At 43.1% G+C, this 897,562-nt stretch overlaps 2 protein-coding genes, 1 non-coding gene and 1 pseudogene across 12 annotated transcripts; 2 read left to right on the forward strand and 2 right to left on the reverse strand.

Moving 5' to 3' along the window:
* Nucleotides 1-37,540: 37,540 nt before the first annotated feature.
* On the reverse strand, nt 37,541-562,321 carry PALM2AKAP2 (PALM2 and AKAP2 fusion). 7 transcript variants are annotated; one of them, XM_053566186.1, is made up of 12 exons: nt 562,282-562,321; nt 399,997-400,042; nt 323,214-323,294; nt 309,864-309,994; nt 268,893-269,007; nt 268,016-268,037; nt 249,190-249,885; nt 185,867-185,952; nt 69,601-72,019; nt 52,111-52,289; nt 46,787-46,825; nt 37,541-41,640 (listed from the first exon to the last, which is right to left on the reverse strand). In XM_053566186.1, the coding sequence occupies exons 2-12, from the start codon at nt 400,039-400,041 to the stop codon at nt 41,542-41,544; spliced, it is 3,912 nt and encodes a 1,303-aa protein (XP_053422161.1). In that variant the 5' UTR covers nt 400,042; nt 562,282-562,321; the 3' UTR covers nt 37,541-41,541. The 7 variants fall into 7 exon arrangements, with proteins under 7 accessions (XP_053422161.1, XP_053422168.1, XP_053422163.1 ...); XM_053566193.1 differs by lacking the exons at nt 249,190-249,885; nt 562,282-562,321 and having other exon boundaries at nt 399,997-400,250; XM_053566188.1 differs by lacking the exons at nt 46,787-46,825; nt 562,282-562,321 and having other exon boundaries at nt 399,997-400,250.
* LOC128579977 (U6 spliceosomal RNA) lies at nt 388,169-388,275 on the forward strand. Its single transcript, XR_008378343.1, has one exon. It is a non-coding gene; the product is annotated as a U6 spliceosomal RNA (small nuclear RNA).
* A 30,547-nt stretch (nt 562,322-592,868) lies between the features above and the next one.
* On the reverse strand, nt 592,869-594,389 carry LOC128596218 (60S ribosomal protein L12-like; annotated as a pseudogene).
* Nucleotides 594,390-719,011: 124,622 nt separating this feature from the next.
* Nucleotides 719,012-838,568, forward strand: PTPN3 (protein tyrosine phosphatase non-receptor type 3). 4 transcript variants are annotated; one of them, XM_053566216.1, is made up of 26 exons: nt 719,012-719,100; nt 753,248-753,402; nt 759,101-759,208; nt 759,285-759,327; nt 761,854-761,932; nt 766,545-766,589; nt 771,389-771,441; nt 777,383-777,503; nt 778,630-778,717; nt 781,957-782,045; nt 786,491-786,554; nt 788,051-788,223; nt 791,500-791,634; nt 794,309-794,485; nt 804,267-804,453; nt 804,614-804,691; nt 806,069-806,125; nt 807,291-807,447; nt 810,384-810,544; nt 821,940-822,030; nt 822,314-822,375; nt 825,620-825,766; nt 833,652-833,780; nt 834,846-834,991; nt 835,462-835,597; nt 837,192-838,568. In XM_053566216.1, the coding sequence occupies exons 2-26, from the start codon at nt 753,265-753,267 to the stop codon at nt 837,267-837,269; spliced, it is 2,742 nt and encodes a 913-aa protein (XP_053422191.1). In that variant the 5' UTR covers nt 719,012-719,100; nt 753,248-753,264; the 3' UTR covers nt 837,270-838,568. The 4 variants fall into 4 exon arrangements, with proteins under 4 accessions (XP_053422191.1, XP_053422193.1, XP_053422195.1 ...); XM_053566218.1 differs by lacking the exon at nt 791,500-791,634; XM_053566220.1 differs by lacking the exons at nt 719,012-719,100; nt 753,248-753,402; nt 759,101-759,208; nt 761,854-761,932 and having other exon boundaries at nt 759,311-759,327.
* Nucleotides 838,569-897,562: the final 58,994 nt, after the last annotated feature.

Raw genomic sequence — 897,562 nt, forward strand, 5'->3', positions numbered from 1 at the left:
TGCTCCTGTCCAGGGAACCATCTGCATCCACTGACACCAATTTAGGGTCCTAACTTGGAAAAGGGCATCTTCCAAGGTCTCTCCCAAACGGGGGCTTTGTTGGCACCTTTGCGTGCATGTGTGGGGGGAGGGAACTCCCCCAAGGTGGCCAATCAGGAAGCTGGTGCAGAAGAGCAGAGGAAAGAGAACTAGAAAGTGCAGCTCTTTCCCTCCATGGGGAGATAGAGTCAGACTCCCTCCAGATGTCTCAGCCACCCAAGACATGGCCCTATGGCTGTGGGAGAAGTGATGTCTCAGCGAGTCATTGGGCCATGGTACTGCTTAATACTTACCGTCTGGCCCCCTTTTTACCCTTTTATATTTATTGTAAAAATAATTTTAACTTTGTTTTCTTGAGTTTTCAGAGAAGCATCTGAAATTATTTTAGTCTACAAAAATTAACAGTCTTTTCCAGTGGCACCTCCAGCCTCAGGTTCTTCCTGAGGGAATCCCTTCTCTTATACACCTTATTTGTTTAAAATCTCTGCACTCCAACTCGTAAGTAGTGTAGCCCCTATTTATAATAGTTAATTATACCACGTATGTAACTTGATCAAGGTGGCACAGCTAGCAAATTGCAAAAAATATAGTCAAACCCATATTCTAGAGCCTAAACTCTTAACTGTGGGTGTGACATAGATCAAGATACACATTTCCAGTATTCTAGAAAGTTCCCGGCAGTGTCTGCCAATAATCAACACAATTACTTTTGCCATATGAATAAATCTACTAGTATTCTTTTTATACATCCTTTGGTGGACATTTGCTTTCATTTCTTTTTTTCTTTTCTTTTTTGGAGACAGGGTCTCACTTTATCACTCTGGGTAGAGTGCCCTGGCATTATAGCTCACAGCAACTTCAAACTCTTAGACTCAAGCGATCCTCTTGCCTCACCCTCCCTAGTAGCTTGGATTACAGGTGCCTTCCACAATGCTATTTTTTATAAACGAGGTCTTTCTCTTGCTCAGGCTGGTCTCAAACTTCTGAGTTCAAGCAATCTACCTGCCTTGACCTCCCAGAGTGCTAGGATTACAGGCATGAGCCACTGCGTCCAGCCCAGCTTTCATTTCTTTTTAAATCCCCTCTCCCACCTTTTCTTTACAAATGCCCATCTGGGTGGCTAGTCTTGAGCCTTGGTGCTTTTTGGAAAGCTCTCCATGCAGATTCAAAGGTCCTAATATATGGTCAGCATTGAAACTCGCTGCCTTAGGACCATACTGATGGCAAACTGAGGCACAGAGAAAAGTTGCTCAGTTGATAAAGGCTTCTGTGAGGCCAATCACTTGTCAGAAATTTCACATCCCCGTTCTTAGGAAGCCACTTGTTTTCCAGTTGACTTTCCCAGGTGGGGAGAAGGGGTGGGGAATATCCTTTGATTTTATTATACCAGTTCTGTGGGTAGAAAGATAAAGAGATTCAAATGTGGCTCCGTAACGGATGTCTGTGGGGAGAAAGATGGGGAAGGTTGGTTGGCTGCCTTCCTCACCCTGATTACTTAGAGACAATCCTGATTACTCTAGGGTTGGGAGCGGGTAATAGCTGGGAGGGAGGAGCTTACTCCATTAATACCATCATGACACAGACTTGAAAGGAATTAAATGCTGACACTTCTTCATGCCTGGTTTTGGAAATGCACCCTCTCCTGGTGGAGTCTTCACTGGATGTGGGAGGATGCCTGTCTACAGCTCCTTGGCTTGTAAACCTCCAGCTTCATTCTGGTCTTGTCTCCCACTCATCCTCCACCCATCATGCCCAGAAGCTTCTAGGACCAGGATCTAATAAAATATCACACCACCTCTCTTAAATGGAAGGTCTCTCTGTTCCATGGAATTAATCCATAGCTTGCTCTGTGCTCACAAATTCAAGAGCGTGCCAATCTCATGCAGCCATTAGGAAAGCACCAACTGCACTCTGGAGCCCTTTGGAGTTTTCATGTGTTTCACATACCAATTTGCCATAACACATAAGGCGCTGCTCCCCCAGCCTCTCTGAAGCCTCTTTCTCTCAGCTTGAAATGAGGTAAGCACCCTGTACTCCCTGCTCCTCATGGGTGCAGGATTCTGAGATTACTGACAATCCTCTCAACAACCTAAATGCCAACTCCTGATGTAGGTGAGCCTGAAATTTGTGTCTGAAGTTAACAGAGAATTATCAAATGACCCTGCAATTCCACTCCTAGGTATATGCCACCAAAGAATGGAAAACAGAGACTCAAACAAAGGCACGTACACACATGTCCATAGCCAAAAGATAGAAACAGCTCAAATGGTCATCAACTGATGAGTAGATAAACAAAACATCTTCTGCAATGGAATGTTATTTAACCATAAAAAGGAAGGAAATACTAATCCAGGCTAAAACATGGGTGAATCTTGAAAACGCTATACCAAGGGAAAGAAGCCTTGTCACAAAGGGCACATATCACGTAATTTCAATCATATGCAATGTCAAAAATAGGCAAGTTCGCAGAGACAGAAAGCAGCTTAGTGATTGCCAGGGGCTGGATAGAAAAGAAATGACTCTTTAAATATTTTGGAAATAGAGGTGATGGTTGTATAATGTTGTAGATGTACTGAATCACCGTGAATGTTCTGAATTTTGGAATGAAAACTGCTCATTTTGTCAGCTGCAGTAGCTCATGCCTATAATTCTAGCACTCTAGAAGGCCAAGGCAGGAGGATTGCTTGAGGCCAAGAGTTCACAACCAGCCTCAGCAAGAGTGATACCCCCCACCCTGAATTCAAATAGGTTGTTAAGAAAGAAAAAAAAGGGAGGCGCCTGTGGCTCAAAGGAGTAGGGCACTGGCCCCATATGCCAGAGGTGGCGGGTTCAAACCTAGTCTCGGCCAAAACATGAAAAAAAAAAAAAAAAAAAAGAAAGAAAGAAAAAAAAAAAAAGGTGAGACCTAGTCTCTACTAAAAATAGAAAGATTAGACATGGTGGCACACACCTGTAGGCCCAGTTACTTGGGAGACTAAGGTAGGAGGAACCTCAGAAGGTTTTAGCGAGCTATGATGATACCACTGCATTCTAGCTGGGATGACAGAGCAAGACCCTGTCTCAAAACAAAAATAAAACCCTGCTAATTTTATGTTATGTAAATTTCACCTAAGTTGTTATTTTTTTATAGCATGCATGCTTTCCCTTTCTCCTTGCCTCCCTTTGACCTCTGCCCACATCCCTTCATCTCAGCCACACAGCTATGTCCTGAGTGCTCACATCTTTTAACTTGGGCCTTCTTCCTTGGAGAGCGGCTCCCTGGAGTCCCCTGTAGGAGATCCTGCCCTGCTCCCTCTCCTGACACCGAGGGCCTGGTTTAACTGGGGCCCATGAATGGCATGCTTTAATCTGAACCCCTTGTACCAAATTCACCTCGACTTTCTTGTTCCCCCAACTTCATCTCCATTTCTTTTTCAATACAGAGTCTCACTTTGTAGCCCATTGGTAGAGTGCTGTGGCATAGCTCACAGCAACCTCAAACTCTAGGGCTCAAGTGATCATCTTGCCTCAGCCTTCTGAGTAGTTGGGGCTGTGGCGCCCAAGAGCAAGGTAGGGAAAGAGGCATCAACCCCTTTGCTCAAACTCCTGAGCTCAGCTAATCTACCTGCCTCAGCCTCCCAAAGCACTAGGATTACAGGCATGAGCCACCTCGGGGCTTTTCTCCACTTTTGATGTAGGCTCAGATGAACTGGGTTAGGTCTCTGATGCTAAAGCTTTAGAGGCGAGACCTGATTCCAGGTGATTACTCATACTTTCTTCCACTTGCTCCTTCCTCACTTTCCTCCTTCTGCCTGGCAGGAGCTTTGCGCTTTTACATCTCACAGGTAGGTTGAAAAGGGAATCTTCATTGTCTTTTGTAATGGTTCTGGAGTCCAAGACAGTTACAGTTGAGATCCTTTATCACTCTCCTTATAATGTGAGTGTTCTTCAGATCACCAGACTGATTTCCGAGGACCAAGTACATCACATAATGGTTTGGACAACGTTAAGATTATGAGTATCAAAAGTGTATCAAGAAGAGTAAGTGGGAGAGAAGGGGGCAGAGCATGATGGCAGACGGGATGGATGTTTAGCTCATCTCTCCCAAATCATCAGAACAAGGGGGAATGGAGGATAACAGCTGACTGGAGCCAGCTTTCAACAGAAGCTCCAGTCCAGAGGGAGAGATAACTGCCAGAAAGAACCCAACAAAGCTGAAGGAAGGGAGCCGAGCTGAGAGATGAGGTAAATAATTGCTCATCTTCCCTGCTCTGCGGGAAGCATCAATTCCAAAGAAACTAATTTCGGGTACAGATCTCATCCCAAAGAGGTTGTGTGGACATGCCCTCCCCTAAGAGAGTTGCTTGCTTGCTGTGTCATCTCTACTAATGAGCAGTGAACTGAGGCTCTCCTTCCTCACCCCACTGGAGGGAATTGCTAGAAGTTGGGACTCTTTCTCCAGTGAGCCCCTGCTGTGAGCCTAGGAATTCCCTTGTCTGGTAGGAAGTTTGAACAAATATTTTCCCTGCCACCTTGAACCTCCAGTCTACCCCTCCCCACTGGCCTGGCAGTCTAGAAGTCCAACCCCTGCAGAAAACAGAATATCTGCACTTTTTGGCCAGGATCAGGCATTGCATAGATGGAAGCAGTACAGCTATGCTGTATCTGTGAATCTAGTAACTGTACAGAAAGACATAGAGGGAAAGGTGACTGATCTGGCCCAGGTAAAGTGTATCTCAGCAGTGACAGAGGCTTGGGTTTCTGCACTGTGGGTGGAGGCTCAGAAACTCCTGAGGTGCATGAACCCAAGAGGAGACACCTCCCACCCAACATCAGCATTAATAGAGTGATCCTGCTGGGGTCTTATTTTGGAGAGTCATCTCCCCAACTCTGTGGCCTGCCAGAGGGAACCAGACTCACCCTGTAGGGATACTAGAGCTACAGAACAGCGGCAACAAAGGTGCAGTGGCTGAGGGAGAAATTCTTTTGCTGTCTGGATATCCTCATGTTTAGATTGAGCTCAGGTGGAACTTTCTTCAGCTTCCATTGAGCGCCTGAGGCAGGCAGACCTCAGCCTCCCCCTGCTGGGTGGTGGCAGACTGTGGTATCCACAAGGAGGAGGCAGTGTCCTTACTTTGACTCTGGCAGGCACATAGCCCTGGCACATTTGCTTTTTGGACAGAACTGTGCCACAGAGACTGGGTTAACAGAGACTGCCCGGGGGGCTGCCAGAGACTGGGGTGACCAGAGTCCAGTGCTGAAGGGTGAGCAAGGTAGGGAAAGAGGCATCAACCCCTTTGCTCCAACCCTCCTACTGGACGGACCTTTATGACTCCTCAGAGCACCAGAGGTGCTCAAATCACACTTGAGCTACGAGTAGTCTCCTAATATCTAGTTTCTGGAGACCTTTTGAACTCTCCACCTAGAGAGTGGGTGTTGTTTGGGACAATTGGTTTGGAACTCTTGAACTGGACAAATCACCTGAGCACCCTCGAAGGTGGTGCCCCGGTTTTGCTGTAGTGGGAAGGTTTGATTGTCCTCTTCCAGTTATTACCAGTGGGGGAAGGGATGTCCTAGTTACTTGTATTTCTCCAAAGCTGAGACTGCAACCCAGAGTCACTGATTCACTAGGACCAGACAGAGATCAGCTGAATACAAGACAGAGCCACCTACCCCCACTACACCAAGCAGGCCTCTAAAGTCACAGACTATAGAACTGTACAGGTCCTTTGCAATTGTGAGAGGAAAACCTGCAGTGACCAGTCCCAGTTTCTTGGTGAAGGGCTGGTCAACCACAACCCCAGAAGTCTCCAATCCAGTTTCACCTTACCTGCTCATCTAGCTAAACACTGAAGAACAATCATGGGGCAGAATCAGCGGAAAATCTCTGGCAACATGAATAACAAGAACAGTTCAACTCCCCCAAGGAATGACAAACCAGACAAACCAGAGGATCCCATTCACAAACAGATGGCTGAGATGTCCGAAATTGAATTTAGAATTTGGATTGCAAATAAGATCAATAAAATGGAAGTAAAGATGGACTTAGAAATTATAGTATTAATTCAGAAGATGTCTCAGGAATTCAATGAACTCAAAGACAAAATCACCAAAGATTTAGACACATTGACACAAAAAGTTGCAGCCCTCAAAGATCTGAGAAACACAAGAGAATCCCTCAGTAACAGAATGGAGCAAGCAGAAGAAAGGATTTCTGACATTGAAGACAAACATTTCGAATGCTCCCAAACTCTCAAAGAGGAAGAGAAATGGAGGGCAAAAACAGATCACTCTCTCAGAGAGCTCTGGGATAATTCAAAGAAAAATAATATTTGTCTTACAGGGATTCCCCGAAAAACAATATTTGTCTTATAGGGATTCCCCGAAAGTGGCTTCACAAGACACAGAGTCACTTCTCCATGAGATTATGAAGGAAAACTTTCCAGACATGCCAAGAGATTCTGAAATTCAGATAGCAGATAGTTTCAGAACTCCAGCACAACTCAACCCGAATAAGACATCCCCCAGACACATCATAATCAATTTCACTAAAGTTAATATGAAGGAGAAAATTCTGAAAGCAGCCAGATGAAAGAAAACCATCACCTACAAAGGCAAGAATATTAGAATAACTGCAGATATCTCTGCTGAAACCTTTCAAGCTAAAATTGGATGGTCATTGGCTTTTTATCTCCTAAAACAAAATAACTTTCAACCCAGGATCCTGTCCCCAGCTAAACTGAATTTCATTTATGATGGAGAAATTAAATACTTTAATGACATTCACATGTTGAAGAAATTTGCCATAACTAAACCAGCTCTCCAGGATATTCTCAGACCTATCCTCCATAAAGACCAGCATAATCCTCCACCACAAAAGAATACCCACCCAGAAAATTTTGATCAAATTCCAACTTTCACAGTCACAAAAGGATTAAAAATGTCCACCAGACACTTGAAAGGCTTATCAATATTCTCAATTAATGTGAATGGTTTAAATTGTCCTCTAAAGAGGCACAGGTTGGCTGACTGGATACAAAAACTCAAGCCAGATATCTGCTGCATACAAGAATCACATCTTACATTAAAAGACAAATATAGACTCAAAGTGAAGGGATGGTCATCTGTATTCCAGGCAAATGGAAAGCAGAAGAAAGCAGGCATTGCAATCGTATTTGCAGACGCAATAGGCTTTAAACCAACCGAAATAAGGAAGGATAAGGATGGACACTTCATGTTTGTTAAACGTAATACTCAATATGATGAGATTTCAATTATTAATATTTATGCACCCAACCAGAATGCACCTCAATTTATAAGAGAAACTCTAACAGACATGAGCAACTTGATTTCCTCCAATTCCATAGTAGTTGGAGATTTTAACACCCCTTTAGCAGTGCTGGATAGATCCTCCAAAAAAGAAGCTAAGCAAAGAAATTTTAGATTTAAACTTAACCATTCAACATCTGGACTTAACATCTACAGAACATTTCATCCCAACAGAACTGAATACACATTCTTCTCATCAGCCCATGGAATATACTCCAAACTTGACCACATCCTAGGCCACAAATCTAACCTCAGGAAATTAAAAAAAAAAAATAGAAATTATTCCTTGCATCTTCTCAGACCATCATGGAAGAAAAGTTGAACTCATAACAACAGCAACCTGCATACCCATACAAAAACATGGAAGCTAAACAACCTTATGCTGAAGGACAGATGGGTTATAGATGAGATTAAGGAGGAAATCACCAAATTTTTGGAACAAAACAACAATCAAGACATGAATTACCAGAACCTCTGGGATACTCCTATGTAGGAAATTTATAGCACTGCAAGCCTTCCTCAAGAAAACAGAAAGAGAGGAAGTTAATAACTTAATGGGACATCTCAAGCACCTGGAGAAGGAAGAACACTCCAACCCCAAACCCAGCAGAAGTAAAGAAATAACCAAAATCAGAGCATAATTAAATAAAATTGAAAACAAAAGAATTATACAACAGACCAATAAATCCAAAAGTTGGTTTTTTGAAAAGATCAATAAAATAGATAAACCTTTGGCCAACCTAAGCAGGAAAAAAAGAGTAAAATCTCTAATTTTACCAATCAGAAATGGTAACGATGAAATAACATCAGACCCCTCAGAAATTCAAAAAATCCTAACAAATACTACAAGAAACTCTACTCTCACAAATATGAAAATCTGAAAGAAATCGACCAATATCTGGAAGTACGCCACCTATCAAGTCTTAGCCCGAATGAAGTGGAAACGTTGAACAGGCCTATATCAAGTTCTGAAATAGCGTCACTAGATAAAATCTCCCTAAAGAGAAAAGCCCAGGACCAGATGGCTTTACATCAGAATACTACCAAACCTTTAAAGAAGAACTAGTACCTATATTACTAAACCTCTTCCAAAATGTAGAAAAAGAAGGAATATTACCCAACACATTTTATGAAGCAAACATCACCTGGATCCCCAAACCAGGGAAAGACCCAACAAGAAAAGAAAATTATAGACCAATACCACCAATGAATATTGATGCTAAAATACTCATTAAGATCCTAACAAACGAAATCCAACAACACATCAAAAAAATTATATACCACGACCAGGTGGGATTTATCCCAGGGTCTCAAGGCTGGTTCAATATACAGAAATCTATAAATGTAATTCAGCACATAAACAAACTAAAAAATAAGGACCATATGATTCTTTTAAATGATGAGAAAAAGCTTTTGTTAATATCCAGCATTCCTTCATAATCAGAACACTTAAGAAAATTGGTACAGAAGGGACATTTCTTAAACTAATGGAGGCCATCTACAGCAAACCCACAGCCAATATCATATTGAATGGAGTTAAATTGAAATCATTTCCATTTAGATCAGGAACCAGGCAAGGTTGCCCATTGTCTCCATTGCTCTTTAACATTGTAATGGAAGTTTAAGCCATTGCAATTAGGGAAGAAAAGGCGATCAAGGGTATCCACATAGGGTCAGAAGAGATCAAACTTTCACTCTTCGCAGATGATATGATAGTATATCTGAAAAACACTAGGGATTCTACTACAAAACTTTTAGAAGTGGTCAAGGAATACAGCAATGTCTCAGGCTACAAAATCAACACCCATAAATCTGTAGCCTTTATATATAACAACAATAGCCAAGCCGAAAAAACAGTCAAGGACTCTATTCCTTTCACAGTAGTGCCAAAGCAGATGAAATATTTGGGAGTATACCTAACAAAGGATGTGAAAGATCTCTACAAAGAGAAAAATGAAACTTAAGAAAAGAAATAGCTGAAGATGTTAACAAATGGAAAAACAGACCATGCTCATGGCTGGGAAGAATCAACATTGTTAAAATGTCTATACTATCCAAAGCAATATATAATTTTAATGCAATTCCTATTAATGCTCCATTGTCATATTTTTAAGATCTTGAAAAAATAATACTTCGTTTTATGTAGCATCAGCAAAAACCTCGAATAGCCAAAACATTACTCAGCAATAAAAACACAGCAGGAGGAATCACGCTACCAGACCTAAGAATGTACTATAAATTGATAGTGATGAAAACAGCATGGTATTGGCACAGAAACAGAGAAGTAGATGTCTGGAACAGAATAGAGAACCAAGAGATGAATCCAGCTACTTACCGTTATTTTATCTTTGACAAGCTAATTAAAAACATCCAATGGGGAAAAGATTCCCTAGTTAACAAATGGTGCTGGGTAAACTGGCTGGCAACCTGTAGAACATTGAAACTGGACCCATACGTGTCACCATTAATTACGATAGACACTCACTGGATAAAAGATTTAAACTTAAGACATGAAACTATAAAAATACTTGAAGGGAGTGCAGGGAAAACTCTTGAAGGAATCAGCCTGGGTGAATATTTTATGAGGAGGACTTCCCTGGCAAATGAAGCAGTATCAAAAATACACTACTGGGGACCTGATCAAACTAAAAAGCTTCTGCACAGCCAAGAACGTAGTAAGTAAAGCAAACAGCCTTCAGAATCGGAGAAAATATTTATAGGTCATACCTCCAAAAAAGGTCTAATAACCAGAATCCACAGAGAACTCAAACATATTAGCAAGAAAAGAACACGTAATCCCATCTCAGGGTGGGCAAGGGACTTGAAGAGAAACTTCTCTAAAGAAGACAGACGCACAATCTACAAACACATCAAAAAAAGCTCTTCATCCTTAATCATCAGAGAAATGCAAATCGAAACTACTTTGAGATATCACCTAACCCCAGTAAGAGTAGCCCACATAACAAAATCCCAAAACCAGAGATGTTGGTGTGAATGTGGAGAAAAGGGCATACTTCTACACTGCTGGTGGGAATGCACACTAATACATTCCTTCTGGAAGGATGTTTGGAGAATACTTAGAGACCTAAAAAATAGACCTGCCATTCGATCCTATAATTCCTTTACTAGGTTTATATCCAGAAGACCAAAAATCACAATATAACAAAGACATCAGTACCACAATGTTTATTGCAGCCCAATTCATAATTGCTAAGTCATGGAAGAAGCCCAAGTGCCCATCAACCCATGAATGGACTAGCAAATTGTGGTACATGTATACCATGGAATATTATGCAGCCTTAAAGAAAATGGAGACTTTACCTTTTTCATGTTTACATGGATGGAGCTGGAACATATTCTTCTTAGCAAAGTATCTCAGGAATGGAAGAAAAAGTATCCAATGTACTCAGCCCTACTATGAAACTAAATTATAGCTTTCACATGAAGGCTGTACCCCAACTATAGCACAAGACTATGAGGAAAAGGGCAAGGAAGGGGAAGGGAGGGGGGAGGTTACGGTGGAGGGAGGGTAATGGGTGGGGCCACACCTATGGTGCATCTTAGAATGGGTACAGGCGAAACTTACTAAAGGCAGAATACAAATGTCTACATACAATAACTAGGAAAATGCCATGAAGGCTATGTTGAACAGTTTGATGAGAATATTTCAGATTGTATATGAAACCAGCACATTGTACCCCTTGATTGCACTAATGTACACAGCTATGATTTAACAATAAAAAAAAAAGATAAAAGGAACAACAACAAGAAATCAATTCTAGACCAGGCATGGTAGCTTATGGCTATAATCCTAGCCCTTTGAGAGGCTGAGGCAGAGAAGGATCACTTGAAGCCAAAAGTTTGAGAGCACCCCAAATAGCATACCAGAACCCTTTCCCTACAAAAGTTTGGTTTTGTTCTTTCTTTATTTTTTGTTTTTTGTTTTTAGACATAGTCACCCTCCCTAGTAGCTGGGACTACAGGTGCACAGCCACAATTGCCTAGTTTTAGGGAAGGGATCTTGCTCTTGCTCAGGCTAGTATTGAACTCCTGAGCTGCAGCAGTAAACCTGCCTTCAGCCTCCCAGACTGCTAGGATTACAGGTATGAGCCACTGTGCAAGATTTTTTTATCGTTTTTTGTTTTGTTTTTTTGATACAGAATCTCACTCTTTTGCCCCAGGCCAAAGTACCATGTCCTCATAGCTCACAGCACCCTCAAATTCATGGGTTCAAGCAATCTTCTTGCCTCAGCCTCCCGAGTAGCTGGGACTAATGTACCATGACACCCAGCTAGTTTTTTGTGTTTTGGGTTTTTTTTTCCTATTTTTAGTAGAGATGGGGTCTCACTCTTGCTCAGGTTGTTCTTGAACTCCTAAGCTCAAACAGTCTACCTGCCTCAGCCTCCTAGAGTGCTAGCATTACAAGTGTGAGCAACTGTGCCTGGCCTCTACAAAAGATTAAAAAAAAAAATAGAGGCTTTACATTCTTCATATTAATCTGGATGGAAGTGGAAGACATTATTCTTAGTAAAGCATCACAAGAATGGAGAAGTATGAATCCTATGTACTCAATTTTGATATGAGGACAATTAATGACAATTAAGGTCATGGGGAGGGGAAGGAAAAGCAGAGAGAGGGAAAGAGCGAGAGGGGTGGGGCCTTAGTGTGTGCCACACCTTCTGGGGGCAAGACATGATTGCAAGAGGGACTTTATCTAACAAACGCAATCAGTGTAACCTGGCTTATTGTACCCTCAATGAATCCCCAACAATAAAAAAAAAAAAGAGAGAGAGAGAGAGAGACTTTATATTTTTTTGTATTAATCTGGATGGAAGTGGAAGACATTATTCTTAGTAAAGCATCACAAGAATGGAGAAGCATGAATCCCATGTACTCAATTTTGATGAGGACAATTAATGACAATTAAGGTCACGGTGGGGGTGGAGGAAGGGGAGAGCACAGAGAGAAAGAAGGAGGGAGGGGTAGAGGAAGGAAGAGCACAGAGAGGGAAGGAGGGAGGGGTGGGGCCTTGTTGTGTGCCACACCTTTTGGGGACAAGACAGGATTGCAAGAGGGACTCTACCTAACAAATGCAATCAGTGTAACCTGGCTTATTGTACCCTCAATGAATCCCCAACAATAAAAAAAAAAAAAGATAAATATAGACTCAGGGTGAAGAGATGGTCATCTATATTCCAGGCAAATGGAAAACAGAAAAAAGCAGGTGTTGCAATTGCAGATACAATAGTCTTTAAACCAACAATAGTAAGGAAGGATAAGGAGGGTCACTACATATTTGTTAAGGGTAATACTCAATATGTTGAGATTTCAATTATTAATATTTATGCACCCAACCAAAATGCACCTCAACTTGTAAGAGAAACTCTAATAGACATGAGCAACTTGATTTCCTCTAGTTCCATAGTAGGCGGAGATTTTAACACCCTTTTTGCGGTGTTGGATAGATCCTCCAAAAAGAACCTAAGCAAAGAAATTTTAGAACTAATCTTAATTATTCAACATTTGTATTTAACAGAACATTTCATCCTAACAAAACTGAATACACATTCTTCTCATCAGCCCATGGAACAGAATCCAAAATCGATCACATCTTTGGTCACAAATCTAACTTCAGCAAATTTAAAAGAATAGAAATTATTCCTTGCATCTTCTCGGACCATCATGGAATAAAAGTGGAACTCAGTAACAATAAGAATATTCATACTCATACAAAAACATGGAAACTAAATAAGCTCATGCTTAATGATACCTGGGTCATACATGAGATGAAGAATGAAATTAACAAATTTTTGAAACAAAACGACAATGAAGACACAAATTATGAGAACCTCTGGGATACTGCAAAGGCAGTCCTGAGAGGGAAATTTATAGCACTGCAAGCCTTCCTCCAGAGAACGAAAAGAGAAGAAGTTAACAACTTAATGGGACATCTCAAGCAACTGGAAAAGGAAGAACATTCTGATCCCAAACTCAACAGAAGAAAAGAAATAACCAAAATTAGAGCAGAATTAAATGAAATTGAAAACAAAAGAATTATACAACAGATCAATAAATCAAAAAGTTGGTTTTTTGAAAAGGTCAATAAAATAGATAAACCTTTGGCTAACCTAACCAGGAAAAATAAAGTAAAATCTCTAATTTCATCAATCAGAAATGGTCAAGACAAAATAACAACAGACTCCTCAGAAATTCAAAAAATCCTTAATGAATACTATAAGAAACTTTATTCTCAGAAATATGAAAATCTAAAGGAAATCGATGAATACTTGGAAGCACGTCACCTCCCAAGACTTTGACAGAATGAAGTGGAAATGTTGAACATGCCTATATCAAGTTCTGAAATAGCATCAATTATACAAAATCTCCCTAAGAAGAAGAGCCCGGGACCAGATGGCTTCACATCAGAATTCTAACAAACCTTTAAAGAAGAACTAGTACCTATATTACTCAAACTTTTCCAAAATACAGAAAAAGAAGGAATTCTACCCAACACATTCTATGAAGCAAACATCACCTTGATCCCCAAACCAGGAAAACACCCAACAAGAAAAGAAAATTACAGACCAATATCACTAATGAATATAGATGCAAAAATATTCAACAAGATCCTAGCAAACAGAATCCAGCTACACATCAAACAAATTATAAACCATGATCAAGTGGGTTTTATCCCCAGGTCTCAAGGCTGGTTCAATATATGTAAATCTATAAATATAATTCAGCACATAAACGAATTAAAAAACAAAGACCATATGATCCTCTCAATTGATGCAGAAAAGCTTTTGATAATATCCAGCATCCCTTCATGATCAGAACACTTAAGAAAATGGGTATAGAAGGGATATTTATTAAACTAATAGAGACCATCTACAACAAACCTACAGCCAATATCGTATTGAATAGAGTTAAATCGAAACCATTTCCACTCAGATCAGGAACCAGGCAAGGTTGCCCGTTGTCTCCACTGCTCTTTAACATTGTAACGGAAGTTTTAGCCATTGCAATTAGGGAAGAAAAAGTGATCAAGGGCATCCATATAGGGACAAAAGAGATCAAACTTTCACTCTTCACAGATAATATGATTGTATATCTGGAAAATACCAAGGATTCTACTACAAAAGTCTTAGAAGTGATTGAGGAATACAGCAATGTCTCAGATTACAAAATCAACATCCATAAATCTGTAGCCTTTATATGTACCAACAATAGCCAAGCTGAAAAAACAATCAAGGGCTCTATTCCATTTATAGTAGCACCAAAGAAGATGAAATATTTGGGAGTTTACCCCACAAAGGACGTGAAAGATTTCTATAAAGAGAACTATGAAACTCTAAGAAAAGAAATAGCTGAAGATGTTAACAAATGGAAAAACATACCATGCTCATGACTGGGAAGGATCAAAATGGTCAAAATGTCTATACTACCCAAAGCGATATACAATTTTAATGCAATCCCTTTAAAGCTCCGTTGTCATACTTTAAAGATCTCAAAAAAAAAAATACATTGTTTTACATGGAGTGAGAAAAAAACCTCGAATACCTAGGACATTACTCAGAAATAAAAACAAAGCAGGAGTAATTACACTACCAGACCTCAGACTATACTATAAATCGATAGTCATCAAAACAGCATGGTATTGGCACAAAAACAGAGAGGTAGATGTATGGAACAGAATGGAGAACCAAGAAATGAACCCAGCTACTTTCTGTTATCTGATCTTTGACAAGCCAATTAAAAACATTCAGTGGGGAAAAGATTCCCTATTTAACAAATGGTGCTGGGTGAACTGACTGGCAACCTGTAGGAGACTGAAACTGGACCCACACCTTTCATCTTTAACTAAGATAGACTCTCACTGAATTAAAGATTTAAACTTAAGACATGAAACTATAAAAATACTAGAAGAAAGTGCAGGGAAAACTCTTGAAGAAATCGGTCTGGGCGAATATTTTATGAGGAGGACCCCCCGGGCAATTGAAGTAGCTTCAAAAATACACTACTGGGACATGATCAAACTAAAAAGCTTCTGCACAGCCAAGAACACACTAACTAAAGCAAGCAAACAACCCTCAGAATGGGAGAAGATATTTGCAGGTTATGTCTCTGACAAAGGTTTAATAACCAGAATCCACAGAGAACTCAAATGTAGAAGCAAGAAAAGAACAAGTGATCCCATCTCAGGCTGGGCAAGGGACTTGAAGAAAAACTTCTCTGAAGAAGACAGGTGCACGGCCTACAGACACCTGAAAAAATGCTCATCATCCTTAATCATCAGAGAAATGCAAATCAAAACTACTTTGAGATATCATCTAACTCCAGTAAGATTAGCCTATATCACAAAATCCCAAGACCAGAGATGTTGGCATGGATGTGGAGAAAAGGGAACACTTCTACATTGCTGGTGGGAATGCAAACTAATATGTTCCTTTTGTAAAGAGGTTTGGAGAATACTTAGAGATCTAAAAATAGACCTGCCATTCAATCCTATAATTCCTCTACTAGGTATATATCCAGAAAACCAAAAATCACATTATAACAAAGGTATTTGTATCAGAATGTTTAATGCAGCCCAATTCATAATTGCTAAGTCATGGAAAAAGCCCAAGTGCCCATTGACTCACGAATGGATTAACAAATTGTAGTACATGTATACCAAGGAATATTACGCAGCCATAAAGAAAGATGGAGACTTTACCTCTTTTATGTTTACATGGATGGAGCTGGAACATATTCTTCTTAGCAAGGTATCTCAGGAATGGAAGTATCCAATGTACTCAGCCCTAATATAAAACTAATTTATAGCTTACATATGAAAGCTATAACCCAATCTCAGCACAAGAATATGGGGAAAGGGGTAAGGGAGGGGAGGGGAGAGGGGAGGATGGGTGATGAGAGGGTAGTTGGTGGGTCCACACCTACGGTGCATCTTGGAAGGATAAAGGTGAAATTTACTAAATGTAGAATATAAATGTCTGAACACAATATCTAAGAAAATGCCACAAAGGCTATGTTAACCAGTTTGATGAAAATATTTCAAAGTGTATATGGGATCAGCACATTGTACCTCATGATTGCCTTATTGTACACAGCTATGATTTAATAAAAAAAAGAATGCAAAAAAAAATCATAGTGAGAGGAAATTTCAGTCATAGTGAGAAGAAATCAAGAATTAATAGACAGCACACTGGATTACAGCTTATGTGCTAAAAATGATAGAAGTTCTTAAAAATATTGTTTATTCTGTTGTGTAGTTTTTATAATACATCACATAAATTTCTTTATTATTTTTCTATTATATTTACAAGTGAACTGAATCCCATAGAATTTAGTTTACTTGATAGGAACTAATATATAGCAACACCAGAATTAAAATTCAAATCTAAATGTTAAAAAAAAAAGAAGAAGAAGAGTAAGTGGACTCGGCGCCTGTAGCATGGTGGTTACAGGGCTAGCCACATGCACCGAGGCTGGCGGGTTCAAACCCAGCCCAGGCCAGCTAAACAACATCGACAACTGCAACAAAAAAAATAGCTGGATGTTGTGGTGGACACCTGTAGTCCCAGCTACTTGGGAAGCTGAGGCAAGATAATCGCTTAAGCCCAAGAGTTTGAGGTTGCTGTGAGCTGTGACACCACAGCACCCTACTGAGGGTGATATAGTGACACTCTGTCTCAAAAAAAAAAAAAAAAAAGAGTGCGTGCATTAATTACACATTAATTACCTTAAGTGTATATTGCTGGAAGGACCCACATTGCTCAGTTCATCCTCAGACAGCTTTATTACTGGTCAAGGGCACAGAACGGCCACCTCAGGAGATGCCCTAGAGACCTCAGGCATATGCTCCCTGGCCTTCCCATCGCTGAGTCACACAGGACAGGCTTTGTTTCCAGGTCTCAGATGCCACCAGAGTGAATGCAGAGTGCTTAAGCATGAGAAAAACCAGTCTACTTGTGCTGAGGGGCCACTTCCAGTGAGTTAGTCCTCTGTGCTATTCCTTAAGTGTCACAAGTCCCCAGATGCCACCAGAACTAGATGCATGTCATAAACCCAATTATTATTCAACATTACAGCTAGGTGGTACATCCCTTACTGAAACTATTCATGAACCCATGGTTAAAAGACAACATTTACCTTTAGTTAAGGCCTTCCACAGTACTAGCTGAGGGTCACTACCAGGCCCAGGCAGCTCTGGAGATAAGCATGCAGTCAATCCAGACTGGCTCATGTTAACCCAGACTAAACAGCATGGCAAATGTATTCTGCAGCCACATAAGTTTTTTCTAGGTCAGTCTGCAAGGCATGCAACTCAGAGAAAGCAATGCTTTGCAAATGCAAAGCAGCCGCATGGCCTTGAGAGGCTCTGAGAAGCCCTCTGCAGCTGTCCTGGAGTGAGATGCAGGGAATGTGGCCAAGGGACCTCCGAAAGTAGTCAACTTATTTGTGTGTGACTCTCCTGTGGCTTCACAGTGCCCCAGGAGCCCCCCTCCAGCACCCGCACACTGCTCCCACGGATGCGGGATTTGTGGGATGTGGGTAAGCAGGTGCAGCAGCCTTTGTGTTAACGTTTAGGACACAGCCTGATCCACATGGAGGCCTTTCCAGAACTGACGGGCAGTTTCTCTGTGTTCCCTCCATCTGTCCTGGGAGCTGTTCTTCTCCTCAGAGTTTGTGCTATTACTGGTTATTGGAAGGAATGAACCAGGTGTAGACCACAGTGAGGGAGGACGTGCAGCCTGAATCGACTTCCCACGGCTTCTTCCTTTGGGCTTGGTGTGTGATCCTCTTGCCAACTTTCACGGTAGCAGTAGAAACCCTGGACTTACTCTTTCCTAATCTTTAGAAACTAATTTTCTGTCCATCTTAATCAAAACAGAGAAGCCACAGCCACTGGAGATCCAGGGAATGGACCCAGCTATGTTTTCAGTCCATGGCCTTACTGCACCTTACACCTTCCAGTGTCTCCAGGCTGGACCACGCCCATGAAAGGTACTGGTGCTGATAGCAGCAGGATGGACTCAGCATGAGTCTCTAAATGACTGCTTTAAGCACATCTGCCTTCAGACCTCACATACTCCCTTGGGACTGTAACATGAGAGAGAAAATTCTGTCTTCTTTCAGCCCCTGAATTATTCATTGGGTCTCTTTGTTGACTCTATCTGGCTTTACTTTACTCAGTACAGAAATGGGTGCCTAGTTCTGGGGGTGATTCTGTAAAGTGTGGGGTTGCACATGTAAACAGCAAGAGGTAAGGAAAACAGACCCTGCAGGGTGGAAAGCTGGAGATTCTGTTTACGGAAGGCCAGAACATTTGCAAAACTCACTAGACATCTGTGATAACTTAGACGACATGCCTACGTGTTCCCGGGACAGCAGATGGAAAGAGCTAGAATTTTAACATGTGTTGGCTCTTAGAGGCAGTGGCTGCTTCTACCAGACACTGTCAGTGCCCCACCCACACCGCTAGGCCTTGGTCACATCAGGGACACGGCCCAATTTCCAAATGGCAGTTGTACGTGGCACCATCGACTCCTCCTCTCTAGTCTGTGCTGGAGACAAGCTCCATTGCTCCAAGCGACAGCAGAGCTGACCCAGGACAAGACTAGAGGTTTGTCTTGAGAGGGAAAGTGTGGGAGGTAAGAGCGCAGGCTTTGGCTCAGACTGACTCGGTTTGAATCCTTTCCTCATGGTTCTGTCACCTGGAGCAAGTTACTCAAACTCGCTAAGCGTTTCTTCGCTTGTAAAATGAAGATGAAACTAACATCAGGTGTGCGGAGAGCGGGGGAGAAATGAATGAAATAATCCGCGTGAAAGGCTCCGCCCACCACCTCCAGCCCGCTGTGCTGAGAGAAGTATGCGGTCCCCTGCCATCTGGCGACAGGGCCAGGTTTCCCCTGCAATCTAAGTACAGGTAAGTGCCTCGTTTGACTTACAGGTGGAACTGTACGCGTGGCGGTGTTCGTTGCAGTGTTTTGGGAATAGCTCTAAGTAGATGTCACATATTCCCCTCTGGTGCAGAGGGTGAGAAAAGTCACGGGCTCACCCCTCGCCCGTAAAAATGCTGCTTTTACGGTGGTGACCACTGCCACCTCGTGGCCATATTGCATACTTGCAGCAAAGGTGAGCATCCTGAAGTCAACTGAAAACAGCGTGAGAAACTCCACCCTTCCCATAATCAGGGAAGGGGCCTTTGCAGCCTTCACGCTCATTTTAGGAAGTTCCTTCCTGAATTGCTCCTTGAGAGCTCTTGGAACCTTATCATCTTCCACTAATAAGTTCTAAAATCTTTCTGATTTTTTTTGTAAGCATCTTATCACTTGGCTGCCTCCCTCACATCCAGAAGAACGCACTATTATCTGGGTCTCACAGTAAGAGGAAAAATTTAAAACATACTAAGACAGTGTGGGTTACCACCGGGTGGCCCTACTTAATAGTTAAGGAAAGGCAGGTGTGTAAACACGGCCTGACCTCTAAGCAGCTATGTGCTCAGACTCTCAATGCGATGAAAGAACTTCACATATTTCCCCAATTTCAGTTGAAATTATCCTAACCGTTTTTTTTTATTTGTTTTTGTGTGACCAGAACTTGACATGTGTAGGCGCTCCAATAATTATCTGTTGACTGAACACTGGGATTTAAGAGAGTGAGTGGTGAGAGCGTCTGGGTACTAATGGCTCACCAAGCTGTCTGCACATCTGGTTTCATTCTCACAGCAACTCTCTAGACAAGCCAGTTGTCAAAAGTACCTCAGAAAGGGTGGCGCCTGTGGCTCAAAGGAGTAGGGTGCTGGCCCCATATACTGGAGGTGGTGGGTTTGAACCCAGCCCCAGCCGAACACTGCAAAAGTACCTCAGAAAAAAGTGGGCCCCAAATTTGAGTTTCCTGCCTGATCCCAAAAGTTAGAAAAGAGATTAACAGGGCAGCACCTGTGGCTCAGTGGGTAGGGCACCAGCCCCATATACTGAGGGTGGCGGGTTCAAACCCAGCCCCAGCCAAACTGCAACAAAAAAATAGCTGGGTGTTGTGGCGGGCGGCTGTGGTCCCAGCTATTCGGGAGGCTAAGGCAAGAGAATTGCCTAAGCCCAAGAGCTGGAGGTTGCTGTGAGCTGTTATGCCACAGCACTCTACCAAGGATGACAAAGTAAGACTCTGTCTCTAAAAAAAAAAAAAGAAAGAAAGAAAGAAAAGATATTAACAGTATAACAGAAGCAGACAACTTAGAGTCTGAGGTCCTAATTTGGCCTGTTTGTGTACATCCTATAGGCTAAGAAGAGATTTTGTGCTTTGTAACGGCTAAGTAAAATGAAAAAAAAAAAATTTCATGACGTGAAAATTATACAGAATGAAAATTTTGAAATTTGTAAGTACCGCCACTCTCCTTCATTTCCTCATCACCTATGGCTGTTTTCAAGTGACAATGGCACACGTGAGTAGCTTTGTGGCCCACAAAGTCTAAAATATTTACTATCTGGCCATTTGTCAAAAAAAAAAAAGTTAACAAGATAGCCACATAAACACCGACTCTGCATTGTTTTCTAACCAGCGTTGGGTCAAACAAGGTAGAGATTCTCTGAAGATGCTTGGAATTAGGACAAATGGTTTTCCTACGTATTCTAACTCTGTTGTTCTTTTTAGAGAGATTGTGGGCTCCCAATGTCATAACTCAGGCCCTTCCCCAAACCTCACTTCTAGTAAAAAGACAAATTGTGTTGTTCTCAACACAATCCAGGAAAGACACAACTATAGTCTCTTGTTAGAGGTCTCACAAATGCAGTAGTTACTAATTTTGATTTTGGATTATCTATATAGGTGACTTTAGGGGAGTTGTTGTTCAAACTATTTGTACTTTAGTTTCCTTAACATTAAAAAAAGGAGAAATGGTACTCCTTACTTCCTAAGCATATAGTCTTGATAAATTATGGCCATATTATTAGTATGTTTCTTTAAATCGCAGATGCCATCGATTGGAATTTGAGTTTTTATACTTGACCATTAAGAAAAAGCACAGCCAGGCGGCACCTGCAGCAGAAGGAGCAGGGTGCCGGGCCCATATACTGGAGGTGCCAGGTCCAAACCCAGCCCCAGCCAAAACTGCAAAAAAAAGAAAGAAAGAAAAAGCACTGCCACGCTGACCACTATCAAATATCTTCTAATCACTGAGGATTTTTATTTTATACCCATTTAATAACTCCTTGGGCTTATTTAAACACAGATTTTTCTGGCTGGGTGCAGTGGTTCATGCCTTAATTCCTAGCACTCTGGGAGGTTGAGGTGGGAGGATCTCTTGAGCTCAGGAGTTCAAGACTAGCCTAAGCAGGAATGAGATCCCTCCTAAAGAGATTTTTAGATCTCTACTAAAAATAGAAAAATTATCGGGCATTATGGTGGGTGCCTGTGGTCCCAGCTACTCAAGAGGCTGAGGCAAGAAGATTGCTTAAGCCCAAGAGTGTGAGGTTGCTATGAGCTATGATACCACAGCACTGTAGCCTGGGGCAATAAAGTGAGACTCTCTTTCTCAAAAATAATTATCTATTAAAAAGGAATGCATAAAAAAAATAAATTGGCTAAGGTGTTCCTAAAACCTTCTTATTTGTTTATTTATTTTTGAGACAGAGTCTTACTTTGTCACCCTCTGAAGGCTGTGGCATCATAGCTCACAGCAAGCTTATAATTCACAGCAACCTCAAACTCTTGGGCTCAACTGATCCTCTTGCCTCCGCCTCCCTAGTAGCTGGGACTATAGGTGACCACCACAATGCCCTTAGAAGTGGGGTCTCGCTCTGGCTCGGGCTGTTCTCGAACTCTTGAGCTCAAGGGATCCACCGGCCTCAGCCTCCCAGAGTACTAGGATTACAGACATGAGCCTGGGCACCAGACCACACCTTCATATTTAAAGTCTGACTCTCCTGAGACTTTTGCCATACATTTATATACATTGTTATTCTCTGTGCTTTGGTGCAGTATTTCTTAAAGGAGTGTCCCATTATTGAATCAGAATTTTCCTCCAAGCCACCCACACTCGCTCTGTAAATTTGGTGGCTGGCACTTTTGTCTTGGACTCATATATTTTCTTTAAACTGGACCATGTGTTTTCTGAAAGTTAAGTACCTTCTGTTGAAAATCATCTGGCAGTTTGCACGAAATTCAGACCTACTGTGGCGGTGCCTGTAGCTTAGTGGGTAGGGCGCCAGCCACATACACTGAGGCTGGCAGGTTTGAACCCGGCCTGGGCCAGCTAAAACAACGACAACTACAACAACAACAAAAAAACAGCCAGGCGTTGTGGCAGCTACTTGGGAGGCTGAGGTAAAATAATCGCTTAAGCCCAAGAATTTGAGGTTGCTGTGAGCTGTGACAACACGGCACTTCTACCCAGGGCAACAGCTTGAGACTGTCTCAAAAAAAAAAAAAAAAAAATTCATGCCTACCATCTTAACAGTGTTCCACATGATAAACAAATCAATCACAATAGTCTCTCATTCCTTGAAAATAGATTCCCTAGAATCTATTCTAAGACTTATCTAATTCCTCTTACATGGGCCAGTATGTAAACAATACATGCAGGACCAGCGACGCTGAAAACTCTGCTATGATGACCCCAATAGCCAAGTTCCCACGCTGGGCTGTGGACCCTCAGGAAAACACCACCTTTCGTTTGAATTTGGGGGGTGGGATGAGGGTGGGCAGGCATTTGCAAAGGTAAAGTCACTTTGAGAGTCTTCTCCAGAGACTACTATGCAGGCACTAGTTGAGACTTCTTTTAAAAATGCATTTTTTTGGTGTTTACTTATATTATTTATTTAAATTTTTGTTTTATGGAGCTCTGTATGTATTAACGTTTCTCTAGTCTATTTTATGTGTTTGACGTATGCTGGTCAATTATTTCCCATATTTTATTCTGATCTCATTTCTACCTATTTTTCCTCATTTTCCAATTGCGTTGCTTTTTGTTGTTTTGTTTTGTTTGAGAGAGAGTCTCACTCTGTTGCCCCAGGCTTCATAGCTCACAGCAACCTCAAACTCTTGAGCTCAAGCAATCTTGTCTCAGCCTCCTGAGCAGCTGGGACAACACAACGCCCGGGTAATGTTTCTATTTTTAGTGGAGATGGGATCTCACTCCTGCTTAAGCTGGTCTTGAACTCCTGAGCTCAAGGGATCCACCCACCCTGGACTCCTAGCAGGGGTCCTCAAACTACAGCCTGCGGCCACACGCGGCAATGTGATTGTATTTGTTCCCATTTTGTTTTTTTGCTTCAAAATAAGATATGTGCGGTGTGCATAGGAATTTGTTCATAGTTTTTTTTTTAAACTATAGTCCGGCCCTCCAACAGTGTGAGGGACAGTGAACTGGCCCCCCATTTAAAAAGTTTGAGGATCCCTGTCCTAGAAGTGTTAGGATTACAAGCATAAGCCACCACCTTCTTTTCCTCCCTTCATTTTTACCTTTAATTTTAATTTTTTATCCTTCTTAGCCTTCTATTTAGCAGTTGCACGCCATTTTGACCTGGTTTTTCATTTGTTTTATATTTCATTTATATTAACCTGTCTCCTTTATTTCAGTAATAACAATCCTACCAGAAACTGACATACATAGAGTGTTTATGCTTACCATCATCTAGGAGCTCTATTATTCCAATTTTACAGATTGGGAAACTGAGGGAGAACTGGGAGAAATAACTTTCTCAGTGTACACCACTGTAGGGAGATCAAACCCACAACTGTTGGACCAATGAATGGGTTGAGACGTTTCGCAGCTCCTCCTCCACTTCCTGTTACAGACCCTGGAAACAGGCTGAGCAAATAGGCTATTTTGCTTTTTGTTCTGTCTAAGAGAAGATCATCAGAAGAGATGGCCAGAATCTTGAATCCCTGCTGGATACCTGCTGTGACAAGTTCATAAGAGCAATGCCAGGCAAATTAAACTCATTAATTAGGGCTTAGTGCCACAACTCTAGGTCATCCTGCTTGTCTTCTAATCATAATAGTCTTTATTCTTTAGCAATTATTATATATTCAGGAATTTTAAAAAGCCATTTGTTAAACTGTTGGTCTCTTGAAATCAGCCACTGTAGGAATACTTACCCCATGGAAATTGGCAGACACTTATAATAGAAAAAAATTACCCTAGCTTTATCTGCCAGAAAGGCAATTTTGGCTTTTGACTGTTTGAGCTCTTTAAAGCAGTGGTTCTCAAACTTTTTAAACAGGGGGCCAGTTCACTGTCCCTCAGACCATTGGAGGGCCAGACTATAGTTTAAAAAAAAAAAAAAACTATGAAAAAATTCCTATGCACACTGCACATATCTTTTTTTGAAGTAAAAAAAAACAAAACGGGAACAAATACAATCACACCGCCTCATGTGGCCCGCGGGCCGTAGTTTGAGGACCCCTGCATTAGAGGATGTTGATGGCGCTTGCTTATAGCTTGTTCATCCTCTGTTATCCCCAAAGGGTGAACAGCTGGGCCTGCACTCAGCCAGCAACATGGCAGCTTCCTAAAGGGAGGAGAAGAGGTAGCTGAGATAGGAGAGCCGAGAGTGGCAGAGAAATAACAGCTGAAGTTTGCAGAGCCCCTCCCTCAATTGCCAACACTGCCGTGTCTCCCAGGGCCATCGGGATGTGCTCAGAGACGGGCCAGTTCAGCTGAGTCCTCACTAATTTTGATTTGATGTTGCCCTTAAGAACTCTTTGAAGTAGGTTTCCATGAGGCGATCAGATGTCCGCAGCAGACCGGTGACTCTCAACCCTGGCTGCACATTAGAAACTCCTGGGGAATTGTTAAAACATATTCATGTTCATACCCACATGGGAGCTCCATTTAGAGGGAAAAAATGAGAATATCTGGGTGTGAGACTCAAGCACCAGTATTTAAAAAATACCACTGTAGGGCGGCACCTGTGGCTCAAAGGAGTAGGGCGTAAAAAATACCACTGCAGCTGATCCTAACGTACAGCACATCCAGGGTTAGAAACCACCGCCCTGGGGACAGTGATGATACTTGCTGCATATGACAGTTCCTTGGGATGCTTTTAAATATCTGAGCCCCAATCTACATCAGTTAAATCCAAATTTTAAAACTCTCCATGTGATTCTGAGATGGAGTCAGAATCGAGAAATGCTGCTGTAGCCCAAATAAGAATTACCTCGCATTGCATCTCAAATTATGTAACCATGTTATTCAAAAAAACTTGTTATTAAGTCCTTATGTAATTATAGTAAGTCCAAACTTATTGTGTATCATCCCACACAATAAAAACTTCCTCTGGTGGTCAAGTGAATCCTTGATCATATCCTGAAATTAAAATCTGAACTATCATCCTCGTTCCCAGTTTCTTCTCCATCTGCCTGTAGCCCCCATCAGAGGGGCTTCACCTGAGAATCTAAGTGGAGTCAAAGTTCTGTGAGAAGATAAGTTAAACTCAGCTTTCTCATCTGAAGCCCATGATGTGCCAGGCCTAAAGGCTATGAAGTACCCGATAGTTTTGAGTAACTATGATTAAGCCAGCAGGTGCCCTGTGGTCCTGAATAATCATCATCAGTGTTCACTTTGGAGCCGCTATTGTTCTGGCTACTGTATAAGGCAGGCCTCAGAGCTTTCCGTCTAGGGGTAAAAAGAAGCTTCCTATGCTGGCTCGCCCGCCCTCAAAGCTGAACAAAAGGCAATGTCCCCCAGGCTCACTCGCTGGCCGCCATGAGCTGAATAAAGGGCATGTCGCAGCTACCTTCAGCTCCTCAGTTCCTTTTCTGTTTGTCCAAATCCAGTGCGAATCTTTTCGGACTCAACCATTGGTACTATAGTTCTGCTTCACCAAGACCCACAAAATGATGGGTTGATGGACTGGGCCAACACACGAGTGCCCCCAACAAATACTCAAAACACCGCAGAACCACATGTGGCTGTATTTGCAGCTTGCCAGTCATATGAGCATATCCCTGCTTTCAAACATAAGAGATATGTTCGGAGCTACTCATTTCTTATGCTCTAGACCAGTGATTCTCAAAGAGAGGTCCCTAGAAGACCAGAAGTAGCAGCATCTCCAGGGAGCTAGTTAGAAAATTCTTGGGTTCTTTACCCACTGAATCAGAAACTCTGGAAATGATCCCAGATTTGTTATGAGCCTTTCAGGTGAGGCTGGATCTGCTTTAATTGAGGGCAGAGCTCTGCAGAGGTGCTTTGATGTTACCAGCTGAAGACCACTGCAGAGATAGAATGTTTTATAAATAGGTGGGCAGAGGAAAACCCAAGAAGGGGGAGAGAGGTTTGTGAGTTTGCTTCTCTTGGGTAGCAGCAGACCCACTGCAGTTGTTCAGAGTCTACCACTTGTAAACTAGAACAAAGGGATTGGATTCCTCGGGCATCAAGGTTAACTGACACTGACATCACTCTCTCTTGGCAGAATAAAACAACCTGCACCAGGCAAACAATCGCCTTTCTCCCAGAGAAAGCATCTGAATGCTCCAGCAATTAGAAATTGCTACTGTGGCATCGCCACGTAGTTCCTGAAATCCGTTCTTCCCTCTGATGTCATCTTCTGCAGTAAAAGCCTTCTGCATTCTCCTTCGGGTTTCTCAGTTGTTCTCTGAGTCCCCAGCTGCCCAACTCTGAATTTGGTATGGGTTCCACACAGCGAGAGACACAGTCATACAGTCATCACTCTCTTGTGGTCCAGGAATCCTGTAATTAAAAGGAGCAATGCTCCAAAGTAACTCCAAGGCTTTGTGTATCTTACAATGACTGTCTCTTTGCCACTGAAACAGAACAGAGGAGATGAACCTGGGGTAGTGAATGCAGGCCTCTGCCCCTTCCCATAGATGCTGAATCTCCAGCACAGAGCAAAAAGCCCGCTTGCCTGCCTTCGGCCCAGTAGGAGGCTAATGCCCCAGCCCTGGTGGCTTTGTGATTAGAACCTCCTAGTAAGAATCCTGAAAAGAGGCTCGGCACCTGTGGTTCAACTGGCTAAGGTGCCAGCCACATACACCTGAGCTGGTGGGTTCGAATCCAGCCCCAGGCACCAAACAACAATGACGACAGCAACCAAAAAATAGCTGGGTGTTGTGGTGGGCACTTGTAGTCCCAGCTACTTGGGAGGCTGAGGCAAGATAATCACCTAAGCCCAAGAGCTGGAGGTTGCTGTGAGCTGTGACAGCACAGCACTCTACTGAGGGCAACGTAGTAACATAGTGAGACTCTGTTTCTAAAAAAAAAAAATAATAGTAAATAGGCTCAGTGCCTGTAGCTCAAGCAGCTAAGGTGCCAGCCACATACACCTGAGCTAGTGCGTTTGAATCCAGCCTGGGCCCATCAAACAATGACAACTACAACCAAAAAATAGCCGGGCATTATGGTGGATGCCTATAGTCCCACCTACTTGGGAGGAAGAGGCAGGAGAATCACTTGAGCCCAGGAGTTGGATGTTGCTGGGAGCTGTGATGCCACAGCACTACATCCCGGGGTGACAGCTTGAGGCTCTGTCTCAAAAAAAAAAAAAAAAGAATCCTGAAAAGATAACTTATCTTCCAATGATCCCACTCTTCTCTACCCATTCAGGAGCCTTGCTTTTCACACACAGCCTGAGTTCCCAACACCTCTCAGGGATGTTGGGCACTTGTAGTCCCAGCTACTTGGGAGGCTGAGACAAGATAATCACCTAAGCCCAAGGTGGATGCCTATAGTCCCACTCTTACTCCTGGGTGCGTTGACTCTCCTAACTCTGAGAATAGAAAGAGGACCAGTTCCTAATGTGCAGCCAATCACGACTCCTGCCTGGTTCCTGGGCCCCCAAGAGAACCAGCTTTCTTCCTCATTAACAGGTGAGCTGGTGGCCACATGTGGATTTGAGATTCCTTTTATTTTTTTCATCATAAAGCTGTGTGGCCTCCTTGTTTTTTTCCCCAATTTTTTACTTACTCTGGTTCATTTTCCTCTCTCCCCAGGGCCTGGGGGAAGAGCAGACACTCCCCAATTTATTTTGTGCTAGAGTTTAATGATGGTATAATTTACATAAGAAAAATTACCCAGTAAGAAACATCCTGCTGTCCTGGCTGCCCAGGTAAACTAAATCAGAACTTTTCCAGCTGGGACTCAGGCTCCCATCCAGAAGGAGAGTTAAAGGACAGAAATTTAGCAAGTAACCTGGTGGATTAAAGTTGCACCAAGAGAGAAGTTGAAGAACTCACATCAACCCCACTAAGGTGAGCTGCAACCCCAAAGATACAAACAAAAGGTACAAAATCCATCACCAAGCGGACGGGAGTCCCCTCCCCCATGAGAACGGCTCAGAGTGCCACACAAACAAATGAGCAGAGTTCAAAGTTCTTCCCACTCCACTCCACGGGAGAGACCATCTAAAAACTAGACCTACCTCCCCTACTAGGGTGAATATATAAAACTGTATATATTCTCTACCTGCAACTCTGAGCTCTCAGCACTCCCCTCCACTCTCACTTTGAGGTCTGAAGGCCTGTCCCCCAAAAGTCCAGATTCTTGGGTGATTTCTTCAGGGGTGTGGACAGGGCCTAAACTGCAGCTGGTCAGTGCTGACTCTGCAGCACAGGAGTGAGGAGAGGATGGTCGGCTGAAAGAGAACCACATGGGAGCAGCGGTGCCCCGAGGTGCAGCACAGCAGCCGTCTTTTGCCAACAATAGTGCTCACTCCCGGATATTCCGAAGCCACACCCCCTGTCTCCCTGGGCAACCAGAGGAGGCTGGGGATCTACTCAGGTGGCAACCACCACTGAACAGATCTGGGACAGAAACGCAGGCCCCATGAGTAAAGGGTTTGCCTGAGGCGGTACCGGCCTGGGTGGAGTGCGGGGACTAGAAATGCATGCACAGAGCCGGGAAGTTCCCAGGGCAGGGCTGACCCAGAGGACTGCTTTACTGAGCCTAAGATGCACCTGGCCCTCAGGGGATTGTCAGCCTATAGACAAAGGAAGACAAGTGGCTAGAACTGACAGGTAACCGAATACAAACCTGCAGGAGCAAAGACAGGGCCTGAGGCACAGGCTCTGGGAACTCAAAACAGCTTCTCTTCTGCAGGGGAATTTAGCAGGGACAGAAACGAATTCCCACAGAGTTGTTCTGTTCTGTTCTGTCAGTAACATCAATCAGGGGCGGGACTGGAACTGAGTGAACACCCCCCCAGCCTCCATCAAGCACCTGAGGTTGTCAGGCTTCACCTCCCCCTGCTAGATAGAGGCAGAGCTCAGCAGCCTGGCTGAGCAGAAATAGAATTCCTTGTGATTCAGGCAGGTACAAACCCCTGGAGTATCTGTTCACTACAGGCAACTGGGTCACAGCCCTGCAGGGCTATCAGTGACTGGGTGTGACAGAGGTGCAAGGTGGGGAAGGAGGCATCAACCTTTCCAGACTGATCTATTTGCTGTGTGGGTATTCCTGACTCCACTGAGCACCAGAGCAAGCCATATCTGAGTCATCAGACCCCCAAGATCCAGTTGCCAGAGACCTTTTAAACTCTCCCACCTGAGACAGGTGTTGACTGAGACAATTGATTTGGACCTTTTGAACTGAGCCAATCGCCCAAGGACTATTCAGGTGGTGCCCTGGGTGTGTGGTTGTAGGAAGGTTTGATTTTCCTTTTCCAATTGTTGCCTGTGGGGGGGGGGTGACATAATTGCTGGTATTTCTTCACAGCTGAGACTTCCACCCACAGTACTGTTTCACTAGGGTCGAACAGAGACCAGCTGAAAACAAGACAGAACCACTTAGCCCCACCACACCAAACAGGTCCCCAGTTTCTCAGGCCATAGCACTGTACGGGTCCTTGACAAAGCTCCAGGGGAAAAATCAAACAGTGTAAAACAATCATGGGGCGTAATCAGTAGAAAAACTCTGGTAACATGAATAATCAGAATAGATCAAACCCCCCCACCCACCCAAGGAAAGATATAGCAGATGTAACTTGAAGATCCCATTCATAAACAGCTGGCCGAGATGTCAGAAATCAAATTCAGAATTTGGATTGCAAACAAGATTAATAGAATGGAGGAAAATTTGGAAGTACAAATTCGAGGAGCAATTCAAAAGTCGGAATTAGAAATTTGAGGAGAAATTCAAAAGTTGTCTCAAGAATTTAACAAATTTAAAGACAAAACCACCAAAGATTTTGATGCACGGAAGCAAGAATTTGCAGCCCTCAAAGATCTGAAAAATACAGCAGAATCCCTCAGTAACAGAGTGGAGCAAGCAGAAGAAAGGATTTAAGACATTGAAGACAAAGCCTTTGAACGCTCCCAAACTCTCAAAGAGGAAGAGCAAAAACAGATCATTCTCTCAGAGAGCTCTGTGATAATTCGAAGAAGGTTAATATCTGCCTCATTGGAATCCCTGAAAGTGAAGAAGTGGCCTCGCAAGGCACAGAGGCCCTTCTCCATGAAATAATGAAAGAGAATTTTCCAGACATACCAACAGATTCTGAAATTCAGATAGTAGACAGTTTCAGAACCCCACTGCGATTCAATCCCAACAAGACATTCCCCAGGCATATCATAATTGACTTCACTAAAGTTAATATGAAGGAGAAAATTCTCAAAGCAACCAGATGTAAGAAATTCATTACCTACAAAGGGAAGAATATTAGAATGACTGCAGATCTCTCTGCTGAAACTTTTCAAGCCAGAAGAGGGTGGTCACTGACTTTTAATCTCCTAAAGCAAAATAACTTTCAACCCCAGATCCTGTATCCAGCTAAACTGAGTTTCATTTATGATGGAGAAATTAAATACTTTAATGACGTTCATATGTTGAAGAAATTTGCCATAACCAAACCAGCTCTTCAGGATATTCTCAGACCTATCCTCCATAATGACCAGCCCAATCCTCTACCACAAAAGTAAACTCACTCAGAAACTTTTGATCAAACTCCAACTTCCACAGTGGCGAAAGGATTAAAAATGTCCACTGGACTTTCGAAAAACTTGATACCCAAAATTTTGCCAGACTTATCAATATTCTTCATTAATGTGAATGGCTTAAACTGTTCTCTAAAGAGGTACTGGTTGGCTGACTGGATACAAAAACTCAGGCCAGACATTTGCTGCATACCAGAATCACATCTTACCTTAAAAGATAAATATAGACTCAGGGTGAAAGCATGGTCATCCACATTTCAGGCAAATGGTAATCAGAAAAAAGCAGGTGTTGCAATTCTATTTTCAGATACAATAGGCTTTAAACCAACAAAAGTAAGGAAGGATAAGAATGATCACTTCATACTCAATATGATGAGATCTCAATTATTAGTATCTATGCACCCAACCAGAATGCACCTCAGTTTATAAGAGAAACTCTAACAGACATGAGCAACTTGATTTCCTCCAGCTCCATAATCGTTGGAGATTTCAACACTCCTTTGGCAGTGTTGGATCGATCCTCCAATAAGAATCTGAGCAAAGAAATTTTAGATTTAAACCTAATCATCCAAAATTTTGATTTAGCAGACATCTACAGAACATTTCATCCCAACAAAACTGAATACACATACTTCTCATCAGCACATGGAACATACTCCAAAATTGATAACATCCTAGGTCACAAGGCTAACCTCAGTAAATTTAAAGGAATAGAAATTATTGCTTGCATCTTCTCAGACCACATGGAATAAAAGTTGAACTCAATAACAACAGGAATCTGCATACTCATACAAAAACATGGAAGTTAAATAACCTTATGCTGAATGATAGCTGGGTCGTAGATGAGATTAAGAAGGAAATTGCCAAAATTTTGGAACAAAAGGACAATGAAGACATGAATTATCAGAACCTCTGGGATACCGCAAAGGCAGTCCTAAGAGGGAAATTTATAGCACTGCAAGCCTTCCTCAATTGAACAGAAAGAGAGGAAGTTAACAACTTAATGGGATATCTCAAACAACTGAAAAAGGAAGAACATTCCAAACCCAAACCCAGTAGAAGAAAAGAAATAACCAAAATTAGAGCAGAATTCAATGAAATTGAGAACAAAAGAATTATACAACATATCAATAAATCAAAAAGTTGGTTTTTTGAAAAGGTCAATAAAATAGATAAACCTTTGGCTAACCTAACCTGGAAAAATAAAGTAAAATCTCTAATCTCATCAATCAGAAACGACAAATACAAAATAACAACAGACTCCTCAGAAATTCAAAAAATCCTTAATGAATATTACAAGAAACTTTATTCTCAGAAATACGAAAATCTGAAGGAAATTGACCAATACTTGGAAGCACGTCACCTTCCAAGACTTAGGCAGAATCAAGTGGAAATGTTGAACAGGCCCATATCAAGTTCTGAAATAGCATCAACCATACAAAATCTCCCTAAAAAGAAAAGCCCGGGACCAGATGGCTTCACATCAGAATTCTACCAAACCTTTAAAGAGGAACTAGTACCTATATTACTCAACCTGTTCCAAAAGGTAGAAAAAGAAGGAAGACTACCCAACACGTTCTATGAAGCAAACGTCACCCTGATCCCCAAACCAGGAAAAGACCCAACAAGAAAAGAAAATTATAGACCAAGATCACTAATGAATATAGATGCAAAAATATTCAACAAGATCCTCACAAACAGAATCCAGCAACATATCAAACAAATTATACATCATGACCAAGTCGGTTTTATCCTAGGGTCTCAAGGCTGGTTCAATATACGTAAAGCTATAAGTATAATTCAGCACATAAACAAATTAAAAACCAAACCATATGATTCTCTCAATTGATGCAGAAAAAGCTTTTGATAATATCCAGCATCCCTTCATGATCAGAACACTTAAGAAAATTGGTATAGAAGGGACATTTCTTAAACTGATAGAGGCCATCTACAGCAAACCACAGCCAATATTGTATTGAATGAAGTTAAATTGAAATTATTTCCACTCAGATCAGGAACCAGACAAGGCTGCCCATTGTCTCCACTGCTCTTTAACATTGTAATGGAAGTTTTTGCCATCGCAATTAGGGAAGAAAAGGCGATCAAGGGTATCCATATAGGGTCAGAAGAGATCAAACTTTTGCTCTTCGCAGATGATATGATTGTATATCTGGAAAACACCAGGTGTTCTACTACAAAACTCTTAGAAGTGATCAAGGAATACAGCAGTGTCTCAGGTTACAAAACCAACGTTCATAAATCGGTAGCCTTTATATATACCAGCAATAGTCAAGTTGAAAAAACAGTTAAGGACTCTATTCCATTCACAGTAGTGCCAAAGAAGATGAAATATTTGGGAGTTTATCTAACAAAGGATGTGAAAGATCTCTATAAAGAGAACTATGAAACTCTAAGAAAAGAAATAGCTGAAAATGTTAACAAATGGAAAAACGTACCATGCTCATGGCTGGGAAGAATCAATATTGTTAAAATGTCTATACTACCCAAAGCAATATACAATTTCAATGCAATCCCTATTAAAGCTCCACTGTCATACTTTAAAGATCTTGAAAAAACAATACTTCGTTTTATATGGAATCAGAAAAAACCTCGAATAGCCAAGACATTACTCAGAAATAAAAACAAAGCAGGAGGGATTACGCTACCACACCTCAGACTATACTACAAATCGATAGTGATCAAAACAGCATGGTACTGGCACAAGAACAGAGAAGTAGATGTCTGGAACAGAATAGAGAACCAAGAGATGAATCCAGCTACTTACTGTTATTTGATCTTTGACAAGCCAATTAAAAACATTCAGTGGGGAAAAGATTCCCTATTTAACAAATGGTGCTGGGTGAACTGGCTGGCAACCTGTAGAAGACTGAAACTGGACCCACACCTTTCACCATTAGCTAAGATAGACTCTCACTGGATTCAAGATTTTAACTTAAGACATGAAACTATAAAAATACTAGAAGAGAGTGCAAGGAAAAAACCCTTGAAGACATTGGTCTGGGCGAGTATTTTATGAGGAGGACCCCCCGGGCAATTGAAGCAGCTTCAAAAATACACTACTGGGACCTAATCAAACTAACAAGCTTCTGCACAGCCAAGAACACAGTAAGTAAAGCAAGCAAACAGCCCTCAGAATGGGAGAAGATATTTGCAGTTTATGTCTCCGACAAAGGTTTAGTAACCAGAATCCACAGAGAACTCAAACGTATAAGCGAGAAAAGAACAAGGGATCCCATCCCAGGCTGGGCAAGGGACTTGAAGAGAAACTTCTCTGAAGAAGACAGGCGCACGGCCTACAGACACATGAAAAAATGCTCATCATCTTTAATCATCAGAGAAATGCAAATCAAAACTACTTTGAGATAACATCTAACTCCAGTAAGATTAGCCCATATCACAAAATCCCAAGACCAGAGATGTTGGCGTGGATGTGAAGAAAAGGGAACACTTCTACACTGCTGGTGGGAATGAAAATTAATACATTCCTTTTGGAAAGATGTTTGGAGAACACTTAGAGATCTAAAAATAGATCTGCCATTCAATCCTATAATTCCTCTACTAGGTATATACCCAGAAGACCAAAAATCACATTATAGCAAAGATATTTGTACCAGAATGTTTATTGTAGCCCAATTCATTATTGCTAAGTCATGGAAAAAACCCAAGTGCCCATCGATCCACGAATGGATTAATAAATTGTGGCATATGTACACCATGGAATATTATGCAGCCTTAAAGAAAGATGGACACTTTACCTCTTTCATGTTTACATGGATGGAGCTGGAACATATTCTTCTTAGTAAAGTATCTCAAGAATGGAAGAGAAAGTATCGAATGTACTCAGCCCTACTATGAAACTAATTTAAGCTATAACCCAGTTATAACCCAAGAATAGGGGGAAGGGAGAAAAGGAGGGGAGGGAGGGGGAAGGTGGGCAGAGGGAGGGTGATTGGTGGGATTACACCTGTGGTGCATCTTACAAGGGTACATGTGAAACTTAGTAAATGTAGAATATAAATGTCTTAACACAATAACTAAGAAAATGCCAGGAAAGAAAAAAAAAAGGCTGTGTATTAGACTGTATTTATACTTCCATGTCTGGCATTGATATAAAAGTTTTTATTGTGCAAGATGTAAAAAAGAAAAAAAGAAAAAGAAAAATTCCCCATTTCACAGGTACAATTCAGTGATTTTTAGTAAATTTAGAATTGCACAACCATCACCACCATTTCATGATAGCATGGTTTCATCACCCTATTTGCAGTCACCTCTTGTTCCTTTTTGGCAACTGGGATGTCTGAACCACCTCCTCTTACCCTCTCCTGGGAGAAATGATCTTAAAGAGAAGAGCCCAGATAATGTTCATTTGAAAGAAGGAAGTTCTTTTTTTTTTTTTTTTTTTTTTGGTAGGGACAGAGTTTCACTTTATTGCCCTGGGTAGAGTGCCATGGCCTCACACAGCTCACAGCAACCTCCAACTCCTGGGCTTAAAGCGATTCTCTTGCCTCAGCCTCCCAAGTAGCTGGGACTATAGGCACCCGCCACAACGCCCGGCTACTTTTTGGTTGCAGTTTGGCCGGGGCAGGGTTTGAACCCGTCACCCTCGGTATATGTGGCCGGCTCCTTACCAACTGAGTCACAGGCGCCGCCCGAAAGAAAGAAGTTCTTTCCTGCTCCCGCCAAGATCTCTCTCTTCCCCCAGACGTGTGCTCCCATCACAGCCTTGGCCTTGCTCCCCAAGAGCAGCTCTCCTGGAGTACAGTGGGGGTAGATGGTGTAAGCTCACAGACAACATGTCTTCTTGACCTTGTATGTGAAGTTGACCAGGTGTGGTTCTGCGGAAAGAGCGATTTAGAGCAACACCTTGAATTAGAAAGCTCTAGTTCAAATTCAAGCCCTGCCATGTATGGTATGCATTGAACAAACCAACCTTCCAGAGCCCTGGGGTCCTCATATGTAAGTGGCAAGAAAGCAACGTAAATGCACCCCGTTCACAGGAAGCCTGCAAAGAGCCTGTTGCATTCTCAGTGGCATTCACGACATGTCCACTATTCCTAGAGTTTGATCAAATTTTCAAAGGGGACTGTCATCTCTCCCCACCCCTGCTGTCACCACTTGGAGATCGAAAAATGCCATCCCATGACAGGGTGACACAGGGAAGCCTCCAGATGCTCAGTGAAGGAAAAAAGGGTTGGAAATTCTGGGGAGAAAAGATTGGACAAGTTGCAAAGAGGGAGAGTTAGCAAAAGAGGCAGGTAGAAAGAAAGTGCAGGGTAGAGGAGGGTCTGGGGGCAGAGCAGACACTGAGAGCTGGGGTTGGGGGCTCAGAGTTGGGTTATGGGATAGAACAGCCGAGGCTGAAGGCACAGGAAGTAGAAGGGAGGGCAGGAAATTTGGGGAGGAAGTTTCCCCTGACAAATGTGTGCTCTTATTTTATTCATATATTTATTTTATTATTTATTTATTGAGACAGGGTCTCAGTCTGTCACCCAGGCTTGGCTGCAGTGTTGCAATCTTAGCCCAATGCAGTCTCAAACTCCAGGTCTAGTGATCCTCCCTTCTCAGAAGTTGAGATTATAGATCCACACCACTAAACCCAACTATCTTTTCTTACTTTTTGTAGAGATGGGGCCTCACTATGTTTCCCAGGCTGGTCTCAAACTCCTGGGCTCAAGCAAGCCTCCTGCCTTGGCCTCCCAAAAGTGCTGGGATTACAGGCGTGAGGCACTATGCCCAGCTTGGTTTGCTTTTTAAAGTCTGCAGTTCTCCATTCTTTGCAGAGGAGGGCCCAACACAGATGCTTAGGCTGTATTTCATTTAGAGCTAAGGAGTCACACGTGAGGCTAGAGTGCAGGGCTAGGCCTGCTGTTTGCCCAGCTGAGTTTGGCTTTGGAGTCTCCCTGAGCCCTCCAGGAGTCTTGTATCGTTTCTGTGGGCCCTGTCTGAGGCTTCTGGCCAGGGCAGCTGGGGACATTGAAAAGGGGCCTTGAGGACAACCTGGTGCCATGTTGCTCCATCAGCTGATGGCTTTCTCTGTTGCAAATGTATGGAAGCAGGGCGGAGGATGGCGAGCACAGTGAACACCTCTTGGGAGCGGGACACAACCATAAGAGGGAATTTACCTGCCAAAGGCAATCGCTGTAACGTAATTCTTTGTACCCTCAATGACTCCCCTAAAAACAGGTAAGTGTATGGAAGCAGATGTTGTCACGCAGAGTCAAAGGACGCTGGCATGCCACTGTTCAGCCAGGCTTTCTCCTTCCCTGTCACATAAGCAGCATCATTTATAAAAACACAACACACACTGGGTTTTAATGAGAAAATAACTGTATACTTGCATTGAATGCCTCACAATCACTATAAAACCAAAGCAGGATAATAACATTGAAGCAGTTAACATACACAGGAAAGCCGGATACAGAGTCTAATTTCCAAACACAGTATTGCTGCTTTTTTCCCACCCTACCCCCCACCAAAAAAAAAGAGCAAAAGAAAGAAAAAAGTCATTTGGGTAAAGAGCAACACAAAATCAAAATTGGCAGCTCACTGAATGCTTAAAATTCCGGAAATTGGTTCTGTAACTAAAACTGGATATAGTCACCATCTCTAACACTTAGGCTATTTTTTTTTTCAATACATAGTTTAATGAAATTCATTCTTTAGCTGGAAAAAAAATGTGCATTTGTCTTCAGAGACAAAAGTCAACACTGTCTCAGTGTTCCTTGTTACAGTTTATATATATGTGTGTGTGTGTGTATGTGTATGTGTGTGTGTGTGTGTGTGTGTATGCGGACACTGATTTATATACTGCTTATATGACTTTGCCCCGGGTGGGCAGCATGCGAGGAAACAAAGAGGCTAGTAAACTGCATTGCGTCATCCCAGCACAACACAGCCCGGCCTCCTGCCACTGACAGACCCTGTTTCCATGATTTCTGGATAAGAAAGCCAAGGTATGTCAGTAATTGGCTCTGGAGGACAGTGAGCGTCTATCAACACGGCAGAACGGAATGCTTTCTGGGAGGCTTTTAACAGCCACAGAATTTAAACACGTGTGACCGCTGAGATTAAACAAGCTGGGCTATTTGGGGGGTGGAGCCGAGCATCAGAGGGCAAGTTTTTCAGAAGCCTCTTTCTCTCAGTGGATTAGACAGGAATGACTTTCCTCCAGGGCTTGGTTCCATCTTCAGAAAGTTAAAGGGGTTCATTTGGGATCCCAGAGCCTAGCACAGTGCTATGTACAAAGCAGGGGGCTGGTTCAATTGTTTCTTGAATGAATAAAAACTCAGGAGCACAGAGAAAAAAAATCTGGCTATCCCTGGGTGCAATTTACATTTTAATAGGATTACCAGTGAGTGGAGCAAGAAAACAGACAGCGGTCATCTGGAAGGCAGCACAGGGGAGCTAGCGCATGTTGGGGATGTAGGGTAGGGGCCACAGTGAAAGAAAACAGCTTTGTGACCACTGGAGTCACAGAAATGATGTTTGTTTCCTTATGTGCACAGACAGCGGAGGGGGTGGGGGGCAAAGGCTGTCAGTTCTGTAACTTTGTTATTCCTTAAGCAAGTAAATGCTTCCCTTTCAATCAACTGTGGTCAAAGACCTCTTTGCCTCTAAATTGCAAGGCCTCCTAAGCTTTCCTTTTAGCTGCAAATTCTCTTCTCAAATGTAAGTTTCATGTAGGGAAAGAGTTCCCTCCTTGAAAAATGGGGGGAGTTTGTCTATATCATGCCTATGATCTCTACTGGATCCATGAGTCAGTTCAGAAAACATAAAGCACTTTCTATTTTTTTGTGTGACCCATAGACTAGCCTACTCTCTAGCCATCCTAACTGTCATAGTGCCTGGGGTCACATGAGGCTGCTGCCTCCTCTTTTCCTGTCCCCGTGTCTGCTGCCTTGGGAACACCTGATTGCTGGGTCCTCAGCCCAGGCACGAGGGACCTCTGGCTGGAACTGCTCAGGCAGAGATGGTCCTCTCTCCTGGGTACTCCCATTTCACCTGTTGGGATGTCTTAACACAACTCACTCTCCTGGGAATGACTGTCTCCACGCCAGACTCCCCACCATAAAATGAATGCTTTGCAGCAGAGATCTTACTGGTTTTGTGTCCCCAAGGGCTAGCACATTTTGTTGAAAATTTATTCAGAATATTCAGGAGAACAAACTATTTTAAGTTGGTGCCGACTGCCCATGTGTTATTTCAGCTATCTGTAGAGTCTACCTTTAACTTAAGAGATTCCCTTGGCAGTTTTGAAGGATCCTTATTCTTAAACAATTCCATTTTTTACTTCATGCCCACTACCTGCCTGTGAATAAACTTCCCCCCAAAGTCAACACTAGTCTAATAAAAGAAGCAAAGGTAATGTGCGTAACGCCTACATACAAATTTTGTGGAGCAGCTTACTTGTTAGAGCTTATGACATGACAATATGAAAACAGAAATGAACTTTAGTGAGGTCTGACTCAATTATTGCTTTTTAAAAAAAACATAGTTTTAAAACAAAGGAGAAAAAAAAGAAGGCTGTTTTTTTTTTTCCTTCATGGCCAGAACTGAAAATTTTCTCATCCAGAAATTCAATAACCAGGCACCCGGTTATTGAATACCCTTATTATATTGCTTTGAATGACAGAAAGATTAAAGCTGGCATCCTCTATCATACACTAAGTATGAATACAAGGCATGAGAATAAATAGGGTACGTTCCTAAAACATCAGCTTACAAAACTTGCTCAAAACTTTGCAGTCAGGACTCATGCAAATACCATGTTAGATCAATTTAATATTACAAATACTGCATCAGCTCGGTGCCTTTATATCCCTTTTCATAAAAAAGAAATTTTCACTCACTCCCATAGCTGGCAAATAGCTTTGGAGGAATTAACTGTACACCCAAGTGCCATGATCACTCTGGAATTTTCACACACACACACACACACACACACCCTTACTCATGGTATACACACCTTACACAAACACACAAAGGCACACACACGCAAGCACACACACGCACACCCATCTGTATGTAGCTGATTCCAGCCTGCACTTACATTTCTAGTCTATATTTTTCTTTGTATCACCCTGAAAAAACATTGGTTGCTCAGCAAAAATAGTATCTCTTCCTTCCTTATTTTCTTCCCATTTCTTTCTCCCTCCCTCCCTTTTTCTCCCTCTACCTTCATGACTTTTCTTTCATGTTTCTGTTTTGATTGACCCCAAACAATCCATTGTTCTTCCTACCTCTAAGGCCAACTTTATAGTACAAAATAGTTATAAACACCTTTTTGATTTCATGTTGCCCACCTCTCGAAGGCAGAGTTCGCACTTTTTTTTTTTTTCAATTATTGCCACTCTAAAAATATCCCCTACCATCTTGAACCAAGCTGTTCAATGTGTACAGATTGTATACATGTATATATTCCCCCATCCCATCATAAAAATAGTTGTTGCCCGTTAAATATAATTATTTTCATATGAAGAAACATAACGGTGAAAATGTGTTCTTGTGAATGGCAGATCAGTCAATATAGTGAAAGCAGACATGATCCTAAAGCTAAAATCACCCGTTTGGTTTGCCTTCCTCCCCTTTCCTCAGCCTCCGGATGTACAAGAGATTGTGTTTGCAACATGAAGAAAGCTTGTCTTAAAAATAAGGATTTTTATCGATTGCAATCATGAATTGTACCCAATTGATTAAAAAGAAGTAAATGTAAGAGAAATGGAATCCTGACTGCCTCCTCTCACAAGTGTGGAGAAGAGACACTATTCGTTTTATGGCTGCTGGAGAAAGTGGAATTAATACGACACCTCTGATGCTGTGAGTGACAGGTGGGACACGGGTGCAGAGAGACATCCCAGGCCTCGTGGACTCATGAGCCCGGGCCCTAGAGCTCTCTAAATGGCCCTATCACCACTGTTCTTCCTCATCACCCAGCGAGGCTGGTCTCTGCCCTGCCTATAGCAGCTATGTTGGTTTGCTGGTCAAGTCTTTGTCCTTTTGGATCAATTGCGGATTGGTCCAAATCCCAGACATTGAGATTCTTTGAGTCACAAAAAGAAAAAAAAAAAAATCCTTTCTCTTTTGACTCCTGGGAGTCAGTGTCTGATGAGTGGACTTCCTTATCGTTTTATTTCTCATCATTGTGTATTGCTGCTTCTGGTCTACGTAAGGATTGCTGAGTTTGTCTGCACTTTAATAAATAGTCCATTAAAATGCTTTGAGTTGTTATGTTCTTGGTTTCTTGGTATCCCAAGCACCAAAGGAGCTTCCTGGGTTGGAGAGAGTTTACTCGTTGCCTTCTTCCTCCTGGTTGGCATAGATCCCTGCTTCCCAGCGCAAGGCCAGTGCGCTCTTCCTTCGATTAACCCGTGTGGCCTCAAGGACCTGAAGAAAGAAGAGAAAAAATTACGCAGAGTTCACGGATGTTAATTATGTACACAAGCCAACTCCTCTCTTTCTTTCCTCCTTTCTCTCAACATGAGAGGAGAAAGTTAAAAAGTACCTAGTAGTGCTGGGAGGGAAAGAGATACTGGGAAAGCGGGAGATGGGAAGTTCTGGCTGTGCATTCATCTTGCAGGTGAAATTTATTTGCTAGTTGACCCCTAGTTTTCAACATAGAGAGATTTGGTTTTCATGACATGTTCTGCTAGTTTCTTTGAACCAGGTGTGATCCTACATCACATTTTAGATAACGAAGCAGACTTCTCCGTGCTACTGATCAGCGATGCCCAATAGAATTTAATGCAATGATGAAAATGTTCTGTATTTGTGTCACTCAACCTGACAGCCACTAGCAACGTGTGGCCACTGAGCACTTGAAATAGAGATAGTGTAGCTGTGAAGCTAAGCATTTAATTTTAATGTAAAGAGCTCCATGTGGCTAGTGGCTACCACATTAGACAGCATAACTATAGATTATCTTAGTCTCTTCATAAACAGAAAAACCAGAAAACAATCCCCAACAATGGGACCAGTGTGGATTTAATCCATCAAGCTTATTTACATAAGCTATGATCACATTTATATCATGAAAATCGAATTTGGCATAACTAAACTCAAACAGCCATTAAGTGGGAAATAAAAACAAAAAGCTTCTCAGGCCAATAAAAAGCAATCTCAGCATTTTGATGCAACTTCAGGCCCCTATATGCTAGTAAAGGAAATTAAAGGTGACAATAGCCTTCGGGTAGTAGGCTCACCACCACCAAGGGAGGGCCTTCCCCACCCACCCCACCGTTCACTGGAACAGTCTGTGATTCCTGAGAGGAGACCTTAGCCAATCCGTTCCAGCCGCAGTTTGATCAAGATGAGATTCCAAATGAATGACATTTAGGTGGCCAACATATGAGACATGCTTTTATTTCATGACACTGATGTATGTCCACCAATTTCTCTGGCATCAGCTTAGGACATATAGTTCCCGATTTTAAAGAAAAGTCCAGTCAGTAGAGCTCATATCAGCTGGTCATCCAAACAGCCATGAAGGTTTTGCTTATTCTAAAAAATAATCACTTAGGCAAGGGACAGTGCTGTTGGCAGCTCCAGAGAAGCAAGCAGATGTAGGTTACAGGCAGAGGTGGGAGAAGAGGTATAAGCAGATTTCGGATAGATGAAAGGTCTAGGGACCCGCTTCGACCTGCTTCTTTGCACCCTTGTCAAATAAATGGATCACCCATTCAATGAGCTTTCTTCTGGGACTTCTTCCCCATTCCTCCCAGCAGGGAGAGCTGGCCCTGCCATGTAGGATGTCCTCGGTCATGTCACTGAATGAATGATACTGTGTCATTAAGTGTGTTGTGTGTAAGCACACCGTGGTCACTCAATATCTAAAACTATCTAACAATAACAAATTAGAAAGAAAGCATGCTTCCAGCTTGGTATAGTTCAACAGAGGAATTTTCTGGTCTAATGTATACAGTAGCATGGAACGGAGACGCAGCACTGGACTGCACTTGGAGTCCTGAGCTCTCTCTCCAGTTTTGTCCCTTACTGTTCATCTGTATCCCAATTTCTTTATAAAATGGAGAGTACAACTGCCCCGTTATATAGGATTTCTCAGGAGGCAGTGTGGACTATAAAGTCTACGCAGTCTAGGTTTGAACCCTAGTGACTGTGTGACCTTGGAAGAGTCGCTTAACCCCATACCTCAGTATCCCCATATAAAATGGAAATAATAATAACTACAGCATAGAACTGGCCGGAGGAAGGAATGAGGCAATCTATGCAAAGCATTTAGTATAATGGGTTCTTAAATAATTATTCCTTTCATCATGTGAAAGGGATTAATAAAATATGAAGTTGCATAAAAAAGGCATTTTATAGGGAAATCTGCATTGTATAAAATGGTTATGTGTTTACCTTTCAGATTGCAGATATAAATGAAAAGGGTCACATAAAAGCTAAAAACAAATCTAAGGCTTTGAAAAATATGATCCCCATCTTTTTGGAACACTGTCTTATTGTTTGAACCCTACTTGAATTCTCAAAACAACTGGAGCAAAGGGAGTTTGCTCTGTCCTTGAGGAAGCCATTTTATCCATATCCTATAAATACTTCCCTGGTTCCTACCAAGTGTCAGGCAAAGTGCTTCATATTAAGGATAGAATAATCCTTTTCCTCATGGAGCTTAGTCATAAAAAGTATAATGGGCAGAAAAATAATATAATTTTGTTAAGAGTTCAAATAATCCACTTATACCAACAATGAGCTCTTTTCTTAATTGATTTCCCCAATTTGTATCGCCAGGTAACATGATCCTGCATTTCTGATGAAATCTAAAGCTCCTAGGAATGGCATAGAGAAGAGCATTATGATTGAAATAGCCAGCAACCTTGATATAATGCTATCTGTGGCCGAGGACCTGTCTCCAGGTGAAGCTACTCTGCAACTGGTCTTTTGAAGATTCAAAAGCCAAGGCCTCAGGGAAGGTATATGAATAAGCATCAATTCCATAATTAACCCAGATGATTTTGTGTGCACGTATGCATATGCACACATATCTCTGTGAATCTGTAGCAAAACTAGAGCTCTTATCTTATTATCTTGTATTACTCTATATTAACTTTGCTTTTCCAAAGTTCACTCCTTTCCTTTCTGGATGAAAAAGCACATGTTTCTGGGGTGCTAATAATAGTACATGCTTACGTCATGATTACTATGAACCAGTTATCTATTCTAATCTTCACTACTGTTTTATGAGATTCATGCTATTATTACTTGCATTTCTCATAGGAGAGCACTGGGAGTGTAAGTAAATAACTTGCCTCAGTGTTACCCAAGTAGCAGAAGGAAAAACCAAGATTTGAACCCAGCATTCTAGGTGCAGAGTTGATGCCCAAGGCCACCAGGCTAGATGGCTGCTCAGTGACTGGAATCCAGAGAGGGAAGACCAATAAACACTGTCCATGGAAATGGAGCCTCATTTCAAGTTTCATTATTTGCACAAATTACTTCAAATTCAATCTTGTGGGGGGAAATCTCAATCCGTTTTGAACAACTCTCTAATATAAATTTTTCTCTCTAATGCTTAGTAAATTTGGGTGAGTGAATTGCTTAACAATGAACAGCAACCAACAGACAATTTTATCTTGAGGATGTGAAACAAAAGATAGGTATATTCAATAATATTGGGTTACCCTGTTAATATCAGTATCGATATTTTTAGCTCTCTATCTTCTCTTCCATTGAAGACAGAGTGGGCCCAATTCTATCGTGCTTGGATATATTTGACCAGATGTTCACTGTTTTAAACAATGTGGACTCAAAGGGCCTATGAGGTTAGGGCTAAATTCTCAAACTGCCATCCTCCAGATGATAAACCATAATTACATACCGCGGAAGGTACACGGAATGCTACTCCTAGTATCCACTTGATACCCGATGAAAGAAAATTGCTGATAATCAGCAGCTCATCACTATAATTAATATATCATGAAATATAATTCTTTTGCTAAATAGGGAGACTTTAAAAATATATTATGCTATCGGTTGCTACAGCGATTTGAAGAAGCATTGATAGTGTCTAGTAAATGTAAGGATGTGGTCAATGTCATAGCCAGTGAGTGCTCCTACTCCTAGATACACAGAGTACAGAAAGAGACATATATAATAACATTCATTAGAGCATTATTTATAAAGGTAAAAAAAAAACCTGAAAACAATCTACATTTCTATCAAATAGGAGATTGAATAAATAATGGTGTATTTATTCAATGGAATGTTATCAAGCAGTTACAAAGAGTGAGCTGGGAACCACAAATGTCACATGGACACATCTGAAAACAAGGCAGACAAAGGATACTGCACCATGATTTACCACTTAAAATGTTTTAAACATGCAAAATTAAGGTATTTTATTTATGTCTATATCCATACATGGTGCAGTCATAAAACCATGCATGGAAATGATGAATACCGAGCTCAAAAATTAGCCTCTGGGGATAAAGAGGGAACTGAGAGAGGTAATAAGTGGGCTTGAATTGTGTTTGCAAAATTTTCTGTTAAAAATGTTAAACAAATATTATGAAACGGTAAGAAGAGACAAAGCCAGAATGGTAGGTAGGTTACATCATTTCCTTATGCTCTATTATTGGAAACTGAATGCCGGCTCCATGGCACTGGGAATCTTGTTTTGTGGGCTGTGTATTCTTGGAACTAGCACAGTGCCTGACACACAGTAGAGCCTCAGTAAATTATTGAATGAATAAATGAATGGTTTTCCTCTACAATTCTGTATATTTGAAATAATTCTTTTAACATAAAAATAAAATGTAGTAATAAAAGTGCTTTCTCAGCCAAAAACAACAACAACAAAAAAACAACAAAAAAGGAAAAAATTGGGTGGTGCCTGTGGCTCAAAGGGATAGGGTGTCAGTCCCATATGCCAGAGGTGGTGGGTTCAAACCCAACCCCGGCCAAAAACTAAAAAAAAAAAAAAAAAAGGAAAAAATTTCAAAGAGAAAAATATTATGCTTTCTCATAGTACATGCATTTGCAAAAATTTGTATAAAAGGAAGTTAGGAAAAGGAGACTCTTAGAAGTTTAACTTAGGGGAACTGGGGTGGTTCACATTTGATAATCTATAGATTTAGGATGAACCATCCTAAGTATCTACAGAATGGAGCTCTCCAGATGTGTGTTAAAGGAAACAAGACTGGCCGAAACAAAGGCGCAATCTGTATGAGCTGCTCTGTTCTCTAACCAGAGTATACTTGCTATTAATGCCTCAAGATACTTTAAAAACCCAGTTGTGGCCTGCAGTCCAAACATCTTTGGGATCCATGATTGAGCAAGGTCTTCTCCAGCCCACCACACAGCACAGCAAAGCACAGCATTCAGTGTGTATCGTTGCTGCACGGACTCTAACACTATGAGGCAATCCCACAATTCAGAACAGGCAGGAGGAAATACGTATGGAGACAAGCCATGTTTCTTGCCATTCTCATTTAACCCACCAGGAAATGGCAAACCACAACAGCATGCACCTGGATCATGCACTCAGTAAAACCAACACAAACAAGTTGAAAAGTACCTCGGAAGTCACCTTGCAAGACAGTAACTTAGAGGTGTACTGGCAGAAAGGGAAAAGACCAGGGTTAGTACACAGCACAGACACGCTTACAGAACACCCCCCAGCCAGGAACCCGCACCACGCCAGGGTCGGACATGACAGGAAGTAACACCAGGAGACCATTCCACACCCATGCCAAGACTTGCTTCATCTGATATTAGTTTATTTAAAAGTCTGTATCTTTTGGAGCAACCAGATACCCTATTATTCATCAATAGAAATATCAGATAAGCCATACTTTGTTAATTCAAGATTTTCTCTGCTTTGAATTAACAAGATTCCTTCCCCACTGTAAACAACCAACTGCCCATCACCAAGGGCCTATGTGGCCATTTTGGATTTACTAAAATCTATAGCCAGACTTCTTTCTTCTTGTAGGCTTCTCTGGACCCCAAAGCAGTCTTATAGACTGTGGTCCAGTTGAAAGAACGCCTCAGTAAAGGATAGGAGTTCATTTGAATGCAAGGTTTGTGAAAGCAAGAGCTCTAAACTAACCTAAGGGTAGCTGTGCCTAGGGAGACCACATAGCTTCCCTTGTCAGAACCTTGGGGGCCTGGAACAGTTCTCGAGAGTGGGATGATCATTTAGGATGATTATTTAGGATTAATATGAGCACTTGGGAAGTAAAATGGTCCTTTAGTTCCTATAGGAGACTAAAAGTCTTCTTCAAGAAAAGCATGGAAAAAATAGCCCAACTATGAGAAATGAGATAGTAGGACCAACTTAGGACAGCCACCTCCAGAATTATGGTAATGACCTTAAGTTTATACTGGTTAGGACATGTGAGGTATTTACTGGTTTGGGGTAGTGGTAGCCATAGACTGGTTAGGTAGGATCACATGTCTGTGACTATTACCTGATTCTCATTTGCAGCACTCAAGAATCACAGTTCTGTAATGATCAGGCTGGTGGCTGGGGCTCTCATTTTCTTTGTACCTCTCCTAGGGTATGAGTGAGAACCCAAGAGAGGGCTTGGATAGCACAAGGCATTCTTGATTGTGGCTGAGCTTCCGGTAGAGCTGGGGAGGGGGGCACTGGAGGCAGACGAGCTTCTTCACTTTCTCAGGGAGAATAAGGCCATAAATCCCAACACTAATCCTGGTCTGGAAGGGAAAAGTGTGCCGGGAATTCTCAAAGAAACCAGGCCTCAGCTTTGACACAGCCCAGGAGAACTGATAAAGCTCCTCTTCTTCCAAGACAGGAGAGGGTGGTTGGAAGACCTCTCAGTAAGTAGGTCTCGGGGAGAGAGAATACAGGAAAAAGCAACTGAGATCAGATCCTGTGCTAGCAGTGAGGGTGGAGCTGGACACCCAGAAGACTGTGATCTGGACTCTGGCCAGCATCCCCTCAACTGAGAAAGGGAAAGCAAATCTACCAACACGTTACAGAGCATCACTGACTCAGGGACCCACCACTTTCACCTTCTGGGGCTCAGGTCAGCTTGGGGAAACAACTGGCCAGAAAAACACTATTTGCCTAAATATACTCATGCAACTCACAATGGACTGGTGAATCATAGCTTCCTGAAGGGACTCTTGGTGCCTAAAGAAAAAAAATCCAAACAGCCCATCATCTGTGCCCTGCAGTTCAAACGTCTTCCAGATCCATGAGTATGCAAGCCCACCTCTGAGGTGTCCCTTTGACAGGCACCAAGAAGCCCTTTAGGAAACTATGATTCTCTTAGTCCATTATGAGCTGCATGACTGACTAGAAACGGTGTCAGACCCAGATAAGGGTACATTTCCATACAAGATAATATTTCCAGATAAGGCAAACTCTTGCACGCACTGCACAAAAGTGCCAAGATAAATGGAAGAACGGTGCTGAAATCCAGTGGGGTTGCATCCTCACAGAGTGTGAAAAGGGGAGGCTTTTCCTAATTCATACGGAGGCCTTGTCTAGGTTGGTAAATAGCCCCAGTTAAGGAGGTGGGGTGGGATGGCAATTCACCTTCCTCAATAATTTGCCAAGGGGTTGTTATTAGTAAGTGGGGCCAGAGATACTCCTTGGTGACTGTGCCACGTGAGCACTCTGCTCAAGTTCCAGGCTAGTAACAAACCTGGCCAGGCGCGGTTAACTTTTTGAGAAAAGGGGCTTTTTCATATTCCTTGTCCTTGATCATTTTTACCAGCTGCCAAATGACCAGGATAGGATATCCACAGATGATCTTATCACAGAAACAGCGACTCCTGGGGAGAGGGTCCAAGACGGTGCAGGATTTAACTTTCCATCTTCTGTTGTTCTCTGAGCTCTCAGATCACCCCCCACCCCCTTTCCAGCAGGAAGGAGAGAATGACAGCTCAGGGGCATGAAAAAAAATTGGGGGTGGGGGGCTACCAAGGGCCATACAACTTTCCTCACACCACTCCCCTGCAAGAATTCCGTGAGCCAGGGGCCTCCCTGCCTGTCTTGCTTAGGAAAGTTTAGAAAATTGAAGTGAGGAGGGTTCCAGGCTAATAGGGTTCCAGAGCCCATCCCTTCTCTAACAGGGGCTGGAGGACACTGAACCTATTTTTGATGGCAAGGATCAGTTTTTCTCAGATCTGTTAGTAAAAGTCATGCTGCAAAACCACAGGGCATAGCTTCCTTTGTTCTCCTGTCCTTCACGCCCATTAATGTCATCATATCTAACGGGTCATACATGTTGTTATCAGCCTGTTTTGTTTTGGGCAGCACAGCAAATGCGAATTCTCTCCATTCAATTCAGAAAGAACTTGCTACTTTCTATGGTCCAGCACATGCTTGGGTTCTACTCATGTGTGAGTTACTCCTGGATTCTCAAGTGTGGGTTATCATCTCTGAAAGGGCACACCTGCATGCTTCCCAGCGGTTTACTTGAACACAATGATCTTTAGCGTCTAGAGATAGATAAGCCACTTACTCAACCACTGAGCCATGCCCTCCCTATTATTATCATCTTCTGGTATAATGGACAATTAAAGAAAAAATGAAAAAGGGGCCACAGATCAGCTAGGAAAAAAAATGATGGCTTGTAAGGAGGAAGGGGGTGGGGCCTTGGTGTGTGCCACACCTTTTGGGGGCAAGACACGATTGCAAGAGGGACTTTGCCTAACAAATGCAATGTAACCTGGTTTATTGTACCCTCAATGAATCCCCAACAATAAAAAAAAAATGATGGCTTGTCCCTTCAGGTAAACTTCAACATATTCACCAGTGAGTGACATAGAAATAGCAGAAAAGATCCTCTGAATTAGAAGGGCTAGGGGATGGGGCTCTCCTATTAAGACTGGCGGATGTCACATGTTTTTTTTTTTAGAAGCAATCTGAGTATGTTATTATAGAGTTGGGTCCCTTAAAAGAGGACACAATGAGTTGAGCAGATTTTTATCTTGCTCCTAAGAATTTTCAACAAATTTGATCTGATTGCAACATCAGTACTAGTGCAAAACAAATGGCCATGAATTCAAGACCATTCAGGGATATTCACAGCTTGGTTAGTTAACAAGTTTTTTTTCATTATTTGAAGTGTTTATTTACTTGGGAAATACAGAAACAGGAGGCTGCCTCTTCACTTTGCAAGTGAAGGGCAACTGGCATCTTAAAATGACAATTCCACATAGCCTCATGAAGGCCAAGGGGCATTTGTTAGGTGTTGAGTGTTGGGGTGTACACAATGGAGTCTTCTAGACCCCTGTCTGAAATGAGTGAGAACTGGCTCTTCTCTTCTGTATAGAGCATTTTTTTCTAACATCACACCACAAAAGACATAAGCAAGGGACAATCAGAGCGTGCTGAACAAGTGCACAGCAGAGGCTCACCTGGATCACACGCTAAGTGGTTCTCCAGCTTCCACGCCAGGGAATGGGGGGGTCCACCTGGCTAACTTCCACTAAAGCTGCTGACTTAAGGTGCAGAATTATAGGGAGAAAAGAAATCAGAAGCCTAGAGGACTAAGCTTCAAAATGGCCACAGGCCCTAGAAAATTCCTACAGGTGAACTCCATACTTTTATACATGGCTACAAAGAAGGGCTGGTTAAAGTGACTCAGCGGGCAGAAATGTCCTACAGACTCAGGAAAGAAGCTGTTGGCACCCCTGCAGTGAAGCCGACAGTGGAAATGTCCACAGCCACCAAGGGGCAGGTCCCATTCCACTGGGCAATATGGGGAACAGCCAGTATAGTAGCACTACCCTGGTAGTGTAGCTGAGCCAGTGATCCACATAGTTCAGGTGCAAACAAGGGAGGGCCTGGGAGCCGCCAAGTGAGTGGTGAGACTGCTACCTGTCTCACCACTTGCTTTCTTCCTTTCTTTACCACTGTGTATCTTGAAAGTAACTTCTAATATCTGGCTTCACCTCCAGAAATCCATAGTCAGGATAGAAAGGGTAGTTAAGTTGGCATAGAATTCCTAATGTGAATCCCACAGCATTCAAGTTTAACATGACTACCCAAACTGGAACACTTTTAAGAGTGAAAAGGAATGGCATTAATAAGGATGCCAGGATATCAGGCATAAACCAGTACTGGCCCAGGTAAACTAGGTAGCATCCTCAACCAACCCAAGTTATCTGTGACCTAAGCGCAGTTGGGGGGAGGAATGATCCCCTCAGTACATGCTAAGAGACTGATGCCAGAAGACTCTTAGGAGGTTGGCTGAAAACCTGAGGCTGGTCCCAGGGCTGTCTGGAACAACAGCAACTCATTCTCTTACTGGAGAAAGAAACCACAGAGCAGATGACTTCTGTCACAGTTGACGTGACTGTCATGTGCAAAGTTATAAAGCTTGGGCGGGTAGCAGCGTAGCCTTGTGGTTTTTAACTGTCACTCTACTCAGCTCTTTCCTGCCAGACTCTGCACGTAGGCTGGGTAACAGCTGCAAACACATGTAGTCTTTTGAGCACTAGGTAGCGTCTTCATAGCACTCTAGAGAAACAAAATCTCTGCAGAGCAGGCCAAGCAATAGTAGAAGTCCACTGCCTGGTGCTGGGGATGATTTCAGAGCGCTTACATCCTTTTTGCCCATGTTGCCCTTACGCGCTGTCTTTCTACACACCAAATACCTCATGGTCTAGCTTTGCCAGTGGGCTCCAGTGATACTTGGCAGCAAAAGGACCAGCTCCTTACAGGATCAACATTTTGGGGAAGCGAGGCCAAAACCCAAACCTGAGTCTAGGCATGTTAAATAAACACACATTGGCAAATTGATTTTGGAATCATGACGCCGGCCAGGCGACCACAAGCACATCTGTGCCTGAACTGAACACCCTACGCCACGCCGACGGCTGCCCTCGGAGACGCGGAAGAGGAAAGGAGGAAAAACTTACACTACTATCATCCATTCTCTCGCGCCTTTTAGATTTGTGTGTCTCATAGTCTTCCATGAGGGTCTGCATCAGATTCTTGGGCCGCTGGGTTCCGGCAGCCTCTTCGGGGGCTAAGTCAGGCTGCAGGCTGGGGCCTTCAGTGGTGGGGGATGGAGGAGGTTTGACTTTCTCTATTTTCCCTGAAACAACATGAAGAGAAGACCCTTTCTAAGCTTGTCTGCTCATGACTGCTTTCAGAAGAGAAAACTGGCAAAAAAAAAAAAAAAAAAAAAAAGCAATCTCTAACATAAGAGAGTGGTACCTGAATGGTGGTTAAATACAGGCTGTTTTATTACAGGGATCAAAGCACTGAAGGTTAAATGCACAAACCCATCTAACACAGACTTCAAAAACACCAGTTCTAAAAAGTCAGTTAGATCAAACTGGCCTCTACTTTGTCAGACAGACAGACAGACAAATAGACAGACACCTCTCAGTGTTTCTGAGACATGTATTCTATCACGGATCGTAGAATTAAGCCTGTCAGAGGTGGCACACCTCGGAGCCTTAGAGACCCTCTCATAGATCAGGACACCTGAGGCTTTGCAAAGGGAAGGTTGTTGAGGTCACTAGGAGCCAGTGATGGCGCCCAGGTCCCCTGCTGTCCTCACCATGTGCTATCCTCTGTATCAGAGGGAGCCAATTCTCTGCAGACACACCCAAGGCCTTTTGCGTGGATAGCACAGTGTCATCAAACCTGTGAAGGAGAACAAGGTTGTTCTTCCTGGGTCTTAGACTTGTCACCCAAGTCTTACATTGGCCAGCTTCATTCATTTACCTTACCTGCTGGGATCCCGAAAGCATTTGGGTCTGAGACCCCTTCTTGCCTAACTTAGAGGAACTAAGGCAGTAGGATAGGTGTGTGCCAGACTTGAAAATGGTGTGATTTGAGCTCCTGACATGCCCTCCAAAATTCTCAGGATGAGAAGATGAGGTCAAAGTAATCAGCGGTAACAGTCATTCCAGGCACTCTCACCAAAACCATCTGCATCCCTCCCTGTTGGGAAATGCCTGCCACTGCTTTCTGGCCCAGCAAGGGATGGGTTTTATTGCCACAGAGCAACAAATGCACTTTGGGAAGTATCTTCAGGTGTAGTAGTTATGATTTTTCCAACTATGCCCTTCGTGGGTGACACAGCTAGAATCTGTGAACAAGGTGTGTAGGGAAAACATAAATAAATGGGGACCTTGGCAGTTGCTAAACTTCTGGACTTGAATGGCCCCAGTGGGGAGGTTAAAGGCCCATTGACCTCTTTCAGTCCCCAGCTTACTTAACTTCACACCCCAGACTTCTAACTTGGAATAACAGAAGCCCAGAGTCAGTGTCTCTGCGTGGGTTGCTTCCGCATTGACCATAAGCTCCTTCTGATGGGAGCTGGAAAGGCCTAGGATTCAGGAAATCCAGGTTTTTAACTCCTGCTTTTCCAGTAGCTGGCTATGAGGTTGACTACAGATAATCATTTAATGTTCCCACTTTAATCTTGGGATGTTCACTTACATCCTCCAAGCTTTAACTCACAGCTGTAAAATGAGAACTTTGGAATTATTTGTCTTTGCTGTCTAACTGAAACATTTTATTCTATCAAGTACATTTGGCAAGATCTACCCCTATTGATTAAATAGCAAAAACAAAGACATCACATTTGGGGACTGGGTGGAAAGTAGGTTTTAATATTCAGAAGAGGGCGCTCCATTTTCCAGTCACCTTATATTTCACATTAGTGAAACTCATCACTTCAGTTGGTATTACCTAGATAATTTAAAAGGCTTTTAACACTAAGATAATACATATTTCAAAATGTCCAAACTATAAGAAACAGTTTCTAGTTTTCATTTAATTAGAGAATGCTATAATGACCCCTACAAGTATTATAAACATCACTCAAAGTAAACATTTATCAAGATTTTATCACCCTTGGCCCTTCCTTCCTTTCTTTCAATTTTTTTTTATTGTTTTAAAGTAATCCCAGACCTGAAGTAATTTCACCTCTACACATCTCCAACATCTATTCTCATGGAATACAACACTCTTTGCTGAACTGGATACATACTTTGTATTTATCTCTAAAAGTTCCACTTGACCTTATAACTGGAGCCTTGAGAAACAGCATAGCATAGTGCTGAGCATGCCAGCTCTGAAGCCAGCCAGGGAGGGTTTGACTCCACCACTTAGCAGCCAAATAACTTTGGGCAAGTTAGTTACTGTCTTCATATCTCAGTTTGCTTGTCTATAAAATGGGTATGATGATAGAAGTACCTACTTCATAGAGTTGTTGCAAGGACTAAGTTAATATTTTAAAAGTTAACATTTAGAACAGAAGCAGCTACTATTTAATTGGCATCTTAAAGTATGACTACGGGGTGATAAGGACTATTATGGGTGTTCTGCATTAAGGTTTTGCAACTCTTCTGGGATCAGAAATAGATACCAAGTTGCCAACCTGACCTTCACAATTTTCCCGTTGACCTCTCAAATGATCACCTCCCCTGAGCCATTCTTCCATCATTACACTTCTAGAAAGCACGGTTCACGACTTCTGGCTTCTCCCTTTCACACACAGCACAGCGGGGACCTCACAGTACTTGTTTACACTTCTGTGAAGGCCATTTTCACACACTGATGTGTGCCCTATCTAGTTACTGAAGCTTCCATCTTCTAAGTGAGCTACAAAGCCACCTGAGGACAGGGGTCATTTCACCCATCTAGGAATGCCCTTCATTCACTCAGATGTAAAGAGTCTGAGCCTTGCCTGTCTTGGTCTTCGCTGTATGGCAGCACTAACTGTGGTGTACGGCACAAGGTAGGAGCTCGTGCTTGTTGAGTAAATCCTTGAGCACATCTGAAGTACATGGACCAGCCATGTATTAAACCCTTGTGGATTGGAACAGAATACTCCAGGCAGAATCCCAGGAAAGAGTTAAATGTCACCAAAGCATCTGAAATATAACACTCTAGGTTTATAGAATCACAGACCCAATGGCTTTGAAGTAATAAGGAGAAAATTTATACAGGATTCCATGTGCAGTCTTGTCATCTGATCCTTACCAAAACCCTGCCACGTTGCTAGGGTGGATATCATGACGTCTGGAAATGGCTTAGACCCTGGAAGCTCAGGTGCTAACTCCAGCCCAGGTTACATTAGATAGCAACAATCAGAGCTAGACCGAAACCCAAGCCCAGCACTGATTATGGATAAATTATATGATGGGATGTATGTTGAAAGAGAGTTATAAAGAGAGTGAAGGGTTACTATAGAATTTTACAAATTAAGGACATTTCCTGCCTCTTTCTTTTTTTAAATTTTTTAATTTTTTAAATTATTTTTAAATCATAGCTGTGTACATTAGTGCAATCAAGGGGTACCATGTACTGGTTTCATATACAATCTGAAATATTCTCATCAAACTGTTCAATGTAGCCTTCATGGCATTGGTGAGGTTTTACTGGTTATAGCCACTAGAGGTCACATAAGTAACAGGAAAGAAAGGCAGTACCCTGACCATCCTCCCCTGGAGGAGGAGGGTTCAAACCATGCTCTAGAATTCTGTGTACCATTGTGAGAGTCACAGAGGCTGTCACAAGCTGGAAAGGCACCCGTTCCACACCTGACATGGTCTTCAGAGGTCCTGAGGATGCAGCCAATGGTCCTCTCAATTAGGATAGGGAAAAACCTTCTGATTCTCTACCCCCAGTAAAAGACCCCACCAGTTTGGAGCTTTAGAGATCACTACGTGAATGGGATGCCAGTGGTCTGAACCCCAGGCCTGGGAGGTCGAGCACACCTTTGTCTAAGGCCCCATATGGCCCCTTGAGGCTCAGAGGTCATACTGTGTTAGAGCCCCAAACACGGTCGGCTACCGGGGCTTGCTTTTCACTGCTCGGATGTATATCTCACCCACACTTCCCCAGTTACCCCAGGTTCCACCCCTGCTGACCCCATCAGACCTTGCGGTGACTGATTCCATTGCCAATAATCCCCGAAAACAGCCTCCATTCTCAACGATTCTGTCCTGCCATCCCGTTTCTCATCTGGACTGAACACGACAGAACAGCTAGGGGAAGTGTGTACAGACGGCACCATGCAGACCGCGGGCACCCGTGCTGGGCTTGGCTGAAGGCTGGTCCTGACATTTACAGAGCAGGGGACCGGTGCAACGTGCCCTCTACAGCGGACATAAGGAACCAGAGAACAACGTGACAATGGAATTCTGAGCCGAGGGTAGGAAACATTTTCAAGTTTATTTCATAGACATGATTTTGCTCTAACTATTCCATCTAGAGTAACTTTAGACTTAAGCTTAGAGGGTGTTGATAAATATAATACATCACATTAAAAAAAAAAAAAGCTTAGAAGGTATTGGCGGGTAAGCAGCTCCACCTGGCTGGGGTGATTCCAAAGCTGTGTTTCTAAAATTGTGTCCTATTAATTAACTCAGTTTTGTGAGATGGTTTTCAAGGCTGCACCACCCCCAAAATCATTGGTCAAATAAGCTTGGGAAACATTAGATAACCGAGTGACAGAGAGAGACAGAGAGAGAGAGACAAAGAGGGAGAGAGTTTTCTTTACCAGGACACTTTGGATTTTACAGCTGATATGACTGAATCTCCAATGCAGGAATGGGAGGACAATTATTTCCCAAATTCATTTAGCAACAACAACTACAAAAAACCCACCTCACTTTGTAGAATCCCTATTCCTGTCTCAAGGAAAATAGTTTGGCAAATAGCATTCTAGAATATATACTAGTTAACCAGCTCCCAAGCTACTTTCACAAGTTCAGCTAATAGCTAAAGTATGAGCACAAGCTTACATACATGAACTTTCACTATCATCTTGTATATTTTTAAAATTATACCAACGATTAAATTGGTCGTGGCTCATTCAGATGATGGAGTGTTATTTAGCCATTACAAGCCATGTTTCAGATTCTCAAATTTGGAGGAATGGGTTAAGGTCAGGAAAAAATAGCCAAAATACACTAAGAGAAAAAGCAGGTAATACTGCAAGCTTGAGAGCCAGACTCCCTGGGTTCAAATTCTGGTTCACCACCTAGTCACTGTGTGAAAGAAATCAAAAGTGTATGGCAAGTGGTGAAAACTCAAGCAGGAGAAGGAGAGCAGTGCTGTGGTAGGTAGAATAATGGCCTCCTCCAAAGACATCTGAGTCCTAACATGTGAGTATGTTGCCTTTGGTGGCAAAAAGGATGTTGCAAGAGTGATGGAGTTTAGTTTCTCGAGATGGGAAGACTACCCTGGATTATCCAGTTAGGCCTGATATATCCCATAAGGGAAGCAGAGGAGAGAGAGGGTTGGGGGGAGAGAGAAGGAAGGAGGGTGAAGGGGAGAGGGAGGGAGGCAGAGAGAGAGAGAGATCAAGATTCTACATTGCTAGTTTTGAAAATGGAGGATGAGTCCATAAGCCAAGGAATGCACGCAGCATATAAAATTTTAAAAAGCAGAGAAGTAAACTTCTTTAGAGCCTGCAGAAGGAACACAGCCTTACCAACACCTTCATTTTAGACCAGCTTTAGTGTGCTTTAGGTGTCATAACAAAATCCTCCAGACTGGGTGGCTTGAATACCAGACACTTACTTCTCACAGTCCCGGAGTCTGGAAGTCCAAGATCAAGGTGCCAGCATAGTGGGGTTCCAGTGCAGGCTCTTTCTGCCTTGCTACGCCCTCATGTGGTGGGCAGAGAGAGAAAGCTCTCTGATGTCCCCTTTTACAAGGGCACTAATCTGGAAAAGAGGGCCCCACTCTACTGACCTCATGTAACTACCTTTAACTACCTCCCAGAGGCCATATCACTGGGGGTTAAGGGCTTCAACACATGAATTGGGGGTGGTGGGGGGAGGGAATACAATTCAGTCCACAGAAGAGGCATTTTAGACTTCTGACCTCTGGAACTGTAGGATAAGTGGGGTGGGGTTCATGATAATATTTGTAATTTTATAGTCATACAATATATTTAACTGTATTGTTTTAAGCTACTATATTTGTGGTAACTTGTCACAGCACCAATTAATACTACTACAAGTATAAACCCAGTGTTACCTTCCACGTACCTATGTGCCTAGAGAAAAAAAGAAAGGCAGTGGCCATCCCTGGGGCAGTAGGATTATGAGTCACTTTTATTTTTATTCTTTATTTTCTGATTATTTCTACAATAAGCACAAATTAATTTTAAAATAGAACACAAACCAGAATTTTTTTCTTTTAAATATTATTGGCTTGTGCTGAGAAGAGTAGATAAAAGCTGCTTGTTTTAACCTTCATGGACCACGCAGATCCATAAGCTTTTCCATTATCCCAGGCAGCACAAGCAGCTCAGGATGAGAGAAAACACAAATTGCTCCTCTCTGGAGCAGTGGCGCTCACAAGGCCTTAGCACTGCAAAGAAGGCAGCTGATTTCACTTCCAACTTGCCAGTGCTGTCTCCCATCACGAGTGGAAAAGAAAACTGGGCAGCATGAATTGGGTTTCCTGTTTATTTATCACAAGTAGTTAAACCACTTTCTGGCCCAGAGAAGCAAGCCAGGCTTTAGCCTTGCTTCCAGATTTTCCAAGCAAGACACATTTCCCCTGGGCATCTGTGGCAGGCTGTGCTGACAAAGGGCAGAGAAAAGAATCTGCGATTCCTCCCACCCCAGGGAACCAGAGAGAGGACTGTATTTACTCAGGACACAGCTGTTGACATCCCTGACAGCCCAAATCTTCCTTCTGCGGGAACAAATCTAACTTCTAAAAAGCCAAGAATATGATTCCAAAAGTTTGGAGAATTCTTTTGATTAAATATTATGATTTGGGTGATTATTATACCCCATACACAGGGAGTCGGAGGTCTTAAATCAAAGGTCCTTTGTTTCTATATTTCTCAAAAGAAAAGAAAAAAAAGCCATCACCCACTCTTATTTAAAAACCAAACTGGACTGAACAAAAACACCCACCAGATGGCATGCCTCGGCCGGGCCTCCTTCAATGGCCGCCTTTCTTCACATGGCATCAGGGTGAGGCCGCAAACATCTAAAGCGACCCACAAGTCGCCAGAAAGAAATGAGCTCAGACTTGCATTTTCAATTTCATTTCCTCTCAGTTAAAGGGACTGTCCCAGTTGTCAGACCCAGAGTGCAGGGACTCACGCAGTTCCAGCTCGGACCCTCATGCCAAGAACAGCTCCCTTCTTTCATCTCCTCCTTTGAAGGCCCCGGGGGCAGGAGAATGTGATGCTATGAATCTTCAGGTTACAAATTTAACTCAGAAATGAGAAATACCCCTGCCTGGTGAGCAAGTCAGAAACTGTCAAGTATTATTGCTGAAAGGTAAGTTGGGGTGTTTGGTGAGTAGCTGGTATTGGGTCTATCCCTATGAACACTGGAAGATGGTGAAAACTCTAGAATGAAAGAGCTCTGCTTCTCAAGGGGAAGCAAAGTTTAAGACTAAAAAAGAAATCCTAGCACTCTGGAAGGCTGAGGCAGGTGGATTGCCCTGAGCTCAGAGGTTCAAGACCAGCCTGAGCCAGAGTGAGACCCCATCTCTACAAAAAAAAAAAGCCGGACATTGTGGCAGGTACCTGTAGTGCCAGTTACTTGGGAGGCTAAGGCAAGAGAATCGCTTAAGCCCAAGAGTTGGAGGTTGCTGTGAGCTATGACGTCCTGGCACTCTACCAAGGGCCACAAAGTGAGACTCTGTCTCAATAAAAAATAAATAAATAGAAAAGCAAGAATAAAAATCACAGTAATTCCTCACCAAGATCATTTCATTAAACACATTTTTACCAACATGATGGGCTTGGCTGTGTGTAACACAAGTGGGGCTGGGGTGGGGTTCATGATAATATTTATAATTTTATAGTCATACAATACATTTAATGATTTAATGATGGACTTTGCCATCCTTCAGTTTTTGAAATAGTAGCAGGCTACTGAAAAGTTTTTCCTGACCTCAGGTTTTGCAAGAGAAACTTTAATTCTAAGGAAGTAACTAAAGATATTCCAACTAGGATTAGAAAGCAATTTTATAACATCTATTCTGTTATTTATTTCAGGTTCACAGATGCTGCAAGAGAGCAGCTCATAAGTAACTCTGCTGAGGTTTTCTAGGACTTTCCTCAAAAAATAATGGAAACTGGTAAGAACAATTAGTTATTCCTAGTGAGAGCATTTTATGTACCAGGCACTGTCTTAAACTTTTTTAAGAGGTTGGTACTATTTTATTCTCATTTTACTGGAAAGAAAACTGAGGTGTACAGAGGTTCAGTAAGTTGCTCACACAGCTAGCAAGCATTGAGTCCAGAAATTGAACTTTAGATACAGATCCAGAGATGTGACTGTCCCATTTAAACATGGATTGGCTGTTTTACATATAAAAATATGTATAAATTTGTATTTGAGGAATGGGAAAGAAAGGGCAGACTGGTGACACTTACGATGTCAGATACATGCATGTTTTGGGAAACCTTTAAGTTTACCCACAAGCTCAGAAAAAAGAAAATATCATATGAGCTATACATATATTCTTTGGTGCTTTGTCCTGCACACTCTTCTCCCACCCGCAGCTCACCCCCAAGTCTCCCACCTCCTGAACGTGTGGTCACGTATTCACAAAGATCAAATGGATCTGAAGGTCCATCTCCTTAGGGGAGCACATAGCAAGTAACTATGACTAGTAAGAGACACGGTCATATCCTGCGCTGAGCTGCAGCACACACAGGGGACATCCTGCTCCCAAACTTGGCTTGGATTAGCTCACATTGCAAGAATTAGGCCCTTTGATGCATCTCTTCTTTGTCAGGTCAAGACTATGCATCTTTCATTGTATGTAGCTGAGTGTGATTCCTTGGAAGGCACTGCCCTTACTTGGAGCATGGAGGAGTCACGTGGGAGTTGGCAACAAGACCACCACACGGGGCTCCCCAGCAAGGCATAAGCATCAGCAAAAGCCAATCCAGGTGCCCTGAATATATCAGAAGACCCAGCGCAATCAGCAGTCACTGCAGTATTTGCTTACAGAAGGGAATTAAACTGGAATGTTCTGTTTTTTCCAAAGTCCTGCTGCTCAGAAGCCATAACCAAGAAAAACTTCTGTGTCCATACACTCCCAGGAGTGAGGCTGATAGGTTTAAATTAACCACAGCAGTTGCCCTTTTCAAACCTTTGAGGATAATATCCAAAAGGACCTTGGAATTCTATAATGTAAGAAATCCTGATTTCATTACATCTTCACCTCGTGCCCAACACTGTTTCAGTGTAGCGTTTCTTACCAACCCCTTTCAAATGCATTTTTCAAATAAACATTATTTTCTGGGTTTAGATTAATGAAATTCAGAGAAGTTCTGGTCTAAGGAAGCAAGATTGATCTTAAAGAGGAAAAGATAACAGTGAGAAACAGTCACAGTGCTGAATGACCCCCAGTCAGCAAATTTCGTTGACATTGGCCCCACTCGGCCAAAAGTGTCCATGCTCAGTTAACGGAGCGATGCTCACTCATCCCTGCCTGTCCTCAAATTGATTCCTTGCTTGAGTACCCAGTCCTTTCAAGGTCTTCAGGGAATGAGCCTGCATTTGGAGTGAACAGCTGAGCTTTTAGAAAGAATTCACAGGAGCAGCTAGGCTAGACAGTTGACGTGGACGATGCTAGTCCTTCTGCTGGGTTAGCTGCTCAGGCCTTTGGATGGCACCCCCAATTTTGCCTGCTGTAATGTGGGGCCTTGGAATTAACTTCTGAAAGCACAAAGGAACCAACTCAGGTCACTGGCATCATAGCACTGTTTCATGGGCTCTGAGAGTCAAACTCACACACCCAGGCCACAGCAAACAAAGATTTCCAGAGCTACAGTGGCTTCAAAAAGGAAAGATAAGCAGAACCCAAGAAAATGCAAGGGCCAGGCCTGAAATGAGGAGAGAAGAGAAGAAGGCTGAGCTCCATCACTATAGGCTGAAGGGGGAACTGTCACCATGTACCTCCTAGGGCAGGCTCAACAGAGAAGTGGGGAAGGAAGGATAAGGCCTGGATATGGATTTGGGGGCCAGGCATAGTGGCTCACACCTGTAATCAATCCTAGCACTCTGGGAGGCCAAGGCAGGTGGATTGCTTAAGCTCAGAAGTTCAATACCAGCCTGAGCAAGAGTGAGATCCCATCTCTACTAAAGATAGAACAAATAGCCAGGCATTGTGGCAGGTGCCTATAGTCCCAGCTACTCAGGAGGCTGAGGCAAGAGGATCTCTTGAGCCCAAGAGCTTGTGGTTGCTGTGAACTGTGACACCACGGCACTCTACCCAAGGGGACAAAGTAACACTCTGTCTCAAAACGACAACAACGAAAGAAAACGACGACGACAACAACAAAAGAATATATATTTTGGAGAGAAGTGAGCCTGAACTTAAAATCAGGTTTTACCACTTCTAAGTTGAATGACCTTGGGCAACTTACTTTACCTGTCCACTCAAGTATTAACTCTTTGAAAGAAAATAATATGCCACAACTCTTCGCACATAATCCCCAAATCCATACAGCCCTGAAAACCAAGTTTTTTTCACAACTTATTTGGCACCAAACCCCACGGGAGTTGACAGGAGGCTCCCCTTAATCCTCCTTTACCACTTCACGTAACTAACTCTTAAGTATTACAGCAGAAATGTAATTTGATTGACAGGGTGATGCCCTACGGCCTAGCAGTTGTGTCAAATAATAGTATATGCATTGCATGATTTTTCTAAGGAAGAGTACACACTTTCTAACTTCTCTAAAATCAGGAAAAAAGTCTGAATCCAGAAATATATATCTGGCCTCAGGGACTTAGATAATTTGTATTACACCTGAGTGGGCTGTTGAGAGGATTCGATGAGAAAATGTATGTGAAATAACTAGTATTGTACACAGCCTCAAGGTCTTGATAAATTGTCATAATCATAATTAGATTTGTGTTACCAGAGAATGTTCCAGAAATATGGTAGTGGACAATAACCATCTATGGACACTCCACATTTAGCCACCTTCACAGAGCCCGCGGGGTTCTTCCAGGCTGCACGATCAGTGCCTGCCTTAGAGAAAACGGAGGTGTGGACACTCCTGGTGGGGAGCCCTCTACTTCCTGGGCCTGTGAAGGATCAGTCCTGCCACCAGCTGCTGACACAGAGTCTTCCTCTGGGCCTGTGAAGGATCAGTCCTGCCACCAGCTGCTGACACAGAGTCTTCCTCTGTGGAGCAAAGAGGGGACCTCAAGTGAAACTCGGCTTCATTTGGCTCTGATTTAGCATAGAACAAGCCAGCGAGCTCTATTTCATGAAAGCTGTTTATTGCGCAGACACTAGCAAAAATTTTTTTTCCTTCCTTGTAATTGAAGATAATAAAAGGGAAAGAAAAAAAGACCCAGTTAATAATCTTATAACAATGTAATAATCACCTCTTGTGGAATCTTAATCCAAACTGACAATAAGGCTCGACACTTCCTGTAAATCTTATTTTCATAAGATGTATAATTATCCCATCTTTCTGCATATTAGAAGACATAAACAGACACTCCAAGTTCGGGAACTCAATATGCACACCTTCGCTTTTACTATTCTCCATAATGGGGGCTACATTGGTACATCTATCCAAAATCCGCCATGAAAACAAAAACTATTTCAAAAACCAAAACTAATCATCACATAGCTAACTGGGTTTCTCTGGCATGCTGAGAACTTGAAGCGAAACCAGAATATCTAATAATAGACATAGGCACTAAAGTGAGAACTGTCTATTGGCACTCCCGATATGAAAAGACTTGAAAAGGTCTTAAATTGCAATGTTAATAAAATGTTTTATTTTATTAACCACCCCACCTCTAAATTCTCTCCTTGAGGGCATTTTCCAGCAGTGTGAGTTACCCCTTCAAATCAGTTTCGTGCACCCAAGGTGCTTCTCTTCTTCTCTACCTGAGTACCTCAGGCAGAGGGCGCACATGTGCACGCCCTCGGAGTGTGGCGGTACTACAACATCCGTGTGGAGCACGCCTTCAGAAGCGCTGGTACACAGGGAGAGTGCAACCCAAGCCTGGGAAATAGACTCATTAAAACAGCAAGAGTTTTAGTCCACCAATTCACCATGAAACCAGGACAGCTTGGAAATGTATGGAGACAATGACCACGCTGAAAACACATTGGCTTCTCATTGACCACAGGATAAAATCAAAAGTTTAGGGCAGCGCCCATAGTGCAGTGGGTAGGGTGCCGGCCACATACACCGAGGCTGGTGGGTTCAAACCCGGCCCAGGCCAGCTAAAACAACAACGACAACTGCAACAACAAAAAAATAGCTGAGTGTTATGGTGGGTGCCTATAGTCCCACCTACTTAGGAGGCTGAGGCCAAAGAATTGCTTAAGCCCAAGAGTTTGAGTTTGCTGTGAGCTGTGACACCACAGCACTCTACCAAGGACAACATAGTGAGACTCTGTCTCAAGAAAAAAAAATTTAATGTTTAAAATCCTTGACATGATTGATTCAAGATATAAATGCTTTTTGTCTGACTCCAAATCAACTTTTGTTTTGTTTTAAATCTCTTCCTTTTTTTTTCCTTGAGAGGTAGAAGTCTCACTCTGTCACCCAGGATGAATTGCAATTGCATCATCATAGCTCATGGTAGCCTCAAATTCCTGGGCTCAAGTAGTCCTCCTGCCTCAGTCTCCCAAGTAGTGGGACTACAGGTGTTTTTTAAGAAAAATTTTGTTGAAAAAGGGTCTCATTATGTTCCCCTGATTACTCTGGGAACTCCGGGCCTCATATGATCCTTCCGCCTTGGCCTCCCAAAGTGCTGGCATTTTACGAGGAGTGAGCCATTGCAACTGGCTCTTCATTCTCTTCTTTTAACCTGTTTTAAACACTGCAAATATGTCAAATTTTCTACTCCTTTTGAACCCCTTTAAGTGCCCTTCCTTCTCACGACATAATCCCAGATACTTAGTCTTTGAAAATGACTATGTCCTTTACAAAACAGAACCCCTATCATTCATTCTCCATCTTTTAATGCAATGAACAAAAACCAAAACAAATATCTTTTTAATGCCTGGGAGATAGGGCTTTATGACTAGATAAACGTGAAGGACTTACTAGATTTCTCCTTCCTTATCATATATTGGCTCTTCATAGATTTCACTTGCCTTAAGATTTTAGGGTTCCAGCATGTCACCAGCATGATTTCTACCCGAGAAGATGAAAGTTATATTCCTCATCACCTAATATCAAATCATCAAGCTGAGTCCCAAGACAAACCAGCTGAATCACTTTTTCTGGCATGAAATGAAAAGTCGTACAGTAGGAGTTTAGTAATATCTCCATTCACAAAACCAGCACTGGAGCTGGCAGTTCTGACCCTGGACGTGATTCTCCAGTTTGGCTGCTCAGAGTAACGTGTCAGTCTTTTTCCTGATCAGGAATCTGGAGGCCAGCTAGTCAAGCAATACTCCAAAGGTTTCCAGGCATTTTGTATCAGTTGCTTTCAGTCTGTGTTGTCATTGTGAGACGCCTGGCCATCTACTTTAAACATTCTAGAGATAAACATGAAGGAATGGGGTCCATGTCATTATCATGATTGTGCAATATGACAAGACAGAGTATAGACTTGCATGGATGAACTGCCATCTCTCCAAAGGGGCAGAAGTCAACCCTATGGGGCTGGGGCACAGGAGAGATGTGCTGGAGAAGCTGGTGCTAGGCTGCTGGGAGGCCAGGGGCAAGCAGCAGCACCTTGACTCGTTTTAAAACAACATCAATCGTGTGGAAGCCTGATGAACAATAGCAGGCAGGAGATCTGGGAGAAAGTGTTAAAATGTCTTCATATTCAACAACTGTTTACATGCTAGAAATAAGGTTGGGGGCAATATGGTGAGGGGCTTCGATTGAGACGGAGCAAGGAAGACTGAAAATACCCACCACTACAGTCTGAATGTTTGTGCTCCACCCCCATTTACATGTTGAAACTTAATCATCAATGTGATGATATTAGGAGGTGAGGAGCCTTTGGGAGGTGATTAGATCATGAGGGCTAAATGCGATCATTTCCCTTACCAAAGAGACCATAGAGAGTGGCTTTCTTCCCTTTCACCATGTTAGGACACTGTGAGAAGGTACAGGCCCTCACCAGTCAAATCCGCCAGCACCTTGGTCTTGAACCTCCCAGCCTCTAGAACTGTGACAAATAAGTTTCTGTTGTACATAAGCTACCCCATCCATGCTATTTTGATATAGCAGCCTAAAGAAACTAAAATACCAGGCAGCGCCTGTGGCTCAAAAGGATAGGGCGCTGGCCCCACATGCCAGAGGTGGCGGGTTCAAACCCAGCCTCTGCCAAAAACTGCAAAAAAAAAAAAAAAAGAAACTAAAATACTCATTAAGCAAATGTACTTTAGAGAATGAAATGATGTGAGGGGAGGGCCAGATAAGTGGAAGGAATAATAGACTCCCAGTATTTGCTGTCCATGTGAACAGAGGGCCTGAGATGCCTGCAGAACCTTCCTCCACCCATGAGTCAGTGGGCCCTTATCTGAGCCCTTTAGCATCATTCATGTGTGATATGGGCTCCCAACATGGGCCAAAATCAAGTGGCAGAAAGACTTCTCCAGGATGGGATACTCACCTGGGACCTCTGTGCCAAGCCAGCCCACAATAAAAAATTTAAAGTGACCCTGATAACTCAGGATCTTTGGGAAAAGCCAACTGGCCATTGGTAAGCATGGACAAAATCCTTTCCCTAAAATTTTCCTCTGCCTCAAGCACTCAGCTGGTTCCGTGTTCCATGACCTGAAGGAATTAAAACCTTGTTAAGAAAGTCATCATGCTTCCTCCCCTTCATTTCTTCCATGAACAATTTGGTCCAAAAGTCATGAGCTGGGGCTAAACAAGATGGTATTTGTGGTGGGGCTCGGAGAAGCCTTGGTGGCCTAGCAGGGTGTGCTGGAGCCACAGCAGGGTGGGCAGGGAACAGCAGTGACCGGAGTTCAAGCAGGGTGGGAGGATGTTGGAGGGGGTTGCAATGGGCACCCAGAAAATTATGCTGGACCCCAAATTTGGTAAGGAAAACAGAAGATTGGTTACATGAGGGGGGTTAATTAAATAATAAATATATTGAGATAATAAGACCTAAGTATCTTATTGTCAAGAAGGAAGGTACAGACCAGGAGCAGTGGCTCACACTTGTAATCCTAGTACTCTGGGAGACTGAGGCAGGTGCACTGCTTGAGCTTAGGAGTTCAAGACCAGCCTGAGTAATAGCAAGACTTTGTCTCTACTAAAATTAGAAAAAAATAAGCCAGGCATTTTGGTAGGAGTCTATAGTCCAAGCTACTCAAGAGGGTGAGGCAGGAAGATTGCTTGAGCCCAAGAGTTTGAGGTTGCTGTGAGCTATGACGCCATGGCACTCTATCCAGAGCAAGAGTGAGACTCTGTCTCTGACAAAAAATAAAAAAATAAAAAAAAAGTAGTATCAGTTGATACTTTTCCCCATAACAGGACAAACTTTTGGATACCATGAGAACACAACATCAGCTCTGTGGTATTCCTTCCAAGGATGAGCAATCTGAATGTAAGCATGTGAAAGGATCAGGCAGACCCATATGAGGGACGGTCTACAAATTTGGGAGTGACAAGGCATGGTTTAGAAAAAACAAATATTTGTACTGTACTTGGAAACTTTTTATTTATGCTTAGGAGTCTTTCAAAATTTAAAAATTAATGAGAAGAGTGACCTTGCGGCATCCATGGAAGCCAAGTGTCAAGATAAGATTAAAATCTGTTGGCTGAGCACTGTGGCTCATGTCTGTAATCGTAGCACTCTGGGAGGCCAAAGCGGGTGGATTGCCTGAGCTCACAAGTTCAAGACCAGCCTGAGCCAGAGCGAGACCTCATCTCTAAAAATAGTCGGGCATTGTGGTGGGTGCCTAAAGTGTCAGTTACTTGGGAGGCTGAGGCAAGAGGATCATTTCAGCCCAAGAATTTTAGGTTGCTGTGAGCTATGATGCCACGCACTCTACTGAGGGCTACAAAGTGAGACTCTGTCTCAAAAAAAAAAAAAAAAAGAAAAGAAAAGAAAAAAAAAATTAGGATCTAAGTTAATGCCAATAATTACTACTTTAAGACAATAATTCCTTAAATTATCTCTGGTGAAAGTGTCTCAATGGAAAAGCAAGCATCCCATCCACGTACTCAGTACTAATCTGAAAACAGCAGACCAACAACTACAGACCCACACAAAAACACAATTAAATTCAAGATGCGGGGAGAAGGGGAGGGGGCTCCATTAGTTCTCACCTATCCGGTACAATATAGGGGTATATGGCACACTACCTGGGTGAAGGAGTCAACTACAACTCAGACTTTAGATTTTACCTTACAAACCCAAATAATGTAACCTAATCATATACACCCTCGTATTAACACATAATAAAAATATCTCTGGTGAAAGATCAGTCCCTTCCTCCTCCCCAACCTCCCAAAGTTCACCGTGGACCAATACTCTTATGAAATACAAAATCCCACACTTGGATTTCAGAACAATAACAAATTGCCGTAAGAGTTTTCAAATGCTTTCAAAGTCTGAACTTATCTCAACATGGACCAGTAATAGTTCCTGGACTAGCTTGGACCACATTTTAACAGTGCTTCTCTACAGTTAAGAGGGGGGATCCCTGGTTGCTGTCACATCCACATGGGAAATAAAAACTACTGGTCACACTGCTATCCACAGTGGCAGGAAGGAACAATAATTACCACTCTAATTAACATCAGCCATCTATACAAAGCATTCAAGAAAGCTACTGCCCAGGAAAAGCCAGGGAATGAAAGACCTGCCTTTGCTTGTAGCAATTCAACCTCTCTATGTGGGTCATGTGACAAGAATGGATGAGACCAACCCTGATACATAGTAATTGCTTTGAGGTGACTTAAAGGAAGACAAATCCAATCTCACAGAAGATGAACAAGGACATCTTCCATGGATCTATCTGTGATGCCGAGCCAGGACCATCATTGCTGGGAAGGGACCGAGCATTCAGAAAGGGTTAGAAGAGCACATCTCCCAAATCGGATGGGCTGGATTGAACCACAGATACTGATGGTCACACTGCAACTCAGACACGGTCCCCACACAGGCCCGATTCTGACTGGTCCTGTGCCACCAACAGCCCCACAGCCAAGAGGCAAGCCTCCAAATAAAAAAGAATAATTCTCTGTCACAAACTAAGACCAAGGCTATGGCATCCACAGGGAAATGGCAAACTCCATCCGGCCTCAGGGTTCCTTCAGTGGACACTCTGACACTGCTGTTACATGTCCCCAAACACTGAAATCCTCGTGTCGGAGCCCCCCACACACACATACTTATCCCAGACACACAGAGGAGGCACCACGCAGAAACCCGTGAGCTGGACTCAACAGCGGCAGAGTCCACAGCGTCTGCCTCTGGTCCTCCGCACCTCACCTGGGGTGGTTTTGTAGCACGGTGTCCTGGAAGGCAGCGAGGGGGCATTCTTGGTCCTGGGGCTCGGGGTGCTCTGCAGGACTTGCCTCTGCCTCTTCAGCTCTTCTTCCCTTTCCTGAGCTGCCCGGATCTCTTCCTCAATCATGGACAAAGTCCGCTGCTTCCTTGACCTCAGTTTGAAGGGCCCAACCATCACATCAGATTCTTGAGTGGCCAGGAGGGAGGCTGTGCTTCTCAGCTCAGCTGCCTCCGAGTACTTGCTGAAATAGCCCCCTTCAGGCCTGGTTTCCTCCATGTTGATTGGGCCGCTGGGCTGCACAGTGGGCAGCGGCTGGGAGGGCCCCCTTTCCCTGAGCGCCCTGTCTTCGGCAGGCAGAATCTTTGGTATTACGTCCCTTTTCTCTTGAACGGGAGAGGACACCTGGGGTGGCTCGAACATGTTCTGAGGCTTCTCTGAGCCGGAAGCCCCAATTTCAGCTTCCTCCACGGTTGTCTCAGCGCCCTGCTGTTCTCCTCCATCCTTGCTGGATTTGGGCACAGCTTTATCCACCTGCTCGGCTATGGCTTGTTGAATGGCATTCTGCACCAGGAGACCAGCCTGATACTCCAAGGGGTCATCGACTGACAGAGAGTCTCCCAGCATGGATGAAGGAGAATAGAAACCATGGTCACTGAATGACTTGGAGACACCTTCTCCTCGGCCCTCTGAGGGATTGTCAGTTTGTGGAGTCTGGGGTAGAGAAAAGTCAGCCAATGAGTTTTCCTGGAGGGCGTTGGCTGTCTCATTAGAGGCCCCACTGTCACTGATGTTATCCATGCTGAAATCATTGGACAGAGTCTCCAGGACCGTGGTGTCCTGGGACCTCACCGACAATTCATCCAAACCAGAGTCGAGCTCCTCTTGGGTCAGGGAGACATTGACTGATCTTGAAAACTGATCCAAAATCCCATGGTCGTCGTCCTTGACCACGGTGAGGACCGCCCGGGCGCTCGTGAACTCTCCATCCTCTGCCCACAGTTTGGATAAGGGCCCTCGCTTAGATGGCTCACTGTAGGGCCCTTCCTTACCCTGAGGGGCTGTGCTGCCCTGGCCTCCTCCCCCGGACTGGCTCTCCAGGACACAGGGGGCTTTCTGCCCCTTAGCGGTGGAGGTGCCACTGTCTTCTGGAGGTCCCCCGACAGAAGCTGGTCTCGAGACAGTCAGTGGCTTGTCAGAGTTAATTGATCCCAGGGGCCTGTAGAAAGGCTTGATGGAGAACAGCCTGGGTGTGCTCTGGCCCTTGGCCGCTGCTTGCCTGGAATTCTCCATCTGCTGGAATTGTTTGCGAGCAGTGGAGAAGTCGATCTGCTCTGTGACAATGTCCTGCTTTGCTTTGTCAATCGCGTTTGGACCACAGGCAGATGCAGGGGCTGGGCAGGGCTGCAGTGGGGGCTGCTGCTGCTGCTGCTGCTGCTGCTGTAACTGTTGCTGCAATAGCAGCTGCTCCTGCTGTGCCCTGCGCTCCTTACGCTCCTTGTACTTTTTGTGTGACTCCAGATGTTCCTCGTCCAGCTGCTCCTCGATGGTTTTCTCCTGGGGGGGATTCCACCACTTGGCCGCAATGCCAGGGTTCTTCTTCACTGCCTGGCTGCGAATGAGCTCTCTCCTCTCCTTCTCCAGTTCCAGCATCTCTTCGGAAGGCCTTACCTTTCGGACACAGTATTGTTCTTTCTCATACTCGTCATCCTCAAAGAGCTTTGAGGGCTTCTTGTCCTCGTGGAAGGCGCGCAGCTCGAACTTGGCCTCCTTCTTCAGTGTGGTGAGTGTGAACTCCCCGTCTCGGGAAGGACAGCGTGAGCTGGCTGAGGAGCTGGGGCTCGTGGGTGTCTGCGGGCCACTCCCTGGTGTGTCTCTGGGCTGGCCTGGAGCATGGCCGTTTGCTCCTTCCCTGTCTGCCATGGGGTCTGAGTTGCTTTGAGGGAGCTCTGTGTGACAAGGTGCCTTCCTGCCAGCCACCGCCTCGGCAGGCTCTGGCTGGAGGGCCACGTGGGCAGGGGGCCTCAGGCAGCCCACCGGGATGGCTGCACCAGGCTCTGGGGAGGATGTTCCGTTGTAAGTTCCATCCGCGGCAGAATCACAGCAGTTGGCCTCCAGCACCTCGTCTAGATATCGGATCTCTCTGGCCACATCGTTATCCAGGGACTCGTGATGATCAGTGAGGCCATTCTGGGGGGCTGAATAGAAAGGGGAGGAGTGGTCCACAGAATGCGGGGTGGAGGTGATTCCAGGAACACTTTTACGTTCTGCAACGGACACCTCAATTTCCATGTTTTTGTGATCCGGGGAAAAAGAGCTGGGAGCAGGCTCCAGGAGGTTGGCACAACAGGTGTCACTCTCGTTCTTTAGCTGGATATCATCCTCAGAAAGCTGGGAAGGCTTCTGGAATAAAGAGAAAACAAAAGTCAGAGTTAAGGGCTACCTCTTTTATGGACGTGAATGTGAGAAACTCACTAGTAACTAGCAGGAAGGGAAATGGAAGCCACACTGGACAACTGCTTTAAGGAGAGATGTCTCTTCTTCAAATCCTTTACATGTTCATTTTACTGTGATAAGGAGTGCCCAACTCTCTCCAATTTACAGATTCCATTTTCTTTACTGGGTGTTCAACACATGCTAGTTCCATTTTTAAATTTTACCTTCTAAAGTAGAAGAGATTAGATGATTATTGTATCAGAGTCTTACAAAATAATTCATAGCTGACTGCTGCAGGCTCTGTAACAGAACTATTGCTGCGTCCCCAACTATACAAAGAAGGTCCTTTGGCAGGAACAAATCTTCTTAAAAACAGATGATTCTCTGCCCGATGGAATGCAGTTATGCTAGAGACAAGAAACTCTTGGGAAATCTTTCTAAAATAAAATACTAGAAAACAGTAGATCCCTTCGATGGCCTCTCATAGGATACAGTGCTCACTGCCATGGCTGTAACTGACCAGGCCCATTCTGAACACCACGACCAAAGACACGGCCTGCCTACCTCTGTTCTCTGGGGCTGAGACTGCCTCAGAACAATACTCCGCAGTCAAGGATTGAGAGTTGCTTTGAAAACCAGTGGCCAGAAGCACTTCACCTCCAGTTTCTAAAATGTTTTTTATGCGATATTTCTTATTTATGGTTAATAAGAAAACCATATCTTCCTAATGTTTCTAAATGCATCATCTTTTCTCACCAGTTATCTAGCCCATGTAATTTTATTATTTAGCATTAATAAGATTAATTTTCAAATTCCAGGATGATTTTTTTTTTCCATATCAAACAACTCTGGTTTACCCCCAAAGAACTCTGGCAGTCACTGGGGAACTTGATTTGAGTTCTGTTCACAGATTTCACTGACACTTTGGCCAGCTCTGTTTCCCTGGGTCAGGTTTATTGTGCATCTGGTGTTATTGACACAGTAGGATGCCATCGTTAGAAGATGGTACACTTTTCATTGATTTAAGTTTTCAACAATTGTGAAGACTTAGAACTGGTATGTCATGAGAGGAATGCCGCGAAATTTTTTTTTTTTTTTATTTTGTAGAGATAGAGTCTCACTGTACCGCCCTTGGTAGAGTGCCGTGGCGTCACACGGCTCACAGCAACCCCTAACTCTTGGGCTTACGCGATTCTCTTGCCTCAGCCTCTCGAGCAGCTGGGACTATAGGCGCCCGCCATAACGCCCGGCTATTTTTTGGTTGCAGTTTGGCTGGGGCTAGGTTTGAACCCACCACCCTCGGCATATGGGGCTGGCTCCCTACTCACTGAGCCACAGGCGCCACCCCGCAGCGAAATTTTTTAAATATCATTAATTAAATGATTCGGGGAGAAGTTCAAAGCACAGTAAGTATATTCTTTTTTTTACTTTTTCATCAACATAATTTAAGTGTGCCATGGAAGTTTAACTAGAGGCTCAAAGTGTGCTGTGAGATAAAAAAGGTCTGAAACACTGACATAGACTGTAATGTCAAAACACCATCTTAGGATCATCTCAGGGATTAACTCTGAGATCCTTAGAAAGCAAAATAGATGATCATGGATTTGTTCATGACACCCAGAAAAACATGGTGTCCGTCCAGTGTGCTCCACTTTTGCTACCAGAATGGTGAAAAACCCTCAAGGCTATCCATGAACTAGGGGATTTTCTTCCATCTTGGTTTTCCACATTCCACAATATATATTTCTTTCTTCTCTAGTAACAGGCAAGAAAAAGAAGTATTCCTTTGGTCTTAACTCGATCAAGTAATATATATTTTTTCCTTCTCTATAATGGACAAGAATAAGGAGTGTTCCCTTTTGGTCAACACCTTCTGGTCTCCGGTGTTCTTCTGGTCTAGGTCTGGTCTTTATCAAAGTCTGATTCTTAAAACAATATCTATAATTGCTTTTTGACCATCATTCACTTGTAGTTCTTTTACCTCTAGAATGAACTAACTCTTTAGTTAACAACAATAGTTTTTGTAGCCCTTTTAAAACCATTATCTAAACTTTTGGGGGTGGGTGGGAGGCAGCAGTTGTCAGTAATTTCTACTCATACCTCATTAAGAATTACAGAAAATTTAATAGCCGGGCGTTGTGGCGGGCGCCTGTAGTCCCAGCTACTCGGGAGGCTGAGGCAAGAGAATCGCTTAACCCCAAGAGTTGGAGGTTGCTGTGAGCTGTGTGAGGCCACGGCACTCTACCGAGGGTGGTACAGTGAGACTCTGTCTCCACAAAAAAAAAAAAAAAAAGAATTACAGAAAATTTGAATGTCTGAAACTTATTGGCTGCCATTCAATTTCAAGTAAACCTAGGCCAAAATGAACCCCCTCCATGGAAAATTATTACTAGAATAAAAAAAAAAACAGAGATACACAGTACTTCTGTGCTGAGAATTGGATTACCATGGTACCTCCGCCCCCAGCTGCATTTGGCCAATACTTTTCTGCTAATATTCCTCACAGGAATATCAGATCTTTCTTTCTATCTCTTGTGGCTTTGTGGGGGAGAAAAAGTTGGAAATAGTAAGAAGCCACTGGTACTGAAATATGGTTCAAAATCATTGCACTACTGAAACATAAACTACTTTAGAATAGTTGAGAAGAGAAGAAAAGAGGGCAATGTAAAATTAAACGAAGCTAAAAGGTAACTACTGTAATTCTATAGTTTGTTTATCCATTAGTCCATTCATTAAACACACAGGAAACGTATTCTGCAGGGCCATAATGAAATCAGCAGCAGGGATAAGTTCCCAGAGACAATACCCTTTCTTTAACAAAAATTGGATTCCCCAAGCTTCCCAGGGAGCCTGAGTCTATTTTAGAGTTTCCTTAGTCAGGCAAGTGAAGAACTCATCTATCTCTGTGCCTCTTGTTGCTAATCACAGAGATAGGAGTGACCGGCTTATCTCCACCGCATTTCCCAAGAACGCCCCATGACTTCTCACACCAGCAATGTCCCTTTCTCCAGACCGTTTGACACTTATGTATTTAGTGACCTGGGAGCAGATGTCCTGTCAGCATTTTTCTTTTTATTTTATTTTATTTTATTTTTTTATTAAATCATAGCTGTGTACATTAATGCGATCATGGGGCACCATACATTGGTTTTATAGACCGTTTGACACCTTTTCATCACACTGGTTAACATAGCCTTCCTGGCATTTTCTTAGCTATTGGGTGTTAAGACATTTATATTCTACATTTACTAAGTTTCACATGTACCCTTGTAAGATGCACCACAGGTGTAATCCCACCAATCTCCCTCCCTCTGCCCGTCCTTCCCCCCACCCCATATTCTTAGGTTATAACTGGGTTATAGCTTTCATATGAAAGCCATGTTAAATCACCTCTTTCCAAGGTATACTTTTTGAACAACAAACGAAACTGTTCGGATATGAAATTTTAAAAATCCGAGGAGCATTTGACAGTATACTTCTGCAGTATCCAAAAACAACTGCCTTTATCTTTGAAGTCCAAAATGATAATACGTAGTTATATCTTCTGTGACATGTCAAAGTGAGATTTTAAAAAAATGCTATTGACTTATTAAAAGTCAAAGTTTTGGGGTGCCACTGTAATTTGGGGTGATCCCTTTACTACATTTTTTTGAAAGTAGACACTGGAGGCTGTAAACAGGAAAGAGACTCTCCTTCCTGTGAGTACATAAGGCAAAGCCCCCTTTTTCCATAAATTCAGAAAATTCTTTCTGACACTCAATTTTATCTACTTCAGAGAGTGGCAGCTCTGAACGCTAATCTTGGCAGAAATACTTAAAGCAGTGATTTTCAACCACTGTGCCGTGACAGGATCTTAGGTGTGCTGCAGAAATTTTTAAAAATCATGAATTAAGACGTTTAAAGCACAGTAAGTATATTCTTTATTTTTACTCTTTCTTTTTTTTTGACCAACATATTTAAGTGTACGGTGGAAGTTTAACTATAGGTTCAAGTGTGCCATGAGATTAAAAAGGTTGAAAAACACTGACTTAAAGAGATAAACAACTTTACGTTACTGATTTACTATCATGCATCAGACAGAAGTCCCAAGCTTTTGTAAATTTGGACAATTATAACAAAAGGATAAATTCCTGAGTTCTACTATCAGCAGTAAGGATTCGCCCTCATGCATGATGGCCTGGTAACTATGCCAGGTGAATGGAAATGGGCTGGAAATCCCACCAAATCTCCGATTTGGCAAGAGTCAGGGCTTGGGATCCTTAAATGATGTCCTGGTTAAACGAATAAATGCTAGCTGCTCCCTTTGAAGATAAGGAGGAGCAGAATTTTCTCCATGCTTCAGATAAGGTGAACCCGATTTCAGATTCAGATAAGATGCATATTCATTAAATCAACCGGAAAGTCCTTTCTGAAATAAACTAGGCCCCAGTGCAAAAAAAACAGGAAGCTATGAAAGAACCATCAAACTGGGTTTTCAAAGGTCAGAGAAAAACTAGGGTGCTAAGGGGTCTGCGGGAGATCCTTTGGCTGGCCCACCTAAACCTCAGAGATGAGTCCTAACACCAGGGCACATAAACTTGCCCTTGGTGGTCTTCCCAGAATGAGTAGCGGTGGTCAGGATGTCTGCAGTTAACTTTAAAATGCTGGGGCAGAGCCAACATAATGCAGCTGTGTGTCTCCGAAATTAACTTAAATTACATTCCAAGGGCAGACCATGCTGCTAATCAGAAATACACCCTCTAGGAGCGGCCAAGTAGAATCTAATCAGAAGCCCCCACTCCACAGGTGGCTTCCTCCAGGCCTTCAGCTCCCTTTGTCTCCCACAACCCCAGAAGCCTTGCTAATTGGCATAATTAAGGTGAGAAATGGGTTTCCATTAGTGGAATCAGTGGCTTGTCAATGAGTATAAGGAATGTTAGAAATCTGTGCAATTAGTGGCTTTCAAATTTGTGGATTAGAGGTAGTTCTCACCCCCTCCCTTCAGTAAGATATCCAAACAGAGCCAGCCCTCTGGTTTATATACCCTGTTTGAGATCTGAGAACTAAACAGTCTGTTTCCAGCCTTCGCTTGGGGGCCTTCATTTAACATCCTCTGCATGGAATCTGACTTTGTAAAATTGACACATCTGTTTGTGCAAGGTGGGGCTGGAGCATCTAAGCTTAGCTGAGACTTCTTTATATATTTTTTTCAAATATGTATTTAGTAAGTGCTTGTCTGAGTGCTGGAATTTGGTCCAAGATCTGCTTTTAATATAACCTGGTAGGAAGGTTGCATCTAAAGCTGCCATTATTTACCCACAAAGTGTTCAATAGTTATGCAAAGCAGATCAACATAGCTTAATTTACAACATTGGTACCTGGGTCTCCTTTCTCCATCTAAATGATGCAGAAATACTTGAGCTTTCCCAAGGTGAAAAACATATTTTTTAATAAAAAAATAAATAAATACAAATAAATATATAAAAATGATGCAGAAAATGTGGTAACTCAGTTTGGAATCCAGAGACTAGAGTCTGGGGGTCATTTCTTGGCTCTATCTATAAAAGTTCAGCTAAACCTCAATCAATACAATTATGGAACGCCACTGAAAAGATAACTCATTTGTAAGCAAGGCCAATAATACCTGCCGAATCTATTTTGAAAATTAAATTAAAAAATATATTTAAAAGTACTACATAAGTTGTAAAATAGTCAATGCAAATGTTCATTATTATTAAGCCACTTTACACCAAGGTGTAAATGACCAATATTAAATTCTTTTGGGGAGCTGACTGACTCTTCTTTTGGGGAAAGAATAGGAGGTAATGGTGAGATTCTTCTGGCTTTTAGAAGAAAAGAAATCACCATGAAGAGATTAAAGGAAAAAGGCTCAGAAGAGACTAAAAAGTCCAGCCCCAAGGAGCCTCTCATGTCTAACCTTTCCCCATCCCAGAGATCCTGAAGTGTTAATTTTAGTTGAAGCTAAGCAAAATTAGGAGGATGCATTTGTTGCTGTGACAAACAGAATAACTTCATACACGACTGGTCAAACTCTGGAGATGTAGTAAGTACAATGAAGAATCAAGAACCCTCCAGATCTGGGGCTCTGGTCACATGGGAAGCAGAGAAGTCCCACACTGGGTAGAACAGAAGCTGGTCCATCTTCAATACTCGGCAAACTGAGTTAGGTAGCTAACGAGCCTGTCCTGTAGGCACACAGTGTCAAGTCCCCACTTTACTGTTGACACAGGTCTAATGGCTTCTCATTCACAGTGTGTGCACACGCACGATCTCAGCTGACACCTGAAACTTGGCCTTCTGTGAAGCAGAAAAGGCAGGGATTTTATTTCCATTTTAAAACTTCAGAATGAAAGGTTTCGAGAAATAGAGGAACTTTTCCTAAGATCAAATGAGGTTCTCTACTTCCTCTGACAACTTCCCAGAGATAAAATATTAAAATCTTTAAGGTCCATGTTGCACCGGACACCGTAAGGAAAGGCTACAACTCCCCACAGGTGAGATGCTAGAAGCCTGTTTAAATTTGCACAGAAAACAAAACATCAAGGCCCTGTTTCCTGCCCCAGTGGGCAGTGGACACCAGTGTGCTCTCTCTGCTCAGGGTCCCCAGGCCTGTAGCGAGGCATACCGTGAACAGAAAGAGCCCGAAGGCACTGAACTTCCCTTAGCAAGTCTGCCTGAGCCCAGGCAGTCACCAAAAAAGTCTCTTCCGCTGTAAGGACAAGCAAGAAGCTGAAGCTCTGACTCACTGGAAATGCATCCTGCGCTCACAGCATCCCCTCCTGTCCCCTCCTCTCCACCCCACAGGCTGTGAAAGCTGGACAGTGTCCTCACCCACCCTGACCTCCCAGGCTCCCAGCCGAAATGCACGATGTGACCCAAATCACTCAAATGTCAGGCACCCGCTGCACAACCAGGTTTCTCTGCTCCCAATAACCCAGATTACTCCCTACAATATTTAAATTAGAAATGTTTTTCTCCAGATAATAGGTGTCTCGATCCCTTAATTCAGTTACTTTTAAATTCTACAAAAAAAATACAAACTCACTCTTGGCTTAGGAACAGAGACATGGCTATGAAATAAAACTTGCCCATAGCCCTGAAACCAGAGAGCATCTCCGTTTTCCCCTCTCATCTTCCCTCTCTGCTAAGTCATGTCTGTAGCACACAAGGCACAATTACTACTACACTGTGAAGAACTGGGTCCGTGGGCCGTGCGTGGCTGTCTCGGGGAAGGTTCTTCTGGATTCTGGACTTTCTGGCTGAGACAGGATGTTTCTCTAGCACGGAGGCAGACGGGAGGAGGGGGTGGCTGGTGGGTGATCCTCGAGACCTGAATGACGCCTGCATCAGCAGAACCTCCTTTGCTTTGAAAGACCCAGTGGAGCCACAATCAGGAGATAGGGAAGTGGGGGCTGACTCCCCAATCCAAGGGAACTGGACACATCTGGGAGGTGAAGACAGAGGCTGAAGGGGTGGAAGCACTTTCCTGCAACACTGCCTTCTCAAGAGTGAGGTACCCTGTGCCTTGGCCATGGGAGGTCCGGGAACACTGAGGAGATCCCCCATTCCCAGCAAGGAGCTCACGGCCCTGGAGAGAGAGAGTATCAGGTCATGTAAAGAGAACAAGTAGCACAAGGGAAAGGACGTGGTATGGCAGGAACTAGAAAGAAAATTCCAGCCTCAATTCAACAGTGCAAGTAGTGCAGGCCAAAAAGTTCATGAAGAAAGCTGAGTGCACCAAGGCTCCTACCCGGCCGGCCTGCGGCTCCTCTGGCAGCCTGCTGAAGAGGGCGGGAAGGAGATGGGCTGGCACTAGGAGGGGCCCTGCCCCCTCCCCTGAAGGCACAGAGAGCAGGGACATCTGAGAACGGCTTGCTGCTCTGGTCAGGCTTCAGACCTCCGGGTGATAATCTGGGCCACATCCCAGTCTTCCAGGGCCTTTCCTCTTCCACCCCCCAGCAGCGCTTCTTCCGGTCTGCAGAAGTAGGGCTGTGTGTTGACTGTGGGAAACCAGCACCAAACCAGTCTCTAAGGAGGTCAGAGACCCCCTTCTGGCTGACAGGAGGCAGCTGGCCAGACTTTAGACCCCACACGCTCCTGGGACCAAGGCAGGCTAATTGTAGCCCAGGCAGGTGTCAGTGCTGTGACCCCTACAAGGGGCTCACACTAACAATACCTCTTGGGTTTCCCTCCAGCAGTCTCTTTCCATGAAGCCAATCACAGCTAAATGTGACTAGGGCAGTTCTAAAGAAAATGCCACCCTTTAGTGACCAGAAGAGTCCCATTCCCATGCCTAGAGGCCTAGCCTTTTTTTTTTTTTTTTTTTTTTTTTTACTTCTGAGATCTTCTAAAGTATTGGTCAAAACAGTTATCACCATCTGCTCTTTTATCTGGCTTATGCCTCGGGTACAGGCTGGAAGACAGGGTGAAAACACTTCTGGAACCCCCCACACACACACACAACATACAGACGCCTTCATTGGGAACAAGGGTCACCTGTGTCTCAGTTCACATTCCTGGGCAAGGAAAGTGGTCAATTTTTCATGTAACGGAGTCTCCCCAGCACAACCGCCTGCCCTATTAATAACATGTCCTTAGCCCTGCTGAAAAGTCACTGGCTCAGATGTCAGGCTGCACATCTGGAAAATGTTAAGGTGTTATGTGATGAATACATTTACAGCTTGGGCTTTCTGTGAAAGAAACTGGGGATGGTGTGCATGGTGGGGTAGGGGTGGGGCGAGGGGTGCAGAGGGAAGAGGAAGGAAGCTGTTCTTTTTCTGCAGCAGCTGATGAAAGGGTTGTTTCTTTCCGTTACTTAGAGACCCACTCCTTACAGGAGTGACTGAGACCCTCTGGGAGGTTTCTGGGCTTCCCCTGAAGGAAAGATACGAGTCTCATGTTTTCATCAATGTGAGACACTCTGGGTCCATCAAGAAGGGTGCTTTTCTCACCAAGGGCCCTTTTCACATCTAGCTGTAATTGGCTTCATGGAAATAGAGTGACAAGTTTGCAGGGAAGTCTCCAGCCCAGAATAAACCAAGATCAAGGCCACAGAACAATTGGCTCCTACAGCCTGAAATTTCTAGGGTGACCAATTCTGTGGAAGAGAAAAGCAAACCTAGCTTTAAGTTCTTTTAGGACATAGCCATGTCCCTCGGTTTGAAAATAGTTAGGGATCTCGGGTTCATTCCTGGACAACTGGTCATGGCAGCGAGCAAGACAGGGCACCACATGGACCTGGCAGAATCCAGGAGGTCGCAGCGAAGCCTTGGGAAATGAGAAAACAGTGGCCAGAAGTATTTGAGGTTAACCCTCCATCCTCAGAGGATTTTGTACCTATGAACAAAGCTCGTGAGGTTTGCCTTCCATCCCATGGGACCTCCAAGAGACGGGCAGCACACATTCCCCCCAAAGGCCCAAGCCAGCCTGTGAATGTGGTGAATTCCACAGCATGGAGACAGAAGTCTAGCTGTAGACTAGTGCAGTCAGTCTCTCGAACACACACACAACGATGGCTAGAAAACCAGCCACCAGAAGCCCTGGGTCACTCGGTTCTGATCTGCCAAAGGACACACACATGGCCTCTGCCAGACACACTCACGCACCATCTTCAAAGCGTGACCTGCCGCAGACGACTTGTGCAGCTTTGTGCTGTAAGCAGAGGACAGAGCTTCCTCTCTGCCTCTTAGCACAAAAGCCAAAAATTTTCTAAGATTTGCGAAAACAAAGTAACTAAATAAATAAAAATAGGAGCAAGATACCAGCCCGAGCTCAGCTGCTCATTCTTTCTCTAGCAGGAAGGGACTCCCCAGCACGGCATTCCAGACTCTGAATCCCTCTTCTGCAAAGATGCTGGTCTCGAAAACAATCCCTCTCCTTTCAGATTAGGAAGAACAGGACAGTAAGATAGTTCAGCAGACTCAGCTTACCCTGCCCAGAGCTTGCGCCTCAAACGTCCTCAGTGAGAACTGCCTCTTTTTCCAGACGGATTCCTGCACACACACTGGCTCAGGGTGGATGAATTCCTTCCAAGTCTCCTGACCAAAGACTGTGATGTCACCACAGGCCCTCCCTCTGCTCCCTAAAAGGCCATTCAACACAAAGAAGGACTTTAACCCCCTTCAGAGAGGCCTGGCCCCTCCTCCTAGCCCGGGCAGCCCTGGCCTGGTCTGCTTCGGTTACACTCCAGGCTAAGCAGGAGGCAGGAGCTGGCTAACGGTCCTGTTGTGAACCAGTTCCCACTGTCTTCTTGGAAATTCAGAGATAGGCCTGGGGACAAACAGGGAATTAATATCCCAGTGATACTGAGGCAGCAAAAAAAAAAAAGTTAAATAGACTTTTCAGAACAGCTTATATGTGTGTGGGAGGTGTGTGTGGGGTGTTTGTGCGTGTGGGGTGTGTGTGTGTGTAAAAGAACTGATGCACACTGTAGAAAACGTGGAAAATAAAAAGTATTCCTCATCCGGCCACTCAGAGGAAAACAGTTAATATTTCATTTCATTCCACTGTTGTCTTCACAGAAATACATCTATATATTTAATATAGTTGAGATCAGAGAGTATATATGCAATTTTGTGGTCAACTTTTTTTAACCCCACATTATCTCACAAACACTTTTAATATTACTCACTGGCTATTGCAAGATGTACTTTTTTTTTTTTGGAGACAGAATCTCACTTGTTGCCCTTGGTAGAGTGCCATGACATCACAGCTCACAGCAACCTCAAACTCTTGGGGCTCAATTGATTCTCTGGTCTCAGCCTCCCGAGTAGCTGGGACTACAGGTGCCTGTGACAACACCCAGCTATTTTTAGAAACAGGGTCTTGCTCTTGCTTAGACTGATCTCGAACCTGTGAGCTCAGGCAATCCACCCACCTTGGTCTCCCAGAGTGCTGGGATTATGGCTGTGAGTTACCATGCCCTGCCTGAAAGATGTACTTTAAATGGCTACCTTAAATCCCATGCTGAAAAGTGAATGGATGAATCTGAAGTCAGAGAAGAGAGCTCTAATTTCAAGAAACGTATGGAGGAAGCGGGTCCTTCATGCCAAAGCTAACCAATAGTCTTCCGCCATGAAGAAAACAGATGCTCATTGCCTGACATAGAGACCAAGTGTCACCACAGAATCAGACTCAGTCTAATGGGGTTTTGACTAGAACATTTCTCATGCCCTGGGGACACCCTTCAGCTCCCCACCCGGCCTCCAGGTTGCACCCACCTTGTTCTCTGGAACTCTAGGTTTACTTTGAAAATTTGGGGTATAACATAGGATCTGCCTGACTAGAAAGTCAGTCAGAATTCCAGGTTGATTCAGGGTCATGAAGCATTCATTTTCTTCAGTCAGATTTTAGGAAACACAGAGAACTGTGAGATTTACAGAGAACTGGAGAAAGAACAAATGCCATGCTCAGTCTTGCTTATCTGGGATCAGTTTGGGAGCAGGTTGTCCTGGCGAAATGGAGTAAGTGGCCCAAAGATGGCTCAGGGCTCGCCTGTGGCCTGTAGACTGGTCAGCACCGCAGGCCTCCTGGGACCCTCCCAAGCAAAATAATCAGAGTAGATGGAACCCAGGCAAGGCTCTTTTAGAAAGGAAGCTAAAAGATACAACTACTTACAACATCTAAATGACATTTTTCGTATGCTGAAATTTATTTAAAAATATCGGGGAGTTTCCCAATGTCTGACCTGATTGTACCAGGTCACCAGGGAGCTCCATGGGAACTCTGAATTTATGCTGCCCTTTGGAATAACTGGAATGTTTTGTGGAGCTAAAGGCATTTCAAGATGCTACTTGGCAGTTCAAAGTAAACCGGGTTAAGGAAATCACACGCCAAGAGATGACACTGCTCTACAGAAGGATGAACAGGACAGGACAGGACCTTCCCGTAAGAGGCCCTCTGAGCCTGCGAGGCAGGAGCTGTACCGGGAGCTGATCCCTCATCAGCTGTGAGATATGCAGAAAAAAGAATGAATCGTTTTGAATCTGTCCTAGTCACAAAAGAAAAAAACTGAAAAGTAGTGCAGTTATTTCCCAAGTGCACATGGCTGGGCGTCTCAGAGATGCCGTGGCTCACTGAATACTCACACACACTCTTGCTTATGCACGTAGACATGCACGCACATGTGTACACTGTAATGAGCTGAATTCGGTCATCCCCACAGACTCATATGTCAAAGTCCTAACACCCTGTGTCTCAGAAGCTGACCTCATTTGGAGATAACAGTCTTTACGGAGGTAACTGAGTTTAAGTGAGGTCATTAGGGTGGGCCCTAATCCAACAGGGCTAGTGTCCTTTATAACAAGAGAGGAGGAGAGACAACGTGAGGAGACGCTGAAACAAGACACCCAGGTATGAGGCAGCAAAAAAAAGGGAGGGGGAAGGGCCTCCAGCAGATCCTTTGCTCACAGCCCTCAGAAGGCACCAACTCTGCTGATGCCCCCACCACTCTGAGACTGTAAATCTCTGCTGTTTAAGCCATGAGATTTGTGGTACTCTGTCAAACCATCCCCAGCAAACTATACACATACTCCCGCTTACACACTCATGCACTCATATTTGTGCATGGACACACGTGAACACGCACACAATCTCCTGACCACCCACTGAGAAAACAGAGTGGAGTTTAGAAAAGCCACCGTCAGGTACTCCAGAAAAGTGAATTATACTCAGAGGCACAGGGAGAAATTAAACCCACAAGCTGGCCGTGGGCTGCAAAAGCATAAACGGAGACGTCCCTCATTTGATGACAGCGGAGCCCCAGACAGAAACGATCTGAGCACAGCTCACAGCGGCTGGCACATTTGCCACCCTCCAGGCACAGACTGAGCTCGGGTGGGTTTTCTGAAAATAAATTTGCCAGTTTAATTCTCCTGCTCCTATAATCCAATCTTCTGTTTAGTCTCTTAGGGTCCCTTGCACAGAGAGCGATGAAGCTGTTTGGAAATTTGGTCTTGGTTTATTGGGACACAAAAGTGAGGTTTCGGGGGAACCTAGAAACCCTAGCAGTTGGGGTCTGAAGGCCATTGATGCCACTGCGACCGTCCTTTAGCAAATAGCTACAGCGTACCAACCGCATGCCAGGTCTGTGCTACGTATCCTTGCACACCTCCTAGTTAACCCCCGAGTAACAGCAAGGTGGGGATCCCCACCTACCTTGCGGAGGGGCAGACCCCACCCCATGGTGGCCAACCCTGCCCCAAGGTCACCCCTCTAGCTAGGAACAGCTCTCTCTAGAAGGCACAGGGCAGGCTTTGCTCCTGGAAGCACCTCTGAGCAGTTTAGGAGAGAGATGACTCAGGAAGTGTGCTGGGCTAAAACAAAGGAGTTAAGAAAAGGAAAACTTCAGAAGCATTTGTGAGATAAGGCAGCAAGAGGCGGCTTTGAAACCAAAGGCTCAATGGGGCTGAGAGAGACCACGGGCTCAGGGAAGGCCATGTTTCCTTTCTGGTTCTTGGTTTTTTAATCTATAAAATGAGAGATTCCATCTAGGTAAACCCTCAAAATTCCCTTCTCCTAATCTCTGTAATTCTGTGATTTTAGCACAAACTTTAGGCAAAAGTGAAGTGGTTCTGAGGGGGCAGCATGGAGAGAAGGCCGGTCAGCGGCCGGAACAGCGGCCTTGGGAACCTGCGGGCACTTTTGCCAAAAGAGAGTTCAAAAGTTCCCGGAAGGAAGCTTGCCTCATAGACATTCTGCTTGTCTGAACTTTATCTTTAATGGAAGGATTTTATTCTGGTAAATGTGACCACCTCATTTATCAAGTTATCAGACACTAGTACGTGATGGTGACAGAATGTTCCAAACCCAGATTCTATGGGGCCAGAAGTCTGGAGATGCTGGCTTTAAAGGCTGTCCACAGCTAGCACTTTGCTGAAACTTTTCCTGAAGTCAGGAAAGGGGGGAGAGGCAGTCATGGGAAGGTTCCTTCTCCCTGGTTCCTGGGCCACAGGGAAAGTGAAGGCTTGCAACTTTTCCCAAAGTCAGGAGGGGGGGAGGGAGGTGGCTATGGGGAGGTTACTGCTTCCCAGGCTATAGGGAAAGTGGAGGCTTGCAACTTTTCCCAAAGTCAGGAGGGGGCCAGGGAGGTGGCCATGGGGAGGTTCCTGCTTCCCAGGCTGTAGGGAAAGTGGAAGCTTGTAACTTTTCAGGAACACAGTGGAAGGAAGCCTGGGCCTCTGCACCGCTGGACACCCATTCAAGGTGACCACAGCTGCCTCCTGTCCCCAGACACCCAGACTTGTCCTCCTGCCTTACATTTTGGGTAGGTTCCTCCTCCAAGTCCCATCACCAAAAAAACCAGATATCAGCATGGAGCCAGGTCTTCAAAGCAATTTACACAGAGATGTAAATTCGAGGGGAATATTTACAACTTAAGACAGGAGCTTGTTTGCCAAAGGAATCTGTAATTGGAGGAAAGCGAGGGAAATTAAACACACTCCTGGACACTTAATTCATTAAGGGGAAATGGATGAGAGAAGGCAAACTGGAAAAGGGACTTCCCTAAGAAAGGTCAGATCTGGCAACATCTTTCCAGGCTCAGAGCCCTGAAACGCTACAGAGCGACATAGTGGAGACTCTGAAGGGAAATATAAACACAATGGACCACTCAGCTATGTCACACACCAAGGTCTCCTTCGTTCCTTCCTGTAAGAAATGTTATTGTACCAATTAAAATAGTTGCCAATGCCCAGACCCTGGCTCTCCCCACTGCATCTTGCCTCTCCCAGTGTGACCCCTGCCTCCAGAGTTGCTGCTCAGAAACGCGGCTTCAGGAAGATTAGAGGGTCTGTAGCCCTAATGTGGACTGCGCTTCATTCTAAAATCAGTTGGAAGCCAGTGGTGACAGTTAAGGGAAAGGGATAAGAAACAGGCCAATAAAGCACCCATCCCCTGTGGCCATCTCATTTCCACCCTGAGTCTTTCTCTTTCAAGGATCTTAAGACTAAACATCCCTAGTGTTGACTACCCCAGACACTGTGGTCTTATCTCCTACAAGAGCACTGGGGCCATCACAGTGCACGTGCGGGACAGAGCTTTAGAAGAAATACATTGCAATCTTATCTATAATTGGGAAAACCCGTAAGTGATGAAAATGTATAGGATAAGTATCAGCATCTGAAAATTATGATTTGCATAACTGATAGAATGCTATACAATCTGGAGAAAGGATATTTATCATAAGTGCATGGCAATCTGGAATGACAGTATATAAATATGTGAAAAGGGGTGTGGAATGGACTTTGGTATCCAATAGACCTGGCATCTTCTTCCTCTGTAAAATGGGTTGACATCATTACTAGTATAGGGAGCAGTTGTAAAACATTAGATACTTCTTGCAGGGTTTGCCGTTCAGTGAAAGGACTCAAGGCATGGCATGGTGGTTCAAATAGAAAAAAACTGAGACAATATTTGAAACTCATCATGAAGGTCTAATGTTCATAATATATAAAGAAATCTTGCAAATCAACAAGAAAAAGACCAACAATGCAACCTTAAAAATAGACAAAAGATATGGATAGTTCACAAGAAGAAATATAAATTAGGCTCGGCACCTGTAGCACAATGGTTATGGAGCCAGCCACATACACCAAAAGTGGCATGTTAGAACCCAGCCCAGGTCAGCTAAAAACAATGACAACTGCAACAAAAAATAGCCAGGTGTTGTGATGGGTGCCTATAATCCCAGCTACTTGGGAGGCTGAGGCAAGAGAATCACTTCAGCCCAAGAGTTTGAGGTTGCTGTGAGCTGTGACACCACGGCCCTCTAAGGAGGGTGACATAGTGAGACTCTGTCTCAAAAAGAAAAGAAAGAAAGAAAGAAAGAAATAGAAATTAGTCTTAGACATACAAAAAGATTTTCAATCCCTCTTATTTTAAAAGAAATACAAAATAAAGTTATAAGTTCTCCACCTATAAAGTTAGTTACTAGCATGTGAGGAAAAATGTACCCTCATCTAAATTCATGAAGTTGGATGGCAATTTGGCAATAGGTATCTGACTTTGAAATACACAAAGGCTTCGGCCCAGTACTTCTAGTTCCAAGAATTTATACTATAGATAGAGTAGCAAGTGTATAAAATGATCTATATCCAAAGATCTCCAATGCCATACTGCTTGCTAATAATAGAGTACTACAAATAACCTAAATTAACAGGGCTTTTGATACAGTCATGAAACAGAACATGACGCAACTTTCAAAGACTAGCACAGCTTCCAGCTCTGTGGGAACTGATACACAATAATCTTTAAAATCTACCACTAGTAATATGGGATATGGAACATTATATAGAGCATGTTAACAGAAACCAATAGGAGTATATAGTATTTTACATACACATTTTTATTCATATACATGCACATATGTATGCATGCACACCTGTGTTTGCATAGGCACAGTTTATTCCTGGAAGATACATAAAAAAATTGATAACAAAGACCTTCTCTGGAACGGAAGAGAAAGTGTTCAATGGATAGTAGGGACAGGTTAAGCTTCTTTCTACTGTGTCCTTTTCTGTACACTGTGAGTATTTGCACATGTACACAGATTAACAGGAAAAAAATCAAACATATAAAAATATAAACAGGAGCAGGAACTAACAGGAAATATGGCCCCTATGATATGGACAATTAGGCACCGAGAGGAGATTAATTCACTCTCTAAGAGTGTATTGTTTGGAAGAATCACATCAAAATATTAACTTTAGTTGCTATCGTTTGAAGGTACCCTCCAAAGTTCATGTGTTGGAAACGTAATCCCCAATACAACAGTGTCAAGAGGTGGGACCTTTAAGAGGTGAGCTGGTCACCAGGGCTCTGCCCTCTCTTTCTCACCAGCGTGCTCTTTGCCCCTGGCCTTCCGCTGGGGGATGACACAGCAAGAAGGCCCTCACCAGATGTGAGGCCCCTTGACCTTGGACTTCCCAGCCTCCAGAACCATAAGAAACAAATCTCTGCTCTTCTAAAATTTCCCAGTCTCAGCTATTCTGTTATAGCAGCAGAAAACAGACTCAGATAGCAGTTAACCCTGAAGAAGAGGGAAGGGGGAAACCCACCCTTGAAGAAGGGATCAAAAGCAAAAGTGGATTTCATAATTTTTGTATCGTAAGATTCGTATTATTGCACATGCGCTCTAGTGTAATTAGAAAAACAATGGTTGGAAATATCATGCGTATACTAAAAGTTACAAATTTGAGCTCTGTATGTACTTAAGCCAGGGCTCCTTTACTTGTTGCATCTTGTGACACCTCTTGGTCTCCACTTTCTATATTGAACAGTGAGTCGTTTACCCAGCTATGATGAACAAACGTGTATCAGCTTGGTCTTCTAGTTGTGCTTTTTTGCTATAACATATTACACATTTAGGAGCAGACCCTCACTCTCCACAACTCTATGGCAGTATAATCTTTATTATAAGTAATAATGAAGGTTTTTATTAAAGGTAAGTAATTGGCTCCCTGGTATACATGGACATTTTCTTTCCATGGGCTTCCTATTTCCAGAAAAGTCATAAAACACAAGGAGCAACCAAACTCTTCCTTGGGAGTCAAATGTCACAGAATTTCATAGACCATGTCACAGATAGAATATGTCATAAGAAAATCCTAATGAAGAGTTTCCCAAGGACTGAGCAGTCAAATAGTGAACAAAAATTAGAGACTGATTTTATTATTCTAAACAATAGTCATTTTTTGTTTTTGCTCCATACAACTTAAATGTACAGCTGAGTCAATCTAGTAATCACTTGACTCACCTACAAGTCATCCACTCAGTTTGAATGATCTTGAGTCAATTTTTTGTTTTAGTTAAAGTATTTCAAAGATATGAGTAAAATCTTAAATATAGTATTTTGGGCTTGCTATATCTAGCCTTCCATAAGCAAAATAACTATATCTCTTATTAACGTTAAAGTGAATGCTGGGGGTTGGGTTGGGACAGATAGTAACTCTGCACTTAAGCAACCCCAAAATCTAGGCCCGCATACTAATCCTGTCTGGGGAGGCTGAGAGTCTAAGATCAGTAGGACTGGAGTCCAGGGAAGAGAACAGGCTTCTCTCATAGTTACCCATAGTGCTCTTTCCCTGATCAAAGGCAGGTGTTAGATGGGAAGCCTTCACTTCCCCAGGATGGTACTCACAATTCCAGAAGAGAAAGGAAAACCCTCAAAGATGCTTTTTAAATGACATACCTGATGACTTCTAAAGACACTTAACAAAAGGACTTACCACTTTCCACCAGGAAAAAGGTTTGATCCGATTGAATCAGCTACCTATTGATTGCAAGGAAACTGGTGGATAGCCATAAAAGGTTTAGACCCTGTGCACAGAACAGCCCCATCATCACAGATACTGTTAGCGTCTCTATGAACTGCTACCCACTCTGGGAACTCATGAACAGCCTTTTCTCAAGTTTCTTCAAAAGCACAAAGCTACGTACAAAGCCAGACTGTGCAGCAAACAGACCTCTGATCCAATTCACTCCGACACACTCTGGCAGGAAAAGAGAACTCCAGGAAAGTCCAGATGGTCAGTCTAAGCGTCCTGCTCCACCAGCACTAAGTGGGGATTCTGGATCAGGACAGGCACCAGGGACACTGGGATGACGAAAGAGGACACAGCAGCAGCCAAGGAGCACTGAAGACTCAAGCCAGGCCCACTCAAATTTTCTGACTCCCATCTCCTGCAGCAACGGGATGCCATAGTCTACATGGGATTCTGACCCTGGTACCAGAGGTGCACTTACGGTTTAAACCAAAAGGTATTTGCCCTTGACACTGGGGTTTTGACCCTAGTTCTGATCATGATTCTGCCCCCACTCAGAGGTACAGTAGCCAGAAACAGGTGAACCACGAGAGCTCACACCTCTCTTGCCCACAGCTCTGCTCTCCCAAGGCTGCCCTGGGCCAGCTCTGCTATACCACACTCTGGGAAAAGTTTGAGCAGCCAGACTCTGGGCAGCTGAGCCCGATCACCTGCTTCCGTCCACTGCTTTTGTGGCTCTGAATGCCAGGAAGGAACCTCTGCAGAAGGAAAGCATGGAATTGCTCCAGCCACCCTGGGGTGCATGATAAGCATAAGCTGGTAGGGGAGGGGTGCAGGGAGTCATGGGAGGGTATTTTGGCTTTGTGCAAAGAAATGCGCTGCTTTCTTCACTCACTGCCAATGAAACCTCACTACTCATTTAATTCCCCATTTGTGAGGAATGTCTACCCAGCCAGGAGCAGAGCACTGCAGAGGAAGGCCAATAAGTAATACTGAATATGGAAACAGGATATAGTCTGAGACCCATCGACAGGGAAGCGGGTCAACATTCACTTGCACAAAGCCTCTGCTTCATCCTGTTTACCGTCCAGAGACGCCCTTTGATGCAGGGGCTGCCTGCTGCTGGCCATCTTGCGGCCATGGTTTTTATTTTCTTCTCCATTTACTGATGTGTGGTATAGCGAGCCAGTGGGAAGAACACAAGTCTAGAGAAGAGAATGTCAGGGTTTTTGAATACTTCAGAATCACAAACTGCGTGATGCTTTTGCAAGGGATTTTCTCCTCTCCGAGACTCAGGTTCCTCATCTGTTAAATGGGTATAATAACTACTGGAATGAGTTGAGCAATGCCCCTTTCAAAATTTCACGTCCACATGGAATCTCAGAATGTGACCTTATTTGGAAGGCGCATCCTGACAGATGTAAAGTGTTAAGATGAGGTCATAACGAGAAAGAGAGCCCTAAATCCAATGACCGACGGCTTTATAAGAAAAGAAGGACATAGATACAAACACAGAGAAGAACTCCACATGAGGATGGAAGCAGAAATTAGAGCAATTCATTCATAAGCCAAGGAATGCCAAGGATTGCTAACAACTACCAAAGCTACAAAAAAGGCACGGAACAAGTTCTCCCTCAAAGCCTCCGGAAAGAACTTGCCAGCCATAATTTTGGATTTCAGACCTTCTGGACTGGGAGAGAATAAACTGTTACTGCTCTAAGCTACTCAGTTTGTGGCTATATGTTACAGCAGTAATAAGAAACACATCTACCTTACAAGGCCGTTATAAAGATTCCCAAAGGGACAGCATGTGAGGGCCACTGGCCCCAGGACAGGGCAGGGCCTCAACACGAGGTGGTTCACCCTTATTCTCCTCTGCAGCAGCAGGCCAACAGTAGCATTTTTCAAGCATTATCAGAGGCAGGTTGCCGCACAGTATTTGTGCTTTGTAAGATTTGTGTCTAAAACAGGTAGAGCAAAGGAACATCTACAGAATAAGGGCTGCAGGCTGACCGACGGCCTGACTAGAGCTAAGGCACACACAGCTATGTCACATGCAGAGGCCAGGTTACATAATGGAGGTGACAGTGGTTATGTACCCTGTCAAAGTGGAAAAGGAACACAGGTGCCCAGGGTCCTCAAAGGTGTTGGCTGAAGTTGGTGAACAGGTGATTTAATGCTTATTGAGTATTTATGATATGCCAGGCATTAGACTAAGCAATTTTTATGCACAATCACATTTATTCCTCAAAATAAGCCTATGAGGCCAGTAGTCTTGACATTTCTATTTTAGAGCTCAGGAAACCAAGTAACTTGCCCAGAGACTCCAGTCCATGTGGTGAACCTGGAACCGGAAGAAGGCAGCCTGTCTCCAGGGACTTTAACCACTATCTTACCTCCTGTAGATGCAAAAGTAGAAAACGGAACAATCTGAGGCTGGGCACAGTGGCTCACGCCTATGATCCTAGCACTCTGAGTGGCCAAGGAAGATAGATTGCCTGAGCTCGGGAATTTGAGACCAACCTCAACAAAAGCAAGACCCTGCCTCTAAAATAGCTGGGCATTGTGGTGGGTGCCTGCAGTCCCAGCTACTTGGGAGACTACTCGCTTGAGCCCAAGAGTTTGAGTTGATTGCAAGCTATGACATGGCACTCTACGGGGAGCGACAAAATGACACTCAGTTCAAAAAAAAAAAAAAAAGACTGGGTGGCGCCTGTGGCTCAGTGAGTAGGGCGCCGGCCCCATATACCGAGGGTGGTGGGTTCAAACCCAGCCCCAGCCAAACTGCAACAAAAAAATAGCCGGGTGTTGTGGCGGGCGCCTGTAGTCCCAGCTACTCGGGAGGCTGAGGCAGGAGAATCGCCTAAGCCCAGGAGTTGGAGGTTGCTGTGAGCTGTGTGACGCCACGGCACTCTACCGAGGGCAATAAAGTGAAACTCTGTCTCTCCAAAAAAAAAAAAGACTCCTTTCCTACTTTGCCATCTACTCTACATAGGTCTAAGAACTCTCCCCATATGCTTGTTGGCTTGGCTGGCATTCCAGTCTCCTTTATGAGAAATATGAATGATAAGGGTGGCAATGGTGACAAGTATCAATGGAACCCCCACAAGGAGCAGGCACTTTTCTATGCCTTTTATATACATTGTCACAGCAGACCCTCCCAGCAACTCTGTGAAGAAGGGATAATGCCTATTTTGCAGAGGAAGCTATTGTAGCTCAGTGTTTTATTTTCCCAAAGACACAGGCAGAGTGGAGATTCAAGCCCTGACCTTTTCTGCCCTCCACAGCCCACCAGAAAGAAGCAGTCTTGACATCCTTTTCATTTTCCCAAGACACAGATGTGCCACAGCTCACTGAATCTACAAATTCACTTTGAGTTCCCGACTGCATCTTGGATGGCAGTTTTAAAAAGCTGTGTCTGCCATCTGCCCCTACTTAAGATACCTGGAGTTCTCCTCTACACACTTGAGGTGAGTGACTTTCTCTTCAGCTGAGTGGTTGGAATTCTCTGGATACTAGCTGGCCACTCCCAAGAATGTTTGTCTGTCTTGTACACAGCTTCAAGCACAGTAATAGGGATCTCTATAATGGCAGAAAAGGCGAGTCCATTCTGGACAGGAACCTCTCCTTCAAACAAGCAGGGCAGAAGGTGGAAATCTAAAAACAGGAACTAAGAGGGGTGGGCATGGGTGAGGTGGGGGCTTCAGTGTAGCAGGAGCACAAGGAACAAACAGCTCAAGCTGTGCAATGCTTTAAGGGAGGCTGAAGCCAAGATGCTTCTTCGTTAAATGCCCTAAGTGTTCAGTCCCGTTTCTTCCCTTTGGTTTTCCTGAGCATACTACATGCAAAATTAAAAGTATACAGCCCCAAACCATGCTCCCTACTTTGGAGATTTCTTGCTAAAACTCAGAATTGGTGCAGGTGGTTTGAAATCTTATAAATTCCTTTGTCCATTAAAGAATGGGCAACCCAGGGCAAGGCTTTACCTGCAAAGGCTATGATGGTAGGAACGGGGTTGCCAGCTCCAAACTGGGTCAAGTTCCCTCAATTTCACTGCGCAACGCTGACATGCACCATTTTGCTTATGTCTTCCTTTCAATAAAGCGGATGAAAAACATGCTTAAAGTCTTATGAAAAACATGCTTTAAAATTGCTTCTTGGTTTCACCCTTAAATTCATGTTTAACAAATTACATATTAGGCCAACTAATTTCAGAGTTGGGATATGAACACTAAAAACAATAACCTGCAAAAAAGATAAGATATTTAAAACAAATTCATCTCAGGTTTTCAGCAATTAAACTTGCTTTCCCTTGAAGTTTCCTGGTGACTGCCCACAACCCAGCACATAAAACTGTGCAGGTGCCCCTGGCACTGGTTCTAGGACTTGCCACGCTATGGTGGGAGTTCCCAGGGGCTGGGTTTGCATTAGGAAACTACTTATCAGTCTAGGGCTATCATTACTGCCCTCTTCCCTAGAGGCTAAAGACTTCAGCAGGAGACTTTGATGTTTCCTGAAGGGTTCTAAATACTTCAGTCTGAAATATGACCTCTGAGCCCTGAAAGGTTTAAATAATACACAACACTGCCCCTGAAAGTTTTCCTTCAAATTATAGGCTTAGTACTGCAAATACTAAATAGTATTAAGAAGTTTGGGGCTTTGAGCCCCATGAAAAATAAATGCCCCACTAAAATTTCCTCCTAGCGCTACAAACTCTGAAATACGCCAATGTTTTACTTCTTGGTAAATTAAAAAAAAACAATTTGGAGGTGTAATTTTTTATATTCTTCTTTTTATTGTGGTAAAATATACACAAAATTTGCCATTTTAACTGTTTTACATGTACAGTGCAGTGGCATTAGTTACAGGCACAATGTTGTGTAACCACACTGCCATTCCTAAAATGTTTTCATCAACTCGGACAGAAACTCTGTACTCTTTAGGCAATGTGGGTCATTATTTTTGAAACACTCCAAGGCTAATTAAGAAACAGAATCTAGGAAAATGGATTGTAGCAGACAGAGAAAAAAAGACTAAAATAAAATAAAATAATTATTGATTATATTAGGGCAGTAAAACAACTGCCCTGCTCCACTTTCTAAATTTTTGGTAATAAATTTTATTACATCTTCTTTTTGGTCTCATAAGCATATTAGAAAAATGGAAAGCACACTAGGAAAAATAACAGAAAAATAGCCTAATTTATGAAATTGATATTTTCCTGAGGAGTTATATGTAAATAACATCATTTATCACTATTTAGAAGGCATCTGAAAATTTAAAAAAAAAATCAACTTATATGCTTTGCAGATCAAGCTCACAATTACAAATCTGCCTCATCTGCATTGGGCTTAAATGTACAATATTATCAATGTCAATTTATCATAAGAATAGGTGATTCTCCTCATTTTTTATTTTTAAAATTAGCAATATAATAGTAGTATCATCAATAATTCTTGAAGCAATTAAAATGTTGACTTATTTGGAAAGAAAAGTAATAGTCATCTCCATCCCCACCTCAAATGTTCTAAGAAAGAAACTATTTCTACACTCATATTTTTCTTTCATTTTTAATCAACATATAATAATTATACATACTCATGGAATACATAGTAATATTTCAATCCATATAATGCACTGCACTCAGACCAGAGTAACTGCCAATCCACCATCTCAACATTTATCAAATCTTTAGGGAACATTCAGTATCCTCTTTCTAGCTATTTGAAACTATATAATATCTTATTATTAACTACAGTCATCCTACTGTGCTATAGAACACTAAAACATGGGCAGTGCCTGTGGCTCAGTGAGCAGGGCGCCGGCCCCATATACCGAGGGTGGCGGGTTCAAACCCGGCCCTGGCCAAACTGCAACAAAAAAATAGCCGGGCGTTGTGGCGGGCGCCTGTAGTCCCAGCTACTGGGGAGGCTGAGGCAGGAGAATTGCCTAAGCCCAGGATTTGAAGGTTGCTGTGAGCTGTGTGACGTCACGGCACTCTACGGAGGGCAATAAAGTGAAACTCTGTCTCTACAAAAAAAAAAAAAAAGAACACTAAAACACACTTTTAAAACAAACCAAATAACTAGAATACTTTTGCATCTTTCTTACCCACTGCCTGACTAGAGATTAAGTTTCATAAGAATATATCCCAGACAGATAACCTCAATCTCTGGTTAACAGCCCAGCCATAATCCCTTCCTTGAAAAGTCTGTTTTCAGCTGAACCTTCCAGTTGGGTTAATTGATGACTTATCTTGCATTAGGAACGCCTGGACATCAAAGCATTGTTTGGGAACAGAGCAAAACAGACCAGAGCTGAGGGAGGCTCTTTTTAACCCTGGGGCTAATTGCTGCAATTGAATATTTCCTAACAGAGATAGCAGCTTTTAGTTTAATAAACAAACCACTTGTCTGAGAACTGAAATGGCAATCCGATTTCTGGACTGTTGGTGGATGTATAAGCACACATGTGCTGGTGCACGCACACCAAGTGACACAGCTTTTGTCCTCCAAACCTCTCAAATCCACTCTGGGCTGACATTTTCTGCTTTCCCTAGCCTCCTACCTTGCTGCATGCGGGCCTTGCACAAGGGTCCTTAACACTCTCAAATCTGGAATCTTGGAGCTGTGCTGGGGGGGACAGTAAAAGCACTGAGCAGCCATCACCTGCCTTTTCTCAGTACCATTCTCCCTTGAGCACACCCTTGAGGGAGTGTTCTCCCCACCTAAAAAGGAAAGTTGCAGCCTTACACAGCCTGCCCCTCACCCCAGCAATAAAGACTAGAGCAGCCTTGAGGGACTTAGGCGTATGGCCCCTCCCCTATGGGCCAGCACACTCTCCCAGTCATTTCCCACTCCCAGAAGCTGCTCTTCTGAGGTTAGAATCTTCTTCCTGCCAGACACCTTTGGAGCCTGCTCTGCGGATTTGAGATCTCCTTTGTGATCAGCTCTGTCAACAGACACAAGACATGACCATGCTGAGACGCTGAGTGTTCCTACCAGGGTCTGTACCTCAGAAAAGGCTAACCTGATGGACCTGAGGTTCTCCTCTTCAAAAATACTATATTTGACAAAGAAGCCATCACTCATCAATGCAAAAATACACAGAGGTAGCGACCTATAAATTTCTAAAACAACGAAGGCTATTGGTGATGAGTGATAATTTATGTATTTATACTGTGCAAAACAGAGAGTAGGGACTTCGGCTCCAACAGCTCTAACAGAAATAATCAGAAGGAGGAGGGAAGAGAAGAAAAAACGTCCCAGACTAGAGAGGGTGTAAGGCATATGTGTACAGGGCTGCCAAAAAGACACAGACGCATTTTAAGCAGGTTACCTCTGTTTTACTTTTTGAAGCTGAACTGAAATGTGGTAGCAATGTGTAGTATGACATTCACTCAGAAGATGGCATTAGTCAAATGTCACCAGGCAGCAGTGAGAATGGTCAAAGAAAATGGCAGAAGCACGGTTGTTATTTGAGGAGTGCAAGACCATTCTGCAGGGATATTTGAAATTCAAGAATGTTGAGGAAGTACGAGGACCATGGGGGTGTGAGTATGGGGGACCTTAAAGGAGGTGGTTACAGGAGAAGACCTGCTGCATTCGGGGTACTTCGTAAGAAACCAAAATGGCATGTGCAGCGATACCAGGGGACGCTTTGGTCACAGTTGCTCAGGCAGTAGTTCTTGGTGATCAGAAGCGTCTGGACGCTGCCGAGCACCGCTCGGAACTGCAGAAGTCAAATGTGACTTCTACATCCATCTTTTGTTATCAGTACATTTTGAGCATTACTACTTTAATAGTGTTTTTCCTTTCTTAAAATGTGCACACATGTTTTGGCACCCTCTGTATATGCACATATATATATTTTAAAAACAGCCCAGACGTCCTTGCTTTATTGGACAGATGCTTCTTGCAGCATTTCACTTCAAAAAGTGTGGGAACAAAACGCACATAGACTATTGTGTAAAATGGACGAGGTGAAAGGGCACGCAGGCCTGAAACTTAGTTCTCTGTGGACATGCCTGCTGATGAATTCTATGTCCGCCCACATCATAAAAAAGAGAAAGAGGGCAGCGTCTGTGGTTCAAAGGAGTAGGGTGCTGGCCCCATATGCTGGAGGTGGTGGGTTCAAGCCCAGCCCCGGCCAAAAACTGCAAAAAAAAAAAAAAAAAGAGAGAGAGAGACCTACTCTCCTATAGTGAAACACGGCAGTACTTAAGCATCTTGTTAGCTCTGTGGGTTTTAGCACCAGTGAACAACAGGGTATGAAAAATAGGGTTAAATATCAGGGGCTTTAAACATATTGACTCGTAGCCACCAAATGGACCTTATTGAAAATTAACTCCTAATTATTTCTAATGACATATATTCAGGATGTGTGCACATGTGGATAAGCAATGAGCATCCTTTTTTTTTTTTTTTTCCCCACAGAGAGAGTCTCATTCTGTTGCCTTGGGTAGAGTGCCAGGGTGTCATAACATCAGAGCAACCTCAAACTCTTGGGCTCAAGCCACCTCTTGCCTCAGCCTCCTGAGTAGCTGGGACTACAGGAGCCTGCCACAACGCCCAACTAGTTGTTCTGTTTTTAGTAGAGACGGTGTCTGGCTCTTGCTCAGGCTGGTCTCGAACTCCTGAACTCAGGAGATCCATTGACTCAGCCTCCCAGAGCATTAGGATTACAGCTGTGAGCCACCACCCTATGAGAGTCCTTTAAAACAACACCACTTGATGTCAATGCAAAACCTGCCCAAAACTTTAGAGAAAGATGCAGCTTTGGTCAAGGGCATTGAAGTTAATTCAGTTTCCGCAGAGGATCTGCAAAGCACCCAAATCTTAAGTCACAATCCTGTAAACATGTAGATGCCATCATTGGAACCCCCAGCATAGACCATGGCTACTGCGCTGGAGGTACAATGCATACGGATATGACAAGTTCATTCTGAGTACTCTTTTCTGCTATAATAAACCCAAAAGCTTTCCAATAAGCCAGTCTCAAAAGACACAAGACACATGAGTACTAAAGCTTCTGACTGATTAATCCTCTCAATACTATAGAAAGACAGAGCCCTGCCTGAACTTACAGTCTAGAAGAGGCTTTCTGCCACTTTATTTCTCCTCCTGTAAAATGGGGGTATAGCGTAGGATGACACAGAATATAGTCTGAGAAATAACATCACCAACCTGAGCACATTTATCAATGTCAACTAATATCTCACTCAGGGATTTGCGGTCTCCAGAGAAAGACCCAGATGTCTACTACATTTTGCAATTCTATAGCACTAGGAAGATAGAATCAAGGCTTGGAAAACTAACAACCACCTTATGAGATAGCCCGTAGCTATCATCATGATGGTTCACAAATAAAGAAGCAGAATCCCAGGTTCAAAACATTCTTACCAGGTGCAAAAATCTCAAGTGAGTCCAGGTTTTAAGCACACTCCAACTAAGCCAAAGAATCAGGTTTTTGAAATTGGTTTCATTCCGCAACTGTGAGCTTTGGCAGCTCTCTATCTTGATTCTGCCTTCTTGGAATTCCTAAGCTGGGTCCATTCTGCTCATCCCAGATATTCAGGTCTAAAGGTTTCCAGGCCATTGGAGCTGATAACCAAAGGCTTATACCAACTAAAAAAACACCATCCTTCAGAACTTGTTAAGATGATGTCTCCATGGTGTTAACGCTTATTTTTCAATTCACTGGAAGGAAAGGGGATTAATCGTTAACCGTTTTTACGAGGAGTGTTTACTGGGAATGCAGAAACTTGAGAATTGCGCTCAGGGTGGCTTCACGTAAGGTATGACTTGGGCTGTGGGAGAAATCTTAAGCATTACCTAATCTGGACCAGTTTCAACTTAAAGCTCAATGTGTTTGGGGCTAAACATCTGAAACCCTAACAAAAATCTGGTCAGAATCCAGTTTGAGCCTGGAATGAACTTGAAAGATAACATCTTGCTTTTAAAGAAAAAAAAAAAACCAGCAGAATTCTTGTCAGGTTCCAAGGGTGTGTTGAGATACACAGATGGGAGGACAGAGCAGGCCAGGGAGGCAAACCCATCATTACAGGGACGCTCCCTTTGGTAAACTCAATCAGTAGGCTCCACTTTCCAGGACGGAAACACTTGAGCAGGCCTCAGGGTGATGTGATTGGCACCCAGACTTGCAGGGTTCAAGGGATCACAGCATAGACCAGAAAGGAGAGGGAGGCAGACAGATTCAAGTTCATGTGGCCAACAGAGAAGCCTGAGCAAGCAAAACAGACATATAGATACATAAGAAGGATCTTTTGCCAACATAGCAAATAATCTCTCTCTATTCAAAAGGGCCCTGGGGAAAAGGAGCCATCAAGTTCTGGAGGTCTGGATTCAGCACATCTACTGACAGCAGCTCAAAGCTCAAACCATAAAGGCAAGTAAACCTGTTAGGATAACTTACCTATACCAAGTAGATTCGTAAGGGGACATTTCCCCTTAAGATAAAAAATTTGAGAAAAAGTAGGAAAATCAACCAGAGGAAAAACTGAAAAGATTTTCAGTCTAAGTGCGATGGCTCATGCCTATAATCCTAGCACTCTGGGAGGCCGAGGCAGGTGGATTGTTTTGTGCCCAAGAGATTGAGGGGGAAAAAAAAAGCCGGGCGTGGTGGCTCATGCCTGTAATCCTAGCACTCTGGAAGGCCAGGGTGGGTGGATTGCCTGAGTTCACGGATTTGAGACCAGCCTGAGCAAGAGCAAGACCTGTCTCTAAAAATAGCCAGGCGTTGTAGCAGGCACCTTTAGTCCCAGCTACCTTGGGAGGCTGAGGCAAGAAAATCACTTGAACCCAAGAGTTGGAGGTTGCTGTGAACTATGACGCCACAGCACTCTACCAAAGGTAACAAAGTGAAACCCTGTCTCAAAAAAAAAAAAAAAAAAAGACTTTTAGTAGCATACTCCAAGCTTTTGTTCCTAAGCAGAATATACATGAGATTATAGATGGAGGCTTTATCAAAGCTAAATCCTTGGAATTCCCTCCCTATCCCCTCCTCCTCAAAGAGGTCCCCATACTCTATTAACACTAAGAAATAGCCTAAAAGTCTGGAAACTTGATGTGAGAAATGACAGGTTTTCCTTTTAAATTTAACACCACCACTAAGAAATGTGAGCTGTGTTTCCCTTTATGACAATGAGACAAGACCGGTCCTTAGAGCACCACTGTGTTAAAGAAGGTCATGTACATAACATGCAAGGCGCGGTCCCTGTCAGCAGGCACTGTATGGTGGGGGATGCATTGGTGGTAGTGGGGGTAAGCTGAGAGGACACCCACAGCTCTTTGGGGACCAATGATCCAACAGGCTGCCCAGCCAGGGGTCATATATTACATGGAAAAGGAAAGCGGGCAATGAAAAGGAAAACGTTTCATTCAGACGATTTCCGAGATGATCCCCTCTGCCTTACACTGGAAAAGCATGCAGACTGGAAAAGCAAGCAGCTGCAGACAATTCCAGGCAGGCCCCCAGAAGTCAGCTGCGGTCTCCCTCCCAGGAGGCCAGTGGGAAATAGCTGTAACAGCTGCCCCAGGATTTCAAGGGAAGAAAGGCGGCAGCAGTCTGCACCCGAAAGCTGCAGCTGACTGTCTGCCCGGCCCTGGCCCGGCCCTAGAGAAGCACTGACGTATTTTCCTCACCTCTGTTTGTCTTCAAGCAGATCCAGAAAGTGACAAGGAGGGGGGATTAGCTCCCAGCAATGGTTCTGGATATAGTGGTGGAAGTCAGTGGCTCACTCAGCAGAGGTCTTTGGTCTCATGTTGAATCTGCTGCGAGTATCAGCTGTGAGAATCCACCCCTTTTCCGGGCTGAGGGGAATTTGGGGCAGCCTCAGGTGAAGGTCATGTCACTCTAAAACTTTCGGTAGGATTTCTACAAAGATCTCATGACGCAAATCCTAAACCCAATCCCTTCCTCCAAATTGTATATAAAATCACATTGTACCCCATAAAAGCATTAATGTACACAGTTATGATTTAATTAAAAAAAAGAAAGAAAGAAAAGAAAAAGAAACCAAAGAAGCTCTCGTGGTTTGACATTTAAAAAAAAAGAAAAGACAAAAATCATGCTAAGGAGATTGTTATTTTCAAATCAATGATGAAAGGGAGGGAGGGTATAAAACATCTTTGGGCCAGGAAAAATATTATAACCTAAAAAGATTTTTAAAATGATCAGTAATATCAGCTCATCATATACTCATACCTTATAATGAAACTTGAAAGACACACTACTTTGTTTTTTCACTTATTACTGAAACAATATCAGTGTACTTTTCAAAGCTATATGACACACTGCATTAATTTATTAGTGCAAAATAGTCACTCATCAAAAAATTGAAACAGTTTTTACACTGTACTATGTAACCTATATACACATAATGTATATCCTGTATCCTATATACACATAATGAATTAATTTGGCTGTAATGTTGTTTGAATGAATGACAGGAATAAACACTTTGGTTTCACCAAAATAATAAATGACCACTATATTAAACATCATAGAAATTTTATAATAAAATTAAAGTATTACATAAAAAACCAATCCCTTCCTTTTCTTGGCCTTCACGAAGTCAGGGAACAACTGGGGTTGTTACATATCAGATGCTACATATCAGAAGTGAGGTGACAGTTTCCTGCCTTTCTCTGGCACAGGAGCGTTTTAGAGGGATGGCAATTAAGCCTTCCATTTGCACAACCTTTCCCAGATGCCCTGTCCCAAACAGTGTAAACAAAGGCCTTGGTGAGGTGTGGTAGGAGTGGGGGGAATTACCCTATTACCTGCACCAAAACCCAGTCCATTTTTTATTAAAGGCTTCTGCAATGTTTTGGTAAACTACCTCAGTTTCCCCTATGTGACTAAGAAAAGATGAGGTCGGTCCAGACACAAACACTGAAACAAGCAGACAGGTACTGGCTTCCTTCCTGAAGGGAGGAAGCTTCTGCATGGGTCTTCCCTGCCGTCTCCACCTTCCAGGACAGCAGCAAGGCCTTCTTCTAGGCCCAGTGGTACTGGCCCTGCCTTTTCAAACCTCAGCTGGAATTAAGGTCGAATTTCTCATTTGGGGCAAGTTGGATTTCTAAAAGGCCTGAGGTGGTTTGCTGAAAGAAATCTATTAGCCAGATCCTGGCTTGATTCAACGTTTATGTTTAAATGTGTATGGGGGAGGGAGACTGAGCCATTTTCCTCTGACCACCTTGACTTTCAGAGCTAAATTCAATGCCCCAAATGCTACAATCCTAGAAAAAGGGACAAAAGGAGGCAAAGCTAAAAGGTGTTTGCAACTGGTTTCACTCCAGCTTATAAGAAATGGAAATCAATGAAAAGCCATCTCCATCACACAAGAGCAAAACTGCTGTGATTATCACCTGCCAAGTCAGAGCCCTTTCAGGGCAAGCTGGATGCAGATGAGTAGGCCTAAGTTACAATCCTATTTGACCACTTTTCACTTTCCCTGAACTGATTCATGCAAAGCAAATGAGATTTCATAATAGACTCTGCCACAATTCCACCCCCTGGGGGCGACCTATTCATTCAGTGCCGGTGAGCTCATGTGTCCCATCTGCTAGAAAAAGCCTGGGCTCTCTGGGCCACTGACAGAGAACTGCTTCCAGTTCATCTTAGGGAAATGGATGGGCTGATAGCTTGTACCTTCTCGTGTTTCCTTCCGAAAGATAGTTGCTTAGGTCCTTAAGAAAAACATCTCATTCACAGCTGCCTGGAAACTTGAGCCATTTTTTCCTGATAATAATCTTACCAGTTCAGGGGAAGCCGCTTCCCCTTATCCTAAGTACCAGATGTCAGTAGAAGGAAGAAATCCCAGAAGAAAGCATATGGCAGAGAAAATGCACCAAGCTAATGGGAGCGAACAACTCAGGATCCAACCTATGTTGCTTCTATTACTATAGACACGTATTCCGTAGGAAAAACAGGGTATTTCTAAGACAAGCCTCTCTTTTTATATACTCTTGATCTTCTTGGCTGTGAAATCTCAAGAATGAGTTAGATTTTTTTCTCCATCTAACAAAATTTGTTACTAGTTTTTAGTAGTGGTAGTGAGAGGGATAAATGTTGAAGACTGTCTCTGTCTTGCAATAGGAACCTTTAATTCTTAAATGCCAAAAACTGGGGAATTGAAAGCAATTGCTTAACTGAAAAATACTTATTTTATATTCAGAGCTCAGTAGGTGGGGAGAAGAGGTATGGGGTAGAAATGTTGGCCTATTTTTCATAGCATTATTGTATGGGTATTTATAATACGCTTGTCTGAAGTCTCCAAAGATGTGGAGGTGTGTGGCAGGTGAGGGTAACTCACAGGGAAGAGCTGGTGAAGGTATGATGCAAAGGTCCTTGAGTCACACCACTGTTCTTTCTTAAGGTTTGGTTCTGCACCAGGACAGAAGCCTTCAATCCGAATTATAATTTTCATTTAATTCCTGACAGTTTGCAAAGAGCTGGCCTTATGTACCAGGGAACTTGAGCTCTAGAACGATTCCTAACATTCATTCACCTTGAGCCACCTGTTTCAAGCCTCAGTTCAAACAGGCTGTGCCAGGCTGGGCACAGTGGCTTGTGCCTGTAATCCTAGCACTCTAGGAGGTAGAGGCAAGTGGATTGCCTGAGCTCACAGGTTCGAGACCAGCCTGAGCAAGAGTGAGAACATGTCTCTAAAAAATAGAAAATCTAGCCGGGTGTCATCGTGAGTGCCTGTAGTCCCAGCTACTTGGAAGGCTGAGGCAAATGGATTTCTTGAGCCCAATAGTTTGAGGTTGTTAATGACTTGTGAGTTGTGATGATACCACAGCACGCTACACAGGGCAGCAGAGTGAGACAGTATCTCAAAAAAAAAAAAAAAAGTAGTGCCCAACATACAATAGGTAATCAATTAGTTTTCCTTTCTTAACAGCTTCATAGAGATATAATTCACATACCATTAAGTTAACTGATTTTTAGTGTATTGACAAGCTTGTGCAACTATCGCCGCTATTTGATTTTTGTTGAGCAAATAAATGAAGTCTGGAGGTAACACATCTTAAAGTACCCAGCTGTATTGTGAACACTTCTTTTCTTTTTTAAAATTAAATCATAGCTGTGTACATTAATGTGATCATGGGCACCATACACTGGTTTTATAAACAGTTTGACACATTTTCATCACACTGGTTAACACTGCCTTCCTGGCATTTTCCTAGTTATTGTATTAAGACAATTATATTCTAAATTTACTAAATTTCACATGTACCCTTGTAAGATGCACTGCAGGTGTAATCCCACCAATTACCCTCCCTCTACCCATCCTTCCCCCTCCCTCTCCCTCTTCCCCATATTCTTAGGTTGTAACTCGGTTATAGCTGTCATATGAAAGCCATAAATTAGTTTCATAGTAGGGCTGACTACATTGGATACTTTTTCTTCCATTCTTGAGATACTTTACTAAGAAGAATATGTTCCAGCTCCATCCATGTAAACATGAAAGGGGTAAAGTCTCCATCTTTCTTTAAGGCTGCATAATATTCCTTGGTGTACATTACCACAATTTATTAATCCATTCGTGGATTGATGGGCACTCGGGCTTTTTCCATGACTTAGCAATTGTGAATTGGGCTGCAATAAACATTCTGGTGCAAATATTTTTACTATAATGTAATTTTTGGTCTTCTGGGTACATACCTAGTAGAGGAATTATAGGATTGAATGGCAGATCTATTTTTAGATCTCTAAGTGTTCTCCAAACATCTTTCCAAAAGGAATGTATTAATTTTCATTCCCACCAGCAGTGTAAAAGTGTTCCCTTTTCTCCACATCCATGCCAACATCTCTGGTCTTGGGATTTTGTGATATGGGCTAATCTTACTGGAGTTAGATGATATCTCAAGGTAGTTTTGATTTGCATTTCTCTGATGATTAAAGATGATGAGCATTTTTTCATATGTCTGTAGGCCATGCACCTGTCTTCTTCAGAGAAGTTTCTCTTCAAGTCCCTTGCCCAGCTTGCGATGGGATCACTTGTTCTTTTCTTGCTTATACGTTTGAGTTCTCTGTGGATTCTGGTTACAAAACCTTTGTCGGAGACATAACTTGCAAATATCTTCTCCCATTCTTAGGGCTGTCTGCTTGCTTTACTTACTGTACTCTTGGCTGTGCAGAAGCTTTTTAGTTTGATCAGGTCCCAGTAGTGTATTTTTGAAGCTGTTTCAATTGTGTGGGGGGTCCTCCTCATAAAATACTTGCCCAGGCCAATTTCTTCAAGGGTTTTCCCTGCACTCTTTTCCAGTATTTTTATAGTTTCATGTCTTAAGTTTAAATCTTTAATCCAGTGAGAGTCTATCTTAGTTAATGGTGAAAGGTGTGGGTCCAGTTTCAGTCTTCTACAGGTTGCCAGCCAGTTCACCCAGTACCATTTGTTAAATAGGGAATCTTTTCCCCACTGGATGTTTTTAATTGACTTGTCAAAGATCAAATAATGGTAAGTAGCTAGGTTCATCTCTTAGTTCTCTATTCTGTTCAAGACATCTAATTCTCTGTTTTTGTGCCAGTACCATGCTGTTTTGATCACTATCGATTTATAGTATAGTCTGAGGTCTGGTAGCGTAATTCCTTCTGCTTTGTCTTTATTTCTGAGTAATGTCCTGGCTATTGGAGGTTTTTTCTGATTCCATATAAAACGAAGTATTATTTTTTCAAAATCTTTAAAGTATGACAGTGGAGCTTTAATAGGGATTGCATTAAAATTGTATATTGCTTTGGGTAGTATGGACATTTTAACAATGTTGATTCTTTCCAGCCATGGGCATGGTATGTTTTTCCATTTGTTAACGTTCTCAGATATTTCTTTTCTTACAGTTTCATAGTTCTCTTTATAGACAGCTTTCACATCGTTTGTTAGATAAACTCCCAAATATTTCATCTTCTTTGGCACTGCTGTGAACGGAATAGAGTCCTTAACTGTTTTTTCAGCTTGACTATTGTTGGTATATATAAAGGCTACCAATTTATGAATGTTGATTTTGTAACCTGAGACACTGCTGTATTCCTTGATCACTTCTAAGAGTTTTGTAGTAGAATCCCTGGTGTTTTCCAGATATACAATCATATCATCTGCGAAGAGCGAAAGTTTGATCTCTTCTGACCCTGTATGGATACCCTTGACAGCCTTTTCTTCCCTAATTGCAATGGCTAAAACTTCCATTACAATGTTAAAGAGCAGTGGAGACAATGGGCAGCCTTGTCTGGTTCCTGATCTGAGTGGAAATGATTTCAATTTAACTCCATTCAATACAATATTGGCTGTGAGTCTGCTGTAGGTGGCCTCTATCGGTTTAAGAAATGTCCCCTCTATACCAATTTTCTTAAGTGTTCTGATCATGAAGGGATGCTGGATATTATCAAAAGCTTTTTCTGCATCAATTGAGAGAGTCATATGCTCTTTGGATTTTAATTTGTTTATGTGCTGAATTATACTTATAGATTTACGCATATTAAACCAGCCTTGAGACCTTGGGATAAAACTGACTTGGTCATGATGTATAATTTGTTTGATGGGTTGCTGGATTCTGTTTGATAGGCTCTTGTTGAATATTTTTGCATCTATATTCATTAGTGATATTGGTCTATAATTTTCTTTTCTTGTTGGGTCTTTTCCTGGTTTGGGGATCAGGGTGATGTTTGCTTCATAGAATGTGTTGGGTAGTCTTCCTTCTTTTTCTACATTTTGGAACAGGTTGAGTAATATAGGTACTAGTTCCTCTTTACAGGTTTGGTAGAATTCTGACGTGAAGCCATATCTGGTCCCGGGCTTTTCTTTTAAGGGAGATTTTGTATGGTTGATGCTATTTCAGAACTTGATATTGGTCTGTTCAACATTTCCACTTGATTCTGGCTAAGTCTTGGAAGGTGACGTGCTTCCATGTATTGCTCAATTTCCTTCAGATTTTCACATTTCTGAGAATAAAGTTTCTTGTAATATTCATTAAGGATTTTTTTAATTTCTGAGGAGTCTGTTGTTATTTCGTCTTTGTCGTTTCTGATTGATGAGATTAGAGATTTTACTGTTTTTTTCCTGGTTAGGTTAACCAAAGGTTTATTTATTTTATTGACGTTTTCAAAAAACCAACTTTTTGATTTATTGATCTGTTGTATAATTCTTTTGTTTTCAATTTCATTTAATTCTCTTCTAATTTTGGTTATTTCTTTTCTTCTATTGGGTTTGGGGTTGGAATGTTCTTCCTTTTACAATTGCTTCAGATGTCCCATTAAGTTGTTAACTTCCTCTCTTTCCGTTCTCTTGAGGAAGGCTTGCAGTGCAATAAATTTCCTTCTTAATACTGCCTTTGCGGTATCCCAGAGGATAATTCGTGTCTTCATTGTCGTTTTGTTCCAAAAGTTTGGCAATTTCCTTCTTGATCTCATCTCTGACAAAGCTATCATTCAGAATAAGTATTTAACTTCCATGTTTTTGCATGAGTATGCAGATTCCTTTTGTTACTGAGTTCAACTTTTATTCTATGGTGGTTCGAGAGGATGTAAGGAATAATTTCTATTCCTTTAAATTTACTGAGGTTAGACTGGTGACCTAAGATGTGATTGATTTTCGAGTATGTTCCGTGGGATGATGAGAAGTATGTGTGTTCAGTTTTGTTGGGATGAAATGTTCTGTAGATGTCTGCTAAATCCAAATGTTGGATGGTTAGGTTTAAATCTAAAATTTCTTTGCTCAGTTTCTTTTTTTTTGTAGAGACAGAGCCTCACTTTATGGCCCTTGGTAGAGTGCCGTGGCCTCACACAGCTCACAGCAACCTCCAACTCCTGGGCTTAAGTGATTCTCTTTTTTCACTGATTTAGCCTTATGATTCTTTTACACTGTTTGACTTTTCCCCTGGAGCTTTGTTGAGGACCCATACAGTGCTACAGCCTCAGAAACTGGGGACCTATTTGGTGTGGTGGGGCTAAGTGGTTCTGTCTTGTTTTCAGCTGGTCTCTGTTGTACCCTAATGAAACAGTTACTCTGGGTTGAAGTCTCAGCTGTGGAGAAATACCAGGAATTAGTCACCCCGCCCCCCACAGGCAACAATTGGAAAAGGAAAATCAAACCTTCCTACAACCACACACCAGGCACCACTTGAATAGTCCTCAGGCGATTGCCTCAGTTCAAAAGGTCCAAATCAATTGTCTCAGGCAGCACCTGTCTCAGGTGTGAGTGTTTCAAAGGCCTCTGGAACCCAGATCGCAGGGTCTGGTGACAACTGAAATATGACTTGCTCCGGTGCTCCGTGAAGTCCTGAGGACCCACCCAGAAAATAGAGTAGTCTCGGAAGGTTGATGCCTCCTTCCTCACCTTGCACCTTTGTCACACAGTCACACGGTCACTGATAGCCCCGCAGGGCTGTAACTCAGTTGCCTCCCGTGAGCAGATACTCCAGGGCTTTGCACCTGCCTGAATCACAAGGACATCTGTATCTGCTCAGCCAGGCCACTGCTCTCTGCCTCTATCCAGCAGGGGGTGGTGAGTCCTGACAACCTCGGGTGTTTGATGGAGGCTGGGGGGTGTTCACTCAGTTCCAGCCCCGCCTCTAATTGATGTTACTGACAGAACAGAACAACTTTGTGGGAATTTGTTTCTGTCCCTGCTAAATTCCTCTGCAGAAGAGAAGCTGTTTTGAGTTCCCAGAACCTGTGCCTCAGGCCCTGTCTTTGCTTCTGCAGGTTTGTATTCATAGCACAGTCAGCTCTAGCCTCTTGCCTTCCTTTGTCTATAGGCTGATGATCCCCTGAGGGCCGGGTGCGTCTTAGGCTCAGTAAAGCAGTCCTCTGGGTCAGCCCCACCCTGGGAATTTCCCGGCTCTGGGCGTGCATTTTCTAGTCCCCACACTCCACCCAGGCCGGTACCACCACAGGCAGACCCTTTACCCACGAGGCCTGTGTTTCAGTCCCAGATCTGTTCTGCAGTGGTTGCCTCCTGAGAAGATGCCCAGCCTCCTCTGGTTGCTCAGGGAGACAGGGGTTGTGGCTTTCGAATATCTGGGCCGTAGTGTTGTCAAAAACGGCTGCTGCTCTGCGCCTCAGGGCACTGCCACTCCATTGTGATTCCCTCTCAGCCAACTGTTGTCTCCTCACTCCCATGCCGCAGAATCAGCACTGACCAGCTGCCGTCCAGGCCCTGTCTACACCCCTCGAGAAATCACCCAAGAATCTGGACTCCTGGGGGGAAGGCCTCCAGACCTCAGAGTGAGAGTAGACGGGAGTGCTGGGACCTCAGAATTGCAGGTCAAATCACCAAACTCATTGAGACCAAATGAGCAAATAAACAGATAAAAAGGCTACCAGACACACAAGCCCACAGATGCATTAACAATCAGAAACACATAGATATACAGACAACAACAACAAAAGAAAAACTACAATAAAAATAATGATAATCATAAAATAATTGTGAAAAAGGGTAAAAAACATACAAACAAAATGAACAAACAAAAAACCCTCTAGAAATCTGATGTTAGCATTCTCAGAAACCACAGGAAGGGAAGAAGAGGAAGACAGAAGGGAGGGAAAAAAAGTGGTGTTCATAAAAAAGTTAGAAAAGAAGAAATAATTAAAAATAGAGAAAATAAAAATAAAAATATATATATAAATAATAAAAATTGACAATAGTTCCTCCAAGAAAATGATGAGAAAAATAAAAAAGTCACCAACCACAAAAACATTATTCTTGTATATATGTAGAAATATACATCTATATATATGACTTAGGGATCAACTTTTGTAGGAATATATTTATAATGCAATATACTTTCTGGACACCAGGTGGCGTTGTGAGTGGTTCCCAGCCTTATACCTGATTCACAGTTTATACTGTGACCAGGGTAACCACCCTACCTGGCCGATCACCATTTTGGAGTTTCTGTCAAAGTTTTTTTACCTAATTGTTGTGCAACCTCAGCTGCTCTGTTCCAGACAGCACTCCTATCTGACCTCCCAACTCAGTGCAGGAGTCCACGCTTCACAAATCTTTCCACTCTGTTCCCGCGTTCTCCTGCAAACTGGCTACCGCGGCTGTTGCCGGCTCCCGAGGCTGCTGCCGGGTCTCGCTGCTGCCACGGCTGTGGTGCGCAGAAACCTATACTCAGTTTTTGTGGCTCTGGAGTTTTGAGTCCAGCCACCCGCCAGTTCGCAGCACAGCCTGAACTGCCGGCCCACACCAATATTCCCCATCAGGAATGGTCCGGTCTATTTAATCACTCCTGTTGTTCTGGGGGAAGGTGCCCGCCATTTCAGACAATTCAAAATGTCTGTTTCCCAGGCAGGATCCCTTCTTTTCAATTTTCCATCGGGTTGCTTAGTACCTTGTGATTCTGAGTGGCTCCCCTTTGGGGGTGCCAAACTCTGCTCAGGAATAAATTTTTGTCAGTTGGGTTTTGTCAGGAATTGCAAACTGCTGTCCTCTGTGAGGGAGGGGTCTGCCAGCCAGCACGGCTAAACAGGGAAAATCTCTACAACAGAGTCCGTGGTTTTAAATTACACCTCATGTGCAGCAATCTGCCAATTCACTGTGCGTCTCTAGCTGTCTGTCCACACCAATAATCCACACGGGTTAAAGGTCCAGACCCCCCTTCCTCTCACCTGATGACTTGGGAGAGGTGGGCTACACATCCGTCCCATCCGCCATCATGCTCCGCCTCCTGTGAACACTTCTTATGCATTCATGTCACCTCCCATCCCCTATAAATCTATGAAATTAGTGCTATTATTATCCCATTTCACAGAAAAGTCAACTGAGATTTGGGCCCCAACAGTCTGGCTACAGAGCCAGCATGTTAAGGAAAAAAAGAAAGAAAGAAAGAAAATCCTGTGATTTTATTAAAAGAGGCTGACATAATCGTTCATGCTATGAATAAAAATAAATTATCAGCAGCCTTCCCATTCAAGTTTATGGTGAATTTGCCATCCTGGGCCCAAAACTGCCCTTTTCCCAAGAAGGAGCAGGAAGAACCCTAGACTGTACGCCCCAGGGGGCAGTGCACCTGACTTATTTCTGGGTCCCCAGCAACTGGTAACATCGGTGAATCTCAACAAACGCTGGACTAGTGTGAGAAGAACATTACCTGACATGCATCATACATGGACAACCACAAAGTCCCCAACAGGGTCGCTGCAGCCAGAAGAGAGAGCCAGGTGTCTAAGGCAGCTTTTAAAACAGAAGCCAGATTCAAATCCCATCAGCCATCATTAGAGCCAGAATGGTTTTTGCATTAAAGCTGCTGTTTTCTTTCTGAAGCAGTAAAAATAAATTGGTCGGGATAAATCAAGAAGAAATACCTCACCCTACATACACAGAGTAGGACAGAACTGCCCAACATACTTCACTCCAATCAGAAATCAGACACATGCAGTGCTTTAGACATCACAGGCTCTCTTACGTAGTGGCTACATTGAAAAGTCTTCTGGGAGGCCGAGGTGGGTGGACTGCCTGGGCTCACAGGTTCGAGACTAGACACAACCTGTCTCTAAAAATAGCCAGGTGTTGTGGTGGGCGCCTGTAGTCCCAGCTACTTGGGAGGCTAAGGAAGAGAATCACTTGTGCCCAAGAGTTGGGGGTTGCTGTGAGCTATGGTTCCATGGCACTCTACCGAGGGCAACAAAATGAGACTCTTTCCCTAAAAGAAAAAAAAAAAGTCTTGTACATTTAAGCTGGGGGAGCGGGGGGAGAAAGGGGGAAGACTTAGAGATGGGCTACTTCAACACCATGTCAGTCCCAGCCCTACCAGTCCCAGCCCCAGCCCCAACAGAGACATGAAGTAGCATGCCCCAGGGGGTCCCACTCCAGAGTCAATATGCCTTCCCTCTAAGACTCTTAAAAGCCATCACTTCGCCACTGCTATGGCCAAATGTGATTCTGCCTAGAAAAAAGTAAAAATCCTGGCACCCAGATAACAGCACAAGATGGGAAGGGGACAATGGAATGGAAGAATTACCATAATGTATTAATATTTTCATGCTTTAAAAAAAAATGTATTCTTCCTCCTCTCCCACTTGCTTTGGTCAACTCTTCAAGAACAAAAAGGCAATTCTCATGCTTGATAGCAGGCCATATGTGATCTCTGCTTTCACAGCTTAGGGTCCATATGAAATGCCAGAGTTAAAAGGAAAGCCAGCCGGAAGCCTGGGTGGCTGAAGGGAGAGCTGGCTCTCTTCCGTTCCTAAGGCATACCACCAACCAAAACACAAGCAGCTCAAATTCAAAGCAGGCCTCCCTCCAGCCCCCCCCCCCCCCAGGACTCTCCCACATGGAACTCACAAAGCCAGCAGGATTGTGCAAAGCAAGGCTTCCCGTATCCTCTTAGTCTGAAATATTTAATAATGCAATAGTTCTCCACCCCGCATCATATATTCAGTATGACCCACTTAGACGATGTCCCCTGTTTACATGGTTTTCACACACGTCTCTATGGGGAGTTGCTGAGATTTTCTGGCAGTCCCTTGCTCCTAAGCAAAAGTCTCAGGGCAAAAGGGAGATGCTGCCTTGCGCTGCCACTTGACATGAAAACAAAAATAGTCCAGCAGCCAAGGAGAAGACTTAAGAGTCATTATTTCTGCTCTCAGAATTGTTACTTTCTGATTTTTCTTTTCTTTCCCATCAAATTTTTCCAATCCAGACCCACACACATATAGTAGGGGAAAATATGTCAGAAGGTGAGGGCAGAAGTGGTTGTCAGGAGCCCCAAAAGAGTGTGGCCAGGCCACCCAGTTCACCACATAAAATGTAAAATTGGACAGTAACCTAGGTGTACCCCAGAAGAACTGAGATAAAGGACCCCAATACGTACGTGTATACCATTGTTCGCAACAGCACTATCCACAATGGCCAAAAAGTGGAAACATCCCAAGGGTCCTCAGATGAACAGATAAACAAAATGCAGTACATACACACGATGAAATGATCATTCAACCATAAAAAGAAATAAAATGCTAGGCTGGATGCGGCGGCTCACACCTGTAATCCTAGCACTCTGGGAGGCCGAGGCAGGTGGATCCCTTGAGCTCAGGAGTTTGAGAATAGCCTGAGCAAGAGTGAGACCCTGTCTCTACTAAAAATACAGAAAAACTTAGCCAGGTGTGGTGGCACACCCCTGTACTTCCAACTACCCAGGATGCTGAAGCAAGAGGATCGCTTGGGTTTGAGGTTGCTGTGAGCTATGAGGCCACGGCACTCTACCAAGGGTGACAAAGTGAGAGTTTGTCTCAAAAACAACCAAAAAATAATTAGTCAGAGGCTAATACCTGTCCGCACCATTTTTATATCTCTAGCAATAATACACTCCAGCTCATTAGGACCAACTACAGAAATGTCTGCCACACTGACCACCTAATGCGATGGGATGGTTGTGAAGTTAATGCTCACACTTTACAATGTGCCCGTAATCACCAAGTCACTGATGTCCCAAGATCCAACCACATCAGAGTTATCACTCCAAGAATTCACAACATGATCTCATCTGCAGAAGTAAAAATTCATCTAGCTCTACTGCTCCAGAAGCTTCTTGCCCATGAACCTTAGAAACGTTTTACATACATTTTATTTCTCTTGCTACAAAGGGGGGGCATTGACATAATAAACTAAGTTATTAACAGACATACTAAAATGGTCCCAGGTACACACGCAGGTATATTTGGCACAAAAAGACAGAGATAGCACTTGATGAGTCTTTAAAGTCACCATTATTTCACAGAATATGCACAGATTTCAATGGGGTCTTTTAAGTAATTTATTCCAAAGCCCTCAACTAAAGTATAGGGATTAGATTTATTCAACAAGTAATGTTGGAGCACCTACTATTGCTAGGAACCCACCATGCAGGAAAGCAGTGTTGAGTGGGATTTCCCAGATTCTGTATCTTTGAAAATCAATTCAATCTCAACAGCTTGTCCATTTTTAAATCATCCCCAGGCCAAACATATTTATTACCCTAATAATGACACAGTGATTTTTTTAAAGTACCATGCAAACACTTTTTAAATTTCTTCCACTATTTGCTACAGTAAACCTCAAAGCTCTTTTCTGCAGGAGAGTGAGAAGACAAAGGCATGACGAGATAAAGTGAGTCCCAGGATTAAGGCTGCTTAATGCAAAGATGAGAGGGAAGTGTGGATGCCGTGTCTACTGGTCGCTAACCTAGGAAATCATTTCATCTTCTCTAATGTCGATCATCTTTACTCTTCCCTCAGGACCTACCCTACACCAGGCATTGTGGCATCAGAGTCAGACACAGATCACACACAGAGCTAAACCTAGTGGAGAGGATTCAAACAGAAGCGTTCAACCACGTGGTAAGTGCAATGGTAACTGGGTTCTCAACTGTGGCTCTAGTGACAATTTGGCCAGATGGGTCTTTTGGAGCTGCCTGTCCATTGTAGGATATTAGCAGCATCCCTTGACTCTACCAGCTAGATGCCAGCAGCAGCCACCTGTCCTGACAATCAAATACGTCTCTCAATATTGCCAAAGGTCTCCTTGGGGACAAAACAGCCCCTGATTGAGACCACTGAGAAAGACACACAGGTTGTGAGGAGAGTGCAGAAGAGGCATCTTCAGCCAGAGAGGCACAAAGAATACTTCTCAGAGAACCTGCCTCCAGAGCTGCGCCTTAAACAACAGAGCTGGAGAGGTGGGAAGGATCCAGATCACAAATGCCAGGTTTGGAGGTCTGGACTTTATTTGAAGGCAATCACTCTTTACATTAGACCAACAATTCCAGTCTTTCACCTCCATGAATTCTCACCTAATATGCCTGATAGCATTTCTACCAAGACAGTATTTCTGCTCTTTTGCCAATGGTTATCAGGGCCAGATTTTTAGTTGATTGCCAGTCTGTGGCATTATCACCACAACACACACACCCCCACCCCTGTCCTGGCTCTTTACTCTCAGAAACCAAGTACCCTGCTCACTGATTCTCTTCACTCTCAGACACTAGTTTCCAGATCAATGATCCCTTCACAGGCACAGAACCAGGCCTCCTCAAGTCCCACCAACTCAGCTTAGCCAAGTCCCTCAGTCACTCAATTTCCACTATTCTTCAAAAATATTACATCTCACAGCTAGCAAATGGTTGTCATCTCATAAGCCAAAAACCAGTCAATCAATTCTAAAACTTTTGCTTGTTTGGAAGGTTAGCCTAGAGTAGACATTTATCAAAAATATTTAAAGACAAACAAACAAAAACAACAACTGGCTACAAGGCCTGAAGGCCCCTTAGAGAACATATGCTTTCTTGATCTGCCTGATGAACATGTTCCTTGATTTTCCTTAGAGAACTATTTCTTCTGAAGCACTGAAATTTCTGCCCTGTGGTCTAGGGGAGGGCTTCAGCTCCCCAAGCACACATGCTTGGGGTAAGCATGTGACCCAAGCCTAGCCAATCAGAACACTGCCATCTAGTCCCCACCCCATCCATGGGAGCCAGGAGGGGCAGCAGAACCAATCAGGGCCAGGCTTGGTTCTGAGACTTGGAACTATTAACCAACTGAAAAATGGATAAAAGCCTGGAGCTGCTGTCAGTCATCTTGATACCAGAAGCCAAAAGCCTGCCAGAGACCGGACTCAACACAAAGGGAACCAGCTGAGTGAGGGGAGAGAGACAATGTCATTTAAACTCCTGGATCCCGCCATGTCTGGGGTCTATCCCTGTACCTTTCAAGGATAGGAGCCATTAAATTCCCCTTCTTAAGTGAGTTGGAGTTATGCAGACTGCAGTCCTTGCTTCCAGCAGCATTCACTGCCCTTAAAACCACACTGAACTAAGCTTTAAAAATAAGAAAAAAAAAAAACTAGGCCAGGCTAAGTGGCTCATGCCTGTAATCCTAGCACTTTGGGAGGCCAAGGCAGGAGAACTGCTTGAGCTCAGGGGTTTGGGACTAGTACCCTATTTCCCCCAAAATAAGACATCCTCCAAAAATAAGACCTACTTACAGGAAAGATAAGACATCCCCTGAAAATAAGACCTAGCGCATCTTTGGGAGCACACCTTAAAATAAGACACTGTCTTATTTTTGGGGAAACAGGGTATGTATAAAAGCAAGACCCTGTCTCTACTTAAAACAGTAAAACTAGCCAAGCAATGTGTTGCACCTGTAGTCCCAAGCTATCTGGGAGGGTGAAGCAGGAGGATCACTTGAGCCTGGGAGTTTGAGGTTGCAGTGAGCTATGATGACACCACTGCACTCTACCCAGGGTGACAAAGCCTCTGTCTCCAAAAAAAGAAAACTGCAGAAAATGAAATCAAATTTCATTTTCAGTACATTATTTTTACTAATGACAGTGTTTATTACAAATTTCTTTCTTTTTAAATTGTGTAATACATTTTACCATCCTATAATCATTAATTAACATACAAAAACCCAACTAATCTGATCGCACAATTCTCCCATGTACAACTCCTTGTGAAAAGGACCCGCAAGTCAGATCTTGCTTCTGTCACCCCACTCAACCTTCCACATGAAGAGTCAGACCTAGCTGGGCTATTTGTTTCCAAATGGCTTGGCTCTGTCTTCAGGAGCCATAAACTTGATACCCAAACATGCCAATAGAAACTTAAAACAAAACGTATTAGAGAGGTAATGGAGCTGTTCTCAATCCTGATTATGTGATGTTTCTTCAACTATGTATTTGTACAAACTCATAGAAATGCATAGCAAAAAGACTAAATTTCACTGTGTGTAAATAAAAAAAATGAATAAATCTTAAACAATAAAAAAATCCATTACATACCCATGACGGCACTAATGTACACAGCTATGATTTAATAAAAAAAAAAAATCCATTACATAAACACACACACACCAACCACCTGAGATCAGAAAAGCAACAAGGTCACACACATTACAAACCAGCACATGTAAATGTCAAAGAGTTATAAAAATGAAGTCACCTCTGTTGAGTTTGGAGGCTGTTTTTTCAACAGTCCACACTGACCGTGGACAATACCTGACCTTTGTGGACTTGAAGTTCCTTCATGGAGCTCCGTGCTTCCTCTCACTCCTTCATGATCACTACACTGATAGAGACAGGACTGTAGTCGTTGTCCCCACTCTTTGACTCGAGCTTGGTGAGGCAGGCAAATATTAAAACTGCCGCAAACCCTTACGAGGCACAGAATGCCTGGCCAGAAGCAGGTCTGAAGGGCAACTCACGTACCTACTTGTCTTCAAACCCTCAGAAAGCCATCCCCAGCTTTACCCATGCCTACCTACCTCGCCAGCGCATTCAAGGTCAGTGGCAAACATTTTGACCAGATGTTAAAGCACAGCATGTATACATATCTTTCATGCATTCCACAGCTTATGAACTGTTTGCCTACTTTCCCAGCAATTCCTCTACAACAGTTATTACTAGCTGTTTTAGAAATCATTATACCATTAAAACATCAAGTTAAAAATCCCAGAAAATATTTCTACTGAAGCTTCACCTCCCTGAAAAGTAAACTGCTGTGTAAATTAAAGGTACTAAGGTATTACACAGTAATTACTAGAGAAAGTAATTACTATAGCCATAGAGTTATTCTGTTTGGGTTTTCTCTCTCTCTCTTTTTTTTGAGACACAGTCTCACTCTGTCACTCAGTGCTGTGGTATCATAGCTCACAGCATCCTGAAATTTCTGGGTTCGAACAATCCTCTTGCCTCAGCCTCCTGAGTAGCTGGGACTACAGGCACCCACCATAACACCTGGCTACTTTTTCTATTTTTAGTAGAGACAGGGTCTCACTCTTACTCAGGAGAGTCTTGAACTCCTGGGCTCCGACCTCAGCCTCCCAGAGTGGTAGGATTACAGGCATGACCCACCATGCCCGGCCTGCTTTACCTTTCTTAAAAGAAACACTGGCCACAGGAGAACACTGGTGGCCATTTAGAACTTCCAGAGCCTGCAGGGTCAGGGATGTGCTTTTTCTTTGTGGGCAACTCAATGCCTGGAGTTTATACATGCCCGAAAACCTAACAATAAAATCAGTTATTAAAAGAAAAAAAAAAAAAAGAATAACGAAGAAATATGCCTAAATGAGCCTGAGACACAAAAGGTGTTAAGTTCCCTTTGCAGCCGAGCCACAGCTAAAGCCCACAATAAAAGTAACCAAAGAGACCTACCGTGAAGAGAGAGAACAGCATCCAGGTGGCAATCATGACCTCACTTTCCCTCAGTTACACCTGATCTTGAGACCCAAGCTTCTGCTCTTACAGCTTCACGCGGTTTCCCTTTTCTCAGTTGGACATCCAATGTAAGGACACAGCCCTCTCAAGTCACAGCATTTCAGGTGAAGCAGGACTGAGCTCCATCCTGCAGCTGCACGCACGTACCTGGTAGACACTGCCCCAGGGGGCGCGCACACTGCAACGTGAACCTGCCCGACTTCTCCGACTCAAAGGTAAAGTTTGGAACCATGTTAGAGCCTTCAAGGGCAAATGAAACAGGAGTCGAGTGTATTTATTTTTACACAGCTACTAATGATCAAATTACATTTTATCAGATCAGTTATGATTCAACAAATGCTAGCTGTTAGTTGAATTCAGATGTAACGGGATAACAGGCCCTGTGTAAACAGTGGGCAGTTTTTTTTTTTAAGTCGTGATGACTAATTTTATAATATAAATACCAGAAAGTGACCTTCAAGACTTTTTTCCTCCTATAAAGCTGCTGGCTGTCCACAATCAGGAGGCGTCACTGGACACTGTGTTTACAGTAAAGACAAGTAACTATTGGCTCAAACAAAGGCACCTTTACAGAGAGGGAGAAAACCTGTTTAACAGCAAAGAGGCAGACACAAAAAAGGAACAAGCATCTCGTGAAAAGTGATATGAGAGGAAGCCAAGGCCCAGATGCTCTTGTTAGTGGGAAACGAATACAATTCTAGCCTCCTAAAATGCAAAAGTCAAAATACTGCTTTCCCTAAGAAATACATTAAGGATATATATTTTTTCACATTGTTCTGTTTTTAAGAATTGTGGGGTAAAGACCTGGGAAGTTATGCTCTTGGCTCCTTCCTTCTAACACCAGTGGCCAGAAGACACTGTGACCTTGTCTGCCGGCCACTGGAGTCAGTCAGTGCAAACCTCCGTCTCCGGGCTTGCTAGAGTCACACTATATTCTTCAATAAAGATCTTTTCTGCACTGGTTCTTATCGCTAGAGATGATTTTCATTCTACCTTTAAAAATTCCATCAGCCCTAGCTAGTCTTGGCTTCAGCCCTGATTTTAACAAGTGAAATTAAAGGAGGCAGTTCTTTGAAATGCATGCGTGCTCTGACAAGTCATCCAGGTTCCCCTTCACACCGTTCCTCCCATCAGTCTCCCTCCCAGCCCCCCTTTCCCAGTGCTCTGCATTGCCCTTGCGGGAGCCACTAGCCACAGACTGGCTATTATTGAAATGTGGCCAGTGTAACTGAGGGTCTGATTTTTCAGATTATATTTACTAATGTAAATAGAAACTTAAGTGGCGAGCTGTGGCCAGTGGCTACCTCACCGTGGAGAGCAGACAGTTTTGTCACCACGCAGTACAGTATAAATGCTGTCGTCCTCTCAGAGGGGTCCTCCCAGAGCAGCCTCAGCAGCCTCCTCACCCCACACTCTTGCTCCTTTCTTCTCCACTTGCTACCACCTGAAATGGCTTTGTCTCTGCTTCCCACCCCCAGGAGTTCAGGGACCTGAGGACAATTCTGCTCCGTCTTCCTCACTGCTGTCTCCCACATACCGGAACAGCGCCTGCCTGGCATATGGCAGACGTTTAGTAAACATCTGCCGAGTCCATGGCTGAACGAAGCAATTCAGCTGGCCAATGCGCTTCCTTGATGGGATGGAAACAGAAGTCCATGCAGCTTGGCTAGTACATTGCTTTCATCAGAACTCTGACTCACAGAACCACATTCTACAACTTGTTTCCAGTATCCAATTCTGCATTCAAATGGCCAGGTGAAGGCGCCTCCAACCAGGATCCTAAGTTTGGAAACTTGGAGGCCATGGCCTTGGGGGTGTCTGAGAATAGACATGAGGCTCCTTTCCTAGAAGAGAGGCCTCTGCACAAGTGGCCACAACCCAATAACCCATAAGATTAGCTCCAGCCCTAGTGGGAATGAGCTGTGTCAGGTACTGGGCAGAAGGCAGTAACCAAGACAAACATGCTCCTCCAGCCCTTCAGAAGGTCACCGCCTCCTGGACACATGGCTAGTGTTAAGATAATACATTAGTTCTGTGCCTCTGCTGATAGGGACTAGTATTGGTGCTATAAGAACGCAAAGAATGACTCCGCACTTGCCTGAGGTGGTCAAGGAAGGCTTCCTGGAGGAAGAGCTGATTAAGGGGTAGAGTGAGTCATGTTAGAAAGGACTGGCCTGGTAGTGGGCGTGTGACAGGTGGGGAGTGGCTGTTCTAACTAAGCAGGAAGAACAGCCAGAGCAAAGACCCCTGTGCATGAAACGGCACAGTGCTTAGGAGAAATGCAAGCACCCCAGTTTTACTGGCGTATAAAGAGCGAGTCTGGTGGCCAAAGCAATGGGTAGGGGGTTCAATCACAGACCACATGGGCCTTGAATGCCAAGGATTTGCGGTTTTATTCTTAGGGCAATGAGGGTGGGAGACTTTAAGAAAAGGGATGAAATGGCTACCTGCTTTTTAATAATCTTCATGACCCCAAATATGTATGGTGGTAAAGAAGCTGGAAAAGAATATAACACTTGAGACAAATACGCTGCGTGAAACGGGTGGAAAATGCTGCCTGTGTCCAGAAGCCTGATGGTGCCAATGGGGCCAAAAGGGATACGGCTGCCAAAGATGTGCTGATATTGTCACACCATTAACACTGACCTTATAAGCCCGGTGCGGTGACTCATGCCTATAATCCCAACGCTGTGGGAGGCCGAGGCAGGGGCATCCCTTGAGCTCAGGAATTCGAGATCAACCTGAGCAAGTGAGACCCCATCTCTACTAAAAATAGAAAAACTAGTCAGGTAGGTGCCTGTAGTCCCAGCTACTTGGGAGGCTGAGGCAGGAGGATCACTTGAAGCTAGGAGTGTGAGGTTGCTGGGAGCTAGGCTGACACCCTGGTACCCTACCCTGGGCAACAGAGTCAGACTCTGTTTCCAAGAAAAGAAAAAAGAGAGAGAAGAGACCTTACAACCTAATGTGTGTGAGGGAGGTTCTAGAACCAATTCCCTGTGGAAAGCAAGGGTATCCTCATTTCCTCTACCGCCTTTGGGAGATTTTTAGTAACAATTTCATATTGCTTCTTTGCAGTTTTTTGGTTGTTGTCATTATTTATGAACTTCTAAGGTGGAAAAGGAGACATTAATGATTTTTTCCTATCTAGGCCCTCACCATACGTTCCATAATTATATGGAAACTTAAAGATCAGGATTAAGATAATATAACGGCACTTCCAGCTGAGCCTTGGGTAGACTACGACCACTTTCCCTTTCCTGAACAGGCTTCTCCAGAGTTAATCACAGTATTCCTCCGACCTTTGCTTAGTACGCTCTAGGATTTGACAGTTCTTCCTATTAATAATTCAAGCCCAGACTTTTCATCCTATTTCTAAATCTCCTCTCAAGACATAGAGATGCTTCAAGTGCTTCATTACCACCTTACAAAGGAAGTCACCACCTCAGCCTCAGCCACACGCACTGAGGAAGCACAGGTGTCACCTGGGATTTCCCACCCTCAGCCTCTACAAATTCCCTCTGCCTCTCTCCTGCTGGGTCACCTATTTCCCGTATCACTTGCAGTTTTCTTTTCCGGTTCACTCTCACATCTCAGCAGACCACCTCCTCTAGTTGCTTCCTGAACATCTGTACGGCTGAAATGTCATCATTCTACTGTCACTTGATGAAGAGCTTGGCTGAATATAAAATTCTAGCTTTAAAATCATTTCCCACCATGCCATCCAAGGCACCATCACCCCCACCCCCACCCCATCTTCTAGCTGCCAGTGTTGCTGTTGAGAAGTCAGCCCGTTTTGATTCTTGATCTGTTGCATGTGATTGATTTTCTCCCCCGGGGAGCTCACAGAATCTTTTCTTTGCCACCAGTGAAATTTCTCAAGAAAACTTTGGAAGATAGAAAGCAGACTGATGGGCAGAAAAAATTGTTAAATTTTTTTTAAGTCTGTTAAAACTTGGCAGACTTAAAAAAAAAAAAAATAGTATCCTAAGCTGTCAATGGCCAACTGATTCATATAAAAAGCACAAAGGCTCAAGTATGTTTCAGCATTCTTAAAAAGACCAGGCCTCCTTATTTAGCTACATACACCCCGTTAGCCTGATGCCAAAAACTGTCACGCTGTTGTTCACTTTGCTGTTATCTTTTCTGCCTTTAAAAAGAAAATCCCCTAAGTGAAATAAACCAGTCACAAAGGGACAAATCCTGTCTGATCACACTTACACCAGGCACCTACAATGGCCAAACCATGCAGACAGAATAGAATGGTGGCTGCCAGGGGCTGGGGATGTGGGGATGTGAAGTCACTGCTTAGTGGATACAGAGTTTCAGTCTGGGAAGATGAAAAAGTTCTGGAACAAGGAAGCTGATGATGGTTTCACAGCAGCCTGAACATAGGAATACTACTGAACTGTATGTAAACTCAAAATAGTTACAAAGACAAATTTTATGTTACATATATTTTACCAAAATAACAAACAATAAAAACTCCCTTTATATCATTTTAATGGGGTTGTGTTTAGTAGGGGAGCAAAATTAGATGCTTGTGTGTTCCATTTACAATCTTTAGGCAGAAGTCTTTGGTCAATGAGATTTTTTTTTTTTCATTTCTTAATTTCCAGATTAGTAGTTTTAAATTTTTAAGTTAAAGTTTTAAAACTTTAAACGTAAAAACTTTAAAACATTAAAGTTTTAAATTCATGTCTTAATTTCCAGATTAGTAGTTTTAAACTTTAGAGTACATAGGAATTATTATAACGAGTTACAGGCACAAAACCATGGGGCTTTTTGTATACACTGTACTTCATACAGGTAATTTTTACCACGCCAGGTTTTATCTTATACACTGCTTTAGAACCTGATCTTCCCAAATCAAGATGCTGCTTCCTGCACTGCCTTGAGCTATATTAAAAGAAGTATAAACGTAAGAACCAGGGAGGTGATATTTTGGACCAAAACACAGGTTCCTCCCTTGATTCTGCCTATTAAGAAGGTTGAGGTTAGCAAAGGGCTTTCACTATCAAATCAAAACGAACACGGAGGAACACTGAATATACTTAGGCTAGTGAAGATGGTTTGGTGAGCTGGGAGGTCGGTTGTGAGCATGAGAACCCTGCCCCAAACCTCTGATATCAGAAGAAGAACTGCACGGATTCTGCGAAGGCCCAGCCAGACCTAAGCCCAGAAGAGAAGACACAAAAATTTCCTGTCTGTTGGCCTGCTGCCTCTAGAGAATGAGGCCTGGTGGTTGGCAGGAAGACCACTTGGAAAGGGGGTGATGGGGCCTGGACAGCTGACCTTTTAAGAGCCCTGACAGCCCTGGAATTCTCTTCACCATCACAGGGCACTGGCCCTGGCAGCAAGCAAAACGCGGTACCCTGCCAAGGCAGAGAGCAGATGTGGTATGCTCTGTTTTAAGAACATAATCCACTAAGAAAAACAGACTCCTAAACAAAGGAATTACAGGCAAGAAGCAAGCCACAATTCTAGTCCCACCCCGCCTCTCCAGAATTTCTCTAACAATGTAAATTCCAAAACATAAACAATGATAATTCTCAATGAAACGCACCAGTGCAAGTGCAAATTTCTTCTCTTCCTAAGAAAAATGTGTTTGTATCCAAAATACACATTTTCCTGAAAGCTTCAGAAAATGAAGCAAAGTATCATAAGAATTACCTTCCCCTATTTACTTGCATATCCCTTCTGCAAGACACCCAAAGCAGTAATTTCACAGCTTGTTTTTCTATTTTTAGTAGCTTAGGCTGGTCCTGAACTCCTGTGCTCAAGCAATCCACCCACCTCAGCCTCCCAGAGTGCTAGAATTATAGGCATGAGCTATAATCCTGGCTGTGCACGGCCAAACCATGGATTCTTGAACTTCTGTTCACTGGTTTTCCTCAGAGAAGCTTAGAACACTACATATTCAACTTATCAACTAAATTAACAGTGGGCACAGCCTTTATAGACAGAGGAATCAGAAAATCATTAGAATGACAGCAGCTTGTACTTTAGCCACAGCTCTCTCTGTACACACAGGCTCCCCAGTTCCCATCATAACCAGTAAAACCCCTGCCATGCAGATGTTTTATATTGCGCTTCCCACCGCCTACTGTATCCCGCAGCACACCTGTATGGCTTTGATGATCTGGAATGATCAACCTTATTGGCAACTCCTACTGAATTTTCTCCTAATAGCATAAAGATGAAAATCAATGGGAGGTGTATGGCTCTCTCTCCCCAAGGTTTTCTTTCTCTTAGGAAAACAGAAGACACTGAACATGTTAAATACATCCCTCTTGCCAATTTCCACCACTATCATTAGTCTTTCTTCTGGGATACAGTCTCCAAATTTTCAGCAGGTTGAAAGTGGCAATGAATGGCATGTTTTTATCCCCGGGGTACCAAGCACTGTGCCTGGTACCTAATAGCTACTGAACGTGTGTTCACAAAAATGAGTGATCAAGAGAAAGAGAACAAAGTCTAGGTCTATACCGTCTGTCAACAGGCAACAGTGCCAACCGAGAGACACACAGCATAATGCTCTGTGCCCTCAAGGAATGAGGGTGCAGCTCTGGTCATTGGCTGAATCACAATGACTTCGCTCCCCCACCCCACCCCTTCCCAAGTCTTTTCTATACTATTCCTTGTGGAAAACCCAGGGAGACTGAAGATTAACCTAATATCCCAGGGTGAAGGCTAAAATAAGCTACACGTGCTCAATGCTTGCTGTACATCAGAAAGGCATACTGACTTCCTATCAGATGAAATGTTGACCACAACCAGGAGATTGTGAGGCACTTCATCAAATTCTACAAATGGGAAATAATGTTTCTTGGCAGGCTATCATGGAATAACCTGTGAGGGCAAAGAAGTACAGATTTCTAAAAGAAAACATCTTTTCTTCAGCCATGATTAAACTGCCCAGGGCAGTATTTCAACTTAACTACACAAAGTTCCCCAAATTAGTTGTTCTGTGAGGTTGCTATTGTTGGACATCTCTGTAAACAAAGTACAGCTAAATGTATTTCAGCCCGAGGCTCAAGAGGCCACCACTGTCACTTTCCACGCCACGAGAAATGTCTTTGGAGCAAACACCCACTGTGTAGACACAAGCCGATTCTTTTCTAGATTATGAAGGGTGGTTATTTACTTTTGAAAGAACGTGTGTGTCCACAGCCATTATTTTTAATTACTTGAGTCAACAGTAGTACAAGAGTGCAAGTGAGTTGTCTTCCTAATTAAAACAAAAGCTGTCTAAATCCCCCAAAGCGTGTTTTTGTTGAAAATGACCCTCAGTGCAAAAAAATGAAAATAAAATAACAAACACTAAGAATATCTGAAAACAAGTTTTAATCTGCATTTGGAACTAAAAGTTCTTTTCCCAAGCTGCTTTTAATATCATTTCAGAACAACATGAAACAAAAGCAAAACAAAAATTTAAAAAATTCCTAGGCATTAAAAAAAAAAGCAATACATAACTTCAGAAAAATTAACCATAGGAAAACACAGACACAGAAGAAGCTCTCATGTCTTTAGCAAATGGTGACCAAATACCCATAATATGGCAGGCCTAAACTACTGGACTGTTTTCACTTCTGTCTGAGACCTCCAAAAAGGTCATTGTATGGCCCCTGCCAGAAATACACAGACTGTCTAAATCAGGAGTTGATAAAGACAGACCATGGGCTAAATGTAGTTGCCACTGGTTCTAGTAAATACAGTTTTATTATAACACAGCCACACCCATTCATTTACATTTTGTCTAAGACTGGTTTCAAGTTTTAACAGCAAAGTTGAGTACTGTAGTTTAACAGAAGCCATACAGCCTGTAAAGCCTATAAAATATTTACTGTCTGGCCCTCTGCAGAGAACATTTGCTCATGTCTGATCTAAATCAAGACATATGTGTAGGAGAACTGCGGGGTTTATTCAACATTTACACAACTAAGTTTGGACTTCCAGGTACAGAGTTATCAAATAGGTAGAGGACAGAATGTTGAGAGGCCTGACTCTTGAGTCAGAGACCTGAGATTAATGGCCAGCCTTACCTGGCATGCAGCTTTGGTAGTTCATATAATTTCTGTCTGGGGTGTCCCATAGTCTTAATGGGATCACTTACCTGCCTTGTGAGATCTGAGTGTTTTGGCCACTATAAAAGCACAACCTCTAATTATGAAAGCTATCACTGAATGTGTGTTTGCAATATGCCATGTACTTTACTAAGTACTTCCTTGTGTAGTTCATCCCCATCTAAGAGGGCACGGCTATATTAGAGGGGTAGCTTTAAAAAGAGGGTATCCTCCTTTTAAAGGAACCTGGACTCAGGTTAAGGGATTTATCTATTGTCACACAGTAAGTGGCTAAGCTGAGACTCACACTCAGGACTGTCAGCTCAGAGCTTTCGCTGTTAATTACTGATAGCACTGATCCCCAAAAATCTGACGGAGTGCGTGGAATCTACCAAATTTATCCACTTCATTGAATAAAAGACCTACTCGAATTTTTTTTTAAATGGACTTTTTTTTTTTTTGTAGAGACAGAGTCTCACTGTATCGCCCTTGGGTAGAGTGCCATGACATCACACGGCTCACAGCAACCTCCAACTCCTGGGCTTAGGCGATTCTCTTGCCTCAGCCTCCGGAGTAGCTGGGACTACAGGTGCCCGCCACAACACCCGGCTATTTTTTTGTTGCAGTTTGGCTGGGGCTGGGTTTGAACCCGCCACCCTCGGCATATGGGGCCGGCACCCTACTCAGTGAGCCACAGGCGAAGATGGGAGACTTTTTTTTTTTTTTTTTGGAGACAGAGTCTCACTTTTTTGCCTGGATAGAGCACCACAGCATCATAGCTCACAGCAGCGTTAAACTCTTGGGCTCAAAGTGAATCTCTTGCCTCAGACTCCCGAGTAGCTAATACGATGGGCACCTGCCACAACACCTGGTTACTTTTTCTATTTTTGGTAGAGACAGGGTCTCACTACTGTTCAGGCAGGTCTCAAACTCCTGAGCTCAAACAATGTACTCTCCTTGGCCTTCCAGAGTGCTAGGATTACAGGCCTGAGCCACTGCGCCCGGCCAGGCTTACTAGATTCGTTTCTGAAAAAAAGTGCCAGGCCTGGCCTGGCACTGGGATGGTACAGTCTAGTGTGACAGTCCCCTTCATATGCTAGAGGTTATGAATTGCCCACAAAAGAAACATTAGGGCTTTATCCATACAGGCAAGTGAAAGGAAGCCCCCAAACCGTGATACTGTAATCTTAATGCAACAGGTACCAGGATCAGTTTCCAATTAATAAGTAACCCATAAAAAGTGGCTCGACACACGTGCACAACTCAGAGGTGGCCTCAGCTATTGTGTCTTCTGTATGCTTCTAAACATTACATGTGCATAATTTGGGTGTCTACATTTTTGCTTATTAAAGCACCTCCAACTAAAACATCGTAGAAAAGGGAAAAAGTGGTAACCTAGGATATATTCCATAGGTTTTTACTCTATATTCCTGGGTTTCGAAAATGGAGTTTAATTTGGCAACTTTAAGATTTTTATCCTTGCCAGTTTCACCTTTCTTAAAAGCAATTTGGAAACACACACCTCAGGAGTCTGCATACCTATGCCAGCTTACCCAGTATTTTCATTTCCAGGATTCTATCAGAGGGAAATAACCAGGGATGCTTACAAACATGTAAGTGTAGGGATGTTCCCTGCAGCATTATTTATCAGGAAGGCAAACGCTGGAAGTCACAAATCACCCAACATAAACCAGGATCTAAACAGATCATTGGGATGTTTAGTACCCATGAAAGATCATATGGAGGAAACAGACTAACTCACATGGAGGGACACGTACTCGTCACAAACGCCAATCTCGTGCAAGGCAAACAAGAGGACTGAGGAGCTTTTCCAGATTAAAAGGGGCTAAAGAGACACCATAACTAAACTCAAAGTGTGATCCTGGATTGAACGCTGTTTGGAGGTTTTACAAAAAAAAAGATATAACAGGCATTTTGAAGAAAATTGGAAAAACTGGGAAACAAAGTCTACATTACATAACAGTACTTTGTGTGTGGCAGCTCTCACCTACAATCCCAATACTTTGGGAGGCCAAGGTAGGAGGATCTCTTGAGTCAAGACCAGCCTGGGCAATATAGCAAGACCCCATCTCTACAAAAAATTAAAAAAATTAGCCAGGCATGGTGGTGCACGCCTGTAGTCACAACTATTCCACTGAGGTGGAATAATCATTGGAGCCCAGCAGTTGGAGTTTGCAGTGGCTGTGATCATGCCACTATACCCCAGCCTGGATGACAGAGCCCAACACCTCTAAAAAAATAAAAAATGAAAATAGGCCAGGAGCTGTGGCTCACACCTGTAATCCTAGTACTCTGGGAGGCCAAGGTGGGTGGATTGCTTGAGCTCAGAAGTTCAAGACCAGCCTGAGCAAAAGCGACACCATGTCTCTAAAAAATAACCCAGCACTGTGGCGGGCGCCTCTAGTCCCGCCACTGGGGAGGCTGAGGCAAGAGGATTGCTTGAGCACATGCGTTTGAGGTTGCTGTGAGCTGAGATACCATGGTACTCTACCCGGGAAGACTCTGTCTCAAAAATGAAAGGGGAAGGGAAAGGAAAAGGAAGGTTTCAATGTCAAATTTCCTGAATTTTATGATACTATCATAGACACATGCAATAAAAGGGACATGATAATCTGTAACTTATTTTTAAATTGTTCGGAAAAATTATGTTAAAAATTATACATAATATGTACATTTTATATCTAGATTATATAATATGCATGTATATGAAGAAAGAAAGCAAATGGGAAATGTTAACAATTGGTGAAAGGAACCCAAAAAGTCATGTGCTTGCAACTCTTTTATAAGCTTAAAGTTATGTTAACATGACAAAGTATTTCCAGGTAATAAAAATACATATAAACCTGAAATTTTGTTACATGGGAAAATGCTTATACTAAAGTTAGCAAAAACATTAGGATACAGAAGGACATTTCAGCATTGATGTCTCAGGAATGTGGAGAGTCTAAAAAATATTTATAAGAAAGAATAAGAAATATTACCAGTGGAATGTCATTTCTGAGTAGTGAGATTCTGAGTTTGGTTTTTATTATTTTTATACTTTTGTATCTATATTTTCATAATTATTTTAAGAAAATAATCAAGAAAATAAAATAATAGATTAAAATTATACATCTTTGTGAATTATATAAAGACCTGATTCAGTCTTCAAACACTTTTAGGTACTAGTTTGATGTTTCATGTCAGTGGAATTTGAAGATAAGGTATATAAACCCTAAACAGATTAAACCCTGTTTACACCAGCAGAACCACAATGGTCAATGTCATAGCATATTTGAAATTGCTTTCCATTCCCACCTCAGAAGAGCAGGCCAAGGACACAGGATTGGTGCCTGAAAAAGCTGGCACTCCAAGATTCAGCCAGAATTTTCTCAAGATTGTCAATGGACAGCATAAATAATTGTGCCCATATTCTCTTATCATGTTTTTTTAACCTATTTGCATTCTAAAAACTAGAATATTACATTGTGTAATATTCTATATGTATAATTTTTTAACAAAGACATTTTCTACCTAATTACAGTCTAGCCTCAAAATCTTGCTATTACCATCATTGACAGAATTCTACCATCTAAACCATAGACCCCATGGAAATTTAAATGGTCGTCCCAATGAGGTTCTTATTGATGAAATGATACAATCCTGGGCGGCGCCTGTGGCTCAGTGGGTAGGGCGTCAGACCCACATACCGAGGGTGGTGGGTTTGAACCCAGCCCCTGCCAAATTGCCAAAAAAATAGTTGGGCATTGTGGCAGGCACCTGTAGTCCCAGCTACTCGGGAGGCTGAGGTAAGAGAATCACCTAAGCCCAAGAGCTAGAGGTTGCTGTGAGCTGTGATGCTACAGTACTCTACAGAGGGTGACAAAGTAAGACTCTGTCTCTAAAAAAAAAAAAAGAAGAAAGAAATGATCCTATCCTGTACAGCCTTTAGTTTTCATGTCTCTAGTCTCCTTCAATTTGGGGGACTTTCGTGGCCTTTCCTTGTCTTTCATGAGATGGCACTTAAAAAATCACAGACCAGTGATTTTAAGTGTCCCCCAATTTGAGGTTATCTGATATTTCCTCATGGTTAGATCCAAGTTACATATTTTTGCCAGAATATCATAGAGGTAATGTTGCATTTTTCTCTGTTTATCTTATTAAATGGTGCATAAGGCCCCTTTGGTTACTGGTGGTGTTAGCTTTGAATATTTGATTAGGGTGGTGTCTGCCAAATTTCTCCACTATAAAGTTACTATATTCCCTTTGCAATTAATATATGGGGAGATACGTTCCCTTTGCAATTAATATATGGGGAGATACGTAAAGCTGTACAAACATGCTAATGGAACAACATTATAGTTAAACATTTTATGCTAAGTACCAATCAATATTCAGCCCTCAGAGAAAAGAACAGATTTTCATAATGTATTTGTTAATTACAATGAAGAATTAAAGTACCACTAAAACAATTTTCAGAACTTGCACAAAGAAAAGACTTTTGGGGTAAATTCCCATACATGTAAACCCTGCAGTTTGCCTAAAGTAGATCTACTTTTATCTGTACAAGTTACAGAGGTGATGACATTTAGATTTAATTCCTGGGGAGACTTTGAAAAATAAATAATTTTGCCCTCTAGTTCTCTGGCTATAGAGCGAGCTGGCAGCTAAAATACATTCCTAACTCATCTGAACTCTCTCGTTTGTCCTTTTAATAAAAGACTTTTCACTGAGATAAAACAGCCACCTCGGCTAACCCTGGCCTCAGTCTGTGGATCATATACAAGGTGATCCAAAGAGTGTCCTGGGTCCATGTAGAACACCCTATAAAAGCCAAATCAGCAATGGCAATTCTCAGTTGGGTCATGAGGCTCACTTCAAGTGTCCCAGTTGAGAAGGCTTCCAGGAACTCCCCTGGGAGAACAATCTGTAGTCTTTTTACTTAAGCATCTTATTTCCCAAAAGCTTTGTGTTTGTCTGAAAACCCAAGACCAGCAGTGACGCAGTCTAGCTCAGAACAAAGACTGTCATTAAGATGGACTTGCAGATAGAGGCTTCAGGGCTTCCCACCAAAGACTCATTCTGTGCTTTGGAATTTATGATCAAGTTGTTACCAAAAAGAAAAAAAAAGCAAAATCAATTGTAATTTTCCTTTCTCGTACCTGGCAAGGAAATGGTAGAACTCTTTCCTGAGGCAGTATTTAGCAGTTGGGGTTTGGTGCTGTGCGAAGATTCTACAAATTAACAGAGATACATTTCTCTTCTTTCTCATTGCCTCAGATTTCCCATTTTCCAATTAAAGGATTCTCGTTAGAGAATCAAAACGGACACAGTAAGTTAAGCCAGGAAGGAGGGGGACAGCAAGCTGCGTAAGCCAGAGGAGCAGGGACATTTAGGGTACCAGATCAAGGTAGATCAGGGGCAAGAGACCAAGGGTGCAGACCCAAATGTGGTCTGCCCAGGCTGGTTGCATCTGAACGCCAGGCACCACGTGAACAGATTGTACCTCCAAGTGATCTGTGCCCCTCCAGAGTGTTTATGTCCTACCAGCACTGCTCCCCCAAACAAGACTTTACTCCAGAACCCAGGGAGCAGTGAGTCTAACTCCAAATTTCACTCAAAGCAATGGCTTCTCCAGCTCTACCTCCGGCCTTTCAACAAACCCTTAGTGCAGTTCTCAGAGATGCTAATTTCTCTCCCATCCACCTTCAGTTTTAATTCCTTCTCCATGAATGACACATTAGGCAAATGTTATCATGTCATGATTCTGGAAAGGCAGGCAGTTTTTGGAGACCTCAGATAAAGCAGGGATGACCCCTTCTGATAGGCCACTTGCCAGGCTGAGCCATAGCGCTGGTCCCTCTGAGCCCACCATCCCACGCAATGGGGGACAGCTTGTCTTCAGGATATTTGAGAGGTTTTGTCCTCCCGGCTTCGACTGCCCACTCATGCATCTTCCACACACCAGTGGAAAGTGCCATGTTACAATGAGCCCTACTCAGGCCTGGCCACCTGCCCCGCAGCTGGACATCTTGTCCTATTTTTCCTGTGTGCCACCCTGGCTAACAAGTTGCTGTTCACAAAAAGCAAGAATTTACTTGGTAAATTCCTAGAGCATAAAGTATTAATAAGCGCCAGATATTGAAAAGCTGCTATGGAATCCTTCCCACCCTCCGAGGAGAAAAACAAAAGGAGGAACTACAGGAACAAAGCCAGGGAGGGGTCCAATGAAAGGTCAGGGAAGGAAGAACTTGCCTCCACCTTGAGGTCTCTACTCCCAAGCCCGTCCACGAGGCCCTCTGTGGCCCACTGCATCTGCCTCCAAAGCCATCTTCTAGATTGCTGAAAAATCCAACTAAATGATAAACTTGTCAAAAAATGCTTTAATCGTTCCGCCTCGGATCTGGTTTTTTAATAGGCATCAAAATGCACAGTGCCTGTCCTTTCAGATGACAGTATCACTCCATAGGCACTGTCCTACGGCATAGAGGTAGAGGAATTCATTCTTCCAATTCCTCCATTTCTAATACTCTGGCTTCTCTTAAGATTGTATAAATCTTTTGCTTTTACCAATTTTTTCATTTCTTCAATTTCATGTTTTTATGGAGATTGCAAGACTGAGAAGAGGCCTAGTAATGAAATCATGCGACAAGTAAAACAGATGTCACACATCTGTGGTTTTCATGAAACAAGATAAATCCTAAGAATGTATTCAGAGAGATGAATATTACCATTCACATATGAAGTTGCTGCATGAGTCAGATTTCACATAACCGTTAACTTCCTTTTTCTTAGTCTTTCAAAACACAACAAACAACAACCAAAAAGGCTTAGCCTGTCACTTTTGGGAGAGGAAAATAGGATTGAGGAAAGTGATGAAAAATTGTCTCTTTCACTTCCTTTTCCCTCTCCTCTCCCCCACTTTTGTTCATGCCAACAGTTTGCTTTATGATAAGAAATGACCACAGGGCTTTAAGCAAGCTATTTTCCTTGGTATATAGGGCTATACTGGGTAAGAGAAACAGTTTAAGAAGGAAAAATGAAAAAGTCCAATAAAATGAATTAATAATAGGAACTACTAATAACTCACCTTTTACTGTTTCCTTTACACTATCTGCATTATTTATAAATATATAATGGTAAGAAAATCACAACCAAAACTTAGAATGATCTTACAGTCTTGTGCTTTTATAAACAAATCTTAAGAGTTAAGAGAACATGGGCAGCACCTGTGGCTCAAAGAGTAGGGCGCCGGCCCCATATACCGGAGGTGGTGGGTTCAAACCTAGCCCCGGCCAAAAACTGCAACCACAACAAAAAAATTAACAGAAAAGTGATTGTCAGAGAACAAGTATCCCCCAAATCACCCCAGGGCTCTCACCTCTTGATAACACCACTTCAGTCTAAGGGAATTTTGTAGACATAGTGTCAGCCAAAATTTACCCTCAAGAAACAATGGCAAAAGCTGGGTGTGGTGGCTCACACCTGTAATTCCAGCACTTGGGAGGCCAAAGCAGGTGGATCACCTGAGCTCACAAGTCTGAGACCAGCCTGAGCAAGGGCAAGCCTCCATCTCTAAAAAATAGCCAGGCACTGTGACGGGTGCCTGTAGTCTCAGCTACTTGGGAGGCTGAGGCAAAAAGATCACTTGAACCTAAGAGTTTGAAGTTGCTGTGAGCTATGACACCATGGCACTCTACCCAGGGTGACCAAGTGATACTGTCTCAAAAAATAAAAAAGAAACAATGGCAGTCCTAATGCAGTGTAATCTGAAAACATACCCATTTTCTATGCATCTGTGAGCAGGGCAGTTATTGTACAAAAAGATCCTTACACTAAAAATAAATGATTTTCATAATTAAAGACAACTGAAAGAAGGGGTTACAGAGGACTTGTTTCCACTCAGTGGGAGTCACAGAATGGAAGAAAGTGAACTGACCTATGAACCATCAAAGACATCAGAACAGTGGTTCTCAACCTTCCTAATGCTGGGACCCTTTACCTTTAATACAGTTCCTCATGTTGTTAAAGAGTGACCCCCACAACATGAGGAACTGTATTAAAGGGTCCCAGCATTAGGAAAGTTGAGAAGCACTGAGTCAGAAAGACAGAGAAAGCCCTGAAGGGCTGTGAGGAGAGGTGGCTCCAAATCAGAGGGCTTTCCAAACTCAGAAGCATCTGTACTGAAGGAAGAAAGAGGCCATATTTATGCTCCTCATTTCCTCGAGAGAAGAAAACATATATTTGAGACCTCACTAAAATATCAGTAAGAATCTTACTCTGGGGGCTTCCCATATGTTTCCCAAGGGGTTGTGTGCTAGGTCAGGACTCACAAACATGTTTCCCTCTATGGAGGTGGCCAGGATACCAAATGGGTAGGGGTGCCCACCAACCCTCTCCCTCTCCAGGGTCTCACCATTACTTAGCAAGCAGCCTCCCTCCATGAGTCAAGACAGTAAGGGTTGGGCATCCTTGAGCGAATCAAGTGACATTAGAAAATGGGAAATAGCCACCTGATTATGATTCAATGAAAGTTAAAAATTCTTATAAAACTATCTCTGAATCATGTTTGTATCACTCCTGATAAAGCAGACCAGTCGGAAACCGTTGAGTCTGAGTAACCACTGGGAATCACTCTGTTGAGAGTCCTACCTCCAGTTCATTTATCCTTGCAAAGACTCAAGTTCTATGACACAGATACAATGTTTGGAAGCTGAATGTCCTGGTTCTCCTTCCTAGTCCTCATCTCACAATTTCAGAGCTAAGGGGCCAATAAGCAAAGGCATACATCATTTTCTTGGAACTAACAAAGGCCCACAACACCATCTTATAATTTACACTCCATAACATAGTTGATGAGAACAGCTGAAGGATCTGCTCCAACAAGAAGATAGAAGGGTTTAAATTAACCACATCAATAAGCCACAAAAATGATATGCAAAGGCCTTAACATACTAAAAAGGCACCTATCTCATGACCAAAGGAGATTTCACTTCTGTTCCTAGGGCAAGCAAATGTTTTGAAATCAACTAATAGGCATACACAAATACTAACAAATATCTACAAGTTTTTAAAACTCTACTTCATATCAACTCATTTGATGCTGAATGGCTGGGGGAGAAGAATCTATATTGATTAAAAATGTAGCATGTGCCAGCCCCATTGGATTTGATACTGCACTTCATTCTTTTTTTTTTTTTTTGGGGGGGGGGGGCGCGCTAGGTTTGAACCCACCACCTCCAGTATATGGGGCCGGTGCCCTACTCCTTTGAGCCACAGGTGCCGCCCTACACTTAATTCTTAATAGCAACAGCCCATCATTGGTGTTACTGGCTCCATTTTGCAATTTGCAAAACCAAGGCTTTTGCATAGAGTAACACAGTTGGGTCATTCTGGCCTCACTGCCTCGGCTGAGCTATTTGCCTGCAACCTTTTCCTCTTAAAGACTGACACCTTTCTTTTTTTTGTGTGTGTGTGGTTTTGGGCCGGGGCTGGGTTTGAACCTGCCACCTCCAGCATATGGGACAGGCGCCCTACTCCTTGAGCCACAGGCGCCATCCAAGACTGACACCTTTCAATTTAGTGTGTCTATGGATTACTGTATGGCTTTAGAAAAGAAAACATTTTGTAAATTAAGTCAAGGTGACACTGAAACCTACACTATGGTCTCATTTCCACACTGTCAGATCCTTCCTACACTCTGCCAACTAAGGGCTAACTGCTTCTGTTACCTTGTTTACCTGGAGGTAAGACAAACCAATTTGGGACTGCTATCTTTTAAAAAAGTTTTGATCTTGCTTTCACTAGAGAAAACATCGGATGCACAACCAAAGTAGAGAGATCACCTCATTACTAGCATGATACTAGCATGATGGGTGCACAAACCCACTGCCAGCCCTCTCGGTAATTATCAAGAACAGAAAAACAAAATCAGCCAATGGAATCTGCTGGAGACCTGGTCTTACTTAACTAATCCATCATGAAAGTTTAAGTAAAATATAAAACCAAAAGGATTATACATTCCAGGTACTGTAATTCTATCTGCCACAATTTCTACTGATACCCAAAGTTATTTGCCTTACCAAAAAAAGAAAAAAAAAAAAATTCCTGCACATAAGCAAATATAAATCTAAACCCAATGTGGGAAATCCTAACTTGCTAAATCCTCTCTTGCCTAAAAGCCACACAAATGGTATTTCAACCGTTGCTGCCTTTTCATGCTCAAGAGATTTTGGCAGAAAGGGAAGCATCACAATTTAAACAGATGAAATTAACCTCCCAAGTTTCACTTTTGCTTTTAATGATAAGTACAAAAACAAATTTTAAGGCAGCACACAATATAACTCACCCACTTCAGCAGAGCCACTGTCAACATGAAAGGCATTTTCTTTTTTTTCCAATTTATTTTTTATTTTTTTTATTTTTATTGTTGGGGATTCATTGAAGAAAGGCATTTTCAATGAGACATGCTAATAGAAAGACAACACCAGATTAACATGAGAAGTGTAGAAAGAACCCCCAGGAGCTGCCTAAAATGCCCCAGCCACCTTGAGTTAATTCAGAAGACCACTAATTCAGGCACAAATCCTTCAGTTTTAACCAGCATTTGCAGGGAAATCTCCATTGATACCTGTTAACAAAAATACAAAGAAATATCCCAAGGAAAGCGGAGACCTTGAAATTTGTTCTCTCTCACAATATTAGTTTACAGCTTAGCAACAGCCAGGGTGGAGGAGGAAATTCCTCTGTTCACACCCACCCCCCTCAGATGCCTTTTTTTTAAGAGGACCATGTACAATGCATTAAAAAAAAATCTATTGTTAGAGCAAAGGAGACGCAGATGTTTTTTCTCCTAGCTAATAATGGATTCGATTGCCTTGAAGTCAATGAACTCCTAGGTGGGAAATACCAAGCAGACAAACAGGAACAGAGCAAGTAAAGCACCAGCCAGATGATGTCTCAATCCCACATTCTAGAATACCTTAGGGCACCCTTTACTAGCAAAATATTTCCGTCAGCAAAAACGTTCAGTTTTACTTTACTTGTAATTTCACAGTTTTCTTATTATTAGAAAAATGAGAGTCTTCCAGTTATTTTAAAATAAATAATGTAATTTTTATCTATTTTTCCATTCTTTTTGTTTTGGGGTTTTTTTTCCTTAATTTTTTTTCAATTTTAATTATCATGGTTACATAAGAATTGCATATATTTATGGAGTTTATGTGATATTTTGATACAGGCTTACAATGGGTAATAAGTCAGGATAATTGGGGTATCCATCACCCTGAGCATTTATCATTTCTTTATGTTAGAAACATTTCAATTCCACTTTTAGTTATTTTAAAAGACACAGTAACTGATTGTTGACTGTGTTATCAAATGTTAGATCTTTTTTTTTTGCAGTTTTTGGCCAGGGCTGGGTTTGAACCTGCCACCTCTGGCATATGGGGCCGGCACCCTAGTCCGTTGAGCCACAGGCACCGCCCCCTAAATGTTAGATCTTGTTCCTTCTACCTATCTGTGTTTTCCTACTTACTAACCATCCCCACCTGATCCCCTACTCCCTGCTACCTTTTGGTAGCCATCATTCTACTATCTCCATGAGATCAACTGTTTCAATTTGAGCTCCCACATTCAATATTGAGATTAAAATAATCTAACTATGAAGTCCTTAAAACTGAGAGCACAGCCATTATAGCACTGTTCGCCCAAAAGAGAGACTATTAAAAAGAGAGATTGGAACCTGACAGCCCACATCTCTCTGTAATCTGCCCAGGGTTGGGGAAAGCTAACTAACTTCTTGTCAGTAGGATGAAATAACCAACATTAAAATGACTCACGGTCGCTCTTCTTCCTCATTCTATATCTTCCCATTGATAAGAAAGCCAGGCTATATTTACTTTTATTATCAATGATCTGATAAAACCAATTAAAGAGCTATCTCTTTACTTGATAATGAGCCTCCAAAACTGAATATTGTCAGTGTTAAAACTACCATAATCTGGAAGGGAGAGACACAACAGAGGCCATGGATACTGGCAGACACTGTAGCAAACAGACACGAATGTTTATGATCACAGTAAGAGGACAAGAATAAAATACTAAAAATAATCCGGGTGCAGTGGTGCACCTGTCATCCCAGCTACTATGCCACTGCACTCCAGCCTGGGTGACAGAGCAAGACCCTGTCTCTTAAGAAAAATAAAAGGCCAAAGTGACTGACATTCAGGGGACATACGCTGTTTCCTGTATATTTCAGTACTAAGTGCTAACCATGTGCAGTGCTGTCTGTTTAACTCAGCTTTCCCATTTAATCCTCCTGACAACTCTATAAGCACCATTATCCTCAGTTTACACTTGAGGAAGCCTCAGCTTACAGAGGTTCAATAATTCATCCCAAGTAACAAAGTGACACAGCCTGGATTTAAGACTGAGCTACCTAACTCTGGAATCCATGCTTTAAATCCATACTCTGTATAAGCCATCCTCTTCCCAAAACTCCAATGCGGACATTTTGCAAATCCACACCTATGGCCTCGTGACCCACCTGAAACTGGTCTCTCCTATTATACAATGTTTGCCCCATGGTTTACTTTTTCATGTATTTGTACAATAGTCTGCAGCTTTTCTAGAGATCGTAAACTCCTTAAAAGTAGGGGCTGAGGATTTATTTTGATCTCCTGAGCACTTCATAGATGGATCATGTCTCTCAAAACCAAGGGCAAGAAGACAAAAGATGAAAGCAACTCAAGAGGCCACGGGTAGATGAACGGGGAAACAAAAGGCAGCGCACACATGCGATGGAGGATTATTCAGTTTTTACAAAGGACAGAAATTATACACATGCTACAATGTGGATAACCACATGCATAAACCTTGAGGTCATGTGCCAAGTGAAACAAGCCAGTTGCAAAGAGATGAACACTATGGGATTCCACCTAGTGAGGTTACTGGAGTAGGCAAATTCACAGAAACAAGCAGAAGGCTGGGGGCGGTGGCTCACGCCTATAATCCTAGCACTCTGGCAGGCGGAGATGGGTGGATGGCCTGAGCTCAGGAGTTCCACCGGATCAGCCTGAGCAAGAGCAAGACCCCGTCTCCACTAAAAACAGACAAACTAGTCAGGTGTGGCAGGCGCCTATAGTCCCAGCTACTAGAGAGGCTGAGGCAGGAGGATCACTTGAGCCCAAGAGTTTGAGGTTGCTGTGAGTTCTGATGCCGTGGCCCTCTACCAAGGGAGACAGAGTGAGACTCTATCTCAAAAAAAAAACAACAGAAAGTAGACAGTGGTTGCTAAAGGCTGGGGAAAGGGGAATAGGGAGGTATTATTTAATGGGTAAAGAGTTTCAGTTTTGCATGATCAAAGACTTCTGTGACAGTTGCACAACAGTGTGAACGGACTTAATATCACAGAACATACACTTATACATGGTTTAAAAGGCAAATTGTATGTTATGTGTATTTTACCAAAATTAAAATTAAAAACAAACAAGGGCAAAAGCTAGAAGAACAAGTGTCTAGCCCAGAAACACCTTATTTTTCTATACCGTGCCTCTGTGGGGCTGTCAGGCAGAAGTCACACTGCTGTCACAGCTGTCAGGGAGCCGACCTTCCACCAGAAAGCCACCCTGCAGGTACAACACCTAGGCCCACATTCAAAGCCTCCACTGCTGTTTATAGTCTTGCGACCCACAGGTCACTCTCAAAGTGTATCCTTGCTAAAAGCAAGAGGAAACATCAAACTCTAAGAAAGTGTGTGCTTTACGACCTCAGCACACATGTCTTCCTGTTCAACAGGCTGGTGTTGTGTAGGGTCCTAGCATCTGATGCTTTCAATGCCAGGAGACAAGTCCAGGCATCCATCATTCTCAAGACCATGAGGCCACTGTGGCAAAAACAAATGGGGAAGGGGTTGTTTCCACCTTGGAAATGTGCCCAGACAGCAGTCAACTTGCAAAGGAAATAATATTGAGAAGCCTGAGAGCTTGGGATGTTTCTGATGACAGGTGTGGTGATTAAGGAACTGTCCCAGTCCCAGGGCCAGAGGGCTGCCCTGCCATAGGAAGCAGTTCAACTACTACCCTTTTCTTCAAATTACACTCCTGCAGCCTCCACTAAGACACATCATTAACCACCCTGGTTTGTCCCGCCAGAGTGCTCGTCTGAATGGACCACTTGGATCCTCAAACACTGTCAGAGCCACACTGCTTAGAACCAACTGTGTTTGTGACCTAGGCTGAACCCAGAGGTCAGATGAGTCAGGTACTTCTCTTGAACACCATGCCCCCCCATTGGAGAATTCAAGTCAAAGGCTTTTCCTTGGCTTTCAAAAATTGTAGGCCACGGCTCGGCGACTGTAGCTCAAGTGGCTAAGGCACCAGCCACATATGCCAGAGTTGGCGGGTTCAAATCCAGCCCAGGCCTGCCAAACAACAATGACAACTATGACCCCCCCCACGCCCCCCCAAAAATAGCCGGGCATTGTGGCAGGACCTGTAGTCCCAGCTACTTGGGAGGCTGAGGCAAGAGAATCGCTTGAGCCTAGGAGTTGGCGTTTGCTGTGAGCTGTGAGCCTAGGAGTTGGTAGATGCCATAGCACTCTACCCAGGGTGACAGCTGAAGCTCTGTCTCAAAAAACAAACAAAAAAAAAATTGTAGGCCAGGCATAGTGGGTCATGCCTGTAATTCAGCATTCTTGGAGGCCAAAGATGGGTGGATAGCTTGAGCTTAGAAGTTTGAGACCAGCCTGAGCAAGAGCCAGACCCTGCCTCTAAAGATAGCTGGGCATTGTAGTGGGCGCCTGTAGTCCCAACTACTTAAGAAGGTGAAGCAAGAGGATCACTTGAGCCTAGGAGTTTGATGTTGCTGTGAGCTGATGTTGCTACAACTGCAACAAGAAAATATCTGGGTGTTGTGGCAGGTGCCTGTGGTCCCAGCTACTTGGGAAGCTGAGGCAAGAAAATTGCTTAAGCCCAAGAGTTTGAGGTTGCTGTGAGCTGTGATACCACAGCACTCTAGAGAGGGTAACATAGTAAGACTCTGTCTCAGAAAAAAAAAAAATAACTGAGATTAAATTGTCTGATAGCTGGACAGGGTAAAGGCTTACAGACAAAATTAATTGATATAAATTTTAAGATTTTTTTTTAAGCTTTAGTTTATGTGTTGAGATTCATACTCCCAACCACAGTAGGAGAGGGCAAGTTAGTTTACATTAAGCACAAAGAAGGCATAATAAAAATGGTAATGATTAGGAGACTGTATATAAAAACCAGACTATAGGGTTTGTCCTAAACCCCAGTGCCTCAGTTGCCTCATCTGTAACCCAAAAAATATTACAGTGATGATATCAGCCTCAAAAGTTATTATGAGGGTTAAATATGACAAACATATATTGCACTTACCATAGGGTCTGAATTTCGATAACTATTCCTTATCAGGAAGGAGCTTAAACTCACCTTGATCTCAGAGTATCTGCTTTTATGGAAGATTGAACTCACTGAAGAAACATAAAAATTCATACTTTTTTCAGTTACACCCTTCTGAAAAAATCCTGGTCACAATTTGCAGATAAAAATGGACCCGTGTTAAAGGTTCAAGGTTCTATTGAATTATACCTGTATTGTATTATTTTTCCTCTGTTTGTACAAATTCCGTCCTTGGTTTGGCTGCATTCTTCTTAAAGGCTGGGTAATTGTTACTTAGTATTTGCCCGTGTATTTGCAGCAGTCGGTTCTATAAAGAATTTTGCTATTAACAAGCTGTGGTATATGTATACCATGGAATACTATTCAGCCATTAAAAAAAATGGAGACTTTACATCCTTCGTATTAACCTGGATGGAAGTGGAAGACATTATTCTTAGTAAAGCATAACAAAAATGGAGAAGCATGAATCCTATGTACTCAATCTTGATATGAGGACAATTAATGACAATTAAGGTTATGGGGGGGGAAGCAGAAAGAGGGATGGAGGTAGGGGGGTGGGGCCTTAGTGTGTGTCACACTTTATGGGGGCAAGACATGATTGCAAGAGGGACTTTACCTAACAATTGCAATCAGTGTAACTGGCTTATTGTACCCTCAATGAATCCCCAACAATAAAAAAAAAAGAAAAAAAAAAAAAAAAGAATTTTGCTTCCATGTTTCCAAGCAGACTTTCAAAAGCATAATTTGTGGCAAAGAGGGTTTAATGGATCTCATAAGAGATGATGTACATTATCCAGCCCAAGAGGACCCTCGGGGGGTTCGTGAGATGCGACAATATACTAAGAAGGTGTGGGCTGGGAGAGGAGGTGGCACTGAGGGGGACAAAGGTCTCTTTGTCCTTGCTCTCTTTAAAGGCAAGCAGAGATGCCTTTAAAACCAAGAGACTAAACACCCAGGGCAATGGATGTTCAGGCAGCTTCAACAAGTGGCTTACACCTTCAAGGTAAGAACTCTTGGTCTAGTCTGTTCTCTTTCCTCATGAGAGTGGAACGGAGACGGCGTCTCCGCACTCATTCTCAACTAGCACAAAAACAAAGGGGAAGAAATACGGCTCACGGGCCCATCCTCTACCAACTGGTCTCTCCTCTCCAAGTTGCAATGTCTTTATCTTTAAAACAGGACTAAAACTACCCAAGCACTGCACAGGGGGTTTGTAAAGCCAGAATTAGATGTACCACAGCAGGCATTCCATGGTGGATTACAACAGGACAAAGTGTCATAAGCTACTCTCAGACACCCTGACCTCTGGTTTTCTTCCTTTCCTTTATATACCATTAAGACTACTATTAAAGAGGCTCGACACTGTAGCTCAGTGAATAGAGCGCCAGCCACATACACTGAGGGTGGCAGGTTCGAGCCTGGCTCAGGCCTGCTAAAACAACAATGACAACTGCAACCAAAAAATAGCCGAGTGTTGTGGCGGGCGCTTGTAGTCCTAGCTACTTGGGAGGCTGAGGCAAGAGAATCGCTTAAGCCCAAGAGTTGAAGGTTGCTGTGAGCTGTGATGCGACAGCACTCTACCAAGGGCAACAAAGTGAGACTCCGTCTCAAAAAAAAAAAAAAAAAGACTGCTATTAAAGAAAAAATTGTTCACCCAGAGTGATGGCTCATACCTGTAACCCTAGCACTCTGGGAGGCCAAGGTGGGTCACTTTCTTGAGCTCAGGAGTTTGAAACCAGCCTGAGCAAGAGCCAGACCCCCCAACTCTACTAAAAAATAGAAAAATTAGCCAGGTGTTGTGGTGGGCGCCTGTAATCTCAGCTACTCGGGAGGCTGAGGCAGGAGGATCGCTTGAGCCCAAGAGTTTGAGGTTGCTGTAAACGATGCTGCCATAGCACTCTAGCCTGGGGCAACAGAGTGAGACTGTCTCAAAAACAAAAACTGTTTCTAATACCAATTTCTAAATCATTTTATCAAGACAATGACTGTCTTAGGAATCAAGGACCAGGTGCCAAATGTTCCCTTTCCGTGACATAGTGAACAATCCTCTGTAGCAACTGCTGTCACATCTTCTCCTCACCCCCAACCCCTCCCCAGAGCTCCCCATTTTTCTAATTTAGAAAATCTGGAGCAGATCAGCTGGTCAGGTGGAAAAACACAGGCGTCCCAGCCCTAGGAAGAACATATTCCACTCTGGCCAGAAGCCCAGCACTGGGGCTTCCTCTGCGCTGGCCTCTGAGGGCAAAGGCCAGGCCAGGGTTGCATGTCCTACAGCCAGCCACCATTGCCACACCTCCTTTCATATCCACAGCACCCCATTTCATGTGCAAGGGAAAACAGAAATTATGAAAAGATGGCACACAGAAGCTGCAAAGAGGTTTTTGTTTTCCTTGGAATGCCTTGGGTAATAAATCCAGTTTGGTTCCAAAACTTATCTAGAATAACCTACTTCGTGGATAAAAGACATTAAAAAGGAGTCAAAAATGATTGCTATATTGTCAAGCATTAAAACAAGATAACACAATAGAACGAAAAACAAAACAACAACAAAGTCTCTGTTGTAGAATTCTGTACCTTGAGAAAAAGCAAGTTTCATCAGAGTAGAAACAAGAATGCAGGTGGAGATTTTGGTGGCAATTCTCAAGAGGACACTCATGAGAAGATTAACATGCAGATTCCTGGATATAGTTTCACTTGGAAGCACTTTCTTACATCAATATACAACAAGTTCACTGGTTTTACTTCCCACTCTTGATTTAGTTTGATTTTCAGTTCACAAGAAGAAAGAAAGGAAGAAAAGGAGGGAATGGCAGAGGTGATGGAGGCAGATAGTTCCAGATATTCTGGGTCAGAATCTACAGAAAAAGGGAGAGAGAAGGCAGAGAGGGCAGGTGGAAGTGTCCACAGTTTGGCAGGATTAAAGGAACAGGAAAGGGAGAGGGATCAGTCATTTATTCCCATTCCTCCCCCAGCCTCCAGGGGGCACAACTTCCCTGGGAACTGACAGGTAGGACAGAGGTCTGGGCAAGTCTTAGGAACTTACAACAAAGACACCAAGGACACTGTTGCCAGTGAGGGATGAGGGACGAGTGTCCCTATCAATGATGGGCACTGGGCACAAGCTTAGAAACATTTCCACTGCATCCTTGGTATTATCGTTTGAGAGCCTGACACTCTTAAAACTAATGGAAATCTTTCATGCTTTGATGTAAGCGCTTTTTCTTTTTTCAAGTCCTGATAAAAAGATTCACATTTGCATAGCACACTGCAGTTTGCATCACCTCATTTCAGATCCACTTCCTAGAGATTTGCATGCATCTTGAAGCAACAGAAACATATTTAGCGGAATGTGGATTCTAGACACAGACAACCAGAGGAGGGTTTCTTGACCTCAGCACTCCTGATGTTCTGTGCAGGGTAACTCTGTGGATGCGGTGGGAGAGGGTGCCCTGTGTGCTGTACGGTGCTTACCTGCATCCCTGTTCTCCGCCTACTACTTTCCAGCAGCACAGTGCCCCTCCTCCCTCACTGAGACAGAACAATCTCTCAGGTCCGTCTGCTGATTCTAGTCCTGAGGCTGGGCCAGGGTTCACTGGTGACTGCCAAACCCTCCCCCTCCAAGTCTGCAGCGCTTCCTCAAGCTACCACAGGCACAAGAATCAGTGGGGATTTTGATCAAAGTGCAGACTCTGATTCAGTAGGTCTGGGAAAGGGCTCAGAATCGTCTAGTTTCCACATGCTCCTGGGTGACAGGAATGGGACAAGTCCCCAGACCACACTTTTTGACTAGCAAGGTCCTATAGCACTGATTTAGTCAGAGAGGGAGCAGTACCGTGTAACTGTGGGACCCTGGGCTGGTTCTGTGACCTTCGAGTGCCTTACTATCCTCATCTGAAAAATGATGGCAGCTGGGCGTGCTGGTTCACACCTGTAATCCTAGCACTCTGGGAGGTGGAGGCAGGTGGATTGCTTAAGCTCAGGAGTTCAAGACCAGCTTGTGTAAGAGCGAGACCCCCGTCTCTATTAAAAAAAGAAAAACTAGCTGGGCATTGTAAGCACATTCCTGTAGTCCCAGCTACTCAGAAGGCTGAAGCAAGGGGATTGCTCAAGCCCAAGAGATTGAGGTTGCTGTGAGCTATCATGCTAATGGTGACAAAGTAAGACTGTCTCAAAAAAAAAGGATGGTGAAAATAAAGATGAAGGAAGATGATAGATGGAAATAAAGCAACCAGCTCAGCATCTGGCACTCAAAAAAATGGGAATTCCTTCCTCCTTCCCTCTTAGCTCCTCCTACCACCACCCACTGAAACCTCAAGATCCAGACATCCCCAGGGGATTACAGGGAATTCCAAAAAGAAAACTGAACTCCACTCTGAATGGTGTTTGGTGAGGGAAAGATTTCTTCTCTTTTCATTCCTCTATCTTAACACCCTCTGTGCTGGTCACACTATAACATCTGTCATCCTTTGAAGACTGCAAATTGTTTTGGTAATGAAGCACACCATGAAGAGAATATTTAAAAGCAATGTACACATTGTGCCTCCCGCCAAAGCGACGCCCCCCACTCCTGTGGCCCATCTCTACACTGCATCTAACATTGATCTGAACTGTTCTCTACGCGAACAAGGAGGGAAAACAGGAATCATCACAAGTGCTTTAGACATGATCTATGTTTCTGAATGCACATGTGTGAGAACAAGATGGAGTTGGTCAGGCTAAGGCCAACATGACCCAGCTGGTTCTGGTCAGTTCAGATCCTGAATGACCTTTACGTCCCGTCTCAATAAAAGCACATGTAGTTGAGAATAACAGGGTGTTAGTCAGGCCAGGGCCAACCCGACACAGCTGGACTGTTCCCTCTAGGTCCTGAGTGATCTTTACCTCCTGTCTCCTGTTCTTACTGTTTTGTAAATTTAGCTCCCACCCTAAAGATGCCTATCTTCAGTAGTTTAGGTGGATTGATTTAGGAGATTAACTTTTAAACTGAAATATTGTAGTAAGTCACTGAATTATACTGATTATTATTAAAGGTTAATGTGGTCTTTACTTTAAACTTTTATATACATAACTATAATTTAAAAAAATGGAAGAACAGAACAGTCTTAGAGTGGCTACTCTCACTATTCCCCAGAATCACGGATTTCTTTTTTTTTTTTTTTTTTTTTTGGCCGGGGCTGGGTTTGAACCCGCCACCTCCGGCATATGGGACCGGCGCCCTACCCGCTGAGCCACAGGAGCCGCCCAGAATCACGGATTTCTGACAAAGTTTGGTGGTCCTATCCCCGTCTCTACATAGTGACTGACAGTGACAAGTGGCTGGACCTTCTTCATCCTGTAACATTTCCAATACAGTTCCTTCACGGTTTTCCCCCCAAACAAATAAATCCTGCTCATCTTACTATAATAGTGTCAGGGAAGCATTCTCGCTTTCCTTTGCAAGGATAAAACGTTCTGACGCAAACTATTAATTTGCCAAGCTAATACACAGCTCTGTAATTACACGGCACACAGCACATGGACTCATGATTTTAATTCACATTAAGAGGGTGCTTGTGAATTCAGGGTTAGGAAGTCCTTGAATTTTCTAGAATATTAACTAAGATTTATTCCTTTAGGAAAATCATTCCCCAAACCTCCACATCAAAATGAATAAACAATGGTGTCTTTCTCTGTTCGTAGGCTGTATCACAAAACGTACATGAGGCACCACTCCAAAGTGAGTTGCTACATTATCCCACCTCGGAAATGATGTCATGATCATGTAAGCTGAGGCCCTCAGCCCACTGGGAGAGGGGCTGCAAGCAGTCAATTCACCACCACCAGGAAAATGTGGTTTGGTCTTCCTCACACCTTCTATACACACCTCCCCCAGGTGCTGGGACTCACCGGAGTCTGCATTAGAGAATGAAACCAGGGAACTGCTGGGTGGGGGAAGACCAGGTGAGTATCTTTCCCTCTGCCCTGCCTGGGGACCGTACTTTCCCTGGGTCTGCAGGCCCAGTCTCAGATACAGGAAGCTCCAGCTCCATCCAAAAGTTCCCCTGGAGAGAGGGGAAAGTTCCTCCAAACACCCTGGAGGGAGTCATGATGTACAGCCAGGAAAGCCACCTAAGAAACCTTCTCTCTCTTCCTGGAATTCTCTTCAGTTCCACATGTAGATTCTTTTCTGACCCACAAAATGACTAAAAACCGAAAAAAAAAAAATGCCATCCCTACTAAAATAGCAATTTAAAAAGATTAAAAGCTAAGCATTCTGACAAAATTCTCTTCTAAATCCTAAATGGGGAGACTTCCAGTTCAGTCCCCTGGGAAAACTGCCCTAGTATGGCTACTATCCATACTCTGTACCAAGAATCTTTCCAAGGTCTCTGCTATGATCTAGACATGCCTCCCTTCATATGTTGAAGCCTCCATTTCCCTATGATGGAATTAAGTGGTGGTGCCTTTGGAAGGGGATTAGGTCATAAGGATGGGGCTCTCATGAATTGGATTAGTGCCCTTACAAAAGAAGCCCCAGAGACATCCCTCACCCTTCCACCATCTGAGGACCCAGTAAAAAGGTCATCCACGAACCAGAAGGTGCCCCTCACCAGACACTGAATCTGCCAGGGCCTTGAACTTAGACTTCTCAGCCTTCAGAACTGTGAAACATGAGTTTCTATTGCTTGTAAGACACCCAGTCTGTGGTATTCTGTTTGAGCAGGCTACACAAACTAGGATAGTCCCTCACTAAGTCAGGTGGTAAGCAATAAAATGCATCTTTACATAGTTACAAGAGAAGTTAGTATTTCTGGTCCTGCATTTATCTATCTTCATACATTGGTTCAATTTCTTCCCAACCCCATGCAGCAGATAAGGAGTTAGGTGCTCCACAGGGCAAAAGCTCAAGCAGAATCTGCCACAGATCTGTTGAAGAAGCTCCAGGATAATCTCTGAGTTCTGATGGTAAAGTCACTCAAGACCTAAGGCAGGTAAGTTAGAATTTATCAGGTTACTTAAGAATTTCTCGGGGGACCTGGTGCAGTGCCTATTTCCTCCTGTCCTAAGTTAGAGATGGGACTACAGATATGGGTGGGTGGATGGGGCAATCTCTGTTGCCTACCCACTCAGCCTCTAAGGCAATGAGCTCTCAAGCTTTATTTGGCATCGCCAGCAGAGCTGGTTTGAAGGGCAGTGTCCATCCAGGCTCCTCTCAGATCAATGATCCTGACAGTTTGTGCCAGGGCCTAGGAATTCCTGCATACATCCTGGGAGCAACTGAATCACACATCCAGATATGCCGCCCATGCCGCCCAAGTGAACAAGGCAGAGTCCTAGGAAATCAGATCACCAGCGCAGGGCCTCTATTAAAGGTCTTTAATAGAGTACAGACACTGAAAGTCACTGGACCTGACTTAAGAAAGGAGAGTCCCCCCTCCACAGACCAACATGGGGGAATCTCCTTCCAGTAGACACTAACTGAAAAGAACACTCTTCACAGAGGCATCACAAACAGGGCCAGGTGCTGTGGTTTTCTGCTTTTTTGCCTAGCTGCTCTTGCTAATTGATTCATCCTTAAATGTACAGGTTCTCCTGTCTGGCAGCTCTGTCTGGCACCTCCCATTTGGTGGACAGGTTCAGACCAGTGGCAGAGAATACCCTATTTGTGTGTTTAAAAGAATTATTTTTAACTCTTAGGAATTAACTCAAAATAATGTTTCTGCTGCATCTACCTCACCATGGTGCTATGTAATGATCCAGCCAGCCAGCACCCTCTACTGCAAATCTATGAAAAGTTAAATGTTATGACAGAATGAACTGTGTTAAGTAGGTTTCTTGGGCTCTTCTGAAAATCCTTTTTTATTTTAACCTTCATTGTAAAGCTACACTTAATCTATTTAATCAATGATCCGCTTTAGGAATACAGTAAACTCAGAGTTTGCAAAGAACCTTACAATAGTCTGGGAAGGGAGTCCCGGTGACAACCAACATACTGTGGGTCACTGAGTGAGCTTTAGCCCAGGATGAAGGTCCTGAAAACTGGGGTCTATTTTCCCAACGAGGAGCAATTTCTGACTTATTCAAAGTTTAAAGAGAGAATGGGTAAAGAAAAATGGAGAAATTACCAATAGTGTAAGTGCTTCAGGGGCAAAGGGAGGAAAAATGTCAGCCAGACACCCCCCCCCCAATCAAAAGGAGGAGAAGGGGTAGGCACAGAGGTCAGCTTTGGAGAATCTTCAGGTTCAAAGCTTCTAGGTCAGTGTGAAGGATGAATATTGGATTTGCTGCACAATTGCTGGGATTTTAAAAATTAACTTTAAAACCTGTTTGCTCATCATTTGCATCTATCATAAAGATGAAAGAAAGAAGACTGATTAATTTTAGAATACAACCAATTTGCGGGGGAATACAACATGGACAATATGCTTCTATAAACATTTCATTGAATACACAAGTTTTAAAATAGGTAGGTTTTGATAGCCTTCCTTTTTATAGACGAGTAAACTCAGATTCCATTTACATGACATGCTCAAGATCTTACAGAGAACTTGGCTGAAATGTTAATATGCTTTGGCCACATCATGGTCCTGGACAACACGGGCATTGAAATATGTGCATATCTGGCTCTGCTTACCCAATCTACTTCAGTTGAACATCGACATCAACCACAAAGCCCTTTCCCTTTTTTTTTTTTTTAAGGAAAAAAAAAGGGTTCAAAGCAAAGCAACCTTCCCACCAAGTCCCACAGCTCCCATCTTTTACCCACACCACCATCTCCTCACCCAACAGATGCATCCTTCCCCAGACTCAGAAGATAAAACAAACACACGACCCCCCCCAAACCCACTTGAGGAAAGTCCCATCATGTCATCCTCACCCCTCACCCAGCCCTCTGGTCCTCTGCCTGGGGAAGGATGTCAGCAGCATCCTGCCTCCCCAGGGCACCTTCTCCAGATGCCTGGTACACTCAGTCACTCTGAGACTGCTGCCAAGATGAGAACAAATTTCCATTTACATGTCTCTTTATCCTACTCAAGTCTGTATCCCCAAGGCCTCGTAGCACTGGTGCACCTAGCAGAAGACAGGAATACTACCGGAAGGATGCGCAGTTCCTCCTCCCATGCTGTCCTCTCCTGCACCCCCTCAAGCTCAGAATCCACCTGGACAGAAAAAAAGAACCCACCACCAAACCCTGGAGAAAGCACAACCCATCTCATTACAGGAAGAAGGGAGAGATGTGATCTCTTAATTTTTCTGACACTCCACTTTCAAGAGACTAGGGAATCTGGACTAGAGATTTTAGTTTTCTAAAAAGCTAGCCTCCAGAGTTTGTCCTGGAGCAGGTCCACAATTACACTTCTACAATCCTATAAAACCACAATGTATAACCATGCTAATATCATGCTTAGACCACAAAACCTAAACTGTCCATGGAAAGACAACAATATATTCACCGCTGGCAAGGAGGCAAGGTAACCACATGTTACACCTTGGAAACACTTTCATCAACAACAGTAGAAACAAATTTTAAGTTTAAACTTCAGGTATTAAGTTACTTGGAACACTCCATTTAAGTACTCCAGTTAATCAAGTACTACTTAAAATCATGTAGACAAATTCTGTACCTTTCTCTCCAAGCAAAATGTTGGATTTTCCCTTTAGAGTAGAGATGGTTTCAACTTCCCTATAAATTTGAACAGTAGTCTTTCAGAGTGTTATTTTATAAAAAGTAATTTATATAATTTATGTGTGTGAATATATACATGTACGTCTATGTGTGTGCGTGTGTGTGTGTGTGTGTGTATGGATGTGTGTGTATAGAGAGAGAGCAAAAGAGAGAAAGAGAGAGATTATCTTATCTCACATCATCAGGGCCCTCAGAGGCCTCCCTCAAGCCCAAGCCACCAAAAGTGCTATGGTGTAACCCTGCCACCAGTGAGAGAACCTAAAAAATTTAAGCTATTTTTTAGCGTCACAGAAAATCTGCTTCTAGGTGTTGAGTTTATATAGTATAAAGAAAATGATGTCATTTTTCTTTTTTTTTGAGTTTTTTTAATTGTTAAATCATAGCTGTGTACATTAGTGCAATCTCCTGTACCCATTCTAAGATGCACCATAGATGTGGCCCCACCCATTACCCTCCCTCCACCAAAACCTCCCCCTTCCCATGATGTCATTTTTCTACCAAAAACTTACTAAAATTATTGAAGCTCATAAGCACATTAATCAGTTACTTCAAACTTCCAATAGCTGACCCTAGATCCTGATTAATAATCTAAGCAAATGTTGACTTCTATGTTTCTCAAGATCAAAGAACAGCCATTCTAGAACATAATTAAAGATAGGGCATCAATTCTACCAGGGTTGAGATATGTATAAAATTAAAGAATGTTACTAAACACCATACTCTCATTCTTCAGAAGTAAATTTTAGCATACTCCTGTTTCAATTAGTAAAATCCCTTAATGCGACCTCCATCCAAATTCAATTTCATCTTTAACTGAAACATTTCTCATTACCCTAATAAGCAGAGATTAGTAATAACAACTGCAATACAAATCTGGGACGCAGGTATTTGAAGAGCCCACCAAATCTATTATAGTATCTAGACAATAATTATAATAATAACTGGGAAGCCCAAAGTGTTAGCAATTTTTAAAAGTAACGTTTAAAGTGTTAGTTCTATAATAAAATATTTAAAGTTGTAGAAATAAAACCAGTGGATCATTTTCCCCTCACTTCCTAATGAAGTTAAGACAACCTACTTCACCTTATTAGCCAGAGATCTGGAGGGTACCTAGTAAGCCACTTACGAAAGTGAAATAACTCTGAACTCTGCAGGCAGGAAACTGTGCCAGCTGTCATGCCAGAACTGTGAGATAATGGGTTTTTCAAAATGTTTGTCCCATCTCAAAGCCCAGCTATCCCTCTCACCCTAGCGCCTACCTCAGTATCCGGAAGAAAACTGAAATGAACTCTGCTGTGGAGTCTGTTAGGTAAGGGATTGGGAGACCCAGGCAGTATCACTTTTGTTTTTCCTAGCTCAGGACTAATTTTGTTGGTGCTGTAGAAAATAATTGCAGGGCTCACATGACTGTTGGTGAGCGCCCACTCACAGGAGAAGATGCCCTTTAAGGAAAGGCCCAAGGCTCAGAACTGGAGAGAGCTGGCAGCAGATAGCTGTTTCCAACGTGCTTTTTAGAGCAAATCCTTATGTTTTAAAGAAACAGAATAAACTCCTTACTGCACACACTTCATTTTTAGACATGTTACTATAAAATTTTATTGATCAATGTTGGGAAGGCTGCCAGACTGGGAGAAAGAGGAGATGTTTAATTAAATTGGGAACGTTTCCAGAAAGAAAGTGTGATGCTTAAGTGAATGCTAATCAGGGCAAAGAGGAGGAAACCGACGCCCTGGGATCACAATGGCAAGGTGGGCCTGTTTATTCTCAGCCTCTGGGCTCCAGGGAAGGTGAGCTGAGACAGAATGGGATTTCCCGGGAGGTGTCAACTCCCTCGCAGATTCAAAGATACAATACAGAGAAAGCTGTATAGACTAGGTGAAGTCCCTTTTCAGAAATAGACACAATAGGAAGTCTGCCTAAATTATTGGCGCTGCACTTAAAACTGCTATGGGGAAGGGTGCTGATTGGTCAGTGTGACCACGCAGCCCATCGCAGCCAAAACGCTACTGCTACCCCACCCGGGAAACTGGCTGTACCAGAGCCTGGAGAGGGAATCCACCATCTCTCCAAACAAGGCACCTTCCTCCGGACGCCTCCTTTTCCTGGGTTGGAGGAAAGCTCCCCAGAGCTGGCCGAGCGCCCTACGTCAGTGCTGGGGAGCTCACAGCCCTGCCTTTTGCTTTCAGTTCCCACGCGGCCACCAGAGTCCCTGCTCCCGGGTGCGGGATCTCGACTCTCACGGGCTTGGTTTCAGGCCCCTCTCGTTCACTCCGCTTCTCTAGAATTTCTCAGGGCCACCGGCGTCTACTCGCTCTCATCCGTGCCGGCGCGCAGCCTCCATGTACATTACAGGCACCGCTCGCCCAGAGCTCTCCGCACCGCAGTCTGCTCCTGATGTTCCCCAAAGTGTTCTCAGGAAGGGCCAGGAGAGATGCACCTCTGGCTTTATCCAGAGATCCTAACTGCTAACTGAAACACGAGATCCTAACTGCTGAGGTCCCAGCCTCAGGCAAAACTTCCAGGCTCACCTCGGACCGGACCGCTCTCTCCCTCCCGGGGCACAAGGATTGCTCCCTTCCTCCCCCATCAGCTCCGGACTTCAGGTCCCTGGACCCCAATCCCATCTGGCTCTAGCCGCCCTGGGCCCTGGGGCTCCCCAGACTCAGTGTCCCTGCAAAGCTCAGGACTTCTGAAAATGCCCTTAGCGCTCCATACCAGGATGCCGGACTCGCAGCGTCCTCGGAGCGGGAGCCAGGGGCTACATCCCCGCTGCTCCCGAGTCTGGAGAAACAGCCACGGCCACGTTTGACTTCACGGCTTTTCCTTTACAACCCGGCTGTGTGTGTGTGTGTGTGTGTGTGCGCGCGCGCGTGTCCCGGGCTGGGGGGAGGGGTGGCTAAGTTTACTTTTTTTAAGCATCTACAAGTGAACAAGTATTGAACAAAGCAGCCGAAGGGTGACCCTCCCCCAAACCTAGGAATTCAAAGGCACATGGCCACAGCCCTCCAGCCGGGGCCGCCTCCCGGCACATGCTCGCCTAGACACCGATCTTAATAAAAGGCCCTTTAACGCTTGTGGTGCTTCTGAGCACTCTCAAATCTCCAGCCCCTACCCGGCTACCCTTTCTCCTCGCCCGAGGACACCCCAACACCAGAGTCCTCCCGGCCCCAGACACTCACCTCTGGGCGCCGGATCCCGGGGGCGCAGTCCTCTGGCTCGGCTCCAGCACTGCGCAGCCGCTGCCGCCGCCTCGGGCGTCCGGGAGACTCCGGGGAAGGCGCACGGCCGCCCGGAGCAGGGGCAAGCGCATCTGCAGGGAGTGGCGGCCGCGCGGGGGCGCTGGAGGGCGGGGAGCCCCGCCCGCCGCGCCCGGTGCCCGCCCCTTCCCCGCCCCCTCCGCCCCCGGCGCCCCAGAGTCCCACCCACACCTTCGGGCTGCAGCAGGGGCGGAGGGGAAGGGCTTCTCTGCCCACACCGAGAAAAGAAATGAAAGGAGAGACTGGAGCAACCGAGAAGTGAAGGGATACACCGGGCGACAGAAGCCGAGTTTCCTAACCGGGTGGAGCGCTCTATCTGGGTGTGCGGACTGGTCTCAGCGCACGGGTAGGCGTGTCGGCGTGTGCGCACGTGGACGTGTGCGCTGCTGTGTACATAAACGTGTGTATATATGTATAAGTGGAAGTGTCTGGGCGCCTGTTCGCGGTCAGATGCCAGCAGATGCCGAGTTCCTACCAAAGCGGGGAGCGAACCCCTCGTCCCTTCCCCAGGACCACAAATGTCCCCCGGCTAAGCGTGACAGCTGAAACTGGTTGGGAATTGTCTTTGCTGCAGTAACGGTGTCTCCGCGAGTTTGGGAGCCCCCCTTAGAGGTGGTCGGGAGGCTGAGGTGCGGACAGCGATCCTTGCAGCTGGCCAGAGCCTCCCCGCTGCCCTCGTGGCGTGGCAGCCGGTAGCCCGGAGTCAAAGCGCGCGTGTTAACAAAGCCAGCGGGGGGAAGGAGGCGGCTGATGCGCTGCTCCGGCCTCCATCAGGCGGTGCCAGCCACCCCTCACCCCCGATAGGTCTGAAATTTCAGTCCGTCGTCCCCTCCCCCACCATGAATATTTAAATAATGTTAATGACCCTTTGAAAATGGACCGTCTGGGAGGACACAGGGACAAACACACACACCACTAACCCCGCATAGAAAACAGCATCTCTAAAGAGCAAGCTGTTGTCTTACTCTGCCTTAGGAGGCGTTCCTGCCAGAGAAAATCAAGTCCCAATTTCGTGAATTCAACTTTCCACTAGGCAAGATTTTCCTTTTAATTCTCTCCAGCTCTGTCAATCAGAGCCGCTCCCTCAGCCCAGGACTAGGCCCTGGGGTCTTCTGAGAGTCGATTTTACATTTCAAACACAGCGGAGAAAGACAGCTGCCGGGGCCGGATTCTACTTTCCCAATCCTCAGAGGTCCCAGATTTCCAATACAAAGAAATGATACCACGGAGAGCTACCTAGACCCGGCCTGGCTTAGGGCACAGTGAAGAGCCCGCTCCGCAGAAAAGGCTTCTTCCCTCCCTTGAGCTCACTCACACCTTCACCCAGGGAAGAGGATAATAAAGTCTACAGTGGAGACAGCCCCGTTCTCAGGGTTCCTGGATGTCAATAGGCATTTAGCGATTGTCTCACCTTCCTTTTTTCTACGTTTGTCTCTTACACGATTGAATTTCAACAGAATTCACTGACCAGTGTGGAGCTTCAGTCCTGAATCAACTACTATCCTTCTTTCTCTTTTTTTCTTCCTCTCTTCCACTTCCTCTCTCTCTCCCTTTCCTTCCCTTCCCTTCCTCCCTGCCTTCTTTCTTTCCTTCCTTCCTCCATCCCTCCCTCTCCCCTCTTCCTTCCTCCCTCCCCTGTTCCTTCCTTCCTTCCCTCCTTTCTTTCTTCCTCTTGACTCCTCATGTCACTGATTAAGGAGTTAAATATTTGGGTGCCCCACATCTTGATCTATTTTTAATATTGTAATATCATGTGAAAAACTCATATTGAAATGAGCATACTTGGGTGTCACAGTTACGTATTTATAGGGACCATAGACTCTCCAAAGAAGGATTGTAAAATTACAGCAGAGGTGAGATTTTATAAATAGTATCATGGCAGGTAGTTCACCACTGTCTCCTTATATATTCCTAAATTGGAATAAGCGTAAATTTTACAAATAAAATTAGTTTCATTATTAGAGTGAAACAAGTTATACCACATTTATTCTGAATTATTTCTTTCCTAAAGCAATGTCAATATTTTGTTAATATTTTAAAGTTCTGAAATATTATTCTACAGAAAGCTATAAGAATATTAATTTAGGCTCAGAGCCTATGGCTCAAGCAGCTAAGGCTCTAGCCACGTACACCTGAGCTAGCGGTTCGAAACCAGCCCGGGCCCGCCAAACAATGACAGCTGCAACCAAAAAATAGTTGGGCGTTATGGTAGGCGCCTGTAGTCCCAGCTACTTGGGAGGAGGAGGCAGGAGAATCACTTGAGCCCAGGAGTTGGAGGTTGCTGTGAGCCGTGATACTACAGCACTCTAGCACTCTACCCAGGGTGACGGCTTGAGGCTCTGTCTCAAAAAAAAAAAAAAAAAGAATATTAATTTAAGGGGCAACGCCTATGGCTCAAGGAGTAGGGCACCGGCCCCATATACCGGAGATGGTGGGTTCAAACCTGGCCCCAGCCAGAAACTCCAAAAAAAAAAAAATTTAATTTAAGAAAAATGCATGTTCAGTAGATGTTAATTATAAGAACATTTCCTTGGCTTCCATCTTCTAAGATATTAAAGAGGTAGCCATGGCTTGGCACCTGTAGCTCAAGTGACTAACGTGCCAGCCACATATACCAGAGCTGGCGGGTTCTAATCGAGCCCTGGCCTGCCAAACAACAATGACAACTACAACCAAAAAATAGCTGGGCATTGTGGCGAGCACCTGTAGTCCCAGCTACTTGGGAGGCTGAGGCAAGAGAATCTCTTAGCCCAGGAGTTAGAGGTTGCTGTGAGCTGTGATACCACAGCACTTTACCGACAGCTTGAGGCTCTTTCTCAAAAAAATAAAGAGGTAGCCATGATTAAACATTTTTAATATAAAAGGCTTGGCACATTCCAGATGCTCAGAAATACTTAGTTTAATTTGTTCAATGAATCAATGCAATGGCTGCGTGTGAAAGTAAAAATAGTGTTATTTTATTACAAATTAATTAATTATTATTTTTTGTTTGAGACAGAGTCTCACTTTGTCATCCTTGATAGAGTGCCATAGTGTCACAGCTCACAGCAACCTCAAACTCTATTAATTTATTTTTATTCTTTTTTTTTTTTTTTTGAGGCAGAATCTCACTTTGTCACCCTTGATAGAGTCCTCTGGCATCATAGATCACAGCAAGCTCAAACTTTTGGGGTCAAACAATCCTCTTGTCTCAGCCTCCCAAGTAGCTGGGACTACAAGCACCCTCCACAACACCTAAGCTATTTTTAGAGATGGGGTCTCATTCTTGCCCAGGCTGGTCTCCTAAAAACTGTTTTTAAGGAACAATTTCTCATTAATTTTCTCCTAAGCCTATGGTTCTCAATCAGGGTAATCTAACTCCCCAGGGGACATTTTGGCAATGTCTGGAGTCATTTTCAATTGTCATTTTAATTTTAAATGTCACTCTCCAATTGGGGAGTGGAGTATTACTGGCATCCGCAAGACAGTGTCCAACAACAAGGAATTATTGAGTCCCAAATGTCAATAGTGCTGAAGTTGTCATGTCTTGCCCCAGAATTTCCCAAAGACCACAGATAGCAGAACTACCTCTGTGCTTGTTAAATATTCACATTCCTGGGCTCTGCCTCCACCTGCTAAATCAGAATCTCTGAGGGAAGGGGTAGGCTAATTGTGTTTTAACAACCCCCCCCCCCCAGTGATTCTCAAAAATATGAAAGTCTGAGAAACACCAGAGATGGAAAGGTTGGCTTTATCACTAAGTAAATCCTTATGGTTCATCACATCATGTTTCTTAGCACAGTAATGATTATTACAGCTGAGAGAATTTTTTGAAAGAGGCACATTCACTCTCCTAGATGGACATAAAGAGCACATTTGAATAAAATAAATGGCTACTAATAATGTGCAAGGACTGTAGCAGGAATGTGTAACTGTTACATGCTTCCAAAGGTCCAACATGAGCCCACAAAACTCTCTGTGCTAATTTCCTTGGGTAAAAAGAACATCAAGGCTCTTTCACTGCAGCCTAAGTGTATATTTTTGCTCATGTCACCGCTCCCATGGTGCTGGCCCACTTAAAACCATGCCCCTGAGCAAGAGTGGCCTCCTGGGTAACCAAGAAGTTCTTACAGGAGAAATAGAGAACACAAAGGCTAGGTTTCTAGGGAAGGGGTCAGCTTAGACACACGCAGACAGAACCTCTTCTCCGTCCCTTCTCAAACTGAGGAACATGAATTAAATCCATCAAATAATAATGGTGTAGGGCACTGGCCCCATATGCCGGAGGTGGCGGGTTCAAACCTAGCCGCAGCCAAAAGCCGCAAATGATAATGATAATAATAATAATAATGATGATGATGATGATGGTGTAGCAGGAGACACATGCCCACAAGTTTAGAGAAGAATAAAAGCTAGAAAACAGACTTGTGAGTGGCTCAGCTGATCTGAAAACTAAAAGAAGGGTTGATACCAGTCCATTGTAAAAGGGAACTTACTATTTCTTCCTTCTAGCAAGGAGAAAGACCAAAAAGCATCACTGGAAGTAATTCCCAAGTGGTAAATGTGTCCCACAGAAAATAAAGGTTTTGGGTGGCACCTGTGGCTCAAAGGAGTAGAGCACTGGCCCCATATACCAAAGGTGGTGGGTTCAAGCCCGGCCCCAGCCAAAAACTGCAAAAAAAAAAAAAAAAAGGTTTGCTACGAGGAAAAAAAAGTAAGAAAAAGAGGAAAAGTCCAAACGAAAACAACAAAAAGGCTGGTTTCCACCAAACCAATAGCTTTAGGTCTGTGGGGCTTTCCCACCAAGCAGCAGATGAGATCACTGGAAAGCTAGAAATAATCCCCAACCCAGGGGCATCTCCCGGGACCAGATGCACCGCTGGAAATCTCAGAGAAGAACAAACTGGAGGAAATATTTGCAACATAGATGACAATGAGTTACTATTGCTAGTATGTGAAGAGTTCTTACAAATCAATAAGAAAACTGAAGAACATTACCAACTCTTTAATAGAAAAAACAAACCTGTAGTTTACAGGTAAATAAATATGACTGACCACTGAGCTTGTAAAGAGATGCTCCAACAACTCTTCATAATTAAGGAAATGAAAGTAGAAATATTGGGGGAAAATTTTCACCTCCTAAATAGGTAAATACATAAAATATAAATATCTATTTTTGGCAAGGGAACAATGAAGACTTTACCTCGTTCATGTTTACATGGATGGAGCTGGAACATATTCTTCTTAGTAAAGTATCTCAAGAATGGAAGAAAAAGTATCCAATGTACTCAGCCCTACTATGAAACTAATCTATGGTTTTCACATGAAAGCTATAACCCAGTTACAACCCAAGAATAGGGGGAAGGGGGAAAGGGAGGGGAGGGAGGGGGGAGGTGGGCGGAGGAAGGGTGATTGGTGGGATTACACCTGCGGTGCATCTTACAAGGGTATATGTGAAACTTAGTAAATGTAGAATGTAAATGTCTTAACACAATAACTAAGAAAATGCCAGGAAGGCTATGTTAACCAGTGTGATGAAAATGTGTCAAACGGTCTATAAAACCAATGTATGGTGCCCCATGATCGCATTAATGTACACAGCTATGATTTAATAAAAAAAAAAAAATCAAGTCATTATATTCTGTTGATGGGAATATAAACTGATGATGTTAACTAAAAAGAAATTAAGGAGGTTTATACTTTGGAGAAGGGAGAGCTTTATTTCTCATAAAGGGGAGCAGCTTATTGGGCAGCCATTCCAACAGATTGGGAAGCAGAGTCCAGACCAGACAAGACAAAAGGCAACAGGATTTTTTTTTTTTTTTTTGTAGAGACAGAGTCTCACTTTATTGCCCTTGGTAGAGTGCTCTGGCATCACAGCAACCTCCAGCTCCTGGGCTTAGGTGATTCTCTTGCCTCAGCCTCCCCAGTAGCTGTGACTACAGGCGCCCACCACAACGCCCGGGTATTTTTTGTTGCAGTTTGGCTGGGGCCGGGTTTGAACCCACCATCATCGGTATATAGAGTCGGCGCGCTACTCACTGAGCCACAGGTGCCACCCAAGGCAACAGGATTTTATATTCAGCAAGGTGGTCAAATATACATATTTGGTAAGCTATAGGAGGAGTCATGAATATTTATGAAGAGAAATCATGGGCATGTAATTATGCTTCATCTCTGATGTCCAGTCATGACTAAGAAATTAGTTTTAAGGTGTTAGTTGGCCCAGTTAGCAGAGGACTTAGGATTTCATTTTTATTTCATAAAGATAATAAATTGGTAAACCAGTAAGACAGCTTGGTGATAATCTCTTAAAATAAAAAATGTTTATACACTTGAATCTGCAATTCATTTTTGGAATTCAAAAGCTTATAAAATCTCAGGAGTCAGGTTCATCGCCTGTAGCACAGTGGTTATGGCACCAGCCACATACACCAAGGCTGGTAGGTTCGAACTTGGCCCGGGCCAGCTAAACAATAATGACAACTGCAACAAAAAATAGCCGGGTGTTCTGGTGGGCACCTGTAAGTCCCAGCTACTTGGAAGGCTGAGGCAAGATAATTGCTTAAGCCCAAGTTTGAGTTTGCTGTGAGCTGTGCTGCCACAGCACTCTACCGAGGAAAACATAGTGAGACTCTGTCTCAAAAAAAAAAAAGCATCTCTGGAGTCAGATGAAAGACTAAGGTAGTGAGGAATCAGTGAATAAGGAATTCCAGATCACAGGAAGGACAAAAAAGAGGATATTTAAAAAAAATGGCTGCGCCTATACTCAATGGGTAGGGTGCCAGCCACATACACCGAAGCTGACAGGTGCAAACCCAGCCTGGGCCAGCTAAACAATGATGACAATTGCAACAAAAAAATAGCCAGGCAGGCGGCGCCTGTGGCTCAAGGAGTAGGGCACCGGCCCATATGCTGGAGGTGGTGGGTTCAAACCTAGACCCGGCTAAAAACCACAAAAAAAAAAAAAAAGAAAGACTCTAGAAAGCTTTTGCTAGGACAATACTTTTAAATACATCCATTTCAATTGCAAAAGCAGATTTCAGATAATTTTCTGCTTGGCAACAAAACACACCTCCCTAAAGGCCTTAAAAAAAAAAAAATAGCCAGGCATTGTGGCGGGCACCTGTAGTCCCAGCTACTAGGAAGGATGAGGCAAGAGAATCGCTTAAGCCCAAGAGTTTAAGGTTGCTATGAGCTGTGACGCCATAGTACTCTATCATGGGTGACAAAATGAGACTCTGCCTCAAAAATATATATATATATGTATATATATATATATACATGCCCACCATGCCCTACTCCGTTAAATGTATATATATATATATTTTGAGTATTATATATATTTATATATATTTGTAATTTTTGAGTATATATATAAATTTTTTAGTATATATATATATATTTTTTTTTTTGAGACAGAGTGTCATTCTGTAGAATGGTTAGAGTGCGATGGTGTCACATCTCACAGCAACTTCATACTCTCTCCTCAGCCTCCCGAGTAGTTGGGACTACAAGTGTGTGCCACTACACCTGGCTAGTTTTTCCATTTTGAGACAGGGTCTCGCTGTTGCTCAGACTGGTCTCAAACTCCTGAGCTCAAGCAATCCACCTGCCTTGGCTTGATATATATGTTTAATGTTGTTTGAGTGTTACGTTGTGATGTAAGCATTTCTGGCACACTCTCTTTCTCACTCTGTTTTTTTCTGTTGTTGTTGTTGTTTTTGAGACAGGGTCTCCCTCTGTTGCCCAGGCTATAGTGCATGGCATCATCATAGCTCACGTAGACTCTATACTCCTGGGCTCAAGCACTCCTCCCATCTTAGCCTCCCAAGTATCTGGGACTTTAGGTACATACCACACACAACTAATTTTTGTCCTTTTTATAGAGATGGGGGTCTCACCACGTTGCTCATCCATATCTAGTGGTCTTAAACTTCTGGCCCTCAGTGATCCTTCCATCTCAGCCTCCCAAAGTTTAAGGATTACAGGCCTGAGCAAATGGGCACTTCTGGTGATCTTTAAACCTCTGATAATAGTATTTGGAGAAAACCAAAGGGCCTTGCATGTGGCTTGATGCAGGGTGGAGATCAGACACAGGAGGCAAGATGGATGTGATAGCAAGAATTCAGAGGAAACAGGAAATCAGAACAAGAAGTGATGGTGGCGCCTGTGGCTCAAAGGAGTAGGGCACTGGCCCCATATGCTGGAGGTGGCAGGTTCAAACCCAGCCCTGGCCAAAAAAAAAAAAAAAAAAAAAAACAAGAAGTGATTAGAACTAACCCCAACCCACCATGCCCTACTCAGTTAAATATCCATAAAAGTAGTGTAGCGAGTACTGGCCAACTAATTCTTGGAATTCGCATAGATCATTTGCTTACTCTCTAACTCAAGTAGTGGTTTTATACTATTTACTTGGATATTTTGTATGCTTATGGATTTCCCAATTAAGACATTTCTCTATTGATCTCTGATTCTTAGTTAAAGGCAAAAAGGTCATGTCTAGATTAAGCATCATTGGCTTTTCCATAGTAGGTCTGATCCACCCATGGACTGTTTTGACCATCAACTTTCTGAATGCACAACCTGTAAAATGTACATAAGTCAGTCCACAGATTGTTTGTACTTACTTATAGTTGTGTTTTATATTCATGAATTAAAAACACCCTTGTAGAAGCTCTCTTCTCTAAGGTAAGGCCTAGTAGCTAAGAGGTGGTCAGCTCCTAAGATTTTACAAATTGGAGTTTCCCAGGCTGGCTTACATCTGGAGCAGCTGGAAACTGGGAAAACAATTTCCGGATTCCTTTCTCTACGTGATTCAGGGCCCAGTAATCTGTGCAGGGGAAAGGAGAGATCAGGCAAGCCCAGCAACAGGGACGGTATCATGTGAGAACGCTTGGCCCCTGGACTGTGTCTACTCCCTTCTTGGCCTAGTTTGTGGTGCCTGCCTTTCCTTCATTTCCGCTCCAGGGTCCCTGGGCTTCCTGTGTCCAAGTAAGTTTCTTTCCTGACTGTTCCCCATTTATTTCCTTTCCCTGCATCTTAACACTTGGCCTCTCCTCTGCCAAACCCTTTAACACAGGGAAATGGTGACCTGATTACATTCACCCTAAGCTGCTTGAGAATTTTTTAAAAGACCTTTAAAAACACCCAATGAAACATTCCAAAACCCAAGCAACATTTCTTTATCTCATTGTTTTCAATGGGTTCCTCGTGGTCGAACTGTGCCTTCTTCTCTACATCAACAATGGGCATTGTATCATCCACATTGCCCTTTGTAATACGCATTTAAATGGTATCAATAGAAAGAAGAAGTCAGACATTCAGACACTATTCCCCAAACTAACATCTTCAATGAAAAAGAACAGCATAGGAAACCCTGAGTTGGAAAGGGTAGTAAGAGCCAAAGACAGAGTAGGAAAGTGAGAAAAAGCCAGAGGACTGAACCCCTCTGTGAGGATAGCAGTATGCACAGTTGGCTATAAGATATAACTATGAATACCCCAGTTGGTAAGGCCTCAAAACTTGTGTGATACTGATAAGAATGGCGGTGCTCAAAGCTCAGTGGGTAAGGCGCTAGCCATATACACCAAGGCTGGTGAGTTCGAACCTGGCCTGGGCCAGCTAAAACAACAATGACAACTGCAACAACAACAATGAAAAAAAAAAAAAAACAGCCAGGCATTGTGGTGGGTGTCTATAGTCCCAGCTACTAGGGACGCTTAGACAAGAGGATCTCTTGAGCCCAAGAATTCAAGGTTGCTGTGAGGTGTGATGCAACGGCACTCTACTGGGGGCAATAGAGTGAGACTCTATCTCAAAAAAAACCAAACAGTTGGCTCAGCTCCCATAGCACAGTGGTTACGGCACCAGCCACATACACCAAGGGTAGAGGATTTGAACCCGGCCCAGGCCAGCTAAACAGCTGCAACAAAAAAATAGCCAGGCATTGTGGCAGGTACGTATAGTCTCAGCTACTCAGGAGGCTGAGGCAAGAGAATCGCTTAAGCCTGAAAACTTTAGGTTGCTGTGAGCTGTGATGCCATGGCACTCTACCAAGGGCGACATAATGAGACTCTGACTCAAAAAAAAAAAAAAAGAGTCAAGAATGGACTTGCACATTACTTTGGTAATTAACAAGAACAAAGTCCTATGAGGTCCAAGTTCTTTGGTTTTTGGCTAAGGACTTTATCTCATTTAACAACTGAAGCATTTGAAAAATCTAGTAAACGCTCCAGAGTTCACGGACTAATGGAGGGACAGCAAAGACAAGGTCTTTAGCATGGCCTTGAAAACACGTAATATGCCTAATATACTTGGAATGTACACAGCTTGTTCACAGATAGAATGCTGGAAACAGCCCCCACAGGGTGGGGGCCCAGAAGACAGTTTCCACTGAGTTGACCAAGTAATTTCTTCTCATGAATAACCTGTGTTGTAAATGCAAATCTACTTTTCTTGTCCAGTGCTACTTAACTCCTTTTCCATTTAACACAAAATGGAAAAGCATTCTTTAGGCTTGGTGCAGTGGTGCACATCTGTAATCCTAGCACTCTGGAAAGCCAAGACTGGTGGATCGCTTGAGCTCAGGAGTTCAACACTACTAACCTGAGCAAGAGTGAGACCTCATCTCTACCAAAAATAGAAAAACTAGCCAGGCATCATGGCAGGCACCTGTAGTCCCAGTTACTCGGGAGGCTTAGGCAAAAGGATCAATTGAACCCAAGAGATTGAGGTTGCTGAGTTTTCTCTGAGCTATGATGACACCAAGGTTCTCTACCCAGAACCTTTTGTTCATTGTAGTGAGATTTCATTCAGAGTGAGATTCTGTCTCAAAAAAAAAAAAAGGAAATCATTTTTTAGTTTTGTTCTTTTTTTTTTTTTTTAATGGGACCATAATATTTTCCTGGTAATTCCCAAATGTTTCCCTCAGAACTTTTATTTATTTTATTTTATATTTTTAGAGATGGAATCTTTTTCTTGTTCAGGCTAGTCTTGAACTCATGAGTTTAAGCAATGCATCAGCCTTGGTCTCCCAGAGTGCTGGGATTACAGGTGTTGAAGGACCCAGTGATGCCATTTTGGGCTTTTCATCATTTCAGGCTTTTGTTCTCCATTTTAAAAGAAACCTAAAAATCCTTTGTTTTGTTTCTTAGTAAATCATACCCCCCCATCTCCGGGAGTGTGTCAGGACCCTCCCCCCAGCTCCCTAAACACCCCCCGCCATTGAGATTGGCGGGACCCTATCAGCCTTAAATTCTAGTGTCAGCATAAGAGATAACCGACCCAAAGGCCATGCTTTGTTTCCCACGCCTCTCACCCCATAACCACTGCATAACAACCCCGTGGTGACAAGCACAGGGCTCTCGGCCCCAGTTGCGTCTGGGAACACCAGCAGCCCTGGCTCGAGCCTGAATAAATGCCCTCGTGTGATTTGCATTGGTGTCTGTCTCTCGTGTGGTCATTGGGGATTCCGATTCTCGGGTCTAACAGTATGAGTCACACCCAGCCCCCTCAGAGCTTTTAAACACAAGCTGTTAATTTAAGGAAAGAACCATAAGGATTTCAGTCCTATTAGGGGGAAGAAACCCAAATCTTGAAATTCTAAGAATCTTGATTATCCCAGAGATAGTCTTTGCAATAATCTCTGGTTTACTCATCAAATGTTTTAATATTGAGAACTATCCAATAAGAAAAAAGGCTTTTTCTTCTACTAGATTGAGCGTATTAAATGACTTATCCTAGCATTGATGTAAATTCACCAGAGACGATGGGGCTAGATGATGAAGGCATTTTACCTTTATACATACAGAAAAGTTAATTACTTTTTAAAGTAACCATTAAGATTATAAAGTGTTAAGATCATTTAAATATGGAGAATGTTAATAGCTTCTCCTAGAGCATATTAAAAGGTTCTGCTGGATTGGGATCATGGCCAACATAAATTCTCTCTAGAAACCACCACAATAACGTATCACAAAATCAACCAAAGTACACATGCCCCCCCTTGTCTTTGATGAGTCTCCAAAACATCAAGTGAACATCTTCTGTACAGCTCCTCTCCTTTCTCCCTCTCCTCTTCTCCTACTTTCCTTCCCACCTTTGTTCTTCCCTTCTTTTGTTCCCTCCTGTCTTCCTTCCTTCCCTCCCCCAGTCCTCGCTCTCTCCTTTCTTCACCTTTCCTTCTTTCTCTCTTCCTTCCCTCCCTCCCTCCTTCATTTCCTTCCCTCCTTCCTTCCCTTCTTCCTTCCTTCCAAGACCACTGCTTAATTAAATTCAGAATTAGACATTTCAGACTCAAATACCTTAGGAAACCAGGCAGATAACATAAATGAGCAAGCTGCAGATATCAGAAACATTTTGTGACTCCTATAAAGACATAGGCCCTGAGGAGCACAAGTGCCGGACTGCTCAGCAATTTACAGATTGGCTGAGATAAGGCAGGCAAGCCCCAGAACTGTGTGTTCAGGTCAGGGCTACTCTCCTGTGCTACACTTGGGCATTTTCTTTACTTGCTTGGAATGGGTGAATTCATACCAAAAAGGGACAGTGAGAATTAGACCTAGGAGGAGAGTTATATGTCACCCACACGGTTTTTCTCATTTCACAGCATAGCAAAAGGTCAGTAAAAAACCAGGTCTCTGGAGCCAGAAGGCCTCGGTTGGAATTTGTACCTGTCACTTACTGCTATGTGACCTTAGGAGAGCTGCTCAGCCTCTCTATCCCTCCAAATCCTCCCTTCCCATCTCCTCCAGGACATTGTCCTGCAGCATAAATTTTCTTTCACCTCATCAAATATGCTCATTTTTTCCACTCAATTTTTTTTTCATGTGTATATGGTTAACAATCCTGAGCCACACACATAAGACTTTGTTAAGAGTTATGTGTTTTCAGCCGGGTGCAGTGGCTTACTCTAATAAGCCTAGCACTCTGGGAGGCTGAAGCAGGTGGATTGCCTGAGCTCAGGAGTTCGAGACCAGCCTGAGCAAGAGTGAGACCCTGTCTCTACTAAAAATATAAGAAGTAGTTAGGCATCATGGTGGGCACCTGTAGTCCCAGCTACTTGGGAGGCTGAGGCAAGAGGATTGCTTAAACCCAGGAGTTTGAGGTTGCTGTGAGATGTCACGCACCCTACTCAAGGTGACAGTGAGACTCTGTCTCCAAAAAAAAAAAAGAGTTTTCTATCACAATCATTAAAAAAAAAAGAGGCCCGGTACCTGTAGCTCAGCAGCTAGGGAGCCAGCCACATACACCAGAGCTGGCAGGTTCGAATCCAGCCCAGGCCTGCCAAACAACTACAACCAAAACATAGCAGGGCATTGTGGTGCACACCTGTGGTCCAGCTACTTGGGAGGCTGAGGCAAGAGAATTGCTTAAGCTTAGGAGTTGGAGCTGTGATGCCACAGCACTCTACATAGGGCGACAGCTTGAGGTTCTGTCTCAAAAAAAAAAAAAAAAAGAAAAAGAAAACTTCTCTTAATATTGCATCCTTCTCCAGCTTACCTCCTCAATTCTCTGCTCCCCCTTGAAGCAAATCTTTTTTTCCTTTTTTATTTTCTTTCTTTCTTTTCTTTTTTTTTCTTTATTGCCTCCCAGAGTACTAGGATTACAGGTATGAGCCACTATGCCCAGCCAGGCTTAGGTATTTTACTTTATTTTATATTTTATTTAATTAATTAATTTATTTATTTATTTTTGCAGTTTTTGGCCAGGGCTGAATTTGAACCCACCACCTCCAGCATATGGGGCCAGCACCCTACTCCTTTGAGCCACAGGCTTCCTTTTTTTTTTTTAATTTTTTTTAATTTTTGAGACAGAGTCTCACTTGGTCACCCTTGGTAGAGTACTGTGGTGTCTTAGCTCACAGAAACCTCAAACTCTTGGATTCAAGTAATCTTCTTGCCTCAGCCTCCCAAGTAGCTGGGACTACAGGTGCCTGCCACAATGTCCAACTATTTTTTTTAAGAGAAGGGGTCTCGCTCTTGCTTAGGCTGGTATTGAACCTATGAGCTCAGGCAATCCACCCACCTCAGCCTCCCAAGTGCTAGGATTATAGGCATGAGCCACCGTGCCCAGTCTATTTTTTATTGAATTTTAATACAGAGTCTCACTCTGTCACCCTGGGTAGAGTGCTGTGGCATCATCATAGCTCACAGCAACCTCAGTCTCCTGGGCTCAAGAGATCCTCTTGTCTTAGCTACCCGAGTAGCTGGGACAACAGGAACCCACCACCATGTCCAACTAGTTTTTCTATTTTTAGTAGAGACAGGGTCTTACTCTTGTTCAGGCTGTTCTCGAAATGGTGAGTTCAAGTGATCCATTTGCTGTCGCCTCGCAGAATTCTGGAGTGATAGGCGTGAGCCATCATGCCCGGCCAAGTTTAGGCATTTAAAGATTATTATGCCGTGGGTATTACAAGGAGGGGAAAAAGTGGCCAAGACCATGTAGAAGCTATTGCAATACCTGGGCAAGAGATGATAATAACTTCAACCAAGATAGTGATAGTGCTACAGAGATAAGAACAGTGAAATCAGATTCCAGATGTTATTGGAAGGGCGCGGCTACAGCAAGCACATGGTACAAAGCATTGCCCTTGGAAGGCATTCGACATGTTATTAATTATCAGATGTACACCCAAATACTTCCGATTCTCATTACAATGAAATAGTTTTATTAACTAGTTCAAAAAAAAAAGAAATCCCCGTTTGATCAGGGTTTTTAGGAAGTTACCCATAGGCACAAGCGATCCTCTTGCCTCAACCTTCCCAGTAGCTACGACTACAGGCACCTGTCACAATGCCTGGCTATTTTTAGAGACAGGTTCTCACTCTTGCTCAGGCTGGTCTCGAATTTCTGAGCTCAGGCAATGCACCTGCCTCAGCCTCCCAGAGTACTAGGATTACAGGCATGAGCCACCACACCTGGCTTTAGGAAGTTACTTTTCAAAAACAAAGTACCAACTCATTAAAAAAATAGGTAATGTAGTTTTCTTTTGGATTGAAATGTATAGTTTATTTATTTATTTATTTGAGACAGAGTCTCATTCTGTCACCCTGGGTAGACTGCCCTGGCATTGCAGCATCCTCAATCTGTTGGGCTTGAGCAATTGCCTCAACCTCTTGCCTCTACCTCCCAAGTAGCTGGGACTACAGGTGCCCATCACAACATCCACTAGGTTTTCTGTTTTAGTAGAAACAGGGTCCTGCTCTTGCTCACGCTAGTCTCCTGAGCTCAAGCAATACACCTGTCTCAGCCTCCCAAAGTGCTACGATTATAGGCGTAAGCCATCACCCCCTAATACATTGGACTTTTAAAACACTAAGCAAACTAGATTTTCCCATAGGGCAATTCCAAAAAGGATTTAGTGAGTCACATGAAAGGATCACACTGACTCTTAAGTTTGTTTTTTTTGCAGTTTTTGGCCAGGGCTGGGTTTGAACCTGCCACCTCCGGCATATGGGGCCAGCGCCCTTTGAGCCACAGGCACCGCCCTAAGTTTCTAACATTTACCATGAGTGAATTCAATGGGCCTTTTATTTTTCTCTCCTATCGTCTGTGGCATTCTTTTTCCTTTAACTCCTTAATCACAAACACAGCTATTTTCAGACATGTCACTTACACAAGAAATGTATGCCTGGATAATTATTGATTCCCTCCATGGGAAACCTTGTGCTATAGCCTTTTCTTTGCTCTGGATCTGTGGAGTTAACTGGTTCCACATTCCCCAAGAAACATGTAGGCAGAAGTGCTCATGTGGACCCAGCCCACCAGGGGCTCTACTGCTGTGGTCAGGGGACATACTCTGCAGGTAGGACTTTCTGGGCAGGACTTTCCACAGGTTATCTTAACACCCTGTACCTCAGTTTGCTAGTGTTTAAAATGGGGACAATTACATAGTATACATATCACAGGTTTGTGTGAGCATTGGGTAAGTTATTGCTTATAAAAGCCACAGAACTTAATAGGAATGTTCTCCAAAGGGGTTAGCTATGTGTTATCATCATTGTTTTTATTTAGAGACAGAGTCTTGCTCTGTCTGTCAGGCTAGAATGCAGTGGGGCAATCATAACTCATTGCTTCCTTGAACTCCTGGCCTTCAGGGATCTTCCTGACTCAGCCTCCCAAAGTCTGGGATGACAGGGGGCCGTGCACCTGCCTCAGAACTATTCTTGATTGGTCTCTTCTCCTAGAGGATTGTAACTATTTTCCTAACATTACATTTTAATTCAACAGTTTCCCAATTATAAAAGAGATATTTTATTCATTGCATGGAAAGCAATAAACTTTGTGGGCTCTAGAATATTATAGACCCAACATTGAGTCCTGACTCCACCCTTCCAGAATTTGTGAGTTTGGTAAGTTCTTTACCTTCTTTTTTTTTTTTTTTTTTAGACAGTGTCATTACCTTGCCCTTGGTAGAGTACCGTGGCATCACAGCTCACAGCAACCTCAATCTCTTAGGCTCAAGCGATTCTCTGCCTCAGCCTCCCAAGTATCTGGGACTACAGGTGCCCACCACAACACCCGGCTATTTTTTGTTGCAGTTGTCGTTGTTGTTTAGCTGGCCTGGGCCTGGTTCAAACCCTCCACCCTTGGTGTAGGTGGCTGATGCTGTAACCACTGTGCTACGGGCACCGAGCCACTTCTTTACCTTCTTAAAGCATTGATTTCTTCCTCTGCACTATGTGAAAAATAAGAGTACCTATCTCATGGTGTGGTTATGAGGGTTAAATGGATGATGCAGGCGGAGCGTTTAGCACGTTTCCTTTTCTGGGAAAGAAAAAGGGGGAAGAGGAGGAAATAAATAAGGAAGGGAAAGAAGAAGCAAAGGAGAAAAGCAGGGAGAGAAGGAGGGAGGGAGGAAGGAAGAAAGCATGGAAGGAAGGGAGGGAGGGATGGAGGGAGGGAAACAGTGAAAGAAAATAGAAAGAAGAAAGGGAAGATCATTGACGGTAAACGGATAAAAACGTCTGATAAATGCCCCTGGAAGAGAAATATTTATTTTAATAAACTGTTAAATACTTTGAAAAATGCTTAGAAACAGGATGCCTATTTTTATTTAAAAGAGAAAAACTTTCTTTTTTTAATTTTTTTTTTTTTTTTTGCAGTGTTTGGCCGGGGCTGGGCTTGAACCCACCACCTCTAGCATATGGGACAGGTGCCCTACCCCTTTGAGCCACAGACGCCACCCAGCTTTTTTTTTTTTTTTTTTTTATCTCTTTTGCAATACTGTTTCTCTTCAGAGGGATTTTCCTATGTAATTCATGGGATAAACTTAATAACCAACTTGGAAATTTTTTCCTATTTGGGATTTGTTCATATTTTCCTTGTAAGAACCAACCTTAAGAATAGTAAAAATAATTCTTAGTGGATGAATGTTTGACTATTTCTCAACTTAAGGTTTTGTCTTCAAAATTTCAAAATGATTTATTCACATTCATTTAAAAAGATGGTTCCAGAATTTGAACCTGCTTAAATATGGTATGCCACAAATGAGAGCATATTGATACAATACTCCATACGTTGATTTTTTTTTTTACCTAAAAATTAACATAAAAGTGCAGACACCTTAGGAAAAACTAAAAGGAGAAACTGTTCCAAGCTCAAGTGTGGTAGTTTTAGTAGTCTCCTAAGAAAGGACATCTATATGCTGAATCTCTCCAGAGTCAAAGAAAGCTCTGTTTTTCCCACTGGAGGACCAGCTTCCCTTATTTACTGAAGAAGCCTCTGTTTTACTGTAATCATTAATCACTGCAGTAGAATGATAATAAAAAGTGTAATCAGAATACTTAAAGGATGAAGACCCAAGGAAAAGTCTGAAAAACAAGCCATTCTCTGGGATGCAAATCTAATCATATCCCACCAGGTAAACTCCAGCTTTTCGTTTTTTGTTTGTTTGTTTTTTGAGACAGAGTCTAACTCTATCATCCCAGGTAGAGTGCTGTGGCATCACAGCTCACAGCAGCCTCCAACTCTTGGGCACAAGCGATCCTCTTGCCTCAGCCTCCCAAGTAGCTGGGGTTACAGGCACCCACCACAACGCCCAGCTATTTTTTAGAGATCGGATCTGGCTCTTACTCAGGCTGGTCTGGAACACCTGAACTCAGGCAATCCATGCACCTTAGCCTATCTGAGTGCTAGGATTAGAGGCGTGAGCCACTGTGCCTGGCCTAATTCCAGCTTTTCATTTGAAGAACGAATGCAGACAGAGTTATGCAAAAGCTCCCTTATGGATCAGGATGGTGAGGTCTGCACATTGAGCACCATCATTTTGTTCTGGGGCAAAGCAGTATGACATTGTCAAGAAGAGCAAGGACTGCCTGGGTTAAGACCTAGGCTGTGGCACTCCTTGGCTGTGTGACCTTAGACAAATGACTTAATCTCTCTGCATTTCATGTTCTTCCTCTATAAACTGAAGATACTCCCTGTACCTGCCTCATGGGGTTGCTGTACGAAATAATAATATAATACCCTAACCACCCAGAGCAATGCCTGACCTGTGGACAGTTGAAAGTAAATGTAGCTATTATTATTTATTGGATCAAACTGAAGATCCCTGGCAAACACATTAGTGCTGGGGATGAAAACTCACAGTCTGTGAGCAGATGGAGAGTACGATGACGGCTCCACTCCCCTCCCCTCTAGCTGAGATCCCGGGAACTGTAGGTACTGGTGCCTCTTTCTTTCCAGAAATACACCTAAGCATGCTGAGCTAAAATAAATGGCACACCTTCTTTGTCTCATGTCTTTTTATTTATTTCTATTTATGTATTTATTTATTTTGAGACAGAGTCTCACTACGTCACCCTCGGTAGAGTGCCATGGCGTCACAGCTCACAGTAACCTCAAACTCTTGGGCTTGAGCAATTCTCTTGCCTCAGCCTCCTGAATAGCTAGGTGCCCACCACTACAGGTGCCCGCCACAATGGCTGGCTATTTTTTGGTTGTAGTTGTCATTGTTGTTTAGCAGGCCCGGCTGGGCTCAAATCCACCAGTCTCAGTATATGTGGCCGGCTCCCTACTCACTCAGCTATGGGCACCGAACCTATTTTATTTTTTTTATTGTTTGGGATTCATTGAGGGTACAAGTACTTAGGTTACACTGATTGCTTTTGTTAGGTAACATCCCTCTTATAATTGTGTCCTGCCCCCAAGAGATGTGACACCACCCCGCCTCCTTTGTCTCATTTCTAAGGAAGAAGCAACTGTTAGATGGTAGTAAGCCCAAATGACCCCAAACAGCCCAGCTCATAGCACGCAGACCTTTAGTCTTTTGTGGCCTGTTCTCCTAGCCAGTGAATCAGTCATCTCATCTGAGTTCGTGTCTTCTTTTTCCTTATGCAATTTACATGTGTGTCATGACTTTTACCACATGTGTTTTTAACTACTATATAAGTTTTCACTACAACAGAAAAAGGCAAGGGGAAGGCCCTTGGAGAATGGGTAGGCATTGACAGGGTATCAGCTAGGAGCCTAGACACTCGCTTGAGCAATCTGAAGCATTTATATAGATCATCCTTCTTATTGTCAGGGCTCCAAAACCAATATCCCCAAATACCGAGCTTTGACCTAATGAACTGAAGACGGCTTAAGGTCTCCCTGACACCCCTCCCACCATCCCTTGTTTCTCCCTAAGCACAAGATGAATTTGTTCTTTGAAGTTCCCTTACCCAATAAGGAAGAAAATAATCACCTCCAGTGCCTTCCCTGAGTTTTCAATAATTGAACTCCTATCACAGGAAGAAAGATTGAAGTCTGTCAATACACCTGGACAGACTTTTGTCACAAACCATTGTATGCTTGTGGGCCTAACAGACTTTATCTCAGGCCATTGTATGTCTCCAAGCCCACTGAATGCCCCCAATTAATTACTACATCCTTAAAATCACCCATGCCTCTCCATCTCTCTTTCCCCCAGATGAGGCTCATAGAACCATCTGTCCCCCACTGTATGGCAGTGCTAACAAACTTGGATGCCTTTTCTCCAATTAATCTGCCTTTTGTCAGTTGATTTTTCAGTGCATCTTCAAAGGGCAAAGGAACTTTTAACTTGGCCTCTACACTGGGAATCCAACAGCTGTTCCTGAGAATCACCCTCAAGATTTGTGAGACCTTTCTGACACCTGACTTGCTGCTGAGGATGGATAAGGCCTATTGTAAGTGACCACATGAGTTCTACCCAGGATTTCAGAGAGAGAATCTGGGATCACTCCAAACCTGCAGGGACATGAATGAGAATTTATTTACACATTAAGTAAATGAGCACTAGATTGGCTAGCTTCCAACAGCACTAATGACCAGTAGTCATTCTGTCAAAGGGTTCTGTGTTTGCTTTGGGAGGCTTAGTTCCTTCAGAAGTCACTGAGTTTGGTATTTGCAAATGAGCCCTGTTTTCAAAACTAGTTGGACTGGGGCAGGTTATTCTTAAGAAAATAGGTTTAAAGAAGAAACTAGTGTAGGGTGGCGCCTGTGGCTCAAGGAGTAGGGCGCCGGTCCCATATGCCGGAGGTGGCGGGTTCAAACCTAGCCCCGGCCAAAAAAAAAGAAGAAGAAGAAACTAGTGGTTAAAATGCACCGATTCGGTAATTTAATTACTTCATTCTCCAGGGTAACTTCTGTAGGATACCAGTTTATGCTTTTTTTTTTTTTTTCTGTAGAGACAAAGTCTCACTGTACCACCCTCGGGTAGAGTGCCGTGGTGTCACATGGCTCACAGCAACCTCTAACTCTTGGGCTTACGCGATTCTCTTGCCTCAGCCTCCCGAGCAGCTGGGACTACAGGCGCCCGCCACAACGCCCGGCTACTTTTTTTTTTTGTTGCAGTTTGGCCGGGGCTGGGTTTGAACCCGCCACCCTCGGCATATGGGGCCGGCGCCCTACTCACTGAGCCACAGGCGCCGCCCCAGTTTATGCTTTTGTGAAATTTGGTAGCGGACTTCAGATCTTACAAATAATTGAATCTATTAATAACTGGGAGAGCAGGAGGAGGGAAAAAGAGTAGAGAGAAAGGAAAAGGAAAACAAAAGGAAATAACTTTTCCCCCCATCTTTTAATATTTTGTTGTAAGTTCACACTATTAAACAGTTGTTTGTTTGTTTATGTTTTTTTTGAGGCAGACTCTCACTGTATTGCCCTGGGTAGAGTGTTGTGGTGTCATAGCTCACAGCAACCTCAAACTGTTGAGCTCAAGTGATCCTCTTGCCTCAGCCTCCGAAGTAGCTGGGACTAGAGGCACCCACCATACGTCTGGCTAGTTTTTAAAGACGGAGTCTTGCTCTTTCTCCGGCTAGTCTTGAATTCCATCAGTCCCACCTGCTTCAGCACTCTCAGAGTGCTAGTATTGCCAGCATGAGCCACTGGGCTCACTCTCTAAACAGTTATTTTTATTTTTTATTTTTATATATTTTTAGAGACAGAGCCTCACTTTGTCATCCTCGGTAGAGTGCTGTGGCATCATAGCTCGCAGCAACCTCCAGCCCTTGGGCTTAGGCGATTCTCTTGCCTCAGTCTCCCAAGTAGCTGGGACTACAGGCGCCCGCCACAATGCCTGGCTATCTCTTTGTTGCAGTTTGGCTGGGGCCAGGTTTGAACCTGCTACCCTCTGTATATGGGGCCAGCACCCTACTCAATGAGCCACAGGTGCTGCCCTAAACAGTTATTTTTAAATGCAGGTAACACTTCACTGACCCTTCACATCCCTTCTTTATTATACCCAAGAGCCTGGACATTACTGGTTACTACTATTAAAGCATCTTAAAGGGTAAAAAGTCATTAAAATTCTATAAAACATTCAATTAGTCTATTCTTAAAATGATTTGAGAGTAAGGTCAAAATTAAAACAACTAAATGGACCCATACAATTTACTATACTTAATAAAAAAAAGATAATATTTTAAAAAAAAAGGCTTATCTGCAACTGAGCTCTAAAATACTGACCAGCATCAAGGGTGAGTTTCTAGAGCTTTACCATCATTAATCGTTCCTGTTCTGGAATGCTCAAAGTGTGCATAGAAGGAAATACACTGATGTACTCAGGAAATATTTGTGAATGTGTCAGAACGTTGTTGGGAAAATCCAGGCCAGTGTCATCTATTTTAAGAGGTAGCCGTTTAGAGATAGGGGATTTTACCAAGTAATAGAACTGGTAAAAGCACCAGACTATTTCATCAGCATTTTAAAACTTGGGATGATGAAGTGATGGGCCAAAAATGAAACCAGGCTGATAGCCTGGCTAAAATGAAGTTTCAGAAAAGTCATGATATACCTAGATTGAGGTAAAGGGATTTTTTTAGTTCAAGAGGAAAAAACAAAACAAAACAGAGGGCAGAGTTCCCCAGAGTCTCACTTTGTAGAGAAAACAATGACGTGGAAATCTTGACATGGGTCAGGTTTGGAAGCCTTGATTCCTCGGGGAAAAATGTATCGGGAGACATCCATTGATAGGTAATCAGCACACTGTGTGTACTTAAATGACACATCTACCTAGTTTAAAGCTTGAAATAATACACCGTCATCCCTAAATGAAAAACAGCCACGGTTAAAAAAAAAAAATCCAAACCCAGAAATAATCCCAAACCACAATAATTAAAATGCATTAGGCTATTTCCTTAACCTCTTTCACAATGCTCTTCCTGCCTAGGTCTGCTTGACTTGGCAAATAAAAATATAGGACACTCAGTTAAATTTGAATTTTAGGTTACAACACTTAGTTAATATGAGTATATCCTATGCCATTTAATTGCAATTTAATGGGACTTCCCAGCATTTTATTCTGCTAAGCTACTCTTGCCCTATCCTTGGAGCTCCCCTGCTTTAGCTAATAAAAAAAATAAAATTTCAGCAGATTATGGTGGCTCACACCTATAATCTTAACACTCTGGAAGGCTGAGGTGGGTAGATTGCTTGAGCTCAGAAATTTGAGACCAGCCTGAGCAAGAGTGAGACCCTGACTCTACCAAAAATAGAAAAAGTACCCAGGCATCATCGTGGGTGCCTGTAGTCCTAGCTACTTGGGAGGCTGAGGCAAGAGGATCACTTGAGCCCAGGAGTTTGAGGTTCAGCTATGATGATGATGCCATTGCACTCTACCCAGGGTGACAGAGTGAGACTCTGTCTCAAAAAATAAATTAAAAAAATTTGCAGTCATTAATTCCCAAATGGAGAGGCTATCAAGTGTCTTTCTACTACCTGGGTTCAAAGCCTGGCTCCATCACATGATCACTTGGAGATCTTGGCCAAATTACTTTACTGTGGCACAGTCACCCATCAGGGATGAGTAGCAGTCACGGCACCTCCTCACCTTACTCCTTGGGGCGTAGATGAGATTGTGCATGTAAGGGTCTGGTACAGTATTCAGCTCATAGCAAATGTTCAATTGATATAGCTATTTATTATTGTTGGCAAGAGAACACGTGAAGAAATCAAATGGCAAAGAAGAAGGTACCTGAGATCTTTCACTTGCCAAGAATAGTCCTTACCTATACCTAGATAACTGGGAGCTGTCAGTGGTTATGACTTCATTCATTTGGCATTCATTTCATCTGACCAAGAAGGAGTGGCACATACGAATAATAAATAACAGATTTTAACAGGATACATTACAGTTGACAACAGAGACCTTCGTGTCTCTTTTAAAGAAAATGCATATATTTTTCTTTTTTTTTTTTGGCTGGGGCTGAACCCACCACCTCCAGCATATGGGACCAGCGCCCTACTCCTTGAGCCACAGGCGCCACCCAGAAAATGCATATTTTAAAGAAAATTTAAGACAGTGAGTCTTAAAGAGGGGTTACTGTGACAGTTGACCCATATAGCCCTGGTACACCTCGTCAACCCCCCTGAATTCCACCACCCTAAATAGTTTCAAGGATTAAAAAAGAAGAAGAAGAATCTGTGATAAAATATTTCCTTTGGAAAGGAAGCAAATTTAGAGTGATCTTTCTGTATGTGCACAATGTCATACCAGGATTTCTGGTCCCAAATGTGTCTTTTTGTCCAGAGATCCTGCACAAAACAATCCTCCTTGATGTCATCATCATCAGATACAAAGGGCACTGGCTTGACACCCCTGGGAACAATAGATCTTCAGCAGAATGGCTTTTTTAAAAGCAAAGGCCAAAGAAAGTTTAACCTGTGGCCTCTATTCACCACCGGAAGAGTCTAAATGCTTTCCCCCTTTTGTAATGGAAGAACATCTGCCCTTTGCCAAAAAATAAGCTCTCTCCAGACAAGAAGTTTTACGTACAGAGAAGCAACATTCTATTTTGTGTGTGGCTTTTTCAAGTCCTTGATTAGAAAATGTATCCTTTTCAAATGGTTTAACAACCAGAATTTCTAACTTGCCTAAAGGATACCTACCAAATTTTATTTCTGGCTCAGGGTCAATGAGAAACATTGCATATGTAAACAAGAACACTAGATTTCACTTTAAGGAAAATAAATTCTGGTGTGCTAGAATTTTCTGCCCCTTTATGCAAACACTTAGTGTTTAGTCTTATTGCACATACAGTAAGAGTGCAAGGTAAAGACGGCACTCAGGATTTAGTGGATTTGATTAAAGTGACAGCCACATCACAAAATTTCAATCCTAGAGGCACTTCTTTACCTGGGATTATCAGATGTAGTTTTGTAGGGCCACCAGATAAACAAAACTCAAAAAAAAAAACCAAAAACAATGGAGAGTCAAGCAGACATAAGTTGGGTCTTACAGAAGTAAAGCAGCTGAACAAAGCTAAGATGAGACAAAACAAAAACAAACAAACAAAAGAAAGCCAAGATATTTCCAGTGTGCTGGCTCTGGGCAGTTCACTCCCCAGAAGAAAGGAACTTCTGTGTCCAGGAATTTCTTCTGAAAATTTATAGTGTGTCCCAAAAGTTGCCCATAAAGTCACCATACATAGGAAGGAAAAATGGGAAATTGTAGCTAAATGCACCTTTATTTCCAAAATTTTCATTAAAAATTTTTTCAAAATGTTTATAAAATATTGTCTACACGTTGGTCATCTCTTTGAAAAAATTTCCCATATGGGAGTTTCCTACTCTTTATTTTGGAGCCCTAACCTTTTTTTTTTTTTTTTTTTTAAAGACAAAGTTTCACTCTGTTGCCTGGGCTAGAGTACCCTGGCATCAGCTTAACTCTTGTAGCAACCTCAAACTCCTGGCTTAAGCCACACACCTGCCTAAGTCTCCCCGGTAGCTGGGACTATAGGTGCCTGGCTAATTTTTCTGTTTTCAATAGAGACAGGGTCTCCCTCTTGCTCTTGTTCTTTTGCTCAGGCTGGCTTCCAACTCCTGAGCTCAAGGAATCCTCCTGCCTAGGCCTCCCAGAGTGCTAGGATTACAGGCTGAGCCACCACACCCAGGCTGGAGCACCACTCCTAAATCCACGTAAAATGATTGTCTTTCTAGTTTGCCTTGTCCAGACAATATTAAAATGTTAGTTGAGTTTTGGCCATCACACTGGCTTTTTACTATTAATATATGTATTCAAAATCTCTTTGAGAAGACAACTAGATAGCATTATGATGAAATGTGACATTGAAGTGGTGGTGGGGAACTGGGACAGGAGAGAATGGAGAGCTAGCATTTTATGGGTATAGGCTTTCAGATGGAGAAGATGAAAACATTCTGGAGAAGGCTAGATAGCGGTGATGGTTGCAGAATGGTATGAATGTACTAATTCCATAGAATTGTACACTTAAAAGTGGTTAAGATGGCAAATTGTATGGTACATGTATTTTACCACAATATAAAAATACCATTAATAGGCAAATAAAATGATTGGATTTTTTAAAAAAGCTAGATGGGAGGAGAAAATAGAAATGAGAGAAAGAAGGAAAAGAAATAGAAAGAAGAGAGATTGATGAGAAACCCTCACCCCACGCCCACCAGCCCCTCGGAGGGCGGGGGTGGAGGGTGGGGAGAGGGCAGTGATCTCAAAGGAGAAGGGCCAGCTGAGACACTCCTCCCACCACAGCCTTGAAGAGGGTCCCTCACTCAGAAAACATTCTCTGAGTATGGCAATGAGAGGGTACTCTGATCTAAAAAGTAAACAAAGCCTGGGGGCAGTGGCTCAGGCGTGTAGTCCTAGCATTCTGGGAGGCCCAGGCTGATAGATCGCTTGAGCTCAGGATTTTGAGACCACTCGAGCAAGAGCGAGACTCCATCTCTAAAAAATAGCTGGGCATTGTGGCGGGCACCTGTAGTCCCAGCTGCCCTGTTTCCCCAAAAATAAGACAGTGTCTTATTTTAAGGTGTGCTCCCAAAGATGCGCTAGGTCTTATTTTCGGAGGATGTCTTATTTTCGGGAAAACAGGGTAGTTGGGAGGCTGAGGCAAGAGGATTGCTTGAATCCAAGAGTTTGAGGTTGCTGTGAGCTATGACACCACTTTGGCACTCATCCTGGCAATAAAGTGAGACCCTGTCTCAAAAAAAAAAAAAAAAAAAAAAAACACCCAAAAGCGTAACTGCATACAAATGGCCAATAAGCACATGAAAAGACACTCAATGCCATCATTAGCCCTCAGGGAAATACAAATCAAAACCACAGAGAGATACTAGTTCACATCCACCAGGATGGTTGTAATGCAAAGACAGACAAGAGCATGTGATGGCTAAGATAGTGGAAAAACTGGGACCCTCGTCCATTCCTGGGGGCATGTAAAAGGTACAGCCTCTTTGGGTTTTCTTTTGTTGTTGTTGTTGATAAGACTGTTTATTTATTTATTTATTCTTTAATTATTGTTAAATCATAGCTGTGTACATTAGTGCAATCAAGGGGTACATGTGCTGGTTTCATATACAATCTGAAATATTCTCATCAAACTGTTCAACGTAGCCTTCATGGCATTTTCTTAGTTATTGTATGTAGACATTTGTATTCTGCCTTTAGTAAGTTTTGCCTGTACCCATTCTAAGATGCACCGTAGGTGTGGCCCCAGCCATCACCCTCCCTCCACTCCAACCTCCCCCCTCCCTTCCCCTCCCTTGGCCCTTTTCCCATGTTCTTGTGCCATAGTTGGGTTATAGCCTTCATGTGAAAGCTATAAATTAGCTTCATAGTAGGGCTGAGTACATTGGATACTTTTTCTTCCATTCTTGAGATACTTTGCTAAAGTACAGCCTCTTTGGAAAGGAAAGCTCTTCAAGAAACAAAATGCAGATTTACCATAAAACCCAGCAATTCCACTCCTAGGTACACTCCTAAGACAGATAAAAACACAAAGAGATTGTGAGACAAACTGATTTGTGATCAGTTTTGGGCAGTGTTACGAACAGTAACACTGCCATACAAAGACGTGCAATCAACTGTTCCTAACACTGCCCAAAACTGATCACAAAAGTTATGGAGGACTTATTAAAAATATTAATTCTCGGCTTGGTGCTTGTAGCTCAGCGGCTAGGGCACCAGCCACATACACTGGAGCTGGTGGGGTTCAAAGCCTGGGAAAACTACAACCAAAAAATAGCCAGGTGTTGTGGCAGGTGCGTGAAGTCTCAGCTACTTGGGAGGCTGAGGCAAGAGAATCACTTAAGCCCAAGAGTTTGAGGTTGCTGTGAGCTGTGATGCCACAGCACTCTACCGAGGGTGACAGAGTGAGACTGTCTCAAAAATATTAATTCTCAAACCCAAATCTTCTGAATCTGAATTCTGAAAAGACTCAGCCTGGGAAGCTGTGTTTTTGTTGTTGTCTTTTACACTGCTTCAGGTGATTGTTCGGGTCAGGCAAGTTTTAGGAAACTTGGATACTGATCCAAATCTTTTTTTTTTTTTTTTGAGACAGAGTCTCACTTTGTCGCCCTCAGTAGAGTGCTATGGTGTCATAGCTCACAGCAACCTCCAACTTTTGGGCTCAAGTGATTCTCTTGTCTCAGCCTCCCGTGAAGCTGGGACAATAGTCGCCCAGTACAACGCCCAGCTCTTTTTTTTTTTTTTTTTAAGAGACTGGGGTCTCACAATCCACCTGCCTGGGCCTCCCAGAGTGGTAGGATTATAGGCATGCACCACTATGCCTGGCCAGGTCTCAAATTCTTATACTCAAGTTATCTTCCTGCTTCTGCCTCTCAAATAGCTAGGACTACAGGCACACATCACCACACCCAGCTGTTTTTTTACTTTCTGTTTAAGATAAGGTCTTGCTCTGTCACACCAGACTAGAGTATAGTAGTATCCTCATAGTTCACTGCAACCTCAAACTCCTGGGCTCAAGCAGTCCTCCTGCCTCAGTCTCCGGAGTAGCTGGAACTATAGATATACGCCACTATGCTCAGCAAGTTTTCCTATTTTTTGTAGAGACAGGGTCTCCCTCTTGCTCGGGCTGGTCTCAAACTCCTGATTTCAACCAATCCTCCCCTGCCTCGACCTCCCAAAATGCTAGCATTATAGGTGTGAGCCATTATGCCTGTCTTAAGAGTTCCTGGGTTAAGGCCAGTCCCTTCTCCATAAAGAATGTGTAAAACCTGAAGCAGGAAGATTGCTTGAGCTCAGGAGTCTGAGGTTGCAGTGAGCTATGATGATGCTACTGCATTCTGGATGGGTTGACACAGTGATACTTTGTCCTTCCCATCTCCCACCCAGAAAAAAGGAAAAAAAAGAAAGAAAAAACAAAATGAGAGAGGACCTCTAGAATATCTGTAAAGATTTACTGGTATATTTAAAGATATATCTTTGCTAAATTGCTTCTGTCAGAACATGTCATTTGCTTTTATAAAAACAAATTCCAGTCTTTCTGATTATTTAAATATCTGTCTGTATCACCACATCTCCAACTATTCTGGTAACACATCTCAAAAACTTGTTCTCAAAATGATGACAGATTCCAAGACAGCAAATCTAAATCCATCAGATTTTACTACTACCATCTATTCCCCTGGCCCAATGTGGTCCTAGACTCAAACTTGCAATAACAGCCAACATAACACCAATACATTGTTGCAGTTTATAATTTTGCAAATTTTGATAAACATAACTATAGGCAAATGAACATTTAGCAGTGCACAGTTGTTGCCCAGATTAGGTACATGAGTACGTGACTTTTTGACCACTCAGGCTACTACCCTATCTGTCATTTAATCTCCCCATGGTAAGATCTGCTTGCTCTAACATTTGTAACAAAGATAACACAGATTCAAACTTCACACCACAAAAGATAGCTTGAATGCATTCCTCTCATCCCGTATATCCTTTTGTGCAATATTTATTAATAAATCCCAGAGTGAAATTCGCCAGTTATATCTCAGTATAAAAAGGGACATTACTTTTTGTTTTTCAAAGAAAAATTCAGAAATGGCATATATTTAAATTCTAATCATTCAGGGCGAATCATGAGAAAGCCTCCCTACCTCCCACCTTTGTTAATTAACATATGAGCAGATTTCCAAGAGAGGAGGGTCATTCCTTTAGGTCTAATCCAGTAATAGATAGAAAGTGGTCGAGTCATTGATACAGATTCCTTAAGCTAGGCAATAATTACAAATTCATGCATCTAATTTAAGCAATGATAATTAAAGCTATTTCCAGATGACTCAGCTTATAAACCTTTAGCCGTTAGCTTTCCAGCTGGAGTGGGCTATGTGCTGCCTTCCTGCTGATGTTAGTGAGAACCTGAGTCAAGTTCAAAGTTACTTCACACCACTCTGACCTTTCTTCCCAATGCACAGTTCAAAATTTTCAGATGGGCTTCCCTGTGCCTGTGGAGGTTACCTCTTGCAAACAGCTTATGCATAAATATTCACTGAAGACCCTACCACAGTCCCATTGGAAATCACATCTCAGAATCTGGCTTTCAAGCGGTTTCCTAATCCAGAATTCCTAAATCTCAGAAGATCTTATTGTCTGGGTGATTCCCCAAGACATCGGCGAATAGGGAGGGACCCAGCTGGGTGGAGTGGCAGTGCCCATTTTGCCACCGGAAATGCACCTTGGGAATCAGTCCAGGAGCCCTTACCTTGACAGTCATGTCTGGGGTGGACGTTCCTGTGGCATTCGAGGCTGACTCCTCTCCCTTTAACTCTGCAATCTTCCACCCGACTCCTGGGGAAAAAAAGTGCCATTTGAACCAAGTGATTCAGCTGACATAATAGACACATAGCTGTCATTTCTTTTTTTTTTTCTTGTAGAGACAGAATCTCACTTTACTGCCCTCGGTAGAGTGCCGTGGCATCACACGGCTCACAGCAACCTCCAGCTCTTGGGCTTATGTGATTCTCTTGCCTCAGCCTCCCGAGCAGCTGGGACTACAGGCACCTGCCACAACGCCCGGCTATTTTTTTGTTGCAGTTTGGCTGGGGCTGGGTTTGAACCCACCACCCTCGGTATGTGGGGCCGGCGCCCTACTCACTGAGCCACAGGTGCCGCCCACAGCTATCATTTCTTTGTTTTATTTTTCATAGTTTTTAAGAGATAGGGTCTCACTCTGTCAGCCAGGCTAAAGTGCAGTGGTGTGATCATAGTTCACAGGCCTGGACTCCTGGGCTCAAGTGATCCTCCTGCCTCAGTCTCTGGTGTAGCTGGGACCACAGGTGCATGCCACCACACCCAGAAAGCTGTTTGACTTTCATGTTTTGTGGAGACAAGTTCTTGCTATGCTGCCTAGCTGGTCTCAAATTCCCAGCCTCAGGCAATCCTTCTGCCTCAGCCTCTGAAAATGCTGGGATTACAGGTGCGAGCCACCTTGCCTGGCTACATAGCTGTCATTTCTCAGATTCCACTCACCTGTGACTAGTGAAGGGAAACTACTGAGAATGACCTACAGTCCCTTACCTCCTGGCAGTTACAGGGCCAGGAAAGCAGCCTTTGTGTGATCAGGTAGCACCTCTTTTATTTTTTTGCCTAATCTCCCACTTTAGAGTCCATTGTCTAACTCCCGGTGTCTTGCAGAGAATTCTATTTCTAACCCAGGGGGAGAGGAGTTGCAACAGAAACAGGCCTTGTGCCTGTAATCCTAGCACTCTGGGAGGCCGAGGTGGGTGGATGGTCTGAACTCATGAGTTCCAGACCAGCCTGAGCCAGGGCGAGACCTTATCTCTAAAAATAGCCGGGCGTTGTGGCAGGCGCCAGCAGTCCCAGCTACTGGGGAGGCTGAGGCAAAAGAATTGCTTAAGCCCAAGAGTTTGAGGTTGCTGTGAGCTGTGGTGCTACAGCACTCTACTAAGGCTGACAAAGTGAGACTCTGTCTCAAAAAAGAAAGAAAGAAAGAAACAGGCGTGACCTCAAAGCCTAAAATATTTATTACATAGCAAATAGCATTTGCCAATCCTGATTTAACATCACAGCAGGCAGTAGGAGTTTTAGAATTTGGGCCTCTTACTGATGTTTCATTTGGGACTTAAAGTCAATCCTGGAATGCAGAAATACACACAATACCTGCTAGAAATGACTCTGGATTATTCCCGGGTCTCAGGTGCATACACCACCTGTAAATAACTGAAAGTTTATTGCCACTATTAAAGGGACATGCCCTCTGTCCAAGTCTTGAGAAATTCAAGTGTCCCTTTCTTCCGAAGTTGCCATATTACGTCCAAGAGTGGACATCTGGCAAGATACACAATTTTGTTCTAGCTTCAAAGAGATCAGGAACTGGAGTTCTGAAATATCTTGAACATAATATAGTAAAACTACACGAATACAGATGCAATTATATGTATGAATGGAGTTGGAATTGTCGACATTAAGTGAAAAGTTTGAAATAACATCAAATATATTTTTTAAAACATAGGAGGTAGGTTTATTGCAAGGAAAATCATCTTAAAGGCTAATGAAGTATTAATAGTACTTGGTAGAGTTTCTTAGGGTCTACTTTGTAAAGCAAGTACACATTTTATAATTAGTATAATAACTTGCCAGTTTGGAAATGAGTGATCATAATCTAAAGTATTGAAAAGATTGTTTTCTTAAGTAGGTTAAAATTGACTGTATACTTTTTGCTTATATTATTGATTTCTTTAACAAATAATTAAAAAAAATTCAAAGACAATATTTATCCCACACCTGTGCAAATAATCCAAATTCCAAAATTCCCACTATCTAGCATTATGTTAAATCAGGATTAGCAAATGCTTTCTGTTTGCTACAAAGTGAATGTTTCAGGCTTTGGGGTCATGCCATTTCTCTTGTAACTCCTCTATCTGCCCTTGTAGAGTAACAACAGCCATCAATGGTATATAAACAAATGGGCATGGGTGGGTCCCAATAAAACTTTATTTACAAAAACAAGCAGTGGGCCAGATTAGTTCCAGGCTACTTTCCTAGCCTGTAGGCTAAATCAAGAAACCAGAGATGGGCTGGGTGTTGTGGCTCATGCCTGTAATTCTAGCACTCTGAGGGGCTGAGGCAGGTGGATGGCTTGAGCTCATGAGTTCAAGACTGAAACCAAGAGGATTGCTTGAGCCCGGGAGTTGGAGATTGCTGTGAACAATTATGCCACGGCACTCTACCCAGGATGACAGCTTGAGACTTTGTCTTAAAAAAAAAAAAAATAGACAGTGCAGATGTATAAGTTTGTTAGAAGACAACATTTCTAGTAAGAATCAACTGAAAAAGCAGGTGATGAATTACTAATAATTGTTTGAAATTACATGATACTTTAAGATAATATGAAATTATTTAAATTCTAATATACTAACATTGGTTACAGTTCCTTCTTTTTTTTTTTGCAGTTTTTGGCTGGGGCTGGGTTTGAACTCGCCACCTCCAGCATATGGGGCCAACGCCCTATCCCTTTGAGACATAGGCGCCAGCCCTACAGTTCCTTCTTTTGTTATGGATCCTTAAGAGCCTTATTTTATAAAATACATGCACAATGAATTACTCAAGACCTGTGAGCTGTAATTCACTGCAAGGTACAAATAGTTGCCAGCTCTGACTAGATTGCAAAAATTGGGTCAGAAGACTTTGGTGACTTGACCTACACTTTCTTCTCAAGAAACTGCAGGAAGGAGGCTGTCAGCCTTGCTTAAATGCATATTTCTGGAAGAAAAATCTCTGCTCCTATATGAATAGATTATTTCCTTGACATTCCTTGCATTTAACAGACTTATAAACCCTCGTGGTTTAAGTCACTGTTGGTGTCTGTTGGGTCTGGCTGGCAGAGACAGACACAGAAGCTGGGCATGATGGACAATTATATGAAATTTAGTTTGCATAATGGTTTGAATTACTGTTTTGGCAAATATTCATTCCCCTCCTCTCCCACCATGGGAGACATTTTCTTCCCTGTTCTGCTGACATTTGCTTAAGCTAATAATACAAGCAAAGGTTTGCAATGGGCTTGTGTGAGCCTTGCCCTCTTGCACTTCAGCTATAGCAGGAGAAGGACATGCCCAGTTAACCTGCAAGGGAGTGAGAATCACAGGGAGTAGACCAGGACCCAATCTTTACCTCAAAGCCAAGTCAAGTCTAGACTAACCAACCCACAGCCAACTGCATAAGCAAGACAACAAAATGAGTTTGGGGATAGATTGTCAAGCAGTTATTATTGTAATAATAGCTTGTAGGTATAATCTAAAACCAAGATTAAAATTATAAATGAAAATTATTTTGAATCATGCATTTTAATATTTTTAGTTAAGGAGATGAGGATCTTGCTACATTACCTAGACTGACCTCAAACTCCTGGGCTCAAGCTATCCTCTCACCTCAGCCTCCTGAGTAGGAGGGACCATGGGTACATGCCCACCATGCCTGGCTTAAGTACTTTTACCGTTAACAATACAAATATAACTCTCTTTGTTGGATAAAAATTTTACTTACAAGTATCAATTTTCATTTATATATGTTATTCCACTTTGCTAAGAATTTTTTCCTCTGCTACAATCATTCTTTTTGTAAGCAATACTATATTAGAGGTTACATGTCCATAAAAAAAAAAAAGATGTAGGACATAAATATCTATATAATCTCAACACTTTAGCTTGCTATCAAGAAAATGCTTCACCGGTGGCACCTGTAGCTCAGTGGGTAGGGCGCTGGCCACATACACTGGGGCTGGTGGGTTTGAACCCAGCCTGAGCCTGTTAAAATAACAATGACAACTGCAACAAAAAAATAGATGGGCGTTGTGGCAGGTGCCTGTAGTCCCAGCTACTTGGGAGGCTGAGGCAAGAGAATCGCTTAAGCCCAAGAGTTTGAGGTTGCTGTGAACTGTGATGTCACGGCACTCTACCAAGGGCAACATAGTGAGACTCGTCTAAAAATAAATAAATAAAAATAAATTATTTATTTTGCTGCGTCATGACGCAGTTCTTCCCTCACTCTTGTATCTACAGTGGGGATGTGCTCTACACCATTGTCTTGGGCTGGTATTTTCTAGTGGAAACAGAATGAGGGCCCACACTTGGACCTTGGGGTAGAGAGAAGAGAGCGGCCATATGCCCCTGGCAGTTCCTTACAAATGTGGAAACTGAGGACGTGATGCTAAGAACCTTGGAGAAGGTACTCAACCCACACACAACACACAGGAGGGCTCCAGGCTGATTTTATTCAAATACCAAAGGTCAGGAGACCCTGTCATCTTGAGGACTAAGAAATGAAAGAAGAGGAACACTTCTTTGTTGGAAGATGCTTATGCATATCAAAATACCTCTTCACTTTTTGCAGATGGTGATTTCCATTCCACCAACATGAAAATGCATTCTATCACCAGTGGGTAAGAGTGAGAAGGGACACTAAGAAAGGGGCTTCAAGGGGGTGGGAGGAAAACCTGGCCTGTTGAACCAAGAAGTCGGGAAGGCCCATAAGGATATAGGTGTGAAGTAACCTAGGTAACCAATGACCAATAGAAAGAGACAATCAATGACCAGTAGAAAAGGGCAATACTGCCTGGAGGTGCAGAGAGGCCAATGAAGACTTGCAGCCAATTTCCTGGAGAGAGTATTTATACCCCTCAGGCCTTTCATCTCTGTCTCTTTCACCTTCTCTTCTTCATGAGAAGGACCCACTTCCAACTCTGTTTGAAAGTGCTCTAAACTTTCTCTTTGTTCTTCCTAAATAAAATTTCTCTCTGTTCCACTGAAACTTCTGCAGGTTACTTTTGCTCTCTATTCGCACTGCCTGTGCTGCTCCAGTTTTATTTTCTATTTTCATTCATTTTTGTGTTCAATTACCGCTGTGCCTCGGTTGAACTTTCTAGCTCAGCTGAGTAATTGAACCAGGTCAACGGAATTCAGGGAACTATGACCCCCAACCCACAACAAGGAGGATAGCTGAGCATGCTGGTTTGCAACCCCTTCAGCTCTAGAATTTCATCGATGAATTTTTTTTTTTTTTTTGAGATAGTTTTACTTGATGCTGTTGGTAGAGTGCCATAGCTCAAAGCAACCTCAAACTCTTGGGCGCAAGTGATCCTCCTGCCTCAGCCTCCAAGGGGTTGGGACTACAGGCACCTGCCACAACGCCCAGTTATCATCAATGATTTTCAATATCTGTTTTTATGTTTGAATCCCTGAGAAGAATTTCCACTCAGTTAAAAACCATGGTTTATAACTACATGGCAAACCTTTAAACAGCTCAGATGTTTATATGTAAATGACAAACATTCCAGACCAATGTATTTCTATCATTAGTTATATAAACACAATTTTCCCTGATTTCAGGAAACACCTATATAACAAACTTTACCTAAGAACTTGAAGAAAAAAATAGCTGTTTTCACATATTTTACTCACATTCTTTTTTTTTTTTTTTTTTTTTTTTTGGCCGGGGCTGGGCTTGAACCCGCCACCTCCGGCATATGGGACCGGCGCCCTACACGTTGAGCCACAGGCACCGCCCATTTACTCACATTCTTATTTATAACGTATTTGGAGAAATCATATTTCTGAGGAGAAATCATATTTATGTTATTCCTATACCTCCTGGCAATAGTATTACAATTTTTACTTTGTCGTTAAAACACAGTATCAAATCTTGAGGAATAAAATAACATCTTTTGCCCAGAAGAAAATAAATTTGCGTTTCCCTGCAGAAGGAAAAATTGAACCTGTCTACGTGTAGCTGAGCTCATAAATGTTCCATAAGAGAGAGTTTTATAAAGATCTCTCCAGAATAAATAAAATTAACCACCATGATTTTTTTTTTTTTTAATTGCTTGCTATACATCTTCTCACCTAGCTGCAGAGTCAGACAAATAAGTCCATTAACCTAAAGTCCTGGTTCTCTAAAGCCAACACCTTTGCCTCTGTTCCCAGGACATGCTCGTCGACTTACACAGCTCCTCACTCTACCTTGTGTTTCTGTTGAGACTTGTGTGTGTGAGGGTCGACAGAGCAGTGCTACCAGAATGGGGGAGCTGAGCTCAAGTTCTGGCTGGAGCAGCAAGGGTTTGCAGGGAGAAGGATTTGGGCTGGCAGCAGGTAGCCATGAAGGCTTATAGACAAAATTGCTTTGAATGTTTGCAGAAAGGGAGACTGAAAGTGACACTGAACAATGAAGCAGGTGGGCAGCTAAAGAGGCCCGGTGGGGAGCAATGGACAGTGTTCCAGAGAAATCCACTAAGTGACTTCCTTAAATACAAGTGACCAAGCATTGTGACTCATACCTATAATCCCTGCAGGCTGGGAGGCCCAGGTGGGAGGATCCCTGGAGCCCAGGAGTTTGAGACCAGTCTGAGCAAGAGTGAGGCCCTGTCTCTACTAAAAGTAGAAAAATTAGCCAGGTGTTGTGGGGGGTGCCGTAGTGCCAGCTACTCAGGAGGCTGAGACAGGAGGATCGCCTGAATCCAGGCATTTGAGGTTGCTGTGAGGTAGGCTGATGCTATGACATTCTAGTGTGGGCAACAGAGTGTGACTCTGTTTCAAACAAAGAAAAAGAAGTGTCAATAGGCCCAGAGGGAGATGGCAGCACTGCATGCGAGGACTCTGGCTATCCCCAGACTTCTTGGCACTACCAGGCACCACTGGGGGAAGAAGACTAAGAAAGAGAAAGAGCCAAGTGCAAATGGACTGAATAGACCCGAACATGCAAGAGAGTGAATTTGGTTCTAGCTTGTCTGTCCACACAGATTTTAGATGGATGGTTGGACTGTGGTGGTCACTAGTGCTGTTCACCCAAATATTGCCAGTCCTTTCCTCTTCTGGACACATAACCTGATGCCTCTCCCCGGCCTCCTTAGAGTTAGTGGTGATTCTGTTAGTCCACACCCCAGTGGGAGGGCAACGTTGAGCAGGGACACAGGCCACGCAGTACGAGTGAGAACTAAACCTTTATTGTTTGAGGCCATGGGACTGGGTCTGTTTATTATAGCAGCAGAACCTGTCCTAGCCTTATGGAAGGAGGGGCCCCTTCTAGACTCACCTTCCCCATCAAGCTCAAGGTCCCATGATAGAGAGAGTTCTTGGATAAATTTGCTGCATCAGGGATGTCCAACATGTGGCCATGGCCACATGCTGATTTTGTGAGTATTTTTTCCCTTATCTGCTGTATCGGATATCACAAAAAATACGCACAGACCTTGTTTTTGATAATCACCTTTCATTAGTGTTTGTGTATTTGCTGTGTGGCCCAACATACTTTTATTCTTCCAATAGCTGGCAGAATAGAAAAAAGGCTGGACACCCCTCTGTCTAAATCAATCCTGCCATTTAAGTTTTATCTCCTCAACCAGGTTATAATGGCCTATACTTTCTACTCTTTCTTTGCCACTCTGTTCCCATTGTACCTAATACTTATTGCATAGTTTAGTTACATCTCAGGAAGGGTTTAGGTTCTAAAGATAAAAGGCAAAAGCCTGGTTAGTTGAAACTGTCCCTAAATATTTCTTAATTCTCTTTTAAAGTACAATATTTCGCTTCACTAAGCCCAGTAGAGTCACTTTCTGTTCTAGCCTTGGAACAGACCTCCGTTTCTTCTGGTAAGTACCAGATGAAGCTGTTGGCTTGCACTAAGGATCATGTTGTACAGAAAATGCATATCTTGAAACCCTAGAATTTCTCAGGGTTTGTTGATGTTCACATTGTAAGAAATTCAAGGAGCTGAGACCAACTGTGGGTCCCTCATGGCCCTCATGCTGGGTGTATCACTTAGGCTGCTACCTGCAGGCAGCAAAAAGGCTATTTAATAAAGGATTCAACAATGCAGGGTTGGCTGGCTCATGTAACAAGAAGTCCTAAGATAGTGTGGCACCAGAGGTGGCTGACTCAGTGGCTCTATGGCCTCATGTCCTCAGTGTGACCTCTCTGCAATTGTCTTGGCTTTCTTCTGTGGTCCTGAGATGAACACAGCAGTTCCATGTGTCATGAAAATACTCAGAGACAGGAAAAGGAGGATTCTCCTTACCTCACTTTTGAAGAGTTAAGAAGCCTTCCCCAAAGTATCCCCACCCTCTCACCCTCACTGAGGGTGACCCCCTAAGTCTCACCCGTCAAAATGCAGTACAAGCCTATTCCTCAACCAGTCGTGGAAAAAGGAGCAGCATTATCTAAATTGGGGTTTATTAATCAAGTTTTGCCCCCTGGGTGAGGGGTGGGTCTCAGCCTTCCCTGAGCACAGGGCCACCTGCAGGATAAACAAAGGAACAAAAGGATCTCAGCCAGTAAGAAGGAAGGCGACAGACCATCAGATAGGTAAACAGTAGGGCCTGACACAAGAGGATGTGCACAGACATTGGAACAGTGGGCACAGCACTTCCATTTTCTACATTTCCAATTTCTTCTCTCGTTCTCATTTAGGTAAAAACATACACTTGAGTGGGCGGCGCCTGTGGCTCAAAAGGGTGGGGCGCTGGCCCCATGTGCCGGAGGTAGCGGGTTCAAACTCAGCCCTGGCCAAAAACAAACAAACAAAAAACAAAACAAAACGAAAAAAACACATACACTTAAGTTCATATAAGTAAAGTACACAGGTGATATGGGACTCAGCCTTGCCTTCCAGTGCCAGCTTCTCCACGGTGGGTCTCAGCTCAGCCCCAGAGTGACCCCTCCACCTCCACCCTCCACTGATCCTTAGTCCCCCTTGATGGGACAGCCCTGAAGCGTGTCTGACAGCATTTGCTGGCCAATGCTGCCTCAGTGCACCCTTTTCAAGTGTCTCCTGAGCACCTGTGGCCAGACTGGGCCTGATGCACAGTCTCATCCAAGTGTCTGTAAAATGTAAAGGGAAGGAATTTAGAGGGTGCTCACGGGAGAAGTGGAATGTTAAGGGAGAGGGGGCAGAGGACGCAGTAAACAGATAGTCCCAGGTCTCAGTGGATCCCCTCAAGACAGAAGAAAAAAACAGCCTCTGGTTAATCCTGTCCTCCAGAGTCAGGCAAGGTACAGAGAGATAGGAGCTAGATGGAGATGTGGTCACCAGACCTGAATTGTCCGGGTGGGAAGACCCTGAGCACTCTGAAGACAGGGCTGTCCCACCCCAGGCAGCACAGTGGGGGCTCATTAAGTATTTCCCACGTAGAAGAGGAGTGGACAGGCCCAAGCTGCTTTCTCATCAGGGTAAAAGCCCCTCTACAATGTCGCCTGACAGATGCCTCTGTCTCTACATGGCCTCTTCCTGGTCATGTTCCCCATGCTCTCACACTGGGCAAATAAACTGGACTGTCTTTCCTTCTGTCCTCCTCCCCTTCCCTCCCTTCCTCTTTCCCTCCCCCCCCCTTCCTTCCCTCCTTCCTTTTTCCAACAGAGTCTTACTCTGTGGCCCTTGGTAGAGTGCCATGGCATCATCGTAACTCACAGCAACCTCCAACTCTTGGGCTCAAGTGATCCTCCTGCCTCAACCTCCCAAGTAGCTGGGACTACAGGCACCCACCATAATGCCTGGCTAGTTTTTCCATTTTTAGTACAGAAGGGTCTCACTCTTATTCAGGCTGGTCTCAAATTTCTGAGCTGAAGCAAACCACTCACCTTGGCCTCCCAGAGTATTAGGGTTACAGGTATGAGCCACCATACCCAGGCAGAATGAACTGTCTTAAGAAGAGCTGAGCCCCAACCAGTCTGGGGGCAAAGATCCCTGGTGATGACCTATGTAGTCCAGCTAACAGAGACTCTCGAGGACGTAGTCAGTGGAGAGCCCTTAGCAGCTATGAGTGTAGGTTTTTGTTTGCTAGGACTTTGGTGAAGCCTTCTCAGGCCTCCAGCCTCCTTATCTACCTTGACTATTCTCTTCCTCAGCACACCCCTGCCTCAGCCCTCAGCATCCCATTGGCCCAGACACAGCCGTGGAACGGCAGGAAGTCTAGAGCCCAGCCTTTCAGGTTCCAGCAAGAGAACAAGGATCTGAGATGGAAAAGAATTCATCATGGTCTCACAGATGGAGCTGCTAAGCTGGGACTGAAGGAGACGAGAATGCCTCATCTCTCTCTTAAACTGGTTTTCTCCTCCTGGGCATCAGTTACATCCACCTCATTTTATAGACAAGAGATCGACCCATTGTGAAATCATTTGTTTGATCACAGTGCAAAGAATGGGGTGAGCTCTCTTCCTCACCCAAATCTCTGCACGGATAGCCTTGGGATTGAGACTGGATTAGATATTTCTCTGCCTTTTCATGGCCTTTGGCTCCAAGTAACCCTGTGGGTTTTAAAAGTCTCACTTTGTTCTTGGGGGAGTTCTCAGCAGGGTGGTCATTAAAACATAGCGGAACTTCAGAACAATGAACTGCCTTTAAACACTTGGCTTTAGGAAACCCCGCCCCAGGATAAGCTGATGGGCCTGCTTCCTCTGCATGGGAAGCCCTGCCCAGGGGTCCAAAGGAGTGGGGCAGGATGTGGCCCCACCCCTGGTCATCCTACCACCTACTCCAGGAGGTGGCCTAATCTTGTTCCTGAGACTTGGCTCTGTCCCCCTTGGGACAGATGTGAGCACCAGGTGCCAGCCTCTAGAATCAGTGGTGGCATGGGGCACGTCCCTGTCCTGAGGAGAACTCACCTGCAAAGAGAAAGGCCTGCCTTTGGAATGACAAGGTATCTTTCTCAAATTCACCCCAAGGTCATTGAAAACCCCTTACCCGCTCTATGTCCCCGAGTGAGGGAACCTTCCCTGGGTGCCTCTGAGGAGCAGATGTTCAGGGATTTAACAAAATGCACAAAGAAAAACTTCATGCCTTGCCAAGTATGCCCCATGCCTTCCCGACATCACCGTTCTGTCTCTCTCCACCAGCATGGCTACCACAGAACCAGTAATGACAGTGAACTATGCTGAGGACAGACTATGGTTAAGGATTAAGGATTTGTGTACATTGTATCACTTAACTTCCATACAACCCAGTGAGGCAGGAACAACAGTATCCCCACTTTGCAGACGAGAAAACAGAGGCTTAAATAGTTGAAACACTGTAATCCTGGCACTCTGGGAGGCTGAGATGAGATGAGTAGATTGCTTGAGATCATGAATTCAAGACCAGCATGAGCAAGAGTGAGACTCTATCTCTAAAAAAGAAAAAAAATAGCCACCGGGCATTGTGGTGGGCATCTACAGTCTCACCCTCTTAGGAGGCTGAGGCAAGAGGATCTCTTGAGCCCAAGAATTTGAGGTTGCTGTGAGCTGTGATGCGACAGCACTCTACCAAGGGCAACAGAGTGAGAGTCGGTCTCAAAAAAAAAAACAAAGTTGAAACAACTAAGTTAATTGATGGAACCAATATTTAAACCTAAGCACTCTTGACTCACTGAGGCTCTTTACCTAACCAGTGCACTTCAGTACAATCCCAAAGATGAGCATTTTGTTTATTTTTAGCGATGAGGAACAGGAAACTTGAGGACATATTGAAAAACAGATCCAGAGAGGATAGGCTTTCTTCCCTCAGCTCTCCATGCAGGCTCATGTCAGCGCACAAACGCAGATTTGTGGTGGGGTCCCTAGAGACCTCACAGCCGGCTGGCACCGACCCAATCTATTGTGACTCTGTGAACATTCACTGAGGGCTCACGGGGCTTCTGTGTGGCAACTCAGATCAGGGCAGTTCTTGCTTTATGCAAAAAGAGCTCCAACCCATGGTCCTGAGCCATCCCGGGGAACTTGTTTCCGCAGAGGGCAGAAGCTTAAGAACATGAGAGCGGAGCTTCTGAGCTCCAGCTTGTGTTTAGATATCCCACAAAGAGCCAGGGGCCAACTTTCTTCTCAGAGGAGGAAAGATGGAACGTACAGCACCCAGGGTTAGAAAACAGTTTGCTGGCCAGGCACGGTGGCTCACACCTGTAATCCTAGCACTCTGGGAGGCTGAGGTGGGGTGCATTGCCTGAGCTTACAGGTTTGAGACCAGCCAAGCCAGGGTAAGATCTCATCTCTAAAAATAGCTGCTATTGTGGCAGATGTGTATAGTCCCAGCTACTTGGGAGGCTGAGGCAAGAGAATCCCTTAAGCCCAAGAGTTTGAGGTTGCTGTGAGCTATGAGGCCACGGCACTCTACTGAGGGTGATACAGTGAGACTCTGTCTCAAAAAAAAAAAAAGAAAACAGTTTGCTATTTCCACTGTTGGATGAGATAAGAAGGAATAATATCCCAATACTAACAGCTATCATTTCTTGAGTGCTTATTATGGGCATAACCCATGCATACACCCATGTGCACACACCTGTGTGCACACAGGCAAATCTAAGCACGGAGCCACAGTAATCTTCTAACTACCGCTGTACACTCAGTCACAGCATCAGAGACTAGGTCAGAAAACTGGATGACCCTCACTCAGTCACAGCATCAGAGACTAGGTCAGAAAACTGGATGCTTCGTCAGCTCTGCTCTCAAAGGTGCATTTGAAGCACCCTTCTGCATAGGAAGAGGGAGGCAGACTCCAACTGCATGGAAATGAGAGCAAAAAGAGATCAGAGTATGTTGTTTAAAAAGAGTATGAGACCTTGAGGCCCAAACCAATTTTGAAAATGGTTTGTTTGGGCTGGCCTGAGCCAGTCCTCAGAAATTAAAGCCTTTTTTAGGTGATCATACCACTTGCAGCAAATTCAAGAGATTGCTCAGAGGTTAGAGAACTAAAAGCTTAAAACTTGGCTGATTCTCAAATTGTTTTGCAGATATTAACCATTCAGTGGGGCTCTCGGGTCCAATAAAGGATTCTGTTATATTCTCTACACACTCTAAATATTAAGTTGGCATCCTTATTTTCTTCAGCTGGAAAGATGTTTGATACATAGTTCCTAAAAAATGCAATATAAAATTAAATAAAAACCCAAGCTGCTGTCTTAGATCTAGTTTCCCCCCAGGGGTAATGCATTGACCAATTAGTAATTAAAACAGCAGCGGGTGACAGGGTCATATTTAGTCTCTGGGCTCTTTGATGGGTCAACCACCCAGGTTGCCTTATAAAGGGTGCAAGGTGGGCTGCAGGCACAGAGGACAGCCTGGCCCTTAGAGGCAAGAGAAGCCTGAAGTTTCTTTCCCACCTCCTGCTTCCTCTCTGTCCTCACCTCCATCCAGTGCACCAGTTCTGGCCCTGGAGTCTCCCAGTGCAGATCTGTCTCAGTTACATCACTCCCCGCCTCAACAACATGCCTTGGGCGTCTGTTGCGTGCCAGGCACTATGCTTGGGCCAGGGAGACCCAGCTGGAAAGACCTCAGTCCCTGCCTCCAGAGAGCTGGCAGGCAGTCTGGGAGGTGGTTTTCTCTATGGACAATCTGATTTGCAGCGCTGCTCCTTCCTCTCTCCCTTCCTCACTGTACGAGGTCTCTGCTGAGCAGGCCAGGATGTTACATTTCCACCCTGAGTTCTGGGCGTCCTGCCAGAGCTTCCTCTCCTGCCCTGGGGGGTGAGCAGGGAGGCTACCACGGTGGTGTCTGGTGACCTGTGTGAGCTCACCCAGTCATTCAGAAAACCCACCTGAATCAAACAGAAGTCTAAAAAAGAGAATATTTTATTTTATTTTATTATTATTATTTTTTTGAGACAGAGTCTCACTTTGTTTCCTTTGGTAGAGTGCCGTGGCGTCACAGCTCACAGCAATCTCAAACTCTTGGGCTTAAGGGATTCTCTTGCCTCAGCCTCCCAAGTAGATGGGACTACAGGCACCTGGCTATTTTGTTGTTGCAGTTGTCATTGTTGTTTATCTGGCCCAGGCCCGGTTCAAACCCACCAGCCCTGATGTACGTGGCTGGTGCTCTAACCCCTGAGCTACGGTGCCAAGCCAAAGGGAATATTTTAAAAAGAAGGCTATTAGGGTAATCATCATCCCAGGGTTGTAAATGGCAGCCCTGGGAGCTTGTATACAGACTGTGGTATTTTGTCACGGCAGCTCTAGCAAATGGGCACACCTGGGTACCGCCAGGTCCAAGTATAAAATAGGAGCGCCCAGATCACAGCTGACGGGCATGGGCACAATCAGAGAGCTCCCTGCCCGGGGAGAGTCTGGGTGTGAGTATTGGGAGCCAATTTACAAAGTCTGGGGAGGTGGGGCAGCAAAGGGGAGACAGCCCAAAGGAGAAAATAGAAGGGAAAGGGGGAAGGACAGGAAAAATGAGAAAGAGGGAGAAAGAGACATGATCAGAGTAAGACCCGTGATGAAAGGTAAGCAGGAGGCGGTCAGGATGCATCAGAGACAGGGCCAGAGCCTTGGTTGGGGTGCTCAGGGTTCTCACAGTCTGTGCAGCCGCCATGGGATTGGTTTGATTAAAGGGCTTGAGTGAACCGCCAAGGGGCTGAATGTGCTGACGGTAGCGGATAAAGGGTATCAATTATGTAGTTTTTATATTATTTTATAACCCAGTGATGTTTTCAATTCAAGAGTGCTTGCATGATTGGAAACAAAAATGCCTGATGCTTCTCAAGTTTAAAACCCCCTCTGAGAGTTTGGTTTGAGCCACTACTGAAGTCTGGAGGTTACGTGCAGACACTGTTGACCAGATTTTTGGGATGTATCCATCCATAACTTAGTAACAGAGCATTTAAATCCCAAAGTCTTCCTTCACCGTCCTGTGCAAACTCATCTGTCATTTTCCTGGACACAGGCACAAACTTTTAAAGCACACACAGCTCAAAAATGACACAAGATCACTCGTGATTTGATATCGACAGCGACAAAAATCACTAATGTGAGTCCCAACCTTCTTCTCTCATCTCAGCTTTGGCTCCCTCCATTTCTCCCCAGTCCTTGCCCTTTTAGGGAAAGTTTAATATTTGCCAGCCCAGTAGCTCAGGATTTATGACACAGAAATGGGAAAATGAGGGAAGAGGCGAGCCAGGGAGGCAGGAGGAAAGGGAAGGGAGGGGAAAAGGACAGATGCTAAGTTGCCTAGATGTGGAGGGTGGGGAAAAGGACAGGGATAGAGAGAGGGAGAGAGACAAGGGGAGGAAGAGATGAAAATAGAGAAGAAAGAGAGAGAGAGAGGGAGAAAAATGGAGGAACAGAGAGAAAGAGAAGAAGAAAGAGAAAGAGGGAGAGAGGAGAGGAGGAGCGAGAGAGAGGAACAGAAGAGGGAGGAGGAAAGGGAGAAGGGTGGGAGAACAGCGGTGTGAGGGAAGGATCATGGTGCACCGGGACTGGTTTGGCCTCTGCCATGTAAATAGCCACCGTTTCCCTCTGGGGTGCTGACCTCCTCCATTCTCATCTGAGCCACACACCTGGGGTTTCCTAGTCAAGAGGTGGTCAGAGTTCCCCTGGCAAATTTAGGGAGGCGCATGTGAGGAAAGTAAGTGACAAAGTTGGTCCAAGGAGAGCCATCCCTGGATATCCCTTAGGATTTGGAAAAGGGAAACTTTGTTAAATTGGTAAGATTGAAGCCTTGGGGTTCCAGGGGTCCCCAAGGGGAAAAAGCTTTCTAGAACAGGAATCCAGAGGGTAAAACGAAGCTGGGAATGGATCCAAGCCAAAAGAATCGCTCCTGGACTTGCCAGTCTTTTTTTTTTTTTTTTTTGTAGAGACCATCTCACTTTATCGCCCTCTGTAGAGTGCCATGCTGTCACACGGCTCACAGCAACCTCCAACTCCTGGGCTTAGGGCGATTCTCCTGCCTCAGCCTCCCGAGTAGCTGGGACTACAGGTGCCCGCCACAACGCTCGGCTATTTTTTGGTTGCAGTTTGGCCAGGGCCAGGTTTAGAACCCACCATCCTCCTCATATGGGGCCGGCGCCCTACCCGCTGAACCACAGGCACCACCCGGACTTTCCAGTCTCAAGAGAAAATACACTGTTTCTTTTTTTAAAGCTCCTTTGAATTAGGAGTCTGGCGCTTGTGACCAAAAGAAGACTGACTGAAACGGAGGGATGCCAAGAGGCATAGCTCCAGGGGACAGAAAAAAAGACTGCCATCAGTGTCCTTCAGGAATTAAAAGGGGAGAGTGCATATTCAGGACAACAGGCATCTATGGCCCTGGGGTACAACTCTCAAACTCGGCCCATATAAATCTACATAGATTTATATATATATACTTTTTTTTTTTTTGAGACAGAATCTCACTCTGTTGCCTGGGCTAGAGTGCCCTGACATCAGCCTAGCTCACAGTAACCTCAAACTCCTGGGTTCAAGTAATCCTCCTATCTCAGCCTCCTGAGTAGCTGGGACTACAGGAACCTGCCACCACACCTGGCTAATTTTTATATTTTTATTTATTTATTTATTTTTGAGACAGAGTCTCACTTTATTGCCCTCATAGAGTGCTGTGACATCACAGCTCACAGCAACCTCAAATTCTTGGGTTTAAGTGATCCTCTTGCTGCAGCTTCCTGACTAGCTGGGACCATAGGCGTCCACTACAACACCCAGCTATTTTCAGAGACAGGGTCTCAGTCTTGCTCAGGCTGGTCTTGAAGTCCTGAGCTTAAGCGATCTACCTACCTAGGACTCCAAGAGTGCTATATGAACCACGATGCCTGGCCCTGATTTTTCTATTATAAAAATAGAAAAAAATGTATTTATTTATTTCTTGAGACAGAGCCCTAAGCTGTCACCCTGGGTAGAGTGCCAAGGCATTACAGCGCACAGCAACCTCCAACTTCTGGGCTCCTGCCTCCACCTCCCAAGTAGCTGGGACTACAGACACCTGCCACAACACCCAGCTATTTTTTGGTTGCAGCCGTCAATTGTTGCTTGGTGGGCCCGGGCTGGATTCGAACCCGCCAGCTCAGGGGTATGTGGCTGGGGCTTTAGCTGCTTGAACCACGGGCACCAAGCCTATTTTATTCATTTTATTTTATTTAATGAATTAATTTATTTTTTTGAGTGGGGCTGGGTTTGAACCCACCACCTCCAGTATATCGGGTTGGCGCCCTACTCCTTTGAGCCATAGGCGCTGCCCTATTTTATTTTACTTATTTATTTATTTATTTTATTTATTTCTTAGAGACAGAGTCTCTTTTTTTTTTGTAGAGACAGAGTCTCACTTTATGGCCCTCGGTAGAGTGCCGTGGCCTCACACAGCTCACAGCAACCTCTAACTCCTGGGCTTAAGCGATTCTCTTGCCTCAGCCTCCCGAGTAGCTGGGACTACAGGCGTCCACCACAACGCCCGGCTATTTTTTGGTTGCAGTTTGGCCGGGGCCGGGTTTGAACCCGCCACCCTCGGTATATGGGGCCAGCGCCTTACCGACTGAGCCACAGGCGCCGCCCGAGACAGAGTCTCTTTATCACCCTTGGTAGAGTGCTGTGGCATCACAGCTCACAGCAACCTCCAACTCCTGGGCTTAGGTGATTCTCTTGCCTCAGCCTCCCGAGTAGCTGGGACTATAGGTGCTCATCAGAATGCCCAGCTATTTTTGTTGTTGTTGTTGCAGTTTGGCTGGGGCCAGGCTCGAACACACCACCCTCGGTATATGGGGCTGGTGTACTACCCACTGAGCCACAGGCACCACCCAATTTTTCTATTTTTAGTAGAGAAGGGTTGTCACTCTTCCTCAGGCTGGTCTCAAACTCCTGAGCTCGTGTGATCCTCCCACCTTGGCCTCCTGCTTCTATTTATATTTAAAAAAAAGAATTGAAAAGAAAGTTTAGAACACCTTTGAATGTTTTTTGTAAGCCAGACTGTGCTTCAGGGCATGAGATATTTCACCAAAAATGGACAAAATATGGTCCCAGGATTTAGCACAGAGGTTTACAAAAGGACTCACAGAATTAGGAAAAACCATGGTCAGAAGAGATGCTGGAAGTCATCCAGCTGCATTCTTTATTTGTGCTTAGATCTCTATAAGCATTTTTAAAAAGCTCTGATTCTACTTGTACACGTCCGGTGATAAAAGAACTCACACTCACAGAGGCAGAGATACCTTGTATAGTCTGTTATGAGCTGAACTGCACCCCATGAAAGATATGTTGAAGTCCTAAACCCTAGTACCTCCAAATAGGACATTATTTGGAAATAAAATCTTTGCAGAGGTAACCAAGTTAAGATGAGGTCATTAAGGTGGTCCGTAAATCTATAGGATAGGTGAACTTACAAGAGAGAGACGGACACTCACAGAGGGCCACATGAAGACAGAGGCAGAGAGTTACACTGTAATGCTTCAGGGACCAGGAGCTGAGGGAGACCAGGAGAGATCTACGCCTCAAAACTTCAGAGCGAGCAGAGCCCTGACAACACTTTGATTTTGGACTTCTAGCCTCTAGAACTTGGATGGAATAAATTTCAAAACAGAAAAACGAGGATTGTTTTAAACCACCCGATGGGTGGTACTTTGTTATGGCAGCCCTCGGAAACAGACACACAGCCCGTTCTATTTTTAGCAAGTTTCAGGTCAGAATGTACTTCTTGACATTGAGCTAAAATTTAACTCTATGCAACTACCACTCCTAGCTTGGTCTTCCGAAGTCAAACACATGTCTGTCTCTTCTTGCTCTATGGAACAGCCTTGAAGCATTCCAGGAAAATGTTAGGTCCCACTGAGACATCTCCTCATTTATTTTCCTAGGCCACTCTTGGACTCAAGCGATTCTCTTGCCTCAGCTTCCCAAGTAGCTGGGACTACAGGCACCTGTCACAACATCTGGCTATTTTTAGACACGGCGACTTGCTCTGGCTCAGGCTGGTCTTAAACCTGTGAGCTCAGGCAATCCACCCACCTCAGCCTCCCAGAGTGCTGGGATTACAGGCATGAGCCACCACACCTGGCCTTGCTATTTCCGTAGTGGCCAACAGGGCTAGATTGTACAAGGTATCCTCAATATCTCTACATTCTTTATTTGTGCTTAGATCTAAGCACAAGAGAGATGTGAGCCAACAAGGCTTTGGGAAACGACAACCCAATATTAAGAAGAGAAGTTTTTCCCTCTCAGAAAAGTGGCACCATTTAATTCATAATCTCAAAGAAACATGATGGCTAAGACCATGCTAACAAGCTGTTACAGGAAGAATCAAAACTGTGAGATATGGAGAAAAGGCAGCATTTAAAACATAGCCTGGCTTCTTTCCCACTCACAGATGCTCCTGTCTGTGTCAATCCCACCCCCGGCTGGCTGCTGCCAGACTTCCCCCCATCCCCCAGTCAGAAGCAGAAATAAGGAGTGATTGCCCTCAGGGAGCCGCCTCCCTGGACCCTCACTCACAAGAAGTCCCCACTAGCCCAGTTCTACATTAGCAAGAAATAAATGACTCAGCACTGAGGGGAAATTTCGAAAATGCAAAGAAAGTCTCTCAACAATGTCTTCTTTTTTCTCCCAAAGTAAAAATACTAACGTAGAATTACAAGATTTTGGGCTCATGCTGATGTCGTAATGAACAAGAGGCAAAGTGTTCTGATGATTGTGCCAACTTCTGGAAATGTTGCTGACTCTAGCTTATTAGCCCCACACTCAAATGACTTGTAGCTTTGGTCTGTAGCCTATCGGAGTAATCAAAGCTACCTTTATTCTATTTATTTTTTTTTTTTTCCTTTATATTTATTTATTTATTTTTATTAAACCATAGCTGTGTACATTAGTATGATCGTGGGGCACCATACACTTGGTTCATAGATCATTTGACACATTTTCATCACATTAGTTAACATAGCTTTTGTAGCATTTTCTTAGTTATTTTGCTAAGACCTTTACATTCCACATTTACTAGGATTAATGGGATTACACCTTTATTCAATTTAGCCAGCATTCTTAATTTACACTTGGGTAAAAAGTAGAATTTTACTTATTTATTTATTTATTTAGACAGGGTCTCACTCTGTTGCCCAGGCTGAGTGCAGAGGTGCAATCACAGCTCACTGCAGTCTCCCACTCCTAGGCTCAAGCGATCCTTCTACCTCCACCTCCCAAAGGACCAGGATTATAGAAATGAGCCTCCAAGGCAGTTTTTGCAGCAAGGACTGACAATCTGGACAGCTGGTTCTAGACTCTACCTTGGGAGTAGGCTTTAGCCTGAGGTCAACTTAGGGAATCTTTACTTGGGGCCCCTTAGGGAAAGAAATTTGACAACAGCATATGGCCCGGCGCCCCCACGGTGTGCCCCCACTGTGTGCCCACACTGAAGAGCAGTCTGTTGCATCTTCATAGCGACTTCCAGCCGGTTCCCAGGAAGCAAGGAGTTAAACAGGGTGATAAACATAAGGGGTTTGTGTTTCCCTAGATTCTTTCCATCCTGGTGCAAGAATTTAGGAAAGAACCATATTTTCCCCCTTCTGTGGGTGTTTAGAGAAACAATTCTGAACGGATGTGAAAGTTCAGCATGTGGATTAGGACGGGATCTTTGGAGATACACGGATATAAGATCTATGTGCTCACATGGCGACTGGTGAAAGGGGCAAGATGCCTATGGCAACTTACAACTTTGCACGGCCCAAGAATGAGGGGCCCAAGTTTGGCCATGGGAGAAGCTGGCAGGGTTCCTTCCTCTGGGTGGATGTCCCACAGCCAGCTGGCACTGGGGCGTGACAGAGCTTTCTAGATCCTTCACTGTTTTATCCCCGATGGCAGTAAGTGTTCCTGAGAAGGGTCTCTTGCCAGACTGATGTATTGAAGATAACCTATTTGGAGTGACAATCAGTAGAGAAAAAAGCCTTTTGCTGTTGCTGTTTTTTGGTTAAGGTCCTTTACTCTGATGAATGTGAGTATTCCAGGCAAATGGAATTTGGGGGCACGAGTACAAAGGGGCAACAGCATGAAACAGGAGGTACTGGCTTGATCATAAGAGAGAAGAACTTTTTTTTTTTTTTGAGACAGAGTCTCACTTTGTCCCCTTGGGTAGAGTGCCATGGTGTCATAGCTCACAGCAACCTCAAACACATGGGCTTGAGCAATCCTCTTGCTCCTGAGTAGCTGGGACTACAGGCACCCGCCACAATGCTGGGCTAGTTTCTCTATCTTTAGTAGGGTCTCGTTCTTGCTCAGGCTGGTCTTGAACTCCTGAGATTAAGCAATCCTCCCGCCTCGGCCTCCCAGGATTACAGGTGTGAGCCATTGCACCTGACCACCAACACACTCCTCACCTCTTTGATTGCTTACTTTTCCTTCTTTCCCCTTCTTCCCTCCTTCCCTCCCTTCCTTCTTTCCTTCTTTTCCTTACTTTTTTATGTTAACATAAGAAAGACTTTGACACTATTGGCTTACGTAGCAGATACAGTCTGTGACTCCAAAATCTTGTAGGGATAATGAGTGGTGGCAAATACTCTCACACTCCAACTATATACGATTGCTTGAAACAAGCTTTTCAGATTCAACAGAGATGAAACACTAAAGGAAATGAGAATACACTCATCCTAAAAAGACCAAAAATACTTTGGTTGTCAAAAAACAAAATCAAACAATATTTGTATTACATAAGCACTCTTCAAATTTCTAATAATAAGGAAAACTTAAACTCAGTCATGTCAGGACACAGGCACACTTCAGGCTGCTGGGTGGCTCTCAGAAGTGGTTTCACTCTTGAGATAATGACGAAGGATACACGTGGAGGGAAGTGTGGCAGACACCTTCCTCGTTCTGTGGAACAGAACATGTTTGTTGGGTCCAGGTAAGCTACTTCTCCATAGGGCCTGTGTTTCACCAAATTAAGGACCTTTCCAGGGACTGGTTTAGGAAAGGTCAATGAAACATTCAATGAAAATGAAACAGAGGTGGATGAGGAACCATTGTATCATTCCTTAGGAATGAGCAACCATTCCTTGCTCATTAAAACACATAGATGAAGAAACTTCCTTCCCTTCTTCTGTAGAACTGTTGTCATATCTGTGAAGGCTGGTGATACCCATGCTGTGGCAGCCACTTTGTGACCATGAGGACAGCTAGTTGATGATAGAGATGCCCCCCTCAGACGTCCCACAGAACAGAAACATGGAAGCAAGCTGGGCCCTTGAGGACACTGCTTGTGTTGTGAAAATAAACAATTCCACAGCAGCCCCACAGCGTGAGTTCTTATTATGGGCAATTATATTGTTCCAAGAGACAGCATCAGGCCACAAATATGAACTGTTGCACAACGTAAATGGCAGAGAAACGTCTACCGAGGAGTAGCATGTGCATTAGGAACTGCTTCTAGAATTCGTCGTTCCACATCTGTGATTTGTAGCTTTCTCCTTAATGCAGTTACTCATTACAAGAACAAAAATATATGAATAACTTTGCAAAAAATGCCAAACACACAGACTTCAAAGAAGAGGAAGGGCAGAAATGTCAAGAAGTGAGGAAAGACTAAGGGAAAACAGCACAAGAGAACGTCAATGTTTCTTACACAATGAATTTCCAAAAATATGTCGTAAGCACAGCCTGAGTCTTATTTTAATTGGCACAAACACAAGGGAAATAGAAAATCTAAGTCAGAGAGGCCACAGCACCAAGAAGACTCTGCATCTGCTGAAATATCAGAGAAGATGTGGAGAAGGGGAGACCGGACATAAAGGAAACCCGTCAAATTCCTATCAGATGGGAATAGCTGCAGGAATCTCTTTGTAGGAATTGTGTGCAGCCCTCTTTATTTTCAAAATTCCTCTTTCAAGGGTCACCAATGAAACTGACTTCTGTTATCTACAGTAGTATTTGCAGCTAAATTAAGGTAGATCAGAAAATCAAGGCCAAGAAAATGACTGTAAAATTGCTGTGAACTGTAGCAAAATAATACGAGAAAATACATTTAATTATACATTTAATCAAATGCACTTTCCCCCACCCAGGTTTCCCACAGCTTTATGTCATTCAGTCTCTCCGATGTTGACTCAAGGAACTCATTATACCAAAGCTTTATTAAATACAAGCTTTCTTTGTATTTTGAACCACAGCCTAAGGTTGTTTTCAGACCTGGATTTTGGTAGGGGTTGCATTTCTTTTGAATTTGATGAAGTATTACCAGTGGGAGCCGGTTTAATGAGGTGAGAGAGATGTCAGATTAACTGGGAAGTGTATGGCAGAAGAAAAGAAAACTCGGACAGTTTTACAAGATGGTTAAGCATATTTCACATGGGAAGAAAAGCCTAAACACATTTTAGCTTCTTACAGATGGCAAATGTTTAGTGCAGGAATCTTACACAAATGTGTCCTGATTTCTAAAAAGTTCATATGCAAAAGTTCTAAAGTTATAAAATATAAATTCTTTAATACTAAAGGGAGACACCTTGTCTCATCTTTAAAAGGTCAGTTTTCTGTGGGAATACAGGCAGTCTCCAAGTTACAAACATCTATTTTTTACATACGACTGGCACTTACCAATGGAGGCTATTCTAGGTGATGGTAAATGTACCTGTTTCAACTTACATGCAAATCCATCTGAAGAGCAAACCTACAGAACCTGTTTTGTTTGTAACCTGCGGACTGCCTATAAACATTTGATTTGCAATAGTTACACATATAAAGAGATTTTCAGGAATATATTTGTTTCTTAGAGATTTTTTTAAGAGACTAGATATATACCTCCCTATACTAATTTATTTTTAGCTACCCCAGTAGTATTATTAAAAATACATAGGATTAGCTGGGTGTGGTGGCTCACCCCTGTAATCCTAGCACTCTGGGAGGCCAAGGCAAGTGGACTGCTTGAGTTCAAGAGTTCAAGAGCAACCTGTGCAAGAATGAGACCCCCGCTCTACTAAAAATAGAAAAACTAGCAGGGTGTTATGTCAGGTGCCTGTAGTCCCAGCTACTCATGAAGCTGAGGCAAGAGGATCACTTGTGCCCAAGAGTTTGAGCTTGCTGTGAGCTATGATGATGCCATGGCACTCTACCCAGGGCACAGAGTCTGTCTCAAAATATATATATATGTTTAAGAATCTCAAAGTCATTGGAGAAATTTGCTCCAAAAACTTGTCAAGTGTAAAAAAAGAAAAGATGAATTCATATGCACATTAGGTGAATTTTTAGCATCCCATCAGAATTATTTGTTCCTAAATAGTTTTTCACCTCTTGATATTGAAAAAAAACATTAATTATGGTGATTTATTCAATAAATTCATATCTCAATACTTGCTCCCCATATAGATGATCTCCCTGATGCCAATGGGCACCCGGACTCACAGTGTCACACAGAAACAGCTGGTGGAGGGTGCTCACCTCCAGAGAACCTATAGCATCTGGTCTCAGCCCAACTCCGGGGCCCCCAATAACAAGCAGTGTCTGTCTTCTAGGATTGGGGCCTCTGACTGTCACACCCCCGGGTTATGACTGCTCCCTACATGCATCGTACAGCCCAGTTGAACTGCAGGAGAATGTCAGAGACCACAGCACACTCTCCGCAAGATGGGCAGAGTTGGAAGCTGGAAGGAAGCACATTGCATGTGAGGTGATATCATGCAGTCTCTCACACACACACACACACGTAAAGTTCACAAGTACAGGTGTGGCAAAGCTCTCTAGAATATATTGTTAAATGAAAAAAACAAAAACAAAAATCAAAAAGAAGGAGCAGAGGCCAGGTGTGGCGGCTCACGCCTATAATCCTAGCACTCTGGGAGGCCAAGGCAGGAGGATTGCTTGAGTTCCAGAGTTGAAGACCAGCCTGAGGAAGAGCGAGACCCCAAATACTTTCTTCCAGTACAGTGTCACAAGAATGGAAAAGCAACTATCCAGTGTACTCAATACTAATATGAAGACAGAACTTCACAAGACAGAAAAACTCACGAGACAGAAAAACTCAATTCAGTTCAATTTGGAGGAAAGGGGAAGGATTCAGCTTTGATAAAGCCTCAATCTATGACCTCATGTGCATTCTTCTTACGAGGAAAAACTTGGAGTATGGCTTCTCCTGAAAATCTTTTTTTTTTTTTGAGACAGAGTCTCACTTTGTCCCTTTCTATAGAGTGCTGTGGCATCACAGCTCACAGCAACCTCAAACTCTTGGGCTTAAGTGAGTGATTCTCTTGCCTCAGCCTCCCAAGTAGCTCGGACTACAGGTGCCCACCACAACATCTGGTTATATTTTTGTTGTAGTTGTCATTGTTGTTTAGCAGGCCCGGGCTGGGTTTGAACCTGCCAGCCCCAGTGTATATGGCCGGCGCCCTAACCACCGAGCTACAGGCACTGAGCCAGTATCATACCTCTTGTATGAGAGAAGGGAAAGAAGAAGAATACATTTTAAAATTTGATTGTATTTGCATCAGAAACATTAATAAAAATCAACTAAAAGTGGTCACCTTTTGGGGATGGTGGAGGTAGGAATAAAGCTGTGCATTCAAAATGAGACATCTCAATGTGCACCATTTGGGGGGGATGGGGAGGAAAAGAGTCTCCCTATGTCACCCAGGGTAGAGTGCCATAGCATTACAGCTCACAGCAACTTTAAACTCTTGTACTTAAGTGATTCTCTTGCCTCAGCTTCCCAAACAGCTGGGACTACAGGCACCGCCACAATGTCCGGTTATATTTTTGTTGTAGTTGTCATTGTTGTTTAGCAAGTCCAGGCTGGGTTTGAACCCGCCAGCTCCAGTGTATGTGGCTGGCGCCCTAGCTGCTGAGCTACAGGCGCCGAGCCTCAACGTACACCTTTTTATATAATTTTGATTTTGAAACATGTGAACACATCATGTTGTAAAAAAAGTCATTAAATGCAAAAAAAAATTGGCAATGCTCTTTCCATATTGCAGTCTATAATGACAAATCATTAAAATATCCTAAGCCTGATTTTTCTAGTTTATAAGCTGTTTTTTTTTTTTTTTTTTGTAGAGACAGAGTCTCACTGTACCGCCCTCAGGTAGAGTACCGTGGCATCACACGGCTCACAGCAACCTCTAACTCTTGGGCTTACGCGATTCTCTTGCCTCAGCCTCCCGAGCAGCTGGGACTACAGGCGCCCGCCACAACGCCCGGCTATTTTTTTGGTTGCAGTTTGGCCGGGGCTGGGTTTGAACCCGCCACCCTCGGCATATGGGGCCGGCGCCCTACTCACTGAGCCACAGGCGCCACCCGTTTATAAGCTGTTTTATAAACTGGTTAGCTTGAGGCCACTGAATTCAGGCTCAGGAATGGGCCCCCAGAATCAATATGGCCATCCCCTACTCACACCGGCCTCAGCTATTCCAGCAGAGCCACTTGCTCACTTGCCTGTTCTAACTCACTCTTAGACTGCATGGACTCTTAACCAATGGGCAATCAAGTCAGTCAAAAGGATCTCACTGATGCGTGGTGATACAGCTGTGACTACAATGCCACCGAGCATATAAACACATCCAGGCAGCCCTGGAAGTGCATTCTACATCATTCCAATCTTATATGATTTTCAATTGTTTTACTATGTTAGTTTCCATTTCTGCAAACCATCCTAAATGCTTGATGAAATGTAGGGGGAGGGAGACAACCACAGCCAGATGGAGAGGGGAGAAACAGGGGAGGAGGAAGAGGAAGAATCAAAGGAGGGAGGCGAAGACAGCAGGAGAACAGAAAAGAACAGAGAATATAAATGGAGAGAATAGTGAGAGAGACGGAAAAAGCGAAGGGACGGTGGAAGAAAAGGAGAGGGGCAGCAGAGCTTAGTTTACATTATATACCAACAAAACGCAACTCCTTAGCCAGGTGTTCAGAACTATGATACATTTGTCACAGGAAGACATTCAGGTTTCCAGTCTAGCCCCAGGTTTCCCGCCTGGCCTAAGAGCCGGGGATTTTGTAAAGGAATCGCCATTCTCATCAAAAGGAGAAGACCCTTTTCTCACCCCTCCCTGCAGGCTGAAAGGACTTCAGCGGAGACTTCTGAAGTAGGTGGGGCCATTTCTAGCTCTGTATCTTTCTTGCTGACCTCTCCCCAAGACTAACGGGGTTTAGTCTTCGTGGGGAGACGGCTGGCTATTGCCAGCTTAAGATGGTCAAGAAATCCAGGGAACAGTTCAAGGAAATCAAAGAAGATGACATAAAGAGATGGAAAAAAGTATTTCTGCTTCAGGGTCCAGAATTCTAAAATAGAAGGCCACCGGGCAGACTAATAACTCTCAGTGAGATTACCTATGGGATGTAATAACTCTCTGGGAGATTATCCATGGGATGATATAAGCCTCAGACTATGAAAGTCCAAGTTAGTGCAGAAGGAGTCCTTACATGGCTACATATGGAGGTGGGGACAGTAACTACCTAAGATGCAGATGCTCCTTTTCAGGGAGCTTTAAATACACCTTTGGAGTGACTGACAGACTGGAGATGAGGTTTAATGCCACCTTAAGTCAGGCCATTATGCTAAGCTCCCTGAGCTTGGATACCTTATTTAACATACAGTAGTTCAAAGATTATTTGGTGGGTGAATAAATGAGTCCAGAGAAAATTTCTGTTTTTATTTGTTGTTGTTTGTTTATTTGTTTGTTTGTTTTGAGATAAAGTCACTCCGTCATCCTGGGTGGAGTGCCTTGCTGTCATAGCTCACAGAAAGCTCAAACTCTTGAGCTCAAGAGAGCCTCTTGCCTCAGCCTCCTGAGTAGCTGGGACTACAGGCGCCCACCATAATGCCTGCTAGTTTTTTATTTTTAGTAGAGACAGGGTCTCATTCTTGCTCAGGCTGGTGCTGAACTCCTGAGCTCAAGCAATCCACCTGTTTCAGCCTCCCAGAGTGCCAGGATTATGGGCGTGAGCCACCGCACCCAGACTAAGAACTCAGATTTTTTCAAAATATTTGAGATGACACCCTGCTTCACCTCCTGTTGTAATCCACAGAAATTTCTGCAAAGCCCCTCTGCCATGTGTGGCACGTCTTGGCCTGCTTTCCAGACTGTGAGCTCCAGGAAGGCAGGGTTTTCCTTCTCCCTTCTCTCCAGCCGCCAACTCAGTACCTGATACTGAGAAGGCTACCGTCCAGGATCTGCTCATCCACTCACCTCAGCAGTTTTATTTTCCTGACCCATATCTCTTCCTGTATTTTCTAGAAAATGCACCTTGACTCATTCCAATGTCATAGTTTGAGGGTGAGCTAATATCTTTAGCAAGCAAGGGCTCTGGTCCAGGGATGGGCACCCATCCAAGCTGGGCCACTGAAAGCCTTTCCCTAGAATCGAGGAACTGGGTCTGCTTATCCCTATTTCAAGGTGGGACTGAAAACAGAGAGCTTGGGAGCCAAAGGAAGCTGTGTCTCCATAGAGACAGCCTGCCTGAAAGGATGATGCTGACACCAGAGAGGGGCAGAGGGTAAGGAGCAGAGTCCTGGTGGCACCCAAAGCCCAGATGAGTCACACCTGGAGCCCAGTGGCTCCCTCACCCATCTTGTGATCAAGCTGTGTGAGTCAGTAAGTGTTGAATTTTTCTAGAACAGTTCAAACTGCATTTTGTCACCTGCAACCCAAAGATTGCTGACTAATACATGGAATGGATTCCTATTTGGTATCATTACTCCCGTGGAGCCCAGGGGACCACTAGGAAACACGTGACTGTCATACTCCTCCCCCCCCCCCATGTTGACAGGTGGAGCCTGTGTCACTCCAGGAGACACACCAGGCTCAGGGGCTCAGGACAGAAGCAGTGGGACGGGGCAGCCCAATTCTGTAAAAGCACCAGCATGTGGGGCAAATTGCTAAAGCCCACACAAACAGCAAGCAAATGCAGATATCAGAGAAAGCAATGCAGATATCAGAGAAAAGAAAGGTGAGTGGAATGGAAGGAAGAAGGTTTGAAGGCTCTTCGTAGGTTGATCCCAATCCATACAGCGAGAAGGGGAAGCATTTTCTTTCACCAGCCTCCTTCATTGTGTTTCCCAATGCAGCTGAGGAGCGCAGCACTGTACTAGGCTGAGAGTCAGCATAGCCCGACAGTTTCAATGTCTGGTCCCAAGCCCAGCAGCATCAGCATCCCCAGGGAGCTCCTTAGAAACGCAGATTATCAGCTCAACCTCAGACTGGCTAAATCAGAGTATCTGACTTTTGGGGGCCAAAAACCTGCTTTTTTCACAAGCCCTCCAGGTGATTTGGATGCATTCTGAAGTTTGAGAACCACGGGCACAGTGCTTTGGGTAAGCCTGCAGCTCTGGTGCCAGGTTTGGGGTTTTGCAGACTACAGGATGAACAGTGCCCACTGGGGGTGCTTGTTGTCCCATTCCCTGGGTTTACATCCTGGCTCAGCCACTTACTATCTGTATAGCGCTGGACAAGCTATTTAACTCCTTTGTGCCTCAGACTCCCCATTTGTAAAACTCACATCACAAGTTGATTTGAGGGTTTAATGAGATAACACACATACTTAGTTCAGTACCTACCACTCAAGGTAAACACCCAATAAATGTTGGTTATTTGTATTGTTTTGCTGCTGTTCAGATTCCAGGGCAGCACCTGGGCTTAGAGAAGTCAGGAAGACCTCCCCAGAGAGACTTGCTCTTCTGAAACAGCCACTACAGCAACTTGCTAGCAGACAGACTATTCTGTCTGCTAGCAATCTCCTCTTCTTCAATGCTCTGCTCAAAGGCACTTCCTCTGTTATAGCTTCCCAGAGTTGAATCAATCTTCCTTCCCCCAGATATCTTCATCAAAGCCCTTGGGCTGCCCGCATGTGAACACTGGCTCTGGCTCTTCACAGTTGTTGGTACTTAGGAAAGCCTCCCCTTTCTCTGCCTCAGTTTCCTCATCCATAAAATGGCAGGATTTTTGTGGGGATTAAATGAGGTGATACATGTAAACTGCTTTCAGTAGTACTTGGCATACAGTAAATGCTCAATAACTGTTCACTCTGTCTCCTGGTACCTGAGCTCTGCAGGTGTAGGAGGGGGAAGGGACCGATGGGTGATGGATGTAGGGCAGGACAAAGGTGAGGTGAGCAAGAACTTGTTTGGGGTGTACAATTTAAGGGGGCACTGTGAACTCAGTTCCAATGAAATTTGCAATAGTTCCAATAAAAAAATGGTTTCAATAAACTTTATTTATAAAGACAGGCAGATGGCCATGGCCATAGTTTGCTTATTTGATTTTTAAAAATACTGTATTAGGCTGGGCAAAGTGGCTCATGCCTGTAATCCTCTGGGAGGTCGAGGAGAGTGGATTGCCTTAGCTCAAGAGTTCAAGACCAGCCTGAGAAAGAAAAGTAAGACCCTGTCTCTAAAAATAGCTGGGCATTGTGGTGGGCACCTGTAGTCCCAGCTACTCAGGAGGCTGAGGCAAGAGAATCATTTAAGCCCAACAGTATGAGGTTGCTGTGAGCTGTAATGCCATAGCACTCCAGCAAGGGTGACCAAGTGAGACTCTGTCTCAAGAAACAAAAAATAAATAAAAAATAAAACAAATAAAAAATACTGCATTATTCAAATCTGATGTGTTTTGAGTACTGAGGTGTGGAGCATAGAGTACAATGGCTTAATCTGCTCTTTTCCACCCTGCCACCCAGCTGACCCTTAAAATACAGGCCCTGTGGTTCCCCAGCAACATGTCGCTCTTCCTTACTTCACCCTGTCTCCGGGCCAGCAAGGAATGTGTGATGGAGGCTCCAAACCACATTGGCAGGCACCCTGCCCATGGCCTGCAGTTGAGTCATGTGCTTGTCTCTCCAAGAAAGGGCTCCTTTCCAAGCTCCAGGACAGACTTTTTACGGGGAATATAAACTCAAAGCCTGTTGGTGCACCTGCTTGAAGTTTTCAGATAAAAGCAAGGGTAAAAAAAGCATTTTATATATACACATATACGTGAACATACTGTGATGATTAATTTCACGTGCCAACTTGACTGGGCCAACGAACAGCCAGATACTCAGAAAAACATTGTTTCTGGACATAGCGTAGTTCCAAAAGAGAGTGGCATTTGAATTAGTAGATGGAGTAAAAAGGATCAGGGATCGGCCCTCACCAATGTGGGTGTGCATCTCCCAACCTGCTGAGGACCAGAAGACAACAAGAGCATGAAGGGAGGAGGGACTTGCTCTCTGCTGGAGCTGGGATGTCCATCTTTTCCTGCATTCCTGGTTCTTGCCCCTTCAGACTTGAGCAGGGGCTCACACCACTGGCTCCCCTGGTTTCTGGCCTTCAGGCTTAGACCAGGCATACACCCTGGCTTCTCTGGGCCTCCAGCTTGCAGACAGCAGGACTTCTTAGTCTCCGTAATCAAGCAAGCCAATCCCTTATAATGTTCCTTTCTATTTATCTCTGTATATCCTATTGGTTATGTTTTTCTGAAGAATCCTGACTACTACACAGATATATCTCTACACACACACACAAATATATATATTTGGTTTTGTGATTTTCCCCCAAACTTTTAAGGATAGGTATTTCTGTAGCTAAGCCTACAGTAGACCCTCTCTTTCAAAGACTCTTCCTTGGAGGTGTGACATTTGGCCAGAGGCTCTGATGTGGGGTGGATGTGCTCCCGTTCCAGGTGCCTTTCATATCCCGAGAGGGACAGTCTGTGGCCGTGGCCATGCCTCCTTTCTGCTGGGCCTTCCCCTCATTTTGAAGTGGCCTATTTCCCAGCACACGTGCCACGTCTGTTTGAGGGGCAACTGCTTACAACGACTGGTTGTGTTTGTAGGGGCAGGCCTGATGCTGGGCCCTACGCTCTGATCTGATGCAACTGTGAGGGGACAATGTTATTTCTTCTTATTAATGGCACACTTTGTAAACCACGGCAGGGGGTTTCTTTTCTTCTTCTCTTTAATACCATGCCATTAAAAAGGAAACCATTTAGGGAAGTGAGTGTGGCGGCTCTGGCAGCCTAAGCAAGGTCTGTCACTGTGCTGGTTCAAAATCGGATCAAGTCTGGGTTTCTCTTTCTCTCTTTTTTTTTTTTTGCACATGCATCTCTGTGAGGGCATATGAGACACACACAGAGTCCCAGGAGAGCCTGGATAAGGGTTTTGAATCAGGTATGCTAGTAAGAAGAACATGGCAAGTAGGACCCTGCCCCACAACACAGGTTCATCAAGCCTTGACAGCAAAAGGCTGGACATGTGTGAGTGCCCTGTAGAGTTCTGAATCAGAAACCGTGCTCAACATTCAGCCTGCCTGGCAGGGCCTTGACAAGAGCCTTGAGCCACAGTCATGCAGCTCTCAGCTTCTGTGCAGTCACCAGAGACATGTCCACTTCCTGTGCCCTGGGCCTGGCTGCACGTTCCCACCATGGGCTCTCATTCCACCCTACACCTCCCTCAGAGAAGCACACACCACTCAGACCTCACACGCTTTCTTGTTGGCTTTTCTCTTCCACTAGACTCTAAACTCCACGAGGCAATGGACATCACCACATTTCCAAGGCCCAACACAGCACCAGGCACATAGTAGGTGCTGTATAAATATTTACTAAATGACAGTGTCTATATGAAAATGAGTCCTCAAGAAGCCCAAGGTTGGTTACTCACCTTAGGAACCAGCTTCAAGTGAGGCCCGTGTGCTTATTACCATCCAACTCCTGGGAAAATTAGCCTACCAAACCTCAAGGTTCCATTCTGCAAACTGGGGATAGTAATACCTAACAGGATCATTATGAGACTAAAACGTGATGGCGCGTGGCAGGCAGTATTATTATTAATCCCAATCATCTTCCTCCTTCCCTCTATGAGGATTATATGTCCTCATCCATTGCCAAGAGACTTTTAGTGCTGCCTATGGGAGGAATGTAATTCCTTATCCATTGATGCCAGAACCAAGCACGAACTTGAAGAGCCACATGGTTCTGCTAGTGCTCTTTTCCTTCTGTCATGAGACTGGCATGTTCCATGCAGGGGCTGATCCTGCAGCGTGGGCCCTGGGATGAAGACACCTAGAACAGAGCTGCAGTCGCCCTGTGTCCAATACCAAACACGAGCAAGAGAGAAGCCATTGCTGGGGCTGCTTGTAACAGCAGCATGGTCCAGGGGAAGCTAACCGAGACACGGTACCTGTCACAAAGCAGAGGGTTACTAAACCTCTACGGAATGAACAGACACATCCTGAGACCTCCACCAGGCCAACTGCTCCAGGGTTTCTGGTTCTTTTGGGTGTGACATTCAATCACCAGAATAACTCAGTGCGGCATGAAAGAGAAGTGGATATTTTTAACTAGGTGAAAGCTGATCTAACTATTAGGGTATAGCAGTGTCTGTGACCTAAAAGACCCCATTCAGAGTATCTTCTAAGGATCATTCATTCAAACTGATCGTTTCTATTTATTGAGTCTTTTTGCTTAGATTTAGTGAGCCATTACCGGAGAACAGTATGGTAAGTCCCTTATACATGTCACTTTGTTTAATCCTTACAACTGTGCGGGATATACAGTGAGATAGCAAGTCCCAAGGTGACATAATACTTGTGAAGTTTTTCTCCCCAAACACTGCGCCAGAATTTGCAAAGACTAGCATCTGTGTGACACTCCCCAAAGATTGGTAGTGGGGTCACATTCCCTCTCTGCTTCCCCCTTCCTATGGGTGGGAGGTAGACAAGGTCCCTACATCATCCATATTATACAGATGGGGAGTTCCATGCCCGAGGTCCTACAGCCAGTCAGCAGCAGAGCCTAGACAGGACGCCAGACGCACCTGACCTCAGAACACTAACCCCTATGCCATGGTGTCTCCTGTGTGTATCCACAAGCCTATTATCTCTGCTTTTGCTTTCAGATAGAGTAATACTCCCCTAAGCTGGCACTGTCCTTCTGATTGGGCCATTGTTCCTCCTCCCTCAGCAAGAGGAAGGATCCATAAGAGGAAAGTGGTATTGGGGAAGCTGGTGTGAGCTCTCACCTCCTTCTTCTGATTACACCTGTGTTAAGCAACTCATAGGGAAGCCTACGAGACTTATGCTTGCAGGTGGGAACCCACCAACAACTTCCACTCAGTGAACATTTAAGTATATGCAGTCCCTGCCTCAAGCACCAATGCTGCTCTGAGCTGCTGAAGACTTGGTCGTTGTCCTTAGGGAATCCACTTTAATAAAGGGACAAACGTGCAAACAATGAACTAAATTGCAAAGTCTTCTAGAGAAGTAGAGAAAACAGAATTATTAGATGCAGAAAAGAAATGAACTCTGGCTGAATATCAGAGACAGCTTCAGAAAGTAGGAAGCTTAAGCCTGGTTTGTTAGAATGAGCAACCTCCCAACAGGCAGGAGATGTCCTCCAAAGGGCATCTTGGAGGGACAGTGTGCTCCAGGCAGGGGAAAAGCTCCCTGCTGGGGCTGTGTTTTAGCAGTGGGTCACATGTCTGGAAACATAGGTTGAAGCTAGATATTACAGGGTCTAAATCCCAGCCCAGTAAGAAATATATTTCATACCCAGTAAAAATGTATATTGCGTCCTGTTTTAAACTCTCTGCACAAGAAACCCTTAGACCTGGCTCATACCTATAATCCTAGCACTCTGGGAGGCCAAGGCGGGTGGATTGCTTGAGCTCAGGAGTTCAACACCAGCATGAGCAAGAGTGAGACCTTATCTCTACTAAAAATAAAAAAAACTAGCCAGGCATGGTAGCACAGGCCTGAAGTCCTAGCTACTGGGGAGGCTGAGGCAAGAGGATTGCTGTGAGCTATGATGCCACGGCACTCTACCAAGGGTGACAGAGTAAGACTCTGTCTCAAAAAAATAAATCAATAAAAGAAAAAAAAGAAATCTTCAGACCTGAGGGGCAAGTGAAGTGTTTCTTGACTGTGTGGTGCTTTGGAGACTGTGTGGTGCTTTGGAGACTAAAACTCCAAGTGGCTTGGGACTTGGAAAAATGCTATGGACACTAAGTCGAGCATTCACACAGACAGCAAACAGACCTCCTTGTCTGTGTAAAGAAAGGTTAAGATTGGGAAAAACATGGAAGTCTGGAGCTCAGCATGGATAAGGAGGTGAAATCATTTGCTGAGCAGATATTTGTTGAGGACTTCTACATGCCAGGAATGGTTCCAGGCAGACCCGACTCTGCGATTATGCACTCACTAGCCTGGGTCTTTACCACAACCCTTGAGATAGTGCCACTATCCTAACTGGACAGATGGGTAAACTGAGGCTCAGAGCTGTTGACCCCCCCTGGGTAAGTGGCAGAGCTGGAGTACATCGCCAGGCTACCTTCCCCGCCCTGCTCTGTCTCTTTGTATTGTAAGCAGTTGTGGCGGGAGGCTGAATTGTAGTTTCTCAGCTCACCGAGGAATGGGGGTCCTACTTCTGGCTTCTACTCTAATACTTTGAAGAGTTTACCTTTCATTAACTTCCCATTTGTAGATGTGACAACACCCTTTCCTTCCTCCTGAGCGCTCTAAGGCAATGCCCCTCAAAGTGTGTGGTCCACCAATTTGTGCCCCTCCACGGTGCGTTTCCCATCTGTGACGAGGGGGGTACGGAAATGGAGAGAATATGTTTAGACTCTTTTACAGCAATCTGTTGACTCCAATAACAAAAAACAGGTACCTGTATTCTGTATGTCCTTTTTGAATTTCAGATTTCTGATCATTCATACTTTCATTGTACTTTACAAAAGTACTGTTTTCAGGTGAATTAGAAATTTAAAAAGAAGAAAACAAAATGTGATCTTTCACCACCGATAGCAACATTGTTCTCAGGGGGTTCAAGTTCCCTGGGCTGGACAGACTGCATCCCTGAGAACTGGGAGCCCCTCAAGGCAGGGTTTAGGAAACATCTGTGTGGGCACTTCCTCGCTTTCTCCTTCCTTTCCATTCCTGGCAGGTCAGTGGGTTTTGTTCTCCTTTGCTTGGGCAGAAGCTGCTTTTGTTCAGTGCGCCCTTCAGATCTTTTGCAAAAGCAAAAATTCTGAGTCTTGGATAAGGGTATTAAAAACAAAATTCACTAGAGAAATTGAGCTAGGCATCCAGGGGGCTGGATGTTCCTTCTCGCAGGAGCAGCAGCCGAGAAAGAGGAGAGGCTGACCGTGGGTGGGGATGAGAGAGCGCAGTACAGTGCTGTAGGCAGGGAGGCTGTGCGCAGAATGCAGGGGCTCCCAGCTTCTGCTGAGGCTCCTGTCCCCAAGCATGGCCCAGAAGCCACACGGACTTCATCCCTGAAGGGGCTGTGAGGGCCAGGACCATGGGCACCCCAGGACAAATCATGAGAAGCAGTGACAGTGGGCCTTCCCCAAGATGAGCACTGTGCCTTTGCATGACCATGGGTCCAGGGAGCCCCAAGAACGACTGAGTGTGACTACCAGTCAGACCAGTAGCACAAGGGTACTGAGTTCAATATAATTTGATTTAAAGAAAATAAAATGGTATTTCTAGTCTCACTTTATCGCCCTTGGTAGAGTGCCGTAGTGTCACACCTGACAGCAATCTCCAACTCCCGGGTTTAGGCAACTCTCTTGCCTCAGCCTCCCTAGTAGCTGGGACTATAGGAGCCCACCACAACACCCCAGCTACGTTTTTTGTTGCAGTTTGGCTGGTTCGAACCCAGCCACCCTTGGTATATGGGGCTGGCACCCTACCCACTGAGCCACAGGCACTGCCCAAAGTGGTATTTCTTCCACTGGTATGTGGAGCAAGGTTGAAACCCACTACCCTTTGTGAACAATATCTAGGAATGAGAAAGATGCTGTAAGGTCTAGGATAGAGTGGGCAGGTGTCCCAGGTGAGGGCAGGCTCACAGTCCCAGAGCGGAGACAGCCAAGGGTGTGGCGGGAGCCACAAACTGTGCCCTGGCCCAGGCTCTCAGCTGTGGCACTGCCTGGCCCTCGCCTTTGCTGCTCCTCATGCCTGGACTATTCTTGGCAGAGCTGCCTGCTCATCTTTCAGATGCTGCTGAGATGTCCCAGCTTCAACGAGTGCTTTCCGGGAGGTGTGTGCGTGCACGTGTGTGTCAGCGAGTGAGTAGTGTAAGTACTGTATGCATGTGCAATGTCTGTCAGAGTGTGAGTACATGTGTGCCCGTGTGACAGTGCGAGAGTATGTGTCAGTGTGAGTAAATGTGTGCCCACGTGACAGTGCGAGAGTATGTGTCAGTGTGAGTATGTGTGTGCCCGCGTGACAGTGCGAGAGTATGTGTCAGTGTGAGTAAATGTGTGCCCACGTGACAGTGCGAGAGTATGTGTCAGTGTGAGTACGTGTGTGCCCCCGTGACAGTGCGAGAGTATGTGTCAGTGTGAGTAAGTGTGTGCCCACGTGACAGTGCGAGAGTATGCGTCAGTGTGTGTGCCCGCGTGACAGTGCGAGAGTATGTGTCAGTGTGAGTAAATGTGTGCCCACGTGACAGTGTGAGAGTATGTGTCAGTGTGAGTACGTGTGTGCCCGCGTGACAGTGCGAAAGTATGTGTCAGTGTGAGTGTGTGCCCGTGTGACAGTGCGAGAGTATGCGTGTGTGTGCCCGCATGACAGTGCGAGAGTATGTGTCAGTGTGAGTAAATGTGTGCCCGCGTGACAGTGCGAGAGTATGTGTCAGTGTGAGTAAATGTGTGCCCGCGTGACAGTGCGAGAGTATGTGTCAGTGTGAGTACGTGTGTGCCCGCGTGACAGTGCGAGAGTATGTGTCAGTGTGAGTAAATGTGTGCCCGCGTGACAGTGCGAGAGTATGCGTCAGTGTGAGTAAGTGTGTACCCGCATGACAGTGCGAGAGTATGCGTCAGTGTGAGTGAGTAAGCGTGTGCCCATGCACACGTCTGTAGGAAGCACTGTCCGAGCAGAAGCCTTGCATTTTACAATCCTGCAGCTGCTCAGTTGCCTTCCTGTCACCAATTTCTCTCAGTCTCTAATTCCCCACATGTCCCTGTCTGTTTCCCAGTTCTGTGGCCAGGACAGGAATTGGGTCTGGGGACGTTCCCTCTGGGGATTGTGTTCTGTCACTGGAAGAAAAGACGGAGGCCTGACACGGCCAGCCTCTGCAGTGCCTCCTGACACTCACGGTGTTCGGGAGTGAAGGACAGCCAACTGCTCAGCCTGAAAGTCAGGCTGGACTCCCCGGCGCTTCCCTCCACAATTCCTTTGCACCGACTTCACATGGACTCCCCAGAAATGTGGTGGACAGGGAGCTGGGTACGAGTGGTAGATGCCAAAGTCCATACCCAGAACCGCAGCTCTCCCTTGTCGCCCTGGAGGGTAGGCCAGCCCACCAGAGTGGTGGAAAGACAAAGGCTTCCATCTAGGGACAATGCTCCCTGTTTCCTGTTGCTGCCACAGCTAGAAACCCCCAGAGAAAACCCTGCCCTGCGAGAGATTCGGCTGGCTGCTTCTGCTCTCACTTCAAGCTGTAAACAGGAAATGGAAAGAGCTGCTTTGAAGTAAGATCATTATAATCAAGACAGCTCTACTGCTTTTCATCCTCTCCCGAAATTCCAGTTTCAGTTTCCATTTAGTGGAGTCAAGAGCGAGGATCCCCAGCAGATCCAAGCCTCCCGAAGCCCAGTGGTCCTGCAAGGGCCCAGAGCTACAGAACAAGCCAGACCCCCAGGGCCCTGGTGGCCTCTGGGCAAAGGCAGGAGTCCATTCTAAGAGCCAGTTGCTGGGCGGTCCCAGAATTCTATTATTCTTTCCTCTTCAGATCCCAGAGCCTCCGTCCTAACTCCTTTCCCATTCATTCATTCATTCATCCATCCAACAGATACTACCGGGATGTGTGCCACGCCCTGTGCTAAACACTAGAACTACTACAGAGAAAAAGCCCAAGTCCCTGCATTCACAGAGCTTGTAATTTACTGGAGGAGGCAGATGCCCAGATATCACACATCACCCTGCCTATTGGAGAAGAGCCCCCCTAGGTCCTCCCGGTACCTCAAATCCACAAATTTAAATGTACCCATGTCAACTTTCCCTGGAGGACTCTTCTGCAGCTTTCTGCTCCTGCCAGAGCTTCCATAAACAAGCCCTCAGGGTGGCTTTAAGACATCTCTGAAAATTCTTTGACACTTCTCCCTTCATGACATGGGGTCCAATTGCCCCTCTTGTATATGGACTGCCCTGAGTGGCTGCTTCTAACACATGGAAGGTGGCAGAATGCTTTGAGACTTCAGAGGCTAGATAAGGTGACACAGCTTTGCCCTGGCTCACTCCTGAGACCCAGCTCCTGAGTTGTGAAGAGCCCCTGGCCACATGGAGGTGCCACGAGTTGTTGTTGTAGCTGACCGCCCCAGCTGAGGCCCCAGCAGACAGCCAGCTTCAACTACCAGACACCACAGCAAGGACAACTTCAAGTGAATCTAGCCCAGCTATATCTGATGACCAGTGCAGGTCCTGAGCCAGAACCGCAGAGCTGCAAGCAAGAGATAATAGTAATTCTAATAACAACAGGGGCAATAATTAATTGCATTTGTTTTAATTTAAGTCTTGAGGTTTGGGTGATTTTTTGTTTGTTTGTTTTGTTTTTTGAGATAGAGTCTCACTTTGTTGCCCTCAGTAGAGTACCGTGGCATCACAGCTCACAGCAACCTCAAACTCTTGGGCTTAAGCGATTCTCTTGCCTCAGCCTCCCAAATAGCTGGGACTACAAGCGCCCATGACAACACCCAGCTATTTTTACTTTTTGGTTGTAGTTGTCATTGTTGTTCAGCAGGCCTGGGCTGGATTTGAACCTGCCAGCTCTGTAAGTGGCTGGCGCCCTAGCCACTGAGCTATAGGCATTGAGCCGTGGTTTTTATTTTTATTTATTTTTGAGACAGAGTCTCACTTTGTCACTCTCAGTAGAATGCCGTGGCATCGCAGCTCACAGCAACCTCCAACTCTTGGGCACAAGTGATTCTCTTGACTCAGCCTCCCAAGTAGCTGGTACTACAGGCACCCACCACAATGCCCAGCTATTTTTAGTGACAGGGTGGGGGGGGGATGTCTCACCCTTACTCAGGCTGGTTTTGAACCTGTGAGTTCAGGGCAATCCACCCACCTCGGCCTCCCAGAGTGCTGGGATTACAGGTGTGAGCCACGGGGCTTGGCCTTGTTTGGGCTATTTTTAATGCAGCAGCAGATAACCAGAATAGCACCTAGCCCTGGCATCATCAGGAGAACTCCCTTCCTCAATGAGCTTGCTACTCAAGGAGTGAGCAGGGGCCCAGTAGCACCAGACCACTTGGGAGCTTGTTAGAAAGGCAGAGGCTTGGGCCCCGTCCCCAATAGTCCCAGCTACTTGGGAGGCTGAGGAAGGAGGTTTGCTTGAACCCAGAAGTTTGAGGTTGCTGTGAGCTAGGCTGACACCATAGCACTCTACCCTGGGCAACAGAGTGAGGCTCTGCCAAACAAAAACAAAAACACCTATGAATACTTAAACTATGACATGTTCGAAGCACACAAAACATTACAGAAATGAGCTGCCCCCGGTCCAAGGGCTCCACACTAGCACGAAGGTAATAACAGAAGTTCTTTGCTGAGGGCTGGGGTCTGTACCACCTGCTCTCGAGGGGGGCAGCCTCCTGCCTTTCATCCTCACACCTTCCCCTGCAGGTGGGTTTTCCGTTATCCTTCTCTGTAATTGAGACCGAGGCTCCAAGGGTAAGGTCACTGGTCCAAGGTCCCACAGTCATGAAGCAGTAAAAGTAGAGTGTGTTTTTAGGAAGGTGAGACCTTCTGAACTGGAACCTGCATTTTAACAAGACTGCCAAGGGTTTCACTCACATGGCAAAGTTTAAGAAGTGCGGCTCAGCAGTCTCTTTTCTGAAAGTACATTACTTTAACGTCATGCTTGAAAAAATTCAAAGACACAACGAAAAGTATAATAGAGCCCAACTAACCAACCACCCTGATTTAATAGGTAAAAATAGCAAACATATATTCTGTGCTGAATACTATTTGAAGGGCTTTACAAATATTCATTCATTTAACCTTCATGACACCCTTGTGAGAGAGTATCACTGCATCATCCATCCCCAGGTGACAAGAGGAAGAAACTGAGGACAGAAAGATTAAGTAATTTATCCAAGGTCATAAAGCTATAAACCTCAGCTCTGGTATCTGAACACAGGGGACCTGGCTCCAGGATTAAGCTATTCTGCTTCTAGACCTTTAACACTTTACTGTCTTTTTTCCCTCCTCCTGTATCTTAAGTCTATCAAGAAATTAGCCTCTACCCTCCCATTCTTTTGCAGAGCCACTATCCTCATCTAGCCAGGGACTCCTCTGTCAGCTCCCTGGATGCCCTTAGCCTCTGGCGTTCTACCACTCAATCCATTTCACGTCTCAGAATGATCTTCCTGCCAACCCTGCTCTTACTAATCTCCCTGCCCATACAGCTTCAGGGCTGCTACTCTGCAGCTCAACTTGGACTCCAAGGTCCTTAAAACCTGATTCCACTCTGGTCTCCAATAGAAAACAGAACACAACACAATGTCATCACCAGGGCTCCATCACAACACACACCATGTCACCATTTGCCTACACATATCCCACCTGCCAGGTCTGCCTCCTTCCTTGCCTGATCTCCTGGTCCTACAGATTCCATCTCAAATCCCACCTCCTTGGCAAATCCTTCCTTGAACTCAAGTAACACTTAGTAGTCTCTTCTTAGCTCCTTTTAGCTCTTTTCTCCCCACTGGGTATCTTCAATGGCCAGATAGTGCACGAGGCATTTATTTTTTATGCTGCTAAAACATATCTTAACAAAATTTATCATTTTAACCATTTTTGAAGTTTACAGTTCGCTAGCTTTAAGTACATTCACCTTACTGTGCAACCATCATCATTATTCATTTCCAGAACTTTTTCATCATCCCAAATTGAAATTCTGTACCCATTAAAGAATTAACTCCCCATGCCCCCCCACCCCACCCCGGGAACCTCAATTCTACTTTCTGTGTCTACGAATTTGACTAGTCTCAGAACGTCATGTAAGTGGAATGATATATTATTTGTCCTTTTCTGTCTGGCATTTTTAACTTTGCATAATGTTTCAAGGTCCATCTGTGGTGTAGCATATATCAAAATTTCATTTCATTTAGGGCTGAATAATATTGTTTATCTATTCATCTAGTATGGACACTTGTTTTTTTTTCTCCACCTTTTGGCTATTGAGACTAATGTTAGGAAGATTGGTATACAAATATCTGTTCAAGTCCTCACTTTTAATTCTTTTGTAGGTAAGGCATTTTAAATTTTATTCTCAAAACAAATCTATAGGCAGGGATTGTCAGTCTCACTGCATAAATGAAGAAAATGAGGCTCAGAGAATTTAAGTCACTTGTCCAAGGCCATGTTTTGGGGGCTTAAAGATTGTTTTCCTGAGAACTCTGATTTACTAATCAACAATTTTTCCCAGAACAGATGAGTATCTAACTTAATAAGATTCCATAGTTCAAGGGTCTATGTGTTATCTCTGTCAATGCTGGTGGTAATGACACTGGCCAGAAACAGACAGAGAAATGACATCCTGGTGTCTAGCAAAGGTGATCTGATAGGGACCTTCATTACTGCTTCCACCATGAAACTAGATTTTAAGCCTCTGGATGAGTTAATTAGTCAAAACCTTGCCTTGAAGAACTGGATCAGCAACACTGGAGGGAACCTTGGTGGCCGCAGAGTTATTTGCCTTATTCAGGAGGATTTTTTTGGATTTGGGGTTAAGGAACAGAAATAGCTGCACAGTTTGCTTCCAGAGCAAAGCTGTGCTCGGGTCTAAAGCCCTGGTTCCTGCTGAATTATCAGAATCTCTCAGTATGGTGGTGCCTGAGCACCACAGATGGAAAGACAAATCTCTCCAATGTGACCAGGGCTGAGGGGACTCCTGGGACAAAAGTTTTGAGAGCTAAACCTAAGAAAATCTCAGGCAAACTGGGATAAGTCTGCCACCTTAATCTAAAGATTGTTGTAGAAGGAAAATAAATAAATAACTTTGCATCTGTCCCTTCCTTTCTTGCTCTCACTGGGTCAAACCTGTGATCTCTCAGCTGGACTTGGGCAGTAGCTCCTTTGCTGGCCTTCCTGCCACTGTCTCTGCTTGGAGTGGCCTATTTGGCACACTCTCCCCTGATAAAAGTCCTTCAGACTTCTTCCCCATTGATCACTTGCAGCAAGGGCTACAAACTCCTATGCCTATACACATCAGATGGGTCATGTCAGTAAGGGACACAGCTCTCATCTAAGGCAATAGGAACTGGTAGAGCTGCACTCAGGCCCACCTGAAATATTTTGGGGGATTGGAGCAAATGCACAAATAGATGACCACGTACAGTATGTCACAGTATTCAAAAGCTGAAAGTCAGCCCCCAAATTATTAAACGACTTTCTCTTGTATTAAATATACTTCATACTGACTCAGAAGGCCAAGTCTAGGTCATGTTCTTAGATTCCTAGAGATGCCACATGGGGACCTGGTGGTGCAGAGCGGGATCTTCTGGCCTATTAAACATTTCCCTTCCCTTCTCTGTCCCAGCTCTGTCCTGCATCTCTAGGGGCCTTGCATGCCCATGGTGGACACCCAGCCTGCATTTCAGAGCTGCATCTGCACATACCCTATCCTCAGTGTGGCCCACCCTAGGGAAGAGAGACCCACCAAGGGGCCCACATAAGTCCTAACAGTGAGTGTGGGCTGTTGAGGAGGGAAACCTGAGTCCTGGTAGCAGAAGCACAGCAGAGAGGCAGGGAGTGAGCAAGTCTCTTTGGTCCAAAGATTCCTCACCCCATGGAAAGGGGTGTGACCAGAGGAAAACCTCATAAAACCTAAGGCCCAGGATGGGGGCTGCTCTTACTTAGGTCTATTATGGTACTGATCAAACCCATAGGAAAGCAAATACTCCATCTAAAGCAACGATTTTCAACTGGTGTGTCACAGCACACTGCTATGCCATGAGAGGCTCTTAGGTGTGCCACAAAAAATTGTAAAGACCATTAGTTAAATTATATTCAAAAGAATTTCAAAGCACAGGCTAGGCACAGTGGTTCACGCTTGTAATCCTAGCACTCTGGGAGTCTAAGGCAGCGTGTATTGCTTGAGCTCAGGAGTTGGAGAACAGCCTGAGTAAGAGTGAGACCCCTGTCTCTAAAAATGGACAGGTGTTGTGGCAGGTACCTGTAGTCCCACACCTTCAAGAGGCTGAGGCAAGAGGATTGCTGGAACCCAAGAATTTGAGGTTGCTGTGAGCTATAATGCCACAGTACTCTCCTGAGGGTGACAAAGTGAGACTCTGTCTCAAAAAAAAAAAAAAAAATAGACGTTGAAAACACATTAAGTATATTCTTTTTCTTACCTCTTTTTTTTTTTTTTTTTTGATAAACACCATTTAAATGTGCCATGGACGTTAAACCATAGGTTCAAGTGTGTAGGGGAGATAAAAAAAGGTTGAAAAACACTGATCTAAGGAAACAGCCCCACTCAACTCCAGCTTATTCCTGCCTCCTGGGAATGTGGGTCCTGCATGGCTAGATCTTTTGATTTTTCAAGAGAAGATGAAAATGTAGGATTTGTTGGTTAGAAATTCAAAAGGAAAATCTTTGTATGAATCAATACAATAAAAGTCAAGCATGATATGTCTACGGGCTTGACCTTGAACTTTCAGTTTGTAACTTCTTCCTTGAGGAACAACCTGTTTGTGTACATCTTGGCCTCAAGCCACTTCTTTCACCTCATCTCCCTCAGTCCCTTCAGGTTCCTTGTGTCCTACCAAGTCAGAAGACCAGAGATAGCCTGAACGTCCCACCTAAGCCCCTTTGGTCAATGAGCTCCTTCTGCCTAGAATGTCCTCTCCTGGGTCTTCCCTTTGCTTATTGACAGCCACACTCATCCTTCAATAGCAAGTGCAAACTCACTTCCTCCAAGATGCCTGCCCTCATAACTCCTGAAATTCTGGAGTTAGGATCACAAGACCACAGTATGAATCCCGACTCTGCAATTTTACATACTCATAAGTGCTCTGAAGATCTCATGTAAAATGAAGTGAAATCTATGAAGAGCTACTTCTGGGCAAAGTCAAATAAGATAATCTATGTTTAAACATTTATTATAGATCACGGCATTTAATCAGTGTTCAGTAAATGCTAGGAGAATAAAAATGCAAATTTCAGAATCTGACTTATGCTTTAACCTGGGGCCAGCCAACTTTCTTTTTTTTTTTTGAGATAGAGTCTCCCTATGTCACCCTGAATAGAGTGCCATGGCATCACAGCTCACAGAAACCTCAAACTTTTGGGCTTAAGTGATTCTCTTGCCTCAGCCTCCCAAGGAACTGGGATCACAGGCACCCACCACAATACCCGTCTATTTTCTTGTTGTAGTTGTCATTGTTGTTTAGCAGGCCTTGGCTGGACTCGAACCCACCAGCCTCAGTGCATTTGGCTGGCGCTGTATCCACTGTGCTACCGGCACCGAGCTGAGCCAACTTCCTTTATAAAGTACCAGACAATAAATATTTTAGGTTTTATGAGCCCTACGGTTTCTTTCCCAACTACTCACCAAGGCATAGACAATATGTAAATAAATGAGTATGGTTGTGTTCCAATAAAACTTTATTTACAAAAAATGGCAGAGGCCCAGATTTACTCCAAAGGCCATAGTTGCTGTTCCCTGCTTCAGACCATTCTTAGGGCTTGCATCCCAGCTCTCATTCCTACCGAGAGCTAACACTTAAACAATTCTGCCAGTATTTACCAGGCAGTGTACAAAATACTTTGCAAGAGATTTAACCTTCATTGTCACTCTACACAGGAAGAAACTGAGGCGCAAGCAAGTGGCCAGGGAACCAGAACTCTGAGCCACCGTGCAGCACATGTTCAGGCCTTGGGCAGCTCCTGCATAGTCTTGGGTGTGTTTCTTGGTTGTTGTTGAATGAATGTGCATTTGCAAAGGACTTTAAGCCACACCCCTCCCTCCTGCATCTTGTTGGTGGCAATTATAACTACTAAACACACCCAATAGTGAATCTCTCTCATTAATCATTGTGGGCAGAAGCAAATGACACAGGCCAGGAGCCAATGTCCTCTGATGAGTCTCTCTTTGCCAAGTAAGTACTGGTTTGGGAGTGGTTCTGGGGGTCCTCTTCACTGAGTCCCCACAGGAATATGAAATGATGAAAAGTAGCAAAGAAAAAAAAGAAATGATTTGATGTGATAGGGCTGACCGTCACATGACAGCCGTCTGCAGTCCATCAATGTTGGCGCCACTTCTATATCACCAGGAATTACCAAGGCATCGACAAATGAAAGGAAAGGTTGGTCTGAGGTGCAGGGTGGTTGGCAAAGCAGAGACTCCCATCTGTATTGCTGGAGGTGGCACGACCACACACTTCTTTCTCCTAACCGGAACACTACTGAAATCCAGACTGGGAAAATATACGCAAACTGGGACACGTGGTCACTCTAGTCAGAAAAACCTAAATGGTCACTGGTAAACTTTTTACTCTGGGAAATTCCGCTCTACCTTCAAGAGAAAAGCAAATGGCCCTGCCCTTTTCATTCCAGTCCACGACCCCAGCCACAGCACCCCGGAACATTTATCCTGTACCATATGTTCATACTGTACTTAAATTTAATTAAACTTAACTGGATTCTTCAAGGAAGAATATGCCTGCTCCCTCAGAGTATGTTTTGGTTACTGGTTCTTAGAAATTCAAGTCCTTAGTCCATAGGGTTAAAACTGGCTCCTGCAATTTGACATATAGCAAATTTAATACAGGCGCAATGCTATGATGATAATGTATGTTTCTGGTTGATTTTTGGCTACATGTTCCAAAGAACTGGTATGTTACTTTTGCCTGAACAGGTACAGTATGCTTGTGGTGCATTGCACAACTCTAAGGGCACCATTCACATCATACTCTGCGTGAATGGAGCTCTCTAGATTTGTGCAGTATGCAACCTGAACAATAATACCTAGTAGCCCTGCTGAGGAACGTCAGTCCCCTTCCCCACCAGCCATAACTGTGTACTCTAGCAGCCTAATACATAGCTGGCCACTCATAAAATAGCAAACATCCACCCATGCACATACTCTTTTCCTATGAGGTACAGGAAAACTATTTGTCTATATTTCTGCTGCTAAACTTGCCTGGAACCTGCTGATAGAAGTTCAGAGGACCCATGGCCGTCAGCATAACACCAATCCCTTCTTTGCTGACAAAGAACACTATACCTTCCTGGACATAAGAGGAAATTAAAACCATAATTTCCTTTTCTGGCAAAGATTCCTGTCCCATCCTTCCCCACTCACTCTTGGGAGCCAAGGTGGCATTAAATCTTGATGGTGGTTTTAAACTATAGTCTGCAAGTCTGTGTCTCTGAGTGAAGGTCAACTAATTTGGAGAGAAAAGATGCTGCTCCTGAGGGTGGCGCCTGTGGCTCAGTGGACAGGGGACCAGCCCCATATACCGAGAGTGGCAGGTTAGAACCTAGCCCTGGCCAAACCGCAAACAAACAACAACAAAATAGCCGGGCGTTGTGGCAGGCGCCTGTAGTCCAAGCTACTAGGGAGGCTGAGGCAAGAGAATCACCTAAGCACAGGAGTTGGAGGTTGCTGTGAGCTGTGATGCCACAGAGCTCTACGGAGGGTGATAAAGTAAGACTCTGTCCCTAAAAAAAAAAATGCTGCTCCTGAAACATTTCTGGAACTAAAAAAACTGAGTCTTTTATCAAATGAATTCAGAGCTCAGTTACATGTTAAAATAGTGGGAGAACGGAGTACAGAAGAGGGCTGAAAACAGTGGGGTGGGTAGGTACAGGGGCTGGTATGAGAAGAAAGTCCCCCAAGCTGAGTGGGATAAGACTTCTCCAAAGGCAGGGAGGGCGTGCTATTCCAGGTGTGTACGACAGGCTAAGTCAAGAGGAGGGAGGTGGTTGCAGCCAGTGAGGCGCAGGTGTAGGCTTCTTACTTACAAAGGAGAATTTATTTAAGGAGCCAGTGAGAACTAAGGTTTGATGGGGAAGGAAGATAGAAAATAAGGCGTTAAATTTTAGTAGATTTTTTTTATTTCAGGGAGAAGGTTTTGATTTTGATTCTGGAGGAAAAGAACAAAGCAGCAATTCTCTGCTCTTCCTAAGTAGGGGCATGCCTTGGTGATGACTCGATGGATCCCCGGACACTGGCAATGAAGGATTTCATTATCCAGCCGTAGCTTCAGGAAATGATCTAAAAATTCCCACATCTCATTCCAACATTCAGATGGAAAGACCTGAAACCAAACTATCTTCAGCTAGACCTCAGTCAACGAACCCCACTCAACTTGGAATTTCCATGACTAGCTTTCTATCCACTGCTCCTAAAACTCTTTCGATCAATATAAATACTTTCACGCTTAGGCAACTGCCCATGGCATACTATGGAGCTTAAAGGCCAAGTGTTTGGCCCAAAGACACAGAACTATTAAGGAGCAGAACTGGTTCATCAGTTTCAGATCCAGTTACATTTCAGATCCGGACATCCAGCTATGAGGCAGAGCGTCACAGGGAGAATGAGAGAAGGAGCCTGTATTTTGGCCAGAGTTACCCATTTGTCTTTGGAGAGAAGCACTGTCAGGCTGCTGCTCAAATACTCAAGGTTCCTTTAGAAAACCCTTCTAGAATAGGTGAGCAGTGGTGTGTGTGGCACTCACCCCCCGGGAGATTCTCAGTTGGCAGGTGTACGGAGTCTCCTAGGAGAGAGAGGGTGGGGCAAGAAGAGGTGTGCTGGGCAAGGGTTATTCTGCCTCTCTTTTTAAAAGGAGAATTCAGACTCTTTTTTTTTTTTTCCAGCCATAGCGAACTATAGATTTTGGCCAGGCACGTATTCCCCGCCCCCACTTCCCCCACACTGAGTTTCACATACGGGAAAAAGGACACTGGGTTTTGAGACCCTGGAGCAAGGCAGTGGTGGGATTCACCTGACTCTGCAGGCCAGGCCAGGCCAGGCCAGGCCAGCAAATGGTTTTCAAAGGCCAGGGACTCAGCACCTTTTAGGAAAAGCACCTTCCTCTTAATGTCTTCCTTTTCTCTTTCTTTCCCTCTGATTCTGTCTTTCCTCCATCCTTTTCCTTTCTTTTCTTTTTTTCTTAGACAAGAGTCTCACTCTGCTGCCCAGGCTAGAGTGCCCTGGTATCATATCAGCCTAGCTCATAGCAACCTCAAACTCTTGGGCTCAAGAGATCCTCCTGCATCAGCCTCCTGAGTAGCTGGGACTACAGGTCCCAGGTCCCATGCCTGCCTAGCTAACTTTTCTACTTTTAGTAGAGATGGGGATCTTGCTTTTGCTCAGGCTGGTCTCGAACTCCTGAGCTCAAGGGATCCTCCCACCTTGGCCTCCCAGGGTGCTATGATTAAAGGTGTGAGTCACCACGCCTGGCTCCTTTCCTTCCCTTTTAAATTAAGCAAAATACTCTTGAAGTTGATGTCTACCTAGAATGTCTCGCCCACATCGCCTTAGTTGTCATCCAGTAAAACTACTCGTTTTATAGATGAAAAAGTAAGGGCTAAGAGAGGAAAAATGACTTTCTGTAAAGTTATATAATAAATGGCATAATTGGAACAAAGCTCAGGTCATAGGTTCCTTCACACTCAAAATCTCATGTTTCTATAATCTCATGTTTTTGTTTTTTTTTCAAAACAGATCCACGATCTTAGAATTAAGTGGGTTGGTTAAGTATATAAATAAAAGTAGTGTTATGTCATACACTTTACAAACTAAATCAAACGTTCAGTAATGTGTTCTAGATTGGGTCCTCCAGCTTCCTCTCATTTTTCTATCTTTTTTTTTTTTTCTTTTTGAGCTAGAGTCTCACTTTGTTTCCCTAGGTAGAGTGCCGAGGCATCATAGCTCACAGCAACCTCAACTCTTGGGCTTAAGAGATCCTCCTGCACCAGCCTCCTCGGTAGTTGGGACTACAGGTGCCCACCACCATTCGTAGCTAACTTTTCTACTTTAGTAGAGATGGGGTCTTACTCTTGCTCAGGCTGGTCTCTAATTCCTAAGCTCAAGCAATCCACCTGCCTCAGCCTCCCAGACCACAAGGATTACAGGAATGAGTCACCAAGACTGGCCCTTATTTTTCTCTTGATTTTGTTTCTCTATCTGTTTTTTTCTTCTTGATTTTTTTCAATGAACTGCCTCAAATACTTTTGTAATGGAAAAGAAAGGAAAAAGGGAAAACATTCCTAATAGAAGCCTCATTCTACAGAAGAGATTTGGTGAAGTGAAATTAATTGTCCACAGGCGGTGCCTATGGCTCAAGGAGTAGGGTGCCGGTCCCATATGCCAGAGGTGGTGGGTTCAAACCCAGCCCCGGCCAAAAAAGAAAAGAAATTAATTGTCCACGATTACTCAGCTGGCCAATGACACACTCAGGATTTTACTTCATTCTTGAGCCCAAAGCCTACTTTTTTCCTTGGCTTTCAGAGTTGACACAAGGATTGTGGCCTGGGCCCACAGCTGCCTGCCCCCACACTCCTGTGCTGTTGTTTCCAGCACTTGCTAGCTCTCATTTAGCCCTGGGGCCATTTGATAAATATCCCTGGCCTCACCCGTACCAATTAAATCAGGATCTCTGGTGTGGGGTGACCTCATAGCATAATTTATATGTATCTACACACATATATGTATGTATATTTGAAAATGTCCTAGTTCTAATGTGCAGCAAGAAATGAGAACCAGATAGTTCTGACAAGGTACTTCCTGAAAGAATGAATGGACCTTTAAAAAAGTTCAACGCACCCTACAGGTAGGAATGCATCTCACTTGAAAAACACCGGGGCCCATTCAATAGAAAGAAGAGAAAAGTAAAGAGAGAACAATGAAGCTGAGCTATCCTTGAGGGATTCTTTCTCCACTCACGTCTGCTTATTCTCTAGTGTTGAGCCAGGTTCCAGCTTGTGTCGACTGAATCCCTGACTTTTCAAGAGTTAGCCAAGAAGTGCTCCGTGCAGGAGTCAGCTTGGTAGTGCTCAGGAGGCAGAGTGCAGCTACAGGCAAGAGTGTCCTATAGTGGAGCCAGCCCTTGGGCCCATCAATGGCCCTGCCTGCTTGTATATATCACATCATCTTCCTCTTCTATCTGAAAACTCACAGCTGACCACATCACTTTGCTTGAAAAACACAGCAGGAGCCCAATCAAATCTGGCCTCCATGGGCAAAAAACTGCTTATGCCAGAGACAGCTCTTCAGCTGGAACAGATGTTACTTTTGTTTGTTTAAATGATCAAGATCTTACCGGAGAGCTTAAGTTTGCTGCTGATGTATTCAATTCATTCCTTATAAAAGGACTAGTGTGACGAGCACCTTGTGTAACAGAATGGATTTGAAGTCACTCTGACCTGGGCTTGAATCCCAGCTCGGTCTCTGCTCTTCCTGTTGCTTTGAGTAAGTCGCTCTGCATTTCCTACCCTAATCTTCTAAATGAGGAATTGGGGTTTTAAAAGGGAATGGCAAGGCAGTGGTTCCCAAATTTTAGCAGTAAGTAGGCATGGTCATGCATAACACTGACTCGCACAGCAAAACGGTTATTACCATTTGATTCTCTTTCATGCTATTGATTATATTTAAGAGATGGAGGTATACATTTGCTGGTTCAAGTTCTCTCACAAAGTTGCATATGCAGTATATTTTTGACATCTGTCTAACCAGGCTATTCCCTCCTTTTAACATGAGAGAGTTGGTCTCAGGTAACTGTATGTATTATCCGCCATCTGTATGCAGCTGGAAATTAATTATGTTGATTTACATTTATTTTGAGTTAATTTTTTGGTATGTGATACTTATTTATGATAGTGGTATAAAGTTGTCTTTTATGTAAATTAAATCAAAGAAGTCAATCAAAATATTAAATCATGGTACATGGGTGGTATACAAGCAAGGCAAAAATAATTAAGGTGATACCCCAAAGTCTAAAGTTTAGGGAAAAACCGAGTTCAGATATATATCAGCACCTCATACTAAGTCTCTGAGGTATAGTTAGAATTCAAGCAGGGAAAATAGAAGCAACTGAACTTATCCTTGAACTTTATTTTGAAATAAACTCTTTAAGAAATGGAATTTGAGTTGGCGGACTCTGAGGGTATGGACAATTCACAGAGATCACAGAACTCATCCCACTTCCAGGCTGTCTCAGGCTGACCTAAGGACCCTGTCCTGAAAAGAATATGTCCATGGCTCATGTTTTTAAGGCTCCGTGACTTGGAAATTAAAAAAAAAAAAAAAAATTGGCAAGTACAATTATTGTCTTAAATTTGATTAGGTTTTAGTTAAAATTAAAACAAACAAATGATCACATTGGTTTTTGATGATAAGCTCTGGGAGGAAAGATTCCTGTTTTATCAGTCCTTTGGATTGTTGAGCTTCTGTGCTGATCACTATTCTTTGTAAGATAAAATCATGAACATTAGATAATATACTATTCTGTGACTACATGACCTCAGGAACATGACAAAAGACTAAGGATTAGTAGAGGAGGGAAGATTGCACTTAAAGTGAAATATGTATTGGTTTTGCCTCTTGTTATTTTTACTAAGAAGGAATACAAAGCCCCCAGAACTATTGACAGCAGGATTGAGACTGTTGACTACAAAGTTTTTGTTTATTTTTCTAGGAATAAAATGTCTTACCATGGAACACATGATACCATAAAGATCCTTAAAACATTACATTGTTCATTTAACCTCAGGAATAGAGGGAGGAGTGATCTATAGACTATACATTGTTGTAGGAAGTGGATTTTTTTCACTTGAATTGTAAGTGTAGCAGTTTTGGATTAATCGATCATTATATAAATCATATGGCTCCCTCGGCAGCAAAAAGTACCAGATTTTGGTATTAAACTGAAAAAGCCTCTAGCAGATTCGAATGCACACACAGTGCAAAGCCTTGTTCTTCCAAAGGGTACAGGGGACTTCATCTCCAGTTGTACTTCTGCTATTCTCTTCCTATTCCACCTATGACTTATTTGAGCCAGCCACAAAATGAGTGGATGATGGTAGATTAGGGGCCACACACTCAAAAGCCAACAGGGGCCAGGCAGGAAGGAAGCTGGCCAGGAGTAAGAATAACAGGAAGTAGGGCGGTGGTGAACAAGAAAGTATGGCTCCTCTAGAGTTAGCAGCTGCCATCAGTGTCATGCGATTATCAGCTAAGAAAGCACGCCTACTGTTGCTAGAGACTTTGAATTATCAAGAGAAGCTGGAACCATACTATTAAATAAGAACTCTCTTAATTTATTGTTAGTGGCAAGGAATTCAAAATGAGTTTTAAATACTATGCATGTAAACTAACATACCGGCAGGCCAGATTCAGCCCTGAATCTGGATAAACCAGTCTGTAACATCTGCCCTAGATAATGATCCCTTAGAGATCCTGTAGCCTTAACTTCTAAATAGAAAAACCTCTGCTTTTCTGTGTTATCGATAAACTGGAGGATTTGACACTGTTTGAAAAGAGCAGGGCTTAGGGACTGCTGGGAAGACAGTGTGGTCTACTAGTGGCTAGCAAAGGGTGATAGAGCTTAGATTAAAAGGACTTGCATAATGTTCCTCTTAGCTGTTACAACATGGGCAAAACAATAATAATAATAATAATACCATCATTGTCAACAACCACCACAAAGCCACCTTTGCTTATTTGATTGAAATGCCACTCTTAGACGTCACAGAGTTGTTCTGAGCAGTTTTGTGCATCCTTTGTATGAATGAGGAAAGAAAAACTGAAACAAAACAACAGGACTCCTGATGGACAGATAACAGAACAAGGTGACTTTGCCCTTTGTTTCTCCTTTGGTGAGGAAATGCTGCAGAGACACCTCCCAGCCTCCAGGGGGTGGTGTTATAATGGAGCGTTTGCTTGAGTAGGTACAGGTGCAAAATGAGAAATGGTGTCATTGTGTCTTTCTTGCATAAATGACTCCATTATCCAAATCCTTCTGTCTCCTGTCTCAGGGCAATCCCCTCACTACTTCTATGACATAGAGTCCTCTATGTGAGAAAAAATAGAGTTGAACTTGCAACTTGTTCCTCTTCACCCTCACACCAATTTTTAGCTCTTTTACATAGGGCAAGGTACTTACTATCTCTGCAATTCAGTTTCCTGATATATAAAAGAAGAGTAACAGCAATGTTTACTTTACAGTATTGATGTGGGATTAAAGGAAATCCTACCCTCCCAGAGAAAATACCTAGGTCTACTTGATAGTACTCAACTATGTTCCTTACAAAGGTCTAACTTTCTCATCTACATTCCTCCAGCTATAGTTAGAGTCCATCTGGTAATCTTTTTCCCTCTGTGATGGGAAATTATCCCGTAATAGAATCATTAGGTTGAACTATATGAAACTGTCAATAATCAAGATAACACTATTGATCTACCATAACCATTACCAAAATGGTAATTTCATATGATTCAATGCACTGCAAAAGCAGCTTCACCCTTCCAGGAGGGCAAAGCAAATTCTTTTTTTAATACCAGTTCTGAAACACACCTGAACAGCTTAGACTTCACATTTGGACAGAGGAACAGAAACTTTCTCATGACATGTAAATAAACATTTGTCATTGACTTCGAGCTTACATAGTGCTTTGCATAAATGTTATTTCCTTCAACTCCACAACAACACGGGGGATGGATATAAATACCTAGCTTTTCCTATGCTCCTAGATTTGTCCCTGTTGGTACGTCCTAGAGCTGTGAGATGTGTGATGTGCTGTCATAGTTACAGCCTGCATGTCTACCCGCTGAAGAGTATTTCAATGAACAAGGGAAATAACGTAAAGACAGCCCTGCTGCTCACTGTGTAGGATGAACCTGACAAAACATAGCTCCACAAACACTTGGACAAATGCTTAGGGACCTGCGGACCAGGTTCTGGTAGCCCCAGCACTTTTAATAAGGACAAGATGGTCTTGCATTTCCTCCACTTTCTATTGATTGAATTCTTGTCAATTTTAGCCTGTTTGACAGTCTACAAGGCACCACTCTTGTTTCCATCTTTGAAGTTACTTCCATGCATAAAGACATCAAAAAAACTACCATAGAACCCAACCAGATGAGAACTCCCCAGCTGATTGTTTACTCAATACCCTCAAAGAAAACAAGATTCTGTGACAGTTCTGCAGGTGGTAGGCATCACATCTGTTCTTTGCTCATTCTTTCCTGCCACAACATTTTTACCTTCTCCATTTTTGAGTACATGTTAGTTTCCAGGTCCTGTTAGAGCCAAGAGTTGGCGAACTACAAGCCCATGGGCTAAATCAGACAAGGTAAATAAAGTTGTTTTTGTAAATAAAGTGTGTCAGAACATAGCCACACTCATTCATTTACATATTGTGTATGGCTGCGTTTTGGCAGAGGTGAGTAGTCATGACAGAGATCATTTGGCCTACAAAGCCAAAAATATTTGCTAACTGGCCATTTATGGAAACCCTCTGCTTAAGAAAAGAACTGTGACCAAGAGAAACCATGTCCCTGTGTGTCTTGGGACAGTTCTGTTTAGAAGACTGCGTGGACCTTGTCACTTATTATCACTTAACCTAAGGGCAGCCCAAGTTTGACCCGTGCAATCACAGACTGGGCTGCTGCTCAGGGCTTGCAAGGAACAAGGTAAAGGATGGCAGTTGTGGAGAGAATGTGTGGAAAGGGGTTAGAGAGAGGAAACAGTGGGAGGTTGGATTAGTTAGTGTGGACACCAGCTGGAACGGGCAAGCCACGAGGGTTCCCACCAAGCAGCACCCAAACCCACAGTCTAGGTACCACCTGTATTGGAATCACCTGGAGACGTTCTTAAACATTCAGGTCACCAGGCCCCACCCAGGAATCTGACTCTGACTTCCAGAGGTGTAACTGAGCTTTCACATTGCTAACCCCTGGGTGATTCTGAAGCACGGTCAAGTGCGAGAGCTACTGGATTAGTGTTTAGTTTTAATGAGCAGTGGAAGGGGGCTCCCAGCGCAGTCTGAAGTTCGCTAATGGCAAGTGAAAAGGGGAAAGAATCAGAGCTCAGACACACAGAGGTAGATGCAGTGAAAAGGCAGTTTATTGTCTATTAATACTGTACAGAGGAACAGAGGGAAGCTACAAGAACAGCGTCAGCCGTCGCTGGCAGTGTCTTTTCTGAAGTCAGTTTTTGTTTTGTTTTTCGTTTGGAGGAAACAGAACAGTCAAAGTACACTTCAGGTTACAAAGTACAGCAGCTAGCCCAGCAAGCTAATTCAGAGTAAGCACGACAGGCTCCCCCCCCGCCCCCAACCAACCCCAAATGGAAGTATTTACAGAGACGTCACTCACCCCGAGTAAGATGCTAAAGCTGAAAAATTCCATCAACAACCTACATTCACTGGAAAGCTGCATCAGACACAACATTTTCTGGAACCCCTGTATGATTTTGACTCTCCTAAGTCAGGAGCTTTTGCGAGGAGGAAAGAATGTTCCAGAACCCTGTGAAGGCTAGAACTCTTCCCACCTGCCAGAATAGGATATCACAGAATTGGAGTTGGAGCTACACGCCGAAGTGTTCATATTGGCCATTGCCTGGTGGTGTCTTTGTGTATCAAGACCTGCCATTGTAAAACTGAGTGGCGGGCTGTCTCCTGGCCCACCTCATCACGACATTGAGAGGTTTTCTTAATAAGAAGAGACCAGAGTGAACTGCTTCTCCCTTAGCACCTTCAGGTGATTGCATAGTTCTGTCATTTTTGGAGGTGTCTACAGCAACGTTCCCAGTTGGGCTGGGGTTGGGCCTGCTGAAGAGATTCTGGTGACAAAGGAATGAAAGTGAGTGGCATGAGAACCAGAGGAATTATTTTTCTTGAAATGGCAAAAAAAGGCCCCCCTCTGGGGAAGGACGCTGCTTGGGACGAGAGTCTCACACCAGTGTTGAGCGGTCCCTGATACCTGACGACTCTGTCAACCAGACAGAGAAACAGGTGTGGGTGAAGAGCTTCGGGAACACAAGTATCACTGGGATGGGATCTTGAGAATTTGGCAGAAAACTGGAGGGAAAAATCAAGAACTCTAAACATTCAGAATCTCCTTTACGGATGGATGAAGACAATCCTTTCCTGTCTCTACGTCACTCTGAAAACGCAGCTCCCGTGATAGACAGGTGGAAGGCCAGTGATGCCTGGTAAGTTTTATACTGTTGGTTTATATATTTATGTAGAAACTGTAGGTGGTCATATGCTTCTGACTCACCATTTCACATATATTCTTCAAATGCACCATAGTGAAGTGGTCCCTTAACCTCAAATGTAGCAATTGCTCTTTAAGCATGTGAAAGATTTGGACTTTGATAGTGGCTGGGCTTGGCTTGCACTTAAAATAGCTATCCCTTGCAAAAGATCATTATGTACTATTCAAGGTATAGCCCAGAGACCTATCAAGCCCTATGTCACAGTTTCTCTAATGGCAGGTGTAAAAAGCTCAATCTTCCAAGCTCAGTCTATTTGGAAACATTGGATCCTATGCACAGGCAGTATGAGGCCAAGTCACAGGCCCTTTGTTCCTGCCCTCAAAGGTTGGCCAGGTGCTACAGAATTCACCAGAAAGTTACCTGAATGGAATGGAGAAATAACTCAGGCAATCAAAGATGTTTTCAAACTCAAGCTTCATAATGCATATAGATTTCATTATAAAAATATCATTCCTTAAAAAAATACATAAATGTAAAATATTCCATTTCTACAGCCACTCCTATCTCCTCCCGTATCATGCCACTCATCTGACACTCTACAGAGAATAAGCATGCTCAGTCACGGCTTTGAGTCCATCCCTCACACTTTTTCTAAGCTTTGCCAATTGTGCTTACAAATATGCTCCCAGACCCAGATGGGGGGGTCCTCAAGTTCACTTGTCTCACAGTGGGCAGGGCTGTGAGAAAATGAATACAGGAGTTCATGTGCTCCACGTGACCTCCACCCCCGGAAGATCAGAGTATGATTCTGTGGGCTCAGATGGGAACAGAGAATCATGTTTGGTCGGTAGAAAGGCAGAGGGAAGGCCCATGATATGCCCGCCTTAGCCCTCTAAAGTCACACCTGCAAGGTTCTGCCTCAAGCCTCCCGTGATGAAATTCACAGCTCTGAAGAAGGCTGGGTAGGAGCGGAGAAGAGAATGTTGTGTTAATACAGCTTTGGAATACAACCTTGATTTTTAAAAGGACAGAAAAGAAGAACATAAACAGCGATGCTAAGGCAAACTGTCAATGGCACATCAGAACTTGTTTTTTGTCATTCATTTTGTTAACATCACAAGGCAGATACATTCTGTAAACAGATATACCATACAGTACATTAACCATAGGGAACTAAAAAGAAAGCCACCCTGTAATTCTTTTCTTTCTGTATTTCTCTTCTTTCACTCCAGAAGGAGAATTTTATGGTTTGTGAAATATGATTTTCTTTTAACAAAAACTGCAGTGACTTGCAAAAAATAGGCCCAGGTGACTACTAAGAGGCAATGTGGGCACAAGAGGGCCATTTACACCTCAACCAGTAGAAACTTAGAAAACAGTCATGAAATATAAAAAAGCCATTAATTTCAGGAAACATTTTGTTAAAAGAGAACGCTGAAAAATTATTTTTTTTACAAAAGTTAAGGCTGTCTAGATCTTTGATGCAGAAAGTCTTCAGTCCCCGAAATTACATGTTCTATTTTCACATTGAAAGCAAGTTTTTTGTGTGGCAGTTTTGACCTTTTATGTTAGACTGAAGGGGAGGAGGGAGCACAGGCCTCGGTTACATAAAAATTACATTAGGGGAGCAGGTCTAAGGATCCCAGTGAAATTTCCCTTTGAAATGTTCAGGATGCAGTCTTTATTTTACATTCAAGCAATGAGCACTTGGGAGTTTGTTGAAACGGGGGTATTTTATCAAGAAGTTTGCTAAAGCTATGAAAATACAGACACACAACTGTATTGTGTGTTTTTTTCATTTTTCTCTAGAAAATGCAGGAGAGTTTTTCTGATAAGACCAGACAAAGGCCTTTGTGAAGGTGAACTGGTCATAGAGGGAATCAAAAATTCTTCCTCCTTACTTTGCCTATTTTATGATATATACCAGCAACTCTGTTCTCCTACTGTGTTGTCCTATTCAAAGGACAAAAGATACTTTTTTTGGTTCCATCCTAATCAATGGAATTTAATCATACACATATGCATGCCTTGATTAAGAAACTGGGGAGCATCCAAAAGAAGGCCAATTTATGAAGTTTCTAAAACCTGTGTCTTAAATACGCTGAGCAGTTGTGGTTTCAACAACAAAAGTGCACATTGCAAAACATACAACGTGAAACTGCTCATCTCAGAGTGGATTTTGTAGTAACCTCACATTACGAGAGATGAGAATAGTTCTACAAGGGAAGGGCCTATCAGTGAGTTAAACTCTCCAGTGGGTACGGTGATGCACAGAGCGCTTCTGGAGTTTAAGTCAACAAGCAAAAAAAAGTTCTCAGTGCACATTCCATGTTCATCTGTGCTCCAAATCGACAGGTTACTACTTAAAAAGGAGGACCTGGTACAATAGTTAGATTTTGCCTGTATCACCATATTCCCTCCCTCCTTTTTTGCTACCCATTGGTTCACTGGCATTTAATAAATGGTTATTTTCAAGGGCATCCTGTGAAATTCTGTAGGAAGTGAAGAGGAATAAGCTATTTTCACATGTGGCCTTGATGTTTTGCTCCAGAGATAATATTACATGTCTAGGGAACTATATCTGTGTTATATATAGATGCAGTTTATATATACACATATATGTATATATCTATATAAAACTTCCTCCTTTTTACAAAAGTTTGACCCTAACCAAAATAAAATATTCAACTTGTATATGTAGGAAAAAAACCACATTTATCACAAGGGAGTAACATGGAATAGGTGAAAATTTAAAGTAAATACATGTCTATTAACATTTCAGAAAGGAATCATACATTAATAGAATTAAAGTTTCCTAAAACTGTTTTAGTAATTTTAAGATTGTGCAGAAGCTTTAAGGAAACCATGTTTTGGGTTTGGCCAGAAGGGAATTCCTTAGTACCTCTTGTTCAATATTAAGTGACATTATTGAATATTGTCAAATCACTGTTTGAGGCAATTATTTTTTGTTTACATAAGGAAAATAATACAAATAATCAATATAATTAAAGAGTTATATGGCAAAAAGTTTTTTTCCTTTAATTTGTCTTATTGCACATAAAAAGAAAGAAAAAAAAGATTCAAAGATACACAAGTCATCAAGATTTTTCAGGATATGTAGGGTTAAATTTTGCCATTTTAGCCATGAAAGAATCTTCGACTCAAGGCCATTGAAAATAAAATATCCCTCCTTTCCCTTTTTTTTCTCCTTTTTCTATTTAAAGGGGAACTGAAGAAATGATTTTAAAGGAAAATCTAACTAATCGTTAGCTCAAAAAAGATCATGGTTTTGCAGCTTCATTGTTGATTCTTTAGTCTGGTTATGTAACCAAATACCCTGCATTCTGGAAGGGTGTGAGACAGTACATGATAAAGGTTTTACAGAGAGATGCCTACAGCAGCAGGGAAGGCAGACTGGTCACAATCACAACTCTGTTCCCATTTTCATCATATGGGGTAGTTACATGCTACTGTGGGTGGGATTACAGGTCTCGTCCCATAAAAGCATTGGCTGAGCCTGAATCCCACATCATGAAAGGAAAATGAGGGGAGATATGCAGATAGATATGCCATATCCAAACAAGCCTTCATTCACCGTGCCACACGACCTTAAGAAAGGCAATACATCTTACTTTAAAGACTATTAAGTGATAATCTTTAATAATAAACGTATATATAGTGAGAGTCCTAATTCATATCATTTGCTAATCACTATTCCCTATAATAGCAATAATAATTGGTGAATGAGAGTGTGGGATATCATCAATCTTCTAACTCTTATGTGTAGTGTTGTGGTGAGAGGTGCAGATCATTTTCTCCACGAGTTAATTGTTCACTGATGGAAGGGTAGGTCATTTCAGGGAATTATCCATCCTGGGAAGACTGATTCTGTTTACCAAACAACAAACTCAAGGGCCCTATCGTTTACCATTCCACTCCCTGACCATGCTGTGAAAAACTCAGATTGAACGGTTTTAATCGCCAAGTGAGTAAAAAAGGTACGCTATGGTAAACATTTAGATTGTTTCTCTCCTAAATAAATCATTAAAATAACAGATTGTCCAAAACATCAAAACTATTTTCTCCTTCTATGTAAATAGGTTTATCTGCATGCCATTTTATATGATGTTTAAATGATGCTTAGGTGACCATGTACTAAGGAAAAATGGAGCTGAAAGTAGTGAGATTTTTAGACTTTAAAACCAGATATTTGGACAATAGATTAGTTTTATTCATTTACAGCTGGTTTGGTAAACCTGAGATTTAGAGATAATTCCACTGAAAAACCAAGCCATGGATGGAATCATCTTAAATAGTAGAACTTAGTTCCTTAATTTTTCCCCTCTTTAACTTTTTTGGTTTACATATTGGCAATAAAACAACTCACTTTTTCCCCATTACAATGTACTTATTTAAGAAAAATTAACTTTAAAAAGTAAACAATGGTGTTTTTTTCTTTCCAATTAGGATAAATACAATTTCAAAAAATTAAAAAATAATAATAGCTATAGCACTGAGTTAGCTAAATAGGTCAAATTTAATAGATTCCATAATAAAATTCTCTCAAGACTACCTTATTTTTCTCATCTACTTTCCACAGGAGTTAGCCTTGCAGTAGTATATTTTATGTTTTTCTCAAAAATATATTCTACAGGAACATAGACAATTTTGTGAATGATTTGCAAAAATGCTATGGACATTTGGGCAAATAACTTAAAAGTTAAGATATCTCTTATTAAAATCAGTTAATGTGTTACATCTTTATTTCATTACTATATTATTCTTATTTTACTAGATAACTTCCCTTTGGTTTTACTATAAATGTAGTTGTCTGCTTTGCAGGGGAGGGCCAAGAATTTTATATCAAGAACTGTTCATTATGTTCTAGATAAAAAATATTCTTCAATGTTCTGGAATGTCCAGAAGCTTAAAAACAATGCTTTGAAAGGTGTAGCTCCATGCCACTCGATTCAGATTTGTTAATGTTGAGATGACAGGTCTTTCTTAATCTTTTAAACATTTTTTTACATTTGAAAGTTTTTCATTTGAAGAGTGAGCGGACAAACCTCCCTGTTGAAGTTACCCGAAATATTCTCTTTCTCATGGGGACAGAAAGAAAAGAGAACAGATGCAAGGCTCTATAATCAACCAGACGTGTGAGATGAACACTTAATGCATAACAGCACCATCTGTGATGAAGCGGGAGCATCGGAGCAACCACTGTAGGTCAGAAAGACTGTTTTAAAAATATCGTCACTGCAGAGATACTTCTCAAAAATGATCCCCTCATTGAAAACAGATTAACATGATCAGGAAAATATCCATGAAAAAGGAAACAATATAAAATTTTACATTTTTTGAAAGAATAGAAACAAGGCTCACAGATTCCCCTAAGTTTTGGAGATCAATCGCTACTGATGCTTAAACAATGTTTCATGTCCTTAGAAATTTCAGAATGGTGCTTCTCATATAAAGGGTTCATTGCATCAGGTAAGCCATAGAAAGAGAGAGAGGCTGATGAGCAGGTTATGGGATCAGTCCCTACATTTCAGCTGTGACAAGCTCTGGGTTCTTTCACATCAGTTTCATTTCAGTTTTAACAGAAGGAAAGCCACACAATTGCACAATACTGTAATCTGGAAGCGTTATGTAAGGCAGCAAAAAGCATCACCCTAGATCGGACAGTCTAAGTAAGATCCACTTGTGGCTACACTAGCAACTGGCTAGAGCCAACAGCATTTTGCCACACAAGATATAAAAACAAAACTCCCCAGCAAGGGAGGCAAGTGAGAAATCAGGGACGTGGTGGTGGGGTGCGACTACATTACAGGAACACGTTACAAAATGAAAGCCCCAGTGCCAATAGGTTCAACTGCAGTCAAGTGAATTAAGGCTACTATATCACTGGCGGATATGAAGAGTCCATTCCAATCGAGCAGTAAGGAATCAATTCACTCTTGAAGACACAAGGAAAGGCTTAGAGGAAAAGCAAGTTCTTGGAAAGAATGAAGCACACACATGCACGTTGTCTCTCAGGTGAGGAAAAGGAAAAAAAAATGAGAGAGATCAAAGCAATCCAACTGCAAGGCGAGGCAGGTGTTTGCTTCCAGTTCACAGTATTGCAGTTAGTGGTACAGTGAGGTCTACGTAAGTGGTGGAGAGTGCAGAGGCTGCCCAGGAGGAAAGGGAAGAAGGAAGTGGTCACATGACAACACAGCACTGACAGCGCTTTTTCTTTTGGGTACCTGGGGCTGGCTCTGTGGCCAGGCTCTCTTCCTTCCCTTCTGGGGATGAGGGCTCTGTGGTGTCTGAGATCGGCCTCCCGGACACAAGCTCAGCCGCGTTCCCATCAATCGTGGACACGTCCGTCACTGTCTTCTCCCTCAAGGACTTCTCATCGTCTTCGTCAATGAGGACCAATTCTGCCTTGATGGTTTCATCATAGCCTAGCACCTTTTTAGTCTCCTCTTCATCCTCGATATTTTGGTAGCCCATAAAGATCATGGTGACTGGCTGGTCCAAGGGTGCCTCTGGCCCTTCAGTGCTGGGGGCTTGGGCCTGCTGCCCCGGGTTCCCAGGAGAGTGCTCTTTCCTAGACTTATGGACCATTTCTAACTTGGCTTCTTTGCAGAGCATGTGTTCTTTAGGATGACTGAAGCTCCCGTCTGCGGTCACAGTCCTTTCCAACACGTGCCCTCCTCCTAAACATGATTGTCCAGCCTTCTGAATAAGCTCTTCTACATCCTTTGCGCTTAATTTGTGCACTCCATTCTCTACTATGGTGCCTCCCGAGTGCACCTCATACACTACTTTGGTACCATCATCATAGACTTTGACTCCTTTCGGATGGACCCCCTCTGGGCCAATGGGAGATGCAGAGAGAATCTTGGTCTCTCCTGTTTGTTTGTCTTTCTCCACATTAATTTCCATGGCGTACACAGCTTGAATGAAAACAAGAGAAAGGAAGTGCATGTTACAACAAAAAAAGCCAGTGAATGGTTAATTGCCAAACAGACAAAAAAAAAAAAAAAAAAAAGGTTCTGTGCCCTTTCTATTCTAACCGCCAAGCATCTTGAGTGTTAGAGTGAGGTGCACACCATGGACAGGGATGGTTCTATCCGTATTTCAACACAGCAGCTTAAGGCACCAGGGTGACAGATGCCCAGAGTCACTATATCTCAATGGCACTCAGACTTTTAAGGAAAATTGGCTAAAATAAGGCCACAAGAGACTTTCGATCTTGATGTAAACAATTTCAGGGAGGTTGGCAACATGCAAATTTACCTTGGTTGATGGCTTCCTAGACTAAGAGACAATTTTGAATTCCCTGGTTGAAATGTGCTACCAATTTGGAAATCTTGCATTTTTTTTTTAACTCTTTCATCAGTACTCTGTTTTTTCTACATTTCCTTTTACTGTTAATGGAGAACATGCAAAGGTTTTTTGTAGGTGGGACATGGCTATCCTCCCTTGCACAATAAGACAGGATATTTGCAAAAGTTGAAAAGGTGTGAGAGCATTCCTATCGTGCGCTCTGTGAGAACTTCCATCACTGAATTAGGTTTCTAGAATAAGAACCAAGAAAAGAACAAGATAGAAGTAGCATCATCTTAGGACCCCAGGATTCGAGGATGGTGACCACAGAAGGCCTTTCTTCCTCCATGCACACTGTGCCACATCCTTGTCCTTCCGCCCCACCATAGCTTTCCCACCTGTCATCTTACTTACTTCACTGCCACTACGCAACATGAGACACTCCCTTCCTCTTCCCTAGGTTTTTGGAAGAGCTTCCTACACCTGGTCTTCCTGCCCCAGCCTCATCTCTTCTAATTCATCCCAAATCCTGCTGCCAGTCTGGTATTCCTAAGCACCAGCTCTTTCCTGGCCTACAAGCTCCTGTGACACTTCGTACTTTCAAATCTTCCCCTCACAGACTCCTGTGAGGCACACATTTTGGATAGGAACAAACTATACACCAGGCCCAGAGAGCTGAGGGCTCCACGTACCTGGATGATCCACAAACGCATCAATCTCAGCAACTTCCAAACTGACTCCATCTTCTTCTCTCAAAACTCTTCACAAGCTTGGTGTTAAATAACACCAGCATCGCCACCTGCTCTCTCAAGCCAGAAGCCTCAGAATCATACCTGGTTTGTCCTTTTCTTCCTAATTTCTCACAGCCAGACCATCACTCTATCACCATGGCCTCATCCAGGCCCTCTTCTACTCTGCATGAGAGCCTTGCCTCCAAGTTTGCCTGACACCCTTCTTTCATCCTTCTAGTCCACAGGCCTGGACAAGGTGGCCAGAGGGCCAAAGGCAGCCTGCCACCTGTTCCTGTGTGACCCCGGCCAGACTCTGCTCACTCACAGACCCTCTGTTGGGGGTCTGGGAGGGGGTTTACTCATAGACCCTCTGTTGGTTCTTTGCACCTATACAGGATAAATCCCAAACTCCCTAGCTTGGCATATAAACCCTTCAGAACTTGTCACAACCTTCCTTTCTACCTTTGTCTCATGGCCTCTCTTGTCCTTCGTGCACTGAGGTCATAATAAGTTTCTCACTATTCCCAGGACACTCAACTTCTTCCCATGACTTCTCTCCTTCTGTCCAGACGCCCTTCGTCCCTTCTCCACTGGAAGACTCCTAGAGACCTAGCCCACATGTCTGCTTATCATTGCCTTGAGTCTCTAACTCTTCCTGAATAAATACAAGTCTCCTCATCTGTGTTAAGATGATCCAAACTACCTTGGCAATCATCATTCTATTGCTCCTTTTCCCTTTAGCACAACCAGATGTAGCAATATCCTAGAACTCAATATTTCCCACCTTTGTTAAATTCCCTTCTTCTGAAATGTCCTTCTTTTGAATTTCTACATATCCAAATATGACTTATTCATCAATGTCAAGGTCAACTGCCCCTTCATCCATAAGGTTTCTTTGATCCTCCCATCTCCAAGTCATCCTTCTCTTCTTATAATTCTCTGAACACTTTTCCTAAACTTTTCTGGAGACACTTAACTATTTCTACTCAGTGGTAGAATTCTTTGTAGGCATGTTTTATCAGCTTCATAGATTTTCAGGTTCCTTGCTGTTTAGCTTCTTGGCCAACATCTATCTATGATTTCCTCTCCCTACCAGCACCTACCTTAGAGCCTTTTGCCTATTAGGTACCCACATAAATATCTGTGAAACAAACGCTGATAATGAAGAGTCTGATTTGGCTGTCTTAATCTGGTCACAAATTATTTACAGAATATGACACCAATGAAAAAGTACATATAGTAATTAAAGTTTGACCTGGTTTGAACAAATAGCAATGATATCGTTCCATCTGCTTCTGTATTAAGATACAAACTGTTCATGGATAACACTTAACTAAAAAGATCATGAAGAAAAATCCAATGTTTGATTTTCATCACATTCATTTTGAAAATTTCACTTGTTCAGTATACAGATCTTGAGTTTCCTCAAATTACACAAAGGGAGGCCAACTAATATTTGTCATAGAGATACAGGGGCTCGCACATAATAACTGTGATAGCAAAAGAAATATTTATCTCAATCATTCCTGATTTCCCACAAAGAGTGCCATCAGAGAAACAGAATTGGCACTTAAAGTTTTGCATAGATTCCAAAAGACTACTCTTGAAATAGTACACTTATATTCAAAAGCACAGTTTTGGGTTTAAATATTATATCTTGTCCCTATTAACACATATTTATAAATAAGTAATTGATTGTCAGTTTGTAGGCACAATATCTAATTATCCCTCAAATATTCCCGTAATAGGTGAACAAGATGATACGTTGACCTGGAAATCAATACAGAGTAGAAAATGAAATATATCTATTTTTATATCCACATTTGATAAGATACAAATTATTAACATGAGAACGTTCAGAGATGTCCCTCTGCCTCTTCCCACCAACAAGAATGCCATCACTTTTGGTTCAGCTTTCCCTTTTCCATGATCCTAACCCCAGCCTTATTTTGCCTTTGCCTGTTCTAGAATCAAAACTGAACAGAAAGGAGGGATGATGTTAAGAACTTTGCTAGAAAAGTTAAGTAGATCCACACAATAAAGAGAACGAAGAGTAAACACCATGACACGTGGACAGAGAGGGAGCATTTTATGGAGGTAAATAATACTTTCAAGAGTGTAACATGGTGATGAAAGAAAAGGGAAAGTGAGAAGCCCTGAATGGAGAGATGATTTAGGTCCCTTTTAATATCCTTCTGATGGTGTTTGGTCTGTGACTTTAAGCTATGTTTCTTTAAACAAGACAGCTCTGAGAAGGACCACATGTGACATGGTTCCATTAGGGTTACATATTTATATTTACATTGACATGTTGTATATGCTATTCTTTCAATATTTCTAGAATATGAGCATAGAACATTTTAAGCACTACACGTTTATAATGAAATAAACTTAGATATGTTATGCCATAAAATGTAACATTCATTTGTTTGTTTGTTTGTTTGTTTTCAGATAAAACATAAGGATTCAAGGGAACCACTTGTTTCTGGTAGGTTTTTTGTGTTTTTTTTTTTTTTTCTGAGACAGAGTCTCACTCTGTTGCCCAGGCTAGAGGGCTGTGGTATCAGGCTAGATCACAGCAACCTCAAACTCCTGAGCTCAAGTGATCCTGTGGCGTCAGTGATCCTACAGGCGCCTGCCACAACACCTGGCTAAGTTTTCTACTTTTAGTAGAGGTGGGGTCTTATTTTGCTCAGGCTGGTCTCAGGCTCCTGAGTTCAAGGGATCCTCCCACCTTGGCCTCCCAGAGTGCTAGGATTACAGGTGTGAGCCACTGCGCCTGGCCTCCGGCAGGTTCCTTAAGGGTGTGATCCCACATTCCTTTCTGCATCCACTCTCTTCTCTAGTAAGTTGCACATAGGCGAGCACTGTGAGGAACTCTGGTTTAACCCAAAGGCAATATGTTGTCTTCATTGTGACACATATGAGAATGTTATTTGGGCATTTGGAAAATCATGCACCACGCACACCTTCGTGTTCTTTACCAGTAATTTCCATGAACTACTTTGCTTTATTTCTTAGCCAATAATATTCCAAGCTGTGAATTAGGGTGGATATGAACCAAGGGGGAAATGAGATTTACAGTTTCAATTCAACATTATTTTTTAATACATACCACTTTAAAAAAATTTCTCTGCTGTCCACTGCTTCCAGCAGTTCAGAGCAAGGCCTCCCACTCCTCTCATGCCCTCATCTCTAACCACAGACACTACCTCTAGCTTACCCTGCCTTCCCTCCAGCTTCCCACACCAGAGGTTCATTGCTGTGTGTATAGTGATGAGGTCAGGAGGGCTTGGTGCCTTTGCTCATCTTACGAAAAAAAATAATGAATGGGGAATGCTGTTGAGGGGAAGGGGCTTTCTGAGAAGCCCTGAAAGAGATCTTAAAAGACCCCTGTGGGGATAAGGAACAGTATTTGAAGAAAAGCTCTCTGAAATTTCCTGGAGGAAGGCTCTAGGAAAGGACGGCAGAGACAGAAGACAGTTTAATGGAAGTGTCACTGATAGGCTGCCTGAAATCTGAAAGCAGTTTCTATTAAATGACAATTTTTTTTTTTGAGACAGAGTTTCACCTTCTCACCCTCAGTAGAGTGCTATGCTATCACAGCTCACAGCAACCTCCAGCTCTTGGGCTTAGGTGATTCTCTTGCCTCAGCCTCCCGAGTAGCTGGGACTACAGGCACCTGCCACAACACCCGGCTATTTTTATTGTTGTTATTGGTGGTGGTGGTGGTGGTGGTGGTGCAGTTCGGCCAGGGCTGGGTTGGAACCCGGCACCCTACTCACTGAGGCACAGGCGCCGCCCTAAATGACACCTTTAACTATTGATTTCCAAACATCAGAGACTGATTGGCAATAAGATTAGATTATATAAAGCATTTTTGTTTTTCTGAATAATATGTACATTTTATTACTAAGGAACCGACATGGCTAGTTTCTTCAAAAGGATACAAATGAATGACCACAGGAGTGCTGGGATGTGGGGTCTTTGTGTTTGGTTTCCTTGTTTAGTCCCCGCACCCCCAACTTCCACAGTTCTTTCATCAGTTGGAAAACTCCTCCAAGGAGCAGAGATACTTCAGTGGGGACAGATAATTCTGGTCTCTAGGTTCGATGACACCCAAGTGCAGAGGGGAATGTGATGCCTCTGGGGAGGAAGTCTACCTAAAAGCCACGGTGAGGGGTTCAGGGAGAGGAGATGCTACAGCCTGGGGCTCTGCAGGGCCCAGAGAGATGGGTCTGGGCAGCAGAGAAGGTGTGGGTCCAGTCCAAACTCACTCCCTGGCCTAAACGCTCTTCTGCTGCCGTCCCCTTTGTCAGGGAGAAAGCAACTGTAAGCACTGTCAGGAGCCGAGAGAAGAGGGGAACACGGGCGCCTGATGCAGTAGGAGGTGGGCAATGGACACCATTCCATTTTAGAATCAATCCAAGAACCTATACAATAAGACTGTATTCCGGGGTGCCTCGCTCCCTTCCTTTGACTCATTGTGATCACGGCAGGAGGGACAAGGCTGAGGGACCACATGTCAAGTGTGAGGACCACACACACACCCACCTGCCATTAGTGGGTAAGACGGGAGGCATCAGGGAGGGAGAAAGACCGTGGATCCAAATGCCTATCCAGAGCACACCCCGTCTTTGGGCCTCATTTTCCTCATTCGTACAATAAAAGATGTCTGGCTTTGTATTTTCTGGTGCTGTGAACAGCCTGTGTGGGTCCTGAGTCCCCGATGTGTGAGGTACAATAGGAGGGTAGTGGACAGTCAGATCATGACTGTCACCCATTGGGGGAGGTTTCGAAGGGTCACTTCAGCAAATGGCCACCCAGTGGCTGACACTGCGCCTGGCATGTGACAGAGAAGCCGTGCCCATGCTTCACTGACTGAGTGAACATGCTAGTACATATGTGTGGTCTCGTCCCGTCCAGCAAATGATTACACACATACAGAAATGCTGCCGGCCAGGGGCAGTGGCTCACGCCTGTGATCCTAGCACTTGGGAGGCCGAGGCAGGTGGATGGCCTGAGCTCACAAGTTTGAGACCAGCCTGAGCAAGAGCAAGACCTCCGTCTCTAAAAAATAGCCAGGTATTGGGGGAGGGGCATGTAGTCCTAGCGACTCAGGAGGCTGAGGCAAGAGAATCACACCCGAGCCCAAGAGTTTGAGGTTGTTGTGAGCTGTGACAACCTGGCTCTCTACCGAGGGTGACAAAGTATGACTCTCTCTCTCAAAAAAAAGAAAATGTTCACACCTCCTCTTGAGGTTAAAGATGTAAAATTCATTATTGTGAAGTCAACAAGAAAAATGAAGAAATTAATTCAGAGTTGATTCTCCCTCTTATTCCAGAGAGCTAACTTTGAAAGTACAGTTAAATAGGCTCAGCGCCTATAGCTCAGCAGCTAGGGCGCCTACCACATACACCAGGGCTGGAGGGTTCAAATCCAGCCCAGGCCTGCCAAACAACAATGGCAACTACAACAAAAAAACAGTCGGGCATTGTGGTGGGTGCCCGTAGTGCCAGCTACTTGGGAGGCTGAGACCACAGAATCGCTTAAGCCCAAGAGTTTGAGGTTGCTGTGAGCTATGATGCCATATCACTCTACCAAGGGTGACATACTGAGACTCTGTCTCAAAAAAAAAAAAGGGACAGTTAAATAGAAGAAATAATTTCTAGGGTTCAACAGCACAAGAAGATAATATAGTTAATAATTCATCATATATTTCAAAAAGGTTAGAAGAACATTTGGAATGTTCCCAACCTAAAGAAATGATGAAAGTTTGAAGTAACAGAGATCTAAATTACCCTGTTTTGATCATGAACCATTGTATGCGTGTATCAAAATATCATATGTACCCCACAAATATGTACAATTATGTATTGATGAAATTACTTGAATCATTGTTATTAATAATTATTTACTTAAAAATTATTCAAAAATTCAAAATTTGAAAATTATTTAAGAATTTCTTTTCCCAAGACACCTTAGTATTCACAAAAATAAGTCAGAAGGACGAGATGTGGATGAATAATAGAGGCAAAAGCCTATTTCTAATATCTGATTTTGCTTCTATCTTTCTGATCAAGAAGAACAGTTTTCCATCTGAAAAGTGCCAGAAAAAATATTACTGAGGGAAAAGTGAAACCCAGAGAGTAGAGATTATTGGAAAATGGTAAAGGACCCAGGGAAGTAAATGCTCTTGGTGCTTTGGCCTCAGGGTCCCAGTTCCCTTATTTTATTTTATTTTTTTTTTAGAGACAGAGTCTCACTATGTTGCCCTCAGTAGAGTGCTGTGACGTCATAGCTCACAGCAACCTCCAGCTCTTAGGCCTAGGCGATTCTCTCGCCTCAGTCTCCCCAGTAGCTGGGACTACAGGCGCCTGCCACAACGACCGGCTGTTTTTTGTTGCAGTTTGGCCGGGGCTGGGTTCGAACCCGCCACCCTTGGTATATGGGGCCAGCACCCTACTCACAGGTACCACCCCTTATTTTTTTTTCTTTAATTTCAGATTAATGTGAGGGCACAAACAATTAGGTTACAATGTCTGTATTTGTTAGGTACAGTCCCTGTGTAGTCCTGTCCTGTACCCAAGAGGTGTGCCACCAGTTTCCTTATTGTCGAATGTGTCTCAAGAAGGTTGTACACCAGGGCCGAGTGTGGTGGATCATGCCTGTAATCTTAGCACTCTGGGGGGGGGGCAGGTGGATTGCTTAAGCTCAGGACTTCAAGACCAGCCCGAGCAAGAGTGAGACCCTGTCTCTACTAAAAATAGAAAAACTAGCAGGGCACTATGGCAGGTGTCCCAGCTACTCAGGAGGCCGAGGCAAAAAGATCACGTGAACCCAAGAGTTGGAGGTTCCTGTGAGCTATGATGATGCCATGCCACAGAATGAGACTCTGTCTCAAATTAAAAAAAAAAAAAGAAGAAGAACCTGGATGGAAGTGGAAGACATTATTCTTAGTAAAGCATCACAAGAATGGAGAAGCATGAATCCTATGTACTCAATTTTGATATGAGGACAATTAATGACAATTAAGGTTGGGGGGGAAGGAAAAGCAGAGAGAGGGACGGAGTGGGGGTGGGGCCTTGATGTGTGTAACAGCTTCTGGGGGCAAGACATGATTGCAAGAGGGACTTTACCTAACAAATGCAATCAGTGTAACCTGGCTTATTGTACCCTCAATGAATCCCCAACAATAAAAAAAAAAAAAAAATTTGAGATAACAAAAAAAAAAGAAGAAGAATATTGTACAAAAAAAGGTGCTGGACACAGACACTGGAAGTTCTGATTTTCAAAAATGAGAAGAAGGGGATCCTAAACTACACAGAAGGAGGTGGACATCATAGCTAGCTAAATTCTACAGTTTATTTTCAAAGAGCAGAAACCACTAAGAGCCCCCATGGATTGATCAGGTAGAAACTACATAGATTAGTCTCACTTTTCCTTTTCGTTCAAGGTTTCTAGAAAGATTAGGTAAATTGCAAGGAGCCAGCATATATCATATTCCTGTGCAAAAGACAGCAACACGTGCCTTAGTGTCAGGACAACTGCTGTAATTTGCAGGTGGCTGAATGATCATGCCCTGTAGGTGCCAATGTAGGCTGACTAAGGAGTGAGAGGTCCTTAAGGGCGTGCCACAGGGCTCTGATAGTGGCCCAACGTGCAAAGTTTTTATTAGTGAAATGATGAAAGATAATGAAAGACTGCTTTCCAGATTTGAGAAGAAAAGTGAGGCCATGCAGGACCACGGTCATGAGCCATAAAGACCCCAACAATAGAGAACAGCGTTTACTACTGTTCAACTCTGGATTTAAATGAGCTCTCAGGCCAAGGTATAACATGTGAACAGGAGGACGAAGGAGCTTCTGTGTCTGAGATGGGAGGGATATGGGAGCCCTGACCTTCAAATCCCACCATGTCATTTGCCTCCCCAGCCCTGCCATGGTTCCTCTGGTGACTCCATGAAACCCCCAGAGTTAATGAGAGATAACCTAACAGGAAGATATTTCATAGTCACATCAAATCCACAAAGGGAAGGAAGGCACAGAGCTCATTCTTATTTCCGTCTTTTGAGATTAAGAAGTAAAGGGATTGTCTTGGCACCTGTGGCTCAAGCGGCTAAGGCAACAGCCACATACATCAGAGCTGGCGGGTTCGAATCCAGCCCGGGCCTGCCAAACAATGACAACTACAACCAAAAAATAGCCAGGCGTTGTGGTGTGTGCCTGTAGTCCCAGCTACTTGGAAGGCTGAGGCAAGAGAATCGCTTAAGCCCAGGAGTTGGAGGTTGGTGTGAGCTGTGACACCATGGCACTCTACCCAGGGTGACAGCTTGAGGCTCTGTCTCAAAAAATAAAATAAAATAAAAAATAAAAAGAAGTAAAGAGACTCTATAAGTTCTTCCCTGTGTGAGCTGGTGACACAGTAAAAGTGCACAATTAGGAGGGGAAGACTATACATTTCAACTGGAATGATTCTGAAATAACCACTCTACTAGATACAGTGACACGTGTGAAATGACTTTGAGGCTTCACTTTAGAAGCTGAGAGGCCATGTTGCCTGGGAAGCCAGTCCCGTGGTCTGTGGCATCACACTCTATTTGAAGGGTGAACAGCCTATGTCAGCGTGCATGGAGAAGCTCTGAATACTTCATTTAAAGAAGACAAGAGACCAGGTGAGGAATGTTCAGAGCGGAGGGACAGGGCAGAGGGTGTCTCATCATCTCAGGACTAGCTGAAGAGATCGGGGCTGTGGGCATAAAAGGGATTCAGAGTGAGGATCCGGGAAAGTCCAGAAATGACAGTCATTTTCTAATGCTTAAAGGAAAATCAGAATGTAGATTTGTCCGGAGTAGCTCCGGGAAGCAGATAAGAACCAAGAGGTGGAAGATGAAGGCAAACAAACAATGGCTCCATCAGATGAAGAATTTCCCCACAGTCCAAACTGCCAGAGACAGAGCAGGCTGTCTAGAGGGACATTAAGCTCCAGTCACACAGGCATGTGACCGTGGTTTGAGGACCTCTTAACAGGGCTACTGGGGCCGGAATTCAATGCTTGGATAAGGGATCAGAACAGATGCCTCCTAACTCTGAAAAGCAATGATTCTAAATAAATTTTCATTTATACAAGAGTCCTTAACCTCCCTAATTAAAAAAAGAACAGAATATTTGTCATAATAATCAGCAATGACAGGTAACATTTGTAAAAACGACCCTAAAGTTAGGCAAATTTCTAAAGGGACATTCCCAAAGCAAGATGAATTGTATCTAGGAGAATTCTAGCAGCCTGTGCCACTGGGGGTTCATTACACATGCTCTATGTAGTCACTGTCAACAATAATTGATAATGAACCTGAACATCCCATTGAACAAAATAGCTTGGACAAAGAAGCTGACCACATCATATACGATTCCTTCCACAGCTCTGCTTATCTGTAGTCCTATACTAGAGGCATTTATGCAGATTAGTTCTTAACTTACAAACAAACATACATGTAAACTTGCTTTCAAGGATATTCTGATCGCATTCTACTTTAAATGCATTTGCTATTTGGATCGTCATGTTCTTGCAGTATCTGCAGATGTGAAGGACGCTAAGTTGTGGTAGCGTGAGTATTCCCACTGACACAGCTCCAGTCACATTCACACATTAGTCTTGAAATTGACACTTTTTGACTATCCACGCTGCTCAACTTCTTCTACTTCTTAAAGGCGTGCTCACCCTCTGCCCCTACCTGCTCCAGGAGCTGCTCCATTCCCTGGATCATATTCCACGTTCTTGGAGGTGCAGGAACTTGTGAAGGGGAGCTGAGAAGCTGTCTGCCCACGACTACTAGAAACCACCAACCTCCAACTCTCTGATAACAAGCAGGAAGGTTGATCTCAGAAGTATACCTCGGAGCACTTGGAAGAGGCCAAAGCTTAGGTGACGCCTGCCAGTGACTCTTTTGAAACATAACTATAGGCTGCAAGTTGCAGTTTGTCTGTCCTGTCGCTATCCAGAAATATGTAGAACTGGCCTGGTTCTGACCAGACGCCACCTACGGCCCACCCAGGCCCAGAACTCTGAGAGTCTGTATATCAAAGTAATATGCTAAGATGTTTTCAGAGATGGCCAGAGGATATTTCAATTAGTGGACATGACAACTATGTCAATACTTAACTTGCCTTTTGATTCTCCTTTTACATTAAAATAAGGAGGGATTATGTGTGTCCAAAAATACTCAGTTTGGCCTCTACAAAAGATTTTCTCTGGCTTAACATCCGTGATTGTTTTATTTTAAAAAATGTGTCATCATATGATTTTATATCATAAACTTACTTAAAATATGCAAAGCATAATCTGATGCTACTATTTGAATTCACAATCCATATTTGTCACTATCTTGGCAACATTGGGCAATTGATGTTTTCATTTAACCCTCAAGAGCTTAGCACATTTCCATGTTGGGGAAAACGGGTGGTACAGAGCCTTATTGTTCACATCCTTCTGGGTCTGATTTCTGAGGTCCATCACATGAAGCAGAGCAAAGCATGGCTCTTTGTATGATCCACACTCATAAATGTATTATTTTGTAAAACCCCCAACTGCGAGAAACATCTGCAAGAAACACATGTTCTTTAAATGGCTACTTTGCCCTCCAAATATACCAAAGGAATGTAGAGATGAGAAGACTTGGGAATATTTATTTATAAGATACAAACAGCTCAATTCCCAAAGGCTTCTGGATACTCAATAGGTTTTGAAAATACTTCCCATCCAGCTTCCAACATGGCTCTTTGCATTTGAGCAATTCCAAAAAGGATAATAAAAATCACCAGAGGGAAAGTATATATTAACTATGAGAATAAAGGCAGATATAAAGCCCATGAATACAAAAGAAAGACTCCCTCAAAGCTGAAAGTGAAACTCCCTCCCACTGGGTCCTCAGTTACCCATCAAGGGCCAGTGCCTGCCTTGTGTGGCCACTGTAAAGGCTGCAGCTGAGGCTGGGCTAAAGGCGGGGTCCTCTATGTGAGGACAGCAGGGTACCCGTCTCATTAATAAGGCTCAGAGAAATGCCAGCCCCTTGGACAGTCCCGGCATCCAAACCAAAGAGCTCCTAAGAGACTTACCAGCCGTGCTGCTGGTCCTGTCCTGCCCAGGTGATGCTTCTGCTGTTTGTGAGCAGAGGATTGGCAGGTCAGGGAGCTGGGAGGAAATGTAATTTCTGGTAGCACAGAACAGGGAATAGTGTTGGGAGGCCCAAAGGGTTGACTGCCGAGACAGCAGCTTGTCTGCCCTACATAATGGACCGCTGAGGCGGCCACTGAACAGGAGGATCAGAGTAAACAAAGACAAGCATTTGCCCAGTGACTGGCATTCAGCAGAGTAGCTGAGGTAGGAGGGATCCTGGCCAGAGAGCTCAAGCCCCAGAACTGAGCTCTGTAGTAGAAAGTCATCAGAAAGCTCTAGATTCTCAGAGGACAATGAGTCCTGGACGGGGTGAGGTGGAGGGAAGAATCAGAGATAGGCCCTGTGAGAGCCATTATCAACTTGGTGGGATGGACAAAATATGGATGTCAAACCAGAAGCGTGCACTGGATAATACCAAAAAATGGTTTTGTACTCTGCACTGGAAATAGAGCTTTATGTGCCTGATTCTTAGGAGGTTCATTCTCCTGAACTGGAGATATAACTTATGTGCCTGATTGATTTGGAAGACCTTTTTTTTTTTTTTTTGCAGTTTTTGGCCGGGGCTGGGTTTTGGAAGACCAATTTTATATGCATTAAGACAAATAGACGAACAACTCCAGAACTTATCCCAGGATTTTCAGTACTTCAGGCTGGTGTTTTAGCCAGAAAATCTTGTGATTCCAAATGATAGAGCCCGGTGAACTCACACTAGCTCAGCTGTGGGACATGTTGGTGTGCAAAAGAGGGAAGCCCTCAGCTCTGCTTGACAAGCCTCCCTAGGTGACGAGGTGACACCTTGGAGGGCATGTGCATTAGCAGGCACCCTGAAGTATCAGAGAAGAGGAGGAAACCGCTGGGGTGAAGCAAGAAGAATCTTCTCCCCCTCAGAGCAATGGGAAAGTGAAAGCAGGAAGATTCTAGAAACCTGGGCTCCATGAGATACAATTCCTCCCTGTGTCACCACCACGTTCACAGAATCCCAGAATGTCCGTCAGCCATTCCATGATTACATCTAACTGCTGGCTTGTGTACACTTCCACTGAATATCCCAGTCATCCCAAACGCAACGTGTCCAAGATGGAACTTGCTCACTGCTGATTCCTCTGTACTCAATCTTGGCTCGCTGGTGCTGAACTTCAACTGGCACTCTCAGCGGTGCCCTCCACCCCTCCCCTCCTGGTATCCAATCAGTCCTGGAGCCTCTCTATGCTCCAGTATTTCTTACATCCATCTCCTCTCTGCATCCCCATCGGCACTGCCTCAGTTCTGGCACATTTCTTTTTAATTTCTTGCTGCAGAGGACGGTGAACAGACACTGGACTAAAATTCGTTGAATTCTACATCAGCTAGACCCTCTGCTGACTCATGTGTGAGTCTAAACGATCCAGAATATACTGATATCGGACCATTATGTTCTTAGGGCAAAGGAGGAGTTTCTCTAAGAAAATAGACTGTCTGGGGAAAACGAAGGGGAAATGAGGATTAGGTAGGTAAGCTTTAGGCTGGAGTGAGGCTAATGTAAGTATCAGAGTAAACAAAGTTGCCTTCTCTCTCTGGGGCCTTGTATGTGGAGGACAGACGAGGTTGAAGACTCTCTCACTGCAAGGAAGGAAGTTGAGCCTTTGAGACTAGAGTGGGCTGGGAGATGGCCATGAAGCAACCTTTAGGATACCTCCCTCCCCACCCAGCCCAGAGAGCTAGGTCCAGGTTTGAGTCTGTGGCTCTGAGTATAGCCACATGTCTGAAGAAGCACATGGTTCTCTACATTGAACTGTGCTTCCATTATTCCTGAACTTAGGTCACAGACCTTTCTCTCCATGTCTGTTGTGGGGAGTCGTGGGAAGGGTCTGTTCTCTAAACCAGCACAAGGCGGGACCGGAAAGAGCAGCAGCTGGAGGTCAGCTGGTCCCGAGGGGGTATGGGCAGATTGGAAACAGTGGTCCCTGGAAAGCATGAAGCAGCAATCTGGGACGAGGGGGACAGTTTGGAAGAGAAGGGATAACCAGAACAGATTTGTAGAATGTCTGAGTTTCACTGAGGAAATATGTAATATGGGAGCTCAACAAATCTGACTTTCTGCATTCGAATGAGATGGAGGCTCAACCCATTAAGACCAAGTGAGACTTCATAGACTGGTCACGTGTATCCAGTAAATTTTGTGCAGTATGTAGAGTTTCTGGGGCATCCTTGCCATACTGAAAGTTCTAGCAACAGAAACAAAAGCCATGGGAAGACGGGATTCTGAATCTGAAAGAACATCTAATTCCTAGGGCGTATGTCTCACTGTCTTCCAGGAGAAGATAGCCCCCGAGTCGGGCGGGAGTGGGTAATGGAGTCACCTGTGCCCAGTGATCACCGGCTACAAGCTAAAGGCCACAGCTCTTGGAGGGGTGGGGCTACATGGCTGCTCATGGCTGCTTCATGCCCACACACACACTCCAGTGGGCATGAAGATAAGCTTCCTCAATGTAGCATGAGGTACTAAACCCTACGATCATGCAGCTGGGATCTGTCTGATAGACCCGCACAAGGTTTAATAAGCAGGGACCTCCAAAACTGCAATGGGAAAAATTTCTTCAGATGTTTCAATCAGTAAACTGCCCTCTTCCTGCCAACATCAGAATGATTTATCACTCTCTTTCCACCTCCAGAGAAGGTAAGAGAAGTCACTTACAGAGTAGAAATTAAAGATGCGTCTGCTGCTTCGCTCCAGCACTATTTACAGTAGCTATGAAGAACATAAATGATTAAAGCCAGAGAAACAAAATGTTCTTAAAACATGACTCATAGGCAACTGAAGATTTAGATACACCAATAGTTGATATGAAAGTTTTGTAGTGGGAAAGGCTCTAGGCCACCACAGGCTGGTATGGGATGAGAACCTAAGAAGAGCAGTGCTCTCAAGCAAGGACTGAGATAGGCCTAGGACATCGTCCTTTGCCTATTCTGGCCAAGGCTCTTACACCAGCTTCCTCCTCTGTGGGTAAAGAAGAAAGTTAGCACCAGACACATACTATATGCCATTTATAGTTGCACATGATATCACGTCTAGCTAAGACAGTAGAAACAACCCGTCCAGTGGGTGGGGGTTCTGTTCTATAAACTACAGTATGTTGCCAGAAGAGGAGAGAGGAGTATCAGAATGAATATGTCCAGGGGGTCAACCCAGTGGTGATCTAATGGTATAGCACCACTATTTCCTCTGATGTGCACTGAGGGACATGCATAAAATGCCTGAAATAGAGACATTACACACACATACACACACACACACACACACACACCTCACACACACTCTAGCAGCTATGTTTTGGCACCTCATAAATTTGGGGTGCTTTTGCTGATGATCTGTAGCATCTGCACAGTTACATTATCCTAGCTGGACTTGGATTCTGTTATCAGCGTGTCTCAGAAAAATTGAGTATGTTTCTTAAGGCATCATTGTTCTAGAATAATTTTTTATTTGTTCTTAGTTGGTTAATTCAGAGGGAGTATTGGCAATGTGGGGTCTTTGATATCAAAGAATGAGAAAATAAAGAGACATCCCAAAGTCCCTCACCTGGCACATGCTTGAGTTCTACCCTTAGCCTACCATGTGGTCTGTGCAGTGATTACACTCCGGGAAGCCTGGGCACCCTCCCTAGAAATGCTTTCTTATAGATGTGCTGTGATGGAGAGGTCCCCCCAGGGTTGGTTATAACTACAGAGGGCAAGAATCATAATCCAGGGTGACAGGTGATACTACAGAAACTCCTTCCTATGACTTCGGCATCCCCCTGAGCCGAAGGACATCCATCCTATCAAAAAAGGTGATGGAGGACACAGTCTAAGGGTGACTTTCTCTACAGCCAGTTCAATCATGATGAAGTTTCTTTTTTTCTGTTTTTTGTTGAGACACAGTTTCCCTCTGTTGCCCTGGCTACAGTGGCATCATCACCACTCACTGCAACCTCAAACTCCTGGGCTCAAGTGATCCTCCTGCTTCAGCCTCCCAAGTAGCTGGGCCTACAGGTGTGCACCACCATGCCCAGCTAATTTTTATATTTTTAGTAGAGATGGTGTCTGGCTCTTGCTCAGGCTGGTCTCAAACCCCTGAGTTCAAGCGATCCCCCTGCCTCAGCCTCCAAGAGTGCTAGGGTTATAGGTGTGAGCCACAGCTCCTGGCCCATGAACTGCATAGTGGGTACAAATAGCAGGAAGTAATAAAGGAGTAAATGAGAGAAGTTCAGGGTGAAAATGAAAGAGATGGTGGTGAGAATTTATAACCTGGCTTCATTTTTGCTTGTAAAGTTACAGACTATATAGGTCCCCACTCCCTGCACAGCTTTCTCAGAAACATGACATGCTGGCTCCTTCTCTTCCCTAATTATCAGAGAGAAGTCTACAGAAGTTCCTGATTTGAGAAAGGAAGGGGAAAAAGGAAGTGAGAGTATAAAAGGGCAACGTGCATTCATCAGGTTTGGGGGTGTCTATAGGTCAATTTCCCACACCCAGCCCCGCCTGACACTCAGTACGTTACTGTCGATTCTCTGGAGTCTCTCAGGTCTTCCCAAGCACCAGGCAGACCTGCTATCCTCTCCTTGCTGCGCTCTCCAACCCCACAAGGCCGCCTCCTCAGTCCATGCCCCACCTCCAAAGCACAGAACAATTGCCCCCGATTTGGTCACATCCTAGAGAACTTCTAGAACTATCGTAGGTCCTCTCCCCCGGGAAGTGCTGCAGGCTTGGCCCTGACTTCTCCCCGCCCACATGCACTCAGACCATGACGTTTAATGCAGCACCTTCCCAGAGATCACCCAGGGAGTCCAAATCCAGATCTCCTGCCCTTCTGTTGCTGGGAAAAGAAAAAAATCATAATACCTTTTTGTCTTTCATTGCCTAAGTCAAAACTATCTTTGGCCAATCCAGAAAGGCACATCACATATCTTTGTACTTTTAAACTTCTCTCACCTCCCCTATTTTTACAAATGACACTGGGAAAATACTCTGATGCCATCTCATTCTGGTTCCTAGTCATCCTCCCAGTCTAGAGGCTGACGTCGTAAGAACCAAGTGAGCAGATTGTTGGTAACTTCCGACAAGTTCCTGCACTGTAAGGCAGGTCTAGCTGAGGGCCAGGTGCTAGTAGAGGCATCATGGGTTTGCAGCTGAGGTCAGGGACCAAGATCAAGGGTGAGAAGAACACAATCCAAGTTTATCCCCCACACTCTTGGCAGGAAGAGGAGAGGACAAGGGCAAGGTAGGGGAAGAGAGGAGGACAAAGGCCCACTACTGCCAGGATGGTCAGGAAGCCAGGGCCCTGCTCAGGCCTGCATGTGCTCTCAGCCAACAGTCCCACACAGGGAATATCTGCCCAGCCCCCAGCCCCTGGAAGGATGGAGGACCTAGTTTTCTAATCTAAAAAACTAGAAAAAAGAAAGAAAAAGAAAAAATAAAAAACAGGGGCCTTAGAAAGATTTCCTAAGTACCAAATGGTGACCTCTGCCATGGTTTGACCTAACTGCCAGGACAAAAGGGCTCATTCGTGCAAGGACCTAATACTGATGTTAGCATTCTTCTTTGCTGATCACCTTTCAAGAAATGCCCCAAAGCCTTTGGAACCATAATGGGATGGAGAAGAGCCAGACTAATTTTGTCAGATGAAAATTAGTTAAGAAACAGGTCTTGAAGAAGAGAGGCAGGAAGGACTTGGAATGTGGGCCACCTCAGTGCCCCATAAATAGTGTCACTTCTTCTTCTGATGCTTTTACAAATCAGCACATCATGTCCCCTGGTGAGCCCGTGCAAATGAAACCCCCTAAACTGATCAGGATGAAAACATTCCTCTACAGTCAGGGCAAAGAGCACTTACCTCCATCCGTATTGGAGAAACCCTGTGGAAATAAAAGCAGGGCAGAGTGTTACTGCACATGTGAAGTGGAATCCCTCATTCACTTCACCCATCTTTCCCCCAGGTCTAGGCCAAGAATCTGACTGTGCTGGGCAAACCCAATATTCTCTTTTCTTCTGGCCCATTTGCTTGGGATTCCAAAATTTGAAGGAAGGGTTTACCATACTACCAGTAGAGATTTATTTTAATTATCTAGCAAATATCCTTCGGTTGTGTTGGAGAAGTGATATCAGAAAGTCTCATCTTAAAATTGATTTCATTAGATTGCTTTTCTGTTGCTGAGGAAATAGGAGGGAAGGTTATGAGAGCCAACTGGCTCTATGGACTCTCCACTCTTTGCCACATGGCACCATCTGCTTTTATACACAGTAAAATCTCATGTATGTACCATCTTTGTATTGGAATTCACAACCATTTCAAACGGTATTGCCTCTGCCCTTATTATGAAGGAAAGACTCAGAAAGCAAAGTATAATTAAAGCCACAGAGCGTATGCTTAATCTACTTAATAGAAATTGTTTTTAGAATTCTGGAGGCTAATAGGAGACGACTTTGCTGGCACTTGGCATATAAAGGCTTGGGCAGCAGGCAGATGGGGGCAATCTAATGACTTTTCTTTAGGCGTCCCAAGCAGGCCAGGTGCTGCCACACCTGAAGACCAGCTATGATCAGCTTCAGGACAGCACCTGGTCCTCACACACCTGTCCCTTATTTCACAGAGGTCATGGCCCAGCTGTCTCCTCATCAGTACAGCTGGCCTGTTCTCCAGCTGGTACCATTTTGCTAGGGCTGCCTTCCCCATGGACACAATTTAGAGAAATCACATTTGTTTTCTTCACCTTCTGAAAGTCCTTGAAGGATTTTTCTGTTTCCTTTAGTTTCTCTAGGATGATTTGCTCTTTGGCAGATATCTGGGACTCTTCGCTTTCTAGCATTTGAATTTCCTGCTCCAGCCTGGAAGACAGACAAACAGAAGACAAGTTACTTTATTGTCCTGCCATCCATGGGCAGGAGAGCAGCTCCTTCCTGCTGGGCCATTTGTACCCTCCTGGCAGCCTCCATTTTACATTGTGCTAGGAGCCAGGCCAAGGTTTTACATCACAGAGCACCCTGTGTTTCCAGCCCTGGACAGACACTGGTCAAGGGAACACAACCCGGAGCCGCCTCCACTAGTTCACAGCCACCACTCTGCCATATGCTGTGAGGTCTCCCCTCCAACCCTATTCATTTGGAGGTAGATTATTTTTACATAGCATGTGACTTAATATCTAAGGAAAAACAGCTTCCTGTTCTCCGTGCTGTCTCAGAATAAATGCTTTGCTGTCAGGTTGGCCGAAAGGTAAAAGGATCATTCTTGCTCAAAGGAAATATGTTGTCAAGAAATTGCTGGTGGCTAGGGCCCTTGGGAGCCTGCTGTCCTCTCCCTCAGTGGCCCAGCTTCTATTGCCAAACAGGAAACAAAGGACACAGATGCAACTGCCCCTTATCCTTCTGGAATGTTCCACAGTTTTTGACAGCCATCCTGTATATTTTCTGAAAGGGAAACTTCAACCCTACCAGGAGACTCTGCAAATCGTCCAGAATAGCAGCTATAGCAATGATTTGGGGGCAGTCTCCACAGGTGTATTCTCTCAGTGAAATGATATTGAGCTCTTAGTCTATGCCAGGAACTCCCTGAGTACAGGGATCCCCATTTTACAGATGTGATCACTAAGGTTGGCAAGGTTGAGTAACTAGTTTACTGTTGCAGAGCTGTGAAGCAAGGATTCATGCCAGAAGTCTAACTCCAGAGCCTGTGCCTGATTATTGGGCTAAAAGCTTAGCAGGTGGATTCTACAGTATTTCTCACACTCCCCACCTCCTTACACATTGCATAGCTGCATATCAGGGTGGCACTGTTATGCAGTGATGTCTTGGAGAAAGTAGATGGGTCCCTGTGAAGACTCCAAACTGCTGAGCCTCTTGAATTATTTGGTATGAATTTGTTCACTCATTCCATCACTTACTCATTCCATTTTTGCTTTGGGTCTCTTTCCTCCCTGTCATGCTGTTGAGTCTGTTCTTGCTATAGACTAATCCCCTTCCTTGCCCTCCTCCTTTTCCATCTTTTACTCTGTTCATGGGAACTGGTTAGCCAAGTCCATTAGCGTCTTAGATGCAAAATCAAGAGTTCAGAGTGAGATCTTCTGAAAGGAAGGAACACCAGGACACAGGCCCCTTGGAGGCCTTTTCTGCTCCCTTCCCGGGTGTCAGAAAAATTACCTCTGGAGAGGTGAGACTTTGCTGCAATTACTTGGGGCTATGAGGACAAACCCTGTATCCAAACCTACCCCATCCAAATGAACAGAGCTTCACATATATTTGCCATTTCACTCAGGGTAAAAGTGGAAGCCTCAACAACTTCTAAGGCCCTAAAGTCTCTGACCCTCCCTCTTACCAATATGCCTATTTCACTTTATGCTTCAGACCACAAAGAGCTGCTCTTATTTGCCAACACATACCTTGTAATCTTTAACCATTTTTGAGATCTCAGGTCAGATGCTACCGGCCATGAGGCTTTCATAGACTTCACTGCCAGGGAACAACACCATGCTTTTCCGAATATTTCTTAGCCCAAGATTTTGGTCTATCAGAGGTCATACCAAGTCTACTATATGTTACAGCAGTGGTTCTCAACAGAGGTGATTTTGCATCACACCTTCTCAGGGGATATATGACAAAATCTAGAGATATTTTGGTTACCCATAACTCAAGGTGGGGTGAGACTAGTGTTGCCGGCATCTGGAGAGTAGAGGCCAAGGACATTGCTGAACATCCCATAATGCACAAGATAGCCCCACAGTGAGAAATTATCTGGCCCCAAATACTAACATAAATTATTGATTTCCTCGATTAGATTACAAATTCCTCAAGGGGGGCACAAATGTTTTAGGCTGAATAAATAAAAAAAGCTGAACTAAGTTGTATGAAAGTTTGGCTCAGCTGTGATAAGACCTTCAGAATTTTGGGGACTGGGGTAAATTCTTCAGCAAGCTTTGACTTGCTGTGAAAGGCTGTGTGTGAGCTGAGCTGCAAACAGAATCTACAGAAGAGGGGGCAATGTAGAAATACGAACACAGAGATACAAAACTTCTTTGCTATTCCAAATGTTCATCAAAATCTTTTACCTATACCAGTATAAATTATTTTGGGGTGACTCAAGAAGAGATATGAGCACGAGATAGGAACGACACACATGAGGGGGTCAAAAGATCCATAAACTGAACTAATCCAGTGGGTGGAAGAGCCCTGGACGAGGGCTTGCCTGGGTAGACGGGATGATAGTACCAGCCAGGCGGGTTCTAAGCAGACTTATTGAAATTTCAAGGGACAGTGTACTGTACTTCAGCAGATATTCAGGATGCACACTACATTCTATTATTCTTAAAAACATTCCCTCTCTTCTTCCTTTAGCACCATGAGAAGGGTAGAGACTTCCCTGATCCAGTTATGTGGATCATGACCACAGGATCTGCTTTGATGTCATGGTACGTGGGATACACCTCCCTGTCCCTTGATGGTGGCCTCAGCCACATGATCTGCTTTGGTCAATGAGATGTCAGCAGATAATACACAAGCAGAATGGGCCCAGTCAAGCTTGTCCTCTTGTTTTTTTTGCCAGCACCAAGAGACGAGCTTCTGTGGGCAACTGCAGTGCCTTCAGCCTGGGCCTCAGAAACAATGCATGTACGTGTCCTGTTGGAGCTGCACCTAAAATCACAACCACTCAGCTGAGCCCATCCTCTATCAGTAAATACCCAGACTACTCGCAGAAGTGTGCGCAAGAACAGATGACTCTTGATTTAAGCCGCTGAGTTTGAGAGAGTGTGCTATATACCACTATTGTAGTAAAAATTAATTAATACAAGTCAAATATCTGTGTGTGTGCACCTTATAGTATATGTATCTATCTCCTAATGATATAGGTATATCCCAAGGATGTATAGTCTAATTATATTTGTATAGCCTAATAATAACTGAAGCTAAAAAGATTAGAAAGAACATAAGCTATGCTCTTCTCCGTCCCTCTAAACCTCAGAGAAATCTGGAGGAAAACAGGGCATGCCTTCATAACCGTGGTAGTGTCTCTGGATAATGAAACTATAGATGCATTTAATTTCATTTTTATAAATTTTAATGTTTTCCCGATGAAAAATTGTATTACTAATCTAACCAGAATGAAAACAATAAATTGCCTTTTCTGAATACTTCCCAAGGCCTAGCTCTGAGAAAGCAGCCGTCTCATAGGCCATCGCGTAAGATAGGGGCCAGGGCCTCAGCTTCTCGTGTCAAGTGAAGGGTTAAAATGGATACACTGGAACAGCTATTCAAATTCAAACCAACGTTTATTGAGCTTGTTTGGCTGAACTTAGAGCTAGGCACCACAGAAGATTCTGAAATAAACAATATCCAGTTAAAAAATGGTTGATTAAAAAAAAAAAATGCTACCTCTAAGTAACTGACTTCTTCTGGTGAGGCAGCCTGAAGTGGTTAAGAAGTCGCTATGACCTGATGCCCACCCGCTGGCCTGGCTGTCTCCATAGCCTGCCCAGGTCCTATGGCTTTCAGGGTTCTCAGCTATATAGTTCAGGTGCTAAAGATTTGGGTCATGATACTGTGTCACCGAGAAGGAACAGAGAGAGAGAAAAAAAAAAAGCAACGAAACTAAACCTTTGTGACAACAACTAAGTTTCACCCCAAAGGGAATGAATGAAGGAAATGGACAGTTTATGTAAGTTTCAGCAAGTCAGATCCAAGTACCCGATTTTTCTACAAATGCACACGTGGCCTTGGGCCAGGTTCTGAGGGTGCTGGGCAGCCCAGCCTCTATCTTTCTTAGGTAAACCTGAGTCCTGGAGCTTAAGAGCTTCCCAAGAAACAAGAGTGCCATGGGGTTAACAACAGTCACCCCAGCCAGGCTAGAAATACCACTGTTTTGTAGTTTCACAACTGAAATCTAATGCGGTCTTCTCTGGAGGAGCCAAATAGATATTGCTGTGCTAAAAATAAAGAATGGGCAGGAAGGGTAATTGATACACAAGGTTAATCGAGGCTCCACAGGCTGTGACAGGTGCACACAACAGCCTCTGACCCAGCTTGCTCAGTTCCTCCAGAGCAAAAAGCCAACTGTAATAAGCTATAAGGAAGGTGACACCCTGCAGCTGTGTGGGTTTAATTCGTGATGAAGTTGCAACCGTGGCCAAATGGTCTTGTAAAATTCCTTAACCCCAGCAGGCCATCCTCACTGTTAAATACAAAGGACCTCTGGCTCTATAGAGTGCATCAATCATTCTCTTACTTCAAAATTCATTTATGAATGCATCCATTTAGCTTTGTGCAAACTTACTCTCTGGACCAGGCACTGTGCTGAGCACTGTGGATGGAGAAATAAGTCAAACAGTGTCTGCTCCAAAGAGTTCTTGGTCAAGTAATGAGAACAGCCACGTGAACCTATAAATTACAATAAAATCCAAAAAGAGCGATCACAAAGAAAAGAAAGGTTTGAATGTTGTATAGTAGTTGGTGCTGCTGGGAATGTGTGGCAGGGGCTCTAAATTGTCTGCCCAATATCTCTGCTCCCACTCTTCCATACTAACAAAATCCTTAATTTGTTAGGGATGACAATGTGCCCAGCTGGAAAAGTATAAACTCAGCTTCCTCTAAAGATGAAGTTGGCCACAGGACAGCTCTGACCAATGAGTTGTAAGGAAAATTTGTTGGGAAGGATTTCCAGAAGGTTCCTTAAAAGGGAAGGAAGGGTAGACTTAAGGGGCATCTGCTCCATGCCCTTTCTCCTCTTCCTGCATGCTATCAGGACCTGGTGCTTGAGAGAGGTACTAGTTTCCAATTGTGGCTATAATAACTACCACAAACTCAGTGGCTTCCGACAATCTACATTTATTATCTTACACCCCTGCAGGTCAGAAGTCTAACATGGCGGTCACCAGGCTAAAATCAAGTGGCTGGCACAGTTGTGTTCCCTTCTCGAGGACCCGGGGAGAATCCATTTCCTTTCCTTTTCTAGCTCCCTGAAGTGACCCCCACTCCTTGCCTCATGGCCCCCTCCTCCATCATCAAGGCCAGAAACGTTACATCTCTCTGGCCATTCTTCCACAGTCACTCCTTGTAACGTCTGCCTTCTCTCCTCCACTGTTAAGGATCCTGCCATTATGCTGAGCCCACCCAGATAATCCAAAATACTATACTCCCTATTTTAAACTCAGCTATTTGGGAACATTCATTCCAGCTATAAACTTAATTCTCCTTTGCCACATAATCTGACATGTTCCCAAGTTCTGAAGCGTAGGATGTGCTATTTGTGGGTCCACCCTTCTGTCCACCATAAGGGATACAATGCCAGAGGAAGATAGTCATCTTTTTTCCAGAAGGGCAAGAGTAGGCTAAGGAGTGTGCAGAAAAGAGAGCAGCTGCCTGGGTCCAGGATGGCACGATGGAGAAACTACACCACCTCCATAATGTCCGGCTCCAGGCTGCTTGTTATAGGTTTAAGCTACCGTTATGCTTAAATTGTAGTGGAATGCAATTACTTGGTGAGAATAATCTTACCGAGAAGGCGATACATTAGCTGGGCCTTGAAGGATGCATTCACCAGATGGAAACGAGAAGAAAACAGGTCAGGTAGAGGAGGCACCACGGGCCAAGACCCAGACTATCAAATGTCTCTTCTGTGACCCAGAGCCTGTGGCCTTGCATGGCCTATTCAGTCACAGCCTGCTGTGCCCTCCAGCCGCACAGCCCAGAACTGAGCTTCAGATAGGCCTTTGACATTCCTGTCCCCTTCTCAGTGGCTCAGTTCCTTTCTTTCTACTGCCCTGCCTTGCCTGGTCTTCAAACACCTGCCCTTCAAGGCTTTGCTGAGAACCTATCTTCCTGCAAGGCCCAAACAAAGAGAGGGGTGGACAGGGCTACTGTGCCACTGATTCCCCAGTTCCAGCTTCCCAGATCCTCTGCTTCCCCTCTGTCCTTCTCCCTTCCAGGGCCAATACATTCCCCCTTTGCCTGGGTGTCAGCCTGTTGCACCCTGGTGAGTACACACTAACACAACTTGGTTTCCAGTTGGAGATGGTGTGCCTATAAACTCAGGCACACTTCATTTTTCTTTCTCCATCAATGATGATGATATAATACTAACAATTCTAACATTGTTTATGTTAAATATGTAGTTATGTATGTAACAACAATAATGATCAGGATTACTGAGTGCTCACTGCATGCTAGACACTGTTCTAAGTGTTTCACAAGCATCAGAATACTTAATCTTCACAATATCCTACGAAGTAAGAGAATTGTTAACTCCCATTATGTAGATGAAAGAACGGATACACAGAAAGGGCATTGACTTGCTCAGGGTCACAGAGATGATGTGGGGCCAGGATTTGAACCCTGGTGGTCTGAAACCAGTACCCTTTGCCACCATCTTGACTGCCTTTCAAGACCACTTTTTCTGGCTCAGAGCCCATAGCCCAGTGGTTAGGGCGCCAGCCAGATACACCGGGGTTGGCGGGTTCGAACCCGGCCTGGGCCTGCTAAACAACAATGGCAACAACAACAACAAAAAAAATAGCCGGGCATTGTGGCGGGCGCCTATAGTCCCAGCTACTTGGGAGGCTGAGGCAAGAGAATCGCTTAAGCCCAAGAGTTTGAGGTTGCTGTGAGCTGTGATGCCACAGAACTCTACCGAGGGCAACATAATGAGACTCTGTCTCAAAAAAAAAGACCAATTCTTCTTGTTCCCTCATTCTCTCAAGCATGCACAGTGTAATACTCACAGAACCACAGAAGCTGGGCGTGGAAGCTATTTAACCTCATCACTCTTCAGGCCCTGTACCCCAACCAACGGTTATGTCACCTCTGTTTGAAATCCTCCATGCACAGGGAGCTCTCCACCTTCAGGGCAGCCCATTCCCTCTCTGGACAGTGCTGCCCGTCAGAATGCTTATTGATAGATTTAGGCAAAGTTTCCTTCCCTATGGCTTTCACTAATTGTCTGAGTTCTATTTTTTTTTTAATGTTTTTATTTATTTATTATTATTATTATTTTTTTTTTTAGAGACAGTCTCATTTTTTCTTTTTTTTCTTTCTTTTTTTTTTTTTTGTGGGTTTTTGGCCGGGGCTGGGTTTGAACCCGCCACCTCCGGCATATGGGACTGGCACCTTACTCCCTGAGCCACAGGCGCCGCCCCCCTGAGTTCTATTCTATTTCTTGGAAATGCAGAGATCTCTAGTAAACACCATGATTTGTAAGAGATCCACTGTGGGCAATGGAAAGGTTCAGGGAGAACAAATTTCATGTCCACAGTGTGACATGGGTATGAATTGGGACCTGGTAGTGAGGTAGGGAGGGGTGGGAGGAGTGGAATGAACAAGGAGAAGGGGAACTCCCGGGATCCTTCATGGAGTGAACTCAGCACCAATTAAAAGCTGAGCCAAAGGGGCACTAAGAAGTGTTCACAACATCCTCAGGGCCTTAAGAATATTCCCAATCAGGGCCGGGGGCAGTGGCTCCCACCTGTAATCCTAGCACTCTGGGAGGCTGAGGAAAGAAGATTGCTTGAGCTTAGGAGTCTGAGACCAGCCTGAGCAAGAGCCAGACCCAGTTTCTACTAAAAATTGAAAAACTAGCCCAGTGTTGTGGTAGGCACCTGTAGTTCCAGCTACCTGGGAGGCTGAGGCAGGAGGATTGCTTGAGCCCAGGAGATTGAGGGTGCTGAGAGCTAGGCTGATAGATGCTATGGCACTCTAGCCTGAGGCAACTGAGTGAGACTCTGCCTCAAAGGAAAAAAAGGAATATTCCTAAACATGCTCTAAGCAAGACCAGCATATTCCTGACAGTGGACTGAGCCTCTCCGACTGTCCTCACTGCAGAGGGACGTAGGGTGGGACTTCACACCACCCTGAGCAAAATACCCTGCTGCTCAGCCAACGTAAATTGAAATCTCTGAAAATACTCCCCGAATAAAAGGCAGTGCTAACATATTGGCCGGAGGTGCTTAACTCAAACCTGTTCTCATCTCTTGAACTGCAATTTCATAGTCAAGCAGCCAAGTGGGGTGCCTGTCTGACCAAGCTGCCAAAACAAGAATCTCAGCAAAAGTGTTCCTCAGAGGAGAGGATAGCTACCCCCATCCTTATGCATTCAGCACAAGTAAAGATGGAAATGAGACCGCTCGTTGTTCAATCTCCATCCTCCTCGTCTCCCATAGCAATGCAATTCCCAGAGCTGAGCCGGCCAGATCGCCACCAAGAGGAAAGTCCATGTTCCTCAGCATCCTTTGTAGCTCCATGTAGCATACTCTGGACAGAGTGGTGGGAGTGAAAGTGTTCTGGTGCAGCTTCTCGAATCTTCTTTAGTCCTTTTTTCAGCAGCTTTTTCTTTATCCTTTGCCATACATGCACCTGTGTGCAGGTGGAGTTCTAACTGCCATCTTTGACACTAAGGACAAGGACCAATCCTTACAGATAGGACAGGGGTAAGCTAGAAGAAGCTCGGCTCCCTGAGGAACTCATAGGGCATAGCCACCAGGCCGCTTTTGACCTGTGGATGTTCACTGGAGGGAGAAATAATCGTACTGTATGAGCCACTCTTATGGTGGGACTCTGTTACTTGCATTCGCATCTAATTGTAATGAATATAACACACCACGCATCGTTGTTGTTTTTTTTCTGTAGAGACAGAGTCTCACTTTATCACCCTTAGTAGAGTGCCGTGGTGTCATACAGCTCACAGCAACCTCCAACTCCTGGGCTTAGGTGATTCTCTTGCCTCAGTCTCCCAAGTAGCTGGGACTACAGGTGCCCGCCAACAAGGCCCAGCTATTTTTTTGGTGCAGTTTGGCCGGGGCCAGGTTTGAATCTGCCACCCTCGCTATATGGGGCTGGCACCCTATCCACTGAGCCACAGGTGCCGCCCAGACACCGCCTATCGTTTGAATGGATGCCTTTAGAAATATGCTGAGGATTTGCGATCACTATTAATCACAGCTTACAGCCTTATCAATGACTCATCAGAAGGGGGAAAAAGAAGCAATTTACAATGCTAACCAACCCTCATAAATGAGGCTGTCCTCAAGTCCCTGCCATATCCAAAGTCTCAGCAGGGAGGTGTCCTACCCCTTGCACAATTATAATTATCCATGACTCAGCATCTCTTTGGTGCTGTTTGTCCCAGCCTAACTCTCAGGGGCTTGGGACGAGCCAACATGTAGCTATCTTCACATTTTAAACACCTTTCTAGCCTCGCAATGCAGTGAGCTAATCACATAGGCTATACATATGACATGCAGCTCACCCATGACCTTGAAGTTTCAATTACATGGTGAGGGCAGGCACCAGATTATGTCATTTGGAAGTGTGCGGTGACAGAGGCTAAGGCATGGGTAGCTGTGAATCCTGCCCAAGACCCCTCCTCCTTTTCCTTTTGGGAACCACATCTAACCCCTCCACTGGGAAACAAAATCTCTCTGGGGTTCCTTGTGGATTTGAAACTATTCACCAGAAAGCCCCTTGGCCAAGGAGTGGAAATATAACTAAGCTAAGCAAAGTGGACTCTTGCTCAGTGTCTCGAGAGGAGTGACCCCGGCATGGAAAATCACTCTCACGACAGGATTCTAAAGAGACTGCCCCATTAGCTCCTACTACCTGGATTCCCAGATCTGCTCCAGACCTCATTATCTGTCCCCCTCCCTCCATTTTAAGAATATTTAGCCTGGATACAAGGTCTGACAATAAAGTTCGCAAAGTCATTCTAGAAAAACCACTACATACAAGTGCTCATTGCTAAATATTGCTATGGCCGCCTTTGAAGTCCTCCCCTTCGTAAGCCAGGCACTGATGCCAGTGCCTAGTCCGCCCTTCAGAGCAATTTTGGAACTCTTTTTCTGGAATGACTATTAGAGCTGTTATTGTACGGCACACATAAACATGCAACAATAATGCAGGCCACTCAGAAAGACACCGCCACGTGTCAACACAGACACAGCTGTTAAGACTGATACACTAAGTTTATGAAACTCATCCAGGTGTTTGTTCAGTGTTGCCAACTTAAGTGTATGGTGGTAAGTTCAGGAACTTAATTGTCACATCTGTCTATCTCTATCGTCTCTCTATCTTTATTTTTTTGCAGGTTTTGGCCGGGTCTGGGTTTGAACCTGCCACCTCCAGCATATGGGGCCGGCACCCTACTCCTTTGAGCCACAGGCGCTGCCCTAACAAATAGTTCTTTTTTTTTTGGTTGCCCTCAGTAGAGTGCTGTATCGTCACAGCTCACAGCAACCTCCAGCTCTTGGGCTACGACAATTCTCTTGCCTGAGCCTCCCGAGTACCTGGGACTATGGGTGCCCACCACAACGCCTGGTTATTTTCATTGCAGTTTCCACTGTCGTTTTAGCTGGCCAGGGCCGGGTTAGAACTCATCACCCTCGGTATATGGGGCCTATGCCCTACCCACTGAGCCACAGGCGCCTCGTCTATCTTAATACTGCTTTCTAAAGTTTAGACAAAGCATTGAGAAGAAGATTGTTTTCACCCAGATACTATAAAATTCATTTTCCACACTTCAGGAAGACAATGCATTTGTTTCTATGGCACTCCCCAAATATTTTTCATTTGTGACTCAATTTGTAATGAAACAGCTTCCTTTTATTTAGATGAGTCTATCTGGAGTCACAGCAGATCGCTTGGCATTTTACTATGAAAAAAAAGTTAACAGCCCTTAAGTAAACAGAGGATTTCCACTTCTCCTTATGAAAGAACAGGGCTTTCCTTGACTATAAAGTATCAGTGGAAACTCAAACCTGGTTCGTTTGTTCTTCTTTTTTTTTCCTCACGTCATCCCTGAGACAGAACTATGGCAGAGAAAAGAATGGTCTCCTTCAGAATTCCTAAGGTCCAGCTCACATCCTCTCCCGTGCTGAAGAGCTCCTGGTGGCTCCCTGAGCTTCCAGCCTAGGAGCTCCTCAAAGCTTCCTGCTTCCCAAATCCAATCAAACCTCCTAGGCTGGAAGGTCACAGCCTCCACGCTCCACTCTAAGCCCTCCCTGACCTTACCAGCCCTACGCTGACATCTGTGTTCCAGCCAAAACTGATTGTCTGCTGCTCCATGAGAAATTCAGAAATGACTCCTCCCTCTCAACGTTATCCCCTGAAAACAGACATCATGGGAAAACCTCCAGCTGCATTCTGTCTTTTTAGTAACGTTTTCCTTAAGTCTCCAGCCTGGTGTGGCACCTCTGAATCCTCACAGCATCGTGAGCCCTTAGTACACCCTGCCTTGTCTTAGAGTGTTAAAAATATACAGGGCGTCCCTCCCAGTCACTCGTAAAGTCACCATACATCAGGAAAATGAGACATTGTAGGCAAATGTACCTTATTTACAAAATATTCATTACAAAATGTTACAAAACTTTTTCATGTTGGTCACCTCTTCGTAAATTTTGTAATGGATATTTTATAAATAAAGGTCCATTTAGCTACAACTTCTCATTTTTTCTATGTATGGCAATTTTATGGGTGACCTTTGGGACACCTTTATCCTTCACAACCCTTCCCACACCACTCTCCTCCCAAGCATAGTTTGATCTACCGAGAGATCAAACTATATGCTTTTTATTACCATATTTCATATCCTTCTCTGTACATACAGAAGCTCAGTATATATATATATATTTTTTTAATTTATTATTAAATCATAGCTGTGTACATTAATGCAATCAGGGGGCACCATACACTGGTTTTATATACAATTTGAAATATTTTCATTGAACTGATTAACATAGCCTTCCTGGCATTTTCTTAGTTATTGTGTTAAGACATTTATATTCTACGTTTAGTAAGTTTCACATGTACCCTTGTAAGATGCACCGTAGGTGTGGTCCCACCAATTACCCTCCCTCCGCCCATCCCTCCCTTTCCCCTTTCCCCATATTCTTAGGTTATAATTGGGTTATAGCTTTCATATGAAAGCTATAAATTAGTTTCATGGTAGGGCTGAGTACATTAAATACTTTTTCAGAAGCTCAGTATATATTTTTGAATGAATGAAAAGCAAAGCAACACTTTCAAGGGATTCTTTAATGAAACTAACTTAGAGATGTTGAAATTAAATATAATTTTTAAAATCTTGGCTTGGTTTAGCTACTTTCCCCCCAAATATATGAATTTAAATATTCAGCGAGAGAAAAGAACATCAATATTGGAGTGATTTATATCTTGATCTAAGATTATAGCTGAGACAGGGTAGCATTTTTTGTTACTGATTGTGGTACCATCAAATTCAATTCTCGATAAGTCTAAATGAAAATTTTTCTTCCAAAAGTTTTCTTGACCCCATGGAGACGGGCACGCCACCCCCTCCTTTGTTTGTGTGTTCATGCCATCTGGAATCACATGACTCATGAGAATCTACGCAAGGGGATTTCTGCTTAAGGAAATCGTTTCCAAGCTTGAGCTGAGCATTGATATCTTGGGTGTGATTCTTATCTGAGTCTGTTTCACCAGAAATGAAGAGTTCTGATGATAGGAAAGTGAGATAATCTTAAAGCAGTTCTTTTCTCAGTAGTTTAAATCCTGTTCTTCCCAGAAACATCTCTTCTTCTAGGAAGAGGAAAAGTCCCATTCGGCCTCACCTTCTGGCCTCCAGCCTGTGACTCTGACTCTTTCAGCGACAGCCAATGCCCCCACCTGTGCACATGAGCTTGGCAGCTCCCTCTGGGAGAACACACCATGACTTGTGCCCTGTCTCCACATCTTCACCTCTGTCCAAGACGCCTTCTTCCCGTTAGTCCGACAACAAGAGTCACTTCTGTGCATCCTAAAAATAAGTGAACTTTTCTCGACCCTGCATCCTGTCTTCATTGCTGTTGAATCTCTCTTCCAGATTTCTCCAAGGGCAGTCGCCTGTCGCTGCTGCCACATCCTTACATCCCAACACTCAGCAGCCTCGCTCCACTTTCCTTTTGCCCTCATGCTTTAATTCCTACCCACCATACTGAAATCTACCCAACCTGTATCTTTAGCATCTCTCCTCAACTCCAGCCTCTGTGTTCAACTGCATGTTCAGTGTGCCCACCGGAATGGTCCAGGGGTACCTCAAACCCAACACAGTCTCATCTTTCTCCACAGTGTTTCCCCCCTCTGCCATTCCTTTCTGGTACCACCACCAATCCTTTCTACCAGGATGGAAATCTGGATATTCTCTTAACCTCTGACATGACCCTCTCTTCTAATCACTGCACAGATGTTTCTTATCAGCCACTAAGTCAATTAAGTGGTTGATTAGCCACGCAGCCAACAAGCCCCACAAATCTCTTTCCTATCTCCTCCTTTTTAGCCCCAGTATGGGCGCTCTCTTCCTTTCTCCTAAATTCCTGCAACGACCTTCTCTCTCCTGCTCTCTCTGCCTCTACACAGCTTCATCACCCCCCAAATTAAGAAAGTGCCTGAACAAATACCCCAATGGCCCTCCCATGAAGAGGACCCTTCAGAGGCTCCCTGCTAAAGCTCCTTACTGTGGCATCCTCTCAGCCTTTCATTTATCTCCCGGAATAAGGATTTCTTTGTTTGCCCCAGTGCCTTGGCTCATACCATCCCCTCTGCCTAGATTGTGCTTGTTCCTTCCCTTCCCCTTTGCAAGGGTAATTTCTACTTCTTAAAAGATCTTCTCAGATATCATCTCTTTCTGGAAGTCTTCCCTGGTACCTTGCCCAGGAAGGTGCTCTTCTTCTTTCCACCATATCTCACGGACATATTTCTATTATCAACTTTATCTCACTGTACTTACAAACCTCTCGAGGATAATTACTATCTTTTAAAAGAACCTTTCTTTGACTATGGTTTCTAGCATCTACCTAGCTTGCATCTAACAAGCAACCTGCTTCACTGAAAGTTCTCAGTAAATGTTGGTTAAGTGAATGTTACAGTGGATGCATAAATTGTTTCTCAACTGGAAGAAATCTCAAAACAGACCCTTTGGCCCAATTCTTTTTTTTTAGAGACTGAGTCTCACTTTGTCACCCTTGGTAGAGTGCTGTGGCGTCACAGCTCACAGCAACCTCCACCTCTTGGGCTTAGGCGATTCTCTTGCCTCAGCCTCCTGAGTAGCTGGGACCATAGGCACCTGCCACAACGCCTGGCTATTTTTTGTTGCAGTTTGGCCGAGGCCAGGTTTGAACCTGCCACCCTCGCTATATGGGGCCAGTGCCCTACCCACTGAGCCACAGGCACCCTTTGGCTCAATTCTTCCAGTCAAAACCAAATTCAAATTAACATCAACCCAGTAAAAAGATACTTGTCTTTTTTGCTTTCTCCGAGACAGGATAATATAGAAGGTAATTGCTGTGTTTCCTAGTCTTTGATGTTTTTCCCTAAATACCTCAAATATATACTTCATTTGACCCCACATGAGTGTATAATATACTATTCTTATTCACTCTGGGGTATTCCTATTTACTCTCACATAAATCAAACCATAGGTAGAAGACACACAAATATGTGGGAATTGGGCCAGAATGACGGACAGTCTGAACATTTACTTCATTTCGCCCTGTGATTCTGAGTTCATCCCTTCCCGCAGGAAGCATCTGGACTTTCATTCCAGATTGTGAAAATTGTTTATGCTGCGCATTCCTCCCTTCCAAATCCCTGTTTATTCATTGTTTGTGCCTAAATCCAGCACTCTGCGAGAGGGTTCCTGCTGAGTTAGGTTTTCCCACTGACCCCTGTGTACATGTGTGTGGATGCAGCCGCACGGCCACAGTCACAGCTTCCATAAATGCCCAAAGTGGGGAGAATCCACGTATTATTGTCTGCTGTCCATACTGGAGGCTACTCTGGGGAGATTGGTAGTGCTTTCCAGATACTTAAGTTAGTGCCTTAATGAGTCATTCATTGAAGAAAAGTAGTTAATGTCCAACAATAGTAGTGGTAAAAATAGCTAACACTTATTGAGCATTTACCATGCCAGACAATGCCAAACAATGTGCTAAATGATTTGTAAGCATTATTCAATCCTCTGCACTTTGCAAAATAACTGTTACTCTAAGGCACCATTGCAGATGAATAACTTGAGTTTGGGAGGGGTTAGGTAACCTACGACCTTCCACCAGGACATGGCGGAGCTGGGATTCAAACCCAGGTCTACCTGCGCTAGAACCCTGGATATTAACTGCACCCTGAGCTGGCTCCTCCTAAAAGCAAATGAAACTGCTCCTTACTCCAAAGGTTTTCCATATTTCCTCTCTTTGGTGTAGACCTTGCAAACGTCTTGATCAAGCAGAGCTTCTGCGGTTAAGGAGCGAGCGGACCAGGAGCTTCTCCCGCCCCATCTCCCACTCATCTTGCCTTTCCACAGGATAGAACAGGGTCTGGAAACCCAGGATAGAACAGGGTCTGGAAACCACCGCTCCTTGAAAGTAGAAACAGCATTTATGTATTGCTACGGCCTCCACTGTGCTTGTCTACAGCCGGCGCTCAATCAATGGCTACTCCAGGATTATAGTTCTGAAAACAAGCATTCCCGCTTCTGGTCACCTATAGCACAGGCTTGCATGTGTTGCCCAACCGGACACCACAGGACAAACGGCACTCTGGCCTCTGAGTCATCGAGGGGAGAGTGGTGTCCATCTGGAAGGTCCAGAGGGCAGCTTAACTATACCTGAAACAGACTCAGAAGGGGCCAGGAGACCTGGCAAATCCAAACTGATCCTCCTTCCTAGAGGGAATTTCATCTTAGGTTTTTGGGTTTTTTCTAATCATGTTTTCCAAGCTTGACATTCCGAGGTGACAGTTCCTCCCCAGTGGAGAAATTTGCCATCCCACAGCAATAATTCCAAAGTTATTCTAAGAGTTCCTGCTCCAAACAGATCAAGCCGATCAGGAAGCTTCTCCATGCAGTAGGCCCAGAGGACTGCTTCCCACTCGATACTTCCTGCCATTGTTCTCTGTCAGGTCCTCAGAGGCGCAGCCACTGAGCCCTGCCCCTTCCTCCCAGGATCTGAGGGCTGCAACGTGGCTGCCGCTCAAGGAATACGAGGCTCAAAGATCGGGCACCTGGCAGAGAGAGAAGGGCCAAAGCACAAGCCACAGAGCTTCAAACACCCAGAAGCATGGGTGCCCATGGTCTTGGAAGAGAAGCTGGAAATGTAATGGGTTGATCATTTAAGTTTATCAAGCATTACCAAGGACATGTTGAGCTATGCACAGTGACATTTGCCCAGTCTCTGCTTTTGTGAAACTCATCATGGAATGGGGGAGTGAGCTATGTAAACAATTACATATCCCAGCAGAGTTCAAATTAGAAATCCAAAATGCTGGGGGACTTGCAAAGAAGAGAGTTTAGCTAAGCCTGCTTAGGGAGGAGGCAGGGAAGGATTTCAAGAGCTTGAAACATGTCAGTAGGATCTTGAAGGAGGAGAAAAATTATCAAGGTAGAGAGGTGTTTAGAAGGTGTTTTACGCCAAGTCAATAACATGGACAGTGGAGCTTTGATGCAGAACTGGTTAAGGAGGGTTAAAGTGAGGGAGTGAGGACCTCTGCAGATGGGACCATCTGAGTGCATTCATGATGGGACAAGAGTGAGCGGATGCTCAGGTCCAGGATGTGACAGCTTTTGAAGGTCGCAACAAGGAGTCTGATCCTGAAGGCAACAGAAAACCATTTCTTACCTGTCTGTTTATGTGTTTGTCTTAAGGGAGTTATAGGGTTCACAATGTTCTGGAAAGACCATGCCAGTAGTTATGAGAAGTACAGATTTGGATGTGTGGCAGAGGTGCAGAGTGGAAGCCTAAGGATCAAGTAGGGGTTGACCAGGCAGGAGATGGTGACGCCTACTGCCACAGACTGCAGTGGGAAGCAAGAAGGTGCCATTGACTGATTTTTACATTATAATGACATCAAGGACTTCCTAAGTCAACCCCCCACAGGATGGGCTGAAAAACATCAGCAACATTAAATCATAGAACTATAACCAAAAGTAGTTTGTGGTTGCCCAGAATGTATGAGGTCAGGGTGACCCCAGAATTTTCCTCCTCTCCTTGCCTGCTCACCTCGCAGCCACTTCCCTGAGGCTGTCTAGCCATGCCAGGCACTACAGGGCTCCTCTGTCGCCTGGCTAAAGTGCAGCCTTAAACTCTTAGGCACAAGTGATCTCCCTGCCTCAGCCTTCCGAGTAGCTGGGACTACAGGTGCCCGCCACCACACCTAATTTTTTCAGTTTTCAGTAGGGATGAGGTCTCGCTCTTGCTCAGGCTGGTCTCGAACTCCTGAGCTCAGGAGATCCACCTGTCTCAGCCTCCCAGAGTGCTAGGATTACAGGTGTGAGCCAGCCTCACCTGGCCAGGTTCCTCTTCTTGAGGAAAGGGAGGAAATTCAACTGAAGCTGACCGTTTCTTCTCCCTTTGATCATCTATAATAATACCTTGGATAGGGCATGAATTTGAACCTCAAGACCCCAACTTAAAATGTTCCAAGAATTGAAATCATCTCTAGTCCAAGGAAAAGAAGGTGCCCACCCCTGAAACTAATGAACTTTATCACTGCCCTCACCTTCCTATAGCAGGACAGGGATTGGAGAAGCTGACTAAGCTGAGTAGGATTATCATGGCATGGAGAAAATGCTGAGGCTTCTCTCCCATATAGCTAAGGGACCAAGGTAGCGCCTAACGCTGCATCCTGGATGGGTTACAGGTGTGGCGCAACCCTGCCCTGCTGGTTTCCCATCGGCACATTCACTGGAGCCTCTCTGGCACCTCCCCATTATTTTCTTATCTTATGGAGACAATAGAGACATTTTGTCTTAAAAATCCCAGCAAGAAGGCGCTCCATGCCCTTCTCCAGTGGCACAGATGGCTTTAAAGCAGAACACCTACATGGTGTTCATGCATGTCCCACTGTGGCCTGGGGTGGACAGGGACAGAGACTAATGGCCTTGACAGCTGAGTCCACCTGGCCTGAGCGCTGGGCACACTAAGCTGAAGGCAGTTGAGTGGGCAGGTCGCTGCCTCGCTGGGTCTATAATGGGGCTTTCAGACAAGAATTTTTGGAACTAAAAATTAAGTTAAAAATATTCTCTGCTGAACTTTATCCTTATTGACTTATCAACCCTGATTGTGTTGTACAACAGCTGTTATGTTGAGGGACACAGATGTCTCGCTTTTCAAGTCCAAAATGCTCTGTAAGGGTAGAATTTTCCTTAACACCAGAAGCCTGGCAATGGGAACCTCCAGATATAAAATGATTTCACATGTAGGGATCAAAGCCTGAATTATAAAGCAGTTCTTAAGCCAGATTAGAGAAGCGCTATTACCACAAAAAAGTGGTTCACATCAGGTCCAATGAAAAACACTGCCACTTCATGTTTACCCAGACTCACGCTTTTCATTGAAACCCTCTGTCAAAAAGGTGGTCTGCTAGGCCACTTCAAATATAAACTCTTGGATACAGAGATAGTTCATCACGTTCCAAAATAATAATTTTAAAAAATGACTTGTTTCTTCCTGCCTGGCTTATGCAAAATTAGCACTGGCCCCCTTTATATTCAGCACTCCTGAAGTGGTCCTACCATAAGCCATTATTTCTAGATCCTGCGCTTAAGGGACAAGTACCTGCTGAAAGCACAAGGAAACCTCGCTGCAACCTTCCAGAGAGTTCAGGGAAGACTAGATTTGTATGGGATATAGTATAGGCAGGTCTGTACCGAGGTCTCACGCAGAGGCAATGGTCTAGGACCTGGGATAAATGTTTTAATGCAAATGAATGAATGATGACAGCCTCCTGGTGTGTATGAGAGAAACCCTAACTATAATAATAAACTATAATAGTGATTGCAAACATTTTGTGCAGTGCTTTAGAGTTTACGACATCCTTTTCTCAGCTATTTCATTACTATACTATAGAGGAGAAAATTGGGAGTAAGAAAAGAGACATGGGGGCGGCGCCTGTGGCTCAGTGAGTAGGGCGCCGGCCCCATATGCCGAGAGTGGCGGGTTCAAACCCAGCCCCGGCCAAACTACAACAGAAAAATAGCCGGGCGTTGTGGCGGGCGCCTGTAGTCCCAGCTGCTCGGGAGGCTGAGGCAGGAGAATCGCGTAAGCCCAAGAATTAGAGGTTGCTGTGAGCCGTGTGACGCCATGGCACTCTACCCGAGGGCGGTACAGTGAGATTCTGTCTCTACAGAAAAAAAAAAATGAAAAGAAAAAAAGAAAAGAGACATGGGAATCTAAACACGCGTCATGCCTCAATGCAATTTTCTCCTCGTTTAGAACATGGCTATCATGATGCATATGGAAGAGCTATTCCAAAGTTATGATGTTTAAATGCGTTAATGTTTAAAATATCTCAGAACACTGCCTGCCTCCATGGAGGAAGCGCTAGCCAAATGTTTGCTCTTTCCTTCTCTTCCAGCACTTCTAAAAACTTAAAAGAGTGGTCTGTTAAACATTGCATTTACAAGGTAAACCAAACTGTCCTATTTACCTGAATAAATTCAAATTCATCTTCTTAATATGTGCTTTGTGTTCCAGAAAATTCAGGCACATCCATAGATTGTTCTGTTAACCCAGTTTTGCAGGGAACGTGAATAAATCCTATCATTTATGCTGAAAGGAAAATTAAAGAGCCAAACACTGGCTTCAAAGATGGAGAAAGTTAAGTTTGTGTATGTGTATGTGTGCCTACGTGTTAAAAAAAAAAAGAAAAGAAAAAACAACCAAGGAAGTAGGATTCAGGTCCCTGTGTGGGGAGGAAAATGTGCACGTGGAGGGCCATCTAGCGGTAGGTAAAGCCATGCTCCACCAACCAAAGTAGGATGTTTGAGACTGTAGGGAAAGCTTCTGGGAGAAGATTGCTGTCATTTTGCAGATTTGGTATTGCATACTTCAGAGGAGAAAGCGCATTACATGAACGTTAAAGTGTTCACAAAGGAACAGAGCACTTGTCCCTAGTGGTGTGTGCTAATCTCCAGCTGAGCCATGTGACCTGTGAACCTGTTACGTGCTCTGTAACAAGGACAGAAGCTGGTTGAGAAGGATCCGAGTCTTCAAGAAGTGGTAGTAATCATCATCACTGAGATCTTTGCTTTGTTGGGGGCCGTGTGCTAAATGGGATACAGTAGGTACCCCAAAAGGGCCATTACGAACAATCCAGCCAGAGAATCTGTGGTCCAGTATGGCCAAGGCCACCCAATAGAAAAGCCCTCCTTCCCACCAAAGGCCTGTCACAGTGCTGACATGGACCCCAAGGCTCATGGCTGGTCCCACTTCTGAAAAGCAGTGACCAGGCCCTGCACAGCTGGCCCCTCCTTCCCTGAGGCTGGCTCACAGTCTTTTGCAGCACATGTGTCCTTGGACCTTAACCTTAACTCTTTCATTTGTACATCTGGTGACCCAGTGACCCATGCCAGGAGGATAGTAGCCTCAAACTCAAGCATAGGAAGAGGCTAATGAAGTGTATGAGGCCCCAAGTGCAGAGACTGAGGTCCCTGTCATCTCAGCAACCCCAGCACCTGCCCAGGGACCTGCACAAAGCAGACCTGAGTATCTGGGGAACTGCGCATACTTGCTCCCTTGTGTTCCCCTCTCATCCGGACCTGGGAACATAGCTATGTTACCTTTGGGCAGGGAGTGTCTGCCAGAGTAGGAATCGGTTATGTGCATGTTTGGATCCCCAAAGTCCAGCCAAGGCCAAGGGCATAATAAATGTCTGGGAAGGAAACAGGCTCTGCTACAGGGCCATGGGGGTCTCTATTCTGAGGAATGTCTGAGGAACTAAATGAGTTCATAAATGTACTCCACCCTTCGAAGAATTGAACTCAACAGAATCAGCACTTCTAAAAGAAGGCAATGATGACACATCTCACCAGACAAAGGGCCACAAACAGGGCTTCCTGGGGTATCCAGCTACTTTGCTGCATTTAGATGATGGTTTACCGTGCAGTCTTTCAGGGACCCAGTGCAACATAAAGAGAGCGATGGCTGAATTGGCTTTACAATGAATGAATGCTACTGTTCTGATCATATCCCTCCCATGGAGGCTCTGCCTCTGTCCACAGAGAGACAGGAATCTACAGAGGACAAGCTCTAAGGACAGAGAGATGCAAGGACCCTATAGGAGCTAGGCACTGATTAGATACTTCATATATACGATAGAGCCTCCATAGTTGACGACCTCCCTTCACTGACCACCTCCTTAAGTTGACCTAATTTTCATAGACTGGACATGCATCACATGTTCGTATCAGTACAGTAGGCCTCATTCCTTATGTTGACCAGTTTGTTATATAGGTGGCCAACTTACAGAAGTTCTACTGTAGTCACAGAGTAATAGTAATTTTCTCCATTGATTAAAATCACTTCTCATTTTCAGCTTGCAGAGTCATATTTACATTTCTGCACTATTGTGCAAAGTGACAACTACAAGTATCCCCTATATCAAAGTCGTCGGCCCTTAGCCGGGCATTGTGGCGGGCGCCTGTGGTGCCAAGCTGCTTGGGAGGCTCAGGCAAGAGAATCGCTTGAGCCCAAGAATTTGAGGTTGGTGTGACTTGTGACACCATGGGACTCTACTGAGGGCGACACAGTGAGGCTCTGTCTCAAAAAAAAAAAAAAAAAAAGTCTTGGGTCCTGTAAAGACCCTCTACCGGACACATTCCCATATTGGGAAGCACATGGCCTATTCCTTCATACTCTGCTCAGAGAAGCATTTCTGTACATCATAACCCTCTTCCTCCCATCACTTTTTATTCCCTTTAAAGTTCCTTTGTCCTCATGCACCTATTATTTCTCTATGTCATTAGAAAGTCAGTTTAGTCAAACTAAGCTAAGCTTCACAGCAGCCAAATGATACACGTATCACCAATTCCTGCTTTGCAGACGGTTAAGTAACTTGCCCAAGGTCCCATGTAGTTACCTGTAATAAGATGTGGAGCTGAGAATCAGATGAGGTCAGTCTGATGCTGAAAAACATGCTCTGTTTACTGCATCTATAACAAGACCTGAATCAGCCTTTTGGAATCTTGAGGGAGAGGAACCCCCAATCCATAGTAGAACTCTACTCAGGTCCAAGATATTATTACAAAGACATAAAAAAAAAAAGATATAACTCATCAGGCCTAGAACTGGCTGTGAGGTTGGAACTTCCGCTTTGTGGTGCTGCAATACTTCTTGCCAGGAACTCTCCAGAGCCCTGGGCTGCCTCTCTGTCTGATGCTGATCATGCTGATCAGCCATGATGATCTGGGGATATTTGAGTGACCTGATCTATTTGCCTTCTGGTTTTCTAATCCATTCTCTGTTAGTAGACCATTTTCCTTGATCCTGCCAAGTCTTGCCAACCTAAACTTGCCACCTGTCCAGCTGGTTCTCAGTCTGCCCTTGACTTTGCTACCTCCCCCTTGCTCTAATCATAGCATTGATCCAGCATCCTAGTTTCAACACTACCTTTATGACAACTCTGAAACTTATTCTAGCGCTCCATAGCTGCTGGGATCAATTCTAAGTCCCTCCACTCAGCATTCAAAGTCCTTCATGATCTGGTTCCAACTTGCTATTCTGGTATTTTCTCCTGGAATGCTTCTGTGGTTAAGCCTGAGATTATCCCATCTTCAAAGAGACAGCAGATTCTCTGCAGAAGGACCACCCCTGTCTGGTCTATTTCCCCCAAAGGAGGGAATGACTCAGTGAAAGCAGGAATCACTTTCACTGTCCCCATTTCCAGGCTCCCCTCCCTTGCCAGGGACAGACAACATACCAGAGATAGTGACAACCTCTAAGTGGAGCTGGGCTCCTCAGCTGTTCACAACAGGTGGTTGAGCTGGGAAGAAGCACATGAGCTTGGTCTGTCCAGAGCATCCATGACAACCCACTGACATTAACCTTAATTTCAACTCCTACGCAACCACTGTTTCCCAATAATGTCATCATCCAGAAACTCAATCCCAGCTCTGGAGCTGGGATCCTGCTTGAGGCGGCAAGGAGCCAAAGCCTCATGGAGGTCAAGGAAGGGCCCCCATTTTCCATTCTAGTTCTACGTAATGATATGCATTTGCTCCATCTCAACAACAGCCATTCAGTTCACAGCCCCACAAAGCCTTAGTTCATTTCCTATGAGCCTGAAATTTCCTTCTAATTAACTGAGACCTACTGAAATTAGTATCTTTTATTTTTTAGAAATGGACCATCACTGCTTCAAAAGATTCAGGTATTAAAGGTTCTGAGGGGAGAATAATAATTTTACTATCTGAAGGCAAAATTACCTCCCTTTTATGGTAAGAAAAATTTTTTAAAAGGAAATCTTCTAACATCAAATGGTTGGATTTGGGTGCAATAGAAACTTAAGTCCAGAAGCTTTTGGACATCTGTGAAAACCCAAAATTAAGGGACATTGAAGAGTTCCCTCTCATTGGTTTGGGTTGATCATAGGTCTCTCAAAGATAATGATTATCATTTTCATCTTTATATCTCTAACCTTGCTTGGCCTCCTGCATAAGCATTTGATAAACACTTACTGAAATGAATGAATAAATCTTAGATTAATTTCAGCTAAACCCCATTGGGGTAAAAGAGCAAGTCTTAAGCTACACAATGAACTTCTTTCTTTCTCTGAACTTCTACTATCATGAGAACAGGCATCACATTGTTCAGTACCTGCAGCATGTGCAATCCATCTAGTTGGTACCTAGACTGTCGGAGCTGTAAGAACCAAGGAGAAGACCTTGACTTCCTTTCCATAACTCCAACACCTACCACTACTACCCATGACTGTCTGTGAATAGCTCTTTAGTAATCTTGATCCAAGTGAACATTGTATCACTAATTTCACAGCCACTGTAAGTTGACCGCAGGGACATATTTCTTCATGGCAGTAAGTGTCTAGGTAAACAAAAGCCATGTCAAGAAAACAATCACCCTCCTTTCATTCATGTCATAATTACATGTCCATGAGAGGAATGAAGACAAAGGCCCAACTTTCTATGAGAAATATTACAAGTATTTATATCCAGAGCGCTGGGCGGGGGTCAGGGGACTGTCATCTATACTTCCTTTATTCTTCTCTTCCTCTTTTCTGTAAGGATGTACGAGCCAGGCAATGTACGGGGATCTGGGAGAAAAAAGGTGAACACTCTGCTCTCTTTGCCCCCAGGCAACTAAAGCGGGAGGAGGACAGAGAGATGAATTAGCTTCAATTGTGCTATGATACTGTAAGTTCTAGGCTAAAAATGCTCATGAGGAATATTAACCCAGAGTCCAGGGCTCAGGGAAAGTGGTATCTCAGCTGAAGCCTGACAAATGGGTAGGAGTTAGCCACGTAAAGAGCAGCTGAGGAGTGTTCCTGGCAGAAAGGACAGTAGGTCCAAAGAACAGGACCCAGAGAGAGCACGGCACATCCAAGGAACTGCAGGTAATTCTGGGATGGCCGGTGATGAGAGGACACAATCACAGGAGACACGGCCAAAGAAGTGAGCAGAGTTCATATCATAAGAGTCTCCCTAAGCCGTAGTCTGAACCCTGTCTTACAGTCCCTGGGAACAGATGAAGAGTTTCCAGCTGGAGAGTGACATCATCAGATGTAAATTTTTAAAGATACTTCTGCTGGCTAGTAAAATAGTTTGAGTTAGAAGGACACCAGGCTAAAGGAAGGGAGACCAAGTTAGAGACTGTCGCCTCAATCCACATGAAAGATACCGGCGGCCTAGGCTAGTGTGGTGGCGGCGGGAAGGGGAAAGAGCGGAAGGATCCAGGAAATATTTGCAATATAAAATTACTGATTACATATAAAAATGGAAAGGAGGAAAACAGTCAAGGATGATGCCATAATTTCAGAGTTAGGCAACCAGGTACACTGCGTTAGGAGAAGAAACCGGTTGGAAAAAGTAATGAGTTCATGCTGAGTTTTAGGTGTTTGAGGGGGATCCAGATGGATCTGACTGGGGGTGGCTGGCCGTTATGGGTAGGTCTGGAGAAAAATGAGAAGAAAGAGTGTCTATTTCAGGAGCCATGGGAACAGATGCTATCACTCAGAGAGAATGTGAGAAGTGAGAGGAAAAGAGAACCAAGATAAGAACCTTAAAGAACCAACATTTCAGGGAAAGACAGAGGAAGAGACAGAAGATCAAGGACAATGTCATCGCAAGTAAACAAGGGGACAGCATGTTTCAGGAAAAAATAGGGAGCGTCCAGCAGTTTCAATTGCTTCTTAACAACAGCCAAGTAAGATGAGGATTAAAAAGTCTCCATGGCGAATACTATGCAGCTATTAAAAAAAATGGAGACTTTACATCCTTCGTATTAACCTGGATGGAAGTGGAAGACATTATTCTTAGTAAAGCATCACAAGAATGGAGAAGCATGAATCCTATGTACTCAATTTTGATATGAGGACAATTAATGACAATCAAGGTTATGTGGGGGGGAGGAAAAGCAGAAAGAGGGACGGAGGGAGGGGGTGGGGCCTTGGTGTGTGTCACACTTTATGGGGGCAAGACATGATTGCAAGAGGGACTTTACCTAACAATTGCAATCAGTGTAACCTGGCTTATTGTACCCTCAATGAATCCCCAACAATAAAAAAAAAGTCTCCATGGCATTTGGCAACCAAATGGTCACCAGTGACTTGGCAAGTGGAAGGTCGGTGGATGTGTAGGAGAGTGAAGTGGGGGTGGGAGGTGGAGACACTCAGCAGGGATGATGGCTCCACGCAGGGCGGGGTGGAAGGGAGGAGTGAGGGAAGAGTCAGAAAAGAGAAAGAAGGGAGTCAGAGGAGTTTGTCTCAGATAGGAAAGTACTTTATAGCAAATGGCCATTCCAATGTCAGATTATTTCTAAGATCTTCTCAAAGTATGGAGACCTGTTTTTATGATGCCTCCTAACTCTTAATCTTGAGACTGATTTTTAAAAAGTGCAATAATTGAAAAAGCAATGGTGAGTGTGTCCAAATAAAGGACATTTGGCTGCTAAGAATGTGAATGTGAACATCTCTAGTCCAGGCAAGAGATGTTTCTAACATGCATAAATACAGAACCATGAATTTGGCATCTGGAAGAATGTGTTTTCAAATACCTGAGAGAGGTCCTTTGAGATCTGTTTCCCCATCTCTAAACGGTCTGGAGAAAAACTGTGGGAGGATGACAGTGTGTGTGCACAGTTGAAGTTGTACTTGTATTTGAAAGGTTGGGAGCCTGACCTTGCTGCTATGACCTCGGGCAGGTGTGAAGGGCACAGCTGTGGCAAGACAAGTAAGGTAACTGCTTTTATGTGAGCTTTTTGTTCAAATTCTTTTTTTTTTTTTTTTTGTAGAGACAGAGTCTCACTGTACCGCCCTCGGGTAGAGTGCCGTGGTGTCACACGGCTCACAGCAACCTCCAACTCCTGGGCTGAAGCGATTCTCTTGCCTCAGCCTCCAGAGTAGCTGGGACTACAGGTGCCCACCACAACGCCCGGCTATTTTTTGGTTGCAGTTTGGCCGGGGCTGGGTTTGAACCCGCCACCCTCGGCATATGGGGCCAGCGCCCTACTCACTGTTTTAAATGTGTTTCTTAATTAATTCTCCTTAGAAAATAGACTTACCCACAAATAGATTTCATAGAGCACTTAAGTAAATTATTTTTTGCTCTATTAAATCCAAAGTCTTTTTGGTTTGTTGATGTGATTATAATTTAACGTAAATCCTCATATGCCAGTGATAAAACATTAAATCTAAATAACAAGCGGGCTCTTCCACACCTTCTGTCTTACTGAATGAGCGGGTATCAACTGCAGTGGGATCTTGGTGAGAGGAGTGAGCCCCAGGAAACACAAAAATCATTTCTAAAACTGACAAGGCATCAAGCCTCTGTATCCCAAACCAAACTGTATATCTATAATTTTTTTCATATAGTGCAAAGGGAATATGATTTGAATTAAAATTTGCTTTAATAAAATTTAGAATTTTATTAAAATAAAAACATTTAGTCTTGGAATCATTCCATTTGCTTGAAGCAAACATAGGCTTTGGGTCATGGTGTTAATAGCAGCTATCACCATTGCCAGACACATTAAGCAATGTACATGTATTAACTCACTTGCTCTCTGCAACAGTTCTCGAAGTATACTCTATTGTTATTTCCATTTTGCAGATGAGAACACCGAGGCACAAAATCTTAAGTAACCGGTTCAAGGCCGCAGAAACGATGAAGCAAAGAACACCTGCTCTTAGCCCTTAAAGCTAAGGCCAAGCTGGCCCCAGGGCTCTCTGCTAGAAGGTTGAGTGTTGAATATTTAAACTTTATGGGGAAAAATCTACCTTCTCCTATTGCTAAAATTCTGTACCTAGCATGGTATTCACATCTAAACAGAGGCCAAAAGAAGTTGGGGCTAGTTACTGAGTGAAGCCAAAGATCCTGGCTAGAGAAAACTTCAGTTGGGGTGTTTGAAAGCCAGATTTTGCCATCTGCATGGAAGCCTGAGGAGCATCTGAATCATAGTTCTGTATCAGAGCTGCATCTGACTCCACTAGCCACAGGACACACTTGGAACCTAAGCGCCACCATCCTTGAGACAGGAGCACCCCTGACTCACCACCAGTCGGAAGCCCTGCTTCCTCCCAGTCTGACTGCATTAACAGTGTAATGGCATGTGATCACACTGGCCGCAAGAAAAGCCAGTCATTTGTAGACTCTCCCTTCTCATCTTTAAAAGTAAGGGAAACACATATCATCCAGAGGGGGTGTAAGTGCGGTACCCCCTGAAGCAGAGGGCTGACTGAGCTCTCTGATGATGCTGTCACCAGAGGGACCTTGCGGAGCAAAGGGCCGAGTTTTACTTCTGCTTTCCCAGACCAAATAATCTCTCCAGGCCTTCTCTAGTAGCCTGAAAAAACTTCTTAGGATGTCTCCAGGGACAGCAAATCTTATTCTTGGTCTATTTACAGATTCAGCTGGGGCATTAACTTATTTTCTCAAGATTAAAAATCCAGACATTTGAGTGGCTAATATTAAAATGTCAGTGGTTAGGCGGTGCCTGTGGCTCAGTCGGTAGGGCGCTGGCCTCATATACCGAGGGTGGCGGGTTCAAACCCTGCCCCGGCCAAACTGCAACCAAAAAATAGCCGGGCGTTGTGGCAGGCGCCTGTAGTCCCAGCTGCTCGGGAGGCTGAGGCAAGAGAATCGCTTGAGCCCAGGAGTTGGAGGTTGCTGTGAGCTGTGTGAGGCCACGGCACTCTACCGAGGGCCATAAAGTGAGACTCTGTCTCTACAAAAAAACAAACAAACAAAAATAAATGTCAGTGGTTAGATTCCCATCCTTTGCTTAACAGAGCACCCCCAAGACCAGCAGATTCCCCTGTATTGAAGGCCTGAGGTGCTCCCCAAGTCATGTCTAGGAAAGAGCTGCTCCCAAGGAAACCCGTCATTCTGAGGGCACTGACCAGGAATTTGTATTCCTTGTTAGGGGCTGAGATATGCTCTTGCCTTAGCTGTAGGAAGACAGCAGTAGGTTTGAAAGAACGTGGAGGACCTGGATTTTGTTCCAGGAGATGCTTTTCTGAGAGTCCTGTGTGGTCTGTCCTGATCTATCTCATTTTCACCTGTTAAGATGAGAAGCCATGTGGGAAGGGTCTTCATGGAAAGATTCTCCGAGTTCTTTTCTAGATCTAGAAGTAGGGTTGCAAAACTGTGGCAATGGCAAGATTTAAACATCTAGACAAAAAAGGGTGGTCTTAGGGCACACAGTCACCTCTCTGCCATTTGGTTTACAGCAGTGTTTCTTGAACTTTCTATGATCACAGACTAGGGTTTCATCTCAACCCATTGTAGACCAAAATTAGCACTTGGCTCATGACACATGCAGCTTACCACACGGGTGCCACCACACCCAAACTTGTCCACCCTATTTGGTGAGATGGGTCCATTGGTCACTTGTGAGGACGTCATATTGTTATTAAGTTATCGGCAATTTCTGTCTGAATCTCGTCACTGACTGGTAATAAACAGCTGCCTGACCAAAAGCACTCCACAGACCGTACTTTCAAAACAGTGCCAGGTTTGGCCATTTTTTCTGTAATACAGCAAGTCCTCAGGGGACATGAGCAGGATGTCACTCACACAACTTGGATTTTTTTTTTTTCATAAGCAAGTGGAAAGCAGAAAGCTACATTTTTTCAATAACTCCAGCCTCACACTCTATCCAAACTGCTGTGCCCACAATTGCTCCAGATTCTTCTCAAATCCATCTGTCATATTGTCCTATTTCTTCTGCCTCTGGATTTGTTCTTTTCTCTCCCCACCTTAGCTGGCAGGCCCGAAACAGGCTCAGCTGCTCTGGAATTCCTGACAAGGTCTCGGGCAGCAGGCAAGAGCTGTTCCCTGAGCAGGAGGAAATCTGACAGCTGCCCTGCACAGGGAAGCTTCTCACCTGTGCAAGGCAGTGGCCCTGCCTCCCCCAGCACTGCACCCCTTGTTTCCCTTCCCTCCTCTGCCCCGGGCCACTGTGTGAGGGTGCATTCTGCCAAGGCACCCCGGGACCCGAATGCCCAGCCGCAGCTGAGTTCTGGAAGAGCATGCTATGCTTAGGGCATCGGCGGCCCTCTCAGCCGACTGCAAAAGTAGAGAGGGAATCTGGTCAAATCAAACAATTTAGAGTTATTTTTATATTGTACCTTGTCACATCACTCTTTTATTTTTATCGTAGAAGCTAAAACCTACGAGGCACAAGTCCTAGACAGCACTTTGCATAGACTGAATAGTCACCACGGTCCAATAAAGTTGATCTCATTATTATCATCTTTTTATAAAAGAAACTATAGCAGAGAGAGGCTAAAGGACTTGCCTAAGATGACACAGGCAGCAGATGGAGACCTGGACTTGAACCCCGCCGTTTGTGCCCTTACCCATAGTCCTACTCCATCTCTGGATGTAAATAATATTTTTTGAACCTCACGGAAATCCTACAGACCACCTAAGGCTACTACAGATGAATTGAACAGACAAATATTTACTGAGCAGCCTATGAGGTGCCAGGCAATACTCTAGGCACTCAGTTATAATAGGCTGAATGGTGGTCCCCAAAAGATACATCCACATCCTAACCCCTAGAATCCATGAATGTGACCTTGTGGGGCTAAAAGGATCTTTGCAGATATATTTACTTTAAAGACCTTGAGATGAGATTGTGCTGGGCTATCCAGGAGGGCCCTAAATTCAATGACAAAGGTCTTTTTAAGAGACAGCTGAGAAGAGAAGTCACGTGAAGCTGGAGGCAGAGACTGGAGTGATGCAGCCACAGCCAAGGTGGCTTGGGGCCTCCAGAAGCTGGGAGAGGCAAGCAAGTATCTTCCCTAGAGACTTGGGACAGTGCACAGCCCTGAGGGTAACCTGGACTTCTAGACCTCCAGAACTGGGAGAGAATAAATTTCTGTTGGTCTAAACCACCAAGTCTGTGGTCGTCTGTTACAGTAGCCAAGAAAATCTTTGCTCTCGTGGAATTTACCTCCTAGTCAGGGATGACAGAATGTCATATAATGCAACGGAAAAAGATAAAAACATTTGCCAACATTGTCCTCATACACCAGCTCTCCAGGTATACCGCTTCACCTGAATTCCCTCACCCAAGTGGTAAAGACCCCTCCCTTGCATATGTGCCCAGGGACCCAGGAGCCATCTACCACTTTCTAATTGATGGGTGACTTGTCTGTGTTCCCCAGCGGCCTGTAAAAATCTTCATCACCATCTTTTCAGACTTTATCAGAGAATATTTAAGAATAGGGGAGAAGTGAAGCTACCTTAAGGACCAAGAAGAGGCCAGTGGAGAGCAGGCAGCCAGCAGGGCCACTGTGCTTGGCTGTACAGATGGCCACTGCCCACGGATGCTGGCTAAGGCACCAAACAGTGCTGACGTACAGCCAGTGGTCTTTCCAAGTGGTGGAGCCCAGGGGAAGCTGCATCCTCTGACTTCACAAAGGAGCCATGTGAGCCAGCAATGAAAGCCACTGGTGTTTAGAGACGCCCTGTCCTTTCAGCCAGAATCTGGCCAATGGGGCAGCGCCGAGCCACATGGCACGGCAGTGGCAGCCCTCCTCCAGGCACCCAGACCAGGGAACATGCTTTGCTGGCTGAAAGTCTGTAATTTTACAGGTTCTCTCCACACACCAGCAGCATTCAGACATTCCTTGGCACTCTCCTTTGCCTTTCTACATGGGAGGAACTAACACGGGACTCTAGGATCCTTGGGGTGGGTTTCATTCCCTCAGAGATTCTGTTTCAAAAGGGATAAACAGGCTTGGCAGTGATGTGGCAGCTGCTGCCAGCCGGCAGGAGGCACAGCGCTCTCCTCACTCCACGTATGGCTTCGGGTAAGTCACACTTGGGCCTCATCACTTAATCCTTCCCTTTTCAGATGTCACTGAACCATGTGCACCAAGAGGGCTCAGTGTCACATGCAGGGGACGGGAACTAGGATGTAGGCCAAGCCCTCCTCATAAACCTACCCCATCTTTTACCGTGTATCCCTTTCCTCTCTCCTAGCCTGACTTTCCCACTGTTAAGATTTACACCTTTGGATCTAAAGGAATTCTTGATGTCCGAAGATGCCTTTAGGGTGGGACAAGGAAGAGCATTTTCTTTAGCATCCTTGTTATGCGTTTGCTAAGGAACTGGAATCCTACAACCAGAGAGGGTTGGAGCACCTTATCTTTGCCCTGGAGGGCTCCAGGCCTAGACCTGAGGGAAGGAGAAAGTAGGAAGGCTGGAAGAGACAGGTCTTGAAATGACAAGCATCAATCAAGTGGTCTCTGGTCCCCCAGGACTCTTCTCTGGGGCCTGAGCAGTGAAAGAGGGCAATGCAAAGTGGGGTGTGCTTCAGAGATCCACTTGGCTCTGGGTCCTTGTGAGACAGGTACCAAAACAGCTGCCTAAGTAGGTCTGCTCCCCTCAAAGCCTGCCTCGGCCTCGCTCAGGCCCAGGACCACAGGCACGACATGAGCTCCGTGTCGTTAGATCACTAGAAGGACCAAGAGAACATCTCATTCACAGCCTTCAAAATGCACAAGTTGTAGAACACGTGCTAGGGCATAGCTACAGGAGGCTGGAGGTCTTCAGTCCCCCCAGAACACAGAGGGCTGAGAAATGACCACAGTACAAGCTAGAAGGGCTGCGTACAGAGATTTTACCTGGAAAAGTACTATTTTCCAAGCTTTATGGAGAGGAGAAATTTGGGGCATGGCATTCATAGGCCAAAAGCCTGGGCCCAGCTGCCAAAAATGTTACCCCTGTACAATTCCTTCAACTGCGGTGATTGTTCTGAGGGCAGGAAAATGCCAGCATTCCCCACATGTGCCTCTTCCATGGTCTCAGCATAGGGAAGAAATTCTCCCTCTATCTTCATAGTTCTGGGCACTTTAAACCCAACTTACCAGACCAATAATGGGGTGATTATAATGGATCCTAAAAAGCCTGAGTGAGGCGTGACACTTGGGGCACATCCGGCAACCCTGCCACTGATGTTGCTAAGAAACACACACGCAGTCACTTAATATTTCCATGTAGCAACTGTCTGATTCCTTTTCTGAATGCATTTATGTTTGTTCATTCTTTATGAGGTTTTTGTTTCTAGTCCTTATCTTAGATATTGTTATTGTTATTAAATTTTAAGCCTTTTTAATTTTGTGAAGGCAAAACAATGGAAACCTAATAAACACATGTATACGTAATGATAAAAAAAAAAAAAAAAAGAAACACACACGCAAAGTTGACATGCCGGAGTGCAATTCAAGTGTTTGCTCCCTTACCTGCACCAGCTTCCAAAGCTGACTGCAAGCCATAAGCACCTCGATTTTCAAGTCTGTGAAGAGGGTTTTTTCTGTGTGGGCCCTAGAAGGTAGGGCAGGAATCAGAGAGGGTGGAAACTGCAAGGAACAAAACCTTCAGCCCAAAGGAGGATCCTTTGTAATAGTGACAGTCGCTCCAGTATGGACCTGGGTTTATTTCTGTAGTAAGTGAGTTTCCTGTCATTTTCAGCCTTGGGAAAAATTGTCTTTTGACTCCCACTCACTAGGTTCATTGCAAATTCCAGTACCAGATAGGCGCTGATCCAGATAACTTATCAGTTGTGTGTATCCTAACATTTTATGGTTTTATGAGCTGTCATGAAAGTACTGCCTTTGCAAAACTAGCATAGCATGGAATGTAAAAAAAAAAAAAAAAAAAAAAAGCAGCAGCGATTTCTTTTTAACTCAGAACTGACTTTCCCAGCTCAGGGCTTGAAAGAAGCCCTATATTTTCAAGCAACTGAAACACTTTCTCTTTCTGCACTGAGAATCAGTAATGATATCTTCACACATCTTTTCAGGGTACTGTATTCTGAAGCTACTTGATGGCCAGATTTTCATCTTAGTATCAACACACGTGACTCTAGGCTTTACAGAAGTGGTTCTCAACTGAGATTAATTTTATCCACCAGGGGACATTTCACAATGTCTGGAGACATCTTTTGTTATCAAGACTGAAGGAGGGGATGGTGCTAGTAGAGACCAGTGGGTAGAGGCCAGGAATGCTACTAAACATCTTGCAATGCTCAAGACAGCCTCCCACAATGAGTAATCATCCAGCCCAAGATGTCAGTATATAGCACTATATTGGGGCTCAGAAAACAATACGTCCCCCCACCAAAAAAAAAAGTCCCCAGAAGCAGTCTCAGAAGCAGAAGTTTTTCTCTGACATTCTCCTGCCTTCTGTGTCCAAGTCCCATTCCCCCCCAAGGTAGAAACTAGAATTCCTCCTCCCTATGGCGGGTCAAAGAAACCGGAACCCCTTACCACCAAAGCCAGCCATCAAACCTCAAATTATTACTCTAAGTTCCCTTCAAAGTTGTGTGTAAAAAACTGACTATAAAAAATTACCTGACCTATCTTGATTGACAGTAGGTCATAAGACCTCCCCCCATTCCAGAGATCCCCCCCCCCCATCCCCAGGAGGAAGGAATGCTGTTCAGAGAGGCCAAGAAGAATCTAGGCAGACAGGCCTTGCTGGGTTTCCCCACTCAGTCTATTAGCATTAGCTCACACCCGTTTTGTCCATACTTTACTGAACTTAAGCATAAAAATGGACAATTTCCCCTGTACTTCTGCATCTTCGTTTGAAGTTTCCCACACATATAAAGTTAAGAAAGCTTGTATGCCTTTTCTCCAGTTAATCTGACTTTTGCAAGTTGGTTTTTCAGTGAACCTTCAGGGGCCACAGGAGAACTTTCTCCTTGGCCCCTCCAGTGGCTGTGGAGTAACCCTGCTCTAGAGAGGTGGAGGGGAACACAACACCCCTTACTTACTCTTACTTACTGACAGCCCCTGGCACTTCTCAGGTGCACCTGATCCCTACATATCACAACAACCCTGCAAGGTGGGCACAGTCGTCCCCAATGTACATGTGAGGACACTTAAGTCCAGAGAGCTTATATGACTTGTTCAAGATCAAACAACTTGAAAACGTGGAACTAGGACTCCAAGCAAGTTTGCTGAAACTCTGAGGTTCAAGTTCCTAATCTGTTCGCTATGCTGCAAGCCCTTTCCATAAGCACACGCTGTTGCCAGAAGACATTTAAACTCTAGACAGCAAAAAAAGTGCAAAGGGCTTTGGGAAGACGGAAGGAAACCACGCCTAAAATGAGACCCGTACTTCCTGAAAGAACCTGAAGGGGGCAGTATCACTCGTCATGGCCACCAATCATTTGCAGGGGGAACCCAGAACCACACTGGGTCTTGGTGCACTTGCTACACCTGCTTACTGAAGAAGCATTTGCGGTGGCTGGGGAGGGAGGAACATGTTACCTGTCCACCCTCTAGTCCACACCATGAGATGAACTTTAGTGCAATTTCACTTAACATCATAGGCTTCAAACATCTTTAACTTAAAATAACAACTTTGTTGGGATTTTCAAGAATGCACTTTGGAACAGGGCAGAATTGAGTTCAAATATTTGCTCTTTCATTTAGGAATGGGGTCATCTTGGACAGCAAATTACTTCACCTTTTATGCCTCACTTCTCCTGTCATCATCATCATCATCAATGTGAGGCTTTAATGAGAAAATTAATTGATTAAGTGGAGGCAAAAAAGTTAGGTCAATACCTAGATGAGAGTAAGAGACTGATCAGTATTAGGCAATATAGTGAAAACACTATGCAGTTTATAGAATATGTAGTTTTATTTGGGAGAAAGAAAATAATGGGAATGATAACTGGGCTGGGTTGCCAAACTATGGCTGAATGTGGGCGGGGAACCGGGCCAGGAGTAGACAGATGTGGAATATCAGTGCACAGTGCTCTGTTCCTTGCTTTGGAAGAATAGTAAATCAGAGTCAAAAATAGCAAGTGTAAAGAACACAATGAATCCTGAGCAAATGTCATTTGTGATTTCAACGAACATTTCTGTGTTTGTCTTTTCTAGAACAGTTATAAGCGACTTCACCCTCCTGGTTGTCAAATCCCACAACATAACACACACATACTTGTGCTTCATGACTCCAGTCCTCTGCTTTGAGCCTCTTAAAAACGTGGAAAATTAGGTGAATTCTCGCATTTACCAGAGACCAAAAGAGGCATTCAGAGAATCTTAAATCAGAAGCAGAAATAGACCTGTCCACCTGTATTTTTATTTTTATTTTTTTCACTTGAATTAAATACAATTAATTTAGTTTTGGAGTCAGAGTCTTCGTCTGTCGCCCTGGGTAGAGTGCCGCAGCATCTTTATAGCTCAAAGCAATCTGAAACTCTTGGGCTCAAGAGATCCTCTTGCCTCAGCCTACCAAGTAGCAGGGACTGCAGGCACCAGCCACGATGCCCATCTAGTTTTTCTATTTTTAGTAAAGATGAGGGTCTTGCTCTTGTTCAGGCTGGTCTTGCCCCTGAGCTCAAGCAATCCACCTGCCTCAGCCTCCCAGAGTGCTAGGATTATGGGCATGAGCCACTGCACCCAGCCTGATTTTTTTAAAAAGCTGCATGGCTCTCTCTAGACTAGTGACTAGGACTTCAATATTTTATTCAATGAATATTTGATGGGACATATTTTCAAACTGACGGCTGTTCAGATGAATCAGTCATCTCAGTGATGAATCAGTTACTTATACGCAGGGTTTTTGTTTCCTGAGAACTTCTTTCCCCATTTGTGATCTGCCTGCAAAATCACTTCCTTCCATGACAGTGACATTTCTCTGCACAGGTAGGTGTATTTATTCAGAGACAAGATCTCTAGCCAACTTTTCCAATTAGAGGATCTCAGAATATCAGAGCTGGAAGATCCTGGGAGACCTCTTACTGATGAGATGAGCAAACTGAGGCCAGGGAGAGTGAGAGACTGACTCACTCAAGGTCATACAGCAAATTAACAGTAGCACTACAATTAACACCCTGGCTTTGTCATAGTTTATTCTGTTTTCATTTAAAACTCTCATCTTCATTCCAGTGTGTGTGGGGGGTATTTTCCCCATATTTCTCACAAAGCAAGGAAAGTTAAGAACCTTGCTGTTTCAAACACTTGAGTAAAACCTGATGAAATGAGAAAGCCAATAAGTGGGGCTATCACAAGGCAAATGACAAAACTTGCTGGCTAGGGCAGATGGGATAGACAGGGCTAGTGTAGATCTAATCACCTAAAATCTCCAAGAGCATCAATCTGAGGTCCCTGTGTGGCCCCTAAGGGACTCATCACACACAGTAATGGCATAAACAGTGGTTGACGATGGGCCAAGCCAGAGACACCCCCTGGTGGTGTTTTCTAATATGGTCCAGCAAGAGGAAATAAAGGACACAGAAGATACGGGCATTCGAAAATTGTTTAGAAAGACATGTGTACAGACTTTGCTTTCAACAACTCCAGTCGTACTTAGTTTATGTTAAGTCTGGTTTCTATCGAGCCAAAAGCATAATCTTGACATTGCCCAAGGAAAAGTAGTGCTAACAAATGACAATCTATCCATTGTAGTGACCAAGTTCTCTCTTTCCTTTCCAGCTGCTTTGATGTCATCGCTTCAAGGCCATATTGCTTTTAATTTCAGCCAAAAATCTTTGAAAAACGGTAGAATTTTCTGGCCTTTTGGCAAGTAGCCAGCTTTCCTGGCCCGCATCATTTTCAGCCTGGCCAACTAAGGCTGTTTCTAATCAAGTTCAAATGAAAGCTGGGCTCCACTGTGGGGCCTGTGGAGGAGAGAATTTAGTTCTAAGCCAGAGCTACGAGGGTCCCCAAGGCAGGTTTCAAATTTCCGTGAGTGAAGGCAGAGAGGCTCAGAATCAGTCTGAAATCAAGGGTCAGGGTTGTCCTTTATCCTTGTATGTAGAGTAAGTGTTCCTTCTCACTCCCACTTGGGGGTTTCTGGGTATTAAAATGGGATTTCATTTATGGCCTACTTTCCCCCCCATTTACGGCATTCTTGAACTTGACTACTGAATAGCATTATCTGAAGCACTCTTAAAAATAAAACACAGATGCTAGGGCTCCTTACTTGGGTCACTAAATCCAAATGTCCTAGAATGAGGCCTGGAAATGCTTATTTTAAAAAATCTTCCCAGGTAATTCTAACGACCAGGATTTAATAGTCTAGTTACACTTCTTCTTCTCTCCCTCCCTTCCTTCCTTCTTTCCTTTTTTTCCTTCCTGTGGGCTGCTCTCAAAATCTAAGCACCACATAAAATAGTTCTGAAAGAGAGACATTTTTCTCTATTCCAAACCACCACCAATTTATAAATAGCACGTAGCAGAAATGGAACTTCTTCTATAGCTATTGACACTATAAAAAAAAATCTTAGAATCAGAGAGGTGATTATGTCTCTCTTCTTGAAGCTATCTAGGGAAATAGACATACGTCTGCATGAAAATTTACATGTTTTATTTGAAGTTTTTATTATATTCAGAATGGCACAGACCTAAAGCATTAAGTTGTCCTAAATCCTTATACGCGCAAAATTCTGAATTAGGTTGCTATTATTTTTCTCTTTTCTAAATGAAGTGACCCAAATTTCCCATAATCTTTCTTTGTAGGAATTTTCCCTGCTCTTTGATTACTATTCTCCATTCCTCCTTTAGTATCTTCAAACTACTCTTGATTCAATAGCAAGAACCAAAATTCCTTCAGGACACAACCATACTAATATTCTTTATAGTTTGAAACCAGTTTGTGCATCTTTTTAGGAGAATCTAATTTATTGCTAGGGGGTGACATAGACTAGAGGGCACAAATCTAAAGATCTACAGATTGTTTTGCTCCATGCCAAGAAAGGTTCTTGTAGAATTCCTTTACTTAGTGGTTCTGCTGTGTTTGATCTGTAGACAGTTTCTATGTGCATAAAGATCTGGGTTTGATCTCGAAATCACTCATATTCTCTTCCTCCTTTCCCTCTGCATTCTTGCATTGTTTCTGCTTGTCTTTTTTCTTTTTATTTGGCTTTTGTGTAGTTTCTCATGCTGGTCCCTTCTCCTGACTACTTTTAATTTTCAATTCAACAATCACACTCTCAGAAGACTTAATTATTGGCCTCCATTCTTCACTCTTCCCTGCCCTGTGTCCACTCTACTAAAGATTGGCTGTCTGTCTCCCCCCGCTTGGTTTTAGGCCTTGCCACTGACTTGCTTTGGCTAAAGGCTTGTGGACAGTTCTGAGTCTAGGCCTTGTTTCTTCTCAGCCCTTTTCCACCTCTGCCATTGCCAGAAAGAGGAAATGTGATGGTCAGCCTGGTAGTGCAGGGAAATAAGAGCTGATCAGCAGAACCATGCCAGTCAATCCACATGGACTTTGCTTCACTCAGGATGCTTATGTTTACAATGAGCCTTTACAGTTTTCCAAATGGCACTCTCGAGGAAGCAGCTTAGATGACTGAGTATCCTTTGCAGGAAGGGGGAGAATAACTCCTTTCTTCCCTTGGGACTAGAGACTAAAGATGTTAATTGTTGTAATGGAAAAGATGCCAGTAAGATGAGGGGAAGCAGAAAGTGGTTTTCAAAGTAGGAAGAAAGTTTGCCCACAGGAGGCCCACAGCATCCTTGCTCCTACAGAAAGCAGCCCTGGGGAGTACAGCTCGTCCCAGCACAAATCCATTACCCATTTGGCCAATGTATAGCAAAGCCAGTACCAGGGCAGAAGAAATGTCCCCCGAATCCAGGCCTAACCACCCACCCCTTTAGGCTATTATCATTTCTTTCCTTCTGGCTTGGATACCTCTTACAAGGACTCAAAGAGACTGCATAGATGAAGTGAACTTTTTATTCTGTTGACTCAAAGGATAAAAAGAGATTTTCTTTATTTTTCTGAGTATATATCACACCCACCTGAACAACAAACCAGCATGTAAATCATATACTTCACTCTAATGGTTAATATAGCCGGAGCTCAGTCTCAACTCGAGACCTGAGCCTCCAAGTGTAATGGTTCATTCTATAGGTGAGAGTTACTACTATTGGACCATAATAACAACATATTTATATAATAACATATTTGTAGTTAAGCCAAGGTGAAACTGCCAATTCAGTTAGAAGAACAAATTTTCCATACCGTGTAAGAAAAATAGAAAAGGTCATGTAACTAATGTAATCCTATTTTCCAAATCCATTTTTGCCTTCTGTCTATAACACCTACTATCTATCAATATGATATAAAGGGCTGGTTTAGCCTTTATCCTTCATGTTCTAAGAAAATGCATGAGCGTGTACATATCTATGTATTTGTGTGTGTGTATGGGGGGGGATGTCTACGTGTACACACATTACATCCCACAGACTTTTTCACGGCCAGTTTTCCCTGCAAGCAAAGTTTCGCCATGCTGCTCTGAAAGTTCTTTCAAGTTCTTTGCTTATAAGACCTAAGCAAAGTAGGGATATAGGCTGACATATGCCCCTGGGGTTTACAGTCAACTGCTTTCCCTTTTAGTGACACTGCTGGAGTCCCCGAGGGCCCTCAGAGTCTTCGCTTACTTTGGGGAATAAAAGGCTAGTAGTAGTTTAGCTACTATCCTTTGTATTTTAAAAGAGCTTATAATCTCAGAAGAAAGAGATGAAGCTCTGGAGAGTGAGACTTCAGGCAGAATTTGGTGGGATGAATTGTAGGGACCAGGTTGGTTCTAAGGCATCTACACTCGCCACCTTCCACTCTGGCTATGTGTACTGGGGCCCAGGGTGGCTATAGTTCCCAAGTGAAAAGCTATGTTTTTGCTCCTGTATGACCCTGGCCAGCTACTGGCCACAGGCAGGTCACTTATCTCCCAGGCTGAAATGGTCAGATCCTGATTGAGAACCACATGACCCTCTGAGCAGTGAAAGGAGACGACACAAAGTTAATGTTTAGAGCGTAGGCATGTAACCTACAGAGGCGTTCTCACTGACCACTTCTGTACTCTCTAATTCCAAGATCCGTGGCTACAGTTCTCCCTTTCCAAATGGACCAAACGTAGCACATTTGAAAGCAGACCTACAATAGCAGTGATAATGGCTGACGGCCTGACCCAGACAAGGAAAAAGACCAAAGCTGATAGAACTCAGACAGGAGTACGCAGTGAAAGGGCAGGCTGACCACAACAGCTCAGTGGCCCATGAAGACATCACTGTGCTGTATTACAGCCCAATATACTAATTAGTGCTTTGGCAGTCACTCCAGATCAACTAGCAAAAGTTAAATAATATGAAAAGTGCTGCTCTGTTTAGGAAAATGATTCTAAAGCCCTGGACAAGGTGACAGCACTGGGAGACGCCCCCCAGAGGGCAATGATGGTTACTGCACTGCGGAGCTACAGCAGGGGACCAGGGCTGGAGCCACCCACCTCTGAATGTTATCTTCAAGCTGCTTGACTTTGAACTCGTCCTCCTCAGACTGTCGCCTCCTGGCCTCCTCCTCTTCGGCAGTTCCAGCGGGTATACCCTGCAGCAGCCATTTTTCCCGAAGTACTTTGGACTGTGGGAATGAGGAAGGACAACAGACAAGATGATACTTTTAAGTCCACATCCTTCTCTCCCTCCTCTATTTTAGCTCCGCCCCTCAGCCGAGTTCTGCCTGAATCGCTGCCTTCACCTCCTCCCTAACTTGGCTCCCTACTTCCCTGGGGCCCAACCCCCAGAGACCCGCCAGCGAAATTTCTTCCCACATCATTTTCTATTATTAAAAAAATTTAAAAACAGAGTGAACTGTACGATGAACACCCATGTAGCCTCATCTAGATGTAATAATCATAAACATTTTGCCATATTTTCCCTTTTTTTTACCAAAGTATTTTAAAGTAAATAGCAAACACCATGACATTTCAGGATGAGTCTCTAAAAAGTATGGACATTTTTCTATGCAATTATGATTCTATTATAAAATTTCCTAAGATCACCTAATATCTGGTCAATATTAAAGTGCTCTTTTGAAAGAGTAGTCTATCTCATGCCTCTGCCTAAAAACCCTTTAATAACTCCCAACTGTCCTCTCCAAACGTTACAAAAATCATATACCCCAGCTGTGCCAGTGTACTAACATATTGTACAGTGAAATAAAAAGTTTTCCTTTCAGGCAGCGCCTGTGGCTCAGTGAGTAGGGCGCCAGCCCCATATACCCAGGGTGGCAGGTTCAAACTTGGCCCCAGCCAAACTGCAACAAAAAATAGCCAGGCGTTGTGGTGGGCTCCTGTAGTCCCAGCTTCTTGGGAGTGTGAGGCAGGAGGATGGCCTGAGAGCTGAAGTTTACTGTGAGCTGTGATGCCACAGCACTCTACCAAGGGCAACAAAGTGAGACTCTGTCTCTAAAAAAAATAAAAAGTTTTCCTTCCAGGGCAACAGTTAAGAGGGATCAATTACAGGCAGTTCCCAGGTTATGAACAAGATAGCTTCTATAGGTTTGTTCTTAAGTTGAGTTTGTATGTAATTTAGAACAAGTACATTTACCTATCACCTGTAATAGCCCCCGTTCATAAGTGCAAGTCATGTATGTCAGTTGGTTGTTGGTAATTTAAGGACTTACTGTAATAACCTCCGTTCGTTAAGTTTTTAAGTTGCAGTTGGATATTTGTAACTTGAGGACTGTCTGTACTCTTTGAGAAAGGAAATGAGAATAGCTCAAGAGGAAGGCACTCTGTAGACAAACTAATACATGCCTACCCAAGAGAAAAACCCAATTCAATTCAAGTTAGGGAGAGGGGCAGGGGAACGGGGATTGGTGTGCTCCCAATGGGCACAACGTAAAGGTATATGGCACACCTCCTGGGTGTGGGACACAACCACACAGGGACTTTACCTAACAAATGCAAACACTGTTTTTTGTTTTTTTTTTTTGTTTTGAGACAGAGTCTCACTCTGTTGCCCTAGGCAGAGTGCCATAGCCTCATAGCTCCCAGTAACCTCAAACTTCTAGGCTCAAACAACCCTCTTACCTCAGTCCGCCCTGGGGCTACAGGCACCTGCCACAACACCTGGCTAATTTTTCTATTTTTAGTTAAGACAGGGTCTTATTTTTGCTCAGGGTGGTCTCGAACTCCTAAGCTCAAGCAGTCCACCTCAGCCTCCCAGAGTGCTAGGATTACAGGTGTGAGCCACCACAACTGGACACAAATGCAAACATTGTAACCTAATTGTTTGTACCCTCATAGTAATCTGAAATAATTAAAAAGGGGGGGAGGGGATAGGCACTTTGAAACTCCCCAAAAGAAACAGCAAGGAGAGGTAGGTGAGAGAGAATGCTGATGTGGGTTTCCACTTGTCTCCCAGAGGGCAGAAGCAGCTTCTGAATGTCTGCAGAGACCAGATCCAGAACAGCATGGCTGAGCACCAGTGAGATGACCTCAGGCAAGTCAGTGGCCAAAGGACAAGACCACTGTGAGGGTGCAGGGCACACGACCAATTAGGCCCCACAACAGAGGGTGAATGAAAAACAACAGGAACAACGGCTATGAAGGCAACTGGCATAGGGTAAGGACCGCTTCCGGGGTTCCCTGGTATCATCTCTATCCAAAATTTTCTTTGATCTCATCAGGTGGGGCAAGCAAAGTGAAAGGAAAGAGAGCCAGGACACTGGGGCTTGGAGCAGACCCTGTAGCTCTTATGAGCAAAACAAATCCATATACTCTCATTTGTATGTGGGATTAAGGGCTGCTGATTAAGAATCTATCAAATGAGTTTTTAAAAACTGCCAATGTTTAGTAATAGTGAGTTAGACTTCACTAGTGGTCCTGATTCACCACTCTATGGAGATGTCCAGGGGCCACTCAGCACTGTGAAGACCCTGCTGGAAACCCAGATGCAAGTTCAATCAGGCTTCTAGGACAGGCCCTGGGAGCACAATGCTCCCTCTGTGTGTTTTGGGGGGGGATGGGGGGGCAGCTGTGGTTTTTACAGGCATTATTCTTGCTTTTTAATTATAAAACATTCCATTATAAATTATTCTGGGTAGATCAGTTTGGTTACCTTACATAGAAAGGCAAATTCATAGCACTTAACCTGTAATTTTCTAATAATGAGACTTAAAGAAATGAGTTCATTCACATAGAAGCGATTCCTAACTGTACTGCTAAGTGACTGTGAATAGGAAACACCCCCACACTCCAATATGCTTAAATAATTACACATCATGGGTAACATGTGGCCTATAAATGTGTGCTATATAAATAGTCTGCATCTACCACCGAGGTAAGTATAAAAACGCACAGTTTTTACAGTATAGGGCACCATTTTATAATATAGAATCATGTGTAAATGCTCCCAGTACAATTTGTTTATGTTGGTTGCTCTCCAAAGTTTTATTAGAGATTTGTTTCTATCAGAAAGTGGGAATCAGTGGGGAACATTGGTTGCTCTTTCTAAGTGGGCTACGGAAGCAAAATAAATCAGAACCTCCGTTATCCACTTAAGCTTCTCAAAATTCCCCAGACAGATCCTGCTTGCATATTGCAAGAGGTCATTTTTAAAATCAATCATTGTTCTTACATTTTATTCAGATACCTAATTTGATATAGATGCAAAATAAACTTTTCATTTGTAGCAATTCTGAAGTAGAAGGATGCTTATTGTTTTTCTTCTCTTGACCTACAACTTGGCTTTAAAATTTACTCCCAGGAGAAGGTTGTGAGAGGCCATGTTGAACAGTGGTTAACATCCTGGATCCTGGAGCCAGCTGGTCATTTACTGGCTGAGTTACTCTGGACAGGCTCCTCCTCACTAAGCCTCAGTTTGCTCCTCTGTGAAATGGAGAATGGCAACAGTGCCCATCTCAGAGGGCTGTAATGAGGATTAAATTTGTTCATATGCTAAAAGTGTAGGGCACATACTGTGCACTACGGAAACGTTTATTACTGCTGGAGTTTGTCCTGTTCTCTTGACCTCTCCCCCATTCACCTGAGAAAGAGCAGAAAAAGGCCACCAGAGAAGTCTTCATCTCTGCTGGCAGGATCAGTGTCTCTCCGTCTCGTATAGCAGGGACAATACTGTATAGCACTTTCCTACCGCCCTCAAATTATTTCTTTTTACATCTGTTCCCCTTTTAGACCACCAGCTCCTCAAAGGTTGGGGCTGACTAAGTCTTATTCACCTTTGTGTTTATTACAGCACCTTGCCCAGTTTCAGTGAATGAATGAGTAAATGGATAAATTGGGAAAAGCTTGATTTTCATCCACTACCTACATGGGAAGAGTGCTTTCTGAGCTAAACTGTTTGGCACTAACCTGGTCCAAACCACAGACGGCAAAAACTTTCATAGGATTTCAGGAGACAGAAATCCTGGCATCCTTAGTGTCTGTGTGAGGACCCTTCTAGAGGGCAGTCATCCCCCAGCAGGGATGTTCTGAAGCCATGTCTTCTTGCAATTGAAGAAAGTGGCTGCTCTTAGGAATGCCCCCTCTGCCCTTCTTCGTACGGTGCCTCCTGCCACCAAGCGAAGCGTCTGGCCCCTCATTTCTGGACAAAGCAGCCTGGTGATCCTGGGCACCCAGAGGCACATGCCCCTCTGTGTATGTCTGCTCTTGGATCCAGCAATGACATCCTCAGACTCATCCCCAATTGGAGGAGCGCAGAAGAGAGGCTCTAACAGAAAATGGTAGCAGGCCTGATATCAGAGAGGTCTGTATCACAAAGGTGTTTTGACACTTAAAAAAATGCATAGTTGAGGGGTGGCACCTGTGACTCAGTGGAGCAGGTCGCCAGCCCCATATACGGGAGTTCAAACCGGGCCCTGGCCAAAACTACAAAAAAAAAAAAATGCATAGTTGATTTTTCACTTGGCTCCAAAGTCATGCTGTCAGAGGAAATCACCAATCCAAGTAAGTTTACCTCTACATCTTTTGTTGTCCCGGAGAACCAGAATATGACAGGAATATCTGGGTTTCCCCTGTACTGTTTTGGCTTGTACTTACTGCCTGAGTGTTTCAGAATTTTGTGATGAGTGTGGCTCAGCAGTAATGAAAACAAAAAATAAAAACATTTCTCTTTATTTGGCCTTTATTGTCCAAAGAACACACATCCTCTCAAATGTGTCATAGCTCACAGGTGCTAAGAACTGTCAAACTTCACGTGTCAAATGGGTGCAGCCATGAAGAGAAAGGACTTTGGTACGCGTAAGGATTGCCAGGAGAGCTCGCTAAGACACAGATTCCAGGGCCACACCCACGGCAATGTGGGTTCTCTAAGGCAGGTTGGGCCTGGGAATTTGAATTTTAATAAGCCTCCAGGCGATGCTGTTGTTGCTGCTGCTAGTCAATGAGCCACAATCTGAATAGTACTGTGTGAGAACCTGGGACCTACCAAATGCTTGGGAAATAAGTGAGCTTTCTTGCAGGCTGGCCATACTCTGTGATTTAAAGCAGAATTCTTCATCCTCTCCTTGGAATCCCCATCTCAGGAGCAGTGGCTCTCCCGATCCCTTCTCCACCTGCCAGGAACTCTATCTACCAGTCCCCAGAAAATAGGCAAGTGCCTAGTCTCACGGAGCCTCCATCCCTCACTGGGATGCAAGACAATCTCAGACTCTGAAGCTGCCCGGGAGCAGGAAGGCAGGACAGCATTACACAGAAGGACCGAGGGAGGACACTTGAGGTGGGAAAGGGCTTTCCCAGGACTTGAACATCTGAGCTGAAATCTTAGATCAGGAGGAGCATCCCGGGAGGAGGGACTGGCAAATGTACTAGTCCACAGTAGGGGACAGAGTTTGGGGTGTCTGTGGACCCAAACGAAGCCCGAGTGGCTGGACCATCATGAGCGGTGGTGGGAGAGGAGGCAGAACAAATGGAAGATGGACAGGAAGGCAGGGGCCAGGTCAGGGGGGTTCTGCAGCTTTACTAAGCACTTTGTAGTTTGTTTTCAGCGCAGTAGGTAGAACTGCTTGGCAGGGGCAGGATTACACAGTGCAATGATGGCAGTCTACTGGGTCCGTCAGATGATGGAGCATATTAGCTGGAAACAGAGGAGAAGCCTTAGAAAAGGAAGGTGTGGAGAGGGAGGTGTACCTTAGAGATAAAATCAATATGATTTGCCGATAGATTGGATGTGGGGGATGAGAAAAAGGGAGATTAAAGGGGGCATAGAGATATTTGGTTTGAGCAAAATGGTGAACGGTGGTGTCATTTTCTTGGAGACCAGAGGAAGAACACATGGTAGAAAAGCAGAAAATCAAAACTTCCATCTGGGGCATGTTACCCTTGGGAGGCTTCTAAATGAAAGAGACACCCATGTAAGTGGAAATGTCAGGAAAGCCGTTGAACAGAGAAGCCTGGAGTCCAGGGCCTTTGGGCTGGAGTCAACAATACATACATGATCTTTGAAGCCCCGGTACTAGGTAAGGATGGTGACGATGACGGTCATACAGAACTCTTACTGCTTTACATGACTTATATATAAATCCACTAAACTTTCCCAAAATCCTATGAGGTAGGAGCTAATATTAAGTAACTTGTCCATAGTCTCCAATCTAGTGAAGTGTGGATCTAAGATTTGAAGTCAAGAGATGCACTCTACTGTCCGGCCTCTGCATAAGATCACCCGAGAATCCTCAGATAGGATTCACAAAGTCTTAAGGCACCACTGATCTCCTCCTTAAAGTGGACAACTGCCCTCCAGCCCCTCTAACAGTGAGGCCCATTTAATGCTTTCTCTTCTGCACTCAGCCCCAAGTCCCTGGCAGTCCGGGGCTGTGTCTTTTATTCCTCTACAGAGATGGACATGGGAGGTTGTAGCTGGTGATAATTAGTACCCATTCAACGAATGAATGATTGAAAAACCATGCACACACACTGTTTTCAGGAAATATAAAATCTTAGACTATTACAGCTAAAAAAGACCTCAGAGATCATCTAGTCCAATCTACAAATTTTCACCTACAGATAAGGGGACTGAGAAAAAAAAAGCCACTTTTTGAGGAGACCCAGGTAAATAGTGACGAGTGTCTAGGGTCAGTGTGTGGGACTGACCATTTGAGGCATGTTAATCTTGGGAGGTTTCTAGAATGAAAGTGGGAAATGAATCAGCACTGGTAGTAAGTCTCCAATTTTTTTTTGACCAGACACTTGTTACTTTCACCAAGTCATACCTAGCAATCTTTTTCTTTTTTGATTTTTTTTTTATTAAATCATAGCTGTGGACATTAATGCAATTGTGGGGTACAATGTGCTGGTTTTATATACAATTTGAAATGTTTTCATCAAACAGGTTAACACAGCCTTCACGGCATTTTCTTAGTTATTGTATTAAGACATTTGTATTCTACATTTAGTAAATTTCACATGTACCCTTGCAAGATGTACCATAGGTGTAGTCCCGCCAATTACTCTCCCTCCACTCATCCTCCCCCCTCCCCTCCCCTCCCTTTCCCCATATTCTTGGGCTATAATTGGTTTATAGCTTGAAAGCTATAACTCTTTTTATTTTCTAATTCTGGCTTCGACGTCATACTTAGATATGACTTCACCACCCTCAGAAAAAAAATTTTCACCAGTGATTCCTTCTTGTACTTTCAGGATTTTTACTTTTGACTGTAGGTCTTTCATTCACCTGTAATCTGCCTGAAGCTAACACTGGCTCCATTAGCCAATGAGTGTAGGTAAACAGATGTGGGGGCAAGGGGTGTTTGTGTGTGTGTTTTCAGCCATTCACTTGCTCCCTTTCTCTCTTCCCCTTCCCCAGTCCCTCTCACACTTTCCTTCCTCCTCTTTGACTCCCAATAAGATCTTGGTCTGCTTTTGAGATTTTGTTACACAATTCAGATGGCACAGGCAGAAGCCAGCCCAAGGCTACTGATAGACGAGATCAAGTTTTAACTTCTACTCAAACTCTGTGTAGAGGGACAGGAAATATGGGATGGAAAAAAGGGATGCTCTATAAAGTTCCCTTACACTAGGTTCTGTACCTATCTGTTCAATATTTTAAAACTTGAAATCAAGTTGGTCTTTCACACGTACTAATAACCAAGAAAAGTCTAAAATTAGTACTAATGCTTCAAAATAGTGGAAGATACCATAATATCTTTGCAGCAAGACTCCTGATGCGTTTGGGCTCTCCAGCAAATGACTTTGGTGGGTTGATGATAAATATTTCACAGGGTCACAATTCAGTCTCTGATGGTATTTTATTCAGCCTTCCGGAAGGAAAAGGCTGTGGTCTTTAAAATATAATGACAATTTTCATAGCTTGGGTTAGAAGAAAACTAGAGTGAGGGTTCCCTGCTCATGAATAAGTAATTCAAAGGCAGTTTATGTATTGAAGATGTGGTATTAAGGATTTGATTCTGACAGTGCTGACTCTGTCAGACAAAGCTTTATAAATGTGACGTCCAAAATGAATTCATGTTGCAATAAGTACCTAGTGCCTGCTCTGAGCTGGGACTTCGCATAGACCAATAAAATAGACAAATCTCTGGCAATTCAACCGAGGGGCAAAAGAAAATATTAAATTCAGTCTGTTTTGGTATAATATAGTAGTTGATTTATTTTTTTAAATTCACGTTATCACAAGTCACATGACAAAAACAATAAAAGTAAATAATTGTTTCCATGAAATAAAAAGCCAAGACAATTTTTCAAAAGAATAATAATGGGAACTCCTGCTTTATAAAATATTGTAATATGTGAAAAAGCTATAGGGACTAAATGAGAATGGCACTGGCCCAGGAATAGGCAGGTTCGTGGAATAAAAAGAATCTACCGGCGGCAGACCCAAGTATAAGTGAGAAATACATACGTGACAAAGAAGACATTTAAATCAGGGAGGGGAAGGATGAATGAATCGATAAATCATCTGGAGACAAGTGGTTCAGCATTAATAAAAAGGAAAGTTATATTCCTCATCGCAGACCTTCACAAAAATAAATTCTAGTGGATTAATACTATTAAACTATAAGAAATATCACTGGTAAGTATTTGAGATGAGGATGTTCTTTCCAAGGATGACATTAAGTTCAGTAATTGCAAAGTAAAAGAATGCTAGATGTGATTTTATGAAAAATATACATTTTTGTCTGGGAATTTAAAAGAGCCTATATATAAAAACCAGCAAAGAGATAAAAGTTAATTCAGGCTCGGCACCCGTCGCTCAGTGCTTAGGGTGTCGGCCACATGCACCGGTGCTGATGGGTTTGAACCCACCCTGGGCCTGCTAAAACAACAATAACACAATGACAACAATAAAAAAAAACAGCCAGGCGTTGTGGCGGTGCCTGCAGTCCTAGCTACTGGGAGGTCGAGGCAAGAAAAATGCTTAAGCCCAAGAGTTTGAGGTTGCTGTGAGCTGTGACACCACGGCACCCTACCAAGAGTGACACAGTGAGACTCTGTCTCCAAAAAAAAAAAAAAGTTAATTCAGATATTAACATCAATATAATTTCATTTACCCACAGGTTGGTAAACCCTGTAAATAAGGAGTTACACAGCTTAAGCTATAAAAAGGAAGAAAAAGTACAGAAGCATACACCCCCATGTGAGTTCCATCTGGGTGCTAAGTATAGAGTTGATATGTTTTTTTTCCTTTACCTTTGCTTGTACTTTTACATTTAGTTTTTGTGATGCTCGTATATTCCTTCCTTGTACAATCAGCAAAATAATACTGCATCAAAATTGCTTACGGTTCTATTTATATTTCTAGGAAATTCTTACATTGCAAATGTTAGATACTAACTATGGCTAAGAATCTTGTAAAAAGCAATCTCAGTTTAATTTGGCTAAGACGTCAAAGTAACGCGAGCTCTCCTCATCACTGGGGTGTGGCAGCTGACCATTTTAATTTCATACTTCAGTCCCCCTCGCATTACGGAATCTGCTCACAGTCCATATATAAGATAATGATATGTCATTTGGTGGAGCAACTCCCAGTATACTCCTAAACACCACAGGGAGCGAGTAAACAACCATGCGAGTGCCAAGACCACTGTCTTACATTCTATTTACTTGCTTTGACCAGAGACCAGTGACTATGTCTCTATAATTCATATTATTGCATGAGAATGAGTGTCCAAGGCTATTGGATAAGAGAATTATATACTTCTCTTGTATGTAAGAATTACACCTAAGATATACCATATGAGAATTATATAAACAATACAAAAATCATATCTTAATAAATATGAAACCTAACTCCAATGCTTTTCCATTTACCTTTGCAATGAGAATATTTTTTTTTTCTTAGCAAGCATCTGGGATTTTGTAAATTAATGAAATAGATAATGATTATTGACATATTTCCTAATATTGAGAACTTCAAGGAACTTAAAATAATCACTGTGGCCTGTCTCCACATGACCTAAATCTTTTGGAGTCCATGAAAATACACTTAGAGTGAGAGAGACAGCAATGGTGGTAACTGGCATCTTAAATTGTTCAAAGGAAATATATCTTTCAAAGAGAACAGTGTCCTGGAAAGAGCATGGTCTTTGGAAGCAGACAGCCCAGAGATTCAACCCAGGGTCTCTCACACTGATAGTCTCTGTGTTCTTGAGCAAGTTCCTTGACCTCATGACTTTGTCTCCAAACCTGTAAGATGGGAAGAGTAACATCTATCTCGTGGTCATTACCATGGGTATGTTTGTAAAGTATTAGGCACATCTTAGCTACTCAAAAAAATGACAATTATTACTGAGGGTGGATGAGAGGATGACAAACCTCTCAAGCTACCAGGAGAAGACAGGCTGACTCTGCGATGAGAGGTTCACAGAGGAGGAAACAGAATCTCAGAGAACCTACCCTGTTTCCCTGAAAATAAGACAGTGTCTTATTTTAAGGTGTGCTTCCAAAGATACGCTAGGTCTTATTTTCCGGGGACGTTTTATCTTTCCTGTAAGTAGGTCTTATTTTTGGAGGATGTCTTATTTTCGGGGAAACAGGGTACTTCCATCCAGGCATGAGGCCACCTCGCTGCAAATGAATGAAGAGGACTCGCCCTCTATGGGGTCAGTCCATAGTAGCTGGTATAAAGTACAATGTACTCCTTTCTCATGCCTGAAGTGATCATTTCCCTCAATGAGGCACCCACTTCCTTCTATCAAAATGACTCAGATTATTTTAGGAAGGATAAACTCAGAAAAAGAGAGACAGAGTCATGAAGGAAGTTTCACCTGGGCTACAGGGAGGCCGAGGACCGATCACCTCAGCACTGACCCCACCTCACCAGCATGCAGAAACTCAGTGCCTCCCAAAGCTGGGGTATCTCTGCAGACGGTACCAGACAAACACTGTCACCTTTGGAAACTCTGAGCTTTCTTTTCTTTTTTCTTTCTTTCTTCTTTGAGACAAAGTCTCACTCTGTTGCCCAGGACCAGAGTGCAGTGGCATCATCAGAGCCCACTGCAACTACACTCCTGTGCTCCAGCAACCCTCTTGACTCAGCATCCCTTGTACCTGGGACTACAGGTGTGCACCACCACACTCGGTTAATTTTTCTAGTTTTTGTACATATGGGGTCTCACTTGTGCTTGACTGATCTCAAATTCCTGACCTCAAACAATCTTCCCGCCTCAGCCACCCAGAATGCTAGGATTACAGGTGCACGCCACCACACCCAGCTGATTTTGAGCTTTTCTTTCTCAATGTCCACGGCTGACAGTCCACCTCATTCTGTCCACACAAGCCTTCCCCCAGAGAAAGAAAAATACAGTGTACTGGCTTCCACTTATTAAGCTCCATTGCTCCCCAGCACCCCTACGTGCTCCACTACAATAATAAAATGACCTTGGTAAAAGTGTTGGGTGTTCTCTTAGATAGCCAATCTCATTACCTAGTGAGAATTTTACCAATATAACCACAAAGAACTGATGCCCTTATTTCCAAGGTCTTTGAAGGAAGCTCACTGCTCCCCTATGCAAAGCTAAATAATTTTTACTATTGTTTCTATTGATTAAGTTAATGAATGGGCGGACGATGGGTAGATGAATGGATGGATGGATAGATGAATGGATAACTACAACATGAACAGAATGTAGTCACACTGCGCTGGACATCAGCAGTAACTAAGATATGAGCCCTTAGTATCTTACTTGGCATCCAGAGTGATAAGGGGGACAAAAAAACCTAGACCTCCTGTCATATGTTCTTTGCTTCACTTAGGCTTCACGCCATGCTACGGCAAAGAATTACATCAAGCTGGAAAAGACAAGAGGCTGTCTAGTCTAAAGCAGCCTCTTACTCATTCAGTCTTCTTATTTTAAAGTTCACCTTTAACCACGAATTCACTGAGATTTTAGTACATTTTGGTCTCTTATGAGTACTGTACTGAATTGAATGTGCTCTGAGCCACAGACCCAGCTCTGTCCAGGTTGACCTTGAACAATTCACTCTGTTCTATCAAGTGTTTCTAAGCCCTCTCTGTGAAAGAAGAGGATACTAATTTTAGCCCTCCATCTTCCCGCAGGAATGTAGCAGGACAGAGCAACAGCATATGAGATACGGAGCCAGCTCTGACAAAGACAGCTCCGAAAATGGATTTATACAACAAACAGAAATCAGCAATATTCGCAGCATCACGCTGCTGGGCCTCCTTTTCAGCACATTTTTCTGCTTAAAGTTAATGGTAAGCTGACACACATGCTAAGCAGATAGGAGTCATGCTGCTACTTGAGATCAGTAACCAGCTTGCTGGTGATTCTCATTTGGGGGATTCATTTAGCACAAATCTATTTCCTAGTGAAGAACAGGGAATGCAACCAGAAAGGTCCACCCTGTTTAAAAACATCCAAGGAATCCAGGCCTAGAATCAACCCAAAAGCCAATGCCACCTTCCCATCAGCCCACTGAGCAATGCAGTTCTGTGTGACAATGTCACAGCAACATAGGGTGAGCAGCGGAAGGTTTCCTTAAAAAAAAAAAAAAAGCCCAGGAACAGTCAGAGGCAAGCAGCAACTCCTTGCTGGCCACTGGAACAGGTCACATTATTCTCTGCACATACAGAAAGCAACATTCTGCAACCAGTGGGGACCTTGTGACAGTGATAGAGCTTTCTGCTGGGCTGTAATCAATGACAAGGCTTAAGTGCATTATGTGCCCCCCCGCCACCCCGTCCTCCAGTAAACTATGAAGGTGCATTATGTTTTAAAGAAAAAAATAAACAGCGCTCATGCATGTGAGCGCTCTTCCTCTCTTTTTAACATGGTGCAATGGAGTCCCAACCAAATCAAATCATCTAAAAGCCATCTTTGACCAACTGCTTGTCCTCACCACTTTCAGAATTGTTAAAAGTGGAGAATAAAATAAATGAATAATCTGAAATACATAGTGTTGTTCTGAAATCATACTGTTTCATCTCCCTTTTCTCCACATCAGGAAAGAAAATATTAATATTTTTAATGAAAAAAGAAATAGCCCATTCAGTGACATGTACCTTTTGGAGCCTCTGAGCAAACACACCCAGCACCTGTGCGCGGGAGAGCAGCCCTGGAACGCGATCTCGCCCGCCCTGTGGAGTAGTCTCAGCCAGTTTCTATATATAGCCAGCACATTTCACATGGACACACCCTCTACCCCATCCACATGCACACTGCAGTCTCAGGCTGCCAGAAATAGGAATGCTGTAACAATGCCCTGAATTTGACAAATTTGCAAGAAAAGCCAAGAGATGTTTCCCGGTTGAATGAACAAGGCTGGTGGCAATACCTTGGCGGCAGGGCAGGCTCTGCCCAGCTCTCCCGAGTGTGAGCTGCATGTCTAATCATGGAGAGGGGTCCCGGGATCAGCGCTTACCTTGGAATGCTGAAGCAGGAGTATCTGCTCGTCAAGCTGTTGTCGCTTGCCTTCTATTTCAGTCTGCCGCTTTCTTTTTTCCTTGAAAATAAAGAGAGAGAGGCTGTAAGAGTGGGTGGGTGTTGGCTCCAGAAATGTTAAGCCAGGAAGCAGCAGCAGCAGCAGCAGCAGCAGCAGCACATCTGTATAGAGACTTCCAGAGACACCGGGCACACACACGGCGTCACCTGCTCCACCGTCCCTGGGTGTGTTGCTAGCAGCAGCATTCTCCTAACATGTCTGCTGTGGGCTCGAAGAGTGGGAGAAATTCTCCTCACTCAGCGAGGCTGCAAGAATTTAATCCAGAAGAACAGGCAGTTTCCACACACACACACACACACACACACTATAGTTTTAATTTGGAGACAAAGAATAAAAATGTCTCAATCCAAAACACAGAGCTTGTTACAAACTGCAAATAGGATAGATAGGATAGAATAACACAGTAGGAAATTCTAGTCTGATAATTCTTTTATCACAATCATATACACATGCTGGGCAGTGGCTCACACCTGTAAACCTAGCACCCTGGGAGGCAGAGGTGGGAGGATGGCTTGAGCTCAGGGGTTCGAGACCAGACTGAGCAAGAGCGAGACCTCGACGCTACTGAAAATAGAAAAATTAGATTGGCATTGTGGCAGGCACCTGTAGTCCTGGTTACCGGGGAGGCTGAGGCTACAGGATCACTTGAGGTTGCTGTGATCTATGAGGTTGCCATGGCACTGTAGCCCAGGCCACAGAGTGAGACTACCTCAAAAAAGCAAAAACAAAAAAATCATATACACAAATAATCTGATGAAATTTCGAATTTTGTAGGACAGATCATCCACTTGGACATACTAAAAAATATAAATGAACTGGGTAATCTTCGTTTCAACTCGCCTTTTTGGAGGGTGCATTTCATGTGGCTGGTGCTCACTGAGGTTATGGCAAATATGAAATCCAGATTCTGTCTGTGTGGATCCAACTCTCAGCCCTCTCACTTGCTACCAGTGAGACCTCTGGCAGGTTCTTTCACCCCCTAGGTCTCAATCCTCTCCCACTAAAAGGGGAAATAATAATAACAGTACCCCAACCATAGAGGGTGTGGATTAAGTACGATGATGCATGAAAAGGCCCCACGACAGTGCCTGACACAGTTAGCACTCAGTGTTCATTGCTTCTTTTCTTATTGCCACATGTTTCCTTCTAGGTAATGCCTAGACACTGGCTTTAATGGGATGTACTTCCTTTGCATTTACACCGTAACCGTTTCATGAGAATGAACCCTTCGTATTTCTCTTCTCCATACTTCTCCAAGGCAGGCTTTCAATAGCATCATATGAATGTGATGCATAAGAATAGAAAAGCCTGCTCTTAGGATAGCTTCCCTGGTAATGCTTTGTTTCCAAAGTGTACGGAGCCAGTTTACTGAGACATTTACTGCACTGAATCATCTTCCTTTACTCACATATGCAGGGAGGAACTTGTTAGACGAGACATAATGGCGTTTTACGATACAACAGCCAAATCCTGGAGAAGACAATAATGTAAAGCTTGGCTTCTGTGCTCTGTGTTCAGGGAAGCTTTTGTTTTATGTAGTTGCTATGTTTCTGGCGATGTGACTGCACCACTGCTATTCAAATCAATGTGATAATAATTTATGTTATAACCAGAGGTTTCTGTGCAAAGCCCGGACTTTAAGAAGTATCGGCTCACAATCTTGAGCCACTAGATCAGAACAGCCAAGTCAGGGATATAATCTCCTTGCCAAAATAAGGCCCACGAATATTTTAGGAATTTACCATTCACCAAAGAACTCTTAATCAATGATGCATAATTGATGCTACTTAGTCCCAGAATATGTCCAAGAACATATAATATGTGATGGTAGATGGGAAAAGACTATTCCATATTAGCACCCTTCACATGCCATACAACTCAATTGCTTACACTTCATTTCCATCTGGCTTACTGCAATGGTTCCCTTACTGGTCTCCCTGCCTCCCTTCCTCCAAGTCTTGGCTTTTCCAAGCCGCCCTCCACACTACTGCCCAAGTGATATTATAAAATGGAAATCTGGTCAATTATACCCCTTGCCTAAAACCCAGAATGTTTCCCCACTGTCTAGTGCAAAGAGCAAGTTGCTCAGCATGGCCAACGAGGCTCCCATCCATCTCCCAGCTTCATCAAAGCCATGACCCTCTGGCCATATGTTCCAAGTTCAATGACTACTTGCAGTCTCTCCATCTTCCAGGCTGGTTGATTCTTCTTAGGTTTGTTCTTACTGCTTCCTCTGACAATAATGGATTCCTGTTGCTGCTTCGTTTGGCAAGAGAGTGTTCATCTCTGACAGCAAAGTTTAAATATCAATGAAGCTATAGTGAAAGCCTGTCCATTTTAATCTGTCCAGTCTTCTTTCCTTTGGGAAACACATCTACCCTCACTGTAAATGGCTCTGTTGGAAGGACTACCTAGTCATGTACACGCCAGCATATACCAGATGCCAGGCCTCCCGTGTGAGCCAGATTGGGCCAGTCATACAACCCTGTCTCTTGGCAATAGCCATCAATCCGTGGGATGGCTAAGCAAACGGAACAAAACCAATAAGAGATCTTTCTAGAGACACATGAATTACCTACCACTAGGGTTAAAGCTGAGATGATGCACTTCTGAAAGGCCATTTCCCCAAGTTGCATGAAGAAATGCCTCTGTGTTGGAGAAAATGAAGTCTACCCACAAAGGACAGCAGAATGGAAAGAGAAAAAAGGATCATAATATACTGAGGCCCAGATCTAGTCATGCAAGAAGCCACAACCATCCCTGGGCTTCCTCACTTCTATGCACCAATAAATCTCCCTTTTGCTTAAGCTGGTTTGTGTGACCTTTCTACCCATTACAACTCCAAGAGTATGGATAAACACAGAAGCCTTTTCTGCTGCCTCTAAGTTGACCCATCCCTCCTTCCTTTCTCTTCCCTCTTCACAGGCTGTGGATTTTTCTACATTAGTACCTTGGGTACGTTAGCACTATCGACACTTACTATATACACATGTTATCCCTCCAACAAAGTATGGGATCTTCAAGGACAAGATTTTGGCTGCTGCCTCTCTAAAGCCTAGAAGACAGTGTGTTCTAATGTGATGAGCACAGTAACAGATGCCTAGCGAGTATCCTGAATGAACTAGGCGCTGTGTTCTCCTCCGATGGTACTTGTTTGTCCACATCCCTCATTCAAATGCATTATGAATTTGCACCCAAGACTTCAATGGCAGCAAATATATTATTGAAAACTCATTAGCCATCAGTCCATAAAACCAGAAGTGTCTGAATGCTGAAGACAATAACCCCTATGGAAGAGATCCCTGCTGCTATGCATATAAGAAAAAGAGTTGAAAAGGCAAATTCTGGGAAAGAACCATGGAAAGCTCATTCTGGAGGATAAAGGCTGGGGGAAGTAGAAATTCCAGGGACAAGTATAATGAGCTGACAGTAGCAAACCATTCAGGGGGGACGTGCCTCAAGAGACATCTGGAATGAAGTGATCTCAATCCATTAGGAAGATTTCCAAACTCTTCTACTATCCTCGAGGCCTAGCAAGCCACTTTCATTATCTTTCTGTAAATGATATATTTTATTGGCAAGTATTTTCTGGAAATATTGCAACAGTATGAATGCTGTAAACCTGTGGTCCCCGACCCCGGTCTGTGGCCTATTAGGGCATCACTGCCTGAGCTCTGCCTCCTGTCTCCATCCCTCCCTCCCCCCACTCCCAGCGTGTGGAAATACTGTCTTCTATGAAACCAGTTCCTGGTGCCAAAAATGTTTCTATCTGTGGTCTGTTAAGAACCAGCTGCAGAGCTGGAGGTGAGCAGCTGGTGAGGGAGCAAAGCTTCAGCTATATTCTCAGCCACTCCCCATTCCTTGCATCACTGCCTGAGCTCGCCTCCCATTGCTGCCCCACCCAGACAGGGAAAAATTGTCTTCCATGAAACTGGTCCCTGGTGCCAACAAGGCTAGGGACTCCTGCTGTAAACTGTCATTACTAGTATAGTAAGGGACACTCAACATTTTTGTTTAAAGATGGTTAATAAATATGATGAGAAAACAAGGCTTTGTTGTTTTTTTTTTGAGACAGAGCCCTCAAGCTGTCACCCTGGGTAGAGTGCTGTGGCATCACAGCTCACAGCAACCTCCAACTCCTAGGCTGAAGCAATTCTCCTGCCTCTGCCTCCCAAGTAGCTGGAACTACAGGCGCCCGCCACAACGCCCAGCTATTTTTTGGTTGTTGTTTGGCGAGCCTGGGCTGGATTCGAACCTGCCAGCTCAGGTGTATGTGGCTGGCGCCTTAGCCACTTGAGCCACAGGCACCCAGCTGGGAAGACAAGTTTTATAGGTACCCTTAGTTAGGGAAGCCCATTTCCACCTTGTACCACATAAGATGCATTTCCCCTTCTCCCTTGCCGCTGGGCTACCCCCTGGGCATGCAAGCTGATGGCTGGGGATAGTAGAGGTGCCCCAGTTGAGTTTGTGAAAAACAGGGGGAGGGCAAGAGGCTGAGCAGGCAGCATAGTCAGCAGCAGGGATGTGGCTGAAGCCTTATTCTGACTTGGGGTGACACTGAAGGCAACAGTGGGAAGCAGCCAGAAGACCTGCTCAAGGCACTATTGACATCAAGAGATCCCAGAATTCAAATCAGAGAGGAGAAAAGAAACCATATTAAACTGTAAATGCTGCGATCTTTATTTTATTCCTCCTACTGCTAGATAAAGACAATCCTGCTCTGACTCCTTCCATGGAGCTAAAGGGAATTTTGTGCCCCTCCCCCTCATCCACACCTTGTAATTGACTTTTTAACCCGCTGGTTCCTTGGCTTTTGCAATGAAGAATCAGAAAAACAGGTAAAGTCCTAAAGATCTGCAAGGAACAGACTGTTTTAAATAGCTTGCATTTGGAAAGGGCACGGCGGAGACGATAGACGGGGGGGGGGGGGAAACTGAAGATGGAGAAAAGAGAAAAAGGGATGAAGAGGTAAAGATCTGAAAGGGCTTGAGTGAGTTTGAGAGTTTAGAATGAAGAGGCTAAGATTTAATATCTTTTCTGATCAGAAAAATCAGGAAAAGAGAATCTTAAGGAAATTTATTGTGGTTTATGAGGTGAATCTCCTTTGATGTTCTGCAGAAGATTCCAGGAAAGACACTGAAATTGCTTTTGTCACCTAGACTACATTTCTTTGACTGCGACTTCATGCTTTAATTGGATCGCCAGAGTACCCAGGTTATATATAGGTTACACTAAGAAAGAGGTCACATTTTGAGAATTAAAATGATGGAAAATCAACTTGCAAGTGGTGACCCAACAAGCTTTTTCTATTGAGGGATCAGAATGCCATCTCAGGCACAGTTGGGTTATAAGTGCCTATTTAATGCTGCTGCAGAGTCAATGCTATTTATATCAATATATCTGAGGGGGGAGAAGGGGGATAGTCTCTCTGAAAACTGAGAACCTGGGTGATCAAGCATTAAAAAATCAAGGAGGTCCCACCAACCCAGGAATGGATTAACAAGCTGTGGTATATGTATACCATGGAATACTATTCAGCCATTAAAAACAATGGAGACTTTACATCCTTCGTATTAACCTGGATGGAAGTGGAAGACATTATTCTTAGTAAAGCATCACAAGAACGGAGAAGCATGAATCCTATGTACTCAATTTTGATATGAGGACAATTAATGACAATTAAGGTTATGGGCAGGGGGAGGAAAAGCAGAAAGAGGGACGGGGGGGTGGGGACTTGGTGTGTGTCACACTTTATGGGGGCAAGACATGATTGCAAGAGGGACTTTGCCTAACAATTGCAATCAATGTAACCTGGCTTATTGTACCCTCAATGAATCCCCAACAATAAAAAAAAAAAAAAAAAAATCAAGGAGGTGATTTTTTTTTTTTGTCCAGCTAACAATGAATGTTGAGTTTGCTCAGCAGACACATTCCCAAGTAGAGATCGGTTATCTCATCGCAATCCCATTAGATATTAAAGTCTCCTGGCTCCATCTTCAAGGCCAGCAATCATGATCCTGATTATATTCAGGCTTCCCAAGTAGCTAGCTGAATGGGGAGATGGCACCTTGTTAATCCCCCTGCAATGTCCATCCACTGAAAAATGAGTAAACAGGCACTTGGGTTTGTAGACAAGTGTACCAAAAACTAGGCTGGGATGCGATCTTCGGAGCCTACAAAACTAAGGAACAGAACCTAGAGCCAGTTTAAATGATGACCTTAAAAAGTGTAGTCAGAAGGACAAGAAAACTAGAACTAGACACTGTTCTGCCTAGGCGTGCACCCATTTAACCTACAATATCCCCATGTAAATATGGAGAATTCTATAGCTTTATTCATTCCTCACTGCTTAGTTTTGTCCAGCATTTCAAGTTACATAATTTCTTTTATTCAATTATTTGGTCTTGAGCTTGCCATCTATTGGCCAAAGAGGGAACTGCCTGCTTTGTTTGGTTTTATTTGTCTGTTGATACATAATATTTGTACCCATGACCTCATAGTCATGGGGTATGTGTAATGTATGTTATAAGCATAGGATGTGCAATGATCACATCATGGGATTTAGGGTTTCCATCACCTCATGTATTTATCAAGTCTATGTGTTAGGAACATTTTTAGTCCTCTCTTTTAGCTATTTTGAAACATAAAATAAATTATTGCCAATGATCATTATATTGCTCTGGTATTGAATATTAGTTCTTTTTTTTACTTGTACTTTAATGGCTGTAAATGAACATGAGCTGTTATTCCTTCTATCTACCTGCATGATTGTACCCATTAACCAATGTCTCTCATCCCCACCCTTCCCCACCTCTGATAACTATTCGAAACTGCTAGCCCCAGTGTATGTGGCTGGCACTCTAACCACTTAGCTATAGGCACCGAGCCAAGAATTTTAAATAGAAAAAGAAGACATTAATTAGTTCAAACTTTAACACAAGCTTTTGGACATTTCTTACACCTGAAACTGTAAGAAACATCACATGGAGTTTAGATGCAATATTATTTTGAATTTCCCTGAAGAGTTGATATAGCTGGTCTATCAGCGACAAAGCCAAAGCACAGCAGAGCTGAGTGTCAGTTTGAGGTCCCTCATTCATACTTCAGAGCCCATGCGGATCAAGTCTATTTTGTAAGTCCTGCCCACAGTATCACCCTTTAAATAATTATTTAACCATACAGCTGTACTTTCGCCTTGATGGTCATAACTTCACATTCTTACTAGAACTGAGTCCCTTTGGTCTCCTCCTTACTCTCTGGCTGAGAAAGTAAGATCTGCTTCATGACATCGTATTGGTAAGCCTATTGTCGTGAAAACTTTGACCGCTTTCTGTAAAGGTAAGTAAACTGGTTGGAGACTCTGAGAAAGTCCCCAAAGCCAGCAATAATGTCATTTCCCTATCCTCTCTCTTGACCTGTTGCATTATTCCCACTGTGAAGCCATCTGAGCACTAAACCAGGAGTCAGGAGCCCTGGCATTAGGTCAGAGCTCTGCTACTAACTTCCTGGGGGACTCAGATGAGGTCCCTCATTGTTTCAGGACTTGGGTCCCTCATCTGTGAAGGGAGTAGGTTGGACAAGCTTAGTTCAAAAAGCTTTCTCCCATCACTAACATCCCACAATACTAAGGAGAACAGTGACTTCACACGACAATCACAGGCGCCCTTCCTCAGCCGTAAAGTCATGCTAGAAGACATTTACATAGTGCTCACTGTGTTCCAGGGACCCTTCTGTGTGACTAATACTTTTCATCTTCACAGCAACCCAGTGGCTTAGGTGCTATCGTCCTCATTTTTCAGAGGAGAAAACTAAGGCTCTAAAACTAAGGGCGACAGGGTCACATGGCTAGTAAAATGTCAAACAAAATTGGAGCATAGTATGAAACACGGAAACGGAAATGTCTTTTTTTTAATTTTTTTTTAAATTTCAGATTAATATGTGGTTACAAATATTTAGGTTACAGTTCAAATTGTCATTGAGCCCTTCACACAGGGGGCAGGCTGAGCACCGTCCCATCATGCTCATTAGGTGAGATCCCGCCAATGTCCTCCTCTCCCTGCCAATCGTCCCTCCTCCCCTCTCCTCACTAGACTATACTTGTAGTTTTTCTTTCATGCAGTCGTGTAGTTGTTCATATATTGGTTTCAGGTTAGTACTGAGTACATGAAACAGAAATGTCTTAAGGTACTACTGAATGGTTGAAATGAGTAAAGATGGAACAATGCTCATCATTGGTTGAGGGCAGGGACTCAGTAAATAAAGCACCTAGCTTTATACCTACCACCAAGTTTTGGCTTTGGAGTCTGTCTACACAACTATAATTTACTCGTGGAACTAAAATTCTGTTCTGTCAAAAGATGGCGGCCAAGTAACAGCTTCCCTGCAACTGTGCATGGTGAGTCTGGGGAGATAAGACTCCAGACATCTCTGGCTAGTGGGATCTGCCTATAATCATCCCTTTGAGGATACAGGGAGTCAGCAAGGGACTTCTGGACCCCAAGAGGAGGACAAAAACAGTGGGAAACTGGCAAGTGGTCGTGTGTGTTCGATGGACCTAATCACGCCGGCAACTGTAAGTACAAGCAGCAGTGAGACTGCAAACCAGAAAGGCCTTACCCATGAACTTTTTTGGTGTTTTTGGACTTGGCACTCAGTTGAACTGCCTTGGGGAGAGCTTGAGCAGGAGTGCGGAGAACTTTGGGCATTGTCTGGGGCCCCAGACAGAGCTACTGAGCTGGGCTACAGGGAGCCATTATGTGAGAGAACTGTCCCAGCAAGCTCCGCCCTCAGGGTCCCAGAGCAAGGATCGGGTGGGAACTAGTAACCTAGCGACTAAGCAGCCTAAAGGCGGGGACTGAGCTGCCTTACACCCTTAACCCTTAGGGGCAGAGTGAGATGGTTTTGGCACACTGGAGGCTCGGGCTGTTGCCCTGGGTAGAGTGCCGTGGTGTCACAGCTCATAGCAACCTCAAATTCCTGGGCTTGGTGCTGCCCAGACCTCCATAAGATCTGTGCCGTGACCCCACACCAACCGAGCCTCTGCATGCCCTGACCAGGAACTGGGGGGGCTGTGCAACCCTACGTCCTCCCTCCTGTGTCCTCCCAGCCTCCACACTGGCCCGCTCATCTGGCCAGGAATACTGGTAGCCGCGTGCCCTCTGGAGCCCTCCCTGCCTCTACGCAGAGCCCATCTCCTGGCCAGAGACTGCTGGAGCCTTGGTCTCTCTGTGCCAAAGTCACTGGGTGCCAGGCACTCCCAGAACCATGCGCACCACCTCCTACCCTGTTGCTGGATCTGGGTGTGTCACACGCCGGAGCTGCTTTCACAACCAGAACTCCTTAGCTGGAGCAGCCCCAAAGGAACTACACAGGGTCACTCCCTACAAAAATCAAGCAACAAGAGAGTGATCCTGCTGGGATCTAATCTTGGAGAGACACCTCCCCAACTCTGAGGACGGCCAGAAGCAACGGTGAAAAACAATCATGAGGCGAAATCAACAGAAAAACTCACTCTGGCAATATGAATAATCAGAGTAGATCAACTCCCCCAAGGATCAATGGGGAAGACACAGCACAAGATCCCGTGCACAAACAAATAGCTGAGATGTTAGAAATCAAATTCAGAATCTGGATAGCAAATAAGATTGAACTAGAACTCCAAGCAGTAACCCAAAAGATATCTCAAGAATTCAACAAATTCAAAGACCAAATGACCAAAGGTTTTCACACATTGAGACAAGAAGTTGCATCCCTCAAAGATCTGAGAAACATAGTAGAATCCCTCAGTAACAGAATGGAGCAAGCAGAAGAAAGGATTTCTGACATTGAAGACAAAGTTTTCGAACACTCCCAAACTCTCAAAGAGGATGAGAAATGGAGGGCAAAAACAGATCACTCTCTCAGAGAGCTCTGGGATAATTCGAAGAAAACCAATACTCATCTTATAGGAATCCCCGAAAACAATGAAGTGGCTTCACAAGGCACAGAGTCTCTTCTCCATGAGATTATGAAGGATAACTTTCCAGACATGCCAAGATATTCTGAAATTCAGATAGCAGACAGTTTCAGAACTCTAGCATGACTCCATCCAAATAAGACATCCCCCAGACACATCATAATCACTTTCACTAAAGTTAATATGAAGGAGAAAATTCTGAAAGCTGACAGACAAAAGAAAACCATTACCTACAAGGGGAAGAATACTAGAATAAATGCAGATCTCTCTGCTGAAACCTTTCAACCTAGAAGAGGATGGTCATCGACTTTTAATCTCCTAAAACAAAATAACTTTCAACCCAGGATCCTATACCCAGCTAAACTGAGTTTCATTTATGACGGAGAAATTAAATACTTCAATGACATTCACATGTTGAAGAAATTTGCCATAACTAAACCAGCTCTCCAGGATATTATCAGACCTACCTTCCATAAAGACCAGTGTAATCCTCCACCACAAAAGTAAACTAACCCAGAAATTTTGATCAAATTCCAACTTCCACAGTCACAAAAGGATTAAAAATGTCCACTGGACTCCCAAAAGGCTTATCAATATTCTCAATTAATGTGAATGGTTTAAACTGTCCTCTAAAGAGGCACAGGTTGGCTGACTGGATACAAAACTCAAGCCAGATAACTGCTGCATACAAGAATCGCATCTTACATTAAAAGACAAATATAGACTCAATATGAAGGGATGGTCATCTATATTCCAGGTAAATGGAAAGCAGAAAAAAGCAGGCATTGCAATCCTGTTCACAGACGCAATAGGCTTTAAACCAACCAAAATAATTAAGGATAAGGATGGACACATCATATTTGTTAAAGGTAATACTCAATATGATGAGATCTCTATTATTAATATTTATGCACCCAACCAGAATGCACTCAATTTATAAGAGAAACTCTAACAGACATGAGCAACTCAATTTCCTCCACTTCCATAGTAGTTGGAGATTTTAACATCCCTTTAGCAGTGCTGCATAGATCCTCCAAAAAGAAGCTAAGCAAAGAAATTTTAGATTTAAAGTCAACCATTCAACATCTGGACTTAACAGACGCCTACAGAACATTTCATCCCAACAAAACTGAATACACATTCTTCTCATTAGCCCACAGAACATACTCCAAAACTGACCACATCCTAGGCCACAAATCTAACCTCAGAAAATTTAAAAAAATAAAAATTATTCCTTGCATCTTCTCAGACCATCATGGAATAAACGTTGAACTCAGTAACAACAGGAACCTGCATACCCATACAAAAACATGGAAGCGAAACAACCTTATGCTGAAGGATAGATGGGTTATAGATGAGATTAAGAAGGAAATTGACAAATTTTTGGAACAAAACAACAATTAAGGCACGAATTATCAGAGGCTCTAGGATACTGCAAATGTAGTCCTAAGAGGGAAATTTATAGCACTGCAAGCCTTCCTCAAGAAAATGGAAAGAGAGGAAGTTAATAACTTAATGGGACATATCAAGCAACTGGAGAAGGAAGAACACTCCAACCCCAAACCCAGCAGAAGAAAAGAAATAACCAAAATCAGAGCAGAACTAAATGAAATTGAAAACAAAAGAATTATACAACAGATCAGTAAGTCCAAAAGTTGGTTTTTTGAAAAGATCAATAAAATAGATAAACCTTTGGCCAACCTAACCAGGAAAAAAAAGAGTAAAATCTCTAATTTCATCAATCAGAAATGGTAAAGATGAAATAACAACAGACCCCTCAGAAATTCAAAAAATCCTTAACGAATACTACAAGAAACTCTACTCTCAGAAATAGGAAAATCTGAAAGAAATCGACCACTGCCTGGAAGTATGCCACCTACCAAGACTTAGCCAGAATGAAGTGAAAATGTTGAACAGGCCTATATCAAGTTCTGAAATACCATCAACTATACAAAATCTCCCTAAAAAGAAAAGCCCAGGACCAGATGGCTTTACATCAGCATTCTACCAAACCTTTAAAGAAGAACTAGTACCTATACTACTAAACCTTTTCCAAAATATAGAAAAAGAAGGAATATTACCCAACACATTCTACGAAGCAAACATCACCTTGATCCCCAAACCAGGGAAAGACCCAACAAGAAAAGAAAATTGTAGACGAATATCACTAATGAATACTGATGCTAAAATACTCAATAAGATCCTAACAAACAGAATCCAGCAACACTTCAAGAAAATTATACACCATGACCAAGTGAGATTTATCCCAGGGTCTCAAGGCTGGTTCAATATACGTAAATCTATAAATGTAATTCAACACATAAACAAACTAAAAAATAAGGACCGTATGATTCTTTCAATTGATGCAGAAAAAGCTTTTGATAATATCTAGCATCCCTTCATGATCAGAACACTTAAGAAAATTGGTATAGAAGAGACATTTCTTAAACTAACAGAGGCCATCTATAGCAAACCCACAGCCAATACCATATTGAATAGAGTTAAATTGGAATCATTTCCACTTAGATCAGGAACCAGGCAAGGTTTCCCATTGTCTCCATTGCTCTTTAACATTGTAATGGAAGTTTTAGCCATTGCAATTAGGGAAGAAAAGGCGATCAAGGGCATCCACATAGGGTCAGAAGAGATCAAACTTTCACTCTTCACAGATGATATGATCGTATACCTGGAAAACACTAGGGATTCTACTACAAAACTTTTAGAAGTAATCAAGGAATACAGCAATGTCTCAGGCTACAATCAACACCCATAAATAGCAGCAATGTCTCAGGCTACAAAATCAACACCCATAAATAACCAAGCTGAAAAAACAGTCATGGACTCTATTCCTTTCACAGTAGTGCCAAAGAAGATGAAATATTTGGGAGTATACCTAACATAGGATGTGGAAGTTCTCTACAAAGAGAACCATGAAACTTTAAGAAAAGAAATAGCTGAAGATGTTAACAGATGGAAAAACATACCATGCTCATGGCTGGGAAGAATCAACATTGTTAAAATGTCCATACTACCCAAAGCAATATATAATTTTAATGCAATTCCTATTAAAGCTCCATTGTCATATTTTAAAGATCTTGAAAAAATAATACTTCATTTTATATGGAATCAGGAAAAAACCTCGAATAGCCAAAACATTACTCAGCAATAAAAACAAAGCAGGAGGAATCACGCTACCAGATCTGAGTCTGAACTATAAATTGATAGTGATCAAAACAGCATGGTATTGGCACAGAAACAGAGAAGTAGATGTCTGGAACAGAATAGAGAACCAAGAGATGAATCCAGCTACTTGCCGTTATTTGATCTTTGACAAGCCAATTAAAAACATTCAGTGGGGAAAAGATTCCCTATTTAACAAATGGTGCTGGGTAAACTGGCTGGCAACCTGTAGAACATCGAAACTGGACCCACACCTTTCACCATTAACTAAGATAGACTCTCACTGGATAAAAGATTTAAACTTAAGACATGAAACTATAAAAATACTTGAAGAAAGTACAGGGAAAACCTTTGAAGGAATCGGCCTGGGTGAATATTTTATGAGAAGGACTCCCCAGGCAATTGAAGCAGTATCCAAAATACACTACTGGGACCTGATCAAACTAAAAAGCTTCTGCACAGCCAAGAACATAGTAAGTAAAACAAGCAGACAGCCCTCAGAATGGGAGAAAATATTTGCAGGTTATACCTCCGATAAAGGTCTAATAACCAAAATCCACAGAGAACTCAAACGTATTAGCAAGAAAAGAACACGTGACCCCATCTAAGGGTGGGAAAGGGACTTGAAGAGAAACTTCTCCAAAGAAGACAGACGCACAATCTACAAACACATGACAAAAAGCTCTGCATCCTTAATCATCAGAGAAATGCAAATCAAAACTACTTTGAGATATCACCTAACCCCAGTAAGAGTAGCCCACACAACAAAATCCCAAAACCAGAGATGTTGGCGTGGATGTGGAGGAAAGGGCACACTTCTACACTGCGGGTGGGAATGCACACTAATACGTTCCTTCTGGAAGGATGTTTGGAGAGTACTTAGAGACCTAAAAATAGACCTGCCATTCGATCCTATAATTCCTTTACTAGGTTTATACCCAGAAGACCAAAAATCACAATATAACAAAGACATCTGTACCAGAATGTTTATTGCAGCCCAATTCATAATCGCTAAGTCATGGAAGAAGCCCAAGTGTCCATCAACCCACAAATGGACTAGCAAATTGTTGTACATGCATACCATGGAATATTATGCAGCCCTAAATAAAGATGGAGACTTTACCTCTTTCATGTTTACATGGATGGAGCTGGAACATATTCTTCTTATCAAAGTATCTCAGGAGTGGAAGAAAAAGTATCTGATGTACTCAGCTCTACTATGAAGCTAAATTATAGCTTTCATATGAAGGCTATAACCCAACTATAGCACAAGACTATGGGGAAAGGGCCAAGGAAGGGGGAGGGAGGGGGGAGGTTTTGGTGGAGGGAGCATAATGGGTGGGGCCACATCTATGGTGCATCTTAGAATGGGTATAGGCGAAACTTACTAAATGCAGAATACAAATGCCTACATACAGTAACTAAGAAAATGCCATGAAGGTTACGTTGAACAGTTTGATGAGAATATTTCAGATTGTATATGAAACCCTCACATTGTACCCCTTGATTGCACTAATGTACACAGCTATGACTTAACAATAAAAATAAATAAATTAAAAAAATAAATAAATAAAATAAAATTCTGTTCTGTTGCGATGGAATCTATGAATAATAGTGACGATGGTGGTAATGACGTTTAAACAGTAATGATGACTAAGTTTACTGACTTAAAACTGAGTACAGACTTCCCTTCAGCTTTTCGGTTAATCCTCATAACACTTTCAGATTAGGTATCTTTAATGTCTTCCATTTGATGGATGAAAAAACCAAAGCTTAGCTAAGGTGAATAAAGTGTCCAAGGTCATGAGCTGAGAGGTGGCCAAACTCGGAGGTGAAACTTAGTCTGACTCCAGAGCATGTGACCATAAGTGGAGCTACGTTCAGAGCTTTGAATGTGTCTAACCTTTGTTTAGCCCTCAGAGTGAACTCAGCCACTCAGGACACTTGTGACATATTCATCACCTTCACATTTATATGCCAAAACCTCGCAGAGCCAATGAGCTGTTGAAAAGGCAAAACATTCTGTGGTCCAATCCCTCCACCTTCCAAAAAGGAGGCTTACAAAATCCATGAGCATTTCTCAATTCCAAACAAAACTAGGTCAAGCCTGGGTTGGAACCCGCTGCAACGCCTGGTGAATCAATATATTGGTTTACTTCAATCCCGGTAGGAGATGTTTCCAGGGGATTGAATGATTTAATAATTTAATAAATGCTTACAAATGTAAGCATTTCTCTCCCATTTGAACGTTTTTCTCTGAAAAGGACCAATGCAGATTCATTTTACCAAGAATGGAGGAGACTCTCTAAATCTGGAGCCTCTGGGTATCAGAATATATCTCCCTAATAGCAGAGGACAGGGAGAGTAAGGGGCAGAGAGACCCCCTAAGTTGACAGACAGGCCTGTCTTAGGAAGATGAGCCAAGCCCAGAGGCAGTGTCCCAGGGCAGGAAGCAGGAGTGGACTCTGCCCAGACCTCACAGTAAGCGCTGTCTTCACCGGCTTGTGGTTCTCAGAGCAGCCAGCCACAGAACAGGAGCAGGGCTGGGGAGCAACGCAACATAGCTATCGTGGTTAGAAATGCAAAACAAACTTGTGTGCACAAAAATAGAAAGAGAACGCGATGTGTGGCATTCTGATGACAACAAAGGAACACAGACTCCACGAAATTAACCTATTTCCCGGGAGACATACATGCTTGTTCTCACTTTAGCTAATTATGTTTTTGTTTGTTTCTAAGATGTGAATATCTGGTGGATATTTTTGAGATATATTCATTTTTCAATATAGAAAGGTATAAAGAAAGAAATATGAATAGCCCATATTATTCCTGCCCAGATAAATAGAATAAGCATTCAAAAACATAAATACAAGAAATAAAGGGGCAGGGTGAAAAAATTCACACAATACACAAAGGAATAAAATGAACAGTTGACTCTTAACCTCATCCAATGAGTTTGGTTCCGTGAGGCAACAATTCCTATTAGTTCTTTATATATCCCACCAGAAAGAGAAATGAACACACCAACATGTTATATGTTGGGGTCTTTTACTCTTAACATAAAACACCTGCTTGTCAGCTTGCTATGTCACTTAGGGATGTATCTTAGAGAGTTTTCTACTGTAGCACACGGGGTCCTATAACTACTGCATGGTAGTTCACAGATGGATCTTAATTTATTTTACTAGTCTGCTGCTAATGGATCCTTTACTGTTCTGTTAGCTGCAATGAATTCTTTGTGACTATCCCTAGAGTACGTTTCTAGCAGTTGAATTGCTAAGTCAAGGGTTTGAACATTTAAAACTCAAATAGGGGGCAGTGCCTATGGCTCAAGGAGCAGGGCACCAGCCCCATATACCAGAGGTGGCGGGTTCAAATCTGCCCCCCGCCAAAAACTGCAAACAACAACAACCAAAAAAACTCAAATAGGGACAAATGGCCCTCCCCAAACCATTGTCTCAGTGTTTCAAATGATATAATTCTGAGCAGAAAATAAAACTCAACCAACTAATAAGAGTTCTGACAGTTTCCCCCCTTTTTAGCTCTAATCTTTAGGGCCTATGGGGATTTTAAGTGAAAGGCAATATCTTTGTCAATAACTGCAATGTTTTAAAAACATACTTGGGTAATTCGTCCTTATCATAGACGATTACTCTGTATTTTCAGGTTAAAAAATGACAATATTCTCCCTTATGAGCAGAAATCTATTATGAATCCTTTGGTGTTCCAGGAGGAATGAAATCTGTACATCTCTTCTTTACCCTGCTAGAATTATCACCTGGCTAAGTGGAGCCCACCTGTCCACAATGAAAGAGGGCCCACTCCTTCTGTTGTTGTTGCTGTCCTCTGTGGTTTAAAAGTAGAAAAATTTCCATCCACCAGAATAATTTCTAGATGAATGCAGGCAATGTAAAAAGTAAGAACATGAGAAAATATAGTGACCGTCTGATGTTAGGATGGAAAAGGACTTTAAAACCATGAAGCCTAGAAAGAAAGCCCAAAGTACAAAACCGATAAACTTCATTACATGAAATTTGCAACTTTGGTTTCTATGGTACCAACAACACATAAAAACTTAAAGGCAAGTGCCAACCTGGGAAAAAAATATTGATTAAATAAAGAGTTCTTACAAATCAATATGATTTGTAAAGAAAATACAAACACTTCAATATAGGACAAAGACCAAAACACGGGGACTATATTCAACATTTTTAATAACCGAAGAAATGCGCATTAAGAGTAAAGGGCGGCGCCTGTGGCTCAAGGAGTAGGGCGCCGGTCCCATATGCCGGAGGTGGCGGGTTCAAACCCAGCCCTGGCCAAAAAATCACAAAAAAAAAAAAAAAAAAAGAGTAGAGGACCATTTTCCACTTATGAAACGTACACTCCCCCTCTCCCCCAAACGTATTTCAAAATATCATGTGTTCTATGCTGGGGAGGGTGTGGGGGAAAAAAGGTCCCTCTTTAATCTCGGCCAGAATTATGCATATAAGTAAGAACTATCTTTCTGGAAAGCTATTTCAAAAGTTTTATTGACTTTATCATAAAGAATTTGTCCAGAGAAAATTATCCTTGATGCACTCAACTACTTACACAAAAGAATATTCAACACAGACATTTGTGCAATACCCAAAATCCAACAGGAAATGATTGGTGAGATAAGGTGGCATCTTCTAAACCATCCAATGACTTCCTTTTTTGCTTGGAATAAAATCAAGCACAGTCTACCCGGGCTTGGTTGGCCACCTTCCTCTGTCTTTCTCTTTTCCTCCTTACTTCTCACTCCAGCAACACTGGCCTTCTTTTTATTCCTAAAACTGTACAAATCTGTCTCATTTCTAACTCAGGGTGTTGGTGCTACTATTTCTTCCACCTGGAACGCTCTGCCCCCAATTGTCACATAGCTGACTTCACCTCCCCAGGGAGGCTGTCTTGGGTTTCCAGTCACCTCCCACCCTCTACTGCCATACACTACTATTGTATTTTCCTCACAAGAACATACCACCAACATAACAGACCCCCGAAAGTATAGACTGATGAAAGAAATGATTAAGTGGAAGCTAGCCATCAGAAATCAATTCTTTAAGAAACTGGCTATAGAGTAGCATGCTCAGTATTACCTCATTTTTATAATAATTAAATGTGTGTACATCTATGCATATACATGAATGACCATGCTACAGCTCTATCTCTGGATGGATTCTAAATGTCAACAGAGGTTACGTGAAGACAGTGGCATTTGGAGTGCTTTCTACTTTGCTGTTTGTATTATTCTGTGTTTCCTAATATTTCTCCATGAATCTACCCTATGAGGTAGGTGAGCAAGGAACATGTAATATATCAAGCTCAGACTAAACCACAGCCACCTAAACCACTTCATATAAGCCTTGGTCCTCAAGATCTTCTGGGTGGGTAAATGAAAGCTAACAGAAAACATCGCCAGGGAGAGCTGTCTTTGGCCAGTGGGCTGTTCCCGAGAGGCTGATGGAAGAATCTCTTGCATGTGTTGTAGTTTAAACATCGATTTTGAAAATGTTTTCTAAATTCAGAATCCTGGTGATGGTGTATCCAGAGCTCTTTCTCAAGGCCACTTCTTCCTGCCTTTTTCCTTCATGTCTCCTCTTCAGTCACCACCACAATCTAAGACGATGTCTCCAGGAATAGGGAAGTCACTCTAAAGTCTGCTGAGGGTGACCCTGCTGGTCTAGTGGGGGATGAGGGGTAGTGCTGCTTCTCTTTCGTCTGGCCGGTGGAAAGGCTCTGATGGTAGCAAATTTCCAGCAAGGACATATTTTAGGATAAGGGGATTAAACAAGCAAGACTAAGATTGCTGCTGGTACAGGGACAGTTCCCGGGTGGGGTTCTGCTACCACTGTGAGCTTGCCTGAGCTCTACCTTAATCCTAGAAGACTAAGGAAGAGCCTCTCAGGGTTGTTTGAACCAGTGAGGGCCCACCTTGGACATTAGAGTAGGAAGCTCAAGTTAAAGTAAGAATTAGCACCAAGTTCAGAGACGCCCATTCCCAAACAGCCAAAGCTTTAGGTCAAGAACAAATACAAAATAAATTTTAGAAACTATAAGACCCCGGGCTTGGGTATGGTAAGGGGAAACTGGACTTTTATTCCTTGCTGGTGGTGGCACAAGCTTTCTGGAGGGTAATTTGGCAATAGTCTGGAATAGCAAACACTGTCAAGTTTGCCAGACATTTGAACCAGACATTTTATGTCTAGGAATTTATTCTAAGGGAGGAAATTATGTCTGTGAGCAATGCTTTCACTCAGCAGTATTTACTGTAGCATAGATTTCAAAATGACAATGAGTTACCCAAACATTGAACCAAACATATACATGTGCACTGTTGTACGGTTATGTAAAACGATGGCGCAGCAAGATATGTGAAATAGAAAGGTATTCTCAATGCGGTTGATTGAAAAAGTAAAGAGCATGCCCAGTATACTCTTACTTTCGTAAGAAAAAATGACAGGTATAGAAAAGAATGGATAGCTGTACATTAAAATGTCAAAGGTTTAGTCACCAGCAATGTAACTTGAGTTGGGAGGCGCTGACAATCACTGCTAAACAGCCTGACCCTAATAGTAACTGAAAAGGTACAGGGCAGGGAGCTTACAGGTGCCAGGCACCATTCTGAGTGCACTACACAAATAACCTCATCAACCCTCACGGCAACCCTAGGGGCCAGCTTCTATTATCCCCCCATTACAGAAGAGAACAGTAAGGTACAGAGATTAAGTAACTTGTCCCAAGGTCCCCCAGTTACTAAGTGGCAGGACCAGAATTCGAACCTGGCAGTCCTGCTTCAGAGTTTGAGCTCATGACCACATTGTTCTCCCACTAATGGGGAGCCAGGCGGGATTCTCTCTTGATTTCAGCGCTTTCCATGTTAACTCGCCATAGCTAGTTCTTTTGGTTGCCACCATTACAGCAGCATTTTTAGGCAGTGAGTGAAGACCATGCAGCTTTTTACCCACTAATAGAGGTGACCCAGTTAAAGTACCCAGTCCTTTAATTTCAGGACGCCAAAGTTAGCAAACTGGCAACAATTGGCTACTCTGGGGATTTACATTTCTTGATCTCTGGGGTCTAGGCCACTTAGAAGTGGGTCAGAAGACAATAGAGGATCTTCACGGACTGATGTGATTGTCCCCATCACCACTGCCACCCTGGTTTTGACCCTGGTCATGATGGTGCAGTTTAGGAGAAGGGCCCCACTGTCCTCAGGCAAGCAGGTTGGTCTTTACCAATGACCAAGGGTGAGGCAGTCATTCCCTGATCTTGTCCCTGTGGCACGTGGTCCACCCTGGCCAACTCAGGAGCTCCTGGGAAGTTTGTATCGGACTTTGCCCTCTTCCCCACTGCTGTGGGGTCTCTGAGACGACTTCCTTCCTGGCTCTGCCCTTCAGCACTGCCCTGCTCAGAGCAAGTGGGACACGTTCACTGTGCTGGGAGCTGCACCCCTACTCTCTGCCCTCACCTTAGGCCCTGCTGCTGAGTAGCCAGACATCCTCAATTTTCTGTCAGTCTTTTTCCACATTCCAGTTCCAAGTTTGGGTGAGCAGGAATTTTCCGGCAAGGGTCTCTCATAGAGACTTCAGGCATATTGATACTGGGTGGAAATCCCTTATAAAACTTAGCTTTACCACAGGGATCTAGGAGAGGGAGACTCTGTGTTTCTCTTTTTCCATCCTCCTCCTTGAATCCTCACTGCTCTTGAGAAGAGGAATTGCTAATTTGGTCAATCATATTGGAGAATCCCTTGCACCCAGAGCAGGATTGCTCCCTGCTTCAAATGGGGTCTTTTTCTTTAGGTCAAAAGATAATAGAAGCTGGCCCCTAGGGTTGCAGTAAGGGCTGATGAAGTCATTTATCTAATGCACTCGGAACTGTGCCTGGCACCTGGAAGCTCCCTGCTCAATACCTGTCACCACAGTGCCATGGCAGCAGTGAGCTGACCCAAGTGCTTCTCCCACTTGATCTGTCCCCCCATACAGCAGTGGTGGTCAGACTCACACTTGGGTTCGTGGCAGTTCAGGAAGGAAGACAGTCTTACCCAAGCCCAGATAACTAGATATCTGCCATGGGGGAGGCCTGGAGGGCAAGCGGGTAGGGGTGGTGCACGCTAAGTCTGGGTCAGAAGAATGCGGCACTTTGCTTTCCTCTGCTATTATGCCACATGTTTATGTCTCCCTAGGAACCTTCTGGAGTGTGGCCACAGTCTGGGGCAAGATTCAAGACCTCTGGCTAATACTACATAGGTGGTGCCCTGACTCTACTATTTCTAATGTCTGGTTTCCAGTCTCAACCAGTTCCTGGCATGCATGGGCCAGTTTGAGGCCTCCCGCCTTGACCTCAATTATCCCCACAGTACTCAAACAAGAAGACCATGAAGGTCACCTGAGAACACTAAAAGTCACCAAACTCAGGCCCCACCTGGAGAGATTTTGATCTCATGGGTTTGGGCACTTGAGGCTGTAAAACCTATTAGGCAGTTTTAATGTCAGCCAAGGGGGGAAATCATTGCTGGGCATGTGGCCATCTCGTGGACCCAGTTGATAGCATTTGCTTTCCTTTAAGCTTATTTCAACTCTTTCTTCCTCAGGCTGAAAGAAGCTATTGGGTACATCTTGTTAGAAGCCTCAGCCTGGCTCAGCCACTTTTCTACTTTTGCAGTTAACTCTTTGCTTTCTTTGCTCTTCAGAGTCTGGGCTTCAGCCCCAGACAGTTGGCATTTTTGACACAAGGGCACGCAGAGCCTGTCCCCAGCACACAGCTCTCCAGGGTCTATGCTGCTTCCTCATGCGGTATTTCTCATCCTCACAAGCTGACCTCGGATTTCTCCTCCTTTCCTGTGAAGCCCCCTTTTTAAGGATTAGATTACTATTTCCACCAAAAGACATGGGTGATAAACCCAATCCAAAGGGGAGGAGTGAGGGTTGGACCTAGGACCACAGAAACAACAAGCACAGGTCAAACTGAATCCGGCTTTGAACGTGGGTAAATGAGATTTGTGCTTCAAAACCTGTTTAAATGCCTCAATGGTACCCTAAACTTCAAATGCAAAAAGATAATATTTAAGACAATATTTAAGATAATATTTATCCCTGAGAACGGGTCTTTGCAGCCTCCATGAATATCACCTGGGAAGAGCTGAGAACAACAATAAACGTGACCTGGGCAGGCTTTGATCCTGCTCCAACGCCTCACCAGACTCCCTGCTCGGCCTCACTTGGTGGCTGATGACCACCTCAGACTAGTGGGAGGAAATCAATTCTACAGAGGGCTGGTGATACCCACGGGCCTCTCTAGACCGGCTCAGCCCATGCTAGAACTTCCCATGATCTTATCATTATTTATTACAGGCAAGTTCCTGAATAAAGACTAAAGAACCAATGCTGATATTTCACAAAGGCCTAATGTAATGACAAGTTTAAAAAAATAGTGCAAGAATGAAAAATCGCAAACATGGCACATGGCAGGTTCCCCCATCCCTATTATCAGGCGTTTCCACTCCCTCCTGCTCCCTCCCCTACTTTTGGTGATTTTTTTTTTTTGATGTGTGAAGCGGCCAACTTATAAAAGGAGAATGCAATCCACAAAACAAACAAAATTTTATTAATTGATGACAGCACCGGGAGAGGCATCCACATTCAAACCCCCAGCTGGATGCCCTATGTTCAGGCTCACTTTGAGATGTCTGCCTCCCTCCAAAGGTATTGACTAAATGCCAGTGCAGGGTCCTAGGGCTTCAGGGCCTGCATTTGATCTGTGGAAGATTCCCGCCTTCAAGCAGAGGGCTGACAGTGCCATAGGTAATAACTAGATCTCGGGGATTACAGTTTTTAGAAAATAAAGCACTTGCTCTCTCTCTCTCTCTCTCCCCCCTCCCCTTCTCTTCCCTCTCTCCCTCTGCCCTTTTCTCTCCCTCTTTCTCCCTTCTATGAAGAGTCCGTCCTCTTAACCTCTACCCTCTAGTGCAGGACTTGGCAAATGTGCCCTCTATCAAAGTTCACGCAGTAAAGTCTGTCACGACTACTAAAGTCTGTAGCTGAGTCAACTTGCTCTGTCCTCCTTCGTAGCACAGAAGCAGCTGCAGACAGTACACAGTTATCCATAGACAATACACGGAGGCCCAGGCCCAGTTTCCAGCCCTACCTTAGAGCACCCTGAATAGAATACCACCCCTCGGCTCTGCCCTGACGTATGCTCTACAGGCGGGGCCACGGGGGTGGGTGTGTGTTGGAGGTGCTGGTGGCACTGGGTGGGCGCACATGGATACATCACAGGGAAAGGACACATGAGGAAAACAGCAAGTTTCACAAGTCCTGAGTGACAACTACAAACTCCCTCCTTTGTCTCCTGCAGCACACAAAATGTCTTCTCAGAGCCACCACTGCTTTCCACAACTGAGAGCAGGAAGGCTGGGTTCAAGGCCTAGCCCTACCAGACTGCACTCGTGACTCTGTGCCTCAGTTTACACATCTGTAAAAGGGATTGCCTAAAAATCTGCACTGCCCTGGTCTCAGGGAAGAGGGGTTCCAGGGTACCAGGAAGGGTCATCAGTTGCGGGGGGGGCCTCTCAGAGTGCAGATCAGTGACACTCACAGGCACTGTGTGCTCGTTGTGTGCTCACCCAACATCGTTTATTCATTCAGATAGTTATAGGTGACTTGTTTTACAGCAGCTGTTCTCAACCTGTGGGTCACGACCCCTTTTTCACAATGAAAGTACATTGCGGCATTAGGAAGGTTGAGAACCACTGTTTTACAGGAACAAGTTTATAAACCGATGGAGGACAAAAAAGGGAATTAGAGGACAAGGGGAGAAGATTTTACAGTTTCTAAAGCCATAATCCTGTCAATATTTTTGTAAATTCTGGACATACAAAAAGAATATAGTCTATTGTTTATACACAAAAGAAAAGCTTTGGAAGCCACCTACATCCAGCTAGGACAAAGTGCTTGCAAGCTGTATTCATTTCTATGGTTGCTAAAATAAATTACCATCAACTGCGTGGCTTAAAACAACAAAAATTTATTTCCTCACGGTTTGGAGGTCAGAAGTCCAAAGCCAAGGTGTCAGCAGGGCTACCCTCCCTTTGGAGGCTCTAGGGGATAATTCATTCTTTGCATCCTCAAGCTTCTAGTGGCTGTTGGCATGCCTCAACTTGAGGCTCTGTCACTAATCTCTATCTAGTTACGGTCTCATCACCTCTTTCTTTTCTGTCAAATCTCCCTCGTGTGTCTCCCATAAGGATACTTGTCATTGCATTTAAAGCCCACCCAGATAATTCAGAATGTTCTCTGAATCTTAAGATTTTTAACTTAATTACATCTGCAAAAACCCTTCTTCCATATAAGGCCACATTCACAGTTTCCAGGGATTTTATGTGGACATATCTGCCAGAAGGCCATTTTTTGGCCTTCCACAAACAGGTGTTCCTAACACAGCCACCTCCCTATGGGCCACATCTCTGGTGGAACGGAATGCCACCTGCCTGGTTAGATCATCAACCATGGAGAGCTTGTGGAAGATGGAAATTGTTCAAATGATGAAATGTTTTCCTGGCCAACATTCAACAAGGACTATAAATCTGAAACAGAAAAAAGCATGTCTGATGCATATTGTGCTGTTGGGCTGGTAATGGAGCTGTTCAGAAGAAAAGCCAAGGACTATTCTTGAACTGATGCACTCCTTGTTCCTAGAGGAAAGGCAGGAGCAAGGGAGGAGGTAGTGAGGGGATTCTCGTGGAGTGTCATATGCACCTGGAATTGTCTGATGTTATTCTGAGTGTCACAACACCATGAAGAAGGCTGCATGGTCTATCTCTTCCAGATGAAGACACTAAGGCTCAGAAGGGCTGAACATTCAGCACACAGAGGAAGGAATGGATGATGGTGGTGTTTACACTCAGCTCTGAGCCATGTTGTGTTTTCCCCAAAGCAAATGCTTCAGTGACACAGGGTGGGAGGGCCTGTTGCCTGCTCCCTTCTAACTGCTGCATCTTAAATCACAAAGCTCAGGGACAGCCAGTCAAGAGGACTTAGGTGAGAACAACAGCCAGGGACTCCTTGTATGATGCCAGCCCCTTACCAGAGTGGCTGCCCTACCCTTGGAGGCCTTTTAGAATGATCCAAGTGGCAGCCATGACACCATTCACCACCTACTTCCTTACCCTAGAGCAGTGCTTTTCAACTTTCCTAATGCCGCAACCCTTTAATACAGTTTCTCATGTTGTGGCGATCCCCAAAATTTTATGGTTGGGGGTCACCACATGAGGAACTGAATTAAAGCAATTGTGAATTGAACTGCTATAAACATTCAAGGGCAAATGTCCTTATGGTAAAAAAAAAAAAATTATTATTTTTTTAATCCTAAGTGGACACCCAGTAATGAGATTGTTAGATCAAATGGAAGGTCTATTTTTAGCTCTTTGAGTATTCTCTATACTTGTATCCAAAACCTTTTTGGAAACAGAATAATTTTTAGCAAGTCAAGCCCTTTGGTGAACACCTCAGAGAAATCTGGGGGGGAAAACGGCTCTGTCCTGAACTGTGACGTGCCCTAAGTTGCTGCCCAGGAAGTAGCCATTAGCTAAATGACAATCAAAAGATTCCTGTGCTATTGACACAACATATAGTGAGAAACAAAATAAAGCTGCTGTGTGGCCAGCAGCTCCTGGGCTTGCCTTCAGATCAGGGACCCAAGAGGACCCCTTTCATCTTTTGGGGATGATGAAGGGAGGATGAGTAAGGGGCTCCTCATATGTGCTTGGAAGCAGGAGGCAGCCATAAAAGGCTTTCCTGAAGAGGACTATGTAAGGTGCAAACTCATTATTTCATTTTGGATGCTACCCTGAATCTTCACAGCTAACCTCCTGAAGCTCCCCTGCACTCACGCGTGTGTGTGCGCGTGCGTGCGCGCGCACACACACACACACACACACCCCTACCTTCCTAGCATTTAACGTGGGGGGATATGACGGCCATCTGTGAATCAGGGGTTCCACGGCACAGGCAAGGCATGATGAGCTCTGGCTGGCCTCGATGTGCATCCCAGGTGGGCACAGGAATGCCCTGATGCTTGAGTCAGAAGGGCACATGTAGGAATGGGCAGGGTGGGTTCCAAAGTCTTCCACATGCACGACTGCATATATACACATGTGCAAGCTCACTTGTGCGTACACATCCCCACATATGCTTGGAAATTCCAGTTTTTAAATGCACCTTTCATTTTGGAATAATTGTAGATTCACAAAAATGTTACAAAAGATAGTGTAGAGAGTCACCAGATAACATCCTACGTTACCATGGTGCATTTGTCAAAACTAAGAAGTTTGCATTCATACAGTACTGATAACTAAGCTAAAGACTGAATTTCACCATTTTTTTCCCCATAAATGTCCTTTCTCCATTCCAGGACCCAGTCTAGAGGTCCACATTGTCTCTGGGGCACTTCTATTTTGAAGATTTAGGAAGGTACCTCCCCTCAGCTCCTTACAAAGTGGGCTTTAGAAATAGAGAAAATGGTTCTTAGGCCAGTAAGACATTGAGATTTCTCACCTCCACCTTTAGTTTATCTTCCTTTAGTAAAATAACTTAACCTTTCTAAGTCTCAGTTGCCTATCTGTAAAATGGTGCTAACAGCAGAACTTACTTCCTGTGATTGTTGTGAAAATTACATACTTCTGGGAAGTACTTAGCTGAAGGCTTGGGCATACGCCACTGAATAAATGAATTAGCTGCTATAATCAGCTCTCATTCACAAGAGGAGCAACTGTATCCCACGTTTAGATTCACCAATAGGTGAAGGATCAAGACCCATTTTGAGGAGTTGACCCCAAATCTGAAAATATATAGTCTTTGTCTACAACCAACTAAAGAACTGGGCATGGCTGTCGGGGTCAGGAACTACAGATTTGAATTTTGGCTTCTCCTTCTTGGCTGTGCCTGGTGGTTGGATGCCAGAGCTCTGACAACTGTGTAGTGGTAACAGAAAAGGGCCACAGAGAGGCAGCCAGCTGGCCTTGTCCTGTCTCCTACCAAAGTCTGGAGCTCCAAGGCAACAGCTGGGATGTGGCCAGGCCCAGGCAATCCTGCCAGTTAGCTGCTCTTTGTTCAAGAAATCAAATCAGCCACTCTCCTTTCTTCAGCAAGGTCCACATATATACATGCCACCAACTCCACTCCAGGGGGAAAAGATGGCAGTGCACATTGATTGAGCCTGTCCCATGGGGTAGGCCCTGCAATTTGTTACATAGTGGTCTTCAAAGTTTTTCCACACTTCCTAATTTGCAAAATATTTTGAACAAAGATCATACACATATATATGTGATGGATAACTAAGTAATATATATGTACTACTGAACTAATGTGTAATATGCATCAAAGAGGCATTGAGAAGGGATAATTTATAGATGAAATAAACAGCATATTAAATCAATTAAAAACAACAGCACTATTAATGAGAGTAGATGCAAATCTTTAGTTCAAAAAGTCTTCTTGACAACTTTGAGCTTCTTGGGCCAACTTCTTGTCAGAAGTCTCTGTTTTTCCAACTTAGTGGAGCTGATAAAAAATTTCATCCTACAGCCCATAGCAGTGGCTCACATCTGTAATCCTTGCACTCCGAGAGGCTGAGGCGGGTGGGTTGCTTAAGCTCAGGAGCTCGAGACCAGCCTGAGCAAGAGCAAGACCCTCTCTACTAAAAACAATAGAAGAACTAGCTGGGCATCATGGTGGCCACCTCTAGTCCCAGCTACTTAGGAGACTGAAGCAAGGGAATCACTGAGCCCAGGAGTTTGAGGTTGCTGTGAGCTATGATGATGCCCCAGCACTCTCCCAGGGCAACTGGCTCAGACATGTCTCAAAACAAACAAACATACAAACAAAAACCTTCCTCCTGTAGGAGACATTGAGCTCTGTCATTTTTTGGTTTGTGTGGACACTATTCATTTAAGGTTTTAATCAGCTTTTAATTTATGGTTTCTGCTCAAAACCTCTTTAACCCCACTTCTTCAGCTTGGCAGGGTTTGTTCAGTTTTAACCGGATAGTGTGCTCTGCATACCTGTTTCACCTAATGAGGCAAATAGTAATAAAACATTGCACAGTGCTGGAGGGGAATGAATGAGGACAGAGCTGCCGACACCTTCCAGTTCCAGCAATCCTCCCCTCCCCTCATCCTTTCTTTTGAGGATGTGCCCAATACATGCAACATACTGTGGGTGACAGGGTCCAGCTATGTATTAAATATCTGTAGAACCTAATTCCTTATTAAGTAAAAAATAAATAGAAATGCTAAGGTCTCGAACTCCTGAGCTCCACACGCCAAAGGATGACCCTGTGCAGCCCACCCCAGGACATCCACCCCTCTTGGGTTCTTTTGTACCATCGTTCTGGATTATCACAACCACCCTATCAGGGAAGTGGTTAATGGCACCCCCACCTTACAGGGGAATGGGGAACTGAGGCCCAGGGAGTCTGAGCACATCATCCAGCAGGTAAGTTTTTGAGTGGGGTTTAAAGCCAGGTCTGGGAATTTCTTCATTACATGTAAACTCTTTTCTGAAAGGACTGTGAGCACCAAGACAAACCACGCCCAATTCACCTTACTTAGCAGACCCCAGGCCATGGTGGTGCTCACCACTCAGCAGGTGCTTATGAGTGGCTGGGAACTTGATTTTAAAAGATGAGTCTGAGTCTGTCTTCAGTGGAACGGGTTATACAGGCATGCATTGGTTCTGGCAGGAGAAAGTCAAGGGGGCACCAGTCCCAAAGACAGGGTTGCTGCAGGAATGAAAGGAGCCCAAAGGTCTTGGGCAGTACCACCAGCACCAGAGTTAGCCCAAGATGCATTCAACACAGTCAATGCACATTCCCAGGCCTCATCGGCCTCTGCAGGGGCCACATTCAGAAATCTGCATTTTGTGAAAGTCTTTTAAGGTATCTGGGTTTTCTGTTAGGTCAATGGCAATTAAACTAAATTAGAAATTCAATTTCTGGGTACATTTTTCTTAACTTTCAAAGAGCGATTGTTTGGACAGTGGCAATTGCCCTCGTATTATTTTTTGGCAGGAAAGAGGGGTTAATGTAGCCCCTCAAGACCAAAGTAAGAAAATCCCAAAGGGCTAAGAGCTGACATGAATTGATCACTGAATGTGAGCCCAGCACTGCACTGCATACTGACACAACGGCTTATTCACACCTCACAAGAGAGCATCTTTGTGAGATGAATATAGTTATCATCATCCCTATTTTATAGAGGGTGAAACTGAGGCTTAGAAACACGCTAGGTCCTGACTGTCTTCACGCGCTAGTAAGAGACTGAGCTGAGACTTGAACTCAGGCAGTGAGACTTGCTGAATTTCAAGGCTACAGCACTTCTAACACCTTCTGCGTAGCCAAAGCTTCCTGGCACAAGGACACCCTGCATTTGACCCCTCAGAAGGATCAGACATTACTTCTTATGCACTAAGTCCTTTCCATCTGTTCAGTCTCACCAATTAGTGAACTTTCTCTTGTCTATCCATCAGTGAGTGGAGGGGAGGCATTGAGATCAGAATGAAATAGAAGAATCTGTCAGTATCCCCCCAAAAGGAAATATTTACATTCTGGATAGCTGGCTACCAGTCTGTGACTGTAGAATTTGTAAGGCTCTACTGCTTCGAAATAATTGGCCTTTTAAATATAACTGATGGCTCAAGTCACCTGAAGTAAGAATCTTCTAGATATTTTTTTCTACTAAGAAGAAAAGAAAGGACTGATTCAGCAATCAAAAAGATGGAGTTCTATACCGACTTGAACAGTTGGCTCATCAAAGAAATGGATTGATCATTTTAAGCACTGTGAAGTTCAAAAATTTCCACTGACTATGGGGAAAAGCTGGACATGTCAATTATAAGTAACTAAGAGGGTCTGCACATTTCAGACCTCTTTATCCCCGCACTCGGCTACGTCTGTGCTAGCTCTGAAGCGGTCCAGGAAGGAGCCCACGTGTAGAGGCCTGTGAACATTCCCAGAAGATTCCATTACCTTTCTCAGGGAGTTGGCACTGCTGAGAATATATTTATTGTGATCTGCAAAAGTTGTCCGGCTTTGTTCAAAATGTATCCACACAATGGGACAGGCGGTGGCATAAGGGTGCCAAGTGGTTGCCTATTTAATTTGTCAAAAATCACCCCAAATCATCAGGCATCTTCATCACCTTTGTACTAGGAACTGTGGGAGGTTTACAGGTGAAGAGAGCTCACTTTCTGGACCCTGGGTGGAGAGTACTCACTAGTTAGTGCTCTACTACAAGGCCAAGTTGAGCCACACAAAGGCAGGAGGGAGAAGAGAAAGCAGCCCTTATGCAGGTGAATACACATCCCCGGCACGTACATGGTGGGGGTAGAGTGGTCTTAACAGCAAGTCTACGGGAAAGAAAAGACTGCATTGGAAACCTCCACTGAAAAACTCATCTCCAAGTAAACAGCTTCTAATGCCAGTGGCAGGTTTTCTCCTCAAGGACCTGAGGATCCAAAGACACACCCTCCATCCATTTTCCTGATGCATAACTCCTAAGCCTGATGTCCCGATCAAATCTGGGGCAGCACGCAGGTGGCTCCATCAACCTCTGCCCTTTGCTAATTGTAAGAGGTCATAGTGGGAAAAATATAGACATTAAGTTGAATCAGGTTTGGGTTCTCGCGTAGACTTTGTTGGGGCTCCCTTTGTGACTGTCAGTAGCACCTGAGTTTCAGCTGCATGACTAGTAAGATGGTGAGCTGTCCCTTCCACTTAGGATAGCCTGAGTCGGCACACAGCCATCACCAACAGCCAGGCATTACCCTTCTCCTCCCTCTCCTCCAGGCCATCTGTTATCCCAAGCCGGGTCTTGAGCTATTGGCCAGGATTTTCCAGTTAAAATTAAATATACACACTCAATTCTCCTTAGTGCATGGAGCCATTACTTGGGCTAATATTATTCTTTCCTTTTACCCAACAGCTTCCCCCCAACCCCCTAAATGAGGTAGGAAAGGCGGGCACAGAAAGGCTTTACTCAACCTAACTTGGCAGTTGGACCGAGATCAGAGTCCTAGGCCCAGATACGTTCTGTTGATCAAACACCAGCAGCAGAGCCTGGTTTGGTGAATGATCAGACCCTTCACTTACCCCTCCCCAGCCCCCATGCACCCACACAACATGTTTGTACAGCCAGCCAACACTATAGTCTACCCGGATGCTCAATCTTGTGTCTCAAAGAAAGTCACATTCAGTTTACAGTCGTGCATGAAGTAAAAATTATTTAATTATTTATAATCAAAATGACCCTGGAGAAGCCCTAAAATGTGCATAAAGTGTACAATAACACTGTCTCACAAGGAGTCCATCAGGTCAGAGTTTTCTCCTACCATGGACCAGGTCATCATTTCTTTGGCCATCACATAAAGAAAGCTGGCTTGTGTTCAGGGGCCGCGAAGTGTGAGAAACATATCTGCATCTTGAAACGCTAAAATCATAAACAGAGGCTGAAACAGATCTCAACCCATGCGTCTGCCGCCTCACATTCTCCTGGGGGATGTGCTCGAGGAGAATCGTGCACGCTGTTGAGGAAGGTAATTATTTTCCTCTTTTCAATCTTATCTTTCTTTGCTTTCATTCATTTACCTAACTGAACTCACTTAGGTTAAACGTCTACATCATCAAATTCTAAATCTAGGTTTGTTTTGTATTGATTCTTTTCATAAAAATTATTCAATTATTGACTGATTTTTTTTTTATAAGTGAACAGGATTACCAAGCAAAACTGGTTATCTTTGTCCTGAAACTTTAATCAAAGGTACTGAAAACCACATAAGCACACCCCAAATGATGCTCTGGCCAGGCTGAAGGATGGAGAGCCCTCATAAAGAAGACCGCAGACCGGATGGGTAATTGCAACATGGAAGACTTCTGCAGAACAGAATACATCACGCTTTTGCAGAGTTTTGTGGCAGTTGGAGAACTCAGAAACCCCAGTTTTTATTCACAGTAAGCAAGACAGTCTCAAGATTCCCTGAAATTACATTTGCCACAAGCACATGTTGTGTGCTGTGTTCTTTGCTCCAAGATGCTGGGGAAACCAAGATAAATAAGTCTCTCTCTCAAGCCTTCAGGCCTTCACATGCTAGTGGAAGAAAGCAGGAGAGGAAATATTTAATAAGAGGTGCACTAAATATGACGGATATAACACGACATGCGTGGATGGAATACACAGGATGAGTTCTTGGGAGAGGATGGCCGTGGGCCGTATAGCAGAAGTGGTACAGCAGGGTGAACCACAGAGGAAGGAGATGGGGATCTGAGGAGAGTCACCCCACACAAATAACCCAGTTCAATTTAACCAACCTTAGGGTTACTATCTTTAAAAAAATCCATAAATAAGTTAGCAATATTTCCTAGCATGTGTAGAACAAGAAATAAAGCAGAAAGCAAACTCCTGTGAAATCCATAACTAAGAGCCTTGTAATGCATATCGTATTACTCCTGCCTAACCTAATAATCTGTGATAAAACAGTCCATTCACAGAAAATGTCTATACTCCACGACATCATCACCCTGTGGCCAGGCCCTTTCAAGATCCATTTTACAACTACAACAAACTGAGTGTATTTTAGGTCTTTACTCCTCTTCTATATTAGATTCACATGTTGATAATATTCTCTCCCTTCCGTAGGATTAAAAAAATCTGTTCATTCATTTCAATGTCACAACACTTACCATCCCATATGAAAAGCCAAACAACGTCTCTGTGTGAACTCATCTTCTTTATGAACTAAACTCCCATTGCGTGAGATAATAGTAAAAGTCAAACAAAATCTCTGGGCAGTAGTACAGCCACCCTCCACTGTACAGAGTTACTTTCCATCTATCACTTCTACCTTCTGCAGCACATCTGAAGGGCAGAAGAAGCTGGGCAGGGAGCAAGCGCCGTCACCCACAAATCCTCAGGAACTCACATGCACAAGACACTTGTTTGCACTGTCAGTAAACCACTGACGAGCAAAACCGAACTGGGTTGGACAATACTGTGCTGATTCAAAAAGCTTCAGGCATACATTAGTCCCGAGAAGACACACATGCCCACTCCATATCCGGCATACAAACGCCAAAGAATGGGAACCAAATGCATTTTTGTCAAATCACGTTTGGAACAGTGAAATGAGGATGATATATCTCCTTATTGATTAGGAGAAAGCCTGGTAAGTGCTGTTAAAAAAAAAAAAAAGAAACTCTGCAGTCCACCTGTTTGTAACTTTTTAAATAAAATTAGACATCTGTATTAAAAATAATAAATAAATAAAAAGAAACAAACAAATATAGCAAACCTACATACTGAGAAAAAGGACACTAATTCTGGCTCGCCTCATTCTAGAGAGGCGATCCAATTCAAATCCCCCAAATTCCCTGAACTCTAGTCTTCAATCTGTTGAATGCTAGTGACACTACTGACCTCTGAATATGAAAGTGAGGATTAAAAGAGGTGACATGGATAAAGTCCTCAGCACACAGGAAGGCAGATACTCAATAAAGGTTGCTTCTGCTTCTCTGGCCCTTTATGGATTAGTTATCCAGTTATTTCTTCAGTTATCCAGTGTTCGGTCTTTCTAAGAGTAAACAGTAAGTGGTTTTTAAAGGCAGAGAACATTTGGCCTGTTTGTTTCTACACTGACGTTTTGGGCACCACGAAGCTGTGGATGCAGCCACAGTGGTTCTCTTCAGTCAGCAGCACTCCAGCACCAGGGCACGAACCCCATACACCTTGCTTATGACACGTCTGGGGTGGACACGTGAATGAGTTCTAGACAATGAGATGAAGGCAAAGTCTGCTAGGGAGAGAATGGATTCTCATTCATTCAATAGATCATTGTGGAGTCCAGCAACTCATCATTTTCAATAGCACTGTAGACAAGTCTGATACCCAAAGAGGATTGAGATCAACTTTCTAAACCATGATGCTCAACCTTCTTTGATCATTGCCCACTTTGGGCATTCTACGCCCTGACTACTCCTTTCTCCCTTTTGGAAATTCAGCTATCCCCATGCATGCCACATAATGGGCGCTTTGTTACTGAATAGCAGCCAGACTTTTTAGTAGAACTAATTAGAGTCCTCATCTAATTCGAGTCTACAGTAACAGGCCAACTTGAGTTCAGAAAGACCCTTAATAGCTCACTTAGTAAGTTACTCTCTAGAAACCCTTAGTCAAAAATAAAAACCAGTATTTTATGGGCTTGTTTACCATTCATCACAGCAAGGACTTGGATTTTCATCTCAGTTCATAATCGATTAGGAGAACTGTACCTTTGAGAAGACCATATTTTGAAAATTGGTACACTAGAATGCAATTACGCTGTGTTGGATCAATTATGCCCATTTACGAAAGATGTGACTGACTACTTGGTCTCAACTTCAATCACAGGAAGCCCAGGTATGTCAGATACATCCACTCTCTGTCCCCACCCCATTCATACCTTCAGGCAATTTTTCTCATAAATCTTCACATTTTCTTTAGTTTTCTCCTTATTCTGCTTTTTCTCCCAATTACTTCAGAGAAATTTCTTTCCCTATCTCTCCTTTTCAAAGCAAAACCTAGCCAAATCATAAACAGAAGTAATTATAACCATATCAATAAATGTATTGTTTAGTATAATTATACATAACAAAATACTAGCATCATTATCTTCTAAAACTCATGAGGGGTCCAAGAATCTTTTTTAGAATCTCTAGGGAAGACTGCGGCTGCCCCCTGTAGTGCCTGATTAAACATGCTTTTCCTCAAAGCACCCATTCATGATAAAAAACAAAACTGTATTTGAAATTCAATTTTAAAGTTGTGTTGTAGTCATTGGTAGATCTGCATCTTTTTTCTAAGCTCTCCAGAAATGTGCACTAATTCAGCTACATTATGTGTTAAACATATAATTGGGAATTGGCCTGGAGAGGTAAACACGTCTATATTCAACTCCTAAGCCATACATCATCTTGGAAGGCAAATCCTCTGTAGTCTGGCAACTCTTGTAGTAATATCAAAACCTTCTTTCCTTACTTAAACAAGACATCATTAACAGCAATAATAAGAAAGGAAATACACAAAATAATATGCCCCAAAGATCTGATCTTACATTTTTAATATATTTTTTGTACTCAGTATGTTTTATTTATTTATTATTCATTTATTTATTTTTTTATTAGACATACAGGTTTTATTTCTTTCTTTCTGTTTTTAATGCAAGGGTACTTGTTGGATTTATTAAGTATAGACTATAAATGTCTCAACACAATAATTAAGTAAACAAGATGAGGTTTCTATTAACCAGGGTGATATAAACGCTCCTAATTCTATATGAAATCAGCACACTATACCCCATACATGCATTAAGGTATACGTGATCTATGCGTTTATGATTTAATAAAAAAAAAAGAAAAAAATACATTTTATATTTTAAAGTCATTACCTGGTAGACATAGTTGTCAAATCTCTTAGCAGATGAAAACTATGTAAATATTTTTAGATCCACATTATGGCTCACCTATGTACATATGCCTACTTTTGAATGACCTAATGACTCCATTTAGTAGCTCTGAAAACCAATTAGAAATAATAAAACCTGAAGGCAACTTAAGGAGACTTAACAAAAGGGTCCAAAGATGGAAATGGCCCAATATGTCCATAAGGCACAGGGTATTTGGTTAATATGCCCTGTCAAAACAGAACTGTCCCCCGTCGCAGCTCCTCAAATCCTAGCCAAGACTTTGGGGAAAAGTGACAATATCAGAGGTTATGGTAACAGAGGCAGTGGTGACAAGACATCACTCCTGTCTCTGCCTCTGACAGTCTAGGAGGGAGAAGAAAAGATAAAGAAGTGAGGGTGAAAAGAATTCCAGAAACTGTCATGATGGGGCTAAGAGGAACAACTGACATTGTTTTTAGGAAGAGAGGGGTGTTCCACTTACATTCCCATCTTATCCTTGCCCACAGTAGTGACCCTGCAAACTCTTAATGACACAAGCATTAAAACATGTGTTTCAAAGGCTTTGAAAGAATGTAGAAAGTAGAGCCAAATATTTCTTTCTTTTTGCTAAGGTCAAAATGCAAAAAAAAAGAAAAAATTAATTTGTATGTAGTGGTAGAAATTCTTATTCCGCCTTCCCCCCAAACACAAGTAATCCTGTTAGGAGATGGGCCGTTTGTCTCCATTCTGCAGACCTCGTTTAAGACTGGATTTCTTATAGTGCGTCTCTGTGTGAAGATTCTGGTGTATTGGACATTAGGGCATGTCTGTCCTGCTCAGAATGTGTCCCTCTTCCCCAAAGGTTAACCCACCTCCAGAAGAGTGACCTCCAGGAACCACTTGGACTCATGTGACCTTGGCCTCTGGCCAGAGCTTATTTGAAGGGAGTCTCTGTGATGCAGCTGGGCTTGTGACATGTAAACTTAGAGATGGTGGGGCAGCCACATTTGGCTGCATGGACCAGAAAGCAGAGGAAGCCAGGGGAGAGAGAGAGATACAGAGAAGGGAGCAAAGGAGGAAGGGAATAGAAGGGAGGAAGGAATGGATAGCTGGTTGGCTGGCTGGATGAGGAAGTCAGGTAGAGAGGCAGAGACAAAGGTAGAAAGAATTCTAGTGACTTTTTGCTTTCCTCAGGCCCAGCCACATTTCTGGTTTTGATTCTGTTGAGGCACCTTATAAAAACCCCCTTCCGCCTTTTTCCTTGGGCTAGTTCAAGCTGGTCTCTATTTCTTAGGACCCCAGGCTCCTAACTAATACATTTCTCATGAAACATGCAACGATCCGTCTGGTATTATTGTATCCTTCACATCTGATTAGCTGCATGGGCAGACGATGAATAAGAAAAAGTTACCCAGGTCGCGAAGGGAAAATAGTAACTTATGAAAAACTATTTTTTCATTTTCTAAATAAAATAAAATAAAATGCCTTTGGTCCCAAAGAGCCTACAATAGAAGCAATGGAATCTGAGGCATGTTATGTTTTTGACACAAGATTATTTTACAAAGGTCCCTAAGCGAATGGGTTCCCCCTTAAGTGGGGTCATGTCAAGCGAGGAGATGGAAGGAAAGTAGGCCTAGAGCCCTGGGTGTGTGCAGGACAGCCCCAGTCCAATGGGGCCCGCTCCTTACTAGTCAGAGAACACAGAGGAAGGTCAACTTGCTGGGCTTGTATCATACTTTCTCTCTCTTCTAGAACATCTTTTCTTTCAAATTGTGAAGCCTGTGAGGGGAGGACCACACCCTTTTCACCACTCTATTCCCAACTCTAAGAAAAAAGAAAATATATATATATAGACATATATAGACACATAGATATAGATTTGATTTTTTTTTTTAGATAGTCTTACTCTGTCACCCTGGGTAGAGTGCCATGGCATCATAGCTCACAGTAAGCTCAGTCTCTTGGGCTCAAGTGATCCTCTTGCCTCATTCTCCCAAGTAGCTGGGACTACAGGTACCTGCCACAACATTTGGCTATTTTTTTTTAAGAGACGGAGTCTTGCTCTTACTCAGGCTAGTCTGAAACTCAAGAGCTCAGGCAATCCATCCGCCTCAGCCTTTTGGAGTGCTAGGATTAGAGGTGTGAGCACACAAGAATATCTTCTAACACACATGAGGCACTTAATAAATGCATGAACAAAAAGATATATAGGGTCCCCTGAGATATTCCTAAATGAGGTGGGCCCAGGAGCTCAGGTAGAAAGGGTCTGTGGGGTAAGGGAAGGAGGTCCATTTGTTTGACCAGAAAATCTGTAAGTTCATTCTTTCAGTCAAGGACAAAATGCACCCACTTTACAGATGGAGATGTAAGTTGGTCCTTGCTTTGGGCTATACATGGTCCCGCCTGCCAGTTCACAAGGCTGCCACCTCCACTGACAGTGACAGGGATTGGAAGTGGAACCCATGCCTGGTCTGGGAACGGGGAAGCCTTGTCAAAATGAGGAGACTAAAACAGAACTGCTGCTTAGACTGAAATTGGGCTGCTGTGTTCTATCTGGGAGTTCCCGGAGGTAGCTGGGATGGGAGTCAGGCCGCAAACTCCGCAGTCAGTGAATCCCGAGATACCGCACTGGTTGAAATATTCAAGTGGCTTCCATGGCTTCTCCAGGAAAGATTTATTTCAGAAAAGAAAGCCAGGTCTACAAAGCCATCAGTATACACTGTGCACTACTGTTCAAAGAAAAAGGACAGGTCCACTTTCTTGAGTCACTCCATCAGTTCCCCCTAGGATGACTACTGAAGGAGATTTGGGGTTTCCCGCGTACTGGGCTGTAAGACCTCCTCAGAGCCAGAATTCAAACCCAAAGGGAGCAGCGAACATTACCAGCATCTGTGGCAAGTCCCTTTCAGTGACTGTCTGGGACTGGCAGCATCTTGAATAAGACTCCGACAACAACTTCTTTTAAGTTTCAAAAGACTCTGAGATCTGTTAGTCTTTAATGATTTCGTCTCCTTTGCCCTGAGCCCTGAGCTAACAGTTGGCAGAAGAGGGGCTGAGACTGGGTCCTGAAACATCACAGTAAACACACTGGACATCGGTGACAGCATCCTGCCTATGGGGCATCCCAGACAGACACACACAAGGGGACTCGCCAGGCCATTTCCTTTCCATGGTCTCCTTTCAAAAAGTCTTCAGAGTAAATGTGCCAGGAGACCAAGGATTCAGATTACCACTTCAATCGCATTGGTATATTTACTCCTGGGTGTCATAACATAATTTTCAAAAAGTAGATTCCAAAGAGGATTACATTTGGCTAACTTAAATTTCTTAATTATGCAAGTAATATACAAATATAACTTTGATATTCAAAATCCTAATAATACAGAAGAAAACCAACATTCCCTTTCTCACCTTGGTACATGTATGGCAATTTTTGTTCGTGTCAGTATATAGTGATCTGCTTTAATATTTATAACTTCCCCTTAGTGTTCTCTAGTCCTGACATATCACAGTTTACCACTCTCCTATTTTCCTATTGAATTGCTCCCAGTTTTTTTATTATTACAAACAATTCTAAGCTAAACCTTCTAGTCCTCGCTCCTTTTGTGCACATGCTCTTACTTCAATTAACATTTGCAAAAGCTTATTTTGGGTGGTTGGTGTTCTCACAATGTCAAACAAATTGTGACAGTTTATTCCAACTCAGAGTGGCTGGTTTCTACATATGCAGTGCTACAGAGAAAGAAAAAAGGCAAAAAAAGAGTTTAATATATACAGCACCCACATATAATCCAGTCTTTATTTAAGTGTGTGTGTGTTCAAACCACTGGGAGGGTGGCAGAGTTGACTGATGGGTGTAAAAGGAGCCACCCCTGGAACGGGTGTTACTCTTACTTCTGAGGGGACAGATCTGCCTAGGATAAAGTAAAAGACATGAATGGAGATACAAGATCAGACCCACCAGCCCCAAATCTCCTTTCTTAACCTGAGAATAGAAAAGAGTCCTTGCTCTTTCCAAGCCACCCTTCTCTCTCCTCCCTCCCTAAACAACTAGCAAGACATTATGGAAACTTGGCAAGAACTTGTGCATTCATTTTGCATCTTTAGACTTCATTGTTGTTCCCCTTCATTCCTCATCTGTATTATATGAATGTGAAAGCCTTCTTGAGATTTCCTTTAAGGTAAAGTTTTAAATGCATTATAGGTCTTGAAGAAATTTAGTTACGACTAAATAACTTAGAATTAAACTATGTTGGATTTAATATCGCACATCAACATTGATTTGCCCTCCCCATCTATATTACGGTTAAATAATTTGTCCCATAAAGTACTCTGCAGGAATTTGCACCTTTGGGAGAGGCAGTCAGATATTGCAGCATTATTAATGCATCTGTTTGCCTCTCACTTCTAAAGTAAAATGGATTTTTTTTCTGAATTTGACTGCAAAGGATTTTTCTGGTGGAAGGATGCCTTCCTGTCATTCTTAATTTTGCTCTCAGACTGGTCACAAAAATGAACTTACAACCTAAATGGCCTTTTCCAGGGCAACCAAATGTGCCAGGTGAAATACTGAATTTGGAGTTTCTTTGAAGAACTGGAAAGGGGAAAGTGTGTGTGCACAGACAACATAAAAGCTCAAATTTGAATGATGTCACCAGGTCTGTCCATGTAGGTGTTCACTGGCACCTGTAAATTTAGGAGGTTGTATGGAGCTAAACATTAACTTTGTGGTGTTTTCTGTACATGTATTTAATAAGGTCAAAAAATATAAAAACTCTTGGTCAACCATAGCACATTTAGCTAAAAGAATTCTTATGAGGCAAACACCTTCGTAACCACCATCTAGTTTAAAATAAATAGAACTTTCCATCCATTTCCAGAAGGCTTTCCATGTGCTTCAGGCCAATTTCAATCTCTCTCCCTTCACTCAAAACTAACCACTATTTCAGTTTCCATATTAGTAATCCCTGGGGTTCCTGTGGTTCCACGATGCTTTGATCCAGAATTACTATTTTCACTATTGGAATTACATTTTTTGTAAGGCTTGTTTATACTATTTCTGTTTCACTACTGCCCACATTTATAATAAATATGTTCATTAGCGTATGGTATTTGTTAATGTCTCGCCTCATCCCCCCAAAATGTACCAGGTTGAACACCTGCTACGAAAGTCTCTCCACGAGGGGGCGCTACACCCTTTATGTCCACAGAGGGCTGGGACGACCCAGTTTCACGCAGCTCAGTTACCAATGCGTTTCTGTGAATGAAGTCACAGATGAACATGTGGGAAAGCTATTTAATGACTTCTTTACCTTTCCACATATCACAAAAAGGCTCCCTGGTTGCCAGAAGTCCTGCTGAGTGGCAGGTTCCAAGAGTGAGCCGATATTTCAACAACTACTTTTTCACTAACGACCCAAGTCCATGAAATTGAGGGAGGGGGCCAAGAACATTTGGCACAGACAAAGGGACCCTGTTTCCAAGCCTAAATGAAACCCAGCTGGTTTACAGCTGCACTATCTTCCTCCCTGTAAGTCAAGTCACTAAACAGAAGGAAACTTCCAATGGTCCCCGCTAGGATGCAAAGGAATTCTGAGCATCCTCATGGACATGGAGATGACCAAATATTTGCTTTCTGTATTCAATTTTTTGACCCATAGGTATGAACAGTCAAACTCATTAGAGAGGCACATTAACATAAGTTTGTATCATCTACTTCTACTCCATTGTTTTTTACTTTTATTTTTCAAATTAAAAAAAAACCCGACGAATAAAACTCCGAAGACATTTGAACTCTTTAATTATAGAAGTTTGAAATTTTTTTAGATGAAATGTGCCACTGTTGTGAGTCACAGCGACCTAATTTCTCTGGTGTGATAATTCTCAGGGTGATAGGCAGGCTCAGAGGCCAAGCACATTTTACAGATGGCAGGACTGAACCGTACATATGCGTGGGGTACGCCTTGGTCAAAACCAGCCCCTGATCAGGCCCAGAGGCCAGCAGCTGTGTCCACGTGCCAACTAAGCAGCCACTGACATGTCAACTGGACTGCTTTCACATTTTAAACACTCACTGCAATCTAAATGTTAGCCAATAGACTTAAAAGAACAGTGTGGATTGATCAAAGGAGCTTTTGAGTGCATGTCATCTTAAGTGCCAGAGATGTATTCCTTAAAATACTGAAACAGTGATTTAGAAAATTCAGTAGGGGGCGGCGCCTGTGACTCAGTTGGTAGGGAACCAGCCCCATATACCGAGGGTGGCGTGTTCAAACCCGGCCCCGGCCAAACTGCAACCAAAAAATAGCCGGGCGTTGTGGCAGGCGCCTGTAGTCCCAGCTGCTCGGGAGACTGAGGCAGGAGAATCGCTTAAGCCCAGGAGTTGGAGGTTGCTGTGAGCTGGGTGAGGCCACAGCACTCTACCTGAGGGCCATAAAGTGAGACTCTGTCTCTACAAAAAAAAAAAAAAAGTGAGACTCTGTCTCAAAAAAAAAAAAAGAAAATTCAGTAGGGGTAAATGAATCTGAATAAATAAAGCTGGAAAGACTACATCTTATAGTTGTTGTTGTTTTTAATTAGAAAAGTATTGGTCCCACCCCCAGGCAAATTGGTAGTTGACAGTTGAGTTTTGGACCCCATGAATGGTAGAAGATAGTTTTGAGAACATGGCCTTTGAGATATGGCCAAATGGCAACAGGATCAGAAAGTGCATTTGGCAATTTCCTTACTCTGCAATGTCACTTCCAGATCCAGACCATGACTCCTCGGCCCTCATGGGAAAAGTCCCATCTGTTCCCTTGCTCTCTCTTCTACTCTGTCACCCACTAGTCACTTCCTTACATCCACAGATGACCTCATTCCCTGACTCACAGTGTCTGTGTGAAATCCCACCACCATCCTGGGTGACTTCAGAGTTTGTGTACGTGACTCATCCGGCCCTTGTTGCCACAGTTCCCTGAAAACCTCGGCTCTACTGACCCAGATATCCACTCTTCTCAACGATCCATATTGAGGAATGGCCCATTGCTGAGTGTGACATACTCGGACACAATGACCCAGACTTTAACCACAGCCTCTCATCTCCCACTTCCTCTACTTTCTCCCAGTCCATCTTAGTTCTCCCATCTTCACCTTCATCACTTTTTAGCTAAGACCACAATTTCGATCACGTTCTTCCTTTATCCTCATCATCTGCCCATACCCAACTAGCAATATCCCAAACTAGGCCAAAGCATCCTCATTTCCCAAGATGAAACCTTTATGTGGGGTGCCATGCTGTACAGGAGAATGATGTTACCACTCTATAGTCTTCAACCTCAGCTGGGCTCTCAACACTGTCCAGGAATCTTTGGTGTGCTCCTTGTCAACTCTATGGCTTCAGGAGAAGATACTCCCCAGCACAGCCCATGCATAGCATGAATAGAAACACAATGTTTTTGTTTTTGTTGGTTTGTTTCTTTGCTCTTTTAAATTTGGGTTGTTTGGTTTTTTGTATGTAAAAGGTTAATCATCACTGCTAGGAATTCCATCATGCCATGACCTGTCGGGGACCCCATGCCATCATTTATCTGCCACTCATCTGAGCTTTCAACTCTTTCTCTATTCTCTCCTAACTCTGTCACCTAAGAATTTACACATCTTCTCCTTTAAAGAAATCCATATAAATCCCATGCCCTCTCTAGATGAGTATTACCTCTCTTCTTTCCTTTACAGCCACACCATTTGGGGAGACAAAGGCTCTGTTCAATACCCCCACTTCCTCTTAACTCCAGCTCAACTCCACACCCCACTCCCCTGCTCTTGGAACCTGCTTTCCCATCCTTATTAGGGCCACCAGTGACCACCCAGATGGTTCATTAAATGGACAACTTCTAGAATTTGGGCAGCATTCAGCATCACGTATCACTCCATCTCAGAAAGTTCTCTCTTCTGCCCTGATTCTCAACCTTCTTCTCTGGCTGCCTCATCCCTTAAATGTGAATCATCATATTGACTTGACATTCTACATTCTATCCCTGGATAGCTTCATCCACTTCTATGGCTACAGTTATTATTAAATGCGGTTTTTAAAGTCCCCACACCAGATCTCTTTCCTGAATTCTACCCCCTGAATGTCCATTTGCAGACCAGGCACGAGCACAGCTCACTGCAGTCTCAAACTCCTGGGCTCCAGCCATCCTCCTGCCTCAGCCTCCAAAGCAGCTGGGTCGGACTGTATTTTGATGTCTCTAGATTTCTTTGCTTGACCTCACTGGTATTTGTGAGATGTACACATGCATTTATACTTCCCGCACACACAGATGACAAAGTACAGCATTACCACAGAACCATGCAGACTTGTAGGTGATGGCACTAGTGAGCACCCCGTGTCTCCTTTTATGTGGCACCTACTGTGCCTCACTGTCAAACTGGGAGCTTTGTGATGTTGTCACCAGGGGCACTCCAGCCCCTCCCTGCACAGGGTGGTGGGAGCTGGGAATGAATCAAGTAAGTTAATAGCAACAGCCACAAAGATCCAAAGGACCAAAGGTAGAGTGGAAGTCGACTGCAGGGCCAGGAGTTCCGAATGTGAGAGTGATAAATTGGCAGGAGAGCAGGTTGGGAGCCCCTAAGGAGAATCTTGGGGAGCAGAGCAACATGAGAAATCTCATGGTGACCACAGCTGACTTTTATCAGGTAGCGTGTAGGATGTGGTGCGTAACATTGCTCTGTAGACCTGACACCGGATAGATGAGTAGAGTTTGGCTCCTAGTTCTCTTATTTATTTATTTAGAGATGGCCCTCTGTCACCCAGGCTGGAGTGACACTGCAGTGATGTCATCATAGCTCACTGCAGCCTCCAACTCCTGAGGCTCAAGCAATCCTCCTGCCTTAGCCTCTAAGAAGCCGGGATCACAAGCATGCACCACCACACTTACATATATGTGTGTGTGTGTGTGTGTGTGTGTGTATTTTTTTTTGTAGAGATGTGGTTTCCCTATGCTTCCATAGGGAGCTGGCCTTGAACTCCTAACCTCAAGCAATCCTCTTGCCTCAGCCTCCCAAAGTGCTGGGATTACAGGCATGAGTTACTGTACCTAGCCTTACTCCTGGTTCTCTCTAGAAGTTATAGGTGTCTTGAAAAGTCCAGGATGCCCTGGAACATTCCCATAACCCCGGGCCACACTGAATGGCCTCTAATCCACAGCACAGACAGAGAACAGCCATCTAGGTATCATCTCAGGACCAGAGCCCTAGGTCTGCCTGGTGAGGGTCCATAATTAGTGCTCTATTCATACCATTCCTCATCCCCACCTTCTTAAAGGGAGGGCAGAGAATGGGAGAAATCCTGACCTCGTGGTGTTAGGCATTAAAAAGCAGCAGCTTCAGCAAAGAGCCAAGCATTTTTTGAGATGAACAATGCAACCAGAGGCTGTTATGGATCGCTGGCAGCTGGAGTTGAAATCTAACCATTTATTCTATAGATGTGATTTACACATCTCACTGGCTTGTGAATTAAATGAGACTCACTTGACTCCAGCCAGCTGAGAGGAGGCTAATCTTTTAATGTTGTGTGGCTCTCTTGGCTCCTGGCAAATCAAACCTCAGCAGCCACACGGTGGTTTTTCTTTCCCTTCCTGTGGGAAAACTTCTGGGGAAATCTAGGTCGTTGATAGTCTGCCACTTGATTTACAGCAATGACCAATTTCTAAGTTGGCTTTATCTGATCCGCTCTGGAAAATGTTTTCAGCTGCTATGGGCAGTCCTGTTAAATTGTGCAGACCTGCAATCATTTTTAAAAATCACTCAACCATCAAAGATCTGATTTGGTCTGCCTAATCTGTGCTGACCTCACTTCATTTTGCAAGGCCAGCGCGTCTATATCCCCACCTACCCAGAAGCCTTCCCACTGGGGCTGAGCCCCGAGCACTTCCGTATCTCCTATTTCATGCCACTGAGAGAACAGGAATTGTCACTGTCGTAGCAAGGATGAGGAGACTCAAACATGGGGAGATCATGTAACAAGATGTTGCTGGATTAGAGTCAGGATTTATGGCCCGGTAGGGTCTCTCGCTACCGCACAGTACTAACGTGGCGTGTGCACCACCCTAGGGAAGGATAAAGCTGGCGAGGCCACCAGGAGGACCTATGGTTTCCCTTCACCCTGTCCTGATTTATGTTACGTCTGGACAAAGGGGCTAGGGATGAAATAAACACGGATTTTGCCAAGGATGAACTAAACGGTGTGCTGGCATTTAGGCCTTCCAGCTGCGGTGTGGGAAGAGAGCAGATGTTTCTCATCAGCCCTCCTCTCTTCCTCTGCCCCTGCCTTTCCCAGATCCTGCAGCTGGATCCATAAGTGCCCTAACCCTCAGGCTTAGTCCTACTCAGCGCCTGAGCCAGCTGAGACCGCAGTGGGAACAGTGTCCCCATCAGAGACCAACGTGGACTCTTCCTTTTCACCGGAAATACTTCTGCTGCCTGCCTCTTTGACCCCATAATCAACTGTGGCCCCAAATCCAGACCTGGCAAGTCAGGAGGAAAGACTGAGTTTCCCCGCTGTCCACTCTTCGTGGCTCTGTCTGGTGTATTGCCTACTGCTCCACTCCCCTCTCAGAAGGGCGTTTGCTTATTGTGAGATGTCCTCAACTTTTGCCAATTTTCCTTTCCTGGACAGGCGGATCCTGGCTCCTGATAGCCAGCTGCCCTCTCCCTACCTCCCCATTAGAAGTCTCTGCCCCCTGACATGAATAGAACTTTCTCTAAAGATGACAGACGAATGGCTAACAAACACATGAAAAAATGTTCATCATCTCTATATATTAGAGAAATGCAAATCAAAACAACCCTGAGATATCATCTAACCCCAGTGAGAATGGCCCACATCACAAAATCTCAAAACTGCAGATGCTGGCGTGGATGTGGAGAGAAGGGAACACTTTTACACTGCTGGTGGGACTGCAAACTAGTACAACCTTTCTGGAAGGAAGTATGGAGAAACCTCAAAGCACTCAAGCTAGACCTCCCACTTGATCCTGCAATCCCATTACTGGGCATCTACCCAGAAGGAAAAAAATCCTTTTATCATAAGGACACTTGTACTAGACTGTTTATTGCAGCTCAATTTACAATCGCCAAAATGTGGAAACAGCCTAAATGCCCACCAACCCAGGAATGGATTAACAAGCTGTGGTATATGTATACCATGGAATACTATTCAGCCATTAAATAAAATGGAGACTTTACATCCTTCGTATTAACCTGGATGGACGTGGAAGACATAATTCTTAGTAAAGCATCACAAGAATGGAGAAGCATGAATCCTATGTACTCAATTTTGATATGAGGACAATTAATGACAATTATGGTTATGGGGGGGGAACAGAAAGAGGGAAGGAGGGAGGTGGGTGGGGCCTCGGTGTGTGTCACACTTTATGGGGGCAAGACATGATTGCAAGAGGGACTTATACCTAACAATTGTAATCAGTGTAACTGGCTTATTGTACCCTCAATGAATCCCCAACAATAAAAAAAAAAAAAGAAAAAAAAAAAGAATGGAGAAGCATGAATCCTATGTACTCAGTTTTGATATGAGGACAATTAATGACAATTAAGGTTATGGGGGGGAGGAAAAGCAGAAAGAGGGATGGAGGGAGGGGGTGAGGCCTTGGTGTGTGTCACACTTTATGGGGGCAAGACATGATTGCAAGGGGGACTTTGCCTAACAATTGCAATCAGTGTAACCTGGCTTATTGTACCCTCAATGAATCCCCAACAATAAAAAAAAAAAAAGGAAAAAAAAAAAAAGTCTCTGCCCCCTGACCAGACACCAGATCTATGACTGTGACCAAGACAACTGCTCCCTTGGCCAGTGGGCACCCACTGCGACACCTTGTGCACATGGTGGTCTCCATGTCCAGTCTGCCAGCTGCACTGGGATTTATCCATACTGCCTTCCATTTATTTTCTTCTGGTACGCCATGACTTGCTTTAAGAAAAAGCAACATAAACAGCAGCACCAGTAGATAATGGTTATCTATTAAACATAGGATGTTTCATATGTGAAAATTTACTATAAATTTTTAACATAGTAACTTTCTATCATGCATTGGAAATGTGATTTAATTTCTAAGCAAGAATGCAGTTCATTAAAAGAAATAAAGCACAGTAATCTTACCTTCCCATCACTACCACTTACCCACCTCCTGCCCTCACTCACTGCCCCCTCTGATCAGCTTTTGATTCCATGATCGATAATCACAATCACTCCACTATAGATCCCCTCAATTCCCTGGCCCCTCTCTCCTCCCTATATGCTCATCTGGGAAAAGCCCAACTCAGATAAAATTCCATACTTAGCTTACTTGCGCCTGCACATTTTCAGTTGAAAACACTAGACAAATGCATGACTCGTGTTTTTACTGTTTGCTCTTACTTTAAATTCGAGATCTCCAACCAAGGAAAGCCATTGCAGGTGTCCAGAACTCTGACCATTGTTTCCCTTCACCAACTATGCTTGATCTGCCCAAGAGGATTAGGGCACACCTTACCCCCCCTCCTCAAATTTCCAGCACCTCTTCTCCTTCCTCACCACCAGCTGACGTCCTTGCCTCCCCTCTCTCTGAGAGCACGAAGCCATCAGGAAGGGCTCATCCACAGACCCTGTGACCTGAGGATCCAATCAACTTGCCGCAGACCCACAGGCTCCGCTGCGACTCCCGGACAAGAGCAGCCCCTGCATTTGTATACAGACGCCTTCCTCACTCCCCAAGTTGACGGTTCCTTCCAGCAATGTCTCCTCTCTCCACCACCTCACCAATGTTGCCCAGCTTCTACATTACTCCCAGCAGCACCCAAACATGCTATCATGTCTCTAATGGTACACTCTTTGGAGCATGGGCCCCCACACCTACAACTCCCTTTCTCTTTTCCCCTTTATAGCAAAACGCCTGGAAAGCATCCACAGTCCTGCTGTGTCCAGTTCCTCTCACCTAATTCTGATTCATGCTGTGCTCCCCGCCACCTCTCCATCAAAACAGCTCCAGTCCAGAGCACAGGTAACCTCCACGCTGTTACATCCAGGGGACAATCCTTAGGCCTCAGATTTCTTACACATCAGCAGCATTTCATAAAGATGGTCACTCCCCCTTTCTAGAAATACTTTCTGAATTCCTGCCCCTTCTAATTCACTGGTCACCCCCTCTTACTCTCATTTGTCGGTTCCTCAACCTCTCCTCCAATGGTCTAGAGCTCCACCCTCAGATCTCTTCTCTGTCTAAGGTCACCCCCTTGGTGATCACACCCAATCTTCTGGCTTGAAATATCAACTAAACGTTCATGATTCCCATCTTTCTCCAGCCAGCCCAGACCTCTCTTTTGAACTGTAGACTCACACATCCCAACATCTGCTGTGGTCTAAATGTTTATGTCTCCCCCCCATCAATTCATATGTTGAAAACCTATGTAATCACTAATGTGATGGTATTAGGTGGGGTCTTTGGGGGTAAGTAGAATATGAGGGCAGGTGGGGGGTGGCAGCTCATGCCTGTAATCCTAGCACTTTGGGAGGCCAAAGTGGGAGGATCACTTGAGGCCAGGAGTTCAAGGCCAGCCTGAGTAACAGAACGAGACCTCATTTCTACGGAAATAGAAAAATTAGCCAGGTGTGGTGGCATGTACTTGTAGTAGTCTCAGCTACTCAAAAGGTCAGGGAGCAGAGGAAGGAGGATTGCAATCTGAGGTTGCAGTGAACTACAATGATGCCACTGTACTCGAGCCCAGACAACAGAGTAAGACCTTGTCTTAAAAACAAAAATGAAACAAAAGAATAGGAGGACCAGAGGCTTCATAAATGGGATTGGTGTTCCTATAAGAGAGGTCCCAGTGGTACATGTTGATTTTCTCCTTCTGTTTCTGTTAGTGATTAAATCATCTATCCTTTTCCAAATAAACTAAACCACTACTCTTTTTTGTCTTTATTAAATTCTCGTAAATATTGGATCCTCTCAAAAAAAAAAAATAATAAAAGAGAGACCACAGAAAACTGCCTTGCCCATTCCACCATGTGAGGACACATCACAAAGGTCCCATCTGTGAATGAGGAAGCAGAATGAATGGCCCTCACCAGAACCAAGTCTGTCTGGCGCCTTGGTCTTGGACTCCACAACCTCCAGAACCACAAGAAATAAATTTCTGTTATTTACAAGCCACTCAGTCTATGGTGTTTTGTTATAGCAGCCTATACAGACTAATATATTGCCCACTCAACTTCTCCACTTGGGTTGCAAATAGGCATCTCCCAAAATTGAACTTAACATCTCCAAATTGAACTCCTATTTTCCCTCAAAAACAGCCCTTTCCATGGCAATCCCCATCTCATTCCAGTGAAACTCCCTCTGACTAGTTGCTTAAAACTGAAATCATTGGAGAATCCTTGACTTTTTTTTTTCTCTCACATTCCACTTCCACTCAGTGAGAAAATCCCCAGAACTGTACTATCAAAGCCCATCTAGGATTCCCCACCTCCTCTGCTACACTCTTGGCCCAAGTAGGTTCCTCCCCTCCTGAATTATCAGAATGCCCTCCCAACTGATCTCCCGGCTTCCACTCTGGCCCCTCCCCTTACTGATATCTCAACACGTCAGCAAGAGTAATCTTTTTAAAAAATAGGTCAGATTGTGCAATTCCTGTGCTCCAAACCTTCCACTGAATTGCAATCTCACTTAGAGTAAAAACCAAAGTTCTTATACCAGTATATAGAGCAGGCGTCCTCAAACTTTTTAAACAGGGGGCCAATTCACTGACCCTCAGACTGTTGGAGGGCCGGACTATAGTTTAAAAAATATATATATGAACAAATTCCTATGCACACTGCACATATCTTATTTTGAAGTAAAAAACAAAACGGGAACAAATACAATTCACACCGCTTCATGTGGCCCGCGGGCCGCAGTTTGAGGACACCTGATATAGAGTCTTTCATAATGCAGCCCCAGCTCCCACCTCCTTGATCACATCTCCTATCACACTTCCTCACCTGCCCCTCACCCTGCCACACCAGGCTTCACATTACCTATTGAACACACAAGGAATGTTCTCAACCCAGGGCTAGCACCGTTGCTGTGCATTCTGCCCGGAGCACACATCCCCCAGATATCCACGCAGCTCATGCCTTTGTTTTATATGACAGCTCAAACATCATCTTACTAGCAAAGTCTTTGCAGAACATCCTCCAAAGGTATCCCCCTCCCCAGCACAACCTAATCCACATACTACAGACTGACAGTGTCTATTCATTTGTGTCCTTGTAAAGTTTTCCTTCCTGATCCCCCCCTAGAATGTGGCTCCATGGGGGCAGAACCTGTGTTGTATTTACTGTGACATCCTCAGCACCCCAAATGTGTCTACATCATAGGAGATGTTCATAGAAACATTGACTAAATGACATAAACTTGGACACATATTTCTTGATCACACATGACTTCATAGCTTTAAGTTGGAGTTCAGATACAATGAGTTAGAGAAACTGTTTTAGAAGGACCACTTTTCTAAGTAAAAGGAGGATTGCCTTTATGCTTTTTCTTCTTTTATAATGGAGTAATGTCAAAGAAAGTGCCTAGAGGGTCCCTTACAGGAACAGATACACTTTGTTGGCATAAGAGGGGGAAACCCATGGCATCAGGAGAGATAAGAGAGTCACATGAAAATAGGCAGTGAGGAAAAATGATGCATAACTTTGGATGGGGCTCGTACACGGGTCTGACTCAGGTACTGGCTGGCCACAAGCCTGGGATAGAGCCCAGGAGGTGAATTCTACCTGTCTCAGGCAACTACTCTACCCAGCTATGTTTCAGGTAACTATATTTGATCTGAAGCAACACTGGAGCAGGTTCCACCGTACAAAGATATCATGGGTGCTTGGGGAAGTACGCTAGCAAATGTACCCTAATTTTTTTTTTTATTGTTCGGGATTCATTGAGGGTACAATAAGCCAGTTACACTGATTGCAATTGTTAGGTAAAGTCCCTCTTGCAATCATGTCTTGCCCCCATAGTGTGCACCCTAATTTTAAAATCATGGAGACACAGGTGGTCCATGTCAGCTGGTCCACTATAACACATGCGTAGACTCCCTCATCCACACATACGCCAAGCGTCCCTTTAGTCTCTGCATCTTGGGACAGGCTGTTCACCATTCCACCAAGAAGTTCATTCCAAATTGGGGCAGGTCAAAATGTTGAGGAGTTTTCCCTTAGTTTGTGCTGACAGCTGCCTCCCTAAAACTGCTAGCCACTGGTTTTGGTTTTGATCCTTCTCGCATGGCTAGTTGTACCTTTGTGTTTCCAGCACCAAATTAGATGGTAGTAAGTGGAGCACAGGCTTTTAAATCCTGCCACTTACCAGGTAAGCAAACATACTGAAATTTTTTTTGCAGGGGGAGAGGGAGGGAATCAATCACCTTTTAACATAGTAATTTGAATTCAGACCACTTTATTCTAAGAAACCTACATTCTTCCATAACAGAAGGCCAGAAAGTTATCAACTGACCGTTCCAGATTTTTTTGAGCAAGGGTGATCACGTCACTCAAAGAAAATCCCCCACATTTGTTTGGTGATGAGATTATGGGCATTTTTTTTCTTTTAAAATGTTAATATATTGATGGAGTGTGAGGCCCCATGCCAGGTACTTTTAAATTATTTCATCCTTTCTGTTTTTTGTATAGTTCATGGTTTTGTTTAGAATGAACAAAATATTATTAAAAATAAAAAATCCATTATCCTAGAACAGTGGTTCTCAACCTGTGGGTTGCAACCCCTTTGAACTGTATTAAAGGTTCATGGCATTAGGAAGGTTGAGGACCACTGTCCTAGAACATCTAAAGGAAAAGAAAAAATTAACCCACCATGATTTTGATAAGATCCTACAGAAGTAAACTTTGCTGGTCCTCTTGGCTCTGCCATCACAATTCTGATTTGTCAGTTAACTAGAAAAAATGTGTATGGAATGAGAGACTGGCAGGAAATTGACAAATTAACCTCAAACTACCAAAAAGCCAAACGACAACTGCCTGATTTCATGACTCCCGCAGAAACAATAATGATTTTCGAAAAAGGAGAGACAAGCAACCAAGTTCTATGATTTCTACATTAGAACAAAGGGCTGCTTATTGGCCATAGAAATATTATTTTGGGGGAAGAAGCTATTAAAATGCAGAACCATTCCAACCCAGACCTATATTATGGCTTGGAGGTAATTAAATGAACCCTGATTGCCTGCAAACTGAATTTTAAAGAGGTAATCAAAGGACGCAGACGATACTATTTCAGACCTGCTGCGATGCCACGCTGACTGTCTTATTTCCTTGATGCCACGCTCTGTAGAGTGAAAGAAACTGCAGGAGGTTTTGTTGTGTTTTCTCCAATGAATGAGGTGCCAAAGACACAACAATGTCCAGGCAGGTGATGACTTCTGCTTAACTCAGGGCAAAGCAGAAAACTTGGCAGCGTCCTGACCCCTCGGGGAAACAGTCCCGGCGGTTTTGACAACACTACCACACTTGGCAGTTTGATTCAGCTGTCAGAGACTGGCTGGGAGTTGTCTTTCTCAGGAGCTGCCTGAGAGAAGACAGGACTTCAAGGGTGGCCAGAAAAGCGGTTGCGTTACAGAGTCTTTCATTTTCTTTGGACGCTATGGGCCTAGCCTGGGACACAGCCAGGGGGCTCCCAAGCTCCGAGGAGTTTATTTATGGGCACTGCCTTCGCTTAGACAACAGTTATCATCACCAACATCCTTAACTTCCCAAGAGCACATGCCTATCAAATACAGACACTAGAAATTCCAAGCTTCTGTCTCCGTCTTGTCTTCCCACAGTTTGAACAAGGGTTGAGGAGGAGCAGGTGAAATTGGAGAATGAGGCGTGCGGCACCTGCTCCCTTGAGTTGATGCTAACTCGCTTTCCTGCCCTCTGCATCCTTCCCATGAGGCTTCCCTCAGGACCCACGCCAGGTTGTTGAGCTGATGAGAAGACCAACCAGGATGTATCTATTTCAGAGCTCTGTGGAGTCTTCCCGTCCTTTGATTACCGCTTGCCAAATCACCAGCCTCCTGGGGGGGAAGGTAAAGCCATTTCCAAGGTAGGCCTCTTTTTGGCTTGGACCCAGATGAGCTTGGGGGCTCCTGAGCTTGCATGACACACACCCAGAAAGAAAGTTCGATAGACAAATTTATTTCACCTTCATGGAGGGTGTTGTCCACTGAGGGGTGCCTAATCTCGGTAACAGCATTTTGACTCAGATAGTCACACAGAATCTACCAGATCCATGTACCAACATGTGGCCATCCTACGGTGAGCATTATCATGAAATTTCATGAAACTAGCAAAAGAATTTGTGAAAAATGACTAAAATAATAATCCACATTGACAATTATTACTATACATCCTTAATTCTACAATATGCTTTTGTATTTCCCCCCACATTATACTGTTATTGAAATAGCAATGCATCTTAACAGTTAATACATTTATATATATATATATATATATATTTTTTTTTTTTTTAAAGACAGAGTCTCACACTGTCACCCAGGCTAGAGTATTGTGGCATCAGCCTAGCTCACAGAGACCTCAAAGTCTTCGGCTCAAGCAATCCTCCTGCCCCCACTTCCCAAGTAGCTAGGACTACAGGTGCCCACCACAATGCCTGGCTAATTTTTCTTTTTTCAGTAGTGATGAGTTCTCACTCTTGCTCAGGCTGTTCTCCAACTCCTGAACTCAAGCAATCCTCTTGCCTTGGCCTCCCAGAATGCTACGATTATAGGCATGAGCCACTGTGCCTGGCCTGATATGTACATTTTATGAATATGGTAACATTTAATGTTGTATTCCTTGAAAATCTATTATTGGAAATAAATAAGCAAGCAAACAAATAAGCACAGACTGCTTTGACTATCGTTCCTCCCGATTCCAGAACTTGCAATTATCCCTAAAACCAATTCCTAACTGATGAGGATAACAGACAGGCCTTTGTGCTAAAAAGATTTGGGATCCTACCTTCCCTGAGCCACATACGCTGGTCTGCACTGACATGCCTGGTTTTGCACCATGAATCCCATCAGGAAGAATCTATGTGTCAGAGAAAGCTAATGATCCACCTAATTGTGTATTCTTCTTCCCAGATGACGGAGGTGTCGCTGAAAAGTAGCCACCAAGCCAGGCACCAAGTTTCACAGCTTCCTTTGCACCATCGTGTAGCCAGTTGACCAGTGCTCCAGACTGTGAGAGGAAGTGGTGTGAGTCACTTCCAGGCCAAGTCAGTTAAGGGGTGAGTGTCCCTTCTCCATCCTCTCTTTCTCCTTTGACGGGCTGGAGTCAAAGCATTCTAAAGCCCTGGGAGATGGCAGAGTCACAAATAGTAGGAACCTGAGCCACCACCTGCAAGAAAACCACCCACTACCAAGGAAGGCTTGTGTTAGACTGTTGGAATAGTGGAAAAGCCCTCAAGAGAGTTAAACCTCTGAAATTTGGGGCTTTATTTATATGCTCTAAATTACATTTTTATTTCCCCATATAATTCTGACCCAGCACAGGCCTGGTGTCTGGGCTACAGGGCGTGACAACCAAGGTCTGGTTACAAAATGTGTAGGGCCTATGGCAAAATGAAAACGCAGGGCCCCTTGTTCAAAAATTATTAAGACTTCAAGATGCCTATGGAGCATTTAACCTAGGAGGGGTCCTATGTGACTGCAGAGGTCACATGCTGATGCGGCCAGCCCTGCTCTCACCTGAATACCCCAAACCAGGTTAGTCACGTGGCTTTCCTTTAACAGTAGCAATTCCATTCCAAATGGCCAGAAGAGGCTAAAATGAAGATGAGGATCACTATGCAGTTTGGGAGAAACCCTTTTAGAGCTTTCTTGCTCCCTCCCATAGTGAGGATAATATAAAAAGTATATTTACATGCATGGACCCTCCACAGCAGCATTGTGACTGCCAATGTCTTTTTTTTTGGGGGGGGGGGTTGGCAGGAAGGTATTCATGAGCATGGTCATGCGCAGCTAGTCATTTAAAAATGATCCATTCATCAGGAACTTGATCCGGTTGTTTTGGGGAGTGTCATCTCTCCCTCTTCTGAGTCTAAGGGAAAGCTTTGTGAGACTAGAAGTTGCTTCTGGCCCAACTTCTTACCGCATGTCTATTTATCACCTTCGTGCAGGCCAAGGACCACTCCAGGTCACTTCCCTAACCTTAACATCACATAGGCAGTGTGTAAGTAGATCTAGTTCCTGGCCCTACACATTCACACACACACACACACACACATACACACACACACAGACAATTCTCAATAATACTTGGGTAGGTGGATCAGCTCTCGCCTCAACTCTCACTGATTTCAGAGTGACCGGGTGCCCTGGTCCTGAAGCCCAGGCCTGTGACTGAAGTCCTGCTCCATACCCACAGGCCTCCAGGAGGTCTCCTTTTTATTGAGTATGCTGTGCTGGTGATCCATATGTGCTGTTTCAACTGTCCCATCTCATTTCAGCTCCATAGTCTAGACTCATGAACAAGTCATGGCAGCCTCCACATTTCTAGGCAACACACTTCTGTTACTATTTCTCAGGTTCCAATTTTTTATATTGTCCATGGACTTCCTCCTGGACTGATGTCTATCTCATTCTGATGCATAGCTGAGTCCTGGGCTCTCCCTTCACCTCTTCCCTCCAGTTCCAAGGAACTCCTTTCTCTCTCCTGGAAGCCACAACCCCAAGTGGGGCTGCACTTACAGGATGAGAGCTTTGCCTGCTGAGCTGAAATGTTTCTGTGTATGTGACCCCCAGATTCTGCTCATCATCTTGCTTCTTCAGTCATCCCCCCACATCCCCAACCCTACCTCACCATCCCACTGGGTCACCAGAAAGCTCTACTGCAATGGACTTGAGTTTCTCAGGCTCATTCACCATTGCTCACTCATCACTAGACATGAGCATGTAAGCCACTTGTCCATATCAAGGCTTTGGGTCCTAAAATGGTATTTCTCCCTCCAAGGCAGTTAGGATCCCCTATTAAAATCAGAACGCAGAATCTCTACTGACTGTAAAAGGAAACTGTGCTGAATGCTCTATTTCTTACAAATGTTTAGGGAATTTATAATCTTTTAAGACTATAAACAGGTTTGTAGAAATCAACAACAAAACTCTGCAGATTTTTTAATGATTCTATTTTGAGCAAATATAGAGAAAAAAACACTAAATGACACATATTTTATTCCCAGTAGAACCATGGCTTCAGTGGCAATAGTGGTGACCTATAGCACTATAGCACTGTGTTGAGAAGGATCCTGAGGTCAAATAGGACCTGGGCAGGGAATAATTCCAAGCTCAGTTAGTCACACACAAGACAAAAGAATAGCACCCTGTGAGCCATTTATTGGCTTAGCCTAGAGGGTTCTGGAGCCAGACTCAGGCACCTGGCCTTGGGCTAGTGTTTAACCTCTTCAAGTTAACATTTTTGCATCTATTAAAATAGTGGTAATACTACTTCTAACCCGGCATTGCTGTTCCTGTTAAATGAGGTAAAATTTATTTATTTATTTATTTATTTATTTATATTATTTATTTATTTTTTTATTAAATCATAGCTGTGTACATTAGTATGATCATGGGGCACCATACACTTGGTTCATAGACCGTTTGACACATTTTCATCACACTAGTTAACATAGCTTTCGTGGCATTTTCTTAGCATGCAATACGCAGTTAAGCGCCCAATCACAGGAGCTCTTATGATATTAGTTCTTTGGCCCTAAAGTTAGTTCTCACAAATAAAAGCCTTGAAATATGCTCTTTTGATTTAAAAGTGTGTTTACATTGATCCCTACCCTCTTTTTAAATCAGTAAACCAGCACACAGGAGTTGCTGGAAAACATACAGTTGATGGTAAACACAGCATTTCTGCCCAGCAGTATCTCCACTGACAGGACACCCCTCTGGCAGGCCACGGGGGATCTGAGAGGCCCCTGAACTGAATTCTGAGCTTTCCCTAAAAATAAGCTCACAGACCTTCATTCCCAAGGTCCTCTGAAAGTTGAACAGGGTGTCACAATGGCCAGAAATAGCTCTAAAGCTTTTGGCTGAAGCTGGTGAAGAAGCTGCTTCCGGGTTTCAGTATACAAAGAGTGAGTTACACGAATGTAAAAGTTAAAGATAAACTCTGCATGGAAACATTGGACAGCCACCTCAGAGCCTTCAGGAATGTCCAGCACTGGTAGGGACAGGCACTCAGAGACACAAAGCTGCTCCCTGCCTCCTCCTGCCTCCACTCTGCCACCAGAGCAGCCTCTGATTAACCACAGCCACCCATGCGACTAGGCTTCTGCCCCACCAGGTACTCCTTGTTCTCTCCCAGGTAGTACCCCTGCGCACTAGCCTCACTGCTCAGCATGCTCCAGCCACCTGAGCCTCATGTCACTTCCTGACACTGCTCTGCTCCATCACAACTTGTCACTTTGCCCATGCTCCTTTCTCTTTTGGTCTAAATACTTGCTTGGAACAAAGAGTACTCTTGCCTGGCCACCCTCACCTACTTTTTGCCCTCTTGGGGAGGACAAGAGGGTCTGGGATGGGGCCGTGGAGCAGAGATTCTGGCCACGTGGACTGCACAATGGGGACCCAGAGGAGAAGCAGAGGCAGCAGGGCAGGTGGGCTGCAGCGGGGTAGAGGGGCTGCAGCAGGGCAGGTGAGCTGCACAGGGCAGGGGGGCTGCAGCAGGGCAGGGGGGCTGCACAGGGCAGGGGGGCTGCAGCGGGGCGGGGAGGACTGGCACAGAGGTGCAGTGATGTGGGCTCTAGCCATCAGCCTGGATGATCTTGGACCATTACTCAGCTGAGCTTCTACCTTCTCTGAAACCAAATGCAGAAAATAATACTTGTTCTGCTTATTGATGCTCAAACACGACAATGGAAGTGATAATAGAGAGAATTTTGTAAACTCCAAATAGCTGTGAACCCAGAGGAATGTTTTGTTTATTATTAATGGTGAGTAGCAGAACCACCCAGGGCCCTGAAACACAGACAGGACCCAAGGTGGCTGAATTAACATCCTGAGTCCCTGTGACGTAGTTTAACTGGCCTGGTATGGGGAGGGAATGTTTCGTATTCATTGCACCTCAGTGTGAAACGCTGTGCTATGCTTTTCCAGATGAAAGGCTTTGACTACAGACAGAGGGTTAGGAGATACCAGGGGTCCTGGGTGCCAAAAGGAAGTCATGAGTGTGAAGAAACAGCAGAGGCTTGAGGCATTTGTGACAAATGGCACCTGCTACTTACAGGCCCCTGGGCCTTTTCCCTTGGGATACAATTTCTACTGCCACAGCCAGAAGCAGAGTAGGGTACTCATGGCCAGCACTGTCAGAAGCAGAGTAGGGTACTCATGGCCACCACTGTCAGAAGCAGTGGCAGGGACCCTGCTAAGGGTAGAACTGTGTTACCCCCTAAAACAGGTATTTGAAGTTTTAAGCCCTAGTACCTCAAAATGTGTCTGAGGTAGGATCTTTACAGAGATAACGAAGTTTAAATTCTGTCATTAGGTTACACTATTCCAATATTATTGGTGTCCTTTTGTAAGGACAAAGGGGAAATTTGGACACAGAAGCAGGCAGACAGACATTAATGTGGAGAGTCACAGGGGGAAGACGGCCATCTGCAGGTGAAGGAGAGAGGCCTGGAACAGATCCTTCCCTCACGACTCAGGAACCAATCCTGAGTTCAGACTTCCAGCCTCCAGAAGTGTGAGACCATAAGCTTCCGTTTCATAACGGTGGCAGGTTGTGGCACTTTGTTAGAACATCCTTACGAAACCACTACAGACCCTTCATAACAATCTGGGGGGAAAAGAACTGGGAAAGCCATAAGAGTCCAAATTGGGGAGAAAACAGATCTGTTCCTGTGGGTGAAGACCACAGATGGTTAGCCCCACTCAGGACACTTTGGAACCTGGTGACCTTAACACCTCAAGGGGGCCTAGAGGTGGCCCTTTGTTTGTTTATTATGAAATTCACTTGTAGCAATGATGAATCTCTAGGCTGCCTGGTTCTCACGCATTTCCCTTCCCTAGTGGTTGAGATCCAAGATGTGCGATGGGGATGGCTTGCACAGAGCAGCTCACAGCAGGTGCATGGGGCAGGTCACAGCTGGTCAAAGGTGCTACCATTCCCACTACTCACTGCCACTTCTGAGGTCAAATGGGGAGAAGATTGCGCTCAGCTGGTCTCTAGGAACCGGGCAAACAAGACTGAAAGCTCAACAATCTAACAGGAAATTTGGACCCTCTCCATGCAGACAGGAGGCATTAAGAGCAGACTGATCTCAGACACAGGCTGAGCGTCCAATAGCAGCACATGATAGAAAAGGTGAGTCGGCAAAGCAAACATGTCTATTCCACAAGCATTCGGGGGGCACCCATGAGGTGCCAACTACTGTCTCTCCTCCTAAGCTCAGGGTAACCCCGAGCTGGGGCGAGGGGTTCCCTGCCCTTGCTGAGCTGTGTGAGAACTGAGAAGGGAGCCACCCAAGTGGAAGAGGTGGAAAAGGAATGTGGGAGTGAGAACCTGGAGAAATTGCTGAAGAAGAATCCCATGCAGGTGGCTGAGGTAGCGTCAGCCAAGGGAAAGAAGGGAGCCGCCAAAGTTGGGGGCCCAGGTACAAGAGAAAGAAACGAAAGAAAAAAGAAGGAAAGAATTCAGGGAATTGGAGGATGTGCCAGAATTCAGGGCACCCAGTTAAAGGTTATTTTCACCGGCCCCTGGCTAAAACTTAGCATTGCCTTTGGTTATGAATGTAAGCACACGCCCTAGGAATATCATCAGTGCCCGTGACTTTGTCATGAGTAGAAACTGCAGATATTTTTATATTTCATTATAGCTGTTGGAGAGAGCTCAGAATATCCTGACATTCATCAATAACTTGAAATTAGAGTATATATTAGAGCTGCCATGACGTTTAATTTAACATAATAATAAAAAGCACATGTTATCAGTTCTCTAATACTTTGCTGACTAGATGTGTTAATCTGTGTAACTGTTACTCCTATGTATTTTACTCTGTGCATTTTAAGCGTTATTGTGAGAAGGGACCACAGGTTCCACGAGATTATTAAGGGGTCCAAGACACAAAACGGGTTAAGAACTCCGCTAAACGTCACTGACCTGGCTTTGACACTGTGCAAAAGTGTGTTGTAGCAGGCAGAAATGGACAATGGTGACTAGGACACGGTCACGGTCCTCAAGAAGTTTGCAATGAGGTGGGGGAGAGACAGGAAGTTCTATTTTGTCTCTTTTTTTCCTGCTTCTTATTCCCATCCACAGACTACCCAGCACCTCTACTAGCCCGTGTAGTACTCTGTGATTTTACAAAGGGGCCCCTTTAGGGGAAGGGGAGAGGGTTCAGAAAGTTCCCACCAAAAGGTAGTAAGGCACAGGTATATACCACCTGGGTGAAGAAAACAATTACAACTCAGACTCTACCTTACAAATACAAACAGTGTAACCTAATCGTATGTCCTCGCATATCAATCTGAAATTTAAAAAAAAATATTTTTTTACAAGGCGCCCCTTCCTCAAGACATCTTTCTGGTACTGCTAGGAAATTGCCCTAACAAATACACAAGGCTCCAGGGGACCTCATGGAAATGGTGCCCTGGCAGCAGTTAGGCTACTTAACAGTGCCAGGCCAAGGTCTGACTCTAATGCACGGGTCCCCAGCCTTTTTAGCACCAGGGACTGGTTTCATGGAGGAAAATTTTTCCACGGATTGGGCGTGGGGGTGGAAAGGGATGGAACAGGACACAGAATTCAAGCAGTGATGCTGTGCGGCCCAGTTCCTGATATGACCTGTGACCCGGGGGTTGTGCACTAATGCAAGATGCTCTAACGCATCTCTGTAGAGACGTTAGGCAAGAAGAACCCTTAGGTACACACAGCAACTCCTTCATCTCCTGCCCATGGAAGACAGCTCTAATCTATCATGGCGAAGTGGCTTACACCTGTAATCTTAGCACTTTGGGAGGCTGAGATAGGAAGATCACTTGAGCCCAGGCGGTGGAGATTGCAGGGGGATATAATAATGCCACCTCACCACATCAGTGTGGGCAACAGAGTGAGACCCTACCTCAGAAATGAAATGAAATACAAAATAAAATAATCAAACAAAACAAAATATAAAATAAAAGATCTCAAGACAGCGCTGTAGGTAGCCACTATCCATCAGAGTTGACACAAGTGATGAAAACCGTTTGTCATCCAAGGTTTGAGGCTTTACACTTTTTGAGAAATTTATATTCTCATGGGGAGTTCCAAAAAGTAAAGCTTTTGAGATTGAAAGAAATGAATTCTTAATGACGAAAGCATGGGAAATACATTTGGTCAGGTAATCTTTGTGTTATGTTTGGTTTCCAGAAGGGATTATTTTGTCCTCCAAGGGACATTTGGCAATGTCCCTTTTGATGATGATGGTGGGGAGTGGGAGATGCGACTAGCATCTAAGGGCTAGAGACCAGGGAAGCTAATGTACAGGGTGCTAATTCCTCTCCCCACAGCAGGGAACTCTGTCAGAACTGTTAACAGTACCATGGTTGAGAAACATTATATGACATGCTTGGCTTTCCATTCTCCAAGCAGATGCTCAGAGGAGTAGCCCATCTAGAGAATTCAGGGTCCAGCGTATGCATGACCAGAAAACTAAGAGCCGTCCACCCGCAGTGAGCATCTGTGAGTGTCCCAACAGTGCTCCCTCCCGTGAACTCACTCCGGTTCACAGGGCCAGCCCGAGTACTATATTAATCATTTTTTAAACTGATTTCACAACTGTGGCTCAGCTATCTTCCCAAACCTTGGGCAATTTGAAAATATTAAGGCACCAAAGTCCCTTTGGAAATTTCCAGGCAGATCAGACTCAAAATTGCAGCTGGCCCTTTTGAATAAGAAAGGGAAGGGGACAGAAAGAAAGTTCTTCCTGATTCAGAGAAACCATGGTAGACCCTGTTACCACCGGCCATTGGCAGCTTTTACCTGGCAGCCACTTTTTTTGCAAATCAGAGCCTCCAGATTCTCGTTAGTGTCTAATAGCATGGATCCTGGTAGAAACCGCTTCTCACTGTTCCCTGCTTGGACTGGGGAGTATGGCTGATGCATTCTCTGACCTTTAATCTGACACTTCACCTTTAAAGTTCCCTGGAAGAGGAGAGTGAGAGTTCTGGCACAGCCTAAGGAATAAAAAGAATGCATCTGGAAAACGTGCAGTGCTTCCCCACTCTGCCCTCAGTCCCTGTCAATAGAAAAAAAAAGTTTTTGAAGGTAGGGACTTATTTTTAGATGGGCCAAACCAATACCTAGAAGAGATCAGATTTTCCGGTTTTCAAAAGAAAATAACATGCAGTTGGCAGAGAGGCAAGGATAGAATGAGAAAATTCCACAGTGGCAAAACTCACATGCCAACTCTTCAGGAAATACAAACTGCTCATCACAGTAGCCCAAAAAAACGGTGAAAAGGGTGTTGAGATGGTTTATCGTTCTCAACCGTCAGTGAGGAGGCAATAGTTATTTCTTCAGCTAAAAGATTCCTATAGCCTTACTCGCAAATACAACCACAGAAATGTGCTATTTAGAGAGCTAGGGTCGGCAAGGATTTCTGTAAACAGTCAGGAAATATTTTAGGCCACGTGGTCTCTGTTTTAATTACTTCATCCTGCTGTTATAGCACTAACTCAACCATGGCCAGGACATCCATAATGGGCATGGCTGTCTTCAGATAGTATTTTTTATGGACATTTGAATTTCATATCATTTTCATGTGTCATGAACTATTATTTCCTTGATTTTTTTCAAATATTTAAAAATGAGAAAATGTTTCAGGGCTCACAGGCCTTCTGAAAAAAGCCTGCAGGCCAGATTTGTGGCTTGTGGACTATTAGTATCCTCCGGCCTAAACCGAAAATTGCAATTTCGACTCATTCTTCATTCTGAAGATGCTATCTAAGATCGATTTTCCTTCTTGTCTTGTTGTGATTCTGAAATCACACTAGTAAAACGGGGGGACATGTAAAAAGAAACAAACAAGACAGATCAATCAACCGTAATGCTACTTTCCACCCAAGTATCCAGGCTGGGAAGGATCCGGTTATGACTGCCGTGTGACTCATTTGCTACCCGCCACAAGGCACCATCTTGCTCAATGCAGTAGAAGATATATGGCTTGCTGAAGGCTAGCATTCCAACAGTATTTTTAAACTCACTCAGTGCAAACAATCTCCTTGTTTAGTCTTTGCAAGTTCAGTATTATTCAAAGGTTGGGCCAGAGAAGAGGGGTGAACGGGAGCTGGGAAATAAACCAATTTCTGAACCAGCTGTCCTCCCTCTGAAAGCAAACACTAGACTACCCTTTCTTGTTCTCCGGTAAGGACAGGACTAGTTGATCATGAAACACTTCTTGAAACCCATTCCTGTGTGAAGGAGGTACTCTTATCCTTTCAACACATGCCCTATCTCCCTACAAATGCTGATATTTAAAATCAAAGAGTATCTTCACCCCCAAGACAATGGAAGAGTGAAACACAAACTTAGCAGAAAGAGGTTCTGAACTCAGTTGAGAAAGCGGCCTCTATGCAAAGGGTTTGCCAGATAAAATACAAAACGTCCCGTTCAATGTGAATTTTATATAAATAAAAAATCATTTTTTAGCATAAATATGTCCCTTGCAATCACTGGGCATCCCATATTTTAGTTGCTAAAAGTGATGACTAGGGTAGAAGTGAGTGAAAAGATGATCCCGGCAGAAGCAGAAGGTATTTATTGGGAAGAAACAAAACTTTGTGATATGTGGGTCATTACGAAAGTTTTGAGATACACAAAAATCAAGAAATGTAAAATCTGTGTGGAAATAAATGAAGCCCTCCCAGCAACACTGATAAGCAAAGCAAGGTGAAACGTACAAGGTGCATCGGAAAGGATGCCGACGACTATGTTTCTTAGAAGTGAATAATGGACCACAACACAGTCTGGCTCAAAACTTTCCTGGTGACTCATGTATAAAGAAAGGGGGACAATGCTGATTATGAACTGTCCTCCACCCATGGCTGGGAACCCCAGCTTCCTGTTCTGGTCAACCCTTCCACCCCTAACTGATTCTTAGAGTCCTCAAACTTGGGGTGTAAGGCGGGTCCACAAAGAGCTACATATAATACATTCAGGTGTCTGACCGCGTTTTAAAAACAGGCTTCCTGTGCTCACTTCAGCAGCACATATGCTAAAATTGGAACGATACAGAGAAGATTAGCATGGCCCCTGCGCAAGGAGGACACGCAAATTCGTGAAGCGTTGCATATTTTTTATGAAGGAGGGAGGAGGGGGGATGGGGGTGGGGGAAGGTCAGATAGAGGGAGGATGAATGATGGGATCACACCGATGGTGCATAATGCAAGGGTACATGTCGGATCTATTAAGTATAGAGTATAAGTGTCTTAACACAATAATTAAGTAAACGAGATGAGGTAGATATTAACCAGTGTGACGTAAACGCTCCTAATTCTGTATGAAATCAGCACATTGTACCCCATAAATGCATTAATGTATACCTGATCTATGTGTTTATGATTTAATAAAAAAATTTTTTTAAACAACAGTCTTCCTGAGGAAGTTTCTGGAACTGTTTTATATCATGACTGTGCTAGGGTTTATACAAATCTATGCAAGTGCTAAAATTCAGAGAAGAATACATTAAAAAGTCAATTTCACTCTATGTTAATTAATTTTTCTTAAAAGTGCTTGTAGTTTTTCTTCTTATAGAGAACTCATAGTTTACCCAGCACTCCTTGACTCTGACCTGAGACTATGTTTTTCTCATGGGGTCTAGATCCCAGAAGGTCCTCCTTTCTATCCCAAATGGGTTTCTGGCAAGCCCGCCCCACCCATTCACCCAACATACCTAAACGTATCTGCATCTCACTTAGCTTCAATCTGTACCTACCCCACCCCACACCCACACCTACATACCACTGTCTTTATAATTAAATTGAAATATATATATGCTGTGAGTGGTAGAAGTGAAACGGGTGGCCCAGGCTGGAGGGGGGAAGGGAAGGTGGTTGAGACAGGGAATGAATCCAGCCCACACTGTGTTAAAATCTGTGCCATGTTTGGTTTGGCCACACGGTATTTAAATTGTTGTGAGCATTTAGATATCAACAGACTTCCTTCAAAAGTTGCATTTCCATGTTCTCTTAAAAAAGGAGATTATTCTGGGCTCGTATTCCCACAAAGTACCAATGGGCTGGAGCTGGCTGCTGCCTGCCCCTCACGTGCCCCCCACCAGCACCCTCCCAGCCACTGCAGTCCCCAACGCTCAGCCATGTCAGCCTGGCACCTGTCCACATCTGGGGTCCACCCCTAATGAGAGGTATTCACAGGGTGTCTGCCACATGGACATTCTCAGGACCTGGGAGGCCTCCCTCCCTTCTTCCCCTGAAGAAAAGCTGCAGGATGAAGTTATCATCTTCTCCTCTGCTCTCTGAAGCCTTGGGTGCCCTGTCTCCCTACGGGAGTGGGGAGTGACCCACTTTTGCTGGGGGAAGCCTGGAAAAGGCCCCTCCTCTGGGAGGCCAGGCTGCTGACAGTCTTTCTCTGTGGCCCCAGGATGAAGGGCAATAGAGAGCTGGAACTGTCTAGAGGCAGTAGTAAGCTCAAGTCAAAACAGAGAGATGATGATGAGTGGAAAAGGGGGAGAAAGGCAAGTTTTCCCTTTGCCTCCTCTTCTCTGTGTTTTCAGAGCCAGTGCTGTCTGCTCATTCTCCCCATCACATCCAATGCTGACCTGCCATCTATCATTCTGTCCCTCTGTTGTGACTGAGGATGGGAGCCCTCAGGCTACACTATTAGAGTCTTATCTCCAGGAGTAGGGAGTATTAGAGAACACTCTATGGCTGCTCCTGGGATCTGCTCTGTCCTCTGACTTATACCCACCAGACTTACACCTTCTAATGTTAAATATGTTTTTGGCTTTGTTGTGAGTTTTATTTGGTTGACAGCACTGAAATTGAATGCAAATGCTCAGACACCAATGTTCATGGACAAGGCTGCCTGTGTATGACCTGTCGGTTACACAGGTGATGGCAGCATTACTATACCACAGTGCTTGTTTACCTGCAGAAGTAGGATTTATTATTTTTTAGGTCCATTCATGTTAGCCTTGAGCTTTTCAGACATGTCTCACAGTTCCAAGGGAACAAGGCGATTTTCAAAGCACTTCCCGCTCCATTTGAGGCATCAGGTATTATCAACCCAAGATGAAAGTCAGGCCACAAAAGCTTAGTGTTTAAAACCAACCAGAAGCATGGAGGGAAGCCATGGGATTGAGTTCATGCCACTCAGCCAAGAGGGACCTTCCTGATTTCTGGCCTCTCTGTCACATCACATGCGGGACAGGCATACTACCTCCTGCCCAAATCCTGAAGTCCTGTCTGGTGTACATTGGCCTCAGAGCTGTGGACAGACTCAGAGAAAGAAAATCCCCTGCCTACCAGCAAAGGGGTTAAGTTTTCAAGCATATGGTTTTCTCTTAAGAATAACATTTTTTGGTAACCCTCAAAGTTTTAAGTTTCAGCCCTGAATTTAAAAATAAAGTGAATACTTAGATGACTGGTTATAATTTAGCAAGAGGGGGGAAAAATCCCACCCACCTAGAAGAGTAAGTAAATTAGTTTAAGGGCTTCCTCCCCCTTCTCAGCAAAAAAGTAAGGGCAGTCTTTACAAATGTCTTCGAGGTATTTGGTAGAGCACAGACTGTCCAGAGCCGAAAAGCCTGCAGGGTAATGAAACAGGCTGCCCCAGGGGAAATGATGAACAGGAAGATGTATTCTGAGGTCTGGCCTGTGACCTTTTCATCTCCACTTGGGGCTTTTATCTTAGGGCCTCATATGGCTTTTCTTTCCCCTTCTCTCTTATACAAAGAAAGGTACCAGTTTCCCTATTCCTTCCCCCTGGATAAGCTCCGATGTGCCATAGAAACCCTGATACCCAGAAGATTTTTAATTATATTCAGGTATTATGTAAATAGCCTATAGTCTCATCTCTGTGTCTGTCTCTCTTTCTGTGTGTGGATATTTAACAATCTCCTTGTGAACATTCAACATGAGGCTAATGAAAACTACTGAGATGATAACTAACCAAGGACATATGTAGTTCCAACATATGCTTCCCCACACCACCCTCTGCTCCGGCCGGCATTTCCTGTCACAAATAGGTCTCAGCTGTGTGGTGTTCTCCCAAGCCCACGGCACTGCTGAGTGGCCTTTCCTCTGTAAAGTGCCCTGTGCTGTGTGGCCTATCACCCACACTCTGTCCGTGACCTTGGACGCTTCATCCAGGACAGTGCTGCCTCTGGGCTTTGTGTTTCAAGACAAAGAGACTAAGTAAGGCTGACTTCTTCCAAAGATGAAGAGTGGTTTCAAACAATGGATGGTACAAGTGAGGGTGAGGGGAGCCTGCACAACATCCTTGGGAGAATAAACTGCTCTTTGATATGCTCATGACAAGTCACAACTGTGCACACACAGACTGGCTTAGGAGGACTGCTCACCATCATCGAGTAAACGCACACCAGTTGCTGCTCATCCTGAGATCCCAGGAGAGCTGCTCGTGCAAGAAGCAGCCACACTGTGAATTAGCACCAGCAGGCTGGAGAAGGTGCCACCAGATTTCACTGGAGTGAATCTGGCTTCAGAAAGCAGAGGAGAAGTTCAGTGGGACTTCTGCATCTATGCCACCATCATAGGTATGACACACCTTCCTCAAAGGGGATTTCTTCTCCATCGCATGACTTCTTCTCTCTCTGAAGTATTTCCTAAGGTCTGCCCAGGGGAATTTTGTTGCCCATAATTGCAGTCAGCCCATTCCAACTAAATCCTCCCAACCTACCCAGCCAATCACAGGTGAACCCTCCAAACCTACTCAGCCAATCACAGGCAAACCCTCCAAACCTGCCCAGCCAATCACAGGCAAACCCTCCAAAACTTTTTAGCCAATAGCACATAAACCATCTCAGCCAAACCCAACCTGCCCAGACTATCCCTGGCAAATCCTTCAACCTGGTGTCATAAAATGACTAACAGACAGAAATGTCACTTTAATTAAATAGATCGAAGCAAGTTCCCAAGACAAAGACCTCTTGATCAGCCACCTGACATGATAACACAACAGCATCACTTTCAAACTGGGCTATGTTTAAGGCTCCCACTAATTTAGACCAACTTTCATTTCATCTCTTCAAAATATAAATACTTTGCAAAGTCCTGGCTAAATCGCAATGGGCATGTGATATTTATCAGTACCCAGGTCATAATCTTCCTTTACTTTATTGATCTCCAACCACTTCGCCCAGTGGCTCTGAAAGTGTATTCCCCAGAACAGAAGTTGCAACTGGGAATAGTGTCATCCAGGAACTCACCAGAAATGCAAATTCTCAGGCCCCACCTCAGACTTACTGAATCAGACCCTCTGGGAGTATGGCCCCCCAGGTGATCTCAATGCACTGAAGTTTGAGAGTCACTGTTCTACACCATAACTAACCAGAAAAAGTCTATGCCAAGCAGTAGGTCCTCCTATTATAAGTCTGGAGCTCAGCAAAATCTCTCTGCATTATTACTTGAGCCTGATAATAAATCAGGATCAATCTGGCTGATGTGAGATAGGCCTAGGTTTGCATATCAGATCGGCATACCTTGAGTACAGGTTCTCAGAGATTCTTCTGCAATAGCAGGAACTTACCACATCAAAGGTTGTCCTTTAGATTTTTCTGTTAATTTACAGATCTATCGGGCAGTGCCTGTGGCTCAGCAAGTAGGGCGCGGGCCCCATATACCGAGAGTGGCGGGTTCAAACCCAGCCCCGGGCAAAGTGCAACAACAACAACAAAAAAAAAAATAGCCGGGTGTTGTGGTGGGCGCCTGTAGTCCCAGCTGCTTGGGAGGCTGAGGCAAGAGAATCACGTAAGCCCAAGAGCTGGAGGTTACTGTGAGCTGTGTTATGCCACGGCACTCTACTGAGGGCAGTAAAAGTGAGACTCTGCCTTTACAAAAAAAAAAAATTTAGAGATCTATCACCTCCCTACACATGAGTATTCTGAGCCACACAATGTCAGTGATGGCAAGGGCTCACACTTACTGTCAAAAGATACAGCAAATAAGCACGATTTTCCCAGCAATCCAGACATTTGGACACCAAAATCACAAAGTCATGGTGAAAATACAACCTGATTCTACAACATTATAAAAGACCTAGGGGTGCTGTATCCTTATGAAATCTAAAGAAGTCAACACATAAGGAAAGCACTCTGTAAAGTTCAAAGCTCCACCAACATCTGAAGGTCACAAAACATCAACCTGTTGTGACCATACATCTTTCTAATTTTTTTTATTATAATATTCATTTTATTGTGGTGGTCTGGAACTAAATCCCAAAATATGTCCTGTATCATCTTTTTAAAATTTTTAAACTAGCTGATATTATTCCCTTTTAAATGGAAGATTTCCCATTTAATAAATCACTTTTCTGGTTTCCCCTAAAAACGAGTTGATTTGGCAACACAGGACCCACATTTTCCGAGGTAGCTTCTGTTGTCCAGGTTCTATGTCACTCACTCATGTTGCATGCTGGCCCCTAAAGCCTTTTGGGTTTGCAACTCCTGCTCACTATAAACAAACTTATATCTCATGACTATTACTATCCTTATGCTCTGAAAACTCTCAGTAGCTACTATATTGATCTGACTTCCTAATACTCATCAAATTGCTTAATTTAGGAAAAGTGTAGAAGTTAATAGAATCCATTTTCACTATTTGTGTCCACTTTCTGTTTAAAGATGCATCAGGTATGACTTGTTGATTTCTTATTATAAATAGGAAACTTTTGTGAGTGCTTCCTACATGCCTGCTCTGAGCATTTCCCACGAAATCTCTCAAATAACCTTCACGACAATTCTATGACATGAGTATGACCATTATCCCCATCTTACAGATGAAGAAACTGAGGTACAATGATATCCTACAGATACTAAAGGAAAAGCCAGGGCTTGAGCCAGGCCTTCTTGATACTGGAACCCATGTTCCTACCTACTCTGCCCGACTGTGAGGCACTGTGGCCCTTCAGACCCCTCTCCAGGTATATCAGTGCCCATTTGCTGTGTTGGCAAATTTCACACCACGTGATTACCAACTCTTACTGCCAGACAAGTGGATCAACATCTCCAAAAGGGATCAGTGATGAAACGTGTGGAGTTTAAAGAAGCAACAACAGTGGTCCCCAAAGTGTTAAGTAGCCCCTAGAGAAATGCAGAAGCATCTCTACTGAGCCCTGGTTGCTTTAAAAACAAACAAACAAAAACAAAAAAACAAAAATGACAAGCCATAATCCACAATCTCCGCTTAGTTATTCTTTATGATGACTTTTTAGAAATGGTAACCGCTCTATTTCTCACAGCACTTTAAAGTTTGCCAGAGCTGCTGCTCTTTGTCCCAATAGGCCTAACATACTCAGAGGTACAAATAAGTGGCCAGCGAGGTATATGACCCTTGTGCATGCTTGTGTAAGGCCTGCCTTGGCACTCCCAGACCCAGCAGTGACCTTGAACGGGCCCAAAGTGTCACCCAATCCCCTGGGAAGCTCTGCAGACTCAGCTGGGGTGAACCCTTCCTCAACACCAGTATCCCAAGTAAACAATTTTTTAGGCCTTAACATGTTATTTTAGAAGCAGGCTGCCATCTGTATTTCTGAGATAGAACAGATAACAGATGAACAGCCAGGATTCTGAGTTCTCCAGTGCTCTGCCAGCTGTGTACCAAAGACACAGGTCCACAAGGAAAACATGTGGGGATGGTCCTCACATGAATCAGAGTGTCACAGGATTTGGGTTTGGGTCTTTAACACCTATGAGGGATCCCCATCCTGGGAATCTGGGCTGGATAGTATGAAAATCCTAAGAACTTTTGCCTAGGCTAGCCAGGCCAATTTAGAAAGGCTGGATCAAAAGCAGGCTAATGGCTTTCTTAGACCCTGGCCAGACCCTCCAACCCTGGTTCTCAAAGCCTTAATGCTCCAGGGCAAAAAGAGGCATGCAAAAATGAATGCAAGGAAAAGCCAATAAATACAACTCCGTAAGCTCAGGGTGCAGCCAGCCTAAGCCAACAACTACCTATACCCAAGACTACAGGGGAGAGAACAGGATCAGCTGACAGCCATGGACCCACCAACTGCACCCTTTGCATGAAAGATTCCTGAAGGAGAGAGGTCTAACATGAGGTCTCACAAAGGGCAGAGTCCACAGAGGAACATGCAAGCCCACATACCTCCAAGCCCATCTCTCTCCTCCCAGCCAAAGAATTTTAGCTCTGTAGGACCCTTATGGCAGTTTCAGCCCACATCAGAGCATCCCTCCAAGGTTGGATGTGCCATCAGCACAAGGAATTGGGAGTCAGGAGAGACTGGGACTTAATATAGCTCTTCTGCCTCTCACAGTACAAGCTCACCCGAGACCCTCCCTGCACGCCTCAGAATTAGGGCAGCATGTGCAAGGTTTTCCTACATTGTAAAGCACTATACAAATGCAAAAGATCGTTGTTATTATTGAGCAGAGTGGGTTCTCATTAAAAGACAAAATTCTCTAAAGAACAAGCATGGGTTAAATTAGCATTTCATATTTTAGCACATATAATAAACACACCCCACTGCTGGCCTGAGGCCTTGCCCACATGGCTCTTAGGGCTTTTGCCCAAGATGATCTCCATAACATTTAGTTATTTTTACTCATGCCCAAGGAAGATTATCTTCCTCCTGGATGTGCAGACATAACACCCTCCCCCAAAGTTGGTTTCCACAGAGACACAACTTCTGCCCCATGGGAATGCTACTTTCTCGATTAAAGTTTATGTTGGGTGTTTCCATGTACTGAACCCAGGCCTGGAAGGCTCTTAAAAGGACAGGGGCCACCTGGTTTGTCTTGAGGTTTCCCACTGCTGTGGAATGAGTCTGCTGCTCCCTTATGGACTCTCACGTGGCTGCTGGAACCACCTGCACAGAGCTCTCGTAGCAAGTGTGAGATGCTGTCACCATCTGCGGTGGGAGTCCAGGGCAATAGTCAAAATTGGGGCTGACGTGAATGTGCAAATCTTGCCTTTGACAATATCTGTTTAATGTTGGGCCAGTTCTAATGTTCATCTATAAAATAAGAATAATATAATAGTGCCTACCCCATAAGCTTGTTATCCCAATTAAATGAGATAATACTTGTTAAAAAGCATTTCAGTCTCATTATTGACTTTGTGCCTTTAGCTACTGACTTAACTTCATGCTCTTGGCTTTCTCTTCCTCAGACTGTTCCAAATAAATGATGAACATATGACCAATAAATACCTTCTGATAGTTGGGAAGGCTATGATGCTATTTTACCTTTTATTTTACCCCATCTTCAGAACTTACTCAAATGTCTCCTCTTTGGGGAAGTGTTTTCACAACTCCTCGAGGTTGGTTTATTTCATGTGCTCCTCCTGGGTGCTCACTTTTATAGTACTTTCACTGGGCAGTAACAATAGTTTATAGTTTAGGTGGAAAACAAAAAGTACTTCGTTCAGCACATTGATGAATGTACAATGCTCAGTAAATAGCAAGTATTATTATTACTCCAGAGATTAGCATTCACATCCTTCTTTGCAGAGGCATTTTGCTATGTACTAAATTTACAGATTGGGGAATCTGTAAATTATGGATTCACTTATAGGTGAAAATAGCACGTGGTGGCAGCGATAGTGGTCAAAGATGAACCTGCTTGCCTTCTTTGGGCAAGAAACAGAATGAGAGCCATCCTCTCTCACTGATTAGTCTCTAGACTCACCTGGAAGATTCAAAAGCATCGTAGTTTCTAAGTATGTACTTCCCCTTAGGGGAAAAGCCCACAGATGATCATGTGACAAATGTCTTAGATCACAGGACGTCTGTCCTTTCAAAAATTAAGTGTGCCAAAGGTGAAAGCGTGCCTCTGGTGATGGAAACTTGGGGACTGACTTTTCAGTTTTGCCAGGACTTTCTCCAAGGAAGAACTCCGTAAATATCTGCTGAGCCAGCAGACGAATGAATCCTCAAATGACAATCCCTGCCTCTATCGGAAGTGGGTAGAAGCATCGACGCTGGGTGAAGCCTGGGCCTTCAGAGTTGAAGGGAAGGATAAAAACAGCTGTTCCTACTCTTTCAACTGCAGAGATGTTCCTTCTACTCCTCCTCCCCCACCCCTGCATGTCAGGACCAGGAAGGTAGCAGCGTAGACAGGAATGAAGGGCTCTGCCTCAACATCTGCATGCCAGGTGCTTCCCTCATCAAATGAAACTTTACAGCCAGCCCGAGAGATTGCCCAAGCCCCTGCGGACTGGAGTCCCAGTCTACCTGCTCTGCCTCTGGGAGAGCAACCCAAGGAGCCAAAGATGAGAGAACTCATCCTCTCCCCCCGACCCCTGCACACCTCCAGGGACGTCAAGAATGCCAGGCTTGTGAGCTCCTCAGGGTCCCCTAAGTCCCCTAGGAAAGTGGCAAAGAAAGGCAGGGTTTGCCACATTTGGAGAGACTACGCTAGACCAAAACACGGCACAAAACCATTTACTGATATGGCCACACACATAGGGGTATCACTGTTAGAAAATCTGCCCCAACAACACAGTGGTCCCTCAGTACCCTTGAGAACTGGTTTCAGGATGCCCCTTGGATACTAAAATCAGAGGATGCTTAAGTTCTTCACATCAAATGGCAGAGTGGGCCAGGCATGGTGGTTCATGTCTATAATCCCAACACTCTGGGAGGCAAAGGTGGGAGGATCACTTGAGGCCAGGAGTTTGAGACCAGCCTGAGCAACATAGCGAGATCCTGATTCTCTTTAAATAAAAAAAGTGGCATAGTATTTGCATATAACCTGCACATATCCTCCCAGGTACTTTAAATCACCTCTAGATTATTTACAATACCTAACACAATGTAAATGCTATGTAAATAGTTGGTTATACTACATCGTTTAGGGAATAATGATAAGAAAAAATGTACATATTCAGTAGACACAGCCATCATTGTTTTTTCTTCCAGTATTTTCCATTCGGGGTTGGCTGAATCCGTGGATATAGAGCCCACAGATACGGAAAGCCAACTGTAAATATGCACCAATGCTGACACATTCATAAGAATCATCAAAAGCTCCCCAGCTACACAGGACAAACTCAATCCCACAACCAAATAGGCATGAGTGAATATCTGTGTTTATTCTTCTCACATACTCAAGAGCATTCCCAAAGACTACCTGGATCTTTCTTGAAAATCCGCTTGGCCTCTGCAGGGATTACTCAACCGTACTTGGAAAGGGGTGGCCTCCCTGGTAGCTGCTACTGGCTCCATGTTTGGAAAGCAAGCCCTTTCACAGGGTTCAGCTGTTCCTCAGACATCCAGTAAAGCTGACCGTGCAAAGGGAGAAAATGTGACAACTGTTGGAAACCCTCAGCAGCAGCCTTTGTGAGTAACTGAGCGCTTGGGGGAGCAGCCACTTGGTCAACTGTTAAAGCAGCCTATTATCCCACTTACACAAAACACCCACCAGCTACATGGTACGGATAACTCAATATCTCCATTCTTATCAAGTTCATGACAGACCGGCCACACTGCCTTGCCACCAACTTGAGAAACCATTCATGAACCACCAAAATACACATGCACGGGGGAAGGGAAAGAAAAGAAAAAAAATCCCCAACCATCCTGAGTTCGGAGCACCCAGTTCAAAGATCGCCTAATAGGCAAACCATAACCTTTCAACATTGCCAGCAAACATGACTCTCTTCAGTGTTAAAGTCTCCACGATGCTTCGGATTTGAGGAGTCTGAAAAAGAGGGTCTCAGAGCCTTGGAGAGCACATCAAATGCTTCTTTACAAAAAGTATTTTTTGCATTTTCCCAGTGAAGAATTTGTGCGCTTTTTCCCAATGAAAAATCTGTCCAAAAAGGCTTTTGAAAACATTTTAATACACTTTGCTTCTAAAACATTACACACTATTTCACCAACAAATTTAAAATGTGTTTCCAGGGAACTCCTGGACCAAAAAGAAAAAAAAGGGGGGCATTTTGATAGAAGAATTTCTGGAGATTCTTTCAAGCCAACATGTTAACAGACCTTCTCTTCTAATTGGTATTATTTCATATACCAGCAGTAATCATTCCCTCATCCACAAAGGAAATATATAATCCAGCTGTGGCGACTCCCATAAAAATACCACATCCCTGGACCATTGGCCACACTGGCAAGATTGTTCAAATCGAGGCAGTCTCAGAGAGTTCTTTTTTATACCCAAGATGCACATGGGTACACTTTTCTGAAAGTACATGTGAACTCTGCCAAAACTGGTTGCTCCTTTGTATGCTGAAAATAGGTTTTCAGATAATCCACCCGTAAGAGGGAGGCTCTCTTGCAATATTTTTCCCAGGACCCAGTCGTTGTAAGAATCCCCAGACCCCTCCTGGGTGGTGACTTGAACCAATGCCCTTGTCACTATCAAACAGAGAAGGGAAAACTAACGTTCTGGGTTTCTGGAAGCAGGTTCTACCGCGTGGCTGGCTGAGGAGCTGACTCCTGGTTTTTCACTTAACAGCCTTCCGCAGAAGGATGGCAGCCACAGTTGGGGTCGCTGCGCTCTCCATCTCCAGCGTATGAAGTCAGCTTATTCCTAAACACCAGAGTGGTAATATTCCCGGAGTCGCCCCCCACCCCAGGACTCTTGTTTAGTCTTTCCCCAAAGCCCAGCAGCAAGCATCTTATTTCTAAGCCAACCTCCCATAGTCAAATCCCCAGTCCTAAGCGCACCCTGGGGGTTTCTTAGCCACAGACTTGGAAAAGAAAAGGCAGCTAGCTGAGCCCTGACAGACTTTCAACCCCGAAACGCACGCCCTGCGGCTACTGTGCTGGAATGCCGCTCACCCCGAAACCCTCGGGGTCCCCTTCCACCCCAGACAATAGAGCAAGAAAATAAAACGAAAGTGGACTTACTGCTATGGCTTGCAGCCTTTCCTTGTGCAATTCCGCCTCTGCCATCCTGGAGAAGGGCACACAGGCAGGGAAAAAAAGAAAAAAACAAAACACACGCTGTAGTCACCCAAAGAAATTGATGGGCACCCCTGGGGGGCTGTGCTAGACGCCGAGGAGAGCTGAGGGGCGCCTGGGGACCCGCTCCAGGGCAGCGGACTCAGCCTCTGGCCCCCGCCCGCCTGGCCGCCTGGCTGCGCCCCAGCGCGGCCACCGCCTGCACCTCACGGTCGCCGAGAACGCCGGCCGCGGACAACCGCCGGGAGGGCGCGCTCGCCCCGCTCTCGCTCCCGCCCTGACGTCTCGGAGCCTCGCTCCGCCCCTGGGCTGTCGGGGACCCGCGGCGCGGCGAGGGGCGGCTCCTGGAGGGCAGGAAACACCCAGGGGGCCCCAGCAGCGGGCGCCTGAAGCGCGGGCGGGTGGCGGGCGGCTCGCGAGCGAGTGGGAACCTGGGGCGCGGGCGCACAGCTGGCGCGCCCAGGGGACGTGCGATCACTGGGGTCGAAGTGGAGCCCACTTCGAAGTGGAGGTTGCGCCTCTGCCGATCAGATGCCAGTGGAGGGGTGGAATGCAGGACCCGAGCACGTGCCCTAACTCGGGGCTGTGGCCACCGGGTCTTCTGGGTGCCTTTTAGCTCACGCCAGACACTTGGGGACATTTCCAGTAGGGAAGGGCTGCCTCGCCCACATAGCCCACAGCATCGAGTCAGCCCGGGGCAGAGTATATGCATCTCCAAACAGGCCACCCTTCTGGTGAGGCCAAATGTGGCTTAAAAGGCAGCCCAGAGTTTGCAGTCCTGGGTGCTCAGCTAGGCTGGACTTGACAATCTTTCATCTATGAAATCTTGGGTAACTCACGTAACTACTCTGAACCTCAGTTTCCTCATCTCCAAAAAATGGAGGATCACAATTACCTCACAGAGGTGTCCTTAGAGATGAATGAGATAAGGTATAGAAAGGTGTTCTGTGAAGGGCTTAACAGACATCTGCTCTTTCTATCCTGTGGCGTCTGGGCTGAAACTCTTTGAGGGTTTTCACTTCTATACACTGTCTCTGAAAGGAAAGCTAGGATCTGGTCACTAAGATTCTTTATCTGTTCTTTACTAAATATGATACCATGTGGTACCAAAGTGGATCTTCTGTGACAGGCTCCGGGCTGGATGTGAGACATGGATATGACCCAGTACAAAAGGCAATAAATGCCAAAAACAAACAAAATGTCTCTTAACGTACAGAGGGGCTTCCTGGATCCCAGTATTCCTCCATAAAATGAAATGAACACTGGAGAAAAACCAGTGTGGCCTCTTGGTATCTGTGATGATTCTCTAAATGCAAGATTTACTAACATTTTAAAATACATGCAACATCAAATTCCCCCAAGTCACCTGTTTCCTGAGTAATCCCCCCACCCCTTTCAGTTTTCAGGGAGCTTTTACTGTCACTTGATGAGCAATTACCACTCTGACTGAGTTGTGGATGCGCTCAAATCACTTTCCTGATTGTTTTCCCTTCTTTTTCATAACAGGTGTGGGTGGAGCTGTTTGTTTCGTAAATCCAAACCAATGCCAGATTCAACATCCCGCTTCCACACATCAGAAACCTCTACTTTCTGGCTGAGATCCATCACTTTCTTCAAACGTGTCATTTTTCTCTTCATTTCCAGCACCACCACCAGCAAGATAAGTTATTTGAGGGAGGTTTTCTCACAAGTAAATAAATCTGTTATTACTTCCTTAGAGTGACTGTGTACCCAATGAAAGTAGAGAATATAAGATGAGGATAGTGAGGCCAGAGATAGGTTGAGAGGTTCTGCCAGGTTCAGCTAAGACTCTCCAGAGTTCATGTTCTTTTTTTTTTTTTTTTTTTTTGTGGTTTTTGGCCGGGGCTGGGTTTGAACCCGCCACCTACGGCATATGGGACCGGCGCCCTACTCCTTGAGCCACAGGCGCCGCCCCCAGAGCTCATGTTCTTAACCACTAAGCACCAAGCTTGCAGTGTCACGGAGGTGGAGCAGACCCTACTAATAAACAAGTGAACCAGAAATTGCCCCCCCCCGACCCTTCCACTAGCTATACAGATATTACAAAGGAATGATGGAACACAATAATGTGAATATACTTAATATCACACATTGTACACTCCAAAGTGGTTGAAATGGTAAATTTGATGTTTTGTATATTTAACCACAAGATGTTTTTAAAAGGAGTGATGGAAGGGAAATGGGGAAGGAGAAGAGCACTGGACACCCTTTGGAGGTGATGGAAAGATCTGAACTTTAGAATAGAAGAATCAAGGTTGGGGACATACCTTTGAATGTCATCTACTTTGCAGTCATAGCTCAAGAAATGAGAGTAGCCAAGATGAGAACATAGAGCAAGAAGAGAGAAGCCCAGCAAAGGAGACTGATCAAGTGTCATCTGAGAATGAACAGGAGAAATCAGGAGATATTTGCACCAAAAGCTGCAAGAGGAAGACAGAGGTTTCTAACTCAGAGGTCAGAGAGGGTGTGGACTAAGACCAGCCATTGGCTCCAGCAGTCAGGAAGCTATGAGTGTCCAGAGGGAGAGTCTGGAAACCCTTAGGAGAATTGAGGAAAAGGTGAGGAGTGGGAGAAAAGCACCCATGAGTACAAACTGCTCCTTTCAGATCTTCAGTTGTGAAAAGAAAAGGTGAGGGAAGAGAAAGGTAGCTCATGGAAATACGGCTGTAGTCAAAAGTTTTTAAGTCAGGGAAGATTTGAATGTTTGGGGGTCAAAGGGAATTAGACAGCAGGGAAGCAAGGCCAAGGATACAGTCAAAAGAGAAGGTAAGTGTTCATCAAAGATTAGGCCCGAGGGCCTCCAGGTTAGCCTTGCTGGCCAGGTTAGCCATGGAAAAAAGGAAAAATGAAGCAGGGAAGGAGGATGGAGTGGGTAAAATAAGAAGAAATTTGCAGTGGTAGTCTGGGGAGAGAAAGGATGAGTGAGTTTGTGTCTGGTGGCCTGGATGGGTCATTGGTTGAGACTGATGGGTTTGGGGTAGAAGTAGGGCCTCATAAAAATACAAAATGGTGTGTAAAGGAGCTGTGGGAAATGAAAAAAACTGAACATGGTTCCTAACCAGAAGTCTGCATCAGAATCTCCTGAATACCCATACAGAATTAAATTTCTACAAGGTGAGGTGGAGCTTAGAGATGTGTTTGGAACCATTGCATTAATCAAATGTACTAGGAATAGACAGACCAAAGATTCATGGCAAATTCTATGTATTTCTTCAGTGGTTTTTATTTATATTTTATATTTTAGGTTAATGTGAGGGTATAAACAACTAGGTTACAATGTTTGCATTTATAAGGTAGAGTCCTTCTTATAGTTATGTCCCAAACCTAAGAGGTGTGCCATATACCTTTACATTGTGCCCATTAAGTGGAAACACACCAATCCCCTCCCCTCCTCCCCTCTCTCATTCTCCTCCCCCAGCCCCCCTCCCCCCAACTTGAATTGACTTGAGTTTTTCTCTTAGGTGGGTGTGTATTAGATCATCCGCTGGCTTCATATTCGTATTGAGTACATTGGATATTTGTTTTTCCATTCTTGTGATACTTTACTAAGAAGAATGTATTTCAACTCCATCCAGATTAATACAAAAGCTGTAAAGTCTCCATCTTATATACAGCTGAGTAATATTCCATGGTATACATATACCAGGGTTTGTTAATCCATTTCTTCAATGGTTTTTAACTGCTTGAGGCTCACAATAAGCAATGGTTGTATTTAGGATTGTCAAACCAGGTATGGCAAAAGGTCAGATGAGAGAGGAAATTCAAAAAAATGCTAGATACTGGGGATTTGGCCAGTTAGGAAGTCCATCAGGCTCTTTTTTTCTTCTTCCTTTTTTCTTTTGACTGCCCACCTTGTGAACACCTTCTCATTTGGGGGGAATTCCCATAGCATGAGCCGTGGTGACAGACAGAGCCCTGTCCCATCACGGAATCTGCAAAATGCGAGACATTTGCTTCCTCAGAAGCTATGGCATGGCATGCAGTCTGGCCTCAATCAGGCACATGCACCTACCAAGAATTTTGAAGAGATGGCATTTTAGACAATTCTTTCAGGCTAGTAGCTCTCCTTTAGTCTCACCTATTGCCTTGAGCTTCGTTCTTTAGATTTCCCATCTATTCTGTAAACTACTGAATACAATTTCAGTTCATCCTTTTTTGGTGTCTATCATCTAGAATCCATTTCTGTTGCTGGTGACTAAGGGCCCTAAGTGAAACAGGAATGCATATAAAATGATCAAAGCTTGGTCAAGGAGCAGAGGGAAAATATTTTCTTCTCTATCGACACTTCTCCCTTCAAATCATTAAATTTCAGTATCTTAAAATCGTTGAACCCATTACAAATGCAGACATTTACAGCATAAATTAAGTCATTTCTTTAATAAATGTTTATTGTGTATCTATTTTATGTTAGACATTAGACTATGGTCTCATATTGCAAAAAATTCATAGGCTAGTGCCATCCTATACTGGTGACTATTTGCCCCCCAAATACTTAAAACCTGCAAAGTGGACAGCAGCTGTGACCCAAAGGAGTAGGGTGCCAGCCCCATACACTGGAGGTGGTGGGTTCAAACCCAACCCCAGCCAAAAACTGCAGAAATAAATAAATAAAATCTGCAAAGATGCATTACAATGGTATATATAATGAATTACTAGTTTTTGCTAAGATGTTAAATTGTGTTGCATAAGCACCATCCGTCCAGTTTAATGCTTTTAATGATAGGTCCTACATTGCAAAAACATTATACAAAACAGAATGTTAGATATGCAAAATATACGTTGTGTTAATAAAAATTTCAGAATCTATTTTTAGAACATGAGGCCTTTGGCAATTAGAAATGATCATAGCCTGTTCCCTTGGGAGAAAACATGAATTCTGTAAACCAAGGGGGAAAATGATGTGCCAAGGCCTATTGTATTAGTAAAAGTTAAAGTCTCATTGGGCAATAGCTAAGAGTGGGAAATTTCTCAGCAACCTGAAGTTTTTCTTTGAGAAAATTAATTTTGAAAGGAATGCCAGTGTCTCCCTAAATGTTTGTGTTTGTATTAGCTCTCTTTTGCCTGGGATCTTTTGGGAATGCATGGTCATTTCTAACAGAGCTGATAGCCACACAGAATCAAAAGAAGGCCAACACTGCTTGGGGTCCTCTTGGCTCCTATGGTTGTCAGCAATTTTGGAAAATTGATGGGATTTCAAGTAGGTGTGGGATTCAAATGGTAGATCCATGTAGGGAGTCCCCATGGAGCAAGAAGACAGACGAAGAAGTTAGAAAACAGAACTCCAGTGTGAAAATAAACTAGCTTGGATGCTGCTACAGGTATATTTTGACTAAGATTTCTACATAGAAGATTGAAAATGAGCAATTAACAATTTGGCTAGAATGAATATTAGTGCTTCCCCATGATGGTTTCCTTTTCTCTTGGTTAGCTCTGACAGAGGATGTTCATTGATGTGAGTAGGTAGAGGGGACTAGGTGGTATAAGGAGAGTGTATAGGAATTAGAGCAGAATCATTAGAGATTCTTCCACATGAAGCTTGCTGTGATACCCTGCACAAATCACATAATAGATCACAACTGCAGTTTCCTTAGTTGTAACATGGCCATAAAAATAAGTGCTATCCAGTCTCACTGGGCTAGTGTATCAAACAGGTTTGGGGACAATAATGTGTTACTCGGATGCCAGTTCTGAATAGTCTTGCCAATTATAAAAGTTTTAAAAAGTGGGATCAGGAGGTAAGAGGTAGACATGACACAGAAAAGATCTGACCTCCAAAGATAAGTTAGAATCTCAGCCCCTTCCCAGGGATATTGCAAGAAACAATGATAACAGATACAAAATGCTTGTGATCAACTGTAAGATGGACCCCAGAAGTGGTAGGCCTAATTACTCAATCCAGTCATTACTTTACTATAAGTGGCATAGACCAAATAAATGAATGGCTTGATTTTATCCACTCATATATGTAGGCTTTTTTTTTTTTAAGTGAACTATCAGTATTCTTAAAATTTCTCACATTGGTGAGTATTTCTCTTTTTTCGTCTTTGAAAAAGAAGATTCTGTGCTAGGCCATTTATTGTACAGAAATTTCTTTACCAAACTTTAATGATTCATAGATATCTATGATCTTATCTTTTGGAATGGGTCCGTTTAAAATTACAAATAAAAAGGACTTAGGAGAGGATTATTTTTTTAAGAGGAAATGGATTAAGTCGTAGGAAAAGATAGAAAAGAAAGCTTAATTTAGGAAGAAAACTATAATGCATGCCTACGTATTAAAGGTGCTCCTGAGGTGTAGTTAATCCTCAGATTGGGCATGAATTAGCTACAAACTATAAAGTCTTTGGGAAGACTCTGGTCCAGTTATCTGATGCCAATAGACACAGTTGGGTCATTGGCTTCACAGAGAGCTTAGGGGCCAGCCTAATTTGCCTTAGCACAATGACCATGATGTGCCCCGTCAGCTTAGAATCCCTTTTTGTAGTGTGGCAATCTACACTTTTCATTGTTAACCATGATTTGATAATGCCATGCACATTGTACAAGTCAGCATTGCTGACAAGAGAGAGATTTCCTGCAGGGTTGGCAGTGGAGGGATGATAGTCTACCCACTAAATCCTGTCCACTGTGCTGGCTAGGGAATGAGTAATGCAATTGGGAAGGCCTAGCTTCAGCTCCCACCACCTACAGATGCTGCGCCCACCTGACACCCTCTGGAAAAATAGAGGTCTCAGCCTTGCATGTCCACCATCCACACACTGGCAATAAAAGTTGTGTCCAGATAATCTGAACCTGTCTCACTGAAAGGGAATAGCCAGATAGTCTCAAACATTCCTCCTTACTAATGTGCAACCCTCCTAGCTGGGGCCTCCTGAACAAACTGCCTTTTCCCAAAGTGTAGAGTGGAATTAACACAAGACAATGACTCTACCTGAGGTCCTAATTCTACTCTGCCATTCTATGTGACCTCATACAATTGACTTACCTACCCTGAACTGAGGTTCTCTATTAGTAAAATGGGAACACGTTTTCTGTTTGTAAATTGACAGCAAGGTAACTATCCCCACAAGACTCTTGTAAGACTAAAGGAGCTCAGGGAGGTGCCTGTGGCTCAAGGAGTGGGGCACCGGCCCCATATTCTGGAGGTGGTGGGTTCCAACCTGGCCCCAACCAAAAACTGCAAAGAAAAAAAAAAGATTAAAGGAGCTCATGAATGAGAAAGTGCTTTGAGAATGATAAATTCTCCGAGCATGAAGAACTACAGGAAAATAAAAGATTCAAAGTTGGGGCTTGGAGATGTGATGATTGACTGGTCAGAGGAAGAATGTTTGGAAGATGCCGCAAAATTTATAGCTGCCCCAGGCTCTATCCTCCAGGAGAAAAGGCTGTGCTAACACATAAGATGAAAGATGCTTCCAAGCTTTGGATGGGTTTCTAAGAGATTCAAAACCGTCCGTGGAAACAAACGGCACCAGCCAGAGCTCCCTTTCACTCTTTGATGTTTCTCCATCACTCCAGTCATTTGTGCTTTCTGGGGTCTGAAGACAAATAGCCCTACATTTAATTAGCTTAAATACATGCAGAAGGGCTAGAGTGGTCTGAGGATGAGATGGGAGAAAGATGAGCAGGGAGACGGAAATAGAAAACGTGGATCTTTTGTGTCAGCTGTGTGTCTGCCAGACCCATATTTGAATCTACTTGGGCTGTGTTGACTTTCACGTGCTTTCCCTTCTGCATTCATTCAGAGCTAAATTTATCCCCCTAGAGGGGCAGGCATACTTAGGGAAGTGGGGGTGGCAAGAGAGTAGACACAAAGGCAAATGCTTGACTGGGAGCCAGAAGCTTTGTGGAATTCCCTGGAAGAAGGCTGTGCGAGCCAGCACACAGAAGTGAGCCGCTTCAGAGGACCCTGTGCAGACCGGCCGCAGGGGGGTCTTTTCACAGGGGTATTCGTACCCTTCCCTTCTGAGAGAGCCACGAGCAGGAACAAGACTTTGGACCTTGTGTATTAGAGAAAGCAGTTACCTGACTCCCATGAACTTCCCAAACTGGTCTAACCCTTCAGGAAGGAGACTCATCGACACCCCAGACCTCCCCAAAGCAAGCGGCATCTGCTCCCATGGAAAGAAGAAGGGGAGCCTCTGGCAGAGCCATTTCTACTGCGAAGTTGAGCTTGCTCTCTTTTGGGGTGTCATATCAGTTGCTTCTGCAGGGGCAGCTCCTCTGGGGTGAGAGGGGAAGTTGTTGCATGCCACCATCTGGCCTGGACCAAGTGCTGTGCCTCTCATAACTGGGGATAAAATCATTCTCACTGCCTGTGCTGCAACCCAGATGCCTCCTGTTGGTTCTTCTTGGTTTCCTTTCTTCCCACTCAGCACTGTCCTTTCTCCTCTAGTTCTTCACCTCTCATCACCTTAAAGAAAAGCCTTGTTACACTATCTTTTGCATGTGGACAAGTCCTTGCCATTGCGATAGTTTCCCTGTGATCGGAGAGTTCTCTGATGGAACCGAAGGCCTTCTTATAGATCAGGCAGTCAATTTCCATCTGTGACTCTGTCCCCATCCTTGTATGTGATTTCCCATTGTTGGTTTAGGCGGGGAAGGGAGATTCTGGGGTTCTGGGATAGTTCTTCTTTGTGTTGGACTCAGCTAAGTCACCAGAGCATCTTGCTAGAGCTTTACCCTGTATTTGGCCTCCCGTACCCTCCATTCCTCCCCAGAGAACTTGACACCTTCTTCATCTGTTTGTCCCACTCCAAATTTGGTGCTTTCTCATACCATGAGCTATGCCTGGAATGCAGCCTCCCCCTCCCTCCTCTAACTTCCCAAGTCTCCTCTTGTTAACTTCATGGAGTTCTAGAAATCCCACCCTCTCTGGATATGCCTGTCTGTCTGAAAGAGATTATTCCTTCTAATTCCTAACATAGTGTGTGGCTTGCAAATTGATTGCTTGGCTTGTCACTCTTTCAGTTAACTCTAAAAATCATAATGTCACAGCCTTGAAGGGGATCCTATCAGATTAATCGGTGTCCCACAAGCCACAATGATGGTTGTTTGCATGTGATGAATCTACTTAAGTTGAGAGGAAGCATTGATGAGACAAACTTGACCTTATGTTCCAATTCTTACCACTTCATGACCTTGAGAAATTTACTTGACTTCTGTGAGCTTATTCTAGCTGTAAGATGGGAAAGATAATAGTATTTATTTCATAAGATTATTGGAACAATCAAATGAGATAAGATATCCAAAGATCCTGGCATATCACAAGAGCTCAAGGGATGCTATTTTATAACTATGAGCATAATCTTATTTATTGATTGATACCTGTATCCCTCTGGACACATTTCTGTGTAGATGAGCCTGTGTGCCAGTGAAAACTCCTCAGTGGCTTGTTCTCTTGAGCACCAGTTGGGCCTGTACACAGGGTGGCTGGTGAGACAAGACCAGCATTTGCTCATGGATGCTCTTGACTCCTCCTAACCTGGTCATTATCTCTTACCTGCAGAGTTTGCAATCCAAGGTCTTGATGCTGTAACACACCTTTCTGCAACAATTTGGCTATGCCAAATTTTGCAAGTATCATGAGAGACTAAAAAAGACAGAAGCACAAAGTTTTCTTCTGGGTGGTTTTTGCTACCCTCTAGAACTGAGATTTTAAGGTTTAGGGAAGGGCGGGTCCCAGAATGCTTTTAAGAATCTGGTAAGAACTATGGATTCTTTCCCAGAGCGAGGCATACACCCAGGGTATTTTGTGCAGTTTCTGGGGTTTCAGAAACTTCTTGAATTCTTACAAGGCCATTCTTAGAAGAACTATGGACCTCTGGTTAAAAAAAAAAAAAAAAAAAATCTCTACTCTGAGGTTTAGAGTATCAGAGGAACTGAGGGAGGCAAGAGGGAACAGGTTTCTCTCCAGGAGCCAGAAAGCCCCCTTTGGTTACTAAAGCAAGAGCACAGGCTGTTTGGGCAGCTCCTGCTCAGCGGCAGCCCCTCTGACCTGGACAACCAACAGCTGCCTACTACCCTCTCTATGCCAGTGTTGTTCAATGTTTTTTTATCTCACAGCATACTTGAACCTATAGTTAAACTTCTGTGGCACACTTAAATTATGTTGATCAAAAAAAAAAAAAAAGAGTAAAGAAAAGAATATACTTACTGTGCTTTGAACTACTTTCAAAAATCATTGAATTAATGCTCTTTAAAAATTTTCTTGGCATACCTAAGGTCCTCTTAGGGCACACTGGTTGAAAATCACTGCTCTCTGCTCTGAGAGCTGCCCTTCCCTGGGCTCCCAACCAAAGCTTCTGACTTAACGTCTACCTGGCCTTCCGTCCTTCACTAGGTCTCCCCCAGAAAGTGCCTGCCCTGCATCTACACACAGTAGGCATCCTTTCAATCTGGTTTTGCCTCCCAGAAATAGCCTGAAAGTGCTTTTTATTCTGTTCTAAAACAAACAAACGAAAAACAAATATGGATCCTGCATGTCAAACTCGTTTAAATAAAACACAGTACAGCGTTGAAACAGAATAATAAGATGGTTAGTCCATGTCACTCCCACAAAGCCTAGGTCTTGTCTCACAAGGCACCATCATGAATAGTCTCCAGTACTCAAAATCCACTTTCCAAATACCCTTCCTGGCTTCAGCCTCCAACCACTGCTGGGTGAAGTCATTTAACTTTCAGTTGGGAACTTCCAGCCAGAGTCTAAACTTATTCCAAAATCACTGGACTCTCTAGCTTCCAAGCAAAACAGTCTGCCACTGAATTAAAGACACTGTTAAGTGGGTTCAAGCCAAAACAAATGGACCAGGCTTTTCATTAATAAGGGGGAGCAGCTTTTCTAAGGAGATGACCTAATGAGTTCAGTGACTGATGAGTGTCAAGTTTCAAACCCCAGAGCCAGCCTCAAGATTTCACACTTGCCCTCCGAGCCAACAAAATCCTAAACTTGATAATCCCATTATTTAAAAAACATTGTAACAGCCCCAGCCCTCAGAGAAAACATTTATTTGGTAATAATATGATCATTGGTGGGGGGGTAGTGGGTAAAGGTACACTATTACCACTTTACCTTCACAGGAATTTATAACTAGTATTTTATAATAAGGCAGAATAAATTCATTCAAGTACAAACCTGAAAGTTTCCAAATGTCTTTCTAGGTTACACAAAGGTTTGATGTGAGGAATAGAGAGAATGATTTGAATTTAAGTGTAAAATTTTTTTTATTTAATAAATCACTATATGGTTCTGACTTTGGCCCTGACTATGGCTCTTAATATTTATGAGTACATTTATAAATATTAACTAACACAATTCTTATAATAGCCCCACAAGGGTAGCACCATTACAATCCCTATTTTACAGCTGAGGTACAGAGGGCGGCTGGTCACACAGCTTCTAAGTGACAGATGTGATAATATTGGGTGATTACACTTGCTGTTTGAAGTATGTGCTCATGTGGGACTGTTCAGATGTTAGGAACATTTAGCTTTATTCTAAAAAATTTGTATTTCATAACAACTAGAAGAACTCGAAATGTTCCCAACACCCAGAAATGGTAAATGCTCGAGGCAGAGGATTTCCTAAATACCCTGACTTCATCATTACAAATTCTATGTGTATAACCACATATCACATGCATCCCATAAATATGTACAAATACTATATAACAATAAGAAATTTTATAATTAAAACATAGGCATTTGAAGGAGGTCAAGATGATCTCTTTCCTACTTAGAGTATCATCCAGATAATAACCACAAAAAGAATAGTCAACAAATTCTTCTATCATTTCTTTTTTTCCTCCTTCCTTCCCTCCCTCCTTCCATCCTAGCCTGTGTATCAGGCCCACACTCTGAACCATGTCCCAGGTATTGGACATCAGCTGCCTTTTTGCACTAACAATGCAGGGAAAGGAAAGAGGCATTGAAAGTAAAGAAGCCCATACCATAAGAAATGCTCTAAAGAAAACCACGCTAAGGGGAGAGACTGGCACCGGGCGCTGGTTTAGGTGTAGGAGGAAGGCACCGTCCATCGGAGCAACCTGCAGGGAGCCAGTGATGGGGTGGTGCAGATGCTGATGAAGAAGGAGCAGAAAGCCACTATGATGGGACTGTGCCAGCACCATTGAAGGAGTGGTGAGGAGGCCAGAGAGTGGCTGGACCAGATCACAGCCTGGGGAGGTGATGTATTTACATTTTAAAAGGTCACGTTGGCTGCCAGGGATGAGGAAGGGAGGAAGATATAAGCAGGAAGAGCAGGAGGACCCTGCAGGATTCATGTGAGAGATCCACAGGACAGTCCCCAAGATGCCCAGTTCCTAATGCCTGGGACTTGTGAATACGTTACCTTAGATGGCAAATGGGACTTTGAGGTGGCATTGGGGTGGGCACAGGCCCTGATGGAACTGATACATGGACAGATCTAGGAGACCTTGACTCTGGAGTTGGGCAAAGGGAGCAGGGTGGACAAGAATGCAAAGTCTGCTGAAGAGAGCCCAGGACACACAGGAGAGGGCGCACAGACCCCCTAGGTTCAAACCACAGCCCAGATGCTTACAAGGTAAATGCAAACACTGGAGCATCACCCATTTCTCTCGGATCAGGTCCCTCAATCAGAAGATAAATAAAGCCATAACAACCCATATCAGGGCGTGGAGGGTAAAAGGAGATAATCCACAGCAAGCTCCTGGCACAGAGCCTGGCAGGTACCCAGCACACTCGTCAACACTGGCCAGCAGCAGCCTTATGGAGGGGGTGGAGGACGCTGGCGGAGATGTGGGCTCCAGGATGCTCCGGGTTCCAGTACCAGTGGGAGGGGACCCTGAACAAAGTGCTTAAATCTCATCCTCAGTATATGGAGGATGATAATAATATCTCCTTATGAAGTTCACGAGAAGCTCTGTAGTGGCTTTTATTATTCTGGTGATGAAGATAACAAATAACTCACAGACTCTAAAAATTTAATTACTGTTGATTTTTTTTTTTTTTTTTTGGCAGAGACAGAGTCTCACTTTATGGCCCTAGGTAGAGTGCTGTGGTATCACAGCTCACAGCAACCTCCAACTCCTGGACTTAGGCGATTCTCTTGCCTCAGCCTTCCGAGTAGCTGGGACTACAGGTACCCGCCACAACGCCCAGCTATTTTTTTGTTGCAGTTCACCGGGGCAGGTTTGAACCCGCCACTCTTGGTATATGGGGCCAGTGCCTTACTCACTGAACCACAGGCGCCTCCCTATTGTTGATTTTATATCTTAGGAATGTAAACTATGAAATGAAAACCTAAGGGATAGGTTTGCGATATAAAAAGTAAGAGTCTTTATAATCAGGTATTTATTTTTATTATTTTTTTATTGTTAAATCATAGTTGTGTACATTAGTGCAATCAAGGGGTACAATGTGCTGGTTTCATATACAATCTGAAATATTCTCATCAAACTGTTCAACGTAGCCTTCATGGCATTTTCTTAGTTATTGTATGTAGACATTTGTATTCTGCCTTTAGTAAGTTTCACCTGTACCCATTCTAAGATGCACCTTAGGTGTGGCCCCACCCATTACCCTCCCTCTACCTTAACCTCCCCCTTTCCTTCTCCTTCCTTGGCCCTTTCATCATAGTCTTGTGCTATAGTTGGGTTATAGCCTTCATGTGAAAGCTATAATTTAGCTTCATAGTAGGGCTGAGTACATTGGATACTTTTTCTTCCATTCCTCAGATACTTTGCTAAGAAGATGTTCCAGCTCCATCCATGTAAACATGAAAGATGTAAAATCTCCATCTTTCTTTAAGGCTGCATAATATCCCATGGTATACATGTACCACAATTTGCTAGTCCATTCGTGGGTCAGTGGGCACTTGGGCTTCTTCCATGACTTAGCAATTATGAATTGGGCTGCAATAAACATTCTGGTACAGATGTCTTTGTTATATTGTGAGTTTTGGTCTTCTGGGTATAAACCTAGTAAAGGAATTATAGGATCGAATAGCAGGTCTATTTTTAGGTCTCTAAGTATTCTCCAAACGTCCTTCCAGAAGGAACATATTAGTGTGCATTCCCACCAGCAGGGTGGAAGTGTGCCCTTTTCTCCGCATCCACGCCAACATCTCTATAATCAGGTATTTAAATGACTCACTATTTTTACCTTTCAACACGCAGCAAGAGATGGTGGGGTTAACATGAAATCCATGCGTGATAAATGAAGATGTTGTAGTCTTTAGCTTAAGGGTGATTTCGTGATGCTGGGAACTCCATGGTATACAACCAGGCAGAAGGCTTTGGGTTTCAGCCTAAACTCTGGGGAAGGGTGCTTTCAGAAATCCCGGAGTTTATAAGGAGATCCAGACCTTGAGAATTAAGATCCTATGCTAGCTGACTCTAATTTTAGCCTTCTACTCCCTCCCTTGCCCAGTTTGGACCAAATTGAGAGTCAGGATACTTTGACATTTAATGATGTTTGGGAAACACTCAAGTTATTTGTGCCCCAAACAGGGGCAACCATGCTGTTACCCCTTGGCAAGGGTCATCAACTCAGCAGTTTGACATATACACAAATGGCTCTTTTATGGGCTAGATGATGACCCTAAGCTCCATAATCTGAATAGCTAAGTGCTAAGTGTATAGTATGTCCTTAAATACTTTCTTTTTTTTTTTTATAACTAACTTTTTTTTTTTCAGATTAAAGTAAAGTACAAACAATTAGGTTATAATGTTTGCATCTGTTAGGTAGAGTCCCTGTTGTAGTTGTGTCCTACACCCAGGAGATGTGCCATACACCCTCTCACCCCTTCTCCTTTCTTCTCCATCTTCAATTAAACTGAGTTTTTCTCCTATGTGGGTGTGTACTAGATCGTCTACTGGCTTCATATTAGTATTGAGAAGCTGGATATTTGCTTTTCCATTCTTGTGATACTTACTAAGAAGAATGTGCTTCAACTCCAACCAGGTTAATACAAAAGATGTAAAGTCTCCATCTTTTTTATAGCTGACTAGTACTCCATGGTATACATATACCACAGTTTATTAATCCATTCCTGGGTTCCTAAATACTTTCTGAAAGGACTTCTGGACAGTAGGGAATGGTAATGAATATACACTTGACATACCTTTGTTCTCCCCTTTTCCTCCAGCTATTTTGGGAATAACTGACAAATAAAAACCATATGTATTTGAGGTGAACAATATAATTTTTTATGTTTTTTCTCTTTTCAAATTTTTGTGAAGGTTTTTAATTTTTTTTTTTTTTGAGACAGAATCTCAAAAAAATCCTGAGTAGATGTGTCATAGCTCACAGCAACCTCAAGCAATCATCTTGCCTCAGTCTTTTTTTCTTTCTTTCTTTTTTTTTTTAATAAAGACAGGGTCTCACTCTTGCTCAGGCTGGTCTCAAACTCCTGAGCTCAAGCAATTCATCTGCCTCAGTCTCCCAAAGTGCTTGGATTACAGGTGTGAGCCACTGTGTCCAGCCAAAGTTTTTAAATTTTTTAATAGATTTAGGGAATATAAGTTGAATTACATTACATGTATATATTATATAGCAGTGGACGGAGACTGGGCTTTGGGTGTACCCATCACCAAACGGTATACATCATATCTCAGGTAATTCCTCACTCCTGCCCACCTTCCCCCTTGTGGGTTTCCAAGGTCCATCATACCACTCTGTGTGCCCTGATGTAACCATAATTCAGCTCCCACTTCTACTTATAAGCAAGAACATGTGGAATTTATTTTTTGGTTCTTGATTACTTCACTTAGGATAATAGCCTCCAGTTCCATCAAAGTTGCTGCCAAAGCCATTATTTCATTCTTTCCTATCACTTCATGGTGTATGTATACCACATTTTCTTTATCTGCTTATCAGTTGATGGACACTTAGGTTGATGCCCTATCTTTGTGATTGTGCTGCTGTAAACATTCAAGGGCAGGTATCTTTTTGATATAATGATTTCTTTTACTTTTTTCCTGGGTAAATACTCAGATTGAATGGTAGATCGACCTTTAGTTATTGAGAAATCTCCATACAGATCTCCATAGAGGTTGTACTAATTTACGTTCTCACCAACAGTGAATAAACGTTCCCTTTTCACTACACCTGTGCCAGTATCTATTTTTTTTTTTTTAACTTTTTAGTAGTGGCATTCTAACTGGAGTAAGATGGTATCTCATTGTGGTTTTAATTTGCATTTCCTGGATGATTAGTGATGTTGGGCATTTTTCATGTGTTTCTTGGCCATTTGTATATCTTCTTTTGAAAAATGCCTATTCACGTCATGTGCCCACTTTTCAAAGGGACTGTTTGGTTTTTTCTTGCTGAGTTTCTTATACATTCTGGATATCGGTCCTCTGCTCTCTGCCGGACATGTAGTTTGTAAATATTTTCTCCCATTCTGTAGTTCATCTTTTTTATTTCTTTTGCTGTGAAAAAGGTTTTTAGTTAAATCTCATTTGTCTATTTTTATTTTTATTGCATTTGTTTTTGAGATCTTAGTCATAAACTTTTTGTGTAGGCCAATGTACAGAAGAGTGTTTCTTAGGTTTTCCTCTAGAATTTGTATTGTCTCAGGTCTTATATTTACATCTTTAATCTACCTTGAGTTAATGTTTGTATGTGGTGAGACAAGGAGATTTGGTTTCATTCTTATGCATGTGGCTGTCCAATTTTCCCTGCACCATTTCTTGAATAGTGTACCCTTTCCCCCATGTGTGTTTTTGTCTGCTTTGTCAAAGATCAGTTGGTTGTAGATATATAGTTTTACTTAGGGATTCTCTATTCTTTTCTATTGATCTATATGTCTACTTTTGACTTTTTAATAGCGACCATTCTAACTGAAGTAAGATGGTATCTCATTGTGATTTTAATTTGCATTTCCCTGATGATTAGTGATGTCAGTACCATGATGTTTTGGTTACTGCCAACCTTGCAGTATAATTTGAAGTCAGGTAACATGATGCATCTAGTTTTGTCCTTTTTGCTTAGGATTGCTTTGGCTATTCAGGCTCTTTTTTGGTTCCATGTGAATTTTAGAATTGTTCTACATCTGCCAAAAAAAAATTGATATTTTGATAGGAATTGCATTGAATTTGTGGGAAGTATAATAATTTTTGCAATATTGATTTCTTCCAATCCATGAGCATGGAATGTTTTTTCCATTTATTTGTATCATTTATGATTTTTCTCACAAGTGATTTATAGTTCTCCACATGGAGATCTTTCACCTCTTTGGTTAAATTTATTCCTAGATCTTGTCTTTTCTTGTCTTTATTCTCTTTATTTTATTTCTTTCTCTCTTCTCTCCTTTCTTCCTTCTTTACTTCTTTCCTTTCTTGAAGTTATTTTAAATGAGATCAAGTTCTTGATTTGGTTTCCAACTGGGTCACTGTTGGTATATGCAAATGCTATTTATTTTATAACCTGAGACTTTGCTGAAATCATTTATCAAATTTAGGAGTCTTTTAGAGGAGTACTTAGGGTTTTCTAGGTGTAAGATCATAACATCAGCAACCAGAGATAATTTGACTTCCCTTTTTCCTATTTGGATGCTCTTTACTTCTTTCTCTTGCCTAATTACTCTGGCTAGAAATTCCATTATGATGTAGATCAGGGGTCCTCAAACTACAGCCTGCGGGTCACATGTGGGGGTGTGATCGTATTTGTTCCCATTTTGTTTTTTTACTTCAAAATAAGATATGTGCAGTGTGCATAGGAATTTGCTCATAGTTGTTTTTTTTTAAACTATAGTCTGGCCCTCCAACAGTCTGAGGGACAGTGAACTGGCCCCCTGTTTAAAAAGTTTGAGGACCCCTGATATCGATGGAAGTGGCAAAAGTGGGCATTCTTGTCTTATTCCAGTTCTTTGGGAAAATGCTTTTGATTTGTCCCCATTTAGTATGATGTTTGCTATGGGTATGTCATATATGGCTTTTATTATTTTGAGGTATGGCCCTTCTATGCTAAGATTTTTGAGGGTTTTTTATCATGAAAGGATGTTAGATTTTGTCAAATGTCTTTTCTGTATGTATAGACATGTTTATATGGTTTTTGTTTTTAATTCTGTTTATGTGGTGAATCACATTTATTGACTTGTATATGTTGAACTATCCTTACATCCCTGGGTTGAAACATACTTGATTGTGGTGAGTTATCCTTTAGGTGTGCTATTGGATTTGATTTGCTAGCATTTTGTCAAGGATTTCTGCATCTATATTCATCAGAGTCATTTCCTTGCTTTAATATCAGAGTGATACTGGTTTCATAAAAATTCATGGTATGAATGAGAAATTTACCAAAGAGATAGATGTCTCTAAAAAACAACAAAAAAAAGCAAACAAATTCTAGAGCTGAAAAATTCATTGATGAAAATAAAAAACACATTTTGAAGGATGCATAGGCCTTCAACAAAGAGGAAAGCAGTATTTATTGCAGTTTGGCCGGGGCTGGGTTCAAAACTGCCACCCTCAGTACTGATATGGAGCCTGAGCCCTACTCACTGAGCCACAGGTGCCACCCAAGAAAACAGCATTTAGGTAAAGAAAAGAGGCTGTGCAAAGGCCAGGAGACATGAAGGAGTGAGGTGCATTTGGGGTCCTGAAGGCCATCCCATTGTGGAGAGGAGTGTGCAAAGTGCAGGGGGTGGGAGATGGCACTGCAGAGATGAGGTAAGCTCTAGGTCACAGCCTTGTTCAGTGTGTTAGATGTTCTCCAGCAGGTGACGGGAAGACACTGAAGAGTGTAAGCCAGGAACATACTTTGGAAATATCACTGGGGTTACTTTATTGGGAATGGATTGGCATGTGAAGGTTGCAGGCAGGGAGATGAAGATCGTAGTCAAGAAGAAACAAGATCCTGAATTGAAAATAGTAATTTTTACAATTGTAATGGGCTGAACCATGGCCCTCCAAAACATCTAAGTTCTAAGCCCTGGTACCTATGAATGTCACCTTATTTTGAAATAGTTTCTTTGCAGATGTAATTTTCTTAAAGGTTCAAAATACATCATCCTAGATTTAGGGTAGGCCCTAAACCCAATGGCAGATGTCTTAATAAAAGAAAGGAAAGAGAGAGATTTGAGACACACAGGCCCAGAGGGGAAGGTCATCTAGAGACAGGCAGAGATTGGAGAGACGCATCTATAAGCCAAGGGATACCAACGATTCCCGTGGCCTCCCTCAGGAATTCAAAAAGAACCAACCTTGCAGACACTTTGATGTCAGACTTCAGGCCTCCAGAACTATGAGAGAATAAATTTCTGTCCAAATTCACCTAGTTTGTGGTAATTTGTTATAGAAACCATAGGAAACCAAAACAGCAACTAATATTAAGAACATACTATATGCCAGGTACCCTGTGAGTGCTTCACTAGTGTCAGTTCCTTTAGCTCTCCCAGCAAATCCTAAGGTAGGTACTATTATTACAGCATTATCATTCCTACCTCTCAGATGAGGAAACTGAGGCACAGGGAAGATAAGTAATTTACTTAGGGTTGCAAAAGAAGTAGGGGCAGAGCAAGATCTTATACTCAGTCTGGGCATAGAGCCTATGGTCTCAGCTCTACAGTCCATTGTCAGAGAGATGGAGAGAAAAAGGCAAATTGGAGTATGTGGGGAGAATTCACGGGACCTGGCAATGAGAATGGGATGAGGGCAAGAGGATAGGATAAGGCAGGAGGAGGTGAGCCTTCCAGATTTCAGGCATCTGTGGTGCCTCTGCCCTCTGAATTTACATCAGCTTCTGTTTTCCATGCCCCAGGATATGCTAACTTCTCCAACTCTCTAGCCCTGTTTTTTGAACTTGCTCCTCAAGGTGTTCTTCTTTTCTATCTCCAAATACATCCTCCAAGTGGTCCTATCTTTACTGACTCCCTGGACAAGGCCGCCCTCAGTCTTTCTTGGCTGCCCTGCCTGCTTAAGCTTGTGCGGGGCTTTGATCATGTGGCCAGTACTCCCCACATGCTCCTATATCTTTGAACTCTTCTCTGGTCCTAGAATCCTAATGTTTAGTCTGGTTTCTACCCTCAGCATTCCTGTCACTTCCCTGCTTCTCACCCTGGTGGAATGAGGAATAATTTACCCCGGGTTGCAAAGCATAGAGGCAGAGCGAAATCTTACATTCATTCTGAAAGTAGAGCCCGTGTCCCAGCTCTATGGTCTATTGTTGGAGAGATGCAGAGAAAGGGGCAAATTTAAGTAGGTGGAGAGAATGATAGGACCTGGTGATGAGGATGGATAGGAGGAGGTGAGTAGCATGCGAGGAAAGGGCTGGTAGGAAACCCACATCTTGGAAAGCAAAAGAGTTCTTCTCTAATGTCTCCTTTTCCCCTCTTTGAACTTTCCCATCTCCCAGTTCAAAGTAAGTGATTTTTAAAAGTATGCAAAAGCACCTTTTACTTCTTTATAATAATTTACATTAGCCTGGATCACAAGATAAAACACGGTGGCTGCTGTGTTATTTACCACTTCTATGTGTATGTTGCTCTTTCAAGAAATTGTCAGCCCCTACGATCCCCTCTGCAGGTCTGGGAGGCAAACCTGCCGGTGAGTGCAATCAATTAAAACATGAGGATCAGTGCTGTCCCACGCATCTTGCCTTAAAAATGACATTTCTTATATAATGGAATGATATTTCATTAGAAATTTCCAGGATATTAAATAGACAAATATTTTAAATAAACAATGGAAACAGAACTACAATCCTGGTGCCACTATCTTTCTAGTCACCAAAGTTGATTGCCAAAAGAGGACCATTCTAGAGGCATAATTATATAAAGAGATAATGAGAAATTAAAAAAGTCAAAAAAGAACATACTGTGAAAACATATTTGGGAACTACATAAGTTTATATGGTAGAATATCATTTCTTAAACCCTCTCTCTTTGTCTTCAGACATCATTCCATGACATTCCACAAAGGAATAGGTATTTTCATAATTCCTGACATATTCTTCTGCTTTCAAATATTTGGATTGATTTTAGAAAAGCAGTAATACACGTATTATTTGGGAAGAAATTTTCCATGTTCCCCATTGGTTTGTCACCATCTTAATATGCCATAAGATCAGGCTTCCTCTTCATTTTAATACTATTTTATGTGTATCCTATTTTATATTCAAATAGAACATTTTATTTAATGTTCGATCATTACTCCTTGTGGTACAGATGGAGATCATAGTGAAGGATTAGCTGAATTTGGCCTCTGAGTGGTCCTTAATGAACATAAACCATATTCTTCATTCAAATGGCAGACCATCCAAATGGGGCAGGTGGAACTCACTCACACGTTTTTGGGGGATAATGTGGTCTAAGACAGAATCACGAGATTTGAGTGATAATTTGTATTTTACTTTTCAGTAAAAAAAAGAAACTTTAAAAAATCAGACAAATGTAATGGTTGAAAAACTCCCAGAGAACTTTTGGGAAACAGAAATTAAGTCTATTTGCATTCTAAGGATCAGAAGGACAGTGCCTCTTCCGTGAGTCTGTCTAACAATGTTTAATGTCACCCGGTGGATGCCATTCTAGTTTCCGGGTTACCAGTGGTGTGTGAAAGCAGGAACCCAACAGAATTCTTCATGTTAACTCTCCCTGACTAGACTCAAGGAGAGAGGAAGCTCTCCTGGCCAGCAAAATCCTTCTGATCAGAGCTCAGTTCAATCCTGGTTCTTCTATACAGCTCTGGGTGAGGACAAGCCACTTAAACAACCAGAGTCTCAACATCCTCATCTGCAGAATGGGGATAGTGACAGTTTGTAAGGTTGCCGTGAGGATTACACAGATGCAGGGCATTCAGAAATGCCTCTAAAAATAGCACTTTCTAAATAGGAAGGAATGTTATAATAAATATTAAACCTTTCTTCTGTCTTTGTCTCCATTTCTGTTCTCTCTCCTCCTTCCTCCTTGCTCCTTCCTTGTGACCACTGCCTAACCACTGGCATGATTTTGGTGAGCAACACTACTGAGCCTAAATTCCACAAGGCAATGAGTAAATGGTTTCCCCTGTGTTTAATTGCAAAGTACTGTGGTTTAGAGTAAAAATAGACAAAAAGCTACAGAATGCATGATTCTTTTTAACTGACAATCTTAAAAAGGCAAAACTACAGAGGCAGAAATCAGGTCAGTGGTTGATAGGGGCTGAGAGTGGAGAGAGAGATTGACAGCACAGGGGCCAAGAGAATGCTTGGTGGTGATGGAAATGTTCTGTATCTTGATTTTGGAGGCTATTATACACTTGTACACATTTTTCAGAACTCATTGAACTAAGTACTTGAAAAGGATGAATTTTCATATATATATGTATGTATATAAATCATAGCTTAATAAACTTTACTTTTTAAAAGGATACTGTGGCTTGGGACTTTAGTGGCTTCTGTTAGGAAAAAAAAACCTATGATCACCACAGGAAATTAGCAGTGCTCCTGGGAATACTTGTGTACATAACTAACTATAAAAAAAGACAGACACTGCTAATCCCCCTAAGAGAGGTACAAAGTTCTCTGGGAATTCAGAGGCGAGAGAAACAACATCCATTCAGGGAAACCAAGAAATATTTCATAAGGAGGCTGCATTTAAACTGGATCTAAAAGATTGTAATTAATCACGGCTGGTGGGTTTTCTTTCTTCATTACCAGCTATGAGCAATATCTGAGACTCTAGCATCTGTTTATAAATTGCTTTAAAAAACTGTTGTAATTTGAGGACAGCTGGAGGTGGAACAAGATGGCGGCCAAGTAACAGCTTCCCTACAACTAGGCACGGTGAGTCTGGGGAGATAAGACTCCAGGCATCTCTGGCTGGTGGGATCTGCCTATAATCATCCCTTTGAGGATACAGGGAGTCAGCAAGAGATTTCTGGACCCCAAGACGAGGACAAAAACAGTGGAAAACTGGCAAGTGGTTGCACGTGTTTGATTGACCTAATTCTGCCAGCAGCCGTGAGTACAAGCAGCAGTGAGACTGAACACCGGAGAGGCCTTACCTGTGAACTGTTACGGTGCTTTTGGACTTGGCATTCAGTTGAACTGCCTTGGGGAGAGCTTGAGCAGGAGTGAGGAGAACTTTGGGCACTTTCTGGGGCCCCAGACTGAGCTGCTAAGCCGGACGGAGCTAATAGTGTTCGGCTGTGGGCCGCAGGGAGCCATTGTGAGAAAACTGCCCCAGCAAGCTCTGCCCTTGGGGTCGCAGAGCAAGGATCGGGTGGGAGCTAGTAACCTAGTGACTGAGCAGCCTAAAAGCAGGGACTGACTAACTTACAACCTTAACCCTCAGGGGCAGAGTGAGACCAGATTTGGCACACTGGAGCCTCGGGCTATTGCCCTGGGTAGACTGCCGTGGTGTCACGGTTCATAGCAACCTCAAACTCCTGGCTTGGCACCTCCCGGACCTCAACAGGAGCTGTGCCGTGACTCCTGACCCCGACCCGTGCCCGCTGGGCCTACACATGCCCTGACCAGGAACTATGGGAGCTGCACAAACCTGTGTCCTCCCACCTGTACCCTCCCTGCCTCCACACTGGCCCGCTCATCTGGCAAGGGACTCTGGTAGCTGCATACCCTCTGAGCCCTCCCTGCCTCTACGCAGAGCCCTTCTCCTGGCCAGAGACTGCTGGAGCCTTGGGCTATCTGTGCCAAAATCACTGGGCACCATGCACTCCCAGAACCGTGCAAACCACCTCCCACCCTGTTGCTGGATCTGGTGTGTCACACTCCAGAGCTTCTTTCACAGCCAGAACTCCCAGGCTGGGGCAGCCCCAGAGGAACTACACAGGGTCACGCCCTACAAAGATCCAGCAACAATAGAGTGATACCGCTGGGGTCTAATCTTGGAGAGACATCTCCCGAACTCTGAGGACAGCCAGAGGCAATGGGGAAAAACAATCATGAGGCAAAATCAACAGAAAAACTCCAGAAATATGAATAATCAGTGTAGATCAACTCCCCCAAGGATCAATGGGGCAGACACAGCACAAGATCCCATGCACAAACAAATAGCTGAGATGTCAGAAATCGAATTCAGAATCTGGATAGCAAATAAGACCAAATTAGAATTCCAAGCAGTAACCCAAAAGATATCTCAAGAATTCAATGAATTCAAAGACCAAATGACCAAAGATTTTGACACATTGAGACAAGAAGTTGCAGCCCTCAAAGATCTGAGAAACAGAGTAGAATCTCTCAGTAACAGAATGGAGCAAGCAGAAGAAAGAATTTCTGACATTGAGGACAAAGCTTTCGAACACTCCCAAACTCTAAAAGAGGAAGAGAAATGGAGTGCAAAAACAGATCACTCTCTCAGAGAGCTATGGGATAATTCAAAGAAAACCAATATTCATCTTACAGGGATCCCTGAAAGCGATGAAGTGGCTTCACAAGGCACAGAGTCTCTTCTGCACAAGATTATGAAGGAGAACTTTCCAGACATGCCAAGAGATTCTGAAATTCAGATACCAGACAGTATCAGAACTTCAGCATGACTCAACCCAAATAAGACATCCACCAGACACGTCATAATCAATTTCACTAAAGTTAATATGAAGGAGAAAATTCTGAAAGCAGCCAGACAAAAGAAAACCATCACCTACAAGGGCAAGAATATTAGATTAAATGCAGGTCTCTTTGCTGAAACCTTTCAAGCTAGAAGAGGATGGTCATCGACTTTTAATCTCCTAAAACAAAATAACTTTCAACCCAGGATCCTATACCCAACTAAACTGAGTTTCATTTATGCCAGATAAATTAAATTCTTCAATGACATTCACATGTTGAAGAAATTTGCCATAACTAAACCAGCTCTCCAGATATTCTCAGACCTATCCCCCATAAAGACCAGCATAATCCTCCACCACAAAAGTAAACCCACCCAGAAATTTTTTTTTCTTTTTTTTTTATTCTTAAATCATAGCTGTGCACATTAGTGCAATCGCCTGTACCCATTCTAAGATGCACCATAGATGTGGCCCCACCCATTACCCTCCCTCCACAAAAACCTGCCCCCTCCCTTCCCCTTCCTGGGCCCTTTCCCCAGAGTCTTCTGCTATAGTTGGGTTATAGTCTTCATGTGAAAGCTATAATTTAGCTTCATAGTAGGGCTGAGTACATTGGATACTTTTTCTTCCATTCCTCAGATACTTTGCTAAGAAGAATATGTTCCAGCTCCATCCATGTAAACATGAAAGAGGTAAAGTCTCCATATTTCTTTAAGGCTGCATAGTATTCCATGGTATACATGTACCACAATTTGCTAGTCCATTCGTGGGTCGATGAGCACTTGGGCTTCTTCCATGACTTAGCAATTATGAATTGAACTGCAATAAACATTCTGGTACAGATGTCTTTGTTATATTGTGACTTTGGGTCTTCTGGGTATAAACCTAGTAAAGGAATTATAGGATCGAATGGCACGTCTATATTTAGGTCTCTAAGCATTCTCCAAACATCCTTCCAGAAGGAACATATTAGTGGGCATTCGCACCAGCAGTGTAGAAGTGTGCCCTTTCACCCAGAAAATTTTGATCAAATTCCAACTTCCACAGTCGCAAAAGGATTAAAACTGTCCACTGGACTCTTGAAAGGCTTATCAATATTCTCGATTAATGTGAATGGTTTAAATTGTCCTCTAAAAAGGCACAGGTTGGTTGACTGGATACAAAAACTCAAGCCAGATATCTGCTGCATACAAGAATCGCATCTTACATTAAAAGACAAATAAAGACTCAAGGTGAAGGAATGGTCATCTATACTCCAGGAGGCAAATGGAAAGCAGAAAAAAGAAGGCATTGCAATCCCATTTGCAGACACAATAGGCTTTAAACCAACTGAAATAAGGAAGGATAAGGATGTACACTTCATGTTTGTTAAAGGTAATACTCAATATGATGAGATTTCAATTATTAATATTTATGCACCCAACCAGAATGTACCTCAATTTATAAGAGAAACTCTAACAGACATGAGCAACTTGATGTCCTCCAGTTCCATAGTAGTTGGAGATTTTTAACAACCCTTGAGCAGTGCTGGAAAGATCCTCCAAAAAGAAGCGAAGCAAAGAAATTTTAGATTTAAACTTAACCATTCAACACCTGGACTTAACAGATATCTACAGAACATTTCATCTGAACAAAACTGAATACACATTCTTCTCATCAGCCCACGGAAAATACTCCAAAATTGACCATATCCTAGGCCACAAATCTAACCTCAGCAAATTTAAAAAAATAGAAATTATTCCTTGCATCATCTCAGACCACCATGGAATAAAAGTTGAACTCAATAACAATAGGAATCTGCATATCCATACAATAACATGGAAGCTAAACAACCTTATGCTGATGGATAGATGGGTTATAGACAAGATTAAGAACGAAATCACATTGGCGGCCCTGTGGCTCAAAGGAGTAAGGCGCCAGCCCCATATCCCAAAGATGGTGGGTTCAAACTCAGCCCAAGCCAAAAACTGCAAAAAAAAAAAAAAAAGGAAATCACCAAATTTTTGGAACAAAACAACAATCAAGACACAAATTAGGGTGGCGCCTGTGGCTCAAGGAGTAGGGCACCAGGCCCATATGCCGGAGGTGGTGGGTTCAAACACAGCCCCGGCCAAAAAAAAAAAAAAAAAGACACAAATTACCAGAACCTCATAGTACTGCAAGCCTTCCTCAAGAAAACAGAAAGAGAGGAAGTTAATAACTTAATGGGACATCTCAAGCAACTAGATAAGGAAGAACATTTCAACTCCAAACCCAGCAGAAGAAAAGAAATAACCAAAATCAGAGTAGAATTAAATAAAATTGAAAACAAAAGAATTATACAACAGATCAATAAATCCAAACGTTGGTTTTTGAAAAGATCAATAAAACAGATAAACCTTTGGCCAACCTAACCAGGAAATAGAGTAAAATCTCTAATTTCATCAGTCAGAAATGGTAATGATGAAATAACAACAGACCCTTCAGAAATTCAAAAAATCCTTAACGAACACTACAAGAAACTCTACTCTCAGAAATATGAAAATCTGAAAGAAATTAACCAATACCTAGAAGTACGCCACCTATCAAGACTTAGCCAGAATGAAGTGGAAATGTTGAACAGGCCTATATCAAGTTCTGAAGTAGCATACAAAATCTCCCTAAAAAGAAAAGCCCAGGACCAGATGGCTTTATGTCAGAATTCTACCAAACCTTTAAAGAAGAACTAGTACCTATATTACTAAACCTCTTCCAAAATATAGAAAAAGAAGGAATATTACCCAACACATTCTACGAAGCAAACATCAGCTTGTTCCCCAATCAAGGAAAGACCCAACAAGAAAAGAAAATTATAGACCAATATCACTAATGAAAATTGATGCTAAAATACTCAATAAGATCCTAACAAACAGAATCCAACGACACATCAAAAAAATTATACACCATGACCAAGTGGGATTTATCCCAGGCTCTCAAGGTTGCTTCAATATACGTAAATCTATAAATGTAATTCAGCACATAAACAAACTAAAAAATAAGGACCATATGATTCTTTCAATTGATGCAGAAAAAGCTTTTGATAATATCCAGCATCCCTTCATGATCAGAACACTTAAGAAAATTGGTATAGAAGGGACATTTCTTAAACTAATACAGGGCATCTACCAAAAACCCACACCAATAATGTATTGAATGGAGTTAAATTGAAATCATTTCCACCTAGATCAGGAACCAGGCAAGGTTGCCCATTGTCTCCATTGCTCTTTAACATTGTAATGGAAGTCTTAGCCATTGCAATTAGGGAAGAAAAGGCGATCAAGGTATCCACATAGGGTCAGAAGATATCAAATTTTCACTCTTCACAGATGATATGATCATATATCTGGAAAACACTAGGGATTCTACTGCAAAACTTTTAGAAGTGATTAAGGAATACAGCAATGTCTCAGGCTACAAAATCAACACCCATAAATCTGTAGCCTTTATATATACCAACAATAACCAAGCCAAAAAAACAGTCAAGGACTCTATTCCTTTCATAGTAGTGCCAAAGAAGATGAAATATCTGGGAGTATACCTAACAAAGGACATGAAAAATCTCTACAAAGAGAACAATGAAACTTTAAGAAAAGAAATAGCTGAAGATGTTAACAAATGGAAAAACATACCATGCTCGTGGCTGGGAAGAATCAACATTGTTAAAATTTCTATACCACCCAAAGCAATATATAATTTTAATGCAATTCCTATTAAAGCTCCATTGTCATATTTTAAAGATCTTGAAAAAATAATACTTCGTTTTATATGGAATCAGAAAAAACCTCGAATAGCCAAAACATTACTCAGCAATAAAAACACAGCAGGAGGAATCACGCTACCAGACCTGAGACTGTACTATAAATCGATAGTGATCAAAACAGCATGGTATTGGCACAGAAACAGAGAAGTAGATGTCTAGAACAGAATAGAGAACCAAGAGATGAATCCAGCTACTTACCATTATTTGATCTTTGACAAGCCAATTAAAAACATTCAGTGTAAAAAAGATTCCCTATTTCAAAAATGGTACTGGGTGAACTGGCTGGCAACCTGTAGAACATCGAAACTGGACCCACACCTTTCACCATTAACTAAGATAGACTCTCACTGGATAAAAGATTTAAACTTAAGACATGAAACTATAAAAATACTTGAAGAAAGTGCAGGGAAAACTCTTGAAGGAATCGGCCTGGGTGAATATTTTAGGCAATTGAAGCAGTATCAAAAATACACTACTGGGACCTGATCAAACTAAAAAGCTTTTGCACAGCCAAGAACATAGTAAGTAAAGCAAGCAGACAGCCCTCAGAATGGGAGAAAATATTTGCAGGTTATACCTCTGATAAAGGTCTAATAACCAGAATCCACAGAGAACTCAAACATGTTAACAAGAAAAGAACATGTGATCCCATCTCAGGGTGGGCAAGGGACTTGAAGAGAAACTTCTCTAAAGAAGACAGACGCATGATCTACAAACACATGAAAAAGATCTCATCATCCTTAATCATCAGAGAAATGCAAATCAAAACTACTTTGAGATATCACCTAACCCCAGTAAGTGTAGCCCACATAACAAAATCCCAAAACCAGAGATGTTGGCATGGATATGGAGAAAAGGGCACACTTCTACACTGCTGGTGGAATGCACACTAATACGTTCCTTCTGGAAGGATGTTTGGAGAATGCTTAGAGACCTAAAAATAGACCTGCCATTCGATCCTATAATTCCTTTACTAGGTTTATACCCAGAAGACCAAAAATCACAATATAACAAAGACATCTGTACCAGAATGTTTATTGCAGCTCAATTCATAATTGCTAAGTCATGGAAGAAGCCCAAGTGCCCATCGACCCACGAATGGACTAGCAAATAGTGGTACATGTATACCATGGAATATTATGCAGCCTTAAAGAAAGATGGAGACTTTACCTCTTTCATGTTTACATGGATAGAGCTAGAACATATTCTTCTTAGCAAAGTATCTGAGGAATGGAAGAAAAAGTATCCAATGTACTCAGCCCTACTATGAAGCTAAATTATAGCTTTTACATGAAGGCTATAACCCAACTATAGCACAAGACTATGAGGAAAGGGCCAAGGAAGGGGAAGGGAGCGGGTAGGTTAGGGGGTGGGAGGGTAATAGGTGGGGACACACCTACGGTGCATCTTAGAATGGGTACAGGTGAAACTTACTAAAGGCAGAATACAAATGTCTACATACAATAACTAAGAAAATGTCATGAAGGCTACGTTGAACAGTTTGATGAGAATATTTCAGATTGTATATGAAACCAGCACATTGTACCCCTTGATTGCACTAATGTACACAGCTATAATTTAACAATAAAAAAAATTGTTGTAATTTTGATTATTTTCCTAATTTCAAAAGGTCTTAGGATGCATTTATCAGAGATTTAGCAATTCACATTATTTTGTTCCTTAAACAAAGGATCACAGGTTTACCAAGTGTGTTAACACAGGGTTAATCAGGGTGTAGGAAAATTATCTTCTCCTGGTTTGGGGGGTGATTGTAGAGGAAAGAGGTAGAGGAAGGGAGAAGGAGGTAAGAGGTTGTCAAAGGAGCACAATTTTGATGCCATGTTTTCTGAATTTGTGGTGATTATGAAATTGATACTCTTATAAAGTGTTTTTCCACTCTATGAAATCAAAAAAGTACAATGTCTTTAGAGGATACAGCACTCCTGACTGGAAGAGGTTGGGAATAGGAGCCCCCACATCTGGGTTTTGTAATTCATTAGTGATTATATCAACCAAGAAGAGAACAATCAACAACCCAAAAGAAAAGAGGGGGAAACTATACAGACAGATAGCTCAGGAGAGAAAATACAGAGGCTCTTGAGCATATGAAAAGATGTTTGATGTCAGTCTAATCAGCAAAAACAGTTACTTCTCTTTCTGTGAATCAGTAAGAAAAAAAAGACCAACAGTCCAGTAAAAAAAGAAAAAAAGCAAAAGATGGGAATAGTCCATTCACAGAACAGAAAATACAAATAGCCTTGAAATACCTAAAAAAGATGCTTAACCTCGCTTATACTAAGAGAAAGGCAAATGAAAACTGTATCACCTCACACTGTACACTGTACCCGCAGATATGTACAATTATTATGGGTCGAGTGAAAAACAGCAAGAGCCAACAGGAGACCAAAACTGTGAGAGAGCAGAGAAAGGGCAGAATCCAATCCTTGCCTTCTTACCTTATTTCTGTGGATCTTAAAGAGAATATGGGTTAAAGCTCGAAGAAGATGACATATTATTAAGTGGCATATGTCCCCAATGGGATACTTAGGTCACTTACAGAAATAAAGAAACAACCACTTCTTTGCACATCTGAGTAGGATGATGAAAAAATTTCCAACTCTACTGCAGAAACTATTAAGATACATTATTTTAAATAAATATTAGTCTTTATTTTGAGACCTACATCTTGTATACACTGGGTTGGAAAAGTTTGCCAAATTTTCTAATCCAATGTTAATGAGAACATAGGAAAATCAGCTACAGGAGAACCATTTAGTAATGTCTATTAAAATTACAAATGCACTTTGACCCAGCAATCCACTTTCATGAATTTTATCCTACTGCACACCCACGTGCAAAATGATGTGAGTACAATATCATTCACTGTACTACTGTTTGCAATAGCAAACATGTCCCTTGATAGAGTCATCATATGTATATCATAGGACACGACTTCACTGTAAGAGAGGACAATAACGCTCTTCCTGTACAGGTAAGGGGCAGCGATCAAGGTATACTGGAAGTTAACTCAAAATGCAGACTAGTGTACAGCAAGGGTTGGAGAATGTGCACACTTGTGTTTGTCTACATGTACCTGGACTATCTCTGGAAAAGTATGTTAGCAACAGCTATTAGGGTTTATTTATAGGGAATAGCAGTAGGTGGTGGGGTTAGGATGGGTGGAACGCTGTTTGTGAGTATATAATCTTTTGTGGCTTTTGAATTTTGAGCCATGTGTGATATGTTATCTGCTCAAAAATAAATGAAATTCTAAAATAAAAAATGAAATAGATAAATCAAGGGGGAAAAGAGAGACATCTGCGATTTATTCCTTGTTTTACCAGTAAGTTTGGAGACCATAGGCAAGTCTACCCCTTTTTTTGTGGATCTTGGTGTAAAATGATGAAGTTAATCTCTAAGAGCTAGTAAGCTCTAGAAGACCTCGTGCTGGTTTTCTTGAGGGCTGAGTTGGGATGTGAACAGGAACATTATCGTCAGGGGTACCGCACACAGCTGCACAGATTTTGGATTGTCAATATCAGGGACACCATTTACACAACTGCTGTGTGATAGATGCTCCTTTGAGTTGTGCCGTGCACAATGTAAACTTCTGCATAAGGCAGATCTGGCTCTCTCTTTGTCTTTAGATGTTCATGAAGGACCTTGTGGCTGTAAGACGCTATTAGTGGTAGAAGCCAATGGTCATATAACATCTGGTAAGGGTACAGGCATCAAAGCCTTCATTTCAATATATATTTATTCTATATCAAAACATTCATTGGTTCTGAAAGAAATACAAGACATATGGGCTGCTTTAAAAGTATTCTTTGCCCTTAAATGTTCATTTGCAGCAACATGGGTGGAACTGGAAGTCCTAATGTTAAGTGAAATAAGCCAGGCAATGGAAAGACAAATATGTCATCCTTTCATTCATATGTGGGAGCTAAAAAATTTAATCTCAGCCAGGGTCAGTGGCTCACTGTAATCCTAGCACTCTGGGAGGCCAAGGTGGGTGGTTAGAATCCATATCCTGCAACCTGCCCTCAAATAAATTCCATATGGGTTAAAGAGTTAAGCATAAAAAGTGAACATCTAGTTTCGGGTGTAAATCTAGTTTCTGGGTGTAAAAGAAATAGGATATATACTAAAAGAATAATCCAGTAAGATTGGCCAAACCCAACGTGACGTCTGTATAACAAATAGTACTACAATCAAAATCAGAAGGCAAACAACAAAGAAAATGTACCTACAATGTCTATGTGTAACAGATCAACAGCTCAAGTCCTGAAAAATCAGTAAGAAAAAAGATGGAGATGTAGAGGGGAAAATGAATCCAATCGCAGTTTCACATAAAATACATGTAGATGACAGACGTAAGAGAAATGTTCACAGGTTTTCAAAGAAACACAATGTAATTTTGGCTATCAAAGTGGACAAGATTTTAAAAGTTGTCACCCTCTGCATTAGTGAACACATGAGGAACAGACTCACACTCTACGGGTATGAATACGTGTATATAAACTGGTGCAAGTTTTCTGGAGGGCCACTTTAGCAATGTGAATCAAAAGTGTTATAACTATATACACACATTAATTCAGGTGATTCTGTCTCTAGGGATATTATTAATGAAGACAACTAGAGATGGGCACAAGGTCTTCGGTATAAGGAGGCATAGCAAAGCACATCAGTACTGGGGAAAAATCAAAGTCGACCTGGGTGCTCATCATGGTATCTCTCTGTCATAATAGATCCTGCTACCATTTTCCATTTATTCAGCAAGTCCATACTGAGTGATGATTACTCTGTGCAAAAGTGCCGTTCCAGGGGCTTTGAAGTCTTTATGAAGTTGACATTCTGGTGAGGTTGTCCTCACATATAATAAGTGCATAAATGAATATTTAATGTTAGGTAGTCATAAGGGCTTTATAGAAAAGTTAAGCAGGGTAACGGGATATTAAGGGGCTAGGGGGTATTTTCAATAGAGGTGTCAGGGAAGGCATCCTTATTCTCAATGACACGGTGTCATCGGATCAGAGGCTGGATTGGTGTGAGGGGTTGAACCATGCAAAAAGCTTTCAGGCAGAGGGCACAAGCAGACTGACAGCCTGGGATGGGAACCAGGTGGATGCACTAAAGGAAGAGCGGGAAGTCCACTGTGGCCAGAGCCACACAAATACAGGGTGAGTGGTGGGCAACAGGGGAAGAGAAATTGGCAGGGCCGATTATAAAAAGCTTTGTTGTCAGGCTAAGGAGTTTGTATTTTATGCAGATAGGAAGCCATTGTATTTTATGCAGATAGGTTTGAGGGGGGAGTGGCATCATCTGGTTTGTGTTTTAAAGATACTCCTGGCTGGTGTGTGTGTTGTGTGTGTGTGTGTGTGTGTGTGTGTGTGTGTGTGTGTGTGTGTGTGTGTGTGTGTGTGAGAGAGAGAGAGAGAGAGGGGACTGGTGAGTGAGAGAGGGAGAAGGGAGACAGGTGAGAAGGCCAATGGATTTGTGCAGCTAAGAGGTGATGGTGGCTTAGACTTGGTGGTAGAGGTGGTGGTGCTAAGGGGCCACTGGTGTAGGCGAGACAGACAGTGTGACTTGCTTATGTGCAGAGTACAGAGCAAGAGCCTGGGATGATGCCTAGGTTTGGAGTCTGAGCGACTGGTTGAATGGAGGTATGGTGGACTGAATGTGTCCTCGTAGAATTCATATGTTGAGACCCTAATCTCTAATGTGATCGTATTTGGAGATGGAGACTTTGGGCTGTAATTAGGTCATGAAGGGGAGCCTTCAGGATGAGGAGATTGCCTTTATAAGACAAACCACAAACATGGTTTGTGCTCTCCTCCCTGTCATGTGAGGACATAGCAGGATCATGGCCATCTGCCAACGAGGAAGAGGACCCCAGCAGCACCTGACCAAGCTGGCACCCTGATCTTGGACTTCTCAGCCTCCATAACCATGAGAAATAAATTTCTGTGTTTAAGCCACCCAGGGTATGGTAGTCTGTTATACCCGTGCAAACTAAGACAGATGGGAAGCGGGTAGTCAGTGACAAAAAGCAAGATGAGTAAGTTCCAGAGAGCTGCTGTAAAACATCGTGCCTGTAGTTAACACCACTGTGTACTACACTTGAAGTCTGTGAAGAGGGAAGATCTCATTTTAAATGTTCTTACCAGAGTAAGTAAAAAAAAAAAAAAAGAAAGAAAGAAAGGGAAAACAAGGTGGGGGGGAATGAGTAGGGGTGAACTTGGTGATTTCTAAAATTGCTTCCATTTTTTAGCTTCTGGACTTTGTTATAGGATTTACAGTAGACAAAACACTAGACTTAAAATAAGGAGACCTGGATTGTAGTCCTGCTCTATCTCTGACATGGTGGTCTTCAAGAAACAGTTCAACCAGCCTTAATGTTGTAAATAGGAGTCCAAGCTGCTTCTATACCCGAAAAGGTGACCTTTCTGTGTTAGCATATCATGTGTTTTGTATTTGACAGGCCAGTAAAATTTAATTTTAAAGAAAATCAAACAAAAACTTTTAATGTATAGTAAGTGAGGAAGCAATGTGTAGAGTGTAATTTCAAATATTGAAAAGTTAAGTGTATATACACATCTAATCAAAAGAAAGGAAGGTCACATGCTGAGATGTTGACGGTGGTTATGCTGGGCGATGACATTAAGATTGCTCTCTTTTTCTCCTTTTGTCTTATCTGTATTTTTCCCCAAATTTCCACAATAAATGTACATGACTTTTGAAATCAGAAAAAATAGAATACTTTTGACTTTAAAAATGTTACGGACTCAATTATTTTTAATAAATTGAAAACCCCGCTGTCTTAATGTGTTTTGTTTGTTTGTTTGCTTTTAACTCTCAAACAAGGATTTATTTCTATAGGTAAGGATAAAGTGCATTGGAAGTTCTTTCTTTTTAAAATGTTTTTAATTGTTGGAGTTCATTGAGGGTACAAAGCATTAGGTTACACTGATTGCATTTGTTAGGTAAAGTCCCTCCTATAATTGTGTCCCGCCCCCAAGAGGTGTGGCCCTTATCCCTCTTCCTCCACCCCTCTCCCGAATCCCTAGTTCCCCTGCTCCCCGCCTGGAACTGCTCTGAGTTTTTCTCCCATGAGGGTATGTATTAGATTTTCTACTGGTTTCATGTTAGAATTGAGTACATTGGATTCTTGCTTCTCCATTCTTATGATACTTTACTAAGAAGAGTATGCTCCAACTCCCTCCAGGTTAATAACAAAACATGTAAAGTCTCCATCTTTTTGAATGGCTGAATAATATTCCATGGTGTACATATACCACAGCTTGTTAATCCATTCCTGGATTGGTGGGCATTTAGGTTGTTTCCACATTTTGACAATTGTAATTTTTTTTTTTTGTCATTTAATAAAAATGGGCACAATCTCCAAATCCCTTAATGAGTTAACTTCAGATGACTCTGGGTGTGTGGATCAACTTCCCTGTGATATACAGAAAAGCATCCAAAACGGAGCCAAACAGTATCCACACACATCTGCACGGCTGTTGGAAACAGTCAGAAATTGCACGTGGCTTGCTTGCTGCAGCCAGATCCTGACATGCAAACAGCCTCAGAAACTCACAGAAAGCCCAAAGAGGCATAAGTGCACGCTTTGTCACAAAATTTCCCCGAATAACAGGGCACAGCTTGACAGGTTTGCAGCTGCTTTTGGAAGGAAGGAGAGGAGGAAGACCAACTGAGGAAGGAGGTAGCTCTCTCCCCTCTCCCGTGTGTCAGAGCAGAACCAGGACGGTCCGGGAAACCACTGTGACCTGCCACCCTGCTGCTCCAGGGTGTTGCTCTGCGCCCCACCCAGCCCAGCTGCAGCTCTCGGCAGGAGGCTCTCCACTGCTCCGTTCGGAGGGGGACTTCCTCATTTCTCTTCTGTGCTTTGAGTTATATCCACTAAGAAGCAGTGAGGCGCAGTATAATAAACATGGGCTTTGGATCAAGGAGTCATGGGTACAGGTCCTGGCTCTAGTATTTTCCCTTGGAAGCTCCAAGTGGCATCTTGGCTCACCAGTTACTACTTCTCGGAAGAAGGAAAACGTGTCCAGGACTGAGATGGAGAAGGAGGGAACTTCTACAGCCAGGAAACAGGCAGCCCCCCAGCTCGCCTCCCCCTTCCTTGATAATCTCATTCTTAGGGCTCAGCCTCTGTGGTACCCCAGCCTCAGGTACTTCTTCTCTTGACCCCCTGCTACCATTTAGATTTAGGACATTATCTTTTCTCAACTGGATTGAAAACATTGACTCACAACTGGTCCCCTGCCTCCTGTGACACTGTTCTTGTCCACCTGTCAGAAGGCAATCAGAATGATCCCTCTAAAATAAAGTGGTTCTTGTCATTCCTTTGCTTAAAACTCTTCAGTGGTTTCCTGTTGCCCTTAGGAAAAAGTCTCAAATCCTTGGCACTACCTTCAAAGTCCTCCATGATCTGACTGCTGCTTCTGGCTTCTAGTTCATTTTTCCTTCTCATCCCCTTGGGTTCCTACATCCAAAATTATTTGCAATTTCCCAAATGGTGCAGGTGCTCCTCGGCTTTTCAACACACAACTCTCTCTGCCTGAAGTGTTTTCCTCAACCCTCCTTTCTCTCCTCCCATGCCAAGTCATCGTTACTCAAAATAGCTTTGGCATCACCTAGAGCCCCTTAGAAATACAGCATTTCTTAGCCCACATCGCAAAATCCAGAATCTGCAGATGCTGGCATGGATGCGGAGAGAAGGGAACACTTCTGCCCTACTGGTGAGACTGCAGACTAATGTAACCTCTATGGGAAGAAATGTGGAGAATTCTCCAGGAACTAAAAGTGGACCTTCCATTTGATCCCATAATCCCATTACTAGATATCCACCCAGAAGAAAAAAAATCATTTTACCACAAGGACATTTGCACTAGAATGTTTATTGCAGCTCAATTCACAATGGCCAAGAAGCAACCCAAGTGCCCATCAAGCCATGAATGGACTAACAAACTGTGGCATATGTATACCCCAGAGCACTATTCATGCATAAGAAAAGATGGAGACTTTACATCTTTTGTGTTTACCTGGATGGAACTGGAACACATTCTTCTTTGTAGAGTATCTCAAGAATGGGGGGGAAGTACTCGATACTAATACAGATGTACTCAATACCAATACGAAACCAATATAAAAACAACTACATGCACACACAAAAGAAAAAGCACAAGTATAGTGTCGTGAGGGGCAGGGGAGAGGAGAGGGAGGTGAGAAGAGGGAGAGGGGAGAAGACGGGACGGAGGGTGATTGGCAGGATCTCACCTAATATGCAGAATGTGAGGGTGTTTAAAAGTTATCTTTTGACTTGTGCTTTTTCTTAGACTAAGAAGGTTCTCCTTTCCGGTTCTTGCCACTTTGAACCACCAACCACTGAGAAAGAACAAGGGGACCTTTGGGAAGAGCTATTCTCCCCATTTTCCCTCACGCCCTTGGCTGCAGGCATTTTGCACAAACAAGTCTTCTAGCTTTTTACTTGGCATGGATTCAGCTCAGCTTAGAAATAAAAACTCTGGGTTCTGATGACATTTTTGAAGGGCCAGAAATTCCCTAGAAATCCTAGCTTCATCTTGCACTCGGAGATGGGTTTCCTGAACCTGCCTGAATTCTTTATTTGGGAGCATTGTCTAACTCTTGCTCAAACTGCTGCAAAATTTCAACCACATGGAGAAAAAAAAAAAGAGCTAGGAAAAGCCCAAGCACGTGGGGTCTCAGAAACGATTCACCATCACGTGTGCATGTGACTTTCCCGGAGTGAAATGCAAGGGATGCTGGCCAAATCGCAGCATGGCCAGAGTCCCCTCCAGAGGCTGGCCAGCACTGATGGCAAAGAAAAGCAAACAAAAAGAACATTCTTTTTACTTGTGAGAGAAACAAAGAGCCTACTGAGAAAACTGAAGTGAGTAGTGGAGCTGTAAAGTCAACAGAAATGGGGCTGTCTGTGGAGCGGGCATCTGGTTTCAATGTAAACATCCTTAAAATGTTTCAAGAATGAATGCACATTTGAATAATTATTAAAGTGGTTTTTCCTCCTTGCTTGGACATTTGGGAGAGATTCAGAATGCAGGCTATCCTTCCATATGCCCAAGTGAACTGCAGTTCCCCATTCAGTGTGGATTCTTTCTTTCCTTTCCTTCCTTCCTTTTTTTTTTTTTTTTGCAGTTTTGGCTGGGACCAGGTTTGAACCCACCACTCCGGGTATATGAAGCCAGCGCCCTACTCCTTGAGCCACAGGTGATGCCCAATGTGGTTATTTTCTGAGCAGAGCACTGAGAGAAAAACAGGTGAAAGCAAATAAAACAGAATTGCCTGTGAAAATTCAAGGTTGCCTGGCTGGATTGAGGGATATTTTGAAAGACTCACATGGACATCACACCTTGAGTAGACTGTACAGTTTGCTTAGGAAGCCAGACATGGGTTGAGGGTGGGGGGCTCTGCCTGCTCTGGCTCCCTGTCTGGAGTTTCTTCACTGGGAAAGAAACTGGTCTGGAATGTCACTCGTGGCATCAGACCATTCATGTAAACCATACAGATCTTCAAGATGCTCTAGAACAGATATTCTGAATTAGTGACATGTTTTGTTTGGATCACACTATAAAATGTGTTTTAAAAGAATGTCTCAAATTCATTGCCATCATTTAAAAAATTTCTGCATGGTAACAGTCAGCTGGGCCCAAGTAGCCATCATGAGCTACACATTCTAGGGCAGAGCCCCAAAGGTGAGAAGGGAATGAGTTTGTCTCTCATGGTTGGCCTCTTTGGTCATTCCAATTCAGGTATCGTACTTGGAATTGCATGATTAAAAAAAAAAAAAACATAGTAACAGAACTTCATTTCCTAGTCTCTTAATATTACTTTTGCAGAATTATGTAACTGTTTCTCTTAATATTACTTTTGCAGAATTATGTAACTGTTACCATGCTATATATTTTCTCTTTTCCTCCTCTTTAATAAGAAACCAAATACACCAGCATTTAGCAGAGCATCTCCAGGCTACACCAACAAGCTATTGACATTAATTATGCACACAGCTATATTAGAACCACTTTCCTGGGCTTCAAGGAGTCTCTAGTTCTAGGAAATAATCATCGGACTAGGATTCAAGAGATTCTAATCAACAATCTCTATCTCAAGAAGAAGCTATAGGCTTTTTCTTGGCATTTCCTTTTTCATGAAGCTCCTTTTACTCTTTACCTCTCTGTAAAGCTTCATGTGCAGTGCACATTATTCTAAATTGCACACAAACTTCATGGCCACCCTGTATAACCCCCTAGGCAGGGGTGATTAACCTTTTTTTTCTTCTGCTGCACATTGGAAGAGTAACCGTTGTCTTGGACAACACAGTAAATACACAAACTCTAATGAAAGCTGATTGGCAAAATAAAAGGTCCCTGCATACTTTTTGTGATATCCAACACCAGAGAAGCAAAAAAAGTCCTTACAAATCCATGGGCCACAGATTGGACAACCCTGACTAAGGGCTTACCTACAATCACAATTTCTGGCTTTTTTGATGTTGATCACACTGAAATCACTTTCTGGCGCTCATGCACATTGATTCACACAACTTTCATTCATGGGAGCAATAAAGTCACATCAGTGACATCGACCAGCTCTAAATGCCAAAGGACAGCCAGGAATTGAAGCCCACAGTCTCCAACATAGGTATCTTTCCCATTAGTCAAGGTGCCCAAATAGCCAATGACCAAAATAGGTTGCCTGTCAGCTCCTTGGGAGAAGGGGACCAGGACTTACTCAATTCTGAATTCCCACATGCCACTTACAGGGCTCAGCACTGCACATCACAGGGAATTCACTCCTAGCAAGTATCTGTCAAATTGAGAAGATGAAGAGCACGTGTTTCATTCTAAGCAACAGCAAAATGGTCCTGAATCTTTCTATAATATTATCTAATATTTTCACTTTTATAATGAAAGTGTGTTCTAAAATTGCAAATTCCTAAGACTTTCAGCTCCCATAAACTATTTTTGGGTGTTTTTCCCCCCCAATGTATGAAAACACATCTTCACATACAGCCAACCATAAAATCATAAAGCTCCTAATTCCCTAGGTGAGGAAGCCAGCCCTAAATGAGAAAAAGACTTGCTACTGACAGTCTGGCCAAGAACCATATCTCTTGATTCCTATCCAGTGATTATTTCCTGGCCAAAGCCCAGGAAAGTGGTTCTACTCTGGCAGGGCACATGACCAAGGTCAGCAGTCTGTTGGAGGAGCCTAGAGGTGCCCTACTGTGTACCGTAAAAGACCGAGGCACTCATAAACAGCATCCTGACATGTCTGGAAAGACTGATGGGCAGACAAAGGGAATAAATGAAGAAATTCAGAGCGCTCCTACTGCCTTATGTGTAAGGCAGACACCCCAGTTGCCTTGGGGCCTTACAAGGGAATACACCTGTTATGGACCAAATTGTGTTCTCCCAAAATGAACATGTTGAAGTCCTTAACTCCTGTATCTCAGAATGTGACTGCATTTGGAAAAATATAGTCTTTAGGAGGGTAATAAAAGTTAAAATGAGGTCATCAGGGTGAGCCTTAATGGGATATGACTGGTGTCCTAATAAGAAGAGGAGATTAGACCCAGACTTGTACAGAGGAAAGACTACATGAAGATACAGGGAGAAGACAGCCATCTACAAGGCAAAAAGGGAGGCCTCAGAAGGGAGCTAACTTGCCACTATCTTCATCTCAGCCTTCCAGTCTCCACAGTTGTGAGAAAGTAAGTTTCCATTGTTTACACCACCTAGTCTGCAGTACCCTGTTATGGCAGCCCTAGCCAACCAGTACGACATCCTATCCCAACATCAAAGTGAAATTCCACATTCCAGAGCATAAATGTGTAACTGTCAGAATCAGGACGGAAATGTCACATGATGTCACATGACAGCACATGCAACCTGCCATTGAACTTACAAAACATGATTCTATTTCCAATATAACATCACACATTATTTGATCAAAGTAGGAAAAAACAAAAGTAAACTGGGATTGCCATCTTGTAGACACCCCATGACCCCATATTTTTCCTTACTCCTCTTCTATGGAACCTCATTCCCTGCAGACCCCACTGCCCCTGTTGGTAATGAGAAACTGGGCTGTCATTGTGTGTCACCAGCAGAAGGGCAAGCCCAGGTCACCATGTCCAGATGGAAAGAGTACAGGGGCCGGGCATGTTTGCCACGGATCACATCCTCTCTCCCTCCTTCACTGCTTGGTCGTGCCGTTAAAGCGAAAAAACACAACCCCCCTTCATTCCAAGTAATTAATCAAATAAGTACCCTAGACTCAATGGAACATGTATACACAAAGATGGCTATCAGCTTCCAACAGCATAAAAATCCATTTCAGCTGGTGAATATTTTGGTGAAATTAGTCAAAAGAATAACTTTTGGTAGAGTCATTTGCGATCTTTAACATTACGGAGTCACAAAAATAAGTAAATGAATAAAAGAAAATCATGGAGTCACAGTATTTTAGAAATGAGAACCTTCTGATTCCATATTTTCTGGGCTCTGCTTGCCTAAGCAAAGTTTGATGAAATCATGGTCTATTACACCTGCTGCTTAGAAAGGCTGTGTTAGAATCTCCAGGTGACTGGCAAGAACTGTTTGATTCTTGGCTTTTTCTTATGATTTTACGTGACTGTGTATGATTTTATAGCAAATTCTGCATAAACCTCAAGACATTATTATCTACCCAAATTTGTGAGCCATTACTAGAAATATAACAGAATGTATTTTTAAAAATATTTCTAGAGTAATGCACTTACTTACGAAGGCACATATAATGAAAGATCCAATGTGAGAGAATTTTTAATTGCAAATCAGTGTGGTGGCCTGGAAGCTGGCTTGACACGGATCCCTTGTATGACAAGGGGAAGGAGAAATGAGGCTAGTAAATCTGTCTGCTACTGGCCCTTTTAGGCACCTGCTAAAACAGAGCTAGACTATTAGAGATATTATAAACAATTTGGAAAGCCATAAAAATATTGGCTTTGATTGTTAGCAATAATAATTATTGCCATCCATTCATATCAGCATTCAAGGCCCTCCACAATATGTCAGTAGCTTGTGTTTTTGGTGAGATTTCCCCATGACACTCAGCAAGCTTCTTAACCTCTCTGTGCTTTGGTTTCCTCATCTACAAAACAGAATAAAAATAATACTCCCTCATAGGGAAAATAGAACCTATTTCTATAGGTTCTATTTGAAAATAGAGTCTATTAATCATTGTTTGCTGCAATGATTAATTGAGATACTAAGTCTAAAGCACTTACAAAGAAGCAGATCATCTTCCCTTCAACTTTTTGGGGAGATTGTTGGTGTTTCCTTCCATTGGGTTGGCATACTAGATTCTGTGAGCTTGAGAACACTCAATAATACATGGTTCTAATACTTATTAATTCATAATAAATACATTTATATCTGTTTTCTCTGACCTAAAGATTGAGTTAAATATTAATATGCTACTTATAGCTTGTATTTTGCATAATTTCTTTCACTGGGAGGGCCGTATTCTGCCCTAAACTTATTAACTAACTTACCATGGTGGGGGATGGGAAGACAGTCCTCTGTGCTTTCTAAAGTGGAATTATCTGGCTAGCCTTTCTCAGTGACTCCTGTTCCTCCCAACCTGTCTGCATCCCCCAATTCATTATCAGAGAGAAGACTCCAAGAGCAAAAGTTCAGGGCAGACAGGACATCCTGGGACTAAGAGCAGAGTGGATTTCTGGCTGTCATCTGTTCCCTGCTGGCTGACACTCTTAAGCGTTGCCATTGCATGTGCAGAAGGGAAAATTCCATATAAGGCAAGGTGCAAGTGGGTCGTTAAGCAGTCTGAAGTGTTCCTCAGGGCTGGGAACCCTTCTGGGAGCGAGCAGCACACCCCTGGCAAAGATTACAGCACACTTCACCGCAAACTTGTGCAGGAACAAAGCACATATTGTTACCTCTGAACGCCAAGCTCCGTGGGCTAGTAAAAATACGTATTCTACCTTTTAATGGGATGGGGGGAGTTTGCTTCTCTGCAATGTTTTAAATGGAGTTATAACCCAAATAAACTGTATTCAGGGGTCTGAATGTATGAGGCCCAGAGCCAAGCTGCGTGGTCACCAATGGGGCAACCCGGACTATTGTGTAAATCAACTGCAGAAGCCAAGGGGTTCTGGCAGCTGCACCACTGAGCACTGGGGTGAGGAAAAGTCTCCTTTGCAGCACTTCTCAGCCAGCATCATTGTCTGCCACTTTTTTCCCAAACGTGTTTACTGTTCATGGAGCTGATGATTTCTGCCCATTTTTTATTGTTGCTAAAACTGTGGCAGTTGAGTAACACTTTGGATAACCTAAAATGGTCCATAATACGGAGAGGGTATGAGTACACACTCTGACTAGTGCAATCCATGTCTATTCCTGCTTGGAGCTGAGTGTGTGCACGTCTGCAAATACACACACACATACACACATTCTAGCCCAGCCACGAGAGTTGGCCCTAGAGAAGAGGGAAGGAGAGAAGTGAGACAACATTCATGCCAACCAAGTACCGTGCCACACAGGAGGTGAGAACCTTGAGCTATTAGCCCCATTTATTATTTATTTATTTCGTGCTTATCTTCTTAGCACATGAGCCCTATTTTTAAAAGGAGCCCACACCTGTCATAGCAGAGGTCTAAATGATTTGGAACTGCTATCCTGCCATTCTGTGCAATTGTTGGGCTCTGAAGATAAGCAAATAAGGAGGCTGTGTTCACTGTTGGGGCTTGATTTAAATGCTGAATAAACTGTCAGAAAAGTTAGGAGCTGTGGAAGGCAAAAATTACGGTGGTTAAGAGCAGACAAGGACTAACTGGAGCTCATGGAGAAGATGCCTTCATCCTAGAGTCTTCTGGAAAAGAAGAGAGAGCAAGAAGTGAATCAGAATCTGGCCAGAAGTTGGAGGATCCTAGCATTCAGAGTGTGAATGGCAGATTCCGCTAGCATTGCGATCAGGTGCCTGCTCCACACGAGGTCACAAGCAGGCGGTGTTGCTAGGGGCTGTGAGGTCCTGATGTTACTAGGAGAACATCTGGGCTTCTTAGAACCTTCCTGGAATCCCAGTTAACACCCTGGAGCAGATGATATTCATAGACAATAAAGCCTGGTTTGGGGAGACTTCCAGGCATTGTTTGCTTGATTTATCCCAAATGAGATGTTAAAATGGCCAGTCACTGTCTAGTCCTGAAAAAACAAATGAAATGATAACTCGCTCAAGCCTAGCAGGGACCTCTGGCAACCTTCCCCTTTGAAGATGAAGAAACTGAGGCTCAGAAACTTGCCCCAGGACACACAGCTAGACAATGTCAGCCGAGATTTGAAGATATTTTTCTTTATCTTCCTAATCAAGAAATATTGCCTTTCATTTTGTGTGGAGTGTGACAACCATACTCTTTGTTTCAGGATAGGACATTGTTTCTTCGAACTCTGTATAACTATTTCTCATTCAGTTATTCTTATTGACTCAAAATGCCTATAATTTTTAGGTCAGAACTCCACTCTCTGCCCTCCCTATCTAACAATCTCTCTCCTGTCACGCACTTATCTTTTTGCTTTTTCTGTACAGTCTGTGAGAGATTTCAAACTTATCCTCTGCAATCATCATTCAGTCCTCCAGTCCAGTGCCGTTATTTACAGCCTCTGAGAAGCATTTTAATTCTGCTCTCGAGTTTTTAGCTTCCAGCCAGGTTTCATCCATTTCACAATTCTATTTTTACCTCCCAGTCCCAATGACTTTGTGATTTTCTATTTGTTTTCTTAACTGTCTTTGGTCTTGTTTCCATTTGTTTTTTTTCTTGAATTGAACAAAGACAAATGAGTATACTCACGTACTAAAGAAAAAAAGAGAGAGAAACTCTGGGCATTTGCTGAAATTCATCCATTATGTATTCACCGAGTACCTGTTACACGGCAACCACTGAGCCAGGTTCTGATACTGGAGTGGGAATGTGTGTCTCCTGCACGTGCACGGGTGGAGGTGCACACATATGTGTATAAGTTGTGCACAGCTAGAAAGTGGTACCTGCCTTAAGAAAGGCTTAAATCTCAAATGATATTTTGAATGCAATACTTTTTTTGTTTTTGAAATTTTCTTCAGGTTTCCACAGTAGGCAATTTTCAGAGGTTTCGTTTTCCTCTAAACTTTTAAGATTGATGCTTCTTTTCCTAGGGTCTACAGCAATATTTTTACTGACTCCCAGTAGTCTTTACATCATTTACTTTTTCCAGATAGCCAGTTAAATAAGATGTACTTTCTTAGACTCGAAGGAAGCAGCCACACATGGTAAGGAGTTGGCCTTGTCAACAGCAACCCTTCCCTTGTATGATGCTCTCACACCTGCTCCTGAAGGACAGGTCTTTGCACAGCTTCTACCCTAACTCCAGACTCCAAGGCACCTTCCTACCTTTCACTGTCTAGTTCTTCGAGACTGTACTGTGCATGAAAAAAATACAACCTGTATGTAGAGTACTTCATAAAGCTCACTCTTTGGACCTACCTAAGTGCTAAGCCCATGTAACTATACTTCCCAGGATGCAATTAAGCTTTACACAAGTTTCAAGGGAGGGGGAAAAGACCCTGCCCTTTTTCACCCTACTGGGGTATTGTTGAGGTTGAGTGGACAGGGAAAGAAAGAAGAGTGGATGGGAAAGATAAGAAATAGCTTTTTGGCTCTCTTAAAAGGAAGCAGCCCACTGGAAGCAGAAGGAGCAGTACCCGGCTTTCTGGCTGGACTAGACCCAGGGGATCTGTAAAAGGAAAACCTGAAGAGAGCCGTCAACCCTCTCTCCACCCCCTCCACCTCACAGAGACTACTCTCAGATTTTGGCAACAGGCTATCTGATAATCACACTTCTCTGGGTTACGGTGAGAATTTTGTCTTGTTTCTGAGTCTTTCTGGGTATTTTCAGGGGAAGTTGGAAGAGCTGTAACAGGGCTGCTCTCCAGATGCCAATTCTGTGCTGTCCACATGTGCTTTTAATCTTCTCTCCCCCAAACATGACAAGTAGAAATGAAAACAAAAATAGCATCTAAGTTAACCATGCAAGAGGCCAGCATATGTTTATGTGGTATGGGCCAAAGAAACATACGATCCTGCATGCACATGAGCTGTGCCCTGTAAATGTGAGACTAGCAACCCTAAATGGAAAAGGTCGGAGTCTGTGGGAGCCACACGGAACACAGAGAAGTGAGTGTATCCACATGCTACCCAAGAAAAAAGGTTCACTTTGTCATTTGCCGGCGTTCATTTCTTCTTTCTTTCATTGATTGTCTGTGGTGTGCCAAGCACTATGCCAGGTACTTCACAGAGAAGAAAAGCACAAGAAAGGTATGGCTACTATTCTTTCCTATTTATTGTTAGGCATTCATTGAGGGCACAAAGAATTAGGTTACACTGATTGCATTTGTTAGCTAACGTCCTTCTTACAACCATGTCCCACCACCAAGAGGTGTGCCATACACTGTGACCCCCATCCCCCCTCTCCCTCCTGCGTTCCCCTACCCCTCTGTGGGCCCAGAGTAGAGTGCTGTGGTGTCACAGCTCACAGCAACCTCAAACTCTTAGGCTGAAATAATTCTCTTGCCAGAGCCTCTCAAGTACCTGAGACTACAGGCACCCATCACAACGCCTGGCTATTTTTAGAGTGTCTCTCTCTTACTCAGGCTAGTCTCAAACTCCTGAGGTCAGAAAATCCACCCACCTCGGCCTCACAGAGTGCTGTGCGCCACTGCACCCGGCCCTACTATTCTTAAAGTGTGTGCAAATGTGCTTGTGTATGCATATCAAACAGGCAGGAGACACCTGTTACACAGAGTAGCAAGTGTTCATTGCCTTGAGAAGAACTGAAAACTCTCCAGCAACTTTCCTCTCACTTGGAGAAAAAGCAAGCTCCTTTGGCTGAGACAATTCAATGGCAAAAAGAAAGTGTTTTTAACAAAGGATGTGGAATTGGATATCTGTATTTTTCTTCCACCTTACCACACCCACAAAAATTAATTTAAGGTGGATCTTAAACTAAACCTAAACACCAAGACCATAATGCTTCTAGAAGGAAACATTTCTATGACCTTGGAGTGGACAACATTTCATCCCAATTAAAACTGCCTCTCAAAAGGTACCATTAAGAAAATGAACATACAGGGCTTGGCGCTAAGGCGCCAGCCACATACATCTGAGCAGGCGGGTTCGAATCCAGCCTGGGCCCGCCAAACAACAATGATGGCTGCAACCAAAAAATAGCCAAGCATTGTGGCGGGCGCCTGTAGTCCCAGCTACTTGGGAGGCAGAGGCAAGGGAATTGCTTGAGCCCAGGAGCTGGAGGTGGAGATTGCTGTGAGCTGGGATGCCATGGCACTCTACCCAGGGCGACAGCTTGAGGCTCTGTCTCAAAAAAAAAAAAAAGAAGAAAGAAAGGAAATGAACACACAAGTGGCAGACTTGTATAAAATTATCAATATCTATTACACACAGAGGATGCTAAAAATATATACACATTTTAAGAAAGCAAAAAACTGGGTCCTTTGCCCCTTCTGGAGTAAAGAGGGCACTGAAGACCCTAGGCCACTGGGCCGCAGGCTGCCTCCACTGCAGCGGGATATAGCTTGGAGGGTCATGACCCCAAGCAGAGCCTACCCTCCCGGCTTTTAGAAAACCAAACTGGACAATGGACTTTGCTCACTGTGCTGCCCCTATCTCCATTGACCTCCATTTGTCTGTTATCATAGGCAGATCTCTGCCCCCTCAGACTGAGAGACCCCAGCCTTTCCCCAAGCTGCAGGTGCAGGGCCTTGAGATGCTTAGCTAGATGTCATCCCACAAGGATCTGTGGTGGCACAGGGCAGTGGGGCTCCTGCCAGTAACCAGGAAACTGACACAGTGGAACTAGGTGAACTGGGACCCATGCTAGGAGAGAAGGACAAAGGAGTAATCACCAACCAAACCAAACCTGAAGAAGAGCAAACATGCCCAGGGCCCCAGGAAGAGGCCCTGCAAGCCCATCACGCCACAGAGGAGATGGAGAAGTTTGTGTCTAAGGCCTGGGAGGGCCGCTGGAGGGTCATCCCATACCCTGTGCTCCCTGACTGGCTGAAGGACAATAACCACCTGCTACATGGCCATACACCTCCCATGCCCTCCTTTTGGGTGTGCTTCAAGAGCACGTTCTCCATCCACACAGAAACTGGCAACATCTGGACCCATCTGCTTGGTTTTGTGCTATTTCTCTTTTTGGGAATATTGACCATGCTTAGACCAAATATGTACTTCCTGGCCCCTCTATAGGAGAAGGTGGTTTTAGGGATGTTCCTGTTGGGTGCAGTGCTCTGCCTCAGCTTCCCCCAGCTCTTCCACACTGTCTATTGTTATTCAGAGAAGATCCCTTGGACTTCCTCCAAACTGGACTATTCAAGGATCTCTCTTCTTATTTTGGGGAGCTTTATTACTGGCTCTATTACTCCTTTACTGCTCCCCACAGCCACGGCTCATCTACCTCTCCATTGTCTGTGTCCTGGGCATGTCTGCCATCATCGTGGCACAGTGGGACCGGTTTGCCGCTCCTAAGCACAGCAGACAAGGGCAGGAGGGTCCCAGGGGCTTGGATTGGGTGGTGGTGTGCCCACTATGCACTTTACTATCACTGAGGGCTTTATCAAGGACACCACGGTGGGCCAGATGGGCTGGTTCTTCCTCAGGTCTCTGATTTTATGCTGCTTGAATTCCTGAGCATTTCTTTCCTGGAAAATTTGACATATGGTTCCAGTCTCATCAGATTTTCCACGTCCTGGTGGTGGCAGCAGCCTTTGTCTACTTCTAAGAAGTCTCCAACCTTCAAGAGTTCTGTTATAGCTTAGAAGGTGGCTGTACCATTGACTCCCTTCTTTGAGCCTTCCCTCCTGAGGGCTGGAGGAAGAACCTCCCAAGTGCTTTTAAAAATAACTTTGCCAAAATGTGGAAATAGCCTAAATGCCCACCAACCCAGGAATGGATTAACAAGCTATGGTATATGTATACCATGGAATACTATTCAGCCACTAAAAAAGATGGAGACTTTACATCTTTTGTATTAACCTGGATGGAAGTGGAACACATAATTCTTAGTAAAGCATCACAAGAATAGAGAAGCAAGCATCCTACTCAATCCTGATATGAGGACAATTAATGACCTAGTACACGGTGGGGGGTGGGGGGTGGGGGACGGGGAGAGCAGAGAGAGGGAAGGAGGGACGGTGTGTGGGGGGTCATGGTGTGTGGCACACTTTTTTGGGGTGGGACACAATTATAAGAGGGTTTTATCTAACAAATGCAATCAGTGTAACCTGGTTCTTTGTACCTTCAATGAATCCCCAACAATAGAAGAAAAAAAAAACTTCTTTGCTAAAGTGAGAGGAAGAGTCTGAGTTATTTCTTTCCCGAAGAAACCCATTAGAGAATTCAGTACCAACCAAGCTTCAGCCCACTTTCACACCCACTGGGCAATAAAGTTAACATTTCCATTCCCCCAGCTGGGAAGGGTGGGAATAGTCAAACTTAGCCTCCCCCCTCCTCAGCAAGGCAACTACTGCCCCTTACAGAGACAGTACTTTGAAACTCATGTTGAGATTTTTACCCCCCATCACCATTTTGGGAAAATATTATGGACTAGGACTCTTTGGAAATTATGGTTTTCTTCTGGAAGAAAATGTCCTTCCCTTATCCCCTTCCTTACTTTGCAACCTAACTTAAAACAGGCCATCCATTTTGTAGCATACTTTTCAAAAATAGTTATATAACCTGGTCCCATCTTTCTAGGTCCTGGATCTGCTTATACAGCAGGAAGAATAAAGCCACCAACTTTCACATAGGCTGGCTAATCACAGAAGTGTGTCCAGGCTTCAAATAACTTGAGTTTTAATTTTTTTTCTTGGCAGAGTAACGTAAAATTAAAATGAGGAAAGATATTTAATATTTAATACTAAGCTTTAAAAAGAAACCTGCTATCATTGCTCTGTATCTTGATGCAAAGACTACAATGATAATCAAAGAAAGTACAGAAGCCACTTGGCGTTCAAAGAAGGAAAAAGAAAAGAAAAAACTGGATTAAAGTTACAATACTCAATATACACCAATAACAAAAGAGAAATGCAAGTCACCCTTGGGCACTTCATGTAATTGCAGTAGTCCAATGTGACTTCAGCATTTTAATTTTAGTATAGTTTTTTCCTTTATTAAAATTCATGCACATATTTAATATATGTATAATATAAATGTAATAATATTTCATAGCTTAATATATTACGTTTGTAATATGTAATACATAACATTATATATAATAATTTTGTTTATAGACAGTGTATTAATAACACATATATAGATATACTATGCATAATAGAAAGTAGATATAGATCTGTTAAACAGCTCATAGCCAGAATATATCTTTTTCAAAACCCCTACAACAATAATTTAAAAAAACTTAATTTTCCTTTTTGAGACAAAGCCTTGCTCTGTTGCCCAGGCTAGAGTGCAGTGGCATCATCATAGCTCACTGCAACCTCAAACTCCTGGGCTCAGCGATCCTCCTGCCTCAGCCTCCTGAGTAGCGCGGACCACAGGCATGAGCCACCATCCCTGGCCTAAGACAATCCAATTTTAAAAGTCTGGGCAAACCATGTAAACAGACACCACACACACAAAAAGAATGTGCAGATGCCAAAAAACTCATGGCAATGCGCTCAGCATTAATAGTTAACAGGGAAATGAAAATTAAAATCACAATGAGGTATATTTCAAACTGCCCAGAATTGTTAGCACAAAAAGAAAAAAAAGAACTCCACTGGACATTACCAAAGGTAAGTGAGCACGCGGAAGTGTGGAAACTCTTACACTTAGCTGGGGGGAGTGTAAAACAATGCCACGACTTGAGGAAACTGTTCAGTAGTAAATATCTATCACCCTTTGATCTAGTAGTTCCACTGCTAGGTCTGCACCAAAGAGAAATGAAAACTATATACACAAAAAGACTTGTTCAAGAATATTCATGACAGGTTTATTATAAATAGCCAAAAACAAGAAACAGCCTAACTGCCCGTCAGCAGGAAGATGGATAAACTTACTGTGATGTAGTTACACGGTGTAATTCTACTCGACAATGACAGATACAGATACCATTCTCACAAGGACAGACACAGGCAACCACATCTAAATCTCTCCCACACCCCACTGATGAACAAAACTAGACATAAGAGCATAATTTCATTTTTATGAAGTTCTAGGATAGTGATAGAAATCAGAAGACTGGTTCCCTCTGGCTGTGGGGAGATTTGACAGGAAAGCATCCCAAAGGAACTTTCTGAGGTGATACAAAAGCTCTGGGTCTGGCCTTGCGTGGTGGGTGCAAGGTATAGATGGTAGTCAAATCCCTTCAAAACAAATACTTAAAATCTGTACATTTTATTGGATGTAAATCATACATAAATTTAAAAAAGTGATTTTTTATTTTTAGTTGTTATTTCACATTAATAGGAGGGCATAAACAACTAGGTTACAACGTTTACATTTGTTAGGTAGAGTTCCTCTTGTAGTTGTGCCCCACCTCCAAGGGCTATGCCATATACCCTTACATTGTGCCCATTAAGTGGGAGCACATGTTGTTCTATTAATTCCTTACATGACTTGGCCCCTGCCACTCCAGATCTCATTTCCTAAACTCACTCCCCACTCCAGCCAGGCAAGCCTTTTCATTGTTTCTTGAACATACCAAGCTGTCTCCTAACTCAGAGGTCTCGCTGCTCCCTCTGTCTAAGAAGTTCTTCCCCCCAGATAGCTACATGGCTTGTTTCTCCACCGCTATCAGATCTCTGCACAAAATGCTTCCTTAGCAAACAAGCCTTCCTTAACCATCTCATATAAAATCATAATACCACAATCATTACCACCACCTATACTACACTTCCATTGCCACTCACCCTGCTTATTTGCCATAGCACTAGTCAATATCTGATACATTAAAAATTTATTATACCTTTGTTTATAATGAATGAATGAATGAACAAATGAATAGAATGTGCTGGTAGATTAGATGAAAACCATCACATTGGACAACTTAGAACTCCTTCAAATTGCTGGCCAAAACACTTTACATTTTAAAATACAAATAAGATGATCTGATATGTTTCAGGAAAAATAACCTACTTCAAGGAAGTCTATGGTATTTCAAAGGCCTATGTGGTCAGTGTTGACAACACCTCCAAGATGAGAAGTTGTGGAGCAAGAGGACACATGAGACTGTATTTTATGGTTTGAGTGGGAAGCTCTAGGAGCTGATGAGCCTCTGGGAGTGACCCATCTCTGCAGGCCCTTCCCCTCAGGCTCCACAGAGGGTCGGCCATAGAGTTTCTGATCTACAGTCATTTGCATTCCAAAACCACAGTCATTCAGAACTAGAGACTTGACAGCTGTTATTATTGAAACTAATACAAATTAAAAATAGGGAAAAGAAAGTCCCAAGCTTGGGTGTGGTATCACAGAACTAGACTGGACTCTGCCTCTGGATTCTAAAGCCAGTTCTACCACTAATGAATGGTGTGACCATAAGCAATCAGAGAAAATCTTGGAGCTTCCATTCCCTCACCCAAGAAAGAGAAGGTTCAACTTAGTCTTTTTTTTTTTCTCCTTTTTTTATTAAATCATAGCCGTGTACATTGATATATTCATGGGCATCATTCACTAGCTTCACAGACCGTTTACCAAGTTTCACATATACCCTTGTAAGATGCCCCGCTGGTGTAATCCCACCAATCCCCTTCCCTCTACCCACCTCCCCCCTCCCTCCCCTCTCTATCCCCCTTTCCCCTATCCTTAGGTTGTAACTGGGTTATAGCTTTCATGTGAAAACCTTAAATTAGTTTCATAGTAGGGCTGAGTACATTGGGTACTTTCTCTTCCATTCTTGAGATACTTTACTAAGAAGAATATGTTCCAGCTCCATCCATGTAAACATGAAAGAGGTAAAGTCTCCATCTTTTTTTAAGGCTGCATAATATTCCATGGTGTACATGTACCATAATTTATTAATCCATTCGTGGATCAATGGGCATTGGGCTTCTTCCATGACTTAGCAATTATGAATTGGGCTGCAATAAACATTCTGGTACAAATATCTTTGTTATGATGTGATTTTTGGTCTTCTGGGTATATGCCCAGTAAAAGGATTACAGGATTGAATGGCAGATCTAGTTTTAGATCTCTAAGTGTTCTCCATATCTCTTTCCAAAAGGCATGTATTAATTTGCATTCCCACCAGCAGAGCAAAAGTGTTCCCTTTTCTCCACATCCATGCCAACATCTCTGGTCTTGGGATTTTGTGATATAGGCTAGTCTCACTGGAGTTAGATGGTATCTCAAAGTAGTTTTGATTTGCATTTCTCTGATGATTAAAGATGATGAGCATTTTTTCATATGTCTGAAGGCCATGCGCCTGTCTTCTTCAGAGAAGTTTCTCTTCAAATCCCTTGCCCAGCCTGTGATGGGATCCCTTGTTCTATTCTTGCTAATGCGTTTGAGTTCTCTGTGGATTCTGGTTATTAAACCTTTGTCAGAGACATAACCTGCAAATATCTTCTCCCATTCTGAGGGCTGTTTGCTTGCTTTACTTACTGTGTTCTTGGCTGTGCAGAAGCTTTTTAGTTTGATCAAGTCCCAGTAGTGTATTTTTGAAACTGCTTCAATTGCCCGGGGGGTCCTCCTCATGAAATACTCACCCAGCCTGATTTCTTCAAGGGTTTTCCCTGCACTCTCTTCTAGTAATTTTATAGTTTCATGTCTTAAGTTTAAATCTTTGATCCAGTGAGAGTTTATCTTAGTTAATGGTGAAAGGTGTGGGTCCAGTTTCAGTCTTCTACAGGTTGCCAGCCAGTTCACCCAGCACCATTTGTTAAATAGGGAATCTTTTCCCCACTGAATGTTTTTAATTGGCTTGTCAAAGATTAAATAACGGTAAGTAGCTGGATTCATCTCTTGGTTCTCTATTCTGTTCCAGACATCTACTTCTCTGTTCTTGTGCCAATACCATGCTGTTTTGATCACTATCGATTTGTAGTATAGTCTGAGGTCTGGTAGCGTAATTCCTCCTGCTTTGTTTTTATTTCTGAGTAATGTCTTGGCTATTCGAGGTTTTTTCTGATTCCATATAAAACGAAGTATTGTTTTTTCAAGATCTTTAAAGTATGACGGTGGAGCTTTAATGGGGATTGCATTGAAATTATATATTGCTTTGGGTAGTATGGACATTTTAACAATGTTGATTCTTCCCAGCCATGAGCATGGTATGCTTTTCCATTTGTTAATATTTTCAGCTATTTCTTTTCTTAGAGTTTCATAGTTCTCTTTATAGAGATCTTTCACATCCTTTGTTAGATAAATTCCCAAATATTTCATCTTCTTTGGCACTACTGTGAATGGGATAGAGTCCTTAACTGTTTTTTCAACTTGACTATTGTTGGTATATATAAAGGCTACCGATTTATGAATGTTGATTTTGTAACCTGAGACGCTGCTGTATTCCTTGATCACTTCTAAGAGTTTTGTAGTAGAGTCCCTAGTGTTTTCCAGATATACAATCATATCATCTGCGAAGAGCAAAAGTTTGATCTCTTCTGACCCTGTATGGATACCCTTGATCGCCTTTTCTTCCCTAATTGTGGTGGCTAAAACTTCCATTACAATGTTAAAAAGCAATGGAGATAATGGGCAGCCTTGTCTGGTTCCTGATCTGAGTGGAAATGATTCCAATTTAACACTATTCAATATGATATTGGCTGTGGGTTTGCTGTAGATGGTCTCTATCAGTTTAAGAAATGTCCCTTCTATACCGATTTTCTCAAGTGTTCTGATCATGAAGGGATGCTGGATATTATCAAAAGCTTTTTCTGCATCAATTGAGAGAATCATATGGTCTTTGTTTTTTAATTTGTTTATGTGCTGGATTACATTTATAGATTTACATATAGAAGGTTCAACTTAGAAGGCTTCTAAGATCCCTTTCTAATTCTGAAATTTTTAGACTCTATGATCTATGGTCACCTATAAACCAAAGAAGAGTTCAACGTTTTATGAGTGAAGCCTTCAGTTGTACCATCTACATTTTTAAAAAGTAAGCATATTATAAATGATTTGCCCTTTCTTTTTACAATTTATGGCATTCTCTAAAACATGGGCTCTCCCTTGCCTTTCACCATCTGTTAGAGCATTGGTATAGGCAAATGCATGCAACAGCTTGCATTTTTCTTAGATAAATTCTAGTGCTCAAACATTGTCCCAGTCTACGAAGGGACCACTTCAGTTGACAAAATCTTGCGTATGCCAGCTAAGTCCAGTGCTCTTTGTGAATTCGTGTTTTTGAAGTAGATTTTCATTCTATTCCTAGCTCTGTCACATGTAACCAATGTGACCTTGATTGAGACAAAACCCATCTGAACCTATCAATATATTGCCTACTACACTGGGAAAATAATTTAAGGCTTTCCTTATTCATAAATTACTGTGAGAATCAAATAAGGCAATATATGAGAAAGCTTAGTAAAATATATTGGTCAAACATGAACAGTATCATTATAATACTGGACTTTAAAGGCCAACCTAAAGCCAAGTAGAAACACTGGTAGTTCAGGAAGAATCTTTGAACCCTTGGGCTCTTGAAATGGAGAATGTATAAGGTGTTCCATCCTCCACAACACATAGGGAGAGAACTGAGTCAATTGGCATGGGAGCTGTGGAAAACCAAGAGATTTTGGAGTCCAAGAGGACAGAACTCAAATAACAGTTTGGGGGCTTAATAGCTATGTGGCTTTGGGCAAGTTATTTAGTACCTCTGGGCCTGTGTGATGGGTCTGCGGGGCCTCAAGCCCATTGGAAAAACAATATAGAACACTTTTCATTTCCCTCCCAATTCTTTTCCTTGACTCCCTTTTCCTCTGGGTAGCATATTCCCTTAGAGGTCAGTCTGATCCTAATGTTTCCCAGGAATTCTGTTTAAGTGGAACATCTTTAAATGCCATTTTCCCAATTATTCATTGCTAGTATAAAGAAATACAATGGGTGTTTTTATACTGATCTTTTATCCTGAGACCTTGTTAAACTCATTTATCAGTTCTAGTAACTTTTTGTGGATTTCTTCATTTTCTACATAACCAATTATTATTCTGTGAATAAAGACAGTTTTATTCTCTTTTCCTAACTGTATGCTTTTTATTTCTCTTCATTCTTCAAAAAGAGCTCAGCAGTCAGCAAGCCCTTGGTGGAAGATGTCAGTTCTCCAAACTATAAGTTCTCGGCCATAGGATCTGGGGGGCAATTGTGAGAAAACAGGAAGGAAGATCTCACTGGATACCTTACCACAGTTTCCTTATCTTTAAAATAGAAATAGTAATTCCATCTCCCAGGTACACTGTGAGGGAAACACAAGATTATGTAAAGAAATGCATGACAAGTACAAGATTGTATATAGTTGATGCTCAGTAAAGGAATATTACTTTTCGGGGGGCAATACTAACACGTGTATTAGGAACATTTTCAGTTCAGAGCCCAAATATACCTATAACGGTTGTCTATGCCTCTTCTCATCTGGAATAGAAGAATAATTCATCAAAGCCATGCTAAACAGGTCGGTGTCCATCTACTTGGTCTCATACTTATTTTGGTTCCAGCACCTAACTATGAAAATTTTGAGAAAACACCATTGGAATAAAACCTTCAAGCTGGATGGGGACTGCCTGTTTTAAGATTAATAATAATGTGAAAACCCAGCACTCTTTAATTCTTTGAAAGCACAAGGCTTAGAACCCTATGGGTAAACTACTTATAGATTTGCTAAACAATGCAGCATCAAAATTAACTAATTATAGTGCATGCTCACCAGTTATTCTTCTTTTTGAACTGTCATTTACTATAAGGTCAGTGAAGGCACCTAGCTAAAACTAGCAAAGCCCCAGTCCCATCCCTGTTTCTGTTTTCTTTCAGCCTTTCCCAGGAGCCTGGTTAACTTCTGTGTGTCTGTGGCAGATCTCCTGGCATGTTTCATTTCCGTTTACGGTGGTTTCTGCTGCTGTGAATGTCTGTAATCTTTCATCTACCTCTGTCTCCTTTCAAATACACATTCAGCAAAGTGACATTTCTCTGCACAACCAAGCCAGACCTCACTCTTGGACACATGGCCAGAGAATCAGTTCCCTTAGATTTTAAAGGGCACAGTCCTACCTGTGCTGCCACAGTGCAAAGGGATCCACTGGCCATTTTTTTCCTGTAGTGATAACCACTCAGGTGATCCAGATTGCTGGTCCTGTATGTTGGTCATACTGACCATTGGTCCTTGTGTCTTCCCTACCACATCTCTGTAACCCCTCTAATCATATAGTTCCCAGGATTGCTTTGGTGTTTCTGACCCACAACAGTCATTCCCTAGCCTTCTTCCTAGATCTCTGAGGACTTAGGATGAGAAAGAAAATTTCTTGGCAAAGATCTTCCCAGATGATGTTTTCCTAGAAACAAAAGAATCTTGGTCTATCTGTTCTCTTCATCAATTTTCAAATGCTTTCTTTAACACCATGGTGTTAAAGGTTAGAATGGCAAAGCTTAATATGTAAAAGCTATGGTTACACTGGGCAGTGATTCAGTACTTTGAGGCTATTTAACTCTTTCCTGTAAATTGTTCCTAGGTTGCACATTCACATCAATATTTTTGCTATAATCAAGGGAAAAGATGCTTTTTCCCTCCTTGAGAAAATGGAAGTCAATTATTTTCAATTATGAAGCAAAAGTAGTTCTGTGTCACTGTCTTACTAAAATTAAACAAAGAATAGCTTTATATCTATATCTTGCTTGGACTATTGTTTGGCAAGAATGACTGGGGGGCGATCTGAATTTATTTTCTGTTTGGAAGACTAACCACTTACATAACACAGAGGCCATTCTTTGAACATGTCTTCCAATAAATAATCAATTCGTTTGATTTAAATTTAACACATCAATTGCACTCATGTTCACAGTCACTATAGAAAAGAAATATTGCTTCTGTAGTATGTGTTTATATATACATCCAATTACAAATGTACATATATTAATGATCCCTCATTTTTGTGTGTACAGAACTGCCCCCTTGGGACCTAATTCTTGTACAGATATACCAAGGCAGGACGAAAACACAAGGAACTCTAACCCCGCTTATGCCTGTGAAGAAGTCTGATCCTGGATGCTGGGCTGGCTGGTGATTTTCCAGAGTCCAGGAATCAGTGTGAACTTGGCCTATGGCCCACAAGCAGACAACTTTCTCATAGTGGGACATGACCTCAGCATAGACTAAAGATAACCACCCTGGGAGAAACGCCCTCTTGGCTTGCTCCTTCTCATTTGGCCCAGTCCTCAACATCTGAGAGCCAGAGAAATGGCCTGTTTTCCCAAATCTGTTGCACACAAAGAGAAGCAAACCCAAGTTATGGCCCTAAAAACCAGAGAAAGAATGATTTTTTTCCCTGTTTATTTTCTTCCTACCATCAGCATCATGGAAAGGTGCATGAAGCAGAGTTGCCACCAAGGCTTTGAGAAAAACTAACAAATATCTCAAGGAAAATCTACTGAGTGAAAATCAGTATCTATACCACCTCCCCTTCCCCTCTAGCACACAAAACTCTTTTACGAAAAGTAGTGCAGAGTGAAGAGAAGAAACTTAATCATGCAACAGGAATTTCAGTTAAAAAAAAATCATTTTTTAAAATTTCATAATTAGCTTGCTCTGTGATTACAGGCATTTCATTTAGTTTTTCTGAAAGCCTCCTAGCTCCCTATAGGATGTGATTTGAGCTGAGATATTGTCCCGTGAAGCCGCCTTTAATCCATGCTCACCAGATGCAGGGAGCTCTTGGAAGACAGCCTGCCATACCCCTCAGAGAGCATGTTTCCTAAGTGTGCAAAGGTGCACGCACACACAGTGCTTCCTTCTCCAAAGCAGCAGGAGATCACAAAGGACATGGACCCAAAGCTCCACTTGACTTTGAGTCAATGGAGAGCAGACTCAGCTTGAGCTTCAGGAAAATGCCCATGGATCTAGTTTCCAGGGCAATAGCCAGGCCCTGAGCATGGCTCTAGCCAGAATCAGGAGAGAAGCATAGACAGCTGGAAAGAACACACTCTTCTAACTATGCACACAGAACAAGGCTAAGTTATCATTTGCCTTATCTTGCCCAAGGTAATACTTGAGAAGCAGAGTTACTATTATTTCTCTATGCTCCTTGAAAAACAGGTTGGCCCACCAAGAGTCTCACACTTGGAAATCTTTTTTCTTCCCATGTTAGTTGAGCAATGTAAATACGTTTAACAAGATGCAAGTGAAGATGCCTCAATCTTCACTTTCTGAGGGCTGAGTTCATTACAGTAGGGCCTTGTGCTTACTTGGCAGCTGGACCCTCTTTCTACTTGGAGCAAATGAGATTGTCCACTTTGCAAAATAACGTGAGATCTGAGTCATACCAGCACACTGGAAATTTTAGGAAAGTTAGCTTCACTTTTCATGGACCTGTTGCTAAAGATGTCAGGAATTAAAACGTACAAAAATAAAATATCATGGAAACTATTTGAGATGCTCCTACCTCTTGATACATTCTAAAGAACTCTTAACTCCAACTCTCAAAAATCTTAGATCAGGCTGTCCAATAGAGTTGTCTGCAAAGAAGTAAATACTATCAGTATTCCATCAGTGTAAATTCCATCAGTGCCTGAAATGAGGTTAGTGAGGAACTGAGTATTAATATTAATTAATTATAATGAATTTAAAATTTAACTAGACATTTGTGCTTAATGGCTACCTATCAGATGCACAGTTTTTTATCTGTTTCAATACTTAGTTGGTAACTTATTCCCTTTTTATTAGCTTCAAGATGCTAGTTATGATGCATTCCTTATTCCTAAGTGGTAGTCTAGGATTGATTCCCCAGCATATAAATGAAAGGAAGGATGACTACAAGACTCTTACAACATTTAAAGCACTGCATGGAGAGGAAGGTGATTATTTATCTAAAAAGGAGACAATGGAGTAATGAGAATACCTTAAAAGAAATGAAAACACTATTTTAAATGAAATAAAATATACTCCAGACTCTGCCAAAGAAAGGGGAGTTAGTTATAATTATGGTCTCCCCTTTGGGCTTACTTTAAATCAAGGTTAAATCATCCAGAATCTGTTTTACATGTTCCTTAATCGAATTGCTCAAACACGGCTGCTCCTCCCTCCTACAATGGTACCTTCATCACTGGCTACCTGGAACCATATCCCAGTCTCCTGCAAGTTGTCTTTTGTGGTGCAAGAGGAATTGTGATTTTAACCAAGTTGCTGACAGTAGCAGCCTTCTATTTCCTGCTATCACAACACTAAAAATGAAAATCTTTCTCTCACTTCAGTTGTACAATCATCATGGTAGTACAACTTCTGTTGTACTCATTCATGGTAGCAGTAAAAAGAAAAAAAGAATCCTTGTATATTTCCAGGTTGATCTCTCAAATGATTATATTAAAGGTTGTGATTAAAATTAGGGAAAAATTGACATACAGTGAATTCCCTCATTTGGGAGATAAAAGTTACAGGGTTATAAAGTGTCAGCCTTGGAAGGGACTCAAGCTGGTTTGATGCCATTCCACAAAAAAGGGAAATGGCCCTCTACGGTGATTGAAAACAAAATAAGGTCTGTAAAGGAGAAGGAAAGGCATACTTCATGAGTTTCTGCTTCGCACCCTGCTAGGCTATTTGCACTGATGTCTCTGTGCTTACCCCACTTAACCATTAAGCCAGACCCAGTGCTTCTTCCCATCCCCCACTCAAGATCTATTCACTCCAATGTATTGTTGAGCCAGGGTCAGTTTCCTGAAGTTTCTGTGGGAGAGTTGGAGGTGAGAGCTCTCATCACACACCATACTTCGAACAATCTAATCAATGTTCCTTGGCCATTTCTATTCTCCTCAGTGGCCCTCTTTAGCCGAGCCAGTGAGAAAATAAAGTAGGGGATATATTTTCCCTCAACCCTTTTCCAGGATGCATCTAAATCACTCTTTCCCATCTCTAGTTCTGTCTTCCCTTCTTTCTAGTCCTCTGAATCCTGCCAACTTGTTCTTATACACATCAATGGGGGCATGCTTCCCAACTCTGAAGTCCTGGCCCAACCATTCAGGACCTGGGCCCTGCTCAGTCCTCAGACCTCACCTCCTACAAAGAATCCCTCCCTCCACCTCCTGGTCCATTGATCTCTCCCAGGAATTTTTCAAACAGATCCAGATGGTTCCCATGACAGGGTCTTTGCAGCTCAGTACCCTGTGCCTGGAACGCTCCTGAACCCTGAATTTTTGCCTGACTTGCTCCAGTGACTTAGGCCTTCCCTGAGCATCCAGACACAGACTCCTTCCCCAGCTACCCTTCCCACTCCACTCATTCTCTAAGCCCTCCTCTGGCTTTCTTTTCATCATTATCCCCATTATATGGTGTTTCTATTTGACTTTCTCTTTATTATCTGCCTCCCCTATACAGAGTCTTTGTCTGTCTTGTTCACTCACATCCCAGATGTTCATCTGTTGAATCAATGAGTGGAAGCAATTTAGCTCTACCCTAACTCATCAATCTGATAAGCAAACAAAAAGTCCTCTAACTACAATCATCCACTCTGCTTGGGTAAGAGCAATCAACTACTGATAGAATGCTATTTTTCACCCAAAAGTATCTCCCTAACCAAAACAGAACCCTCGTCATAGAGATGTTATTATAGATCTTGAACATGTAGGGTTGAGCTGCTCAAGGCCACACAACTGGGCTTTCTAACTATTTGATGCCAATGCTGGTGCTGTTCCCACACAGCACCCTACCTTCCAAGGCTTCTGGGGCAATGTGCTGAGAGCTTGAGAAAAATCACAGATCAGGGTGCACGGGGAAGGAGTGCTATTCTTGTGTATAATGCCTTTCTCGTCCATGGATCTGTATACATTGGTCTTTGCACAATTTTCAGCACTGCACAAAACGCCACAGGTGACTTGAACTTGCTTTGAAGAAGACAAGTCTCACTGGGGCCTTTCTCTCTCCTAAGTGGCTCCTAACTAAAAGGCACTAAGGTTCCGGGCTTCCCAAATGACAGACATAGCTGGATATCAGGCTAGGACCTTATCTGTGGCACCATTCACAGATCCCTTCTAGCCCTGTAGTTAAGCAAGAATCAAGGTCATCTCTTACTTCAGACACTCAGGCCAAAACAAGGCAGTGACCTTACCCTCTCTGATTCACATGCCACACATATGAGTATTAACCTGCACCATGGATGTGAAGTCTACCTTTTCCTCTTCTGAGAACAGGTATAGGAGTATAATAGGTTTAGTCCAATCTAGTTTATATATTGTTTTATATAATTTATGATACTATACTATTTATATTATTTTTCATAATCTTCAATATTTAATAAATACTATTATTCGTTAATAAATTATACTATCAATAATAACACTATTGGGAACAAATTAGATGTAACATAAGCTATACACTTGAGGCGAATTAGGCAATTAGATTACACAAAGAAAAGCATATTCTCATTTACAATTTTACTTTAATGTAAACATTGTAGTTCACCATTCTTTTTGGTGAGTTTGAAAAGGTGATTGGGTATCAAAGGCCATAAATAATTTTCTTCCTAAACTTATTTTTCTTTATTTTTGGAAGAGTGAGAATTTAGGACAAACTGAATAAAGGATAAATTTGCTGAAAACTAAGCTACTCCAAGGTGTTTGAGAACCATATCATTTGACACAGCAGTGAAACATGTCAGTATAAGTCAGTTCATTCAATTAGCCTTATTGATTCCCTGATCAGTTGGCAGTAGAGGAATAAATGGGACCATTGGGAAAAAAAATCAAGAAGTAAGACACAATTTCCCCTGTGATTACTTTAAAATAGATCAGCAAAAATAGTGCGTGTTTGTATGTATATATGTATATGACTTAACTTCCATACACGCTGCACATGTAATTAGTCAACATCTGCATTGCCTGGTGAGAAATCCACACTGCAGGATGGTAGCATTTGACAGTCTCACATTGGAAAGGACAGCTAAGCACTTCAAGAATGACTATCTAAATCTGCACCAGACGGTTTGTTAATTAGTATAAAAGATGTTACTTTACACTCTTTTTTTTCCATTGGCAAACAAGTGCTACTCAAGACATGTCATTGGTTAGAAAGACTGCAGCCATGGCTACCCTCCATGAGTAGGGGTATAATCTGCTAAGTCCAACAGCCTCCCACCTTTGAAGATGATTGAATTCCCAACCTCCAGTGTGAAGCGTCCCACTGAGCAGAGAAAAGGGCAATTATTGCTCCTTACCAACTCTTCTTCACAGGCAGAGACTCACTGCACAAAGGAGATAAATGTGGTTAGCACATTTCTAAACTGTAGCAATTTCTAAAAACTGTCTTAGATTTCTTAAGCCAAACTCAAAGTCTCAGAAGTGCACCATTGGCAAAAACACAGCAGTTAACCAAAGAGCAATTGTAGAAGAACTTCCCACTTTATCAAACACAGAAGGTTCATGCATTTTCCTGACCAATCCTTGAGTCATTAGCACTCTTAGCGACGCAACCCCAGGTGACATTCTAGAATAAGTCGACTGTTATGCAAGAGCCTTATAAAACCAGCAGGGAAGTACCTGCCAATGTCTAAAAATGGTTCATCACCTGACAAAGGTAATTGGCCTAATATAGATGCTTATGTTTTAGGCTAAAGTCCAAATTCTGGCCAGTGTTCAAGGCTGGACATTTATGAATTGGGATTTCGTTTGCACTTTTATCGTGAAGGTTTGTCATTTAAGACCTTGCGTGAGATTTTACTCATGGGTTCCTGCTACGGATTACTAGAAGCTTGAAAGCCACGGCTCCACTCCTCTGAGTATTCTGTTTTCTTCCACTGTGTTTCTTTTCCTTCTGTCCCTCCTCTCTCCTTCACCAAGAGAGATCCTACCCATTCATTAACTCCCAGTTCCAGGAGTCTGCAAGGTGGCTCTGCCTCCTCAAGACATTTGCTCACCACTGTAGTACATTGATTCATTCAAGAAATACTTATTAAGTGACTTTTGTATGCAATCAATGTGACAGATCCTAGGAACTCAGCGATGAGCAAGACAGGTATCATCCATGCTCTTTTAATCAGTTAGAAGAAAATCAAGATTAACATAATTTAGGACCAATTCATTGCATTCTCCCCTGCACACACTTCCATAACCAAAGTTCCTCTTTTTAGAAAACAAAGGGCCTCTGGGGCAGAAATTTATTTCCTGGCAGTCTAATTGCACCGAGAAGGGAACAGGTCCTCCAAAGATGCCAAACCCCAGCCTAGGAACTATCTTGCATTCTGGGAGAACCTGTTACTTTGTGTTTGGAGTAGAATAATTTAAATGCATGCATTTTTGATTAATCCTCAGTTTAAGCGGCGCTCTGTCCTACTGCACTGGTAGGATTGCTTCTGGTCTTCTCTGCTGTCAAGGTAAGTTTGAACATATTTAGTTCTTCAACCAAAAACTGCCTGTGGAAGAGAGAGTCAGTCCTGAGGATGCCTTTGGCTAAACTGACTTGTTTTGCCTTTTATCACCTCCTTTGATCACCCTTTATGTTTCCAAAGAATTAAGCAATGGTTTTATTTTTATTACTTTTTAAATTTTGCTTTTAATTTTTTTAGATTTCAGAAAATTAGGGGGTACACATGTCTTGTTTACACACTTTTTTTTTTGAAACGGAGTCTCACTATGTCACCCTTGGTAGAATGCCACGCTGTCACAGCTCACAGCACCCTCAAACTCTTGGGCTTAAGCGATTCTCTTGCCTCAGCCTCCCAGGGAGCTGGGACTGCAGTCATCCACCACAACGCCTGGCTATTTTTTTATTATAGTTGTCATTGTTGTTTGGCAGGCCCAGGGTCAGGTTTGAACCCACCAGCCCGGGTGTATGTGGCCAGCACCCTAGCCACTGAGCTACTACAGGCGCTGAGCCTGTTTACATACTTTGTATTGGTACAGATTGAGTCAAAGTTATACACTAAGTATGCACTTTACCCAGCTAGTATCCAATAGGTGTGAATAAGCAGTGGTTTTAAATGTTGGGAAAGGATGTATCCATTTTAAGAACCCAGGACCCCGTCTGGGATGTGTTGCGTTGGAGGTGTTTACTGAAGGCCCGGGGGGCGGCAGCGGGTGAGCAGTGATGCATCTAGCACATTAGTGGAGGGGAGGCCTTTTCAGGGACTCACTTCTCTGGACAGCTTATCTGCTGGCCGCTTGTCACCTTTGAAAAAGGAACCATTAGATAGCATGAAATGTGCTGCAGTAAAAAAATCTTGCAAGTATTCTCATAGAAACTAAAAATTACAAGAGGATTTAAAAAAAAGTAGCAGACAATGGAGACCAAAACATACCCCTTCAGGACCATCTCAGTTTAACATGTTGTTAAAATATCCCAAGACCTTTCTCAGCACATATATTATTCAAAGGTCAAAAAATTCCCTGTGCAAATACCCAAAATATCTACAGGATGTTTCAGTGAAATGCCACATTAAATTATTTCTCCAGTGCAATTCAGGGCTCAGGTTCCAGAATGAGGAACCAGGGGGTAAACCTGACATACAAACCTCATGTCTACCCAGCTCTGAGAGGCCGTATTGGGAGTGACGCGGTTTGCAAGGTGGAAAAAATACAATTGAATTATTTTTCTTTGCATTCCTGGATTAAAATTGATTCCTTAGATAAGGTTATGTACAGTACCTTTGCATTGGTAATATTAACTAAAACATTAAGTTAAATTCTTGCAGGTGCAGAGGAAAGAACCAGCCCCCAAAGCTGAAGTAAAGAGGGACGCAACTGACTCCTCAAAGCTTTAGAGGCCAGTGCAGAACTGGCCACAGACACAACAGACTTTCAAGCTCCCTTGCTGCCATAGGGACAAGATTTTTCTCAGCTTACTTCTCTCCTTGCCTTCTTCTGAGCGTTGTGTCATTTTCCACCTGCAAATGGTAGCAAGATGGTTGCAGCAGCTCCAAGCTTCAAATTCTCTCAACTTTACCCCATTGATTAACCAGGAGGCATAAGGCGAGGCAGGCTGTCAAACCTCTCTGTGCCTGTTTCAACATCTGTAAAATGTTATCATACATATAAAGTGCTTAACGGATAGAAAATGCTTAATGGATGTGATTGTTGTTCTCACTGTTTTCATTACACAATTCCCTACAAATAATAAGGAATGCCTATTTTCCTGATAGCAAGTTCTAAAGCTATTCTAAGCTATCAAGTCTGCAGGAGCTTAACAGTTTCACCCTTGCTTCTCAAGAAATGGTGGCCTAACGTTAAGGCAGGAGACCCAACAGAAATGTTGGTGCTTTTGTGTGTATTTGAACTCCCAAATAGAAAGCTGTTTGCTCATGCAATCTTTCTCTAGGATGGACCTGCTGGCTGACTTAAAGAGGTCCTTTTTTAAAAAGAACACAATTAGTAGTATATGTACACCATGGAATATTATGCAGCCTTAAAGAAAGATGGAGACTTTACCTCTTTCATGTTTACATGGATGGAGCTGGAACATACTCTTCTTAGTAAAGTATCTCAAGAATGGAAGAAAAAGTATCCAATCTACTCAGCCCTACTATGAAACTAATTTATGGCTTTCACATGAAAGCTATAACCCAGTTATAACCTAAGAATAGGGGGAAAGGGGAGAGGGACGGGAGGGAGGGGGAGGATGGGCAGAGGGAGCGTGATTGGTGGGATTACACCTACGGTGCATCTTACAAGGGTACATGTGAAACTTAGTAAATGTAAAATATAAACGTCTTAACACAATAACTAAGAAAATGCCAAGAAGGTTATGTTAACCAGTGTGATGAAAATGTGTCAAATGGTCTATAAAACCAGTGTATGGTGCCCCATGATCGCATTAATGTACACAGCTATGATTTAATAATAATTTTTTAAAAAGAACACAATTAGTTATTTAGAACAACAATCTAATTGTTTTCAGGTAGATTATATTCCCATAGCAAGGAATGAGTTGCCAAGCATGAGGCTGTGCACTCAAAGAGATTCAAACTTACCTGCAAATTGCTTCTGAACATTTAAGCCTTAACTGTGGCACGATAAACATATGACCATTAGGTGATTTGAGAGGAAGAGGTTGTAGTCTAAGCTTTTCACGTTGTTATTCTGCTTTTACATTCTAAGCCTTGCCACCAGTAAAATGGGCTACTGCCCATCAAATCCTGAATAAAGACTCATTCTTAGAATGATTATTACAATCCCTGCATCCCTGACCACCGCCCACCAGCATCAGAATCTTATTCTCTGAAGAGATTATAAATAAAGTCTTTGGGGTTCTGTATAGGATAATGGAATTTGGGGGAGTTGATAAGAGATGAGAACTCAGAAACAATCTCGTTTAACTTCTTCAATTGACTGGTGAGGAAACCGAAATCCAAGAAGGTTGAGTGATCTACTCAAAGTCAGATGGCTGGAATCATCTACTCTAATATCAGTGCTCATTTCAGACCAGTCATGAACATGAGATCCTCTGCTGAATTACACTATTATGTTCATACCAACCTTATAAAGTTGGTGGGGCATATACCATTAGAGAAGAATTAAGGCATACAAATCACTTGGGCTAATTCACCAACATGGACTCAGCAAAGAAGAGAGAGAGAGATTGGGAGGTTGGAAGACAGAGCAAGAAAGCAACAACAATTTAAACAGTGAAGTGAAAAGACACCCTGGTCTAGTTAAGATTACTCGTCTATTAACATTAACTTTTTTTGATATGGTTGGAATGCAATGAATGTATCACCAAATGGTTGTCTACACCCTGAGATGATTCAGTGAGGTAGGCTGGGGAGGTCTCAAGATCCCTCTAGATCAGTGGTTCTCAACCTTCCTAATGCCGTGAACCTTTACTACAGTCCAAAGGGGTCGCGACCCACAGGATGAGAACCGCTGCTCTAGATTGTGCTGTTCAACAGAATTTTCTGCAAGAATGCAAATGTTCTGAATCTCATGGTCCTATTGAGTACCCACTAGCCCCATGTTGCTATCGAACACTTGGAATATGGCTAGTGTTACTGAGAAACTGAATTTTTAATTTTACTTACTTTAATTACTTCCAATGTAAATAACCAAGTGTGCCTATTAGCTACTGCATTGGACTGCACAGCTCCAGAAGAATGAAGCTTCCCAAAGCATATCAACTTGGCTTTATCTATAGGCTTGCTTTTCTTTTGGGTAGTGTGCAATCATGGGTATTAGAATTTTCCACTATATACATGGCAACACCAAAAATAAATATGCATCAGTCAGGATTCTTAGCTGCAAACAATGGAAAGCAACCTTAGCTAATTTAAGTAGGAAAAGAATGTATTGAAGAATATGAGGTCATTCACAAAATCTCTGAGAGGGTCAGCAACCCAGGCTGGGAAGCTACATGACCAGAGACTAATCACAATCAGGCTGCAGAACTGGTCTGGAGGGGACAGGACAGCTCCACCACTGGACTCAGTGCAGCAGCCTGCTCTGCTGACCCACAGGTGCTGGGCGCTGGATGCTACCACGGGGAGCCCCGCCACTGCTGCTTCTAGAAATCGCATGGAACTGCCACCACCATGGCCAGACCGGATTCAGTGTGGCATCTGCTGCTGTCAGTCACTGGCTTCTGATCCCAAGTCTTGGGCGGGGTCTACTAACTGACGGAGCCCAGGTTACTTCTCTGTGCTCCAGGAGAAAAGGAGGCTGGAATAACAAGAATCTGGCTTCTATAAAGGGAGGGAGACTGGTGAGCTGAGGAGTTTCCCAAACAAAAACAAACATCTGCCTGTATTACACTTGCCTCCTAGGGAAGAAGGTGGGTGTGTTAAGGGACCAGTCCTCCTGGGTGGTGGAAGAGCTAGAGAATTGAAGCATTGAGGACCTGGGGGTGGGATGGGCCGATTTATTACTAGTATCTGAGGCACTACCTGCTACCATGGGGAAAATGGAATACGTCAGAGAATTGGGAGGGGGGTAGGTTAGCAAAAAGAGAGTTTTGTGCAAGAAAACAAAGTTTCGCCATTTAAGGTAAGATTTTTTGAAGTGTGACAGTCCCTTTGTTACTTTTTTATGTCACTCTAGATAAGACTTACAATAGTTTTTGAGACAATTTTGGAGTTGTGTGTGTGTGCGCACACATATGTTGCATAATTGAGGACCATATATGTTCAGTTCTACACACTCTTGGCATTTTTACTTTAATGCAAGATGGGTATCTTTTCCTTAAATATGTACACCTCTATGTCATCCTTTTCAATGCCTGCATAGCATATTATTGTACAATGTACCATACTTTATTTAACTAGTTCCCTACCAATGGTCAGTTAGATTGTTTATAATTTTTGGTTACAATTTGTGCTACAGTGAGTATCTCTGTACCTTTATCTCTGTGCACCTGCCCAGTTATTCCTTTAGGTTAAATTCCTAGAAAAGGAATTGCTGTGCTAGTGGCTAAACACATCTAGCATTTTGATTTATATTTGTAGTCCATCTTCAAAGGTCATAACAATTTATTTTTTGATTCATGGTTGGAACTAGGATGAGGTGAGTGAGGCACTTTGCCTCGGGCATAAAATTTAAAACATCAAAAAAGTTAATAATCAAGACAAATAATATTTTCATACAATATTTTAAAATCAAAATTATTGCAAGAAAGGCCACCGAACAAAATATCAAATTTTTAAATAAAAGCAGGATAAATATTGCTGATTTTTCCTTTTGCCTCAAAAGCTCCAATATTATTTGGCTTGATGTTGTTCCCACCAATGGGTTCTTGCTAACCCTGAGCATTTATAAATCCTTTCACTCTTTACCATTCTGATAGGAGAAAAATGACACCTCATTTTAATTTTCATTCTTTGATTGTTACTGAGTTTGAGCTTCTTAGCTATTTGCATTTCTTCTTTGTTTATTAGCTATTTGCATTTCTTCTTCTATAAACTGACTTACTTTTTCTACTTAGATGTTTGCATTTTATTGATTTGTAAGAACTCATTATATATCAAGGAGAGTAATCCTTTACTATCATACATTCTACAAATATTTACCTAGTTTTTCATTTTCCATTTAACATATTATTTCAGGATAGATGCTTTTAATATTTATGTGTCTAAATTCGTCAAGCACTTGCATTGTAAATCTCTCTGGTTTTTATCTGCAGAAAAATCATTTTATTGTGATTGTAAATGAAGGTTTTTGAGTCACACAGCCTAGATCCTTTTACCAGCTCTGAAAGTATAGGCATGAAGCATAATTATATGTGTTTCCTCAGATGTAAAGTGGGGATTATAATAGGACTTACTTCAGAGGGTTTTATGAGAATTAAACAAGTAATACGAAATGCTTAGAACATTGCCAGGCAGGTAGTAAGCACTCAATAAATGCTAGCTATCATATGCTAAGTATACACAAGAGTTGTTTTTGGATACTTTGCTCCATTTTTCTGTGTATTCCTCCTCTAGTATCATACTGTTTTAGTTACTGTAGATTTATTTAGTGACTTTTGATCTGGTTAAGCAAGTTCCCTTCTCATTTTTCTTGGTTTTTCGAATTTTTCTTGGCTGTCCTCATTCATTTATACGTACAAGTGAATTTCAAAAGCTATTCATCAAGTACCACAAAATCCCACTGGGATTTTAATTGTAAATGTATTAAATTTATATATTATTTTAGGGAAGCATGACATCTTTACAATATGAGCATTGCTGCCTGAGAACATGATGTTTCTCTTTACTTAGTCAAGTCTTTTTGTTTTCACTCTTCTATCGAGTTTTATAAGATGTACCTTGTGCACATTTTATTATACTTGGTATTTTAAATTTTATCACTATTTATTTTATTTCCAGAAAAAAATTGATGATGTTTATATGTTTTGTGTAAGACTTCACATCAAACCTTTTTGTTACTTTTGTTTTTTAGTTGATTATATTTTTTAATATGAAATCATGGTTGTGTACATCCAAAATGGACGTCTGACCACGGCACTCAGCTGACTAAGGACGAAGTCCAAACTTCTGGGCCCTACATGCATTCATTAACCCATTTCCAATATTAATTTGTTTTCCTAGACAACAAATACTCCTATATACAAGCGGTACCCTGGTTACCAATGAGATAACCAGGATCTTTGGGTCGGATATAACTTGGATCCCTGATGAACAGCACATACAGGGCAATAATAATAATATTATAATGTCTCCTATGTGGTAATAATACAGTGAAATACTGTAATGATACTAATACCTTTGTACTGTCATAATGTTATAGAAATTATTGTGCTCTTTCTTTTAATTCAAACAAAACATAAAAATGAGTCAGGGCGGCGCCTGTGGCTCAAGGAGTAGGGCCCCGGCCCCATATACTGGGGGTGGCGGGTTCAAGCCCAGCCCCAGACAAAACTGCAAAAAAAAAAAAAAAAATGAGTTCATACAAAAAGGTTGTGTAGGAGATAGGATAAATTTCCAACAATAATATGAAAGATTAACACTCACAAGATGTTGCATCAAGGTCTTGCTTACTGAAAGAGGCATTTTTGAGACAAGGAGGGAGGCTGACATTAATCAGAAGATGATGGTGGAGATGGTGCTGGAGAAGATGGAGTGGGTGCCGGAGAATCAGGATTTGATTCTGTTGCTAGAGGACAGGAACTTACTACTGAAGTCGGTTTCTTAAAAAAGATATCTTGGGTTGTTTGCACAGCCTTTTCTTTTTTTCATCATAAATAGCCTTATAGCAGCTGATGGTCTCAGTAACTGCACAGTAAACCTTTGTAAACCCCTCAATGTTAGCAAACTCCTCAAGCTTAGCAAATCCTGCCTCGATGAGAGAAAAGTCTTCAGCTAACTCTTTTGTCATAAACTTTCTCGGCTCTGGATTTTCTGATTCTTAAGTTCTTGTGTTTCTATCCCCTGCTTCTCTGTCTAGGAGACTAGCTGCGAGCATGAAGGTGCTGTGCCAACAAACTGCCTACACCAGGCATCCTCAAACTGCGGCCCGTGGGCCACAGAAAGCAGTGTGAATTGTATTTGTTCCAATTTTGTTTTTTACTTCAAAATAAGATATGTACAGTGTGCATAGGAATTTGTTCATATTTTTTTTTTTTAACTATAGTCCAGCCCTCCAATGGTCTGAGAGACAGTGAATTGGCCCCCTGTTTAAAAAGTTTGAGGACGCCTGGCTTACACCATGCAAATTTGTTTAGATGCATGGAAGAAATTAGTTCCCAAATTATTAACTAATTATAAATTATCCTTGTGAGGAGCCTTGGGAGCTCGTTCATAGGTACTTAATGCCATAAATCAGGCTGTCCATAACCCAGGAACTGCCTATACTTAGCACCTCTGCTGTGCTGGGCACTGTGGAACACCAGGGATCCATCAATAAACAGACAAAAATCAGCTTGGTTCCCATAGCACAATGGTTATGGAGCCAGCCACATACGCCAAGGGTGCCGGATTTGAACCCAGCCCAGGCCAGCTAAACCACAATGACAACTGCAATGAAAAATACCCGGGTGTTTTTGTGGGCACCAGTAGTCCTACTTGGGAGGCTGAGGCAAGAGAATCGCTTAAGCCCAAAGAGTTTGAGGTTGCTGTAAGTGGTGACTTAGTGAGACTCTGTCTCAAAATAAATAAATAAATAAATAGACAAAAATCCCTGCCAGTAAGGAGCCTGCACTCAAAAGGAATTTGTGTTGTGTTTTGGCCCAGGCCCACAGATCCATCTCATCACCTTTGCTTCAGCTGTCCTGACTTAATAGAAATTCTCCTGAAACACTTCCTGTAGGATGGTTTTTATCCTTGTTCTTTTTCCATTTGATTCCCTGCAAAGTTTGTTTTTATATCTTCCTGACTCATGTCAAAGACAGTATCCCATGAGCAGCTCACTGTGGTTCCCTGTGCAGGGCTAACAAATCTCTCTTCCATGTCCCACTGACCTCAGAAGAGGACTTCTTCAAGTACAATTGTTACTTTATTTGTCCGTGAGTTCCTTGAGGGGAGGAAGGGAGTCCTGATCACCTCTTTGCTAACTGGTGACATGGAGATGATATTCAGTAAATATTTACGGAAGGTACAAACGTATCGAGTCGGTGGGTGGGCCCAGCATAATTGTGCATGTCATGGTAAATAGCCACACAAGGTTGGCCCTGGGCAGAGGGGCCATCAGCAGACAATGGCCGTCACAGTTAGGCTTACAGGAGTTCAGAGAAGGAGATCCCCATAGCTGAGTGGGGGTCGGGGGGATGTGTCTCACTGCCTGGGGCAGGTGGGCCATCAGCAGACATTGAAGAATCTTGAGGCATCTGTCATCTCTTTCAACCCTAATCCTTCTCTTTCTCTTCACAAAAGGATCTAGAATCAAGGATGAGACCATCTATCCACACTTAAAGATTGCTACAGATATATCTAGTCTGAGGTCACTGACTGGGCTACATTTGTAGGGATGAAATCCTAGGAATTGGGACATACCATACACTTGGTGTCTTAAATGAAAACCTCTTATTTCTCAGAGTTCTGAAGCTGAAAATTCCAACATCAAGATACCAGCAGGCCTAGAGTCTGGCCTTTGCACAGGACCACCTTCTTCTTATATCCTCACATGGCAGAGAGCAGAGAGCAAGGGAAACAAGGGTTCTGTGTCTTTTACAGAAGCATGAATCCTATTCTTGAGGGCACCCCCTTCATGATCTAATTCAGTCTGGTGGGCCCACCTCCTAACACCAGCACACTGGGGGTTAGAATTTCAACATAGAATGGGGGACCACAAGCATTCAGTCCACAGCAAGAGGTATCAAAATCTCTAAGTGGGGAAACCACAGTCTCTACCCTGTTTCTCCGAAAATAAGCCAGTGTCTTATTTTAAGGTGTGCTCCCAAAGATGCGCTAGGTCTTATTTTCAGGGGACATCTTATCTTTCCTGTAAGTAGGTCTTATTTTCAGAGGATGTCTTATTTTCAGGGAAACAGGGTACTTTTACCAGGATGCCCTTCTTGTGAGGGCTGGTTGGTCTCTTTCAGCGTGGGCTTTCAGGAAGAAGGAGCTAAAGGAGCCCTTTTTGTTCAACAAAGTGCTTACTTGGGTCAAGACCACCACCCCATTCTCCCTCCAGAGAGGCAGATTGGCATAGTGATCAAGTATAATACTTAGATCCAGACTGCCTAGTTTCAAACCATGGTCCTACCATTTACAAGCTGTGTGGGGTCTTGGACTAACAAGTTAAAAGTGAGTAGCCCAGAAGAGGGGAATCTTTGAGGAAGATTTCATTGCAAAGCATGTGGTATAGCATGTATAGTGCTTAAGAGCTTGGGAGCTAGATCATCTGGGTTCAGATCCCAGCTTCTCCACTTAGCAGTGGGGCAAGTGACTTGACCTCCCTGAGTCTCAGTTTTTGTGTCTATAAAACAAGTTTGCTAATATTGCCTACTACATAGGGCTGTTGTGAGGATTGGTACTGTTTTGATGGGCCAAGAGAGTATAGTATAGATAAAGTTTTGCCATCTTAGAGACAAATTCCAATGTGACAATTATAAAATTTCTGCACTGGGAAAGTTCTCTGAGATCCAGACCTTACAAAATTAGCATCACTGCAGACCCACTCAGAGACTTCTCAGAGAGTCACAAAAAATGAAATTAACTGGAAATGGATCGAGGCAGATTCTAAAAGGATATGAAACCACAAGTGTACAAGCACTGAGTAATATCCTATTTGGAGGCTACAGAGATTGAGTGCTGGGACAGATGGCCATTACCTTCTGGGGGCTAAGAACCTTCACCCTGCAGGGGCAACAGCCCCCCACCCCCCACATGTCATCTTAGGGGAAAGGAGAAAAGTGGCATTAGCCTCTGGTCGGGGCACGTCTTACACTGGCATTTGTTTCTCTCCAGGAAGACAGGGCTGCCATGGCAGGTGACTATACTGGGATTTTGGCTAGGGGCCACTACTTATGTACAAGTTTTGCTATACTAGCAAAACCATTGACGTAAGGAACAGAGAGGAGGAAAGGATGCTGTCTTAACCCACTTTACACACCTGGGGAACCCAAAGGGTAAGGAATGGCCAAGTTTCGAGAACAGCATGTGGCTGGAGGCATATTGCTTTCCCTTGAAGTCCCAGAAGATCGGGGTTGGGTGGAATAGGAATTGGAACCTGGCAAGGGTTTATCCCTACCCTGAAGGGATCTAGATGGAAGCAGATACAAGATAGGAGGTGTCTGGAGGACAGAGCAGAGGGCTTGTACAAAAGAAAATGTTCTATTCTGGAAATGTGCTTGAAAATGTCACCAACGAAAGATTAGGAGGGACCCTCAATGCCAGATGAAGAATTTTATTTTATTTTACTTTTTTTTTTTATTGTTGGGGATTCACTGAGGGTACAAAGATCCAGGTTACACTAATTGCATTTGTCAGGCAAGGTCCCTCTTATAAATATGTTCCTCCCCCAAGAGGCGGGCCAAATCCCATGACCCCTAGTCCCCCAGCCCCCACCGTGTACTAGGTCATCAATTGTCCTCATATCAAAATTGAGTACATAGGATTCTTGCTTCTCCATTCTTGTGATGCTTTACTAAGAAGAATGTGTTCCATCTCCACCCAAGTTAGTACAAAAGATGAAGAATTTTAAAATTTGAAGTTTATTTTTATATTTATTTGTAATAGTTCACATGCCTCAAAAAAATCAAAAGGGCCCATAGTACATTATAGTGAAAAGTCTCCATCCCACTCATAGTCCCTAGTCACCCAGCTCCCCACTCCAGAGGTAACTGATGTTTCTCATGTGTGTTTCCAGGGATATTACAGGCATATACAAGAAATAGGATGTGCATGTGTGTTTATGTATGTGCATTTTCCCACAAATATTAACTTGTTTCATCTTACAGTATAGTTTAGAAATCATTGCTGTTGTTATATTAAGAATTTCCTTTTAGTAACCTGGCTTATTGTACCGTCAATGAATCCCCAACAATAAAAAAAAAAAAAAAAGAATTTCCTTTTAAACAGCTGCACAGTAATCCACTGTGTGGGAGAATCATAATTCACTTAATAAGTCCCCACTTATGGATTTAATGCACTTCCTATATTTTACTATTACATACAATGCTACAATAAATAATTTTGCAGATAGGTTGTTTTGTACATGCCTGACTCTATTTGTAAGATAAATTCCTAAAAGCATTCATCACTAGGTCAAAGGCTAATCACAGGCTAATAAATTTGGATTCTAACCTGTTATGGGGATGCTTTGAAAATTATTGGCTAAAGTATGCAGTACATACAGTATTTTAAGAAACCAACTTCAGACATGACTAATTAGATATGACAGATGATCAAAGAGAAAAGAGTCTAAAGTCACTGCACGTTCATTAATAAAATGGACTGGGGCAACCAACACTTGGATATAATAGAGTATTTTCTCACCCATAGGCCACCCACTGTCCCATCTCCACCACCACACAGGCTTCCACTATGCCTCAACCAGACAATGAAGGAAGAAAGGGTGGGAGCTTCATGGATGACAGTAATTTATTACTTTTTCTTTTTTTTTTTTTAATTTTGATTAATATGAGAGTATAAACGATTAGGTTATATTGTGTTTCTAAGGTTACTTTGTTTGTGTTTCTAAGTTCAAGTTGTAGTTGAGTCTTTCACCTAGGGGGTGTCCTATATACCCCTACATTATACCCATTAGGCGAGAGTTTACCTATCCCCCTCTCCCCTCCTTTTCCCCTTTCTCAATGAGAATAATTTAAAGAACCACAGAGATTAGAGACACCATCAATAGATAGCGATAGGAATAGAAAATGCTAGATATGTGTTGGCTAATCAGCAAATGAAAGGTCAACATATACTGGCCCCAAAACAAAGAAAATCTCTGGTCTCCCAATTATTCAAGAAAACTTTAAAAGAATTATTAATCTTGGGGGGAATGAAAAGGTGGAAAGATAGAGCATGGATTTGCAGGCTTTACTTGGAATAGGAAGGCCTGGAGTTGGAATATTCTGACAACAAATTTAAAAGAAAGAATTTCCAATAGAAAGTGATGCCTGCAGGCTTTGTCCTCAGACATGTCAGGTTTGAACCATGACCTCTGCTGCTCCCTCAAGACACCCAGCCCTGGCGCACAAAGGGAGACCAAGGCCCCACCAGGTCTGTGCAGTGAGTTCGGCCGCAGACGCCCAGCTCCTTAGTAATGGGAGACAGATGCCAGATCAGCTCAGCTTACTGATTAGCTGGGACTCCTGTAAGTGCAGCATATTTGGGCTAGAATCCTGCTATTCAGCCATCCAGTTAGCCTTTTCACTGAATAAAAGACAAATACAACAGCAGGGCCAAAGCTATGTGTTGGTGACGATAGGCGATGCTTTAGGACAAGAAAAGACCCTTGCTAGGTAGAAAAGACACAGCGCCTCTCCACTTTCTGCTCGACCTCTTGGGAAGCATGTGCTGAAGTACAGGCAGTCCCCGAGTTACAAACATCCCATATATGTACAGCTCGCACTTACAAACAAAGGCTATTACAGGTACTAGGTAACTACCTGGTCAAACTTACTACAGAGGACTGCCTGCGTTTAGTGGTACGTGGGTGTGGGTGTGTGTGTGGTGCCACAGTAAAACTATACTAAAGAAGGGGTTGACCTGTTTTTCTCTCTGCTCTGTCCCGCATGGTTGGACCAACGCCAGGAGCACAGTAGGCACTCCATAAACACCAGAAGAAAGAATAAACGCTCACTGTGAACGGGTGAGTGGAGGGACACAAACATTATATGTGTTCCTTTCCTCTACTTACGTATGTCATTACATAACACGAATCATATCGACATGGATATCAATTTGTCTTACGTTTTCACTTATGAAACGACTTTAAATCACATTGTAATAGCTCCAAATGAACCCTATAGATTGTGCCAGCTCCTTCTCTTTGCCAACCCCTTAAATATTACTGTTCCCCTGAGTGCCACCCTTGGCTTCTTCTCATTTTCTCTCTCTCAGAGAAAGCTCTTCCATGGCCTCAACCCTCATCGATAGAGGCTAATGACTTGCCACATTCTTTTCAGCCCAGAATTTCCACATGAGACCTCTCCTCACAATATCTATGTTCAGATGTTCCAGAGGTACCTCCAAATCAGTGTATCATCAGCTGAATTTATCATCTCGCTCCTGTCACCAGTGTTCCTTCCGTTCATTCTGGATTTTTGTTATTGCAAGAACTAAGAATCAAAATATGAAAGAGTGGTGTCTTTAGCAGCGTATCATGTTTATGGTGGAAAGCACCAATCTGCATTCCTTGGAGAGCGAGTTCTGTTTTCTAGTCCAGAGCTTTCTGACAATTGTGCTAGGCCAGATAGGGGTGCCACGACTGGGTTACAGGCCTGTGCCCAAATAATCCATGCAAAGAGACTAGGGAATTTAAATTGTAGGGCCTGTGCCTTAAGCTTGAGCCTCCTCACCTGTTTACCCCGTTTTCTATTGATATATATGCCACGTCATAAAGAGGGTTTGGAAGTAGTGGTAGTGTCTTTAATCTGCCAAACACCAATTAATGCTCACTTACGCATTTCACCAACACCGCAGTGAACGTTCACATTGGTGATGCTCTTCCACGGCAAGATCCGAACTGCCAAGTGAGTCATCGAATAATACTCAATTAAATTCCTTAGTGCTTAGGGATTTTGATGAATTTTGTTATGGAATCAGAAACTAGAATTGGGGGAAACCATAACAATTTCTCTATGTCTGACTCTCACAAGTGAAGCCATCAGTAGCCGGGGTTAAGTCTCTTGCCTTAGATAAGCAAAGCATTTGAGATAGAATCAGCTTGAGAAGCTGGAAGAAGATTGGCAGTCTAGAGCTCTAGTGCTGTTGGCATTCCACCTTGCGGTCCCGCTCACTAGAGCCCTCTTTTAAAACAGAGCTCTTTATTTAGAGCAAACACACAGGGATTGTCTACTAACCTAAACACTCAGACTAAACATGCCTTGGCCTTTTCGTGTTAACTAACAGAGCTTTACCGTCTTAGCTTTTTGATGTCTAATTTCCAGACTCATGAATTAAGTAATTTTCAAAAAAAAAAATGGTTTATTTTTATAAGAGATGATTAAATTCCAGAGTTTGGCTTTGAATATGGAAAGTGAATGTTTCTATTTTACCCCTGTTAGTGTATTTTTCCTTGCCAGAACAATGACTTTTTCACCTCCGTTTCAAATCCAGAAGTCAGAAAAATTCTTTTGAAATAGTTTATTTTACATTTGAGGATGTAAATGGAGATATGATAAATACAAAAATCGAATATGTCAAAGGAAAACACCGGGTGAGCAGGAACCACAAATTGATAACAAAGCCAAGGGTGGCAAAGTTCCAGCTCCCAGAGGTCACAAAAATACCAACCTGACCAGAGCATCTCTCAACTTCCGAAAATTTGGATAATTACAAGGATGTTTAAAAGTTCGACCAAGGGCAGGGTACACTGGCTTATGCCTGGAATCCTAGCACTTCTGGAGGCTGAGGCAGGAGTTTGAGACCAGCCTGAGCAAGAACAAGACACTGTCTCTACAGAAAAATAGAAAAATCAGCCGGGCATGGTGTTACACACCTGTAGTCTCATCTGCTCAGGAGGCTGAGGCAGCAGGATCACTTGAGCTCGGGAGTTTGAGGTTGCTGTGAGCTGTGATGCTACCACTGTACTCTAGCCCAGGCAACAGAGCAAGACTGTCCTACACACTCCTCCTCCAAAAAAAGTTAGACCAGGAAGGTCAAAATAACCACATGCTCGAGGTCAACATAACCACATTCAGACAGTGAACTTCTGAACATTTTAATATAAATCAACTTAGTAGAAAGTAACATAAATGAGGAATGCCTCATAGAAGTCAATAATTATGTTGCAAATAGTGTGTGTGTGTGTGTGTGTGTGTGTGTGTGTAAAATCTAACTTAAATACTGAAAACCAAGGTAACTGAATGTCTAGCAAACACCAATCTTCTGAATTTTTGGTCAAAATGTCCAACAGGAAAACACAGGGACATGTTGGTGGCCTTCTCTCTTTCCATATCTCACCTTTTATCTCCTTCGCTTTCTTTCTCTTCTTCAAAACTCTGTCAGGTCTGGGGTCCACAGCGCACCTAGATTTATCTCTGTGGCTTTGCCCAAGGCAAGCTGCATTAAATGTGATCATTTGAGGCTTCAGACCTCACAGAAACCCGTGCTTTTCCATTGAGGGCTGAGGCTGTGCCACCTGTGGGCTCTCCTCAGGGAAAGCCTTTTTAGGACAGGTTCCTACTGGGCTGTGAGCCTCACCAGAGATCACTCACGACCTACAAAAGCCTAGTCCCACCTTTTTATAATTGTTTCTGTTTTTCAAAGGAAGAAGATCTTTTGCAGTCTAGTGCTATCTTTATATGATGACTCACCTGTCTCTTTGGCCTGTACTTTCCTGTTCCTCTCAGCCATGCCTCTCCAACTGTCTCTGTGGCTTTTTCATATGGTGTCTGGTACACAGCCTGCTCTCCACCCCACATGCCTTCCTGGCACAAATGGAGGCAATTTGGGGGTTATTCCCCCTGCTCCCATGAGCTACTCAGATCTTGGCTCTTGGTCAGTCATATGGGCCTACTGCCTCCTGTCTGACCAAAGCAGATATGGCTGCCTCAGCTCTACCCCGATCCAGAATCCATCAGGCTTCCCTGGCAGTGTCCTTAAAGTTTTAGGAGAAGCCCAAGAGTCCAAAGGCCTTAAGCTATCTTCTTCATTAATTGTTTCCTACCATATTCTCCAGGCCCCAATGGGGTCAAGAGTCTTGACTCTGATCCAAACTCTTGCCAGCCCTCTCTCTGAGAACTAGGCCTTTCTGCTACAACTGGCCTACCGCAGAGGATCTCATCAGATTTTATAGCTAGCCAAACCAAGGCCAAGTTTGCCCAGTAACTTTGAATACTGGATATTAGAAAACCAGACATCCCTCCAGGAGCTAGTCTTTTCGCCAAGCCAGCTCTGCTCTCCCGAATCCCCATACCCTCATCTTCCTTCCCTTCCCCAACCTATTGCCAGGACACCTGCACAGCTGACAGCCAAAATGATTCACATTGGCCAAGTGATTTTCTAGACACAAACATATGGGCCACCTGTCTCCTTCTCCAGCTTTCACAGTTCACTGGTTAAGCCCACCTTCCTGTAATTGTTTCTGTTTTTCAAAAGGAGAATGGCTTTGATGGGGCGACCTTCTTGGCTGTCACTAAAAATACGTTCCTTCCCCCTACCACAGGCTAAAGTCTTTACCCATGACCTGCTTTCCTCCTTGGAGGGAGGAGTCTTCCCTGCTTCCTGCCAGCCTACAGTTGTCAGATTTAGCAACTAAAGGTACAAATACTCATTTATATGTAAATTTCAGATTAACAACAGCATAAGTGTGATTTTTAAGACATGCTTATACTACTGTTCATCTGAAATTCAGATGTCACTGGCCACCCTATGTTTCTTTTTTTTTTCCTTTTATTAAATCATATACACATAGATCATGAATACATTTATGCATTTGTGAGGTACAATGTGTTGACATTTTTATACAATTTGGAATGGTTACATCAAACTAATTAATATAACTTTCACCTCATTAACTTAATTATTGTGTTAAGATATTTATGTTCTATACTCGGTAGATTTGACTTGTACCCTTACAATATGCTCCATAGGTGTGGTCCCATCAGTTACCCTCCCTCTATCGAACCTCCCTTCTCCCCACTCAGCCCCCTCTACTTCTGTCCTTCATCCTGGGCTATACTTGTGATCTACCTTTCATATTCTCATCATCTTTAATCATCAGAGAAATGCAAATCAAAACCACTTTGAGATAGAGTAAGAGTAGCCCACATAAGAAAATCCCAAAACTACAGATGTTGGCGTGGATGTGGAGAAAAAGGAACAATTCTGCACTGCTGGACGGAATGCAAGCTAATACATTCCTTTTGGAAGAAGTTTAGAGAACACTCAGGGATCTAAAAGTTGATCTACTGTTTGATCCTGCGATTCCTCTACTAGGTATATATCCAGAAGACCAAAAATCACTTTGCAACAAAGATATTTACACCAGATTGTTCATTGCAGCTCAATTCAAAATTGCCAAGTCATGGAAGAATCCCAAGTGCCCATTGATCCACGAATGGATTAATAAATTGTGGTATAACAATGGGAAAGGATATTTGCATATCTTCAATCAGACAAAAGCTTGATAACCAGGATCTATAGAGAACTCAAATTAATCCACATGAAAAAAGCCAACAATCCCATATATCAATGGGCAAGAGACATGAATAGAACCTTCTCTAAAGATGACAGACGAATGGCTAACAAACATATGAAAAAATGTTCATCATCTCTTTATATTAGAGAAATGCAAATCAAAACAACCCTGAGATATCATCTAACCCCAGTGAGAATGGCCCACATCACAAAATCTCAAAACTGCAGATGCTGGCGTGGATGTGGAGAGAAGGGAACACTTTTACACTGCTGGTGGGACTGCAAACTAGTACAACCTTTCTGGAAGGAAGTATGGAGAAACCTCAAAGCACTCAAGCTAGACCTCCCATTTGATCCTGCAATCCCATTACTGAGCATCTACCCAGAAGGAAAAAAATCCTTTTATCATAAGGACACTTACACTAGACTGTTTATTGCAGCTCAATTTACAATTGCCAAAATGTGGAAACAGCCTACATTCCCACCATCCCAGGAATGGATTAACAAGCTGTGGTGACCAAATCCGGGGGAGGCAGAGCAAGATGGCAGCCGAGTAACAGCTTCCTTGTATCTGGGCACCGTGAGTCTGGGGAGAGAGGACTCCAGACATCTCTGGCTGGTGGGAACTGCCTATCATCACTCCTATGAGGATACAGGGAGTCAGCGAGAGACTTCTGGACCCCAAGAGGAGGACTAAAACAGTGGAAAACCGGCAAGTGGTCGTGTGTGTTCAATCCATCTAAACCCGCCTACAACTGTAAGTTCAGTAGCAGCGAGACTGCAAACCAGAAAGGCCTTACCTGTGAACTGTTTTGATGTCCTTGGACTTGGCACTGAGTTGAACTGCCTTGGAGAAGGCCTGAGTGGGAGTGCGGAGAACTTTGGCCATTGTCTAGGGCCCCAGTCTGAGCCGCTGAGCCAGACGGAGCTAATAGTGTTTGGCGGTGGGTCACACGGAACCATTGTCAGTGATCTGGCCCGGCAAGCTCCGCCCTCAGGGTCGCAGAGCTAGAAACGGCTGGGGGCTGGTAACCCAGCAACCAAGTAGCCTAAGGGTGGGGTCTGAGCCGCCTTGCAGCCCTAACCCTCAGGGGCAGAGTGAGACCGGTTTTGGCACACTGGGTAAGTGGATAGCCACTTCAGCAGTGATTCCAGCGAGAAAGCTGGGAAAGCTTCCGCTCAGCAAGTTTACAAGTTCAAAGTGCCTTTTAAGTGGGCTGAAGAGAGATTTAGGGTGTCTACCTGCTGGGGTTTGAGAAATCAGCAGCCTCCAGTCGTATCAGAACTGTGACTAACATCTCATACCCCAGAAGACCACGTGTTGCCCAGACAATATTCAATAACATATACAAACTGCTTTGTTTTTGAATGTGTATTTTTTTCTTTTTTTTTGTTTGGTTGTTTTTGTTTGTTTGTTTATTTTGACGTTGTTGATGTTCTTTTGTTTTTAATTTCAATCTTTTCCATACAGATCCCTTTTTCTTTCTCAATTTTTCTAGGTTAATTGTAATTTCCCATTGCTGCCTTTTTTAATAACTACAACTTCATTTTTGCTAGTGTTTCTACCGCTATCATTTGGTTTTTCACCCAATTTTATCCCCGTAAAGTTTTCTGTTTGCTTGTTTTGGTTTGATTTATAGCATTTTTGTCTTTCCTCTCTACTTGGTGGAGGTGGGGTACTGTGTCTGATCAGGTTAGCAAAGAGCTGCTGACCTAAAGGGAACCACCCAACTGGGCACCCCCAGAAGGTGGGGTTTTTTAAGGTTGTGTCAAAGTACCCTACTGTACACCTATATTGCCCTGTCTCCCTCTTTCTGTGCCTCTCTTCTTTTTGTCAATATTCCTTATCCCCACCCCCTCTCCTTTCTCTATCTTTCTTTTTTTTCTTATCACTCAGTCCTCCTTTCTTTCATCCCTTTTTTGCTCTTCAACCTTCTCACACTTCTGGTCCTGTAACCCTTAGTCCACAGGCACAAGAACTTAAAGAGCAAGAGGAAGTGAAAGGAAAATTAGGGCAAGGAAACAGATAAAAGAAATCACTCATGAGGAAGAATCAGCAGAAAACTCCAGGCAACATGAAGAACCAGTCCAGAACAACCCCGCCAAGGGACCATGAGGTAGCTACTGCAGAGGATTCCACCTATATAGAAATGTGAGGAATGACAGAAAGAGAATTTAGAATACACATGATGAAAACAATGAAAGAAATGACGGAAACAATGAAGGAAAGTGCTAATAAAGTGGAAAATAACCAAAAGGAAATCCAAAAACAGAATCAAATCAGAGATGAACGATATGAAGAATATAAAAAGGATATAGCAGAGCTGAAGGAAATGAAACAGTCAATCAGGGAACTTAAAGATGCAATGGAAAGTATCAGCAACAGGTTAGACCATGCAGAAGAAAGAATTTCAGAGGTAGAAGACAAAGTTCTTGAGATAACTCAGATAGTAAAAGAGGCAGAAAAGAAGAGAGAGAAAGCAGAACGTTCACTGTCAGAATTATGGGACTTTATGAAGCGTTCCAACATACGAGTTATAGGAATTCCAGAAGGGGAAGAAGAATGCCCCAGAGGAATGGAAGCCATACTAGAGAATATTATAAAAGAAAATTTCCCAAACATCACCAAAGAGTCTGACACACTGCTTTCAGAGGGATATCGGACCCCAGGTCGTCTCAACTCTAACCGAGCTTCTCCAAGACACATTGTGATGAACCTGTCCAAAGTCAAGACAAAAGAAAAGATTCTGCAAGCTGCCAGGAGTAAGCGCCAGTTGACCTACAGGGGCAAATCCATCAGAGTGACCGCAGACTTCTCTAATGAAACTTTCCAAGCAAGAAGACAATGGTCACCTACCTTTAATCTACTTAAACAGAAAAATTTTCAGCCCAGATTCTGTACCCTGCTAAGCTAATCTTCAAAATTGACGGAGAAATCAAATCATTTACAGATATACAAACATTGAGGAAATTTGCCACAACAAGACCAGCTCTACAGGAAATACTTCAACCTGTTCTGCACACTGACCACCACAATGTATCAGCAGCAAAGTAAGAACTCAGAAATCAAAGGACAGAACCTAACCTCCACACTGATGCAAAAGATAAAACTAAGCAATGGACTGTCACCAAATAAGACGAATAGAATACTACCACACTTATCAATTATCTCCATAAATGTTAATGGCTTGAATTCCCCACTGAAGAGACATAGATTGGCTGACTGGATTAAAAAACACAAGCCATCCATTTGCTGTCTGCAAGAAACACACCTGGCTTCAAAAGACAAATTAAAGCTCCGAGTCAAGGGTTGGAAGACAATTTTTCAGGCAAATGGAATTCAGAAGAAAAGAGGAGTTGCAATCTTATTTTCAGATACATGTGGATTTAAAGCAACTAAAGTAAAAAAAGACAAAGATGGTCACTTTATATTGGTCAAGGGAAAACTACAACAAGAAGATGTTTCAATTCTAAATATTTATGCACCCAATTTAAATGCTCCCAGATCCTTGAAACAGACCTTACTCAGTCTGAGCAATATGATATCTGATAATACCATCATAACAGGGGACTTTAACACACCTCTTACAGAGCTGGACAGATCCTCTAAACAGAAATTAAACAAAGATATAAGAGATTTAAATGAGACCCTAGAACAACTATGCTTGATAGACGCATATAGAACACTCCACCCCAAAGATAAAGAATATACATTCTTCTCATCACCCCATGGAACATTCTCCAAAATTGATCATATCCTGGGACACAAAACAAATATCAACAGAATCAAAAGAATTGAAATTTTACCTTGTATCTTCTCAGATCATAAGGCACTAAAGGTGGAACTCAACTCCAACAAAAATGCTCGACCCCACACAAAGGCATGGAAATTAAACAATCTTCTGTTGAATAACAGATGGGTACAGGAAGAAATAAAACAGGAAATCATTAACTTCCTTGAGCATAACAACAATGAAGACACAAGCTACCAAAACCTGTGGGATACTGCAAAAGCAGTTTTGAGAGGATAATTCATCGCTTTAGATGCCTACATTCAAAAAACAGAAAGAGAGAGCATCAACAATCTCACAAGAGATCTTATGGAACTGGAAAAAGAAGAACAATCTAAGCCTAAATTCAGTAGAAGAAAAGAAATATCCAAAATCAAATCAGAGATCAATGAAATTGAAAACAAAAGAATCATTCAGAAAATTAATGAAACAAGGAGTTGGTTTTTTGAAAAAATAAATAAAATAGATAAACCATTGGCCAGACTAACTAGAAATAGAAAAGTAAAATCTCTAGTAACCTCAATCAGAAACGATAAAGGGGAAATAACAACTGATCCCACAGAGATACAAGAGATCATCTCTGAATACTACCAGAAACTCTATGCCCAGAAATTTGACAATGTGAAGGAAATGGATCAATATTTGGAATCACACCCTCTCCCTAGACTTAGTCAGGAAGAAACAGAGCTCCTGAACAGACCAATTTCAAGCACTGAGATCAAAGAAACAATAAAAAAGCTTCCAACTAAAAAATGCCCTGGTCCAGATGGCTTCACTCCAGAATTCTATCAAACCTTCAAGGAAGAGCTTATTCCTGTACTGCAGAAATTATTCCAAAAAACTGAGGAAGAAGGAATCTTCCCCAACACATTCTATGAAGCAAACATCAACCTGATACCAAAACCAGGAAAAGACCCAAACAAAAAGGAGAATTTCAGACCAATCTCACTCATGAATATAGATGGAAAAACTCTCAACAAAATCCTAGCCAATAGATTACAGTTTATCAGCTTATCATCAAAAAAGTCATTCATCATGATCAAGTAGGCTTCATCCCAGGGATGCAAGGCTGGTTTAACATACGCAAGTCCATAAACGTTATCCACCATATTAACAGAGGCAAAAATAAAGATCACATGATCCTCTCAATAGATGCAGAAAAAGCATTTGATAAAATCCAGCATCCTTTTCTAATTAGAACACTGAAAAGTATAGGCATAGGTGGCACATTTCTAAAACTGATTGAAGCTATCTATGACAAACCCACAGCCAATATTTTACTGAATGGAATAAAACTGAAAGCTTTTCCTCTTAGAACTGGAACCAGACAAGGTTGTCCTCTGTCACCTTTACTATTCAACGTAATGCTGGAAGTTCTAGCCAATACAATTAGGCAAGACAAGGAAATAAAGGGAATCCAAATGGGAGCAGAGGAGGTCAAACTCTCCCTCTTTGCTGATGACATGATCTTATACTTAGAGAACCCCAAAGACTCAACCACAAGACTCCTAGAAGTCATCAAAAAATATAGTAATGTTTCAGGATATAAAATCCATGTCCACAAGTCAGTAGCCTTTGTATACACCAATAACAGTCAAGATGAGAAGCTAATTAAGGACACAACTCCCTTCACCATAGTTTCAAAGAAAATGAAATACCTAGGAATATACCTAACGAAGGAGGTGAAGGACCTCTATAAAGAAAACTATGAAATCCTCAGAAAGGAAATAGCAGAGGATATTAACAAATGGAAGAACATACCATGCTTATGGATGGGAAGAATCAACATTGTTAAAATGTCTATACTTCCCAAAGCAATCTACCTATTCAATGCCATTCCTATCAAAGTACCTACATCGTACTTTCAAGATTTGGAAAAAAAGATTCTGTGTTTTGTATGGAACCGGAAAAAACCCCGTATAGCTAAGGCAGTTCTTAGTAACAAAAATAAAGCTGGGGGCATCAGCATACCAGATTTTAGTCTGTACTACAAAGCCATAGTGCTCAAGACAGCATGGTACTGGCACAAAAACAGAGACATAGACACTTGGAATCGAATTGAACACCAAGAAATGAAACTAACATCTTACAACCACCTAATCTTCGATAAACCAAACAAGAACTTACCTTGAGGGAAAGACTCCCTATTCAATAAATGGTGTTGGGAGAATTGGATGTCTACATGTAAAAGACTGAAACTGGACCCACACCTTTCCCCACTCACAAAAATTGATTCAAGATGGATAAAGGACTTAAATTTAAGGCATGAAACAATAAAAATCCTCAAAGAAAGCATAGGAAAAACACTGGAAGATATTGGCCTGGGGGAAGACTTCATGAAGAAGACTGCCATGGCAATTGCAACAACAACAAAAATAAACAAATGGGACTTCATTAAACTGAAAAGCTTCTGTACAGCTAAGGAGACAATAACCAAAGCCAAGAGACAACCCACACAATGGGAAAGGATATTTGCATATTTTCAATCAGACAAAAGCTTGATAACTAGGATCTATAGAGAACTCAAATTAATCCACATGAAAAAAGCCAACAATCCCTTATATCAATGGGCAAGAGACATGAACAGAACTTTCTCTAAAGATGACAGACGAATGGCTAACAAACACATGAAAAAATGTTCATCATCTCTATATATTAGAGAAATGCAAATCAAAACATCCCTGAGATATCATCTAACCCCAGTGAGAATGGCCCACATCACAAAATCTCAAAACTGCAGATGCTGGCGTGGATGTGGAGAGAAGGGAACACTTTTACACTGCTGGTGGGACTGCAAACTAGTACAACCTTTCTGGAAGGAAGTATGGAGAAACCTCAAAGCACTCAACCTAGACCTCCCATTCGATCCTGCAATCCCATTACTGGGCATCTACCCAGAAGGAAAAAAATCCTTTTATCATAAGGACACTTGTACTAGACTGTTTATTGCAGCTCAATTTACAATCACCAAAATGTGGAAACAGCCTAAATGCCCACCAACCCAGGAATGGATTAATAAGCTGTGGTATATGTATACCATGGAATACTATTCAGCCATTAAAAAAAAAGGAGACTTCACATCCTTCTTATTAACCTGGATGGAAGTGGAAGACATTATTCTTAGTAAAGCATCACAAGAATGGAGAAGCATGAATCCTATGTACTCAATCTTGATATGAGGACAATTAATGACAATTAAGGTTATGGGGGGGAGGAAAAGCAGAAAGAGGGACAGAGGGAGGGGGGTGGGGCCTTGGTGTGTGTCACACTTTATGGGGGCAAGACATGATTGCAAGAGGGACTTTACCTAACAATTGCAATCAGTGTAACCTGGCTTATTGTACCCTCAATGAATCCCCAACAATAAAAAAAAAAAAGAAAAAAGAAATTGTGGTATATGTACACCATGGAATATTATGCAGCCTTAAAGAAAGATGGAGACTTTACCTCTTTTATGTTTACATGCATGGAGCTGGAACATTTTCTTCTTAGTAAAGTACTCAAGAATGGAAGAAAAAGTATTCAATGTACTCAATACTTTTATGAAGCCAATTTATAATTAGGCACCCTGTATTTCATCTGGCAACCCTTCTGCAGCCTAAGAAGAAAAAGAATCCAGAAAATTGATAACCAACATATCTTTCTTGGTTCTGGATATAGAATTCCTCTGTCCCAGGGACTGAGTGGCTAATAGGAACCACACTCAGTTATGCCTTCGTCACATGTTTTTGACCCTCAATAATATAAAGACATAATAAGAGTTTGGGAGCGATCTTGGCATAAAGGGTAGAGAGTTCTGACAAGTCCAGATGTTACAATTAAAAAAAAAATCTTTACTTGTCCAGATTTTTATGCAGCGCTCACTCCTAGAATTGCATCATGGAACAGTTTTGGCTTATTTAAAGTCTTACTTCTTCTGCCTTGGCTGACATAAGAATCGCTTACATAGGAAAATATTCAGACAGTTCTTCCGTGATTTCCCAGCTGCAGATGCTAAACTGCTCTAGCCATTCCAGTCAACCGGGCAGAAAAATCCAGGTCTAATGGCCCACAAAAAAACACTTAGAAGTCACACAGGCACTGCAGAAGTGGTAATGCCTAAGGAAGAGCACATTTGCTTAATGAAGCTGGTTAAAATTGGTATTCTGGGGTCTGTGACTCCAAGGAGCATTGCAGAAAAGTAGTGACACATGGTGATGTCCTCCTTGAGACACTTCCAACCTCTGCACTGGGCAACAAATAAGACCTTAGGAGAAAAAGAGGGTAAGATAAGTTTCCCACCAGTAGCTTACACCCTGGTGGGCTTATCAGAACCTACACTACTCAGGAGGGGGAGCTCTTCATGATTCTACGAAGAAAAAGGGTGTCCTCTGTTCCACCCACGAGACACAATATTGAAGGAACATTTCAGTTCACCCCCTCCTGCTGTGCTTGTTTCTCGGCCTGCCTGGTGAGATTAAACTGGACCAGCCTCTTGCACTCTTTTGGACCTGCCAGAACTCAAACCGGGCCTGAGCTCTCCCTCTGTGATAACCACACCTGCATCAGGCCCCAGGGTCCAGATGTGGGGGAATGAACAGGTGACCACAGATGACTCCTCTAAGCCAGAATCCAGAAACTCTGAATCTTCCCATAACAAATTTAGTACCACATTTAACTTCCATGTCTTTTCCCAATTGATTTAGAACACCTGTGAGATTAAAGCCCCCACCCCAACCAAATCTTCAACCTCACTGAAAGAAGCTTCCCAAATTCTGAGCACAAACCTCCTCTAGACATGAAGAACAGGACAACTGGGGCCACACTGAGTGTTTAAGTACTTGTGGTGAAATTCTTTCTCTGGGGGTAGAGTTAGGAAGGAGATGATTTCTTCTCCTTTCTGAAGGAGATGATTTTTTTTTTTTAACAAAATTGATAGCGTTATGATGGCATGGGCTGAAGAATGAGCATTTCTTAAGACAAAATGAAGCACAGATATGAAGCAGTTGCTGGGCTGGGTTGCATTGAATGGTAGATGAGCAGCTGGCTTGGAACAGAGGGCTCACATGTAGAAGTAAGAATAAATGAGGACGTGTCCCTGGGGAGAGAGACAGCAACACACAGCGTATGTGGAATGGCTGCCCAGACATCCTCTCCCCTCTCAGATGCCATCTTCAGTACCCAATCTATCCCCAAAATGGGAGAAGTCAATGAGCCAAGGAGAATGATTCAATGTCAAATTACTTGAGTTCCACGCCTCCCTGCTGCCCTAAGACCAAACACTTTTTCACATTTCTTCTGCACATTTCCAAATTCTTTAATTCTTCATATTCTCATCTGTCACAGGCTTGATATAAAGTTCAGAATTCATATGGGCATAAATGAAATACCTAGCAGGACACCTGGATCCTAGAAACCATTTAACAATAGGCAGCTATTATTATTCTCCTTATTTTCTTTTATCTTTTTTTTTTTTTGTAGAGACAGAGTCTCACTTTACCACCCTCAGTAGAGTGCCGTGATGTCACATGGCTCACAGCAACCTCCAGCTCTTGGGCTTTCGTGATTCTCCTGCCTCAGCCTCCCAAGCAGCTAGGACTACAGGCACCCACCACAACGCCCGGCTAATTTTGTTTTGTTGCAGTTTGGCTGAGGGTGGGTTTGCACCCGCCACCCTCGGTATATGGGGCTGGCGCCATAGTGTAGAGCAGCGGACACAGCATGGGCGCAGTGTCCAGTTGACCCTGGATGCTATCATAGGCTCATTCTCCAAGAGGCAGGTGCCAAGATGGAGATCTATGTGCAGGAAGGTTATTGATGCAGTCCCAATGGGGCAGCTGAGCCCATAGGAGCTTTAGTGCTCAAATGACCTTTCTAAAATGTCCTGCTTCTAGGCAGGGAGGTGGGGGCCCTCATACCCCTTCATACACCAGTCACTGGGTATGAGCTGAGAGGTGGCTGCCTTCATGGAGGGCAGGTCCTAGGGAGGGAACTCACCTGTGAGCTGCAGCCCGTGAGTGGAGAAAAGAGAGGCTTGGCCTGGCACGTACTACAGAAGGCAATATGGGTGCTCAATAAGTCATCATAATTATCTTTGTTAATTGTCACTGTGGGATAAGCCAGTATCTGCTCTTCATCTAAGTCCTTGTCCTGACTTGGCAAGCATCTGTAATATCCAGGTCTTTGAGCATTCCATACACTCAGATGGCTGAAACAGAGACTTGCAAATGCAAAGAAGCAATGGGATGAAATCAAACATTACGATCTTGAAATAGAGGAGAAATAATATAAGAAGGCCACCCAAGATAAAATAGGAGGAGCCCAGACTTGGAGTGCTGAGAGCTCCTCAGGGTAATAGCTGTGCAGGTTGTAGAGGTAGGATTCCAGGCAGAGTGAAGAGAGAAGCAAAATTTGGTAAATCAGGGAGGAATGGACCAAAGTATCCTCTAAGGCTGTGAGCCTGAGGATCTCAGAGGCTGGCAACTGAAGATAACTGCATATAACAGCATCATTCTGTAGAAGAATGTGACCAATTTTGTTTTTGACATGAAATTGCCTCCAGACAGATGGAGAGATGGTAGCAAATAAACAGACTGGCAATTTGACTAGCTAATGAGACTTTTTTTTAATTGACAGGCTTTTTAACAATATTAGGCCACAGAAAAACTGAACAGGAAGTACAGAGAGTTTGCACATAGCCCCCAGTTCCTCCTATTCTTAGCCTCCTGCATTAATATGGTACATTTGTTTCAACCAATGAGCCAATATCAACCGGTTATTAACTATGGTCCTTGGGCTACTTCAGGTTTTGCTCTTTGTGTTGTATGTTCTACCAGTTTGAAAATGTAACACGTAAAAATGTCCACTATTACAAAATCAGACAGTTTCACTGCCCTAAAAATTCCCTACGTTCTACCTATTCATCCTTCCCTCCCACAAACCCCTGGCAACCATTGATCCTTTTACTGTCTCACTGGTTTTGTCTTTTCCAGAATGTCACATAGTTGGAGTCATATGAGCCTTTGCAGCCTCAGCCTTTGCAGCCTTTGCACCCTGTTGCAGCCTTTTCAGACTAGCTTGCTAATGAGATTTTTGAAATAGATTTTGATTTGCCTGGAAATTCGTTTGATTTTAAACACATAGATAGTAAGAGCTTTGCTTGTACTTGATTCACCTTTATTCTTAAGGAGACTTATTTTTAAAGCAGACTTTATGTCACTGTCATACATGGAAAAATAGTATCATCTGCTATAAGAGAGGACAGCTATGAAATCCATCATTTAGATAGGTGGATATACTTATATTTGAATTGTGAAATGACCATCCATGTGCTAACTGAAAATAATCTTCCTCACCACGAGTTGATGACCACATTCTAGAAGACACTGACTTTGTTGTTTCCCAGCCCCCACTTTCACCCCTTTCATCTGCAGCAGAGTGTCTGGGAAGAGAGAAGACCAAAGGAAAATAGACTTGCCATCTTCAAGTGTTTGAAGAGCTGCCAATTAGAAGGAGAAAGGGCACGTTCAATAAATGCCCGCCATGTGCCAAGTACCATGATGGATGGCTACATCATTTGATCCAAAGCCCACAATAGCCAAGGTGATAGAGAATCTGATCTTCATCCAAGAAATCAGGAGGCCAAAATTCTGAGGGATTCTAACTTGCTCAGCTACTTAAGTGATGGAGTGGGGTCAAACCCAGTATCTCTATCCATTTATCTGGACTGTGTGGTCCATCAAAGAGAAAGAGACTTATGCTTTGTTGCTTTACATAGCAGAAATAGACCAAATGATACATGACCATATTTTAGCTCAACAGAAGTACTTTCCTTGTGCTGTCTTGGCAGTGGGAATGGGTTGCCTTGGGAAGTAAGTGAGCTTTCTTTCCTCTGAGTGTGCAGAAACCATGGCTGGAGACCACCTAGACAGGAAGCCCCTGAGGGTACATCTCACCAAGCCAGAGATGGGTACAGGCCCTCTAAGCCCTTCCAGACCAAATATTCTCTAACTCTGAGCCTTCTGGCTCCTTCTGCTAACACCTAAACATCCAAAGAAGTCTCGGACTTGTTTGAATGTCATCAGGGCAGTAAATGCCACTTTGGGACACCTCAAGCTTCCTGAAAACTATATTATTTCTGCAGTCTTTATTAAGGCATTCCATGAAAGACAGGAGGCATTAAGACAACTGTTTCCAGATGGACCTGATGAGTTGAGTTATTGAATAAAAACATATCATTGAAGGCTAACATGCTTCTGGAGACCAGGAAAACTTCTTCCATACGGCTATCAATATCACCTTGGATAGAGATAAAACAGCCTCCCTGTGAAGAAATATGTTGAAACATGACTTGGGCCCCAGCTTGCTGCTTAGCAAAAGGCTCTGTGATTAATCTTCTCTTTTATTAGTAGATATTACCCCTCACTCCAGGATAATACATGGATAATGTTTTAGCTAATCCTTTAGCATCTTTGTTTAACTACACTTTGAGCAATGAACATCTGCCTAAGAGTTCCTGGTACTGCTGACACAGAACATAAAGATACAGAAAACTCTTACATCACCTCTGCTTTATTTGGGGAACAAGTTAACAGTTCTAAGATGCATGGATCTATCAGTGCAGAAAGCAGAACCAAATCCCTTAGCACCTACTTTTTATGTGAGTTGCCACAGGGACAGCTCAGGAATTCATCACTCATTTGGCATGTTTTCATTAATAAGTATATATGCATTGATAATAAAAGCATTACTTTTCTATCTTCTGCTCAAAAAGCACCATAATATCCCCACCATCGGATAGCCCAATGCCATCTCACTAAGGGTCCTATTGAATCCAGAAGAAATGTGCTCAGAGCCCCCTAAGAACTTCCCTGGGAAGAAAAGCCAATTGTGTGTTTAGCTGCCTCCTCAGTCACTCAGCTTTCTTCGGGTGACTTTCACAGGGCACAGGATGCAGCTGGTCCTGTATCCTGACAATCTCTGGACTCATGGTTCTGTAGTGTCAAGTACCCGAGCAACACTATAGCCAGGGCACTCAGGACCAGCCTTGGGGCTTTCCCAGTCCTCCCACTGACACACATACCACTTTCCAATGTCATACTGGAATAGTTTTTTTTAAAATTAGAGACTTTGATTCACTTTATCCATCAAATACCTATAACACAATACCAAAATACAATCAGATGAAAAATGTACAAGTTTTGCACATCTTACTACTTGATCTGTGGAGACCTTATCTTCTTAATAGCATAGAGTAATATCATTTTTTCAATAAACTCTCCTATTTAGATTCCAAAGATGCAGAATCCCTATGCTTTGAAGACCAGACAGACTCCACTGGGTGAGAAAAAGTGAATCCATTTCTCCTTGAATCCAAGGTTGCTACCACTAACTTTCCTTTTCTTATAAAAACAGTCATTCTCTCTTTCATGGCAAAGGCAACAACTTCCAAGTGTAGGCATACTGATATAAAGAACCCTTTTCCCACCTGAGTCCCTGTTAAGATCAGTATGGCAGATGTAATGCTTATGATCATCATAGAAATCATCTTAAAACAGTTCAATAGTACAAATTAAATAAATATGCAGAGTAGATTTCATATTGTGGCCCTGTTGGAAAAACAGCATTTATAAACTGTAGTTCCTGTTGTGTCCTGACTCCTGACCCTCTCGTCTCCAGAAGGTACATCCATTTGGTCCTCTATGCCAGGACCCGAGAGCCACAGGCAGACCACTGGCCACTATTTCATGAGGCCCCAAACATTCCTGAGCTAAAGCAAAATCACAGCAAAGGTCCAAGTAGCCTCCTTGTTCCTGCAATGCTGATGCCAGTTACCCAGGTCAAGTAGAAGATAGGAAATAAATATCTATTGAGGACAGGTAGGAGACCAATGACAGTACATTGTCATCCAATCTTGACAGCCATCCAGTGAAGTCAGGGGAATCATCATCCCCAGTGGGTGATCAACAAATGCACTTCCCTCCCTGGCCCCCATATTGCAGATGAAACAATGATGCTCAAAGTCAAATTCATTTGCAACAGTGTCAGAATCCCAGGCTTCCCCTCCAGAATTCATTTTCTTCCCATTAGCATTTGTTCCCTTTAATTCATTGTGCGGATTTGGTCTCTGGCTCCTCAGGCTCCATCAGCGCCTTGGTGAATGATTGTGCAGTCTGTGCCTTGCACAAAGAAACCAGGCTGAGAGTCAGGAAGGGGTTGAAAGCTGGATCGCACTCTTGCCCAGAAAGCCACGTCTCCTTCCTGGGGTGTGCATTAATCTCCAAGGTCTGCTGCAACAAACTACTGCAGACCGACTTAAAACAGCAGAAATTTATCCCCTCACAGCTCTGGAGGCTAAAAGTCCTAAATCAAGGTGTTAGCCAGGTTGTTTTTTTTCTAGAACCTCGGAGGCAGAATTAGTTCCATGCCTCTCTCCTAATTTCCAACAACAGAAATAATCCTTCCTTCCATCACCAGGTGGCCTTCTGCTCTCTGTCTTTCTCTTCTTCTTATAGGGACAACTGTCATTTCATTCAGGGCCCATTTGTATACTCTCATAATGTTAACTTTAAGATTCTTTACTTGTTTACACAAGCCAGGGTCCTTTTTTCCAGATAAGATCATATTCACAGGTACTAGGGATTAGGCCTCCGACATGGCCACTCAGACCTCTACAGGTTGTATCTACCTGGAGGAAAAGCAGCTTTTATTAAATGCCATACCCAAGAGGGATGTGTTTTTCTCCTTAGCACATAAGCACCTGTGGGCTGATGGACCTCTGGTCTCCTTGGTGTGATCCCTGGTGCCTGCTATCTGTCAGTCTAGACCAGTGGTTCTTGACCTGTGGGTCGTGACCCCTACTAACAATGAAAATACATTGCAGCATTAGGAAGGTTGAGAACCACTGATCTAGACCAATGTTTTTCAACCTTTTTGATCTCGCGGCACACTTGAACCTATAAACTTTCATGGCACAATTAAATTATGTTGATCAACAAAAAAGAGTAAAAAAATAAAAAAGAATGCACTCACTGTATTTTGAACTTTTTAAAAAAACAATTTAATTAATGATCTTTTAAAATGTTTGTAGCATATCCAAGATCCTGTCATGGCGCACTGGTTGAAAATCCCTGGTCTAGACTTTCAATCCATTCTTTCTGTTCATGCTACCTCAGCCTTTAACCCACACCTGGCCCTGATAGCTTCCTTAGCTCCTTTTACCTTTCTGAGTGGAGTCTGGTGAATTCAACATGTGCTCAGCAGCTGAAATGAGCTCTGCTTTGGGGGTCAGATGGAAGAAGATGGGTCCTGAGAGCAGAGTCTAGACTGGGCAAGGGCTGACAAAGGATGGTATTGATGGAAAGCCATGGCCTTAGCAACAGGCTGTGGCCCAGGTGAACAAATGGCATCCAGGAAAGTTGCCTAAAGGGATCGAAGCTCATGGCAGCAAATGGAGTGATAATCAACCATCTTGAGAAGGTCACATGGAAGGTAAGAGGAAGCACAGGGGGAGAAGAGGTCAATGTTGGGCACCCAAGTGCTAGGCTGGGCTTTATGAGGGAGATCTGACAAGATAATCTCATGAGTGTCACATTCAGGGCCTGACCCAGCAATAATAGAGACATGGGGTACTGGCCCAAACTATGGGCTGCCGTCTCTTCAATCTCTCTGCTAACCATCAGGATCTGTTTGCACCCTCAGCTACCCCACTGGAGAGAGCAGAGTTATGCAAAGCAGGAGCCAAGTAGGGCCTCTCTGCTCGGCCGACTGACGGGCTCAAGTACTCACTGTAGATGGCCACGTCTGTCCCTTCTGACCCACTCTGCACAGCCACCCTTGCACCCAGGTCTACCCTTGGCAATTGTGGTCCAGTTCTTGGCATTCTCCTGCTCAACCTCCTTGATTTGCTTTGTTTTGTACCATCCCAGACCGTGACCTGAGTCTAGGCTTTAATGACCTAAAGCTGGTAATGGAAGAGGCAAAGGAAAACTTACAAAGTACATGAGCTTTCCTTGAAGGATTTCCAGTGGCACTAAAGCAGGAAGCAAGCAGAACCTCATGGTGATTTTATTTTTGGACTTTGTGCCACCAGTTTAAGTAAGAATAGATGTTCAAAGACTTTCTAAGAATGCTCATGTGTAAAAAGGCTTGCCCAGATTGATTTCAGAAAGCAAACCTAAATTCCATTCCAGGAACTGTATAGCCTCACAAGTCCTTCAGATTCTAAATAAAAATCCCTGGGAATCTAATAATAAAGTCTTGACAGTGCACATGTTTTTGCTATGTTTATATTTAGCAAACATTTTCCACTCTGAAAAGATTTCCTGCCAAGAATATCAGTTCTGATAGATTTTGCCATATGATACTCAATGCTTATTTTATTGTTTCCCAAATCATCGTCATCATAGAATTTGGGGTTTATGATGGAAACATGAAGAGTCAATTCAATATTTTGTCTTTAGTCTGTTTCCAGATTAAGGATATTTATTGAGGGCCTACCGTTGTAGTAACTGGAACCAGATGAACATAAAACCGGGCTTATTATTGTGGTATGTGATGGGCTTGCTTGGAATTAGTGAGGGACATGGCCAGAGAGGAAGGGGACATCAGATGCCAGCGAGATTGTCTTTCTGGGGTCCAATCGCCTAGATAAGAGGAGTAGCTATTGGATTTTGTACAGAAGAATCAGTGATACTTCTATGGGGAAATTTGGCAATGATGTTCATAATGATTTAAAGGAGGAAGAGAATGAAGGGAAGGAGAAGAGTGGGACATTTTGTTCAGACAATAATACATGAGATGTGGTGGCCACAAAGATCTGGAAGGGCACTGAGCTTGGCCTGGCTTGAACCTACAAACTATTCCCTTCAGTGAGCCTGTTTCCTCATCTGTGAAGTGAGCACTATTACTATGTATAGCACTAGGTTATTAGAAGGAACAAATGAGATCACGGATGGTACAAAGTAGTCAATGAGTAAATAAATGCTAACAGAATCTGAAGCGATGGATCCCAGAGCCTTTTAGGGGTGAAAATCTCACTGGCCATATCCAACAGGATTCTTAGATGCAGGCAGAGAAACTGAGCGTAAAAGGAAAGGAATCCGTGGGAAGGAAGCGAGTCAGCTCACGCAGTCAGCACGAAGGTTGGAGAAGCAGCCTTGGAAAACAGGCAGGACCAGAAAGAAGACTGAGCGGCATTCAATCACAGCCCAAATCAAGCCAAAAGCCAATCCAGTGAGGTCACCACTACTGCTGAGCAGGGCAGGGCCGTGCCTTGCACTGCCTGGCACGGGCACAGACACTGCCCCTGGAAGCCACATGGGCTGTTGCTTCTGCTCACCTGCCATCAGAATGGAGTTCCCACTGCGCTAGCTTCCTAGCGTCTACCCGGGGCCTGCCTCCCAGCCTGGGCCACTTGGCTACCTCTAACTTTTAGAAAGCGAATGTTCAGCATTTCCCATTTCTGTAGTGAGGTGTGGCTGAGGTACCTGCTAAGATTCATAAAACTGGGGGAGAGGAAAGAGGCCGTTCTCCAAACTTGGAAAGAGATTTGAATGCTGGGCAGACAGAATAATGACACATGTTCATTAATTACTATCACTGACTGGTAAGCGAGGCCCTGTGGAGAGAGAAAGCAAAGCTTATTTATTCTAAAGTATCTGAAGTCCAAGGTCAGGAAAATTATGGTTCTGTTTTCAAAAGCTGGAGAACAATGAATTGATTTTTAACAGCGTTACTGAGATCATTTACATACCATAAAGTTCACACATTTAAAGTGCACTATTCAATGGGTCTCAGCATATTGAAAGAGTTGTGCATCATCATCATAATCTAAATTTAGAATATTTTTATCACCCCAAAAGGAAGCCTTATACTCACCAGTAGTTACTTCCCACACTCAGGTCTTGGAAACCACTAATCTACCTTCTGCCTCTCTAGATTCACCTATTCTGGACATTTCTGCACTACACAGCCTTTTGTGACTTGCTTTTTCCACCTAATATGTTTTTAAAATACATCCACATTGTAGCATGCACATCATACTTTTCATAACTGAACAGTATTCTATTCATATCGATATGCGCTATACCATATTTTTTTATCTGTTCATCCATCGATGGACATTTGTGTGGTCTCTACTTTTTGGCAATTCTGGATAACGCTGCTAGTTTTTGTCTGGATGCATGTTTCCATTTCTCTTAGAAAGATACTTTGATAGTGGAATTGCGAGGTCATGGGTTAATGCCATGTTTGATATTTTAAAAAACTACCAAATTGTTTTCCAAAGAGGCTGCACTATTTTTTTTTCTTTTTTCTTTTTTTTTATTGTTGGGGATTCATTGAGGGTACAATAAGCCAGGTTACACTGATTGCAATTGTTAGGTAAAGTCCCTCTTGCAATCATGTCTTGCCCCCATAAAGTGTGACACACACCAAGGCCCCACCCCCCTCCCTCCATCCCTCTTTCTGCTTCCCCCCCAAAACCTTGTCATTAATTGTCCTCATATCAAAATTGAGTACATAGGATTCATGCTTCTCCATTCTTGAGATGCTTTACTAAGAATAATGTCTTCCACTTCCATCCAGGTTAATACGAAGGATGTAAAGTCTCCATTTTTTTTAATGGCTGAATAGTATTCCATGGTATACATATACCACAGAGGCTGCACTATTTACCTTCCCACCAGTAACAAAAGGGTTCCAGCTTCTCCACATCTTGTCAATACCTGTTATTCTCTATATTTTTCGTGATAGCCATCTTAGTGGGTATGAATAATAAACTTATTTTTAAGCTTGACAGTTTGCCATGGTAACAAATATGAAAATCTCTCCTTAATGTGGCTAGCTGCGACCATCATCACTGTCATTATGAACATCACTGAGAAGTCAAGTTAGTGAAGTAACAAAACAAATAAAATCATTCTTATTTTTCTCAGGAGTTGCATTAAGTCCCTTTTTAAAAATTCTTAATTACACATATGGCAGATTCCATAGCTTTCCAGTACTTTTTAAACAAGTATTAAAATCCCAAACCAGTTAAACATTTCTAACTCAAATATGATTTAAATGTCATCCCTTCCCCCACCCTGCCCTCCTGCTCAGGTTTGCCCCTCGCTGGAGAGAGGGAGGCACAGTGTTTTCCTTCACTCCTTCTCTCCTTCCTCAGTGGGACTCAGGGCCAGGCAGAACGATTGGGGAATTAAAGTGAAACTGTCACTACTCTTAATATCAAATTCATTTAATCCAGTTTCCCCGGGGAATGGGTATTAGTACTATCTCTATGTTACACATGAGAAACCAGAAAATTATATAAATAATTCGAATTAATATTATTACTAATCCACTATGCCATGTTTGGAAAAGGAGAAACATCACCTTACTTAACTAGGCAGGGCTGCTCCCCAGAGTAAGCCATGGGGAAGTGTCTGGCCCCGACTCTTAGAGGTTCTTCTCAAAATGTGGGACGTGTAGCAATGTTTTATCTCACTTGACACCCTCTGGAAGTCCTCAGAGTGAAAGGGTACAGAAGCAAAAACCAAAGTATTAACAACCATAAGTGGAAGATGACGAGAGAGGAGGACACGTGTGGCACACAGTAATGGATGGTGCCAGGGGGTCCAAGGGAGGACAGCATCGCAAGGAGTTTGGTCCAAAGAACACAGATCACCTGATGGCCAAGGAAAGCCCCAGAGAAGGTGGCATGATGATAACAAAGAGCCTGAGGCATAAAAAAAGCTCTCCGAGGACACAGTCTTTTGTTTTTTGAGATAGAGTCTCACTATGTCACCCTGGGTAGAGTGCCGTGGTGTCACAGCTCACAGCAACCTCCAACTGTTGGGCTTAAGAGATTCTCTTGCCTCAGCCTCCTAAGTAGCTGGGACTACAGGCGCCTGCCACAAGGCCTGGCTATTTTTTGGTTATAGTTGTCATTGTTGTTTTGGCAGGCCCAGGCTGGGTTTGAACCCGCCAACTCTGGTGTATGTGGCTGGCACCCTGGTAGTTGAGCTACAGGTGCCAAGCCGAGCACACAGGTTTGAGGTGCATTTTGGAGAAGGTGATTAGGTGGAAAGAAGTGGAAACAGAGAATGGTATGTGGAAATTAACTTCAAGAAGTTGAAGGAAAACATGCTGGGGGTACTTCTGTTCACTCACTTGAGGGGAGTATACCAACTGTCACAGATGACACTCACAGAGCCCTGCTCTGTTGAGCCAAGTTCTTTCCAAACATTATCTTTTTAGGCTCATAAAACCTTCAAAGACTAAGTTCTATTGATTATCATCTTTGTTTTCCAGATGTAGTTAGGAAAGTTGGCCACAGGCCTGCAGCTGAGGGGCACAGAGCTGTGCCTGGTGCCTACACCTGGGTCCTCACACGTCTGACTCCCCGGTCAGCAGGTGAGGCTTGAGCTGAGGAGAGAAGAACCGCTTCAAGCAGCCCCTTTTGGAGACCTGCCAAGGAGAGGTGGAGAGCAGACTTGACGGGCACTGGCGAGGGCGAAGATGGATGGCGGCTCGTGGGGAGCTGGTGTTTACACTTACGTGTTGTTCCCAAATCCCCTGGGGCAGAGGGGCAGCAACGGGGAAAGCAGATGTGGGTAGGGCTGAGCCTGAAGACTGTCAGAGGCATGAAATGATGCCAGTACGTGAGAGGCCTGAGATATGGAACAGGCAGCCCTGAAGCAGTCACCAGAGGCCACCTCCTGGATCCCCACTGGACCTGTGGCCGCTCTGGCCTTCTGAAGAAGAGTTAGGGTGCACCCCACGTTTACACCCTGCGAAGGCAGAAAGACCTTCCATCCGAATCTCCATTCTGTGGTATCCTCCCTCCGAAACTCCTTCTCCTGTAATGAAACACTAAAGACTACCTTTTGCTGCCGTTCCCCACTTAGTTGGATCCTTGTCAATCATTCCACATTTACACTAGTGAATTCACAGTCCAAAGCTCTTTGGATTTCAGCCATTTACGCATCACGTAGGCAGAGGTAATTTAGAGCCAGGGCTGGCCTAGCTGTGGCTTTAGGAGCTAAACTTGGACAAAGCATGAATCTGCAGCTGGTACCATCACAGTGGTAGTTGAGAACTTGCCACATCTGAGCACCAGCCCTCTTGTCCAGGTACAGTCCCCACCTGAAGCTCCTTTCTATCCTTTCTAGGGAAGACATCTTCCAGTCTTCCTGTTAGCCCCCAAGTATTTCCTTTTTCTACTCTATTCTCTGTTTCAAGCTTCAGTGCCAGGAGTTTCTATCTATCTATTATCTTAGGGAATGTCCCTCACCATTGTCCTAGAGCTGGATGGCTCCACAGAAGGGGGTCCAAGACACAAGAGCCTGGCCAGGGAGCTTCCCAGAAGTCTCTCCCAGAGACTGAAGACAAGTGAGTCTCTTCCCAGGGGTCTGGACCACATAAGACCCCTGAATCTTTGAATGACCCTCACTCAAGGGTTATACAGACTCCTTGCAAACTAAATTTCTCCCAGACAGGGATAGAGGCTCAGAATAGATATAATTTCAGAAAATAAAGGAATATGAGTTTTCTTATATCCAAGGATTGTTAAACTAATGTTCTCTATACATTAATTAACATATTTTCAAGCTATCACCCAGGTAAGAGTTTGTCATGGTGTTTTTTTTTTTTACTTCTATAAAGACCCATCATCCTGAATCAGTTATGAATATTAAAGTGATATATCTAAAGTTTATGTGCTGTGAAACACAACACACTACAGAATCTTTCACACTGATGCCATCTCTCCCTTCCTTTTCCATAATGTTTTTATTTCTGATTTGAATAAATAAGTACAATTATTCTCAATGATTATAAATTAGTCATTAAAATTGACAAGAGGATTTGCTCAGTTGCTACTTTTTTGGCATAAAACAAAGATGGTATGTTTTTTCTTGTTGTTGTTGGGGATTCATTGAGGGTACAATAAGCCAAGTTACATTGATTGCATTTGTTAGGCAAAGTCCCACTTGCAATCCTGTCTTGCCCCCAAAAGGTGTGGCACACACCAAGGCCCCACCTCCTCCCTCCATCCCTCTCTCTGCTCTTCCTTTCTCTACTCCTCCTTCTTTCTTTCTCTCTCTGCTCTCCCCTTCCCCCACCCCCACCGTGACCTTAATTGTCATTAATTGTCCTCATATCAAAATTGAGTACATAGGATTCATGCTTCTCCATTCTTGTGATGCTTTACTAAGAATAATGTCTTCCACGTCCATCCAGGTTAATACGAAGGATGTAAAGTCTCCATTTTTTTTAATGGCTGAATAGTATTCCATGGTATACATATACCACAGTTTGTTAATCCATTCCTGGGTTGGTGGGCATTTAGGCTGTTTCCACATTTTGGCGATTGTAAATTGAGCTGCAATAAACAGTCTAGTGCAAGTGTCCTTATGATAAAAGGATTTTTTTCCTCCTGGGTAGATGCCCAGTAATGGGATTGCAGGATCAAATGGGAGGTCTAGCTTGAGTGCTTTGAGGTTTCTCCATACTTCCTTCCAAAATGGTTGTACTAGTTTGCAGTCCCACCAGCAGTGTAAAAGTGTTCCCTTCTCTCCACATTCACACCAACATCTGCAGTTTTGAGATTTTGTGATGTGGACCCTTCTCGCTGGGGTTAGATGGTATCTCAGGGTGCTTTTGCTTTGCATTTCTCTGATAGATAGGGATGGTGAACATTTTTTCATATATTTGTTATCCATTCGTCCCATATATTTGTTATCCATTCATCTGTCTTCTTTAGAGAAGATTCTATTTATGTCTCTTGCCCATTGATAGATGGGATTGTTGGCTTTTTTCATGTGGATTAATTTGAGTTCTCTATAGATCCTAGTTATCAAGCTTTTGTCTGATTCAAAATAAGCAAATATCCTTTCCCATTGTGTAGGTTGTCTATTTGCTTTGGTTCTTGTCTCCTTAGCTGTACAGAAGCTTTTCAGTTTAATGAAGTCCCATTTGTTTATTGTTGTTGTTGTTGCAATTGCCACGGGAGTCTTCTTCATGAAGTCTTTCCCCAGGCCAACATTTTCCATTGTTTTTCCTATGCTTTCTTTGAGGATTTTTATTATTTCAGGCCTTAAATTTAAGTCCTTTATCCATCTTGAATCAATTTTTGTGAGTGGAGAACGGTGTGGGTCCAGTTTCAGTCTTTTACATGTGGATATCCAGTTCTCCCAACACCATTTATTGAATAGGGAGTCTTTCCCCCAACATATGTTCTTGTTTTGTTTATCAAGATTAGATGGTTGTAAGATGTTAGTTTCATTTCCTGGGTTTCTATTTGATTCCAAGTGTCTATGTCTCTATTTTTGTACCAGTACCATGCTGTCTTGACCACTATGGCTTTGTAGTACAGCCTAAAATCTGGTGTGGTGATGCCCCCAGCTTTATTTTTATTACTAAGAACTGCCTTAGCTATATGGGGTTCTTTCTGGTTCCATGCAAAATGCAGAATCATTCTTTCCAAATCTTGAAAGTATGGTGTTGGTATTTTAATAGGAATGGCATTGAATAGGTAGATTACTTTGGGAAGTATAGACATTTTAACAATGTTGATTCTTCCCAGCAATGAGCATGGTATGTTCTTCCATTTGTTAATATCCTCTGCTATTTCCTTTCTGAGGATTTCATAATTTTCTTTATAGAAGTCCTTCACCTCCTTCGTTAGGTATATTCCTAGGTATTACATTTTCTTTGAAACTATGGTGAAGGGAGTTGTGTCCTTAATTAGCCTCTCATCTTGACTGTTATTGGCATATACAAAGGCTACTGACTTGTGGACATTGATTTTATATCCTGAGACATTACTGTATGTTTTGCTGACTTCCAGGCATCTTGTCATTGAGTCTTTGGGATTCTCTAAGTATAAGATCATATCGTCAGCAAAGAGAGAGAGTTTGACCTCCTCTGCTCCCATTTGGATTCCCATTATTTCCTTGTCTTGCCTAATTGTATTGGCTAGAACTTCCAGCACTATGTTGAATAGTAAAGGTGATAGAGGAAAACCTTGTCTTGTTCCAGTTCTAAGAGGAAAAGCTTTCAGTTTTACTCCATTCAGTAAAATATTAGCTGTGGGTTTGTCATAGATAGCGTCAGTCAGTTTCAGAAATGTGCCACCTATGCCTATACTCTTCAGTGTTCTAATTAGAAAAGGATGCTGGATTTTATCAAATGCTTTTTCTGCATCTATAGAGAATAGCATATGATCTTTATTTTTGCTTCTGTTAATATGGTGAATAACATTTATGGACTTGTGTATGTTAAACCAGCCTTGCATCCCTGGGATGAAATCTACTTGATCATCATGTCTGACTTTTTTGATGATAAGCTGTAATCTGTTGGCTAGGGTTTTGTTGAGAATTTTTGCATTTATATTCATTAGTGAAATTGGTCTGAAATTCTTTTTAGTTGGGTCTTTTCCTGGTTTTGGTATCAGGGTGATGTTTGCTTCGTAGAACGTGTTGGGGAAGATTCCTTCCTCCTCAATTTTTTGGAATAATTTCTGCAGTACAAGGATAAGCTCTTCCTTGAAGGTTTGATAGAACTCTGGTGTGAAGCTATCTGGACCAGGGCATTTTGTTGTTGTTGTTGTTGTTGTTGTTGGAAGCTTTTTTGTTTCTTTGATCTCAGGGCTTGAAATTGGTCTGTTCAGGAGCTCTATTTCTTCCTGGCTAAGTCTAGGGAGAGAGTGCAATTCCAAATATTGATCCATTTCCTTCACATTGTCAAATTTCTGGGCATAGAGTTTCTGGCAGTATTCAGAGATGATCTCTTGTATCTCTGTGGCATCAGTTGTTATTTCCCCTTTATCATTTCTGATTGAGGTTACTAGAGATTTTACTTTTCTATTTCTCATTAGTCTGGCCAATGGTTTATCTATTTTATTTATTTTTTCAAAAAACCAACTCCTTGTTTCATTAATTTTCTGAATGATTCTTTTGTTTTCAATTTCATTGATCTCTGATTTGATTTTGGATATTTCTTTTCTTGTACTGGGTTTAGGATTAGATTGTTCTTATTTTTCTAATTCCATAAGATGGCTTGTGAGTTTGTTGATGTGCTCTCTTTCTGTTTTTCAAAGGTAGGCATCTAAAATGATAAATTTTCCTCTCAAAACTGCTTTTGCAGTATCCCACAGGTTTTGATACCTTGTGTCTTCATTGTTGTTATGCTTAAGGAAGTTAATGATTTCCTGTTTTATTTCTTCCTGCACCCATCTGTCATTCAACAGAAGGTTGTTTAATTTCCATGCCTTTGTGTGTGGTTGAATGTTTTTGTTAGAGTTGAGTTCCACCTTTAATGCCTTATGGTCTGAGAAGATGCAAGGTAAAATTTCAATTCTTTTGATTCTGTTGAGGTTTGTTTTGTGTCCCAGGATATGATCAATTTTGGAGAATGTTCCATGGGGTGATGAGAAGAATGTATATTCTTTATCTTTGGGATGGTGTCTATCAAGCACAGTTGTTTGGGTCTCATTTAAATCTCTTATATCTTTGTTTAATTTCTGTTTAGATGATCTGTCCAGCTCTGTAAGAGGAGTGTTAAAGTTTCCTGTTATTATGGTATTATCGGATATCATATTGCTCAGACTGACTAAGGTCTGTTTCAAGAATCCGGGAGCATTTAAATTGGGTGCATAAATATTTAGAATTAAAACGTCTTCTTGTTGTACTTTTCCCTTATATAGACCAATATAAAGTGACTATCTTTGTCTTTTTTGACTTTAGTTGCTTTAAATCCACATGTATCTGAAAATAAGATTGCAACTCCTCTTTTCTTCTAAATTCCATATGCCTGAAAAATTGTCTTCCAACCCTTGACTCGGAGCTTTAATTTGTCTTTTGAAGCCAGGTGTGTTTCTTGCAGACAGCAAATGGCTGGCTTGTGTCTTTTAATCCAGTCAGCCAATCTATGCCTCCTCAGTGGGAAATTCAAGCCATTTACATTTATTGAGATAATTGATAAGTGTGGTAGTATTCTATTTATCTTATTTTGTGAGAGTCCATTGCTTAGTTTTTATCTTTTGCATCAGTGTGGAAGTTAGGTTCTGTCCTTTAATTTCTGAGTTCTTACTTTGTTGCTGATCCATTGTGATGGTCAGTGCGTAGAACAGGTTGAAGAATTTTCCTATAGAGCTGGTCTTGTTGTGGCGAATTTCCTCAATGTTTGTATATCCATAAATGATTGATTGAAATCAAATGATTTGATTTCTCTTAATTTTAAAGCTTAGCTTAGCAGGGTACAAAATTCTGGGCTGGAAATTTTTCTGTTTAAGTAGATTAAAGGTAGATCACCATTGTCTTCTTGCTTAGAAAGTTTCATTAGAGAAGTCTGCAGTCATCCTGATAGATTTGCCCCGTAAGTCAACTGGCACTTACTCCTGGCAACTTGCAGAATTTTTCTTTTGTCTTGACTTTGGACAGGTTCATCACAATGTGTCTTGGAGAAGCTCGGTTAGAGTTGAGGCAACCTGGTGTCCGATATCTCTCTGAAAGCAGTGTGTCAGAATCTTTGGTGATATTTGGGAAATTTTCATTTATAATATTCTCTAGTATGGCTTCCATTCCCCTGAGGCATTATTCTTCCCCTTCTGGGATTCCTATAACTCATATGTTGGAACTTTTCATAAAGTCCCATAATTCTGTCAGTGAACATTCTGCTTTTTCTCTCTTCTTTTCTGCCTGTTTAACTATCTGAGTTATCTCAAGAACTTTGTCTTCTACCTCCAAAATTCTTTCTTCTGCATGGTCTAACCTGTTGCTGATACTTTCCATTGCATCTTTAAGTTCCCTAATTGACTGTTTCAGTTCCTTCAGCTCTGCTATATCCTTTCTATATTCTTCATATCATTCATGTCTTATTTGATTCTGTTTTTGAATTTCCTTTTGGTTATTTTCCACTTTATTAGCAGTTTCCTTCATTGTTTCTGTCATTTCCTTCATTGTTTTCATCATGTGTATTCTAAATTCCCTTTCTGTCATTCCTAACATTTCTTTACAGGCGGAATCCTCTGTAGTAGCTACCTTACCGTCCCTTGGAGGGGTTGTTCTGGACTGGTTCTTCATGTTGCCAGGAGTTTTCTGCTGATTCTTCCCCATCAGTGATTTCTTTTATCTGTTTCCTTGCCCTAATATTCCTTTCACTTCCTCTTGCTCTTTAAGTTGCCATGCCTGTGGACCAGTGTGCCAAAACTGGTCTCACTCTGCCCCTGAGGGTTAAGGCTGTAAGCCGGCTCAGTCCCTGCCTTTAGGCTCTCCAAAGATGCTACTTTTTTTTTTTTAAGTACACAAATGTGAACTTTGTAAAAATTGTTGCCAGTGTAAATTATCATTTTAAAATATTCTCAGGAAATAATAGAATTATCATGAAAATCATATTTATTGCCTGAAACATATTGGGCGAGCAATAAACATATTTGGAATGATGAGAACCCCTTATGATCTTACATGTTGAAAACTTAGATAATAAGAAAAATCCTTCTCTTTCATCATAACAGAAACATACACAACATACACTGTGCCAGATAAAGCTTAGAAAACATCTTTATGTTAGGTTATATTATGCTGAATATGTTTTATTAGTACTACTGACCTACACATCTGTAAACTGCCAAAGAGAACTAAAAGTTTCATATATAGACAGATACATACATACATAAACACACATACATACATACACATACACAGGGTGCCAAGAAAGAAAAAACTGTATTAAAATTGTAATGCTTGAGCAACTTTGACTTTTGCAACTGCAAGAGATAAAACGTACAATATACAAGATAACAAACATTATTAGTATACATTGAATATTACTATTTTAATACAGCTTGTTCGTTTCTTAAAATGTGTTACATTTTTGGCACTGTCTGTGTGTGTGTATCTACATATTAGATTCAACAAGTAGGAAACATATTTAAGAAACAGTACAGAAAACATTCCCATTATCATGTCCAATAATTTATTTTCCAGCCATAAGGTTGTAGACTGTTTCGTTGTCTCAAACTATAATTTATATATCCCAATCTTACATAATCCCCTAAAATTTAATACTTAGTGCAAAATGTTCTTTTAAACATTTCCTCCCTTCAAGCTATAAACAGTTGTATTTCAGCTTCAATTTCCTTATCTACCATATATAATATATCACACTTTGCTCTTGTTATAATTCCAATCATGTTATTGACTTAGTACAGTTTTACTGGCTACATTCATCATTTGCTCTTCCAATGAAAGGATGATTTTATTTGTTGTTAAAATACACACTTAAAGCATAAGTTGGGAGAGTGGAGGAAAAAATAGAGAAATAACACATCTGCTTTCCTGAATTAAATGGGCCCTAAACCTCCAAAGTACTTCAGGTGAAATAGAAACAGCCAGCAAAAATTTTCAAATAAATATTTGGGGAGGATGCCAAGAACTTTTTGGAGTAACTTTTTATACCTTCCAGTGAGATGTTCTACTCAGAAGGATATCAGGAATCTTTCGAGTTTGAGCAAAACATCATTTAAAACACTGGATTGAGTGCAAAATGAACTCAGTGAGATATATATAATTCTATTATATATTCTATATATATATCTATATCCATATATGTAGATAGAATATTCTATATATATCTTACAATATAAGATATATCTTATATTATATATTACATATATAATATATAATTATGTATCTTATATATATCTTCTTTCCCATTTAGTATAATCTTTCAAAATATTATAAAAGTAATGTCTGCTCATAGTTAATATTAGAAAATAACAGAAAAAAATAGAAATAAAAATCATTCCTTATTCTATTACCCAGAAACAATCATTCTTAGTATTATGGCTTCTTCCTTTCTGTCTATGTGCATTTACTAACCATATTGGTTCTTAACGGTGCTATCATGCTTTCATCAATTAATAATATACCTGAAGTGTTTTCCCATATCATTACTCTTTGAAAATATGGACTTCAATAGTGGACTAAGGTTCCATGCTATAATTTTGTCAATTTGGGAACAGATTGTTTGCAATTTTTCATGATTATACATAATGCTACAATAAACATCCATATACAAAAAGTCTTTACTTACATCTCTGATTATCCCTTTCATATAAAATTCTGTAAAGTAGAATTACAGAGTCTAATAGCAAGAGCTAGTTTCTGGCTTTTGATTCATACTCTCTAACCATCCACCGAAAGGTTCTGGAAAGGAAGTACCAATTCTACTGACAGCTGTGTTGAATCTTTGCAACCACATTCTTGCTTCAAAGCACCTTTTCTAGGATAAGTTCATGAACTTAATTTTCATACCTCATACGGTGACATCTCTGATGGCCATTCCAGAAAAAGAGTTCAAAAATTCTTTGACAGGTGGACTAGGCACTGGTGTCGGTGCATAGCCTCCCAAGGTGAGTACTTCAAAGGCAACTGCAGTGATATTCAACAATGAGCCACATAGCACTTTTTCTAGGATGAGTTTGCGAACTTAACTGGCACACCTTGTATGTGTGCCACTACCACTGAAGTGGTAAGTGTCTAGAAATAGAATACCTGGGTCAAAAGCTAGAAACTCTTAACAATTTTGGTAGATATTGCCAAAGTGTTCTCCAATTTACGTGAGAGTTTGTTTTCTCTTACCCTTGCTGAAAACATGTCCCTCATTTTTTAATCTTTATCAATCTGATAGACTTATTGGATATCCAATAGACTTATTGTACTTATAAGGGAATCTTATTGAAACTATAATTTACACTTTTCATACTACGAGAAGTTTTAAATATTTGTAAATATTTCAAAGGTATTTTTATGTCCTTTCCTGTGAATTGACAATTTTAACCTTTGCTCTTTTTTAATTCAGCAGTTGGCTTTTCCTTGCTGATTCATGAACACTTTTTTTTTGCAGTTTTTGGCCAGGGCTGGGTTTGAACCCGCCACCTCCAGCATCCTACTCCGTTGAGCCACAGGCACTGCCCAATGAACACTCTTTATATCAATGACATTAACCCTCCTTTGATAAAACTATATGTAGGTTTTCCAAAGTGACTTAATTGGTAAATAGTAGTTGTTCATATTGGGAGGATACACTTGATATTTGCTACATGTACATAATGTGTAATGACAATCAGAGTAATTGAGATACCCATTGCCTCAAACATCCATCTCTTCTTTGTGTTGGAAATGTGTAAATTCTTCTATTGTAGTTATTTTGAAGTATACAATCAGTGGTTGTTAATTATAGTCTCCCCACTGTGCTATGGAAACTAGACTATTCCTTCCAGCTGTTTGTACCCATTGGCCAACCTTCCTTCACCCTCACCCCTCCCTTCCCAGCCATAACCGCCATTCTACTTTCCACCTCCAAAAGATCCACCATTTTAGCTCCCACATATAAGTGAAAACAATGATATTTGTCTTTTTGTGCCTGGCTTATTTCACTTAACATAATGACCTCCAGTTGCTGCCAATGACAGTATTTCATTCTCTTTCATGGCTGAATATTATTCCACTGTGTACATATATCACATTCTTTAATCATTCACCTGCTGATGGATACTTAGGAAGAGCTGCATAGATACTTCTCAAAAGAAGACATACAAGTGGAATGGCCAACAGACATATGAAAAAATGCTCAATATCACTAATCATCAGGAAAATGCAAATCAAAACCAGGAAGAGGTATCACCTCATCCCAGTTTAAGTGACTACTATCAAAAAGACAAAAAGTAAATAACAATGCTGGTGAAGAGGTGGAGAAAAGGGAATGATTGGAAACACTGCTGGGATTGCAGAGTAGTCCAGCCATTATGGAAACCAGCAAGGAGGTTTCTTTAAAAGCTAAAAATAGAACTACCATAGGATCCAGAATTCCCACTGCTGTGGGTGTATTTCCAAAAGAAAGGAAATCAGTATCTGTTTATTGCAGCACTATTCACAATAGCCACAGTGACTTTCATTTTGCTTATGGTATTTCTAAAGAAAATTAAAATATTTTAATAACCAAGAGTTATTATTTTTAATAGCATCTCAATTTTATGTCACAATGCCAAAGGCTTCAAGATAATAAAAAATTCTTCAGTGATTTTTGCCTTGATGTTTATGGTTTTATTTTTTCACATTTAAATATTTAATCTAGCTGGAATTTATTGTTGGTATGTTGGTATAAGGAGTAAAATAATAATCCAACGTTTTTTAAATTTTGTAAAACACAGTTTTCTGGAGGACTTATTATTTGTTTATTTTTTATTTTTTTTATTATTAATTTTTATTAAGTCATAACTTTGGACATTGATACATTTATGGGGTTCAGGATACAATAGGAAGGCAGAGCCCAGAGACAGAGCACCTTGGTCTTTAAAGATATCATTGGACTGTTGTTTTCTACCATGCCTGGAGTCTGATCTACCCATGGACTTCCAGATTTGGGATACAATGATTTCCTTTTCTTTCTTTTTTTTTTTTAAATTATTCCAGGTTAATTGTTCCAGGTTCCAGGTTAATTGAGGGTACAAAGAATTAGGGTACAATGTTTACATTTGTTAGGTAAAGTCCCTCTTATAATTGTGTCCCACCCCCCAAAAGTGTGTCATACACCCTAACATTGTGCCCATTGAGTGGAAGCATACCCATCCCCCACTCCTCTCCTCTGCCTCCTCCCTTGCTCCTCTGCCTACCCCCGAATTGATTTGAGTTTTTATCTTATATGGACATGTATTAAATCATCTACTGGATTCATACTAGAATTGAGTATATACAATGATTTTCTTATCACTTAAGGCTATGTTAGTTGATTTCTCATTTACTTGCAGCCAAAACCATCTGAATGCAGAAACCATGGCAAGTAGTGTGGATTTTATTCTGTGTACAAGGGAAAATCATGGGAGAATTTTAAGGAGACTGATATAATCTCATATATATATATATATATATAAATTTTTTTTTAATCGCTAGCTGCTGAGCATAAAGTGAAGTACAGATGGAGAAGAGTGGAAGAAGAGGGGTTAGAAATACAGAGAGGATTTTGGGCAAATTTTTGAGGTAGCTATGAAGACTAAGAGAGGTGAACAGAATTAGGATACATTTCTCTCCCTTCTTCAGCCAAAGGATATTACTTATGATTGTTCAAACAGTATTTGACGCTAAATACATAAATACATATAATACATTTGATTATAATTAAATGCAAAGATTTGTTTTGCAGTAGTTTGCCTCATTTTGAAACCTGAAATTTCATGAGAATTATGACAAGTAACTGGCCAGTTTAACACAAATTAATTTATTTTCCCTTATTCTCATTCCTTTCCTCCCTCTAACTCTTTAACCATCATAGTTGCATTGTAATCGAGGTAGAGTTAAATCTAACTGTTAGATATATTTGTCTTATATTTGTCTCTGGTTAGTTAGCTTGTAACTACAAACCACCAAAATTCACTAAAAAATAACCTGTGTGGGCCTATGCCTATTGAATATTTTGAGTTCATAATTGAAAACATTCTCACCAAGAAATAACTAGATCCAGAAGGCTTCCCTAGGTAAATTCTACTAAGCACCTAAGGGAGTATAATGCCAATTCTACACTATCCTCCAGAAAATAAAAAAAGAGGAAACACTTTCAATTTCATCTTTAAGCCACCATTACCCTGTTACTCTTTTAAGACTGAAAGAAGAAAGAAAAGAAACCACAGACCAATATTCCTTTGTGCAGATTGATGCAAAATGTCTTTGAAAATTTTTTAAACTAAAATCAACCAATATAGAAAAAGAATAATACATCATGACTAGTGGGGTTCATTCAAAAAAAGCAAGTTTTGTTTAACATTTTAAACTTAATTTATCATTAACTTTATTAATATATTTTAATATATTAATTTATTTTAAAAGGAAATCCATATGAAAATCCCAATAGAGGCAGAAAAATCATTTGGCAAATTCAACATCCATTTATTTTAAAATATTAATAATTCTCAGTAAACTGAAAGTTGAAGGAACCACTACAACTTAATAATGGCATCTATTCAAACCTATAGCTACATAATACCTAATGGTAAAAAAAGTGAATCTTTATCCTAGGACTAGGAGCAAGACAAATATGTCAGCTTTCACCCTCCTAGTCACCACTTTAGTGGAGGTTTAAAAATAAGGCAAAGACACAAGTAAGAAGATTTAAAGATATCTTTTTTAAAAATGACAAGACTATGTAGAAAATTCTATGGAATATAAAAAGAAAAAACCTCTTGAACTAATAAATGAATTTAGCAAAGTCTAAAGATACAAAATCAAAATACAAAAATTAATTGTCTATATAGTAGCAACTATTTATACTAAATAAAAATAATTGGAAATTGAAATTTACAATAGCATTTAAAATCTATTAAGTGGTCATTTTTGTACGACAGTGTGACTAACCTAAAATGTATTGACTTACACACTTGAAAGGGATAAATTTTATAACATGTGAATTATGTTTCAGTTTTTTTAATTTATGATATACTTAGAGGTACATTTATCAAAACTATGCAAAACCTGCCAGTGAAAAGATTAAAAAGCATTGCTGAAGCAAAATAATGAATACTGAGATAAATGGAGACATACATTGTCTTTGTGGATTGAAAAACTCAATATTGTTAAGATGTTAATTCTACCCTGGAAATGCCATTTCTTGCCACAGGCAAGCCTTGAGTATAAGTTAGGAAAAGGCTTATTGCAACATGAAAGGTTATTTCCAACATCTCAAAGAGTGTTGTGAGATGGAGGAGGTGGAGGAAACTAAATTTGTTCCTCTTGGTTTCTTATTTCCAAAAGACTACATGAAGCCCAGTGAACGGAGATTAGCCTGAGAGAAGATCAATATATAAGAGAGTTTTCTAATGGCTAGAACTTTCTGCAAAGAGCATCAGTGACTTGTGATTTGATAGCATCCCATTCCTAGTTTTTCCCATTTCTAGAGGCAGGAAGACCAAAATTTGAACGCTAAGGAGAAAATTTCTAAATTTGGTGAGAGATTAAACTCCAAGATCCTTTCTAAGTACGGTTCCTTCTCTCTCTACGATCCATGTTTAATGGATGTTTTATTTATGTTGTAAATAAACCTATAAAAAATATTCAAGGAGGAAAGAAAATCAAAAGATAGGGAGGAATTTTTCTCTTTCACTGTTCAATCAGATACAAATTCAATCTCTTATCACTCTCGATCTCAGCTGTTGTGCTAACAGACCACAGTCAGCTGCAGAGTATATGGTGCTGTGTGTATAAAATTCAAAGAAATGCAACATTTGTACCTCTCATAGATCGAGGTGCTTTTGGAGGAGAACGTTTGTATGTTTTATATTGTGGTTATGTTTTAACCTCCTCTGATTTTATGCCAATGGCAAATTCTTCCACTGCCCCTTCAACTTTCCCCCTCTGCCGTTTCTTTAAAGATTTTCCAGGACCCTTTAGAATGCACTTAAAAGCCATTTTTATAGCTTTTGTTCTAAAACATACACATTTACTCCTCATGCAGAGAAATGGCCAGTGTACACATGCTAAATTTAGGAGAGATAACCCAGACAGGCAGAATTGCTGTCATGTTTTATGCTGAACATAAAACATGTAAAACTAAGATTTTTGTTTCATCTCATAATGATACGTGTATAGGATGTAATCATAACTCAGTAATTTGTTCCCATGTGAACTGGGTGCCCATGAAGAAAGAGAGTCCTTACAATTTACACACTTGGAAGCTATACCAGTTGAACAAATATATATTTAGCTATCCAGAACATTTAATCTCAGGTCTTCATGTGCCCTATGTTAATTTTACCTTTGAATTCAGTTAGAAGAGGGAAAACCCCCTACATGCTAATATGAGATCAATTGCATATCTATTATATTACAGATTATGAATCTTAGGTGTTCTTTCTGATTATATAGTATGCACCTATAATAACTAAAGGAAAATCAAAGACCACTTCAAGATTATGAAGATTTTGAAAGTCAATTGGATTCTTAAAATTGAAAAACATAAATGTGGAACAGATCAGATGGACCTTTCCAGGGTAGACTGACAGAGAGAAAGAATGAATATGGATTTTTAACCTACTTTTTTAGCCAACATCCTGAAAAGAAAATTTATTCTTCTAACTGCATAATTATCAGGATATATTTACCTATAGATAATTTCTTTCAAGATCATTTACTAAATATTACAAATTTTCAAAATCCATATTGCTTGATTGTGAACTAAACTAAAAATATTATCTTGGACACAAACCAAGGCAAGATGATGTGCCAGTGACAGTGGCTGGGACAGGGAACAACCCCCAGAAGGATAGGAATAGGATAGCCCCCGACCCACTGATTCCCTGACCCAAGCAGGGGTAAGGACAATCCATCGGCGAGCACAGGCTTAAGGGTCAGGCCTGATGGGTTGACAGAACAGAAAGCTCTTCCCCACTCCTGATGTTTCTTTCCATGTGGAAGAAGTTCTGTGTCCATGACACTCCTGGCCTCCTTCCACCTCTCACTCACTCAAGTGAGTGGTGAATTTGGTGGCAGGAATTTGACATGCATAACCCTGCCTCTTCCTCCCATAAGTGGGTCAGATCCCAAAGAGCAAGCAGCCTGCTCAACACCTCCAGAGATAGGCTGTGTGCCCATAGCAGGGTCCAGTGTGGCCTGAGACTTGTAGGATAAGCCCTCCCCATGCTGGGATGTAGCAGCCTCATGTGAGTCTCATGTAGAGATATGGACTCCATCTTAGCCTTTATTAGCCATGAGGTGATAGGTTTTGTTCCCATCTATTGAGTCTTTTATTTTCTCAGTCTGTTCCAAACTCAGGCAGACAATTGGGGTGCTATTCCTTGTGTCCTCTTAAAGACACATATCACACCCATATCATGTCGTGACCTCAACAAGGCTTTGAGGAAGGTATTATTTTGTCCATTTTATAGGTGAAAAATTGAGGAACAGAAGGATTAAGGGGCTCAGAGCCAACCACTGAATTTATATAGTGCTTCTTATCACTGTTAGCCCTCTCACCACAGTGCGATTCTGCAGAGCCTACATTCACCCTGAAGAGGAGACATTAATCCCCGTACTGACTAATGGTGGGGAGGTACAGAACAACTGTGGCATCTTTCAGAGATGATGATAGCAACTGGAGTCTCAAACTTACCTAACTGATTATTACAGAAAAATACATTTGGCATCAAATAGGCTACAAGGGAATTTGCCTCTCCTTTGAGAGTTTCAACCTCTTATTATCTTCTCTGCAGTGCCTAATTTCTTGGCAGTCTGATGAATTGGACCATTATGTGCTTTTAGGAAGTAAGCATTTATTTGCCTTTCATTCAACCTGTAAGTATTTATTAGCGTCTACTTTCCATAAAGCCTATCCCAGTTCATACTGCAAGCTTAATCTCGCTCCCCCTCCTTGAAAATGCCAAAATTAAAATTATCTTCTTAAAAACAGGGGTCCAATGGCCTCATCATAGCTCAAGTGGAGCCTGAATGTCTATTCTTGGATCTTATTTGCAGCCCAGCAGACATCCAATGTGGTATCTCTAAGGATGGACCCAAATTTCTAACCCTTTTCAGGATGATTTTGAAGGATCAGGCTACTGTCTTGGTCCTTGCTTTCAAGTCTCTGAAAATAATCTCCTAGGACACTGGGCCCCAAGATCAAGCGAGGCTCTGAATGCCAGTCTGTAGTGGCTCCATCAGGTCAATGCTTCCTGAAGTTTGGTCCACAGACCAGTGCCACTGCATAGATTATTTATTGTTCATCTGCAACAAGATATGTGCAGAAACCAAGAATACAGGTATACCGCATTTTATTGTTCTTTGCTTTATTGTGCTTCACAGATATGGTGTCTATAACAAGTCAAAGGTTTGTGGCAACTGTAGATCCAGCAAGTCTATCAGTGTCATTTTTCCAACTGCATGTGCCCACTTTGTCTCTATGTCATATTTTGGTAATTCTCACATTATTGTAAACTTTTGTTATTGTTATTACTATGTCTGTTATGATCATCTATGATCCATGACCTTTGATGTTATTGCTGTGTTAGAATTGTTTGGGGGCACCATGAACTGTACCCCTGTAAGACAGTGAAGTTAATTGAAAAATGCTGTATGTGTTCTGACTACTCTACTGACTAGTAGTTCCACCATCTCTCTCCCTTCCAACAGGCCTCTCTATTCCCTGAGATACAACTATGTTGACGTTAAGCCAATGAATAACCCTACAATGGCCTCTCTAAATGTTCAAGTAAAAAAGTGAGTCACATTTCTCTCACTTAAATCAAAAGCTAGAACTGATCAAACATAGTGATTAAGTTAGTGAGGAAGGCATATTGAAATCCAAGATAGGATGAACATTAGGCCACTTTCACCAGTTAGGTTGTGAAGGCAAAAGAAAAGTTCTTGAAGGAAATTAAAAGTGGTAGTTTGGCTTGGTGCCCGTAGCACAGTGGTTATGGTGACAGCAACATACACTGAGGCTGGCAGGTTCGAACCCGGCCTGGGCCACCTAAACAACAATGACAACCACAACAAAAATAATAGCTGGGAGTTGTGGCAGGCACCTGTAGTCCCAGCTACTTGGGAGGCTAAAGCAAGAGAATCACTTAATCCCAAGAGTTTGAGGTTGCTGTGAGCTGTGATGCCATGGCACTCTACCCAGGGTGACATAGTGAGACTCTGTCTCAAAAAAAAAAAAGCGCTACTCTGGTGAATACATGAATGATAAGAAAGCAAAACAGCCTTATTGCTGATATGGAAAAAAATTGTAGTGGTCTGCATAGAAGATAAAACCAGTCACAACATTCTCTTAAGTCAAATACTTATCTAGAGCAAAGTCCTATCTCTCTTCAATTTTATGAAGGCTGAGACAGATGAGGAAGTTGCAGAAGAAAAGTTTGAAGCTAGCAGGGTTGTTGCATGAGGTTAGAGGAAAGAAGCCGTCTCCATAACATAAAAGTACAAGGTGAAGCAGCAAGTGCTGATGGAGAAGCTAATGCAAGCTATCCTGAAGAACTAGTTAAGATCATTGATAAAGGTGACTACACTAAACAACAGATTTCCAATGTAAATGAAATAGTCTTCTATTGGAAGAAGATGCCATCTAGGACTTTCACAGCTAGAGAGAAGCTTCAAAGCATCAAAGGACAGGTTGACTCTCTTAGGGGCTGATACAGCTGGTTAAGTTGAAACCAATGTTCATTTCCCATTCCAAAATTCCTAGGTTCCTTAAGAATTATGTTAAATCTACTCTACCTGTGCGCTATAAATGGAGCAACAAATTCTGGATGACAGAACATCCAGGGTTTATAGCATGGGTTACTGAATATTTTAAGACCACTATTGAGATCTACTGCTCAGAAAAAAAGATTCCCTTCAAAATATTATTTCTCATTGGCAATGTACCTAGTTACCTATAGTACATCTGATAGAGATGTACAAGAAGATTAATGTTGTTTTCATGCCTGTAATGCATATATCAAGGAGTTATTTAGACTTTCAAATCTTACTATACTAGAATCTCTATAAGTTGATCATCAAATGGACTATAACAAACTGGTCAACATAGAAAGGTGGTCAACATAAAGACCTTTCATTGAGTACATGTGGTGCATGTCTGGTCTATGAAAATTAGGTCAAGTTGGGCGACACCTGTGGCTCAAAGAGTAGGGCACCAGTCCCATATACCTGGGGTGGAAGGTTCAAGCTTGGCCCTGGCCAAAACTGCAAAAATAAATAAATAAATAAAGTAACACTGCTTTAAAAAAAAAAAAAAAAAAAAAGCTTTATTAAAAAAAAAAAAAAAGAAAATTAGGTCAACTTAAGGATGTGGTCAATGCAGGAAGGTGGTCAACTACAAAGGTTCTACTGTATTTTAAAAACATATTTTCTAAGGTTGTAGCTGATGTAGACAGTGATTGCTCTGAAGGATCTGGACAAAGTTAACCTAAAACCTTCTGGAAAGAATTTACCATTCCAGATACCACTATCATGGGAGGATGTCAAAATATCAACATTAATAGGAATCTATAAGAAGTTGATTCCAGCCCTCATGGATGACTTTGAGGAGTTCAAGATTTCATTGGATGAAGTAATTGCAGATCTGATGGAAATAGCAAGAGAATTGTAGTCATAATTGAAGCCTAAAAATGTGACTGAATTGCTACAATCTCATGATAAAACATGAATGGGTGAAAAGTTGCTTCTTGTGGATAAAAATAATAAGTGGTTTCTTAAGATGGAATCTACTCCTAGTGAAGATGCTGTGAACATTATTGAAAAGACAACCAAAGATTTAGAGAATTACATAAACTTAGTCAATAAAGCAGTGGCAGTATTTGAGGGGATTGCCTCCAGTTTTGAAAGAAGTTCTACTGTGAGTAAAATGCTATCAAACAGCATCACACACTACAGAGAAATTTTTCAGGAAAGGAAGAATCAATGGATGCATCAAACTTCACCATCAACTTGTTTTATGAAATAGCTATGGCCACTACAACCTTCAGCAACTACCACACTGATCAGTCCACAGCTATCAACAAGGCAAGACCCTCTGTCAGTAAAAATATTACAAAATTTTTTAATATTAAAATATTCACTATTAAAATATTTGATTTTAAATATTAAAATATTTGATATTAATATTAAAATATTCTATTTTAAATATTAAAATATTCACTTTAGGCTCAGATGATTGTTAGCAATTTTTAGCAATAAAGTATTTTTAAATTAAGGTGAAACATTGTTTTTTAGACACAATTATATTGCACACTTAACAGACCACAGTATAACATAAGCATAATATTTATATTCACTGGAAAACCACAAAATTCGTGACTCGCTTTATTGCAATAGTCCCCTATTATCGTGGTTGGAATTGAATCTGCAATATCTCTGAGGTATACCTCTATATGTTTAGAAGTCATAGCAAATATAAAGTCAGAGTTTTTGAGGTACAATTTACATATAACAAATTCATCCATGTTAAGTATACAATCTAATGAGTTTTGATAAGTACACACAGTCATTGGATTTCCACTACAGTCAAGGTATAGAGCATTTCTATCACTGCAAAATAGTCCCTCCCCTCCTTTGCAATCCATTCCTTCTGACCACCTCTTAGACTCAGGTAATCACTAATCTGCTTTCTTATCACCATAATTTTGCCTTTTCTAGAATTTCACATAACTGGATCATATAGACTACATATATGGAAAGTGGTTTTTCTACTTAATATAATACTTTGGGATTCATCCATGTTTTGTATCACTGACTTATTTCTTTTTATTACTTGGTAACATTTCATTGTATGGATGTACCATAGTTTGCTTATCAATTGGCCTTTTGATGGATATTTGGATTGTTTCCAGTTGAGGGCCATTAGAAATGAAGGTGCCATGAACACTCAGGTACAATTCTTTGAATGCTCATATATTTTCATTTCTCTTAGAATGAGATTGCTAGGTCATATGTAATATATTAATATGTTTTACCTCTTTTAAGCAATTAGACAAAATCATTTATTTCTGTATAATAATAAAAAAGAAGTTTTACTTTATATACCTTTTAAATTTCATTTTTTAGTAATTCATCTATAAGAAGTACTGATCAGGTATTTTGTATAATTTGTATAATAATTCATTTTTTATTTCATTGTATTAAAACATTGGCTGTGATAGATTAGAAATTGCTTTAAAGTTGATAATTCGCCTCAAATAGTTTGAAAAGCTCTTCTGTAGGTGACAACTCCTACTTGCCTTTTCTGCCCTCTACATCTCGGATTAGTAACTCCAATGAGGTTTCCTACCTGAAATCCTCTTTGCAGTGGACACTGAGACTCTTCTATAGAACAAACTCTGATTCTGGGGATTTGGAGTGGGCCCCAGGCATTAGCACATCCAAAACTCCTCAGGTGGTTTCAGGTGCGGCCAGAACTGAGCAGAGGCAGAGTTTCTAGAAGAAGGCCAGTGTAGAGAGCACCAACCGATAAATGAACATTATCTCATTTAACTATCATCATCAATAACTACTCCCTTTTTACTGAGAAAACTGAGTCGCAGAGCTGTAATCTAACCTAGCAAGAACCATACAACCAGCCATCGTGGGAGCAAGAAGATGAACATGCGCCAGCTCCCTCTGGGTCACCTTCTTCACTTCTACAGTACACAGTCCTCAGAATGGCCCAAGGAAAAGGACACAGAAAGTGTACTAATGTCCAAGGGCTGCTGTAACAAACCACCACAAACCAAGAGGCTTAAAACAACAGAAATTTCTCCTCTCCCAGGTCTGAAGGCCAGAAGTCTCAAATTAAAATAGCAGCAGGATTAGTTAATTTTAGAGGTTATGAAGGAGAATCTATTCCATGCCCCTCTCCTGGCTTCTAGGGGTCACCAGCGGTCATTATACTTGGCTTGTAGCTTAATATGTCTGACTTCTGGTTCCATTTCCCATGACCTTCTCTTATATGTCTCTCTGTCTCAAATCTCCCTCTGCTCTCCTCTTATAAGGACATCTGACATTGGATTTAGGGTCCATTGTAAATCAACAATCATCTCATCTCAAGATCTTTAGCTCAATGTCATCTTCAAAGACCCTTTATCCAAATAAGGTTGTGTCCACAGATTCTGAGGGATGGGATATGGATACATCTTTTTGGAGGGCCACCATTCAACCCATGGCAGGAAGTCACTTCAGAAATAAAGTCAACAAATCAGAAGAGAGATGAGGATGCTTCCAATGACATCGCAGACCCTCTCCACTTAGTGCAAAATACAAAATGGTACTTGGTCCGAAGGCCCAAGGAATGTGACAGAGAAGAAACATTATCACACAACATAAGATATTCCAAAAGAATAAAAGATCAAGTGCCTAAAAGTGCCTGCCATGTCTCCTCATGTGAGGCAAATTCATTAGTCTGAGTCCTTTCCGCAGCCTACTAGTAAGTAGTTAAATGACCTTAGGCTGGTCTTTTCTCTCTCTGGTCTTAGAGTCTTCATTTGTAAAATAAGGCAATTGCATCAGACAACTTTTAAGCCCCTTCCTATTCTAATATTCCATGATGCTACACATTCAAAGGCCAAACATGTACATAAATAGACAATTTTATGACAATCACATTTTCAGCAGAAGATGCAACTGTTTGACTAGTGAACTGTGTGCAAGGCGATATTTTTCCTGGAGTGAGCATAGCAAAAGTGATCGAGAAATACAAAAATAGCATATATTCTGAGAAACGTTTCCCACTTAATACCACTGTTATGACTAATAGTCTGGTCATTAGAGTTTACAAATTATGTTTTGAGCCACATTAAACTGCCAGCTTTCATTACCAATCAGGGCACTTCTCATTAGAATCAAGAGGCATTGGCACAATTGATGGCTCCTTAATTGCCTTGACTAGTCCAAGAGAACAAGATCAGATCAAATTACTATGTGTTATTAATCTTCTTATATTTGTGATTTGGGAAAATTACCAGGAACCACAACTATGATGCTTAACCACTGAGTCCAGTGGCAAAGCAAGGCTTCAGATGAGCATTGCTGGGTTGGTAACAGATGATCTTAAGATGCTTTTGTGCCTGTTTTTTTAGAAATCCAGAATCATCTGACTTCTTTGAGTAACACTTACATTGGGGATGGGGAGAGGGGTGTTGATAACACTTAATCTGAAAACATCAGGATTCCTTATGATCTTCTGAGACGCCCCTACAAAATCATTATCTTCTATCTTCCAGTGTACAATGACTTGGAATAGAATTGGTACACAGTATGAAGGTAGCAGTGGTAATTTTTTTTTCTTTTTTGCAGTTTTTGGTGGGGGCTGTGTTTGAACCCACCACCTCCAGCATATGGGGCTGGTGCCCTACTCCTTTGAGCCACAGGCACCACCCGGTAGCAGTGGTAATTTTTAACCATCAAAAGAATAAGTCTAAAACACTGACTTCCACAATTCAATCTCAATGTGTTTTTGAGCTTTCTCTGAAAAACTCACCATTTATCCAGAGAAGGCACTCCATTCTGCCCCAGTGCCTTTTGTCCTGCTGACCCCTCCACCTGCCCTTGTTTACCTTGTCTCATAATTGGGCATATTCTTATCTTTCCATCTGCTGGACTATCTGCTCTCTGCAGGCAGGCACTGTATCTTTTTCATCTCTATACCCTTCATGGTGCCATTGTCTTTAATGTGGTGCCTGCTGCACCTACTACATTTGAATTGCATTGTTCGATGTGGATAAGGTTTATTAAACCTTTAATAAAGGTTTAAATAAACCTTGAGTATTAAATGACATTTATATCTCTGACATATCATGTATATTCAATAAATGGAAGCTATGGAACAGAATTCTGCTGCCAGATATTTGTGAGAGCTCTCTCTTTCCTATCTAATAAGATATTGCAAAGCTAAGCAGCTGACATTGTGAAGACATTCTCATTTAATCCACGCATCATATTGCATACAAGTATCATATGTTAGTTAGTTCACATTGTGTTTGTCTGTTCCTGTGTGCCTAGGAAGTCAATTACTTTTCATTCATCAAATACTTGCTGGGCTCCTATGTCTTGGAACAGCTAATGTGCCTTCAAAGAGCTCATAAACCAGTGGAAGGAAAAGCAAAGCAATGTTCTTATTAGTTTCTTCAACAGATATTGAAGGATGACTCTATGCGAAAAGCCGTGCTAACCAAATGTGTTCTAAACTAGAACATGTTTACTGTTATTGGTTTGAAATATAATTAACATTCAGACAACTGTACATTGAAAAACAAGGCTTTGCGTGTTTCTTACACTTCCCTTTCCTTCTGTTTTCATTATTGTCTAACCCCAGGACTCTTATCCTGGGGAATAATCCAGGGGGATCTATGAACTTGGATGGGAAAATATTACATATTTATTTTCATAACTCTTTCATGAAAATGCAGCATTTCTCTCAATTATGAATGTAGATAACAAACTCCAGCAGGATTAGCAGTACCTGTGACTTTCTCATCAACAGAAATCACAGGTATTTTCATAACATATTATACTTGTTACAGATATGTTATAATAACTGTTATGCACATCACAGCCCTCAAATTAGTGATTCAATCTGCTGTTAAGGGCTTTGTCTTTAAAAAGTACATGCCTTATGATATCACAGATTTGTTTTTTAAAATATTTTAATCAATATATTTTAATATAGTTGGTTTCTGTAAATTTTATAATCCTGTATATTTTATAGGATTCTTTTCAGGAGTTCATAGGCTACCCCCAAATTGCCAAAGATCTCCATGATACAGAAAAATTTTACAAACTCTTGATCTATGCTCTGAGAGTAGTTAGCGTTAGCACCCAATTGAGATTTTTCTCTGAGATAATATCCAAAGACAGGGTTTGGTTTTGAGATACCTACTCATAGACCATTTGCCTGCCATGGAACAGCCAGGAGAGGGGATCAGATGTAACACAATGTGTCTGTGCACCCCCATGGGACGGTCCTGCTCCGACCAGCCATGAGAGAAAAGGGACCCAGCTGCCACACAACCCAGATACGTCTCTATGTGTGCCTGGGCTTCAATACCAGAGAGTAAGGTTTGAACATAATCTGCACCAGTTGGATTACAACCAAACCATACACATACCAGATGGGAGGAAATTCACCAGCAGACCCACATGCAGCCAGAAGCCCCTGGGAATACTGGTGGATCACAAAGCAAATGTGAGTCATTGATGAAAAGTGGTTAGTTCTCAGAATAAATGTCAATGAAATATAAAAAAACATTCACACATAAGAGTTATAAAATATTTCTTTTCCTGTATGAATCTAGAGAAATAGGATTATTATTCCATTTGACGGATAAACAACTCACAATGATCAAGGTAATTTACTAAGTCACACAGATAATAAATGAACTGTTCCATCAAGCAATTAGAGAATGGTATCTGTAATATTACTTTCACCCTCATAACAATATTTTTAATAACAAAGGGCATCTCTTTGCCTACAACTAATAAAATATTGTAACAATTAACAAGAGGAGTTTCTTTACTCTTGGCTGTTGGTGTAGGTTTTTTTAGAGTGGGTCCAAACATAATGGAGAACACGTGCCTCTGAGCGCACACACTGGGACTAGGCCAAGCCAGATGACCTTTAGGTTGGAGAATTCTGTGCTCTGGATTGTTCTACATCTCCCAGAAGGGTAAGAAAAAGTCTAGATCTTACCCAAGAGGCATCTGAAGCTCAGAAGTTCAATTATTTTCCAAGCATCATAATACAAATCAGCATTTTCATCAAAACTCAGTGATGAGGATCCAAGGTATACATAGGTTCCCTTCCCAAGAATGAAATGGTAGTTTACTTTCACCTGGTCAAGGACAGGGTCAATATCCATGGAACAGAAGAGAACAAGTCATCTGACCAAGTAAGGAACCAGCTCCAAGCTCAGGTAGCTTCTTGCTCTGCACACTGATGTTCCTGTACTCATACCTCTTGTCTCTTAGGGTAATCCCTTTGCCCTTCTCTCTTCTGAAACATCTATCTTTGCGAACACCTCCCCTCTAATCTGGTACAACTCCAAAATAAAAGCATTTCCTTCTAAGTTAGTGTTCTGGACAGGAAGACCTCCATAGCCACAGCTGGCAATGGGATTGGGAGCCGTTGTGGGAAGAGGCACCAAGCAGAAAGTCAATGTAGTTCCAGACAAACAGAGACCTTGTCTCAGTAACCAGAGACACCACTTGGAACACTTTTGTAGTGCATCCTCAAAACTGAGGATCTTCCATGACAGAGCTAAGTCCTAAATGAGAATCTGCCTTTGCCATATTGCATTTCTCAGAGTTCTCACCTCAAAGAGGGATGAAAAGCTTTGCACATTGATTCTTATACTTAGATAAACTATTTCAAAGCAAACATGTTATTACTGGTGGAAAAAAATGTATTGATTTTTCCAGCCACCTATGACTTACCATCCATTATACGTATCAAGCCCAAACCATCAACAGTGTAATTAAATTTTGCATTACCTCTGGCCAAAAAAAAAGCCACTATAACAGTTGCGCTCACAATCATTTCCTATTCCCAGAACTTTAATTTCCTCTGTACCTTGCCTCGGATGGACACTAGCAAAGGCCCATAGATTGCCTCTCCTAGATAAGTATGTGCCCAGAGAAATGGCATCTATCTCAAAATCAGAATGATTATAAACAAGACCCACATCGTTATTAGCTGCAAGGGCTTTGCCTCTCATACCTTGAATATAAAGCATGGTAAACAAAGAGAAAAGACACTGAAATGGAGATGGTTTTGAAATCTATTCTGAAATGAAATGGGAATCATCATCATTTCAGGGGTTTTAAGGAAAATGAAAATTAAGAGTGGAAGACTGGACAGATGTCTAAGGAATGATTCAAGGTAAGTATTAAGATGGATAAATTGACCCTTAAGTCCATATGTAGAAGTAAATCTCAATGAAAATCAAGCTGGGAGAGGGGGTTGGAGGGAATGGGGAAAATCACATCTATTGGGTACGGCACATACTGCCTGGGTGGGAGCCATGCTTATAACCTTAACTCATTTGATGCAAAAAACAAAACATGTAAATAGAGCGTGTACTCCTTAATATCCTGAAATTAGAAAAATAAGGCTGATAAAAAGTCAGAATCATTTGAGAATTTAGTGCCTATTAATGCTCCTGGCTGAGACTTCATCCTATAACAGGTGACGCAGACAGTGATTTTGCATCCACTTTCAGTGGGAAACATCCTAAGGAAATTCCTGTAAAACATGTTTGTGTACTTATGGAGGGAATGCAGAGCATCTAGGGGAGAAATGTCTCTCAAGCCTCAATACTCAAAAACAACTGTTTTCTCCTTAATGAGTTTCTTTTTGTCACGTAGACATCTTCCATCTTGGAACCAATTTTTTCCCTCCCTTCTCTGGCTGCTGACTGGTTTAGAGCCAAATCCAAAGCCTACTTTTAGCCACTGAAGGGAACAGTGTAATATCAGTTTATCATGTTCTAATATGGCCCAGCTTTAATCTGTATTCCCAGACCTAATTTCCCTTTTGTCCTGATTTTATCACCCATTTCTTTTTATCCAATTGCCTGGCTTAATCATCTCCAAGCCTTTTCAGAATGAAGCAAGTTTCTACTAATTTGTTCTGTGTATGTGATGAATGTTGATGATTGCATGAAGAAGTTGGGGGCCTGCAGTAGAAGAGACCTTTGTTTCAAAATGTGGGACAAAGTCAACCCCATCCTTGCTATGACAAAAATTCTATGGCCAAGTCAAACTTTATGTTAAAGCCCTTTGTGATCCCTAGCACCAACGTAATTTCACTTAAGAGCTCAACGACCCAAAGATCTCTAATAGTGGGTGCTATGAACAGTGGAGTAAGTGGTCTCTTTGCCACTAAACTCTTCTGTTCCTCATCATACTTTCTCTCATATCAATCTCAGTGCTTTCTTCCCTTAAAAATATAAATGTAAAGATAAATAAGTGCAAAAATCTCTATTAATATATTTAAGTCTTGGTGAACAAAAGGAACCCCCCTTTATCATACACAACCTTCTAGCTACTGCCCATGATCTTTACTTTCAAGGTCAAATTTCTAGGAAGACTTTTGCGACCCTCACTTTGCCCCTCTCACTCACTCAACCCATGGGAATCTTCCTTTCACCTTTGCCAAAAACAATCGATAAATAACTAGTACCCGATTCCAGTGAGCACTTCTTGGCATTCATCTTAATCTTACTTAATACATATGGACAGCTCACATGCTTAATTACTTAATCTGAAGCATCTGGCACTGTGAACGGTTCCATCTGTCTTCAAACACTTTCCTCCCTTGGACTCTGAGACAGCACTCTCTCCTTACCTTCCCTCCCTCTCTCCTTCTGTGTCTCCCCAACTTTGTTTGCTCCTTTTCCCTCACGTGTGCTTAAAATGTGGGTGCTCACTGGGATTTCCTCAGAGTCCTTTTCTCTTTTCTCATCTACATCCATGGTCTGGATTCCTATATGTTCTTTAAATTCTTATCTCTTCTACCTTAAACTCCAATCACACGGCCAAGTTCCTACTAAATATTTCCCCTGAATCTATTTAAAAAGTTTTAATGATACAAATAAAATGTAAAGTACCTCCAGTCTCCATGATTATAATAAAACACCACAGGAGCCTCAAACTCTACATGTCTAAAACAAACTGATCATCTTGCATCCAAAACCACTCTTACCTCCTACACTGCCTATCTTAACAAAGTTACCACCAACCTCCCAATTGACTTTTCCTTGCCCTGGACTGCTTTTCTCACTAGCTACTCTCCAAGATTACAGTGGACAAACAATAAGTCCTCCCTATTTTCTTCTCTTGTCTTGACACACCGGGTCATAGAATACATGCTTAAAAATGAATAGAGATGAAGCAGCCCAACTTTTTTAGTTGTACAGAAAATGGAGCAGAGAGTAAGAGAGAGAAATCTCTCTTTTTGTCTTTCAGGGATGTGAGGCTACTCTTTCCTGAAGCAAAGCACTGTTGCGACACTGACTGCTTTTCTCTGGCCAATTCTATTGACTATAATTAGTGGAAATTCCTTCCAGAGGGTGGCCATAGGCCATTTACCTCAATTTTGCATGTTGAAAATTTTGTCTCCTTGGTATCTTTTGGATATTTTAGTAAGAAATGTAGCATGCCATGGTGCTTTAAGAGATATTAGGATACCATTTAATGTGGGAGGCTTCTATCATTCCAAAAATTTCTATAGACATGGTAAAAGTGAAGAGTCATCACAGAGAGACTCTTGAATTATACAACTGAAGAAGAGGCATGCAAAACGCCCGCTTGTGTCCAGTATAACTGGAAAGGAGACAGTATTGACTAAGCAAAATCTGATGGCAACCTGTTCCTGTCAAAGATATATGAACACCTTTGTTCCTACATATTATAATTAAATCAATGAAAAAAATAGTAATTAGAAGCTAAAGAGGAACTATGCCTGGGATGATGGAGATTTTAAACTTGGATGGCTCCATGACTCTAATTACAGGCAAGATTCTGCTAACATAATACTGAGATATTTTGTTAGTATGTACAAAAAAGGAGGAGAGATGCTTTAAAAATAATAAATGCATGTGCCATCTATTGCCAAGCAAAGTAGGGGGAAACCCTTTACATACTTAGAGCTTTTCTCATTATAAGATCATCAGTTAGCTCATCAATACACAGTCACCGATTATTTTTTTTAGAGACAGAGTCTCACTCAGTTGCCCAGGCTGGGTTACAATAGTGTGATCGTAGCTCACTGTAACCTTAACTCCTGGGCTCAAGTGATTCTCCCACATCAGCTTCTCAAGTACTAGTACTTGAGTACAAGTACTCTAGTACTACAGACACACACCACCATGCCTGGCTAATTTTTTTAAAATTTTTTGTAGGGACAAGACTCACTATGTTGCCTAGGCTGGTCTCAAACTACTGGGCTCAAGTGATCTTCCTGCCTGAGCCTCCTTTCCAAAGTGCTAGGACTACAGGTATGTACCACCAAGCCCAGCCAGTCACCAAAAGTAAAAATTAACTTGATGGTCACTGCTACAAAGATATACAGACATTTTTTAAGAAGAAAATTCAACTATCTTAGCATCTTTAATAGGTTTATGATGTTTGGGAATATTACAAATAAAACATAAAGTACTTGAAAGACCACTGGGCTCTTCCATCCAATGAATTTGAACATATAAATTCTTCTATTTGGGGTAGAAAATACAGATGCTCCTCAACTCTTAATGGGGTTATGTCCCAATAAACCTATCACAAATTGAAAACATCATTTCAAAATGCATTTAATACACCTAAATTCCTGAACATCATAGCTTATCCTAGCCTACTTGAAGTGTGCTCAGAACACTTACAGTAGCCTATAGTTAGATAAAATTATCTAACACAAAGCCTGTTTTATAACAAAGTGTTTAATATCTCATGTCACTTATTGAGTACTATACTAAAAGTGAAAAACGGAATGGTTGTATGGGTGCTTATAGTACAGTTTCTCCTGAATGCATATTGCTATCGCACAATCATAATGTCAAAAAATCGTTAAGTCAAACTGTCATAAATCAGAGACCATCTATAGTTAATTTCTAAGAGGTAAGATTTCTTCTATTTGAGTAATTTTTTCTTTATTAATTTTTGCATAATTATTTTTTAAAAACATATATAATTAAAACAAATAAAGAAGCCAGGCTGAAACCCTAGATTGAATAGGAATTAGCCCATATGACTAGATTTTCCTATTCGATACTCCTCCAATAAATTTGAATATATTCTTGCCTATTACCTCTATAAAGGGACTTGTTAAACACTTCCCATTAATACTCCAAAAGGCTACCCTTTACAAGTAAGTGTGCCCCAAGCCTAAAGGCGACACTGAACTAGGACCTCCTAACAAAGCCTGAAATCAACCCTCCACACAGTTAAAGGAGGCCACCACAAATTTAATTTCCTGATAGTACAATAGTCTCCAGAAGAAGATAACTGAATCCAGAGTCTCTATAGTATGTTATCTTCAATGTACAGTATATAATTTTAAAATACTGGATATATAAAGAGGAAAATGTGACCCATAATCATGAAGAAAAAATAATCACATGAAACAGACCTATAGATGACGCAGATATCAAAATTAACAGATAAGAACTTTAGAATAACTATGATAAATATGTCAAAGAATTTGCATGCAAATATTGATATAATTACTCACAAGATAATAGAATTCAGTAAACTAACAAAGAACCAAAGAGAAATCCTGGAACTGAAAAATAAAATATCTGGAATAAAAAAATGTATATTGAATGTGATTAACAACTGACTGAACAATGTAGAAGCAAAAAAAAAAAATCATTGAACTTGAAGACAAATCAAGAGGGATGATCAAAATGGAAGCATAACAAAAAAAAAAAATGGAAGCATTACCTCAATAGCTCATGGGACAAAATCAAGCATTCTAATTATAAATAACTGGGGTCTCGGAAAAATAGGATAAAGAGTAGGGTGGAAAATATATTAGAAAAAAACATGGTAAAAATGTTCTAAAACCACAAGTAGGTGAAATAAAAAGAAAACTCCATCTAAGCATGTAATGGTCAACCTGAGAAAGGTCTCAATGATCAATGTGGAAACATTTAAGCAACAAAATAAGTAATGTGGCATTGAATTATAACTTAAAGCCTAAAATAAATATCTAAGAGTCCATACTGAAGAAAATTAATGATTGAATAAATAAATAAATGGGGACAAAGAAATAAGTCTCTTAAACAGAAGAATTACATATAAATCATACAGATAGTACCCACCTTAAGGGATAGAGCTTCACTCCTCATCCCTTGGAAAGGGGCTGGAGACTAACTTTACACTGGAGAAATTTGATAGCCACTACCTTGGCCAGGTGATCAAGTATAAAATCATAAGTGATAGGTCATGTTGCTAGGGTGTACCTCTGAAATGCACTTCACCTCTGTGGTCTTCTTCCCCCAAATCCCATAACTCCACTCTAACCATAAGGAAAACAATAGAGAAACTCAAATTCAAAGAAATCATACAAAGTATGTGACTAGTACTCCTCAAAAATGTCAAGATAATAAAAATCAGGAAAATTCAAAGAAACTGTCACAGACCAGAGGAGGCTAAAGAGACATAATGACTAAATGTAATGTAGTATCCTGGAACAGAAAAGAGGACATGAGATAACTAGTAAAACCTGAATTAAGTATGGAGTTTAGATAATAATATACCAATGCTGGTTTCCTAGTTGTAACAAATAGACACCAGTCACGTAACAACATAAGAAATAGAAAAGGGGCATGTATGAACTCTCTGAACTATCTTTGCAACTTTTCTATAAATCTAAAACTATTTTAAAATTTAAAAATGTTGGGCAGCGCCTGTGGCTCAAGGAGTAGGGCGCCGGTCCCATATGCCGGAGGTGGCAGGTTCAAACCCAGCCCCAGCCAAAAACCACAAAAAAAATAAATAAATAAAATTTAAAAATGTATTTAGATTTAAAAAGTACAAAACGTGATCAGAGTCTCAATAACTTTTAGAATAGCATCAAACACTTTAACATATGAATAACTGGAGTCCTATGAGGAAAGAATAGGAAAGGGGGAGGGGAGAGTGTTTGAAAAAATATATACTGAGAGTTCTCTAAAACTCCAAGCAAGAAATATTACAAGAAATTTACACTTACGCACATTATAATCAAACTACTGAAAATCAAAGATAATAAGAAAATCTTAAAAGGATACAAAGAACAAAGACATATTACATATAGGAGAATAATGATAAGAATGATGACTGACCTCTTATCAAAAGTAGTGAAACTGAAAGAAAAAAATGACCTAAAGTGCTAAAAACACAAAAAGAAAAAATATACCTGTCAACCTAGAATTCTACATCAGCAAAATATTCTTCAAAAATTCAGACGTTCTCAGAAAAAAACAAAAACCAGTAGAATTTATCACCAGCAAAAACATGTTACGTTAAAAGCATACTAAAGAAATGTCTACAGGCTAATGTGAAATTATACCAGATGGCATCTCATGGGTCAAAAAAGAATTATAAGAGAAATTAGAAAATATTTCAACCTAAATGATAAAAACAAATCAAAATTTATTACATGCAGCTAACATACTTAAAAGGAAATTTACAAATAGAAATATTAATATTAGAAAAGGACAGAGATGTTCAAATGGCCTAAGTTTTCATTTTAAGATGCTAAAGTACAAACTAAATCCAAAATACATAGAATAAAAGAAATAAAAAAGTAAAGAATGGAAGTCAATGAAATAGAAAATAAACAACAGAGAACTCAATATAAATAAAAGTTAGCACTTTGAAGCAATTAATAAACCTCTTTAAAACTAATAAAAAAGAAAAGGCAACAAATATCAGGAATGAAAAAAGGCCATCATTACAGATTTCTAGGCACATTAAAAAGATATAAGTGGATATTATAAAAACTTTATGTCAATAAATTTGATGATATAAACAAATTCCATGAAAAATGCACCTTACTAAAACTAACACAAAAAATTTATATTAATCTTATATCTATTACATAAATTGAATTTGTAATTAAAACCTTCCAACCAAGAAAAATCCAATCTGAATTCACACTAGTAAATTCTATTGAGCATTAAAAGAAGGACACCGTTTCATGCTAGTTTTATGATGCCATCTTAACAACGATACCAAAACTTGATGAAAGTATTGTAAGAAAATAACAGCAAAGGAAATCCGTATGATAGTCTTACTAGATCTAGAAAAAAGCATCTGACAAATGTAACATATTCAATTTTTTAAAAACCAGAAAAGCAAAAAAACTCACCTTTTTCATTAATTTCTTATGTATGTTTGGAAGATCTTTCTGTATGATACATACTCATAGAGTTAAACATTAATCTGTAAATGCACCAAATTTAATTTTTTCACATAAGGGTCTTGCATGTTTGTTATTCACAGGTACTTTTTAGGTTTTGTTGTTACTGAAATTGTATTATTTTCTTAAAAATCAAATTTTTCTATTTGTTTATAGTGGGACTACAGGAATGAGAATGATTTTTATATATTCATCATATATTCAACAACCTTGTTGAACTCTCTAAAGTTCTAAACAATCATAGACTCTTGGATACTTCTGCCAGTAATGATCATTTCATTTCTTCCTTTAAATTCCATACTACTAATTTCATTTTCTTGTTTTACTGCCTGCCTAGGATTTTTAAGTTTCATATTAAATTGAAGTTATGTTGTAGTCATGCTGATTCTTGACTGTGAAGGGACTGTTTCTAACCTTTTACCTTTAAATATGTTTGCTGCAGGTTTTAGTAGATAGCAGCCTTCTATTTCTAGTTTGCTAAGAATTTGTATTCTGAATGAGCATTAATATGCTAAAAGCATTCCTAAATTCCCTTGGGATTTTACTTTTATATATGCTATGTGCATTTTTTTTAATAAGATCTTTAGAGCAGTTGAAAGAAATATTTATAAAAGTGGCTAGATTGATACAGGAAATAAAGACTATTATTTATAGAATATTGGAAAATTCTGGCTATCAACCTGACTTTTGTCCCTGTTTACACCATCTACACTCAATACCAAAATGATCTCATCCATTCCCATGACCTTAAACACCATCTATGGACTGATGGCTCCCTAATCTAACTCCTCAACCTCCCCAAACAGTTTTAACATTTTCATTTGAATATTGAAGAAGTGTCTCAAACCTAATATGCTCCTGAACCAAATCTTGCTTCCTCACCCCTAACAAGGATTCCCAATTTCAGCAAATGGAAATCACATCATTTGCCCAAGCCAAAACACCTTGGCTTCTTTTGGGAGTTCTGTATTTCTGCCACAATACGCATACAATCTACAACACCAACAAAAAAATTTCTATGAGCTTAACCTTCAAAATGTATTCCCAAACAGATACTTTCTTTTTTTTTTTTATTGTTAAATCTAGCTGTGTACATTAGTGCAATCGCCTGTACCCATTCTAAGATGCACCATAGATGTGGCCCCACCCATTACCCTCCCTGCACCAAAACTTCCCCCCTCCCTTCCCCTTCCTTGGCCCTTTCCCCATAGTCTTGTGCTATAGTTGGGTCATAGTCTTCATGTGAAAGCTATAATTTAGCTTCATAGTAGGGCTGAGTACATTGGATACTTTTTCTTCCATTCCTGAGATACTTTGATAAGAAGAATATGTTCCAGCTCCATCCATGTAAACATGAAAGAGGTAAAGTCTACATCTTTCTTTAAGGCTGCATAGTATTCCATGGTATACATGTACCACAATTTGCTAGTCCATTCGTGGGTCGATGGGCACTTGGGCTTCTTCCATGACTTAGCAATTATGAATTGGGCTGCAATAAACATTCTAGTATAGATGTCTTTGTTATATTGTGACTTTTGGTCTTCTGGGTATAAACCTAGTAAAGGAATTATAGGATCGAATGGCAGGTCTATTTTTAGGTCTCTAAGTATTCTCCAAACATCCTTCCAGAAGGAACGTATTAGTGTGCATTCCCACCAGCAGTGTAGAAGTGTGCCCTTTCCTCCACATCCACACCAACATTTCCGGTTTTGGGATTTTGTTATGTGGGCTACTCTTACTGGGGTTAGGTGATATCTCAGACTAGTTTTGATTTGCATTTCTCTGATGATTAAGGATGATGAGCTTTTTTTCATGTGCCAAACAGATACTTTCTTATCCCCTCCAGTATGATGCCCACCAACCATTATCACTTCTCATCTGATTTCCTGAGATTCTCAGAAAAACTACTGGAGCAGGGACAGCTCGGGTTCTAGCACTGTTACCCAGCTCGCTGCTCATTAGCAAACATTCAGCTGCTATTCCCTCCACCTGAGCTGCTCTGAGGACCCAACCCCTCCCCCCCAAAATCTATCACTTAACTCCCTCCTCCAGTCCAATCATCTCTGTCTCTCTGTTTCTGTCTCTTTCTCTGTCTCTACCTCTCTCTGTCACCCTCCCTGCAGCTCTCTCTCTCTCTCTTTCTGTTGCACCTGATCCCAATACCCTAAATTGATCATGTACATGCACCCCACATCATGTTAGCTCTCACCAAACATAAAGCCACCATGCTAAACAACTGGCTAATCCCCACTCCCACCCCAGCAAAGCGTCCTTCCTAGCCCCTAGACGGGCTGGTTTAGAAAGCTCCCTCTTCAAAAAGCCAATCAGTCCAGATGAAAGGCCATCAGTCTGGTGGCTGAAGAAGCAAACAGTCACGAATAGCAAATGACAACTGCTTTTCCCCTGAATCGAAAACAATCTCATAGCGGTTGAGAGGGTCTCTTCCTTGAAAACTGTATAGAGTGGATCACAATGAGTCTAACCCTGGGGCTTCTGATGTGAGACACTGACATCTCTTTTACAGAGAATACATTTTTTTTCAATGCCCATGGCTTTCAGCCACAAAGAACAAAACCTGAGGAGAGAAACAGGTAGTTGGCTCTGGTGAAGGTTAACATCCTGCAGCTTGAATAGAGTTTGAAAGGACCACTTAGCTCCTCAACTCATCTGACTGACAATGCTGCAGCAATATTATGGTGAGACCTGGGGGCTTAGGGAGGCTGAGATGAAATGAAAGGAAGAAATCTTTGCATGGACAACGCAGTGTGCTTGCCTGTCAGACTGTTGTTAGCGATCTCAATTTTGAATTCTCTCCTCGGAGACTATTGTCAAATCTAACCACGTCTCACTGCCAAGACTGCTCCAGCCCTCAACCACACCACAGTCAGCTCTCATCTGCATGTCTGCAGGCTCCTCCCCATCCCCTGCATCCTCTTCTGCCCCCTACAGTCCATTCTTGGCAGGGCAGCCAAAGCCCAGATGGTGTCATGTCTCTGCTTGTGATCCCCCAATGATTCCCTTTCCTCATTTAAACAAAACTGAAGCTTGTCACAGGCCTTGGTCCAGATGACTATGGGCCTACTGAAGCTTAAGAGCCCCCACCCCCTTCCACCTGGGCAACCCCTACAAGCTTTGGAAGTGAGCTAGTAATATGTTTACATGGTGAGGGCATGATCTTGTAATATTTGCAAAAAGTAGACATCTTTGTATTCTTTCTCTTAAGAAGGGCTCCCCCAAATTATATACTCCTTGAGCTTTATGACATCCCTAAGTAGTCTCTGACCCCTTCTCCTCTCATAGCCCCTTCTCTCTACCCCCAGGTGCTCATTTTCATCTCAGGCTTCACACTGGCCATGCTTGCTTGGAACTTGCTTCCCTCCTACACTAAGTGAGGATGCCCAGACCCACTTTTCACCCCAATGCCAGATAGTCTAACCCAGTTCTCCATTAGTTTTTCTGGTAGGATTTTCTACTATCTGAAAAAGTTTATTTATCATTCACATGTTTCCCAGTGAAAGCTGAGACTCCACCCATTTCCTCTATAGCACCAGCTCTGTACTTGGCTCATAATAGGTTTCAATAAATAACTATTGACCCTTATACCAAAAATAATTGGAAGCAGGGACCCAAACAGATGCTTGTCACCCTTGTTCATCAGAGCATTATTCAAAAGAGCCAAAAGGTCTAAGCCACACAACTTTCCATGGATAAGAAAATGTGGTATAGCCATACAATGAAATATTACTCAGCTCAGGCTAATGAAACTCGGACACATGCTACAGCATGGATGACCTTGGAAACATTATACAAAGTGAAGTCAGCCAGAGACCATATGACTGCACATATATGAGGCACTTAAAGCAGTCAAATACACAGACCGAAAGTAAAACAGGGGCTGAGCCATGGGGGAAATAGTGAGTTATTATTTAAGGCAGGGGTCCTCAAACTCCACATGAGGCGGTGTGATTGTGTTTGTTACCATTTTGTTTTTTTACTTCAAAATAAGATATGTACAGTGTGCATAGGAATTTGTTCATTTTTTTTAAACTATAGTCCAGCCCTCCAATGGTCTGAGGGACAGTGAACTGCCCCCCCCCCATTTAAAAAGTTTGAGGACCTCTGATTTCAGGAGTATAGTTCCAATTTGAGATGATGAAAAACTTCTGGAAATGGATAATGGTGATGACAGCACAACATGGTACATGTACTTAATACCACTGAACTGTATTCTTATAAATGATTACAATGGTAAATTTTATGCTATGTACATTTTACTCCCCCACACACTATTACACATACACACACACACACTCACATGGACCCTATATCCCTGCTTTGTAAGATGGACCATAAAAATCTCTGTTCCTTATAGAAGAACAGAGGGCCTACACATGTCCTGGACCAAACTTAGAATGCAGGTGATATAGTTAAAAGCTTTTATTCTTAAGACCTGGAGTAAAACTAACATGAAAACACATTGTGCAGCTGATGAAGGCTGGCTAGTGGTAGGGGGAGATATCAAGAGTCTTTAGGAATTGTGCTTTAATTTGCCCAAATGTAATGAGGTTTGAAGAGCCATCATTCTTCAAAAATTTTTACACATATTTCCTGGCAGGAGAGCCATCATTTTAGTAATCCATAATTGAGCCTTGTTCTGTGCAGTTTAATTCTCAGTTATGTATTGTCTTTATAATGTTTAGCTCCCATTACAACGAAAGAGTTTGGGGGCTAATTCCTATCTCACATAAATTAAAACACAACATGTTTGAACTATCCTTTATCAAATAAGTTGCTCTTCCCTTGCTTTCAATACTAAGGATTCCCAGATTTGTTGATCTTGTTCAGAAAATGGAATACCACAAGTTTCTGGGGCCTAACCTATCATGTTGAAATTCATGTGACCATAATATTCAAATAATCATAACATATAATCATTTATACTAAGATAGTACTGATGTGCAGCCACATGAGGTCACAGATAAACTCCCTGGTTATTTTTTAATATTGAGGACTAGCCAAAGAAATTATTTATGATTCCCCCTGCCCTTTTTTTTTTTTTGGTGAGACAGAGTTTTGAGCTGTCGCCCTGGGTAGAGTGCTATGTGTTATAGCTTACAGCAACCTCCAATTCTTGGGCTCAAGCAATCCTCTTGCCTCAGTTTTCTATTTTTAGTAGATACAGGGTCTTGATTTTTGCTCATCTGGTCTCAAACTTGTGAGCTCAAGCAAACCCCCATCTCAGCCTCCCAGAGTGCTAGGATTAAAGGCATGAGCCACCGCGCCTGGCCTGATACCCCCAATTTTAAAATTCATATTTTAAAAGATAACAGAATGCTTATTGACGTTGATTGAGTACACCTTTTGTAAAACCCCCATCTTATTCTGATTTTCTAAAAAATACATTTTGCCTAGCCACATGGAACTGCTAAGTTATGCCAATTAAAATGAAGAGCTGAGTTTTGCTTTGTATATTTGCCTGTTTCAGACACAGATTGCTGGACTCCAATTCATCATTGAAATCCCCTACCATGAAAGTTTTCTTGGGAAAGTAAATGTAAAAGGATAAGACCCTACTTCTTGTATTTTATAAAGCCCTGCACTGTGATGCTACTCCGAGTGTGGTCTGCAGACTAAGGGCATCATCATTACCTCTTGGGAATCTTGTTTGGGAATACAGAATCTCCACCCACACCCCATACGTACAGAATCAGAATCTGCCTTTTAACATGATCCCAGATGATCACTGTGCACTTTACAGCAGTGAGAAAGGCTCTGTCTTAGAGACGTTATTATTAATGTCCTTGATTTTCATGCTATGCACTTCCCTCTTAGAAGGTAAGAAAAGCGTTGGAGGGAGCAAGGACTTCAAAAATGTTCCTGGATCAACTTCTTTTTTTTTTTTTTTTTTTTGGTTTTTGGCCAGGGCTGGGTTTGAACCAGCCACCTCTGGCATATGGGACCGGCGTCCTACTCCTTGAGCCACAGGCGCCACCCTGGATCAACTTCTTTTTTTTTTTTTTTTTTTTTTTTTTTTTTTCTGGATCAACTTCTTTAGTGATTCCCTGAGGAGCTCATCAGCTATGGTTTGGCAGTTTTTAATGCCTGTAGAAAGTTCAGAGGCTTTAGATGTGATATCAGCAAAGATGACCAAGACCAACTATCTAAAAAGGGTTTATCAGTGCCCAGCTATGCTGTATGTTTTTGTTTGCTCTGTCTTGTTTTTCTTGTTTTGCTTGCCTTTTATTCTTTGCTTTGTTCTGGTTTACTTTGTTTTATTTTGTTTGTGATCTCACTTTGCACTGTCAACTGAAAAACCGCATTTCCGACCCTCCAGGGGGCAGGCATATCTCCCCAATGCTGCAATGTGACTAACAGTGGAGGCAGCTTTAGTCATAAACTCATTACTGCAAACAATAATACTTGAAGGTTAAGTCAATTATTCAAACTAATTTTAATATTAGAATTGGCTTGGCCATTGGTTTTGTGAAGTGACTTAACCAGTTTTAAGATGACTCATCCACACATTGAAAACAGAGCATTTTCATGCTGAATTAATCTCAGGGGCTGAGGAATAGATTTGGATTTTGGCCTCACTTAGAATCCCTGGACTCCTAAAATTCATTCAGGATCCTGCCTGCCCCCTGCTATGTACTTCCAATAGATAATATTCCATCAAACCTTCCATTTGCATAACACTGAGCATATTTAATTATAATTACTTGGCCAAGTATGTTTGTTCCTCATTAGACTGTGACCTCTGTGAAGACAGGGACTGTGTCTTCCTCATATTTACATCGCAGGTACCCAGAACAGTGTCTCACACATAGTACATACTGCATGAGTTGAAGGAATAAATAAATGATCGTAGTTGACAGAAAAATGGAGATATTGAAAATAGGACAAGTACGGTAAACAACAGCTTGCTTTCCAAATATGAAACACTATATAAAAATAGGTGGATTATAATATCTTTAATTTGTAGCCCATTGATTCGGAATTTATAAAACATACTTTTTGATTAAACTATAATTCTATGCCTTTGTATTATCTGTGAAGATTACACATAAGAGTATAGATTTAATTGACTTGGTAAGAATTTAGGAAGCATTCATTTATATACTATTGATAGCTTAAATTATCACATTTTTAAACAGTAAAGTGAGTACTGTAAAGATCTAGTCATGAAAACAGAATTGTCTTCCTATAATGGCAATGAAATGACATTGCCTTAAGTAAAGTAAAATTCTAATTAAGTCTCCCCATAACTGAGATTGGTCTTCTGAGGAGTCAAATTTGGGAAACTTTTATTATAAGTAATAAGAAAAATGACATTTTGAATGGGAAGCAAATCTTTTGATAGCTTGTAGAATTGGAGCTTCTCCATCTTGAGTTTATGAGTATGCTCATAACAAGCTCATATCTCTTCACTATGTTAGAATCTCAACATCCAATGACCAGAATGTATAGACAAACAAAAACCACCAAGTTCCCTCCCCATAATATGAAGTATGTTTTATAAGACTTCAAGGTCTTCTTATCCTTTGCACACTCTATGAGTTAGAATCCCAGCTGGGAATAGATGGCCTCCTTCAATTGGATAATTGAGGTGAACTTCATAAAGAAACTGCTTTACAAGGGTTTGGACAATAGCTCCAAAGAAAATGAAATACCTGGGAGTATATCTAACAAAGGATGTGAAGGATCTCTATAAAGAGAACTATGAAACCCAGAGAAAAGAAATAGCAGAAGACATTAACAAATGGAAGAACATACCATGTTCATGGCTGGGAAGAAATCAACATTGCTAAAATGTCTATACTATCCAAAGTAATATACATATTTAATGCAATCCCCATTAACATATCAATATCATACTTTGAAGACCTTGAAAAAATTGTTCTTAGTTTCATTTCGAACCAGAAAAAAGTCCAAATAGCCAATGAAATTTTACAAAATGAGAATAAATCTGGAGACATTACTTTACTAGACTTCAGGTTATACTACAAGTCGATAGTGATAAAAACAGCATAGTATTGGCATAAACATAGCTATCTAGAGCTATGAAACAGAACAGAGAATGTAGAGATGAAACCAGTCTCATGTTGCCATCTAATCTTCAGTGAAATAAACAAAAGCATACACTGGAAAAAAGAATTCCTATTCAATAAATGGTGCTGGGAGAACTGGTTAGCCACAGTACAGAACTAAAACTGGCCCACACCTCTCACCACTTACAAAATTAACTCACACTGGATAAAATATTTAAATCTAAGACACAAAAGTATAAAAACTCTAGAAGAGAGTGTGGGAAAAATCTGAATCTTGCCAGCCTTGGAAAAGACTTCATGAAAAAGATCCAACTGGCAATTGCAGCAATAACAAAAATAAACAAATGAAACCTGACCAAATTAAAAATAATTTGCACAGCTAAGGGCACAATCAGCAATCAAATAAACAACCTTCATATGGGAGAAGATATTCACATGTTACAAATCTGACAAAAGCCTAATAACCAAAATCTACAAAGAACTCAAGCAAATCAACACGAAAAGAGTAAACAATCTCAATAATAACTGGGCATGATACACAGAATCTTTTCTCATGATGATAGACAAATGGCCAACAAACTCATGAAAAAATGCTCATCATCCCTAACCATCCAGAAATGCAGATCAAAACCACTTTGAGATATCACCTAACCCAAGTTGAGAATGGCCCCCATCACAAAGTGCCAAAGCTGTGTTTGCTGGTGCCGAGAGATAGGGAATACTCCTGCACTGATGATGGCACTGCAAACTAGTACATCCATTATGGAAAGAAATATGGAAACTCCTCAAAGAACTAAAAGTAGACCTTTCATTTGATCTGCAATCCCATTACTAGTTATCTACCCAAAAATAATTTTACCATAAGGACATGTGCACTTGACTGTTTATATGTCAGCTCAATTCATAATTGCAAAGATGTGGAAATAACCCAAGTGCCCATCAACCCATGAATGGACTAATAAACTCTGGTTTATGTATACCATTAAATACGATTCAGCCATTGTATTTTTGTATTTACCGAGAATGATTTGGAGAACATTATCCTAAGTAAAGTATCTCAAGAATGAAAAATCAAGCATCCCATGTACTCAGCAGCAAAGACAGGGCCTGAGGCACAGGTTCTTTGAACTCAAAACAGCTTCTCTTCTACAGGGGAACTTAGCCGGGACAGAGTTGTTCTGTTCGGTCAGTAACATCAATCAGGGGCAGGGCTGGAACGGACTGAACACACCCCAGCCTCCATCAAGCGCCCAAGTTTGTGAGGCATCACTTCCCCATGCAGTATAGAGGCAGAGAGCAGCGGCCTGGTGAGGAGACATAGATTTCCTTGTGATTCAGGCAGGTACAAACCCCTGGAGTATGTGCTCACTGGAGGCAACTGGGTCACAGCCCTGTGGGGTTATTAGTGACTGGGGGTGACAGAAGTACAAGGTGGGGAAGGAGGCATCAAACTTTCGAGACTAATCTATTTGCTGAGTGGGTCCTCCAGACCTTACGGAGCACCGGAGCAAGTCATATTTGACATGTCAGCAGACCCATGCGATCTAGTTGCCAGAGACCTTTTAAACTCTTCCACCAGAGACAGGTGCTAACTGAGATGATTGATTTAGACCTTTTGAACTGAGCCAATCGCCCAAGGAATATCCAAGTGGTGCCCTGGGTATGTGGTTGTAGGAAGGTTTGATTTTCCTTTTCCAATTGTTGCCTGTGGGGGCGGGGTGACTTAATTGCTGGTATTTCTCCACAGCTGAGACTTCAACCCAGAGTAAATGTTTCACTAGGGTCAGACAGAGACCAGCTGAAAACAAGACAGAGCCACTTAGCCCCACCACACCAAATAAGTCCCCAGTTTCTCAGGCCATAGCACTGTATAGGTCCTGGGCAAAGCTCCAGGGGAAAAGTCAAATGGTATAAAATAATTCTGGGGCAGAATCAGCGGAAAAACTCTGGTAACATGAATAACCAGAATAGATCAACCCTCCACCCCAAGGAAAGCTATGGCAGATGTAACTGAAGATCCCATTCATAAACAGATGGCCATGGCATGAGAAATCAAATTCAGAATTTGGATTGCAAATAAGATTAACAGAATGGAGGAAAATTTGGTATTAGAAATTCGAGGAACAATTCAACAGTCAGAATTAGAACTTCGAGGGGAAATTCAAGCATTCTCTCAAGAATTCAATGAATTTAAAGACAAAACCACCAAAGATTCTGACACATTGAAGCAAGAATTTGCAGCCCTCAAAGATCTTAAAAATACAGTAGAATCCCTCAGTAACAGAGTGGAACAAGCAGAAAAGGATTTCTGACATTGAAGACAAACCCTTTGAACACTCCCAAACTCTAAAAAGGAAGAGAAATGGAGAACAAAAATGGATCATTCCCTCAGAGAGCTCTGGGATAATACGAAGAACGCTAATATCCACCACATTGGAATCCCTGAAAGCAATGAGGTGGCTTTGCAAGGCACAGAGGCCCTTCTCCATGAAATTATGAAAGAGAATTTTTCAGACATGCCAAGAGATTATAAAATTTAAATAGCAGACAGTTTCAGAACCCAGCACGACTCAACCCGAATAAGACATCCCCCAGGCACATCATAATTAACTTCACTACTGTTAATATGAAGGAGAAAATTCTGAAAGCAGCCAGGCGTAAGAAAAACATTACCTACAAAGGGAAGAACATTAGAATGACTGCAGATCTCTCTGCTGAAACTTTTCAAGCCAGAAGAGGATGGTCATCAACTTTTAATCTCCTAAAACAAAATAACTTTCAACCCTGGATCCTGTATCCAGCTAAACTGAGTTTCATTTATGATGGAGAAATTAAATAATTTAATGACATTCACATGTTGAAGAAATTTGCCACAACCAAACAAGCTCTTCAGGATATTCTCAGACCTATCCTCTATAATGACCAGCCCAATCCTCTACCACAAAAGTAAACTCACTCAGAAACTTTTGATCAAACTCCAACTTCCACAGTGGCGAAAGCATTAAAATGTCCACTTGACTTTCGAAAAACTCGATACCCAAAATTTTACCAGACTTATCAATATTCTCCATTAATGTGAGCGGCTTAAACTGTCCTCTAAAGAGGCACAGGTTGGCTGCCTGGATACAAAAACGCAGACCAGATATTTGCTGCATACAAGAATCACATCTTACCTTAAAAGATAAATATAGACTCAGAGTGAAAGGATGGTCGTCCATATTTCAGGCAAATGGTAATCAGAAAAAAAGCAGTTATTGCAATTCTATTTGCAGACACAATAGGCTTTAAACCAACAAAAGTAAGGAAGGACAAGAATGGTCACTTCATATTTGTTAAGGGTAATACTCAATATGATGAGATTTCAATTATTAATATTTATGCACCCAACCAGAATACACCTCAATTTCTAAGAGAAACTCTAACAGACATGAGCAACTTGATTTTCTCCAGCTACATAATAAAGATTTCAACACTCCTTTGGCAGTGTTAGATTGATCCTCCAAGAAGAAGCTGAGCAAAGAAATTTTAGATTTAAACCTAACCATCCAACATTTGGATTTAGCAGACATTTACGGAACATTTCATCCCAACAAAACTGAATACACATACTTCTCATCAGCCCACGGAACACACTCCAAAATCAATCACATCTTAGGTCACAAGTCTAACCTCAGTAAATTTAAAGGAATAGAAATTATTCCTTGCATCTTCTCAGACCACCATGGAATAAAAGTTGAACTCAGTAACAACAGGAATCTGCATACTCATACAAAAACATGGAAGTTAAATAACCTTATGCTGAATGATAGCTGGATCAGAGATGAGATTAAGAAGGAAACTGCCAAATTTTTGGAACAAAACAACAATGAAGACACAAATTATCAGAACCTCTGGGATACCGCAAAGGCAGTCCCAAGAGGGGAATTTATAGCACTTCAAGCTTTCCTCAAGAGAACGGAAAGAGAGGAAGTTAACAACTTAATGGGACATCTCAAGCAACTGGAAAAGGAAGAACATTCCAACCCCAAACCCAGTAGAAGAAAAGAAATGACCAAAATTAGAGCAGAATTAAATGAAATTAAAAACAAAAGAATTATACAACAGATCAATAAATCAAAAAGTTGGTTTTTTGAAAAGGTCAATAAAATAGATAAACCTCTGGCCAACCTAATCAGGAAAAAAAAGAGTAAAATCTCTAATCTCATCAACAGAAATGACAAAGACGAAATAACAACAGACTCCTCAGAAATTCAAAAAATCCTTAATGAATATTACAAGACACTTTCTCAGAAATATGAAAATCTGAAGGAAATTGACCAATACTTGGAAGCACGTCACCTTCCAAGACTTAGCCAGAATAAGTAGAAATGTTGAACAGGCCTATGTCAAGTTCTGAAATAGCATCAACCATACGAAATCTCCCTAAAAAGAACAGCCCAGGATCAGATGGCTTCACATCAGAATTCTACCAAACCTTTAAAGAGGAATTAGTACCTATATTACTCAACCTGTTCCAAAGTATAGAAAAAGAAGGAATACTACCCAACACAATACGTTCTGTGAAGCAAACATCATCCTGATCCCCAAACCAGGAAAAGACCCAACAAGAAAAGAAAATTATAGACAAATATCACTAATGAATATAGATGCAAAAATATTCAACAAGATCCTAACAAACAGAATCCAGCAACACATCAAACAAATTATACATCATGACCAAGTCGGTTTTATCCCAGGGTCTCAAAGCTGCTTCAATATACGTAAATCTATAAGTCTAATTCAGCACATAAACAAATTAAAAAACAAAGACCATATGATTCTCTCAATCGATGCAGAAAAAGCTTTTGATAATATCCAGCATCCCTTCACGATCAGAACACTTAAGAAAATTGGTATAGAAGGGACATTTCTTAAACTGATAGAGGCCATCTACAGCAAACCCACAGCCAATATTGTATTGAATGGAGTTAAATTGAAATCATTTCCACTAAGATCAGGAACCAGACAAGGCTGCCCACTGTCTTCACTGCTCTTTAACATTGTAATGGAAGTTTTAGCCATCTCAATTAGGGAAGAAAAGGCGATCAAGGTTATCCATATAGGGTCAGAAGAGATCAAATTTCCGCTCTTCGCAGATATGATTGTATATCTGGAAAACACCAGGGATTCTACTACAAAACTCTTAGAAGTGATCAAGGAATACAGTAGCGTCTCAGGTTACAAAATCAACATTCATAAATTGATAGCCTTTATATGTACCAACAATAGTCAAGCTGAAAGAACAGTTAAGGACTCTATTCCATTCACAGCAGTGCCAAAGAAGATGAAATATTTGGGAGTTTATCTAACAAAGGATGTGAAAGATCTCTATAAAGAGAACTATGAAACTCTAAGAAAAGAAATAGCTGAAAATGTTAACAAATGGAAAAACATGCCATGCTCATGGCTGGGAAGAATCAACATTTAAAATGTCCATATAACCCAAAGCAATATACAATTTTAATGCAATCACTATTAAAGCTCCACTGTCATACTTTAATGATCTTGAAAAAATAATACTTCAGTTTATATGGAATCAGAAAAAACCTTGAATAGCCAAAACATTACTCAGAAATAAAAACAAAGCAGGAGGAATCACGCTACCAGACCTCAGACTATACTATAAATCGACAGTGATCAAAGCAGCATGGTACTGGCACAAAAACAGAGAGGTAGATATATGGAACAGAATAGAGAACCAAGAGATGAACCCAGCTACTTACCGTTATTTGATCTTTGATAAGCCAATTAAAAACATTCAGTGGGGATTCTCCCTCCTCAGCCTCCTCATGTGCTCATCTCATGTGCTGAGATTACAGGCATGAGCCACCGTGCCAACTCATGAAAAAAATGGAAAAACCCAGCTGGGAGCAGCGAGCGCCTGTAATCCCAACAGCTTCCGGAGGCTGAGGCAGTGGGGTGCCCGCAGCCCGAGTCTGAGATTGTGGTGAGCTACCACGCCCACTGCACTCCGCTCAGGGGCATAGGGTGGGACCCTGTCTCAACAACAACAACAAAAAAAAAACGTAAAGAAATAAAAAATAAGCAACAAAATAAAATTAAAAAGCCAAAAAATAAAAAAAAAATAATAATAAACATTCAGTGGGGAAAAGATTCCATATTTAACAAATGGTGCTGGGTGAACTGGCCGGCAACCTGCAGAAGACTAAACTGGACACCTTTCACCATTAACTAAGATAGACTCTCACTGGATTCAAGATTTTAACTTAAGACATGAAACTATAAAAATACTAGAATAGAGTTCAGGGAAAACTCTTGAAGAAATCTGTCTGGGCGAGTATTTTATGAGGAGGACCCCCCAGGTAATTGAAACAGCTTCAAAAATACACTACTGGGACCTGATCAAACTAAAACGTCTGCACAGCCAAGAGCACAGTAAGTAAAGTAAGCAGACAGCCCTCAGAATGGGAGAAGTTATTTGCAGGTTATGTCTTTGACAAAGGTTTAATAACCAGAATCCACAGAGAACTCAAACGTATAAGCAAGAAAAGAACATGTGATCCCATCGCAGGCAGGGCAAGGGATTTGAAGAGAAACTTCTCTGAAGAAGACAGGTGCACAGCCTACAGACATACGAAAACATACTCATCATCCTTAATCATCAGAGAAATGGAAATCAAAACTACTTTCAGAGATCAGCTAACTCCAGTAAGATTACCCCACATCTAAAAATCTCAAGACCAGAGATGTTGGAGTGGATGTGGAAAAAAGGGAACACTTGTACACTGCTGGTGGGAATGTAAATTAATACATTCCTTTTGGAAAGATGTTTGGAGAACACTTAGAGATCTAAAAATAGATCTGCCATTCAATCCTATAATTCCTCTAATAGGCATACACCCAGAAGACCAAAAATCACATCAGAACAAAGATATTTGTACCAGAATGTTTATTGCAGCCCAACTCATAATTGCAAAGTCATGGAAAAAGCTCAAGTGCCCATCGATCCACGAATGGATTAATAAATGGTGGCATATGTACACCATGGAATATTATGCAGCCTTAAAGAAAGAGGTAGACTTTACCTCTTTCATGTTTACATGGATGGAGCTGGAACATATTCTTCTTAGCAAAGTATCTCAAGAATGGAAGAAAAAGTATCCAATGTACTCAGCCCTACTATGAAACTAATTTATGGCTTTCATATGAAAACTATAACACAGTTATAACCTAAGAATATGGGGAAGGGAGAGAGGGAGGGGATGGAGGGGGGAGGATGAATGGAGGGAGGGTGATTGGTGGGGTTACACCTACGGTGCATCTTACAAGGGTACATGTGAAATTTAGTAAATGTAGAATATAAATGTCTTAACACAATAACTAAGAAAATGCCAGGAAGGCTATGTTAACCAGTGTGATGAAAATGTGTCAAATGGGTTTCTTTGGAAGATGGCGGCCGAGTAACAGCTTCCTTGCATCTGGGCACCGTGAGTCCTGGGAGATAGGACTCCGGGCATCTCTGGCTGGTGGGATCTGCCTATCATCACCCCTGCGAGGATACAGAGAGTCAGCGAGAGACTTCTGGACCCCAAGAGGAGGACTAAAACAGTGGAAAAATGGCAAGTGGTCACGTGTGTTCAATCGGTCTAAACCCTCCCGCAACTGTAAGTTCAGTAGCAGCGAGACTGCAAACCAAAAAGGCCTTACCTGTGAACTCTTTGGTGTCTTGGGACTTGGCACTCAGTTGAGCTGCCTTGGGGAGAGCCTGAGCAGGAGTGTGGAGAACTTTGGCCTTTGTCTAGGGCCCCAGTCTGAGCCACTGAGCCAGACGGAGCTAATAGTGTTTGGCTGTGGGCCACAGGGAGCCATTGTGAGTGATCTGCCCTGGCAAGCTCCGCCCTCAGGGTCACAGAGCTAGAATCGGGTGGGAGCTGGTAACCCAGCACTGAGTAGCCTAAGGGTGGGGTCTGAGCCACCTTGCAGCCCTAACCCTCAGGGGCAGAGTGAGACCGGTTTTGGCACACTGGGCAAGTGGATAGCCACTTCAGCAGTGATTCCAGTGACAAGCACTTTCCTGGGAAGGCTTCTGCTCAGCAAGTTTACAAGTTCAAAGTGCCTTTTAAGTGGGCAGAAGAGAGATTTAGGGTGTCTACTTGCTGGGGTTTGAGAAATCAGCAGCCTCCAGTCGTATCAGAACTGTGATTAACATCCCATAAACCAGAAGACCACGTGTTGCCCAGACATTATTCAACAACATATGCATACTACTTTGTTTTTTGTTGTGTTTTGGGTTTTTTTTTTTGGGGGGGGGTTCTTTTTTTTTTTGGTTTGGCTGTTTTTTAGTTTACGTTGATATTGTTGATGTTGTTTCATTTTTTAATTTCAACTTTTCCGTACAGATCTTTTTTTTTCTCAGTTTTTCTAGTTTAATTATAATTTCCCATTTCTACCTTTTTTAATAACTAGAACTTCGTTTTTGCTACTGTTTCCACCGCTATTATTTGGTTTTTCACCCAATTGTATCCCTGTAAAGTTTTCTGTTTGCTTGTTTTGGTTTGATTTATAGCATTTTTGTCTTTCCTCTCTACTTGGTGGAGGTGGGGTACTGTGTCTGACCAGGTTAGCAAAGAGCTGCTCACCTCAAGGGAACCACCCAACTGGGCACCCCCAGAAGGTGGGTCTTTTTTAAGGTTGTATCAAAGTACCCTACTGTACAACTATATTGCTCTGTCTCCCTATTTCTGTGCCTCTCTTCTTTTTGTCAATATTCCTTTTACCCATCCCCTCACCTTTCTATATTTTTTTTTTCTTTTCACTCCGTCCTCCTTTCTTTCATCCCTTTCTTACTCTTCAACCTTCTCACCCTTCTGGTCCTGTACCAAAAGGACTCATCTAACCCTTAGTCCACAGGCACAAGAACTTAAAGAGCAAGAGGAAGTGAAAGGAAAATTAGGGCAGGAAACAGATAAAAGAAATCACTCATGAGGAAGAATCAGCAGAAAACTCCAGGCAACATGAAGAACCAGTCCAGAACAACCCCTCCAAGGGACCATGAGATAGCTACTGCAGAGGATTCCACCTATAAAGAAATGTTAGGAATGACAGAAAGGGAACTTAGAACACACATGATGAAAATAATGAAGGAAATGATGGAAACAATGAAGGAAACTCTTAATAAAGTGGAAAATAACCAAAACAGAATCAAATAAGAGATGAACAATATGAAGAATATAGAAAGGATATAGCAGAGCTGAAGGAACTGAAACAGTCAATTAGGGAACTTAAGATGCAATGGAAAGTATCAACAACAGGTTAGACCATGCAGAAGAAAGAATTTCAGAGGTAGAAGACAAAGTTCTTGAGATAACTCAGATAGTAAAAGAGGCAGAAAAGAAGAGAGAGAAAGCAGAACATTCACTATCAGAATTATGGGACTTTATGAAGCGTTCCAACATATGAGTTATAGCAATCCCAGAAGGGGAAGAAGAATGCCCCAGAGGAATGGAAGCCATACTAGAGAATATTATAAAAGAAAATTTCCCAAATATCACAAAAGATTCTGACACACTGCTTTCAGACGTATATCGGACCCCAAGTCGCCTCAACTCTAACCGAGCTTCTCAAAGACACATTGTGATGAACCTGTCCAAAGTCAAGACAAAAGATTCTGCAAGCTGTCAGGAGTAAGCGCCAGTTGACCTACAGGGGCAAATCCATCAGTGTGAGCGCAAACTTCTCTAATGAAACTTTCCAAGCAAGAAGACAATGGTCACCTACCTTTAATCTACTTAAACAGAACAATTTCCAGCCCAGAATTCTGTACCCTGCTAAGCTAAGCTTAAAAATTGACAGAAAAATCAAATCATTTACAGATATACAAACATTGAGAAAATCGCCACAACAAGACCAGCTCTACAGGAAATACTTCAACCTGTTCTGCACACTGATCAGCACGGATCAGCAGCAAAGTAGAACTCAGAAATTAAAGGACAGAACCTAACCTCCACACTGATGCAAAAGATAAAACTAAGCAATGGACTCTCACAAAATAAGCTGAATAGAATACTACCACACTTATGAATTATCTCAATAAATGTTAATGGCTTGAATTCCCCACTGAAGAGACATAGATTGGCTGACTGGATTAAAAAACACAAGCCATCCATTTGCTGTCTGCAAGAAACACACCTGGCTTCAAAAGACAAATTCAAGCTCCGAGTCAAGGGTTGGAAGACAATTTTTCAGGCAAATGGAATTCAGAAGAAAAGAGGAGTTGCAATCTTATTTTCAGATACATGTGGATTTAAAGCAACTAATGTAAAAAAAGACAAAGATGGTCACTTTATATTGGTCAAGGGAAAAATACAACAAGAAGATGTTTCAATTCTAAATATTTATGCACCCAATTTAAATGCTCCCAGATTCTAGAAACAGACCTTACTCAGTCTGAGCAATATGACATCTGATAATACCATAATGACAGGGGACTTTAACACTCCTCTTACAGAGCTGGACAGATCCTCTAAACAGAAATTGAACAAAGATATAAGAGATTTAAATGAGACCCTAGAACAACTGTACTTGATAGACACATATAGAATTCTCCACCCCAAAGATAAAGAATATACATTCTTCTCATCACCCCATGGAACAGTCTCCAAAATTGATCATATCCTGGGACACAAAACAAATATCAACAGAATCAACAGAATTGAAATTTTACCTTGTATCTTCTCAGACCATAAGGCACTAAAGGTGGAACTCAACTCTAACAAAAATGCTCGACCCCACACAAAGGCATGGAAATTAAACAATCTTCTGTTGAATAACAGATGGGTGCAGGAAGAAATAAAACAGGAAATCATTAACTTCCTTGAGCAAAACAACAATGAAGACACAAGCTACCAAAATCTGTGGGATACTGCAAAAGCAATTTTGAGAGGAAAATTCATTGCTTTAGATGCTTACATTCGAAAAACAGAAAGAGAGCGCATCAACAATCGCACAAGCCATCTTATGGAATTGGAAAAAGGAGAACAATCGAAGCCTAAACTCAGTAGAAGAAAAGAAATATCCAAAATCAAATCAGAGATCAATGAAATTGAAAACAAAAGAATCATTCAGAAAATTAATGAAACAAGGAGTTGGTTTTTTGAAAAAATAAATAAAATAGATAAACCATTCGCCAAACTAATGAGAAATAGAAAAGTAAAATCTCTAGTAACCTCAATCAGAAATGATAAAGGGGAAATAACAACTGATCCCACAGAGATACAAGAGATCATCTCTGAATACTACCAGAAACTCTATGCCCAGAAATTTGACAATGTGAAGGAAATGGATCAATATTTGGAATCACACCCTCTCCCTAGACTCAGCCAGGAAGAAACAGAGCTCCTGAACAGACCAATTTCAAGCACTGAGATCAAAGAAACAATAAAAAATCTTCCAAACAAAAAATGCCTTGGTCCAGATGGCTTCACACCAGAATTCTATCAAACCTTCAAGGAAGAGCTTATTACTATACTAGTATTTTACTGAAAGGAGTAAAACTGAAAGCTTTTCCTCTTAGAACTGAAATCAGACAAGGTTGTCCTCTGTCACCTTTATTATTCAACATGGTGCTGGAAGTTCTAGCCAATACAATTAGGCAAGACAAGGAAATAAAGGGAATCCAAATGGGAGCAGAGGAGGTCAAACTCTCCCTCTTTGCTGACGACATGATCTTATACTTAGAGAACCCCAAAGACTCAACCACAAGACTCCTAGAAGTCATCAAAAAATACAGTAATGTTTCAGGATATAAAATCAATGTCCACAAATCAGTAGCCTTTGTATACACCAATAACAGTCAAGATGAGAAGCTAATTAAGGACACAACTCCCTTCACCATAGTTTTAAAGAAAATGAAATACCTAGGAATATACCTAACGAAGGAGGTGAAGGACCTCTATAAAGAAAATTATGAAATCCTCAGAAAGGAAATAGCAGAGGATATTAACAAATGGAAGAACATACCATACTCATGGACGGGAAGAATCAACATTGTTAAAATGTCTATACTTCCCAAAGCAATCTACCTATTCAATGCCATTCCTATTAAAATATCAACATTCTACTTTCAAGATTTGGAGAAAATGATTCTGCGTTTTGTATGGAACTGGAAAAAACCCCGTATAGCTAAGGCAGTTCTTAGTAATAAAAATAAAATTGGGGGCATCAGCATACCAGATTTTAGGCTGTACTACAAAGCCATAGTGTTCAAGACAGCATGGTACTGGTACAAAAACAGAGACATAGACACTTGGAATCGAATTGAAAACCAAGAAATGAAACTAACATCTTACAACCACTTAATCTTCCATAAACCAAACAAGAACATACCTTGGGGGAAAGACTCCCTATTCAATAAATAGTGTTGGGAGAAGTGGATGTCTACATGTAAAAGACTGAAACTGGACCCACACCTTTCCCCACTCACAAAAATTGATTCAAGATGGATAAAGGACTTAAATTTAAGGCATGAAACAATAAAAATCCTCAAAGAAAGCATAGGAAAAACACTGGAAGATATTGGCTTGGGGAAACACTTCATGAAGAAGACTGCCATGGCAATTACAACAACAAAAATAATCAAATGAGACTTCATTAAACTGAAAAGGTTCTGTACAGCTAAGGAGACAATAACCAAAGCAAAGAGACAACCTACAAAATGGGAAAGGATATTTGCCTATTTTCAATCAGACAAAAGCTTGATAACTAGGATATGTAGAGAACTCAAATTAATCCACATGAAAAAAGCCAAAAATCCCATATATCAATGGGCAAGAGACATGAATAGAACCTTCTCTAAAGATGACAGACGAATGGCTAACAAAAACATGAAAAAATGTTCATTACCTCTATATATTAGAGAAATGCAAATCAAAACTTCCCTGAGATATCATCTAACCCCAGTGAGAATGGCCCACATCACAAAATCTCAAAACTGCAGATGCTGGCGTGGATGTGGAGAGAAGGGAACACTTTTACACTGCTGGTGGGACTGCAAACTACTACAACCTTTCTGGAAGGAAGTATGGAGAAACCTCAAAGCACTCAAGCTAGACCTCCCATTTGATCCTGCAATCCCATTACTGGGCATCTACCCAGAAGGAAAAAAATCCTTTTATCATAAGGACACTTGTACTAGACTGTTTATTGCAGCTCGATTTACAATCGCCAAAATGTGGAAACAGCCTAAATGCCCACCAATCCAGGAATGGATTAACAAACTGTGGTATATGTATCCCATGGAATACTATTCAGCTATTTAAAAAAATGGAGACTTTACATCCTTCATATTAACCTGGATGGAAGTGGAAGACATTATTCTTAGTAAAGCATCACAAGAATGGAGAAGCATGAATCCTATGTACTCAATTTTGATATGAGGACAATTAATGACAATTAAGGTTATGGGGGGGGGAGGAAAAGCAGAAAGAGGGATGGAGGGAGGGAGGTGGGGCCTTGGTGTGTGTCACACTTTATGGGGGCAAGACATGATTGCAAGAGGGACTTTGCCTAACAATTGCAATCAATGTATCCTGGCTTATTGTACCCTCAATGAATCCCCAACAATAAAAAAAAAAAAATGTGTCAAATGGTCTATAAAACCAGTATGGTGCCCCATGATCGCATGAATGTACACAGTTATGACTTAATAAAAAAAAAAGTATAGAGATTCATTTGCAACGTGCACAAGGATATTGTAGCATTGCCTATAATAACAAAAAGTGGAAGCAAGCCCAAACCGCTATAAAGAGACCTGCTTAACTATATTCCAAAAGTAAATACTAACACTTTGTAAAAGCAAATGAAGATGTGTATATTGATCTGCAAAATTATGCATACTATAATATGAAGTGAAAAAGCGAGCTTCAGAAAAACATATGTGGTATGATTTCATTTATGTAGAAGAAATATTTAAACCTATATAAACAAGTATATGTTTCCAACTCTATGATGTTTGCATGGAAAATACCTGAGGGGAGATTTCCAGACTGTTCATCTCTAAGGACTGAGATTTGAGAGAGAAAATGCAAAGTGAGAAGGTTTAAATATTCAAATTGTTTTTTAAAAGGATACATTACTTTCATCATAAAATTAGCTTCTAAAAGCCTTACTCATTTCTGAATAGGACTGGTTTAGCAAAAAAAATAAAATAAAAAAAGTTCAATGTCACACAGCACCCAACGTCCCATGTAAACTAAACTGTAAACTCCCTGTAAACGGGGTCAGAGATGTTTTTGTTCACCATTTATCCTAAGGACCTATGACAATGCTTAGTACATAGAAAATATTCAGTACATATTTACTAAATAGTTGGATGACTACATAAATGAATGAGGGGCTACATTAAGGACCTGACGTTATTATCTGTTCACTCATTGTCCCTATCACACTTACCATTTCGTGAACCTACATACAGTCATTTGCAAAATCAAACTTTAGATATTTTATGATCTCTTCCGGATGCTTTCAACTTGTCCTGAGCTTAAGTCCATTTCTAGAACAGGTGTCAACAGGTGTCCCATGGGTAATGAGGAATGCCACTTCTGTGCTGAGGCTGCTACCAACACTGTCAGAACCCCCGTACTTAAGGAATGGCAACAATTTAAAGAGTTCATGTGTTCAGTTCTCTGTGCTTTTTTGATCCCATGCTGTTTTGAAGACTATTCAAGTGTAAGTCAAAGTCTGTAGGTGTGGTGTCAAATTAGTACCTGCAAGAGCTGAAGAGCATTCCCATAAACATATCGATCTCATACCCAACCCTTCCACTATCTGGTATTTCATGTCCTGTACTGGGATGCTGACACAGTACAGAACACAACAGCATTACTGCCTTCTAGCTTCCTAATAGTAAGTGGCCTCTATCCTATAATCCTGTACGGAACACTGCATTAAGAAAAATTTAAATTCAATGATTTTGCACCCTCTTTTCTTATTATCTAGGTTTTTGTTCTTATTCAAACTAAGAAGCTCTTAATTTTACTTAAACCAAAAGTGTTCTCTCATAAATGATGATGTGTCTTTATTTTCACTCGGTTTCATCTTAAATTGGTAACATTGGCTTACTGAAGACCATCAGATATGGACATACTGGTTTTTAAAATTGATCATATCCTTCTCCTGGTGCAGATGTTTATAGCTTCCTGATGTTCAGCTAACCCATTTTATATGTTATCTGTCTTGAATGCCTTCAGGAAGAAAGATAGTTTTACAGTTTTTTTGTTTGTTTTTGAAGTTTCTATCTTTTAAGTTTTAGAACATAAATGATGTCATTATGCCCATGTATAAATCTCTTCTGGCCCTCTGATGCACTCAGGATAAAATCCAAAGTCCTTGCAGGAACTATCTGGTACTCCGTGATTACCCTGGCCTTCTTACTCATCCCCATCTCTGGACTGTCGCTCCTTCTTTCCCAAAGCACCAGCCACACTACCAATTCTTCCAACTTGCCAGTGGTGTTTCCTGCCTCAGGGCCTTAGCACATGCTGCCTTCTCAGGCCAGAATGCTTCTCTGGCCCACTTCTCAACTGGCCAATTCCTAATCATCTTTTAGATCCCTCATTAAACATCTGTCTCTCAGAGAAGCTTCTCTAACACCCTAATTTAATCTATGTCCTCTTCTGTCACTTTCTCTGTGTTCTTTCTCTTCATGGCATGTTGCACTTTGTATTATATGTTCATTGACCTGTGTTTGCTAATTTAACATCTATCACTCATCAGATGATGAGAATCATGACTGTTTTGTTGACCAGTGCTAATCTCAACAAATATTTGTAGGTTAAATTAAAACATAAAAGAAGTGAATTTTACTCACTCTTTTCATTAATATTTTATAACCATAAGTTGGTCACAGTAAGCAAAGAACTTGAGTGCCTGTTTCACTCATATTCAAAGCAGGTTGTCCTACCTACGATGACATTTTGAAGAGACTTTAAATTGAGGAGAAGGACAGTATTTGGCACAAGGGAATTTTTGTGAGACACAAGGAAAAATAGAAAAAGGAGAAAAAAGGAATGAAAAAGCGAATTATATTAAGGAAGCAAGGGAAGTGCAGCAGAGAACAAATAGACATTCGGAAATAGGGAGGTTACGTGGAATGGAATGGGAGGAGAACTTTGGAATGTCACACAGGAACAGGAAAGCCAAGGTTGATCAGGGGAGAAGGAGGCCGGTGGAGGCAGCAATCTGGATCCTATAGAAGGAAAGGAAGAGCGTGATAAGGAAGGTCCTTGTGACAAAGAGTTTCAGGTGTGAGGTAAATACACGTGGCACAAAACTTGTAGCTGGAAGACCAAGAGGGAGTGGAAGAAAGATCTGGATTATAAACTTAGAAATCCAGCATGCTGTTCCATAGTTACTGAGCACCCAGTGCTAAGTCTGGTAGGAATGCATTATACATTAGATCATTCATGTGAGAGACTACAGATGAGAGTTACTGCCCTAGCAAACAACCAAGTTATCCTTTAACTCCTACACAGTGAGACAACTTGATCTGTGTTCAATCTCGTGAAAAGGACAGTCTCCAGGTCTAAGAAAATGACAACAAGGGACGAGAACAGAGCATGCCAGAAGTCAAGCTGCCCAGTTCCTGTGCTGTCTGGCCAGGCCTGCCGTGGTTCTGGGTGATTCTCCACATCTACAATGGCATCTCAGGATTCTATTACTCTCAGTGGCACTTCACGAATTGAATTTCTTTATAAATTAACAACCACCACCACTGAAAAGCTTGGTTCCAATCTGAGAATGCACAGAATGCCAGAGACTGTAGGAACAATAATAAACAATAGATAATACTTACAGATAACAGACGATATTTATTGAGCATACTTTGTGTTCATGCTCTGTTTTAAGAATGTGATATATGTGCATCAACTTAATGTATAACTTCTTTAATCTTCCCCAAAAGCACGTGAAATAGTAACTATAATAATTCCCATTTTCCAGATCAGGAAAATGAGGCCCAGAGAGATGAACATCATTCAACATAGCGTCAAAAGACTCCAACCCAATCTGACTCCAGAGCCCACCTCTTAATCACAACACTAGTTTCTTAAAATTGTACACACCTTCCAATTTAAAAAGCCCTACAGAAGTGATAGAAATATTATTGGATCCTCTCAAAAACACTTAAAAGTGAGTAAGGAATATCTTTGACTTCGTGGGAGAAGTAGGGAAACTGAGGCTCAGAGACATTATGTTACCGGTATAGGAACTCAGCAGCACCGACAGAGTCCAGGCAGGGCCTGAAATCCATGACCCCTCACTCCTAAAATGCCACACCCCCTCTCCTTGTGCTTTGGCAGCCTTGTCTGGGAGGATTAAATGACATCTACATCATTAGATGTGCAGAAGGACAAAGGCTGCATTTAGGGTTTATTGGGCTTGGCATGAAAGTCCTGATATCTGAAAACATGACATGATTTCTAACTTTAAGTATAATTTCATACGGCCTCAGTGTCAGGGAGCATCTGTGGGAAAAGAACAAGAGGACGCGAAGCTGACCAGGAGAGTGGACCGGTTGGCTGTCACCGTCAGCGTGGCCCTGCTGCGGCAGCCGCCTGAAAGAGTGACCAAAAAGCAATGCGGGGATGCAAAAACAGAGAGGAGACCTAGATGGGACCCCCTCGGAACCCCCTCCTGCGTCCGTCCTGGTGAACGCCTCTCCCCGCCCCTCCCTTGCCCTGCCCACAGTGCCAAACGTTGTAATTGAACCCCTCGCTGCCGCTGGCACGTTTCTCTCTCCTCTCTCCATTACCCCAGGAACAAATCAATTCTTTTGGGTCCTCTGATGGTTTCTAGTAGCCAGGTCGTTGCAGCCCTGGCTCATATTACCCACTGACTCATCATCCTTCCATTACACGCTTCACACCGAACCACGTTTGCTCCCCATCCGCAGTGACACCTCCCCCCCCACCCCGCCTTTTTTTCTAACTGCAGTCCAGTAATGCTGACACGGTTAGGGATCGGAGGTAGTGGCCATTGCAGCCAATGCCCGGAGAAGCGAGGCAGAAGGTTGGGGCAGGGATGGGGAAGCCTAGACCGTGCCTTGCTCCGCAAGCACGTCATCCCACTCTGCAGGCCCTTTTGGCCAAGGGGCAGCCGCACGAGACCACTCCAGCCCGGCTGCCACCCCCTGCCCCTGCCACCAGCGCGGCTGCTGCTATAGAAACGCCCAGCATACACACTGGGCTGAAATTAAACACCCATCCTGGACCAGACCCGAGCCGGAGCCGCCTGCCGCCGCAGTCGCCATGGCAACATGCCGAGGGCAGCCAGTGGCGCGGCGCTGGGATACTCACTCCGTGGCGGGGCTCGGCGGCCGGGCGCGCTGCTGCGGGGCTCGCTGGCGCTGCTTGCCTGTGCCGAGCCGCGCGCGAGGTGGAGCTGGCAGTCGTCTCCCTCCCCGCCCGCACCCCTCCTCCCTGGAGGGCAGAAAGGGAACGCTCAGGCTCTCTCGCTCCCAGCCTGCGAGTAAAACGGGAAGCAATTGGATAGTGTTGCTCGCCGGGCGCTAGACAAGCCACTCCACGGAAGGGTTTCGGGGAGGACCCGCGCTGGCAGCTGCGCGCCGGGGCGATGTGGCCACCAGCGCTCAGAGCCCCCAAGGCACCAGGTGCGCCGGCGGCTCCCCTGGGACTCACGGCGGGAGGGGGAAAGGGGAGGCTGCGGCGGGTGGCGCAGCCCAGAGGCCATAGGGAAATGGTTGAGTCATTGGCAAGGTGGAAGCTCTTGGCGTTTGGAAGTTGCAAGAAGCGTCTGGCCTGTGCAAATAGCAAGGACTGCCCCCAGTGGGCTGGGCATGGGTTCCGAAACGCCATTGTGCCAGCCCAGCCGGCGTGGGTCTCAGTTTCCCCGAAGAGAACTCCGGCTGCGTTGCGGCGCCTCAATGCGGTGTTTCGCCACTTTGGCGACCCCACGCCCTTTTTACCGTTTCAGTCGGTATTCTGCGTATTACTGCCTGCCAAGAAGACGTTGTCCGGTGATACCTTCCCTGGTCTGACCTTTGAAAACAATAGATATATTGTATACGGTCTTCCAAATTACCACTGCTCCACCCAACGGCCATAAGGCCCCTGGGGTATACATTTCCCTGCCTCCAGCCCCTCTGAGAATCCTCCACCCCTGACGGTTTCCAGAACGGGGACCTGGTTCCCGTCCAGGTGTTCTGCGCCCGCTGCAATGAAGCGTAGCCCGGTCAGCTTTAGGCTTTCCTTGGGTCTTTCGCCCAGGTCCCCAGCAAGTCTGTCTGCTGGGTGCTGAGGATGCAGCGCAGAACACAGGCATAGCCATCACACTTCCCGCTCCGGAGGAGCTCGCAGGTTAAAGCATAAAGGCAATGCACAGAAATAAAAAATATATATGTATCATTGCAGGCTGAAAATATTGCTATAAAAAACAATAAGTAAAAATGATCAGATACTGAGATGAATGTTCCAAAATTAATTTGTGGTGGTGATCGTGCAATTCTGTGAATAAAATTTTAAGGCCTACGAAGTATATCTTTATAAAATTGGGTTTTTTTTAATTTACCCCAATTTATGGAGAATAAAAAAGGAAGTGGACCTGCTTGGGTAGGTTGCTCAGGGAAGGCTTTCCTGAGAAACTGGCTAAGAGAGCAGAGGCCACATGAGTGAAGGGGAGGGCATTCCTGCCTGGTGGCTCTAGTTGGGAAAGAGCAGGACACATCAGGGGCTGGAAGGAAACCAGAGCAAACTGTGCCTAGTGGATTCATGCCCCCTCCCTTCCCCTGGAGAGTAAGCCACAAAGTCAAGCCCATTCACAGAGCTGTGGAAGGAGATTCTGGATCAACTGCAGGTTTCCCTTCACAGAGAATCTAGAACTCTCCCTCAAACCACGTCCTGGTCCATCCTATCTTTATACTCTTGCCTTCATAGTCTTGAGGGGGTTGTGCATGCTCACCATCTCCACATCCTCTCTTCCTATCTGCTCTCTGTAGTGTGCAGCATTAAGTTCAGGTGTGGGTAATTAAGAGGATTAAACAGCTTTTCTACCTCTTAAACAGTTTAGAGATAATCACTCCTGGGTCAGGTTAGTGGCTTTGCTCCTTAAAGAACAAAAAGACACAGGCTTCTTCAAAATACTGCTCTATCATATGTGGTCTCCCTTCCTAAAGTCACTTCATGGTCCAAGTTGACTGCTGCAGCTCCAGCCATCATGTCTGTGTTCCAGTCATCAAGAAGAGGCAAAGAAAGCATGCCAGCTGTCTCCTAAGGAAGGCTCCAGAAGCTGCCTCAGGACACTTCCACTTATATCTCTTTGGCCAGAACTTGTTCACCTGGTTATCTGTATGGTCATGAGTCTACCCAAACATAGAGGGCTTCACTTCCGTGAAAGAGGGACTGGAAGTGAGTGCTGGGGAACAAGCAGCAATCGTTGCCTTCCTCCTTGATGCTTCGCATTCAGGCTTCTGTCTCCCACATGCAACTGACAATGTGCACTATAAAGTCCAGTGCAGAATGCAGTGGGCCTGTCTCAGTCCTCTTGTGTGATTTATACCCAGTGTTTGACATTTTGACCTGCCTCTTTTAGTTTTTGTTTTACTTCAAGTTGGCTTTATTGAGGCATAATTTACACGCAGTAGAATTCACCCTTTTTAGGTCCACAAGTCTGTAAGTGTAGATACATTGTACAGCCATGCAGCCACCATAGTCAAGATACATTACCATCACCCCGAACAGTTCAACAATTCAACAGTTGCCAGTTTCTGGCAACCACTGATCTGACTTCTGTCCTGATGGTTTCGCTTTTTTCCAGAATGTCAGAAAAATGGAATCAGACAATATTTAGCCCTTTGTGTTTGGTTTCTTTCACTTTCCAAACTCCTTTGAGATCCATGTTGTGTTTCTATAGGTAGGGCCTTCTTTTTTCATTGCTGAGTAGGATTCCATCATATAGATGTACCACGATTTCTTTATCCATTCACCATTTGATGGATATATAAGTTGTTTCCAGTTTGTGGCAAGTACAAAATAAAAGTGATATAAGTTCATGTACAGATCTTTTTAGGAATAAATGTTTTCATTTTTTTTGAAATAAATACTTAGGGTCATTCCTTACAGTTTAAAACACCGTCTTCTGTGACACTACAATACCACAAGTCCAGCTACCCTCTCTGCCTGCTACTTGTCTCTTAAATCTCGGTGTTCTGTGGGATCCTAGCCTCAACTCTTTCCACTTCTTACCCTTCTTGAAAAATTCCATCTACTTCTATAGCTTTATTTAACCACCTATATGGTGCTGACTTCCAAAAGTAAGTCCGTAGCTCATATTGATTCCCTAATGTTTGAAACTGAATATCCAAAGGCCATTGTAACATCTTCACAAATATTTCAAACCCAATATGCCCAAGATTCACTCATCATTGTCACCTTTAAACCTCCTCATAAGGCTTTGTCACAGCCCATCCTGATAACAAAAAGGCTATGAGGGGCCTCACAGAAACCTGGGCATCTGCCCTGATTCCCCACTATGCTGAGCTCCCATATTCAGTCAATCAACAAGACTTATCCAGGCAATCTCCTGGATAGCCATGGAGCCCATTCACTTCTGTCCAACCCCACTGCTATTGCTAAAACAGCCTCCGTCTTGGCCTCCTCACCTCTAGTCACATTCTATACCAACACATCAATCCTGCAACCAGAGCAATCTTCCAATGACACAAATCTAAGCACATCATCCCCTTGCCTGCACCCTTCCAATGGTTATTTCTTAACTTTAAGATAAAGATCAAATTGATTGTAGCTACATCCTACATTTTTTAGAGTTGGTAGACTATTATAATTTTTAAATGCAATAAAAAATAAGAATAAATTTCTTAAGAATAATAAATACATCTTCTGCTATGTTAACTATAGGAAAAAATCACAGGCCTTAGGGTCAAACAGATTTTTGTTAAAACTCCAGCTCTTTATTGATAAGCTTTGCGATCTTTGACCCATTACTTAAGTATCAGGTTTACTCACCTATAAAATGAGGCTAGTATTACCTATCTTTAGAGGTTTTAAAAATTAAATATAATATGTATTAAGTGCATATCACTTAACAAATAGTAGCTCTAATAAGCACCAAAGTCTCCAACCTCCCAACCTGAAAACGAATGTGCTGCCTCTCAGACAAAACCCCCAGGATTGTATATAAGTAGAATGTATGAAATTTGGAACAGGAATTCTTAAATTGGGAACCACAGGTGGGATTTAGGGACCTGAGATTATAGCAGAACTATGGCTTGGGGAGTGTCAAGGATAGAGAATGGGGGTCGTACCTCCCGTCAGGATCTCAGCGTTGCCCGATTCAAACCAAAGCACCTCATAAACCTGCGTAGAAAGCAATAGAAAGACTATGCATGAGAGAGATCTAAATATAACTAGATCTAACACTTAGTATGTTTTAAATTGTTTTCTTGTTTATTAAAAATACAAACATAATGAGAAGGGGCTAGAGAAAATTAGGAAAAGTGTTACTTCAGGCAGCAACAGCTACAAGTGTTGCAAATAAGCACAGGTCAAGAACCACCACCAAAACGTCACAGCGAAGGTAGACACAGCCCTACCTGTCACAGAAGCTCCTGAGAACATCAAGGGTGATGACGGTTAGCACCTGTGTTTAAGACTAAATAGGCTTTCAAAATTTTCTATTCAGATGAAGCTTTTAATCTGGTTTTAATTTAATTAGGTTTCTATTTTGGCTGGGCTAAAATGTAGTTGTTGGAAACATGTATTCAGAGTTCACATGACACTCTGGTTCCTTGTCAGTACTGAATGAATGGAGATATTACTATAATTTTAAATGTTTAGGTGGGGCTCGGTGGTTCACACCTGTAATCCTAAAACTCTGCCAGGCTGAGGTGAGAGGATCACTTGATCTCAGGAGTTTGAGATTAGCCTGAGCAAGGGCAAGATCCCATCAAGGAAAGAAGGAAAGAAGGAAGGAAGGAAGGAAGGGAGAGAAGAAGAGGGAAGAGGAGGGAAAGAGAGGAGAGGGGTTTGGAGGGAGGAAGGAAGGAAGAAAGAATACGACAGGCATCTGGTGCACACCTGTAGTCCTAGTTACTCAGGAGGCTAAGGCAAGAGGGCAGGAGGGTCACTTGAGCCCAAGAGTTTGAGGTTGCAGTGAGCTATGATGACCGCACTGCACTCCACCTGGGGGGACACGTGTTATGTCAAAAAAAAAAAAGTCTACATGGAGTGAATAAAAGCAAGCATCATCACTATCAAGTTCAACACTGCATTCTAATATGTTAACAAATTAAAAGTAAGTCATTGGATTGATAATTAAAATAATAACACAAGCAGTCATCTCATCCACTTGGCATTACTGGATTTCAATTGTGCTCCTACAATGTAAAGTATTACGTCCTATGGCGCTTTCTGTACTTTTTGTATTTTATAATATGCACTGCTTTACCTTTTGGTATTACCATGTAAATAATATTACTGTTAGAAACATGTAAGAGAGAAACATCCCTAACTGAAGCTAGGTGGTTATTTGTCTAAAGCTGTACATACGGCAGTGGCAGTGGGAATGGGGTGAGATTGGTAATTAAATAATTTACAGTTTTTCTGCTCTGCAGATTTCTCACTTAGCTATGGGGCTGGAGCTAATATCATGGAGCCACTATGAACCTCCGTGTTTTAATCTTCTTCTACCACTAATAAGTTCTCTCTGAAATATATCACCTCAAATAGTTTCTTGTAATTCTACTGATGCTGGGTAAAAGTAGCCTATCGATGAGGACAGGAAGGATGGTGGGAAAATGCAAATACTCTTTTATTTGATTAAACCTGGGCGAAGTTGATCTCTCTACTGCATGGTCTTTCTATTGATTTCTATGCAGGTTTATGAGGCGCTTAGACCAGATACAAATAGCAATGGCTTCCAGTTCATGGATGGTTCTTGGGATCATAGTCAATTGATCCTGGGAAGGATTCTCAGGCTTACTTAGTTCAACTGCCAACACAGATTTCTACAACTGACCTATGATCATCCTTCTTGTTGAACTTGTTGAAGCACACTTATTGTTTTCTTCTAGCTCAGAAAGCTGAAAAGACCTATTTGTTTTTTGTTTTTAGAATTCACTCACCCACCCACAAAATGACGTATGTGTTCAGAACAGCCCATGATTATGTGTGTACAGATGTAGCAAGAACATTTATTTCACCACTGCCAAGTCTGACCTATGATGGAAGATGAACAATGACCTCTCAGAGATAATCCAGTGACACCATGGACTCAGCAAGGGGACTTTGCTGAGAAAAATATCTACTCCTTAGCCACACACTAGAAACGGTGTCAGTACCACTCAGATGAGCTGCACATTGGTTAAGCTGAGAGTCAGAAGACATTGATGAAATTGAATTGATAGAAGCCTATTAAAACTTAATTTAGTATAATCCTATCAGCTCTGCTATGCTGAATGAAAAGAGAGAAGCTATTTAGTTGCTTGGTGGCATCGCTTTAAAGGGAGGGTTGTGTATATCATCATTAAATACTCGCATCTTCTAATACAATATTAAATGTCAGTATAGAAAGCAATTCTGGCTAAGAATTCTCAATTATTCTCAATTATTTTAGAAGGGAATAATATAAGAGCAATTTAAAACAATGTATCCCCTTCTGAGAGTGGGAAATCTTGGTTTTTTCTTGATGCAGAACATTATTTTGCTCCAGGAAAAAATGTGAGTAGAACATCTTTTACAAATATGATCAAGTACCCACAAGAATGTAAGCCCTGTGGTGCAGGGATTCATTTTTCTGATCTATACATGTCCTCTACAACAGCAGCTAGCACATAGTAGGATCTCAGTCAATATTGGTTGAATAAAATAAGGAAAAAATTCCTCTTGAGTAAGACACCAAGAAGTTATACTTTCTTGGACATGTCTTGAATCAGATGGAAGTTTTTACGGTTTGGTGGTTTCTGTAGAAATGTTTCTTGCTCTAAGTACCTTCTGTGTCTGTGTAGTAATATTTGTTTGTGTGTATATGTTGCTATCTAAGGGATCAGAAAGATGACCAACACACACACACGAGCACACACACAAGATATACAGGAAAAGTGTGCAAATCTGTCTTCTCTTCCTTTAATGCCAAAGAAAATAATGAAAAGGAAGAATACACTTGAGGAAATACAACCTGGTCTAGATGGTCAATGTTCCACCTATGGCATTAATACTCAATTAATCTAGACCTTGAGGATATATTTAGGACCAAGTATTATGTTGCATGTCTTTCAGAATTCTGCAGGATCAAATCATATTCCTGTAGGTGAGGGGGTGAGGAGGGGCTCAGGTCTGCTGACTTCACTTGCCCCTTAGTTAAGTTTCTGCATTGCAGGGCAGCTGGTGAAGGAAGTACATGGTCCTACTCTCAGTTATCCTGGGAATGGGTCAGTCTTATGGTAGGAAATCTGAACTGCAGAAGGGATATTAACATGGGGTTAAAGTAAAAAGCATATCAGGGCCTGTAGTAGGAACCAGAACTGCAACGATGCATAAGACGTGGTGTCTTGCTTAAGGAGCTCAAGGTCTAGTGGGGAAAGACATGTGTATAATCAAAATTACAAAACAAGGTTGTAAGTGATGCAAAGGTGTGGGTGAGTAGAGAAATAGGAAAAGCTTACTGGAGGTGCTGAGGCCTAGGCTGTGTCTTTGAGAACGAATAGCCTTTAATCAGAGGAGAGACAGAAATGTGTGTGTGTGTGTGTGTGTGTGTGCACACGCACACACATGAAGGCACTCTGGCATGCCTTTGTGTGCCTGTGTGTCCAAGAATTTGGAAAACAAGCAGTGAATATTTTCCAGGAAGACAGACCAGCAAAATCAAAGACCATGAAACAAGAATCAGTAGGATGAAGACTACATATTTTAAGCATTTGCCTTTGCCGGAGTATGAGGCACAGAGAAGTACCACAGTCTTAACTCAATTCCAGTGGTGCCATTTACATGCAATACAGTGTGATGGTGCCCCCTGGGGTTGTACAGTACAGGGGTCTTTAGGAAGTGCGTAAAGATGAGGCTGGCAATGAAACCTCATGCCCTGCAATGGGGAAGTTTAACTAAGGGGCAACTGAAGTCAGCAAATGCAACACCCCTCTTCACCCCAAAATCACATACAGACCATCATAACCCAAGACACAGTCTTAGTTCACAATTTCTATTTCCTTGAACATTTCGAAACACAAATGGAACAAATAGAATCACGTTCCATGATTGACATAGCTGCTTTTATCTGGAATCACAATTTATGTTCTATCATTTTTCAAACTAGTTTAGATTTTTCTCCCCTCTGGGAAATTAGAACAGTATATTGTGATGTTGGAGAGGGGAGGTATTACTTGGAGGCTAGACCTCATTGGATGTCTCACTGAGCTGTGTGCTGTGGCTCTCCTGTCACTCTAGCAAGGTTTTGACATTCAGTGTAGAGGTTGGATTTAGGGTGCACAAGATGGGAGGCAGGAAAGTTAGTTATAGGGCTGCTGGGATAGTTTAGACCAGCAATGATGAGATTAGGGCAGCGGGAGTTGGCAGGGAAAGGAAGGAGAGTGGAGGAAAATGCCAGACTCGGAATGTGCGGGTGAGGGAAAGGCATGAAGCCCGGTTCTCACGGCTCGAATGAAAGGCAGTGGCACCACGGGAGCCAGAGTGTAACAGAGAGCAGGTGCCACTAGAGGATTCTGACCTCAGCAAATGGCATTGTCCTTTCCTTGGGGACTGGGACCACTTTGTTTGTGTTCTACACATCACCTATGAAATACATTAAGCTGCTTGCAATAGAGCTGTGAAATGAGGAGGGAGATAAGAAATGATGTTGGCAGTACCGATTGAACTTGAGACTCTATACTGTGCTCATTTGGAGAGCTGAGGAAGTATCAGAGGGCTTGGGGGAAAATAAGTGACACAACTGATTATTCACAAGTTGTATTTTGGGTTATAGGTTAATCTAGAGAACTAGCTAGAAATTATTCCCTCATTGGGAATACTTTTGTTTTCCAGAAGCAAACCTTCTGTGATTAGAAAGATCAGTAAATTAGGCTGGACATTCTCCTGGCTACCAGTTGCCCCTTTCCTCATTATACCTCCATTCTCAGATACAACTTTTAAGTGTCTTCCTTTGAACCAAGTAAACTATCCTGACCTTTCCTTCCTGTCTCCTCTGCCAGTGGCCCACCTTCATTAACACACCCAGAATTCCTCTCTCGGCCAATATCATGATATCATTATCACATCACTGACTCAAATGCCCACATGAATGCCATAGGCAAATCCTTTCTCCAAGTTCTTTGGCCTTCTTAACCCCCAACAGTTCACTGTTATTCCACTCAAGCCAACTACTCCCATCAGATTTCACATTCAAATGCCAAATATGAACATGACCTACTTTTAAAGAAAGGATAAGTAACAGTCTTGTTTTGCTTTCTCATATTTCTAGAATCCATGTTCTTCAATATCCACTTTTTTCCTCTCTACTCCTACAAACTCACTGCAACATGAAAATAGCAGGGAATACTCGTGGGTTGAGGAGAAAACCTTGGGAAAGAGGCTATGTGGTGCCATCTCCACACACTTCTCCCCAAAGCCGCACTTGACATGTGAACGGCCCCTGGGGACACAGGTTTGGGGAGCAGAAGCTGATGGGAGAGATGAGGCCAGGAAAAGAACGTTCCCTTGCTTCCCAGATGCTGTATCCTTGAACTCTCAGACTGTTTCGTGGGAATGGATGTACAGCCTGACCTCTTCCTAATGAGAGAGAGAGAGAGCATGTTGCCACCTACACCTCCAGTGTTTTCCCAATGAGGCTGACACAAATGCAGATCTGGGCAGTGAACCCAGTAGGTGAGAAGGTCCACATTGGGGTCAGGCTAAAGTGCTGTAGCCCACAGAGAATGAGTGTCCAAACCATTTTGAAATAGGGTAATTTTTTTTAGAGCCTTCCCACCCCTTTTCCATCCCCTGTGTCATTTTCTCTGACCTTACCCCTACTTTAGCCCAGGATAGTCTTACATGAGTTTTGCAAACTCAGCATACAGACTCCAGGCATCTCTTTAAAATGAGTAAATTGGGCCAGGCAGAGGAACAATAGGAAATGGTAGGGTCTGTGACGAACCAGAAGCATAATACACCAGGTAAAGGGGGTGCCCTCTACTCAGCCCAGCCAGCTACCACCATGTAGGAATATACAGAGATATGGGATATCCAGATCTCCTGAACTTTTTATAGGAAAACAAGAAAAATACTTTTATGTAAAATCTTCCCCACCCCCACCCCCAAAAAATGATAAATAAGTAACTAAAAAGTTTAAAATAACCTTGTAGATCCTGTGGTCATATTTGGTGTACACCCTCTATCTTAAGGGACCAGCTGGGATGGATTTGAATTTCACCAACCACATCAATGTCCTGCAGCTTTCCTGCACAGTCACATGGTTTATTCTATGGCTGTTTAGTGATAGAGTTGGGAGTAAGGGCAAGGTCTGGGCTTCTTAAAAGGGTGCTAGTTGTTAGGATCATGGGTTTCAGACCAAGCCATTCTCTGGGCTATAAGCAGGTGAGTGGAAAGAAGGGGAATGAGGTACTTCTCACAAAACTCCTGGTGGCAGAAGTCCCTGCAGCTTCTCCCCTGGGAGATGAGTGGCTGGAAGGCTGCTCTGTTGACTGTAGGTAATGTATGAGACGGTAATTAGAAGCCGCCTTGTCCCAATGGTCAGATCTCTGCCTAGAATGACAATTCTGTTTTCTGAGTTGTTTTTGAGGCCTCCCAAGGATGCTTCCCCACTCCCCAAGCTCCTGCCTCAACATGTGGTTCCACCTAACATTATAGAAATATGTTTTTCTCCCAGGTACTCTTTGTTTTTTTTTATTACATCATACCTGTGTACATTGATATGATCATGGGGCATCATTTACAGACCATTTACCAAGTTTCACATATACCCTTCTAAGATGCACTGCTGGTGTAATCCCACCAATCCCCTTCCCTCTACCCACCTCCCCCCTCCCTCCCCTCCCTTTCCCCTTTCCCCCTATTCTTAGGTTGTAACTGGGTTATATCTTTCATGTGCAAACCCTAAATTAGTTTCATAGTAGGTCTGAGTACATTGGGTACTTTTTTTTCCATTCTTGAGATACTTTACTAAGAATATGTTCCAGCTCCATCCATGTAAACATAAAAGAGGTAAAGTCTCCATCTTTCTTTAAGGCTGCATAATATTCCATGGTGTACATGTACCACAATTTATTAATCCATTCATGGATCGATGGGCACTTGGGCTTCTTCCATGACTTAGCAATTATGAATTGAGCTACAATAAACATTCTGGTACAAATATCTTTGTTATGATGTGCTTTTTGGTCTTCTGGGTATATGCCCAGTAGAGGGATTACAGGATTGAATGGCAGATCTATTTTTAGATCTCTAAGTGTTCTCCATATCTCTTTCCAAAAGGCATGTATTAATTTGCATTCCCACCAGCAGTGCAAAAGTGTTCCCTTTTCTCCACATCCGCGCCAACATATCTGGTCTTGGGATTTTGTGATATAGGCTAGTCTCACTGGAGTTAGATGGTATCTCAAAGTAGTTTTGATTTGCATTTCTCTGATGATTAAAGATGATGAGCATTTTTTCATATGTCTGAAGGCCGCGCACCTGTCTTCTTCAGAGAAGTTTCTCTTCAAATCCCTTGCCCAGCCTGCGATGGGATCCCTTGTTCTATTCTTGCTAATGTGTTTGAGTTCTCTGTGGATTCTGGTTATTAAACCTTTCTCAGAGACATAACCTGCAAATATGTTCTCCCATTCTGAGGGCTGTTTGCTTGCTTTACTTACTGTGTTCTTGGCTGTGCAGAAGCTTTTAAGTTTGATCAAGTCCCAGTAGTGTATTTTTGAAGCTGCTTCAATTGCCCGGGGGGTCCTCCTCATAAAATACTCGCCCAGCCCGATTTTTTCAAGGGTTTTCCCTGCACTCTCCTCTAGTATTTTTATAGTTTCATGTCTTAAGTTTAAATCTTTGATCCAGTGAGAGTCTATCTTAGTTAATGGTGAAAGGTGTGGGTCCAGTTTCAGTCTTCTACAGGTTGCCAGCCAGTTCACCCAGCACCATTTGTTAAATAGGGAATCTTTTCCCCACTGAATGTTTTTAATTGGCTTGTCAAAGATTAAATAACGGTAAGTAGCTGGGTTCATCTCTTGGTTCTCTATTCTGTTCCAGACATCTACTTGTCTGTTTTTGTGCCAATACCATGCTGTTTTGATCACTATTGATTTGTAGTATAGTCTGAGATCTGGTAACGTAATTCCTCCTGCTTTGTTTTTATTTCTGAGTAATGTCTTGGCTATTCGAGGTTTTTTCTGATTCCATATAAAACGAAGTATTGTTTTTTCAAGATCTTTAAAGTATGACAGTGGAACTTTAATAGGGATTGCATTGAAATTATATATTGCTTTGGGTAGTATAGACATTTTAACAATATTGATTCTTCCCAGCCATGAGCATAGTATGTTTTTCCATTTGTTAATATTTTCATCTACTTCTTTTCTTAGAGTTTCATAGTTCTCTTTATAGAGATCTTTCACGTCCTTTGTTAGATAAATTCCCAAATATTTCATCTTCTTTGGCACTACTGTGAATGGGATAGAGTCCTTAACTGTTTTTTCAACTTGACTGTTGTTGGTATATATAAAGGCTACCGATTTATGAATGTTGATTTTGTAACCTGAGACACAGCTGTATTCCTTGATCACTTCTAAAAGTTTTGTAGTAGAGTCCCTAGTGTTTTCCAGATATACTATCATATCATCTGCGAAGAGCGAAAGTTTGATCTCTTCTGACCCTATATGGATACCCTTGATCGCCTTTTCTTCCCTAATTGCAGTGGCTAAAACTTCCATTACAATGTTAAAAAGCAATGGAGACAATGGGCAGCCTTGTCTGGTTCCTGATCTGAGTGGAAATGATTCTAATTTAACTCCATTCAATATGATATTGGCTGTGGGTTTGCTGTAGATGGCCTCTATCAGTTTAAGAAATGTCCCTTCTAAACCGATTTTCTTGAGTGTTCTGATCATGAAGGGATGCTGGATATTATCAAAAGCTTTTTCTGCATCGATTGAGAGAATCATATGGTCTTTGTTTTTTAATTTGTTTATGTGCTGGATTACATTTATAGATTTATGTATATTGAACCAGCCTTGAGATCCTGGGATAAAACCGACTTGGTCATGATGTATAATTTGTTCAATGTGTTGCTGGATTCTGTTTGTTAGGATCTTGTTGAATATTTTTACATCTATATTCATTAGTGATATCGGTCTATAATTTTCTTTTCTTGTTGGGTCTTTTCCTGGTTTGGGGATCAGGGTGATGTTTGCTTCACAGAACATGTTGGTTAGTCTTCCTTCTTTTTCTACCTTTTGGAACAGGTTGAGTAATATAGGTACTAATTCCTCTTTAAAGGTTTGGTAGAATCCAGACGTGAAACCATCTGGTCCCGGGCTTTTTTTTTTAGGGAGGTTTTGTATGGTTGATGCTATTTCCGAACTTGATATGGGCTTGTTCAACATTTCCACTTGATTCTAGCTAAGTCTTTGAAGGTGACGTGCTTCCAAGTATTGGTCAATTTCCTTCAGATTTTCATATTTCTGAGAATAAAGTTTCTTGTAATATTCATTAAGGATTTTTTTCGATTTCTGAGGAGTCTGTTATTTCATCTTTGTTGTTTCTGATTGATGAGATTAGAGATTTTACTCTTTTTTTCCTGATTAGGTTGGCCAAAGGTTTATCTATTTTATTGACCTTTTCGAAAAACCAGCTTTTTGATTTATTGATCTGTTGTATTATTCTTTTGTTTTCAATTTCATTTAGTTCTGCTCTAATTTTGGTTATTTCTTTTCTTCTACTGGGTTTGGGGTTGGAATGTTCTTCATTTTCCAGTTGCTTGAGATGTCTCATTAAGTTGTTAACTTCTTCTCTTTCCGTTCTCTTGAGGAAGGCTTGTAGTGCTATAAATTTCCCTCTTAGAACTGCCTTTGTGGTGTCCCAGAGGTTCTGATAGTTCATGTCTTCATTGTTGTTTTGTTCCAAAAAATTGGTGATTTCTTTCTTAATCTCATCTCTGACCCAGCTATCATTCAGCATAAGGTTATTTAACTTCCATGTTTTTGTATGAGTATGCAGATTCCTGTTGTTACTCAGCTCAAGTTTTATTCCATGGTGGTCCGAGAAGATGCATGGAATAATTTCTATTCCTTTAAATTTACTGAGGTTAGACTTGTGACCTAAGATGTGATCGATTTTGGAGTAAGTTCCATGGGCTGATGAGAAGTATGTGTATTCAGTTTTGTTGGGATGAAATGTTCTGTAGATGTCTGCTAAATCCAAATGTTGGATGGTTAAGTTTAAATCTAAGATTTCTTTGCTCAGCTTCTTATTGGAGGATCGATCCAACACTGCCAAAGAAGTGTTGAAAACTCCGATGATTATGGAGCTGGAGGAAATCAAGTTGCTCATGTCTGTTAGAGTTTCTCTTATAAATGGAGGTGCATTCTGGTTGGGTGCATAGATATTAATAATTGAGATCTCATCATATTGAGTATTACCCTTAATAAATATGAAGTGACCATTCTTGTCCTTCCTTACTTTTGTTGGTTTAAAGCCTATTGTATCTGCAAAGAAAATTGCAACACCTGCTTTTTTCTGATTACCATTTGCCTGAAATATGGACGACCATCCTTTCACCCTGAGTCTGTATTTGTCTTTCAAGTTAAGATGTGACTCTTGTATGCAGCAAATATCTGGCCTGAGTTTTTGTATACAATCAGCTAACCTATGCCTCTTTAGAGGACAGTTTAAGCTGTTCACATTAATGGAGAATATTGATAAGTCTGGTGAAGTTTTGGGTATTGAGTTTTTCAAAAGTCCAGTGGGCATTTTTAATCCTTTCGCCAGTGTGGAAATTGGAGTTTGATCCGAAGTTTCTGAGTGAGTTTATTTTTGTGGTATAGGATTGGGTTGGTCATTATGGAGGATAGGTCTGAGAATATCCTGAAGAGCTGGTTTTGTTATCGCAAATTTCTTCAACATATGAATGTCATTAAAGTATTTAATTTCTCCATCATAAATGAAACTCAGTTTAGCTGGATACAAGATCCGGGGTTGAAAGTTATTTTGCTTTAGGAGATTAAAAGTCGGTGACCACCCTCTTCTGGCTTGAAAAGTTTCAGCAGAGAGATCGGCAGTCATTCTAATATTCTGCTCTTTGAAGGTAATGGTTTTCTTTCTCCTGGCAGCTTTGAGGATTTTTTTCCTTCATATTAACTTTAGTGAAGTTAATTATGATATGCCTGGGGGATGTCTTATTGGGGTTGAGTCGTGCTCGGTTTCTGAAGCTGTCTGCTATCTGAATTTCAGAATCTCTAGGCATGTCTGGAAAATTCTCTTTCATAATTTCATACAGAAGGGCCTCTGTGCCCAGCAAGGCCACTTCATCTGTTTCTGGAACCCCTATGATTCGGATATTCTCCTTCTTTGAATTATCCCAGAGCTCCCGGAGAGAGTGATCCGTTTTTGCTCTCCATTTCTCTTCCTCTTTGAGAGTTTGGGAGCGTTCAAAGGTTTTATCTTCAATGTCAGAAATCCTTTCTTCTGCTTGCTCCATTCTGTTGCTGAGGGATTCTACTGTATTTTTCATATCTTTGAGGGCTGCAAATTCTTGCTTCAGTGTGTCTAAGTCTTTGGTGGTTTTGTCTTTAAATTCGTTAAATTCTTGAGACAGCTTTTGAATTTCTCCTTGAATTCCTAATTCCACTTTGTTAATCTTGTCTGCAATCCAAATTCTGAATTCGATTTCTGACATCTCAGCCAGTTGTTTATGAATGGGATCTTCAATTGCATCTGCCATATCTTTCCTTGGGGAGGGGGAGGTTGATCTATTCTGGTTATTCATGTTACCAGAGTTTTTCCGCTGATTCCGCCCCATGGTTGTTTTACTCCCTCTGATTTTTTCCCCTGGAGCTTTGTCAAGGGCCCGTACAGTGTTGTGGCCTGAGAAACTGGGGCCCTGTCTGGTGTGGTGGGGCTAAGTGGTTCTGTCTTGTTTTCAGCTGGTTTCTGTTCCACCCTAGTGAAACAGATACTTTGGATTGAAGTCTCAGCTGTGGATAAATATCAGCAATTAAGTCACCCTGCCCCCCACTGGCAAACAATTGGAGAAGAAAAATCAAACCTTCACCGTGCACCCAGGGCACCACCTGATTTGTCCTCAGGTGATTGGTTCAGTTCAAAAAGGTCCAAATCAATTGTCTCAGTCTGCACCTGTCTCAGGTGAGAGAGTTTAAGAGGTCTCTGGGAACTGGATCACAGGGGTCTGGTGACTGCTCTGGTGTGGCTTGCTCCAGTGCTGCATGGAGTCAGGAGAAGCCACCCAGCCAATAAATCAGTCTGGGAAGGTTGCTGCCTCCTTCCCCACCTTGCACCACTTCACATCCCATCACTGATAGCCCTGCAGTTGGCTGACCCAGTTGCCTGTAGTGAATCGGTACTCCAAGAGTTTGTACCTGCCTGAATCACAAGGAAGTCTGCCAGGCCACTGCGCTCTGCCTCTCTCCAGCAGGAGGAGGTGAGGCCTGACAACCTTGGGCACTTGATGAAGGTTGAGGGGTTTTCACTCAGGTCCAGTCTCACCCCTGATTAATGTTACTGACAGAACAGAACAGAACAACTCTGCAGTTCCCCTGCAGAAGAGAAGCTGAATTGAGCTCCAAATCAGCTTGTCTTTGCTCCTGTATTGTCTATAGGCTGACGATCCCCTGAGGGCCAGGTGCGTCTTAGGTTTAGTAAAGGGGACCTCTGGGTCAGCCCCACCCTGGGAGTTTCCCTGGTTTGCAAGCTGGAGTTGCCTCAGGCAAACTCAGAGTCTCTGTTTGCCCAGGGAGACAGGGGGTGTGGCTTCAGAATATTCGGTAGTGAGCCGTATTGCTAGCAAAACAGGGCCGCTGCTTTATGGCTCAGGCAATGGCCGCTCCAGTGTAGCTCCCCTCCGGCCAACAGTCCTCTCTCCGCTCCGTACCCCAGAGTCTGCACCGACAGGCTGCAGCCCAGCACTGTCTACACCCCTCGAACAATCGCCCAAGAGTCCGGACCCCTGGGGGACAGGCCTCCAGACCTTGGAGCAACAGCAGCGGGGAGTGTGGGGAGCGCTGGGAGCCTGGGGTTGCGGGCAGAGAACACACACAGCTTTACACAGTTTTATGCCTGTCCGTATTGTCACCAAAAGACAGCTGTCGCACTGTGCCTCAGGGAACCGCCACTCCGGTGCAGTCCCGTCTCCGCTGACCGACCAGGACTGGCCTCCAGACCCCAGTGTGAGCGAAGGGGAGCACTGGGAGCTCAGAATTCCAGGTAGAGACTATATACAGTTTATACAGTTTTATGCCTGGCAGGAGGATGCCGTGGCACCCTAGTAGGAGAGGTAGGTCCAGTTTTTAGGGGGTCTCTCCCGTGGAGTGTAGTGGGAGGACCTTTGAACTCTGACCGGTTGTTTGTGGGGCACTCTGAGCCATTCCCATGGGGGAGGGGACACCCGTCCGCTTGGTGATGGTTTTTGTACCTTTTGTTTGTATCCTTGGGGTCACAGCTTGCCTCCGCGGGGTTGACGTGCGTTCTACAACCTTCTCTCTTAGTGCAGCTCAAATCCACCAGGTTACTTGCTGAATTTTTATCCTTTAACTCTCCTTCTGGACAGGAGCCTCTGTGGAAAGCTGGCTTTAGTCAGCCATTTGTCACCTCCCCCGCCAAGAGCCTCTCCCAGGTACGCTTTGAAATAAAACCCACCTCTGCCAACAACTTACAAAGTTGAACTTGAGCTAATGTGTATGTCCTCAGGAATACCAATAAATATTTCCCTTTTAATTTCCCATATGCCCAAGCATCATTCCACAGCACTCCCAAACCAAAACATTAGAAAGTGTTTGAGAAGTTAAAACAAAAAGAATGAGCAGAAGTCAGGCTGGGTCTGAAAATTGAAATTTATCTCAAGGGTCCCAGAACCTCTCTCAGCCTCACAATCCTCCCATGGAGACTGCTATTTCCATGAAAGCACTTAGGGACCAAGAATACTTTAAAGCTCCCTTTTCATCAAATGAATCTCTGATGTCCAGATATCAGATACTGTGACTGATCTCAGGAAAAATGTTTTGGCACAAGAAAGTCTTTCAAATATATCACTTTTTAGAAATGAATATTAAAGTATAAAGGAACAAACTGACCAGATCAAATGTTCTATATAATTGTACAAATTTTACAAATCATAGGACTCTCCCATCTAAATACAGTGCTAGCCATTCTTTTTAGAACAGTTCTAGGATTTGACATTCTGTGCTAGAAGGCAAAAGTGTTCGAGAATATGTTTTGTTTCTGTGTCATGTGCCCTGGGGAAAGGAGAGAGGCCCCTGCCCCAGTCAGCACATCCAGAGCCAGGTTGGGAACTAAAACAATAGCAGATTGCCAAGTGTAAGCAGGGGTGGCAGAGGACACAAAAATTAGCAACAATCTAATGTCAGAACCAGCAAACTTTAGGAGGTACAAGGTGACAATACTAAGAAACCCAAGAAATATGTTTAATCTCACGAGTGGCATGATCAGAATATAATGAGATGACTTTGTTAGAAGAATAGTCAAAGGTGTCTCAGAGGTCTTTCTGGAAACATCTCACAGGATGAGAACAGGAGGCATTTCCAGGTGTTGATTATAGTAGAGTACACTCTTCTGAAAATCTGGATAGTTTTTTTATTGTTGTTTTGTTTTGTTTTTTGCAGTTTTTGGCCGAGGCTGGGTTTGAACCCGCCACCTCCAGCATATGGGGCCGGCACCCTACCACTTTGAGCCACAGGTGCCACCCTGGATAGTTTTAATTTTAACATAGTACAGCCCATTTTACCATGACAGAACCCTTGAGTCTGTATGAACAGTGATTACTTGTTTGTACTTCAGTCATTTGGAGAATGTTCTTTAGTTCAGGCTTTTTTTTTTTTTTTTTTTTTAAGACAGTCTCACTCTGTCACCCAGGCTAGGGTGCAATGGTGTATCATAGCTTATTGTAGCCTCGAACTCTTGGACTCAAGCCATCATCCAACCTCAGCCTCTTGTGTAGCTGACACTACTGGAGCATGCCACCACACTCAGCTAATTTATATATATTTTTGCTATGTTGCCCAACCTGATCTTAAACTCTTGGACTCAAGAAATTCTCCCTCCTCAGCCTCCCAAGGAGCTAGGAATATGGCCATGAGCCACTGTACCCAGCCAGGTTTTAATCTTAATAACTGGGATATTCTACAGACGTTGAAGTGCCTCCAATAACTTATTGACTTTTTCTTTTATTCTCACATCATGTCAAAATCACAACCAACTCCAAAGATATATATCCACTATTGGTATAGATGTTAACTCTTGAGCCTCTAGTCATATGGTTCTCTGAATGAAATAAGCTATCGGTTACAAAATATGTATAACAAAATATTTTAAAGTTATAATAAATCAGAACAAAGCATACCTTGATTATGTTCAATACATAAGTCATCGTCAAACAGTACCACATTAGCATTACTAGCAGGGTTGAATGTCAGGTTAGCCAAAGTGAGGATGGTGGCAGAGATGGAAAATTGGTTACCTTCAGGAAGACTGGGCAAATAAGTAATATATAATGGATAATGGGAGCCAGATTTCTCAGTGTCAGAGGAGGGAGTAATATGTCTAGAAAGAAGATTAGAATAAGACATATGCTGTTGGATTGGAACTACAGGCATTGGTGTTGACTCATGATAAATAGAGACACATATATGTGTGTGGATGTGTATGTAATACATGAACATGGACATGTATTCCCTAGCTCTACCCCCTGCAGAAGGCCTGGGAGCAGCAATACCTCAATAAAAATGAGGACACTTGGTCCCTAAACCTAGGTTTCCAAATCATTCTTCTCATGAAAAGGGACCAAAATGACTCATTCCCGAGCTGGAACTGGAAAATTCCAAGGTGAGCCTGAAACAACTTGTGCTAGAAAGCAAAGAACCCAGAGAATGATGGAATATATTCCATCAGGGACCAACAGGGACCAACTCAAACTCATTTGGTCTCAGGAGCCAGATGACAGAAACAGATAAAATCCACAAGTCAGTAGGATGGAAGGGAGAGGGGAGGCAGGCAGGGAGGAGGGGAGGGGAGGAAAGAAGAGAAGGAGAAAGGGAGTCAGGCTTAGCTGGTTGACAATTGGCTGCAGAGAAGAGTAACTTTCCAGTGGGGAAGCTTGGCCGACACCACCTTAACCAAGGGATCAAAGCGCACGTCACCGGTGATGGGACGAGGAACACCATGTGCCACCCAAGGAGATGCGGGAGAACTTCTGCAGCTTCTGTGATAGTCCTGCCAAAGTTGCAGAACTGTGTTAGTCTTGAGGAAACATCAGACAAATTCAGACTGAGGAATGTTCTACAAAATCACAGACCTGTAATTGTCAAGGTCAGGCAAGTCAAGCGAAGAGAGAAGAACTAAGTAGATGAAAGAGAAACAATGCTAAATGCAACTCATAATTCTGATCTCGGTCCTTTTCCTGTAAAGGATATTACTAGGAAACTTGAATACCATCCAAGGACTGTATGGTAATAATTCCATGGTAAGAATATATCAAGGTGATGGTTGTATTGTGGTTTTATGGAAGAATAGCTTTGTTTGTAGGAAATGTACACTCTAGACAGAGGTCTTCATAGTATTTCCAACTTTTCTGTGAGTTTGTCACTGTTTCTTCTATATGTTAAATGTAATTTGCCATATTAATAAACTGTAAAAACTCCCTTGATAAAATATAAAACATATTCATTATCTTCAATACATATACGTATTTTTAAAATGTTATAAAGTACAATCTCAGCATTATTTTAATTATTATTTTTTGTTTTGAGACAGAGTCTTAAGCTGTTGCCCCTGGGTAGTGTGCTGTGGCATCATAGCAACCTCCAAGTCTTGGACTCAGGCAATCCTCTTGCCTCAGTTTTTCTTTTCTTGTTTTTTTTTCTTTCTTTCTATTTTTTTTTTTTTTTTTAACCAGGGCTGGGTTTAAACCCATCACCTGTGGTATATGGAGCCAGCGCCCTACTCCTTTGGGCAATGTACCTGCCTCGGCCTCCAAAAGTGCTAGGATTACAGTTGTGGACCCCAGTGCCCAGCCTTTACTGGTATTTCCTTTTTTGTTTTGTTTTGTTTTTTGTAAAGACAAAGTCTCACTTTATGGCCCTCGGTAGAGTGCCGTGGCATCACACAGCTCACAGCAACCGCCAACTCCTGGACTTCAGCGATTCTCTTGCCTCAGCCTCCCGAATAGCTGGGACTACAGGCGCCTGCCACAACGCCCGGCTATTTTTTGGTTGCAGTTTGGCCGGGGCCAGGTTTGAACTCGCCACCCTCAGTATATGGGGCTGGCGCCTTACCGACTGAGCCACAGGCGCCGCCCCTTTACTGGTATTTTCAACCAGAGAAACCAACTTTTCTCTTCAGACACAGAAAGCCTGAAAACAGAAAACCAAGAACTATATGTTAACAGCCATTTTTGTTCACCATAACATTATATGTTGTATTTCTTTTTATGGTGCAATTATCTTTTATTATTTTAGTTGAACACATAATTTTGTAATTCTACATTCTTAAACAAAGGGATGTTAGTTTATCTAAGGAAGTAAATGAATAGAAATGATTGAGAAAATACAAATGAACTTGGCTTTTCATGAAAAAATATATTCAAGACTGACCTCGAGGAAAGACAGAAAGTTGTCTTTAAACAAATAATTAAATCAGTCTAATTATCAGAGTCATCTTGATTATGAATATTTAAGAAGGTTTTTTCTAGACTTTTATGTTATCATACATTAATCATCCAATATATGTAAAAGCAAACTTTTGAATTTACAAAACTTAAGCCATTAGTGAGCACAGTGGCCTCATCGTATCTCACTGCAACCTCAAACTCCTGGGCTTAAGATATTCTCCTGCCTTAGCCTCCTGAACAGCTGGGTCTACAGATGTGCACCACGACACCTATTTTTGTAGAAACAAGGTCTCACTCTTGCTCAGGCTGGTCTCAAACTCCTGAGCTCAAGTGGGAGACCTCCTAGAGTGCTAGGATTACAGGCATGAGTCGCCATGCCTGGTCAAGAAAAATTTCTTATAATCAACATTTTTAAATCTATTTAGTATTTTCAATTTCTCTTATAAATATTTAACATTTTGATTTTTTCAAATGAAAACTAACTGGAGATGGTACTTGCTCCATTAGATTGTAGATCTTATAATCTAACGTATTAACTCTCCCTAGAGGCAAACAAAGCATTTCTATTTATTTGACAGAAACAATTTCTTATATATAAACTGAAGATTGTTACCAACTCTTATACAAGTTAGAAGAGTTAAGATAAGCAGCAGAATTTAAGGTAGAAATGTAGGTACCAGTATTTTAAAGAATATCGTCAATTCCTAATACTATAGGATGTATAATTAATCAGTACTCTTTCCTTTTGGGAAACATTGGTGTTGTTAAATCTATGTGCCTCTGGGGTTTTCTTCTCAATTAACCAAAACGGCCTTTTCTCTTTTTCTCCATTGTCTATATTTTTTACAATAGTGGTAAACTCTTTCTTTAGCCTTGATTTATGAAGAGAATAATTTTGGAATTATTCAATTGTTCAGAGAAATGAAAGCTGCTCTTTTAATACTAAGGATTCCACTTTCTTTTAATTTGGGTACAAGAATTTTAACTTTACAAATATTGACATTACTGGCCCCAGAATAAACACTCATACAAAATTACCAGTTTTGAAAGAAGGAAAAAGGCTCTGAGCTTTGAAGTCAGAGGATCCCAAATGGACACAAAACCAAACACATAAATACAAGAGAATTCTACCAGTAGGAAGAAAAACACCAAAGTCTTTTCAACTCTATGTTCTCAAGCAACAGGAATAATCAGAATCCTCTGGAAAACAACAAAAAAAGTTAACAGACATCAGCCTGTCTATCAGCTGCCATTTGACAGAAATCACTCCATGGTCTGGCAAGAAAATTAAAACCCAGATCCATCATTATTGACACCAGGGTGGATTCAATCAGCCCCATTCAACCAGCGCAAGAACCGGAAGTGGAAACAGGAGTGCCCAAGGATCAGATTTAGCATGTAAGAGACAAAAGAGCTCAGCTGCCACTTCAGACTCACCACAGGAGTCAAGAGAAGATGAGCTGAACGTCCAAGAGGACCGGGCACAGAAAAGACACAGACCAGTTGTACTTTCCACATTTCTATGGTCAACTACATCACAGCGGAACCTTCACGAATAACAAAAAATAACTCAAAGACACACAGTCAAATTATTTGCATACTATTTATTTGTACACAATGGAAAACAAAAATAGGTCCATTTCCTCTCACAAAAGCCAAAAAATAAAACAGGATTTATATATGAGAAAATGGAGGGAGACACACACAAATACACACAAAAAAACAAATCACTTTGTAATACATACTATAACTTTCATCTTTTCATCTGGGGATGAAGTGCTGATTAGCTGGCAGCCTGAAAAAAGGCCAGTCTGAGGATTCTGCCTTTGGGTAGCCACATGAGTCATCAAAGGAAGCAATTTTAGTTGTCTGTGTATTCTCCAGATACACAGTTAATTTGGGGGTTAGCTCAGGCTCACTCAAAACAGGCAGCCTCTGCGTTATGTCTGTCAGCGCATGCTTCATCAACACCTTCACCATTTCCTTATTTGAATTCTTCCCTGGTAATCAAAAGCTTAAAGCAAAGGAACCCAAGGCAACCCAAATTTCAAGTGAAATTGTGAAAACACATCTCGGCTGTGAAGCCCATCAACTTTTAACTTGGGCTCATCCTTCGACTTGAACATGCTTGAGTCCTGTTCCCTGAAGGCTGGGATTTCTCTGAAGTTATTATAATAAATACTGTAATATTCTATTTTTTTAATTTAATACAAGAAAGATTCACTTTTAAGTAAAGTATTACAAAGATATAAAAAGCAAAAGTAATTTCCCATAACCAGTTTTCTACCTAATCCCTCAAAGGGGGTACAAAGAATATTAATAGTGCTGAATCTTTTACCTCCTTTCTCATAAAATTAGTATAATATTTCATAAAAAACATAAAAACTTCACATCGTAAAAATATTACAAAGAGGTAAACACATTTGGATGTGTATCTGATTGTATTATATTGCACTATTTTGCATTACATTATACATATTATATTCATTATTTTGTACCTTGCTCTTTTTCTCGTTAGCAGGTCTGCATATTTGTAATTCTAAGACTCTGATTTGCTTTCCCTGAAAGAGAACAACAGCAGTGGGTGCTCAGGGTGTGATTTAGAGACATAGATATAGAGGAGACATTGGGTGTCCAAAGCCAGCATTATTTGTCTAGCTGTGAAAGGCGGCTGACTTTCATTCATAAAGTATAGGTGACTATATTCTTGAATGAAAGAAAAGAGAGGAAATGAATGAATGCTTTTTAGATGGAGACGAATGACTGAATTAAATGACCACTTGGATTCCTTTCAGGTTTCAGATTTCCCTCGTCTAATAGGCATTGCCATAGTCCTACGTCTGATCCAAAAATAATAAGTAGCTTCTGTAGTGTTTGTAATTATCTATCTGAAATCAATGAAAGAAAAAATAAATAGCAAATTCATTGCTTGGATGTTTTTTCTTATACTTTGCATGGGATCTACTTTGCTATGGTCCCTCTGTTCCTAAATGGTGCTTCGTAGACCTCCAGCACTGGAATTGTGAGGCATGCTAAGTCCAAATGCTGATTTCCAGGACATATTTAGACCCCTGAGTCTAAATACATGCATCTGAGAATGGTGGCAGATCATTTTCATTTCAGAAAACTTTCTCACAAGAAATTCTAATGTGCACTAACCTTTGAGGTCTTATTTTCAAAGTTCTGAACAATTGCTATTGCTGCCCTTGTCCTTGGTGGAGCCTATGAAACAAGATATATTCTTCCAAGCTGCCTGTATGCAGCACATCTAAGACAACTCTGCAGACATGGGTGGCAGGGGAGAGGGTGGGGAACTCTAAGAGATACCAAATGGGAAAGACTTCATTAAGCCCATGAAAAGATACCTACTGCTTTGTTAAAAGAGCAACCGGCCTTGGCTTGTGTTCTGAAGAGCCCTTTAAACCTCAGAGAAGAGGATGACAAATTGAGTACCATGTCTTCATTTTCAGTCAAAGACTTCAATTTTAAATAATTCCACATGCTGCCACCATCAGCTGTATGCAAGGAGGCTGCCATATGAAATGAATCTTCATTTTCTTGAAGCCGGAATTTATTTTTTCTTCAGGAGGAGATCCATATCAATATACACAAGCATGCACACACACAGCTGTCTCTATGGAGGATAGATTTACTGAACTCGTTCTTCAATTGCATCAGCTTCTTTTTTAATGTAGTGATGAATGGATTCAATTATGTGGAGGCCATATTTGTGGTTGGCATATCCAAAATGTTCTTTCTTCCCACAGATCACCATGTGGGCCATGACCAAAGGCACTGCCTTTCATTACTGTCTATCCAGGCTACACACAAAGACAACTGTCTGGCTGGAAGATTTTAGATGGTTCTCAATGTGATGCTGGTGTAAAGGAAAAAAATCCTCTGAGACACATGCCAAGAAACAACAGGGTTCTTTATTCTCTTTTTATTCCTGAGGCCTCCTGAGACTCAGCTGACCAATAGAGTCACCCAAGTCACCCAGGGCTTCTCTTTGTCAAGTTTGTACACCTGCAATGCAATTTTGTGGGTCCTTAAGATCACTCTCACTTATAATACCAGCTGCAAGTTTGAGGATCCCTAAGATCATCCTCATGGTTGATAATTCCCTAAAAGGACTCACAAAACCCACTGAAAGCCATTGGTTATTACTGTCACAATTACAGGGGTTTTTTTTGTTTGTTTGTTTGTTTGTTTGTTTTATCATAGAAAAAGGATACAGACTAAAAACAGCCAAGGAAAGAGGTGTCCATGGCAGGGTCCAAGAGAGTTCCTTGCACGGAGCATTCAATTGCCTGTCCCAGTGCAGCTGTGCGGGCAATGCTTACTGCTCCCAGCTGCAATCTACAACAATATGCACAGAACCAGGTAATTTCATCTGAGTCTTGATGTCCAAAAGGGGCTGGGGTTCAGTCATATAGGTATTGTTGACCTTAGTCTCCAGCTCTTCCAGAGGTCAAGCTGACACATACTGCATAGCCCAAGGCTTCCCACCATAAATCACATCGTTACCTTGAACCATCTAGCATGGCCCTTCTAGCATGGCCCTAGGTCCCCAGGTTAATAAATCAGACAGGTCTTGGAGGTTACCCCCCAGCTCACAAAGGTCAAACCTCCTCTGGAGCAAGATTAATCCTCTACTGCATAGGACACCATACCAAAGCCCACCCACACTTTTCCTGCTCCACTTGTAGGAAATTCTCTGTCACATCCCCCAGTATCCTCTATCCCCAAGAACAGCACCAGCAAACACCTGGCAGTCAAGCCACCACCACCCTCATCCAAACCACCATCCTTTCTCATCTATTTCAGCCTGACATTTCCCTGTTTCCATTTGCACCGCCTCTCAGGCTAGTCTCGACATAGTACGAAATTCAGACAATTCCTCCTCTACGTAAAGCCAGCCTTCTTCAAGCACAGAAATGCCCTGTGCTGGGTCACATACTGCCTTCCCGCACTGTAAGTGTTAATACTTTTGAATAATAGGTCCTGCATTTTCATTTTGCCCTGGGCCCTTAACTCAGAAGATACAGGTGGTAAGTGAATACGATGAGGGAGAGTCAGAGGGCAAGGAGATCAGAAACTGTTATAATAATTCAAGTGAGAGCTAATAAGGACATGATGTGAGGTAATCTTCCTAATCATATCAAATTCTATTAGTATTTTTATAAAAAAAAAAAAAGCTTTGGGTGCGTGACCCCAAGATACCCTTTGAATCCCTCAGCCCCAAACTACACTGAATGATTCTTATTAAATATTTAAGTCAGGAGGAAGTCTATGGGATGTCTACAGGAAGTCATCGAAAATGTTTAAGCAGAGATGTTACCTAAAATTCATTCAACAAATGTTTACTGAACACCTACCAGGCATGGTAGTGGAATTAGAGATCTCCTAGCAAGCAAAGGATTCATAGTTCCTTCCCTAAATGCTCCCAAAGTAAAGAGAAATTTGAAAACAGGTGTTATTCATTGTAATAACACATAATTTGACAAGTGTCAAGTGGAAAACTAAAAAAGAACATAATGAGACGGGGGGAGCCACACTCTGCTCTGACACCTTCAAGGACATGTCAGCAAGGTAGGTGAAGAGTTGACTCCTAAGTGAGTTTAAACCTCATGTCAAGCAACGTACAGTTTCAAAATGCAGTGCCAGTTTCTGCCACTTTAAAACCAGATCAACAAATCTCTAAGAATACAGTAGCCTTTGTATCATGGGTCAGCTGCAATTTTTTTTCTCATTTTTCAGCAGGCACAACTGACAGAAAATGACAAGCTGGGACTTGGCAGAAAATATAGAAAATCATTTAGGATCATTCCAGTCTAAGGGTTGTTAGTTAGGGTTGGAGCTAAGCAAAAGAATAGAACGAACCCTTGCCCAGGTGATGACTAGTCCTATGACCTTTCTCAACATTTCAGAGGACAACTGCCCGTGTGCTAAGACCAATGCCGCACTGAGACATTCTAAATGACTTTTTCTTTGGTTTATTCTTCCTAGCCCTGGTCAAAGTTCAAGGCCATTGGGTTATATAACGTGGAAGAATCTAACAGAAATCTTTAGGTTGTCTTTAGGGGATGAGCTGGGCAGGTAAGCTTTTGAAGTTGTAATACCTTGTTCCAAGTGCAGGGCTCATTTATCTCACCATCAAGGGAGAAGACTGGCAGAGATGGCGGTGAACAGAGCAAACACAGAGATGTAACTGCTCTGAGATTGTCACCTCTTCAGACAGTAAAGTGAACAGATAGGGTCTTTGTACTATTCCCCCACTGTCTTCCTTCCCGTCATCCTCCCTTCTAGTTTAACAATACATTGAAATTATCCTTTCAAGGCTGGGCACCATGGCTCACGTCTGTAATCCTAACATACTGGGAGGCCAAGGCAGGTTGATTGCTTGAGCTCAGAAGTTTGAGACCAGCCGAAGCAAGAGTGAGGCATGGTCTCTACTAAAAATAGAAATATTAGCCAGGTATTGTGGTGTATTCCTGTGGATCCAGCTACTTGGGAGTCTGAGGCAAGAGGATTGCTTGAGCTTAGGAGTTGGAGGTTGCTATGAGCTATGATGCCATGCTATTCTAGCCTGGGCAACAGAGGGAGACTCTGTCTCAAAAAAAAAACTTAAACTTTCAAGGTAATAGTCATTAACAAGTGAATTTAGTAGATGCTCTGTTCTGAGCAATGCAAGGATCCACTGCTATCCTCCCAAGATTCAGCAATCTTAGATCAAAGGGTCAGAGATCCTGGGTTCGGCCATAAGCTGTAGCAGCTCTCAGGAAGTGGAACCTGGGGAGAGTAGAGTGGGTAACTGAGGAGAAGACAGAGCAGAAAAGAAGGAAGGGAGGGAAACTTAGGAAGGGCTATCTGGGCTCCAGCTCAAGCTGTAATACATGTGTGTTACCCCTGTGCTCAGCCCCCTCCCAGGATGATGGTCATTGGTTCTGAGTGAGGCTCAGGCATCCCTGGTACAGAGCTAATTCCATGTGCCCTCTACCTGTGCAGGACACCATGGCTCCCAGTTATACAAATTTCACAACACAAAGTCTTCCTGGCCTCTATTCTATTCCTCTGCCACAATTCTCTCCCTCTGTGCTGACAACAATGTAGTCATCCTCAAGAGTCAATTTTATCTCCCTACTAGAACCTTTCTCCAACCGTCACAGACTAGATTCCACCTCCACAGTTAGACTTCCCCCTCTCCCGCCCATCACCATCTTTGGTGCCAGGACATCTCATGCACACTCCTGGAACATCTCTAACATAGTGCACAGTCACACTGCTTGCATCACCATCTCCCAGACTCCACTGGGAACTGCTCAGGAGAAGCTGGATCTTATGCATCTTGCATCCATCCTAGCTCCATCACTAGCATTTGCTCGACACCTCATAAGAGTTTGATGTGTGCTTATAGAATGAAAGAAGATGAGAGCAAATGGCTGGGTTTTGTGGGGTAAATGTGCTACTCACTTTGAGATATGTGTACAGGGAAGGGGATAGGGAAGTCTAAAAGTCATGGTATTCTGTGAAGTTGGTAAATGTCATGTTGAACCTGAGAACAGCACACAGTCATTGTTCCTCTTTAGGGAGCCCCAAGGAAGGAAAACCATCATGAACTGCCATGAAAAATGGTGTTGAATGAGTTCCTTCAATTGCCTGGGAAATTTTGTCATCCATTCATAGTCCACAGTGTTAAAGATTTGGGTGCTCTTTTTAATGATCAATCATTCACCTGTCAATTTATAAAGAGCCAGCAAAAAGTGGAGACTATCCTTCCTGGTCCGATTAACAGAAATCCCCACAAGTGTCTAAAGACAAAATGAGTGGGGCCTTGGTGTGTGCCACACCCTTTGGGGGCAAGACACAATGGCAAGAGGGACTTTGCCTAACAAATGTAATCAGTGTAACCTGGTCTATTGTACCCTCAATGAATATCCAACAATAAAAAAAAAAGACAAAATGAGCCATGAGTCCAGACCCCCACAAAAGTGACTGCTGGAAAGTTGTGCCAAGTGCTACCTTGGTCATGACCCTTTCCCCCAGAGTATTGTGCATTAATTTTGAATATAATCATCTTCGGAGAAAGATGCCTATCTTCAAGTGGCTATATTTCATCTTTGATAAGTGATATAAGTTTAGAATTTTAGCAAAAAATGCATATGATAATAATATAAATAATCTTTATTTATAAAGCTCTTTTCATAATTCAAAATGTTTTTATATGTAATGTCTCAATGATAACCAACAATACTTATGAAGGCAGCTGACCAGGAAGCTATTATTAAAATGCTAAAGTAAGGGAAACAGACTCACAGGCTAAAGTGGCCTACACAAAAGTACAAGACAGTAAGTGGCTGATTTTGTCTTCAGAGTATAAAATCTTAGTAAAACTTTCTGTGAGTTTTGCCAAAAATCTAAATGCTATAGTTTCCAGATAAGACTTAACCATAGCACAGTAGTCTGATTCATTGTACCAGATAGTTTTTCACACGGGAATGCAATGCATTTATACTTCCCTGCTCCTTAAAGTCTGGGGTGACCATGTGACTTACGTTGGTGAGTTGAAGTTTCAAGGGCCAGTGCATAGGTAGTGACTCTCCTTTTCCCTCTGCCCCAGCAATCTTCAGTGCTTAGGTGTTGACTGCTCTATCAGCCTGGGTTCCAGAGTAAATGCAGTGGGTCTCAGACGAAATTTCCCAGCTGAACCCACAATGGGCACGGGCAAGTAATAAACCTTTGTTTATTGAGATGGTTTGTTACCACAGCACAACTTAACTTACTGTAATTCATACACTATGTGCAAAAGCCTTTCAGCCAAAGGCCTTACTAAAATGACCAAAGAACCATTGAAATAAGGGAAATTGCATCTCTATGGATGTTAAGGAAGAGTGTCATCCACAAGCCACAGTTCTGAGAAATTTCAGCAAGAAAAGATGAACTTAAAGAAAGAAAACAAGGGATGATGACTTGATATACCTTCAAATAAATTAATGTCCTAGAAAAAATTTGGAGGGGTGTGCCAAATGATTCTTTATTGAAACATTTTCCCTTGTACGTTTTAACTAGCTGGGCATTCCACAGCACTACTGCTGATGTCATCTACGATGTCATCTATGATGTCATGAGGGTGGCACCCATCAACATTGCAGCCCGCTTACTGGGCCATTCCCAGAAACTCTTTAATGGTTCCAGAAAGTTCTCTGGCTAAAGATCTGTGCGGCATCTCTGTGGCAATTTTGACAATCTTATCAAAAGTGATATTTCCATTGTATTTAATGTTTTTCTGTTTCTTTCTGTCTTTCAGTGGTTCCTTGAGGGCTTTGATGATGAGGGCAGAGGCAGAAGGTACCTCTTCAATCTGGGCCTGTCTGTTCTGGATAGTCAGTTTCACTGTCATTCTCAGACCCTTTCAGTCACCAGTTGCTTTGGCAATGTCTTCACCAACCTTTTTTGGAGACAAACCCAAGGGACTGATTTTGCCAACTGGGACAGATATGGCACCAACTTTGCCACTGGGGTACTTCAAATCCACCAACTTTGATCTTGATCTCACTAGGGTCGAACTTAGGCAGAGTGGTGGAGGTGGCTGGTATCAGATGAACCTGGACTCAGGATGATCCAAGAAAGTTGCACCTTGGCCTCCTCCAAGCCAAAAGCAATGTCCTAGAAATTTTATTTCTCCATACTAAATAGGAACATAGTGAGGAAGCTCCTCTCCCCTACCACCACCACCACAAAAAGGTAATTTTCTCCATGTTTACATTGGTTTTGGAAGAAGAAATGTCTTAGTAGGCTCCATGGGGGCATGCTATAATAAGCTTTGCTCCAGAATATGTGGTTTTGCTGTCCCTAAAATAAACACAACATGTTTATACACAAAATGGCACACTGGAGCTCGCCTCCCAAGTAGAAGCAGAGCTGTATGGTAACATAAAAACTGTGTGCTGAATCTGATGGAGTGCTGAAAGACTGGCACGTGGGACCACCTCTTTTCCAACCAGTATTCATGTGGTCCCTGGATGGAAGACTCTATCTCCTGAAGCAAACTTTTGAAGCATGAAAGCAAAACCATATTTGGCATATTGCTGTTGGCTTTTAAATCACCTAGAATAAAAGTAGAAATGACACTATGTGAAATGTTATTCGCATTCTGGGTAAAAAGATTGTCAGAGTGAAATGGAGCACATTCAGACTGATAGGATATGCACACCACACAAGGAGTGCAGAAAGGAATAGATGGTAGGTGTGTCAGGTAATGGAGAGGGCATACAAAGGGTTCTAAACAAACACATAAGCAAAAGGCAACACCTACTTCCCCACTTGGCAGGTGAGTTACTGCCATGAATGTGTCCCCCCAAATTCATGTATTAGAAACTTAATCCCGAGTGCAATAGTATTGGGATGTAGGGTTCAATGAAAGGTATTTAGGCACAGGGCTTGGGGGAGTGGGTGTTCCTTCTTTCTCTCTCTCTCTTTGCTCTTCTGCTACATGAAGACACATTCCTCCCCTCCAGAGGACACAGCATTCAAGGCACCATCTTGGAAGCAGAGAAACCAGGTCCTACCCTGCTAGAGCCATGGTCTTGGACTTCCCAGCCTCCAGAACCCTGAGAGGATAGATTTCTGTTGTTTATAAATTGGTGAGTCTCAGGTACTCTGTTATAGCAGCACAGAATGGACTGAGCTGAGACAGTTACTAGATATGGCTAAAATGCTTGTTTAAGCTCAGATTCTTGATTAATAAAGATAATAATATCTACCAATGTACATTGCTATGAAGGCATAATAAGGTCATATGTGCATGGAAGCAGTCTGTAAATTATAAAGTTTTGGTACAAATGGTAACTGTTTATCTCTGGGAAAGTCTAAGTATTGTAAAGTCCTTTCTTAAACAGCTTAAAAAAAACTGCCTCATAAACTTCCCTAAGTCTTCTAGCTCAGTCCCTGGCATATAGTTGGCATATGTCAAATATTTGTTTAAAAGGAAGGATGAGACGGAGGGAAGGAGGAAGGAAGGAAGGAAGGAAGGAAGGAAGGAAGGAAGGAAGGAAGGAAGGAATGTCTCATTTGCTCATTGGAATCAGATAGAATTAAGTCTAATCCCTGTCCCAGACAAATCTTTATTTACTTAAAATTGTGTTTTTTATTTATTCCATACAACCTAAGAAAAGAAACATGCTCAGACATACAATTCCAACATCAATGGGGCAAAAACCAGACTGATCATACAAGAGAACTGATCTTCTTGGTGCAGAAGATAGGAGCATTCCCGAGAGGATGCTGTGTGACCTCCTCAGCATTATTCAACAGAGAGAATGGGAAGATTCATAGGGATCTATACACAAGGACCTCAATATAGGCTGAAGTCATCAAACCAAGGAGCAATTCAACAGGGCTGGCTTTGCATGGCACCAAGAGTGTGCAACCCACCTATCTGGGTCTTCTTGTTCTGGCTTAACTTCCGGGTAATACGATAGATTATGTGGAAGAGGGAATGGTCAATATGTCCTTCAAGCACTGACACCCAAACAGATTCCCACAACTGCTCAGCTCTGCCCACAGGTATGTAAAATAAATAACATTCACGTGATCATGCAGGCTACATTACCAAGAATTCTTGGTGCAATTGGAGGGAAAGGAAAGAATTGTGAAGACATTTCTCAATTTGTCAGAGACAAAACCAAATCCACAAATTAGACTTTCCTGTGATGTGACATGGACCTCAGAAGGCCCTCTAAGCCTAGCAGAATTAAAGGCATCTATTCCACCTTAATTTCTGCCTAGGAATTTTATCCATAGGACAGCCAGAGACACAAAGCCTTGAATTAGAACTATGCATAAGGAATGCTCTCAAATACAGATTATTTGTGAGCATGTGACAATATTTTCTCCTTAAAATATACATATGTGTATAATATACATTGGTTCTATTTTTCTGAAGAACTCGGACTAATACAGAAGTAAAGCTTAAAGTTGTCAAGCTCGGATCAGCTGTCTTCATATGTCGTATGAGGATTATGGGAGAGGTGGCTAAAAGAGAGGGCTCAAAACAAAACCCCTCCATATTTTAATAAAGACCATCATGCCTGTAGATGCTCATAACTCATAAAGGTGTTAATGATCACTAAAGTTAAAAATAAATACTACTGATTATGATCGTTTATATGAGAAAGAATAAAAGTTTAGAAAGTCCAAAACAAAAATCATTGCTAGAGAGAAGAATCAGGTAATGAACTTGGCAAGGGAAATATCTAGCAACACAGCTCTCAGGGAAGATACCAGGAGGATGGGAGAAGAACAAGAGTAAAAACATCTACAGTTACTGGAAGGGACATGTTTTCTATTGTAGACAGCGATGTAATGCCTCTGAACGCATGACCTCAAAGCAAGAAACACCTCTAGGAAGTAGACACTCTATTTCCACTTTACAGAGAATGCAGTTGAAGATAAGAGAAGGTGAAGAATGCTCGCAGGAGTCCTCAAACTACGGCCCGCAGGCCACATGAGGCGGTGTGACTGTATTTGTTCCCATTTTGTTTTTTTACTTCAAAATAAGATATGTGCAGTGTGCATAGGAATTTGTTCGTAGTGTTTTTTTTTAAACTATAGTCCAGCCCTCCAATGGTCTGAGGGACAGTGAACTGGCCCCCTGTTTAAAAAGTTTGAGGACCCCTACGTCTAGAAGCTGAGTGAGGGATGCAGAAAAGGAGATGAACTGATAGCTCAGTGACTTTCCTTCAGGCACCAGGGCACCCTGTAGTGAGGAGTAGAAAGTCACTGACGGAGGATTTAAAAGGAGTGAGCTTCAGAAAGTCAACACCATTCACCTCTCCAGGTAAGCTGGATTTAGATTATGAATGCTACATTCTCAAAAAGTATGGCATCATTCCCATGGGGGCAGAAATTGGTTCTTGGAATCTGTAGCAGGTTCAATGATGTCTCCAAAAGTTCATGTCCATCTGGAACCTCAGAACGTGTCTTTCTTTGGAAATTGGTCTTTGGAGACATAAGTAAAGTAAGAATGGAGATTGTGCCAATTGGGGGTGAGCTCTAAATTCAGCGATGATATCCATATAAGAGAACGAACACATACAGACACAGAGAAACACACAAATGCAGAGGCAGAGGCTGCAGTTACGCAGCCATATGCTAAGGAATTCCTGGAGTCACCAGAGCTGAAAGAGGCAAGGCTGTGTTCTACCCTGGGCCTTCAAAGGGAGCCTGGTCCTGCTGACACCTTGACTTTGAACTTCTGGCCTCCAGGTCCTTAAGAGAATAAATTTGTATTGTTTCAAGCCACCAAGTTTGTGGTACTTTGTTACAGTAGCCCTAGGAAATTTCACTAGGAGGTGAAAAATCTTACTCTTTATATGTTTAAAGATATATCTACAGTGCACAAATAGATTTATCTATGATATTGAGATTTAATGGGCAAGGGAATATGAAGGGGAAAATGTCTAAACAAGCACCTTATTGAGCTAAAACATAACAAATAAAAGGTTGAGAAATAACTGCTCTAGGCTGTGAAGATTTGAGGAAGCCGGGGACTCAGAAGAATTTTTTAGTTGAAGGCCAATTTCTACCACTGTTCAAAGTGTTGTTCTTGGCGTTTAAAACAATATTCCCAATGGTCCTGATTGTTTGTTTCCTCTTCTATTCTGGCTCAAATACAATTATCACAAATTCCAGGAAAAAAAAGTTTTAGTGTCTGCTCGTAATAGGATTTATCTTAAAATGAGGCAGAACAGTCCCCTGCAATATGCCAATTTTCAGTTTTGTGTCTCCTGTAACGTTCTCTGGATGTCACAGGAGTAGCAAGGCAATGTTGGTGATCCCAGATTCTACTTTTGGTCTCTGGAATGGCCAGCTGTATCTCAAAACTTTATTGTCTATGGGAAGACTAAAGGTAGCTGCTTATTTCTCCCTCTGATTTGCTTTTTTTCCCCCCCTGATATTTCAGAAGTAAATTGTATATGTTGCTCATTACATTGACCCACCAACCATACAAGCTATGGAGTTAGGTCATGGTCCTACCAGGACCATTCAGAGAACTGCCTGCTCTGTCCTATTATAAGTCTCAGACAGAGAGATGGCTGGCATAGCTCTAACTCTGTTTGGGACATTGACAGAAACTATTAACCATTAGTGTGAAATTCAGGTCTCTAGGGAGTTTCCCAGAGACAAGTAACCCTGAGCATCCACTATGTTTAAGTCTGCAAATTCTTTATACTGAATCACAGCAAATGTTGAAGGGTTGGCCTGGAAGATTCTGACAGGTGTTACCCACCCACTTCCATTGTAGTAGAATCTTAATCATCATGACTCCCTAGAATGTCTCAGGTTGAACAGAACTGTATCTAAATGTGTGTGTGTGTGTGTGGTTAGAGTTACAGGATGTTAAATATGACTTTCTCCCATGCAGATGTGCTAAGCTAAGCCTCTGCAAGGCAGGTTTTCAGGCAGTTTCTCAGTCTGTCACTTATCACACTGGGATTTGTTGCAGAGATTGGGAAGGGAGGAGTGTTTTTAGCAAAAACTCCAAACTGAGGAAGGGAGAGTCTTTAAATTGGATGAAAGACTGAAGTTTGCTCTTCAACCAGACTGGACCTAATTCTTGAAAAAAATCAGACAATGTATTAACACCTGAGTGTGACCGAAAACACTATGGGAGCTACCAAGGTTTCATCCAGGGATAGGAAGGATGAGTCAACAGAGAAATTCTAAGGGAAAATGGTGAGAAAAAGGTCTGTTTGTTCAATAAGCTGATCACATGATGCCTTTTGGAACAGAAAGACATTTAAATGGGTTATCTATATAGCTAGTCCATAAAATGTATCACTAAATATAGGCAATATTATTCAGCTGCCTCCATAATTAAAAAAAAAAAGGCCAAGCAAATAAAAATATGACTTACATGTGACTTCACAGTCTCTGCTTATTATAAGGATTGAGAAACTCTAGATAATGCTGAGAAATCCCAAGTAATCTCAGTCCGTAAAAACATTTGACATGCCCACCAATACTGATCCTTAATACACCACTGATACGCTATTTCTTAATCTCTGAAGGTGTTGAAGCCTTGGATGACCTACTTCTAGGTGCTATTTTGTGGAGGTGCTCAAATCCTTAGAAGGGGCCACTTTTTCCCGTTCAGCCCTGAAACTATTTTCGTAAGTATTCTTCTCCTACTCTGATGACAGAGAGTTTGCCATCCTTGTCTCACCATGGCCATATTCTGTGAAGTTCCTGCCCAACCGAAGCTCTGGGCTGCTCTGTTCTCTACCTGCAACATGCTGGTCTTAAGAGTAGGTAAGTTGCAGAATTCTGCAAAGTCACAGGCACAATGGGTGATAATAGTCTGGCTTTGGGGCTCACGATGAACATGCTCATTCCTGTACACGCTCTCTAATTATTTTTAACTGGCCAAAGAGTGCTTGGATCCTGATGTGATCCCCAAATAGCTCTTCTGAAATTCACAGTCTTCCAATATCTTGCTAAAAAAAAAATCTATGCTTTAGAGTCCAAATAGTCTGTGTTGCAAATGAACTTAAGCTACTTTGGTTATCCAAGACTCTCAGAATCATCATCTTGGCTAAACCAAAAAGTTGGGGTGTGGGGAGACATGTAAACTACCCTCATAAGCTTGCTATCAGATTGTTATTGAAGTAATTCTAATATCAAATTCTGCCACATGTACAGGCATCGATAAAGCAAACTTTTATTAGTTAGGAGGCACAAAACGGATCATACAACTTTTTTTGCTTTGTAGGTGCTTTGACCCCCACTTTCCATGGAAGATTTGCCAGAGGCAGACACCACAATATTCCAGAGACAGGATTCTGTCACCTTTATTGTCCAAAGATAGCAATCAGAATTGTCCAACTTTGTGGATCAACTCAGAACCATTCAAGGACTGAGCCTCAGGTGCTATCCTTACTGACTACAGACCACAGGGCTTACTGGGGTGATAACTGTCTCTAAAATATTATAGTCAGTCCAAACATAAGATGAGCTTATATCTAACATCTGTTACGCAGATTAACAAGACATAAATTTTATCCTGGAAAACCCTTTTCTAGAGGTTGTTAATGAATGAAGTCTCTTGACGGTGACTGAGACACAGATAACTTGAATACTGTCGCAGCTGCCTGTGGAGGGTGGCCTTTCTGATTAAATGCTGCTGATCACTCTTAGAGTGTGAATTGTTGATGAGGACAATGATAGCCCCTGGAGAGTAGTCAGACTAACACACGCATACTCACACATGCACGTGCACACTCACATTTACACACGTACACACACATAACTATGCAGAAGTCATTTACAGCAAATTATAGACATCATAACAATACACAAATAGAAAGGCACACCTGCCCAAAATAACTATTTTGGTACTGCTATAATTGACAGTCATGATACTCAGTAGAAAACAGATTTAAATTAAGTAATAACAGTAAAATGTGTTGACTTTCTTCTTATAAAACACAACCTTCTTATTTTTTAATTTGTGAAATATGAAAAGCATGAATTAAGTTATATTCAACTGCCTCTTACACAGAACTCACACCAACTTCCAGCCTCTTGCTATGTGCTCACACAGAGACACTTTATTTTATAGTTGGATAATCCTGAATATTGTACTATAACATTTGTCATCAAATACTTTTTCAAAAACTTGACTTCAGGTTTGGTGCCTGTAGTTCAGTGGTTACAGCACTGGCCACACATGCCGAGGCTGGCAGGTCGAACCCGGCCCAGGCCTGCTAAACAATGACAACTGCAACAAAAAAAATAGCCGGGCATTGTGCTGGGCGCCTGTAGTCTCAGCTACTCTGGAGTCTGAGGCAAGAGAATCATTTAAGCCCAAGAGTTTGAGGTTGCTGTGAGCTATGATGCCATAGCACTCTATCAAGGGTGACATAGTCAGAATTGGTCTCAAAAAAAAAAAAAAAAAATACTTGACTTTAGATGGCTACATATTATTTGTATCTTGTAACTATGTCATAATTTGGTAAACTAATTTCCTATAATAGATGCTTGTTTTAGGTTGTTTTTGATCTTTCCCTAGTGTAAACAACTTTGTACGTAACACTGAGGAGGACACAGTGGCACACTTACATTGGGAATTTTAAGCAGAGTTTAATATAAGTGCTATTTGCAAAGTCAAGGAGAGAATTCAGGAAAAGTAACCTCAGATGGTTCACTATCTTATGCCTTGAAATGCCAGGGAATTGTCACTTCCCCCAGGCCTGAAGGTCTAGAAAGCAGAGAAAGCATGTAAAGAGGGCTGCCCATAGGAGCTGCAGCCTTTGGGGATTGGGGCGGGGGCTGCAGACTTCGAGAACTGGGGGGAGATGCAGCCAACCCACAACGACCTGGCAGAGAGGAAGTTGCAGGAATAAAACCAAGACCTTATGCCAGATTCCCCACCTGTGCTCCCTATTGGCCATCCCCAGCCAGAAGTCCATGGATATGATCCATATGGTCAGCCTCCCAGCCCAGAGCAAAGTAAAAAATGGAAAATGAGTCAGGAGGAGAACTTGTTGTACAACAACTATCAGAAATGTTTTTCATCTTCATGTACAAAGTTCATCATGTTTAAAGAAAAATATGATAAATAACTTCAGCATCAAGAAACACTACTAGTGAGCACAGTAAGGGGGAAAAAGTGAACTCTCCGCAGGACACATTTAGAGGGCTCAGCTACCTGGTCTGATAAATAGAGCTACAGCTGAATTCAGGTCTAGGATTGAGCAAACAGAATCCCCATGTGACTACTGGAGGGGAGGAAGTATTGATGTTGGCAGGGATTCTTGTGTGTCCAAATGGATCAATGGGGTAAAAGTCTATTTCAAGAGGTTTTTCAGAGTAACAGTTCTTGTTTTTCTTTGTTTTTTTTTTAAGACCCATTACCGACGGGTCTTTTTTTTTTTTTTTTTTTTATGGAGACAGAGTTTCACTTTATGGCCCTTGGTAGAGTACCATGGCATCATACAGCTCACAGCAACCTCCAACTCCTGGGCTTAAGCGATTCTCCTGCCTCGGCCTCCCAAGTAGCTGGGACTACAGACGCCCGCCACAACGCCCAGCTATTTTTTGGTTGCAGTTCAGCGGGGCCGGGTTTGAACCCGCCACCCTCGGCATATGGGGCCGGCGCCTTACCAACCGAGCCACAGGCGCCGCCCCAGTTCTTGTTTTTCTAAACCTACTACCTTCCAGGCCCTATGTTAAGCACCTTACATACATTATCTAATTTAATGCTCACCACAACACTCATAGTGAATACTATTAATTCTGTTTTTAACACAAGAGAAACTGAAGCTTGGAGAAGTTTGGTGGTGTGGTCAATGTCACACACCTGCTAAGGGGACACAGGTCTACCACGGCTCAAGCTCACTCCACTCACCCACCCCAATACACTGTTCCTACATCAGCCACCACACTTAGAACTGCTTTAAGAAGGAACAAACAGTGGCAGCCTGAGGAGTTTATGTCACTGCTGCAAATGTCTGTCAAGAATTAAAGAAATAGGCTCGACGCCTGTAGCTCAGTGGCTAGGGCACCAGCCACGTACACCAGAGATAAAGGGTTCAAATCCAGTCTGGGTCTGCCAAACAACAACGACAACTACAACCAAAAAATAGCTGGGCATTGTGGCAGGCACCTGTAGTCCCAGCTACTTGGGAGGCTGAGGCAAGAGAATTGCTTAAGCCCAAGAGTTTGAGGTTGCTGTGAGCTATACTCTACCAAAGGCAATATAGTGAGAATCTGTCCCCAAAAACAAACAAACAAAAAAAAGAATTAAAGAAATATCCTTGAAGAAAGTGTGGGGGGAAAACAATTGAAGATATCACCCTGGGGAAAGATTTTATGAAGAAGACTTCCGTGGCAATTGCAACAGCAAAAATAAACAAATGGGACTTAATTAAACTGAATAGTTTCTGCACAGCTAAGGAGACACCAAAGCAAATAGATAACCTACACAATGGGAAAGGATATTTGCATATTTTGAATCAGACAAAAGCTAATAACTAGGATCTACAGAGAACTCAAATTAAGCTACCAAAAAGAGCCAACAATCCCTTATATCAATGGGCAAGTGAGATGAATAGAATCTTCTGTAAAGAAGACAGATGAATGGCTAACAAACATGAAAAAATGCTCATCATCCCTAATCATCAGAGAAATGCACTCTGAGATATCACCTAACCCCAGTGAGAATGGCCCACATCACAAAGTCTCAAAGCTGCAGATGCTGGTGTGGATGTGGAGAGAAGGGAACACTTTTACACTGCTGGTGGGACTGCAGACTAATACAACCTTTTTGAAAGGAAGTATGGAGAATCCCAAAGAACTCAAACTAGACCTCTCATTGATCCTGCAATCCCATTACTAGGCATCTACCCAGAAGAAAAAAAAATCCTTTTATCATAAGGACATTTGCACTAGATTATCACAGTTCAATTTACAATGTCCAATATGGGAAAACAACCTAAATGCCCACCACCCCAGGAATTGATTAACATGCTGTGGTATTTGTATAACATGGAATACTATTCAGCCATTAAAAAGATGGAGACTTCACATCTTTTGTATTAACCTGGATGGAGATGGAACACATTCTTCTTGGTAAAGCATCACAAGAATGGAGAAGCAAGAATCAAATGTACTCAATTCTAATATGAAGGCAGTAGATGATCTAATATAAGGTGGGGGGTAGGGGAGTGAGAGATGAGGGATGAGGTAGCAGGGAGGGGGAGGAGGTAGGGGAATGGGGGAGTCATGGTGTGTGACACACCTCTTGGGGGTAGGACACAATTATAAGAGGGACTTTACCTAACAAATGCAATCATTGTAGCCTAATTCTTTGTACCCTCAACAAATCCCAAACAACAACAACAACAAAAGAATTAGAGTAATAATAAAAATATCCGAGAGTGCCATTCAGGTTATGCTACCATTTTTAAAAATCAATAATAAATGGCGCCGGCCCCATATACCAAGGGTAGTGGGTTCGAACCTGGCCCTGGGCAGGTAAAACAGCAATGACAATTGCAACAACAACAACAAAGCCGGGCGTTGTGGCAGGTGCCTGTAGTCCCAGCTACTTGGGAGGCTGAGATAAGAAGATCACTTGAGCCCAAGAGTTTGAGGTTGCTGTGAGCTGTGATGCCACAACACTCTAAGGAGGGTGATAAAATGAGACTCTGTCTCAAAAAATAAAAAAATTAAATAAATTAAAAAATAAAAATAAACAATAATAGTAACATGCATTGGTCATTTCTCAGAACTCTCTAGGATATCAATTCCCTACTGAAAATTGATGGCAGGCAAGAATCAAGCATTATTATTGATTTTTATTTTATTGTCCTATTATTGATTTTTAAAAATTTTTTTAAATTATTATTTTATTGCCCTATTATTGATTTTTAAAAATGGTAGCATAACCTGAATGGCACTCTCAGATGGCACTTGTCCTGCTTTTATGGGATGAACTTCACTCCAGGGTAGCCAAACAGTTGATGAGTGAGTGCTTCCTTATTGAAGAATTCCAGATAGTATGTGCAGAAGGCATGATAGAATTAAAAATACCCTTAGCAATCCCTAATGAAATAATGAATCTCAGCAATCAGTGGTGGATGCTAAAATCATTGACTAGAAGGGTGGCAGGAAGACTTACAAAGAATGGAACAGGCTGACAGCCTTGAATCCATTGATCATCTCAGTATCACATGCAAATCAGGAAAACAGGATACTGTGTGCATCAATGTGAGGCATGGAGGCTATGCAGCAAAATCCAGGAATGATTCTAGCCAAAATAACTGAAGTTGAATCTAATCAGGTCTCCAGACATAATCACTAGACTGCAGAAAATACAGGAATATAAAAACAAGTTAAAGACCCAAAGAAGCAACTAGCCAAATCTGGAAGGTAGGAAACTCTGCAAGAGAAATGACTGTATTTCTTTCACAAATGAATGGCCTAACAAAGGGGATGGGAGGAAACTGTTACAGATTTAGAGACTTAAGAGAAAATGTTTATCAGGTATGGGTTTCCTTTGGGAGTGATGAAAGTGTTTTGGAATTAGACCGAGGTGGAAGTTGAGGGTGAAGGATAAAGCTTTCTACTTTAGCTACCGTTACTGTAAATCCTCTCCTTACGTCAAAACAACCTTGATGTTACCAGCCATCCCACACATTCCCTCAGAAGCAGGTCTTCCCTTGCCCTGTGGTATATGAGCCCGGGATCTGGCAGTTAACAGCACAGGGATGCACAGTCTCACCACCACCCAAGACCTGGCTTCTGTTCCTAAGGTCCTATTAAATGTTTCTTTCTCAGCAACTGGATTCGTCAGCCTCTTTCTTCAGCCTCTCAGCTTCCTCAGTCTCTCAGGGTAGGTTTGCCTACATGTGCTCATCACAGACATTGCACCACATTATGAATATAGTAAATGCCACTGACTTGCTTACTTTAAAATGATCGATTTTATATTATGTGAATTTTACCTCAATAAAAGAGAGAGACTTAAGAAACAGACCAGCCGGGCCTTGTGGTGGGCATCTGTAGTCCCAGATACTTGGAAGGCTGAGGTGAGAGAATCATGTGAGCCCAAGAGTTTAAAGTTGCTGTGACATGTGATGCCTTGGCGCTGTACTCCACAGTGACTGAGTAAGATTCTGTCTTAAAAAAAAAAGGAAGGAAGGAAGGAGAGAAGGAGGAGAAAAGGAGAGGAGGAGAGAAGGAGGAGAGGAAGAGAGAAGGAGAGAAACAGTGAAAGAGAGAGAGAGCCATCAAATGTAATGCATGGAGCATGGCTGTCATGCTTAAATGGGGAACGGTAGAAGAGACGGGCTGTGGGGTCCACCATATTGGAACCATAGGCTACATCTACCACAAATTAGTAGCACCAACTCCAATTTTTTAAGATGAAAAGGGATATTAAGGGTTTAACATAGAATTTAATTCCTTTCTGAGGCTAAATGCTTTATTTTTCCTAAAAACAAGCATCATCTAGCTCTTTTGTACCCCTCAGGATGAGGTGCTCATTCCCTTTCCAAACAACCCTTTCTAGGCAGAAAAACCCTGCTCGCCTACAGTTTGCCCACTGGTCTCAGTTCTACCCCAGTCACTGACATGGACTGTGACTGATTTTTCCAATTTATGGCCCTTTGGAGCTACTGCCTTTCATATGAAAATTATGTTTTCCAAGGTGACTTAGTTTGTCTTGAAGCAGAATTCAATACTTTATTTATCACAGCAAGGAAGACCTTCCATCATGCAAGAGAAAGCAATATAAACTACAGCCCATCCAAGTTGCTACAAAATCCTTTTTTACATTTTTTCTTATCTCTGAGTAGTCCTTCATGTATTTCCTTAATCCATTCATCAGTTGATGTGCACTTAAGTTGATTCTCTATCTTTGCAATTGTGAATTGCTCTGTAATAAATTTATGAATACAGGTGTCTTTTTGATATAATAATTTCTTTACCCAGTAGTGGGATTGCAGGATCAAATGGAGATCTACATTTACTTCTTTGAGAAGTCTCTACAATGATCTCCATAGATGTTGTATTAATTTACATTCCCACCTAAAAAAAAGTTCCCTTTTCACCACATCTGTGCCAACATCTATTGGTTTTGACTTTTAATTCCAGCTGGAGTAAGATGGTACCTCAGTGTGGTTTTAATCTGCCTTTCCCTAATGATTGCTCTAGTGCTCAGAGTGGAGTGCATCCCAGCTCACTGCAATTTCCACCTCCTGGGTTCAAGCACTCCTCCTGCTTTGGCCTCTCAAGTAGCACTACCACACCCAAGTATTATTTTTAGAGATGGGGTCTCACTATACTGCCCCAGCTGATCTTAAACTCCTGGCCTCAAGCAACACCCCAGCCTTGGCCTCCCAAAGTACTAGACTTACAGGCCTAAACCATCATTCCCGGCCTCAATTTTTGTAAGGATCAATATTACGCTCCTATTCTATAATCTACTCTTCTCCTATCCTGAAAATCAGAAGTACCATGTAGGTGGTATACTACTTACAAATGCCCACAGATAAGGAGGGACCGTATGTGTAGTAGACATCATAGATTCAAGTCCTGAACACTGCAAAATTCTTCTTGGCAGATTACATGAAGTGTCCTATTATTTAAAATATATAATTATGATCATTTTCCCACAGAGAGAAGCAAAGTATTTTGAGGAAGGGGTACCTTTTGCTAATTCACACAGAGGCACCACATGGGCCAGCGGTGGCTGTGCTGAAAATTGTGCTGACACACCTCCGATCTGCTGGACAGCACCGATGTTCTACGATTTCTCATAGCTTATTGACAACAGCTTTATATAGTTCAGTCTCCTTTAATCTCTAAAACATAACTCATCTGGGCCTGGTTCTCACTATCTCCTTAATTTTATTTACTATCAACTCCCTTTCACACACTCTTTGTTCTCCCTGCTCTTTTCAGTTTGCAGACTGAGGGAGAGGCGGGAGAAACAGATTGGAATCATTCTTCCTTCGCTTCTAGTGGCCTCTCGGCCCCCTATGGAAATATCACTCTCTCCTGCTTTTGTGCCCTCTGGTCCCTTCCTCCCAAGTTTCCTGCCTCTAACCCTAACCCTCCTCCCACGTGTGGTCCAGTATTCTCTGCCCATTGTCCAGGGCTTCCTCTCAATCTCATGGCACTGATTACAACCATTGATTTAGCTTCTAATCTCTTACCTGCTTCACTGACACTTGTCCTCACAAAGTTCATGTGATTATCAAGCTCTTCCTCCTCTTTGAAATCAAAGGCTTCTTTCTTCCTTTCCCCACAACACTTAAGTTTCTTCTGATTCAGTTTCAGTCTAATAGAACTGCTCCTCAACTGGCTTGTAATTTATCCCAGTGAAGGTGGCTTTCCCTGTCACCAGGAAAACATCCCCTGAGGCAAATGTGGCACCTGATAGGTAATGTGGGCAGACTCTTTTCTTAAAATGTCTCAAGAATGGAAGAAAAAGTACCCAATGTACTCACCCTTATTATGAAACTAATGTAGGACCTTCACATGAAAGCTATAACCCAGTTACAACCTAAGAATAGGGAAAAGGGGGAAAGGGAGGGGAGGGAGCGGGGAGGTAGGTGGAGGGAGAGGGATTAATGGGATTACACCTGCGGTGCATCTTACAAGGGTATATGTGAATCCTAGTAAATGTGGAATGTAAAGGTCTTAGCAAAATAACTAAGAAAATGCCAGGAAGGCTATGTTAACTAGTGTGATGAAAATTTGTCAAATGGTCTATGAACCAAGTGTATGGTGCCCCATGATCATACTAATGTACACAGCTATGATTTAATTAAAAAATAAATAAATAAATAAATAAATAAATAAAAATAAATAAATAAAATTCTATTTGCCTTTTTTTTTTTTTGTGCTAATTTTTTGGCTGGGGCTGGGTTTGAACCCGCCACCTCCGGCATATGGGACCGGCGCCCTACTCCTTGAGCCACAGGCACCGCCCTATTTGCCTTTTTTCATAGAGATAATGGATCGTTTCTGCTATAAGATGATTGATGCTTTTTCTTTCTTTTTTAAGTTGCCTCCACTTAGTCACATTCTTGAAGAAATGTATCCTCTTCAAGCTCCCTCTTTCTATAATAGTTTTGCTGTTGACATTCCTCATGTGCCCCCTCTGTCAGATATACCATTGTTTATCACTAACTTTATTTTGGCACTGGTGCTCAATATTACAGCACACCTTCAAGTCATCAGATTTGTCAGCTTATTAAGGATGGAAGACCTTAGTTATAAGATTGTTGTCCTAACAAATTTGCCCCCTTTCTTTCATTCATTCATTCATTAAACAAATACGTACGTGTATTAAGGATCTGCTATATGGCAAGCACTCTTGAGATGAGTAAATTTACTATCTCCATCATCACAAATGTAAATCTCTATTTCAAATATCACTGGAGCTTAGACTAAACTATAGTTTGATAAACAAAAGAAATTTAAAATAATTCAAATCATTCCCTGTGGAAGGCAGAAGACCACATTTTTAATGTCCACCGAGACACTTCAACAGTCCTTTTGCATTCCTCTCTCACTGTCAGTCTCTCCCAGCATTGTCAAAATTCTCCTGGGCACGCAGGGTCACTAGGACATACTAACCCGTCAGAGAAGGCGCTCCCAGCCTCCACCTTAGCAATAAGCACATGAAAACACAGGATGGAATTCACAAACCTCTCAAAAGAAAGAGCTTTTAAACATGTAGGTGATTCAAGCAAGCAAGAAAATTCATAATGAAAGGGGGAGGCACAGCTTACTGGAGAGATGGGGGGAAAACCTAAAGCCAAATGACTCACAGAACATATACTGATTAATATATCCCTCACCTCATTTACTTAAATATTGTGTTAAGACGTTTATAAATTATATTAATTTTAAATTTTTTTATTGGAGATATATATATATATATATATATAACGTTGTATACATTATATATGTGTGTGTGTGTAGAAGGATACACGAAATCTTAAGGGGAAAGAACCAGGTATCAGAGGTAAGGGAGAGAGTTGTTAATTGTTTACCATTTTATACCATTGAGGATTTTTCCATGCATAGGTATAGCTTTTCACACATGAAAAAAAGCTTTAGAACAATTAGCTATCTGTGTACATAAGGAAAAAAATATTTTGTACACATCATCCCAATTCGGTGATAACTTTAAATGAAATCAAGTACATGAAAAGTACTCTCCAAGCTGTGAGTGCTATGCAGATGTGAATTGTTAGTACAAAAATTCCTGTGTTAAAACGCGGCATGCCGTGAGAGGATCTTAGCTGTGCTGCAAAATATTTTAAAGTTCATTAGTTAAATTATTTTCAAAAGAAGTTCAAAGCACAGTAAAGTATATTCTTTCTTTCACGCTTCTTTTGGACCAACATAACTTAAGCGTGCCATGGAAGTTTAACTATAATTCAGTGTGCCATGAGATTTAAAAAAGTTGAAAAACACTGTGTTCAAATAACAGGTGTGGTTTCTATCTCCCAGATGGACCATGATCGATTTGTATTGGCAATGACGTTTATAAGGAGCTGTGAGCTGCCCCTGTAGGTGAGATACTGCTAATGGTTCAGAGGACCAGATATGGTGAATGAACACCAAGTCTCATGTTTCACGCAGGCTGAATTTCCTCCTAGACTAAGAAATCTACAACCTCTGCATTCCTGGGTAACCTTTATCTATAACTGAAATGCAATGATCAGCTAAGTCAGGGTCAGAAATAGTTTTTAACATGGAAGAAAATGTCACTCAGAATAGCTCTAGCTACTCATAGATATATGAGTTACTGTGGGTGGATTCTTTTACTGTGATTTCAGCTTTTCTAGTCTAAGTTACTTCTTGTCCTGCTGAATTCGCTTAAATATAGCCCCTTCTGTTCTGGAATCTTCTTCCAAGTCACCAGAAGAAATGCCATAGAAATTTCTGCTATGAGAACACAAGTGACTAGACAGATATATTTGGCCTTACAGTTTTTTGGATAAATATTTACTAAGCAGCCACATAGTGACTGGCACCCTTGAGTCTCTGTGTTAGAAGGGCTCAAGTAATAAGCTTCTGCTTTGCGCCAGGAAATGCAAATACCTTGTGTATTATTATCTCTTTTGTGATGAGAAGAGCAGACACCCTGGCAGAGACAGAACTACAGTGGAGCCATCACTTTCTGTCATCTCAGTCGATTTTATCCCTGTGGTCATAGGACTCCACAGCCAGGGCTCCAGGGCCCAACATGAACCTGCCACTAGCCTGTGTGCTGGCTTTGGTTTGTAGCTTTGGTGTTGAATTGTGGCTGAGCCAGCCCAGCATATATTTTCCTTATAGGTTAAACCTGAACTAAAAACTAGACCAGAGATAAAGTATGGTCCATAAAGAGAAAAACCCTCCTCCCCACTCCTGCCCAGAGCACTGCCAGGTGGTTCAGGGTTAACACAGAGCACCTTAAGAGTTGGTAGCTTCAGCTCTCAAGGAGACTAGCCCCTTGCTGTGGATACCAGCACCCCACTGTGGGTGCTTACAGCAGCAGTGGGATCAAGACACCACTTTGTGACATCCCAAGGGTAAAGGGAACAGGAGACTCCTCTGAAGGGGGAGAGAAGCTCTTGGGCAGAGGATCAGAGGTGGTAAAAAGTCCTGACAGTTCAATGGTGGAACTTACATAAGTAAGACATGCCCCAGGGTAACCAGGGGAGGCTTCAGTCACCACCAGCTGAAGCCCAAGGTGTCAGATCTTCCAGGGCACAAGATGGGACCAGGATGTGTTTTTTTCCTATGGTGAGGATATGCTAAGCCCCCCCAAAAGGGAGTAGAAACTCTAAGCTTAAAGAGAGGATCATAGTTTTACCACTCTTATTCAATATTATACGGAAAGTCCTAGCCAGAGCAATTAGTCAAGTGAAAGAAATAAAGAGCATCCAAAGTGGAAAAGAGGTGATCAAATTGTCCTTTTTTGTAGATATCATGATCTTATCTATAGAAACACCTGAAGACTTTACCAAAAAAAAACTCTCAGAACTGATAAATGAATTCAGTAAAGTTGCAGGATGCAAAATCAGCATACATAAATCATTGTTATACATCAATAACAAACTGAAAAAGAAATTGAGAAAGCAACCCCATTTACAATAGCTATAAATATAATAAAATAGTTAAAAGTAAATTTAACTAAGGAGGTGAAAGACCTTTACTACAATGAAAACTACAAAACACTGATGAAAGAAATTGAAGAGGTTACACACAAAAGATAAATGGAAAGATATTCCACATTCATGGTTAGAAGTACTGATATTGTCAAAATGACCATACTTCCCAAAGCAATCTACAGAGCTCATGAAAGCTCTATCAAAATACCAATTACATTCTTCTCAGAAATAGAAAAGAAAAATCCTGAAATTTATATGGAACCACAACGGACCCTGAATAGCCAAAGCAATTGTGAACAAAAAGAAGAAAGCAGAAAGTATCACACCCACTAACTTCAAAATATACTGCAAAGCTATAGTAACCAAAACAGCTTGGTCCTGGTGTAAAAACAGACACACAGAACAATGGAACAGAATAGAGAAGCCAAAAACAAATCCCCTTGTAACATGGGCACTGTGACAAGCAACAAAGATGCAAAACAGAATCCCAATTCTCTATTCCTACCTCACCTCTGCTGCCCTCCCCATCATTCCACCTTTGGACATTTACTGGATCTTCTGCAGGAAAACAAGTAATTTGTTCTCCATCAGAGTCAAATGCATAATCAACCCAGAAAATGCAGGCAATGTGTGGACATCTGACAGTCATCAAATAAGCAGAGAAGAGAACCTACCAGCATGAAGCTGATTCTCCAGGTTCACTGCCCTCCTGCCTCCCTCCTTAGCCTCCAGCACCTTAAAAAGGCCCCTTGCAAGGCAAAAAAGAGAGTAGCAGTCCTGCCCATGGGTCACTTCCCCTTCAGGCCCTGGAGTGTTCTCTTCAGTATTCACATTCTTGCTAGAAAATTCTATCAGCCAAATTGTCACTAAAATAATGTTTAAAATTCAACGGTGCTTGTTCCAATATATGCTAAAGGGAAAGCCAAAGATCTCATCTCAGCCCAAACTACCCCTGCCTGCCAGGATAGCATGCAAAGAGCCACATGAAAGCCAGCCCTATAGGGAAACCTTAGTAATTACCACTAGCGCCCGCCAGATACCATGAGGCCAGGAAGAGGGCTTAATTAGGCATAATCTCTGACAGTTCTGATTGGGAAATTGCAGATGCAGTAACTGGGTGCCTTTTAGGCAATGATCCACTGCTCCTTTTGTTATGACACAGTGAGGGTCTCTTCCTTTGCCTACAACAACCAGGAGAGCTGTACTTATGCAATGTCTAACCACAGCTGGGCGTGCTATTTTGGATTTCGTATTTTCCTGGAGAATTTTACAATGAAAAAGATGAAGCTCCGCCTCCCCACTTGAATGGAGAGTATATTTAAAATCTTGAAGCACTGTAACGTGCTACAGGCCTCATTCTGCTTCTCATGGAAAGGGAGGGTACAAGCCACAATCTGCTGGTTTATGCTGTAGAAATCTGTGTATTCGTTTCCTGGGGCTCCCGTAACAAAGCACCACAAACCAGGTGACTTACACAGCAGAAGGGTTTGGCTCACAGCTCTGCAGGCTGGAAGTCTGAGAGGAAGCTGTTGACAGGGTCGGTTCCTTCTGTTCTTGGCCCATCTCGTAGCTCCTAGCAGTTTGCTGGCTATCCCTGGTGTCCCTTGCTTTGCAGGCGCATTATCCCACCCTCTGCCTCGATTTTCACGTGGCATTCTCCCTGTGTCTGTCCAAACATCTCCCTTTTATAAGGACACAATCATAGTAGATTAAAGCCCACCCTAACGTCCTCATTTTAACTTGATCATCTGCAAAAGACCCTATTTCCAAATAAGGTCATGCTCACAGGTTCTGGGGGTTAGGAATTCAACATCTTTTGTGGGGGCACAATTCAACTCAGAACATGTTAGTGCCAATGAATTCTCATGTCCATGCACCTTGTATGAAAAAAGATTAAAAATAGACAAGAGTAGAGCCTCTCTAATTGACACAGGGACATGGGGCCCATGGGCCACATGTGGATCATATGAGGACTTTTTTGCTTATCTGTGGTGGTGGATGTCTTAAAAATTGTGCAAGGACCTTACTTTTTGCTCATCAGCTTTCATTAGTTAGTGTTTGTGTATTTAATATGTGTCCAAGACAATTCTTCTTCCTTTATGTGGCAGAGAAGAAAAAAATGTTGGATTCCCCCCATCCCCCAAATCCTTCTCCCTGTTCATCCTCCTGGTTCTGCCCCTTCCTGCAGTCTCTGAGGTCTTCGCAGAGTTCAATTTTCCCTGATTTTAGAGCAACAAAACTAAGAGAGAAGGAACCTGGATTTATTTATCACTCTTTTAAAATGAGCATATGTCGGCTCAGCGCTCATAGCACAGTGTAGTTACAGCACCAGCCACATACACTGAGGCTGGTGGGTTTGAACCAGGCCCAGGCCAGCTAAACAACAATGACAACTGCAACAAAAAATAACTGGGTGTTGTGGCAGGCGCCTGTAGTCCCAGCTACCTGGGAGGCTGAGGCAGGACAATCGCTTATGCCTAAAGAGATTTAGGCTTAGGCAATTGTTTGAGGTTGCTTTGAGCTGTAACACCACGGCACTCTACCGAGGGCAACAAAGTGAGACTCTGTCTCAAAAAAATAAATAAATAAATAAAATGAGCATATGTCAAAGGTTTATTTAATTAACAAGAGAGCCAGTAAGATGTCACAACCAGATCCAAGGAGCACTGGAAGAGCACACAGACCCACCTCATCTGGAATGCTGAAATGGGTCCACAAAGAGATGCAAAAGTGGTCAATATCCACAGTGCAACAGCCAACTGTGGCTTCACTGGACAAAGTTCATTGGCATATCTATAGGCAAGAATCATTGGCATTACTCTCAGTTACCTGCAAATTATAGTCACAAAAAATTCTGCCAGGCAATGAAAGAAGCTGATAACAGGAAGGATGCCCTAGACAAGGCACTCAGTAGTCTTTTTGCCCATTTTGAAGTCCTTCGCGGTTTTTCCTAGTAGAATAAGTAGAACCTCTACAGTTGACTACCTCCCTACATTGGCCACCTCCTTAAATAGACCTAATTTTCATAGACCAGACATGCACCACGTTGAGGGGTGGGGAAGTCTGCTTTCCTTCAAGTTTCAGGAATGATTAGGACAGTCCCTTTGCCTCCACTATACCCACGTATCACTCAAGGTCCCCATAGCAGGGAAAAAGGAACCCTCCACGGTGACAGGGCTTCTTCAGCCCCTCCCAAGTGACCAGGCTCTCAGGATTTCAACAAGTTTTCCTCTCCCGCCCTTTGCCCCTGTATCACTCAAGGTCCCCATAGCAGGGAAAAAGGAACCCTCCATGGTGACAGGGCTTCTTCAGCACCTCCCAAGTGACCAGGCTCTCAGGATTTCAACAAGTTTTCCTCTCCCGCCCTTTGCCCGTGCTGCCAAACCTCACCCCACCCCCACCCCCACCCCTACCCCCATCCCACCCCCGGGCCTCTCCACCTCTTCTTTCCCCATACATACTTCAGGGGCAGCCCAGTCCTGGGCAGGCCTCCCCTCTGCTTCTCTGAATAGGAAGATCACCACATACCTCAAGAGCAACTCTTTTCTGTCCTCTCCACGTGTCTCCCAACCTCTTGGCACCTTCAAGCTGAACGCTGAGACCTGAGTTTTCCCTCAGCTCCACCACTCAGCAGCTGTGCGACCTAAGTGTCAGTTTCCACCATCCTAAACCTCAGCATGACCACACCTGTAAATGAGCATAGCAAATGCTGTAGTTTTCCCCATCCCTCATACATACTCTCCAGGGCCTAGCACTGGGTCACTCATTTCCCAGCCCTGGAAACTGCCCTCTGCCAAAGGGAACCCCCCTCACCCAAAGTCACAACCCCTCTCTGGGAGAGGCCTGCATGTAATGACTACTCTAGGTGGAGGTACAAAGTCTCAGCCCTCTTGCTTCAATTTGGGACATTTCTGAAGGACCACTCCAGCCTCCAAGCTTCCTGTGGGGTCAGCCGAGGCATCTGACCTCAGGTAGCAACACATCACAGCTCAGCGTCCCTTTTGTTCTGCCCAGCCTCATTCATTCCTCTACAGGTGTGTTCCCACAGGCACCATCCAAAAAATTTCTTGCATAGTCTTAGAGTTTCCAAGTCTCTTTCCTTGAGAACATGATCCTGCAACAATGAGATAATGCCGAGCATCTGATAAGGGCTCAAATATGCCACTCACAAGTTACATAACCTTCCTCAAGCCATTTCTGTCTTGCCTCAGTTTTCTGATCCCTAAAATGAGGGAATCAGCCCCCCTCCCAAATCACTAAGTTCCTTTTTTCTAATTGTTTGGGGTTCACTGAGGTTACAAAGAATTCAGTTACACTGATTGCATTTGTTAGGTAAAGTCTCTCTTATAATTGTGTCCCACCCCCCAAGAGGTGTGTCATACACCCTGACCCCCCTCCCCCCTTCCTCCTCCCTCTCCCTGCTCCCTTGCTCCCCTGCCCCCCACCTTGAACTGATTTGAGTTTTTCTCTTACATGGGTACATATTAGATTGTACACTGGCTTAATATTAGAATTGAGTACAATAGATTCTTGCTTCTCCATTCTTGTAACACCAGTTCCATTTAAGCACCAACATTTCAATAGTCTCTGAGTCTAGAGATAGCAGACTAGGCATAAGCTCAGAAGAAGGACACGAGCCATGTCACTGCCCAGGCTCCACAAATACCCCATTCCATGCTGACACATGAGAAAGATGGGAACGGAGGGCAGGGGAGTGGCTTATTTTCTGCCATGCTCCAAGAGAGATTCCACATGGCAGGGTAGGAGGGGGACATGCCCTGGGCATGGGGAGACAACCTGAGATTGTTTTCCTTCCACATGCTGCCAGGCTCCTGAAACAGATAGCCCTGGGAAAGGCTGGTATCATACAGAGTTACATTCTTCCCTAAGTCAGCGTCACCCTTGCACAGCAGCACCCCCACCCCACATCATAAATAAGAGATGCGATCTTGTCGGTCAGCAACATGGCAGCAGCCACACTGAGGGGGAGTTTCAGTCGCTCTCTGGGGGCCACTGCTTCTTGCTCAGCAATGCCCAGAAGTAAAAGTTCAAGTGGAGCCCTCTGTCCCTTACCTAGGGTACAGTATGGACCTGAAGCTGTCATCTCTCACTCCCTGCTCAAGACTGGGAGGGACCACAGGGAGCTGAGACCCCATGAACACTAGTAGAGTGATTCTACCTGCAGGTGTGCATGTACACACACTCGCACCCACACCACCCTTCCCACCACTCTGGGACTGACATTCTTGCCACTTCATTCCCAAGGAAACAAACAGTTCAAGCTTACATAGAGCTGTTTATTACTTGGGATACTTTGGACAAAGTAAATGTTCCAAGGCTCAGATTTTTCACTTGTAAACTGGAGATGACTGTTAGTATAAGTACCATGAGCTGTTCTAATAATCTGTTAGCATAATCCTCAAAAATATCAGTGGCTTAATACAATAGAAGTTTATCTGTTGCTCCCAAAGGGTCCAAAATAGATATTTCAAAGTGACAGCTGTCCTCCAAGATGCAACATGAAAATCAGCTTGTAGCTTCTAGTACCCCAGTGTCTGTCTACACAAGACAGAGGAGGAGAAAAGAACAGATAGGGGTTGGATGCTGGAGGATTGTTTAAGTCAGGCCTGGTAGTGACTCACTTGTGTCGCCATATTGAACTGCAAAGGAATTGGGCAAAAAGGGTTTAGTTGTGTGCCCCGATGGGAAACAGGGTTGTGAGACACTAGCCAAGCCTTCCTACAGGATGATAACCCTATCAGATTATTGTCAGATTAAAGAAGATACAAAGTGTTCAAGGTGCTCAGTGACTGTTCAATAATACTAATTGTTACTGGTATTATTACCACAAGGGCAACTCAACAGACTCCTGAGAACTGGCTGGAGATGCCATGAATGGACAGGGTCCCAGAACAAGCCTGCATCCCAGGCCTTGGGAGGGTTGGTCCTGTCTTGTTTGAACCCGCATAATTCCCATAATAGCCTCAGATGATGAACTCAAGCTCACAATTCTGCTGACCCCCCAGCGGCAGGGAGGACATGGCTTGAGCTCCAAGGTAGGAGGAGGCAGGGATATGGATGGGGGCCTTCAACTGTAGTCCCAGTTCTCTCCATCTACTATGACAAGTCTTCTGAAAATACCAGAATGCTAACATGACTTGCAACCAGAAAAATTAATTACACTTCCAAAGATGCTCAGTCAGGCTACAAGAAAAATATACATCCTTCCTAGGAATTTTATGTTCACTCCTTGAGAAATAACTCCTTAGACCCTATTTTTCTAAAGGCACACTTGCCTCTTTTCTTATTTTAAATGTCTCCACGTTCGCCCCAAATGCCTCTTAGGCAAATATTTGGGACAAAAGCTTAATGATCGAATTTCTTCTCTCTGACCTCCAAATTCTCTCTTAATCATAGAGTGGAGGAAAAGGTTTGTATAAATGCCAAGAGGTAGAAAAGCAAACAAAAACAGCAATCATTTGACACCCCGTCTTATATTCCCTGCATACATGCACGTGTGTGCGTGCAACACACACACAACCCAGCAACAGCATCAACCCTTGGCTAGATTCATCGTTTTAGCTTGAGATGTGGAAAATAATCAGGAAACAGGAAAAGAGGGAAGTGAGAAGAAAGGAAAATGAAGTATAAGACAATTGGTGGGGGGCAAACATTAGAGAAAGTTTTCTGGAACTTTACATACTGTGAATTGTTGCTCCACCTGTAAATAACTTCAATTCTAGTGATCTAGAAGGGTCCTCACAAGATAAGCAATTGCATTACTTTGCTAGGGCTACCATAACAAAATGCCGCAGGTTGGGTGGCTTATACAAGAGAAATTTATCTTCTCGCAGTTCTGGAAGCTCAAAGTCCAAGACCAAAGTGCCATTGGTGTTGTGACACCCTGGTTTGCAGGTAGTCACCTTCTCACTGTGTCCTCACATGGCCTTTTCTCTGTGTGCATGTCCCCCATGTCTCTTCCTCTTATTTTAAGGACATTAGTAATATCTGACTAGGGTCCACCCTAATGGCTTCATGTTAACTAAATCACCTCATACAAGGCCATATCTTCCACTCCTACAGTTGTATTCTGAGGTATTAGGATTTAGGGCTTCAATGTACAAATGTTGGGGGTGTGAGAGATAAAATTTACTCTATTACAGCAACTTTGCATCATTTTTTTATAGATTAAAATGCAGAAAAACAGAATAAAATGATTTTGTAACAAAGTGTACAGATCATTTGGAGCATATTGGTTCACAGGTTTTGCACATCCTCAAATGTTGGCTCATCTGGCTACATAATATCAAAAAATCCCATTTGTCTTAATCACAACAGCCCTTTAAGTAATGAGAAGTCGTCAAGCTCATGGTGGCAAAAACAAGTTTTCCAAAATTCTAATTTTTGCTTGAAAATTTGAGTTTTGTCCTTGGCAACAAATACTGTCAGTAGTTTTTCTTGATGTGCAGGCTCATTTTGTTCATTACAGGAAAATATCTGCCAAATGACTGAGGCCCCAAATGCTCTGGTCTGAGCAATCACAGTGTGCCTGACAGTTGTTCCTTCAAACAAAAATTGTGTTTCATTAAAAAAATTCTCCAACCTGATTAGAGAGCAAGATAGTGGCCGAGTAACAGCTTCCCTGCATCTGGGCACTGTGAGCCTGGGGAGATAAGACTCCAGGCATCTCTGGCTGGTGGGATCTGCCTATAATCATCCCTTTGAGGATATAGGGAGTCAGCAAGAGACTTCTGGACCCCAAGAGGAGGACAAAAACAGTGGAAAACTGGCAAGTGGTCATGTGTGTTCGATTGGTCTAATCCCGCCAGCAGCTATAAGTACAGTAGCAGCGAGACTGCAAACTGGAAAGGCCTTACCTGTGAACTGTTCTGATGTTTTTGGACTTGGCACTCAGTTGAATTGCCTGGGGGAGAGCTTGAGCAGGAGTGTGGAGAACTTTGGGTGTTGTCTAGGGCCCCAGACTGAGCCACTGAGCCAGAAAGAGCTAATAGTGTTTGGCTGTGGGCCACAGGGAGCCATTGTGAGAGAACTGCCCTGGCAAGCTCTGCCCTCAGGGTCACAGAGCAAGGATCGGGCAGGAGCTAGTAACCTAGTAACCGAGCAGCCTAAAGGCAGGGACTGAGCCACCTTACAGCCCTAACCCTCAGGGGCAGAGTGAGACCTGTTTTGGCACACTGGGTAAGTGGATAGCCACTTCAGCAGTGATCCCAGCGACAAGCACTCTACTGGGAAAGCTTCTGCTTAGCAAGTTTAGAAGTTTAAAGTGCCTTTTAAGAGGGCTAAAGAGAGATTTAGGGTGTCTCGCCTGTGGGGTTTGAGAAATAGGCAGAGGCCTCCAGTTGTAGCAGCATTGTGATGAACATCTCATACCCCAGAACACCACCTTTTGCCCAGACAATATTCAACAAGATAAGGGCTCCACATCTATGGCTCAAGCAGCTAGGGCACCAGCCACAACACCTGAGCTGGCAGGTTCAAATCCGGCCCAGGCCCACCAAACAATGATAGCTACAACTAAGATATATATACTGCTTTGGTTTTGGTTTTTTGTTTATTTGTTTGTTTGTTTGTTTATTTTGATGTTGTTTTGTTTTTTAACTTCAACTTTTTCAGTACAGATATTTTCTTTTCTATTTTTTCTTTCTTTTCTTTCTCCATTTTTCTAGTTTATTTTTTTATTTTGCTTTTTGTTTTTTTTTTTTAATTTTCTTTTTATTATTAAATCATAGCTGTGTACATTGATATGATCATGGGGCATCATTCACTAGCTTTACAGACTGTTTACCAAGTTTCACATATACCACTGTAAGATGCACCGCTGGTGTATTCCCACCGTCCCCTTCCCTCTACCCACCTCCCTGCTCCCTCCCCTCCCTTTCCCCCTTCCCCCTATTATTAGGTTGTAACTGGGTTATAGCTTTCATGTGAAAACCCTAAATTAGTTTCATAGTAGGGCTGAGTACATTGGGTAATTTTTCTTCCATTCTTGAGATACTTTACTAAGAAGAATATGTTCCAGCTCCATCCATGTAAACATGAAAGAGGTAAAGTCTCCATCTTTCTTTAAGGCTGCATAATATTCTATGGTGTACATGTACCACAATTTACTAATCCATTCGTGGATCGATGGGCACTTGGGCTTCTTCCATGACTTAGCAATTATGAACTGAGCTGCAATAAACATTCTGGTACAAATATCTTTGTTATGATGTGCTTTTTGGTATTCTATATGCCCAGTAGAGGGATTACAGGATTGAATGGCAGATCTAGTTTTAGATCTCTAAGTGTTCTTCATATCTATTTCCAAAAGGAATGTATTAATTTGCATTCCCACCAGCAGTGCAAAAGTGTCCCATTTTCTCCACATCCGCACCAACATCTCTGGTCTTGGGATTTTGTGATATAGGCTAGTCTTACTGGAGTTAGATGGTATCTCAAAGTAGTTTTGATTTGCATTTCTCTGATGATTAAAGATGATGAGCATTTTTTCATATGTCTGAAGGCCGCACGCCTGTCTTCTTCAGAGAAGTTTCTCTTCAAATCCCTTGCCCAGCCTGCAATGGGATCCCTTGTTCTATTCTTCCTAATGCATTTGGGTTCTCTGTGGATTCTGGTTATTAAACCTTTGTCGGAGATATAACCTGCAAATATCTTCTCCCATTCTGAGGGCTGTTTGCTTGCTTTACTTACTGTGTTCTTGGCTGTGCAGAAGCTTTTTAGTTTGATCAAGTCCCAGTAGTGTATTTTTGAAACTGCTTCAATTGCCTGAGGGGTCCTCCTCATAAAATACTCACTCAGCCCAATTTCTTCAAGGGTTTTCCCTGCACTCTCCTCTACTATTTTTATAGTTTCATGTCTTAAGTTTAAATCTTTGATCCAGTGAGAGTCTATCTTACTTAATGGTGAAAGATGTGGGTCCACTTTCAGTCTTCTACAGGTTGCCAGCCAGTTCACCCAGCACCATTTGTTAAATAGGGAATCTTTTCCCCACTGAATGTTTTTAATTGGCTTGTCAAAGATTAAATAATGGTAAGTAGCTGGGTTCATCTCTTGGTTCTCTATTCTGTTCCAGACATCTACTTCTCTGTTTTTGTGCCAATACCATGCTGTTTTGATCACTATCGATTTGTAGTATAATCTGAGGTCTGGTAGCGTAATTTCTCCTGCTTTGTTTTTATTTCTGAGTAATGTCTTGGCTATTCGAGGTTTTTTCTGATTCCATATAAAATGAAGTATTGTTTTTTCAAGATCTTTAAAGTATGACAGTGGAGCTTTAATAGGGATTGCATTGAAATTATATATTGCTTTGGGTAGTATAGACATTTTAACAATATTGATTCTTCCCAGCCATGAGCATGGTATGTTTTTCCATTTGTAAATATTTTAAGCTATTTCTTTTCTTAGAGTTTCATAGTTCTCTTTATAGAGATCTTTCACGTCCTTTGTTAGATAAATTCCCAAATATTTCATCTTCTTTGGCACTACTGTGAATAGGATAGAGTCCTTAACTGTTTTTTCAACTTGACTGTTGTTGGTATATATAAAGGCTACCGATTTATGAATGTTGATTTTGTAACCTGAGACACAGCTGTATTCCTTGATCACTTCTAAAAGTTTTGTAGTAGAGTCCCTAGTGTTTTCCAGATATACTATAATATCATCCACGAAGAGCAAAAGTTTGATCTCTTCTGACCCTATATGGATACCCTTGATCGCCTTTTCTTCCCTAATTGCAGTGGCTAAAACTTCCACTACAATGTTAAAAAGCAATGGAGACAAATGGGCAGCCTTGTCTGGTTCCTGATCTGAGAGGAAATGATTCCAATTTAACTCCATTCAATATGATATTGGCTGTGGGTTTGCTGTAGATGGCCTCTATCAGTTTAAGAAATGTCCCTTCTGGGTGACGCCTGTGGCTCAAGGAGTAGGGTGCCGGTCCCATATGCCAGAGGTGGTGGGTTCAAACTCAGCCCTGGCCAAAAACCAAAAACCACAAAAAAAAAAATAATAAAAATAAAGGCTTTTCTTATAAAAATAAAAAAAAAAAGAAAGAAAGAAAGAAATGTCCCTTCTATACCGATTTTCTTTTTTTTTTTTTATTTTGGTTTTTGGCCAAGGCTGGGTTTGAACCCGCCACCTCCAGCATATGGGACCGGCGCCCTACTCCTTGAGCCACAGGCACTGCCTTATACCGATTTTCTTAAGTGTTCTGATCATGAAGGGATGCTGGATATTATCAAAAGCTTTTTCTGCATCGATTGAGAGAATCATATGGTCTTTGTTTTTTAATTTGTTTATGTGCTGGATTACATTTATAGATTTACGGATATTGAACCAGCCTTGAGATCCTGGGATAAAACTGACTTGGTCATGATGTATAATTTGTTTGATGTGTCGCTGGATTCTGTTTGTTAGGGTCTTGTTAAATATTTTTGCATCTATATTCATTAGTGATATTGGTCTATAATTTTCTTTTCTTGTTGGGTCTTTTCCTGGTTTGGGGATCAGGGTGATGTTTGCTTCATAGAACATGTTGGGTAGTCTTCCTTCTTTTTCTACCTTTTGGAGCAGGTTGAGTAATATAGGTACTAATTCCTCTTTAAAGGTTTGGTAGAATTCTGACGTGAAACCATCTGGTACTGGGCTTTTCTTTTTAGGGAGGTTTTGTATGGTTGATGCTATTTCAGAACTTGATATGGGCCTGTTCAACATTTCCACTTGATTCTGGCTAAGTCTTGGAAGGTGACGTGCTTCCAAGTATTGGTCAATTTCCTTCAGATTTTCATATTTCTGAGAATAAAGTTTCTTGTAATATTCATTAAGGATTTTTTGGATTTCTGAGGAGTCTGTTGTTATTTTATCTTTGTTGTTTCTGATTGATGAGATTAGAGATATTACTCTTTTTTTCCTGATTAGGTAGGCCAAAGGTTTATCTATTTTATTGACCTTTTCGAAAAACCAGATTTTTGATTTACTGATCTGTTGTATTATTCTTTTGTTTTCAATTTCATTTAATTCTGCTCTAATTTTGGTTATTTCTTTTCTTCTACTGGGTTTGGGGTTGGAATGTTCTTCCTTTCCAGTTGCTTGAGATGTCCCATTAAGTTCTCAACTTCCTCTCTTTCCGTTCTCTTGAGGAAGGCTTGCAGTGCTATAAATTTCCCTCTTAGAACTGCCTTTGCAATTTCCCAGAGGTTCTGATAGTTCGTGTCTTCATTGTTGTTTTCTTCCAAAAAATTGGCGATTTCTTTCTTAATCTCATCTCTGACCCAGCTATCATTCAGCATAAGGTTATTTAACTTCCATGTTTTTGTATGACTATGCAGATTCCTGTTGTTACTCAGCTCAAGTTTTATTCCATGGTGGTCCGAGAAGATGCATGGAATAATTTCTATTCCTTTAAATTTACTGAGGTTAGACTTGTGACCTAAGATGTGATCAATTTTGGAGTAAGTTCCATGGGCTGATGAGAAGTATGTGCATTCAGTTTTGTTGAGATGAAATGTTCTGTAGACGTCTGCTAAATCCAAATGTTGGATGGTTAGGTTTAAATCTAAAATTTCTTTGCTCAGCTTCTTGTTGGAGGATCGATCCAACACTGCCAAAGGAGTGTTGAAATCTCTGACGATTATGGAGCTGCAGGAAATCGAGTTCCTCATGTCTGTTAGAGATACTCTTATAAATGGAGGTGCATTCTGGTTGGGTGCATACATTTTAATAATTGAGATCTCATCATATTGAGTATTACCCTTAACAAATATGAAGTGACCATTCTTGTCCTTCCTTACTTTTGTTGGTTTAAAGCCTATTGTAACTGCAAATAAAATTGCAACACCTGCTTTTTTCTGATTACCATTTGCCTGAAATATGGACGACCATCCTTTCACCCTGAGTCTGTATTTGTCTTTTAGGTTAAGATGTGACTCTTGTATGCAACAGATATCTGGCCTGAGTTTTTGTATCCAGTCAGCTAACTATGCCTGTTTAGAGGACAGTTTAAGCCATTCACATTAATGGAGAATATTGATAAGTCTGGTGAAGTTTTGGGTATCGAGTTTTTCAAAAGTCCAGTGGGCATTTTTAATCCTTTCGCCACTGTGGAAGTTGGAGTTTGATCAAAAGGTTCTGAGTGAGTTTATTTTTGTGGTATAGGATTGGGTTGGTCATTATGGAGGATAGGTCTGAGAATATCCTGAAGAGCTGGTTTTGTTATTGCAAATTTCTTCAACATATGAATGTCATTAAAGTATTTAATTTCTCCATCATAAATGAAACTCAGTTTAGCTGGATACAAGATCCAGGGTTGAAAGTTTTTTGCTTTAGGAGATTAAAAGTCGGTGACCATCCTCTTCTGGCTTGAAAAGTTTCAGCAGAGAGATCTGCAGTCATTCTAATATTCTCCCTTTGAAGGTAATGGTTTTCTTTCTCCTGGCAGCTTTGAGGATTTTCTTCTTCATATTAACTTTAGTGAAGTTAATTATGATATGCCTGGGGGATGTCTTATTGAGGCTGAGTCATGCTGGGGTTCTGAAGCTGTCCACTATCTGACTTTCAGAATCTCTAGGCATGTCTGGGAAATTCTCTTTCATAATTTCATGCAGAACGGCCTCTGTGCCCAGCGAGGCCACTTCATCTGTTTCTGGAACTCCTATGATTCGGATATTCGCCTTCTTTGAATTATCCCAGAGCTCTCTGAGAGAATAATCCATTTTTGCTCTCCATTTCTCTTCCTCTTTGAGAGTTTGGGAGGGTTCAAAGGCTTTATCTTCAATGTCAGAAATCCTTTCTTCTGCTTGCTCCATTCTGTTGCTGAGGGATTCTACTGTATTTTTCATATCTTTGAGGGCTGCAAGTTCTTGCTTCAGTGTGTCTAAGTCTTTGGTGGTTTTGTCTTTAAATTCGTTAAATTCTTGAGACAACTTTTGAATTTCTCCTCAAATTCCTAATTCCACTTTGTTAATCTTGTCTGTAATCCAAATTCTGAATTCGATTTCTGACATCTCAGCCAGTTGTTTATGAATGGGATCTTCAATTGCATCTGCCATATCTTTCCTTGGGGGGGTTGATCTATTCTGGTTATTCATGTTACCAGAGTTTTTCCGCTGACTCCGCCCCATGGTTGTTTTACTCCCTCTGATTTTTTCCCCTGGGGCTTTGTCGAGGGCCTGTACAGTGTTGTGGCCTGGGAAACTTGGGCCCTGTCTGGTGTGGTGGGGCTAAGTGGTTCTGTCTTGTTTTCAGCTGGTTTCTGTTCCACCCTAGTGAAACAGATACTTTGGATTGAAGTCTCAGCTGTGGAGAAATATCAGCAAATAAGTCACCCCGCCCCCCACCGGCAAACAATTGGAAAAGAAAAATCAAACCTTCCTACCACCGTGCACCCAGGGCACCACCTGATTTGTCCTCAGGTGATTGGTTCAGTTCAAAAAGGTCCAAATCAATTGTCTCAGTCTGCACCTGTCTTGGGAGAGAGAGTTTAAGAGGTCTCTGGGAACTGGATCACAGGGGTCTGGTGACTACTCTGGTGTGGCTTGCTCCAGTGCTGCGTGGAATCAGGAAAAGCCACCCAGCCAATAAATCAGTCTGGGAAAGTTGCTGCCTCCTTCCCCACCTTGCACCACTTCACACCCAGTCACTGATAGCCCTGCAGTTGGCTGACCCAGTTGCCTGTAGTGAATCGGTACTCCAGGAGTTTGTACCTGCCTGAATCACAAAGAAGTCTGCCAGGCCACTGCACTCTGCCTCTCTCCAGCAGGAGGAGGTGATGCCTGACAACCTCAGGCGCTTGATGAAGGTTGGGGGGTTTTCACTCAGGTCCAGTCTCACCCCTGATTAATGTTACTGACAGAACAGAACAGAACAATTCTGTGGCTCCCCTGCACAAGAGAAGCTGAATTGAGCTCCAAATCAGCTTGTCTTTGCTCTTGTATTGTCTATAGGCTGATGATCCCCTGAGGGCCAGGTGCGTCTTAGGTTTAGTAAAGCGGACCTCTGGGTCAGCCATGCCCTGGGATTTTCCCTGGTTTGCAAGTTGGAGTTGCCGCAGGCAAACTCAAAGTCTCTGGTTGCCCAGGGAGACAGGGGGTGTGGCTTTGGAATGTTCGGTAGTGAGCCATATTGCTAGCAAAAGAGGGCTGCTGCTTTATGGCTCAGGCAACGGCTGCTCCAGTGTAGCTCCCCTCCGGCCAACCGTTCTCTCTCCACTCCCATGCCCCAGAGTCTGCACTGACCAGCTGCAGCCGAGCACTGTCTACACCCCTCGAGCAATCGCCCAAGGGTCTGGACCCCTGGGGGACAGGCCTCCAGACCTTGGAGCAAGAGCAAAGGGGAGTGCGGGGAGTGCTGGGAGCCTGGGGTTGTGGGCAGAGAATACACACAGCTTTACACAGTTTTATGCCTGGCCGTATTGTCACCAAAAGACGGCTGTCGCACTGTGCCTCAGGGAACTGCCACTCCGGTGCAGTCCCCTCTCTGCCGACCGACCAGGACTGGCCTCCAGACCCCAGTGTGAGCGAAGGGGAGTGCTGGGAGCTCAGAATGCCAGGTAGAGACTGTATACAATTTATACAGTTTTATGCCTGGCAGGAGGATGCCGTGGCACCCTAATGGGGGAGGTAGGTCCAGTTTTGAGAGGGTCTCTCCATGGAGTGTAGTGGGAGGACCTTTGAACTCTGCCCAGTTGTTTGTGGGGCACTCTGAGCCGTTCTCATGGGGGAGGGGACTCCCGTCTGCTTGGTGATGGATTTTGTACCTTTTGTTTGTATCCTTGTGGTTTCGGCTCGCCTCAGCGGGGTTGACGTACATTCTACAACCTTCTCTCTTAGTGCAGCTCAAATCCACCAGGTTACTTGCTGAATTTTTGTCTTTTAACTCTCCCTATGAATGGGAGCCTCTGTGGAAAGCTGGCTTCAGTCAGCCATCTTGTCTCCTCCCCCATTTTTCTCGTTTAAATACAATTTCCATTGCTGCCTTTTTCAATAACTAGAACTTCATTTTTGCTAGTGTTTCTACCCCTATTGTTTGGGTTTTTTTCACCCAATTTTATCCCGTAAAGTTTTCTGTTTGCTTGTTTTGGTTTCATTTATAGCATTTTTGTCTTTCCTCTCTACTTGGTGGAGGTGAGGTACTGTGAATTATCAGGTTAACAAAGAGCTGCTGACCTCAAGGGAACCACCCAACCGGGCACAACCAGAGGTTGGGTTTTTTTTAAGGTTGTATTAAAGTACCCTACTGTACACCTATATTGCTCTGTCTCCCTCTTTCTGTGCCTCTCTTCTTTTTGTCAATATTCCCTTTTACCCACCCCCTCTCCTTTCTCAATTTTCTTTTCATTCTTTCTTTCTTTCTTTTATCCCTTCTTGCTCATCAATCTTCTTATCCTTCTGGTCCCGTACCAAAAGGGCTCATCGAAACCTTAGTCCACAGGCATGGGAATTTAAAGAGCAAGAGGAAGTAAAAGGAAAATTAGGGCAAGGAAACAGATAAAAGAAATCACTCATGAGGAAGAATCAGCAGAAAACTCCAGGCAACATGAAGAACCAGTCCAGAACAACCCCTCCAAGGGACCATGAGATAGCTACTGCAGAGGATTCCACCTATAAAGAAATGTTAGGAATGACAGAAAGGGAACTTAGAACACACATGATGAAAACAATGAAGGAAATGATTGAAACAATGAAGGAAACTGCTAATAAAGTGGAAAATAACCAAAAGGAAATCCAAAAACAGAATCAAATAAGAGATGAACGATATGAAGAATATAGAAAGGATATAGCAGAGCTGAAGGAACTGAAGCAGTCAATTAGGGAACTTAAAGATGCAATGGAAAGTATCAGCAATAGGTTAGACCATGTAGAAGAAAGCATTTCAGAGGTAGAGGACAAAGTTCTTGAGATAACTCAGATAACAAAAGAGGTAGAAAAGAAGAGAGAGAAAGCAGAACATTCACTGTCAGAATTATGGGACTTTATGAAGCGTTCCAACATACGAGTTATAGGAATTCCAGAAGGGGAAGAAGAATGCCCCAAGGGAATGGAAGCCATACTAGAGAATATTATAAAAGAAAATTTCCCAAATATCACCAAAGATTCTGACACACTGCTTTCAGAGAGATATCAGACCCCAGGTCCCCTCAACTCTAACCAAGCTTCTCCAAGGCACATTGTGATGAACCTGTCCAAAGTCAAGACAAAAGAAAAGATTCTGCAAGCTGCCAGGAGTAAGCACCAGTTGACCTACAGGGGCAAATCCATCAGAGTGACCGCAGACTTCTCTAATGAAACTTTCCAAGCAAGAATACAATGATCATCTACCTTTAATCTACTTAAACAGAATAATTTCCAGCCCAGAATTCTGTACCCTGCTAAGCTAAGCTTTAAAATTGATGGAGAAATAAAATCGTTTACAGATATACAAACATTGAGGAAATTCACCACAATGAGACCAGCTCTACAGGAAATACTTCAATCTGTTCTACATACTGACCATCACGATGGATCACAGCAAAGTAAAAATTCAGAAATTAAAAGACAGAACCTAACCTCCACACTGATGCAAAAGATAAAACTAAGCAATGGACTCTCACCAAATAAGATGAATAGAATACTACCACACTTATCAATTATCTCAATAAATGTTAATGGCTTGAATTCCCCACTGAAGAGACATAGATTGGCTCAATGGATAAAAAACACAAGCCATCCATTTGCTGTCTGCAAGAAACACACCTGGCTTCAAAAGACAAATTCAAGCTCCGAGTCAAGGGTTGGAAGACAATTTCTCAGGCAAATGGAATTCAGAAGAAAAGAGGATTTGCAATCTTATTTTCAGATACATGTGGATTCAAAGCAACTGACGTCAAAAAAGACAAAGATAGTCACTTTATATTGGTCAAGGGAAAAATACAAGAAGATGTTTCAATTCTAAATATTTATGCACACAATTTAAATGCTCCCAGATTCTTGAAACAGACCTTACTCAGTCTGAGCAATATGATATCTGATAATACCATAATGACAGGGGACTTTAACACTCCTCTTACAGAGCTGGACAGATCCTCTAAACAGAAATTAAACAATGATATAAGGGATTTAAATGAGACCCTAGAACAACTGTGCTTGATAGATGCACACAGAACACTCCATCCCAAAGATAAAGAATATACATTCTTCTCATCATGCCATGGAACATTCTCCAAAATTGATGATATCCTGGGACACAAAACAAATATCAACAGAATAAAAAGAATTGAAATTCTACCTTGTATCTTTTCAGACCATAAGGCACTAAAGGTGGAACTCAACTCTAAGAAAAACATTCAACCCCACACAAAGGCATAGAAATTAAAAAACCTTCTGTTGAATAACAGATGGGGGTGCAGGAAAAAATAAAACAGGAAATCATTAACTTCCTTGAGCATAACAACAATGAAGATACAAGCTACCAAAACCTGTGGGGTATTGCAAAAGCAGTTTTAAGAGGAAAATTTATCACTTTAGATGCCTACATTCAAGAAACAGAAAGAGAGAGCATCAACAATCTCACAAGCCATCTTATGGAATTGGAAAAAGAAGAAAAATCTAAGCCTAAACTCAGTAAAAGAAAAGAAATATCCAAAATCAAATCAGAGATCAATGAAATTGAAAACAAAAGAATCATTCATAAACTTAATGAAACAAGGAGTTGGTTTTTTGAAAAAATAAATAAAACAGATAAACCATTGGCCAAACTAACGCGAAACAGAAAAGTAAAATCTCAGGTAATCTCAATCAGAAATGATAAAGAAGAAATAACAACTGATCCTACAGAGATACAAGAGAACATTTCTGAATACTACCAGAAACTCTATGCCCAGAAATTTGACAATGTGAAGGAAATGAATCAATATTGGAATTGCACCCTCTCCCTAGACTTAGCCAGGAAGAAATAGAGCTCCTGAACAGACCAATTTCAAGCACTGAGATCAAAGAAACAATTAAAAAGCTTCCAACATTTGTTCTTTTCTTGCTTATACATTTGAGTTCTCTGTGGATTTGATTATTAAACCTTTGTTGGAGACATAACCTGCAAATATCTTCTCCCATTCGCAGCCTTAAAGAAAGATGGAGACTTTACCTCTTTCATGTTTACATGGATGGAGCTGGAACATATTCTTCTTAGCAAAATATCTCAAGAATGGAAGAAAAAGTATCCAATGTACTCGTCCCTACTATGAAACTAATTTATGGCTTTCACAAGAAAGCTATAACCCAGTTATAACCCAAGAATAGGGGGAAGGGGGAAGGGAGGGGAGGGAGGGGGGAGGATAGGTGGAGGAAGGGTGTTTGGTGGGATTACACCTACAGTGCATCTTACAAGGGTATATGTGAAACTTAGTAAACGTGGAATGTAAATGTCTTAGCACAGTAACTAAGAAAATGCCAGGAAGGCTATGTTAACCAGGGTGATGAAAATGTGTCAAACAGTCTATGAAACCAGGGTATGGTGCCCCATGATCACATTAATGTACACAGCTATGATTTAATAAATAAATAAATAAATAAATAAAGCTTCCAACAAAAAAAAAATGCCCTGGTCCAGATGGCTTCACACCAGAATTCTATCAAAACTTCAACAAAGAGCTTATTCCTCCATTACAGAAATTATTCCAAAGAATTGAGGAAGAAGGAATCTTCCCCAACAGATTCTATGAAGCAAACATCACCCTGATACCAAAACCAGGAAAAGACCTAATCAAAAAGGAGAATTTCAGACCAATCTCACTCATGAATATTCATGCAAAAATTCTCAATAAAATCCTAGCCAATAGATTACAGCTTATCATCAAAAAAGTCATACATCATGATCAAGTAGATTTCATCCCAGGGATGCAAGGCTGGTTTAACATATGCAAGTCCATAAATGTTATCCACCATACTAACAGGCAAAAATAAAGATCACATGATCCTCTCAATAGATGCAGAAAAAGCATTTGATAAAATCCAGCATCCTTTTCTAATTAGAACACTGAAGAGTATAGGCATAGGTGGCACATTTTTAACTGATTGAAGCTATCTATGACAAACCCACAGCCAATATTTTACTGAATGAAGTAAAACTGAAAGCTTTACCTCTTAGAACTGGAACCAGACAAGGTTGTCCTCTGTCACCTTTACTATTCAACTGTTAGTTCTAGCTAATACAATTAGGCAAGACAAGGAAATAAAGGGAATCCAAATGGGAGCAGAGGAGGTCAAACTCTCCCTCTTTGCTGACGACATGATCTTATAGAGATCCCAAAGACTTAGAGAATCCCAAAGACTCAACCACAAGACTCCTAGAAGTCATCAAAAAATACAGTAATGTTTCAGGATATAAAACCAATGTCCACAAGTCAGTAGCCTTTGTATACGCCAAAAACAGTCAAGATGAGAATCTAATTAAGGACACAACTCCCTTCACCATAGTTTCAAAGAAAATGAAATACCTAGGAATATACCTAACGAATGAGGTGAAGGACCTCTATAAAGAAAATTATGAAATCCTCAGAAAGGAAATAGCAGAGGATATTAACAAATGTAAGAACATACCATGCTCATTGCTGGGAAGAATCAACATTGTTAAAATGTCTATACTTCCCAAAGCAATCTACCTATTCAATGCCATTCCTATTAAAATACCAACATCGTACTTTCAAGATTTGGAGAAACTGATTCTGCATTTTGTATGGAACCAGAAAAAAATCCTGTATGGCTAAGGCAGTTCTTAGTAATAAAAGTAAAGCTGGGGGCATCAGCATACCAGGTTTTAGTCTATACTACAAAGCCATAGTGCTCAAGACAGCACTTTTGTGTGGTACTGGCACAAAAATAGAGACATAGACATTTGGAATCAAATAGAAATCCAAGAAATGAAACTAATATCTTACAACCACCTAATCTTCAATAAACCAAACAAGAACATACCTTGGGGGAAAGACTCCCTATTCAATAAATGGTGTTGGGAGAACTGGATATACACATGTGAAAGACTGAAACTGGACCCACACCTTTTCCCACTCACAAAAATTGATTCAAGATGGATAAAGGACTTAAATTTAAGGCATGAAACAATAAAAATCCTCCAAGAAAGCATAGGAAAAACACTGGAAGATATTGGCCTGGGGAAAGACTTCATGAAGAAGACTGCCATGGCAATTGCAACAACAACAAAAATAAACAAATGGGACTCCATTAAACTGAAAAGCTTCTGTACAGCTAAGGAGACAAAACCAAAGCAAAGTGACAACCTACACAATGGGAAAGGATATTTGCAAATTTTGAATCAGACAAAAGCTTGATAACTAGGATCTAAAGAGAACTCAAATTAATCCACATGAAAAAAGCCAACAATCCCATATATCAAGAGACATGAATAGGACCTTCTCTAAAGATGACAGATGAATGCTAACAAACATATGAAAAAATGTTCATCATCCCTATATATTAGAGAAATGCAAATCAAAACCACCCTGAGATATCATCTAACCCCAGCGAGAATGGCCCACATCACAAAATCTCAAAACTGCAGATGCTGGCATGGATGTGGAGAGAAGGGAACACTTTTACACTGTTGGTGGGACTGTAAACTAGTACAACCTTTTCTGGAAGGAAGTATGGAGAAACCTCAAAGCACTCAAGCTAGACCTCCCATTTGATCCTGCAATCCCATTACTGGGCATCTACCCAGAAGGAAAAAAATCCTTTTATCATAAGGACACTTGTACTAGACTGTTTATTGCAGCTCAATTTACAATTGCCAAAATGTGGAAACAGCCTAAATGCCCACCAACCCAGGAATGGATTAACAAACTGTGGTATATGTATACCATGGAATAGTATTCGGCTATTAAAAAAAAAATGGAGACTTTACATCCTTCGTATTAACCTGGATGGAAGTGGAAGACATTATTCTTAGTAAAGCATCACAAGAATGGAGAAGCATGAATCCTATGTACTCAATTTTGATATGAGGACAATTAATGATAATTAAAGACATGGAGGAGGAAGGAAAAGCAGAGAGAGGGAAGGAGGGAGGGGGGTGGGGCCTTGGTGTGTGCCACACCTTCTGGGGGCAAGACGTGATTGCAAGAGGGACTTTACCTAACAAATGCAATCAGTGTAACCTGGCTTATTGTACCCTCAATGAATCCCCAACAATAAAAAAAAAAAAAATTCTCCAACCTATAACACACAAATGCTTTTTCCCTAAGACAATATTGAACTTTAGAATGTAGGAAAGGTACTTTGTGCATTCTTCAGGACCCAGAATATATATTACACAAGGGCCGTGCTTTAATAAAATTAATAAGCTCTACCACTTCTTAAGTGAAATTGGCAGGTTTATTTTTTCACTTCAAATGTGTGGCAGTGCAGTGGCCACGATGACTTGCACCATGGGGTGCCACTGCCTTGATTTGCGCTAAGGCCCTAGCAGTATCAGGAAGCAACATTGCACCAACAGTGCAAATGTCAACCCAGTGAAAAAGGCAAATAACATCCTAGGGTTTCCTATAGACTGAAAGTTTTTTTTTTTTTTTTTTTTTTTTGTAGAGACAGAGTCTCACTTTATGGCCCTCGGTAGAGTGCCGTGGCCTCACACAGCTCACAGCAACCTCTAACTCCTGGGCTTAAGCGATTCTCTTGCCTCAGCCTCCCGAGTAGCTGGGACTACAGGCGCCCGCCACAACGCCCGGCTATTTTTTGGTTGCAGTTTGGCCGGGGCCGGGTTTGAACCCGCCACCCTCGGTATATGGGGCCGGCGCCCTACCGACTGAGCCACAGGCGCCGCCCTAGACTGAAAGTTTTATCTTTTCCAAGTTCATATGTTAAAAACCAAATCCTCAATGGGAGGTGATTGATATGAAGTGTGAAGCCCTCCAAAATGACATTAGTGGCCTTATGAAAGAAGCCCCTAAGAGCTGCTTTTCCCCTTCCCCCATGTGAAGACACAGACAGAAGGCACCAGATGAGACAGAAAGTGTGCCCTCCTGGAGGACACCCAACCTGCCAGCACCTTGATCTTGGACTTCCCATCCTCCACAACTGTGGGAAACAGATTTCTATTGTTTAAACCTACCCAGTCTATTTGTTATAGCAGCCCAAACAGACTAAAACAGAGTTATCATGAAAATAGTTCTGGCTTTGAAGACTCCCAGAGAGAGTCACGGGGACTCCCAGAAGTCCAGGGACCACACTTTTAAAACAGCTGCTATAGATCCCACTGAAATCCTCACCTGGGCTAACCTCAATTACTCCAGCACCACTGCCACCTCCTGGGCACTGATGTAACTACAATTACTGGTTGGTGTGTATCTTCTATTCATACTTTTAAACATGACTATATCCACAAACAATGCGTAGATTTTATTTTTACATATAAATGTTGTGTTACAATGTCATTTTGCAATGCACCATTTTCACATACCAATTGTTTTTATTTCTTTGTGATGTTTTTGTTTTTAATTTTTAATTAGTAAGATGTGTCTGTCTATATCAAACAATGTATTTTTAAGTTCTTTTTTTTTTCTTTTTGTCCAGCTTCCAACTGGTGCCCGAGACTCTGTACAAAGCGGGATGTCTATTCTTTGAACTCTATAGTAGTCAATGAAATGTATTACCCCATTGTACGTATCCATTCCTCTATCTATCAAAGGAATTCTTCTCCTTTTCTTTGGAAAATACTGGTTCTAGTTTGTTTACATTTTTTTAAGAGTGCATTTTGCAATGTTCCATACATACAAAAGGCCCTGTATAACACGGAGTATAGAGTAACACACACTGAAGCTCCAAGGACAGCACAGAGCTAGCAACAACAAAGTAGCCTCGTGTTGGGAGGGGCTGGTGCAGACTGCCTAGGGTGAACTGGGTCAGATTTCTCACTCTGGAGTTTTAGCAGGCTTCAGATACTCCAGGAAGACATGAAGAGACTTCATTATTGAAGGTTGAGATGAAACTTGCTCTTTATTCAGGGACTCCCCTTTCCTGGAACTGAAATATACACCAAGTTTCCTGATACCCTAAGAGTGGATCAGGTAAAAAAAAAAGTCTTTTTCCACTGTTCAGTCTCAGCACAAGAAAGCATTTAAAAATTGCCTTTTGCATTTATGAATTTCCCAAGTTGTGCTGTGACAAACAAGAGACCGCCTTCTTTGATAGTTATGTGAACTTTCATTTTTATAAATGGCCACAATGTAGTAGGTATTTCTGAATTTTTTTTAGACATTTAGGAGTGTTTGGGGGTTGAAATTGAGTTTGGAGGAATGGATATAGACTTTGGGGTCAGGAATTAATGCAACTTGAAATTCTGTGGCTCAGCAGTGGAGTGACACTGAGCAGCCACTTATGTCAGTTTCTGTGCTTATCAAAGAGGTACATTCTTCCTGCAGTCACCACAAGCATCATATAAGACAACATGTGCAAAGTACCTGGCACAATATCAGAGTGCAGTGAATAACACCTATGGATGCTGCATACATCAGGTGGAAGAATTATTATAGGTCATAACTTTCTAATAGATTATTTTAGTTATCAGGATTATGGATTTGACTCAAACCTACACTATTTTGAGAAATTTAACCCTTCATTCCTCCTTATCTGCCTTTCAAACTAAACTCAATAATCTTCTTCTATCCCAACCACACCACACAAGCTTTCTTTCCAAAAAAGCCACAACATGCATGTGACCAAGTCCAGTGGCAGGTCCTAGTTCTCCTATCTGCAGCATTGACACTGCTGACAACTCGCTGCACCTTAAGACACTTCCCTCCTTGGTTTCTGTGACCTCAATTCTCCTGGTTTTCCCAAATTCCCAGGCTCCAGCATCCTTCCCAGACTCCTCCCACCTGGCCCCAGCTTCCTTCCTGGACTCCTCCCACCTGGCCCCAACATCCTTCCCAGACTCCTCCCACCTGGCCACAGCATCCTTCCTGGACTCCTCCCACCTGGCCCCACCATCCTTCCTGGACTCCTCCTACCTGGCCCCAGCCTTCCTTAGAGCTGGGTTTTCACTTCTCTCCTTGAGTGATCTCATTTGCTCACACACACAGGTAACACCATATTTCCATCTACGGACCCAGATTTTCCCTGCAACAGATTCTGCCTTCTGATTCGCTAAAGAACTCCTCAATGTTGCAGTCCCTCAGACATCTCAAAGTTGACACGTCCAAACGTCACCATCCCATGACTTCACCCCATATCTGTGCTGTGTGTCCCACCTTGGCAAACTTCCTGTTACTGTCCCCTCACCTAAGGCAAAAGCCCAGACATACACCTGGAAGCATCACACTTGTTACCAGCTGCATCAATGTTGCTTCTTTTTTTAAAAAAGAGTTCTGGAACTGTCCAGTCAGTTCCCACTTGCCTCGTTCAGTGCCTTCCTAACTGACCTGTCTCTAATAAGTGTCCTTTAATTCCATTCTCCAACACGCATCCAGAATGATCTTTCTGAAAAAAAAAATCACACAGAATGCCAACTAGATTTGGACATATCATTTATCAGCCAAACTAAGACACTCCTGATAGTGAAAGTGTGTGCTGTGAATAACTATGCTGCAACAACAAACAAACTCTAACTGCATACCAAGCCCTGTGCTAAGGACTTTAAATATACAGTAAAAGTGTCCAGTAGCTATTATTATTATCTCATTACAGATAAAGAAACAGAGGCTTGGAGGGGTTAAGTGGTTTGCCCATGGGCACACAGCTAAAATGTGGAAGAGTGGAATTGGAACCCAACAACAGCTGATTCTGGAGCTCATCCTCTTATCTGCTTCTCCACAGTATCACTATCATCCTCCTGTTCTTAAAAATATGTTGCCTTCTCATCCATTTTACAACAAAGCTTTCATGGTCTGACACGGCCCCAGCCTTCTCTGTCACCACTGAGTCAGAACCCTTAGCTGCAGTGGGGCGTGACCACTGGCTGCTGTTCACTTCAGCACATCTGCTGTTTGTTTCTCCCAGAATTATTCTACCACATCCAAATTTCTCTCATGTCACCCCTCCCAGAGGTTTGATGCCCTTCCGGGGGGCTCCTTCATCATTCTGGGGGTGCATAAGGCAGAGCGTGAATTACACTGCACCAGTCTTATCCCCTGCCGTGGGCTTTGCTTTCCAATATCCTTCCAAGGACTGTAGTCAAATGTGTTATTTTCCTTCCAATTTTCCTGTTTTCTGAGAAATGTACCTAAAACTATAATTTTCCCTGTAAAGCTGTTTTGGTTATGCCTCATGCATTTTAACATGTGAGGGAGAGGACCTTTTTTTTTTTTTTTACTTTATCATTGATTCATTTATTGTTGATTGGTTTCCAACAAAATAAAAATTTTAAAAACCAAATTTAGCTCTTTCATTGTTATTGATGTTTAGGTTTTTTTGCATTGCGATCACAGAACATAGTGTGCATGATGTTCACTCCTGAGAATAAAACGCAGCCTTATGTATAGTCTACATTGTGACCAATCTTAATAAACATACAATGTGTGTTGAAAATGGGGGCGGTGCCTGTGGCTCAAAGACTAGGGCACCAGCCCCATATGCTGGAGATGCTGGGTTCAAACTGAGCCTTGGCCAAAAACTGCAACAAAAAAGTGTGTTGGAAATGTATGCACCGGGACGGACTACAGGGTTACACCTGAGAAACTGAAGGGCCAGGTGCACTGCAGGGTTACACCTGAGAAACTGACAGGTTGGGGCACACTGCAGGGTTACACCTGAGACACTGACAGGTTGGGGCGCACTGCAGGGTTACACCTGAGAAACTGACAGGTTGGAACGCACTGCAGGGTTACACCTGAGAAACTGAAGGGCTGGGGAGCACTGCAGGGTTACACCTGAGCAACTGACCGGCTGTGGTGCACTGCAGGGTTACACCTGAGAAACTGACAGGCTGGGGCACACTGCAGGGTTACACCTGAGACAGTGACAGGTTGGGGCGCACTGCAGGGTTACACCTGAGAAACTGAAGGGCTGGGGAGCACTGCAGGATTACCCCTGAGAAACTGATGGGCTGTGGTGCACTGCAGCATTACACCTAAGAAACTGAAGAGCTGGGATGCACGCTGCAGGGTTACACCAGAGGAACTGAAGGGCTGGGGCGCACTGCAGGGTTACACCTGAGAAACTGATGGGCTGGGGGGCACTGCAGGGTTACACCTGAGAAACTGATGGGCTGGGGGGCACTGCAGGGTTACAGCTGAGAAACTGAAGGGCTGGGGGGCACTGCAGGGTTACACCTGAGAAACTAAAGGGCTGGGGGGCACTGAAGGGTTACACCTGAGGGTCTGAAGGGCTGGGGGACACTGAAGGGTTACACCTGAGGGTCTGAAGGGCTGGGGGTCACTGCAGGGTTACACCTGAGAAACTGAAGGTCTGGGGGGGCACTGCAGGGTTACAGCTGAGAAACTGAAGGGCTGGGGGTCACTGCAGGGTTACACCTGAGAAACTGAAGGGCTGGGGGTCACTGCAGGGTTACAGCTGAGAAACTGATGGGCTGGGGGTCACTGAAGGGTTACACCTGAGAAACTGAAGGGCTGGGGGTCACTGCAGGGTTACAGCTGAGAAACTGAAGGGCTGGGGGTCACTGCAGGGTTACAGCTGAGAAACTGAAGGGCTGGGGGTCACTGCAGGGTTACAGCTGAGAAACTGAAGGGCTGGGGGTCACTGCAGGGTTACAGCTGAGAAACTGAAGGGCTGGGGGTCACTGCAGGGTTACACCTGAGAAACTGAAGGGCTGGGGGTCACTGCAGGGTTATACCTGAGAAACTGAAGGGCTGGGGGTCACTGCAGGGTTACAGCTGAGAAACTGAAGGGCCGGGGGGCACTGCAGGGTTACACCTGAGAAACTGACGGGCTGGGGGGCACTGCAGGGTTACAGCTGAGAAACTGAAGCGCAGGGGTGCACTGCAGGGTTACACAGCTTGTTAACGTGAATGCACCTAACACAGAAGCACAGATCAGTATTTTCACAGCAGCCTGCACGAGCCGCTTTGTTATTTAAAAAAAGTAAAGGCCATCTTATTTTGAGATGTTTTAAAGAATTAGTGATTTCCCTTCAATTAGCAAGTTATCCAAAAAGTCTGACAAAGCAGTAACAAGTGCTGGCAAGGATGTGGAGAAACGGGGACCCTCAGACTCTACTGGAGGGTGGGGGGAATGTTCAACGGTGCCGCTGTTGTGGAAAACAGTCCGGCTAATCCTCAAAAACCAAACACACGACCCAGCAGTTTTACTCCTAGGTACATACCAAACAAAATTGAAAACATAGGTTCACATAAAAATGTGTACAGGAACATTCTTAGCAGCATTATGATAGCTAAAAATGTAAATAACCCAGGTGTCCATCAATTGTTGGAGAGATAAAATATGGTACAGCTATACAATGGACTATTATTCAGACATAAAAAGGGATTAAGTACTGATATATGCTACAACATGGATAAACTTTGAAAACATAATACGCAGGGAAAGTAGCCAAACACAAAAAGGCCACGTATTGTATGATTCCATTTTTATAAAAACAGAAATGCCTGGAATGGGCACATGTATAGCAATAGAAAGTAGATTAGTGGTTTTTAAAGGCTGGGAGCAGGGAGTCAGGGGGGGAATGGAGAATTGTTGCTAATGAGTATGGAGTTTCTTGGGGAGGTTTATTAGAGAAACAGAGGCAATGGAGGGGAAAGAAGGACAGGGAGGAGGAGGGAGCAGGGATGAAGAGGAGGGAGAGAGAAAGGAGAGAAGGAAGAGAGGAAGAGGGAAGAGAAGGGGAAAAGAAGGGAGGGGAGAGGGAGGGAGGAGAGAGAAGGGAGAGAGGGAAGGAGAGAGAGGGAAGGAGAGAGAGGGAGGGAGGGAGAGAGCAGGAGAAAAGAGAAGAAGGAAGAAAGAGGTGGGGAAAGGAGAGAGACACATTTGTAAGAGGCCATTTATTATGCAAATTGTGATTATGGAAGCCAAGAAGTCCAAAAACATGCCCTCTGCAAGCCAGAGAACCAGAAACCAGTGTGGGGCAATGCCTGCGCTCAGCGGGTAGGGCGCCAGCCCCATATACTGAGGGTGGTGGGTTCGAACCCTGCCCAGGCTAAACTGCAACAAAAAAATATCTGGGCATTGTGGCGGGCACCTGTAGTCCCAGCTACTCGGGAGGCTGAGGCAAGAGAATTGCATGAGCCCAGGAGTTGGAGGTTGCTATGAGCTGTGATGCCACAGCACTCTACTGAGGGCGATAAAATGAGACTCTGTCTCTAAAACAAAAAAAAAGAAAAGAAATCAGTGTGATTCAGCCCAATTTGGAAGGCCTGAGAACCAGGAGCTCTAATGCCCAAGAGCAGAAGATGGACATCCTACCTCAAGAAGAGGGGAGACAAAATATTCTGGAATTAGAGAGCAGTGGCAGCTGCCCAACCTTATGGTTATACTAAAAATCACTAAATTGTACTTTATGATATGCAAATCGTATCTCCATTTTTAAAAAGAACATAGCAGGCTCAGCACCTGTAACTCAGTGAGTAAGGGCATCGGCCACATACACTGAGGCTGGCGGGTTTGAGCCCAGCCCAGGCCTGCTAAACAACAATGACCTCCAACCAAAAAATGGCCAGGCATTGTGGCGGGTGCCTGTAGTCCCAGCTACTTGGGAGGCTGAGGCAAGAGAATCACTTGAGCCCAGGAGTTGGAGGTTGCTGTGAGCTGTGACACCATGGCACTGTATCAAGGGCGACAGCTTGAGACTGTCTCAAAAAAGAAAAGAAAAGAAAAAAAAGCATAGCAAATCAAGAAACAGAGATCACTTCTCTAAATCCCAGTAGAAAATTCCCAGGAAGCAACACAGATCACAAAAAAGAGTGTAAACTTTGGGAAAAGATGGCACACATTCAAATTCTACCCTTCCCCAATGACCTCCAGAACGTCAGCATTTGATTTAACTTCTCTAAGCGTGTCAGTTTTCTTTCCTGTAAAATGAAGACAATATTACCTGTCTGATGGGGTTTCGTGAAGCTTAAATGAAACCATTTATGTGAAACTGCTAATACCATACCACCCATTTAAAAGGTTCGTAAGCAAATGACTATTATTCTTATGAATTTCGCCATCACAATTATTATTGTTATTTTCACATCTTTCAGATCTTTCATACCTAATAATTTTTAGTAATTTTTATTTGACACTTCTAATCACAGAGATATTGAATGTTTTCAGTTTCTGTGAGCATAATCTTGAACTCTCAGAAATTATAGATTAAAAGATAATCTATTTTTAGCATACTAAGATCTCTACTGTGTCTTCTCCGTGAAATAAATAATAATTAGTAAAAAAGCTCCTGAAAAGCATGTCAGGTGAATTTGTTTAATATATTATTATAAATAGCAATAGAAACGTTGGCCCATTGCACCCCCATGTGTACATTCAGGGTAACAACCTTTTTTTCTAGAAAGCAGGTGGCTTTGAGCCTTGTAATTCAGGTTGGGCCTTAGTTCAGCAGCAGAGACGTCATGTAAAAAAGTTTATTAGAAATTTAGATCTCAGGTCCCTCCTTCTAGTCAGAAACTGAATTTTACCACTCTCCCTAGATGATTCTGTAGGCACATTAAGTTTGAGAAGTACCAGCTGAGAGCATATAGTAAAAACTTAGGCTCAGCATCTGTAGCTCAGCAGCTAGGGCGCCAGCCACATACACCGGAGCTGACAGTTCAAACCCAGTCCAGGCCTGCCAAACAACAATGACAACTACCATTAAAAAAAAAAAAAAAAAGCCAGGCATTGTGGTGGGCACCTGTAGTCCCAGCTACTTGGCAGGCTCAGGCAAGAGAATCCCTTAAGCCCAAGAGTTTGAGGTTGCTGTGAGCTGTGACACCACAGCACTCTACTGAGGGTGACATAGTGAGACTCTGTCTCAAAAAAAAAAAAAAGAAACTTAGTCTTTTATTCAGAAAACATTTATTATGTTTCTTACTATTAAATACTAAGTATTATACTAGGAACTAGAAACACTAAGATAACTATATTTCTTTCCATAAAGAAATTTGGAATCAAAAATTTCATGATAACTGCAATTAAGTGTGTGCTCTTAAAAAGTGAATTTTATGGTATTTCAATTTTCTGAAGAAGAGTATGGCAAATCAAGAATCATAGATCGCCACTCTAAATCCCAATAGAATAACTGCAAGGAAGCAGCCCAACACACGTATTCAGATTCACATTCTACCCTTCACGCTGAATGAACACTGGAGTATTGGCATGTATAAAGTCCATTGTACACTGAGAACAACTAATTCTGATTGCAAGAAATGAAGGAGGGTTCAGGAAGAGGTGGCATTTGAGATGGAGCCTAACGAGTAGGAATTTACCAGTTTGGGCTGGGTATTCCAAACTGGAGAAATGCTGTGAGCATAAGTACATGAGCTCAAAGACATGTGATGTGATGGAAGAACGGCTCTTTGCTGTGTCGTTGGTTGGTAGGGAGGAGGTAAAAAGGCAGTTATCTTAGGAGAACTGAATTTCAAAAAATTCTTGCTTTCTAAGGTATATACTTCTATAAGTCTGAAAGTTTAACAATTAAAAAAAAAGATGTAAGATGTTAATAAAAAGTCTCCTCTAAAGAATATATTGAAAGCTCTGGAAAATATGGAAGACTTTCATGATACAAACTATAAATAAATGTAGTTATATTGACCAGATAGTGCTTCTTTTATAAAAAACAGAGAATAGTAACATTTTACAAATTAAAGATTATAAGCTAAACTATAAGAATAGTTATTTCTGGTGATTATAGGAATTGGCACAGTTTTGAGTTACCCATTCTTGTAAAGTTTTATCTTTTTTTATAACAACGTGAAGTTATTTAGATCACTTTTCTTTCAAAAAAAAGAAAATATAAAACAAAACTTTAATGGGGTTGTTTCTGGAGGCAAAGATATTCACAAATTATACATAGCTGTAAACAATGAGAGTTAGTTTTAATTTTTTTAATTATTTTAAAAATTCATACATATAAGTAGAAATAAGATTTTCATCTGGGTGTTACCACATCCCATGGAACCACTGGATAAATTATCACCAAATCTGAGAGAGTAGGGATGATACGAAGGTAAGGAGCAGAGACTGTGGGAGGAGGAAAAACGTGTATAGGGAGGCTGCAGACATCATCAGTGACCCATTAACAACTCTGGGTCTCTCTGCAGCTTTCATGTTCTGGGGTTTATTAATTAGTGGATAATGATTTTTGAGAGTACAACTGTCCAACCATAGGAATCATGCTCCATACCTCATGCCATAGAAAAATCCCACCCAACTCACCAACCAGTCAAGAATGACAACCAGGTTCTCTTTGCTAGAAGAACTTATTGCCCTAGCATATACCACCCAACTTGTGATGATGAGAATGATTATGACTTCTGGCCAGATGTTAGAAGAAGAGACTTCATGGAGGGTGTCCCCGCACCCCTATCTCCTGTCAGAACATGGCCCAAGGCTTTTGTTCAGCAGTGACCACCTGTGTAGCCTTATCTGCTCTTTTAAGTTAGTGACTATCACCAACATCAGAAACAAAGAGGGATAATATTATCAACTTAACAGTCATAAAAAGTAAGAGAATATGACACAAAACTGGCTCAAGAAGAAATAGAAAATCATTAAGAAGATAAATTTTTTAATTAAAGCCTCTAACTGTGAAATCTCTACACCCAGGTATTTTTGTGACAAATTCTGTTAAAAAATTAAGTGCTAACACCAATTTTACAAACTCTTACAGAATAGAGAGAAAGAGGGAACACATTCCAACTCATTTTATGAGACAAACCTTACCCCAATACTAAACCCAACACATTACAAAAAAGAAAAAACATAGACCAGTACCCTTCATGATATAAATGCAAAAATCTGTGACAAAATTCTAGCAAATTAAATCCAGCATTGTATAAAAAGGATAACACATCATGGTCAAAGTGGTTGAATATTTAACATCTGACATTCAACCGTTGTGTTTCACTAGATTAACAGACGTAAGGAGAGAACCCATATGATTTGCTCAATAGATGCAGAAAAATCATTTGACACAACTTAACACGTATGACTTACAAAGTTAAATATGTATGTACAAGACTGAGCAATTCCACTCGTAAGTATTACCTAAGAGAGTGAAAACATGTCTTCACAAAGATGTGCATGTAAACATTCATAGTATTGTAGCTTTATTCATACTAAGCAAAAACTGGAAACAATCCAAGTGTCTATTAACAAAAGAATGGGTAAACAAATTGTATATTCATAAGATTGAAAACTACTCAGCAATAATAAAAACAACCATGGATGAGTCTCAATGTTCTTATGTTGTGTAAAAGGAACAAGACATAAAGGGGGAAATAATGTATAACTTTGTGATACTAAAAGTATTAAAAGACAAATCTATCATGACAGAAAACATATCAGTGGATGCCTAGACTAGAGGAAGATGGAAAGTTAACACCTACAATCCTAGCACTTTGGGAGGCCAAGGCAGGAGGCTCACTTGAGGTTGGGAGTTCAAACAAGCCTGAGCAGAGTGAGACCCTGTCTCTACAAATAAAATAGAAAAATGAGCCAGGCATGATGGTGCAAGCCTGTAGTCCCAGCTACCTGGGAAGCTGAGGCAAGAAGATCACTTGAGCCCAAGAGTTTGAGGCTGCAGTGAGCTATGATGATGCCATTGCACCCTAGCCCAGGTCTTCAAATGCTCAGGTAAAATGGATTTTAACATGTAAATTACAACTGTACCTCAATAAAATTGATTTTTATCAAAGTGCATTTACAAGAGTTTTAATTTAAAAAAATAAATAAAATAACAATAGGCGGTGCCTGTAGCTTAGTGAGTAGGGTGCTGGCCACATACACCAAGACTGGTGGATTCAAGCTCAGCCTGGGCCTGCTGAACAACAATAACAACTGCAACAAAAAAATACCCTGTTTCCCCGAAAATAAGACAGTGTCTTATTTTAAGGTGTGCTCCCAAAGATATGCTAGGTCTTATTTTCAGGGACGTCTTATCTTTCCTGTAAGTAGGTCTTATTTTCGGAGGATGTCTTATTTTCAGGGAAACGGGGTAGCCAGGCGTTGCTATGAGCTGTGATGCCACAGCACTTTATTGAGGGCAACATAGTGAGACTCTGCCTCAAAAAATAACAACAACAATAATTGCCTTTGGAAAGTCTTACAGTCGCTGAGTATGAGTTCAAGCTGGACACAGAATGTCCTAGCATCACTGGTAAAGTCAGAGAAGTCTTTCCACTGAGTCTCTGCTGACAATTTGAATCTTATTATTAATAGATGTGCCAGCATGTTGGGCACAGAGCAGGGTGCCGATGTTGCCAGCTCAGTGAAGATGTGAGGGTCTTAAGGCATTTGAGGAGCTTTGATTTACAGTTTTGTACTTGAGTCATTCCCAGCAATTTCCATAGAAACAAGATCTGCCTGGCTCCATGGCCAGCATCTGGGCAAAGAGAATATGGCTTTAAGAACTCTGGTTGTGGGCAGTGCCTGTGGCTCAAGGAGTAGGGCACCAGTCCCATATGCCAGAGGTGGCAGGTTCAAACCTAGCCCCGACCAAAAACCAAAAAAAAAAAAGAACTCTGGTTGCATAAAGCTACCTAGGCAGGACTGAGCCTCTCCTGTGGAAGAAGCAAGAGTGAAAACCCAGGGTTCATGGCTGGGGAAAAGGGTGGAGAGGAGCAGAAGAGTCACGTCCTTCTTTTGGGACCCTAGTGGTCAAAAGAAGATAGACCTTACCTGTCTCAACCCCTACATCCTAAGAATCTCCCTCTCAGAGCTGCTTGGACCAAGTGTAGCAGCTGGCACAGACCTCCTGCCTGGATTACTCTATGCCCGTGGTTCTCAACCTTCCTAATGCGGCAGCCCTTCCTAATGTTGCGACCCACAGGTTGAGAACTGCTGCCTATGCAGACATAAAGCTGACACTTCATCACACTGGCTCTTTTCCAGTACTTGATGGTCAGCTGTGGTCACCACAGGTTAGGAGGATGGACTTAGAATCAGTTTCACTCTCCCATTTTACTGAAAAGGAAAGTGGAGCTCTGGGAAAGGAAATCCAAATTATTCATTAAAGAACTGTAAATTCAAACAGACCTGCTGAGTTCAAATTCCACTCTCCCATTTACTAGCCAGATCAATGTGGACAAATTCCTTAAGCTCTTTGAACCTCTCTTGTCTTCTCTGTAAAATGGGTACATGACCCCTAGGTCATGGGGTTGTCCCAAGGATTGGATTAATAAGATGATTCTACTACACAGCAGTAGACCATTGAGAACAATTTTAGGCCAGGGATTGGGGGAGGCAAGATGGGAAGGGGGAGACAGGAGAATGTTGTACCCTGATGGGCATTGGCCTTACCTTCTCAGGGTCCATTCTGCTCTCTCACCACTCATTCATGTCTGTTTTCTTCTCTTTTCTTCTTCAATCTCATTAGAGGAATCTAGATTATCAATGGCAGTTTTCTGACCAGCTCTACAACTGATGGTCGGGGGAGGGGGGAAGGCAACAGCAGCAGCCACAGTAATAATGCTGTCCACTTCCCATTCTGTCCTCTTTAGAAGCCGCAAAGGGCAGGGAGCAGAACAAGGCAGCCCACTCACGGAAGCCACAGCTGCAACCATCTCCTAGCTCAGGAGAGACTTGAGCATGAGGTTGGATTCACAGGTCTCAGCCACACCTGGAGGAGAAAGCACAGTAGAAACACAGGTGAGAGGTTTTCAAATTCCAGGCGCAAAGGTTTTCCTTCATCTGGAACATGCCATCTTAGTCACTGACCCCTTCCACCGGCTTCCAACTTCAACCCACCCTTACCTCCAGGTGGGGCTCGTGAGCCATACTACACCCAACCTTGACTATAATTCACTTCATCTGCAACTGGCTTTGCTCAGCACGACGTCATTAGCATAAAGAAGCAACCAGAAGGGCCACTCAGCCCATCTGTCCTTAGCCAAGACCCTTGGGTGAGATTCTATCAATGCCCTTGGCTCACTTCAGTCCTGTGGTCACTAGCAGCCAAAACATTAAAGCCTTCTAACCATGTATATATCATGCACATATTGCTAAAACCTAATAAATGTCTATATGCTGACTGATAGTACACTTCAAATAATATCAATAATGGCTAATACTTATTGATCACTTAGCCATGTCCCAAGGACTATGCTCAATGTCTGAAATGCGTGATTTCACTTAATCTTCACAACATTGTAAGAAGTATCATAGTTACCATTGTTGCCTCCATTTTACAGATGAGGAAACTGAGGCTCATGGACATTGAATCACTCACCCAGCTAGTAAATGATAAAGAAAGGAGTTGAACCCAAGTCTGTCTGTTATGCTGATATTATTCCTATAACCAGCCTGTCGTAATTGATTATAAAGCAGAAGGGACGCTTTTCTCTTACCACAGTGTTACACCAGCTCTTATGTGGGAACAGCCTTTCCATGAATGAGACATATGCTGTCCTGTTAGACAACACCCATGTCTGTGCTGACAACACAGCCCTACCCTTCAGGTCTAGCATTGTTTCAAGACACAGCTGAAGCTGGTAAGTTGCTGACAGAGAAACTAGTTGTTTGGCTGAAACTGAGATCACTGTTTTCGATCCATGGCTTTGGCGTCCTGGTGCAGGTAATGGCGCTGTTTGCCAGATGCAGTGATTGACTGTGTTCCTATCCTGATGGGTCTTCCTGGGTTTAGTGCCCTGGCAAGCTGTGCTGAGGATCTAGCGGGGCAGGGGGTGCTCATAGAGTCCCCTGCCTCAAACCCCAGCAGTGCTCTGATTCTGCTGCTCCCTGGTGCAAGTGCTGGGGCTTTGCTGGAAGCTGGTAGGAGCATGCAGGCGACTCCTAAGCCCTTTCCTGAGAAGGATTTGCACCTGATCTGCAGACTCCCAGCACCCCTCCGTGATGCCAGAGTCCATGGGGGAGGGGTGGGCCATGAAGGGGCAGGATTTTATGAGGTGCTTCCTTAGAATCAACCATGCTAAGGGTTAAAAGGTAAGTGTCAAGGAAGTCCAGGAAGGAGAGGGGAATATGGGCCAGAGCAGTCCGAAAGGGGTTCAAGGAAGCAGAGAGATGTGTGTATTTAAGCAAGGGGGCAGGATTCAGCCAAGGAGGGCATTCTCCACAGAGAACACAGCCGGTGAGAAGTTACACAGAATGAGGACCAAAGGGAGGAGGTGGAGGCATACTATGTGGCTGAGGACCCCAGGGAGCGTGACACCAGAACAAAGGTGGCCTGGGGATGGGTGCGAGAGGAGGCCAGGCTATGCCAGTGGGAAGTGGCTCCTGAGGAACCCGGAGCTCACAGGCTGTGCTGAATAGAGGAGGGATGGAAATAGGAGCCAGGTAGAAAGCCGGGGATATCACTGTGCCAGCCACAGCTCCCGGCCCCTGGGGACACACTGAAAGTCACCTGCAGGCAGTGAGCTGGCATTCAGTTGGGAGATTTAGGAAAACGTTGAAATGTGACATCTTGTCCTCTCCCTGCGCCTCTCCTAAGCCAGGCGGGGCATTTGCTTTCAGTTCACTGTGAGAGGCAAGACAATGGGCTGGCCCTGCCATCTTCCCAGGCCTTTGGCTTCCCCATACCCAGTGCCTTCCTGGCAGCCAGCGGGCCCGGCCTCCTGCCCTGGAAGCTCACTTTGCAAGCTGGGGATTAGAACCATCACTGATGCCTTGGGGTGCCTGTGGCCAATCTTTCCTCCCTGCCCCTGGCAATGACGCAGGCCTGGGAAGCAGGGACCTGTCCCCAGCCTGTGGCATCACACCCCTTCTTCTTCAACCAAGACTCATTGGACACAGATTCAAACATCTCCCTCCTGACCCCAGGCCAATCCAGCCTCCTGGAGCCTCACTGGACTTTGTCAGAATGTCTCGTGTAGCACACAACTTAGCCTTGGAGACAAACCTCAGAAAAGGAGGCTGCCCAGAACTGAGCATCCTAAGATGATTGCCTGCTGGGAAGGACCCTGGGGACACTCTTCCCCATCATTAGAAATGCCCAGGAGCCTGGATCCTTCCAAGCATGAGACTGGATTCTCAGCACCATCCCTTCTCTCCACCTCCCCTCCAAGGGCTTCCTACAGACCCTGGAAAGTTCCTGGCAGCTCTACGTTGACCCACAATTGTGGATTCTCAGGACCGTGAACAATGATTGCTTAGGGTACCAATTCGAATGGGCCTCTGTGCATAGGAGCCCATCTTCCAGGTGAGCGCGTCTACCTGCAGGCACCAAGGCTAAGTGGTTTATCTGACTCACAGGGCTAGAAAGGGTGGGAGGTGAGGGCCTACGTCTTATTCTAGAGCCCAAACCCCCAAGGCCTGTGATCTGGTTCCGTGCTGCCCAGTATGGCACCCCTAGCCATGATGGCAGCAATTTAGGTTTAATTTTAAATTAACACTAAAATTTAAAATCTACTTCTTCAGTCATCATAGTCATGTTCCATGTGGCTAGTGGCCACCATGTCAGAGAGCTCAGATATAGAACATTCCCCCTCAGGGAAAGCCATCCTGGACAGCCTTGTAGACAGGGGCTCTGCATTCAGACACCTGGGCAAAGAATTTTCTTCCCCTCACTGTCCTCCCTCATCTAATCCATTCACTAAAGTTGCCCTGCATGATTCCTTAGGGCAGCATGGCCCTGACTGGCCTTTCTTGTGGGCAGCTCCCTCCAGTCTCCTGGATTATGAACAGATCCCTCACCACTGAGACACAAAGAATGGGGATTTGAGTGCTAAGAACGTGGTCGTGTGGGCTTGGGCCTCCCCACACATACACTGGCTGTCTAGCTGGAGAACTGCCATGAGTGAGGTCCACAGCCAAGGGACAGGCTGTCCCCATCTCAACCTGGACATCACTGATGCTTCTCAGAAGTCAGAATGACCTCCTAGGCTCCAGCTTTGCTATCGCCAGTTATCCCTGGAAATAGGGCCTGTACTAGCTTCTGGGGTTTTAGAGGCTGACAAAGGTCAAGTTCTTCTAAAACCCTGGATTCCTCTTGGCTTCTCTTCACTCAAGCTCACATCTGGAAAACAGCCCCCATTCTCCCTTCAGCTACCATATGGTCCCTTTCTATAAATGAATTTTGCTGAAGGAATCTTTCCAGCCTGTGCCCTGCTGGTCCTCCATGTAGGAGGCACGTGGACTGGGTCACCTTCCTTCACAGCCACAGTCACCCAAGGCTATCTAGGTGTGGGGAGAGGGTGAAGTCTCTGCTCTCTGGCTGCTTTCTGGACAGCTGGCCCATGAAGAAGTGGAAGTCAAGATAACAAATTAAAAAAAAAAAAAAGATACCAAGTTCTTCCTACCCAGTATTGAGTGGGCATGCTAAGCTCCAGGCTGCAGTGCCCAACCAGTCCAGGGGTCCTGATCATGACCTTCTCCATGCCTTTCCTCTGGGTTGTCTGTTCCATGGACACAGCCTCCCTCCGGTGAGCTCTGAAAGGAGGGCCTCTTTTCATGTAGCTCTGTCCTCCTCTCATCAATTAAGAAGTTTGTATATACTTTAAACCACTGGGACTGCAAAGAGGAGGCTTTAGGACCCTTTCCCTACTTGATAACAGATAGACAACAGACCATGAGCTGGTAAGAAGAAAGGTAGACTGGAAGAAAAAGTATCTGAAAGACATTTTCTAAAATCCCACTCACTGCCTGTCTATATTCATAACTATTCTATTACTAGAAAAAGGGCCTAAACAAATTAATAAGAAAAATTTCGGTGAATACTTTGTAATAACAGGCAGAGCTTATGAAAAGGCGTTTTTCACACAAAGACACAAGAGAACTGAAATGACTAAAATAGACATATGGAAAATTTTACACATTGCTGGAGAATTGCAATTCAAGTCGCTGTGAGAAGCCAATTTTCACCCATTAGATGGGCAAAAATTTAAAATAGTGATCATTTCCAATGCTGGCAGGATACTTTGTCAAGAACTGTGAAGGGTCTTCTAAGTTATCCTATTTGCATTGTTTTGTACATTATATGTTCACTGATATTGCAAAAACACAAGGCACCCAGGCCCAGGAAAGAGTTCCTTGCTGGTACCATACAAACATCAACAGCCAGAGTTGCACTGAAGTGCTGGCCCCTCCATCTAGACCAGTGGTTCCCAACCTGTGGGTCGCAACCCACAGGAACCATATTAAAAGGCCGCCGCATTAGGAAGGTTGAGAACCACAGATCTAGACCCACAGATAAGACCATAGAACAAAAAGAAATCCTCTCACAAGTAGCCCATTCCCCTTTGTAGACAAGAGATTAAGAACAATGTGCTTACATACAAGAGAGAGTCAGCCATGCTCTTCCCCTCTGAAAAGAAGGGAGAAAAACCTTTGCTTCGTGGAGAGGGAATGAGAAAAATCCTCTCATTCAAACCCTTTGGAATATAAAAGCATATCTCCAAGGACCAGCTAAGCCAGGCATCCCTGGCTTTTACAAGGTCTAACTTTATCCCTTATGAAATATAAATATCAGGAAGATGGCAGTCCAGTCTTCCTGGCGTTTGGGGAGCTTAGTCTAGGGATCCAGTCAAGCTATAATTATTTTGCCCTCGTAAGAAGCAAAGAGAAGCTTTACTACCCTTTGGATCAGAGAGATTAAAAATGGCTATAGATCTCATGGCTATCATCATAGAGCAGGAAAAGCAAAATGTTCCCAGGGGAGGTAAAGGCAAACATTCTCTGTCTTTCTACCATGTACATTTCTAGAGCTTTTATAGGAGCACTGAAGAATCCAGAGAAGGTTTATTTCTCCACATGAGGTTGCAGAGAGGAAATGGTATTCTGAGCTTTCCTGATAGAAATTGCCGCAGCTCTTGGAGGAAGAAATCTAGCAAATTTATTCTGAACACACACCCTTTTGCCCCAAAAAATTCCAGGTTATGGAATGTAACCAATACAAACAAAGCCTATGGTTAAAAGAACACAATATGAGAATATAAACTACAGAATTGCTAGAAATGGCAACAAATCGAAATCAGTCAAACACCTATCGGCAAGAAACAGAGTATAAATTGCTGAACAGTCATAGCATAAAGTATTATGCTGGTGGAGAAGGGGGGTGTAGGATAATGTTTAGAACATTAAGCACACAAAGTGAACTCAGTGTGAGTTTAAAATGACTTTCTAGTCTTCCAGAGGTGTAAGGGACCTGGGCTTCCTGGGATACACGCAGAGTTAGCTTGCCTGGACTTAAAAATTCCACAAGCCAATTCTCTGAAGATATGTACCCTGTAAAGCCTGAGATCAAAGGGCATGCCACTCTTCCTCAGAGATATAGGCTAGAGCGTTGACGTACGTTAACAACATATTGTCAGAGGTCTATAGGTGCTCTGACCTGAGGAAAGACACAGTCATTACTTCATACTGAGGAAACTGAGTGAACACTTGAAGATACTCTTCCATTAACTCTGTTCCCCTGTGGCTACTTTCTTGTCTGTGATCTTTATTTAGATACCTGCCCAGAGATTAGTCAGTGTATAGAAGAAGATGTTTACTGCAGAAGTGATTGTGTTGATATGGTAATAGGATATTTCTTTTCAAGTTAATTTCAGATAGGTAAAAAGAGGTAATGGTGAAACTAACAGATGATAGATTAAGTGTGTACATGACTAGAAAGGTATAAAATCAAAACCCTGAATAAAGAATTTTGCTACATGCCATCCCATACTGTGTAGTTGGTTTCTAGACTTAATAATTACAGGAGCAAGTTTACACCCATGGCAATGCTGTTGTTTGCTTGTGTCTCCAGTCACGCAACAGACATACCCCGCAAATATCTTCTCCCATTCAGAGGGCTGTTTGCTTGCTTTATTTACTGTGTTCTTGGCCATGCAGAAGCTTTTTAGTTTGATCAGGTTCCAGTAATGTATTTTTGAAGCTGCTTCAATTGCCCAGGGGGTCCTCCTCATAAAATACTTGCCCAGACAAATTTCTTCAAAGGTTTTCCCTGCATTCTCTTCTAGTATTTTTATAGTTTCATGTCTTAAGTTTAAATCTTTTATCCAGTGAGAGTCTATCTTAGTTAATGGTGAAAGGTGTGGGTCCAGTTTCAGTCTTCTACAGGTTGCCAGCCAGTTTACCCAGCACCATTTGTTAAATAGGGAATCTTTCCCCATTGAATGTTTTTAATTGGCTTGTCAAAGATCAAATAACGGTCAGTAGCTGGGTTAATCTCTTGGTTCTCTATTCTGTTCCATACATCTACATCTCTGTTTTTGTGCCAGTACCATGCTATTTTGATCACTATCAATTTACAGTATAGTCTGAGGTCTGGTACTGTGATTCCTCCTGCTTTGTTTTTATTTCTGAGTAATGTCTTGGCTATTCGAGGTTTTTTCCTGATTCCATATAAAACGAAGTATTAATTTTTCAAGATCATTAAAGTATGACAGTGGAGCTTTAATAGGGATTGCATTAAAATTGCACATTGCTTTGGGTAGTATGGACATTTTAACAATGATGATTCTTCCCAGCCATGAGCATGGTATGTTTTTCCATTTCTTAACATTTTCAGCTATTTTGTTTCTTAGAGTTTCATAGTTCTCTTTATAGAGATCTTTCACGTCAACTTGTTAGATAAACTCCCAAATATTTCATCTTCTTTGGCACTACTGTGAATGGAACAGAGCCCTTAACTGTTTTTTCAGTTGACTATTGTTGATATATATAAAGGCTACCGATTTATGAATGATAATTTTGTAACCTGAGATGCTGCTGTATTCCTTGATCACTTCTAAGAGTTTTGTAGTAGAATCCCTGGTGTTTTCCAGATATACAATCATATCATCTGCGAAGAGCAAAAATTTGATCTCTTCTGACCCTATTTGGATACCCTTGATCACCTTTTCTTCCCTAATTGTGATGGCTAAAAATTCCATTACAATGTTAAAGAGTAGGGGAGACAGTGGGCAGCCTTGTCTGGTTCCTGATCTTAGTGGAAATGATTTCAATTTAAGTCCATTCAATACGATATTGCTGTGGGTTTCCTGTAGATGGCCTCTATCAGTTTATGAAATGTCCCTTCTATACCAATTTTCTTAAGTGTTCTGATCATGAAGGGATGCTAGATATTATCAAAAGCTTTTTCTGCATCAATTGAGAGAATCGTATGGTCTTTGTTTTTTAAATTTGTTTATGTGCTGAATTATACTTATAGACTTACGGATATTGAACCAGCCTTGAGACCCTGGGATAAAACCGACTTGATCATGATGTATAATTTGTTTGATGTGTTGCTGGATTCTGTTTGTTAGGATCTTGTTGAATATTTTTGTGTCTATATTCATTAATGATACTGGTGTATAATTTTCTTTTCTTCTTGGGTCTTTTCCTGGTTTGGGGATCAGGGTGATGTTTGCTTCATAGAACGTGTATGGTGGTCTTCCTTCTTTTTCTATATTTTGGAACAGGTTGAGTAATATAGGTACTAATCCTATTTAAAGGTTTGGTAGAATTCTGATGTGAAGCCATCTGGTCCCAGGCTTTTCTTTTTAGGGAGGTTTGTATGGTTGATTGCTATTTCAGAACTTGATAAGGGCCTGTTCAACATTTCCACTTGATTCTGGCTAAGTCTTAGAAGGTGACATGCTTCCAAGTATTCGTCAATTTCCTTCAGATTTTCATATTTCTGAGAATAAAGTTTCTTGTACTATTCATTAACGATTTTTTGAATTTCTGAGGAGTCTGTTATTTCGTCTTTGTCGTTTCTGATTGATGAGATTAGAGATTTTACTCTTTTTTTTTCTGATTAGGTTGGCCAAAGGTTTATCTATTTTATTGACTTTTTCAAAAAACCAACTTTTTGATATATTGATCTGTTGTATAATTCTTTTGTTTTCAATTTCATTTAATTCTGCTCTAATTTTGGTTATTTCTTTTCTTCTACTGGGTTTGGGGTTGGAATGTTCTTCCTTTTCCAGTTGCTTGAGATGTCCCATTAAGTTCTTAACTTCCTCTCTTTCCGTTCTCTTGAGGAAGGCTTGCAGTGCTATAAATTTCTCTCTTAGGACTGCCTTTGCGGTATCCCAGAGTTTCTGATAATTCGTGTCTTCTTTGTTGTTTTGTTCCAAAAATTCGGCAATTTCCTTCTTAATCTCATCACTGACCCAGCTATCATTCAGCATATGGTTATTTAACTTCCATGTTTTTGTATGAGTATGCAGATTACTGTTGTTTCTGAGTTCAACTTTTATTCCATGGTGGTCTGAGAAGATGCAAGGAATAATTTCTATTCCTTTAAATTTACTGAGGTTAGACTTGTGACCTAAGATGTGATTGATTTTGGAGTATGTTCCATGGGCTGATGAGAAGTATGTGTATTCAGTTTTGTTGGGATGAAATGTTCCATAGATGTCAGCTAAATCCAAATGTTAGGTGGTTAGGTTTAAATCTAAAATTTCTTTGCTCAGCTTCTTCTTGGAGGATCTATCCAACACTGCCAAAGGAGTGTTGAAATCTCTGACTATTATGGAGCTGGAGGAAATCAAGTTGCTCATGTCTGTTAGAGTTTCTCTTATAAATTGAGGTGCATTCTGGTTAGGTGCATAAATATTAATAATTGACATCTCATCATATTGAGTATTACCCTTAACAAATATGAAGTGACTATTCTTATCCTTCCTTCCTTTTGTTGGTTTAAAGCCTATTGTGTCTGCAGATAGAATTGCAACACCTGCTTTTTTCTGATTACCATTTGCCTGAAATATGGACAACCAACCTTTCACCCTGAGTCTATATTTATCTTTTAAGGTAAGAAGGGATTCTTGTATGCAGCAAATATCTGGCCTGAGTTTTTGTATCCAGTCAGCCAACCTGTGCCTCTTAAGAGGACAGTTTAAGCTGTTCACATTAATGGAGAATATTGATAAGTCTGGTAGAATTTTGGGTATCGAGTTTTTCAAAAGTCCAGTGGACATTTTGAATCCTTTCACCACTGTGGAAGTTGGAGTTTGATCAAAAGTTTCTGAGTGAGTTTACTTTTGTGGTAGAGGATTGGGCTGGTCATTATGCAGGATAGGTCTGAGAATATCCTGAAGAGCTGGTTTGGTTATGGCAAATTTCTTCAACACGTGAATGTCATTAACGTATTTAATTTCTCCATCATAAATGAAACTCAGTTTAGCTGGATACAGGATCCAGGGTTGAAAGGTATTTTGTTTTAGGAGATTAAAAGTTGATGACCACCCTCTTCTGGCTTGAAAAGTTTCAGCAGAGAGATCTGCAGTCATTCTAATGTTCTTACCTTTGTAGGTAATGGATTTCTTACAACTGGCTGCTTTCAGAATTTTCTCCTTCATATTAACTTTAGTGAAGTTAATTATGATGTGCCTGGGGGTTGTCTTATTCGGGTTGAGTCGTGCTGGGGTTCTGAAACTGTCTGCTATCCGAATTTCATAATCTCTTTGCATGTCTGGAAAATTCTCTTTCATAATTTCGTGGAGAAGGGCCTCTGTGCCTTGCAAAGCCACTTCATCGCTTTCAGGGATTCCAATGAGGCAGATATTAGCCTTCTTCGAATTATCCCAGAGCTCTCTGAGAGAATGATCCGTTTTTGCTCTCCATTTCTCTTCCTCTTTGAGAGTTTGGGAGCGTTCAAAAGCTTTGTCTTCAATGTCAGAAATCCTTTCTTCTGCTTGCTCCACTCTGTTACTGAGGTATTCTACTGTATTTTTCAGATCTTTGAAGGCTGCAAATTCTTGCTTCAGTGCATCGAAATCGTTGGTGGTTTTGTCTTTAAATTTGTTAAATTCTTGAGACAACTTTTGAATTTCTCCTTGAATTTCTAATTCCAACTTTTGAATTGCTCCTCGAATTTCTAATTCCAAATTTTCCTCCATTCTATTAATCTTGCTTGCAATCCAAATTCTGAATTCGATTTCTGACATCTCGGCCAGCTGTTTATGAATGGGATTTTCAGTTACATCTGCCATATCTTTCCTTGGGGGAGTTGATCTCTCTGGTTATTCATGTTATCAAAGTTTTTCCACTGATTCCACCCCATGATTATTTTATACTATTGAACTTTTCCCCTGAAGCTTTGTCGAGGACCTGTACAGTGCTATGGCCTAAGAAACTGGGGACCTGTTTGGTGTGGTGGGGCTAAGTGGCTCTGTCATGTTTTCAGCTGATCTCTGTCCAACCCCTAGTGAAACAGTTACTCTGGGTTGAAGTCTCAGTTGTGGAGAAATACCAGCAATTAAGTCACCCCGCCCCCCATAGGTAACAATTGGAAAAGGAAAATCAAACCTTCCTACAACCACACACCCAGCGCACCACTTGGATAGTCCTCGGGTGATTGGTTCAGTTCAAAAGGTCCAAATAAATTGTCTCAGTCAGCACCTATCTCAGGTGGGAGAGTTTAAAAGGTCTCTGGCAACTAGATTGTAGGGGTCTGCTGACAACTCAAATGTGACTTGCTCCAATGCTCCGTGAAGTCAGGAGGACCTACCCAGTAAATAGATTAGTCTGGGAAGTTTGCTGCCTCCTTCCCCACCTTGCACCTCTGTCACACCCAGTCACTGATAACCCCGCAGGGCTGTGACCCAGTTGCCTCCAATTAGCAGATACTCCAGGGGTTTGCACCTGCCTGAATCACAAGAAAATCTATGTCTGCTCAGCCAGGCCACTGCTCTCTGCCTCTATCCAGCAGGGGGAGGTGAGGCCTAACAACCTCAGGCACTTGATGGGGGCTGGGGGGTGTTCACTCAGTTCCAGCCCCACCCCTGATTGATGTTACTGTCAGAACAGAACAACTTTGCGGGAATTTGTTTCTGTCCCTGCTAAATTCCCCTGTAGAAGAGAAGCTGTTTTGAGTCCCCAGAATCTGCACCTCAGGCCCTGTCTTTGCTCCTGTAGGTTTGTATTCGCAGCACGGTTAGCTGTCAGTTCTAGCCTCCTGCCTTCCTTTGTTTATAGGCTGATGATCCCCTGAGGGCTGGGTGCATCTTAGGCTCAGTAAAGCGGTCCTCTGGGTCAGCCCCACCCTGGGAATCTCCCGGCTCTACACATGAGTTTTCTAGTCCCCACGCTCCACCCAGGCCAGTACCACCTCAGGCAAACCCTTTACTCATGGGGCCTGCATTTCCGTCCCAGATCTGTTCCACAGTGGTTGCCACCTGAGAAGATGCCTGACCTCCTCTGGTTGCCCAGAGAGACAGGGAGTGTGACTTCGGAATATCTGGGGGCAAGCCCTATTATTGCCAAAAACAGCTGCTGCTCTGTGCTTTGGGGCACCGCAGCTCCAGCATGCTTCCTTCTCAGCTGACCATCCTCTCCTCACTCCTGTGCCGCAAAATCAGCACTGACCAGCTGCAGTCCAGGCCCTATCCGCACCCCTTGAGAAATCACCCAAGAATCTGGACTCCTGGGGGACAGGCCTCCAGACCTCAGAGTGAGAGTGGAGGGGAGTGCTGGGAGCTCAGAATTGCAGGTAGAGAATATATACAGTTTTATACAGTTTTATGCCTGTTGGGAGAACGCCATGGCACCCTAGTAGGGGAGGTAGGTCCAGTTTTTAGAGGGTCTCTCCCATGGAGTGTAGTCGGAGGACCTTTGAACTCTGCTTGTTTGTTTGTGGGGCACTCTGAGCCATTCTCATGAGGGAGGGGACTCCCATCCGCTTGGTGATGGATTTTGTACCTTTTGTTTGTATCCTTGGGGTCGCAACTCACCTCAGCGGAGTTGATGTGCATTCTTCAACCTTCTCTCTTGGTGCAGCTCTAATCCACCAGGTTACTTGCTAAATTTCTGTCCTTTAACTCTCCTTCTGAATGGGAGCCTCTGTGGAAAGCTGGCTTCAGTTAGCCATCTTGTCTCCACCCTCGATTGTTGCTGAGTTTTTAGTGGGGATGAGCAGACACACTGATTTGAACATCTGGCCCAAATGATGCATGCCATGTAGTGTCCTTGGAAAAAAATTAGGACTCAGCAACAATATTAGTGCATTTGCTACTGAGAGTTGAGGGACACCCTCAGCCACCCACCCTTAAAACTGAGATGGGATGCTCACCTGTAATGACAGGTGATGAGCATAATGGAACCAGGGACATGTCTTCTGTCCCTGCCACCCTGGTGTCACACAGGGTGAGGGCATATTAGCCATTTGGGGATGGGCACCCCTGCTGTTTTGGTGTATTTTTGGTTTGTTGGTCATGTGAAGCTTCTGCCTGTCCTTTATCTGAATAATCAGTTTTCCCCAGAGAAGTTAAAAACAGCCTATCTCCCTTCTTGCCTGGCTATGGTGGCAGCTGGGGTTGTGTGGGTGGACGGGATCTGTCCTGTGATCAGGGTCCATACTGTAGACCATCTTGCCTCTCTTCTGAAAGCCAGCTTGGTTCATTTCCAAGGCCACTCTACATCCAGGAGTCCATTAATTCCTATCCTGCAAGTGAGCTCTTGATGACTGGAGCTTGTTTGTGCTCCTAGTGCTATCAGGTGTACAAATGTCACCTTCCTAATCACAGAGCCCCAGCACCTGTGTAGGGGCCTTTGTCTTTCATCTCATTTAATTTTTATTAAACATGCTCAGTACCTTTGTTGAGCAAATGCTTTCTCTATTCCAAAGATTATTACCTTTGTAAAGTGCTTTTATATTTTCATGAGTTTTTATTTTGTCTCTGAGGTTCTGTACTCTCCATTCTAGGGCATTTTGTAATTTGGTTCCTTATATTATTAAAGTCTTGTTAAAATCTAGGGGGGGAAAAACTGTAGGATAATTCCAAGTAATCTATCAACCTCTTTCCCACCCAGAATAAATAAGAACTGGGGAGTACATGGGTGGCCGAAAAATTGGATTGGAAAGGTAAACAGAAGGGTAAGATAGATGGGGTTGTCATTTTAAATAAGCTAATGAGAGAAAGTCAACCCTGAGCAACCCTAAGCAAAGTCAAGGAGTAAATGACATGGTTTTTCTTCCCCACATCAGGTATCCTGAGGCTCTCAGTCCTTGGTTGCATAGTTTATTCCTGGACCCTCTCTTGGAGGACACCCGTGGTAGAGTCCAAAGTCAACGCACTTTTCTGTGTGATCCAACTAGCACGAAATAGAGGCAGTGAGTACATACCCACCTTTCTCTTGGAAACATACACTACTTTTTAAATAGAGTAAAATGTTTCTGGGGCAGATGTCACAGTGAAGGGTATGTAATCTGGGGTTGAGCATTCTAGGTTCAACTTTTGGCTTTCCTACTTACTAGCTGTATGAACTTGAACCAGTTATTCAGCCTCTCTGTGACCTTTTCAATACAACAAGGGATCATAATACTATCTGTCCCATACATATAATAAATCATAAAGACTTAACCATTGCCTGGTATGTAATAAAATCCAAAAAGAAAATAATTCTTACTGTTGTTATTACTACTTGCTGTTATTACTGTGCACTATTATCATTGCTACTGCTACTAACTTATGAATTAGCCTTCTCCTGGTATTGACCCAGATTGAACTTGTAAAATTTTTTCTCAACTTTACTGAGGTAAAATTGACAAATGAAAGCTGTATGTATCTAAGATGTACACTGTGATGTTTTAATTCATGCATACATTGTGAAATGATTACCATAATCAAGTTAATTAACATACCCATCACCTCATGTATTAGTTACTCTGTGTGGGGGGGGTGCACGTGGATGGTGAGAATACCTAAGGTCTATTCTATTAGCAAATTTCAAGTACATCATCAGAATTATTCATCTTACAACTGGAAATCTATATCTTTGACCAAAATCCCCCATTTCCCCATACACTGACCTCTGGTAATCACCCTTCTACTCTCTGTTTTCAGGAATTTGGCTTGTTTAGGTTCCAAATATAAGTGAGAAGACACAGTATTTGTCTTTCCATATCTGGTTTATTTTTCTTAGCATTATGTCTTGTGGGTTCATGCACATTGTTGCAAATGGCAGGATTTCCTTCTTGTTTAAAGCTGAACAGCATTCCATTGTCTGTATATACCACATTTTTAATCCATTCATCCATTTAAGGAGACTTAGACTATTTCCAACATCTTGGCCATGTAACCCCCTAACGACCATGGAAGTATAGAAATCTCTTTTAGTTACTGACTTTATTTTGGATATATATCCAGAAGTGGAATTACAGGATCATATGGTAGTTTTGATTTTTTTAATTTTCTGAGAAACCTCCATACAGTTTAAATAATGACCTTACCAACTTATATTCCCAACAACAAAGAATATGTTCCCTTTTCTCCACATCCTCCACAATACTTAGCTTCTGATTTTTTTTTTTTTAGTATTTTTTAAACTTTTAAAATTGATTTCAATAGATTTAAGTGGTACTAATGGGGGTTTTGTTACATGAATAAATTTTATAGTGGTGAAGTCAGAGCTTTTAGTTGTACCCATCACCAATATAATGTACATTGTACCTAAGTCTTCTGACTTTTGATAAAAGCTATCCTAACCGGCATGGGGTGATATCTCATTGTGGTTTTGATTGTCATGTCTGTGATGATTAGTAATATTGAGCACCTTATCTTTTGCCCAATTCCATCTTGCTGGGGACTTTCAACACTCCCCCTTTAAGACAGGAAACTCAGCTGAAAGAATTTAGTAATAACTGCAAAACCCCAGTTTCCCCTTATAAGGACTCCCCTTACCAGGTATTGGCTCTTATCAAATTCGGCTTGCACTAAAGATTCCCCCTCCCCTACCAAAAGCCCCTTATGAGAGGTTACCACCCCCACTTCTAGGGGTTGAGAGACTTTGAGGCGTGAGCCCACTCTGGGCCGACCAATCAATAAAGGACCCTTGCTTAATTTGGACTCAATGTGCTGGCCACTGTGCCACTCGCTTTGGGTATAACAATCATATACCTATAGGCCATTTGTAATGTCATTTTTGGAAAAAATGTCTATTAGATAATTTGCCCATTTTTAAATCAGATTATTTGGGGGTTTGCTATTATTATTATTATTATTATTATTTTGAGACAGAGTCTCAAGCTGTTGCCCTGGGTAGAGTGCCAGGGCATCATAGCTCAAAACAACCTCCGACACCTGGGCTCAAGCAATTCTCCTGCCTCTGCCTCCTAAGTAGCTGGGACTACAGGCGCCCATCACAACACCTGGCTATTTTTTGTTGCTGCTGTCATTGTCGTTTGACGGGCCCAGGCTGGATTCAAACTTGCCAGCTCAGGTGTATGTGGCTGGCACCTTAGCTGCTTGAGCCACAGGCCCCAAGCGCCAGCTATTTTTAAGTTGTAGTTGTCATTGTTGTTTGGCGGGCCAGGCTGGATTCGAACCCGCCAGCTCCGGTGTATGTGGCTGGCACCCTAGCCACTTGAGCTACAGGCACTGAGCCAGGTTTTGCTATTATGTTCTTTATATATTTTGGATCATAACCCTTTATTTGACATATGGTTTGCAAATATTTTATCCCATTCTGTAGGTTGACTTTTCATTGTGTTGATTGTTTTCTTTGCTTAGAAAAACCTTTCAAGTTTGGTGTAGTGCCACTTGTTTTCTTTTTGCTTTTGTTGCTTGTGCTTTTGGTTTTCTATCCAAAAAAACTACTATCAAGACCCGTATCATGGAATTTTACCTTTGTTTTTGTCTAGGCATTTTATGGTTTTATGTCTTACATTTAAAGCCTTTAATCCGTTTTTAGTTGATTTTTGTGTATGGTGTAAGATAAAGATTCAATTTTACTTTTTTGCATATATATATAAATATATGTAAATATATATAAATAGCCACTTTTTCAACCACCATTAATTGGAAAGACTGCCCTTTCCCCACTGTATATTCTTAACATCTTTAACAAAAATTAGTTGGCCGTATATGTGTGGATTTATGTCTGGGCTTTCTATTCTGTTCCATTGTTCTATGTGTCTATCTTTCTGCCAGTACCTTGTTTTGATTATTATAGTTTTGTTATATAATTTGAGATCAGGAAGCATGATGCTTTCACTTTCATTCTTCTTGATCAAGCTTGCTTTAGCTATTTGGGTTCTTTTGTGATTCCATATGAATTTTAAATTGCTTTTTCTATTTCTGTGAAAAAAAATGCTATTGGGATTTTGACAGAGAATGCATAGAATTTGTACATTACTTTGGATAAGCATGGACTTTTGACAATGCTAATTCTTCTGACCCATGAACAGGAGATAGCTTTCCATTTATCTGTGTCTTCAAATTACTTCATCAACAATTTAGAGTTTTTAGTGTACGAATCTTTCACTTCCTTTGTTTAACTGATTCCTAGAATTTGTAGGAGTCTGAAGTACCGGGTAAAGCTTACAAATTGCTGCCCTTTCCAAGAGAATTTGGAAATGTTCTCTTAGAGATTATATCCTCTTGGTTGGAGGAGGATGGGAAAACAGTAATAGGGTCCTACTGTTTCAAAGCATGCAGTCAGAGCTGGCCTCCGTGAAGGTTGAGCTGAATGAAGGCAGGCAGACAAAACAGTTTCAATACTAAGGAGATGATCTTATAAGAAGCAATATGTACCCAACTTGAAAATGCTTTTAAATTTATTCTTATCAACTCAATCAAATCAATGCAAAATGAAATTTTTCTACATTTGAAATATTGTCACATAACCAGGAAAAAATAGGTGTTAATGCTTCCCTTTTTAAATTTTTCCTATTACCAAATATCTATTTCAGATATAAATCATTTTATATGTTATTGAAGTATATAACCTTATCACAATGCATTGGTTCACAATAATTAACAAACCTTGCATTTTTTTATTTTATGAAGTTTTTTTAACAGAAAACCTCTGAAACTTTTAGTACAACCCTATCATAGAAAAATTATTCCCTCCTTATTATTATGGTCACTCATTATTTTAAAAGAAGTAAACAAATGGAAAGAAGTATGGAGAATACTCAAAGAGCTAAAAGTAAACCTTTCATTTGATCCTGCAATCCCATTACTAGGTATCTACCCAGAAGAAAAAAATCATTTTATCTTAAGGACATTTGCACTCAATGTTTATAGCAGCTCAATTCATAATTGCAAAGATGTAGAAATAATCCATCAACATATGAATAGATTAATTAGTTGTGGTATATGCATACCATGGAATACTATTCAGCCATAAAATAGATGGAGACTTTGCATCTTTCATATTTACTTGGATGGATTTGGAGAACATTCTCCTAAGTAAAATTTCTCAAGACTTGGAAAAGCAAGCATCCCATCTCACGTACTCAATACTATGTTGAAACTATTAGATCAATAATTATAGGCCCACAAGAGAGAAAAACAGTTAAATTCAAGAAGTGGGGTAAGGAAAGGGGCTTCAATAAGTTCCCATCTAACGGGTATGATGTAGGGGTATACAGCATACTTCCACATTTCCTGGGTGAAGGACTCAACTGCAACTCAGGTTTTACCTCATAAATGCAAAAAATATAACCTAATCATATGTGCCTTCATATTAATCCAAAATAAAAGGAAGTAAACAAAGTCACGAAAAACTGTTTTTAATTTTTTTTTAAAGAGTAAGTTATAGGCTGGTGCAGTGGCTCACGCCTATAATCCTAGCACTCTGTGAGGCTAAGGTAGGAGGATAGCTTGAGCTCAGGAGTTTGAGAAAATCTTGAGCAAAGAAAGACCCCCTCCCCAAAATATAAAAATTAGCCAGACATGGTGGCAGGCACCTATAGTCCCAGCTATTCAGGAGACTGAGGCAGGAGGATCACTTGAACCCAGGAGTTTGAGGTTGAGTTTCTCAGTTTAAAAAAAAATCAGTAATAATTTGGAGAATTTAGAAGAATTCCAAAGAATCTTCATTTTTTGTTCCTAAATCCCTAAGATAAATACCTATCAGGAATTTGGAAATGTAACTTTCTAGTGGGACGAGACAGGCAATAACATATGGAAAAAAACAGAAAAGTAAGTATCCAATGTACTCATCACTAATATGAAACCAACAGGTAAACAACTACATGCCCACACAGAGAAAAGCACAATTTAATTTAAGTGGTGGGGGGGATTGGTAAACTCTCACCTAATGGGCACGATGTAAGTGTATACAGCATACCCCCTGGGGAAGCTCAACTACAACTTTAAGTTTCCCTAACAAATGCAAACCATGTAACCTAGTCATTCGTACCCTCATATTAATTTGAAATACAAAATAAAATGAAATAAATATATAATAAGGGCAAAACAAATATATAGGAAAATGTCAGGTGGTATTAAACACTACAAAGAAAAGTAAAACAGACTAAGGGGCTGGAGAGAGATGGGAGTTGTATCAAACAGGGTTTTGGGCACTGAGGAAAACATGTAAACAGATAAAGACAATCAACTAAGGAAATGTGAGGACGGCTTTGAGCAATCACAGAGGAAGGAATGATGTCCTGATGTACATAGACCCAATGATTGAAAGTTTTCCTGTAAGGAAGGAGAAGACATATTGCAGGCACCAGGAACTACATAGAGGGCGGGAAACTGAACCTGTCTGAGCTGTTTAGAAATGACAAGGAGCTGGGTGTGGCTGCAGTGCAGGAGAGTAGCAGGTTGCTGAAGCCACGGAGGCAGAATTGAGACAGGTGCAGAAGACCTTGCGTACCGTGCTGGGGAGTTTAGCTCATAGGAAACCACAATCACATCCTGGATCTGATCAGGTTAACTTCGGGGAAGGCACCATGCGTGGGCAGCAGCAGAACTGATGGGGCTGAAGTTACCTTCACAAAACCCTACTTGGATTGTAGCACAGACCACAGCAGTACACACACTAACTGTCCCGCCTTTTGAATCATCTATTTCTTCCCAGCAGCACTGACAGAGTTCCCAGTTGCCCAGTCCAATATCCATGTCCTGTCTTTTACATAGTAACAGAGCTCACAGCGTTAGCCGAGCACTAATTCCCAGCCTCCCTCATACCTAGAGCTACGTTCTAGCCTTGAGATGTAAATAGAAGTATTGTGAAGCTGTCTGGAAATCTTAAAAACAAGTAGAACATGTCTTTACCCTTCTCATTCTTTCTTTAGCCTTTTTACTTTCCTGTTTTGAGCCAAATTTTCTGTTAAAGAGGTTGGCTTCATGATTGGAACTTGAGCCATCACCTTGAACCAACAAGATGGAAGAAACAAGAAAGAGAAAACCTAGGTCCCTGATGATTTATCGTATTTAGGTTTAGGTAACTGTCATGTTGAGTTTTCTGTCACTTGGAGCTAAAGTCTTAGACAAGAAAAGGATATGTGTTCTTCTGGGGGTTTTTTTGTTTGTTTGTTGGTTGGTTGGTTGGTTGGTTTTGCAGATATTTTCATCTTCCGATGTTGTTGCCTTTGGGGAAAATGAGTTTATTCCAAGGAACTGAAAATTTAGAGGAGGGCAAAGCAGTCCATAGCAGCAGTCATGCCAGGCACACCTGGTAAGGTGTATCAGCTGCAGCCTCCCACGGCCTTCCCACATTCTTGGGCCGACTGGTTGCATTGTCTTTGTTGTATCATATTGGCCTCACGAGAGCCATTTTATCTGTCTTTCAAGTAAGTGTTTAGGCAGGATTGGCTTGAGAATTACATTTATCCTTTTATTCATTCACTTCTTATTGTGCACCTACTACAGGTGTTCTGAGCATTCATCCAACCATCCATCCACCTGTCCATCTCTTCATTAAATATCTACTGTCTTTTGCTCTGTGCTGGACTTCTCTTCTACTAAGTACTTTGTCTATAAAAAGGAGGACTTGGGGCTCGTTTTTTACCTCAAAGATACAGAGATCTTCAGAAGGAGTTAAATAATAAAAGCAATACCACAAAAGAGGTACTGAGACAAAAGTGTATAACTCATTTAATGACAACACAAAAGAGATAGTAGGGAGAGGAAGGACACTGGTGTGTCACAAACAGCTTCAGAATAGAAGTAATATCTGAGCTATATAGGAGAGAAATGCTGGCCAGGCAACAGTCAGATGGGGTGCCAGGGGGTGGTCAAAGGGCACCAAGGTATGAACCATCATTGGCTTTTAAAGAAAGGTAAGTGATAGTCATTCCTAACATGTGTAGTAAAGTAAGATGGAGGGCTGGGGTTCACTGGATGAGGGACAAGGGTCCACCAAAGGATTATCATCAGGGAAGAAATCCACCCTGAATTTAAGCATTTAAAAGGTTATGCTGGGCGGTGCCTGTGGCTCAGTCGGTAGGGCGCCGGCCCCATATACCAAGGGTGATGGGTTCAAACCCGGCCCCGGCCAAACTGCAACCAAAAAAAAAAAAAAAATAGCCAGGCATTGTGGCGGGCGCCTGTAGTCCCAGCTACTCGGGAGGCTGAGGCAAGAGAATCGCTTAGGCCCAGGAGTTGGAGGTTGCTGTGAGCTGTGTGAGGCCACGGCACTCTACAGAGGGCCATAAAGTGAGACTCTGTCTCTACAAAAAAAAAAAAAAAAAAAGGTTATGCTAATGTTAGTAAAGAGCTGCAGTCCCCAACCCCAGGGCCTCAGACTGGGTGGCATAGCAGGAGGTGAGCAAACAGCTTCATCTGTGTCTACAGCTGCTCCTCATCACTCACATCCCCACCTGACCTCTGTCCCATCTCAGATCAGTGACAGCATTGGATTCTCATAGGAGCGTGAACCTTCCTGTAAACTGTGCATCTGGTAGGTTGTATGATCCTTATGAAAATCTAAAGCCTGATGATCTGAGGTGAAGCTGAAGTGATGATGCTAGTGCTGGGGAGAGGCTGCAAATACGGATTATCATTAGCAGAGAGATTTGATTGCACAGAGAACATAATAAATCAATTGCTTGCAGATTCATATCAAAACCATCCCCACCCCAACTCATGTCCATGGAAAAATAATCTTTCATGAAACCAGTCCCTGGTGCCAAAAAGGTTAGGGACCACTAGCATAGAGATTGGATTTAAACAGGGCATGTTTTTGAGCTTCACAATTAGAAATATTTGTTTTTCATCACATATGTCTAATGTTTTAAGATCCTGGTGATCTCCAAAGAATTCAAAGCCCTACAGTCAGAAGATGTCAACTAAGGTTTATGCTCTGTCATTCCCAGTCCAGATGGCCTCTAGCAAGTCATTTCACTTCTTTGAACTTCAGTTTCCTCATCTGTAAAATGGGGATAATAACCCTCCATGCAAGGTTGTTATGAGGATTGAACAAAATAAATTGTGTGAAAGCACCTTGTAAACATTTACACGGCCACACAAATGCACAGATTTATTGTTGTTTTGTTTTGAAGGATGTTTGTCTCAAGGTACTATTATAATCAAATAAAATTTACAGTAATGTTTACTATATAGCCAGGGAATTTGGAGGTGACAAAGTAGACTACATGGAGAGGTCCAAAGGACTCCTAGGAGATCATTGGTTTATGGGGTGGGGAACCTGCCGCTTTGGGGCCACATGTGGCTTTCTGGATCCTTGAGTATGGATTTTTGATTAAATCTAAATTTTACAGAACAAAACCTTTTAATAAAAATGGCAGAGACTGAGCATCACAAGCCAAAGTCCAAACAAAGTACAAGATCCAGGTACCCAAGTAGGCAGAAGAAAGATACAATCAGCAGGGTGCAGACCGCTGGGCAGAGAACTGAGCCCCCGGGGCAGGTAGTATAAGAGTTTGACAGCTTGGAATGAGGAACTCTCTCTGCAAAGTCTTTCATTTGTTCATTCAACAAATATACATTGAGTACCGATTATATAGGAGGCTCTAGAAATACACAGTTGAATAAGTTAAGGAGCTTAACTTAAGCCAATAAGGAAGACAGCTACACAGGAGATAATTCTCATACAACTTTACAACAGAGAGAAACTCTGAGTGTTACTAGAGTACACAGGAGGTGCAGCTGATATGGACTCGGGGAAACTTCTGAAGGAAGTGATGACTAAGCAGAGTCTTACTGGATGAGTTGGAGTTAGCCAGGCCAACCAGGTGCCCTGGGGAGTGAAGGCGCGCCAGCCAGCAAGAGCAACATGAACAACAGCAGGACACAGGGAAGAGAAATATAAGCAATCTTACAATGCTGCACCACAAATCAGGGACCAGGGTCAAGGAGGGGTGGCTGCAGATGATAGGAGAGGAGGCTTGAGAGGTTGGCAAGAGAGCTGTAGGGGCCAGCCTAGGAGAGCTGGAGTTGCACCCCAAAGGACACAGGGAGCCATGGAAGCATTAGGCAGGTAATCGAGAGGACAGGAAGTGCATTACTCAGAACCAACTTGCTATGACTGTGCAGATAAAGCAAGGGACTTGGGCACAGAGGAGGCAGTGGACCAAGAAGACATAGAGGAATGAAACCAGAAGCTAATGACCAAGTAAGTTCAAATGCAAGGAAGACCACAGCCTGGAAAGGAAACAAGAAGGAACAGAGAAAGATGTCCACTAAATAATGTCAAGTGAAAAAGGATTAAAAGGCAGTATTTCACATGTGTGAAATTACTTCACTTAAAAATGTGTATGCTGAAAGAAAAAAGAGTGATAAAAATGTGTTATGCCAAATCTTAAATTCTGCTGATAAAAAAAATGTCATATGTATAGGGGTGGATGTACATGCACCTAGAGAAAAGTCTAGAAGGATCAACGCAAATGTATCTTTGTTTGCAAATTTTCTCTGGATGGTACAATTTCAGGTAACATTTACATTCTTCTTTATAGATTTCTGTTATCTTTTTATTTTCATAATTGACATGCATTACCCTTATAAGGGAAAAATCAATAAAGCTATATTTCCACTTTGAAAAATATAACATATAAAAAATATAACATTAAAAAATCCCAATGGAAAACTTATCAACTCTCCTTTGTTTCCACTCTTCAAGCTTCTTGACCACAGGGTCTTCTGCAATGCAACCCCCACTCCTTCCAGCCTCACACTGAGGAGTGCTGGGCCAACGCACCTCCTGGACATGCCCTATTGCTTTTCCCTGTGAGTATCTCCCACTCCCCCTGTTGGCAGCTAATTCTTTCCCCCTCTAATGAATGATTACTCTCCACAAGACTCAGTCCAGGCACCCCTCCTTTCAGAGGCTATTTCTTGATCTCCCCACTGTGAGCTCAGTGCCCCTACCTCAGCCTCCCACTTACACCCAACACAGGGCTCTATCACGGCACCACCATATTGAATTCTGTTTGGCCATGAGGTGTGGGCATTGCATCTTTCTCCACCACTGAGTGGTGTGCTTTTTCCTGTCTCTCTCCAGTGTTCTTGTCCACAGCCAGACTCAAAAACTTTTGGTTGGCTAAATGGATTTTTGGAGTGATCTACAAATCAGGAGAACTGGGATCCAGGTTGTATTTTACTAAGGTGGGTAAGAGTAGGCCTATGAAGATTTAGAGCAAAATGAACAGCAGGATACAGGGAGCAGAAATATAAGCAGTCTTACAATGCTGCACCACAAATCAGGGACCAGGGTTAGAGAGGAGTGGCTGCACGTGATAGGAGAGGAGGCTTGAGAGGTAGGCAAGAGAGCTGTAGGGGCCAGCCTAGGACAGCTGGAACTGCACACCAAAGGACACAGGGAGCCATGGAAGCATTAGGCAGGTAATCGAGGTAAATGCAGATTCCCAGGCCTTTGCACCAGTTATGATTTCTTAGGTCATAAGTGCGGCCCAAGAATCTGCATCCTTAACAAGAATACTAGAAGATTCTGATCCCAGTTTGAAAAACACTATCTTAGAAAATATAAGAGTCTTCATTTTCCTTATCTACTAACATTAGCTGAGAGAGGTGTAAATGGTGTTATCTATAACATTTTCCATTTTCCAAGGGCATTTCCTGATCCTGCAAATTCCATCACATCTTATTGGTTCAGACTTCACATACATGCTAGGATACAGAGAAACTTTCTGTGTAATTTCAGGTATGTAGCATGGCTAAGAAACATTTTTCTATGACTCAGTGCACCCAACTCACTTGGTCTCATTACACATCATAACAAGAAGAATTATCAGTATATCATGACCATAATAACTGCCAACTATTAAGCCCCTACTAGGTGCCATACTCTGTGCAAAATATTTTACTAGCATTGTATCACTTAATACTTACTTAAAACAGCAATTGCATGAGGTGGATACTATCATTGTCCCACTATCCCAATGAGAAAGAAAGATTAAGGGAGATTAGACTGAAGGACATTTACTTGGCAGAAGCACAGCCACTTGAACCTGGACTGATATAACTGCTCTTCCACTAACAATGTTCCATGTTCTTCCACTAACAATCCTGATTACTCTCCTGCCAAATATTTACTATAACAATAACAATAACCATATTAATAATAGTAAAACCATATTGCATCAAAATCAATTTTAGAAGGATCAAAGATAAAAGGTAAAAGATAAAACATGAAAAGTATTAGAAGGACTTCAGGTGTCAGATGAGATAAAGCCCACTGCATCCTATCTCTCCTTCATCTCTAGTTAGAACTAAAAACTATGAATGAAATACAAAAAGCAACAATTACCTGAAAAGTAAACAAAATCAGGCACAGAGGGAATGGGAATCAAACTTGGGAGTGGCAAACTGTACCAGGCTAGGTTTCCCAGGTTTTCCTCCCTATGCCCTTGTGCCCCAGTCATGCAACTGGGCTAATGGCAGTGCAGGCAGCCAAAACTGTTTCTGTGGCCAGAATAATTGACCCTGGTAGTCTCAAGATCTGGGAAGAGACCCTGTTTTCTTTTTCTGTTTTTTGTTTTCCTTCTTTCCTTGAAGGTCAGTCCCAATCATGGAGCTGTGCTACAGCAGCAAGGGCACAACAGATATAAATAAAACTATAAGCAAAACCCCATCTTCCTGGACAGAGTATTAGGAAAGGGGTACTTATGAGCTGAATCAAAGTAGAAAATAATTCCCTGATTCTGTGTATGAACCTGCACAAGTCCCAGGCTTAACTTTGACCTGTCAGTGCACAGGAAAAATTCAAAGCAGCATAAAAGAAACTTTGAGAACTTAATTATGATTTAAACAACCATCCAAGCCTCAGATGAACCCTAATGGCACAAACATTGAACAGGCAGCAAAGACTTAAAAACTAAACTTACATTGGAACAACTACACAGAAGAGGGTACAGAACTTGCCATCTGAACCTAATGTGACCTGCTGAAATATAAAAATTAACATTTTCCAGATATTTTTAATAAGACTCAGAATCTCATGAAATAATATTTTAAAATATCTGGAACACGATCCATAATTACTTGGCCTACAAAGAAGGAAAACATGTCTAATTCTAAAGGGAAAAGACATTCAAAAGAATCATCTTTTAAATGATTCAGATGTTGTAATTATCATATAATGTTAAAGCAGCTATCATAACCATGGCCCATGAGATAAAGGATAACACTCTTGAAATGAATAGCAAGATAAAGTTCTCAGCAGTGAAATAGAACATATAAAAAGAACAAAGTGGAAATTTTGAAACTGAAAAATATATAATTTGTAATAAAAGATTTGATAAGTATTTCAATAGCAGAATGGAGATGACAGAAGTTAGAGTCAGTAAATTGGAAGAGAAATGAATAGAAATTGTTCAATCTGAATAATAGATAAAGATTGAAAAATGAGAACAGAGCCATAGACACTTGTGGAGCAAAATAAAAATGTTTAACATTCATGTCATTTGAGTCCCAGAAAAAGAGAAGAAATTGGTACAGAAAAAACATTTGAAGACATAAACTTTCAGATTTAAGAAACTCAGTAAATTCCTGGGGGCGGCGCCTGTGGCTCAGTGAGTAGGGCGCCGGCCCCATATGCCGAGGGTGGCGGGTTCAAGCCCAGCCCCGGCCAAACTGCAACAACAACAACAAAAAAATAGCCGGGCATTGTGGCGGGCGCCTGTAGTCCCAGCTGCTCGGGAGGCTGAGACAAGAGAATCGTGTAAGCCCAAGAGTTAGAGGTTGCTGTGAGCTGTGTGACGCCACAGCACTCTACCCGAGGGCGATACAGTGAGACTCTGTCTCTACAAAAAAAAAAAAAAGAAACTCAGTAAATTCCAAACAAAAGAAAACCATGCCTAGATACCTCATAATAAAACTACTAAATACAGCAGCAGGTCTTCAAGTAATGTTTTGTTCAATATCTTTTTTTTTTCTTTTTTTTTAGAGACAGAGTCTCAGTTTATCACCCTCGGTAGAGTGATGTGATGTCACACAGCTCACAGCAACTTCTAACTCCTGGGTTTAGACGATTCTCTTGCCTCAGCCTCCCGAGTAGCTGGGACTACAGGCGCCCGCTACAACACCCAGCTATTTTTTGTTGCAGTTTGGCCAGGGCCAGGTTTGAACCCACTACCCTCAGTATATGGGGCTGGTGCCCTACTCACTGAGCCACAGGCGCCACCCTGTTCAATATCATTTTTTATGAAGTTGACAAGAAAATAAAATCTGTTCTCGGGTGGAACCACTGTCTGTGCAGTCTACATGTTTTTCCCATGTGGTTTCCTCCCACATCCCTGACATGTGAACATTAGGTTAATCAGCATGTCTAAATTGTCTCAGGAAGCCATCTCATATTAGTTTGTTCAGTGTTGGCATAGATTACATTCAGTTCATTTTAAGCATTTTTTAATTCGATGTTATTAAAGGTAAGGGACATCTGAAGCACAAAGTGTGATTTGGTTTTGTGATCACAAGAGCAACAATTATGAGCTGTAGGTGTTAACCAGATCTGCTAAGGAGACCAAGTCATGTTATGCAATTGTCGTAGAGAAGAGAGTAAGTACTCAGAGAATATCTGATAAAAAATGTAAAGTAGAAGTCACATTTGATGAGAAAGCGAACCACTTTTTATCAAAGTTATATGTGTGCCCTTCACCCAGATAGTGTGCATTGTACCTATTAAGTGTGAATTTGCCCCTCCCTTCTTATCCTCTCCCACCTGCTTGTTTTCCATGGACTTTTACCACCAAAACATTTGTTCCCCTGTAATATTCTGAAATTAAAAAATAAAAAAATAAATTAATTAATTAATTGTCTCAGGATGAATGAGTGCAGGTGTATGCAAATGTGCCCTGGGATGGAATAGCATCCTATCCAGGGTTAGTTCCCATCTTGCAACTTGAGCTACAAGATAGATTCTGGCCACTCACAACCTTGAACTAGAATAATCTGGTAAATAATTATCTTACTTATTTTTATCAATCTTCCTTAAATGTGTGTATAGCTCAACATTTATTTGTATATGTTTGTATGTTTAATATTAGAAGTGTCTGGTCTTTATTTAGAAGTTCGATGATGTTTCTGTGTCAAAAAATAGGCCGTAGGAACTTCAATCATTTATATCAATTAACTTGTAGTAGAAGTGACATTGTTATGTGTCATTTCACTTAAAGTCACTATTTCCAAGATGACATTAGGTGAGGAAAAACTATCAAAATATATACATATGCACATATGTATATACACATCCATATATGTGTGTGTATATGCATATATGAGAAATTTGTTGAAAAAGTTTAGAGAAAAAGAACACGTTACTTCTCAGGAAATAATTATTCAAATGACTATTTTTTTTATCATAAACCATGGAGGCTAGATGAGCAACAGCTTTACAGTGCTGAAAGAAAAGAACTTCCAACCAAGAATTTATTTCCATTGGAAATATCTTAAAGAAATTAAAGTGAAATAAAGACATTCTCAAATGAAGGAAATCTAAGGTAATCTGCCATTAGGAGATAGGCTCTACAACAGTGATTCTCAACCTTCCTAATACTGCAGCCCTTTAATACGGTTGCTGTGGGTTGCAACCCACAGGTTCAGAACTGCTGCTCTAGAACATAGCCTAAGGGAAATTCCTCATGCTAAAGGCAAATGATACTACAGGGAAATTTAGAACTTTAATGAGAGAAAAGCAACAGAAATATGTATTACCATTGAAAGCAAAAAGTATAGCATTGTCTGGTAGAGATTTCAACATATGTAGATATAATAAATATGATACCTTTCATATAAAGGAGGAAAGGTTAAGAAATTCATATGATTGTAAAGTTTCTACATTTTACCTAAAATAGTAAAATATTAATGCTAAGCAAACTATAGAATTTTAAGCATGTATGTTATGCTTCCTAGAGTAAATATGAAAAAATAAATATAAAGACAAATAAATAAAATACAAAGAGTTAAAGCCAAAAAGCCAATTGATAGGTTGAAATAAAACACTAAGTATATATAAATAATATGAAAAAGGCAGGAAAGGAAGAACCAAGGAGCAAAAAACCGAAAGGGTCAAAAGAAAAGGAATAATAAAACAGTAAACCTAAACCCAAATGTACTGATAATTTGATAATTATATTAAATATAAATGGTCTAGTGAGCCGTATTGCTAGCAAAATAGGGCTGCTGCCTTATGGCTCAGGCAACTGTTGCTCCCATCGCAGGCTGGGCAAGAGATTTGAAGAGAAACTTCTCTGAAGAAGACAGGCGTGCAGCCTTTGGACATATGAAAAAATGCTCATCATCTTTAATCATCAGAGAAATGCAAATCAAAACTACTTTGAGATACCATCTAACTCCAGTGAGACTAGCCTATATCACAAAAATCCCAAGACCAGAGATGTTGGTGCGGATGTGGAGAAAAGGGAACACTTTTGCTCTGCTGGTGGGAATGCAAATTAATACATTCCTTTTGGAAAGAGATATGGAGAACAATTAGAGATCTAAAACTAGATCTGCCATTCAATCCTGTAATCCCTCTACTGGGCATATACCCAGAAGACCAAAAATCACATCATAACAAAGATATTTGTACCAGAATGTTTATTGCAGCCCAATTCATAATTGCTAAGCCATGGAAGAAGCCCAGGTGCCCATCGATCCATGAATGGATTAATACATTGTGGTAGATGTACACCATGGAATATTATGCAGCCTTAAAGAAAGATGGAGACTTTACCTCTTTCATGTTTACATGGATGGAGCTGGAACATATTCTTCTTAGTAAAGTATCTCAAGAATGGATGAGAAAGTACCCAATGTACTCAGCCCTACTATGAGACTAATTTAGGGTTTTCACATGAAAGCTATAACCCAGTTACAACCTAAGAATAGGGGGAAGGGGGAAAGGGAGGGGAGGGAGGGGGGAGGTGGGTAGAGGGAAGGGGATTGGTGGGATTACACCAGCAGTGCATCTTACAAGGGTATATGTGAAACTTGGTAAACGGTCTGTGAAGCTAGTGAATGATGCCCCATGATAATATCAATGTACACAGCTATGATTTAATAAAAAAAAAAAAGAAAAAAAATAAAGTAAATTACAACTGTAAAAAATAAATAAATAAATATAAATGGTCTACACACAGCAATTATAAAACAAGGCTGTCAGATTGGATTTTTTTTTTATACATAGGGTTTCCATCTGTCATCCAGGCTATAGCAGTGACCTGATCATAGCTCACTGTAACCTCAAATTCCTAGGTGCAAGCAATCCTCCCAACCTCTGTTGCCTGAGTAGCTGGGACTAATGGCACATGCCACCACACCCAGCTAATTTTTTATTTTTTGTAGTAATAAGTTCTCACTATATTGCCCAGGCTTTAACTTCTGGCCTTAAGCCATCCTCCTGCCTCAGTATCCCAAAGCACAGAGATTATAGGTGTGACCCACCAGACCTAGACAGATATATTTTTTTAAGACACAACTACATAGTGTCTATAAGAAACCCATTGTCCTAGGATTCAGATTGCACATAAAATGTTTTTTTTAAATAAGCCCATTTTATTTTGTCTAGTTATTTATTTCTTAGAGATGGGGGTCTCTCTAAGTTTCCAGGCTGGCTCAAACTGCTGGGCTCAAGGAATCTTCTCACCTCAGCCTCCCAAGTAGCAGGAACTACAGGCATGTGCAACTGCACCCAGCAAAAAATTCCACTTTAAATACAGAAACATAGGTAGGTTAAAAGCAAACAAATGAGAAAAGAAACACCAGAATGTTAACCTAAAGAAATTTAGCATGGCTATGTTAACATCAGACAGAATAGACATCAGAACAAGGAATATGGCCAGGTATAAAGAGGAACATTACCTAATAAACAAAGTGTCACTTGGTCACTTCACCAAGAAGACATCACAATGCTAACAGTGCATACACTTAAACTAGACCTTTAAAATACATGAAGCAGAAAAACTAATAGTATGGAAAGCAGAAATAGATAAATCCACAATCACACTTGGAAGATTCAACATTTCTCTCTAAGTAATTGATAGAACAAGCGCAGAAACTTGGTAAGGTAAATCTGAACACACTTAACCAACTTAATCTGATTGACATTTCTAGAACACGCCAGCCAACAACAGCAGAATATACATTCTTCTTCATTTCGCAAGAAGGTTGATATTCTGGGCCACAGAATAAATTTTTTTTTTTTTTTTTGTAGAGACAGAGTCTCACTTTATGGCCCTCGGTAGAGTGCCGTGGCCTCACACAGCTCACAGCGACCTCCAACTCCTGGGCTTAAGCGATTCTCTTGCCTCAGCCTCCCGAGTAGCTGGGACTACAGGCGCCCGCCACAACGCCCGGCTATTTTGTGGTTGCAGTTTGGCCGGGGCCGGGTTTGAACCCGCCACCCTCGGTATATGGGGCCGGCGCCCTACTGACTGAGCCACAGGCGCCGCCCCCACAGAATAAATTTTAACAAATTTGAAAGAATTGAAATCAAACAAATTGTGAATGATGTTCCATTATCCTACCACCCTATTAGTACAGACTATCCCTGACTTACAAGGTTCCAATTTACAATTTGTCATCTTCACAATGGTGCAAAAGCAATATACATTTAGAATATATTCAATTTTTGAATTTTCATCTTTTCTGGGCTAGCATATGCAATACGATATTCTCTCATGCTGGGCAGCAGCAGAGAGCCCCAGCTCCAGTTAGCCATGCAATCACAAGGGTAAACAACTCATCCTCTGTGGCAGCAGTCCCCAACATTTTCGGCACCAGAGATCAGTTTCCTGGAAGACGATTTTTCCACAGATTGGGAAGGGGGTGGGAGGATCTGATAGGAGGCGAAGCTCAGGTGTTGATGTAAACAATGGGGAGCAGCTATAGATACAAATGAAGCTTCCTCATCTGTCGCTCACTGCCTGCTGTGCAGCACGGCTCCTAACAGGACATAGAATGGTTTCAGTCCACTGCCTGGGAGTTAGGGACCACAGCTCTATGGCATGCTGTGTGGCTTGATAATTTTTTGCCCAACAGTAGGCTGATGTAGGTGTTTGAGCACATTTACAGTAAGCTTGGCTAAATTATAATGTTTAGGAGCATTAAATTTTTCAACTTCCTACTTACAATGGGTTCCTACTTACAATGGGTTTATCAGGACATAATCGCATTGTAAGTCCAGAAGCATCTGTCTTTGTTCAGAAAAACATATGGAAGAATTTCTTATGGCTTTCATGGGTGTGTGGATTGGGGTCTTAGAGGAAGTGTTTACTTTCTGCTACATACGTTTGTCTTTTAATTTTTATAAGGTTCTGATTATATTTTAATCAGAAAATAGTACTGGAAGTTTTCTGTTCTAACTGCTTGACGGGTATGGGACATGTTTCTCCTCAGCAGTGACCCAGCTCCCTCATGAGGAACATTTGACTCACTAAAGCAGTGATTTTCAACAGATGTTCCATGGCACACTGGTGTGCCATGAGAACATGTTAGGTGAGCCGTGAAAATTTTTAAAGATCATTAATTAAATTATTTTCAAAAGCAGTTCAAAGCACAGTAAGTATATTCTTTTTTTTTAATCTTTTATTTTTTTAATCAACATAATTTTAGTGTGCCGTAGAACTTTAGCTATAGGTTCAAGTGTGCTGTGAGATTGAAAAAAAAAAAAAAAAGGTTGAAAAACACTACACTAGACCAGTGGCACCCACGTGATTCCAGTGCTGTTAAAAACCACCGTCACTGCCTCCATCTCACCACTTCTTTTGGTCAGTGCCCACTTCTGGCAGCAGGTGGCCGGTACTTTTCCAAATCAACAACCAACAAAGCATGGTTCTCATGTTAGACTTTCTTCAATAACTGACTTCTCCTTTAGTGCTTTGCAGAGGGATAAATGGTAGTCTTAGTTGTGTGAATGGTCCTCTCATTTGAATTACATAGAAACTGAAAATTCAATCCACTTGTGAGTAGAACACGGGCTTTTATGAAAAGGTCCAGATTTAAATCATAGTTGTGTCAGTTACCAGCTGTGTGGCATTGAAAGCTTATTTTATTCTCTGGACCTCCGTTTCCCATCTGTAATTTGGCAGGAACCTGCAAATATATTCACAAACACTGTAGCCATACTTTTTCATGGTTTGCATCCACAGAGAAAAATTCTGTTTCCTTGTGCTCTCTCTCTTCCTCTCAACCCCACACCTCTCACCCCAGCAGGCCAAAGCAGATTCTGTCTTCACTAGATTTTTCTTCAGACCTGTCTTGAACATCAAGTTAATATTTCAATTTATTCTGAAAAGGGCAGAAAGCTACTGTGTTGGTGGAGGAAGAAGAAGGGAAAGATGAGGAAAACAGAAACAGGAAGGGGTTGAGAATGTTTATTTTTCAAAACTCTTCTAGCTCAGTTGGAAAGATTCAGGGTGTGAGTTTTAGACTAGGGAAAGAGAAGCTGGGTAGAGACAGAAGAATGAATGAATGGGGTTGATGTATGACAAAACAAATAGCAAGGAAGGGGAAGAGAGAGAAAAGACGTGAGAAGAGGAGGGAATTTGCTCTAGTTAAAGGATGCACTTTCTTTCTAGCCTTTTTTGTGAGCTAAAAGTTTAAATTATTTTGTGATGCCAGATTGAGGTTGTTCAGCGTGCAATGGTGCCTTGAAGAGACCCCGGAGCAACCCTGGTTTTCTGTGGGCCACGGCAGGGTTAACCATTTTAGCATTCACTGAGGTGGAGAAAGTCCAATGAGATCAAAAATTATTGCCCAACAGTAGGCTTATTATTGAATTTCCTTTGGCTCAGATCAGTTATCCAATGTTGGAGACTTGTGCAGTCTCTGCTTACGTCTTCGAGACAAGTGTAAGTGTCATCCTACACATTTTCCAGTCAGCTACCCTGCTGCACTGGTTTAGACTGTGCCTACCTCTCTTAGCCTGCCTCTCACGGGGGACCATCCTCTGTTTCTCTGTATCTCCCACTAGATTGTCAACATCATGACTAAGGAGAGCTATGCTCATCTCGGAAGACCCCACCAAGCAGGGGATCCAGAGCATGTTAAGCAAATAAATTTGGGAAAATATTATGAGGAATTGATAGATTCTCTCTCCCACTTCTCTCTCTTCTCTCTCTCTCTCTCTCTCTCTCTCTGTCTCTCTCTCTCTCTCTCTCTCTCTCACACACACACACACACACACACACAAATGACTTGAACTTATATCACCCCTGGGGGGAAAAGGAGGAGGGGAGAATCCCTCAGGTCCTGAAAAAACTAGACTTGACTTAGTTTCTACCATCAGAGAAATGAGAGCCCAAGAGAGAACATAGTTGAAGTTACAGAAAGCTACCTTTATTTTGTATGTCCTGAATTTTGAGCCCTCAAATTCCTACTCACTACAAATGTTTGTTGATTCAATGAATGAATGTTGCGGGGAGGGGTCCTGCTGCAGCAAGCTCTTGGTGGAATAGTCTTAGCTGCTGTCTAAGAAAGACGATAATTACTAAAAAAAAAAGCATCTGCTTTCCAGTCCTCACTTAGCCACTTATTATCTGTGGTTCCTTCAGTAGATTACAAGTCTCTTTGGGCCTCAGTTTTCTTATCTGTACAATGGGGATAATGATACCTGCCCAGCGCTCCTTACGCTGTTATCATAAAGGTCAAATGAGATGATGTATGTGAAGGTACTTAATACAGGAATAGGATAAAGACCTAGGGATCACCCCTATCTTGTGGTCCAAGAAGTGAGAGAAGAGTAAATGATCTCAAGGATCAGAGTTCTATAGCATCTCTTTTCTCAAATAAATTTTTCTAGAACTGGCAAGTGACAGTGAACAAGTTTTCCCTGGAAGTGCTAACTGGAGGATAGTGCTCTCAAGGTTGTGCTCTCAATATCAGCAGAGAACACTTCAGGAAGAAATTCTTAGGGAATGAAACAGATTTATTTCCATTGTGAAATTGTCTGTCTGCAATGCAATAGCTCTGGGTGACTATTCCCGTAAAACACGTCCTGGGCTCAGCACTACTATTATGGGGTGGATAGATACAGTAAAGAATCAATTAAAACTCTGACACATTAAATGGAGCTCAAAGACCTGTTTCACAGGTTTCCCCAGAGGAAAACAATCATGTTACATTATGCTTTGGAAGCCGATGGAGGCAAGATTTCTCAGACAAGTTCTGAGGTTAACGAGACAGACTTTTTAGCTTGTCTAAATCATTTTTGATTATTTAAAGGATTACAGCATTCAGTTCTCCATTAGTCCAACAGCATCATGGTGGAGCAAGAAGAATTATCGGCACGTGGACATCCTCGGGAAAAATGTAAGTTCTCTCTAAAAACACATTTAAAGAAAGGGAGAGATATTGCAGTGTGTGTGTGTTTATGCTCTTTTTGACATGAAAGCCAATGTTAAGAAAGTAAAGTCAGAGGGATATTAAGACTGAAATTCCTTTGTCTGTTTACAACAGGGGCAGCCGTGGTTTAGGAACATTTTTAAAAGAAGTCCTGGAATTTTAAAAAGAGCCTCACAAAGTAGATGAGGGTTGATCATGAAATAGGAAGGATGCTTGTGGTTATTACTGCTTACACTATGTTTCTATGACAGCAGGTGGGAACGTTAATGACAAGAACAACGTGGGTTTTTGGCTAATTCGGATATCCGTGTAAATCATCTTTTGGTGTCATGGCTAAAATAACTTTTGTCTCTCAACCTGAGGAAACTGAAGAGATTTTAAGGTTCAGGATCATTGCTGAGGGACAAGCAAGGCTTGTCGCCACACTTGGGATCTGAAGGAGTCAGCTAGTCCCTGGTTTTTTAGACCAATTCAGGAGCAAAGAACTGGAGTAAAAGGACAGCAGCAAAGTGGGGCATAAGTGTTGTACTTTTGAGTCATTTCCCTGGGAGAGACAGGACAGAGAGGCAGAGACCGAGGCCAAGGCAGAGGGAAAGAGAAGGAAAGCCGGAGTGTCAGAGACAAGAGCAGACCTGCCCACTGGCACGCTCAGCTCTGGTGTGCAGCAGGACATTTCCAGAGGAAAGGCTCGCAATGGTGCAGAAATTCATTCAGTTAGGAAAATAAAAATGTTTGACAGTTCTTTTTTAAAAACTCTGCCTATGACATGTTTTCTTTCTAAGTGTAAAGAGTTGAGAAAGGGAATGACCCTTGTAAGCTGAGGGTACTACTCATCACAATTTTTTAAAAAGACTTTTTGGTTCTTTTTGTTTTGAAGTTGCTATTTGAATTCTTAAAATCTCCTCTCTTACTTGGAAAACAATGCTTTTTTGCAGAATAGTATGTACTTGTGTTCGTTAATGCTTTCTTAATCTTCGTAGAATAGAGGCCTCTCAGAGCTACTGATGGGGGCCTCAGAATATACCCAAACCTTGGGGTCTCAGAGTCTTGCCAAGGGCCTTGAGGCCCCAGAGAGAGGGGATGCTGGGCCAGGTTCAGGCCCTGCCCAGCCTTGCACTCTGCCCTTACCCCAAATCTTTCTTCTCAAATGCACACTCCAACCACACTGGGCTTTCACATGTGAGTTTATGGGGTGGGGGGGGGGTCCACTTCTTAAAGCAAACAAAAAAAGTTGACTATCACTAAAATATTCAACCTTCTTATTGACAGACAGGGGACTTTAACTTCCCAGAGAATTATAAGGAGCTCATCAAAGGTGAGCCAACCACAGAAGCCAGGTCTAGGGAGAACTAGGTCTATCATGTCTTTCCTTTTGTTCAAGGAGTTGGTGGGATCTTCTTTGCCTCACATTCCCCCATCCCCACTTTGCTCATCATTCATTTTCCATGAAAAAGAGATGAAAACAGTTTGGTGGCTCTTCAAAATGTTAACCATAGAATTACCACCTAAATAAGCAAGTCCACTCATAGGTATATACCCAAAAGAATTGAAAATGTGGTATTCAAACAAATACATGGATATGCACGCACTATTCACAGTAGCCAAAAGGTGGAAGCAACCCAAACGTCCATCAATGAATGAATGAGTAAGCAAATTGTGATATATCCATACAATGGGGTGTTACTTAGCCATAAAAAGGCACGAAGTTCTGATATGTGCTACCATGTGGATGAACCTTGAAAATACTATATTAAGTGAAAAGAGCCGGACATAAAAGGCCACATATTGTATGATTCCATGAGTATGAAATATCCAGAATAGGAAAATCCATAGAGACAGAAAGCAGATTTGTGGTTGCCAGTGGGTAGGGGAAGAGGGGCTGGGGAGTGGCTGGCTCATGGTACAGGGTTTCCTTTGGGGTTGGTGAAATTGTTCTGCAACAAGATAGTGACAGTTGTATATTATAAATGCACCAGATGGTACTGCATTGTTCACCTTATAATGGTTAATTTGTGTTGTATGAATTTTACCTCAATTTTAAAAAGAGAAAGAAAGGGGAAAAAGAAGTAGAGGGCTCTGAAGAAGCTATGTGAAGGCCAGTGATGCGTTTGTCAGGTCAATCGAATGTCTTTGGACTTTATTCTGGGAGACGTGGAAGAGCCGATAAGGCTTTTTAAGCAGGAGGATGACTGGATCAGGTCTCTTTCAGACTGGCCCTTTTGAGTGGAGACTGACAATAGCAGGGGGGTTCTGGACCCATGGAAATGACACGTGGAATTTGGTGGCTCAGCGAGAGATCCTAACAAGTGCACTAGGATGTAAAATACCTGCCCGATCATATTTCAGTTAAGTCATTGTTCAAACTCAGAACTATCAACTGGGATGAGAAATATTAGCCACAATTCTTCACAAATCCATTTTTAAAACAGCATAAGCAGGCGGTGCCTATGGCTTAGTGAGCAGGGCGCTGGCCCCATATACCGAGGGTGACGGGTTCAAACCCGGCCCTGGCCAAACTGCAACAAAAAAATAGCCGGGCACCTGTAGTCCCAGCTACTCAGGAGGCTGAGGCAAGAGAATCGCCTAAGCCCAGGAGTTGGAGGTTACTGTGAACTGTGTGACGCCATGGCACTCTACCAAGGGCGATAAAGTGAAACTCTGTCTCTACAAAAAATTAAAAAAAAAAAAAAAAAAACAGCATAAGCCCATCTTTTTTCAACACCCTACTAGCTTTGCATTTAATAGTTTTAAAGTAAAATTAAGGTACTTCCTCCAAAGATGACTCATAAAGACCTGTCTTTGAACAAATACTTCACAAAAACAGGAAGCAAGACTGTTTTTGATGAGGTTAAATTGCAGTCCAAAATTGGTTTAGAAAAGGAACTATGATCCAAAATTAATACATCTGTTTCCTCAGTATCAGTTTTGGTCTCTTTCATGTGCCTAAAACTACTGCATGTTAACTTTTCTAAATAGCAATGGGATTACATTGCACAGAGAATAAAAATCTGCTTGAAATCTGACGGAAAATCTGATCTGCTCTATACTTACCTAAGTAGTAAATTCAGTGTAAGCGACTGAACATACAGAGAACCTATCAAACAAACTTGAGAGGGAATTCAAAGATCCCTGTCTCATACACGGTGTATCTTCCAGTTGGCTTACATTTGTCTTTCTAGAGTGACCAACCATTCCGACAGAAACCCCAGGTCTGAGAGGCTTCCTGGACTTACAGAGCTAAACCTGGAACACTTGGGGACCCAAGTTCACCCCCACCAAAACCCCTTCTAAAGATACAGGATTCATTTCATTTGGAAAGTAAATCATAACAGCAGCAGGGAAGAGGAGAGAGGAAAGCTTGGGCATCCTTTGGGATTCATAACATGGAAAGAAATACATTCAAAGAGCAAGAATGAATTCAAATGAGTTCCAGACTTATAACTCCAGACCTGTGTGCCGTGACAATGATGCAGCTTTCAGGCAGGCAGGAAGGGAATCTTTTTTTTACCTTCCAAATCATTCATTTAACAAATGCCTACTGAGGTCCTACCATGTGTCAGATTTGGGGCCAAAACTTGGGATCCAGGCTCAGCGCCCATAGCACAATCGTTAACTGGCGGGTTCAAACCCAGACTGGGCCAGCTAAACAACAATGAGAACTGCAACAAAAAATAGCTGGGTGTCATGGCGGGTGCCTGTAGTCCCAGCTACTTCGGAGGCTGAGGCAAGAGAAATGCTTAAGCCCAAGAGTTGGAGGTTGCTATGAGCTGTGACACCATGGCACTCTACCAAGGGCGACATAGTGAGACGCTGTCTCAAAAAAAAAAAAAAAGTTGGGATCCAGAGATGAAGATGTACCAGCCTGGCTGGAGAGGTGCTCACAGGCTAGAGGCCAAGCAGAGATATATCTGGGTAACAACCACATCTCACATGATGTAATTAGTAATGAGAGGTCCCAACTTCGAGGAGTCAGACATTTACATATATTATCTGTCATTCTTGTAACTATACCTTAAGGTAATTATTATCCCCATTTTAAAGATTAAAAAAGTAAAATAAAAACTGAAGCTCAAATAGGTTATAGAACTTGCCAAAGGCCACTCAACCAGTAGTGGCAGAGAAAGGATGTAAACCAAGATTTTGAGCAGGGTCCACCTAATTCCAAAAGCTCTGCCTATTCTGCTATTCCCAGGTCCCTTTCAGTATGATCTGGGTTAAGATCAAGGTCATTTAGGTTTCTGATCTTAGTCCCATTTGTCTTAGCCTTTTATCAGAGAGCATCTGTATCTACACTCCAAACTGAAAGTTTTCAGGATTTGAGGTTGCTGTGAGTTGTGACACCATGGCACTCTACCAAGGGCAACATAGTGAGACTCTGTCTCAAAAAAAAAAAAAAAGAAAGCAGAGACATGAGGCATATTTGTACACCCATGCTCATAGCAGCATTATTCACAATAGCCAAAAAGTGGAAGCAACACAAGTGTCCATCGACAGGTAAATAAACAAAATGTGGTATAAACACAAATGGAATAGTATTCAGTCTTAAAAAGGAAAGAATTTTTTTTTTTTAATTGTTGGGGATTCATGGAGGGTACAAAGAACCAGGTTACACTGCTTGCATTTGTTAGGTTAAGTCCCTCTTATAATTGTGTCCCAACCCCAAGAGGTGTGTCACACACCATGACCCCCCACCCTCCTCCATCCTTCCCTCTCCCTGCTTCCCCATTCCCCTACCCCCTGCCAGGTACCAGCATCAATTGTCCTCATACCAGAATTGAGTACACTGGATTTTTGCTTCTCCATTGTTGTGATGCTTTACTAAGAAGAATGTGTTTCAATTCTATCCAGGTTAATACAAACGATATAAAGTCACCATCTTTTTGTGGCTGAATAGTATTCCATGGTATATGTATACCACAGATTATTAATTCATTCCTGGGTTGGTGGGCATTTAGATGTTTCCACATTTTGGCCATTGTAAATTGAACTGTGAAAATTAATCTAATGCAAATGTCCTTATGATAAAATAATTTTTTTTCTTCTGGGTAGATCCCTAGTAATGAGATTGCAGGATCAAATGGGAGGTCTGGCTTGAGTTCTTTGAGGGTTCTCCATACTTCCTTCCAAAAAGGTTTTTAGTTTGCAGTCCCACCAGCAGTGTAAAAGTGTTCCCTTCTCTCCACATCCACGCCAGCATCTGCAGCTTTGAGACTTTGTAATGTGGGCCGTTCTCACTGGGGTTAGACGATATCTCAGGATGGTTTTGATTAGCATTTCTCTGATGATTAGAGATAACGAACATTTTGTCATGTTTGTTAGTCATTCATCTGTCTTCTTTAGAGAAGGTTCTATTCAGGTCTCTTGCCCAGTGGTATTTGGGATTGTTGGCTCTAAAAAGGAAAGAAATTTTGACATGTACTATAACATGGATAAACTTTGAAAACATTATGCTACGTGAAATAAGCCAATCACAACAGGACAAATGCTGTATGATTCCATTGTGAACTAAAATAAAATCCTTCTTTTTTTTGGAGACAGAGTCTAATGCTGTTGCCCAGGGTAGGGTGCCATGGTGTCCTAACTCATTAGCAACCTCAAACTCTTGGGTTCAAGTAATCCTCTTGCCTCAGTTTTTCTATTTTTAGTAGAGATGGGGGTCTCATTCTTGCTCAGGCTGGTCTCAGACTCCTGAGCTCAAGCAATCCACCTCCCTTGGCCTCCCTGAGTGCCACCTTGCCCAGCCTAAAGTAAAATCTGAAGACTCCCCCAACTGGCTCACTGACTAAACCCCCATCTTGGCCAGGGGGATACCCCAAAACTGAGTTGCTAGCCATGGGAAAGGAGATCATACATGCCTCATCATGTCCTATCCCTTGTTAGAGACATCCTTTGTGACTCATTATCAGGCCTAAGGCTACATACAGGACCTACCTGGAGGTCCTCAATAAACGCAACAAACCACTTGAATCTGGGTGAATATCCTGTAGTTTGCCTCTAATGAACAGATCCTAACTCAAGCATCTCTTTTCCCTGATTCCTGGTCTTTCACATGCTTTCAGACAATCGTCAGCTACTAAAGAATTTTTAAACTCACCTATAACCTATAAGCCCCCCTTCGTTGCGATGTCCCACCTTTTCAGGCCAAATCAAGGTATGCCTTCCACATATTGATTTATGACTTCAGCTATAATTCCTGTCTCCCTGATTGTCTACAACCAAACCCATTGAGTTATAACCCAACCACAGCGAGTCCACTTGCTCAAGGCTTCTTGGGCGTGGCTCTAGGTGATGGTCCTGAAATTTGGCTGAGAATAACCCTCTTTAAATTATTTTACTGAGTATAAGCATTGACACCGCCTATAACGAGGTAGTCAGACTAGTAAAATTCATAACACAAAAAGTAGAATTGTGGTTGTCAGGGGTGATGAGATGAGGAAATGTGTAGTGGGTACAAAATTTCAGTTTGGGATACGAAAAAAGTTATAGTGATGGGTAATAGTGATGATGGTTGCACAACATTGTCAATATACTTAATTGTACTGAACTATATATAACCTACGAATGGTTAAAATGGTAAATTTTATGTTATGCATATTTACCACAATAAAACAAGAAAAAATGGCATAGAAAGCACCTGCACTATTGACCTCCAATTCCCCCAAAGTTCCATTTAATTACATAAGTATGTGCTTTTTAAAAATCCATTAGATGGGGAGTTTTTGTAATGTTCATAAAGCTTCAGTTTTGCAAGATGAGAAGGGCTCTGGAGAGGAGTTGCACAAGTGTACCACTAAATTGTACACTTAAAAATGCTTAAGGTGGCAAATATTGTGTATGTGTATTTTACTACAGTTTTAAAAACAATTTTTTAAAATCTGTTAGTGTTGGGGGCGGCGCCTGTGGCTCAGTTGGTAAGGCGCCGGCCCCATATACCGAGGGTGGCAGGTTCAAACCCAACCCCGGCTGAACTGCAACCAAAAAAAAAAAAAAATAGCTGGGCATCGTGACTGGCGCCTGTAGTCCCAGCTACTCGGGAGGCTGAGGCAAGAGAATCGCTTAAGCCCAAGAGTTGGAGGTTGCTGTGAGCTGTGTGATGCCACAGCACTCTACCGAGGGCAATAAAGTGAAACTCTGTCTCTACCAAAAAAAAAAATCTATTAGTGTTGGATCTTAAATCCAACTGGTTAAAAATACATACTTATAAAATAAAAATCCATTAGAAGACTAGAAGGCAGGAACGTGCCACCAACCCACCAAAAATGGTGAGGAACTCCTGAATGGTTGTGAGCAGATGGATTGGACTGAGAGAAACAGGAATAAGGAGGAACCTCAGCTGGAAATATGAGTGTGCCCACTGTAAGAAAAGGGTCGAGAGAGGAAGAGATGGTCTGGGAAAGTAATTGGGGCACTCTCCTGGACAATGGTGCTCAGGCTCCACCTTGCATCAGTACCACCTAGAGGGCTGTGCCCCACCCCTGAGTTTCTGATTCAGCTGGTCTGGGGTGGAGCCCGCAAATCTGTGTTACCATTAAGTCCCTGGGTGACGTTGCTGCTGCTTCAGAGACCATAATTTGAGAACCACTTTGAGAAGCAGCCCTATCCCCTCCTGCCACCTGTCAGGAGAGACAGACAGAAGTGTCTCCCAGGTGGAAAGCACTAAGTAGAGGTATTGAGGCCCCCAGTGCCTACAAAACTCAACAGAAAACTCCCATACCAAAAGACAACTACAAAGACACCGTGTCCTCCCCAACAGTGGAGGAAGTTGCTTTGACCCTATCTGCAAGCACCATAAGCTTACAGAGATTTCCCAAGTCAAAGATGAGTAGGCAGCCAAGAATTGCCAAATATTTGAGGAAAGCCAACACCAGAGAATAACACCGGTGTCAAGGCAGAGAACTAATACACAAGGAAGTAGAATTAACCAGACAAAAGATGATAGAATATGTATAGCTAATACTCTCAGACACTAGACACACACAGAGAAGGAGGAGGAGGAGGAGAAAGAGAAGGAAAAGGGGGAAAACACTGTTATAAACACACAGATTCATAGATTTGCATATTTTTATGTATAACATGTAGAAAAGTACACCAATATTAAGAGCACAGCTCAGTGAATGTTTCTGGGGTGTCCAACCTTTTTTCTTCTCTGCCATATCATGGAAGAATAAGAGTTGTTTGAGGCCACATATTAAATACACAAACACTAATGACAGCTGATGAGCAAAAGAAAAGGTCCATGAATACTTTTTATGACATCTCACACTACAAAGAAGCAAAACAGACCTCAAAAAGTTTGCAAGCAGCCCGTGGGCCACAGGTTGGACACCCCTGTTTACACTGTATATACCCTTCAAACAACTAGCTAGATCAAAAAAAGGATAAATCCAGTTCTCCAGCGAGCTCCTTTCCCAGTCAATAACCTCCAAAGATAACCACTGTCCTACACTTCCTCACCATTGATTTGTTTTGCCTGTTGTAGTGGAATCAAGAGATTATGTACTCTTTAATGCCTGGCTTCTTTCCCTCAACTTCTTGTCTTCGAGATTAGTCATCCTTATTGCTGTGGTTTTTCCTTTTTTTGTGGATATGTAGAATCCCATTGGTGAATATATCACGGTTCATCTTATAAATGATGCTGCTAAGAATGTTCATATGCAGAATGAGAAGGTTCTGTAGGTTTATTCTTCAGTTGAATTGGTATGTAAGTTGGGACGGGTACATTTACCTATTACTATGTATGTTTTGTGATGAACATTTGAACTCATTTGTCTTGGGTGTACTGAGTAGCATTGTCTGGACATAAGATTTACTTAGTTTAACTTTAATAAATACCGTCAGTTTTCCAAAATGGCTTTGCATTTGTGTATGAGAATTCCAGTTGATCTATATCCTTGCCAACACATTATATTGTTTTTAATTGCAACAAGTGGTAGGGGGATATCTTGTTTCAATTTGCATTACCTTATGAACAATGATGTTGAACACCTTTCATATACTTATTGACTGTTGGGATGTTTTCCTCTGTTTTTTAATTGAATTATATGCCTTTTTCTTATTGATTTGTAAGAGCTCTTTATACTTGCTGATTACAGGTCCTTGGTCAGAGATATGCATATTGTTAATATTCCTTGTCAGTCTGCAGCTTGCCTTTTCCTTTTTTTTTTTTAAGACAGAGTCTCAATTTGTCACCCTTTGTAGAGTACTGTAATGTCACAGCTCACAGCAACCTCAAATTCTTGGGTTTAAGTGATTCTCTTGTGTGGCTTGCCTTTTCACTCCCTTAATTGTCTTCTTTCAGCAACAGAAGTTACTCATATTGTTTATTTATCTATATTGATGTATAATGGTTGTACATATTTGGGGGGTATATATATTTTGATACCTGTATACAATATGTTTTGATCAAATCAGGATGATTTCAAACAGTCATGTTTTCTTTGTGTTGTGAACATTATAATTCTTCTAGCCATTTTGAAATATACAATAAACTATTGTTAACTATAATTTCCTTCTTGTATCATCAAATACTAGAACTTATTCCTTCTACTTAACTGTAGGAAATTGTTCACTTTAATGAAGCCCAAGATTTAAAGCTCTTATCTCATAGTTTATATTGTTTCATTCACTATTTCTAAGATTTTGCTTATCCCAAGATCAAGAAGATATCGTGATAGATTTCCCTTTAGAATCTTTATTGTTCTATCACTTTTATCTCTATAATCCATTATGAATTTTTATGTATGGTATGAAAGATCTGGTTTTCTTCCTTTCTTCCTTCCTTCCTTTCTTGATATCCAGTTGATACTTTCTCCATTAACTTGTCACAGAACATTTGTCATCAATCAAATGACCACAGATGGGTAGGATAAGTGCTTCATTCACTACGTATTTCATTGGTCTATTTATTTATCCGTGTACCAAACTGTCTTAATTACTGTACCTTTGTAGTAAGTTTTTATCTGATACTGGAGTCTTCAACACTGTTTCTCTTTTATTGCATTGATTCTTAAGTCCTTTGTTTCCATGTAAATTTTAGAATAAACTTACCAATTCCACTAAAAGAAAAAATGAAATTTTTATTGAGTTTGCATTAAAGCTGTAGATCAATTTAAAGGAAATTAATATTGTATCCATAGGGTATCTTCCAATTCACGAACATGATTAATCCCTTAATTTACTTTATTCTTCTTTATTTTCTCTCAGCAACATTTTATGGTTGTCAATGTACTGGTCTTTGAAGTCTTTCATTAGACTTACTGGTAAATACCTTGTGGCTTTTGTAAAAATCAGCTTCCTCGGGCCTGTGGGCTGCAGGTGGGGTGGCTCTGGCAGGGGCTCTCCGCAGGTGGACGGGTGTAGGTCCTAGTTGTGGGCTTGAAGGAGGGGGTAGGTGGCACAGGAGGGAGGAGCAGAGGCCCAAGGTGGGCAAGAGTCAGCCTCAGGCACCAAAGTGGGGGGAGCAGTCAGGCCTCCTGGCTCAAGTGGGGGGACCGTCCCTCTGGATTCTCCTTGACATGGATGGGAGAGAGGATGGGTGCTCCTTAGAATAAAGGAGAGAGGATCATTCTTACCTGACTGAATACATGTTACCTTTTTTCATTTAAGTGAAAAACTGCAGTGCTAACAAATGAAGCAGAGAGCCAGATGAAAGCTAGTTGAAGAACAAGTTCTTCTTACATAAACTGTTCAATTCCTCTTCCATATTCAGTATGAGTTTGGTTTCCTATGAGCACAGACATTGAAATGGAGTATTAACATTGAGGTTTTAGAAATTTGACCATTTCAAAAACGTCAATCATTTTTAAATGTTAAGTTTTGCTATTTAAAAATGTTAATACGGGCAGCGCCTGTGGCTCAAGGAGTAGGGTGCTGGTCCCATATGCCAGAGGTGGCAGGTTCAAACCTAGCCCCGGCCAAAAACCACAAAAAAAAAAAAAAAGAAATAAAAATGTTAATACACACAAACTGTCTTTTTTCCAACCCATTGAAACTAGATTATAAGTGTGACTTAATATTTCATATCATCGTTGAGTAAGAAATTGAATATCCAAATCCATGTATACCAAAATGTACATACATTTTAATTTCAAACGATGCCTTTTAAGTCTGCATTATGTACAGATGTCATAGGCGATAAGATATTAGCGATTCTAGTGATAGGGAAATATTTCAGTATCTTTGGGGTCAGAGCTAATTAGTAATGCAAGGATTATTTTTAGAGTAATGTTTTATTGTTACAACTTTTTTTTTAAGACTAATTCTCACTCTGTTATATGGGCTAGAGTGCAGTGGCATCAAGGTAGCTCAGTACAACCTCAAACTCCCGTGTTCAGGGGACCCTCCTCCTGCCTCAGCCTCCCCCATAGCTGGACTATAGGTGGGTGCCACCATGCCAGGCTAATTTTTCTATTTTTTGTAGAGACAAGGTCTCAGTCTTGTTCAAGCCAGTCTTGAACTTCTAGTCTCAAACAAGTCTCCCTTCTCAGCCTCCCAAACAGCTAGAATTCCTGGCTTAAGCCACCTGCCTGGCTATTACAACTTAATTACTCTACTTGCTCTTTGAAATCCATGTTCGCATGAATGGGGCCATATCCTCTTAAGAGTTGTGTTTAAGAACCCACGGTTTCTCAAAAATTTAGTAAGTAATGAAAAGCATTAGATTGTACATTAAATCAGCACATTGTACCCCATAAATGCATTAATGTACACAGTTATGATTTAATAAAGAATTAAAAAATAAAAATAATAAAAAAAGAAATGTATAATGTACATATCACAAAATGCACCAATTTTAAGTATACAGTTTAATCAGTTTTGGCAAAAGTGTGCAGTCATGTGACCACCACCATCAAGCTACAGAACATTTCTATTTCCTCAAACGTTTTCCCAGTGCCCTTTTGCAAAATAGGACTAGCTCCTTACTGAACACAGAGGGAAAAGCTTGAGTTAATTAGCATAAGGTTGCAGAATATAGGTCAGCTACATTCTCCAGAAGAGGGAAAGTGGAAGGTCAAGTTTCTCCATGCAGAGTTTCTCAATCCTGGTTGCAAACTAAACTCAAAGGGAAGACTCTCTTAAAATCCCAGTGCCTGGACACAACCCTTAGGGAGATTGTGGTTTACTTCATCTATGAAGGAAGCATTGCTTCTCTTTTAAAAGTCCCTCAACAACAACCAAGGCTGAGAACTGGTGGGCTTAAAGGAAGTTAAGTTTTGCAGGTGGAGGGTAGCTTTTTAAAATTGCAAAAGGATGTAACAACTATCACTAAAGGAAATTACTTAAAAGGACAAAACTATACATGATCCTGTGTAACTTAAACAGCAACTATTCTCAAGGCCTTGCCCACGTGCAGACATATATTTGCACAACTATATTCATCATGGTGATGAAACTTTGCATTTACTTTTTTAGTTACCATTTATTATAAACCTTTTGTTTATATCCCTACACAGAGGGCAGTGTAGAGTCATGATTCTGAGTGTGGGCTCTGAAATTAGACAAATCTGGGTTAAAATCTCAGATTCTTCACATACAAGTAGGGGATCTCAGGCCCAGCCCTTAATGTATCTGAACTTCAGAGGCTCTAGCTGTGAGACAGAAATAATGGCAACTACTCCATAGGTTCCTTCTGAGGATTGATGTCTGGACAGGCACAGCAGGAAAACACCTGCACCCTTCAGGCTGTCCATTAATGGCAGCTGTTATTATCGATGGACCAAGTAGGGTTATCCCCTGAAAGGAAAGACATCCAAGGGAAGTGCTTTTCTTTGTTTGCATTTGAATGCACACAGACCAAGAGGAAGAAAGGGTTCTCATGAAGGCTCCACAGCAATGACTCAGGCCCCCTGGGGGAGAAACATGCACAAAGCAGCTATGTGTGCATGTGTGTGTGTATTGGTTGGTATGTGCACTACAGACCTGGGAGTCCAGCCCTGGATGGGGTGAACTTCCCATGTTTGAGCATAATTCCGGAGGAGGAAGAATTCCAGAGGGTCCCTGGATCGCCTGTTTTAATGGTAACACAACAACAGTAATAAGAGTCATAAATAAAGAATGGAACGTACAGGCCAGTTGAGGACATTCTTTTGTTTTCTCTCCTTGATTCTGGAAAACCAGATTCACTCCAAGGAGTACAGAAGAAATATCCCTGGAGGTCTTAGACTTATCAGAGGAGGTCAGCCCCTGAAGAAGGAAGAAAAGTATTCTTTTTTTTTTTTTTTTTTTTTTTGGAGACAGAATCTCACTATGTTGCCCAGGATAGAGAGCCATGGCATCAGCCTAGCTCACATCAACCTCAAAGTCCTATGTTCAAGCAACCCTCCTGTCTCAGCCTCGCAAGACACTGAAACTACGGGCGCCTGCCAAAACTTCCTGCTAATTTCTTCAATTTTTAGTAGAGACTGGGTTTTGCCCTTACTCAGGCTGGGAAGAAAAGTATTCTTGTGTCACGTGGCATGGGAATATCAAGCCATTTAATTTGACTATTTTAAAAAAATGATATGAATTTATGGAGAATCACTATTCTAGGCATTTAATGAAGTTAATTCAATTAAGTAATTGAATCCTCACAACAAGCTATAAAGTAGGTATTGCTACTATCCCTATTTCACAGATGAGGAAACTGAGGCATAGAGCAGTTAAGTGAACTTTCCCAAGGTCCCACAATAAATGGTAGAAACAGGACCAAAAACCCAGAGACCACACTCTTAACCACCTGCACCCCAAGCAGGTGAAGTGGGACATATTATTTACATAATAATGAATGTTGAATGGTCTTCGTGCAGATACCAAATCATAATTTATTCATCCATTCCCTTTTGATGTAGTATTTTTCACTATTAGCTATAATAAACACCTTCATGTTTTTGTTTATATAGCTTTTCACTTTTGCTGAATTAGCACCTTAGCATGGCTGACCATGAGTAGCATTATTTGATCCAAGGAGGATAAATAACTTTATAGTTGTTGCTACATGTTGTTATAGTGTTTTCCAAGCGGGCTGCTGCAGTTTACAATACCACTAGCAGGTATACCTCAAGCAGCGTGGGCAGAATTCTTTGCATAAATAAATATTCCTTTGTAAAATTATTTTTTTAATTTAATAGCTACAAGGTTAGAAATTTGTAGCATCGGGTTTGCTCAGCTTGCTGTGCTTCTGGGATTTTCTCTTAATTCAAGGGCCCTTCATTCACTGGGTCAGCTCTCCTGAAGTTGAGCCATTGGCCTCCATCAGGCCAGGCCCTGCCTGGACTTCCAAACTACCTGAAATTTTAGAAGGTGAGGGACCCACACTTTTGGCCTGCAGTCTACTACAGCATGCATCAAATGCCACAAGGTATTTGCTAGGTTTTCTTTTTCACTTTACCAGCTGGTTTCCCTGCATGGAATTGGAATTGCGTTTAAGCCAAGCTAGCTGTCTCCTGGTCACTGAAACCAGTGACCATCCTTTGACTATTTGTAGAATGAGTACTACGTGGAAGTAATAATGTGAATGGGCTAAAGAATTCCGCGATGGAATCGGACTCTGTTGTGTCTGTGAAGCCCCCGAAGATTTTATGAAAATGAAGATTCTGATTCAGTGTGTCTAGGGCAGGGCCTGAGAGTTTAACAAACTCACAGGTGCTGCTCATGCTGATGGTCTACAGACCACACTTGGAGTACTAAGAACCCGACACCTTTACCCTTTAGACAAATCGGATAGCAAATAAAGGACAAAAAAAAAAATCCCCATATGACTTTCTAATTCCAGCTCTATTACTTGTAGGATCTTAGGATCTTAGTCTAGTCACACTCTCCCTGAGCCTCAGTTTCCTCATCTGTACAAGGGGAGTATAAGATTAGATGCTCTCTGAGCCCTTCCCAGGGTTTCCGATTCCATCATGGAATTCTTTACTTCCATTCATATTACTTCCACTTAGTATTCATTCCACAAATAGTCAAATGATGGGCACAGGCGCCTTGTTATGCACTGACAGTGAGAGGGGGAATAAGCTGAACATAGTCCTTGCTTTTGTGGAAACTCAATTCTATTGGGAAAGATAACTAAATTAGAGCTGCAAAGTACTTTGATAAGTGTTTTGGTGGGGAAAGCTCAGGATGCGATGGAAGCAAATAGAAAAGAGATTGCTCAGACCAGTGGGAATCAGAGGAGACTACCAAGGGGGATCATCCCTAAGCTGACACCTAAAGATAAGAGGCATGATCCATGTGGAGTTGGGCAAAGGAAGTGGGGCATGTTGTGGGCAGAGGAAAAGGTACAGCAAATGGGGCCTGCACAAGAAAGAACACAGGGCTTATAATCGAAAGAAGGTCTAGAGAAGGTGGGTAGAAGCAGTGAGAGAGGCACGGGAGATGCTGTGGGCTCCTGAGGGCCTTATGGATCATGGACTTGCACATTTTTCTACGGTTGACAACAAGCTGTTGAAGAGCTTCAAGAAGGGACAGGAGAGGATTGGCTTTTAGGAAGATTGCTTTTGCTACCGTGCAGAGATTAGAGGGGACAACATCAAATGTAAAGAAACCAGTAAAAAGACTTGTAGGAATCCGAGCAAGAAATGAAGAAAGCCTAGGAGATGGGATGAGACTAGGGCAGTGGCAGTGGGCAATGGGAGAACTAGACGTCTCAGGACAGATTTGAGAACTGGAAGTGACAGAGCTTGGGTGGAGGAGGGCAGCAAGGACATGAAAACATGCGTAAGTCTTACAGTTTACAATAACAAACAGCTACTTCCTGCTCACGGGTCTGTGGGTCAGCTGGACTCAACCTTGCTTAGCTGGACTTGGCTCCAGGCTATAGGTCATGTTCAGGTCTGCCCCGGGTGTCTCCCATTCAGGGACCCAGAGTGAAGGTGTGACCGCCACCTGGGGTATGCTTTTCCTATGGTGGGTGGCTAGAGTGCCAGGAAAGAGGTCCTCTGACATGAGGTCACCAGGGTCTCTAATAGAAATTGCCACATGGTCATTCCTGTGTTCAGTGTGAGACCCATGGACAAGCCCAGAATCAATGGTGTGTAGAAGTATACTCTGCTCCAAGACAGAACAGCAAAGCAGAGTATTTGTTAAATGATAACATAGTCCACTACAAGGAATTAAGGCCAACCCACAGGTAAATGGGGGTGGGGCATTCACTGGAATAAGGAACATAGCAGGTGGGACACGTTTCTGGGTAAGGATGGGGAGAAAAAGTGAAGGATTTCCTCCTGACATGTGTTCAGTAGACATACCTCTGAGATGGTCAAGCAGAGAAGTCCAAAAGGCTGTGGATAAAGGGTCCACAGCAGGGAAGAGAGCTACAGGCTCGAGATATTTACCTGTGAGTCATCAGCACAGGGCTGGCCAGGAGATGGGATGAGATCACCCAGGGAGAATTTGCCGACTTGGAAACAGGGCCAGCCTGGCACAGAACACTCAGGCACTCCAAGGAATAGTTCTTGAAAGAGACACCTGAAAAGGAGACTGAGGACATTGTCCCTGGAAGCCAAGGGAACAAGGGTATTTCTCAAAAGAGAGAGTGGCCAAAAGTTTCAAATACTGAAATAAAGTCTGGTGGGTCTGATGGCAGGCGATAGATTTCTAAACTGGGACCTGAAAATGGAGAAAAACCTGCCTCCTAAGCTTTTACCGAAGTGAAACATACATTGAGAAAGATGCTCAGGTCACAAGTGCACAAAAGCGTACCCCTTGACGCATTTCACAAGGTGAGTGCATCACGTAACCAGCACCCTGAGCAGCAGCACCCCCAAAAGTTCTCCATCTGTACCCCAAGTTTGAAAAGACACCATGCTTTCTGAGGTCACCTAGGAACTTTGCTGAACCTGAGCTTCAGTAGTTCCCAGCTCAGCACTTCCCCCTCTGGCTGCTGCCCTTGGCCCCCGTCTTTCTTCACACCACTGTCTCTTCCTTCATTCTTCTCTCCATCCATCATCTATTCGACACCCTGGAGCACAGCATGTATGTGTCATACGCTGTACGGGGGGAAGGGAGAGAACAGAAAGGGATCGCCAGGCCTCACGCTTACAGAGACAGACATGTGATCACACGATGCTCACTGTAATGACAGAGGCGGTTCTGTGTGTGGGCGCAGAGGGTGTACAGGCACATGCACTCGGGAATAAGCACTTAGGAAGACAATTGAAACTGTGGGGGCAGGATCAACAGGACAACCAAGTCTTTGATGGCTGGGACAAGACTGGCTTTCGCTTTATGACATTTGAACTTTAAGGCTGTACATTCAAGTGCATTTAGCCTAAACCAGGCCACTGGCAGTGCCGTAACTGAACAGTAGAGGGCGAAAAAGACTGTGTGCTCCATGCAAAGTGCCCCATCCTTGGCAGTCTAAGAGGAAACCCTTTGAAAAAGGCTCTGAAGGAAAGGAGATGAGGAAACACAGGAAGCCAAGAGAGGGGAAGGAACGTGCCCAGGTCACGCAGCTGCAGAACAAGCATATTCTACCAGGCCCGTGCAATTTACTCTGTAATGTTCAATTTTCTAAAACTCAATTCATGGTAATTTAGGATACTCCTAGAAGCCTTATTCTTTCTCTTTTTTTCCCTTTTCTATTCTTTTCTTTCCTTTTTTCTTTCCTTCTTTTTAATTGGGGGTGGGGGAGGCAGTGAAGGTGAGCCATGATATACAGGCATATTTCTGTTTATAAACCTCTTACAAATACAGTGCAATAGAACATTGGGCTATGTGTTTTCTTTCTTTCTAGACCTGAAGTTAGTGTCAAGTTCCCTGGGAAAGTGCCATGGTTCACAGCATGGACTCTGGAATAGGTTTGAATTAAGTTGTGTCTCTTCTTCTTGGAATGATCTTGGACACATCTCTTACTTGTGTTAAGTCTCTGGATCTTAATCTGCATGGCTCTGTTCACACACAGACCTCCCAAGGCTGTCAAGGTTAGGTGAGTTGATGCAAATGTGCTCTTAACAGTTCCTGGCAAGGAGCAATTGCTCTATCCACAACGTCTGCATCTCCTGGCTGAGCCCTTGGGCAGGAGGAGCCCTGCCATGCCCTCTACAGCCCATAAAATCAGCAAGTCTGTTTGGTTTCCAGTCCCAGTTTCGCCTGGTCATTCATGGGCTATGTGATCCTGAGCAAGTCCCTTCTCTGCCCTAACCCGCAGTTTCCTCGTTCCTCAAACAGGGCTGATAACATCACTATTCTAACTATAGATGCACCTCTTACCCATGGGGTTGCATCTTGACAAACCATTGTAAGATGAAAATATCCTAAACTTAAAATACACAGAATACAGCTAACGTACCAGACACCATAGCTTAGCCTAACCTACTTTACACGTGCTCGGAACACTCACATCAGCCTACAGTTGGGCAAAATCATCTAACACAAAACTTATACCAAAATGTTAACTATCTCGTGTAATTTATTTATGTTCTGCTGAAGGTGTATCACTTTCACACCATCAAAGTCAAAACATTTTAAGTCACAAAATTGTAAGTGAGCCATCCTAAGTCTGGGACCACCTGCACTGCTTTTTCTTTTACAGCAAGATTTCCCTTTAGTTCAGTTCAACAAATATTTTCTGATGCCCTAGTAAACCTCAGGCCTGGTGCTGGTGCCTGGAGCGGAAGAGATGGTGCTTGAGGATCCAGCAATCCAGCCGGCTACAGAGGCGGCTGATCATACAAATCACCAGTGACCATGATTCACATAAGAGAAGAGGTGAAATCTAAGTTGGCTTTTGAAGGATGAGTAGGATTTTGCCAGATTACTCTTCCTTTAAAGTCAGTGAAGATAGTGGAATCCGGAGTCCTGAGTGGGAGGTCTGTGGCACATATCATCCAAAGCTTTCCTTTGGTACCAACCTCATTGCTCTCAGACCATTACTCCAGTGTCCCTCTTCTCCCAGACTCCTCTGTGGAGGGAGGGAGAGGAGCCTTGGTAGGCTGGTGAATTAGTCTTGGTCTAGAAGAAAAGAAGCCCTAATTATGGCAACCGAGAGAGGATTAGAGGCACCGTCACCCTGCCCAGCACCTGTCCCACGGGAGCATCTTATGGCCCAAGATTCTGATGGATCCCCCTGCCTCCCAGCAGAGAAGGCACATGGTCCCGACCTGTGCTCCACCTCCAGGCATTGCCACTGACATCTTCATAATCCTGCCTCTGCCTGAATTGTTCTTCCTCATTCTTTCTCTGCCCATCCCAATTCCGTGTCACCTCCTCAGGGGAGCCTCTGCTGCCTGCCACCCGGGCAGAGTGAGTGGTAGCCCTGCACTTGCAGTATCCTCAGGCTGCGTGCTGGGGACGTCATCTCCCATTGAGCCCTGATCTCGCTGCAGGTGGGCACCACGTCTGAGTCCTTTTCTGGAACCCGGCCTCTGGCACAGAGCCTGGCTGAGAGGACCTCGTTCCGCAAATGTTTGCCGAATTGAACCAACTGAACTGAACTGAGCTCAGAATTCTTGACTCTTTCCAGTCAATGTTTTTGTTTTCCTGTCCTGGCAGGAAGCAGAGGGGACATTCAAAGAGGTAATTGGAGAGTGTGTAATGAAGGGATTATTTAGAGAGGTCTGAGCAGGGTTAAAGGAAATAGTGAAGAGAGTGAAACACCCAGATACCAGCAGTTCTGTTATTGCATGTGGGCCTGAAGGCCAGGAGAAAGGGAGCTGGTGCAGACTTGGCAAGAGCTGCAACCTGGAGGAGCAGGGGTCCAGGATGCAGCCGCCGCCACACCATGGCCAATGCCCACCCTCTCTCTCCTGCCTGGTGCCTGCTGTCACCTTGCCTTGGTGGAACCCAATGGGAGCCAGAAGCCAAAGAAGTCTGGGTGGTACCAGCCACAGAAAGCAGTGGCCCCAGACACAGAGCAGAGTGAATAAGAGGAAAAGCACATCTGGATAGTTGAGGGAGGATGCCCAGCACACATGGCTGTCCCCAGAACAGGGTGTACGTTGCATTGACAACAGAACCACTTCAGGAGCTTGTTCAAAAGCAGATTCCTGGTCTCCAGCCCAGATCTACTAATCTGAAATACTGATCTACGGGCCCTGGGAATCTGTATTTTCATGAAGTTTCCCTCCTCCCCAGGCTGATTCTAAGTCACATGAACTTTTGAGAAAGTTACTTTTTTGATTGGGTGCTTTGGATGGTGCAAGATCTCTGGAACTCTGAGGATTTATGAACTTGGTTCATCCATAATTAGAACATACAGAATCATCCCTCAAGTGATGGGGCCTGGTGATGCTTGTTTCCCAGGGCTCAGGGACCCCCAAAGGACCAGGGAACCTCATTCGTTCATTCATCCAACACTACTGAGCATGTACTAACTTTCAGGCCCTGTGGAATTCTGGCAACACAAAGATGAATAAGGATGGGCCCTGCCAGGGATTTCCCAGGAGAGCTCTTAGATGCCATCCAGCAATTCTTCATTCCCAGCCTGTGTGGGTGACTCTTCAGTGCTTCTGCAAGTACCAGCTCTGGGCAGGCAAAATAACAAACCAAACCCAGGGCTTCAATCACCATCTACCCACAGCACCAAAAGGCACATTCCTTCCAAGTTCTGGATGTACAGTCCCCTCCCATCCACATGAGCTTAAGAGGACTCAAGTTCCATCCCCGCTCGTGCCCCAAAGCTCCCAACCTCAATAAGTGGTGTAAGCACGAGCTCAGTTGTTAAAGGATAAATCTCTCCCACCCACCGTTTAGTGACTAATTGTCCCATCCCTTCCCTTCTCTAGTTCCCTACCAGAATTCCAGAGGTCTTCATTGCCCCTCATTTTTTACTGTAAGTACCTAACAATAGTCCTTGTCCTCTCCCACATCATTGTTGCCAGAGAAATCTTTTCAATATGAAACCAAAACATGTTACTCCCCTTCTTAAAATCTTCCATGCTCCTCAGCATTCTCAGGACCACACCAGACTCCTGACTGTAGCACACAAGGTTCTGTGCACCTGGCCATGCCTCAGTTTCCACCTCATTTCCCATCACTTCCCACAATTCACACATACCTTATTACCTCATCACGGACCTTAAATGTATATACTTGTTCACCTTCCTCACAGAATGTTCTCTACACCTGGTCAAATCCTTCTTGCCTGTCTAACTCATTTCAAGGGTCATCCTCGAAGTCACCTCTGACCCATCAGAATGGCTTATTCTGTGCTCCTTCTACATCTCCCTCTTAACTTCTCTGATTTTATCTCACCACCTTACAATAGTCTATTTGTCTCTTTTATTAGTCTGTGATCTCTATAAGGACGAGAATCAGTCATGTCTAATTTACCTTTATATCCTAGTGCTTGACAAAGTGTCTTTTGGTCACCATGGTGAGTTGATAGATAAACGACATTCATAATAATCTCAGCTGGGCATGGTAGCTTGCACCTGTAATCCCAGCACTTTAGGAGGCTGAGACAGGAGGATCACTTGAGGTCAGGAGTTTGAGGCCAGCCTGGGCAACATTGTGAGACCTCATCTCTACAAAAAAATTAAAAATTAACCAAGCACCATGGCAGGTACCTGTAGTCCCAACTACTCAGGAGACTGAGGCAGGTGGTTTTAAGCCCAAGAGTTTGGGGATGCTGTGAGCTATGATGATGCCGCTGCACTCTAGTCCCCCAAAAATTTAAAATAAAATAATTGTCTCATGTATAGAAAGAGCTCTTTCAAGAGAAACCTAAGCAAATAGCTTCATTAAATTTGCTAATTTTGACAGGAATTGCATCTGGTTTCACAGCTAATAGAGTGAGTTTAGCAGACACTCCACCAGGTTTGGAGCCAGTACAGTAATCAATGACAACCTCATCCTTCCAGGACTTCGTGATAGAGACGGGAGATGCTGTCTCAGTTAGGCTCTTCAGGATCCAAGGAAAAGACATACTCAGGTTTTCTTAGGTGCTGATATAAATGGTCAGATTAAGATATTTCTTACATGGAGGAGTTTCACATATGGAAGTAAGGAAGAAGGGGAACCCCACCTAGCAGCAGCCCAGCCCCCTGGAGGAGAATGTCCAGGGTAGGTCCTGTGGAGGATGGAGTTAAAGCCCCTTGTATCTACCAGCTCTCCCCCAGCACTGCTGCATAACAAACCATCCCCCAAACTCAGTGTCTTAAAACAACAATTCTATTTGCAGTTTGATTCTACTTCACATTTTTCTCATTCTTCTGGGACCAGCAGTCTATCAGGGTGGTCTTTTTATGGAAGAAAGGAAACCACAATCTTAACCCCAGAAGTGATATTTCAGCCCCTTAATTTAAGCATTGCAACTGCTGATATTCAACTGGGCAAAGCAAGTCACGTGGCCCAATCCAAAGTCAAACAGCAGGAAGCCAATCTACTTCTAGCAGTGGAAGAAACGGCAAAGCCACGTGGCAAAGAGCACGGATACAGAGAGGAGGGAGGAATTAGAGCCATTAACACAGTTGAGGCTACACGGTGCACAACGCTCCTCGTTTTTAGGAGCGCTAGTTACCTGGGCTGTCTTAGAAGCAGATATTGATGACAATATTTTTCTTCTTCTCACATAGGAGCTCCGTGAAATCAAGACCTTCATTGTATCTCCAGAACCCAGCATAGCACATGGCATATAGTTTGTGCTAATTATAATAATATTTGCTGAAAATGAATGAATGAATGTCCCTTGCTGCCTCTTCCTCACAGCCTCACCTCCCAAGAGATGATATCTGAGTAGATAAGTTTGTTACCATCAAATATAGTGCAGACTAACGAGTTTGGGCTTTCTACAGTACGTAGGCCATGGCAAATTTTCAGGCAGACAAGAAACGTATTTCAAATCTATGCTTTAGTAACATCAACATGTTACCAGCATTGGGAGTGGGAGGGGGATGAGAGGAGCCTGGCAGACCAATTGGGAAGTTATTCACAAGAGCCCTGGGGAGAGATAAGGAGCTCCTAAGGTATAAAATGGGGCTTGGGAAGGATGAGAGAAATATTGTGGTGTTCAAATGGAGAGAAAATATCATTTTCTTGATTTTTTCTTGTTTGGCAAGAGAGAGGGACATGGGGCTTGGTGGCCAGTCAACTGGACGGTAGTCACTGGATAAGAAATAGACTTATGGGATGGAGTTGATCTGTTACTTTGGGACTTCTTGGGTTAGAAGTGCTTGTGGGTCATCCAGCTGGAGGCTTCAAGAAGGTACCAAAAATTCAGAAGAGATTTCTCATGCATAGGTAAAATGAATACTTTATTTACAAACAGTACCCACTATACAAACTTGTCTAAACCTGCTACAATACTCCCACCAGCTAAGGATCAAGTTAGCAGCTCCTTGCAAGTTGTTTGATTTTTCTAAGCCTCTGCATGGAGAAGAGAAAAGGACAAAGGCTAACGGCAGCATCAGAGAGACACGTGACCAGTTCCAGGCATGAACAACCTTTTCTCCTTAGAAAAAGGATGGCTTGAACCCATCAAACACAACCTTTAACTTTCATATATTCAATCAACAAACATTTATCAGTCCATGCTCTGGGTCAGGTGCTGTGCTCAGGGCTAGAGACAAGGGGATGAGTAAGGGAAAGCCCCTGCCCTCAAGGAGCCTGGCCTTGGTGGGAGAGGGGAAGCTAAGTACTTAGGCTAAGCACAGCCAAGGGGTACAGGGGCCTGGATAAATGTCCAGTGGGATTGAAAATAGGAACTAGTCAATTCCATCTGACCAGAAGGTGGGGGCCAGCAACAGACACCAAAGGTTCAGGAAAGGTCCAAGTGGGTGGGACAGATAAGAATAAAGAACATTCCACCAGCCTGAGCAAGAGCCAGACCCCATCTCTAATAGAAAAAATTAGCGGGTGCCTGTAGTCCCTAGTCCCAGTTACTTGGGAGTCTGAGGCAGGGGGGTTTAATTGAAAGTAGGAGTTTGAGGTTGCTGTGAGCAAGGCTCGTGCCAGGGCACTCTAGGACCTCGTGATAGAGAGGGGAGATGTTGCCTTAGTTAGGCTCTTTCAGGATCCAAGGAAAAGACATACTCAGGTTTCCTTAGGTGCCGATATAAATGGCTAGATTAAGATATTTGTAGATTAAGATATCTAGGTTTCTCTCGGAAGAGCTCTTTCTGTTGACAAAATATGGGCAACAGAATTGAGACTCTGTCTCGAAATAAAAAATAAATAAAAGAACATTCCAAATATAATGCATAGCCTGTACTGGGGCTAGTGAAAGAGGTGAACCAGCACGCTGCATTAGTGTTTTGGAAGGACTGACGCTAGGGGCAGGAAGGGGGAGGAAGAAAGGCCAGAGGGAGGACCCCCACAAAGTCATGTGGGGTCCAGATCGAGCAGCCCATTGCACACCATGTGGAGGAACTAGAAATGTATCCAGGTAGGGATCCCAAAGACCTGGCTTTTTGTGCCTTAGGAGGAAGAAGATACCTCATAATAAATCCTGGTTGATTACCCTGATTGATTCCCTGAAAAGAGATAAACCGTTGTAATCCCCGCATGACACGCTGATGATTAAAGTCTTAAGAATCTCGTGTGTGCTGTTCCCAGTTTCAGTGCGGGGTCACACCTCACCTCATTTACTCCCCATTAGCATTCAGGAAGCAGGTGTTACCTACATCTGTTTGGCAGACGAGAAACTGAGACTTAGAAGGAGTCCCTAACAAACACTCTTTGAAGTCAAAATAAAACACTGTTTTTGCAAAAAGCCTGACCGTTAGTATGATGAAGCCCAATGTCTTTTAGAGACTTGTATTGGTTGGGCCACTTGTTTCCAAATGTCCTCCCATCTGTGCGACACTGCATCAGGTTCACTGGGAAGCTTCTTAATAATACAAATTGTGAGTCTCCACCTCTAGGCATTTTCAGATTTGGCAGATCAGGGATGAGGATCAGGAGCTAGTACTGTTAAAAGCTTCTCAGCTTATTCTGATACACGGCCAGATGGAAATTGGTCAACTGGCCTCTTGAGGTTGTACAGATAATTTGAGGCCCTGATGACAAACAATGTAGTCCACAAGCTGCCTGCCTCAGCGCCTCCCAGGCACAGTTCCCAACACCTCACCCCAACCCACCAAATCAGGATCTTCCAAGGTGGGCCCAGAGTCTTTATCTTAAGCTCCTGATATCCATTTATTTATAAATATTGATCAGTGCCATTCCAGGCACAGGGATGTAATGGTGAGTAAAAGCGACAATGTCCCTTCCCTAAAGACGTGTGCATTCTGGTTCAGCTCTGTGAATGCTGGAGTTTGAGAACCACTGCCTTAAAATAATTCAGGTGATCAAGCGTGAGCCTCAACAACGGGCGTTCCTGCTGTCACCATTTTACTTATCCATTGCTGGTTACAAACCACCCCTGCAATTTAGTGGCTGAAAACAACAAAAATCTTTTTTTTATTTCTCATGATTCAAGGTGTTGGCTGGGTGGTTCTTCTGCTGGTCTGCTGTGGGTTCAGCTGAGATAAACCTAGCCTGGCTAGGACCTGCTCCATGAGGTTGTTCATCCCAGGATAAATGGCATGGTGGTCTCAGGGTTCCAAGAGAGCCGACCCCAGTGTGCAAATACCCATCAAATATCTACCAGCCATGTTCACTGATGCCCCACTGGTGGAATCAAGTCACGTGACCACGTCAGCCTTGGTGTGGGCTGGGAATTCACAGGCGTGTGGACACCAGCAGGAGGCTTCTTTGGGAGTCATGAAATTCTATCACAGGTTCTCCAACTGCCACTAGCTCCTGGGATCTCTTTGTATATATTCTGACCTATTCCCTCTGTTCTCCAGTTTAAATTCCTAACTGAAGGAATTCAGTTATCTTGCTAAGCACGGCCATGGCTCACAGCATCCCTACTCATGGAGAGTCTAAGACTCAGAAAGACTACAAGCAGAGTTAGTATAAAAGAGGTGAGGATACTGTAGGTCTATCTTAGGTACCCTGGTTAAACCTCCCACAGGAGAGACATTAAGTTCCTGTCATCAGGGCCATAATCACCCTGATATAAAAATATTCCCCTATATATTTTATATATTTGTACCTGAGAGTAAAGTTGAAGTTTTGTGTTTGCTATTCATTACATAGATTTTTTTTGTTTAGTGTTTCTTTCTGATTTTCAAAGTGACACAGATATGTTGCAGATGTCTTAAAAAGTAGAAAAAAGAAAATTAAAATCACTAATCATAGCATAATCTAGAAATAACTGTTTTTAAACCTTTTAACACATTTTCTTTCAGACTTTTTATGTGCACAAATGTTTTTCTTTACATAGTTATGCTTTGAATACAGCTTTATGTCTAAAATTCTTCATCTAAAATATTTCATTAGCATTTTCCCGTGTCATTGCAATCTCTTTGTAAAATAATTTTGAGTTATGTAATAATAAGACATGCTATTTTATACTCATTCAGTTGCTTACTTCATATTTTTAGCAATTATCAGCAGTGCTATAATGACTCATTCTGTTCAGAAGTCTTTATCTGTTTGAATTTTTCCTTCAAATAGATTGGGCCCATATTTTTTCCTTAAATAGCACAAGTTTCAAGATTACATCAGAGTTTCTTAATAAATAGCTAAAGAGATAGTCTCCCTCCTGCATAGGACAAATACCTCCCTCTGTCCCATATGCCAAAGCTGGCTTTGCAGAATGGACCCATTTCCCCCTACACCATTTCCTCTTGCTTAACTGTCCCGTATCCCCATTTCCGGGTGGGTACATAGGAGAGTCAGGCTGGGGTGGGTTTTCAACAATTTTACCAGAACAAGAGACAGAGCTATCCATATTCCCATGGTCGCCTTTTTATCCAAACCATGGAAAACTGATCTTTGTTTTTCAAATTTCCATAACTGGCACAGGCTGTGTTTGGGTCAGGAACCCAGCATTAACTACAAAGGCTGACCTCAACCTAGGGAACTTCGGAAGAATCTAGATAAGACTGTCAGGAAATTGTTCCTTCGTGTGAATTGGCATTTGAAACATATACTAGTATCATGTACATTATTTTAACATTGCTGAACCAAGTATAATGGAAAATAACACACTGGCCTCAGTACAGCAAGTGACTTGACCTGACATGGGCATATCAATAAGGTAATCCAATTTCAACTAATTCAGTCACTCATCAGACTCTTAGTAAGTACCACATTCTACCCAGGCTCCCAGGATAAGAAGAAAAGATGTGAGCGAGCCCACAGTTGGGGTAGTAGACTTGCTCAGTTGTCTATAATGTGTTAAAGTGTGACTCCAGTGGGATCTAACTGCAGAGGGGGTAGGGGGCCAAGTCTGCCTATACAGTCAAAGAAAGCTGATTATTGCAGAGCAAGATAGAAAGAGATATGAAGGTTGTCCTTAATGTATTTATCTTATAGTGTAACGATAAAATATTGTCACAAAGGCTGACAGAATCGAAGGAGCCTCCATGGTAGATTGCAATGAAATCAAAACCATGAAACACCAAGAAGGTTCCAGCCTCCCTTTAATTCCTAGTAATTGAGGGATTTTACTGACTCTGTCATTTTACTGACTCTATCTACCTAATGGAGATCATGGGCCCCAGAGCTGGTTTGGAAGTAGCTCACTCAGCAGTGCAGGTAGACAACAAAGATAGGTGCCCTTCACCTGTAGACTGTCTGACAGCTCAACTAGGTCACTGTCAGGAGTTGAGGTTAAGGTGGACATCCTAATTCCTTTCACACAGGCAAGAAATTGAGAGTGCCCAGTGATATCCAATCACAAACTATCTTATCTTATTTGGGACATTGCTGGACACATTTCTCTACAACTATCTGTATCTCTTTTTGACTGTCGAGCTAGCAAAAAAATTCTGGAAGGAATTTTGATAAAGGATTTTTAGATGCAACACAACTCTTCTTGCTCAAGGTGGAAGCGCAAGCAATTTTTTGGATCATAGCCTTTTTTATACGTTGATTAGAAATAATACTCACAGCCCATGTGGCATCTGATAGATCTTTCAGGGGATTGTCTAAAAACCATCAAAAAGGGGCATGCACGTTAACGACATTAAGTACAGCTGAGCACAGTGGCTCACACCTGTCATCCTAGCACTCTGGGAGACCAAGGTGGGAGGATCGCTTGAGCTCAGGAGTTCAAAACCAGCCTCAGCCAGAATGAAATCCCATGGCTACTACAAACCGAAAAATGAATGGGGCATCCTGGTGAGCTCCTGTAGTCCCAGCTACTCAGAAGGCTGAGACAGGAGGATTCCTTGAACCCAGGATTATGAAGTTGCTGTGAACTAGGTTGACATCACTGCACTGTACCTAGGTGACAGAGTGAGACTCTGTCTCAAAAAAAAAAAAATCAGTAAGTCAAAATGTGATGAGAAGCACAAAAAAAGAACAGACCAAATTGTGCAGGGATGAGAAAGCTCATAACCAGTAGAGAAAATCTGGAAAGAAAATAGCTGCTGAGATCAACTTCAAACAGGATTTCAACAGGCAGAGATGGTGGAAGGCATTGTTTTGGGAGGTCGGTGTGAGTGGCTTTCATTCTTCAAGCAGAAGCAAGAAATGGGTTTGTGCCTTTGCCTGGGCTAGGATGAGCAAAGTCGGCAAGGTGGTAACATCAAACTGAGAGAAGCTCAAGAAGCTCAAGTGAGGAAGTGAGGAAAGGGTAATGCTTCCTGGAATCACCGGAGAACTTCACCCTGGAAGGAGAAGTTAGGGATGAGTATCTACCTGTGGAGGCCTTGGTGACTGCTGCACGGAGTGAGTCCCTGAGCTCTGCTCAGGTGTCTGGGCAGCAAATCCTGTGACCCTCATCAACCTGCACCCCTGGGGTGAAGACAATGTGCCTTAGGAACTGTGCTGTCCATAGCTGGACACGGATTCCTTTAACTTCACATGTGACTCATGTTTACAAAGGCATCGTGGGACAGTCTGTTGGGACTGTGATGTCCATAGCTGGACACGGATTCCTTTAACTTCACATGTGACTCATGTTTACAAAGGCATCGTGGGACAGTCTGTTGGGACTGTGATGCAATGGCCATGTGTACCATGGAAAAAATGAGAAAGCCACCTAGCAGGATGCCAGGGAGCAGTTGAGGAAATCCTGAGTTGTGTGGTGTGTCATCCATGCAACTCTAGAAACACCACAGACTTGGGAGGGCTGAACCGCATTCCCGCTTCTGTGAATGTCATGAGCAGTTGGAGCACAGTGTTCTCCTGGGCCTGGGACAGGTTTCCAGCTTCTCAGGAATGAAATGGTAAGCCAAGCAAGAACAGGTTTTCAGATGGCTGTCTCTTTATAGATGTGACTTCCAGTGGAGGAAGCCTGGGCAGTTGAAATTTTCCATCTCGCATCTGGCCATTCTGTTACCAACTGTGTCAGGGAAGCATCATTCCTGATCCAGAGGTCACTAAAATTTTTCTTCTCTTTCATTACTCCTTATTCAGAAGCTCTCTGTTCCATTCCATCGCCCAGCCATGTGAATTTCCAACAGGAATAAGAGTTCTTCCAAACAGGATACTTACACATCATTATGCCCTGGTCATAGTGACAGCTTGACTTGTCAAGAAACCTGGGCTTTGGCCAGCAAAATTTAAAGGGAGCCAGAATGGAAACCAAAATAATGTTTTAGGCATAATGTACCACTTTTTTGCAGAGAGAACTTCCTTATATTTAGATAGGTTACACATCACATGATAGAAAATTCAGAAGGTACTAAAAGGTTTATGGCAAAAAGTAAACTTCCATCTCTCCCCCGCCCTATTCATTCCTTTCCTCTTAGGTTTCAGTTTTGTGTGTATCCTGCATACTTTATGTGTTTATTTTAAGGTCCACTTCTCTCAGCAAACATCATCACTACTGCTACCCCATTACTTCCTCCTCTCCAGTCACTTGGTTAGCTTGCTCCTGGCCCCAGGAGAGCATGATGGATGATGTCAGAAACCCAAGGTCAAGGGCAGAGGGCCTGCCAGCTGGGGACCCTATGTGCCTGTAGGGGTTTCCCTCTGCCCATCTCCTCTACACTCTCCTTCTCCCCCTTTCTCCGTGCACCTCCTTTAAGAAGTTGATGCTTTGATCCTCGGTTCCATCCATCCAAGCAGCAGTGATACCTACAAGGCCGTTATTTTTTGGTAACATTTTCCATCCTCTTACTCAGACTACAGGGTGGCCATAAAGTTCACGCGCAATTTAAAATAGACAACTATGTTCTTGATGTCCATATACTAGTGGTTATAGGACAGAAGTTATAAAACTTCAATGTAGATAAGATTCTTTTGGTAAATTAAAATATGCAGTTTTCTGAGTTTCACACCCAGAGATTTAAAAGGTCTGGGCTGAGGCCAGGAGTCTTCTTTTCCACAAGACTTCTCCCAAATGATCTTGGTATATGTGGTTCTTGGATCACAATTTGAGAAACACTGCAGTGTTAATCCTGACTCTCTTCCCTAGAATCTTCTCTGTTAGGGAATACTCCGTATTTCCTACATTGTTGCTTGGGTTTGTTTGTTTGTTTGTTTTTTGAGATAGAGTCTCACTCTGTTGCCCTGGGTAGAGTGCTGTGGCATCATAGCTCACAGCAACCTCAAACTCATGGGCTCAAATGATCCTTTTGCCTCAGCCTTCTAAGTAATTGGGACCACAGGCACCTGCCATGACACCTGGCTAGTTTTTCTCTTTTTTACTAGAGATGGGTCTTGCTCTTGCTCAGGCTGGTCTTGAACTCCTGAGCTCAGGCAATCCACCAGCTTCGGCCTCCCAGAGTGCTAAGATTATAGGTGTGAGACACTGCACCAGCCATTGCTGGTTTTCAAAGTCAAGACCAGACCATTGTATGACCATTCTATATTTTCCTGGGTGTTTTTCACTCTCTCTCATCCTGTTTTCTGTGTATGAACTTTGAAGGTGGGATTAGAGACTCTTAACAAACCCATTCTCCTGGGTTCTGTAAGATGACACCGCTACTTTCAGAGAAGCCCATTGTTTAAATACAGTCAGGCACAGTTCAAGATGTCTCATGGTCTCAACCTTCCATTAATGGAAGCATCCTCAATGCTTCCCACTTCTCAAAGTCCCTGGACTTGCGTTTCTGTCTCCCCATGTTGCAGCAAATCTATATGGTAGTCTGTTATGGCGTAGTCCTGTCAGTTCCAAAATGTGTGCACTAGAAGAGCATTTTTCAAACTCCATGTATCCCTGAGTCCACAAAAATGTTCTAGAAGGTTTGAGAATCCTCTGAGATAATTGTTTAATATTATCTTTCCATTTCTATGATGATATTAAAAATATATGCATAATCCGGATCATCTGGCCATATCAGAAGGCTGCTATGTGATTTCGGTCCCCTTATTTGAAACTGTGTTTATGAAATTGGCTTCAAGTGACCGTCTAAAGGGAGAGCATTTACCTTTTGAGATGCAGACACACACATTTGGCAGCAGAGAGGTTGGCTTGGCTTCCTGTCTACCTCAGACAGAAATGATGAGTCCTTTGTGGGGCTGGAGGGGTCAGGGGAGACCCCAGGTTCTAGCCTTCTTATACCTTTCAGATTTCATCTCCCAGGGCTTCCCTTTGCCCGTCAGCCTCCCTACTCTATGTGTGCTCCCTCACGGGCCTTGGAGCTGACTCTTTTCTCTGCCCAGAGGATTCTTCCTCCAAATATCTGCAGGTATAACTCTCTCCTCCCTTTTAAGTCTTTGCTTAAGTGTTTGCTTAAGTGATTAAATGTCTTAATCCTATTTAAAATCGCAATTCCCTCCCCCATCCCTCCCTATTAACCTTTACTCTGCTCTCTCTACAATTCATTTACCTGTAATGTTTATTGTTCCCTATAGCTCCATTAGAAGGCACACCACTGGAGAGCAAGGATTTTTGATTCGTTCACTGATGTCTTCTAATCACGTAGAGTAGTGCCTGACACACAGTAGGTGCTTAATAAATATTTGTTGAATAAATGTTCTAATGAGTAATTGACAACAATCACCTCATCACTACCCTTATAATCAAACTGAATTCATTTATCAATTTTACAGACAAAATTCATCTTTTGTGGGGGGTAATTTGCAATGGAAAGACATTTTTCAATGGATAAAAAGTTAAGTCAGGCTTAATTTTTGTGTTTCTCGGGGTGAGATCCATGAAGTCCAGGAATTCTAAGAATAAATGTTCAGGGGCTAGGGGGTCATGAGTTTGACTAACACTTCTCCAACCTGCTCCAGGCTGACTGCTTTGTCACTCCTGGGCCAGGAATAAAAATCTTGTTCCATCTGCCACAGCTGGCCGTTCCTCTTTGTCACCAGGCAGGGTGGGCTTCACTCTCCATGGGGGAGACGTGCACCTCCTTTTGGGGGGGCAGTTCTTCTCTTTACATCATTTTCTTCAGCTTGCCAACTTTTAAATTTGTTTCTTTTTTCCAGAAAATAAAATAAATATACTTATCATAAAATAAGATTTAGGAAACTAGAATGACATAAAAAGAAATAGAGGCCCAAAGGCTTGAAATTCCTGATTTCTAAAAGATAACTACTGGAGCTTGCTTCTGTGCCCATAAATACAATATTTGGACACATCCCCATTAATATTTTGGTGCAGTTCTTTCTAGTCTTTTCTATGTATGTATTAAGTTGAAATATAGGAAGATGCTGATGTTCAACCAATGGTAATTTTGTGGGTTCAACCCAGTAATTCCTACAATTGAGGCCAGACTATGCATATAATTTTACATAATCCTCTTTTTATGTCATTATAACAGTACCATTTACCCATGTATTTTGGGTTCTTGGGCCCACTGTGAGCTTGCACTAACAGCACAAATAATTGATAAGCATTCGCTTCTCAGCTGGGATCCCTGCCTTGTAAATCACTGAAGCAGTACAATCTGTGCAGACTTCCTGAGTCTTGTGAATGACAACCCTCAGTGAGTCTTCCAGGAAACTCTTCCTGTAAATTTCCCTAGCCAATTGCTTGTGTGCAGTGCCTGGCACCAGACTTTCTGCCCAGGCAGCTTCTGGGAATGCTGCTTATAACTGTATTCAGTTGCTCATCTCTAGTTTCTCCTAACTTGAATGAATTTGGTCCATTATCTATGATGTATATTCAGTTTGTACCTTCGCATCCTCTCCAAGGAAATGACCAGCTTTGGTTGTCGTTGCTGTCCTTAGTGGCTTCTGAATTTCTGAGCCAAGTACAGTCTACCAGCACTAAGAGATAGAGATTAGGTACATATATAAAAACAGGGGAAGGGTTGTTCTTACAGCCCTGGCTTTCTTCCAGCAAACATCACTGGAACTGTCAGTTCTAAATCTTTTCATCATAGCAAAGTCCTGAGGAGTTCATGGATCTTATGGTTCCATGATGTGACCCCGCCTCCAAAATGATCACCCAGGGACAGTAATCAAGGTGGATCCTCTCTGGGACAGAGTTGGTATACCCCTATTCTGATTGGGCCTTAATTTGCTCTAGACTTGACTGGGTTCAACCACAGAGGAAGATTCTGTGTCCATCCAAAAGCCCCATTTGCATAAGGTTTGGGAGCTTATAAGATCAACTATCATTGCTGATAGTAACATCATGTCACTCCAAGTATTAACAGTTTAAAATGATAGACTTTAACGTTTTGACCCCAAGAATAAAAAAGTAACAAGAGACCAGAACATTTAAAGGTAATCTGTAGCCTTCAAAAACATCAAAGGGTAGAGAAAATAAGGCCAAAAAGGACACAAAATGAAATAATATGTGGCTTCTTTTTTCATCAATAGATAGGAAGCTACTACACAAACAAGCAACCCTAAAACCTAACACCTGGCTTTGAGACCAGACTGACTTGGGTTCAAATCCTAACCCTGTTTCCAGCTGTGAACAGCTTCTAGAATGTACTCTGGAAAACAGCTGAAAACATCCACTCTGTAGGGTAAACATAAGGATTAAAGAGATACTATGTCTAAAATATTGATAACACTTGAGTTTGGTAATAGCGGTTATTATTTTTACAAGACTTACACAAAATAAAAACTTCTATGCCTGTAGTCCCAGCTACTGGGGAGTCTGAGGCAGGAGAATCGCCTAAGCCCAGGAGTTGGGGGTTGCTGTGAGCTGTGCGACGCCACGGCACTCTACCGAGGGCAATAAAGTGAAACTCTGTCTCTACCAAAAAAAAAATAAATAAAAAAAATTAAAACTTCTAAATTTGACCTTTTAAATGTTTATTATTAGGACATTGCAGCATTGTAACATTAATAAACTTAGAAAAACCCAACCAACCCCACCACACCCCCAAATCAGACTATTTACATTTTACATATGCTCTCTCATCTTCCTGAAAGTGTCAACATCATCTTTACACAATTTAGTTGTGTTTTCAGCTTTTTTTCACCTAATATTGCACCATAATTTTTTCCCCTATTGCAACATGGTCTTTCTGGTGTACTTTAAAATACGATTATTTCAACTAATATACTCTAACCTAATTAAATCATTCCTCTGTTGTTGAGTAGTTTATTTCCAATCTGAGGAGTATTCTTCATTTTGTTCCTGTTTTTGTTATAGTGATTCCAAATACATGACTTTTAAAATACTTCAGTCTTTTCCCCTAGGTATATGAATATTTCTAACTAGATTTTTTAGGGTATTGTTTAAGCTAATGACTTGACTGTGAGCAAAGAAAAGGTGGCTCCAGCCTAGGGGACAGCAAATTTAGGTAACTCAAAGAATTCACGTGTCCATCAATCTGAGTTTCCTCATCTCAGCAGCTGGCAAGCTGGTATCAGACACTCGAGAAATGGATCTTTAACATGTTCTAAACATGTCCACTTTTTTAAATTTTAAAATTTTATTTCTTTAGAGCGACACCTGTGGCTCAAAGGGATAGAGCGCTGGTCCCATATGCCGGAGGTGGTGGGTTCAAACCCAGCCCCAGCCAAAACCCACAAATAAATAAATAAATAAAAATAATAAAAAGACCTTGGTGTGTGTCACACTTTATGGGGGCAAAACATGATTGCAAGAGGGACTTTACCTAACAATTGCAATCAGTGTAACCTGGCTTATTGTACCCTCAATGAATCCCCAACAATAAAAAAAAAAAATAGAAAAAAATAAATAATAAAAAGAAAAAAATTTATTTCTTTAGATCTCATGCGTTACATATTACTTTTCTTTTTTGGATTTATCCTCTTCGTGCTTTTATCCACATGTTCCAAACTTTCATGTTCTAGATTTCATTGTATGTCCACATGCAGCCTAGATCAAAGTATAAGTCTGATTAGAGGCACCGAGAGGGTAAGGACCTTGTCCCAGATCACACAGCAACTGGGGAAGGACAGTGCATGCTGTCCACTGACTCTGACTTACAAGTTTTCCCATTGTGCTCCGACAAAAAAAAAAATGCCTCCAGCTTACCAGCGAAGGGACAGAAACCTCGAGCTGGGGAAGGCAGGGTGGAGAGCTAAAGGCAGGCGTCACCTGCCCCTCCAGGGGGCTCCTTCTTCCGGGATTCCGGCCCCGCCCGGCTCCGAGCATGCCCAGTGCGCGCCCCGCCCGTCCGAATGGTGCTGGGCTGCCGCCGCGGCTCCAGGTTTTGCCGGCGACCCGAGGCCAGGCCGGGCGGGGGGCGGGCGGTCCTGCCCTGGGGACTCCGGGCTCCATTCGAATTGCCCCCTTGCGCGACGCCCCGGTGGCGCTGCCGGGGGTCGTGCGACTCGGGGACAAGGACTGCAGTGAGGTGCTGCCAGGGCCTCTGTGTGTCCCGGGCCGACCGACCCCCTGGCCCTCCAGCACCCGGGTACGGACTGGAGGGCTCCAGCCCTCTGTCCATCCTTGGTTCACGAATTCATTCATCAATAGTTTTTGAGTACCTACTGTGTGCCAAGCGCTGTTGTAGGGGCTGGGCCACTGCAGTAAAGACACAGAGAGAGACAGCTTCAGAGCCGACATTCCGGACGGAAATACTAGAAGTAGGTAATCGGAGAAAAGCCACAGTTCCCCATCGCCTCCGAGTCTCTGTCCTTCGTGCCATTCTAAGCTTTCGAGGCTTTGCCTTGGCTGTTCCCTCTGCCAGGAAGGCTCTTCCCCATTTATCTGCGTGGTTGAAATATCACCTTCACAGGGTCACCCGATCTGACCACCGGATCAGACCGCCCCGTCAGCTCAAGGGCCCAAGGTGACCACTTCATTGAAAATTCTCTGCGTAACTCCGCCCCTAGGGATCCCAACCCTGCTCTCTTCCCCTTGTATAACTTATCACTTTCTACTGTACTGCATAGTTGTGCTAATTTGCTATTTATGTATTGACTGTTTCCCCCCTCCACACACACACACACACACACACACACACACTCCAAAGGACAGGATTTTTGTCTGTTCACCACGCATGAAGAATCGGAATAGGTGCCCAGTAAGTATTTGTCGAATGGATAAATAATGATAAATACTATGAACAAAGTAAAGTACAAGGCGAGTGGCTAGGAGCAGAGCGCTAACTTAGGAAGGTAATCAGAGAAGGCCCCCCCCTGAGGAGGGGCACAGTTGTGCTAGGAGAATGTGCCAGCCATGAAAAAATCTGGACAAGGACGGTCCACACAAAGGGAAAGGCATGCGCAAATGTCCTGAGGCTGATTAAGTTCTGAGCGTTTGATGGACTGAAAGGTGTTGGCGGAGGTGCAGGGAGAGAGAGGTGAGATGAGCTGGAAGAGGAACTCAGGAGCACACTGCTGGTAGGGAATCGCGTATGCGCTGGAACAGGGATTAACCCGGGGAGCTTGCTAGTGGAAAGGGACGAGCACTGGACTGGGGTTCAGCAGAACCCCAGCTCAACCACCGACCCATCGCGCAAAACTCTTCTTAGAGCGCCGACAGGTTGTCTTTCTTAGGCATGAAAGACGTGGCACACTGAGGCCCTGGCACACAGTAGGTGCCCAGGAAACAGTTACGGAACGAATGCCTGCGTGCATGGCAGAGGGAACTCAGGGCTTGCCCGGAGCTCCGCAGGAGAGGCCGGCGGCCCAGGGGACGCGTCGGGGCGCGCTCGCCTGAGGCGGGGGCGGGAGCGCCCAGCGGGCCTGCCCAGGGAGCCCGCCCCCAGCCCGGCGCGCGGGCCCGTCGCGGCCAGCCCGGCCGGCGGGAGCCGCCCGCGGGCGGCACTGGGCATGCTCAGACGGCGGCCAGGTCGCGCCGCGAGCGAGCTTCCGCGCCGCCCGCACGCGCGACTTACCTGGGCGCTCCGCGCCCCCGGATGCTGCAGGTACTGGCGGTGCGACCCCAGTGGGCTGGGGACAGGGCGCGGGGCGACCCGGGGCGGAGGTTACTCTCGGCGCTACCCTGCCCCCACCAGTTCGCCGGACGCGCCGGCAGGCTGGCGGGCGCGGTGGCCCTGGGGTCCCTGCACCACGTCGGGGCGGAGAAGGGGCGCCCTGCCGCGCTCACCTGGCGGGGCCGGGGTGGGAGGGCGCTGGCCGTGCCGGGTGGGGTTCGGCCCGGGCAGGCTGCCGGGACGCGGCGGCGGCGGCGGCGGAGCGTGGGCGTGCGCTCCGGACGGTCAGGGCCGGGCGCGACCGGCGGAGCCCGTGCTGCCGGGGCCCCCGGGGGGCCCAGCGCCGCTGCGGCGACCCCCGGCTCCGGGCGCCGAGGGGGCGCACAGCCGGCAGGGAACAAGCCGAGCGAGGCGGCCAGATCCCAGCTCCCAGGGCGAATCCGCCTCTCGGCTTTCAAACATGGCATTTCCTGGGCCTGGCACGAACTCCAGAGCCAATAAATCCTCCCCGTTTTGCGGGCGATATGGAATGATTTATCAGGTAACTGCGGTGAGACAGCTGCCGTGGAGGAGTGTACGTGAGACCGCCCAGCCCCCCGGAAATTCCCATTTTTCAGCCACCTAAAGTTACTGAGAAGTTGCGGTTGCCTTAAAAATTCATGGGAAGTTAAGACAACTTGACACCTGGCCTTTCTGAGGTGGTGGAAAGAGCTTGCGATTGGAAACCGGAGACCTCTGTTCAAGTTGCGCACCTCTTGGCTAGCTGGTGACCTTGGGCGAATTGTTTAACCCCTGATCCTCAGTTTCCTCCCCTGCAAACAGCCGGTAATAATGCCCACCTCGCTGGGTTGTCGAGTGGATTAAGTGGGATAAATTATGTGGAGGTGTTTGGCACCGTGCCCGGCACAAAGCAAGCAAGCAGTTGGCGTGATGTGAATTTAATTCGTTTAGAGACCCTCGTGGCTCCCATTTCACCAGGAAATTAGAATTAGAAAAGCATCTTTGGGGCCTAGTGGCAGAGTGACAGACCCTGTCTCTGCCCAGGAGAACTTCTGCTGAAGTCAAGGGCTTTGGAAAAACAATTTAGCCTATTTGTAATTAGAGAGCATCTTTTTTAAAAGCAGTTTTATACATTCAGAAACTCCAGAAGTTGGCAGTTTGGCTTCACTTACAAAGGAGTTGTTTTGCAAGATGATCCATTTTGCAAATGTTTAAGCAGATGATTTGAGAAATTAAAGCCTGGTTAGGAAAATTTCTGTTCTAAAAAGCTCCCAACCTCAACTTTATGTGATTGTTTTGTTGTTGTTTTTTTTAATATTAATTTATGACCTTTCTATAGCCCCCCTTTTTTTATTCTTGAGGAATAATTGAGGGTACAAAGAACCAGGTTACACTGATTGCATTTGTTAGGTCTTATAATTGTGTCCTGCCCCCAAGGGGTGTGTCACACACCTTGATCCCTCACTCCACCCCTCTCTCTGCTTCCCCTTTCTCCCACCCCCCCATTTCCCCAGCCCCTGCAAGGTACTAGCATCAATTGTCCTCATATCAGAATTGAGTACATTGGATTCTTGCTTCTCCATTCTTGTGATGCTTTACTAAAAAGAATATTCCACCTCCATCCAGGTTAATAAAAAAGATGTAAAGTCACCATCTTTTTGTGGCTGAATAGTATTCCGTTTTATACATATACCACAGCTTGTTAATCCATTCCTGGATTGGTGGGCATTTAGGCTGTTTCCACAGTTTGGCAGTTGTGAATTGAGCTGCAATAACCAGTCTAATGTGAATGTCCTTATGATAAGATGATTTTTTTTTCTTCTAGGTAGATGCCCAGTAAAGAGATGCAGGATCAAATGGGAGGTCTAGCTTGAGTGCTTTGAGGTTTCTCCATACTTCCTTCCAAAACGGTTGTATTAGTTTGCAGTCCCATCAGCATTGTAAAAGTGTTCCCTTCTCTCCACATCCATGCCAGCATCTGCAGTTTTGAGACTTTGTGATGTGGGCCATTCTCACTGGGGTTAGGTGATATCTTTGGGTAGTTTTGATTTGCATTTCTCTGATGATTAGGGATGATGACCATTTCTTCATATGTTTGTTAGCAGTTTGTCTGTTTTCTTTAGAAGGTTCTATTCATCACACTTGCACATTGATAAAAGGGATTGTTGGCTCTTTTTTATTGCTTAATTTGAGTTCTCTGTAGATTCTAGTTATCAAGTTTTTGTCTGATTCATAATATGCAAATATCTTTTCCCATTCTGAAGGTTGTCTGTTTGCTTTGGTTGTTGTCTCCTTAACTGTACAGAAGCTTTTCAGTTTAATTAAGTCCCTTTTTTTATTATTATTATTGTTGCAGTTGCTACTGGAGTCTTCTTTATAAAGTCCTTCCCCAGGCGGGTACCTTCAAGTGTTTTCCCCACACTTTCTTTGAGGATTTTTATTGTTTCATGCCTTAGATTTAGATCTTTTGTGTGTGTGTGTGTGGTTTTTGGCCAGGGCTGGGTTTGAACCCGCCACCTCCGGCATATGGGACCAGCGCCCTACTCCTTGAGCCACAGGCGCCGCCCTAGATTTAGATCTTTTATTCATCTTGATTCTATTTTAGTGGAGAAAGGTGGGGGTCCAATTTAAGTCTTTTACACGTGGTTATCCAGTTCTCCCAGCACCATTTATTGAATAGGGATTCTTTCCCCCAGTGTATGTTCTTGTTTGGTTTATTATTAAGTGATTATTTTGATAAGGGTTTCTCACCCTCACACTGAACATTATGGGCTTGAAAAATTCTTTGTTGTGGGGGCTATCCTGTGCCCTGTGGGATGTATTCTTGGTCTCAGTTGATTACAGCAGCAGTCCCTGTCTGCTCCACACCTGCCAACCTCCAGATATTGTCACATATCCCCTGGGACGAAACCCCCTCCCCCCTTTAGAACCACTGATTTAGATGATCTTTGCTTTCTATCCTTAGCCTGAATTGTTTGAGAATTTCAACTTGTGTTTTGTGTTAACTAACCTTTCTATAAACCTTGTAGAACTGCACAGAGTACAGGCATCATGTATCATTTCATTTAATTTTTACAACTCCTCTTTGAGGCTGGTGTTACTCCCATTTTACAGATGAGGAAATCAAGGCTCTGAGCAGCCAATTACACAGTATATGGTGTGCTGGGATGTAACCCATGTCTTCTGTTTCTGAGGACGTGTTCTTTTTTTTTTTTTTTTTTTCCTGCATCAATCTGCCCTTTGTTGTACAGAGACTTTGAAATAGATGGCTTTCCTGATGATTCAATCAAGATGTAAAGCATATTGGAAGCTGGAAACCTTTCTGGGATTGACTAGTTGAAAATTAACAACAGTAAGCTATTATCTGACAGAGTAGGGCATTCTAGTTAAATATTCTAATTCATCACAAGCTCCCATAAATCCCATGTATAGTTAATGGAATACCAATTTGCAGAGAATTAAGAGTAGAATAAAACGTGCCTAATACTCCGTATTGATCCTACGTTGTCTCTGGTGATTTGCCATCTCCTAAAAAGGATTCGTATATGCAAATTAGACATTAGCTGGGGAATGTAGAAGGTCAAGTTACTGGAGACATTTCCAAGTAGCTGAGGCATTCCATTAAGCACTTACTTAACTGCTTCTATATGGGGATGCTGAGTAGGCCAGTGGACCCCAGTGAATCCAGGAAACCTGGATGAACTTCCCTGCATGGAAGGGCAGGTGATGGCCAGGCCAGACACATGGTAGGCCCTCAGAGACAGCTTGAGACAGGGGGGAAGACTCCAAGTTACCACGGAGACAGATTTGTGCCCACTCATGTCTCTGAGCCCTCACTTTGTCTTTTGTCATGTAGAAGGTATTCTGGTAGCATTTAATGTTCTCGTCAGGTCTCAGGGACCTGCTCAGGAAGGCAAGGTCAGAGACAAAATCTTATCCCTGAAATAAGTTGGGGTTTCAAGATGGTAATTGGCCACAGGGGGTTGAGGCCAGCTCCTGGATTGTTGGCTGTGAACTGGAAAGTTTTGCATACATTGTTTAATTACAGTGTTGTTGCCAAACCCCACCCCCTGCAGATGAGGAAACTGAGTTAGCAGAGGTAAAGTGGGACTAGGAGGAAGGGGTGACTAATGGTGACCTTCTGAACTACAGGTCCAGGCACATGGAATACTGTTTTCTAGGACATAAGCTCCTAGAGGTTGGAGGGAGCAAGAAGACATGGCACCCTGCCTCCCCTCAACCCTGGGTCGTAGTTTGGAGGGGATCAGCAATTTGTGGTCCCTTCATCTTTCCCCAGGAGAGCGAAACTTCCTTTCACCGGACAGTGAGTTCCTGGAAAGCAGGGCAGTCCCTCTTTATCTCTTCCCAGGGTCTGTTGTAGAAGTTGGAATGCCAAAGGCACTCAGCACATACCCTGCCTGGATGGTCTGGTGGGGATGGGTTAGCCATCCCCAATAATGAGCTCTTCTTCCAGCTCCCATAGAAACAGAATGGGACTGTGTACTGACAGTCCCACACTGCTCTTGGCTAGCTCCAGGCAACCTCAGGCTCTGATCTTACAAGGGTATCTTTTTCCCTCTGGCTGAGAAGTTCTTAGCAGGCTTTTGGCTGAAATCTGATCTGGCTGTGGGTTCTAAGACTCAGAGATCTTGGATCTACAGAGTGTCTGCTTGTGTGAACACCTGAAGCCTCTTGCCTTCAGGTTAACTTGTTAATCCAGGACCAGCTGTGAACACAGGTTTAACAGCAGATTTGGGCATTTATTGAGTCTCTACTCTGTGTCAGGCCATAGGACTACAGACATGAAAGATGAATCCTTCCTTGCCTTGGAAGGATTGATAGTGGAATCGGGAAGACAGTGACATTTGTTATGTGTTCATCCATCCATCCATCTGATAACTGCTTTAAAAGAGGATTAAGCCAGATGCAGGAGACACAAGGGGAGGCAGCTGTCAACCTGATGGACATCAGGAAACACCATGGGAAACAGTGGATATTTGAATTTATCCTTGATGGTAGAAAAAGGTGGCATTCAGAGCAGACAGCAGAAGGAGCAAAGGTGCAGAGACATGAGGAGACCTTGTGGATTGAGAGCGTGGTGACTCCTCCTGAAGTTCAGCCTCTTGACTTCCACTAATGTAGGACCGACTTCCTCTAGTTAGGGCACTGCGCTCCCCCCACTCCCACCTACAAGGCTAGGCCTCCCCCAGCCCGAGTGAAAGTGCTGATCCTCCTTGTTTTCTCCTGGGTGGGAGCAAAGGCTCTGGCTTGTCCTGGAGGTAGGAGCAACTCCTGCCAGGGATGACTCTGGTTCTAGTTAGGAAACACTGCTTTGGTACTTGTTGGCTGCCATGTACTGTTCTGAGTGCTTTCCAAATGCTAATTTATTCATTGAATCCTCACAGCAACCCTCTGGCCATGCTGCCTCCCTGGGTCCCAGTCACTTGGTAGGTAGGTATGGGCAGAAGGCATCTCCCAGAGTATGCCCGCTTGTGGGTGGCATTCTCCTCACGGTGCAGCTTCCCCAGGCTGCCTTTACGTGGAGCTGCCGGGAAGCATCCCGTCTGAGCTTTGTGATGGAGTGCTTGCTGCCTGCCACTCATCTTTCTCCCTGACCTTGTCCTTCAGGGCTAGCAGGGCTTTGCTGACTACGTTTTCTGAACCAAGATTGAGATCTGCAGTCTGAAAAACAAAAAGTCTGTGCTGCTGCCATGTGCGAGAGGAGGCCTGGGTGGTGCTTGGATGCTGAGAGAGTGGAATTTTTGAGACATTTTGATGGTCTATGTGGAAAGTTAGGACAGAGGATTTGAAATCGGGATGGTCCTGGAAAATTCAAGTCCCATGATTTACTGTTAGGACACATAGGCTTTTAGGAAATGTTTAAGCAGTGTGTAGTTTTTGGAGTGAACTTTCTATATCTAGCTGCTTGGAGCTCCGGTAGGAAACAAATCGGTGCTTTTTAGCCTCAGAATATTGCTAATTCCAATCAGCCCCAGGACCAGCAACGAAAATAATTTTATGGTTGCGGGGGTTACCACAACGTGAGGAACTGTATTAAAGGGTCGTGGCATTAGGAAGGTTGAGAATCACTGCTTTAAGTCAACTGTTGTAAATGAGCAAATGACTAAAAGTCCTCTAAGACAGAAGTAGGTACCGAAAAGGATTCCCAAAGCTTTGTGGTCAGACCTCTGTCCCTCCAGACACTCAGTACTGAAGGTCGCCATGGGGAAGTGAGGGCCCCCCTCCACAGATGGAATGCCTGCAGGGATGTTCCAAGAGGCAGCCTCCAGGACTTTGATGGGACAGTGGCCAGCTGGATGCGATGTTGATGAGAGGCATTTGACTTGGGAGTGGGGGATAGTGACCTGGCTCCTGCATGTTGCTGCCCCTCAGCTGAGTCGGCCTCAAGGGCCAGACCGAAGGTTCTCTGACAGGGAGACAGCAACCTACTCCACCAACTGTCCTTTGACTGCTAACCACTGGTGGCCCTGGAGAGGGTATGGTGGCCACCTGAGCCCAGGCTTACCGGCTTTGCTGCTCCCAGATTCTTCCCCAGGTCTGGTTATCGAATGTAGACATGGCTGGCGTAGAAAATGAAGGTGTCAGGGAGCAGAAGAAAAATCATGCACGATGCTGCTCCTGGAGCTAGCTGTCCCCACTGCCACTACGGCCCTGGACTCCACGTGTCCTCTTCCCCTTCCATTGGGTTCTCTGCTCCACAGCCCAAGGGCTCAACCAAGCACTTCATGTTGCTCTCAGAATCAAGACCAGACTAGCCTGGGGCATCTCCACAGGCCCAGTGTTTGTGCTTGGTGGTGTGCTCTTCCCGGGAATGACCTTACAGAGCTCCTTCCTGCTGTGGGGGCTGCTAGGGCCTGGAACCTTCTCCTCCGCCCTCCTCCCTGAGCACCCTGGGTCTCAGCTACATGATTGCAGATGCCTTCCTGATTTGGGTTAAACTGTCACTGTAAATGTTCCTGCCCCCAGATCTCTCTCCTTTACAGCACTTTTCATAGTGACAATTTTGTGGTTAATTAGTGTAATTATTTATATTAGTAGCTGTCTCACAGCTACACTGTAAGCTCTGTGAAGACAGGGTCTTTTTTATTTTTTTTCCAACTTTCTCTAAAGTGCATTTTTTCCTTTTAACTTTTTATTTTGACCTAATTCAGCCTTGCAGGAAAATTGCAAGAACAGCACAAAGAACGCATAGGTTCTCTTTACTCAGACTCCCCAGATACTTCTGTGAGTTGACCACCCAAGGGACTGTAACAAACTGGTCGACTTACGGAGGTGGTCAACGTGAGGAACTAGGACTCCTGTGCTGATACGCACATGTGCATGTCTGGCCTGTGAAAATTAGGTCAGCTTAAAGAGGTGGTCAGTGTAGAGAGGTGGTCAACTGCAGAGGTTCTACTGTATTGCCATTTTATTATATTTATTTTATCTTATTTTATATTTTTATTTATTTTATCTTTATATGTTTTTCTGAACCATTTGAGGATCATTTATAAACTCATCCTTTCCCTCCAAAAAATATATTTCCTAAAAGCAGTGACATTGTCTGACACGCTACAATACAAATTTTGGAATCCGTACATTAATATTGATACAGCACTATAATCTCCAGACCTTACTTAAGTTTTGCCAACTGTCTCAGTAGTGTGCTTTTTGAAGCAAAGAAAACCTGTATACACTGCATACAGGTGCTTGTCTTTTTAGTCCCTTTTAAACTAGAATAGTTCCTCAGCCTTTCTTTGTCCTTCATGCTCTTGACATTTTAGAGGGAACCCCTCAATTTGGGTTTTAACCCCCCATTGTGTACCCCAGAGCCAGGCACAGTTTCTGCACCATCAGCTGCACTCAGCAAATATTTGTTGAACAAGGAGAAGGTGAGATGGAAGGAGAAAAGTCAGCAGGTTTTCTGGTTTCCTCTCTTACCAAACCTTTCCCTGCTGAGAGATATTGTTTTTTAATTGCAATCCTGCTGTACATAGTTTGAATCCTGCTATTTTTGTAGCAAAGCGTTCCCCCCAAAAGGCTCTTCTTCATAAAATAGTGAGCCTGCTGTCCCTGCAGGTATATAAGTAGATGCTGGATGATGGCTTTAGTAGGAAAGTTGGAGAGGCAAAGGAACATTCAATGAGGCGTGAGACTCGCCCTGGGGGTTCCTCCCAGCCCTGAGCAGCCTTCTCTAACTGTGGCTCTGATCGCACGGGCCTAGGGGCCCAAGGATAAGGTAACTAGAATTTATCATCCAACCCAGAACATTTTGAAAAATGAAAAAGTTATTAATGCTATTAATAACTGCATCTGGCTGGGCACTGGTGGCTCATGCCTGTAATCCTAGCACTCTGGGAGACCGAAGCAGAAGGATTGCTTGACCTCAGGAGTTTGAGACCAGCCTGAATAAGAGTGAGACCTCACCTCTACTAAACATAAAAAAATTAGCTGAGCTTGGTGGTGTATGCTGTAGTCCCAATTACTCGGGAGGCTGAGGAAGAAGGATGACTAGAGCCCAGGAGTTTGAGGTTATTGATGACACCACTGCACTCTAGGCCAGATGAGAGAACAAGACTGTCTCAAAAAAGAAAATGTTTCTGAGCCACAGGCCTCAGCTGGACATCCCTAGGCAAATCAAGACACGTGGTCACCCTACCCAAGTGTGACTTTGAGGTTGAGGTTGGTACCAGGGTAGGCCAGTGTGGAGAACTCTAGCATTAGGAACCCTCCAACTGGATAAATCCCAAACTAATCTCCTTCCCTGGCCTGCAGGTTCAAGTTCATGGCCTCACACCTCTGTGGTTGTACCTCCCATCCTATGTCCTCCCTCAGCTTCGCTCCTGCCATGCTGCCCTTTTTCAGCTCCAGCCTTACCATGCACACAGTAAGTCCCTAATCCCTGCCACAGGGACTGGTAGACCCTGGACCTCACTTACATACCCAGGCTGCATAGACGAGCAGGAACAGGTTTATGGTAGGTGCACAGTGGGGACAGAAAGCCAGCTGTGCTTCCCACTGAACAATTTCTAATGGATCACAGGGCCAGAGTCTGTGAGCAAAGTATGGCGGGAGTCCAGCGTCCACCCTAGAACTTTTCTCCTCTCTTCTCTAGCATTCACACTTCCACCTGTCCTTCCTGCAGCAATGTCCACGTCCCTCTTCCAGCTCTACTTCTGAGATCATGCCCTTTGGCAGAGACAGGGAAGCAGGTGGCGTTGGAAACCCAGGCACAGGAGGATGGGCATTGGATGACCAGTAGGTGCAGACAGAGACTTGGATGCAGAGAAACCAGGCAGGAGACCAGTGTCTAAGGATTCTGGTAACAAGGTCATTACAGAGCCATTTATCAGGAAGCCTAGATTCATCATATCAAGTGCCCAGAAGCTCCGGTCAGGCTCTGGGATCCATATATCTTGGTTCTTCAGCACCTTTTCTGCCCAGAAGAAAACATAAACCTTGCCTTCCTGGATTAAGAAGTATTATAGGGTGAAAATGCGAAGATCTGGAGCTATTTTCTGGGGACCCTCCCAGTCAAGTGGACTTCAAGAACATTGTCCAGTGTAATAGTCCTTTTATAACTCCAGGCATCAATAGCATTAATGGGAAAAACAGCGCAGGGGAGTTCTAGTTCTTAGAATACACAAGATCTAGCCGGGCGTTGTGGTGGGCGCCTGTAATCCCAGCTACTTGGGAGGCTGAGGCAAGAGAATCACCTAAGCCTAGGAGTTGGAGGTTGCTGTGAGCTGTGTGACGCCACGGCACTCTACCAAGGGTGATAAAGTGAGACTCTGTCTCTACAAAAAAAAAAAAAAAAAAAGAATACACAAGATCCTGAACATTGGAAAGGTTTTCTGGTTAACTGTGCTATTTCTAGATTTTCCTCCATGTGCAGCTACATAAAAGCATTTAAAGTGGGGGTCACTTTTTACAGGGCAAAGTGTGGCACACAGTGTCAGAACTGGAAAAACCTTTGCCAGCCCCCTCTTTCTGTAGAGGCCTTGGAAGGAAGGCGGCAGACACCAGGGAGGGCGCACGGCCGTGGCAGAGCAGAGACTGACACCCAGGACTTTTGCTTTCCAGCCCCAGTTCTTTGGTACGTTGTTTATATCTTGTCCAAAGCAGGTTATTAGTTGGGCCATGTATTTCTGTTATTTTGTTAATACCCTTTGGCATGCTGGCATTAAAGCAATTACGCATTTCTTGCTCTATATGAAGTTGCTAGGCCTGCTCTTTTGTTTGTTTTTCATGTAAAAATAAGGATCTGAACCTTCTGTTGAATGTCTTCTATTCTGTCATGGTATTTCTCAAACTTTACCACTTCAGAATCACCTGGAGAGCTGGTTAAAACACAGGCCGTGGGGGCCCTACCCCCAGAGCTTGTGATGCTGTTGGTCAGACCCTCTGGTAAAGCTGGAAATTTAGCATTTCTAACACGCTCTGGCATGATGCCAGGGTTGCAGGCCCCAGGGAGCACCCTTTGAGGACCACTGCCCCAGGCTTAGTGATAGTGAAAAATAAGAACTTTGTGCTTTGCGGCCAGAGGAACCCTCCCTGTTCTCTACCCGACCCTTCTGCCCTCTCCAAGTCTCCTACCTGTGGTCCCCACCTCTGCAGGTGACCCCACCACCTCCACCTGTTGCCCTGGGGTGCACCAGGCCGTCTGTGGGCACCTTGTCGCCTTTACCCTTTCATCTGCAATTTTGCCTCCTCCCCTTTCTTCTTTCCTCCAGTCAGGGGAAAAATGAGTGCCCTAGCTCAGGGTTGCCTCTCTGTTCACCTCCCATCACCTTCTCAGAGCAGCCTCACCTTCAGGTCACCACCTGCTTTCTCCCTTCCTGTTCACTACTGACCTCCCTGGAGGAGCATCCATGGTAACCGAGAGACATTTACTGACCCCTCTCTTGATGCAGACACACCATTCACTTCCAGGAGTTCGGGTTTTCTATACCTATAACAAAGGAAGGACACTTAATTTTTTTTTTTTTTTTTTTTTTGTAGAGACAGAGTCTCACTTCATGACCCTCGGTAGAGTGCCGTGGCCTTACACAGCTCACAGCAACCTCCAACTCCTGGGTTTAAGCAAATTCTCTTGCCTCAGCCTCCTGAGTAGCTGGGACTACAGGCGCCCGCCACAACGCCCGGCTATTTTTTGGTTGCAGTTTGGCCGGGGCCGGGTTTGAACCCGCCACCCTCGGTATATGGGGCCGGTGCCTTATGGACTGAGCCACAGGCGCCGCCCGACACTTAATTTTTTTAAGTTGTGATGAAGTGCACATACCAAAATTTACCCTCTTAACTCTTCATCTCAAAAAACTGAAGCTTTGTACCCATTAAATGTAAACTCCTCGTTTTCTGTCCTCCAATCCCCAGCAGACACCATTCTGTTTCTCTGTGAACTTGACTACTTGAAGTACGTCATGTAAATGGAATCATACCTATTTGTCTTCTTGTGACTGGATTATTTTGCTTAGCAAAATGTCTTCAGGCTCATCTGTGCATGTCAGAGTTTCCTTCCCTATTTTTTTTTTTTTTAAAGAGAGACAGAGTCTCACTTTGTCACCCTTGGTAGAGTGTTGTGGCACCACAGCTCACAGCAACCTCCAGCTCTTGGGCTTAGGCGATTCTTTTGCCTCAGCCTCCCGAGTAGCTGGGACTACAGGCTCCTGCCACAATGCCTGGCTATTTTTTGGTTGCAGTTTGACCGGGGCTGGGTTTGAACCCACCACCCTCGGTATGTGGGGCTGGTGCCCTACTCATGGAGCCACAGGCGCTGCCCGGAATTTCCTTCCTTTTAAAATACTATCCCGGCCGGCGGCGCCTGTGGCTCAGTGAGTAGGGTGCCAGCCCCATATACCAAGGGTGGTGGGTTCAAACCCAGCCCCGGCCAAATTACAACAACAACAACAAAAACACTTTATTAAAATACTATCCCATCATATGTTGATAGTACGTTTCATTTGTTCATCTGCCAATGGACACTTGGGTTGCTTGGGGTCTATTGTAAATAATGGTGCTGTGAGTACAGATGTGCAGAAAGACATAATTTTTGATCAAAGGGAACTCGTGACCCCACATAAGCTGTTCAGGTGTTTACAGAGCAATCCAGCTGAAGTCTGGACTGCCAGTGGACCAGTGTTGTGATGACCGGGGCAGATTCTCACAACTCCGCCTGTTCACTCTGTTGGTGGCCGTGTGGTGTTTCCCCCAGAGTCTCCGTGATGCTCCTTTCCGCTCCTGCTACCCAGCCCACCTGGTTCATCCTCTGCTGTCTATTCCCTCTTTCCTCTGCTCTTATTTTCCTGCAGGACTTCTCAGGTAAACTTAACTAAACCCACTCCCAAGGGCTTGTGGGGCTGTGTCTCCAGCTGGGTCATCTCAAGGCATTTCCTGTCCTGTACATGTCATGACTACACATCTTCACCCATTGGCTCCCCCAGGTCCATCCTCTGTATCCCCAAACTAGAGCTTGTCACCTTCTGTCTTAAAAAATGCACGCTCCTTGCATGACACAGTCTGTAGCTTAGAAAGCCAAGGCCACTCTTCACTCATCCCCACACCTGCACTTCTGGATAATTCCGCCCTTCATGCCTCAGAAACCCCTCCTCTGGCCCATTCCTGTCTCTCCCCCCAAACTGGGTTAGTTCACACACTTCTACTTGCCGTCGTCTGTGGGCCCTTCACCCTTGCATCTCTTCCACACTCCAGAACATGTTCCTTAAAAAGCACGTAAGATCACGCCATGCCCTGTGACTTTATACAGCCCAGCTCTGTCTGGCCTTGCTTTTCCCCTCTTTTTCCCGAACCCCGCAAACTGCAGGATACTAGCCAGACTTCCTGAGCATCAGTGTTAAATGCAGGTGCACAATCAGGGTCTGCACTGCGCCCTGCATCTTGTGTTTGCAACAAGCTCCCAGGCAACACAGTATGAGAATTCCTGAGTCTTGTGTTATCATTTTTGTTTGTTTTAGAGGTGGGTTGTCACTACATTGCCCCAGCTGGACGTGAACTCCTGGGCTCTAGGCTCTCACCTAGCCTCCCGTAGCTGGGACTACAGGCATGCATGACCATGCCTGGGATGCTGTGTTGTCATTGTAATGGTTTCTGTTTTATGTAAAGCTAATCTTAAATATTTTTAGTCATAAAGGCAGACTCGTTGTTGCACTGATTATTTGCTGTTGAAAGTTTTCAAAGACCAAGAATGGCTTCAGTTTTCTTAAGAGCTACCAAGTAGGTCCAGGCGCAGAGGTATGGGATGGGGGTGTGTCATGAGGTTTCCCCTGTAAGGGAGCCACGTCCCTAGGGCCTAGTGTGCGTGGTGGTGGGATCTTCTCATCACATTGGTTGGAGAAGAGGGAAGAAGTGAATGTGCAAACTGGTGACTCAAGGTGAGAAGATGATATGGAAAGGGAGTTTTTTCTGGGAAATGTGCCTCCTCTCATAGGAGAAGAAGGTGAGTATCTGGCAGCTGGATCCTTTCTGTTTGTTTGCCTTGAGACAGAGTCTCACTCTATTGCCCTGAGTAGAGCACAGTGGCATCATCTTAGCATCTTAGCTCGATTGCAGCCTCAAACTCCTAGGTTAAAGGAGTTTCCTGCTTCAGCCTCTCCTCTAGCTGGGATTGCAGGCACTCTCCACCATGCCCAGCTAATTTTTCTATTTTTAGTAGAGATATGGTCTTGCTCTTGTTCAGGCTGGTCTCAATCACCTGACCTCAAGCAATCCATCTCCTGAGCCTTCCAGAGTGCGAGCCACCGTGCTGGCCTGGCAGCTGGATCTTGTTTGACTCTTGATAAGGCCCCGCAGTTGAGGAACCAACTGGGAGAAGCTGCTGGTGGGGGTTGCCCCTGAGCTGGGCTTTGGCCTAGCCCTGGAGGAAAGGTCTCGGAGGGCTGAGGACTGTGGGAGGACCAGCCAGCAGGAGGTGGAGCCCCGATTCCTTGGCAAGTCTGACCACACTTGTCCCATCGGGAGGGTTACAGAAGCAAGTCCATGTGCTGACCAGTGAGGTTTGTGGGGGTGAGGGGGCAGAAAGAGTCTCACAAGGCTGCTGCTGACTGGGACCAGCCTGCTTCAAAAAGTTCCTTATCCTGTTGCCTCTGAGCCTGAGTCTGCCACTGACTCAGTTGTCCAAAGTTTAGGGTCTCGCCTCTGCCTGCCTCTCCCACATGTTCTCCATTCCTTTCCCCCTCACTTCTGGGTCCCAGCCGAGTGTCTGGTCTTTGCCTCGGGTGCACATGTCCTCCCTTCCCCAATGGGGCTCAGCAGGGCTCGGGGTTCCTGTCAGTGCAGGCTCTGTGGCCCTGGAGCATCCTGTCTCCGTTCCCTCATCTCCACACTGTGTGCTGACTGCACACAAGGCCATGTGAAGAGTCCGTGATGACACAGTGGCACATGCTCATTCCTCAGCAAGCTGGACGGAAGGGCTGCTGTGTGACATCTGTCCACAGCTTGAGCTGGCGGGCTCAGAGGTGGAGAGAGCTGTGGTTTGTGTTGCTGTCCCAGGCAGGGTGAGGCTGGCGGTCACGCCTGCAGGTGGCCGTGAAAGTCAGTGGAGCTGGGAGGTGGATACTCTGGGCTTGGTGCCAGTTCATTGTGCAGACGTTGAAGGCGTCAAAATATGGCAGCTGGCAACAGAGTGAAGACCTGGGGGAAGTGGGGATCAGGATGAAGCCTCTTACACCTTAGGGTGTGGGTGACTTGGGCTCCGCAGGTCTGGAGTGGGGCCTGGAACATTGCATTGCCCACAAGCACCTGGTGACGGTGATGCCCAAGCTAGGGGTCTGGAGGCCACACTGTGAGTGGCACTGGCCTGCAGCACGATTTATGCTGGAGAGCCCTGTGGAGAAGAGGGCAGATATAGAAAAATCAAAATATGCACAGCTACAAGTATACCCAGCTTTCTGCTCGGCTGCTTAGAGAGGCTTGGAGGGGCAGGTGTATGCACGTGTCTGAGTCTGTGGTATTCGGTTGGATCAGATTGTAGGTGATGGCAGATTGGTGCAGCAGGAGCCCCAGGGAGCTTGTGGATGTGTGTGAGGTGGTTTTACCCATTTGTTTGTGATCTCATCCTTCAAGAAGGACCCTTCACAGTTAGAGTCCCCTTAGAACAGCATTCTCAACCTGTGGGTCGTGGCATTAGGAAGGTTGAGAACCACTGCCTTGAAGGAGACTGGTTCTGCCTGGAGCTGAGCCCAGGTCACCCTGCACAGACTGGAGCGGCCAGCATTCCCCACCTGTCTTAGTGGCACTTGGCACTCTGAAAGGTGTGACTCCTGCATCCCTCCCTGGCTAGCCCATGGAGTCCCCAGAGGGCTGGGGCCTGAGACATCCTCTTCCCTCCAAACTCCAGCACCTACCTCAGAGCCAGCATTAGACAGAGGGATGAACACCGAGTTCCTGAAGGAAGAGTGTGTGGAAGACAGCCAGAGAGCCAGGCGCCCAAGGCTGTCAGGGTGGACGGACAGCCCATCTATGGCATCTGGGGGGCCTCAGGTGAAAATCCCAGGAACGTGGTTGAACGGGGACAGTGGGGATGAGGAGCATCAGTGCTGGGGGGTTGGAGAAGTATCAGCATTGAGGATGGAGAGTTGGGCAGTGAGTTCACTGAAGGAGTAGAGCAGTGGTTGTCAACCTTCCTAATGTCATGGCCCTTTAATACAGTTCCTGTGGGTTGTAACCCACAGGTTGAGAACTGCTGGAGTAAAGGGTCCAACAGGAGAATGGCACTTTCAGCCAGGAAGCCCTCGTGTTGATTTGGAGCCAAGGGCAACCCTTGTCTTCCACTGCCTTGAGGAAAGGACACAGACCCAGATTTTCAGACTGAGGATCAGGACTTTTCTCCCTGTGTAGTAGGGCACTGGTGGCAGCTCTTCCTGAGGCTAAGGGCAGGCAGCAGATGGGGCTGCGAGGCTGGGTGTGTCCAGAGCACCCTCCCAGGTGCTGGGCACCCCGGGGTGGCCCCTGGGGCAGGCTCAGCTGCATTTTCCTGAGGAGGAAATGGACTCAGAGAGGTTCAGTAAGTTGTCCAAAGCTGCAAAGCCAGGAAGAGGAGGAGGCAGCCCAGCTTTGGACTGGGGGAGAGTGACTGTGCGTGCAGATGAAAGGCAGCACCTTGCAGGATTAGAGGCTGTGGGGGCAGGTGCTGGGTGGCCCAGGAAGAGCGAGCAGGGATTAGGGATGCAGAAACAGGACAGCGGGTGGCAGAGGGTCAAAAGAAGTAGGTTTAAACACTCCGGCCACCAATGACGTATCCAATGACAGCATTTTTAAAAAAGTTCTAATAGTTTGATTTTCTTCTAACCCATTACTTGTTCATTAGAGAAAATCTAGGAAATATAGAAAAGTGAAAAGAATAGAAAAATAATACATTTTCATTGTCTTTCAAATTCTTTTGTTATTTTAATTATTTGTGGTCATCCTATAGATACAACTGTAACTAGCCTTCTTTTTTACTTAATAGTCTAATCATTTTTCTTATCATTGTGATGTTTTCACAGACATCTGTGGCTATTTTGTGGCTTTACTCCACTGGCCCTTTGACATTAGCAGTTAGCTTTTTTGTTTGCAGTTTTCAGTGTTGCAAATGGGAGGAAACTCTTTGCAATTGAAACTTTTTCTCATGTCTGAATGTACCCTTACAGATTCCTAGAAATGGAACGACACAGCCAGACCTGATATGCTGTGTTAGCGCTGACACTAGCCTTCTAAAAGTGCAGGTGTAAGCCTTGTGTGAATTAGTTGTTCATTCATTTGTTCATTTGTGCACGTCACATGCATTTGTTAAGTGCCTTTGGGTAGAGATTCTGTTTTCAATGGCCAGGCCAGCAGAGGAGCAGCTGCCAGCATCTTAGGCTTGACCAGTAGGAGTGGGAGCATTTGACTACACTCAGTTTCCTGGCCCTCCCTATCCTGGTCACAGGCCCAGAAGCTCAGGACACCTGAGAGTCCAGAAGTACATTTGGGTGCCTCTGTGGCTGCAGGGTCCAGGGAGTGCTTAACTGTGAATTTGGAGCTGCCTGCCTCCCCTCTGTGAGGCTGAGTGATGTGATGCATTCTGAGTTTGGTGTTCCCCTCTGTGTCCATATGTTCATGCATTCCACAGGCACTTACCAAGGAACACCTCATGTGTGCTAGGCACCATTCTGGGTGCTAGGGAGACGGCAGTCCGCTGATAAAGTACCTGCCTTTAAGGAATTCATATTCTGGGGGAGGGTGGATAGGGAGGTGGGAATTGCGAGGAAACAGGCAGACATACTTAATATGTCTGGTGGCAATAAATGCTAAGGGAAGTGATCAGGGAAGGCCTCATTGATAAAATTTGACAGGTGCATGCAGGAAGTGAGGGATAGAGCCAGGTACATATCTGAGGGAAGGATGTTCCAAGCGGAGGGAACAGCTGAGATTGGAACAAGCTTGCACAACCTGGGAATAGGCAGGGGGAGTGGTATGGTTGAGCAGAGAGAGGGTGCTGAGAGTGGGTGTTTGATGATGGCCAGGCAATAGCCAGAGGCAGATCATTCCTAGAGCAGAACCTACAGGGTTCTTCCCCCACCCTCGCCCTGCCCCCTTTGGAAGTTTTGTAACCAGTGGGCCACCCCTCCTATTTGAAGCAATTCAGACTAAGTTTGTGTCTTTCTGTCGCTGAACTGGGTAATCTCTGAGATTTGCGCTTGGTGCAGCCAGGCTTTGGGAAGTCACTGCCTCACTCCACCCCTGGGTTTCCTCATCTACACAAGGGACTTGAACCAGAAGACTTTGAAGAGCTCGTTGGGCTTTCCAGGGCCAAGACTCCCTGCTGTACCAGTTCAATCTTAGGCCATTTCTAGTTAACTAATAGAAGTGTGTAAATAACGTTAACACCTATTGAGTTCTTAGTATGCTTAGCCTGTCAGATTTACTTCTCTTTTTTTTTTTTTTCTTTCAAGAGTATCCCAGACAGCTGTGAGTGGTCTTGCAGCAGTCAAGAAATGCAGATGGAGGGATGGCATGTGCTCCCAGTGGTTTATCCACCCAAATATCCACCTGTCCTTCCATCCACTTATTCCACAGTGACTTACTGAGCACTTACTGGGTGCCAGGCACTGGGCTGGCTGCCTGTGCCATTGTGGTGATCTTATTTAAAGGTCCAGACTTACCTAGTCTTCGTGCGCAGGGATATTAGCTCTGCCAAAATACCGTGCTGGGGAGGCACTCTGCTCAGAAAGGCCAGAGCAGTTGCTACCCCTCACCATATCTAAAAATTAACTCAAAATGGTCAAATGGCCTACACATAGAAGTTACAGCCATAAAACTCTTCAGAAAAAACATAGGGGTAAATCTTCATGACCTTGGATTCTGGGATATAACAAAAAAAAAAGAGCAACAAGTGCAAATGCAAAACAGACTTGTGCATCAAAGGACATTATTAAGAAAGTGAACAGACAACCTATAAAATAGGAGAAAATATTTTCAGATCTTATATCTGATAAAGATTTAATATTTGGAATATAAAAATTCCTAAAAGTCAGCAACCCAAATTAAGACAAACTCAGTTAAAAAATAGGCAGAGAGCCTGGGCAAGGTGGCTCATGCCTATAATCCTAGCACTTTAGGAGGCCAAGGTGGGTGGTTTCCTGAGATTAGGAGTTCAAACCTATCCTGAGCAAGAGCAGAAAGATTAGAAAAGTTAGCCTGGTATAGTGGCCTGCACCACTAGTCCCAGCTACTCAGGGGGCTGAGGCAGGAGGATCACTTGAGCCCAGGAGTTTGCGGTTACAGAGAGCTATGATTATGTCATAGCCTTCATGCCTGGACAACAAAGTGAGACACTGACTCTGAAAAAAAAAAAAAAAAAAAGGCAGAGGACTTGAATAGACATTTCTCTAAAGATGTGCAGATGGCCAGTGAGCACATGAAAAGATGCTCAACATCATTAGTCAGAAGTGCAATCAAAGCCCTGGAGACACCTGCCCACCTACTGGAATGGCTGTCATCATAAAAAGGAAAACAAGTGTTAGCAGGGATGTGGAGAGGTAGGGTCCTCTCGTATTGCTGGTGGGGATGTAAAATGGCACAGCCTCAGTAGTAAACAGTCTGGTGGTTCCACCAACAGCTAAACACGGAACTGCCATATGACCCAGAGATTCCACGTCCAAGTGTCTAAACCTGAAAGAATGGAAAGCAGGGCCTCAGCTAGAGGCGTTCTTTGCAGCATTGTGCACAATAGCCAACAGGTCGAAACTACCCAAATTGACAAAGAATTGATAAAATAAAATGGTATGTTATTCAATCATCAAAAGCAAGTTTTGCAGTGAGAAGAGTATAAGGATTAGGTACAACAGGGTGAATGTCTTCCACTATTTGGTGTATGACTCTCAAATCATGAACAAACCAATATTCTTCAGTTTCAGGGATTTTTTTTTTTTTTTTTGAGATAGGGCCTCAGGCTGTTGCCCTGGATAGAGTGCTGTAGGGTTACAGCTCACAGCAGCCTCCAGCTCCTGGGCTTAGGCAATTCTCTTGCCTCAGCTTCCCACAGGCGCCCGCCCCAATGCCCAGCTATTTTTTGGCTGGAGTGGTCATTGTTGTTTGGCGGGCCCGGGCTGGATTCGAACCCACCAGCTCTGGTGTATGTGGCTGGCGCCTTAGCCATTTAAGCTATGGGCACCACCAAGTTTTAAGTTTCTTAATTGGTGAAAGAGAAGTGTTATAAGGACAGCCTCAAGGGTGGAGAGGTCTATAAAGAGGCCATAACTAGGGGTTGAAAACCCTCCCATAGAATGAGGTGTATCTGCCCAAATAAACTTGCTCCACCCAGGCAGGGTCAGATTCATGGCCAGCCCAGAAAGGGTCAGACTCATGTCCCTCCCAGGAAATAGGGATGCCACCAATCCTGGCTGCCCTAACCATCTATTTATTTATTTATTTTGAGACAGTCTCACTGTGTTGCCCTTGGTGGAGTGCTATGGCATCACAGCTCATGGCAACCTCAGCCTCTTGGGTTCTTGTGATTCTCTTGCCTCAGCCTCCGGGGTAGCTGGGACTGCAGATGCCCACCCCAACACCCAGCAGTTTTTTTGTTGCAGTTGTCATTGTTGTTTAGCTGATCCAGGCCAAGCTCAAATGCACCAGCCGCGGTGCATATGGCTGGCGTCATAACTGTGCTACAGGAGCCAAGCCTGCCCTAACCCTTTAAATCCCTGTCCACCATAGCTCACGTGTGGATTTCTTCCCACTCAGGAATCTCACCCCCCCTGCACTCCAGGTGAAATAAAAGCCCCTTTAATTGCAAAAAAAAAAAAAAAAGCAAGTTTTGATACGTGTAAAAACATGGATATACCTCACACACATGCTAAGGAAGCCAGACACAAATATTACATGATTCCACTTATGAGAAATACCTAGAATAGGCAAATTCACAGAGACGGAAAATAGATGAGAGGTGGCCAGGGTGGGGGTGGGGCAAATGGGGGCGGTTATTGTTTATTGGGTACAGAGTTTCTGTCCAGGGTAATGACAAACTTCTGAAAATAGTGGTGATGGTTGCATAACATTGTAAACGTAATGAATGCCACTCAGTACACTTAAAACCGGTCGAAACAGCAAACTTTATGCTCTGTATATTTTACCACAATAACAACAACCAAAGGACCGGCGCAGGTGATGGGATGGCTGAAGGGAGCAAGGCTTTGTCAAGGGCCATTGGGTGTGGCTTCTACTCTGCTGCTGGGTCACCACAGAGACACCCAGGGGAACCTTGCGGGGGAAGCCTGGTCCCCTCGTGTGATGTGGGTGGAGGAAGATGATGAGTGTAGAGTGTCTCTCCTGGGTCACAGGAGGTGACCAGGTCCCTTCCCAGTGTAAAAGATTGTTCTGCCCGGTAGAAGAGACAGGAAACAGTAGACTTGGTGATTTTGCTCACATCAGTATCAGTTTCCTGCTCATCGGCTTTGCCGTTTTCCTCTGGGTGATGGTCTAGCCCCTTGCCCTCATCTTGCTCTTTGGGGTCTTTGCCCTAAAGCAGAGTTCATCTGGGCCCTGCCTGTCCTGGTCACACGCTCCTCCTTCCTTCTCTGGGTTTACTGTGTGTTCTTTTTGAAATCTGAGCTCTACTAATGAGAAGTCATCCGAGCACCCATGGTTACGTACACCCACTTGGTGGAATACTGTAAAGCCATAACAGGAAAGGTCAGTGAAGCGTGCAAAATACCTGGACAAATGTTGGACAGTGATTATGAGAAAGAAAGAGTGGAATTTATGATTGTATGGACAGCGTGAGTTCAACTTAAAAAAACACTTCCAAACAATACCATCTACCAGGCTTGCTGTTTTGTTCGACATCGAGCACGTCAGAGCCTTTGTAGTTGCTGGTCTGCCAGCCTCCTTTTCCTTTTTTTTTTTTTTCTTTCTGAGACAGAGTCTCACTTTGTCACCCTCCATAGAGTGCTGTGGCGTCACCCTCCATAGAGTTCACAGCAACCTCTAGTTCTTGAGAGGTTGCCACTCAGCAATTCTCTTGCCTCAGCCTTCCGAGTAGCTTAGACTATAGGCACCCACCACAATACCTGGCTTTTTTTTTTAGAGGCGGGGTCTCGCTCTGGCTCAGGCTGGTCTTCAAACTGTGAGCTCAGGCAATCCACCCACTTCAGCCTTCCAAGTACTGAGATTACAGGCGTGAGCCGCCATGCCTGGCCCCAGCCTCCCTATCCTTTCCCTCAGGGTTGGCTCCCTTTGGGTGGGCAGAGCCACCTTGCTTTTTCACAGCTGTCTTGGGAGATTCTTCACTGCCTGAGGACCTCTCCCAGCAGGTAGAAAGTTAGAAAGAACCTCAAAGTTTAAACACGGTGAGGCTGTCCTGGGTCCTCCTGATGACCCAACCTGCCCTCCCCCATTTCAGTTACCCAAGACTGTCCCCATCAGATGCTTGGCATGTGCCCCTAGAGGTGACAGAGAGAGAGTCTGACTGAGCTCTGGCTTATTGAGAAGCTAAGCTTCCCAGGGGCCTGGCAGTTCGGAGATCCCCAGAGGTGGGTGCAGTCGAGGGGAGACTGGCCACTCACTCAGGTCCTCCCTGAAAGCAGAGCAGCTAGACACCATTTAGGAGAAGCCCCAGGCCAAGCCCAGGGCCTGGTCTCAGGAAATGAGTTGGCCCACTCCTGCTCTCTCCCTGCTAATAATTAACCTGGGCAAGGCTGCCTGTGGCTGGAAATGCCATGTGACAGGCACTCCAGCCCAGGCCTTTTACAGAAGTGGGAGGAAGTTATTCACTACATTTCCGCAAGGTGACTGGCCACATTTGTAACATTTCTGAAATCTGCTGTGACCTTCACAGTCAAGAGTGTACTTTGGATGTACTGTTTCTTTAAAATAATTTTTCTGAAACACCTGTTTCATCAATGGTGTCATCTTAGAGCAGAGGGAATGTGGTAATAAATACCCAAATCATTACTCAGGTTTCTAATGCTGCAGAATTAATTAGGGGGAAAGAAGGTTTTCTGGACCATTTCCCTTGTAAGAGGAAATTTACTCACACGTGAGCCTCAGGGAGTGTTCATAAAGATTATCTCAAAAGGGTAAGAACATACCTTTAGTCAGTAAATTACAGAGACCATAGTGATTAAATGTGGGCCCTCCTCCACGCCCAGCGACACACCTGTAATTCACCTCCCTTCCAGGCACGTGGGCCAGTGGACTCAGAGTGGGGTACTGTGTGATGCACCCACCCGAGCTTGGGATCGTCACCCCACTTACAGCCTTTGTAACCTGTTCTAAGTTTATTCTACCAAAGTGTAAAATGGGAACAGCAATGCTGCCCACCAGGCCCAGTCAAAACCAATGGAGCGTGAATAAAGGGTGGGAAAGTATTTGGGAAACTCTGAACCTCTATGTCATGGGAAGCCCGACAGTGGGAATGGGAATGACCCAGGTCCTCAGGCACACGAGGGGTGGAAAGGGCTGAGCACATAAAGGGTGAGTACTCACGGACTAGTGTCCAGTCGGTGCCTGTGCTGGACCGGGCCCCCCACTGTGTTAAGGTATGAGATCGCCTCTCCTCAGAGTTATTTACAGACTTGGATCCCGAGACGGAAAGTTTATTGGTCCAGGGTCATGTCAGACTGGGAGAGGCAGAGCAGACGCTAGAACCCTGGTCTAACTGCTCCTTCAAGCCTCCAATCCGCCCTGCCACCTGGAGCCCCCAAGTAAAGATGTCCCTGGTCCCTGTCACTGACCCCTCCTTGAAATCAAGAAATTGCTCTCTGTATTCCTCTCTCTCGGCACATGGAAGACCTCAGTACAAATAAACACAACCACAGCAATAAGATATTAGTTTCCTTTTTTAAAGACCTGAAATTATTTTAATTTTTTTGGTGACCATTATACATCCTTTCCCATTTCTTATATGCTTTAGTGTGTACAGCATCATGTTTTGACGAATGTCTCGTTGAATTATTCCTAAATACTGTTCTTATTTGCGTTTTGGCATGCCTTTCGTAAGTTCTTTTTTAAGTTTCCTTTCTTTAATTTTCTGACCCCATTTTATCAAGGCACAAAACCCTGGCATTCTGAATAAGCTGCATGAAAATACATTTTGTCTTTGTTTCTAGAGGCACACTGGCAACCAGCAGGGTCACGGTTCCTAATATAACCTGAGATGGGCCCTCAGATTACAGCTTCACAGGCAGAGGATTTTAAAGCTGCAAAAAGCCTTACAGGGCTCTAAGTTGGGAAGCCATGCCGAAGGAAAGTGAGGTGGTGACTTCCCAAGTCACCTTGCTGATGAGTGACTAATGGGGTGATGCTTGGGGTGGGGGGTGGGTGGAGGATATTTTTCTATGTTTCCTTGAGATAAAGTTATGACAAGGGATACTGGCAGTGAGGATTGGGTTTCTCTGGCCTGGCTGCCACTGGCTTTGGATTCTTTGGCAGGAACAGAGCCTGGCAGGATGGTCCGGTAGTGAGATTCCAGCCTCTTGGCTGGGATGCACTGCTGTGATTAGCACATCTGAAACCTTTCAAAGTGACTTTATCTGTTTTCTTTTCTGAAGGCTTATGCTGCTTTTGGCTGTAAAGGGGTGGGGGCTGGAGCCTGAGATAGAAATATTGTGGACTGACACCCAAATGGGCATGTCTGTGCCTGAGAGCAAATATTAGCACAGTATTTTTGTAAAGTTTATGCAGCTTGATTCATGTCCCTGTAAAGAAATCTTATTCCATCCTGATTTGCAGTCTGCTTGGGGCCTAGTAGAAGAACTGTTTGAAGGGAAAATGAGAAGAGGTTGGTAGCTTAATTTTAGGAAGAAACAGCTAAATATAAAACATATTCCATTGTCTGTTTTTTGAGTTTTACATATAACTTTTTGTTCATATTCTTTTATCTCCTATTTCATGGTTTGGTGGGTCATTTTAGTTTTCTCCAAGAATGAGGTATTCATTTAGAATTCTTTCCCATGAGAAATCCATTTAAGGATTTCAAACAGTGCCTTATTGAATCTTACACATACAGAAATTTAACCTGGTTATGTTGAAACAGAAGTTTCAGAATGTGGTAGAATCTCAGTCCTGGAAGCCCAGAGTTCATCTGTCCCACCCTCTCCTGTGTCAGTCAGCCCTCTGCAGCCTTCTCACCAGGGTCTCATCCAGCTTCTCTGCTTGATTACCTCTAGTGACAGGGAACTCCGTACCTTACAAGGCAGTCTCTTCTGTATTTGTGCAGTCTTGACTGTTTAAAAGCTTTTTCTTCTGTTGAAGAGAAATTTGTTTGTCATCTACCCATTAGACCCTTGGGACCTAAAAAAAAATATCAGTCTAATGATTGTAGCTGGTTGCCAGTTAATTTGCATACATACTATCTCCAGTGCTTAAAACAACCTTGCAAAGCAGGAAAATCCCCACCTCTTTATTGATAAGAAAACATATTCTCAGGGAGAGTGAGCACTCTCTCTAAGGTTAATCTCTCAGCTAGTAAGCAATTGAATTTGGGAGCCAACCCACCCAACTTCCTGATTCTGATGCTAGTGAATGTCCTACAGCTTCATGCTGTATCCTAATTCCTCTCTGGTATGACAACCCCTTGTGTTTTGAAGAAACTAATCTTATCCTTGTCACGATTTCTTTAAGATTTCAGTTATTCTTCAGCCACACCTGCTCAGTCAGTTTCAGTGGTCCCTAAAGAGGCCTGCATTTTCCTCTCCCAACCTTTGCACACGTGGTTTGCAGCACTTGGAATGCTGCTTCTTCCCCTGGGCCAATTTCCCTGCATCTTACAAGATTCCCAGACACCTTTGCCAACTGTCCCTGCCTCCTACCCCACCCCACCTGGTAGGGTCAGGAGCCCCCCAGTGCTCCTCTAGCTCCTTGGACCTTCGTCTCCCCTTGAACTTGATACTGAAGACCTCTGCCTCTTCCCCATCCCAACCCCACTCCCTGTTCTGGTGAAGAGAAGGTACAGAGTAAATGGTCTGGAACTCCTCTGCCATAGTAATAACAAAGGAAGCAAAAGTCATTCTCAACAAGATCCAGGAGTCCTGGTGCAGGTTGTTAGAGGACACCTTGTCTGGTGGCAAGTCCTGATACCTGGCATCTGTCTTTTTTACCCCCATAAGGAAGGTTTGTTGGCTTTTAATGTTTCTGGGCTCACCGAGGTGGCATATAATGTGGAAAGTTTACCCGTCCCCCTTCAGTGACCGAACGGCCCTTCTCAATTGCTGCCCACACCATGCAAGCCACTCAGAGCGTCTACGTGTACTGAGGTGCCAACCTGGGAGAGCCAGGTCCTGTGACATTTGGGAGTGTGCTGTTAAGCAATGCAATATGATGACATTCCCTTAAGCAATTAAAAAAAACTTTTTTTTAAATCTCATTTTAAAAAATCTCTTGAAAGCAGTGTGGTAAGTCAGGAGAGTGGTCACCAATGGAGGGAGGACGTTTCTGCCAGGCCTCTGGAGAGCTGTGTACTTAGGATTTGTGCTTTTTTCTCTATGTGATACTTCAAGAAAAAAAGACTTGATATCCTCAGCCTAAGTTTTCTGCAGGCTAAGGGAGCAAACTTTGTGCTTAAGTTAGCTAGCTTCTCCTCACACCCAGGAAACACAGCTCCCGGCTCTGAAGAGGTTGGTTTCTCTTTATAGCTCATTACCGCTTCCCCCAAACTGCCCGCGGCTCCCACAACATTCTTTATCTTGCTCTTCTGGGATCTTAAAACTACTTCTTATCCTCCCGGTATCAAGTATAACTTTTTTATGTTGTTACTTTTGCAAGTGTCATGGTGTCCGAGCCTATAAATAAAACCTATAAATAAACCCCAACTCCATAATAAGAAAACTATTTGACATTTTGAAGTTGTATGAGAAGAGCCCTAATTATGGGCCTCAGTTTGAATACAGCTAATCCTACAAATTACTCCACCCTTGCTTCCCTGGGGCTTCCCTCGGGGAGCCCCTCCCTGAACAAATTACAGGGTCTGTGGAACAAGTGATTTGATCCCAAAATTGTACATCTGGAGTAGTAGGATTGACGATTTCAAGATAATTTGACTGAGTTATTGAGTTGTGTCATGAAAGTGACTTACAGGAGCATTTCCTCCTGTGTGACAGAGAAAAATGCAAAGTCTTGTGTGTTAAACACTATCATACCTGCATTTTTTAATAAAGACATCAGATATTTTTACAAATTCGTACTCAAAAAAAGGTTTTGTGCACCCATACTTGCCTTGTCATCTTGGATTACTGACTTAGATTTATTAGCGGGCTTTAGGCTTTAAGAATGTTATTGAAAAATTATTTTTTCATCATATAGGCTCAGGATAAATGAATTTGTTGGCTTTAGTGTTGAATTAGCAATATGAAAATCCTGAATGAATGGGTCTTTTTTTTAATTTAGTAAGTATTCAGCAGTGATTATATTTATGTTAAAACCTCATTTTAAAAATGTTAGTATATTTATTATTATGCAGTGTTGTACTTCGGAAACTAAATAGCCAAGAAAGTGGGATAACAATGGCAGAGGATAGGGTTGACTTATGAAAATTATGGAGTTATGAGAAAAGATTAAATTCCATTTATGTGTATTGAGTATTTAGCAGTTTTGTTATTAGCTGCCCTTAATTTAAAATTAACAAAGTGAAATAATGGATATAGAAGCGTTTACTAAAAAAGGTGGGCATTCCATACATGAAAAGTAAAATCACCCATTTTAATTAATTTGGGCTGAATTTCATTAAGAACATTTGCAAAGCCTAATAAATGACACAAAATGCATCCCGTGTCTTTGCTGCTGCTTTAAGAAAATTCTAATTGGGGAAGTTGCACTCTATTTTGTGAAATGGAAGCTACCCCTTTAAAAAAAAAACTTAGAAAAAATACTAAAAAAACTTTCACATGTTTCTGAGAAGGAATATGTGCATTTGGTCTTTTTCATAATTTGGATACTATAGATTAATAGTATTGGTGAATGATACTAATTTGAATGAACAAGCCAAGACATCGGGTTACATAATGCCTAGTGATAGTTCTTTTTGAGCTAACATAATTATCATGTAGCTTTCTTCTTCTCTATTTTGACAACGGCACTAATCCCAGCACTGACATATAGACTGGAAAATCTGTTACTTCGTAAACAATGATTCGGAAAACTCTTTTCCCAGACTGAGTGATGGGACAGCTGCTAAGCTATGGAAACTCTATTTAGCACTGGGAAGTGACTTGTAGTATAGACAGGAAAACTGACATAGGCTGCCAACCTAACTGAGACCCTGGTTATCGGCACAGACAGTCAAAACTGAAAAGAAGCCTAGAGATTGTCTGGTTGAGTTTTCTACTGTGTGGCCTGAATCATTGTCATTGGGGTAGGAGCATGCGTGTGCTTCTAACGGGACTTCAAGCCAGGTATGCTGGTGCTCCAGAGCCTCTCCAGGGGCTGAGGTGGGAGGATCAGTTGAACCCAGGAGTTCAAGTCCAGCCTGGGCAATATAGCGAGGTCCAGTATTGTAAAAACAACAATAACAACAACAGAGCGTGATCCTGGTGTGGATTCTGGATAAGGAGGAAAGAAAGAAAGAAAATGTCATTGGAGCAATTAGTAAATTTTAATATGGACTGTCTATTAGATAAGTGTTTTGTCAATGTCAGTTGTCTTCAGTGTGCCAATTGTACTGTGGTTATGAAATGTCCTTGTTTTGGGGAGACTCACTAAAATATTCAGAGGTAAAGGTGGGCATGGTGTGTTTGTGTGTAGTACGTGAGCAGGTGAGAGGAGGTGGGGAGAGAAAGTGTATGTGGCAAAATGTTAACAGTTGAATCCCAGCTGGGAAGGGTACACAGGAGTTGTTTTTCTTGTAACTTTTCTGTAAGTTAAAAAATATATATTTTTTTATGTTTTAAAATGCAGTTTCCCGGGCCCTTATTGAACCAAAATCTTTGTGGGTGGTGCCCAAGAATCGTTTCATCAAACTCTCCCGGTGACTTGTACGTAAGCTAGTTTTGTCAGTGGTTAAAGTCTCATGTCAATCACTATTTTTTTTAGTAACTTAATCAGTAAGCATCCATTCTTACATTTTGATCTCACTTTAATCACCGCTTAATAAATGATAAATAAATTCCTACTCGTGAAGGGACTATCCCACTTTGCCAGAGAGGAGGGAACATTTAGGCCTGGCCTTCAAACAGACCGGGACTAGAAGTGGTTCAGTGAGAGGAACAGACAGCAATTGGTAGGCTCGTTTATGTTGCCTGGAGTGTGCGTGATGTAGTGACTTTGCCGGAAGTCAGTGCATAATGCAGCCCTGCTCCTGTGTGTTGACAATGACCAGAAAGAGAAAGCGATGCTGGTACTATGTTAGCAGCTAAATAAATAAAGTATCCACAATACATTAAACATTGGTGTTTGATGAGAAGCTCACTTAACTTGATGAGTCACTGTCTAGCGTGGCTGATAGTTAACATGTACTTTTCCATGCTAGAAATGTCCCTCTGCGGCAGATTAGTCATCTGTCCAGGGCTCGTAAATAGCGAAAAAAAAAACAGGGAGCAGGGCCGAAAGCACTGTCCTGAGTTCAGTAGGGAAAGGGAATCTGGCTGCAGAGAGGCCTGGCCTACTGTGATAAGGACTCTTGAAATAAGCTGAACTGTGAGTGAGCCACAGGGAAGGGAGAGCACCTGGGTGGCTGTCGGTGTTTCCTTTAAGAGCTACAGCGTAGGAGGAGCGCCTTCCTCTGGTGGCCACTAGGTGGTGGCATTGGGCTAGACAGGCTTAGTGATCATTCAGGTCGATTGACTTACATAGGCTTCTTAACAAATTAGGTATTTATAAGTCAGGACTGTTTCCTTTTCTTTCCAACTGCAGCTTGTATTTTTTGAGTTAGTGGTCTAAATCCCTTATTTTTAAAAACAAGAGTATTAAATACTCTGCACTTCCTTCTAAAATTCTGACGGTGAACCAGCACAGTGGCTCACAGCTGTAATCCTAGCCCTCTGGGAGGCAGAGGTGGGTGAATTTCCTGAGCTCAGGAGTTCAAGACCAGACTGAGAAAAGCAAGACCCCATGTCTACTAAAAATAGAAAAAACTAGCAAGCGTTGTGGTGGGCACTTGTAGTCCCAGCTACTAGGGAGGCTGAGGCAAGAGGAGCCCTTGTGCCTAAGAGTTTGAGGTTGCTGTGAGCTATGACGCCTCAACGCTCGACTCAGGGCAACAAAGTGTCAAAAAATAAAAAATAAGGGCAGCGCCGATTGCACAGTGGGTAGGGCACCGGCCACATATACTGAGGCTGGTGGGTTCAAACCCGGCCCAGGCCAGAAACAACAATGACATCCACAACAAAAAAATAGCCAGGTGTTGTGGCAGGTACCTGTACTCCCAGCTACTTGGGAGGCTGAGGCAAGAGAATCACTTAAGCCCAAGAGTTTGAGGTTGCTGTGAGCTGTGACATACATAGCACTCTACCCAGGGCCATAGCTTGAGACTCTGTCTCAAAAAAAAAAAAAAAATTATGACAGTGGAATTGGGCTTGCCCTCTTCACTTGTGTGTGCTACTCTCCCATCTTACCGCTTGTGGTTCATTAGTTTGTGAAAGAACAGAGTTCTCCAGATCAGCATGTGGACAAAACCCTTGGGAAAGGCAGTGGCTTAACCTCTTCCCTGCCTTGGGCTCCAGGGCAGCCTGGGAGGGGCCGGAGTAGAAGGCCCATACCCGACCCTCCCCAGGAGGGCTCTGACAGTTTGTGGCAGCATGCTCCTGCTGTGTCACATAGCTATGATAATCACTACTTTTTAACTCTAGTGAGCTGTCATCATTAAAATTAATGAAATTAATAAAAATTTAAGAATTGAAACATACGAATATCTGCAAGGTATTTGAAATCTGGATTTCCCTACAAAATCTGGCATCTGTATCAGCACCTGACACCCTTAGACGTGTAACCTAAATAAAACACCTTTTATTGAGCACCTGGTGTGTGTCCCACAGTGTGCGAGACACTTTCCATCTGCCAAGTCTAACTCTCATGGTATTTATTGGGCCCCTCCTGTTTGCAAAGTGAGATGTTGCCTGTTTCTATAATAATAAATTTTCCAAGAATAATCTTTGGTTTAAAATTGTATTCACAGTAGGACTTCAATTGCTGTTGTACAACACATCCTAAAGCTATAACTGATTTTAAGAATTATGCAAAGAGCAGTCTTGGCTTCCTTAATAGTGAAATGCATCAGCTGTGGCTGTAAGCATTTGGGGTCAGAGAGGCCGGTGTGTTTCTGATTGGGTTGTGGCTTTGTTTAGAGTGAAGAGGCTTATAAAGGAAGCCATAGAAACCCTGAGTTCCCCGATTGCTGTGGTACAGGAAGCAGGGCTGTTAGTCAGCAGCCATTGTCCCGACCAGATTGTTTAAGATGTAATTTCAAGACAATCCGAAAACACCACATGGCTAAATTATGTGGTTATTCAACATCAAGCTCACTCTTATCATGTTTTGCTTTAGGAACAATTGTAGGAAGAACATTTCTGCAACTTTCATAAAATACCCATTTCTGACATTATCATTAGGTCCCGATACATGTGACAATCAGAGATGGATGTGAGAAGTAAAAGTATGTCTCTTCTGGGCATCTGATCTACGTTGTTTCACCAGCTGTCCACGTGACTGTACCAGGAGCATCATTATTAGCCAAGGTTACATTCATCAGTCCCACGGTATCCACGCTGGCTCTAGCTTTGAGGGGCTGCTCAGGTGAAGAGCATTTTGGAGCTTCAGCCCGTGTGACTTTCATCTGGAGACTTCTATTTGGAGTCACTGTTGGTTTTTGTCTGTTTGCAGTGGTTGTGCAATTATCTCTGTTACAGCTGCTCTGCAGAGCGACTGCCTCCCTCTCACACAGGCCCCCACAGCGAATGGCTTAGATTCCACACAGCCTGTATTCTAAATCTGACCATCCCAGGCACACCCTGAGGTTCCCTGGGGACCCTGTCCTCTAGTGCTAGACACCTTGCCTTTACTTTGAGGACATCCTAAAGGGATTGTCACCCTGTGCCACACCCTAGGGGGCTGAATCACCACCAGGGGAGGGTGAGGAGGGAGGACAAGCTCCCCAGGTGACTCTGACGTGCACCTCCCACTAAAACTCCACTTGTAATGGTTCTGCTGTACCTTTCTTTCCCTTATATTGTAACCCACCTGAGAGTCTCAGACAAGAACTGAACAAATTGACATTTTAATGTCAATGTGGTTAAAGCATTATGGAACACATTTGTTGTCTTTTGATACCTTTTTGTATTACTCAGAAAATGCATCCCTGCTTCTGATGACATTTTCACTGGAAAGGGCAAGGTGGAGGTGGTAGGGTGGGTGGAATTTTATAAGTGATTGATGAAGTTTTCTTGCACTGCCAGTCCCAAGAGTTTATTTTATTACTATTTGAGATTCTGTGTTCTGTCTGGAGGAATGGAGGTTTACCTGGAGCTTCTTGAATATGGTGATGAGGAAACAGTGCACCCCCCTCTTCCTGAACATACTTTCTGCACAGCTTATATCCTTGTGTTTTCCTTTTCATGATCTGCGTCTCTGCACTTCCCTGAGGTGTGATTCTTGGGCCTCTAAGCTGCTCTGTCCTCATCCTGAGAGCTTAGTCACTACTTCTTGCTACTGATTCTCAAGTCATTTCACCGACCCTCCCCTGACTTGGCGCCGCTTTTCTGGTTACCTGTGACTTGCTTCTCCCAGGGAGGATCCTGCCAGTGACTTGCTTCTCCCTGGGAGGATTCAGACCAACTTGAATCAGAGTCTGCGTTCTAAGATCCCCAGGCACTCCGCGCATGTGCAGCATGAGATGCATCAGTCTATGACACATCCCTCCACCTACATTCTCACTAGACCCCTCACTCCGTCTCCTCCTGACCTGCACCTGCTCCCACCAACCCACGTTTTTGTCTAGGTGGTTTACTGCCATTTCAGACCAGAGACCTTGGCTTCATTTTCTATTTCATTCCTCATCCCATTCATTGATTTATTCCGATTCTCACTGACTACCTACCAGAGCTAGGTGTTGGAGATGCAGTGAGCAGAACTGGCCCTGACTCCCACCCTCTTGAAGCTCCGTGTCTAGTGGGAGGGGCAGGTATTAAATACACATCTTCAGCTGCACGTGTGAAGTGCTAGTGCGCTCTGCTGAGGAGACCAGGGAGGGCTTCTCTGAGGAGGTGTTGCTTGTGCTGAGCACTGAGGATGAACAGGAGTTGATCAGATCAAGGCGGGGGCTAGCTTTGCAGGCAGAAGGAATTGAACATGCAGAGGCCCAGCTCATCGGAGAGTTTCCAGAGAATCTATTAAAAGAGTATTTACTTGCGCGTAAGCCCTTCCTTCATCTTTCTTTGCGCTGCCACCCAACCCAGCAGACTTATGTCATCTTCATTCCCTAAGCCAAAGTAGGTTTGTGGAAGTGCTTCATTTATTCTTCAGAGAGGCTGTGAGCCGCCACCTACAGGGTGTGACAGTGTGCTTAGTTGCCCACCTTTCCAGTTTTGTAGCCTGCCTCTCTGCCACTGAATTCACCAAAACCAGTTCCCTTGCTGTTCTCTAATTCGATGGTTTTTTTTTTCGTTTGTTTGTTTGAGACGGAGTCTCACTATGTCTTCCTTGGTAGAGTACCCTGGAGTCATATCTCACAGCAACCTCAAACTCTTGGGCTTAAGCGATTGTCTTGCTCAGGCTCCCAAGTAGCTGGGACTACAGGCACCTGCCACAATACCCAGCTATTTTTTGCTGCAGTTGTCATTGTTGTTTAGCTGGCCTGGGCTGGGTTCAAACCTGCCACCCTTGGTGTATGTGGCTGGCGCCGTAACCACTGTGCTATGGGAGCCAAGCCGATACCATGGTATTGTTAAGAGACAGCATCTCGCTATACCGCAGGCTGGGGTGCAGTGGTGTTATAATAGCACACTGCAACCTCAAAACCCCTTGGCTCAAGGAATCCTCCCGTCCCAGCCTCCCAAATAGGTGGGACTATAGGCACACATTTTTTTTTTTTTTTTTTGTAGAAACAGTGTCTTTCTACGTTACCCAGGCTGATCTCAAACTCCTAGTCTCAAGTGATCCTGCCACCTCAGAGTCCCAAAGTGCTGGAATTACACATGTGAACTACTGCACCCAGCCTTAGAAGTCCTTAATTTTTAACATCATTTTATTAATAAGTCTTTTCATGTTTTAGGTCATATTCACACCACATTTAGTATAGAACCTTAGGGGTAGAACACATAAATACATAACATAGTAAAACATAGGGCCGCGCCTGTGGCTCAAAGGAGTAGGGCGCTGGCCCCATATGCCGGAGGTGGTGGGTTCAAACCCAGCCTTGGCCAAAAATTGCAAAAAAAAAGACAAATACAAATTGATTGACAAGCCTGGGAAATATAAATCAGACGACTTGGACCAGGGAGATAATAAGACACACAAATAAACCATGCAGTCTTCTGTGAACGTGTAATTGAGCAATAAATTTTCTTTAGAGCATCTTAGAAGTCAAGACTCAAATGGAAACAAGGTCTGTTACCTAGTTCTCATTACCTGGGAGTTCCTCAGCTGGTGTTGAGAAGATCCCATCAGACAGGCATCCAGTTGTTCACGGGTAAGTGGTAATTTGCATATGAAAGCACTGACAGTATATCTTATGTTACAGGTTATTCAACGATAGTTATGACCTCCCGGTTACGTGCGTTGGGTGGAAGAATTAATAATATTCGCACCTCAGAACTACCCAAAGAGAAAACTCGATCTGAAATTGTCTGCAGCATCCGCTTCTTAGATGGCTTGGTACAGACCTTTAAAGTTAACGTAAGTTCTCCGCTTTTTGTTCTGAATTAAAGCTCCTAAGAAATAGTTTTCATCTCTTGGCTTATATAAAATGAAGAAAAAATATAGGTATGTTTTTTAATTTCCAATTAGTATAATGGTACATACAATTAGGTTACATTGTTTTTGTTAGGTAAAGTCCACATTGTAGTTGAGCGCTTTACCCAGGAGGGCGCCACATACCCCGACATTGTGCCTGTTAGGTGAGAGCTTACTGAGTCCCCTCCCCCTTCTTGAATTTAATTGTGTTTTTCGCACCTGAGGGCCTGTAGTTGTTCACTGCTATTGAGTACATGGGATGCTTGCTTTTCCTTTCTTGTGATACTTAGGAGCGTGCTCTCCAAACCCATCCAGGTAATACAGAAGATGTAAAGTCTCCATCTTTCTTTATGGCTGAATAAGACCCCCTGCTGTACATAGGCCAAAGTGTATTAACCCATTCATAGATGTATGGGCACTCGGGCTGTTTCCACATCTTTGCCATTGTGAATTGAGCTGCGATAATCATTCAGGTACAAATGTCCTTACAATAAAGTGAATTTTTTCTTCTGGGCAGATGCCTAGTAATGAGGGAAAATATTATCTTAAAACGAAAGCTTGAGATTTCAGATCTTCCATGTTGAGATTGGCCTGGAAATACGTAAGAACCTCGCCCCTGTCTCATTTCTGCCTGCAAGGTCTTTCCCCCTCTTCTTTATGTCTCAGATGTCGGTACTTCTGTGACCTCCTCGTCCCCTTCCTGAAGCAGAGCTGGTTCTCGGATCATGGTGTACTGTACCCACTTCATTAGAGCCCATGGCAGGTTTCATCTTTTAAAAATAGTTGTAACTATTAGGTTATGAGTTGTCCATTAAAGTGTGAGCTTCTAGAGGACAGCAAGGGTGGTGTTTCCCCTGAGCCTGGCACAGGGCTGGATGGGCATACAGCAGGTGCTCATTAAATGTGCAAGTGGGTTTGTTGTGAGGTAGTCGTCTCACAGATGGGAGGGCACAGGGAGGTCCTGGCTTATCCCACTTAAAGCCTGTGGGAGAGCCAGGATTAGAAACAAGGTCTCCTGTCTCCCAGGCCAGCAGCAGTCAGATGTGTGGACAGTAGCTGCCCACCCCACCCACGTCACTGCCTCTCATTACCTTTGCCCATCTCTTCCATCCTTTGGCTGGTCCTGAAGATGTTAACCCTGACCCTTACCCAGCTTCCAGCATCTGCCCCAGCCGGGAAAGTTCCATGTACAAGGACAGGCTTCAGAAGAGAAGAAAGGATGGATAAGAGAACAATTGCAGGAATGATAAAAGTCCACAGGAATTTAAAGGGTAATAAAAACTTTGCCTCACCCATAATTTGGCCTCCTGCTGCCCCCAGGTCCCTGATGGCAGCAGGAGGAGAAGGCAGTTAGCGTGAAGTCTTAGCATGGTGGCTGTGGGCTCCTTCCAAGCCAGGAGTGGGGCAGCTGCCCAGAGCCTTGGTCTTGGGCATATCCCTGTCAGCACACAAGAGTCAGGGTGGCTGACCAAAGGTGTGGGAGTCTGGGCCCCTTGCCTGGCAGAGAGTGGAAATGGACGCGCCACCCAGGCCTCCAGCTCTTCCCCAAGAACAGGGCCTCACTCTCTTGCGGGTGGGAAATGTTATAGTAGTAAGAAGGGAAAACTCCAGCAAGGAAATTTAATTGTCCAGTTAGGTGTCTCCAAAGTCTAATTAGGGGGCTGGAATGTTGCACCTATAACCTGTTTCTTAGAAAGCCAGTTTGGAGAAAAACATTCTGTAGGGAGGACTGTCTAAAACAGTGGTTCTCAACCTTCCTAATGCCGCGGCCCTTTAATACAGATCCTGTGGGTCGCGACCTACAGGTTGAGAACGGCTGGTCTAAAAGAACTGGATGCACTGCTGGAAATGTTCTTTCCCTGTGCTGTCCAACATGGGATACCTAGCCCCGTGTCGCCAACATACCCAAAAAACTAGATTTTTCTTTGGTCTTAATTAACAGTAAAGTAGTCTTTAGTAGTTCACGGTTCCCACTTTGGCAGCATAGCCCTAAGGGACATTTCTTAAAGTACTTCAGAACCTCTTTGGGTGAGTGATAAAGATATAAGTTCTCTGTCCCGCCTGGGTATTTTGAAACATGAAGGTGAAGCCTGAGAATCTCCATGTGCATTGCAGTTGGAGACCAGACTTAGTGGTCTGTTAGCAGGGTCATAATACTTCTGTCAAAAAGCAACCATTCTGGTTCCACAGAACTTTATCTTACATGCGGGTTCCTTTTTAACAAAGTCTTTCATAGAATTTTGTGATTAACAAGCCCCATAAAGGTCACAGACGTCTCTTCCTCATGCTTTAAAGTTTATAGTATAAACTGACAGCTTAGTATATGTCTGGCTCTTTTGATCAAATTTGTTTGTCTGTCCTGGAATTACTTCTGACTGTATGCCTTCTTCCTGACACAAGCACGAGTGTTTGTTAGAATAGAACTCATTTTATTCGTTCAGCAAATGTTTACTGAGCACGTGCCATGTACTGGGCTTTGTTCTGAGTACAAAGAATACAGGTGTGAGCAAAACAGAGCAGAATCCCTGCCCTTTTGATGCTTACATCCTAGTGGGAGGAGATGGACCATGAACAAACATGTGCAGCATGAGGGGCCATTAAGTGCTTTGAAGAAAAATAAAGCAAGATAAGGAGAGAGTGCCAATGCAAGACAAGGGCTGGCATCACCACTGTGCAGATGAGATCAAAGAAGGCCTCACTGATAATATGAAAAAATCATTTTTGGTTGTCTGGAAGAAGCACATTCCAGAGAGGAGGAATAGCAGTGAAAAGACCCTGGGGCAGGATCCTGCTAGGTGTGCGTGTGGAACAGTGTGGAAGCCAGTGTGTATGAAGTGGAGGGAGGGCTGAGGGTATAGCAGGAGATAAGGGCAGAGAGATACCAGGGGCAGGTGATCATGCAGGGCCTTGTAGGTCATTCTGAGGGCACTGCCTTTTATTCTGCATAAGGAGGACAGCATTGGTAGGTGTGGGCTCCAGCCACAGTCATCTGTGGGAAGGAAAGGGATGAGAGATTGTTACAACAGTCCAGGGGAGAGATGATCACAGTTGGACAGGGTCACCACAGTGGGGTGGCTGAGTCTGGAAGTCCTTTGGAGGTGGAGCCAGGAGGATCTGCTGATAGATGGGATTTGGAGTATGAAGGCACAAGAGGCCTCAAGGTGACTCCAGAGTTTTTGGCCCGAGCAGCTGGGCGAGAGAGAATTGCAGTTTATGGAGATGGGGATAGCTGTGGGAAGAGCAGGTCTGGGGGCAGAAATCATCGGTTCTGTTGTGGGCAAGTTGAGTTTGAGATGCAGGAATGGCATCAGATCGCTGTGTCAGGAGTTTAGGGGATGGGTCCAGGCTCTGGAGACAACTGTGGATGTCACCAGGGGAGAGACAGCATTTCTAGCTGTGAAACCAGATGTGGTCCCCTGAGAAGCAAGCAGACAAAAGGTGCAAATGGTGGGTGTTGAAAGGTTGGCGGGAAGAAAGGCAGGCACCGAAGGAGTCTGAGAAGGACCAGCCGGGGAAGAGAGACCAGCAGCTGGTCCCAAGCTGGCTCACATTGAACGTGAAGAATTTGAGGTCCTGCTTGCAGGTTTGATTATCCCTCACTTTTTATTGTTCCAAGTGTGGGAATTGTTTGCATGGTCTCTCTCAGACTCTTTGGCCTAGACCATCTCAGACCAGGAGCAGGTGGCATCATCACTGGGGAAGTAGAATTGGACATCATTCATTCTTACCCCATCCAAGGGAGCAAGTTGGTCACTGGCAGTGGCCCGATGGAACAAAGAGGACCATCTGTGAGGTAGGGACCAGGCTAGGAGGTCTGTTCTTATTATAAATATATCTTTTATTATTTCATTTCCTTTTGAGGACCAGGTAAATTGTGCAGAATAGATACCTGAGTGTTTGAATTATGCACTCCACAGCGGGTGGGAACGGGGTAGGTATAATGTAATGGGAACATGTGGGCTTTGGCCACAAACAGGCCTGAGTCAGGTGGTCAGTCTCTCCATGGGCTGAAGGTGCAGGGACAGAGCTTGGGTGTTTCTGCTCATTGGCAAGGGGGATGGTGATGACGACAGTGCTTTGCAGAGTTGCCACAAAAATTAGAGATCATATGTAAAAAGTATGTGGTTTTGCGTCTGACTTTTTATAGATGTTCTATAAATTGTAATTGTTAATAACATATTAAATGTAATACGAAATCATGTATGACTAATAATTCCAATAATGGAAGCAGATAGCTCTTCATATCATCAGAGTGTCTCATTATTTGGAATGTGCCGACTGGGTCATTCTTTCCACACCCGTTGCGATTCTTGTAATAGACAGTGTCCTGTAGAGGAACCAGGAGGTGAAAGGAGGCGTGTTCAGGAAAAGGCTGTGTCTCATGTTTCCACACTTTAGACTAAATAATAGGCAGCTGCCCCAAAGAAGTCTCTGCAGGGGGTACCTGACAGTTATCTAATTCTCCCAGTCCTGGTCACTGTGACCTATTTTCAAGGACATTATCTGCTCTCGGGAACTCAATAAAAGAGCTACCTTTGCCTGTTCTGTACACAGTCTATTTCTGACTTTTATTGTCCTTTAGTTAGATGGTCTGGTTCAAAGGATTCCTGAGACACCTGCCTATTAAAGCAGAACTTGCAGTTTCCAAACGCTCCGTGCTGTTGGCCATCCTTAGGGCTTTGTTTGTGCCGGGCCCCCACACAGGGCCCTGTGATGGTCCACAGGCCTTTTCTCTGCTCGTGCACCTGGCAGGAGAACTGACTCAGCTCTGCCGTCCTCCCAAGCCCGGATCCACGTTGCTTCCTCTTGTCCCCAGGTTGAGTTGACGGTGCTGCCCTCTCGGGTGTCCACTGTACCTTGATAACCTCACAGCACTTGACAGCACTCGACACTTGGTGCTGTCATCCCTGCTTCCCCAGCTGGGGCAGGAAAGGGATGCTTATTATGGCTCTGTTCCGGTGCCCACACCGTGTCTGCCCCGTAACCGTGGAGTGGGGAAGGCAGCCGAGGCCTGCTCTGAAGAGGAGTGTGGTTGAATCCTCACTGGCTTCTCACTTCAGATGACAGGGAAGAGGACACAGCAAGTGAGGCAGATAATCCTAGAGGGTGGCGCAAGCCAAATCACTTTGAGGGCATTTTGACTGGCATTTGAGTATTTTTAGCTGTCTTCCTTTATGCTGCAAGGCGAGCATTTTCATTCCCTGGAAGCACACTTCTGTGGCTTATCCAGGGGTAGGAGCCACAGAGGTATCCTCAGGAGCCAACAGAAACCGACCTGGGATTAGCATTTTACTGTGGATAATCCATGGGTAGGTCACAGAGAGTTTACTGTAATTGTGATATCTGAGTTTTCTGATGTAGACATCATCACTGGGGAAAGCAGCTAACAGGAAGGGGGAAATCTCAGGCAAATTAAATTAAATGCACATTGTCTTAAATTGTACTGGTGTGGTTTTCCTTAGCCCTACTTCCCCTGTGTGTTCTTAACTGAAATTTCTTTCCTTATCGTGGGAAATGTGGGTGCATAACATCTCTGAATATTTTAATACTTTTTTTTTTTTGGCCTATAGTAAAGGTATTTTTTACCACCAGTTTTTAATTTTTTTTGCAACTTTTTCCACTTGATCATTTTTTTTTCTAGAAACAAGATACTGGTCAGGTGCTACTGGATATGGCATATAACCACCTGGATGTGACAGAAAAGGAATATTTTGGTTTACAACACAGTGATGACTCCCTGCACTCTCCTGTAAGTGCCGTTCCTTTAAGATGTGTGGGATGCCTGCACAGTTTGGTTTTATAACTTATGTTTTCTTACCCAACAGAGATGGCTTGAATCAAGCAAACCCATCAGGAAACAGTTGAAAGGTTGGTGTGATCTTTTCATTTCCGTTGAACATTAGATGTTAGCGCATTACCGCCTGATTCTCTCCCCCTTCATCAGTGCCTGCAGCGTCTGCTACCTGAGGGGCTCCCGGAGTCACGAGCGAGCCGACTTCTCCCTGTCTGACTTCTGAGTTAGCAGAGATGCTTCCAGATCAGCCCTGGAGGATCCTCCCCAACTGTGGGCAAGAAAGGGAAAGGCGAGAGTAGGCAGCTCAGAGAGACAGAACCCACTTTTCTTTTTACAAGGAAGGAAGGGAGAGAAAATGGCTTTTTTCAGCCTGGTGGGACAGTCAGGATGGGAAAGGGAGAGACAGACCCAAACCTTCATGCTTCCCAAGAGCACAGCTGCATTCCCTGGAAACTTAGCCATAGGTAGATAGTGTCACAAATATAAAAAATGAAGCCCTCTCATCTGCAGCTTGCCCATCCGGAGCGGACCCCAGTGCTGCGGGTTAACCCCAGTGAAGTGGCCATTCAGGCCACACCTTGCCCCAGCCCCTGTCCTAATCTGCTCTCAGCCTGGTTTTCCAACATTGCTGTCATTGTTGTCCCCTCTGCACCTCGTGCCCCACACGAGCCTGGTGGATCTGCAAGGCCTCGTCCGCACCTCCCTCTGTCTGTCCCTCTCCTGGGAATGCTTTTCCCTCTCACTTCCCCATAACTGAATCCTGCCATTCTTCAAGGCTGCCCAGATCCCCCTCCTCTCCTTCTAGAACAGTGGCTCTCAACCTTCCTAATGCCGCAGCCCTTTAATACAGTTTCTGTGGGTCGCGACCACAGGTTGAGAACCACTGTTTTAGAAGCTGTGACTCCCTTGTCCCTTTTATCATCATCTGATTTGTGGCTCACAACACTCTCATCCTCATCTCTTAGGTATTTGCCTTTAGCTTAGAACTGTAAGTCCCTGAGGTTAGGGACCCTGGTGACGTTCTCTCTGTGTCTCTCACAGGGCCTGACACAGAGGAGGTGGCTAGTGAATGGTAGAGGGGTGTAGGGTGGGTGGATATGAACACACAAGTGTGCACGCATGATGCCACGCACCTGCCCAAGCATCCGGGTGGGAGGAGGCGACTCAGCTAGCCATGTCTCTGATCCACTGCTGCCCACGGGGGAACCAAGTCCTCAGAGTTCTTACCTTCGCAGACAAATACCTGCTCCATCTGAAGTCACGGGAATGAGTGCGCACCAGGTGTTGTCATTCATTCTCTCACTGACACATTATTTTGGCAAATACGTCCTGGACACTCACTGTGACAAGGCACTGGGCTGTCCTGGGTATCCAGTTCAAGTCAGATTTGGAGCCTGCACAGCCAAAAGGGAGAGACCGTTCTTTGATAGTACTACGCACGTGATAGAATGCACAGGACCACGTGACAGGTGAAGAGGCCAAACATGTGACACCAAAATGACAAGTTATAGAAGAGGAGAGAAGGGGAGTGGAAGGGCATCCCAAGGCAGTGGGAGGACAGGTATGCAGAGTTACAGCGCCACCCACTGGTGCTAGGCAGGTGGGCAGAGGTGTACACAGGTGCACACACCCTGTTAGATACACCAGCCAGAGACAAGAGAGTAGGTATGAAAGAGGTGGGAGGGCGGAGCCCAGGATGAACAAGGTGAAGGAGGAGATGGCAGGACAGCGGAGCAGGCTGGAGAAGGGCTTGAACTTTAGAGAGCAAGAAAGTGCAGAACGTATGGATAGGGCTGGCAAATACGTACCAGGGGAGCATAAAATTGACATGAAGACAATCTTGGCATCTGAGCAGCACAGTCTGATCTGCTGCTTCCGTATCTGATGAAAGAAATGGACTAATTTTATCCACACAAGCAAATTCATTCTTGGTGTTAATGCATAATTTTTGAGTATGTTCTTTACATAATATTCACTAGTGTGTTAATCATTTAACATGCTCTGCATTAAAAGCTTGAAATATTTTCTAGTAGAAAAATGATTTTGAAATGTGATATAATAGCATCAACAATATCAGAGCTATAATTCTGTTTTTGTCACTAGCTGGGGGCAAGTTGCATCTTTAAACCTCTTGGCTTATCTGTACAACTGGGCTGTCCATGGCAGCCTGGCCTTCTCATAGTCAAGGTGGTGTTTAAATGAAAGAATATACATGCAGATGTTTGAAATGTATGAATCACTGTACAAGTGTAAGCCATTATTTCCTTGTGAATTTTGTATGGTATACTGATTTAAGGATTTCTAAAATTAATGCAAATAATGGAGTGCATTGTTAGAACACAGCCCTACGGGAGACATGTATTAGGGAATAGACTATGTTTCCGTCTGTGTCAATATTGTGTAAATATTTCAGCTTTGGTAGACGTGAATATTTCTGAAGCAACCAATTAATGTACGCACTCCTTGTTTGAAATTAGCCCTTTTATAATGGAAAAGGGCTATGGCTGAGTGGAAATGCATCGCTTATGAAAAGAGTAGCAACTTACATACCTTGACTTTTGTAAAGGGAAAATTTAATTTGTTTTTGAAAAATGTTGTAGGAGGTTTCCCCTGTACCCTGCATTTTCGAGTAAGATTTTTTATACCTGATCCCAACACACTGCAGCAAGAACAAACCAGGTAATAATGTTTTTATTTTAAGTTTTCTATTTAGTATATAAAAATGAGTAACCACTAAAAATGTACTCTTCGTTTGATAACTATGGCCAGATAACTTCATGTGGGTATAACTGCACCAGTAATTATGATCCAAGTAAAAATTCGGGGGTGCACATATTGGCATTTTGATTGGCTAAGTAGTTTTCAGTCTTGAACCTGAACCTTCTTCTCTCCCCCTCCTGATCTGGTGCTGTTCCCAGCACACGCACAGCCGCCTCCTGCTGCTCCTTCCTCCCACCTCTTCCTTCACTGGCCTCTCCTGCCTGCCCAGAACATGCACAAAGGACAGAAAGTCATTTTCTACTAATGTAGGCAGGGTTTAGACGACAAATTTGTAAAACAGTCATCCAGAGGTCAAATAGTATGATAGGACTGAAGGGTTACCAATCAGTCCCTTGAAGATAGGAAGACATCTCTATAATAAGAATGCTCTATCAGATCCCCGGTCTGTGGAGCTAGAAAGGCGAGCAGGCTGGACCCAGCTTGTCTCCTGGGTGAATCAGCAGGTGCAGGAAATATGTGAGCCAGATAAGGGAGAGGGGTTGTGATAAGAGTTGTTTACCCCTCGGGGCTCAGAGTCTGGCCTGGTCCTGGTTTGGTGCTGGCACCTGGTTTTTCTGAGTGGGGAACAGAGTATCTGGAATGGAGGAGGAGTGGTGCACAGAAGAGTTATTGCCATTTGTACACTGACTGTGCAGACTCAACTTTGCCTCCCCTGTGGCACTGCCAAGCCTGTTTCTTGCCGGTCCGTTTATTTTTCTTCAGGAGGGAAACATTTCCCCAATGGATGCTGAGAATTAATGAACCCTCCTGCCATGGCCAAGGAGGCAACGTTCACTCAGACATAGAGTGCTGCCTGGTTTCCTTCTTTTTTTAAAATGGTAATTACGTGATCACATGTTTTCACTTTTAATATGTTTCCAGGCCAAATATTAGCCTATTACTCTGGTTTGCCTTTTTTATGTACCTCCACAATAGCAGACATGGGGGATTTGACTGTGTTTACTGTGATGTTAAATTTTAAGCCAGGTAAAAGATATCCAGTGTGACTCATGTGGTGACCACAGGAAACACACCCTGTGCTTTGAGAATTCCCCTGCCACCCGCAGGTGCTCTTTACACTGGTAAACTGGGGTAATACGGGAACCTCAGCCCAGCAGGTTTTTCATCACCTGATAGACACAAAGTCAGTGACAGAGTCTTTAAAAATGTATTTGAAATGACCCTACCAGGGTTTCCTCTGGCCATTACTAAATAACAAGTTCTGTTCAGGGGATGCTTTAAGGACGACATGAGGGATTATGTGTGTCTTGTGTACACATGTACGTGTGTCTATATTATACATTATGTTACATGTGTTGTCATTATACACAGATGGACTTGTGTACGTCTCTGGGCATGGTTCTCACCACTGGGGGTTTTTCTCAGTCACAACCCCACAGTAAAACTGTATTTTGTTTCATCCCGCAGTCCATGTACATCAATTACTGAAGCGAAAGGTTTATAAAACTATAAAGCACTCTGAAGCTTTTTATTCTGTTCCATTTCCTTTTCTAAAAAATGCCCATTGTGACCCATTCTATTGATTTTATGATCAACTCGTGGGTTTCAACCTCATGTATGGCAGGCACTGCCTAAACTAGTGACGTCACCCATCACCTGTCTTCTCCCCAGGCTTGTGGCACCCAGTGACAGAATCTGTGGGAAGGGATTACTAGGGCAGGCCTAACCCCGGAGTTGCTTCCCAGTGCCCCCTTGGCCACTTGGCTGTCCACTTCTATACCCTGTGGGGGAAGAAACTCCCTCTGGGAGCTGACAGAATCCTCCTGCTGAGCTTTTTTATCATTTGAGGGATATTGGGGGAAATGTAGGGTGTGTCGGGTGGAGAGAAGACTCCGAGAGAAATGAAGGCTCCCTTCAGAGCTCTAAGGCGTGCTCCCAGGGAAAGGAGAACTGGGTGTGCTGGCTCATAGCATTATGGCCAGTGGGTGGAAGTTACAGGGAGGCGGATTTTAGCTCAAGATGAGTAATAGACTAATATTTGTTCTTACCAGAGTCCCAGATAAAATGCAGTTTGTCTGTGTCTGTCCTAAAATTCACTGGTTCAGAACTGACAACCCCCCACCCCAACCTCCCATCTTAAGATGGGTGGTATCCCAAGTGCGGAGTCCAGTGTAGCTGTCACCCACTGGTATTTGGGCAGCAGCTTTCTTAACAGACTATCCCACAACTTTAGAAAGCTAGTGGACTACCAGGACCTCCAGATCTTTTTCTTTTTTTCTTTTTTTCTTGGAGAGACAGGGCCTCACTGTGTCACCTTGGTTGACCTTAAACTCCTAGGCTCAAACAGTCCTCCTGCCTCAGCCTCCTGAGTGTCTCAGACTATCGACTTATCCCATCATGCCCACCTGCCAGATCTTTGTCTTACCCTGGGCTGCTAAATACACTTGTTGATTTTTTTTTTTCCAATTTAAATGAAGGATTTACATGTGTTGTTGGGACATGTTAATAACTTATTAAACCCCAGCTTTGTAGCCTTTCTAAAAATGAGTTCCTTTTTAAGGAAATTTTGCTCTCAAGAATCAAGGAAGGCAAATAGAAGTGGTATTTGTGTTTTTATTATTATTTTTTTTTTTAAGGATCTAGGCAGGGACGTTTGTTCTTTCAGAAGTCGCAGTCATGAATAGGGTACATTCTAAGAAATTGTTGCATTTCTGAAGTTAAGCATGCAAACAGCTCTTCTAGATAACTTTAATTGTTAAATAAATGTCTATAGTATGAGCCCCCACAAGTAGCATTTCTGATAGATTTAGGTCATTCTAAATAGAATTTTATTTACTGAAATTAGAATCAGGTTCCTTCAAGAGTTCTAGAAAGTCTCCTAAGATGGAGTTGCATTTCACTATTCCGATTTCTTTGTGTATGATGTCGTGGGATTGACTCAGAAACTTTGCTCAGTTTATGACAAGGTAGCATTTGGCAAATGGTGACCTCCAGGTTTACGTTCTCATTTTTATTCCTAGGAAGATGCACTGATTAGCTGAGCTTGCCAGTGAAAGCCCCAATTCACCATTGGATTGTCTGTAACTCTATCCCTTCTCTCCGTCACATTGTAGGAGGAGAGAACACTTAATTCTGGTTGAATGTCAACTTGGATAAACATAGAAACAAACTAGAAAGGACTGATTTATGTTCTGCTAGGTGGAAAAGATAGAGATTCTAATACCATATAGGCATGAATCAGCAAATGTATGTTATATTCTCTCTCAGTGCTGGGTTTTAGGTACATTATGAGTAGTTGGTGACACAGATCCTAAAGCTTTTAAATCATTAAGCATACAAGAAATTTGCAGCATAATGAGATGTTTTTAATACTATGGTTATCCAGGTTAAAATAAGATACATCTGACCCTCCCCTTCCTGTCTGAACTTTGATTTTCTCATCTGTTAAAACTGGAGAGAGTGGGTACCTACCCACAGAGTTAAGATGAGGCTGAAATGAGGGGGCAAGTTTTAAAGTCCCATGCACACAGCCCAGAACTATGCAAAAAGGAGGTTATAATACTGTTTGAAGCATTTACATCTCAAAAACCCAGTCCCTTGACCTTTATCAAACCAAAAGAATAATGAAACTGATTTGTTTGATTTTCCAAAATTCTCTTCTCTCCTTCCCTGGAGCACCTCTGCCCTGTCTGTATTAGATTTCAAGAGGTTTTCCTTTTGTCGTCTTGGCCACACTCTAGAATGACTATCCCATTTGAATCCAGGTTTTAAAAAAGAGCAGATGCTAGCGGCCAAATGTCACATGTGTGCCGTGTCCCTAAATAGACGTCTCCCCGGGGCATTTCCTGGCCTGTGCCCTGCTGCTGGCAGCTTCTTCACCCCACTCCCCAGGCAGAGAAGCAGACTCCCAGGCTGAGGGGCCTGCCACAACTTGCCCAAAAAACAGATCCAGGGTTTTGGAGTTTGATTTGCTGGTCTCTCCCAGATGAGTGCAGAATTTTAGCTTGGAGTCCCTGGCAACTTCTGATGTTTATGCTTTTGCTCACGCACCCACAGTTCCTGGGACACAGGAAAAATCCCAGCTGGGTGTTTGCACCCCAGCCAGGGAGGTGTTCTTCACAGACCCTCCTTCCGCTAGCAACTTCTCACTGGGGGAACGTGGGTGTGCACAAGCTGGCACAGTGTTCAGAACAGTGGCCCTGTTAGTGTGGGGGCTGTGTGTGCAGTGTGCCTGTGCGCTGTTAGCAAGGCCTGGGCTGAGGGCAGGGGCTTCACTGTTGGTGGTGCCAGTAAGACCAGCCCCTCCTCCCCTGCTCAGCCCTCCTGGTGCTGGTGGGACATTGCCCCTGCCGGTCAGGACTTAAGGCACCAACTCGAGTCACCTTACTCATGGGGCAACTTTACAGTGTGCAAAGTAGCACCAGATACCTTGGACAAAACTGTATTTTTATGTACTTTGGTTTTCACACATACAGGTCTTATCCTTAACTCATCAAAGTTTTTTTTGTTTTGTTTTGTTTTTTGCTTATTTCAGTCTGAGTATGAATTAATGAAAACAATTGTTTCATAGGCATTTGTATTTCTTACAACTGAAGATGGATATTTGTGAAGGAAGGTAATTAGAATTTTGTATTCTTCTTTTCCTATCAGACCAGCAACATTTCTGGTTTTAATCCAATGAGCATGCATTTCTGGGAACAGTATTAAATCTGCACAAAGAGTTGATGTTGAAAGCAGCATCCTGTACGACATTAGGCTTTGGGCATCTGTTTTTAACTCAAGTCTCAGTTTAGAGAGGCTGAGAATTGATAAACTTCGTTTCATGTGATTTCAGTTTTATTGCAAAAGATGCTTTTATCTTTCTGGTAAAGACCTGAGAAATTTGAAAGGATTTAGAAAGGGACCCAGAATGTAAAGTGGACGTTTTTTAGGAAGGCAGATCAGGCCTAATTTAGGTCCACTCCCAAGCCCCTTTGTATTGACCAGTGATTCATTGTCTCACGGGGACGCTTTTAGCTCAAAGGCATGAGCATTGCCTATAACTCAGTACTTCTTACAGGTATGGAGACCACCTCAGTAGCTAGAAGATGTTAGTTTAGGAAGGGAAAAGAAATTCCAAGCCAGTGGTCCCTGAGCTATCTCCTCCAAACTCTTAGTATGCAGCAGGTAAAGTGGTAGAGACAGCCACATCGTATTCCCAGTCTTCTCACCGCCTCTTTTTCTCATATGAATTTAGTTCTCTTAAGGGTTTTCAGAGGTTGCCAGCATGCTGTTTCCTGAGGGAGCTTTTGCAGTCTGTTTGGGTAAATGAGACAGGAGCCCAAGAAGCAATTAGGAAGTAGTTAGTACCAATATGGGCAGTGAAGACCATAGTCATCATAAGATTTTAGGAGCTCCTTCTGCTGATGTGGGCTAGAAAAGTCTTTGCAGATTGCTAAGATGAGCCAGATTTGGGGTTTGTAGAGAAGTGAGGAGTTGGATTTCCCTGGCAGTGAGAAGACACCCCCACAGCCCACAGTCCCAGCTGGGAACCACATGCTGAGAGCTTACAGCAGAAGAGAAGGAGAGAGGGCTTTTCGTGTCAGACGTAGGCGTGCCTCTTCCATCCAGCAGGCAGAGGAGAGCTATTGAAGGGTTTCCGGCAGAAAGGATATGGATGTGGCGAGAGCTGTGTCTACAAAGACTGTGTGCACAGCAAAGAGCGGAAAAGACCAAGGGTATTCAGTCTGTGGAAGGGAATGGATGGCCCTCAAGGTGGCTGTTGCAGACATCCTGACCAGACATTAGGAGCAGGGAGATGGACAGGTAGAAACAAGAGACATCTCGAAGAAAGGATAGTAGCAGCACCTGTTGACTGTTTAGCAGTCATAGAATTACAGAATTCTCATCATTTGGCTCATCCCACCACTCAGGGTAGGGATAAATCACTTCTCTAGCACAACCTGCAGGCTGTTGGGTCTCTGCTTGATCACCCCCAGTGATGGGGAGCTCGCCCTTTCAGGAGTAGCCTTTTTACATTTTGGGGTAACTCAAGGTTGAAATTCCCCGCCCCTCTTCTGGGCCAGGCTGTCCTCAGCGGCAGTGGAAACTTACTCTGGTCCTCTCTTCTCTATATGTACTTTTCGTTTTTCCCACAAATATTTCGCAAACACTTCTTCTAAGACAGGCACTGGACCGTGCTGGTCAAATAAGGCAGAGCACGGCCTCCTCAGGAGCTTCCAGTATAACTGAAAGTATTGGACTTAGTTATCTTCATTTTTGCCTTCTCCAAGCAAAATGCTCCTTGTTACTTGGACGGGAGTCGGTACAGATCTGTGGAGGGCCACGTCCTGGCCTATATCCTGACATTCCTCGCCAGGGCCTTCCCACCTCTGTGAGGAGAGGGTCTCCACTACCCAACAGAAAAAATCGTCTTTTTCCATGCTCACTGCCAGGCTACTCAGCATTTCCTCTGGGTGTCAAGTCATCCCCTAACTTTTTGGAACCGTTGTTGGTGGCCAGTACTCCTGGCATCGTCTCCCACCCACAAAGACAAGCAATCTAGTCCTAACCCTTTCACTCAGCAGAGAGACCCTGAAACCCAGAGTAGAAGAAAAGGTTCTGTCTAGGAATGAGTGGCCAAGTTAAGAGTAGAATGCAGGCTTTTTAGCCAGGCACTGTGGTGGGTGCCTGTAGTCCCAGCTACTTGGGAGGCTGAGGCAAGAGAATCACTTAAACCCAAAAGTTTGAGGTTGCTGTGAGCTGTGACACCATGGCACTCTACCAAGGGCTACATAGTGAGACTGTCCCCCCCGCCAAAGAAAAAAGAATGCAGGCTTTTAGTGTTCTTTAGTATGGATTTTTGAACACCATTCTTTGGAGATATGTTTTCTGATTTTTTTCTTTCATGTAGATCGGTGATTGTTTTTAAACAGTGTGCCACAGCACACTGGTATGCTGTGAAAGGATCTTAGATGTGCCGCGAACATTTTCAAAGATGGTTATTAAAGTATTTTCAAAAAAAGTTCAAAGCACAAAAACACAATAGGTATATTCTTTTACGTTACTCTTTTTTTTTAATTAACATAGTTTATAATAAGTGTGCCATGGAAGTTTATAGGTTCAAAAGTGCTGTAAAGATGGAAAAACACTGATCTATTACATGTGTAATCCTAGCACTTGCCTGGCAGGCCGGGTCAGGTGGATCGCTTGAGCTCATGAGTTCAAGACCATCCTGAGCAAGAGTGAGAAACCGTCTTTACTAAAAATAGGAAAACTGAGACAGGAGCATCACTTGAGGCCAAGGGTTGGAGATTGCTGTGAGCTAAGACACCCTGGCATTCTACCGAAGGTAGCAGCTTGAGACTCTGTCTCAAACAAAAAGGAAAACCGCTGAACTAGATGGTATTTCCTTAGCTACTTTCCTCAGTTGTTCTCCAGATCTCATGCACCTGCTCTTCCTCTAGCAAGGACACCAGCTGAGATTTAGTGGACGTCATCTTGCTAGGAGAGTGAGTGGCTGCTCCCTCCTCCTCCTGCCTGACCTCTCTGTGGGCCCTGTAGCTCTCCAGATGAACAAATAGGCAGTGAGTATCCCTGGGACGCATCCGCAGACTTGGACAGATCATTCTGAAGTTCTGACCAGTTGTTCTGACCTATGTGTTGAGAAAGTCACCAGTTTCTCCTATTTGATGAAATCCTTCTTGCCCAGGAATCCTGCAGGGCAGCGTATCTCTGGCTGTTCGGACAGTTCTGCTTTTACCCAGAGTTACTTGAGGAAAGATGGGAGCTCCTCAGGTGGGAAAAGTCACCCTCAGTGTACACCTGCAAGACTAGCGCACAGTGCAGTGCCCAGGAAGGGGAACCCTGGAGGGCCAGCGGGTCGGGAGCTGCACAGGCTGCATGGAAACTGCATTTTCTCCACTTCCACTGGGTTGCTGGGAAGAATGCTTTTAAAATCCCAGCGTCTTCCCGTGTCACTGTTAAGGATACCACCATTTGTCAGACCGCTCCCCGCCCTGCAAGCCCTTACTTCTGCCCCTCCCCAACCCACTCGGCTTGTCTGGCGCCGATCCCTGGCCTCTGGCGAGCAAGTTGCTGGGCAGACCATGGAATCTGCAGTTGCATGCCGAAGAGGGAACAGTCAGAAGTTTCAAAATATGACCAAGACAGAGGTGTAGTCATTGGAGAAGTGGGGCGTTTGGGAGGGCAGCGAATTTAGGTGGAAAGAAAAACTGGTCTATCCCAAGTCCAGGATTTCTAGTAGGTGGCAGGAGGACTGGTAGACGGAGACAGACCACTGAACCCTGTAGCTCTGCGTAGAGTGAATAGATGTGGGGATCTTAAGTAATTTAATTAAGGAATGGCAATTTTTTTTTTTTTTAATTTTAGTTTTTTGTTTTTTTTTTAGACAGTCTCACTAGGTCACCCTCAGTAGAGTGCTGTGGTGTCACAGCTCATGGTGACCTCAAACTCTTGTGCTTAAGCGATTCTCTTGCCTCAGCCTCCCAAGTAGCTGGGACTACAGGCGCCCACCACAACACCCAGCTATTTTTTTGTTGCAGTTGTAGCTGGCCCGGGCTGGGTTCGAACCCATCCCTCAGTGTATGTGGCTGGTGCTGTAACCACTGTGCTACAGGCGCCGAGCCATGGCATGTTTTAAAATCCAAAATACTCATCTACTTTTCCCTTCTAAGAGGATGTTACCATCTAGAAAGAGGGTAATCCAGAGTCACGGTCACTAGATCTCAGGAATTTAGTTAGCACTTTGAAGAGTCTCACGTCTTTACTAGAAATATTCGACGGCTGCCCATTGATCTAAGAGTACAGTTATCTCACTTTTTTCCCCTGGTAGAGATATGAACCTCACCTTTCTTGATCAGCCAGAAGACTGGCCCACTTTAGACCTTTTAGCTTCATGGTATTTATGATGTATATTATTTTAAACTTTTTTTTTTTTTTGTAGAGACAGAGTCTCACTTTATGGCCCTTGGTAGAGTGCCATGGCCTCACACAGCTCACGGCAACCTCCAATTCCTGGGCTTAAGTGATTCTCCTGCCTCAGCCTCCCGAGTAGCTGGGACTACAGGCGCCCGCCACAACGCCCGGCTATTTTTTGGTTGCAGTTTGGCCGGGGCTGGGTTTGAACCCGCCACCCTCGGTATATGGGGCCGGCGCCTTACCGACTGAGCCACAGGCGCCGCCCTGATGTATATTATTTTAAACATGAAAAAGCTATTTCTTAAAATCCTTTATATGTTCCCATCTATATTTACTGTTTGAGATTGATGTGCATTATAAAGTTGTTTTGTTAGGATTCAAGTTGCTTGTTAATGGTCAATCCAAGAAAAGAAAGACATGTGCTCCCCGTGACCTGTGAGCGTTTGTGCTGTTTTCGGTCCTTGTGACTGTGTCAATGTGTCTCTCTCCTGACAGGTTAACCTGCCCTCTGAACTCAGCAGTGGTGCTGGCGTCCTATGCAGTACAATGTAAGTCACGAAGGGGGAGTTTCACGGGCGGACAGATTGTTCTGACCTATGTGTTAAGAAAGTCACCGGTTTCTCCTCTTTGACGAAATCCTCCTTTCCCAGGAATCCTACAGGGCGAGGTGTCTCTGGCTGTTTGGACAGTCCTGCTTTTACCCAGATTACGCTGTCCTCCAGCACAGGGATGGTAGACCAGGGAAGGTGGTTCAGGGGAAGGGAGTGGATGAGCTGTGGTGGGGTTTTCTCCCAAGGGAGCCTATCAGACACTAGACAGCAACCACAGGTTGCATTTGCCAGAGCCTTTGCTCAGCTATTTGGATTTTATTTCCATCCAAACCCCAGTGAGGCAAACATTTGTACCAGTCACCTCTTACAAAAATGGAAACTGAGACCCAGCTCTGTCAAGAAATTTGCTGGAAGTCACTCCTGCTGCTTGCTTAGTGCCATTTTAAAACACTGCCAGGATCTTAGGAATTTAGAGTTTTAGTGTAGCTAATGGAATGTAGTATATTGGTCTCTAGCAGTGCTGTCCCATAGAAATATAATGTGAGCCACATTTGTAATTCTGGGTTTTCTAGTACCCACATGAAAAAGAAGTAAAACGAATCATGGCATTAATTTGGGCAGCGCCTGTGGCTCAGTGAGTAGGGCGCTGGCCCCATATGCTGAGGGTGGCGGGTTCAAACCCAGCCTCCGCCAAACTGCAACAAAAAAATAGCTGGGTATTGTGGCGGTCGCCTGTAGTCCCAGCTGCTTGGGAGGCTGAGGCAAGAGGATCACGTAAGCCCAAGAGTTAGAGGTTGCTGTGAGCCGTGTGACACCACAGCACTCTACCCAAGGGTGGTACAGTGAGACTCTGTCTCTACAAAAAAAAAACAAAAAACAAAACATACAAAAAAAAAAATCTTTTTAATGTTTTATTTGACCCCAATATGTCCAAAATATTTTCATTTCAATATAATGTAAAAAAATTAACAAGATAGTTTATGTATTTTTTCATATTAAGTCTTTGAAAACCAGTCTGGATTTTACACTTACTGCACATCACAATTTGGACTAACCACACGTGACTAGTGGCTACCATGTTGGATAGGAAGTCCAGATGGGAATTTTTTCATCAGAGCTAAGCTGGAGTACAAATCTACTCATTCAGTCAGTGAAACTTTACTGAGCATATATTCCCTGTTAGGTCCTGTGGTAGATGCTAGGTATGCACTATGAAAAGATGGGTCCACAGCCAGACGGAAAGTGATGAGTCACTTCATAGCTGATTTGCTGTGTGGTGCTTTTACAGTACGCTGGCTCAAGACTTAGGAAAGCCTCTCTAACCTTCTGGTAAGGCCAAAGTCATCTTGGCCTGTTACCCTCTTGACAGGCTGCATGGTAAACAGGTAAGGGCATGAGATGGTCAGGTCTCAGAGCAGACACCGCTGAACTGCTCACTTGCTGGTCTCCCCCCAGGAGAAGACTGGCAGGGACTACTGACATGGCCCTCAGCCTGTGTAACTCCCTACCAGCAAAAAATCAAATCAGATAGGTGGAGAGCAAGGTGGCTGGGCCTGCAGCTTACCTGTCTACCTGCATGGAGGACAGAGGTTGTCAAAGATGACTGCCTGTCGTAGATCAGCAGGGACCCTCTTCATGAGTAGAACCAGACCCAGTGTTACACTCTCCATTGAACCTGCTTCTCCTCCCCGAGGGGAAACTCAGAGAGGTTGCACAGTGATGGGCCCGGCTGGATTTGAAGTTCTCTTCCTCCCTACAGTACATCTGGAGCAGACCCAGCCATGCCCTATCCATTGGGAAATGTGAGCATCACCAGTCAGCTCATGTTATTGTTGTTCTGTAGATGTGGTGGCCTCCATCTCAGCCAGGCCAGTCAGCCCAGGTGACTGAGCTCTTCTCGATCTCAGAGCAAGTTTGATGTTCACCACTAGAGCTTCCAGTTTAAGAGGCAGGAATGCTAACTAGAATGGATGCAGGCACATCCGATTTAAATCCTAGCATCTCCGTTTGCCACTTACACGCAGAGAATCTTGGTTTTCTCATCTGTAAAACAGAAGCGTCAGTGTGATTATGACAGCTCTCAAGATGGCAACTTGGTTCAAATGAAGCAATACATGTGAAGGTGATCTGTAATGAGGCTTTGTTGTTGTGCCATCACTGAGTCAGAGGACCAGACCGAAGCCATGTTAGCTGGACCTTGCCTCCTCCAGTCACACCTGTGTGACCTTGAGCCTGTCTAAGCCTCAACTTCCTTAACTGTCAAGTATAACAGTAACAGGTAGTACCCTGTTTTCCCGAAAATAAGACATCCTCCTAAAATAAGACCTACTTACAGGAAAGATAAGACGTCCCCTGAAAATAAGACCTAGCGTGTCTTTGGGAGCACACCTTAAAATAAGACACTGTCTTATTTTCGGGGAAACAGGGTAACAGCATCCCTCTATAGGGTTGTAGTGAAAAGGAAGTGAGTTAATTATTATATGTGTAGCCCTTAGAAAGGTACATGGCAGGGCGGCGCCTGTGGCTCAGCGGGTAGGGCGCCGGTCCCATATGCCGGAGGTGGCGGGTTCAAACCCAGCCCCGGCCAAAAAAAAAAAAAAAAAAAAAAAAAAAAGGAAGAAAGGTACATGGCAAATGGCAAGATTATATTTTATTATTTATATAAATTTGTGGTACAAGTGTGATTTTGTTGCTCGCAGACATTACATAGTGATTAAGTCATGACTTTAGGATATCCATCACCCAAATAATGTACATGGTACTCACAAAGTAATTTCTCATCATGCACCCCCCACAACCTGCAAGTGTTGACTATTACTGTATTTTCATGCCTAATCATAAGACGGCTGCCTAAATAATTGTCTATTGTAAGCAATAAACTTCACGTAGAATAAAATTTAAGAACCAAGTGGAAATCATCCTATTCCAAGTTTTAATAGGTTCTCCTCTATAAAGAACTGATAAAATAGAGGCTAAAGAAGTTATTAGCACCTAAAAAGTACAAAATGTCTTCAGTACAAATAAAAGAAGTTTTTTGAAATACATATTTGTTCTATAATAATCTCCAGGCCTGTGCCACATGCAAGTTCTGCACGAACCTTAGAGCACACGGACCGATCGGACTCACTACTCTCCCTGAGGAGTCTGCAGCTGGGCAGGGAGGCAGACTTGGGTGTTGCTAGCACTGAGGATGACTGTCCTGCTTGGGGGAGGGGAGGGAGACTGGACAAACAGGTCATGTTGAAGTTGGATGAACAGCAGGTGAAGGACTTTCCTAGTAGAACAACTTCACAGCGTGAAGCACCACAGTTCAGGAACCTGGGGAATACTGTCTTTGCAAACCATAAAATATTAGCAGCCAGAATGAAGCATGGGACTTAAAAGATAAGGTATTTCCCATATAAGCACTCACTTCTCTCTCTACTGTAATTAATTAGTTTTTGCGCGTGTTGCTTCCCCAGAAGTTGGAAAATGTGTTACTCAGTAGTAGGTAAGTGTAGGGACTGTGGTTGGAGTGTAGTGCTCCAGATTAGCCACTGAGCAACAGTGGCAGAGCCCCTTCTTTGACTCTCAGTTTCTTTGTCTGTTTAATGTCTACCACTGGGTTACGATGAGCATCAGGTGGGGTGATGCCATTGAAATCATCCTGCAAACCGCCCAGGGTTTTGCATATGTTGTGTATGACTGTTTAGCTTTGTTTCCCCCTAGTGGTCAGCACGAGCTTTGCACAGAATCGCTGCATAAGGTTTCAGGGGAAAATCACCTGACAAGGGAGGTCCCTTGGTCGTATTTTAAAGTCCACTGTGACTTGACTGAAGAAAGACCCTTGCTGTGCATGTGAATGGCACCAGGGTTGGGGCTGTTGGTTAACATGTTGGATACCCACATCAGGATCCAGGAGTCTCTCCATGAACTGATAAAACTAACAGAGTAAAATTTTATGGGATTTTGCTTTGGGACCTGGGAATGTCATTTATAGCATTTAGTTGGCCTTTGAGCAGCTTACAGGCCTGATGGGCTGGTGGCATGGTAGGAGCTCTAACTGGGGCTCAGATCACCTGGGTCCTGATCTTGACCCTGTTGGAGGGGTGAGTCCCTTCCCTGGACCTAGTTTCTTCCCTTCCCCTTTAACATGAGGAGTTTGAACAAGGTGATTCTAACACTTTCTTATGCTTTCCTCATTGGCTACCTGTGCCATGGCATCTAAAGACATCTGTAACTGTGCCCTTACCCTGTACAGACTCACCTGCCGTGTCCAGCTAGACATCTTAACATCCTTGACATTTCCATCCACAACTTGGTCGTGTTTGGCTGGCCTTACTAGCCTGTGGTCTAACCTTGGTCAACCTGTGTGCCTGCATCACTTGGCTTTCTGCCCTTTTCTCCTTCCAGAATTAAACTTTGCATCAGCCTCTATACAGATCAGAGCTGCCAAGTCCCTAGGCACCTACTGTGTACCAAGCATAGTGAGTCTCCCCCACTTGCAGCCTTCAAGGCCCAGTGTACAGAGAAAATGGATCCCTTCATTATCATGCAGATCTCAAAGAACAGCCCTTGATGTGTGAAGGCAGCTGAGGGTGAGGTAGGGGAGGCGAGGTTGTGTAGAGATAAAGAAAGTGATGACCTTGCATCTGTCCTCTTGACTATGTGATGAAGTTCACTCAAGTGGCCTCTGGCTCACCCCATTTTCTTCTTGGTTTGGCTACAGAGTATCACCACAGCTTTCCCCAAACTCTGTCCTGGTAATATTAAAGGAGTTTGATTTAGAAATCTTCCATGTTCAGTTGGTACTCTGAAACAATCCTGCCAGTTTTGGAAAGCCTCCCTGCTTGAAGCCAACTACAGGAAGAAATTCATTAAAACATTTGGAAAGATTAGGGCTAATAGTTTTAAGAAAAAGGTGAAATAAAAGCTTTTTTTGTTTGTCAAGAAAATGGAATACGAGATCAGTCATCCATCAGAGGTAGAAATTATCTTCTGGTTTTATACCAATGAAAAAACTTGAGTCTTGGTGAAGGGATGTGGATGTCCTCAGTTCCCACATGCCTGACTCTTGGGTTTTTACCTGGTTTCCTCAACAGTCCAGACAACCAAATGATTTGGGTCTTTGGGGCAGCCATATACCCTTGTAAAGCTTGGGCACTGCACAACTCTCAAGAACGCCCATCATACCAGAGGCATCAGTGTTTCACTCTGGCAGACAGCAGTCAAGGATCTCGAGGGAGAGGTACCATTTGGGCTGGGGCCAGACTGAAAGTCCCTCTATATAATGTCCCCTTCCTCTTCCCGCTGCGGCTGCAGGTCCCTTCACAGTCTCAGCATCTGTCTTCCTATGTGTGGCTCGCCTTAGAATGTAAACTCCTAAGAATTTTGCCACTGGCCTTGCCTGGGCTCTGTCCCTTCAGCCCTACCCCAATTCACCCCAGTCCACACCTCCCCAAATCTCAGGGGGTGGGTTGGAGTGACCTCCCTTCTGCCTGTGCCCAGTGTTTAGAGCAGATTGGTCCAGTGGCATAGTCACCTTGGGGTATGACAGAGGGAACCAGTACAGAGCCTAATGTCTGTCCAGAGTGGCATTCCTCCCCCTCCGTGGGTTTTCTCTATCCAGAGGCCTGAGCACACACTGCTGTGCTGACCACAGGTGTAGAAGGATAGGAGATTAGAAAAGGACCTGGGTTCAAACACCTAGTTTCCTCCTTGTGTGTCCTTGGGGAAAAGGGAGATTTGCTTGGACCACGTATGGCAGTATGTAGCCCGCAGTGAGGGCTCAGAGAAGTGTGGCATCTGGAGCTAACAAGCTTCCATTCCTGTGCTGAAGGACTTCCGGAAGAGTATTTCCAATTAATGTTTTTCTTGTGATGCTGTAGGTATTTGTAAATACAGACCATATTGAAAAGGCAAAACTAATTACAATTTTCCCCTCATTCTGTCTTGATAGCTCATTTTGGAGACTATGACCCTTCCATACATCATCCAGGCTATCTTTCTGAAAGTCAGTTTATACCAGATCAGAGCGATGACTTTTTAACAAAGGTGGAATCTCTGCATGAACAGCACAGGTGAGGGGTGTGGGCGGCCCGCTTTGGGGACACAGGTCGGGTATTTGCAGACATCGTGTCCCCTTGTATTTGATGCAGCCTCTTCTTTTGTTCGTGAATCCTCTTTCAAGATGTCGGGGGTTTTTGAACCTTTGAGCAGTATGGTAGCAGATATATTTGGCATGACTAGCGTCTCTGTAAGGTGCAAAATCCAGTCAGTTTCGGGTGATGGCTGCTTCATTCCTTTTTCGGATATCATTGAAATCAGTTAATTCCTGAAGGAAATGCCCATTTTGAAATCTGATTGCCCCACAAATTGATCCATCGAGGTAAACCTTTTAGCAGCTGATTACATTTAATAAAACAGCCTGTTCCTTCAGGTATTGTTAGACCAGACAGACAGATGGACATAAAAAGCTGACCAGCAGGCTGAATCCCAGGACCTCCCTGGGCTTAGGTTGTGAAAAATGTCTTACTTCAGAGTGGGGGGTACCAGTCTTCATCAGCTGCCTCTGGGCGGGCCTCAGCTCCAGCCAATGTGCCCAGTCCTGACCTTTTCCTCCCTTTCCTCGTTTACTCAACACTACGGCGGCAGCTGTTCAGGTCAAATAAAGGCCATTCTGACGGAGAAGGCCAGCTCCCAAGGGACCGCTCACTCCTTGGGAAGACCATAAAAACAAAGGCCAAGCAACTAGAGCACCTCCTAAGAAGGTTCTGCCAAGCCTCTCCCAGAATTACTCCATGGGCAGAAGTCAAGGTCCTAAAATAGTACCGGGCCAGTGATGTTTGGGGTTTGAGGCCACTGCCAAAGAAATAAAGGCAGAAAGGCCTAAGATTACCTATTAATTAAGCAACCTGGAGTAATGAGGGTGGGGATTCTGAAAGGTGTCAGTCTTCTCCCTGTGACTGTTGAGAGCTCCCTAAAGGGGAGGCATTATTTAATTGGAAGGGGAGAAGGCTAGAAAGAGCCAAATTCAGCAGAAAAAGGAAAACCTGGTACAGTGGAATTTAGGGTTAGTCCTAATGTAAGGTACTTCATCACCTTATAGAAATGTTATCAAACTTCCTAGATTTTTTTATTTTTAAAGTTGAAGTTAATATCCTCTGTTTATTGGGCGAACTCTGCTTCTTCTCTTTTCTTCTACAGTGGGCTAAAGCCGTCAGAAGCAGAGTCCTGCTACATCAACATAGCGCGGACCCTTGACTTCTACGGCGTGGAGCTGCACAGTGGTAGGGTGTGTGTCCTTGTCATGTTTTGGCTTAAAATTATTTATTGATATTTTACTCTCTGAGAGTTTAAAAACTTTTTGTTGAAACTGTTTCTTTTTCCTTATAAAAAAGACCTCTTTGAAGGCATTTGGAAGGTTTACTAAGTAATACTGAATTTCGTTGGTCATTTATCCAATTGCTTTTTCATGTTTGCCTTTGTACTTGAAGACTTTTGAGGAGTCAATGAACTAGAAACTTTAAATCTTTATAAGGCCATTTTAAATTATGGTTAAAGAGGCAAAAAAAATCTATAAATCCATTTTTCAGGGGACAGTTTAATGATCCTGCATTTCTACTACTAAATCTCAAGTGCTGCTCAGATTAGAGCTAGTTAACTCAATATGGTAGTTTTTTAAAAATATGTATAGTGGTATGATTGTGAAAATCAATAAATATTTTTAATTGGCCATGCCTATTTTATTGGAATTGACTAATATCTATCATCTACTGAGCAATTTCTAGGTACCAGTGGATTATTTTATTTCCCCAAGTAATGCCATAAGGCAAGTATATTATTATCATCCCCATTTTAGAGATGGAAAAACTGATGCTCAGGGAGTTAACAAAGGTCATATGGCACACAAGTTGCAACTACCCCAGCACTGTCTAATTGGCCTCTGACTTTTCAGTGGTGACATAGTAACGTTTTCTACTTGTGATTTGCTCATGACACAGCCCAACGGAAGCAAGTATTAAATGAACACCCGCTATATACTGGCCTTTATTCAGATGCCTTCGTATCAGACCATGAAGTCTTGGTTTAGGATTATGGAAACCCTGTGAAATAAATCAGTATTCTAGTGGGGATGCCCATTTTATAGATGAGAAAATGAAGGCTCATATAAAGGCTGAATAAATGACCAAACTCTAAATCTATATAATCTCATAGATAACAGAAACATTTTATTTTTGTTTCCCTCAGTCCCTTATCAATCCTGTGAGGTAGGCAAGAGCTGATAAAGTGATAAAGCAGACAAAAGATATTGGATCTTAAAAAATAACAACTTTGTGGGGCTGCGCCTGTGGCTCAAAGGAGTAGGGCACCGGCCTCATATGCTGGAGGTGGCGGGTTCAAACCCAGTCCTAGCCAAAAACTGAGAAAAAAAAAAAAAAAAAAAAACAACTTTGGAACTTAACCACTGCTTTCATTCCATTTGCAAATATTTTATCTCTGATAGACTATTTCAGAGAACTTAATTCAGTGGTACAACAGGACGCTTTAGTTGACCTACACTCTCCCACTCCTAGAACTGCAGTGACATGACCCTTGAGAGTTCCGAGGCCGGATAATAGCTGCCTGGCCAAGACACTCAAGGAGTGTCAGAGAGGGTTGATTTTCACAAGGCAGGCTGTCTGCATGAACTAGAAACCCCTGAGTCAACATAGCTTCATACCACAAAGTTTACCTTTCAGTAGTTCAGAGTCTGATGGAGTCCAGGCATCTCTCCAGGGCAGTCCCCTGATGCTGCCTCCGGGTGGTGACTTCATCATCTTCCCAGGTGTCCTCTAAGCTTGTCACAAGAGGAAGCAGAGGGTTGCTCACCAGCTCTTAAGTGCTTCAGCCCCAGCCAGACACACCCCTCCTGCTCAGGACACATGGACCCTGCTCTTCTACAAAGGGAGCTGAGAAATGTTGGCTTGGGCATGGGAATTTAATGAACTACAACTGTGCTACAGGGGTTGAGGTGTGGCCTGCGAGACCACAAAATCAAGAGCTGTGGGACTCAGTCTTGGGCCGACACACACCATTCATGTATTTCCTTATTCATGCAATTTTTCTTTCATTTACTAATTTGTTCTTCTGACACACCTGCTTGGTAATCCCTATGTGACCATCTCGAGTATCATGTTTAAATGCAACCTTATTCTCCATCAAGCAAACTCAGTTGTGCTGTAAGCATATGATTTCAGTTGGGTAAATTCTCTCTAGTCTCGGTGCAGTATCGGCACTGTTTTCCTGGTCCACTTTTTCCAAGTCTCCGTGTTGCTACTGGTATTCATAAATGATTTGTCCCACGGCAAAAGAAAATGTCTATTACACCTACTGTATGCCAAGCCCTGTTCCTGAAGCTCCATATACCAAATCCTATTCTAGGGTCTTTATTTATTTCAGCCTGATTAAAAACCCTTTGAGGTAGCTTCTATAATCTTCATGGTACAAAAGGAAACATTGAGGCTCAGAAGCCCAAAATGATATTATGAGTAAGAGGCAGAATCAGAGTTCATGGCCAGTTGTAACTGACTCAAACTGTGCACTTTCTTTGTTATTACAAACATCTGATTAGGGAAACAAGGATGTAAAGGCTCCAGGGAAGAAATGTTTATTTTATTATTATTATGTTCACTTTGTTCTCGAAGGGATTTAAAACAGCTTTGTAGTTGCTGTGTCCTCTCTGTCTTCACTGTCTACAGCAGTGCCCAGCACATGCGCACTTAGAAACAAGTGACTGTTTTCAATTTACAAGCAACGTTTATTTCTTAATTGGATTTAGAATCAGCAGTTCTGCACTTCTAAATTTTTTTTTTTTTTTTTGAGACAAGAGTCTGACTATGTTGCCCTCCGTAGATTGTGGTGGCGTCACAGCTCGTAACAACCTCCAACTCTTGGGCTTAAGAGATTCTCTTGCCTCAGCCTCCCAAGTAGCTGGGGCTATAGGTGCCTGCCACAACACCCGGCTATTATTTTGTTGTGGCTATCATTGTTGTTTGGCGGGCCCCGGCAAGATTCGAACCCGCCAGCTCCAGTGTATGCAGTTGGCACCCTAGCTGCTGAGCTACAGGTGCCAAGCCTGCACTTCTGAATTTTATCATGACACCAGCTAACGTCTTTGTTGAAAGCCCTGCTAGGAGGGTGAGACCTTTCTGATTTTAGTATGGCTATTTAATGCTGATTATTGAAGGTTTAAAACTGAATCTTCACTTACATGACTCTGTAGGATGAGTGGGCTTAATCTGTTAACTCTTTAAACCTGTGGAACCTGGGTGTTACCGAGGGGCAACGTGTGTTCACTTGAGAAGAATTTGGTGCTAAGTACTTGGATGTGGTAGGGATCTGTTAAGTAGGGATTTTTGCCTGTTTTTCAGTAACGTTTTCCCCTTTGGGGCTTCTGTAGTGCTATTTATAAAAGCGTGGGTGCTTTAAAGTTACTGGAGGGCGTAAGCATGACTGTAACTCGCTGGGCATCTAAGATCTTCCCTTTTACAGGATCAGCACAATTTAGAACTAATGATCGGCATCGCTTCCGCGGGCATTGCTGTGTACCGAAAATACATTTGCACAAGTTTCTATCCTTGGTAAGTGCAAACCATTCTAATTCTTTTCTGAATCATGCTTTGAAAATATGCTGAACAAAATAATGTTACCTCTAATTTTAAACTTTGATTTCTAAAGAAGGAGTAGAGAATTTTTTTCAAGTTTTCCCACCTCTGCCCTCTGAATTTGATCCAGATTTGGTACTCTGGAAAATTCAAGTTTGGTTTTTCATTAGCCTTCCCTTCCCCTTAGGGTTGGGATACTCTAAGGCAAGGATTCCCGACCTTCCTAATGCGGTGATGTAGTTTCCTTGTTACAAAGGGATCGCGACCCCCAGGTTGAGAACCGCTGCTTTAGGGAAACATGGTGGATAAAATGGCACAAGGCGGGTCTTAAGAGTTAAGGAATTCTTCCTGGGAAGAGCATTGGCCAGAATTCAGAGGAGCGCTTTCTCTCTGGGTACAGACTGTATTTTTAGTTCTGTTCCTTAGTTATTAATTGAACCTTTACCAAGTGTCTGGATGTGTTCTGAACACCAAGGGGACCCACAGACATGTGTAACCGAGTGCTTGCCCTCTGAGCTCATGGACCTGGTGGGAAGAGAGAACTTCCCTAGGCCAGCCTGTCACGTCCTATTCATGAGTTGAAGTGAGTTTTAGAGATACATTTGAGTTTACTGTGCCAGGCAACAGGCAGCTTTCTACATAAATAACAACGTGGCGGGGTGTAGAATAAAGGTGGGACGGATTTGCCAGGTAGATTAAGGAGGGTGAGTGCTGCAGGCAGTGGGAAACGTAGAGGCTAAAGGATAAATTTGTCAAAGACTTGAAGATTTGGCAAAACAACAGCAGCAAGAAAGGAGGTTAGTGCCAGGTTGGTGTCACACTGAGTTTGACCCTTGGCTCCTCACCTTGGGACACACGACTTCATTAATTGGCACACAGACATGTTCATTGCATCATTCTTTATCACATTAAAAATCCTGTAAATAACTTACATAGATAATAATATAATAGCATTTATCCTTATTGAGTGCTGTGTCCCAAGTCACGTGCTTTGTATTTTACTTGATTTCTCTCAATTAAACTTGACGTGGGCACTGTTACTGTCCACAGTTTCACAGAGGAGGAAACTGAAGTACAAAGATCGAGCCAGTCCAGGGTCACATGGCTAACGATTGGTATAGTGGAAGCTTACGTTCAGAGAGTCTAACTCCAGAGCCTATGCGTTTTTTTCCACCACTAAAAATTATATTTGTGGGAATGCAAACAGGATATACACTCATTTTTCTATTAAGTTTCACAATATAGTTTCACTGTATTTCCCAAAACAAACCAAAAAAAGTAACAGCCCTGTTCAATTTGACAGGAAAATCAGTGTAGCAGATGACACCTTTCTTTCCCTTAGTCTCTGTTAAAAGACCCTTGGGGGAAGCAAGAAACCCAAGCCTGGGTGTGGCTGGCAGGAATATGGCCAGGACAGTGCTCTGGCCTGCTGGGACAAGGATCATGCTAAGCGGAGGGCACACACTGGGCACGGGGCTTATTTCTCGAGGTGTTGATATCTTCCTCCAGATGCCATGGGCCTAAAGCCACCTGGGTCCAGCTCTGTGTGTGGCTGAACCATCACATTGCAGAGAAGAAGTAAGCCCCATAAGGACATTTCAGGAGGGAGGCAGGGAACTTGGTCAGGTGAAGCAGAATTGTAAACAGCAAATCTTTCCATCAGCACCTGCAGGAACTCTCCAACCCCCAGGATGGCCTGCTAAGCCTTCCTAACCCGTCGGCATCAAGCTTTGGCTCTTGCCTCTGGTGCAATCCTCAAAGATCAGTGGAGAGGCCAGTACCAGATGGTGACCCCAGGGTGACAAGAGAGGTGTGTAGGCAATGCCCGTGGAAGGCAGGACATAGGAAGGGCCCTGAGCCTGCAGAGATAGCGCTAACCAGTCATGAAGGCGAACTAGGCTTTGGCCCACGGGTATATATTCTAGGACAGAGGTGTGGGTTATTGGCCCAGGACAAGAGAGAAGAGGTGTAGTGAGTCAAAGGGAGGCAGCCAGTCAGCCTGGAGCAGGCTGTGGGCGTGGGGAGTGGCAGGGGACAGGCTGCACATGGCCGGAAGAATGCAGGCTCAGTCCTCAGCGCTCTTATGAGATCCTGGGCTTTCCTGTGTGCCGTGGTCACAGCTCTAGTGATTTAGGGATATGCAGCATTATTTATTTTGTTCTTATCTCCCCCTCATTAGATTATAAGACTCCAGATGGCAGTGACCTACTCACCCTCCCTTGGTACCCAGGTCCCTGCAGGACTTAGTATATGAAACTCTGCATTTTTTTTCCTTATGAATGAATGGAGGACAGTAGGGAGCCACAGAAAGACCTCGTGCCTAGACACAACAGAGTTTGTATTGGTGTATGATGAGATTGGCACCAGATTTGGAAGCTGTCAGATTTGGAAGTCGGGGGCCAGCACAGGAAGAAGACACTTAGCTGGGGCCCTGGGAAGTATAGGAGGTGCAGCAGGCCTCCCCCTTCCATATATAAAGCCAGTGGGAGAGCAAAAAGGTGCTCAGGTCCCCCTGGGCTAAGCAAGGGGGAGGCAAGGATTCAGAGGGGCACTTGGCTCTCGCAGCTTGTTCTGCAGAATGGAAGGCCCGAGCATGCCTGGCACAGGAGGGAGGGCAGCGAGGAGATGGCAGAGTGGTATGTGGCATAAATTGGGAGGTGTACCTCCAAAGGGGTTGAGCCAGAGCACCCCGCTGGTCCATAGACTACTCACCTGCATTCACACCCCAGAATTGACTTGTGAAACAATTATATCTACCAACAGACTGTAGATTCCCAACAGATTACCGACAGATTATTTAATCTAAGTGTGCGTTATTTAATATGTGATACAGGTTTATTGGTGGTCCAGCTGGGGGAAAGTCACGAGTAGCTAAACTTTCACTTTCCCTACCCAGCTTCTCTGTTCCAGAACGCTCTATCAAGGTCCTCATGTGATTCTAAAGAATAGTAGAATTCCTTCATTTCTCCAAAGTATTTTAGAAGTAGAAACTTCAGTGGGGAAACATGCCTCGCTGATATGGGTTACAGAAATTTGGCATAAGTTAATTACAGTTGTCCATCAGCACATATGAAGGTTTGTTTCCAGGACCCCCATATAAACAAAACCCACACAGACTCTAGTCTGGAGTGGGCCCTGCAGAATCACAAAAAGTTGACCTTCTGTAAATGCAGATTTTGCATCCCAGGAATACATCGGTGGTTGAAAAATTCCCCATATAGATGGATTCACACAGTTCAAACCCATGCTGTTCAAGGGTCAACCGTGAATTGATTTTAAAAATTAACTCTTTTCAGTCGGCGCCTGTGGCTCATTGGGTAGGGCACCCGCCCCATATACCACGGGTGGCTGGTTTGAACCCGGCCCAGGCCAGCTAAAACAGCAGTGGCAACTGCAACAAAAAATAGCCGGGTGTCGTGGCAGGTGCCTGTAGTCCTGGCTACTTGGGAGGCTGAAGCAAGAGAATTGCTTAAGCCCAAGGTTTGGAGGTTGCTGTGAGCTGTGATACAAGGGCACTCTACCCAGGGCGACAAAAGTAAGACTCTGTCTCAAAAAAAAAAAAAAAAAGAAAGAAAAGTTAATTCTTTAATCAGTTTTAGAAGGAACTGAGGGAACGCCTCCCATGTGTCCAACCTCATGCTAAGGACTTGACACTCTTAATCCACTCGAAGCCTCTCAAGGCAGCAGCTCTATGAGAAAGGCAGTGTCACCACCACCACTGTCCAGGCGACTTTGCAGTATAGAGCTGAGAAGCACAGGCCTTGGAGTCAGGTGAAACTTGGCTCGGATCCTGGGGTCCAGGCATTGCCACTTGAAAGATCTCAAGCACTTAGGGAAATGTCTCTGACCTCAGTTTCCTCATCTGAAAACTGGGTGTAACTGTGTGTGCTTTGGATACACGGGATTATTGCAAGGCTTAATTGTGGGGTGTTTGTAAAGTTCTTACAGTGGCCCGTGTATAAAACCTGCTCAGTTAATGGCAGGTATAAATTCTGTTACACAGATGATAAGTAGGCTACACGACACGTGGCTATTAAGTAATGGAGCTGGGATGTGGACCAGGGCTGTCCTCTTTCTGCTGCTCTGCACTGCTCCCAGCTGTCGCCCCCGTGTACATCAGCTCATGCAGAGCTGCGGTGCCACAAAAGCAGCTTGGAGCAAAGAGAGCGTGGCCTGTGTTCCCTGTTATTTAAAAGCTCCATCCTAACCCAACCCCTTATGTGATGCTCAGCTTTAGTTAGCTGCTTGGTGTTTGGCCGCAGCGATGGGGCTGCCATCATTTCCACAGAGAAGTAAACTCTAGGAAGCTGAGAGCCCCGTCAGGAGGGTTGCGGACTAGAGGACACACCTTGAGAAGCTTTAGCTGTAACCAGGCCAATCCCTGATCTGCATTGTTAGTGTTTGGTTTTATTTTTTTGCAGGGTGAACATTCTCAAAATTTCTTTCAAAAGGAAAAAGTTCTTTATACATCAGCGACAAAAGCAGGTAAGTTGTGTCTATGCCTACTTTGGTGGGGGGTTTTCTTTTTCTTTTCCTTTTTTTTTTTTTTTTTTAAATACAGGGTCTCACTGTGTTGGCTGGGCTGGGCTCTCACTCTTGGGCTCCAGAGATTGTCCTGCCTCAGCCCCCTGAGTAGCTGGGACTACAGGTGCACGCCACTGTGTCCGCTTTACTGTGTTTTTAAATTACTCTTGACTCTTTACGGGTTGAAGAAAATTTGCCATCTGTAATAGGGAAGAAAGAGCATGGCACAGTGGAGCCGGAATCTGAAGGGTCCAGTGGTTCTCTAGATAATTCACTCTGCCTGCCTGGTTGGAGAATTAACTTGCTTTAGAATCAGAGACAGTGGGTTCAGATCCTGGCTTTTCCATTTACCAGCGAGGCAGGTTACTTAACTTTCCCTAGCCCAAGGTACCTTATTTCCAGAAATGCAATAATGCCCACTTCTTGGGGAATTGTAAGGATTAAATAGGAGAGCACTGGTCAAAACACCTGGCGGAGAACTCACTGCAGAGTACCAGTGAGTGTCCATAAGATCATTTTCCTCCCTTGATGTATTAAAAATGCATGGTGACTCTTGTATACATGTCTCTTAAGAGGAGTCCACAGCACTCAAGATAACTATTTGCTTATCCACATAGAGAAGCAGGACTTAAAGGTGAGGAAACTGAGGTTCCCACAGCTAGGGAGGTGGGAGTTGGAATTTGAACTAGATTATTACGAATCTGAGACCCCTGCTCTTTGCGTGATCCTGTTTTTATGCCAATGATTTTCACTGTGTCCATTTCCCAGTTCTTCAAAGATAATGCATACTTTACATGGCCCCACATAGCAATATACTGTGAGAAATGAGAATACTAAAGCTTAGAACCAGTTAGGACTGGAATCTGGGTCTCCTGACCCCTTGCCCCTTCACAATGCAGGATTCAAGGTGGAACAAACATTCATAAGATGGTATGAAAACAGAAATTCTAAACTCACAGAGAATGAAGGTATAGCAAACGATTAAAATGATTATTATATATGAGCTCTGGATTTAACTCTGTGCTTTGTGGAGAGCAAATAGAGAAAAATCCAAAGGGTTATAAAACTGCTGTTATCTGACAGATGAAAGAATGTTCGGGAGAAAAATGTTCCCAGGGCTGAATTTTAAAAGGAGCACATCAGACAGTCCATGTGTGGTTGGTTGTACCAAATATATCCGACCTAGAAATGTAAGCAGAGTTGAAATAAAAGTGTTCGTGAAAGATCACAGATGATGATGAAGAGTCGATTCCGGTCATCTTGATTACCACATCCACGAAGGTGCTTCACAAAAATTCTGCCCTTAAATATTCCCATAACACTGGTAGACAAACATTTTGAAGCCAGTTTTCTTTTGTCTGTTGCATCTTACCTGGTGGCCACACATGTGGCTAAAATGCTTGTAAGACCTCACTCCTACATCTGTGCCGATGAAGTCTCTTCTGTTTTCCTCCCAGACTGAATCCAGGGAACATATCGTGGCCTTCAACATGCTAAATTACCGGTCTTGCAAAAACTTATGGAAATCCTGTGTCGAGCATCACACGTTCTTTCAAGCAAAGAAGCTCCTACCTCAGGAAAAGAATGTTCTCTCTCAGTACTGGACTATGGGCTCTAGGAACACCAAAAAGTGAGTACGATTTGGGGACAGTATCGACACTAGACTGAGTCATGAGCATTTCTAGTTTCTTCTGGGCAGTGGACATGCTTGGGCAGAGGAGGGAACATGGTAGCCCAGGAGTCCCAGGCACTGAATCTCTGAACTCTGGCTGAAAGTCTCCCCAGGGACAGCAATGCCTCTTTCCATCCGGCTCATCTTCCCACCATTTATTTCTGCACCCTCAGCTCTGCTGTCCTCAGAGCTCTCAAGCAGCCAGAATTACAACTGTCTCTTGAAATGTGACACAAAAAATATACACCTGCCAGTGACTCTTTGAGTGTCTCCCGATGCTGGCGTGTTGGGCTTTCCAGCCTGATGCCACTAAGCCAGCCTGTAATTTCTATGTGTGTGAATTATTTAAACCTAACATATTATTCATATATTTTTTTAAATTTTAACTTAGAGCAAAATTTATTCTCTAAAATAACCATGCAGCTTATAATATTTTTCTTTGTTCTAAGACAGCTTTATAAGAGATAGCAGAAATCGTTTATCAAGTCATTTTTATAATTTCTCGGTCATTTCTTGGTTTTTCAAAATTATTTTTGTGGACTCGGCTCCCATAGCACAGTGGTTATAGCACCAGCCACATACACTGAGGCTGGTGGGTTCAAACCCAGCCTGGGCCCCTAAAACAACAATGACAACTGAAACAAAAAATAGCCAAGTGTTGTGGCGGGTGCCTTTAGTCCCAACTTCTTGGGAGGCTAAGGCAAGAGAATTGCTTAAGCCCAGGAGATTGAGGTTGCTGTGAGCTGTGACACCACGGCACTCTACCAAGGGTGACATAGTGAGACTCTGTCTCTTAAAAAAAAAAAAAAATTGTTTTTGTTATTGCTGAAGAGGTAGCTGTTGTTAACTAAATGAGGTCCATGTCTGAGCCATTCTCTGGTATGTGGAACCCCATCAGACTGTTCAATTGACTTTCCTGCTACAGTGATAAACATTAAGGAACATACAGAGTCAGTAAGTGACAAAAATCTGTTAGTATCACTGATACTATTTATAGTACTAAGTGCTTTCACCTTCCGATGAACCACGAGCAAATACATTTCTGAAGTTTTTAGCTCTTAATACCATCTAGTGTTTCTATACATTCAGTAACCCTGCTATTGAACAAGTCATGAAAAGAATTTATTGGAGGCCAGGCATGGAGTCTCTCACCTGTAATCCTAATACTCTGGGAGGCCAACGCAGGTGAACTCGGGAGTTCAAGACCAGCCTGAGCAAGAGCGAGACCCTGTCTCCAAAAATAGCTGGGTGCTCTAATAGGTGCCTGTAGTTCCACCTACCCAGGAGGCTGAGGCAAGAGAATCCCTTGAGCCCACGAGTTTGAGGTTGCTGTGAGCTATGACACCATGGCACTCTACCAAGGGTGACAAAATAAGACTATCTCAAAAAAAAAACAAAACAAAACAAAAAAATTATTAGAACGTAGTCCTCAAGCCATGTAAAAGGTTAGTAAAGTAAGGCGATAGAAAACATGCATTCTGTTTGAAAGCAGGGAACCTGGGTTTAAACCCTGCCTCTGTTACTTGAGTTTTAATTTTTGCTGTTTCATCCTCATCTGCAGCCACTGTCTGGGGGCTGGGTGTTGATCATCTATTGTGTCATAATAAAGTCCCCCATTTTGGTGGGTGAAGGCAACACCCATTCTTTTCTATCTCAGGAATTTGGGAAGGGCTTGGCTAGATGATTCTTCTGCTCCATGTGGTGTGGGCTGGGATTTCTTGGTGACATGTGGCTGCTGGCTGGACTGGTCTGGAATGTCCGAGACAACTTCTCTTGCACACCTGGCATCTTGATGGTTGGAAGGCTGGATCCCTAGGCCTCTCCATGTAAACCGTCCAGCCAGGATAGTTGAATTTCTTACATGGGAAGGGTCCAGTCTCTATGAGCAAAAGGCAAAACCAGCTGGTCCTCTTAAGGGTGAGGCCCAGAACTGGCACAGTGACTCTTGATCAAAGCAGTCACGGGCCAGCCTAGATGCAGGAGTCAGAAAACTTGCAACCATCTTTAATCCACCATAGAGGGTCACCTGAGATATGGGGAATAGCTGGGTAGTGGGGGCAAGTCAGCAGCTCTTTACTACCTATACAAGCTTCAGCTACTGGTGAGTTTCAGCTCTCGTTACCTCCATTTTACAGATGAGGAAACTGAGGCTTAGAGGACTTAACATGATTTTCTCAACCCTTAGAGCTACATCTGTATATTTGCATATTGGGCCCTCTGAAAGGTTCCTCAGAAGAGAAACTTGTTCAGTATTTTTCAAGCTTGTGCGACAATGGAACACTTTATTCCAAGGGTCCCTATTAATAACCTATGACACGTGCTTTGGGGAATTGCTCCCCTTGTTTTGATCCTGTGCTCTCAATCATTGGTACTGTGGTTTCTGGTGGAGGCCTGCCTCAGAGGAAAGATTCTCCCAGTGACGCTGCTATGCAATGTTTTGATCAGGGTGACAACAGCATTTCTTAATATAAGTCAGTACATGGCATTCTAGGGGGGGTTTCATGTTCTTTCTTCTGTTTTGGTTTTGTTGGTTGGTTGGTATTTAGGCTACAAGGAAATAAATTGAATGTTTTCATGAGATATTAAAACCTAGTTTAAAATTTAGAGATGCCAGAACTGAAAGTTTTACCCGTTAACAGGCTTCATGTTCTATTCTCTCAAATAATTCACTCTCTAAGGAGTCTAGAGATTGAAATCCTCTAGGTAGTAATGAAATTTAAAAGTGACTTTCAAGGTGGCACATTTAGAAACCATGGCCCACAACCGTACTTTCCGAACACATCCTCAGGTTCTCTCACAAAGAGTTACAGGTCGTTTACGTTGATGGCTTCTGCCTGTTGGGTGGCAGAGAGCATCTAGAGGGATAGTTAATATTTTCATTCATGCCAATTTAGTACAGTAAGAATTCCGTGAAGTTACCTGAGCTGTATTTCTAGAATTCCTTCTAATCTGGTAGGGTTTGGTTATATTCTCGAAGCAGCTTTCTTGCATGAACAGTAAGAATGATAAAGCATTTTCACCAAAAGCAAATAAGTCACCTAAGGAGAACCCAGGACAGAAAGGAATTGTTTTAGGGCAGTCACCCTCTGTTCCTTGCAACCTGGCTGGTGGCCTCGAGGCATTAGCCAGCCACCCGTGAGGGAAGGGGCATGTGTAGACTGCTTCACACATGCTGTAATTTCTTTCTAGTTGAACATGTCAGTGTAGAAAGTGAACCTACATCTGGTTTTTCAGGTCTGTAAATAACCAGTATTGCAAAAAGGTGATTGGAGGGATGGTGTGGAACCCAGCCATGCGGAGATCCCTGTCAGTGGAGCACTTAGAAACCAAGAGTCTGCCTTCGCGGTCCCCTCCCATTACTCCCAACTGGTATGTCCACCTCCTTTTGTACTACCCACCAATAAACACTTTATCTCTTGTAAAAGTAAAATCTGAATTTATAAACTCCTGAGTAGAGATGGCCTACGATGAGAGTTGACATTTGCATTTGGGGTTTTTGGCAGAAGTCGCTGTTTTTGTGAAGTACCTGAGTCTAGCTAACATTCCCCATAGTATAGGCTAGATGCTCTTCTCTGAAAACTTACTTGAGCGAAATAAATCAGGACATTGTCAGTAGCTGAAACGCCCCTTTGGAATCACAGTACACATTAGCACATTAAACACTCTGAGTGGGCCTCTGATAAAGAAGTATGTTTAGCTTTATTTAATTTCATTTCCCATTAATATCCCAGAAAGGTTACTTTAGGAAAAGTCAGTAAAGCTTCATGATATGAATGACGTAAGGATGTGTGAGACCCTCAGCCACCGCAGCAAATGCATGTCGGGAAGTAGCCTGCCAACTTTTAAGAGGAAGGACTCAGCTTCAAAGGAAGGACGTGGCAGTGTGGCCCAGTGGAAAGGGCCCTAGTTTGTAGCTGAAAGGTCCGAGCTCAGATGGTGGCTCTTCTGTTAATTAACAAGTTTCTTTGCCTCTCTGGTCTCAGTTTCCCCATCTGTAAAAGGATTATAAAAACAACCACAAATGAAATAATAACATACAAGTGCTTCATAAGTTTATTATTTTTAAAGTCATGTGGAATGATTATTGTTATTTTATTATAATGGTCCCCAAAGACATCGTGCCATTTTTGTGAATATCTCCAAAAAGGCCGAGCCATCAGTAGAAGGGGAACCAAGCAAGTTGCCCCCAGCTCCACACTGCACTAAGAGTGTGGTCTTGGGCGGCGCCTGTGGCTCAGTCGGTAAGGCGCCGGCCCCATATACCAAGGGTGGCGCGTTCAAGCCCAGCCCCGGCCAAACTGCAACCAAAAAAATAGCCGGGCGTTGTGGCGGGCGCCTGTAGTCCCAGCTACTTGGGAGGCTGAGGCAAGAGAATCGCTTAAGCCCAGGAGTTGGAGGTTGCTGTGAGCTGTGGGAGGCCACGGCACTCTACCGAGGGCCATAAAGTGAGACTCTGTCTCTACAAAAAAAAAAAAAAAGAGTGTGGTCTTAAAGCCAGAGCGAACCCAGGATCTGCAAGGCCTCGGGGAAACTGGGAGACTGGCAGACACAGGAGATGCCGTGCAGGGCCTGCTAGGGAGGGACCCTCTGCTGGGGCCTAATACTGTGGGCAGAGAGGATGATAGTACATTGTGTTAGAAATCATGACATGACTGCATAGATTTGCTTTTTGGTTTCGAAGATCTAGACACATCACTCTAGAGAGGTAAAGGTATACTATAAAGCAGCAGCATAATTTATCTGAAAGTCTCATAAACAGCGATGCCAGGGGCTGGGAGAGAGGCCCAGGACGGGATCCAGGGGCACAGCAGGGTTGGACCTTGCCACACTCGTGGCCTCGAGCTCCTGTAGCTATTTATAGTCCTCTCCTGAGGAGTCACAAGAGCCCTTTTACTTCTGCTTTAGACACAGCAGTATTGATTATCTGGGTCCAGGGGGCTTGCAAATCATGGAGGCCCTGACAGTCCCAAGAAGAAATGGCTAACAAAGACAGGGAAGATGGGAAAAGGTGAGGGAAAGTAGAATTTAGAAAGCTCGAGCAGACTGGGGACCTCCCTGCAGCAGGAGCCGACGCCCAGGTGCTGCACTGGATGTCCTGAGAACATTGCTTCGTGTGACTCATTCTCACGAGCAGGTGAGTACAGCTGAGGCCGGGAGAGGTGATGTGACTCAACTGAGCTTACCTGGCTACTGCTGCTGTTGGAGGACAGGGCAGCTTATATGCTTGTCTAATGCCACATGTTTAATAAGGACTGTATTTTATTTGTTTTATTTAGAGAGTCTTACTCTGTTGCCCAGGCTACAGTGCCATGGCGTCAGCTTCAATTGTGGCAATCTCAGACTCCTGGGTTCAAGCAATCATCTTGCCTCACTTCTGAGCTGCTGGGACTATAGGCACATGCCACCATGCCTGGATAATTTTTCTATTTTTCGTAGAGACGGGATCTCACTCTTGCTCAGGCTAGTCTCAAACTCCTGAGCTCAAGCAATATTCCACCTCAGTCCCCCAGAATGTTGGGATTACAGGCATAAACCATGGTGCCCAGCCAATAAGGGCTGTATTTTAAAAAGCAAACATTCCCACTTGGATCAAGTGAAATTCACTTGAAGGAATGTAGCTGAAATAATATTCAAGTTTTGCTAAGAAATGTACTTTGGCTTTTACACCTTTTATTGATATTGTTTGAATTAATCAGAACAGTGGATCAGCAGTCAATATGGCCTAGAGCTGGAGTCCTCCTGGAAGAATACCTGCCTTAAATCAGTACTTGTTGACTCCCCAAAGGGCACAAACCAACCTAGTCCTGCCTGTCGGTAAGGCCAAGGCAGCTGTTGATCTGGAGGCCACACCAGTTGGCTGTGTCACCCCTGGGAAATTCTGCCAGGTTAGTGCAGAGTTAACTGACTCTGAATGTCCAACAGCCTCAGCCAGGGAAGGCATCCTTAGAAAGGTCAGGACAGAAAGTTAGATCACTAATGTCTGATAAAATTTTTAAGTGGAATTTACTTTGAACGCTTAACACTCAACATTTCCCCCACCCAGGCGAAGTCCCCGGCTCCGGCACGAAATCCGAAAACCACGACACTCTTCTGCAGATAATCTTGCAAATGAAATGACCTACATCACAGAAACAGAAGATGTATTTTACACATACAAGGGTTCCCTGTCCCCCAGAGACAGTGATTCCGAAGTTTCTCAGAGCCGCAGTCCACATCGAGAGTAAGAAATGGTTTTTTTTCCCGTTTCTTTCTTTCTTTCAATCTGCTTTTTGACTGTTGAGGAATTTGCTCCAAGGCCATTTGAGAGTAATCAAGAGGCAGTGCCCACTGCCAGTTCCCAAGGGTGCTCTCTGCCAGGATAAGAACATAAATCAGACCTCCCTACGCAGAAGACAACCTGTGTGCTTGGGGTTGTACTTCTTTTTGTCTACATAAGAGACCTTATACTTTCCCCAAGTACTTACCAGTCTCCTGAACAGTCTTCTCTCTAGTTCATAAGCCAAGCCCAGTTTAAATCATTACATGTTCTAGAAATATAGACTCTAAATTCCCAGCCAATATGGGCTTCATTTTATTTATTTATTTATTTATTTATTTTTGTGGTTTTTGGCCAGGGCTGGGTTTGAACCCTGTGGCATATGGGACCGGCGCCCTACTCCTTGAGCCACAGGCGCTGCCCACGGGCTACATTTTAAAAAGCAAACATTCCCTCTTGGATCAAGTGAACCACGATTTCCCTAGATTATCTGAGTTTTGTCATCATGTAAATTCAGATCTTTGAGAAGGTGCTCTCAGAACAACAGCATGCTCTGGGGGTTTTTGCTTTTCTTTTTGTTTTTAGTTAATTGTTAGTATAAGGAAACAATCATGTTTAGAACGTCTCAGATGTTCTTTGTCAGATTTTTCTCAAGGACAGTTTGAACTAAATCTTTCTGTAACCCCTGCTTCCCTTTTTTTTTTAATGTAACAAATTCCCTTCCTAGCTCAAGGCCAGGAAAAAATGTCTGTCCTAAAACCAGCTTGAGTACTTTAAGTTGTTCAGTAAGACACATCTATCTATCCCGTTTGTTCTCTTTTGCCTTGGTTACCAGAGCTCAGAACTGCGTGCTGTCCTCAGTTGAATGTACTTTCTCATCCTCAGCCCAGTTTGCTGATATGGTCTCTTTTCTTCCTTCTTTGTGTTTATGATATGGGTCTTTTCCCCCCTTTATCTTAATGAATTCATCATTCAACCATATCTGTACATTTTTGCGGTAAGCTATTTCAAATGTTTTTTGCTATAAACAAGACTTAGATCATAAATTAGGCAAAAGTTTGACAGAAAAGGGTAGAATGTTAGACTGGACAGCAGTGACGGCATTGATTTCCTGTTAAGTCCCATTTTGTATCCAAAATCTAGAAATAATGCCTCCCCTAACAGCAGAGGATTAGCAGCAGGTACTTGGGTTAATATGTAAATTTTTTTTTTTTTTTAACTACTGTAGCTACTAGGTTTAAACTAGCATTAAATGCATCCTGATTGTACTATAGTCATTCACAGGTAAATTGATCCCCACCCACCCCCACCTCTGTTCCCACCTGCAGCAAACATGATTTCCAGTTTATCTGTGTTCTCAACACCTCTGGTTAAATAATCCCTGTGGTCATTATTTCTGTGTGACCTGAGCTTGGATGATGCTTTTGTTAAATAACCACCCTCTCTTGCTCCCACTCAGTCTGCTACCACCCTTGTCAAAGCTATAGTGGACAGGTGTGAGTTCTTTTGTGTAAGGCTGTGGCTTTGCACAGTCATAGTCTGCTACCACCCTTGTCAAAGCTATAGTGGACAGGTGTGAGTTCTCTTGTGTAACGCTGTGGCTTTGCAAACCATAAGCAAAACTAGAAATAAAAGGCAGGAGTGCAGATGTGCATGACTAGAGCCAGTTTGATTTGTAGTGGGGCTCTGTCGCTGTGGTGAAAGGAAAAAGTGGTTAGGGAACCCTCTTTGGAAGGGCCCCGAGAAGCCCACCCATGCCTGCTGCGTCAGCATTTCCTGTGTGGTTTGTAATCCCAGGATGGACAGTAGCTTCCAGACCTTCAGTCATGCCTGCCACAGGTGGCAGTGCAGATGTAAATCAATTAAAATAAGATGTAAGCATTCCATTTCGAGTGCTCAACAGCCACAAGTGAGTAGTAGCTAGCATCTTGAATAGCACAGTCCCTTGCCCATGACTGGAATATGCTCTTGACAGCACTTGTCAAGACAGACACGTTTACTCTATCACTCATTTAAAGTGGAGTGAGGCAGGCCCAGTGACTCATGACTGTAATCCTAGCACTTTGAGAGGCTGAGGCAGCAGAATTGATTGAGGCCAGGAGTTCAAGACCAGCCTGCACAAGATCAAGACCCCATCTCTACAAGAAAAATAAGAAAATTAGCCAGGTGTGGCGGCACAAGCTGTCCGAAGTCCTAGCTACTTGGAAGGCTAAGGCAAGAGGTTTGCTTAAGCCCAGGAGTTTGAGGTTGGTGTGAGCCATGATGATGCCACTGTACTCTATCTGGGGTAACCGAGTGAGATACTGTCTCAAAAAAAATAATAAAATAGATTGAACCCCAGAACATCTGCAGGTGAAAGGGCATTTTTCAAATTGAATTTGAGCATAGGTAGGTCCAGGATTACCATCTTACTTGCAGTCTGATCACTTCACACCACTCACCTGACTGCTCATCTGTGGAACAGAGATGGGGGCGGGTGGCCTCTGAGAATCCTGAGAGCCCAGCACCCTCTGATGTCTTGTTATATGTCAGTGCTGGGTGGAGGTGACCCCTTCTGTCCAGGGGCATGTGGTCACACTTCAGAGGCTACATGCACGGCTGAGCCCAGAAGCACCCTTTTACAGCCTTTGCTGGTCATTGAGAGACACTGAAGTGAATGAGAGAAGCCTTTGCCTTTAGGAGCCTCCAGGGCAGCTGGGCAAAGGGAACATTCTCAGGCCTCATCATCACACCGTGGTCCCTGTCACTGGTGAAAGGAGAAGAGGGTGTGGGGCACTGTGCGTGTCCTGTACCAGATTTCCCTGCTGTGGTCTGCAGTCACATCAGGGGAATTATAGAGCACCTAGCCCTTCACAGTTCAGTAAGGGAGCCACCAGCCACATACAGGACTACTTACATTTAAGTTGATTAAAATTCAATACAGTAGAGCTAATGTAAGCCGACCATCCAAGGGAGTGTAACATACTGGTCAACATACAGAGGTGATTGACGTAAGAAACTTCCATTGAGTATATGTGGTGCATGTGAAAATTAGGTCAACTTCAGGAGGTGGTCGTTGTAAGGAGGTGGTCAACTGTGGATGTTCTACTGTGTAGTTTAAAATTCACTTCCTCAGGCCTGGTTTGATTTAAGTAGTCTGGCTTTGCTCACCCTCACACATTGCATGTTGATTCTTCTTGAAACCCTTCTGTGACTTTGTAAAGACGTGTCATCTGGAGCACTTTTTATTTTACAGCTAAATGTTAAAAGTAGTGAATAATGGTGGTTCAAAGGCAGCCTTCCTTGCCTAAGTTTTGCCAGCTACACTGACAATAGACATCTTGGGGGGAGTCAAGTTAGTGGCTATGCTTTGCAGGCAAGGTGAATAGTTGGAAAATTGGCACCCCATCACCTTGAGTAGTGAACCTCTTCCGCTATTGGAAAGCCACTTTCTGCTGAATCTTTGGAGGCAGTAGATCCTCCTGAAGGTCGCGGAGTGGGGGGGGTCTCCATTGCCCCAGGCAAGAAATATGGGCTGGTCTGTACTTGGTGGTGGGGGGGGCGTGTTGGTTACTTCGCTATTTGCAAAATGTTTAAAAAACGTTTGACATGTTTTATACAGCAGATTTGTATAAAGAGGCAAAAAAGCTTTCTGTCAGAGAAATCAGATGAATAATATCACAGACAGCGAGGAGGGTTCCTTTTAAGAAGAAGAATTAAGTGTAATGTTCTGTACTCATTTAAAAAACGAGAGAAAGAAAGCAAAGAGTGGTTAGACTCAGGCTCCAAACCCAGAGTGGCATAGCTCAGGCTGTCTGAACATTATCTTAGCAGATGACTCACTGGCCCCTTGGCTCCATATTTATAGCAGCACAGCAACATTTATGATCATAGTTATAAATCCGTGGCAGCTTGCTTTGTGCCCAAGTAGGCTGTGCTCTTTTGTTACCCCCAAGGTTCTATCAGCCCTTATGTGTTCCTTCCCTTGCTTTTGAGTGAAAACCAAATTCTTCAGACAAGTAAGTTTTCTTCCCAGCAAAAATGAAAAAGAAAGAAAACCCACCACTCTCCGCCCAGATGAACGGGAGGGGATGTTCCCCAAAGTGGGGAAAAATAATGACTTGCAAACAGAAACTAGGGAGACAGACGTTAGTGCAGTTTAAAGTTGCATTCAGAAGATCTTTTTGGTGTTATCACAGTGTGTTGATGGTCTCCAGTGTGAGACCACCCTCAGAGCGGGTGGGGCCCCAGGTCAGGGTCACTCTTTTAGTTTGCCCTCTTAGAGCCAGGCACCTTGCATGGGACATGTGGCAGCTGTCACTTTTTATTTCAAAACGTCTGTGCATTGGAAGGGACCTAGGAGATTGTCGTCTTCAGCTGAGTCCGTGGCCTGAGCGCCCGACCTGTGATAGAAAGCCGCCTCTGCAGTGTGGCAGTGTGCCCTCCTGCTGAGGTGCAGCTCCCAGCGTTCTTCCCAAACTGAACTAGAACTGTCCTCCTTCACCTTGACCTGCCAGAAAGGTTCTTGCCTCAAGCTCTAGAGCAGTGGTTTTCAACCAGCATGTCACTGCACACTGGTGTGCTCTTGAGAGGATCTTAGGCATGCTGTGAAAAATTTTAATAGATCATTAATTAAATTATTTTCAAAAGTTCAAAGCACAGTATGTATATTCTTTTCTTTTTTACTCTTATTGACTTTATTTATTTTGAAATTTGAAACTTCCATTAATACATTTTTTCTTTTTCCTATTTTTTTTTTTTTATCAACATAAGTTAAGTGTTGCGGGCGTCATGGCTCACCCCTGTAATCCTAGCACTCTGGGAGACAGAGGTGAGAGGATTGCTTGAGCTCAGGAGTTCGAGACCAGCCTGAACAAGAATGAGACCCCAGCTCTACTGAAAAATAAAAAAAAAATTAGCAGGTATTATGGCAAGACACCTGTAGTCATAGTCACAACTACTTAGGAAGTTGAGGCATGAGGATCACTTGAGCCCAAGAGTTTGAGGTTGCTGTGAGCTATGATGCCCCAGCACTCTACCCCAGGGTGGCAGAGACTCTGCCTCAAAAAAAAAAAAATCATAATTTAAGTGTGCTGTGGAAGTTTAACTATAGGTTCAAGTGTGCTATGAGATTTTGAAAGGTTGAAAAACACTGCTCTAGAGCAACCCAGATGATGTCTGTTTCCAGTTTCACCTGCCAGCCCGGGCTACTGTTCTTAACCAAACACTTGGAATGCACCCTTCACCCTTGTAGCCACCATTCTCCAAGTGCACATCAGTCCTTCTCTAGAGGGTGGCACTAAATCTGAATGTGGAGAAGGTTCTGCACACCCCCTAAGTGTCCCCCTCAGAGACAGGGTGCAATGGGAGCATTTGTGTTCCTTTTTCCTGAAACCCACCGTGACTCGATCTCGGCTCTCGCCTTCGTGTCTGGCCCGTAGCTGCTCCTGTGTCTTCAGAATGGGCCTTCATTTCAGTGCTTCACCTTTGGGAAACCTGAGTCCCTTCGCTCTTTTACTTTCTCTGTCCTCATCCAGTTTCTCGCTTCGTTAATTCTACCTCCTAAACCTCTCTTGCCCTGTCCCCCACCCTCCCACAGCACTGCCCCCTCGCAGCCACCATCGTCTCTTGCGCAGACTAGTCCAGTAATACCTGAACTGACCAGTCTTCAACGTCTCCTCCTTCCAAACCACCCTTAACAAGAACAGCAGACGTGTCTTTCTGAAGTGCATACCTGCAGACATGTCTCCCTGCGTCAATACCTTTTCTCTGCATCTTCAACATTTCCTGCCTCGGCCGGTGCTGCTGCTTTGGGGGAGGGGGGTCGTTGTTCCTACTGTTTTGCCAGAATACCTTCTCCTTCTCCATTGACTGCCTGTTCAAACTCCTATTAATTCATCTTTCAAACTCAAGCACACCTGCTCCACGAAGCCTCTCCTGGCCTCCCATTGTACCCCAGACATCTGCGCACCCCCTGCCTCCTGCAGGGGGAGCCTAGAGGAGAGATTCGAGATCTCCTACTCCAGCGGTAAAATCCCTGCAAGCTCAGAAAGCAGCATGCCTGAACCACATTCCCTCAGCCACTTTGATCTCAGGCCCACAGCATTTATTACAGCCTGAGATGAGCTGTGGTCACTGTCTCCATCTCATAAAAACCATACTTGAAGGCAGCATGCTTTACGTTTACCCAAGGACCCTCATGTAAGGAGCCATGTGAAAATTTCTCCAGGAATTTGATTCAGAAAGAAACTGTGCACCCTGGGAGAACTAGGATTGTTTCCTCTGGCCCCACACTACTCCAGTTATGGCCACAAACCAGCAGCCCCTGAGAACCTGTTGAACATGCAGACTCTCAGACTCCACACAGGCCTGCTCCATCCGTCTGCGTTGAACAGGATCCCAGGTGATTATTGTGTCAGGTACATTCTCAGAAGCTGTGATCCTGCCAATGCTGAGAACCATGAACCCACTTCTCTTTCCACTTGAGTCTCCAGGTGCTCCGGTAAATCCCACGGTCTTTTACAGTAACTCAACTAATCCCAGGCAGCTGGTCAAAGCGTTTTTCTTCATTCACTGAGCATTTGATCGAGCACTTGCTCTGTGTTCCTTGCTCTAGGAGAGGAATAAGAAAGAGAACTAGGATTTCTCTTGACCTAGAGAAGGTCAAGAGACCTTGAGAAAGAAACGTGAACCAAAAGAAGGTCCTTATTCTGTCACACAGCAGTATGGGAGATGACTCTGCTCCCTTTGACAGGTAGCGGGTGTCTTTATAATTTTGTAGGAGTCTTTCTTTCATTTGCAGTCCTGCCATTTAAAAAAATTTTTTTTAACATTACCACTCATCAGATGAATTCTCCCATGGCTTCTGTTGTGATGCCTGCTGCCTTTACAATTCTGAAGCATCTGTTTTCTGAGGGTGAACCTGTTTGCCTGACAAGTCAGTGTGCTGCTCACATCTGCCTGTCTGCCTCCTTCTTCCCAGGGGTCAGGGTGTGGCCAGTCTCACACTGGCTACTCTGCCTCTCAGGCAATAATGACAGTCCTCCCCCTCCTCCTATGTCAGGGAAGAACCTCTTGTGCTCTCTCCTCCCCTGTTCCATGGGCAGCCCGCCCCCCCAGGTCCTTCCTCTCTAGCACCTGCATCCTGCCCCAGTGAGGGGCACGGCCCTGTTTTTCTGGCATCTTCACCCCCCAGCCTCCCAGGGCTGTGTCCCCTGCTCATCACCTCTCATGATTAGAAATCCTCACTGTCCGTTCTGTGCACTGAACAGAATGTCATCGTACCCACAGGGAAGCTCTGTACCCAGTTGATCAGGCCCCAAATCAGTCATTAGTTTACACAAATTACTATCTGTAAGTAAACTCTCCAACCCTACTTAGAAAACAGAGAGGAGTATAGAATGACCTTGAACATACAGTGTGTCCCAGAAGTGCCCCAAAGTCACCATACATGGGGAAATTGTAGCCAAAGATACCTTTATTTACAAAACATTCATTACAAAATTTTACAAAGAGATGGCCAGTGTGTAAAGAGTATTTTGGTGGCACCTGTGGCTCAGTGAGTAGGGTGCTGGCCCCATATACTGAGGTGGGTGTTCGAACCTAGCCCTGGCCAAACTGCAACAACAATAACAAAAAGTAAATAAATAAAGTCTTTAAAACATTAAGTACATAAAGAATATTTTATAAATAAAAGTACATTTATCTACAATTTCTCATTTTCCCTGTATGTGATGATTTTAGGGGCAATTTGGGGGACAGCCTGTAGTATTAATATTAGTGGTGGCAGTAATTGTACTATTATCATTGACAACTTAAGTTTTATATTAGGAAAGGAAAATACTTAAAAACCTCATATGATAAATTTAAAAATTAAATAAATAAATGAGTGTAAGATTAATCTTTATAAATGTATTATAATTTTGCTGAAATTAGTCTGTTCTTTTCTGCCTTATCACCTCACCTTTCTGTTTTTTGTTTATATGCCCTTCACCTTTTCCATCACTGTTACTCAACCTTTGGACTCTTCCAAACATGAAGTGTGGCTGTTTGCAGCTTTCTCCATGGTAAAGGGTCAAGGCCATCCTAGAACTGCCAAGTAGCATTTTAGCTTGTTTTAGCATCCGCCAAGCAGTTGCCCATTCTGCCACTAGGTGGTGCACTTGTAAACAGTAAAACCTGGCAAAGTTGTCCTCTTTGAGGGGAATTTTTTTAAGCTTCCGTTTATGTAAATTAAAGTCTCATTCCTTTTCAGTCTATTGAAACGTACTACTTGTAAACAACTTCAATTCCCAAGTATCCCCTTTCTGATGAAACACCTTCCCACCCATCACACCCTTCCCTCAGTTAGCAACAAGCAAACTGCAGGCCAAGCCCTCCTCTTGTATTTGGTTTGTCGCTGAGTATTGTATTCAAATTAGTTGAGACTGTGACTCATTCTGTGTGAATATGATACAGATTATATATTTAAAGTAAGCTAATTTGAAATCACTAGGATTTCAATTTAATGAAGAATTCATGGGTAAGGCTTTGGAATAAAGGTTGCAGAAGAGGCAGTGACAGCTGACTTTTGTCTGTTTCCCTGAGAGTCTTTGTCACCTCACTTCCGCTGTCACTGCACCTGGGCTGGGGTTAGGATGGGGCAGGTGCTCAGGATGATCCACAGAGCAGCCCCAAGTCAGTCGGCCTTTTGAGGCATCTGTGCTAGACCTGAAGCTCCAGCAGGGGCTGATGTGGGTGGTGCAGAGATGTGCCCTACACAGTGACAGCAGGGATGGTTAATGCCTGTGGTCCCGTGAGGTCAGAAATGAAGGTCTTAGGAGCAGACTTGGCCCAGCATGGAAGGGAAAGGCTCTGGACCCATGTCCTTCAGACTCCGTCTTCTAAGTGAAGGGAAAGCTGTGTGATCTTGGTGAGTTGCCCAGCCCCTCTTGAACTCAGTTTTTTCATCTGTGAAGTGTTAGTTGGAACCAAGTAATTCTCTAAGGCGGTGCCATCCAGAAGATCTTCCTACAGTGATGGGAGATGTTCTGTAACATTCCTGTCATCACAGAATGGAGCCAGTTGTCAGTACAGGACCCAGTAGCTACATGTGGCTGTTGAGTGTGTGAGGTGCAGCTGGTACAACAAAGGAAACAAAGTTTCTGTTCTTCATTTACTTATATTTAAGTAGTCACAGGTGACTAGTGGCTGCCATACTGGACAATGCAGTTCTAAGACACAGAAGGACCTATAGTAAAGAAAAATAATACATACGGTCTTAAGGTAGGTAATTAATTGGATGTCATAGGCAAATGATGCCAACTGGGAATAATATAAACTATTCTGAATATGCAACAATAGTCACAGTTCTAGGAAGCAGACTCATCAGCAGGAATGAGATGGAAGGAGAAAAGCTTTCAGAAGGAGCCGGGGTCATGCATCTGTGTGAGTTTGCATGGTTCAGTAGCCACCAGAGTAGCTGGACACATTTCTCTGTCACCCTAATAAAGCAGCCGAAAGGAGACCTGAGTTTTTAGCAGCTCCTGGATCTGCCCTGCCTCCTGTCTCTTCTTTCTAAAACCAAATGCGATGGTGGTTGGGCCAGATGAGGGCTGGATTGGCCAGTGGAGTCCAGCTGTGCCCCAGCCCTGTGAGTGACCTTTGCAGGTCTCTGACTTTCCAGGGGATATGTACAACCCTCAGATGCCAGGTGGCCACAGTAATGTTTGCTCTAATAAAATATTAACCCAGTTACTAAAGTATCTCCTCCTTCCCCGTGATGAAGGAGTTTATCGGAGAACAACCCAGCACACAGCTACCTGACCCAGAAGTCATCCAGTTCTGTGTCTCCATCTTCAAATGCTCCAAGCTCCTGCTCGCCAGATGGTGTCGATCAGCAGTTCTTAGAGGACTACCACAGGGTGACGAAGGGGGGCTCCACTGAGGATGCCAGCCAGTATTACTGTGACAAGGTGAGTGAGCACAGGTCCTGCAGCTCAGGAGTCACCAGGTGACCCACCAGGCTTCCCTGCCCCTCCCCTGTGGGCAACTCAGCAGTTATGACTACAAGAAAGTATCTTATCTCCAACAGCTAGAGAGGGAAGTAAATGACCACTTTAAAATGTTTTCCAGAATGATAATGGTGACAGCTACTTAGTCTTGATCCGTATCACACCAGATGAAGATGGAAAATTTGGATTTAACCTTAAGGTATGTTGTAAGGAAATTTTGTGCATGAAACCATCTTTAGGTTAATTTTTAATTTCAATTAGAAGTGTGCTGCCTGCCTAAGGTACACAAGGAAATTGGCACAGCCCTCAGAATTGGGAGATTTTTTAAGGTGGCCTTCACAACTGCGGAGTGCCTGCCCTGTGCCTGCCCCTTGCTGTGCACAAGATTTATCGACTTAATGAATTCCCTTCGTGAGGCCAAGCCCAGTGGCTCACCCCTATAATCCTAGCACTCTGGAAGGCCAAGGCGGGTAGATCACTTGAGCTCAAGTTTGAGACCAACCTAAGTGAGACCCCATCTCTACTAAAAATAGAAAAACTAGCCAGGTGTTGTGGCAGATACCTGTAGTTCAGCTATTTGGGAGGCTGAGGCAGGAGGATTGCTTGTGACAAGGAGTTTGAGGTTGCTGTGAGCTATGACCCCATAGCACTCTACTCAGGGTGACAGAGTGAGACTGTCTCAAAAAGAAAGGGGGTAGTAAATTCCCATAGTGAGCAGTGAGGTCAGTGTTTTTAAACCCATTCTGTGGGTGAATACCGAGGCTCAGAGAGATGAAGGTATACAGTTGACAAACAGATTTACCAACTTGAGGAGGGTTATTGACATAACCCTTCAGCCTGGCAAAAGCTGATAAAGCAGTTCAAGGAGCAGGGCCACCACCCTCCTCCGGCACCTCTAGGTAGGGTCTGCAAACCATGCCCATGGGCCAGATCCCACCTGTTTTTGTAAATCATTTTATGGAACAGCCGCACCCATTCACTTACAGGTAGTTTGTGGCCGCTTTGGCACTCCAGTGGCAGAGCTGAGCAGTTGTAACACAAAGCCTCACAGGACCTTTACAGAAAGTGTACCCACCTCTGCTTAGAACAGAGCGTGGGCAGGTGGTCTCTGCTGCGTACCCCCAGCTGCTGTGGTGCACGAACCCAGTGCACACCCTCACCCACCGCAGCCTCCCTGCTGAGGCCGGGCCCTGGGCCAGATGTGCGGCACACGTGACCTTGGCCTAGGCCTGGCTTGCCTCCGCTGAAAGCTGCCTTTTCCAACAGCACTTAGAAGATGAGTTTGTAGGCTTCTTTTCCTAGGGTTGTTTGTATTTTTAAAAAAGGAGCTGGAATGTGTCTTCAGTTTGTGGGCTCTGGGGATGGCAGAGGAAGGTTTCTGAACAGTTAGCGTGGTTCACCCACTACGTCCAGCGGGGTCAGGAACTTGCTCCCTGCTCCTGACAGGATGTGCAGTTTGATAGGCCATAATGAATCCCAAGCCTCCCCCGTGCCAGAAGACTTGAATTCATTGGCGTCTGCATGTCTTTGTTGCTGTGAATGACTTACATGTTTATTTACTTTAAAATGTTTATAGGGAGGAGTGGATCAAAAGATGCCTCTTGTGGTGTCAAGGATAAACCCAGAGTCGCCTGTAAGTACACATGTTCTATCTGACTGTCCGTGTTTGTTTCCTCCTAAATTGAACAGGTGTCTCTTTCTGTGTCTTGTTTCTTTGTTTGCTGGCAGCAGAGAATGTGTGTAAATGCATGCATACGGATGGGAAGAAAGAGTGGGATCCAAGTTTTCCAGAACCTTGCTGTTCAGCCTAGTTTCCAAACTAGGAAACTAGGCTGGGATCACCTAGGACCTCGTTAGAAATGCACACTCTCTGGCCCCAGCCTACTGAGCCAGAATTTTCATTTCTAATAAAATCCTTGAGTGATGTGCATGCACATTAAATTTTGAGAAGCACAGCTCAAGGGAAGGATGCCGAGGCATAGGGTTTGCTGCTGTGCTCACTTCAAGTGGCAACGGGGACCCCATGGCTCTTCTCACTACCTTGCTGTCAATGCCACCTCTTCAGCCCTCTGTTTGGGCCTCTTAAGAGGATCATTTGCTCTTTTGATTCTTTTTAATTTATTAATGGTATATATTAAGGTGTATATCATGTGTTGGTATACACATAGCTAGAGAAATGACTGCTCCCGTCAAGCCCATTAACATTTCCATCACCTTCCATACTTACCTCTGGATCGTTGCTTTTTTAAAGCTGTAGCATCAAGGAGTCTCTGTGTCTCCTAAGAGCAAACGATTTGGGGATTTTGCTCTTGTCCTTAAGGTTGCAGTTTCTCTTTTGCTACTGTTTATGGTTTCTGTACGTTAAGACAGCATTCATTCCTATTCCATTCAGTTCACTGCTTCTGCCTCTGGTGTTATGCTTACAAAGGCTTTCTCCGTTGCAAGATAGACCCTCCTGTCAAAGGATCTTGGTTACGGTATAGTAAGGACCAAAGATCTTACTCCTTACTGTACCGTAACAAGTGAAGGGCACTGCCACAGAGAAGCAGCTGCAGTCACTTTCTTAGGCTTATCCTGAGATGTTTCCTAACTTGCATTCTGAGCAGCACTTCTTAAAAATGTCACAACTAGCTAGCATGTCCATGCAGCAGGGGATATAAAAATGATGACAATAATCCCTGAGGGAGAAAAGGCGGGCTCGACCGCAGTCTCAGGTGTCTGGGGGCAGAGCGCTCAGCCTTCTTCCCTGTGAGGACTGTTATGGTAACAGACGAAACTCACTTTTCTCCTCCACTCAGGCAGACACCTGCATTCCTAAGCTGAACGAAGGGGATCAAATTGTGTTAATCAATGGCCGGGACATCTCAGAGCATACCCATGACCAAGTGGTGATGTTCATCAAAGCCAGCCGGGAGTCCCATTCTCGGGAGCTGGCCCTGGTGATCCGGAGGAGAGGTAACAGCACCTGTTGTCTGTGGGGGCGGAAGTGGGAGGTCCACAGGGGTGCTGCCTTAGCAAAGCAGGGCCCTGTCCAGCCTGTTCTGTGTTTTTGAAACTTGTGTTTGTAGCCAACATTTGAAAATCAAGAATGTTCACATAATAACTGGAATGTCTGGCTTCTCTTTTGAGAAATGTGAAGATCTGTGCATGTGGGGCCTGGCCCCTCGTGGCCAGAATTCTGGAGGGAGCACCACCCTCCTATCCAGGCCCTTTATGGGAACGTGAGCCCACAGGCTTCTAGGTCCAGTGCAGCCACATCCCGCACCTCTCTCAGCTGCTTGGTTCTGTAGACGTTTGCAATTTGCCCCTACTCAGAGGATCGGGTTGTATTTTATTCAAGTGGGTTTTTTGCTTTGTTTTGTTTTATGAGGCAGAGTCTCTTTCTGTCATCCTGGGTAGAGTGTAGTGGCATTATCATAGCTCAATGCAACCTCCAGCTCCTGGGCTCAACTCCCAAGTAACTGGGACTACAGGCGCCTACCACCATGCCATCTAAGTTTTTTCTTTTTAGTAGAGACGAAGTCTCGCTTTTGCTCAGGCTGATCTCGAACTCCTGGGCTCAAGCGATCCACCCGCCTCGGACTCTCAGAGTGCTAGGATGACAGGGGTGAGCCACCGCGCCCGGCCTCTTCATGTGTTTTTTCTATTGTCAGAGCAGCACTGAGGAGAGTGAGCCTCGTTGTCACGGGTGATTCCTAACTTGCCTCCTGTGGGTTGAATGACCTTGGGTTATATGCTCAATCTGCATTTCAGTTTCTTCAAGTATAGAGGGAGGGTAACAGCACCCCAGCCACACAGGGTAGTTGTAAAGATTAATGATGCTTGTGCCAGAAAACACCTGGAACACCGCCTGATGGGGGTGGATGGCCACTGTTGTTCATCGTTATTGTTGTTATCGTCGTTATGAAATAACGAGCCAAGTCCCCTGGAGCCTCCTGCACAGGTTTAAAATACTGGAGGTAAATGCAGGATGAGATTGCAGAGCCCTGGCCTGCATCCCTGCTCTGGCCTCACATGTAGACTCGGCCCCCTGCTTACCCCATGCCCTGGCTCTCCTGCCTCAGCTCTCCTCCCACTAGAACTCAGCCTGGGGCACCTGCGGACAGCTCTGATCCCACCTACTCTGCGAAGCCTTTCCAGATCTTTCTAGGCCCCCAGCCCTTCCCCTCCCCCCCTCCTCCCTCCTCCCTCCTTCAAATCCCAGCACTGTGCTTGGCACACAGCAGGTGTCCAGTCGTGACAGCAGTGGTGGGAGTGCTGGTCACGTGGTTCAAGCTGTCCTCATTGCTTTAGGTCCTTACCCTCTTTAACTCCCATGGCTATCCAGAAAGGTTAGTGCCGTTCTCTAAGTGAGGAAAGGGGGAAACCAAGTCACAGGGAGGTGGAATAAGTTGCCCCACTGCCGCATGACTGGTAAGGCTGGAGGATAATGGGGCAGAGAGCTCAGTGATTAGGATCTGAGCAGGCCCCACAGCACACAGATGCATCCTGCGGCGTGCTGGGCCCCTGGGGCCGGTGGGAGTGGCCTCCTCCACCTGTTTGAGGTATATAGGCTAATAGAGCTGAAAAGGGGGTGTCTGCTGCTGATTTTCTGGTGACTGTGATGATAGTGCATATACTGGGGGTGCCCAAAACATGTATACACGTTTTAAGTGCTCTTGTTGGGAGTAAAATGAACTGTTTCCCAAAAGTGTATGAATTGCGAGTAAAATGGATGTTTGTAGCACATCAACTTCACCTTCAACTTCACACAGAGACGCAGACAACAGCTCTTAAAATGTGTGTGCATATTTTTGGCACCTTCTGTATTTTAAAAATAAACATGTAAGTAAAAAATGTGAACTGAGTTAAAGAAAAGTGATAAATAAACAGCAGACGACAGAAGTAGCAGAAGAACTGAGCTGCTGAGATGAATGCGGCCGTTACAGTCGATGGCCTTGAACTGAACTTCCTGATCCCAGCCCCATAGGCTGCAGCGTTCCTGACAAACCGTTTGCACTCTCTGGGAGTCTGTTTCTTCATCTGTGAAATGGGATAACTACAGCATGTTCAGAATTATGAGGATTCAGTTCAACTCTGTGGGGAAGCTCCAATATTGTTAGTTTCCTTCTTCTTTCCTGCTATCTTAGAGGCAGTAGCAAGCCATTGAAGGTCTTAGAGTAAGGGAGTGACTCCCTTTCTGAGTGGGAAGAGAAACTCAGAAAGTATCCCACAGTTCCCAGTTTAAGAGATTGGAGAAGGAAGAGGCAGTGGACACAGGCCAGTGAGGTGGAAATATTGTGCGGGGTAGGAGGGAAGGGGGTCTAGGTTTGTTTTGACCTCTGTTGAGTTTGATGTGAAGGGAGGGCTAAAGAGGTAGGGCTGGAGCACAGAGGGGATGTTAGGACTAGAGATACTGATGAGTGAGCCTCCCACATAGACATAAACAGCCTCTAGTTGGAGACTGAGCTCTTAGGAACAATGGTGTTACCTGGAGAGCTTGGGACTTCACCCCGTGCCTGGGGAAATGCCCATTTTATGGGAGTTAGTGAAAGGGACCCAAGAAGGAACGGGGAGTTGGGATGGGTCAAAGAATACCAGGTCAGAGAGAGCCAGAAAATGAGGTCTTTAAAAACATTCTTTCTTTTTTCTTTACCATGAGCACAGACTCTAAGTACCAAACACCATCATTTAAAACTAACCAGAAAGATTAGCATGTCACTTTATACAATTAACACATATTGAATCACTCACTTAGAAGTAGTATCTTTGGTGAAAATGATTACCATGTGCTTAATCATTTAATAAGATGTTTTAAACTTCATTCAGGTGTCATGTGTGATTTGTTTGAGGGAAACTGATAAACCAATGTTGCTATGCAAGCCACATACACCCTGTCTTGTACGTTACAGCTGTCCACTCATTTGCTGATATCAAATCCGAAGATGAACTGAACCAGCTTTTCCCCGAGGCCATTTTCCCCATGTGTCCAGAGGGTGGGGACACTCTGGAGGGATCCATGGAGCAGCTCAAGAAGGGCCTCGAAAGCGGGACGGTGCTGATCCAGTTTGAGGTAAGCGTCTCCCTCCCAGGGCTGAGTCGAGATGCCTGAGCCACCACCATTTAGCCTGCTGGGCTGTGCCACTGCCACTCAACAGAGACGCAAGCCCTATCTCCTCAGTCCAGATGACTGTGTTCCACAAACTTAAAATGGTCAGTTCAGCAAAAAAGAGAGCTCTGAGCCAAAAGGGTGCTCACAGCAGCAAGCAGAGTTCAGGGAGACCCATCTCTGAACTCTGTCTCACCCTCTCATTCTAGTAATGTTCGGTAGTCATGGAGAAACGCATCATAAATTGAGGAGGAGGGACTGAGGAATATTCAGCTGCCTACACAAAAGCTCGAGATTTTCAGCAGCGGAAGGCAGGGGAGAGTAGTGTGCGTGAGCAGCTCAGGGGTGACAACCCCTCAGCCTCGCTGCACTCTCTCATCTGGAGCAGTGGGGCCGTCCCATGCAGGCGTAGTATCTTGCCTTCAGAAGTCCCCAGAACCCTGTAAATATGAGTAGAAACCAGACCCTGTCGCCCCCAGGAGGGACCTGGGATCCACAGGACTGAGACTTTTCCCAAACAAATGAGAACCAAAGGAGATTCAGTTTGTAAGTCAGTTCCACTGATCTCTAACAGGGTTAAAAGAGAACGTGTTACCTTCCAAGTGTACCGAAAAGCAGCAGAAAACAATACTTCCTGCAGTAAAAGATAGTAGAAGGAAGAGCACAAAGAAGTAGAAAACAGGCCAATAGAAGAAAATAGATCGTGATTAAAAATAACACAGTCTGGGTTCATAGATGCAGGAAGGGTCTCCGATGGGATTCAGAAACAGAAATCAGCAGTGCATTATTTATTAGAAAACCAAATAAAGGAAAAGACGCAGAAGCAAAACTCAGAAGTTTGTCACATGTATGTAACTGCAGAGTGATTCAGGAAAGCATGAGCGTATGAATATTGAACAGAAGGGAACACAAAGCAAAAAGCTTCAAGTGTAAGGTTTATTTTGCAGTGGGATAGGGTGTAGAATGTGAACATATATTTCAGTATGATGTGTAGTGAACAATAGTAGAAAGCAAAAACGCACAAGTCACACAGTAAAGGTAATTGAGTCCCCCCCCCAAAAAAATCAGTAGGAATTATTTAAACTTTTAATTAACCACCTTGACAGATAATATAAAACAAAAATTAAGTTTGTATCTTGTAGAAATGAAATTTGGATAAGAGGATAGTAGCAATATAATTTCTTGGGTAGAACTGATATCTACTGAATATTCTGTGATGGGAAATAGCCACTAGTTTCAGTGGTCTACAGGAGGCTATATAGGTTTATGGCTTAAAAATAAGAAAATGTAGGCTTGGCGCCTGTGGCTCAAGTGGCTAAGACACCAGCCATATACACCTAAGCTAGCGGGTTTGAATCCAGCCCGGGCCCGCCAAACAATGACGGCTGCAACCAAAAAATAGCCAGGCGTTGTGGCGGTGCCTGTGGTGCTACTTGGGAGGCGGAGGCAGGAGAATCACTTGAGCCCAGGAGTTGGAGGTTGCTGTGAGCTGTGATGTCACGGTATCTACCCATAGTGACAGCTTGAGGCTCTATCTCAAAAAATAAAGAAAATGTAGAGATTATCTTCTCTGGCCTTGCCTTGCAAAAAAGGTCACAATGGAAATACACATTAAAGGCTGGGCACAGTGGCTCATGCCTTAAATCCCAGCACTTTTGGAGCCAACAAGGGAGGAGGATTGTTTGAGGCCATGAGTTCAAGATCAGCTAGGGCAACACAGCGAGATACTCCTCTGTCAACCATCTCTACAAGAAATTTAAAAATTTAGCCAGGCATGTGTTGCACACCTATTGTCCCAGCTACCTGGAAGGCTAAAGTAGAAGGATCCCTTGAGCCCAGGAGTTCAAGGCTACAGTGAGCTATGATCTTGCTATCGCACTTCAACCTGGGTGACAGAGACCCTGTCTCTTAAAAAAAAAGAAAAAGAAAAGAAAAATATGTATTTTAAACAGTAAAACTTATTCATACTTTTTATACACGCTCCTAAATAATTGAAACAAGAGCTTAAAAGCCAGTCACAGACTGTATCAATTTTATTCTGTTTTTAGTATTGGAAGAGATGGGAAAGGCGCTGTGATTTCATTTATTCATCCAGTTAGTGACTGTCGTGGGCCTTTATCATGCATCATGATCAGGAACCTGATGCGGAAAGAAGGGGGCTTCTGGCCCCAAGCACTTACAGTCTGAGTCTAGGATATTTGAGGGAGAGGTACAAGACTCCCAGAAACAGCTAAACACCAAGACAGGCCGAGAGTTTATTCTACAAAATGTATGTTCTGTAGCAACTGGAGATGGGATCTTCCCAGAAGGTCTCCTGGGGTAAGATGTGGGATTAATAAAAGATGAATGGGATTAAGTGTGGCTGGGAGAGTACTGTGGGGGAGTCTCAACCTAAATGCAGACAGAGCTCACAGGGTGTCAGCATAAAGCACAGGCCTCCCTGCGGTGGACAGTGCGGCAAGGAGTCCCAGGGGGTGTCTCCAGGGGACAGGAGACCTTCATCCTCACGAGAACTGTTTCCAGTGGGCCAGATAATCCCCAAGGAGGCACTGTGGGCTCTCACGGGGAGAAACGCAGAGCCTGGCTGCAAATGGTGCTCTGTGAAGCTTTGATGTGTTTTCTACATAGGGGAATCCCACAAAAGATGTTCCTTGAAAAGTATTCATCAGCTTTTTAGGAAGTTTTTAAAAGGCTTTTAAGAGAAGTACCCTCCCTGTCCCCTACCTGTGTTTTTGAAGAGCATTTCTCACAGGGTGACCCTTGGACCACTTGTATGGAAACCACCTAGGGGAACTTGCTAAACTGGGGCACAACCCACAGCTACAAAATCAGCCATGCTGGGAGGGGACCCAGATATTGGTACTTTTAACAAGGTCATCACCAGAAGTTTTTGTGCACAAACTGACCCAGAGGTTTGGAGGGGAAGCTTGAACCAGAATCTCCATCCCACTGCCGTCCGTCCTCTGTCTCTTCCTGGGAGGGCACAGCGAGACAGTAGCATAAGAAATGGGGAACATGCACATGTCAGGGTTACATTTTAATGCATATATGTCTCCATCATTTAGTCTATACGCTTCCTAGAAGTTAAGTGCTTTTTTAATTAAATCTTCTGTAGAATGCTAAAATACAGACAGGTGAAAGCAGATCTACTCTGTGATGAACTGATGGGGCCCACAGAGCTTGGCCTCGTCTGTCTTCTCTTCCTGCCCCTGAGGAATACTGGGATTAATGGAACATCACTTGGAAACCACCGTTATTAAGTGAGGGGAAGATGTCTTACAGTGCTGTCAGGAGAGGAATACCAAAGCAAGCCGGATCAAACGGGAAACTAATACAGAAGGAAGCTTTAATAAGCACTTACTGTGTGCCAAGGGCTTTACAGGACATCCTCTTAAGTAATTCACACAGCAGCCCTATTTGGAGCTGTCGTTATCCCCATCACAGAGATGAAGGACAGTTTCAGAGGACAGATTAAGTGCCCTCTCCAAAGTCTCCCAGTAAGTGACAGAGCCTGATTGGAACTCAGGCAGGCTGACTCAAGAGCTTGTTCTCTTAACTACCGTATAATAACCTTTGGAAACTTTGCTGTTGACCTGTGAATTATAGTAGTAGAACATCAGAGGTAGAAAAAATCTGAGAGGCTGTCTAGCCACATGGAGCCAGACAGACTTGAAATCCTGAGTAGAGCTGCCTCTCACTTCCTGTGTGACCTCAGGCAGCTGTGGCCCCTCTTTCCCCATCTATAAATTGGATATCTCACAGGTTGATTGTAAGGATTAGAGGCAATACTTAATGGACGGTCTGGTACCTGGTAAACGTGCCATAAGAAATAGCAGCTCAGCTCAGCACCTGTGGCTCAGTGAGTAGGGTGCCGGCCACATACACCCAAGCTGGTGGGTTCAAGCCCGGCCCAGGCCTGCTAAACAACAGTGACAGCTGCAACCAAAAAATAGCTGGGCATTGTGGTGGGCGCCTGTAGTCCCAGCTTCTTGGGAAGCTGAGGCAAGAGAATCGCTTAAGCCCAAGAGTTGGAGGTTGCTGTGAGCTGTGATGCGACAGCACTCTACTGAGGGCAACATAGTGAGACTCTGTCTCAAAAAAAAAAAAGAAATGGCAGCTAACAGGCAGGGTCCGTGGCTCAGTGGGTAGGGTGCCGGCCACATACATCAAGGTTGGCGGGTTCAAACCTCGCCCAGACCAGCTAAAACAACAGTGACAACTGCAACAAAAAAGAAATAGCAAGGCGTCATAGCAGGCGCCTATGTCAGGAGAGGAATACCAAAGCAAGCCGGATCAAACGGGAAACTAATACAGAAGGAAGCTTTAATGAGCACTTACTGTGTGCCAAGGGCTTTACAGGACATCCTCTTAAGTAATTCACACAGCAGCCCTATTTGGAGCTGTCGTTATCCCCATCACAGAGAGAGGGGCTTAAGGCAAGAGAATGGCTTAAGCCCAGGAGTTTGAGGTTGCTGTGAGCTGTGATGCCTTGGCACTCTACCCAGGGCGACAGCTTGAGACTCTGTCTCAAAAAAAAAAAAGAGCGAGCTAGCAGCTATTGTTATTTATAAGCAAAGAGAGGCCCCAAGAGTCTAAAGCACATGTCCAGTCTCTGCACAAGAAGTGACCATGTCATGCTGTCTGACTCCAGAGTCCTGGCTGTGATAGTTCTCCACCTGCTCCTCCAGTGCGATGGGCAGGTGGACAGCTCAGTTGATAGGTGTGGGCTCTGGACCAGGGCGGGGAGAAGGGCTGTTCCCCTGCACAGTCTGCAGTGGGTGCCCACACCACTACACAGGGTCTGCCCCTGGTAGCCAAGCCTTGGATGGAATCCCCCGTGATGCAGAGCTGGCTGCCTTCCAGCAAAGCTGGCTTTGAAGCATTTTTCATTAAGGGAATTCCCCACCCCACCCCCTTTCTTCCCTTGGCTTTTAGTAAACAAACACAAATGTGTTCCAGAAAGCATTCCGTCCCAGCTGTAATAAAATCACGCTTGATAATAATTAGCATTTCTGTAGCACTTTGGAATCTACCAAGTGTGGTTCACATATGTTGTCTCTGTTGACTCACAACAGTTCTGTGAAAGAGAAATGGCCAGATTTATTAGGATCACTCTTTTATAGATGGAAAAAATGAAGCTCAGGAGGCAAAGGGACTTGCCCAGTGTCACATGCTTAGTTGGAGATAAGAGAACAGCAGTTCAGCATTGTGGAGTGCCACTCAGCTTTCGGCCCAACCTCCAGGTTAACTGTTCCCCTCAGTAGTGACACCATAAGCTACTTCAGTAGGAGCAGCTAGGCAGCATTTGTATTGGCCTCAAGTTGCCTCAATAGTCCTACTTCTGTTACATAAAGGAGCAGACGTAAGGTTCACACTGGCCCGTAAATCCATTATCACCTCCAGGATGCTCTCTTCCTTCTAGGAATCCATCAGTTCAGCCACAGGTTTGCTCCTACCTGAGAATAACTCATGGCTTAATTCATACTTCCCCTGAGTTGAAGTTTCCATCCATGCAACTGGAACTGACATTCCCGGATAAAAGCCAAGTGATGATGCTAACTTGTCCTTTATTTGAAAGCCAGCTTCCCAGCAAAGGACCCTGTGTCCAGTCCAGTCCCATTTGGTGTCCAGGTGGCTTGCAACTTCCCTGTCTCCTTGCCCATTGTTAGTTAACACCACTCTGGAGACCCGTGGAATTTGGTTGATTGAAACGAGGAATAAATACTGTTAAGAGACCACCAAAGGTCCTGGCAGACTCAGATGCCCTGGTCTCTCCACTTCAGCAGCATCCTTCTTTACCAAAGCCAGAAACTATCTTCTCTCTTCTGAGTCCTGCTTCTTATTACATTGCCCGTTATAGGAAAGGCCCATTAGTGTCAAAACGGGCAACTCACTGATCCCTGTGATGAATTACAAAAATTGCCTTTGGAAAAGCAAAGAAAGCTGAAAATGTTATGAGAGGTTTGTTTAAATTGGCACATGTAGAAATTGGTGAGGGCAATTGTACCTTCAAAATTCGAACCCATCCCTAAAAAGAATGCAATTCTAAAAAGAGTTTTCCAAATAGTTTATTTTTTCTTTTCTTATGAAAGGAAAACATTCTGCATGTAACCTGTCTGGGATACACAGAGCAACCTGGGTCTTTGGAGTGACCGTGTGTGTGGCTTCCACATTCCAAGTGCCAGAGGCTTCCCCTCCTTGCTGTTGTGTCTCTATCTGTGAAAGGGACCCTGTATGCCAGCAATAGAATCTACATTTGGGACTATGTAGTATTGGGACTAAAATCCACCTCTGGAACTATGCAAGAGCACTGTAGAAGGTTCCAGAGCTTCTAGCAACAATTTCCGTTCAGCACACCTTTGTGGGAAGGTAGGTGGAGGACATCTCTAGACAGCATCTCCTGCCCTCTGGCTGGGACAGGAAAAAAGAAAAGGGATGTCCCCAGTGTAGAGGAGCTGCCCATGAGTAATGAATTGTTAATTCGTCAACCAAGTGGAACTAGGAAAACAACCTCGTGAGCAGGGTTAAGGAAACCAACCTTTTAGCTTGCCTTTGAGCTTAATACATGGCACGAGGTCTGAGAAAGCTAGAACTGCTTTGAAGCTGTCTCTGCCATGCATTATTCACATAGCTTGCTCCTCCTTTTGTAAGCAGCAGACCCCATCATCCTTTCACCGTACACATTTTTATAGAGCACCTTCTATTTACCAAGCACAATGCTGGCCTGGGGTTCATGGTGGTGAATAAAAACAGAGGCCCATCTTCATGAAGATAGCAGTGTCATGGTTGTGCAGGAAGCAGACAGGACACGGCCACTCTGAAGACGTTGCCCTGCCGTTTTTCTTGCTCTGGGTTAGCATTGAGGGACTGCAAGGCAGTCTGTTTCTGCTGTTAGCTCTTTTTCTTACCCGTGATCCCCTCAGCTCCCCACTTACCTTTTTCTTCCTTTTTGTTTTGCTTCCCCTTCCTTGGGATCTCAGCCTTTGAGAATTCCCCCTTCATCTGTCCATAGAGTTGACTGGGTGCTGCCTTCCTGTGCTGGGCTGTGCCAGCACCCTCTGGGTTCAGCCAGCAGGTGTCTAAAGCCTTCATCCAGGAGATGTGCTGAGATTTCACATCTTTTGGTTGAGTGAGGAGATTACAGGCATCTTCTGATGCCCACTCTAACGTTAGATGACTTATTCAAAGAAGAAATGTTTGAACTAGTTTAAAACTGTGTCTTCTGATCCATCTCACCTGTACCTCATTGGAGAGTGTCAGCTTCCATCATTCAGTTTCTAGTCTTTGGAGGCCGGAGCAGATGATATGTGTATTGTAATTTAAATACAGCCGTTCCTTAGCAACCACTATCAGCCCGTGGTTTTATAATTTACCCCTAGTTCCAGAGCTGCTTACAACTTTTCTAATAGAATGAGAACAAAGTATTTTTGGATGTAAAAATCAATAGTTTCTCATAAAACGAAGTTGTTTAGTAATCTTCCCTGCCTGTGACACTAACACTGCTGCTCAGCTCCTGGTGGCTCCCGTTCTGGGATGGAATTTGAGGGTGAGCTTGTCTTCCTCCCATGCTGTCAGCCCAGGAATAACCAAACCAATTGTTAACTTTTACAATAAATAGTTCCTTTAAAAGCTTTGTCTCGAATTCTGGCCAGTGTTGTGAACTCATTGCCCTCCGCCCTGACCTTTCCAGGAAGATAGGCCTGTGTTTCCCAGGCCTCACCTTCCACCCTGACCACTCTCTTCTTGGCACAATGTTTTCATACCCAGCCTGCCAAGCAGCCCACGAGGTCTGGAGAAGAGGTGATATATCAAAGGAACTTGAAACCCAACTCTTTAACACTTCAGAGCCTGTTTGAATCCTGTTCACACTAAATTACGTCAATCTTATTCCATGTTCGCCTTTGCAAAGCAGATGTAAATATATGTGTCGTCAAACAGGAGTTCGAGGTTGCAGGGAGCTATGATCGTGGCACTACCCTCCAGCCTGGGGAGGAAAGCAAGACCCTATCTCAAAAATATAATTCTTACTGTAATAATTCAGAAATAAAGTAAAATTAATAATCTCCTGACCCTCGTCCTCTGTGGTTTCTTCTCTTAGATACAGTTTACAAACAACAGTTTGGTGTGTATCCTTCCAGACTCGTTCCAGCGCTTATGCAAATATATTTTATACGTGTACATAACAGATAAGCGCACACACAGAATGGTGTGTACGTACATTATATACACTGTGTGTGCTAATATGTAAATGGGATCATCGTTGCATACGTTACTCAACAACTTACGTTTTTCACTTAGAAGTAGATAAAGGGAGTTCCTTCCAAATCTGTACTTTTCAGCATTATCAAATCTTTATTACTTGCACAGAATTCTGTGGCATGACTATACTGTATTTTCAGCCAACACTTGTCTCTGTTAAGGAAGATTCAGGCTGTTTCCAGTTTTCTGGTTTTCTGTGAATAAATATTTTGCTTCAGAGAAACTTCCTTGTCATGTATCTTTATGTATTTCTGTTGGATAAAGCCCAGAGTGTGCACATCTAAAATTTTTTAAATGCTGCCATAGTACTTTTTTAAAGGTTTATTTTAGTATTTTAGAATCCTATCAACGGATCATTTCTACTGAGATAACATTTAAAATATTATGGTAATTAAAGCCTTTTGCTGTATCTGTGCTTTTCTGGGAGACCTTCTCAAGTTGATTGCATTTACATTTTTGTTATTTGAAAAAAAGAAATCTTTTACCACTGGGTTAGCTGTACTGATTATAGTCACTTAATTGCATATTCATTTAATTGTTGCTTATATTCACTTAATCAGTTAGGACTGAAATGCCATTTAGGTAAATGTGAGTGACTCAAATGTCCTCTTTCTGCCAGAATCACCCCAAAACCTCCAGGAAGTCATGAGTTTACTCCTGAAATGCACTCACAGAGTCTGTTAAAGCCTACAGATATTTGAGAAGTTGTTCAGCAGCTACTCGACTATTACGAACTGAAACTATAAAAGTGATGAGTAGCTGAGTTCTTGGAGGGTTTGGAAAGTCTAAACATTTGGTAAATGTGTAAGATATGGCACTGTTACTATAACTCAAAATCTCTGTATTCTGGGGAGTTTTATGCAGTTTATTTAATAAGAAAAAAGCAGACTAGAACAGATTTACAAAATGAAACAATTTGTAAAAACATAGGAGCAGAAATAATGTTCACCCTCCCTATTCAAATTACAAAGACATCTTAGTTGAGGATGTTGACCATAATTTGGTGAATTAACCATACTCGTACGTAACACCCCTGTCACCAAAAGACACCATGCCAAAAGAATATGCCAAAAATATGCTTTGATGCAGTAATTCTGTTCTGAGAAATTAATGAGTGAAAAAAATTTTAAACAGCTTAATGAATAAAGTAGGATAAAAGTTAAAAAATTACAGGAAACTAGATTATTGAGCTTTAAAAATCATATGGGTAGACACTGTTAATGACACGGAGAAAGAGTCACTTACAATAAGACAAACAAGCTTCCAAAATGGGATGGTATTTCCCAGATCACTCCTATGAGATGCTGAGATCTTCATGGTCAAATTAGCGAGAAATGTTTAGCTGATGAGAATTAAGCTTTTGCCTGTCTCGTTGGGGATTAATAGAACAAAAGTATTTCCCAAATTTCTTGACTTTGAAACTTTTTCCAAGGAATACCTGTTATCTTCTTATAGTACTCTTGGTTTGCCTAAAACGTAGTATGGGAAGTGCCAATATGTAGTTCAATCTCATATTTTGATTTTAAAAATGTATCAATGTATACATGTTTACATATATATGTATATTTGCAGATATGTATGCATAGAGAAAGTAAGCTGGAGGCCAGGCACAGTAGCTCATGCCTGTAATCCTAGCACTCTGGGAGGCTAAAGTGAGAGGATTGGTTGAGGCCAGGATTTGAGTCCAACCAGGGCAATATCAAGACCACATCTCTAGGGAAAAAATTACAAAATACACAAAAATTAGCCAGGTATGATGGGGTGAGCCTATAGTCCCAGTTATGCAAGGATGAGGCAGGAGGATCTCTTGAGTCTAGGAATTGGAGGCTGCAGTGAGCTGTGATAATTATGCCATAGCACTCCAGCCTGGACAACAGAGTGAGACTCTGTCTCCAAAAAAAAAAAGCTGGGGAAAGGTCATCTCAGGATTATGAAAAGTATTAATAATTGTTTTATATTAGTCTGAATTTCTCAAATTTTCTGCAAAAAAAAAGAAGACCGCTTGTAACATTTTTAAATTAGCTGTGTTTTTACAATTCCCTAGAGTTTATGGAATTTATGGTGAAAGGGCTCACAGGGAAAGAAAAACAGTTACATAAAAAAGAAAACACAAGCATTGAAGTTAGATCTGAGTTCATCCTTTTGTTTGTGACCTTGAGCAAAGCATTTAGCCTTTGCTAAATGAAATAATGGTACTATAAATGCCTCTCATAGGCCTGTTGTGAAAAATCATGTCAGGTACTGTGTCTAATAAATGCTTACAGACGTGCAAAGATTGCTTTATTTGAATTTTTGGTAGTAATTGCATGTATAGGGAAATAACTCTTTAAATCAAGTTTACTGTATATTAAGATAAATGCTTTTTTACTGTGGAAATACACCTCTGAAGTAGTGAATGAAATGCTCTTGCTTTTAAGCAAAGGATCTGGTTCACGCCATTTAATTAGAGGGAAATGGTTTTAGACTAATTTCAGTGATTTCCATTTACCTGTGAGTCAGAATTCTTTTTTTCCCTCTACTTTTAGCATTTGTCAAATAAATGTCATAAAGGTAAGGTTTTACTTACCTTGATCTGTCATCTGCAATTCAGACCCCTTTCTATGACTTTTTCACCCAAAGAGTTTTTTAAAAAATTAAAGAATTTATACTCTACTCTTAATAGATTTGGCATGTACCCTTGCAATATGCACCATAGGTGAGTTTACCCCTCCATTACCCTCCCTCCCCCCATCCTGCCATCCTCCCCTCCCCCTCCTCGTCCCTCCTTCATCCTGGGCTATAGTTATGTTTTATCTTTTGTATGAAAGTGTGGGTAATTATATATTGGTTTCATAATAGTACTGAGTACGTTGGATACTTTTTCTTCCATTCTTGAGATACTTTACTAAGAAGAATATGTTCCAGCTCACCTGAAAAAAAAAAAAAAGATTAAAGAATTTAGTCAGTTTCTAATGGAATTCTTCTTGGGAAGATTTTTAATCTATAACACATAATCACTGTAAAATGTTAAGATTTTGGTGCAATGAATGATAAAGTAAGTTTTCACACTTCCTCCACAGCAGTTTTTTGCAATGATTTTTTTTCTCCCTTTGTTACATAGCAACTCTACAGAAAGAAGCCAGGGTTGGCCATCACGTTTGCAAAGCTGCCTCAAAATTTGGACAAAAACCGATACAAAGATGTGCTGCCATGTGAGTATCCGGCGCGGATGCCTTCTTCCCCACCCCCCAGCCCCCAACACTGAGATAATGTTTCCCTTTTTAAAACAGATTGTCTGGTATCCTGGAACGATCTTCAGTGTGTCTGTAAACACCACGGTCTTTATTGCAGCCGTTTCAGACTCGGAACAGTTGGGGACTAGAGTCTATGCTAATGAGCCAGAGCTGTGGAGGGGGCTGGGAACCCAACTCTTGTTCATTTGGAATGAAAAAAATAATGCTCAGAGTAATTGGTGAATTTTTCTCTCCCCCACAGATGACACCACCCGGGTATTATTGCAGGGAAGTGAAGATTATATTAATGCGAGTTATGTGAACGTAAGTTGGGGCTGTGGGCGCTAAGAACAAGAGCACATTCATCTCTGTAACAAGGGCAGTGACGGCTGTGTGGTGCTTTGTGGTTCACAGAGTGCCTTCCTGTTCCCTACCTCGTTTCTGCACTACAGCAGCCACGCAAAGGAAGGCAGGGTAGTCTCATTTCACAGAGAAGAAAACTAAGGTTTGGAGAGGTTAAATAATTTCAAAAGGCACAAAGCTAATAGAAGATGGACCCAAAACATTAATTACATCATCCACATGCCTCTGTCCTGGGCTGCTGGCATAAAGGTGTTTGCTTTTGCTAGTGCTGTGTTTGTAACTTTCTATATTTTTCTCCATGTTATTAGTGTTATCCTGCCTAAAGATTAAAAAAAAAAAGAAAAAAAAACCTCCTCTGTACATAAAACCTAAAAGAAAATGTGAAAGGTTTCATGGGTTGGGGGAAAAGCATTTATTCTGTCTCTGAAAATGCATCTTGGGCAGCTTTCTTGGCCTCTCTAAACTTTAGTTTCTTCATCTTAAGCCCAGGTCAGCAAACTTTTTGTCTAGCTGGCCAGATAGTAAATACTTGGTATTTACATTTTTGAAATGTAACCACTTAAAAATATTAGAAACCACTCTTAGCTTGCAAGGTGGCAAGCGGATCTGGCCTTTAGGCCATATTTAGTTTCCCAACCCCAATCTAAGCAGACAGGTGATTCCTCAGTTCTCAGGTCAAAGAGCAATATCAAGAACTGCTCTAGGGCTGGACACAGTGGCTCATGCCTGTAACCCCAGCACTCTGGGAGGCCAAGGTGGGTGGAGTGCCTGAGCTCACAGTCTAAGACCAGTCTGAGCAAGAGCGAGACCCCATCTGTAAAAATAGCAGAGCATTATGGCAGGCAACTGCCATAGTCCCAGCTGCTTGGGAGACTGAGGCAAGAGAATCGCTTGAGCCCAAGAGTTTGAGGTTGCTGTGAGCTTATGACCCCATGGCACTCTACCGAGGGTGACAAAATGAGACTCTAAAAAAAAAAAAAGAACAGCTCTAATAAAAATTGGTCTGATCTGTAATTCCACTTATTCTAAAACCTCTGTGGGATTCACTGGCCCTCACATCAGTGTTCTAGTGTCTTGAAAACAAAAAATCATAAATGGTAAGAGCAGCAACACCACGAAGTCCAGTTTTTTCATGTTACCCCAGGTTTGAGGAAACGAAGCAAATTGTGAATTAGGAGCCTGTGTTTCCCTTGGTGACAGCTTGAGATTCTGTCTCTAAATAAATAAATAAATAAAAGATGGTCTAACTTAATGATGCAGGTATTGGAAGCCACATAGAAAGCAAAATACAACAAAACTTTTACTTTTAAATAAAAGTAAATCAATTTTGATACAAAATCCTGCCTAAGGAAGGACTTGCAGGTGGGAAGTAGGAAGTACTAGTCAAAATGCAGATAGGTAGTATTGATTATATTTAGAATAGGGAAGTGAAAGTCATTTAAACTCTTCTGCCATCCTATAGGTACACTGCTGATTATTGTCTACGGGGTATTATTCAGTTTTATCTTAAAGATCTAATGCTAGTTTTGTCAAGTATTTTTCAAGGATTTTTAGAAGTAACTTTTTTGAATTGTCTTACTTTTGTGAATTGATGGAGAGATATTCTTTTGACATGATGTCTGTTAGTAAGTAGAAGAGTTAAAAATCGAGTTCTCTAGTAGATGTCTGGAACAGAATAGAGAACCAAGAGATGAACCCAGTTACTTACCGTTATTTGATCCTTGACAAGCCAATTAAAAACATTCAGTGGGGAAAAGAGTCCCTATTTAACAAATGGTACTGGGTGAACTGGCTGGCAACCTGTAGAAGACTGAAACTGGACCCACACCTTTCAACATTAACTAAGATAGACTCTCACTGGATTAAAGATTTAAACTTCAGACATGAAACTATAAAAATACTAGAAGAGAGTACCGGGAAAACCCTTGAAGTAATCAGTCTGGGTGAGTATTTTATGAGGAGGAGTCCCCGGGCAATTGAAGCAGCTTCAAAAATACTGGGACCTGATCAAACTAAAAAGCTTCTGCACAACCAAGAACACAGTAAGTAAAGGAAGCAAACAGCCCTCAGAATGGGAGAAGATATTTGCAGGTTACGTCTCCAACAAAGGTTTAATAACCAGAATCCACAGAGAACTCAAACATATAAGCAAGAAAAGAACAGGTGATCCCATCTCAGGCTGGGCAAGGGACTTGAAGAGAAACTTCTCTGAAGAAGACAGGCTCACGGCCTTCAGACACATGAAAAAATGCTCATTACCTTTAATTATCAGAGAAATGCAAATCAAAACTACTTTGAGATATCATCTAACTCCAGTAAGATTAGCCCATATCACAAAATCCCAAGACCAGAGATATTGGCGTGGATGTGGAGAAAAGGGAACACTTGTACACTGCTGGTGGGAATGCAAATTAATACGTTCCTTTTGGAAAGATGTTTGGAGAACACTTAGAGATCTAAAAATATATCTGCCATTCAATCCTATAATTTCTCTACTAGGTATATACCCAGAAGACCAAAAATCACATCATAACAAAGATATTTGTACCAGAATGTTTATTGCAGCCCAATTCATAATTGCTAAGTCATGGAAAAAGCCCAAGTGCCCATCGATCCACGAATGGATTAATAAATTGTGGTATATGTATACCATGGAATATTATGCAGCCTTAAAGAAAGATGGAGACTTTACCTCTTTCATGTTTACATGGATGGAGCTGGAACATATTCTTCTTAGTAAAGTATCTCAAGAATGGAAGAAAAAGTAGAAAAAGTATCCAATGTACTCAGCCCTACTATGAAAATAATTTATGGCTTCCACATGAAAGCTATAACCCAGTTATAACCCAAGAATAAGGGGAAAGGGAGGGGAGGGAGGGGAGAGGGAGGCGGAGGGAGGGAGATTGGTGGGATTACACCTGTGGTGCATCTTACAAGGGTACATGTGAAACTTAGTAAATGTAGAATATAAATGTCTTAACACAATAAGAAAATGCCAGGAAGGCTATGTTAACCAGTGTGATGAGAATGTGTCAAAACGGTCTATAAAACCAGTGTATGGTGCCCCATCATCGCATTAATGTACACAGCTATGATTTAATAATAAAAAAAGCCAAAAAATAAGAAAAATAAAAAAATAAAAAGTTAAAAAAAAAAAATCAAGTTCTCTGCTTATGGCAGTGATGCCTTACCAATCTCTTGCCAGATGGAAATTTCTGCTGCTAACCTTGTGAATAAGTACATTGCTGCTCAGGGACCCCTGCCCCATACCTGTGCACAGTTTTGGCAAGTCGTCTGGGATCAGAAGTTGTCACTCATCGTCATGTTGACGACTCTCACCGAGCGAGGGCGGGTAAGTGGCTTGACTTCCAATTCAGATGTGTGCAGTATCACACCATGTTCTGTGGGACATGAATCTCAGGGCTGGAAAGGGTCTTCCGGGTGTCCTGGTCCAGCCCCTATGTGACCCTAAATTTCCTGTATAGAGCCACCCATGGGCACCCTCAGTACTGGGAAGCTCAGCCCTCCTGCCCCTTCCTGGCTCGGATCCATCATAACAATGCAGCAGGTTCTCTTCCTTCCATATCTCACCCCCCTGCTGCCAGCTGTGAGGAGGGCTGGGCCTGAAAGAACAGTGTGCACACGCCACATTAATGGTGGCTGTAAAAAGTAGGAGAAGTTACACAACTGGCATTTTCCACGTAAACAGACTCCTGATCATATAACTGGTCAGTATGCAAGTCCCTAGCTCCTGGATACATCTGAATATCTTTATTATGAAACTTTTATTCAGAAACACATTCTAAAGTCAAATATAAATTAATGTTGAATCACCTGCTTTGAATGATCGGTGTGCCTCTTCCTCCCAGGATCCCTCCTCAGTGTGTTGTTCAGAATGCCAAATGAATCCGCATTGCAACTCAGAAAACATAGGAACTGGAATGTACCCTCTCATCCGAAACAACAAAATAAGAATTCCTACTAATTCCACAGAGCTTGCTGGATTGCAAAGGGCTTTTATGTGTTGTCCCAGACAGATGGCTCCCTCCTCTGCTAAAACATTTCCATGGTTCATCCATCCAATGGGTGCTCAGCTCTGATTTTTTAAAAAGTTCCTCTTCACAGTGAGCTGAAATGTGTGTTACTTTTAACCTCCACCCCATCTAGTTCTGCTGCAGGGAAGACACATGGTTAGGTACCCCTCTCCTCTCCGAGATGCCCTTCAGTTATCTGAGGACAACCTTAGGCTTCCCTGAAGCTTATGGTCAGCGGAAATTGTGTGGTCTCTGTCTTGGTGTTGCCCTTGAGCCAATTTTCCCCTTTTTGTACTCGCGCCCTTGACTCTTAGAACCTTCCTACAGCATCTGATGCCAGACCGTCACGGTTCAAGACTCGGTTCCTATTGAGCTGGCTGCTCTATCTCTCGTATGTCAGCAGAGACGGTGATAGTACCCTCTTGGAGGGTTCGTGAAGACCAAGATGATACTCATTGAAAGCTTAGAGAGCTGCATGCCACAGGTGTCCCCTGCAAATGGTAGCTGCCGTCTGTGCCATCCTTGTCATCGCCGGTTGGAGTCAGCCCTTACATCTGACCTTTCGAGAGCTCTTCTTGAGTTTCCTTATTTGTTTGTGTTGGCCGTCACTCCTGGCTTCTTGTCATTCACAGATTTCATCAGAATCTCTTTGCTTCACATAAGCCACTGATAAAAAATATTTTTAATTCCTCAAGAGGCAGTAGAACAGTAGAAACCTACTTCGAGAAGGCTGTTAGTCATTGAGGGCACACCTTGGGGAGCAGTTGTTAATCCTCGCAGCTCTGTTCTTTTCTCCTGCCGTTTTTTCATCTTGTCTGCCTAGTTACCACGAGGGGGCCAGAGGCTTGGCGGAAATCACAGGGCAACAAGTCTAGGCCTCACGTGATCTCTTCATCCAGAAGTCTTAAGTTTTTCTGATTTTTCAAAGTTTTGTTTTTAATAGGAAGTTACATTGGACCCTTTTTGAACTCAGGGAACCGTAGCTGGCTCATAGTACTATCCTGTTTTTCTAAAGTGCTTGTAAACAATTGATTCGGTGGTGTAGTGGACAAGAAGCCATGCTTCCTGAGTTCAATCCTGGCTCTATCGCTTCCTACCTGTGTGGCTTTAAAAAAACTACGAAACATCTCTGTGTAGAAAGGATTAATGATAATACTCATGGGATTATGGAGGAATTGAATGAGTTAATTCTGGGAAGCGTGCTTGGCACATAACAAATTTAAGTGTTAGGTGGCAGTAGCAGCAGTAGCAGTGGTGGTATTTGGGCACCACCTTACCCATTATCATTAGGACTGCACTGTTTTTGTTTTACTATAGTAGTAGTATTTAAATTGGCTCACCATTCTTTGCTCTAGTAAGTTTTCCTTGAAAGATATTTCTTAATCAGAAGTCCAGTACCTTCACTTGCCATAAATAGAAAGTACAAGCAGAAATATAAAGACCACCAAATGATTGTTTTAAACTGTAAATCCTCTTGCCTTCCATGCTCTGAACCTATAGCCTACTCTCTCTCACTGTCACTGTCTATTATAAAAATAGAGTTAAAATATTCAGAAGGTGAGGTTAAAGCTGTCTTAGACCCAAACTGAGGCACTCTCCATGGCACCATCAGAAATATTGCATGAAAAAGAATCCCTTTCCTACAGCGTGGGTCTGTGTTTAACGCAGGCTCAGTCTCCTCCTACTGTGCCACCAGGCTTTGCTGGGCCATTCTGGTATTTTATAGATAATAGACCTTGAGTGTATTGCCTTGTCGTTTCCCCATTTGAGAATCGCATGGTATTTGCCTTCCTCTGTCCCTTACTCAGTTACTTCTGGGTGTCTGGATGCTGCAGATTTTCTCAGAAGCAGCTCAGGGAGGTACTTCTCTCCTATCTCGTAAGGTCTTTTAGTTCTTGGTACAGTTTGATTGACTGGATTGGATTGGATTACTATGTTGCCCAGGCTGGCCTCAAATGCTTAGGCTCAAGCAAGCCTGCCCCGTCACCCGCACCCCATAATGCAGTGTTTTAGAGCTGTCACCTGAATCCTTTCCGGCAGCCCATCGCTGGCCCTGTCTTCTCATGTGTGTTGGGCTTCTCTTTGCTCTGTAAAGTTCACTCTACCTTTTCAGCAGGAAGGTCATTCTTCTCCTTAGAGAAAAGACAGTCAAGCCCCCACATGAATGGTCTGTTGTCCTAGGGTTGGTGACAGGGTCTGCTCTGGATACGCCCCCTTCTTTCCAAGGAGAAAAGGCCCTTCTGCTATCTGAGAGGCCCCACTTCCGGCGGCTGCCCTTACAGATCCTGCCCTGCCTGCTGTGTGCTGCTGACGGGCCCTCCCGTTTGGTTGGTGTCCTCTCCCACCTGAGCTCATCTTTAGTCCCCCTGTGACACCACGGGGTTTCTTCCTAACTGAACCCCTCGCAGCTGCTTCATTGGTTTCCTGCAGCAGAGCTGCCCATCTCCTGGGAGGCCTCTCATTCTCTGGAGGCCTCCCAGGCGAACCTCCCTGGGAACCTCTCTGTCTGCCGCTTTATCGAGTGTTAGAAATCTGTTCTCTGAAGTCCAGGGTGTTTCCTTCCTCTCCCTGTGGCAAGCCCTCACTGACCGAATCGCCCAAACCTTTTATCCCAAAGCCCCATCAGCACCCACCGATTCCTCCAGACTGAGAATCCAGCTCTCCAGGTGAGCGGCTTCACCTCTTTCTTTTCCTGAGAAATGAAGCTCTCAGCGTGTCCTACATGTATTCTTCCCTATCACATGTTCAGCAGAGCGAGACCCCGGACAGGGCCATGGCTGGTGGAGTGGCCCTGACCACGCCTCGAAGCCTCAGAATTCCCACGGTCAGAGGGACTGCGCCAGTGGCTCCCTTTTCTCACTCCGACCCAGAACGTGTTTCTGTGCACTCCCTCGATGCACATGGACGCCTCCTTAGAGGTGGAGCTTGTCAATTGAGAAAGTTACTCTCCCTCACCTTCTGTCAAGGATAGTTCTTTGGGGAAAGAAAATTAACTTCTGACACCTACACATGAGTATGTAATGGGACTATTTTTTCTCCCAGCCTACCAGCCATCAAGGGCCTGGGCTTTGGGGTCGTAGGTGGCATCTGAATTCCGACACCACTGCTTTTAGCTGTTTAACCTGGGGCAGGGCACTCACCCTTAATTTCCTGACTACCAGGAAGGAGGTGGTAATGTCTGTCTCTTAGGGTCATTTCAAGGATTAAGAATGATCTACCTTGGACCCCGCCGCCTGTCCCAGAGGAGGTGTCCCCATGGGGAGGTGACTCTGCAACCTATCCTCCTCGTCTCCTGGGGCCAGTGGAAAATGGGTTTGCTGCTCCGTGTGGTATGAGGGGCCCTGGACTGTCACGAGGATCATGTGACGTAACAGGAAGGTTTGGGGCAGCACGAAGCCCCATAAACTCCCTTGTTCTTGGGATCTGTCAGACACACTGTTCGTGGTGAAATGTGTTCCAGGACTGTGAGGCTTCTCCCCTAGGAACTTATCTCCCAGTCAGGTTTTGTCTGGCCCTCCTGGTAGTTCAGAAAGTGGGTCTGGGCACCAACTCCTTCTGCTCCCTGAACCCAAACGCACCTGCTCTTTTGCTGATGAGACACAGCCACCTGAGTGTCTTTACAAGAGGCCCAAAGCCAAAGCCATCAGCCACACATATGCATACCGGAACCTACATTCTGCCCAGGGGCACATGGCCACACAGCCACTGGAATTGGTCTTGGGTCTGCCCTTCTCTTCACTTCCCACACCCACTTTCCGTGATCTGCCTCTGCTGTTCTCTCCTCGCTGTCCCCTTGGCCCCAGCCTCTCAGGGCCTTTGCATCTCTCCTCCAGGAGCAGCAGCAGCCTCCATAATAGCCTCCTGGCCTTGCCTCATCTCCATCTGGCCCATCCACTGACATAGCTTTCCGATCAACCTTAGAGGGTCTCCTGGTCCTGACATTCTGCTCAAACTCTTTGATGGCTTCTCAGGTGCTCAGAGTCTCGGCCTCCCACCCCTAGACTGCCTCATGCCTTCTGCACAGTTTATAGGCCCATATGTGCTCCCTAGATACACAGGTGCCTCTTCACAGGGTGCGTCTTGTTCTCTCTGCCAGAATGGCCTCCTTGTGTACCTGATGGTCACCCGAGTTCTGAGCTTCCATCCTCTGTCCGGGATGTACACTCCACCTCCTGCACAAGCCACCCCTCTCTACCTACCTTCCCACACACATCGCCCCACACAGACCTGAGAGCACCTTGAGGGCAGTGGCACACCAGGTCTAGTTCTTCTCAGCATGCCCGTGATGTTTATAGACCAAGTGGTAAGGAAGCCTTAAGCCATAAAGCCTTCTTAATTTGGCCCATGACTCTCCCCCAGGAACTCCATCTTTGCCATGACCCCTCTGGTCCAAAAAGGCACGTCCTTCCAGAAGCCATCTCTGTGATCAGCTTTCCCTCCCTGAACCCTTCTCAGAGCCACGCTTAAAACTGGCAGGAGAGGAAACAGTCCCCACTCAGGCCTGTGAATCCCTGTAAGAGAGAGTCCTGAGTGCCGCTGGCAGCATCTGCCCAAGGTGTGGTCCTGGTCAGCCTGTTACTGGACTTCGGTTTCACTGACCTCTGTCGTTCTCCAGAAGTGCTTCTGCCCTCTCCACAGTGCTAGGCCCCTTGCATGTTACCTATCTAATGTAACCCCAGCCCTGCAGAGGCCCATTTTCTTGTCACTTTATAGTATATTCACCTGGCAAAGAGTTCACAGCCCTAGGGCAAAATTCTGCCTCTGCCCCAGTTCCTGTGGGTGTGATCTGACACAAGGTGGTGATCCTCTGGGCCTCAGTTGGTTCATATGCAAAACAGACACGATCATTGTACCTACTTCATAGGCTCAGTTTGGGGACTAAGATAAAATAATGTCCATGAAAAGTGCTTAGTGTATACTATCCAGAAGGCATTAGGCTATAGACATGGGCCCCTGCTATAGCAGCATTAATGTGGACACTGAGGCTCAAAGAAGTTTAGTAACCTGCTGAGGGTCACCCTGTTGGTTGGTAGAACTTATCAGGATTAAAACTCAAGATCTCCACAAACTTCTTGCTGTTTCCCCTACACTCCCCATGCTCTCAAATCCAAGTACACCTAAAATCTAAATCTGATCAGAGTCCAGTTCTGCTCAGATTTGCTGTGAAGCAAGGAACCTCTCCGGGGCGCAGGTCTTTGTGGTACTGCCTTGGGTGGCCTGCTGCCTTCCAAGAGAATCTTCTCCCTGTGGTCCTGTGGGCAGGCATTTCTTCCCACACAGGTGAGGAAGCCAGTGGGCCAGGGTTTGTCACTCTGCTCTGGGTTCTACAGGTAGCAAAGCTGAAGCAAAGCCTGGAGATGGCTGCTACCTGAAATACCCACCCTTAAGGTTTCCAACTAAATTCTTAACTCTGGCTTTCCTGCAGCATCCTTTAATTTCAAATATGCACTGTCACATTTGAAAATAAGAATAGAAAATCTGGGCGGCGCCTGTGGTTCAGTGAGTAGAGCGCTGGCCCCATATACTAAGGGTGGTGGGTTCAAACCCAGCCCCGGCCAAACTGAAAAAAAAAAAAAAAATAGCCAGGCATTGTGGTGGGCACCTGTAGTCCCAGCTACTCGGGAGGCTGAGGCAAGAGAATCGCCTAGGCCCAAGAGCTGGAAGTTGCTATGAGCTGTGATACCACGGCAGTCTACCAAGGGTGACAAAGTAAGACTATGTCTTTTTAAAAAAAAAAAAAGAAAGAAGGAATAGAAAATCTGTTTCCAGAAAAATTCCACATGTCTTTTTGTTATGCCACTTTTCACCATAAACAAATGTAATTTTTTGGCTCAGCGCCTGTGGCTCAAGCAGCTAAGGCCAGCCACATACACCTGAGCTGGCGGATTCGGATCCAGCCCTGGCCCACCAAACAACAATGATGGCTACAACCAAGAAATAGCCGAGCGTTGTGGCGGGCGCCTGTGGTCCCAGCTACTTGGGAGGTGGAGGCAGGAGACTCGCTTGAGCCCAGGAGTTGGAGGTTGTTGTGAGCTATGATGCCATAACACTCTACCCAGGGCGACAGCTTGAAGCTCTGTCTCAAAAAAAAAAAAAAATGTTATTTTTATTTAAATTGGCACAACTGTATGTAGGCTTGGGGGAAGATAACTTTTTTCATGAGTCAGGAGTTGACTAGCAGAAGGAACTGTGGTGGGGTGAACAGCGTAGCTCTGAAGTTTGCTTAGAAGTCAGAGATGGACATGGAGATGGCTACTGGAACAAGCTGTAGGGCATGGAAGGGGGAGAAAAAGAGGGAGGGTCAAAAATAGGGAAACCACAGTCACACTGAGAGGCACCAGGGGGTCCTGCAGGAAGAGCCCAGGCTCCTTGTCCACTGTGTAGGGAGGACCAGTTCCATGGACCATCATCTGTGAAAGCATTTGAGGGCCTCAGAGATGCTGCTCCAATGAAAAGAAATGTTCACCTCAGTTGAGGCATTTTCTTAATCCGGATTCTTGTGGAATCTCTGATCACTCTTACACACTAATATGGAGTCCAGAGCAGTAGCAGTAAAAAGGCCACTGCCGACATGCCCTGCAGAGGGCTCAGCACGCCTCCAGCCTGTCACCAGCCCTGAGGCAGGTGCCATTTCCCATCTTTCAGGTGGAAAACATGCAAAAGTTTCAGGAGCATGATTCCAAATCACCCACCTTCTGAGTGGAGGAAGGAGTGATTCCAGCAGTGGTGTGTCTGGCACCCCATAGTTTTCCCTCCACCCCTGTCCCTGAGGCCCCATCCTCAGGAGGACTTGGCGCAGGTGGCAAAGGAGGGCTGGGGCAGGGGCTCTTGGGGCCAAGGAAGGACCTATGGAATGGGTTGGCTGGATTGGGGGTTGGAAAGGTCAGGGGAGACATGGATCATAAGCCAAAGCCCCATGTGTGGGTGGGGCTCTGCTGTTCTCCAGTGAGCAGACCCAGGTGGGGACGAACACAAGTCCCCATCCCATCTTCACCCTGGGGCTGATGGGTCGTCTAGCCCCTGGGAGTCTGACTCCTGCACTCTCCTGAGGAGGAAGGAGGGTCCTCTGCCCCCCAACCCTCCCCAAGAGTGAGCACAGAGCCAGGCACCATTGCCCAAGCGCTGATAGGTGTGCATGAGAGGCCTTTGGCTGGATGCACACCCCCCAGAGGAGGCTAACCCACAGTCGGTGGTTCCTTACAGACCAAATGTCACCAGTACTGGCCCGACCCCCCTGACGTCATGGACCACGGCAGTTTTCACATACAGTGTCAGTCAGAAGACTGCACCATCGCCTATGTGTCCCGAGAAATGCTGATCACCAACACCGAGGTGAGCGGCAGTCTGAGGGGGGCACTGTAGAGGGGCAAGTGCTGAATGGACAGCCACCGTGGTCCCAGGTCAGTCACTCTTCTAGGTCTGCCCTCCCTTTTCACCTGGGCCTGCAGAGCATACCAGTAACACATAGGACCACCTGTCAGAGAGCCAGTGCCCGGTATCCACAGCGGTGCTGGTCCCAACAGGCAAGGGGTGGCTACGACCTGGTGTCCATATATAGAGGACTGGGTAAACAGATTGTAGTCTATGCTAATGATGAAATATCAGTCAGCCTTACAAGGAGGAAATTCTGACCCATGATACAGCATGGACAAACCTCGACATTATGGGAAATGCAATAAGTCCCTGGCACGCTCTGTGACCTTGGCCAAGTAACTCAGTCCCCTTGAGCCTCTGTCTCTCTTTTTTTATTGGGATTCATTGGGGGTACAAAGAATTAGGTTACACTGATTGTATTTGTTAGGTACAATCCTTATAACTATGTCTCACTTGAGCCTCAGTCTCTTGACCAACAAAGCCCTTCTCCCAGGCCTGGCTTGGTGCTGGAAAAACAGACCCGGCAGGATTCCCCTTCTATGAAGTACCTCATCAAATTCATACAGACAAAAATAGAACAGTGCTTGTCAGAGGGGTGGGAGTGGGGAAGAGGAGGATGGGGATATACAGACATTATACCATGTGGTGTATGGGTTCAGACTTTATGTTTGGGTGATTGAAAAGATTCCGGAGATAGATGTTGGTAATGGTTACTCAATAATGTGAATATACTTAATGCTGCTGAACTAACTGTACATTTAAAAATGGCTATAGTGGTAAACTTCAAATTATATATATTTTGCCATAATAAAAATACAAATAAAAAGAGCCAGCATGTGTGGCCCTAATGACAAGTTTCATAGACGCAAATGGATAAAATCAGCAGCAGCCTTGGTGGGGCCGTGTGTGGTGGGAGAAGGCGTCAGGGACAGGCCCACTCTGGCTGGCATCTGGGGTGGGGCCGGGCCCTCATGGCCACCATCTCTCTGGATTGACTCACAGTGGCCGCCGTGTCTTCCACAGATAGGGGAAGAGCACACACTGACACATCTCCAGTATGTCGCGTGGCCCGATCACGGCGTGCCTGATGATTCCTCGGACTTTCTGGAATTTGTAAACTATGTGAGGTCCCTGAGAGTGGACAATGAGCCTGTCTTAGTTCACTGCAGGTAAGACCCTTGCTGTGTTGTGTTGTTTTGTTTGGAACACTTGGACCCCTTGGGAAAGGCCTGGAGAGGAGTGGACAGACACCAAACCCACCCTGAATCCCACAGACTCATGTGCGTTTACAGACGCCTCTTTATTTCCTCACTATCTCAAAAGATTTGGAATTCTGTGAAATCACAGAGGAAAAGTCCTGCCCACACCCTTCCCTCTGCCCATAAGTCAGCTGACCATCCCAGCTGGTGTGAGTGAGAGCGGGAGTGTTAACGGTGGCTTTCTTCCCTACCAGCTGTGAAGCCCCCAGCCTCAGCATGTGGAGATGGCCTTTAGCGTATTAAAGAGCACACATGGGTGTGTGTTCTGCATTCTTGAAGGCTAAGGGAGGAAAGCTCCTGAGTAAACATGAGAACAGTCTGGCAGGGCCATGCAGAATGCTGCTCAGGCCAATCCAGGTCTCTCTCTTCTGCCTCTCCAGTGCTGGAATAGGACGAACTGGTGTGTTGGTCACTATGGAAACAGCCATGTGCTTAATAGAGAGAAATCTGCCGGTATACCCGCTGGATGTTGTCCGGAGGATGCGAGACCAGCGCGCCATGATGGTGCAGACATCAGTGAGTAGAAATCCTGTAAAAATTATGATGACCCCTTCCTGAGGACTGGCGCAGAGGAGAAGGGCTTTGCAGGTCAAGAAACTAAGGCTCAAGGGGACTGAGTCACTTGCCTGAGCTCACAGAGCTTGTCAGGGGCTGCTCGACTCCAAAATCCATGCCCATCTAGCCTCTGAGCTCAGCTGCCTTCCCATTCTGCTGCCTTGGGTTTATCTTGCCAGACCATCTGCCAGAGGGCAGCCCTGGTGTCACACCCTGCACTATTGAACTGCTGGTTCATGATTTGGGCCACCAGACAGAAGCAGGGTCACCCAAGGCTTCACCCCACCCACCGGTGGCCTGGGTAACCTTTGGCTCAGCAGTTGTTGTACACAGCCACACTATCCCCCTTGGGCTGTCTCCCACTGCTGTGGTATCTGGATGCCCAGCACTGCACATGTCCTCAGAAGGAAATCTTGGGGGTTTCCTCCAGAACTTCAAGGGGGACAGTGAAGTGGTATGGAAAGAATAGGGGTCAGCCCTCCCCCCCCATGTGCTGAGAGACCTTTGGCTAGTCCTTCACTTCTCTGTTTCCCCATCTGCAAAATGAGGACCATCCCACGTTCATTCATCATGTATTGTGCAAACAGGAGAGCTTAAGCTTGTATTTAGCAGGAAAACTGGATTAGTCTATTATAAATCTCAGCAGCAATGGGGAAGTTCAGGGGTGTCCGAGGACACACCGGAAGAGTATCTAAAGCAGACTTTGGAAAGTCGAGGAAGGCTTCCTGGAGGAGCAGCCTCTCAGGCAAAACCCAGGATGGATGAGAAGGACTTAGCAAAGAAAGGAACGGGAACTCCATGTTCCAGCCAGCCCTGTGACCTGGAGGGGTTGTGGACGAGTTTCCAAGATTTCCCTAACAGACTACAGCTCTTGCAGTTTTATGTTAGTTTGTATCCAGGAAATCTGGCTAAGAGAAAAAAATCAGCTTATGTTATTAAGGCCATTCTCTGCCCTGTTTTGTGCTATGGAAGACCTCATTGCTGGTTAAAAAAGAAAGAAATCCATCATCTTGGTAAATTTTCCTAGCTGGAGAAACTCAGTCTAAATACTTTTTTTCGCTCACTTTGCTAAGATTTGTTTTTTAAGTGTTGTTAGTATTCTACAGAGACTCTTAGTATTCTACAAAAATCCAGACTCCTTACTCCAAGGCAGGTCGCACCACAGCCTGGCCCCAGCCCACATGTGCAGCCCCTCCTCCAATGCACACGCAGGTATCGGGGCTAGGACATCCAAAATGGGGTGTCTTTGTCGGGGCTCCCTCACTTCTAACAGCCACCCCACAGGAACCCCTTCTCCTTCCTCATCTTCCCCCACCAACCCTTAGTCGTTCCTTCTGTCATGTCCCTGTGATGCTTCGCCCATCCTTCTCTGGGCTCCCCTGCCCCCATCTTATAGGAATTAGGAGTTCACCGTAGCATCTCTTGTTCGCCTGGTGCGTGACCCAGAGTTGGTGCTCAGGGAGTATTTACAAACGATGCGAAAGACCCACCGTGTCCTTGGTATGATGCACTTTCCTGGAGCCAGGGGGCTTGACAGCTTCGTTTTCTTTTCCAGAGCCAGTACAAGTTTGTGTGTGAAGCGATTCTTCGTGTGTATGAAGAAGGCTTAGTCCCGATGCTGGATCCCAGTTAGAACAACTGTGAATGTGTTCATTCCTCTTTCCCAAGGGCACCCTCCCTGAGAGAGGAGGACAGACCTTCTCTCTGGAAGCAGCAAGAGGAACTGGTAGCTGTGGGAAAGGAATGGGCACCTTTGAACCCAGGCACTTTAAAATTTCTCTAGAAAAGGTATCATGTACATAAGAACTGGTGTAGATACGCATGCAGTGACGGCATCATTTAGGCCTGTTATTCCTACAGAGAGAAATACGCAAGAAGGAATCTTCAGTCCGGGACCTGCCTTCCTCCTTCACATCACCATACACACCCCGTCAACCATCTTGGGCAATTGAGAGGGGACTCCAGGAGTGCCGTTGACCCCCCCCAGAAACAAGACAGCGTGGTTATTTCAGGTTTCTTAGGTGTTTCGTGTGTTTATGTGTACAGGACTGTAAGGGCTGAGCAGTCTGTCCTCCTAGTTGGAGCTGGTGCAATTCATGTCTACCGGCCCCTGATGCTACGGAAATCCTGACAAACTTGCTAAATAGCAGGGCAGTGGGAATTCAGGCTGAAGGCTGAGCAGTACCTTTTGTCCCATCTCCTGGCCACTTCAATGTTCATGTTCCTGAGAATCGGGTCCCTCTTCAGGTTCACCCTTGCTGCCTGAACCTGATGTTCAGGTGAGTTTTCAGCCAAGACTCTGAAAGGTAGGGCTCTAGGTGTCAGCTCATCATCACATGTCGTAGTTGTAGAAGCAGGCGTCTCTCGCTTCTGCTTGCCCCTTACTGTACACTGAGAAGCCAGGACTGGAATCTCTGACTACTGAATCTACTACTTGTATTGCTGCTACTTCAAGCTACTGCGCTTGAAACCTTAATGATTTTCCTGAGGGGAGACGGGACAATATCATCTAAATATTCAGAATCTTTGGCCCTTCTGAGAAAAGATTTTCTGGTAATTGAACCATGGGAAACCCGGCTTCTAGCGGGTTGTCACCGGGTGTGTGTACGTGCGTGTACGCCCACGGGTGAGTGTTTCTCAGGATCCCTAACTTGATTCAAATTACCATTGAGTTTATATAAAGAATGAGTCTCTGTACAGAAGAACAAATGTGTGCATTCACACTCAGTTACAATGGTCTCCATTTCATTTCAAAGGAGAAGATCAGACTATCTGAATATAAACGCAATTGAAGTTAATTTATTCTAAGTACACCAGGATTTTGATTGTCCTAAAGAATTCTGCCTTTGTGAATAATGTGTTAAATTTTCTAAAGTTTGTGACAGGATTGTAGCAAATTATTATTTAAGGAAAATAAATTACGTAAACATTTTAATGTGGCATTTTTAAACAGCAATTTTTATGTACCCAGAAGAGGAAGCTAAGCCGGTTTCTTAACGTTACTAACAGGAAAATGATGCTGTCATGTTGTATAGTGCACGTCAATGAAGCCATTTTGATACTTAGCAAACTCTGGACCAATCGAGTAGTTTCCTGCTTACAAGATGGAAAAGACCTACTTGGGGGAGGGGAGTTTCTAAAGGTTCTTTATTTCCAGAGCTAGCATATTTACTTGCATGCTTGCCATTTCTCCCCATGGATAGTGTACTGCTAAATGGCAGGGGTGGGAAGGAAGTGTTGCACACACTGCTCTAACCTCATACTCTGAAACAAGAAACCATCAGAAAGTTCGGAGCTAACAGATGGGACATTTGGTTCTGGCTCCCACTCAGTACTACCTACCTGTCGGCCTAGTCACTTAGGAGCTCTATTTCCTCTTCTGTACAATAAAAGAAACAACTCTTAGGACTTTAGGCTGGGGCTGAAGATTGAATTAGAACATGCTATTGATGTGACTTTTCATCAGCTGAAATAGAAACAGATGCCACTCTGGATGGGTTACCTGGAGCACTTATCAGTGATTAGCCCAAAAACATATCGCACAAAAGTAGAGTACACTGGGTTTCTATAAGAGGAAACTGCTCTTCTTCTGGAAGGGGGGAAGAGCTAGAGCACAAAGGAATATTACACCAGTACCTCGGTTCAGTCTGACTCAGAGATTTTCTCTCAGCAAAGCTCCAAAAAGAGGGAGAGAAGGGAATGCTGGCATAAAACTTAGATGCCATCAGGATATTTAGCAAATTATTGCCATTCAATAAAATGCATCATCACCCTGTCTGCAAAAAGCTTGAGAAGTAGTCTAAATGTCTTTAGAGATTGGTGTTTTATTGTTTTTTAGAAAGAAATTGTTGGCTCGGCGCCTGTATCACAGTGGTTACGGCGCCAGCCACATACACCGAGGTGGCGGGTTCAAACCCAGCCCAGGCCAGCTAAACATAACAATGACAACTGCAAAAAAAAAAAAAAAAACAGGCATTATGGCAGCCGCCTGTGGTCCCAGCTACTTGGGAGGCTGAGGCAAGAAAATTGCTTAAGCCCAAGAGTTTGAGGTTGCGGTTGCTGTGAGCTAGGAAGCCACTGTACCAAGAATGACATCTGTCTCAAAAAAAAAAAAAAAAAAAGAAACAAATTGTTCAGGCCGGGCACAGAAGCTCATGCCTGTAATCCTAGCACTCTAGGAGGCCAAGGTGGGAGGATTGGTTTAGCTTAGGAGTTCAAGACCAGCCTGAGCGAGGGCAAGACCCCATTTCTACTAAAAATAAAAAAATTAGTTAGACATGATGGCAGGCACCCTTAGTTCCAGCTACTGAGAAGGCTGAGGCAAAAGAATCACTTGAGCCCAGGAGTCTGGGGTTGCAGTGAGCTAGACTGACACCACTGCATTTTATCCAAGGTAACAGAGTGAGACTCTGTCTCAAAAAAAAAATTTGTTTAATATGTTTGCAGAAATGTTGCCATTGTGGTCACATAAATTTCTAAAAAGGTTGCCAAAGATTACAACTATGCAGGCCAGCAGTTTAGACCCAACAGATGTTGCCAGGAACAAAATTCGTGAAATACTGGAAAGAACAAGCCAAAAAAATTATGTAAAGGAGCAAAAGGTATAAGTAAATACTACATAGATATTACCAATTAACATCCACAGCTCAAGATTCCAGTTTCACTACCTTATACTTTTAAGCAATTATATTTAAGAAGGCTTTTTTAGTCCTAGTGGAAAACTACATCAGAATAAGTATTTTGCCTGGGAAATTTGGCTGCATATGAACGGAGAAGATAGTTATATCCTATGTGCTTGGCGCCTTCCAGAAAACCTAATTAGACTCCATATTGATGTGCTGATTTAATCAAGGTGGAAGATCCCTGCTGGTGTCACCTTCTAGAATCTGCATTTGGTGTTTTGACTTCCCAGAGAAAAACATTCAGCTCTTATTTGTGGATGGGGGAGGATCACAGGCTTGTCACAGTCTTGAATTTCCTGCCACAGTAATTGATACTGTACTTAAACATGCTTCTAGATGAGCGTGGGTGTCACTGCTGCTGTGTCGCAGGCTGACCTTTTGTCGTCTCTCAGGAATTATCATTTGAGGGCAGGCAACAGTCCTCTTCACACTCCAGAGGCAACAAAGAAGCAGCATCAGTGGGGAAGGATTGCAAGAGACCAGACTTGGGCCTAAACCTGGACTTAGGCAAGAGATGTGGCCCTCAGCCCAGTTTCCTTGTTATATAAAAGGGGAAGGTTGAGCTGGGGCCAGACGCACTTAAGACTTGCCATTCTAGGATCAGGTATTCCAGAGTTGAAATTAATCCTGAACCAAAGCTGTAGAACTGCTACAGAAACCTGGATCACATTTCTGTGACTTGTCATCAAGAAATTGTCCCTCAGACCTTGGCCCTGTTGCATGCACAGATGAAGATCGCCACCCTCTTGCCTGTCATCCTAAGCTGGGAGCAGTCTCAGTACAGATGGCAAAGACACTGGGGAACCAAACACGTGGGAGGTTGGAGGCCAGGATGGCCCACCGTCTTCATGGCTCACGTTCTGCTTGGAGCAACCAGAGGATTTGTGTGAATTCATGTCATTTTTGAAGCCTCTTAATTGATCAGTGATGTTTTTCCTGTAAATCTGGAATATTTTTCATTCTGACCTGTGCTGTCAGTGACTGCTGAAAAACAATTTGATCAACATAAAAACATTCAAATCTATGCAACACTATTGTCTGTTGACATTTTTATTCTGATAATTGATGTCTGTACATGTTTTCTTCCTGTGTTTGCTTTTTAAAAATTTATAAATATCAATTATTTTAGAAGCCAATTCTCTCTTTTCCTCTCCACATACAGTACCCATCTCAGCCTTGACTTTGTGTGGCAAATTCTGGATCAGATTAGGTTCTACTCTCCTGACCAAAGTAGCCTACACAAAGTACACATTGACCTTCTGTCTTGCCAAGGCTTCCAGGGTGGCTGCATGCTCAGTAGTGTCCCAGGTTCCTTCCTCCTTGTTGCTCTCCATCCTTAGTATGTAGCTTCCACCTTGTTTACTTCCCAGCCAGCAGAAAGGGAGGATAAAGGCAAACCCCCTTGCTGGAGGGAACGTCACTGGATGTTGGATGTCTTGTTGATTAGAACTTGGTCACAAAGACATAATATCTACTGCCAGGGAGCCTACAAAAAGTCATTTTTATTCCAAGAGCCCACATACCTAACTAAAATTCCAAGGTCCTATTCCTGAAAAACAAGGAAAGTGTGTTTGAGGGACAATTAGTGGTCTCTGCTACAGCTCGATCCTTTGGGCACCCTTCTGCCTCCACATAGAACCATTCCTCTTCTGCTCTAATGAGATACCCCAATCCCACACAGTCACAGCATGAAGCTAAACCTTTGGGGATACACAGGTCTTCTCTGTTAGCTGTAGGTGGCATCTTAAGAGCTTTAAAACTAAAAGACAAGTTATTTTCTCCCAACATCCCCCATAAATAATAGTGACATACAAACAGAAAAACAGCTGCTGAAATTCATCAGAACAGGAGGCATGGAGTTGGTGCTCCCAGTGATTATCAAATCCCACTGCCCAGAATGGTGAAGATGTCCTTTGGCAGTACAGAGTCCCTTGCTATATAGCCGTCTGACAGCCCAGACTTGCTGCCTGGAAGGGACTCCTTGTCTGCTGACCTCCATGGCCATAGCTGGAATGGGGCTGCCCAAGGTGTCCTTGGGAATGGCACAGCTTTCAAAGCCTGCTTACTCCTTGAGCAGTTTTGAGGGCAGCCTCCAGTGTTGCTTTCATGGTTCTGGAAGACCAGGCTTATGGTTTCTTTGCCAATAGAATTCATCAAGCACTCATAGCCAAAGATCTGGTCTAGACTCTGATGTTCTAGGCTCTGTTCCTGCCACCTCTACTTTCAGACAGCTGCCTGGAGGCCACCTGAAAGAGAAGCATGGATGGGAAGCAACATCTTTAATCTGGTCTTTGAAGTTACCTGGTTTGGATTTTCTGGCACAGAAGCATTGAAAACAGCATGCTGTCTCTGCCTTATCTCTGACTAAGGCTACCACTTCAAGGCCACCACTCTTACTAACTGCAGTGGCATTTCCAATGTTTCAAGAAATCAACTTTGAGTGAGGCTATGGGCAAAAAAGCAAGATTCCTCCCCTATCTTATTTCACTTACTATTGCTATAAAGGAATAGCTGATGCTGGGTAATTTATAAAGAAAAGAGGCCTATTTAGCTTTAGGTGCTACAACCTGTACATGAATTGTGACACCATGCCGGGCGCGGTGGTTCATGCCTGTTATCCCAGCACTTGGGAGACTTAGGTGGGTGGATTCTCTGAGCTTACAAGTTCAAGACCAGCCTGAGCCAGAGTGAGACCCCATCTCTAAAAAATAGCCAGGGGTTGTGGTAGGCACCTGTAGTCCCAGCAACTCAGGAGGTTGAAGCAAGAGAATTGCTTGAACCCAAGAGTTTGAGGTTGCTTTGAGCTATGACAGCACAGCACTCTACTGAGGGCGACAAAGTGAGACTCTGTCTCAGAAAAAAAAAAAAAAAAGCACTCTGGGAGGCCGAGGCAGGTGGGTAGCCTAAGTTAACAAGTTCGAGACCACCCTGAGCCAGAGCGAGATCCCGTCTCTAAAAAATAGCCAGGCACGTGGCGGGCACCTATAGTCCCAGCTACTTGGGAGGCTAAGGCAAGAGAATAGCTTGAACCCAAGAGTTTGAGGTTGCCATAAGCTGTGATGCCACAGCACTCTACCAAGGACAACAAAGTGAGACTTTCTCAAAAAAAAAAAAAAAAAGCATGGCACCAGCAACTGTATGTGGTGAGGGCTTCAGATTGCTTCCGTTCATGGCAGAAGGTGAAGGGGAGCTGGTGTGTGCAGAGATCGTGTGGGAGAGAGTGGAGAGGTGCCAGGCTCTTTAACAACCAGCTCTCACAGAAACTAAGAGAGGGAGAACTCGTCTGCCCTCTAGGGAGAGCATTAATCTGTTCATGAGCAATCTGCCCCCATAATCCAAACATCTTCCATTAGGGTGTACCACCAACATTGGGATCAAATTTCAGCATGAGATTTGGAGGGGTCAGACATCCAAACAATAGCACCTCGCATCCCTGCTTGCTGTCTGGCTGGCTTTTGCCCCCGTTCATCTCACTTTTATAGGATTTTGTGAAAAGGAACAAGAAGCAACATTCATACTTTTTGTTTCATTGCTGTGGCTTCCGTCAGTCATGATACATCTTCTGAGACACTACAGGTGCCCTCTTATCAATGTTTAGCCATTACATGAAAGCCAGTATCTTTGCCATCTGTTGGCCTATCAATTCCACTAAGCCAGTGCCGCATTTTAGATGTTATTTGCAGTGTCTTATTTTTGGGTATCAAATTCTGAATCCAAAAACCAAAGTAGAGGTGACTCAAACAAAATAACTTATCTTTCTCTCACATAAACACCATCAGTCTAGATCTGGCACAGTGGTTCCACATTCAAGGGGGTGTAGGCTACCCCAATCTGACTGTTCCACTATCCTCAACGTATAGCTTTCTACCTCATGATGCAAAGTGGCTGCTTCATCTCCAACCATCACATCCACACACACAAAAGGAGTAAGGAAAGACAAAGAGGCTAATTTCTCCAAGTTGCATATACTATGATTTATATACATTTGTCCAGGACTTAATCATATGGGCACACCTTGCTGTAAAATTGAGGTTAGGAAGTAGTCTTTTTTCTAGATGGCACTAGATTACCAAAATTTAGGAGGCTTTCACTGAAGCAAAAATGACTATTACAACACAATTAGCAGCTTCCATTGCATATTCCTTGACTTCAGATCTACCAAAGGGCTAATTTATGAGGAGTTATTCTGCTCAAGACTAAGAATACACAAACAAATGCGATTCTATTATTTAAGCAAAGATAACCCACCATCTTGGAGTCAAGCACTGATGACTTTTGACAGGACCAGCACCCATCTGTTATATACATGCATCATTTGAATAAGAATGGACTGATAACCTAATCTTTTCTAGAAACTCCACCCCCAGATTATACATTCCAGTGTTCATCTGTGACCATCTTTATATCCTTTGCTGATTAGACCCTAACCCTCCAGATTCTTCTTAGGGTCAAGGAAGGCTCCAGAACTTCCCTTGAGGCTTACAGCATGATTGGCCAAACCAGAGGAAGAGCCCAGTAAGGCCTGCCGGGATGCAGCCACAGAGGTCCAAGGAGAAGTGGTAGCAGTGCAGATGGAGGTAGGTGGTCATAGCCCAGACATATTTTAAAGTAATAAGTGATGGTTTGGTAACTGACAAGTGTGCAGAGAGAGAAGCCAGGATAGGGCCGGTTTCTGGTGTGGGCAACCGAGTAGGTATTGGTACCAAAAACAAGAACTTGGGATGGGTAAAATGGTGAGATTATTCTTTGGGCCTGAAATTTAATTTAGGGACATGTGTAATCAGTCTGTGGAGTCTCAGGCAGCAATGTCTAAACATTGACCTTTTTCCTCAAATTGGTTTCTGGGTTCTGAGAGTGAACATGCAGTTGTCTTAGTTTGCTTGAGCTACTGTAACAAAATGCTTAAACTGGGGGGGCTTAAGCAATAGATATTTATTTCCCACAATTCTGGAGGCTGGTTAGTCCAAGATGAATGTACCAGCAGATTGATTTACTGATGAGGGCTCTCTTCTGTGCTGGCAAACAGACACCTTCTCTCTGTGTTTGCTAACCAAAGTGACCTTGATGTCTCTCCTTATAAAGACACTATTCCAATCACAAGAGCCCCACCCTCATAACTTCATCTAAACCTAATTATCTCCTCTCCCAAAGGCTTCATCTCCCAACACTATCCCAGTGAGGGTCAGGGCTTCAGCTTATGCATTTGGCAGGGGACACTGTTCAGTCCATAGTACAAATTTATATTTTATCATTATAATCAGAGATCCAAGTCCTCTCTCGGAGGCCTTGCTCTCACCTAAAGCCCCCCATGGCAAGATAAGTGAGGGGAAGGACTGCTTACGAGAGGTCAACATGGTGGGGCTGTGGACAGGTCCCCAGCCTCGGTCCTGATGTCCTCTGCTGGCTGGTGGTCTTGGCACAGGAGCTAGGTGTGGTTTTCTTTAGGAAGATTCAACTTTACCTTAGCCCCTCCTCCTTCCTCTTAGGGGTGTGGAGGGTGCACTCCTGCTTCTTGGCATCTCTTGAGTTTTGGGAGAAGATGCTTCTCACTGGCAGCCTACCCCAACTTTCTCTGAGGTATGCAGTCCATCAGGCAGGTGGCTTCACATTTATATGTGTACCATCTCTGCCCTCCATAGATGGCAATGTAAATAATGCCACCTGGAGCCATGCTGGGTGCACTACCTCACCTGGATATAGTATGCAGAACCACTGGGTGGAATTCTGCACTGCTCCAGAGCCCCACAGAAAACTGATCGGTGGTTGATGGCTTTATGTCCTCACCTAAAACCCTCTTCCCCAACTGGCCTCCATCCACTTTTCATCTGTGCTTTGAGAAATGGGTCCACACTCTCTGTTGTCCTTCAGAAATGTTCATTTACCACCAAGCCAAAAATTCTAATTGAAAAACATTTATTGGAAATAAGCCTCATGCCTTGGCTTTAACGTGTATCCAAGTGAGACAATTGTGAATAAAAGGAGAAAGTCTCTCCCCGCTGTCCTCTCCCACCTTCGTACCCTATGCAGAAAGAGTGGTTCTTCTGAAATAGAGTGGCTAGTGACAATGTTAGAATCTCATCCCAGACCTGGTCTCTGAGAAGCATAGTGCCACTGCCTCAAAACACAGAGCACAGTGTGAGCTGCTGACACCACTGAGGTGCACCCTAGCCTGGATGCTGGCCAGATGGGGGCCTGCTGCAGCCACCCTCACTATAATTTACATAGCCCCTGCGTCTTGGCATCTCTTGAGTTCTGGGAGAAGATGCTTCTCACTGGCAGCCTAGCTTATGTACATAAGTTTAGCTGCAAGGGAGGCTAGAAACACAAGTATCTGGCATTTTCAGCATTTGTAACTCAAGATGTGGGAGATAATCTCCACCTCACGTGGTGATGTCTCCAAATGCAGAATCTAGGTGATCAAAAACAAATGTCTCCTATAGTCCACCCCTTGTTCTATCCAGTAGTGGTGCCTGACAAAGAACCATTTCTTATGTAATCAAAAATGCTTATCCTTCCCCAAAAGAGGGTCAATTGGAACTCTCCTCGATTACAGCTAGTGGCAAATCTTTTTCTATTTTGCCATGATCCTACCTCATTTTCCTGTACTCTGTGGACTACTTTGTGTATGACTACTATCAGCAAACCCTGTAAAACAGCGGTTCTCAATCTGTGGGTTATGACCCACAGGAACTGTATTCAAGGGCCATGGCATTAGGAAGGTTGAGAACCACTGCTATAAAACAATAAAAGAAAAGAAAAATTAGATAAAATATACATAACAGCAAAGGAAAAATAAATTTAATTTGCCCACAATGGGGAGAGGTGCTATGTGGACTCTGTCCAGAGTGTGAGGTCACTCTGACCTAGGTCTCTGGGGCTCCAGTGAAGAACTTGGCTCTTGAATTTCAAGAGGAGCAAGTGCACGGTTTGAGTTACAGCAAGAGACCTACCTGGCAAACACAGAGGGGGTATATGAGGATGTGCTTGATAGTAATCAAGGCCAGTAAGTCAAGTTCCTAAACAAAAGGAACTATTTATAAACCACCATAAAAACTTAAAACAGAAACTGAGAAAAGCCTAGAAAAATACATTCTAAAATAAATCTTAAAGTTATAGTCCTTCTGTGGCCTGTTTCTAGCATCAAACCCAGGTGGCCCTCAATTACAAAGAGCTTGTACGAAGTCTATTTTTGCCTTGAGTAGGAATTGTCCAGAAGTGCAGGAGCCCACAGGGTTGAAGAACTGACCTTTTCCTCCCAGACATCTCCTCCCCAACCTCCTTTATTTCTATCTTTTCCTACTTAAGTAAATTTGCCTCAGACAAGCCCTCTTGGACAAATTTTTATCATCTCTTTTTTAACCTCCCTTATTCACTTTAGGAAAGTTCTCCTTTCCTCTCTTTTTTCTTCCTACAATCAAAACTAAAAAAGATGTTTTGGCTCAGTGCCCGTACCTCAGTGGTTAGGGCGCCGGCCACATACACCAGGGCTGGCGGGTTCGAACCTGGCTGGGACCTGCTAAACAATAAGGACAACTCCAACAAAAAACTAGCCAGGCATGGTGGCATAGGCCTGTAGTTTCAGCTACTTGGGAGGCTGAGACAAAAGGATCACTCAAGCCAAAGAGTTTGAGGTTGCTGTGAGCTATGATGCCATGGGCACTCTCAGGGTGATAATAGGTGAGACTCTGTCTTGGAAAAAAAACAAAAACCTCACTGTATCACCTGGATAGAGTGCCATGGCATTTACCTCACAGCAACCTCAAACTCTTAGGCTTGAGCGATCCTTTTGTCTCCGCATCCCAAGTAGCTGGGACTACAGGCCTGTGCCACCATGCCCGGCTAGTTTTTTCTAGTTTTAGTAGAGACGGGAGCTCACTTTGCTCAGACTGGTCTTGAACTCCCTGAGCTGAAGCAGTCCACCATCAGCCTCCCAGAGTGCTGGGATTACAGGCATGAGCCACCAGGCCCAGCCTAACAGGGTTCTTCATGTGGCCAAAAGTAGAAACAACCCAGGTATCCATCAGCTGAGGAATGGATAAACAGAATGTGGTATATGTGTACAGTGAATTAGTTATTTGGCCATAAAAAGGAATGAAGTGCTGACAGATGCTGCAGCGTGACCCTTACAGACACAATGCTGAGTGAAAGAAGCCAGACCCAAAAGGCTACATATAATTCCACTTATAAGAAATGTCCAGAATAAGCAAATGTGTAAAAACAAAATGGATCAGAGGTTGCCAGGACCTGGGAGGAGGAGGAGGAATGGGAAGTGACTGCTGATGAGTTTAGGGTTTCTTTGTGGACTGATGAAAATATTGTGGAATTAGAGAATGCTGATGGTGGTACGACATTGTGAATATAGTAAAAACCACTGAATTACACACTGTGAAATGGTGAATTTTATGTGAATTTAATCTCAGTTTTTAGAAATTGAAAGAAAAACTAAAAAGAGCAACTTCAAGAGGACGAATTTAAGTTGTTCTGAGTGGCAGGTTGTCTGCAGACATTAAAGCCATAACTTGCACACACTGACCCAGTAATTTCACTGATCTAGTGACTATTAGAAGGACCAAAGGCCGGGACTGAGATGCTGGAGAAGAGCGGAGCTTTCAGTGTTTGGCAGTAGGAGGGCTGCCTTGCAGCCTTGGGCCTCAGGGGCATAGAGTGAGGCTGGATTTGGTTTTTGGGTTTTGTTTTATGATATTAAGATAGTTTTAAATATGATTTACACAGCAAATTATTTTTATAACTAAAAATTTTGAAATGATCTCAACACTCATTAAGTTTGGATCTGGCTTAATAAAGTCTGGTATATCTTTGTTATGAGACACCAGGCTGCTCTGAAAGTCAATGTGTGCATATGGAGAAAGTATCCCATGATTCTTTTCAGTAAAAAAAAAAATAGAAAAGAAACTCAAGTTACAGAATGGGATTACTGTGAGATTCGAGTTTTAGATAAAATCAGTATAGTGTGGTGGCTAAGAGTATAGGTTACGAGCAGGGCAAGGTGGCTCATACCTGTAATCTTAGCACTGTGGGAGGACGAGGGGGAAGGATTACTTGAGCTCAAAAGTTTCACACCAGCCTGATCAAGAGCAAGACCCTATCTCTACTAAAAAGAAAATTATCCAGGCATTGTGGTGGGGCCACTGTAGTCCCAGCTACTCAGGAGGCTGAGGCAGGAGGATTGCTTGAGCCCAGGTGTTTGAGGTTGCTGTGAGCTAGGGTGTTGCCACAGCATTCTAGCCTAGGGCAAGAGAGTGGGACTCTGTCTCAAAAAAAAAAAAAAAAAAAATGCGTGTGATAGAGCCAAACACCCTAGACTCAGATTCCAGTTTCTCACCACCTACCAATTGTATGTCCTGGCAAGTTACCAGCTTACCTAAAATTTTTTCTAAACTTGAGAAGTTTTTCAGAGCTTCAGTTTTCTGACCTATAAACTGGGGATAATAATAATACTTCCTCATAGGGTTGTCATATTTGTTACCTGGAAAAATAGATCATTCCTGGTGCGTGATAAGTGCTGTTTTCTACCACAGTTTTAGATAAATAGATGATAGATCAATGATAGATGAATAATCAAAGATAGGTCATACAGAGACTGGTGAGAATGGGAGAATGCCAATGTGTGGAGAGTAGCCACTGGCTGTCTCTGGAGATAGTGTTATAGATGGATTTATTTTCCCTCTTTTTGCTAACTGGTAAAGTCTAAATTTCTGTAATGAACATGCATTACTTGTATAATTCTTTAAAGGTTAGGAAGACTATTGCTACAAAAATATGTCTATGGGGGGAGGGAGCAAGATGGCGGCCAAGTAACAGCTTCTTTGCAACCAGACATGGTGCAATGGGGGAGAGAAGACTCCAGGCATCTCTGGCTTCTGGGCTCTGCCCAGAAACATCCCTTTGGGGATGCAAGGAGACAGTGAGAGACTTCAGGACCCCAGGAGGAGGACAAAAGCAGTGAAGAAGTGGCAAGTGGTTGTGGTCAGTCTTAGGCTGCCACAGCTGTAACTACAACAGCAGCGAGATTGCAGACAGGGAAGGCTGGGAAGGAATGTGGGTTGTTTTGTTTTTTTGGACTTGGGCACTCGATTGAATTACCTTGGGAGAACTTGGGTGAGAGTGCGGGTGATGTTAAGCATTGTCCAGGGTCCAGGGCTGAGCCATTAGACGGGAATGGAGCTAACATTGTTCAGATATGGGCCAGGTATGCAGCCATTGGGGGAGAACTGCCCTGCAGGCTCTGGCCTCAGGGTCGCCAGAATGAGGCTCCTGCTGGGAGACCTTGGGCAACTGATCTAGTGACTATGAGCAGAACCAAAGGCCAGGACTGAGATGCTGGAGAAGAGCGGAGCTTTCAGTGTTTGGCAGTAGGAGGGCTGCCTTGCAGCCTTGGGCCTCAGGGACATAGAGTGAGGCTGGATTTGGTGCACCAGATAAGCAGGCAGCCACTTCAGGAGAGATCCCAGCAACAAGTGCTTTCCTGAGAAATCTTCTGCTTAGCCAAGTGTTGTTTAAGCAGGCTGAGGAGAGATTCAGGCTCTCCGCCCTGCAGGGTTTGAGGGCAAAGAAGTCAGCAGAGGCCTCCAGTGTCCATCTCATATACCTGTATGAGCATTGTGATTAGCATCTCATACCCCAGAAGATCACCTGTTGCCCAGACAGTATTCAGCAAGATATATATACTGCTTTTTTTTATTTCAACATTTTCCCCTAGATTTTTATTTTTTTCTTTCTTCATTTTTCTAGTTTAAATATAACTTTCCATTGTTGCCTTCTTTAATAATGAAAACTTCATTTTTGCTAATGTTTCTTCCCCTGTTACTTGGTTTTTTTCCCCCAGTTTTATCTCGTAAGTTTTTCTGTTTATTTGTTTGTTTTGGTTTAATTTATAATATTTTTGTCTTTCTGTATTTGGTAGACTTAGGGTGCTGTGTCTGCTCGGGCTGGCAAAGAGCTGCTGACCTCAAGGGAAGCACCAAACCCAGCATCCCCAGAGGTTTGGGGTTTTTAAGGTGTGGGTCAAAGCACCCTACAGTACACCTCTATTACTCCTGTCTCCCTCTTTCTATGCCTCTCTTCTTTTTGTCAATATTCCCTTTTACCCAGTCCCTCTCCTTTCTCTTTTTACCTTTTTTTAAAATCCTTTTTCCCTTCTTGCTCCTCAGTCTTCTTATCCTTTTAGTCCTGTACCAAAAGGACTCATTGAAACCTTAGGCCAGAGGCATGGTAACTTAAAGAGCAAGAGGAAGTGAAAAGAAAATTAGGGCAAGGAAACAGATAAAAGAAAACACTCATGAAGAAGAATCAGCAAAAAAATCCTGGCAACATGAAAAAGCAATCCAGAGAAACTCACCCAAGACACCACAAGGTAGCTATTGCAGAAGATTTCCACCTATAAAGAAATGTTAGGGGCAGTGCCTGTGGCTCAGTGGGTAGGGCACAGGCCCCATATACCGTGGGTGGCGGCTTCAAACCTGGCCCCGGCCAAACTGCAACAACAATAAAAAAGAAATGTTAGAAATGACAGAAGGGGCATTTAAAATATAGATGATGAAAACAATGAAGGAAATTGCTGAGAAAGTGGAAAATAACCAAATGGAAATCCAAAAACAGAATCAAATAAGAGATGAACAATATGAAGAATACAGAAAGGATATAGCAGAGCTGAAGGAACTGAAGCAGTCAATTAAGGAACTTAAAGATGTAATAGAAAGTAGCAACAACAGATTAGACCATGCAGAAGAAACAATCTCACAGGTAGAGGATAAAGCTCTTGCGATAACTCAGATAGTTAAAGAGGCAGGGAAAAAAAGAGAGAAAGCAGAACATTCACTGATAGAATTATAGGACTTCATGAAGCATTCAAACATGTGAGTTATAGGTATCCCAGAAGGGGAAGGAGAATGCTCCAGAGGAATTGAAGCCATACTAGAGAATATTGTATTGGAAAATGAATATTGGATTGGAATCCAATGTATTGGAATATTGTATTGGAAAATGAACATTTCCCAAATATCACCAAAGATTCTGACACACTCCTTTCAGAGGGATATTGGACTCCAGGTCAGCTTAACTCAAATAGAGCTTTTCCAAGACACATTGTGATGAACCTGTCCAAAGTCGAGACAAAAGAAAAGATTCTTCGAGCTGCCAGAAGTAAGCGCCAATTGGCCTACAGGGGAGAATCCATCAGGGTGACTGCAGACTTCTCTAATGAAACTTTTCAAGCCAGAAGACAATGGTCATCTACTTTTAATCTACTTAAACAGAACAATTTCCAGCCCAGAATTCTATGTCCTGCTAAGCTAAGCTTTAAAACTGATGAAGAAATTAAATCTTTTACTGATATGCAAACATTGAGGAAATTTGCCACAAGACCAGCTCTACAGGAAATACTTCAACCTATTCTACACACTGACCATCACAATGGACCACCAGCAAAGTAAGCACCCAGAAATTGAAGGACAGAACCTAGTTTCCACAATGATGTAAAAGATAAAACTAAGCAATGGGCTCTCACAAAATCAGATGAATAGAACACTACCACACTTATCAATTATCTCAATAAATGTTAATATCTTGAATTCCCCACTGAAGAGGCATAGACTGGATGATTAAAAAGTACAAGCCATCCATCCTGCTTTCTGCAGGAAATACACCTAGCCTGAAAAGACAAATTAAAACTTAGAGTTAAGGATCGGAAGACAATTTTTCAGGCAAACGGAATTCAGAAGAAAAGAGAGATTGCAATCTTATTTTCAAATACAAGTGGATTTAAAACAACTAAAGCCAAAAAAGACAAGGATGGACACTTCATTTTGGTCAAGGGAAAAATACAAGACGACATTTCAATTCTAAATATTTATGCACCCAATTTAAATGCTCCCAGATTCTTGAAACAGACCTTAATTAGTATGAGCAATATGATATCCTATAACACCATAATAATAGGGGACTTTAACACTCCTTTTACAGAGCTGCACAGATCCTCCAATCAGAAGTTAAACAAAGATATAAGGGACTTAAATGAGACCGTAGAACAACTGTGCTTGATAGATGTATCTAGAACACTCCATCCCAAAGATAAAGACTATACATTCTTCTCATCACCCCCATGGAACATTCTCCAGAATTGATCATATTCTAGGACATAAAACAACACTCAACAGAATTAAAAGAACTGAAATTTTACCTTGTATCTTCTCAGACCACAAGGTGTTAAAGGTTGAACTCAACTCCAACAAAAAACATTCAACCCTACACAAAGGCATGGAAATTAAACAACCTTATGCTGAATGACAGTTGGGTGCAAGAAGAAATAAAAGAGGGAAATCATTTACTTCCTTGATCATAACAACAATGAAGACATAGGCTACCAAAACCTATGGGATACAGCAGAAGCAGTCCTGAGAGGAAAATGTATCACTTCAGATGCCTACATACAAAAAACAGAAAGCGTATTAACAAAGACACAAGCCATCTTATGGAATTGGAAAAAGAAGAACAATCAAGCCTAAACCTAGCAGAAGAAAAGAAATATCCAAAATTAAATCAGAGATTAATGAAATTGAAAGCAAAAGAATCATTCAGAAAATTAATGAAACAAGGAGTTGGTTTTTTGAAAAAAATAAATAAAATAGATGAACCTTTAGCCAGACTAACTAGAAATAGAAAAGTAAAATCTCCATAGCCGGGCATTGTGGCAGGTGCCTGTAGTCCCAGCTACTTGGGAGGTTGAGGCAAGAGAATCGCCTCAACCCAGGAGTTGGAGGTTGCTGTGAACTGTGATGCCACAGCACTCTACCAAGGGTAATAAAATGAAACTCTGTCTCAAAAAAAAAAAAAAAAAGTAAAATCTCTAGTAACCTGAATCAGAAATGATAAAAGGGAAATAACAACAGATGACACAGAGATACACGAGATTATCTCTGAATACTACAAGAAACTCTATGCCTAGAAATTTGACAATGGGAAGGAAATTGATCAATATTTGGAATCCCACTGTCTCCCTAGACTTAGCCAGGAAGAAATAGATCTCCTGAACAGATCAATTTCAAGCACTGAGATCAAAGAAAAAATAAAAATATCTCCCAACAAAAAAATGCCCTGGTCTGAATGGGTTCACACCAGATTTCTATCAAACCTGGGTTCACACCAGAATTCTATCAAACCTTCAAGAAAGAGCTTATTCCCATACTGCAGAAATTATTCCAAAAAAATTGAGGCGGAAAGAATCTTCCCCAACACGTTCTATAAAGCAAACATCACCCTGATGCCAAAACCAGGAAAAGACCCAACTAAAAAGGAGAACTGCAGACTAATTTCACTAATGAATATAGATTCAAAAATTCTCAACAAAATCCTAGCCAATAGATTACAGCTTATCATCGAAAAAGTCATTGATCAAGGTACGTTTCATCCTAGGGATGCAAAGCTGGTTTAACATAACGCAAGTCCATAAACGTTATTCACTATATCAACAGAAGCAAAAACAAAGCCCATATGATCCTCTCAATAGATGCAGAAAAAGTATTCTATAAAATCCAGCATCCTTTTCTAATTAGAACACTAAAGAGTATAGGCATAGTTGGCACATTTCTTAAACTGATTGAAGCTATCTATGACAAATCCACAGCTAATATTTTACTGAATGGAGTAAAACTGAAAGCTTTTCTAGTTGGAACTGGAACCAGACAAGTTTGTCTTCTATCGCTACTACTGTTGGACATAGTGCTGGAAGTTCTAGCCAACACAATTAGGGAAGAGAAGGAAATACAGGGCATCCAAATGGGAGCAGAAGAGGTCAAACTCTCCCTCTTTACTGATGATATGATCTTATACTTAGAGAACCCCAAAGACTCAACACAAGACTCCTGGAAGTCATCAAAAAATACAGTAATGTTTCAGGATATAAAATCAATGTCCACAAGTCAGTAGCCTTTGTATACGCCAATAACAACCAAGATGAGAGGCTAATTAAGGAAGCAACTCCCTTCACCATGGTTTTAAAGAAAATGAAATACCTAGGAATATACCTAACAAAAGAGGTAAAGGACCTCTATAAATAAAATTATGAAACCCTAAGGAAAGAAATAGCAGAGGATATTAACAAATGGACGAACATACCATGCTCATGGCTGGGAAGAATCAACATCCTTAAAATGTGTATACTTCCCAAAGCAATCTCAATGCCATCCCCATTAAAATACCAACATGATACTTACAAGACTTGTAAAAAATAATTCTTCATTTTGTATGGAACCAGAAAAAAAAAATATATATGGCTAAGGCAGTTCTTAGTAATAAAAACAAAGCCAGGTCATCAGCATACCAGACTTTAGGCTATACTACAAGACCATAGTAGTCAAAACAGCGTAGTACTGGCACAAAAATAGAGACATAGACATTTGGAATCAAATAGAAAACCCAGAAATGAAACTAAAACCTTACAGCCACCTAATCTTTGATAAACCAAACAAGAACATACACTGGGGGAAAGACTCCCTATTCAATAAATGGTGCTGGGAGAACTGGATATCCACATATAAAAGGCTGACCCTGGACCTGCACCTTTGTCCACTCACAAAAATTGATTCAAGATGGATAAAAGACCTAAATTTAAGCCATGAAACAATAAAAATCCTGAAAGAAAGCATAGGAAAAACACTTGAAGATATCGGCCTGGGGAGAGACTTTATGAAGAAGACTTCTGTGGCAATTGCAACAACAAAAATAAACAAATGGGACTTAATTAAACTGAAAAGCTTCTGTATAGCTAAGGAGACAACAACCAAAGCAAACAGCCTACACAATGGGAAAGGATATTTGCATGTTTTGAATCAGATAAAAGCTTAATAACTAGGATCTACCCTGTTTCCCCAAAAATAAGACAGTGTCTTATTTTAAGGTGTGTTCCCAAAGATGCGCTAGGTCTTATTTTCAGGGGAGCGTCTTATCTTTCCTGTAAGTAGGTCTTATTTTTGGAGGATGTCTTATTTTCAGGGAAACAGGGTATAGAGAACTCAAATTAGGGCGGCACCTGTGGCTCAGTCGGTAGGGCGCCGGCCCCATATGCTGAGGGTGACGGGTTCAAACCCGGCCCCGGCCAAACTGCAACCAAAAAATAGCCAGGCGTTGTGGCGGGCGCCTGTAGTCCCAGCTACTCGGGAGGCTGAGGCAAGAGAATCGCTTAAGCCCAGGAGTTGGAGGTTGCTGTGAGCTGTGTGAGGCCACGGCACTCTACCGAGGGCCATAAACTGAGACTCTGTCTCTACAAAAAAAAAAAAAAAAAAAAAAGAACTCAAATTAATTCACATGAAAAAAGCCAACAATCTCATGTATCAATGGGCAAGAGACATGAATAGAACTTTCTCTAAAGAAGACAGATGATGGCTAACAAACATGAAAAAAAGTTCATCATCCCTGTTACAGAAATGCAAATCAAAACGACCCTGAGATATCATCTAACCCCAGCAAGAATGGCCCACATCACAAAATCTCAAAACTGCAGATGCTGGCACGGAGGTGGAGAGAAAGGAACACTTTTACCCTGCCAATGGGACTGCAAACTAATACAACCTATTTGGAAGAAAGTGTGGCGAACCCTCAAGAACTCAAGCTAGATGTCCCATTTGATCTAGCAATCCCATTACTGGGCATCTACCCAGAAGGAAAAAAATCCTTTTATCATAAGGACACTTGCACTAGACTGTTAAACACAGCTCAATTTACAATCACCAGAATGTGGAAACAGCCTAAATACTCCCCAACTCAGGAATGGATTAACAAGCTGTGGTATATGTATACCATGGAATACTATTCAGCCATTAAAAAAAATGGAGACTTTACATCCTTTGTATTAACCTGGATGGAAGTAAAACACATTATTCCTAGTAAAGCATCACAAGAATGGAGAAGCGTGAATCCTATGTACTCAATTTTGGTATGAGGACAATTAATGACCTAGTATACAGGGGTAGGGGTGGGGGAAGGGGAAAGCAAAGAGAGAGAGAAGGAAGGAGGGGTGGGTAAAGGAAGAGCAGAGAGAGGAAAGGAGGGAGGGGGTGGGGGTCTGCGTGTGTGACACACCTTTTATGTGCAAGACATAAGAGGGACTTTACCTAACAACTGCAATCAGTGTAACCTGGTATCTTGTTACCCTCAATGAATCCCCAACATATACATATATATATGGAAGAAATAAAAACATTAATCTTGGCAGTGAAATTAGATGTAAGAATCAGAGCCTCTTACTTTCCTGGTGCCAGACTGGATTCTTCTGATTCCAGGGGACAGCAACCCAACTCAGAGGAGCTTAAGCCAAAAAGGGGGTCTCCCTGGCAGGAACTAGGGTCCTAGTAGAATGGAAGGAAGACTTAAAGAAGTAGAGCAGTTGGATGGAGGAGCTGGATTCTTGGTTCCTATTCTTTCTGCTTCTCTCAGCCTTCCTTATCTTGAATGTTTAAACCTCCTGGTAGGCAGCTCTTCCTCAAAGCTCTAAAATAGAGCTTCCAATTCCAATGCACTGCTACTTAATGGAGCGCTCTGATTGGCCCAGCCCAGACTAAATGCTCACCCGTTGGACCAATCCCTGCAGCCCAGCATTGGTCAGTGGCTCACAGACCCACCCCTACAGAACTTGACCAGACTCAACAGGCAGAGAAAGAACAGCTCCCCAAGGAAAGGAAGGGTTCTTCTGGGTAGACAAACCTCTCTGTAGGGTTCTGACATTTTAGCCTGCCCTAGAATAAGCCCATCACTGGCCAGAACACTTGGCACACAGGCCTCACTGCGTAAGGTCCTGGAGAGTGTCCGGCGGCCCCCTCTAGAGACGCAAGTAAAGTTACCCGGTCACTGCCTCGTTATATGAAGTAAAACTTTATTACTTCAAGAACCAGCTTTCAAGGATAGGAAGACCTTCATTCTGTTTCCACTTTGATTTACAGTGTTACTACTGCAAGTTATTCTATCAATAATTAATGTTACACACATATGGTGTGGATTAAGTCACTTTGGAATGCATATGGAGATGACCTGTTTTAATACAACTCTCCGTTGTAAGCCAGGGACACCCTGTATTTGCCAGACTTTTTTTTTTTTTTTTTTTTTGAGACAGTTTTAGTCTATTGCCCTGGGTAGAGTGCTGTTGAATCTTAGCTCATGGCAACCTCAGATTCTCGGGCTTGTGCAATCCTTTTGCCTCAGCCTCCCAAGTAGCTGGGTCTACAGGTGCTGGCCAGCATGCCCAGCTAGTTTTTCTATTTTTAGTAGAGACGGGTCTTGAATTCTTGAGCTCAAGAGATCCTCCTGCCTCAGCCTTCCAGACTCCCAGAGTGCTGGGATTATGGGTATGAGGCATCCCACGTGACCTACCTACCTTTAAGGATAATCCCCCCCACCCCCCAGAGGGCAGCAGTGTTCTGTTGCTCCCTCCTGACAAGGTGACAATTTCTATCTTCTGAAATTCTCTCAGCTCTATCTTCTTCTTTCCTCATAGCCACATGCTTCCCAGCCCCCCAAGTCCAGCTCAAATGCCCCCTCCTCCAAGAAGCCTTCCTTGCCTGCTCTTTCCTTAGCTGGAGCTGGAGCCCTGTGTCCTGAAGTCCTAAGAGCTGTTCTTACCTTATCTCGCTACTGGAGAGAGAATAATGCATGATCCATCTCTGTGCCCCTACACACACACACACACGCCTCACACAGAGTGCTAAGTAGACATCAATAAATGCCTATGAATGAATATAAGCCAGTACTTTTCCCTCATACTGCTGATCTTTTTTATGTTATTTAACATCCCATCTTCATGGCAAGAACTTTTTAAAAGCCATGGAGCGGATGAAAGAAAAAGATTTCTAGATCTGACCATATAAAAATTCAGAACACCATAAACACAAAAAAAAAAGCAATCAAGAAACTTAGAAAAATATTTGGAACAAATATGACAAGTTAAAATAAGAGATGCCATTTTTAGCTTAAACTTGGCAAAAATTAAAAATCATGTGTTTCAAGCATATTTAATGTCAATTTTATGGAAAACATTTAAATAGAGAAAAGCCTGGACAGAAATATCAAAAATATTTTTTAATAGTGATTAAACCAAGATTGTGGAATAAGACTCGGCACCTGTGGCTCAAGCGGCTAAGGCACCAGCCACATACACTTGAGCTGGCCAGTTTGAATCCAACCTGGGCCCGCCAAACAATGAAGGCTGCAACCAAAAAAATAGCCGGGCGTTGTGGTGGGCACCTGTAGTCCCAAAGCCTTGGGAGGTGGAGGCAGGAGAATCACTTGAGCCCAGGAGTTGGAGGTTGCTGTGAGCTGTGATGCCATGGCACCCTACCCAGGGTGACAGCTTGAGGCTCTGTCTCAAAAAAAAAAAAAAAATTGTGAAATACATGGGAAAGGTTTTTTTTTAAGTTTTTGTTTTTTCATTTGGAAACAGAGTCTCACTTTGTTCCCTCAGTAGAATGCCATGGTGTCATAGCTCACAGCAACCTCAAACTCTTGGGTTCAAGTGGTTCTCTTGCCTCAGCCTCCCGAGTAGCTGGGACTACAGACCCCTGCCACAACACCTGGCTATTTTTAGAGACAGGATCTTGCTCTGGCTCAGGCAGGTCTCGAACCTGTGAGTTCAGGCAATCCATCCACCTCGGCCTCCCAGAGTGCTGGGATTACAGGCATGAGCCACCACACCTGGCCTCTTTTCTAAATTTTGAATAAGAAACATTACATATATAATGAAAAGAAGAAAGCAATAAATGGTGCTTTTTGCTAAATTTCTGTAAGACTCAATGTTGGCAAGGAAGTAGTGAGACAAGAGTATTGGAATAACTTTCTAGGAAGGGACTTCAATAGTACCTATTAAAAACTCTGAAATATTTTCATTCTCTGACACAACTTTTGGTCATTGGTTCTACTGACTAGAATAAAAAAATGGCGAAACAAAAATTGGGACAATGATTTATGTATAGCAATACTCATTGCAGAGGTTTCTAAAATATAAACAATTAGAAACAATTTAAGTGTCTGATATGGAGGGTGCGGTTTAAACAAACTATGAGATGGTCATATAATGAAATATGCGATCATGAAAACACCACTTGTAAAGAATATTTAAATAAAATGTTAAACGATTATGATGTAATGTTCAGGGTGAAAAGCTGGATTTTTAAAAACTAGGTAGAGTATAATGCCCAAGGTGTGTGCATGTGTATGTATATATAAAAAAGGGCTCAGAAGATCACATCAATATATTAAGAGTGAATATCTCTAGGTTTATGAATTCCAGGGGTGTTTAGGGTTGTTTTCCATTATTACCATGTGTTTTTTACAATCAGAAAAAAGAAAAACCTTTTGGAAAAGGTCACTGAGTGGGTAGCTCACACCTATAGTCCCACCCCTTTGGGGGGCTGAGGTGTGAAGATCACTTGAGATCAGAAGTGGGAGGTGAGCCTGGGCAACATAGCAAGACCTTGTGTCTACACCCCCAAAAGTAAAACAGACCCCATGATTTTTAACTAGGTGCAGGTTGCTTTGTGGTACAACCTAATGTCACAGATGCACATGGCTTTGACCCAGCAATCAACGTTGGGGAGCACACTGTTCTGTGGGGTAGACCCCGCGTCCAGTTCTCTCTGCAGCGTTGTAACCACAGAAGGCTGGAAACAACTTGTGCCTACCGGATGGCGCCCTAAATGCAGACAAGGCCTCTGGCCCTGGGTTACACAGCCTTTGAGTGGAGGAAAGCAACATAAAGACCACTGGGGACCCCCTTCCAGCGTGAGGGTGTGCCCTGCTGGCCTCAGACAGAAGGAGCTGCAGGAGGAGACTCAGCTGCTAGGACTTTCAGAACCTGGTAGCTGTTGTCAGTGGGCATGAGGAGGTGGAAGAAAACACTCAAAGGGGCAGGATGCAAAAGCTGCCTGACGTAAGCCCGCGCACTTGGTCAGAGAGCACCCGCCCCATGGGCACCCTGCGGGCTCCCTGTGGAGCACGCTGTGTGCTGTAGGGAACAATGAATTACTAACTTCTGTCTGGGGCACTGGCTGCATACTGGTTTCCTTCTCTCTCCTGCAATCTGCCCTGATCCCTCCTGCTCCCTCCTATGGCCCTTCTTCTGTGATGTCTGGAGTTCAAGTTCCCTTGAAACTAGGCAGGGCAGCCCCACGTGGTTTCATGCCACACATACCACTCCTCCCTCTGCCTCCTGGAACCCTGATTCCAAATCAAGCCCCTTTCTCCTTAACTAAGAACACAGGGACAGCAGCCCGGCCTTCCCCTCTGCTTTGCCTGCCCTGGTGTCCTCATCCCTTCCTCTCCTTTCCCCGTGTCTTCAGTGGGTTCATTTGCTCTGAAAGCACCTAGAATATGTTAGACTTTTGACTCACACACCTCCCTTCAACTCACCCTGCTACAAGGGAAGCCCTAGGAGGGCCAGGAACCCCTTCCACGCTCCCCACCCACCACAGATGACTGGCCCAGAGATGAGGCCCTGACCCTGAGTGGGCAATCTCTGAGATTAGGGCAACCTAGAAGGGGGTGTGAAAAGATGAGCTAAGCTTATCATCAGATGCTGCCTTGCAGGAGCTTGTGCAGAAATACCCAGAGAAGGAGGCAGTTCGTACTGGGAGAGGAAGTTAAGGAGTTCTAAAGCAGCATTCAGAGGCCGTGATAGCTGGGCTCCTCAGGAAGCAGCCAGGCAAGAAAAAGAGAGAGACAGAGAGCAGCTTGCCCTGATGGCCCTCTCGCTCTAGTTCCTGGCCCTGGTACTGAAGACACTTGAGAATCACTTGTGAAGTAGCTTGGTGTATGTCTTAGAGTGGGTTTCCTGGAAGTGACCTCTGAGATGGAGGGTTATGTGCAGATTTATTAAGGATTGCTTTGAGGAGATACACTTGTAAAAAGGTAGGAAGGAAGGGCGAGATCAGGGAATAAAAACTAAATGCAGCTGCAACAGAGTTGGTCCTCCAGGGTGCTCTGGACCCATGGTGGACTTTCAGGGTTGTCCTAAAATTGGAGTGTGGAGTGTGCTTTTTCCCTACGTGTTGGTGGATCCTGGCCCATGGGCCATCCCTGGGAGGGCGCATACTTTGGGGCAGACAGTTCCCTGCAGCTGAAGGCAGTTCTCACTGAAGTGCATGGCTGTGAGCCAGTGGCAGCCCCTCTTCCCTGGGGTAGGGGTTCAGGGGCAATGAAGAGGGGGAGCTGGGTGGAGCACCACCGTACCTGTGTGACATCACCACACACACACACACACATTTAGAGTTCCTTAAAGGCAGAGGTTGCATTCTGTGTGTTTCCCGTGTCCAGCCTAGCATCTGGCACGGGAAACTGTTAGGTTAGATTCAACGGATTGAGAATCTATACTGTGCCAGAAATGGTACTGGGCACATTATAAGATTATCGCCCAGAATCCTCAAAATGGCTCTATAAAGAGCAAATTTTGTAAAGTACACATTTTTAGCACCATTTTACAAGTGCAAAAATTTAATCTCAGAAGGTAACTCGCTCAATTAGCTAAGAAATAAAGGCAAAAGTAGAATTTAAATCCAGGATTTGATCCGGGGTTCTTTTCACAACAGCACATGTGGCCAAGACGGTTCTTGCCTACCAGATACCTATTTTTTTCTTCTTTTTTACTCATAGAGCCCTGATTTTATTTGGGAATGACTTGTACCCAAATAAAAGACTACATTTCCCAGCTTTCCTTATAGCCAGAGAGACATAAATAGAAATCATTAGAAGAGATTTCCAGAATGTTGTTGCAGTATGTGTGTGTGTGGCGGGGGAGGGGGGGAGTTATCGACTCAACTTGAAAATTTATCTTTTTCTCTACCCACTTCCTCCTGCTTGAAAGTTGACATGATGTCTGAAGGCACAGCAACCACTGGAGGACATTGAAGATGGAAGCCATTCGCTCAGACTGGCAGAGCAGAAAGCAGCCTGAGCCATCACAAAGCTTCCATGTCAATCCTAGAAGGCCCACCTCTATCATTTAAGCCTCACGTTAGTTTAGATACAGAGGTCCTCAAACTTTTTAAACAGGGGGCCAGTTCACTGTCCCTCAGACCGTTGGAGGGCCAGACTATAGTTTAAAAAAAAAAATATATGAACAAATTCCTATGCACACTGCACATACCTTATTTTGAAATAAAAAAACAAAATGGGAACAAATACAATCACACCGCCTCATGTGGCCCGCGGGCCGCAGTTTGAGGACCCCTGGCAGTTCCTTACAGATATCTTAGAGTTTGTTTATCATTTTGTTATTTTATAGATACAACCCAATGTTGCATTAGGGTTATCTGGCTCGTGAAAATTGCATGCTGAAAATACTTTTTTATGAAAATTGGAAATTCTAAGATAAGATACTTTTCTTAAATATTAAAATGCTTAGTTCCCTCCCTAACATATCAGATGCTTCAGATTAAAGTAATGGTAGTAACACCCTACTTGTAATTAGCTCTTTATGCAAGTGCACTGTCTAATTTGGTCGTTGGAGCAACGGTGTGAAGGAGAAAGGGAAATGCTACTATTCCCGAAGTATTAATGAAAGAAATGCAAGTTCAGGGAAGCGAAGTCCTCAAATCTGGGTCCTTAAATAACATCATGTCAATCTCGTACTCACTTCCTTCCACCCTAGGGGGCAGGATCCAAACTTCTTAGATGGCATTTAATAAGACTTTTAAAAATAGGGTCCTTACCAAACTCTTCAATTGTATCTTCTCCCAACATGAACCTGAATCAGACAGTATCACTCCCGAGTCCCAGAAGGAGAAAATGGGACTGAAAGCAGAGTCTTTGCCTACGTTTCCTCCAAAAATGGAAACAGATAAGAACTTGAATGCAAATAGTTTCTTTGGAAGTCGCCCCCCAAATTAAAAGTGAGAAATAGTGGTGCATGCCTGCAATCTGTAGTCCCAGCTACTTGTAAGGCTGAGTTGGGAAGATCGTTTGAGCTTAGGAGTTGGAGACCAGCCTGAGCAACATAACAAGACCCCATTTCTCTAATATATATGTAGGGGGGAGTGCATATATGTGTGTGTATACATATAGGTATCTATACCTGCATATATAGGTACGTGTGTGTATACATGCCTATGTACACAAAATTTTACAGAACATTTATAAAACATTCTCTACATCTTGGCCACCTCCTTATAAAATTTTGTATTGACTATTTTGTAAATAAAGGTACAGGTAGCTATAATTTCCCATTTTGTTATATATGGCTACTTTAGGGGTGACTTTGGGATACCCTGTGTATATGTGTGTGTGTATATATGTACGTATAAATATATATATTTTTAAAAGACAGTGTGGTACAAGAGAAAATGAAACAGGGAAACAAGAAGGGCTGATTGAAGAGTATGTTATGACATTAGTTGCCACGGGTGCAACTGGGGCTAAATCCTGCTAGGGCCCTCTGAGGAGTGCACAGAACCCCCTCTCTGAATTGTCTACTCTTAAAATCAACAAGAAATATTTATCCATTGACTTTCATCCCCCACTACTTGGTGGTTGCCCCCAGAAGGCCTTAGCTCTCCACCCTCCTGAGCCAAGCATCCCACATGGCAGCATTGGAGAATCCTTTGGGGACACAAAAATGAAAAGCTTATGGCTCGTCCTTGAGGTGAGATGCTGTCAGACCAGAGTAAATTAAAATCCCTCACAGATGTCTGTTTCCAGTTCTGATTAAGTAAGATCCTACAGACAATAGCTATAAAATCTGGACTTGATAAAATAGCAGTTCCCTGAAGGGCCTAGAGGGGACAGAAACATGCAAAGTAGAGAAGCTGTATAAAGTGACTTCCTGTGTTCACAGCATCCAGTTTACAGTGTTAAAACAGCCCAGTGTGTGACAAAACAGGAAAATGGAACGCCGTCTCCCGAGAAAAGAAACTGAAAACAACTCCAAAGGAATACAGAAGTTGCAAATGGAAGACAAGGATTTCAAAATGGTTATCACAACTATTCTCAATGAAGCAAAACAAAACACATGTATACCTTCAATGAATGAAAAAATAGAAAAGAGCAAGAGAGAAAAAAATCAAAACATTTAAAAATTAAATGGAGTCGGGCACAGTGGCTGACGTCTGTAATCCTAGCACTCTGGAATGCCAAGGTGGGTGGATTGCCCTGAGGTCATAGGTTCGAGACCAGTCTGAGCAAGAGCGAGACCCCCCCAACCCCCCACCCCACCCCATCCCTGTCTCAAAAAACAGCTGCTGTTGTGGTGGGAGCCTGTAGTCCCAGCTACTCAGGAGGCAAGGCAAGAGAATCGCTTAAGCCCAAGAGTTTGAGGTTACTGTGAGCTGTGATGCCATGACACTCTACTGAGGGCCCACAAAGTGAGGCTCCATCTCAAAAAAAAAAAAAAATTAAATGGAAATTCTAGAAATGAAAAACACAATAGCTAAAATTTTTAAAAATCTAACTGATGGATTTAAGAGCCAAGTGGAAGTAACAAAGGAAAAAGTAAATTAACATGAGGATAGTGCAATAGAAATCATATAATATGAAGAAAAGACAGTTTTTTTAAAAAAAGAGAAACTCAAACTGTTAGATAATATGTATCAACATATGTCTATACATATAGGTAATTATAATATCAACTTATGCGTCTAACATATTTGTAATTGGAGTTCCAGAAAGAGCAGGGATCAGTAAAAAAAATCTGAAAAACTGATAATGAACATATTCCTAAATTTGATTGATTAAAGCTTGAATTTACAGAGTCATAATTAATACACAATCCTTGCTCACTGTTAGCATAGCCTTCCCTATGGGGGCACAAGAACCTATGAACTTCCCTACATTTCCCAGCCCTGCTGAAGTTACGTTAGGGCCAGCCACATGATCAGTTTTAGTTAATGAACTGTGAGCAGAAGTGATGGGTGTCACCTCTGGGCCCAGATAGTTCAGAGCCAGTGTTCCTCCTCCATCTCTCTTCACTCCATTGTGACAGCGTGTTCCATATAGTGTAAATATAAGAAGGAAGAAATCCTCCTAATCTAGTCTTTGCATAAACAAAAAAAAAAAACAGCCTTTTTTGGTGAGAAGCCACTGAGTCTTGGGGGGGGGGGGGTTGCAGCCCCTATTAATTATGCCAACTGCTACACCCATTAAATTATAGGTATGTTAGGAGTTCTCTCATTAGATACGACCTGTCTGAAGTCAGTAGCAGGTGTTCTCTTGTAACTCCAGCACCCTCCCATGAGGCCTGAAACATAAAGTACGCTCATTAAATATGTGTTGAATGAAGTACAATTGAATGAATCATTCTGCCTGATGTTTCAACACCTCAAGTGAACACTTACTAAAAACCTGAGGAGTTTAGACATTTCGAAAGCTGGAACTTGAACCCAGAATCATCTAACACCAAGCCAAGAGCTTTTTGCACGTCACCATTGTGAATAAATGATGGGAACTGTGAATTAACTCCAATGTGTGGCGAGTCAGCAGACAGGCAGTCTGTGTGTAGCTTTCTAGGACAATTATTCTGGAAAGTCATTTCTGGGAAAAGGCCCAAGAATTTATACACAGCCGAGGAGAAAGCCTTCTTTAACGTGGACTGCTGCTGTTGCTCTGGTCATGACACTCTGACAGCAACACAAGTCAGAGTCTTCCCTGGGGACAGAAGAGCATCTGTCTTTTCAAAAATGTCAACATTCCTGTTAAACAATTTCTCAGGAATTAACAAAGACGAAATTGAACAGAGATATTCTTAAAAACCCACAATGAGGCTGAAAAAAGTCAGTGCACGTTCAGGATGGGGAAACAGATTTTGTGACAGCTTGTGTAAATGTCTCAATTAACTGCAAATTTGGGAATAATAGATTTTGCTTTGCTATCACAATAGGATGAATCTACTCTGTGCCGGTATAAGAACTACATTTTATATGGATTATCCTTTCTTACTCCCTATAATAAAGTGGCAAAGTATGTAATGCTGTTCTCATTTTATAGATAAAGAAATGGGTTCAGGCCAGGTTGGGTGGCTCACGCCTGTAATCTTAGAACTCTGGGAGGCTGAGGCAGGTGGATCGCCTGAGCTAACAGGTTTGAGACCAGCCTGAGCAAGAGCAAGACCCCATCTCTAAAAATAGGCAGGCGTGGCGGGCGCCTGTAGTCCCAACTACTTGGAAGGCTGAGGCAAGAGAATCACTTGAACCCAAGGGTTTGAGGTTGCTGTGAGCTGTGATGCTATAGCACTCTACTGAGGACAACATAATGAGACTCTGTCTCAAAAAAAAAAAAAAAAGAAGAAGAAAGAAAGAAAATGGTTCAGCTGGGTGCAGTAGTGAGACAGGAGGATGACCTGAGGCCAGGTGTTAGAGGCTGCCGGGAGCTGTGACTGTGCCTATGAACAGCCAATGCACTGCAGCCTGGGCAACGTCATGAGATCCCATCTCTAAATAAATAAATAAATAAATACCACATTTCACAGTCATTTTTTTTAAAAAAAGAAAAAAATGACGCCATACACAGTGGTTGATGCCTAGAATCCTAGTATTCTGGGAGGCCAAGGCAGGAGGATCACTTGAGCTCCGGAGTTCCAGCCTGAGCAAGATTGAGACCCTGTCTCTACTAAAAACAGAAAAAATTAGCCAGCTGTTGTGGTGGGCATCTGTAGTCTCAGCAACTCAGGAGGCTGAGGCAGGAGGATTGCTCAAACTCAGGAGTCTGAGTTTGCTGTAAGCTAGGCTGATGCCATTGCATTCTAGCCAGGGCAACAGAGTGAGTATCTTAAAAAAAAAAAAAAAGAAGAAGAAGAAGAAGAGGAAGAAGCAGAAAATTGGTTCAGGGTAGTTATGCTGAAGGACACATAACTAGTAAAATTTTTTTTTTTTTTTTTTTCAGTTTTTGGCCGGGGCTGGGTTTGAACCCGCCACCTCCAGCATATGAGGCTGGCACCGTATTCCTTTGAGGCACAGGGGCCGCCCTAACTAGTGAATTATTGATACAGAATTCAGGTATCTCAGACTCCAAAGCCTATGCTATAGGCTTTTCAATGTGGCCACTGTGATTCTTTTATTTGAAATTCTGAGAAGCCCACAGTGAACCATATAGACAAAGGGACTGTATTGAATCTCAGGATCTAAGAAGGATTGAATGGCAATCCACTGGAAGACAGGAACAGCACTGGGCCTCCAGAGCAACTGTAACCAGATGCCTACACGCCTCCCCATCCTCTACCTCTCTGCTCCTCTCAGCCTCACACACCTCAGCTCCTACCAGGATAGAGGATCTGACTTGCTCTATGTCCAGTTTGAGAACTCCCAGGCAGAGATTTAACTGGCCAGCTTTGATAAGTACCTCCTCTACAAAAATCCACTGTGGCCATGGAGATGGGCCTCAGAAGAACAAGGCAGTGCCTGGATTGCAAAAGGATAAAGTGCTTATACAACAAAAATGATCAAAGCAAATACAAACACTCAGCTTGACGCAGAGAGTGCTCGGGGGATATTCCTGGTATCTTCAGATGCCTGAAGTACCATCATGAGGAAGATGAAGGATGCGCTCTGGGTCACTCTGAGACCAATAGAGAGACGTTTTCAGGAGACAGATTTCAAGTTCAGATTCAACAGCCACTGAGTGCTTCCCATGTGCCAGCCATTTATACCAAGCATTTTCTTATATGTCACCTTTTTTAATCCTCACAACATATCTGTCTGATACACTTCATTGTTCCTATCTTACCTTTGAGAAAACAGACCAAGAGGTAAATTGCAGGGATTAGAATCTAGGTGTTCTTTCTCTGCGCTTTTTCCATTATATCATTCTGCTTCTTCACATACAACTCTCTAAACATCATTCCTGCTCAAAGATAGTTGGGATTTTCCAGGAGCAAGGGGCTTCCCACACCTGAAGATACCCCTAAAAGTCAACACCCATCTTCCCAGGACTTGATAAAGATGTGTTTCAAAATGGGAGATACAGTTGAAACCCCCTAAGATCCAGTCCAATTTTCACTCACTAAATTCTTCAAGCTTTTACAATTTTTTTTTTTTAATTCTGCTAGGCTGTACAAAGTGATACACATCTATAATCCCAGCTACTCAGGAGGATGAGACAGGAGGATTGCTTGAGTCCAGGCTGAGCAACATAGAGAGACCCTGTCTCAAAAACAAACAAACAAAATACAAAAACAAAACCCTCCCACCTCTTCTGGATGTCTTCCCCAGACCCCCTAAAGCTCCCCTTGTACCCTCCACCCCTTAATGTGCAGTCTTGTATGCATTACAACATAATTTTCCTGCCCACTGGCTTCCACCTAATTCTAACAGGAGTCTCCAGCAGGAAATCAAGTTTGATAGGCTGTTCCCCCAACCGCATGTCACTGCTCCTCTCACTGTGGCCTGCTCTTCACAATTCTTGCTCCTTCTAGGCTCTGTTTACTCCCTCTTTGCCTCTTCTCTTTAGCCTAGGGAGGGTAACAGCTCTGTCTCTTCCATACTGAAAGTCCTACAACATCCCTTGCAGTTTGCCTATATCCATACACACCTATGTAATTAATCCCTTTGTCAAGGAACCTTCCCCAAGCTGTTCTAATTTGAGTGTGCCACCTGTTGCCTATTGAGACCCTCACTGGGTTACAACTTTTCCAGATTATAAATTCTACATCCCAATTACATTTTTTACATGCTCAGTGTGAGACTTTCACATAGATATAGACAAAAGAAGAAAATTAAAATAATCTAGACTCCTACTAGAGATAGTTAATATTTCTTTCCAACATTTTTCTGTACAGATATTACATGTTTCTTATATCATTTATAGTCCAATGTACATACAATTTCATCAAAATGAATGAATCATGAGCATCTTCTCACATCATTAAAAAGTTTCATTGGGCCAGCTGTGGTGGCTCACACCTGTAGTCCTAGGTCTCTGGGAGGCCAAGGCAGGTGGATTGCTTGAACTCAGGAGTTTGAGACCAGCCTGAGCAAGAGCGAGACCCCATCTCTACTAAAAGTAGAAAAACTAGCTGGATGTTGTGGCAGGCACCTGTGGTCCTATCTACTCAGGGGGCTGAGGCAAGAGGATCACTTGAGCCCAAGAGTTTGAGGTTGCTGTGAACTATGATGATGCCATGGCACCCTACCTAGGGAAACAGAAAGAGATATTGTCTCAAAAAAAAAGTTTTCATAAACATCATGTTTCAAAATTGTATATCATTATTTAACGTAATTTTTGTCCACTTTCCTATTTGGGTTATTTATATATTTTTTTGCTATCATAAATAGGTATGATGATCATCATTCATAAGTCCTAGTCCAAATTTCCGATTATTTCCTTAAGCCCTTCAAAATTTTGATGTTTAAATAATGCCCGATATATTGTATACAGCAGAGGGAGCTCGAGAGTTCTCTGAAACAATAGTTTTCTGTGCCCTGGTGAAGAATGAAAATAACCTGCCAGGACTGGCAGAAATATTAAAGGCATTTGAGGGTTTCCCTTCACCACTGGGAAAGCTATGCCTGATCTCACAGTGCAACAATGTGAGCATTCTCCTCCCAGGCCTGGTTCGATGTTGGGTCAGGAGCAGAGCTCAGTTTGTTATTTTGGCTGATGACAAGTGTGGTCATGAATCTTTAGATCTGTGGATGGCAAATGGGGTGACCTTTGTGGCTTAGTTTATGAGGAAAGTTGATGTGAGAGGGTTCTGAAAGATGGCCACACCCCAGCCCCAGGGAACCGCAGTCCTAAAGTAAGTTCCCAGAGCCACAGGCCAGACCTTGTTGTAGAACTTGTTATGCAAGTTCTGGGCAGCTGCCTGAGAGACTGTGGTGGGTAATTGTCCTTAACCAAGGCTCAGGGTCACCCGAAAATGAGTGGGTGGCAAGCCAGAGCCAGGGCTGTTCGGAGGAGGAGGAGGGGGCAGGGACCTGCGTTCCTGACCCTTGGGTCCTCCTCTCTATCCCTTCTGTCCTATTTGGACACTTCTTTTTTTTTTTTTTTTTTTTCTGTAGAGACAAAGTCTCACTGTACCACCCTCGGGTAGAGTGCCGTGGCGTCACACGGCTCACAGCAACCTCTAACTCTTGGGCTTACGCGATTCTCTTGCCTCAGCCTCCCGAGTAGCTGGGACTACAGGCGCCCGCCACAACGCCTGGCTATTTTTTTGTTGCAGTTTGGCCGGGGCTGGGTTTGAACCCGCCACCCTCGGCATATGGGGCCGGCGCCCTACTCACTGAGCCACAGGTGCCGCCCTGGACACTTCTTGTAGTAGGAGTTTCTGATACAGGGAGAGCCTGCCACCAGTGGCTAGGCAAGTGCAGCTGCTAAGAGAGGGGGAAACCTTCAGCAAGTGACCTGAGAACAGGGAGCGCTGCAGTATCAACCCTGCATCCCTCAGGGATGAAGATGGTAGCTAGCACCTGTTCCCCTTGGACTAAGCATTTTGTCTCTTCCTAGCTCCATCTTCCTAGGGATCTGCCCCTGCTGGACCAAAATACTTGACTTGCTCATTTAGGCAGGAGAGAAATAAAGACCGTCTTTCCAGCCGGGCACAGTGACTCACACCTGTAATCCTAGCACTCTGGGAGGCTGAAACAGGTGGATTGCTTGAGCTTAGGAGTTCGGGAGCAGCCTGAGCAAGAGTGAGACCCGGTCTCTAAAACTAGCTGGGCATTGTGGTGGGCACCTGTAGTCCCAGCTACTCAAGAGGCTGAGGCAGGAGGATGACTCGAGCCCAAGAGTTTAAGGTTGCTGTAAGCTATGACGGCACAGCATTCTACCAAGGGCAATGAAGTGAGACTCTGTCTCCAAAAAAAAAAGGCCTTCTTTCCTGAAACTCTAACTACAAGAAGAGTTTTAACTGTATGCAGAGTACTCATGTGACCTAGGAAGTCAGGGGGGTTTCATACTTGGCAAAAATGTTAAAATTTGGAAATACTGGATTTATCCAGGCTGCAGGCTATAAGCATCCCACATAGGGTTAAGATAAGACTTTCCCTCAAAAACCATGGCTATCAATCTTATTTGTGCATAAAATCACTTGGAGAGTTTTTTTTTTTTTTAATAGCACTCAAAGTACTTTTATTCTTGGGGATTCATTGAGGGTACAATAAGCCAGGTTACACTGATTGCAATTGTTAGGCAAAGTCCCTCTTGCAATCATGTCTTGCCCCCATAAAGTGTGACACACACCAAGGCCCCACCCCCTTCCTCCGTCCCTCTTTCTGCTTTTCCTCCCCCCCATAACCCTAATTGTCATTAATTGTCCTCATATCAAAATTGAGTACATAGGATTCATGCTTCTCCATTCTTGTGATGCTTTACTAAGAATAACGTCTTCCACGTCCATCCAGGTTAATACGAAGGATGTAAAGTCTCCATTTTTTTTAATAGCTGAATAGTATTCCATGGTATACATATACCACAGCTTGTTAATCCATTCCTGGGTTGGTGGGCATTTAGGCTGTTTCCACATTTTGGCGATTGTAAATTGAGCTGCAATAAACAGTCTAGTACAAGTGTCCTTATGATAAAAGGATTTTTTTCCTTCTGGGTAGATGCCCAGTAATGGGATTGCAGGATCAAATGGGAGGGCTAGTTTGAGTGCTTTGAGGTTTCTCTTGGAGAGTTTTTTAAAAATCCCCATACCCAGAGCAATCACATCAAAATCTCTGGGGATGGATCTAAACTTCATCATCTCTTAAAATTCTCCAAGTGATTGTGACATGTAGCCAACGTTGAGAACAATTGGCTTTAAAAGGATAGTGGAAAAAGGCCAAGGCTTTAACACCCTGATAGGCATGTAACGTTAATGGCCACATTTCCAGTCTGTACTCAGGTGTTTTATTTCTTTAAATCTATAAGTGCATTCTAGCCTTCGTTTGCAGAGCCAATTAAAGATCTATAAATAAGTTACAATTTTAGTAGTTAAATTTAATAAGAAAAGTATAGTTTGTGCCACTTGTATGCCATAAGTTGGCAAATCCAAGGCCGACTTTTTTCACTGAGCAGAAAAAATGACTTGGAAGAATGGGAGGGAAGTCCTGAGTTCATCAAGACAAGAACTTAAACATAGCAAATGGGGAAGTTAGGGGTGATCAGATGCCCACCCGGGGGAGAATCCTGCATTTTAAGAGCAGTAGTACAGCCTACTGGGGTCACAGGGTGGCAAAGGGTCAGAAGCTCTCCTGGGTGCCCCTTGGATGGGACTTTAATTCACGTTATAGGCAGAAAAGCCAAGATTTTGTTTGTTTGTTTGTTTAGCAGGCCCAGGCCTGGTTTGAACCCGCCAACTCTACTGCATGGGGCTGGTGCTCTCACCATTGAGCCACAGGCACCCAGCCTAGAAAAGCCAAGATTTGTCAAATCCCAGAGACTCAAGACTCAGCCCTCTATTTTTCTGCATCCTTTTCTCCCTTTATCCTCGGCCACCTTCCTCTGCTTTTTGGGTTTTTTTTTTTTTTTTTTCAAGGATAGTGTAGTGTACCCTGAACAGAAAGAGCAGGGACCTTGGAGTTCGTCACATGGGAGCTCACAGCCTAGCTCCATCACTTACCGGCTGTGTAGTGTTCATGACATGTTTAACCTCTCTGTTTCTCATCTATGAACTCAGAAAGTGATCTGAGAATGTGAGGTACTGCTGTGTCAACCCTGCGTCACCCATGGATTAAGATGGCACTGGCTTTTCCCCTGGGATAAAGGACTTTGCCTTGTCTACCTAGGTTCATTGTCCCAGAGATTGGCTTTTCCTGGCAACCATATTTGATTAGCTTATTAGTGCAGGAGATAAAGTCAGTAGAACCTTTCTGCTCGGGCAAGAGGGCCTCTGCTCTGGTCAACACCCACCCTCATCTATGGTGTCCTATTATGGAATTCCTTTGTCTGTGCTCCTCTCTGTTGGGTAAGGGGTTCACAGGGCCAAAGGGACCTGCCTCTTAGAACCATTGCTCCTCTTCCTAAGCCACATTACAAGAGCCAGGACCCTGAAGTTCCTCATCCAAGTGAGGCTAAGCCCACTTTTGGGGTCTATGAGCGCTGCTCCCAGACCTGTCCTCTTGAGGATGGACTACACTTCCATCCGAGGCCCCAAAGCAGGTCAGGGGCATTGTTGAGAGAGGGTGATGGAGATAGAGGTAGACACACCTGGCACAGGTACGTCCTCGTGGTAGTTGAAGGCAGAGTCAGGGTTGATAAGAGAAGGGAGCAGCATTCCCTGGCTATGGTTCAGCACAGAACACAGATGAGCCTAAGAATTCTATAGTTGAACTTGGCCTTCCAGCTTGTTAAAAAGATATTTGTCAAGTTAGGAGGTTAGCACATATTTTAGTTAACAGTTTGTTCGCTTAATTTTTAACTTTACAGGATTGAGGTATATGGTATGTGGACCTCAGCCTGGCCATGCAAATGTTAGAGGCAGGCCTGGGGAAAAGAATACAATCACTTAGGCTGTTGTGACGATGAAAGGCAAAAGAATGAATGAATGCACAGTAGGCACTCAGTGAGAGTTATTCTCCTTGCCCTCCAGCTCACCAATGTCTCTCTTTAAAAGTGCAGTTGTGGGGCGGCGCCTGTAGCTCAGTCAGTAAGGCGCCAGCCCCATATGCCGAGGGTGGCGGGTTCAAACCCGGCCCCGGCTGAACTGTAACCAAAAAAGAGCTGGGCGTAGTGGCGGGCGCCTGTAGTCCCAGCTACTCGGGAGGCTGAGGCAAGAGAATCGCTTAAGCCCAGGAGTTGGAGGTTGCTGTGAGCTGTGTGATGCCATGGCACTCTGCCAAGGGCAACATAGTGAGACTCTGTCTCTACAAAAAAAAAAAAAAGTGCAGTTGTGAGGACTGGGCACAGTGGCTCATGCCTATAATCCTAGAACTCTGGAAGTCTGAGGCAGGTGGATAGCCTGAGCTCACAGGTTTGAGACCAGCCTGAACCAGAGCGAGACCCCCATCTCTAAAAATAGCCAGGCATTGTGGCGGGCACCTGTAGTCCCAGCTACTTGGGAAGCTGAGGCAAGAGAATCGCTCGAGCCCAAGAGTTGGAGGTTGCTGTGAGCTATGACACCCTGGCACTCTACCAGGGGTGACAAAATGAGACTCTGTGTCAAATAAATAAATAAAAAAGAACACATTTGCAAGACAGAGTTCTTCTCTAGACAGGGCCACCACCTTCCTCCCTTTTTTCTAGGGCGCAGCTTCATGCCGTGTTAACACTTGAGCTGGCTAATGTACCTCAGGCCTTCCCAGTAAGAGGAGAATACCAGTGTGAGAGCTGAGCCCAGATCCTTAAAGTTTAACTGTGGCCAAAAGAACAAAAAATGGCCCTTATGCCAACCAGGAAGGCCTGGAGCACCTCAGCAGCTTTCAGGTGAGGCAGCCTGACCGTGGGTGGGGTTTTAGGAGCTCCGGCCTCTGGCAAGACCTATGGAGAGAGAGTTCTGTGTGGGGGAGGCAGGGAGGGCATGGCGGCCACTCTGGGGACTCTGAGCTGTCTGCAGAGACACACTGGCCTGAACTCAGAATTGTACCTAGAAAACTGACATTATTTCCTCAAGGGGCGGGGAGGGGGCTCAGGCTGTGGGCTACCAATCTAGGACTCCACAGTTTGGGACAAAAGAGAAGCCAGACTGCTCTGATAAATTGGAACCAGCCAAACTGGTTCGCTGTACCGAGTCTCTGGGATTTGCTGCTGCGTATCTGCTTTGTACTTTGAAAGTACCTATGTAGTTTCTGCATTTTAAACAGTAAGTAGCAGTATGCTAAGCAGTTAGAAAATGGAACCAGGTGAGGGAAGACATGTCAGGGAAGAGCATATGGAAAGAGCTGCAGGTGTGAAGGAGGCAGGGCGTCAAAGGATAGTGAAGGACGAAGCACAAGGTGCCCGAGAGGGCTGGAGCAAGAGGAGGCTGGAAAGGCAATCTGGCCATATGGAAATGGTCTTGAAGCAGTCTCATGTTACTGCTAGTGTCACAAAGAAAACTGCATTCAAAACTCCATAATGAGATTTTCTCCTCATTAGAAAAATACCTCTATAAATTGGGGGAAACTCTTAAATTTTAGTTACTAAGTGCCAGGGAGTGCTTAACCCATATAAATATCAGACCTCTTTCTAGTTGAATTTTGAATCAGTCTATGTATCTATCCATCATCTATCTCTCACTATTGTTTTAAATAACCAGAAATAGAGATTTATTTCAAAACACACTCAAGGCCGGGTGCGGTGGCTCATACCTGTAATCCCAGCACTCTGGGAGGCCCAGACAGATGGATTGCCTGAGCTAACAGGTTCAAGACCAGCCTGAGCTAGAGCAAGACCCTGTCTCTAAAAATAGCTAGGCATAGTGGTGGGAGCCTGTAGTCCCAGCTACTTGGAAGTTTGAAGCTAGAGAATCGCTTGAACCCAAGGGTCTGAAGTTGCTGTGAACTGTGAGACCATGGCACTCTACCTGGGGTGACAAAGTGTGACTCCATCACCAAAAAAAAAACAAAAAAACAAAACCACACTCAGAAAAACCCCCAGGTTTTTAAATCACAGAGAAATTTATTTGGTAAGTGTGGTGTTCTACTTAGTCCTAAGAAACAAATCCCTGGAAAAAAAAAAAAACACTACTTAAAAAATGTTCCTGAAGCCTCAAGATCTCAAGAACATGGGACTGCAAACTAATACCACTTCTGTGGAAGGAAGTATGGAGAATCCTGGAAGAACTCAAATTAGACCTCCCATTTCATCCTGAAATCCCATTACTAAGCATCTACTCAGAAGGAAAAAAAATCATTTTATCATAAGGACATTTGTACTAGATTGTTTATCGAAGATCAATTTATAATTGCCGAAATGGGGAAACAACCTTAATGCCCACCAACCCAGGAATGGATTAACAAACTGTGGTATATATATACACCATGGAATACTATTCAGCCATTAAAAAGATGGAGACTTTACATCTTTTGTATTAACCTGGATGGAGATGGAACACATTCTTCTTAGTAAAGTATCATAAAAATGGAGAAGCAAGAATCCAATGTTCTCAATACTAATATGAAGCCAGGAGAAAAACTCAAATCAATTCAAGGAAGCGGGGGAAGGGGAAGAAGGAGGGGGATGGGTGAGCTCCCACTTAATGGGCACAATGTTAGGGTGGATGGCACACCTCTTGGGAGCAGGACACAATTATAAGAGGGACTCTACCTAAAAAATGCAAACATTGTAACCTAATTCTTTGTGGTAAATTAACATAAAAAAAAATTAACAACAAAACGTAATTAACATAAAACAACATTTTTTTAATCTCAAAAACAAACAAATGTTACAAATATTTCCAATTTATTCAAATGCTAGAGAGGGCTGGAGCTCTCAGAAACAAGATCATTTCAGTTTTGCACCTCATCTTTGCGGGTAATATTCTCCCTAAAGGTCAAGAAATGTGTACTTATAAGGAGGCAAAGTACAAACACATTTTGATTTGGACTCATTGTCGAATTTTATCTGAAGGGCCTGGGGGTTGGAGATGCTGTAAATTCACCTCCATACACATCCTCTCCTCCTCCCCAAATGCATACTTTATTTTAACTCCCTCTTGCCTGCCATGCTAAACCCAGGTTGGCAGCTAATGTTGATGATGAAACACTAGTCCCTTTTACCTAAGGTTGGTATAAAAGCAACATTGTTTATTTGCCAAATCCCCAAAGGCAAAAATCTAATTAATGTAGTAAGGCTTCTCTTGGAAAGAAGTCAGACCTTTCAGATGAGAAACCTGGGTCCATCTCATCTGGGTCTTTTGTAATGAGTCTGGCCAGCTCGCTCCAGACAATTCAGCCTCTGCTCAGCACACTCGCGGAGTTTCACGCAAGCTGGGAGGAGCAGGCTGGGGATGGGGAAGAGAGGGCACTTCTGTTTGGGGATGTTTAGCTGGAGGAGGGTCCACAGCACCCACCAGGTCAAGGGCCACTGCCCTCTGCAGTGGAACAACTGAGCCTGTGCCTTCAGAACTGGGACTAGAATAAGAGCAAGTGCAGCTGAAATGGGACCTCAGGAACCCACCTGGTGTGTCCCCAGAATATACCAAATAGTGAACTTGAGAGTGGAGGCTCAGCTCTGCTGAACAAAGCCCTCTCCTGAGGTTTTGCTGGTGGGGATGGTCACCCTTAGTAGAGGGTTAACATGATTTCCCCCACCAGAAAATCTCCCAGGTAAGACACCTCACTGCCTAGTACTGCTAGCTGGCCTGATGGAAGTGGGTGGGGGTGGGGGAGGAGAGGTTGACTTGGGTTTGGTTTTGTTTTCTGTTTTGTTTGAGACAAGGTCTCCCTTTGTCACCCAGGCTGGAGTGCAGTGGTGTTATCATAGCTCACTACAGCTTCAAACTCTGGGCTCAAGTGATCCTACTGCCCCAGCATCCCAAGTAGCTGGACTACCAGCTAAGCCACCATCCCCAACTAAGCTAATTTTTTATTTTCAGTAAAGACAGTCTCACTATGGTGCTGAGCTTGGTCTTCAAATCCTGGCCTCAAGTGATCCTCCTGCCTCAGCCTCCCAAAAGCCTGGGATAATAGGTGAGAGCCACTGTGCCCTGCCAGTTAGGTTTATTTTTAAGCTATAACATTTCTTGTTTTCCCCAAACTTCAAAAGCTTTTGGATCCTGGAATGATTCCCCACTTTCAAGAATCCCTTATAGGAGCACAGAAAGAGATTACTAGTTCATTAAAACAAAGGCTATGGCTGCATTGCTAGAAAAGATAGAAGGGGGGGAGTCCATGAACTCCCATCTTTGGGGAAAGAGAGAGAGAGAGACAGAGAACCAAGAGAGTTCTCAATCCATGGTTGGTGACTTCCCAGAGTGGTGCAGCCCTCCTCAGAGGATCTTTTTTACATGGCTTCAGCCTCTTTATTTTATATATATGAATATATATACACATATATATATATATATATTGAAACAGAGTCTCACTCTATTGCCCAGGCTACAGGGCCATGGCCTCAGTCTAACTCACAGAAACCTTAAACACCTGAGTTCAAGTGATCCTCCCCTCAGCCTCCCAAGTAGCTACACCATGATACCAGGCTAACTTTTTTATTTTTAGTGAGTCACCGCACTGGAACAGTTTTGGTCTCTTTAGATCTCCAAGCATAAATACTAAACTGTCTAGAAATTTCCAGGCTGGGTATAGTGGTTCACACCTGTAATCCTAGCACTCTGGGAGGCCGATGTGGGTGGATTGCTTGAGCTCAGGAGTTCAAGACCAGCCTGAGTTAGACTGAGACTCCGTCTGTACTAAAAATAGAAAGCTGGGCATTGTGGTGGGCACCTGTAGCCCCAGCTACTCAGGAGGCTGAGGCAAAAGGATGGCTTGAGCCCAAGAGTTGGATGTTGTTGTGAGCTATGACACCACAGCACTCACCCCCACACAACTGAGTGAGACTCTGTTCCCCTCCTCCCAAAAAAGAGATTTCCAAGTTGGCTTTGTGCCATCTATAGACACAGGGTGGGCACAGCATAACCAACATTTGGTGGCCAGAGATGGGGGATGGGGAGCAGGAAAGGAGCACAGGTTATTCTAGAGCTCTGTCCAACAGAACTTTCTGCAATGATGGAAACAGCCCAACTCTCCACTAATAGTCCACCATAGTGAGACTGTCTTTACTAATACGGTAGCCACTAGACGTGTGTGGCCATTCAGCACTTGAGTGTTGCTAGGGCAACTGAGGAACTGAATTTTAAAATTTTGTTTCATTTAAAATAGCCCGGCTGGGCATGGTGGCTCACACCTGTAATCCTAGCACTCTCAGAGTCTGAGGCGGGTGGATTGCCCTGAGCTCATGGGTTCAAGACCAGCCTGAGCAAGAGTGAGACCGGGTCTCTAAAAATAGCCAGACATTGTGGTGGGTATCTGTAGTCCCAGCTACTTGGGAGGCTGAGGCAAGAGAATCACTTGAGCCCAAGATTTTGAGGTTGCTGTGAGCTATGACACCAAGGCACTCTATTGAGGGCAACAAAGTGAGACTCTGTCTCCAAAACAAATAATAATAATAAATAAATAAATAAATTTTAAAAGGCACAGATGGGGGTCGGCACCTGTGGCTCAAGCGGCTAATGTGCCAGCCACATACACCTGGGCTTGTGGGTTCGAATTCAGCCTGGGCCCGCCAAGCAACAATGATAGCTACAACCAAAAAATAGTTGGGCATTATGGCAGGCGCCTATAGTCCCAGCTACTTGGGAGGCAGAGGCAGGAGAATCGCTTGAGCCCAGGAGTTGGAAGTTGCTGTGAGCTGTGATGCCATGGCACTCTATCCAGGGCAACAGCTTGAGGCACTGTCTCAAAAAAAAAAAAAGGCACAGGTGGTGAATGCATCCTAGCACAGTAGGAAGTTAGCTGGCCTTGAGACACTGGGGGGAGGTATCCTTTACTCTTCCTGCTCTCCTTTTTTCCTTGCATTCCTGGGCATTCAACCTTCTTATTCATCCACCTGGCAGCTCCAGGGACGAGGCCTCTCCTCAGTTCACCCTCCTGCACTGGCTAAACTTCAGCAAGAAGCTGAAGCTCTCCACTTTGGAAAGACGGAGGACCGCTTTCTCTGAGCAGGATAAGGTTGGCAAAGCTCGCTGATGCTGAGCGCGGTATTCCAAACTGCTAATTTGCTAATGTAATTTGGGAAAGTGCTATTTCAAACCCTGACATGAGTGAAGGCAAGATTTCTGATATTTGTGGGAGGCCAAAGTCCATGTTCCAAGAGGTTACGTTTGCTAACTGACTCGGTGGTATTTTATTCAGTGGGCATAGAATATTTATTTCTCTCCGTCAGAATCCTTGGCCCAGTAAGGCAGGCTCGTTCACCAAGATTTTCTATTGTGACCCAAGCTGAAGAGTAAGCCTGGTTTCTTATATTATAACCAGAAATTTGAAATCATATAATCTGCTTTTTCACCCAAAAGATCCACAGGACAGTTTTTTTTATTGCCTTTGCATCCTAGGCAAACTGTCCCATGCATGGACCCGGAAATGAGAGGCGGAGAGGCCTAGGGACTGTGTTCTTTTGGACTCTTCCCAACCACCTTCCACTGGTTGGATAAAGGCTGGGCATTGACTGCAAAGCAGCTAAATTTGTGGGTTGGCCAGTGGCCTGTGACCTGGCACAGAAGAATATCTTCCACCCAGACTCCGCCTCTCTGGACTCTCAACTGGAAACAAAGAGAGTCTGACACTGAAAATGGGGGAAGAGCTAAGTATAATGAGGTGGGGATCCAGAGACTAATTTTTCACAAATGAGATAGAGCCTCAGACTCTGTTTTAAAAATTCCTTAAATAGGGCCAGGCTTGGTGGTTCACTCCTATAACTCTAGGGCTCTGGGAGGCAGAGGCGGGTGGATTGCCTGAGCTCAAGAATTCAAGATTAGCCTGAGTAAGAGCGAGACCCAGTCTCTACTAAAAAAAGAAAACTAGCCAGGTGTGGTGCCACATACCTGTAGTTTCAGCAACTCTGGAGGATCGCTTGAGCCCAGGAGTTTGAGGTATAACTAGATGGCATTCTATCCTTGGGCAACAGAAGTGAGATTCTATCTCAATAATCATAATAATAATTCCTTAGGTAATTCAAACACCCTGAAACATACTTTAAAAAATCTCCATGTGCGCTTAATCACCTCCAACAAGACACTTCCACCTCACCTCGTACCTCTGATTTGAATCTTTAACACAGGACGTGGCCAGTATTTCGCTATTGTCTGCAGTCCATCAGTATAAGCCTCTATTTAATGTTTCCCTAGGATAGATTGCTAGTATGAAATTATCAGGACAGAGAGATAATAATCTTTGTGGTTCTTGCTACCTATTGCCTTCTAAAATATTATATTGTAATCATTGAATCTGAGTATGTTAGTTTCACTGGGCCCTTAAATCATTGAATCTGATATGTCAGTTTCACTGAGCCCTTATCAACACTAGGAATACCACTTTGCTTGTCCCTCTCCTAACTCCCTATATTTTTTTAGTTCGATGTCAGAAAGTGCCTCAAATCTGGTTTAATTTACATTTAACTTTGATTATCAGTTAAGGCGAACCATTTCCCAGTGGTATGTTTACTATCTGTGTCTTTTTTTCCTCCTGCTTCTACTATTAAGCCTATTATCCCCTATATTTTTAGAAACATAACAAAGCTTTCAACATCTCTAGTGACAGCATCCTAAAACCGCACCAGAGAGAAAAACAGCCTGTTTCCATTGTGGTTAAATTTCTATTGTAGTGTTTCCTAACTACATTGGGTGTTTTGCACATAATAACTGACATGCATGCTTGTTGAATAATCATGACACTTTGGTTACAGGACAAGATGAGACAATTAGATTAAACAAAACTAAACCAACTGCTTTACTGCAGGAGCCTTCAATGCTCCTTTAACAAATTCTCAGTGAACCCCCAAGAGGAGAGTGTCTGAGGCACCTCCCCCAAACCTGTATGTCTACCATGGAATCCTTACATGCTGCAGCATCCTAAAGGACATCCCTGCTGTGGCAGTAAGGTCACCAGCACTCTAAATTCAGTGTGCTGCCTGGAGCAAGATATAATAGGATATCCACTGCCACTCCACTACAAAAACCCACACGTGGTGTTGATGTGTCTTAGGAAGTACTTTAGGTGGGGGTGTGGCATCTCACATTTGTAATCCTAACACTTTGAGAGCCCAAGGTGGGAGGATTAGTTGAGTCCAGGAGTTCAAGACCAACATGGGCAACATAGTGAGATCCATGTCTCTGCAAAAAATGAGCAATTTAGCTAGGAATTGTGATGCATGCCAGTAATCTTAGGATTTGAGGATACTGAGGCAGGCAGATGCTTGAGCTCAGGATTTTGAGGTTGCAGTGAGCTCTGTTGATGCCATTTCATTCTAACCCAAGCAATAGAACAAGACCTATCTCAAAAATAAATAAAAATAAAAATAATTAAGAAGTACTTTAGGCTCAGCACCTGCGCTCGGTGGTTAGGGCGCTGGCCACATGCACCGAGGTTGGTAGATTCAAACACAGCCCAGGCCTGCTAAACAAACAAAACAACAACAACAACAAAATAGCTGGCGTTGTGGTGAGTGCCCATAGTCCCAGCTACTTGAGAGGCTGAGATAAGAGAATTGCTTGAGCCCAAGAGTTTGAGGTTACTGTGAGCTGTGACGCCACAGCACTCAACCAAGGGGCGACAAAGTGAGACTCTGTCACAATAAAAAAAAAAAAAAAGAAGTACTTTAAAGAATTCACTTGAAAAGTCAGTGAGGGTTTGTGAAAGATATTTTGTAGAGTAAAAAAGAAAGTTACAACATGGCATATGGAAAAAGATCTCATTTTATGTTTAGAAAACAATGTATATCTTATTGATTATTTTTCCTGGACGTCAACTCCCTCTCACCACGTGAATGTAAGTTTCCAAGGTTAGGAATATCAAATCTCACAGACTAGTCTAAATTTGCTTAAAATTTTAGGATGTGTTTATATCAATAGACTATTGTGTTTGTTTATTGCATGGTCAAGTTATGCTTATAGTTTATCTTAAAATAGGTTTATATTATACATTTTTGTTTTACCTAAAGAATATTGTTTACTTAAAATGTCTATGTATATGTGTTTATGGAAACAGAAAACAATGTCAAAAAGATGTGTATCAAAATGATATCTGGTTTCTTTGGATGATGGAAGAATGTTTTCACATTGACTACGTTAGTTTTATAATTGGGGTAGAAATAAAACTTATTTGGGGAAAAATAGAGGCAATAGGGAAAACATAATTTGCACATCTACTGTGCCCTAGACATTTCAACTCTGATGTGTTTAATCCTCCCAATCATTATTCCCATTTAAAGCTACCAAAAGTGAGGTACAGATCACTTAAGTGGAATCATCAGTACTTATACACATTTCACTTACATGAGTTACTAGGTAGGCAAATTCACACTGACCTGCTGATGATCACACTGTAAGTGGTGAGATAGGTATTTTTTTTAACTGTGGTAAAATCTACATTACATAAAAATGATCACTTTAACCATTTTTAAGTCTATAATTAGTGGTATTAAATACATTCATAATGTTATATAACCATTACCATCATCCGTGTATAGAAAATTTCACCATCTCAAACTGAAACTCTGTACTTATTAAATACTAACTTCCCATTCCTTCCTCCCCACAGCCCCTGATGACCATCATTCTCCTTTCTCTCTACGAATTTGCCTATTTAGATACCCCACATAAGTGGAATCACATAATATTTGTTCATTTGAATCTGGCTTATTTCACTTAGCTAAATGTTTCCAGGGTGCATCAATGATATAGCATGGATCAATATTTCATTCCTTTTCATAGCTGATTAATATTCCAATGAATGGATATACCACATGTTGTTTAACCATTCATCTATTGATGGGCATTTGTCCTATTTCTACCTTTTAGCTATTGTGAACAATGTTGCTATGAACATGGGTATGAAACTATCTGTTTGAGTTCCTGCTTTTAATTATTTTAGACATAGGAGTGGAATTGCTGAACCATAAGATAATGTTTGGGCAACTTTTTGAGAAACTGCCAAACTCTTTTCCACAGCACCTGTACCATTTTACATTCCCTCTAGGAATATATGAGGGTTCTAGTTTCTCTACATCCTGGTCAACACTTTTTTTTTTTTTTTGGTTGTTTTTGTTTGTTTTGTTTTGTTTTTAATAATAGTCATCCTAATGGCATGAAGTGATATAACATTATGATTTTGATTTGCATTTCCTTGATGGCTTGTGTGAAGCAACATTTCACGTATTTGTTGACCATTTGTATATCTTCTCTGGAGAAATGTCTATTCACATTTTTTACCCATTTTTGAATTGGATTGGTTTTTGTTGTTAAGTTTTAGGTGTTCATTATATATTCTGGATATTAATCCTTTATCAGATACATAATTTGCAAATATTTTCTCTCATTTTCTGGATTGTCTTTTCACTCTCTTGATAGTATCCTTTGACGTACAAAAGTTTCTCATTTAGGTGACGTCCAATATATCCAATTTTTTTCTTTTCTTTGCCTGTGCTTTGGCATCATATCCAAGAAATCACTATCAAATCCCACATCATGAAGATTTTCCCCTAGTCTTATTCTGTTGTCCACACTGGAGTGCAGCGGCATAATCATTGCTCCCTGCAACTTCACACTTCTAGGTTCAAGTGATCTTCCTGCCTTAGCTTCCTGAGTAGCTGGAACTACAGGTGCACCACTATACCCAGCTAATTTTTTTTATTTTGTGTAAAGACAGGGTCTCACTATGTTGCCTAGGCTGGTCTAGAACTCCACTCCTGGGCTCAAGTGATCTTCCTACCTTGGCTTTCCAAATTGCTAAGATTATGGGCATGAGCCACCATACCAAGACACTTTAGTTCTTATATTTAGGTCTTTGTTCTATTTTGAATTAATTGTTGTATATGGTATAAGGTAAAAGTCCAACTTCACTTTTTTGTGTGTGGGTATTTAATTTTCCCAGCACCATTTGTTAAAGAGACGGTCCTTTCCCCCATTGAATGATCTTGGTACCCTTATTGGAACAGAATTTGGAATCCAGCTCAGTTGGCACAGCTTTTTTATAGTAGAGTGTGGACCCCTAGTTTTCCCTCAAGCAGTCTTCCTCTCTCCAAAACCCAGAAGGGCTATCACAGGGCAGGCTGGCAGAGTCCCTGACAGTGCTATCCAGGCAGGGAGAGGAGGCCTTGGTCAGCACCCAAGGGCAGCCATACTGTGGCCAGGGTGCTCCCTCTGTCAGTCCATACCAGTTGACCCGGCCTGGCTCTGGGACTACCCAGACCGGTTTGCAGACTTTCTGTTTCTTGGAAGCTGGTTCCCTGCCTGCAGCTTTCTCTCTCTCGCACTCTCCCTTCCCCCTCTTTTTCTTTTTCCCTCTCTTTCTGCATGTCCTTCCCAACCCTAAACTCTGAGCTCCTCACATCACTTCTACTCTCCTGCTCAAGGCATGGGGCCCCTTTCCTCCCCTGGGCCTCCAGCCAGACCAGTCAGGCTCTGACCCAGAAGGTTTCTATTTTTTTAATGAATATAAAATTATCAATAATAGCGTGACCACTAATGTTGACAATAACAATTCACATTTATTGGGTACTTACCAGACATAGTTTGCATGCTTCACATGGTTTATTCCCCACAACAGACTTGTGAGGTCAATACTATTATTATGCCCTAGTGGTAGATGAGAAAAAAGGTGTGAGTTCTCAATTTCTGTACCCAAGGTCACACAGCCAGGAAGTGGTACAGCCAGGCTCACATGCCACGTCCTAATAATGCTTCTGGGCTAGACTGTCAGATGCCCATTCTTACTTGATGATCATGGCTATTTAATGAACAGCTATATGCACCATCCACTGTGGAGCATTTGTGTGTGTGTGTGTGTGTGTGTGTGTGTGTAAGGGGTTGTGAAGGAGAGTTCTACCAGGACACGAAGTCCCAGGGAGAAAAGACTTAACTAATGGGCAGAATTCAGTCTCCCCCAGACTTACTAGTATTGACTGAGCACCAGCCCACCTAGAGAGGGAGAGTGGCATGAGGTGTGGGAGCAGGTTAGGGGCAGAGAGCCAACAACAGGAGGCAACTTGCAATGAAAGTTCTTGAATACAGTGCCCACCACCACTTGCCAGGCCTGGTTTGATTCCTTGCTTGTCTTCCCCAAATCCTCCTTGGCTGGACTCACTGATACTACTCTCCTGGCAGGTTCAAGCCTGTCCCCATTCTCAATGAATTCCCTCCACCAGATCTGCACAAGGCAGAGGATGAAAAGGAAACACTCCACCTTCAGGGAGCTCTCAGCTTGGAAAAGAAGGAGACTCACCAGCCAGAAAACTGGGAGCCACCTAACACCTGCCTCCCTCCCCGCCTACAGCTGCCATGACCTTGGGGGTTCCCTTCTTACCACCTCTCCATCCTGCCCCCTGTCCTTCTCCACTCCGGTCCAAGCTGCCATCATCTGGAGCTGCTAAGCACTGCTTGCCCTTAGCACAGAGGGGCTGTCCAGAAAGGAGATGAGTGTGGACAGGGTGCTGTGAGAGGACAGAGGAGGGAACGACCACATCTGTCCAGAGACGGTCAGAAAGGGCTTTCCAGAGGAGGCCAATTTAGATTCTGAAGGGCGAATAAGAGTTTGCAGGTGGAAAGACAGAATCACATATAAAGACTGGAAGGAGAGCAGGGCGTGGTGGCTCATGCCTGTAATCCTGGCACTTTAGGAGGCTGAGGCAGGTGGATTGCTTGAGCTTAGGAGTTTGAGACCAGCCTGAGAAAGAGTTAGACCCTGTCTCTACTAAAAATTAAAAAAAAAAAAAACTAGCCAGGTGTTGTGGTGGGTACCATTAGTCCCAGCTACTTGAGAGGCTGAGGCAAGAGGATCTCTTGAGCCCAAGAGTTTGAGGTTGCTGTGAGCCATAATGATGCCATAGCACTTTACCCAGGGTGACAGAGGAAGACTCTGTCTCAAAATACTACTACTACTACTACTAATACAACTATAATAATAATAATAAAGGCTGGAAGCCCATCTTAGGGTATCTGAAGGATGGCAAACGTTTAGAATTTAGTGACGGAGCCAAGGCTGCAGCAACAGTGCCAGATGGGGGAGGCCTTTTCCTTGTAGGCAATAGGGAGCTACTGAAAGATAGGCTCTCCAAGAGTGAGGGTAAGCTGGGTTTAAAATTTGTTCAGTCTCCTAGTCAGCAAATACAGGCCAGCTAAAAATCTTCATGTGGAATTTGTTTACTTAGGCAACAGAGACGGCCCAGGCCCCCATTCAGACTCCCAGAACTCTGTCATTTTAGCTGGTATCCTGTCACCAGCCCTGCCATGAGGGTATAAACAGGAAAATGACTGGGTCTATTTCCCTTCAGAAAGGCTGCTCTGGGTGCTGGGGAGAGACTGCAGGGGGAGGCCGATACAGTGCTCCAGGTGCTCCAGTGATGGTTGAGGGAAGCTGGGGGGGTGGGGGGCACAGGTGTAGGGGGTTGAGGGAGGGATGGACCCCTATTTTTAGCTTCAGCTGCTCCAGTAAGCAGAGGCCAAGCTCAACTTCCCGGACCAGGCAAGTCTCCTCCCCACCCCTCATCTCCTGATCTTAAGAGGAGGGAATACTAATCTGATTGGTCAGATTCCAGGACAACGGTTAGGCCAAGTTTACTTGTGAGTAGGGTCAAGGAGCATTAAAAAAAAATGTCACACAAGAATGTGGCCCTTTCCTCATACCCACACCTGAGCACACTCACCTTTGCAGCTCTAGCCAGCTACTGAGCAGAAGGAGGAAACATTCCCCAAACAAAAGAGGGCTAAAGAAGAGCACGGGGCCTGGTAAGCCTACCAGCTAGGCCTCAGGCTCCATCCCGGCCTTTGGGAGAGCCCGGGGGCCCTGGGCAGGCCCCGCAGAAAACAAAGTGCAGCTTGTATCCTGTTGCTATGGCCTGTGGTGTTTGTGTCCCTTGGGAACCCCACAGGCAGAGGCGGGAGTGGCAGGGCAGGGTTGTCCTGTAGTGGCTCGCATCTTAATGTCACCCAAAGCGCCTGCCTTTATTTCTAACAGCTTAACCAAAAGGGAAGAAAGAGGGTGGGGGAAGGGGAGACGAAGGGAGGGTAACTCAGAGTAGGAATTGAAAGGAGGGTGGAAACTTCAAGGTCAGAAACCGGCTCCCGGTGTAGAGAGCTGGGGCCCTCCCAGTGAGTCAGGGAGGGCGGGAGCCTGGTGTGGCCTCTGGGGAGGGCCAGGTTTCAGTTCGCAGAGGACTTGAGGGAGAGAAGGAGGCTCAGCCAAAAGGCTGTGGGATGGGGCGTCCAAGCATAGCCCCAACGCTGCCTGCCAGCTGTGTCACCTGGGATGTGCCCCCACGACTTCTCTGAGCCACAGTTGTCCCCTCAGTAGAAACTAGAGATAGAATGAAAACACCTCACTGGCAGGGTTGTCATGAAGAGTAATTAAATGTGGTCATGTCGGTGACAGCACTTAATAAACTGTAAATCTCTGCACAGCACAAAGAGGTGCTGTCCTTTCTGTTATTCCTTTGGGAATGAAGGGCAGGGTGCCTTTAATAAAAATGTGTCCATTTTCAGCTCCAAGCAGCTTCCCCAGCCTAGTCCTCTCTCCAACCTCAGAAAATGCCATCTATCTGGAGCAGCTTATCACCTGCTACAAAAAGGAAAGGAAATGCCACGTATTCCTTCTCCCAAATACCGTCTGTATTATAGTCTATTTCTGACAGTCCTCGGTCCATTGGTCTCTCCATCTACACAGACGTCTTCCTTTTTTTTTTTTTTTTCCTAAAATGTATCAACTTCCTCAAAACTAAAATGAGAACCACACCAAAAAACCTCTGTCCGATTCCTTTGGCCCTCCTAGTCACTGCCAAATTCCTTCCTTTCTTGTCTGATATTATTATAGAACTTTGTGATTTTATGGAGCTTTTTAAATTTGCATCAGTGATCTGTTTTGTCATATAGTGAATGTCATAATGAAACTCTGAAGTTAGTGTTATTCACCCATTTTACACGTGAGAAAAGAATTTAGCTTAAGTCCTATGTTCTTTCTAATTTTATTTTTATTTCGTTCTTTAGTTGTTTATTTATTTTGATATGGAGTCTATGTTGTCCAACCTGGTCTTGAATTCTTGGGCTCAAGTGCTCCTCCTGCCTCAGCCTCCCAGGTTGCTGGGATGAACAGGTGTGTGCCATTGTGACACTATATCCCCCATGTTCTTTCTTCCAGAGACACCTCACGGCCTCCCTTTAATGCTTATTGTAAATGGAGTAGTCTGGATCTGCATTTACATCTCCTTGCCAATTTTCTCTTAACCCCTTATAGTCATCCATTCATTCCTTCTACTACCATACTCTCCCCAAAGTCACCACAGTCACTAGCTCAGCACAGGAGACCACTTCACAGACCTCATGCCTATTCACGTTTCACTGGCATGCATCTGATTCTACCCACCACCTTCTCTTCCTTCAAATTATCTTCCCTTGACTTGAATCAGGACTTGAAGTCTGCAATGCAGAAGTGGGAGAGGCAGAGGGTTCCTTCTGTGTCTGTGGTTCTTGTACCTTCGTAGTAGTTAATGCAGGTGCCTCATTGGACCCTCACTTTGGAAGGCTGCTTCCATGATAAGCTCTCAGTTGTGGCAGGATTGCAGAAGGACATTCCACCACCACCACCACTAGCTCAGCTGGCCAGGGCTTTCCATGAAAGAACAATTTACTTTGGTTTTGACCAACACGGCAGAAGCTGGGTTTTTTATTTGAAGGCATTACGTTGAATAAGAAGTGTCATATCTTGGGTGGCGCCTGTGGTTCAGTGAGTAGGGTGCTGGCCCCATATAACGAGGGTGGCGGGTTCAAACCCAGCCCCGACTGAACTGCAACCAAAAAATAGCCGGGCGTTGTGGCAGGCGCCTGTAGTCCCAGCTGCTCGGGAGGCTGAGGCAGGAGAATCTCTGAAGCCCAAGAGCTAGAGGTTGCTGTAAGTCCTGTGACATCAGGGCACTCTACTGAAGGTGGTAAAGTGAGACTCTGTCTCTACAAAAAAAAAAAAAAAAAGTTAAAAAAAAGTGTCATATCTTGTGACAGGTATGAGATGGTTAATGTCAGCAGTTTGGGAATGAGTAAAAGGGGTCACCACCCAGATGACAGAGTCAAATGGAGGGACCCGCCCAAATAGAACCAAACTGCCGGGGAGGAAATGAATGCCCAGGAAATGATATTCCTGGGTAGAATATCCCACCCAGGAAGGAGGGAATGTGCCAATACCCACCCTTCCGACCCTTTAAATCTTCATCCACCTTAACCCACATGCTGACTTCCTTCTCACACTCAGCTCACCCACACCCGGGTGGGAATAAAGGCCACTGTTTCCCACACAGAACCTGGACTCCGTTTCCCTTTGTTCACGTTTTGGAAGAATATTTTCAATCTTTGACCTCCCGCTAGAGCTGGAACTGTCAATGGTAAGGCACAGGGGCAAGGGACATGCATCCAGCTGTGGTAGGGTGCGGGTAATGTGTTGGCTTGCATTTTCCATATGGTAGCCACCAGTTATGTCTGATTATTTAAATTTAAATAAAAAATAAATTTAAGTAAAATATAATTCAATATTTAGTTCCTTGGTCTTACTAGCACCCTTTCAATGGGCACATGTGGCCAGTAGCTGCCATAATTAGAGCAGATATAGAATGTTTCCATCATTACAGGAAGTACTATTGGACAGCACTGATTTTAGTCCACAGAATAGAGAAGAACCGAAAGGTAAGCAGTTGACTAGGAGAGAGTAAGGGACAGGCAAGCTCATCAGGGGTGTCCAGCAAGAGGGAGCCTAGCAAAGAGATGTAGGTAAGATTCAGAGCAGGCAGACACTATAATAAATGGCCCCCCTCCCACTCTCTGTGTGAATCTTCAGTATGGATATTAGGGTTATCTTATTGGAGCCAGATATGTTCCCCAAAGTGGGATACACATCCTCTAGGGAAGAAATGGGCCCTCCAACAGGAATCCTATGCTAAGGCTGCCATCAGGTAAGGATCTGTTTCTCTCCAGATATTGATCTCTTAGGTCCAGACAGAGAGCTAGATAGCAAATGCTTGGAATGGAGATCTAGGGATTAGATGTAGAGGAGGAAATCAGAAATAAGATCTGGAATAGAAGAAAAGGATTGGTTAAGAACAGGACCTTAGTTATAGAACCAAAGAGCCTTTCGTCATTGCTACTTCTGGATCTAAAAGCTTAGCTGACTTATTAACTATCCATTTGTTTCTGCACAATTCAGTGATGAGTATTATTCTGCTAATTATTTACCTAGAGATAAGTCTTTAAAAGAATGAAGAAGGTAAGTGCCTATTCAAAATAATACTTACATCCCACGATGAGAAAGAGAACAAAAGGAACAAAGGAAGATTTGGGACCTGGAAAACTTTCATTCTAATCCTGGTTTTCTCCTTAAATTATAAATTCCAGGAGGTAGGTGTAGCTTAGGACATGGCTGAATCCAGGTAGTCAAAATCAAATTGCTGGCTGGGTACAGTGGCTCATGTTTGTAATCCTGGCACTGGATGGGCAAGATGGAGGATCACTTGAGGTCAGGAGTTCAAGACCAGCCTGAGCAAGAGCAAGACACTGTTTCTGCTAAAAATAGAAACATCAGGGCGGTGCCTGTGGCTCAGTGGGTAGGATGCCGGCCCCATATATTGAGGGTGGCGGATTCAAACCCGGCCCCGGCCAAACTGCAACAAAAAATAACTGGGTGTTGTGGTGGGCACCTGTAGTCCCACCTGCTCGGGAGGCTGAGGCAAGAGAATTGCCTGAGCCCAAGAGCTAGAGGTTGCTGTGTGATGCCATGGTACCCTACTGAGGGCGATAAAGTGAGACTCTGTCTCTAAAGAAAAAAAAAAAAATAGAAAGATCAGCCACGTGCAATGGTGGGCACCTGCAGTCTCAGGTACCTGGGGTGCTGAGGCAGGAGGATCACCTGAGCCCAGGAGTTTGAGGTTGCTCTGAGGAAGGCTGAGGCCATGGCACCGTAGCCAAGACTCTCTCAAAACATAAAATAAAATAAAATAAGTCATTAGAAATCCATGTCTTTCTTTCTTCTGACTCTGTTTCTCTTTGTGTTGTGTCCTCCTCTAGCTTTCTTTTCTTTTCTTTTTTAGAGACAGAATCTCACTTTATCGCCCTCGGGTAGAGTGCTGTGGCGTCACAGCTCACAGCAACCTCCAGCTCTTGGGCTCAGGCGATTCTCTTGCCTCAGTCTCTTGAGTAGCTGGGTCTACAGGTGCCTGCCACAACGCCCGGCTATTTTTTGATGCAGTTTGGCCAGGGCTGGGTTTGAACCCTCCACCCTCAGTATATGGGGCTGGCACCCTACTCACTGAGCCACAGGAGCCGCCCATAGCTTTCTTTTCTTCTTCTTCTTCTTTTTTTTTTTTGAGACGGAGTCTCACTTTGTCATCCTTGGTAGAGTGCTGTGGATACACCGCTCACAGCAACCTTAAACTCTTGGGCTCAAGTGATTCTCTCATCTCAGCCTCCCAAGTAGCTGGGACCACAGGCACCTGCCACAGTGCCCTGCTATTTTTAGAGATGGAGTCTCACTCTTGCTCAGGCTGGTCTCAAACCTGTGAGCTCAGGCAATCCACCCACCTCACTCTCCCAGAGCACTAAGATTACAGGCGTGAGACACCAGGCTCAGCCTAGCTTTCTTTATATGATGCCCAGGGGAAGCCAGCAGGCATTGCAGGCTTATACACTGTTGGCCCACCAATTCCAATGGAAAGAAAATGCCCTTTCCTAATAATCTCAGCCTTATTTCTAGGGCTGACCTTCAAAGCCTAGCATGGGTTATTGTCCATTCTTGAGCCAGTAACAGGTCTCTGAGAAATGCAGTTCTCTCATTGGCCAGGCAGGCTTGATCATGTGCCCACACTGAGGCAGGAGGTGGGGTCAGATTACCATGCCTTTGAGTGCCTTGAGTTCTGCAAAGCAACCCGAGCTCTGTAACCAAAAGGAAGAAAATGCACACTAGGCTGGCAGAAACCACAGCTTCCCACTATGTGATCTTTAATTAATGATAGCTACTGTCATTATAAAATGATAGAGGAAAGTCTAAGCTGACATTTATTAAACACTTGGAATAGTAGGGATGGCTGTGTGTCTGTAAACGTTTATGAAGGCTTGGCGGCTGTAGCTCACAGGCTAGGGCGCCAGCTACATACACCAGAGCTGACAGATTCAAATCCAGCCCGGGCCTGCCAAACAACAATAACAACTACAACCAAAAAATAGCTGGGTGTTGTGGTGGGCGCCTGTAGTCCTAGCAACTTGGGAGGCTGAGGCAAGAGAATCGCTTGAGCTGAAGAGTTTGAGGTTGTTGTGAGCTGTGATGCCACAGCACTCTACCCAGGGTGACAGCTTGAGACTCTGTCTCAAATAAATAAATAAATGTTTATGAAAATAATAAATTTCCAAGGGAGTAAATAGGAACACACATTAAAGTATTATACTGCTGTATGGAAAAAAAATGAAATCTAATGAAATGGGGGCACAGTTTTGTTGAGTCTAGGAAAGGAACCAGGAAACAAAGGAGAGGGATAAATGGCACATTTCTGAAGAAGAGTCCCTCAGCGACAGGGCTGAGGGCTGTTTAATTACCATGTAAAATTACTCTGGAGGAAAGGAGTTCATAAGGAACTCTGCAAGGTGTGTTGACATAAAACTCCTGGATAGTGGTGAGAAGACAATAGAAAGTTCTCCTGAACGTAAGAAAGTGGGCAAAGAAGTTGCAGCTGAGACATGGAAGAGGAGAAGTCAAGGTGACACTAGACGCTGGAGATCAAATCCCAGATCATGCCTATGGAATGAAGGAAGTTAAACTACTGCTTATGACCAAGGACCTGGAAGTTAGTGTGGACCTCAACCCAGACAGAGGGGCAGGAGAAACCCTGGTGTCTTGATTCATTCCAGCTGCTGTAAAAAAATACCGCAAACTGGGTGGTGTATAAACAACAGAAATTCATTTCTCACAGTTCTAGAGGCTGGGAAGTCCAAGAACAGGGGCTGACAGATTTGTTGTCTGATGAGGACCTGTTTCCTGGTTCATAAATGACACCTTCTCACTGTGCCCTCACATGGTAGAAGCAGCTCTTGGGTCTCTTTTATAAAGGTACTAATTCCATTCACGAGGGCTCTGTCCCCATGACATAATCAGCTCTCCAAAGCCCCAGCACCCAATCCTTGGGAGTTAGGATTTCAACATATGAATTTTAGGGGAACACAAACATTCAGTGCATAGGACTGGGAGTTCTGAAAATAGAGGCCTATAAAAGAGTGATGCCTTGGCTAGGCGTGGCTCATGCCTGTAATCCCAGCACTCTGGGAGGCCAAGGCGGGTGGATTGCCTGAGCTCACTGGTTTGAGACTCTGTCTCTAAAAATAGCCAGGTGTTGTGATCAGTGCCTGTAGCTCCAGCTACTTGGGAGGCTGAGTCAAGAGAATTGCTTGAGCCCAAGAGTTGGAGGTTGCTGTGAGCCACTACAGCACTCTACTCCGTCTCAAAAAAAAAAAAAAAAAAAAAAAAGAGTGATGCCTTGAGAAACAGGATGTATGTGCACCTCTGACCCATTCACATTTGACATAAAGGAGGTCCAAGAAAAGGCAATTAAAATCTTTGAAGGTTGGGTTATAGAGTTCAGAAAACAGAAATGGGAAATTTTAGATTTGAAGGGCAAAGATTGGGGGGGGGGGAGGAGATGGTGAGTGGGAGGTGGGATGGCTCATGCCTATAATCCTAGCTCTCTGGGAGGCCAAAATGGGTAGCTTGCTGGTTCGAGACCAGCCTGAACAAGTTCAAGACTCCCATCTTGGGGCAGCGCCTGTGGCTCAGTCAGTAAGGTGCCAGCCCCATATACCTAGGGTGACGTGTTCAAACCCGGCCCCGGCCAAACTGCAAACCAAAAAAAAAAAAAAAAAAATAGCCGGGCATTGTGGTGGGCGCCTGTAGTCCCAGCTACTCGGGAGGCTGAGGCAAGAAAATCGCTTAAGCCCAGGAGTTGGAGGTTGCCGTGAGCTGTGTGAGGCCACGGCACTCTACCGAGGGCCATAAAGTGAGACTCTGTCTCTACAAAACAAAAAAACAAAGACTCCCATCTCTAAAAAATAGCCAGGTGTTGTGGTGCGTGCCTGTAGTCCCAGCTACTCGGAAGGCTGAGACAAGAGGATCGCTTGAGCCCAAGAGTTGGAGGATGCTGTGAGCTATGATGCTACAGCACTCTACTGAGGGTGACAAAGTGAGACTCTGTCTCAAAAAAAAATAGGTAAAGATTAAGAAAGATTAATAATTGAATCCCATGATATTGTAAACAGCCACATTGTAAACTTGCCCACTGAATGCTAAAATTCTAAGGCTGAACCCTGAATGGCATGCCATTTAGTCAAAGGAATGCCTGATCCTTGGTTTTTCACTGTGAGATGGAAAGAATAGTGCTTAAGTCACTATTGTGATGAGGATGGAATGGCCCATTAGGTGACAGTGCCTCACACATAGAAGGTAAAGATGAGGCTTGGCGCCCATATCCTAAGTGGTTAGGTTGCCGGCCACAAACATGGAGGCAGGCGGGTTGAACCTGGCCCTCACCTGCTAAACAACAATGACAACTGCAAAATAAAATATAGCCGGAAGTTGTGGCAGGTGCCTATAGTCCCAGCTACTTGGGAGGCTGAGGCAAGAGAATAGCTTAAGCCCAAGAGTATGAAGTTGCTGTGAGCTATGATGCCACTGCACTCTACTGAGGGCGACATAGTGAGACTTTGTCTTAAAAAAAAAAAAGGTAAAGGAGAAACTAAAGCAATCTAGAGTCCCCATGCCTCCATCTTACATGTAGAAGGATCCTTGCGATTACACTGGGTCAGTATAGGATATTCTCCTCACCTCAAGCCCTTTAACTTAATCACACCCGCAAAATCCTTTTTGCCACAATAAGTGACATATTCTCAATAGTAATTGGCATGTGGACATCTTTGTGTGGTTATTATTTACTCCTAGGCTATGTAGCAGGAAAGGGGGTTTCCTTAGAAACCAATAAGCAGAATTGGGCTACTTTTAAACATCCTTTTACTAGTCTGAGGGTGGGGGTAGGTAGCAGAGAGGGTTTATTTTATTTATTTTTTTTTTTTGAGACAGCCTCAAGCTGTCACCCTGGGTAGAGTGCCATGGCATCACAGCTCACAGCAACCTCCAACTCCTGGGCTCAAGCAATTCTCCTGCCAGCACCTCTCAAGTAGCTGGGACCACAGGCACCCACCACAATGCCCGGCTATTTTTTGGTTGCAGCCATCGTTGTTTGGCGGGCCCAGGCTGGATTTGAACCCGCCAGCTCAGGTGTATGTGGCTGGGGCCTTAGCCACTTGAGCCACAGGGCCTAGCCACAGAGAGGGTTTCTGAAGGCTGATGGCAGACATCTGCCACACGAGAGACCTCCATAGTGCCAAGAAGGGATCACTAGGCAATGAGTAAGGGGACTAGCTGCTGCCACTCAGGAGGTCTGAGACCTTGGGCAAGGATATTACTTCTCCAACACCCAAACTCCTCCAGAGTGGGATAAATACTTGAAGGGCTAGAGTGTGGATTAAGGAAAATATCATTTGTGAAATCACCTAAGACAGTACCTGATCCTCAATAAATGCCTATTTGGGAATGCCTCCTAAATGTACCCCTCTCTTTCTCTGTCCCTTTTGTTGGGGCCACCACATTCT

The sequence above is a fragment of the Nycticebus coucang genome, chromosome 2 (assembly GCF_027406575.1).
Source record: "Nycticebus coucang isolate mNycCou1 chromosome 2, mNycCou1.pri, whole genome shotgun sequence".
In the NCBI taxonomy this organism is placed as follows: domain Eukaryota; kingdom Metazoa; phylum Chordata; class Mammalia; order Primates; family Lorisidae; genus Nycticebus; species Nycticebus coucang.

Coding starts and splice junctions, on each gene's coding strand:
- PALM2AKAP2 (XM_053566186.1), bottom strand. CDS start 400,041: ATGGCAGAGGCGGAATTGCACAAGGAAAGGCTGCAAGCCATAGCA. Junction 309,995..323,213: donor TCCTGCTTCAGCATTCCAAG/GTAAGCGCTGAT, acceptor TCATTCCCACAG/TCCAAAGTACTTCGGGAAAA. Junction 268,038..268,892: donor CCTTCAAGGACTTTCAGAAG/GTGAAGAAAACA, acceptor TTATTTCCACAG/GGTTTCTCCAATACGGATGG.
- PTPN3 (XM_053566216.1), top strand. CDS start 753,265: ATGACCTCCCGGTTACGTGCGTTGGGTGGAAGAATTAATAATATTCGC. Junction 791,635..794,308: donor CCTCCCATTACTCCCAACTG/GTATGTCCACCT, acceptor TCCCCCACCCAG/GCGAAGTCCCCGGCTCCGGC. Junction 794,486..804,266: donor AGCCGCAGTCCACATCGAGA/GTAAGAAATGGT, acceptor CCCGTGATGAAG/GAGTTTATCGGAGAACAACC.